An 862849-nucleotide genomic window follows, 5' to 3' on the forward strand; every position below is an offset into this window, starting at 1 on the left:
GCACATTGAACTATACGCTGCAAACTATAGATATGCAAACTACCAAATGCACATATAATCGATAAAAATGGACGAACTATGTATCTTTGTCTAACAAAATTTAATTGTTTGATCATTCATATATAAATATACCATAAATAAACAGAAACATATAAAAATAAAAATTTTATAAAAAAAATTTCTCGGTAAAAGAAATGGATGTCGGTTGTCGAAAATATTCATATCTAAAAAAGCAGACACACACCAGTTACTAAAAATATTCTTTTTTTTTTAATTTTTATATTTTTCATCATTTATCTCATCATGTTTCATCATTTTTGAAAAGTTTTGATTACTTTCTTTGAATTCTTTTATTTAAAAACATTTAAATTATTGTCATTCTGGATTTGGTAAAAAATTTTTGGGATAATTCTCTACTTTTTATTCCAAAAATGTATGCAAATTGTATATATAAATGTTTAATAGAATTTAACACTTGCCTTAAACTTTAAAATTTTATTATAAAATAATTTTAAAAAATTTCAATATATATATATATCGTTTTAAATGCATATTTATTTTAAACGTCGATAACTTAATATTTTTTAGATTTTACGTATTCGTCTTTTTCTAATATCTCTTTTCTTAATTTTTAAATTTTAATTTAACTTTAATTTTTTAACATGTACAAATGGTTATATCTTTTAATCTAAAAGTATTTACAGTTTTAGTAAATATTTTTAAAATATTAAATTTTATTAACAACCAATTATAAAAAGACGTAAACTGGCATCATTTGGAAAGCACAGAGAATAATGTTCTTTATTTATTCACGATGCAATCACAACTTCGATTTGCCTACTTAATGTGTATATTTTATAATTATTTTGATTGTTTCTGAGCCGGTAAAATTAATCGAAAATAAAAATATCATACAGAGTCTATAAGAACTTTACTGAAGAAATATCTGTCTTTCGATTGTGGTTCAATAAATCCACCCAAAAGCGACTGATCGCGCAGTCGCAAACCCCGATATCGTCGAATCACAGTCGAACAGCACAGATATGCGTGGATATGTGAGAATGTGTGAATATGAGAGCAACTTTGTAGGAGTGGATAGTTCAGTGATGAGAATTGCTGAGAACCGACGACGAAGAAGTATATCCAAACTCGGAGCTCAAGACGTCGACAAAGTGTGTATCCTGCCGCACAATCTTCAAAGAAGAGTTTTTTTTTCAGGTGTGACATAGGTACTTTACGAGAACAGAAAATTTAATGAAAAGATAAAATTGAAATGTAAAATCCCAAGACTTAAAAATCAATTTTGAGATTTGTCGATTTTAGAACCAAAGATTTTGATTATTTGAAGCTCAAAAAGCTTGCGTGTTAATCTTGAAAACTAAAAATTTATTAATTTTTAAATAAAATAATATCAATATTTTTTATTAAATTGAAAAATAGAGGAATTTATTAAATCTGAAAATTTAAGAAAGAATCTAGAGAGTCTAAAACAAGGTGTCTTTTGAGAATTTCTTCGAAAAAGTGTAAAAAAATATTAATATAGGGTTTTGAGAATTTTACATAATTTTTTTGTATAAAAAAAATCAACAAGTCCAGATCAGTTTTATATTGAACCTTCTGGCAAGATACAAAAAATAGCGGAAAAAATTGCAGCTAAACGGAAAGAAAAATTAAAAAATGTTTAAACTTACCACTAATTGTGTATGCCAGAGCCATGTAACAATCCTTCAAAGTTCTAAAAATATTTATTTCGTTTTTTCCTCTAGTATTTTAGCCGTTCTTGCTTTTTTGAGAAGAGTGACGCTCGGGTGTTCACAGCGTCAATTCTGCTCTTGTTTTTTGCACAAATTTTTGCCTGTAGTTTAACAATGCGACCAAGCGTTAAAAGACGCATTACAATTCGGTGATTTATTTACAAAAGAACTGTCGAAAATAACTGTTCAAAAGCAAACTGTTACATACCATATCTTTCGCTCTGAAGCTTCGTTAATTTTATGAATTTTGAAAAATCATTTTAACCACATATTCTAGACGTATTAAAGGTACAAAAAAATGTAAAAAAATTTGATGTTTTTGGATTCTCTAATCCAGAATTCTCCCTCCTAAAATGCTATTAATTAAAAGAATTAAAAGTTTCGTCAATTTTAGGAGCCAAGAATTTATTAAATTTAAAAATCAAGGATTTTGGGGTCTAATTTGCACTGAGATTCAGAGCAAAAAATGGCAACTTTTCAAGAATTCTTTTCCAAACGATTGAAGAGCGATTTCGCGCGTCGCTTTTTGCGTCGAATAAACGATGCGATACATAATCCGAATCTGAGGGGTCTGTTATCCTTTTTCACGATCGGCAAGATCTTCAACGTCACACTTTGCGTTATTGACGAATACAAGGTGTTAATACTTTGTTATCAAAATGACGCTGGATAGAAAGTTTAATTCAGTGCATTTGTGATGTGTTCTTAGAGTAATAACATGGTGTCGACGAGAAGGCTAGGCCTCGCCGGTTCCTGTATGTTTTCTGTTGGCCTCATCAGTTATACCATAGGATTTCCCGCTATGCTGAAATTGCAAGTAAAATCTGTAAGTAACAATGATTATATCATATATTTTCGATTTTACAAGTTTTTTTTTGAAATATTAAAACTAAAGTTAACAAATAAGCTTTTTTTCAAAGTTACAACACACTTACAAATTTAGCTTCAAAGGATTTAATCTCTAAAATTTAAATCTCTAAAAATGCATGATATTTTTTAAAAACAATTTTAAATAAATTTTGCTATAAATTAAATTTTTTATATAAAATTTATTAAGAAAGCGATTACTGAGATATTTAATGCTAAAAATAAATAATAATGTAGCGATCTACCAGAAAATTTTATATTTTTGAACACATAGCTTAGGAAAAGAAAAAAATAATATTTTATTCTATAATTTTACAGCAAGTTAGATTGAAAAAAGGAGATGAAATGCGTGATTTTTGGGAGAAACTTCCGCAGGCGCTGAATTTTAATATTTATGTCTTCAACGTAACTAATCCGAATGAGATCAAAACTGGTGCGAAACCAATTCTCGAAGACATCGGACCATTTCATTATGAGTGAGTAATCAAGGACGGATTTCGGTTTCTGCCGCTCCTAGGCTGAATCAAATTTGCCGCCCCTTAATGACAGTGGAACAAGGGGGAATTTTTTTATCAGCATGTAAAACATATAAAGCCAGAAATGTAAAGAACGTAAAAAAATTTTTAATATTAAAAAAACTCAAAGAAAAAATTTCAGCAAAATCGGTTGAGAATTGGAGAAGAAAAACGGGAAATAAATTTCGCCGAAAACGCCGGAAAAAATAACACTTTATACGCTCTTTAACAATAATAATCACGAACATATTTATATTATGACTCTTTTGATGAAAATCAGAATGTATTTCGAATATAAATCGAGTGTTAATAAATTTTTTTTTAATTCAAAAATTGAAAATTTGCCGCCCCCTAAAATCTGCCGCCCTAAGCTATAGCCTATCCAGTCTAATGGGAAATCCGCCTCTGTGAGTAATCGTTTCTAATATCGCAATTTTATTTGCATATAAGAACTAAAAAAAGTGTCTAAATTTAAAAAGTACGTCGACTTATAATCGAATCATCTTCAATGTGAAAAGTTTACAATGAGTTGATGTAACATATAATTTCGGTTTATATTATATAATTAGCTTTAACTTTTAAGCCTTGATATTCTTTAAATTTTGATTATGAAGTTAATTAAGCTTTAACTTTTTTATTATAAAATAAGTGTATTATCATTTCTAATACATTGTAGAAAATGAACGTTTTTAACTAGTTATAGAAATAACTCAATCTTAAAAAAAATATTTATGACACATGTAATTTTGTAATAGTGGAAATAATTTCCTGACTGCAAAAAAACAAGAAATATTTCTTAATCAAATTTATTATTACAATCTATTTTCTAGTTTCTTGATTAAATTTAAAGCGTTATGTTGAAAAAAAACAACAAAAATTTAATAAAAGTTTTGGAAGAAAAGATTATTCGCATATTGACATGATTTCTAGTTTATATCGGGACAAAGAAGATATTGTGGAGCGAGACGAGGATGACACTGTTGAATATAGTTTGAAACAGACTTGGTATTTCAAGGAGGAACAGAGCGTTATGTCGGACAACACGGAAATTTATTCGTTTCATCCTGTCATACTAGCAATAATTTTGACCGCTCAAGTAGAAAGGCCATCTGCAATGGGAGTCATTAGTACGTGTATTTATAATTTAGAAAAAATTAAAATATTTGTCTCAATTAAATGATAAGCAAATACTCGATTCAAAAATTTAATAACATTATTGGCATATGTCTTATTTTTACTTTGACTTTACTTTGATTTTAAGGATCAAGAATTTTTTTCAGTTTTTAATGTCATTGCTAGTTTTGGAAATTGGACTTTTATTAATTTTGGAAATTAAATATTTTTATCGCTGAACACTTGCTGAATGCTCAACTCAGTTGCGTTATTCATTTATTATTAGTATAAACATGTGATTTTAACTGTAATATTACTCATCGCATGGTATTTTCTGATTTTTTCTTACATAAATTCTGTAATAAATTATAATGGGTTTGCAAATTTTAAAAATTAAAAATATTTATTTATCGCGAGATAGAATCATTATTTATTCATGTTTACATTACTGATATTTTTAGGCAAAGCGGTAGACAGTATCTTCAAGAAACCAGAATCTATATTTATCAAAACTACTGTAAAAGATCTATTTTTTCATGGTGTAAGTTTTGATTGTACAGATGTAACAGATTTTGCTGGATCTGCTGTATGTGGTGTGTTGTCGGAACAGACAGAAATGTTCATCAAAGAGAGTGGTGAGGGATTACGTTACAGATTTGGTTATCTCGCAAAGGTGTGTTTTTTTCTTGCATTTTTTAAATGTTTAAGATCTCAAAAATAATTTTATTAATATAAAAAAATAATGAAGCTATTATCTACATACATTTACAGGCTGTAATGTGGAAACAGATTATATCAACGCTCAAAATTACGTTTTTTAAACTAATACGATTTTTCAGAAAATATTAAATCAATTTATTTGAATTTTTTTCTGTGTATAAAAATAATTGTTTATAATTAGGAGCGCAATTATCGCAATATTTTTAAATTAATTATTTTGTTACAATTGTTAAAAAATTTATAAAATGTAAAACAAGAAAAATATGTTGTATTTTGGTATACCAAAATTTCTGAAAACTTTTTAAATAAATAATTTAAATAAATATGTGCATAAGACTTTGGAAGCTGTATGTAATTGTTTCTTTTTTAATTCCGAAAAGCACAGGCCATATTTTTACACTTTTGAATAGAGAGAATATACATAATCAAATAGTATTCTTATATATTATATATTATTAATTATATATTATATATTATTAATTATAAAACAAGAGAAAGGCGCTATTGCCGAAAACTCATTGAAATATCAATTATTCTAGTATTTAGGATGTGCATATTTTTTTCATGTTTGTAATATAAAATATATTTTTGTGAATATATTTTAAAAAACTATTATTTTTACGTTTCAGAGAAATGGGTCTCGCTTGCCGGAACGCATAAAAGTATACCGCGGGATAAAGAATTATAAGGATGTGGGCCGTATGGTATCTATAGGAAACTTGTCGAAGTTGAGCGTGTGGCCCGGTGATCCGTGCAATGATTTGCAAGGAACAGACGGAACAATTTTCCCGCCGTTTCTCAAGAAAGAGAAAGAAGTCTGGGCATATTTCCCGGATCTTTGTCGAAGTATGGGCGCTTACTACGTCAGGCCAGGGAAGGAACAAGGTATCGGTAATAATTTTTTACAAGGAAATACTGACACTTTGAAGTGATTTTCTCAAACATCCGTTATTTGAACAGTCGTTAAATACAAAACATTAAAAATCAAATATTTTTCAAATTTTATATAATGCTGTATATCTACTCGTTGGCGATTTTCAACCATTCTGTATTGTGTATTTTAGAAATAAATTCTATTTGATAATATATATGAAAATATATATTATATGATAATATATATGAAAAAGATGATTATATTACATAATTTTTCAATGCAGGTTTCAAGACGCTGCACTATTCGTCAAATATAGGGGATCCGAATACGAACGATGATTTAAAGTGCCTTTGTCTTGAGTACGAAGGATGCATGCCAAAAAACGTATTCAACGCTTATCCTTGCTTAGGCGCGCCTTTCAGAATAAGTCATCCTCATTTATACATGACTGATCCACGATATTTAGAAATGGTCGACGGGCTAAATCCCGATCCCGTAAGTTTATGAAGCTGTTTCTTTACGAAAAACTTGTGAAAATAAATGCATTAGTGTATCATTTTTATCATAAAATAATCTTCATTATTTATCAATAAAAATTTATGCACCTGAGTGCAGTCAAACTTTGATATTTTTTTAATTTTTTTAATTACTTTACATTTGTATAATCAAAATAATATCAGATAGCATTAGATGTTAGAAAAGCATGATTTCTGAGGCGACAGATTCATAATGTTACATTGATATCGTTGTTCAGTCTTATTTTTTATTTATTTTTCTTACATAATCAAATAAACTAACATTAAATAGTTTTTTTTTCTAGGAATTAAATTAAGAGAAATGTAGAAAGATATTCCTATATTTCTTATATTTCTCGAATTAGACGAATAGTTTTTAAAAATAAAAAATAAATTATTTTACGCCAACAATCGCAATGGCTTGGAAAGCCATTATTATATTATGTTTAATATATAATATTAAATACTTTTAAATAATTTTTTTAAGAGTTTAAATAAAATTTAAAAAATATTAAATAAATTAAAGAAAATAATATAGAGTATAATTTTTTCAAACCGCATAATATGTTATAAATTATGAAAAAGTTAGAGAATTTTTTATAATATTTACGAAATTAAAATTATGACAAAATATGCTGTTTACAGGAAAAACATGAGATGGTTTTTGACTTTGACGCGATGACAGGCAGCCCGATAAAAGCATTCAAGAGAATTCAATTTAACGCATTAGTCGGACCTATTGCTAAGGTTAAACTAATGAAAACCTTTCCGGAAGCGCTCTTTCCAATATTCTGGATAGAGGATGGAATTGAGCTTGGCAGTGTTCTTATAAAACCGTTGAAAGTTGCGTACATGCAGATTTTCCTCGCAAAGTAAGTATTTAATTAAAATCAAATATTTTCTCATCGAATTAAAATATCTTGTATATTTTGTATTTATTGAATCATTCTTTAATAGTAGAGATTTTTCGCAAACTGTCTTTCTTATCGCCATCTGTAATAATCTTATTTCTATTTAGCACACGAAAAATTGCAGTTTTACAAAAGAGATTTTTTGTGAGATTATCATAACAAAGCTGCTGTAATAGTTTTTCTGATCGATCTTCTATCTGTGCAGGATAATGATGTGGCTTATGATGGTCGGTGGCATTGGCATGCTGGCCACCTCTTTAGCAAAGCACTATAAAGAAAAGAAGACGGAAGGCGAATTGGCGGATATGGTACCAAAAACGAGCAAGAATCAGAGCGCCGTGTCAGGAAACCAGAAACTAAATATCAGCGTCATACAACCTGGTCCAGTGCCGCCTAACATCGGTTAACAGGGAGTAATAATTGCTCGTCTATGTGAATGTTGGAAAAGTTAAGAAATAGCACTAAAAGCGTGAGACCAGTCGCGACGCTCTGAAAATAACAGTTTAGAAGACGTCTACTATTTTTATAATATATTTATTGAAAACATTTATTTATAACGCAGCGCATTTATTTATATGTAGCATAATTGTCGCGATGGTCTGATTAGATGAATAATTAATAATTACTTCACAAACGCGGATTGTGAAGAATAAAGATTACATAAGAATTACTCAGTCAGCAAAACGGTAGCAGTATGCCAGCAGATATAATCGTAAATTTACAGCAGATTTCGCTTCACTGTGTCCTCGTTAAGCTTCGTTTCTGTCAGCACGATGTGCCAACACAATGTGACAGCAGAAACGCGGCAGAAATTGAGTACGATCTGCCGTCACAAAGCAGGGTCTGCTGACAACAAAATTTAAAAAATGTCAGGCAAATGTTTTTATCACTAGACTATTTATACTTAAAAATTAGCATATTAAGAAATGTATTTTTCCTTCACACTAATAATCGCGGCCCATCTTGTAATGACAGAGCATACTGCATTTCTGCTGCGTTTTTGCTGTCATAAAGTGCTCGCAGACAAGTTTGATTTCTGCTGTTATATGACAGCAGGCTCTATGCAATCTTGGTGTGCATTCTGCCGACAGATTGTGTCAGCATATAATGTTTGAAATCTGCTATATTTATGCTGGTTCTGTTCAAGTTTTGCTGTATTTCTGCCGTTACATTGTGCTCGATTTTGCGTTTCTGACGGTATTTTATCTGTTTTTAACTGAAACGGCATATTCTGCTAGAATATTGATAGCATTTTGCTGACATAGTATGCAGTACATAAATTGCAAAATGTGTTTCATCAGATTTTGCAATTTATAAATAAAATTTTTATTGTATGTTGCATTTGCGTCAAAATGAGCAATAAATCGAAATGAGGAAAATCAATATTGAGCTGCATGATAATGTTAGACAAATAAAACATAATTCCAGTGATAATAGAAGGAAATAAAGGAAATAAAAGTTTGATTGTGCGAGCTTATACCCAGATAGTGCATGAAAACATTAGATACGCTTAGGAAACGTATATGAAACGAACACGTGCTATCTGAGTAGATTATGACTTATAGCATTATGACCCCTTTTTCAGTTTTGCTTTTATATAATAAGTAATTAATATAATTTATTATTTGCAAAATTAATTTAAAAAAATAAGTAAATAATATAAAATATATATAACGAATAATTAATCATTTTGTGCTTGCGAAAATATTTCTTTGACGCTAATGTAACAATTTATTTTTGAAACTATTATTATTAGATAATATTAGACATTAAAGTTATATTATATTTTAATATTAATGTTAATTAATTCTAGATTGATTAATTTTTGATCGATTGAAATAATTACGTATATGTATATGCAAGCACCATAATTGCACGGGACTAATTAAAACAAAGGATTATTTTAAATGCAAATTATACTTTTATTAAATCTATTAAGATAATGTATAATACATAGACAGATTGCACTGATATATAACATAGCTATTATTATAATGCTGTGCTATTTTAATTATTATATATCTTTTCCAATGATATGTGATATTCACCAAAGATTTACTTAATAAAATTGAATAAAAATAGAAAATTTTAGTAATTTTAATTGTTTACTATTTTTACTTATAAGAGAAAATGTTTGAAAAATTTCGATAATTCGTAAAATTCAGCTTACGTTAAGATTTATTGATTAATACGTTGTAGACCTTTTAAATTTATTAATTGATTAATTAATTAATATACCATTAATAAATTATTAATTAATAATTAGTTAATTAATTAATAATTCTTATTATTATTTTTAAAAAAGATTAACATTAATTAAAGATCTTTTGGCGAAAGTTACAAAATCACATATTTTGTTTTAATTATTTCAATTATGTTTTAATACATAATGAGCATACTTTGAAAAAATTGCTATTAATGTGTCTTTATAACATTATTTTTTATTTTATTTTATCTTTAGAATAAAATAATGTATATTTGTTTTTTATGTTATTAGGTATTGTTTAGTGAAAATTAACGGTGCAGTTTTTTTGCATCTAACAGCATAATCCGAGCATCATTCCGTGAGTTTCAGCCTAGAATTCTCAGCATTACCGAGTCACGCATCTGCGAAGTGACGTAAATTGCGCGTTTTCGATCGCATCGCCGTGTCACATCATCGTGTCCGACTCTTGGCTCAGGATGTTACGTGGGAAAATCAAGAAGCGATGGGGCCGAGCAGGGTCGGCAGGGGAGTACGCCGACGCCGAGGTCTGGTGCAAGACATTGGTGTCATTATCGCGCGGGCAGTCCGTTCGCGCACGATCAACGGCGACGACGACCACGACGACGAGGGTGGTGTGAAGAAATCGGCTGAGTGACTGACAGGTGCGAAGACGATACTACACGGAGAAGGTCGAGACTTCTACCGTTGCGATTCGCGTTTCATTATGTGAATAATGTAGTTAATCCTCTCGATAGCTTAAGTATCCGCGAGATTTTGAATACGGTTCGCGTAATCTCGCCAAGAGAAAAAAGTGAATCGCAGTAGACACTCCGTGTCTTGCGCAAAGAAAGAATTATGAATGAAAGAGGATCTGTGTAACTGGAATTTTAAAGAAATTTATCGCGCGACTGATTTCCTTTCTTGTGGATTTTTAACGACCAAGAGGAGGAATGTAAATTACGTAAAACGAGATTTATCTGCGAAAATATCGATGAAACGGATCGTACGAAAAACGCTGATGCCAATATTCAAAAGGTCACAAGATAGCAAAACTACATATTAACATAGACAATGAATATTGGTACTGAAGGAAAATAATTATGTGCTTGAATTATTCATTTGTTTGGATTACAAACGCGAAGAATTACAAACGCGAAGGATTACAAATAAAAGAAGATTCACCGCATAGAACGAATTTTTCTCATGCACTTTGATTTTTACTTTTGATTATATTCGAAATGTGAAATAGAAAGTTTAGAAAAGTTAATTTTTTCCTTTATTTTATTTCTGCTATATTATGAGCAATAATTTTACGGACTCAGTTTGTTGTGTCTCAAATCAGCAGAAAAAATTGTAACTTGATAATAAAATAAAATATGAAACAAGGAATATCTATATATATTCCTCGTTTTATAATCTATTACTAAATTTTTTTAATAATATTTTTTAATTATAGAAAGTCTTCGTAAATATTATTACTTTTTTCTTATTTTATTCTAATTATGTTTCTTGTAAATATTGTTCCTTAATTTTTTTTCTATTTTATGCTTTAATTATATTCTTTGCAAATATTTTTTTAGTAAATATTTATATTTTATTACCAAATTTGGCAGTATTCTTATACATATGTTATTTTTATCGTCACACATATTTGACAAGATTCATTAATATTTTGTACATTGATAAACATAGCATTTTATTTTATACACATTACAGACGGAGTTTTCTTTCTCATAAGCATAAAAAATGGATTAGAAAAATTTGAGAAATTTGAGACGGGCAATCTTGATGAACTTTCTTTTATTAGTGCAGTGAGAAAAAGTGATTTCTTTTTACGAATTATGTGGTGCAAAATTGATAAGCGAACATAATGGTCTCTAAGCGACGCGCGTACGACGTCACCGTTCGCACACTTCGAAGGATACATGACACTTTAAGACGCACGAAGTTGCTATACGCATTTCCGTTTGGAAGTGCGTTTGACAAAGTGCTCCGCGTTCTCGAAGAATTTAATAAGGTTTCTATCGCTTTAAATCGGCTTTTGACCGTCAAATCAGTGAGAATATAACTTGTAGGAAAATTACTTCTTTTTATAGGAATGATTATCTCTTTAGAATAAAAGCTTTAGCGTTTTTTTAAAACATTGTTTTAAAGTTATGCGATAGATTGTGACTGATCGATATTAATTTCTGATAAGTATGCACTAATACGTGATTATTATACTAATATATAATACATTCAAAATGTCGATTCAATCGCGCGATTTATACATACGTGTCAATTCATTGCAGAGCACTAAAATGGTGAATATAAAGAAACTCGGGATCGGCGGTGGATGTATGTTCGTCTTTGGTATTTTATTTGGTTGGTGGGGATTTCCAGCAATCCTTAGATCGCAGATTAAGAAGGTAAGCTTTCTTTGCAAATTTACGTTGAATATTTAAATCTCCCTAACAAATCAATTTGATATTAACTTCAGTACCGTTTATTAATTACACATAATTATTTATTTTAATATACGTTTTACAACATCAATCACTTATCAATATATATTATCAATAAGCATAACGTTTGCATAACGCCGCTCGAGTATAGTTTTAATGTAAAGCATAAATAGTTTGAAACGTTGATAACGATGCCGTTAAAGTAATAAAACTTCATAACGTTTTCTTTTGACTTAATGACATTGTATGCTGTATGTCGACCTATTAAATAATTGTAATGGGAGTCTCAAATCATCATTTGTGCAATAATTTAACGGAGATTACTGTGTTGCATTATTCTTGCGTGCTTTCCGCAATTAACTCAGGAGTGTAAGAAAACTTTCCTAGGATATAACAGTATCATCTTTTATAAAAGTAAATTATTGATTTTGAAATTTAAGATCTGAATTTTTCAATGTAAAACATTAACGTTGATATGCATTGCGCTTTATTGAAGGAAAAATAAACATAATTTTACGTGACATTTTACAAAGTTGTATTATATAGAGATAAAACTGAAAAACTGGTTTTTATTGTACACATTGTATTTTTTTTGAAAAAATAAGACAAAACGGAACTTGATCTAGTTGCATTTTCACGCATTTTCGTGTAACAAATACAGCAATGTTATAGAAAAGATGCCGCAGCGTATTTTTCTTGAATTATTGCTTTTCTTCGAGAATAATTTGATTTGCATTTCTGTATCTTATAATCTTATTTTCGTGTTATGTTTGCCTGATATTTTTCGCAATATATGATGTAAATACATTTTCATACTTGCGTTCGAACTTATATTTCAGTTTTAAAAGTAAAACTTTAGCAAAGCGTACTGTATTTTTTATTCCAGCCAACTCTATTGATCTTCATTTTCTTGTATTCAAGTCAAGTCTCGGGAAAAATTCTATGTACATACCTGATTTAAGTAGTCGCTACAGCTTTATTAAATATCACAATATGTTCAAGTCATCCCGCGAAAATGTACGTCACGAAATCCTTGAACCCTATTGTCAACTGCTACCTGTTACAATGTATTGTTTCAATGTCTTGCTGTACTCTAGTCTTTCTAGTTCCAATTCTAAAATAATGGAATTACTATGATTTCTTGTCAGGTCATGAAATTAATGGAAATATTTACTGGCACACTGTTTTTGCAACGTTAAGACTATAATTTGTGTAATTTCCGTAAATTGTAGATTCTTTTTTAATTGCAAAGTTTGATATAGCAAAATTTACTAACCGCGAAACTCTGCGGAATAAAAAAAAGGGGAAAAATAGCTTATTTTCGAATAGTTTTAAGCCCATAAATAAATTTAACATTATTATTCAAAAAAATTAAAGTAAAAAAATTAATTACAAAATTATAAAGATATTTATCTAAAGTCTTACCTTCTTATGAAAATTGTTTATGAAAAAACATCGTTATAATTTATTTTTATTACAAATGTAAACTGACAAAATTTAACACACGTAGGCGATCGCGTTGAAGCCAGGCAGCGAGATACGCGAGATGTGGTCAAATTTTCCATTGCCGTTGGATTTTAAAGTCTATCTGTTCAACGTAACCAACCCTGACGAGATCAAGGAGGGTAAGAAGCCGAAGTTGCAAGAAGTAGGACCGTTCTTCTACGAGTAAGTCGCTTTGTGTGATCATAATTACGATACATAAAGATACAAATATTAAATTTTTGTATCCAATATAAATTTACATTTAATCTAAAATTGTTTCGCTCACCTTATCGTTATAAAAAATGTTGTTACCTTTATTGCATTTTTCTTCCCTTGATGAATTCGATTTTATTTCCATCGATCTAAACTTTCATTTAATCTGCAACAATTGAGCCTCTCTTAATCCTCGTAAATTTTCAAAAAAATTTCCGCATATTCGCTTCAGCGAGTATAAAGTGAAGCTGGATCTCGTTGATCGAGAGGAGGAAGACAGCGTCGAGTACAGCTTGAAGTCAACGTGGTTCTTCAATCCCAAGAAGAGCAACGGATTGACGGGCGAGGAGGAAATGGTGTATCCTCATCTCATGATCCTGGGAATGGTGGGAGCCACTCTGATCGAGAAGCCAGCCGCAGTCGGGATCGTCGGTACGCGATAGGTGTCGTTGTCGTTAAATGCTTTCAATGTCGCGTATCGATTGCAGCCGCGTATTGGCCGTATCGCACAGGGTCGACCGCAGACTATAACAATGCACGCGGAAGGCTTAAAGTGGAACGTAAGACACTTTACAGCGTGCACATGCACCTTCTGGCAAGAGTGTGAATTACTTATAAAGGCCTCTATTACGCGGTATTTACGCTGCACATGTCTTCTTGTGTACGTCGATTAAGTTAATCTTGAGAAAAATGAAAAAAAAAAGAGTTAGTCTCTCGACGCAAAGATGGCTGATTAATTTTACAATTAAACATGATCAAAAATTTGATTAAAATTTACTGATCTGTTTACTGTCTTTCGAATCACGTAGGCAAAGCGGTCGACAGTATCTTCCACAAGCCGGACTCGATATTCGTGAGAGCCAAAGCCAAAGATATACTTTTCGACGGTTTGCCTGTTGATTGCACGGTGACAGACTTTGCCGGGTCGGCGGTGTGCAATTTGCTGAAGACGGAAGCGAAGGATTTGGTGCCGGACGGAGAAAATCGTTACAAGTTCTCAATCTTCGGCGGGGTAAGCGGCTTTGATTAACAGAATTATAACCTTCGATTATAAAAGCACAATTGTAGACATATTTCAAATTTTAAATGCACGTACAAAGACTTCTAACAATATCTAAGCAAAACCATTTCTTTATTTTTTTTTATAAATATTTTTAACAGGAATAATTAGAATTTTTTAATATTAAATAGTGTTTAAATAATTTATTATTTTTGGAAGAGTCTATTTCTGGACTTTAAAGACATTTTGTGTACAAATGGATAAATTAATTAATTAATTAAATTTATTATTTTAATGCGACCTCTGGCGCTTCTAGCTTCTCGTAGGCATGTTGATGAACATGGCATAGATAAATCACGAGTCTAATTGTAAATTGAGAAAGAAGCGAGTCACGCATACAGTCAGTAGTGAACTATTATTATGCTGCGTCGAACGGCAATTCTGTCGTAAATGCAAGGATGGATGTCGTTCCTTTTTGCTGGACTTCATGTTTCTCAAAACTACATACGCGAAGGAAAAGAATACGAGAAAATAATAAAAATTTATTATATCGTGTAAATAAGAATACCAATGCGATTTTAACAGAAAAACGGAACCATCGCGCCGCAGCGTATGAAAGTTCTGCGCGGTGTTAAAAATTACAAGGATGTCGGCCGTGTCCTGGAGTACGATGGTAAACCCGCGCTAGACATTTGGCCGGAGGATCACTGCAACGCTTTCAACGGCACCGACTCGACCATCTTTCCACCTTTGTTCGGGCCGGACGACGACATCGTCTCGTTCGGATACGAGATCTGTCGCAGTCTCAGCGCGCATTACAAACACCATAGCAAAATCAAAGGTATGCGTTAAAATGCACAAGTAAATAAATCGCACTGACTGATGCACATACAAAACTCATGTACACTAATTAAAATATCTGAATTCGCTTATTGCAATTTATTTAACTTTTTGTAGAAATATATTCTTCTAATGATTTTTCGATTTTTCTAGGACACCGAAAGACGCGTATTTTAACTTTCTTTATTGTTTTATGATATTATTTTGTCTATTATGAATACATTTTATCGCGCGATATTTACTATTATTTTTTCAATTTTTTAAGACGCTTGATAACATCATCAAATTTACAGGTGTCAACACTCTTCATTATACTGCTGATCTGGGAGACATGAGCACGAATCCTATGGAGAAGTGTTTCTGCCCGACACCGGACACTTGCTTGCCGAAAAATTTATATGATATGACAAAGTGCCTGGGCGTGCCTATTATCGGATCTCTGCCACACTTTTACGACTCTGATGGAAAATACTTGCAAATGGTGGACGGTCTGCACCCGAATCAGGTAATTTGTCAGATAAAATTAAGAAAGAAATAGTTGCACTATTATGGCTAACATGAGAAACGCAATCACATTGTCGAATTATTACTAAATAAATTGAAAAAACCAATGAGTGAATGTTTATTCACAGGAAGAGCACGAAATCGACATGGATTTCGAGCCGATGACGGCCACGCCGCTCCTCGCGCATAAGCGGCTGCAGTTCAACATGTTCATACAACCGGTACCGAAGTTCAAACTGATGAAGAACTTCCCGGAGGCGTTGCTGCCGCTGTTCTGGGTTGAGGAAGGAATACTTCTCGACGACGAGTTTGTCAACAAGGTGAAGGTGGTGTTCAAAGCGATGGCGGTCGTCGGGTGAGTGTTGCAATTCTTGCAACAGTGTTTCTGAAATAATTATATTTGATAAAACACAGTTCATACCAATTTGCATTGTTTGATTAAACGTGCGATGTGAATAATATCAATTAATTAGCAACAAATTAAATTTTAACAACGCAGTATAAATTTGTCTTTGCTATAAATAAATACTAACTGCTTTTCAACTTCTTTCAAGTATGATTCATTGATGTGATTAAGATCAAACATTATCTTGACATTTTGGTTCGCAGCTTTTTGAAGTGGCTGATGGTACTCGGTGGGTTAGGCATGAGCGTCGCAGCTGGCGTGTTGCATTACAAAAGTCGCGACAGTGGTAAGCTGGACATCACAAAGGTCACTCCGAAAGGCAGCAGCAAGGAAGACGGCAAGGCGGACAAGAGCTGGCCGCCTAGCATGAACATCAGTACGATACAGGCGGCATCCGTTCCGTCCAGCCTCGACAGAAATTGAACAATATTAGCGAGAAGCTAAAAGATCAATATTAATATCGCAAAAATCTATTCGACCGCCGATATTTTCTTAACTAAAATTATTTTTAATGTAAATAATTTTTTTTTGACAATTAACAATGAAACAAAAGAGGATTTCGACGCAACTTGTTTATTGCTTCTTATACATTCTTCATTATTATTAACGTAAAGTAGTTAGCATTTTTCATTCGACAGTTGTTTGCTGAACAGTCAACATATTAGCATTTTACATTATATTCACATTCTCAGAGGTTCACTTCAGTCGAATGATATACTTAAATAACTATCGTTAGATCACTGAAGATGGTCAAATGTAGACCGTAATGTCTAAATATTTTATGTGAATGATAATGAAGAATGTTATAAGAAGCATTAAACATTTTGCGTCAGCTCGAAATCCTTTATTAATTCATTGTTAATTGTTTTAATATGAGCTTACATCTATATACTTTATTTAATTTTTTTTTATTTTCTCGAATTTACTATTCTACAAAAATAAGGAACACTTTTCAGGCGCACAAAATTGAGCAATTTTCAAACCGCTGAAATTCGGCAAAAAATCATTACAGAAAGAAATTAAGAACGCATTCCAAAGCTTAAAGTTTATATTTTCACGTGCTTTAAACTATTTTTTGAAAATTTTTTATGTTTACACTTCTAAGTCCCAAAAAAGAATATAGTTAGTTATAGAATTAAGAAAAATGTAAAGATATAAAATTTTTAAAAACGGCCTAAAGCAAGCGTGAAAGTACAAGTTTCAAGCTTTTTTTTTTTTAAAATGCTTTTTTAATTTTTTATTTACCATGATTTTTCGCCGAGTAACAGCGGTTTGAAAATTACTAGATTTCAAACGTCGACGCAGCAGAACAATAATGCGATCGACTGACTGAATGCGCGCCATTGATACGGCATCGTGCAGCATTTGTGCCGCTCAATTTTGTGCGTCTAAAAAATGTTCTTAACTTTTTGTGGAATAGTATAAATAAAAAAAAATAATTGAGTAAAATTGTAGAAAATATCTCAAAGAAGTTGAGTAATGGAAAAAGTATTTCTTAAATACTTTAAAATACTTACTTTAAAACAGTATGCATTAATTAAGTATGCATCGAATATTGCGGTGTTGTTTGTTAAATAACAGAAAGGCTAAAAAAGCGCGTAAAACTGTCACGCAAAACACAACATAAACCTTTCTAGAGCTGACATTTCAGCTTAGCAATTTAACAAATAACAGATAAATACATAAATAAATATTTTTCTCTAAAGAAAATCTAACTCGGGTGTATAAATGACAATCGTGTAGAATTTACATGATGTATGAGCCACTCAAAAGCCAAAGTGACTAACTCTATCAAACAAAACACCATCAATTTATTTTACTTATAAAAAATTAAGCACCAATCATGTACTTTGATATTAAAATTGAAAATATTACAAAAAGTAAAGTTAATCAATTTGGCTTCTGAACGGCTAACTGATATCTTTATGATTCTACATCAGCTAAAGCTCAGTCTCTCTCGTGTAACATATTTAAAATTAATTATTTTAACTACCTCCTTGTAAGAATACGTATAAAATTATTATTATAAACTTTTTGATGCACTTGTAAATCAGCAGTTCTTAATCTGCGATTCGCGGTTTTTGCCGAAATCCGGCTATTTAAACATATCGAATAAATTGTGAAATAATATGTATGATTATAAATTATCAAATTTTATTTTGCAAATCTGGCAAGATTTGGCTTTCAAAATTCAGTACAAATCCGCGAAGATTGGAAGGCTAAGCATTGCTGGTACAAAAAATATACACAGAAATTAATCTTAATGAAGAAAGATTAAGATTATTTAGATGTATAAAGAGTTGAATTATTTTCTAGTTAGTATTTCTAGTTAGTTTAGAATATTAGTGATAATTATTATCATCTACCTATACGCAGAATGAGTGGAAATAGTAGACGCCATCGAAGAAATAAATTCATACATCTCTTTATTTAATGTTTGTATGTCAAAGTAAATAAAATTATTTTAAACTATACTAGAAATTTAAACATTTATTTTTCAAAAATAAGTCAATAATTTTAAGTACTCAACGATGATATTATTTTATGACAACAAAAAAAAAGAACATTAAAGCGCCAATAAGATTAATTTTTATTATTGGCTGTGTATATAAAAACAGATACAAATTATACAACATTTATCTATTATATTTATCGTTACAAATATATAAAATTATTTATCGCAATTTGCAACCTTAATTTTAATTCTCTAACTAATTCGGAATCGATTTTTTTAGCGAAAATGGCAAAGATTTTTATTTGTCACCTTTTTAATTTTTATTAAATAATTCACACATTTTTTGAGTAAACTGTAAATTGATATTCTGTTAAAATACAGTCTATTTAAAATTAACTGAAGATTATTTCTCTCTTATTTGTTTCTAATTTTGATTGCGCAAAGCTCTACTTTTATAATCGCTTATAATCGCGGAAATTGCCGTGATATTTTTGTTCAGAATAAATCGATTCCAAATTGATCAGAGAATTTTTTTAGAGGAGATCTCTGATGTTTTTTAAACACAAATTAATTAATCAACTTATAATTGATTAACGTATAATTTTTTACTACATGTTATTATTATTGATTTTTATTCTTTATTCACGCGCTTAACTGGGCATTAACAGAGCCGGCGGTCTTCTCTTGTTGACTGCCTGCTCATGCTTGCACAGCAACACGTACTTATACGCGCTTCTGTACTCGGAACTCATCACGACATAAATGACTGGATTAATGCAAGTCGTCACATAAATAAGTATATAGCCGGCTATGTTGAGGCCTCGCCAGTGAATCGCGTCGTGAAAGAGCTTGGTGACGGTGATCGGCAGATAGCAAACCAGAAACGACGAGAATATCACGAGGATCATTTGCAGTAGCTTCCGGTCCTTGGCGGACATCCTAGGTGCGGCCGATTCGCCGTAGCGCATTCGACCGATGCTCTTAAATTTCGATTGCCGACGAAACGCCCTCCTCGCGGCGGTTTGGTTGGGCGACTGCGATCTCGAGTTCACTAAGATTTCCGGCCGATCGCCGCCACCGGTCTTCTGCAGCGACGACTCCACAATGAAAACGCGATCGGTCAGCTTCTCCAGCCGTCCGCAGGAGTTCTGCGACGACTTTCGCTGCAGCTCGCACTGGTTCCTGTTCAGAAACACATTTTCCGTAAAGTCGGATTCGTCCGCGAACGGTATGTCCTTCACTAGGCTGGCCTGAAGAGGATCGCTACTGGAGTTTGGATCAAGACGAGGTTTGGTGTTTGTTACATCATCTGTACACAGTTTCGAGCCATTTGTCTCTTGTTGATCGTAAATCGGCTCCTTAGAGCATGACGAATCGTCATTGGCGGATGTTGATGGTAACTCGAGATCCGTTTCTTCGTTTGGAGAAAGAAAATCCGCTTGCGGCGAAGCAGCGTAGAGGACGGAAAGCTCTTCCTCCTGATTCCTGCATATAGATTGTTGCTGTAAACAAGTAGTTATGATTAGCTAGAATTTAAACAGCAGTGTGATACAAAAAAATCGCAATTTAATACAAATGCAAATACATTGCATTTCTTCTAAATTGATTTTTGTCGTAGAAATAAATAAATAAATCTTACATCATGACTGGTTTCTGTGGGTTCCACGTTGAGGATTTTGCCTCTGCTCTTCGAGGCAGTTCGGCGAACGATGTAGAAAATCCTGGCGTAGCAAACAATAATAGCGAGACACGGTACCAAAAACGCAAGAACAAAGAGGAACTCTTTTGGGCTGCGTCCGTTCACGTCCGGCAGGATCGAGCAGGATCCGATCGCGGGATCCAATCCGAAACGTCCGAAGCTCTCGAACCACGTGACGATTAGCACGCTGAAAGCAATGATCCATGTCGCCAGGACCATCGGTATTAAGTACTTTGTTTTATATAATCTGAAAATAATAATTAACAATTAAGTTATACAATTATTTTGTAACATATAAAAAAAGAAAAATTAATTTTTAATGTAAAAAAAGATAAAATTTTTTTTTAGACTACGTTTTCGAAAAAATTTAAATTTGGAGATTGAGAAATTTTGATATTTTATCGTAAAATTATATTTATCTATTTTATTCTTTATTGAATTTATCAAGTACGTAAAATAATTGATGAAAAAGTGCAATTTTATTAGAGAAAAAGCTGCTTACGTAGAATAGAGGCCGGGATGACCGATCATGACGTAGCGATTGATCGTGATCGCGAGAATGCTGAAGAGGCTGACGGCAACGAGGCCGTACCTCAAGAGCGGAAACAATCGACACAGAAGTGGACCGTATAGCCAGGAAGTGTGCCAGAACGTCGAAGTTGCGAGCGGTAGATTGAAGCAGCAAAACATCAAATCTGATATCGAGAGATTCGTGATAAAGATCGCAGTAGCATTCTTCTTCAACTGCAAAGTAATTAATTATTTACACAAAATTATAGAAGAATATATAGATAATTATACAATAATAATTATTAAATTGCTACATTATTTTTCCATGTACCGATTCTATTTTGTTAAATAAATGTCTTGTGTATTGTTTGAAATATTCAGTATTTATAGACTGCGCATAATTAGATTATTACGATTAATAAATGTTTAGAAGCAATAAAGAAGCTATGGAAGCGTGAAAATTAGCTTATGCAGCTGTCAAATAAATCCTTTCGAATTTCTCAATGTAAACACGATGAAGTTGATGGGAACTTCCTGATTTAATTCTAGCTCGTCGATTATATCGGAACAGGGAGTACGTGAACCTTAGTGAAAACACACGATTGTATATGCACGAGATTCTGCGTAATAGATTCCAAACTTAACCCATTGACGATCGAATTTGCCGTGAAAGCTCGTTTGTTACAAAATCGTGCCGATGACCTCGTTCGTTAGATTGTGTCATCTTTGATTTTCCAGAAACTAAATATACTTCGCAATTACGTAATGAAACAATTTTTCGTTATACTTCAGAATAACGTCTTTCATATTTATTTAATTAAAGTTAACAAGATAAAAAATTTGTCTTATTTGAAATAGAAATGTTTTGTGAACTATTTAAAAAATTGTAATTGTAATATATTGTTTATGTGATATTTAACAAAGAAATAGATTTTTCTCCAGTAAAATATCGAGAAAAATTGTTATTATCGCATTTTAGTTTTCATTATCATTTATTTTATTAGTTTTCATTATCATTTATTTTTGCAAAGTAAAATTGTACAAAAATAAAATTTACTTAACTGAAGAATAGAGTTCTGTTGTTTAATTGTGAGCTTGTTTGTGGAAAGTTTCTTTTTTAATTCGCTTACACCTCGAAAATTATCGGCATTTCAACATTTTCGCTGAGGAAAAATCGATTCCAAATTGAATCTATCACTGAAAAGACATCCGTAAGTTTTGATTCTGTATCTTGCATACGCGGAAAGAACACTTTTACTGAAATCTCGATTTTTTCATATCGCAGCAAAAAGTTTTGACGATTCATCGATCAAGATCGAGTGTTTCATTGATAAATTTTGAATGTCCAACAAAATTTATGTTCAGATCTGTATCTAGCACAATTTTTAGATCTTTCAGCAAAAATGTTCTTTCCGCATAGTACAATAATAATATAATATACGTTCGAAATAAGCAGAAAATAATATAATATTGTTATAGTGAACAAATTGTGCTTAAAGTGCATTCAAACGGAAAATATTTCGTGCAGTTTAACGTCCTCGTTCATTGTGAGCGAGATTAATGCCTTGTAAAACTAAAGAGGTATAATGACTCAAGGTAAACCACTCAAATTGCTTTAAAGATTTCTGCGTGTAAACATTACTGGAAACTTGAGTAGTCGGAGCACTGTGCGTAACACGAATTCTGTCATGCACTTAGACCCTTCCGTTTTACAAGTCGCGAAAATTGCTACAAGTAACGCTAACAGCTCTTGTAGATCTTCTACAAAAATTGCATTACTTGTACATTTTGCACAGCCGAGCATTTTAGAATATTATTCACTATTGAAACTGCCATCATCGTTCCTCTACGAACTGTAATTATTCTTTTACGAATTGTTATCATTCTCGCAAAACTCGCGTCAGTGAATTTACCAGTAAATCATCAATTTTTGTCTCGAATCGCTTTCAGACGTTCACTCTCTTCGTTATCTTATCATTATCGTGTGAGCTACAGTTACACAGGAAGGATATATGAATACAGTTCTAATTACGGACCTTTTTAGTGCGAAACAACGCGATCACCGTGATGAAATTTCCCGGAATGCCGATCAGCATGAAGAGAATGCAACAGGCGGCGGCGAAGTACAGCAGCCACCGTGGGTAGCCGACGAAGAGAATCACCGATCCCGGGTCCTGCAGCATCTCCTCGATCGCCACGTCGCCGCTGCCATTGCGCCCGGTCTCGTTGCTCGCCATCCACCAGTACTCCAGCATCTGCGGAAAGCCGAACCCCACGCCGTTTGTGCGTCTATGGATGCCGTGTGTCAGTGCCGTAGGTAGAACCGTGACGTTTGCATTCCGCTGTACGCGAAATAAGGATTCCGGTATTCTCTGGAGAAAATATATAATTTACTATTAACAATTGTTACAATTTTTATCGTAGGATTTGCAAGAATAGCGACAAGTAAAATGCCATTTGTTTTTTTCTTGAACGAGAAGATTTTTATTTATTTTTATTCGTGTTTTCATCTCTCGATTCCTCTTTCGTGCTGTGCATTAGGATATCATCTGTCAAATGGCTTTCGTATTTGCTATTTTGCCGGTGCGAATTTTACGAGATTTACACGACGCTTGTGTCGGATCCAGTGCCTCTTTTTTCTTCGGATGGGGCGTCGAAGAGGAACAGAGAGATCTATTTTCGCCGCCCGAGACGATAAACTCTTTCGCCGTAGCGTAAACTTTCAGACGTTTCTATAGCCCGCGCCGGCTTTTCTTAATCCATAGTCTTGCGCATTGTCGGTAATCGACAATATAGTCTCTTATAGTCTTTGCAAGTTATCGTTGACAAGCAGATTTATATTTACGTGTTAATTAGAATAATTTTGTCAATATGTTTCAGAAGGAACAAATGAAGCAAAGTATACTAAGTGTTCCAGATATAAAATAATTCGCATAATTTCGAGTCAAAAACTGTTTAAAACTTTTTATTTTACGTTTTTGTTTGTATTTTACGATGCTTACCTTTGCAAAGATAAAAGATGTTTTTCGTCTCATCGATGGCGATCATTGATAATGATTCGAGATCTCTGTGGCGACCTTTTCTCGTGGCGACCTTTTCTCTTCGACACCGAGACGGTTTCGTTGTGACTCTGATTTATTCCTCTTCTTGTCAATTCTCATTTTGACCTCGGCATTACAAAACCAAATTGCTTTTTCTGAAGATTTTGTAAATATTGCCTGCGATCGCTTTATTGCTTGTAGTTCTTCGACTCTCTTAAGACACAGATTTGCAATAACAAAATTTAACGAGAAGACATATTTAAGATGATTTAAATTTATAAAAAACCATAAGATAAAATAAAATTAGCTGAGCGTATATGCGTAAAGCGAAGCAATTCTGGCAAAATTCGCGAATCGACTGGCGGAATTATTAGCAAGAATCGTGCACAAGAGTATGCATTTTCGCAGATGCCGCGCCTGCGCCAAATTCGACTTCTTCACAATATTGAGAAAGTTTCCTCTTGGAAATTGATTCAGTATCAAGATCGATAAAGATTATTTCTACGTAAAGTAGTGTTTCTAATTCGGATTCCCTTTCACTGATTCTTCTGTTCGTTGAAACGTTGAAAATACAACTAGACCAAGTCATATAAGAAATATTATCTAATTAATTAAATAACATAGTATAAAAATATTTTAGAAATAATTAATTGTTCTACAAAATCAGGCGAGTATCGAACAGAAGCGTCGCTGCGATCAACAAGCCAGCAGGCTAGCCTTGTTATAAACAATTTGTTGCACAAATCGGGTCGTCGCACATATGATTGACGGCGTGATAGCGAAAGTGTTAAATGGTGCCATCCAACCCCACGTCATCCCATCGCCGATATGACACTTACAGTTTAGCTAGAGCACCTACGTGCCCGATCGCAGCGTACCGTCCCCTGGAAACTACGGCAAGCGTCCCTACATCCTTTTTAAAAATAATTGCATTTTGTTAGTAGCGCTCGCTGCAGAGGGGAAGAGCCTCCAGCTGTGTACGAACGTTCGCGCGAGCGGAAGCGAGCGAGTCGGAAGCGCATTTCCACGGTTCGCCCCTCGTCTCAGTTTGGGGATCGCTGAAATCTTCAGCCGCTTTTGCATAGAAAAATATTATTATATTCCGTCGCGGCAATTTAGCACTCGCGTTCTTTTAAGTCCTAATTTCTAATTGATGAAGTTTGCAGAAAAATCTGTAGCCAAAATACCGGCTGGTTCAGTAATTGTATTTGATATTTAGTTGATTTATTAATGTCATTATTTTTTAATGGTAGATTTTTTGCTAATTTAAAATTGATTTTTTCTAAACAAAATCTCTCTTCCTTCAAACAGTTACAAAATTTTCGACAGCTTGATTGATTAAAAATCGAGATTTTTCCACTTACATGCTTTTACACAATTTTTTTTTCAAATTCTCTATGCTAAATAATTTCGTGATTATTGACATTTTTAATCTATCATCATGGCGTATCTGCAGCCGGAAGAACATCCGGTAGATCTAGGGCACCGCGCGCACGAGTATATTATTAACACAATACATATGAATGTATCGATCAATATCGCATGTGACAACAACAGATCTATTGTGCTAAGAAAATCGATTTCTTTTTAATTACGCATCTAGGATATAAATTGAAAAGAGAGATGCAGCGATCAGATTAATTCCGGGCAATCGAGCGCGGGTGGATGCGGGTCGCCTGTATGATGCGTGAATCCAGCGAGACGTTCGATTTAGTCATGCTAATTAATGCGGCTGGTCGGTTCCGCTTCGTTGAGTCTAATTCACTCTCGCGCCCATGCCTTTGGTTTGCTTACGTAATAAACACCGTACACGCGCGCGATCTTATCGGCGCGTAGAGCTCTCGCGGTCACACGAGTGCAAATTCTTCTGATCGTAAATTCACCGAACACGGTATTCCCTGCCTACATCCTGGTTTATCCTTCCGTCTTATATACCGCATTTCGTCACGAGATAGTTTATTTAAATTTATTACATGTAACATATTTTTATTTTTGCACACTTAGCTTCCTTAGCTTTTCGAACAAACTTCTCTTTGAAAATTTTCTTCAAAAATGTTTCGTCGTATATTGAATTATTTGCGACAGATTGCACCTCTAATGGAGACACAAAAATGAAAAGAAAAATCGCTGAAAAATTAAAATATGTTGATAAGACCTCTTTATTCAGAATGAAGAAAAGTGTACTTTTTTTTGTTTCTGAAATGCCTCCATGCGTCAAGGAAGGCTTTAAGAAACAACAAGTCGATCAAGGCTGCTCGCAATTTACATTCTCGCTCCGAGTTTTGCAAAAACGAACAAAAGAACGCGATGTATCGCAATTGCAGCACATTCCGCGCAATTTAAGCGGTAGCAGCGCGGTATGTGTCACAGCGAAAAGGTCAACCGGGTCCCCCGGGTCTCGGGTGCAGATGTTGCTCTCGCACCGCCACGCTTGTCATCGTGTGCCCACACCGGGTATCCGCTCCCCCGCGCTCTCCCTCCCCCGTCGTCTTTTCCTTTTCCTCCTCCTGCGGCCGCCTACCCGCGGGGCCCGTATCTAGCGTGTGTACAATCTGACGGAATGCTTGGGTAAGCAGCAGTCCATCCACGGTGACGCTGACGCATACACAGTGCCCGCACAACGTGTTCCCGCTCAACAACGTGGTCCCCGATGACCGTCGCTTCGCTTCTCCGGAGAGCTGCTCCTGATCGCGCGCAGTCGAAATCGCGAGTCGCCGCGGGAAATGTCGCGATCGCATTCGCGCAGTGTCTCTTCGATAAAAGAATAAAATACTAATTTTAAGACAGACTGCGAATCAAAACTGCAAAAAATATTGTGACCGTCCTCTCGGCGAATATTATTTATTTTAAAATAACAACTTCAAGCTTTGATATAGTAATTAATCGGAGTAAGTGAGCTCTCGTGAATGATAGAATTAAATGAGTCGCACGGTCAGCGAAATTTGATAGCTTTTTTGAAAGGAATTGTGTTAAGTGAACTGTGCAGAAATCAGCGAATTTTGCGAAGTTAAATTTTGATGAACAAGAAAACGAGATACTGAGAGAAGAAGAAACGAAAAAGAAGATAACTCATAATCAAGTTTCAACTAAAGTGCCAATGAAGACTCATATTTGTTGAGCGATACAAGTTTGTGCTTATCAATTAAACGATCAATGAGAATTGTCGCATTGTCCGAGACAACTGCTGAATAATTCTCAGTCCGATACATTGTAAACAACTTCAATCGTTTCTCGCAAAGAAGAAGGTCGTCGTTGAATCGAGCATTCCCGTCACACACACTCTTCAGTCAGCAAAAGTCATCAGTTTATCCTCCCGGCTCTTCTGTATCCGTTGACAGGCTTATGGGTGGTCTGAAATAAGAGGAGTGGACGAACGGTAGGTGATAATTATCACTTTCCCATTTATCTTCTTCTCTCTCAGCACAATTTCAGCACAGTCAGGTGTATTCAAATAGACTTATATTCTAAGATCAGATTTCCCCTTAGAATTCAATCGGTAAAAATCTCGTTTTTAAAAAAGAGAAGAAAGAAGATGAAGTAATTGTACGAGTATTCGGAATTGTCTAATTGAGTCTCTAAAAAATATCATCCTGTCCTGATCGTAATCGCAGTTTTCACTTGCATGAATCGTCTCGATCTCAAGGGTTCGTCTGCGATCCTCGGGGACCAATGCCGAGAAACGAGACAAAAAACCGCGGCGAGCTTGCCTGATGGCCCCGACGGGCAATTTAGAAACGTGACGCGGAGAGAATTATGACGCATACAGTAGCATTCAATTAGTTGGGCCGTACCGAAAGTTAGCGTGAAAGTAGATCCTCAAATGCCTTCGAAAGCAATTGTACATAATTAAAGCGTGTATATTAAATATAAAGCATTGTAGATAATGATGGGATTTAAACCGTCTCAAAACTTGAATTAAAGGTCGAAACATCTTGCAAGACTTGTTATGTTTGAAAGTCTTGAGAAGTCTTGAATGTCTGTAATACATATGTGTATGCTATATTATTTAAAATATTGAACATATTTAAGACACATACAAGACTTTCAAGCTTTTCAAGATTTTTCATGCAAAACAGTCTTGCAAGATTTTGAGACTTTTGTTTTTCGATCATTCTTGACTTAAAAATTTGCAAGAATCTTAAAATCACTAATTGTAGCCAAATTTAAAGCATCGAATATTGAACGATTCAAATATTTCAAAATTGACTAATTAATTCTTTATTAAAAAATACTAAAAAATTTGTTTACCATTTTAGTTTATATCTATAATCTCTATAATTTTATTTTTAACCGTTTTTAATCAATAATAATTTTCTGAAAAATTTTCTTTACTTAAAAGATATGTTCGTGATTATATTTTAAATGAACCGGTGATGCGCGTGACTTAATGTCACCCGGCATATAGCGTATTTAGCGCTAAATGCACGGTATGAATAACATGCGACACATGTTCTGTACCACACATACATATATTTGACATCCACACCACGTGTTGCTCTCGTGGGCGCGATACAAGAGTGTCGCGCCTCAATCGACTTTCAACTATCCTGTACTCGACTCGTATGTATATCTTCGCATTAGATATTCGTTCATTTCTATTTCGATCATTCAACATTGCGACAAAGTGTGAAAATTTCTATTAATTTATAATAAACTTAATGAAATTAAATAATATTTTATGCTATTTTTTTATATTTATCTGCGCATTTATTTACGCATCATATAATAATTATAGGAGCGGTTTAGTTTAATATTTACTCAACCAATTTTTATATATTAGACAAACATTAGGAAGCGACGATACCGATAAGTTATTGATATTAATTTATATCGGAAAAGGTAAATCGTCGACTGATAAATCTTACAGACTCCTCGTGCGCTGAATTGTTGATAAACACGAAATCGCGTGTGCAAAGTGTTTAATGAGATGCAACAAGACGCCGATTGACGCATCGACGACTCGCGCACCGACACGATGTAGGTACTTTCACTATGACTCAACTTGACTCATTCATTGCCGTTCGCCGTGTGATTAACACGGAAATCATTTGGTGACGTCAGTTAGTTATCGAGAACTTCCACGGAATAAAAAATGATGTTCGCGGTTTCGCGTCGCATCTTTTTTCGCTTCAGCAAACGACAATTTAAACTTTGCTCTCTTATCGAACTGATATGAAAGTCAAATATAGGCTGTCTTGAAGTTAAACATTCTCAGATTAGGAATAACGGATCGATACAACTGCTCGATAAAATTCAACGTACTTCGTAACAGTAATAAAAGAAAATTCTGTTAAATTCCATTGGTTTCCTTATTTTAAAAAATAAGTAAGTAAAAAGAATACCTAGATTTTTTGTCACACGTTATTTTAAACGTGATAAGATATTATAAAATTGTTATATTTTTTATAAATATATGTCAAATCTAAAAATTAAAAAAAAAACAATAAAAAAAGGACTGCGAAAATCAAGCGCAAACAATTTTACAAATCAATACAGAATAAAATTACAAAATTGACCAAAAAATACAAAACTACAACACTACTAAAAATTAAAAACAAATTAATTATAAGACTTCAATTTTACTTTAAAATCAATTTTTTTTCTTAGTTTGTTAGTTTCTTTCGCGATATGCAATTTAGCAATAATTAGTTACTCATAATATCAGATTATCTTATCAGTAATCGACAACAAAATATATGTAACGTAACAACCGCTGCAGTCGACGCGACGCGTTAATGCGTTCCCATGTCTTCCGTGGCTTTCATCGCTTTTTTTGTCGCGAGGGGACGCCTAGTACCGGGTGTCCGTTAATTTCCCTTAATTAAGCTCAATCGGGGTTAATGCACCGCAGCTTGACCCCAGTTTACCAAATCCAACGCACCCTCCGCAACTATGCGTTTGCGCATAGATCGTATACAATCGCGGATCGATAAATAGATTTGCAATTCTCGAGATTATACAAACATAAGTGCGTGCGTGTACTTTTGCCATTTGTTAATGTGCAGAAATTTTTTTTGGATTTATTCAATAATAAAAATATTATAAAGTATAAAAATTATAGATTAAGATTTTATAATTCAGTAAATTAATTTGAATTAAAAATTTATAGAAAACGCAATAAGTTGCACTGTCAGCAACTTGTATTAGTCAACATCTACCTGAATAATTATTCGAATTACAGGAAATCGACTCATGTATGTTTCGAGTTCGTAAGATTAACATTACACAAGTCTCAATAACATAAGTGACTCATGCATTTGTAATCTATAGTCATTAGCAATCGTAGTTTGGTATCAAGATAAATAGTGATTGAAATGAACGGAAGAAGTTAAGAAAAACAAAGGAAAAATTGAATTATAAATTCTCAAGTATATAAAATTAATATGTAAATTCGAATACTTGAAAGATGACGCATATATGCTAACAATTGATTTGATGTAGATATTGAAATAACAATCGGCAGATCTTCCAACCAAGAAACCCATTTATTTTAATTTGCATATACAATATTTATAATTATAAACTCCATCTAAACTGTATTCTGTATTTGAATAACAATCTTAATTATTAAAAAGAAAAAAAAGATTGCATGGAATAAACATGATGGGAATTATAAACGACAAACAGAATTGACAAAATTTTTATTATCCAAAATATATGGAATAAAAAAATTACACTGCTTAATTGTCGCGATCGACATTTTTCAATGATTTTGATTCTTACATAGAAAAAATTAATTTTGACAAATGCATAAATTAATATTTTGTTTGTATTTTACTCTTATTAGATTAAGATAAATTAATAAATAATCAATTGTTGTTATTTAAAAAATTGTATAAAGATTAAAAGAATTTAGTTTGCTAATTTAACGATCTTGCTATTTTGATGAAGTTTAAAAATTAGTCTGCTGTTTCAATGTGCAGATTTACGAAAAATTATTACAGAATGTCACACATTGTTGCTAATAAAATACAAAATACTTCAATTAGCACAGCCGTTAATAGACGGAAAAGACGTGTTGAAAGACGACGAAGAATTGGTATCGTTCGCCGAGTGCGTGTCGCATTATCCTCCGTAAATCCTCCAGACGACCCACTTCCGCGGCGCCCTACGTCAGCCCATAAATGATAATAAATTCTTACGGTCTTCTTTCCTCACCGCAAGCCGTCCCCCTACTATTGTCTATGGCGGAGAATTAATTTTAATACGCCTCGCACGCGTGCGATATTTGCATAACGCAAATGTCAAGCGTCCCACGCGTCGTCGGACAATCACTTTCGCGGGTTCCTCACTTAAAGGCAATTTTCGCCACGAGCCAAACGTAAATCTACTACGTCGTTAAATCTTGTTACGATTACTGTGATAACGATTATTTAATCGACAAGTCTTAAAAGTGCATTTTATTTCAAAAGTTATCCTTAGTTTTTTATTAAGAGATCTATATTTTAAAATAATCTGTATAACTTAAATAATTTGAATTTTTTAATAAATTTTACGTTATTATTCGATTATTGCGACAAGTGTTAAAAGACTCTTGATGGCATCGTGGCGCGACAGATGACAGATAAATTCGCGGCAACGCTTTTCTCTCACTCTCTCTCTCTCTCTCTTTCTCTCTTAATTCAGGAAATAGCTTCGCAACAAGTGCGTCGTCGCATCCGCTTTACGTCAGATCGCTTTGCGCGTACAGAAATTGTAGATCACGGTTACCCCTTCGTGGGAATTCCACATCTGTCTCCTTTGTTCGCGATAATAGCGTGTCCGAGTCATTTACTGAGGAGGGGAAATAATGCATGCCCATTGTGTTCGTTATGATCTCACACACATGCACATTTTCAGCGCATTTCTAATTTTCCTAATTTCCCTCGAGTAACAAATAGCGATAATTGAGATATTAATTTCGAGACGGGCTGTTTTTTCTTTTTTTTCACGTTTTATTCGAGTATTTCAGTTTATGCGAAAAGTGTCCGCGCGATTAGTCATCCGGCTTTAGTCATTCGGCTTTAGTCATTCGCTCGAATATTTAATTCCGTTCTTTGCCCGTGAATGTCGCAGACCTTCGAGGTCGGTCGAGGCCGGATGGAATCGTTGGACCGGAACCTTGACACCTTCAGCATGGCCGGGATAATGGACAACGTGGCTACGTGGATGCCGCGCGTCACGGACAACACCACAAACAGCATCGTCGATGTGGAACTATCGAGGTACAATGATCTTTTGGGAAATATATATACAATATTCTTTTGGATCCCTTTCTTGATGCAGTCCTTCGTTAATTTAAAATTGATTTTCTTTCTAATTAAAATCACACAATCAAAACACGTAAAGCGCTTGAGTGATTAACGATTGAAGATAAGTTTCTGTGATAAATTTAACTTTAGAAAAGAAAATAGATAAAAAAATATAGAATTCTTCAAGTAATTTTACTTTGACTTAAATTGAGTAAAATTTTCTTTATTTGTTGCTCGATTAAAGCAAATATCAATGTTATGCCATTCTCGTTGTCAGTTGTGAGAAATTTTGCATATATTTTTTACATATGAAATGGAAAAATTAAGATTAATCGTAGAATTATCAATTTTGACGCATTTTAAATGATTGCGCCGAATGTTTTAATTTCAACGAATATCAAATATTTATCAGTGCAAACTGAATTAACAAATGCATAATCTCCATTTTTACTTTAAACTCTTGGAATTTGCTTATTCATGAAATAGCCTTTATATTATCTTATACCTAAATTTATCTAAATTTATTGATATTTAAATTAAAGTGGATTTCCGCCAACGAATATAACACATCAAAAACAATCTTATCGCTGATTTATTATCTTTATTTATGATTGTTTACTCATGATTATTTACATTACAGATTTCCGAAGCCTTTGAGGACTTTCGCAGCGGTAGTGGCCATCATCATCATGATTATTGGTCTGGTTGGCAATCTACTGACGATCGTTGCTCTTTGTAAATATCCCAAAGTTCGCAACGTTGCGGCAGCTTTTATCATAAGGTAAAATTATTTATTTTTACGTTTATTTAACTAAAGTATAATGAAAATTATGCAAATTTTTAAAAAGAATTAAAGTTAAAATAATTAAATTCAGAAAGAAATAATCAAATTTTTTAGCATATTTTTTTTTAATTTGGCATTTGTTAAATATTTTAAAATACACCGAAAATGCGCAATATTTCGATGCTATCTAAAGTGTGATTGTTTTCGGTTTTTTTTTGTAATTTATGACGCTGCATACGTATGCTGTTATCTGTTCGTTACTATCTTGCTATTATCACTTGTCGTATTGTCACGTCATTCTGTATTGTATATTTTCTTAAATTGATATTGTAATAAGTAAAATAACCTCGTACGCGATAATTATAAATTAATAAATCGCGTTTTTAATCAACATCTTTGGATGGATTTTCAAATATTTTTATTCTGTAAATATTTATTGTTAATTTTAATTTGTAATTTATTTATTCATATATTTATACGTTATGGTAGAAGATTAAAATGTTTTAAAACGCAAACGTATATTATTTATCATACGCGAAGACGCGGAACGCAAGTAGTTTAGGCGTAGCATAAACGCGACGATGTGCAAAGTAAATTAACAATTAAATTTTCGATTTTTCTTTTCGTTGCCTGCAAACGGATATTTAGAGTTTTAGAACTTTTGTCATTTTTCTGAATGTCTACGTTAATTAAACTGAAATTAATCAATCGTTGATGCAACAGTTTATGTTTCGCGGACTTCGTGTTCTGCCTGCTGGTGCTGCCGTTTGATTCCATTCGGTTTGTCAACGCCAGCTGGACGGATGTACGATTCTTCTGCATTTTCGTGCCTTTTTTGAGGTACGGAAACGTCGGCGTCAGTCTTCTGTCTGTCGCAGCTATTACTATCAATAGGTGAGTATCTTTTTTTATTTCGAAATTTTCCCGGATTAATAAAATTTAGTGCACAACAAAATTAAAGTGAATATAAAATTATAGATAAAATTTTGATTTCTTTCAGATATATTATGATAGCGCATCATGCTATATACAGCAAAGTTTATAAGAAATACTGGATCGCCACGATGATAGTCTTCTGCTGGTTGTTTTCTTACGGAATGCAGATACCAACACTATTAGGAGTGTGGGGTAATTTTAATTAATTACTATCGATGATTATTTCATTATTTATAATCCGAGGAAAATTGTCTAAAAGATTTCAACGAAAAATCATCGTATTTATTTAAAGAAATCTTGCAATCAATATTAAAGTAACAAACGTTTAAATTGCCATTGCTCGATTTTTAGAAATTTAACAAAGAACAGTGATTATTTGATCGAACATTTAATACAAATTTGCATCAAAGTATTTTAAACGGTGATAATTTTGCGAATTTTGAGAGAATTAATAAATAATATCGATTGTTTGATAGACCGATTATTAAAATAATTGGTTTTAATAATCGGAGATGATCTTTCGATCGAAATTAAAACCTTTGCATTTAATATTTTATTTTCAATTGTGGCTCTTGATCAGGAAAGTTTGACTTCGATCCTAATCTGGAGACCTGCTCCATCGTGAAGGATCGTTACGGTTACACTTCCAAGACGTTTCTTTTTATCATGGGATTTTTGATACCCTGCATGGTGATCGTCGGCTGCTACGCCAAAATATTCTGGGTGGTACACAAGTAATTCACGTTTTTGCAATGGAATATCTTTTTTTTACAGCCGTTGCTCTCTCATTATATTAATTGATCGAATTCTAATTAACGTTGCAGATCTGAATCGAGGATGCGAAAGCACGCGGGACCGACGATAAAGTCGCCGCACACGCCCGGCAGAGACATCAGAGAGCTAAAGCAAAAGCGCAGCGAGTGGAGGATCACGAAGATGGTGCTGGTGATCTTCCTCAGCTTTCTCGCGTGCTATCTGCCGATCACTATCGTCAAGGTGGCCGACGCGCAGGTCAGATGTCCCGGTAAGTATAGACTCAGAGAACAAAAAAGAAAACAATACAAGCCAAATCTCGATGGTTAAAAAAATTTATAAAAATTGACGTATTAAAACATTATTTCCGCACTTCAAGAACAATTCCAGAGATTTTTCTCTGCTGAAGCACAAGGGAAAGCAATCATTGTCTCGAAAGAAGTATCTTCTTCTCTTGCATCCTTTGATCTTTGAAAGAAGTAGCGGCTTTTTTATCTTCTTTTTTTTATGCTGATTTTAATTTATAAACCGTATAACACGTCGAACACGTTTCAGAGTGTCACGTTCTGGGATATCTGCTGTTGTACTTTGCGTCGTGCGTGAACCCGATCATCTACGTGATCATGAACAAGCAGTACAGGCAGGCGTACGCCGGCGTGATCGGCTGCACGTGGATAAGGATGAGTCTGACACCGTACGGCAGCAGTGCGCCGGGCGGCGTCGGCGGCGGTCATCAGGGCCACCATCAGCAGGACCAAGGTAACTTCGAGCAACGTCATGCGGTAACTCTCACCAAGCTCTGATCGAGCTAAGCGACCACTCGCTCACTTCGTAAGTCAAGGGCACCAAGTTCGCTGCTTTCCCTAAGTTGATTTGCCGCTCTGGTTAATCGTCGCTTGGTCAGTCTGCGTTGTGTGTTGTGTGCTAACAATCGATTAATCGCATCCCTCAATCGTTGATTGATACTTGAGCTTAACACGTTTCAAATTGTTCTGGAGCACGAATGAGCGAGACACAGTGGACGACTGTCGTTGAATATTTCAACGACTTTGAGAATTAACAAGTATTTATTATTAACAAGTAGTGATTTGTCTAATTACAATTTCTAACGACTCCCTGCTATCTAATAATCGATTCATATGTAATGAAGACTTTGTGCCGACAGTTGAATCAAGGCTGGTTGAAATTTAGAAGGCATACATTTAGAGTTATTTTTTTAGCAATTTTAACTACTTTAAAATACAATACTCTACATATGATAGTTTTTTTAACATTTTACGACTATTAATAATTTGTTTAACTTCTTGAATCTTTTATATAGTATTATATAAAATTTTTTTCAAGAATCATGTATCTGTCATTGCTTAAGAAAAGCCTGCTTTGCTATCTATCGTCGATTGTCATAATTATTTGTTTCCTTCGCGTACTTAAAACGTAAATGCGATTGCAACTATGAAAAAAACAGTCAACGTTTTATTTTTCAATTGCAGACTATTCGAAAGATTTCAGTAAAACGATGGTATCGACGGTTTCTATCGCCATGAATCCTGTGCGAGGTGCGCAATTCCAAGAAGAGCCGTGAAGAACTGTGCCAGAAGCTGACGTCGAAAGATGGAAGAAAGAACAGATGTCTTTCTGTTTATGAAAGGAAAGAAAGGAAAAGAAGAAAAAAAAAAGAACGAATTAATCCTCGTAACAGCGTAACTGTGTTATCGAGCCGGATTATATTTTCTTCATACTTTAGTATGATTGAATACACACTTTATAAATTCTCTTGCTAAAAGCAAGCAAATTTTAAATATGTCGTACGAATATTTAATTTCCGAGACACTCGGAATAGTCGAGAAGTTACCTTAGCTGCAAACCAGATTTTTACCAAAGGTTGTCATGTATTTGTTGCATGTTGTAAATAAAACACAATAGATTTATATTGTCTTATATTTAAAATAAACATTTTATAATTGGAGTAATAATTATAATAAATAAGTTATTTGTGTCAGTTCATTAGAGTTACGTAAATTTGTAAAAAGAACTACGTTAAAGGTTAATCTGTTATAAATATATTAATCTATAAATAATGTATGTTTAAAAACATATATATATTTTAATGTGTGTGTGTGCGCGCGCGCGCGCGTGTGTGTGTGTAAAAGATGAAAAAACATTAGATAAAAATAAAAAATCATACCTGAAAAATTATACCTAAAAAATAAAACATTTAATTAAAGGCTGAAACACTTGTTAGTACATTTGCAAGGTGCAATACTTCTAAAATAGTGTAGATAATATTATATATATATATATATATATATATATATATATTTTCTACTTTAAATTATTCAAATAATTCAAATATATAAAATATATAAAATATCCTAATTTTATCCGAATCTAAAACAAATATGTATATGCGTGTCATGATAAGAGCATGTGCAGTGTACGTAAACATGTGCAGCATAAAAAACTGAGAAGATCCGTTTTTGTCCCATGTCGCTACGTCAATTTTTCGCTGAGTTATAGCGTTTTGAAAATTCAGCACCTGTGCAGTCTATAAATAGACTGAAGATGCGCCACGAATGCGGAGGTGCTATTAATAGTTGATCTAGATTGATCAGTCATGTGGAAAAGGCAATGACCTGAAACACCTGTATAGATTGCGCGGCAGTAGCACCGGTCGGCCTATGTCGGAATTTGGTCGGAATCCTTCGGAATATCACGTGCGCATGGATCATGGATCGATTATCGAGATTGTCGATCTCTCATGGAAAAGTGCAGTAAACGAGTGTCATGTGAAAAGAAAGAGTTTAGCACGTTTGATAAGGTCAGAATCATTTATTTTCGGGTAATTAATTTGAAAGATGTCAATTAATTACAAAAACAAAATTAATCCTTTCGATACTTAACATAACAACGCGAAATAGATGCTATCAGCTCGGTTTACCAAATTTATAGGTTAAGACGGCATTGTACATATGCACTTTGTGATTGCTATAAATGTTTTTTTAGATTGCATATATATATGCACAATATTCTACGCAAATATTTTTTTGTTCTATATATCAATTCTTTGTACCGTAAGTATTAATGAGATTGTTGCCAATTGTACAATAAAAATGAGTTGATAAACTACATGAAGAAGAACGGAGTTAGTGCCATGAAGAATATTATGATGCTATTAATCCAGGTCTGCAATGCTTCTATATATATACGCGTGTAGAAGAATAAAAAATGTGATAAAAAAATAATTTCTTAAATGCTAATCTTTTCAGGCGCCGATATTCTGCTTCTTCTTCTTCTTCGCCCTCAGAAATATTACAAATTTACCTGTGGAGAGCTTGAAACAGGACGGCTTTTTGTGATTGACGGATCTCACCTGTACCTGATCCTTTTTATTTAATGCCTATAATTACTAGTGTGACAATGTATATCAATCGAGCTCGCCAGATGGTGTTAATCTCCAAATGATGGGTGTGATGCGATACGTCATACGAGCTATGCTTTTCATCCTATTGCCATTCATGTTAAACTTCTCTGGTGTAAGTTGCAATAATATCGATGTTACTTCTACAGTCTTGATTTGAGGAGGATTACTTTTAGAGATTGTTTGTGTTCGTGAAATATTAAAGAAGCATTTATTGTTTTAAACATACAGCAAGTGTATTTTACTTTATATATTGCTTGTAGGCTATTTTAACGTATTGGGTGTGAACAAATTTCATTTCTCTGACACGAACTGGTTTATTAAAGGTTCCATATATAAGAAAAGCTCTCTAAGCGAAGAATTCAAAGAATGTAAGTTACTTAAATTGGTGGTTTGATAAAGTCAAAAGAAAACACGCAATATATATAACAATAAAATATTTATTACACAATATATTACACAAATAAATATAAAGAAAATGTAAATATAAATCAATTAATTTAAAATAAAACTGACAAATTTATTACATCTAAGATAAACGTCGCAGAGGCCTATTTAAGAGTTAATGATTATTAAAAATATAACTCTTTCCATTAAAATAATACTTTTTCTATTTTTTAGTATATGCAGTAAAGATTAAAGGAGACTACAAATTAGGCCAAAAAAAAAAAACGAAATTGAAACGGCTTCATGGATTTTGATGAAATTTGCAGGGAAGGTACAAACTGGATTTCTATCCATGGCAATGCATATATACATATATATATATATGGATAATAATATCCATATATATATATATATACAATTATATGCATTGTCATGGATAGAACCTAGTTCCGGGCGCCATTACTTGGGAACCATGACACCTAAGCCAAATCGCCATGGTCATTTTTCTTCTTTCACCCTAGACTACCTTTCCTGCAAATTTCATCAAAATCCATGAAGTCGTTTTCTATTTAGTTTTTTGTAGCCTAATTTGTGGTCTCCTTTTCATAAAGTTACATCAAACAGCATGAAACTTTTTTAAAAGTATTAACTAAATATGTATATATATATATATATATATTGTATATTTAATATATATAATAATATATTATACACATATATTTAATATGTATTTCTTTAAAAAAAATATATATTTTAATATGTATTGCGGATTTTCTACAAAACTAAATAAAATCTATATCCTAGATATATTTTTGCATTCTTAAAGTCATGTGAATTTATTTTGAAAAAAGTAAAAACTTTACTGTGCGTATTTACATATACATGTTTACATATAAAAATAATTATATATATTTATATATATATATATATAATTATAATATATGTATATGTATATGTATATATATATATGTAATTTTTAATATTTATTTATTTTATTGTGTATTTACTATTTATTCAATGTCGTTGTTAATCAATCAACGCAATTGTCTTTACTTAATTTATATATGTCAAAAATCCTCGAAGAAATGTAATATTTCTGTTACGTACATCTTGAGTCAAATTGTTATTCTAATGAATTTTCTAAAGCAAAGATAGCCACTGCCGGGGATTGTTAATCAATATCTTGTCAATCTCATGAATATTAAAATCTTTCTTTAACATGCGAGGTATTATGTTATTCAAAATATGAGAATAACCCGAGCCACCGTAAGAAATCTGCGAAAACAAATAATTTCGTTTCTGTAAGCGTTTCTGTAAAAGAAGTTTATCGCTATCTTGTAATTAATTTTGCCAGTTTAATAATAATATAAATATTTATTTAATAATACAAATTAAAAATAAAATTAAAAAATTGAATAAAATAAAATCAAAATTAAAATGACAAAATAGCGATAATTAATTTATCACATAAAATTGTAAGAAAAAAGTGATAGATGCATACCAATCTATTTTTAGTGTGTATGTCTTGGCTCATGAGTATTCGATTTAATTTTCCTTGCTGTTTCAAATCTGAGATGTACTGAATGCGCTCTATATCTGATAAAACTGAACTAAACTGATTATTGTTATAATAGGTAGAATTTTCAACACCAAACGAATCGAATAGAACGAAACAATTGGTATCGTCGATGAATTCCATTAATTTCTCTTTGCTAGTAAATGTACCTATTAAAATCATTCGATTAACTTGTATTAGTTCTGGTGCGCAAAATAATTAAACAATAATAGAAATAAATTAGTAAGTCTTACGATCGGCGTGAGACATAATGACTTTGCAAGCGTTGCCGCCGGCTTCTTGATAGATCCGCAATATCTCCATGGGTGAAGATTCATTGCACCCAGGACTGAAGCTTACAGGACAATGCAGTTGCTCTTGAACTTCACCAGTCGCAATAATAGACTGTCTTTCAAAATCTAAATTACAAATGTAATACAAGCACTGTTCAACTTTTTAATTAGCTTACTTCACTTACGAACAATACAATTTATTTCGATCCAAAATGTAACTAAAGATTCAAATATGAGAGTAACATTGCAATTTATTATTTTATTGATTAATAAATTAATTAATTTTATTATATTAACAATATGCTTTGATAAGCTATGATACTTTTTGTTGTAGTTACATCTTCTACATATTACTACTTTTATTTTTTGTTATAATGCATATATTTATTTTGCTTTAAACGTGAAAAGAGCGCGAAAAAGCCCGCTAAAAGACTAAAAGACGCGGCCTTATAAGCGTTTTAATAATCGCACCTCCGCAAGAAAAGTGACACAAGTCGAAATTTTTCGAATTTCGTATTATGTGCGAATTGTAATCTAAGGCTGCGTTTTGAAATTTTCTTCCAGTACTGGAAGTCTATAATTTACGTTACGTAAATTTTTGACTTGTGTCACTTTTCTTGCGGAGGTGTAATGCACTGTTTCTTATTGGCAGTTTTTTTGTCTAATAGAAATTAGTAATATCAAAAAGAATCGGTTAGCAAATTAGCAATTTTGACAGCTTGGCAGATTAGTGTGTGATTATATACCATGGATCGGCCAACTGCTGCCCACTTCTCCAATAAACGCTGGATATATACCAATACAGTTACTATCCTTGATGCCATATACAAATTCACTCATCATCTTATCATACATTTCTAGCCACGTCATAGAAAGCTCAGACGTAGATTGCGTCTTAGCAGTGTAATATCCTGCGTACATACAATGTCATGAAATAACAACAGCTATGACATGTAAAATCAGCGTGGAACAAATTTATATGTAAAACACGAAAATATTCTGTAGTCTAATTGAGAAAATTATTAATGCAAGAATAAAAACTTAATTCTAATTATAAAATAAACATATATAATGCAGTATATTATAAACATACCTGTTCCAACAAGTATATTGATGCCTGTGGTTTGACTATATAACTTAACAAATTGAAGACTTCGTTTCAAACCGTAGCTGCTCGTCTCCACGACGGAGGAGCCGCCGGCAAATTTAAACAAAGATAATTCATAATCCATATATTTTACTACGTCTGCATCGGAGAGACATAGATTTTTGGAATAGAAGTATCTGGGTCAAAAAGCTCCGTGACATAAACAATTATTCATAATAGCAGTTTTTAAATGTTTTACATATTCATGCGAATTGATAAAAGCACATGAAAATAATGAAAGCGCCTTCCAAAGAATGTAACGCGAAGAACGTGTCAAAATATTCTTTGAAAAATCAAATTCTTTACATAAAAATAATTTTATTTAAACAACGTTATTTTTATAAATAAAGAAATCTTTCCATTACATATGTTTCTTATAATATAAAAAACCGTGTTATTTTTTTCTTAGAATATTTCATAAACTTTGCATGAATTGTCCAGTTACGTTTACAAAGTTATTGACTCTGACATAAAATTTTAGATATTTTATCTTATAGCATCTTTTCTTTAATGTTACGCGTACTTTACGCGAATCTAAAATTTATAATATTGATATTCAACGAAATATCCTTAAATGCAGTAAATATAGTATATATCTGATTTGACTTACGGATATCGCTTGATGTGTCCTATATTTGATAAACACAGATCTTGATCGCCGTCATAATTTCCGTACGGAACATTTTGTATCTTACATGAGAGAAAACTGCTGGTTAAATGCTCGTGTACTAGTGTTACGCCGAGTTCGGTCAACGGTTTCCATCCCATTACTGTACAGTAAAAAATGTAAATAATAAGATTCATATATTTATAATACAGTACACACAAATCGTGAAAAGTAATAGAGTTTGAGAAATTTTTTTATTAGGTTGTATAATAAGTGATTTTGTATTTTTCAATAGATAGTGTTATAGTTTTTCACGCAACACACTTAAAACATTTTGATACGACAAAATTTGATTACAACTAGAACAAACAAATATTTAATTTACATGTTAATAAAATTGCGCTTTGCCTGAAAAAAAGTAGAGAGATTTATTTGAAAAATCTTCAATTATTTTTTGCACAACTCAATATTTATAATTATTTATTAAAAATATATTAATCTAATTTGGAAAAGATCTTAATTTGCATCTATAATTAGACATATCGTAATTTAGTACCAAAAGCAATGGTTGTTCTATTAAAATACCGACTCGAAGTTTAATTGCACAACAAAAAAATCATAAATATAAATGTAACATAACTACATTATTTTGTAATTTTATTTTTTCTTTTCACTTACCAGTGCTTATAAGATGGGGAGACCCAAAAATGTAGGAGCCGCTAGAGCAGGTAGAGCGAGCTAAAGAAGAATCAAATATTTTCAATTTAATTTTTTCGGATATGTATTTTGAGTAATCGATAAATTTCATCGTGGAACGAGAAGAATCATGGTTTCGTTAAGCCTCGCGCTTTATCACTTACTATTGGAAATATCAGGCATTTCACTGTATGTTATTTCAATTAAAAGGAAGAAAGAGTTCAATAATCTAATTTATATCCTGTATTCCACTTTAGATTATAATGATAGAACATCAAATACACATTCTATCACTGTATAAGTCTAAAGAGTTACTTATAAATGAGTATAAATTTTATCTGACGCCGATGAGCTGCCAATCGTAACTGCGACACGACACACAGTGTTCTTATGTTGTCCGGTCAACTTGAACTTTCGTTATAGTGGACATTAAATATACAAGGTGTTTCAATAGATTTGACTAATATAAACTTTACGTGTCTATAGAAAGTTCCAGTTTAGTGTAAATTTTGGATGAAAACCCGATGATAAAATTTATAAGCGCTAGAAAATCATGAAATTAGTTGTCCGACTGTGTCTTACAAAGTATCTAAGCCTTTACGAAGCTCAGTGATAAGCATATACTCTGCTACAAGCAGAGACATTTTGTATATAATTTGACACATATTAACTGACATTGATAACGATAATATGTAGCTATCAACTTCTATGAATTTTGTGGGAAATAAGCAGTCTTAAGATCAAAGGATCAAAATGTAATTTAACATTCGAAAATTGACAAAAAAATAAAAATTTTTTTATAAAAAATGTAGAATAAATTTATTCTAAGCGTCACTATGTTACTATAAATTGATTTTCTTATTTTATTTTATTTAATATAGTATGATAGAATGCATTATAAATTATTTTTCCACTAATAAAACAAAGTATTAAACATAAACGTAAACATTGTATTACTTAAATTTTTCGATGAGATAATTGAGATAGCCAGAATTAACTGCATATCGAACAAAAAGAGCTAGAAAAGATTTATTATTAGATTTAGAATTATTACAATTACAACAATATTATTATTACAATTACTACTTTTTTTCTTGCAAAAGAAAGAAAAAAAAAACGATACTGTGTTAAAAATTAATTTATTATAAAAATATATAAATCTATTTTAAATGAATATATATAATGTATATTTATAAATATATATAATTGTATATTTAATATGTATGTATCATGTATATATTATATAAACAAATATATGATACATACACACACACATACACAAATTATACATATATAATATATATAATAAAATTACATATAATATAATATATCGAATTTTATTGAAAAATTAAACTAAACTTTTTATAGACTCAATATGATTTTGAAATACGAAAGATAAAAATAGTAAAATAATTTAAATAAGAAGCAAGTTGAAGATATATATTTATATTATTATGTTTTACTGTATATTATATAATTAAAATATATGTATATATACGAAGCATTTTCAATTTTTATTGGTTTAATCTTGTGATTAACGTAATAATAATTAACTATTAACGTAAGTTATAGTTATAATATAGTAATAAGTGATTATTAACGTAATAATAACTTTTATTATGTTTAAAGTTGTTAAAAATATTTAATATTTCTGTTACATTTAAAGTGAAATTATATTTCTATCATTATAATGAATATCATAAATTATAACTATTGTAACCAGTTATGAGGATTTTCAATTAATATCTGCCGAATCTCATGAATATTGAAACCTCTCTTTAACAGGGGAGGCACGATGTTATTAAAAATATAAGAATATCCTTGGCCACCGTAAGAAACCTAAACAATCAAATGATTTCGTTTCTGTATGCATTTTTATAAGACAAGTTCGTCGCTATTTTATAACTGATTTTGCCAGTTTATGTCTAATTATAATTTAAATACTTTTTAATGAACTTTTTGAATTTAAAATAAATTAATAAAAATAGAATAAAATTAAGTTAAAATTAAATTACAAAAGCAACAATAATTAATTTAAACATAAATTAATTTAAATCACTTAATTAATTTAAAAAATTATTTAAGTAAAATTAGAAGAAAAAATTGATTAACACGTACCAGTTTATTTTTAGTGTGAATATCATGGCTTATGAGTACTCGATCTAATTGATTTACTTGTTTCAAATATGAAATATTGTTCAGGTACTTCTGTATATTTAATGGAACTTCGAAAAACTGATTATCTTGGTAACAGATAGAATTTTCACTAAACGAATCGAATTGAATAAAACAATTGGTAAGACTGACGAATTTCATCAATTCCTTTTTGTCAGGAAATGCATCTATTAAAATCATTCAATTAACTTGTGTTAATTTTAATGTGCAAAATAATGAAATAATAATGAAAAGAAATTAATAAGTCTTACGTTGAATGTGAGACATAATGGCTTTGCGGGAGCAACCGCCAGCCTCTTCATAGATGCGTAGTATTTCGTATGGTGCAATTATATCATTACGTGCAAAATTAAAATTTACAGGACTAAAACTTACAGGACAACCCAGTTGCTCTTGAATTTGACCAGTCGCAATAATAGATTTTCTTTCGAAATCTAAATTATAAATGCAATTCAGATATTTATTGTTTAACATTCTAATTAGTTTCACTCACAAATAATCCGTTTTTGAATATCACTCTTCGAACGAACATTCGAATTTCATTGCATATAATTAAAATGTAAGATGTATATTTGCAATTTTTTATTTTAAGAAAGAATTAATTAATTATTTTTATCTAATAATAGAAATATGCATTGATAAAATATATCATTTTTATGTTGTACTTTCACATGTTATTTCTTGCATTTTTTTTTTTTGTTATGATAGGCACATACATTTATTCCATTCTAAACGTAAAAAAAAGGCGCATGAAAATCTGCGCAATAAACTACGCAAGCGTTTTGCTAAAGTTTTTTTAATGAAAACTTTTTTTTAACGCAAATTGGAGATATCGGAAATGACCGGAAGTTTGTGTTAGTAAATTTGTCAGCTTGGCAGATTAGTGTGTGTAATATATACCTACCATGGATCGGCCAACTGATGCCAACTTCTCCAATAAATGCTGGATGTACATCATTACAGTCTCTGATACCGTCAGAAAATTCTTTCAACATGTTTATGTACAATTCTTCACTCGTCATAAAGAGTCTCGATGTAGGTTGCGACTGGGCGGTGTAATATCCTGCATAAAAATACGACGTCGTAAAATAACAACAGTAATGATGTGTAAAATCAGAGTGGAACAAATTTATACGTAAAACACAAAAATATTCTATAGTTTAAATTGAGAAAATTATTAATGCAAGAATAAAAACTTAATTCTAATTGCGTATAAAACAAACACACGTATAATGCAGTATACCACAAACTTACCTGTTCCAACAATTATATGGGTGTTTGTCATTTTACTATATAACTTTAACAATCGAACATTTCGATTCAAACCATAGCTGCTCATCTCCACGATGGTTTTGCCACCGGCAAATTTAAACGAAAATAATTCATCAATCATCAATTGGGATTCGTTTGGAGACAGACATAAATTTTTGGAGTAGCCGTATCTGGATCAAAAAAATGTACGACATGTATAATTATTCAACATAATAGCAGTTTTTAAGTGTTTTACATTTTGATGCAAATTTATAAAAACACATGGAAATAATGAAGGTAATGAAAGCGCCTTCTAAAAAATGTAATGCAAAAATTATGTCAAAATTCTCTTTAAAAAGTCAAATCCATGACATAAAAACGATTTTATTTAAACAACGTTATTTTTATTACGTCTAGATATTTAAATAAGAGATATCTTTTCATTACATATTTTTATTATAACATAAAAAACGTGTTATTTTTTTCTTAGAATATTTTCATGAAAGTGCCTTGCATGAATTGTGCAGTTCGCACAATTATATTTACAAATATATTTAATTCCTTTGTGTTGATATTAATATGAAGTTTTAGATATTTTATCTTGTAAGCATCTTTTCTTTGTATATTACGCGTATTCTACTCTAAAGTTTGCCATATGCATATTTATTAAAATATTCTTTAGAAATACAGTGAATAATTTAATTTGACTTACGGATACCGCTTGACGTTTCCTATATTCGACAAACATAGATCTTGGTGGGCATCTTGCAGCAAACAATTCCTCGGAAGTTTTTGCATATATGAAATAAAATTGCTGGTTAAATGCTCGTGTACTAGTGTTATGCCGAGAATGGACATCCGTTTAAATCCAAATACTGTAGGTAAAATGTAAATATTAAGACTCATATATAATACAGTACAAAAATCGTGAAAAGTAATACGGTTAGGCGCATATTCCGCGCAGCATTTAAGAAATTTTTTTTATTGAATTATGTGCAATAAGTAATTTTGTTTTTTTCAATAGACGATATTATTGTTTTTTACGTAACACGGTTAAAAAATTGTGTTACAGACAGAATTGATTACATCTTGAACAAACAAATATTTAATTTACATGTTAACAAAACTGCGTTATGCCTGAAAAACAAGTAGACAGATTTATTTAAAAAATCCTAAATTACTTTTTACATAAACCAATATTTATAATTATTTATTGAAAATATATTAATTAAATTTAGAAATTTCTCTGTCAGTGTTTTAATAAATAGTAAGTAATTTGGAATGCATTAGTTATCTAGAATTTGACATAAATGTTGAGTTTCTATATAAAATTTTGAGAAATTAATTTATATTTACGAAGATTTAAATAATTTACTCTACTAAGTTTAATACATTTATTTCAAAAATTTTTCTATCGATATCGTAAACTAAAAGCAATTTTAAATTTTTGTAAAGGTTTTGTAGATTTTTTATCTCATTAATATTAAAAACTTTTAATCCAGTGAAGAGAAATATTACATTATAACAGAATGTCATTATCATGTACGCGGATCGCGATACTTATAATATGTTTATATTTCTATCGGTGTTTGACTTATATGCAAAATTTGAAGGGTATACGTTATTAGATCGAACGTTTCATTTTTTTGTGTTTTCGAGATTATTTAATTCCATAATAAAAACAGAAACAGTTACATGCAACAATTCTAATAAGCTACAATTTTTAGATATGCTTCTCTTTTGATACTAAGAGCAATAATTATCCAATTAAAACCCATCTCTCTTTAATTGCATAATGGAATTTGTAAATATAATTTTAACTTTTTTGCACACTCACGAGTTTCCACGTATGAACGATCATGAATAACGTCAGGAAGCGAATGCATTGTGGTAGACAGGTCTGTATCTGCAAGCAGAAAAAGTTAAGCATTTTTAATTTAATTTCTTCAATATATTTCGAATCAGTTAGGCTTAGTAAATTTTTTTTAGAGAATCAGAAGAATCATGCTTTTGTCAAAGCTTCCAGACTTCCAGCTTTATCATTTACTGTAAGCTTTATAAATTGGAAAAAACAAACATTTTGAATATGTTATTTCAATTAAAAAATAAAGAAGAAAGAGTTACCATAATTTATATCCTGCATTCCACTTTAGATTATAATGATGGAACACCAAATACACGTTTTAACACCGTACAAAGAGTCTGTATAAACTTAGCTATATAAGCGTAAAGAGTTACTTATAAATGTAACCAGAATATAAATTATATCTGACGCCGACGAGCCGTTATTCGTAACTACGCCAGCAGCACGACATACAGTGCTTTCGTGTTGTTCGGACTTTGGTTCCAATAAACATTATATATACAAGGTATTTCAAAAGATTTAACCTAAACTTTATGTGCTTATAGAAAGTTCTAGTTTAATAAATTTTGGATAAAATCACATGTCCGATGGTAAAATTTATAACCGCTAGAAAATCTTGAAACTATTTGTCCGGCTGTGTCTTACAAAACAATCTAAAGTCTTTATGAAACTCGGTGATAATCGTACTCTACTATAAATCTACTCTGCTGTTTAAGCAAAGACACTTTATATATAATTTGATACACATTAACTGATATTGATAATGTGTAGCTAATTTCTATGAGAAGTAAACAGTCTTAGAATCAAGGATTCAAGATGTAATTTGATATTAGAAAGTCGACAAAAAGATAAATATTGTTTATTAGAAGATGTGCAAGAATGCAAATAGATGTGTCGCATGTTAAATTCCGAGACAATGAATATATCAGTAAAAGTTACAACTCTAAAATCGAGAGATCGAACAGAAATGAGAATATAAAAAAGGGAAAAAAATATTCTTTCTTTCGAGATGAAATAATGAAAAGAATAAAAGAGGAATTGATCATCATTGCATCGCGTTATCGATCAAGTTAGCATAATTATTATATCTTATCTAAAATTATTTTCCAAAATATTGTTTATTTATTACAAAAGAATAAACTACAAATATCATATTGCGTGTATATTTAATTTGCAAGTTATTTAAGATTAGAGTAGACAAAAAATTATCCCAATTTAATATTTGCTTTTATCAAATATTTATGTATCATTGATTTTTACAAAAGTAAAACACAAATTTCGTATTGCTTTATATTTAGAATATTGTGTCCGTGATTAGAATGACAATTGTAGTAAAAATAAATTTCTACAGTCTGTAATTTGTTAAAACTCTCCAAACATTCTCTTCGTTGCTTTATCATGTTTCGTATAAAATGTGATATCTCGCATAAGTGTATATTTATGTATTCTTATGTGCGTTCTTATTCCTTAAGCGTCTGATCATAGCTAAGCCAGTTTTTGGGATTTTCAATCATTATTATTTTAATGTCGTTTATATGAATACCTCTTTTTAGCATAAGTGGCAAGATATTTTTCGAAATATGACCAAGTCCTAGACCGCCGTATGACACCTTAAAAATTAATAATGTAATTTGAAGTATTTATTACTAACTTTATATACAAAGTGATTCAGAAGAAAAGATGCATACTTCGGAAGGTGTAGTTCGATTATTTTAAAGAATACACAAGTAAAAAAGTTTATACAAACATGTATTTGTATTAATTAATACTATCACCTCTCAAAGTATTAATCTTTCCTTCTGAATCACTTTGTATATAACCAAATTTTTGCAGAACTAACTAATATTGATCAAAATATTTTACTATTTCTGATAAATTAAAAAATGGAGTAACAAAGAATGAGTTAACAAAATTAAAATCAAATGATAAAAACGATGATAACAATTAAATTTATTGGGTAAAATGACAAGAAAATACTATTACAAAAATACTACGCACCAATCGATTTTTAGTGTGAATATCGTGACTCATGAGAACTCGATTCAGTTTTCCTTCTTCCTTCAATCGTTTGATACGCTTAATGCGCTGCGCATCTGACAGTATATCGTTACCAATTTCGAGGGAAGACGGATTGCCAAACAAAGAAAATTCAAGGTAACAATTGGTATCGTCCACAAATTCCATAAATTTTTGTTTTTTGGAGAAAGCCACTGTCAATTTTACACAATTAATCATTTACAGTTCAACATTTAACCGATTTCGATGTGCAAAATAAATAATTGTTAGAAAAAAGAAGAGATCTTGCTGATCTTACAATCGACGTGAGACATGATAGCCTTGCTAGAATCGCCACCGGCCTCTTGATAAATCCGCATTATTTCTTCAGGTAATGATGAATTGTTCGCTGGGTAAAGAGTCACGGGACAATGCAATTCATTTTGTACTTGGCCAGTCATAGAAAGAAATATCTTCTCATTTTCTAATTACATAAATAATAGATAATAAATATATATATATATATTGAATTATGCATTAACACTCGCGCGTTTGATTGTTATTGCCTTTTTTCCCGTTAATATTTTCTATTGTTACAGAATAATTCATAACTTTAATATACATTTATTTTTAAAAAGTTTTAAAAGTTAGATTCAAAAGTGTTAGATTTAAAATAAATAGAAAATTTTGTATTATGTCAGAAACCTGTTAATTGCATAGTCATTGCTTCATCATAGTTATAACAGGGCGTTTCTCCGATAAATGCTGATTTTATTATGGGACTTTCATCCACAGTGAAGAACCTGTTACCTTCTATCAAGCTACGCTTCAACTCATTATAAATATGTTCCTGAAAACTGTTTTGTGATTTTGGCGAATCAGCAACGACTGCAAAGAATATAATATAACGTAAGAACACGATGTATTCGACATCAATTATTATACATTGCTTGACAAAAAGATCGACGCAAGGATAAAATAATTTTAGAAGGAGTAACATATTGTTTTCAAAAATATTAATGTGTAACATTGAAAAAACACCGATTTTTTTTTTAATAAATAATACACACAAAATGTAAAATTTGAGTAAAACGGCTCGTTTTTAGCATCGGTGCATCGATTTTTTTTCAAATGTATTGTTATCAAAGATATTATATAATTTATCCGTAAAAGACAATATTCTTTGAGTTACTCAAAATATTTGTTAAAGAAGAATAAAATACCTGATCCTACAATCACGTTAACTCCAGTCATCTTGCTAAGTGTTCTCAACAGAAACAAATCGGTGTAATGATCGGTGTTATAAAAGCTGCTGGTGTTCACAATAGTTTTGCCACGATTCCGTTTGAATAACGATACTTCAAAAGACAAATTTCTCACCGCGTCATCGTCATTAAGATTTATGTTATAAATATTGTGATACCTGAATCGTGCAATATGTTTTATATTAGATATACATTTATTTAAAGTAACAGTATTTTTTAAATAATTTATATGTTGTTATGTAATTATAAAAATGTAATTATGATGATGGAGCCGCTTTATGAAGTGTATATCGCGAAACATGTGTTAGTACTTTGAAATCAAATTTTGTTAAACACGTAACTTTAGTTGAAAAAACGTTAGGCATCTTTGTTGCTCACATAAAAAATCCATTCAATAATACATATTTATCTTATTGCCAAAAGATTCTTTATTACTTCTTAAAATGTCTAATAAAAATAATTTACATAAACATTGCGCAGTTAATGCTTTTAATAATTTAACAATTGTGTTATAAATACTGGCATTGATCGGCATATTTTTTGCACTTTTTTATATATTTCACAAAACTTTCACAAAACTTACTCTTGTACTTTTCATACTTTTCGTTTATTCTGTAAACTTTTTTTGTTTGATATTATGAATGTAGCGCATGCACTTTTAGTAAAACACAGTTTGTAGAGATACTTATAAGATATAATCTTGACTTACGGATCAAAGTCAAGAGCTTGGATATTACTCAGAGATATACATTTTGTATTAAGATAAGGAGATCTTAAAAATTTATTTCTTTTGTAAAAGCAGGAGCCTAGATGCTCATGCGTTAATGTTTCGCCAAGCTCGCTTATTGGTATAGGTCCTAATACTGTATACAAGAGATACAAATAATTAATATAAATAATAAAATATAAGTGCTCATAATGTATGTATCCATATTGTAGTCCGAAGATGAATAACAATTATGCGTGAAGATTCGTGATAAATTTAATAAAGAAATAGTTATCGATTTATAAGAAAACAGTGTTTTATAACTGCAAAATTTTGGAACTTAAGAATATACATGTCAATATATTGATCGTAATTTATCTGTAAACCACAGATTGCTTAACCGAAATTCAAAATTATCCAATAAATCTCAATATAATATAATTTTAGAATCTTTAACACACTCTTCAAAAAGAATTTTTATTAGTAAATACAAAACGTATAACATCGAAATGTTTTAATTTAATTTTCAAAATGTTACAATCCGCAATGTTAATCACGTCATAATTTTGTTTCTTTTTTTTTTAATTATAGTTTATATATAATCTTATTTAAAAAAAAGTCATAAAAATTAAAAGATTTGTAAGAAAATAATTTGAGTTCTGTTACTATAATTTCATGTGCATGTAAACTTCTACAAAATTTGTAACTATAAACACAATAATTAAGCGTGTTACACTTTTTAGCTTTTATTTTATATTTGTTGGTTTTCTACTTACCAGTTTCCACAGTTTGCGATGAATTGTCAGTCATTTTTATCTTATATTTATATCTTTGTTACACTTTTTAGCTTTCAGTAATTTAAATTATAGATACTTTATATTGAATATAATAATGCAACTATAAAATCATGTTCTAAAATGTTGCAAGCTTAATGTATTAGTTATATTGTAACGCAGGATTGAAAATCACGTCTGATCTTTATGAGCTATCGTAATTGCTTTGCCACAACTCGTACCATTCTAATCAACTAGGACCCTGATATTAACGATACTTGTCGCTAAGCTTGTGATGTACACATAGATGACATTGATAACAAAATTAAATATGTTTGCGTCTCTGTAAGTTTAATGAGAAATTTGCAGTTTCAAAATTGAAAAGCCAAGCTAACATTTGATTCTAAGAAATTTAGAAAAGAATCAATCTCTCATTAATCAGAGAATGAAAAACTGATATTTGTAAAAGCGTAACTGTGTTATCCAACTAATTTCCATTAATTTTAAATCTGATATATTACGAGAGAATTACATGTTCGAATAAATTGTTCTTTTGCTAAATTAGTTTATTCACTTATATTAAGCGTATTTAATTTCTCAGGCATTCAAAATAAGCATAAAATTATTTTCAATTATTCATATCATATTACAATTGTACTGAAAATATGAATGCCATACATAATTATATTTTTTGCAAATATTTTTTGCAAAATATAAATTTTATATAAAATTTAAATTTTTTAATTTAAAATACTAGACACATAAGCGCGCGTCACACGCGCGCCATTAATTTTTTGAATTGCAAATATATTTATATTAACTCTATCTAAGAAGACACTTTGAATATTTTCTATGAAACACAAAAGTAATAAAAAAGATATCTATACTAATCTTTTTAAAATATAAACTGTCGAAGTATGCAACAGTCACAATGATCACTCGATAGCACGAAGTAACACACAATGCGTATCGAGATAATCAATCGCGGAAAAGAAGTAACAATGCAAGTATCGATTTTACATGCTTTTCTTAAAGTAGGAGGATATATAATAATAATAATTGGTGTAAAATTTATAATATAAAAGTAAATTGTTGCAGCAGTCATATTTTTTTGAGAAAGAACCTTATTTTATTACAAATTATCTGTTTTAATTTATATGTTATTTTTTTATATAAAATGAAATACATATGCATTATATTTTAGATTTTTGATTCCAAAAAAGCCAAGTTTGAGGGTTTTCTTTTGTTAATGTTTCGAAATCTTCTGTGCTTAAACCTCTGGAAAGCATGTGTTCTCTAATATGCTTTGAGATATGAGTAAATCCATGACCGCCGTAATGTGACTGAAAAATTAATAAAAAAAGCAACAATTAATAATTATATATTTATCATGTAAAAGCAAATCAAAATATTGCAATGCAAGTACCATTCTTTCTTCAGTGTGAATATCGTGACTGATAAGGACTCGATGCAATTGTTTATTATCTTTGAGTAGCTTGAGACGTTTGATACGTTGCGCATCTGACAGCATGTCCAAATTGTCATCTCGGTGATTAAAAGACGTCTCGTCACCAAACATAGAAAATTGTATATAGCATTTTGTATCATCGAGAAATTCCATGAGCTCCGTCTTTTTGATCAACGTACCTGTTCAAATTTGTCAAAGTAATTACAATATATACAAATTTATAAAAATTGGAATCTTCAAAAGAAATTAAATAAAATGTTTTAGTATTTTAATCAAATAAACTTGATATTAAAAATATATTCATTGAAAGGGTGATTGTAAAGAGATGCAACATACATAAACAATAATGTACAAATACATTGCATCGTACATAACGCATGTTTCTAATGCAAATAATTTTGAAAATAATTATGTTTTGCAAGACAAATTTGTTGTTAAGCACTATTTCAGACAACTAACTTCTTCAAAAAAACTCTTGAAAGAAAAAAAACATTTTTATATAAAAAATGTGCTGAAGTAGAGATTGTTTCAATTAGTAAAAAATATTTTGAAATACTATGTTAACTTTAGTTTACTTGACAAATATTCGAAATGATAAGCATCTAGCGCTACGATAATCAAAAGATTTTCATGAAACTTACAATCAACATGTGTCACGACGGCTTTGTTAGCGTTTCCTCCAGCCTCTTCATAGATTCGCAACACCTTTGTGTAATCGCAAGTACCCATTGCAGGACTGAAGCTTACTGGACAACCCAACTCCTCTTGAACTTCGGCAGTCGCACAAATAGAACGCTTTTCAAATGCTAGAAGAAATATAATACATTATTATTTTAAACATATTAGTTATCACGGCTAAAGAGCAACATTCGAGCGATTTTATTCGCGAAGTTTGTAAATATATCACCGTTCAAATATGCTTCTACAAATTATATTGTACTGCTAATAGAAACGTGAAATCAATACTTTGAGGTATTACTATATAATTAATGTATTATTAATTATTTAATTTTTTTATTGTATTAAATTCGTGTAAAGTATTAACTAAAAATCAAATAAAATGCAACTGCTCGAATAAATTGTAATATCGGAATATATTAGTTGTTTATATTATTTTATATTAGTTGAAAAACGTAAAAAATGAGCAGTGGAAATTAACACTGCGATTAATTCATATATAAAGCATTGCATAAACATGTTATAATATGGGAAATAAATAATAAATGATTTTTATAACAAATAATTAAATAATGATAAAAAATATTTTAAATTTGGCAAGTCAGTCTTTGCGAGCTATGTACCATGGATTGGTGAACTAATGCCCACTGCGCCGATAAATCCTGCTAGTATTTTAGCATTATTCTCAGCTTTGACTTTTTCATTCGCAACACTGGATAAACAATTTTCTGTCAAATCTCTCTTCATTACATTGTACATTTTCTTTTGGGACAATGATAATGTTTTTTTTTCTTGCACGTTTGCAGCGTAAAATCCTGTCAAATTACGGAAACATTATTGTAACAATAGTCATAATAATAAGAGTAAGCAAAACTAGTAAAATTTGTCCCCTCCCCCCCCCCCTCCGCCCTCCCCGTGAGACATAAAAATATTCCTTTGTTTAACGGACATAGTCAAGAAACCTAAAATAAAGGTTTGATTTTAAAGGTATAAGATAATTTGTTTTAAATAAAATAAATAGCTACATAATGAATAACTTATTTACAAAATTTTGATTTGTTGAGTTGATTAGAAAATTCCTTCGGGTTTTTTTATACAAATGAAAAACAAAAATCAAAGCAACTTTTCGATCAATCTAATATTTTAAAGATGATTTCGAAGCGAAAGGTCTAATAAAAAAAAATTAATAATGACATTTACATTTCTGTAGCAAAAATTGATTTTATGATATTTACAGTAAGTAAAAAGAGACATTGGATATACAAAATTAAAATATTATATTTATGAATAATGCAGTATGTATGTATGTGTGTGTGTGTGTGTGTGTGCGTGCGTGCGTGCGTGCGTGCGTGCGTGCGTGCGTGCGTGTGTATGTATGTATATATACCTGTGCCAGCTATTATATTAATTTTGGAGTGTTCGCTAAAGTTTTTAAATTGAGATATGTCGCGCATTAAACCATAACTCGTGTTTTCCACAATGGTATCAATACTTTTGCATTGGTTTAATTCGTTCTTTACAATCTCGTCATCAATTAAGCTTATGTCCTTACTCATAGCGGTATATCTAAATCAGAATGCTTTGTTAAATATGTATACTCATTTTAAAAGATTTTGTTCGACGACTTATTGTGTTACTATTATAAAAATGCATAGATATTTTGAAGATTATACACAAGATTATACACATGATCTTTATACGCTTTACGACAAAGCACATCACAATTTAGATCAAGCTTTGACGTCTATACAATATTTATGTTAACAACGTTATTTTTATCGCTAAGCCTTTGGTGTGCTCATAAATCGTTATGCCTCAAACAAAATTATTTGGAAAAAAGTTTTTTAAACAACATATATCTACTTCAGAATTAAGTTGATATTTCTCCGTATAAAATGTTTAATGAGAACAATTTATTCTTTAATATTGCAAAACTGACAAAGTTACATTTATGTATAAGGTTATAATTTATTATTATTAAACAATAAATCTTTTTTCATAATTTCTTCTCTCTTCTATGCCATAATGTCTTCTTTTTTTTTAATATTACACGCGCATGTTAAAGTTTAGCATGCTTATATTATTATACATAGCGAAATATTTGGTAGAGAAGCAAGAGATATATTTAGATTTGACTCACGGATACATTTTGTAATGTCCTCTGTTTATCAAAAAATCGTAGTCTGTATTTAAAAAGGGATGTATTTTCGGCTTAGAAGATTGTCTATACTCAGTGGACAATGGCTTGTGTCGAATGTGCTCGTGCGGTAATATTATCCCGAGTTTGCTTAATGGTACGAATCCTTGTACTGTGGACACTGTTAATAATTATTATAACTGATGTAAAGAACAATTATTATAATTGATCCCTTAATTATTGCTCTGAGTTTATATTAAATTTAAAAAAAATGATTAAATTTTAGCTATATTCTCATACAGCACAGAAAGATTTCAAGAACACTGCAGAAATGTTATCTTGCAATATTGTAACATTTGCACAGAAATTGCGAAATGCTGCTGCAATATTGTCGTTAAATTGCAGCAGTGGTATAATAAAATTTGTCTTCAGAAATATTGCAATGTAACGTTATGTAACATTGCAGCGCAACATATTTGTAATAATGCACAAGACGCCCTTGATTTTAATGGACAAACTTCAAGAGCATATAGAAGCATCCAAAATGAAAATAACAAATTAAATTTTTTTCTAATTGCCACATTCTGCACGTTTGTCTATAAAGAGCGAAAGCATTTAAAAACTGTAAATTTCATCTGCAACTTGTAATTTATAGTTTTCAGATGCTTTTGCTTTATTAAAGGCAATAATATAAAAATTTATATATAAAAACTTTTGAATAAATGCATAAACTAATCACATTAGTTTAAAATTTTTTTTTTTAAACTTACCAGTTTCTACTTCGTTAGCCATTTCTATTGTCTCTTCCATTGTCTTTTCCATTGTCTTTTTTCGTTAAAAATAAAGAACTTTAAGTAATTTATTTAATACTTCGTATACGTCTTGTGTATTATAATATAAATTATGTAATTATTAGACGTTTTAAAACTCTAAGCTTGAGAAGAAATGTTGGTTGTATCGTATTATAACACTTGAATATATAAACGTCTGATACGTACGAATCGTCAACTGTAACTGCTCTATTATGCTCTGTTATGTATCGTATTTTCTCAGTCAACCAAAACATATGTTACAATATACGATATTCAAATTATAAGATATGTATCATTGATGTTAATTATCTATATTTTACCTGATAATAATAATTATAATAAACTAATAAAAGAACACAGTTTTAATAAAATTTTTTAAACTAATAATTTGCCTGATTATTTTTCTGGAATATATATTTGTTAAATGATTATGAAAAAAATACATTTTTTTTATATAAGTGGATAAAGTGCAGAGTCAAGATTTTTTTTATGAAGATCCACAATGCATTACAATGTTTAGAATAGCATTATACAAAACTAATTGTGAGTGCCGTAATTGTATTTACTTAGTTGTTTAATAGAAACATACTTGTATGTCTACGTTTTAGTAAATGTATACGAATTTTCTTTGTTTTTTTGAACAATTTTAATAGTAATTATTTTCTTGCTAATCAATTTTTTTTATAATGTAAAGAAAAATATATGTATATATTCCTAATGTATTAGTATTGCTTTTAATTCTTGTAATATTCGCGCCGATTGAAATAACTTTTGCTTTTGTCTACTACAAATTTTTAATATTAAAATTGCGGCATTAAACACAATAGTATTTTATTCTATCTGCAAATTCATTCAAGGACTTTATTGTTTTTTGCTGCAAAACAAAGTATTGAAAATATCAAATATGTAGCACGTTTAAATTGCAATAGGCAGATACTTATGGAGAATATTTGCGCAGTTTTTCGCGTATTGTTATAGATATAAAACACAAATTTCATGTAGTCTTATATTTGAAATGCAACTTGTATAATTATAAGAATAATTATAGTAAAATTAAGCGTTAAAACAGTCTACAAATTGTTAGGAAAACGATATTGCGTTAAAATTCACTGCACTTCTTTATGCGTCACACTTCGAATAAGAGAAAAGCGACTTGTACGGGTGATTAGCCTCTTGTAAGCCATCTCTTAGGATTTGAAATTATTAGGTCTTCGATCTCCTCGCTCGTAAAATCTTTCTTTTCTATCATGTATGGCACGATGTACTTCATAATAAAGGAGTATCCGTAGCCGCCATAAGATACCTTGAAAATTGTTAAAATAATTTCCAGCCTTTATCGATATAATAACTTTACTTTCCGAATTTACTTGATTGACTCTAATTCTCTTCTAAATAACTTATTATCTATTTGCATTAATTAAATAAATTAAAACAGATTTAAATTAGACGATTAAAATTATTATGCAAAATCAGTTGGTAAATGTTAAAATGATGTGCCATGTACGTACCATTCTATCTTTAGTGTGAATATCGTGGCTCATAAGAACTCGATCTAGCAAATTTTCCTCTTTCATTATCGTGATACGTCTAATGCGCTGTGTATCTGACAGTACATTGCAATCACTTTCAGGATAGATGGACCGGTCAAAACCAAACAAAGAGAATTGTACGTAACATTTGGTATCGTCCAAAAATTCAAAAAATTTCGTTTTTTTGTTGAATACACCTATTAAATTTGTTCGATTACTCTTTACAATGTGACGCACGTACAGAATAATTGCGTATTAACGACAAAACTCTTACAATCGACGTGGGATATGACGGCTTTCTTAACATCGCCGCCAGCTTCTTGATAGATTCGCAGTATTTCCGCAGGTGCGTCTGTATTAAATGCGGGAGTAAAGCTCACGGGGCAACGTACTTGTTCTTGAACGCGACCAGTCGCAGCAATGGAACGCTGTGCAAAATCTAAACATAATACATGATATTTCTGAACGTCTATCTTGTAAAAAGGTTAATATTTTGATGATTTTCTTAAATCTATAGATGTGTCGCCGTTCCAGTAAATTGCGTATGATAAAGTATTAGAGAAACGGTGTGTGAGAGATACACAGAACTTTAATTAAACTTATTAGAATTTACACGTTTCCTGCAACGTGGATCGCATACGATTCACTGAATTTTCTGTTTAAGTAAAAACAAAAATTTGTCTATATGGATCTGTAACGCATTTTAAACGTTATACACATTTTTCCTCATAACAATGATATTTATGGTTCTTATAAATATCATATGAAAAATGTCAAGCATATTTTAATCTCGACAACATAGGACGTATGCAATCCACAAAGCGTAAATGGAAAGTCACTGAAAATTGATCCGCGGCGACGTATAAGCTAGTTAAATTTACTTTGTCAATAACTGAGATGTTTTTTTTGCGCAATGCAATTACTCTGACAAGCCGTATTTCTTATATATTCGCAATATATAGATACGTTTACTTTGGTTTAAAAAGGATGAGAATACATCTCTTCTGCTAATATAAACGTATTTAAGATTATTTTAATAACTATTTAGTCAGCTTTTTTTAAATTAATAATCGGAAAATGATCAGTATTTTGTTAACAATTCTGAAAAGATTTGTCAATTCGACAAACTAATTAATGTGTGATTATGTACCACTAATCGGCCAGTCACTGCCCACTTCTCCGATAAATGCTGCCTTGATGCTCTGATCATGATACCTTAAAGGACGATAATGAGGATAAACGTTATTCCAGTCAAAACCATTTTCTAAATCGTTCGCCATAACATTGCATAGAGTCTCTATTGTATTATCTTTGGGGAAATAATCATTATCTCTAGCTATTGTTGTAGAAAATCCTGCCAAGTTGCCAAAATATGACAAGAGAAAGAAAAAGTAATAAAATACGCGAAGAAAGAATATAATACGCGAAATCGAACTTAAATTTATTTAACTTAAAGTTACGCGAGAACAGAATTTTCTTAATTAATCGAGATATTTATTAAAGTAAAAATATTACTCCAAATGTATACAATGTGTGATGATATATATGCAAAAGAAACACATTGTATGACTATACCTGTTCCAACCAGCACGTTAATTTTAGTGGTCCGGCAAATTGTATGGAGAAACCGGAAATTACGACGCATACCGTAGCTGCCGGTATCTACGATAGTCTTACCACCGGACATTTTGAAATCGGATATATCATAATAAAAAGAGCGCATCCCTGATTCGTCATAAAGACACGTATTTTTGAAAATGGTCAGCCTGAAATTTTGAGTTACAATATTTATTTAGTTTAATAAGCATATTTCAAATGTTTTACTTATCAATGTTTAATTATTAAAACGCAAAAAAAAAGATGAAGATTATTGAGTAATTTTACAAGAAATGTTTGGCAAAACGTGTGCCACAACGCATTACGATAATAATGTCTTACTTACGGCTTTTGTCTAGTAACTGCCAAATTACATAATGTTACTCTTGGATTTATGTCTTTGAAAGGAGACGGCATATAACATGGGAAAAAATTAGACGCTAGGTGCTCGTGCGTTAGTGTTACGCCGAGTTCCGAGAGCGGTTTAGCTCCCATGACTGCATGATAAAATATAAATAACAAAATGAGAATAATAAATCTTTACAATATGTACAGATTACACAGATTATACTTCCGAAATCGCGATAAGCAACACTGATGTAGAAAAACTTATGAAAAAGTAATTGGAAAAATAGCTGTATCGCCTTATCAGATTAATAGAAATAACAAAAATTTAAAATTTTACAAATAATTATTGTGAATCGCCCATTAAAATCTGTATTATCAATATTTCCGCGATATATAATGTGGTTATAAATGTAATATATATAAAATCTCGAAATAGTTTAATTTAATTTAAAAGAGATCACACAATTGCATTAACTATGTACCTTTTTTTGCTTTTAGAAAAATATAATCTATATAAACTCGTGTTGAAAAAAATATTTTGTACTTTATAATTTTCCACTCACCAGTTTCTACACTTTCTACTGGCAAGCTAGCCATTTTTGTCTCCTTTTAAATCTTTTTAGTTCTTAGTACTTTAATTTATATTTTATACATTATGCCGAATATAATGCAAAAGACGTTCTAAAATTTTTGCTTTACTGCGTTAATGAAAAGCATGAATTTGAAAAAGACGTTTAATGTGTACAAAAGTCGCAGCTACTTTGGCACGACACTTGTTATTATTCTTATCAGGGCCGTTCTTTTAATGATTCTTCAGTTCTAAGCTTGTAACGTACACATAAATGACATCAAAATAAATAAGCTTTCATTCAATCGTTTAATCGTTACAAATTCTGCGAGAAATCTGCAGTTCTAGGATTAAGAAGTCAAAATTTGACTTTAAAGAATAGAATATTTTTTTGTTAATTAAAAAATACAGAAGGAAACTGATAATCATAACTATGTTATCCAGCCAATTTGCATAATTTTTTAATCTCATCTATTATGACAGAATGACATAAATCGTTGCTTCGTAGCTAAGCGTAGTTAAGCGGAGCACTGCAAATATGAGGTATGCAGATAGTTTATACGTTTAATTTTTGACCAATTCGATAATGACACTAAATTATGCTCGACAAGATATTTTTTTTGAACAAAGGTTTTTCTATATCGCTGCGTTTTTTGTAAATAAAACACGAATTTCGTATTCTTTTATAAGTAAAATGCAATCTGTATAATTTCAGTTGCAATCATATTCATTTGTTATTGTTATTCTTGTTTATAGTCAATTATTTCAATAGTCCATATTTGCTTACTTAAAAAAACAATATTACGTATCAAAAATTTATTGCAATCAATACTTTTAAAAAATTCATATCTGTTGTATGCTAAATTCGTATGTTCAAACTATTTTAACAATTATTTTAACTATTTTAATAAATAAGACAAACGAGAAAAATCCCCATATAGTACAGAACAATTTTAAAAACATTGCAAAACTATTTCATTGCAATATTATAATATTACACAAAAGTTGAGAAATATTGCTTCACTTGTTAGATTGCACATAAAATGTCTGCTTTCAGAAATATTGAAATGTAATTTTATAGCAACATTGCAATGAAACATTATAGTAATATTTTTAATAATGAACAATATGATTGGTTTTAGCTTTGATTTTAATAAACAAATTTTAAAAGCATATAGAAGCATCCGAAATAAGAATAACAAATAAAATTTTTTCTTATTGTCGATTGCTTCTACGCATTCCCGATGTTTGTTCACTTAAGAATTATCCAGAAGCATCTAAAAACTATAATGTACTCTAAATTACAGAATTATATTTTTTTAATATGTTATAGATATTACAAAAGTATCATTGCAGTTTTCAGTAGTTTTTATTCAGTTTTATATTTCTGTAATATCTTCATTACATTGCATTTCCAATCTGCAGCAATATTTCAGTAATGTATTTGGAATATTCTGTGCTGCATGAGTGATCTCCAAACACAGTTCAAATAGTTCAAGTGAAATATTCAAGTATGCAATTTGTCTATATTACTCTTTTCTATGTAAGCCATGATTTGGGATTTTCTTCTAGTATTGTGTCAAAATCTGTCGTAGTCAAACCGTTTTTAAGCATATGATCCTTAGTGTTAGTTAAAATATAAGAGTATCCATGGCCACCAAAGTAACGCTGAAAATCAACAAATAAAATGATTTTTTAAGTTTATCACTAGATTATACCTAATTTTAATTTAATTGTCTTATTATTTTATCGCAAAAATTTAAATTTAAATAATGGAAAAAAATTAAAATAATATTACGATTAATTATTAAAAGTAATTTGAACGATGATTAATTTTACACATTATAATTATAAAAGAACAAAAATATTAAAAGTAAATACCAATTTATTTTTAGTGTGAATATTATGACTTATAAGAACTCTATCTAGGTATTTATTTTCCTTCAGTTTTTTGATACGCTTTATACGCTGTGCATCAGACAGCACGTCGACATTTGGTTCTTGTTGACACATAAAACACTCAGTACCAAATAAAGAAAACTGCAAGTAACAATTCTTGTGGTCGTCAGCGAAAATCAGAAGATCTTCTTTCACGGTCAGGGTGCCTAATAAATTTTTGTTTCTATTTTATTACAACGAATACAGTGCATGAATAGAATTTGTAATATCTTAAATAAAAAACAACAAACAAAATTAATAAAAAGAGTATTTTTCTGATCATTTTTAAATGAACTTAAAGATAAACTATGTGTTTATAATATTTTCAATATTATTAAAAATCTATTGTTTTTATAATATTTTGCTTAAAAGGATAAAAGGATAACAACACAATGTATTTTTTTTTGTTGAAGTTGTAATAAAAAATTTTCAAAAACAGCGAAAAGCAGAAAAAACTACCAACTTCATGCTTCCAAATGCTATTTTAATTTTTTGTCTGCAATAATTTTTTCTTGAGTTTCAACGGTTAAAAAATTTCTCAATTTTGAGTGGCTGAAAAGTGTTTCCCATTTTCTGTGGAGTAGTTTATTAAACTCTACTTTTCACAATGTTTAAAAAATTAAAAAAAAAAGATAAAAAATATGTATAGATAAAAATGAGTACAGAAAGCGAATGATGACTACTTTAATCGGCAAAAATTATTTTGAGTAGCTTTGTGCAATCTTGTTTTCTTAACTTTATTTGACAAGTATATCACAAATATGCTAATTAGAAGAAAAGAAAAAAGTTCATAGCTCTTACGATCGACATAACACATGGCGACCTTGTTGGCGTCACCGCCGGCCTCTTGAAAGATTCGCATTATTTCTTTTGGTGAATCACTATACCATCCAGAACTTAAACTTACGGAACATTTGTATATTTGTTGAATTGTGGCAGCCGCAATAATGGAATTTTTTTCAAAATCTGTTTTACAAATACAACATATGTAGCGTTGAACATGTCAATTAGTACGATTTGAAAATGATATTCGCGCTATTTTATTCCACTTGTAGGTCAGCGTTCCAGCATAATTTCGTAAAGCACAATATATAATCAAAGTTGAAGAAAAATTATTTGAGATGTAATTTTGAACTTATTATTGAAAATAAAAATATGTCCCAATGCTATAATTGTTTTAAATTATAATATCTTCTAGTTTCAATTTCATTTGTGCGTCTTTGCTTTGTTTTTCTTCATTAACATTTTAATATATTATTTCACTTTAAACGTCAAAAGTATAAAAAAGTAAGTTAAAAGAAATAGATCTATGATTATTTTAATGATATTTTGTCAGGCGTCTTTTTAATAGTAAGAAATAATTTTAATAAAATTATTATAATAAATAAAATAATAATAAAAAATATTTAACAGTTAACAGTGCTGAGATAACATATGCAAGCTACGTACCATTTAATGGCCATTCAACTCCTACTCCAATTTCTCCAATAAATCCTGCTTGCACTGTTGAATCATCCCAGCAACCGTAGTCTAACTCATGGTCCATTATATGACACATATGTTCTACTTTTATGCAATTATTCTTTACCGCATGGGCAGAATAAAGTCCTGTCGAATATATGTAATGTTTTACGACTATATTGAATAATACTTTTGTCTTACTAATAATATTTAAATAATATATCAAGTAACGAACAAAATTCGTTCAATTTGGCTGATAATAAACTTTACGAAAAACCACATAAATTTCGTTGATTGCTTGATACATTATTTAAATATTATGAATATAATAAAAATATCATTCAACGGTTGTAAAATACGTATTACTAATATTATTGTAACATAATAAAAAAATAAACAGCATTTTTTTTATTTACTTTTTCCAAACTTTGATATAATAATATCTTTGTGTAATACTCAATTTTTAATTCTATTTAAGTAAAATTTGCGTGAAATTAATTAAAGAATACATAGTTATTTGTGCAACTTTTTCATACTTCAGCTCGTATGTGCATAAATGTGTGTGTGAAAATTTGTAATTTGTTAATCGCATAAAAATTAATGTCTCAATATTTCTCATTTTGATATAAAGGAAAAATCTTGAGCTACATTAAGCTGCAAGAACATCCGGTGTAGAAATTGATATATTACTTTTACCAAGTACACCGCATAACCTTACCAGTTCCAACAATTATGTTGACTCCAGTTTCTTTGCTAATTATTTTTAATGATGAAGTATCGCAATATAAGCCGTGACTACTGTTCTCCACAATGGTTTTACCGCCATGCTGATTGAATAGATTTAATTCATTCAAGGAGTTTAACTTCGTGTCGATGTCATTAAGTGTTAAATTATATTTCGAGCTATACCTGAACCAAGATAAAGTGTTATATATATTATAAGGTATTTATTTATGTGCAATAATTAACACATTGCCTATCACATCACTCACGCGACAACTTTATTTATTCTGCGTATCCTGATAGAAAAATACATATACCTGTTTTTTTGTAGGCTTATTCGTGAGACACAGTAATCGCGCTTTCGGCGGATTAAACGTGACAGTCAATGTGTTAATTAATGACTTATCGTAAAAGCGCATAGAAGATGCAGATTGTAAAAGTGCTTTGTACAAAATTGTCATAAATGTTCAAGACGAAATCGGGATTAATTTTGATATACGCAAAATACTTTGGGCAAAAAATTGCTTAAGAAATAAATCTTTGGCGTTAAAAATATTTTTCTTTTCTCTACAGAATGTCGAATAAAACAACTCACACACATAATTAGTGGAATTGACAAAGCCACATTTACAATACAAATTGCCTTATGGTTGTTAAACGATGTTATTAACACCAATGTTATTTTACAACCAGATTATTCTCTCATATAAACACAGATATCGATACCAAGCTATGTTTTAATCATTTTGTAGTTTTCATTTAGCATATATTAGTTTAGCACATGGATGTTTAGCAAAATATTCTGTAGAGATGCTGTAGAGACATTTTGAATTGACTTACGGAAACGCCGTAAGATGTGAGAGATTATTCATAAATATCTTCTTTTGGTCGTGATTGCGATGATATAGAGGCTTAAATGGAGGCTCCTTAAAATATGAATTAAAATTGCAATATATATGCTCGTGTGTTAATGTTTTACCGAGCTTAGATAGTGGTATTTGTCCCAGTACTGTGCGGTGAAACACAAATAAGATATATGTTAGTCCCGAGATTATATATGTCGCGCGCGATAAATAACAGTGCTAGGCGAAAATTTATAAGCAATTAATTAGTAAAGCAAAAAGTTATATAATATTGATATTCGACGAAATGTCGAATATCATCGTTCGAAATTTCATGGAAATTATCATAAATATGTTATTATAAACACAGTGACATTCAAGCCATAGTTTACCGCAAGCTATTTATCGCGAATGTGAAACCACCTTATAAAATGAATAAAGAAAGAGACACCTTACGAAAAAAATATCTTTATACAGGCAATAAGTAAATTTAAATTTTACATTTAATTTTTTATTTAATTAAAAGTAAATAAAAATTATTAGCTTCTGTATTAACACTATCACAAATCTTTCTACATGACGCAATGATCTACATGATTTAATTTACAGAAAATTATCAAAATGGAGAATATTGAAGCCAATGTAATTTTAATTTTAAAGCTTTGTACATTATTCTATATCTCAATAATATTATATTAATTATAGCAGCGATTTTTATGTCACGATATCTTAAAGACTAGAAAATTTTGTCATTTTCAATAGAATTGTTATCTGCAACTTGCATAACATCTTGAATGTCTATGTATTATATATTGTACATGTATGCAATGATACATAAATCTTAATATGTGTACTATTATAAGTAACAGAATTTGTAAATAAATTTAATAATAATAAATTGTACATTATTTTGTATCGTTTAGTTTTTTACACTCACCAGTTGGCACACACAAAGGCTTGTTTGAATTTGAATTCATTATTACATTAAAAAACCAATGTAATTTATATGTATAGTTCACGTCAAATTATAATAATGTAACCAAATAGTTACTTATAAAATTGTGTTACTTTAATTACTTAATTTACTTATTTGGTTTATCGTATTGTGCAAATGACACATAAAAATATTAAACCACGTCCAACTCACACGAAGCACAGATTGCAACTACCACGGCGTGACACGCCATATTATTCCACTCGAAACATCGCTAGTATATGATATTAAGCTTGTATTGTATACATAGTTAACCTTGATAAGAATTATTCACTGGCAAGAATTATAAGCACGTGATAAAATCAACGATAAATCATTTAATCTCATAATTATTTTTAAATTTTTCAGATATATTGTTTGAGAAAAATATCAAATGTTTTCTATAAAAAAAAATAATTTTTATAACAAGACTGGTTTGCATAAACGAGCATAATTTTTCAGTTTTTTTTAGTACGATAGAATTAGTCGTCTTATCAATTATACATTAATGAGTGCTTAAATGTTTTAATAAATATAAAAGTCGCAGGCGTATTTTATTTTCGAAACATTCAACAAATATGAAGAATTGTCTTTTGTCGAATATCAAGTTTTGCTAAGAGTTATTACAGATTAATATTGTTTTATTAATAAAATACAAGTTTTATATTGTTTTACTTTTACAGTGCAATTAATGTAATAATTATAATAATAAATGTGATAGAAATAAGTCACAGCTGTTTTCGGAATCAATAGGAATGTGACATATAAATTCAATGCTGTTTCTTGAGAAAAGATGTATCTGTTTTGCAGATAAATTACTGCCGAGTAAGCCATCTTCTGGGATTTTCAACCGTCAATAGCTCGACTTCCTCCATTGTGAAGTTCCTGTTTCTTAATCGCGGCACAATGTTATTCACAATGTGGGAATATCCATGACCGCCGAAATTTATCTTGAAAATCAATGCAATATTTTCAAATGCTAATCGCTAATACTGTAATCACTTGCATTTTCCAGATAAATTCTGGTCTTAATTTATAAACTATATATTATTTAATCGTAAACATTCAATTGATATAATTAAAAATAAACCCTAAATTTGCTAAATTTTATTTAAATCGTAAAATTGAATGAAAAAATTAAGAAATACGCACCAGTCTGTGCTTGGTGTGAATATCGTGACTCATAAGCACTCGGTGCAGTTTTCCTTCATCTTTCAGTTTTATTATACGTTTTACGCGCTGTGCGTCTGATGCCATATCGACCGATGGATTCAGTTGATAAAAGGAACACTCGCTGCCGAACAGATCAAATTGGATGTAACATTTAGTATCGTCGGCGAATTCCATGAGATGCTGTTTCTTCGTCAGCGTACCTGTTGAATTCGTTCAATCAATTCACTGCAGTAAATTCGGTGCGCAGATTGTAATTAAAAAATTAATAAAGATAAGTTTGTAGATCTTACGATCGATATGGGACATAATAGCTCTGCTAGGATCTCCACCGGCTTCCTGGTAGATCCGCATTATTTCCATGGGCGCAGATGCGTCTCTGCCGGGATGAAAGCTCACGGAACAACGTAATTGCGCCTGCAACTCGCCGGTCGCGCAAATAGCTCGTCTTTCAAAATCTAAAATTTGAAAGAAACTTAGCTTAGACGATATTCGCTCGAGTTTACTCGATTTATAAACGTAGCGCCGCTTCGTTATATTTATGTTTCCAAAATAATTTGCAAAGTGATTGCGTAAAATATTCCGGCAGTTTAATCATTTGTGGACCTTCGATCGGCCAAGTACTGCCGACTTCGCCGATGAATCCCGCTTTCACCTCGGGACACTCCGTGCAACCCTCTTCCAATTCTTTATACATCAAATTGTACATTTCCTCTTTGGTCATGCCGAGTGTCGATGGCTTTTGCGTACTGGCAACATAATAACCTGATTGCGAAAATATATTGCAACGAATTAATAACAGTAATAAAATGAATAATAATAATTCGTGAGAGCTACATTTATCAATAAAATCTAAAGATACATTTTCTGGTTAACGAAAATAAATGTTACAATAAAAATAAAAATGTATACATTTAAAAAGTTTTTTAGTATTAATGACTCTCTTAATGACAAAGCTATAAATTGAAATTCCATTAATCAGTTCACTTAGAATTAACCAAAGGAATTCAGTTATTTTAGTTTATAAAAGCTTATTCTGAACGACGCATATGTACCAGTTCCAGCAATTATGTTAATTCCCGTGCGTTGACTAACGTCCTTCATTAAAGAGATGTCGCGATTCAGACCATGATTGCTATTTTCCACGATGGTTCCGCCACCGGCTTCCTTGAACAATTCCACATCTGCGTGGACAGCTCTCGCTGCATCATCGTCATAAAATTCCAAATTGTATAAATTGCTGTACCTGATTCCAAAATGTTCAATTAGACGTGTATTTATATTGTTAGCAATATTTATTCATTAATTTTATCATCTCGCAGAGTTTAATTAAGGAATAAATGTGCATTACACAGTTTGTAAAGTTGTTTACATCGAGGAATGTTATTTAACGATGATAAAACTCTTAATTTGATCATTAATATTACTCGCATACCGCGCAAATATACGTTTCGCAAAACACACTTTGTATAGAGATGCAAAATAGTAACATCACTTACGGATATTGCTTTACAAATCCAATGTTATGTAAAAACAAACGATCGTCGAGATAACGTTTCAGATGGCTCGGTGGTGGTACGTAAAATTTGCGGAAATCGAGAGCTAAATGCTCATGCGTTAATGTTTTGCCGAGCTCGGACAACGGTTTGTCTCCTAGCACTGTACCGTAAGTTAAAAATAATAAATTATTAAAAATAAATACATGTACGTGATTTCTCAAGAGATTATAATAAGTAAATATACTATTGTCTAAAATTTCGGAAAAATATTAAAAGTATAAAATTTGAATTACACAGATAAAATATTTTATGGAATTGCAAAAATATGAAATTTGTATCAGACGAGCCACATATTTGAGCTGTCGTTTATCTGTGAATCGCAGATTACTTATCGTAAAAATTTACATCAATAAATGTAATAAACAAGATTTCAAGACGGATTAATTTAATTTAAAAGATTTTCAATCGCGGAATTAAATTAGAGATTAAAATTGATGGATTTTGTATTGAGTTTTCCAAAATCTTCTTAGAATATTAACAATAATTAAAAATTGACTTATGATCTATCTTAATCTATTTTTCAATTCTTAATTTTTATATTTAATTATTAATTACAGCAACGTTTCTTTTATCACGAGTCTCGCAAGACAATTATTTGGAAGAAACAAAAATTTGTAAAAAAATTATTATAAAATTTGCGAGTCCCAGTAGCTGCTAAAAATGACACTGCAATAAATACATTTGTTATTTAATGATAATTTTTACCAAAGTATAAATCATTTTGTATTAAACTCTTAAAAATTCATAGGTAAATACAATAAATAAATTCTTTTCACTTACCGGTTTCCACGCTATTCGTGACATTACCAGCCATACTTTCACTATATATTTCTTAAATGATTTTAAGAAAACCCAAATTAAAAATAGACGAAGAGACTACTTTTTATTTACATTTTACATTCACGTCGATTGATTGTATAATCGAATATCGCTTCAAACTTATATAAACTAGATATTATTTGTATCGTAAATTATGGCATGCAAATCACACATCTAATGCTTACGAGTCGCAGCCCGCAACTACGCGACGTGGCGACGCTTGCTATAAATATATGTACACCAGAGTTGGAACCTAACTTGATCTGAGAACAATCATTATCGTGTTGCATTCAAGGCGCCATTCTTAAATGCTGTTCAAATATCTGGTAATATATTACTGGTTTTATAACGTGTGTTTATCAGAAATTTCCTAATGCACACACAACTGACGTTGACAACAGAGATTCGCACCTGTGCGACACGGTAAATATTCGCATGCCTATTTCATTTCTATTCTCTTTGAAAAATGCGAGAAAATTACATTTTAAAGTTAATTAAAAAATTATTTTAAATCATAAATTTTTTATCTCATTTATTGTATGACTTAGAAATTCAGGAGTAAAGTATACAAGAGTAGTAGATATTATTGGCACAGCCAGTAGCAAGTGGAAATTATCGTATAAAATAGCAATCTAAAACGGTAAATGAGATATTAATAGCTTCATTTTCTTGTCATTGCGTGCAACTTTTTATGATCGTCGCATTCCAGTGCTCGTATTCCGTTATCTGTATCGTTGGTACATATTTTATTAATGCTTATCCTCGACAATTTAAAAATATTTGTTTATCGCTCTATTTGCAGCAACCAGACTTTTCGTGTTTCAACGAGGCCTCTCGTCGTAATCGAATTGAATCACGTACGCCACCCTCGATCTTCGAGCACAAAACCTTTTCCACCAAATAGCGCATCGCTGTATCTGCAAATTTCATAATAATGCAATCAGGTCTCAAGCAGTCATTTTCAAATCGCGCAGCGATTTTCGATAGATTAAGTGCAAGAAAATTGGTATACTATTCAAAATCTGACATGGATTCTCGATATTTGCGATACGTATAATATATGAGTAATTATAAATATTACAAAAGAGTGAACCTAGAAAGCTGCACAGTCATCAATTTTTACTTCAAAAAGTAAATTTTAATTTAATTAAAATGCAAACAGGATTTTAAAATACATCGATACTTATTTCCAAGTCATCTAAATCTATTTCTTTGCTTTTTGGGTGATGCAAATAACAATTTATTCAAATAATAAATGTATAAAAAATATGGATTTCCAGAAATCTGAGGCTTTCGACCGTTCACCTACCGACGTTGGTGTTGTTCTTCGCGGAGGTCGCATACCAGACATCGATCTTGTTCTCTTTGCAGAACCTGGTGATCTGCTCGTTGGTCACCGCGACCGAAATGTCGCACTTGTTCGCCAGGAGTACGACCGGTATGCCCGAGCCATCCGGCAGCGTGACCTTCTCCCGGAGGTCGCCTAGCCATTTCTTCATCGACTGAAAGGTCGCCGCGCGTGAGATGTCGAATACGAGTGCCGCGGCGACTCTGCGTTAGCATCGACGAGCAAAAAATCGAACCGATCGATCGATTAGAAAAAAAAAAAAAACAATTAACATTTCCATTGACAATCGACACATTAAGGAATATTTATAACTTTTGTTTCGACAAAGCGTGCCGTTAAAACTGCAGCAAAATATACACATTAACGATAAGAAATGTGTTGGAGACAACAAACTGATAAAAGTCATATTTACGCGTATTTATAGTAGACCCTCGTCATGTATCCGAATCTCTCGTGGCCGGCGATGTCCCTGAAATTCAGAATGAAATTATCTCCCCTCCTCGTCGTCGCGGGAGATTGAGAAAAAATTTCGGAAAAAACTTTTTTCAGGACGAAAGAATAATACATAAATTGTGCGTCGACAGTACCATAGTTGCAAGTTTATTTTAGTGTGCGGATCCCAATCGAGCGTTTTTATCGCAAAATCGGCGCCTATGGTAATCTTGTAATTCGAGGAGAACTTCCCTGGAAAAGACAGTTATGCGATATTGTGTGCGGTGTGACGCCGACGACGGATCAGCATCGCAAGCTGCAGCTGTACACGTGTTTCTAAAGCGGATCAGCCGACTCTTCTTTCCTTTCTCTTTCTTTGATATACGCGTCATTCTCTCGCGATATCCCACACGATATCCTCTCGCAAAACGCGATCATCTTGTAGACAATTCGCTATTTATTTACTTTTCTCACTTTCTCTAATTGTAGTTTATGTAAATACGCGTATTTCATAATCTGAATTTTGTTTCCGATATCAATAAGGGACTTCTTGCGAAACGATTACGATTGAAAGCGAACAAAGAGAAGAACGAGAAATTGCAGTCATTTTCTCACCTTCCGTGTATCGTCTGACCAGCGCAGTTTTACCTAAAATAAACAGTTTTGTCAAAAAGAGAGAAAATTTATGAATTATAAATTTTGCCGAACTCTTTGAAATTCTCTTCTGTGAACAGAAATTTTACGTTCTCTAAATATATCTAGAATACGTAAGATCTTTTGCAAAATCTCATGTTTTTTTAATCTTTTATTATACGAACTTTTAAAATGTATAAAAATGATAAAAACCGTCAGAAATTATAAAAAAATTTTATAAAATTTGCAAGTTAATCCGTCATCGAAGGTTTAGGATTAGTAATTATAAGTAATATAATAATAATCTTTAAAACTTCTTAAAAGAAACTCATCCATAAATTCTGCAAATTAACGTATCCGAATTATTGTAAACGTTGTTTTGTAAACATGTTCACAAAATTAGCATTCAACAAGTCGTTCAAACCAAAATGAGTAGAGACGATAGAGTACAAGATTATCGGATATTTTCTATCTTATCAATCAACGAGAAATGATTTTTCCGTTCCGATAATCGCGGCCGCGTTCAAAGGCGCGAGTGATTACTTAGCCATCGCAAATTAACCGCCGCGACTCACCGACACCGTAATCGCCGATGACGAGGAACTTGAAGAGGTGCTCCTTGTGATTGAAATTCGACAGGATGATGTCCGAGTCCCGTCTGTACCTGCGCGAGCCCGCACTCGTCGACGTACGATCCGCGCGTCGCATCGCTTTGCGATCGTTTCACAATGTGCTTTGCGAACTATCGAGCGTCTCGTCGGCAATAATGATAAACAGAAGACGCGGGTCGACGTCCACCGTCTTGCTCCCCTCTCGGTCTGTTGTGTCCGCATTTTCGTATTGACGATCGGACGTCTCTCGGCCGTTATCTCGCTTGGTGCGCATCGCCGCGCGCTCAGCGTGCAGCCTCCGATTTTTTTCATGCAGCGTATCTTCACAGCTGTGCCTCGAATTATGTAATTTCTTCTGCTATTGTGGCGATGACTTGTCGCTGAGTCAGCAAACAAGTCTCAGCTCATGTCTATTAATCGGAGAAAGAAGGGAGAAGCGTGAATACACAACACGCGACACAAGTATGTTTTGTCGGCGTGGCGGGGACAAGGTGTGTGTTAGACACTAAAAGCAGCGAGCCCGGTTTCGTAAAAAGTGCAGGCCTTTATTTTGCGCATACACCTCTTCGTAACGAGTTAACACGGCAGCGATTGTTGACCTCGATTGAACTTCCTTGGTTTCTATATCGCAGAGGCTGAATAAAGACAAGCAAACATCACATATATATATATACGCGTACTCGTTTTCTAAAATCTTTGGAGGATAGCTGCGATTCCACTTCCGCTCGTTTGGAAAATCAAATAATAGAGAAATAAAGAGAAAGGGGGAGAGAGAGAGAGAGCGCGCAGTTGTAGAATGCCAGATGTGAAAAAAAAAATGAAACAAATGAATTTTTTCTCCTCTCGAGATGATTATGGAGCAGAGAGGAGAGAAACGCGAAGAGATTAATAAATAAATAAATAAATCGAAGGAGAAAGAAGCAAAGGAGCGGAGAAGATTAGTAGGACACGCGCGGCTTGCATCATACACGACGCATATCTCTCAGTCGGAAATTCGTCTATTTTTTTCTTTTCTCTCTTCCGTTACGTGTCTTTTCCGTTTAATTACGTGTACAATATAAAATGTTACAGTCACGCGCGGTACATACATGTATACACGTACATGCACACGTATATGCTTACTCTGCCAGAAACGACGAGCGGCGATCTCCGCTCCGGATAATTCGATACGCGAGATCGGCAACGGTATTGTACACTTAATATCGACGCAAAGACGCTGTGAATGCTTGTGTGAGCTTCCAGTAATTTAGAGTAAATCCGACAAGTGTTTCTTGGATGTGTGTGTGTGTGTGTGTGTGTGTGTGTGTGTGTGTGTGTGTGTGTGTGTATATATATATATATATAGACATCTCTGCGAGGTGGGCTGTGCTAAATTTTGGGAATCAAGTCGAGATCGGGGCCGAGTATAATCGCGTACGATTACCATATCACCGAAATCGTGAAACGCCTCGGGCTCGTACGATCGATCGAGAGATCGACTTCACGACGGGAATTGCACGATCGTCCGATCGGCCGCTTCGATGCCGAGCCGGCCGGAAAATATCTCCACAATCCACTAAATCAACAATGATAATCATACGAATAATAATAATAGTAATCATAGCGCTAATAGTAGTAGCAATTGATAGCGGTAGATACAATAATAATAATTTACATTTACACAAGACTCTTCCTCTTTACGCGAACGATTAATTAATTACACTACCTAACTATGTACGACATGCTTAAACGTTTAACGTTCGTTCAACCTTTCACGACGCTTTGTAGTCTCCACTCAATCGTGAGTCTCCGACGCCTCATCCGCGAATGAGAACCAAACCCTTTCTCCTTTTTTTTTTTTTCCTTTTCTTTTCTTCCACCTTGTTCCTCTTATTTCTAAGCCTTGCTTAAAAGTTTCGTTAAAGGGTTTTAGCCCGCGCGGCGAAATAAGACATGAGAGAGGCACAATTGTAGAACGCACGAAGAAATATAAAAGATGATCGAGCAATCGTAAAAAAATATACAGAGAGGCAAACGCGTAATGTACAAGTCGATGGAGGATCACGACACGCGCAATGTCTTCTATTGTCAAGAGCACCGCACTCGTGCATTCAGAGGGGGGGGGGGGAGGCTTCGGGGGTCGTGCCAGATGGAAAGAAAATTCCAGAACGCAGAATGAAACCGAAAAATTGTCACGTGAAACAGTTCGCGAAAATATCGACGGTTATTGAATTTTTCAATCAGAAATTACTTTACCGATTCCGCGAGTGCCGGGCAGGTTTTTGGAACAAAGGAACGATTCAAGGGGCCAATAATGATAATGACGCGCCTGCAATGCCGCTTCATTCTTTTTCACGGAAACCTCGCACATCGCTTTCATAAACTATCGTCGCTGTCATCGGCGTGCGGCTCAACGGAGACGTTCCCGGCGAGTGGTGCGGCGCTTCCTTCTCTACTTGTTTCGATGTCCTGTTCCATTGTATTATTTTGTGCTTGTTGTTCGTCTACAAAGGTGCAGATAACTTTCGATGAGTGTCGACGCAAACTTTTGGATCGTGCAGATCACTTTATTATTATAATTATTATATTTATATTAATAATAATTATATTAAAAATAGAATTCGTACTTGCGACGAGCTCTTTCTCAGTCACTTGAACACGAAATAAACATTTTCGTGTGAATTGTCTAAAGCTTGGGAAAGATTTCACAAGTTTAAAATACTATATCTATAAATACCTGATTGCGTCGGCGGAGAATCGTCGTCTCCTTGACCCGGACTCAAGATAGCTTCCTTAATTTGACTATTAACGCCCTTCGGATCTAGATCGGTTGCCCAACTAAAGTACATTAACGCGAGATGGGTATTGCCTAATTTTTTGTGTACCTGTTCGAAAAGATTCCATATGAGAAAAGTCAGAAATTAGGAACTCAGTTGTTCGATGAATCGATCTTCTTACCTTTCCTATCGAATAATAGACTAGAGATTCTTTGGGTACAATATTCTTCAACTCCTCGAACTCTCTGAGAGCTTCCGTGTGTCGACCGATGGAGAAATTAATGCTCGCGCGGTGGAACTTGCACAAAGTATTATCCGGATCGTTAATTAGCGCGGTGTTCAAAGTCTTCAACGCCTGGTCGGTCTTCTTCAAGGCGTGCTGCACGACGCCTATGTGGCACATTATCGCAGAATTCTGCGGGTTTATTTGCAGGGCACGTTTGAAATGTAATTCCGCTAAGCTGTATTGTTCCTGTTTCGAAAATATCGTTCCCAATCCGAACCTTTGCGGAAAAATATTTCACATATAAAATTAGAGTGCGATCGAATGATAATGAACATCAAACAACACTGCGTCTTCTCTTTACGAGAACTTACCACGCATTGTAATGTCTAGAATCAAGTCTGATGGCATTGCGGAAAGCAGTAATCGCTTTATCCAACTCTTCAGTCAGGACGTATTCGTGTCCTAGTAACGTATAGGCATACGGGAAATTAGGATCCACCTAAAAATATATCAGAAAGTCATGTTACTTTTGAGTAAACATATGCGCCGTTTGGTATTTCGGTGTATCATAGATAAACGTATACCTGAATAGCTCTTTGGAAAAACTTGATTGCAGTCTCGTGTTCCGTTTGCGCCGAGAAAAGATTGCCCGTGGCGCACCACGCCGCGGCGGAATTACGATCATGGGAAACTAGATCTTGAGCGAGCGTGGACAACTGTACTTCGGAATGCAGATGCCACAGAACGGTGCTGTAAATCTCCATCAGATCCGTTCTCTGCGGCTCCAGCTGCCGCACTTCGGCGAAATAACTGTGTACAAAAGATAGTAAATCAAATTGAAGGGAGAAAATTAAAGAGAAATACAATCTCTCATTAACACGTTATGTGTGCGAGAAACGGGAAACTACGCCAACGCAGCATTTCACGCATTTGTTTTAGCCCGCATATAATGTGTTAAAAAAACAAAAAAGTATAAAATATTACACTTTGTTCTAAAGCCTGAGCACACGCATGCTCGATTCACTATAAAATGCTAAAACAAACATCTAATGTTCTTCTAATTATAATGAATTTATCACCTTGCAGCCTTTTTGTAATCCATCATTTCGAAATGCGCACGAGCTAGCATAGAAAGCACCCAACCAGTGTTGTAGTGTTGCGTCGGCAGTATGCTTAGTATTTCGACCGCCAGCGAACACTTGAACTGGCTCAAGTGTTGATATGCGGTGCCTAATTCTCGCAGCAAAGACATCAGTCCCTCTGAAAAATCACGGGCAAAAATATATTTCCCAATTATCTTGAGAAAAAAAGGAAGACGTGAATTGATTAAACAATTAACGTACCTGCTGACTGCTTTTGTAATGTTATCCCAGAGTGCATATTATTGTTCTGAGTGTTGAGTGCGTTCGCATTAGCTACAGCTTTCTCCGACGTCACCGTTTCACTCTTTTCCTTTTCACTCCTATTCCTCTCGTTCAGCTCATTGAAATTAGTTTTGTTCAAATTTGCCTTGGCGAGTCTCGCTTTTGTCTTCCTAGACGGAGACTTCGGGGTGGCGAATTTGTTCCTATTAGGTGACTTATTATTTTCCTGAAATATACCCAAGTTTTGTCAGATTACGAGCAAACGGCGAAACGAATGCAATTAGACGCGTCAAAACTAAAAGAAAAAAACTCAAGATTAAAAAAAAATCGCACCTTTACTGAATTGTGGCTGAAGAGCCGCGACGAACGTCTGACATTTGTGCCCTGAAATGTCGGCGACGGAGGCGAAGTCGGATTGGCGGCTGTCACTGTCACAATGTAGGCAGTGTTGCTAGCATTGCCCGACTGGGAAAATACAGATTTGCCCTGCTGCAGCGGCGTCTCTTTTCTCGACATCAATTGCTAAAAAAAAAAAAAAAAGGTCAAACATGAGAACATCGAGTCACTATATGCGTTATAAAGTAAAAAAAAAAAAGATGCACTCACCCCTACATGAGCTCTTAGATTACTAACGCGTTTCGCCAGGCTCTTCTGATCGTTCGCTTCTGTGAGAGTCGCGTGCGAGGGCGGGGCAGTTGGCTCAGGCGTGTTGCTCTCGAGCGGCAAGATACCGAAGCTAGGCGTAAGCGGGCTCATGGAGTTGCTGAACATGCTGCGGTAACGCGACATGTGCTTGGCCCTCGGCGATATCGAGGAACAGTTGCTATGAACCGACGCGTTTTGCGGGGTGTCTTCTATAGCGGAACACAATCGCACTTGCGGTACCTGACCGCCGTTTATCAACGTCGGCGCTGTCGTCGTTTGCACGGGCGTGCTGCAAACACAAGTTGGAATGGTCGGCAAAATAAAATAAAGCGGAACACTTAACCATTATTTTCTGCAGGTGTATGCACATACGTGTTAGTGCCATTTGACATTGGTGTACTATTGGCGTTATTCCCAGGTACAATGAAATCCGGCTCGGCGATATAGTTGAGCGTAGACGTGGTACCATGGCACATGGCGAACGAATCTAGTTTGTCTAGTTGAAAAACCTTGGCGGGGTCCACCTTCTCGCCAACGTTGCAAAGCTCCTCGAACGAATGCCAGAGGAAGGGATTCAGTTTTAAGGCCAGCTTGTGCGCCTCGTTGCCTCTTGCGGTACGCATCATTTTGTAATAAATCTTCGCTATTATCTGCAGGGAAAAGCATGCCTGTTCCCCAAACTGAGCTATTATTTCTTCCAGATTCTTTAACTGCTTGTAATATCCGCCGATTATCGCAGCTTCTGCTTCGGCATATCTGGCAAGTGTTCGATAAAAGATATATTTGCATATGCACATTTGTAGGGGTACAAAAAAATGATATGATATGTTACTTACTTTTCCAGATCGTAACAACATTTTGCTAATAGAAATCTACACTGGGCTGAACTGGGTGCCCTTTGAGCTAATAAAGCATAAGCTTGTCTAATCCGGCCAGAACGATAATAACATGTTGCCAAAAGAAACAAACTTTCCTCTGTGTCCACTGCGCAAGAACAAAATCAATATAAGCATACAATATTTCAAATTCATTTTCATAAGAATATAATAAACCTATAAGTTAAAGAAAAATCTTACCTTCTGCACACAGTCTTTCTGCCAGGAATATAGCATCTGGATAAGCATAATGATTCAAACAATGCCATATGGCTGCCTAAAATTGGAAAATTCAATATTTAGCACCTTGATTAGTTAATTACACAATATTACAATAATTAATGTAACAATAGCGATACAAGTTATTAAGTTAGTGATACAATATAATATTTTAAGAATTAAAGAAACGCATAAATCTTTAACTGTGCATATGTGATTGATAATAACATAAACATAATAAAATATGTTGGTGTTTATTGAAGACTCCAAAATGCATATTTGAGAGCATTTCGTATATTTCAAAGTATCACAGTCTATATATATCACGAGTGTCTGGTATGATTCGCATTACTTTGCTCCTCAAGTTGATAAGATAGAATAAATGTGCACTTTATCGCATCCAATTGTAAATAATACAAATCTCTCCAATTTGCTCAATTTATACATGCATCATATTCAAATTTGCAAATATAATTTACATATATAAAACGATAAGTTATGTTTTAACAATCTGCAAGATCACAGTGGCTACAAATACTTCTGGAAAGTAGCATTTCTCTTTGGTATGCACGCATCTCAATTAATTTTTTACAATCAACTACACTCATTATTAGACTATTAAAATCCGTAAATCTGGTAAAGTTTAGCGCTTATTTATAGCTAAAGACCCCCCACCGCCGTACACGTTTTCTTTGCAATAAAGCAAACAATCCTAAAGATGTACGTTTCGAACGTGAATAGAGACGACAAAAATTAGAGTGGAAAACGTCATTCTCAGGAAGGATCTCGATACAAAGGTGATTGCAAAATCGACCGTTCGACATAATTAGAGACGTCGAGATGTGCTTTGCGAATGCTTTCGATCGGCAAAGACGTCAATAGTATTGAATGCGGATGCGCCTCGGTACACAAATTCGCATGTCACAGCACGATAGCTCCATGGATCGAATACTTTTTCTTACCTGCACTGGCTCCTGCACGATCATCGTTCACACTGCCAGCGTGATCATAAACAGAACGTCGGCCCACCGGGCGCGCTTCGGTGAAATTTAACGATGGAGATGTTCCAAAGTCGCACGACTGCTATGTGTATATATAAAAATTTCTCAGGAGTCCATCTTTGCTTCGATTCTTTTGAAGCGAGCGACTGCTTTCAAGTTGCAAGACTGCCAACATGTGCACCGCAAGGTCGCTAGACTTTACGGCTTACACGCAACGCGGCGACACTCAATTCATCTAATCGTATTGGTCATCGTTGGTGCATGCGCAAATTTGATAAATTCAAATTGTTTAATCATCAACGGCTATCCCGTATCATCCCGCATCGTTCGATTCGTTTCTCTTCGTTGTTTTTGTGTTCAATTTTGTTCAAATGGCTGAATTTAGTACGCCCACGAGTGCAAAGTTGATAAGCAGAATACATAATGCCGAGTTCCGTACTCCTGTAAAAACATCAGCATCTCCGATAGAAATACCGGCCTCTCCTTTTCTAGAAAAAATAGGCTATGGCACCGGTATGTTTATACTTAAAATGTACCATCTTTTTAGATTTATATGTTAGATTGTACGTTCTCTTTCATAACTTTATGATCCAAATTATAAGTAAAGAATATTTAATCAGTCTCCATTGTAATTAATAAGTGTTATCATTTTTATACTGTACACTTGTAATCTTTGTAAATCTGTTCATAGAGTTATTTTTTATTTCTTATATCCTTTTATCAGGAAATGCTGTATACAAATTGGAAAGATCACCCAAAATAGGCTCTGTGCGCTCACCATGGGCAATAAAGAAATTAGTAAAGAAGGATATTTCACACATAAACAATGAGCAAAAAAACAGCCTTCAATTGGAAGCAACTATTTTGCGGCATTTGAATCATCCTAACATAGTTGGTTTTAGAGCATTTACTACGGGAGCAGATGGAAAGCCTTGCTTAGCTATGGAAGCGATAGAAATGTCTCTTGGTATTTAAGAAACTGAACAATTTTAAATACTTTTCAATGTACCAAATTATACTGTAAGAATGATTTGATATCTGTTTTTTATGAAAAGCAATACATAAATTTGGATTATTATTGTGTTTTATATCAGGTGACATGATTGAGAAAAGGCAAGAGACTTTGGAAAATGAGCCATTTCCAGCCAAGGACATTGTACAAGTCGGTTTTGAACTTGCAAAGGGACTGAAGTATTTACATCACACTGTGCGTCTATTGCATGGAGATATAAAGAGTTGGAATGTCTTGGTGTCTCATGATTTCAAAGTGGTCAAATTGTGCGACTTTGGGACTTCTTTGCCATTGACAGAATCTCTAGAACTTGACAGTTCAAAGACTAATTTTTGGTACTGTGGGACAAGATGTTGGAACCCTCCTGAAATTATAAATGGTACATCTTTTACTCGGTTCTATGTATTGCAGCAACTTCTAACATTTCAAAATCATAAAAATATCTAATTTGTGGTTTTCTAAAATTAAGATCACTGCACAAATTTTATTTGAAGACTTATTTTTCAATTTATGATATATATTACTTTGACTTTTCTGTAAATCTTAGTTTCTTAATTTTCTTACAGACGATGGACCAGTGACAAGTGCAGCTGACATTTGGACATACGGTCTTGTTCTATGGGAAATGATATCTCTGACTACGCCGCATGTGGATGAGTTTGATGAAAGTGAATTTTCCGATGAATCAATTACAGATCACAGCAACCTTGACGATTCTACAATTAATATGAATGAAAGTGGTGCCTTTCTCAAAGATATAATGCCATGCGAGAACAAAAAATATGGTAAATTATAAATAAATTATAGTTTTTCCATAATTTAATACCCATTGACTGTACATGATAATTTTTAATGAATTCAATTTGACTAAAAAAAAAAATTTGAATAAAAAAAAAAATTGATTTTAGGTACACGACCACCTCTGCCTGATATTGATTTAGGCAAAGAATACGAAAGAATACTTGAAGTATTTTTCATATGTACCACTGCTGACTATAAATTAAGACCCAGTGCGAAGGTTCTAGTGAACTACTTTGAAAAATTCATAAATAACAAAGAGAAATCGTAAGTTTATATTAGAAAATTTATTCATGTTTGTAACGTTGAAATATCACAATACGCTATTTTTATACGAGACTTCTACGATTTTTGTCTTTATCAGACACTATAGTGTTTAAAATGACACAGCAATAAATAAAAGAAATATTATTATTATCACGCTTAAGATGATACCGATCTTGATTTTCCTCTGTAAAAGTAATTATATAATTACATAGTATGGCATTTACATAATTACAATTACAATAGCATAATAGCATCTTAGAAAGCAAAATCAAGCAACTTAGTATTTTTAATATGTACCTTTCTATATCTGTGACTCTTTTTTTCTCTTTTTTTTAGTTGAACACGCCCGCCGTCGACGTTGTCCGTTGTTTTAGTGGCAAAGTATTCTATATTATTAATTTGTTCCCCCTATGATAACATTTTATCTTTCGTATTTTCTGTTTTTAGTGACATTGTATAATTTATTTACATACAATATTAGAAAATATTTATACTCACTTGTTTGTCGATTAAAAATGCCATTTCCGCGAATATGTCTCTGACTTCTATGAGAGATTTTTCCAACTTCAGGACATCATCGTGTCTACTTTGTATATCTGATAATTGTCGTCTCGCTATTTTGCTGTCTTCTAAAATCTGCAGACAATTCATCACATCAGTTTTACGCATAAAAGAGAATTTGTGTAACAAATACTATAATAATAAATTCAATACTTACATTGTCGACAAACAAGCTGGTTTCTTGAGCATCAAGCATGTCTGATAGCTCCTGACTGGTAACTTCACGCCTTACTGGATTAATAAATGATTTAATTAATAGGAATAGGTATAAATATACAGTTGTGCCTAATTTATTTCTACTAATAACATTTCTACATATTCTTACGTACATAGTGAACGTTGCTGCTGCAGCAGCAATAAACACTTATCATGATATCTTAATAATGATTCATTGTAATCCTGCATAATCTCAGAAAACAGTTGAAACATGGTTGTATATTGCAAAATCTTAATTCTCGTATATGCAGATCCATCTTGTGTGTCAGCTACAGTCAAGTCTTCAATAGAAGCGATATCCTTTCCTATGTCTAAAAATAATATGTTAATAGAATAAATTGAATAATAAAAAGACTGAACATTATATACAAAACATATTGAAACAAATATTACATAAATAGATAACAAGCCTGATTAAGTCATTATATTGAAATTCAATCTTCATATACATAATTATTTTTATTGAATAAAAATAATGTAACATTTTAACTCTAAATTTCTATTATTTTTTTAATTGAATCAAATAAATATTTTTTGCCAAGTTATACAAAAACTAATAATTATTACTAAAGAATTATTAGTTTTTAACTTTAATAATCTTATAATAATTATCTTTTGCCAAGTTATTTTTAAATTTATTGCATTATTTCGTGGTTTTTTTTTTTATTGAAATTATAATCATATCAATAAAAATTATTGGTATTATATTTCAAAAATATTTTATATAATTGCAATGTTTTAAAAATTTATCAATCAAAAAAATAAGTTTCTTGCGACATATTAATCGACAAGATATATTAATTGCATGTGCATTAGTTAATGAGTGTAACTTATATATATATATATTATATATAGCATACAAATCGCATATATACTTATGTCGTATAAAGAGGTTGCGACATGATTGGCTCAGTTTCCTGCTTCTACATGGACGCTGTTTGTCTCGCTTATATGGACACAGTAAACGAAATGTTTCACGTTCAATTTCGCGCGAAGATATCGCTCGACCACTTGATACATCGAAGAAACAGGACTGTAAAATCGTTATCGGTGCGCATACAGCGGAAAATGATAACCTGAAACTGAACCCCCTTCGAATCTCTGTCTACACAACTATCGCGGCGATAAGTTAAGGTTATGTTTATATCCGCGAGAGAGCCCGTGCGAAGAGAATGATAGCGACCGTGCTTTGAGCGCAGTTTCGGACCGATCTCCGCGTCATGGAGTCGCTGTTTCGTAACTTTAAGCTAGACAATCTGGACGATGACTGGATCAGGTCGGTCTGGGACGCCGAGTTCATGATGTACGACAAACTGCCTGACGAGTACGCCGAGTACCTGGAGAGCGACGACGCGAGGCTGCTGCTGCACGAGTCGTATCTCGGCCTGAAAGCGTGGATCGCAACGAACGAGCGTAAGCAGGAGGAATCCGAAACGGAATTCTCGTGGCAGACTCTGATGATACAAAACATCAATATACGCGGTTTGCTTGCCACACTGGGTTACATAATGAAGTGCGGTCAGCGCGCTGATACCGACGAGGCCTCCAGGCAGGCGTGTCTTAAGGCTACAAGTTTGTATCTCGTACTGCTCGCTGTGCCTGGCAGCAACGCATTTGGAATTTATCATCCAAACTTGTATCGGAAGGCGATTGAAACGTTGAAACTGTCGGAACACTTCTTTCCCGCCGACGTGAAGAACAACAGAGAGATGGACGCGACAAGTAACAGTAATGACGACGAATTCTCCGAGCCCTGTGTGCTGCCGCACGCCGAAAAGCTGAAGCTTACGCAAGGATTGAACACAATCATCTCTGATCTCATAACAATGTTGAAGTCTTTCCGGTTTAAGGAGCACGCTGAGTCCCTAAACATCACGATACGCATATTATTGGATGTAACAAGATTGAAGATGCACGTTAAGTTTCAGGATAATTATAAAATAACAGCGCTGTCGCAGAGCGCGTTTGCGGCTCTGCGAGAGCTGTGCAGCAACAACCACGGAACCGTCAAATGGACGATAATGTTGATTGTGCAGTGCACGATGTCGGATCTGTTTCATAACACAAACGCGCAGCCCAAGTCCATCACCATCTTCCACGAGGCGATAATATATTTTTTGAAGGGTCTGTTGGAGATACACGAGCGGGAGACCACACACGGAATCGTGATTTTGATTCATCAGTTGATGGTGAAATGCCCGGAGAGGCTGGAGGGCCGCCAGAAGCAGGCGGCAGTTTTGATAAAATTGCTGAACATATGCAACGAAACGGTGTTCGCGACTGTTTTCCAGGATTTGATACTGTTTTCGTACAACGGTAAGATATCTTACAGGCTGTTCGCGCAGGAAATCATCGGCAGGCTGCTGACAGAATCGCCGCTGTCGAGCGAGGATTTGAGCGCGGACACGAAAGCGAAGACGAGAAGAGTCTTGCTGGCCGTCGTGTCGTCGCGCTGCATGGATCGCTCGCCGTTGGTGCGTGGGAAAGCCATGACGACGCTCGCTGCGTTCTCCGACTGCGGCAGCGAGGCCGACAAGGGTATCCTGAAGAACATATTTGCAGTTTCAGCCTCGGACAAGAAGTTTCCCGGGCTCAACGAGCTGAAGGGCGCGATGCACGCGGACGCGGATCCGCTGCCGGGCTCGAGCACTCTGATCGCGATGCTGCTGGAGAGAGTGAACGACGAGCGCGCCCTGGTGCGACGAAGCGCTCTCAAGATCCTGAGGAACCTGTCCATCATGTTCCCGTCGCTCGTCAGCAAGACGACGCACGTGATGAGCGATCGTTGCAGGGATCTTACGTTGACCGTGCGCCAGTTCGCGGTGCACGTGTTTTCGGAGCTGCTGGAGCAGTTCCCTCACGACTCCAGCCTTCTCGACGAGTGGATACAAGCCGTCGTGCCGCAGATCTACGACATCGAGGCCAAGGTGCAGGAAAAGGTGCTGGAGTGCCTGCAGAGCGTGGTGCTGAACCGAATAACGAGCGCCTCTTCGTACGTCTCGGACGCGGCCAACAGCCTGCCGTGGCGAGTTCTGAACAAGCTGAGCAGCATGAGAATGAGGAAGCATCTGTCGAAGGCCTGCAGTCTGTGGGTGAAGAACGGCGTGGTCGGCAGCTCTCTGATATCGAGACTGCAGTCGCACATCGGCACGGATAACACCGTGGGCGCGTGGATACTGCTGGCGGCAGTGGCCCAGAATATGAAAATACCGAACATCAGCAAGTACATAGCGGATTACAAGGAGGTCATCCAGAAGAACGATTTTCACGCGAGCCTGGTGCTGGACGTTCTGAGGCACACCTGGTCCGTTCTGGATCGCGGCTGTCTCGAGGATCTCCATCGGCATCTCTACGAGCGCGTCCGCCGTTTCGAGATCAACTTCAATCTGATCAGCGTCTGCCTGGACATCCTGAGTGGCGTGCTGCGGCACCTGCACGGCGAGGAGAGCGGCCGTTTAATAGAGTCGAACATGACGGAGCTGATGAGGCTGTCGGAGGCGGAGATCCGGGACTTGCTGGAGGACGAGGACGGCGCGCAGCACGCGTTCAAGACGCGGGCGATCTTCACGCTTGGCCACGCGTCGCTTCTGTGCACCAGCCGGGTCTCGTCGTCGACTCTGCGCACGCTGGAGCGGCTGCTGCTACAGCGGGACGCGCTGCCGATCACGAGGGAGATGCGCGATCTGCAGGCGGCCGCGGTGATCCTGCTGTGCCAGCAGGCGCTGCGGGACCGCGAGATCGCGCAGGAGGTGACGCCGATATTCGGCAGTCTGATGCGCCGCGAGACGAATCCGGACTCGCCGGCGGAGATCGCCGTGAAGGTGAACGCCGCCAAGGCGCTCGCCGACATCTGCGTGCGGTTCACCGCCCTGGTGGAGCCGTATCTGCCGGACATGTGCGTCAGCATGAAGGACTCGAACCCGGCCGTGAGGGAGGCCATAATTGTGATATTCATCCAGCTGCTGCTGGAGGACTTCATCAAGCTCAAGGGCCCGTTCTTCTTTCACATACTGACGATGCTGTCGGACGCGAACGCCATGATACGCGAGCTGACGATCTTTCTGGTGGAGGAGCGGCTGCTGGCGAAGAACAAGACCCTCATCTCCCAGCAGTTCCTCGAGAGCATCTACCACTACAATAATTATCAGTCGCGGAACGCGTTCTGCGGCCACAGGATGCACGAGCGCGAGAGGATGCTGCTGACGCTGCCCGGGCGGGCGAATCAGGCCAAGCGCAACGTCATCTACGAGTTTATGCTGGAGCACTTGGACGCGCCCGCGAGATTTCAGCTGCTCGTCAAACTGACCAAGTACATACTCCGCGAGATGTGCATCGGCGACTCCATCGACGTCACGACGGACGAGGGGGCGTGCGTCCTGAGAGACACGATGTTCATAATCGGTAACAGCCGCTTGCAGCTGTCGTCGTTCAGCGAGAGACACAAGGACGACACGTCGGAACTCGACGAGACGACGCCGCCGCCGCCCTCGGGCGCGCACAGTAACAACGCGGCGAACGCCGTTGTGGCGGCGATGAAGAAGCACAATTCGGATCATTTGTTGCCGATGTTGATTACGCTCAAGAAGAAATTGGCCGCCTTGAAGTCTCCCTTGGAAGATGACGTGGAAAGTCAGTTATTCAAGACGTACTCGGAATGCGACAAGGATCATTTGTTCAATTTATTCAACGAGTATCCTGAACTGGAGAAAGAAATGGATTCTTATCAACGGTACGTTGCATCGATTTATAAACGGATCTAGATCTCTTCGTTTAACACAGACTTATAAAATCTTTCTGCGCTTTAAAGTATTTCAAAAAGTATTAACGAAACTTTAAATAAAAATGATCTCTTGATAGATTTAAAAACTTGAAAATTGAAATATAAAATCTAAATAACAAGTCAAGTATAAAATTCGATTTTATAAATTCTTCTTTCGTGTGAAATAAAATTATTAATATTCTAAAGTATCCATAAACTTTACAATATAATTCTATATGTATCATCGGTAAATTCTTCCCGCAAAATATAAATACAAACTGTCAATGTAACGTTTCAGGAGGCAGAAAGATAAGAGCATTTCGGAGAACGACGATGGTGTCGTTTCGTCACCAGTCAGAAATCAGGATTCGTTATTGCATCTGTGCAATCGCAAGACTCCCCGGATCCTGCTCCGTCGTCTCTCATCCTCGATGATCTCGCATTACAAGAACGATGGATCCGTTCCGAGCGACAAACCAGATTCCTCCGAATCGATCACAGCGTTTCACGATGCAAGCCCATCGGAGCATCTGGAAAGGATGCTGCAGACGCCGCCTCCGGAGCCGAATTTCAGCGCCAGCGGCAAGATCTCCCAGGTTCCACTCCGCCGTCTCTCGCGCGAGAGTCCGTCGGCGCATCCGGAAAGGGTGCCGCCGATATCGACTCGAGTTTTCAATCCCGACGACGCGTCTGCTCGAAGCGCACGAAGCATGAAGAGGCCGTCGAGTGAGCGCGAAGTTTCGCCGGACATTCCTCGCAAAGTATCGCGGAGCAGCGTGAGTCGATGCTGATCCCGAAATGGAAATTCCGTAAACGAATTCCGAATGTACAAATCTACCTACCTCGTAACATTCGTTGCACGCGAAAAGCCGTCTGCGAGATCGTGCACGTGCGAGTCTCCAGCTCCCTTTGTATGTCTGCGAATACGTAGAAATACGTAGGTTAGTATAAATTCATGGATTTGGGTATCGCCGTTTACCTTTGTTCGTGTGCGACAGAACATTGTTGTGCAATTCCTTTACGATGGAAACGTTTTCGGCTATGAGATTGATCAGAACGCGCACTTCCTCGGCCTGCATCAACAAACGATTTTATTAAGGCTTAATCGTCAGATTTCTCACGACTCGACGTCAATTCGATGTTTCGTACGTACTTCGTCGAGCAGTTCCTTCAGTTTCTTATTATGGGCTATTTGAAGGTGCACTTCCTGCAGGAACCCTTTGCCAAAGGTACTGCTGTTATTTCGTCTCTGCAGAAATTGATAAATCTATGACGATTCCGTGAACACTTTTTTGTCTTTTTTTTTTACGCGTAGCGTATGCATGAGTGACGTTTAATAAGTGGATGCCAAAGATTTGTCACTTTTCTGTCAAGTTCTCTAATTTAAATAAAATTACTAATTTGTGAATTTATAAAGTGAAAAATATCTAGATCTTTTTCTAAATGAAAAAAAAAATCTTAATTAACAAATATCGCAATCACGCTGTCTTTTGCCTTTGATATTCACGAGTAAATAACGAAGATTTCGCACCAACCTGATTCTTCCCGCTAATTGTCGGAAGGAAAGCAGTAAAATTCTGAATTGACTTGAAGGTGAAACTTTTTCTTTCGTCTGGAGTTTACTTAAACATGATTTACACGCGACCGTTGTTCGGAACAAAGTACACAACTGGCTATCGAAGCTCTTCCTTTCTCTTGTCATATTTCTACGAGCTATAAGACAAAAAAAGGATACTTACGGCATGCAAATCAGGCATACGATCGCGAACCATGATGAACGATGATGAATCTGTTTCTAAAATCGCTACGTAACTGATAAGTTTGTAAGCGAAGTACACATGATATTCACGCGTCGTTATCTCTGTTATCAGTACACTACGGATAAAATTCACACTGCCGTGAATCACACTTTGCAACCCGCAGTCGTTGTACCGACGTCGGCGAAGGAGCGCACTGCCGTGAGCGTTTCTTCGACTGAACCGCGTGGCATGCTTTTATAGGTGGAACTTTGCATTTGAAATGAAATAGGAAGCGGCCACTTATCATCTGCGGCAGCCGCGAGGCTGGCGGTTAACGCAATTACAAACTGCGCGTTTCTTCACCCAATTTATCGTTTCGGTGGACGAAATAATATGCACATCATGTTGATGCGAAAGCTTTGTTGTTTACTCGTGATAGCTTAATTGCAATATTTGTTAATTAACTTTTCGTCTAGAAAGAGATTTAGATATTTTTTATTTTATAAATTCATAATTTTTACATTTTATACACACGCACACACACAAATTAGTAATTTTATTTAAGATAGAGAACTTAACAGAAAAATGACAAATCTTTAGCATCTACTTAAAACTTATTAAGTTTAGATTTAAGGCATGGAGCAACACAACTGCCAGTTATTGTTTTTTTTTTAAATATTTTTTTTCTACTATATTTTTATTTTATTTCCAAAAAAGAGAAGAATCATATGTAATTGTTATATTCAGTTAGCGGTTCATCAAGTGATGAATTACTTTTATTGTTTAGACAAAACAAAATTATTTTAATTATAAGACAAAAGGAATTTTTTTGCTTAAGTTTAGTTAAATCAGATTAAGTAATCAAGCAATTTTATTAATTAAAAATACGTGAATATAATTTTATATTTATCATGAATAATTCATATTGCACTGACTTTTCTTACATCATCGTAGAATTAATAAAAATTCCTTTATTTCTTTTTATTTAAATATAAATATAATATAATTTTAATTTAAAACGCAATTTGAATTTTCAATGCTAGTACTATGTGAACTGCTCTGTGATAATGCGCAAAGCAAACCTGGTTAAGTTATTCACATATAGATATATCTGTATAAATAGAAGAAAATAATAAAAATTATAAAGTACAAGCAATGTTAATGCAATAGTAGCTACGCAAACTTGTGTTCGCGTATATTTTTTTATGAAGAAATAATAATATCAAAGATGCTTCGTAACGGAATATATATTTATAACATGTAACTTTATATATTATATCATTAGCATTTCCACATCTTATAAAGTTTTCTTTATTAACTTATCGCACCTTTTTAATAACATTAACAGTAATTATACCTAGTGAACCGTGCGCTGTGTGTTAGGAAGACAAGAGAGGAGTACTTATTACTCTGCACTACTAAAATTATTACAAAATATTTAAGTATTAATATTGAAACGAAGTGTTCAAAGTATTATTGTAATCTAACTTCGATAGAAATTTTTATTTTTCGTTAACTAAATGCGATATTTTATGCATTAAAATTATTGCAATATTTTGCCGAACATTGCCTGGTGCGTCCACATCTTTTCATTTTAATAAAACATTTTGTGAACAAATGACAACTGCGACCTTATTATTTTGCACATTTCTTATCAATAGAATAGATAAATCTATTGCATAATGGAACAATAGAAATATATTCCAAGGCAAATCAGTCAGTCTTATAAACTTGTTAATTTCGACAAATCGTGCTGCTTTTCTTTGTGGACAGACTGCTGATAAATTTTGGTCACAATTTTTCCGTGACTTCTTCTAATATTTCGAATTTCAGAAAATCTATCATATACTCATTTCAACAATGTAGCATATATACTTTATACTACGGAATACGACAGAAAGTAATATAAGGTATCACTTCACAACGTTCATTCGAATTTACAGTAGAAAAAACTGTATTAAAATATCTTTACTGGGATTCATAACACAGATCGGAATGGTATCGCGCTTATGTACACTACATAACAATGGGCCTATTTGTTTTAATCGCACTTCGCGTCGAAATGAAATTTCACTTCTCTCGAAACAAAACGGACGGGTATTTTCAAGACTTCGGAGGGAAAAAAAAAAAAGAGCGATTAAAACAAAGAGATCTAATCACTCTCGTAAAGACGGATTTTTGCTCACAGTCTCTGTTGATATAATCGGCTTACTTACGCTTGTCAGCCCGCGTTATTGCACAAAATTATCAAATTTCCCTTCATTGTCACATCTTTCGCGTGCGTAACGTGGTCATTAATATCACTTGTGTAATACGAGGCAGCGCACGAAAGAGTGGCCTTAGTCCTACTTTCGGCGTCGGTAAGAATTTTACTAATAAGAGAATAACGAGTATGCTCGCGTTCTTAATAATAATAAAATAATAAAATAACTTTTCAAATGTAACATTATAATATAATAACATTCTCTTTTATCGGTAGCAAAACTCTTATCGAGGCCAGGCTACTATTCCACGCGCCACTCTACGTATCTGTGTCTGCATCCTGCGATCCTTGAGCCGGACTCATCTCACATCTCAAGATTCTCCGATACGACAGTGTCAGGATTGGACGAAGGCTCGCTAACAGGATGCGGTCCGCACTCTCACTTTGTCTTTTAGGTAATTGGCGACCTGCGTCTGCGAGTGTCTGACGGCCAGCTGAAGCGGCGTGATGCCTTCCTGATTTACGAGCAAAGGATCAGCTCCCGCTCCCACAAGCTGCCTCGCGACCGTCATGTGTCCCGTCAAGGCTGCGGCGTGCAGTGCACTTTCGCCGTTCTGAAATCATAAGGGACGGTCAGCCGTCTCACGCATAGCAAATAATGCAGCGGTAGACTAAAAATATTACTATAACATTGACATAAAAATAAGATAAAACAATTCTAACACCTAAAAATTACACGTGAATTTTTCAAGTCACATAAGCAATTGATTTTTTTGCAGCATTGCGTCGTTAATATTTCTGTGCGAGTGGGAGCTCTCTCTCTCTCTCTCGCTTACCGGAAGCACGCCGAGTGAAGGACGATACTTGAGTAGCTCGCCGATGACGGCGGTGTGACCCTTGTGGGCGGCTTTGAAGAGCGGGGTCGCGCCATCCTGCAAAAAAGAAATTGTTCACAATGACAATACGCCCGCGCGACAGCGCGGAGGGGCTCGCGATCGGGAAAAAACGCGACGGCGGGGTTCTACGCGCGCGACTTACGCGGCACTTACGTGTCTAGTGGCGTCAACCTTCGCGCCGGCTTTCAACAACCTCCTCACGATGTGATCGTGCCCCATTTGCGACGCGATCCACAGAGGCGTGGCGCCGTCCGTTCTCGCCGCGTCCGTCTTCGCTCCGTGCTCCAGAAGAACCTCGAGAATACGAAGGTGACCGTTTTGCGCGGCGATAAACAACGCCGTGGCGCCGTCCTAACGAGCGGTAAAATCGTTTCTTAACTTTCTCTTGCTTATGCAAATGCCGGGTCGTTATCTCAAATATAATTGATAGCAACATGCTCGACTGAGACGTGTGAAATGACTGGCGGTTGTTAAACTTAATTCATACAAATTTACATCGATTATGTGTATAAAAAGCAATTGCTTTCATCCGCCGAATTAGATTTAATAGAATAATTAAACTCTGAAAAATTGAAATCACTTGCCCGAAATTGAATTCAGCATCAAACTGACGTAATTAGTCAAATAAGCTACTAAAAGCGTAATCAGCAAAGTTGAAAGAAATTCTACAAAGTTACATAAAGTTATTAACGATATAAAATTATCAATCGAACAAGTTCTATTTAATATCGTCGATTTAATGACGAGTTTCAATTGATTAAAAGTATCGGTGCAGAGATAAAACGATAAGCTTTCTTACTTTCATGTGAGCGTTCGGACTGGCGCCTCTCTCTATTAAGCCCTCCACGACGTCCAGATGACCGTATTGGCATGCGACGAAGAGCGGCGTGCCGCCATCCTGAAATCCACGCGGAATACGTTAGCGTAAAAGATCAACGAGATCTTGTTACACGCGCGATAAACGGCCGCTCCTCTCACCGCGCGTCGCCGCCTCTCACTTACTATGCTACACGAATCCACGATCGCGCCGTGCTCCAGAAGCAGACTCGCGATGTCCATGTATCCGCCCTGGGCGGCGAAAAACAACGCCGTTGTCCCGGTCTGCGAACACAACGTAAAAACTGTTACCGTGTGCGCTACGAATTTACAACTCGCGGCATGCAACAATAAATTCGACAATCCGTTTATTTTGAGAAAATATAAATATCCTTTTCAGTTATCTTTTCTGAGAAAAATAACACACGAGCTCGCATGGTTCTGCGAAATGTTCTACGACAACTATGTTTTCTCTAATTAATAATTGTTTATCTTTTTTCGGAGAAGAAATATTCTAGAAAATATGTCTCTCTTCCAACGAGATCGAAATGTTTGAGTTGAGTGGTTTATCTTGTATATATATTAGCAAAGTCCAAGATGGAGGCCGGAAGCTGTCAGCGATAGAATGTAACAGTTTCTGCAGAACACGCGACAAGCAAGTCGAGAAGAAGGAAAGGATTGATCATGTACGATCTTATTTTCGAGAGATAAACTCGCCTCTTGCTTCCCGGTAAATAATTTATACAAGTTATGCAGGAAGTTTTTGCCTTATTCGAGGTACAATTTCGTGCAGCGAAACAAACGAAAAACACCCGCTCTGTGACGCTACACTACATGATCGAAGACGATCGTAATCTACAAATGTAGCAAACAACTTTTGATTTGGGTTTTATCTCATATCGCCGTTTTTTTACTTTCCACGCGATGTATCGCAGCAGCTACTCCGGCTATACGTCGTCTTCTAATCTCTTCTTGTTCTATAAAAACTTCAATTGTACGTTTAAACTGCTCCACGTAATGCAGGTATTGGCTACTATCCATCTTTTTGCCTGCGGTCTTAATTTCTTTTTTCAAAACGACACGTTTTCACAATTTGATTGTACAAACCGTACTAACCACCTAGCGAACACCTGAACAATGCTCCTTTATTCGCCGGCGAAGCTTCGCTCCGTGAAAATAAAGGGCTTGGGCGAAGAGCGTTTAAACGCCGCTTCGTTTTCGGCGGAGTGGAACTTCGCCAGCGAAGCTTCGCTGCATGAAATTGTGCCTTAAACGACGAACTTCGATAAATTCGATAAAATAGGGATGACAATAAATCATTCTTCCTTCACTGTTTTCGACGAAGAAAAATATCGCAGAAATCTTTCAGATTGTTTCTTCGCAATATTTTCTAAAAGAATTTATTTCTTAAAAAAAATGAAGTTATGTAAGTCGCGGATAGATTTTGATAGCAAACAAAATGGACAGGAATTTACTTTTCAATATATTTTTAAATATCTGAACAACAACATGCTGTTAATTTCGTCGCGAAAGATACAACGCACTAAATCAAATAATTCAACATGAGGCAATTACTAATAGCAACTTTAACCAACTCTGCGATATGCAAATGTCAAATATCTTCCGTGACCCACCCAACCGTAATTCGCATTCGCAATAAATCAGTATCCTATGCACGTTGCAATTATACGCCATTAATAATAATGGCGAGTGACACTTTATTGACCGACGTGAAAGAGAAATGTCAATTTTACGGGTGCAAGCTGCTTTTTATGGTTTAAGTACGCTTAACTTTCTTCCCTGCACCCATCTACATAACATGGAAAGAATATGTTATGCTTAACGGTAAACTTTGGCGGCAAAAACCGGTTGCAAAGTAGAGTCTTGATATTTCGAGTAAATGTCAAATCGAATCTCGTTTGATGAAGGATGCGAAGTTGCGAAATTGCGAATGTGCGATTTAGAAATATTCTATCCGTATGTAATCAACATATTTCCACTAAACACATAAGTCGAATAATAAATGCAGCTAAATATTCACCGCATTTTGGTGATTTTAAGAAAATGAGGAAATTGACAGAGCCTGATATTTTTATTCTTTTATAAAACTGTTAAATTTGATGCTTTCGGCGTTTTTATGATAGAAAATTATTATAATTATTTAAAAAATTGCTCAATTATATAACTGAACTCGATAGTTTTAATCGATTTCTACGAAGCGATGTAACGCCGTTATACAATACGTGGCCTTCACCCAATTTGAGATAACGTCTCGCGTTAAAGCGCGATCCAACACCTGGAGCACGTGTCGTGCTCGAATCGCGTAGCGATAAATTGTCGAAACTTTCGTCGATTGAGGCGCAATCGGAGTTTCCGGTCTAACTATTACACGGACTCCTGAATTTGCCGCGGGGCAATTAGAATCCGGCGTTACGCTTTCACGAGAGAAGATAAATCCTTCTGTACTGTCGGCAGTTTTCGATCGCGTATCTTAGACGGGGAAAAGTCGTAAAAAGTAAATTGAAAATTGAGAAGCGAGCACGAAATGTTGCGAAGTACCAAACTTACTGTTTCGAATAAACACAGATCGACACGCTTCTTAGAAGCAATCTGAACGAGAGAAAAATTAAACCACTCTCTTTTTTTTTCCAATCACACACGAAGAGTTCCATTTCACAAAATTCTATAAATTCCATTGTTCAAAGTAGCTCGCGATAGTTTCGCGAGGACATATAAATTATGTTTCCAAATTTTTCGCGCCACGGCACGTAAAGATATATATTTCTTTCAAAAAGATCTTTTCAAGAATGACAAAAGAATCTTATGAATCTTAATGAGGTACGGATTTTATCTCGCAGCAGAGAATATTCAGACGGAAGATGAAATCAGCATGATTTCGCCATTTTTTGAGATTAGAAAAGCACTGTGCACGAATCTTATAATAATCATTGCACTTCTACTGTAATCAAACGACTTTCATAAATAATAAAATTTATATTACATTTACATATTATACACGATTCGTGCTTAATAATTGCAATCGCATTTTATCGCTTACTTAAGTTTGCTATACTAATTGTATAGAAAATGTGAATTCTGATCAAAATTATAGTAAAAGAGTAATCTAATATTTCCGAGGAAGAAAATAGCTGAACTTTCCATTGCAATTTAAATTGATTAATGAACAAACAGAATGAAAGGCATTTTTTGAGCTCTTAAGCAATATATATACAAGATTCTTCTGGCTATAATATTATCTTAATCTGTTTCGAAGAAGCAAATAGCAATTTCTCATCAAAGTTCGTCCATGTCTCACATTTCCATTTTAAATTCCCAGTCGTGTAATTTATTTTAGCTCTTCCTATTCGAAGTCTTCTAGGCGTGCGTCTAGAATAATCTGTCAATGGGCTTGGCGCGAGCAAAATGCACTTTCACTGCTATAAAAGCTCTCATAGAAGGAGCGGCAGACTCGTAGTTTCTTCCGTTATGCCTCAAAGAGTGAAGCTAATCATTTCTTTTCCAATTTTTGATGTAGCGCGTGTTGGTTTGTAATTATATCAACGTTGCTTTCGGCGAAAAGAAAAGAAAACAAGAACTTGGAGCTTATGCATATTTTACGCTCATTTTTTAGTGCGCTTTTAATTTTTAGAGTTCTGCTTCTTTGCGCACCCCAAGGCTCGACGAACTTTTCCCTTTTTTTTTTTTTTTGCAACAACGCAGTCTTCCGCGTGGAAATGGGCCGCGCGGTGCATACGCCGTGGAGTAACATGTGCCGCGGAGCGTTGCGAACGAAGCGGGGACATAATATCATACCTATCCATTACCAAACCGCAGAAATATAACGCGACGATCAACCTGCCGGTTTCGGTCCGCGCCGGTAAAAGTCTACACTCGCGGTCGCATATATCACTCGCTTCGGTATTAGTGCAATCACGTGCAAACGTGTGCAAAAATGAAAGAAAACGAAAGGAAACGCACAAATATTTGTCAAAAATTGTTAAATTGCTAAGATAAAATTGCATTTGTACCGAGATAAACGTCGAAATTAAATCAATATAAATATATTTTTTTTAAACTCTGGAATGCAGGAAGTCACAAGTGTGACAAGTCAACACAACAAATATTTAAAAATAATTGTGTAAAAGAACAAATTGTGTTTTATGTAAATTTGTTTACATAAATTCTGGATGTTTAATATGAATAGCATAAACATCTTTGGAAGAGTGATATCAATCGGTAAAAACATGATCCAATATCTTGCTTGCCAGGGAGAGATCGATTCAGATTGAAGATTTGATTTGTAATCCAGAGCTGTCTGCTGAATCAGCCACGGCGTGCATAGCGGTATCGCATTTTACAGCTTACAGATGCAAATTCCGCCGATTAAGCGGATCGGCCGCAAGTGGAGCAACAAAAAGGTCAGTGTTATTTTCGTTTCGCGAGCGCGAGTCGTCAACATTAATTAATTCACCGGAAAGCGACCGAAGGGTAATTAACAGTAAATGGCGCGTGATATTCTCGCCAGATGTGTGAAGCGCAAGCTTGATCGGTAATTAAAATACAAATCGAGGCTCCACGGTCACTCTGATTAGCGTTCATTCACTGACGAGAGTGTTACGGCGCGGCTACCTGAGCTTTACGATTCATCCGTCGGATGACCCGACGAGTGTCATTCACCCTCGTCGGCGTTGTCCATTTTTAAACGATCAATAATCGCGGATAGAATTTTCAGACGATATCATTTATAGAAGTTTCCTATCAATTTTTATCTGCAATTGTGCATTAAACATTTCTAAATAGATGTCAGAATTGATAAAAAAATGATAAATCTGTTAATAAATGAAAACAAAAACTTATATTTAATGAAATGATTAAATATACTTTCAATCGATTCCATTAAATATCAAGAAAATATAATTAATTGCAAAAGCAGAGCAAGCTTTGTAAAATATTTTATATAAGAGAACATTTATAGAAGTACATATAATTAATATAAATAATAAATCAATATGATAAAAGTAAATATATTAAATTTTTCAAAATTTTATATATTATTTTTCAGTGAGCTTTTTGCCAAGAAACCTCGATATTTTAAAGAAAAGTTTATGTGACAGCAGTATTTTTAATATCGATTCTTTATAGATAGAAATAGATTAAAAAAAATCGCAGAAACGCGTCTCATTTTACAATATTGGATATTACAGTATCAAATTGAATGAAATCTAAGACGAAAATAAATGTAAAGCGAAATAAAAAGATATCTATTATTGTTCACACTCTAACGCCTCACAAATGACGCACACGAGCCTTTGTTGCCGTGCTCACGCCCGCGCAATTCCAATATCTATGATAGCGCGGATAACACGTTGAGATAGATTACAGATATACGGTGTTAGCGATAATTCCTGAACTTCCACGTTACCATCATCGCATGCTCGTTGCAGATTTTGCACAGGCACTCTGCTATTAAAAGGCATGTTAAACTCACGCAAACCTGCACGCACGAGCGCGAACTAATGTGCGCGCCTCACTTAAAGCAACCTTGAAATATTCTTGTTTCTCACTTCGCGATATTTATACTACAAATCATGTTGAATGCTCTCTCTCGAGTCATCGTTTAAAGCTTTAAAGTACGAACCTCTGAAATCCGCGCGCTCTGAATTTCCGATAAAAAGGGAAAATGCAAGTTTTTCCGCGTATCTTCGCCGTCGCTTCTACTAATTACAGTTGCCTCCGCGAGATTTATTAGCAAATTACCACGTCGATAAATTAATTTATGAGAATCGGAATGAGATACAATTATGTGTGTAAGTAACGGTTTTGAAATCGCGGGGTACTAATTTATGGAGGATCGCGTTTTCCAGTCTGCCGATGAAAATAATCCTGCATCTCGATCCGCTGTTCGCGCGAGATGACGAGTGCAAGTTTAACGGGTTTTTAACGAACGTTTGCGTGATTCTTAGCCGGGTGCGACATCGTCATCATTTACGCTCGATCTCGGAGGTGGAACGCGGACCGTACGATCAACTAGATCATTGAATATTACACGCTTCTATTTCCGAGCGGCTCCGTCTGTCGCGCGTGAAGCCATGTTCTTCTTCGTTCCAACAATCAACAATAATTGTATCCGCTGCGTAATTGTCGATCATTCAAAACGGGTTTTACAAATGATTATGCTTCTAACCAACCGACGGCAAGAAACGTTTACGCTTCTTCATTTTTATTTTCCGACAGTTTTTATTTTGTATTTTTTATGACAAGCAATAATTAAATCAATGAAAATCCGCTCCTCCGTTTCTGAAATATTTCGCACGTCACACTTTCTGTGGCACGATAGATAAATTATGTGATAATTTAATTTAAGGTTGAAAATTCGCGGCAGATTTTACTTCTTGAACCCTTTTGCTCTTTTACTTTCTAAAATGTGCAGTGTAACGTCGGTTCGTTGAACGATCGTAATCTTGTCATCGATTTGCATACAATGGCGTAATTCTAGATGGCACGAGACACCGAGAGAGAAAGGGAGATGCGTGGGCACGCCGATAAATCCCCGGGGCACTTAAAAAAAGGAACACCAGACAGCTTCCTGGTGCTCCGCGTGACACGCTACACGACAAGCTTTTTATGTCCCCGTCGAGACTCTTCGCGCGCGCTTGAAAAAAGGCGCAACGCGTTGAAAGACGGTGGCTTCAGGAAGTTTCACAAATTCTATTTTGAAGCCACGGAACTCGAGACGAGTGGTGTCCAAAAAAAGATTCTTAACAAGAGAGATCCGTAACAAGGAAGATTGATCGTGAGTTGTTTGAGCCGGAGCGCTTATACCAAATGTATCGTAATACATACGAGTCACTTTGGGAAAAATGAAATCTTTAATAAATTTAGATTTTGCTTTAGTGAAAATGTCACAGCACAGCTTTTTATAAATAATTATAAGCAGTTGAAGAAGGTTTGAGAATTATGAGCAGTTAAAAGTGAGCGACTTTTCGCAAATAAATTTTCGAAATCTTATTCGTTGTTCAATTTCGAATTTTACAGCGACGAATTCTGAATTCGGAGCTTATACGCGCTTGATGTGAAAAATTAGGAAGTCGTGAAAAATATTGTCAGAGAAATGAGATGTAATTAAATTTTCGCTATGAGAAAATCAACAACGAATTGATCGGATTGATTTCATTTCTGATGCGGTCGCCGCATGTTTACTTTGTTATTCCATCCTTTAATCGAGTAAGTATACGAAATAACCGAGATCGGTTCTACAGCGGCGATTAAATTGCAATCGGCAGGCGTACTCAAGGCTATAATATTCGATACCGGTTTCATTGGTCATCGATAATGTGTGAGTAAATAAAATAATATATAATCTTGCAAATGTATAATGAAACGTTTCCTTGATTTTTTTTTCCAGCGTTCCGTCATCAACGATGGTAGAAGTCGTAAAATATGATAACTAAGCGTATCATTGCCGCATCATGCTAGCGTCAGAAAAAGCGTTACAATTACGATGTTTTACAATCACGATTACGCATTACGTCTTATAATTATTAGATGCTGCTTTAAGATTAGAAGAAGTACTCTGAATCGTATGCGATCGTGTGGATGTGCACATAATGACGGAGCGCTCAAAGTATCGCTTATCTCATCAATAACTATCCTACACGATCATAATAAGAGATAATCTGTTTGACATAGATAAATCGTTTGATAATATTCTCGCGGTTTGCTTTCAGTTATAATCGACGGCTTCGATTCGATAAGTTGAAAGGTTATTAAATATGAAAATTTTTGCGAATAGATTTTTCATCCAATTTTTCGTCGAAGAATAAAATTTTGACTCGCAATTCAACAATAGAATAAAAAGGAGTAAGAGCGTGCTAGTTTTTGTGCGTCATTTGCTGAAGGATCTATAAATGCATGCAGCAATGTTCGCAACACGCACTCTAAATCCAGGTTTCATTTATCTTACAGGATAATTATTCAAGCTGTCAGGACTTACCAGCCGTTTGGCATTAGGATCCGCTCCTTGGTGCAACAGTTCAGTCACGGAATCGATGTGGCCACCGGCGGCGGCTAATATCAAAGGTGTTGTGCCATCCTGCGAAAAGAATCAGTGGCCTCGTTACAAAATATCGCTGGATTCGAAATGATTCAATTAGCCACAAAACTTTCCTCCCGGTGAGCGCTACCGGCAAATGTGTGTCATATTTTCTAATCGATCTTCGCAGGCTATTAAGGTACGCTAAGTGTTTTGAGTTTACTAATGTAACTAGCACACGTGGCATATAATACGTTGCATCGATAAACTAGCAATGTGTGTCTAAAAAATAAGTATCTTCTAACGATTACATTATTGTAAAAAAAAAATCGATATCACTTTGTAAATAATAAATTTTTTTTGTAAATTATGAAAAAATAAATTTTATCAATTTTCGACTTAAATTTATATCTTACATATAGATTTGCAATAAAATCCTTTAATTTCTAATAATATTTGATCATTATTTAACTTAAATTTAATTATCTGCACAATTTTTAATTCTTACAAACTTCCGCGGAATAATATTCGGTTTCGAATGGACAGAAAAGGATCGGGAGCGAAAAAACGTTATTAAACATGCCGACTGAACAGAATCGTGACTCCATTCGACCCTGACACTGACACGATTCCATATGGATGAGCTCGCGAAAATACGACACGCCGGTAAAAACGCTTCCAGGCCGAATAATGGCGAAGATTGGTGTCCGCGCGTGATCTAATGAACCACTTTCGAAACGCGAGAGAAGAGTAAGCGTGGCTTACGCTCGCGTTATTCGCCGTTTGCATAATGAACCGACCGCGAGGAGAGAAAATCACGCCGGTAAATCACGCCTTTGCCGTGAAATCGCCGATCTAACGCGAGATTGTGCGCTATTCCGGTCGGAAACGCGAGTTTCCGTCTAATTCATTTCCGAACAGCAACGCCGCGTGTATTTTTACGCAATCATTACGTCGATTTTGAGCTAATTAAATTGATTCGCTCCATTCAGGTGCTCACACGTTTCGGCAGAGAATTGCACTAATTACCGCAGAAGAAAGGTATTTCTTATCCCGAGGAGGAAATCGCGCTGTTTCGTGATATCACGAGCGTTCACGCTAGGGCAATAGAATTTTAATCAAGATATTGCGCGATGGACTGACCTTGTCCTTGCAGTCGACATGGACGCGTCCGGAGTCGAGCAAAAGACGAAGACGCTTGGCGTCCCCGCGTGCCGCCGCCAGATGCAGCTCCACGTCCCACGGCGACTCCTTCTGGAAAAATCGAGGATAACAAGTTAACGAACATGCTAATGAAATTCTCATTTCTTTGTGTAAGACAATTACGGTTGGAATTGCGGGCGACGCAGGAAGTCTGAGTTTCTCATTTATACGCGCTCAGAATATATTAAGATCGCGACAAGTACGAAACTTCAAGGGCCTAATGCGATGATGATGTAACGCTTCTCTCTTAAACCTGAAAATTCAATTTTGAACAATTCTCATTTCCTTCTGTTCTTAAAAGATTTTGTTGATTCATTGCAATTTTTAGTTCAATTACAAGTGATATAAATGTAGGAAGAGTCCAAGATCTTCATTTACGTTTCCAGAATATATTAAGAGTTATGACGAATATAACTGAAAGATTTAATGCGAAACTACTTCTTTAAAATTAATTAATTGAAACTTAAAAAACTTAAAGAGATTTAATCTCAAAATTCAGCAAATTCAATTCAATTTTTGAACAATTTTTATGTCTTTAGATTTCTAAAGAATTTAATGTCATGACTTTAATTATAATATTTAATTAATTTAAAGCAGTGTCGCATTGGCTCTTCAATTATTGTTTATACTTTCACTTATTAGCTTCAAAGGATATTGTCATATATTTTTGTTTCGCGTTATTTCCACATTGAACCAACGAAACATTCGCGCACCAGCATCAACTTGGAAATATAAGTCGTCAGACATCTTATGACGAAATACAAACCTAGCCGTAAAAGTAAAAGTACCTCGACAAACTGTGGGGGACCGTCTAAAGTTCACCAAATATTTTTAGCACTTTTCTAATCTCAGAAGTATGCTCGCGACCTCTGTCGATGAGATTGACATTTCTCGGCACAACAGGCCCGGTCTTTATTTTCCGCATTTACGATCTAACGGTGAACAACACAAATATTTTTCAGCGCAAACATCGCCGCGATCCTACGACGATGGTTGCAACAGCGTCGATGCTTACGCGATAACCCGATCGTGAAAAATACCGACGCTTGAGAAGAAAAAAAAAAAAAAACTAATTCGTATCGAATGCTCGGAATATCGAGCATGTTACTTGTTTCTCGAGTAATATGAATATTCTCGGCGACTCGCACCCGCGCGGATTTACGTTCTCTAACGGAACTCTCTCCACTCCGAAATATTTCGAAGGTTTCTACGGGAGGGAAATGGGCTTGCGGGGCCCGATATCTGTAACTCCTTTACCCGTTAGCCTGTAGTTTGCTGATTCCGAGCGCGCGTCACAGATTGCAAACGTAAAATTGCGTTACCGTTCAACTGTACGCTCAATGGCGCGGAAAAATCGTGCTGCAAAACTTTACGCCGATAGCGTGTAACAAGAATCGTTTCCCCCGAAGTAGAACAAGTGTAGAAAAACGAATAATTTGATATGACAAAAATTGACACGCAGAGATGCTTTAGAATCGTTGAACCATTTTCATGATGTCGCGCGGTGATTAATCTTTTATAATTGATTGCGTCTTCGTATTTCTTAAATAATTGAATTTGTATACGTATCTATATGTATTAGATTGAATCTTAATAATAGCAAATTTTTTATCACAGAACCGAGAGATAATTATTTAAAATTCAACTCATGTTTATTGGAAATATTTTGAAGATACGAAAAAAAAAAAATTACAAAGAGAGAATGCAATACTGCAGAAGGTATTGCTGTTTTCAGTTTTGGCGATTGCCGATTATAGATTTATCAACAAGTTCGAGAAGTTTGATATAAACCTTGCGCAATAGCATGCAGATAGGGAATGCGAATTTAACGAACTAGCTATTAAGCGCTCGCGGACATTGTTGCGACCGATATTAGAGCGAACCCCACGTTCAATATTATGCAATGCGTGTCACGAATAATATAGCGTCAATATCGATGTTTGTCCAGTGATCTAGTACATTTGATTAATTATGTATTGTTTACAGATTGAATTATATACGACTGTTCATTCCAAAATACTGTGTATCGCTTTCTGATATTTGTGAAAATAATATGACGCACTCTCCTGATTTAGCCGAGTATATTCAAGCATTGTACTTTATTATAATATGTTTGTCCAAATCAAATCAAGAGATACGATAATTTAAACACTATCAAATTTATCATATAGAAATCTGCGCACGAAATTACGCAGTACAATCTATTTGTTAATTATTATTAAAAAATTCGATACTTTGAGGTTATTCCTTAACAAAAATATTCAACAAGGAAGTGATTAAACGGCGCCTCGTGGCGAGACAGGCTTTGCCTTTCGATTTTAATCGAACACAGGTGCGCTCATTCATTGTCGAGAACCAGGAATAATGTGCCAATAAAATATAAGACGCATATTCTCGTATATTTAACACAGGATGTTGTCATTCAAATTTTATTTTCTTAATACGCAAATTGTGTTTAATGCCAACACGAGAGATAATAATCAAAATATGTAAACATACTGATCAACAACTAATCGAGAGAAGAGTGACGTTTTCTTACTCGAAAAAAAACAAGTGATTAATTGAAGAGAAGATAAAAGCACAAGCATAAGCGATAAAATAATTATAATCAGTGATTGTAAATAAATGAGTTTTAGAACATTAGATGTAATAATATTTAATCCTTTTTGCTACTTGTAAGACGCTAAAAAATTCATTAAATGCAGAAATATAATTAAAAAACTAAACAAATCTTAACCTAAAAATTGTTTTATTGCAAAATTCACTCAAGTCAATGTTTCAAATAAGAATACCAGTATAATACAAAAATTCTAGCTCCAAAAATGTAATTTAATCCAAAGTAATATTTAAAAAAATAAAAATGTATAAATTTTTCCTTTTTAGTTATTTTACATCTTTGTACTTTTATTTTGCGTCCTGTATCTTTCTTGTAAAGTGAAAAATCGGTATGGAAAGAACTTGAAGAAGAATATCACCGCAGAATCACGATGACACAAATCACAAGCGTGAGCTTCACGGCTTAACGAGCATCGCCGGCACTCACCTTCATGGACATGATGAACCCGCGGCAACTACCGGTGCGTGCCGATCAATCATTCGTTACTCTTTCGCCGGAGCAGCGGTGAAACAATGTAAGCGCATCGCTCGTCTCTTGTCGCGTCGAGCAAGCATCCGCTCTCGTGTTCGCGTACAGTCAACTACAACTGTCAACCATCTATCCGGCGCGAAGCGCGCCCCGCTACTGAACACAATTTTCCTTCACGGTCCGTTTTGTAGCACCTCACGGCGAAGTGCCCCGCTTACACACAACGGCCGAACATCGTCATCCCGGCTGACGTCGAGTCGAACAGTTGCCCGATTGAACTCCGCGTTCGTCATATGGAAGCAATAGCTGCCGCGAACGTACACGTGGCGGCAGCACCTTGCGCGTTCGGAAATAATAAAAGAATAAAAATACTTTTAGCGCTTAGCAATTAGAAGTTAAAACAGAATACAGAAATCTTTTTTAAATTGCAATTAATCAATTATTATCTTGATATAATTTTTATATAGAAAAAATTCTGTCTTTAATAATAAGAAAAGTAAGGGATAAATTAATAGATATTTTTTTTATGAAAATAATTTAATTAAATTTGATATGATATAAAATTATATTTTTTAATTTATATTAAACGTGCTTGTCGTAATGCTATAATATTTCTTACTTTTAAATATTTATTGCAGCGAAATATTCTCAGCGAAATATTCAAATGGTTAGGGATTTATTAAGTTGTAAAGTGGTAACATTGAATGATATTTCCGCACTTCGGAGTGTATCCGGTAGAATTTTCTCTTTCTGTAGCCATATCGTGACAGATAGGTTATACCGAGTGCAACTGTAAAGTATTTATCAAATAATTAACACAGCCGTATTTTTCCGGCTCTGAAAATAAACTAATCATCTGTTTTATGATATTATTATAGCTATAAAAAATGGAAAACGATCAAGGAATTCTGGTGGACTTGTACATCCCACGAAAATGGTAAGACGCACACGTGGATTATGAATAATTTTTATAAACTTTACAATGGCTAAATTAAATATTGTCTTAAGTTTGATACGCAATTTTTTAGTCGACAACACTTTAAATTGGTTTTAGTGTGTATGTATTGAATCAATGATAATGTAATCTATAAAGTGATTTTAGGTTAGATAACTCGATATCGAATTTTCCGGTAAAGAAAATGCGCTTGGGCAAAAATCGTTCTTTTTATAAATGCACTATCTTGCATCTTTTACATTAAAATTGAAATATGCGTATTCGCAGCAAAATAAACAAAAAAGTAAGAAACTATATGCAATAGAACTAAAATAATAAACCACTGTTTTTTTTTTGTTACAGCTCTGCGAGCAACCGTATCATCCACGCCAAGGATCACGCATCCATACAGCTAACTCTGGCTGATGTCGATCCAGAAACTGGACGCATGACAGACACTCATAAGATGTATGCAATCTGTGGAGCAATTCGTCGCATGGTATATATACAAGTTATTTCTACATACGTTTATAGTAATTATAGAAATTTAATTCAATTATAAATATTTCCTCACTGTAAAGTTTTTACATTATTAACCAATTGACAATATTTGTATGATTAATTATATATAATATTAATATTACATTATTTAGTTTTTTAGATTCTTTATATGGAAACTTTATGTTAAACTTATGTTTACAGGGTGAGTCAGATGATTGTTTAGTGCGATTGACAAAGAAGGATGGACTTTTACCGAAGAACTTTTAATTCATATTATGACCATTTACTATATTTACAATAAATAAAAAAAAATTTTAAAACTGTACAATTGTGTTTTTTTTAACTTTTGCAACAACTTTATTATTAGATATATGGATGGTATTACAAGTATTTATTTTGTATTAAACAAAATTAGCATAAAACGCAAAAATCATATTTCAGAAGTGAATATTTGCGAAGAAACGATATTAGAAATATGTTTCATCAATAGAAGACGATCTGAAGATACGAATTAAAATTTGTAAAGCCTTTTTTGCACATTTATGTATTGATTTTTATCAACGGCAATCTCACAATTTTTATATATATTTTGAAACTTGTTACGAATAATGTCTATCACAGTGTTAACTTTTGAACTTGATTCGTTTATGATGTCTAAAGTAAGACGAATCACTATTTGCAAGTATATATTGTATGACATTTATTTTATATGCATTTTATACATACATTTATAAGTATGAAATATCTTTATATACACATATAATACATTGATATAATAAGACTGCTGGATGTCAAGATAGTATGCCACAGTAGCACTCGCGAGTCACGCTCAGTTATGCTCATGAGAGAATACTAATTATATAAAAATAAAAATTATCACTAAAGTGTTATGTATAATCATGTGTCATGTACAATCGGAATTGGCTGATCTCCATGAATTATAATGAATTTTTCTGTTATATTAAAATCCGTTTCTATCTAGAATAGGACAAAGTTATGCAGCGATTCCTTTTTACTGCAGACTAGGAATATTAGAAAATCTTTTTACGAAATAAATGATTCGGTATTTTTAGGCATAGTCGTGTACGATGCAATCTGCTATGATTATTATCATCTAAAACTGTTTACATGAATTTGTTTTGCATTTATTATCTTGGATAACGACACAATTTTGAAACTCGATGGACCAAAAAAGTTTTGACACATCACAAAAGTCTTCTAGTTAATCAGTTTTCTTTTTCTCATAATAAGTTATAAACCTTTTTAATTTATAAGTTGAAAACAACTGCGTGGACAATCACGAATCCGAATATTTCAGAATTTGTCATGAACGAATCAAATTGATCAAAAACTTTTATTATTGAAAGGCAACGAATCAGTTGTCAAATAATACTGTGTATCAAAATTGCGTTATATTTCCTCGTTTGAATATGCGAGATTAATTTATGCTATTTGCGTACAATGTTCATAAATAATTGTTTAGACATGTGTAAATTTGAATTAATATTGTGACCAAATTATAAAAAAATGAATAACTTATAACAAACGTTCTGTTCTATTATTTTTGTTCTTCTGAAATAATATATATTTTTGTTGAAATATTTTACGTACATTTGTATATTAATATCTTTTTTCTTTTCACTAAAATTTATCATAGATGTACAATGATGCCATCTCAGGAAAAATTCTGTGTTTCTTTAGAAATTTTGCAATGATCATAATGCTCTGGTATAAATTTCTGTTATAAATATGAAGCGTTCAAAATAATTTTTTTTCTCTCCTAATCAAGATTTCCACTTGTCTCTTATAATTAAGTAAATAATACTCGACAAATATGTCATTATTTAATAATGTTTGTACATGATAGTGTTTAATGTCGTAAAGCAAAACTAGAAATTAGAATAACGTACCTATAAGTAAAATATAACGAACTTATTAACGTATATGCAATATTTGTTTAACAAGTTGTTATCCTCAATCGTCTGATACATTTCTAGAAAAAAATAGTACGTCTGGGAAATGTCATCACATTTGTCTTTTCCTTTTTTAGAGAATTTTATGCGTCGCATTAATATTAGTTAGACTGGAAAACCCTCATTACTTACATAGATAATCTTAAAGTAATAGAATTGGTTTTAAATCTTTACCCTGAGTATTTGCTATTGACGCAACAGCACATTTGCCAGACATACGATTTTAATAAGGTAGGCCATACATTATATATATGGAACATATGCCCTGTCGTGGAGTACTTTTGAAAAATTAATAATACAGTTATTAATACGGTAGCAATTAAACCATATCTTAAAAAAAAAAAAGCTTATAAAGAAAGCGATCAAAGCATTTTTCGCTGTATAATACATTGGAATACGATTATATTTCGATACCTTAAACCAAAACCTTGTAAAAAATCCAAATTTTACCGAAAACATTAAAAATTACTTATTTATAATAAATTTCAATTAATTTATCACAGATTTTGAATTAAAATAATTTAAAGTTGTTAATAAATAAATTTTTGGGATTATTTCAAAAAAATTTGATACATAAAAAAATAAAAATACTAAATCATAATAACAGAAAAAGTGAAATTGGTCAAAAATTCGAGATACAAGGTTTTGGAGTTAAGGTATCGATTTGTTTGTTGTGTAAAAAAAGATGTTAGAAACTGTTAAAAGCAAACGTAATGCAGTACGTAATTGCACTCGACAAAAAGTATTTATCAAAAATATTTAACAGTTGAAAGAAGTAATTGCACAAATCCTGACGCGGTTTTAAGGGGGTACCAATGAATATATATGAACTTATATCGTCTATGACTACTACATTGTACAAATGCCACGCGAATAAATTTTCTTTTCGAATTAAAATTCCTTTTCCGATGGCAATTGAATTTCTTTTATGTGTTTTCTCTTTCGTCAATTTACCTAAGCGAAATATGCTTGAGAAGTAGATGTCATACCACTCTCTTACACATTCATTACCGTGTGTCATCCGTTCAGAGTTGGAGTGTCCGACAAGGAGTGGACTCGATTGAACCTACGATTCTTTAATGTCGTCATAGCTTCCATAAGATCGGTCCGTTTACCGAAGAAGTCCACTATCGCCTGCCCGGTCAAAGCGGACGCCAAAAATTGCTCGACGGTTATCGCCCAATCGGGATCGGCGGATGACGATATACTTGACGGATTTCCATTACGATCGGGTGACTGAAAAGGAAAGCCTCGGTAATAAACAAATTTATTGTTGCGATAAAAAGCACCGTCAGCATTTAAAAATACGCACTCTTTCGATGACTGAGGAAGTTTGTTGAGCGGCAGAAGCGGCTAGAAGTAAGCTATCTTCAGATTCTTCTCTCTCTACGTAAAACTTCTTGCCGACATCTCCTAATTGGAGTAGAAGTGTACCTACAATTTTTTATTATTTTAGGTTTCAGTTTATTTTATTATTTAATTATCCCATTTAAAATGCTGTTATAGAATAGTAAAAAATACAAAACAAAATACGTGCGATAATAAAAATATCTTACCTATGGAAGCAATACAATGATACGTTTCCTGTTCTTCGGGTTGCGCGGGAAACATATCGTAAAGGGTTTTCCATAACGCTATGAAGTGTCCTTGAGACATTTTTGGCACGGTTTTAAGATCCAATGGACTGTCTTTCGACGCTATCATCGAGCGCAGACTGCCCATACTCTGAACTTCCCACGATTGATCCCCTTGCTGGCTATTTAAGCTCGTGGACCGGGATAATGTACCCACCGTCGGCTCTTCCGCCAGACTGATCGGCATCTCCAAGGAAGCTACGCTCTGCTCCATGCTGTCGAAGAAATCCGTAGCTTCCGCCGCCACTTCAGCACCGTCTAATCGATTTCATAAATTTACATACGCAGATAAACATACAAATAAAAAAATGGGCCCCCAAATTAGCAAGCTAATCGACAATCTGAATATTCACCCGCTGAATGTGTCGGAGATTCAAAGTCGGCGGGTGTGAGAAGTGGCGGCAAATGCAGCGTGTACAAGAGTTTTAGTCTCTGCGTCAAGTCGGCCGTCGCTGTCATTCCTATAGCCTGCACTAGTTCCCGGAAATTTAACAAACCGTCACGATTGCGGTCCATCAACTGAAAGAATATTCCTTAAATATCAGTTATTCAAACAGATAAATGTAAGTGACCGAATATCAGTTATTTAGAATTCAACGCGATTTTAAAGAGCGCAAAAAATACCGTCGCTTGTTCAAATCAAGATTGCTGTGCCGCAATGAATGAATGAACTTACGCGAAATAGTCGCGCGGAAAGAGATTCAGCTTGAGTGCATTTTCCCCATGGGGAGAGGCCGCCGAATAATATTCTGAACAAGTCAAAGTCCACTTTATACGCTTCGTACGGCGGTTGAGTGGGATCGTAGCGGTCGGGTTCGGATTTACGTTGACTCATTAACTCCTCTCTCACTAAGCTCAACAATTCCTGTGCACACGTGTAGAATAATGAAGATATATATCACGCTTTGTGTGATCTGTTTGTAAAAAGAAATTTGCATTACCTGCAATTCTTCCATTTTCATGTATTTATCGATAATGACGCTTCTGATTACGTTCTTTTCGATTCCATCCTCGAGACTTTGAACCACCCTAAGTCTATGCTTCAAGCGCAATCTTTCTATTCCACCGATTGTCAGTGAACCGTATCTCGAATAAGCTTCATAGATTAACGTTTGAACAGATATACTCTATAATAAAAAATATCTTTTAAATTGATATATCATATTAAAGGCGTGAAATAATGTAAATATATGTATAAACTTGCTCTATTAGGTGCTGTACTGTCAACTGGCCGAGGAAATATCGGGCCTTCATCGTTGTAAACGCCACCGAGGTAATCTGTTAACAATTGCATAGCCTCCCCGTCATCGCGGCAATTGAGTAACTTGTCTTGATTCCACTCCAACACTGTCAACGCTATCTGATACAGGAAAAAAGATCTAATTACTTTAAATGTCATTGTGTTCATTATAAAATGTAACAAAAAAATAAATAATATCATGAAGTTAAATAAAAATTTCTGTTATAAATTTATCTACAATAAAAGTCTCTTGTGAAATAATTTGTTGAAGTTTAATCAAATTTATTTTTATCAAAATCTTCGTAAAAATATTTAAAAGTTAAAGACGTGTACTCGTTAATATTCAGTATTTTACCTGAAAAATAACTTTTGCTCCGTCATAAAAGAAACAGTCCATGATATTCACAGCACTGCTGGTTGGCATGACGCTTAAAAATATCGTTAAAAACCAAGATAATGATATCACTTTAATCAAGCCGAGTTCCTGTAACTTGGCATGTAAAACTGGTAAATGCTCGGCGGCCAGTTCCTCTAAAAGACCTTGATCAACGAGAGCGCCAACCACTCTCCGGTCATAATAATCAGGTAATAATGACTCACAAACGTTGCATAACTGCCAGAATGCGGACTCCTCCGAACAATAGATTAACAGAACTGAAGCTACTATGTTCATTGCCTGACAATAACCTGACAATAACAACAAAAAAACGAATTCACATTAACAACGTCGCCAAATAGTAATATTATTAAACTAATTATTTTTTTAAATAATATGTTGAGAAACGTCCAGATTTGTTAACATAAAAAACTTCTCATATCTGAAGAACATCGGCTTTTGATAAATTAATGTTTAGTAATTTAAATAATTCGCATTACAAAAATGTATCCCGAAGTGCATTGAACTTACCGATCTGAGGATTTCGCCACGCGTAGGCGGACAGCACCCTTCGCAGCGCACTGATTCCGGTGTCGGACTGGAAAGCTGGATGTTCCGGTAACGATCTATGCAAATCCCTTTCAATTTCTTCGTTCGCTTGGCATGATTTACCAAGGGATTGCTCAACCAACGACTTATATAAATCAGGATTCATTGCCTTCTCATTTAAGGCACCTGTAACAAAGCGACATGTTTTATGTATTAAAGTTCAGCGTTATTCGACATACTAAATCACTCATATCTTACCAGAAAAAGTGAGCCAAACTTCTCCTCTCAGGCATTGCGGAATTCCTTGAATAACAAGTTTCACCGTTTCCGTAGTCCTGTACATCGTAATACCCCTTCCGTATTCGGCAAAGTGCAGCTCCCACTGCTTCTCTTTAGCTTCTTGCTTCAGCGCGGCTTCGGGAGTCAGCAGAGCTTTGAACAGCGTCATCAACGGTGGTTGAGACTTCCACTGCTCCACAGGCTTCGCTTCCTCGCAGTTACTGATATTACTGCTCGAAGAATTCGTCGAACACGCGTTTTCTCTTGCTCTACACCAATGCATATACCAAGATTGCGATTCACGTATTGTTGTATCAATGTTTTATATCTGCTGAAAAATATCGCTAATGAGCAAACGTACGTGTAATTGAGTTTAGACTTTGCCAGGAGCTCGGAGATCTTCTGCACCACGAAATCCCTGTCATGTATTTGAGCGAACAGAAACGACGAACGCGACGTAGTGACGAGTATCGACTTATCCGCTCCTGTGCTGGACTGATTTTCCGCCGGTTCGACGAGCGTCACCTCCCGCAGAGGCACAACCAAGCTGACTTGTCGTCTCACCTGGATAAATAGGCAAGCAATAAGTGAACTTTAGAATTATTTTTACTTCTCACTCATTTATTTTAGAAAGATATTTACCCTACTTTCAAAGCAAAGATAGTTTTGAGATAAATATATCTTTCCCCAGACGTATCTTTTGTTATACGGAGTCCATAAAGTTGCATCGATGCTACCATCCAACTTCTCGGTCCCTGGCAACCTAAACTGAAGCCTGTACGCTTCCGAATGTGCTCGTGCATCAAGATCCCTCTTTAAGAATGACGGCTTTTTAGGCACATTTTTGCTAAAATTGACACAATGTTCATTTTTGTTTTTTTTTTTTAATAAAAAGCGACGTGATTGTGTCGAAATATACCTTAATTTATTCAATAAGTCTCTGTCTTCGTTGAATCCACTTTTTTCATCAATAAGTCTGAGAAAAATAAAAATCAATATCAGTAAAGTATGAAATAAAAATGTTAGAATATTTTTTATTTTGAAAATAGAACCTCTTCATAGCAATATTGGTCAGTTGTTCCATTAATGAATACGTTTCGGATTTGTGTAAAAACATAGAAAAATAATGCTGCAACAGAAGAAAATTGAGAACTGATCAGTTTTCATATGGTACTTATCACAATATATATTGAAAATAGTAGAGATGTTAATGTATACTTCTTTATTGTCACGCGTTACAACACGTATACTGTCTGGAACTAGAAGGGAGTTAGTTTTACTCAATTCGGTAATGTCCGTCCATCTTACGGTCAATTTCGTTTCCCTTGCTAGTATATATGCATAAAAACACATATGATTCACGGATAAATAGAGCCATCCTTGTCTAGGTAGTCGAGATTTCCAGTAACTAAAAGAAAAATGTCATTTTATCATTTATTGCAAATATATACTGAAGGTTATTTTTTTAAAATATAAATTTGAAATTTATAAACACCTGCATGAGTAATAATTGACCAATTTGTCCTCTTTGGGGATATTGAACAATTGGTGAAATTTAAACGAAACAGTTTTGAAAGATTCTGGATCCTCTTCTGAAAAAACAGTAATATTAATGGTCAATTTATGCACTTGCAATTCTCATTCTTACGATTGAAGTAACCACCAATAATTATACCATCTGCAAACTGCGAATCCGGAATGCTATTTGCTATTATAGATTGAATTTTGCAGCAAACAAATTCCGTAATCTCTTCTTCGCTATCGAACGACGTGAGGGTAGTCATTAAATTCGAGTGAAGCCATTCCCAATCTTGCAAAATCTCTTCGTGAGTCAAGGAACATGCCACTTCTACAAGTTTTCAATGAAAGAAAAGCAAGTTAGGAATTCAAATTTGTTAAAACAAATATTTATATATATATATAATCTAATTCCTAATCTTTTTTTAAATTATTACATAAATATAAAATTAAATATAGGTAAAAGCACTAAACTTGTTGTGCTTCCTTTCAGCATTTGTCTCACACAGCTGGCATTTGTTTATGCTAATGACACTGCTATCAGTTACTGTGTTATTATCACTGCTATTAAAACAAGACTTGCATACATATCTGCTGCTTTATATATTTTCACATATAAATAATATATGGAGAAACTAATATTTAATAACAATTGTAAAGCACAATTATATATTTGGACCAAAATGACATATCTATTATACGTATGACATATATATATCATACATGACATATATATATAAAGGGAAATTAGCTCTCTCTCAAAATATTTTATATACCTTATCTCTTAGACTACAATCTTTTAGATTTCGATTATAATCCATTACCCCAATAAACCTCCGATGATGGTGTCTGGTGAAGAATTCTGAATGGTGGTGGTTTAGTGTCAAAGACACTGTCCAATGTGCCCACCAATATGGAGGTGAGACCCTTCGCTTTCCCATGACCTTTGCGACGTTGTAAAACGAAATATACAGTTGCTTGTTCAGTAGTCCTACATTAGGAAATAAAAAAAACTGAATCAAATTTACAATATTGTCTATTTTAAGAATTTTAAAAATTAAGCATACCGTTTCTGTACATATTTGAGAAAGAGAGAATTAACATAAAGATATATTTTGCATGAGAATGTAATAAATAATCTGTAATAATAATAAATAATATCTAAAATAATATCGAAACAATGAAGAAATAATAAATAGTTGCTTGAAAATATTAATTGGAAAGTAAGTAAACGGATTACAAAACGGAAAATCTAACGGATATTGATTACTATTATTATTGAGATTCATGAAGAAATAATTAATCACTTTAATAATGTATATGTTTCACAGCACGCGTCTATTAGTCCCAAGTATTTTCGTAACGATATGATTTCGCATTGATTTCGACATCACGTTCGCCGCTTATCAATTATAACCAGATATACTCGCATGACGGCAAACGGCGTCACATTTATACATACTTTTACTAGCGTGTCACGGTCGTTATCTACGTAAGTTCGTGCTTTTAAAAATGAAACTTTGTCAATGCCACGATAATAAGCGATAATTCCTTCCCTTGCCAAAGCGACGCAAATTTACTACGCTAACAAGCGACGCACAAATTGGCATTCCCGCAATCGCACTGCGTGGTAAGAACCGACGAATTTCCAGTCCGCGGAGAGAGAATTTCCCGTCAGCTGTCTTTGACATAATGTAAACAATCAGAGCGACGCCGACAATCTCGCTTTCAGCGATTTACGATCCATTCAAACTCGAGGTCGTAATAATCGCTGCAATCGCCAGATCGAGCGGGAAAACCAGACACGATATAACCAACGCTGTCGGCCGCGATGAAATAAAAATCACGTGCACATAAATGCGACTTTACCAGAACGCATTGGCGAGCAACACTTCTTGTGGCTTCACCCACATATCGACCACGGTCGTCAACGAGGAAGTACATATGGCACTGACGGGACAACGTACACGCGTACACACTTTATCCGCGACACAGTCCGGTGTGCGGATAACAACGTCCGACTCGTAAAACAGCGAAAGAAAAAAATATTCGTGACAGATAAACACCAATTACAACAGCACGACTGACTCTCTCTCTCTCTCTCGCGCACAACCGCCGTCAGCTGCGCTCTCAGCTGCAACTCGCGCGGATGCACGCTCGCCACATCATGAGAAACAAATGTCACCGTGCGACAATTTCTGAAATAATTTCAACTAATTATATAATGGACGCATTCAGCGGAACGAACCGTTCAGTAGCAATCGAACGTGATTGGCTCTTACTTTTAGAGCCAACAAATCAACAGTATCATTCAGCAGAAAATCTAGTAACTTTGCTCAACTGGTTGAGTCCGCTGAATGCGGCCAATGGCATTACTGTATTTTTCTTTTTGGCGGTAACTTAAATTAAAATTTTTTTCAAAAATTTTAATAATAATTAAAATCCAAAAATGTATAAAAATTATAATAATTTAAGTATATATAATTATACTTTTGTATCTAAATTAAAATTTTGTTAGGTCAGGTTTGGACTCTATTTGACGTTTGAAACTCTAGTGCAATTCGTCTCATGTTATAAGGTTTGTTTTTTGTAGCCTGCACTGCGGCTGATTCAGAGAGCCGCAGTGATAAGGCTCATCCGACTCACCCGAACTAAGATCGAAACAATGGAGAAAATAGAAAAGATAACTCGATCTGATTCAACAATATATATAAAATATTTTTATTATATAAATATAACTTCATGTAAACCACGATCTGAAGCAACAAACATATGACTGCTGTCAAATTGTACAGCGTTTACACATGTGAAATTTTCATACATCTAAAAATTTTTAAGATAAAGTTAGTAATATATGTAACTAATATAATATAAGATGCATGTAATTTGGAATTAATACAAACCTGAACAGGATTATTTTGTCTTTGATCCCATAAAATAATTGCACCATCCGAGTGTCCCGTTATAATAGTATACGAATCATCCGATGAGAAACATGTAAAATAAGCGTTATAAACGTGGTAACGACTTTTTACTCTACCCGCCATTGAATTATTCCATGTTTGTACAAATTCGGATGTTCTGAAATTATAGTAATAAATATAATTAAATTGAACGGTCAATTAACATAACAATAAGATATATTACCTTGTATCCATTTTTTTAATACAATTGTTGTCAAGCATGAGAATACTTTGCGGATTCTGCCATTTAGTGTCCAAATAATTGATATCGATATTTCTTCTAATTATTTCAACACTAAAATTTCTTTATATTAGTATGTTGTAAATTATTCCAAATATATACAAACAGTGATTAATCAAATACATGTAAGTTTAATTAATTGAAACATAACTTACTTTTTACTGATATCAAAGAAGACAATTTCATTTTGGTTTGGGATATCATCTAGAAAGTTAAAAGTTAAATAAAAAGTTAATAACTTTTAATTTAATTTAGTTAATTTTAAATGCGTTAATGTAAATGTCAATATTTATTTTCTTGTTTTGTTATTTAGAATGCAATTTTAAAAAATTACGATATCTTAATTTAATATAAATAATGATTTTCAAGATTAACTTCTATTTTAACTTAAGTTAATTTAATATTAACGTAACTTTAACTAAGTTAATTTTTTGCTCATGTAACTTTTAACGTAACTAAATTAATTTTATATGCCATTAAAAAAATATATTAACTTACCAAAAGTCGAAAATGTTTTGTCAATATTAGCAATAAATAGCGTTCCTGTAGGATCAATTGAGATTGTTCTCGCATCATAAATTTTGGTATCAATTATTTCTTCCTCTCTCTCTACATCTCCTTCATGTAAATATTTTCGTATCTGAGCAAAAATAGGTTTTACATTTTACATTAATCAAGCGCATTATTGCAAGTTTTTAAATCTTACCTTTATTGAACTATTTCTTGAACCTGAAATAATGTATTGTGACGTTACATCTATAGCTGCAATGGAATAGTCATTAGAATACATTTTTAATTCTACAATTGGATACTTGTATTCATCTTCGAAATCAATTTTCCAGTGTCCGATATCATAATTTCTGCAAGAATTTTTGTAAAAATTTTTGTAAAAATTTTTGTAAAAAATTTAAAAAAAAATTAAATAGAATTTATAATAAATACGCACGAATGACAAGTTATTATAATATTATTCCAATGAAAAATATTCATAATATTAGAGTCACAGAATCTACTAATGACTTTATTAATTGCACCGTCCTTAGTGCGCGTATAAGCTACCATGTAATTGTCCGTAGCACAAACAACATAGTGCTCAGTAATTTGTAATGAAAAATATGAAACACTTGAGACTTTTATTCGTGATGTATACTGTTTGTTTTTCCAGTTGTAATAAATATTAAATTTTGAAGTATACGAAGATAATAATGGCGCACATCTGTGAAATAAAATAACACGTTTTTCAATGTATTCTTATAGAGAACCGAGAATATTTTTGCTTTTCATAATGTAAATATGAGAAGTGCAAAAAAGGTCTCAAACATCTTGGATAATGTTAATGCCGGCGGTACTGTCATTTACAAGTTTTATAACTCGAAAAGTACTTTAATGAAAAAAATACTTTATTATAGTGTTTTAAAAATGTCTCGACTTCAGCTACAAGAATGTGCAATAAAAAATACCCAACTGGCAGAGAATGTTTTAAAAAAAATTTTTTTTTATTTTTGAAAAAGATTTTTAAAAACATTTTAAAAATATTACAATCATTGGATAAACCCCTTTTTATTCATTAAAAAAATGTTTATTTTAATGTTTATTAATTATATATTTTACATGAAATATTCGTTTAAAATAGCAAGTTAGAGAAAGTATTAAAATAAACATTTTTTAAATGAATAAAAAGGGGCTTAACCAATAACTGTAACCCAAAATTACAGAATAAAATTCGAAGTTTTAAAGAATCCACAGCCCATTTCTTGCGCGCAGGTATACGCACACGCGGCGGGGCGTTCGGTTAACGGTAATATAAGATATAAAAAAAAAAATTCCTAAAAATCACTTTCGTTTTAGCGATTCATACGAGGCTTTCCCCTTAATTCTTGATTTTAATGTTTTTAAAATGTTTTTCAAAAATTTACAATGTACAATTAATGGACATCATAAATATTAAAAATTCAAAATGCATTTTAAAAATAAAAATTAAAAATACATTTTAAAAATATTGTCTGCTGATTGGGTAGGGGTTTCCATTTAAAATTCTTTTGTTTTTCAAGGTTATTCAAATAAATATCACCAGCTAATAGATTTTTTTAAGCCCTACTATTTTTGTTTGAAACATTTTTACAATAAACCAATACTTTCTAAAATAATATGCCGTTCTAAAACTTTTGCTACGCACTGTATATAATTTTTTTCCGTTCACGCCACGTGGGTCATACACGCTCCACGTGTCAAGACAAATACTTTATATATTTATTAATTAATTATATATAATTATATAATTTAAAAAATTCTAGAATAAATTTAAATACAAATCAAGATTAAGCATTATTTAACTTATTTTTCACGAAACTTGGGTCATGTGCGCTCCACGCCACGTGACTGAGATGCACTCCACGTGTTGAGACAAACACTTTATATAGTGTTTATGTTTTCCAGCAAAGAACACAAGTTGACACAAATCGACACAAGTATCACTCTGTTTTTGTTCGACATTCAATGAGCAACAGAGAGAACAATACTTTTGTGTCGCTTGTGTCTCTTGGTGGAAAACTACCATATTCATTAATTGATTATATATAATTATGTAATTTAAAAAGATTAAGCATTATTTAACTTACTTTTTACGAAACCTTTCGGACTTCTGATTCGTCACTAGCAAATGATTAGATTTCTCATCCAAGATAGTATATATTATGTTATTAAACCGTTTGCATACGCAGCAAAGTCGTGCCAAGCTGCGTGGATCACAATAATACAAAATTGATAACAACATTTCGTCGGGCAGAAAATCAAAATAATTCATATTTAACTTCTTAATTGTCTACTTATATTCACTAGCGAGAATGGAAACACACACTACAGTATTTTATGTATTTTACGGTGTAATCAAAGAATAAGGCTTCTCCTTATTCTTCGGGTGTAATGCTCACTCTATGAATGCTCACCAGTAATTCAAACTCGAGCCTCGAGCCGACCTGGCCAATACCAAGAGTACCATGGTGGAGGGGACACGCACACAACCGAGACGTGTATGTACATACATGTGCTGCGCAAAGCGTTCTACGCAGCACATGTATGCGAAAAAGGACATCAATACACGACATATGGTTCTCTCTCGGCTCGCAATAAGCGATTCAGTGCCCATTCCAGTGCATTCCAGTTGTAGTGGATGATTGGCTTCTCATTAGCTGCACGTGTATTGCATCTTATGTATGAAAACCATCGTGTTAACATCGTTTTGTGATTATTCTGTGCCTCGTATTGTTTATTATCAATAAAGATATCAATAGGTTGGTAAGATTATACATAAAAATACTTGATTGTTTCTAACCAATATTTCTAATTTCAAGATGTGTATTATCTAATGATTTTTTTTATCGATAGGTACCACAATCGCAATAGCTATATCACAATTTTATAATGCTAATAGCCGATCTGCACGATTTTAAATATTCTTGGGATAGATTTAATAAAATCTTGATATAAATCTTGTTAAAAAGATCAAATGTTCAAAAAAATTAAGCAGACATAATTCAAAATTTAAGCATTTCAACGTCAAAACATTTTGTTTACAAGATGGAAAGCACTGAGACAACCGATTACCCACGAACGTGGGTGACAGAGAAATACCAAGAGGTTCAGAGTATGTTGAAGGAACATGAAGCAAAGAGCACTCCGAATGAACTTTACGAGAAGAAATCTAAGGCTATGGAAATCTTAATGGACATACTGGAAGTGCTTACCAAAGAAACTTTCTCATCTGCAATGACTGCAATAACTCATCTGAACATAGGTATATTGCAAGCTGATATGCAAGATACACAACTTGCTAAGGAACATTTCACAAGGTGTATTAATCTGTTAGAAGTGAGCAAATTGACACCTGAAGGTATTTTACCAGTTATAAGCGCTAACAATCAAATGGGTATAGTTCTTGCACAGCAAGGTTCACTTATAGAAGCTAAGGATTACTTGCAGCAAGCGGAAAGTTTGTACATTAAGTTTACAGAGGACGTTTGCCTTGATCCTATTAATATGATGACTATCATAGGCATCGAAGAAATAGAGGGAGATCTGTGTCCCAAGAGTTTACTTGAAAAACTTCACACCTTGACCTTGTATTACTTAGCGCAAGTGTGCCGTGAGCTGGATGACAAGTACAACTTTGCCCTGTATTGTCACAGAACACTGAGCAAGCAGCTAAGTCAGAATAAGATAACCCAAAATTTGGATTACATCGAGTGGGCTTTGAATGCTGCAACAATATCTCAATACTTTGTAGAGCATGACAAATTTCCACAAGCGAGACATCACTTAGCCGCAGCATCATGTGTGTTACAGAAATATTTACAGATCTTGGAGACAAAGGACACTAAGGAAATGAGTGATAGTTTGAATGCAGAATATGAAAAGTACAATCACAGATCAGCGGATGTCGCTAGATGCTGGGTGAAGTATGGTATTGCTCTTCTAGGCTCATCCAAGGAAAGATTAATGAAGAGAGCTGAACAGGACGATCAGTCGGAAAATACGAAACCTACAGAAGTCATTAGTGAAGTAAAACAGGTTGCGGAAAGCAGTGAAGTAAATGAGGACACGGAAAACATGATATTTGTAGATTTGGAATCAGAATTGCAACCAATCGCCAATGAAGTCACAGATAAATTTGTGTTAGACTTCATCGATGCCAGACCAGTGTTCTTGAACATCCGAAAATGGCTCGACAAGGCGATGAAGTATTACACCTTTGAGAATCACGCATCGGATTACGCGTATATCGTGCAGGATCTTTCTCAAGCGTTCAAATGCCTGGCGTTCTTCGAAGACAACGGGGACAGACAGGCAAAGATGCACAAACGGCGAATAGACGCCCTAGAGAAGGTAATTCAAGGTTTGAGTCCACGTTTCTATCGTATCATTTGCAGGGAGATATGGCTTGAGCTGGCAGATACATATTTGGAGATCTTGGAAATAAAGATCGATCGTCTGCAAGAGTCTAATGAAAAACCTACCACTCAAATGGTGGAGAAGATCGAGCGTTTAGCGACAAGTAGCATTAAGCACTATCAGTCATATTTGAATTCCTTAGAGACGAATAAATCCAATAACGGCGTTGAGTCTTTTTTGGACGATCAGCTAAATCAGGCGTTGTATTGTTATTTCCACATTGGAAGACTGTACAATAAGATTATACCTACCGACGTGCAGAAGAGGATAGAGAACATGCAGAAGAGCATCGACGCTTACAGCTTTATAATTAATTATTACACTAATCATCCTGAAAAGCAAGAAGAACTGAACAAATATTCCTTTATACAGGTGTCTAAGGACTTTGTCAACCTTCTGCCACCTGCGTTAGACAAATTGAAACAGCAACAGACGAATCAATAATTATATTTTATTTTTTTAAATTTTATGCTTTAAGAGTATTAAGAGTGTATAAAGGCATTTTGTTATATTTTTTGGTAAAACGCGCATGTATTTGAAACGCATGTTTTTAAAGGCATTTATGATCAGCTGACTTTGCTGTATATATTTATTAACATAATATTATAAAGCAATTAATATTTATGTTTGTAATACAATTACTACATTAAAAACATACAATTGCAGTATATTAAAAAAAAATTTCAGATGCTCCGAAAGAATTGTTGCTTGTGTATTCACACATAATTGCGATATTAGAAATGATTAAATTGATTAAGTATTATAATAATAACAATAAATATAGACATTTGTCTCTTTATTAATCTCTTCTTTTCACGTTTAAAAAGTAAAATGTGCATTACAAATAGAAAAAATGAGGATTGTTTTATGAATAAATTGTAATTGTCTAATGAATACGAACGAGTCATGTATATTTTTTTATGTAATGTGCATATTTATAATTTAATAAATAAAGTTTTGTTTTTTATTACTGACATATTAAGAATTTTTGCGCTTTATTTCACTTATTTATAAAATCTTATACTATATATATACTTATATTATATATATTTTTATTAAATTTTAATTACATAATATTGCACTAAGGGTCGGTTGTTCCAATTTTTTAATAGACTACCTCTCAGTTACTTAAAATAAATATCAATAAATATCAGTAACTGTTGTTCTATTTGTTAATAAAGTTTACTTATAGGTTAAATTGTTATTACCAAAAGGTAATTCTCTCGGTATTCCAATCACCGAGTAAGGATTACTGATATTTATTTTAGGTAATCAAGAATAGTCTGTCAAGAAGTTGAAACACCGGACCTAAAATAGTATAAAAATCATACAACGACATCTCGTGTTACAAACAAAAATGATTAGACGGTTACCGTTCGACTGATAAGAATGAGCGAATAGATGTCAGTACGTGTTTCCCATCTCCTTCGGTAACTCAAGGGTGTCCGCAGAGCCTCGTGCGATCTCACAGCGTATTGATAGAATAGCTTCGACGTTGTCGTCGTCGCCGTTGTTCCTGGACACACACGTTGCGGGTGGAAATGGCGTCCTTGGCGGGTGTCCGTTTGTTGGCGAGGAGTGCCGGCGGTTTCAGAAACACACTCGGCGGCCGATTACGTTGCGCGACTACCGCATTTGTTCAGATGCGATGCTGTGAGCAGAGACTGTTGCACTGCACCGCGCGGACCACACTCGTCGCACCGCAGGTAACGAACATCGTCCTCGTCGTGTCATGACACGCCGTGAACCTCCACCGTTCGAATGTTCGGTCTTCGCGTAGCGTGTTTTGTAAAAATGCATTATGTAACTGAAGCGATTTGTCGAGATACAGCGTCATCGCGACGAGCATGCCGGATTTGTCGTATTATCAGTCGAGTTTGTTGAAATTCAAGAGCTTTGCTCGTCTCAACTGCACTAGCTTGTATTTTCCACATTAAAAATAGTCTAAAAATTGAAAGAAAACAAAAGTTGCAGAATACAATCTAAAATGAAATAAATATATATACACATTCAGGCTTGATAAATACATATACATTCAAAGAATGCAAATGTATATTATGATAAATGCATATGACAATATAAAGCATATTTTTAATATTCATCATTCTACTTATCATAATTTTGACCAGTTTTTAATACATTGATCTCAATGTATATTATATTTGCAGTATGTTAATTACAATAAAAGGTTATTACAATGGAACTAAACATTTGAGACATAAGAATGTAAGATGATTCCCAGATTAATAATGTAATGAGAGTTCTAAATAGCTAATTATTTTTTATTATTTGTATTTAAGATTTGTGTATAAATAGTTAATATTAGATAATGTATTCTTTTTTATTTCTAGAAATGTTTATGATATCATTGAGAGAAAATGATATAAGTTATAATCTTTACTTGATATTAAATTCAATAATTTAAAGACATGCTTTTATCATGTATCTTAACAAAGAGGAAGGAGATTGAAATAGATGAAATCATTTTTCATTTAAGAAATAAATATTAATGCATAAAAATTATTTGATAAATGCAGATCAGGTGCAAACGTGGATATTGTGAAAAAGTTAAAGCAAAACCAGGGTCAGTTAAAGACATTGAACAACGTGTCTTGAAAGCTGTGGCTGCTTATAATGAAGTCACTGCAGAAAAGGTTGCATAAATATATCTTTCTTTTTATGGGAAAACTTTTGCAGGGCTTAAGGGACACACGCATCAAGCAGGTGCGCCACTACAGTCATAAGGATCCACTAACCCTTGACATTATTCGTCAACGGGTGATCTTGGTTCTGAAACTTTATGACAAAATTGAAGCCGCGAAGGTATCCACCAAAGATTAGTGTTTTCGAAACATCTATGAAGACATTTCTGTAAATTGTGCATCTTGTAATGAGCAAAATGAGCAAAAGCATTGTTAAAAATAATATTAAGAAATAAAATTAAATACATAGAGACATATATCAGTTTCTAAAACACATATAGCTTTTTTAATATTAAAAATAATCAGTTGACAATTTTTTCTCTATATAATGTTAACATAGCAATCTTTTCTTTTTCTGCAAGTTTGCGAAACGTCTTGATAGTTTTTAAAATGAAGAATAGCTGGTTAACACCTTGCTTGATCGTGGCGTCTGCATATATACTGACATGTGGATAAGAAACAAACCCTATTTTTATTTTTAATTATTAATTTATTGAACATAATAATTTTTATTCATCAAAAAACATCTGTATGATAAAAAGATATTAATTTTTTTCTCATCTACAATATCAGATTCAAATTTAAATATTTATTCTTTTTTTCTATATATATCAAGTATTTTATTTATTTTTTTTATTCTAAGGACATGTCAGTTATGCAAGAAGCCCATATGTGTAATCGAATCCTAATCTAATGATATGTGGAATTCTTTTCAGCTAACATTGGAGTCGCATTTCCTGGACGATCTCGGTTTGGATTCTCTGGACCATGTGGAAATTATAATGGCGATAGAAGATGAATTTGGCTTCGAAATTCCAGACATGGATGCGGAGAGGCTACTAAAACCTAAGGATATAGTGCGCTATGTCGCGGATAAAGAGGATATATACGAATAACATGCCTTGTGTTATTTATATCTAAGCGTTTAGTCAACATCCGCCGTTGTTTCGACCGGAAATAACGGGTCACAGCATCTTACTTTGCTGCCACCATTGTTTTTTTCTGTATATAGAATAATCATCATTTATGTGAATAAAAGCTAAGCGAATTGTTAGATCGGATTTCTCTTCTATTAGTACCCCAAAAAATTTGTAACTTATAAGAAATATATACATACAGATATACATATTTATGATAACTGCGATTTAATACCGCATCTTGACGCTATAGTTTTTTTTTACATTGTAATAAAATTATATATATTCCTTATACGCAAAATTCTGTGTTATTAAGGCTGCGAGTAATTGATGATTGTGATTACATTTTTTTAGAATAAAATATAGTTTTTCGTTATTTTTTCTTTTGTTAAAATTATATTTATTGTAATGTAATTGGAATAATAATTCAAAACAAACGATTCTATATTATTTTAATAAATTTAACAAGTATAGTATATTAAATTTGTATTTTTTCTTACAATTGGTTATATTTATATCTTCAAATTTATATGAACAAGAACTTATAATAAAGAATAATCTTTTCTCATGGTTTATAATAAATTGCTAGATTGTTTGGAATTTTTTATTTAAATACATTTTATGTAATACTGTACTGTGTTGTCATTATTCATAATTTATTTTATGTTATGTTCGATAAGATTACTTTTTTATTAGCTTTTGTTATAATTATCGATTACTTGTTCACTATTTATGAAGTATTTGTTTTTTAAATTCTCATAAAATTTGTTTAGTACAATATATTAATTTCTATCTTAATCTTTTTTCGCGATTTCTGAGCATTTTTAGGTACGCTGTGATTATTCATTACATATCAATTATCAGACTGTTAAACTGTTTAATTTGGAGAACCATGAAAATCGACTGAAATGCTCAACTAATTCCGAGCCTAAATTCCTGGCCTAAATAATTGATCCTGCTTGTTTATCTAAAATTTTAAATTTCCTCGCAAATTAGCGACCTCTCATCAAAATGCGCATGCGTGAAAAGTGCCGCGTATAGTGGAGATGAGTGGAGAAGAAGACGAATTTGACATTTCTTCTCTTTGGAAAAGTGCATTTATTGTATATTAATTTTATTGTATTTGGAAAACAAAAATATTACACGGCACACAATCCTACAATGACGTCGAAATTAATAAAGAATAGAGATTGTGCGGATAAAATCAGAAATGGCTCGCCCAAGCTGCAGGAGGTGTTGCGAGAGGTTGGGAAACCAATGTTTACTTTGTGCTACCTTTAAGATTTTCGAATAGTAATAATACATTATTGCAAAGACATTTTTTAAAAATGTTTTTGAGTGTATACAATTTTATGCCTGTATTCTTCAATTAAACTCGATGTAGCTTTAGCTTCAACAGGCACTGTCAACTTGGTTAAGCTCCGACATCGCAGTGTTGCTTACATTATGTTAAAAACAATACATTGAAATGAAGATATTTATGAAGAGGAAATAATTTTAATCACAATATTCTGTTTGCAGAAATGTCGTCAGAGAATGCGTGAGAAAAGGAATCAATTGTTTAACAGACGCAGATTTGGTTTGGAACTTGATTCGAGAAACGTGCAAGACACATTGACAGAAATAATGCGTGAGGAATTTAAGAGTCTGGCAACATCAGATGACGGTGGGACAAGTCTTACGTTCAAAGAGATCGACGAGCCCTTGAGTCAAGAAGAAGCAATTCAGTTGGAAAATGAAATTATTCACGATCAAGGTTTGATTGATATTGAGACCTCAGATTTTAGGATACATATCAGAATAATTTGTTATATTTTACTATAAAAACTTGTTATTTGTAGTAATGTAGTTATCGATAGCTTGCTGTTTGCAACAATATGCACTTGACAGAAATTAATTCATATTACAAATTTATGTAGAACAATGGATGCTTCAAGAATATGAGAAGATCTCGCAGGATGAAATTGACTTCTTGGCTATATGTGCTGATAACGACAGTAGAGAAGTGTTCTGTCCCATATGTCAGAAAGCCATATTAACAGAAGAAGGTAATTCTGTAAATTGTTTGACTTGCGGGCTGAAATTGACTGGCCGCACTATGCAAGAAGTGAGATATTTAATTAATGAGAGTGTAAACATTCACGCATTCAACTGTGTCAAGGTGCCAACATTCATAGCAATATCTGACAATTTTAATCTTAATTTATACCTAATATGTCATGATTGTTCTACTTTTGCTTCAATTTGCTGATTATTTAAGATTAATTGGCCGCTAACTTTCCAAAATGGAAACAAAATTGCTGAACAATTATTTCGATTGTGAAAATTTATATACTGATGTGTCAGTTTGTTCAAAGAATAAATCATTGTATCATGGTTTGCATTAGAACAAAGTTTTAATACTAATTTTGATTTTTTTTGACGTTGGGTTTGTTTCCAAAAAACTCATTAGTATTATATAAATTTAACATAAGCATACACATACAGCTTAATTGTTGTAATTGATAAAACTCGATAAAAATCTTGTCAAATTACGTTAGATAATAATGAAAAAAAATTTCAAATCATTTGTCATCATGTCAATTGTAAATTAATTTAAGGAAGCATTTTCCAATGACTATAATCATCGAATAATTATGTGTTTTTGTACAACTGATTTTGGTTTCCTCAATCTTAACACAGGAAGATGGATCAGCGTAATTATTTATAACAATAACGAATTGTGATATAGGACGATAGAAAAAACAAACAACAAAATGCAATCAGTTCGGATTTCTTCATGTTATAATATTTGGAATAATAACATGTGTGAATGTGTTTATGATTATATGATACATATTGTACAAAAAACATCCCTTCGATGAGTTCACTTATATTATTTATCACTTATACATGTACATACACGATGTAAGTTTGCGTGAGGGCGTCTATATATTGTATCGTGCATAAAAAAATAACATTCTTCGTGTTCTAAAACAAAGCAACAAATTAATATACGAAATATATCGATATTTAAAAAAGAATTTAGCCTTCAGAGTATTAACTGTTTCGTTCTCTTAACATTGGACTATGTACAACATTTTACATCAACAGAAACGCTACAATATGCAGAAGCCCTTCTGTAGCTTAAGCTATATTCGGTAGTCAAACTTTTTGCAAATGATTTGTACATTATCACATGGATTTCTATATTAAAGATCTCATATTACATAACGGTGTGAACATGTTAACTCCTGAGCAACCCCCTTTTTATCGTCCATGCAATCATCAATTGTATAAAGTATATATTCCTCTTACTAGTTTGTTGTGCGGTATAATTTAACAGCAGCGTTATCAAACAAGTGATAATGTATATTAAGAAAATTATGTACATCTTTACCTTCTTTCAAAGTAAAATCATGTTCCTCAAAAATTTATCTCTAAATTCTTGAATTGTTTTTTTTTATCGCAGTCTATGCAATGATATTAGTTTATGGCACTAGTTCCATTATTTTTAATGTTTTAAGTTTAATTTTTTATCATACCATTTCTCTACAAAAGAGAAATAGTCTGAAGCTAAAAAATTCATTTACAGTACAGTGAAAATTTGTTCTGCACTGATCTAATAGCTAATGTAATCATAATTACGCGAGTTATATAAAAGAATCTTTTTCAAAGAAGATAGAAATATTAGTATTGAAACCTAATTATTTTTTTAGCGGAGTGGAAATTATAAATGTCTATACACTCCCACGTTATAACAATCATAAATTTTCTATCTCGAAAGAGATTTCTCAAAGCAACATGGAATGAATCATACATAAACATTTATCATAAGTAATTAATAGAAAATTATATATTACTCTAAATGTAACTTTCTCTCTCTTTGTACGCCAAGTATATGCTTTATAAATCAACGTAAAGATATTAGAATATATTTTTTGATTTTTGATATGATTTTAAGACGCGTACAAATACGTACAATTGTATGAAATAAAGAGGAAGTACGTGAGAATTTGTTTTTAATAAAAAAAATAATTTCTTTCACCGAAAAATAATTACCTGCAAATAATTGTGCCGTATCATCGATGTACTATACATCATGAGTATATATACATATACTTCAGTAAAAGTGTACAATAATATACGTATATATTTTATTCAAATTTTTGTAATATAAAACGTCTTATATCTAATTTGCCATGATAAATTTCACAATTTCAATGTGACGTTGCAAATAAAAAGAGGAATTGCACTTAAACTCTTGTTTCTTCGTTTACGTTTATCATAACCCGATAAACGATTTTTTTTTCTCTCTCATCAACTGACTTAAGCTATACGGTAACTATCATCCCTTCCGTTCATACATATTTGAACCTTGAACTTTTTTTTTTTTATACAAACACGTCATTATGAATTTGCGCGTTTGGTCACTGCGCAGATCGTCGACGTTCTGTCCGATTAACCGCCGCGAGTGCTTCTTCGGGTAGGCGCGCCGGATCTGATAAAATATCGGTGGCAGTACATATATACTTTAGAGAGTTCAGAACAGCTGAAAATAATATTTTGATTAAAATAGTCGTACAATTATTTCTTACGCATGTATTATATCATTTTTTAAATATTATGCTTATATTTTTGTAATACAGAATAAAGCGTTTAAAAAGGCACATCTAAATATGTATATTTTAATGCCGAGAAATTTCGAAAATGATATTGTTAAGCGAATCTTCTTAAATTGTTCGTTTCGTTAAATTGCTACAATTTTTATTTTTATTTTCTATTTAGATATCTAAGAACGATAGAGATACTTAGGTGTACCTTTTCAAGAGTCTACCCTGCGTACAAACCTGGTCTGAGGTCGACAAGCGAGCAGTGTTGTTCCACCCACATTATTGTACTCTTGTACAGGTCCTCGATACTCGCAGTCGAGACTGAAGCGTTGAAAGATATCATCAACGGTTCTAATAATACACTGAACTGATTATCTTGTTAAAGAAAACAATTTTCTGCAGTTTTCCGCATTTTACTCAAAGTCAACGATGCTTTGAGAATGGTTATCTTCAAGGAAGACGAAAAAAAAAGGATACGATCCAGAATTTCCAGTTTTCTCGCGTGCGCGTACGTACATATTCGTCAAACATCTCTTTCATCTTGTTGGTTCTATGTCTGGAAACTGGAGCACCCGTTGCAGGAAGCATAGATTGACAATTACTACAAGAGTATTACATCATGAAGCATTTAAGACTATCCTATTTATGTAGATAATCATACATTTAACATTAGTTTTTGCGCACATTATCACATCATACATTATCTCCGATATCCTTTTATTTCGCGAGCGTTCTCACCCTGATCTGTGGAAATAAATTACTTGAAAAATATACCTAATAGACGTATTAAGGCACTCGATCTGATGTCTCAGGCTATCCATTTCCTCCTTCAACTGATTCCTCTCCGCTCGCAGCTGTCGAATATAATCCGCCCCCTTCTGCAGCATAGCTGCTTTGCTGAGTTTTGCATTGGAGTTTTGGCTTAGCTGCGGTATTAGACTGTTTAGCATGTCGAAGCCACTTTTGATGTTGTATCTACGCTTCTGCTCCGCGTGAATGTGGCCGACGCGTCTCTGCTCCTTGTATCCCTGTCCTCTTTCCGATTCGCCCTTGATGTATCCGCGACTGGGTGACAAAGGGCTGCCTATGCTCATAGGGCTGTGTAAAGGGCTGAGGCTTAATGCCTGAGGACTGTGTGCATTGGAGCTGCTGTCTTTCGGCGAGCTAGGACTACTTTGGGACTGGTGCGTTTGGCTGTTCGCGTTTAAGAGGATCTGTTGGGTTGTGATCGGTTGGATCGCCTGTGAGAAAAATATCGCTATGAATCGTCGATTCGAATCAACAGAATGCCGCATTGATCGATTGATATTTCTGTGGCGATACCTGTGGTTGCGATTGCGTCTGCTGTATGCTGGAAGTCTGCATTGTTTGGACTGTCACCGGCGTCGTGATATGTTGTGCTGTCGTCACTTGCGTTATTTCTGTTACAAAAAAATATTTATCAATTATAATTTATTAATTTTATTCGAGATAAAATAAACGGTCGACTTTGAAGTGCCACCATTTTTACAATTTTTGTCTCGAAAGTGATTTATGTTACCAAAAGTGATTTTATGTAATATCAATGTAGTATCAGTTACATTTAATTAATCTTGTGAAGATCGTAATTATGTTAAGAACCCGTTGATACATTTATATCTTTCATATACAGCAAAAGATACGTACTGTTCGTAAGTAAATGCGCAAGTAAGACGTTGTTATTTAGATTTAGAGCCGGATCGCTCACTGCAGATACCAGCGGGGGTGGATGTATCCTGGGCGCCCCCAAAGACGAGCTGCTTCGTGATCGATTCCTTCCTTTAATTTGATACTAAAAAGATGAAATATAATCTTTTCAATAATTGAACATATTTTGACACTTCAATTATTTTATCCAGTGTTTTATAACAATTATTTTGTATAATAAAACAGAATAAAATTTAAAAAACATCTGTTTTCATAGTTGCGCTTATCAATTCAGACAACTTCTTTTCTATTATTGTAAATTCTTAAAAGCATAGATAGATAAATATTTTTTAGGTATTTTATTCTATATAATTAAACAAGTAGATTAATTATTAAACTAATCATTAAATAGACTACAATTATAAATATTTAGAAAACTCGACTCTATTCAATCGATTTTTGTCTAATTTTGTTTTACAAAGAATTAAATCAGCATCGAAGTATCGATCCATCTTGTATATTGATTCTACAATTTGAGATACTGACCTTAGGTACGGCGAAAATCTCTTCCTTCTCTGCATTGGACGTCATTGGTTGAGGTAGCAGCTTGGTAGGATGCATAGCTGGTGCGGTGAGATCCAAACCGGAGGATCTGCACTGCAGCAGTATCTGCGACTGCGACGGTTGCGACTCCGAGGAAACTGATACCACTTGTGGCGTGGGATGCGTCTGAAAAATAAACAACGTCTGTCCAATTCCGTCTCAGTGAACTTGCCGTGACGCCGACCATGTAGTTCGGCTCATCGCAGGTTAATTACCTTGAAACTATTAGCGTTAAATTTGCATTGTTGAGCATTAAGATTGTGTACGAGGTTTGGGAATTTGTAGCACTGCTGCTGCGGCTGTACAATCTTGTAAGGCTTGCTGGCTATTGGCGAGGCAGTCGGTAAAGGCCTAATTGCTTGATGCTGCGTCTGCAGCGTCGCGTTACTGGCCTGCGCGAAGTTGTGCTGCACCGACACCAGATTCTGCACGGCCGCGGCGGCGATCGAGGATATCTGGTTGGCGCTGACCGCCGACTGATCGTTCAGCGTCGCAATTTGCACCGGTGACGGCTGTTGGCTTTGCACCTGCGACAACGGTACCGTCTGAATTTCCATCGCGTACGACTGCTGCGACTGCGACGGGAATCCCGAATTCTGTTGCTGCGCGTTCGCTTGATACGCATTCGGCTGTTGGGATTGCTGTATCACGCGGCTACTCCTCGGCGTCGCCCTGCTGCCTCTAGTCTTTTCCCGCGCGGGTTGACTCGCTGCGGACGTCTCGAAGGTAGGCTGAATAGTGTTGTAATTTTCGTTCATAGCTCTAGATTGAAAAGAGTAAGCATTGGTTACTTTTTAGACTTTGTTGCATGTTAAATATGAATACATGTAATAGTGCATGTTCAAGTTTTACAATCATGCGATGAATATTAGCAGTAGTGAGTTCAAAACTCTGATTGTAATAACAATTATAAGGTGTCTAGCTTAAATAAATTGTTAAACAACAGATCGACATAGAGTTATATTATAATTGTAAGAATAGAATTAAAAACATTGATAATATTAAAGATAATGCACAGAATGTCCACTTAAAATATGAAAAAAAAAATAGAATGTTCTTTACAATATTGTATACAAATTGAGAATAAATTAATTTTTTATATAAGCTTCTTAATATTTCCTATTTACATTCGTCGAAAAAAAATAAAGAGTTACTCGAATTTCAAATATCAAATTTGAAAAAGTACTGAAAAGAAGTGAAGAATTATTTATTTATCATAAAATAAAAATTTAGATTTTTAGAAATACATTTGGAATAAAATTTTTCCAGACAGAAAAAAAATTCTTTGAAAATCTTAGATTTCTATGGTTTCTTTTTCAAGCAATAGGAATCTCGTAACTCTTTGGGAAAGCAATAAAATTAATATATACATACAAGTTATATAAAACAGATATGACATATATACAGCGTGTTCGTTACTTATTATTTCACAATGTGTTTTCACAGTACTCACACGCTATTTCTATACACACTCGCTGCTTCAGACTGTGGCTGAGTATATATCTTGGCGGTATACTGGAGATTCTGCATACTAGCTGCCTGTTCCTCCTGCTGCAGCTGCTGTGGCTGCTGCTGCTGCTGCTGCTGCTGCTGTTGCGAGGCCTGGTTCTTTAACGTTGTCGGATCTTCGCCTATTTCGTTCATCTGATTAATCGGTGTCATCAAGTCCAGATCAGAATAATTAGCACTAAGACTGCTATTCCGAAACATATCGTCCTCCTCGGGTACGGGAGGCAATTTTGAGTTTAGGAATTCTTGAATCAGGTTAAGAAATATGCGACACGTAAGAAACATTATTCGAGCGTAGTCGAGTTATACGAGCATCGTTGTATGAGTATCGTTATACCTTGCAATGGCTCTAGAGTGTCCATAAAATCATCCAGATTTGGTTGCAAGGGACCTAGACTAGGTTGGATGAAGTCCGCTAAACTGGCACCTCGCGCTGTTGAGTCACATTTTACGCATTATAGATTCGTGTAATATTTATAAATATTAGCTATCAAGAAAGATTATTTCCATAATAAATTATTAAAATAACATTTCAAATGTGATGTAATACTTTTTTTCGATCGGTATCATTAACATTTTTCGTTTTCTAGAGATGATTATGTAATACTTTTATAAGGAAAGGCAGTTCTCTCAAAACTGAGATTTGCATATAGATTGAAAAAGCTTGATTTGCTAATTGGACATTTAAAAAAATTACCGATTTCTCGAGGATCAGGGAAGTATATTGGTTGATTTGAGCTGATGGTCGAAAAGAGAGTATCAGTCATCAGTTCCATATAATCCTCATCGACCATCATACTCTCCCCGCCTGGAGCTCCGCCGATTCCACCAAATGCATTGCCCGTACCCGTTCCAAAATTACCGATGGTTCCGCCTCCATTGTCCCAATCTAGCATGTCCATTGATTCCATCTGAACAAAGATTTCGTGCATTATATTCTTGTTATGTGATAATAGGCGAAGAAGCCCTACTCTTTTCTAAGCAAATTCAACGAAGAGACAACGAAACATAAAGAAGAGTTACTCGATTGTATAGTTTCCGTTCTACATTTATAAGACAGCAAGATATGCAGGATATAAAAATATATAAAAATATGTATAATACTTAAAAAAGAAAATTTTTTCAAATGTCGAAAATAAGATTTTTTAATAAATTTTTTATCATCACGATTATTCTTCCAAACAAGAAACATACTATTCTAAAATATAATTTATTAATTATTTGCTGATTATTATATTTCGCATTTTTAAAACGTAGAAATAGATCAATCTTTTTAAATATTTTATCTCGCAAATATTTTTTCGGAGTATAAAAAGATATATTACATACCATCTCTGTGCCATCCTTGTTGGTCCAACCAAGGATCTTGTTGCGGTAGAACATACGCCATTTCTTGTATTCCGCTGTAACGGCCGCGAGCTTTCGTTTCCAGTATTTTCCCTCTAACACCACCGCCTGATAAGAGATACCGCCGATTGATTCACACTCACAAAGACAGTGCTTATTGTCGCACGTGAAAAAAAAATACTTTACAGCTTTAAGCGGGCTTATTTGGATTTTCTCGATTTTCTCGATTGCGCGATGCTGCGCTATATGCTGCTTGCTAGAGCGACGCTTCAAAGAATTATAACTTGCCGCGCGAATTATCTAATCTGACGAGCTGTCGCCAATTGCGATAAGGACACTTTCCAATTACGTAATTGGGTAAAACCGGATAGCACATTTAACAAATGGATGCTATTTAATAATCATTAATATCGACGCGCAATCTATGTATAACTGATATCGAAATCAAGTGATTATCATACGAAATTACTGTAATAAATTTTCTGATCGTAAGTGCGAGTTTTGCGTAATACATTTATGAACGAGAAAGATATATCTTCTCGAAGATCTAGATTAAACGCAAGTGGTATACCTCAGGTTTGTTGTGAGTATCGACGTCAAGTGGCGATGCAAATTGGCACACCAGCGTATTCTGCTTCAGTATAACTAGAAAAAGAGAGAGAAAAAAAATTAGTCGGCTAAATATAATTTTTATCTATTCTTCCAATATTATAATAATGTGACATATCGAAATAATGTATCGATTTAATATACATATATGAGGATATTTTTTTATCTATCTTTAATTACCCTGTTAACATTTTCGGAACGAATTATTATTCGCGAAAATTGTAGATATCTTTTTTAATTTAAAAATAAACTGTCTGTATATATAAATTTAAATATAAGCAGCAGTGGTCTCAAAACGGCATGTTAGGTTACTATATTTTTAATCGCAGATACTTGGAGTGTTTGAAGCCCCGCGTTTCCGCAAATCGCTAATCGCCGAGCGATAAGCCGAGCAGATAATTATCTCAATTGACGTGCTTAACGCTACGGTTACACTACAATTATCAACGTGTGTCGTAAGATAATAAATGGCTTATTAAAGTGAGATACGATTGCGATTTACAACGAATGCACACGTAGCGCTATCCCCGTTTCATTTAATCAAGAAGAAGTATAATTGAAAAAATCACATACTTAGACCAGCTAAAATTCAGAAAAGTAGAACATGATGGCGATACAAAAATGTAATTATATCTTGCTGTTTTCAAGCTATTTTTTCGTATAAGTTTAGCAATTTTATCAGTAAAAACACATGTGCTATATCTGTTTAATAGTATGAATTATTTTCTTATCTCGATACTTTGTTCTTCAGTTGTTTTTTACGTGTTTGCCGAATTGGATCGATTAATAAATATGTGTACACACGAAACGAGCCTCCTTGTCTCGTAACGATAAATTGGACATACGCCAGGTGAACGTGGAGAATACTATTGGCGCGAATATAGCACACGCGGAGATGGAGCTTTAAATAGACGGGTAATTACTTATCCAACCGTTCGACGAATAGCCGGATAGCCGGCAGCTGTCTCAACTCGGTAAAATACCACTTCACGAATATCACGAAGTAATCGAAGTGTCAATGAACCGATGAAAACAGATCGGATCCGAAAAGTTTTGATCAAATAGAAATGGCTCGATATATAAAATTCGATAAAATCCAACATTTTTCAAGCATATTTCACAAATTTATGTAAGATAAAGCCATATTTGCGATTACATTTGAAATGCGACTTATATTTTTAAATATACATTTAATTATTTATTTGTTTAACTTAATTTATTAATTTACTTGCTTATATTTGAAATGGATTTCACGAATTGTGAATTTACTTCATGCAAATTTATCGCATTCAACGACGAAAAAAATAAAACATGCTATTTGAATTCAAAAACTTGCTTTCGGGAACTAATTTCATTATTTTATTTAATATCATTCCGAACGGAGATATCGATAAGATAGATCAAATAAGCGAACGTGACGATACGAAACGGGCTTATCAATTATTGTATTCGTTTTTCCGATAAAACAAAATCTTTTATCTCGATACAGCGTTCAGATTAGAAGATATTCTCGTTCTGTTTATGTTGAAAATATATTGATCGGTGGTGAAGTGCCAAGAGTTCCTATTTCTTACATTGCATGTGCCAGCATCTCCAAATCACATTGTTCAGTCTGATCTTGTCCTTCCACCTCAGTCTGATCCCTTTGAAGCGATTCCACTTAGGCGATGTCAGCTTCTGTCTGGAACAAATTCAAATGCCCATACGTGACACCAAGTTCGTATTTTAAGAATACCTTATGTAGGCTGAAAATAAATTAGAGTTTAATAAGCCCAAGATTCTTCAAATTTGCACACGCATTTTCAGGTATAAAAAATTCAGTGCGATAAATTCACAACTTGCAGAGTTGGATTTTTATTTTAATGTGTTGCACACTCACGCTATAATGCTGATACTTAATATTAATTTTTTAAATAATATTTTATATAATATATGCGAAACTTTTTAAAAAATCCTTTTTGCTTTATTCTAAAAAATTGTATTTAAAATAAATCTTGCAAATAATGAATTTTATTAAATTTTTTCTAAAAATATTTTTGCAATAATTTCCTTGCAACAATTTATATGTAAATAAAATAATATTCTTCTCATAACAAGAAGTGTTCTTGAAGAGTGCTTATCTTCGATGTAATGATCTTTTGCGCGCATACAGAGTACGTAATGATCTATTGCACGCGTAGAGAAAGTCATTTTTATACTGCTTGTTGCGTGTGCAAAATAAAAAAAAATGCAAGTTAGCGATTGGAGAAATAACAGTGAATGTAGCATATTAGCCGCTCTCCGCGGAGTATAATTTACTCAATGACACACACACACACACACATATTGATTTATACTGCTGCCTTCAAAACATTTCAATCAAACCGATGCATTGTAGTGGTTTTAAATAGATGCGGCCAATAATTTTGACTCATCGGTAGGCGAGTGTTTGCGATTTCGACAAGCTTATCGGTGCAAGCTCTCTATCTATCGCGGGAAAAAACCGTCTGTCTTTAAGTCCTCGCGAAGCGCAGTTGGAGCTTGCTAGTGAATTTCCACGCGAAAGTTCAACAAACCGTGCGTTTGCACACTCGTTTTATTCCGGCACTTATTCAGCAGAAATTGTAAACGTGCTTAAAAATATTCTGTTGCGCAAAGCTGAATAAATATTATTTGATCATAATATGAGAGTGTCATATGACATTTGTATCAAAATATAAGTTTTACCAGTTTTGTCGTAATTTACAAAGTAAATATATTTTTTTTATCAAAGTTTGTAAAGCTTTCTTTCGAATTTCAAATTTGATTCAATTTATTTCCAAATTTGTTAATTTATATCTGCAATTTTTAGAGTTTTATACGGATAAAGAGAATACACGATACAAAAATTATGATATAAAATACAACAGTACTGTAATAATTGCAAGTACATTTGAAATATCTTTCTTTCCGAGTAGATAAATTAATCGTTTTTTAGAGACAAATGTTTATCTTTAATTTCTAAAATTTACGGTCGTAATCCTGCGACTTTTGACATTATCGCCTGAGTATCGTCGACGAAGGGTCAACAGAATGTAAAAAATCTGCAGTCGGAAGATTTCCACTAGCCCGTATCTCGCGGCGGACGTAGCGAGGTTTCTTCTCTCCTTGGCATTAGACCCTGATCGACCGAGTTCTTTCCGAGTTATTGCCATTTACATTTTTCTAATTGCGCGATTAGATAAACCGCGGCGGAGGAGGAAAGAAATTATTGCGACGAACAACTTCCGTCCGAAATTCTTGTGAAACCGGTTATTTCGCAATCATCGAGAATTGATAAAAACTGACATAAATATGTGTACAAATAAAAATAATCGTAAGAACATTATTAATCATCATAAAAAATAAAAATAATCATAAGAAATTATTGTGCGAATTGCGAATATATGTTTAATTAGTGGAATTAACATAACTCTAGACACATCTCACGAATGTAACACGTGAAAAATACGCTGCGTAAAACGAAATTGTAAGCGCGCAACATATTTGTTGTTTATAATAATAAATATATTTATAAGAATAAAAAAAAATCTGCTAAAAATAATTTTTGCGTAAAGTTAAAGCAGAAATTGCGGTAAATTATTTGCATACAATTTGGCGGCTGTGACGTAGGTATTGTAACAATTCCACGTAAATAATTATGTTACGCGAATTGAATGAAGACGATAGAAGTTTTCCACTTCCGAAGGGAGTAATAAAATTATTCCAGAGTTAAACACAATTCCGATATGCTTGCGCAAGATAAATACATTTACTAATTATCGCAAAATATCATTGCACGGATTTTTAACTTCCTTACTCGCATTATCGTTATTCTTGTAACAGCTGCACTGTTGCGTCGTTATTGGTGGCGAAGTTGCATTGATACTTGTTGCAACGTTGATATACTGATCTCAAAAATATTCAAAGTTCAAGGCAAGAGTCTTCGCCTTCGCAAACAATATCGGTTTGAAAATTTCTGGCAAAATTTGTGAGCAGAAAGAAAAGGAGGAAAAGGAATATCGGAAATTCTTTTCGAAAGTTGGTGCTTTAATTAAGTTAAACAAAGCGCACTTCGTTCATAAAAATAAATATAGCTCTGTTAAAACAACAATTGTTTAAATACGGTAACTACAAATATTTTTCAAAAACTATGCATAATAATAGCAGATTCTTTTTGTCTCTTGACAATCGCGCTCTTTAATTTTATAAAAGGTGTGTTTTGTTAAGTAGTGTAATTAGCGCGAAACCTTTTCTCGTGACAGAACAATAAATATTCTATTTGTCTGCAGATACGCCGAGTCATCCACGGACCCCCGTTTTTGCAACTTAAACGAAACATAGTGCCAAAAGATCTCATTATCAGATAACAAGTTATTTGTTCGTTGCACGATACGCGGATCGTCCGATGTCAAACACAGCGCGAATCGCGATTATTATCGCAGAAATTTAATGGTGCGACAAAATAGATAGCGCCTCGCGTTTGTAGAACGTTTTCGAAGAAAAAGAAACGATAATGAAATGTAGACAGCCGCGCGCAGAGTGAACAAAAGAAATTCGAGTCGTTCGCACCGATAAGCGCCACAAATTCCTCGATATCATTCTTATTTTAAGCGCTACGTGGTTTTAATTATCTGAATTATAAGAGGAGAGCAAAGATCGCGTCGTGGAAACTAAATTCGTCGATCGCACGTTCTCAATGTCGTCTGCCTGTCGTTAAAAAAAAGTGTCAAAAAAACAATATAAATTTGCAGAATAAATCAGCTTCATGCAAATTTCTAATTTTAATGTATCTCATTAATCTTATTATATTTTAAATTCTTTAGAGGAATAATCTCTCAAAAAATTTAATGCTAAAAATCTTTGAAAAAAATTTCAAAAACTTTTTTCAGATATCAATCCAAAAATTAAAAAATCGCGCGTGTTGAAAGGATAATCAAGTACGAGGCGATGTTTCGACGGACTACCGGCGGAAGTTTCCTCAAATAGAAATTGAATGATAAACGACTTCCGTTAGCCACGTTATCGACCACCACTGTAAATATATGGGGGTCGAATAAGAACCCAGAGGGAACGGAAACAGCCGGCCGCTGATTGGATCGGTGGGCGAGCCTCCGTCCGAGCTCACGGAATTCTCGGCCTCGCCTTGCTTGTTGCGCGTACGGAAGTGTTACGTTGTAAGCGCGTACGTACGGCACGCACTACAAGCGTACGAGTTCGTGATGACGCAGTGGCCTTGGTCGATAAAAGACACGTTGTGCCGCGATGCGTCGCGGAGACGCGGGGGAGGAGAAGGAGGAGGAGGAGGAGGCCTTTACGGTAATCTAGTGCAATTCGCCTTTTCGCGATTTGACGCGAGCGAAAGCGACGCATCGACGCGCGCGATCGAACGATGACGATTGAATAATACCGGCGAGCTTGCGGTTTCCGACGCTGATACGCAAGAAACAAGACGTCTTACGTCAAAATGTTGAAATAAAATTTGCCGTGCATTATAAAAAGCAGAGTTTGCGCGATCGCGGTTTAATTATCTGAAAGATTTTTAATTATGAATTCTCTGCGGCCCAGAAATCATTAATGCATTGATTTCGAGAAACTTGCGTCACTTTTAATATGCATGTTTGCTAATTGCGGTTTTAGAGATGCGGCCGAGCTTGGGATCGTTGATGCAAGGCGTAAACCGATAGCGCGCAAAGAAAGCAAACTTTCCCATGATATATAGACGGTGCTTACGTAAGGAAAAATCGATAATTCGCTCACTATGATATGATATGAAAATTACGATAAATAAGACCTATTTTATCCCGAGAAAGAGAGGAGAATCTAGAAAAAATATCATAATATAGAATAAAAACTGAGATATAAACTTAAAAAGTTTTAGATTGTCATTAAATCATTAAATAATCCCATTTCGCTTATATTCTTATTACTTCTTCAATTATTATATTAAAAATATACTTGTAATTAAGTAATTAAGTAATTACTTATATATTAAAAACTTATTTTTATAATGAGTGACATTTTATAGAACTTTTCATAAAACGTTCAAAAAGAATGCATAAATTCCTATCTTTTCTTTGCTCCAGCAAAGACAAAGCAATAATTTCTTTATTCCCCAACTTAACAATTTTAATATTTTTTTAAAATATGGACAAATTGTTCTTCAAGTATTAGCAAATTAATTGCTCGGTCTTGAATGAAGTCTTCACGCACGATGCAATGCTCGCAAATTAAAGTTTATGATTTACATTGATAATTCGTTTAACAAAAAAGGAAAAATCGTCTTAGCAAAGTAAAAAATCGAAACAATCTTATAAATTCTTCGATAACGCATACCCTTCGCTGGTGCAAGATGCACCGGGGATGCATTGTAAATCGTGTCATCATGACGCAGAAGGAACAACATTGAATAAGGTTTTACCTTCCGCAGTGCGGCAAAGCGAAGGCCTCCCCCCGTCGCGAGCGTCGAATGCTCTTATTCCGCGTCACAAGCGGGAATAATCTTACGATTAATTCAACGATATTTGCATTTAACGTACATTATGCAACGCAGGAACGGACGCCAACACGCGCGCTGTTGATCTTATAAAAGACGGGGTTAATACGGCGTAAATACGGAAATTCCGTCCTTTCTTATTTCGATAACTCTCTGCAACGTAATATTGCGATAGCAATCGAAACTTCAAGATTGATTTCTTATCGATGCGTGCCGTACATTTGCATTGTTAAAAAAATCGTATGTAATGTCGGCAAAATCCGCCCCTGATCAGCGATAATTCTTTGATTGCTTAAGAACTATTTGCTTCATGTTAACGAACATTACAAGCGGAAGTAGAATTAATTATAAATTACATGTATACAGCTACGTAAATTTATGAAGAAGAAATATTTTAAGAATATATAAATTCCTAACTTCTCTTTGCGGCCCGACGAAAACAAAATAGTAACTTTTATATGCACTGTGTAATTCAACGATCTAATATAATTCGAATTTATACGCATTATTATTTTTTTTATTTTAAAATAATTTTAATTTTAATATATTTTGTTAAGTATTTATAATTACTATATAAATGTAACTTTTTAGTATGCAAATTTTACAATATTTGCTGCAAATTAATGAACATGGTTGTTGAATAAATAATAAAAGTTAAATAAGTTTCTTATAAAACAATAGCCGATTTAATAATCCATAATTTTATAGCTCATGAAGCCGATTAAACATGAATTTGTGAATAAGCGTGATAAAATACTGCGCAATTTATACTTCGCTAACATGTATTAAGAAAATATGTATTTTCCAATTGTATTAAACGTCCTAGATTGCCGATTAAGCATAAGCTTCAATTTAAGGTTTTCGCTATCAAACTTTAATATTCTTCACTCTTCATGCTTGATAAATTAAGATGCAAGCATTGAGGAAATTTGCGCAAGAAATACGTACTAGTGCAACGTGTATAGATAAGAGATTTTGTTATGCAATAAAAGTTTATCGATTATATCAGCGGTTTATTGTAATCCGATATAAGATTCTTTAATACGAGAGTGAGTCGAAAAGCAAAGGGACATTTAAGTAATAAAATCCTTGAAAAAAGTGCATTTACTTTTTGATTTCTTTTGATTTTCTCCCATATAACAAATAATTCGATATCAATACGAAGATACTTGGAGTGATAAGATTGCGATTAGAAAAGAATTACGTTTACATACCAAGTTAAATCTGTACGGCAGAAACATTTGCCACAGAATACTACTTGAAAACCATTGGATGACACTCTAGCCGATGTTATTGTATTGTACGTATCATGACGCAGACATTTAATCAACGCATTCGATAACAGCTCCGTCCCGAATCACGCTCCTAATTTCGCTTCAACTTCGCGATGAATACCGCATCGAAACAGTAACGCAATTCTAACAGATGCGTTGCAAAGTATAGCCATCACTGTGCAAACTGATCCTTAATCGCTTCATTTATCCTTCTTTCTGCGATACAACGCCCAGTTTTATGATTAAATTAACATCTTGTTATTCAAATCTACACGCAAACGAGAGACAGGATTATTATCCTAAAAAACTAAGAAACTAAGACTATTATTATGCTAACTATTGAAATTATTATTACTATGTGCTTATTATGCTAACAAACTACTTTAAATTTTACTAGAGTCCGTCGCTTTTGTCATTTTGCTCGCTATTTAATTTGAAAACCTATTTGTGAAAAAGCAAAAAGAAACTCCACATTAAATGACAATTTATGAAGCTTCTGATACGTTGTTTTTAACGATACAATTTTCAATCTAGAAATTAATAAAGGTATAAAATTCGATAAATGCAAAGCTGGCTTCACAAATATTTGAAAAAAAAAAAAAAAAAAAAAAAAAACCTTTGATTGGATTATCTTGAATTATTGGAATACCTATTAAACTATTGAATTATTGGATTATTGAATTGCTTTTGTCGAGTATTGAGTAAATTCTTCGTGGAAATTCGCGGTTGAATGTCAATATTCCCTCGCGGTTGCACATAAATTTTTATCGGGTTTTTATAATTTCCATTAAATACACATCTCGGTAATTATTCGTCAAATAAAAATTCCATGGAATTGAAAAATTCACTCGAAAACGAATAAATACGCAATAAAGTTATAATGTAGGCAATCTCTTGCAAGAGATATCTTATAAATCGCGCAAATGCTGAACACCCTATTTGCTGTGATTCGTTATTACAAGATAATAGAAATAGTATTTATTGTAACGGCGCTCATTGGTCCGATTTACGACATTGTTATTGTAGCAGTTTACATCACGGCGTTACGTCACCGTTTTCTTTCGTTGTGAATTGCATTGCAACACTTATCAAGAGAAATAAGACAATTTCTTTTTAAGACCTTATCATCGATAACGAGTTTTGACGAAATCGATCGACGCGTCTATCAGGGTCGTCCGAGAGATATAATTTGGTCTCTTGTTTGTCGCTGCATCAAAGGCAGAAATCGACGTTATGTAGATATAATAATTGTAATTTTGCATTATTTTATAATTATATAATATACAAATAAGAAAATAATTGTGTGTCATTCAGAAAAAGCCATTTTTAATTACATATTATTTCACAAATAGCACGTCATAAAATATTTTTATATTATTTTTAGAAATACATATAAATTATTCGTAAGAAAACGATCCTTCTAATTAATTTTGTACACTCAATATCAAATTGTGTTTTTGTTTTACATTTTTGTTGAATAATCCACTACTTGAGAAATGCCGTCAGGAAACTGTTCGTCACGATTTTCAATTGACATTCGGTCATGATTTAAATTTTGAATTCAATTTTAAAATTTTGCTGTGTTATCGTAAACTTGAGAGCTGCTGTATGCGATTACAGTAGGAACCGTTAAAACCGCACGTGACTTTGGCAACTTTGTTGCAGACGCACCGCAATGAATCAGCTGTAACGTCACCGTAACGCAATACGTCAGCACACCAGATACACACACATCTGCGTGACGTATATTATTCGTCCGCATTGCGCGAATTTTTCAGCCTTAGTGATTCTTTCTCCACAATTCATTTAGTTATTGATGCTATATACACATTTAATAATATATTTCAGAGTATATTATTATTATTCAAACAATTTTTTTCCGTAACGTTTATAGATTTCTGAGCTTTTTTGGTTTATCGGTATTTTGATAATTTCTTTTTACTAAATTAGCATTGGCAAAAATTTTGATAATTTCTTTTGTCGATTTTTTCATCTAACAGTATTTTGTCTCATTTAGCTTAATTAAATTTAAACAAAATTGGACTTGGATAATAAAATTAAAAAAATCTATAAAAGAACAGATAATAATTGAGTTTTAATTAATCCACCATTTTATTTTAATCTTATTTTCAAAATAAGATGAAGAACTACAGGATGGCAATTATAAACCCAGTTTAATTTTAGCTGAATTGTTTACGGGAATGAGAAACATATGTGGCGTAACGTCGTCGCGGGGGGAAGAAAGAACGGAAATTGTCGGTAGAAGCCGCGCGCGACTTTAGCGAGGCCGCGTTTAATTGCAGTGTTGTCGTTTGGTTCTACGGCCTCTCTTTCATTAATTCAATTGTCTTTTATCAGCGGGAATGCTACTAGCCAGCCCAGGCTGGCGCGGCGCAGCATTTGTCCGGTTGCCGAGTGCGAGTAAAGCGCGTCGTGTGACGCGCGCCTTTTTACATTTTAGAACAAGGACGTTTTGCTCTCTTTGAGAACTTCAAGATGACAAAATCATCTTGTGAGTGTCTGTTCGTGTACTAATTGTGTATTTTTTTACCACCAATTTATATAAAAATAGATAATATATATTCGCTGGCTTCAAGAATAAAAAGGAAACGAAAGAAGCAAAGTGAGATTGAAACAAATAGATCTAACTTTGCACACACATTTTATCACATTCAATCTCGCAATGTGCCTTTCGAGAGAGCGTCATTCTCTGTATCTCAACTTTTAACCTCGTATAATAATCGAATGCACTGTTTAGTTCGTTGAAAGGGACCCGAGATAGCTCTTTTTTATGAAAAATAGGAGAAATTCAGACGTTGAACCAATTTTCGTTCTTTTGTTTTAACATTTATAACATCACATTTGATAATCATGCAATTTTACACATTGAATTTATACCATTTATATCAATAGAGTTTGAAATAGAATCAGTTGAGTCAATAAAAATAAAATTGTAAAACCCATTTTAGATACACAACTTTAACATTTAATTTGTTAATATAAATAAATAAGAAATGTTTTAATGATTTTTCAGAAAAGTTTATTCAAAAAAGCTTAATATAATTATTTAATTTTACGCAGTAAGTCTCACCTTTAATTTTAATAAAAAACTTTATACAAATAAATAGTGCGATGTATTTAGTATTTTAAGTTTTTGTACGAAAAAAGATATTGTAAAATTAAGATTGGCAGGTACATAATTTTAATAAAATAGAAAAATAAAAATGGACTTTGCGCTTCAAGCTTTACGTAATAACTATTATTTGAAATGAATAAAACGTTATATTTAGCAAGGATCTGGAATCCGAAAAAAAAAGAGGGACTCACCTGTAGGCGAGAGACATGCATTGGAAGAGCTTGTTCAAGGACGTCTCGATGCTCAACTGCTGAGACGTATTCTTGTCATAAAACGAACCGCTGCTCGTGAATTTGTCGTACGGGAAACGCGGCGGTACGGCGATCGGAAATCTCGTGGTCTGCGCCTCCTCCTGGTCCGGCACCGGTACGGCGAGCTCGTCCTCGTCATCCTGCGCCTCGGCCTCGAAGTCCGACACCATGAAGTGACCCGAGTGTATCGTCTCGCGCGAGTCTCGCCCGCCGTTCTTCTCTCGCTTCTTATCGCTGCTAACGCAATGAAAACCGCCCTGGCTCGTCATCGCCGACGGTTTTCGGTATATCAACTCAGCCTGCATTTCGATCCTCTGCGAACATAAATGATCCCATCAATAATGCGACTCTCACCACGAAATGAATTTATCTTGCAATAGACATATTACGAGCGTTGCTCGATCGCTTCGGAAATTAATTGAGTGTGTTCGACTGTGAGATGTGATTTCAAGAAAATATTGATACGCAAATAAAATAATACACATAAAAAAGATAAAATTAAATTTTTAAATAAATATCTTAAGTCATGTGAATATTTCTAATCTTTGCGGAAATAAGATGGTTGCGTAATTAATATAAAAAAATTAATTATAAATAAAAATATTTCTTAATTAAACAATAAATTTATTATTTAAAGTAACCAATGTATTAAATATTTTGTAATTTGGTTTTAAATTGCGACAAAGTTATCAAAATTATTGCTGAATATCGACAATATACGAAATCTTAATGTAATTAATACTTTATATAAAACAAATAAAATTGAGAAAAAAAAATTATTTTTGTATAATTAAAGATAAAAATAATAAATAAATATCTCGCGATTGATAAAATGGATTAAAATAATTTTATTTCATTGATTACTGAAGAATAAAAAATTTTTATATCTCGACTTTCTTGACTTATTATGACATCTTGACTTATATTGACATATTATGGCGATAAATTTGAAGATTACAATAAAAAATTCAGCAAGATCAGACCTACATTTTGCGATTTAAAATAGGTCGTTGAAGCGGAATGTGGCAGGATTAGGTGACCCCGTTTCAAGAAATCGCGCGCAGCAACATCTGCGTGATGAAGAAAGGCTCGCCCAGACACAACAAGCTCTAGTTATCGAGCCTCCGATAAGCTCAACCCAACGCATACTTTTTTCTAAGTATATCATATTTAAATGTTGCAAAAAGGAGAAAAACAAGAGAGAAGGAGGGTATGAGAGAGAATGATGTGTATATATATATGTGTAAGTTAGAAAAATTGAGAATACTTGAATATAAAATTATTATCGTGGAATTATTGATAATACGAGCTTACATATTTTTCGAATTGTACATACGACCTGAAATGTGCTTGTTTCGATGCTGATTTCAGCAAATCTGTAGCGATACTTAAAAGTAATTAATTGATCGATATTTTAAACAAACACAATTATTACAATTTAGTATGTAAATACAATTTGCATAAAAAATGTGGCGACAATCTGCTTATGTCTCTTGGCTTTTACGCTATATGGTTTTTACGGTATGTGATTAAATGGAAACTTCGATTGGCGCCAAGCTTCCTGTCGATGCGCGATTAACGCAACTTAACTTCGCGACAGCACGTGCGGAAAGTAATCAGATTTCTCGGTTGAACGACCGTCGAAAACGTAATGGCCAGTTACAGTCGTAATCGATTTCCGTGAAACAGTCCAAAGGAATTCTCAATGGTCAGTGACTTCTAGCACACGGCGGCTATAATTAACATACAGTCGAGACAATTCGCCGCGACGACGTGTCGACGAATGCGACCAGAAATTCAATTAATTCGGTCAGTCGAATTTTTGTGCACGACGTCTGAGACCAAGTTTTCCTCTGTACAATACGTATATGTACGCAACAATTTTTGTGCAGAAATCTTTTTATTTGAAATAAAATAGTTGGATTTGGTAAAAGAAGTAATTTTTGAAATAGATCCTATTTAAAAAAATTTTTTTCGAATAAATCCGTAACGACACGTGCTTCCTTTCTATGCTGTGACATTTAGGCTTGTGCTAAGAAGGTGATTTTCATCCTCGATCATTATGTTTGTAGAGTGTCCGAACGCAAATATCAAAATAAGAAGGTAAGACTTGTTTGTAAAATGTTCACGTGACGGCTGAATGAATTGATGGAAAAGCATGCCCTATTCATGCGACTAAGCGCGAATCTATAGAGCCTCATATTTACTTCAGTGATGCCTAAAAATAGTCTCCAAACTCTCATATTTGAAAATACATATTCTAGTTGACCTGACGCTTATTTCAGATCACGTGAAAAATAATCAACGTCTCACGCGACTTTTCGTGAAGTAAAAAAAAAAAACAGTCATTAATAAATTGCAAAGAAAGAAATGTACAGATATCAGTATTATTATAACTTAATCTTAATGTTACTCGTAGTAGCATGAAATTCGTATTAAAATAAAAACCTAGAGGCTTCTCGATTTCAGCTTAAAAATTAATAAGATATTAGTATAAGGACAATTTATGTACCGATATTGTCACAATTTTAACATTACTGCTTGATTTATTTATCACTTTTAATATTATTACTAATTAGTATTCATGCTGATACAACTTTCAATCGTGGAACTTGAATATAAAGCCCTATATCTCTCCTTCAATCATTCTTAATTTACCGTAGCGTAAAGATAACGCGTTATAAATAGCAGCAGCAATCAAAAGAAACCGTGTAACTTCGAAACGCCGAGGCTTCACGTTGCATCACGACGAAATAGAAATTTAGGAGAACTATTCGACCCCATTAACGCAGTTTGTTAACACAAATACAAGTTCAACCAATCGCTGTGTCTCAACGAAACCTCCTTCCGTTATAACGGACGGTTACTCGCTTCTCTTTCTCGTTTATCATTCAGCCGTTTAAATTTCAGAAGGTGCTCAAAGCAATATCTATCGAAGTACCTCCGACTAAGATTTCCTCGAGCGATGATTACGCGATTCGAGTGCCGATCGTTGTATAGAACGTGCTAGGTTCTAAGGTCGCATGTTTTTCTAATTTTTTTCTTTTAGAAATCTTGCGCAAGTAATCTTGCAGCAGTGCGCGCCTTATCTTCAATCGAGCGAATTCAGCATCATGACATTATCGAGAAATGTGAAGGTGCCTCAAGGTGTGTTGGTCGCGCGCACACAAGAATTAGTATAGAGAGAACGATATAATTTATGCATTAACACGTAAAATTTTTCTTATATTCTCAGAAACGTATTATCAAAATAACTTTGGTAATAATACAGTATTCATTTTTCTCCCGAAACATCTGCAACGTTTTCTCGGAAATATTCTTTGAGCAAATAGGCGCGAAATGTTCATAAAACATTTTCCTCTCGACAATTAAATCTCATACAGGATGTTCAATCGTTAAATCTCATCAGGATAATCAATCGTAGTTTTTATCAAATTAGACATAATATTTCCTTAACGAGAATACCGAGAAATATTATCACTTATCGCATTAATTTTAATATGGTATACTTTTGCATTTAATAAGATATTTCTAAAAATTAAAATTTAATTAAAAAATAAAGACGCTGCAACGGACATTTGCTTTGATGATGTCATATAGTTTGTATAATTAGAATATTAATCACTGCAAAATTTAAAATTTTGATATACCTAATTAATCATTTAATTGCTTATTAATTTTGATCATAATTGCGTGATTTCGCGTATGAAATATTTTATTGTAAGTTTCTTTGAGTAGCCAGTTTTCAGTTCTATTCCATAATATCCCGATTGTACCTCTCGCTATCTATGAAGTGTTAATACCCTTTGACCGTCTCGAGTTAGCTGTATCGCAAGGCGAAGTCAAATGCCTTATCCGTTCGCTCATTAATGTCCATAATGCGTAATGTCCACCGTTTAGATTTCGGATTTTCTAGATAAGAACGAATATTAATGGCCAGTGGTTGTATGATGCAAGCATTTTGTTTACACTTAAGAATATCTCCTTTATAATTGTTATTAATACGACTATCAATTTAAGAATCGTACAAAGCGAGACGTAATTAATTTACGAAATCCTCAGAAAAATTAATATCATGCATTAATAAAATTTGAAATGAAATAATAGTTAATCACGACGTTTCGTGACATTCCTGTTTGATTCACCGGAAAAACCGCATTGCTATTTCTGACTCAGATCGGACAAGTTGAAAATCTTACTGTGGCCTTAATTTAAGCCTAGTTTTCCGTGTAATTCGTGTTATGACATTTTTATCATAGAAAATCATAGCAGCTTAACTTAAAAAAATAATGCATATTATTTACATATCCATAGATACTTAATAAGTGCAATTAATTGATGCAGTAATTATGCGCATCCTATAGATTATTAACATATTAGTAAAAAGCAAATAAAATAAACAAATATATATACATAAAGTTGATAAATACAATAAATAAATAATTATAATTCCATGATACAGCATAATAACGGCATCCGGTTTCGTCAATTTTTTACATTGAAAAGCAATTAACTGCGTTTCTTTTATCAATTAATACGTCAAAAGAGAAGAGTTTTGATCCACGTGATATCTAAATCTTCGACACCTGCTGATTATGTTAATCTGCTAATTATAGTATGCAAACATATGCGATTCATGGCAAAAACAATGATCATTTATTTTTTCTTTCTTTGCATAAATTAAATCTTTTAGTAAAACAGAATTTTATCCACTACTAATTATACTGTATTATATAATTATGTATAACGCTTAATCAGTAAATAATAATTAAGATTTGAGACAATATTTAAACGAAAAGAATAGATTAAATTAATGTGACTTAATAATTATATAAACCTTTCATTGTTAATCTTAACTAAATTCTTGTAATTTAATTTTCTTATTTCCCGAGTATTACGAATCAATCACGGCTATATTTATGCTTTATTTATACCATTTTGACATGTAATTCAAGATATTCATCATTGTTGTCCCGATTCGTGAAGCATATATGATTTCTACTACACACGCTTAGCACCATCTCTGCTTTTCGAATGAAATAACGTAGAAAAGATAAGCGTAGTATTTTGGAGTAATAGAGTTTCGCCGTTACTCTCTGTTTTGATCGGCCTCGAAACGCCAAACACGTCTATAATATTACCTACATAATATTTACACGCCGCGTAAACAAGTCCCGAGTTGTTCCTTTAATTACAAACAAGGTTAGGAATTTCTGTTTTCCATTGAATTCTAAGGATAATCTAGCCGCGCGCGCACGAGGCTGACAACAAGTCGAGCACGCGTGTTTACAGTGGGTCCTCGTGGTATCATTTTGTAACTAACAAGTTATCGGAGGGAAAAAGAAAGGGGAATATTTGGTAGTGATACACGCATGTCACCTGTCAGTCCTAACATAGAAACTATTTCGACGCAACGAGAAGTCTCTGTTTCCTCTTGAGTTATCTGCGTTCAAAATGGATAAGATAGAACAGGAGCGAAGGGGGGAAAAAATGAAGAAAACATAGAATAGAGAGTGAACTAAAACGAACGAACCGTGAGTGGTGTACACACAAGTTTCCTCTCGCTCGCACTTTCTCGTGTTATCGTCCCCTCCCCCTTCTGTTTACGCTCCTTTTTCTGCGTCACTCTTTCTCTCTGTTCACGAAGCTTGTTAGGAATCGGCCCAGACGCATATACGCCGCGACTTCTCCTTATCGTGTCGCGTTGCTACGCTCCGCGGCTCCGATTTTTATCGCTTATCCGCCTCGCGTTTCATGGAAATCGCCCGCACGGTTTCTCTATCGTCCGTTTCGCTCTATCTTTCTCCCTCTCTCTCTCTCTCTCTCTGTCTCTCATTCTTCTCTCCCACCTATGGTAGTTAAAACGTAGTTAAGCCCTCGCGTGCTTGCAGCAAGACGCTCTTATTCCCGTTTCGCATTTGCGGCTATTTATTTGCCTGTACGATTGAGAAGACGTATCACGGCACCCAGATGTTCGCTCTGAACTTGTGCGACGATCGCGCTCGTTCGCGCGTACAATTTACGCGTGAGAGTAAATGCGCGCGCGCGTACTACGCACGATGTGGTACACATACACACACATACACAACGGGACAAAAGGAAGGCGAGCCTCCATCACACTCACCTTCTGGACCTGTCTCACAATTCCTGTCACCACTCTCCGTCGCCTCCGTCGTCGATGTGGCCTCTCGCGACACACGGCAACGGGCGACGACGATGTGCAGCGCCTTCTCGCTCGATTCTATTCTTCTCTATCTTTTCCGCTTATCACTCGCTTTTCCGCGCTCGTTTCACCAACGCCTGCCGTCAGGCTGGGCCGCGAGGCACCGCGCCCGGACGCGGCCCGTACGCGTTACTGCACGACACACTCACGCTCATAATAATGGCACTGCGACGCCGCCATTTGTGTGCACGAATCCGCGTTTATCCACAATACACGACGACTGCGAACCGACTATACTACGCGCGCCACTGTGCACAGCTGACGGCAAAATGCGGCCGAGAGCGCCGAGCCAATAGTGACGCGCTTCGCATCCCTACTCTTTTGACTCGACCGCGCTGTCGGCGCGGTTTTTTAAAAGCAACGCACTTCAGAGCGGCTCCGATGATATAATAAATTAATTATTAAAAGTTTATTCAATTAAACAAATTTACACATAGCCGCATAATGCATATGTATAGAAAACTCGACGAAAAATTGATAGCGCAAAAAGTTTGATACACATTAATGTTCTTCTTGACAAATTTAAGCATTTAAAATAATTAAATTTTTATTCAATATTGAACTATTTACGAACAAATCTTAGTTATATTAACTATATTGATAGTGCATTTATGACATTGGGTATTTTATGGTGCCGCCAATTGTGTACACCGGAAGTGACGCAATAATGATGTGTTTTTGGAGCACGTAGAGAGTATATTTCATCTTCTTTTGTTCCAAGTGTGTGTAAAGTTTCGAAATAGTGTTAAATAGTGACGAATAGTGATGAATAGTGCTAAATAGTGGTGAATAGTGATGAATAGATCATGGAATCTTTTGAGACTTAGTATCCTCGATTACATCGGATCATATTGGTACGTTCAATGCATCAACTTGCTGCATTTGCGCGGAACATTGATGTTACAAATATATAACCTATATTTCACAGATTGCGAATCCATAACTTTACAAAATAGTATTTTATTAAATTTTTTGTGAATTTTTAAATCTTTTTGCAGAGTAAATACTGGCACGAGACAAGCAATTTCTATGACAATAAGGTAAGTAAAACAGAAATTCTTTTTTTATTATTATTATATATAATCGGATAACCACAAATATTTGCGGATTTTGAAGGTAAAATTGAATTGTTCGTGATAAATGAATAAAAGTGTTTTATTCAGTACAGTCTTTTTTCAACGAGATACAAGTTTATAAATGCCACTCCGGCAGAACTGCTGATCTCGAAGTGAAATGAAGAAGCAATTGTGCTTACGTATATTTCGTTGAAATGATGACATTGAAAAACCGCATGACTTTATTTGGTTATCTGATATATTATTTATTAATATCATATATCGTATATATTTTTTATCTTATTTTTCTATTATTTATTATATATATTTTATAATCCATGTGTCAAATATCGTCAAATTTAAGAATCTTAAATTCAGATTAGCTTCGATACAATTTCTTTCTGATCTGAAATAATCATAATGAAGGTATTGATATATTTTTTACTTCGTTATACTGCTATACAGCATAATTATTTATGCTCAAAAAAATAAATAATGCATAATTATTATAAGTGAATTATAAGTATTTCTGATTAACAATAGACATCGACTAATATTTCAGCAGTTTACATTAATACATTTTTCTTTGTGTTTTAATTAACGCTATTGTTCACGTTAATTGAACTGAAATATCGAAATAAAGTATATATAAATATATACTCAATAATCTTATACTTTATCGAGTATAAAGACTTTTTGAGTCTTCTTTTAGTATTGTTGTTGCGTATAATTATTGTTCTTATTAGATTATTATAATTAAAAATTAATATCCCAATCAGAGAAGTCGTTCAATACTGGCTCACGATCCTGAGAATATGTGTCAAAATTTTTTATGTCATAATGGCTTCTTATCTAAACAAGAAAGTAAAAATAAAATATAGCTTTTTTATATTAAAATGTAAAATCTTGAAATTTCTTATATTATTAACATCTTATATGTTAATACAATAAATGTTAAAGATAAATTTCCAAACAAAACTTTTAGATTTTACAGTTTAAAAACTTGGGTTTAGCACTGCTATTTTATTGATTTTTATTTTCTCTGAGATAATTTATATAAAAAATGATTTTCTTCTGCAATGAAATATTTGTTGAATCTTATATTTTATTTGTTTTATTAAATCTAAAATAATTTCACTCACCGATGGGTGTAAAGGAGCGATCATTGTCTGATTTTGTAGTGACTTCCAATCAAAATTATGAAACCATCTAAATTAATAATTAACAAATTAATAATATTTTTTACAATCAAATAATTTGATATAATTACCCATAAATAGCAATAGAGACAAAGAACAGTAACTGTTAATAAAAACGTACATTCGGATAAATTAAATAAAATCATGATTCTATATAATTAAACAAGTTTTGAATTTTTAATAAATTTTTTAAATATAATTTGCAAGAAAATTTATGCAATACTTACTTATGATTTCGCACATCCATTGCGCCATTTCGCAAGTAACCGAGTCTTTTTGTCGGGTTAAACTGAAGTAGACGCCGCATAAGATTTTTTGCGCTGTTTTTGACTGTACTCGGTATAGGCACGTCATCGAAGCCTCTTAGAATTTTTTCACATACTTCTATGTCGTTTCTGTCCTGGAAAGGTGTTCGGGCGAGAAGTAGTTCATATATTAAGATTCCCAGGGCCCAATAATCCACGGCTCTTTAGATTCAAAAACAAAGAAATGTTGTTTGAAATCGGAATAATTCTTTTTATAAATATTATTTGGAATATCTGATAAAAAGAAATTGTAAAGTTCAACGGTACCTGTTGTAACCTTTAACTTGAATAATCTCCGGCGCTAAATATTCGGGCGTCCCTACGAAAGTCTTTGTCTTGTAAGCACCTATCATTTTACTAGAGCCAAGATCGGTCTGTAGCAAAAATTAGAATAGAATCCACCATTACATTTTAATTATAACGTAGATTATTTAATTACAATATGTAGAATGTTAAGATTTTACAATTTCTTAATTTTTTTAATTAATCTGTTTGAAAAGATAATTTTCGGTGAAAAATATTTATGTTGACTGATTTTGCTAAGTCTAACAGTTATTAAAACGTACGATTTTAATATAACCGTTATTGGCAATCATGATATTCTCTGGTTTCAAATCCCTGTAAACAATACCGAGCGTGTGAAGATAATCGAGCGCTTCCAGAATGCAAGCAACGATAAATTGGGCAGTCGGATTATTGAATCGACCTGTTCTGTGTAAAACTGTTCGTAGATCACCGCCAAGGCATGCTTCCATCAGGAAGTAAAGATATTTGTTGTCTTTGAATGTCCTGTGTAATCTATATTAATTACAAATATAATAGTTTCTAGATATTCCAAGAATCAACAATGAAATAATTTATAATATCTATAATATTATAAATTAATATATTAGCAAATGCAAAAGATTCGTAAATAAATAATTTTACTAACTTGCAAATGAAAGGAGAGTTGCACAATCTCAGGTTCTGCTTTTCGTTGTAGATTAATTTCTGGTATCCTTTCTGCGTGATCATCTTCTTGCGCACTTTTTTTCTGGCGAAGCTAATGTTTGGCATTGATCTCACGATTACCAATTCTACTCTACCGTAACCACCGGCGCCTATAGTTCCAATAACTTCCAAGTCTGAAAGGGCTAAATCGCGAAACTTGTAATCCCAGATATCCGCGGTGATTGTTGAATGCTGGTAGACTTGCCAATCCTTATTGCGGATCGATTCTATCCCGCCGAGATAGTTCAGGAAGGATCTGAGTTAGTTGAACAAAATACAAATACACTTGACTAAAATTATTTTTTACTTTTTATCTACATAATTTTAGTTTAAGTTCTAAAAGATAATAAAAAGAATTTTAATATAATTTTTTATTCAATTTTATCATTCTTAATGTAGTATTTAATTTTATCATTCTTATCTTATGTTTTCTAGATAAATTTCATCAATGTTTGTGATCGATTAAATTTCAAAAAAATAAATTTAATTTATTATTTTTTGTTCTATATTTAATAGTAAAATAAACAACGAAAGAAAGGTTATAAAAACTAAGTGTAAATATCGGGATGCAAAAATGTCATATAGTATCAAATTACGAAATGTTTCTGTTCAATTTTGAGCTTTCTTTAGTCTAATGTGATGTAATCAAAAAAAGGAAAAGAATTTGAGATGAATTAAATTAATAAAATTTATATATAATAATTATAATATAAATGGATAAATTAGGGCAAAGTGCGGCGGATTTATCGTAATTGTGATCACGCACAAAACGTATGCGTATGTGCGACAGTTAATAGTAAAAAAATTTTAAAAGACAAAGTAGCGGAATATGAAACAAATTTTAATTTTTACTAAATGAATTGATTAAGATTGTTAAAATGTGACATACTCCCTATCGATTGTGAAGCATTCGGTTCCAGGCGGTAGAGCAATAGCACTAGCTTGTCGTTTAGTATCGCCGTTATCGTACAGCGCTTTCTCACCAAAATAATCGCCCTTTTCAAGTACTGTCAATTCCTCTTCTATTCCGTATGGGTTGAGTTTCGTGATTCTGACGCTACCGCCATGTATTATGAAAAATTTATCTCCTGGATCTCCTTCGCGTATGATGTATGAATGAGAGCAATAAAATTCCTGACGTAATAATATTTACATTGACCTTTTTAAGTAGTTTGCCATAACGTTTTTCAGATTTCTTTTACAATATTTAATATTTTTGTAATATTATTCGAACTATTTTTCTATTAAGTAAAAAATTGAGTAACATTTTTTAAATTTAAATTTAATTTTAAATTTTTTTAGAAAAATCAGGGTCTATACAAAAATGTAAATTAAAAGAACAATAATTACGCACGATTATGTATGTAGTGTTTTACGTACAACAGTTATCAAATCGGACATTTTTAGAAGAACTTCCTCGGGAAATGTTTGTAACACAGAAAGACGACGGAGAACTTGTATATTATACTGCGTAGATTCTTCATCAGTTCTCTGCATTATTGCTTGAAAAACCTTGCGATCTAGGACCCAAATTTGCCCATCTGTTTGCGCTAAATTAAGTATTTTCCAAATTAAAAAACGCGAAAAATGCAGTACGCATTCTATTAATATAAATATCTTTAGCTTTGAGAAAAATGCGCGTATAGATGATTGAAAAAATAAATAGTTAATATTAGTTTTTCTTTTCGATACCATCAATCGAGGATGATCTTTTCGTGTTGTATAACAATGCCAATTCTCCAAAAGCGACGCCAGGTCCGAAACTGCCATAAGATACGTTATTCACATTAATCTCAAAGATTCCACTTGCCGACACGTACAAGTGAGACCCTGTTACAAAATATCGCAGAAAATAAAGTGTGTATTCTTAAAATGCATTAATATGCATTAATTATGCCAGTTGTGATTTTTTCTATTTATTTCACGAGATTTCGTTTGTTTTAACTGATTCCAACATTTAGAAACTGGCAAATAGAAAGACTCTTGAAATTAAAAGAATTTTTTATTAGTCGTAACTCACCTGTTTCACCTTGGGAGATAAGTCGTGTTTGCCCTTTAATTTTTTTCGGATACATAGCCGAAATAAGTTCCTCGAGACGAGATTCATCGAGATCTCCCAGAAATTTGTTGTCTCGAATAGCAGTTTTAATTAGTTTTCGCGTTCTATAAAGTATGCCGCAAAATTTTAATTGGAAACTTTACACTTGTAGTGATTGAATTTATTTTGAATTTGAGAAAGAGAGAGAGAATTCCGTTCAATTAAACTCTTATTCTTATAATTTATATCTTAAAATTCTTATAATTTGAAAGAAAAAAAATCCTGCAAATAAATTTAATTTTTTGAACTTTGAAATTTATTTTTTAGAATTTTGAAAAAATAAAAACTTATGTTGATGTCAAAAATTTAGGAAAATTAATTAGAATTTATTTTTTGAGTTTTAGATTTTTATAAATGTTTAGAAAAGCATTAAATTTTGCAATTATATATGAAATCGCGCCAAGATTATTATAAGTTTTACGTAATAGATTCTGTACTCTGTATTCTTGTCGAAGTGCGGGATTTCGGTTACTGACACGTCGATCTCACCCATAACACCACGCTTACGTTGATGGGTCAAAAGCCGATAAAACTCGTTTTCTTTTTGGATATCGTAACTTTTATCATTTCGAATTAGATTAACACTGCCACTGCCATTGCCAAAGATCTTTCGCAAACAGAGTGCATGCATTTTATCTTATTATACATTCGTCTGCAATCAATTATTACATCATTATGTTTTTGCCGAGACCTATATTTATTTAAAAATATCTCTTTACGCTGATATTTTTAAAATTATTTTTGTGATTCATTTTTTTATCATATTACGTAACTTTCCTGTTATATTGCTTAACAGTTGATGCAATTTTGGCATTTTTTATTGCAAAGAAATATTTTTCTTTTTATAGAAAAATTTTAGCACATTTTATAATACAAAAATATAATTTAAACTAAACACAATTTGAATAAATTAAGTTTGAAAGGAGAGAAAATCATTATACATGTTAAATAACGAGTGATGATTCACCTTACAATAACAAAAATTGTGAACAAAGTATTTGTCTGGATTAAAATCTATTTTTTTGTTAAAATTCGCGAACTTACCTGGTCAAATAGAATAATTCAATAAGAATTTTCTGCGTTGCGTTACATTGGATAACAGCGAACGACTGACTGGTCGATTCAATTGCAGAATTTATGACAGATCTTATCTGCGATGGATAGCGAACGTTAGTTGCCACAGCGATTTATAAAGGCTAGTGCAATTTTTATTATTGTTGACAAAATCATCAGTTTGATAAGGTCGATAATATTGCAAAGTGATTAAATCCGGAAAGTGATCTTTGTGCAGATGATATGACGTGTTGTTATACATATATTTATATGCGGGGGATTAGTGTTTTATAGTAACAATAGTGTGCGTCAGCAATACAAATCTATAAATCCGCGATAACATTTAATTGCGTTTGTTGAAAATGCTGAAATAAATGAAAAAAAGTATGAAAGGAGTGAAAATTATTATACGTGTTAATTGAAACAGTGTTTTATAGTAATAATGTTCCCTCTTTTTCTCTCTCTTTCTCTCTATTTAAATAATGTTATATATTTTTATTTCAAAGAAAACTGAGTTGTTTACGAACATTAAAAAATATTAGGAATTAAGAATAGGAGAAAATTTAATGCTCGGTGCATTAGTAATTAATTATAATTAGTTATAAAATTATTTATTTGCAAACGTATATAACATATTGTTATATATTAGAATATATAACAATATATTGTTATATATTGTAATACATACACCTTAAAACTATATTCTGATTCGTACGATCAAACCGGTCTAATAAAATGCCTCACTTACAACTTAAGGTTCTCGTTCTGGTCAGAAAAAATATTATACAAGATACAATATTAATATCGTACAATTAACATTTTTTTAAAAATACAAAATAGAGTACAGAATACGTATATGCATCTTTCGTCGAGATACACCGGAATCTCAGTGATTGCTTATGAAGAAGTAATTTCTTATATCAGCGAATTATTTTCTATATTCGAGTGATTCGCCTGTTAAAAGTTAAAGAATCTTAATCGATTATGTGAGTAAGTTAAAAACATTGTTAATTAATGTTGCGAGGAGCTTCAAATAATTTTAGGCTTTATATAAAAATTTTGTAATGAAATAATTTGCCAACTAGCTGACAAAAGTGTAGCAAATTATTATTAGCAAATTCGTTCAACTGATATTTGATGACAGTTTAGTAAAAGAACATCTTTCACAATGATTGCAAGAAACGTATTTCTTTTATAACAATAGCATAAAGATCGTGTTCAAAATGTTATCTTTATATCTATTATTCAACTCCGTCGTAGAGATAATTTAGAGATAATTTAGCTTCAGAATTCGATGTCCCAACCGGAAAATTCGTCTGGTGGAATATCGCGGTCCGGTGGGTATCTTTCAAAGTATCGTGTGTCGAGTTGATGACGTACCTAAAAGCATACGAATAAATTGAATTTCTATACATAATATTTTTCCGTAAAATATAGAACGGAATATTGCTTGATTAGCTGTGAAAGTTTATTAGATTATAGCATAATATTGATAAACGTACCGTAGGTACAATGGGAGCCGGTAAAGCTAATCTTTGAAGTGCTTGCCAGTTGAATCCGGAAAACCATCTGTTCACAAAATAGAAATAGGAATTATATTTGTTATTCTACATTATTATAACACGTGCCGCTCTTTCTCTGTATTATACATATATACATGAAACATTCAAAATTTTACAAGTTTCATAAAAACGTTAGTTTAAAATATTTATTAATATATAAAATATTTGAAGAAATTAGATCAATTTTGTTAAACGAATTTCTATTCAAAAAATTTCTTTTTAATTTGCATTGTTGTTTCTTTCCTTTGGAATTTTTTCAACACTTACTTGTGATCGCGAATGTCCTGTATCCCGTTTCGCTGATAGCCCAGTCGTTCCGAGGGACTCAAACGGAGTAGTTTTTTAATGAGATTACTGGCGTTTTTATTGACGATGTTCGATACACCGACCATATCGATGCCCTTCAGGATCTTGTTGTAAGTCGTCAAGTGATCGGATCCGCGGAAAGGTGGCTTACCGATGAGAAGCTCGTGCGTTAAAATGCCGAGGGCCCAATAATCCACCGCCCTGACAAAATTACGAAATAAAAATAAAAACATATAAAAAAACTTGCAGAGTAATAATTAAATGATAGATGTAAAAAGATTCAAATTTCTTACCTATCGTGTCCTTTATTCAAAATAATTTCTGGTGCGACATACTCGGGTGTGCCGGCAAAAGTCCATGTTTTGGCTGGACCAATTTTTTTACTAAAACCAAAATCCACCTAAAAAGAAAAATTATATGTTTATAAAATTTATCATGAGCCATGATAGTGATTCAAATAATTTAGTATAATTTTTTTTGAGCGATTTTAACGAATAACTCCCACCAGTTTCAAATAGCCGCGCGTGTCGAGCATAAGATTCTCCGGTTTGAGATCTCGGTACACGATATTTAACGAGTGAAGATGATCAAGGGCTTCTACTACACAGCCGACCATGAATCGTGCGGTGGTGTCGTCAAAGTAGCGTCTTTTTTGTAGAGTCGTCCATACGTCTCCACCGAGGCATACTTCCATTAGGAAATAGACATACTTGCTGTCCTTGTATGTCTGGTAAAGCCTAGAAATATAAAATTATAATTTTGTTTCAACTGTAATATTTTACGATTTATTTAAAAATTTTCCTAGTTTTTATGAAATTTATCGGGAAAATGCTTCGTGTCAATTTACTTTTTTTCTATTATTTTTATGTAATCGTAAGAATATGTTAAATTGTGAAAGATGTGAAAAAAACTATTTATTATATTATTTTAACAATAAGCGTATCAATCTTTCAGGAAGCAATCGCAAGATTATATTTTTTGAGTTTATTATATATAATATTTGAATACTACATCTTAAAATTCTAACACTGAATCTTGTTAGACATCTTTACTTACTTGCATATAAATGGCGAGTCGCAGGCTTGCATAATGTATTTTTCGTTCAACACGTGTTCTTGCTGTTGCTGGTCAACCATAACCTTCTTCTTAAGTTTCTTCAAAGCAAAGCTCTTATTTGGATCAGATTTCAGAGTGACCAATTCGACACGACCGAATCCACCCACTCCTAACGTTCCCCTTGTTTCGAGATCGGCCAAAGTCAACTTTGCGTACTCATTCGTCCACTTCTTCGGAGTCAATGAACGCTTTTGTTTTTCGTACTCCGCCAACCAGTCCTTGTTGCGGATTTCGTCGAGACTCCCCAGATAGTTCAGGAAAGACCTGATAATTTCTTTAATTATTATAATATTTCGAAGTAATCAACACAAAAATTCCTAAAACCCATCGTTATTTGATAATTAAATTTTTTGGTGTGAACAAACGAATATTTGTACCAACACCGCGATCTTAAATTTTCAAGCATACCGTATAAATATATGATAAAATTGTATCATGTTGTCCATCTTCACGTAAAACACTCATAATATTTAATACAAATTACAAACGATTTTCTCTATTATTTTAGGAATATTAAATATATTGGAGAATCACGTTCTCGAGATTCAACTGGAAAGCACTTTGAGAGTTTGTTTCGATCGCACAGGTATAGAAAAAACACGCTCACGCTAGAAACATGTGTGTTTTTAACTTTTCACATTCTGTAACTGTAACTCACGTTCTGTCTAACGTCAAGCATTCGACGCCAGGCGCAAGCGCAATTGCATTGGCACGTCGTTCTCCTCCGTCGTCGTAGAGGGCCAATTCGCCAAAATAATCTCCCTTGCCGAGGACTACTAGCTCCTCTTCGCCTCCATACTCGGTATCCTTGGTAATCCGCACGTTGCCGCCGCTTATTATGTAAAATTTCTCGCCCTTTTCGCCCTGCCGCAGTATTTTCGCCTCAGCCGGGAAGAACTCCTGCGCGCAAACATTATTGTGACACTCTTCTATGTCGTATTATGAACTGAGCGGTGACAACATTAGGCAATGTTTTTATTTACTATTCTTATGAGGTCGGATATTTTCGCGAGCACATGATCCTTGGGTTCGGGGAGTTTCTGGAGAACAGAAACGCGTTGGAGGAAGCGAATGTTGCCCTCCAGCTGTTCTTGAGCCGTTTTCATCATTATAGTGAGAAATACAGATCTGTCTAGCACCCATACTTTTCCGCTGTTTTTCACTGAAACCGGGCCATTATTAGTTTAAAAAGTAAAAATTTATTAATAATTTTATGATCTATAAATCTATGTTATGGCAGTGTTTGATAATATTATTAATTACTGATTAATCACTTCATAAGAAATTGAGAAATAGTTTCATATAGAATCTTAAGCGAGATATTTTTTTCAAAATTAATTTATTTTTTATATATTACCGCTGATGGATCGAAGTCTCTTTGTGTTGTATAATAGAGCGATTTCTCCAAACGCGATTCCTGGTCCGAAGCTTCTTTGGAATTTGTTTCCCTCATAAATCTCAAAATCTCCCTCCGCTGATACGTACAAGTGCGAGCCTGTAAACGATACATGTGTGCAAAGTTATAATTATACATATTACAATTTTTTATAACAGTCGTGGAAAGCATTAGTAATAATTTTGATGTTATAACAATGGTATTTATAAAATTTGCATGTGAACACATACCCATGTCACCTTCTCGGATAACCAAAGTATTAGCGATAATTTGTTTCGGATACATAGCGGAGACGAGCGCCTCTACTTGATTCTCTTCAAGATTACCTAGAAATTCGTTTTCCAAAATGGCCCTTTTAATTTGCCTCGCACTCCTACGAATAAAGAAAGCAACAATTAAGTTCTATTTTTTTTTCGGGTTAATTTTGATTATATGTTATTAATTCTAATATTATATTAATATTCTAATCACCTGGCATCCTTTTCGTACATGGGCGTCGGTGCCGAAGGTGGCGTCGGCGTTCTTCCGATAACACCACCTCTTGGATTGTTCATATGTTGCTCGCCACTGTTCGCAGCAGCAGTATTTTCTAATTTAGGTTGTTCTTGATTGTTTTTGTTTACGGAAACATGATTGACATGATTGGCCTCAGACGGCGATGGCGGTGTTACGGGCTCTACGGGCGACGTACGCTGCGAGTACGATGACGGACCGACGCCATTTATAGTTACGGAGGGCAAAGTATCGGAAAACGGACGTATCTAATTGAAACGATAGGAGACAATGATTAAAAACTGTCTTATCCTTTTGTGAAAGAGAAATTTTTTAATTTTGAATGAAAGATTTTTTAAATATGAAGTTGTAGGCTCGTTTAATGATGAACGATTCATTAATAGATCGATTAATAGATCGATAATAGGACTTACAACGCCATGTGGCAAATCTAGTTCACCGTATTGCTTGTACCTGGCAATTCCCTGCCTCGCGTTCCCATTCTGAAAATATTCGGACGACTTAATCTTTGTTCGAACGGGAGTAATCGAGAAATTAAAACTTACCTCGCTCGAAGTGGTAATGTTGCTAGATTCCTCGTGGTTTGGCAGAGAGGTGAGATTGATGCTACCCCTCTGCCCGAGGATGGCTCTCGGGAAGCACGAGAACTTCATATTATCTTCTTCCAACGCATGTCCAAAACAAATTCTTTTGACGCCTGAAAAGAAAATTCTTTCAGTATTTATTTTAAGTAGCAGCACGAAAGCTTGAATTATTGTATTAAAAAGGAAATATATATATTTATATATTTTAAATTAAAATAAGAAACCGTATGCAGGAAAAACAAGCAGGATAGAAATTAATTTCTTTTTATACAAAAACTCTAATGAAATATATCATGCGTAGCAAAAGCTGAAAAGTTGAGCGACATTTTAATATATTAATATAATCGTGTCGTAGAATGATAATTGCAAAAGATAATTTCTATAGAAGAATTTTCCTATTTATTTGTCAAAATTTAAAGCCTTTCTCACATAATCATTTTTACATCAAATAATTAATTTAATCAATTAATGAAATTAAATAAAGGATGAAACAATTAATTCAATTTCTGATCTGAGGTATGCATAATTTTATTCGTCAAAAATCCCAACTATATCTTGTTAATAACGGTCTCTCGCTTCTTTCTAAACAATTTAATTAGGCAAATGATCATAATTGAGTGTCGCGCTAGAATAGTCGCTCGATTATCACTCACTCACTCACGTCACGTTTTCTTTTCCATAGCGTTCACTTAACAGGTAATTGTTCTTCGATATCGTTTAACGCGGAGGTCACTCATGATCAGCATTCAATGCCTTTGTTGAATGCTTCGGTTCTCTCGGGTTACGTTACTCTCATTGTACAGCTATTACATTTTTTGTGACACACAGTTTTCATACGACTATGCGGTCTCTGCGCGAGTCGATTGCTTCCAGCACCAGTCACATGCTTATGCTAATGGTGTTTGGTGCACGTGATATATTGTACCTTGACGTCACAATACATTAGCACATATTCATGATGAGAATATTCTCGACTTCACCCAGCCTGATCATCCTTTCTTCTTTGTTAAGCTTTTCGCGACTATGACACTTTTTTCTGGAGGAAAAAAAAAACACTACACGAGCTCACGGTGACCTACAAATCTATTTTATGTATAAAAATTTACTAAGAAAAAAAATTTTCAACCATTTCTTGTGACAGATTTGGCTTCTGTTTCCAAACCAGCTTAAATTAATTTTAATTACAAATTTTCTTTAAATAAAACTAATGCATCTAAAAAATTTAGATTGACAAATAGATGCAATTAATAACATAAACTTTTACAACTTATAAATTATTAATACAATTTAAGCTATTAATCCCTGGATTGTTCGAAATATTGTATAAAGTTAAATAGTTTATCTTGTATATAAAAACAGTTATAAAAATTGCCAGGTTGCAAGCACAATCTTGGTTTTTTTTTATCATTTTTGAAGAGTTAAAGCATAATTGTATCAATAAAGCTTCTTCAGAAAAGAACGGTGACAAGGTCCGTACATATCTTGCGCGACGTTTTGATAATCCAGGCTACACATCGCGCCATCACTTTGCTGTTGATTTTGTCGCGATTGTGATTCAGCGGTTTACAGCCGCTTTTATTGGAATCATTCGTAAGATGCGCGTGATATTGTATTTATTCTCTTCTAATCTTCTCTCGAGCATTGTTTAACGAGAATCGCAAGAGTCGCTGTGTTTATCACTAATATGCAAACAGCGTAGGAATCTCGAGGTGACATTTTTTAGTACGATGATAATTTTAGTACGCCCATTATCCGCGATGTTTTAAAAGTTTTATATCGGTTATTGTTAGTTTTTGCGATATCACCGTAGAATGACTTTTCTTCTATCAACACTGGATTAAACTATCTTTCTGAGATTCTTAGAATTTTCACATTCTTCTTAAATCTTCGCAAATATTCTTTTAACTAAAAGATAAAGCCGACTCGAGATTAATTTAGAAAAAAACTGTGTTATTGATTTTTTGTACTTGTGAAATTTTTTTGCTAAAATTTTTAAACATGTTAAAGAAAAATGGATTAAATTGTCGAGAAGAAATATGATTCTGTTTGCCACATCAAGTTTGCTTTATTTAATTATCAAAACATGTGCAATTCTTGCTTATCATAAAATTTTGCGACAATTCATTAAACAAAATATTAATAACATCGTTATTAAAATATCATCACAGTTTTTAAATAAAATACGATTATACGAGTAAATAAAGAAAATACAAAATACAAAATTAGTGATAGGTACAATTTTAACGCAAAGCATTGCACAAATTCTATAATGATGCATGGCCTCGTTACGAGACGCAAGGTCGACTCGTATCGGATTGTATGTACTATATCAGGAGCATGATAACGATATTTGATTAAACATACGGTAGAGACGATTGTCCAAACGTTAATTATAGCGCGCCTTGACGTGCATGATAAACTTTGCGGTTAGTTGATTAATTAAGTGACTTTTCTACCAGAGAGTTCTTTTGTTAAAGTTTTTTATCGTTTTTCCCGCTCTACGTATGTGATTAGGAAATTGTATCAAATATGGTTGCGTCGTTGCGAAGTAATTGAATTTATACTCGCGTGAGATCCCACTGCGTAACGAATTATGAAAATTATATAACCATAATTAACAAGGCGATACCATCGCTGTTCATTATTTGCGCGGGCAGATCGCTCGTTTTTCCATCGCCTTCGAAAATAAACGATAAGAAAGCTTTACCCGCTTCCGGTATCGCGTAATGTGCGAATTAATTGGGCGACTTTTACATAACAACAAACGTGAAAGCAACTGAAAGAAGTATATCGTCTCATAACGTAGAAAACTTTTACAGAGAACGATAGTTTTGCTACAGTTTTGCTGATAAGAAAAATTTATAGCGTGATAGTGCAAGTTGTAAAGTATTTAACTGAACAAGTGGTGGCCGTGAAATTTATCTGTTGACAAATTTATGCCAATGTATAAATATATTTATATAAGTAGATAAGTAAGATTAGTTTAAATAATTATTTATTGTTTATGATATTATAAATAAATATAGCGTTTAATTTTTTCTATACATAAAAATTTCCAAAACAGGAATATCGCCAAAGTTTGATTTTAATTATTTAAATTAAAAAATACTTATATAATATTGATTTTTATTAAAAATAATAATTATTAATAAGATAATTAGTGCTATAATTAGTTTCTTTTATACAAAAGTCGTTCATCAGATTCAATTTTATTTGTTCATTTATTGTTTTTATTTATTCTTTGCGTTTTGTATCACAGTATAATAGATTTATGCTCATACACTATGTTGTGTAAAATTCAATTTTTTATATGCTTTGAAGAGAAAAATATGTACGACGAGGAAAATTGAGAATCGAAACAGTGGTCAGTTGGCAATGACACCGTAACTGCATCGCCATACGCTTTATGCGAAATGACATTTCCTGTTTCTGCAATGGCGAAGGCGCCTCGTTAACGGCACAGTATTAGGATCTTGAGGATAATTGCAGTTCGTGGCTTAATGAGAAACGATGCGCTCGGCGCATCGCACGACACTTTTGTTTCGCTTTTGCTGTTGTTTATGTAAAAATCGCGAGGTCACAAGTTGCGGAAACTCGACGGCAACGGCATAATGATATCGTAATCTGTTGCACAATGCGCACACGGTGTGGATTTCCAGACGGAAAATGCACGGGCGATATGCGAGCGAGCACGCGTGTCATCGCGGTTACGAAAACGCCGATGCCATAACGAGGATAAATAATAGTGATTTTTATGAGCCTCGTTGAATTTCAAAAGAAATACGGCTATTGTGTCTTTTTAAACGATCCAACGTATTGTTTCTGGACGATAACGCATTGTGGGTTTTATAACCGTTAAAAAAATTTTTTTTAACTCCAGCTCGATGCACGATTATTTATTGGCGAATTTCAATTCGATTCGAATTTGTTCTGAATAAAAATGTGACAGATTTTTCTAACTTTTTTCACTATTTTATTATTCTTAATATACATATATTCAATTTGATTTGATTGAATATATTATATTTTGATTGATAACTTAACGTTAAACATAATTCCGTTCATTTGTAATCCTAAAATTTGGTATCCCAAAATTCTTTGTTGCAGATATTTAACGATAAACTTATTTATTAGGAATGCAACTGTACACTGAAAAGTCAAGCTTTCAAAATGTAAATGTCTTTTTATATGCAATGAGAAAAAAAGTCCAAATTCCAACCAGATTCCAAAACTCGTTCCTTTTTTGTACATTCTACAGTTTTGCCTTCTAAAAATTACACAAGGATATCTTCTTGATATCTGTGCGCATAATTACGAGTCTCGTGTTCTGTTACTTCATATGATATTTTTACGCTTTGTAAACATTTTATAACACGATGCGAGAATAATATAGCGGTCTATATATAGTATTAACGCACGGCAATTAACGTACAGAGAGCAAGCAGAAAATACGTGTCGAGCGCTGCCCGATGTTTTATCGATATATTTGCCGAGAGGTCTGCGTGTACATTTTAAGTCGCGGACAATTACGGCAATATTGTTTTTTGTAACATCACTTACGTATAGACGCCTCTTTATTACGCGTTTAATCAACTGTGCCGGCAACCGAGGTTAATTAACTTCATCCACGCATATGTGTATATAGCTATAATTAATCCTCCTAAGAGCTACACACGTGTAAATTACACGCACGTTTGTTTTCCGAAGAATAGCTATCTTTTGTGCCTTCTTTGGCGATTATTCCCGATTCATCGCTCAACAGCTGCTTTTAAGCGGTTCTCTCAACTTCTTTGTGTGCGAGACAAATATCAGCATAATGATAAAAAATTAAAATATAATTTCAATTAGTGATGTAAATATAACAACAAAAGGAAACAGTTATCAAGTAACTTTATAAATTTTTAATAAATATAATGAGATGTGTGATTGTTTTTCTAAATGTAATTGAAATTTTCTTCTGTAATTGATATCACATTCAGTTGTTTTAAGATTATAATAATAGATTTTTTTTTCGAGAAATCTGAGAGAGAATGTTGATCACAATGTATTTTTTTTGCAAGAAAACTTCGGTTATACTATAAAATGATACGATCAAGTTACTTAACAATCTAACATTTATCTCGTCGTGACACTGATGAAACGATGAAGATCTTATCGCCCGACTGTTTTTCCTCTGATTATGCATCACGGAATGCAAGACCGATCTTGAAATTTATCAGTCGCAGACGATATCGAGAACACAAATTGATGTTTCCGCTAGATAACGTCTTGCGCGGAAAAATGAACACATACTAGGAATTAAATACGTTAATCCCTCTTTTGTTGCATTAATAAAACAAACCTGACCGAAAACACACACTTGTCAGCTATCGCTTTTCGGGACTCACCCCTCAGGTTGACGTTCGAAATGTTTCGAGATGTGTCGAAAATCCTGCGCCGAGAGGCGTCCGTGGGACGGAAAGATACCGACCTCGCGGAAGATTATGTTTGCGCGATTCGGAAACGTAAATTCTTCGCTTTTTCCGTCGCGACGACGGTGCTGCACCGTGCGAATTCGCGCATTCGACTGATACCTCAAGTTCGACAAAGACGCAGAAATCTTATCTAGCCGATAACAAGAGCGGCGACGGGCAGTGTCAACAGGCAGGTATACGCGGCGCGCGAGCATCTTATCTAATAAGTCTATTCTCTTTTCATTAATAAAGCCACCTTCGCGCTCTTTGTCGAATTCGGCTCTCCGGCAGTAATCCTCGGGAGAAATATATTTTTCCTGTTGACCAGCAACATTACGATCTGCTTGCTCAATCTTTTATAAAGTGAGTTAAAAATAGAGCGTCAAAAATAACTAAAATTTAAAAAAAATTTGTTATATATAAATTTGCCAGAATTATTGGAAACATTATTTTGTTTTGTTAAACAAAACGTTTATAATTTAAATTGGAACAAAATACTGAATTTTATTAAATAATATGCATATTTAATATTTCTTTTTATTTAGTATTTCTTTTTAAACAATATTATTTTCTAGATGAAAAAATGTCTTGTAAAAATTGCAAATAATATTGACCTATTTTGTTAATATTATTATCATAATATCTTATTTATTAATATTTATTATAATTTAAATTATGATAATGTTATGGAGAAGCTCGAGAATTAGAAACGGTAATTCTGTATGATAATTCTCTCTCACTCTCTCTCTTCTCTTTTACGTATTTTTTTACATTAATAAATGAATATTTATAGGCATTCTTCTACGTTGATTTACGTTGGTTGGTTCCATTACACGCAGAAATTTATCACGCTTTCGAGACTAGAAACTTGAATACGAAATAGTAATTTTCTTTGAATCTCTCTATGTGCTGACGCACAGATTTTACTGACTCAGCAATGTTCTCCGGTTTGCATTCTCGCATTGATAACCGAAAGCCGCACGTGTCGAAATTTTTATTATACCGATAAAGTTGTAATCAGGATACGTGATATCCGATCCGACGGCGTTTCGAATTTTAGACGTGTGCCAGCGACGATTAAAAATAAGTCATCGGCGGCACATTGAAACGAACACCCAAAGTTTATCGATTATTATCGTCTTGTTTGAAGATATTATAGTATTGTCGCTATTCTTACCTTTTAGAGTTATATTCGAGACATATTTATTTTCCAGCAAGTGTTAAAGTCGACGTTCTTATCTATTGATACTCAGAAATCTCAGAAAATGAATTTCTTCGTTTACTAACTCAACAGATGTCTATTTTCTTGCAGTCTTATCAGTGATCTTTTATCATGAATCTGTTGCCTTTATCGTGTCCATTCTACTCATATTTTAGCTTTTTTAACAATTATAACATGTTCTCGAGTGCGGCTTTACTTGCTCTAGTATTATCATTTTTTTCTTGCAACTGAGATTTATCCGCTTGCAAATATTTCAATTATTGTTTGTTTATTTGAGTGACTGCATTTCTTCGCTATCTTCATGATTTGATGGAATGAGATATATATTTTTCTTTTTATCAATGATCGCTGTCCTACTAATATTATTTGACAAAGTGAATAGCTCTCATTTTATTCGGATTTACGTGGTGGAATATTCGCTACTATAATGACACTTAAAATGACACTTTACTTTGTTTTTTACATCTGAAGTCTTGCGACACCAACCAATGAAAATAATTATCATATTTGCTCGCGTTATCTCTTTGATAATACCAGAAATATTTAATTGATTTAATTTCTGCTGCATGTATTGAAATCTTTGGATCACGTCGTTTTACCAAATGTTATAAGTCGAGTTAAAAAGTATTATTAATTAATTAATGTTATTAAAATTATTATGAAATTTGCACATTACAATATTAATATAATAATAAAAACAGACTCTAAAAGTCGCAGTTTATTCCAGTTGTAGTAGTTATAAATTAATTTCTCTAAATTTTAATTTCGAGATTGTTAAATTTCATCGTATTCACTATTGCAACAAAAATTAGTGATATTTTAAAGGTTTGTTATGTATTTTTACGTGTCGAACGCGAAGATAACATGATGTTGACTTAAATGAAACCTCTTACGCCTCCGCGTTTTCGAGATCGCCGCGTGGCAAAAATCTACTGATAACGTACGTGTAGTTAATTTGCCGGAAATCTACTCACCTTGTCAATTTTACGATCCCTCGGTTCCGTTTCGTTCCACGCTGCCGATTATTTTTTCGTTTTGCCGATGTACGATGAAAAGTGAATGTTCCACTCTGAAAAGATCGCACTCTAGAACGTGATTGCGGTTACATTCTTGCAGTTGAATCGCTTCATCTCCACGAATTGCTCTCTCGTTCGTCACTGCGTTTGTTGAGCCGAACAAATTTTCAATAATCACTTGAGTCTAAGTATTCGCGATTCGAATGTCAATGTCACGAGGCTCGAATGTCGAAAGATCAATTAATCGCCAAATTGAAGGCTCACCAATAATTATCATAGTTGTTTCGCAATTGCGAATTATCTTCGACGGAGAGAGAATATATTTTTTTTATTTTCTTGCAAATCGATTCGATGATCGAAAGTTCACGCCGAGTTAATATAGTCTTGATTAATTTACTCGTCACGTCCGTTCGGTGAATGCTACATTCTCGCACGATAATGGACGGTAACTATATCAGTAAAATTTACTTTGCTTAGGTTTTTTTCCTCGATATTGTACTCCGCGAGTGTAAAGGCTTATCGGTCCACGCCACTGGTCCGCCGATCGTTAGACGAGGAGCGCTGATAGGCGAAACTTTAGTGCTATCGGCGGGCCAGCCTCGATGCCACTAACAGAAAAACACTCTCACGTTTTCCGCGGCGGTAGATACGGTCGACGACGTGGGGGTATTGGTAATTATGATCGTTTTACACTCTCTTATCCGCGCGATATACCGGGCGTCGCAATACGTTCAGGTATGATTGGACATTAAAAATGTTAATGTAAAACTGGATGATTTTTCTTGCTTACATCAACGATTTCTCGGGTATTCCGATATCGATAAATAATAACGCATAAAGAATATAAACCTGATTTTGTCAAAATACTAATTTTTGAATATGATATGCACTTGAATATATGCTTTTTGATATGCACTTGAATGTATGCACATATGTGTGTGCACTTTATAAAATGATGTGCACACACAATGATAATTTCTGATAAGAATACTGAAACATATTCAAAATGGTTCACTTTACATAGACATATTAAATAGCTGTTTGTCAGCGCGAAAAAATATTAGATATATTAAAATTTGCTTTTATATGGCAAAATGCAATGCAAATGTGTAATAATTACAAAAAATCTATTACTTACAGACATATTTTTAAAGAGAATTCAAAGTGATAAAATATTATTTATTTATTCTTTGAAAGAAAGATTTCAATGTGTCCTAGACGTATCATATGCATGATATACTTATGATGTACACTTTTATGTTATATTTACAAAAATTACAATTTTTAACATATTTATGGTACAAAAATAAGATATCATATAAAGGTAGCAAATTAGTAACACACGTTCAATTAGTATAAAAAATAAAGTTTTGTCATTTCTACGACGTAATTACAAACATCATTTTCTAAAACAGTCTTTAGATTTGTCAAGTTGTGATCGGTTGAAGTCAATTGACGCGTGCCTTTTTTTGGTTTCTCTCATGATCATCGTTGTTCATCGTTCTGATCGACCGCTTTGACCATTGCAGAAAAAATTCCATTCTGTCGTTGCATTAAATCTGCCGGTGAGCCCTCCTCGCTGATTTTGCCTTCATCAAAAACAATGATGCGATCGCAATCTAACAAAGCCGCCGCTCGATGCTGCGCAAAAATTAGTTCCATTAAGATCTTATCTCTATCTATTCTGACGAGATTAAGTTTGAGATATTAATGTTAAAATTTTAGAAAATGTGTTGAGAAAAACTTTCTCTTCGCTGCTTTTAATCATTTCATCTAATCTTATTTTCAGTCTTTTCTATTTCTATTGGCATAAAATTACCAGTTACTATCAGATTTAAAAAATAGAAATACGTTTAATTAATATTAATATATTGCAAAAACATTAGATAAAAATACGAAAAAATACAAATTTATGCGTAAATTGACAATTTAAAAGATAACTTAAATATAGCGTACATCTAATTTCTAATCGATCGACTAACTTGACCGATTTTAGCAATCAGAAAGAGATTGACAATCGACTTAATTGTGGTTAAAGTTTAATCGGTTTATTTGGAAAAACCGATTATTCATTGGGAAAAATACATATCCAATTTATAAAAATTTACTAACCGCGATAGTGATAACAGTTTTATTCTCGAAGGCAATGGCAGCTGCTTTTAGAAGTGATTTTTCAGTTGCTATGTCAAGCGCGCTAGTCGCTTCGTCAAACACAATGATATTCGATCGTTGAAGAATCGCGCGTGCCATGCAAAGAAGTTGCAGCTGACCGGCTGAAAAGTTTTCACCACCTTCTCGTACTTCAAGGTCTATATAATAATTAGTTGCAATTAAATTAGCTTATTATTTTATATATTTTTTGCTACATGTATATAAAGTGTCACACAATTTGCGATTTTATTTTCCAGATTATCCGAGGAAATTGGAGTCGTTTTTAGAAAAAATGTCTAAATCATTTATCGTAGCTTTCAAATTTGGAACATCATATATTTTATTGAATTTTATATTAAAATTTTATTAAAATAAAGTCTAGTCTAAAATTCTAAGTCTAAAATTAATTAAAAAACATGATTCTATTATCTATTTTTTTTTTTATATATCTAGTTTGCGAAAAGTCCTTTTTTCAATTACCCGAAAACTTTCGCCTCAATATTTTGGCTAATGCAAGGAAAGTTTGACTCCAAATTCATCAGAAAATCTTTCACTAATATTAATGTCGCTAGTTGTTTATGTAAGACACCTTGTATATTAATATATTATAATGCATTATTACGTACTCAATCCTTCGGGATGCGAAGCTACGACGTCCTTGATTTGAGAAAGCTCCAAAGCTCGCCAGATGTCCTGGTCTTCGTGTTGCGAAAGTGGATCCAAATTTTCTCTATAAAAAATAAATAAATAAAATAAAATATCATTATGGAATAAACATATTAAATTCGCAAAGGATACATTTGCAAATTTTGAACTGTACCAAGGACTGAATATTTTGCAATAATACAAGATTTACGATTACGGCTCACACACCTAATTGTGCCGCTAAACATTATTGCATCTTGCGGTATGGCCGATAACCGCGATCGTAATTTTCGAAGAGGCACTTGCCGGATATCGATTCCGTCTAACAAAATACGTCCTTGACTAATCTCGATCAATTGGAAGAGAGCCATCACAGTAGACGATTTGCCGCTACCGGTTCTTCCACAAATACCCAGCTATAAATATTGTGCATAATATATCTTTATCGCGTGTTCAGATAAAGAAGATCGCTTTTATCTTTAATAGCCTTTCTTATTTTATTATTTTTGTTTCATTTATATTATGTTTTTTTTTTTTTTAATTATTATTTATTTTATTAGCTATAGATTACCTTTTGCCCGGGAGATATTTTTAAAGAGAGATCTGTGATCACTGGATTTCTCTCTGCATCGTAGCGAAGAGAAACGTTCTCGAAAACGATTTCGCCCTTATTGGGCCAGTCATCGGCCACTTGTAAATCTAAAAGTTAGATAAAATCGATGCATGTACGATAAGAAAGATAACGAAAGCATGACAGAGCATTATATCTCTTGAATACGTGTGAAGAATGCTTTCACATTATTCAGTATTTCGTGCTTCATATTCTCGGTGTCGCGCAAATAAAGAGCGGTTTCCGGAAGTTGATTAATCGCTAAATCGCAGATATTGATTGATATTTAAATTCACGTCATTTCAGATGTACGATAACGTAAGGTGAAAGATTATCGCGGGATCTGCGGATATAAGCCAATTGATATTTCACTCAAAAAAATATTTCGCTGATGTAGTTAGATTTCTAGATATCGCAACAAGAATGTATCGCTATTTTTCGTATCTGTGAAAACATTGTTTGTCACATATAGAATTTATAGCAGTAATGTTCTAGCAATAGCTTCTGAAAAATTTAGGTACCATTGCTAAATGTTATTCATTGCATGATCTAACACGTGATTGATCTTATATAGATAGGCGCTTTAGAGAAACTTTCTTTTTTAAGTTCACAAACAATACAGATATACATATATTCTGTTTCTGTCATCTAAACTGATTAAGTAATTACATATGCAATATCACAACAGTTGCTAATCATTTATCTGTTTTAGTTAATTTTTTACACCTAGAAAATTTTAGCTATTATTGCAAGATCATTTTTTTGAGTGTTAATGACACGGTTCTTAAAACGGGAAATTATCACTTGTTTATTAGATCTGAGTTTGCACCCGTCACGAATTCAAAATTATGTAAGAATATCACAGACAAATTTCGTTTATCGATATTCATTAATATCGATAATATGCATGTTATGAATTTTTCTCTCTTTTCTTTTCTTTACAAGTATATTATTACAGTCAAGTTGCCGCGATGCATATTTTGAAATTGGGAAATATACTAAAAAAAAAAAAAATTAAACGCCAATGACGTATAGATTTTTGCAAATTATTAATAAAATTTTGAATAAATAAGAATAGTTACCGTTTTCGTGATAGTTTTCCGGTTGCATGTTTCTGTATGCAGAAATTCGGGCTACACTTCCCATATACATTTCGATTTCTGCGGTAAACTTGACCACCCAGTTCAAGTATATCGGTACTAAGAGAGTGTAATTGATCGCCAGGCCTACTAGAGCGGGTGTGACGCGGCTTGGGTACAATTCCGCAGAGAGTAAGGCCGTAAAAATAGCCGTTACCACAATAACAGCGCCCAGATAATCCTAAAATTATTTACAAAATAATAATTAGTTAAGAAATAATTAAAAAGTTTCATTAAAATTGAAGAGCTTGACACTCGTATCGATACACTCTATGACACAACTACTTATTTATTATTATTTACAACAAAATTATATGATAAAATAATCCTTTAACACTGATCGCAATTGTGAAACTTTTAAAAATTAAATATTCTTGCTCGTTATTTGTACCAATGCGATGCCGAGCCATCTGCTGCTGGTGTTCAGTATGAGAAACGCGTTGGTGTTTATGTCAAGGCGCCTCATTGTTTCCTCCATAAAACGATTTTCTTGCTTGAATGCTCTCAGCGTCGGAAGACCCGATAAAGTTTCTAAGAAATGCGCTGCTACCGGTCCTCTTGTGCTTCAAACGACATTTAATTATTTATGCATTTTGGCGAGAAGTAAAACAGATGCTAAGACAAAGGAAGCTTAATGAATAACTTTCAGTTGAAACAAAGGAACCTATTAGTTTATAAATTATTTATAGCTATACGTGTTGCTTTGTTCGTACTATTTTTTGGGATAATTATATTGATTGTTAATTATCATTTATTTGAGAGCGTGTAATTATATAGCACTCGTATATTAATTAGAATTTTTATTTTTTTCTATTTCAAATTTTTATTAATTTTTTTTTTTTGAAACATTTGTTTGGAATAGTTATTTATACCTGCCGTCTAGCCGTTGCAATTGTCTGGCACTCCGTCTATAGAATCTTTGTAGCACGTAATAAGCGCAGCTGGTTGGCACGGCGGCGATCAAGAACCAGGGTGAAATAATAACATTGACGATCATCGCCGAGCCACAAAGTAGCACAAAAGACGTCAGTCTTTTGATCGACGTAGATATTTTCTTAAGAAACGGAAAAATAACTTACGCTTATTTAAAAACAGCCTTATATATTCCTTAATTATTTCCGATGATATTCGAATTATAGCATTTAATTATCTGAGTCGATATACGATATCGTCGACTCTTAAATTACGCTAGCCAATTATTATCATTCTTATCATAGTACATTTTAGAGATCAATTGTTATATACCTTATCTATGACACCCATATCGGCACTGAACCTGTTCAGAATTTTCCCGATGGGATTGCAATCGAAGAATGAGATGGGCGCGCGAAGAAGTCCGGAGACGGCTTCCCGGTGTAATTTCCGCCGCGCTCTGGCACCTGCCCACTGGCCTGCTACATTGTACAGGAATGATAGAAAGATAGAACCTACGGATATGATGATGTACACCTTGAAGTACGACACCGTCTGAAAAAAGATTCGCAAACCATTCAGTTAAATGTCTTTCTTTTTTCATCTTAAGAATAATTTTCCCTCAGTTTTCAGCTTAATTGTAATAATTTACAGTTAATCTGATTTTTATTTTGACGCAGACTTGGTTTAAGATTATTATTTTCTTAATTATCAATTGTTGGATGAGAATCGAATATCTATTTACGTCTTGGCGTTCGTCCATTGACGAATAAACGCTTTGATCAGTCCAACGACTCAACCAGAGATCGGTATACACGCGAAGGATTTGATAGGCCAGTGCCGCTATGACGTAAACTAGTCCTGGTATCCATCCACCAGCTTTTGGATACTCCATCCAAATCATTCTGGTGACTATCCCGCTTTTATCGTCGGCCTCGAATTCACTTTGTTCATCCGTGTCGTCCAGAGCTGAGAGAAGTTCAAAGATTAAATCGGATACCCAAATCTTAAGATATAAAAAAAAAAAACATATAAAAATGATTTATTATGTACAATAATTATAACTCTCTTCCACATCATCCATATCGTCGGTGATTCGCGAATCTATTGATAATAATTTCACCGGAAAATGATCGCTCTCTTGGTGCTGGCTTATCCTGAAAATAAGAGAAAACAGAATACGTCAGTTGCTTAATTAAAATTCTCTTTTATTGTAATTAATATTTTTATTCTAATTACTTGCTAGAACCGGACATCAGCCGACGTAGAACACTTGTTTCTCTGTTTATCGCCGTTTCTTCCGGATACCTGAAGTTTATCACTTTTTTTATTTTCTCAATAGCCCGTATTATAATAGTAATAATAATAATAGTAGATTACAAAGAAAAAGTTTGAAGTGCAAAAAGAAAATGTGAAACCTTGTGGAGAAGAATTGTTTCAATATATTGTTGGGCTGTCCGTTGTTGTAAGTGTTGTTTCTTTTTCTGCACAAAAGTCAAATGCAAAATATAAATCTAAATCTTTTCAGTTCTCTACGAATCAATATTTTAACAATATATCCGCGTATTTTACGCTAATTATTTATTTCATAATTGCAAACGTATTTAACGTTAATGGCGGAAAACTTGCGATAACTGACGATATTTTGATTGTGAGAAAAAATCAATTTGTTCAAAAAATTTATTAGTGATAGTAGGTTATCAGATTTATTACACTTTGTGTGTAAAATGTAAAAATAATATTTTCTCGAAATTCGTACCTCGGTAACACATGTTGATTCTCGAGAATAATTGGCGTACTATTCTGTCGAAGAACCAACGGCGGTCGCTTTTGTGGTTGAAGGCTTGTTGATCTGATAGTTTCGCGATACGTTTTCGATCGTTTCCTATCAATGCTCCATTCTTCTGTCGGCACCGGAAGGTCCGTGAGATCGTGACTCAAATATCTTGATCCAGATAAAGTCGTTCGGTGCAATCTTAAGGGTACAAATACTGGCGGACTCTGAAAAAGTCACGAAAATATATTATCGGTGCTATAACGTTATTTAACTTTCCAATATCTCAAACAAGGAGAAACGATATTTGTGTGCGTTTTGTTCTCAATGAAATTATAAGTGCTAAACAATTAATTTCATATTTTTTAATAAATATATTTAATTCGTTACATTATTTTATAAAAATGTTAAACATTATTAAAATATTGTTAATATACTTTTTCACTTACCACATGAGAATCGCGATCGAAGATCCACGAGCCGTCGCTAGCGTGTCTGTTTTTTACATTGATTCCAATTTTAGAGACTAATCTGATCAAGGACCATCTATCTTTGGCGGTTCGTTGAGAGTGATTTTCGTTCTCTCGTCTTGAATACGCGATTCGCCACTCCTCTGCTAATTCAGGATCCATATCCTCAATGCTGGATTTTGTTCCGACGGCGCGCACTCGACAGTCCTCCATAACAATCACCTTGAAAAAGAAGAATGTGTATAACATGCATACATAAAAGATAAAAGATAAAATCAAAGGTTCTTCTATTGAAAAAAAAATAGATTGGAAAGCTATTCTATCAAAAGAAGATAGATTCGAAAAATATTGAATGATTTAAACAGAATAAATAGTGAATAATATATAAAAATAATTATAAGATTAGAAATTAGTTATTCATTAAATATCAATCTTACAGAGAGCATAAAATAAAGTATAGCATATGTTTTTATTCGTGCAAAATATCGTTAAAAAAATCATGAAACCTGATGAGCAGCCGATAACAATTCCAGTCTGTGAGTGACCATAATCACTGTTCGGCCACTTCGCAATAGAAGCTTCCTCACGCCATGATCGAAAATCTGTCGACCCACATGGTGATCTAACGCTGACAGTGGATCATCCTGCGAGCAATTTTTAATTGAACCTTTTATGCGAAAAACTTTGCGTTAAATTTGTTACGTCCTCACCTGTTTGAGTGAGGAAATTTCGGATTAGGGTTTGGACGGCTGCAACAGCGGAATATATTGTAAATTACTCACAGATTAGGAATAGAGGAGGTGACTTTGCGAGTTGAACGATTCTGTTTCGGCTCAAATCAGGTCAACCATAAGGATCGCTATTACTCCATTTCTGAGCAAATTGTTTTCAAGATTCCTTTTTTTGGTCAAGAAATATCTAACTACTTTCATCAAGAGCGGAATCGCGTGCGATTTTCAAGGGAATAAAGAAACGTGAGGTCTTATTAATAAACAATTAAATACATTTTTAGAAAAAAAAAATTTAATTCTACGATACTAAACTTAAAAGTACATGGTTTATCTCTTTTACAAAAGACGAGCTAGATAAAGAATATTTAAAAAAATGTTTTGGTTAATGATATTAAGGTTATAATTCATGATTGAATTTTCTCTTTTACAATTTGTGAGGCTGAATAAAATACAAAATAAAAATGTTTTAGTTATTGATTTTTAGATTATAATTTATAGGTACTTATATGTCTGTGTGTGTGTGTATGCATATTAGGAGAAGAAAGAAAGCTGTGTTGGATTAAAAGTCGAAAGCGTGAGTAAAGTGAGGGGATCGAGAGAGGGTTTGTCGGCCTTCCTCAGGAATGAAGGGGTTCGGGAGTGAAATATTCGGGAAGGACACGGTCTCTGAATTCTCTGAGATATTGTGAAATTGTACTTTAGATGGGAAAAAGGGGAAAATTCGTTAGGTGAATTATTGGTGGCATGACTCGGAGTTGTCAGTAGCATGTTGGAATTTAGGTTTCGAGACCAGGTCAAATATTATTAAAGTAGGAGACGACGCGGGAGGGAATGTCGGCGAGTATGAAGGAGATGGATATTCAGGATTTGATAAAGAGATGATTTATGTTCAGGTTCATACATCGTGGAGTAACTGGGAGCGATGTGAGGGATGTGCCATAAGTGCGTTTATATCGGGAGGAAAGAAATTTCTATTCAGGATGTTCGCATCGTTATTGTTATCAAGAGGAGAAATGGGGGTGCGAACGTTTGGATTTACTTGATTATTTAAATTTGATTGCGTCGCGACGGACTCTTGGAAGGTATAATAATTATTTAGAATTTGCTGGATAATACGAGTATCGGGATTACTATATGTAGGCTGAGAAGAGTTATTTGTATGAGTGGTGGCTAGTTTACGAGTGCGACTCAAGACTCAAAGAGCTCGTGGACTCGCTCGAAACAAATTCGAAATAGAGATCGGAATTTAGGTTAAAATTAAATAGAGTTGTTGCAGAATTTTAAGAAAGAAGGAAAGAGAACTCGAGAGAGCGTGAGAGATGATATGGAAAATGCGCCTATTCATCTCGAGTCAGGAAAAGACAGAGGCTAATTTTAGGACTTACTACTTGTTGCCTTGAGGCTGTGCCTGCCAAATTTCAAGGGTGATCCCTTGGGAGCACCAAGGCGTATCTTTGTAACGGTAGTAGAAAGGTCCTTGATTCCGTAGTGCATCAGAGAGAGACACTATACTGAAGCGAATAGCTTGTAACTCGCGAGCCGACCGAAAGTATTTGCCGTTATTGTCGACCATTCGTGGGAAAGTTGTGCAAAGGAAAGATCGTGCGGGACGTAACAGGTAGTTGTTTAAGAGAAAACCCGATTCGTCATCATGCGTCGAATTTTTTTTGGACATCGGGAAGTATCGATTTATTATATTCTTCCGGTGATCGTAATCCTTTTCCCAAACGGAGTATAAACTGCAGAGCAATTTATCTTTATGGATTTATTACTTCCGCTCTTGGGAATTTTTCAGTCGCGAGTGGATTATATTTTCCTTGCGCAAATTTGGCGGTTTATCCGCGAGAAAGTTGCGTAAAGGAAAGAATCAGGATGCAGGACGTAACAAATTCGTGAAATAAAATACGCAAACAGACCAAAATAACGACGTCGGCGTCACTGTAAAGGGCTCGGGCTATGGTGACTCGTTGCTTTTGCCCGCCACTTAAATTGATACCCCGCTCGCCGATCCTGATCAGATCCCGACCGGGAAGCATCTCCACGTCCTGCTGCAGAGCGCATGCACGCAGCACGTTGCGATACCTTCGTGATCGATATGCCGCGCCGAAGAGAATATTGTCTCGCAGAGTCGCGTTCTGGAGCCACGGCCGTTGCGCCACGTATGCGATCTTCAGCCCCCTGATAAGACGCATATTTTTAGCCGATAACGTACATTTCGATCACAATGATTCTAAAAATTGAAATTAATCTTTGTTATAATTACTTGGTCCATTCGACGCTTCCGCTTATTCTCTGAATTTCTCCCAAGAGTGCCAGTAATAGCGAGGTCTTCCCACTTCCGGTTTTCCCCACTATTAATGTCAGTTGTCCTGAAATGATCGAAATAAAATTCTTTAGCAATTAGATGATTTATTGTAAACTTTTATGCGCGCGAAAATGTTGCGTTGTTCACCTCGCGGGAAATCAAGAGCGTCGATCATCAACGTATTTTCGTCGGATCCCCAAGCAAAGATACTTGATGTGATTTGAAGAACAGATTCCGGAATTTCCGGATCTTTCTCGAACACCGTGTCAACCGACGAGTCAATCGCCAAATTGAATTCACGCAAAATATCCGATTGCGGATCCTCTTCGTCCTCCACAATGTTGTCCAACGAACCAAAAATTGTAACGCCGTTAATTGGTTCTACCTTAAAGGAAATAGCACGTTGCGTCGTGTCTGAATTCTCTCTTTATAAAATGTATTCGATGATTTTACAATTTTTCAATTTTAAAAAGCAATACGTGAAATACAATTTTTGACCAGAATTTAATCAGCAAATTAAGTCAAACATTTTTTTGTATAATTCGAAAAAAATATTTAGTCAGACATAATTAAATTGTTTATTCACTCACGTCATTGTCGCTGTACGAATTTGTCTTTGATAATGTATCGGTGGCCGATTTGCGATCGTGCGATTCGGGAAGGATGTTCACGATTTCTGGGAGTTGCAAAAACTCCTCCAGTCTCGTGGTAGAAATCTGGAAAGAGATATCGTACCGAGCTTAAGGAATTTCATCAAAAGCGTTATTCCTCACCATGGCGTTGATAATGATCGGCACTATCACCGGAAAGATGAAAAGCGGCACCGTCAGCTGCGAAAAGAGCGCGAGACTGGCAAAAACCTTCCCCGCGTCGAGATTTCGTTCCTCCAGCCAGAAATAAATTCCGAATGTGAAGAGAGTCATCAGCACGCAGGAGGCGTGCGTGAGGAAGTCTGCGATTAACACATATCTTTACTCAATTTTAAATTATTACAAGAATATAAGAATCGACAAATTATTAAAATATAAACGTCGCGAGAAAGCGACGTCTTCATATGTTACTTTTACGCACGATTTAAGCAGGAGAAGTTTGGAATTATTTACTTATGAGAGTCCAATATGCAGAATCCTTGTTCAGCAATTTTAATTCCTGATCTCGGGTGTTGCGTACGCGATCCTCAAAGACGTTCTCCCAGGCACGCAGCTTAATGAGACGCATTCCTTGAAGAATTTCATTAACCAGACGCAGGCGCGCATCGCTTTTCTCCTGAAAGTGTTTTGCGATTCGTATTATTCAATGAGAGATTGAATTATTATCAATTAAATATACGAAGCATGATCAATTATTATTGAAGTGATATATTACTTTGAGAAAGAGCAATATTAAAGAAGAAAATTGAAGAACAGCCGATTTTTTCGTACCGCTATGTATTTGGAATTTTCGGACATTCGTTTTCCGAGGACGAGCTGCATCGGCGTGACGATCAATATGCAGCAAATTGCTCCCATAATTGCACTGACGCCCAATTTCAAGTACAGTAGGAAGATGATAGCGGCAATCTGTACAGAAATCAAATTAGCACTGAAATAGATAAAATCATTCCGTATTAATTACGCGATAATCTTTTCTAAATCTAACTTTTCTATCGTCTAATTCTGATTTCTTTTTTTAAATCGCATGATAGAAACACGCACATGTTTGTTCAGATATCAAATTAGCTAAATCTCTTTACTTTCAACGGAATGGCCCAAATATAATGACCGATCCAGAAGAAGCTCATCACATTATACGCGTCTTCGGCCATGAGATTCGTCAGAGTTCCGATATCAGCTGCTTGCTGATGGCAATGTTGATCTTTCTCTTTGTCGGATGGCTTCTCTTCCTCGGAGATGCTCCAAGAAGACAGCCGAAGAGCTTTGTCGTAAATTAGTGCCTGAGCAAACCAATGAAATGCAAGTTTCAGCGCACCAAAATTGACAAAAGGAAGTAATTTCGAAATTAAATAAACAATAATTTTAAATCGTGACGAAATAATAAAGTACCTGAAGAGCCGTTCGCAAACGTATTCCTGCGACGCAGAGTACATGAGTGGACGCCTGGCTCATCGTGCTCTGCAAGATGCTCGCGAAAAAAACTACGAGACCCAGGAAATATCCATTTTTCAGAATTTGAGAAAATGTCATGGCTCCCTAAATAAAGACGATCTTTTTTAGATAGCTAAACGCATTATTGCAGCACTGAAAAATGGAACAAAGAAACAATGACGATACCTTCGGAGAGAAATATCCGCTCGATATCGTATCGTTCTGCAGATCCGATGCATAATCGATGATTTTGGAAATCGCCATGGGACCCACTAAAGTTGTAGCATCGCCGAAGAGCTTCAAGATACCACCTGCCGCGAAGGCCAGCCATATCCGCTTCCAGAAGCACTTCCATAAGGATAATTTCCGGTCGTGGCTTCGCAGCTAGGAATTTCATAACTCGACTTATTTAATTACATACATATATCTATAACAACATACACGCGCATCTACATATATGCGCGTCGAGCAACTACAATTGAAAGATCGATTGTTTCTTGTAGAAAAATAAAAAAAAAAAAAAAAAAAAAAAGAGGAAGCGTAAAGTCATTACCCTTTCGCTTTCATAAATGTCGCGGAAACGCTCGAACTGGTTCCTCGTGGCCTCCTCGTCCGGAAGTTGTCCAAGGTCGTGGAGTTCGAGCGGCGCGTGGTAGCCGCGCGACAGCAGGTCAGTCACCCAGTGGAAGGTGATTCTGCTGAGGAACGGCGAAGCGGCGTGCACGTACGCGCTCCGCGCGTTATCGGGCCTTCCGATGGCGTACTGCCTGCTCCTCTGCATCTAATAGCGTAAAAACACCGAAACGTCATCGCGGATATTTGCGTTAAGAAAACGAACTTGAGTGCGGAGTGAGAAAACGGACGACGCGATGTTTATACGCGGTTCGGTTTCGCGTAGGAGAAAAGTCGAGGGTAGTAAAACTTGCACTGATGTTGTTTGCTCTCGGCAACGAGCCGAGGAAGTCGTAAAAATGCAAAAGCGCAGTGGGAAAGGCATTTATGCATCTCTTCAGTGAGATGGAAAATTCGTCGAACCGGTATTTGCACGAGGGTGCTTCTTCACAAGTACTACCGGAGGCATTTTGAAAAGTTTTAACGACCGAGAAGGATAAAATAGGAACAGAGCCTCTATGTGGAGACAACATGGCCAGACCGTAGTGTTTTAAACCGCAATAGTTCCGCGCAACTTTATTTTTATCATTTAAATTGAAAGTTTAATCTGTTTATTTGAAATATAATTTAATTTTTCAAATAAGTTTAAAGAAATTTCTAAATTGGAAATAAAACGAACATTTTTATCATATTCTGTGCAATATTAATGCGTACTTTCATTAATATTTACTTCATCGAAAAGTTGATTAAAATATTTTGTGTGCGAAATATTCTAATTAACTAAGCTTAATAAATTCTTTCCGTTGATCTCTATTTAAGGAACACGAGTTCTAAAATTGGATTTATACATTATAACAAAATCTGAAAGTTTGCTTCGTCGAGTAGAATCTATTTTTGCAACCGTGCCAGCATATAACCGAACAAAAAGCGCTGTGTTAGCGCTCGATAAGCACGTCTCACCGGTGTATGATAATAACCATTATTGTTCAAACAAACACGTTAAATGTAAAACAAACATTTACGGTAGGAGTAACTGGGCATCGTTGATAAGAACGTAACTTTCTTGCGCTAGTTGTCAGCTTAAGTTACTCTTGTTGTTTATCGCTTAAGCATCTTTCGTGATCGAAATTCACACAGAGTGAGTCATACATTTTGAACAAACTGGGAAGAAGAATAAAAAGTATTATCTTCGAAAAGAAACCTGAAATCGCGAGGCGATCATGTGTCACGAAGCATCAATAGTCAACTTCTATTTTAAATTGAATTTTGGCATGTAAATTACAAAAGAATTTTATGTGAAGGCACGTTATCAATCACAAGCTACATTTGTGAACTAGGAAAAAAAAAACAATGTCGCAAAATCGGTCTGAGGTTCTATTTCGGTTTACAAATAATTGAACTCACCATACGATAAAGGGTATAAGAATCGATAACAGCCAGCAATCCGCAACAAGTGGCGGCGATCGCCGTTGTCGTGACACGTACGTGCTGAATGGACAGACCGAACCTGAAATACGCCTTGTTGTATTTTCCGAATTACTTTGCGCAAACGCAAAAAGACATACAATGCGAGAGCGTTTTAATGAAATTTGTGAGAAGTTATTATTGATAACATTTAATAAGTTATTGCCAATAATAATATTTAATATATACAAAATATATAAATAAAATTGCTGGTTTTCGATAAACAACATATTAATCACAAAACACGAAAGTGCACAAAACAATTTGCAAGAGTATATTTTATATTGCAATTATCGATAGCGTACCTGCATAAGTACAAAAGCTTCCATGTTCGTGAGAGGCCAATTATCGTAAATCCACCGCCCGACACGGCGGTACCGAAACCGTCTCTCATCTCGGTTTCGCGATGTAACACCCAACAGGATAGCACAGCAATCACTGTCAAGATCGACGAGAGTGAAACCGACGTCAGTATAGATTCGCATAGTTCCAATGAAAGAGTCGATAGTAGTAACATACAAAGTAAAGTCCTACTCGTGTGAAGTGGCAAGAGCGACTTAGATGACCTATTTAAGTGACAAATAATTTTATGTTAGTCTTTTACTAATCGAGTGCGTCTATTTTGTAATATAAATAGATATTCTTGTTCTTATTGGACAGTAAAATCTAAATTTGACACAAAATTTCGAATTTTAACCGTCGAATCCTTAATTTCTGATTCGTAGCTTGTTATTTTAAAATTATAACAGTCATTATTTGTAATAACTTTAACTGTTACAGTTTTCCTCAAAATTCCACAATTTTCCTCGTTCTATTAACTATTTTAATTTCTCAATAATACTCTTTATATGCTACTCATGAGTTAACTACGATGTTGTTACGCATATAAATGGGGCATAGCCGCTAAGCGGCATATAATGCAATTTATTATTGTTATAGTGATATTGGGTTCTTCAATGAAGCTAATAACTTTAATGAATCATCATTTATAGTCCTATTTATAGATTCAAAGGGCTTACATAGAGCTACACAAAGATTACACATAACTTACATAGCTTACGCATGTATAATGTAGATTATGATTTTAAAAGAGATTGCTGGCTACTCTTAGTACTTACAAATTTTACGATTCCGTAAATTTTATACTGAAAAAAGGAAAAATAGAAAATCTTATCATATTTAAGTTATACTTAAAATTTTTTTACATTTATGTAATCTTTGCTTTTTTGGAAAAAGTTTTTGTTTCTTTCATATTAAAAATGTCATACAAAAATGAGGAAAAATTTAGTTTTAACATTAAAATCTAATAAATGCTAAAGTTTTAATATTCTTCCTTTAGTTTTGTTTATCTATATATGAACTCTCACATTTAATATGCAAACAGTTTACATCCCGAGTTAATTCAGTATCAATCGTTAACAGTGTCGGTCGAACTTTTTACATAAGTCAAGGTAGCGGAATGTTGGTGGAATATCTCGTTATACGCGACATTTTGTAATCGCGTCAGGTATGCGGGTATATTACGTGTCCGACAGGTAAAGGAGCGTGCGATAAGTAGGGGGTTGGGCTTATGCGCGCGTCTTAACGAACCTGAATGGCCTCTGAGTCATTCCGCTCGCGATTTCCCCGAGCGAGTACATTGCAATCGTGATTAATGACATCACTGGTACCGACTTGTCTCGCATTTGTGGGTGTTCGACGTGTTGCGCAAGTTAAAAAGTACCAAATAAAATATCAGGTGGGCTGAAAACCGCCCCTGATATTTATGAAAATAAGTATGCGTGCGGGTCACCTGATCTATTCTCAGACTTGCTAAGAAAATACATAGCGGGTATTTAATATCTTTACCTCTTTCTTTATCAAGAAAAAATATTTATGGAAAATTTATTGAAGACTTTATTTTTACATTTATTTTTACGTTTATTCTATTTACATGTATAGCCTGTTATTGATTCCGCGAGCCATGTGCATCGGGTTAGCTAATTTGTAGATGTCTGGAACGACAAGCTGGAAACAAGCTCGCCTCTGATGAGTTCGATCGCGAGGTAGAAGTAAGCAATAAGTCTAATAATTTCTGAATTACTCTTCTTGCGAAATGCGGTACTTTATCTCGCGTACTGCGAAATTACAAGTAAACAGCGAAAATCATACGTTATGTATCTACGATTAGTCAGTGTGTGTTTTCGTTTGCACGTTTCCAGGAAAAAGCAGTAGCTTATTTGAGACGGAAATGCGAAAACATTTTGCATTTGAAACACCAGACGTTGCAATGAAATAAGGGAACAAAAATAAAAAATTATTTCTTGTTAAAAATAATGAATGTAAATTTCTATTAAATTCAATCGAACAAATTTGATTGATAAAAATAATAATAATAATTTAAGCTTTTCTAGAAATTATTATATTCAAGCGTAGTCGTGTCAAGAGATAATTAAAAAAAGAACTGAACTTCATAATTATTATATAAAGTGATTTATATGATAAATGGCTTCAAGACAATCAAAGTTAGATTAAGATTCCTCGAACGACGGTCGGCGATGCAAATCAGTGATCGCGCGTACACATAAGTGCATGTTTATCCTGGAATAAGAGAAGACCCGAGTTACAACCTGTTATAAATTATTCTGGTAATTAATACGAGACGCCTCTCTCTCTCTCTCTCTCTCTCTCTCTCTCTCTATGTACGAACGCATGCCGGTATTCCGTTTCATTAATTGCTCACGCGTAATAAAAACACTCGCGGTGTCGATGGAATACGCCGATCGCGATTAACGGGATGGCTGCATCCGCATGCGGTTAATTTGTCACAATTTTAGAAACACACGCGTATTATTATAATTGCCGAGTAAAGTCCGAAATTTTTAATGATTGCGGATGAGCATTAAAATGTAATATTGTTAGCAAAAATTTTAATTAAAATGTTTTCGTTTTATAACGGTAAAAGAATATTACAAATCGCATAATTAACGATAATGATAATTTAGCTTTATAATACTTTATATTAAAATATTAAAATGGATTCATACATTTATGCATTAAAATATTTTAATTGAACAAAATCAGAGATTTGACGATTAGTTCTTCGAAAAAATTATTTTAAAAAATGTTGAATTTATAATTGTGAAGAATATTAACATGCGGTATATATAAATGTGAACATTTGCAAAAAGAATGCGTTTACGCTGCTGATTAGCTAGGCGCCATTTGCGTTGTATTTTGCAAAACAAGATATTGAAAGACATTGCAAAATTTCGAAGAAATTTATCGACTTGCAATCTGTTGCTTCTACGAAACATGAAACTGTGTACAATAGTGCAGCTTCAGCGTGTGAAAATAATCAATGTGCTTTTTCGAGAAACGTCTCATTAATCAATCATTCTATCAGTAAACACGAGACGAGTAGAAAGGAGTGGAAAAATTAAACTTTAAGGACGATGATAAGAGAAACTGTGAACAACGTTGACAGTGCATAATATATTCTCAACAATAATTTTCAATTGACTTTTAAATGATCACTATTTATTTAGCAAAATTAAATTAATATTATATGCCCGATTGTTCTTATACTGAGCTAATAACATAACATTTCACTCGGTAAAATTGTCATAGATAATTATTGCATAAGTCAGAAAGATGACAAGCATGATGCGTTCCAGATATTGATTCAAAGATGACGCATATAATTACCGGCGGCTTAAGGCATCTCGAGGTGTCAAGTGGAGCGAATGAGAGAAACGTGACTCCCGTTTGAATCATTAGAAACATCCCCAAACGAATAAAGCACATTTCGCCTAATTGAGACTTACTGTAATTAAACCCGGGTAATCCCGAAAGTTCTCGCGTTCCATTTAAGTAACATCTGTACCAGATGTTCTGTTACGGTACGCTGGCACGTGAGAAACTTTGTATTTCTAGTCAGCAAGTATAATGTAGCAGTAGTAAGAACGCATTAATATTTCATGTTCCTCTCGTTTTACACCGATGCACAACTGTGCCGCGACATTATTGAGTTATATTCATATTCACGCAACAAATTGGACGAACTGTATTACGAATTGTATCGTAAATTAATTTCCGAATTCCGAATTAAGGTCGGGAATATTGAATTTATGCATTATGTTACACACTGAAGCGTCAATTTGTTCAAAAATATTTTAGTTGCAATATCATATCGAGTTCGAAGACTCTCTTTCAAAAATGACATCATATCTTGTGCCAATAAATTTTCGATATAAAAAAAACATTATAATTATTACAAATTAGCATCGGTTGAAATGCAGTGTCACTTTTTTTCAACTTACTTTTTGCCCGTGCCGCATCGGTACTTGAAAACTAAAAGCGCGGCTATGAGCGTTGTGAAAATAGGAACAAAGATGTTCATCAATTCGATGAGGCACTCGGCTGTTGATTGATTATCATTTTCCGACATCCGTAACACTGTGCCATTCTCGGCTCGCCAGGACCAAATGACCCGTCTCGCGGGTCTCGGCAGTAAACGCAGAAATTTGTATTGTTTGCAGAAATCCATTTTGACCGCATGCGTACGGTGCCTTCGATAATCTTAACACGAGATATCATTTATGACTCGCTAACTGCTTAATCTGAAAAATTGAATACTTATATTATTTGATTGATTAGATATATTATCATGAAAAAAATCAATGTTTAATTAATTATGTACATATAAAATGTTCCATAATTCGCACATGGTTTTTTAATGATAAATATGTTAATTAATTTTGAAAACAAGTTTTCGCTTAGCAAAAATATCGAAGGAAGTTTGTTGTATTTTTCCAAGTTTCTCAATATTATATATTTTTACAACTAATTGTAAGCTTTAAATTGAGATTTTGATAAAATAGAGTTTGTACATGAAATTAGCTAAAAAATATAGCTTTGTTTTGTTTCTTTTGAAGAATAAAAAAAGTTATTTTTGTTCAATTGTTTATAATTCAAAAATTTTTTATGCCTCAACCTTTTTGAGGAAAAACTGATTTGAAAAATTTGTTATTAAAATATTTCATAAATTCTGTATAAAAAGAATGATATATATATATATATGTATTTCTATGATAAAAGTATATCTCGATACATTTATTAACTGGAATAAATTGGGCTGAAATGTTCGTAAATTGACATAAATTATGCGCTAATTTCCGCATTACTGAATATTGGAGATCGTTTATTTTCATGTTACTTTTATATTGACGTCATGGTAATACCATTCACAAATTAGATCTGCCTTTCGTTCGGGAAATTCCGTACAATCACGTGGCCCGTATTTTCGTTTAGCGCTTTGCGTCTTCTAAAAATACACCGGGAACGTTGAATAACTTTCGATATCCGATAACGCGAGCGCGTGTGCTAATAATTACACAAAACTTCATAATTCATTTGCTATTATCGAGATGAAACTTAAGAAGGTCAGGGATAAGATCAATAAGACGATAAAATTAAACGAAGTTTTACGTGAGTTTGCAACGTACGGAATATGTTTGAAAATATCTTATCTTACTCGCAATTTTTCTTAAACTCGTGAAGAGAGAATCGTAAGGAATTATTTCTCGAAATCATTTCAGAGCAAAGAGTTATTTCTTGCGATGTTATTATGCGAAAATATACATATAGATAGGCTATTACTAAGAAATCCCTGCTGCGTTGATGACCTCTTAAACTCGACCCACAGAGTTAATTGCTTAAATTAACAGAGTTCTGTCATACAACTCGAAATTGTATCATCAAGATGTATTATATGAGATATTTTAATTATATCCCAAACAAATATCCAACGATATAAAAAAAAACTCGCCCGTGAAAAATTAATTTTGAATTAGGAAAAATTAGGATAAATCACATAAATATATTTCTTTAAAATCTTAAATATATTTTTTAAGAAAAAAGTATATTCCTTAAAAAAATTTTTAATATCTTCTTATTGATATCCGATAAATTCCCGAGAGAAATTCTCGAGGCAAGATTGAAAAATTTATTTCCCACAGAAGCGACGTTTTATGTGAATATTTCAGAGTTCTATTATATATGACTTCATGAATTATATCATTGAATATAATGTGTTTCTCTCATGTTTTATTTATTTTTGGACAGAAACAAAACAATGTTTTGTTTATATTCTGACATCAATGAAATATGTTCTAATAATCGTTGAAATTTCTGAACGCAAAGGTTCAAGGCAGACATTGCGTTAACGATGTCTTACGCCTTCGTAATAATCAATCTTTATTGGAAGAAGGAAAATCAGTTATGTCACTAACGAAGGCAGGCATGTCTTCAAATTTCAATGTCGTATCGTATCGTGTTTCGTATGTGTTGTCGCTTTCAATATAATTTGTCGCAAATAACTACGCGTAACGCTGACGTGTTTGCAAATCAAGATATTATACCATTTTTCAAAACGTTGAATATTAAGGTGCTATGCCATTTGAATATTCAACTCTGTGATAATAAATGAATTACATAAACGACGATGATATTGCAAATCTTACGCGAGAGAAATGTTAACTGTTGCGTTACAACATTCTAGACTTACTTACCAATGAATCGGATCAACTTATTAATTACCAACAATCCGTTTGCTCCATTGTATTCATAAACGTGGCAGCTCGATAATTATTCTGCAGTTATTACGATTTTAAATCACGATGCATTCTCGCTTTTCGGATGCATACAGGAAACTGAAGCACTCGATCAGCCGATGCATGCCGACAATCGCCACGTGCGCGGCACTGACAAGTGGCCCATGAGCCACGTCCTCCCTCACCAATGGTTCACGGTCTACTGAGATGAGAACCGAACAGAATGCCAATGGCAATTCCATGTGTACGGTGAGTCACTGATGAAATAGAGGATTCCGCGCGGTTGCCGCGCAACACTGAAGCCGGCATATAATTTCGCCGAAAGAAAATTTCAATATAATAGATATACTAAGGCTGATTCCTTGTGTGATGTGCGCAATTTCTCTATCGTGCGTGACATTCCAATAGTTCTACAAAAATTCAAACGTGAAAAGGTCAATAAAAATCAGAGATGCATCGGAAAAGTATGATTAAGCAAGAAGGAAATATAAAATTCGAACATTGCAGACGAATTTCAATTTTCTTTGATACATTTATATACAGGGTGATTTATTTTAATCTCAACGTCAAATATTTTAAATGAATTATCCTGTATAACACAAGGATAGATTCAAAAATAATGAACGCGGTCAAATACTTTGAAAAAAATATATATCGCAAAAAAGGAATAAAATTTCAAATTATCGCCAATATGTATAAATATATTAATTGTACTGTAATATATATTTACCGTGAAAATATTTTCCGCGCATCTTCGCGGCTGAGAAAGCCACCTGGTAGCACTTGTTTAGTTTTCTTATAACGAGACCGGCTGTAAAGTGCCAATAGCTGTGCACCCTATTAATGGATACCCGGTGGCCACTTCCACAAATCGCGTTAGTCACAGCTTAATTTTACCGGCGAGGCTTCTGTTTACAATTCTTCCGACGATTCCTTCGTCGCAAGGAGCTCAAATGTTTCATTCTAAACTTTTCTCTCAATTGCTACATAATATTTCCATAACACGCGAAGAGAAATAATCGAATGGAATTCGGTGCTCCTCGCATTTAAACGCCGATGCGAGTATGCGAGATTTTACATTTCGCGAAGATAAAAATGCTGTAATTAAATGAAGATAATAAAGTTAGCGAAATAAATTATTCAATTACATAAATTTGAAATTCAACGTTTCATACTGATAAAACAATGCTGCAACGACGAAATAAATTTATTTTAATAATAATTTACGAACAGGGAGATACAATTCCGGCAAAATAAACTCGATTTGCAAATTTTCGCGGAATTCCTCGTTTGTAACGGCATTTTGCTGCTTTCGCGTTATTTCGCGTTCTTTCGAGACTATATTCCACTTGCTTATCTGCCGGACAATTAATTATCGACGATAACTTTCTGTCGCGACGTTCGTAACAAATCGCGTTAGACAGAATAAAAATCGTCGGCCGCCTCTAACGTGTCCGCCAAAAAGTACACCACTCGGGAATAACCAGTTTATTGCCCGTGCAACTATCCTCACGACATTCCGTGTTTTTTCCGTGAGAGAAGCACGCCACTCGCATTAACTAGTCTGTTATTTATGCCTCTTGTCGTTCCTCGTAAATTTCTCCCGATCCGAAAAATGTATATTAATCCCGCGCAACGAACCTGCCCACGAATATTCATTTTATCTTCCAGCACACTACTTTTCTATCTCGGCTCACTATGCAGATACATAATGAATTGCTACTCGTACACCGTTAAGCGATGGCTTTTAATTATCTCCGAGCGTAATATTAAATTTTCTCGTGACACGAGAGACGGGAGGGGGGAGGGGCGGCATCGGAGAGGTGGACGGCGGTGCGCAGGTGAGAGAAACAAAACGGAGGTGGATTTATTTGAAAAATATTTAATAATAAACATTGACAATATACAGAGAAAATACGCCATAAGAAGTCGCTATGGGATTAATAAGAACCTAACAACTGGTCCAGACTTACAAAATATCATCAAATCAGACAATGATAAAGGTGCCACGAGTCACACCTCATATTCCTATCAATATTTCGCAAATAAAGTTCATCGAGTTGATCATATATTTTTACTCTCTTATACCTCTTCTTCTTCTCCTTCTTCTTTTTTTTTTTTATTCTTTTACTGATTTTCATTTAATCTCCTGCGAGCCCGCTATTGCGTAGAACTCTCTCGGTAGCGCAAATCACTTATGCGTAATGGAAATCCGCAAAGAGACACAGAGGCATCTCTCAACGGCGTTTCTCGTTGCGGATTTCTGCTTTTTTTTTTTTACTCTTTTCTTTACATCTGCGAGAGAAGCGAAAAAACAGGTGGCGATTAGCTGTTTTTAGTTTTTCACAATGATCCAAACGGTCACGGCATTCTTTCCTCATTTGTCATCTTAACTTTGTGCTACCTTACATAACGATAATTAATTCGTGCTCTTATTTTTCACCAATCCGTGGAGATGGGAAATGGGGGGAGGGGGAGGGGCAGGGGGTACGAGTTTCTCGCTCGCTCGCATACGGATTACGTACATACACATTACACACACGCACGCACCGGTGTCTCGTATAACACACGTACAGATACATTAAACTTTACACACGCACACGCGTCGCTAGAAATATCATTAATAATAACGCTCTAATGTCATGGAACATCCCTCATTAATTTTTCTTCTTGCAATAATTCGAAAAAGAACAGCGCTGCCGACGACGCCGACGATTCCGGCTTCGAGATTCGGATCTCGCGCCTCGGTGATAGAGATCACTCTCTCTCTCTCTCTTTCTCTTTTGTGCCGTGCGACGATCGCGGAGGATCCCTCCGACAGCGCTCTGCTCGAATACCTAGGATATGTTGCTTGTAAGATGTGTCATTACGTAGTCATGTATTCATCTAGATTCATTTAAAAATCCCTTTACGGTATCTTTTTTTTTTTTATCGTTAATTAATAATTATACGTATAACGTACGGTGCGTATCATTGAGTTATGTTACATTGCGCGACCCCACTAGCTCTGGGTTTCGTTATCAACGAGGACAAATTATCGATAGGAGATTCAGGCTTTTGACCTCGCCCGCGCGTCCAACCGTAATCCGTCAGAACTGAAGAATTTTATCAAGCCACATTTATCTTCATATTCGAAAAATTTTATCTAAGATCTAAAATGTTTTAAAGTTATGGATTCATGCTTGGGAGTAAATTCTTCAATCCGGAAGAGAAGGTACGCCCGGCGAGGATCGAAGACTGAAGTGACGGGACTTTCGGGACACGAAAATATGCGTACACGTGAGGAAATTTGGCAGAAGCTATTGAACATCTCCGTAAACTCTATTGTTATCTAGATATGTCGCGTTCTTTGTAGACAACAGTGTTTCCAGCGATCAAAACGATTTTCCGATAATCCTTATAAATATTTTTTTTTTTCTCTTGATAGAACGGCGAAGGGAAATTTGATAGTCACTTCAGAGCGACGACAGTAAACGAGATATTCTTCCGGCATTTAAACGAGGCGACAAAAAAAAGAGGCGTAGTAAAAGGGGGGAGGGACAGGGTTCGACAGAGAGCTTGATCTAGCCTCTAGACTCTATGAACATCTTGTACGATAGGCCTGTCGCAACAGTAACGCGCATAAAGTAAGAGAATCGAAGAAAGGAAGTTGTGCACTCGTGACGAAGATAGGACGCGACGAACCCGCGGAAAAAAGTGTGCCTCCGGCGCGGCTCTCCCGTCCCGCTAATTTGAGCTTGACTTATTACGCTAACCACTAGTAGTAATAGCCTACCGATAAAAGGTATCGATTACGAGTAAGTATAAATTGTAATTACAGTGTATAATATACAGGGAGATAAACCTCGCAGAATCTCTCGTGCTCTCGTACCGCGTGCGCTTTTACTCGCGAAGAGTGCGGCTGCGAAAAGTCTCTATTTCCGCCTCTTCGACTTCCCTCTGATAAAACCCGTGTGACGAGATGCGAATTTATCATGGCAAAAACAATGCGCGAGATACGTTAACAATACGAGATTTGGCTTCGGCTAAGTCTTTTAAGATTTTTAACTCTCGGCGAGATTCAATACTCGTTATAGTTTCAACCCTGAAATTCTGATAAAGATCGAACCCTAATAAGAACAAGAATCCTGAAAAAAAAGACTTAGCCGTATATAATTCGTAAAGTCTAACATTTTAGCACTCTAATGAAATCACAAGATGTCTTCGCATAAAACAATTACGTCACGGCATTAAAAGTTAATGGCCAAAAACTGTCAATCATTTCATATGAATCTTTAATGCAATTTGATTTGTCTAACAAATAAAAATTAATGCAATAATGCATTTTTTAATTTGTAAACAGTAAAGTCAATTTATATTCGTCGAAAAAATTTAATCATGTTCATTGCGCTGTTTTGTGTACATGAAAAAAGTGTGGCACAAATGTTGGTTATTAGACATTAAGTTTCAATATCGTTACGTAATTGTGCCTTGCAAACGTATTTTATGATGATTTAATTAGAGTGCCGAAATGCTACGAGATTTTATCTTACGGGTCATCTTTGATAAAAAAAATTTGTCGCACAGTTGGATTATTGGATTATCGGCTAAGCTATGTTACGAATGTAATTACATCACGGTGAGACAAAATGTCAAACTGTCGCTGTAATTATACAAATTGTACCTTAAATATAAAACTACGTTTGTGTTTTAGAAAATGTCAGAAGGATTTTATCGGAGGAAAATCGAGATACAGTTTCTTGTGCTGTCTTTCGCGTGGAAGGATGTGTGTAGATACAAGAATTCCTTTTCCGAATATCGATCGTTACTGCGTAAAATCGGCCGAACTTTCGTCGAGTAAGGACAAAACGCAGGCTTAATGTCGGGTAACGGCTAACATTCGGAGAAAGTTTTCGTATCTTTACCGCGTCTGCGTATTTTTACTGCTTAATTAATTAATTAATTATTCTACGTTCATTAATTTAACATTACGAGAATCATGAGTATGTTCGAGTGTAGTTTTCTCTCTTGTCTGCTTGTTTAGTTCCTAAAAGTGCGCTTCTCAGCACGCTCCTCTACAATCTTTGTGCTCGACAAATCTAGTTGATCTATGTACACGTACACGACGCTCGCGAGAGAGAAAAAAAGAAAAGAATCGCTGCCTTATACCAAACACTAAAGCTTAACCCAAATTTTTAAACTAAAGATTGATTAAAATGTGACGACGGCCAAATTATCTGTTGTATTTTCTAAAATCTCTTCGTCCATTAAGAAAAGAGAAAGAAAACAAGAACTAAAACAGAAAATTGATAAGTTATTCCTAACATTATTCTTCTGTATAATATACGATAAATCCTATTAATTTAACAGACAGATATCAATTGATCATTTCTGCGTTTTATTCTTCCTTTAAAAAAAAATAATAGATATATTATTCTTTTAAATAATAGATATATTATTTTTGAATAAATGCTTTTTGCATTACTTGAAAACAAATCAGTCTCGTTAATATTTAAACGACTTAGTAATTTTACGCTTTTTGTAATAAATTATTTTATATGTGCATTATCTTTCAATGCATGAATTATATTGCTTCTATCTGATTGCAGTTTATTGCAGTGCGTGCATTTGATTAAGATATTATTCGAATAAATGTCTGAGATTAGCACTGCTTTTTTTCCTTATAAAATTCTTATGTACAAATTTTTCAAGAGAGATAAATACTTTTTCAAAAATTTTGTAAAATAACTGTAAATAATTCCCAAAATAAAGATTGTAACACAAATATGTCACGTGATTCAGAAGTATTATTGATTTTCACTACAGTATACTGTTTGTTGTATATAATAATGTAAAATGTGAAATTGACGAAAATGTTTTAAGTAATTACGGTTGATAATTTTAGTCATTGTTATTCTTCAATGTAATCTCTAGTTGAAAATTTTGGGATTAAACTTAAACACTTGATATACGGCGACAATTCTCTTTCTTTTTTATATCCACTCGGTCAGGAAGCAGATATCGAGTGTCACGAGAAAAAGAGCTGTTAATCGAGAACGCCGGTGAATAGAAATCGGAATCAACAACAGTGAAGATATCTATTTGCGAATAAACAAATCATTCTGAGAACTAGAAATAAATCTGTATTTATATCAAAAGGTCATGTGCGTTTCAGCAAATTTCGTTTCTAATAAAACTGACAATGTTGCACTTAAAAAATAAGTAAATATACAATTATGTTTAACATATACTTCGATATTAAGACACATTATATCAATTACAAAATTTCGCACTTTTAAATCAAAAGATATTAAAAAACGAGAAAGAAAAGAAAACAAAGATGCTAGTCGTCGTTTAGTGCGAAGTATCTATTCGCACCAGCGTTTTCGATTACTCGACGCATTTCGCTATAAATGGATCGGCATTTAGCGGAACCTAATTATCCTTCGTGACGAGAAGACGAGTTCATTCTGCAGGCGCGCGCGCGTGCGCGCATCTCTTCGACATCGAGGAACCGAAACGACCTGCTGAGTATGCAACATCACGTTAAGAAGCGTTGACATAATATTGCTTATTATCAATATTACAATGGCGATCCGACTTAGCATCTCGCGGATAGCATCTCGTGTGTTCGCGATGCGCCTTGCATAAAATCGATCTTCCTGCGGCGCATCCCACAAATCTATTTCTATCTACTATTACTGTGTGTTCGTCTGTTGAGATTCCGATTTTAACAAACTTGAACAAAAAGAGCATAAGAGGGTCTTCTGGTTCATATTAAATTCTTTTTTCTGAAATATTTCCACGAATTTTGACTATTCAAACTTTACACACGTTATATATTTTTTATAATAAAACTATACAAATAATTTCTTTTGCAAAATAAGAAATTATGAATGTTACAGATAGATATATTTATTTTATTTTATGTTCTCTTATTATGTATTAATGTATTAATTAATTAATTAATTAAACACAAAACCAGCATGATTTTTTGCAAGTACGAGTTCATATTATTTTGAATAAATACGTTAATTTTCTTATAAAAAATATCGGTGTTTCTCAAACTCACGTAAAAACATGCACAAAGTTTTGAATGTTCTGTCATAATTCTTTTAAAAAAACTTCAGAAAAAAAGGCATTCTTCTCTCAGGTCCAAAAACTCTCTTACTGTGTTCACTGTGTTAAAAAAAAAGAGATTGTCATGTTCGTTCAAACTGCTTAACTAAGAAATAAATAGGTGATACATGCTTTGACTGGATCGTCGCGCGATGAAGCTATGTCAGATTTGGAGAAAAGAGGCGTGAGTGGCGGGATAACTCGATCGCATTCGCCGCTCCAATGCGCAATTTGTCGTTGTTTCACAGTTTACAGATGGCAAGGCTGCGCCAAGTTTCTCGGACAAATAAGCTACAAAGATATACAAACTATCGGATATACGAATATATCACTACGAAAATTAAATATGCGACATCCTTCGCATATTTCCTTAAGTTCTAGTTGTAAAGAATAAAAACAAACTGAAACACAGATTTCCTCAGCCTTTTCTTGAAACAGATCTATCAAAGTCTCGTTAATTACCGCGAGGGTTTCCACGGAGATTTCAATCTAACAAAAGTAATTAAAATAGCTTAACATTTTGCTAGCTGCGCTTCGAGATATCTCTTTGAGTTTGTCCGCGAATGGAGCGAGCGCATACGCGAAACGAAGTTGAGAAATAAGCAAAAATCGGAGATGCGCTGATGTCTCGGCGCAAATCAGAATCCAGCATGCCGCTTCAGAGGTCTGAACGGTTCTTCTCCGTCCCTTCTTCTGTCCGTCTGCTACTCTCTAGTTTACCGAGAACAGAGCTTGGTTCGCAAAACCTACGCATACACACGCGCGCAAAAGCGCATACACATACATATTTGGCATAGAAACCCTACCAGTCACATGGATGCCTTTGTGTCTAGGTCGTGTTTTTTTTTGTTTTCTTCTCTTTAACTAGCTACCTAAAGGTCTCGCTCTTGGGAACACCGTGTGCCGGCTCGTGTCGGATCGAAGTCGTCAATTAATAGGTAAACGTGCGTGTATAGGAGATACACATAACATATATATATATATATATATATATGTATATATATATATATATATATAACATTGCAACATTTCAACATTTCAACATTGCATTTTGCGGAAACTATAAACAGAAAAAGTGAGTCACGACACTATATTTCATGTCTCGTTTAGCCGCTCGGAAAGCTTTTTGGCAAGATCGATTAACACGCTGAGGATTGAATACACCGAAAGGAATACATTGAGAAAAAATATAACAAAACATGTTCGTAACTGAGAATAACTTTGTACGGCAAATGTCAAAGCGATGAGAGCGTTGTCATTGATGTGGTGTGAACTTTTATCTTAATTTAATTCAGATCAATTGTTGAAATTGGAACAGAATGGAAGAGTAAAAAGACTATCGCGTTGCTGTTGCTAAAAATTACTGACGCGAGAGCGACTTCCCATCAGACACGACTCAACACATCAAATGCGCCGGCCTCGACTCTACCGCTATGTTTAAAGACCGATTTTTCTCGCCTATGGATCTCCATCGTTGACAAGTTTTTTTTTGCTTTGCACAGATCTGACGCAAAAGTGATGTTTCTCATCCACGACAGCGGGCACGTTTCGATCGGATAATCTCGAAAGGCAAATGATATCCAATTGCCCGTCAGATCTTGCGTGCCGCGGAAGTAAAACCGGCGAGTCTCAAGTATGCGTAGAGGGTCCAGGCGCGTCGCCTCGCGAGTGATCCCGACGATGGCAAAATGACGGTGATGATTGTGTCGACTTGCGTCTGGTCATGTTCTGCTGAGTATAACGATGCTCTTGGAAGGCTCTTGCGCTCCGCTGTCAGTTTAGTATGGGGCAAACCTGTTGTAACCGCTTCTGTACACAGTCTGCAAGAATAAAAGTTAACAGAATACAATTAGAGACGTGAGGCGAAACAAACGTAGGCGCGCTTCTAACGCCCGAGTCCTAGACTTTTCGAGCGTGAATATTGGCGAAAATTTTAGCTAGAAAAATAATTCGATCGTCGTGACTGATTCTGTCGAGTCGCGGATTAATTTCAAACTTTTTATCGCCTTACTAATTTTAAACTTTCATACGAATGCGGCGGTATCTAATCGGCGTCCAGTCGTTTGCGCGATATAAAGTTCGCGCTCGCCGCGAGTCGCGATCGGCGATAGTCGCGTTTAAGGATAAGCGCGCGCGACGGGCGCGCACGAGCCATTAACTTTCGCCCGCGACACAGTTTCCGTAAGTTGAAAATGCCGAGCATTAATAATTCATATGTGAGCGAAACGCGCGCGCAGGCCCGAGAGAAGGGCTTTACCAACCGCCCGTTATTTATGGCGTAATAACGGAGCGCGCTATTCTCTCGCCGTAGATAGCCATACGGCCGCCGTAGGTGATGTACGCGCGCGATTTAACGGCACTCCCGTTAAATGAAATCGTAAAAGTACGTCTCGTAATCGAGAGAGCTTTCTTACCCCATAGCCCGCCACAGGTCCAATGCCGTGTCCTAGGTAGGGATCGGCGTACTCACGCCCGTAACTAGAAGGGAGAGACAAAAGGAATCGTTAATACTGTGAAACTCCCCAGTTCATCAAACAGCGTTTTGCATTTATTCTTTGGATTTTTCTCGCGAGAGGCGAGAAATGTTCATGCTTACGCGCTGTTTTTGACAAAGAAATCGATGCACCACAAAGCAAGTCTCTCTCTATCCAACGAAACGTCGCGTGTTGATGTGGGAATTAAAACATGACATGTGTCGAATGTTGTAGACTCATATTTTGCAAAGTCAAATTTCATAGGTTTCTAAAAAACTATTTTCATCGTGCATCAATTTTTTTGTTGAGTATAACACTTAAATCTCAGTTTTAAATTAATTTCAAAATAATATTGATACTTAATAGGAAGTACTGACGTAAAGTACAAGTGCTTTAAGGTTTCTTGAGGAGTGTGTCTGGGCTTTCAGCGGGACTGGCAGAACGGATTGGGATTTCGGGTAAGAATTTGCGACTTCTGAGAGCTCGTCCGCAGCGTCGGTGTTTTCTGCAAGGAATGTGGACTCATCGTGTTAGGCTCTATGACGGTTGATAGCTTTTCTTCCAAGGGATTAATATTTTATTAGGCTGAAGGAAATTGTTAACAGATATGAAGGATGATGATTTGTAATAGTAAATATTATCAAGGACACTGAGAGAGGGAGACAATTTATTGCAATATTTAGTACGTGCTATACATTTCTCATTCTCGTAATAGAGTCAAATCGATGACTTCCAAACAACCCCAAATATTTATACGAAGGGGTGGTTTCAGCCAGAAAGTACAACTATTAATATTTATGCCATGATCGATTTTCTCACGAAATTATTTCGATTAATAATTATGACGAATTATTTCCGAATCATGAACCTTCATATCGATGACGAAGATAATGTGTTTCAAAATCCTAAACATGCTAGATAAATAATATTAAGAGAATAAGTTCGAACTATATTAATATAAATTATGAAACTGTGGAAATCACTTTTTATCCAATTATATATAAATTTGAAATTCTAAATTAACTTCCAGCATTAATGATAGATTTCAGTTCTAGCTGTCACATTTTAATTCCCTCCTGTCGCATAAATATTTTCTCGAGCAGATACTTCGCAATCATCATGATAATGTAATTTAAAGGTATCACGGCAAAGAAATATTGCAGTAATGTAACGCGCAGTGTCACAGATATATTATAGTGTTACAAGCGTCACATAAATGCGTCATAAATAATTCATACGGAGATAAATTAAGCGACATTTCGAAGAAAACTCCGGGAATCTTATGAGACAAGCGCGTTCGCGGAGAAAATTCGCAGAGCTTCCTTTCCCGAGAAAGATAAAGAGGGTCGAGTTTCAAATTTTTCTTTTCTTTATGAAGATCATTATTTCTTCGAGGATCATACAAGATACGTCAGATTCACAACGGCCACTTTTGACCCATTTTAAATCGGCTTTCATTTAATTTAGAAAAAGAAAATACTTGTTATTCCAACGGATATTTAATTTACGGATTATTTGCGAAAGCCGTGCCACATTTTCGCTCAATCGAAGAATTGACTCGAAAATTCGTCAAATAATTCAGAGTGACTCGCTAAATCTGGGGCATTCAGTATGCCGGGCGGGGGTGGAAGGGAAGGCGAGAGGTCCCGGAGGAATCGGGTGAGGAGAGTACGCACACAACGGTGGGAGGAGGAGGAGGAGGTGGAGGAGGAGGACGAGGGGGGCGGGCGGAGGAGGGCGGTTTCTCGGGGGAGAAACGCGGTGCACTTACCCCGCGACTGCGGCATATCCTGCGACCGGCTGTGCCGCAGCTGCAGCTGCGCCGTAAGCGCGCGCAGCTACCGCCGTGTAGGTTGCTGCAGCTGCATACGTGGCTTGTTGTGCCGTGGATAGAGGTGTCTTCAACAAGGGTGTCGCTGCGGCTGCTGCTGCCGCGGCCTGAAACAACAATCATGACCCGCCATGCAAGGCTCAAGCAAGCTCGAAGACAGACAGAGAGAATGATCTCAGCGAGAAACGATGCTAAGACACGGTACTTCGTTTCCAGAGGCGCGTGTCGTTTGCACACAGAAAACATTGCGTTGAAACTTTCTAGCTTTGAAGACGATAACAATCGCGGCGGCGAACTGGAGAAAAAGCACCGAGGATAATATAAAAAAGAAAAAAGAAAAAAAGAAAAAAAAACACTTCAAGTTGCTCTCTTATTAGAAAACACTAATAATGAGAGGAAGCTGGAATTGTAATAAGACGAATGCAATTCCAATTATAACTGTTAATGAAATTGCAATTCATTGCCAGACAGTTCTGCGAACTCATGCAAGAATCGGAAAACTTTTGAAACTTTCAAGCTCGCATGTGTGAGCTCTTTTCTCCAGCCGCAGCTTTAATCGATCATCTGATTAGCAGTCTACTCGATAAATAAAAAATGATGAAAGAAAAAATGCTAATTAAAAACATTTTGTTAAGTGTACGTTAAAATGAAGATTACGCGAGATTGCAGCAGCATATATGTAATTTCGTTTCGCAGTAAAAGAGAAGAATTTCAAGATCGTGAAATGAATAAGATTTTTATCGGCTTTAATTTCAACGCTCGTTATTGCTATCAACAATTAGTTTCTCGGCCATCAGAGCACTGAAATATATTCTCTTTTTACCGCTGTACATCTGCTAATGCAATCTTGTTAAATCGCATATTTTTAATCAAATTGTCGCGCATTTTAAAATTTATCTCGCTTTTCGAGAAATAAATAAATGAAACTCTACTGTCTACCACGCTAATGTTTCCTATGTGCAATTACTATGTGAAACGCGTCAGCGTATCCACTACGACATCCATAGAACAGCGAGATGCAATAGCGAACGACATTTTCGCGTTTGAATATACGAAAAAAAAGAGAGAGAGAGAGAAAGAGAGAGAAAGAGAGAGAGAGAGAGAGAGAGAGAGAGAAAGGGAGAGAGAGAGAGAGAAAGGGAGAGAGAGTTGTCGATATGAACACGTAACCTTTGCGCTGCATTTTTCTCGCTGTTTTAAAAATGCCCAGTGCATGGATATTCAAACATTTCGAGCACATAACTAACTGTGTGTCACTCGAAGCTGTAGTTTGTACAACAAGCTCCGAGCTGGATGTTTTATTTACAAGGGGCATGATTCAATCGAAACTGATGATATCCAATTTGCTTATGACATCAGGCGATTATATTATCGGATATAATAACTCGCGATAACGAACATTCCACTTTCTAATTGAATATGAATTGATAATGAATTCTATAATACAAAAATGCATTTTCTATAGTTCTAATTTTAACAAACTTTTATTTTCACATACTCGTTAAATGGAATTTGTTCATCTCTTATTGTTTTCCAAACGAATGCTTTTCGTGTTTCATATTGAAATAATTATGAATAAAATAAAACGAATGAATATGAAAGAAATGTTAAAGTTTCATGCAACATGAAGAGATTTTCGTGAAAGTAGCCACGGTGCAAAGTGAAAATTTTTTAGAAAAAACAGAATAACTACAAACATATAAAATAGAAAAGAATCGGGATGACCGCTGATTATTTTTCTTAATCTAGCGAAAAAGTATGTTCGATGAGAAAGAAACCGTATGAATGTATTTTTAGCCCTCCAAAATAATATCGAAAATATTTCCACCAGTTCGAATAGCGGAATGAAATTTTTCCACGCAATAGAATCGCTCGAATTAGATTCTTTTCGATAGAAAAGCATCGAGGGAAGTTTCTCGCACAAAATCGAGTAACGACTATTGTTACAATAGTTTACTTATTGTGTGTCGCACGAGATATATAAGTCAACTTCCTGCGAGTCCCATCAAGAAGCCCGTTCCAAAGTCGCCGCTGGTGCGACGTAGTTACGAATAACTGTGATGTTTCAATACCGTAACTTGGCGAGTGTATTTAGCGCGAGCGGGTTTCCGCTCGCCCTCGCGCAGCATCGACTGGCTATCTCTGAAGCACCCGGAGGATTTATGCCCGATGAAGATGACGGGCTTTCGAGCGCGCCACTTATTGGCGCCGGGACGATGGCGGGCAAGATCTACGACGCGAATGCATCTAGGATGCGCAATCTGATATACGCCGACATATACGTGTGTTCCATTTTCGCGACAACGTAATACACGCCCCCGCGCCTGCCCGTTACAGACGCTCGCGATTTCCATGACATTTCCATTCGCGCGTTGACCTAAACCCGAACGCCGGTTTGCGCCCTCGGGCGCCATCGCCGCTCGTCGAGAGTGCTGCCCGAAAGCCCGGGGATTAGCCTGGGGATCAAGCTCTCGCCTTAAGTTTGATCATCTCATCGTTAACTTACTGCAAGGCTGTCCATTATACGTGATATTGCGCTATATGCTACGGTTGCATTTTTATAACGCGAATTATAAGTCAAGTTTTATGTCATTATTCACATTATTTGTCAATTACGTTATTCGGCCAATTCAATCACGTTATTTATTACTCAGAATAATAATAAACATTAATAAATATTTGTACAAGTAATAGAATCTTCTTTTTTTTTCAATAAAATTTACTCGCGGTTAAATACTCAAAAATATCTTGGTTAAAGTTGGGAGAAAATGATTGATTATAATCGAGGACAAATTCGTGAATTTGCATCCTAAAGAAATTGTTTATGAGTGCTGATGCATCTTGTACGAATCAATTATTCAACAAAACTTTAGTTATAAACGTGACAAAAATCGAATTACCACTTCATTGTATAGAAATTAACGAGAAGTGATGACGCAAGAGAAATTTTATGGAACTGTCAGTCTAAATTCCGAGCAAGCGTCAAGAATTATTACTGTTTGTGTTAATCAGTAGAGTTCATTATTTTGTAATTAATAAGCGAAAACGATGTAAAATGTATTTCAAAAACTTCTGGATTCAAGGTCTGATCATTCGTAATTACGAATAAATGTTATTGATTCAACATTGTTCATATCAATCAGCAAAATTAATTATCGAAAAATAGATGAAGGAAGATAATGCGAGAAAAGTCAAACAATTTTGAAATATTACCCCACAATTTGTCCATAAATTCTTTAACAAAGTTGGAATTTATTTCTATCAAATCATTGATAGTTATCGACTTGACAAATCGGATCTTTATTTTCTTAGAATAATAATTCAAAAAATTTAATTGCGATTTTTAAAATTTTAAAACAAAAAAGTTTTATAAAAAAAATTATTTTATATGACTTTTACATCGACAAGATTCATTTCGGATCAATTAAAGGATTTAGATGGAATGGACAGACATGTACTATGTAGTTAGCAACGGATTAGCGACGCAAAAAGGAAATAACTTTTCGCATAAAAACGCTCGTAACTCCGGAAGCACGATTATTATCGAGCGCGCGAGAGCGTCCGATAATTTTTGACGTCCTGACAAATATAGCGGTCGCGAGCGCTAGAATTCCGAGGATCGCGCGAATTGACCGACCGGCTCGCGCATCGCGACGAAAACACAATTCAGCCGGCGCCAGAAACTTTCGGCGGTCAGAAAACCGTGTTGTTGTTCGACATTTTGTCACGGAAAAGGACGCAAGAGCGGGGCGGACGCGGGTGGAACGAGCTGTTTTGTTGGCCCGAGAAAGAAAACAGGACGACGTATTGCGAGAGGCGCCAGATCGCTGCCGCGACTGCAGATTTTCTTGGACGCGAAATCTCGCTCGTCCGGCGAACACGCGAAGTTTTCAAAACACACGAAGTTGAAAAGCGACGATGTGCTCTCCCGGTGATGATTCAATTCCGCTGCGGCAGGAAATTATATAACCGTCTTCAGCGCGCGGGAGTAGCGACGCGGCGTGTAATCGAGACAACACGATGATCCGTTCACGGTGGGACCTCGTTCAAAACAACGGTGACAATAATCTCTGGCGACTTGCTTGCGAATCCAATTTTCAGAAGCGGCCAACTGGAAGCGTCGAGATCGCGGCAAGAACGGCTCTCCCGTTCCGAAATCAGTGATTAGCTTTTTATCCCGCGATTGGGAAGACCGCAATTACATCTGACTCAGCATCCCGGTTAGATCCGAAGGCCATTTTTTTTTCTCCCGTCATCTCCGCCCTCGCACTGAGCTTTCTTTCAACTCGCGTTTCAACCGACCTGTTAAACGATGCACCGCGAAACCGCAGACTCGAAATTCGAAATGCTTACATTGCGGCTCAGTTGACACGTTTAACAATTAGCTGCTTAACTTTGACAGCGATGAGGATTATTGGTGACTTGACTTTTCAAAGCTTCGGTGTTTTAAAGCGTCTTATAATGAAAAAAAAATATTTCAAAGAGAGAATTGGCGTTCAAAAATTTAATTCAACCTTATTATTGATATCAGAATTGCATTAGTAATATAAAAATAATATAAATGTTGTATTATACCGATAAAATAAAATTTTATTTTATTAATATTAGAAATGTTTTGTGCAATAAAATATTTGTTATTAGTAATCAAATTTTCACTGCTATTCAAACTATTTTTTTTTATTATCTAATATAGAAAACATTTTGCGTTGTAAATAATTTGAAAATATTTTGCAATTTTTAGTAAAATGTCTATTATCAAATTTTTGCTGACAATCGGTAGCAACATCGAGCTGCTTTTACACGCGTCACTACTTTGTATTAAAAAAATGTTTCATGCTGTAAATAATTTTTCAGTTGATTTTAGTAATTTGTTATCTTCATTCCTTCTTTGTATACATATATCTCTTTTATCATTATTAAGGCTAACGAGCAAAGGATAAAATTTCTATAGAGTTTGCGAAAACATCCGGCTAACAAGAAGGCAAGAACATCTCTTCCCAATTACAGTACACAAACACGCGCGATATATATACATACACATATATATATATATATATTACACATTATCCACTGATTGAAACTTAGTTTCGGGTCCGGCGAGTCTTCAATTAAGCTAACGAAAAGACTTTCGAAATATTTCGCGGGTACCGCATTGAATCCCGCTGGAAAAGGAACGCAGATTAAACCGGTGCAACCGAACGAGCTAATTATCGGACGGAAGTTAAACAAGCCGAGTACTTTAGTCCTACCGCGAACTTTCCGCAACTTTCAAAGCTGGACTCGAACTTCTTCGATGCTGCTCGTTTGCTTTACACCAGTCTACACGTAACTTATCGTATTTTTGTAACAGATATAGAATAATCTATACGTCTGATCTTGTTCATCGCAATTAAATAAATTTGAGAAAAAGATCAATTATTTCTATAAGATCTAATATTTTATACAAAATATAACGATTTTTTAAATGATGAAAAGGTACAATGGTATAATAAAATCTACATTTGAATTCATGATTTAATTTCGGGAAATAATTATAAATTTAACAGCAGCGGCTGATTTGATTTGGCGTAAAATTCTATTAATCTGGAACGCTACAATTATATTTTTCGGACATAGAAAAAATAGTTTATATTTTAACTTTCGTTACGTTCATACATTTTGATATTTTTCACGATTTGTTGTATGTATGAATATATGTGCTTTTTCATTATTCTTTAAATTTAAATATTTGAATCAATAATCTCGGCTCGAGAAAAATTGCAGAAAACTCGTATATAACGTTATAATATTATCTCGCTGTATCGAGCCAATTTCGCGTGTGCGTATCGTGACATTTAACCGAATATTCTCGCAGAGCTCCAGCCAGGATGAACCTGTCAGTTGCTAAATGACGAGCGTTCCTTTACGACGTTGATTTATAGCGGCTTCTCACAAAGTCGAAGGAGAAGGTTAGCAATTCGGGCCGACTACGTCGACACGGACGGCTCGTAAATTCTCGTACGAACGAGCCTCCGCCAAACCACCGCCGTAGCAAACCGGCGGCAGGCGAGCTTTTCCTCGCCGGCCGTCGAATTCGCAGATTGAACCCGTCGAAATTAACCGCGAAAATTCTCAGCGATTCCTAGCACGCGCACCTCGACAATTTACGACCCGTCTCGTGACCCGAAGACACTCTTCACGCTTTCCAATCACGAGTTTTTATCGAACGGGAGAATCTCGTTTCCCCGTACGCGTACACGGCGCCAATTAACATGTTAATTGCTCTTGGGTATTATTTACGTATCGGATTTTCCACTGAACTCGTATCTGCGCCACTGATAAAGGAACGATTTATTAAATACTTGTTCTCGCCCGATAAGCGACTTTGTAGCTGCGATAAAAACGTAATATGCGAATTATACGCTGTTTAGTATCCCCTTGAATTTTAACGTTCATAAATATAGATTAAATATTCATTTATTTATTTTTTACGACAAAACACACAATACTTTGAGCATTATTCCGACATTGGTGGCTTTAGTTCTCTAAAAGTGAACTTTTTCTTGCAGAATTTTCGGTATATCGATATTTATACTAAATTTTCTCATCGGAAAATCCTGAAAATTCTTGGAGCGATCTTCGACGCGTCCGGCTTCATGTTAAAATACTTGCGCAACAATGTCGGAAAATGTGCGCCAGCAGTGCTCTCGTAAAGTGCGTGTAATGCGTCCGACAAATGGTCACTGCTCTATGAAACGACATTCATATTCATCGACCCGCATTTATGATCGTATATTATTGCTTTGAATTTTGTAGATGCTAAGTAGATTTTGATATAAATTTTCCTTCAACACAAAAGATTCTTTTGCAGAAATCGTATAATTCCCGAGAAAAAATTTTAAAATTATCGAAATTTATATTGTACATATATTATATACTTGAAAGTTCGCGTGATTAATTTTTAATTCTCTATGATTTGATTAATGTATCGCTGAAAGTTAAATTTTGCCACAGCGCGCTAGTTGAACTCAGCTACAATACCATGTAATTAAAGTACAAATTATTATATACGGCTACCAACTACCTCGCTTCTAATCGAAACCTGTCATTTGTCCGCCTAAATACAAAGCTCCCTCAAAGTTGAGGCACTCGAAAACGACACACTTATAACTGCGTGCATTTGTCACAACGTTCGCTTCACTCGTATAAGGCCTCCTACGACGGATTCTAGGTCTGTGTGCGACGCATGCTCTACTGATTTGGAAAAAAAGGCGACATTACATGCTGTCTCACGCTAATACCAATATCGAACAGAAAAAAAAAAGGTGAAGAAAACATAAGACGGTGTCGGCGAAAAGAAACCTCGTCGCGGCTAACTCAGACTCCCCTCTAGCGTCTCTCCTAAAACGACTATCCCCTTCGAGGAAACGTCACAGTAAGATTCTTACGGTAGGGAGGATTTTTTTTTTTTTTTTTAGCAAAAGTGGATTTAACTAAGTAGCCTCCGACAATCAGTGAGCACTTCAATCTTGCGAACAAACGGAAACCAACGTGAAAAGAACAGAGAGAACGGAACTAAATAAAAACGAAGAAGAAGAAAAAAAGAAACAAGGGATATGTATATATAGATATATATAGATATATATATATATAGATATATAGATAAAACAGACGGAGAGACGAGAAGAACAAGGCAGACCCTTAATTCCTACCTCCAGGGCGGGCGCTTTAGCCTGAAACACAAACGGCAAACCTGAAAAGAAATTCCGGAAGGATCCCGGACGGCGGGAACTCGAGCCCCGAGTTTTTGCGCGGGGCAGTTAAACCCTCGTTAAGCGAGTTAAGACTCTGTTTCCCGATGCAAACGCGAAAACCCTGTCCGTACGATCACCGCGCGTTTCTCTTCCTTCCAATGGCACTTTTTTTCTCATTCAAGAATACACATTGTCGAACAATTATTATCTCTTTAAACAGTTGGAAACGTTGTCGGGACAAGAGTACATAGTAAAAGTGAGAAAGACAGAAGACAAAAGATGAATAAGGTAATGCTTGATGAAGTGCAACAAGATGCAACAAGATGCCTCGCGACTCATCGATGGCGGTCTTTTACGAAGACGTGAAATTTATCTCATTATCGCAAACTGAATTTTGAGAGAATTTTAATTAATCCGAAAGTGAATTCACAAACCGTTCAATGTCGCAAGAGAATAAGACTTAAAAAATTTAACTAAAATCTTGGGGAAGCTCAGTCAGTCAAGATTTCTTAAAACTTATTTCATAGTTATATAATATAAAGGAAACGCTTCAATCCTGACCCAAATTTTCGTCAACGAAGAAATATAAACGATGTGACAATCAGTAAATACGGAGCAATAGTAGCTCCACGGTCGAAAGACACACAACACGAAATGTTAGCTGGTATCGATCGTCACTGTTTATGTTTTCTCACTGAAGGCTGCCTGAGTTAGGATCGCTTTACAAGCGCTGAATAATAAATTCATTTTTCTCAACGTGTAACGGCCTACTGTTTCCTCCAATATTTCGTATGTTTCCAGAAAGGAGAGCTACATACTTAATATTATTTTTTCGAAAATCTATTATCTCTTAAAATCAATTATTATCTTTATTGTCCCTCTTGCTGAAAATATTCCATCTACAAAGGTAGAGTCTGTCAATTAAAAAAGAATTTGCAACTTTAATAACTACTTTTGATAACTCACTCTCTTCATTTTTGATCTAATATTCCTTTCCCACTGAATAAGGATAATTTTGCAACGTTGCGATTAGAACAAAACAAGTTTAATCAATTTAATTCTATAAAAAAAAAGTGTTTATTACAGTTGTAATTGTCGCGGAGCGTTGTTTCGCAACTGAAAGTTTGTTTCAAAGGAAATGCTAACGAAACGAGGCGGATGTAAAATCCATTCACGTGCGAACGGTGCCAGAGAGCTGCATCACCGGGGCAGAAATAATCATCCCGACGGTTAGCAGTGCGTCGAGCGTGCACGTTTTATTTATTTTTTTTATATTTTTTTTTCGAATAAATCGTGCCGTCGGAATACATCGGGACTTTCGCGCGAATGAAAGAGAATAAAAAGAAAGAGAACGAAAGAGGCAGGCGAAAAATGAGATACAATGAGAATGGCGAACGGTCGGAAACGATGTAGAGCGCGAAGATAGGGAACAGTGTAATTGTTATCGGTTTCTCTCTCTCGGCATTTCTCTCTCGTGTGTGTGTGTGTGTGTGTGTGTATGTGTGTGTGTATGTGTGTGTGTGCAAGCCTGGCAAAATGTGTGTCAACTAACGTCAGCTGTTGCTTGAGGCCATTCCAGCTAAACGGGTCCACCAAGATGTTACGGACTTTAGTCAAAATCTGCGTTCATTTGTCTCTCGTCTTATAAATACTGCGCCGTATTCCGCTTCCGGTGCACGTGTGCGTAAGCGTCTCCGTTATTCGCTCGAATAAATTTTTACCGTCGAAAATAATTTCAATTTGTAAAAGGGCAAAACGGCTGATTAACTTTGCACGATTGCGATATTACGAATTTCGTGATATCTTTCCAACATTACGTATTTTTTATACAGTTGCGAGAAATGTTCCACCATCAATAAAATGCTAGATTTTAATGCTGGATTCTTTGGTGAATTTTAAATCGATCTCTTCTTGCAATAAATACATATTTTTGTGTCAAAAACTATTATTTAAAAAAATATCTTTTAGAGTAAGTAGAATATTAATGTATTTTAGCAATTTTAGACAATATTTACTAGAAAAGATACATTTACTCCAATTATCGTGAAAAATCCGTCAAAGAAATCTGTCAGTAAAATTTCATCAAATCGCGGCAAAACATTCTCCGCAAGCTCGCGTTCGTATCGATCCCCATCGATGATAGTCCGCTGATTGTCCGATTAATTAGGTCCATCCGATGTTTCGTCCGAGCAACATAATGAAAACGCGTCAACGCTCTGCGGGGGTTTGTTTTCCGATTAATGGCCGATTATCGAAACGACGATCGCGACATGATTGATTATTGCGTCATTGTCGTTCAGTTGCCGACGCGCTCTTCGATTTAATTAAAAACTCATTTGAGATTCATGTCTCGATTGGGATCCGCGATTCTCCGCGATCGCGGACGCACCGGAAGCGGAAGATAATCAATCGCGGACGTTTGTAAAATAGAGAAATAACTCACCTGCAACCTGTAGTTGGGATCCTGTGTCGCTGCGTGCGCTGCCAGGAAGGGGTCGTAATACACGCTGCAAAAAATAAAAATCACCAATGAATATGAACAATGTATTCGTTTACTCGCCGCTATGCCTACAAAATTGCCGAATTTCTAATCTTTCGCAATAATTTCCGTCTTTGTGAAGCATAATTAAAAATCGCGTGTTCAATCATTATTTGGATTTCGACAGCATTTAAAAATTTTGAAATTCATAAATTTAACGCACTTCAATGGAAAATATCTCTTTTAAATAGCACATTTTACCAAAATTTAGTAGTGCTTATTATGCGTCAAATATTTATAATGGCTTTCATATTTACTATAATTTTCGGACATTCGGTTAAAAGCTTCACATTCAAAGAACTTTTGATCTTTCGATTTAATAGCGCGGAACGCTCGTTTTAATAGGTATCGCGATATTAAGCATTGCGCTTGGTCGAGAATAAAATTGAAAATTTATTTCTGGAATATACTGGATAATCTCGCTTTGCAGGATAATGGAGGACGGTGAAGGGGGATAAACTTTGTTTTCCGCAATGAAGTTTGTTTTATGCGTGAGAATCATAAATTATGGTTCGCTTTAAAGTAGTGGAGAAAAAAAGCCCGTTGACTTTACAGAAAGCGAATTTGCGTTCAATCTTGATTACGCATTGCCGGGAATGGAAAAAGTTGCGAGACGAAGTATTACCGTTCGCGCGCGACGTATTACGGCGATTGCTTCGTAAAGTACAGACGTGGTTTCGGAGGCGAATTTTCAATTTGTCAAACGTAATGAAAGTAAGTACATATAAACATTCACTCTGTCCCACTTCACTTAATATTGTCAGTATTGTTAATCGTGGTACTTTAATATTGTTCCTCGTAGTGTAATTCGTTATTTTGCACAAATCATTATTTTGCCGTCGTGAAATCGTATCGGAGGTTTCTAATGCGCACTGCTTTTGTTGTACAGCAGCGGACGAAATAAGGCGATTTCTCAAACGTTACGAAAATACATACAAATAATCAGAAAGTACGTACGAAGGTTTCGACAGGATGATACGTAAAATAAAAACCGAGGTTACGCGAACTGTTGCTCGCATATCGAGAACCATCGAAGCACATAAGCTGCGTGAAAACGATTACTTAATATCGAAAACAACGTTTAGTCTTCCGATTTAATAACGCAATCAAACTCGTTTAATAAGTTCATGTTTCGTAAAAGAAAAAATCTTGACTTCTCAAGACGCAAATTCGCGTTTTATTTAAATTGTGCACTGACAGAAATAAAAAATGTTGAGAGAGAAAATATCATTTATGCGCGATACGTTTGATAGTTTCGTGAAATATAGACGCAACATTAAAAACAAATTCAATATACATTGAAAATAAGAAAAATAAATACGTGTTGGACATTCGATCACAAGCTTCATACTCCATCTGATCCGTTAGTTCTTCCAACCTCATTTATCTTTGTCTTTTCGTTAAGTAAAACGGTAAATTTGGATGGTACGCCGGAAAATGATCCCAAAGTGTGTCGTGTAATTCAAATAACAGCCTCATATCTAGCAAAGGTTGATTGGGATACTTTCTTGCGTACATTCGTCTGGCCTCATAAATGTTGAATCTATTTTCCAATATCAAACTAATAACGTCGGAAAATAGTCCGTAATTCATATAAGTATAATAATGAGCAACTTCCATTTCAATTCGAAATATAAACTGTCGCGAAGTCGTATTAGAAATTTCCGACGCGCACTGCTCTTGTCTTGGCTGTAACTAACGAACTGACGCGACTTCTAGACGTTACAAGATATATACACACAACTAGCGTTACGAAGGACGATACACATTTGGTAGGATAACGCGCGATATACACAACGAGCGATCGCGCTAGCTCTCCGCGCGTACATCGAGAATTATTGAAAACTGTGTTACAAACTGTTACTTCACTTTCGTTTAATCTTCCGATATAATCGTTTAATCTCCCAATGTATCAGACTCGTTTAATATTTCTCGTATTAAATAATATTGTGTTCGGTTGAGAGAAAAACATTGGATATATATGTTTCTCGAATATGATAATCCCGCTTTATAAAATAATAATGGTCAATAGAGCCGATAAACAGCGCAGATTACGATTTGCTTTAAAAGAATGGAAAAAAACTCTGTTACCTTTGTAGAATGCGAATTCGTGTCCTACTTTCATTACACAATGTCGTAAATGGAAAAATATCTTGAAGATGAGGTATTTTCACTTGTACAATATTTCCACGTTGAGGCATCGTAAAACGTGGGCGCAATTTCTAAGGTGAATTTTTATTATGTCAAAAAAATATTCATTCGATGCGAATTAATTGAGTTTAATTTTTCAGACTTCCGAAGACCAAATGATTGATAAGCTTAATTAATAGTTGAAAGTAGGTACAGGAAAATTTAAAAAAGTATATGCAAAGTGAGCTAAAAAAGTCATTGTTTGAATCGTTACAGGTCGGTTATTGCAAAAACAATGTGGATAGGTTACTGTTGCACGAATCACGTTATTATTAAATTGGCGTAGCATTAAAAGCATGCAACTAATTTCGTCATATGTATAATGAAGACTCCTACTAAGATACATGTACTGACTATACAAATATGAATTTTGCGCCATCACTTTAAATATAAAATTATCGCAGAATAGTTTCGAAAATTTTGGACGCGCACTGCTTTCGCCACCGAAAGAAACTGAAGCGATTTCTAGATCATAACGATAATACATCCAGATAATCAGAATGTTTGTACATAGATTAGTACACATTCAATGACACGATACACGAGCTACAGAACGCGAGCAGCTACATTATAGCTTTCATGTGTACATTAAATCACGAAGCTGTATTAGAAATTGTAATTTCATATTTGAAGAATTTTAAATTTAATGATGCTTTAAACTTTGATACCTTGTGTATTAAACATTATCGTTTCCCGTCTAGAGTAACTTCTTTCGTTTTATCTTCTAATGTATCAGACTCGTTTAATATTTCTCGTATTAAATAATATTGTGTTCGGTTGAGAGAGAAACATTGGGTATATATGTTTCTCGAATATGATAATCCCGCTTTATAAAATAATAATGGTCAATAGAGCCGATAAACAGCGCAGATTACGATTTGCTTTAAAAGAGTGGAAAAAAACTCTGTTACCTTTGTAAAATGCGAATTCGTGTTCTACTTTCATTACACAATGTCGTAAATAGAAAAATATCTTGGAGATGAGGTATTTTCACTTGTACAATATTTCCACGTTGAGGCTGCATCGTAAAACGTGGGCGCAATTTCTGAGGTGAATTTTTATTATGTCAAAAAAATATTCATTCGATGCGACTTAATTGACTTTAATTTTTCAGACTTCCAAAGACCAAATGATTGATAAGCTTAATTATTCAACAGTAGGTAAAGGAAGATTTAAAGTAAAATGTAAATAATAAGCTAAAAAAACCATTTCTGAAACCGTTGGTGTATGTAGGTTATAAAAATAAATCGAATAGTTATTTATTGCATGATTCACGTAATTATTAGATCGGCGTAGCATAAAAAGCATGCAACTAATGTCTTCATATGTACAATTAAGAATCTCACTAAGACACATGTACTGACTATACCAATATGGATTTTGCGCCATCACTTTAAATATAAAATTATCGTAGAATAGTTTCGAAAATTTTGGATGCGCACTGCTTTCGCCACCGAAAGAAACTGAAGCGATTTCTAGATCATAACGACAATATATCCAGATAATCAGAATGTTTGTACATAGATTAGTACACATTCAATGACACGATACACGAGCTACAGAACGCGAGCAGCTACATTATAGCTTTCATGTGTACATTGAATCACGAAGCTGTATTAGAAATTGTAATTTCATATTTAAAGAATTTTAAATTTAATGATGCTTTAAACTTTGATACCTTGTGTATTAAACATTATCGTTTCCCGTCTAGAGTAACTTCTTTCGTTTTATCTTCTAATGTATCAGACTCGTTTAATATTTCTCGTATTAAATAATATTGTGTTCGGTTGAGAGAGAAACATTGGGTATATATGTTTCTCGAATATGATAATCCCGCTTTATAAAATAATAATGGTCAATAGAGCCGATAACCAGCGCAGATTACGATTTGCTTTAAAAGAGTGGAAAAAAACTCTGTTACCTTTGTAAAATGCGAATTCGTGTCCTAGTTTCATTACACAATGCCATAAATGGAAAGATATCTTGGAAATGAGGTATTTTCACTTGTACAATATTTCCACGTTGAGGCTGCATTGTAAAACGTGGGCGCAATTTCTGAGGTGAATTTGTCAATATGTCAAAAAATATTCATTCGATCCGATTTAATTTAATTTTATCTTCCACACTTCCGAAGACCAAATGGTTGATAAGCTTAATTATTCCAATCAATTAGGTACAGGAAAATGTGAAGTAATATTTAAATAGTAAGCTAAAAAAGCCATTTCTTGAAACGTTGGTATACGTTGGTTAGGAAAACAATCCGAATAGTTTCTTATTGCAAGATGCACGCAATTATTAGATGCTCGTAGCATCAAAAGCATGTTACAAATGTCGTTAAATGTACAACGAATAATCTCACTAAGATACACGGAATAATTACCCGAATTTCTTTGATTTTGCGCCATTACTTTAAATATAAAATTATCGCAGAATAGTTTCAAAAATTTTGGACGCGCACTGCTTTCGCCACCGAATGAAACTGAAGCGATTTCTAGATCATAACGACAATATATCCAGATAATCAGAATGTTTGTACATAGATTAGTACACATTCAATGACACGATACACGAGCTACGGAACGCGAGCAGTTACATTATAGCTTTCATGTGTACATTGAATCACGAAGCTGTATTAGAAATTGTAATTTTATATTTGAAAAATTTTAAATTTAATGATGCTTAAAACTTTAATACTTTGTGTATTAAACATTATCGTTTCCCGTCTAGAGTAACTTCTTTCGTTTTATCTTCTAATGCAGCGCTCGGAATTAGTTGCATATTTCGGGCCGATTCAGGAGACGACGCCTCCTGTTCCCCCATTGTCGCCCGGCCGCTGGCGGCCGAGCCGCCGATAGCTCTGACGCAGGAGCGTTTTATATAAGGAATAAGGCTGGGTTGTTGAAGCATCTCTCAGAAAATAGTAACATTTTCTTTGCTACATAAATAATGTTTATTTTCGTTAATAATTAAATATATATATATATTATGTATTAATGAAAATAAACATTATTTATGTAGTGAAGAAAATGTTACGATTTCCTGAGAGATGCCTAAACAATCCAGCCTATTTCTAATATAAAACGCTCCTGAACCAGAGCTATCGGCGGCTCGGCCGCCAGCGGCCGGGTGGTAGTGGAGGAACAGGAGACGTCGTCTCCTGAATCGGTCCGAAATGTGCAACTAATTCCGAGCGCTGTTCAAATGTATCAGACTCGTTTAATACTTCTCGTATTAAATAATATTGTGTTCGGTTGAGAGTGAAACATTCGGTATATATGTTTCTCGAATATGATAATCCCGCTTTATAAAATAATAATGGTCAATAGAGCCGATAAACAGCGCAGATTACGATTTGCTTTAAAAAAGTGGAAAAAACTCTGTTACCTTTGTAAAATGCGAATTCGTGTCCTACTTTCATTACACAATGCCGCAAATGGAAAAATACTTGGAGATGAGGTATTTTCACTTGTACAATATTTCCACGTTGAGGCTGCATCGTAAAACGTGGGCGCAATTTCTGAGGTGAATTTGTCAATAATATGTCAAAAAATATTTATTCGGTCCGATTTAATTTAGTTTAATCTTCCACACTTCCGAAGACCAAATGGTTGATAAGCTTAATTATTCGAAAGTAGGTAAAAAAGCAGATAGAACATTATATCTATAGCGAGCTAAAAAAGTCATTTCTTGAAGCGTTGGTCTACGTTGGTTATTAGGAAAAATAAACGGATAGTTTTGTGTTGCAAGAATCACGCGATTATTATAATATTTTAGCACAAAAAGCATGCAACAAATGTCGTCATATGTACAACGAAGAGCCTCACTGAGATACATGCGCTGATTAACCTGATTTCTTGGATTTGGCGCCATCACTACTTTAAATATAAAATTATCGCAGAATAGTATAGAAAATTTTGGACGCGCACTGCTTTCGCCACCGAATAAAACTGAAGCGATTTCTAGACCATAACGACAATATATCCAGATAATCAGAATGTTTATACATAAATTAGTACACATTCAATGACACGATACACGAGCTACGGAACGCGAGCAGTTACATTATAGCTTTCATGTGTACATTGAATCATGAAGCTGTATTAGAAATTGTAATTTCATATTTGGAGAATTTTAAATTTAATGATGCTTAAAACTTTAATACCTTGTGTATTAAAGATTATCGTTTCCCGTCTGGAGTAACTTCTTTCGTTTTATCTTCTAATGTATCAGACTCGTTTAATATTTCTCGTATTAAATAATATTGTGTTCGGTTGAGAGTAAAACATTGAGTATATATGTTTCTCGAGTATGATAATCCCGCTTTATAAAATAATAATGGTCAATAGAGCCGATAAACAGCGCAGATTACGATTTGCTTTAAAAGAATGGAAAAAAACTCTGTTACCTTTGTAGAATGCGAATTTGTGTCCTACTTTCATTACACAATGCCGTAAATGGAAAAATACTTGGAGATGAGGTATTTTCACTTGTACAATATTTCCACGTTGGGGCTGCATCGTAAAACGTGGGCGCAATTTCTGAGGTGAATTTGTCAATAATATGTCAAAAAATATTTATTCGATCCGATTTAATTTAGTTTAATTTGCCACACTTCCGAAGACCAAATAGTTGATAAGCTTAATTAAAAGTCGACAGTAGGTAAAGGAAAAGATAGATATTTATGTGCAAAGTTAGCTAAAAAAATCATTTCTTGAAGCGTTGGTCTACGGTTTAGATCAGAAGGAAGAACCGGAGCGTGTTGTGTTGCAAGAATCACGCGATTATTATAATATTTTAGCACAAAAAGCATGTAACAAATGTCGTCATATGTACAACGAAGAGCCTCACTGAGATACATGCGCTGATTAACCCGATTTCTTGGATTTGGCGCCATCACTACTTTAAATATAAAATTATCGCAGAATAGTATAGAAAATTTTGGACGCGCACTGCTTTCGCCACCGAATAAAACTGAAGCGATTTCTAGACCATAACGACAATATATCCAGATAATCAGAATGTTTATACATAAATTAGTACACATTCAATGACACGATACACAAGCTACGAAACGCGAGCAGTTACATTATAGCTTTCATGTGTACATTGAATCATGAAGCTGTATTAGAAATTGTAATTTCATATTTGGAGAATTTTAAATTTAATGATGCTTAAAACTTTAATACCTTGTGTATTAAACATTATCGTTTCCCGTCTGGAGTAACTTCTTTCGTTTTATCTTCTAATGTATCAGACTCGTTTAATATTTCTCGTATTAAATAATATTGTGTTCGGTTGAGAGTAAAACATTGAGTATATATGTTTCTCGAGTATGATAATCCCGCTTTATAAAATAATAATGGTCAATAGAGCCGATAAACAGCGCAGATTACGATTTGCTTTAAAAGAATGGAAAAAAACTCTGTTACCTTTGTAGAATGCGAATTTGTGTCCTACTTTCATTACACAATGCCGTAAATGGAAAAATACTTGGAGATGAGGTATTTTCACTTGTACAATATTTCCACGTTGGGGCTGCATCGTAAAACGTGGGCGCAATTTCTGAGGTGAATTTGTCAATAATATGTCAAAAAATATTTATTCGATCCGATTTAATTTAGTTTAATTTGCCACACTTCCGAAGACCAAATAGTTGATAAGCTTAATTAAAAGTCGACAGTAGGTAAAGGAAAAGATAGATATTTATGTGCAAAGTTAGCTAAAAAAATCATTTCTTGAAGCGTTGGTCTACGGTTTGGATCAGAAGGAAGAACCGGAGCGTGTTGTGTTGCAACAATCACGTTATTATTATGTAACTTTAGCACACTAAGCATGTAATCAAGGTCTTCAATTGTATATTGAAAATATTTTACGAGATATTTCAACTGATTTTGCTGCGTTTCTGTTTGTTCCGTCATCACTTTAAATATAAAATTATCGCAGAATAGAAAATTTTGGACGCACACTGCTTTCACCACCGAATAAAACTGAAGCGATTTCTAGATCATTACGACAATATGTCAAGATAATCAGAATGTTTGTACATAGATTAGTACACATTCAATGACACGATACACAAGCTACAGAACGCGAGCAGCTACATTATAGCTTTCATGTGTACATTGAATCACGTAGTTGTATTAGAAATTGTAATTTTATATTTGAAGAATTTTAAATTTAATGATGCTTAAAACTTTAATACCTTGTGTATTAAACATTATCGTTTCCCGTCTGGAGTAACTTTGAACATATTTCTCGAATTTGCAAAGCTAATTTTGCTTTCGCAAAATAATAGGAGACATTGCAGGCGATAAACTTTGTTCTCCGTGACTACGTGAATAAAGTTTGTTTTATACGTAAGGATTACAAATTACGCGAAGAAAAGAAGTAGTCTCCTTTACATTACATCTGCTCAGAAGTATTCGCAATGGAATTAGTTTTATGAGTAGTTCGTTCCCATTTTATCCTCCCCGTTGAAGAGATCGTTGTTAAAAGTCTATTTAACTTGAGTAAGTAATAATCTTGTTTTAAAAGACCGGAGGAAAAGAAGCTTGTTGGCTTTATAAAATGCAAATTCGCGTTCTATTTTGATTATGCATTGACAAAGAAAAAGGAATTTGCAAGAGAAAGTATTGTTACTCGTTCACGATATGCATACTGGCTTACAATATTCCGTGAAATGCAAGAATGACTTTTGTATTAGACATGATAAAAAAAAAAAAAAATTTATCTGTGAATCCTGGTTTGAATATTTGTTGTATAGTAAATTTACGGGATCCCAATTCGCGCTGTATTTTGATAATGCATTGTTAAAGATTAAAAGAAAATTGAAAAACAAAGTGTTATCACTTTCAGTCTGAATTTAACGTACCAAAATATATAATAAAAAGTACATAAATGCTCAATTCGCATTCGTTTAGTCGTATGTGTTAAAATCTTCCTTCGAAGCGAGGCTAAGTCTGACGGTTGTAAAGATCCGCAAGAGGAAGCGAAGGGGAAGGATCGGCGTCTTCGTAACGGCAGAATAAAACAAACCGCACAAAACGATTGTGCAGTAGAGTGAAGAGGCTTTGGTCGGGCAAACGTCTATGAGGAAAAAAATGCTGGTACAAAAGTCTTGCCCATTGAGAGTTCATTGCAGCACAAATGTACATTACATGCATATCCCTTATTTCTTCGTACATATAAACATGAAACACTGGAATTTCATTTCGAAGAAGTGTCAGAAACAAACCGTTGGCTAGATTAAATAGATACATACTCAAATATAAATTATCGCGGATCTGTTTCGGAAATTCTTCACGCGCACTATTGTTCCCGAGGCGACTAAAGCGATTTCTACAATTTTACGAAAATATATACGAAGAGAATCGAAAAATTCGCTTATAAGGTCACAACAGAATAACAAATCAAATAAACGAAATTTGCGTGTATACTGACAATTATTGAGAGACAAAGTCGCATTAAATTAAAAACTTACTTCAACTATTGATCCTCCAATTTCATAGTTCGAATGCACAACGCATGTTCGATACACTGTGTATTGAATATCGCGTTCGGTCAAGAGTAACACTGAAAATTCTTCCGTGGAATAAGATAATCTCGCTTGAGAAAAGTCGTGAGCTTTATTTTCCGTGCGACTGCGCAAATAAAACTTGTTTTATGCGCGAGGACCACTTACATCCCGAAGAAAGTCAACTGCTTCGTATTACATCTGTTCGAGAATATTCGATATGAAACTAGTTAGCAGAAAATGAAGAAGATGTGTTCTGATTTAGGACGGAAAAAACAAACTCCACGAACTGATTATGCAGCGTAGTGAATAGCGTTTGATCTGGCAAATTTCTAGTAGGATAAAAGTCTCTGTACAACTGTCTTGCCAATTCAGCGTTCAATCCAGCACAAACGTACATTAAATGCATACTGATCATTTCGTTGTACGTGAAAGAATCAAGTGCGGGAACATAATGTCTAATGCGCAATAAAAATATATCATCACAAGGATTCAAGTCATGCATACTCGAATTATCGCGAAATTGTCACACTGTTCACGCACACTGTTCTTGTTGAAGCAGCAAACTGAAGCGATTTCGGCAATATTATAGAAATATATACAAACAGAATCGAAAAGTTCACAAGTGAGATCGTGACAAGATAAAAAGTTAGATAAACACAGTGAAACTTATGCTACGTCTAATTTATCAATAATTATCGATAGACAAAATTGTATTAAAAATTGTTATTTTACGTTCAATTGTTAGTTTTTCATTTTAACGTCTTGAATGCACAACGCACATTATGTACACTGCGTATTTGATGTAGCATTCAATCGAGAAATATCGAGAACATAGAACAATTTTATTTTAGGAATGTTCATAAATTCGTGCGTTTGTAGAAGCTGTCACGTTTTATATCATATTCAGTCTCGTGTTATAAATTTCGTAAAACAAAAGAACGCCGATGTAGTTATACATGAAGTAAAATATCCATCGTTCTGGCAAGTGGCGCTGAGGAAAACACACCGCGTATTTCTTTCTCGCCTTATGCGTGTTTTTTCTACATGCTTGTACATGTCTGTTATATCCATGATTTTATTCTTGGTGTAAAGAGACCATAAATCGAAAATCTTCATTGCCAATTCTTTGCTATCGAACATATTTGAACACACTGTCCACTACAAAAAAAATTAATTGCTAGTGTAATATCGTATTGATGCTTGACACGTACTGCTTTTATCGAAACGACGGATACGACTGTACGAATTTCTAGGACGTTACGGAAACATAATCAAAAAGCCAGTACATGAAGCCGCGACATGGAACCATCAGGTAAACTTTGAGGTCATGTTCCTTTTACTTTGTACACAGATAAATTGAAACACCAACCGCGTCATATTACTGCTTCATATTATTACATCTGTTAAAAAATATTCGATATAAAGTTAGTCTCGTGTAACTCACTCTTTGATAAATCATTGTTAAGAGTTTATTCAAATAGAAAATAATAATTTTGTGTCAAAATCTGCTGCCTCGTATTGAAAAAAAAGAGAAACCTTTTAATTTTTTCAATTAATAATGAATAATGCTAATTTAATAGGCCTCGCGCTTTGAACATTTCTGCATTCGGTCAAGAATAATATGGGAAAGTTCCGATATAAGATAATCTCCCGCTTTCCAGAATAACGCAGGATGATAGAGGCGATGAACTTTATTTTCCGCGACTGCGCGAACTAAGTTTATTTTATACACAAGGACCATAAATTACGCCAAGGAAAAAGTTGATTGGTTTATATTGCATCTGCTCGGAAGTATTCAATGGAATTAGTTTTTCGAGTAGTTCACTTAAATATTATCTTTCTCATTGAACAGATCGTTGTTAAAACTCTATTTAACTTGGACAAGTAATAATCTCGTTTCAAAAGAATAAAGAAAAAAAAGATCATCGGTTTGATGAGATACGAATTACTCCCCTCACTCCGTGTACTGTTTCGATTTTACATTGACGAGAAAAGTAACAGAGTATTATCGCCCACGCGCGACGTATGTATCTGGTTTTGTCAAATGTAAGCACAACTTGAATTAAACAAACCAAAAATAATGAAGAGAAATATATATACATAAACGTTGGCACTGTCAAAATTGGTTTGACTATGTATTTTAAAAATCGTATTGAGTTTCTTTTCTAAGTCATTATTCACGAAATCTAGCATCAACAACGAATATATTGTCACAAATTCCCACCGACGTGGCAATTTTTTTTTTACAAAAACGGCTTTTGTATAGTTGCATTGCTCGAGTAAAATTTAATTTAGCATCCTTTAGAGCATACATAATGTGATATATTTCTTCTATTGAGTAAGATTGAAATATTTCCTCCATAGTTTTACCACTTTTCGTTATTGTAGTCTCGCAAAAATTCATTATCACTTTAAATATAAACTATGAATAAATTCGTATCAATTCGAATCGAGATGATTTCGATGTATACTGCTTATGTCGGAACAATGAACTGAAGCAATTTCTAGAATCTTATGAAAATATGTACACAGCGCAAGTGTATATGAGCTCCTGACACGCTGACATGAGATAAACAGTATGATCATATTGATCCTAGTTTATATATCGAGAATTATGAAAATATAAGGCTGTGTATAACCATTAGTTTCCATTAAAAAAAACTTTTAATTTTTAATAATGCTCGTTCAACAAATTTAATGTATTAAACAACATTATATTCAATCGAGAATAATATTAAAAATTTATTTCTGGTATAAAATAATCTATAAAATAATCTATAAAAAAATTCTTTAAAAAAAAAGTTAAAAAATACCGCCGAGTATACGCGCTTGTTGAAATATTATTACACACTCGCAAAATACTGTGGTTTTAAAGTATTTTTACAAAAAAAAGTGATATAAGAAACTGATGCCAATTCTGAAAATGAAAAATTGTAGAAAGTTTTTTTCCATTAAATGTTCAATATATTTTGCATTAAATAGAAGATTTAAAAAGAGAGAGAGAAAGAGAAAAAATATTAAAATATAAATACGTGTGGCATATATATCTGGTTATATATTTTGTAACATGTAATAATTTTTTAGACATGTATAAAATGTATAAAAATAATGAAGAAAATAAAAATGTAAATATTCGCTTTATCCAAATTTGCTTAACTTCGTTTCCTATGGTTTGAAGAACTGAATTTTTTTCTCGCAAGATTTATATACCCAGATGAAATGTGGTGATATGAACGTCCCAAAGTTACAGCAAACATTTATCGGGATAAAAATTTTAATTTTTATTAAAAAAAAAAATAAATAAATTGCTTGAATATTTTATTACGATGTCATGTCGAAATTTTCAAGCGGCCTTATTCACGTCAAAGCAAAACCTATTTGAAAGCCTATTTATAGAATTGCAAAAGTATAAAGAAACGAAATAAATTTTCGGATATCAGTCTTCGATATAATATTAATAAAATAAACAATAAGGCATACCAGCTCTTATTTATATATCAAAAATTATTTAACACAAACGTGTGTTACAAGTCATTACTTACATATTGAAAGAACTTTGAATTTTTTAATTTAATTATTGAAATATTAAACATAAAGCTTGTTCAGTAAATCCAATATATTAAATAACGTTGGTTTGGTGAAGAATAATATTAGAAAATTTTTCCCATAACATAATCTCATTTTGCAGAAAAAAAAAAAATTGATTTCTTACAACTGCGCAAAAAATTTGTTTTATGCGAAAGGAGCATAACTTATGTTAAGGAAAAGTCTAATTGTTTTATATTTTCTCGAAAGTATAATGCAATTAATTAATGACTTTTTAAATAACTTATTTTACATCATTAAAAACCTATTTAATTTCAATATATAAGTAATAATCTCATTTAAAAATTCGAAAAAACTTGATTTTATAAAATGCGAATTCTATAAAGAAAAGTTCCCGAACAAAAATACTTATTATTCGTGCACCATATTTATGTAACGAACACCGTACAAATATTTCTTTCATATATAATTTCTTCGTCTGTGAAATTAAAAAAGTGCTTCGAGAATGTCTTTCACTAAAAATATGAATTGACTTATTATTTCAAACTACCGTAAAACCGTAAAACTGCCGCGACAGTTTGCGACGCGCATTGCCGCATTTCTGCAGAACAAACGACCTACAGCGATTTCTTGAACGTTTCGAAAATGTATAGAAAAAGTCAGCAAATTTTTAAGACCTCGATAGAACTCGATAACTTTAAGATGAATCCTAATTGTGATACGTCGATGATGCTGTAGATATGTTGCTATGTTATTCAATTGAATAGGCTTTCAACGAGATCTTTTTATGTATAGTTGTATTGTGGTGTAAGCGTTCTCTATACGAATGCTGTGTATATATTTTCTTTAGGTGAGAGAAATTTAGATAAATCCTTGACGCTGAAGATATATTAACATCATATATCGCATGTAGAAGTGATACGCGTTGCGATATACATGCGGCTGTGACAATCGTCTAAAAGGAAAAAGTAAAGCGTACATCTCACTCGCTGCATTATCGTCCGATCCATTCAAAATATACACCGCGTACATGTCCATAATTTCTTCCATCGAATAATTATCAGGCTCTTCAGAGGCCATTTTCACATTAAACACACTAAAATGTTTATGAAAACAATCGCGAGATCGTGTTAAAAATTTCCGAAGCGCACTGCTTGTGTCGGAAGAATGGACTAAAGTGATCTTTAGAACGATAATATTTATGAATTTGCCGGGTAAGTTCGTAACGTGGGATTTCGGCAGAATATTTTCGAGCGATTCTTAAGAAATGTTTTCACACAGTAGTTCGGTATATTTTGTGTTGCATATTGTAATGTGATATGCTAAATATGCGGCTGCGGTAGAGGCTTTCGAGGAAAGAGCATCGCTTACAACGCTTTTACGCTGTAAGAATTGGATCTATATAATGCGTACACCTCGCGCATTTCATGAAATTCTTGAAGCTTGAAAAAAAAAAAGATGATTCTGTCCACCTCAATAAGAATTATCTTCTATCGTAGCGTCAACTTATTCACTGTAATTCAAGTCATCACTGTCAAACTATTCTCGCGGCAGAAATTTTCAACGCTCTTGTCGGAAAAAACGGATTTAAGCTATCTGCAGAACGTTGAGATAATATTTTCAAACTGCTGGTAAGTATACAAAATGTCAGTAGAATATTTAATTGATACTTCCGAACAATTCTTAGAAAAAAGGTTCTAAAATGCATAAATATGCGTACACCCCGCTGTAAAATATAATATGTGAATTTACTATTTGGAACATATGCGCTTGTGGCAAAGGCCTCTCAGCAAAGAGCAATGAATACAATATTCTTGCGTTGTGAGGATTGCATCTAGCGATAAGATACACTGCGCGTATGTCTCGCATGTGTCGAAATACAAAATTAAAACATTGATTATTATTTTCCATTATGATGCTATTTACGACGTGTCTTCTATCGCGATGTTATCTGAATTCACTTATGATTTAACTCATCAGTTTCAAACTGTTCTCAAGTTGAAAATTTTTGGCGTACATTATTATTAGGATGTGCCTTTTATCATCGCGCCGCAACTCTTTTGCAACGTTATGAATTGAAAATACGCCGCTGTATTTAATTTTTATAAATTCGGTAAACGTGACGTTAAAAGGCTCTCGAGTGCTCCATTATGATTTAAATCCAAATTATCTTCTATTGTGGCGGTAACTTCACTGAATTAACTATAATTTAACTTATGAAATTTCGAACGATTATAGTGTCGGAAACTTTCGTCGCGCACTGCTTTCGTCGGGCAAGCGTACTGCTGCCCAAGACGAAAGAGCTCGCTGGCAATATAAACGGTGACGTCATTTCCAGTTTAGCAAATACTGAGAATCATCGAAATAAAGAAAACACTACAGTCCAACGAAATCGAACAGAATAAATACCATTTATACCTGACTGATTTTCCAACCTTAAATTCGAGAAGTTATACTTCGCGAAATACAATATTCTGCATTGATTGTAGAAAAAAATCCTTTAACGTCCTGCAACGATATTACGTTGAATGAAAGATAATACGCGACGTCGCCTCCTTTTCCGTGTCCGTTTTGCGGATTAATAATTTGCATTTACAAATGAAACGACACGAGCGTTAAATTAAAATGCATAACGTACACGTATGCAGATATTGGATTTGACAAATCCGATTTCGCGGCTGGCGCGTGCATCGGTGTAACGGGCTTCAAAGATTGATTTTCGTCCGCATTCAAATTTTTCATTCCTGCCAATGCCGCGTCCAATTCCGAAACGTTAAAATGAACGAACGATTGACGCGAATGCTTGCTCCTGAAAATCCGGGGATGACATAAAGGTATGAAAAAAAAAAAAAGAGGATCTATATCCTACAACGATTTTTGAATTCGGAGGGATAAAAAAAAAGGCGCGCGCGCGCGCGCGATCACCGCGACGTGATAATCCGCGCTGATCCGACGGCCGCGCTTTTAATTCCTAATCAGTCGGAGCGCAGTCCCAAATCGTATATCTCACGGGCTTTTTTTCTCCCACCTGTGTTCCTGGCGGAAAAGTAATCGGGCGTCCTTCATTTTCTTCGCTTCTCCTAAGTTTTCTATTTAGCGGGAGACGAGCGAGAGCCGCGAGCGCTCTCCCGCAAATTATAATCCGCATTGTGTACGGGGCTGCGGATCGGTGTTTGCCAGGATGTGAGTTTGGCGGGAGGAGAGGAGGGGGGGGGAGGGGGGAGGGGAGATGGATGTCGTGCAGATGCAGTGAGACTGACAGGCGAAGCCTTTAACGAGCGGCGCGTGCAAACTCGTTGCAGTGAGTAATTTCGGCGCTTCCCCGATCGGTCTCGATGTCGCTCGATGATCTTCGACGCGCGATCGAGTGACGTGGATAGAGCGCGTGCTCGATGATATTTCATCATTCGTTCGCAATATAATTTAATTGAACTTTATCTCGAGCTGCGAATCATTAAAACGATTCCGCGCTAACAATAATTACTTTATTGCGAGAAATTAAAATTTAGATATATAATTGAAATTAAAAAGAAAAAAATAAGCAAACAAGCTCGATAAATCCGAGCGTGATGAGTTGTTGTTTGCTGGAAGCACTTAATGAGATTCGAATTTGTGTTTAATGATTGAGATAAAAGCCTTAATGATTCAGATGATATTAACGATTAACTTAATGATTAAGATGAAAACTTCTCGATTAGATTAGATCCAAGCGTGGCGATATCGCGTACATTGTATCGAAAGTAAACAACAAGATTAATTCAAGAGTTTAACGTTTCAATCGCCGGTTTGCGGTCGTTAAGCGAAACTTTATCGCATAAAAAAACCAGCGGCATATAAATCACGCTAACTATGTAAAGTATCGACCGTTAAACAAGAAAAAAACTCCCCGCGAAAAAGTCTTTCGAGACGCACGCACACTCGCGTAAATTAATTATCGCCGTTACATCACACGGTCGCGTTCGGCGAGCGAAAGTTTCGTAGAAGAATTTTTCGAGGTACGCTCCTTTTACTCACTGCAAGCGTGATTTCAGAGAAACAGGACATCAAAATACAAAACAAGCGACAATACAGATAAAAAAAAACGTTTCCGAGGCGGCCGACCTCGATCGTGTAAAAGTATTCCTGATAGAAGTACATGCTCCGTTTAATAACGTTTTCAGTCAGCTAACGATATTTCATCTTATCAAAAGCCACGACACAAAGCAATCGCCAATAAATATAAAATCACACAACTCCGCCATGACTGCAAGCAATATTTTTCAATCATTTGCAATTATTTGATTTTAAATTATTGAAAAATATCGCACACAATTTCAATTGCAATTTGACGAGAAATATCGCCGAGACACAGGAATACTTTTACCAGCCTTTAGTAAAATTCGACCCTGACCGGGACGCCGGACCGGGCCGATACTTACGTGGGTGCGAAGGGATGCAAGGCCGTGGCCGCAGCTGCGGCTGCGAGTGGCCCAGGATTCCTGGCTAGGGCTAGTGCGGCTGCACCAGTCGGGAATGCTGCTCTCGCCGCTCCAACTCGGCCGCGCTGTATGGCGACTCCTCTAAGTGCCGCGGCTGGAACAACACACGCGATACGCGCGCACATGCCAATTACACGCAAAGGTCGCCTACCTCGGGGAGGTCTTATACGTCGCTATCGGCCATCGCATCATCAGGACGCCAGGTTGCACTTCGGGGAACCGCGGCGCACGTCGACAGCCACAGCGAGACGGGGGTTTCGCCCGGCTTCATTTCGATCCGTCGATAAATAAAAGGGCGGTATTCCGCTTGGGAGTTGGTTTCGAGCGTTTCGAAAATTCACCGTTGAACGGGGAATTTGGCGGGATAAAAATTTTCCGACGCGTTCCGAAAAATTCTTATTCACTGACCAATTAATTCGACAAACTCGTAGCGCGAAATCGGTCTAAAATTATTTGATTGAATTTCCCTTTTCCATCCGTGAACTATCGCACCTTCATGATTTCAAATTTCAACGATAGCATTTCTTGGCAGATAAAAATTTACTTTCTTTATTTTTTAACTAAATATATATGAAATGTATTTTATGGACAAGATTTATATTCTCTTTCGTACAGATTTTTAAGAAATAAGATTTCGTTTTTCGTCTATATTTCAAAAATTTAGTTAATTAAGAAGTCCGTCAAGTTCTCTCAATTTTTATTATCAAAAATCGAATTAAATTTTATCAAAAAATTTATGATAAAATTTAATACTTTTGAAATGTACATACAATGAACGCTTTAAGAAAGAAAGGAAACGATAATTTATAGATGGAATAAGAGATCCCTGACTTTTAATGCAAAAAACAAGCACGATTCATCGACAAACATATTTGACTTCTGCCTTTGACGTGAGAAAACTGTAGCACGAGCAGAAAATTTTACTCTTTTGTCAAGAATTGACTTTAAGAGATTGTGCTCGAGAAGTAAATACAAACGCGAAAAACACAAGCCGACGGCGAAAAAAGAAAAAGAGAAAGTGGCGAGGATAGAGAAATGCGAAGCGATCGACTTTGGAGAACCGAAAATAGAGAAACCATCGTCTCTGCACTGCCTGCGGTTGACACTCAGGAGTGACTTGAAGCGGAAGAAATGGCTGCAACTTCGGGAAACAAAGTTCATTCCGAAGAAAATATTCTTTCGCAAGTCGATCAATTTTTATCATCGGAACGAGTTTCTGCCGCAGTTTCTTTCGACATAAATAGACGACTGATTTCCGCGCGTAGCGCATTCGCACGTTTTAAAGCGGCAGTGCTCGTCGTGCTCGCGATTCAAAATCGTCAATGCCTCGAAGAGCAGTGTTGGCGGCTGCGTCGACTGTATTCGGCTGATGAAAAACCGAGATTTTCGCGAACATCTGACGAAATCGAGAAGGCGATGAAAAGGAGAGGTGCGAAGATCGCGAAATAGGCAATGCCAATACAGGATATTTTGCAAGGACGATCGTCTATTTGCTTCGTCTCTATGCGGAAGTTCCGAAAGGAATATTTTCGCGATGAAGCTGAATGGTTGACGACGTGAATGTCGACTCGATCCGTCCACATTGCGGAGCAACCGCGGTTGCATGATCGACGCTCGACTTCGAAAGAGGGAAGAAAGGCCACGGCGCGCGATGCGCAGATCCGGGGGAGCTGACGATGCACAACGCGGCTGCCTGGGCTTTCTTGCCGTCAGTTATGCATTTCAAATTCGCGGCAGCGAGCTTCGCTTGCTGAATTTCGACGAGGTTGTGGAAATATTAATCGACCTCTGTATTTTCAGAGCAAGAAAAAAACTATTATTACACACTTGCGCATTGCAAAACGATGAAAAACCGAAATTTGCGAAAGTAACGAAGAAACATATCGGAAGCAAGAAGATAAAGCTCCTTGATTAGGAATACACTTGCAGTTGGATGACGGTTTAATATTTTTCAGAAATGCTGAGATACTTCTCGAAATTGCAAAAATATTGCAGTTATTGCAGAAATATAAACAGAATGTTGATATTGCAAAAATGGTAAAATCACCTAAATCGGTTTATCGATATCACTAAACAACGGTTGCAATTTTCCAGATAATGTGGCCAATAATTTATCGGGCTATCGTGGCAGATTGTAATTTTGAAATATTTCTTAATTTATGTTTTTAGCGCTGATAGATGATATGACTCTGAAAGATCGATTACGAATAGGTAACCTTGATGGATGGATGTTGACTTTAATGAATACCCGTTGTTCTGACGGAGACGACAAATGACGTTGAGTTATCGACAGATTCTCGACAAGGGAGAAAAAAAAGTCGGAAAAACAAATTCAGTGAAGAAGCCTTTTTATCTTCGGTTGGTCCAAGACGGAGCAATAAAAACTGCCTACCTTTTCATCGGCACCAAGTCATCTCGTTCGGATCAGCTGCTGAGCGATTCAACAAGTGCTTTCTCTCATTTATACAATTCGCTTTGAATAATATTCACCTTGAAGAGAATGAATATTCGTTAAAAAGTGGTTATTTTACTTGTAATTGTTTTTTTGTTTCTTAGAAATATTTTCAAGTGCATTCAAAATTTGTTCACTCCAATTAGTGCTTTCTTTGTATCACGAAAATATATGCTTAATTTCTCCGCACAAAATCAAGTAGCTAAACAAAATTTTTTACGAAATCTTTTTGCAGAACATGCTCTTATTTCTACTTCTATAGAAGAGCAGACGATTTGGAAGTAAAATAAAATTATTTTACGTATACTTTCTTATATGAATAAAATAATCACAAATTTATATCTCTTCAAAGTGTTAATAATAAAAATTATACACAAGGTATAATAGATGTATGCACTGTTGTTAGGCTAGTGGGTTCAATCGTATACGAGCGGCACATCAACAGCATCCTCAACAGACAACTACCTACTGTGCATGTAACGCGCGTGAATGTTAGCGCAAACCAAACGAAAGTTAACACGATCAACACGACGTGGGTGGTTAATAGTCGGCTCGATCGCCGGTTATCTAAAGGCGGGTCAAGAGCGTGATGCAGAAATAGCAGGCGCATTCCAAAAAGAAGAGGGTGGTTTATAATGGGACCGTGTGTTACACAAACCGCAATCGCAGACTCCATTTTCCTGCAGGCTCGCGTGATCTGTGGCGCAGAATTATCCGCATTGCTAGTGTTTCTATAATATCGACAACATTCACATTAATTTTTCTTTTTTCACTTTAAATCAGAGATGGCACATTTTCGAAAACCGTTTTGGGTGCTTGATACTCCGACTTCGTTACGCGCACGGCCGACCACAATCGATTCATCCCAAATGCGAATTTAAAAGCCAGTCGGACCAGAACGAACCGCTGTCTTCGGCCGAATTTTACGAGTGCGCGTGACACGCCAATTAACGGCTATTAATTAATCGACTGCGCACGCGGTGGCAGATCGCCCGATGCGCCGCCAGCCCGGAGGAAATTCAAATTTATGGAAATACGCTTCCAACGATAACGCGTCCACCAAAGAACCGAGAGATTACACTCGTGTACAATGAAAACGTTGAATAACGCTGTTGCAAGTTTAATCGAACTGTTTGCCATTTGAAATTATACTACATTTCACGCGCATCAATCGGTATAATTTTCGCGATAGCGGAACTTTGCCGTCAAACCGTGTGTTGTAAATTCCGCGCTATCGTATGGAAATACGAATAATTTAATCGGAAACCAATAAGCCTACGAATTAAATATTAGCTCTCCATCTGAAATATTGTTCGAACTCGAGTGTTTTCATTTCGTATGTTTCGACTGTTTTATTTCTTCACGGAGTAACCGTCGACAATATTTTTTTAAAAATTTCTAAACTTTTCAAATTTTAATATATTATTATTGTTATATCGAAATAATGAAAAAAATCGTCGATTCATTATGAATTTTATGTGTTGAGTTTGAATTGATTTTGGAATTTAATGGAAAACAGCTAGCAGAAATCCATGCGATTGTTTCCGGCCACAAATCGACTCTCGCCCGAAACGAGAACTCCCTAAACAGCTGAAGGATTGACTAATCAGGCGAAAAAACATCGACATATATGCGTGCCCTAAGGAGGAAACGACATGTATATATACGTATAAAAAGAAGGAAGGAGGAAAACGTGTTCGTCCAAAAACTAGCATCAATGCAACAACCATGGCGGAGCATTCGGGGTGGTGGTTTTGCGGTTCGTGCACAAGTGAATATTCAAGGAGTTTCTTTCCACTCTGTGTGCTACACTGTCGATACGAGTACATCGAGAAGAGGAAGAAAGAGAGAAAGAGAGAGAAAGAGAGAGAGAGAGAGAGATAGGTAGTAACATTAATAATCGAGTAGTAGAAGAGATACAAGTGAATACGAGGGGAGGGACAGAGGTGAAGATGCGGGAAAAACGGTCGTTCGTCAGATACGCGTTCTCGTGATTGCTCGATATCGGATTTACGCTGGTTTCGCCGAGAAATGTACCAAGAAACAATAAGAATTTCAGCTGGAAATATGTTTTAGTAGCGCGAGTGCGATAAGAAAAACACGCGCGAAATAGCGCTTGGCGGTAAACTCACGCGATTTAACCGGCACGAATTGAAAACGCATATTATCGTGGCACGAGTCTTGTTTTAAATAAATACGCGGATATTTCGTGATTCGCCGCAACTCGTAATGGAGTCATAATGGGATCTATCTCTCCCCGGGGAAAAATATCCCGACGATTAAAAATGAAACGACGCCCGCGGTGCGATTAACTCGCGCTGATGCACTTCGGCCGACTAGCGGCGGATGCGATTTGCTTCACGCACGTTCGACTCTTGATGTAAATTAAAAAAAAAAAAAAAAAAAAAAAAAGAACGTAAAAGAATATAATTTTGTACGCGATAAAAGTTAATAAGCGCGTAATAATGTCATCGCATTGATGCTCACAATAGCAAACGTTTTAAAGATTGCCGGTAAAATTTAAGTGAATTCCGTAGTTGAAATGTACAGCTTTCAAAGAAAACCAGATAGCGCGCAAGCGAAAATTACGCTATCTCTCACAACCACAACGAGACCGTTTTTACGGGCGAAATCTCGACTCTACTTCGCGGATTACTCATAGTCTGGCATTGGCCAGAAGAAAACCCGGAAAAGGACCTTTCTTCTCGCGCAAATCGCGTTGCACAAAACCGGAGCTCGCACATAGATCTCCCCGGAACCGGGAATTTTTGCCAAGCTCGATGCAATCGACCTAATTACGGCGAAGTGAGCGAGAAGGAAGAGAGCTCTCACGATCGCGCGGTCTCTGAACGACGATAGAGAAGGGAACGGGCGCATTTGAAACACCAGGTCAGATTGAAACAATTCTGCTATCCGGCATTACAACAGAAAGCTTTCAGTTTGTTTTTCGCGTTTATCGAAAGCGAATTTTCGCATTTTCGAGAAACGTTAAAAAAAAAAAAAAAAAATAAATAAATAAATAAATAAAAGGAAATAAAAACCGAAGCACATTTCCGTTGCGATGCAAGATATTTTATGTTGTCCGAATCTGCGCTCCCGATGCTCGATTACGCCCTTTCTTCGCGACAATAGGAAACGCGCGCAATGACAGGGTGAGGATCGATCGGGGTGGATGATGTTCGTGCTCGTTTATATGCTTATCGTTTGCGTATACACATGTATGTCTCATGTGTGTCACGGTATGCGGTGGATAGGATCTTGGTTCAATCAGTACCTCCGTCTCGCCGCCGCCCTGGGTGCAAGGACGAGCGGTGCAGCTGCAGGCGATGGGGTCACCGCGGCCGCGGCGACCGCTGCAGCTGCGGCTGCCGATGGCGCCGCCGCTCCGAGCCAGCTCCACGGCATGGCCGGCAACCTGTATCCTGTTTTTGTCACAGACCGTTAGTGCGTTTGTGTCTCGCCGCCGTAATCGTAACGGCGGGCGCGTGTCTTAATCCACTCCTTCGCTCGTGAAATTTCGGCGCGCCACGTCGCGTCCGGCAGTCGGTTAAGCGACCGCGCGACTCGAGCGATTTGATCAAGTTTGTCATCAACGAACTAGCGTCGTTGCTTAAAATCTTTTCACATAAAAGAATTCTTTTTTAGAAAAAGCAATAATTATTTCTGTAAATTTCTCTAGAATTTTGCAGCACTGTTCTTTAATTTAAATATTTATAAAAGTATAATCGTAAAATGAAATATATTTGATAAATATATAAAATAAATAACTTGTTAATAATTTAAATTCAATTGCTGGTACTTGCCAGACTGGCGAACGTGTCACAGCTGTATTTTTGCGGGAGTGGATTAAAGCCTGGGAATTTTAGGCCTCGCGAAGTACTTTTTCATTAATCGTATAAGCCAATTTTTGTGACAACAATATTTCGTGAACATTCAGAATTATCACGGTATTAATTTTGACGTTGTGAATAATTGGCAGATTAATTCGGATGCGATTTGGATGGCTCGTAAAATATTGTTGTCAACTAAAATTACGTGTTGCGCAGAGAAACAATTTTCGAGCGATTATTTTTACCAAGTAATTTTGTGAATTTCACGTTAAAATTGTTTCGAGCTGAAGCGTTTATCTGCGCAACAAAACGACGTTTCATCGCAAATATATCTTATTCTATTTAGAATATTTATAGACGGATAATGGCATTTTCGGTGTCAGTTAGCGAGTTTTTCTTCGTACCATGAAAAAACACTTTTTGCTGCCGCTATAATTAAGTTGCATGAATTGGTATACATTTCTACCAAAAATCTTCATTCAACTTATTTTTCGCTGCACTTAGCAAAATATTTTCAAAAAAAAAAAAAAAAGATATAAGCTTTTATCATTTTTTATCGTCGTCTACGTGTTATCACATAATCCCATATTCGTGTAAATTCAAGTTGATGAGTTGGGATAATAACGTTTGGTATAAATGATCAATGTCTGACTGTGCAAATTGTTTGCAATTCAAACAATCTAATTTGAACTCAAATTCCGCCTCATTTTGTAGACTCGGGATGAAATCACTCGATATCATTGGAGTTTCGGGAGGTATAAGTGGATACAAAAATAATTCAAGTGACAGCCTCGTGTATTGCGATAAATTTTTACCCGCAGTTAATGTACCCTCGAAGTGCCGTTCGAGACGCGTGATTCTAAAATGTGACATTCTTTAAAAATTATTACTAGCGCAATTAACGTAATCGCACGTAATTGTAACATCATGATTACCCGAATTACGCGAATTAGGCAACCGGGAAAATGTTCGGAGACATTTGCTTGTTGTTTCGCCGCATGACGTAACGTAATGCGAATGTAACGAGAAAGAGATTGCGCGATAAATTTAATCCTCGCGAGCAAAAATAGAAGTTCAGTAAGGAGCATATTATGCGTTTCATTAACTTCGGTTAATTTTAAGTTTTAACATTAATCACCGCATTTTCTGCAGTAATTATCTCTTCTTGTAACAAAATTATCTCTTTCAATATACGAAATAGGCAAACAATTTAATTATAATTAAAATTAAACGTGGTAATTTGATGAAATGAGTAATAGGAAAATTATTTATCGGAAAAATGCGCATCTCGGATAATAATAGTACATTATTAATTATTTATTTAAACGAGAGATAGAGAAAATACGCGAGATCTAGACTAATTTAGGGCTTCGAACTTTGAATATTCTAAACCAAATATTCAATAATTATTAATTACATTGATATACCTGAATATTCAATACATTGGCATATACCGGCCGATAATATTCTCTAAATATTTTATCACGGTTCACTGATCCCGATACTGAACCCGATAAGACGAGTCCCGCTGCTGTACCTCGAACGACCAGCAATAGATATGATCAGGCAAAGAGGATTAATTCCGCCGTGACGGACAAGATGAAGCTTATGCAAAGCTCGCGGATCGACTCGTTAAGGCAAACAGATTTATTGCGTTCTCGAAAGTTCTGAACTTTTCTGAAGCTTCGTTAAAATCGTACGACGTGAAGAAAAAAAAAAAGAAAAAAAAAAGAAGGCCGCGAAAAAACCGAGAGGCGAGATTTAATTGCGGTTGCGAGTCGGTGTGAATTGCCGAACGCGATATCCGGTGGCGGTGAATCGAACACGGATTTTTAATTCCGCTGCGCGATCGCGTGTATAGATCTCACGCAAAGCCGCTTCTCGAGCGCCGGCTTCTCGTTAGGACTCCCGATGCTGTTTCCGATACGGGGATTTATTAAATTCCGCTATATACGCGTCTGATTGCTAATTCGATGAATCGGGTAATCGGCCTGTTTAGCCGCTCTGCCGTGCATGAAACTCGCCATCTCGCTGCGAGCGATTCACGATTATAACGCGCAAGTCCTTTAACTATTCATATCGTAATAGCACTCTGACCGTTTTGCCGAGCTGATTAACGATAAAATAATTGCCAAGTAGTCGCGGTAATAATCTTTTTATGATCACGTTTGCGCAATTTGTTTAATTAAAAGTAAAATATTAAATACTATTTCTATTTATTCGCGCATTCTAAAAAATATTTCACGGCAAATAGAGTTTTTTTTTCTATTTAATACTTGAAAAAATATGCGCGTAAGATTAATAAAGTCCGAAATGTTTTAATATTTGCGCGATAAAATGTCGTGTATCATTATATGAATTTGCACTTATATTTTTTAATATATGCAAAAAGAGTGCACATGTTACATAATGATTTGAAAAAAATGTAGTTGCTAATAATTAATAAGCGAAATTTGTAAATTCTCCGTAACTCGCGCGGAAAGAAGTCGGGAATGAATTATCGCGAATTCCGGGGGTTGTTGATGAAGATCGCAGTTCGGTGCACGCTGCGGCTAACGTATTGTTAATTATCGTTCATTTTTCATGATAGTTTATTTGGTAAACGACCGCGAGGTGTATGTTTAGCCGAGGGTGCATGAGCGAAATATTAATTACGATATTACTCGCTGATTTATTGCCAATCAACGCGGTGCCATTCGCGCGTAATTGCATATTTGATTTTCGATATAATTTTATACACAACTGCGCATTTGCGCCGCGCGTGTATACACGCGCGGTTATATATTTTTCCAGTTCTGCAAATGTCAAATCAAAATCTAATAAACGTGCGCCGGACCTCGAAATGCACCTGTTATCGTTTCATAAAAGCATTAAAATATTTGTAACGTAAACCGTGCGATCTCTTTTCACTCCGGGGCGGAGAAAAAAAAAAAAAAAAAAAAAAGGGCAATGCTGTAAAAACCATTTGCGAAACGTCAATATTAGTAATCGTGGTGGTAAATAAAATTTAGCAATTTTCATTTCCATGGCAACCGTCCCGTGGAGCGCGCATACCGATGGCGGTATAAAATTCCGAAACTCTCCTCTCGGCGAGGAAATCGAATAAATTCTCGAAGAGGCTTTTACATTATTGTGTCTCGAGAGGCACAAGAGGGTGCACCGCCACTGCGAGCGTTTTATATAATTAAGACGGTGGGAGGCAGGGAGTAAAGCGCCTGAAGTAAAGCGCTGAAATTATCAGTGTGGGATATAAAAGGAACGTCGAAGGGGAACGCGAATTAAATATTCCACTTCCCCGCGCGCGGTTCCTCGGATGGTTAAATAGTTGCTCGCGAAAAACCGTCGCGCGAGACGACTCCGCAATTTCTAAACGCGCAAATTGACATTTGCTTTAGCACAGCTTCAAAGATTTGCAAAAATGCGTCGAATGCGACGTACGTGCGACGAGAGACGAGGAGCAGCGCAAAGAATAAATTTCGCGTAATGAGAATTAACGCGCAGCATCCTACTTGGCCGTGTTTTCGTGTTTGACGCACTTGTTTCATGCAAATTCTCGCGGGAGCGTGCACGCGCCGACGTGTGTGCGCTAAATGGAAAAATGGCAAAACTCGGCGAGCAGAACCGAAACGAACTTTACGAGTTTGCGCGTAAACTAATTACACCTCTCTCTCTCTTTCTCTCCCTCGCCCGCCTCGTTTTAATTAATTCAGCCCGCGAAAGTATGACGAGTCAGATAACTTAAGATTGAATGAATAAAACGGATAAATCCCGCATAAATTCCGAATGAGCTTTTCCTTTAATTAAATGGGATATAAGAAAAGCAGGGCGAAGCGACTTCGCGAAAAGGAAATCCGATTTATTTAAAAAATTTTAATTGGATGTTTAATTGGAATCGGAAAGATTAATATTAAGATAATTATCGGGGCGCAATAATGAATTTCCGATTTGACAACAACAATCGCTTTCCGCGAAAATATAATTAGGCGATCGGATTAACGTGTCGATCGGAAGAGCGAGCCGTGCAGTCGAATCGGGTTCTATGTTTTTCAATTTTTCACGCGAGATAATATTTTCGTCGTTTTTCGTAACACTCGCGAGAATTATCGCGCGGCGGCTTCACCTCGCGCTCGCGCGCGCCGTTTCAACGCAATTACTCCACTTCGGTAATGAGAATATTGGAGGAAAAGGAACTTTTATCGCGTTACACCGTGAAACTTCGTTAGCGCGCGCATCTGGGCCATCTGACCTCATCGAAATTACTTCTGATATCGGACGGCGGCGCTTTTACCGCCGGCCGGCGCTCCCGTTGAACGTTACTCGCATTTTATAATGTATTTATCACTTCGCAATGCTCTGTCAAAATTTACCCTGCGAATTGTAACTCCATTGACGTAGAACGCGATTCGCCATTCCCGCGAGACTCCGGACGATGCATCCGAGAGCTGCCGAGCATTCGACGAATTCGCATGCACGGCATTTACGCGCGGAATTTTACCGTATCGCCCATATGTACTGCACAACGTGAGAGAAAATACCGATAGAGTGAGAGAAAGAGAGAGAGGGAGAGAGAAAGAGTTGTTTTTCGAGATCACTGAGCTGTCGCAAAAAAATCTACTCTTATTTTAAGCACGTCGCGTTTGACCTCGTTGCGCAGCTCGCCACCTTTCCGAGGCTGCCTCGCAGTAATTTTTCAAAAAAATGTAAAAAATTCACTCTCCGACGATTTTTTCCCCCGGCGACCATTCCGATTGCCTTTATACGTCGCGCGGCTTGCATCGCTTCCGACATTTGTCTCGATTTGTCGCGAATCGTATCGTCCTCGCGTTGTTCCGCGGCGGCGTACCGCGGCTGTAAGAGAAAAACGATCCGCTGAGATTCGGTTTGTGCCGCGGGAGATCAACGGGTGAGAAGGGGAGGGGGGGAGAGGGGAGGGGGCCGTCGCGTTTGCGTGCGCACGGCCGTGAGTAGTCGTCGAGCGGGCGGCGCTGTGAGTAATTAATATGATTGAATCCTCGAGGGGGCGAGGGGGGGAGGGCTCGTGCAGCTTTGAGGCTTTCGTTTCGCGGCCGATGACGCGCGCGCGGAGAGAGAGCGGAAGAGTGGGCGACTCGAAGCACGAGGGGGGCAGGGTGCGGCGAGGTTGCTGGCAGGGTTGCTACGAACGATCAATAAATGCCGCTGCTAGCATCCACCCCTGGACCCACGTCGTCTCTCCCACGTGTTGTCTCTCTCTCTCTCTCTCTCTCTCTCTCTCTCTCTCTCTCTCTCTCTCTCTCGTATATACTTTTGCACGGCGCGCCTCGAGGCCCTTTCCCTCGCTCGCGGGGGTGTACGCGCTAGTCGATACGACGAAAGAAAAAAAAATCCGCCCTTGCGTCTGTGTATATCCGTACGAAGCTGCGGGATCGTCTCGTGAGAGAATCCCGACTCGGCGACGGTGACGCGAAAACGACGTCCGCGCTGGTCGAAAACGTACGCTCGCACATCCGTACGGCCGCGCGCGTTTGGAAAACGGTGTCGCCGAGAGAGAAAGGTGGAGCCGCGCGATGCTCGATTGATTTTCTCGCTAAGAGCCGACGAGGGGGACCCCGATTTTTGCGCCGGCACGGCGTGAGAAATTGAAGGGTTCGCTGCGAGAACGAGGAGCAGTCCGTGTCGTTTGTAAGGTCCGCTTTAAAGCGCCAGATCGTCGCTAAATGGGCCTCACAAATTACAGACTTACCTCGCTCTTGCATCCTGCGCATTCAATTCTGACGTGTTCAGATAGAGAGAGAAAGAGAAAGAGAGGAAGGGTGAGAGAGACAGAGAAAGAGAGAGGGATGAGAGTGGAAAGTAGAAGGGCGAGATTTTAGCCTAATCTTAATTTCGGTCGACATACAAATTACACGAAGGAATACCGGATTTCGGATAGGATTAAGCGACGAACGGGTGAAGAACTCGGCGTTCGGGATTATTCAACATTTTCTGAAAGTGACAGCCCGTTCGCGTGCGTGGCGAGCAATTGAATCGACTCGCTCTCGCTCTTTTCCACGTCGCGCATCCGAGCCGTAAATCACGAGTACTTAAAGCGTAATTAAGCCGCATTAACTTTACAAGGCGGGCGGCGATGCGGGAGGCAAGATCGAAAGATCGTATTGCGAAGATTAAAACGTTCGAGTTGTCGTTCATTTTTATTTGCAAAAATTGTTTAATGTTGAAAGCAACTTAAAAAAACAATGTGCCAAAAGAGCCTTTATGCATAAGTAATATCTTTGTGAAATTGTAAAGAATAACATTATAAAATGATAGATTCAAATTGAACGGTTAGTCGACAGCGTGAATGGCGGAACGGTTAAAATTTGAAATATCGAATTCAAGCCATTTCAACCGAAATTTGCGATTTTTGGGAAATTTTAATAATCATGAGAGGAAGCTTGAGTAATCAATGGAGAGAAATTCGCGGTGAATCGCCGATTTCGGCGCATTGTTATGCGCATGTAACGCAATAACCGCGTCGTTACAATACATATAACAATTTCCTCTCGTATAATAAACGCCCGTTTACCGGGGGCTGAAGGCGAGAAATATCGTCGGCGTAAAGACCTTCCTCGCACGCGGAGGTTTATTAAACTTGGAAAGAAGAATAGCGGCGGAAATTAAAGCGTATACCGCGTCGAGCGTTTCGTAAATAACTCCGCCAATAAGTTCTTACGGATTCCGGAAACGGCGGGTCGCGGCGAAAGGCGGTGAGAAAACGAACCGAGTTCACGTCCTCCTTGGAAAACGTCAACGTCGAGGAAGAAAACGGAGGAAATGCAACATTGACGTGAAAAAAGAGAGAGAAGAGAGAGAGAGAGAGAGAGAAAGGAAGGCGGGGGGAGAGGCGAGGAAAAAGAGGCGGGAAAAGGGGCATAAAAGTGGAACGAGGCTGAATAATAGAATGAGAGAAACGTAAAGTAAGAAGAAACATTATACACGGAGAGAGACAGGTGTGAATGCAGCCCTGGCACAGGCTGGGAGAGTCAGTCAAATGCACTAGAGAACCACAGTCGCATAACCCAACGAGTAAAGCAACAGTGATTAAGGTGTGGTGTTTACACAACGTACTTCTCTTCAGGCGAGTTACTTGGGATTCAAATCAACGCTCTCGCAGGACTAATGACGCCAGCAAACAGGACTACCGCCGCGTTTGTGCCTGCCGCGACCCGGCGCGAGAGAGCGCGCGACGGTACCGTCGGTGCGCCGCGAGACACCCGTTACATTCGTCCGTCTCTCGTCCGGGGGCGGCCGCGGCTCTGGGATATACACAGGGTGGCCCGAAGAAACGAGCGTTTATCGAAAATTGAATTCGTGTGAGAGAATGTGAAATATTATGTGTAAAAAAAAAAAAAAAATTCCAGGCGGAAACGGGGTTTAGATACGCCAAATTAGACACCCCGCGCGATATCCCGAAATATATTTGCATAATAAATAATCCGGCTTAAACGCGATACGCGACGTAAATAAAATTAAAGATAGTGATTTTATCTCGGAGAGATAACATCGTCCCCGATACGTCTCGCGTGCCGAGGATGCATTCGGCGTTAATTCGCGCTGAGTTATTATTATATTATCGCACGCTGGAGCTAATTAGGATTATCTCGATAAACGGCGACGCGGGAATCCCGATCGACGGCTCGATTCGGCTGAATGAAATAAAAATCAAAGCAAAAAGTGAGAAACAAAAAAGGAGCTCGCTCCAATTCGCTCGAGCGCACGTACGAAGCTGAAAATCTCCCGCGTGTTCTCTCTCTCTCGCGTTATCGATCCGCAGCTTACGCGCTCGCACACGTGCGGAAGGGGTCTCTCTCTGTCTCGCGAGGGGGTGAAAAAGTTCCTCCGCCATATCCCAGGGTTGCGAATGCGAAAATCGTCGCGCGCCGCGCGGTTGGCGATCAAAAATTCTCCTTGAAGCGGTGAATGAAAAGAGGCGCATTCTCGCATCGAGGTAATACAGGTGACACAATACGTGTTTCTTGCTCTACACAGATATATGTAAGACTCCGATCGGCAAAAGGTAATTCGATCGGCCTCGACTCATGTGCCGGCTCGCATCGAATGTATGATGATTTCCATGCACTAAAGAGATATATTATATATTCGTTCCAGAAGTATATAACAATAACGATTACGGTCTCCGAACGAAAGCCATTCAAAGATACTTTCCGAGCAAATGGTGTGAGTGAGTAATACGCCAAAAAGGAGATGCAGAGATTAGTATATATATAATATATATATATATATGTATATAAACGTGAGCTCTCTACTTTCACATATCTCGCAAGAGATTCACACTACCTACGGGACACGATTATAGTGATTTCAACACTGTTTCTCAATGCCGGTACGCGGGATGCCGCGACTCTACTATCGCGATTTCGCGACTCCGATAACGACTCGGCGCGACGCGATGTTTTCTTTCCGAACCACCCCGTAGAGACCGACAAAACTAATTCGTCTATCTGCAATCGCTTTCACCGAGCGCCGAAGCTTTTACTTTCGTCAAAAGTTCTTTTGTTTCGTTTTTTTTTTGTTTTTTTTACGAACAGTTACCATCTCTTGTCGCGACGATAGCTATTTCGTTCTCCGGAATGAAACAACGGGCTTTCTTCAAATAATCACGCACGTCAATGGTTCTCAAACTGCGCTTCCTTGTAGGTCCAGATTGACACGCAAAATTTTATTTTAAAAAATTGTCATTTAGAAAATATAAATTTTAAAACGTATCCCAAAACTACACAAATAATTTTAATGTAAAATTAGAATTTAAAAAAATCTCGGAACATTTTTAAACCGTTAAATGCCTATAAACACGAGGACTATAGGTTATCTGAAATATTTATTCGGAAAATATGAAATGTATGAAATAGCTTAGCTTGCAAAAATTCTTAATTGTTCGAAATGAGATATAAATTTTATAATAACCAGTTCTAATTTCCAGTTTTATTTATCGGACATTCTGTTTTATTGTTCTTGCAATTATAACGCGACTCTCTTATCTCTAACTGTTAAAAACAGTCGTGGGAGTCGTTAACTTCAACGATTCGGCGACGATTGTCGAATGTAACGACACAATAAAATTTAACTATTCAGCGAGCGATGTTCTTCGTCATGCGCGTTATTCCCGGCAGTAAAAGACCAAAGTATGAGAACCACTGAATCGTCCCACACACACGTCGGGCAACGTTAACGCGTGCGTTATTACAGTGCAGTAGTAGAAACGTTTCGGCGTTGATCGACGCGTCCGCGAGTGCTTGGGAAAAAATACCATCGATGAATCGCGGGGACTATTTTCACGCGACGACGATCGTTTAATAATTTAGTTAGTCGACAAAAGCCCGGCGATGGATGCGCGTGTGATACTTTACGAGCGCGAGTATCGTTTGCCGAGGACGCGATCAATTGAATCGAAACGATCTTCTCTCTTTTCTCGAGAACGACGACGACGACGACGACGACGACGACGACGGTGACGGCGACGATGGCGACGACGAGTCGTCCGTCTCCTCGTCGAGTTTTCTTTATTTCTCTCAAAAAATAAAGCGTACTCCCGCTTGCGGCCCACTACTAAAACTGCTGGCGGTGCTTGCACGCTCAGCGGTAACTAATTAAGGCTACGCACTGACGACTAATTAGTGGATGCCAGGCTAAACAATCAGTAAGAAAGGTGAACGTTATGTGTACACGGTCGGGCTGTTTCTGAACGATACCTCTTCCTCTTTAAGCGGTAAATAAAATATGGAAAGAGCCGCTTCAAGAAATGTGATTTTAATTTCCAGAGAAAAAGTCTCGAAAACTTTAAATTTAATCCAGAATTTTGCATTGTTCATATAAATTTCGAAATCTAATTTAATTTAAAACATTAAACTTAATTATCCAACTATTATTTTTATTATGTTTAAAAATATAAGATTATTTTCAATATGTAATATATTAAAAATTGTGAAATTGGCTCTTGCACTAATAAAAGAAATCTTTTCGATAAAATTCTTATTTTTATAGTCCTGACATGGTTTTGGATATAAATTATTTGCTATTTAAAATCTACTGTCCTAAATTGTGCAGCTATTAATTTCGAGGAAGTGCGATTTTTCAGAGACGCCCTGTATATATATTACATACTTGTGTGCCTGCTGAAATAATGTCGACGACGACGACGACACTCGCACGATTCTTTCGTATCGTGTGTGCGATTATAATTCGCGACCAAATACTCGATCTGCAGTTAACGAGACGTTGGCTCGCCGAGAATTTCACGAGAAACGAAACACCGGCGTCGCGATTATTTATCGGGTTCACTCGCGACGAAAAGAAATGGCGAGCGACGTGGCCGACATGATCGGCGATTAATTAAAACGAGGACGGTATACCAGAATTAATTAGTTACCACTAAGTCAAAGGCGGCATTTGTTCGAGCATGCAGCAACCTTCGCCCGTTCAAAAAATTATTTGTCATGTCTCTCGCCAACTAACACACCGTGCCACGATCCATTAACATTAATCAATGACAATTAATAAACAGTTCCAAAAAAAATGATAATAATAATAGTAAGAAGAGTAATAAGTATTACAGACTGTGCCGCCATGGCAGCCCGTACGTGAAATATAGTGACAGAGAAATAACAAAAAAAGAAAAAGGAAGGAAATAATAATAAAAATATATGTAACAAAATTGTATCGAAAGAGAAGAAGAGAGAACAAAAAAAAAAAAGTGAGAAGAGCATGCTTTCTCGTGACTATTGCGTTTATTCTCGTTCGTTATTTCTGACGAGTCTTGCTGACGGTTAGCTTGTGCAATATGCATCGCGATTGAACGATACGTGAAAAAAAATAGAACGCACGAGAAAGGCAGAGAAAGAGAAAAAGAAGAAGAAGAGGAAGAAGAGACAGAGACAAAGATGAAAGAGAGAGAGAAAGAGAAAAAAAGGAAAAAACACGATACTGAAAAAGTCGCTTCCACAAACTACTTCGCAGTTTGTAATGTATACATTATGAGTGCACATATTGTTGTTAATCGTACGATACTGCCAGGACGGATTACCATACGTGTGAAATTACAATATAATAAATATGCGTCCGCGCGTATATACGCGCTTTAGCGTTTCGTGCGGACGTATATACGCGCAGGCACACACATATGCGTATCGGTATAAATATATATATATCACCATATATATATATCTATTTATATATATATATTATGTAATGTATATATATATTCACAGGTGAATCTCATATGAAGGCAAGCCAAGGCCACGACATGAGACGTGCAAATTAAAAAAGGTAATAATATTAAAAAGAAGCAAGTAAAAAATTCTCTCCCAAAACCGCTCCAACCACAACCAAGCACAACCACAGGCAAGATACGGGCCTTTATGTCAACGAGACAGTCATCAACCAGTGAATGTGGCGCATTACCGTGATTATTATATGTAATAGTAACAATTTAAAAAAAAAAAAGATATCTATATATATATAATGTATGTATATGTATATATATATATATACGTATGAGGTATACGAAAGGCGGGTTAATCGACGATGGAGATGGGGGGAGGAGAGGGGGGGGGGAAAAGGAAAATATGAAAGGCGGAGGCAGGGAGCCTGCCGGTTGCGTGCTGGATTCGATCTCGACTAACCCGATTAACCGATTCTCGTCGACGATACCGCGCGGCTCCCAGCCGCGTTGAACGTGAAAGGGAATCGTTAACCGCATGGCTAATCGATGTCGGGCGCATCCGGCTCTCGTGGGATGCGGGACCCTCGAGAGAAGGGCCCCCGGCAGGACTCGGCAGGAGCGAGAGATTATTAAGGAGGGATGTACGAGTCGATCGGTGTCGTCCCGATTAACCGAACTAGTGGCGTGAGTGATCAGCTATAGTAAACGTACAGAGAGGACATACACGCAAAAACAAAGCGCGCGACGATGCGGCCGCGGAGGGGGGGCGGGAGGGAAAAGGGGCGGCCGGCAATGGATTAATCGATTAATCAGTGTTTCTCGAAACACGGAGTCTTGAAGGCGGCCCCGGCGGGCAGGCGGGACGAGACTGTGAAAGCGACCAAAGTGTGTGTGTGTGTGTGTATGTATGTATGTGTGTATGTAGTGTGCCAAAAGAGGTGGTTAATGATCATTAATTAATTATATACGACATACTCGTTCAAGTCATTCATACGGAATTATTATATACGTGACGTAAATACCTCATGCTTTTACCACTGGACAGATAGATTAAAAGCCCTATTAAAGGCCCTAAGATTAAAAGCTACCAGGCGAGACTTTCGGAGATTCTTGGGGAGGTTCCTTGTTTCCGAGAAACTTTTCGCGACGCGCCTCTTTGTCTCGAAAACCCAACATTCGCGTCTCTGAGAACGAACGAAGATCGATTTACGCGCACTTATTACGTACAATATATTTCTCGCGAAAAGTTTTTAAAATAATTATACTTTTTTCTAAGGACTAAGTTCACACACACACGTCTCTAGATTTCGTTTAATTAACGCCGAGAGATCTCTTGACAATTAAAGTGAGGACGCAGGGTTGAGAAAAGAGGCACGTCCAAGCGGGTTCTCGTCCGTTTCGTACAAGTATGACGCAGATTCTACGCGGGTTCGCAACTCTTGCGCATTCCGTGCCTACGCTTCATCTCACGTTCATTGCTGTTACTTGTTACTCGCTTAGTTTCGCTCGTTTTATATTTTCTTTCTTTTTGTGGGAAGGGGGCCGTACCTTTCGGAAACCCTCGCAATCGTGGCCTCTTATTCGATTATCGCTCATGTCTTCGGCGTGTCTCCGAGAGTCCTTTTCATCGGATAGCAGCGCGGGCTCTTCTTCCTCCTTTTTGGCCTTCGCGTCGCGATAGAAACCGCTGGATTCGGCCGTTCTCTTCTTCGATGTCCCGCTCCGTCGTTTCCTGCTTCGTTCATGCCGTCGCAGTATCACAGGGCGTTTCAGTCGTAGAAGCGCTCATTATTGCTTTTCATAGCGCGTTCACGGAAGATGGATTTCGTTTTGCTCAAGTAAGATCTTTCATGTGTCTTCCAGCGTAATCAACGTTTTTGTTGAAATAACTTTGCTTCAGAAACCTCGACGATTTTGATGAAGACTTCCAGTTTAGACTTGCTTTCGTTTTCGCTTCTCCGAGCGAAAAGCCCTGCGTGATGTTACGTGCAATTTTCTCGTCCCGTGGATCGCAATCGTAAATTAAAACAATCGCGCAAGAAGACAACAAAAATCGAAAGAGCAAGAAAACAGGAAACAAAAGAAAGAAAAATGACAACGTGTCTACATTCGCAGCGATCGTAACGAATGATGAAGAAAATTCACGCGGCATGCAGAATATTACAATTGAAAATTTCAGAAGATTTGATCTCACGGAAAATCTTAGCATCGCGCGATAGATTTTAAACGAATGCAAAGAGCTTGCATCCGCGTTTGATTATGCGGTATTAAATTTTTCTTTCTATTTTTCAACTTTCAAAACTTTTCTAAAGTTTTCTGATTACGATTACATTGATAATTCTAAGCAGTATTTTGATTTTCGCAGTTTCTTCTTTCTTTTTTTTGAATCTCGCACGATACTACAGATTCTCCCGCTACGATGTTCAATTACAAATGAATCCATGTTCACGGCACGGTTAATTGTTACTAAGCGGCACGACGCGGACTAATCAAAGTAAAAAGCCTACACAGCATGCGTCATCGAAATTGTCGTCATCGGTAAGTAAATTCGCGTATTTTTCGATTAAAAAAAAAAAAAAAAAGTTAAATTCTTTGCAGCACGCTGGCGTTCGTCCTACATCGAAGGTATCGATACGTAATGGATTCAGAGGAAGATAAAAAGCTCTTAACGATCGGTAGTTTGTCGTAACGCGAGGTCTTCGGCGGAAAAACCCGTTGCGCGAGTGCAACGCAATATAAAACTCGAGCAACTCGACTCCGCGATCGATAAAATTCTGGTTCGCAGTCGTACGATTTTTCTTTTCGGCAGAGATCTCGAAAACATTGTCTTTGCGAATCAACGGCGATCTAAGTTTGAAAATTATTCAAGATTCGCTCGAGCTTCGCGCGTCTAATGGACGTCGGACGTCGCGCGGAGGTAATAAAATCTTCCGCGTCGGGGGAGAAGCGAGTCTTTTCCTTTCCCGGCGGCAATATCAATTTTCCTCGCACGTTTCCGACGTGGCCGCGACAGCGCGACTGAAGTGAAAGAATTCTGACACGACGTAAAATTGGAGAAAAGAACGGACCGGGAGGACAACGGGAGAAGCGTGCGAGGGGTGGGAGGGAAAGGGCGCGGGTGGGCGATGCAAAATGGAATGAAAATTGTTAGGGGATGCGGAATGCTTCGCGAACTGCGCCACGAAGTAGTAATATCGTCGCGAGAGGCGCGACGGGGGGACAGGTGAAGGGACAGAGAAACGGGGCAATCCAGGAAGAGAGAAAGGACCCCGGGCTTCCGGCTTTTCCTTGGAAACGACGAGAGCAGCCGGTCTCTACTCCGCGTGTTCTTTTTTCGTTATCCCATCGCTAAATTGACGTCCACAGTCGTGCGCTCGAGCGTCACTTGTGACGGAAAATTTCAAGCCGGGGTGACTGGCTCGAAAGCGACGCGCGACACACAGAAATTTTTCCTTAACACGCGAATCGCTCGGCTCGAGAGGACAAAGGGCGACGATTGCAGTATTTTCGCGAGCGCGATTTCAAGAGTGGATCCGCCAGATGCGCGCCGAAGGACGACATTTCGATGAATAAATGGAGAACAGAGCGCGCCCGCGGAAATATCTCGACTATTCGCGACGGAAAGTTTAGAAGCGAGTGTGGAGATACTTCCGCGGCAAAACCGGAAAGTGTGCGAAATGAACACGTCGACGGAACGATCGCATAGTTAAATGGGAAGAGAGAAATGGCGAGATAGACAGGCGGAGTCACGGCGATAGAATCGCACTCGGTTCACCCGCCTCTCTATTCTACTCAAATTATTTTCAAAGATTATTATTTTACGATCGAACGAGATTCAACGATGAATTTTATCAAATCGAGTCTTATATTAATTTTATCAGCGTGAAAACACGTGTAAATCTGCACGTATTACACGTGACAATATTTGATGTAATCTTTTTTTTTTTTTTTTTTGAGAATTTTGACCGACTCGCATATTCGCCCGTTCTCTTTCTCCATTTTCCTTCGACGAATGATAGATACATGCATGATCGTGCAATCGTGAGAATCGGTTTTCGATTGACTCGTCGACGGTGTACGGAAAGTAAAAATTCCACTTTATTGACTGAGATGTGACAAATCGCTGCTGCGTCGCGCGCAGATTTGTTTCGACGAACAGTGACAAGAACAAGTCGCTCTTGTATCGACTAACGATTTGCTTCGTTGCTGCTCGTTTTGCCCCAAGTCTCGATGATACGATTCGTCTCTCTCTCTCTCTCCCTCTCTCTTCTCGAGGCATTAATACTACATCTTACTCTGTCTACAAACTAATTTCAATTTGTATAAAAAAAATATCCAAAACGTCTCGTACATTAATCGTATAAAATAGAAAAGCACGAACACTTCACGTATTTCATTTATCTAAGTCTAAAAATTTTTAAAAAGTTACTTTAAAGTTTTGAGAGCGTTTTCATTCTTAAATATCTGTAAAAGTGTCATCGAGCTTTGGCGGAAAACTGAATACTATCGATTTCCAGGAATGTGTTAACGTCCACTCGTGTATAAAATTTACTCGTCGTATTGATCTCGCGGAAAAAAAAATACCGCTTTTCTTGTCACTTTTTCGTTCCGCATATATCACATTATCTATCTTCATCACTGTCCGTTTCTATTTTCATTCTATTTTGAAAATCTTTTCTTCGCTTGCAGAAATACGTCCATACGTTTCACTGATACTTTCGTTGAACACTTAATCGTCCGCACGCAAACACTCATTAATTAACTACGATTAACTACGTAGCCGCTAATATCATGTGTCTTTGTCTTAGTCTATCAATTTCTCTGAGTAAACCTACTTTCTACGTTTGTAAAGTGGGGTATTATGGCACACGATCGATCAATGGATCAGCGGGAAGCGAGATAAATCACGTCGTCCTGTATCTACGACTATTCCGATAGCGAATTACCCCAGTTTACGCTTCTATAGCAAATAATCGATGTCGCGATCTTTGGAATGTCGGTTTGGCCCTGCGATGGAAGTACAGTATGTATATGTAATGTCATGCGGTTGCGTAATATTGCTCTAACGTTCTCGTGGGTCCTGCAATTCCGTTTTGCTGACGCTGAAGGGTCAGCGAGTGTAAGTATCGCGCAAATATAAAAATAGCGGAAGAAACGCGAAACCGTATGCGTGTCTGTGTGCGTGTGTATGTGTGTTTTTATATGCTTGCAGCACCACGGGAACTTAAATTCTACGCTGTTTCGTCTAAGCGGCACTTAAAATGCAGCCGTGCCTCGTCTGTCCTATGTAAATGTATGTAATCTACGTACGCTAATTATACAAAATATCTAAGGTAACGCTTACGTAATCACTAAAATCAATACCCTGTGTTTGTTTGGCACGATAATCCACTCTAGTGGCATTATCGGCGTTATTTCAATAGAATCGACGACAAAATTGATTTACATGCTCGCACACTTCGTCGGGCATCGCGTAAATAATGGAAACAAACTAAATGATGCTAAAATTGGAATTTGCCTTCCCAGTCTCGATAAAAAGTTCATAAATATATAAATAAAAAATTTATAATTATTATATTTATCATTAATACTATGTACCCTGCAATCGTTTCATTAAATCTAAACGTACGATGTGTTCGACGACGTTATCCAATAATTCATTTGCATTCGATGTTATGGAATGTTTGTATATGCGTACACATATATATATATTTCTATCTATGCCATGTATATGAGCGAAAATATCGCGGACCGTCAAACATCACTAAATTTGTAAAAAAAAAAAAAAAAAAAAAAAAAAAAAAAAAAAAGAGGAAAAACATTCGCGATGTGTTACGTTGTGCTATTTTAGTATACTAAAACAGTTGTTCATTTAAATAATGGAACTGTTCGGATTCGCAAATACATAAAGAGAGAAACACAATGTTAAAAAATATAAAAAAAAGCTTTCGGTCAAATAAAGTATTATTTTTCGTTCTTTGTGTTTCGAGTGTCAGACGTGACGTGACATAATGATGGCAAAAACATCAGAGATTCGCGGATCGATTGATATTCCCGTTGCGATAAATCCGAATTACGAATATGAAACAACGCAATGTCTCGCTCCGGTTTTTCTCCGCTTGGTCGCACACGCAAGCCACTCTGCCGATTCGTAAATTGACCGCTGTGTTAATCTAAACTAACTCACGCACTTGATGGCATGCTACCAGGGACCGATGGTCGCAGTTCACGTGGCCGATTTCATGATGATTAACTGCTTCCGCTCTGAATACCGTTTTGCGTGGAGAATAATGCGCGTCACAAAACAGCGTCGGAATTAACGCGGCTCTCGACATAAACTATTAATAACGCCGATAACATTGTACATAATCCAATAATATGCGACTGCGCGATAAAGAATCGCAGCAGAGCGCTTTCACGACACTTTCGTTTCCACATCGCATAATCATAATTTCTTCTCACAAAACGCGCCTCTTATCGCGAGTTATTTTTACCGACTTGCTTTATTCAACGCACTTTCCTCCGCGCGAGCGGTTGTTTTACTCCTCGCGGCTTTCTTCGCCGCCAAGTAAGAAAACGGGTCGGCGATGATAAGAGAAAGGGGGGACTTTGCTTCGGCTCGAAGAGAGGAACAACAGAAGAAAAATTGGTTGTGTGAGAGAAACTGAGGAGGGGCTGAGGTGAGCGCGATGTTTCTCTCCCGGGTGACAGAGAAAAGATGAGTACGTGAAAAAAAAGGGGGGGGAAAAAAAAGATTATATAATAATATGTATATAAATGTGTAACAGGAGAGACAGTCTTTAATCCCGAGCTGGCTGAACGACGAGCAATTAGTTGTATGTAAATAAAATATTCTGGACCACCCACCTTGCTCTTCTGCCGGGATCATCGAGTGCCCTATATAAAGAAGAGACGCGAGAGATCCCGTTCTTTTTTCTTTTCTTTTTTTGCGCGCTCGGCGAGACTTCTTGCCGAGCGCCCCGTTTAGGGTCAGTGTTGGACCTGTGTCACGCAGGATCCATCACGGTGACCGGAAACCCGACACACGAGCATCACGAGCGCTGCTTCGTGTCGCTTTCGCGCGGGGACGCGACTCGAATGAACGGAGACGACTCTGGATGACGATGAGTTGACAATTTTCAAGATTTGTCGTTTCCGAAAAATAATCATACTTTGAACTAATTCATCATTAACTAGCGTAACGTCAAATTTGTGAATGTATTTGCTATTGTTTTTCACTCGTTTAAAAAACTCGATCGATTGAAATTGAATTTGATCGAAAGAATAATTGGCATCCTACGTCACTGGACAATCTCGTAATATACGTAATTTATTCAACAGCAGAAACTTCAATTAGCTTCGCGCGGAATTAGATTAGCAAATTAATCGGATTGTCTGAAAATCGATATTTTGACACACTGTATAATTTTTACGAGAAATTATTTTCGTCGACTCCGTCCATTCGACGGCGCGTCTCGACTTGAAATCGCGATGGAGGCTATTCCGCCGATTCGACATGTGTCGAAGCGTAAACGAAAAAACAAGGACCTTCGTCCCTCCTCTGTGTGGCTAATACGTGGCTATTCGTTTTGGCTTGGTCGTGGTGTGTGGCGGCTGTTGGAAAGACACTTTTAAATAAATACGTTATCTCGAAAAAGTGTTTCGCGCGACAAGAGTGTACTGGTGATCCGCGCGCTCACAACGAGACGAGGGAGCGCGGGGGTCCGTTATTGTCGTCATTGTCGTTGCCTGCTTGGTCGTTGCCTTCAGGAGAAACCGTGACAGTTTTCACGGAACTCGAAGTAGAGATTCAGCAGTGCCGGTTCCGGCACGTCGTGGAAGCACCTACCCTCTGGCCATTGTACGCACACTGCAACAAAACAGAAAACGGACGTTATTACACAGCGATTCTTTTCGCAACAACGAACGAGATTTATATTCGGTAAAACTCGGCGTCGCGGGCGCAGCGGCTACTGTTCTTTAATTTGATTTCGCGATTACAGCGGTGTTCTTTATTTCATTACGGACGCGCGAGGATCGCCGGTGATGCAGCTACCGCATTTGTCGCACGACCGGCGAAGATAATTAATAGGGTATTTAGGTGGCGCTGGCAATTACCTGGCGTAACGCGGTAACGGAACGGCATATATAGGGCAGATGGTTATTTGAATTAAGCCGAAAATACCGTGTCACCGTTAATAGTCTGCTAATTAAGCGCGCGGGTTGCTTCGTTATACAAAATATTCTGCTATAAAATAACGCGATCGACGGAACCGTATATAATTTTTTAACGCCACGCGTGACGTTATCGCGCTTTTGTGTATAAATTATTGTGTAATTAAATCGTTTCTTTCTACAGTAAATTGTATAATTTAATATTAATAACATGAAGAATGTGTAAAAACAGTTTGGCTAATTAATGCCAATTTGAACTAAATAAGGTAATTTTATGCGGGCGATTATCTTGCAGCTGTGATTAAAACGCTTGTTTTCATCCTGTACAAAACTGCACTAATAATCGCTGGGCGTGGTTGATTGATTGCCGCTAAGGTTTTAGGGCTCAAGGTTGCCACAAGCTCATTCTTCTCACAAGCGTAAATTCTTCGTAAAATTAGTTCTCGGAAGAGAAGGTTTTTGCGTTATAATAAATTATCCGCATGTTTAGATGAAAAAGGATGATAATTTCCATGTTAATTCCTGCATGTTGCAAAAAAAAGGAGAGAGAGATAAAAGAGAATCATATATTTTTTGACAGAAAATCGATAAACGTTGAATGTCGGTTAATATTTAACGTCAAATATTAAATCGAGACAAGTCAGTAATTGACAAATACTTTATCACGTTAATATCCGCTGCTGTGCAATTATTTGCACAAGTGACATATCCTTTTTACACAAAGATATTAATTGTATGAGACAATATTACAGATTCGACTATCGCCGTTTCATCGCGGTGACACTAATCTTCAGACGAACGAAGAATACGCAATACGGATGAAAAAAAATTTAATGTTCGAAGGGATAATCAGTCTCTCTTTTTCTTTCTCTCTCTCTCTCTCTCTCTCTCTCTCTCTTCGTAATTGACCGCAGGAATTATGTAACAAGAAGATTGGCTCCGTCGAACGATCGTGAACTATCGGCGGCGCACTTTCCTCGTCTTATAAAACCCGAGATTGCAATTTTCTTTAGCGAAAGCACGTTCTGATTTTGTTCCCGCCGAGAGATGAATAAGGCGGCATCGACGAAGTTTGGTGCCGAGCGGGTGATTTATGGATCGTTCTTTTTTTTTCATAATTATGCGCATAAAGATATCTTTAAAATCGAATCACTTTTACAAAGTCAAAAAAATATGCGCCCGCACGAATCGCAAAATTTCCTTTTATAATGTCAACGATAACGAGACGGGAGACGAGATCGTGTGAGAATTTTGCGAGCTCTACCGACGTTTGCTTGCGTTCCGCGCGCATCAATTATTACACAGTTTCATGAAATCCAGAGATTTCTGATTAATTGGTAACTTAATGCCCTTGTATAATTAATTGTGAAGCGGTTCGATACTATCAATCTCTGTACGTGCTACGTCAGAACAATCAATACGTTCATTATTGTTTAAATAAATTAGATCAAATAATCTCGATGAATATAAATCCTTAATATAGATGAGATATATTTGAGCAAATACAATCTGATATGACGCATAGAAGCAAGAATCGGTCCATGATTTGCGCTCAGCCTGATGACGCATTAATGACGCGTAATCTACATGTTAATGGAATTTTAAAAATATATATCGCCTGTGTATTGAAAAATTTCAATTAACATAATCAAGTATGCAATTTCAACACATAAATACTTAAAAAAGATGTACAATAATTCTGGACATGTAAAACGCCCTTCAGCGCCAACATCCGCGTTGATCCATCGACGTTGATTAGCGCGACGGCGCATTAATGACGCGTGATCTACATGCTAATGAGATTCCACGAAGTGTACAGGTCGCACAAAAAAATTTGACCGAAGCGATTACGCAGTTTCAACCGTAAGTACAGCCGCGCGGAAATACAAGAGGAATAAAGCACGGGGATAATTTCGGGTTTGCGAAGTCCTTGGACGCCGCGCGTCTCGCCACTCCGTCGGTCCACCGACGGCTGGTCAGCGCGGCGGCGCATTAATGACGCGTGATCTACGTGCGCGTAATGGGGCGCGATTTCGCGTTTGCCCAGCGGCGGCCGTGGGCTCTGACGGACGCGAATACCAGCGGCGGGATTGATCGTGCGATCGCGTGCCTCGCGGCTGTATCTCCGGCAAAGCAGCTGTAATGAAACGGAAGGTGGCGAATTACTCGTCCTTCGCCCCCCCCCCCCCTCTGTCCGTCCCACTCCGTCCCCTATCGCGACTGCCGACGGGCGGGATATCCGCGCGGATGACCCATAAGCGAGACACCGGATGCGTCACCGGCTGTATCCATGTTGGATTTAACCACCCTTCTCCTCCTCCCCTCAATCTTTTGATTTTTCGCGAAATCACGCGGTACGATAAAAGCGGAAACGAACAATCGGATTGACGGCCCTCTGAGAGCAGCGCGCCTTTGAATCGAGCAAAATTGATTTCGAACAGAATTGGACAATAGCAGAGCGAGCCGTAATTCGCGATTATCGAAATTGCCGCGTTCCCGAAATTGAGGAAGTTGAAAACTCGCATAAATGCAGACTGCGCGCGAAATAAAGTGTGCAACGGTATTATTATATCTGACAAATATATATTTCATCCGGATTTTGTTTAGAGAGATTATTATCGTAGGCAGATTACTATCGCAAATCCAAGCATGCGTTCGCGCGTTCCTACGTTTTTAATTAAAAACACACAGTTTTTAATTAAAATTTTATAGAATAATTTGTTGTTCATATTAAATCTAACTCGTGTACTACGCTTTTTAGAATAAACGGAGTAAAGCTCGTTTGAACATAATAAAAACTTTTTTTAATAAAAAAAAAAGTAAGCGCGTAGGCAAACTTCTGTTCATTCGCTTTGCCTGCGAAAAATGCCTAGTAGCACTCATAGTTTCAGATTTAATACTTACGATACACTAATTTCTTGCTTCTAAGATTCTGCAAGTTTTATTTGCGAAAAATTAGCTCAAATTTACACGTCAAGTTTCTGCAAAAATATTATTGCGCAACACAGCGACATAATACATTCCCACCGAAGGAGTAAGATACGTCAAGTAAAAAAAACCAAGTGAGAAAAATAGTCGATGGAAGGAACAACGACGTTGTTTTTTCAAGATCCGAACACTTGCTACGTGTTATTTCGCCGTTCAGAATTTCCGATCCACCTCACGCGTTCACGTGAATGGTTCAGCAAACTTCATCGATTCATGTCGCACGCGCATATGAGAAAACAGAGACGAGGCAAATTTAATAAAAATGAAACTACGACAGAAGATAATAGCGAAAAATAAAAATAAATATATGGAGAACGTTTCGCATTGCATAATCACTTCAACCTTGTAAAATAGTTTCGTTAAAATTTCAAAAATTCTGCATAAAAATTATAGAATATATAGAATTATACAAAAAATTGTGAAAGAAAAAAGGATTTATCGGATTGCGGAATAATATAAAAATTAAAATAATAAAATAATAGAATAACGTAGAATATAAAATTACAGAATAGTAGAAAAAAAAATGTAAAAAATCCATTTTTTAATTCTACAATATTTATTTTTAACAACTTCATAAATTACTGACCGATATTCAACTATCGTTTACATAAAGAAGTTCAGGAATGCGGAAAATAGCTAGTTTCGTCTTGCACGTCCATTCACCCGCATTGATATGCTTGCTATCGTGGGGTGCCTATTCATTTGCCAGCATGTAGCTACTCGAGGCGAAAGTGCAATCGCGTTTTGCGGAGTGGCAGTCGTGTCGAAGAAATCTGCATTTTCGCCCTATCTTTACTGCCGTTTGCGGCGACAGCCGTACAATGCGATTTCGCCCAATATTTCGGTATCTCGAGTCGGCGCATCTTTAGAGATGACGCGAGACCCGTGAAAATAGACGCGGCCGTTCCCACTTCCGCGCGCGATATACCTCTTTACAAGGCACGATCTTCTTCGGAACCGCGCGCGCGCGCGGTTTATTTATCGGGCGTATTCGCGACGCGGACAATGGCTGCACGCTTTGCATAAAACTTATCGGATTTCGCGACGCGACGACGAGCGGGCGCATCGAAAATATATCATGCAAATATTACGCAAACACGTTGCGCGGTGGCGCGTGAAATTCCGTCCGCACGTCTCTCCCCCGTCGCGACCCTTTGTGCGCTTCTCGTTTCGCGAATTTCTCGCGCGAAAATGCCGACGCGCATATAAAACACGCTGTAATTCCATTAAACCCTCCGCTTCCGGTATTAACCGCCGGCACGACGATGGCGGCTGAGCACGGCGGAAATAAAAATAATAAAAATTTAATAAAAGCTTCGCGCGCGCCCGGTCAAACTTCTCCTTTTCGCGCACTTGTGCGCGCATCTTGCCGATGTGTCGGCAAACATCCCGAGAGCAAATAAGCGCTCGAAAAGTTCGGAAAAAAGTATGCGACCTAATCGCAAATAATCGCGACCAGTTCTCTTTTCGCTAAAAGCGTTCTTCGTTTCAACGATATCGCCCGCCCCGCTTTGTAGGCGCTGCTGCAGCGGTAAATCGGATTGAAAGAAAGGCGCATTCGTGCTCGTCAGATAATAGTAATCCTATTATCAAGGCAAAGGAAAGAAGAGGAACGATCTCTCCAATCTTGGTCAGAAATTTCTTTTCACAGCGAAATATTTCGCTGGGTCTTACCGGGAAGAATAATGATAAAGAAAAAGAGAATACACTAACAATAACGAAATTATACCGAGCGCTAAGCTAACAGCGGCAACAATGGAAACAATGTACAAAAGCGGAGGAAAGGAGAGGAAGATTCCTCGATACAATTTCGAAATGGGTTCGAATGAAGTTTGCGGCGGAGCGGAGTTCGAGCGCACTGAAGAGAAAAATTTCTTCCCGCGGAAGTGAGATATCTCGATGCGTAGCGCTCGTTGCGGCGTGCTTTTCCTCGCCGCGGGAGGACATGTAAGTGCAGCGAAGAAGGGAATGTGTAACGTTTCGCGAGAAATGAAAGGAAGAGAGAGAGAGAGAGAGAGAGAGAGAGAGAGAGAGAGAGAGAGAGAGGCCGCGCCACGCGAGCGCAAGTGTATGCATGCCGTGCGGCAGGACGTTATTTACGCGACAATTAATGAGCAGCGACTTTGCGTAAATTATGGATATCACGTACCGCATGTACCGGGTGTTCTCACGGAACCCTCACAGCTGGACGAAGACGGCGGAAGCGTCGTAAAGCGCGGTCGAGCCCGGCGAAGGAAGAGAGTGCACCGCTGCTAAACGGCGGAAGGGAAGATAAAGCGCAGTGCGAAATGTTGGGTGTGTAATCTTGACGAATGAGTTCGCGATGGTTATAAAAATATTCTGCCCTTACAATTCTGCTACCACGGATAACGGAACCATTAATTTAGCGCGATGCTAAAAAGGCGTGACCGCCAAAAATTTATCGACACACACACTTTCAAATATATAGCTACACTGTTAAACGATTTGGTAAATTTACATAATCGATGGATATAAGAATTTATAATTAACAAGGCCACGTAATTTTACAAAAATTATCTGGATTTATCTCTTATTGCAAATATATATTTTTTTATTTGATATGAATTTTATTTGCAAGTCGTAAATTAGCATACGTACGAAAATATTTATATATCTATAATAATTGCTCCCGTAATTATTGTTATAATTATACTATAATAGATGTAATTTTGTTTGAAGTGCAGCTCTGTTGTTTTTTGTGGATATTTTATGCATCGCGTTGTTTGATTTGCAAAGTTTCGAATTTATGTAAAAATTAATAAATATATTTTTAATATCAAAAAGTTATTTATGTTTCCCCGAAAGTTGATTTAATGAAAGCATCATGCGATTTATATTATATATATGCGGTGATAAAATGTGAAAAAAATATTTCACATGTTATAAAAATATACAAATATGTTTTTTTTTTTCCAACTAGAAAGCATTTTTGGTCAACAGTTAAAATATTTTGCGATATATATTTTCTTAGAATTAATCCAGTTACTAAAAATATTTCAAACGCGTAAATTTTGTATGCGCCGGGTTAAGCGAATCGAGGGGCCGAGTCACTTAAAAGAAAGTGGGACGAACGACGGGGCAGGTATGCAATTTTTATAACTCCGGTTCTCGCGAGTAAATCCTGTCGATCCGGGACATATACAAGGGTGGAGAAACGTGTACCAGCGGGGTGGAAAGCGGGTCGACAGGGTCGTGCGCGGCGCAGTCCTCGTCCGGTCTCCTTTCAGCGTTATTTACACACATGGCACATTAACGGAGAAGTATGGCGAGAAGAAAGAGCCCACGTGGCCCGGAGCGAAATAAATTTGCGACTTTGCACTTACGGCAACGGCGCATGCGGTACATTGCACAGGCGAAATAAGTAGGAGCGTTATTCACAAAGAGAGATACGCAATTGTTAAAATTGCTACTTTATATATTGAAAGAACGAAAATAGCCTTCCGTAGAACGCTACACAGTACTTTCATGTTGAACTCAAATCCTATCGGCTATATTAAAGTCGTTAATCAGTAAAATGTTCCGCAGTCCCTTCTGCGTTCCAACAAGTTAGAAATAATGACTTATTTTCCGAGATATATGGTTTCCGAGCGAAGATTAATGATTCTATAATGAGGAGAATCGCCGCGGCTATATTTGCCGCCGAACAAATTTCTCTATAATTAGACACGCGCCACTTTTGCAATCGGGTCAGTTCGGAGTTAGCGATGCGCGCATTTTAACTGCATTATTACAGCTTGTAATAAACTCCGTGACACATTAATTATTTTCGAATGCCATAAACTGAAAATTATTAAAGCGCATTAACGTGCAAATTACATGGAATTGTATGCATTTACAATCGCGTTACAGTGAGCGAAAGTCTTGTGTGTGTGTCCCGTTAATTTCTTCCTTTATACTATAAAAACGAAAATAATGCAGCGAAACATCTAATTACACACATATACATATTTATTTCACCTAACGTTGGCACCGAATCTAGGCGTGCATACATTTCCCTTCCGATATTATTAGCATTTGAAAGGGCACGGTAAAAGTTCGCGGAATAAAACTTAAATGTCGCTTTTATCATTTATCTCACGTCTCGTGCTGACTTTCCAGTTGTAATGTAAAACGCAAGAAGGATTCGTGCAAAGCCTTTCACGGCGATTAATGTCTCTATTGTGTTTAGCGACTCCGCCGGTTCGCCTTGAATTTAACCGCAATTATATATATGCGCTTTATATAAAAATTTCTTTTCAAATTATCTCACTAAATTCTTGCCGCTTAAAAGCCAGAATTGAAATTTTCCAAAGTAACAAGAGACACGCCGTTGCAACGTCGTTATAACGCGGCGGCTGTCAAACGCGAGAGACGATCAAGAGGTGCAAGATGTCTCGGACAAATACGCTTTATCGAATCGACAGTTGTCGAATCGGTTATTAGAGAGGCGTCGCGGCCACACACGTGGGCACCTGTACGCGTCAAATGGTCCGAATTGATCTTAACGTCTCTCCGGGCGCGCGCTGAGGGCGCGAGCCTTAGCATTCCGATAATTGCACGTCGCGTGCGTGGGTACATGGTTAAACCTCGCGCACACAGCCCGTCACTCGATAGGACGTTGCCTCGACGTTGGCGAGAAGCAATCCGGCCGCTGGACGCGAAGTCCTGTTGATTCGGTCGCAATTAAACCGCAATTGGGACGCCGAAACACGAACGCATGAGCGATGTCAACGTGATGAAATCGGTAATCCGAGATAGCGGATATTTTTACATTTTTTTCTAATTAAAATTTATAATTAGATTTATCGCAGAGATAAATTTAATTTAATTCTGATTAATCAATTGACCTTTTGACAAATCAACAGTACTTATAGAATAATATTTTAACAAATATCGTAATTTTTCACGAGAATTATTTATATTTTTAAAACTTGGCAAAAATCATGGAGAAAAAAATTTGAATGGTGAATTTTAAACGGTTGTGTGTGTGTTATGTGAAAAATATTTAGAAAAATAAAATAACATTGTAAAGTAAAGTGAAAACAATCAAAAATAGAGCTATATTTTTCAGTTATATTATTCTGTGTGTGCGACGCCGTCCAAATAAAACAATATAAAATATCTATTTAGAAAATTAAAGTAAAAATTTAATAATATATTACATTAAAACTATTCAAGCTAATTAATAACTTAAATTTCAGAAGCAGCCTCATAAAGAAAGGTGGAGAAATGCACGAGAAGTGTAATTGCCGTTCTATAATTATACTTTTCACGTAGTCCTTCAATTCATATTCATGCTATCACATCGATTTATCCATCTGTGTCCTCTAGCACGTGTTCGACCGGAATCATGAATAGCAACTATAATTAAACGAACAATGCCGGCGTCATTCGGCGTCCTTTGCAGACTCGAAAGTGGTGACCAGAATTACATTCATGTTAGGAAACACTTGGCAACGCGCGTTCGATCATTACTGTTTTAAGTGCCGATTATTTATAACCCCGACTAGCCTTGTCGCTTCGACCCGGCCGGTGCAGAGGTCGTCGTAAATCTCGGCTAACCCTCTTAGAGAAAACAGACGAGATTCGTCAAGATACGCGATATATGGCGGAGTCGTGACGAAGATGACGAAGATAAGTTGCGTCGTCGACAAATTTCTAAGGACTTGATTATTCATCTTATTGTCGTTATTGATGCTCTGTTTTTTCTAAGACACTCGTTTTTTGACAGCATCTTCTATTTTTCAATTTTTCGTATATAAATGTTACGAGTTTATAGAAACTCTACTTACACATCGCGTGTTAATACAAATAAAAAAAATTATAATAAACAATTTAGTTTCTTCACTTTAACGCAGTTAGTTATTAAAAAAAAAAAAAAAAAAAAAATAGATCGCGTTTTGAAACCGATGTAATTTTACAAATAGGTCCCGCACGAGTTTAAGATCTTTGTGAAGCTTTCAGGTATTAACCGATCCAGAGACATCTGCTAGACTGAAGGACTTTCAGAGTGTAATCAGCGAAGAGCCTATTTGAGCAGTTACGTAATACCACATATTTGCAATGTGTTCTCTTCGCAGCTGGTGGTCCGTCAGGTAATCCGGATTAAGCCGCAATTTAAATCGGCCCGTACGACCGGACCGGAGGTTAGATTTAGTTTAAAATGCCCTGGTATTACGTGTCCCGTTCGTAATGGACGTGCAGCGCGAAATACAAGCAATCTAGCAGAACAATAATATTTCGCACGAGACATTAAAGGATTAGTCTTACAGCTGTTAAAAAATTAGTGTAAACTGTAAGTTACAAATTAATAAAGTAATGCAAACAGCAAATGAGCAAACATAAATTTAATTACTCCACTTAGAACCTTTTTTACTAAATTTATTTAATTTGAAATTATTATTTTTCTCACGTTATGAAAAATAGCTCGCTTTTTCTGTTCTTTATGCCAAAAATGTTCTCTGCAGATATTCACACACGTTTTGCCGATATCTTTTCAGATTTTTGAATTTTTAAAGTATTTAAATCAAATATTTTTAAGAGAAAAATAATGTAGAATATTTGTACAATCGTGTAAAGTAGTTTTTCCATCTACGCCGAGTAAATTTCACACCACGATACAAAGCGTAAAAGAGAATCGCGGCGTTTAGAGCGCCATGCATTTCTTCCCGTCTTATTTTGCAATAAGAGAAGACTCTTGCATCTTTACGCCGCCGCGTTCCGGTAGCGCGGAATGCAATGAACGCAGAAAATGTATATTTCCCGTGCAATATTCCGGGAAAATACGCTCGACGTTTGCACAGCACAGATCGTATGTGATAGAAATGATATATGGACTGTATTTTTTTTATTATTTCATACGATGGACCGCCTGCACCTGTACGAGGCAATACGCGCGATCGGCCATTTCACGAGTCGCTTTCGAAATCGTGTGGCTGTATTTTTCTATCGTGTGTTTCTGCTGCGTTTCGTAAAACTTCAATTTCACGCATCAAATACCCGCGGGCATAATTCATATCGGGTACAATATAATCTGACTATAATCTAAGGGAATTGAGAAAAAAGAAATTGTCTCGATTTCGCTTATCTGGCTTGCGCACAAAATGTTTCATGCTGTGCAATTTAAAGATAATTAAGGAAAGAAATACTATAAAAAATTCTTATACCTTGAAAAATTGTATAAAAAAAATTACATAATCAGTACAAGAATGATAATTAGATAAGAATAATTTTAGTATCTAATCAAATTGTATTCGCTCAAATTTATGGCTCTTCTTTAATACTTTTACGAAATATACAACTCGGTAATCCGACGCGAAGCGCCCTATATACAATGTTCGAGCCCTAATGGATCCCTGTCGCAGCTTGAGGCGCTTAATACTTAAGCGCCTCGGAAAATCTCGGAGGGGCGAAAGTTGCGAAGGAATAAAAGTGATAAGAAAGTTTCGACATACCGTTCGGCACCGTCGGAGGTTTTTTTGTCTGTACCCTCGCTGTTGCGTTGTTCACCTGTCAAGTTAAGAAGAATCATTAGAACAACTGAAACTTTCTTCCGACACGCGGAAGATTTCCATCTTCTAACATCACTCCAACTCCAGGATCCGCGCGTGGCCATTGAAGATCACGTGTCTTTAAGCGTCATTCAGTCATAATTACCGACCGTGAAACGTAAAAAAAAAATTTAGAAAGTTATGATCAATCGACGATTAATCGAATTCAAGAAGTCTGAAGGTAATTTTCCACTTTTCGAGATAATTTTTCACATTGAAATAATTATATTGCAGAAATAATTTCGATTAAAACTTTGGCAACGTGAACGTGTCGTAATAACTAGTCTTTATAATAAGTATCAGAAACTAATAACGAAACAAATTCTAGCCGCAGTTGTAATTGCGAATGGAAATTTCTGAATCGAATAAAATGTGAGAAACTTTGACAATTTTACGGGCCGCGCGCGGATCCTGTAATCAAATATGCGTTGCTCGATGCAGAATCGGATTTGCGGAGGGCGTAATTTGTGTTTGCGGCTCTTTGTTCGTCGTAAAATCATTTTCAAACGCGATAATCATAAATACACCTGCATCGAACAAACGAATTACGAGCAATATTTAATGAACAATTAAAAATTGTATGCGACTGCACGTTATTACCGTCTGATCGCTTTCTATTTCAATACAATCCATTTTTATCAATATAAAGTTCAGCGTATAGATTGTGATTATTGTTTAACAATTTATTGGTTACACAAATTGCATGTTTTGTGTTGGCGCGCATACCAATAAACGTTGTGAACGTGCAAACGCTGCAAGATTTCACTTGAATTCAGATCTTTTTCTGCCGTTATCACTTGGCTTTTGATACGTAAATTTGCAGCCGAGTTGGTCACTTTATCAATTTCGAAAAATTAAAAAACTTGCACTTTTTTTGTTAAAACATCATATCCAATATTGTGTCAAATTCACGTATCAATTGATGTTGTTCTAAAATGCGTCCAAATTCAAGGAATGTTATCTTAATATTAACAAACATATAACAAAAAATAAAAATCTCTTTTTTAAGCCAAAAAAGATTTTTTGTTTCTTTGCAGTTTCTCGCTTCCGAGATGAGCCAAAACATCCTTCAATTTTCAAGGTAAATCTTCAAAGATTGGAAACAAAACTTAATATAAATGTAATCAAATCATACAAATAAATTAAAATATTATTTTTTTAAATAGATTGAAGTTTATCACATTCTATATAAAATAAAAAATTGCAAAATGATCTATTTTTTTTTTAACATTATCGTCATCCCAGAAGTCAGAAGCTGCAAAGGATTTCGCGCGATCGACGAATTTAACGCCTCGATGATACAACGATCGACGATTCATTATTCAATAATGTCTGCATTATTCAACTTGCGTTTATTTATCGCTTTCTAACAAGCGTCACAATGTCGTGCGTCATTGGCGTGTCGATCTCTGAGCTAAATATCGACAATAAAACGATTTTAGCCATACCGCACGCCGTAGCTAATACGACAAGCGCTTACACAATACGCGCTTAAACAACGCGCGGACAATCCTCGCGTTTAATCTCGTCGATCCGCAAAGAGAGCTTTTACATGCGCGTCAATTGTCGAGAGGCGTCGAGAGGGGGGGGGGTGGAGGAGAGCGCGACAACGCGGTTAAATAAAAGTCAACCTCCGACATGTCGGAGGGCGCAACTAATTTATTTTATTACGTGCTTTAAGGATATCAGTTACGCGAGACAGTTTAATGAAAGCGGCAAAAAGGAATAAATCGATAAAAACAAAAAGAGAGAAAAAAAATACAAGGAAAGAAAGGAACCGATTGCTCTGTCGAGTCTGTCGGGCTCCTCCGTCTCCCCTCCCGCCTCTTCTTCACGACCGAGAAAACAATGGCAAGCCTTCCCGTCGATTTCCGATTATTTCAATTTCGCTCAAGTACCTTCGCGTCTGGCGAAAAAAGAGAGGCACAAGTTTTCCGGGTGAATCCGCGACTTCTTTCGTTCTTTATCGGTTCTTACCATGGGACTCTTTCCCTCTCCCTCTCTCTTCTGCTTCGGCTTTTTGTTCCTACCTACCTTTACCTATCTACGACCGACCTGCCGCCCGCCTTCTCGTTTTCCTGCCCCACTTTGCGTCCACTTCAAACAGGATAGAGAAGGCTTTCGTCGAGACACAAAGGGTCCCCGATATCGTGACTGCACCCGCGTCTATGTTTCTATGTTTGCAGCGCGGCACGAAAATGCACGCCGATTCAGCACAAATGTCTCTCATTCACCGGAAATAGTTGACATTGCGTCTCGTTTTCTTTCAATTTCATAGCAATACATCTTATTTCTTCTAATAGGTTTTTTATCGGAGGCAATTATACGGATTTGTGCAATTCGTAAAAAATAATTATTATAAAAGTTTGAAAATTCTAACAACACCGAAATATTACTCGCGTACAGAGCTTGCAAGAACAACGTGGCTTCGAATTCACGAGAGCAAAAACTCTAATCAAACTAATTAACATCACGTATATTATTCGCAATTATTTTCGCATTAATTATTTAGACGAGATATGCGTTAATTAGTTTAGTTGTCAGATAGCTTTGAGTATAATGTCGCGTACCGAGAGATTTTCCGGAAGCGTCAGAAAACGCAACATTCCCACCGGTAGTAATCGCGGCTGCGGTGAGTAAAAAATTGATGTTTCTCGCTTTCGAATTCGCGGCGGCTAAAACGGATCTTGAGCAACGTCCGTGTATCGGCGGCTCTCACGAGGATTGCGAATTACGAGGCTTATACCCCGCGCCAATCACGTCGGTCGCGACGCACCGTTGAGCAATTTGCATTTTACGATCTTGTTTCCAGCAACGAGGGTTTGTTGCTGACCGCTATATATCTCGACGTCGGAGCGGAGTTAAAACGAACGTTGTTGCGAGATGAAGACTGACGAGCGAAACTCGCCGGGGGTGAAAATACAAAGATTTTCTCGTAATATCTCCATTATTTGGAATACAAACACTCAGAGTAGATAACATTAAACATCGCAGAAATTTCATGTTCTTAATTTCTCTTCCCATTTTAATCTACCACAGCCACAACAAAGATTTATTACATTTTACGTAATGCAATAATTCTTGCAATAAAATATTGAATCCTTGTTAATGCTTGATGTTGGAAAATTGCGACGTATTTGCGTTTTTTTTAAGTATTTACCTCATACATAATTTTTTCTCTAAAATATCTAAAATATAAAAAAAAAAAAATACTATATCGCGCAACTCTTAACAATCATTCTGACCTAAAAAAATCGCCTGAAAAATATATACCTCCATATTCTCTAGATAGAATTTTTCGAAAAATCGCGTTTTGTGTCCACTGTACGTATCACTGGACGTGATGCTGCGGGATGCAATGTTGCAAAAACTATGGACGGGTGCATTTTAACGAACAAACAAACCCGAGCGAAGCGCGAACCGACGGATACGCCGGAACCGCGCAAATCGATCCCCGCCGATAATAAACAAGCGTGTCCGTGCGTGAGCCACCTTGTTCTAACAAACAATTGCGGCACGCTGGCGAAATTTTTGTTTGCCGTGCCGCGCGCGCATTCCGACAATCAGTGTGCTGCATTTAGTTGCATTCAGCCGACGGAAAGCATCGCGTACGATGTACAGCGCGGATCTCGCGATTGTTTTGCAAATTATAACACCGCAGTTATTAATGACACCGACGGGCGATTTCAATTTCGCAATCGAACGCTGTCGCTCGTTTTCCTACGTAAACAGAGGGAAGTGTATACGTTTCGATAAAGCAGCTACGATATTGTTTGACCTGAAATTATACGAATGGCGATAATAACGCGAGATGGTATAATAATAATCGCGATCTAATTAATTTTATAATCTTTCCCGACGTAGTTATTTCTGACAAGACTTTTATACGCGAATATAAACAATGAGGTTCGAAATTCAGCGTAAAGTGGGTCATCATTATTTCCGAGCTGCTAATTTCAGCTTGAACTGGATAGATCGAAATAAAAATTGTATGAGTATATATATAACGCGCATCAAATCCTCAAATTCAGCGATGAAGTTAAAAACCAAGATCGGGATAAAAGATAAAGGAAGATTGATATCTCAAAATGTCACGTTCTTGTCCTTGATGCATCTCATTTATTTGCGCAAAGAAGGCTCTAAAGAGACAGTCACGATCTTACGTGACTTTATTAATTCGGCAAGAAAAAAATTATGGATGCAAGCTACTGAATAATATGCAAACGACAGGATTGCGACAAAAAAAAAAGAAAGAAACGCTTCGACGGCCTTGTTATAGGCGATTATCTATACGTAAAGTGCTGCCTAAAATTATACCTGAATCAATATCATAAGCTTCTCCCCGAAATACTCTGGTTATCGTGTACCTACTTAGTTCCATGCTTGCATTATATGCAAATTTTATGATACGTTAAAACATTAAAACTAAGATAAAATTATTTAAAGATTAAAATTCAATAATAATAATCACGTATTGTGAATTTATGCAATGCGAGTGAAATATTTGGGTCGCTTTTTAAAAGTTCAGTAATGCGATTAATGCGATAAAAATCTAAAAAATCTATACACCATTCTTTTGAAAACATTTTCATATTTAAATAATGAAATGTATAAAATTGAGAAAGATTTCTTTTTTAATTTATATTTATATTTTTTGTTCGGAATTTAAATGTGAAAATAAAATGGGTATTCAGTATCAACTTTAAGATCGACGAAACGCCGCTTATTTCCATCCTACATAATTCCACGGCTGCAATCGTCTGCGAGCAGTCGACCGACAAAGGCAAAATGGCCGCATTAATCAAGGCCCGGGGGTGCAAGGGCGATCGGTATTCGAAGGATCTAACAATCGGAACGATTTCCCCGGCAACTCCCCCGGCCCGGGGAATCCACGTTTCCCGAGCACTTATCTCATTCCTGGCGGGGTCGCGGGGAAGAGGGGGAAGAGATTTGACCAGACTTAGGGGCCGCCTAACGGCTGCCCGCGGTCGAATAAGTGAAATGGCACTTTGGAAATTTCGCGCAACCTCGCTCGCCTCGTCGACGAGCGTCGGACATCTGCATAAATTTGACTTGCTAAGGCCGAAAACTCGACCGCCGTGACCGTTCCGTGCGAGGGGTGGTGGCGCACGGCGGCGAGGCACCTGTCGTTAATACCGGAAGCAGTGTACGTAACCTATGACCGCCCGCCGTCGCTCCTACTAGGTCGTGTTAGAGGATCGTGCAGCGAAATGTACGAGGTAATCGAAGTCCCGCCCTTCCCCCCTTCGGCCCCTTTATTGGTCATCTTGCTTGCTTGCTAACCCGATATCCGTGCCACACGGTGACCTTAATGGGAGCCTCCTTCTCCCTTCGTCCTGCTTGGTCACTCGCGCATCAGCTGAAGATTTTCTCGTCGCCGGCGACCTTCGACTTCGCTTTCCAAGCGCTTTATGCGCTTCTCCAAGTGCGATTTGCATACGCAGCTTTTTAGCGAAGCATCTACATATTTGTGATCTTTTAATTCCAAAAGTTGCGGCTCGAATATATCTTCGGGATGGATTGCGTTGCAATTGAAATGCGGAATATTAAATAATTCATAGTTTATCCGCTATTTAATTCAACAAGCTCGGTTGCAAAATTGCGAGCTTTCGTAAATACGTCGGGAAGCTGGTTTACGCTTGTTCAAACGCAGCATAAATATAATTTCAAGATATTCGCCGTGTTGTTTATGCGCTCTCCCGTTCCGAACCTTGATCGCGGTTGAATTTTCGATGAATAAGATCGTGGCCGTAGAAATGCTCTCCTTTCCCATTCCGCTCGTTCGCGCGAAGCTTGTATGAATTTTTCATGCGCGATTTAATCGCCGATTCGCCCGATCCGCCGCCGGTACGCTACCGCGAAAAGCGTCGCCGTCGCTGACCCAGAATGTCGGCTCTACTCCTTTGCATCTTCAGGAAGAGCTTTTTCCGACCGCTAGCCGACCATAGTCGTTTCGCCAAGGCCAGGCTCGTTAAGTTGCATTCATGTCGCGCATGCGGTAACTATAACTTTCGACCTCGCGCTCCGTTAATATGTACATAAGCCCCGTAGAAAGCTCTTCCGGCTCTTAAACATCTTCATTCTCACCTCCACGCAACGTTCGCGACACAATCATTAGGAGATATTTCTGTCGCATTTAATACAAACAGCACGTGTGCGCGTGCGAAATATAATGTAAACAACGCTTTCCATAAATAAAATAGTTTTACAAAATTGTTTGGCTATTAATTGAAGCGTTAAAAATACAACTCGAGTTACGCGAACCGAGATCCGAAAAAAACAAAATTGAAATTTTGTAATTAAAAAACACGTGTAACAAAAATAACACAATTACTGATTCGAAATATAAAATCACGAGCGTTTTGTCAATGAATAATGCACAGTGCTTAATTTTCAAAAAATCGTAATCTTAGTGAAACATTTTGCAAAATGCGTCTATTACCGTGCGTTATTATGAAACAATAAAAAATATTTGTGTTGTATACATAATTCTTTTCGAAATGTAATACAATAATCGACTAACTGCTTCTATTTACTTAAAAATTTACCAAAATTATACTTTTCAATTGTAGCGCGTACATAACATGTGCACATTAGAGCGTTATTCAACTACGACGGTATAATATTCTTCCGTTTATTTACATATTCAAATTTATTGCAGTTTTTAGGAAACTGTGAAGAAAGCGTTCTGAAGTTCTTCGCACATTTTTATATCGCGGCTCATAGCATATTTATTTATTCGTCCTCGCTCTCCATATCTCTTCTTACTCCTTTGCCCGTTTTGGATCGTCTTACGAAGGCATTAACAACGTCATTATCCCTCCCGCCGCATCGACGAAAGCGACCGAAGCGTCAGTTTTGCGCTAAGAGTAAAAACCTTTCTTTCGGCCGGGAGTTTCTTGCCGTTTTCTCAGCTCGGTTTCTTGCTCGTTAATCTGCATTCTTCGTCTGGGTAGTGGGTCGACGTAATTTCAGGCTTCCGCAGCCTCTATGTCATTTGTCACGGCGCGCGCTGAATCGCGCTGGATTATGCATTCGAGCGCTGTTCTTAAGATCCCGACTGCCATAACTGCACTTATCGGCCGCTCCCATCGACTCGTTTGAACGCTCCGTGCGGATTTTCGTCGCTACACGCGACGCTTTTGCGCGCTATCGACGATTCCATTCTAGTTCTTTTTTTTTTTTTTATCCGGGACGAATGTTTGACGGAACAGGAAAAGCGATATCACGATGAGTGGGGAAGCGTAGCGATAAAAAGCATCATCATATTAATTTCAGCCGTCCAGCGAATTCAAAAGATCGATCGTAAATGGACACCATATATTTGCCGACCGTGATAAAAAGAGAAAGAGAGGCCGACGGCGTTGGTGAAAATTTCATCACGTTTAATCCTGCTGTACGTGCTCGGCTTTCCAAAACGCTTCAATTCCGGCGCGATTATGAAAGATCAGGCATCGCCGCCGGCGCGGTGTTTCGGAATCCGACTCGAATCCCGCGAAGATCGCAACTCGCTCGCGAAGAAGCTGCCGCGCGGAAGCTGGGAGGAGCAAAAAAGAAGAGAACAGTCGACGCGAGGTAAGGACGAAAGCAGTCAAGACGTAACGAGTCGGGACAATGCGGAGCGATGATAACAAAGAACATTCGTTAAGATAATGGGCCATTGAATGCGATATCTGCGCCGGTGTCGCAGACATCTTGCCGCGTCCGTTATAAAAGCGGCGGCTTTAAACCCGTCTCGAAATGGCGCAACGGGGCGCCTCCGCGAACGGATCTGCCGGTGCTCGATACTCTTCGATTATTGAAAGTCACCCTGCCTCTCCCGTTCCCGGCCGGAATTCGCGTCTCCAGCACTTTCGAGACCCCAAGGGGCGCAAGGGACAAGTTGATAACGCAGAAACGACGAGGGAAATGAAAGGGGTCGCCGCCGAATCGATAGATGAACCCGACGCCGAAGCGTGTTCGACGGCGAAAAGTTCAGTCGCGTGTTAGAAATTAATAATGGCGGGTAGAAAAACCCGTCTCGGCGCGCGCGCGCGCGAAATAACATTCTCTTTTTTCCTCCGATATTCGCCGACTGCAGCAAATCGCGTGTACATCCGTGTATCGCGCATTTCCCTCGCGTGAGTTATGCATCCCACGAATTTACGTCTCCGAGTCGCGCTCGTGGAATTTACGGATGCAAAGCGATATTTGCATTTTTGCGTCCGGCAATATTTCTTATCATTATCGAAGATGTCTCTCCGCTATCGTGGACAATAAAGTGTCGTGGAATAAATTTCCTCTTCTGCATTTCAAGCGTTTGTATTCGGAAAATTCTTCTCTTTTCCCAACAATATCCGGCTTGCCTTGTATTTCTTCTCATCGAATTTTCATTTCTCTGATTTGAAACGCAACGCGGTGATGAACGTCGCGAATAAATACATCGCGATGAGCAGCCCCGGATTTCACGAGCGAGCGAGTTCGGCTCTCATCGAAGGGCGCGAGTTGCGCGCCAAATTGCGCGTGAAACGCGCAATGTGCGCGGTTCGCCGTCGCTTGCTGATCCGTAAAAAAAGTAACGTCCGCTGAATCACGCTGTCGTTATCTCGCGGAATGAAAACGAATGCGTCTCGTCATCGTCGCGCACCCCAATCGATACGATTAAACGGTCGATTCGGAAGCTTCTGTCTTCGGCGATCCGATTCCCTAAAGTCACCGAAGTTGTACTTGATGTCTGCAACTGTTCAAAGCTCGCGAGAAAGAGATACGAACGATAAAAAAGCCGCGGTGGCAATTAAAAAGTCTCCCGGGGAAGATTAACTAATAAAGTGCCTTCCGCTCTCGAGGGGGGGATGCGAGATCCGCAACGGCTAATTGCGCGTCTCCTCAAATTTTTTCTCTCTTTCTCTTAATTACTACAATAAATATATTCCGAGTCTCCCCCCCCCCCCCGCCGGTGGAATTTCGGGAAATTTCGGCCGAACGTCGCGCTTTCGCGAATTTTTGCTCGCACTCGGAACTCCCAACTGGGCTGGAAATTAACGGTGAAAAGCCGAAAAAAAAGGGCGAGTCTCTAATTTAAGATCCCTCCCTAATCTCTCTCGCAATTAAAGTGCTACGCCACGTTCGTGAGAAAATTACGCGTAAAAGAATTCTCGTTAGAGCTCGTTCTTTTTGCCGTTTCTCCGTCATCTCGTTATTTCCCGGCCGGCGTTTCAGCGTCCACGCCTCTCCTTTTTTTTTAACTTTCAGCTACGGCGGCTCTTAGAAAATTCAACAAAGGACCCGGGTGCTCGGCGCCCGAGTGAAACGGGTCAAACGTCGTCGCACAAGAGCGATGACGTGCGCGATATAATCGCCTTAAAACCACTCCCGCGCTTTAATTGGCAGTGCTGCAAATATGTAAAGATCTTTTCGCGCATACGTATTTCCCTCTCGGCGAAAACTCGAACGCAAGATACAAATAGAATGCAAATTGCTCGCGGAAGAAGTGTCATTATCGTACCATTATCACGTGTAATTAGCGCGACGCTTTTCAACCGTCTCGCCTGCCATTTGCGAAAGTACTTGAGCCTCTGTGCGCTTCACCTTCTTACATCTACTAGCTTACGCAATTATTATCCTAAAAGTAGTCTTCTTACATTATAAATTCTAGGAGAAAGTAAGCGTTACGCGTGTGCCGGTCGGAAGAATAAAAAAAAATCAGAAATATGTAATTAAATAAAAAGTTGTATGTTAATCACAAAAAATAAAATAAAATAAAAATAAATTCGGATGACGAAGTATTTACAGCAGTTGTATTCTGTTTCTCTTTCGCAAACTTTCGCAATTTCTCATTACGCTAGAAATGTATAATTATTCATACAACTTAGAATAAAAAAAAAAAAAAAAAATGCTGAAATTTAAAAAAAAAAAAAAAAAAAAAAAAAAACTTTATTCCTACTCAAAGCAAATACTTCGTCACACGTAAAGGCATTCCAACTGTAATCTGACAAACAAGCTGTCGGAAGTTTCATTCACTTACGCTAAAAATGCGGAACAAATATGAAAAAGTAATTGAACAGAAAAAGATAAAAAAAAATAAATAAACGAGTGAAAATCGATCATGGCACAGTTCTCGTGTATCGCGTGAGAGAGCGGGCAGTGCGAGTTGTATTTCTCATTATACACATACGACTCCGGCCTCTGCTTGCCGGATAAACGATTTCTGCTGCAGCGATTTCCTTACCTTTTCGGACACTTCGCGAGGTCCTTATTCAGTGGCCTCCTCAGTGTCCCCCACGTTCAGCGTTTGCCCGTTAATCTCTCTCGCTCTTTTTTCCGACCGATCGATCGATCCTATCCGAATCTGTTTTTTCTCTCTCTCTCTTTCTTTCGCTCGCTCTCTCAGATTTTTCAATCGACTATTCAGTACGAGTCATTCGCCCGCTCTTTTTGCTTTTTTTCTCTATTTTACCCTCGCTCTTTCTCTCGCACAGAAGCTCTCTATGGGACAACAAGAGATCTGCGTGAGATACGACTGTATTTTGCGATTGTTCCTTTTTTTTTTTTTTAGCTTCTTTTGTTTTGCTTTTTGGTTACTCTCGTTCGTTCGCGAGCGGTAGCCGAACCCAACACAACGACCGGATGATTGGCGGATTTTTCCGGCTCTTTTGTATGCGGTTCGCTTACTCGTCGTTCAACGACTTTGTTTCGAGACTTTGCGTCCACCCCTTCAACTTCGCTCACTTTGCATCCGGGCGCACCGCCGACGCGGATCTCTCTCGTCTTCTCGTTTTACGAGATCGATCTCAGACGGGGACGACAGTTGCGCGCGAATTTATAGCAAACCGGGCGCTTAAAATGTGACAATGACATCGAATCCGTGTCGGCGCTGTGACCCAGATACATTTCTCTTCATATTTGGGTATTACGAGGATCCTCGAGGCGAAAGGATCGGCAACGGCGTCTTGTCATGGCTTTCGAAATTTGCGACATGACATTTTCTTTAGATCCGACTGACATGACATTTTATTCGAGGACTCAAAGGGAAAATTTCTTCGCTTCGCGACATTTCTGCTTGAAAATTCCGCGCGACATTAAGAAATTGCTGCAGACCGTGGAATCTCATTGGTACAGTGAGTCAATGAGTCGAAAAAAGGGCGGGCTTTCAAGCTTTAATTGAGCCATTAAAGTCGCAATAAGAAGGCCGCCCGATCAAACGGCCGCCATTATTGAACCGGAAAAAATCTGAAGAAGTAATCACTGGCCCTGATTCAAGAATATAATCCTATTACGTCTGAAAAGCGATATAATGACGACGGAGAGAGACGCGCTGTATCTTTTCAGAAAAGATTTCTTTCTCGTCCTTTTCCCGACTCACTCATTTCAAACGTGAAAGGAAAAAAATGAACTTTATCAATTGTGAAAAAGGTACAAAATATAAAATTTTAATTAAGACAAATAATGATTGGTAAAACGAAGGAAAGATTCTCGATTCGCGCGTATTTGCGTAATATCGAACGACACGTCTCGGCGGCGCGATTGTTAGTTAAATGAAGCTAAAGTGATGGTTCACGCGGCGCATACAAGACCGGCGCAGCCCCGGCTGCTCCGGCCACCACGAGAAGATAACTTAATCGAGTTGTTCAATTAGGCTAAACCGTTGTTGTTTGGTATCAGCATCGACGCAGCAGATGCTGCGGTCGTCGCGCGGTCGGCCGGGAGCCTGCAAAAGCTGCTACGTGCCGCGCGATGATCAAAGCTGGCTGTGTCGCTGGCGAGAATGCACGACAAGATTTTCCGCGCTGCGGGAGTGAAATTGCTCCGTAGCATAAACGTTTTTAATTATTAACCGTATCGGTCGGTTGCACAATTACGTTGTCCTCGCAGACAACGCAAGCGGGATGAAAACGAATAAAACGCGATTAATTATGAAATCAATTAATTGGAATCTATAAAATAATTTATCAATTAACTTATCCAATTATTAATATTATTATGGCAGCATTATATTGTATTATATTCCTATTTCGCATAATAAATGTCATGATGAAATTTGAAATCTACCAACACAACCGTTGCCGTGTCCGATTGTCCCGTTTATCCTCAATCGATTCGACGGAGTTTATTCAATGCACATATCAACGTTGATCGCGGAGCGATGCTTGGACACGAGGATAATTGCCGGGCTCGAAGATACACTGATGAAGTTGATGACTCGGTTTCCGTTACGATTCCTCGCATGAGCGCACGCATTCGGCGGGCAAGATTGAGGTCGCGCCGCGACGGAAAACGAATAAAAGGAAAAGCGAATGCGAAGTGCGCGTGGAGAGTGCAAAATGACGGATCGCGATTGCGGCTTTCTCCCGTGTTAATTTTCACCGGCCAAGTGACTGGCCAATCGACTAAGAGAATTTCTGGATCACTCAAAGCCCCCGAGCGACAATTGAACCTCGCTAATCGGCAGCTCGCGCGCCATTCGTGATCCACGACTGATCGTCAGGATTGATCCAGGCCACGGGAAAAATCTATTAAGTCCCCGCGACTCGACTTTCTCTCCTCCCCTCTCTTCTATCTGTACTCTCGAGCCCGCGAAATTACCTCGCATTTCGTTAATTGCCGCGACGCAATGCGGCCGTTTCGACGCGTTTTTTTTTTTCTCTCTTCGAACAAAAGGCTCCGTCGAATCGCGAGACGGACTCTTTCGATATCGCAGCCGTTTTGCGCAAAAACGGTCGTCTACGATTCTGCTGTCGGTCCAACGTCTCTCGATCGGTTCGCGATTAAATCTAGTCTCTTAGATCTACGGCCTTCGCGTCGCGCAATGTCCATCTCGCGCATCAATGCTGTGCAATTTATAATAAGCAGAGATGTTAGCACCGTGGTTAAAAAATAGTCGTTAAATCACATCAAGAAATTTCATAATTGCGACGGACGCGAGAGATGAACACTCGAGACTCGAAGTGTCTAACTTAACTACGCGGCGACCACTTTTACTCGAGAAAAAAATCTGAAAACACTTTTCTTTTCAGGAAAAATTAATTTCTAAATTCATGACGATCGAAAAAAAAAGTCTTGGTTTTGTGGTCGCCGCTACGACGAGCGCGCGCATTTTTCCAGAAAATGCGCCCGCTCGGTTTTCCTGAAAGAGAACACATTTATACATAATGGATTAATGACGATGTATACATATATATATGTATGTATATATATATAAGTATAAGAAAGTTCATGCACACCTCAATCTTTCTGCCCTCAACCACGGTGCCGTGTAGCCTCTCACGTGCCCGGTCCGCGTCAGCACTATTTGCGAATGTTACAAAACCGAATCCCTGCATGCAAGGACAGACAAAACAACATGCATTAAACTCAACTTACAGACTGTCAGCGCTCCGCAAAAAGCCGACTGGCTGGGCCGACATTTCGTCTATGCGCGCGCGTGCACATATAATACGCGTTTCACACATTATATTATATGTATACACTAGTACATAATATAACAGGGGGTGCTCCAAAAGAGGATAGTCGAGGCGTGATGTCGAGAGAGAGGTTCGCGAAAAGCAGCCTCCTCTCGCGCCACGACGATTTCGTTTGTTTCAAAACAGCGCGTCCCCGTTGATTTTTTTTTTTTTTACCGTGTTATCATTGTATTATACTCGTTGAAAAAGTAAAGAATTTTTGTCGGAAGGACATGATTCAAGTTTGTGCAAAAAAAAAACTTACATTAAAAAATCAAGTTTCATCAACGGAAAAAATTAATTAAAAAGAAATATTTATCTCCGTCCCGTTTAATTTCGAATTACGCGGAAGCAAATGCTTTTCTCCGTCATTTGACTTCTTTTCTATTTTCTCGACTTTTCGACGGATTTGCAAGCCAAGTACCGTCGTCTAAACGGGAGAGTCGAACGGAGATCGATCCCGTTACCGTCGAGAACCAAACGGAAGACGCGGAGAGCTCTTTCGCCCTGCCGCGGGCGACACCGGCCAGCTCCTTTGTGCTCCTCTCCATCGGAACCCTTCCATCACCCTCAGCCCCGCCGGCGTTTCTCTCTCCCCCCCCCCCCTCCCTCCGAGTCAGTGCTATTTATTTCTCTGATGCACAATAGCGGTCCCTCTCTTTCTGGATCAACCGTTTTGTATCGCGAGAGGCGCGCTAATTAATTCCCGAGGCTCCTTCGAGACGCGACGAAGCAAAAGAGGGTTTCGCGAGCTTATTTTTTTCGCTACTTTGCTGCTTTTATTTCGCCATTCGCGCAAGCTGAGATCGACAACTATCCCGTATTGGTATTCTGCGATCCGCGGCTTCATTATTTCAGACAATTTCAGGATAAAACTGAGAAACTCGAACGGCATTTAACGTTGCCGAGAAACCGAGTTGTAAATTGTAAGAAAACTGAGCCAATTTTAGAAAGTTAATGATTGCCAACTCGTTTTAAATGTCAAAATTCTTCGAAACGTACAAGTTTACCGCGTTTACTGGCGTATAAAATATTAAAAAAACTTGTTCAACTTATAATATTAATATTTCGGATTTTACAGAAATTCGCGAAATAAAAAATCGATTTCCGTATTTTTTCGAGGGCCAAGGGCTTGGAAGAGCTGAGAGTCGCTTTTGCAGTACCAAACCGCGGGGACGTTAGCGCGTCAAGCTTCTCGTAATTTTTTATTCAAGTTGGGGAAGGTGGGAAGGGGCACTTGCTCGAAATGTCGACGACCAGGGTCTGCGAGCGCCTCATACTGCTTACGGAGACGCACCAAACAACGTGCAACAAATAAGTAAATATAAAAATCATGGTAAAAGATCATGGTAATAGTTACATTAATCATTATCATATTTCATATCACGATCATCATCATTAAACTCTTGCTTGTATCGAGAGGTGCGTGTACGAGACAGAAAAAATTTTAAAAAATTTATCTGGAAGGGAAACAGACACGTTACGGGAAGTGTGGGAGACGGGAGGTTGTAAAATGTTGTGTGTGTGTGCGTGTGTGTGTGTGTGTGTGTTGCGTGTCCGCGGCTGTGTCGAGCGCGGACATATGAATTTTCTTCGTTGACGTCGACAGCGTCGTCGAGGAGCGATAAAAGGCGACGGGAAATTGAGCGCAGGTGACGTAAAAAGATTAGAATCGAGAGAGAGAGAGAGTGTCGTCGAGATGGAAGTCGAGCTGCTTCGATTCACGAAATACGCACGCGGCGATATCGCGGCGTATGAATGGAGGGCTTCCTCGAGAGATCGGTGCGCGCTCACGCATCGCGACTACGCGCTATCTCGCGTCACAAAGAACACGGTTCCTACGAAGGAGGAGCACGATCGATTGCGCTTGCCACGAGAGATGTCTGTTCGGGTACAGTCAAGTTTCCTGCTCCCTCCTCCCTGTGCCACGAACCTAGATATCGCCCTCTGATAACCCTACGTCGGAGACTCCGTTGAACGTTATCGCGGCACAAGTTCTCTCTCGTTTGCGCATTCACGAAGTCACTGAATATTACTAAAGAAGCGGCGCATTGGCTGTCACCATCTCCGCAAATACCTCGCTGCTAGCTAACGTTCTCGCGATAACTGCGAGTCGTCCCAGACAAGTTTAATGTCGTACAATTGAACAATAAAAATACCAGCATCAAATTTCATCGAGAAGCTAACAGTTGCGATTAAGTGTGTGTATTTGAATTAATATAGAATTAATATATACCGCTTCCGAATATTTATTCTCAGAAGAATTTTAAAAAATTCGCGCAAACATGTGGCAAATATTATAAAGATGGCTAATATAATACATAAATGTAGATGAGCAAATGTCTTCAAACTTGCATCAAATGCAAAAATGGAAAGTATCAGCGCGTGAAAACCTATGCATGATTCCTGGGCTCTTAGCAAACAGATAAACGCGCACTGATGACAGTGTTAAGGAAGAATGATCATGACTGATTGCGCTGTCATGAAATTTCAATCTGCACCGTGTTCTTGCAGATAACGCCGTGTCGATATTGCCAAGGTGACTTATATCCCCGTTAAACGTGACTTCGCAAAACTGCGCTTGAATATGTGCATATTACATTCAAGGAAAATAGACGTATATCATGATCGATTACCCAGAGTCCTGTGTTATCGTATCAAAAGTAGTCTAGTTTCCCTACATAAATTAGTATGATAATTTATAAACCTTATTCAATGATTTTATGCAAGTTCCCTATCATTTCCAAAACAAATCCCAATTTAAAGAAACCACGTAATTAAATCAAATTTAAATTTTACAAATGTTAAGACTGAAATTAAGACAGCTACCAATCTTGTTAAATATTATTAAGCCACAAGTTTGCGTCAATTTTGCGCCACTTTAATACAAAATGATTTTTCTGTCCGTAAATACTCCTAATAAAACAATTTATATATCCACCACACACATACATAGCCGCGGGATTAAAATCCAAAGAGCTTTTATCGCTAAAAGGATTTATCAAAGTTAAGACAGATCAAACTAACGGAATGGCGGCGCCTTCGTCATCGAATGAACAAGGACGGCAGGGTATAATCGAGTTTCTTCGCTGCGCCATCCGTTTCGCTCTCTTCAGAAGTCGCGGTGCCATTGCCAGAAGCGGTTACGAGTCGCGGCTGTTGCCGCGAGAAATCGCATTAAAACCAAATCAAATATAGCTTCGCGGCAGACGGCTCGGTCGGGAGGAAACAGCGAAGCGCAAAGTTTCCTAATCAGCGACGAGAGACTACCGTTCGCTTCGTTCGGAAGACCGCAAGAAACGCGATTTATGAATCGGACGTGAGAAAACTGGAGCTATGCGCACGTAAATCTGGTTTGCGATATTTTCAGATCGCCCGTTTAATTCGGCGTTTCTGCCTTTATAGTCCGCGCCATTAAGCATTTCAGGAGAAAGCTTCATTCGTTATAATTATCATAATCAATAGGATTGGCGTTCATTATTAATTGAGTTTCGCTCGAGTTACGATATTTAAATTTATTTCGTTGCAAAATTTATACAAAATAAAATTTGATGATTGTTCGCTTTGTTTACTTTTCATAGAAATTAAATTTCACACTTGTTTCTTTGCAAGCAATGCGATAAAAATAATTGTTTTGACACCGCAAGGCAATTAAAATCAAGAGCTCAAAGGATGACGAATAAAATAAAAACGCGACAAAGACAGCTTTATTCTCGAGTGAAAACAAAGGAATCGCTTTTCACCTATGCAGGGATCATACGCGAGTAAACAAACGTGAATGTTCAACAATTGTTAAACGCGTAGTTGAATTACAGTAGCCTCGTTGGAGTAACACCATTCGACGTATAACAATATCAATTATTGTCACACGAAAGGGATATTGCGTTCAGCGCTGCACGCTCCGCAGACTTAACTAGATCCAAACAGACAGGATATACGCGGGAGAAGGGGGGATCCTTTGTAACCGGAAATGGAAGACGACGCAGGACAAGGGACCGGCGCGAATAATTAACGACAAGGCACCGAGGGCCCCTTTGCGCAGGTAGCGCAGGATGTTGACACGGCCGGTTTTTTTTTTCCAACCATCATTCTAACTAAGTGTACTTAATGGCTGCCCGTAATTACGACAGGGATCCGTTTCTCGTCGAGATATTACCAACACTAAACACACGTCGAGAAAAAGGTAGAAATACGAAACATCCATTACATTTTCTGTTCGTGCGCAGAATAAATATGACATATAAAATTAAATCCATAAATAGCGAACATCAGAGATGTAACATATTTTTAGCGATACAAACGCTCGTACAAGGTACGATACTTACGTGGAAAAAAGCGGATATTGAATTAACAGCGCCAGTTCGTAGCAGCAAGAGTATATCTCGTTAATTAAATAACAGAATTAATCAAATAAATACGAACTTGTTTTAATTAATATTGTTGTTGAATTAACGAGATTCAATTCATGGCGCTGTTGACGCAACATCATTATTCCACGCAAGATTATCAGCAAGATATATTCTTTGATTTTTTTCGGCGGAACTATCGAGGAAATTGATTGTCGTTGCGTCGAAGCGTATATAAACGAATTTCTACCTTCTTCTCTATTCTGATCTTCTCTATTACATAATTCAGAAGATACGCAGATACTCTGCAAGATTGCTCCATTAATATTCATGTGCAAAACGTTCACAAACCGTTTCGGCGGCGCATTAATGAAATTGCGATACGCAATTCGCAACAACTTCCGTCATCGTTCTAAAACTGCGACTCGTATGTATAACTGCGACGATCCGCCTGGGAAATTACTGTAATGTCAATGATCGCTGCCAGCGGCGCGCCAATATTTTCAGGACGCGAGAAGCAAAAACACGACTCCGATCGAACGCCGCGGCAGGATTTATTTGCATATCCAATGCATACGCAACGACTTTTTCGCCGTACAGCCATGAATTTATTTCGGACCGTTAACAGTTTCCGAAGGAAAGCGGGACGCGGTCGCCGAATCCGCCCGCTTTCTCGCTTCAATTTGCCGTAATGGCGGAACCGAGGCGCGCAGAAACGGAGGGAAAATGTAATATTCAAATCATCTCGTCATTACGAGAATATCATTACCGTAATATTCACTTAATACGACAAAATCTGTCGAGATCCGTAATCTGAGTGCGCGCGTACATCGCCGGATAGATCTTGTCGGATTCGATATTGAAATTCCGCCGGTCATCTCGCTGAAGCCGGTATTTTAAAGACCGGTTCTAAATATGGCGATTAAAGTGCGATAAGTATTCGATTAAAATTTCATTTATGCCGACATTATGATATGTTCCGAAAATTCATTATGAGAAAATTCAATTTTCAGTTATGGAGGCTATCTTTCCTGTGAAATTTTGTTTTTGAAAATTCTCTATATGACGTTAAATGTAATTTATGTGAAGCTCTATCGCATAAAAGTAATGATGTCGATAAGGCCTCGCTCATTTCAAATTTTATTCAACACATGCTTTGTCATTATTGTAATTTTCACAAAATCATTCTAAACGTCGCATCGCGAAATAAAACGCAAAAGAATCATCAACACAATAGAATCGAGGGACTCCTGAAGCCTTATAACAATTTATTTTCAGGATCCGAAATTACGATCGGCGATATTTTATATGAAATAACCGACGCAAGGGACGCGTGTTGCAATTTATAAAATGTAATTCCGGAGTCTGCACAATCCCGATTTGAAAAGACAGTGCACATGCGAGTGTATCACGCGGTAAATTTCTCACCGAAGCTTTTTTCACGTAATTTCCACGAGCATCGCGAGCTAAAACTAGCGGTGAGAGAGAGCCGCTCGTATTTCTTACGTCAAGCCCTGCGCGCTCTCGTGACGGGAGATCGCGATCCCCGGGCGAAAACTTCCTTAAGCTCTTATCGGGCTTCGGAAAATTGCGGCTGGCGTGCACGCCGCGGGTATTCGGGGCCAAGCACCAGGAAATTAATCCTCCTCCAATTTCTACGGGTCTCTTTAAGCGGACGATACAAAACGTATGTATGTACGCCCTATTTCCGCCGGCGTGATGACGTGAAAACGTAGACGTTTCGCCAACACTTGGAAGAATCGTGACCTTTAAAGTTGTTAACAACTTTGACGTTTAAAACTTTCGACAATTTCGACATGTAAGATTGCGCATTTTATTTTCCGTGCAATGCGACAAGTAGATCTCTCTCGATAGTGCTTTAATTGAAAGTTCTAGTGTTAACTCATTTAGTCAGCTTTCTTACAACGAAAAACTCTTTATTAAATAAAGCAAGATCAAGATAATGAAATAAAAAGTGCTACTAATTCATAGTTATAAAGTATAAAAGGTATCAGTTTGTAATATGTAAAGAAAAATGTGATATATCAACAGTGTATTTGTTTTTAGTCATATTTTTATACTTAAAAATCATGAATGGAAAAAATTTTGCTTCATAATTTCACTTTAATGCTTCGAAATCAAACTCGATTATCCGGCCAATGATATAATTAATTAAAATCTTTAGAAGAAAATGAGTGAAAATATAATCTAATTAACGATAATTAAGAGCGATTAGTGTTCGAGTAATCGTCATTAATAAGTGATAGACATAATCAGACTAAAAATAATCGTCAAATAATTATATTATGAGGAAACGTTTCTGCACCAAGTTGAATTTGCAGCCGTCGAGATAAATTTTGCAAATATGACAGGCACTTGGAGGTAGGATCGGATAATATGGTCTCTCTAATTAATATCGTGCAGCGATATAATACGCTGTAGTTTCAGTCTCTCCGGAGAGACCGTAATTGAACCGCGAATCTCTCGCGCGAATAGCTCAAGTTTCAGCGAGTCGTTCAAAACGGCTCGTTTCAGGGTGCTCTTAACTCGAACGAAGCCGCATACGGGCGCTATTAATCAGGGCCCTGCATCAAGCAGACCACGACTTTCTTACGCGACTGTTTAGTGCCGACAACCAAGCGCTCGTGCGCTCGCGACCGCGGAAACGACCGATACGCCCCGGCCGTAATTATTATTATGCCCCCGCAGATCGTCATCTCGCACGCCACGTTGCGGTGCGCGATTCGAAATAACGTAGCCGCGAGAAATTCTGCGCGAACTTTTATCTCGCCGTTATCTCGCATTTATTTCAAAACTTGTCATTTCAGCTCCCGCCGCAGAAAATGTAAAACAGAAACCGTACATTTCCACATCGACGAGAATAAAAAAAAGGTGGAAACGCAGAGAAAACGGCTATCGTGGATATTAAATTTCCGTCATTCACGGTGTCGATATATCACGCTCTTAGTGTAATTCGCTGCGATTTACAACGTCACGTGGCGCGTATTAGCCAAAATAAATTATTAATAAATAACCCGTGAAAACTGCACGCGGGCGTTAAATCCCGCGATACGAACTGGACACGCGCTGTCTTGAAAATACGAGGAGCGATATATCAATTGCGTGGGTCATGTGCGCGGGAACGCTCGTTAATCAGCCGGCGAACAATGAAGTCTCCCCGCGCGCGCGCGCGCGCGACAAAATATGTTGCAGTTGCAAATACGGCCGAGAACGGCGCGGAACAAAAGGCACGGCGCGGTCGATTAATTACGCTCGGCTGAAACCGCCGAGAGTGCTAAGACGAGCGTCGAAATTCCGCGGGACGGAAAGTACTTGTGAACACGTCGGTGTTAAAAGGCCGCGCGCTTCGGTCTTCTCTGCGGTCACGCGTGTTTAACGACTTGTGTCGCGCGCTCCGACGATATCCGGCGCGATGCAGTGCGTTAATGGCGCTCGGTGCACTCAACATCCCTACCTCCTCCCGCAGTCGTCGTGTTTAATTTCTGCTTTCTGGCTCGCTAAATTTCTTATCCGCCTCGTGATTTTTGCTAGTAAACACATTAACATTAAGAAATTGAAGTGAATTTTTCATTACATTGTTTGTGTGATGATAAATTTGAAATTAAAAAAAATAATTTAAGGAAACAGAATTTTGTGTAATCAAATAACGAGCGTAATTTTATATTTCAAATATATATCGGATCTTCACAATGGATAAAATATTATATTAATGTAAACATTGTTGAATTCATACGAAAATTGCGAATGAAAACAGATAGAATAATAAAATTCCGTTGTTATTTCTCGTTACGGAAAAAAATTTCGGAATCAGATGCTACAGACGATTGAACTGTATTTTTCTGCATTCATATATAAAAATTCGAACATTTTCGCGTTTCCAAAAGTTCGCGATTAAGAAGATTAACTTCTGTACGACGCTTGATCCGAACGCTGCAAATTTACGACTTAGCGAGCCGAATTGTAGAATGAACACAACGATCGAGCAGACGGAGAATACTGGACGTCGCGAAGCCATACGGAAGGAGCTTGATGAGTAACGCTAACGTATCCACCATTGGCTGCGCCATTAATGCAGTGTCCATTGCACAGTCGATCGAGCGCGCGTATCCCGGCTTGGCGCTTAGTCACGAGCGAGCGTTTGTCAAAGAGCGAAAGACAAATGTCATCAATGGAAATCGGATGTCGCGGCTGAAAGCGCGCTTGATTGAGAATGATTTCTCTCCTCTGCTCGCGCCGGGCGCCCATTGTCTTGCGCGCGAACGCGCCGCCGTAAAAGGTTTCAGCGCAAAGCGCAAGAGGCGAGTACTTGGGCGCAATTTGCACCCTTTTGATTAAGGAACACTTTCCCCTTCGCGTCTCTCGTTTTCCACCGGCGCGAAAATTCTCGCAAGGAGAAAAAAAAAGAACTGCACGGGGCGTTCGTTCCCTTTTATCGTTCGCATGCTTATAAAGCCGCCGTGAAAGTCGTCTCTCATCGATTTTTCAGACTCAGCGACGCGTGTTTCATTACAAAGACATTTTAACGCTTCGCATCGCGAGCGACGAAAATTTATTTCGTTTGAGAGACGGAAATCGACAAGTGCGCGTAAAAAATATTTCAATCTGAGACGTCCGATTTTTATTTCCAACGGAAAGTAAAACAACACAAACGTTTCCGTTGCGAGACTTACGCTTGTTTAGAAATTTCCGACAATTAAATTGATATAGTCGCAGTTATTATAACAAGAATTAATTATCAAGCAATCCTTTGAATGGAACAAACGAATAATGTCGGAAGTAAATTGTACAGTTAATAGCAAGCGTTTCCTTCAAAAGAACGCTGAATAGAGAAAACCCGTTCAGAATTGCAGCAATTCGCGCGCGAATGTCTTTAAATTAAGCAACTTCCGGCCCGGGTATTCCCGTTCTCGCGCCATTATTCTCGACACAAGGCAAATCCAATAGCGCGAATAATAGTGAGCCGAGTGCGTGCCGAGTATTTCGATACCGCGCGCGAGATTGAAATCAGGATAAGTTCGCGCGATGAAATCGCGTTCTCAAGGCTGGGGCGAGCCGTGTGCGCTCGCGGGGGATTACGACATTCTAATTCGCCGCTCGGCCGCGACTAATTGCCGCTCTCGATACGCTTTTTCGCTCCTAAATTAGTACTTTGCGGCGCACACCTGCACGGACGTCCCTTAATGACATCGACGCTAACGTCGTGGCCGGCGCGCTTAAAACGACGGTATAACGTGCGCGATACCGCAAACGATCGTCCGGCGCGCGAGAAAAAAGAAAGAGAAAGAGAAATGTGGAGCACATCGATAAGCAGGTTTACGTTACGCATTTATCAGTATTAAGAAACTCGCGTCGGAGCGTAATTGGATCTAAATTACACGCCTCGAACTGGACGGACCTGTCGTAGTTCGCCGATAGATGTACTCGCGCGCGACGCAGTAAAGAAGACGCCAGGCGAAGCGGATGCAATCCCCGGGATGACTAATTGCTTCTCCGCGAGCCGTGATTAATTACCGCACCTGCCGTAATATAGTAGTAAGGTTTAATTGCGACCGACGCGAAGTAACCGTCTCTCCAGACGGCGCGCGATCGCGTGCGCGCCTCTCTCTCTCTCTCTCTCTCTCTCTCTCTCTCTCTCTCTCTCTCTCTCTCTCTCTCTCTCTCTCTCTCTCTATTTTCTCCGTCCTTTAGAAAAGTGATGCAGCAGGCATCGCTCGTGGAAATTCGTATCTTTCTCGGAAGTCGTTGCATTCGAGTCCGTTGAGTCGGGCGAAGTGTAACGCGCAAAATATGCGGACAAAAAAACGCAAAAAGAAAGGATACTTTTTAAACGTAAAGATTTACACTTGAAAGAAATGGATGGTTTAGAGAATTTTTTATATTTTTAATTTTTTTTTTTTTTTTTGGATCGCGCTTTTAAAAAGAAATGTAATTAAATACACAGCGTCTCGCTGTAATCGCAAGTCGCGAAACATCGGCCAGGCACACATCTTTGTTTTGTTTTTCGGCGCAGTGCTGCAATCGTCACGACTAAAGAAAAAGTGCGTGCTGATCCGCAGTAAGTAAAAAGAGGCGCATATTCAGCCGATCCGCTTGTGGATTACCACTGGCGCTCGTTATTTTCTACTTACAAAGTGATCATTCCGTTAAAAAGGCGGCGAATTGTCATACGCCCCCTGACAAAATGTGACTGCCCATGCAAGCTTGGATGTGAAGTAAACAAGTAATAAAATAATAGTAACAAATGAAAAAAAAAAAAGACAGAAAATAAAAGGAAGATAATATTAACATCCGACACGTGCACGAACTCCAGTTACTCGTGAATGAAAAAAGAAGCCTACTTGTAATTAAGTAATCCCGCATACACACTTGCAGCAGCGCTTGCGATCGTGCCCCGAAGAACAATATCTTCCGGCTCGCGTTAAGTAGTCGTGTTAATAATCATTCCTTGCCCTCGAGATGAGGTTAGTACGCAAAACGAAGAGCTCAATCTGTCTACGTTGTAGCTACGGATCGTTAACTGCGAGCGAGAGAGCCTTTAAGAAGGTGTTGCGATTCGAGAACATCGTACAATTAACAGTGGTAAAAATAATTGTCAACAATTACTCGTATTCATTACTACATACGATATAAATCGATTATTAACATCGCGCGCAAAATAAAATCCACGGATTGAATTCGCAATAGAGGGAAGAATTATCGAAAACAAAAAAAAATCGTTCAAAATTTATGGAATTTCTTTTATCGTTGCAAACGAATAAATTGTTCGCGAACACTCGCGAGCACCTTTTTAAGACGCTTCTCTCGACGCGGAGACTCCACTGATCTACGATGAAACTCGACCAACCCTGGTGCACACGTCGCACTATCAAATTGATAACCAGCTACTGATATTATGCAAACAAGAAATGACGACGCCTAAACGACACACCGATATCATTCGGGACAAAAAATTCGTGTAAATATTGTCTACGTGGATATGTATGTGTGTATGTGTGTATGCCTGTGTGTCTCGTGTGTATATATATATATATGTGTGTGTGTGTGTGTGTTTATACGAGCGAGCGAGTGATAGCATTGGCGAGTAACAATAATAATTACCCAATTAATTAACAGTGAGGTGCGAAACATAGCAAGACAGATTAAAAAAAAAGGTATTAACACTACTTCGCGCGCCGACCGGGTGTGAGCGTGTGCGTGTGGTGTTCCAGGAGACAACTATATCTCAACGAACGACCAAGTCAAACAATTAATGAATCAATTATGTTATGTAAATATAATATGCGTGATGTGCTGAACAGGGGGGGGTGTCGGGATACGGAAAGGCCTGTATATACTTCGCGGCTCGCAGAGAGGATGTGAAGCCTGCCCGCCCCCCTTTCTCTCTAACCCTATCCGCCCCTCTCCTGCGACCGAGTGTGCGGACGAATTCTCTTCGAATGTCCTGTGTTTTCTCTTTCGGCAACGCGTGCGGAAAATCCTGCCTCGTTAAACGCGCCCGTGATTTTGCTTTGCGCCACCAATTTTCATTCTATTTTTCTCGTTGCTGACAAAATCGATATATATATATATTTACGCACGACACACATATTTCTTTTTTTACTGGCTTTAATAGCGAATCGCGCCGTTGATAATAGAGCTTTCGGAAGTTTTGCAAAGCTATATAAGAAATTAAGTGCGAGCGGCGCGCGCGATGTGTTTGATATCGACTCGAGACGAGCGCGCGATATTTTCTCGTTTCCGGAGCACAAAACGCCACGCTTCGCGGAGGAAAGAAACGAAAGTGCGCGCAGAGTAGAAAAGAATGAAGACGGATACCCGGGATCGCGACGTTCTCTTCGCTTCCGACGAAAGTAACAGACACTCGGTTGGGATCTCGGAGGTAATCATCGTTCGTTTGGCGAACGGCAAGTAGTTGAAAAAAGGGGAGGAAAAAATTAATGTAAAGTAGAAAAGAAATAATTCGCTAAAAATCGATGACGAGCGATCGATCAATCCAGAACTGCTGTCTCGTCTCGGGTTACGCATCTGTGTGTCGGTGTGTTGTGTGAAAGAATGTACGGAAGAAATGTAAAGGATAATAAAGATGGAGTTTATGGGAATCGGATGGACGGGAGCTTGAAGAATACTTGAAGTCGTGACCGAAGCTGGCAAACAGCGATATAAAGCGCACAAAACAATACGAGATTCAAGATTATATATATATATATATATAATATATATAGAGGGTGAGTTATAAGAGATAAGGTGGATGTGCGTGTGTGTTTGTGATAATGGAAGTGGCATGAGAGATCTCTTTTTCTTTCGTCTCTTTCTCTTTTCATACATTTAATTCTCTTACTCTCGCTCTCTTCTTCTTTCTACTTTTCAGAGATCGTGGAGCATGGATTGTTAGTAGATATGCTTAAAACTGGGAGGAACCGGAGAGTTTCGAGGTGGCGTCACAACAGCCTCCTTGCAATCCCTTCTCAATTGCGACATAGAAAACATAACTCTGTACATATCTTCGTTTACTGTTGTCTAAAAAAAAACAAATAACTGCACTCTGTGAAATAATACTGACCTTATTCTCACTCTAATCGACTGCTACTTATTAATCCTTCCAGCTATTAAAACTTCACGAAGGATTGATAAATTAACACAGTGATCTACAATGCTCTCTCGTGTTTCACAGTTCCGAATCTCAATTAACTGTTAATTAGCGCTGTAATTATAGAGACACTGATAATCGTATGATTGTCGAGATAACTGATACGCAATTATATTGCAGCAGTGAGATTCGAATTACAATCTTTCGCGAGATCAGACCAGACGTTCGAGTTTATACACAAAAGGCGGGGGAATAAACGATGGATGGTTTTTTTTTTTCGGATGGTTCTGGATGTAAGAACACGTTGCGACGAGGAGTCAACGGTGTGAGACGATCCACCGTTACAAAAAAAAAAGGAAATAAAGAAAAAAAAAGAACGGCGGACTCGTTGTAAGCAGCGTTTCTCTATCCTAAGACACATACGTGATTAATAAAAGAGGTAGAAGCATGGGCCGTTTAATCGTAATACCTTCGACTCGCCTAGACAAAAGCGTGCGGCTACTATTTACATATATAATAATGATAACAATCAGATAGAGGTATATATGTACGTATAATGCGGTACATACAGATGTATGGACAGCGGTCGCGCGACCCGCCGTCATACATGTGTATGCACTCGATAAACTTCGGAAGATGCAGTAGTATAATATATACGTATCATGCTGTTTTATATATTGCAGGTGGATTAGTAATAAAACAAAAGAGATAAAGACTCGCCGCGGTGCGAACCATACGTGAGCGTAAACAGTGGGGCCGATTTTCAATGGACGTCCGGTCTGATCCCGAAAAGAAACGATAAAAGGCGAATTTGAGAGGCGAATTCTCGCTCTCTTTCTTACGTGGCTCACTCTTTCGTCAGCTCCTTTTTATCGCTCCTGCGGCCGTAATTTACGGCTCTCGACCCTGAGCGCACCTCGAAACTCCCTGGGACTACTCGTGGTGGATGACGATGGGAACGATCGGGATTGGTTAGAAACAGCTTTGGGAAAGAGACGCGACAAAGTTTCATCAAATCAAATGGGCAGCATCACCCAAGGGTCTCCTCCGCGACCGGAAGTGACGGCGATCGGGTCACCCTGTATGCCGCGTGTCCGCTGCAGCCACCTGAGGTATTTTACTTCGTTGAACTTTACTCACTATCGTGATAAGAAAAATGCAAAATAAATTTCTGCAATTGTGTATTTTACTAAATTTCTAATTAAAATCGCCCTTCATTCTTTTAGCAATAAATTTTTGGATGCGCAATGTAATATCGATCTGTACTTTTACGAATTTCTATAATCATTTTCCAAATAATTTAAATTATAAGCTGACAAATAAAATTATAGCTATTAAGTTTGCGATAGAATTATTACGTAAAGCAACAATCCTTCGGAAAAATGTGACGACTAAATAAATAACAGTTATGGAATACTCGATTAGTTTCTGAAACTTTTTGCACATAAAATGTTAAAACCTCCGTAACTCTGTGTTATAGGCAGCTGCGGACACGCGGTATGCGAGGTGCAACGACCGGCCTTATAACCAATGGGAGCTAAATAATGATAAAATGCGGAAGGCTAGCTAGTAAAAATGCAACAGCTCGTCTAACAACTACGAGAACTAACACCATTGGTTATATTTGTATATGTATGTACGTGTCATTAGCACATACGCGGTGTCGGAAAAGCGCGCGCACCGAGCACTAACCGCCTATTATAAGCGGATAATTATACTTTGTATTTTAATTAAATATAAAATCGTTTGGTAGCTACTTACTTTTTTCATCGCCATATCAATCGCGATTGTTAAAAAATAGATCTATAAATATATACAAATATATATTTATAAATATATATTTTAGATGCAGTGAGAGACTCTTGTTGTGGAGAACATTCTCGATTTGCGCGCTTTTCCCACCTTCGGTTTCAAAGTATCTTTTTTTTTCCAAAATGCTGCACTTCATTAGGGATGCCACATTCCATTTACATTGACGAAGCTTTCGAGAAAAGGTCTCTCTCACAGAATCACGCACGATCACTCACTCCGCTTGTTTTATCACTAATGGCACGTTGCTTTTGCAGCATGCAAGAGAACGTTTCTCCATTTTTTTTGTTTTTTTTTTTTTTTTTTTCGAAAGTCTATTCGATGGCAAAAAGTGTCAGCGTTAAATCGACTATCAAATTCGACGCGTGAAATCGTCGTTTCACGTGCATTCTACAAAAGCAATGTGACGAGACTGAAAAACTCGTGCCGAGGCTCGTAACGGGATCTTTTCACTTCAAATTTTATCAATTAAAAAATCAGAGATATCAGAAATCTGTATACAAATGTAGCGAGAGTGTAATTGATTCAATTGAAAATATAGAAGAAACTATTTTATTGAACAATTATGTTATCTCTGACGAATTTTTTGTGATGCAATCACCGTGTCAAGTATCGTATTAGATTTTTAATTGACATCTTTCATTAGCACGGCAAAAATCTAAAGTATGCAAGGAATGAGATCTCTTGAAACGATCTTGTCAACTTCATTAAATTCATACGGCTCGCTTACTCGGCAATGACACTTCATCGGTGAGTTTCCGCCCCTTTGGACCCCCCGGGGGTTAATAATTATTCGTTCGTCCGTTAATAGCGTGCCGTTGAGAAGTATCAGATCCCGTCACGCCCTCGGAATCGCTTAAGCACTAAAATGCGACGGCGACACTTATACCGTTCGGAGTAAATTCCGCATGTGCTTTATTACGTGTGTGGGCGGCGTTCGCGTCGCCCAGGGAATATTTGCATTGCAAAAGGCAAGACGATGGTGCCATTGTCGACTTGGTACCTGCAGGATTTCTGACGTGGCGCGCACCTGCGCATGCGAAATTGTTCGCTCGCGGAATGGTCTCGCTCGGCGCAGCGATGTAGTCGCGCGGCGACGTCAGTTAATTTAGTATCGTCACTTCCGCTATTAAATTACGTTGCGTTACAGCTCTCCTCTATGCCAAGTACAATTTGACGTGTACATGTTAATCCACTCAACAATCGCGTCGTTCAGAAATATCTTGTTCTTGCACGAGCGTTGAATCGCGGGAAACAACGGCTAAAGTAAAACAGCGGTAAAAACAGGAGGACTTATTTAAAGCTGCGCATGAACCGCTCGCCATTACAGCGAGTCACGTGAGCGCCGGGAATAAAAGTAACAAATTGTTGCCGTAATACGGCAACGAAATATCGGGTTGCGCCCGACCCGTGTTTCCTTATCGCGGGGATTTTTCCTTTCGTGCGCGCCCGACTGAGGCGCTTTCACGCGAATGATCCGCGTCGCGGATTAAGCCTCGCGATTTGCCGGCGGAAATAAAAATGCGCGTCGCGGAACTCGCGAGGGTTAAGAATCGCGCGTAAGCGTTTAATTAATACGCGCGCTCTCTCTCTTTTTCTCTCTGTCTCTCTCTCTCTCTCTCTCTCTCCCTCGTCGGTGCGTCCCGCCCTCCGGAAACTGGAAGCGGCCCATTTCGCGTTCCACATCACGTCCCGTGATTGGTCGTTACAAGTACGGATGCGCCGCGACATCGACTTCCTGTTCGTTAGAACCCGTCGCCGACCCAGACGAACCGGATTCAGTCATAATGGCCTAATCGACGGCTAATACGTATGATTGCGGGTTCTTATGCCGTCGATCAATGTTCGCTCCATTATTTACACGAACAAATTAACTGTAAACTAAATCACAAATTCGAACAGACACGTTCGCTAAATTGGATGTTGAAACATCGCTGCTAACATTTTCATTTCGTCGTTAAACTTTTGTCCGTGCGCTAATTGGTTGCCAAGCGCAGTAATTGGAAAATCGATCGCGGATCTTAAAATAGTAATACAATGGCATCAAAGAATCCGTTTGAAGGAAACCGATTGCAGGGTACGACGTCGAAAAAAAAAGAGCATAATACGTCTGCTAAAAAGTATAATACCAGTTTGCGTGACTTTGGAGCATTCATTGAAAAGAACTTGGTCGCGCAAAGCGACATCGATGACGAAAGTATTGCAGCCGATAAAATAATGCATAAAGTTGCATGAAGTATTCTTAGAACTTGGAAGATCAAAACGAACGAGGGAAACTTGTCTTTCGCGATATTCTTGCGCCAAGTTTCTTGAACTTTGTACTTTAACTAGCCGGAAATATCGTGTGCAAATCTGCGCTCAGAGAGCATTATTTGCAGGCCGCTTTTTCGCACGTAATCCTTTTTACGTGGAGTAACTTTTGACGGATACGTCCAAGTCTCGCGTCGGGCAAACTTTGGAAGAATTTCTCGATGAATCATTAATATTCATAAATTGAACAAATCGTACTCTACAAAAATCGTTGGAAATTATTTTTTAGGCTTCACGTCTCAATTTTCGAATATAACAGAATAATATGACACGAAAAACGTCTTTCTTTCAAGAAGTTAACAGCTTGAATTCGAAAATATTCAATAGAAGATCTCAATTGTCTTTAAAATAGTTATAAAAATCGAAAGCGCCGAAGAGCGTTGATCCAGATGCATAATGTCAATGAAAGACAAATCAAAGCGTTGCTTTGTGATTCGAAAGTAATTTTGAAGCGCCGAGACGTTATCCAAACAGATGAAAGTTCGAGGATGATATTCAAATCCGAATATTATGTGACTGACGCATTACTGGGACTGATGTGTTATTAAGACCCGAGACGCGACCTCGCGCGTTTAATCAGCAATGACGTCGGCAGACGTGATACTAGGTTACTAGTGCGACTTGATGAAGTGCACTTGAATGTACTTGACGCAAAGACGCTGAATATGCACGGCCCGGCTCGCCGGATGCAGACTGTCGGCACGATGTATTACTGCAGACCTTATCCCGACCTCCGGTTGTCATCCATATTAAAAGCAATTTGCATTTCCACCTCGCTTGTGTGAGAGAGCGTACGTTTTTTTCTGTCAAATCCCCCGTTTTCTTGGCGCCATTCGCATAAACGGTCGACGATCGCGACTACGATACTCGCGTGACGTTTTTTCGCAAGAATTATTTTTCTCGGTGTTCCGCGAACGTGCGAGCGTCGGAGAAGACTCGGCTTTTATGACAAAAATGACAAAATTAAATAAAATACGATTTTAACGCGATTAAATTAACTTTTTTTGTTTAAGCATAAAGCAATATTTAGCGGTTAATCCTAAAAATTCGTAGGATTGTAAAGGCCTAACGTAAAAGTTGAATAAAGTCGACGATGAGAGGATAAAAAAACTGACAATGGCACTTCGTCGTAGCTTGCAACTTCGTATTGGGATAAATATAAATACGGTAAAAAAATGTCGCCATCGCGCTGGAAAGAAACGGCGTGTACAACGGTTGCAGCAGCACGTTTTCGTATTCTCATCAAGGAATATCGCTGTTTTGCTGGAATGCGATATTAGTTCTTCAACCTCCTCCTCGCATCGAGGATGCATATGTATATACATAGCGGACTATCGTTCGTGATGCTGCATCCCTTAACAAGATCGTTACGGCTCCCGCGACATCCTCGCATCCAGAACGCCGGCAACTTCCCGGAGAACTTTTCCAATAAATGAACGGCAGAAACTGCGCCGCATGTACGCTATAGAAAAGTCGAGTCACGTTCACGACGCCAGTTTTCATGGTTGCCGCGAACAGCCGCTCGAGAAAGCGAGCAAACGATAGCGTCGAACACACGGCGAACATTCTAAAGATAATTGACGCAAAAGTTGACAAAAACGCGAAAAATCTGTCGATTTATTTCAAATTATGCGAGATAATGCGAGAAATATATTGTATATTTAAAAGTAAAGAAGCTGTGTAAATGTGTAGATCTGTTTGATGTAGAAATTAATTTAAAGGTAAACGCGTGGAAAAATATACACTTGTCTTGAATGCGAGGATCTCGTTCGGCACAATATTAGCTTAAAATTAACGGTATTATCGGAAGTGGGTTGACAGGGGTGGCTCGCAGCCTAAGGGCGACGTAAGCTTACCTTGCTTCCTCTTTCGTTAAATATGATTTCCACATCGAGAATTGGCCCGAATTGCTGAAATGAGAAAACATTACAGTTAAGAATGTTACAGCATAATATTAACACTGTAATAATATTATACCAAATATAATTAATATAATACAATATTGAATATTATGTTAGTTCTACAACACAAATTATTACATAATTTAATGTTAAAATTTGATGTAAAATTTCTGCATGTTAATAACTTTCTAATAAAATTTTTATATTTTAATAAATATTGTATAATTTGATAAATGTTATGTAATTGTATTAGTTATTTTACAAAGTTCACATAGAATTCCGTATATAAGTATGAACTCGATCGTTAACTTTTAATGAGTTGTTAAATATTACATTATAAATGAAAGATAAAATATAAAATATATTTTTAAAAATCACTAATTGCACGTACTAGTATTATTAAATATATAATCAATTTTCTTTTAATTATTTTTTATAAAATTAATATAACATTACATTATTAAAAAAAGCTTTATAAATTTTCCATAATTTTCTAGTATTTGTATTTTGTAAAAAACAGAAATAAAAAACAAAATAAAAAAAAGAATAGCGAATAGAAATATGAACATATCATCCAACTTGTCTACGTCAAGAACGGAACATGAGCATCATCTCCATCAAGAAGCAAGTATGAAAGTATGGAAATAACGAGGCAAACAAGCAAGCAAACAAAAATCGACAACTTACTCCAAACATCGCCCTGAGATCAGGGTCTCGGAAGCGGAAGGGTATGTTGCTGACATGCAGGCGCTTTGGTTGACCCTTGAGGTCGGTGCCCGGCGTCGCCGTCGCAGGTGTCGTCGCACCTGAGGTGACAGGCGCCAATGCTGCAGCCTCAACTCCGCCTTCAGGGTTGGTCTCAGTACCACCGCCTGGTGTTGGTGCGGGTTGCTGGCCGCCACCTCCTGCAGCTGCTGCTGCTGCCGCCGCTACCGCAGCCTGGAACACCTCCGTCTATCGACGGAAAACGAAAGAGACGCATTTGAGATTACACTTTGTCAATACAGGAAATTAAACCTATATATCTTATATGCTCGTGTGTATATTTCAATTATAAACAATTTAGAAAAAGAAAGAAGAAAAAGGAAGAAGAAACTTGATTCCTAAATATAAATTAATATTTGTAAATATTTATCTCTTAATATTAATGTATAATGTTAAATGTTTACATTATACACATTTTATATTTTTAATTTCGGATCTTTTGTTTGTATCTTCTTTGGGAAAATCAACAGTGAAAGAACTATAAAAAAGTCGACAAATTTTAGTATATAATTACTGCATGATAGATGAGTGATAGGCGTGTGTAAGTAAGTGGTGCGCGACAAGTAAATCAATAAAAAGGAGAAACGTAGAACTGTCAAGTCAAGAGTAATAAATGGCGCAAACAACAACTCGGCGATGCAGCTGCAAACTTTAACTAGCAATACCTTGGCGCTGAAGTTACTGCGTTGACATAATACGCGTGACGACGTAAAGTTGACGCGAGGTATAATAATGACTGCGCTCGCGGAATGATGAAACATTGCTTCATTTGCGATGAACAACAGGCGCGCGCAGAGTGCAATTAGCGTGATGAAAAGAGTTGTCGAACATTTTACACATTTTCGGTGAAATATCTGCGATGTTAATTTGCATGACATTGCTGTTATATGTAACAGTGCAAAATTAATGCCTTAAAACAAAAACAATCGATGTTATTCCGTGACTTGGAAAGGAGGCGAACTTGAAGTCACAGAATAATAACGGCTGTTGATATAATTTCGTATGTATCGCATGTATATAGGATATCGTGTGTATCTAGGAAAAACAGAGAAATTCCATGAATTCCTCACTTGAAAAGTAATAAATGCATAATGCATAATGCTAATGTTGCGTGGCGTTATGACTGATTATGCTGATGAAATGGCATATCACTGCCAGAAGTTTCATGTTAATAATTCTCTCTCAACATCGTAATAATAAATAATGTAATAACGTGGATATCTTCTCATTACAGCCATTTATATCTTCTGTAATTGAATTATTTTAATAAATAATAAAGCATAATTATAGATTGATAATAAAGATTGACAGAATTTTCACGAAGCAGAAATATTTAAGAACGTAAAACTCTTTTCGCCATAACTCGTTTCTGATGTAACGTTCTTAGCATTACAATCAAGACATCTAAGATATGGAATTATCACCAAAGTCCATCCAATCTCGCAAGGGTTGTAAACAATGATTTATAATGTAAGAGTACGTGTAAGCACCCGCCGTACACATAAACCAGAAATATGATCGTTCATGTTAACTCGGAAACTCGGCGGAACCTGCAAGTGGTAATATCTGAAAGTGGTCAGCCAAATGGCCGACCTTATCGCGCCTGCACTACTAACGGCCGCCTAGTGAATGCGCGTTGCACGTGGTCAGATGCAGCTGCTACTTTGGGAAACTTAGGAAATATTAGAGAAGCTACTAGAATATAAAGCTATTATTTTAATAGCAATCAATTTTCTTTTAAGGATATAAATTTACGCCGTTAAATAGAATAACACAAGCGAAAAATATTAATGTTAATACAAATTTAAATAAAGCATAGAAGTTAATTTTCATAGTTTTTTCCGCAAACTTTCTAATATCGCTCTGAATACATCTACATTAATTAATTTCTATGTATAAAAATTAGCGTGCAAAAAAAAATAAATATTTTCTTACTTATTTTTATCCACACGATTGCTAATGTTGGCACACAGTTCCTAGGTTAAGTATTGCTTCAGAAATTATTCATTATGCACCGTCAGCGCATCGCGCGCGCGCGATGCGCAGCAGATTATAAGGCCGCGATGAGTGCGTCAATACACTGCCGAGCACATTTTATGATGTGGGCGAAAGCTTGTTTCGCGAGAGATTGAAACTTTTTTCCCCATCCCAATCTTTCAATCCACGCGCAAAAAAGACGAGCATAGACTACCTAACGAGATGACAGGCAGAAATTTAACAGGGTGAAAAGCAGGACGAGCTACGAAGCGTAGTACGACATAAACCGTCCATAACCCCTGATCTCTCCACCTTTCACGCTATAAGCGATGATAACTCATGGAAAAATTTCAACAATTTTTTTACCATCCGACTTTCTGTTAAATTCTGTTTCATTAGTTTTTTATTTCGCAACAGCTTTCCGTTTATTAAAAAATGTACTGTCTTGTGTTCCAAAAATTTTTAATATACACCAGTCGTAAAATCTATATTATTCAATATTTATATATCGATAAAAAAATAAACGCAATTAAGATTGATTACTAAAATATGTTATAAAACTATATAATATCCTGAAAGAAAACATTTTATTTTAAATTACGGTTTAATAAACGAGATGTATGTATACATTTTTTTATATTATTTACTATCTATCTCAACATTCTTATCCTTGAAAAATTATTAATTAACAAGTTTTCGCAACAACCGCAAACAGGAATTCATTGAGTAAATAAAAAATCTAATCTAGTTGGAATTGTCGGAAAAATTAATTTTAGTATTTCTCTAACAAGGCATTCCGCGCGACATGTCACAGACGAATCGAGAACGCCTCTCTGCTCTTTGTCGTCTCGCGATTGGGCACGCCGTTCCAATTTAACGAAATTATTCCGATTTGACGAGCACGACGCCGGTAGCGTGAAATAATCGGAATTGCGTCGGCATATTTCCTCTCTCGACTTTGCGGATATTGGCGCTCGGCGTTCGTACGAGGTCATTATTCTTCCCAAGACTTCAACGTACTCACGCATACGTAAAAAGCACGATGATTGCGCGAAGGTATTTCCTTGTTAATTTCGTTCGTCGAGCGATATTCCGAATCGACAAGATTCACGGCATTTGATAACATAAATATTATAAAAAATTTAAATAAAGTTTTATAGCATTCGCGCGACTACTTATTACACTCTCAATGTGGCATTGTATTTTCGTATTCGTTAACTTAAAAGTGTGTTGTGTTTTTATTATACTTAGAGAGACATCGTGCTTAATTAAACACAAAAGACTCTGGAGTTCCCAAGATTTACTGTAAAAGCAAAAAATAAGCAGACTTTAAAGAGAAATTGTACTGCTGATAAATTTTATATAACTTTTGATCTTTAAATAATTTGCGCAACATTCAATTAAATATTAGCGAAATATAAAAATTGCTCTTATATAATTAATTAATTTGTATTGATTTGACTATATTTACGTTCTTTTAACACACTGCAACTGGATTTGCGTGTGACCATAAAATGTTTTGTCCTAATAAGTTAGGCAAATTTCACGCTGTAGACCGTAGAACTGGCAAATCGAATTTTTTAAAACTCCGTTCTCGGCGTCTCATCACGGAGTTTCTCGATTTATTCTCGTTAGCTGCGCTTCTCTCTGTCTCCGTCGATTGAAATCGGCATTCAAACGAACTGCTTGATATTCCGGTCGCGTATTTCGTCCACGACGGAGATGTGCGAAGTACACTCGAACGCCAATTGATGCGAACATTTATTCCTGCAACTTTAGATAGAGCGCTGCTCGTTGCCTCGAGCGAATATCTGACGAGTTTGCCATAACGACGGATTCGCCGGACAGATTCAACCGAGAGTGCTGTACGCAGGAGTCTGCGTTACCGAAAATATAATATTTCGCTCGCAGTTTCATTTGTTTTAATATAATTGCAGCTTGTTAGTAATAAAAGATTTATCAAGCGAAAATGCAAATGCGACGGCGTGATGAAATATTATGTAAATGGCAAGGTAGGTAGCACGGTTGTTAGTATAATTGCTGCGCGGTAACAACATTCATATTTTATTATAGCAATCAAGCAGAGTGCAAGAGGAGACTTTAAAAATTCTATGTCATCTTCGCGTTCACGATTCTCATCAAATAAAGTCATAAATTATTTTCCGACTGGTTGACAAAACATTTCCATAATTATTTTCATAATTATTAAAAATATTAAACATACATTTAAAAATATGCAAACGTAAATCATTTTTTCCACCATATTCGTTTTATTCGATTACATAAGGCAAAATTTATTCAAACAAATCACTTTTATAAATCAAATTAATGTAAATCGAAATTTTAATATCAGAATAGGCCATTGCTTTTTACATCATAAATACATCATAAATATAGTGTGTACTTTTTGTATGTAAAATAAACTTATACAATTAGTGCAAATTAGATTAGATGTATACAAATCGCTGCAGAAAGGAACGTGCGAGAAGTTACGCGAGATAAACCCGATAAATTATGCAAACCGCGGAAGACGGATAATGTCATCAAGCGAGAAAACGTTCGCAAATTCTGTACAGTTCGAGAAGCTTTTAGTCCGACATGAATAATAGAGACGTGTCGTTCTCACGGCAAGGATTTATAGTCGTTCACCCTAAAACTCCGAGCCATTTGTTTGCCCCTTTCCCTACACCCGGTCTGCCTTAAAGGATCAACAAAAAGATTCACGAAAAAATAGATAGAAATGCGTCAACCTAGAAAAAAAATTTCGCCATCAACTTTCAAAATCATCTTTTACTTTTCTCAAGCGCAAAATCTTTATCGATTTCTTAAACTCATTATTTGCAGACTAAAATTTTACGATTTATAAAAAAATCTTTGTATATCTTTGCAATAATGTAAATTTTTTTGAATAAAAAGATATTGATAAAATCACAAAAAGATTTTTACGACATTCAAAAAGCTACATTGCATCTCAAGAGAAAAAAAAAACTATTTACTTGGATGATGAAATCAGTGCGAAATAAAGATCATGATTATCGTAATTTAAAGTACGACAACGGAGTTAATATTGCAGTATTTTCCGAGTTCGCGAACTTCCAATCTTTTGTAAGCAACGAAACTTGGACAATCAAAGAACGATCAAGAAAAGCATTTACCGGTATAAAGGGTTTTGTGCCCCGGCGGACGGTCTTAGCGCAATGCGACGGAAAACAATAAAACAACGCGCAACGGCCAGTGCGGACATTTTCCTCCGCTAAATACGAGACGGTAATACGCCGCTACTTGGCAGTTTCAGAAAGTTTCAGACGGCGGCACCGCAACTTTATATTCATTAGCGACTGGTTGTAGTGAAAGAAAAAAAAGAAGAAGCACGGGAAAATTTTCGAAACCCTACGCGAGCGCATATTGCGAAGTTTCGCGCCGGTGAGCTCGGCGAATGGGCGAGCTTGCCTCACTTCAGCGTATTCGAGTACCGGCAAAGCGGCCTCGACTTTTCGCGACTAACGAACACCGCGCTGAATATCACGGACGCTTTTAGCGAACGGAAAGAAAAACATAAAAGCCAAAGAAAAAATTTCTATCTTTTCAAAATATATTTTGCATATTTCAAAATATATTCAAGAATGTCTCGGGTTTCCGGCATTTGCTCCTTCACATCCGCTGATTCCACGGCAAACTTGAAGTCGTTGCTTCTTTAATATTAAGTATGAAAGGAAGTAGTGTTACAACCACCAAGCCGGCAGAGGCAATCATGATAATGGCCGCGGAATTGCGCGCCTCGCATTACTAAAAATATTTTCTTCACAAAATTGTCTATTTTGATATAATTTTAAGAATATTATATTTATTTAACAGTAAAAATAAAAATCAAATGCAATAGTCACGCAAAATGTTAAAAATATTTAATAGGAGAATCTGTTTGATTTATATTGTAAAGCATTTGTGAAATTTTCAAAAGAGTGTTTTCAAATAATTGCCGACAGAAATTTCTCCTGAATTCAACAAAATGATTTCGTTATGAGTCCGAAATAGAGAGCGACGCAAAATATCGCTAAATCGGATTATTTTCGTCACAGTACACTTTGGCGTACGGCAGTCTCGAAAATTTTGCACGGCGCTATTCAGACGGCAGATTGTTAAAACGAGGGTCGTCTCGAGCGAATTAACTTGAAAGAGGACAACGGCATTTCACGTAATGCTGGGAAACTCGGTTGCGCCATTACGCGCCTGTATGCAGCAAGATAACTAGGAATACACGCATTCGCATACGCGGTATATACGGAATATACGGATACCACGTGCGTTATAATGTGCAAAACTCCATTGTCGGTGAATCCAGGATTACGCCACGTTGCAATATTATAAAGAGAATTGAGAAAAACTGCACTAACAAAGTAGGAAATTCATGAATAGCCATGCATTATTTTCGCGCACTGTTTTGCAATAATATAGTTAAAAATTACTGCATATGAATCGCAAAATACCATTAATAGAATTATTATTATTGTAGTCTGCAATAGCATATAATGCATATACAGCATATAATGCTATAAATTTCAAGCTAATTTCAACTAACATATTACTCCATTAAATACAAATTTTCTAGATATTAAATTAATTAACTTGAAGTTTAAAAAAAAGTTTATTTAATCCTTTAATGTACCTAACTTATTGATAAAATTAATAGAAAATAATAAAATTGTTTTTCTTAGTTTATGAAAAATATTTGAAAACCATCGCGATTTCATTCATCTTCTTTCTGAATCATAATTTATTCAAGCTAAAAATGCACGTACAGCAAATTGTCCGTATGTATGCGAATGTCGGGCATAACGTTCCGTAATTCCGCACAATGTAACGTACGTGTTGTCACATCGGCGCGAGCAACACAATTGCGCTGCCATCCGTCCGGAATGGAATCACAGGGAAAAGCAGACGTAGAGGAGACGACGGAGGAAGAGGAGGAAATGCACGGCAGGTTAGCGCGTCCCAGGTGATCTCGCGTGCATGAAGCTGCGACCGAACGAGCTACGATGCAGCCGACGTACGCTTCTCGACTCGATGACTAACCGGGTCCGGCAGTTAATTGACCAGACGTATGCACCGCCGGACAAAGCAGCCACGGCCGGAACGATCGCGACATTGTTCACGAACCGTTCGCCCGCCATCTAATTGTGTGCGGGATTATCGTCGGTCTTGCTCGACGTTTAATCGGACACGAGTATCCCTAAACCCAGAGAGAGAAAGACAGTTCTCGTCCAAGCGATGACGCCGAAAATTTGTATCTCTTCGCTGTGATAAAATCGATGCTGTATTTTTAGAATAAAATAAAAAAAATTCCCGATAACCCAATCCACGTCAAACGAATTTTTTAACACTTGAACAGAAAATTCCTTGCTCCGACGAGAAGTTTGATTTTTCGGGTGTGGTATTTGCCGATTTTAGGCTGATACGTAAAAACAATGGAAAATATCCGAAAATTCTTGCTGAGTGAGCTCGCGCGAAACGAGAGAGTAATTTCTCTCCAATTTGCGGCACATTCGGATATGTCGATTATTGTAGATACCGCAGAGCATTATTGTGAATACGAAGCGGCGCATAATGTCACGAATAATTGTATGGTAACTCGAGAATATGAAGATTATTTAGCCGTTAAACCACCAAATTCTAATCCACAACCCTCGCTCTGTTGATAATTTAATTCTATGTCGCTTTCTCTCTTTCTCTCGGCGCGCGCGACTCTCGCACAGAGATATCACGTTTCCCGAATTTACGGGAAATAAATGAAAACCGCTCTGTAGCTCTGCAGCAAAATACATATGCGAGAAGTCACGAGAATAGCGTGTTCTAACCACCGTCATTGTCGTTGATGAATTGCGTGGAATTTACAAACGTTACTTTCGCCCGCATTCGTTATGCATACAATGTCGCGCGATATGAAGGCGCTTTTGCATTTCGAGCCGCGGTCGAGCACGAAATCAATTATCGTCGTCGCGTACCGCGTCCCCGACCTTTCCCGATATTTATTTAGCATCAACGCGATCATCGTTATCCCCGCGGAGCCCGCGCGTTCATACCGGCGGCCGTAAATCAGAGGGGAATAGGCGGACCTGGTTGCGACGTCTCCGATGGTAATGAATCGGGAAGCACCCTCCTGCCCCTCCCCTCCCTCCGCCCAAACGACGAGAACGCATTGCTGCTTCGAGTTTCCACGCATCCACGCCGACGCGCCGTATGAATTTCAAGTGAATTAATGGCGTTGGATTATATCTCGTAATCGCACATCTATACGTATAACGCGAGCGACATCACCGTTTTCCCTGCGGACCGTCGGTCGTATTTTGAAACAAAGAGTGTCGCATCCCGGCTAACATCCGACTATTAAAACGCAATTACCGATAAATCGTTTAGCACTTGTTGTCGCGACGGACCGATCGGCACCAAATGAGTTCATTCTAAAAACAAAGGGATGAATAATGGCCAGATTTGAACAAAATAGCGGGAAAAAGTTGAAACTTTACATGGCATAGAAAATTATTTCTTCAGAAAAAATTGGAAACGATTAAATTAAATGAAAAATAAAATTGTGTAATTAACATAATTCATACTTTTCTGTACGACTTGTTTTCGAATAAACTCCTTTATTGCAACTTTTTTAGCCTGAAAAACACATACGAATAATAGCAAGATTAAAAAAATACCCGTGTTCACTCTTCAAGGATAACAGATAGCTTTGTGCGAGAAGTTAGCGCTTTTATGCACGATAGCTTAGGTTTAGAGGTCACGATCAAGTAGAGCGGATAAAAATACCTCGTGACTTTAAGGAACGACCAAGGAATACAAATCTACGAATATTTTTGAGAAGCTTCTCCGTTTCGAATGCGAGTCACGTAGCGGTCGCAAATTGAACGTAGATTGATGTAGCAAAGCGTAATTAATAATTTAGCTGATAATCGGATTGGAGAAGTAATCCGATACACGCGACAGGTATCCGACCAATAATACAACGGACTGAATAGGCCGGCGAAAGGAGGATCGTTATTTCTTACAGAAAATAAATCCATTTCTGATCGAGGTTCAGCATGACATTTGCGGTTTCTTCGATTAAACCGCGCGACATCGATTACGTTCGGTAATAAGGGTTTGAATTTCAAGCGCAATGCAACGCAATGAGCGAAGCTGATTGAGATGAAAATACTGTTTCTGGAATTAATCCCTATTTGAAAATCATTCGAATTTAACGGACTTCATTATATCGATTACGTAATGAATGGTCTTACGCGAGCTAAAATTGCCGTTTCTGGAATTAATGCGCGCGTGTGAAAGTCCATTACGGGTTCAAATAGATGCAATTAATTCATCCAGTTACGCGATAAGTTTTATATCCGTATTGTCTTCAAAATTACTTTAAAAATTACTTAAATGTGCATTCCTATTATTTTTAAATCGATACCTAAATATGTGCGATATATGAAATATATAAAAATTTGATAAGAGTAAACGTTGATTACTTTCGCGATGTTATTCCGCCACGAGTGGAATTTCCGATTTCGCGAAAGAATGTCAATGCCACATACGCAGCTTTGTCAACTTTGAATGCGTCGCGGGAATAGAATTCTTTTATTCAACGAGTAAATAACCCTTCCCGTCCATCGTACATTCTGTTATGAATTACAAGGGGGCCCCCTTCGTGGAATTCACTCGTCGCCGATGCGGCGACGCGTCTCCACTCCATTCATACGTGTCCGGAATCATTGACCGCGACCGCAAACTACGTGACGGGACGACGACCGCACCTTCTCCTCGGCGCTGCAAAACAGCGCGAAGAAAGAGGGAGAGAAAGAGAGAGAGAGAGAGAAAGAGAGAAATGCAGCAGTTCGAGAGGTTCTCTGGTGTCGGAATGTACACCAGAATCTCGAGAGCACACACGTGCTCTCGCGAAGGGGCTACTTCGCGCAGAAACTCACCGTGCAATTTTGCACTGTCACGGACGAAGAGAGAGTCTCAAAAAAGGATTAACCAGTCTAAAGGATTCCTACGCTTGCGGTTTTCAGTACGCCGCGTCGGCCTCAAGCGACCAATAACGTGTCGCCGTGACCTCTTGACGTCGCGAGACGTATCGCATTACGTGTTCATGAAGAGTGGAAGATAATGGTCCTACGAGGACTCTTCGTCTTGCTTTCAGCAATTCAAGGATGCATCGTACAATGTAAAAATACTTGACAAAAATTTCTCGAAAGATCTGATGTTGGATTTCTTAAATGCTGTAAAAAAATTGTATTGTTTATTCTATAACAATCAAATAAAAAATAAAACTAATTTCTTTATACAATAGACTTTACCTGACATTATTTTATCTTTTTTTACTTCTGAGTTGAGTAACTATGCATTAATGCATTAAATGCCCCGCAGTCGTAAACGTGCAAACTGCTAATTTAACATAAATAAAAGACGAAGAAAATTTCGTCCTTTTTTCTTCTCTTTATCTTTCGAGTACATTGACGACTAAATGTGAAAGTTTTCGGGCAGCATCGATTGATTGATCAGCACTGTCGTACTAATTAAAAAATTAGGACTTACAATGGCCTGTTGATCAACCCCGTTCGGAGGCGGAGGCGGACTGAAGCTGGCCGCGGTCGGCGCACCTGGGGCGGAGGGATGAGGCGCGCCTGCCGCAGGCGGCACCTGGGGCCCGCCAGTCGGGGGTGGCTGTTGAGGCGCACCAGCGTTGTCCTCCTTCACTGGCACTGGCGGTGGCGGTTTAACGTCACCGGCTGCACCGGCCGCCCCTACGACGCCCGCAACCCCGTTCACCGGAGGTGGGAAGACACCCCCACCATAGGGCGCAGCCATCCCTGTCTGCACCATGTGCTGCAAAAAGAAGTATAATTTCTCGTGAATTTCAATGCTCTCGCGACCTTGCAAAAATCGTACAAATATCCGCAAAACATGAATAACTCGACGGAAAGTCTGAATATAAAAGCTCTCCTTCGTAAACTTGCAATTATATGCACGTAGCGTGACTTGGTTATTGCGTTTATTATTTTTGCTAATAAATATCAGATTAATTATACAAATTAATGACGATGTAAAATGCGAACTGAGAACTTGATAGTAATGAATTTTGTAAGATTTCGTGACCTAAAAGATGTTATGTTCGCTCTTAAATATAAATTTGTTAGATTATGTAATTTATTTTGGATTGCAGCAATCATATTGATAAAATTAGTAAGCATAAACAGATTAGTTTTCTCTCGAACTGATAATTTTCAACTAGATTAGCGTGCTCTCTATAATTCCAAATAAATCCGAATGAGGATGAACAGATGACGAGAGAATTACCAAATGCACTTTATCAACTAACTTCCATTAACATTCGATCACTCTCCTGACTTTCATTCGCAAGCCGGGGTAGATAAACATTTTTATCGCTCCGATATTCGGTTCCGCTTTTCCGGTCTCTCCGGGATCGTTAAAGATGAAGGATAATGGACGCGAAAATGGCGTTGCCAATTTTTCGTGCGGTGGTGCACTATTCACCGTGACCGCGGGCAACCGTGTGCCGGCGAAAAGATTTCTGGCAATGTTCCATCGAAATGTCGCGGTGGACTACGATTGGTTGGATAATACATCAGCGCGATTCTAGACTAGGAACTCTCGCTAAAGATGACACTTTTATCCGCGGAAAAAGGTAAAGAAGTTGAGCCGTCTCTTTCAAAACCGAAGACTCATGAGTCGGTTCTCTTTTATAACACCGGTGAGCAAAAAATACACGCTTCTTGAATATCAATCAAGAAAGCTAGATAAAAAAGATCTAGGTATCTCAATGATAAAATTGATAACTGCAACTCGACGTAAAATGATAAAAGTGTAAATTAGACGTAACACAGTCGTTGCTTATTGACATATAATTTTTCTAAAAAATAAAGAAATTTATAAAAACTCTTATAATGAGAAATTTAAGAAATAAAATCAATAAGATTTCATTAATAGAATTCTAAAATATAAATTCCTCATAAATTTACACTCTGCATTTCTCACAATCATTTTTCTCGGATGATAATAGAAAAATATTAAATTTTGTATTACGCAGAAATATGTTTAACGATCTCACTCGGATAAATTGTGAGTGAATATTTTTTTGCCAGCAAAGCGCGTGGAAAAAATCATTGATATTCAATGAAATCTTTCAGTCTCGTGGCAAAGCTAAAGAGTTCAAAATAAAGGTCAATTTTATAGAAGAGAAAGAGGTGGGAGGATCGGGACGGCGAACGATTTACCATGGACAGCGCAGGGTAACTATAATTTATGGTTTCGCCCCCGGGTCGTGCCATCCACAATCTCGCGCGTGGCAGGTTACAGATGGTTTGTCCAGTTCTCCCTTCTTTCCAGATTATTTCTGAACGCCCCCTCGACGTCGTTCCGCCACGGGAGAGCAAAGGGGCCATTTGTTATTCCTACCTTGAACATTTTTCTGAAAACTCGATTTAGACCGGATTTCGCCCCGATACGAACCGGATCGCGCACACGCTCGTGAACGGTGATGAAGTTTCACGAGGAAGAGCTCCGCGTTGCTCTTTGTTAAGTTTGAGAAATGAAGATCTTGAACTTAGCAATTACGAAAGATCTGACACGGTAACAAAGTGCTGCGAATTAAATGATTCTTCATGCGTGATTATGACAGCTGCCTCAGCTGTCAGTTAATAAATTAACATCCTACGTTTGTACAAAAATTCCAAAAACAGCGACGCTAGAAAAATAATACAATACGCTCGTCTAATTAACATCTAAGTATCTATAATTTATAACTTTCGTAATTTTCGAGAGCAATAAGAATTATCGTATTGACTCTTATGATTCTAAAATATATCCTTTAAAAATTCGATTTCGCAAAGTTTACCGCAATTCCATTTACAGCTGAATCCAATCATCTTTTAAGTTCCGTAGCGCAAAGCCAATTTTTTTTTTCACCGAGATTCAATTATACGAACACACGGGGCAAATAAAACTCTAATAAAACCGTGGGAGCAGCGCTGTCACAACGGGGTTTCGGAAGTCCGATCACGACCGGCGACATTAACAAGAGAAATCTAGCGATGAGAAGCGGCGGCGCGGGCGGAGAGGGGAAAAATAATTTCTTCCGAGAAGAAGCATACGTTGCTGAGGGAACAATCGATGAAAGGACACGTGGAACGGCATGTTCCACGTGAAGAGGCGAGAAAGGGAAGGGAAAGGATTCCTTTAGAGAGATCTCGCGGCGAACGAGCTGAAACTAAGTTTGCGCAAGAAACCGAGAAAAGTCGTCGTCGGTTCTATATCACGTTTCTCCTTCGACTGCTCGCTATTCCGCGAGCGTAGCTTAATCAACGAAAGCGACAGGAGGATACGGATAAGGCAGTGCACACGCTGGAAAACGTGATCCCCAGCATTGACCCAATTCTTCCTCGCCAGCGCGGCAAATACGTCTTCGGATTGGCCGGAAAACCACAGCTTCGCACGACTCTTTCGCTCCTCGTCCTGATTATGGGGAAGATAAAGGATCGCCGACCGGGGGGGGGGGGGGGGGGGGGATTAAAGAAGCATTAATCTCCCGAGTCCGCGTCCGGTGAGATATAAATTTGACTAACGCGACCACTGCTTATTCCGCTAATTGATTTTTATAATTCACGCCCGACGGACGGTGCGTCGCGATGAGCTGGACTTGTCGGCTGGCACGAGTTTTGGTTCTCTTCGCTATAGTCAAAGATACTTATTCGCCCGTCGCGATGGCTGCCGGAAGTTCGAACGCGTGACGTGTTAAAATTAAACTCGAGTCACGTTAAATCGAATCAAATTTAAGTCACGTCCCTGCACAGATCTGGGAAGTTTTCTTTCTCCTCCACGCTTGAGTAAATTACATTCAAATTGCACGCGCTCGTAGAATAATTATATAACGCGACTAAATAATTTTTTAAATTCCTTTCTCTGTCTCTCTCAAGCAAAAATTTATTAGTATCATCAGTGTTGCAGACATTGTAAAAAGATTCAGTTTTATATTTTTCACGTCCGTCTTTTCTTCTCGTCTCTTTGTTTTAAAAAACACCGCTGTTACTCGCACACCCTTTTGAGACAAAGTCCTAAATTCCATTTTAACGGGTAGCTCGTTCCCGCTCCGTCAACGACAGTCTAACAGTTCTTTGTCGTCTGCCTCCTTTTTTGTGTCCGCGAACAGAGAGCGTGGCTTTCCGCGCGCGATGATACACACAAGGGACCATTCAGAGCATGCTTCCCCTTCGACGTCAGCGGAGCGTGTCGCCACGGTTAGCCGGGGCCTTACGGCGATCGCATGTACGAACGTGGTGAAAAAAAATTTTAATGACGCCACGCTAATTCGATCAGCTTCCTCGGGCGTGGAGAATGTATGACGAAACGCCCTCGCGATTCTCCTCCCGAATGGCACACGGCGCGTTACTTAATTGGATATTTGGAACAAATGGTTGTTCGAATGATTATGCGAACTGCCAATTCATCCCTCCTCGTCGAATTCGCGGCTTTGCAGCGCTAATTCGACGTTAATTAATTTCAGTTTAACTCTCTGAATTATTATTCAATTTCAACTTTGTTTAAAAGAGCACGGAGTAATAAAATTTGGAATTAATCTGAATCTAGATTATAATTTTGCGCATTTTGCGCAGAAGAAATTTACGCGACAAAAATAAAATCATTTATCACAAATCATATACGTAGAATTTTTCTGAAATCTTAAATTTTAATTAATCTTTCTATATTAAAGTTTTTCTGTATTAAAATATCGTTAAATGCAATGAGATATCAGTGCCTTAAAAAGTAACTCAGCGCTTCGTAATAAAAAAAGAAATAAGAGAACGCTTTTAAAATAAAGATGTGTTACGTAATCAGTGGCTCCTAAATTTTCAGGACTCTATTATGCATTGTAGAATCGACAATCGTTGTAGTCTTGTAACAGAGTTCTCGCAGGGATCGCTTGTTTAATATTACATCTCACGTTACAGGGAGCTAAGCCAGTGCAAACTTTGAAATCAGAGTTATCCCAACGGGCAGTTCTCTCTATCTACGTGTCTACTTTAGATCGATTCATGTAAACGTTATATATATATATATCAAACAAATGACCTATTTCGAGAGTGCCATCGACCAAACAAGATGGCATTTTTCGCATGCACAGCTTGTTTTATCGACCAAAATTCGGAGTCGAGAGAAGGATAATCGGCAAATCAGGGAACTGGCTTGTCGGCCATCGTGAGAATCAACGTTATCAGAATTGGCAGTAGAAAAAGCGAATCCGGTAGCGAGAAGAGGTTGTTTCATGCAAATTGCGACTGATTCGTCCGAGTTGCGCGAATTGAGACGAGCTGCATAAATTGTCTCGTCGTCCGGCTTACGCGAAAAGTTTCACACAACATTTCCTACAGCAGAAGATCCTTAATTTTGTAACTTAATAAGAGCACGATAAATGAGAGATGTTATGCAAAAATGAGTTAACTCGCTAAATTAAAGAAAGAAAAAAAAAAAACAGGTTACAATTGGGTCAGCAACTCTGACTTTGCATTTTAAAGTTAATTTATGCAAAACTACTATTTTACGGGTTAACCCATTTTCGCATACATGCACGCGTAGTCCGTGAACATCAAATATGAAAATAATACTGCGCATCACATTTGTATTATGTTACAGTTTTGCAAAATAATTGTGTATGCGTTTGTAATTTCGCGCTTTCGAGGAGGGGACATTCGAGATAACAATGCAGACCGAAAAACAGCTTATTTGCACGCGAAATTCGTGTATCAGAACGCATCGCGCCACGTTGCAAATGCAAAAACGAGTACCGCAATCCTGGTGGAACAACGTCCGCTCCGGAAAAAAATTAAGATATATTGTGACAAAGAAAGGAGCGATGCAACTTTCTGAAAGTAACGCTCTTTGGAATATCTATTATTTATGTTAAAAAAAATTAATGAGAAAATATATGAAAAATTTTGATTGTTAAGATTTTATATGAATTTTAAATCAATTTAATTCTTAAATAAATTTTAATTTTAAATTTAATTGCTGAAATTTAAAATTCTCTCGAAATTAACATATCTACATTTTAATACGTTACGCAAGCATCTCCATTTGTAACAGTTGATTTCCTAAATAGGAAATGGGCAATAAAGCGGGAACTGATAAAGCAGCTACGAAGCGAAGGCCGTAACCTCTCGCACTGACTTGCGTAAACGCGCCTAAAATGGTTCCTATCTATAAGCCGATTGGGCTTTCTCTCGCCATTGACCTAAGCTTGAATGACTAGCAATTAAACTGAGTTTTCCTCCTACGCTACAGTTAGAGCTGCAATTCAGAAAAAAGCAGTTGATAATTAACAATCTCGAACAAGTAATTACCAATTTCTGCTGCAATAAATATTAATAATAAATATTCATATTATATTATTAACAGATGAAAATACAAATTTAATTTAAAGGTTTGAACGGTAGGATGCATTTCTACGCGAAGACTTAAACTTCTCGACTCCTCTATAAAGACACGCTGCTGTTTCACGATGCTCCTCCGCAGAGCAACTCAACCGCTATTACGTCGTATCCAGAAAGCGAGCAATAATAATTTCAGCGGCAGACACACGCGCGTGCACACCCACACGTACACGCCGGATGAGCGGAGTGCTCGTAATTTAACCATTCGTGCTTTCGTTTCTAGTGCTTTCACGAGTGTGTCGACACGGGGCGGTTAAGCTTCCGCGACAGTGGTCTGTTCTCGAGTATTAGGGTTTCAAAACGCGCGTCGGTGGTGCAGCCACCTCGTCCTTTCGATGTTTTGACGCCAGCAAAGCGAACAAGCCGCCAAGAATAAACCTGAAATCAATAGCAAACGCGCGGCCTAAGAGAGAGAGAGAGAGAGAGAGAGAGAGAGAGGGGGGGGGGGGGAAAGGAGGAAGAGGAAGAGAGAAAAAGACAGAGGCGGAATGGATCGAATAACGCAGGAGGTTTTCCGACCGGCCGCGCTTAAAGTACATCCGATATATCCTTCCCTATGCGTTTCGCTTTGTCGGCAGATTTGTCGTTCCGTGATTGCTAAGGAATCGCTTTCGAAGACGATAGAAGTACGACAATAGGGGTGCGACCCCACGAGGAGAACACTGTCTTTATTAAAGTGTCAAAGAACATTGACGGAAATCGTAAAAATCGTTTTATGACACATTTTATTTGATTCCCGCGTTGCCGTTTCTCTTCTTTACACCATAGTAAAGTATCTCAGTATACTATTATTACAGCGTTGATTATATCATTGTAACACAGGACCAATATAATAAATCGATATAATTTGGAGACATATGTCGACATTTCTAATTTCTATTATTTTATTTATACCGATAAACCGATATTGTATTTTGAATCAATTTATTATGAATCAATATTTTTATTTCTGTGAAGTTGGCCCCCCATTTTTCAAAATTGAAAAAAATGATTAGAGTTCTGGATGCCCCCCGAGGAGTTCTAGAGTTCTCAGACCATTTTAGAAAGAGTTCTGCCATTTAAAGTAAAGAAAACACCATTTGAAAAATCGGAGGGCTAACTTCACGACGCCCCCCATTGTGTAAAAAATCCAAATTTTTTTATAGTTCTGAGTAGATTTCAAATAGTTCTATTAGATCTATAGATCTTCAAATATTCTAAAAATTTTTTCTAATTAGAAAAATTTCTAACAAAAATTTTTCTCGATAACCGGCAGTTCTGTTGAGAGTTCTGGACACCCCCCGAAGAGTTCTAGCGATAATTATTAACACTCGAAGCGCTCAGAGGCGAAATAAAAAAGTTCTCGATGGCTGAAGTTTCGGATTCAAAAAATTTCAAAGTCCTACAAGAAAAAAAATTTTTTCTCGGTAATCGGCAGTTCTGTCGAGAGTTCTGTATAGCCCCTCACGAGTTCTAACAATTATCCTTAAGGCTCGAAACGCTAAAATCAAAATTGAACGAATTCTCGCTATTTTTTGTTTTCTAAGTCGAGAATTTCAAATTTAATTTACGTAGTATTTCGAGCAGAACTATTTTTAAAACTTATCTAAAACTATAGAACTATTTAAAATCTACTCAGAACTATAAAAAAATTTGGATTTTTTACACAATGGGGGGCGTCGTGAAGTTAGCCCTCCGATTTTTCAAATGGTGTTTTCTTTACTTTAAATGGCAGAACTCTTTCTAAAATGGTCTGAGAACTCTAGAACTCCTCGGGGGGCATCCAGAACTCTAATCATTTTTTTCAATTTTGAAAAATGGGAGGCCAACTTCACAGAGGTAATATTTTTTCTAAATCCTGTTCGATCTGAATGCAATTTAAATTCAATTTGTATTGAGATTATTCCACTCACATCGTGTCCGAATAAATATTTCAAATAAAATTTAAAAGTAATGAGAAGTGAAAAATGCGTCAGAAATCATTTTTTGTATAACGAACATTAAGAAACTCAACGTCGTTAATCGAAAATATGTACGATTATCTCCGCCGAAAGTTCTCAAACTGTGGCTATCGCGTTGCCGTGGTCAGAAGAATATTTTGATTCACGCCGCGCGTTCCGTCAATGACGGAATCGTGACGATCAGGCCAATTGGTCGCGACGCGGTGCGCGGCGCGGAGAAGCGGACGGCACTCCGATCGCCTCCATTCTTATTCGTATCCCTCCTCCTCGCGATCGCTCTCTTCCTCGTTCTCCTCCCGCTGGCTCGAGTTAAATACTCTAATTCGCGCTAATGGATGGCCCGCTGCCAGTGGAACGTTTCTAAAGAGCCTCTTCCCGGTCGAGGCGCGCTCAGCAGAGCGCGTTCACACCGCCGCTTGGGCCACTTGGGCCCCATAACAAGGCGTCGCCGTCAATAGCGGGCCCTTGTCCCTCTCTCGTGAGATCGGCGTCTCGCCGCGCGAAGGAAATCGCCCATTTGGGAGCGCCCGACGCGACATTACAATCTTATATAGCAGGCAATAGCCAATATATGTGTGTGTGTATATATGTATATATATATATATATATATATATATATATATATATATATATTGTGTGTGTGTGTATATATATATATATATAGACACATACATGACCGAGCATGGAAGTCGCACACAGAAGGTCTACGTAGTAATTACATCCGCTATCGATCGTCGACATCGATCGGTTCTCTTCCGTCACGTAACGAGACGTTACGTAAATAGCCTCGCGTGCATCTATTTCGTATTCCGCGGCAAATACATCCGTTTAAATCCAATACGTCTTCGCCGCGATTCGTTCGCTGGAGAAACCGGTACGGATATCCGACAGCGATCTACCGTCGCTCGATAAGCATTCGGATTAATTATATTAATTACAACTAGCGTCGAGCGGGCAAGCACAGCTTATCCTCCACTGAAATATTCCACGTTATTTATCACGTTCGGGGAGCCGTGAACTTATGACTGCCGCTCCGTATCTTCACTGGACGATCTCGCAACGTCACAGCGATAAGAAATCGATCTGCAACTCAGAGCGTATCGATCCACGCCACTTGATAACGATCGACGTTACGTTCCGCCTCGACGAAACTGCCACAGTCGGATGATCACAGAGAGCGCGGCCGGTGTTTACCAGTGGCCGATTTCAAAGCGGATTCGGTTCTATTTTGTCAAGCGTCCTACCTCTCGCGGTTCTTTCCGTCTGCGGCGCGTAAATTTCGCACGCACGTGAAGCTGATAGCGGACCGCGCGCGCGTTTCCCCTTCCGCAAAGCACCGCCGCTATTTTCGTCGGAAAATACACACCGGGGAAATATATCGGAGCAGGCTCGCGAGAGAATTCGGCGTGTGTTGCTTTGTCGGGGAGCCGGGGAGATTTTATCTCGCGAAAAAAGAAATATTACGGCGACGTACGCAGTGAATTTACGCGCGATAAATGAGCTCTATGCTTACAGCGTTTTACGATCGCTAAATTACGTTTATCCGCGTACGTCCAAGATTCCGCGGGAAACGTTATGCGTCACCGGTGCTTTTAGTGTCTATAAACATTGTTTCTGAACTGCCACGTCGGCCCCCACGGATGATGCGCTTTTAACATTTTATTTCTCGCGGTAATTTAATTTTCAACGTCGTAATTATTCTGTAATTTCATCAAAACATACTTATCATAACTTGTTGCGAACGATTGTTGTCCTTTTCAAGTCGTAATGTAAATGTATAATTTCCCGGTGTCTCTTTACATCATCCGATATCTTTTCCATACTACGCACATATGCGAAACGCGTAACACACGCAGCCATATTTATGTTCTTCATTCCCACAGAACGAAACGGATATTTTTAACGTTGACGGGAGAGCCTCACACGCTGAGATGTGATAAATCCGGAGCGCGTAGAAAAATTTCTGAGTGTGTCTTAAAAATACCGCTAGCGAAACGGCAAGTATCGTAAAAACTACTTATCCGGAACGCACAAGACTATACATAATTCATGATATTTTGAAGAAAAGTTTAACGTCAAATTGACGAGAAATATGTTTTAGAAAGTAAAATCAGTCAATAAACTTTTGTATTTATGTATATAGGTTATTTTACTATAGATAAACATATATTGTACTACCACTATCAATGTAAAAGTAATACGATGGAAATCACGCGGCTTTTATCGCGGAGCACGTTTCTGCAAACTGTAGAAAACTGCGACAAATTGCGTTCGATTGATTCAGCGAGCGGAGTCGCAATGTGTTGATGATTCCGACGACAATCACGAAGGCCGAGGATAGAAATCTAAATGCATTTCCAGTCATTTATGTCCACTAGTTTATCGATAACCGTCTCTATAATATATATATAAATGCGCGCAGCCGGGTCATAAAATCAGCCTTGCGCGGTCACAATAAAACGATGACTTCGATGAGATTTCGCGAAAACTAACCAGCCGTGCAAATTGATATCGTCGCGCGCGTCCCCAAACGTGGGGCTTCATAAATCGTCCGAAACGCGGGCAACTTTTATCAGCGGCGAGAGCGCGCGCGTCCAGAGTCGACACGGAAATGAGCCCAGTATCTCGAGATTCGCGAAATATGAGCGTCGCAAGGCGACAGGAAATTGAAAAATTCCGCGTCCTCTCTCCTCCGAGAGAACGACAAGGCAACGAGCTACGTAACGAAATTTCGTCGTTCGACGAGCCCGAAGATAGAATCGCGCTCGAAACGGCCGACTAGACTCGGTGTACTTTTTGCTAATCTCCGGATTGCATCTCGGTGAAATTAAATTGTCATGGATGAAAATGAACTTCGCGTTCGTTGAGATTGCCAAAACTACTGGATCATCCCACCTCGAGTCGAATGTGTCCTTCTATCAAAACAATAATTTTGCACGGCTAATTTTCAAAGAAAATATTTTTACACAAATAATTTCCACAAGTTTCGTAAAAATCACGAGAAAAATATGTTGTGAAATTATTTTTTTCTAACCTTTAGATTCTATTTTGATTAAAATTGAATCGCCAAAAGTGCCGCAATCCAAATAAATGTTACGCTTGTTAGGACTGTTAAAGATACTAGATCACGTGGTTATGAAATTTAGAATCGCGCAGAATGTACAAAATGGTGTATTATTCTCAGAAAAAGATAAGTTGCAGAAGAATGATTAATCTACATGAAATTAATTTCGTTACAGTAGAATTTACCAGAAGCTCGTCGATTATCATAATGGCGAGTCAGCGGAGCAAGGCCAATAACTCCGCTCGGGAAGCTATAAGTAATTCTTAGTGGCTTAGCAAAAGTACATCCGCGCAATCGTACAGTTTCCGTAGGGTAAGAATTATTGCAGTATCACGCTGCGAAATACGGGCGTGCTCGTAAATCCACGAAAGGACCACCGATGGTGCATTCCGCGATCAAAGTAATACCGCTTGTCAGCACGAACGTAAGTTTCAATCGCAGCCCGAGAAGAATGTTGCTGTTAACATTTTCATTTCAATTAGCTCGATGACGCAAAAGCGTACGAATGAATGCAACAATGACGCGTCAAATAATTCAATATGCAGTTTAATTTAAAAACATGGATAGAGAATAATGCGCATAAATTAATTTATAGACGGTTCGCGTGATAAGCGCAATATCGGAGAAACTGTATATATTAATCTACGCATTTAATTCGAGAATAAAAATATATACATATAATTCTGTTATAAAAATCATGACACAATTTCTATTACTAAAACTATTTTATTTCTACGAAAACCTTGAAACACCCATACTTGGCGAGAACAGCGGGTCCATTCAAGTTAAAGTCTCGAAGGAAGAAAGGTTCTTTTCAACGATATTACTCGCTCGCTCGCTCGCGCACTTCCAGCTCAACTCTTTCAATCCCGAAACTTAGTAATTACTGCCGCGGCTTTCCGCAGCGATTTCGCTGGAGTGTTAATAAACCCGGATAAAAATGATTCAACGACTGGCCGAGGTAATTAACCGATTGGAGTGTCTTTCCTCGCGCGATAAAGTTTCGCACGAGCGATTTTACGATCGGCGGCAGCCATTTTATAATCAAGATTTCGCCGCCAGACGCTTATTAATAGAGAACCCTGCGGATGTTGTCAACCCCCTCGTGGCAGCATGGCGGACGACTATCTCTCGACCCTCTTACCATAACAAGAGGCTTACCCGGCAAATAGAGGTTCGCTGCCGGAATGAGCGCGCGAGAGATATCGCGCCGCATTAACAGCAGGGTTTACGCGAAATTTCGTGGCGTCGATTTTCGTAGGACTTATCGAAATTAATTTTAACCACGAATATCGGCGGGTGCTTGTGCGCATTTAACTATTCGATTCAATACGAGAGAGCGCAGGATTTTCGGAGTACAGTGTATTATAGACTTCAGAGATTAATCCGTTGCGTATGAACGAAGAGAGAATTTTTGCGGGCATTTTCGCCGGATGAATGGATGGAATTCTATAAAAATTTGTAGAAAAGTTCAAACAATGTGAGCGTTTCGCGATTTTCATGGAAATTCATTTCCTGTATCAACCGCTGCGGATAGAAAAAAATATCATATCGAATGTTAAGCTTTAGAAAAATATAATTTTAGACAACCGCGATACATCTAGAATTGCTTATAATATATTAGATTTAATAAGCTGATAAAAAGAAAATTAAACGTACACACGCTGTAAATGAGCAATAATTATCGATAGTTGTTCAGCTACTCGTTTCGCTAAAACTATTTCATTATAATTAATTCTTCAATGTAAAACAATTTAACTTTCAACAAGCTGCTGCTGTCGCCGATAAATAACTCAATAGACGTTCCATCCGTAGTGAAGAAAAACACGAAACAACTTTGATGAGAACCACTGATAACGCAATGAGGGCATCATTATTCGAGCGGGCATGGCGTTACCCTTTGGAAGATGGACCCTTTCCGGGCTTATCCCCTCGCCCTCCTTTTTTGAACATTGTTCATCTATAAAGGATACACGGGAGGGAGTTCAAGAGAGAGAAAGAGAGAGAAAATAAGAGAGGGGGAATGAAGTAGCGTAGATATTTATATCGTGTTCGGAGACACTAGTCCTCTCGGAATACGTGACATAAAAATAGCGAAAATAGATACGAGTAGGAATAACGAAAAAATAACAAAGGATAAATAGATGACACAAAAGAAGAGTGCAAAGGATTCATATAGCTGTGCTGAATCTAGTATTATATCGCGATAACACTGGACGAAATAACTGTCAGCGCGTATAATAGTAGCATACGTCAATTGATTACCGTTATTTATGGCGCTCTTCACGCACTAATTCACTAACGTTATTAATTATTCAAATAAAAGCGTTGCCGTGAATTTACATTCCTGAATTCCGATTGTTAAACCGATCACGTGACTAGAAATGTTTACCATATGCAAAATATGGCACTTGCGAGCTCTCTATTACGGGAAGGAAATGATTCATCGAGAGTTCGTGAAATTAATAGATAACTCCATGTAACGCGCTTATGGATAAATTATTATATCCTTTTACGTGAAAATATTCTTGCACTATATTCTCGTGCATGATAAAAAGCAAATGGTTCGCGAAAAAAAATCTGAAATTAACAGCATGAAGGCTAATAAAATTATATATTAAATTATTTAAACTAGAGATACCGTTGTACCGTTTTCCTACAACAGTGCGTTAAAATTAACAGACGGATTTTCTTCTCTGCACGATGTAATGATACAGAAAATTGATATTTCAAAATCTGTAAAAATTTGTATTTCACCGATTTCTAGATAATTGATTTTGCAGCCAAAAAAGATAACGAAGAAACAAGCATGGTAATTTGCGTAAAATAAACTTTTCTGCTATTTCGCGTAAGATCCTACGCACAATAGAAAAAATATTAGGAATAAGTATAAATATTAAATATTAGAAGTAAGAAATTGATATTATTTCATTTCAAAACAAGAAAATAAAATAGATTAAAATATCGTAAATTAGAAAATAAGAATTAGAACTAATCCATTCCGTTCCCTTGTTTGAAGTAAAATAATTCCAAATTGCTCTTCCTAATATTTAACATTTTTATTCTCAATATTTTCTCTATTGTGCGTAGGGCCTAAGTTTTGCAAATTTTGCTGGATTTTCCTGTCATTAATATTTTAGTAAAGTTATTATCTCGATATCAGTGTCAATATCTAAAAACAAGTTGTCCCAAGCACTTAGATATGCAAATTGGTTCGATATACTGTCTGGTAAACTTGTACTCCAAATCAGATATGTTGTTGCGTTATTTGCGTCTATAGCTCGCTGTAATGAAATATCGATTGCATATGTAAGTGATAAAATTAGCGAGTATCGCAGGGTAAACCCTGCGAGAGGGTTGATTTCTCATGAGAGTCTCCATATTATTAAACACATAATGGGGAATTCAGGCGTATAAATTAGGAGATTGTTAAAACGTAGGGAAACTTGGTGGACCGTGTTACACGCTCTGTTCGTTATATCGTTCCACTAGTTGGATTATCGATTCCCGAGTTCTCCCGGAAGACATCACGCTTGTGCGGAGATCACCGCCAAAATTTGTTTGGCGAACGGTACCGGCGTCACATAGGAAGCAATTTTATGACTGCAAGACTTGGCTTCCGATAAAAATTAATTTAACTTTGAAAATAATGTTTTATTATTAATAATACAAATTTTTTTAACTTGCATTAAACTTTGGACAATTAAACTTTTTCACAAGTAAACAATTATGCAATTATGATTCCCAAAGAACAACTTCAAGTTATCACTCACTTCTTTCCTGAAGATATAAAAGTTTCCTATTATACACTTTTTAAATTCTTTTACGACGCAAAGAGTCTCTTATTACACACTTCTAAAGTTAGATAAGTTAGCTGCGCGAGGGGATACATTAAATTTCAACAAAGGTTAAACTATCATTGCCGTACAGATATTATCGTAACAGTTCTTTTCGCGGATCGAAAAGAAGACCGAGAGAGCTCGGTCGGGAAAAGAATTCCGTTCTCCTGACGCTTCTGATTTCTAATTTTGGATCACGACGAACCATGTGCGAGTCTTCGCGACTGACAGTACCGTGTATTTCCGAAGAACCTAAATTCAATCAGACAGATCCGTTTTGACAGTGTCACGTCCGTTTTCCTACGGTTGCGAAACGAGAAAGCGTCCTGGTATCTCTTATAAAGAATTGATGTCATATTCGACAAATTGCGCGACATTTCTCTACTAGAAACGTTTCTTCTTTATCTAGACCCTGCGCAATGTGCGACATCTTGCAGGAGAAAAGCTTCGTCATTTCTAAGATCGGATATCACGTCTCGTTTCCGCTAAACGACGGTAAAACAATAAAATCCTGCCGGTTTGCACGGCGGAATCTAAATTACGTCGCGGCGGCGAGGACTACTTTGCGCTATTCGCTTCTTGCCGTTCCAGCGCGGCGCTGATAGCATATCGAGATCCTACAACGCGGCGAAGCGTTTCAATACCGCCGATAGTGTTCCACACATGTAGAGAAATTTCAATACCTTCGCACGATTGTTCCGTTCGGAGAAATTGGGTACGGTATTTGGGAGAGTCAGCTATTCCATTTCGAGAAATAGAAAAGGCTGCAACTGTCATCTGTCCTTCGTCTCTATTTAGAGTTTATTACGCCCTTTATATCTGGCAATAGCGTTTCTCAGATTTAGCAGAACTTTGCTCCGCGAAAAGATACTTTCGTCAAATTCAAATTCAAATATTACAGATTAATTCAATATTAATACTGAAAATATAAGTTTTATATAATAAATAATATATCATAAAAAAGATAATCTAAATTTTAATCGTTTTTTTTTAAAGAAAACAACAAAATTCGAATCATTCCTTTGTGAAAAATTCTAATCTAAGCCAACAAAAATTTCAGGTTTAATTTCTTTTACAGTAGTGATAGACGGAAAGAAAACCCTGCCTTCAGATGCTGCGTGAAAAATTTCGACGGCGTCCTTGCAAGAGCACGGAGCCCTTTTCGGCGTAGCTGCCGCAGGGAACTCGGCGTATTTTCTAGGCGAACGATAAATGGAACGTGCCGGGGCTTGGGCTCGTTTTCGCAGGACCGTTAGTAGACGCCTCCGGAACGAGGGGATCGCGGACGGATTTTGGCACGGAGCCATCCCCGGCACAAAGGCCCGAGGTGCTCGAGAGATCGCGGCCGACGGGAGGGTTAACGAAGGCTCCGGGCTCCGACCGGTGCTGCTGCTGCTGCTGCTGCTGCCGGTCGATTCGTACTAACCTGCCACCGTATCGCGGCCGTAACCTCCGAAAAATCATCAGCCACCGTCCAGCTCGCGTTCCTTCCATAGCGCGAGCAGCATTGTTTGCCATTTACGAAATTTGCCATTTTCCGAAATTTATCACGGATCAACCGTCGTTCTATCGACGTCAAGGGATGAAATATACATGAAGCGCTCGATGTGGAAAGAAATCACCCGGGGATACATTCGAAATATTTAAAAATACTTATCATTCCGAGAAAATTTGGAGAGATTATTTTGTAATAAACCTGAAAGCTAAAGTTACTTTTGGAAGATCCTTTAAATTCCCGTTTGGACATGTAATTTCTTACAAAGTAGAAATGTAATGAATAATTAAAAGCGTTCGTCCAAGTAATTAATATTATATTAACATCTCATGAGAAATAACAGACGTGTTTTAGCAGTTTATGAAAATGTCATTTTGTTTTGTGTTAAGAAAAACCATTTCTTGCAAATATAAATTAATATATCAAAAAGTGTTCAAAAATTATTTTTAAAAACTGTCACATTATTGTTTCACGTGTTAAATAATGTTTTTCTATTGCAGAATGTTAGTGCATGAACAAAAAAACAAAGTCCATCAGGCTAAATTTAAAACGCGAGATATTTTGTTTGTATCTCTGTAATCTGCAACCCAGAAGAAAATATAAATCTTCTATGAAGATTGCTTTTATGTTCGGCGTCCCTTTACTGTATTTCACATAACGATTTGAATGTGATTTGAACTTCCGTTTTACAGCATAGGAATTCTATCACAAAACGATGGTGCATTTAAAGCGTGCAAATTAATGCGTTTCTATAATTAATAAGTAGTACGCAGTTTCACAATTGTTACATGTGTAAAACAAAAGAAGCGTAGAATTAGTCAGCAATTTACAGGGGCGAGAGAACTTCCTGTTACTATAACGTAAACCATCATGTGTGAAACGGATGTTTGCACGCGCCTCTTTCATGAAATATGCACGGATTGTTAGGTATGTGTTCGCTGATAAATCTACCTCTAGTTTCTTGGCGAATATTCAAAAACATTTCAATAGAACACGACTAAATTTCGCATTTTTTATTTAACATTACATTAAGTAGAATTCAATAATAAAATCTGACATCAAATCTTTCCAAAGGAAGATAAGATTTAACGTTATAAATATTTCCGTGCAAATTGCATTAATTGAAATATAAGATTTCAGTAGCTATTAATATTTTCGAAACGTAATTCATCGAATCTTGATATGAGAAGCTCATAAATTGAACTTGTTTTTAAATGTTTTGCAGACAGTGATACGAATAAATGGATTGAAAAAATAATGCCATGATAACCATACTGATATTGCTTGTCACCTCTACGTATTTAAATGTTAAAACGCTGTCGCGTTTTTCGATAACAATGCACGACACCTCATTCCGAATTATTCAACCGGTCAATTGCCAGTGTCTTTTACAGAGATTTACTATTTATACCGCGTGTATCGGTGAATCCGCGGTTTCACGATGCAATCCACGATTCGCTTAACGCGCAATTAACTTAATCGGCGCGTAGCCCTGGAAAACAAGTTTTATCGTTCGCGGGCGTCATCGACACGACGAGTCGAACAAAGCGACGGAGCTAGGCTGATCGTCGAGTGCAATGATGACAAAAGTTGGTGCGGGCAGAGTGCGCGTAGCGAGAAGCAAAGATAAAACGCGGCGGATTAATGCGGCGAGTTGCGACGCGAGTCGTGACGTCACTTCCGGCCAATCAAAAACCATCAACGCTCCGTTAGCGATCGCCGGCGCGCGGCTCCCGGCCGCATTGAAGCGCTGTTCACACGCGATTATTCGTACGCATCACCGACGACGAGCAAAGTTCTGACATTTGTCGAAATCCTGCTTTTAATTAGAGATTATTGCGCTGCGATCTCCATCAAAGATAGCTCGAAAACGTGCAAGAAGAAATTAATACGATGCGAGTGAATTTGTTTTGAAACACGTAAAATTCTTAGACAATATTTTTAGAATAATAAAATTTCTTTTTTAAATTTAAAAAAATAAGAAAATTTAAATATATTTGATGACACGTTATCGTATTAAGTAACGCGATTAAATATGTATAATACAAAATATATTTATGATGCGCATAAATTAAAATTTTCTTCCAAATGAAGCGTCAGCAATGAAAAGATCACTGATAAGACTGAACTCTGCGTGCGCGAGTTCGAAGATAAAATTAACGCCTAAATTTCTCGTCGCGTAGAGAAACGACGGAGTGGCCTCATTGAAAGGCTACGGCCCTAGCCTGCGTTTATGACAGTGTCGTTACACTCAATTAGCTTCACTGATGCCCTTGAGAAGCTGCCGTACACACCGAACTACAGTTCGGCCGACTGAGCGAGCGTGTCCGATGCTTCAACGTTAGGCCGGTCTAATACCTTCCTGCACTTAGCTGCTGTCATGTTAAACGTAGTGAAGTGATCGATAAGACGATAGAGATATAAGAAATGATAATTTCTTTTAATATTTCCAAGTGCTCGAAAACTAGCGCGCCGATTAAAATGATACTGAGTTATATTTTTATTAACATATGACAGTTAGATATTTTGAGGCAATAACAACAAATGATAGTCTGATAACTAACGATAAGTTGCAAAAAATAAAAAGCAGACACATTTATACGCACAAATATGGCACAGTCGCTTTCATTTTCTCATCATAACATAATAACATACTCGTTTCGAGATGTTGAAACATAAATTTTACGAGATGTCACATTTGAATTTAAGATTTTTAATAAGAATTTTACTTCTCCTTTTGCGATATTAAGATATAAATTTAATGAAATTTGAATTCTCTGAGATTGCCTACTTAACAGCATTTCTCTCCAAATCAATGTTTAATATTTCTTAATTCAGTTGAACGGTTTTCTCGACTCTCTCTGTTCTGCTTTTTACTCTGCACTCGGGAGAAGCGCGCTCGTCGAGATACGCTTATCCCGCAAAGACTCAACTAGAAGTTCCAGGCAAGTTTCTCCCAGACAAAGTCCGGCCTGTACGCCGAGCGGCCGACATGCACGAATTAAACCTATTTGTTTCTCGGAAGGCTGGTGGCAAACCAGCATTAACTTGGAAAGGCAACGTAGTAAGAGATGTAGCCGAAGATACATGGTCTATTATCGTATATCTCAGAGTAAACTGCGAATGGTTGTATCATCGTTCGTTATAAATAGATAGTACGCATTCATTCATTGTGCATCAATACAATTCGTCACTCGCGAAGAATGTCTTCTCGGTAAAAATATATGCATAGCAAAGTATTGTCTACTTCATTTATCCGTGTGTTCGTTCTATCGTATGATTCGCATTTGCGTATATCATAAAAAAAAAAAAAATGGAAATGTGAAATGCAAAGATGAAAATTTGAAACATCGACCAAACTCTATTCATCCCGCGACTATTTGCAAAGACCCATAAAAATTTTATGTGTCATGTTATTTATACTTGAATTTATTGCTTATAAAATTTAAAATATAACGCAGACGATTCATGCGTGTCTGCCGTAAAGTTGATTTTATGAGCAATGGCGATGGAAAATAATGGATGTCTTACATTTCTATTTTTTTTTCTGCGCTATAAAGTACAACATGTAAATGTGTACAGTAATTATTAATTAATTTACCACGAATAAGTTTGGTACGCTTCATCAACATTAGTTTACCCAGTTTATGATTATGGTAACCCCCTTGGCTTAGACCTCCCAAAGTTTTCGACGAGTTAACCCTTCCGCCTAGCCGAACGAAACGGAGACAGCGGGAGTAAGACTGAAGTTTCGCCCATTTGCATGCGGTCAACAATAGACGCGACAAAGCGGAAAGGACTTGCGGTCGTGGAAGGGATAATGGACTCCTTGCACAATCCGCGAACTTGAACGGAGCTGCTCTAACCGCGACAAATGCAGAAGGACAAATTCGGTTAAGCACAAACGTGACGTAGCTGTGACTAGTTTTCAAACATAGTGAACAGAAATCTACTTCAGCCCTTAGATTAGCCACTCGATCGCCGCGATCAAACTTCCTTAAAAATCGTCGCGCACAAGGAATATCTAATGATAAAAATTACTACGTTTGCTCAAATATATTTTAATTTTAATTTTCATGGTTTTATGGAATAAAAAAAAGATAATTTTTTCCCGCGATCAGCGAGTCTAAAAACGCGCGGCTTGTTTCCTCCCGCCATTCTCTCTTGTATTTACGCGTCGAGTAGCTTCTTCGGCGATAGTTTGAATAATTCATTAGGCGGTGCGCGCGACTTCCGATCAGTCATCTCGGATTGCGCGCATGAGCCCTGCGCGCTTAATAAGGTACGCTTACGGCGTACACGTGGCGCGACACGAGCGTACATTACGAGGGGAAAAAAAGGCGTTGTTGCTCTCTCTTGGCAATATAAATTGATGGTTTGGGGCGGCCGCGATAGAATTTCTTTTCTGTAAATAATAGCCGCCTCGCATGATTTTTAATTGGCGCTCGGAGTGAAACACAGCGGTGTCGTTTCGCTCCAATACGATGACTCCCTGGTTCTCGATTACGACCGGCGATTTTATCATTGTCAGAATGAATCAGCAACAAGAAACTCCACCCATTTGCTCAGCCAAAGTAGATTTCTACAAGTTATCGAAACGCGCATCAACTGTTTTATTGATCGCCATTATATTTTTTCTCCGTAAAAGCGCAGCAAAATGTTATTTATTTAACCGTCACATAATAGTTTGAAGATTTGCGCAGCGTTAAAAATTAATTTTATGTAAATAATATATTGAATGTTTAATCATTTTCCATTCACTTCTATCAATCAGGCACACCGATTTAATCAAGAGCGAAACAACGAGCCATTGGATCGCCAAATTGAAATTTCCAATAATTTCCGCTAATTTCGTTTCGATTAAACGCATAACTATTTGACTATCATATAACGTAATTAAATCCTTTCCATTCACGGACAACGATTCTAACATCAATACTTGGTCCTACGCAATTTATTGTTGCGTTATATTGTTTTTTAAACTGTCACGCCAAGTACGCGTTGCCATGGGCAGCCTGTATCGTCGTCTGAAAACAATCGTCCGGGCGGGCGAGTGGACGGGGCAAAGTTTGAAATTGGTACACGTCGCCGCCAGATGTTACGTAGTGATGTCAACGAGGGGAACGCAAAAACGGGTCGACGCGTCCCCGCTTATCGTGAGAGACAGTCTTCGGAAAGACAAACGCGCGCAGCTGCCGATTTCGGTCCGAGAGGCTTAAGCCACATGTTTCTCTAAGGTCCGGTGTGCGGGTCGGATTAAAGTGCCGCTCGCACGGCCAAACTTCGATCGATCCGTCAGCTTAACGCGCGCACGCCGAAATTAATTCTCCGCCATCCGTGGAAAATCGTTCTCGCATAATTGGATTCAGAAAGCAATCTCGCAGCAACGTTATCTCGCTTAAACTCGAGAAACTGAATGGAACGACGCATTAATTATTTCTGCGAAAAAGAACTTCTAACGCGACCGAGCTAAGGCGCGCTCGCTGATGTGGAAATATTAGGCCGCATTATCGCGATGATTAAAGTCGATTTAAAATCGACAATCGTGAAACACGATTACGAACCCCTTTCGCACCGCCTTCATCAATCTCAATTGTCAGAATCCTGGCTTTAACACTTATTGCGCAGCCGAGCAGACGCTGCGAGAAAAAGAACGAGCGAGCGAAGTGTTAAGGAGAAGCAGTGAGAGTTGAGTTGCTGTTAACGATAACCTTAATTATCGCGATCTCGATGACCTGCGAACCGGGTATCACGCACGTCCGTCGGTCGGTCAGTCCGCGTAATGGACATTCCCCCTTCGTCGCAGTACGTGGCTCGCGCAGAAAACCCAATTTGGCGAACTTCCAATGCCGTCGTCGAACGTTCGGATCCGCTCGAGAAACACAAGTGCGCGGCCGGTGCCGTCCTTTGGGGGAAGCGACTCTCCGCGCCTCGTCGGGACGCGCGCTATTTTCAACCGATCCTGGAGGACCGTTCGCGAAAGTCGTTCCCAACGAAAAATATATTTTTCCCCGAGCTCGTTTATCGTCTCCTTCCACTCCGATTATTTCCGACGCGCGCCGCGTCGCGGATCGTCCAAAGGTCGAGAAAGAAATACGCGCGTTTGCACGTTTCCCGAATAAATTTCTCTCCCGCATTTCTCGATGTATTTTTATTTGGTATCTGCTGACTTTCCGAACGGACGTCATCGCGCGTTACGATTCCCCGATATTTTCTCTCTCTATTGTTCCGAGAAAGTCCACGTGTCATCTCAGATAATCTTCTCGGATAATACCATTCACGATAAAAATAATACCAATAATTCCAGGAAAAATTAAATGTAATTTACGAACGCACTTCCAGCACGTTCTAACTTCAATATTGATTCAGAAATTTTCTACTTTTCCGATAAGTCGCCGCGTAACGTTGATGGTAAAAAAAAACTTAATAATAATTAATATCAATTTGATTAATACGTTTTCTAATTGTTATTGAATAATAATAAAGTTCGTTTTTCAATATTTCTCAACATTGATAACTAAAGCTGTGGCACTGCAGTCCATTGCTGCGAAAGCATCACTCTCTCTTTTGGCTTTTGGCTTTTGGCCACAATTTTCTTATCGCTCTAACACGATGCAGTCGATTTTCAATTTCGTCTCTGCACGTTCGCGTACTATAAACGTAATATAGTACAGATAAGAGACTAGCGTAAGTCGTGCGAGAGGTCGGTGATGTCGCGTAGAAAAGCGACACGCTTTATCAATGAAACTTTATAAGTCGATCAACGAAACGGCTAATCTCTTCGCATATATACGAAAGTATTTTCGTTTTTGCTACACAAATTCCTTTTTCTTCTTGTTCCGAAAAAATTTGCGTATTATCTCGGATATCATTCAGAATAAAAGTAAAATAATAAGTTAAATTTTATTTTCAATTATAAACTTAACTAATTTTAACTTTAACGTTTATTCAAACATTTGCTGTTCTTTTAGTAAATTTGCGTAATGTAAAAAGTTTTTATGAAGGCTTATTGTAATAATTAAATGTAAATCTCGTAAAAATAAAAATTAAATTAATATTTTCTTTCTTTCAAATAATAAAAAATGTGAAAATAATGTTAATACAAGAAAACATTAATAAAAGAATATTTATTTTAGAGAAACTTCAGGCTAGCGCACGTTTTCGTCTTTTGATTCTGTCGAAAATCTACCTTTTCAATCATTGTCACAATTTAAAGGCGAACAGACGCGCTTCGTCTTATCTACCATTGTCAGATGGACAGAATCGACTGGAAGAATCGAGTAGAAGAGACGAAGTAGCTCCTTCTATACACACACATCGCGTTTCGATTTCTTTTACTCCTCTATTTATCTCCTTCCGATCGAGATGCCGTTCCTCTCCTTCTCGCTCTTGTGAGATCTTGACCGACTGGTTTCGCAGCCTCATGCGATTCCCATCGTACATTGTGGCGGGCGCGATACTACGTCGTAAGAAATATAGAGTTGTCCAGCCCGGTTCGAGGGCGCGCGGGGGAAGAAAGGAGAGAAACAAAAAATAAGAAAGCGTACGCGAAGTACCGTATGAGTGACCAAGCGACTTTCTTTCTCGATGCAACGGTAACGCGCAGGTTTCTTCGCGCGTCGACAGGTTCTCTCGTTAGGGTCTCCTCGCGTATTCTGCGCCATTCTTAACCATTCGCGATGGTCCTGCTATCAAACAAAAATGTCGCACCTCGGATGCGTATTGCACGTCGGAATTAAAAATATTGAACTTTGAACACGGTTCCTGTACAACGCGAGAAATAAATGATTAACATTTTAACTGCCATGTCATACGTGCACGAGTACACAATAAACTAAATTTTTTTGAGAGTTGTATTTACATACAAGCGAAGAATTTAATTTCAATATCTCAACTTGCATATGCTGGTATCATAAATAAATACCATAAATTATAGAAAAATTCAAATTTTAATAATGCTCGAATGTCATGATTTTGAAAGAAACGAAAGTGTGATTTAGATAAGTGCTGACAACGCAGATTAGAGTGGCTCAAAAGATCTTCGTAATATCTCTAAATATCTTGTTTTTTCAGGTATTTCGGATCTTATTTGAATTCCCGATAGTTTGTAGCGGAAATTTATATCTGGTTGCCACAGCAATCGTACCGTTAAACAGATTTAAAAAAAGTTGCAAAAAAAATAGAAACTTTATCGCTCACTCATCGCGCGCGAATAAATCTCCGGATCGGCAAAGCGGAATAAGACGCTTAACAACCGCATTTAACTGGGCTTACAGAAATTTATGATTGCACGTGCGTACCGGCGGAACCCCATAACGCCGTGAAAGCTCTGGGTTTATCATTCTGAGGCTTCGGCTCGTAAAGCGATAAAAGGATAACTTATTTTTGTCCAGCTCCTTTCTGGTTAAGCACGGAGTAGAAGAAAAGTACTTAAGAGATCAAAAAGAAAATGTTCCTAGAAAATCACGGAAAAGAGAAGGAGAGAAAGAGAGAGAGCTCGTATTCCGACCCTGTCGGTTCTCTTTGCTTTGAACGTGACGCGAGCTTACAGGCAGTTCGCCTGTAATCGCCGCGACCGCAGTGAATATCCTGCAGTGCAACACGAAGGAAATATTGTCTTCTGAGTATGACGTAACATAACGTACACGTATATTTCGCAACCTTGCACTTCGCTCGCGTGCTACTTCGAGTCAATGCTTTGGAATCCGATTAATATTTAATGATATACGTAAACTCTATTACAATAATGTACTATTATATTAAGAAATTCAACTGCTAATTAATTTCCACTCAAAATAACTGTCCCCATTCTCTCTCTTGTAATATTCATACAATTTAAAAAATTCAATAAATTAAGCGAGCGATGATATTAATGCAATATTTTATGCGTGCCAAACTATACTTTATTCAATATATTTTTTTGCTTGTTTCATAATAAATTAATTTCTTTTCAGATTTAATTTATTATTTATTTTAATTTATTACTTTATTGTTATGTATCGACAAGGACACAAATAAAAAAAAATATACATGTATCTGCAATAATTTTATTTGTCATTAAATAACGATGGAAAAAATTTTCTATTATTATGTGCCAACTTTTAACGATTTTTAACTATATTATATTTTTTTCAACACTGCTTCAAAATAACTTCGTAGCATTCATCTAGCAATTATCGTGTACATTTTTATCGCAGACAGAAAAGAAAACTAATAATTACTCTTTCGAAATGTACACTTCATCACGCGATGTGAATCTCCGTACAATTTATAACAGAAACTTTACGTTGCGCGCGAATGCAGCCGAAGGCTGCATTCGCGTCATCTATTAATTTTCTTAGACACATTATGACATGTGCACCATCCTCTTTGTGCTCTACTTAATAGTCTCTGTTAGTGACATCAGACTACCAGTGAGATCATAACATAAATGACCAGCTATAACATCCTACTAAAATTTTATGGCATGAAGAAATTTCGTGATAATAAAAAAGCATTATAATCATAGCTCACTTTATAAGCATTAAAAAAATGTCTTTCGAAAAGTACTCAGGCTTCTGAGAATTAAGTTTTCATAAAATAAATAAAGTTTTTTTCTTCTTAAAAGAGAAAAATTTTATGTTAAAAACTAAATCTTTCAGACGTTAGAGCAAGAAAGTGCATTTAAAATGCGATAAAATTTAAAGTATCGTCCTGATTGCAATGTACTCATCGAATTCATCACACAGGAATTTCTGGGCCGACTTTACTGGCACGCAAGCACTCACGTATTCTCACAATCCAAGTCGAAAGGACTGCCCTGATGAACGGGTTTCTTCGGGAAGAACGACTTAATTCCAGGGTCACGGTACCTGGCATACCATCAGGGATCGCAGGTCAGATTTTGTGTGCTCAGAACGGCGAACAAAGAGTTCTGACACAACGAACTAACTTCAAGAATAAATTCCAAAATCAAAAGTTTAAAAAACGTTAACGGATATTTTTACCACAGTTCAAAAGCAGGTGGAAGTTCAATAGAATTTCGACAAAATTGCATTGTATTTTTAAACGCAAATATATGGAACATAATACTTTCTCTAAATAAAAAGAAAACTAAAGTAGCGCTTGTGACTTTTACGAAATATTAAAAACTCTGTAATAAATCTTATATATATATGGTATATCTTTTAAAATATTTTTTAAATATCTTTGAAAATTTGTGGCACAAAGTATGGATCGTCACAAAGAGACCGTTCATTTTGATACTCTTCAGACATGCAACGCTTTTAGAACTAACTGTGACAATAATAACGTGCAGGCTTATCGTAATAACGTGCGCTTGTGCAATTGCCGTTAGAACGAGAGCGTTAAATTGCACGCTGAGCATAATACGGTAGAAGTGAAAAATTACGGATCTGAGTGCAGCGACGGACTACATCCGCGACGGATTGGATAATGAATCTCACGTGAGATCACGTACTGGCACGACGAGAAGAACGCCGGGGGGGGGGGTAATGACAATAGATGATAATGACAACAGCGGCAGACCAAGGAATGTGGATGGAACGGTTATCTCGAAACGGCATTATTGTTTCATTACCGCCACTTGAATACAAATCGACCTTAATCGGCAGACAGTGCAAGGCTTTAATTGCAATTCCGAGAGCAAGTTATCCCCCAAGTACGGAAAACGGCGAGCGAGAGATAAGGCAATTGCGGTGTACTAATTAAAACAAATCCCGAAATAAACATCGCGCCGCCGCCGCCGATTCGTTACATCTCCGCGGCGCGATACCTACAAGCGCAAATGCTTATTTATTTTTTAAAATGTTGACGTTGTAAAAATGAGTTTAAAGAGGATCGGATTAAAGATTTTCCGCGAAAGAATCGTTTTGATATTCAGTAATTATTTCATCACTTGATATCATTAATGTTATTTATTATTGCATAATATACTGGTCCACGTATTATATTACTGTATCGTGTTTCCATTTATATTGATGTTACAAATTGCGTGTCCAATAAAAGGTATACGTTAATCGCGGAGTTGTGACAGTTATAACATTTCGATCGTGCAACGTGAAATCAAAACGTGCAGCTTGTATTTCGGACACGCGATATATCTGATTTTGAATGAGGTCAATCGGACTCGTGTAACGCGTGTGTGCGTACAACGTGTTGTGTTAATAAACGATCAATAAATTAAGTTTGGTGGCCACAAACACCTGGCGACTCATTAGAGCAATGCTCATAGATTCAATGAAATATTCATATATCTAAGATAACGAGATTACCAAATAATCTCGCAGCGCAACGCGGGCTTATTAAAATACATAGCAATTGTGATTTTGCGTTGAAGCTAACGAACACTGCGCACTGATTATGCACGGCGTTAATACTATTAGTTCTGTAATCATTGCGGCATTGATTGATTCCTATTGCGAAACATTGCGCAATAGGCAAAGTCTATTTGTCCACCAATTTCGGACGGAAATTGATGAAAAAAAATAAAATCGATTAATTCTACGAATTGCTATAAAAAAAACAAACTAATAATAAGTATGTTGAACCCAGAAACCAGTTTGCCGATTCCGCAACGATGTAAATCGTTACACGTAATAAAAAAAAATTGTTTTGCTTCCAATCTCGAATAATCGGAATTGATTGCGCGAAAAAAAATTCAGGAATGCCGATGTATCCGCCGGTTGAACAGAAATTCTCTCCGGTGATACCGAAATGCAAACAGACACACAATTTAAACAGATGCGCCCCCGTCAAGTACGCAGAGATTTCATCGGCGAATAATTGACGTTCCCGTTAGAATGTATAATAAAGAGGGGCCTTTGCGCGCAACACCGGAAGGATCTCTATTTGACGTAAAGCGGGATGCAAGCGCAAATTTCAATATTACGGCCTTATGATCGCGCGACACGCCGAAACCGCATTATCGCGAGCAAGGTGCACCCTTTAATCGCGCGCGAGGATGTCAGCTGTGAAATTATGTATTAGCTTTGCTCTAAATATTCAGTCGAACCACGGGTTGCAGAGGAGAATCGTAATATGCGACGCCGGTGGCGCGCACGACAAACGAAACTGGATACACGAGCTAATCCCATCGTGTCGTCTCTCGTGCTTTAGACTCGAATCTTTAATTGGGTCAAGCTGCAGCGAAAATAAAACGTCGTTAAGAAAAAAAAACGTCTTTAAAAATTCAAACTTGACCCTTGGTAAATTATTCGAAGATACGCCTGCGCGCTTCCTTCTTTGGACTTTTTCGTTAATTTTATCCCACGTTTCTCTCTCACCTCTTTTCTTGATTTTAATACTTAATTCACGCGATAGCAATATTCTGTCATCTTAAGTCATAAAAATATAATAAGAGTTTTGCATCCAAATGAAATGTTCCTAATAGACGTTAACCCAATTCTCAATAAGAACTTGAAAGTAGAAAAAGTGGCTGAATAAATAATCGACGCCATTGAGCGATACAATGGACGTGTCACAGTTTGATTCGCATTTTTCTTTTACGTATTTTTCTTATATTTTATACAGTTTCCTACATTTCCATTTTACATTTCTACGCTTTCTATTTTGAACCGACGCTATATTTACATTACGTGTTTGTCAAGCATGCGAGCCATGATATTGCCACGAGCCATGATATTACCGCGATCGTGGGTCGGAGCAATTGTATCAATTAAACTGAAAAGGGGCATAGTATTACGTAGGACGTGACATTAACGCCAATGCGGGATTTAGAGCGCGACTCTAAATTCCACCGATACTCGCGGATATCCATTTTGAGGATAAAGTTCGTGATACGCGAGAATGATCGCGAAAACGGCAGAAAACGCGGACAGAAATCGTGTGCAAAGCAGACACGTGTTAGGGGAGAAATGGCGTAGGCGCGCGCAATTGACATTCCCATTACCGGATGATACAGTAAAGGCTTTGTGCGAGTCGACGAGCGAGAGTTTCCGTTTGATATTGCAATGCGCGCGCGCATATCCGCGAAATTCACGCGCCATTCCAGCAGGCCCACAAACGCGGGCCTGCAAGATGTGCGGAGCATCATGTTAAACCGCCGGGGTTCGTATTGCGGTATGCTCGCTCAGCTTTCCATTCTATACATCGCATCGCGCTCCTATAACTAGGCGTGAAAGCTTTGATACGCGCTCAACTTTCCATTTAAATTCAACAGAAACGTTAAAAAGAGTATTCGTGATAATTTTGTGCTTGGAGATTAAATCTTACGGAACTTTTCCACTTTTGAATGACTTTTAAAGTTTGTGACTTAGAACTTTGATATATGTATATGCCAAAGTGATATTATAGGAAAAATATGAGACCGACGCAGAGCCGAAAATATGTTTCCTATCAAATAATAAAAATAACAAACTTGAACATGTAATTAAAACAATTAAATAACACAATGTCCGGTCAAATGGTCACAAAAATGAAATAATAATATTATTATAAATATCAATAAAGTTAATATTTTGTGTATTAAATATTAAATAAAAAATACAAAATAAAAAGATATTTTTGCAAAAAAGCTGTTATAAAAAATATTCATTAAAAAATATTCAATTAAAAGATAAAAATACGAATTTAAAAAAATACAAATTTTAAAAAATAATTTTTATGCGAGACTTTTTTTACTATTTTTTACTAAGTAAATAAATAATTGCATAGATATAAAAATATTATCTTTTCATGTGATATTCTCTTCGTGAGATAAAGTTCTATTCAAAATCATAAGTAGATGCTAATTGTAATATTCCGTTTATCTCTAATATAAGTATATCACAAATCAAACTAATTGATATAAAATTGGATTTTAATGTCATTTAATATCTTCTTTCTCTTTTTAATTATATTTTCATAAACCATAAATTAATTCGAGATAATATTAGGTAATTAAATTCTTAAAGGAAAAAAATTTTACGGCTAAATTGTTTTGATAAGTAATAGTAACGATAAAAATGTATTTTTTATCTTTTACCCCAGGCAAACAGTCATGTACTTTTATCTTATCTAGAATTCTTATTTTCTTATAGAATTCTATATTTCAAAATATGTTTGAGATACTGAATTATTTACAAGACAGTATCTATTATACATTGTACGATTATCAATCGATGTTAACAAATGTGAAGCAGATTTCGTGAAGAAAATAATCTAATCCTACCGATTGCATCTTAAAGAAACTCGAAAAGAATTTCTATTTCTTACTTCAAATGCATTAAAATTAAATGTTAAAGAGTATATTTGACTTACGTTATTGTATGTTGTAGATAAATCAGCAGATGAAGTACTTACCTAAAACAGAAAGAAAAATATTTTTGGTTAGTTACAGTTGGTTAGTATGTAAATTTATATAATACATTGCAAAAATTCTGTCGGTTTTATATAAATTTCTGAATAAATTCGACGAAATTTTTACAATATTTGAAATTACGTTTCACGCATTTCTTCGATTTTTATTTCATTGTTTTTATTCCATTCTGCGTATTATTATTTTATATATTATTCATATACATTACACATTTGCGTCACGTTACGGCATTCAAAAACGTAATTTATTATTCGCGTGTGCAGTAGCTTGCAAACTTAACTAGGACGCTAAATTACAAAATAACCGTGTAAACCGGCAAATAATTGAAACGTACAATCGAAATTTCGAATTTCTAAAGTAGCTGCAAATCGCGCGACTTTATCGCGGCGGATAATTCACAGCCGTAATAAGACAACATTCATGTTGTCGGCCACATGTCCGCGTCCATGGAATGGAAATTAGATTCATTCGCACACGCGATCCCCGGTTTTCAACGAGCAACACAGAATCGATATCGAGTATTCCGTTATGCGTGTGATATAGCGATTCACGCACACACACACACACACACACACACACACATTTAATTTTGTGAGAATATGTGAAACTCATTTCGAGCATACTTGAACGACTCCGAAAGACTTCCGTTCATGCTTGAAATAACATCTCTAACTGTTCTTGGGCTGAATTCCAATGAAGCTAATCTGTTTCAAACGGATCAGTAATGGCGATTGTTATCGATTTTAGACATTTATAGAAATATGAAACGCTTTCAGAGAAATAGCATGTCGGTATTCTCTCTAATATTTTATTTATCTCCGTTTTGACAGGAAACATCTTTTAGTAAAGCTACATTACACAAAGTGCAAAACAGACGAGAAAAAGTAACATTAATAACAGCACTTTTTTATTATTGGAAGCGGTGCAAATTTTTTTTCCCTTCTTAAATAGCGGTGCTATCTCAATAAAATACTACTCATTTCCAGAAGCGCGGAAATATTTCATTGAAATCGCGAACGAGATAAGTCGAGGGGCGTGTTACCGGGACGCTCCGAATTTTTATTCACGGCCGCGCGCGAATGCAGGCGGAAAGATATTAAAACGCTACATTTTTATACAGAACGATTCGCATCGGCACGCTGGTCCATAGGTAGCAGCTGCCGGCCAGCCGTGAGGGGAAAGCCTCGTAAATTACATTTGCGATTTAATATCGGGATACCTATAAATCTTCGTAACACAGCACACGACGAGTTTCCAAAACAACGACAGGCGACGGCTCTCTCTCTCTCTCTCTCTCGCTCTTTCTCTCTCTCTATCGGATTTCTTGAGCTGTCTCGAGACTGTGTCGTACCGTTTGCATACAATAGTCACAGCGAGATGGAACATACGCCCGGTTCTTGCTACATTCTTTGACAGTGTAGTAAGAACTGATCAGTCATGCGGGCTGACGATAATGGTCGGTGGAGTCGCAAGAAAATTGACCCGCTCGTCTTATAAATACTAATGGTAAAAAAACGCATGACATTTTGTTGAGAAATGTAGCGTGCATTTATAAAAAGACCGTTTAAAATTAACTGACAATTTTTCTAAACTTTCTAATTGCAGGTACCGATTGAGGATAAAATATTTGACGTAACGCAAGCGAAATTACGTAAATATATTTCAAGTTACAAATATAAAAAAATTCTAAAATTCTTCTACTTTTATATTCATTCTAATAAAAAATATTCACTTTAATTAAATAAAAATATTAACCTGCTTGTCAAATAATTTGGAACTTTCGATTGCGATTACATTAGCGTATCTAATTTTACGAGTTTAATTCGAATTACGAGAATCAGCGCCGGAAATTGGTAAGTAAAATATTAAATCGCGAGTCATCAGTTGAATACGCTCTGGAAGATTAAGCGAAATTGCAAACGGAAAAATTTCAGGGTGAATCGGCGGGGTTGTCGCGCAATATATCACGCCGACAGCGCGAAATATCGAGAACATGAAAGACGGGTGAAGATAGCCCCGTTAGATGACCCGTTCATTATCTCGGAGCACATTTAGCCGGCGAATGCAAGTTACTTCTCCGGAATATTCTTAAAGCCTCCTCTTTCTGCGTATCCATCGGCGGACTTGACATGCCGCTGCCGCAGGAAGAAAAATAGCGACGCCAAGAAGAGGCTCCTTCGGCGAGAAATCGATAGCTCTCGCAAGCTCATCGTCATCGGCGTGGAAAACTTGATGAAAAACGCGCGAACAAAGGAGAATACAAGAATTAAGAGAGAGACGATCGGACGTCGTCTTGTCGGCTTTTGTATATCGTGAGATGCGAGAGAGGAGAGAGAGAGAGAGAGAGAGAGAGAGAGAGAGAGAGAAAGAGGAATTATTATCTATCTATCGCGGCGCCGCCATTCGAGGCGTCGCGCTTCGGCGAAGCAAATATCGAGTTTAACGAGTTTTGCGGAACTCCGGCGATCACCAGATAAACCCATTAGGCGCGAGGGAAACTTCGGCGACGGCGCGGAGTATCGGAAAGTATTGTTGGCGGGGGGATACAGTCATAATGCAGACAACGCCACCAGTTTCTTCCCATTTTTATAAAAGCTCTTTGTGGATGAACGAGTAATTGGTGCGGATAAAGTAAAATCTGAACTGCGCTCCAAGAAAAATTAAATAGAGAATAACAGGTTGCGCTATAATGCAATTATGCAAAAATATTATTTAAAAATATCCAAAGAGCCAGCGCGATTAACGATGCGAGATAATTTAAATATACTTATAAAATGGGTCAAAAAAAAGTTCGTTAATTGATAAAGTTCAGATGCACTTCAGAATACCTATATAATATTATTAACTTGAATATATTTAATACATGCTTGAACAACTAAATGTCGAAAGAACCTTTACCTAACATACATTTAAAAATATTTTAATTATGCGCACTTATCGATAAATGTCGAATAGCATTGCTATCTTATCGTTATCGCTGTGGTAATTTTTTTATGAATAAAAATTATTAGCTTGAAATGAGCAAAAGTGAAACGTTTGAATAACTGCGAACCACATTATTATACGCTTCAATAAAGATTTCAAATATTATAATACAAAAACACTTTTGTTCCAGTATAGATCCCGTAAGACAAGTTTCAGAATAACTAAAGAACGCGAAAGCTCCTACAAAGCACGGTGAAGTTTAGAGAAAGCTTCGCTTTTGCCTGTGAAGAAAGTACACTCGAGTGTAAAGATACACAAGACGAAAGCTCAACTTACTGAGAACTTACAAGTTTTCAAAAATTGCTTATGCAAGATGCACCGAACGAAAATCACCCTTTCCGACAAGCGCCCGGTTTCACAATTGTAAGTCGCAAATAAATAATGTTCCGGTAGAAAAAAAAAAAAAAAAAAAGAAAGAGTAAACGCGCGTATCTGAAAATTGCCGTTGCCGATCGTCTGAAATCGCGCAAGGATGTGGATACTAGAACGACGGATGATCCTACGGAGGACACGAGGGAAGAGTGTGCGCGTCGCGGCCGGAGGAGGCTGCAGCATGCGTGGGCGGGTAACGACGGGGGTTGCCAGGGGCGGTGGGTGCGTGGGTGGGCCATCGGTGCGGGCCCTCCCCCCCCCTCCCCCAACACACCCCGCCGGATGACTTAAAGAGACGCTGCGACTATCCCGGACCGATCGATATCCGCAGCAGCCAGCCGCCGCGCCGTCAACGTGGGCTTTCCCAGAAATTCTCTGCCCGGATCGAAGTCAAATATTACCAACAATGAATTTTTATTCGCGATTAGAATTCAATTCGTTATTGGCATCATTTATCATTTATTATTACGTTATTCGCATTATTCGGCATTTATTTCTATTTTATTTACCGTCGGCAATTTTAAAACATCCTTTAAAGCTCTTGATATAAAAACACTAATTATATAATGATTCTGATAAATCTGATTTGACGAATAATTAACAAATACAATGACAATTTTTTATATACCTTCCTAAATTAAATATTTTGCATTTTCCAAATGTATCACACAAAATAATTTTACATTTAAATAGAATAATTAAATATCTATTTAAATAAAAATTTATGAAATACGAATAATTTATACTCTGAACTGAATAGTGATTCTTCAAATAAATCATCCAACTAAAATTTTACTAACATGCAATATTTATTTGTGTGGTACAAGAAGAGTTATTACTCATGAATAAAATGTTATTCTTCATTAAAATCGTAAAAAGAAAGTTTGATCCTACTATCGAGATCATTTCAGAACACTCGTCGAGGGCAAGCGCAGAATGAAATCAGTTCAGACGAAGGATTTTCTTGCATTTCAAGATTGGAAGGGAAGATTTCCAAGTCTTTATGCCGCGTAATCGCGTCCTCTTCAAGAGATTACTTCCTCAAAGAAAAATATTGTCGCGATAGTATCGTCCGACATGAAAAGCAGCAAATTGCAAGTGATCGCGGTCATCTCATGCATGAAATAATAAATGCGTAATTTCTTTAAAATTGCACCATCAGCATCTTGTCGGAACGAAAACGTACGATAAGCAAGACGAATGCAATTATTGGCGCTCATTCAACTCTCACGAATTCGATAAATTTGATGATTTCTTTTAACGTTGAAATATATGCGTAACTCAATTCAACTCAAAAATTAATCTTGTCAGTGGCTTCCATCATTTCTGATTTCTTGACATTATCAATGCGATCTATTGAACTCGTTATCAAAAGCCAGAAGAACAAAGTTCGGAGAAGAAAGCAACTAATATTGCGTTTTAATTTTAGAACGCGCAGAATGAAGTGAAGTGAATTAATCATAGTAGAACATAGAAATTCAGATCTGATTGGATTTATTTGCAGAATACGAGCAGAACGGGAGTCTTCCGAGACGAGCGGAGACAAATCGCCTCTCATTCCGTTAAAATTCAGGTACGCGCGAGAAGGAAGAATTTCCATTCAACCGAACGGGAATTAAGTCGTGACGACTGAACGCTTTCCATAGAGATGAAAATTTAAGGCTCCTGCGCGCGTTTTGTCTTCTGACTTGGTCCCGGAATAACGCGTAAAAATGTCGCCGCGCGCTCTGAGTTTCGCGCGAGAGCTGAGACTGATTTGGGAAACAACAAGCGAAAGGAATTTCAGAAGCGACGCGAAATGTCCCCGGATAATGTGTTTACGGACGAAACGTGTTCGCCGTTCGGAAGAAAAGTTAACGAGTTAACGAGCGACTGTCGGCGTCGCTCAACGCGGAAAGGAAAATGAAACTCCGCTGCAATTATTCCGTGGGAAGCGCGAGAGAGCCGTGGATCGTCGCGCTAACGGCATCACTTTGTTTCTTCACTGAGAATTGTGTTACACTACCGCGTTTAAATCTAGGTTTCTCTTCGTTTGTTCGGAAGTCGTCCGACTTCATCGTCCTTCAAGTCTCACAACGTTAAACTAAAGAATTTCGTTCGCGAGTCATTTGGGTAAATTTTGGCATGCAAAAATAATGACTGTAACTACAGACATTAAACATTTTTTTTCTCTATACTGTTGTCATTATAACACAAATCACAAAAATTCTCCACATAAAAAATTGAAATTTAATCTTTCTGAAAGCGGCATATCCATTATTAAAATTAATCTTTCAATTTCTTTAACCAAATGAATAAAATATGTAGCACGAGACTGTTTCATTGAATTATTATATTATTCGCTTTCGGAAAACAATTTTCGTCCTTTCTGTTAGTGTAATAAAATTATACATTTAGATATCTGGCGCGGTACCAAGCGCTTAAAAATTTCATGATTGTCGTGCTAAATTGAACACGACGGCAAATGTGAAGTTAGAAATTCTGGAAGATTACGATTTTATAAGCTCACAGCTGTTAGGATTGAATTGGAAAGCAAGGAGAGACATCAAATTTACAGTTGGCGTAACGTTTACACGCTACAATCGAACAAAGCATCCTCGCTGTCGAAACGTAAAGCATTGTAAAATGCAAAGCGTACGGAGAGAGAAATAGAAAGGCGGAGAGAAAGAGATACACTGGGAGAAAAGAGAGAAAGAAGCGAGGACTGCCGAGCGAGAGACGAGTGCAAGAGTCGAAACACGAATACACTTTGCAGATATGCCGCAAGTTTCGCCTACTGCGTCCTATTGTGCAACTCGGCGAGTTACGCGAGAGAGTTTCCTTCGTGCGCAAAGTGCAAGTTGAACTTACGTAGAGCAAGAAACTCCGCGGGATTTCTAACGCACGACTACGGCGGAACGGCGGAAGGCGTGCGCGGCGCGGAATCGCGTTCAACTACGGTCGGGCAGGACTATTATGCAGGTCCTCGGCTGTGCATTCTTTACGCCACTTTCCAGCCGAGAGAAAAACTGCAAATGAACTCTAAATACTTGCCGCGGAGCGAACGACACAATTCGGAGAAACGTATTTTTAATAACAAAAATTTTTAACAAGATGCTACATTTTAAAACACTTTTTTACAAATTTAAAAAAGTATGCAATTGTTAAAAAACAAAGTATCGCGAAATTTTATACGTAATCTTCTTATTTCAAGATTAACAAATGCCACGGCGTTAAGCCGTGATGCTGTTTTGATGGGAATAGAAAATTTATGTATTCACACCGTCACATGCCTGAAGATTTCTCAAGAATATCAGAGAAGACAAAGATGTACACATTTCTCTGCGATGTTTACGCAATATTACTAAGAATCTTTATCACAAATAAGTAAGAGGATCGTTGTTCCCGAGCAAAGATCACGCGTGCAATAAAATTATCGTAACACACTTGATTATTGAGTCCCTGATTATTGACAATTTAAATCGTCGGTGCAAAGATCGCACTAATGCAAATATTTAGCCTGTCTTTTGCACCAACAAAGATAAATTCGTCGGACAGATGTACTTGCCGTTTACACAGCAACGCGTATGTGAGACTGAGAACAGTCGGAGAGTGTGGGAACATGAATCATCATCTTGATGACGAGAGGGACGTATATATAACGCGTACGACGCAAATGGGGTTGCAAAACAGCGCGAGAAATCCCATGGCAAGAAGTCCCATCCCATGAAAAAACGTCGCGACAATTTTAATATTAAAATACTTCTCACAATAAAAAAATTTTATATAAGCTTCTTATATTCTTAATATATACATTATGGTGTATAAATATACACGGTGTATAAAAAAATCGATGCATCACGTTAAAATAATTCTAGATAATATTGGACTTTGCAAAATATTAGACACAGTGATATTTAAGTCAGATTTTGTGAAATAAAAATGGTTTTTACACCATGATATTCTTAGTGTTTCTCTTCATCTCTTCATCAACGTAGCGCATGCCACGTTTCACCGAGTAGTAGGACACGCCTTGAGACATGCGTCGATTTTTTTGGTAAACAGTGTACATCCACGGTGGAATCTAAAAGACTCGCATACATTTTTTTTATCGTTTTGTAAAATATTTATATTTTATATAAATATAATCTTTTTTATATTATATTCCGTATTATAGTTGATGTTGGAAAATCTATCATATCGGCTTCATTAAACATCTATGCGGAGATTACAACGGCAAAATAAAAAATATTGATTTACGTTAGAAAGCCGCACCCGAGGCGCATTTAACGCTTTATAGTCGATCTATCATAGCCATCTACGAGAATGTATAGTTAAAGCTGGAGCTCGACTCGACCTTTCCCTGAGACTCGTTCGAGCGTTATCTCCTTCCCGGCGGATGGAAATACGCTGAATTTTTGAAGTCCCGTGGCAGTATATTAAAAAATTCCTGATTTGTTCTTAAGAGACGCGCCTTCCATTATTCATTCCGAATCGAATCGACATTAAAGAAATTCCTAATATCGAGCATACCGCACACTTTCCAATTCGTTTATCCATAACAGCGATTCGAATACAGATTGGCGGTTATTAAAGATCCATTTATTATACACGTTGTAATAGAACTAGTGAACGTTATTTAACGTGCATTTAAAAATAAACAACATTGAAATTCTTATTCCATAGCATGCATCATTCCAAATCGAATCGAATCGACATTACGAAATTCTTAATATCGAACATGCCGTTTCTTTCGATTTCTTCAGCAGTCAGCAATTTAAATATTATTTCAGCTATTAAAAATCGATTTACCGTATAAATGGTTGGTAGAATATAATATAGATTTAGAAAATATTGATATTTCAAAACAACAATAAAGTATCAAAATAAATTTCTAATGAGCATAAAAATCGACGTAAAAATTTACACCGATAATCATTAATGATTAAAAAAAATAATCGCTGTTAAATTCAAATAAGTTGTCTCATTTAAGAAAGTCTCATTCATCGTCAATGTATGCATACGTTCTGAATGGCACAAAGGCTACAAAAGACTCATTTTACAGTGTGCATTGAAAAAGTACATATGAGTAGAACGGAAGATATACGGCGGCGATATTTGCCGAACCGATTATCGCATTACAGCGCTATTGTAACTGATCGAGACGAATGGCTTTGAGTTGAAGCGATGGAATATTGACAAACGGTGAATACGACGCACCCGACTTGAGGATGCAGCGCGTTATAAACGAAAGGAGACGAAAGAATTCGAAATCGCGAGTATCGCGATGCGAAATTTCACTGGAGCGTTGCCAGGCGGCTGCGGACGCGGCGTTTTAAGTACCTCCAGACGGAGGATCGTAAGGATTTCCCGAGGGCCGGAAAATTCAGTATGCACGCCCCTTAAGGCTCGAATGCCTCGCCACGCATATACCAGATGTCCTGGTGGTACCATCCTCGATTACAAATTCTCTGATGAATATGAAGTAGACCGTTTTTTTCCCACAAATTATAACGTTAAGCCTTAACGCGACAATACTGCTAAAATTCAAAATGCTTTCGAGAAATATTGCTTAATAAAGAAAATACCAAAGCGTAAACACATAATAAAATTGTTGGTTTTTCTGATGTTCAATTATTGATTTATATAATATATTAATGAAAGAGAGTCAAGCACACAGTGATGTGATTGTGCAAAATTAATTATGTTAATGATTTAAGGCGATTAGAATAAAATATTTAATATCGATTCGAAAATCAGAAAATGTTTATTATAGCAAAATTCATATCAAATCCTGAATGTATAAAATGAATTTTGTACCGTCGACCGTGGCTTTTAGTTTACAATTACATTTGTCTCTTTTTTTCAAACTCAAAGCGCACGGATTTGTAATTTCAACGATAATTTAATTTGCGGTAAAAATTTATGGCTATTGCAATGTTGCTAGTTGCGATAATAATTATTACCGTGTAATGTAATGCAAGTTTATAAACTTTAAAATCTCTAAAGAATCAGTGACTAGAAGTTTCAAATTACTGAACGCACAATACATATGAGTACGCACGTTCTGCGTATAAATTAATAATAGAAACAGCACTAGTTTTGAACAGGAAACAAAAGTTCCGTTCAAAATAACTTTCAAAACGCGTTCGTTTCGTAGTGACGTGAAAAAAAACGATCCGTTTTTCATGCATGTAGTTCCTTTTTCATTGTCGGAATTTCGACAGTAATCTTCCGTAAAAAGTGGAATTCAAATCATGCGGTTGGATCGATCGACCTTGGGATTCCCACTATTTTATTCTTTCATACTGGTACCAGCAGAGAATCGACGATATGAGAGAATCGATCGGAGAAATAATCGGACAAATAGTCCACATTTTCTTTCCAATTAAAATAACAGAAAGTTATAAGCGTATTTCTACGAATATGTTTACAGGCCAATTGGTTCGATTTAACATAACGATATAAATGTAACTGAATCGAAAGATCCGAACATCGTGTCACTAATTGTGCGCAAATATACGTAATTATAACCAATGAAATAGTTTAATAGGTTTCCATTAGTAGAAATACGACTTGATTATTAATTTTCTGATATTCAATCGAACTTGATTCATTAATTGTGCGTTAATTTGTCGAAATTACAGGTTGATCAGTTTTCCAAAAATAAATGTCAGATATAGGTACGATTTAATAGCCAAACACTAAAATTAATTGTCATTAAATTGGAAGCCGAAATGATTCACGACTAGATTCAACATCCACTCCCGATTACGTCACGGACATTCGATAATAACTCGCGAAACGAGTTGAAAGTGCGGTAATTGCGTTTCGCGTATCTGGAAATTCGCTCTACTAATGGCGCTTCAATTAGGACGAAACGCCCCGACCCACGCACACGCGCTTGGCCATAAATTACGATCGGTAATCCGCAATAAATCGTTCGATAAGAATGTGGTTTAGTAAGTTCCGCATTCTCTCCCGCCGTCGGATAATCCGCGAGTATCATTAGAAACAAATTTCTCTCACCGCCCGAGGCCAGTAACCTTGTTTTTCCCGCTGGTCAGCCTCGACCCTGTCCGATCGACGACCGACCGACTCGCGCCTTCGAAAATTGCGCTACGATAAACACGCGAAAGCCAGCTTCCCGAAATCTTCGCCGCAAAGTGTCAGGACGATTTATCATCGGCCGGGTACCGCCAAGTTTCTAACGGATAAATCGCGAGAAATACGATATTGAATACGCCGCTACGCACTGAGGTGGCCGATTATATGGCGACAATAAATACGGCAACGTCCACTTCATCTTCGAGATTATGCGGAAAGCGCGACGATGCGAATTATGGCAAGTAAATAACGTTATTTACGACTCGACCTTTGTGTGTAGAGAGTTTCTCTGGATAAAACGTATCAGATAAAAAGAAAATAGCACATGTGTGATGCATTTATAATGACATATCGGAAAAAAATTTATGCGGCACCCTCTATGTCAGCTGTGCCGTTCAATTTTACGAATAAAATTTATTATAGACACAAATAATCGAGAGACATTCTATAATTATACTGCCCTACTTTATTATTCTTGACATCTAGAATATATTTAGAATATTTGATGCTCTGTAATTTTTTATAGTATTCAGTTTTCAAAACATGTTTAACTTGAACGAGAATTCTCTGCGCTTAAGATAATATTTGCGATAAAATAAAAATACTTTACGTCACACCGCGCAAAAATTCGGTTAAAATTAACATAAGAGAATAATTTATGGCTGATTTCGTGCAGCAGTAATGGTAACGTGCCCAGAAAATAGATGACACGGCCTATTTCATCTATTGACGACTGGAAATATCATGCATTGATCCGCCCAAATTTAACCATTGAGTATATGTCAAATGTCACTGTGCGACGTCACTAACTTTCGCCTCGCTCAGCCTGATTGCGAGCGATAGAATTTCTACGAACAATATTCGCTAATGATTCCATTTTGCAACACGCAGAAATTAATTTTGAACATTTAATGTGCGCTAGTTTACATTTCCCACCGAACCTCGTTAATCTAGTTTCGTCGTCCCGACGTTAATTAAGACTAAAATCCGCGCGTAATTATATATATTTTTTTAATTCCGTAAAAATAATTTATTTTAAATAAAAATAAATATAGTGAAGAAGAAAAATTATTCGTTAAAACTTTAAAAATTTTCAGAATATTATACATTACGTTAATATGTGATATTTGTGTATGCGTTAAATAAATTATTATTGCACATAAATTATTAAAATTATATAATTTTTGCAAATAAAATTTATATTCCATAAACATATTCATCACTTTTTCCTCAAATCTAAAATTTAATTAAAACAACTAATTCTGAATCTGATCAAACATCGCGTGAATACGTCGTAGCTATAAATACAAATTTACTAACATAATAATATAAATAAAGTCTGTGTAAAATGTTTAATTAACAATTACATTGACAAGAATCTACGATGTTAATGCATTGTTATTAATTTAAAATAGTAAATATTAACCAATTTAATTTAATTTATACAAGAAAAAGTAGTGTGTTTTTGTTGCGCGTCTCCAATTTTCTCACGCCTTGCCCATATTTGCAAACGATAATTAACGCGCGCATTTACGCGTGAAAAACAATGGGTGGACATGCAAAAAAGACCTTGACACGTATTTATCGCGGGGTTAACGATGCTAAAACGTAGTTTGAGTCTAAAGTGAAACTTCCTTCCACTTCACACGCGCGCAATACGCTTCCCCTCGACGGACACGCTAATTTGCGTGGATATTAATGTCACATCAAATAATTATCGGTCCGAGAGAAGGTTTAGTCGGCTAAAAAGGGCACGAGCTGATACTGAATTGTGAAAAATTGCTGCCTGCTGTTCAACGCGATAAAAATTATTTATGCTCACCCGGGGCGAAAAAATTTCTCGTAACACTGAAACGTTTGTACGGCTTGTAAAAAAGTGATGAATATTAATAGCATATTATTTGCAATGGATATCAAATCAAAATATGTATTATGCAATCGAACGTAACACATGTTTATGAAATAGACCATTTTTGCGCATCGCTCACATTTCGAGAACAAATGAAATTGTGATTCGCCGGATGTTCGCATTATCGAATATTGAATTAGTGCAATACAAATCTTATGAAAAAAAAATTGCACAAAAATTTTCGAAAAGATTCCAGTAATAAATTCCAGTGTTAATACTGCTCAGTCAAACCGACCGCGCACGCTTATTAGCTTCAAGTGGAGATGTGCTTCTAGTTCTTTACTCACAGCGAGGTCGAGAGCGTCTCTTCAAGATCGCCTTGCAAGCAAAAATTAACCGCCATTTGCAAGTTGTTACATTAAAGCTGCATAGCTTTAATCGTGTAAAATTTTGCAAAACCAATTAACTGATATGTGTTAATAAAAATAATTTAAATTGATAAAAATGTTTTTACACAATAATTATGAAAAGATTTGCAATCAATAATGTATAGAAAAAAATACTAACAGTGGAGACTTATAATTTAATGACAATATTTACTTTTAATTTACTATTACAACAGCGCTGTTTTGTGACACACAAATCAATACCTACAAGAAAAAATATTATAAAAAATTTGCATTTTAAAAAGATTCCAAGAATTCTTAGACACACGATATTCGTTGCATACGAGATGTTTCGCGTGCCATTACGGAATATGACTTTGTTTAATACATTTGACAAGAATATATGCGAAACACATGCTTGAAAAAAACATTGTGCTTGAATAGAAAATTGAAAAAAAATATTGACATTGTAAGCAACATAAGAATCAAAGTATTAAAAACTCGGAAAACGAATTATAGCACAAAAGATATTATAGCAAGAAAGACATAAAAAAATTATAGCAAGAAAGACATAAAAAAATGAAATTTATATACAGAAAACGTATACGTTAATTTCAGCAAAAAATTGTGATAAAGGACGAATGGTCTCCTTTTTTCTACTTTCTACTTTCTATTTCTACTTTCTATTTATTCTCGCAAGAAAGAAAATTTCGAGAGATGATCACTACGATCGAGCGATGCAGAAACAAGGAATTAAGCGGGAAACGCGCGAGAGAAGTGCATCACGCACTCCACGCGTGCAACGCAAACTAGTATCGAACATATGAACCAAAGACGCGGTTAACCAAGAGAAGAAAAAGATACCCCTAACGCGTAGGCATGCGGTAAGAATATCGTTGACAAGACAACATTTGCGTCATAAGTGAAGGAAGAGAGAGAATATTTTTCACTTTTAAAATTATTATAAGTTAAAATTCGCATTCTGCACTTGTAAATATGCGACATTTTTTTCCATAAAGATTAATACGTATGCAAAAAAGTATAAGCAAATAAATACTGGAATATTTTACAACTGAATGTATGAATACATAAATGTGAAAACACTCTAAAAATACAACGTTTCGTTTAGATTTGATTTTGGAAAGTATCCAAGACAAATTTCCATTGCTTCGCATTGTATTTAAAATTGTCGAGATAAGATACAAAATATTTGAGCACATTTCAATTCCTGTGTCGAATAATATCGCGGTACTCTCTCGACCGATATTGCGGTACTTTTGAAAAAGACGATTCTGCGATGCGCATATTTATTATATTTCCGTTCATGCAGCGTTATTGTTTTAAGAATAACTCGAGAACAACTTTGTCGTGCAATTTATATTTTTCTCTCAGAGAGAACGAAAGAGAGAGACAGGCAATGCACAGAAAATATTGCTGCTTCGTAAAGAAATATATACCCCTTTGAATCTCGCAGCCGCTTTTATAAGGAGCGCTGAAGAAAGGTTAAACGAAGATGCCGTTCAAAGCAAAGTATCGGTAGACTGGCTCGAAATAACTAGATCTGACCTATATTCTGAAATATGCATTGACAAAAAAAAGGATGTCACACGAAACGGCGACGCTGCATGAGAAAACATTCCGCGACAGTTCCGACGCGACGCGTATATCTCTCATAAAAACTGCATGTCCGCGCGCTTCTACGCGAAAGCAATACAGTCGGTCGGTCAATGAAAATTGATCAAACACGGAGCATCCACAGAAACAAAAGCCCAACATTCGAACGCGTCGTATCGGAGAACAATTGACACTTGACCCACAAATCAATTTTTCAGTCAATAACGGCGCCGCGATGTTAGAACCGTGTACTCATCTATCCACAATACATCGGTATTGAGTCGTGTATCACCTGCTATTAACTTTGCCACGAAATATGATTTTTGTAACGTGCTTTGCAGCGAGATCGAACAGCTTAAGTATTGAAAAAGATTTGAAAAAAGAAATCTCCCGATTTATGAAACGTTATTTGTATACAAATAATACAACGTAAAGAAGAAACCACCGAATTTATCGATTTTCAAATACACAGATACTTTGTCATTTAAAATGAAATGAGCATTTCGTGTATTTCATTCAAATTTGCTACATAGATTTGAAAAGTTTTGAATTTGTGTAAAAATTGTTTGTATCTCTCGTCAAAGCACGTATGTTCTCTAAGCAATTCATAAAAAAAATCAATGTAGTATTGTATTTTTTATTATACTTTACACTTTTGACACCAATCTCAGCAACTTACGAATTTGTCAAGCATAAAATTAGACTTCTATTTTTCGATACGGAATAAAAAAAATGTAAATTTTGTGGCTACGTCTTGTAAGCACATATCGAGATACGATAATTTATTTTAATAGCAAATTGCGTCCGTACATGATTTGCTCCATTCATTCGATCGGCAATATATCTTGCCTTTAATCCGGTTTAATACCACGAACAGTTCCGGTCGGTTTAGTCTAAGTCGGTCGCAGGTGCAAATCAAATCATTGATCGGTATTCTTAGTATGCCAACTGATTCTGGACAAAAATACGCCAACGAACCTGTATCTGTACAACGTCAAAAAAAGATATGACTGCTGGCTACACTACTTGAGGAAACGCGATTCTAGCACGCAATTCGCGTGCATTGCAACGATTGCAACGCGCGTGAGGAAAACACGTGGCTCGATTCTGTTAGCTTATGGCGAAGTAGAAAGGTAATGCGAAAATCGTGAGACGCACAATATATATTATTTTGCGGCGTAAGGTGTAACATATACGCGATTTATAGCCATCAACGAAAACGAGCGTGCTCGCAACCGGTCGAATGATGTCGTGCAAAACGAACGAGAAATTGTTTTACCCGGCATAAGAATTAAAAAACAAAAAATAAGAGAGGAAAAAAAAAAGAGAGTAAACTATGCTGTCCGTGTGTTTCATGTTTTTAATAAAAAAATATGCTAAATCATTTTCCACTGCCACGAGATGCAATGTAAATTCAAGCCACGCGGAAAACGCGATGCTGAAGGCGGAAGGCGGAACGGATAAACAGAACGAGTATCCTCCCTCCCCTCCGTTGTTTCGCCCAAACGCAAATATTTGTCCGACCGCGCGACCTTATTTACTTTTCTAGATTGCAAAGAAATTTGCGGTCTGAGAGATATATCGAAACTTTGCATGCGATATCGATTGTCGCTCTCCGCCACGACGTTGCGTTTTCCAAATGCATCGGCCGTTCGGGCAATCGATACCGCATTCTTTTCCTCGCTCCCTCGGTACTCGGGACCGACGGACGAACGGCGCAGACTTCGGTTTCGAGTGCCGTCCTTCTTTCGACAATGGAGCCAACGGCGGAACCGAGTGTACGCGTGTGTACGGCCTACCGAGGACGAAAGAAAAAGGTCAGCTTCATTGTAAGCGAAATTCAATCCGGCGGCTGTGTGAACAAAGCAGAGAGAGAGAGAGAGAGAGGGGGGGGGGGAGAAGGGAGGCCCTACCTTTCGAGCGAGGGAACTCGTTCGGAGTCCGCTTCGGAGTCCGGAAAAGCCGGTATTCCTCTCCGTTTCAGCGAGCGCCTACCTGCGTCCGATCGTGTGCGAAAAAAATAACGCACGCAGCCGAAATTTGAACAAAAACTGTCATCATTCCGCGTGCACATCGTTTCATCGTCGAGCGAAAATTTCAGATGCTCGTGGTTTTGCTTTACTTTAAATATATCGACAATAGGAATGTATCCAAAAGCTTTTGGGAATGGCGGATGTACGGGTCACGTATGTAGGACATCAGATAAAGTCTTATCGAGAATTGTGGATGCTGGTTATCCGATAAAGATACAGAGAAGAAGATTAAGGGAAGATTCTATTCCTTTGAAGGCCGAAAATCGCCAAAAATCGATAAAGCATCACATTTTTCAACACGATAAGATTGAGTTAATCTTGAATGAGTAATGTATCTGAGAAAATCTAATCATTTTTATCTATTCGTAAAAAAAGTTCACACCCTATTTCTGAAAAAGTATTTATAAAATATTCCTGATTCTTAAATATAAATTAAATATTCTTAATGATATAAGTAAGACTTCTCCACCTTTCAAGAGTTTAAATTGTGCTACTAAAAAATTAATTTTACAATAAAACATTACTTATCTTATTAGATTTTTATGATAAACTAGCGTGCGTGCAATGTTATGTTTTAATTTCTATAAAAATCAAATAAATGAATAAAATAAATAAACAAGTAAACAATCGAGGTTCAAAGCGTGAAATAACCTCGTTTATCCGTCGAGGAAACAATAATAACTCGATTTTACGAATATCATCCTTTCATCCTCCTCGAAAAGTATTCCAGCGCGATCGTTTAGACCGATTGACCCCGATAACAATTTTAGACCATTATTTACCACGCGTTTAATTACCACGCGTGTGCGCGACTGAGCAGCACGCGTGTTGATAATCCAGCGACGCGCGCGCGAGACGCGACATGGCTATTTACTTTCACTCGGCTGACGCGACACGGCCGGCGTCCGGACGGCGCGTCCCTCTCGGATAAATCGGAGAAAATCTCCGCAGCACAGCCGTGTATTCGTCTCGTTAACACGAGCCATGCGCCATCGACGAGAAGGCGGAGGCGTCCCTCCAACCGCGCTGCTCCGAAAACGAGGCTTATATCGACGTCCCGCTCTTTCCCACGCTCCCTCGTCCTTTCCCTTTCTCTTTCTCCCTCTCCCTCTCGCATGCAGCTCTCGCCGTCCGTTCTATGGCACCGAGAGCTGAACATAACCTACAACACTGTACGCTCGGCAAACAGAACAAAGATTCGCGAGAGACCAGCGGACGCCAGCGACGCTCAAGGACATTCACCGTTGGCTTTCGACGCTCACGCGATTTCGTGCGTCTCGGCCGGCGACGCGACGAGAAAACCGCGGGGATCGAAGGGAGAAAGAGAGAGAGAAAAAAAGGACGCGAGGGCTCCGGCGGGAGAGACACAAGCGGCGGATCGATGAGAGTCGTGCCACACACATACACACCGTTGCGACGACTGAAAAGCAGCCACGTGTTAAAGTTACACGAAATTGAATGCTTTCTTTCGTATAATAAAACAGCAAAAAATATTCAATTCCTACAAATGTATAGATAAAAGCCAAAATTTTTGGACTGCAAAGGGGCGAAAAAAAACGTGGATGCAGACGAATTTGCACGTTATTAGATAGTGCCGCGATGCATTCACGAATCCGTGCAAAACGAAAAAAAAAGGAAAAGTAACAGGCTTCCCGCCACTTGGATTGTTTCGCGAGTACACGCCGACGAAGAGCGTGGTCCGTCGACCCGGCGCCTCCTATCGAACCGACGCCTTCGAGAGCCCATCGCGTGGTCGGGCAGTCTCGTCGCGCGAAACAGGGGAACGGAACGCCGCTAGTAGCACGCTTGTTCATTTATTTAATGAGCGACGCGAACGCGGAGTTTGAGAAACGCCCCCTCCGGACGCATGTAATTCTATCATTATTAACGACAATGACGCAGGACGATGACGCGGAACACTTACAGGGTAGTACATCCCTTGCGGAGGAAGGAAAAACGCCCCAGAGCCCCACAGCTTGAGGCCGTTTTGCTCCACCGTTGTGCAAGAAAACAAATCCGTCACTTCGTACCGCCGCCTCCCCCGCCTCCGCCGCCGCCACCACCTCCTCCACCGCCCTCCTCGGCGCCTCTCCTCGTCGCTTTCGCTCTTCCTCTTCCTGGCACTCCTATCTCTTTCCCTCGACGGTCAGACACACTACGCGCTCTGCCCGTCGGCACGTCTCTTGCTGTGCGTCGTGCGACGAGCACGATGTCGCGAAGGCAAAAAAAAAAGAAACACCACCGACAACGACGGACGAACGAACGCCAATGTTACCGTCCAGCCTCCTCGCGGCTCTCTTTTCCGCGGAACACTCAACGAACGTTACAGACTACACATGCGAAAATAGACGCGCGCGCGCACAACTGGACCCACGCACCGTACTGCTGGCGCACGATCGAGAGACGCAAACGGCAGGGAGCTTCCGTTGCGGGAATCGAGCGACGGCTCTTGCATATACCCACCGCGCAACACCGAAACGCGGCCCCGTTGCACGCCCGTACCTGATCGCCCGGCTCTCGCGTTGATCGCGCGCTGTTCCCGTGCCACCCTTCGAGTATCGCTCGCGCGATCTCTTGCTCCGTTTCTTTTGTCTCGTCCCTCTGCGGCGTTTCGCGTTACGATCCCACAACCGCCACCGTACGTGGTCCCGCTGTGACTAACAACGATCCCGCTATCAACCGGCGCCATTGACCACTAGCGCCGCCGTCGAAATGCACCGCCGGCAGCGCCACGCCGCGGTCGACCTGGTGTATCAACGCGAAAATCAAGTGCTCGATCGGAGCCGTAAGAGTCAAGAGCGTTGCGACGCAATTGACTCCGGATTCAGTTGACATTGTCAGAAATTCTTTTATATAGTCGTAAACACAACGCTGTATTTATTTTTCTTCTTTCTAAGAAAGGATGATAAGCAGCTTATAGCGTAAAAAATATTTGTCGTAAAGTTTGAGATGTGTGTTTTTCAAGATATTTTTTCAGTTTTTTAAAATATATATATATAAATATAACGCAATAATAATATAAGATTATCTACTTAAAAAAAAAAACATGCTTTTCAAAGTGCCTTCTCGTTTCCGTAGAAAATTTTAGCTATCTCTCATATATGCCTAATTGTAGTAATATATTTCGTAAAAAAATGTTTGTTTAATACTAATTTGCATCAAACCAAGGATGTTAGATTTTTTTTTCTTCGTATGTAAACACGCGCAGAATCAATTTAAAACAGTTTGCGCGGTCAAACCGCTCTCTTCAAGATGAAATACTCGGTAAAAAGAGGCGCAAAGAGAGAGATACTCAACGGAGAGTGATAATCGGTTCCTCGTTTACTTTCACAATTCCCTAGGAACGTGTCCGAAGCGAGGCAATTACACACGATTGCAAAATCGTTCGTCGCTCGTTACCCGTCTTCGTGCAATCGCTCGACTGCGCTCTCTCGTCGTCGCATGCTCATTATTATTTTAATACCGGCCTGTAAACGACACTTTTCATCACAACGCCCGATAAGCGGATGATGATGGGCCCTTTTCATTCACCCGCGATCTTAATCCACACGTTCCTCGAACAACACTTCGATGTGAGAATACCGCGCGAGTCGCGCGGACGTTATCCGTACTTCGCTCGCGCGAGGACGTATCGTCTTAACAGGATTCCTCGTATAATCCCCGTGGATTATCCGTCTAATGGAATTTCAAAATTTCACCAAGCCCCTGACGCGGTTTAAACTTCATAGAACGAAATATTTATCTCTCCTCTAACAACGCACACACACACAAGGTCTACCAAAAGATAATTAATTTACATATCCGACGTGCAGCTGCATTGCGCCATAACACCCGGCAAATAATTTCGCGAGTGTGCGGAGATCGCTGTTCTTTGGTCTTCGGGAACTTTTCGTGGAAGACAAACAACGTTCCCCGCTTATATAATAAATCATAACCGAAAGCTGTACACGTGTATGAAAGCGAGCACACTGGAGGATATCGTGTTTGTTCAAGGGCTATTAACTTGAGGTAGGCCGTGTACGCGCCGCTAGTTTCCGAGTGATAAGTTATCGATCGCGGTCTGTAATTATGACGACGCTAGTAAGCCCGGGTTACATCATCGTCTAGAGACGACCGGACTATTATTTCAGTCTGCCTCGTTGTCGCATTCGTCCGGTTCAATAAAGTCGTGTCGGGACTCGAAAGTTCGCGCAAGCGGAACCGACTGACGGAGGGAGCGCACGCGGAAAAGTTCTGCGGCAAGGAGCAGCCGGAAGTGCAGGAGACAACGAGATCACCGACAATTTATATCCCCTGGAATTCGGCCAGGAATCATCCCCCCCCCCTTCGCCGGCGCGGGGGGGATGAAAAATGTTAAACGCGACATCGCGATACTTCGGTCGCTGATAATTGCGATTTATAACGCCGGATTTTTTCCTCGTTGACGCGCCGCCCGCGTTTATCTTGTTATTAGGACAAATCCGTATCTGGTATTTTGCGATAAACTGATAAACAGATGCGCGTCGTCGGAAACTTGTTTGTGGTTCGTTATGGTTTATCGCAATCGCTGTTACTCGCCCCGTTATTCTGCATCGCGTCGCGTTTTTCGATAACAAGCGACAACGCGGGAATACATACGGGAAGGCATAAGCATGCAGGAAAGCGCTGTAATATCGCGGGCATCTTCTTCCGCCGAGCGGTTGCGTACGCAAGAAAGCAGGAAGTATCTCGCCGCTTATGGATCGCCCCGCGTGTATGTATAGCCGGCGCTATATATACACACACCGCCCGACAATCAACCTGCCGGGCGATCCGCAGGGGACGCAACCCCTCTTCGGATCACCATAGAAACCAAGAGATGGGACGAGAGGGTGTGCAAAAGCTATAGTGCTTAGAATAACGCGGCCGAACGCCCTCCAGATGGAGAGGGATTCTCGCCGTACTGTCGGCGGCGTGATAGCGAATAACAGTGCAAGTATAGACATACGCTCATCTACGAGGGATATATATTTATGATACACTTATCATCCGCAACTATAAAGCATATCGTGATATCGGAGGAAACATCAAATAAATATGGCTCCGCTGTAACGTCGAGTGATGAGACCTGCGCGTGGAATATATTTCGTATTTTTAGGAAGGATATAAAAAGCGATCAATGCAGGAAGTTGCAAATATTGAAAGCAGGAAGATTGTGGAAAATTCAATTACGAGTCTTGAATTTGTCAGCCATTCTTACTTTGAGAAGGGATGTTTTCAAATTGAAAATTTATTGCTAATTTGTAATGAAGATAATTCCAAAACGCGTCAAAATGTTTTGTACAAATATTATTACAGAATAAACGAAATGACATTAGCGTGTGTCTCGTTTTTCAGAATTTTTCGAAGATTACTTTTTTTACAAGCAATTAGTTTTTGAATCAATTTTTTCAATCAATTTGAAAAATATCATTAATTTCATTAGTTGAAATTCATTCGATGCTTCTCTCATCCGGAATTAGATCTAATTAAACCCTTTTGTTTTATGCACGCGTGTGCGGCTACGTGTGCGCTTTCTGCGCCAAATTCCCGGAAAGACAGCACGCGATCCCGAACCGAACGTCGTAAAATGCGGCCGGCATTTTCTCTCTTCCGCGGCTGCTGTTGCTGCAGTTTCAAGTGCACTCGGGATGGCCCTCCCCGCGCATGTATTTTTAGAACCCTCCACGCGTAGACGTGCGTTGCAGCTGGAGCACACATGCCCGCACATCCAACGAATGACGACGCCATTCAGAGTCCTGGTATGCCGCGGTGCCTCCTCCGGCACGGCGGCTTACACGGTCCTGACACTATAAATGTTTTACGCTCGACCTCACCGACGACTACGAGGGAGGACGAGAGAAGAGCCCCGAGAGAGAAGCCCCAAGATAGGAGAATAACGGCGAGAGAGGTGGGAGAGATCGAGGAGGATAAATTTATCGGGTCTTAAGGGAAGAGAGAGGGGGAGGGAGGAGAGAGAAAAGGAGCGAAATATCGCACGCGAGATACGCGAGGTGTTCTAAATACGCGAGCCGAGAAATCCACACGCCCGCTCGTTACATCGACGGCATTAACATCGCCGGAGATAATTATCCGGGCGATGATAATAATATGGACGAACAATGTCGCTTCTGACGATTAACATAATGGAAATACCGGCGGCGGAGTCGTGCGCGCGATGAAATCACGGATGCTCTATTTAATAATTAAATGACACTGTATCTAGGTGATCTAATGAATATTTGATTAACGGCCTGATTAGTTCGTATATAAGTGTATCGCGTACTATTGTTGTCCGACTATTATTCACGTTATTAGCCGCCAAGCACAATCTTCCTTCCATTTGATGGATATCACGTACGTAAATCGCTCGCGTGACAATAATTGAGCTGCACGAATGTTCATCAATACCGAACAAAGATTCTCTTTTTACTGAATCGCGAAATTATTTTTAAACGTTTAATATAAAAGTCATAATAAAAAGCGAGCGAAATGAACCGTGGGAGGTTAATTTTATACATTCAGAACTCTGCTTAAATTTTATCTGAAATAAAATAAACTCAAATTAGAGATTAATATTATTTTTATGTAAATCCAAAAGCATCAATTATAATTATCGATATTGTTACAAATATGGATGCAAAAGAATTAATCAAATAATGCTTATTAGATAAAACTCGCATAGAATTCTGAATGCATAAAATTAATCGCGCATCGCGCGGGGCGCTTAATAATATCTAAATATAACATCAACGAGAAACACAGCGCGTCTTCTTAATCGTAAATTGAAATTCGAAGATCAGTCAAGATTATTGGACTCAACGATGTGACATACTTTTCTCCAATCAGCTATGCAAAATCGATGCAGAAATAAAACACTCTAGAGAGAGAGAGAGAGAGAGAGAGAGAGAGAAAAAGGACCACACATCGAGTTATGTATTTCTCGAGAAAATCCAGGTTACGTCGTTCGATCCGACTATAAAATATTTCCCTCGAAAAAAGAAAACGAGGGGAAACGCACCGTTATACCGCACCGATGACATCTCGGTTTATAGGTCGTCTTCGATTTTTCTGAACCCACCTTCTTTTTTACGATACACCCGAGGCCCTGTCACGGATCCCGCGAGCAAGAGAAACGGAGGAGACACGTCGTGTAAGCCGCCGTCGCCTACGAGGACGAAAGAATGACACGGGAAGATCCGATCGAGGAAGGGCAAAAAAGCACGATGAATCGCTTGTGAGAGCGCGAAAAGGATTTCACGAGAATCGCTGCGAATGCCTCGCGCGTCCGGATTTATCCTCTCTGTATCCCTTAATTCCGACGAAGGACGATTCTTTAAGTGTCGGTATCACGGGCACTCTAATGGAGGAAAATAAGAGAACATCTCGCCGGCTGCGAGGAGAAGACACCGTTCTATCCGCACGATTATCGGTTTCATCGAAGAACCGGATTCAGCGCTTCGGCAGATCTATTAATAGAGCAGAAAAGTCTGCGCAAGTACAGTTAATCGAATAGATTGAAACGGTCGCGGTGTATTTTTATCGAAAAATTTCACGTATCTCAAAGAAATATTCCCGGCGGAAATTGCGGCTGTAAAGGCAGACTGATACGCGCGCACGCTTGTCGAATCAATCATTTAGATTTATCGGTCGATTTATATTACGCGATATCGCGACCGGGTATCGTTGCTCGTAAGGATCGACATTACATCCTGCACCTCTCTGGGAACTGCCTACACTCGCGAAGAGGGAGAATCTCAAAGAGGCGTTTCCATGACGACTACGAGAGCGAGCGGCGCCGAGAGTGCACCTAGCAGCCAGCGAGCACAGTGATATCCGCTAACATCGCGATAATCTCGCTTCGTACGTAGAAAGCAGATCTCGAACATTGTCCCCGTTACGATCGCGACGCGAATTAAAAAAGAAAAAAAAAGAGGAAGGAGATCCGCGCTCGCGTCAGTTATCTCTTGTGAGATTTAATTTTCTACATTGTGTCGCCGGGCGTTACAATCGAAGCGCGTTGCACAACGACAGAAGTGACATTTATCATGAACTGAGATAAACAAGTTCAAAGCTTCTATAATGAGAAACGTCACTGCCACATTGCGTAACATGATTCAATCGACACCGTCGCGCACTTGGCGCGAATTTGCCGCGTCCATTTCCGATCAATACGCGGCTCAACCAACACCGCCGAACTGCCGGTTAGTCCTTAATCGATATTGATCAACAGCGATAATAAACTGGCGCGCGAGTCAACGTATACCGTCGCGTTTATGCGCGCCAAATGACTGTATTGTAGAATTAATAATTAATCGTGTGTGCAATGTATGTGAAATAGTTACGCAAACGCGTACGACGTGCAAAAATACATTCGGTGTTAGTTCCAATAACTTGCGCTTAAGGCATGGGAGGCATTTTACGAGGCATGAAACTTGCAAACTGCGTGTTCGCCAAGCTTTTTCAGAAGCTCTCAAAAAATTACGCTCGCCCGCTAACGATTCAGCTATCGCAGTTCAGGCGCGACGCGTACGCCTTTTTGAAGGATGGGTCGCGTAATTGCGGTGAATGAGTTTTTCCTTCTTAATGGGCTGTCAGCTTAATAGATGCGCGACATTACGATTTTAAAAGCTCTTGAATAGATCGTAAGCGTCTTGAAAATTTAATTCGCGACACTTATGCATAAAGTATTTAATTAATCGTCAATAATTGAGAAGTACTTTCTCGAATTGAAATGATGGAATATTTCAAAAGAAAGTCAATGTGTTACTTTATTGAGTGTAAAAATGATATTTCGAAAAATCTAAAATTACATCCGTCGAAGAATAATCATGCAACAAATAATTGAGTAGATAAAATGATATTACAATCGGAATACAAAACCGGTCTTGTTTGAATATGATAGTTTGAATAAGATAACTAAATTATTTTAGCTCATACACGATCCAAAAATGATATTAAAATATCTGAAATCTGACCCGTCCAAAAATAATATTGTACACATATAATGTTAAAATAACATTACAATCATAAATGTAATAATTTGGAAGATAACCAAATTATTATTTTATCCTACACAGTTCAAAAATAATATTTTGGAAAATTTAAAGTTAGGTCGAAGACTATTGTCGCACGGATATTACGTAAAATAATACTGTAATAATATACGAGAGAAATAGTTTGAAAAATAACTAGATTATTATATCCCACATATGTTTAGAAGATGATATTCTGGAAAATCTAAAGTTAGGCTCGTTGAAAGATATTATCGTACAGGTACAACATTGAAATGTTATCAGGCATATAAAAATATTACGGAAATTGATTAAATTAGATTATTTATTCCATACGCGGTCTAAAAATGATGTGTATTTCGGAGGATCTAAGGTTAGGCCCGCTGAAAAATATGTTTCACACCTATAATGTCTCATCCACGTATCAGTAATACCGTGCGCAAATAGTGCCAAGATTGTGACAGTGAGAATAATTAATTTTCAGTTAGAGTTCTAAAATGACCCGCGTTCGTTGAGATATGGCTCTCTATTTAACTCGCGCATCCGAGTGTGTAAAGTAGGTGTATTAATATTTCCAACATAGCATACAAAATGCATTACTTAATGTTATATAAATAAATGATTATAATGTCGAAAAAGTTTTCCAATCGAGTTTAATCCTCTTTAATTACGAATTTATTTATATGGATTGTAATGGAAGAAAGAAGATTAAATCAAATTTATATTTATATCGCACAAAGGTTCGTTCACACTCGTTTGTTTGCACAGCTGTATTGGTTAGCACGCTACTTGAATTTTCTGCAGAGGCGACCTGACCGAAAAGTGCTCAATCTTCCCGGCGAAACGCGCGCAAAACGTACTTAATGCCGGCCCGTAATGCCTGTCGTAAGCCTTTTGAAGTTTTTCAAAGTTAGTTTACGTGGTTTTACGACTGCTTCCGATATATCATGACGACCTCACGACTACATACGGTGGCCAGATTAACGAGGACAGCTCAACGGTAGCGAACACGCGATGCATGCCACGAACGTTTTATCTCGCGCAAGGGGCGGACACGCTCGCGTACTTTTTCCTCTTAAAACACATATTGTACGGTAAAATAGTAGCGCCCTCAAAAGCGTGTGCAGTCAGCTTTTATCCGTAGTGCAAAGTTCGAAATGTTAATGACAATTTCACGGACACAATGGGATTGCATTTTTGATAAAGCGCATCGAAAAAGAACTGTTAAATGTGTGGAAAATCTTTTTCTCTTGCGCGTTCAAAGCTTTATACGAAATTAGAATAGAAAATAAATTAAAATTAAATTAAATTAAATTAAGCAATGAAGTGCGTAAGCAAGTTGGTGCAAATGGTACATTTGTCATATTTAATAGTACCAACGGACTATAAAATTTCTCTGAGTTCATCTAATTATATAAGACAGTTTTAAACTTCTGGAGAATATTATATAATACGTAAACTAATGAGGATAAAAAGAAGTTATTTGTGTGACAAAAGCGAAATAAATGTATCAAGGCAAAAAGGAACTTTTCCCGATTCTCTCTTTTCTGCGTTTTCATTACGTCTTGCAGAGAACAGAGAGGCGCGCGCTACGTCAAAGTTATTTGCTGGACTAAGAATAGCGGGAGGAATGCGAGCGTAACTTTTTGCGAATCGCGAGACAAGTGCAATGACGCTTTGACGAATTGGCTCTCCTGCTAAGGTCGAACGTTTCTTAGATGCGACGGCAAAATAAAATCCAGGAGAACGACGGTAAAAAGGACAGCGCGAATCCCGAGCTGTCTGCGTTCCGGAGCGACTCGGAAATAAAAAGCGTAACAAATTTATCTTGAGCAGCTTCTAGAGTTCCGCTAGTCGACTGCCGAGCCGAAACCGAGTATTTTTGTAGAATTAATTACCTGTTCATTATCGATTTTATTAATATCAATTGATCTTGCATTGATAATAAGTCTAGATTTTTGTTTTTTTACATTTATTTAATTCCTTTTTCCCGTTCTCGGAGAAAAAATTTTGTTTCTCTTATATTTGCGTACTAAAAAATTTATTTGTATATTTTTCTAATTTTGCAATTATTTTTTCGTCTTTGTATTATATTTGCGTCATTTATCTCAAACTTAATAATTCCATAGTTTTAATAATACTAAAAATAACGTTTTAATCCGGAATCTAATTTTGGCTGAACTACATTTAATTAAGTTTTTGTCTATTTCAAGAATTGAGTTCGAGAAAGACGGATTAAGCCAAAGTACGGTCGACATTAACTGACAATATTGATGAACCGACTATAAATCTTCCTCCTAATCCTGGATTACCGTTCGAGATACCTGTGTGTCCTGGAAGACATTTATGATCCTGAGCCAAAATATATCCTACATATCCCACAATACATTAATGGTTACAAATATAGTTAATAAGTCAAGACTAAATAAATATTAACAAGAATCTATTCAGAGCCCGCATTAATAAAATCTATTCTGACAAATATGGTAAATAGCTTAGGTCCTGTCAAAACTATAACAAATGACCTGCATGCTTTCTCTTTTTGTAAAATTCTGTCCCTTCTTGGAAAGCAGTAATATGCTTTTCCTTCCTATTTTTATTTTTCTATTTTTTCTTTACAGTTTTCTTTATTGTTAAAAAAATTCTATTATATTCTTGTATTCTACATATTGCAACAATGGAAGGATCGTTAAGAATTAATAAATTATCCACAACATCCGCTTTCATTATTCGCCAAATATGTTTGTTAATCTCATTATCAGTTGAAAGTCATTTTTAACAACTTCTCTAGTTTCTTTTGATATTTGTCGGCAACTCTCTGCGGCCCACGTGCTTCTGCTCTTTCTCAATCACAAATCCACGACAGTATATTTCTCTTGCGATACGCGCCGTCCGTAGCCTGCGTCTAGATTAAGGAGAAACCCTAACGCGCGTGTAAACATAGCGCTATGTTCAAACGCGTGCATACGCTGGAAACGTGTGTAAACGACGAAGAGACGATGTCTGTCCGCACAAAGAGTCGCACGTTTGTTCTCTCGAATCTCGGAAACTGAGAAACATTTACATAAAGGCTGAGTTCGCGGAGGCGCGTGACAGATCGAGTCTCGATAAGCACGTAATTAGCATGATATTTATTATCTCTACAAGCGGCCTTTCGTACATCGCGATCGTGTGCTTCCGAGACATTTTTTTCGATTGATATCGATCTGTTTCCGGCATGGAAACTCGATTGCAGAATAACGCACGAGAAAATAGCGTAACTTCATCATTAATTCACTGTTTTCAATCGGTAAGTTATACATATATTATACAGGAAATAATTTGATAAATTAAATTGAAGTTAATTTAATAAACCTATATTTTCAACATCTTTTAATTTAATTATAATAATCTAACTAAAAAATTTAACAATTTCAGAATAATGAACAGATATGTAAAACGGATAGTTATTTCTTATTTTCGATTAACGACTTTGATAGAGAGTAATTGTACATCAAAATCGCCTCGCCAAGATACTCAAAGGTGGAAAGATCGTAGCGTGTGAAAAACTTTATAATAAAAACGGAATCGCAGTGAAATGTATGCAATAAAATTTATGTATTCTGCCGATATTAACCAACTCTATCGACGCGCGTTATAAAGTCAAATGTTGCGCGCCACCGCGCACTGCCTAACCCGACGGTGTATTATGTAACAAACAAAAGGTAGAAAACGCGGAATTGCGAGATACGAGAGATTGTCCTATAATCCACCTTTCGCTGTGCAAGCGCGTTCGATTCTTTCGCTCCCGCGGTTCTTTGATAAGAGCAATTATTTTCGGACGGACCGACACGGACGCGCGCGCGCGTGTCCTGCGGGAATGCGAAAGCATCCCCCTTCACCGGCCGGGGAGAGGATCGGATTACAGGGCTGTATCCTGGCACGGATTCAATTTTCCAGCTAAATATACGCGTCGCGTATATTTGGCGAATCGGTCGGTTGTTTCGATCGTCAGCTTTACCACGCCTCGGCAACGCCATGGAGAGTCTCGGAGCTAAAATCAATTGCGCGCGCCAGGAGGAGAGGACAATCGGCGGGCCTTGCCGAAAATAGGCGACGATCTCGGCGGTTCTCGAGCACGCGGAATCTCCGTCTTGCTAGACGAATCGATCGTGAGCCTACTACTTCGCTGTGCGCATTCGTACGAAAAAAATCAACCATTGTCCGCGACAAATCAAATAAATAAAAAAAAGACCGACTTCTAAAATTGGAAATATTCATACGTATTTATGGAAAAGCGATAAAAATATCAATGTTCGTATTTATCAAATTATTTACAATGCATAAGAATTTAATATTGTGATGACCAAATATAACCAAATATTGTAAATATTAATTTCACGCTATTCGAAAATATTCCTATGTCAATATCATTAATAATTATCCTATTCTCCACCACACAAATGAATTAACAATAAAGATACTATATTGAGTATTTTATAGCTCTTATTGTTCGCACACAATTGATCAATATATTTGAAAGTTGCGATTTACCGGAGAATTCCAATCATGACAATCGTAAAATGTATTAAATCTGTTCCAAAAGCATTAAGCGTGGGAGTTGGATTGCTTTCGTTGAGTCATCGCGAACTATTTTCGTTTAATTGAGTAATGGAACTTTCCATTAGATTTCTACTAAAATTATATATCAAGACAATCACACGAATTATTTCGGAACTATCATTAATCTTATTTTATTCAATAAAAGTTATATGTAGATTCATTCATTGAAAATGTAAATATGATAATTAAAAATGAAAAAATAGAGAAATTTCAAGCTTATCAAAGAATTTAGAGATTTGTAGTTAAAAGCAATATTTATCTATAAATATAAATCTCTGATAAATTTAATATAAATGATCCTTTTTTAATGATCGTACTCGTTAATTAAAATTGAAAATAGCCTCTTTGTCAATTTGTTTAAAAAGTAATTACGTGCACGGTTTATAACATGTAAAAAATAAATGTCCACAAAAGAAATTTATACAATTATTTCTTCAATTTAATCTATATCAATCTAATATCGAACATCGCGTGATTCGATAACGCAGATGCGTTTTAATCGTTTATCATTATTCCGCAAACGCGAGATACAACGAGAGTGCTCACTCCACCGTGTAATTTCCATTTGTTAGTGCTCGCAACTTCCACGCGGTTGAACATTCGCAAATAAACCACCACGTTGTTTCCAAACGATTTCCAGCGCAGTTACCTCACTAAATAATTGCCGGTTGTCCAACAATAAATTTTAACAAAGTCAATGCGTCGACGGATCAAAGTTCATAGGATACGATTATTTGTGCTTATTCTCAGTGTCGATTATCTCATAATTAATTGTACTGTGTGCGTTTTATTATATTAAAAAAGCTATCTGCAATCGCGGTAAAAAACTGCAAGCGTTACTATATGAGCAACGAGAGTAAAGAGAGAACTGCTATGCAGAAAGCTGCGTTATCGATACAAGGGAAAGCATTTATCGACAATGCAACCGTATGCAACCGTCGGTCGAGTCGTGTAACGTTTTTGGAACACCAGATGGCGTTGAGTGTCGACTCGTTCACCGTCGCCATCTCATGCGAGCATCAAAAGTAATTCCGAGCAAGTGATCGAAGTCGGGAAAATATCTCAAAATTACACCAAACAAATTCGAATAGACATAATCACCTTACAGTTACAACGTTATTCCCAATAATCGATTATTATCAATAAAGTCGCATCTCATTCATATTATTCTTTAGATGTCAAGTAAATAAACCTTTGAATAAAACAATTTAACTATTTGCACTTTTTTTTATGCTATGTCATTGTAAAATGGCATTCAATATGTATTGTTCAAATCGACAATAATCGATTTCTAAATCAGAATAATTAATTGCGATAACAAAATACCAAATGCATATTGGTTTTAAATAGTATTAGAAATCGATAATTAATAACAATCAAATATTAATAAATAAAAACAAATTTACAAGCTAACCTTTCATGGTAGTGTATTAATTCATTGTTAATACGGCCATAATTGCGATTAATTAGTGCATCATTATCATGCACAATTCTCATTATTGTAAAATATGGAATCATTTGTTTTGAAAATAGCTAAATTCTAATATGCTACACATAAATATCTCGTTGAGAGATACAATTCAATATGTCTAAAAATATTAATATAAATTGATCGTCAAAGGATTCTTACAGAAAACGATGTTTTCGCTCGATATTATTCTATGACAATCGTCCGTGATTTTGCGCACAAAGTTAATATTTGCACGAACGCCATAACATGGCGGTGCTCGAAATCGTCGATGCAAAAAATACATCGTCGACGAAAACGCGAAACAGGCTATATTTCGGCTGTACATACCCAAATTTCATAATCCAATTGCTCCCATTCGTAATTCAATGTGTAATTCATTTTGACATTACGCAGACGAAGCCTCCTAAACTTCTCATCGAGCGCAATTAGGTTCAGCAAACCGAAGCTGCGACGTGATCTCCGCATGTTGCAATGAACGAGTGAAAAGTAACGCAAATTCAAAATAATATTCGCGCGAACTCGAAACATCCCGATCGGGAGTGCCATCTGAAGTGAACGCGGGAAACTTTGATCACACGGTCGGTACATAGTCTATAGAGAGATATTTGTTAGTAAAAATATATATAAATTTTAATATTTTTTTTAATCTCATCAATTAACTTAACTTAACACAGTACTTTTAATTGCAACAGGAAAAAGCATAAATATGATACATGAGAAAATGTATATTTAAATAAAAATAAATTGATTGTGAGAAATATTTCAAATAAGAAAAATTAATCTTAATTAATATATCTAAGCAATTAATAAAAAACAAATTTATCTCAATTAAAGCTTCAATTTTAAAAATACAGGAAAAAGCGCACGTCTATTATAAGTCGTCTGTACGAAGATAAAACAGTAATTTATATAGTTCGCAGTAAAACATAGATTATTGATCTTTGCATCCTAGCATTTTGTGCTCATTGTTAGCACATTCTTCTCTTCTTCTCGTTCAAATTTATTCAATTAAATGAGAAAAACACACATCGTTGGTTTGTATAAATTAACACGGAAGATATAGGAGGGTCCCTAAATAATTCTAAATGGATCTTTATCCTCTCACATCTATGTAACGTAGCACAATATACCTTAATTGCATTTCCGATAATACCATTAATATCGTCACTAAGTTTCCTAATTACATTCTTAATTATATTTGACCAATATACACCTGTGTTTTCGGTAATGAAACTTGTAGCGCACAAAATATTAATTTTATTTACTAATTGTGAGCCTTGAATGTTTATATAACGTGATATTATAATGAGACAAGCCTTTTACGATGCGTAAGCTGCAATTATGATGTCTAATAAAAATCGTATTAGAATAAAAAAGAGGCAATTTTTCGTATAAAAATAAATAAAATGTGACTAAAACGTAGAATAAAGTTAGAATAATTTTTTTTCTAACAAAGTTTACTAAACATCCATTAATTAAACTATTTGCCACGCAACGGCGGTATAAATTTGTAACCTGAATTTTATACAAAAGTAGTACTTATTTTCTTTTTCAATTTATAATATTTTTTATTCATAGCATATTTAAATTATACATTAATATTACCCGCATCTCTTATTCAACGATTAAATTGTAAAAATCGCCACGCTCCTCGTTACTTTTCAAAGAAAATTCGTGACCTACAAATTATTTATTCCGTTTATTCGAATCCGTAATTTCGTTATATATTAATCGCGTTATATATTAATCGCGTTGGACTTTTTGGCTTCAATTATAAACAGAATGCGGAAATAATCGGACAATCCATACTCTTTAGCCAATAACGAGGACCACTCATTTCCACTCAGTTTTTCTATCCGTCCGTTATTAATTCAGTCGGTTGCGCCGGTAAAGCAAATACTTTCGAATTATTCATAATCCCGGGAGCATCCACGAGAAGCGTAATGGATCTCGGTGAATAAAAGCTCTTACGGTCTCGTTGACTCACCATCGGAACACCTGCGAGTGCTTGCTGCAAATTAAAATCATGCGAAGAAAACCGGGAATCATCGCCAACGTGCAAATGCAACCTCGGAATTCTTCCATTCCGGAGATTTCCAGAATTTTCGTAACATACGAGGGACATGCTTGGGTATGCACATTACGCGTTTCATGAATCAAGCGGTATGTACTTACACTCGTGCAATTTTTAACAAATATTTGCTTATTTGCAAGCTAAATGTAACAATTACTTTATTACAATTTCGTTTTATATTAAAGATGAATATAACCAAATTATTCATAAAATGTATACGTTTTGTATTCCAGTTGAAGTAATGAAGGAATAGAAAAAAATATAAATTTGTTTTACAAATAATTGCATTGTTGTTAAAACTGTCAAGAATGTAAATAATCTTTAAAATCACAAGAAATAAAAATTGTACAAATTATTAAATATGTTGAGGATATTAGCAATATTATTGAATTTATTTCTAAATTATGTAAATATTTTATAATATAATTAAAATTAATATATATATATAGATATTTCAATTTTCTAGAGAATAGCATTATTCTTTTTATAAATATAATGTTAACTTAATTAACAAATATACATTAATTATTCTTGCGTATATAACGTGTGAATGCGTCGGTATGCGTACATATCGCTTTGTGTGGAAATTTCAATTTTCGTATATGAAAAGGAAGCCGCTGCGACGCAGCAGCGACAGATATAGAGAAGAGAGACCTATTACGCGCTTCCTGTAACTGACGTTCCGTCTCCTTTCGCCAAAGGGCTAATTTGCAAGGTAAGGGATTTAATTAGCAAGCGCGCAAAGGCAAGCGACCGCACGCTATCATGTAATATGGCTCTTTTTAATCGCCTCTTTAATCTAGTTTGTGTTTAACTTAGATTTTGCGTTTGTCGTCTTAAAAAAAAATAAACTCTAAATTTTTGATTAAAAAAGAAATAAAAATTTACCTTGATAAATATGAAAAAGAGATTTATTACACGCTTCTTTGTAACTGATGTTCCGCCTTTTCTCGCCAAAAAGCTAATTTACGAGGCAAAAGATTTAATTAGCGACCAATTAGCACTCTAATACCATGCAATATAACTCCTTTTACTCACTTGCTTAAAGCTAGCGAGCACTTGATTAGATATTCTCTCGTGCGCTATTTGAAAGGCTTTGTTATTTTCGATTTAAAACCGATTTTAACTGAATTTGCAAAACGAAAAGCATAAATTCTGCCGCGTTTGCATCATGCAACATAATATGTTTACATTTTCTAGAGTCATAATTATACGTTTCAATACCTTTTTGAGGTTTTCTCGTATAATTCACACCGATGATACTGTTATGTAATAATTCTACGAAGATTGATTTTGTCGTTCATAAAGTAACAATTACCGTAACAATTGCGGCTTTACCGCATAGGCAATGTAATCACGTAACGAAGCGCAATACGAATGTAATCATAACTACAGCGATATCAGATGAAATGACGGTAATAGCGTTGCTCAAACAACAATGAAAATGGCAATAGCATAATAACAAAGAGTATTACAAAAGAAACAATATATGCGTATATGCGTTGCAGGAAACGTTTCAATTGCAAAACGAATAATAATCTCATGGCAATAAAAAAAATTATTATCGCGTAAGATAGCAAAAAAAAAAAATATCTCTCACCAAATATCAATCTATTCTTTTAATTACTCGTCACGCACAGTTATTTATCACGGGAATAAAATAATCCGCATCAATTAAACGTAACAGCAGAATATTTTCGTCGTGCAAATTCGCACTTTTCAAAACGTATTCGTTCAAGCGCGTATTTTCCGCCCTTATCTCCACCCTTTTCGCCTAATATCCGTATATGTGCACCGGCAAGATTATTAAAACATTTCCCGTTGATAATCCGTTTCGCATCCTCGGCGTGCGCGCGTGGGATTTTCGCCGAGCACTCCTCGCATCAGCTCGCGACGGCTTTTCGCGCGCGCGGCTCTGTCCTCCTTTCTCCGTCCTCCTCGTCCACACACACACACACACACACACACGCGCGCGCGCGCGCGCGCGTGCACACACTTCGACCTGTAGCCTCGTTCTTTTTGCTTCTTCTCTCACGTCCCCGGGAATACCCCGGATATCCTCGATTCTAATTCAATCGCACGATTTTCTCCCAGGAAATCCCGCCCTTCGAAATGGCTTTGCCCAATACCACCTCCTCACCTACGATCTCGCGAATTTCTCTCGTACCTGCCCTCTCATGCTGCCGGTGCGTTTTCAATTCCGACCTCAGGGCCGTATCCGCCGGTCTGCCGGCGGACGATAAGATTTAGAGCGTCCCGACGAGAAAGGAAGCGACCTACGATGGGACGGCGATGGGGTGAGTTTCCTCCGGTTTCGCGGAATTTTAGAAATTCGTATAAGATGAGATATAAAAGAGCCGCGAGCGGAGGCATAAACTTAACGCAACGCGGTCGCCGGAGCTGTCGGAAGAAGGAAAATTTATTTTCCCCCTCGTCCGCGCAATTATTTTCGCACCACCGTATTATCTTTGCTTCGTTACAGCGATATCGCCTATTATACGTACAGCACGCTATTTGATATAAATCTTATTTTCAAGAATTTCTCGTATTACCGGGATTGTAAATATAATTATCCGGTGCCGGATTGCGCAGCAATTGTGAAGTAAAAATTGTTTATCTGTAATACGGCACGTTTCCTTCGTAAAAAGTGTCAACTTTTTCAATCCGACTCGCGTTAAAAATCGCGAGAATCCACCAGGATCCCACGTCTCATCCGCGAGATTGTAAAATACTCACGTTTGCACTGCTATATAGCTTTGAAAGTTATTTCCATGAGTGGCTACTTCGTATACATTCCCTACGTCTCTGTTACGTAACTGCACGAGATTTAAAGCAGAATCTCTCACTGATCTTTTTTTCGCAGTAATTCTACATCACGTACTCGTATTAGTAGATTTCATTTAATAATCAGACAAATATAAATTCCAGTGAATTTTACAGAAACAATTGTCTTCGAATTTACCAGAAAAGTCTAATAAATCCCAATGTATTCGGCAAATATATATTTTTCCTAATTTCATGCGACTTTTACAAGAAATTACGATGTACGAAATTAGTGTCGCAATTAGTGTCGTACCCTTTTCCGCTCGAAACAGGAAGAAAGAGTGGCTTTTGCCACGTGGTATTACTGAAACTTTTAACGTCCTTTTCTTTATTTTGCAAAGTTTGTGTCCCCGCTAGGTAAAGAAGTACAATAAAACTAAAATAACCTCAGCGACAACTTGCCGTTCCACCTGACAAAGCTTCGTTTCAAAATACTCGCTTAATTTTCTACTCCAAATTCAACGCGAGAATAAAAATTCTCTTGTACAAAAGTACCGATTAATTAATAAAATCTTTATGATGAGGTCGAGAAAGTGCGCGAAGCTTTTCTCTCGTCTTCTTTCGACCACGTCAATTTTCGTTGCCCATACTTCATCGTTCTCGGTCCACTGAATCCGACATGTTAATCGATATTAAGTCCTTTTAACGTAAAGTGCAATTAATTATAGATTTCGGATGAAGAATTTTTGTTCAGAACCAATTTCTACAATATATAAAGCAAGAAAAATTATAAAATAATAAAAATCAACAATATTGTTAAAACCATAATAATATTATCGCTTTAGCGCTGGAAAATGGTTTTAAATTTATCGAAAAAGTATAAAAACGTACTCATTTTCCCGATAGTCGATCTTTAATCGGATAAAAAAGATTTACTTTCTTTCGCGCGACTTTGCATACGGCGCACTTTGAAAAACTTCGTTTTCGCCGCTCGCTCACGCCACGTCCGGAGAAAAATCGTCGACCTCTAATACATCTCAGCGTGCACCCGGATGTTACTGTCAGGTTTAAGGTCAAGCAAAGAACGCCATTTTCCGACAGTGGCCCTGGCGACGGACGTAAGAGGATTAAGCCAGTTTTCTTCCCGCCGGATTTGGCGCGGCCGTACCAGCTGCTGCTGTCGGCCGCTTCCCCGTTTGTTCCGTTTCCTTTTACGACGCGTGATCGTTGATGCAATTAGCGCGGATTTTCATCCTTCGACCACCTGCCGTTGCCACGGGCGCTCGCGACTTCTCTCGTTTAAGGTCTTTGAGGCCGATCGATATATCGTTTTCCATATATAAGTTTCCTGAGAGCGCTCTTGGTTTCAGATGTTTAATAGACCATTAGCGGTTTTTACATTTGACTCTTGTTTTTCTCATGAATACAGCGTAATACCGCGGCGAATGTTTTAAAAGCGAAAAAATACGTTCGTAGGATGTAACCATTATCAAGTAATTTTTTGCCGCGCTACAATTACATACATTTTCACGATGGAAAAATAGCCCTTTATTCAACTGTTATTTTTAACAATATAAATCCGATATTTTTCTGATTAATATATATTTGTATAAAAACTGAAGTCTGTATATAGCGTGACCTAAATTCGTCAACTTCATATTGCATCGTAATCCTTTGATCAATTCAAAGGCAACATCCCCTAACTCTAACATAGACGGTTCTCGAGTTATAGACGGTTGAAAAAGGAAGAGTTGTCAACACTCTAATTAGCGTTAATTGCCAAAAGTCAAGGATTGCTTTGGCTAATTATTAAATGATAAAAGCTTACTGTCTCTTGACACGATACAAAAGAATATATTGCGCGTTAAATCTCAGACTTCGACCTTGCATCACGTTTGAGGTCTAATTGAATATTTATGAGCTGTGTATCCGATCGACTTTTTCTACGTGTCCAATCTTATGGTCCATCGCATTAAATAGACCTTTTCTTATTTTACTCCAAGCAAAGAGGATGGCATCAGATTAAAGTTTTCGTCGCACGGTCCACGGAGAAATCGATACAGCAACTTTGTAACGAGAAAGCGTTCTCTAAACTCATCCCGGGATCAAGTTGGATTAAATGCACGGAAGATTAAAAATTATTCAAGTACCGGATTACGTCGACGTCGGGAGAAAATCATTTTGCGTCACCCGCGTCATCTCTTTAACATCATTAACGCATACAATAGTGCATATTGAACAGAATATTGAACTGCATCGATTTTTATACGTCGGTCTTGCAAAAGATTTAATAATATTAAAATTGTAAGTCCACTAAGATAAAAACATTATCTTCCATAATAAAACTCATAATAAAATTCTTCAGAATTCTTCATTAAATTGAAAAATGTGGTATTAATTTATTAATTATTAATAAATATTTTGAAAAATTATTTCATGTATTTGCAGCACAATTAATATCCAATTTCAAAAGTAGGTCATATTCAATAATATGTTCAATAATATGTTCAATAATTATTTTCAATATTCTGTTCCAATATTTTCTAATATTATTAATAATAAAATAGTATAATACATTTATTCATTACTCACAATATGTGCTATTCGGTGTGGCGTTTTGGAGCGATAATTCGACCTGCAACAACAAAAAGAAAATAAAATTAAATATAATTTTATATACATATGTATCTTATATTATACATATAAAAATAATTATTATTTATTAAATATTTAATTATTAAATTCGGTTTTAAAATCATTTACAAGTACTTAATTAAGAACTTATAAATTTCAGAATATTGTTTCTTTTCTGATAAAATAATTGCAAAGAACAATATGAAAAGTAAGAACAAAGTTTACTTAAAATTGGCTTCGGATATTGTATTACACATTCTTGAAGCCCGAGATTCAATTTAATCTGCATAACTGAAATGTCCGACTTCGTAGTGGTTTCTGAAGCGATAGCGTCGCATGAGCTACCCGTGGAGAATTTAGATTAAATTCGGAGAACGCATGAGCGAGTTTCGCTTATAGTTTTATCAGGCACGAGCTAGTATTGTCAAGAAAAAAATGCGTCGCCTGCATCTCTTTGGCGAATGACCGATTGACCGACCGATCAAAGATTCTCAATGCTGCTCGCGTGTGAGGTGCAATAAAGCGTTCAAAGCCCGATGATTTCACGGCGCGCATCTGCAGGAGAGCGGGCTTAGAATGTAAATCGCGAACGAGTGAATCAGCCTGAAAATTGCATAAGAATTTTATTGCCCTCCCCGATGTCCTCCTTTGTCGCAGTCTCGTTTGACTCCCCCATCACTGTGCCGGCGTCGCGGACGCTGTGAAACTGCGTTCGCGCGCGTGAGAGAAAGCAATTAAAACGGCGCTTTATCCCGTCGCCTTGAACGCCGCAACGGCGAGAATGCAGTTTTCGCCGCAGCTGCGAATCGACGCGGAAACGCAGTTAGCGGCGTCGTACGTGCCGCGCAAAATTTTCGCGCGAAATCGTTCGGTTTGCGTCTGCGCGAATTAATTGCGAGCTCTCTGTACGTACAGTCGACGACGACGAAAATAACCGACGGCTGCCAGACCGGTGGAAAATGTTGCGGGTTGTGTTTACGTTAACAAAGCGCGCGCGCGCGCCCGCATGGAAATCACGATTATTATTTCCTAAGCACGCTGCGTTTCCGCGCCGAATATTTGCCGCGGTAAACGCCATTTCTACACGAGGCGAAACAACGACGTGCTTTTGCTCTCTCGATTCTCGTGTTCATTACGCGCGTTTATATAACGTAATTACACGTAGTTCTGTACAGCATTCTGCACAGCGAAATAGAAGTGTGAATTATGCTGTACGTCTTGTGAATTTTTTAATATCGTTATATACCTAATACATTTGTAATTTGATGTAAGAGCGAAGTATGTCAGTTTAGGATCGATGTGAGATGTGCTGCATAATGAACTGCAGCAAATGCGATCTTTTATAGGGGAATTTCAAACTTTCCAAGTAAGAAAATCAAGTATGACTTGTTTTCAACTGCTTTATTTTCAGCCGTGAAACTAACTTTTGTGAAGAATCGTGCCCGTTGAAGTTTATCGTAAAAGATTACAAAAATTTTGTTTTGATTAAAAAGTGCCATTAGCCGTTCTTGCATTAAACCATAGATATAGGGGAAGGTGGGGTAAGACGGACCGCGGGGTAAAATGATCCATTTGCTAAATTTTATTAGTAAGTATCTGTTGGATAAACATAAAATTAATTTCCTTTTTGATGCTTTTGAACTGTTTAAAAATTACGTCATTATATCATAAGACTATCGTGAGTTATTTATAAAGAAACGTCAAATTCTTGCAAATAGATCTCGTGATCTAGTTTCTTAGTATTACATTTTAAGTAACTAAGATTGCAAAACTTAATATTTTTAAATTTTTCTACAAGTTCCATATTTCTGGTTATTTGGAGAAGTAATATTTCATCAGTTACATTTGAAAAATAATTTTGATACAGGTAAATAAAAATAAGATAATATTAATGTTGTTATGTGGAGTAAAACGGACCAATTTATATATTTGTTCTACTTATATTTTCTACTTATACTTTCTACTTATAGTTTTCTGCTTATATATTTGCTCTGATTTGAGAATTATTTTACATCTCATTTTCTTTTTTAACAATTTTTTGTTTTTTAACCATTTTTCTAGTTGCTAAAGATGCCTAGAAATTATAAAACAAAATCGAATCGATGTAAATAAAATGAGGAAAATTTATACGAAACCTTAAAAGTCATGTTAGAAGAAAACATTGGTAAACGAGAAACTGCAAGAAGATAAAATGAGTAATGTTAAATTAATTTCTATTCTTATTCAAAAATATTTAATAAATAATATATAGTTTTGATTTTGAGTTGATCAGTTAAATTATTTCTTGGTCCATATTATCTCGGCTTGGTCCATTTTACCCCATGAAAAAATTAAGTTTTTTAAAATCTTAATAATAATTCAAACTTTTGCAAGTTTTGAAAATTTAACATTATGATCTTATAATAAACATTCTACTGTTTCTTCATACAAAATTTCAGTTATTTTTTGTCATTAATATAAAAAATATGGCCATTTTCGCTTAGGGGGTCCGTCTTACTTCACCTTCCCCTACATACAATATTGCCTCTACTGCTTTCGATAGTAATAAAATATTATCTTATAAAACAACAAGATATATATATACGCCATAAAAAAATTAGACCACTGTCGCATACTATATCGCAAAAAAAAAACACTATCGATTTAGTCTGTCGCTTTTTTTAGGCCCTTGCAAGACTCCCTCGCACATTCGATTCCGTATAGTCCGCCGCGAATTCCATGATTGGAGGCCTAAGTCAATAGACGAAAGAACGGGGAATCAGATCAATCAATCGTCTAGCGTTAGACGGATAGCACCATAAATTCTATCTCCCGAATTTCGCCAGGTCCCTGCGCATATACATACGTGTACACGTGTGCGAGCAACCGGGCGCAACTATGAGCGAAACTGCAACTGCAAACCGACTGTAATTGGAAGGGCCGTAGGGCGCGTGCTATGTATCCATCGCGTATATGGAAGTTGCGCGCAAGAGCGCCGTGATCGAAATCGAAAACCTCGGGGCGCGTTCCGCCAGCGTTTTCGGCTTGCGAATTAGACGCGTCGACACGTGTACTGTAATCGAATCGCTTCATACCGCGCGCGCATTTCGGTCGGCGCCGCTCGCACACACACACACACACACACACACAGCTGCATCCGAAACTTTTAATCGCGCGCAAATCGGCTCCCATAAATCGGCGCCATCATCGCGCATCGCGAACATATTCGAGTATTCTTGTCTGCGCGATTGCGATGAGTATGATCGCACGATTGAAACGTACTAACAATACCGTGTAATAGCATTAGCCAGTCCACGTTTGTAATTTTGCTTGCAATATTGCAGCGCGACAGACTTTATCAATCGTAAATTGTGTAAACTGCATAATTTTACGTTTAGGCATCGCATTTGTGGTGGTATATGCATAATTTTGAACACGGATAATTTAAATCTTGTGATATTTGCAAGTTAATTTGCTGTGACTATACCGTGATTAACGGCATTAGTCGCATATATAAATGAGTAATACGACGTGGGCATTCAGCAATCATGTAGCCACGTTTCTACAATGCTGAAAATTGAAAGCATAATTGCACGATTAAAATAATTTACTGCGTATAATTATATTATAATATAATTTAATGACTAACACCAACGTTCATAATTATGCCAAAAGTTTTAACCAAATGCAGAAAAGACATCACGAGCAACGGTGCGACGGCAACTTTATCCAGCTAGCAACTGTAATTTGCATTATTCCAAATAAATAATGCAAATCAACTTTAATTTAATATTTTATTCACAATTAAAAATTAATATTCGTACCGTCATATTATATTTTATAATTATATCAAATCATCCGTCACTTTCGATAATTGACTTTATAGTGACTTCCGGCAAGCATTAATAATGCGATCTTCGCGGAATATTATTTTTATCACCATCGCAAATTTTCTTGTTTTTATCAATGCTGCGATTTAAAGATTTATTCCAATACATTTGAGAGCTTTGAAATGCTTTAATAGATCTATAGTGATAAAATTCGCCAATTGAAATAGTTTCGAAAAATTTACAGACATGTTACGCTTTTATAAAGCGCGTTAATCTGAAACACTGCACAATGGTTTCCGTATTTGTCCACGAACGCTCACCGTGACGGTAATCGTAAAAACGTCGTTTCCCCAAATGTAATCCACTCTGCCAATTTGGAAAGAGACTATCAGGCTTCGATCCTCGCACGAATTCACGAACAGCGACTTTATCTCGCATTCAACCCTTTACGATGTAGGTCAAACGTAATTCGTTCCGTTTAAATTTGATCGCGATGCATCAATGTTTAATTTCTTCCAACTATTTATAATGAATGAAATACGGTTTTAAAATATTGCTCAAAAAATTAAATATTGTAAAAACTTAAAATGTCTATAGTATGTTTGTTGTGCTCTCTCCCGTCAGAGGAAAAGAAAACATTCAATTTAAGAAACTTTTGTTTATCAAATCACGTTACGTGAAATTTTTGCTAACGACTTTACGGGGAGTTCGCAGATTTCATTTCCGAGTGTGCTGTAATCCTAGAAACTTTTCGAATTAAATTTCTAAATTACGCTTGATCTACCGAAGAGCTCTCACGGCCCACGCTTAACTCCCCTCCCTTTATTTTTCAAGCAGGCGAGAAAGTCCAGAGAGTTTGACGAGCGTTTACCGAGTTTCGTTCGGGAATTCTCCGCGCAACTCCCGGAAATTCCGGTCGAGTCCTATGGTGGAAATAATGAATCGCTTCGCACTACGATGATAAATGCGGCCTTGATAAATCGCAACATCCGCCTCTAAATTTGTAGTATGATTTAATGAAAATGTGCTCGAACTAAAGTTTTCCACCTCGCCAGTTATCAGGATTAATGAACTCAACTTGAAAGTACCGTATAAATAAGAGAGATTCTTTGCAATTTCATTATAACTTGCTCAGCTGAAGATATCCAAAACTTTTCGTCGTGAAAATTAATACTTTTTTTTATTTTTCAACAAATAAACATGGTAGATACTTGTACACTTTGCCTCAACTACAGATTTCCCCGGACGAAACTTTAACAGAATATTATAATTTTACATAGTTCTTGTTCACTTGTTAAATATTTTCAAAATCTAATTATAGCATAATTCAGTAAAATCAAATAAATACATACAAATATTATACAAACTTGTTCACAATTTTAGGATTTGTTAAAGATTTTAAAGAAGGTAAAGCCATTTTAAAATTCTAAAACTCGAAAAAATTTATATTGAAAAATGTGTAAAAATTTAGTCACGCTTTCAAAGAAGCATATCGTAGACATATATTATTTCTTCTACATTCTGAGTCTGATCTTACGGTGATATCACGTTGGAGCTTCGTCGAACAAACTCGTGGAAATTTAGTGCATCAGCCTAGAGAACCGAATAGGTCAACATGGTGTCGAGAACGGTTGAAAAATTCGAATAAGGAGAGGAGTAAAATCCGAAAGGCATACTGGTAGTAGCGGATCGAGCAAGGCAATGTGGTTTGGAAAGAAAAAGAAAGAGAAAGAGAGAGAGAGAAAGGCCAGATGAAAAGCGCTGACCGAATCGAGGTCAGCCGAATAATATATCATTCGACAAAGTTCTTTTCAGGTTGGAATGCCATAAACCCTCTCGTATCCTTTTTATATAATCGTAAAAATATTCATCCTCGCGTTTGCGAGAGCACAAGACAGAAAGCTGCATAACTCGAAGCAAAATGTACATAAAATTTGCTCGGAAAAGTAATTTTAATATATATTGTGATCTGTTTGCACGATCATTTTTTAGAGAAAAAATATTTTTATACGCATGTTGATCGATTTATGAAGTTTCGACTTGCGCTCGGAGCACTCGCCATTTTCTCACCGTCGCGTTTCCCAATTTCAGCTTAACGCATGCAATCCTTCGCACATCGCCTCCCGGCGATCCATTGCTCTGCGCACAGTAGTAAGTACACATGGCTGCGATATATAGTGACTGCCTCGAAATTCCGGGCACACGCGTCCAATATTTCCGCCGGCATCACGTTTCCGCCGTATTTCTGTATCGCTTACAAGGTGCCTTTCATCTTATCGAATTCCCAGTGCCGCTCGTGAGAAGGGGGGGCTTGCGCGCCGATAATAAAATCCGAAACTAATAATATCCGCGACGGGTCCACGTGCGCGACGCAAAAACTGCAGTACCGATCAGTGCACGAACGATCAGTTCGTTGCTGAATGCACGAACAATGCCGAAGCACATTTTCGCGTAACGCTGTTGTGTGTATCACAAAAAATGGAACAAAAAAAACTATAAATCAAGAATTGACAGTACATCCGGTATTCGAGGTAATATAAAACTTCCGAAGTTTCGTGTTGCTCTTTCGTTTCGTTAAAAATGTGACGTTTTATAGCCGTGCGAAATTTGTCTTCACGTCATTTTTGGTGTAATTAGTTTTCTTTATATTAATCAATTTTATTGTAAATAAATATAATTAATTAAATACTTGGGACTAGAATGTGTCCCAGAAATCGCGCAATATTTTTGCATATTTATTATTTAACTACGTTGAAAAGAATAACAACGATTTTAAATCGACACTTTAGAAATAAGATCAGATTTGTAATGATTAGAGATGCAAAAAATTTACTGTCCGATTGCAGAGAATTGGATTGGCAATAAAACTGGTAGAAATCCATAATAATTGCCATAACGGCGCAGCTCACTACGGTTACGACAGGAAGTTACATCCCTGAGATGCGCGCAGATAACCGTGTACGTGGTAATGGATACGCGAACTGCAGTTGTTCCGGGTAATGGTATCACGGATAAGCCTCGTAAAACGGTAATACGTTCGACAAGGAAGATAAAGTCCCGCTCGTCAAGAGCGAGAAGGAAATATTGAAGAATCTATCCTCATCGCATCAGTCAGTCGCATCACATGTTTTTATTTTTCTCTGGTCTAAATCTACAAATATGATATACAAATATAGAAGTTTGATTAGAGATTTATAAACTACGCACAAACGTTTGCCTAAAATTGATTCTGAGATTCTTGTTATAATTAAATCGCGCGATATTAAAAGACTGTAAACGCGCAAAATTAAATTTCCAGCAAAATTCATTGTAATACTTTGCGATGAAAAGAAAAGCATTTCTTGATCGAAACGAAAATATGATGGTAAGGTTTTCGAGTTACGTACTTTTAAACTGAGTAATTAAAAATCATTGAAAGATTAAAGCTGTAGAGCGTATTTATAATTTAGTCTACAATAGCGATACGATGTCGCAATATGATTTTTTTATTACCCTACAGAATCAAGGTACATTCTCGCACGTTGTTGCACGAAAAGGAAAATTTTTTTTACCGCCCGTGATATAGTCAAAGAAAAAGAATGATACGAGCGCGATGTCGGAGTGCATGAATGCTCTGTACACCGTAATGGAATATTCGTGCTACAATTGCCTCAGTTAATAACGCCGCGGACATGAAATAGTAGCGGTACACGTTCGATGTCATTTAAGATCAAACCGGCCACGTACCGCGAATGTAAAAGCACAATAAAAATTTCGTTTCACCATCAAAATCCATACTTCGAGCAAATAACAGAATCGGAAACGAAATATAGAGCAATAATAAATCTTAAAAGATTGCTCGTGATATAATATGATGGAACGAGGTGCGATTTTCAAGAGAGACGGATAAAAAGATAAAATGATGAAATTAAAATATATTCTCTCTATTTCTGTGAAATATCTGAAAAATTCAATTATTGTTGAATGACAGTAAGGTGTCTCCTAACACAATTACGAATATCTTCTCTTTATAATAGCTTGAATAAAATTGTAGAAAAGTAAGGAAAAAAATTATGATAGGAAAATCTCATCGACCGCGACAAAAGCTTCGCTGAAGAAAGCGCGAACACGGAGATCGAAAAATTCAACTTTCTTTCTGGGTCTATTTTATTCGAGCTTCGATCAAGGTTTGCGGCGGCGCGCCGCGGCGTCTCAATAGAACACTCGATCGACCGGAAGTGATAACAGAATGCACCTGTGCTTTCTCGTAATCGTTCAGAGAGGTTCATTGTTACTGCCGTGCTTCTTTCGAAAGATTGAAGAAGGAAGATATTGAGATTGGAGCAAGAATCGTCCGCGATCTCTACGATCGACCACAAAAAGAAGCGAATGCTGTCGGTGCGTTTTATCGAATCGTAAAGATAAACTGATCAAACTATTGTAAGAAAAATCACAATTGTAATTAGTGCCATATGTAATTTCGCTCATCCGTCACACATTGTATTAAAAAATATATTTATCTATATTTACAACAAATTTCGAGATAGAAATTTATAATTACAATATATAATATAAAAAAAATTAGAAAAATTAGAATATACACATACAAGATGCGTATTATTAATATATATTTTTTAAGTGTACTTTGGTTTTTTTAAAAATATTTTCAGTACTACGTAAAATTATAAATAGAAGTCTGTTGTGAATTATAGATTATATAAAGTCGCTCTAAAGTCTATTAAAGCTACAAAAATATGTAATTATTTGAAACTTTATAATGTGCATAAACAACTGCGTTTTATAATTTTAATAGATTTTATATTAAACTCCATTTTAATTTATTTTCTGACAAAAAATAAACGCTTCAGCAAAAAAAAATATATTTTACAAATATATGCATATTTTATAGAAAATAACAGATCTTAAGCTTTACACAGAAAAGATAAGCTATTTATTCAATAAAAGACTTTGCTGAAAGCATACATTTTACGTAGAGTAAATAGAACGAGAGCATAGAAAGTACCAATATATAGTCTCGCTGCATCAATTTTAAAAGCTAGACAAACATGACAGTGTAATCTTTCTCTCCGTTGTGTTCAAATATTAAAGGAATTACGGGAAGAACGATAGCCGGTAGAAGCCCGTCGCGAATATATCACCGTTTATTTATGTGTCAACGAGAAACGAAACAAATCGCACGAGAGCGACTTTATCTATGAAAAAAAAAGAAGGACGCAGATTCGACGAATCACGGCGAGATTCAAATGCGTGTATGCTTTACACAGACTGAAAAACCATCATGCGCATTCTGTCGATAAAATACACGGAAAATTTTCCCATCCTCGCTCGCTACTGCACTCCGAGTAACTCTCGGACGCCTCTTTTCGCGAAGGATCGAGTTAAGGTACTCCGATAAAGGATTATTTCTTTCTTCTGCCTTAACTCGCTCTTTCGAGAGTTCGTAAGGAAAAGACAGCCGCTTTCCGAGGCTCTCTTGTTGCCAAGAATTATTTACATAGCGAGGGTTGACTTCGTTATTGAATCGTTACTTTCGTCTTAATGGCCTGCTAAATGAATCGCGCCGAGTAAAGGGCGTAACGTTAAAACGAATCATTTCCATTTACATCGCCGCACCTGTGTGTGATTGATTTTAACAAATGGCGTTATTACGGATAAAAATCAAGCTGTTAAAATAACTGAACATTAATTGAACTGAACATTAATCTTTTTTTAAAGACCCGATTTTTAGCTTTCTTCGAATAGAATCAAATCTTACCTTTTTCAATAAAACATATCTATAAAGAGTAATTTTATTGACACATATAAAACTAATATTTTAAAAATAATTTTTATTTTTATCGCTGGACTGAAAAAAAATTGATTTTTCAGTTCAACATGAGTCCCATATTTTTCCTGCAATAAATTATATTTTTCTCACTCTTTCCTACAATAAATGCATATGTTTTAAAGCTTTTAGTAAAAAATATAAAAATCATATCACTAATTAAAAGCGAAAAGTTTACCAGTCCTCTAAAAGTAAATATATAATAATGAAATGAAAGCGCGATTGGTTTGTCAATCTAAAATAATAATGTGCGGTCTGTACTTCATATCAATTATAAGTATATATTTGCTTGTAATTAAATATTTCTCGCATATCAGTCATTAAAAGCTAATGTTTGAATATGCATTCCATGCATGTTCAAAATTATCCGATTCAATTAAATGCGGACGCAGTAAATACTAATCCGCGCCGCAGTGAAACTCTAGGCAGTTTTCAATACGACGCAAAGCTAGTTAAACGCGAAACATGTGCGTTTCATGCGTTTCGTGGTGAGAAATTGGCGATTGTTATCTTCTGTTTTAACGATCGCAACAATTAAATTATTGCAATACACGGCCGAGTTTTACTGCGATCGGACTGAGACGACATAAAATTTCAACCCACGCCGTGACCCGCTCCGCATTGTTCGCACGTGGCGGAGTACAGAATTCGCCGTAAATTACCACCGGCGGTTTCGTCGTCGACTTTCGGCGTGACATTCGCACGAGTCACGATCGGCAATCGCGTAATCTATACGACACGGCGCCTCGCTGAAAAGCGAGGGACGATCGGCGCGATATCGAGCGTGCAAAAAGTGATAAACGAGCGTCTGGCATGTCGAGAAAGGATCTTGTTACGGGCGACGACGGTCCTTAGGTAGCGCACCGCGGGTTTCCTTTTGCCACCGCGACGACTTCTCGTTGTTGCTTTCTATCGCGATTTTACTTGCGCACGCTAGCTACAGATTTTGCATTTTTGCGGGATTTCAATTTCCTTTCTCCGCGTAGCGTTATGAAAACTACTCGCGCGCATATGTGAATGCGCGCGCTCTGTTTCATTTGTACATCCTTTCATCGGAAAGGAGTCCCCCGTACGCGAAAAGTAACGTAAATATTCCTTTTGCTGCGTATCTGTTTTTATCCCGGCGACAATGTGTGCGGAATATTAGAAAAGGTTAGCTATATGTTCAGAAAGCTAAAAAACAATTTTGTTACAATGCAAAATCAAATACGTTAAATATAATAGATATATTTATTTAAATTTTTGTTAAAAAATCATTCCATTTTACGATTTCTTAATTTTTAATATAAAATATTAACAATTATACATAAATTTAATTTTGTTTCTTACTATCCATTTTCGGGTGACTTATCGCCCAATAATTAAAAGTGATACAACCGTGGAAATTATCCCGATAGTGACTCGCAAATAAGGTATGCTGTGTACACAGTAAATCGCATGCAGCGACGATTTAAAGTAGTCGTTATCAGGGAGTGCTTTTACTTCGTAGAATCATAGCGGTCGTGTTGCAATGGCAAAGCATTAAAGGGGCGTCCCGAAATAACGAACGTTTAAAGCCGCTCCGCAAAATTAAGCGGGCAACCGGGTTATCCTGCTGCACCATTGTACGCGATCTAGGTCGACTGGCAAAATTTATGACAAAACACGCATATTCTAAAGAAGAGACTCGATAGCTGCGCGTGGTATAATACGTGGTATAAACGAACTATTCGTAGGAGAGCGAATTAATTCAAAGATAGTAAATTTGCTTTACGCACGTGTACGTTATGGTTTTTACTGTTCTTGCAGACTTATTCTCCGCAGACTTGTTCGAATATATAAGATATCTCAGACAGCTTTGCTTTGATAATTTGAAGTCACTTTTTCCTTAACAAAAATGTCGTTAAATCGGTAGTTGTTAATTTAATAAAAATAAAATAAAAAACTTTTTTTGAAAATTAAACTTTAGTAAAAAAACAGTACAATCTTATTCTGTATTATAATCCCAAATAAATAAAATATATAGTTTATATTATAATCGCAAAAATAATTAACGCTGAAAACAAAATACTCGTAAATATTATACAAATAATAAACTTTAATATTTTCATCAATTAATTAATGAAATCCGTAGCAAAAGGTAATTCGCTAAATTTAAGACACCCTGTATATTCACAACAGGAAACGTTCGTACTCCGAGAACTGGCTGCGACATTCGTCACGAAACTTAAAGCGAGTCTTAGTTAGTTTGTTAAAAAAAGCTCGCCCGACGACTAGGTATTTCTCTTGCGACAATTTTCTTAGCAGTTCCACGGAGACGCACGTATCTTCTTTTATCACGCGACACAACGAAAGAAACTACCGCCGTAGGATGTCCGGCAGATAAGGATCAATCGAATTACAGCGGAATTACAGCGAGCGGCATGATGTATTAAAGCGTGAATTCGCGCAATCTTACAGAAATACAATTTTGTTAGCGCAATTCGTTAGCAGTGCCAACACGAATTGTACAGAATGGAAGAGGAGATCTGTCCCTATAGATATCATCCCCTTTTTATCAAAGTATATAAGGTGTCCCAATTACCTCTACTAGAAAATGGAAGATAAAAATCGATGTTTTTATAGCTGAATATTGAAATAAATTAAATTCGTTCGTAAATTTCATCCGATTAATCTGTGCAAAAAACAGCAGGATTACAAAGATGTGATAGATTATATAAAAAGCGGAAAGAATATTAAATTTCCCATCTTCTCTTTTCAGATTTAAATAATATCAATATTTTTCAGCTTATATACGATAAAGCAGGTTTTATAAAAGTCTATAAAGAATAAACCTTTTTTGATTAAAATACAAATTATGCAAAGGTTACGGAACACAGTGTGTCTGCGAGAAAATGTATAATTATATTTAGACATTTTAGAAAACTAATTACACATAAAATCCACGCATTTAACAGTCAGATTATAATTTTAGACAATTTTTCCAGTGAATTTTTTTTCAGTCGGTTCAGTGAAATTTTTCCGTGTGACGTACAATTATTCGGCGTCTCATTTAATAGCAACGCCGGCGTAAAAATCTGTGAATACACTCTTCGCATACCAACGATGTCATTATAATATTACGGCTGTTCTCAAAGACGCTCTCGGCGACTTATTCACCGTCGTAACAATGTCGTCATAACTTATTTTCTCTCGCCGATTATATACTTCGCCGCCGCCGGTTGTACGCAAACCACGAAATAAAAGTTTATTCATCCCGCGAGTATTGCAGAAGTTCCTTCCTATGTAACCGCTTTTTATTCCCTTTTATCTATCTATCGAAAATGAGCGAATAACGTTCTAGCTCGCAGTGGCACAAAGAAGAGATGCGATGGGATCTCCGATTGCCGCGCAGTTTTCTTCGTAATTAGAACGAATAAATGCATGAGCAACGCGATGGTCGCAGTGATGAAACTTTGCGGCCGTTCGCGACGGAAAACAAGACGAAAGGGAAAGGCGGGACGAGAATAACGCAGTAAAAGACTGGAAGAACCGCGAAGAATATCCGATGGCAACGTGTCACTCATTCGCGACGGTCGGACATAAACGGACGAAACAGACGTAAATCGAAATGCGAGGCTTAAAGCGAACCGCGGGATTTGCATGTAAATATACCGCGGTTACATCCGGTGGAGAAATATGAGAGATTTAAATCCTTTTAATGAAACACTTGTCGGCCGGATTGCATCTCGACGTCGCTTCGCGGGCGGATTATCCGAGTTTACCGGAAATATTAGATGCGCGCGTGAACGAAAAAGTTAATAAATGCCCCTCGCGAAATAAATATGGATATATTAAAAACTGCCGTAAATCGTGTTTCTCTAAAAGAAAAATATACATTTCTCTAACGCGGGCATAAATTGTTTCAGTGAGCTTGCAAGAAGATACAAGTACTAAAAGTTGCAAATTGTTCTATTAAAAATAGAAAAACAATCTATTTCCCAATGCACATCTTCATCTTTAGTTTATCATCGACGAAACAATCACATCAGAAAACCACTCGCGACGTAAAGGGATTGTTCGCCCAGACAATTTCATTCTTTCAAAACGAAAGCTTTTCAAACGGAAACGACCATACGGTACCCTTTCCTATTACGATTTTCCTACACGTTTCGTCGGCGGAAGGATTTCACTCAAAGCTGTAACTATAAACTATATATATAAATGTCGAGAAATAGCAAAGCAGAAATGTTTGTCCTCGCTAAAGCAATTTATTTCTGCGCTCAATGAAAACGTCTGATTTGATGGAACCGGACATTAAAATGGCTCTTGCAATTTTGCAAATCATAAATTATAGAGAAAGAGCTTTCGCTTCTCTTTTTCCATTGCAAAAAGAATCTCTGGCCCATTTGCATTTACAATGCGTCTGCGCATCTGGCTTTTATGTAACACGAACCGAGCCGTCCCGCGCCAAAGTGAAAAACGCTTCTAATCTTTTCGGTGAAGAAAAAACAATAATAGCATTCTCCGCGAGAGTAATTTACATAATGAAATATAAAATACAATTGTGAAGAAAAAAATCACGCAAAGATTGAAACTGAATATTTCGTGTCTGAAATAAGCTCTCGCGGATACATTCATCCCGAGATCGATATCGACATAAATGATACTTTCGTATTGTCGCCTCGATTATTATCGAGAGCTATTATAACGGACTTCAATTATATCCGCGTAGAAAGCTCCGCTCCAGCGAGCGAGCTTCGGTTCAAAGCTCCGTAAACGTTATCGGAATCTTAAAAAGATTTCCCGTGGTAATTGCCATTGAAATTGCGCCGACGTGCAGCATTTAAAGCCTCATTACTATGCATCGATATTTTTCGCGTAGCGTTGGCAGCTGATAATATCGATCACGTTACACGGGGTGATAGCCGAATACATCCCCGGTAACGAGTTATAACGGCACGACTCCCATTTTCGGCTCGAATCCGAGAGAAAGAGGGAGAAGTAGAAGAGAATATCTAGAGCGGAGGGCGTTGAAATATGCATAAACAAACTTTCGGCTGGCCATAAACTTCTGCGCCCGCGTATTTCTCAGGCGCACTTTTATGGGAAACGCGATATTGCATCTCGAACGGGTTTCGTTTCGCCTGTTTCTCTCTTTCTCCAATGCCTCTCCTCTCTCCCTCTCTCTCTCTCTACACAAGCTACGAAAATTAATTTCGCGCAGTAATATAACGGCACGTAGCGCTGTAGGTAAAATTTTTTTTCCGACTTTAAGCGCGCAAAGAATTATTAGCCGTGACAAACTTCCACAAAAGATTGAATGCAGCGTAGCTATAATTAAATCCCGTAATTCTAAAATGCGTGCTAAAATTTGCATCATCGTAAAGGACAGAGGTCATTTTACGCTATAAATACTACAAGTAAGATATATTTATAACACATTACTCAATGAGTCAAGTAATTATTATTATACAAATACCTCTTGTATAAATGCAGAAAATCCTGATATTGAGATCAATTGTGCGAGTTTATCATAACATGTAATTATATTTGTATATTGCAATCTTCGATAATCAGTACAATAAATATTTACTGAAAATTAATTCATGACATATTAAATATTTCTTCGATATTTCTTTGTTAAATTTTATTCATAGATTTTCAGCATTTTGTCGTCAGTTTTTTTCCCGCGCTCTTTCTCCGCGACTGCTCGCGTTTATCGCCTCGGCTTCGGCCTGTTCGGATCCAGCAGTAAACGGTTTGTCTCGGACGACTCGGTTCTTCCGGTTCTCTTCTCTTTCTCCTTCCCCGTCTTTCGCCTCCCTCGGACAAGCGAGAGAAGTTTGAATCGCGCTCTTATCCCGTCTGGAAAAGGAAAACGCCCGCTTCCTTCTGGGAAAACACGTTTATGGCGAACACGGCGGAGGGCAATAAAGGCCGAGAGAGACGCACGGCGGAAAACAGCGCGAGAGCGCAATTGCGCGACCGTGCTTTCCCCCGCCGTCGCACTCCGGCTTTCCATTTGCCCCCGTTTCCCTCGCAGTCCTTCGCTTTTTCCCTCCAGGATACACTCTTCCCCAGTTTGCTCGCCGCGACAATGACCAATAATGAAACGCAGGCGCGATAACCACCACGAAAGGCCATTCGTCCCGCGCAAACACGATCCCGTCGGATTAATTGTAGCCGTCCAATTAAAACATTAAAACATTTTTTTTTTAATTGTAATGCATTAAGACACTCGAGTGACCGCGCGATTGTATGCTGTTTACAATTTTTTTTTTTGTAATAACTATATTTTTTAATGTTTATGCAAAACGTTTCGCGAAACTGTGCTACGAGATCAATACTTCAGTGATATTCGTGATCAGAAGAGAAAAGTGAAGAAAAATATTCAGAGTTGATAAAACACAAATATATGTCGAGCGTAAAATCGTTGCAGACAAAATAACATTAAATATATATTGGAAACATTACTTTCAAATTTTATGCGAATCATGTCTCAATAGATAGCATAGAAAAGTTGTCGCGTCGCCAGTTATACGTTTTTTAATAACAGCATTCTCGAGTTTCTGCAAAAATTTCACATATCGGCTATTTATAAGTTAAGAGTGCTACTTTCCTGAATGTTCATAAAACTGCCACGACGAGGCTTTTACTTAGAGCTATTTACGGGATCACCCGGAACGTTTCCCGCAATCTACTTAGCGCGAGTATTCGTTTCGTATCGCCGAGTCCCATCTCCACCACCCTTAATCTCGAATCTAAAGTGCTTCATATTCTAATTTAATTGTGAAGGGGCGCGCGAAAAGAGGCGGGCTATAACATAATCCAATGATATATGTTCTCGCGATCTCTTATAACTACACAAGCATATCGCTCAACTCTCTTCGAGAGCGATTTATTTATCGATACAATCCCGCGCAATAATTTGCACGATCGAAACTCACCGAGTTGTACATAATATGCTCAACACATAATAAACTGGGAAGTCTTCGAGTCGAGTCGCCGAGTATCGAAAGTGGCTTGCGTCAAACCGCGTAAGTATGCAAATGTCCGGCGGCAGTTAGCGTAGATTTACTCAGTTGCCCTTTTGACGTTAATTAGTGTGAATACGTATATATATGAGAGCCGTAGGTCTACATCGTCCGTAAGATCTCTCCATTGCGGTCAGATCCGTTTTCTCATTCCATTTAACCCGACGAGAGGGCAACCGAATATATGTATGTATACCGAAGCGTGTCGATGAGCGCTGCTTTATTATGGGAAATTGCAAGGCATTAATTTCAAGCCGTCGTAAGATATTTCTGTGCTCCGCAAAAATCTTTAAATATTGCAAAACAAAGAACCGTGACGATTAAATTATATTCGACAAATTTTACTCGACGATGATTCAAATAATTCGCTTATATAACTTTTATAACTAGTCAAATGTGAACATTCGGGTCAATAATATAATCGTCTATATGTATATAAAGCAGATCAATTCTATCAAAAATAAATTTTCAAAAATTATCGCGACAGCCCTATATTTTATATTTTCATCAATTATTACTTAAATCTGAATCTGGTTTGGTTAAAATTATATTCAGCCACACAATTATTTGAACCTTTTGAAAATAATAAAATTCTATAATAATTATAATTCTATTATAAGTATATAATTCTATTCTAGTTCTAACTTAGACATATTTGAAAGGTTTTAAAGTGCTTCTGATGTAATGCAGACGAGATAAAGATATTTGTGCACAATTTTTCTTAAAATTATAACGGTCGATTTCCATAACTAAAATTTTTATGATTCAGGAAATACGCGCGTATTTCTGAGTGAAGCAAAATGATAAAAGATAATGGGCAGTATCCTAGCGCGACCGCCTGAAACTCTTCTCCTAGTGCTCCCCGTGGATTAAAGTATAGCTGCTGCTTCTTCTAGTCGTTAAGTTTGATAAATTAATTCCTCTCTGCGTTTTCTTTCGCGCGTAAAAAAAATTGCCCCGAACGGTGGAAAACAACCCCGGACATTAGGCCTTGCAATGACATAAATTTACGGTCATTAATAATTTATGAAAAGCTCCCCGCTGGCCCGCTCATAAATAAACTCGACATTTCTCTCTGCGCTCGACGAGAACCGCTCGCATTTATCGTGCCGCGGTTCGTTTTTATCGCGTCACTCTCTCTTGCAGTATCTTTATTTCAATAACGACAGTCTTAAGACTTGTCCATCGAAAAAATATAGCGACAAAATTTACTCACCGATCGATGCGCCGCTATCGTCGTTTTCTCCGACGGCATCGCTGATTCAAAAAGCACACACTCGCGTGGATGCAAGTCAATCGAGAAAATCGCGGCTAATTATCGGCGCGCTCATTAACAACGATCGCCGCACGTCGCTTAACACGGAGTTGTCGATACTTATTACGTGAGCCGACTACGAGAGATTAGAATGAATAGCACGTAAAACAATAATTGTTTATTACTTGTTAATTAGTCGACAAGTAGACGCGGTTAAATACATGGTAATTTTATGTCGATACGCGGATCATGGACTTTGCGATACAAAATACACTCATTATGTCAAACAACCATTAATTAATTAATTAACCATCATACAACCAGAAGATTATATTGTAAAATATTTCTGAAACGCTATCATACGTATGATGCATGTAATAAAATAATGCGTAGAAGTGCGTCTCAATAAATAAATTTCTTCGTTAACGCGAAACATACGCATATTGTCGCTGGATTTTAGTCAATCGCGATCGTTCTTGCAAATTTAACTGCACGGTGATAGCTCGTCGTTCAATTCGATATCGCCGATAGTATTCGCGGATGAAATTTGCTCTCGAATGAGATAATACGCGCAAAACTACACCGCGATGCGAAGTCGTCGCGAGCCTATGTGAAACTAGCTACTTATCGTAGCGTAAGGTCAAGTAACTGCTGCGTGAATCAAAACAAACATCGCATGACTGAAGCAAAATACAACTTCGCACGCTTCAAACGTAATATTACAATACGCTTACTACGTAATATTGTTGTACACACAATATTCAGTATCGTTTCTCACGTATTTTATGTTTACACAGAAAAAATTATGCGTGGAATGCAAAACCAAATTTCGGTGCAAAATATTAGATAAAGACTGGTAAACGATAGATAGAATAATCGAAATAAAACTGCTACGATTTTGCGTATTTCAACATAATATAAATAATAATATAATAAAAACTGAATTATTATTCCTCAAAATTTTAACACCGTTAGTATTTTGATCCTACATAATTGTATTAATCGCTCATATACTGGCAAATTGCAATTTTATACAGGTCATTAATATGATCTAATCTCTATTTCAATGTTTAATTATGCATGATAATCAAAATGTCAAAGGATCATTACTGATTAAATACGCAGTAAATATTTTTCATACATTTTAAATATCAAGAACGATCAAAATGATAAATGTTTTTTATTTAGAAAATATTATAGTCTTATAAATTTATATGTCTCTAATTATTTTTGTAAATTTATTATTAATATTAAATAAATTTTGTTCTGATAGATATCAAACATTCTGCATAATTTCGATAGATATTCATTAATAATTTTGTAATAATGATGAATTATAGGCGTAAGAAATAAGTATAAAATATATATAATAATAAACATTCAGAAATCTATATATTTCTCGGTTTTTGAAATATTTTTGTTAAATAATTAATATTCTTGTATCAACTTGCAAAATATTAAACTAGAGCGCCAGAATAAAATTAACATCTTGTCTACATATATCAAAGGATTTTTGTTCCGCTTTTATTCCCGCTATTACCGTTACTTTCTTTTTCTCGCATTCGAATAACCTTTTCATCCACATCCACACTTGCTATAAAAATAAGCTTACTTAAAGCCATTAACGTTTTATCGTTACGATATCCGTCATTGTTGCCGGCGCATCACGACACGATGCGCGGTCGTTGAAAAATATTTTATAGCAAAGTGCACCTAGCGGGAGGGTAAAACTTCCCTACCGGGCACAATCGTGAGGTCAAGGGTTGTTGCAACGACCCAATGACGGACGCGTGTAAAGCGCGCTCGATGGCGCAGGGATGCGTTTCGCGGCGAGCAGCGGCGGTTTAATGACTTTGAGCACGGCGAGGCACGAGAAAAAGCGGGTATATTCAGATACGCGCGAACTTAATGCCCGGAAAATCGTTGATGCCCCGGAGAGATAAGCGTGCGATAAAAAAAAAAAAAAGGAGGACGCCAAAGTGCGCGTTATACGAGTCCCTTTGAGTCCCTTGCCGCGCGCACGGATTATCAATATCTTTCTTTCTTTTTTTTTCTTTTATGTCTACGTAAAACTGCATAAGCACGGAACACGATACGCGGTGGGCGTGCGCAAGTTAGGCGATTCAGGCGTTTCGAGCGTCGCAATTCTCCGGCCGATATCTCTGTTAATCTATCGGCGGAACCGTATGCCGGCGAAATATCGCGGATATAGCAGAAAGCTATTCGCTTTTGCCGCTCGGCGCTATCGTAAAAATTCGTTTATTCGCAAAATAATCCGGAACTGAGATTTTTCCGGAAATTTATGAACCCCACCATCGCCTCCGTTTCTTCTTTCCCTCGTCCGTTGCGTCGTCGCAGCAGTAATTCTGCATTACGCACGCGGTTAAATCTAAAAATATCGTCACACGGTAATTGCGTCGCGTCTGAGAAGTAACGTATTTCTCGAGGAATGTATGATTCGTTCAAAGAAAGTGAAAAACTTAGTAAAAACGAAGTAACAGCGAAGGCGCCAACGTTCATGAAGTTTAACCTGATGACTCCTTTATATTCTTCAGCTCCGGAAATAATTCTTTATTCCTTTGTACTTGTGATTCTACAGAGACAAAGGGTCAGAATTAAAGTTGGCTGACGCAGAACCCAGCTTTAATCCTAGAAAGTCCATACTTTCTGATGAAGTATATCGGGATCTAGCCAGACACCACGACATTTTATTCTCCTAGTTTTTCCCTTGTTCTCTTCTTTTGATTACATAAAGAAAAAAATCTTGGAAATATTTAAAAGCAGAAAGTAATGAGACATTCAGAGCAATGTTTACAACAAAAGGTGTATGGCACTAGCAAGATTCTCGAAAATTCTAAGATCCACAAAACCCCGCTGCAAACTTTTCAGATTCATACGTTCCGCGATGCGCCTTGCCGACGCGCTTATCGACAGTTTTTCCCAGTTTTGAGAGATCTCTCTTCCGTGACGGATAAACCGGAATATTATAAATGCCGCGAGTTTTTCGCCAAGCGCAGTGCACGCTCGAATATTCGGGGCTGATCGATCGGAAATCGTGAATCCGCGGGACGACCAGCCGGACCGCATGAATATTTATGGGCGACCGTGCGCGAGAGCGCGCGACAAAAGTTCGTTTCGCGGCCGAGTACTAATTTTTAGCGTTTCGACGGGAATTTCGTGTATCCGCGGGCTTTCAGACCCGATTCGCTGGTTTTGGCATTTCCGAAATGCGCTGCCGCGCCCGAGGAATGTTTATTGCAAAATTTTATTACCCCCTCCGGCTCCGTCGCCCATCCGCATCCCCGCACAACAGCCGCGAGTCTACGTGACGTTACGAGACGCGCTGCATTATTACACGAAACAGGAACAATGCGTTCCACAACAGCGCCATACTGCAACGCTCTGTCTGCACTGTGATCTCTCTCTCCTTCTTTTTCCCGTCTCCTTTTCACACCGACTCCTTTCATTACTCCTCTGTACATAACCGGAGGATCTCCGACATCATATAACAAAATTTAAAATCCCGCTGGTAATTAACTCACCGTTAAACAAATAGTTAAACGACAAAATGTATATTTTACAGTCGCGAGCGTAAAATAACGAGCGTAAAATAACACAAACGCGTTATACATTCGCGGTTATTTTTTAAATACGTTACTATAAATATAATTTTATATAAAAATGTACAGTATTATATGTGATGTAAATTTGATATCATATATTTCTCTCTCTCTCTCTCTGAAAAATAAAGCAACCAATTCGTCGGTTAAAAATAAAAATTAAACAAAAAACAGTTTCTGTCTTATTTAAGTTAGAATCACTTTTCAGTATTAAGTTGAGTAATTAATCAGTTGCGACACAAGGAGTCTAAAGTCTTTTTATTTAATTAAGAGCGTAGGGCAAATGGCCCTGTGTATATAAAGCAAAGTAAAGTAAAACGACGCATATTGAAGTATGTCAGTTTATGTAATTATATACTAATAAGTGAACTTTCCCTGAGTAACTAATTTTCGAATAAGCAAATGATGATTTTGTCAAAACTCTTTTGGAGACATTCGAGTATGTCAATATGGATTGGTTAACTAGCGAAACTGTGTTCTAACAGACAAACAATAATTATAAGTAAAGAAGATTTGTAAAAGTAAATGCGTTTGCATAAATATATTTACCAAGTCTGATTTAAATTCCTCACAATTTCGCTTGACAAACTCGCGTTTCGAGATTACAACTTTCGTGATGAACGACGAACTCGTTTACGAGTATGTTTGCACGCCTGAAGAGGCAGATTCGCGTTGTAAAACTGCATCGAAATTGCATCCAAAGTGCAACGAAACTTGGCGGAATAAGCGAGAAATTAGTCTAACGTAAGTGTAACGATGACTTGCGCGAGAGCTCGTCGCGTAAACTGGATTATCGGTTACGAAACGAAGATCTGACGATGATCGCAAGATCCGCTTGAGTAGTACGTACCTCGTATTAACGTAATACCGTACATAAATTGCAAAACAAAATAAAAAAGAAAAACTTTCGTATCATTGCTGGCAATATTATTGCAAGCTGAAGAGAGAATTACGTGACAGATACAGTCGCGAACGTCGCGCGATAAAAGTGAATCACGGACGATCATTAGTGCAGCCGAACGAGCTTCGACTGTAAATGTTTTTTACGTTCGATGTAATGACCGCGTGTGTGTGTGTGTGTGATGACCCAATCCACTATCTTTCGTGATATTGCTCTGATTTAAACGGTGCTCGGTAAAAGACGCGGAATTGCGCAAACATGCGCGGCACGCAACGCGCAAACCGCAACGCTAATCGCTCTTCGGAATTAATTCGCTCGCGCCAACGAGATGTTCGCGTGTCGAATTTTCGGCGAAATTATCGACTCGCAAATCTATCCGGTACGTCGCGTTTCAATGACGCAGAAGCGTCATTAGCGAAACAGATTTCGCCTATAAACGATCTCGCGCCGGTCGTCATAGCGAAGCAAATGCGAAGTCTTCAGCTGAAACTCAGTCCGATGTGAGCTGAATAGATGAATATAAAGCGAGATAGAGTGCCGTCTATTCAAGCTCCGCTAAGAATGAAATAACCACGTATTTACGGTGTAACGAGTGCGCACCATAATTGAGTTCCTGACATTTATTACACTCGGTTCTCCCATGCCGTCTTAACGTACGCTTCGCTACGCATTTGTAATTACACAGTCATAAATCTTACGGCGGCGATATGCAAGCTGTAACTTGCCAGATGTATTAAAAAAGCTTGAAGTAGCCATTTAGATTGCTCACAAATTTGATAAACGCATCCGGCTTAGTGCTTAAAAATTGCGGTTTATTACTCAACAGCATGTTACATGTTTTGAACTTCTGTACTCTGTGCTTTTCTCTCTCTCTCTCTCTCTCTCTCTCTCTCTCTCTCTCTCTCTCTCTCTCTCTCTCTCTCTCTCTCTCTCTCTCTCTCTCTCTCTCTTTCTTTCTCTCTCTCTCTATGCTACCTTTATTTATTATAGACAGTAACACGCTGTTGGTAGAAAGTTTTGGTTATAACGCTTTTAGCGTACAAGCGCAGACGTCCTAGATGCAAACGTTCTCGCTGAAACAGGAGATAACGCCTGGAAGATAATGAATTACACGTGATGCGACATGTATATGCGCACAGTAATTTACACATATGTACTGCAGAAAAGGTCACTCAACGTTTGTGGATCGTGTAGTATTTCAATCAACATTTCAATTAAATTAATTTATGCGACGCGTTATTAAAGAGTGATCAATCGCACATAACAGAAAACGTACATTAAGTATTTCCTTTTGAAGATATTAATGGGAAACATTTTAAAAAATTACTTGAAAAGATATCCTTTAATTAAATCTTCAATATGTATAATTATTGCGTCGCAGGAATGACATTAATTGCCATAATGTGCTGCAATAATAATGTAATATCTAAAAATAACGATAATCGTCAATTTTATCATTATTAATACAAAAATATAGAAAAAAATTATGTAAAGAAATATATTTTTTATATAGGAATAATATTAAAAATCTTATTGCATATAAAATAGTAATATAAGAGTGTCAAATATTTTTCGCGATGAAACGACTAACATTCTACGAAACAAAACAACCCTGGCTTATAATAGGAGTGTCTCGATCGTTTCGGTGTTAAGGGTGGGGGCGTCATTAGATATAGGCTACGATGCAGCTTATACTTTTACGTCATGTTCGGTTGAGATGTACATTCGATAGCGGACAATATATCAACGTATCGATCGTCGCTGTCGAGTCGTCGTCGTCGCACCGTATGAAGTAGTGCCGTGAGCGTCAGCTGAGCGGAAGATCCAATTTTTCCAGCGAGTATCACTCGTGTGTGCACTTGTCGCGTGTTACTGTCGTAAAAAAGCGCACGCGATCACGCGACCGTCGTCCGCTTTCCGCGCGAGTGAACAGTTCCGCCAAGACAGCTTCCAGTAACGAAACGCGGAAACTTTCTTTTTTCTTTTTTCCTCTTTGCTCTAGAAAGAGCAAAGCGGAGACGCGTAAGTATCGAGTCTATATTTAATAAGAAAAATCTGAATCTCTTGTGAACTATCTTTCATAGAACTATGAACTCGGAGATATTCTAAAAATATCTTATATTCGCCCAATTCATATGAAAGGTAATAATTCCGATTGACTGTGCGCTTACATTCAGCCGTAAATAAATATTGAAGTAATAACTTTCGTGTAAAAAACTGAGAAATATTTATTATGTTTAGTTTCCTATTTTAATTTCAATTCAAATTTCTCATATTAATTTAAATTAAAATTTTTTTTATTTTAATTTAAATTTTAATAAAATGTCAATTTCAATTTCATTTTGCTTTCCACTTTAATTTAATTTGTATCAATATTCATTTTGAATAACCGTGTTTTTACTATCAAACAATGTCGCCGATAAGAAATGTCATGTTGCAAAAAAGCACAATGCTGTATAGATGGGCGTCGTGTTATGAATTATACCGAGTTTTATACGTTCTTCTTTTATATACACAAAAGTCGTCGGTGCATCGGGGTGCGAAGTTCACCAGGGCGGGAACTTCACAAGAAATTTCTCCTTTCCATTGTCAAGCTCGTGTCGTTAATTAAGCACGCGCTAGGAATTCGCCGACGCCGAGGATCCCGGCAAATCCCTCGGCGCTGAGCTTGCTCAAAGACCTCGTATTTGCAGAGCCGGCTGTATACGCGCGCGAATGTACGTGTCTTAATTCATTGTACCTCGTAACTTTTCCTTCGGCGACGGAATTAAATCTCCTCCACTTTCCACTTCTTATCACTTCGCGTTTTATCGCAATAAGACAACGACATATCGTTGTCCTGCGAGGAAAAACGGCGGCGACAAATGCATCTTCAACTATATCAACGCATTGAATAAAACATTCCAGGAAACACCTTCGTAAATATGTTATGGAAATATAAATTTTTCCCAGTTTCTTTTTGCACATCGCATATTACATTTTGCACATTGTTCCGAGAAAGTGTGCCATGTATAAAATTGACGAACTGTCGCGTCAACATTCAATAGATGGCAAGATGAAATCTTGACTGGCAAATATTGATAAATTAGCAAATATTGATAAATTATTAGAGTCTCAATAAAGATGGAATATCGACGTTGCCGGAGAAAAAAATTGAATTTCCGTGCAACAAAAATGCAATATTTGAAAAATAAATACAAGTGACGTAACTCGTGAAGTTATTTGTCGAATTTTACGGGTCAAAGATAAACTATTTTCCGTTTCCCCATTTTCACCGATATTTCGCGTTGCGATATTTTTCCACGGCGCCAAACCATCGATCGTAGTTCGTGCCGAGCTTTCCCAAAGACATTTTATTTTCCGGGGGAGGGCGGGCTTACGTTGGAGGATGCGCGCAGCTCAATTCATTGCTCGGGGAAACTTGTGCACCGGCGAGAATAGCCGGCAGAGAGAGCCGGGGTTCCTTCTTCGACGCGCGGCTTCTTTTCGTCTTCTCGTTTCCTCCGCTGCGGCCTTTGTCCCGGCCGTTCTCCCGCGTTCGTTTCTCCCTCAGGTCCTCCCGCACGCTGTTGCACGGCGGAAAAGACTCGTCTGCATGTTCGGGACGAGAGAGCTGAGAAAAAGGAGGCGCGCACCGACGGCCGAGACTGCGCTTCCCGCGACTATGCTTCGCGCGAGAAGGAGACGCGACATCGCTCGTCGTCGAGCGCGTCCCAGGGCTTGTTTCACAGCCCTGAGGTACATATTTCTCGGCACGAATCTGCAGATCGATATAGGCGCGGCCCACGCTAAGAAAAAGCGATTCCTCGCGTTTTGATTCACGACGCGTTCATCGACCAGTTGAGTGCTTTATTTACCGCGCAATGACTGGATTTATGGCCGTTATTTGGCGCAGCACACCGATCCTTCTCTCATATTGTTTACCGCATTTTCCGCGAATTGCTTCAAATTGAATGTTCGTACTCAATTAAGGTCAAGTGAGATTCATTTAGCCTCTTCAGCGTTGTTTCGCCGATAAAACGTTATCATTGTTGTCATAGTTATTTGACATATTTCTAAATTATTGAAATATTTTGGTAAAATATATATACCCCACTCGTTAATTCATTACGCGATTAAAATAAGCGGGTGACGCTCTCCGTTAAATTCTCTGAAATTTGTGCGGGATACATCAAAATTACATTATCGTTGTTACCTTTATAAGTAAATTATTCGCCCGCATATTTCATCCTGAATTTCAACGCGCAAACATGACTCGTCTATATTTCGAATTTATTCCATCTGAGAATACAATATTACAAGAACTAAATGTATCAATTTTAATACAAAATTTCCTAATGTAAATCTAATATAAAGCGGCATTCTTATCAAAAAATTAATACAAATCATAAATTTTGCAAAACATTTTAATAATGCTTAACAAATTATTTAGAAAAAAATAGTTCACTTTTACTTTTTATATGCGAAACGTATTCTGTGCAAATATATAAATTTTTCTGCGAAACTCCCCTGCATTTCAGATTATTCTACCTGAGAGAGAGAGCTATAGGGAATCAGAAATAAAATATATGTAAACACAGAACATTTGCTTAAATCCAATTTCGCATTGTGCGAGGGTCAGAAAACAAGAATTTATGACGTCGCGGTCGTACAATCCCTAATCGGTGAATATTTCTACGAAAAATTCCTTGAACTGGTTTCAAGGAGGCAGGATCGGGCCAAAGTAAGCCAAGGATATATACGCATCCCCGAGTGGAATCTCGCGGGGCTTCCTCCGCGCGTATATACCCTCTTTGCCGGAGAATAAAGATAACTCCGCGTTTCCGGCGCGTCGCGCCGGCGTATACAGGTTATACGCGCGTTCCGGTGCGATCTCGGCATCTGGCGTGAATAAAGAATGCACGTCGCATGAGATTCCGTTTGAAATTTGCATCGCGCCACGTATGTATGCACCGCTGTCGAAAGAATGCGACGTCAAACAAGATACACGTCTTTGTGATGCTTACCCGCTTTTTGCTCGGCGGCGCATCGTCACGTTGCTGAAACACTTTTCGGAAGAACGTCTTTCGAGTGACAGAAATCCCGAGTGGCCAGCCGTTCGCGAAAATCTCTTCCGTGATAATTGCAAACGAAATAGCGCCAACGTTCGCGAAATTTTTGGACATTTTTCGAACGCAATCCCACGCGGAGACGGAAACACGCGCACGCAAACGCCTTTTATTCTCCATTATTTTTACAAGTCGCAGGGCAAAGGGTTAATGTAAACTGCGTGAACTGGAAAAAAACTGAAAATGTCTCGCGTTACAGCGTGAAACAACGGCGACAGTCCAGAATTTTATTCGCGGTGAGGGAAGACAAAAAGTGCCGCTTCTAGGTTGCCGCGCTCGTGCGTGCCGTTCCACCGTTCGCGCTTTATAACCAGCGCACATACATATCGTCGCGAGAAAAGGATTCTATTAAAAACATATTGCGCTACCCGACTTATGTCGCATCGTGCACTGCGCTCCAAGTACGTACTCGAAACACAATGCGCTTCAAACGTGACTAAAGTAATATCTATTTTTGAGAACTGTTTCGTAACTATTAACGGATGACAAATTGCGAGCAATGCGCTGTACGATGCGCGAGACCCAGTTTTCGCTTTGTGCATAATTTGTCAATTAATGTCGCTTAGCTTAAGCCTGAAAAGATACTTTCATTCCTACAGGATTTAATAAAAAGTACGGTATGTTTCAGATCGAATATTTAAACCGATCCGTGTTTCAAGTTGTGCACTTCACGATGCTTAGCAAAAAGCACTATTTGTCTTCATATTTCAAATGTCGCGGGATTATTTTTATGAATATCCGTTTCGCTGACGTTTAATACAGAGATGTATCTCATAAACATAATTCACTGAAGAATAAATATATAGACATAATATAGGAAGCAGCCCGAGTAACGTCTGCCTGCGCTAAGAAACGGTGGACAGAGAGAGAAAGAGAGAGAGAGAGAAATAAAAATAATAAACTGCCACTTCTCAGCAGCGAGTTCCACGAGACGAAATGTACGCGAATTAAAGTGCCGTTTCTACGGCACTGCGCCGGGTTGAAATATCTTCTCCAGCGGGCTGTTGCGGAACCCGGCGGAGAAAAATTAGACGGAAGATGATCTCGTACGAGAACGATGTCTCTATCTCTCTCGCCATCCCTCTCCTTCTCGCTCTCCTTCACCGCGCGAGCGAATCGCATTTTTGCTCGCGGCGCACTGAAATTCCGATTTCTACGCCCGCCTCGGACAAATCCGGAGGATTCAATTCGACTCGCTCGCCAATAGAGAGACCGCCGCCGCGGAAATTCTATCAAAAGGAGAGCCGCAACCGAGCGTGCGCCATGTTCGCCTAATTGTTAAGTCCGTTCTTGGCCAGTGTACTGGAGGGATTAGCCAGACAGAAGCCGGTTAGAGACCATCGAGGAGCAGATACGGCAGGGATACGCTGCAAACAGTAACCCGTGGCAATCTGCGTTTATTCGACCGAGTTCTAATTGCCTACAACGCTCGCATGCTATGAAACTTTCGCTACCGCAATTGCCGGCAATGATCTGGCGTCCGGTACCCCCGAAAGGACGTCAAATGAAATATAGTGGCATCTTGTGTAAATGTAGAATGATAACGTTTGGATTTCCAATTTTATACATCAAATTTCAATACATTCCGTAACGATCAAATATAAAAAGAAGACAAACGTGTAATTTATTGTCACGAGTGTAGAATTTATCATCGTCATAATCGTTTCTCTAGCAACAGATTAATCTTCAAAGGCCGAAAGTTCTTCGCGACTTTTACAGTTTTTAATAAATATGTCAAAGTGATATAATGGAAAGAATATCAGACCGATGTAGAATTGAAAAATCGCTTTCCTGTCCGATAAATAAAAAGACAAATTTTCCATCTCTCACAAGTATAGAAAATAAATTCTAAATTGCATATATTTCACATTTGTGTCACGTGTACGATTTAAATGCATATAAAGAGTGTCGTAAAAATATGTAAGCGCGTGTTAATCTTTGGAATATAAATTAGAATATATTTTTTGCGCTATAGCGCAAAAATAGTCATAAAAAGGATAAAAGATAATAAATTCTACGCGCATGGCACTAGATTACCGGAGACGCGACGTCGGCGTCGTAATGAGCGTCAACATTATCGGTCTCTGCAGAAAAGAATGTCTCACTTATATTAAAAACGTGAAACGTGAAGAATTTAATAACGACCATTAAGCGTATCCGTGTTGGTAGATAGAAGCTCATAAACCTTTTTTCGGATACTCCGGGACTCGGAATGCACGGGCGCGACATACACGCTAAGCGGCGCGCGAAGAGACAAAGCCCAGGACGTGAGAGGAGGAGAGAAAGTCTTTCGTGAGGAACTGATATATCCTCGAGTTCTCTCGTAACCGTTCAGAGAGGCCATTTGTTCTTCTCGTTGGCTAAATCCGGGGATCCAATTCCAGCTCATTCGGTGGAAGCTCGGCAGCGGCCTTCCCCGAAAGTGCAATCGGCAAGACTCGCCTTAAGTCCGGGCCTTAGCGGCCGGGGATTAGATTCACGACCACGGGAAAGACGTAGGAACGAGAAATGAAAGTGTCATGTGAAACCGCGCAAGTATCGGGACAACCTCACCCCATATCAGCCGTTGATGACGAGAGCAATGCACTTTTGCGAACGCGAGAAGTGCTGCAGAAGCAGAATTTCATCGCAATTTAGGATTTGATGTATACCTTTCGTACATCTACGAAATGTTAAAACTCTTTCTTTCTCTTTCATCAAAATAGAATTATTTGATTTAAAGAGATAAAGTTTTATCAGAAAAAGTTCTATAAAAATCGTTTCCATAACAACAAATAAACTGTAAATTAAAAAACAAAGAATTTTTTCACGAATTTCAGTTTTAACTTTGGAATTTTAATAAACTTGTCAGAGTGATATAACGAAATGTCAGACTGAGAGTTAACAAATCAATTTTCTGTTCAGTCCAAAAAACAAAAATACGAATTCTTTATAAAATATTAATATCCTAAAAAAGTACCAAGAAGATTATTTATATATTGAATAAAAAATATAAAATAAATAGATCTTTCATAAAACATTATTATAAAAAAATACGAATGTCCAAACAAGAGCGAAGAGCGCGGATAAATTTATAATGAGAAATTTTTGTATGTGAAAATCTTTTATTTATACATTTTATTAAATAAATAATTAAATAGAATTTAAAATTATTTTTGTGTAATATTTTCCAAAGCAAGTTTTCTTCTATATTTAGAGTAAGCCGACAAATCGCGCCTTTCTATATTCTAAATGTTAAACTACTTATAGTCACTGATTTGATCAAGATCTATATTTCTTATAAATTACGTACTTTTCATTTTTAATGAGAAGTTATATTCGATTAAATAATCACTTATTACAACGTAGAAGAAGCTAGTTGATTTGCTCGTTTGCTCAATAATTATTCGACATTTTCAACTCTCCTATATTTCATGCGCGGCTGACCAAAAACCTGCTCTACTACTTATGACGCAAGTCCGACGAGTGTCAGCCAAGACAGAATAATGCATGCACATTTCTCTCCGTTTCGCTCGACGGATCGTTTCACGTTGAACATTGATTATTCCATTTACAGTAATATCTTCATCAAAATAATGCCAAAATATACAATTTGTTAATGCTAATACGTCAACAGATCTGTTAAATATCTATTGTATTTCTTATAAATCTCATATGATACTCCGATTGTACGCGCGTATTATATGCGTGTAGAAAGAGAATGCCGCAAAATAAATCTGTTCAAGTGCTAATAACAATTACCGCAATTATCGATAATTATAATTATCAATGTTGATATTGATACACAAATAATTTAATAAACGGCACGAAGCAATTAAATTCAATCAACAAACCGTATAAATGTGCTCAGTTGGATTAATGATTTTTGAATGTTCTTTTCTTTCAACCGAAGATATAACGAGCGCAGTAATGAGCAAAACCCGATTGCTTTACACATATTAAATTGAATCGTGAAAATTTGCCGTAACTACTGCTTTTTATTGCACAGAAAATCCCACAAAGAGATTAGATTACGATTCATATATTCAATTATACACGTTTCAAAGTTATGATTACGTATTATATTTTCGAAGCGCGTGGCGCGTAAAGCAATATTGCATTTGTTGCTCGCCGAAATGCCATTAGATGCATTATTCAACGTACTGTACTAATTGTTTAGACACAACTGCTTCAGTCGGCGAAACGCGGGATTACACATAATCCAATTTGCGTTCTAAGTTGTAATTAATTCCTTTAGAATTCCCAGCAGCGCGATGGCGTAATTAGTTATAATTAGATTCTAAGCCACCCCTCGTTTCGCGTCTACGGCGTTCCCCCGTGATGACACAATTTTTCGGCCTGCGCGCACGAGAGCTCGGACGGCGGTGCCGCGAAAACGTTACTAGGAATTAGCGATTAATTATTGCCACAACAAGCGGTAATTGCGAAAGAGGTAAATAACGAAGACGCGGAGAAGAGGAGGAAGGAAAATTAATCGCACTGCGGAGCGCATCGTTTGGCGATCGTGAGAGGGCAAAATGTCCCCTCCCGGATCGCCGGGCGAGTGGAATCGGGACTCCGAGTGAAAAATTACATCGCCGCGCACTGCAAAAGTCGTAATACCACCGTCAACACTGTCGTCTAAAAATTGCAGCTTTTGTCGGCTGCGCGCGCGCAGATGTCGCGCTTTTTATCTCCGTCGGCGTTGCGTCGCGACGCGCGTGACGCAACGCGACACGATGTGTCGATCGCGAAAACCGCGTCAGAGGAAAAACTTTCCCTTTGATCTCGGCGATCGCTTTTCCGATGTAAACGATGTAATCCCGTAAACTGTAAACGGGCAATTAAGGCACGTTGCGCGCGTTATGGCTGAAGCGCACACATACATGAACGCACACATATCGTGTATTACGCAGGGGATCCACGGTAGGATAAACGTCAGAACAATTGCGACGGATAAAATATCGGAGATAATCTTTTTTATTCGCTATTGAACTCTCTCGATTAATCGGGAGAAAGAAAATTCCGCCCACGAAATCCGGACAAAAAAAAATCGCGCAATGTTATCGTCGCGATTTAATTAATTTCAAATAAATTCGAAATAATCCGTGATTAAAATTTAACGCGATCGGAACGTCCTTCTCTCTTTCTCTGTTTCGTGCGAATTAACGGATATAATTATATTTTCTATATATAAAAGAATTGTGCAAAAACAAGAGATGCAAGAGACAGTAGCCAAGCGCGCGACATCACTGGACCGACGCGGCATCGCGTAATATAGCGACAATTGCATGAAATATTTTTGCGGTGATACAGTTAGCTGTAGCCTCGAACGTTGTAACAAGGATAATTCCTCGGCTATCAAACGTTTGGTGTATTAATTGACCGCACCCTTTCACGAACGAAATAAAAGCGGGAAGAGTCGAACAGAAATGGGATCAATCCGGATTGTATCGGTCCGATCGATGGCATTTGCATCGTTAGGGTCTCGTCATTTTCGTGGTGAAGCGCCACGGCGTCTAAATATTGCGCTTCTCGTTTAACAAGGTTAATTCCCCGATGATTGAACGCTCGGCAAACGTCTGTCGGAGACGTGGCTTTTAAAAGCCGCCGATCGGAACAGTACGAAAGAACAAAATCGAAGAGAAAGCACGAGGGTTTTGTGAATTTCACCGGAAAAATAACAGCGCTCGCTTTTTTTTCGCCAATATCGTCGCTCGAATCGCTAAAGTAAATTTAAATAATTGTTCTATTTTAATCATACATTAATTATTAATTTAATGTTATTTCAATATCACAACACACGTTCCGCTCACCGTAATCGTTAGCAAAAAATTTCTGCTATTCTTCAAATTCTGTCGTAAATGTTTGTTGACTGCGCAATTAAAAAAATTATGTGCCGTTCGTACAAATTACGTCTGAAAAAAACACCTGCTATTAAATGTTCGTACTTTTTACGCGAGCGGATGGTTTTTAATTTTGCACAGGAAGATTGTTTTTAATTTCGCAGCGAGTATCAATCATTCAATGTAATGCAACGTAAAACTATCAAAGTTGTTTTCCTTTCCCATGCTTCGCCTGCAGCAACAGACAATTACCCTATTACAATATTTAATTGGACGCCTTTTGTATGAAAGGAAGCAAGCTCTTCCGTCTCGAAACTAAGAAATAGAATTCTACCTCTCTAGAGAAAAGGAAACGATAAGTATTGCATATTGTAAGAATTAAATAAAAATTATTTACTAGACTCTCTACATTTGACTTTATGAGCAAGAATTTAATATCAACTGTCTGCCCGTTAGATGATTGCGCAAGAAATAAAGACAGTATCTTATCTCCCTTACAATTTCGAAAAAATTATTTCCTACAAGTTTTCATCAATCTTTTCAGTTAATAAAAACTATCGGTTTTCTTTTCGCCAAATAATTCGCCAAAACAGTCTAAGCTAAAACTTATTGAAACCGCATTTGGGTATAAAAACATCGAACACAAAGCTCACACGTAAAAATCTTTCGCAGTGTCATCATTAACAAACGTTATTCCAGGCAAGAGGTTAATTCCCTGACGATTGAGCGCCGATGCGATAGCAACAGACTCGTCTACCTTTTAGGTGTCTGGAATAAAAGCGAGGAAGGAAAAAAGAGAGGGTGGGAGTGAAATCGGTAGACGAGGGTAGGTGGGTTATTGAGGAGTGAGGCACGTATCGCCGGCATAAAAGCCCGTTCCATTTGCTCGCTCCCTATCCGCCCGCACCCTCCGTCACGTAGAGAGTTCTCCATTCGGTGTACTCGATGGCCGCAAACAATCCGGGCGCGGAAAGTAAAGTACGAGAGAGAAAGAGAAAGGCAGAGGGGGGGGGAGAGGGGGTGGCATATACACCTCGGCGCAACATACAAACTCCTTTAATCCGCCCCGTCGAAAGCAAATGAACAGTACGCCTGTGGACAAAGCAGCCAAACCCTCTTTTAGCACCCATCTTCGCCCTCTCCGATGCTCGTTCCACGGTTTCTCTTTATCGCTTTGATAGCGACGCCAATAAGCCGCGACCTGGATAATGATAAAGTGCCGCGCGCGTCTCGCTGCGAAAAGTGCGGGTGAAATCAAAATCGAAAGAGTCCTTTGCCAAAAAGGGAACTCGAGCTCGCGCAATTATGTCGTCGTTACGGCTTATTGGACGGAGGAAGGTATAAAAGAGGAAAGTGCGGAAGGGCCCTTTGTTCCGCCCTTCGCTTCGCTGATCGCGGAGCACGGTGAGGAAAGTAACCGCCACGAGGAAAGTGGCATCGTACGACGCACCGATGGCCGGAGAGGATTCCCCGCAAACGGAGACACGCATCGACGTTTTCCCGTCGCTAATAATTACACGCCGAGATCCGCCGTGGATTCGAATGTCGGTTTTTATAAGCTATCAATTCGCCGCAGCGAGCGGGCATTAAAATGTCACGCTAGAAATGATCCTCCCGCTGCACGTCGTGCGCTTCGCAATTCCGCGCGATCAGATGTGATTATACGAAGGAGCCTGTCATTCTCAACGAAGCGGATTTTCACCAGGCTTTGTTAAAAAATTATTATTCTTCGTTCGATGTTGCGTTTATAAATTTACATTGGTTTCTTGACCGCCGGAAGAATAACTCCTAGTGAAAATATTTATAGCAATCTTCTGTCAGTGCGGCACTCCCGACCATCCCCACGTAATCTTATCTCATCGTTTTATGTTATCGATAACTCCGCGACGGAAAAATATCTGCGGGGAAAAAAAACTTCGATGTGTCTGTGTACATTACGCTCGTCGACGCTATATTCCTTCAAGAACTCCGCGACTAAGCCGGGTTATAATAATATAACGAATACTAATTACGCGCCCAGGGACTGGCTCATATTTCATTTTCTATACTATCGCGCGATTTGCATACGCGTGACCTTTCATATTAATTTCCTCGTCTTGCTCGGCTTCGCCCAATTTGCCGGCGTGGCGTATTAAACTTGAGATCGCTTTCGCCGACTCGTTCGGAGAACCGTTCACGTTCCGATTGATAACTCACGACAATTAACGTTCTATTCGTTTGAACTTTGGCCTCTACAATAACCATCGCGATCGAAAGGAGTTTCTCTCTCGAGGGTTCTCTGCTTAAAACTCACTTTATTGAACAGACAGACGAGTCTAACCTATTCGCGGAGATGATGTAAATTGAACATTGTGCGATGTATTTTCTACATGATACTGATGTAACGCTATCCTTTATTATAACTGCATATCAAATACTGCTAGCGGCTGCGGAGTTGAGAGACGCGTTAATTAACACTCTTGGGTACGCGAGCGGTTCTAGGTGAAAGAACCTAGTAAATTTCAAAAACCACGTATGTATATTTGACGTTCATAGTGTTGATTACATCCATTTCCGTCTATGGTTTCGCGTACACGCTTTCGAGGTAATAATGAAAAAACACAATTTCACGGAATTTTTAGAGAAATTGCAACGTATCGTACTGTTATTAACATTCAATATTAAATGTCAAATTAAAATTTCACTGAAGTCTTTTTTGAAAAACCGGAAAAATATTTAATTCAAACGTTCGAAACATTGCTTTCGGAAAACCCAGAATTTTTTATTTTCACTATTTTTTTCTTGATCAAAAATTTTAATTCAATATAGAAAAATGACTTCCTATAAATAAATTTCTTAATTCTAAAGAACAATTACAATATTCTACAAATACAAATTTGTGATTATTATTATATTTTAAAAATTAATGTTTCAATTTAAGGTTTAAAAAAAATAAATTTTTTAATTATGATAAAAAAACTTAAAAAGTTGCGATCAAAATAATTGTCCCTAAAATGTTCACGCACAAAACAAAGATCGTTAAATAATAATTCTAGAAAAGTAAGTTTTCATATAATTTAATATGTTAACTATCCAACATTTGATTAGATAATTCACGTTGCGCGGTGTATACTTTTCTAACCAGTTTAACCTGGTTAAATCTGGTCCAACTCGTTAAACCCAATCGCCGCAGCCGAAAAGTAATGGTGAACAACATGTACACGCAAACATCGAGAAGCGAGAACGGCCGCGTACATGTGCCAGGTCGTGGGCGGAAATCGTCGAGGATGTTAATCCGTGTACGTATGGACCATTAATAGCGGACGTCGTTAAACGGATTGCCGTCGATACTACGTAGCATGGCAACCACGTGCATAAGTGCCGCGACCAATGGCGTGGAAACGGCCGCCCGGCTATTGGCATCGCCGCGGCTGTTTTCCACGCGACATTTCGTTCGCGCGAAATTGTTTACGTCAAACGACAATTTGGAGGAACGAAAATCAGCGATATTAAGCGGCAAAATATTAAATTCTCGATAACATCGATATATATCGTGTGCGTTAAATAAATAATGAGTTATTAATATCCTGTGCAATGTTAATAAATCGCATGTTTATCGTTCAAAAGGTGACGATAAATAAATTTTCCTAACATGTGCAATTTATGAACGAGGCGCAGCGTTATGCGCTATAAATGTCGTGCGACGTAATAGCTATATATTTTACAAGTGTAGATTTATAGAGATAACTTTAGATTTATGACTTCCTTTGACGGACGGTATGCGCGATCGCTAGAAGTAATTTAAGATTTTTTTTTCTAAAACGTTATATCAAACATATCCGTATGTTTTATTCATCCTAATAATTTTTGACCGCACGTCTCGAGAGAAAAAATGCGCCTGCATAGTAAAGAGAACAATCTACGTACTTTTCTATTACGTACACAAAACTCTTTCTCAAAAAAGATTAAAGAAGATGTATGATAAATCCGTCGTTAAAATTTTCATAAGGGATTAAAAAGCGAGTCAAGGAGTTACATCGCATATCACTGCGTTACGTATATCATCGGATCTAAGTTGAGAAACGTATTTGCACATTCGCTACACACACGTCTAAATCCGCTAAAGTTCCGCCGAGCGTGCCTGTGCCAGGAAGTATCTGTAATAATTCAGAATCAAATTAATGCGGATGCTGACAGTGTTAACGCGCAACAATGTGAACACCTTACAAATCGCGCTGCACCACTGATCGCATATCGCATCGGATATACGAGAATGCTGCGCCGCGAACTAGGTATTCGCGCCCGCATTAGATCATACGCGGGTGGCGTGTGTGTACCGGCTGCTGTGCGATGCAAATTGCGATTCCTTGTTAATTACAACGATCCCGGCAAATCTGCACCGACCGCGAGTTCCGCCGCTGAAACTCACGCACCGAAACTCATAGGCAATATTAAATCCGATGACGCGTCATAAAAATTCATGATCGTATTTTGATTAATCTCTGAAATTTCACATACAAGTTCATATAGATATGTTTTTATTTACATTTTATATATGCTATTTTGTTGCGTGTTTTTATCAAAGACAAATTCTTTCCTGCTTGCAATTTAAACCCCCATAAAATGAAATAATAAATTTAAAATTAAAAATAAAAAATCAAAGAAAAAAAATTTATATAAATATACATAAGATTATTATTGTCAAAATTAATAAAACGGACTAAAAAAAAATTTTTTTTTTAATATGAAAGTACCATTTAATTTAATTTTTGCATATTTCTCATTAAACTTTATCAAATTTTCTTTTGTTCACTAATATTTATTTTTTAGTAACCTATTTTTTAAGTTAATTATTCATCACTTCAAACTAAAGAGTCAAATTATATAAAATTATTTATTTCCAATGTAGCAATTGTAATATGATAAATGTAATATGACTAAAATAGCTTTATAACAATCTCGATCGAAAAATTTAAAATTAAAGCATTATTCATCACTACGATGTACCAAAAGCGCAATTAATTGTACAAACATTGCACTTGTGTAAACAAAGGCTAAATAAAAACGGATAATTAAAAGAATTGCCAATCAATTTTGCCATTAATAGAATAATCACTAATTAATGGTAATACTTTGCCTAATTCGCGCCGATATGGATAACGTATTTTCAATTAAATGCTCTATTTATCGCCTATTTATCGACGTGAAGCAAAATCACATCGTGCTCGCAATTCCGAAATAAAACGGGCAATCGACGCAGTTGAAACGATCGTGACCGATGGCGTCGGTGGTTTCCGTCGGAAAGTTTCTTCGTTAAGTCGACAGAACTTTTTTCGCGAACTTTCGTGTTGCAATCGGCCAGCCGTAGGAAATGTCGACTGTGTTTCTCGTGCAAACACAAGTAAGAAATTTGGCGACGCAACCGCGTTGGCGCCAATTAGCGGCCCATTGTCAGGCAGATCCGCGTGTGTACGCAATCGAGGGTTCCATTGAAAACTTTCCGCGTGATTCTGGGCCGGGACGGAACGAAATAGCGTTCCGGGTTTATTTTCCAGCCGGCCCAACGAGTTTCTGCAGCACTCGTAAGACCATTCGGACCGCTATTTGTCGGACGCGACCACCTCGTCCGTCATCGATCGCCATCATGACATCGAAACGAGGAAAATTAACGAGAACGTGAGAGAAATGGTGGAACAGAAAAGAGGAAAAGAGAGAAAGATAGAAAAAAGAAACGGAATAGACTCTGCTCCCGTTAAATTTCCAACCGGTTCGCCGTTTTAGGACGACCAATCGCGGAGGCTTTTCATCATCCCTGCTTCCGATTAGAGAATCGATTGTCAAAAAATTCAAGAATTGTCTATCATCGACAGCGTAGACAACATTGTGGTCTTTTATATTTTCAATATTTTCTGTACATCAAATCGTTACAAACTTTAAATATCGACTATGCGTATCGAAATATGTGTTTTATCGCCAACACGAAACTGATAACAACAATTGTCTTTTGACTTCTCGGTTTGACATTTCGTAAAATTGTAAAAAATACAGAAATGAAAATACTCATATACGTATATAAGTGAAGACTGTATAACACAAGAATATATTTTCATGATAAAATTCATGATCTACAGTATTTTAAAAAAATCTCATTATTATTTAACGTTAAATTTTTTTTCGAACATTTTTTTAACCTTTTTAGGATTAAAAATTACTAAAATATATATTTTATAAACCAGTATTTCTACCGTCAAAATCAACTCTTAATAAAATATTTCTAACGACTAGTAAAAAAAAAAAAAGATGTTTCATTCGATACGAACGAAAACAGGGAAATGAAAGCCACTGGCAACGAGTTCGTCGTCGGACGGCACAAAGTCGATGGAGCATCCTCAAGCGCAACTTGGCGATTGCTTCCGAGGACGTAATGTATATCTTTTTCGTTTTTTTTTCTCTTCATCGAGCAGCTCTCTTCGACTCCATTACCGACAGACGAGTGATGTAACCAACTTCGAGAGGCAGTGGGATTTGGTTTCTTTTTCGCTGCCTCCAGTTGTTGACTCTACCGCCGCGTCGGGCCCCCCGACGTGCTTTTTTGAAAGCTCCATAAACACGAGCTTAACAATCGTGCCAACTCGAGCGAATTTGAGGAAAACGCAGTAGACGAAAAATATTACGCTTCAAAACGAACGCGTGAAAATATAAAGTGCACAAACCGCGTGTTGCGATAAAGAAATAAATAAATTGCTGATTTAATATAAAAGCTCCGCAGATCGAATCAATAGCGAATGGAAGAACCAATAAAATCTCTCAATAATGCAGAAACATTTAAATTTTTTATTACAAATTTACGTTAAAACTTCAATTATTATATTTATTTTTGAAATTATACTTCTTTGCCTCCTTTTTTCTCTTTTTTTTTCTCAACAAATAAAATATTTTTATTAATAAGAGACAATATTGAATTTTGTCTAACTATTGACGAAATATCCGGCCAAAATCCGTTTCTACTTCGAAAGCGCGTGATAATGGAATTATTGAAACATCGCGATCGCAGATGGAGAACAATACGCGATGATCATTCTCGATTGATAATCTATTGATGAACAGTCTGCGACGAATCATCACATATTCACAACTACTTGGCCAATTATTGCAATCGACGACAGTCTCGCAAATTCCGCTTTCACGGGGATGTCTAAAATGACGTTTCTGTCGACTGCACAATACCTGACACGCAAACTTACCACTTCAGCCCGCGCGCGGATAATGGCGATGCGACGTGGTGCATTGTTGCATCGACTAATTGGATGGGAAAGAGCGGAGAAGGACGCGTTGAAAAACCACGAATATGTTCGCGCGCGAAATAACTTCATTCGAGAAGTGAACGATTCGACATTGTTGTTATCCTTGATTGTATTTTCGCTTCATAATGAACGCAACAGATTAGCAAAACGCAACCGAATGTCCTCTTTTTCTCGATTAATGGAAAAAGAAATTGTACGACACATCAGAATGAACTTTGCATCCAACTGATTTCCGATAGTAAATATATCGTTACACTTTTTTACCGCCGGATGTTTACGAAAGAATGAAAGGATTACTGTCCGCCCGTCATTTTGTCCGTCTACATTTGTAAAACAGCTCAGCCGTGTAGCGAACCGTTTAAAATTCAACCTTTATAAAACTCGATATCGGCGAATTCTTTTTTTGCATCAAAGGCCGACGATAAAGGACGCCGCGTGGAAAGAACAGACTTCCATCGAAGGACGTGTCTGTGCGCCGTGAGATGGACATTTTTTTGCACAGTGATAAATTTTTTCACTTTCCCGCACGTCGCCGATATGCAGCAAGACTCTGGCGTGACGGAACTCTATTTAGGTGTCTCGTCTCGTTCAGCGCTGCGGAATTTATCCTCAATCGCGAGACGAAGCGGAGTTATGGGTAACGAAAATTGAAGGAAGTTGCCCGTCGCGATTTTTCATGATTTTTCAGGGACTGCCGACCGAATCGTGAATGAGATTGAGAATGTTCTACGACGGGCTTGGCGTAAAATGCTTGCGCATGACTCGCGATTTAACGTTAATCCACTGTGCAGAGAGAGAGAAAAAAAAGCAGATAAAGAGCGACCTTTCGACCCGTGTAACAGTAACCGGCTTGGTCTCCATCCTTCCGGTAGAATACAAAATGGACAACGTGGGCTCTGTTATGTGAACTTTAAGACGCTTTTCTTGCTGTCGTAAATGGATAATGTATTGTAAATAAAATACAATACCAAACACACATTTCCCATTTCTTTGTATTTCTATTCAGCTATTTTTAGCACAAACAAAATTTTGCAAAATGCCACTAATACTTATAATTGTATTTCCGTCATAAATTTTTATCCAAATGTAATGCAATCTCATTTTTGTAAAATATTTTTATAATTAATCAAGCTACCTACATGCATTATTGGTGTCTTAGCATGTCGAAACGGTGTTGTTTTTCAGTTTTCAATACTGCAAACGGTATGTGATATTTGGAATAGATTGCATATGTATTTGGGCTGTAAGCTCAATCAATTATCTCAACAGTGATGAATTAATCAAGATCATATTGCAGCAGTCGTACTGTGGAAATACCTGTAGCTGTGATCAAATTATTGCCATTGTGACATTATTACTATTCTAGTCCTCTGCTAAGAGGCTAACTCAATCACGCGTTCGACTGCGACTAAAGAGCAGCGAAAATCCGGAAACGTTCTCTCTACTTCTCTTCTCCCTATCTCGAAGCGAGATTCGTTCTTACGGCATATAATTCCAATTTTACATCTTGCGGATCGCATTTTCCATATCACGCATAATGGAAAAAGTTATTCGACAAAGTGGATTTCGCTCGAAAGCCGAATTCAAGAACTTTCAAATTAAATTCGGGATTATACTTATTTTGAGATTATACTATATTATCCTTGCGTATAATGTTAATCCAATAAAAATTGAGAGGAGCGCAAACTTGAACTCTTTTTAACTTTTACTTATAAAATTCAGAGAAAACCAAAAAACTTTAGAAACGTGTCATAATTATGATATCAAAATTTTACATAAATTGTAATATTATGCAAAATTATGAAAAAACTGCCGAAATATAAAAATAATAAAAATAATAAAAATATAAAAATAATCTTGTAGTTTGCGCGCGTGCGTAAATACTAATATCCATTCCAATTGGGAATGATTTTCATAAGACAAAGACAAAAAAAACAAAGTTATTCCGATCAAAAACGTTTCCGATTTAGGTAACAGTTGCCCAAGGCATATCAACAGACAATTCGGCAGGAATCGGACGTTAACCGAAGACGTCAAAGCGCATATTATGCGGCAGTAACAAACGTGTATCAAGATGGGATTATCTCAGAGGCAGCAACAACACGTCAAGAGCAGGAAAGTCTCTGCCCCGCCATCGCGCAGCTGTGATTCTCGATTCCGCAACCCGTGTGTCGCGCGCGCGAGCGTGAGCGCGACCCCGTCGACGTTTCGTCTAATCGAAGAAGTTATCAGGCGAAATTGCTTTCTGTGGCTTCAACGTACAGTTGTACAACGGGCGTGCGCCCGTGGGAAGCTGCTGCAGATAGCTGGTGCATATAATGGGACAGATCAAAGGAGGTTGCGGCCAAAGCTTATCCGCTTCGTGTGCTATGCGCAAGATAGCGCGACCTGAATATGTGTTAGTGTGCAAGTGCGCGAGCGCGCATCTGTACACGAGGGTGTAAATGTGCGCTCCGCCGAGCGCTCACAAAGAGACGTACATTTCTCGCTTTTGCAGACGTAAATTATTCGCATATTACATTTGCGAATCCTCGAAAACCGGACATGGCGCCGCACCACATTTGGACGTTCGCGATTAATATTCCAGCGAGACGCATCGATACTAGTTTACGTATCCGCCTGGTTATGCCGGGAAAATCGCTATGAAATCGCAGCCGTGGACGGTAACGATGCCGGAGTAAACGGAAAAATTGTTCTCTCGTTAATTGAGATATCATTAATTCATTAAAAATTGCAGTTCTGAATTAGAATTATTCTGCATTTTAACGAGCTATATATAGAATATTCCATTTAATATGAGCGCTTAAAATATCTTCGCTACTATCATCACATTCGCCATCTCAAACCATCTTTCATTTGATCATCTCTTTCATTATTTCATGTCTTTAATAATTGCAAAAATATTTAAGGTGCTCATGATGAATGAAACACTATATAAATTAAAGAAGTTGAGCGTTTTTGCCGTATAACTTAATCTATCAAATTGACAAATAACAAATCACATAGAATTAACGATGAGAAAATTAATGAATTTTATGCGACCAAGATAATTAATTTTATCTTCCTAAAAATGAACCCGGTTATAATTTAAATTTTAAGTTTGCATCGCGTCAATAATCATTTATCAAATAAATTTTTTATGAGAGTTGAGCCCATATCGGACTACAAACTGTGAATTAAAGATAGCAAATTAAAACTATTGAGCTATCAAAACAAAATAAACTAGGATTGAAATTGATTAGTTCGATTCGCAATTTCAATCTCCAATGTATAATTTGATACGAGTTCAAGATAGTTTCGATATGTTATATTCAGACAGAACGTGAATCTTTCACGCGCGCAAAACTTTTTAATGGCCGAAGCGCCCGGCGCACTTATTTTACGACAGGCGAAGGTATTGAAGAACAAGTGGATCTATGGTCTACTTTCGGTCTTTTAAGTTTCCATTATCGAGTAACTCCTACCATCCAGATGGGAGAACGCATTTTCCTTTTCACTTCTTTCTTCTCTCAAAGCATCGACGCGGACAACAATTTATTGCGAATTCCACAAAAGTTCGCTAACACTCGCCGTTATACTTGAGCAGTATTTATCCGCGTTAATATGCATCAAGCCAAATACTCGTTTCAGCGTAAAATGCAACGCGTAATAGAGCTGCGATAAATCAATAGCACGGGTATAACGTTATTTGTACAAACGTCGCGATTGTTTGCACGGTGCGATAATTCACGTTAACGGATTGCAAAGTGCAACGCGCCTCTGTAATGCGTCATTGATACGCCGACTGTTGGAAACGTGATCAATCACGCGCGCTTGTAAAAGTGTCGTATAAAGCTAGATATGAGCGTCGGATATGAGCAGCGAAAATATCGACTCATTTATTCACTGTCGCGTAATTGACAGTGAAACCAGTAGACAATTGCAGAAGGTTGTCGTGTGCACAAAACGCGCTTTCCGTATTGCTTTTCAAAAGTCATATCTCGGTGGTGATATAAAGCGCGATAAATTACGTAATCATGCTAAAACATATAATATCTCGCTGCAGTTTTCAATATAATACGAGATTTCTTTGTTTTATATTAAAACATTATATTTAATAATATACTTCAAAATATTTTTTTGCGATGCATTAAGCCTCCATCCATGCATTGAAAATTGGAATTTAACTTATCAGAACAAAATAAGTTGAAATTGAGATTAATCAGTCGAATTTCAATGCATAATTTAATATGGATTTAAATGATAAAAAAATTCTCATCTAATTGTGAAAAAAATTAATTTGCTATATAATAACTTGAGTATAACTTCAACAGATTTCCATGTTTTCCGATGTTTAACGTACGGTAATTGCTTGCGCATTAAAATATTAACATAATATAAAATATGTGCAGCAGGCAACGCGACGATATATTAAAAACTATTAAAACCGCGTCCTGTTTACTTCGCATCCGTGGAAAACACGAAAACGCAAACATATCACAGCCGTGGATTGCGGCTGCCGGCGTTCATTAATACAAATCCGCCCTATAATCGGCGCAAATGGCGTCGAAATCAGAGAAAACGAGCGAAATTTGTCACCCGGTCCCGTGATTCGCGAAATTAATAAGTCCCGAGTGTGCGCAGCCCGTATATCCGCGCATTAATTCCGCCCGGAATGAGCGCGCGCGTAATCGATACACGGTTCCCGTGTAAAAGCGTGTGTGTGGATGCCGTAAGATGTGTTTATGCGAATCGGCACCGACAGGCTCGCGGCATGTCATGCCAATTACTAATTAGCTATGCTGTCGGATGATTATCCTCGTCCTGCGACCAGCAGAGGCTGCAGCAGAGGGTTTAGAGAAGATAGATCGCATTGTATGGAGAACACCATTAGCAGCCATTTCAAGACTGGTTTAAAAAGAGGATTATTTTAAGTGAAATTATATACACGTTTACGGTACACAGAAAAGTATAGTACTTTGAAAGTTAAATCGCAGAGAAAGGAAAGATTGTTACCACACAGAGTGATTAACTGACCGTCCTGCAAACCCGCGCAGTGTCAGCGAGCAACGAAACCGTTGCAAAAGGCATATTAGAGGAGATGTGACGACTCTGACAAAATAAAAGTCCTGATAAAGCATTTGCTAATTATTTTTTTATTAATTAGATTTTTAAATGTGAAATTTAAAATGTGAAAAAATCAGTACTATATTTTAATTTTCATCAAAGATAAATTGCACCTCAAACAATTTATCTTAAATTCTGTTACATCCTCTACGATTCTTTTCTTTCATACGGAATTGTAATTCTAACACCAAATCTAACAAACACTAGACGAGAACAAAATCTTAAAAGATAATTTTTTCAATAAGGATGGTTTATCTATGGGATTTCAACGATCGCGATCTTATCACGGAGTTCCAAGATAACAACTGGGATCGATAGGAAAATCCTGACAAAAGATGTAAGATCGCAAAAAATTGGGGGCTCATCCGGGATGAAAAGTGGAATCTTCGAGAGACAGGAGTGACAACGAGGTCTAAATCTGATAAAGACAAAGTAGAAGAATATAAAAAACGTAAAAGAATATATAAAACAATATAAAAAAGTTTTTGAAAGGCAAAAAGAGAACTAAATTAGACACATTAGATATACTTTATACGTCCACTCCACAGCATATTTCGCACGCGTTCCTAAACAAATTAATTTCGAAGCTAATGAAATTCGAGAATCTTTAAGTGAAATCTAGTGCACTCCTGAGTGTGATTTGACGATTCAGTGACGAGACTATCGGACCGTTAAATAAAAGCAAACACGTAAATCTTGAATTAAATCCAAACAATTTTGAAAAAAAATAAAAACCATGGCTTTTATGGTTTTTATTTTTTCAGAATCGTTTGAATTTAATTCCAAAATATTCCGTTCACTACTCTGAAATACACGATCAAAACCGCTCCATTTTTCAATGGAAAAAATATCCCGCTAAGTTATTTTATTGAAGGATGTGAGAAAACAAAATCTATATTGTTCAATGAAGCAGAGCTTCAATTCACTAAAATTTTACAAACGCGAATAATAAACGAAGCGCATCAAATTATTAAAGATCAAGAGTTCAATAGCGTCACGTAATTAATCAAATATCTAAAACAGATCTATGAAGGATCCAAAAACGCTGTATCAATTACAGAGCAGTGTATATAAAAAAAAATGAAGGAGAACGTCGTCACTTATGCTAATCGTGTGGGAAACAAATACGAGAAGCCTATCATAGTTCGAGACACAAATCAAGATATTCGAGCATCTCTAGAAACAGATGTGTAAGTGCTTCATCAGAGGACTAAAATTGAGCAGAGGATTGCTCGAAATCTATACGTAAACAATTCTCTGTAAAAACTTCCGAAGCTTATCTAATTGCGTTCTAATTGCGTGGAAACAATTTATAACAAATTCAGATTTCGCCCTTAAATAAAGATTCGGCGTTGAATCGGTAAAATCATAGATTACTTGAGTTCGGAAAGTAAATTGCATCGCTTGTTCAGCCCTTTCACATGTTATTTCCGACGGAGCAACAAGTGACGAGTGAAAGAAATAAATTATCCACCATTAATACAGAGAGCGTCGTAAAAATGCTAACTCGATGTACGAAAGTCGAGTGAATGCGTCATTAAACTCGTACATGGAGCGCGACTGGGCGCGATTTCGAACGCGCAAACTCCCGGAGTCGGGAACGACGAAAGTTAGCGTGTCAAACGGCGAAGTAGAAAATTTCGCGAAAGCGCGCGATGGTACGTGACGAGTTTCGGTGGCGGTATGAAGTTTATTAGTGGCATGCGACAATATCGTTTCCTGAAATTACACGTCACGTAAACGTAGTTGCGCGAGCGCGCAACATAGCAATTTCGATATTATTATTAGATTAATAACGTCACGCGATTATGCGATTATACTATTCTATGCTTAGCGCGCTAGAGTCTTAAGGGGTTAAATACAGTGAAGTTGCGATGGTCTTTTTAAAAAAACATACAGAGCGTGCTTGGACTTATCGCGCAGTTTTATGCGCGCATATTTTCTTCATCCAATTCAAGTAGCATTATAAAAAATGCAATTAATTCTTTCTCTTTATGTTAAAAAGTAATTCATAAAAACATATTTTTTTTTAATAAAAATGCCATGTGCTTCTCTCCCCTGCAATATAAAATTTATATATAATATATTATAAAAGTAGCTCTGACTTTTATACTTTTCACTTTTTTTCATATTTTATCTTCCATGATAAAACGGAAATTTTCCGTTGTTGCACTTATCTCGTTCGCCAAGAAAACTCTTCAATTACACGACAAGAATAAGGAGCTGATTATTTATTCTTAGATGGAATAATAGATCCGACGATGCTTTCATCGTGAGATGTTGCCCCCGCAATATAACCCACTTTTACAAGAAACGCTATTTTAAATACTTCGTTAAAGATTCTACCTCGGAGAAGCGAGACGAAAGTTCCTTACTAGAAAGAATGAAGCATGTTGCTATGCTTTTTAAGCATGTCGTTATCATCTCGGTAGCATGCTCGGTATAACTTTTGTTTCTTTTAGCAAGGAAATTTTTCAAAAGACATAAAACAAGCGAGATGGAAAGCTGAAAAAGAGAACTTGTTAAGAGATGCAATCTTTATATCTCTGCAGTGGTTGCTCTCTACCATATAAACTGTACGCGAAAGGAATTGACCCAGAAATAATATTTCGCATTTCAATTTAATTCTAGCATCATTTCGCATTTTACTTTAATCATCGCTTGCAAAAGCTATTGAAAAAACCCAATAAAGCTTTTCATGATTTAAAAAATATAATTATTGAAATAATTAGCAAAAGCACAATTAAATGAAAAATCTATCTATTTTAGCACTCTGGAAGAGAAAGAGAAACTGACAAATTTCTATAAATATCCCATCTGTTTTAAAATAAAATATCGATTTATGATAATTTAATTATCATAACTATATCTCTAATTCGTATAATAAAATTAATCTGCTATCTTGGTTACCTGACGCTGAAATACCAATAAGTTGCATAATAAATCCGCGCGTCTGACCAACATTTCAAAGAAGCAATTCATTACCGTATCACGCCGGTGCATCGTACATCGCTCTGAAAAGTTTCCCACGATTTTCCTTAAACCGACGCGCGGGCCGCGAGGCGGAAAATATGTGTTCTGCCGGTAGACGCTGACGCAACAAACGTCGCGAATTAAACGGCCGAACGAAATTGTTTCGTTTAAAGTTTCAGCGCAAAAACTCGATTCACCGCCGCCACGGTAGCAGGCAGCGGACATCTATCTCCACGCGCGGAGATGAAAAAGCCTTAAACGAGTTCGTTCGTAAAGTTTCTCTCTCGCGAGCGTCGCCGGCGTCGGGGTTCTCGCCGAAAGTTTTCGCCGAGCTTCACGGTGCCATTCCTTACTTTTCCGTCCCGGATACCGCGCTCTGCACTTGCATACCAATGAAATCATACACTAAGTATTTGCCGGTGAAACGACAGTGGTGAGAACAATACACGACACAACTGTCGCGACGTTCTTTTTCATTACGCATTCATCGCGTCTTAAGCTTTAATCCTTTAAGACCTATTTTTCTTTCTTCGTTCATTTACCTACAGTGACATATATATATAGCATATATATAGCTCATACCGTAAATGTATGCGGAACATAAAACGTTAACTTGTACACGGAAAAGTACATTGTTACCGCGCTCATAAGAAATATAATGCAATTATCTTTTAATGCTGAGACAGCGCGATTGTAACAGCTTAAAGTACTAATCAGAATTATCTCCAATTAGCATTTTACGCGGTAGCTTCCGTATTTTTCGCTGCGCGTTTTCACGGCGCAATTAGCGCAAATTGACCGTTGTGCAACAGCGCGCGGTACAATTTCCAAAATAGCGATAACGGTTTAGATCTCGCGTACTGTCGCAACGTGACGACAAAACATTTCGCCGACGCGGACGATATTATTCGATCGATTCGACAAGCCGGTGTAACGAGAGAGAGAAACTCGTTTATTCTACGGGGATATAATGATTAGCATCGACCGGCACGCGCAAACCCGCTTTCCAGCTGCAAGCATTGAAAGAGAGCCCGATAGAATCGGACACGCTATTCTCCACTCGACGATTCCTCCATTCGCGAGAAAGTCTCAATGACGAAACTATGTTTTTTCCAACGTAGAAATATCGATCGACCGCGTGCAATTGACGTTATTAGTCGACCGACGTTATTAATGCATTATTCCAATGCTTTATTTGAAACGCGCGTTTTATATCACTTTTAACGCGTCGAAAATATTATCGTAAATACATAATTAATTAGAAATAATTAATATTAATGAAACTGAATAAAATCACACTTTTTCAGCTTGAGAATTTAATGCAAGATTTATTTTAAAAAGTGTTAATATTGCAAAGAGAAAATTACATTTGAAATTATATTAAATCTTTTAACTTTCACTAAAATTAAGAAAAATGTTTCTTGTTTTCTCGCTATTTATGATATACTTAATCTCGTACATTTTGCATTGTTATTTGAATGCTGATTTATATTCAGGAAATTCAATATAAGAGATACAGAATAAAAAGGCATCCAAATGCAAGAATGTCATTTTCTGCGATATTCGCATGCAAAGTAAGTCTCCCAACTTCGTTTATTCGACGTCTCTTATCGAGAGACGACAGAAGACAGAAAAAATCGACAGTCCAGTCTGTTGCGACGTACAGTCCTTCGAGGTACAAAATTTCGAGCTTAAATGCACGAAGAGCACGACGATTCGTAATTGCACGTTATTTTCTTTATCACCCGTGAAAATGGCTCGTAACACTTTCGGCCGCGCGACGCGGACGGTTTGCATTGCAGATTTTCCGACTACATAATACCTTGACAATGTAACGCGCGATGAAGTCACGTGTCTATAACGTCACGAGCGTCTTAATTTCATGCATTGGGAACGGATCGATGGCCGGGGAGAATTTCAAGCCACTACGCCCCATAAAGCCGGTTACGGTTTGTTTCTCGCGCTACGCCCGTCGCTTAAACTGGAGCTTTACATCGCCCGAGGGAGCGCGCGAAGTTCGCAAGTAACACGAGTAGCAGACGCGACTCGATAACATATTCTCAATTCAGCGGAAATGTCATACTTCGCTTTATGACGCTATTCCAACGTCGAAGCTGTTCGTGACCCGTAAATTCAAACGTGCGAAATATACGTGAATTAATGCGTGAACTTGGAACTTACGCTATTACGGACTTAGTTTCTTTCATCAACTTGAAAAAATTGTAGACCAAGCGTTGTTCTGTGATTGTAATGAAGATTCATCGATCAATTGAGTTTTTATTGCAATCATCAAGACATGCAACGCTTATGGCCTGCAATCGCCTTTTTTTAAAGTTGTTTCAAACACAGGCTTAATAATCTTTTTTAATGTAATTCGAAACTTTTGTTAAAATAAAAAATTATTCTCTTGTCCTGTCGTTACCTATATGACATTTTTAATCACTGATTTACATTAAAAAAATTCCATATACAAAAAATATATATTCGCGGTAAAAAGAATTTCAATTAGCTGTAGCTTGTATCGCGAAATCTGCGACATTTATAAAAGTTATCTTATGTATAAATTATAATAATAACACGCGCGGCGCAAAAAAAAAACATTTAAATTAAATAAGAAACTGTCTTAGGCTGTAAAAAAATTCGGTAAATTTACACAACCAAGATGTAAAAATTACATCATAAATAACGAAAATATACTACGTAAATAGTACAAAATTTATGAAGTTATGTAAATTTACATTATACATTTAGTAAATTTGTTATTTATCGTGTTATGATTTTTACATCTTAGTTGTGTAAAAATTTACCAATTTTTTTACAGTGTATTTAAAGAGAATAATATTGCTTCGAGCGAAACGTCGCTTCGTAATTATGAGGAAATATTTCGTAATATAGAATATCGCTTTTCGTGTCAATGACCGAAAAGACGCTGAAACGTATATCGAGGGGATCGTTGAAGTCACACTTGAGAACAATTTCGTTCTGTGAGACCCTCGAGCGGCAATAAAGAAAAATTGCACCCAAGATAGGCCACTAGGTCACCTTTTTCGAACATATATCGTTTGTTATCAGATGGACGTGCTTCTCCATCGTCGAAGAGTCACGAAACTTCCGGACACTGATACTATTCCAGCGCCAAAGAGCGATTTAGCCCGGTTGCGAAGAGGATGCGAATGCCGTCGCACGGTTCGTTGGAATAGCACGACGCTTGCACGTAGCGAGGGCGTAGCGAAGGCGAAACGGGACGTCGGAAGTCCGACAAGCAGCGGTACAGACTACTCTCTTTACAAGACGCGGTGAATCGCCTTCGTAACCGGCGATGCATGCAAGCTCGCAGCATGCCAAGCCCCGGCTCTTCTGACACTTCCAGATTCATCGTTAAAAGAGAGAGAGAGAGAGAGAGAGAGAGAGAGAAAATAAGAATAAAGATAGAGTACGGTAGTGCAGTGGCGGACAAAAAAGGGAGAAGAGTTAAAGCGAAGAAAGAAAAGGCGTCGAGCACGACGGAAGCGACGACGCAGAAGTGCCGCGGAATGGAGTGCAAGATGGTGCACGTCCATCCCATCCACCCTTTCTTCGCTCTCTCTCTCTCTCTCTCTCTTCAGCTCTGCCGCCCGTCTCTCACTTCTCTCGGCTGAGTCCCTCCTCATCGCTCCTTCGCGTGCTTTCGCGGCGGTAGCAGTGGCGGCGGCAGTGGCGGCGGCCACGCATTGATCGTGGGATGAAAAGTGCTACGTTACCGCCGTGGCCGGCTCTGAATCGGGAGAACTGAATGCATTTTCCATCCGTCACCGCCCTGCCGTCGCCATCGCCCGATTTTTCGCCTTATCCCTACCTCGCCGAGAGGGGGGAAGCTGTTACCCCCCCCCCTTGCTCCCTCTTTCGCTTACACGGTTTTGTCTGAAAATGCATGCACGCGCTGACAAGGTGCTCGAACGGAACGGATTTCGCACACACGCGCTTTTTTACTTTTCGTACAATCCCTCCGCCTCATTGAAGCGTCAGCGATATCTTTTATGCAGCGCGTTTCTTTTTGCTTTTCGCGAAATAATCGCGTCTCGGCGCATGTGTTCGTTATGTCTCACATCGTATCAATGTTGCGCGAGAAAAAGACTTTCTTTAGAGAAGGTCGCGCAGTGTCGAAACGGCAATATGCCGTTAAATATAAATATCTCTCAATTGTATCGATCTAACATTAAAGTATCGTTTAATATAATCAAATACTATGTGAACTGCATGTGGTATGAGATTTGCATTCAAAGCTAGATAGATGATATGCAAAGCAGATATGAAACTCGCATATCAAATTCAACGTTAATAATTATCTTTCGACATAATTCAAATATATATTATACGTTATAACAATTAATGGCGAATTCCGAATAATGCATCATTTTTCACCATCATAATGATTATTAAAGATTAAATTCATCTTTAAACATAAATTGAAATATGCCATGTTAAAAAAAATGGCAAATCAATTTTTCAGATACTTGGGACAAGCAGAGCTCGAGACCATATATTCGTCACGATTAATTCATCCGGCCGATACATCGTCATAAGCGATGTAAAAATGTAAATATTTCGCTCATTCGTTTGGAGCTTTTCGTGTTCCTCACTTTTTTTTTTTCAACAACCGCATGCGTTCGCATTTGTATACGAGGGCCATGTTTTCCCGCTGTGAAAAGAAGCGTCGGTACATTCCCCTTTTAACAACTCCTTTCTCGTTGTTAACGCTATTTTCTGCGTAACGCGCGTCAAGCTCTCATTGCCGCTACGCCGAATGCATTTTCTTTGTGCCCGGCAAAGCTGTTCCAGGGATTTTCGCGTGAAAATTCACTCGTTTAATGAAACCCGCCGCCTAAAATAACATTCTGCACATTCTTAGCAAGTTGCGAAATCTTTTCTGATTAGTTTCCCGAACTATGCTCAAAACGCGAGAGAATCTTGGGAACTTTAAAGATAAATATAATTATATTTGCCGCGCATCTCCTAACACATAATGAGATATAATTTCACTGAAATCCATTCTCGCAAATGATGCTAAAATCACTCACCTAACGAGGGAACGAAAGTCAAACTGGACGAGGCTGGCGCAAATCTGAAACAATACAGACGCATTGCTATTATTATTAGTGTGTCGTCGGAGTTTGTCGCGTAATTGTAACCAACTTCGAGTTTGACTAAGCGAATAATTAGCTACTGTTTCCTAAAAGCTGCAGTGCCGTTGAATGTAATAAAGCGTCATGAATAAACAGATTCATAAATTCTAACAAGCGGCATATGTATCGTCCTTTATTTGTGAAGTACAATATTTGTAGGAAAAAAGTTAAGAAAAATTAAACAGAGAAATAATCCACTCTAAAATGTAGAGAAGTTTTTACATTCGCTAAATCCTTTTATTTTATGTTATACTACTTTATATATATATTTTTTTTTTTGCATCGCAATTTATCTTCTGAATATGTTGACTGTCGAAATCAAATTCATCATCGGAACGTTCGACGAGTGCATTTTCATTGCAGCAGATATGCGATCTGTAATTAAGAGCGATAGCGGAGCTGTAAAATACAGAAAACTGGCAGTATGGACATGTGTTATATAATATAAATAAATCATCGTATAGCAGTTAAACCGGTTTTCGTGACAAGAAACGTACATTAGTACAGAGGACATCTTCATGTCTCAGCGGGTGGGCACGAGAAGCGAAACTCGATGTATCCACGAAGCGAAAAGTTTCCACGGAAATGTTGCAGTTTAATTGAGTGTTGGAATGCCGGCGACATGTTTCTCGTGTAACGAACCAGTACTAAAATTAAATTCCCATCGCTGTTACCTTCAAATCACCGGAAGAATTTGCTTAATTTTACTTTATTTCGAATGCAATACACCTTCAAAATAAAATTAAAGCAAATTTATCTCCTTCTTTACTTCTCAGTACTATTTCTCATCAATTATCGCGAACAAAAATAGTAGTATTGTAAATTAATCATTTACCTAATTTGCCGGAAATATACTCGGATAGTATCACTGGTAAAAATAAATTTAACGATTTTCTAACTCTCTTTCACCTAATAATTTGACAGAGAAGTTAAAGGTACAAGTAATTACTTAAAATAAAAAAATACCAATATCTTTAATTTTGAAATAAAATTACACAACAGATTTTTTTTTAATTATTTCCAGTGTGATATTAAAAATATCAGTTGCGTTTTGCAGGAATATATGACGGTATATTAATCTCATGAATAAAATCCTGTTTATCGTATTCCGGGCGGGAACGAATACAGCAAAGTGCGCAACATTTTTCTGAAGCGCTGCTAAAAATTTCACCGCGAACGGGAGGAGAAAGCAGCGCGGAGAAAACGCAAAAATAAATTTCTATGACCAATCCAGTAACGCGCTAGAGGATTCTGGATTACCACGGTTTTGTTTCCCAGTTAATCCTTTTTCGTCGTATTTCGTTTCAGTTAATTCCTGTTGGTTCCCCACGTGACATCATTTATTAAGCCGGGAGAGCCGGATTCGTCTCTCGCGCGCGCGCAAGAGAGAGAAAGTTTGGCGGCAAAATGCCGTAAAATGGAAAATGCAGAGCTTGCAGATACACGCCGGTGTAGGTGACAACGAATTTTCATCGATTTCGTGCTCACTTTGATATTATCTTCGAGCGACGAATAATGTATAATTTTTCCAATGCAGAGAGAAAGAAAGAGAGAGGGAAAAAAAGAAACAAAAAATTTGTATCTGATTATATACAAATATTCCGCAAATTCTTTTGCATTTTCAGATTATTTTTTTAAATTTAATTTGCATTAATTTGAAATTCAGAGAATAGTAAAAAAATATAGGTATGTTTACATATTAAAAATCTCCCGTAAAAAATAAAAGTTATTCTATATGAGAAAAATATTGTCTAAAAATACTCTACAACGCGAGAAAACAACACCATTTTTCCATATAAATAAATAATAAATCTAAATTAATAATAAAATTGGAGATTCCAAAATTGGTTTATATCTAACATAAAGAAGAAAAATCTTTGTATTCATTTGTAGTAGAGGCAAATCTCATATTGTACGACGGCGGATAATTCACGCATATCGATTATTCTGTCGCGTTCCAGTCTCTGTGGAATATAGAAATAAACAATGTATTAATAAATCCGCGAAGACAGTCGGTACTCTCGTTATAACGCAACAACGTCATTCGTCAGACTACGTAGTCACGCACCGGGTCTCAATTTGTATGACAAAGCCGTCCGATGATTCGCCGCGTCGTATAAATCTCACCGCCGGCGACGGGCGGAATTTCATAAGAGAAAAACGTGTGGATCGAACTACAACAAAACAAATTGATTTTTCGCAGCCGGATACGAGGAGGCGGGAGACGAAGAGAGGAGTACAATTCAGGCATTTCGTATGCGGAACAGCCGCGTGGCATCGCACAGGCATTCCCATTTCCGTTGTAAAGTTCGAAAATATACGCATGCATACATACATCTTTACGCACGCCGGGCGCAATTCCGGGCGTGACGATCTCGTGTAATTCCATATTGTCGTTTCGGCCGGACGACGCTACGCAAACGTGGTCGATTTTCAGATTAAATATTATCACATACGCGAATGACAACAGTTTAAAAAAAAAAACATTTACGAGAAACTTCCATTTCGTTGCCTTGTAAAAGACGGGCGCAACAAGTTTTTCCATTGCACACAGTTTAAAAATACATATTGCACAACGAACGCACCGTGGAGTAAAAATGTTAGCTACATTTCGATGTAGCAATTGTTAATAGTGAAAATATACTTGAATGAGACCATTAGGAGATGAGGACAGCGTTTAGTACCGGTACGCACACCATTTTCCAACGAGCTACACGCAAATCGAGGACGTCTTGATGGATCCTCGGCGACGCGGCGAGACAAAAGAGGACAACGGAAAATGACACGGCTCGCAATTAAGCTGAAAGTCTCTATCCAAGTCACGGTTGGCGCGTCGGCGCGCGATCATAATTGCGTTGGCCGTTGTCACGGCTCGCACGCAAACGCGTGCCTACGCAGGGCAGGAGAAAAACTCTACGAACGCGAATTGAGAAACAAAGCGACAAAAAAAGTGAAAAAATAAAAATACAACACGAATCCGGAGGGAAGGCGAGAGGATGCCGGCATATTTTTCCCTCGCGTCGGAAGAGTTCGATAATCTGCCACCTGTTAGGCTTAAAAGTGTCGGACAAGTCGTTAAAGGGGCCCGACGCTGGAAACTAGCCGTCGGAAAAAAATGGCCGGTTATAAGCGGCAGGCGGAAAGCGCGAGATATATTCGCGGGCGAAAAACCGGCGAGCGCGTGGCGCCGTTATTCACCCCGGCGCCGGAACGAGTCGCCGGAATTTATCGGCGCGATTTTTTGGCGAAAACGAAAACTACGCCCACGCTTTATTTCGTGCAATAACAAAGCTCGGAGGCACGGAATTGAATCGGACGGGTAATTGAAACGAAAAAAATAAAAAAATAAAAAATAAAACAAAAAAACAACAAAAACGGAGGATTAAGCATCGACGATCTTCGAACGCCGGCGGGAAACGTGGATCGTCGATAAACACGCCGGTACTTCCACAGCGTTGTCGTGGAAAATTGACAAGATCGATCACTCTTTCCTTATCGGTGCTCGCGTAAACGCGCACTTCCCTCGGAGAAGCGGAACGATCAGACAATAGAAGCGTCTTCTCGGATAAGCTGACGCGCGAGTAATTCCTTCGTTTTACGTCAATGTTCGTGGTAATTCAACGATTTCCAAAGGGGAACGTTCAAGGCGCCCACCGCTGTTTCTCGCGCGCATTTCACACACCGGCGCCCCAAGACGGAAATAATTTCATTTTTCCGCGGTTCACTGACGGCCCCGATTTAACGGGTCAAACGGACACGACGCGTGACACGCCACCGTGACGGAAATGAAATTGCCGCCGCCGCCCGACACTGGCTTTCCTGGAATTTTTATCGAAGGGCCTCGTGCAAAGACCATCCGACGCCGCGCGCGCGGACACGAATTATTGCCACTGCGGAATTTTCATCCTGGTCTAACCTACTGGGAACAGCAGCTGGCTGCTGCTACTGCTGCTGCTGCTGCTGCTGCTCGCCTTCTCCGCTGGAATAATTTCCATTCCACGATTTGCTTAATTCCACCCCTCTCGCTCTCGCCCCCATTCCCGCCAACCAGTAATCTCCGCAGAATTAAGAAAACCGTATTATCTCTAGTCGGTGAAGATCGATCGTCACGAGATTACGGATGCCACGGGCTCCATTATATGGAAAATCATATTATCGAGAAGAAATCGACACTTTTTTTTGTTCGAAAAAACCAAGAAAACTTTCCAAAGACTCGAAAATTTGTATTTTTTTACAGCGATATTTTGCTCCAATCCGAAATGCGACGCATCAAATTTTGATAACGGTCGTATATCTCCATTTTTGCCATCGAATAAATTATTTACACGAGCGCGAAATTTTCATCATGCGCTTGATAGCGCGATATTCAATTTGGCGTTTAATTAATATGAATCATTGGAATCGCACACGTTACGGAGAAATTATTTTAGACATCAATAAAATTTAATAAAACTGTCCTCTAATTATCATATACAAGGTGTATAATAATTATACATAAATAATTAAAATTAAAAATTACAAACTAAATTAAGAATTGAAATAAAACAGTAAAGATATTATTAAATATAATCCTATTATTATTATTATGCATATCATACACCCATAATTCTATTGATATCACACGTTATCCCAAAGCACGAATAGTTCTGTGAAGTCAAGAGGATTCTCTATCACTTTGAGTGGACTTTAATAATTTACTCTAACAGAATTTTAACCTCACAGTTCGTCACAAAGCTAATTAAAGTGGAATGTTAAAAAGTTGCAAGAAGGTTTTATTCGAGAAAATTTTTGCTAAGAAAGATTAGACGGCAGAAATCGGCAAAAGAATCTATAAATAGCCTCAATATGTATGTTGAATGTTCTTGTCCGGATATGTCAATCCGCTTCCCCGCAATACTATCTCGCACGAGCTTTTTATCGAATCAACGCCACGTCGTAGATAACGCTTGTTCGGTGGTCACAAACTTTCGAGCGAAAAGCGCCGCTCGCGACGTCATCGATTTCGCATCAAGGCCAGGACGAACCGGCAAGGACGAGTCGGTTTCACAGCGGAACAACTTAATTAACGAACGTTCCACACAAGCGCTCACTTTCTCTCTCTCCGGCCACTTCTCACCCTCTTTTCCATCCCTCTTTCCAACCTTTAATAATTGCGCGCCGCACAATGAATGTCTAAGAAGAATTTTACGCATAGAGTTCGCAATTTTTTAATTGCTTTGAAAAATTGATGAGATATAAAAAAAAAAGGAAATTTCAATTATTTGCGAAATAAACCGATAATTCGTACTCAATGACTTCCTGCGTTTCAAAAAGAGATATCGATATAACACATTTTTATTATCTCTTTTCATTATTTGAATTTTTTTCACAATTCAACAATACGAATTTTTATCCGAAAGGAACTACGCGCGTCACCATTCATGCGACTCGAGATAGCTCGTGTGGGGACGAGGAATTTAACTGGGTCATGTTTCGTTTCGCTCTGCGATGGCGGCTCGCCCCGCCGTGAAATTGAGCCCGGCGCGCAACAGTGGCCGCGAAAGTGGACGAGCGGGCGAATTAAGTCGCCGGCGCGGACTGTCACACGCCGGACGGACGGACGGAACTTTATAATGGATCCTGCAGAATCGGCCGGAATTCGCAGTTACGCGAATTTCGCGAGCAGAAACGTAAATGCGAAACAGGCAGGCGATAATTCTCGCAGGCTGCGTTTGATTCGTTTAAAGCTACGCTGTATAAACCGACCCTTGCGCCACAAATTTGCATTCACGCTCTAGTGAATCCTATACAGCGAAGATAAATATTTAAATCGTTAGAGTTTAAAAATATTTTTTATCGCATTTTTTCACAAAATGTCTACGTTATATTATTTTACACGAGAAATTCGTGTTTACTTCAAAATAAATTCTGCAGTTTTTTAATCGCTTCAAAGTTAATCAAATTATAATAAAAAAATTTGGATAATTTAATTAACCACAAGCATCCTCTGCGTTTGAAAGCATTAATATATAATAGAATAATATAAAAAATATTGTTGTGTGCAATAATTTAACGCCACAAAAAATTCTCTCTTTTATGTTATAATTATAACGCGCACTTCGTTGTGCATTAAAAAAAATATCCAGAGAATGTACAATAATTACATCAAACCTTCCGTTCGATAAATATTTTACAATTTCTGAGGCCGACTTCATCGATACGCTCGCCCCTAACGATTAATCAAGCTGCATTTAACATATATTTTAATGCCTGCCTTTATTTTCAGATAGAGAAGCCTAAGGTCAAAACTACATAGCTCATTTGATTATTATGTTACGTCAAACGTGGCACGAGCGATATACAACTGCCACTCCTTTTGTACACGCTAAGTAGTGCATGTTGCATATTGTGCACAATAGGTATACTATTCAATCTGATATAAGCAATATTAATATTATTTTCATAAAATTTCTATTATCTCATAAAAATTTTTAAACATATAAATCATATGATTGTAAAAGTTGCATTAACGCTGACCTACAGTTTAATAGTTTATCTCAATCCTTCAATTGTTACAATAAAACAAATGGAAATGATAAATTCTCCAAAATTCCGTTTTGATAGTTATTTGCTTAAAATATACGCAAACACGTAATTTTCTAAAGTAATTTTAAATCATGATAAAAAAAAATACTTTTTTTCACATATAAACGCGTAAAAAAATTGCTTGTCCAGACAGTAAAACGCTAATGTAAAATACAATGTATCTTAATTTATGAAATAAAGTGCCTGAACAGACTCGCTACATCAAATGAGCATTCCGCCTTGTTTCGGAAAGGATAATGATGCAAACGTGCGTGCGAATCAAAATCGCGAGCGATTCAAAGCACTCGACTCAGTAGCTTCATCATAGTGACTTCATTAAGCGGTCTAAATAGCATATGTTTAAGCGTCGGTATGACGTCACGCGTGCGTTTACACACCTGCGGTAATACGCCGCTCGTAAAGCCCAAGATGCACTTTAGAGACGCGGTTGAAGCCGGTTCACAATAGAGCGCGAATTACACTCACTGTAATAATTTTCAATTGTGCCACGCGCGTTTGTATGTTCGTCCCGACCGCCATTAAACCGGTAATGCGTAATTGCAAGGAGACACGCGGGAGTCGCGCAGTCACGAAATTCCCGGAATTAACGACACCCGAAGGTATGTGAAAAGTTTCGGACGTTGCGGCACGATTCGCGTCACGAAAATTTCTGCGGCGGTGCGCCGTGACCGCGGAACTTTCGTTTTTGGCAGAGAGCCAGAGAGACCGCCCGTCGCGCCGCGTACTCGACCGGTCTCTCTTATCGCCGCTTCTTCGATTAATCGATCGCACCGTGGAGGAAGAGTCGCGGGATGTGGGTGAAAGGGAAGTAGTCTTCAATCAAGCTCGGGGGGAGGGAAAATTGGAAAGCACTCGAGAAGTGAAGCAAGCCAAGATTAGAGAGTCAAAGATGATAGGTTGTTAACGGCCAAGAGAGATTGCATTCTTATCGTTCGAAACTTATTTGTCACTAGGAGAAATGTTTTTATTTCGCAATTGTCCGAGTGAAAAAGAAAAGAGAGAAAATATATACAAAATAAATGAAGCAAGATGTACATATGTCTAAAGATCGGAAACAACGATCAATAATTTTGGACAGATTTTATGGAGAGCATGAGATTAATAATTAAGATACAAAGAACTTGTAAAATTAGAATATCATAAATATTAACATGAATATATGTTAATATTATATCATTCAATATAATTTATAAAATTGTATTAAATAATTTATTAAATTATTAAATATGTGAGATATTAGTCCAACAAGATAAAAAATAATATATTATGTATTCATAAAATATATTTTACACATCGTAAAGTGTACATTTATAATTTTGTCTACTATATTTATATATTTTATTGACTTTATGCCATGGACTTTCTTTATTATTATATATATATTTCACCGTCGACCTCGTATAAATACCATTCGACGAGTGACCCGAGCACTCGTATTTACACACACAGCAAGTTAAGATCAATGCAACTCCAAGAGCGGTCTTGGCACGACCGCGAAGAGCTCGACAATCTTCCCTCGGCCCGCTATAAATCTGAAGTCCTTCGAGAACGTCGTAACTCTTGCGGTGGATATAGGCCTGCACGGAAATTCACGAACATTGTTGCAAATTTGGCGGATATAAGTTCCACACCCTCTAGGCGCTTGGTGCACGGAACTTGTAACTTTTGCCGTACCAAGTTGGACTGACTACATAAGCGAAGAGACGTAACACGATAGCATGCAAACTTCTACTTAAGACACAAGGCAGAACTCACGTAGCAAGTAATTAGTACAATCTGCGCGATTAATAACGCATTATCAGTTGTACATTTCCTTTTCTATTATAAGCACAGTTTCCAAGCTAGTTCGTTCACTCAAACATCATTCGACCGTCAGATTATTTAAAAAGTATTTTAATTAGTAGTTTTATACACAAAGTTAAATTAATATCTGCCTTAATTTGATTTTATTTGCAATTCAAACAAATTCTAAAAAGTAACTCCGTTGTTATTATAATTAAATAAATCACTATACTTAAATAATTAAACAAATAATTTAAAATAATTAAAGTATTTAAATACTAAAACGATTAGATCTCGAAGAATAAAAAGAACTGCAATATAGTATACATCTATGGAATAAAACTTTGATGTATATTTGTTTTGATGTATACATTTTTTATTATTTTATTGAATAGAAGAAAATAAATTGTCATACATAAAGTAGGACCTAATACAATCATATTTTAACTTTCAATTTCAATGGAGACATCGAAACAATGAAACGTTTGAGTTTAATAGTTGCCAGTCGCTGCCGTGTACGAACTCACAACTCGATTCCCTTTATAATAATAATAATAATGCAATTTAATTTTGTTATATTAATAATTTCCAAACTCCGTTCGTAATTAATTAAATCTTAAATACATTTTCCTCAATAAAATGTATTCCACGTACGGCACTTTACATAATCCGATTTTACAGAAGTGCCGCTACACATGGAAATGTCGTATTTGCTATGCAGTAAGGACGTTATCTAAATTGTTGCAGTGAGAGCGCGCCAATTATGTTCCCATTTATTTTTAAATGACTTGGCAAGTTCGGCGGGCGAGTTCGCCCGCCTCGTAAATGAGCGTAGAATATTGATTACTTCTCTCTATTAGCGTGTCTTGCCGCGAGAGCGTGTGCAATAGCGTGAGGAGCCGCGCCGTATCGAGGAGCCGAAACTGGAGAGGCGGCGGCGAGATAGAGAACTGTTCGAAATTAGTCCCCGCGTTATTCTCCACGATAATATATTGTGCGCAACCCAATTCTCTTGTTGTTGCACGGAGCAGCGTCGCGTGCAACGTCAACGCGCGACTTGATTACTCGCAGCAACTCCCGCCGTGTTTTCGCGGATAATAGTTAGAATTAATTAAATAAATTATCTAATCACACCGACTCAGAGACTCAATTCGCGCAATATCTTCGCACTGTAATATCTAAAGTCAATACTGAGTGTCGGAAAGTCAATAGCGGAACGTCGCAAAATCAATACTCCACGCTTTAAAGTCAGTGCAGGACTTTTTAAATAAAATAGAGGTTCAGTTGAAAAAGTTCCGCCGTGAGAACTAATTTCTCTTTTCCAAAATAAACTTCGATATTTCCATTTTATTGAGGAGAATATATTTATTTATTATACAAACAAAATTTGTAAATTATTATATATTAATTGATTCTCCCGTCACGACGGCGACTTAACGTATTCCCGATGTTAGTTAATATAAAAAATATAAATAGTATCTAAATATTATTATACATTTTTATTGTATTTCTATTTTGGTTTCCGATCATTTTTGAAACACGTCACGTTTTGAGAGTTGCTCTAAAAAAACATGTTTCGCTCTCGTGCTTCGTAATATATTCCAGGAGTAACCACGATTCATCGATAACAGCTTCATCGATCGATCGAACAAGTGTCAACGCGCATTGCTGCCAGCGAGCGTAATATTCGAACGGAATGCGCTCCCGCGGTCTACGCGAGAGAAGTTCTCCTGTCACGACAGCGACTTAACGTATTCCCGATGTTCTCCGTCCTCCCTGGCTTGCATATACATATGCGTTCGGTGTCACGCGATATTAAAGTACGCTCCTTTGGCAAAGTGCCAAATCGATGCTCGGAAACTGCTATACCTCTCTCCCTCTCTCTCCCTCTCTCTATTTCTGTCGGAAACCGATTTCTTCCGGCAAACCAAGAACGTTGCCGTTCTAGAACATGAAATCTTCCCTTCCTTTCACACAGGCCGACTTTCTCCATTCCGGAACTATGATAAATATCTATCGATATTATGCTATGAAAGTAACGTCGCCGAAACACGTGCGATATCTCCTACCGAAATCAGATGCACGAAACATCTGCTTTGTTACGACAAAAATATTCTGTTCACACAAAATGCGGAACTTTAAAATACGGAAATATTGATATTTCGATGAAAAATCAGTCGCATGGATGTCGCATAAGTAAAAAATAAATATCGAATAAATATTTCGAATAAAATCAACAGTTATCAATATTTCTGTTTCAAACTGAAATTCGCACAGCGCAAAGTTTTGCCAAATTTGTATCTCACGCATTTGCCAAAATGTATCAAATATTTTCTCTCGCGAATGTAACGACAATCCTCTGTTTACGAATGCGCAACCGAGATCCTTGAATTTCAAATGAACACTTGTCGAAGCGCGACAAGTGACGGGATATCCGGCCGGGACGTGCGATTAAGAAAACAATATCACGGTTACCGCGACACGGAAGGACGGATCTTCGTTATTCGACTCTGGACCGGAATCTCCCGGCAATTAGCATTGAACGCGGAAAAGTGTCTTTGCGGTGAAACTTCGTTTAATCGTGTCACGAGCAACCCGATAGAAGTTCCAGCCGGGAAACAGTCGTGCGGCAACTATCACTTGGAATGACAAGACTACGCCGACGTCCGCCAACGGTGCAAGTTGTGCTAAACGGGATAGCGAATGTTCAAAGTCTGTTTTCGGGACGAGGCACGGAAACGGCCAAGTGACACGCTACTTTCCGAGACGCGTCATGTGACCAAGACTGATAGTAACGACGTTCTCTGCGCTACTAGTAATTACCGGTGACTGTATGCACATAGTTTTACTATAGTTTTGCATAGTTCGACTGTTGAATTTTTTAAACCAAAACACTGACAAATTTATTTTTATCGCATACATATTATTATCGATTTTGCGCAATTCGTGAAAATTAATTTTTATTTGAAAAATTCGATGCGCATTCGTATTAGTGTTGTTAGATGAATTACAAATAAGCGCTGTTTCAAAAATTTACATTTACGTGTCTCGCGAGGAAAATTGCAGTTATAAAACAAATTACATCCTCGCGAAAAACGGCCGGCGATTTATGACGCGCGATAATCGAAAAGTTCGCTCGATCCCGACACTCACGCGGGGCGAGAAACGTAGGGGTAGAGAGGGAGAGAGGGGGGGGGAGCGAAATTCACAGGACGCGATAGGAGGACGTCTGGAGTCTGGAAAAGGGAACGACTTTTCCCAGAAGGTCTCCGGTAATGCTGCGCTTTCGTAGACCACAGGCGCACACACGCGCGCGCGCTCTGTACGTCTTTCAGCGCGAAAATGTGTGTAGTAAGGCGTGTAGGTGTACGGCCAACGTAACTCCTAAGCATACCTAGACGCGCGCGTATGTATGTTCCGCGCGCGTGTATGTGTGCCGAGTGTTTATAGGTACGCGCACACGAGCGGGTGTATATGGGGTAGAAAGCTGGGGCACGGTGGTAACGTCCCGGAAGCCAGGATCGATATCCAGACACGCCATCACCACCCTCGGCTCTCCCTCTTCTCCTCGCCTCCCTCCCTCCCCACCACCCATCTCTCGCGCTCGCCCGCCCTCCTTCTCGCCCACCCGCCCGCACCGCGGACAGACTCCCCGTCTGTTTATTTTTCCCTTCTGCCGTTTACCTCGCCGTCAGGAGGGTTAATGGACCCACCGGGATGTCTTCGGCGATGCAAGCGAATCGCCGCTGGCGAGGGACCGGATTTTTCCCCTGCGCGAACACCTGCCGTCCCTTACTTCCGCGATCGTGTTGAGGGAAACGTAATAAACCTGCGAATGACGGTGCGACGATTCGAGTAGCGCCCGCAGCGAAGCGCCGGTTTCGAGTACAAGCGTAATGATAAAAAACGCGCGATTGATGTAAATAATAATGTAAAATTAATTATATTATTAATGCACGATTGTGGAAGAAAATGTGATATTATTAATATAAAATGGAACACAATTTTGTAGTAGTAAATAAATATTGACATGTCATTTCATATTCAAAAAAGTAATTCGTTAGATTCCATTTTGATGTACGCAAAGTTACTGTTTGTTATTAGTTTTCTCGAAATTGGATAGCTGCCATCTCATTTTCTCTCTTTCTCTCTCTTTTTTTTTTTTTATTTTACCCTGATGACAAACTGCAATCAAATCCAATTTTACTACGTATACATCGATACATTTCTAGTGTTGTTTCAATATCCCATCGAGGCTAACGTACATTTATGTTAATAAAAACCCGTTAACAAAAACCCATGATATTCTATTTCGAAACCAACACGAGCAATCGCGTTTTCGATCAGCGGGAAGTATCAGCGCTCCCGGATTTTTATAACGTCATAAACCATCCTGCACAATACAGGATACGGCAAGGAAACAAAGGAAGTCAAGGGTGAAGCAGATAATAGCGCCTGCCTCTTTTTCAGACGAACTCGAAGTACTCCGTAAATTGGATTTAACCAACTGCATTGTGAATCGCATTGTGAATCACCCTGCAATCGATTTGGCCCGCGAACAACGGCGATGCCACCATTCTCTCTTCCTACTGCAGGAGCCAAGAAATCGCCAAGAATCAATATTCGATTGATATTCGTAATAATGGCTAAATAATGCTTTTATGAATTTCAATTAAAAAAATATAGAGAAATATTATACTAAATGCTGTATTTCAAATTTCTGATAAATTTTATTTTTGGCGAATATACTTTTTATCCGTCCTGTGATATTATCGTTACACGAAAATAATCACAAAGATTAATAACTTTTATACCGCCGCGTTGTTGTGTACTACGTAAAAATGTTTATTTCTCAAACAGCGTGAGAGAAGGTATATGTAGTATTATCAAGTTTTTTCACAACACATCACAAAAATCGCATTATCCAGGTCCGGCCGTAAAACTGCTCTCTCGGCTATAACGTGCAGTATCGCTAATTTCCGGGAAAATGAAATACAGGGAGGGCACATAATGGATCTGATAATAATAAAAATAGAGTAAGACTGGCGCGTAGAGCGTAAAAGATGACTGCGAGGATAACGTCGACGCGAGTAATCGCGATAAAGCGAATAATACCGAATAATAATTCACAGCGTCGTTATCGCGTGTATTAAGAGTGGCCAGCTGATATTCAGCAATAATCATTATACAAATATACAATGTAACGTTAACGAACATTTTCGTTCTCGATAAACATCAGAATGTACGATGTTCGGATGTAGGTGCCGCTTTCGAAAAGGCTCGCGATCTTACAACTTTCGCATGCTCGAAAGATGTCCTTCGGGGAGCGCGCGAAGTTTGACGGAAACTCAATCTTCTTGAAGCGACATGGGGTTCCACGTGGCACCAGACTTCACGATCTCAACGATCAAGTATTCATTTCCAATTATGTTCTCGAAACAAGGTGTTATACCAAGCATACAGCGGGACGTAAGGTACAATACATTTGCATACGCGATGCGCAAACGTGTACGCTATACAATCGATGCGTTCCGAACTCGATCGGTGAATTAAAACTTGCTGGTACACATGATTAATATCGATTGAATTATTATCATTGCATTTTGCAGTCGGTCAGTTGTATCGATTGTAGCCAGTCCGGCGATTCATCGCCGATTTATCGCCGATTTATTAGTGAAACACGGCAAATCGCTATTGTCGAGGACAATGGAAATTTGGAATTATATCAAAGCAATATTCACATTTTCGCAAATTCGCAATTTACGCTGAATTTTGTACAAATATGCTAATTTGCGCCCATCATTTACCGTACATATTATTATTCTCAAACAATTAAGTTTTTTATTCCACAATAAAATATGGTTTTCATAGTTAATGATTATATATTTGTCATCTATCGTCGAATAAAATTATTTTTTAATGTTCAATGTCCAGCGCCTTAGATAATAATATTTAAGATTTTTTTCTATTTAAGACTAATAATATTTAATTAATTTCCAAATCAATTGAATAGACGCAACTCGATTTGACAGACTACAAATGTCAATAGCAATCGTGATGGACATTTCACTTTGTGCAATTAATCGAGTTGCCGGAATCATCAAGGGAAATAGCGAAGATTCGCCGAATTGATCGGTATAAATTGGTACACCTGCCTAATCAGAACCGAGTATTTTGACATTTATACGATTAACAAATATATTTCGCGAGCGATACCGCCGAAATCGCTATCCGTTTGTTGATAAGGGATATAAACCGTTTATATCGCAAAACGCGAAAAAATTCGACAGAGACAATTGCATTGTCGCTATTTTCGGAAAATATTTTTGCTGTACACGTACGTTCAGACAGATCGACAGCAATTTGGAAGCGAGCAAAAATAATTGCGTCGCTGCAAAATTCATGCGCCGGCGTTACATGTGGGCGGATAAAACAACTCACGGAAACGTCCGCCGCGCGCACGCATCCCCCTCGCATATTAAATTCCTCCATCTGCAAAACCCGCGTATCGTTAACAACGCTGGCTCTTTGTCCGAATTAACGAACGCTTATCTGCATTGCGCTCGGAAAAATACGCCCACACGAACCGTGGTTCTTTCAATTAGCGCGAATAAGCTTATCGTCTGATTTTCAATGCACGCGCATGGAAAAAAAAACAGCTCTGAATAATCGGAATTAGTGCATGTAAATGCGATTTGATAGCGATTTTAATGTCGAGCAAGTAAACCCAGTAAACCTAGCAAACCCTCAAACTACATAAAAAAAATTTTTTTTTTAAATTGTTTTTATTTCAAAAAACAGTTAATTTGTTTGTTAGAAACAGTTTCGGGCAATAACGAGCAAACGTTGTTCAATGTTGCAAAAAACGCATGATTTAAAAAATATAATAAATGCAATAATTTGTAACTAATCGAGATACACTTGAAACAAAATCACTTATTAATCAATATAAAAACAGAATTGAAAAGAAATCGAACCGCTAAGCGTCGAATAAATCTCAATGTAATATTTTAAGGAAGCCACCCACGTATCTTCATAAATTCCAACCGACTGGATAAAGGGCGAAGAATCGCGGATTGGCGGGAGGAATCGCGGCGGATAAATCACTGGATATCGACGAGTTTCTTGACCGATAGCAGCACGTCGGACTGTTTTTATCGAGTCAATGGTTGGTGGCGGAGTCGCGGGGTTTATGCGAGGCACGCTTAGCCACGTACGAAGTACAATGCGGGAGAGAAAAGTCGACGAACGGTAGTCGATCCGAAGAAACATGAGAACGCGGGAGAGAGCGCAAGTTAAGGGAATGCACAAAGGCCGCCTCTGTCGAGAGGGAATAGAGGCGTTCTCTGTATTCTCAGACATCGCCGAACGCAAGTATTATGCATCGCGCGCACGACAGACCGACAGACCATCGAGCAGGGCCGTACGGCCCTTTCCGGACAGTTTTCTCTCACGTAAACCGTACATATCCGTCCGACTCTTCGGCGGTGAGTGCATGAACCAGCCCTGAATGATATCTCAGATCTCCGCCAGAGAGAAAGATTTACGAGTAGCTCTTCGCGTCCGCGTCCGAAGCACCGCGCGAGCACGCGCTTTTGGCGCAATCACTTGCCCGGAAAAGTAGATCTTTCGTCGGGATTTGCGTTCGCGTAGAACGCCGTTATTAAAGATGAGCGAGGTTGCTGCCGTATTAAGGACGGACTCGTGGATGCGCCGCTACGTCAACGTCGGACCGTCGTGGCAGAGCTCACGTGAATGTTAAATTCAGGATAAACCCACCCCGCCCGGCCCCTCGGCCGCTTCGTGACCCTTGCAGAGATTCGTGTTGATCTTATCCGTCGCTTCTCGTTTGCAACGATTGTTATCGCGTAACGTATTATGTCAAGATTTTCTGAGTCGGATATACTGAGAGCGATATACCACGATTTACTGAACAATTATTTTTGATATTTGATAATAATAATTTAAAAGATAAAACTAGGAATAAAAATATTTCAGTTGAAATCGTTTTTACAGCTTGTGATGTGAAATTAAGTGCAAGAAGTTATTAAAATTTCATTGCATTTTACGTTTAATCAAAAACTAATAATTTTATATATAATTTTTGACTTAATTTCAGATAAATAATAAATAAGCAATTACTCAACTTATTTTTCACATGCACTGAGATCAAACAGAATTATCTTTGATCACATGCAATTTTGTTATTTCAAGTAAGAAAACAATAATAAAAATCGATGGAAAAAGCACGATAAAAAGTCTTATCTCTCGCAAGAAATATGCTAACATCATGCATACAACATACCTTGGATGCAAAATGGCATATTCAAGAAGCAATCGCTTGGACTCTAGAGCGTATAAACACGCCACTTAAATAACGCTCATTGCGGCAATATAAGCATACAGAATCGTGTGAACATATACACATCGTCCTAATATACCTCGCGTGTATATTCTTTCGGCCGTAAAGGACACACGATGTGAATTTAGTTACTAGCAATTATTTCGCGCTCTTATAGCGCCGCATCAAAATTCACACATGATATAACAGAAAATTCACTCACCAGCCCGATGTCCCGCCGCTACAATCCGTTGGCTCTGCCGTTGTTTCAAACAAACCTGCAACAAAAACGTCAATTAGTACGATTTATTCATGCGACATACTCGAATTTCGCAAGCGCAATTTCAAGCGCGTACTTTTAATATACGATTCGACAAACAATTTCGATCATTGCAACCATGAAACAATTCTACTCACAATCAGCGATATAGACGAGCGAAAAATGTCAAATACCTAATTATCTTAACTTACCCTTATCAACCTTGACCGACAATGCACTCGATTCTCCCGACATGCGATTACTTGCGCGATACATTCTCGAACGAATAAGTAACGCGAAACAGAAAGATTATCCATAGTAATTGCGACTGTACACGCAAAGTAATGATGACCGCCTGTTGTTCGCGCATATATACGATGTCTGAAAAACGTTTGTTACAACTGCGAAGCCGTTGTATCAAAAGAAACTGTCGTGTCTCACGCCAAATCAAGCGAGTATATGCTATGCTATCCTAACCTATAATTAGACGCGTCGCCCGGTAGCGATTGCTTCGCGTTTTTATTCCGCTGTATCGAAAGAATTAATCTTGTTTTTGTAATTAAGCGACAATCTCACGAATCACTCACCGGTGATAAATAGTTGTGCTTGTCAAAAGTGGTCTCAGCTCCAGATAAAACTTGCCTTTCAACCACGACTATCGATCACGCGTCGACTACATCCCGCGCGATCCCGAGTGATCTCGACGTAGGGCGAAGCAAGTCGAAGTTAATCGACAATGCGATGACAATACACGTTCTATATAGGTCGGCGACTTACTACTGCTCGACTGACCAGCTGATCGTAGAATCTTTCATAGTTGCGCAACACCTCACGCACCTCACTAATGCACACGCGTGTTCGCCGAATTTTCAAAACGTTATAACTCGTCGAAAAAATGACGCAGCGACATGCAGCAAAGTAGAATCTTCTCAGCTTCGCGTTCTACAAATATCTATATTCAATACGTATGCTCTTATCATGACACATATGTGTATATGCAATTGGAACAAATATTCAGTAAAATTTGTTACGCAAAATATAAATCAATTATTTTAATCTTTTTTTTTTTTTCATTTCAATTTACATAGAATAATTTAATGGTGCGAAATTATTACAATTCCATTACCTTTTTAATTACATAAAAGGTGCTTAATTAAAACTTGATAATCTTGTATAAGCTGAAATCATAGATAATAAGCAAGTAATTACAACTTTTACTCTGCATATTTCTCTCATATGAAATGGGATCAGATAGAATTATCTATGATCACGCGTAATTGTTTTGCTAGTGCAAGTAAGAAAACAATTATAAAAATCGATGAAAGCTGCGCGGTGAAAATTTCCACGTGAGTTTACATCTCATTAAGAATACGCTAACATTATAACTCAAGCAAATGTTTGGTATAAACGTTTTTGCAGAGCGACGTGAAACTTGAAAAATTGCCAGCAGCGTCACGGAGCGAAGAAATGAACGAGTTGCGCAACATATAGCTGAAAATTGGCGACCTATTTTATCGATATGTTCCGAGCAGGAAATTGAACCAATTCATGAGAGTTCGACTAATCTCACCCCGGAGAGTTACGTGAGGAAGAACCCAAAGGGTCTATTTTCTCTTGCCTGTACACGCGCGCAAACCGGTTAACACGAGCGGGAAAGAAGGTACTTTGTTTTAAGGATCTATTACACGGTCTAGCTTACAAGCCATTACACGTCTTACGCGGCCGTCCTGTGAAGTAGACGATGCTTATTCACGGCTGCCCTGCATAGTTAAACTAAAAAACGAAGCAAAACGCGGTCGAAAGAGAAGCACTTGCGTAAAATAAAATTTATTATTTATTTCCAGTTTGTTCAGTTATTATTCACTTTCAGTTCGAACAGAAAGAAGAATAAATTTTTTATTGGGAGAGAGAGAGAGAGAGAGAGAGAGAGAGAGAAATAACATTTTTCATTTAAATTTCTTTGTAAAAACATGTTTTTATATTTTACAAAATACATTTCTACTTTGCTAAATTCATATTTTGCTAAATTATGATGAGCTAATCACGGGACGCATTTTAAACAAAATGATGAAGCATTATTATTTACAAGTGACATATAAAAAGTTTAATTTTTCTAGACAAGTGCATTATAATGTCAGACAGTTACGTAACATCGCAATCAAAGTTTTATAGCAGCAAAAAAATAAATCGTTTGCCGTCTCCCGTTTCTAACAGCGGATGCCTGTTTCCGGATCATTCCTCATACTTTGCCAGATAAACGCAACGTACATTATATTATAACGATTCAATATCAAGAGAAACCTCATTAACTCACGGAGTCTACATTCTGACAGCTAATTACCATCGGTGCAGCTGCAGTTCGATTATCGCCGTCAGCGTGAGACGGCGTCGTTTTATCGAACCTGCGAGAGAATTCCTCTCGTCGGCCAGCGAGCATCGGTCGCAGTACGCGAGCAATAAATTTCCGAGCAAGGAATCTTTTGTTCGATCCACTCTGCGATGCCGAGTCGGAAGATTTTTCTACGTCTGCACTCTCTCTCTCTCCCTCTTTTCCTACTAATGGGGACCCATAATCATTAAAATGCACTTTCATTGGTCGGTGACGCGACGACAGCCGAGGAAACGTCAGCGATAAAGCCGGACCATATAGCAGCGTGCAAGAAGAACTCGTCGAAATGTCTGACGACATGTCTACGGGCGATTCAATTCGACCAAGTCGACACCGGATTTACGTCACTCGGCACGGAATAAGAAGCGGGCGTGGACATAAAAATCGCGCGGAGCTGCTCGTAGTGTTAATCGCGCATAAAAGAAACTCGTAAAGAGTTCGCATAAAAAGATATACGCGACACCGAATAATTGAGATACCAATGTCGTCTTAAAATATTGTCGCGTAATTTCGTTTGCCTTCTAATGAGATTATATAAAACTTTGATTACGATTATCAGCACGTTTCTCGACCGCCATAAATAATTGCGCTAAAGATTGCCATCTTTTATTAATAAAAGTAATCCCTTAATTTTATTAGCAACTCGCTTTCGGCTTTTTTGTTAATATTATAGCAATATTAATAAAACTACTGACCTTTTTATATCTATTTTCAAATTAATTTTTTACGATTATATGTCGAGACAGATTCGACATAGCGCTTTACAGCAATGCCCCAAAGTTTTTCGAACAATTGAAGCAGTGTGTGATAGCAATCAGTATAAATTATATTTTTTTAATTCTTATAAAATTTCTCAGGTAACAAGAATTGATTGTTACATTTCGTTAACAACAAAATATTGATTTATTCGTCGAGATTAGAGTCGCAAAGAATTAAACAGTTAAATCTATGTTCGCATTAACGCATTAACGCATATTCACGTGCTGCCTTCGTTTATTGCTGCGCTAACTTTCTAACCAGCGGAAAATTAAGGCAAATGATAAGCCGATTACGGTGGAACTGCTAAAACCGATTTCACCGTAATAACGTAAGTGCCGCGAGGACATGCGCCCAGCCCTTATCACTCGCATCGGTGCGGCGCGCGCTCGATTGCGGCAGCCCTTTCCGGATCGCCGGAGAAATTTAATTTCCAAGTTCGTCGGCCCTGCTCGCGCCACGTGTCAATTATTACGACGAAAATCTCATTATCTTACACACCATTAATATCTGCGATAGCGAGCGAGAAGAGACGGCGCGCGCGCTCGTCCCCCTTTTTAATGGAAATGAATCTCGCCCGAGGGACGCGCCAAAGAATCGCCGGTTCGACGAACGATAGCGCGAGCTAATGCATTCGTGTCGTGTTACGACATGAATATATCAAACAGTGTCATCTGAAAACTGTACGAACCAACTAAAAAGTTTCCACACAATCATAATTAAAAAATAAATATTTATTTTGAAAATTTCAGTAACCTTTTCAAATCAAATTAATTTTTTAAATCAAATTTCAATAAGCAATTCTTCCATAATATTTTCCATAATCAATACTTTTCAACGCGCTTCTTTCAACGGTTCGAAAGCTTTACCATCTCTCAAAAGAAAAAAATCTTTTGGTTGGAAAATACACAATTATGTTCAGCTTTAAGTTTATCGATAAGGAAAAAATCTTACTCGTCATCTTAAGGAAGCATTCAAGACGTCTAGATTTTACACAATCCCAGGCATGACGCCATCCAGAATATTGAAAAATCTGAGAACATTTCGATTGTGTGGAAAATGTGATAAGAGATTTTTCTAATAATGAGCTGGAGATGAATAACTGGGTAATTTTCTAACAATTTCTAGGAAAATTATTTTTCTTTCTCAGAAAATGGAGAAACTATTCAGTAAAATTCAAATTGTATGTAAATGTGCAAACGAAAATCTATCGATTAGGTTGATTGAAAACCATTTTTGTAAAAAATGAGGCACTAATGTGAAATTCGCCCCCCAAATTCTTTTTTTAATAACTTTTTTACTAGAGGTGTGCAAACGAAAATAAAAGAAGTGCAATTATGTGCAAACAATGTGCAATCGAATCATGTAAAATAACTTAATTGTTTCTAATATTGGGGGGCTAACTTCACGCGTATTACTAAATTGCTGAAAAGAGTATTTTAAAAAATGATGATTGTGCAGAAAAATGGGCTACTGTTGGAATTTTTATTATAAATATTTATCTCGCAGTAATGACTTTGCGGATACTTTATAACTCACCTACACACATACATCTAAAGATGCTATCAAAATGTTAATATGCGTATCCAAGTGATAAATCGTTCAACTAACCGGGCACTATACATCGATAGCTCCTCCGATTTACATCGAATCTACAATAAATAAAAAAGAAGTGACTTTTCCGCCCGACCACGGACAATATCGATTTTTCGACGCAGCGTACGGCGTACGGCGAAGTGCACTCAGACATACGGATCCATCTATGTATCTGTCGTAAGTTCCGTGATGTAGGAGCGTCCAAGAATTACGGTACGCGAACTATCGACAAGAAAAGCCGAGTCGAGTTCACCCCCCTAACTGCTTTCAAAAGGATCCTCGCTGCAGGATGAAAAAGTTGCGCGTCAAGAGGAGTTCGCGTTCCATCTTCCATTCGCGAGGCTCATCCCGCCATTCCGGACTTTCGTTGAACGATCGTATTGACCTGCCTACCACTGCGAGATAAGACTTCGGAGCAGTTTCGCAACGAGCAGGAGCCGATAAAGCGGAAAAGATGGTCAATCCGGGGAACGTCCATATTACTTTCAAACTTGGAAACCTGACGTAACATTCCAACATCTTCACTTGTGTTAATTCTAATAAAATTTTTTTAATATATATTATCATGGAAAGAAAGGGAAAGAAATTAGCGAAATGTAGCAATTTTAATCAACAGACGTTGAAAAACGTGTTCAACACTTTACTTTTTAAATTATTTTGAACAAACTATTTAGAAAACAATACTTAGAACAATGCCAACAGTTAAATATATCACAGAATTCACTTAAAACTATCACAAATATCGCTAATAATTTAACAAAATATTAATCAATATTTTTATTGAAAATTATTATGCTAATATCATAGACTCGACGACAATTGCTCCAGTTAAACGGATAAACAGCAAGCTAGATGCTGTAAACAAGGAGATGTATCGGAAATCTAAGTTTTTTCACAAAAGAAAAAAAAGAAACGAATCAAAGCGATCTCGAGTGGCTGCTCCGAGAGAGAGAGAAAACTTCCGAGGTCGGGCAAAGTCTGTTCAATCTGCACTTATTACGAAAGCCTCTCCTCTCTCGTGGAACAGCCGAGCAAAGTGCTTGTAAGGGCGCTGACAGCAAGGTGGAACCGGAGTTTGTAATCACGGGACAACAAAAAGAGAGCCAAGAAGAAGGGAACGATAGTAAAGGGGAGGGGGAGAGAAGAGAGAAGAAGCTAAAAGAGGAGTATGAGAGAACATAATACGGTACTTGACTTCACCTAACCCTCCTTCCGCTGGGGTATTACGTTCAGATGATCGATAATCAATCGGAAATCCGCTTAGGTTTAACGCAGAGAATCCATTGATAGATACATAATTATTACGCAATCAATTCCCAAATGGAGTTAGTCGAATCGCACGTCTTCACATATATTTCAAGCGCTGTTCATGAAAATGTTACCGGACACACTACATAATTAATATCGCTAAATGCATTTGACATTTCTTTTCATCGATTTCAGATAATTATTCAGCTCTTAATAAGTAAAGACTGTTAAGTCTTTCATTAAAAAGTAGTAACGAATTAAAAAACAATTTCAGAGCGCCTTGCTGTAATTTGGCGTAAAACTTTTCATTTCTCAATATTAACGAACGGAGTTTAGTTAGTTTTTTTTATTAAGGCCGTGGAAAAACTGTTTTAAATCAATATCTTCGAGTAATAACGTCGATTTCTTAACGCGTTAAATTTTATCACTTAAACTTCATTATATATTGCATTCCTTAAATATCCGTGAACTTCAGCATACCTTATGTCGCACAATTTTTCTCGTAATACGAAACCAGCTGAGACCAAGTAGATGCATCAATATACTTAATAACAGTTTCATCCATCACAAATGACATGAATTATAAACATGCTATCTACCGAAAACAATTACTCATATCAAAATGTTTCGCTTTAATTGCATTCTAAAAATATCCGTTTACATCGGGTGACACATGAATCTACAATACTTCGCAGCCCACGAATTCATATATCGATTTAAATACCTAATATACGAATGTATCTCATAAGAATCACATAAATTATACTTTTGGAAATCCTCATAAATAAGAATCGGGCAATTTTTTTGCGAAGATTAAAAGAATTTTATGAACGCGAACCGTATTCCGTTCGAAAGGGTTCGCCTTTCTCCGCCTATAAAATCTCAATGGCGATATAAAACTGATCGATTGAATCCCGCATAGCGATATTTCGACTGCAGCGTTCGCAATATTGCAGACGATCTGTCGTCGCGCAGCAGCGTCGACGAGAGCAAGTTTCGGTGTCGAGATGGCGAGCGAGAAAGAACGGCAAACGTATCGGTGTCTAGAGGAAAAATCGTCACTCGCCTTTCCAATTACGAGACACTACATCACGAACAGCTTTCTACAAAGTTCCCGGAGGGACATGTGTCCCCGTTTAAGAGATCTGTATCTTCAAAGTGATCTATACCAAACGATCTAGTCATCCAACTATCCTCGCTCAAGTTCTTTTCAAGCTCTCGTGTATCACGCAATATTGCGATTCTGAAGATACAAGTCAATTTCCGCATTCTTGTTTTTTTTCTCGTCGAAATTACTGCTAAAGATCCTGCGCAAGATCCTAATATTAAAGTGAAACTGCGATTTGTACTTTGTATTAAAACATTGTTAATATAATAATAGTGTTTGAAAAAATCAATCAGCTAAACAGATTGAATCTTGTATAATTATAGCAAATTATCTTTGTGATGCTAAAAGCGGCCTCGAAAGTCTATTTTTAATTTTTTTTTACAGCTCATACAACTCTTGCATATGACAGCGTTCAATTATAATATTAACTTCTACATTCGTAAATTATTTTGCAAGATATCAAATGTAAATATTGTTTTTTAAATAATTGTTTATAGATCATCGGCTTATAGAAAGTAATTTTCGCGTAATCAACGGTCTTTCTTCTGATAAATACCATCCATCGACTTAAGCCGTCCGTGACGTCTCGCGACGCTTAGCTTATCTCATCGACAATACACCGGCCTAATGCGCACGAAAAAGTGAGAGAGAAAGAAAGAGAGAGAGAGAGAGGAGCAGGGGAAAGGGAGAGAAATACGGATTAATGCACGACTGGGATATACGCGTATGCGCGTTACACGTCGCACACACAAGACGCTTTAATCAAGTACACAGTGTGTTCATACGTATGTGTGTGCATGTGTATGTCCGCGCGATGCAGGACATCATAGAACATCATGTCTTTCCTTAACGAAGCCAATCTCCAAGGGTTCATCCTAGGGTCAAGCGGGACAAAGCGAGGGTCGCAAGTGCGGAGCAAGATGGCCGATACGATTGATCCACGAACCGAAGTAAGAAAGCCGCAAGTGAGTGCCAGGCCGCAAGCCGTCAAACATTCGCGAAAGTTTATAGACCCAAATGGAATTGCTATGTCGGATCGAAGACGATCGAGCTTACGACAAATGGCCCGGTAAATAATTAATCGTAAATTGAATTGCTTTTTCTGCCCGCGTGACACAACGTGACAATTCTCGATAAACATTGACAAATCAATCAAACCGATCGCGCGCGTTTGCGTCTGAAAGTTAAAATTACACTTAAGCTTTATTGATTGAGCAAATATTTAAGCAAAATGACATTTTAATTATAAAATGCAACTGCTTTGTATAATAAAAGTAAAAAATTGTTATTATTTTCGCAATTATTTTTTATAAATATAACAAAATTATTTTACGTAATAATAATAATAATATAATATCGTGTTATGTGCGAATAAACACTTCTCAACTAAAATATCGATTTTAACAACGTTCTACCAGAGATATACATTTCCCATCTATGCATCATAATTAGTAACAGATTGCAACTCATGAAATACGGTCACAAAGCGAATTCCGTGTACGATCTCCGGCGCAAAATCTTAATGCGCACGCGAGGAGAGGATATTGCGCATCGGCATTCGCGATAGTATCGTCATAATCCCGAGAATCGCAACTCGCTGCTTTCTCGAGCATTCGAGTGAGACTGCATCGTGTATCCAGGTCGAACGTGCATTCAGGTCAGCGACGAATGCACGTACGACGAAAATGTGTAAAATGTCTGCGCGGAACGGCACTCGCAAAAAAGCAAAAACAAATTTATACAAGTTGCGGCGCAATGTTGGATAGCGGAGTGAAAAAAAAAGAGAATCCTCGCGAAACTTTGTGATTGCATCTGTCTTGCCGCGATGAGTCTGAGTACAGCGAAAACTGCAGTTTTCCAGACAACCGCCGCTTGCCATCGCGTCGGCAGGATCTCTTTAAAAGGTTTCACCAAAATGGCTTCCGCGCGCACTTGATATTAAATAACTTGATATTGAATAACTGAATTGCGTAGAGAGTTTATTTGGAGGACTCTCATTTATTTTAAAGACCGAGAATTGCTTACATTTATATCTGAATTACATATAAATGCAAAAATTATACGATGTAAAACAGAATTATTTTTATATTTTGCAATTGCTCAAAAATTTCCACAATTTTTACTTTGGAAAAGGAAAGAACTTTGTTAAGTTTAAAGAGCAATAAAATTTTTCAAAAATTACTTACAAAATCAAAAAGCAATCTCGATGCAAGTTAATTCTCGATACAAGTTGATTTATGTAGAATTTCCAAGTATCAAATAAAATATGCAAAAAATAAATCCGCCGAGCATAATAAAGAAGATGCCTTTGTGCGCACGCGTTTTGCAACCCTATAAGAGCAAGGAATCTCTTCGTCTTTCGGGAAATTCCGGGGGGGGGGGGGGGGTGAATCGCGCGTGCTGGAAAGGTTGCTTAAGGGAGATCGACCCATAAATTCCAGCAGTCCCCCTCTCGCGCAGCCGGGGCGGTAATTGCCCGTTTCCCCGACTGGTCTCGGGGCACGTACGTACCGTCACTGACCCATTGTGGTCGCTGAACGCATAGATTCTAACTGCATTGTGGGTAATATGCGCGGCTAATACGGCAGCGAATACGGCGCGTTAACACAGTTTTGCCCGGCGGGGCTGAGCAAATACCAGTTCTCCATGATACTAAACAATCGCACTGAGCCCGGCTGGCGATCACGAATCAGAAACTGAATCGTGATACAATAACGGCACAATCAATAGCTAGCTGATTTATGTAACGAAGAACGAAAAAGTCAAATAATTTTGTAAATTAGAGGGAAAGAAAAAGAGAGCGAACGTTTGACTTCATTATAAACGGAAGCGTTTGTAAACATTTATTTTTAAATTATGCGTCATTATTTACCGCGCTTGTGTTTTGTGTTGGTTCATTCATACTGTTCTCTTCTATTCGATTCATTCCTTTAAATCAAATGTAATAAAACTTGTTATAATGTTAGAAAAGTATTACACGTATTAACGCATTCACTGAAAATATTTTATCGGAGTCTTTATAATTATTATTAGTATTTCTAATTAGGGATAAATCGATAATTCAACTACGCTAACAGTATCTCAACTATACACTCGTTCGGAGTTCGACATTCGCGACTCGTTAGTTCCGTATTCTCGCGGGAGCGTGTTTTTTAATTTTTCAACTCGTGATTAAAATATTCCGCATTCGAACGAGCGCGTTGTTCATCGCGTCAGGGTTTTTTTCATGTTTTTTTTAAATCTCTTTTTTTTTCATGAGATTTTATATTTCCAAACATTATCGAGTGCACGGTCGAATACGGTGGTTCCAGCTTAAAATCAGCGTGAAACATCTACGTTTGTTTAAAACATACCGCTCAAATATTTAGACAAACAACATCTCGGTTTGGAAATGAAAGCACAGCGGCTGTATTGATCGATCTCCACGTACAATAGAGAGGAAAGCGATATAATAAAATACAATAAAAAAATCGAGGAACCGCTATATAAATGGCATAACGTAAGATCTCGCATCAACGTTGTTTCTTATTCGAACGCAAGCGAATTTAACTTTAATTAAGTCTCGGTTAATATAAGTTTATTACGCCGTCACGTCGAAAATCCTGTATATTAATGAAATTTGCATATTAATGAAAGTCTTACAGGAAGATCAAGATTATTAAAATGTAGCTGAATTATTAAATCCCGCGCTCACACTCGCAAAATTGATTAAGGATGCATTTATTTAAAAGATGTTTATTAAAAAGAATATTTTCTTAAGCGTATTTGAAAATGCTTTGTGAATATTATTAATTTTTTCACTGCTTAAGATTGTGTATGTAAAAAAGTAAAATATATAAAGAAATTACTGAAAATAAATGTACAAAATGTTTAATGTGCTATACGTAATTTCTATAAATCGGATTTTATCGCTGTGACTCCAGAAAACCCAATTTAATAATCGAAAGATAGACATATGTCATATATTATTAATATATATGTCTTATATTTTAAGATTTTTGGAAGTCTCTTACCGAAAAGAGTATTAATTTTTTTATGTGTTTCTCTATTTTAGAAATTTCAAAATATGCTTAACGTTTCTTACGTCAATCAGCTTCGTATAAAAGCGTATGTATTTTTTACAAGTATTCATTATTATTCTTGCGTCATAGCAACAGAATCTGATTAAAATTTATAGAAATTACAGCACATTAACATTTGTAGATTTATTTTCAATAATTTCTTCATATATTCTATTTCTCTCTACATACAACGGGAGTAACAACTTTAAGTCGACTTTAATCGCTCAGCATTCATGCTTTAGTTAACTAAAAATCAATTTTAATCCATACGTATATGTGATAAAAATTTTTAATCGCGCATATCTCATTTCTCAACGTTTTCAATAGCAAAATACGTGTGCAATTGTTTAAACAACGAATTTCAAAACAACTCCGCAAAAAAACAAGAAAAAAGCAATTGACGGTGAAAGGATTCAATATCTTTTACACCATTGTTATTACATTTCGCCATGCTTTACAAGTGCGTTTTCATCAAAATTCGCTATTAAACACGCCGAGGCCAATGTAACTCACATATGCATCCTAACTGCATTGTGCGCAATCTGCCACGGGCAATACGACACACACGATAAACACGCGAGCAAGCCCTCGGTGCATTAACATAGTTTTGTCCCGCGCAAGAGGGTAACTGCCCTGAATTCTCTCCAATATGTCAACCGAATATATAACACACGACTAACTATTGTACCTCAACAGAATTCGCGCGCGCGACGCGCAACCGATAATAAATTATCTATTTATTGCTTGTTAACACGACACGAACATCAGTTTCCAGAGTCGTTACATCGGAAAACGCGGCGTCGCCGATACGAGTTCATTATCGTCTCCGCGTTTTTGCTTTCGTACGATATTTCATTCCGAGACGGTTAATTGTTAACTATCTCCGCGCGCCAGCGGCTACGTGCGCTTATAAATCCCCTTCTTGCCATAAATCAAGCGTTTATTTTGTAAACGTGACGTCAAAACGGCGTAACTTAATTTCGCCGATCTGCTAAAATTAAAAATGCCAATTCGACGAGAAACTGCGTAGAATTGCGATCAATTGCCGTAACGCTATCCGTCCGAAAACAGTTTCGCGTCAGAATCAATACGCCGGCGAGTGCAACAGGATGTGACACGCAAAATTTCGGTCACCATATTTCCACGGATTCCCCACGAATTCTCCACGGAAAACATTCGAGACGTATGTATCTCATCTCGAGAAGTGTCTTTGAGAAATATCGGGCGCAAAGAACGGCTATCCGGCGAAATGACTTTTCCGTTCTTAATAAAAGCGACCCCTGTCGGTCCCGCTGCGTCATCGTTGTTTTTCTTTCTTCTTCTTTTTTTCCGAGTATCACCGGATGTTTCCGCGCCGCAACGCCACCGGGGAGTACACGCGGAAAATCGACAAACGCGAATGGAGACAGCGGAAACGACAACTTTGCCCAACAACGTTGCAAAAGGGATATAATTGCATATTGCGTTCAATTCGCTAATGGTCCGCGCACACAGGACGACTCCTCGCCTCTCGCTGCTGCTTTCACGCACTCATCCGGCGACGGTTACACCATTATTAACCCAGTTCGTTACTACGCTACCGATGATGGATTGCCCCGACCATGCCCCGGGGATGATTCATCGGCATCGACGCGTTCGACGTGATCTATCGAGATTAACGATCGCCCATCGGGCTCTCTTTCGGTTGTTATTTAATGATCTTCTTGTTGACGATGATCCTTGAGCGCACAGTTCACGGGAGGGCCGCGCGACGGAATAATGACACAGAATCGGTCAAATAAGTCTTTTATATTCGATAATATTACATTTGCGGGCGATATATAATAATAAATGATGAATCATCGAAAATAAGCAAATAAAATCATCATGCTATGCAATATAAATATATAATAATTAATATAGCTAGAAAACTAACGAAACGTATAAGTTTATGCATTTATTATTTTTATAACTTTATTTTTCTCGATTTTTCTAAGACTGATGATATATGTTTTGTTTGCAATCAATTCTTTTTAAATACTATATTTATTTAACAAAAGTTAAAAAATGAAATAAAATTTCTTTACTTTTCCCAGTTTTTCGCAAAAAAGAACATGTATCACAGTTATACAATAAGAATACATAATTTTCTTTCAGTTTAGATAGGATAAAGAGTTTCGAAAAGATGAAGTTCTTCCAACTTTGATATAAAGGAAAAATTTTTACCCTCGACTTTTGCGTAACAATTTTAAGGAAATGCTTACTTCATTACTACGCGCGTTGCGCACTACCTTGATCTTTCTGTTTCTTTCATGTTCACTCGCAAAAAAAAATATCCGCACATTTACTAACTTATTCACCAATATTCTCCGCCTCGCGCTCGCTTCTTTTATCGCCGGGCCTTGTGTGTGACTATAAAATACGGTTCTCCCTTATTCTTCGCTCTGTATCTCCACCCCTATTATACTTTCGACGTGCACCGACGCGACGCCCGCAAGGCGCAATAGCGGAAAAACTCGCGTGCGATAACGTTGCATCGCGATTAATTCCGTTTCACGTGATCGCGCAACACAATAGAGCACGGTCGATGTATCGCGGAAAATAAATGCGCGCAACGGCAATTTCGATCGTTACACAACGATCAATCGAACGCAAAACGCTTCCCGTTAATCGAGACGAATGAATGGCTTCTATGTACGAGCGTCAAAATTGCCGGTCATAAATAAAAAAATCTCAACTAGAAATATTCAGCCCTATTTGCTTCTCTAATATTATACAACAAATTTCTATCCCGCAAATATCTGCATACAAAAAAACAACTGAACAATATTACAAACGTGGAGCTCGTATCAGATTATGCGTTAGAGATTGAAATTGCGAATTGGAGATTAGAATTCGAGCAAGCCAATAATTTCCAATCCGCAATCTTGAATCTCGAATGCATTAATACGAGCTTAAAATTATCAAATATTTCGAATTAAAATTTTTTACTGCAAAGTATGTCACTGTCTCACAGATGTAATCTCGATTTGCGGACTGCTTCTTATCAAATCCAAAAGTGTCTCTCAAGCGTGTACAGACTTCCACACGCAAACGTGACTGACAGAGTTAATCGTATTTCCGATAGTAACCTTTCGTACATGCGTTCCACGTCAGAAAAACCTGCGTCAAACCTTCTGCTTGACGACGCAGGACTCGTTTTGCATTTACACGCCGTGGTTGGAGTTACCTAATATCGGCGAACCCGATACGTGCTGGTGGATACGCCCGGCGGCCTTCGGCGTATGCAAACTTACGTGAAACGAATGAAATCATGCGCATGCAATTTCGCGTCGCTTATCCATATAACGACGACAAGCGGATGGCCACCAATCTCGCCGATCGCGTACATCGCCACCGAACTGTCTCCCCTCACCGTCAGTGGAATTAATTGAATGGAGCTTTAATAACCAACGAGATTTATTAATTGCCACCGGGCTATTACTCGACTGCGGCCTAAATCATACACGGTTGTGTCCTACAGAGAGAGTCGCTTTTCAGGAATTTCCTCGCTGCTAATAGTAATTACGACTTTCCAGAATTCTGATAGTATTTGGCGCTCAGTGTGCTATACAGACGTATTTTGTAAAAAAATTTATTTTAAAAAAGTTATATATATATATGTAACAGTGATTGTGAAATTAGTGGACTAATGCCCGTTTCAATGCAGTTTAAAAAGTTAATCTCTAGTAACATTTGGTTTAACTTAATTTGACTTACGGTTCGTTATTACCGAATATTACTTAATTTTTTAAACTGCGTCAGTAGAAACGAGGATAATTCATATACTCTTTGTTTTGATTTCAACACAAAATAAGTGATAAAATCAATTTTTGAAGATTTTTTATTTATGTTAGTTCACTGTCCTAATCACCGGCATATAAATATGCAGTTATAAATTATATACATAAGCTATATATAAAGTTACATATATGTAGAGTAGTTGCAATCTTATAATAATTTTTTTACAATGTCATTTGTAGCTTTAAAAGTATTCTTTTAAAAAATAAAATGTGATAAAATCTAATGTTTCATCTAGTATTTTATTCATTTTTGCAATCTGTAACAATCGTTACGTTCCTATATATATCATATCCAAAAGATGTGAAACATAGAAAAATATATAAAACATATATAGTCGGTTAAAAAAATGGAGATTTTTTAATAAAAGAAAATAAATAACATCTATAATAGACAATTGTGAAATGTTTCACGTTTATCCAGATTATAAACTGTAGCACTTCGAATGTTCGTCGTATTTTCGGTATACAGCCACAACCGGCGCATAGTACACATTTCGCGTACGCGGAACGCGACTCTAAACTTTTCGCGAAAGCTGTTAACAAAAAGTTCGTTGTGTACAGTGCAGTGCCTCTCGCCAGAAATTCAACTGAGCTTTATTTACTTTCGCCATTGTTACGTGCACTAGAATGCAACTCTCTCCTGATACACTTAGCTGAATGTATTTCGTTCCCCGTAATTTCTCTTAGTAATAAAACAGCTACGACGAAAACTTCCCCCTTCAATGTAACAATGAAAAATAAAATATCGTAAATTGAACGAGCGAAGAATGAAGTTATCAATCTGTCGAGGCGTCAATTACCGCGAAACACCGCGATCAAATGACGTCATTCAACGCGTAATCAAATCCATTACCGACCAACATTCCATATTCATGAAACAAAAATACAATTTAATATAATGTAATTTTTCACGATATATATTTGTCAGATATATTGTATTAGCAGCATATAATTAATTAATTTTTTTTCTAAATATATATTTATATTCTAAAAAGTATTTAGCACACAAATGGATTATCACAACAATATTGATCCGATAATTTTAGGATGGAAAGATAATTATCGTGCAACACAAACATTTCTAATTTATAGTCTTTAACAGATGCGATCAATTGCGCAATAATTAAATTCGCTTCGCTATGAAACATAACAACAACAACTGAGAGGATTATCAGCAACGCGACGAATCGTGTCTAAATTGAGATACTTTGACGACATATATACGTGGAGCAATGCACCTATTCACGGTAGGCCGATAGTACACATAAACAGGCGCGTGCCATATCCGCGCCTGTTTATTTAATGCGTGAATGACCTATCAGGCGCGAGTGTTTCCGTAAACGAAGTGAATGGCTGTGTATAATGTACCTGTGAATGGCGCACCTGTGAATGGAATATCTGATTTTAAACGCGATTGATCCATACCGCGTGTCGCGTAATGGCGTTTCACGGTTTAACTTTCGACGGAAACGGGTATTAATGCGCTTTTTTATACGACACTGTGATCGGGATTTTCGAGTCTTCTCTCCGTGATTTATCATCCCTTCTCGGAAAAACGATCGAGAGATCGCGCGATTACGTAGAATTTTCGCAGAAATTTCCGATATTAATCCTCCCCGTTATCGAGTTCTTTTACAGCTTTTTCCCGTAAAACCATCCATAAATGCAGTGTACATTTTAAACGTGTTTTAAGACAAATAAACGCAACGTTTAATCGAATGCTGCATCGAAAATGTATTTCCCGTATCTCAACGCGGCATATTGATCATTAAACTCAACACTAACCACCGGGCATTAACCGCTCTTCGTTACATGAATATACAATTTCGTCACATCGCATATTCAAGCGAGATTTACTCAGTAGTTGTCAAATGAAAGTTCCACATGCGACAATCCGCTTTCCGCAACCTGTCGATTCCGAGAAAGAATCGTGGATACGCGCGAGTCTCCGGGGAGGAATAGAGCCGACGGTAGCGTTAAAGTAAAATACCTGCGGTCCGCGGAAAGAAATCACGGCCATCAGGATGCATTATCCGGCCGGCAGCGCGGTATATTGTAAACACACGGACGCGATAGAAAGTTACTTCCACAAGAAGCGGAATTGATTGTCGTTCCATGACAAGTCGGGGTCGTAAGTTCGCGCAAGTGTATAAATCGCCACACGCGTTTTCTCTTCACTCTTCAACCGGTTCTATTCATTCTTCAAAGTCCTTTCCGAAGACTTTCTAAAATTTTCGTTTAGAGAATCGTTTAACGTGTATTTTCACCGCGCTATCTTTTTACATAAACTTTTCACATCAACTAATAAAACGTTCAATATCTACGTTTTAAGTGGAAATGCGGAGAAAAAAAGCTGTGCAAAGCGATACAGTTCGCAATCAGCTTCATGAACGCTGGGTGAAACGAATTTATTTCAAAATAACGGAAAACCTTCAACGTGAGTGAATGAAATATAAGAGCTCCTCTACGTGCATTCGGGGTTTTCATTTTGTATCGTTACCCTCTTCGCTGCAACAAGTTTTATTTGCTGTATATTTCGCTCGCTGAATCATAATGTAAAGCACGCGTAAAATAACGAATTAAAGAGCACTGCAAATACTTCCCATTTTCGCTATTGGCAATTTTCAAGCTAAATCAAAAATAATCATAATTGTGTATACAACTCGATACATCAAATTATATTACATATTATATATTAAAAATGGTATCAAATTCTGTTATATAATAAATCGTTCAAAAAGAATTTTAAAGAAAAGATAGAAAAGGAACATTTGGAATTACGAGCGAAATCGTGGACGTGTTCGGTCGAGAAGATCGATCGGTCGCGCGACAATTTGTTCGAGCTTGCATTCACTTGTATTCCAACCGTGCGCGTGCGAGAGAGAGAGACAGAGAGAGAAAATCGCTCAAACTCTTCCGTCGCATTGTCGTTTCGAAACTACAGGCGCGGTATGACGATATCACGGGCGAATTTACGAGCGGTTGCGCGCCACAGTTTCGACTTGGTGGTGGCCAACGGTCGTTAACGCGTCGAGCTCGTGCATCAGCATTAACCGCGGTATACCGACACAGGACCCGTCGGAAGGGACAGGTGCATTGTTAACGGTGGCTCGCAATGAGTAACAATAGCGGAAGCCACCCCGCGAATTAGTCGCCGCAAAGTGTTTCGCCGCGTGAGCACCCAGATTAGGCGCAGGTTTAACGAGTCAAACTACCGCGACGTTTGTTTCGGGAAACGCACGTAATCCTGCATTGCGTGACCTCAGCTTCGCCTCGCAGCTTCGCCTCGCGCTCGCTGCGAATTGATTGAGATAATCTTACAAAAGAAATCTGAATTTCTCGTTGAAATTTCAAAAACAAAATGTTTTTCAGCTTACTCTTTAGTATTAAGCCTAGATTACTACTGTGCGCTTCTAGTGTACGTCATCACTACTGTGTTTTTATATAAGATAACGATTTTAAATACTTATTGTAAATTTGTGTAAGAAAAATTTAATCTTAATTAATCAAAACAACATGTAATTTTATGTAAACTTTATTTTATTTTTTTAAATATAAGAAAGCTTTTACTCGAGAACAAATATTTTGAGTCGATTATAAAAAATACAAACATTAGTAATCCAAGGTTATATTAATCTAGTACAAACATTTAAATTGAATAAAAAGAGTAAACATAAAAGTGAACGCTAATGTGGTCACGAGAAATGTCGTCAGAAATACTAATCATATTGTAGTTATCACGGAATCCAGTTGTTAAAATAAAAACAATGTAGCGTGATCGGGCGAATTTGTGCCGGTGTACAATGTAAAACCGGCGCGCATAAAACCGAATCGTAAAACTCGTCGCGTGCTTTTAAATCCTTTAAAAAAACAAATCCGGTTTTTGTGGATTTATGTAAACGTAAAAGACGCAATATGCAACTGCGCAATGCCGCATCGAGCAAACGCGAGCGCGAACACATCTCTTTTTAGATCTCCATCTCTTTCCATTTAGACGGCGTACATCGAAGTCGATGGGGTCAATTGTCAATATTTTCCGCTCTATTAACGAATACAACGATTCGTTAGGTTCATATAGAATATTTTACACGATTATTATAACACGGGTGTATTTCGAGTTAATCTTACGAAATTATATATTCTTTGCAGAGTTGATGTATAAAATATTCTAACAATGTACAGCTTTTGTATAATTTTTTGGATTTTCGCTCAAATGCGCATTTCTCAAAATTTAATATTTAATTTTTCATTGTGATTTATGACGCTTTTTTGACAAACTCATTGTAATCGTATGATATTTTTAAAATAATTCCACATAATATTTTTTTAACGTTTTTGCAAATAACAAAGAGGTAGAAAGAATAATTTTTTAAATTCCTTGAAAAAGTTACTTTTAATTACTAGCATCAAGGCACTAAATCCTGGGATAAATATACATATGCATGTCTAAAACAAGATTAAAAAATAATTTTAATAGCCACCATGTATAGTGTGTTGTTTCTGGCATTTTGTTTGTGGCAGTGACAAAGCGCTTGTAGAATTAAGGATACGAAATGGTTCACAAATGTGAATAATGACGTTCTCTCTTCACGTACGCATTTCGCGTTAGATTTAATTAAATTTCCCGTCGTGTTAGAACTATCGTCTTTGCTTCCAAGCACTGTCGCGTTCTCAAATGCTACACAAATACACCCAAACAACCTATGTAAATAGGAGTGGAATTCTGAACCAAATCTTGCGGTACTGAAAATCGCGATAAGATTAATTTTCTTCTTGAATTTTCTCGATCTTTTTTCTCATTATTGCGCCTTATTGTTCGCTGAATTTTCAGAGGCAAAACTGAGAAGCTCATGTTGATTTTATCGAATTATAAAAATATTGGTTCTCATTCATGTAATCACAATATAGAAAATTAAATTTTTAATTAAACTTCACTGCAAATTTCTCGTCTAGCATAGTTCGGTGCGATAAACAATGCAACAAAAATTGCTCTCAACGGAAGCGATACACGCTCTAATACACGCAAGCCGCGAGAAATTAATCTCTCATGCTGATCGCGATTACACGCGATCCTAAGTGATCTATCAAAACGACTACATTTTCTGCCCGTAGTTTTTAATGCGCGCTAATGCGCCAAGATGTAACACCGCCATTAATTCACATTACACACTTAACGTAGCGCGGGTGTCACGAGCATGCCGCTGTCAGTAGCAATGACGTAGCTTTCGGTGCAAGCGGCGATTAGGCGAACGAAGCCCTCGCCGGCGCGCTCTGCTTCACGAGAGAGAACAGTTGACGTTTTGTCGCGCTTATCATCGACGCGGCGCGCACCCATGTACGCACGTGTGTGCATGACGCCGATAAGGGTCGCGGCGCTCGAGACGTAACACACTCGCGATTATCGCTCGCGCGAACGTAATCGCCTGTCGACGCGATTTCGTCCGTGGAACGCGTATAACGCTCAAATAAATTTGTTTTTACCCGACAACAGCAGAATGTCCGGTATTTGCCGACTGAAAATTTGCGCGGCATGTTAAATTTTATACCCGCACCTGGGCCATAATATCAACGCGGCTTGTTTATTTCCGCCGTCGCAACACACGAAATTGAGTCGGTCCGCGACATCGACGGGCCATTTAAATCTTTTCGTTTCGAACCCGCGCTTCGCGCGATCTGTCCATCTACAATTTACGATAGAATTGCGTCGCTACTTTTACGCGCGACGCATAAATATTTTTCGAAATCAGAATCATACTATTTTGTTTTAATAGAGCCATAAAGTGAAGTAATAAACTTTACCTTTTGCAACGTTCAAATAAACTGTATGATTTCTGCATATGTAATTTAAAGTCTCAATTCACATAAAACAAGATAATTGATTTATTTATAATATTATTCGCGTAGTATTGTTCGTAACATATCAAAGCGATTACTTTACCGTACGCTATCCTGATTTATAGATAGAATTATTATATATAAATCGTGTGAAGCGAGGGCTTTAAACGTATTTCATTTGACGATCGCGTATCGCGAACGCCAGGCAATCACGATGAATTTGCTGGCGAACAGAAGTTCATTTCGACGTGAATTTATATTCAACGACCGATAAGTTTGATTCGCGCATAAATCGCACGGCAACGCGCGCGCATTTCTCGTAACTTCACGGTAATTGAGTAACACAGGGTGGGCTCGTTGTACTGTAGTTTCTGACAATACAAATTACGTTACAGTTCGACGTGCCAACAGACAGTGTGTGCATGATCAGCATGCAATTTCAGTAACCCGGTCTACGCAGCGGTGCTCACAATCGCGTAAGTGTACTTTTTATTATTGCGTGAATGATCGATGCTGGGCCGTCGTTACATGTGAAGACACGCACCAGCCGGCCTCTGTTTTTTTCCGATAGTTCTCAATTATCGATCGAAGCCACGGTAATTTACCATGAATTCTATCTTTTCGGTCGTTTACCTACGATTTTTTACAGCGTATAGTAATCGACATTCACTAATTTTTTATAAAACTTGTCGAAGCGAGCTAGCTGATTTTCCAATTTCTCATTAATATGGAAAAAAAGTGAAATTCTGCAAGAAAAAAGACAGCGTGTGTATAAAGATCTTGAGAGTAGTGATTAAATTTACTGTATCTGAGATTCACTTTGATCGCAAATCTTCCGCTCAACTTTGCCGACGCCGAAAAGTATAAGTTTGCGTAATAATCCATCTTAGCGTTTATGCCTTTCGATGTCAGAGTCTGCAATGCTGCATATTTCATGCATTTTTCATCAAGTTTTTATGCAATATCGTCATGCAAACGACACGAAGCGCACGAAAGAACTGGGAGTACCGGCGATATCACTTTATGTAGCGGGCCGTAAAAAGCGACTTCTCGTCGATGGATTGACAATCTATCGTGTCATTTATTCCCATTCTTTCTGCTTGATGTCGCGCGCGAGAGTTTTCTACCTTTATATTCCGGAATATTCCTCTTCCTTTCTTTCTCTCTTTCTCTCCCCGCGTATATACGTATAGCTTTGAAAGTCAATGACCGACTAGCAAATCATTTTTCACAATTCAATGCAAATAATTCGGATTAAAACGATTCACAGGCGCCGACGACTGAGCCAGTTTTAACACATGTTTTTTGAATCGCAAATATTTCTGTCGGGAAGAATTTAAAAAAAAAAAAAACAACAAAATGCATCACGCTTGATGATTTTAAATGAAAACCGCGGTTTGTTAATAATCTGAAACCTGCAGTTTCCGAGTTGAACCCCAAGTAACTTGTAAGATCGATTTATTTACGAGAAAACTTCGCGTCTGCATCAACGAGATACGAAACTTGCGACATAGACGAAAGGCCGAAGACTAACAAACCAGGGGTTTCGATAGCTTGAAATCTGATCTGGACAAGTACTCGCGTGTTGATAAGTACATGCGAATTGATGTAACATGAAATGAGGCGAACATTTTACATACTGAAGAGAAAGAGAGAGCGAGAGAGTTCACGAATTTGCAGAGTAAATCTATCAGAACGATATTACTGCGTAACGTGACTTGAAAACCGCGCGAGCGTGTGTGTGAATCGCTTCATAAAGCGGAAGATGAATATTTTCCGAAGGGAAAATATCTGAGCATGCCGACACTTTAGCCGGGCGCCGTCGATTAGCATGCAAATGTCTTTAAATATTTGTAATCTCTCGAAAATGGCTGTGAGAGCCACGCTAATAAGAGCGCGAAAAATGTACTCACGATATTAAAATCATGAATTGTAAACATTGACTGAATGTGTCTCCGGAAACTTGAATGCATTTACTTTTCGCGAATGAATCGCGTCGTTTATCACCGCGAGAAGAGAGAAAATTCTATTACAAAACAATTTATTGTAATATTTACGCGACTCAATAATATATACACAGACAGATTTATTATTTTAAACTAAATATTGTAATTTTCTAAGCCGCTTACTCTGCGATTACTGTACGTATATTTATTGTGGAAAGTACATAAAAGATGCAGAGTACAAATGCATCATAGCAATAAAGTGGTTTACGGAAGCATTTCTCAGACAAGTAAATGTTTATGAGCAGAGGTGAGAAATCTTGCGTTAAGTATAATATATACATGAACAAGAGAGAGAAGTAAACTAGAATACATAGATGACTATATTCTTGTGTTAGAGTCTCTTTTTACTTTAACTGCACGCGACGTCTCACACATTTCGCAATTAAGATAGTACTACAAAATAATAGCTAAAATAAAATTATGAAAGATGAGTAAATAACTTCTTGAAGGAAAAAAGAGTTAAAATGATAACAATAAAGAACTTGTTATGCATTTCTGTACGATTATTTTGAAATGTAATTAATATATTGTTAAATAATTAAGAAATAACTGAATATTAATGAGAATTGCATGTTAATGAGAATATTGACAGAATTTTGATTCTCTCTCTCGCGTGATTTCTATTTCAATTCTGCCACCGATTTAAAGCATTCCTGCGTGCCGTCGCGTCTCTAGCTATATTAAAGAACCGTAGCGGGCGCAACGCGCTTTTCCATTTCCTATATCCCGCAATGCTTCCTAACTGGGAACATGCAGTTTCTGAGACAGAAAACTGCAAAATAGCGATGGCTGCACGGCCCGGGAATCGCTTTTACGCGAAATCGAACATGCGGTGAAGCGCTCCAACAGCGTCGAATGAGGAAGGAAATCGCGCGACTACAGAGACAACAACAGCGACGAGGGCGACAACCTCGACCTATCGCTTTCACAACTCGACGTCCGATTAATTATTTCCACGAATCCCTCGCTAAAGTTTTCCCCGCCGTTTCTTCCGGCAGCCACCCGTGTACGCCTCGCCTCGCGACACGGGGCTAACGCCCAGGAGTTCTTCGACAGTTTGAGACGACGTCTCGAACTGTTTGCACGAACGTTTCTTGCTTTGATCATCGATCGTTACGCCGCTCGAAATGAGAAAAGTCTGACAGCGTTTCCCCGTCGCGAACACTATCTTTCTCAAGTATTTCAAAGTTCAAATGAAATTCGATGTCGCGGCCACGGCTTTCATAGTACGACAATCACATTTGTTTTCTACGCTTACCTTCTTATTCTTATAAGTCGTTTATGAATAAAAGATTCTTTGCGTATACAAGTTTATTTTCTCGCGAAAAATACCTCCCAAGGAAATGTCTTAAAATAATCACGAATTTCGCAAACAAAATTCAAAAGTGAAAAATTTTTAAATTTTTTACTCTTCTGAATAATTACAATCTTTTGAACGATCGATACTTTCCTCGCGGAATTTTATATATTCCGCTGAAATAAGAAACGAATGGAAGTTTCATCGAACGTTACGAGATACGTGAATATTGCAAAAGTAATTGTGTATGTATTCAGTGGCGCCGGTAGTTTGTCTACCGGAGCGCACCTTTCGCGCTCTTTCGCAATCCCGAAACATTAATGCGATGCAGCGTACATCGTAAAGGCACGTATCGTCGCGTTTACGCGATCACCTGGGACTGGCACTTCTGCTTCGGACAAGTTCAGAGGCAATTTCGAAACTCCATTCTGGTGACAATCTATAGCGCAGCCGATGGTTGGATCAGCGAACGGTATATAGTTATTGACGTCGCTCGCATTCTCGTATTACCTGATCGCTTTTACGAGGTGAAACGGAGGGGGAAAGAGAGAGAGGAGGGGGAGATAAAAAAAGAGAGAAGGAACGTACAGTCGGTGCCCGACGAAATAAATGACGTAAAGAGTAAACGGGAAATAGGTCAGGCAAAAGTAAACATGGCCAGAAATCGAGTAAATTCGAAATGGCAAATTACTAGGCGACGAGTTACAAAGCGCTCGAGCGCGCACGCCGTACAAATGCACGGATGGCTCGACGATGCCGAATACTATCGATTGTTAAGTGCAAACGGAGATGACGGATAAATGGGTCGAAAAGCGCTCTCGGGAGTTGTTAAAACGCGAAATACGTTCGTTTCGGAAGAAGTCGCGAGTGTTTGCCATGAATATTCAGAGTTCTCTAAATCCGCGTACAACGGTACTACTCGCTAACGCGTAACGTATTCGCTCGTTTGATGGAAAAATAGCATTTTGCGTGAAGTTTTCGAAAGGCTCACGATAAATTTAAACAGACAGGCGTGTCAATAAATTATTTCCTTAATTAATACTCCTGTCTTTTTCTATTCATATATTTACGTATATCGGAAAAATTATGTCGAGTAATATTATACCCGTAATAATCCTACTTTTAAAATAACATCGAGAATAATTGATCGTCTCGTTCGCAAGTAAAATCGTATATATCGTAGAATCAAATCGATTATCCAACTAATAAATATTCGATACCATTCATTACACGAAAACTATAAATCTGCACGGATGTGGCGATGAATATGGGAATTTACGATAATCTCGGAGTTAAGCAATTTATCTTCAGGATTTGAATATATGAAAGCAATAGACGCCAGCAACAACGAGAAGTTTGAATCATCTACAATTGTCGGTATGAATGTTATATTATTCGCGTTCGCATAAATGCTTGGATATGTTGCTTACATGTAATTAGACGGTTTCATAGATTTTTTTATATTTTGAGTAATTAAGTCTACCGAACTGAATATGTATACATACGACTTCGTATTCTTTTTAAGAATTAAACATATGTGAATTGCAAATTCCGTTTAAGCAAGTCACTTCCCTCAATACTCCTCATCCATATTAATACAATCGATTATAAATACAGTGCACAATCGGAGCTTCTCTTAAACTCTACACATATTCCAGTCACCTATTTGCCCCAATTTACTTGGCGAGAGGCAGCTCTTACCCGAGCTGTGGAGACTCGCTCGAACTACCATTTGCGAGTCGGTAGCGATGGCGACGATAGGCGGCCACAGAACGATATTTTGGATCGAAATCACGCGCGATTTTCTCATCGGCAAGAAAAGGCGCACGCTAAGGCGTGTGAACAAAAGTAAAATGCAGAACCCGCGGCGCTACGAGCTGGAGCCTCAAAGGGCATCGACGTGTGTGCACATTGGCACCGGAGCACATCGTTTCTCGCATGCACACTGCTCCCCGACAATCGGATGCGCCCGCGTGCACACAGGCTCACGGCTCGATGCACTGGTCGTACTGAGCCGCGATGACGCACACCGGAGCGCTATATACTTACACGGATCAAACCGCCATGCTGCATCCCGTGTCTCGAAAGCGGTCATTTAAAAGAATAATTCGCGAAACGCTGCGCAAAGCGTGAAATTAACTGTCAATTTGCTCGTTACGTCAAAATTTATTTTTTAATCAACTTTCTTCATTACGGAAGCAGTCATAATTCCAGACTTTTGCACAATGTAACATGTGGAAATGTTACACGAATGGTACAAAGAGAAATCGAGATGACTAAGGGAGAACGCGGACGGGTTACTCGAGCCATTCAAAACCGCACACCCGACAATTGTGCCGTCAGAATTAATTAATTAATTAAGCTCCTTTTCCAAAGCAAAGATTCACGGCGATTACGCGGCTTTACCCATGTTTAGAGAATGACAGTCAGATACAACATTGCGGTTTGTTTTGCTCCACAGTAACGCTCGATACTTCTATCTATCGGGTAATCCGGAAAATGCGAAAATAAACATTAAAAATGTATGTTTTAACAAACATAAAAACAATTTCGAAAGTTTAGTCTATTTATTTCTAATAATACATTTTTTAACGCTTTTTCGATAGATTTCAGTAATGAACTACGATGCAATTTTGATTCAATTAAACTCTAACAAATATTGTTATTAATAGTATTGAAAAAACTTAATTTTTTGACAATTTTTACTTTAAAATATTGTAGAATTATAAAACAAATGTATGAAAGAGTAGAAAATGAACGAGAGTGAGAGAGAATGTTGAAATGTTTGACGCACGTTTAATACATCGTGCGGTATGACTGTTTGAGCGAATGCCAGTGTGTATCAAAAGAATAATTGAAATTCCCGAAAAACAACGAGAATGTGTGCATACGGAATATAAAGACGAGCATTTACGAGAGCGAGTAAACAATGTTTTCAGCCTTGTGAGACGAAAGAGAGTACAGTAAAAGTGATGAGGGTGTTTGCGTAGAGCGAATAAGAGTGTGAACAGATCTAGTGGGATTGTAAGTAAATTGAATTATTTATACTATCAATAAATTGTTATTCTCGTTACTGCTGGCTGATGCAACCACATATCTCATAATATTAAGTAACAAGAACAGCTGTGAAATTTTTGTCCAACAAAATTTTGAATTTATATTCCAAACAATGCATTGCTATAACTACTTGTCGCATTTTCCGAGACACTCTGTGTATGCGAGCGAGAAGCAAAACGGGCCCGGCTTTCTTCCTCACTTTGTACCTTCGTACGGCTTAAACTGGCTTCCAGCTCGACGCTCCGGAACTAAGTTTCCCGCGAAAGAGATGGATTTACGGTGGATTCTTCCTCAACTATTCCCCTCCCCAAACCGCTCACCAGGGGCGAAAAATTCATTCGCATCAAAGCCCAAAGAATAATGCAGGGCACCGGGTGAAGAAAAGAAAATGACGGAGTACAGAAATCCTCGCGCGAGAGATCGAGCTGGGATTTGCGGAGGCGTCGCGATCACTTTTTCGTATCGGAAATCCACCGTTCTAAGAATTGAACGACAGCGATCATATACATATATATATGCACTTACGTTTTCCAATTTGCCTATCAGTATGAATTTTTCGCTTAAGACTTAGACGCTTAATCCAACTTTAGTGACACTTACCTGGAACAGAAAAAAAAACAAATTATTCAAATATTGCTCGATCTTGAATATTGATGAATATAAATTAATGTAAAACCACAAGTTTTGATAATGCATGATAAATTAAAATCGGCATTTGCTTATAAAAGTTCTGTTCTATGTTATAAGTTAAGATAAATGGCTATAAAAGTTCTGTTTTACGTTATAAGTTAAGATAAATTATCAGAATAATTTTTATAATCAACGTAAAAACTGATTTCGATCCTGCTTCTCTACGTCCGACGAATATAGAAATTAGGAAATGTAAAAATTGTATAGAATATAGAAATAGGTGGCGATTGTATCATCGAACGATAGGTAGAAATGCACGGACGTTGTGATACGATCACTAGTTTCCATATTTTTTCGAGTTTCAAACAGATGCAAAAATTTTGTATTACTGGTAATTTATTAATAACGATTACACGTGATGTAAACCCGACGCGAACCGCTGTATCATGCTCGCTGCGTTTTCCGGCGTAAAACACGGCTCAAATGCTGATTACATGTCCGCGCGATTAGTAGAGCGCGACTGCGATTATCATTATTATTTGTCATACGGCGTAACGTAAAGCGGAATGTCACTCGTGATGCTGAAAACATCGCGAATCGACGACGAATGAATTTTCAGGCGTATACGCGCGTGCATTGATACGTGCGTTTGCACAACCTTTCAACTGAACGCCAACCAAAATTACAGTGGTACAGTTGGTGATTTTCCGAAGTGTAATTTATCGCAGTTCACGTTAACACCACGTTATTTTTCGCCTCCGCTAACGCAGAACAGAGAAAAATACAGGAATGCGAGGAGAGAAAGAAAGAAAGATATTTCCACTTATGTCAGTAATGAATAGCGTTTTATTGACGTCATCGTCGCTTTCGTGTACAATTTCCAACGAAAGCAAATTTATTCACGTGAAACGCTTACTTGCCGCCCATCGCAATCCTATGTAGAAAAGCAGGAAAGTTTAACTCTAATAATAAATCGCTATTCCCCGAACTTTCGTTCCGATTGAAATATTGAAGCGTCGCAGTAAAATACAGTCGCATTCAATCTAATGGCTTACGTTACACTTCAGTTTTGAGAGTGACGTCAGCGATAGGACCGAAATTGGATAATGCAAATAACGTGCGGGGGCTAGAGATAAGACGCAGCTATCGGTCTGGCGGCCAGGCACGACATTAGCGAGCAGTCCTTCAGAAATCCGGTCAAACGTGATCTGAACGCGACAACAAAAGGAGCGACCGCCGCCAGTCAATCAACTTCTTGCTCATGCCGATCAGAGTCGTCGCGCGAGTTGTCCTCAGAATCGATTCCCATTTTACGATCTCGTGGCGCGATTTCAGCACGCTGACGATGGCGAAAGTTAAACAGAATGAGAATAACAATGTTTGGAATGAAAAGTGTAGAAAACAAAAATATATATCTAATAAAAGAAACAGACAATGTTATTCGCAATGCCAGATTATAAGAAACAAAAGATATCTAAATAGTAAACAAATATTCTTATCATAAATATGTATATTTTTAAATAATAATTGGTTTTGCAATAAATAATAAAATCGTAGATACCTATCATGTTTATATCACTTATTTCAGCATAGCATTTTTTTCAGTTTAAAATTATTCACATTGGCTAGCGAGTCGCATCGTGTGCTTCGATAAAACATTATGCAAACCGTAGGAATTTTACGATTCTTCGTAATCGCGTTGTCTCGTCGCTGAATTAATCAGTGATTTGATGCACCATACATAACCGTAAATGAAATACAAGTCGCAAGAAATACGAGAAGAAAATGTGACAGATAAAAGACACTGCATAATATTACCGACACTTATTAAGATAAGAACCTGTTATTCAGAAAGTAAATGTTGTTAAAATCAAATTAACGAGTCGTATTAAGTCATTTTGGCCGATCTGTAAATTTCGACAGCATTTGAGATAGAATTTTAACATCATATATAAAATCATATACACATACATATTACTGATGGTATTTTGCATATGAATTCTGCTTCATTAAATATTTTTTATAATGCACATATAAAATTGCGAATAGAATTATTTCGAAATCTATCGTGAATTATAAATCATCAAAAGGAAAGCAAATTTAGTAGAAAGCAGAGATGGAGAAAAATAAATTTAAAAAAAACTATTAATAATTAAAAATAAAATATGCAGAGTTGAATGTTTCACCTGTTTGCTGCACCAAAATCCCTACTGTAGATCGAATTCAGATATTTATTCTTTTGTTTATCACACTTTGTTGCTATATTTTATTTCATATTTTGATCGTAATGCTCGCTCATATGTAGTCGAAATAATACCCTCCAACGTCGATGTTAACGCACGACTTGCAGGACAAGGGACAAATTGGAGAACGGTACACAGCGATTCGTTATCGTTTCTATCGGTCTTCCGATTTTTCCTTTTTCTCGTCGCTCGTTATTTTAGAGCGCACTACATCCAGCTTCGAAAACACAAACGCAATATTTTTCGATAACAGAAAGAAGCGACGCGTCATGCGGTTGCCGACGATTCAGGAAGCGTCGCGGCGAAAGGTCACCTCTGCAGTGACTGTTTATGTTTGTGTAACCGCATAGCCATAATCGCGACTGTGTACTATTCGTATATTCGTGGAAATGGATCCTCGCGTTCGCACGATTTATTTCGTGCTTTCAAACGTCCATGCCGTGAAATATGCGCATCGCGTACGCCGCGCGAGCTGTTCCAAAGTGCATTTTCGAGCGGACGCCGATGTGATGTATAAATACATTTCGCGAGAAACTCACGCAGAGAAATTTCACGCGGAACGCGAAATGTGGTCAATCTACGCGGTGTTCGGATCAGGAATAAATCCGCATCGTATTTCTATCATTGAAACATCTGCGGCGACATACACAGGTCACTCGCGCTGCTAAATGCGTCGCAACAGAATAAATTCGATGCATATTGTAAAACGAAGTAGACCGAAATACCGTTCTAGAATAAAACTGCCGTTGACGATTGAAACACTGTACTGTATTGTGATATATCAGCAATGCAGCATTGCATTGTGAGATATAACGCTCGTTTATTTTCGATGCGATAAAATTTTGTTTTTTTTCAACAGATTACGAAAGAGGTTACGAGGTTATGAAGACCTTCGAAAGAGTTATAGGAACGTCGACTATAATGAATTTAGCCGAGATGCTTGATTTTCTGAAATAAAAATGGCTTACTTTCCAGAGTGCAGTCGTACCTTATAAGCGTAACGGCGGTTGCATGGTAGTCGAGCTGTCGAATTGCAATGTCCTTCTTTCCTTCCGTCTCTTCACGCAGGATCGCGCGAACGTCACCGCCGGAGCAACAACAGAGCAACAGGAGCGAGCAACACACTCACAATATCAAATTACAAGTAAACGACACGGTGGCGGGGGACGACGCGAAGATCGACGAGTAACAACACCACGGAAGATGACGACAAATTGACGCCGCAGTGCACGCTGCAATCACGCGCGACCCGATGCAGACGCGACGCGGACGTCAGCTTCGTACGAGTGTGCGAATGAACGCGGCGTATAAACTGTCCGGCTGGCACAGTGGCTCGTGCGAGTCTGCCGTCTACGACGCGACGCGGTCGGCGCGCGTCGATCTCTCAAACGCCGCGCTGCGTCGCGCGCAACTTCGTGCAAGTTAGCCGACGAATCAACGCTTTCTGTGGCCGCCAATTTTCGCAGTCACCTTCTAACCGCGGATGTTTCGCAGTCACCTTTGATAGTTTTGAACAAAACCGAAAGAGATTATTAATCACTGTTATGAGTGCTGCATCGAGAGAGAGAGAGAGATAAATCAACAGAATCGATGCATTGTTCAATATATCAAACGACGTGGAAGCTTGAAACTTCCGTATGTACTAACCTAACCTCGAACTTCTGCGGACGGTGAGCACCAAAAAAGTTTTATGAATTGTGTTATATAAATTTATTTTGTATAAAGCTGGGGGATCGTTATATTCAGAGACATTGCTCGAATTTCTGACTGTTCAAATTTTAAATTTGACAGCGCTTTCACGGGGAAGTGTAAATGTTGGCTTTAATTATACGATGGACGAAAACCCGCCCAACAGGACGTGTGTCCTGTTTGAATATTTGCTTACGTATTGCAAAGCGTAAATGTTTTTGCAGTACTTTTAATGACGCGCGTGTAACGAACGGACGGGTTAAATCCGAGCAATTTTATATGGATGACGTTATTGAATGCTATAATCTTGCGCGGGGAATGTTTAATTTGCTTTAATGCGTTTCGTATATTTTCGATGAATGAATTCTAATTGAAGAGAAATTTGGTAATTTAAAATGAATTTTGTAATATCAGTATCGAGTAATATCAGTAACTCTTAAATAGCAATTGTATTTAATATAATATTTAATATAATTTATCGAAATCTCCGACAGTTTCTTTTTGTAACCTATAAATTACCATAAAAATGTGAAAAGATTTTGTTTACAATTTCACGCAATTTTACTGTTCGTTTGTAAAGTCTTTTATCACGACGGGCTAGTATCAGCGACGAAATGCGCACGCACTATCAATCAAACTCTGTATTCAGACAAAAAAAACACCGCATTGCATCTGCGCTCGGCGCAAGTCAATAAACCCTTTTATCATCAATCAAAGCTCGCTTGTACAAAATCTATCGGATCGCCGTTGCTCAGTTATGCAGTTTGCGCGTTCGGGCGCGCGCGATTCTAGGCGTTATCATGACGGTGTGTTCGATACTTTGATAATACTCGACTCGGCAAGTCGGTTTTTTTTTTTTTTTTTAATTTCGTACGTTGCGAATTTGCATGTAGCGCCGCGAGCAAATCCGGCGCGCGTTTAGCGTTCCATTTAATTACCGCTTGTGTATATAATTACCGATGAATGCCAGTCGTCGGGTTTACGGTCGCCGGGTCGCGTCACCCGCGCCGTAGGCATTCGTTTACGAATATTGTTACTGAAATCGGATTGCGCGCCGTGCGCCGATATTGTTTTCGGTAACGTCCGCTCGTGCATAATCATATTCCGCGGTATCGTGGAAAACCGCCGTGCGCACGAACACACATCCGTAAATGAAATTGGCCTGACCGGGGATACGTCAAAATCGATATTGCGAGGGCTCGTCGTGCGTATGTGCGTACAACCTATATTTAACGTCACAAAAGCCTTCACCTTTCTTTTATAGATGCTTTCAGAATAGGTGCATTGTTTTCACACATATTTAAAAATAATATTTATAAATTTAGCTCAATAATTTTATACTACAATTAATATAAAAAAATCCTGGTTACCTGGATTTTTATGAGAAACCATTTATTTTTCTATATCAACAATATTTTATCTGAAAATAGACATTTTAAAAAATTTGATAGAAACTTTTACTACAAAATTATAAGTTTACATTTTTTTTAATCAAGAAGAAATTTATAAATATGTGAATTTATTTTACGTTGCGTTACGTTGATTTTAATTCTTTTGTGACAAGTTTAAATGATTTAACCTTTTAATAGTATTACAATAAAGTTGTTTAATATATATATATATATTCATATATACATATATATTATAATAAATGTATTTATTAATTATCTTATTAAATAAACCGGTATTATACACATATTGTAATAATTAACACAATATGAAATAATATTCAATATATTATGGTTATCTTTTATTCACCATGTGACTACATCAGCTGTTGAATTTTGCATTCGATTATGAGATAATCTTCTCGCTTACTTAAATTAAAAGTAATTAATAGTAATGCAAATATTTATTTGCCAATGGCTAGAAGCATTGCATTTACATAAACATAGTTTTAGAAATTTCTACTTAGGAAAACATTTGTGATGCTGAGTACACGTACACCGGGCGCAATTATACCAGGCGCAGTGTACAGTAGCGTGTGGTATATAGTGTATAAATTACCTCGTAAAAGTTGGAAGCGCAACCCGAGATCATTTTTGCAAGCCGCGATTCCCGTGCGCCGATAGTAATCGACGCGACTTGAATTTTTTATTTTGAATTTCGAATTCACCCGGCGGCGCCGTTGCAATTGTATGCGAGGGAGAGAAGAGAGAATGAGAGAGAGAGAGAGAGAGAGAGAGAGAGAGAGAGAGAGAGAGGAGAATGGCGACTCTCTGCGGGGAACAGGACGATACATTAATTAACTCGACGAGCGCGGTGAATTGCAAAATAATACTGCTTTTTATTATTACGCGGCACGAACTGCGAGTAATAAAATCGTTTACCCTTCTCGGGTGATCACAATTGCAAAACGCCATCGACGGTTAACGAAGTCTCATCTGCATCCGTCCGAGGCGATGCGCCGCACATCGTCGAACGGGGGCAAAAAAAAAAAATAAATATCGCGAATTAAGCTGCCCGACGTAATTTATCGGGACGGCCGAAACGGCGCGCACAGCGTCAGCTGATATAACGGGTTAAACTACTTTTTCCGTCACTTGGGTACGCAACTTCCGCGGAGCAACTTTCTCACTTCGGTGTTTTGTCCGACAGTATCGCTATCGAACGATACACTAATGACCGTATAATTAAAAACGCCGTTAATGCCGCAAAATAAAAGTTTCACGTACTCGCGTTGTGTCATATCCTGTTCAGTTCCCGTAAACGTAATTGAGAAGTACAAATAAATGTTTCCGGAAGAAATCAGATGAGTATTTGATGTATCGAGACAGTAATAAATTTTAGATGTGCGGTAGATTCGTTCTTTCGAGCAAAAATACGAAAAATCTATGTCGCGAGGAACTTTTCCATTTTCTGTATTACGAAGCAGGAGGCCTCAAGTTTTCTAGGTTTTCTGGCTTCAATCTCGAGCTCGAATAAGTGACGAGTAGTGCATCTTTCATCCCAAGATGAAACGCAAGATACCGAAGAAAAAAGCTCATTAACACAGTTTTTTATTTACAACTAGAACGCTGCTTATAAATAAATTAATTTAGATTAATATTTTAATAAAATTATTTTGTCTCGATTAGCTTGAATTCGAAAACTAAGAGCTTAAATTAATTTAGATTTTTTTGTGGGCAAGTGAGAAATTCGACAAAATTAGATTTATTTTTGAATGAAATTGATCTTAGATCTTAGAAGATTGGGCTCTATTACAATTCTGAAAATGGGATGCTAATTTTACACAAATTTTCTTCGAGCGTCTACTGCTCAGAGAATGCAGCTCTCCAAAGCTCATCCGGTATTCCGTGATTGGTTGTTACGTATCGTAAACATTCGTACGCTGTTAGCATCTCTGTTATCCTTAGCAATGTAATTCAATACACTAAGCAAAGCGGAACGCGCTTCGAGACGGATTGCTGTGCGGGCGTTGCAGCGCGCATTATAATTCCGCAAGCTGCCGTCGCTGCACCTGAACGAGCATCGTTTTCGTTGATATCACTTTCTGCCCCGATGTGTTGTAGCCACCGGCGCGCGGTGGCTTCCACACTACAAAGTCTGACGTGCGCCTCATTCCATAATTCATATCGCGGGTGGATGTCATGCAATGATAAAGTGATATTGTGTTGCAAATTTATATGACACTTGCCCGCCATTGGCCGACGCGTTTAGGTAATGAGATTCACTAAGAGAGGATACACGGTACAATTGACGCGTGGGCGGCGGCAGCGGCGGCATCCCTATGATAAATACAGGGTCTAGAAACTTGGTTGACGATAAATCCAACGGAACTCTTCGCACATCGCACGCACTTCATCCCCAATTAAATCCTACTCGATTGTTCTAAAAATATTACCGGCATATATATAAACGAATATCTGACATAATAATACTGCGTACGACATAAAACACCTGGCAGTTTTACTGCTTTTTGATTTTTTTTTCAAGTATAATAATTTATTTCGACAATAATAAACAATAAATTACCTTAAAGTTATTATAAAGCTCGCCGATGCTCGATGCGCTCATGGTTTTTCTTCTCTTTGCGGTCCATCGATAGCTGCTCTTTCATAGCGCTTACTCATGAAAATACGATCACGCGATTTCGTACGACATTTCCGATATTAACTGCGTTTTTCCGACCCGTACTTTGTTATATCATAACAAAGATATAACTCAAAAAGACACAGTCATACCGATTTGTTCGGCATTCGCAACGAAAGTAGACAATGACGGAGGAGAAAATTAATTTAAAAACACGGAGCGTTTTCTGTCGCGTCTCGTCTGTTCGAGCCTGATTGATAACAAGGAGCTAGTAACAGCGCGCGTACACCGTGTCGTAGATCACAAAAAATAAAAAGTTCGAAAGTCCGAAATTGCTCGACCACTTGAAATTTTTAAGCGCTAGTTTTGAAACAGAAAAAGGACGCTAAAATGATAGCATCAATAGTGTATTTATGATAATAAAGATATCGAAATAATTTCAAAATTTGTGAAATTTATCGAGCCGCTAAGTTGTCAGTGAACAGAAATTAAATCGTTTCCTCTTTCCTCCGTGCTCCGATGTGTTTCTCCTTTTCTCTCTTTCTGCCATTTCCGGCACTATACGAGCGCGAACCGCGAACAAGTCGCAATATGCAGGTTTCACGGCGGCGTAAAATCGCGCATAACGTCTGCGTAATTTATGCCGCAATACGTAGATATGTATGTACACGCGCACGTGGCGTTGCCAGGTTATACGAAAAATAACAAATACAGCGCGCTGGAAAACTCTTGCCTATTCATTCGCGCTGCTCGCGCTTCTGGAAGGTATTTCTATTTCGAATTCAGTAATTATTATATTAATGCCCGCTCGCGTCCGGCGTTAATATGCAGACTGCAAAATAATTATTTTATTTATTCTGCTGATCCGATAAATATTAAACCACTCCCGAGCCACGCTGTATATTATTACTAGTTGATACTCATTATTAAAACAACTCATACACGTTGTATCGAACTTGCAATTGCGTTACATTCTTTTTGCAGAAAGTGCGATTATACTCCAACATTACAGATAGAACTGGAACTACTTTAAATAATTTGCATGAATACACACGCATTATATATTTTGATAAAATTTTATAATTTATTTTTTATTCTCATAATTGTTAGATAGTTAGATAATTAAATTAATAAACTTCGGAATATAAAGTTTATTCCGCAATAAATTTCGCAAATATTTGCATTGCTATAGGCAGATTACGATCCTCGAAATTAATTAGAATATACTTGAATAATACGACGATAGCGCTAGATAATCCGATTTCAACTTAGTCGTTCCGACAGCGGTTGGCTGGACGGAAACAAGCGGTTCCTTTGATTCTGGTCAGCGGAATTCTAGTACGCGCGTCGTCCATCGTATATCGATTGCACGGGCTCGACCGTGCGCAGGTCAGTCCGCGTAAGTTCTGCTTTCCCTAATTGTACTTGTTGCACTTGGGGTCAGATGCACACGACTCTGGTTTTGGCGTCTTGCCAAACCCTTGACAAATGACGCCGTAATACGGCATACGCTATCCCTCCCACGCGAAAATCTACCGGAGCCCGCGTATCCGCATCGGTCAGTTTGTCACAAGAACTGTATTAAAATTTGCCCGCTCTAAATCCGCTAAAAAAAATATCAACGCTTGAATCCACTAGAAAAATATCGACACTTGTACAAATTTTAAAAATACATACATTTTATAATAAAAATAACAGAATGACACTTTTGCTGTTTTAGAGATTCGCCAAATTTTATTAACAGTGAAAACTATGAATGCTGGTCATTGTAATAGTGGATCAATTGTGCGTTGTAAACCATTCGCAGTCGAAATATGTTGAATCACTGACGCATGAATAAATGACGCGTTTAATTAAAGAGTAAATTAACCGTCGACCTACTGGTCTCTATACGTGACAACGCGAATTAGAACGGGGTTGCGAAGTTTACGCCCGAGTGTGCTTGTGCTGATGATTAAGCATCATTAAACCATATCGAAGCTCTGTAATTAACGCTCCTTACACAGTAGAACTGACTACATGAATCGCGGTAGCACACAAACGTTAATTAGATGTTTAAATTTGTAATTTATTCGTTTTACGTCTACTATATTTAAATTTCTTTTTTATGCCACATTTCAAATATATTGATATCCCTTGCAATAATTAAAGGAAACCAGTTTAAACATGTTAATATCGCGACACAATAGCGAAGGCTATTATTACACAAATTGCAATTACACACAAATTGGGAAACTTTCAGATACATTTACAATCCATTTTGTATCTGTGCCATGTCAGAAATCGTTCTATATATAATATTTAAATATCTTGACATCTTTTGCAATAATTATACGAAATTTGAAATGGATTGAAATGATGTAAATGTCGCTAAACTAATAATAAAGGCTATAATTATAAAAATACAGTTAAACATACGCTAATTAGGAAACGTTTTCAATACATTTGGTGTCAATTTCTTGCATCTGCGTTAGAAATTCTTAGTTGACACGTGTCAAATATATTTCTTGATATCTCTCGCAAGAGTGGAAAGAAGTTGAACGAGTTTTATAATGAATTTAAGCTGCACGAATGCCGGCGATAGTCAATATTTAATTGAGTGGCGACGATTTATTGGGACTAAGAAAAGTGTTCTCTCGATAATTCGCGGAATTTAATTAGGCATGTCAAATCTCGGTTACCCGATATATCCTCCTCTTATTAGCTGGTGTGCTCGTACGTTCGCGAGGTGCATAATATCGGCAGTCGGCGTCAACAATTGATCCGTGCGCGTATGCGCCTTGCGTCGCGGACGCGTATTCCAGGGAAATGGGATAGATCTGTTTGCACGGGTGTCAACGATACCTATTATTGTCGATCCTTATTTGCATGGTCAATAACGGACGAGAACGTGAGGAAATCTGCTCTCCTGTCCCCTCCCACTTCCTCACTTACTCTCTCTCTCTCTCTCTCTCTCTCTCTGGGATTTGCGCTATATTCGACGCCAAGGGAGTAGTCGTCGTACCGAGGGGGCTCGTTGGGGTGACGTACCGATAAATCAGGTACTCACGACACAACATTGTGTATCGCTGTCCCAGTTCACAATAGTGTGTTTGAACCCACCTTTCGAAGGGGAGAGAGTGAGCGATCCGATACAAAATTCCACGGCACGCAATTCCGTTAACAGCGGAATGCAATTGCCGCGGATTTCATTTCCTCCTTCGTATGATGGCCCGCGCGAAACGCGATAACGCGGTCAAGAGCCTTGGGTAAATTGAGTTTGAATTAACAATTGTTGTTGCTGCGCGAATATGAGTGTGCATTACGCACATTGCGCCGCGATAAACAATTCTCCCGCAATGATAACGCGGACGCGTTTGAACGTGTGGTGCGCTATTTTCTAATGTAATACAATAAAATTACATAAATTGACGTGGAATATGTGCCATCGCGCGTGGATGACTTTAATATTATATAAATTTGATTTGTAATAAAATAGTTTACCGTTGTGCTAGATATTGCTGCGCTATTATGCTGCATGCAATTTAGAGTTTATTGCTTCAAAATTGCGCTTTAATGAAAGTAAATAAATATTACATTTCTCCTGTGGCTTACTCGCTTCCGTCCTATTAACAAAATAGTTTCAAAATGTTACCTGTGTAAGTGGAACATATTTAAAATGACCCAAGCAACTTTCAAACGCGAACACTGGACTGGCCCGAATAAGTCTCTTAATCGTTGCAATTAGATTAGCCGCGTTGCCATCTGGTACTTAATTACAGTGCAATTAAATCAACTTCTACTACTGTACTCTACCATTGAAATTATCTCGAACTACTCCTGAATTCTGCTGTTGCTTCAAGAGACATTGGCATTAAGTTAACATCGCGCAAAGAATAAATTGCTCGAAAATAAGATCGTCACTAATGAATTAATTTTAAATGGCAAATTGCAAGATGCGAATAAAAATACGTTTCAATTTGTTACAATTGTTACAATTTGCAGACTTACGTTCAAGAAACCTTGTGTTCTCTTGAAAAAATTAACATCTTCTATCAAAACAATCTCGATAGACTTACTATTTTACTCTTTAACTTTTTGTATTTTACAAAATGGAAGTTTAAGAATTTAAGAAATTAAGGCAAATGTTTTATTATGGATTTATCATTATTTAATGAAAGTGAAACAACACACATCTCGTTTTCATTACAATTTGTCACTACTAGTTTAAATTTATCACTAAACGCATATTGAAAAGCATAATATTGATAAGCCACAATTTATGAGTCTGTCAATACTCCATATAATAACATATTGTGCAAGTTACGAGCTGCTGTAAATAGAGTATGGAGCATAGGTTTCTAGTGCGCTTATAAAGATATTGCCGACACATCGGATAGTTTCTGTAGCACTCGTATCTTAACGGAAATTAGTATCTTGACCTAAGATATTAATTGCACTACGTTTAACTCCCTATCGTGGGAATACAACGACATATCGCGTATTGCAGTTCGCGAGAGATGCGACAAAGGAACCTCATATTTTATGATCATCCGCCGTATTTCATTGTTTCTTATCGTGACGTCCTAACTATGAAATACGTCACCCGGGAGAACCGCCTCGCTTATCGTTCTCTTTCCTCTGCGAAAACTGTGTATAGGTACGCAGGAACGTTAATTACGTTTGTACCGACAAGGCGTAATTCATTGTGCTGAGACGCAATTCATTATCCTGTGTAAGCGGAAACTTTCATTATGTATATTGGTATACAATATTTAAGGCGTCTATTAGCGACTTGTTAATAAATGTTAATAAATAATTTTTAATTCCCTTAAAAGAGCGTGTATAAAGCGATGGTAAATATACGGTGTAGATATAATGCCGCTATTACTGTCGACTGTCGAGACATCAGTTACGTAAAATGGAATATAACTTGCAGCGAAATCAAAGAACATTTCTACGTCTTTGCGTTGTAAGAAAGATATGATTAATCTATAATCAGGATTCGCAATTAATCTTCGACACGCGCAGCGGTGTGGAGTAAGAAATTTTATGTCAAGTGTATACCTAACGGTTTAATTATGAATTTCAATCGAGCGAGAGAAGCTAATTACGAAGGACAAAAAAAAGTAATCTGTATCCAAGCTTAATACCTGCATAATAATAATCTTCCAATCGATGCGATAATTATATCGCCGGTAAGCAGGAAAATATCAGTTAATCTGTTAGATTAATAAACAAAAATTTATATATTTTTATTAATAATGTCGGAGTCACAAATTTCGTGGTGCATAATACAGCACATTAATGATCTCGGATTTAAATGAATTAATTATATTAATAGTTAATTAAACGCTTTATTGCGTTTAAACTCGTATAATTAAAACGTTATACAGTTTCCACTGTTAGCAACAACGCACTCCTGAATTTTTATAAGTTTTAGTATTTCAAAGACAATCATTTTCGAAACACAACAGAATTTTATTTCATACCATTGTTTCACTAAATTTGACCGCGGGTGTTAATTTTAATCGCTGTGAAATTGGATAACTTTTATATCAGAGGAAACAGTTTATATATGTTTCAAATTAGTTCTACCTCCCTCCATTATTCCGCCTAAATATAACGTTTCGTATAATGAAATTTTTCCATTCCGTTAATTGTGTACTACAACACACTGGTCATGCAATTTTTAAAAATTGTCGATAGAATAGTTGAACTATTTTCTACAAATTTCGGTTTGCACTGTAACCATGTTGCTTGAATCGTTCATTATGAACAAATTTCAACGTACCGAATTTTCGATAAATTAAAAAAAAAAACAATAAAATTTATTTTCAGCAATTATTAATATAGTGCATTTTAAAGCTCATATCATAGTCATTCTTTTATAACATTAAACAATTTATGATATCGAGCAGCAATTTGATTATATTTTACAGTTGTATAACATAGTATAATTAGAGATGGAATTATAGAAACTAATTGGATTCATAAATGAAAACAGATGATAATGTAATTATATGTAACATAAATGGCTAAAATATATAATAGTTGAAGCTAACGAGAGAATTGAAGCGATTATCAACCGCTTTAATTAAATTCGGGGCAGGAGGGGGCCAGCTATTCGTGAACGCGATATATTTCTTGTTGCTGCGCGTAGTTGTCTGTGCAACCGGCAGAATGTTGCATCACGCAGGAACAAGAGAAACATATCGGGCGGGTCGGAACTGTTGCTAATCGCCGCCGAAATCTCGAATTAATGGCACGAAAGCCGCGCGCGGAATTCGGGATTGGTGGTGCGCGACGCCTAACCCGGCAAAAACGTTCGTCGTCTCGTTCGCCGCGCGGCGCACACACCGAAACGCTAAATGCTAACTGCGCTCTGATGCATACGCCTCGATACGTTTTATGCAAATATCGCAGCTGCGTTATATGGAGTTATCGGTGAATTCACGCAGTGACATCGGTGATTCGCAACAGCATCGAAAATAGGGAGCTTGCGTTATGATATGGACATATATTTTACAAAAGCAAAACCGTTTTGCTGCTGGAAATGTTCGTATTTCCTTAACCCTTTCGTTCCCACTGTAGCCATATGGCTACGCATCTCGAATTATGAAATAAAATATTACTACCATCTATATTTTCGTATCTGTGAATATGTACTAGTTTTTTTTTAATCTTGTATACGTGACTCTAATACGTATTTTGAATATAAATTATAAAATATAATTATGAAATACTCTAACATTTACAAATTTTGCAATAAATTATTACAATATTACAATCTTTCATTTTTTACCGTCACAATTCGATGACAAGAGTTATTTTAAATGCAATTAATGTTTAATAACAAATAAAAAGTCCTTAAATATTTTTGAAACGTCAAAATTATTTTATGAATGATCTATTTGTTATGTACTCAAAAATACAAACAAATAATTCCTTTGTAGTTATTAAATAATTTGAAAATTAAAGAGTTAAGAAACTATTTGATTATTATTGTAAAAATAGATTTTCATATGAATCAAATTAGTTAAAATAGTTTATAGCTTGCTATAGCAATGTTAAAGTACTTTGAAACGTTTTTGTTAATACGGATACAGAAATAGAAGATAATAATAATAAACAACATCCACATAGACACTTACACAAATTAAGAATTTTGTGAACGTCACAATTATTACATATATTTTTATTTTGACATAAATTTTCGCTATTTAAGTTGGAGTCGTTTTAACCACAGAGATACGTGAAAGAATTCCGCATGAATTATTCTTACCAGTATATATAATATAAATAAGAGAAATTCAGTACTTTAATTAAAACAGGGCAAATGAATTTTTTAAGCAGTAAGCGAAAAGCAGCCAGGAGATTAATAACCCAAGGATTAAGACTCGTTATTTCCCTTCTTTCGAAAAGTAAGATATTACAGCCATTAATCCTCGCGAATTCCGGTCGCGCCAGTTGCATTAGAGGCACTTGTTTTCCGGTCGTTCTTCTTAAGAAAAGTTTTCTTGGAGAGAATTTTGCCAAATTGTAAATTATGCAATATTAAAGTTTTACACGAAGTGTATCCACTGTTCTTGAAGATTTGTTACAGGCTTTTCGATTATCAATCTATTCCTATTGCGCTGGTGGCGTAAAAATTTCTGTTAGTGTTAACATATTAAAATTTCCAAACAAGAAAAATATCTACGAAGAGGAAAACCATAATTTTATCTTTTTTTAAATTATGTTTTAATCATATCTTACTTATTATTTGCATAACATTTTTTAAAACTGAATGCGTTAATAATTATATACTTCAGCAATATCTATGATTATTCTACATAAATTCAGAAATTATTATTTTATACTTTGATATATAAAATTCTCTTTGCTTTTACTTCTAAGAAATTATTGTCTTGGATTAGAGCTATGAATCTTTAAAATTGATAAACTCGAAATACATAGTTCTTTGCCATAATCTTCTGCATAATTCTTTGAATTATTAAAGTGGTGCATTACACTTAGCAAACTACATTTTTGTAATCTTTGTAAAAATTCCTCCAAGGAGACAAGAACTCAATCTTATATTTAATGTTATCATAAAAAAAGGCAAAAGTTGACATTAACTTACTAAGATTAATTAGGATAGTAAAAATTTAATAAATATAAAATCTTATTTTAGTTTTATATTAATTTAATATTAGATATCGATACGACTAGAAAAGTAATAAAAATTAAAATAATCCGACATCGTTAGAAGAGCAAAAATTTTAATAAACTTTTGCAGCTGCAGCGATGCGCAAAGTAGCGTTGAAATTAAAAAGAGTCAATTAAAGAATCCATCGCAAGGTTAAACGAGAAAGAAGCAGTCTACGATTAAAGGTAATTTATATTTATTTGCGCGCACCAAATGCATTTGAGAATTACGCGGCTTAATGAAATATTCACTGCAAGTCAATGGTTGCTTCTCACGACTCATTAGGCCTGAAAGTTTCCTATTTTCCACCGGGAAACTCGGCGGCGGAAGCAAACCGAGCGCCACCCCTGTCTATTGATCGGTCACCGGTTCCGCTCAACATGGCGCCGGGGGTGGCGTACGCGCTCAGCCTGGTTCTCGTCGTCAGCCACCTCCAGGAAGGGCCCGGATCCCTCGCGAAGACCTTCACATTTCCCGAGTATCCGTACAAGGAGACCACCAAGAATGTAAGTCGACCATATAATCTGCCGAACTCGTTCTGGATAGAGCGATACGTGTTGAGCGCTGATACAGGTTATGGCAAGCAACCCTCATTCCGAGGGTGGCTTTTATGACAGCAACGATAGTGTCAACGCTAATCCGGCTTGGTATTCCACTCTTCTTTTTTCTAAACCGTTAATAGCTACTTCGAACGTCCGTCCCGTGGATCGGCTATAAAATCGGCTATAAAATACATTTTTGATTCGGTTTGTGTAAATTATTATATTACCTCGATAATTACATCGTAAAATGAAAAAATTTTATATTCTCGGATGAAGGTGATAAAACTCGAAAATATGCTCTCTCTCGGGATCGAGGAAGCGAGGTAATAGTTTGTTGAAGAAACCGCGATCGATTTGATATTAATTCCAGAGTATTCGGTTAAAGGTCAAAGTGTGCACGGGCGTGCTCGAAGGTAACTGTGTGCGAATATTTGCATTTGGAAGTCGTCCGCACTTCGGAAGTTTGCTGCGAAGAATCCGCTTCTGTTGCGCTTGATCGAGAAAGTGAGTCACGAAAATTGTGTTTAGATTGTAACGAGATACGACGGAGAGTCTCTTTGCGACTAGAGAAATGCGAAGAAGCATGTGTAATGCAATGTAAAAGAATACAGAGACGGAGATGTTGCATTTAATCGAGAATACGACTTACTTCCGGCGAGAAGACAAATGATGGAAAGTTTCTGTCGTAGCTTGACTAGAGATTTTATTGACGATTTTTTATTTTTAAAAGAAAAAGTGTCTCGCGTTATTAGAGTATGTATCTTCATTGTCAGATGTGTCGGATGTTATTAAGAGACGAAATTGGAGAAAGTAGAACTTTCTGCATTATGCTTCGTTGACGTTTTCCATCAAGGATCTTTTTCTTGTGCACGCGATAATGCTTTTATTCAGTCGGAGAAAGGCAGACGCGGAGTTATTCGCGAGAAAAATTAAAGGCACATATATGCCGCGCTGGAAGTCACATTGACAATAATTGGGGTTAATCTTCCGACATGCGCGAATCAATTGTTGCATTCCGCTCTTTATTCCGCTGCGGCGCGGAATGCGCGAGAGAGCTTTGTTATTAATAATACATGAATTTTACACCGAAATATAATTTTCTCGTATCAAAATAAATAATTAACAAACGCGCATATTTCGAAATTTAATTGTGCAATCCATTTACGGTATTTTATTTTGTAAAAAAATAGTTAACAATTTATTTACAACAGGAATTTATAAAGCGAAATATATTTGAATATGACTCATTCAATTAATGTTAAATATTTCATATATATATTTTATATTTACGATGTATTTATTATGTACGTATTTTGTGACAAATATTTGTAATATTTTTATATTTATTAGTTTTCGTAATGTCACGTCAGTATTAATTGCAATAATTATACCATTCAGTAGTGACAATTGAGAAATATTTCCGCAGGAGCTTCTCTTTAGACAATTCGAGCAGGCTTGCGAGGAGAGCGGCGCTTGCAAAATGCTGTCACAACACAGCGGCGTTGCGAAAACACGATGCATCCGAGAATGCGTGTCGCCGTCCTGCTACAAGGAGATCTACTTATTCGATCAGGTACGTTATATACGAAATACCAATTCCGTTAATTGCATTTGGTCTATGTTGCTATGCACCACATATATATATCATACATACGTAGCATATAGTACGATATTCTATTTCGCTCGCGGTATGGTAACGTACGATAAACACGTTTCAGTTGGAGGAGGGTGAGATTGACGTGAGATTAAATTCCTTCAAGGGTTGCTTCATGCAGCGAAACGGTCGACCGCGGAAATAAAAAGGACGGAGAGATACGCAAGTATATTCCCAAATATATGCGGGGGGAGGCAAGAGAAACTCGATCGTGTTGATCGCCAAATGAACGATTAACAGACGAGTATCGGTGCAGCGTTTAATCCCTTTGGGGTGTTTACAGTCGCGCAACAAAGAACATACGCTATTTATGATTCGGCGTTCTAACAGCAAAGCTTCTTGCTTGAACTTTGCTACTGCGGAAGGGTTAAATCGATGATGTAACATGACCGCTGCATGATGTGCATGATCGAAAACAGCACAAAACTAAAGGAAAATGCATATCATGCACGAGAACTAGTTAAAAAAAAAAAGGAAAAAGAAAAAAAAACATGCATATCATGCAGTTTCGCACTGGAATGAGGAGAGCACTCCAGCGAATTAGATTCCTATTCGGAAACAATCTTTTTCTACATTTTTCTACGCACATATTTACGATATTGTCGTAATGTTGATATCGCACAAAATAAAATAAATTGTTAATGCAGTTGGCTGCATTAGTATAGTGATTCCAGTCACCGTCTTATCTCTTTATACATACATATATATACATTTTACTCTGTTAAAATATTCTTCAAACAATGTTACATTTAATCTATACGATTATACGCGTGTTACTTGAATAATGCAGTTTCAACCGTATAGCGGGGCGATGGCAGCATTTTGAAACTATTGCAAATTCAATATTATACACACTACTTTATTCTTTCTCTCAAATTACAGAATTTAAAGTTATTGAATTCTCTTAGAAAGTAACTTATATATATCGAATTGAAACGACAAATTCAAATACGCCATATAAAATGTGCTTTACAAAAAATTTTTTTCCTAATATAAACTACTTGTACTGTGATATAACGTGATATAATCTACAAGGTTGTTATTGTTCACTCGAATTGTGACAGCTGAAAACGAAAATATATAAAAATATAAAAAAATTTTGAAAATATATGGGAGGCGTAACGTAACGTGAGATATTAATTTTCCTTACAACATGCGATCTATTCCAAAAGTTCCGAAACAAAGCTTACCGCACGTTGCAGATGCAGGTAGGTATCTTCCAGCCCTTTGTTATTAATGATGACGGAGTATTCCTTAAGGTGATCTAAAACTTCGTCAAAGGGTGACTTGAACAGCGATCTGGGGTTCCACGGTACATCGTTACAAGTTGCTTTGCGATAATGAAGCCACACAGTGACGAACTCGACAAAGTGGCACGATATATATCGCATATTTACGACGTGGGAAATAAGATCGTAATTGCTCCATACAGTGCACAAATGGGGAAGAAGGGGCAGTGATGTGATTATTTTATTTTTTGCGAAATGCAATAGCGCTATTAGACATTGGAACGCCATATCTTTCTGCGTCAGATATCCCTAGAAAGATTATAATTAATATACTACACACACTAATATAATACATTAATATAATACTACACACAATTATACGTATATATTTTTATAATTATGTGCTTGTCACTGTTTTCCTATCTGATTATTTTAATAATTATCAAATTTTTTTTCGTAAGATACAATTTTGTGAATACAACGAGAGACACTTTAGTAATTTTTTATTTTTGTAAATTTAAATATTACTGACCTCATTGTGAATAATATGGAGAAGTTCATAAAGATCGATAAAGAATTGCACGTCACTATTAATTGCGATCGTTCGCAAAACGATGGCCGATCCATCAATATTTTGCGTTAGAAGTTCGCATATAAGTTGTATTCCATTCATTACACAGAGTGGTGATTTTCTTGCGTAGATTAATAGCTCAAACAAGTTTTTTATGTCTACTGTTAATGGCTGTGTACACTGAGAAACAAAATTTGTTTGGAAATATTTAAGAATTTTATTCAAATTTACGTGCGCAATTCATACTATCGTTACCTTTACAGAAAATTTTTGTTGGCAGTGAACGATGAACGCAAGGAGCTTTACGCTAATCGCAGACAATTGCGACCTTTGTTTAGAAAATCCATGAATGTACAATTTTATTAGCAGTGCAGATTGCTGTATATACTTTAGGAGCACTGTAACATTGAAATTTCCATCAATTCTGCTTTAAAATACATCTCTTCCGGAACGCACAGATCTTTCACAATATAATTATATATTTATTTTTGCAAATATTAACTTTTTTTACCTTGAAATGACTTGCGTGACGTTGAGATAACTAGCACAATGTACGCTTGCGTTACAAGCGAAGTCATTAGCTTCGAATCGATGTTCTTCTTTAATATGATATTGATAATACTATCAGCGCTACGCATTATGAGATGTATCGGTATCGGTATTGGTCGGATGATATTAGCTAATTCCAGAACCGCCTCTATATGTGAGACTGCAAATGCAAATTGATAAAACATTCTAATTGGAATATCAAGAATAACTGACATTAATATTGCTGATAACGGTATTAATTCCAACGTGAATAATGAGACAAATATTTTCAAACTTAACAGCAGTTTATTTTTCCGAGAAATTTTAATATTTTAATTAAATGAATTAAAATGTTTATTAACAATCTGAGAGTTTATCAAAACAAATTGATGGAGTTATTAACAAACCAGTATTTCTCTGATATGATGAAAGTATGTTAGGTAGCATGTGCCACACAATTTCCACGATTTGATTCATGTATTTATCATCTTTAATTTGAATTACATGATGAAGCCCTTTCAGAGCTAAGTTAATAATGCTTTTAGGATAACCGATTTGCACCACAACCTGTTCGTAAACAGATAAAAATTATTAAGTTTCTCATACGACTATCTTCTTTTTAACAAAGCAGTAAAATATTATTATTTTGTTTTTTAAAACATAAAAATTGAAATGTTCCTTTTTCAACTTTAAGTGTAAAACACTTACAAAATATAATAAGAAATAATAATTTTATGATAATATTGCAAACGAATAAATAATCCACTCACCAATAATCGGCGAATCACTCTATCGCAATTGAATGATAATAACGGCCTGACGTCACCGTCAGATTCTCTCAGCCACAAATCTAAAACTTGAGTTATTAGGCTATTCGAAATAGCTGGACATTTAAGACAATAGTGCAACAAATCGATGTGATGAGTGTAAAATTTGCTGATCCCTGAGCTTTGCAGAATGAACGTTAATCGCTTAACCGCGTTTTCATAATCACGTATCAAATTAGGATGCGGCTGTGAGACAGATGTGACCTAAAATCGAACGCAATTAGTATAAAAGAAAGTGAGCAAGGGATAAATATATGTACTTACAGCAAACAAGAACCATAAAGGTTTCAAAATCGAGTCTGAAATTTGCACAAATTTTTCAAACAGCATGATTCTAGCGATTAATGACTCCAAAGATACCATGTCGTTTCTGAAAGTGACATTAAAATTGTAAAAAAAAATGATATAGTATTGAAATGATATAATATTGAAAAAATGTATTGCTTCGTACTCTTGAGTGCCGTGAAAGTGATAATATAGCAATATCATAAGAGATGTTCCATCTTTTCCATTACGCGCTATAACGATCTTCCATTGCTTTGAGTCTTTCGGCAACTCAAGGAAACCTTGACACAAATTATTTGCAAACGAAATTGTGCTTTCCGAAAACGCTGTTTTACCGAGAACACTCAAAATCCGTGATAACAGCGTGCAAATGCTTCTTCGTAAATTTTCCCTATGATGTTATTTTGTGATCATGTATACTATTTATTGAAATGCACTTACGGACTTACTTTTTTCTTTGAAATGAATTGAAAAATTGTTTACAATGATAAAATAATATAAAAGTTTAACAGAAAATTGCAATCAAAAATATTATCCATGCTGTCGTCTTTGATGTAACATTATTAATCTGTACAGCATTTAAAATGAATGAATATAACTTACGAAAATTGAGCAGTCAAGTATAAAAAGTACTTGAGATAACCATTGGCAGTCAAGTGATTTGACAAATTGTCTTCGTTACAGTTTTTCAGCTGATACAGATTATTTAAACAAAAGACAAAGTTTTTCTGAAACTCGATCGAGTCTATGTGAGACATGTCTGTGTCCTGCAGAAGAAAAATATCAAATACGTTATAACGGTGCTCATAATATCTGCAACTCTAAATAATATGAATAAATTTATAATATTATTTTTTCTAACAAACGTACTTTAACATATGGAATAATTATATTCATCATTGTGTTGTAAATGCATCTTGACAAGTCGTCTTTCTTTTGACAAATGTTAAGATCGACGCCAATCTGATTTTCTTCGAGATTTTCTTCGATGTTACAGATCCTGCCGAGTAAAATTCTTGTAACGAAATGGATCGAATATTGATATTAAGAAAAATAACTTGATATACCGAGAAGCACCAGCGCACACGCCGCATAATAAAGCAGCAGCGCGTAAAATCGTATCTTCCTCGTCGCCGTATTTGACAATGTCTGACATCAACTTTAATGCATCGCGACAAATATCAATAGACATTTCTATATCGATGGTTTCATCAAAAACTATCTGCTGCAAGATAACATTTAAAATCGTGACCGCTGCAAATTTTAGCTTTACTTTTTGCAAATCTTGAATATCCAGATGTTTAAGAAAAAATAAAATCTGCTTCGGTACGCAGACGATATCGAGATTCACAGCTAATTTGGATGATCTGAAATTTGGATATCATAAATGCGTTATTTTATACTATTGTCCAGCAAAGCGGCTTGCATAAGAAATTATTGAATAGAATCTATTGTTTGAATATAAAATGTACAGATGAGATAAGTAAAATTAGATAACATAAATGAAATGGATAAAACAATATAAATATATAGATGATAAATGTTTTCACGAATGACTACTATAAGTCAAATATTACCTAACAAGTATGTTGCAAATACTGTGTAGAAGCTTCTCAAATTGTGTCGAATCTTTGCGAGATTTGCTGATGAGATAACTGAGTTTTATCATCGACTCTGTGGCATCCATAGCCGCGTGATTATCATAGAATTCTTTATAAGAGCTTATAAGATCGAAACATTCGAGAACGACGCTGTGAATGGAATCGCAATTAAGTGCGCGTGTTAATCGTAGAAATATAAGAAATAAAATTTAATGCATATGTTGAGTTCTTTGCAAAATAAAAGAAAAATCACTATACTTTACGAAATCTTCGTTCGATGTTTGCATGACGTTGCATATTGTAGATATCATGTCCAACTTTACAAGTCTTCTAACTGCGATACCTTTTTCATATTTGGTCACATTTTTCAAGAACATTATCATCTGTTCTACAACGCCAACCTATTTTCGTTGCAACAGAGATTATTAAAAACAATATTTTAAGAGTTTTTATTTAATTATATTAAACTAAATTTAATAAGCAAAACACCAACGCTTTATATTTTAGTTTGCATTCAGATATAAGTCTAATCTGCTATCATTTTGTCTTATGTTTTTTATTTATATTTCCGAGTACAATTTGTTTAGTATAAAAATTGTGATCCGCATGCAATGAGGATCACACATATGTATAGATGTGCTTTATAAACGCGTTATATCATTTACCTGCGTGTTTTCCGTTCCCGACATTAACCTATTCTTCATACGCGGCAGCAAAGCATTCAAGTCGTTCAAGCTTAATTTGGACAGTTCGAATAATGGCTCCATCGCGTCTCTTGAATTATTGTTACGTGCGAACGTACCCAACAATTCAACGCAAATTCGTCACAAAGTACAATTATTGTATCGAAAAAAATATAGAAATCGACAATTGCGTAACTTGTGTATATCGCAAAAGCAAGTACGAAGGAATGCTGTACCACATGAAGTTGAACAATTCGAGGTGCGTGCATAGTACCAACATACTTGTGTTTCCCATGATTGTTAATCCTTTGAGTGCGGAGCGCTGTAAAGCTATGCGCTCAATACAGACAACACGCAATCAGCGCTGACAACTGCTGGAAGCGGATAATTTACAATGTCTTTGATGATGTACAAAAATGTGCGGTATATTTATTTTATTATATGCCACATTATAATTAACAATTTTTATTATAATATTAACAAAAAACTCTACAAGCATGTTCAAAACGAGAGCAATATTGCATTTATAGGCCTACAAGAACTTCTTTTTATCTTATTTTTTTACAGTTTTTATTTTATGTCTATCTTATGCCTATTTTAGACAAAATTGATGTAACATGGAGATTACAAGTATCAGTTTCACCGATTTTAAATTTAAGATTCTGCATTTATAGAAATTTAAACTTTCAACAATCGATTAAATATTAGAAAAATATAATAAGGTAAAAGGTAATACAAATTAAAACAAGAATTTTTAATGAAATTATTTTAATGTTTCCATGGTTACTGCACTTTATTCCAAACGTGTTATAAATTATCATACAAATACAATATCATAATTGTAATATATTATAAATGTTAAACACACAATCCTGAGTAATTACTCTACATAAGAGATAATCGAAGTATTTTTAACGTCCTCTTTTATCTCAAGCAAATCACTGAAAAGAATATATATATATATATATATATATATATATATATATATATATATATATATATAATATAGAATATAATAATATATATAAAACAATTCATACAATTGGGAAGGGGAAAAGATTAAACGTTTATTTATACTTTTTTTACTCCGTAATAAAACGTCATAAACTATACAGTATTAACATCAAATGATCGCAATCTGAAAACATTTACATAATAGGAAGATGCGATAACACATAGTGCAATGCGATAACGCCGTATTATGTGCAAAATCTATACATAACAAGAGCGAGAAACAAGCGTAAAACGATTTCTTCGTTCTCGAATAACAAACTAAAATTTCTCGTTTTCTTTTTACACGCGCTTAACCTCATCTCAAAACTATCTTCTGTCTATTAACCACAGAATCGTATAATTCATAAAATATTTGTGTGTCTTAAAGATAACAAACTCAATAGCATCTTCTCTGAGAACAGACGTATTCAAGCACAGAGTCTAATTTAACAAATATAAAATCGATTCTTCGATTCGACGAGCACTCGACAAATACATATCCTACGAAATTATAAAAATTTTTATGATTTTGACTCAACATTTGAGCATTCGTATTTGAATGCTAGTATACTTAATATAATCTTTCATAATAGGTACACAGTACGATTTAATTAGCATAAAACCAAAACAACTTTCGTTGTTAAATGTACTCAATCAATTTCGTAAAGATTGAAACAAACATCTGGTAAATTTGTCCTCGGTTTTACATACTTTTACGTCGAAACTGAATCCCAAGTTAGAATATAATCACGACGATCGTACACACGTGACGCGTAGTACACATTTGCTGGACTCAGGCTTGCTTTTAGCACCAAAGAGTGTATCGTGAAAAGTTTCGCGCTTAGTTTCGCAATAAATAATGCCCGGAAATATGTATTTCAAAATAGATATTTGCGAAAAGTCAATCGTAGCAAAAAGCTTACTCGCGACTCTACATTAAAAAATCCTCTTATCAAAGTCTAAATGCATATCAAAGAACGGCCGTTCGTAAATAGCGCGGCGCGAATAAATACGTTTAGCAAAATTTTCCAGGAAAAATTCTGTCGAAAACAACCTATCGCAGTTGATAGGTTCGCGATAGACTCTCGACGTTACGCGTTTTCCGTACCGTGGAAGAGAAAGAGGCATTGCCCGCTCTCTTCTTTAGCAACCTGGCTTCGGCTATTGAATCATGTTTACCTGATAAACATGCTCAATATTCACAACGAACGCGACAGCTTTTTAACTTTGGTCCTCCAAAAATTGTCCAAGCCTCACACGATTCTCATATGGCAGTGCTGAAACTGTGATTCACTTATTTACGAATACGCGGATACGATTTTGTTCAAAGGCGATTTCATCGTGGAGCATTTTAAAAAGTATTTTACTGCTCCACGAGTGACAATATCGAAATGTTTTCAGTCTTACAGTTTCAAAATAAAGAAGCTCGCATCGGAATAAAATTTTCTCTTCTATTAATTCCGCAAAGTCTATTATTTTATTGTCCAGACTGTTGAAACGTTATCTTCTTTAAATATGTTCAATTATTTCAATCGTTTTCTCCATATGCACACGTTACTACGTGATACATTTTGTTAATTGAATAAAACGAAGAAAGACCAAGAATTTCAGAGTTCAAAGCGCTTCTTCCTCTCAGCAACCATGCCCACGGCGGGTAGCGGAGGATGAAGTGGATGATGGTAACTCGGCGTGGGTGTTGGGGGCAGGCTGCGACAACTTCTGCTGGACCACCTCACTGCTGGAGACCTCATCAGCTCTGTAACAAACAAACGTATGATAAATGTTTTCAATTGTAAGGATCTCTCAAGATGCAAAAGAACATGTACAGAAAAAAATACAAATGTAGAACTTTGCACATGACACAAAAACTATAACACGCAAAACACGAAAAAGACGCGAAGACGTGATGAACGTGAAAGCGAGCGGTGTGAACGGAATGATAATGCGCTTAGGTAATATTCGGAAAGCGGCAAAAAAGAAAAAGAAAGCAAACGGACCTGCAACGGAGAGAGCTGCGGGTTCCGGGGTGAGGCGGGATGTGTGACGAGTGTCGGCACGGACGGTGTATGCCTCCGAGAGTTGCTGCTGCTGCTGCTGCTTTTCATTCTGCTTGCTCTCCTGCCACCGCTGGGCGCCAGTGCCGTTGCTGACTCGCATCTCTGTTGTTGTGCCACCTTACATTTCAAATAATTGCCGAAATACTGTTACGCTCTCTGCATATTGTCACATAACGTCGCACGTTTCTTTTTTTTTTCCGCATAGCGTCGCGTTGCTTTACGAAAATATAGCGAGAAACATTAAAACTACAGTTATAAATCGCTAGAGATTATCTGTCGTATAATACTTTTACATCACATGCTTTTGATTATTATGGAATTACGGAAGAAGTTCGTTACATCTCCTTCAAATTTGATTTGTTACATTTTCCTCAAATTTAGTTCAAGTAAGCGTGTCTTTCAGTTTGTATATGCATATATTTCGGATATTGTAAGACGATGAAAAAATTTTGATTTTAGTTAGTTTTTGATTTTAGTAATTTGGGGTTGATTTAGTAAGCTTCCTCACTCAGACAATTGTTAAGCTACAATTAATGTAAACTGCGATATATCGCTAGTCGGGGATGCGCCAGTGACTAGATTTGTAATTGCAAAAAGTGATGGTTACTTCAATCGTTCGGAATCGCTAAACTTCCTCATAAAAATTCTGATATGTAAATCGTTTCACGCGAAAAGTCTCGCATAAACATACAGATTGCATGTCACCCGCGCATCCTTAGCATATTACATACGATACACAGCTAGTTAATAGTCCTCATGGAATGAACATTTATAGCTTATAGTGTTACACACCCACGATAAGGCAGAGTTACTTCGCATGTATTGCATATCGTGAAATCGTACACAACTTGTGTTAGCAAATAACCAGTGTTAGACAAGCGTTGCGTAATGATCGCGTATGGAATTGATATTAAATAATAATAGGCACGCTTTTGTTGTTAGTTATCAGTACAACTCATACAAGTAACGAATTAAGATTAATCGCCAATTTTTGTCGGTTTTTTTACATAAAATTCAAGGGAATAATTAACAATATTATTACAACAGGCGAAAAAAACTTAAACTTATCTATATATACATGCGGTAAGAAGCTCTGCATAGAAGTTAACAGTCGTCGCATTACTCGATAAATATTGCACAGCTATAGATTACGCACTAAGGAGATACAAGTTTTCGATGTCAGTCAGCGATATTTCAGCCGTGTTAATTTCTTAAAAGCATTGTTAATCTTTGTAAAACATGTTAGTTTCATAAGTCGTACGCTTTTCGCAAGAGAGTAACAAACAAATGGCGAGTCTCATCTGATTCCCGAGCCGTCTCACGATTTCCCGGCGTTTCATTAGAAAACAACGCGGTTTCTACTGCATGCAAAACATTTTTTTCTTCAATAAAGATGTTTGAGGCAACGCGATCACAAAGTAACAGCGATACAATGACAATAAAATGATGATTCCGTCAGTGAACGCAGTAATATTTTACAAAAGCAACATGAACTCTGCCCGACTGTCGACCGACAACGCATTCCACCACCGCAAACTCCTTTTTTCTCTCTCTCTCTCCCCCAGCATTCATCTTTCTTCTGTACCTTGATACTGATGAGGTAGGCCGCTCCTCGGTCTCAAGCTGTCCCACAACAGGCTGCTGTTACGTTCCTTTTGTTCAAAGCTCGACAGCGGCTCTTTCCCGTCAATGTGCGAGCCGGCGCTACTCGCCGGCCTAGCCAGACTACTCGAGTACGGCAACGAAACGGATTTTACGCGCTCGAGTCTGTACGAGAACGCGCTACGCGGCCGATCCATCGACAGCGATTGTCTTTGCAACACGCTGGACTGGCCGCTCGCCTCTTTCGGGCTCCGTTCGCTCGTTAATCTCGACTCGTTGCCGCTTCGGCTACTTCGGATACGTTGCGGCGAGTAGGCGGGCGAGTAGTCTAGCGACGGGGTGGCTTTCGACGGTACGCCAGACGATTCACGAGGGGCGTCCCCATGCTGTTAGTGAAATATCGAAAATAAATGCGTTAATGGGCGAGCGGGGAAATGGTTAAACACATAGTCAAATCGCTCGTTCTGTTCGCTGATTCATCGCGAACACAATTACATCGGTTATGGTATTTGCGACAGCCACATTCGTACGCCGAACGATCTGAATACTGCATTATGTACAGATATGTCAGTCTGAGTGAACACGACAAGGATGTAATCGTTAATTAGAGAAGCGCAGCATTTTTACTCGAGCGACTCAAGTATCGACGCGATTTTGGGATTGCGTTAAAGTGCAACAAGCTCGCTAGACGCAACACCATAAATATGTAATTGCGGCAGAGTTAATCAATTTAGTATACACGTTGTTAACCACATCTACTACTTTCTAAGATGTCTCTCTTCTAGCTACGAGACGGCCGTACCTTAAACTGCTGTTGCAGCCGATGCATTTCTTCCCTTGGTTCAGCGAGCTCGTTGTCTCTACTCCTCAGAAGCTGCATACTGTCCGCGCTGATGCCGCTGTCATTCGTCTCTAGCACTAGATGCGCTCTCAACTGCTTGTTTCTCGCGTCCAGTTGCATGATGTGTTGCTGCGCCTGAGCGAGCTGCTTCGACAGATTGCCCACTTTCTCCTCCAACGCGGCCGATTCTACGCACTTGGATGAATATTTCGCGGACAGGGAAAGAATCTCTTGTTTTATCTCCTCCATTTCTTCCCTGCAAAGTGTAAATAAATTATTTTATATACAAATTCTATATACAAATATATAAATTTTATGTAGAAATTTACTTGAGCCAGAGTAAAAATCAACAATGAAAATCTGTATATTACTCGTGCTCCTTGTGCAGCACGCCGATGTCCTCGCGCGCCTGCACCTGCTTGATGAACTCCTGCTTGAACTTGGCGATTTCCTTCTGCACCTCGTGTTCGTGTGCCTTCCTCATGGCGTCCAATGCAGCCAGAGTCGCTTGCGTCTCTTCGGAGAGCGCCTGCTCCTTCTCCACTCTCAAGTTTTCCAGCTCCTGCCGATGTTTCTCCTCCATCTCGGCGATAATGCGCCTGTGCGAGTTCTCCATAGCCAGCAAACCCTTCTCGCATAACGCGCGCAGCTGCTTGATCTCCTCCTTGTAACGCTTCCGGGTCTCGGCGTCAGTGTCCAGCTCGGTGCTTATCGATCGCTGATAGGCCGCCCTCAGCTCGTTCACGTGAGCCGAATGCTCCGAGTCCATCGCGTTCAGGCGGTGCTCCAATTTTCTGGCTCTCTCGCGCAGGCTGGCCGCCTCCTGCTCGTACTGCGTCGTCAGGGAATGACGCTGATTGTCCAACTCGCCCTTGATGTCCATCAGATCTCTCTCCTGGTTGCGCTTGAGCGCCTCCAATTCCTGATTGTGCTCGGCAGTTATTCGCTGAATGGTATTCTGAAGTTGGTCGCACGTTTGGCATGACGCGTCGTTCATGTGATCGCTAAGCTTTCTTATCTGTTCCCGTAAGTGCAGGCACTTGTCGCACACGCCCGACCAGTCCGCGATGCCGCCGGTCGACTTGGACCAAACGCCACTGTCGACGCTCACGCCCGCTCTGACCCTCATACACTTGCCGAGCTCGGCTAGATCCTCCTCGAGGTGATACAACGACTGACTGACGTTCTTCAGCTGCTCCTTCGACTCCCGCTTCCCGGATATCCTGTCCTCGCATTCCTTGGTCATCCGTTGGTAAAGGTAACTGTATTCTGCGTCGAGAATCGGGCTACTTTGGAAGTCGCATCCTTCGTCGTTCGCAAGACAGGAAAGAATCTCTTCGTTTCGAATAAGACTAGATACGAAAGTCTCCCCCGGGTACGCGGTGGACGGCTGTCGCGCGGTTTCCTGAAGAAGGGCGATTCTGGAGTCTATTAAAGCCTTGTGCGCGATCACGTCGGCGTAGTCCGTCAACAGCTGACGGGACTCGTGCTTCGCGTCAGCCGTCGTCGACTTGTTCTTCTTTATCGTGCGCAGACACTCCTCGTAAGCCTCCGACAGCTCGTGTATGGAGACCTCCATTTCTTGGCGCAATCTCGCCTGCACCGCGTCCACCCACGATTCCAGCCTGATATTGTCCGCGCTGTCGAAGCTAAGGCAGATATCCGTGATCGACGTGACGTTCTGCTCGTACAGCTGACCGTAGCGCATGATAACGTGGGACACCTCGGCCTGCACGAGTTCCTTGCTCACGGTCTCCTGCGCCAAGGCCCATGCCTCGCGAATACGCCTGTCCTCGAGCAGCTTCTTGTTAGAGCCGCCGCCGCCGGCGCCGCCGCCGGCGCCGCTGCTCTGCTTACTCACGAGGTCCTCCTGCTCAGACAGACTCAGCGTCTCGGTGGCCAGAGCCTCCGCGAGCTGTCGCAATTTCGTCTCCTTATACTTTCGCATAATCTCGTTAATCTCGCACTGCTTCTGCAGCAGGAAGTTGAGACTCTCGCTGCGAGCGGCGATCACTTCCTTCGACGACGTGTCCGTCGTCGCGGCGGCGCGTCCTATCAGCACTAACTTATTCGCTAACACCTTAGTGAGATACTGAATGTAATTCGTGTTTTGGTACGTTTTGGGCTTGGTTCCGTGAATCTTACGCTTTAAGCTTGAGGCAAGCTGACTAGTTTCGACCAATTCGCTTAGAACGACGCTCCTGTCCGTCGTGCGCGTCAGCGCGCACTTTATCTGCCGCAGAATCACGGATTCGTAGGCGATTCTCTCGGCGACGAGTCTCATCTTCTCCCTTTCGTCCAGCCGACCCTCCTGCGCCAGCGCCTGCCGTCTCTTTATGAGCTCGCACAGTTTGTCCTTAAGCATAGTTTCTACCCTAGACACTATTATCCCTACTGACTCGGTGACTTGTGCGCCAGCCTGGTTCTTCTTACACTCTAAACACGAGTCCAGTATCTCGTTCACCTCGCGCAAACACTTCTCGGCCTTGTCCTCCGCTTGCGTCGAGCCGAGACATTTTTCTAAACGTCGCTTCGACTTCGACACCACTCGCTCGAGCTTCTTCAGCCTCGCCAGCGCTTCCAGCGATATCTCGGGAGATCCGTTGATCTCGCTGCACTCGCTGGAATCCTTCTCCGCGTCGCTGATCATGGTCTCGGCGACATTCGCCACTTTCGTCTCCAGAGTGCTCAGTCTAATCAGCACTTTCATTGGTTCGGAACTCGTCGCGCTGTCCAACGATTTCCTTCGCAGTCTGCTACGGTCCAGATTTTTGCTCTCCCTCCTCTTCTCCTTCTTCGCATTAGGACTCGATTCCTTCGAGCTGTTGCCCGTCGAGGCAGGAGCGCTGATGCATTTGCCCTTCTCTATGGCGCTTATCTTGTTCTCCAAATCCAGCAATTTGTCCTCCACTTCTTGCGAAATCTGAAAAGACTCTCTTCCCTTGAGAGAAAGTGATCTCCTTTTATCTCTAGTTTCGACTTTTGTCAGCTTCTGCTTCAGCGTCCTAACTTGCTTTTCACTTGCGGCAAGCTTGTTAGTCAGATCCTGAATCCTCGCCGCCATCAGCTGAATCTGTGCTTGATTGTTCTCGGTGACGCCAGCTGTGTTCTGCTTATGAGCAAAGATTTCTAACTCCAAGACGTCCTGAGTGGCGTGAGCTTCTCGCAGCTCCTTTCTCATTGCTCGAATCTCCATGACGGCTTTTTCGAAGCGACTCCGCAGCTCGTCGTACTCCTCCATAACCCTGCAATAAGAAGAACGTTACGTCATGTGTGTAACCACGGATTGCGACACGCTATTATTATATATTTCACAACGCGCAATCACCTTTCCTTGTCCAATGCGGTCAAATCTAAGTCCAACTCGATGTTGGTCAGATCGCTGAGCGAGTCAAAGCTTCTTCCACGTTCCCTCGAAGCGGCGAGTCCATTTTTCTCCTCCAATTCTCTCACTCTGTTGTACAGTTTTTCGTTCTCCTCGATGCCTAGTTCGAAAAATAATACATTTAATCATCACGTCACGAATTGAGTTCCGTTTCGAAGAAGAGTACTCACCTTGCGACAATCGGTCGCTGAGAGCCGCCACTTCCGTCTGCAGATGCTCGACGGTTCGGTGACTTGACGTCAATTCATTCGTGAGCATTTCGCATCTCTCCGTCGTCTCTCTCAGGATAGCCTCCGTTTCCAGCAGCTTACATTCCAAGACCTCCTTCTCCCTATTGTATACCTTCTTCATCTTCTCCAAGTCGTCCAGATCCTTGTTCCTCTGCTGCTCGGTCCTCTGTATCGTGTTCAACAGTTCCTCCACCTGTTTCTCCCTGATGGACGCCTCGGCCTTTTGTTGTCTGAGCCTCGCCAACTCCTTCTCCGCGCTCGCGAGATCCGTGCGCGCCGCGTTCAGCTGCGACTTCAGGCTCTCGATCTCGTTCTCCTGACGCTCGACAATGACTAGTAACGTGCTCGGATGGGATTGATTCTGATCCAGCTGATCGCGCAGAAGCGACACTTGATTCTCCAGAAGCTCGACGATCAGAGGACTGTCATTGGCGCTCGACAGGCAGCTGTTGCTCTGCAGATGGCCGTTGCTCTGCTCCTCGTCCTCGCCGAGCTCGCAGCAAGCCATCATCAGATCCTCCGATCTTACGCTGTCCAGGGTGCTCCTCCGCGAGCTCGGCGGTGAGCTGCGGCTCCTCTTATAGACTCTCGATCGGGAACTCGATCTAGATCGCGCCTTCACCCGAGACAGCGCGGTCCTCGTTAAAGGCGGCGACGGTGGCAGGTCCGACCACTCGTGGTTCGCCGAATCCGACCAGCCGGAACCCTTCAGCGCGATAGACCAGTCGCCGTTTCTCACGAGCGGCGGCGATACCGGCATCTCTGACCAATCGCCCGACTCTCTTCGTCCACCCTCGGACGCGGTTCTGTACTCCTCATCGGACGAGAACAGGACCGATCTGGGCGTGATGGACGTGGAGGGAACGACGGAGTCCCTTTCGCGATCCGTGATGGATCTGCAACATATAGCAAATGTATTATTTAACCATTTTGCTTAAATATTTATAAATCTAAAATTAATTATTTCCCTGAAGATCTTCTTAGATTTTTGCATCTATTATTTAAATTGCATATTACCTTTTGTAAAATATTATTTTATTTTAGCACTTTATCTCATTGATGCAAGATGTAACGTAAGAAATTGTGCGATAGCACTCACGTAGTAGGCGATTGCGGATTCGCCTCTTGTTGAGTGTCCGAGCAAACCGTGAGAGAATCTACATTGTCAGGATCAGGCAGATTGGCCGCTTTTCTGATAGCTGACATCCAACTGGATCTGATACCAGCGGTCACCGCAGACAGCACCGTGGTGCCTCTATCGTCCCAAGCCTACATCGAAAGTAAAAGCGGTAAGTATGCGCCGCACAAATGACACAAGTATAATTTTAAAATGCAACCGCTTGAAACTTTATCTTGAACATTTCGCGACTGCTGTTGGCAATCGATAATATAAATGAAAAGCTATATTTATATTATTGTATTTATAAATAAAAAGCTCTTAATTTACTTTTTTTAAATGCTAAGCCTACCAAATTTTCTAGTATAAAATAATTTTAATATTCTAAACCATTTCTTTCTTTAAAATATAAAATTCCAATTCGCATCGCAGTAAAGAAAATGTAACTCCTGAACTTTTAAGAAACTTCTAAATTTCAAGTGTGGCTTTTAAATTGATGTAAATTATTTTTTCTCCCATTTCTTCTTAAAATTAACTTTTCCGATTTTTTTGAAAATAAAAGTTGCACTAAAATTTTCCAATTTGAAATAAAAACACGCATTATCATATTGCTTTACAAAGAATTGTTTCCCGGGAAACATAATTATCGTGTTACAATTGTAATACTCACGACAGTTTGAAATCCGTAGTTTCTCGCGACTTGAAGAGGCGTGACCGCGGTGACAGTGTTGAGGTCTATAACGCCGTCCATGATGCCCTTGTCTTCCGCGCAGGGATCCCTGTAATACATCAGTCCGCAGCCTCTCAGAACAAACCAGTGCTTGTTCCATTCCTAGACAGAGAAACGAATTTGTTAAGTGACGCGCGTGAAACTCCTCGGATTCTCCTCGCTTTCCAACCGCGAGACGCACCTTATTCAATCCCTGCTTCATCAACCAGCCCTTCTTGATGTTCAGCAAGTCCTCCGCCGGCAGATCGACTCTCAGCTCGGAGGTGGGCGAATATCTGCTGCCGGAAATATCCAACCCGCAACCGTCGGGATCGCCTCTGATCTGTACGTGAGATATATTTCGCAATTAGTTTTTCTTTTTTTTTAATAATGAACATTAATAATTATCTCTGACAGAAACGCCATGTCTTTATTAAAAGACTTTAATTGTGTAGTTAAATAAAACAAAGAAAATAAAATTTGGAGAAGTTGAACAACATGTTCGAAGCTTTGTTAAATTTTACTCGCAAGCGTATTTACACTTTTTTTTAAGTAATCATCATTTCTCAAAATAATTAATGATCAATGATATTTTTCATATTTTTCCATTACGTACAAGCTTATCTTGATGAGCCGCATTGACAGCGTCCACGACGTCCCTTGTCGGCTCCGAAGTTCTTGGTTTAGCTCTTCTCGCTCGTGGTTGCGTTAACGAGGCTGCTATATCCCGCAGCTTGCCCTCTCTTTCCCGCTCGTGCTCCAAAAGTATCCTCCGGCACGCGTCATCGTCTGCACATCATAATTCTCTATATTTCTGTTCTCTTTCCACCGTAACATAATTTTTTTCTCATCAAAATTATTTCGAAAACGTTAGCAAATTTACCTGTTTATCTATTTATTTCTTTGTTTCATTATGTCAACCAATTTACCTAACGGACAGTCTGAATTGTAGTTCAGAATCCAAGATCATCACGCGAGGCGAAACCGTTAAGCCGCTTTTCTGCGTTCGTTGTTATCAAACACTCGCCTCGGTACGTCGACGAGTTAACTAATTAATTTCTTTTCCGCTTAAGCGCCGCTTGTCTAACACGCTGACGCTGAAGGCACGAGCAAACGAGCACTCTGCATTAATTGATTGCCGACTAATTAATAACCGGGCTGCTTCTAGTCGGTGCGATGCCGCAACGAGCGTCAGCGTGATGCGTGCGCGCTTTCCTTTTTGTTTACCTTAGCAATATATCAAAAGCAAACACGTCATCGCTATATTAATGGCGCAATCGCTGCAAAAAATTGAACTGGTGAAAAAATTACAATAAAATATAACTGAATATCAATGTAAAAAAAATTAAGTTGTGTACCGGAGTTAAATAAGATAAACAACACTATAAAAATAAATTAGCGGGAAAATTACGTTAAAATAAATTTCTCTTTCGTGAGAGAAGCACGGTTTTCCTAATAAATCGTGGAACTCTCGCAAATAAATTCCACCTAGGAATTCTTCATCAGGCGCGATTAAGCCAACGCAGGTTAATCAGCGAATCTGCGGTTGAAATCTCCGGCGATTTCAACGCTGCGATAAGACACACACATTTCAATAATCCACGTTTGTTGTGAATCGTTAAGGAGATAGTTCGACGGATTTCGCATGTCTGCGGGTTTTTTTTTCGCGATTTCGCAGTTTCTAAAGTATACCATCGTTCGTTCGGTGTTAATCTAAATGAAATCTACGGCGTTATGGAGCGCAGCAGCCGAACGGCCGCAGATTCCTTTCGAGATTGCGCGCACGCAATTACGCAACGTATAACGCCGGATACTCCTCAAGAGAAAAACGCGCAAGTGAGAACCCGATTGTGTGAAAAATGTATAAAAACGAACAATAGAGTTTCCGAGGGTTTTTTCGCCAAAAATCATTCCGATTGTTGCGAGCAAAGTAATTATACAAAGGACGCGTTGCGTTGCTATATTCTCTATTTCTTTAAAAGATATGATTTTATTAACATAGCTTTCTATTATGTGCAACAATTAGTTCGCCGTAATTATACAACGCTTTTTCCTTTGCAATATGCAATTATATTGAATAAAAATAAACATATAGGTCAGCTCCGACTTAATACGTTAGCAGTTTCTTTCGCGCACTGCAAATCATCATCATTGAGAATGTAAAACGCAAAGTGGCAATGTCCCAGTTTCCATCCAGTATCTACTAAGTATAAACTAGTTTTATACGTCTATTAAGAACGAGAAAAACTTTCGACGTGAAGCGTGACAGGATGAGACAAACCTTTTGACAATTATAACGTCTGACGTATCTAACTTTCATATGTAGCACCTCGAAAAACATCTCGGAAATGAAATTATATTCTTTGCAAAATGATTTCAGCTCTCAGTTATTCATGTCCCAATTTCAACGTAATCTCTCTTTCTCGATACAGCACAAATCCATCTAGATAAAACGATCAAACTCACCATATCATCTTCATTAAATAATCGTATTAAACGATTTTTAAAGTAATATAATGAATAAAAATTAGTCATGAATATTAGCATCTGTAACTTGTCACCAAAAGTTTAATCGATTTAATTATTCAATTTAAAAAAATGTGAACAAATCACAAAACTCTTATCTTTCACGTGACAGAAAACAGAGTTATCTCACCGCGTGAATTATTAAGTACTGACCTAATTTCTCGCTGATGGCCGCGCTGGGCGCGTCGCCGATGATGCCGCCCGTTCGCTCGCCCTGTTGATTCATTCTGCGTCTGGCCTTGTCCTCGGCACGAAGCTTGTCCCGAGTCGGCGGCGATGCGCTACTAGCAGGTTGATCCCGATAGCTCGATCTCGCACTGTCGCAGGGGACCATCGGCGGTTTCTCAGTCAACGAGACGACGCTGCTCGTCGTTGTCGCAGTCGAGATGGTCGCCGGAGTCGTCGAGTAAACCGTGCTGCAGATACTGCCGTTCAATGACGTCGTCGTCGACGTCGCGGTGGTCAGGTAGCTTCCGGTGGAGCCGTTCTCGAGAGGCGTCCCGCTACGCAAAGACGGCAAGCTGTTCCTGACCTCGGCGACGCTGTCCGTGTTGCCATTGGACAGTACGCTGCTGCTGGTGGTCGTGGCGATGGTCGTCGTCGCCAAAGACGGCGTCGATGAGAACACCGAGGAGCACAGATCTCCCGTGCCGCTACTCGTTTCGGGAATCCATGCGCTGCTGTTACGCGGCTCTGATCGGCAGCTATTGAAGCGCGGTCGCGGCGGATTTGGCGTATTACCTGCGAATTAAGTTTGTTACGTTTTGTAAAATTCATTATGTTTGTTAAGCTTCGATATTATAATTATTCAATTTACATTTCCTCCCTTAAAAAGTATAACATACATTAAACTGCACTCACAAAAAATAGATAACACTTTTCAGATACTCAAAATTGAGTATAAAAATTAAAAAAACGTTTCAAAACTTGAAGTTTGTACTTTTACATGCGTTAAATCATTTTTTGAAAATATTTTATCTTCATACTTGTGGACCCAAAAAAAGAACATTGTTATATTTCTTAACACATTGTTTCTTAAAATTATATGTATTTTCAACATTCTGCAGTTTGATAACAAAATTTTTTTCCAAAATTTTATAAAAGTGATAAAAACTACGATTCTTTATCTGCAAAACAAGTGTTTCCAAATGTTCCTACGATTTTTTTAGCCGAGTTAGCGACTTTGAAGATAAATCTATATTTTTATGGCATTGTTACTGCTGATGATAAATGTTATTTTTCACCAAACAGGACCAGTTTGATGCTTTAAAACGTTTCATGTTTTTCAAATGAATTATTCTCTAATGAGGAAACATACCTAAATGTTAATTCAACAATATATTTATAATTGTTTTTTGAAATAGAGTTTAATCATTCCTGATATAGAATATGCATAAAAAAAAGTATCTGAAAAATTTTTGAAAAAACTACTATTTGAAACACACGTGTTATCGATTGAGTCTATTATCAACTCGATTGGCTCAGGTGTTATTCAGATCCGATAATCTCGGGCTTTTCTTATCTCGTGGGCTCACATATATGTACACGGTCGGTCCTTCGTTGCGATACGTGCGGACTTGGCGCGAGATACGACCGTGTCTCTTGATAGGTCACTGACCTATATAGACCACGACCCGCTACTACCGGCCAGCTGAACAGCTGACGTAGTAACGTAACAGTTACGTAATCGTATACATATGTGCGCGCCACACGTACACATGCGTATCGCGTTCATTCAAAGTGAGCGCGCGTCAAATTTTTAGAACGTTAGAACTTGGCGAAAAATTGACATAGCAACATGCGGTAAAAACTGCTGTGCTTTGCATTCCGCAAATATCTATGTTTAGTGTATATATTCTTATCACACCACACGCATCTATGTAGAAACACTTATAATAAAATATAAAATATAAAAAAGCTTTATTTGACAACTTCAAATGTCAATTTATTCGTAAATAATGTTTAGCTTATGAAAGTTGAATTCAACCTGTCAAAAACATTTTTTTAGGTATTGATGTTAATATGTAGATATTTGAATATTTCTGCACTTTACTGAGCAGTCAGTAACTCGCTAAATTTATTATACATTTTTGCAATACAAGAAACATTTAAAAAATCAAACTCACACATACACAAAATATATATTAAAGATAATTCTCTCCAAAGTTTGAATAAAATTATAGATTCTATCGTGAATTAGATCGTCTCGGGTTTTATGCATCACAAATGATATTAAAGCATCACTACTTTACATCATATGTGATTCAACTAGAATTAATCGGCGCAATCTCCGTTAAAAATAATTGAAATGGATCTAATTAGGCAATCAGAGACAACAAGAACTTCGCAATCTTGAAATTGGAGGTAACAAGACGGCAGTGGCGTGAAAGTAATAATAATCGTGCACATTGTGAAGAAGATATCTACCTTCTCTTTCCCGCTAGTCATCTTCCTATTATTTATATTCATTCTCCCCTGTCACACGCATCCCATGCAATATTCACCACGCTGAAATTGCTGCACATTACGCCTCTCGTTACATCAAATTGCTTGCGTAAAGACTTGTGTCCGTGCAATATCAGGTTTTTTTTTCAGAGAGCGAAATACAGAGAGTGAGATAGTAATTACGCCATCGTTAACTACCGGCGTGGAAATATCCGCGCGTACGTGTGTATTACCGTGAAATTTGCATAACATGAGCGGTTGGGCACTTACTTCGAATCGTTGGGGTAACTTGCAGAATCGTCGTCTGTCCGCCGGGGAAGGTTGCGTTTCGCTTGTGCCGACCCTGAAAACCACAGAACGCACATCGTGAGGAAAAACAATCAACAAGAGAATTTTCCGCAGATTCTATTATTAGATAACAGAGGAATCTCGAGCGTGTTCCTCCGCCGTAACAAACTCGCCTAACTAAATAATCGATCGTGACGAAGAATGCGCGATTTGTAAAGCGATCCGCGTGATCACGTTTATCCGTACTCATAATCGTGAGAATATTACAATCCGCGAACGCAAGCGGATGTATTCTGTCGGAAAACATTTCATCAAATTCGGACACACGGATCGAGAAAGCGCGGTAATCAGTGGTCAATTAATAATCAATACATGGCATTTATTTTAATTATTGATTGTTTATCAAATATTATTAATCAAATAAGTAATATTATCATTTCATTTATCTTTAACATTAATCCATATAATATTGTCTTCGTATATTTTTAGTTCAAAGAAATTACTGTTACAAACTGAATTCGGGGAGTCTCAAGGTGTAAAATAATCAAGCCTCTTTTGCGCAGGTAGGCAGCGCTGCGAGTCGAAGGACGATGGAGGACGGGGAAAGAGAGTAAATCGCAAAAAATGTGAAAAATAACGCGGGAGTAGCGTTTCCCTCGCGCTCGCTGCGCTAAATGTCGCGCGGAGCGTATATGCATCTCGCCTTGGCCTCGTAATGTAATCGTTCGTTTACACCGGCGGCACAGGTCCGCGACAACGAGGTGTAGCCGATCGTTGCTTGCGCAACGGAATTACATGTAGTAATCTTGCACGAACAATGTGAGTCCGCGACGGGATCCTAAACGGTTCGCGCGCGCTGAGACGATTGATCGATCGATGGTCGACGCGAAACTCGCGAGCGCAGAAAACACTCCATTCTGTTCTGAAGAGATAATTATCGAGCTGTTGCGAGAGAGCCTCGGATGTGCGCGAGCGCTGTACGAAGAAGAATGCTTTTTGTCTGAGAATTACAGATGTACAAGCTTTAACACACATGAGCGTTATAATGCACAGCTTGGATAATTTACGACACGTCGGGCTTTTTGCACAGTAACGTTCGCGTGATTTGAAATATTTCTCGCTGTCAACAACTTGTCAAAAACAACAAAATATCACGAAATATCAGTAATTATATATTATTACAAAACATACAGATAACTGCAAAAAAGTCATATTTCTCAGTAACAATTTTTTGTTTATGCAAGTTTATTTAAGCAAAAATATCACGAGAGAAAGGGAAAAAATATTAGCTAAAATACAAGATATGTCACAACACACATGGAACATGCTTATTGTTAGAGAAGTTTTTTTTGAACACATTGCGTGTTGTATGTCCGAAATAAAATATCTTCTAGCAAGATCTGTTCCTTCCACATTGACACGATCGTCCGCTATGTCTGCATCAAGCCGCAATAACTCATGCTCCACGTTTCGTACAAGAAGTGCCGAATGAAGAGATATTTTTCTGCTCGCCGATCGATCATTTCTTGCGTAACGCGCGTTGTAAGTTCCGAGCAGTAATATCGAGCGACATCTCCTGAGCGGTTCGATTTACGGCTGCTGATTGATTGGAGAGTTCACGAGCGGACACCTCCGCGCAATTTAATAGACACTCGAAAAATGGCTAGAAAATTATACGGGGTCATCGACGCGGCGCTGGCCCGGCCCGAATTTCGTTCCGACTCGCTCGCGCTCGTATCTTGCGCAACAGATACGCACGCGGCGTAAACATTTGCATGTGTTGTAAATCTTGAATCACCGACACACGCGGAGATCGAGCAAACAAATCTCGCTTTAGCAACAGTTATTTTACGATCGCAACAATTGGCAGCGCACATAAAATGTCACAAGTTAATTGCCGTGTAGCAATGTGAAATGTCAAGAATCACCTACGTTTCAATTTATTTGCGTAATAAATGAGATATAAATACAAATATGAATGCGTTGGTAAATAAATTGTCAAAACAAGATTTCAATTCTACGAAACGCGACAAAAATGTTACAAAGAATTGAAACAATTTTAATTATTTAACCACAACAAACTCAGCTTTAACGCGTCGTAATTGATAGAGTTGCCCCAGTTGTAAGGCTGCTTTTACGACCTAGAAACGATTTCTCATGTCCAGCCTGGCACGCCAGGCTTCACCGATCGCGTAGCAGCGAGTGAAACCGGTGCACTCTCCATTTGTCACCATGCGCTTTCCGTCGTCAGCTGAATAATAGCGCTCCTTTTTGCGACGCCCCGGCGCGGCGTTAAGCGACGGTGAAAAGAGAAAACCGGGGGGGCTTCTTTAGAGATCGCGAAAAGACGAATGAGTCGCAGGAAGGAGCCAATCGACTCGGCTGACAATCCGCGAAACGCAGCCTCGTGACAACTCGCGCACTACCGCCGCTTATTGTTGAGATAATGAGCGCCGCGGTATGCATCGGTCGGCGCGGCGATTATGCGAGGCAACGTCGGCAGTTTCACTGTCGCTTACACTATTTTTTTCAAGGCCCTTTCAAGCACCGACAGGCACAATCACACTCAATAACCGCTTCATCATGCGAAAGCGCTCGCCCGCCCGTTTATGAACTCGAGACGCACTTTTACGCCGCGTTCTGTCCTACATCGCCGCTAATTCTGTGACGCACAATGGCCGCTTTTATATAACCGGAGACAGCAAAGCTATTTTTGCCAACAGCATTTGAGAAACAGTGAATATTGACTAATTAACTAATTTTGCTAATTCTGAAAAAAAATAGAAAATCAGACCAATTAAGATTAAATGTATGTTAATTGTAATATTTCCAATTTTTTTCAATGGCTAATTGTCTTATTATAGATCACTGAATTAATAATATATTATTAAATATATTTATCAGAAAATTAAAATATATCCATTAAAATATTATCGGAAAAAGTGACATTTAAAAAACTGAAGATTTGCATATGCTCTATTTAATAACACTTTGGATATCTAAAAATAAATTAATTAGAAAATTAATGAATTGACAAACAAATCTACGCATCTCAAAGCAAGTCTAGAATTATTCCAGCACAGAGTGAGTCAGATTGTATTATAATTTCAATAAAAAGTTCCATGTGAGTAGCAAAGTGAACACGTTAGAATAATCGTAACGCTTTTCAGATTCTCGCGTTACACTGAATAGGTTTCCGGCACTATCTATGAAACCCTATTAAAACTAATCCCGTCGGCGTGAAAAGACGTCACACCGGTGAAGAATCATTCCCGCACACGTAACAAGCACACGACGAGAACGAGAGAATGTACATACGGGCAGGTAATGATTATGCGAGAGCACCCGCAATCAGCCGATGCCTGCGTTTCTACCGTTCGCGTGACTCCGCTGCCCTCGCGCAACGCTCTTTCGGAGATACGTAATACGGCGTTGATACACCCGTCGGTTGTATCCTCCGTAATCGACAGAAAATTAAATTCCCTAATGATACACGTACGACGCCATTCTGTATTGCAAGTGTACATTACGCATCGACGCACGACCGAGTTTCTCCCGCCGCGGCTATCGAGCGCGAATCATTTTCTCCAATCGATAGTTTCTCTCGTAATTTTATGCAGAAATTAGACTGCGCCTGCTCACTGTGGCAGTTCTTGACGCATTTTATTAAGCTGCATCGGGAATAACTCAATTCGAAATTCTCAATTCTCTCTTTTATTTACAACGATTATTGAAATTTTTTATATCAACTTTGATTCCCTGCGGGAAAAAAAGTTAAAAAAAAGTCTGCAGTATTTCTAGCGTGTTGTGTCACAGTTTCTAAAGAATAATTTAGCATTAATTTTACGCGCGCAAGCGAAAGGGAAAGACAAGTACGTGTAGATATTAAACTGAACCAACCTTATTTCGCGAATACACCTGAAGAACGTCCGTCCACCATCTGGTCTCCTCGCGACACGTTCCCTTGACGAAGGTCGCACCCTCCGGCGAGGTGACGGCGAGGCTGTAAGGGTGTCCTGTGACGTCCTCGGCCGCGGCCACCTCCAGGACGCGAGTCATGTCGATTCTCGCTTGAGGCACCGTTTCGGGCTGCAACAATCAGAAGAACCTGATGTGAGTCCAAGAGGAGAAACGTTCTACTTCATGCGGGATTGCGGCGAGTTAACGTAATGGGCCGTCAAATTAAGCGAATCTCTAATCACGCGTTCTGACACGCGGCTATCGCTCGCGCAAAAACCGGCGGTAATAAGACGCCCCGACAATTCGCGCGCACAGTAAATATGCAGATGTGCGATTCACGTACGCGAAAATACACACGGCGGTAATTATGTGTCATCCGTCACGTCCGCCGTCCGTCTCGTTATTAAGTCCCCCGTAACGAGAGGGGAAGAACAATAATGGCAACGATCACCGACGACACGCACCGTCGCACCGCGGCCGCAGAGCGCGCCGCATTTTTGTCGCGCTCGATTCTTTCTTGCCGGCGAACGGCCACTTCGCACGAAATTGCACGCGCATTACGCACGGCGCTGCATTCGGCCGGTTCGAGCTACGTCTCGCGGGCTCGCTTTACCGGAAACGTATCATTTCAGCCGCGATAGGGGCTGAAAAGCAGCCCGGTCGCGCACAGCCGACTATTTTCCCGCGGCCGTAAAAATCCGGAGGCGGGAATAACGCCTTATTGCTATTCCAGCGCGGCACTTCGCTCCTCGTAAAACGAAAGTGAGTCCCATCGGTGATCGTGCAATTGCCGTCAATTTGAGCGGCGGCGAGGGGGAGGAGGAGGGGGGACGCACAGAATACGAGCGGCGCGAGAGGGACATCGCGGGGAACAGGACGGGGAAAGCGGTCGCGGGTTTTGCACGCCGCTCTCAAAGCGCACTGTTTGCGATCGCCACGGGCACTTTACCGCGCAAAATGCACCCGGGAATGTCACCGCAAATGCAACCGCCGCTTGCTTTACGTGAACGAGCCCATCTACTTGCGTCGAGCGCGGATCGCTTTCGTGCTCGGGTAATGCTGGAGTTGAGTAACGCTCGAGCGATGAAACGGGCAATAAAGACTAATGGTTGATTTTTCAGTAATAAATTGAGCGAGAAAAAAGAAAATGACGGCCGTTTCGACGTCAGTCATAACATCATAATATCATTATCGATAAACGTCAGCTTGGGATCGAGTGCTAAACTCACTTTTTAATAAAATTATTATTTAAATTTACAATTTTAATGTAAAAAAAACACAGTTATTGATATTATAACCGAGAAGTGTTGCGTTTACATTTCTTAAATATTATTTTCATTCAAAAACATCGTTGTATTGCAAAAGTTAGAATAATAACAAATTCGATCGCATCACACGAACACATTCTGATGCCTATTTGGGAGAGACAAAGGCATTCATAATGCCGAATGTATCACGCCGCGAAACAGCGCGCATAATTCAAAGCACCGCGCAATGCGCCCGACTGCAATTTTTCTCGTGCTCGAGCAGCGACATTATTCTTGAAACGCGAGAGGTTCATTTGCACAGCGCATCTCTCTCGGTGTTTTGCGCGCCTACATATATTTACCGCTCGCGTCGGGATGATGCAAAAATCTGCATACGAAAAATCCCTCCTTGTGGTGCGCATAATTAATCGCGGAGAAAGATGCTCGGGGAGAAGCTTATAGAAAAAAAAAAAAAAAAACTAAAGGAATGCAAGAAGCACGCAAGGCAAATAATATAATAAAAAATTATTAATAGCGATATTGTGCCTCTTCTGATATCTCGTATGCATTTTGTATTTATTCAAGATGTAATGAAGAAGACGATGGAAAGAGGTCTTGCAAAATTATAGATACCTGCCATATTGTGGCACCTTTCAATACCTTCTGAGCTACGTAATGATTTTCTATCCTTTCGCTTGACGAGGCAGCCAGCACGATCTCTGTTTGTTTGCTTACGTTGCCTGACGTGTACGCGACATTATGTAGGTTGCATTAAGGTGAGCCCGCGGTGCATTACACACACGTGTGTTATACGCGTTCGCGCGATTGCGTAAAACCGCGCGAAAACTTTTTGAAAAATGTAAGAAAGCGGTAAACAAGCGCAAGAAAGTAATGAGTACAGAGTTCGATCAATCATTTTCGCAGCCACTTACTCTTTACGGGAATTCAAAAGGTAGCCAGGTGGATAAATGTAACATAATTTTCATTTGAGTGGCTATCCATATGTTTTACACATGATTTATGCTCGGTTTGTTTAATGAATTCATAACTTTACTCGCATGCTCTTGCGAATGCGCTTGAGTTTATCGAAAATATCCTACGGCCACTACAACAACATATAGATAACAAATCAATCAGGCTTTTTATGACTCCGTGTTTGTGATTAGTGTAGAAGTGCGAGTACACAGATCGTTATACCATTCGCATATAAATATATAGAGAAAAAAGAGGCCACAAGAATCAAAACGCGGATGTCGGCGCGCAAACAATTTTATTATCAATCAATACAAATTAGTAATACCGATACAGAATTGCCAATACTTTTTTTTCTTATTGTAGAACCATATGTCATTCTACTGTCTGATAATAAATTCTGAAACATTGAAACGTCTACTAATCTCGTATTAATTAATTAATTGCGCGGTGAAAAATATATGCAAAAAATTAATATGTGATACTAAACAATTGTCAACAAATTTTCAACTCTTTCTACTCATTCAATTTTACAGAAGTAATAATCGATTATTTTACATCAATTTTAATCTTGATTTAATCGATAAAATCAAACTTTAATTTTTTTGAAAGTTTTCGCAAAAAAAAACAGCGTGGATAAAATGTTTTTACGGAAATTTTAATCGTGTTGATTGTCATCTTTATCTTCGATATTTAATAAAATTTATATTTTATATTAACGTTGAAGCATTCTATAAAGTTTTAGTTGGTAAAATTATTTTTCAATCGGAGTTCCTCTTTCTCCTTTAGGAATCTGTTTGGCCGCAACTGCACCGTGTAAATGATTACACCCTCCTCGCATACATCTCGCAGCACCAGTCGTCTGCGTTTCAAGCGAAAGATCAAAGAACTCTGAGTAGCGCGATTACTGCGAGAAAGGACGTGACGCGCGCGCGAAGAACGAGAACCAGAGAAAATCCGAGGATATTAGATACGGTGCTGCTCCCATATACTTGCCTTCGCCTATGTGGTAGGGAAATGTGAAAGACTTCGCGAAGACGTTGCGTCTACAAGATCAATGTGAGCTTTGCGAAACATCTCAAAACAATAATAATCCATTCAGTCGGTGAAATCACGCTCGTGAATATCACGACGATATTATGCAAAATTGTTAAAAAGTCAACGCGTTCAGCATTGTGGTAATCATTTATCTATTAATATTGACTCTTATTTCATAATACTTATAAAAATTCATTAAAAATGATAACAATTTATCTAGCAAATATCACGAAATCATCAAAAACTGTCGAGTATTGTCATGGAATTTTTTTATTCTTTAATAACATTACCGATGGGTGAACATATCGTCGCAAAATGTTGCAAAGCTATAATTATCTTGATCGCCTTTAAAATGAAATGCACGACAAACGCAATGACACTCGCGATGCTCATTATCCGGTGCAGAAATGAGTGTAAAAAAAAACTGGAATATTTTTTCGTATCGCGCCAACATCTTGCACGAAGATCGAAGTAAGGCGTAAGGCGGTTACGTTCCCGCAGAACGGACAAGTGTGAAAGAAAATTCGTGACGTGTATTAAGTCCGCACCGCCGGCACGAGTCTCCATTAAAGCAGCGCCGCCGCTCCGATATGCTCTCGGATTATGCCGGTAACGAACGAAGGGATGCACATCCAACGGAGCGATATATCACAGGTCCATGCGCGGCCGTTACGTACACAGCGAGACCGCCCTGCTCTCGCTTTTTGTTCGCCGGACATGTTTATTGGCAAGAAGTGGGTCGGCCCTTTCGGTCGGCTTCCCGTTTGCTTATTAAAGAGAAAATGAATCGTATCACAGAATCACCGCTACGCTTCTGCGAGATTGTATCGAGAACCCGTCGACATTGGCGCAGATTAAAATTTTCATGAAAATCAGCAATATAGCCAAAAATTTTAAGAATATTATAATGTGATAGAACACGCATCATATGCCTCGTTATGTATTATGAGTATTATTTTTTAAAATTCGGGATTATAATCGTCTTTTGCAAAGTCATCTACAAGTTAAGGCACTGATCGGCCGTGCAAATAACAAAACAATCGTTATCTTCTTTGCATTTACGTGCAAACATATTGAATTTATATTAACTAGACACATCAGCATGCGCTACGCGCGACATTTCTTTTAATTACAAAAAAATATATAACTATATCTTGAATAAAAATAATATTATAATATCACCATTACTTATATATTATTATACCACCATTATTGTCGCAATTAATTTGTTAACTTGTTCTGATTAGTTCTCTGATTGGGCCATCAAAGGATTTCTCATTCAGCACTGTTACAAAAAGTCCAACTTACATTTAGATTATGATCTCAAAATTTCAGATGAATTAAATAAGTCAAGAATCGAATTTGAACTTAAAATTTAAGACTTGATCCACTTTAAAACTGAACGCCTAAATCATGAGTAAAATTTTTCTAATTTTTAAAGATATTTGTAGTAATTATAAAAATTAAACTACATTAAAAATAATTAAATTTCTAAATAATAATTATTGTAATTATTTTCCAAAATATGCTAAGCATCTCGAATTTTATACGTATCAAACTACACAATAATGCAAAATATCACGTGATTAACGCTGTAATAAACAATTCCTTGCAATATTCTACCTTCAAATAAGAAAATGACACACTCTTATAACACATTTATTTGTATTATAATGAATATATTATGTATCACATAAACATTTCTCAAACAAATACAATTTTAAAATTTCAATTTATATATTTCACCGACGATTACTGTATTACATTTCGGAAACTTTTACAGAAGTTATAGTAATAAATTCACATTATATAAACAGAAAAAACAACAAATATACAATAAAATATTTAAAAAAAATATATTAACATTAAGTATTTGAAATTAAATTCTTGTATAAATTGTCGATATTTTTGTTCTTTACAGAAAAGTCAGTAAATTGTTATTTTATTACATTATTTCAAGTTATAAATTTATGATCACAGTTTATCAATTTCAAACATAATACATAATAATATTTATAACTATAGTTATTAATTATAATTATTTACATATTACAAAAAAACTTAATATATTTAAAAAATGTAACTTATTGTTCTCTGTAAAACATAGATTTATATATATAATCATATTTATAACTTTATAAACATAAAACCAATAATTATATTTCAGAGCCATATATACTTTCCTTGTATCTATCTTTTAGTAAAATTAAATCGTGAAAATTAAAATTATGATGAAATCATGATGCTACTCGAAGGCCATTACTATCATTTCCATTGTCAATTTCTGGATAAATCTACATAAACATTTATAATATTCACATAAAAAATTAAAAACAATTTAAATATTTAATTAATTATACATAACAAAATATTAACAATATTATTGATAAAACTTACTTTCATTCCTTTTTCGGATTAGTTAGCTCGTCCAATGATGTTTATCTTTAATATGGTCATTTAAATGAGTTCTAATAGAAACAGATATGCTTCTGTGACAATTATTATACTCTATTCCAAAATCCTTTTTGGTACAATATCTCCATAGCCAACAGTGAAATGTATATTTTTTAAATTGTTTCTTAGAATGTAAGCGTACGTGATCTTCTAAACTTTCAAATAGAAATAAAACATTTACAATAATGCATTTTAAACCAATCAGTTTAAATATTTAAAATATATTCTTGATGATCCATGTAAATTTCGTTATCTTTGTTCGAAATTAAAAAACTTGTCAAGCATTTTTTTTATATGCAATGTCCAAAGTTAGACATTTCGATAATAATACATAACAATCTTTTGGTGACTTAAACATTCTATCCGTTTTAAGTGATGATACGATTTTTGGCGAATCATCCGTGTGGTGTCTTTCTTGTGTGTCTTTCGATTTATCCAAATCTGTTATTTTATGTGACGATCCAGATGTTTCAGAAAGAGAAAAATTGTTGTGACAAATATTACATTCCACCACAAAATCATCTCTTTTTGTACAATATTTCCATAGCCAACTATGAAATGTATGTTTTTCTAATTGTTCCTTAGAATGCGAGCGTATGTGATCTTCTAAGCTTTCAGATAAAAATAAAACGCTTTCATTACAAATAATACAATTCAAAGCCAATGAGTTGAAATATTTAAAATATATTCTTGACGATCCGTGTAAGCTTCGGAATTTTTCTTCCAAATTAAAAACTTTTTTATGCATTTCTTTGATATGTATCCAAAAGTTGGACGTATCGATGTAACAATCTTTTGGTGATATAGACATTGTGTCTGTTTTTTCAAGTGATAAAACGCGTTCTGACGAACCAGCTGTGTCGTGTGTTTCTTGTATATTTTCTACTTTGTCCGAATGTATCATTTTTATGTGACGAGTCATGCCAGAACAAGTAGAAACAGTTATGTTGTTGTGACAAATATTACACTCCGCCATAAAATCATCTCTTTGTGTGAAATATTTCAATGACCATTCGCGAAGTATATGATTCTTCCGTTGTTCTTCAGAATGCGAACTCAAGTGATTTTCTACACATTCAGATGTAAACAGAACATTTGCATCACAGATAATACATTGTGAATATAATTTATTTTGATACTTGAAATACATCCATGGCCATTTTACTAGTTTCTTCTCTTTTTCGTATTTCCAAACTTTTGTGTGACATCTTGATATATGTGTATGACATTTTGTAACGTGTAAATAACTATATTTATTTTCACAAAACTTGCACTGCGCTTCAAAATTGGACAGTTTTATGTAATATTTCCACATATGCTTTTTATTTGCAATACTTAGAGGCATTCTGTCTGTTTCAAGTGATAAAACACGTTCTGACGAATCAGCTGTGTCGCGTGTTTTTTGTATATTTTTCAATTCATCCGAATGTGTCATTTTTATATGAATAATAAGATAATACTCAATAGAAAGAGATACGTTGTTGTGACAAATATTACACTCCACCCCAAAATCACCTCTTTTTGTGAAATATTTCCATGACCATCCCTGAAGTATATGATTCTTCCGTTGTTCTTTAGAATGCGAGTTTAAATGATTTTCTACAGATTCAGATGTAGATAGAACATTTGCATCACAGATAATACATTGTGAATTTAATGTATTTTGATACTTGAAATACATCCATGGCCATTTTACTAGTTTTTTCTCTTCTTCGTATTTCCAAATTTTTATGTGATGTCTTGATACATGATCTTTAAAATTTGAAAATTTTACATATACATATATATTTTCGCAAAACTTGCACTGTGCTTTAAAATCCGACAGTTTTATATAATATTTCCACACATGCTTTTTAATTACAACCCTTTGAGACATTGTGTCCGTTTGAAGTGATGAGCTGCGTTCTGATAAATCAACTGTGTCGCATGTTCCTTTCAGTTTGTCAGAATGTTTCATTTTTATGTGACGATTCAGTGTAAACTCCATAGAAATAGATACGTTGTCGTGACAAATATTACACTCCACCACAAAATCATCTCTTTTTGTGAAATATTTCCACGACCATTTGCGAAGCATATGATTCTTTCGTTGTTCTTCGGAATGCGAGTTTAAATGATTTTCTACAGATTCAGATGTAGACAGAACATTTGTGTCACAGATAATACATTGCGAATATAATTTATTTTGATACTTGAAATACATCCACGGCAATTGTATTAGTTTCTTCTCTTCTTCGTACTTCCAAATTTTTGTGTGATTTCTTGATATATGTGTTTTAAAAAGTGAAAAGCTTTCATAAATATATATATTTTCGCAAAACTTGCACTGTGCTTTAAAATCCGACAGTTTTGTATAATATTTCCACACATGCTTTTTAGTTACACTACTTTGAGACATCGTGACCGTTTGAAGTGACTGGACGAGTGTAACTAAATTCGATATAAGAAGCTTTCTGTCGAAAAGTATACAAGAGGACACAAGAAGAGGCACAGTTTTCCATTGACTGTAAATATTGATACGTCGGCCAAACTTAGCTAAGAAATATCAAACACGCGATGACATTTCATGCCGAGCATATGTAGGACCTACTAATATTTCAGCGAAAAAGATGTTACGTATCCTTTACACAAATATACGATTGTGTAAGAAATAATGCGTAAATAATGTATTATCTATATGTATCAAATGAACTTATTCTGAAGATGGTTATATTAAAGAGATACACATATTTTTTCGAAATTGTATACATTGCGCTAAATGAAATTCATACACTGCAGAAATAAATTGATATGATTGACTAATTGCATAAAAAAATATAAACATAAAATAGTTTTTTATATCTAATTTATGTAATTAATTCCAATTCTAATTTAAAAATATTCTGGCATTAAAACTCCGTAGCAAAGGAAGTCAGAAGCAATCTTCTAAGAAAGAGAACGGAGCAAACAATACTCTGTTTGCGTTCCGGTTACGTCTCCCTGTTTAAAAAGGCACGAGAAGATCGAAAACACCGATTATGGCATAACGCGCGGCGATGTCGAACGGCGGAACGATGAAGAGGCCAGTAGCAAAGGTGAATGAGAGCCCGCGGGAGAAACGAAGAGGCGACGAGAAGAAACGCAAGAATGTCAGGCCGAAAATAAAACAGGTGGCCCAAGTCGGGCCTGTGATTCGCGGGATTTCGTGTCCCGGGTCCTTCGTGACCTGAATGGCGGTGTTGCCAGTATACTCGGGAAGATAAGATCCACACGGCTCGTGTAAAACACGAGTTGTCGCGCCCCTCGACTCTTCATCTCCCACGATGCGTCTTTCCCTTTTAGCCTTTCTCCCTCCCATACATCTCTCTCTCCTTCCCACCCTTTCCCACTCGACGTAATCATTCCCGTCTCTTTTTGCTTCTCTCTGGAAGCAATCTTTGCCTTTGATCTTCCTCCTTCGCGACTCGCCACGCAAACGTGGCCGCGGGACTTTGTCGAACCGAGATGTACAGAAGACCTCGTCTTCGGTACCGTACAATCTTCAAGGTCGTCCCTGACGGACGTCTGGATCGCTCTCAGGATGACATAAGCGCTTCCCAGACTCCCGAACGCTTCATTGTTAATCCTACATATCTTTTTTTGCGGTATGGCTGGACCACGCATCTTTAATGTAACGCGATTAATTGACGTACATTCGTAATCCGGGAGGTATAAAAAAGATTGCAATATCTCATAAGCAACTTTTTTGTAGTTTCAAAAAAATAATATGAAATAAAAAGTAGTATAAAAGATATAAAAGACTTACAAGGTTCTTCATATACGAAATAATCTTTCTTTTTTTTCACAACGAACGCACTCTTACACGCAATCATATAAAAGACTCGGAGTATTAATTGAAAAGTCCTACGACAGTGATCTAATACGAAGCATTTCATAGGATTATCGGAGTGGATTGCCGGAGGCATCAAAATAATCAGACGTGCGGCAACCGTACAAGCGAGACTGAGCGCAGATATTCAGCTTAATTAAACATGAGCGTTATTACTACCTAAATCCGTCTGCCGGAGAAAGCGTAGAGAAGCCAATGGCTTTGCACGGGACAGTTCATTTCGCGCGGTGTTCGAGCCCTGCGTCGAAAGGGTCTCCAGGGACACCGATCACTCTCGGCCGCTCGCATCGACGACTTTGAGCACCGAGGCCCCCGAGGACTCCGGCGTAAATCTTGGCGCGGCCGTCGTTAAAGACGTCCCAAAATGGAAATTTCGAGTTGCCTGAAAGCGTCAGCCGCGCGTTAAGCATCGCCGGGTCGTTAATAATCCTCTAAGTGGCATTCATGGCACTTCGTTCCACGTTTCCGCCGCCGTCGCTTCCTCTTATCGCCACGGAGAAAGGTGATGTCAGGAAACTGACAACGATTTGGGAACGCGTTATGATAGAGCAACCTTGGAGTCTATTTTTGGAAATACGAATGAAGAATTCTGAATGAATCTTTTTTGATTATGCTATTATGAGGACTTGAATTTTAGACACAACAATCGACTAAATAGCACACACTGAGTTCAAGGAAAATTGTTAAAGAAAGGAAGCATTATGCCGCACATCAAAAGAGACATTTTATACCACGAGACTATTTTTGATTGATAATAAAAACGAGTGATTATTAGAAAAAGTTTCTTCGAACGTAAAATTTGAGTCGGAAATAAAGTTATATTTTTGTTGTAGTTTGTTGTATTAATAAATCCTGCATAATTAGAATAAAACTGCTACATAATAAGTTGCTGAACGCACATTATAACGACCATAATCGCTATTAAAAATAGCAGTGATGATTTCGACGATATTATCTCAGTCGTGCGCGACGGTGATTTCTACAAATGTTATCTCGCCTTAACAAGCCGAGAGCGATGTAACAGAGTAATACGAACACGAATAAAGATGCTAAATTTACGAAATCGAGTGCTACATTGGCTTTTATATCTTCCCGTTGCTTCTCGTTGTAGAACACACTGTCGCTTCGTATAATTTCCTAATTCTCTCGGTATTCCCGAGTCGAAAACTGGTCGGACGACAAAAAGTCTTTATTGGAATAACGGCTGGTGATGCTGCTCGCGTGTATTTAATCCCGGTGAGCAGGTACTTATACGTGTATAATTGTTGAAGACTCATTAATTGCTCCGTGCAGAAAGTGAGACGGGACATCCCAAGGCATCATCAATTTGTCGGCCGCCAGTGTCGCGCAGTTATTCTCGACGGGCAACCCTCCGGAACGGAAATCGAGGGGCAGACGGGGTTTCCCCTTCGAGGTCTCATCAGGAAAATCAACAGGGGTCTCGCCGTTTCGCCGAGTAACTTTACATCGGCGGGAAAACAGGTCCCACCGGTGCGTCTCGCGACGGCGGAAAGATCGATAAAGCTATCGCGTTGCGCGGAAAGTCATCGCGGATACGTTTCGCGGGAGCTTGAAAGTTCGTAATCGGCCACCGGCCACGGCAAAGCAATCTAACGACGGTTATTACGCGCGATTAAAGGCTCGTTAATCTTCCGTGTAAAACGCTGAGCGAAGCGGGCTGCGCCCGAGCGATTGTAAACTTGATACTTTTGAAAGTGCGAATCATCCTCTTTTCCTTTACAAGCTAATATGATCACGATTGTATCTTCAGAATCGAATTTCTGTTAGGAGTGACGAATATTGTAGGCGGTGGATGATATCAAATTGAAGAAAAAAATTCGAAGGCTGCAATTTTCTCGGGAGATCACGAGACGGCTTACGAGACGAGCAGAAGTTGAAAAAGTGATTAGAAATACTGGGGGCGGGGGGGAAAAGGGGGGGGAAGGCTTTCCTCATGGCGATTCCTCCCCCAATGACGACGTGACGGAATGTATGAGAATGCATGAGGTGCATCTCATATTCCGTACATATCAAACGCGAGATGTGTGTACGCGATGCGCATCCTGCACGCAGAGATGACGGAGGGGAAAACTTATCGTTTCTTTCCAAGAATCTTTAAACTAAAACTCGCCAGACAGGAAGTATGCGTTTGTGAGAGAGAATCGCGTATTTCATACCCATCGTATCAATATCTCTGTATTTTTATCTATATGATTATCCATCGGCTTATAATATTATCTCATTATTTTTATTTTAAGACGAATTGCAATATTAATAACATGTTTGCACATAAAAATTATATACAGAATTATAGAGATTTTTTTAAGACGATTAAGATGATTATTTTCGGAAACAAATTCTTCGAATATATAATAGCGCACAATGCATCTCGCACATTTAAGTGCCATTTCAAGTTTTAATAACGAGAATTCAGAGATACGCCGGTTATCGCGATCGCGCTGAAAATAACAATCATCGTTGCTTTTCTCGTCTGACAAAAATGGCAGTTCGCGAAAAAGAAGAGCTCGATTAACTGAAAATAGGAACGGCGATCATTTAAAGGAACATCTTAAAGGCGGAGTACCAACGGAGCAAGACTATCTACAATCAGTTGGCGGCGTGGATCGCACGTCCGTGCCGATTCACGTCCGCTTTCAATTAGCTGTCGTACGAGTGATCCGCGAACTCGCGCGCTCGCGCTTGGCCGCCGTGTAATCACCCGCCAGTCATCAACGAGAATACAATCTCTCGATGATTACCGGTGAGAAGGACGCGCGGCGAGATCCGAGAGAAAAGAGCGCCGTGGAGTAGATACGCGCTGGGGAAAAAAAAAAAAACAGGAAAAAAATTCGATGATGGAGAAAACAGATGACGAAAAAGAAGAGATCGACGGCTTCGTCGAAGGAAAGACGATATCTCGATGATGCACAATCCGCGCGACTCTTTCACAACATCTCTTCATCTCACTGTTTCCATTCCGCTCGTTGATATCCGGCCGATTTATACGAGGACGAGCGCACGGCGGTTGACGCGCCGCGCCGTGAAAGGCGCCTAGCTAATAGCGAGTGTCCGCGCTCGCGCGCCTTGATTACACACCGTGATTCGCAATTGAAACTCGCGGACGCCGATAACAAAGCCGACACAGTGTCTTGAATATCAGCGCATATCTCTCCTCGGAGTCTGCGAGGAATAACGGATAATCTGGGTAAGAAGAAGAGCGCCGGCTTTCCATCCTTAACGACCGATTTATTGTGCTTGCAAATCGAGGTCGCTTTGAGCGTTCTGAGCGACTTTGATTAGACACCAATAGTTTATTCACTCGCGCGGCTGCCGTTATACTTGGCCGCTATTGAAAACGGGATTCTTATTCTCGCGTAGAATTAAGAACGTCAAAATGTGTGAGAGCGTTGACAAATGTTTAAGTGAAAGAAATTGGCATGATGAAAATGCAGCTACGTATTTTTATTCGCAGCGATAATAAAATATGTTTTCAATTATTTAGAAAGAATTGGCCATGTATTTTGCGCGAAACCGTTATTCAAAAATTTATTATATAATATTTGTAAGCATGCACAAGTATCATTATATAAAATAGAATTGCAGTGGCAAATCGATGTCTTCAAGTTTTATTACACTAGAAGACAAGGTAAGCGCGAATCCGATTCACTCGCATTCACTTTGCATCCGCTGCGCAACATGTAAAAAATACTTAATCTACACTTAAGCCGCGCAATGAATTACTTAATAATGGCATAACGTTTCTGGATTTCACACGTCCGTTACATTAACTTGAGCAAACTGTTACTGCAATATTCTTTTTACGTTTCCCGAGTATATATATATACATATATTCCGACTGCTGGCCGCTTAAGGCGATGTGTCCCGGATCGCATTAACATCTATCCATCAATCTCCGCTCGCTAAGAAATAACCCACGGCACTCTCCCGGCTGCGAAACCCTATTTTCCGAAGTATGTACGTCCACACAGGCACCGCGGTTAAAAAAGTTATTATCTGATCGAAGTAACGCCGACTGAAAAGTTGACGGACGCTCAGAGGGCCGATGTCTAAACTGTGTCGCAATGCGCATCGTAACTTTTTCACAGAAGAATACAAGCCTCTCTCACCAGCCTCGATCGATGGAGCGATCACTCGGCGTCGTTTACGCGTCATTTTCATCGAGATAGAGCGATAATTCGATCCGCGGCGATCGCCACCTCGCTGATCTCGCGTGGATCTTTAATAGCCACGACCTTTTGTATACGACGATGAGGAATTTCGCAATTGATAAATTACAGTGTGAGTTAATAAATCGACGGGACGCAGAGGGATGTGGAGAGAGGATGAAAGAGAAAAGGTAAAGAAAAGAGGTAGCGCAACACCGCGCGTTAGTTCAACGACGAGTTTCGCGGCGGTGACTTTCGCGGCGTCGCACGGCGCGGCGCGGCGCAGCGCTCGCAATTAAATTAATGACCTGATGTCTTTATTAATTGACCTCGCCCCGGTTACAAATTGCGGCCATTATCGTGGCCGGTCGACCGGCCGCGCGGTGGCTGCTTTCATTACTGGACGGCGCAGAGGCCGCGGAAGGTCGGCATTAAACCGCCGCCGCCGCCGCCGCCGCCGCCGTCGATTAAAGTACTCCTCCGACTAATTCGAAAACGAGGAGGTAGGAGGGCACAGGGAAGAGCGGGAGCTAAAGAGAGGAATAAAAGAACACGGAAATAGGTTCTCCTATTAACCTCTCGCCGATGCGACGGCTCGTTGCGTCACGAAATCGCAGTTTCGCGCTCCGCTCTTCCTCCGGCGCGTTTAGTTACGTATGATTAGCGACCACGGGCGTGAACTCGATCGCTCAGAGCATTCTTAAGCGGAATGTTGAGTCAGTGTTACTCCTTCCGCTCTGTGAATTGAATGAAACGCGTAACACTGTCCTTGAGTCGCGCGGGACGACTTTCTGTTCGCATCGTTGCAACATCCGCGTTTACATCCATTAATATTACAATCCGCGATTATGTTTCTGGACAGGTACAGAGATAAATCGATAATACGGTAATACGCTTGTTATCGAGTATCCGAACTCTCGAGAAACGCAAGGAAGATATTAAACGAACTGATTAATGTAAAATTAATATAAATTCAGAATTCCCATTCACACGCCTGAATCGATCGTCGAATATCTTTTGATAATCAAATGCTCTATCCGGTAAATATTCGTGTAAATGTATATCTGATCATGCTGATATCGAATTAAATGTTTTCACTTCTCATCTATGCGTCCTTCGATTGTCGTATCTTGTTAATATTACTGTTAATACTTTAAGAAAATACTGCACGTTTATGACACTTAACGATTATATTTCAGACAATAAATAGAGATCTATATGCATACGCGCGAAGCTGATTTATCGCGTCTGACGATTCTATCACGAGCGTCGCGCTAATGTTACATTTGAAGCTTTACTCGAGACGCAAATAATATGACGATAATCGTTCAAAGTGACACGTGAACATTCGCTTATCTCCGCAGCGGAAAGATTAATGTACGGCTCGAGCGATGCCGTAGGTGTCTAACATAATTGGAAGGGGATAATTCCGTCACTTTCCTTAAGTTAATAACGTAAGTTAATAACGTTCGCTAATAACAACAGTGCAATCGCGCCGGAATTACGACAAAATTTCGCGACTAAAAATTACACGCTCGTGTGAAAAGCACCATCGAAATATCAGCGCTCGGAATACTTAAATGACCGTAATTAGATAAATAGTGGAAAATTGTTTCTTCTCTCGAAATTTGTCAAAGGATATAACGATCCGAACAAAATCCGAGATTGATTTGCTTTTATTACATATACTCGACATGAAATGTCATCACGTACTTTGATAACTGTTAGCAAGGTTTGGCCGATGGCCAAATCAATATTTACATTCAAATGGAAAACTATGCGTCTTCTCGTGTCCTCCTTTATACTTCTCGACAGAAAGCTTCTTATATCGAATTTAGTTACTCTCGTCCAGTCACTTCAAACGGACACAATGTCTCAAAGTAGTGTAACTAAAAAGCATGTGTGGAAATATTATACAAAACGGTCGGATTTTAAAGCACAGTGCAAGTTTTGCGAAAATATATATATTTATGAAAGCCTTTCACATTTTGAAAAACATATATCAAGAAATCACACAAAAATTTGGAAATACGAAGAAGAGAAAAAACTAATAAAATGGCCATGGATGTATTTCAGATATCAAAATAAATTATATTCACATTGTATTATCTGTGATGCAAATGTTCTATCTATATCTGAATCTGTAGAAAATCATTTAAACTCGCATTCTAAAAAACAACGGAAGAATCATATACTTCGGGGATGGTCATGGAAATATTTCACAAAAAGAGATGATTTTGTGGTGGAGTGTAATATTTGTTACAACAACGTATCTCTTTCTATTGGGACTCATCTTACTGTTCATATAAAAACGACACATTCGGATGAATTAAAAAATATACAAGAAACACACGACACACCTGGATCGTCAGAACGTGTTTTATCACTTGAAACGGACAGAATGCCTCTAAGTATTGCAACTAAAAAGCATGTGTGGAAATATTACATAAAACTGTCCGATTTTAAAGCGCAGTGCAAGTTTTGTGAAAAGAAATATAATTATTTAACCTCTTCAAATTGTCATACACATATATCAAAACATCACACAAGAATTTGGAAATACGAAAAAGAGAAAAAACTAATAAAATTGCCATGGATCTATTTCAAGTATCAAAATAAATTGTATTCACAATGTATTATCTGTGATGCAAATGTTCTATCTACATCTGAATCTGTGGAAAATCATTTAAACTCGCATTCTGAAGAACAACGAAAGAATCATATACTTCGCGATTGGTCATGCAAATATTTCACAAAAAGAGGTGATTTTGTGGTGGAGTGTAATATTTGTCACAACAACGTATCTCTTTCTATTAAGTCTCATCTGACTGCTCATATAAAAACGACACATTCGGATGAATTAAAAAATATACAAAAAACACGCGACACAGCTGATTCGTCAGAACGTGTTTTATCACTTGAAACAGACAGAATGCCTCTAAGTATTGCAAATAAAAAGCATGTGTGGAAATATTACATAAAACTGCCCGATTTTAAAGCGCAGTGCAAGTTTTGTGAAAAGAAATATAATTATTTAAACTCTTCAAATTGTCATACACATATATCAAAACATCACACAAGAATTTGGAAATACGAAAAAGAGAAGAAACTAGTAAAATGGCCATGGATGTATTTCAGGTATCAAAATAAATTATATTGTCAATGTATTATCTGTGATGCAAATGTTCTATCTACATCTGAATCTGTGGAAAATCATTTAAACTCGCATTCTGAAGAACAACGGAAGAATCATATACTTCGCGATTGGTCATGGAAATATTTCACAAAAAGAGATGATTCTGTGGTGGAGTGTAATATTTGTCACAACAACATATCTGTTTCTGTTTGTTCTAGCCTGATTCGTCACATAAAAATGATACATTCGGACAAATTAGAAAATATACAAGAAACACACGACACAGCTGGTTCGTCAGAACGCGTTTTATTACTTGAAAAAATGGACACAATGTTTATGTCACCAAAAGATTGTTATATCGATACATCCAACTTTTGGATACATATCAAAGAAATGCATAAAAAAATTTTTAATTTGGAAGAAAAATTCCGAAGCTTACACGGATCGTCAAGAATATATTTCAAATATTTCAACTCATTGGCTTTGAATTGTATTATTTGTAATGAAAGCGTTTTATTTTTATCTGAAACCTTAGAAGATCACATACGCTCGCATTCTAAGGAACAATTAGAAAAACATACATTTCATAGTTGGCTATGGAAATATTGTACAAAAAGAGATGATTTTGTGGTAGAATGTCATATTTGTCGCAACAATTTATCTCTTTCTGAAACGCGTCTAGATTGTCACATAAAAATGACAGATTTGGGTAATTGAAAGAACACGCAAGAAACAGACCACACGGATGATTTGTCAGAAATCGTTAGATCACTTAAAACAGATAGAATGTCTATGTCACCAAAAGATCGTTAAGTATTATTATCGAAATGTCTAACTTTGGACATTACATATAAAAAAAATGCTTGACAAGTTTTTTAATTTTAAACAAAGATAACGAAGTTTACATGGATTATCAAGAATATATTCTGAGTATTTAAACTGATTGGCTTCAAAATGCATTATTGTAAATGTTTTATTTTTATCAGAAAGTTTAGAAGATCACGTACGCTCACATTCTAAGAAACAATTTTAAAAATATACATTTCACAGTTGGCTGTGGAGAAATTGTACCAAAAGGAATGATTTGGAAATGGAGTATAATAATTGTCACAAAAGCATATCTGTTCCTATTAGAACTCATTTCAATGACCATAATATAGACAAATATCATTGGACGAACTAACTAATCCGAATAAAAAATGGAAGTAAGTTTCATTAATAATATCGTTAATATTGTTATGTATAATTAAATCTTCTTGTGAATTTTTCATGTAAATATTATAAATGTTTATGTAGATATATTCAGAAATTGACAATGGAAATGATGGTAACGGCGATCAAGTTGTATCATAACCAGCAATAATGGTAGTTTTAATTTTGACGATTTAAATTTAATAAAAGATAGATACAAGAAAAATATATGTATATGATTCTGACATATAATTATTCCTTTTATGATTATAAAATAATAAATATAATTATGTATATAAATCCATATTTTATAAAACAAGTTATATTTTTTTAATGTATTAAATTTTTTTTAAATATGTAAATATATTAGTAACTGTAATTAATGACTATAATTAATAACTATAATTATAAATATTATTATGTATTATGTTTTAAATTGATAAACTGTGTTCATAACTTTATAATTTGAAATGATTTAATGAAATAATCATCGACTTTCTTATAAAGAACAAAAATACCGACAATTTATACAAGAATTTAATTTCAAATATTTAATTTTTAATACATTTTTAAAAATTTTTTTATGTATATTTGTAATTTTTTTTCTTTATATAATGTGAATTTATTACTATAATTTCTGTAAAAGTCTCCGAAATGTAATACTTACAATAATTGTCTGTGAAAAATATAAATGAATTGAAATTGTGAAATTGTATTTATTTGAGAAATGTTCATGTGATAAATAATGCATTCATTATAATAAGAATAAATTCATTATAAGAGAGAGTGGCATTTTCTTATTTGAAGATAGAATATTGTAAGGAATTGTTTGTTACAGCGCCAATTTCGTGATATTTTGCATCATTGTGTAATTCAATAATTATAAAAATCAAGATGCTTAGCATATTTAAAAAAATAATTACAATAATTGATATTTAAAATTATTAATTATTCCCAATGTAAATTAATTTTTATAATTATGGCAAATATCTTTAAAAATTATAAAAAATTTTACTAATAATTGAGGCATTCAATTTTAAAGTGGATCAAGTCTAAATTTTTAGTTCTGATTCGATTCTTGTCTTAATTAATACAGCTGAAGTTCTGAGGTCATAGCCAAAATTTAAATTCGACTTCTTGTAACAGTGCTGAATGAGAAATCCTTTAATGGCCATCAGAAAACTAATCAGAACAAATTAATTTTAAATAAATTTATCTCAATGATATGAATATTGAATTTGATTTACTTTAAAACTGAGTGCCCCAATTATATAATATTATATTTGTTTTATTAAGTATTTGTTTTAAAAATAAATAAAAATTTGAATGCTTGCAGTAATTATTTTCAAAATATAAATTATATTACGTAGTATACCTGTTGATTACGTTAATAGCATATTTAAAAAAGAAACCAAATATTTAAAAAAAAAAAACAAACGATGTAGACTGTTTTGTTTAAACATTAATTATTGCACATGATTTATTCGATTTGCGATTAGTATTTTTTCATTTTTTATAGAAATTATTCAAAGTTCTTGTTTGTATCTTAATACATTTCCAAATTCTTGACTTAAATTTTTTTTGAAATTTGTCAAAGACACAACTCTATTTATTTAATATAAACGCTCACTGAAAGTGCGATCTAATTATTTTTTTTTTCAAATTATTTTACATTACATATTTATGTAATAACCTAATCACAAGTATAACTAATCACAGATGAATAACAGGATTTGTGTTAAATAACGGTGTATATAGCACTGTAAATTGCGACAATAGTAATAATATATGATTAATAGTGATATTATGATATTATTTTTGTTAAAGATATAGATATAATATATACTTTTTTGTAATTCTAACAAAAAAATGGCTAGCGTAGTGCGTGCTTGGTATGTCTAGTTTAATAAAATTACTTAATACATTTCTATATCACGAAATCCAACAAAACTCTTGCACATTCATTCAATATATCCTATATTATTAAGAAACGCTGATATTACTTTTGTACGTAAACAAATAATTGTCAAAGTGTGCTTCAATAAAAATATTCATACGTAAAAAATATTAAAATATTCTTTATTTTAATATGAAAATTCAAGATCGAATCTAAAGCATTATAAATGTTGTTGATGGACAAATAAAAATAGACATGCAATAAGAAATTCAAATCAATAATTCTAAGCATCTCGCAAAAAAAAAATCGACGATGTTAATGCCATATCTAAAAATACATCAGGTAGATAAATGCATACACATAATATTTTTTTATGCAATTAGTCAATCATGTCAATTTATTTCTGCAGTATATGAATTTCATTTAGCGCACATATAATTTCGAAAAATAATGTGTATCTTTTTGATATAACCATAACTTCAAAATAGGTTTATTTGATACATATAGTTACAATATTATTTGTACAATGTTTCTTACATAACCGTATATTCGTGAAAGGTATGCTGTAACATCTTTTTCGCTGAAATATTAGTAGGTCTTACAAATACTCGGCATGAAATGTCACGGCGTGTTTCATATTTGTTAGCAAGGTTTGATCGACGTATCAATATTTACATTCAAATGGAAAACTATGCGTCTTCTCGTGTCCTCCTTTATACTTCTCGACAGAAAGCTTCTTATATCGAATTTAGTTACTCTCGTCCAGTCACTTCAAACGGACACAATGTCCCAAAGTATTGCAACTAGAAAGCATGTGTGGAAATATTATATAAAACTGCCGGATTTCAAAGCACAGTGCAAGTTTTGCGAAAAAATATATATATATGTACATAGTTCAAATTTTAAAGAACATATATCAAGACATCACATAAAAATTTGGAAATACGAAGAACAGAAAAAACTAATAAAATGGCCATGGATGTATTTCAAGTATCAAAATAAATTATATTCACAATGTATTATCTGTGAAGCAAATGTTCTGTCTACATCTGAATCTGTAGAAAATCATTTAAACTTGCATTCTGAAGAACAACGGAAGAATCATGTACTTGACAGATGGCCGTTGAAATATTTCACAAAAAAAGATGATTTTGTGGCGGAGTGTAATTATTGTCACAACAACTTATCTGTTAAAATTGAATCCATCCTGAATCGTCACATAAAAATAAAACATTCGGACAAATTAAAAGAAACACGCGACACAGTTGGTTTGTCAGAACGCATCTCATCACTTCAAACCGACACATTGTCCCAAACTATTGTAACTAAAAAGCATGTGTGGAAATATTATATAAAACTGTCAGATGTTAAAGCGCAGTGCATGTTTTGCAAAAATAAGTATAATTATTTACAATTTGCAACTTTCAACGTACATATATCAAAACATCACCCAAAAATTTGGAAATGTGAAAAAGAGAAAAATCTAATAAAATCGCCATGGATGTATTTCAGGTATCAAAATAAATTTTATTCACAATGTATTATCTGTGACACAAATGTTCTGTCTACATTTAAATCTGTAGAAAATCATTTAAACTCGCATTCTGAAGAACAACGGAAGAATCATATACTTCGCAACTGGTCGTGGAAATATTGCATAAAAAGAGATGATTTTGTGGTGGAGTGTAATATTTGTCACACCAACGTATCTATTTCTGTTAACTCTTTTCTGAATGATCATATAAAAATAACACATTCGGAAAAATTGAAAAATATACAAGAAACACATGACACAGCTGGATCGTCAGAACGTGTTTTATCACTTGAAACGGACACAATGCCTCTAAGTATTGCAACTAAAAAGCATGTGTGGAAATATTACATAAAACTGTCAGATTTTGAAGCGCAGTGCATGTTTTGCAAAAATAAGTATAATTATTTAAACTTTGCACCTTTTAACGTACATATATCAAAACATCACCCAAAAATTTGGAAATGTGAAAAAGAGAAAAATCTAATAAAATCGCCATGGATGTATTTCAGGTATCAAAATAAATTATATTGTCAATGTATTATCTGTAATTCAAATGTTCTATCTACATCTGAATCTGTGGAAAATCATTTAAACTCGCATTCTGAAGAACAACGGAAGAATCATATATTTCGCAACTGGTTGTGGAAATATTGCATAAAAAGAGATGATTTTGTGGTGGAGTGTAATATTTGTCACACCAATGTATCTCTTTCTATTGAGTCTCATCTGACTGTTCATATAAAAACGACACATTCGGATGAATTGAAAAATATACAAGAAACACATGACACAGCTGGTTCGTCAGGATGTGTTTTATCACTTGAAACGGACACAATGTCTATGTCACCAAAAGATTGTTACATCAATATGTCCAACTTTTGCATACATATCAAAGAAATGCATAAAAAAATTTTTAACCTAGAAGAAAAATTCCGAAGTTTACACGGATCGTCAAGAATATATTTTAAATATTTCAACTCATTGGCTTTGAATTGTATTATTTGTAATGAAAGCGTTTTATTTTTATCTGAAAGCTTAGAAGATCACATACGCTCGCATTCTAAGGAACAATTAGAAAAACATACATATCATAGTTGGCTATGGAAATATTGTACAAAAAGAGATGATTTTGTGGTGGAATGTAATATTTGTCACAACAATTTCTCTCTTTCTGAAACATCTGGATCGTCACATAAAATAACAGATTTGGATAAATCGAAAGACACACAAGAAAGACACCACACGGATGATTCGCCAAAAATCGTATCATCACTTAAAACGGATAGAATGTCTAAGTCACCAAAAGATTGTTATGTATTATTATCGAAATGTCTAACTTTGGACATTGCATATAAAAAGAATGCTTGACAAGTTTTTTAATTTCAAACAAAGATAACAAAATTTACATGGATCATCAAGAATATATTTTAAATATTTAAACTGATTGGTTTCAAAATGCATTATTGTAAATGTTTTATTTCTATTTGAAAGTTTAGAAGATCACGTACGCTTACATTCTAAGAAACAATTTAAAAAATATACATTTCACTGTTGGCTATGGAGATATTGTACCAAACAGGATTTTGGAATAAAGTATAATAATTGTCACAAAAGCATATCTTATTAGAACTCATTTCAATGACCATATTAAAGATATACATCATTGGATGAGATAACTAAAAAATGGAAGTAAGTTTTATCAATAATATCGTTAATATTTTGTTATGTATAATTAAATTTTCTTTTAAATTTTTCATGTAAATATTATAAATGTTTATGTAGATATATCCAGAAATTGACAATGGAAATTATGGTAACGGCGATCAAGTTGTATCATAACCAGCAACAATGGTAGTTTTAATTTTGACAATTTAAATTTAATAAAAGATAGATACAAGAAAAATATATATGATTCTGACATATAATTATTCGTTTTATGATTATAAAGTAATAAATATAATTATGTATATAAATCCATATTTTATAAAAGAACAAGTTATAATTTTTTAATGTATTAAATTTTTTTTAAATATGTAAATATATTAATAACTGTAATTAATAACTATAATTATAAATATTATTATGTATTATGTTTTAAATTGATAAACTGTGTTCATAACTTTATAATTTAAAATGATTTAATGAAATAATAATCGACTTTCCTGTAAAGAGCAAAAATACCGACAATTCATACAAAAATTTAATTTCAAATATTTAATTTTTAATACATTTTTTAAAATCTTTTTATGTACATTTGTAATTTTTTCTCTTTATATAATGAGAATTTATTACTATAATTTCTGTAAAAGTCTCCGAAATGTAATACTTATATTAATTGCCGGTGAAAAATATAAATGAATTGAAATTGTAAAATTGTATTTATTTGAGAAATGTTCATGTGATACATAATGCATTCATTATAATAAAAATACATTCATTATAAGAGAGAGTAGCATTTTTTTATTTGAAAGTAGAATATTGTAAGGAATTGTTTGTTACAGCGCCAATTTCGTGATATTTTGCATCATTGTATAATACAATAATTATAAAATTCGAGATGCTTAATATATTTAAAAGAATAATTATTATTTAGAATTATTAATTACTCCCAATGTAGATTAATTTTTATAATTATGGCAAATATCCTTAAAAATTATAAAAAATACTCATAATTATAAAATTACTGATAATTGAGGCGTTCAGTTTTAAAGTGGATCAAGTCTTAAATTTTAAGTTCTAATTCGTTTCTTGTCTTAATTAATACAGCTGAAGTTCTGAGGTCATAGCCAAAATTTAAATTCGACTTCTTGTAACAGTGCTGAATAAGAAATCCTTTGATGGCAATCAGAAAACTTTCAGAACAAGTTAACTTTAAATCAATTTGTCTCAATAATATGAATATTAAATTTGATTTACTTTAAAACTGAGTGCACCAATTATATAATATTATAATTGTTTTATTAAGTATTTGCTTTAAAAATGAATAAAAAATTGAATGCTTGCAGTAATTATTTTCAAAATATAAATTATATTACGTAGTATACCTGTTGATTACGTTAATAGCATATTTAAAAGAGAAACCAAATATTTAACATAGAAACCAAACGACGTATATTCTTTTGTTTAAACATTAATTATTGCACATAATTTATTCGATTTGCGGTTAGTATTTTTTTTATTTTTTATAGAAATTATTCAAAGTGTCTTGTTTGTATCTTAATACATTTCCAAATTCTTGATTTAAATACTTTTTGGATTCTGTCAAAGACATATCTCTATTTATTTAATATAAATGCTCACTGAAAGTGCGATCTAATTATTTATTTTCAAGTTATTTTACATTACATATTTATGTAATAACCTAATCACAAGTTTAACTAATCACAGATGAATAACAGGATTTGTGTTAAATAACGGTGTATATAGCACTGTAAATTGCGACAATAATAATGATATGTAATTAATGGTAATATTATAATAATATTTTTATTAAAGATATAGATATAATATACACTTCCTTGTAATTCTAAAAAAATAAATGGCTCGCGTAGTGCGCGTTTGGTATGTCTAGTTTAATGAAATTACTTAATACATTTATACAGGGTGATTCAAAATAACCTGATGTCCTTGCAATGCCATATTCTTGAGCGAATTCTGAGACGATTTTTCCTTTTACAAAATTTTGTCCGAAGCTTAGTTTTCGAATTATAATTGAAAATAGTTTGCTACTTACGAGTCCAATACAACGGACAGACAGGGACGGTGTAATGTGTCATGAGACGATAGTAAACACTTGACAGTCTCATTATACGTTGCGCGTCCCTGCCTGCCCGTTGTACCGAACTCGTAAGTTGCTATCTATTTTCAATTATAACTCGAAAACTAAGCTTCGGACAAAATTTTGTAAAAGGAAAAATCGTCTCAGAATTCGTTCAAGAATATGGCATTGCAAGGACATCAGGTTATTTTGAATCACCCTGTATATCACGAAATCCATCAAAACTCTTGCACATTCACTTCATATATCTTATATTATTAAGAAACGCTCAAATAATTTTGGTACGCAAACGAATAATTGTCGAAATGTGCTTTAATAAAAATATTCAAACGTAAAAAATATTAAAATATTCTTTATTTTAATATGAAAATTCAAGATCAAATCTAAAGCATTATAAATGTTGTTGATGGACAAATAAAAATAGACATGCAATAAGAAATTCAAATCAATAATTCTAAGCATCTTGCAAAAAAAGAATCGACGATGTTAATGCAATATCTGAAAATACATCAGGTAGATAAATGCATACACATAATAATTTTTTTTATGCAATCAGTCAATCATGTCAATTTATTTCTGCAGTATATGAATTTCATTTAGCGCACATATAATTTCAAAAAATAATGTGTATCTGTTTAATATAACCATAACTTCAAAATAGGCTTATTTGATACATATAGATACAATATTATTTGTACAATGTTTCTTACACAACCGTATATTCGTGTAAAAGATACGCTGTGACATCTTTTTCGCTGAAATATTAGTAGATTTTACAAATACTCGGCATGAAATGTCACGGCGTGTTTCATATTTGTTAGCTAGGTTTGGTCGACGTATCAATATTTACATTCAAGTGAAAAACTGTACGTCTTCTTGTGTCCTCTTTTATACTTTTCGACACGAAGCTTCTGATATCGAATTTAGTTACACTCGTCCAGTCACTTCAAACAGTCACGATGTCTCAAAGTAGTGTAACTAAAAAGCATGTGTGGAAATATTATACAAAACTGTCGGATTTTAAAGCACAGTGCAAGTTTTGCGAAAATATATATATTTATGAAAGCCTTTCACATTTTGAAAAACATATATCAAGAAATCACATAAAAATTTGGAAATACGAAGAACAGAAAAAACTAATAAAATGGCCATGAATGTATTTCAAGTATCAAAATAAATTATATTCACAATGTATTATCTGTGAAACAAATGTTCCGTCTACATCTGAATCTACATATTAAAGAAATGCATAAAAAAGTTTTTAATCTGGAAGAAAAATTTCGAAGTTTACACGGACCGTCAAGAATATATTTCAAATATTTCAACTCATTGGCTTTGAATTGTATTATTTGTAATGAAAGCGTTTTATTTTTATCTGAAAGCTTAGAAGATCACATACGCTCGCATTCTAAGGAACAATTAGAAAAACATACATTTCATAGTTGGCTATGGAAATATTGTACAAAAAGAGATGATTTTGTGGTGGAATGTAATATTTGTCACAACAATTTATCTCTTTCTGAAACTCATCTAGATCATCACATAAAAATGACAAATTTGGGTAAAAGGAAAAACACGCAAGAAACACACCACACGGATGATTCGTCAGAAATCGTTAGATCACATAAAATGGATAAAATGTCTATGTCACCAAAAGATCGTTAAGTATTATTATCGAAATGTCTAACTTTGGACATTACATATAAAAAGAATGCTTGACAAGTTTTTTAATTTTAAACAAAGATAACGAAGTTTACATGGATTATCAAGAATATATTTTGAGTATTTAAACTGATTGGCTTCAAAATGCATTATTGTAAATGTTTTATTTTTATCAGAAAGTTTAGAAGATCACGTACGCTCACATTCTAAGAAACAATTTTAAAAATATACATTTCACAGTTGGCTGTGGAGAAATTGTACCAAAAGGGATAATTTGGAAATGGAGTATAATAATTGTCACAAAAGCATATCTGTTCCTATTAGAATTCATTTCAATGACCATATTAAAGATAAACATCATTGGATGAGCTAACTAAAAAATGGAAGTAAGTTTTATCAATAATATCGTTAATATTTTGTTATGTATAATTAAATTTTCTTTTGAATTTTTCATGTGAATATTATAAATGTGTATGTAGATTTATCCAAAAATTCACAATGGAAATAATGGTAATGAACAACATCATAATTTCATCATAATCTGAATTTTGACGATTTAAATTTACTAAAAGATAGATACAAGGAAAGTATATATGGCTGTGATGTATAATTATTGGTAACTGGAAATGATTTAATAAAATAATAATTTACTGACTTTTCTGTGAAGAACAAAAATATCGACAATTTGTGCAAGAATTTAATTTGAAATACTTAATTTTAATATATCTTTTTTTAATATTTTAATGTATATTTGTTATTTTTTCTGTTTATATAATGTGAATTTATCAGTGTAACTTCTGTAAAAGTTTGCGAAATGTAATACATTAATCGTCGGTGAAATATATAAATTAAAATTTTAAAATTGTATTTGTTTGAGAAATGTTCATGTGATACATAATATATTCATCATAATAAAATAAATTCATTATAAGAGAAAGTGTCATTTTCTTATTTGAAGGTAGAATATTGTAAGGAATTGTTTGTTACAATGGCAATCACGTAATATTTTGCATCGTGTAATTCAATAATTATAAAATTCCAGATGCTTAGTATATTTAAGAAAATAATTACAATAATTATATATTATTTAGAATTATTAATTACTCCCAATGTACAATAGTTTAATTTTTATAATTATGGCAAATATCTTTAAAAATTATAAAAAAATTTTATTGATAATTGAGGCGTTCAGTTTTAAAGTGAATCAAGTCTTAAATTTTAAGTTCTAATTCGATTCTTCATAGAAGTTTGAATATTGTTTCTCGTCAGTCTCGTTTATCGATCCGTCTTCTTCGAGATCGACGGCCGATGATCAAAAGAGGTCGATCATCGCGGAAAGACTGACCGGTCACCATCTCCGGGGAGAGGTCCGTTCAAAGCGTGGAACATCGTTAACCTTTGAGATTATATCCAAGGTGGAGCGTAGTGCACGCGACTTGCACACACTTGCCTGCAAGCACACATGTACAACGCGCCGCATACATAATGTCACCGCCAGTGCGCGCGCGCGCGCGCGCTCGCTCGCTCGCCCCATACATTCCACGAGGATGACTTCCCCTTGAGCGTACGAGAAGAGTAACGGGATTGAGGAATCGATCTCAAAGAGAGAGAGAGAGAGAGAGAGAGAGAGAGAGAGAGGGAGAGAGAGAGAGCGTAGAGATCGAAGGTCCCTCGAGAGATTCGATTCGATCGTGCGGAATGGCGAAGGTCGTCGTGAAGAGGATCTTACGTGAATTATCGCGCGGCGCACCGGGATCGACACGATGATGCTGAATCAAGTAATTGTGATAGTTGAAAGACTTCCCAAGCCAACAAATCGTCCTGCAATGTCGACAAAGTGTTCGCATCGCCATTTACGGACGCGTTAAGCCCTAATTCCATCTGAACGCTTCCTGCTACAGTAAATAGAAATGCCATTTGACACCTAAGAAATTAGTTGCAATTATGCAAAACTCCTCATCATTCATTCATCAATTTTATTCGACACTGAATATCGGTCAGAAACTTTTTTCAACGCGCAATTACATTATTTCTGCCTAAAATCCAAAATTATCGCCGATATCATGGATTTATTTACATTATTAAGATTTGTTTGATAATATTCTCCATTTTTGCGAAAGCAAAGTTATATTTCGCGCTGGCGTTTCTCTCGAGAATTGCGCGCCCACGAGAATCGAGCATGAGAATCTCCGATTGCAACGGCAATGAGCGGCGCGCTTAGCGCGTGAAGCGTATATGAGGAGCCCCACGTATAAATATAGATAGATCTAGATCTGGATCTGGATCATAAACAATCGCGAGCGTACCGCGGTAACAGACGTCCGTAATTGCTTCTCTTATGGCCCGCTCGTAACGCAACATCCGGTGCTCGCGGCCACGGCGCGGCGCACCAACGCCTCATCGGAATCCGAGGAAATTGATTTCATACATTGTATCCGCGCGTGTTGCGTGTCGCGTCGACGGCTGAGCGACTATCGCAACTCCTCTCTCCCGTCCTCTCTTTATTATTTCGTTGCATCTCACGACTTTGCTTCACGTAACGTTCGACAGATCTTTCATAGTTTCAAACTGTGTTTTCTCGTATTCTTCCACCAAATTCTTGTCAATATGTGAAAATGTTCTTACAATCCAATTGTAATCAAGTGTTGACATTTCTCCATTTTTATATCGTCTACATGTTCAACATGATCGCTCGAGGGAACTCGAAATAAAACATCGTGTATTATCGAATCTTATAAATCATGCGTGCGGCTCGATACACAAAAGCCAGTCGCCTTTCTAAAGCGCTCCTATGCACGCCGTAAAAATCTGAGAGCCGGAATTATAATGCCGCGTAACTAGCTTTCTCTCCATCACGCTAATGCGTGTAATCAATACCTCCCGATATTATACCATAAATCTTGCATTCTTTTGCGCGTAGTCGTTGATGAGCCGTGCAGTTGCGACTTGAGGCCAGCCATGATAATGAAAATAAGAGTTCAGCAATGGGTAGAACGCACATGATCACGTCGCGGATTGATCATCAGCCGACATCCGGACTCGCGATCGCCTCTTACATAACGCACACTGTCGCTATATGCAGGATACGCGATCGCATATCACAGTAATATCACTAATCATTCGCTCCGGTGGAAGGCATTTCCGTTCGATGCAATCGAACCGCTGCTCGTTAAATGTAAAAATGTTCAGAGTAAACTCTCGCGTGTTTACACGCTACTTCTTTCATCGCTTCATTTCTTCTGACATGGCGGTATTACGTACAATCGGAATATTCTCGTCAGATATTACGATGTACTCCGTAGAAATTTAAATGAAAAACACACGCGATTGCGATGCCGCGTAATTTTGATCGACTTTTAGAGTTTTTAACATTGAAGAGTTTTATTGCCCGCCCCGCGTGCAATATATTGACCAGTGCAGCTCAAGAAGAGCTTGCAGAAGACGTTTAATAATAATTATGACGTCTGCAAGACACTGATTATTCACTCTCACACGTATTCCTAAAACTTTCAGTTTACAAGGAAATGTAAAACAAAAAATTTTAATTTATAGCAAGCAAAATAAATTGCACATTCATCATTAATTATGAACAACGGTTATTGAGCTAAAAAGTTACATAAAACATATAGCTGGAGGATATAAGACATGGCTAGAATCGTTCTCACTGATAAAAAATTCATCTTTCGTCCGATATATCATGTCGCCGGTCCATCAATATTCGATCACATTTTCGTCCGGTTGGGCGTGTCGCGGGTCAATGGAACGCGTCGCGGCCGATTATTAAAATGTCACAAGCGTCGCTCCTTATAGCGGCACGTACACGAATACGCATATTCATACGTTATGTGATGGAATGCCGGCGATGTCCAATATGCGATACAGCGGACGGCGCGCGATGCGAGGAAAGCGAAGTGCAGACTCTCCGTTGCTCAAGCGATACATACGTACTATGTGGCTACATAAATACGTTATATATGATAGGTAAGTACCGCGATATATGCGTGCACGTGTGTTGTGTGTGTGTGTGTGTGTGTGTGTGCCTGCGCGATACGTGTGAGTATGCGTGCATGCAGGCGGCGCGCGCGTACGTTTCCTGGTCGCTCTTATGGACCTGGGCGTGTCGCAATCGCGAGCGACTAAGCGCATACAACGCGCATCGATGCAGGGCGAGGCGATTAATTTTGACATCGGTTATAATTTCTCTACTTAGCCGGGATGACCAGCGAGCGTAAAGAGCACGCTCGTATTCTCAGCCACGAAATTAACTCACGAAGCGAAGAGCGCGGCCGAAACACGCGCTCCAGAATAGAGCAGGTGCTTCGAGAGAAGGGAACAAAAAAATTAACGATATCCGCAGTTCGATGGGAGTTTTTTTCAGACGCGCATTTACGTACTTCCTTCTACTCCCAGCATGCCTTAGAAACGATAATTACACCGCAATGACACCTGTCGCCGGTGTTAGCTAATTGACATTACGCGACACATACGCAATCTCATGCAATGATTTAGCTTGACAAGAAGCAGGAAGCGCTTATTCTCAGCCGTACACTTCCTCATATTTGCATCCAACTTCAACATTGCGCGTAAGATAAATAAATGAATAAATATGTTTCGTTTGAGCTCTGCGATAAATATTGGCGTGAATTGCAGGAGAATACGTGAAACTGACGCGCGATAATGTTGCATCGATTGTGCTTCGGCAGTGCCATTAACGTTCCTCGAAATGAACGATTCGCGGCGATACATGGAAGCTACACTCGAAATGAAAAGAGCAAGCCACACGAAAGCGCAATCTCTGACACGCGAGAGAAAAGCGCGCATTTCTCACATAGCTCAGGCCGTTTGTGTATAGGCGAGCGCCAGCGATCGTTACCCTCTTGGCGGGGTAATGCTCGGTAATAAGACGCGTTTTAATGAGTGCTTCAGCCGCGCGGTAACGAGTAACACGAGATATACGTGGATACATAAAAGTCAAACGAATCCAATCGCGACGCGCCAATAGCGAATCAATGGTGTGGCAACACGATAAAAGAAAAAACGTCGAAATTATCTTAAACGTTTCTGTTGCAAATCATCGACGTAATTTATGACACACTCGCGTTCAAACGATATTCAATTCTCACCGCGTGCAAGAGAAATTAAGTAATTTACATTCAATAGCGAAACGATTACAGCAATGCGAGAATACTCTTCCGCCAATTTCTTTTAATCTTTATTTATTATAATATAATATATTATAATAAATTTTGTACACGGGAAAATATATAATAACACAAAACTGCGATGAATATATGCTGAAGAACGCGTTGCATCACGTTCGTTATTTAACGACAATAAAAGTCGACCGGTTCCTTGCCCAGCGCCACTAAGACTGATGTAATATTCGACTTACGTGATTTTAGGAGTCACATTTGTCGAAGAGAGAGAAAGGCGTATCAGAGTTCGTTGTAATTCGTGCCGTTATGTCGTTTAATTAATATCTTACACGTCAGGTGATTTTTCCCAAACTCTCTCTTTCTCTCTTTCTTTTTCTCTCTCTCCTTCTCGTATAATACCTCGTATAACTGTATATCGGTAAGTCGGCATTATACGCGTCAGACTCTACCGAGGCGCACGATCGTGTTCCGGACAAACGACATCTCATGTTTTATGCGAACGTATGATTGCGTATATACGTAACGGCCGCAGCGGCGCTCTTAAATTTAAAGACAGTGTAAAGAATGAGGCGAGGCGCGCATGATATGAGAAAGATAACGATAATTTTGCGAAGCTCACGATGCAACATTGAAAAACAAAAAGCACTAAGCAAGATATTTTGCTCCCCTACAGAGCAACTTTTGCATCACAGTGAGGGAAACGAATATATTTTTGTTTAAAAACTAATAAAAGCAAAATAATTCGTAAACCTTTTTAATTTATTTTCAATAAGAAATAATCGCTAATAGTTTTTTCTTAGACGTCAAATAGTTCTAAAATCATTTTTTTGCAAATAATGAGTGAAAATTTGTTGTTGTTTCTCTTCTTTTGTACCGTTGAATATCAACGTTAAACGAAGACGCGAGGAAAGCGTTTATTGAGATATCTCGAGATAGTGAAGCATTCATTTCTAAAGTAATTAGGCGCATCGCATTAGAGTCTTGCTCTACAAGCAACAGCGTTGTAACCAAACGACGACACGAGGTCATCGACACGCGAGTAAAACATCCGTTACAATGTAAATATAATACACAATGCATGCGAGACAACCCCATTACGCTTCTCCCTTTCACGTCAATTTTTCTAATTATTCTCGCATGCGCCACGTTACAGAATGGATTGCATTGGTACAGCAAAGAGGCGGTATAAATTATCGGAGATCTCATTAAACGTGCGATAGATGTGTACCGTTAAAACGCAGGGAGATCGCACTGATACTCTCAGCGCGATGATGTATCGAGGTGTTATTCTCTAACCGAAAAAAAGAGAATTGTCTGTTAAAGATATTACTTAACATGCAATCGTACTTCGAAATCAAAAAAATCATTTCGTGAGTATCGCTGACTTTTTTCACGTACTTGCACGTGTGAATGTAGCACCTTCATCATAAAACGCAGAAAATAAAAAAAAAGTTAATTATTTTATTGTTATCAAGTATTTTTTTTTTATGTGTGATAAAAGATGAAAGCATCAATTTCCCATTTCGTTTACGTGATTTGCTCATTGCGTTATATATTATATTTAAAGATAAAACAATTTTATGAACAATTTCACGCATCAAATATTTTGGTAAAATAGTGTAAGTTTGTAAATAAATTAACGATGATGCGCCGATGTATACACCGTTTAGAATACATGTGCATACACGCAAATCGTAAATTTCAATATTTGTATGCTATTACATGACCAATGAACCAACATGATGAAGGGTGATATTTATCGATGATCGATCGCTAAGCGATTGGAGAATTGCGGCAACCAAAATTGGCGTCGATCATCGATCGCAAACGTTCTCTCAATCCAAACGAATCGCTCTTAATCATCCTGTCTACGATTATAATTTAAAAAATGAGTACCTAATTATCGCATTAAATAAACACCAAATTGAAACAGAAATTTATCTTGCAATCGCATATTCAAACTGTATGCAATCTTCAAGTGAGAATATAGCAAAAAACAAACTGATTAAAAGATTCTTATTAAATTTCTCATAAATAATTTTAAAAACCTTATTTTTTTTATACATTTTCATAAGATTTGCGGTTTAGATTTGTCGAATATTTCAGCAAGATTCAGAAATACTATACACTGTATGGCAAACACGATATTGTTATTATGCGTTTCATATTACACTTACTGGAGTATTTATTAATTGACAAATTACACGTTCCGTACGGAGAGTACAGTGAGACGTATCGCTCGGTGCTCCTTTTCGAGCGAGAATATAATATAGCTCCGCGCCATTAAGTATCCACCATTATCGGCGTGTCAGCGGATTAATGTTTCACCTTGCGTGCACAAATGATATTTTAATAGGAAACTAAAAGGTCTCCCTTATATATGAGACTTCCGTAGAAAGGAGTTAATTGCGACACTACGTCACCGGCGGTCGCTCTTTGTATCCAAGAAAGCACGAGCAAACATTTCATGCCTAACTGAGTGCAGTGCAGAAGTTGATTTCACGCCTGACCGAGCCGAGTAAACGGCCGATGTTTATCGATTGCATTTTAAAATTTTTTCGGAAATGGCTAAATAATGCGGCTGTCAGCCGCCCGTGTATTTGAAAATTCGTTCTGATTTCCGGTTGAAATTGCATCCGACTTATAATGCCAAATCTCGTATGATTGTCGCTATATAAACTGAGAATAAAAGATAAAAAAATTTCTTACAAAAATAGATATATCACAGCACTTGATAAATTGGTAAAAAATAGTTTCACGAAAGAAAAGTAGAAATAAAAATAGAAAAAATTTATCACTGCCTAAAAATTACGCAATCTATCTCTTAACATCTCATCCAATAATTATTAAACGTTACTTTTCGATTTTTGGCACAGATGACAATGTCGTATTAATGGAAAAAGCAATTATAACAAAATATCGAGACGGACTCCAACTGCTCGTTTTATGAGACGTCGCTCTCGAAAAATATTGTCGCAAAGTTCAAACACATTTCGCGTTCGCCGCCGCGACGATATCACGTTAGCGTCTTAATGACAGACGAGTTAATTACACCACGATCAGTAATTTACGGACTAAACGATGTTCATATTTTCATATACATATATTGTACTTACATTCTCGATGCAAAATTTTCTACTCACATGCGCCATTCAGACGAGAATTGGATGTACTTTGTGTACTTACCTAAAACAGAAAAAAATATCCATATATTTCATGTACATAATATTTTTTACAAGCTACGAAAGATATAAGAATTTATTAATTTGTTAATTTCGAATAGATTGCACAGCGTATCAAGTTTATCATATTCGTACGAAAAAAGTACGAAAATAAGATGCATATATTTCAATATACCTCAATATATTGTTACGCGACGATCACTCGCGAATGCGCTTGCGCAAGAAATAAATACTCAATTTTAGAAGAACTTTAACTTACAAAGAACTTTAATGAACCCAATAGCAACACAACTAGAACGCGGCACAACAATATGTATTTTATTTCATATATAAGAGATACATACATATTTCGGACTTCTCCAATTCAATATTTTATATGATCATAATTCATGAGAAGTGAAATGTAGAATTTTCCGGCGTTTGCGCGTTTCATGTATGTTAGATAACATAAAGTTCCATATAGAGAATCATCCTACAAGGTATATCTCGTAAGAGCTTATTATGAGTTCCTATGAGAGCAACAATGTATTTAGAGATCGTATGTCAGAAACAAGCGTGGGCCGGCAAGTATTGTTCGGATCGTATCTGTTGTGCGCGAAATGCGATTCGAGCGGCGCATCATCGAATCTTATAAAATACAAATCGGGAGTTGTGACATTTGTGTGATTTGTGATCGATGATACTTCATAAATTATTCACTAACAAATGGCCTTTCTGGATATACATAATAAAATTATATATGGCACGCCATTAAAATATATTAAAACTACTTTTCAATGACATATAAAATCTCTTTCCCTTCGAATTGAACCAAAACTGATAATTTATTTTATATAAATAAAATATTTCAAATCCCTTGTACGTCGAGTTGTATTAAATGTAGAATTTTAAATATTCTTTTTTTTTTTGCGCAAATACATAAAAGATCAGATAATCTTTAGTTGAATCTTGGCGCAGTTAACCGGGAGAAATTCGTAGCATTTAGCGTGTCAGTAAGTTACTCTCACCTCGCTCGTTGCTCGTCTTATAGACTCTTCTACGGACAAACCCACATTCTCGAAGAACTTGTCGTGCATGACGCATGTAGTAACAGTTATGTCCACGAAAGAAAACGGTCGAGTACTTTAATTTTTCGACCGATTGTTCAGTTATTTCCTCCGCCATATCCTTTCTCTCTCTTTTTTCTCTTATTCTGTCGCTTTCGCTCTTTTCTTGCACTTCTTATCCACTTCTTTTACTTTTGCGTTCGAACACACGAGGCAGAAACACGAGCGTCATGCCGATAAACTAAATTTCTCAAACACGTTGCACATGACTGTTTCTACAGACAGGCTCTTAGTGAGCGCACAAGCCACTGCCATTCGTCTAGGCTGGCGCATTTTAAATGTATGCATTATTGGTGTCAACACAATAAACGCCATATGCGATTTATAGATTATAATTTATGCCTTAATAAAGAATTATATCGCACTTTGCGTTAGATAAACGATAGGCAGAAAATAAAACGGGGTGGTGACGACGACTGCAAGAGAAAGTAACTCATTGCAATCGCATTAAACTCTACTGGGTTCGTTAGAATTCGCATAGTCGCGAGTCCGAAAGTACTCGACACAGTCAGAAGTCGAGCATTGTGGACAATCTATATTTCAGTCAAAACTTGCTATTGCCAAGCGCATTTCAGAATAATAGTGCATAATTATATAATCTTTGAATTTGCACAAAGTGGGAGGGCTAGTTAAGCAGACGTCAGAAATCTCCCTGATTCACCGGCATTAGGTGGCAAAAAAATCACGTGTACTCATGTAATTACTTAAAATCCCGACGCGCAGTCTGCGCAAGCTTCGGACTTTATGATGCAAGTTGAAAGGTGAAAATCACATCGTCTCGAGAGTGCGTATTAACTTCAATCGCGAGTCCCGCGCGCACATATTTCCTCCTGACAAGTTAAAGTCATGTGTATACAGATATGCCTCCTTCCCCCCCCCCCCCCACTCTTTACGTGCACGTGTGCACTGTCCCATCTCCGTACATAATTATACAGCCGAGGAACTTGCGAGCGGAGTCGCGCGCGCGAGCGCGTGTGGTTGCGCAAGGTCTGGGCGAGGCCCCACCGCATAGAATATTCAAGTCCCTTAAGTTTCTTCTAGTAGTAAATATTGTTATGCTAAGTGCAGCCGTTGTCACGCCCTCTCGCTCTGCTTCGGGCTCCTCTTCGCCTCTCTCGCACCTTTTTCTACCCGCTACCTACCCTTTCTTTCCCTCCTCTTCCGTTCCTCACGCCTGAGAATTTGCACTTCGCATTCCTATTCGCGAGAAGCTTCGCTGGCCGCGAGAAGAGCCCAGGCACGCGGTCGACGACTTTGCTCTGAGATCCGCCAAGTTATTCCCCTCGCGATTTATGTGCAATAACGTAATGCGAATCAAAAGCGGTCGCGACTGCAGGCACAAACCCCGCAGCTTCCGAAGGTGAAAAAGATACAAAAATGTTTATTCCCACGTAATTCTGTTAATTGCAAAGTTCGCGAGAGAGAGAGAGAGTAAAATGTATGCAAAGCTACCGAGATTTCACTTCTCTCGGTAATTCCGCACATGAACTGAATATCATGCCGCATTAAAAGAAAAATTATAAATTCCGATATAGCATCATGCATTTAATAGATAAGAAGAAAAATAGAATGCAAATAAGTTTCAAATAAAGAAGTGCATTTGCGCAAAAATTTATTAGGCAATACGATTTTCACGCAATTCGCTGCAATGAGTTTTTATATGCGTTTTGTGTAATTGCAATATTCTGGAAAGTATTCAGACGTTATATCGCGCGAGTGTACGATTTTTTTTTTTAAATCTCTCAAATTATACGCGAAACCTCATCAATCTTAATGACAAGCGATCTTCACCTTACGCGGCTTGCGCTCTTCCTAATCGCGGGTACACCAAGGCCGAAGGGGATAATGCCGTTCACATTTAACCCTATCCTCACTTGTCACTCGCACACGATCGGTCCAACGTGCCGGTTTACAAAGGCCCCGCTATTAGAAAGTGCGCGCACGTATTAGGTCGTAATTTTTATCGCGAGCTAATATCGAGTTTCGCAACGAGGCGCTTCATTGTAGCAGAGTTAATCAACGAATTACCTCCGGGCATTGCAACTCTGATTTAATCTCATCACGATGGTAAGGCTCATCTTTTCAGAGAAATATCAAATTGTAAAAAAAAAAAAAATTTGTAATCTGTTTAGTTTTATTTACAAATCAATTACAATCACTACCTCGATCTCCGTATCTTGATTTTTTTGTTCTTATTGAAAGAAAATTTTTAGACATTTGACAACCCCTGTCTAGCTGCCCCCCCCCCCACCTTGCACAAATAAAAAAACCAATAGCGCAAAATTATAAGCTATTTATGAGCTTTCATATTCCGCAAATTAAAATTTTTGAGCTCGTCACGCTGAGCATGAATTTAATGTTTTTCGTGGGGGGGCTGAGTCGATATCGACTCAGCCCCCCCCCCCCTTTGCTTAAAAATAAAAATATTAGATCAATCCTTGCGGTAGAATTAAGAGCTATTTATGAACTTTTGAAATAATATAGTTTCGATTTTTAAGCTCACCCCCTTAGTCTTCAAACAATCCTTAATCGATATCGACTCAGCCCCTCCCCCCCTCGCTTAAAAATAAAAATATTGGATTAATCTTTGCGGTAGAATTAAGAGCTATTTATGAGTTTTTGAACTGATATAGTTTCGATTTTTAAGCTCACCTCCTTAGTTTTCAAACAACCCTTAATAGATGGAACTCAAGAAAGAAGTACTAGAAAAAAAAAAATACATTATATTTCAAACGTAGTATAAAATTCCAAGAATAAACCTTCAAAATATGCGCATTTTGATTATTGAGTTGTAACCCCTTTACAAAAAAACTACTTCTCATCTTCCCAACACAAGAGAGAACTATACTTAAAATGAAAAAATTAACTATTTTCCAACTAAATATCGTTTATCCATTTATGTGCTCATAAAATACGTGCATTTCCATTATTGAATTGCAATCCCTTTATAAAGACATCATCCCGCATCTCCCGGCACACAAGAGTGAACTTAAAATTAAAGAAATTAACTATTTCATGACAAAATATCGTTTATCGATTTATAAGCTTCCCAAATATGTATTTTTTTATCTTGCAAATACTATAAATTAAAAAAAAGTTTTATATATATAAATCAGTTGTGCAAATTTTTAGTTTATATTTTGACAATGAATCTTAGTATGTATATATTCTTTTTTATAAATTGTTTTTTATAATTTAAATTATACTGTTATACAATATTACTGGAAAATTAGATGCAGATATTTAATTTTATTATAAGATAACTTTTCATAATTTCCTTACACCTATTTAAAAGGAATATGAAGTACACAAAATAGAAGTGTACTTCATATTCCAATTTATTTTGCAATTTGTCAAAGGACATAACGATCCAAACGAAATCCGAGATTGATTTGTTTTTATTATATATACTCGACATAAAATGTAACCACGCGTTTTGCCAACTGTTAGCAAGATTTGGCCGATGGATCAATCAATATTTACATTCAAATGGAAAACTATGCGTCTTCTGGTGTCCTCCTTTATACTTCTCGACAGAAAGCTTCTGATATCGAATTTAGTTACTCTCGTCCAGTCACTTCAAACGGACACAATGTCTCAAAGTATTGCAACTAGAAAGCATGTGTGGAAATATTATATAAAACTGCCGGAATTCAAAGCACAGTGCAAGTTTTGCGAAAAAATATATAAATATGCAGAAACTTCAAATTTTAAAAAACATATATCAAGACATCACATAAAAATTTGGAAATACGAAAAACAGAAAAAACTAATAAAATGGCCATGGATGTATTTCAAGTATCAAAATAAATTATATTCACAATGTATTATCTGTGAAACAAATGTTCCGTCTACATCTGAATCTGTAGAAAATCATTTAAACTCGCATTCTAAAAAACAACGGAAGAATCATATACTTCGGGGATGGTCATGGAAATATTTCACAAAAAGAGGTGATTTTGTGGTGGAGTGTAATATTTGTCACAACAACGTATCTCTTTCTATTGGGGCTCATCTTACTGTTCATATAAAAACGACACATTCGGATGAATTAAAAAATATACAAGAAACACACGACACACCTGGATCGTCAGAACGTGTTTTATCACTTGAAACGGACAGAATGCCTCTAAGTATTGCAACTAAAAAGCATGTGTGGAAATATTACATAAAACTGTCCGATTTTAAAGCGCAGTGCAAGTTTTGTGAAAAAAAATATAATTATTTAACCTCTTCAAATTGTCATACACATATATCAAAACATCATACAAGAATTTGGAAATACGAAAAAGAGAAAAAACTAATAAAATTGCCATGGATCTATTTCAAGTATCAAAATAAATTGTATTCACAATGTATTATCTGTGGTGCAAATGTTCTGTCAACATTTGAATGTGCAGAAAATCATTTAAACTCGCATTCTGAAGAACAACGGAAGAATCATATACTTCGCAAATGGTCGTGGAAATATTTCACAAAAAGAGGTGATTTTGTGGTGGAGTGTAATATTTGTCACACCAACGTATCTCTTTCTGTTGAGTGTCATCTGACTGCTCATATAAAAACGACACATTCGGATGAATTAAAAAATATACAAAAAACACGCGACACAGCTGATTCGTCAGAACGTGTTTTATCACTTGAAACGGACAAAATGCCTCTAAGTATTGCAACTAAAAAGCATGTGTGGAAATATTACATAAAACTGTCTGATTTTAAAGCGCAGTGCAAGTTTTGTGAAAAAAAATATAAATATTTAACCTCTACAAATTGTTATACACATATATCAAAACATCACACAAGAATTTGGAAATACGAAAAAGAGAAAAAACTAATAAAATTGCCATGGATGTATTTCAAGTATCAAAATAAATTGTATTCACAATGTATTATCTGTGATGCAAATGTTCTGTCTACATTTGAATGTGCAGAAAATCATTTAAACTCGCATTCTGAAGAACAACGGAAGAATCATATACATTGCAAATGGTCGTGGAAATATTTCACAAAAAAAGATGATTCTGTGATGAAATGCAATATTTGTCACAACAACGTAACTGTTTCTATTGGAACTCATCTTATTGATCACATAAAAATGATACATTCGGACAAATTGGAAAATAAACAAGAAACACACGACACAAATGGTTCGGCAGAACGCGTTTTATCACTTGAAAAAACAGACACAATGTCTATGTCACCAAAAGATTGTTATTTCGATACGTCTAACTCTTGGATACATATTAAAAAAATGCATCAAAAAGTTTTTAATTTGGAAGAAAAATTTCGAAGTTTACACGGACCGTCAAGAATATATTTCAAATATTTCAACTCATTGGCTTTGAATTGTATTATTTGTAATGAAAGCGTTTTATTTTTATCTGAAAGCTTAGAAGATCACATACGCTCGCATTCTAAGGAACAATTAGAAAAACATACATATCATAGTTGGTTATGGAAATATTGTACAAAAAGAGATGATTTTGTGGTGGAATGTAATATTTGTCACAACAATTTATCTCTTTCTGAAACTCATCTAGATCATCACATAAAAATGACAAATTTGGGTAAAAGAAAAAACACGCAAGAAACACACCACACGGATGATTCGTCAGAAATCGTTAGATCACTTAAAATGGATAAAATGTCTATGTCACCAAAAGATCGTTAAGTATTATTATCGAAATGTCTAACTTTGGTTATGACACATTACATATAAAAAGAATGCTTGATAAGTTTTTTAATTTTAAACAAAGATAACGAAGTTTACATGGAATATCAAGAATATATTTTAAATATTTAAACTGATTGGTTTAAATATTAAAAATGCATTATTGTTAATGTTTTATTTTTATCTGGATGTTTAGAAGATCACGTACGCTCACATTCTAAGAAACAATTTTAAAAATATACATTTCACAGTTGGCTGTGGAGAAATTGTACCAAAAGAAATGATTTTTAAATAAAGTATAATAATAATTGTCACAGAAGCATATCTGTTCCAATTAGAACTCTATTAAATGACCATAATATAAATAAATATCATTGGACAAGCTAACTAATCCGAATAAGAAATGGAAGTAAGTTTTATTAATAATATCATTAATATTGTTATGTATAATTGTTATGTATAAATCTTCTTGTGAATTTTTCATGTAAATATTATAAATGTTTATGTAGATATATCCAGAAATTGACAATGGAAATGATGGTAACGGCGATCAAGTTGTATCATAACCAGCAATATTGTTAGTTTTAATTTTGACGATTTAAATTTAATAAAAGATAGATACAAGAAAAATATATGTATATGATTCTGACATATAATTATTCGTTTTATGATTATAAAGTAATAAATATAATTATGTATATAAATCTACATTTTATAAAACAAGTTATATTTTTTAATGTATTAAATTTTTTTTAAATATGTAAATATATTAATAACTGTAATTAATAACTATAATTAATAACTATAATTATAAATATTATTATGTATTATGTTTTAAATTGATAAACTGTGTTCATAACTTTATAATTTAAAATGATTTAATGAAATAATAATCGACTTTCCTGTAAAGAGCAAAAATACCGACAATTCATACAAAAATTTAATTTCAAATATTTAATTTTTAATACATTTTTTTAAATCTTTTTATGTACATTTGTAATTTTTTCTCTTTATATAATGTGAATTTATTACTATAATTTCTGTAAAAGTCTCCGAAATGTAATACTTATATTAATTGCCGGTGAAAAATATAAATGAATTAAAATTGTAAAATTGTATTTATTTGTGTGTGTGTGTGAAAAATGTTCACGTGATACATAATGCATTCATTATAATAAAAATACATTCATTATAAGAGAAAGTAACATTTTTTTATTTGAAAGTAGAATATTGTAAGGAATTGTTTGTTACAGCGCCAATTTCGTGATATTTTGCATCATTGTATAATACAATAATTATAAAATTCGAGATGCTTAGTATATTTAAAAGAATAATTACAATAATTATTATTTAGAATTATTAATTACTCCCAATGTAGATTAATTTTTATAATTATGGCAAATATCTTTAAAAATTATAAAAAATACTGATAATTATAAAATTACTGATAATTGAGGCGTTCAGTTTTAAAGTGGATCAAGTCTTAAATTTTAAGTTCTAATTCGATTCTTGTCTTAATTAATACAGCTGACGTTCTGAGGTCATAACCAAAATTTAAACTCGACGTCTTGTAACAGTGCTGAATGAGAAATCCTTTAATGGCAATCAGAAAATTAATCAGAACAAGTTAACTTTAAACCAATTTATCTCAATAATATGAATATTAAATTTGATTTACTTTAAAACTGAGTACCCCAATTATATAATATTATATTTGTTTTATTAAGTATTTGTTTTAAAAATAAATAAAAATTTGAATGCTTGCATTAATTATTTTTAAAATATAAATTATATTACGTAACAAAACTGATAATTGCGTTATTAGCCCATTTTAAAAAAAAACCCAACATTTAAAAAAGAAACTAAGCGACGTAGATTCTTTTGTTTAAACATTAATTTTTGCACATGATTTATACGACTTGCGGTTAATATTTATTTTTTATACAAATTATTCAAAGTGTCTTGTTTGAATCTTAATACATTTCCGAATTCTTGATTTGAATCCTTTCTGAATGCTGTTAAAAACACAACTCTATTTATTTAATATAAATATTCACTAAAACTACGATCTAACTATTTATTTTCGAATTATTTTCCACTACATATTTATATAATAACCTAACCATAAGTTTAACTAATTTTCATAGGTGAATAACAGGATTTGTGTTAAATGACTCTGTATACGTATAGTACTGTAAATTGCGACAATAATAATAATAATTAATGTTGATATTATATAACATTATTTTTATTAAAGATATAGATATAATATATACTTTTTGTAATTCTAAAAAAATTAATGGCTCTCGTAGTGCGCGCTTGTATGTCTAGTTTAATGAAATTACTTAATACATTTATATATCACGAAATCCATCAAAACTCTTGCACATTCACTCAATATATCTTATATTATTAAGAAACGCTCAAATAATTTTGGTACGCAAACGAAGTATTGTCAAAGTGTGCTTTAATAAAAATATTCAAACGTAAAAAGTATTAAAATATTCTTTACTTTAATATAAAAATTCAAGATCAAATCTAAAGCATTATAAATGTTGTTGATGGACAAATAAAAATAGACATGCAATAAGAAATTCAAATCAATAATTCTAAGCATCTTGCAAAAAAAGAATCGACGATGTTAATGCCATTTCTGAAAATACATCAGGTAGATAAATGCATACACATAATAATTTTTCTATGCAATTAGTCAATCAAGTCAATTTATTTCTGCAGTATATGAATTTCATCTAGCGCACATATAATTTCGAAAAATAATGTGTATCTTTTTGATATAACCATAACTTCAAAATAAGTTTATTTGTTACATATAGATACAATATTATTTGTACAATGTTTCTTACACAACCGCATATTCGTGTAAAAGATACGCTGTGACATCTTTTTCGCTGAAATATTAGTAGATCTTACAAATACTCGGCATGAAATGTCAGGGCGTGTTTCATATTTGTTAGCTAGGTTTGGTCGACGTATCAATATTTACATTCAAGTGAAAAACTGTACGTCTTCTTGTGTCCTCTTTTATACTTTTCGACACGAAGCTTCTGATATCGAATTTAGTTACACTCGTCCAGTCACTTCAAACGGTCACGATGTCTCAAAGTAGTGTAACTAAAAAGCATGTGTGGAAATATTATACAAAACGGTCGGATTTTAAAGCACAGTGCAAGTTTTGCAAAAATATATATATTTATGAAAGCCTTTCACATTTTGAAAAACATATATCAAGAAATCACACAAAAATTTGGACATACGAAAAAAAGAAAAGACTAATAAAATGGCCATGGATGTATTTCAAGTATCAAAATAAATTATATTCACAATGTATTATCTGTGAAACAAATGTTCCGTCTACATCTGAATCTGTAAAAAATCATTTAAACTCGCATTCTGAAGAACAACGGAAGAATCATATACTTCGCAGCTGGTCGTGGAAATATTGCACAAAAAAAGATGATTTTGTGGTGGAGTGTAATATTTGTCACGACAACGTATCTATTTCTATGGTGTCTACACTGAATCGTCACATAAAAATGATACATTCTGACAAACTAAAAGGAACACGCAACACAGTTGATTTATCAGAACGCATCTCATCACTTCAAACGAGCACAACGTCTCAAAGTATTGTAACTAAAAAGCATGTGTGGAAATATTATATAAAACTGTCCGATTTTGAAGCGCAGTGCAGGTTTTGTGAAAATAAATATAATTATTTAGATTTTTCACATTGTTATACACATATATCAACACAACACACAAAAATTTGGACATACGAAAAAAAGAAAAGACTAATAAAATGGCCATGGATGTATTTCAAATATAAAAATAAATTATATTCACAATGTATTATCTGTGACACAAATGTTCTATCTACATCTGAATCTGTAGAAAATCATTTGAACTCGCATTCTGAAGAACAACAAAAAAATCATATACTTCGCAGCTGGTTGTGGAAATATTGCATAAAAAGAGATGATTTTGTGGTGGAGTGTAATATTTGTCACAACAACTTATCTAATCCTATTCAAGTTAGCCTGGATCATCACATAAAAATGGTACATTCGGACAAATTAATAGAAACACGCGACACAGTTAGTTTGTCAGAACGCATCTCATCACTTCAAACAGACACATTGTCCCAAACTATTGTAACTAAGAAGCATGTGTGGAAATATTATATAAAACTGTCGGATTTTAAAGCGCAGTGCATGTTTTGCAAAAATAAATATAATTATTTACAAACTACACATTTTAATGTACATATATCAAAACATCACCCAAAAATTTGGAAATATGAAAAAGAGAAAAATCTAATAAAATGGCCATGGATGTACTTCAGGTATCAAAATAAATTATATTCACAATGTATTATCTGTGACACAAATGTTCTATCTACATCTGAATCTGTAGAAAATCATTTGAACTCGCATTCTGAAGAACAACGGAAGAATCATATACTTTGCAGCTGGTCGTGGAAATATTGCATAAAAAGAGATGATTTTGTGGTAGAGTGTAATATTTGTCACGACAACGTATCTATTTCTATTCATTCTACACTGAATCGTCACATAAAAATGATACATTCTGACAAACTAAAAGAAACACGCGACACAGTTGATTTATCAAAACGCATCTCATCACTTAAAATGGACACAATGTCTCTAAATATTGCAAATAAAAAGCATATGTGGAAATATTACATAAAACTGTCCAATTTTGAAGCGCAGTGCAGATTTTGTAAAAATAAATATAGTTATTTACACGTTACAAAATGTCGTACACATATATCAAGACGTCACACAAAAGTTTGGAAATACGAAAAAGAGAAGAAACTAGTAAAATGGCCATGGATGTATTTCAAGTATCAAAATAAATTATATTCACAATGTATTATCTGTGATGCGAATGTTCCTTCTACATCTGAATCTGCAGAAAATCACTTAAGTTCGCATTCTGAAAAACAACGAAAGAATCATAAACTTCACGAATGGTCATGGAAATATTTCACAAAAAGAGATAATTCTGTGGTGGAGTGTAATATTTGTCACAACAACATATCTGTTTCTGTTTGTTCTAGCCTGACTCGTCACATAAAAATGTTACATTCGGACAAATTAGAAAATATACAAGAAACACACGACACAGCTGGTTCGTCAAAACACGTTTTATGACTTGAAAAAATGGACACAATGTTTATGTCACCAAAAGATTGTTATTTCGATACGTCCAACTTATGGATACATATCAAAGAAATGCATAAAAAAGTTTTTAGTCTGAAAGAAAAATTCCGAAGTTTACACGGACCGTCAAGAATATATTTCAAATATTTCAACTCATTGGCTTTTAATTGTATTATTTGTAATGAAAGCGTTTTATTTTTATCTGAAAGCTTAGAAGATCACATACGCTCGCATTCTAAGGAACAATTAGAAAAACATACATTTCATAGTTGGCTATGGAAATATTGTACAAAAAGAAATAATTTTGTGGTGGAATGTAATATTTGTCACAACAATTTTTCTCTTTCTGAAACTCATCTAGATCATCACATAAAAATGACAAATGACAAATGACAAATTTGGGTAAAAGAAAAAACACGCAAGAAACACACCACACGGATGATTCGTCAGAAATCGTTAGATCACTTAAAATGGATAAAATGTCTATGTCACCAAAGATCGTTAAGTATTATTATCGAAATGTCTCACTTTGCACATTACATATAAAAAGAATGCTTGATAAGTTTTTTAATTTTAAACAAAGATAACGAAGTTTACATGGATTATCAAGAATATATTTTAAATATTTTAACTGATTGGTTTAAATATTAAAAATGCATTATATTGTAAATATTTTATTTTCATCTGGATGTTTAGAAGATCACGTACGCTCACATTCTAATAAACAATTTTAAAAATATACATTTCACAGTTGGCTATGGAGAAATTGAACCAAAAGAGATGAGTATAATAATAATTGTCACAGAAGCATATCTGTTCCTATTAGAACTCTATTAAATAACCATAATATAGATAAATATCATTGGACGAGCTAACTAATCCGAATAAGAAATGGAAGTAAGTTTTATTAATAATATCATTAATATTGTTATGTATAATTGTTATGTATAAATTTTCTTGTGAATTTTTCATGTAAATATTATAAATGTTTATGTAGATATATCCAGAAATTGACAATGGAAATGATGGTAACGGCGATCAAGTTGTATCATAACCAGCAATAATGGTAGTTTTAATTTTGACGATTTAAATTTAATAAAAGATAGATACAAGAAAAATATATATGATTCTGACATATAATTATTCGTTTTATGATTATAAAGTAATAAATATAATTATGTATATAAATCCATATTTTATAAAACAACAAGTTATAATTTTTTAATGTATTAAATTTTTTTTAAATATGTAAATATATTAATAACTGTAATTAATAACTATAATTAATAACTATAATTATAAATATTATTATGTATTATGTTTTAAATTGATAAACTGTGTTCATAACTTTATAATTTAAAATGATTTAATGAAATAATAATCGACTTTCCTGTAAAGAGCAAAAATACCGACAATTCATACAAAAATTTAATTTCAAATATTTAATTTTTAATACATTTTTTTAAATCTTTTTATGTACATTTGTAATTTTTTCTCTTTATATAATGTGAATTTATTACTATAATTTCTGTAAAAGTCTCCGAAATGTAATACTTATATTAATTGCCGGTGAAAAATATAAATGAATTAAAATTGTAAAATTGTATTTATTTGAGAAATGTTCATGTGATACATAATGCATTCATTATAATAAAAATAAATTCATTATAAGAGAGAGTAGCATTTTCTTATTTGAAAGTAGAATATTGTAAAGAATTGTTTGTTACAGCGCCAATTTCGTGATATTCTGCATCATTGTGTAATACAATAATTATAAAATTCGAGATGCTTAGTATATTTAATAGAATAATTACAATAATTATTATTTAGAATTATTAATTACTCTCAATGTAGATTAATTTTTATAATTATGGCAAATATCTTTAAAAATTATAAAAAATTTTACTGATAATTGAGGCGTTAATTTTTAAAGTGGATCAAGTCTTAAATTTTAAGTTCTAATTCGATTCTTGTCTTAATTAATACAGTTGAAGTTCTGAGGTCATAACCAAAATTCAAATTCGACTTCTTGTAACAGTGCTGAATGAGAAATCCTTTGACATGGCAATCTAATCTAATCTGAGTCGATTTCGACTCAGCCCCCCCCCCCCCCGAAAAACATTAAATTCATGCTCAGCGTGACGAGCTTAAAAATTTTAACTTGCGGAATATGAAAGCTCATAAATAGCTTATAATTTTGCGCTATTAGTTTTTTTATTTGTGCAAGGAAGGGGGGGAGCAGCTCGACAGGGGTCATTTGACAGATCGTTGAGCAAAATTAAATTTTAAAATTAAAAATTAAAATATACATGTGTTTTGTTTTTTCTTAAATGTCTTCTCGAATCAAAAGTATGGAAACTTGTTTGAGAAGATTATAATCTAACATTTTTACCTTCTACAATAGTGATCACTAGGGCGCGGATGTTCGTGCACGATCCCGTGTCACGCGCAGAGAACCGCTGCGTGCGAGTGAGATAGATGTATTGAATTCGGATGAATTGACAATCGGGTCTTCTCGAGAAATGCTACCTTAGCGAATACTCGACTCACTCGCACGCAGCGGTTCTCTGCGCGCGACACGGGATCGTGCACGAACATCCGCGCCCTAGTGATCACAGACTTATACTTATGGCGCGCGATTTATTTTGTTGTCGATGGAAACTGTTGATAAAATTTCTAATAAGAATAAACATGATAAAATCGAGATTGAAAATTAAAATGTGAAGATGTTAATTATGCAAAATTTCGATGACAAAAGTCGACGACGCGTCGACGACGTGAACTTTAGCGCAAAAAGTAGCAGATTCCTGTTTTAACTTTACTTTTAATTAATTCTCAAAAATTCTATTTCAGAAAGGAAAAATATTTCTATTAAAAATTCTGCTGTATATTATAAATCGAGTGAGCTTCAGCGACAGAATAAAACCTGTATTCAAATGTTTCCGAGAAGAGGCGCACAAACGCGATTTATAGCCTCGCACGCGGTAGTTAAAGAGCGTAACATCTGATCGAATATTTCCGATCTGATTTCCCTCGAGTCGTCGAACGTAAAAGATGACGCAAGCGGCACGTAAGAAGCGAATGAAAACGAGCGGCACGATTCGCACGACATTTGCTCCGAGCTTATGCTTATGGTCGGCCGGGTCGGCCAGGAAGAGAAGACGCTACGCTGGCACGGAGCTAGCTCGAGGAGGATGGTAACGACCGTCGTCGATTGCGTAATGGTGAAAACGGAGGACTCCTCGCGTGTCACGGCGCAGCATCAGCGAGAAGAATCCTTGTTACAGGTGCTTTCGTCGGATCTGATGAATCGTTCGCGGATGACGTCGAGGTGATTCGTGACGCGCGCGAAAGCACACCGACCGATTGTTAATTAGCACTTTCGCCACGGTTATATATTCGACTCTGCTCAACGCCGCTCTATTATATTGAACTGATGTAAAATCCGACATTTCATATTACACGACCTGATACAACGATGCAAAAAACAGTAAAATTACATGACCGGCTCCTGACTTATACTTAACGTAAAAATACGTGAGCGGCCGCGAAAGTATTAAGAATCCGCGTTATTTCGAATTCACCGATAAAAAGCTGCCGGACATATCATTCTCGATGTATGATCGGCCATCGAAAGCCACCTATTTGGTATTTGACGTATAATATGTGTCAATACACGTATACATAGATATTCGTGTATTATCGTGACCGGCTGGATTGTAAAAAATGATCAATTGGAATTGCAGCCTTTCCTTCTATTTTAATTACGCTATTATTAAAAAATCTAAAATTATTAAAGTTTTTCTCTTATATAATTGTCGATTTCGAAATACTTTTATGCTTGCTTATTAGCTGCCATAAGTAAACATCTTATACATGATCAGACAATTTACGACTCAACCCAAGCAAGTCGGCAGTTTATTCACTTGAAATTAATGTCATGTAGCGTGACATGCAATGCTAAACTTATCAACTCATATCTTTATCTATAATTATTTCTCTTAGTTATAAGCTTAACGGAATATATTATTACTGATTGCCATTCATGGCAAAATTACAAATGTACCGCACAGCGAAATGTTAAGTGGCTTCATAACATCTTCATAATTGCGAATATCGTTGTTACCTGAAACGACTGTTAGCGATACCGGAATACAATAAAAAAAAATCATTATGTATAAATGGCTTGCCATTCAACGGATCTGTACCCGACTAACGGGATATTGATGAAGCGTATGGCGACAACAGTAGAAGAGAAGGTGAAAGGCGATAACGACAAAATGAGCAGATAAGTGGGCGTAAGACGTATCAGTAGACGATGGTCGTAGCTGTACAGTGAAGCTAGTTGAAATTACACAATAAAGTTTAACTAAACACCGTTGAATTAAACAACGTCTCCGGCACGCAGATTCTAGCAACTATAGCTTTCTAGAATGCATATTAAAACGTATCAATGCAACTATAATGAAAGATGAGCAATATGTTGCAAAAAAATATGTAAAGCAAACACAACTTTTCGACAATAGCGTTGCAAAGAAATGGAGAATGTATCTTGCAACATAACTTCGGCAAAACATGGCTCGGTCCGGTTTTTCACCAAGTCGAATCCAAGTCGCGACCACTTTTCTCCGCGGCCTGCACGCAGGTACGAACAATCACCGCGCCTCGATATCTCCGGTAAATGCCTATCAGGCGAACGACATTCTGCATAATTGCTACCGTAACATTACATTACCGCAACACGCGGAATTCCGGCGTGCACTTTTGCAGCCGCGAGCACGAAAAGTGCCCGCCGTCATCGTTCACTAGTCCGTAGCAAACGCGCGCGCCTCTTATCAATTAACGTAATTGCCGTTCCAGGTATTATAGCTTTTCCAGACCGCACGACTCACTACCACCTTACGTATCGTTGCTCACAAAATCGCTTTGAGCTACAGGTCGGATATGAAATTCCTGCTAGGACACAAATCAACCGATCGCAGAAAACTAATTGCAAGTGAAATATGCGTGGAATTTATTTGTTAATTTAGAGAGATAAAAATATTTCGCGTAATTTGAAGCGGGAGAACTATTTTTCTCGAAAATAAAACTTGTTTTTGTCTCTCTTCCATACTCTGAAAAGTTTGAATTTTAGATTAATTATTTAATAATATTCAAGCAAAAAAAAACGCGCAGAATATTATTTAGCAAAATAATATGTAAGCAGATAAAATATTTTGGATCTTCTCTATGCTGGACATATTTTACGATGGGCATTGCGCGTCTTCGGGCACCTGCTGGAGAAAACGAACGTTACGTCGCGTTGCGTCTCACCGCAAATCTACGATCATGCATCGACGCTCTTACCGCTCGTAAAGATAACGATCGTCGTCGCGCGGAGGTGTCGTAACCATGTCCTGTCGTTAACTAACCGTACCTTTATTCCGTTGCAATCATCGCTTTCGACAGACAACGATGACCTTTAGTGATAAATTCTCTTATCATTTCTGTATTGGCGACGACGTCGTGGCGTTCCGATTAGAAAATTAGAAATTTGTTCAAATTATCACGATGGCAAGGCCATTCAATTCCGAACATCATGACAACAAAACTGTTCAAAATGACTTCGCAACGCCACCAAGTGTAGGTGGATTGCGAAGGGAGCGAATCGCGAGATCGAATGAACTTGATTTCGCGAGCACAACGACCGTTTCGCGACGGTCGCTTTTTACCAAACTCGTACTTCTCTCAACATACCGGAACGATTGCACGCCAGGAAGAACGACCGGCAATCGCAGCAACCGACCGTTGCGACAAGGAAGACAAGGAAGGGGGTGAGTACGAAGAAGAAAATACGGAGGAAGACTTTTGCCACGGGTAGGTACGAAGATAAGTAGCGCAGTAACGCGTACGGCGCAGCAGTAGGCAGACTACCTTAGCGCTTTGCAAGAAACTAGCGGCAATAATAATTTACATCACTCTCCCTCGCGCCCCCCCATTCCCCTCATACGGCTTTCTCCTCCTGGTCTTCCCACCCCCTCGTTCGTTCCTCTTTCGCTCGCTGCTGATAGCGACGGCGATTGGAAGCAATTCCATATTAGGAGTCGCGCTCCTCGCTTTACAACGACCGAGGCTATTGAGACGTAGTTACTCTCACTTATCCTTGCTGCGAAAGAGCAACGATCAGAGAAGCGGAAAGAAACCGAGAGAAGGAAGAATCCCTCGAACGCGAACTTGAAAACGAAGCGACTCCTCTTGTCCCGCGATTTTCCTCCCTCAGTAAAGAACAAGCATAAACGATTTCCCCTCTCTTTCTCTTTATCCTCCCGAAGAGAGAAGACAGCAAACTTCTTCAAGCCCGAACTCGCGAAACAATGGCAATTTTGCATCCGGAGAATCGGCCGCGCAGATGCTGCAGCTCGGCCTCCATAAAGAGACATAATCGCGAATAAACTACGCCAGAAAAGCGAATAATAAGAGCACACTTGGTACCGAAAAATGCTAAACAAAAATAACAAAAAAAGTCGGACTTTATGAATTTGACTTATAAGAAAATATTTACGCACGCTACTGTTGGTTAATTATTTTAATTATTTTGTTTTAAATAAGAGATTTGCAAACAGATTTGCAATTATCCACGCTAACTGTTTCTGTAACAAAATATTAGAATATATTTTTTAATATTTCAACTTTCTAAATTTTATCGAATAACGCGCTCGACAATGGTCAGTTAATCTTTAGATAGACATGCCTAGATCAGCAATTTCGAGCGAGACATTCGCACGAAAAATTCAGCGCAATGTTCACGGCTTATCAAAGTAATTCACTGTACATTCCTTGGCGCTTGTTGCTGAAGAATTTTCCGGTCCAGCGGACCCTGTCACTTCGCGCGACGACTCCGCGTCTTTTACTTCGCGCTAATAAGTGATTTCACTACCGATCGTAGAAAGCGACTTCGCGACTGACTTCAACTTCCCTTCTCTTTCAGTCGGATTTATTTGAGCGTTACTCTTTAAACAAAGTCTCGCCTTTTGTTTTCGCTTTCAAGAGTGTCGACTTGAAAATCACTCTTGCAAACTTCAAACAGCCATCGCGTATCGCGCTGAGTTTCGCAAGAAAAGCTGACAACGCGTATCACGAATGGAAAGATAAAGCGACGCTTTTAAAGATTACAAAATGCATTATGAAATCATTAAATTTCATAAATTTCGTAAATTCTGTAGTTTATGTCAAAAAGTTGCAAATCTTCGGTAAAAATTATAAAAGAAATGTATCAAAATCTTAGTATCGATATTAAAAAATGTAACTAAAAAACTTGTATTTTCTTTATTATCTCTTAAATTTATACATAAATATTATTTTGTTATCATTCAAATGGTCATAAACATTGTATAACATTAATGCTGAGAGTATTTTCTGAAAAAAAAGATCTGTAATAATATAGGAAACGTAATTTAATATCGTTAAATACATAAATAAATAATTAAATGAAATCAAATATACTACTAGCTACTATTAGCTTGAATTGGCGTTTGTACAGATAAAAAATATATAGCCACGCGGCGTTACGAGTATCGTAGAGAAAACAGGAATGAATCGAGATTTTTCGCGACTGCCAGAAGTAAAGGAGTTCGCCTCGAGCGATCAATTAAAGAGGTTAACACGAACACGCGAGAGAGGCTCGGCCATCGGGCGAAGTGCCCGTTTCCAGGTGTATCTCCACGCAGTAGATAAACGTACCCCATATTCAAACAGCATCTCCCATTTCCCGCTTGAGCAACGTTTAATTAGCGGTAAATTAAATAATAAGGAAAAGATTGCGTGCCAAGCTTGAAACGTACGTGAGCGAAATCACAAAACACTCGACAATTTCTTTTAAGATTTAACACACAAGTGTTCATATGACACAAGTTTCCAACAATATATAATTATTTTCAATGTGCATTTTAGTTTTATTGCAAAAGATAAGTTATTTTTCGAAAATAAAGGTTAGAGTATGTGCAATGACTCGTCATAATCATTAAAAGTGCGCGACACAAAAGCACGGCTTTAGGACGATGTGTTGCTGAATGGTCGACAGTAATATATCGCGACACGGTGAACACCAATTAGCATACATTGATTTGGATCTGCCGGACACAAAAATTCAATGAGAAATCTTATCTTGCGTACTGATAATCGTTAACGTTCGCGGCTCTCGAATACAACCTTGACTGAGTAAATTAAATGAATATCGCAGGCGTATCATAATAATTCTTTGACGTTGTACTAAAAACATAATATATACTCGTATGTGTACTGTAATTGAATAATTCTAATCCTTCAATAATAATAAGGAATCAATAATTAAATCATTGATGTACAATTTGTTATTTATAAGGTAATTAATTAATAGAGTAGAGAACTGGAGTCGGAGAATTGCAAGTCAAATTTCAAATTGAACCTGCAACTTCATTTGCAATTAGTTATGTTTCTCCTCCTACCCGATCCTTCTTTTCGTGATCTTGTTAATCTCATTTTTTCTGCTTGGTTTACCTTTTCTCCTCTCCACTCTTCGCTTTTGCCGCCGTTCAATTAATTTTAACGTCGCGGCATGATTATGTTTCCTCGTAACGGACTATCGACCTATTAGCCAGCCAATTTATCTCCATTCTGTTTGCAAATTTCATGCCTCGTAATAATTGTGCTCATGATATTATAAAAGACCGATAAAATAATAAATATTTTTCTCCTCTCCGAAAATATCGGAAACGTGGTGCATAAAAACATCATTAAAAAGTCCTTAAAATATCGCTACCGATTGCGCAATAATAATTAGCATACGAATCGAGCGCAAGGGTGGACTCTAAAACGGTGCTTCCTAATTTTTTTATGCTCACTAATAAATCTCTTTTCTGTGTAATTTATTTTTTTTTTTTATTACTCTTAGTATTCCCGAAGAAAAACCCAAAAGGAAGAGCAAAGAACATTTCCTACGCAAGAGAGAGAAAAGAATGAGAAAGACGGAGAAAACAAAGATCTCATAAAGAGAGAAAAGAATGAGAAAGACGGAGAAAACAAAGATCTCATAAAGAGAGAAAATTTTAACAAAATTTAACTTTCGTTAAAAATTGTTGCTAACTATTTATTACTAACTTATGTTTTAATAAATTTATAAAGGCCAATCCCGAAATCACTGCAATATCGGGATGACCCATGGCAGAGCCGAAGCAAGCTCCGGTCCTCCGCCTAGTTCCAAAAATCAGTTTAATATTCTGAATCCCCTATGGGGATTGTATCAGATATTAAGCTGATAAGAACAGATACTACACATTTGATCTTAGCTCAGAGAGCCGAGAAGCGATAGTAGCAACGGCACTGGCCACACTTTATATGCACTAGGAAAGGAAATCTTGAGTACGAGTTTACATATGAAGTAACGAGCCGCATAGCGGCAAACGAACGAACTACTGGGAGCAATAGAATCGACGTTGTCTCTCGTTGTCACAAACCTCTTTCTAAAGTTAGACCACGTTAAGCTGCAGCGTAAAGGAATGCCGTCTCAGAAATTGAAAATCTATCCTGCGGTTAGAACAGGTGTCGCATAATGAGTGCGGCGCTGATTGTAATTTACAAGGATATGCATAATTCATGATTTCAGATAACCGCATAGTGGTGCATTCGACAAAAACTACGATTGCATTCTTGTCTCGAATGATGAATGCTTACTAATAATAATCTTTGCAAGGTCCTCATAAGCCGTTAAGCTCGAATCAAACGGGTGTTGATTAAATAATCGCGATACATTATTCGTTGCTATTTATTACTTTCTAATATAATACTTTTTCTTTCAAATATATTTATATTTATTCCAAGCTTCTTTAGTACGAATTATCATGCCTGGCGCTCAATTAGTTAATATTTTTATCATTTAGAATTAAAGCTTATGTTAATTAAAGCTTAATAACAATTCACGAGGAAGATCAAGGCGATCTTGTCAGAATTTGACGTCGTCTGAACATTCGCCCGAATTATTTCGCGCTTCTCGTGCTCTTTATTTTCCCGACATCCGTTCGCCCGACGTGTTCCCGATGATGCCTTCCGGGAAGAGCGACGAACGGATCCCGATTGAAATACACGCCTCTGAAAGGACCTCGTGTACGTGCGCGCTTGTTGTGTGTATGTGTAGTCGTGTGCTTTGCACGGCAAAGCAAACCGAATTCACTACAACTGACAGCCAGCGAGTGGCAGTATAAAAGGGCTCCTAATTTGCTGCGGTACCACCTCGCAAAACTCTGAACGCCGAATCCTTTCCCGACGATCTTTTGAGCGCATTAGTGGTGGTAGCTGGATCAAAAAACATGAGGATAAGAGGTTGTTCTCTCTTTTAAATGCTTAGCTCCAATGAAATATCGACAAAAACTGTCCTCCTCGAAAGGATTTCTTTTCCCTTACTCGCAGATACGCAATCTGTAGTTTTGATCGACAAAATAAACAAAATAAACGCTAAAAATATGCATCGAATGTCACGCAATTCGTACACGATCGCAAGTTTCGAAAAACAACTTGGATCAATAAATAAAAAAAACAAACAAACTGTCGTTTTCATCCTATTCTCCGCGCTCGACGAAATATATACGAAAAGTACCTCGAATATTTATATCTCGTCTCACGAACGGGAGACATGGGAGACCTGACATTATCCCGAAGAATATTCCTTTCCTTTATCTAGGATGGTCTGGAGAACGAATCTATACATCCGCGCGCGCCTCTGGACCGCGGGATCTCTTCCGCACGGCTTATCCTCGTCAAATCTGGACAGATGGTAAATTGAATCTTTTTTTCAGAGAGCGGCACGACTCAGTTCGATTTGTCAGATCACGGGAGAAACTATTTTCACGCGTGTTACCTGAGATCGGAATCACATACGAAATGGATGCTAGTTTTTTCATCATTCTAAGCGAATTCAACGCGCTTCCTCTTAACACTTCTTATGTGAATCCATATTAATTCATAAATATGCGCGTAATAAACATTAATTTATACATGATGAATATATGAATAATAAATCTTTCGACTCATTCTTATATCTTAAAATCTTAAATCTTAAAATCATTAAAAAATAATTTACATGCAATAAATTTAGATGCAGTTATACGACGTATTATTTTGCATAATGTAAGGCAAAAGTAATTCTTGATTTGTTTTTATATATAAATAAGTAAAACTTTATTTTATCAAATTTTAGAAATATTGAGCAACTTTTGAAATAACAAAAACTAATTAATAAGAATAAAAATTATTTAATAGATATAATTAACTTTAAATATATTTTATTAAATATATTTATTATATATTGCTATAAAAAATTTACTGTGTTTCACAATTAATAAAAGGTACGTATCAATAAATATTACGAAGGTATCAATATTGGCATTTCCAAACTTCAATTTTGAACACAATTTACAGTGAGACAGCAAGGCAGAACGTCGTAAAAATTCGTCGATGAGGCACCCAACGGGCGTCTGAGGTCGGTTCCGAAGTCGGTTCAGGTTTACGCAAGATTATAACTCAAATTAAGGTGGCGCGCGTTGCACTCGACCACCTGTCGAATAATTTCTGACCTAAGTCTCGGACCTCTCGCTCTCTCTCTCTTCCTCCTCCTCTCTACTTGTAAAATATATAAATCTCAGATGATCTTCTAGAATCCCATGGACTTCACAAAAATGCCAAAGATAAATAATGCAGGAATCCCACACACACACACACACACACACATACACATAAAACCGCAAGACTGTTTAATTCAATTAATTGTATTATCCTATTATCACGCATTACTATATAAATAATTTAAAACAAATCAAAACTAAACTTAATATCTGTAATATTAAAGCACTTGGCATTATTATTTTTGTATAATTATTTAATAATTTAAGACTTGTCGATTTTAAAACTATTATTACTGATAATTTACCAGAATGTTCCGCCATATTAATTGAAATAAATACTATCAGTCATTTCTTCATAGTAATCCCGAAAGACCACGATGCAGCAGTAACGCTCTGATAGAGCGTATCAGACGTCAAGGGCGGGCCATTTTGCGTCGTCGCATGTTTTCGCATTCAAATATCCTCGACGAGGCAATTTAAAACTAGTTTGGGCAACAAGATGGGACTTCTCGACAACACGAAGCGATTTCGTGCAGCATCTGGCCCAGAGAAGAGGTCAGAATAAAAAACAGCCAAACATTAGCCAAACAACATCGAGAGAAAAGCTTGGACCATCAAAAAGAAGCGGATATAAATATCTTATCTTCAAAATGTTTCTTTGCAATATTATTTTTCTCGGAAGAAAAATAGACAATTCACAAACTTCAATGCAGTATAAATTAGTAGACGTTATCTATTTTCAGAAGTATTCTTTTTAAAAAAATCATATTTTATCCACTAATTCCCTTTTTCATATAAATATATTTGTCGAAAAAAACCAATATTGTATATGAATCAATGACTAGTTAAAAATTCGAAAATAACACACATAAAATTAGAAGAAAATGAAGTTAGAAATATAAAGCAAGATTAAAAAAGAAAACAACGATGATTAAAAAATAAAGCCGCGATAATCTCGACTATAAGCTGAGAAATTCGCGACGATTATCTCGGCATTCGACTAGCTATAGACAAAAAGAGACAGAGAGAAAATAGAGATAACGGAATTCCAGAATCCCCCAGCTATTCAATGATGCTGAAAGGTCACGTATATTCGTTCATGCGCGACCGGCCATCGATATGACCAGCGTATAACTGTCGTTGCTAGAACGCTGCGAACAAGCTCCGACGGGGTTATCATTACTAATAATTGTGACCGCCTAACACCTTGCCCCACCTAAAAGAATCGCTTGCCTCGCTTTCATCCCGCGCGCCGCGAACGCTCAACGATATACAACAACAGGATGTCTGCGGCAAGAGTGAAATAAAAGTGCGAAAGCATGACCGAAGGTTCTCCGACGAAAAAACCCGACAGCGAGATGTTGCTTAAATTTTCGACTGACAGGAAGTAATTTGGCGGATGATCTCAAAGACGATGAAATTACCATCAGGCCGAAATCGTAAACCAACACGCAAACGAGAAGGATAATAGAGAGATACGAGAATTTATGCAGTGCCTTAACAGTGTAGTTAATCATTTTTTTGCTACCTCACATCGATCGTTGAAATAATCGAATGCGATCCCGATCTAATCAGCGTATACGTGCGTCGATGGGGATATCGACGTAGAAAGAGAAAAGAGCAACCAGTACCCGTGTAATAATCCCATCCTATGCATTCGTTTTGTTAGATTCCACTTAACGAAGCCCCGCCGGCCATCCGAAAAAGAAGTAATCATAATTCATTTCTCGACAGTCCCTTGCGCGCGCGCTCTCTTACCTCTGCTAGCGATAAATCGTCTAATCGCGGGTCCAAGATCGGAATTACAGAGAAGTGCCGTTTACGTCTGGCCCGTTTAAAGGTCGTGCGTTTGTCTCTACGAAGCGAGAAATTCGCACGAAGCGTCGTCGTTTATAACTTTCAAATTTCTCATCCCTGACGTTCCGTTAAAAAAAAATCCGACAAATAAATAATTATAAAGTCACATCATTTGAATTTTTCCCTCGAAAACATATTCTATCTCTTCTATCGATTTGCAGAAAATACACATATCGGATTCTTTTGCTCCTTAGACAGGAAAAGGACGCTGGCGCTAGCTGTTTCTTTCGTGTCAGGAATTTAAGCAGTTTTGCCAGCCGATCCGTAGTTTCACGCTGTCCGTTGGTTTCTATCGTTTCTCTTTGTCCGCTGCGTTGCTACGCACGTAAGACCTCTTCCGGGAGAGATGACTCGACCAAAGGATACGGCATGGCCGCACATTTGTCCGTCGTTACGCCTAGCGTCTCCAGTGCACGTATATTGCACTCGACTTTGTCGTATACGATTGCCAGAGACGACTTCTTGTTTTCTATCACTGCAATACAAGCAGTTCGCGCGTAAAATTCTACGATAATATCATCTCGACCGAAACGATTCTTCAAACTCGTGATTGCTTTCACGTAATTTTCGCAACACCAAAATGCGTATACATGCATGTATTCGACGCGATCACGCTCAACCAACCACACCTCAAATCTCTGTTTTTTTCCGGTCCAGTCACGCGAAGATCCTGTCGCCAGAATGTTAATATTTTGGGAACGAGAACGTTTATCCGAATAAAAAACACCTTATATATACGTATAAAGAGAAAAGAGATAACTTTCTTCTATAAATAAAAATCTATAAAGATACAAAAAGCAATGCTCTGCTCGCTTGGCGTAGTCTACGTGTAACTTTAATAATCGCCTATCGCCCTTCTCTCCCCTTCGCTCGCGACACATTTGTTTAGATGCCAATTTGTTCAGTAACTATAGCCGGACAGAGATTCTACTACCGGCCGGGACAACTACAGTTTCGAGAGCAAAGTCGCAAACTACCGCGTGCAATAGTGAAATTCTCGCATGTTTCGAATTCGTGCCCAACAAATAATCGGCAACAACGAAAAGAAATCATAATTTATATACGTCGCCGCTGTCGGCGCGGACAATAAATCCGCCGGCGTTTTACCCAACTGTCGGATCGAGGCGCACGTTCAAATTGCGGACAAAAGTTACCCGGGCTGCCTAGGGTGTCCATTATTTCCAGATAATTACATACTTCTCCCTCAGGAATTTTCGAAATGAGTTCCAGTCCTGCTCCGCCGCCGCAGAATTGGTCCGGATGATGGCCTGCCCGCGGCATCGGCACCGATAAGTTTTTCCACGCCCGGTAAAATACACGTGAAATCCGTGAAAATAAAACTGTGACCAAGTCGACAACACACCCCGGTGCGTTTTTCTCGCAGAATATATCGCAGTTTCTTCGCGTGCAATGGAGATTATATTTCATGAAATTATCATAACTGTTTCTTTTCGAAAAAAAGATACAAAAGAAAGTTTCGCAGAATTTTATGAAAAACAACAGTTACGATAATTTCATAAAATATAATCTGCACTTCATAAAATTACACGTCTTAATTGTAGCCAGGCACCGCGGAACCGGGGAGGCAGAATCCACCCAAAGATAATTCAGGGGACGGCATAGCCCCCCCCCCCCTGAATTATCTGTTTTCTTCAGGCATTTCATGACTGACAATATTGAATATCGAATATTTACATCAAAAATGAAAAAATTTATTTTTTTTTTCTTTTCTTCTTTTATTTTGACTATTTACTCGTTCAATTGAAATACACTAACGAAGAAAATTAAGCGCATTAAGTTAATTAGAACAAAAAATCTGTGCATATTTTTCGCACATATCATTTATATTACCCACAGAGTGGTTTATTATATTGTATTTAATGGAATTACATACATATTATAAATGTATTATGTATCCCCTTTATAAATTTTGTCCCCTCAGATTAAAAATACTTCCGCGGCGCCTGATTGTAGCTCTCAAAATTAGCACATGTAAAAAGAGCGGTGACGAATATTGTAAACACGTTATTAACCATACCATATATTTTTGCAAGATGGTTTTTTTTCGATCGCTCCTATTTTGCATTTTACGCTGTTAATAATCCCGTACTTTCACCGCGACGCGAATCAGCTTTTGTTTCTCACGCATCTGGCTGCGCCTAATCTCTCGACGATCATCGCGGCACTACGGTAATAAACATCTGTATCTCTATCAACCTACTTACGTTGTATCCCTTCGAGGCTACATCTAACTAACTGCGACTACACAGCCGTGCAACCCTGAAATAACAACCATGATCTCAAACTCGATTTCAGCCGAAGCATGTCGCGATCGCGTGGCGTTCCAAATTACGTTCCATTGAACCGTAAAAGTTCAGCTTCCGTGTTCCGGCTAACCGTTAAGCGTAGCGGTCATAGCGATTGATAGATGGGCGGAGCCGGGGAGGTCTTAGAAGCTGAAAGAAACGAGTGACCCATTTCATAAAGCTTGACAGATTGACAACGAGTGGATCTGGCAATCTCGTCATTTAAAAAATGTAATATTTACAACAGCGTATTATTACGATATTAAAGTGTCATCCGATGGTCCCGTGTAGTTTAGAAAGTCATTGATTTAATAAATATAAAGGAATAAAAGAAGAAAAATAAATAAATTGCAAGCCAGACTATAACGATATAAAGCTCGACAAGAAAATTCAGTTTTCGAGAACCTTGCGGACAGCTTTTTAGACCGTTTATTTTCCCGAGCCGAAAGTGAACGAGGAAAACTTGATCTTAACACAACATTAGTCTTTTGCGTGTGTTTATTTATGTCAGTATTTCAAAATCATTGTACGAGTACGTAAAGCATTTTGCAGAAAATGCAACACGAGAACTACGTCACGGTGAAGACAGTTCAGGTATTCAAATAGCTCGCAGCAAGATCTGTGAAAATCAGAAAAGAAATTCCGTATGGCGAGCATGCCATTATCAACCGTTAGAACTTTTATAACCTCGATCGATAATGACGAGTCCGAGCACGTTACGTCTCTGCCAGAACTCGCCGTATGCGGAAAAAGCAAAATATATACAGAGAGAGAGAGAGAGAGAGAGAGAGAGAGAGAGAGAGAGAAACACATATTAATTCTACCATTTTACAGTGACGATCAAATTTAAATAACCGTTGCAATTTACTCTGTATGCAAATCATAATATTCTGTAACCATAAATTTGCCTAGCTCGATTGTATTACATTACATGCGACGTTAGCGGATGTTAAATTGGATTAGACAGACTTCGCGTCATGCCAATCAGATGGACAACTAGCACCAATGACCCTTCGTGTCGTTGCATCTAATTAGATTAGAAGTTTAATGTACGCTCCCGTCTCAAATCGATCTACATGACTAGAGCTAATCGTGCTAATCGTGCTAATCGTGCATAGAACACTAAAGTTAATAGAAAACTCTCAGCGAATAATGTATTAATAATATATTTATACATATCGTGCTCAAATTTTAGATGGCTAAAATTCTTCGATAAATGGAACAATACAGTCGGGCGGATCAAAGAATATTACAATATCGGATGATCGTCAAACCGTGATGTTCTCATTTTCAGGGTAGGCTTTAAATGCACGAGACAAACGCGCTTCATCATTGCGTAAAATTGATAAATTGTACGCCGTGATTTATGATTGGGCGCGTGCATAGCGAAGGCATATCTATCGAAGAGATGATGATCGAAGTGGACCAACGCGATCGCAGTTTGATTTATAAATCTTCATCAGTTTTGTTGTTTTATTTGTCACAACTATTTTATTTGCGCACTGTCAGCGTGATCGTATCAAGATTAAATTCGATTAATGCACTGCCGGTTGCAAAAGATATATGACGGAGTTGACAATTATACGAATTACTATTAGCTTCTGTTAACTAAGCGGTCAGATCGAGATCGCGATATTACGCCAAGCGAAATTAAAACCTGCGCGATGAAATTTATCGACGGGGCGGATCGATCGGCACGAGGGTCGATCGGCTATTCGGTTCACGCTCCTCCGTGCAACGTGAACGAACTCTAAGGCTTTCATAGGTGAATGTCTTCGGCAAGGGCCGGCTAGCTGCGGTCTGAGCATTCCTCTGAGCTAATTAAGCAAATATTATCCCGCGAATAAATTATTTCGCCGTTTGCTTGCTGACTTCTAGCACGCGGCAAGATACGTAAACGGAACTGCAGCAATTCGCGGTGAATGTGACGAGTGCCTGAACGTTCAATGATTTCTTCGTAAATTATCCTTCGTTAAATTTTCAAATCAAGACATTTGTAATCATTGTTGCTAGTTACAATCAGAATTGACTCCAAGAAATTGCGATAAAATTTCGAAAAAATGCAAAGCTTCTTTCGGAACGGCGCAGTATACATTCGTATAGTATTATTGTCGATCCTAAATTTTTCTTCTAGAGACGCCTCGTCTTTTTTTATACATCATTATTAATTTCTTTTTCTTTTCTTTATGTGTGTACGTGTATAGGACTGCTATACTACCAAGCACCGCTGTCGATGCAAGCATACAAGTTGTTTAATGTTTTTGGATCATATATTAATAAGCTACTGTTATTAAGACAAAGAGATTCATACAGCGTATCCGCAAAGTTTTCAAATCTGAATCATTTATATATTTAATGAATATAATATTTTAAATATATATATCCGCTAACATTAAGGGATTTAAAAATAAATAATTACTCTGTGCAATCTCAATTTTAAATAAATAATATGTTTATCTCGAGAGTGAAGTATTAAAGTTATATTCATGAAAATTATGTGTAGTAGTAAAATTACGCGAAAATGACTGCTATCAAGAAACACTATGTTACGGAATTACATGCATCTGGAACTTGCAAAGGTAATTTCGCCCGCGAAAAATGTATACGTGTCACACGGCGATAAAATGTACAAGAAATATGTATATTTTAACAATAGAAATCCCGCATTTATCTTTGATAGTGACATTAATCCCAGACGCAGCTTCCCTGTATTGTAAAAATGCAACCGACCGTGCATTCATATTAACCTTGAATTCTATATGATTTCAGTTGCAAGAAGGTTACAAAATTTTATTATCACATATATTCAGAATAAACAATATAAAAATAATAAAACAAAATATTTTAAATTGCGAAAATTATTTCATTATTTTGCTGCGCTTATAAAAGATTCCAAATTATATAACACTAGAGAATACAGCTGGCAAAATAGCTTATCAAAATTAAAAAAAATAAAATAAATTAGATGTTAAATCTGTGCATAATAGCATTCCGAGCAAAATAACACTGCAAAATTGTACCGCGACAAGTAAAATGGCATTGCAACATTGTGTTGCAGCGAGTGAAAATTACTTTGTTGAGACTCGACAATAGCGTGTCGATCACGTTCAACATGAAAATTTCGCGACATTTCCCACGCGAGCGAGTGTAACTAAAAGGATAACATCCTTCCTCGTTGAAGAGTGGCGTGTAACTCGTCTAGAAGATTTTTCTTCGCGGCGCAAAACGTAGGGATCGCGTGACGATTCATAATCTACGGGCGCGCGGGACACCGCGTCGTGTATATATTGTAAGATCTAAGCGCGACGTGCACGCATATATTCACCGCGAGAACCTAAACGACGACTTCCTCGTAAGATAAAACCCCCGTCGCGGTACGGGACCCTGCCTCCAAGGGCAACTCCTTGTCACTCCTCCATCGCCGTCTCCTTAATGTACATCGACTTCCTCGTCCCCCTTCGTCGTTATCGCGAGGCACGGTTGACACCGAACGAGCATTACGTAAGATGCGCGCGTACACAGATTGCGGATTAAACACGTATGCATGTTTATGCGCCCGGCCGTTGCCGTATGGGCGCTCACGGAGCGGAGCATGCAAATCCGTGCACCAGTATCTGAATTAATATCGAGTGTAGACAAGGCCGCGGCAGCAACGGCAGCTTCGTGTAAAAAAAAGAACAAAAGAACGGCAAGGATAATCAGACCTGTGTGCGCGAGATGAACAAACGGATCCTGACCGATGATGCCGGATCGTGATTGCCGGATAGATCTTGCTCTCTCTCTCTCTCTCTCTCTCTCTCTCTCTCTCTCTCTCTTTCTCTCTCTCTCTCTCTCTCTCTCTCGCTCTTTCTCTCACATACTCACACAGGGATGATGCAGTTGCGCAGCGAGACGGATTCCCCGTAATTTGTTTCGTTAAAACGTCATGCATGTGTGATAGCTCTCGGCACACTCATAATTTCCCTCGCGGATGATCTTTCGATTAATAGGAATTAATGAGCCTGCATTCCAGCAAAATAGGACAAGAACGTTCTTAGAGACGAGTTAATAAATTAATTAGTGAAACGCTTTCCCGCGTAATAATTCGTATGCGAATTGAATTCTCGATCGCGAAAACTTACGATTAAGTAAAATGAAGCTGCAACATTTAATGTAAGAAGTGTAACGCGGTTGCAATTCTATTTAGAATAGAAAAATCCATGATTATCTTGCGAAAATAGAAATTAAAGAATAACAAGTTCTAAAAGAATAAATTGTTAAAATTACATGTAGACATTCTAAATTTTATCGCTTAATAGAAAACTTTAATTAAAAGGTTGATTTTAATACAATGTAATTGTATTAAATTTCAACATAAAAATCTGATTATGTTAAATGCATGTTGCAAAAACATGAATCTCGGAGAACGTGAATTCGACCGTTATCGTCTCTTATTAATCTTCGTATCCTTTAAGAAAATTAGTCATTACGAGCGTAGACAATAATGGAGGCTCCTCTAAGCGGAAACGGCTGACGCGCAAAAATCGCGAAATCGTGGGTGGAGGAACAAAGGTTTCCTTAATTAATGAGGGTTCGTTCTCGCTAATAACGACGCTATTATTGCGATACCGTGGTTCATTAACATTTATCGGTAACGCAGCTGTTGTCTCGCCCGGCCTACTCGATGCCTATCGTTTAATTGGGGTCAGCCGATTAACTTGCGTTTAGCTCAGAATATACATCGCCGGCAGAAAGAGGGTCACCCGCTTCATCATCGCCTCGATCATCGTCGATCATCGTCATCGCGATCATTAGTAGGTCGCCGATATGCCGCGCCTCGCGCGTCGCGATTCTTAGAGTACAATTGAACGCAGATCAGAAAACGAGCAGCTAATGGAGCAAAATACATTTTTCGACAGTGTACTCTTTAATGGATGGATGTTTAATAACGTTTCATTAGCAATTCTGCAGTTAATTAATGACGCTTCGCTGACAGTGAAAATTTCAGACACATCACGTAGCAGTTATTAGAATTTTAATTCCCGATGTAAGATAAAAGTTAAATACAATTTCAATCAAAATTTTGAAAAATATTTTCTACAAAAAATTAATCAACAACGGTGAAATTTGTAAAGTATTAAATGCTGAAGCACAAAAGATGACAAATTACTTTCCACTTCTACTCGCTAAACAATAAAATTTTCTTATATATTCGCGTCTGCCCGATTGTGCATATTTGAATTAATTTGAAATCGCGCCCGGAACGCGTGCGGTGTTATTACGACGAATAGATGCAGCGAGGACGGTGAATAGTAATTGCGCTATGATCGTACGACATCAAAGCGATGATTAAAGAAACCGCTAGCGCGCATTTACAAATTCAAATTACCGACGATGAATGACGACGAGACGATGAGCGGGATTGAGCGACGAACAAACGAACGTAATGACAAACATGCTGCTCGATAGTAATTCTCCGTGATGTGCCGCGGAATCCTCGCGCGACCGTAATAATCGATAATTGATCGAGGCGGTCGTACCTCCGGCGAAGCGTTTCCGCAGCTCGAATGAAATTTCTTCCATCTGCGACTATTCGTCTCATCAAACAGCAATTATGCAGATTCGCGTTGCAGCAACGAACAACGGGACACCACCGTGGATGAATAGGGCCGTCCTGTTGATCTCTCAACGGAATCGGAGTGAGATTTGCGCGGATCGCGAAATGAATCACTCCGATCGTTTCTCGCGATCGACCTTCAAGGACGGGGCCGAGGCGATCAGAAAATTGGATCTTCCGATTCCGATCCCGAGATACGCTGTTAATAATCCTCCCCTTCTCTTCCCCGCCGACCGTACCATCGCGAAAGTCCATTTCACTTTCTTGGATCGGAGAAGAGAGACGGCGAATCGGCGGACCGATTCGCGAATAATTCGAGAAACCGATGGCTGCGGCCGATTACGGCCGTGAGAGCTGATTTACGCCGGTGCAATTAAACGAATTAGCCACACACGGCCGGCCGGCCAGCCCGCCAGCCGCACCGGCGAAATAAGAGCGGCGAATGGACTCGCGAGAGAGCATCCCGGGAATGTTACTCGTTACCGGAGCGATTTCGCGGCATAAACGGCTCGTATCGAAAGTCATGCATGCTACAGCGAGCGATACGATCTGTTTTTAATTTAGCCGGTCGCGAAAGTTAGATCTCGAAAATATCGTTCGCGCGCGTCGCATACTTATTCGACAAAATTATTGCACGATAAACTAACATCGCCTTAACACTCATCGGAATCTTTAACACAAGCAACGTGGTTTTCTTTAAATTTCTTTCTGGGACAGTCATATTTAAGATATGTGGAAAAAGTCCATGTCATATTTGTAATAATTATCGAATTTACCGTAGTCGTCAAGAGACCGAGTATCTATCGCAAAACGCGAAGCAATATTGAATCGCACTTATTAATTATATAAAGAAGGAAAAGACGTGTGCTTTGAAAAAATACAAAACAATCACAGAAATATTTCAAGTTCAACCGCTGAACGCAACTACACGGTATCGGCGCATCCGATTGTACTCAATTTGCATATGCCATGGCGATTTATTTATGGGAACACTTCAATTTTCGCGTGAATGCGAAGCGAAGAGAAAGAATACAATCCACGTATTGGAATAACTCGACTTTGGAAAGAGCGCCACTCCTTCATTTACGTGACCCGTTGATTTGCAGCCGACGAGGGTCTCATTCTTGCGAGGCAATTACGCCGGTACCGTACTGCCGAAGGGAAACTGCAGCGTCCATTATTTTTAACCTCGCGACGCGGCGCGGCTGGTTATCTCGGATTCAATTCCGCGGCGGGCGCAGGGTGGAGGCGTAATGCCTGTTACTTCGCTCTCCACCCCCGGTCCGTCGGCCGTAGAGACCGAAGACAGGTAAGAGCAGGCTTTGTTTCGAAAGCAATCGGTCTTCCGCGGGATCTCCCACGACCGCGCCGGGGTCCCGCCGTCGCCGCCGCCGCCGCCGCCGCCGCCGCCGCCGCCGACGATTCATGACAGAACAAATTACAGATCGGCAGAAAAAGACCATCGGCGGCTCGTTCGCGGCTACGCTCGGTCCCTACGGCCTACCCTTACGCGCGGGAACAACACGCGCGCTACAAAGTCGTGAGAGCAAATTAATGGCAGCCATAATTTCGGCCGATAGCCGGCCGATGATGATGTATCGACGTTAAATGCACCGGCGTAGTCGTCACGCCGCCGATTATTCACGGAATGTTAGCCCGATCTCTTAATCGCCGCAAGGACGCCGGGAGTCGTCTAAAAACCGTCGCACAAGTACGATAATAAACATACAATGCGATGCACGAAAGTCTGCGTTCAAAAATACGGTTTTCCGATATTCAAATATTTTATGCGCATAATTAAGAAAATCTTGAGCTTGCAAATTATATGAGAGATAAGATAAGAAAATTGTTCCGCATTGTTCAAGATCTAAATCGCATAAATAAAGATACATAAAAAAAGATCGCATAAAAAAAGATACGACTATCGCTTATCATAATCATAAAATAATCACAGTTTAATCGCATCTAGCAGTCATAATAATCACACTTACAACCTTGAATTGACTTACCTTGCACTTTCCTTGAAATTGACTGTCGCTTCTTACGATTTAATAAAAAAAAAATACTCTACTCCTGCGTTTATTATTATTAAAAAAAAAAAACGACTTGATTACGATATCTAAAATAATCAAAGTTTCGCTAAAAGAAACAAATCAACTTTAAATACAAGCTCCACCGCGATGTTGAAAGAGCAGCAAGAAGTTCCAGCTTTCCACGAGGTACTTGACGATGCTCGCTCCGTCTGAGCGTTCCGACTTGTTCCCACCGAAGTTCCGGGAATCTAATTTACGTCGGGTTCGCGACCGAAACAAGTCTTCAGGCGAGCGTAAATGCTCGGCGGGTCGTTCCCGGGAGAAAAGCCGAGCGGGAGCGCACATAACGAGAGCGGGAGAACGCGAGTCATCTCGCGGGATCTCCGCGCCGACGGAAACGCGCCGTGTCTCTCCCGCGCGGGGCTGCCCCCGGCTGACTTATTTCGACCCGTTAGCCTAATTTCTCATTTCCGCGTCAAGGACGACCAGAACGACTTCTGTTCTGCGCCGCGCGCGGTCGCAACGGAGGGGCGAGGAGACGAAGCGCGTCTCCGTCGTGCGTATACCGGTTATTATCTTTTCGCATTTTTCGACCGAGATTATTCGCGAAATGAATGGCCCTCTTAAGCCTCGAGACCGGATCATTAATCTGGGTTCGAGGATAGGGCCGATGCGGGCACGCCGGTCGCCGGTGAGAAGCGCGCCTACAAAGACCCAAGTTGCGCCCGTGTGCCATCTCCACAATCGTTCTTTCACGAGAGTGATTTAAATAAAGGGTAAAGGACACTTCAAGGCTGACGGCAATTCCGTTCAATTTATGCGCACGGACCCGATATATAACCCCTCTCGCTTTCTTTCTTCCTTTCTTTCCTTTCGTCTATTTTATGCGCCGGTCGTAAAAACGAGATAAGTTTACGCATTAATCAAAAGTGGAAACTGCTTCTTAGGACACACCTCGACAGATACAAACGTAATATCGGTTTGAAGCCTTAAAACACATGCTGCCGTAATTATCCTACTCTCTTTCAAATTATCCCTTAAGGAACGGGAATCCGTATCAATACGATAAATGGATTTGTCGGCGGTGAAACGGCTTTTTTTTGTACGCACTGGAAAGATAGTTCGCTAAAGGGATTCAATTCGAGCATTCGCCTCGAGCATTAAATTACAAATTAAAAGGCTCACTCACATGTTCGTCGACCGAATACGTCAGCTCCCCGTCGTCGTAGAGAACGAACCACCTCCTTTGCCATCTCTGCAACAGAAAAAGAAGCATTGACTATTGGAAGAAATATTTATAGATTTCGCTGCTTATATAAATATAACAAGAAAATATTTAAATCATTTTTATTCTACGATCTGTGATCGAAAATTTCATATTTCTACAAACCGTACATTCTACAAACCGTCGCGATTGAATCATCACAAATTTTTAATATCCCTGTAATAAAATAATAAAACTTATTGTAGATAATTAACGCCGCGATTATTTGACAAAGTATAAGATTACGACAAAAGCGTTGGGAAAAGATACAAACAGAACTTTCCACTTCGCAATCTTCGCAGAAACGCACGTCGGGAGAAAACAATTTCGCGCGGCTCAAAGTTGAACCTGTTCGATTCGCCTTAAAGAATCTCTGAGGTCTCTCGCTACGTCAGCTGAACAATTAGCACGCGGCAGCCGTTAATTAGAAACAAAGTCGGCGGAGAGGAACAAGTAAGAAGAAGTGTAGCTGAGTGCAACTAGCGGCGGCGTATCATCGCAATTTCTCTTTCGTTGCCATCTGCGAGCGTGAAAAACTTCACGGCGCCGCTTCGAACACTTGTACGTTTTAAAAAATATTCGCATCTCAGCGATGCTCCAAGCACTTTCGCACTCAATTTACATGCAAATATAAGCATATCTCAAACATTTAAACCTTAAATTTCTCCTAGAAAAAAAATATATTTATTCTCCAGAGCGTGAATAAACGCGCACGACGTATCTCGCGCGTTGCTTTCATGTAAATCTCTTTAACAATAGCTTTCACCGCACAAAATATATTACAATATATTTCGGGATTTCTTAACGCGCTAATGTCCGCGAGTTTAATTGGTACAAATTGAAGAACAAATTATTTATAAAGCGACTAAATGCAATGACGCCATAAACATCTTCTCGCTGCTACTCGCAATTACTTTCTTGTGTAACACGTGCCGCTTGTTTTTCTTATAATTCTTGTATAAATTTTTGCTTTGCAACTTTTTTTACTTTTACGCGTTTCAGCGCGCTTCACAACTCGTCCACTCGTCACGGCAAAAACTATGTAATATGATTTCAAATATAATTATTAATCTGTTTGCGATTATATCTAGTCAGCGAGCTAATTAGACCCGACGATTGTTGGTCTCATTATCGCATTTATCTCCGAGATCGCGATATGATCTGCACCGGACTGCGAGTAAGCTTCTGAAGTCTCGTTAGAACTTTCCGTAATTCGGACGACGCAACGGCCGTGTCGCTGTCAATTAAACAAGTCAACAATGTTCGGACGCGCGATAAGACGAGCAAACGCGCGGGCCTCATTTAATTATCGAATGTTAAACAGGTGCATCCGCGGGAAAGTACATAAACGGCGGTGGTCGTCAGAGTGAAAGTCCAAGTAATGCTGTGCGACATTCGACGAGTAACGCGACGAAGAACGATCGTTTGTTCGAGCGGTTTGTCCGGATAATTGGCGTGGCCCAAATATGCAAAACCGAATACCGTAATGTTGCGTTTTGCCGAACCGGCAAGCTGTGCAATGTAAAACATTGCCTAATTTACTCCACATAGTTGCACGCAAATATAGCTTGATGCTTGATTTTATACACATTAATTTCAGAATTTTCTGCGAAACGTAATATTGCATGCAATGCTGTTCTCGTTTCGACTGCCGAAGAAAAGTCTCAATTGGAGAAATCAGTTCTCCTACATCGTGCGACGATGATAAGCCACATCGATCGTTTCAACCGACATCGCTCGCTCTACGCGGTCCGTTTTCATTCGTTATCAGTAATTGCATGGAGAGAAAAAGAGAAATCCCCACAATGTTAAGGAAAGTAATTGTCATTGATGAATGATAACTTCAGAAATGAAAACTAGCACGCCGAAATAACGATCTTTCCCTCGCAAAAATTCACTTCATTCTTCATCAATTTTAACCCTAATTTCTCTTTTATTTAACCATAAAGTGCTAACAAAAAATATTGTTTATTGACGCAATAAATCGGAAAATGTTTAAAATATCACTTCTTTTTGTTAGATTAATATCAATTTAAATGTAGTATACAAGAATTATATAACACATAATCCATATTTCACGCTACATAACACTTTGAAAACGTCACGAGCTTAATTCCTTATGAATTATGAGTTGCAAGTCGATTTATATTCTATTTTTACGAAGAGTGACAATTTACAATTTCGATAAAATACTACATGCAGTTAATCAAACTCATATATTTTTATCAAGCGTGACAGTTGCCTGAATAGAGTACAGCTTCACGGACAAGTGTTAGGAATCGACAGATGAGAAAGATCGATAACATTTCACGACGAGAAGTAAGGAAAAACAATTCTCATGCTATAACGCGATCTCCTATCGATATGCCTACCGGTAGGTCAACGTTTTGCAGAAACGTTTCCGCGAGGTGCTGAGATGCAGCGGCGGCCGTGTTTTCAGGGTACGTTGTAAACGAGAGAGCGATACAAATCTGCTTGTGTCGAGCGAAACGACGAGAAGGCACGTCGCGGGTCACCGCTTTTCGCGCGCGCCCGCGTCCCGAGTGCTTCGCAAAGTCACCCAAGGCGAGAGAAACGATGATGAACGTCTCGCCTCCCGACACGAAACCCGGCTCATTTTTGCCTTCATGCTCTGCCAACCATGCGCCGCGGTAATTCGTCAGTTCGCGACCATGCGACCGGCCACGCCCGCGAAGAGAATCGAACATCGATACTACCATCTCATTGTTTTTTTCTTTCGCATTCCTGGATGAAATCGCGCGATACCATCACAGCCGGCATTTAGTTACCGTTCTTAAAAGACAAGCCGCACGTTACAAATGATTGTTAAGCATAACTGCTGCACGGTCTTAGAAACACATATATATTTTATAAATAATCCGTATAAATAAAATATTTCGCTACATTTACATTTATCAAGTATAAAGTATATTAAAAACTATGTTTAGAAATTTTCCTTTAAAAACGGGATATTAACTTCACGTAAATCTTCGTTATTGTAATTAATTGAATTTAATTCGCCTCAAAAATTCATTACAATGAATGATGACATCCGAATCGGTAAGCAATAATATCTCGCAATTGCAATTATAATGATATTCGCACATAAAAATGTATTTTAAAAATTATAACTTCAAAGCTGCGCTGCTTGAATAAATCTTTCTTACAATATTCAATATTTGCTCGAGTAATAATACTCAAGATGTAAAACTTCCACCATAACGTAAATCCCGCCTGAGGCCGAGGCGTATGTTCGAAGGCGAATCAAATTACATCGAGAAACACGTTCGAGAACGCGCGCGCGCGCGCGCGCGCACCTCGCGAAACGGAGCAGCCCTGAAACGCGAGACTGCGCGACCGTGAGAAAATCGAGTGCCCTATATTTCTATAATTCGAACGGAAGAAATCCTCGAGCGATCCTTCGCGCTTCTTCCTCTCCTTCGTTCCTTCCTCGTTGCGCGTAAATCGGAATTTCGCCAAGGCGACTTTCCACCCACGTGTGGCACTAACCTTCCAGTCACTTCGTAATTTATCCCGTGCCCGATACGTCAGATTTACGAGCGCGGAACGAAGGCGATCGAACGAAGAGGAGGAAAAAAAAGGAAAAAAAGAAAAAGAAATCCCGCGTCGTAATTTGCACTCTGCCATAAACTTCGTGACACTGTACCGTTATAAATAACGCGCGGTCTCTACAATGTTTAAACGCTATGCGCCTCGCGCACGCACGCGGGAGGTGCACGGATAAAACGAGAAAGGCAGAGAACCGCAGTCTCGTATAAGTTAATCTCGTTTCAAACACCATCGTTTGATGGATGAGGAACGAAATAAATTCGTACCCTGAAAGAAGCGCCGGGGCATCGCAAATAATCACGGGTATCGCGTATAATGCGTCTTCAGGGATGATCAATTGCATCTGCAGATTTGTTATACGTCAGCGATACAGATGGCAAATAATAAAATTAGAACAATTTAAAAAAATATATACTTATATTAATCGATACTTTTCCCAGCGCGTATTTGCGAGTGTTTGTCTTGGTACAAGTGAATTTTTTTCTTTTTTTACAAAAGCGAGTCACGAAAATTGAACGAGGATCGTTTGCGAAACGATTGGATCGCGGTCGTGGGAACGACGTTAGTTCGGTAAGAGATTTCGCACTATCCAGACCGTGTAGAATCTAAATAAACTGGCGCGAGAGGCGTAGCGTCCGTAGAGTCAGGGCGAATCGCTTAATCGCTTATTTATCGCGCGACTGTATTTTCACAAAGCTGAAAAAGTCCAAGCGGCGATGCTAATCTCGGCGAAGAAGGTTTGACTTCTGCCAAAGTAGCACCGTCAGCGAACAAATCACAGCAGAGAGCTGACAGATCTAGAAATCCGACGAGCAAACGATAATCTTTCCAGAATATAAAAGCTGATGCGCCAAAAAAAAAAACTTGTCACCAATATACAGAACGTATACAATATGTGGAATCGATTTCAAGAGTCAACTTTTTTAATTATTACAAATTAATTTAATAATTTTAGATTTAAAGTCCATTTTTTATAGTAAAAATTTAATTTAACACTTAGATGCATTAAAGCAGTTTAAAATAACTTTTATGTACAACAATACAAAAGAGATATAGAAAAGAATAGCACGGAACTTTCATATCTCTTTTGAAAAATAAAAGATTAAAATTTCATTTCAATATACTTTATTTCTCCATTTGCATTCCGATCAATTCTAACCGCTTTAAAAAGTCTGACAAATTTTTCTGAAATTATTCTGCAATATCACTCGGCAGTTAGCGATGTTATTTCTCGCCCGCTTTCCTCGTCTTTCTCTCGAGGAAAAGAACGGCAAAGTAACAGCAAGAGAAGAAGCAAGATGCAGAGAGGAATCCAGTCGGCCAGCGACTAGTGACAAGGCCAAAGCACACGAAGGAAAACGAATGCCGTGCGTACACAGATACATTTATTCTCATCTCTATCACGCTCTGGCTGGCGTCGACAGCTTCCTGGTGCTGACTTGCGCAACTCGCGTCTATACATTGCCATCGAGTCGCTTCCTGCAAATCGCGGCCGTGAGCCCGGCGAACAGCCGCGCAGAGGTGCCAATGGGATTATTACGACGCGGCATCAATTATAGGCGCAATTGTGCAAAATGCTCCATCAAAAAATATCCTTATATTTCAATATTATTTCGAAATCGCGCGGAATTTAAACGGACAACACCACTAATGCAATAAATATTTCACAAATATAGCTCATTAATTGTACAAGTTGATAAATTAAGCATTACAGTAATTATATATAAAGAAATTGCGGAAACATTAAATATTAATCCTTTGATTCAATAACATATGCACAATATAATATATTATATTATAACATATTTTATATCATATTATGATACAAAAACTTTAAATTAAAGCCTATAATTATTTACCTATTTTATTCGTTTATTTATCTTTTATTGAAATTAAATATAGTTCTTTTATCATAAGAGTGTAACAATAAATAATGTATACCATAAGAATATTTTTTTAATAGCGCAAACTCGGACTCAAAGGATTAATGTGACCTAAATGTTTCAATGTAATCACATTACTAAAATTAAAGTCGGACGTGAATAGCTGAAGGATTGCGTTTCATTTCCAAAAAAACTGATTTTGTTTAGCATTTTTTTTTTAAGTATTCTTTTGATTTATATCCTTTTCCATTGTTTCGTAATATCTATATTCTTAATAAATTAAGAAATTCACGTAAGTTATTAACTTCGAGTTGTATGCGACACAATGTGATGGTATACGAGCTGCAATTATACTGGGTCGAATTAGAAATCGAATTAGAAATCAAAGTGGCGTATAGCGGAGTTTAGTTTTCACAATTGCGCCCCGATCTTCGTGGCATTCTAGCCTCTATAGACCCAGTGTGTATATTTGCGATTCGCAGTGCAATTAATACATACGTCTGAGAGTGGAAAGCAAAACCCCGGATTTATCGCGCCGGGAATAAGTACGATGATCGTCTCGGGGTTAGCGTAATTAGATTAATATCTTTAGATTTACAGTCGCTCGCGGATTCTGAATCGAGGACTCATTGCGGACGCTTCTTTATTTGCCTTCATAAGAAAATCTTTTTCTCTCTCTCTCTCTCCCCCCCTCTCTCTCTTTCTCTCTCTCTCTCTCTCTAGCGCGCGCGTGCGCGAAATTGTTATATTACTATACATACAGATCCTATCGCGTCTCTTGATAACTGTTAGACCGTTTGAACGCTGTCAATATTGACGTTCCAATGAACGTCTCTTTCCTCGACCCCTCTATTAGGCACTTTTCAACGAAATAACACTCGCATCATGTTCAGTTAAATACGTTCTACCATACAGATCAGACAGAATGTCTTCGAAATCAGAAGCTCGTTTGTTCTCCCAGGCAATAAAATATTATAAAATAGAGAAGGATTTTTTAATGCAATGTAAACGTTGCGAATACAGTACTAAATATGTGCCTATTAACAATTTTGAGAAACACATGCGTAAAAAGCATCAAAGTATTCGTGATTATGAAGAGGAGAACAAGTGTAACGCGCACTGGGCATATTTTATGCTAACAAAAGAAAATAAAACAAAATGTCTTGTATGTGATAAAATCAAACGTAAAATGCCGCCAGATAATGTCTTAAAATCTCAAATCTTGGACAATCACGCAAGAAAGCATCCTGATGAAGAATTAAAACGCTACGAAGCACTATATTGGCCCTGGAAATACTTGACACAAGATGGAGATTTTTCTGGAGAATGTAAGCTTTGTAAAACAAAAGTAAACTTCCAGTTTGACGAATCATACTATGCATTATTAAAACATCACTTCAAGAACGAACACAACAAAAGCATAAAGTCACCTGCACAAAAGGTACAATCTTGGAAAGCTCTAAGTGAAAGGAACAGTTGGTTAAAGGAATGTTATACAAAGACTGAAGAGATTTTTCAAGCAAAATGTAAATTTTGCCTAAATGAAAAATTACTATATGTCCACAGCAAATCGTTTATCGAACACGTAAAGGAAAACCATAAAAATATTCACCAGATTGAAGATTTTATGAGCAAACAAAAAAAAGGTTTTGATAGCTGGAAATATGTGCGGTGCATATTAGGATACAAGGATGAAATAGAAGTGGAATGTATGCTTTGTCAAAAATTTCTGCAAAAGGACAGCTTTATAGAAGATCACTTAAAAGAGCATGTGGATAACGAGCTAGAACTCTATGAATCTCAATACAAATATTATAAAACATTGAAACTTTGGCCACTTAAATACTTGAGACAAGATGGAGATTCTGCGATATGTACGATTTGTAAAAAAAATGTAAACTTTTATTGTGATGTGAGCTATTTGAAAGAACACATGATGAAAGTACATCCAGACAATTGGAAAAGAACAAGTCAAAAAGATTTGATGTAAGGAACAACACACGATCAAATTAACAGACCAAGCAAGCTGAAAAAAAAATTATCGTGAGTTTTAATCATATTTTATTAATTATTATTGTTTATTAATATTTATCATTACACATTTTATTCTTTCAATGGTGTACCCAATACATATATGATAAAAATCAAATAATTAATATTTGTTTTTGATGTATTGTAAATGTTTATATAGATTTATCTACATAGAGTTCGACACAACGGAAATGATAGTAGCGTCTCATGGCCAGCAATAACGACAGTCTTGACTTCGACCTGAATGTTTTGGGATATACTTATGAAGATATTGGCATATAATTTGACGTATTTGTTGCATAACTCAGCAATGATTTTTCTATAGTGACGAATCTTCGAGTGACGTACTCATTACATACACAATAAGAAAAACAAAAATCAGACAACTAGTACTTGTTTTAAATATCTGTCACAAATGTTTATGTATTTCATCGAATCGCGTTCTGCAGCTTGAAATAAATACAATGTGTACGTCACTCAATATTTGAAGAAGAAACCATTAGATTATATATTTTCAATTAGATATAAAAATGTCACTTTTTTGTAATAACAGTATTTTCATGATAAAGACGTCAGAATCCTTAGCAAAACTAAGAACTTACACAACTATTTTAAGAAAGAACTAAAGGATTATGTATTTCACAGTTGGGCACAGAAATCTTGCTTTTTTGTGCATAAGAAAACAATAATTTCCAAATCCATGTATAAAATATATATTCCTTTAGTTCCTTTTTACAATGCTTGTGTGAATAATTTTTGACAAGCTCGGACGTCTACATTTTATATGACTTTATGAAATAATTTTGAATAATCATGTAAAAGGTAGAAATTATTGGTAAATATGCAAGAAACAAACTTATAGTATTATTAAAGATTAAAACTAAAGAGCGACTATGACAATTTTATATAAAATTACCGAATATTCGAGCAAATGCGTGTCTTGCAAAAATAAATATTATTACATTAAATTTTTTAATATTCGTAAACATGTAGAAAAAGCGTATACAAAAATTTTTTAAATATAAATAAAGGTGTATCTAAAATATAAATAAGGTGAAAAAAATCGGCACGTACTTCTGCAATAAATGTATCAATTGCATTATATTTTATATATTTTATATGTTGCGGTATCGATAAATTAGAAAAATGCTCATATTTTATCAATATAGCCATTGTTATAGATCGTAGTATTAATTATGAGCTATAAACTCCATTAAGTTCTTGTACATTAAAATTTCTCAAAACATTATTTATCTGTGTAACGGATATACTGTAATGCCTCTCTCTCTCTCTTAACTTGACGGTGCGGGAAAATCGAATCGCACTCAACGCGACTAGCATAGAGCAGAAATGCATTTTAAAGTTTACAGCGAGAGGTGAAGAGAGGGTACCGTTAATTGAATAAAATTCCCTCGGCTTCCCGACGGTCGCGCGGGCCGTTAAAATCGTTTATGCAGATCGCGTAGTTCGCCGCGATTGCTTTTTCGCGACCGTGCAAAGCGGCGGCGGCGGCGGTCAACGGCGTTTCAGAGGAACTGTAAACATAATGTCGTACCAGTCGTAAGACACGTTCCGCGAAGTAGAAGCGAACAGGTATATAGCCCTAATAAAATGGCCACTGCTCGGATTACCGCGGCAGTATACGTTGCTCGAAAACGAGCATTGCGCAATAAAAAAGACATTAGATTTGCAAGCACGCGAGTTCTCCACGATTATTCACTTCGTTGCCGTTTCCTGAAATAGAAGAAGCTCGCGGGAAAGTAATTGTTATTTTTAAAAAAATTATCTGAAAATTTCTTTCAAGACTTCTTTGAGCGAATCAACCGTTTAAATTGATTAAAAAGAAAAAGCAGAAAAAGAAAGAAGAAATCGATCACAACGCGCAAATCGCCATTCGTCATTCGTCATTCGCGATGTTACGTCGCGGTCGGCGTATTTATCGCGTCGATAAATTACGCGGGGGAAATTATCGCAGGCGCAAGCAATTAAGAATACCGCGAGGTAGGTGGAACGTGCCGAGGATCCGCGTCGCTTAATGACGCTCCATCATTTTTTCTCCCCCCTCCCCCACCCCCGCCCCCACCCCTCGAATTTTATCCCGCCGGCCGATCTGCGGCCACGAGTCCTGATGCTGTTATCCGGCGTGCGCGCAACAGAAAGAGAAAGAAAGCCCGTATAGCGGTCAAGTGTACCGTTCCGCGTGCCTCGACGACGACGAAAACGACGCTGCACGACTCGATTATTGCCTCGTCGTTGTAACGAGTTTGCAGCCAAGTATCGCGCCGCCTACCACACTCATCTAAACGTCTGTCTCTTTACGATCGGGATCTCGCGCGAAAAATCGACGCGCGAGCGGAACTACGTCGTATTTCCTTCCGCGGTCACTGTCGTACGGAGGAGAAAAATTATGATCGAGTATGCAAATACGAAAGCGCGACAGATTGGTTCCGGAAAATTTCACGGATCAGCGGGAAAATAGTTCGATCAATCAACTTGATGCGCGTGGAAATATTTCCTCGCATTGAAGAATTGTCCAATAGTCACACTTCAGAAATTCTCTTTCATTTCCGCTTTTATGTACTTAATCTTCTGCGGCCCGAGTTATTTTCATCGTTTCGTTCCAACCGGTCCGCGTAAATTCGACTCTAAATTCGCACTCAGGCGAGGTATGCTAGCACAACAAATAAACACAGCAGCAACAGCGGCGACAACACACGAAGCTCTATACGATCCTAATAATACGAAAGATATTTTTCAAAATCACCGAGTTAGTTTCCGCGAAATACCGGAACGTAATATTATGTCGAATCTAGGATCGCAAAGGGTTAATAATCTTTCTCTTCTAAACTTTAAATATTGAGCTAAATATTGAGCAAGGCGTGCGATTATATCAATCTGAATAATTAATAAGTACATCATTTAATGTAATCAATGCAAATGCGCGGTAGGAAATTGCTTCGATAAGAAACGCGCCGTCATGATAAGCGACGCGTTTCCTCTGTTAAAATAAAAGAAACAGTACATTGGCTTCGTTAAGCCGCGACGGCCTAGGAACGAGCCAGTCGACCACAATTCACGGCGGTGAAAAGTGGCGCTTATCTCCATCCGACGCGCATGCCGAAGAGACGAGGAATCCTTATCAGGATGTCCCGCTAGAGGACGCTCGAACTATAAGTAGCAAAGTGTGTAAGCCGTGTTGAACTATCGTCCCGACGACGTATGTATCGTCGACAACGGTAGGTCGATTGGCGCGATGCCGGCTATCTCGTCTGTTAAGAGAGAGCCTTCCGCGAAGTCGCCGATAAAACGAAAAGCAGAAACGTCCCCGCTTCCCCGAGCATGGCGCTAATAATCGAAAAGAGACGATCGCGAATCATCTTCCTCGAAAGCAGAGCTGTGAAAGCGCTTCTCGAATTATTTCGACAAGAGTGAGATATCACTTCTAAAGCACCAACACGCGCTATTCACGTGCAACTTAAAATTGCAATAATGTAATTGTTAACATAGTGTTAATGCTGCTATGTATTGGCATCTGTGCAAAAATTAAAAAAAAAAAAAAAACTATGTTACAATGATAAAAAAATTTGCATACTTGAATTCTCCGATCTGTTATAACATTAATAGATTAAATAATAGTATCGTATTTTTTGTCAAAATTTTAGGCTAAAAGCATGCAATAAACGTTTATCCGTAAATTTTCGTGAAAAAAATCCGCATTATAAAAAATGTCATTAACAGCAGATACGGCAATAATTATATTCTGTACAAGAGCCGACGAATATTTGCTCGTACGAGAACAACATGTCCAACATGCGTTCTATTGCCAGGAAAGTGATACACGGATATCCGATTTCGTGCGGATTATAATATCAATTTTTTACTGATTTACATAACGCGTCTCGAATTCGAGAGACAAAAAAAAAGATTCGATCGTTACGTAAGAAGAAATATATATATCAAAGATACCATCTGCCACTTAAATAACGCTAACATGATCTTGCCGTCTCAGACACCGATTTCGATACTGCGACTACATTGTAAGCGGCTTATGCTGTTTTTATCAGCGAAGGGATACGTCGTCTCTGCAACGCGGAATAGGCGCATAGGTACCGTTGCAAAATCGTCGGACAAGACGACCGCGGGGGAAGAACAGATCTCAACCTACACGAAGCGGCGGTATCTTCATCTGGTAATTATTCACTAGGAGTCCCGTGGACCGACCGTACGTAGACTCCGACACGTGCGTGGGAAGATCTCTCGCGGTGGAAGAGGAAGAAGGAACCGAGGCCCGACTCCGGACCCAAACATTGCGCGAGAAGATTGAGACGGTAACGAGCGAGAGAAAGCACGGAACTCTGCTTAATGATATTCACCATCTTTTCCTCGTGTAACACGTGCCGTAAGAATCGATACGTGAGGCATGTCGATAGACTCGAGCCTTGAACTTCGATATTCGATTATTAAAGCGCTATTTTTTGCGTTACATTTCCAAAAATCCTATTTTGCTCGAAAAAATTTGAAGTTAATTATCGTCGTTGTTAAATCGTACGTATGTAAATTCAGTATGAATGAATAAAATACAATTGACAATTGTAAAAAATTATCATTCCTAATAAGATGGAAGTTACTTGGAATTGCTTTAAAAAATAAAAGTAATAATATGGTGAAAAGGAGCAAATATTAGGGCATCAAAATTTTACAAAATGTTAACTTCAGAGATAGTTGCAATAAACTCCAATAACAAAAGATATCCATATACATTCCAACATCCAAATTCAACTAGCCCGGGCAGATAAAGGTTCAACGCAGCATACATCACGTTTCGCACTAGACACACGCATGGATATTGCGGTAGCAATAACTTAGCAGCTATCTTGTTTTATGAGGGCTTAAAACTAATATTACGCGAGAGCATCCCATATCTACCGGCGAACCATTGCGGTTTGCGTGTCGCGGCGGCAGCAACTTCTCTCTGCGAATGAATTCTTGTGGAATTCGCACGCGAATTCCTCGGTGGCTTCCTTCGAAGAGAAAAGGGAAACCTGGTATTCCCAACGCGCTAAATAAGGTCGCGTTTGCTGCTGCGCGATCGGAGACACCCCGCGGAGCAGAAACGCACAAACTGAGAAAATAATCGGCAAAAAATCATCGCGGTATTTTTGAAAGAGAAAAAAAATCGCGATTCTTCTATCGATAGGAAAAATCGAGGTATTTGTATTCGCGCGACTGTATGAATCAATTTGCAAATATTCTTATCGATTCTAGTTTCGCACAAATCAAATTAGCACGATTAAAGATATAATTAATGGTTCAAGGTAATGTTTATCTTACTACACGAGTAAGTAGTTTCGCAAATATTAAAAAGATGAGATCACAAAGTGGAGAAATACTGGTATACGATCATGCTGTTTATCTCTCTTAATGGCGTGTAATGAAAAGTGTACACGAAAAATCGCGCGTGACTACGTGACACAGAAATCCGTAATTAAGGTCGTGCGATAAAATTCACAACGGTCCGCGAGAGCTAAAAGAGAACGTGACAAAAAGAGAGGGAGAAACGGCGAGAGGAGAGCAGGAAACATGCCAAGAACATCAAAGTTCTCTCATTTCTCTGCGTGAAAGAAGAATTATGAAGTTGTTATTCCTGCACGAATTAGATCTGCACCATTTATACGCGAGCGAAGGTGAACATGAAGAAACATACGCACGCTGAAATGGAGCGCAGAGGAAAGTAAAATATAAAAGATCAAAATCGATGCGATTTCGACAGGGTTTATTTGCTGATACTAAATAATTATAAAATATCATAGAATAGATCCTTTCGATAATGTTTTCATGCTTTTATATTAAGATACGGAATGATGCAAATTCTTGTGATAAAATGAACGCCAGAAAGAGACTGTAGACTAAAGAACAATTTTGTCCAACAAGAAATTCCAGAGATAAGAAAAGAAAAAAAGGACCGATCGTGGTAAGGGAGACAAGTTAAAGATAAAAGAGTAAGGAGAAGCAGCACAACTCTTATCGCGCTGCAAAAAGACTGGCGAAGGGGGGAATCCGAGCGACCACGCTGACACGTAACCTCATTTAAATGCGGTTACACGCCGCGAAATAACAGTCCTTTAAGCTCACGGCGGACCGATTAATTGTCCCGGGGACTCGTCGGGCCCGGGCTCGAGGGTCCGCACGCATGCGAATGCAAATACGGCGACCGCGCGCTGCCGCAGGTGGGAATTACGATTGCGTTACACTTGCTGAGGCGGAAACCAGACGGGCGACTTTTAAACAAATTGTCCCGGGGCCGCGTAAAATCTGACACGCGACCGTACGACCCGACGCGACGTCACGCAAATAATCGTGCATGCCAGGGACTCTTGAATCACTTTTTTTTGTCTTGGCAATCGTGTCTCGCACATTATTGGGTAATATATATGCATGTATTTTTTGTCAGTATAATAACTAATTTAAGAACTTTTAATTTTTTTATTTTCTATACAGCAAATTCGGAAAGAGAAAAATACAGAAGAGCGCGAATTTAATGACTTAATTTCGAAACTTGTCACAATACTTGCAATTTTTTAAATTTTTTACTTGTATGACGTAAAATACGGATGAAATAAGTTAACGTGAGAAACAGCTCGCAATAGTATAAACCATTCGTGATGTACGAGAGACTCTCGCGTAACGCGAGACTCGATGATCGCGTTCACCGAACTCGCCGCATAAATCAACAAGTTCTAAAAGCTGGCCAGAGGATGCGAGAAATTTATAATAGCGACCGGATGCGTCATCGCTATACCGTGTTTCATAATTCCAGATCGTTTTATTGTTAGAAAATTGTAAACAATTGCTCCAAAATAATTTTCCGCAATATTATATAAATTTCTTTTTTCAATTCCTTCTATCCAATTTCAATAAATCGCTGTCGTTATTCCCGTACAAATTATATTCGCAAAGACGACGAACAATCGGAATAATTATGATTACCTTGCAAGTGCAGTAACAAAATTAATAGTTGCCAATCCTCCATTCCGATTTTACGAGAGCTATCACAAATTAACTGATGATCGTTCCCGCTCTAACGATTCCACGGTAACCAAATACGACAGAACGCCGCGGTGTGTATCGCAATTACCCCATTAGGGCAGCATTTCGCAGCTCGCGATACCACGGTCGTTAACCTAGCAATCATTAATCGGCTACGAGTGATTCCACGTTCGTCGTTAATTTATCGGCGCGTTAATGCGCGCCTCGGCCGGAGGTCCCAGGTGTTTACGCGGATTAAAAGGGGGGCCCCCGTTCCCTTGGTCGGTGCGCCACGACTGGTACTTTCGCGTACGAGCGCGGGCCCCATCGGTACGCGTAATTGGGATTAATTAACTGGAAAGCGCGAATTAAATTAACGGTTCGCCGTCGAATGGAATCGCGTTGCATAACGAGCCGCCGCGCGCGGACTCACCTTCGCGCTCCTCGCGGATATTTACGGTGAAGGATGCGGGAGGATCGAAGGTCACTCCCCGCGCGCTCGGCTGTTCACGAGAGAGCGCGGTGAATGGCGACAGTAATATAATGCCGGTTTTGTTTGACTCTCCTCTCCCGCACACGCGGTGTACACGACTACTATCTTATGCCGAAGCCGCGGGAAAGAGTGCGCTTAAACGATTCCCGCGCGCGATAATATAGTCGTCTTCGTGTTGTCGGTTCCACAAAATCGCATTACACTCCTCTTGAATTCGCCGAATCAGTATTTATCATTACGCGTATTTAAGCGTGCCAACCGCGTATACGCACAATCCTGCGTCTTTACGCATCGCCGTATGATCACTACGCTTCAATTACAACGCACTTATGTGACATGAGGTGTATTCATCAGTTGGATATCAATCTCCTCTCTTTGTAATCTTTATTTATCGATAATATAATATCTCACAATCAGTAAAATTCTAAGTTGCTAAATATTTTTAAATTTCTTAACACGTTTATTAATGAGTCATAATTTAATTGTAAAATAGAAAGAATTTTTTATATATATTAGCTCTTCGATTCTGTATCCGACAAATAAAAATTAAAATACCAATAGCAGCTCTTTGATTAAATTCCGGGTCCTCGCAGCGTGTCTTTTTGCGTGAACAAATAATTGTATTTAAATATCATCGACCTACTTTCGAGCCGGGCTAATAACGCACGCATATCTGAGAATCTCAATTTTTCCTCGTTGCGTCACGTCGTTATCGCGCGCGAATCAACTGTGAAGCCGCGTCTCACACGCCACTTTTCACAAACAGCCGCTGGCTGCTGACATTTCCTATTCTCCGCGCGCGGAGAGAATACCGGCGCGATTGCGGCGGAATCGCGAGATGCGCGTCGCACCTTTCACTCGCAGCCGCGGGCTCTTTATAAAAGGTTACATTAACATGTGGCGACGAGCTCGTCGCTCGTCGTTGCTGTCGACATATCATTGTCTCCGAGGTTACTGCCATCGGCACGTGCGAGCGTACGGCGCGAGAGAAGAGAATGTCGCTCGCTCACCACGAGGGTGCCATTGATTCGAAATGAGCGCACGTACGGACCGCTCATTATCTCCCCGCGCGGACAAAAATAATAGACAAAAGAATATTAGCTCGCATAGAAATGCAAAAAGGTTACTCTCTTATTTCTCTTCTACTTCTGTATTCAGAGTAAGCGTATGGCTTGCATATATGTTTATATATGGGAAAAGATTTCTCTCTCATTCCATTTGTGTTTCTATGCAAAATATTTTTAATGTCAATTGTAATACTGAATCCGCTGAAGCCTTTAAGCGAGCATTTCTTAGACGATTCATTAGTTACATCTACATAAGTAAGATTGCTTTCTCATTTGATTCTATGTACACAAAATGTTTTTGTAATAAGACAATTATGGAGTTAAGTGAGGATTTAACTTTTTATATTTCTTACCGTTGCTTGTTTAGCTATATCCAAGTAAAATTATTCTCTCATTTGATGAATATTTATAGGTACACAAAGTATTTTTTAACAAGACAATTATAAAGATCGCTAAGTTCGCTGAAACGAGAATTTCCTATATTTTTTATCGCTGCTTGTTTAGCTAAAATATCTAGACAAGTAAAACTATTTACTTTCTCATTTCCTGAATAAAATTCCACGCAAAATAATATTTTAATGTAACATCAAGTACGTTAAATTCTTGTACGAGCATTTCTCATATGCTGTATTGCCTGTTCAGCTACAATATCTAGATAAGCACGATTACTTTCTTTCACGCAAACAATTAATTTGTTCCGTTTCTATCAAATCCTTCGATCTCGCAGCGCGAGAATTATCTCCGTTGCCGAAGCCCTCGCGCGTTCCCTGACTTATGCGCGATCAAGACCGATTTGTAATGACGCTTTTTACAGGCGCGTAATAATGTTCTCAAGCCCGGCCGCCGATAGCCGTGATTTAGCCGAGGGAATATTTCACGTAACTCCGCGCGTGCTCCTCTCGGACCCAGGGAGGAGTTAAAACCCCCACGACTGCCAAGGCCGCGCGCGGTTTATCTTCATCCGCGCCTCGAACTTTCACGATTTTATTAGCGAGTAAACACCGCACACCCGACAATAAATTATTCTCACCCCGCGATGCGAACGGCGGGGCGGGGGGGGAGGGGGAGGGGGAAGATCCGCGCGTCCGCGTACCGCCCTCGCCCTCCTCCCGGCAATCTATTCCCGCGCGCCGAGAGGAATTTAATCTCCCGCCGTCGCCGCCGTCGCCGCCGCATACCCGCATTACGTACGCGCATGCTTATTTATTCTATAATAAATTATCGTAACGATAAATAAAACCCTCATTACACCGCCGCGGCGTATGCGCGGCGGACGAACAAGTGATAGCAATCAACTGTAATTCGACATCGTGCCCGCGCGCGAGTTCTCTGCAAACACGCCGAGGGGATAAATAGAAACAAATCGCCGTGGCGATTTCTACGCGTGTAATTCGCGTTTTATCGCGTACGCGTCCTTGGCTGCGATTCGCGTACGGGCGAGATCGCGGTGAAAACGATAAATAATAACGAGAATACGCCCGTCGCGCTAGAGAGGCGCAGCCGATAACAATTGAGAAAAACGATCGTGCGGAATTAATTATTACGCTCCGCCCGCGGCGGGGAAACGCGCGCGGACTCTTTTCCTCCCTCTACGTCATTCTCCGTCTCCTTCTCGCGCGCTCATTCCATTAGATAATCCTTTGTTGAACCGGCCGGAAAAGGGAATGGCATTTCCTTTTATCGTTCCTTCGGCCGTCCAATTAATTGCGCTCCGAGCCGGAGCCGAGAGCCGACAAAAGGGCGCAATCGGACCGTCGAAACCGCAGACGGGACTCTGCGGCACGTAGAAATAGCGTCCCCGAGTTACTATAGAGCTATCGCGTAATTAAACTAATTAAAAATAAATAACGGCCGCGCAATAATCACTCCGAGCGACGTTTTTGGAAATGTATTGTAAATAGTAACGCGAGAAAAGCAAATTTCAAAACGGTTTCACAAATATCACGTTACAGAATTTATGTTATTTTTGCACTAAAAAGGAAAAAAAATGTAAGAACAATGTAAAAAATAGAAAGACAAAAAAAGGCTATATAAAATATTACAGTATCGTGATAGAAAAAGAGAGCAACGACGACGATCGATAGAATCACCGATAGAATTTTAGTATTTTCATGAAAGAAGAATTATAAAGAGAGGTCATGATCCTTTATTAAGCGCGTAAGGTGATGGAAATCGCGCTTTCTCCGCGAAAAAGCGTATGCCGCGCTTACATCGCCGAGAAACAAGGAAGACACCATCGTAAAAATTATAAACGATAAATGAGAAATTATGACGGGATCGACTCTCGTATTGCGAGTACTATACGCGCGTATCAAAGTAATGAAAAGTGGCAATTTTTCAACGCACACTTTCATGTCGAAGTTGCGCTCAAGTGCACGCTCGCAGTCGCACGTGAAAATTCTGATGTCTCTACCGTTGAAAACGTCGCATCTCTAATAGGTAAATTTAATGCATTCTGAGCCGTGGACAGCGATATAAGAACTAACCGCAATATACGAACTACTTATGCTTATCGCGCGTGTTTTGGAAAATTTACGAGGATCTAAAAGAGACGCTGCGAATCGCTTAAAGCGGACGCGGTAGCAGCGCGCGTTGCTTCGTACGTTCCAGTCTCACGCGACATATCCCTTAATTAGACTCTCGCCGGCGATTCCAAAGGCGGACCGCCGCCGTATAATTAAGCATAACACACGAGTCCCGCGTCGCGGGATAGAAACAGACGGAAGTGTCTCGCGCCGCGCGCGGGGAACGCCCTGAAAAGTGTGGGAGGAGCGGCACGAGGAAGTGATTTCTCCGCGTCGCGAGTACGCGAGGCACGCCGTGGCCGTGGCCGTCGTCGTCGGCGGAGAGAGACGAGACGGAAGGATGAAAAGAAAGGGAAACGAGAGAAAGGGAGAGAAAGAGAGAGAGAGAGAGAGAGAGAGAGAGAGGGAGAGAGAAGGAGAGAGGGAAAGAGAGAAACAGCCAGAGAAGGGAAAGGAAAGGGCAAGGCAGGCCGGACAGTGGCCAAGAAGCGAGCAACGCGGCGGCGGCGGTTCGTCTCGGTTCGTCGACCTCGGCAGGAATGCGAGGCATAACCTACCGTAACACCACCACCAGCGCCGGCACCACCACCACAAACGACAATGATGACGACGACGACGACGACGACGTCACCACCGGCAACGGCACCGTGCGGACGACGCACGAGTCCGAGACGTCCGAGCGGCGATATGTAACCACCTGCGAGTGCCACGTTCCGCCGCGCAACCCTCCTGGAAAATCATCGCGGTCCAGCGCAACATCTTGTTGTCTCCTCCTCTCCCTCCGCGCGTGCGCTGAGTCACACGCCCGCGACGCCGTTGGATCAGGTGTCGTAGATCCGAGACGTGATAAGAGTAACGATCTGGCGACTTGAGCATCGACCGCAACAATGTTTTCGCGGCATTGATCGGTCGATCGAGATAATCGTAAAATGCGCGAGTTGAGAATTAGTGAAATTGGAATGTTGAGCGAATATTCATTTCAATTAAAGTTCTAATAAAAAGTTAATAATATAATTCACATCCTTTAATTTCTATAACAAAATATTCAAGCTTTAAATTTCTAAAATCATCAAAGTGTATCACTCTTTAAATTTATGCGTTTCACTAGCGTTTATTAATTTTTAATGCAGGTGGTTTTGTTCTCGAAAATCTTCCTTGTTTCTCAGCCGTGAAAAGTGCGCATTTTTGTAAAGGAAGTGCGATTTTATCATATTACATTGTTAATTCTTCACGGTCTGAATTAATTTCAACGAATAAACCGGTATTTAATTCTACATACATTTAACATACATTAAATGTTATGAAAGTAACAATTAATCTTTTTTATCCAGGAAGTTTTATGAAAATTAGAGAAACATAATTTCCTAATTACAATCGTGCATTGTGTATGTGCTTCAATTATTATATTTAAAAAAATATACGTGTTGTAAAATACTATGTTGAGGCCAAGGACCAAAGGATAAATAAAGAATCATGACTCTCTCTTTACACGCCACTTCTTTCGTGAAATATTAAAAATCCTGTCGATGACTATGTTACTTATATTTTATATTACATATATTTTAGAAAATATCTTAAAAGTTATATCTAATATCATAAAGAGATGTTACTCAATTATCTTTTTTTATAGTATTTTACAAATATTAATTTCATAAAAAAGGAATAATAAGAATTCCTTCCCCGTACAACTCGGATCCTGATTGTGTCTTATCAACAAAATTGCTCATTCAAACGGGACGTTGCACGAGTAAACAAATTTATTAATGCTTGAAATTTTTAATTTTCCGAGTAAAAACTGGACGTGCATTACATTACTCGTTATAAATACAGGCCCTTGAGGCTATTACGGCTCCTGATCGTTTTTCTCCCGACGTCAATTAACAGTTAATCGGGATTAACCAGAAAATCCCTGTAATTGACTGAATAATTGCACGCGTGGCCCCGATTTAACTTTTACGAAACGGCGAATCCGGGATTCACCGGTGAACTCATTTGCGAAGAACGCAAGAAAAGCATCGCGAAATGAAATTCCAGCGCGCGCAAAGGACTCACGACGGAAATGATCGGTAATACGAGGTTTCGTAGAAGAAGCGGTACGCGCGTACAGCGCGATCGCAAGAGTTCCGCTATTCTGTGTCTAATTTCAAAGCTACGATCGCCGCAGGAATTTGTAGGATCGTCGAAGCCAGAGGGGCAGAAGAAAGCGGAAAGTGACAGATAGGAGAAGCAGGACGAGCGCTACGCCGACGCTTGAACCGCGCGCTCGCGTTAACAGCCACGTTAAATCCCTGAGTGGCGACACAATGCGGTTAGAAAGAAAGAAGAGATGGAAGAAGAGAGAGAGGAGAGGAAGGAGAGAGATATAAATTCCAACAGCTAGTTTCCATAAAATCTCTCGAAATGGCTACGCGCGACGGTTAATCGGTCGTTAATCGCCGAGATCCTGCGTGCGTGGCGCCTGGCACGTATTTATCCTAACGGGAGAATCGCTAATAGTAGCCGCGATGGGTACTCATCGGTAGACCGCGCGCTGTCGACAGGTACAGTTACAAAGATAAGACCACCTCGAAGGATGACGGCCACGTCCTTACGGCACGTGACGCACGGTTTTTTGGAAATTCTTTACGTATGCACTCACTTTACATAGACACACCTGTGCTCTTCGTCAAAATAAAACTACACGATATAAAAATAACACAACTACATCAATGCATCCCGAAATAGAAACTTCGAACTTCTGCGATTTCAATCCTTTTTTAGAATAAAATCTGTTGGCTCAATTTTTCAGAATTAAACCTACGAGCTCCTTGAAAATTATTCTAAATTTAGTAACAATTTTTTAAGATTATCTACTTATAAGGTGTAACAAATACTATTTTTTTCTAATGTTACGATATATGTTCAGAAACTGCGATGATTAACGACTCTCAATATTGGAACAGTTATAATCATTGGTTTTAATAAAGTACGCTGAACGTTTTTCAGGAGATATTACGCTATTCACAATGCGTCTCAATCAAGTAGCTTCATAATGACAGTTGTACAATACTATAAACCACCATGCGCTTATTGCATTCCGTAAATTCCAACGAGTCAGTTGGTGGAGGCCGACCAAGGAAAGAGAACCTGCAGACATGTAATTTCCTTCTAATACCATCGTTAGAAATCGCCAATGTCACGCTCAAGGACTGACGTAATCCTATCACGTAACGGAAGTAGATTACGCGCGCCGTTATGTAAAGAGCTAAAGTTAATCGGATATTCGACAAAAATCGAGGCTGCCGCGAAAGAAAGCCCGATGATCGAAGCGGAGATTTGCGCGAATAGGTAATAGTCGTCGGCGGCGGCGGCGGCGGCGGCGGCGGCGGTGACGATAAACTGCTGCGAACGAGGTACAGTTATACAGATAAGAGACCGCCTCGAAGGATCACGATTACAACCTGCGGCTCCATCGTTCAACAGGATCTGCAACGGATTCTCCAACACACCCCGACTATGCTGTCCCATCTAATTCCCGATTCTGTTTACAAACAGGCGATGTGATAGAGCCGTGAGACAATACAACGTTCCATCGCAGAGCGCTAGATTACGCGATTTGCTGCCGAAATTAACAGACAAATAAACACATATTACGATATACCTGAAATCATACCATATATTTTAATTTAATTTTGCATGAAAATTTGTTTCTTCGTATGTGAAAAAATATTAAAGTTATATAAAGTAAATATTTCAAATAAAAGAGAGTAAAAATTTCACTCGCAACTTTTCAACCTCTAACGATAGATTTCACGGCAAATCATCCTCGAATAAACGTTCTATTAAATTTGATCACCATTAATTACCGATCGATGATTATCGATTAATGTCTACGAAATTGCTTCGTTATTTTTCAATTTCCGCCGGCTCAAGAAGCGCAGCGGAAACGATTATCGATTGTTGAACGAGCGAGAGATAATACTCTCCGTACACCTCGAGCCGTAGCGGTGTGTATGTTATCCTTTATGGCTATAAAAGTCTGTTGGCATTTTTCTCCGCGCGTAGATACACGTTCGAAGTGCTCCGGCCGGAAGTCCGCGAGGCTTGAGTATACATACGCACGAGAGTTCCAAGTCCTCGGCGGAGAGGAACATTAATGGAGAATCGCTTTCACCGTTCGGCAACGCGAGTTGCCTCGATCGTATACCCATTCGCAGGCTCCCTTCCGTCGTTATTATCCTCCTCGTCTACGCGCGACCGGTGAAACCGCGACCTCTCTAGCCGCCTCCTCGTGACCTTTTCGAGGCGTATCGACTCACCGGCGTCTCTCTCTCTCTCTCTCTCTCTCTCTCTCACACACTTCTATTTATACGAATACGATGAGTAAACGCGAATCCCCGCGATCTTCCGCCTTAATCCTCGCGTTAATTGCACACGATCACGCAAAACTCCGGCGACGACATGATTTTTTGTGCGTTACGCAAGTCGTTCGCCATCTCCGTGGCGTCGTCGGATATCGCTATTTATAGTCAAGAGACGCAAAAAGACTCAGATTTCATATGATTCAGTAAATAACGTCGTCCGGCCATACATCATAATTCCGACAGTGGCGCGCGTGCGTTACCATTTTTTTCCCTCCCGTCGTCGTCGCCGTTCAGCGACACGCGATCGTTCTCCAAGGCGTAGCCCATATTTGGCCCGCGAACGAGAGCTCCACGGTAGCGGTGTGTGCACCGGCGATGACCTCGCCTACCAATCCCGAAGATTGCTTCTCGCGGATCGCCCGATGAATAGCGAGTAATAGCTGCCGCTCGCGCGCAACCCCGCCGCGATCTCGCGATCCTCTTATTGTCTTAATCGACGGAAATTCTTCAAGGCGATCCGGGAAGACAGCGGCGGATCGGCGTATCGTCGTCCTTGCGGCATCGCAGTGTGAGATATTAAAACGCGTGCTCCGCGGAATTCGCGATCGGCCGACCGACGCGCAACTCGCTGAAGATTCGCTGAGCGCGTTTTTCGCGAAACCGTATATTCTCACCGCAGCGGAATGCAGCCGCGACTCGTGTATATCGAGGGAATGACTCAGTCCCTGTCATCCGAACCACCTTGACAAGCCCGAGAGAGCGTACGGCGTGATTCGCTCGCGATCCTTCACATTCCAGGTTAAATGCGCCACGCGTGTTTGAGATTCGGTTTCGTTAACTTCATGAAAATGTATATCGCGGTTTTCTTCGGTCGCGCGCTGCGCATGCTATTTTTACGTGCTCAGCTATTTCTGACGCACATAGCTGTTTTTAAAACATATATAAAAAATATAAGAAATTCTTTTAAGGACGTGGAAATTCAAATGTTAAGAAATCTATACAAGCATTGAAATTGAATGATCTTAATTGATATTCTATAATTTTAAAAAATCGAATACAAAATTTATGAATTATTGATTTTCCTGATGAGATACGCTTAATAATTGTACATAAAAAAAATTAAAAAATTGCATTAAACAATTCGAAGGGTCATTGACGAACAGCGAAAGGCAATTCAACAGAACGGCAGCGCTGAGAAACTTCCTGTACCTCGCGATGTATTAAAAGTGATGCAATCGCGTCAATCATAAATTATGACAGTAATCGCGAGTACTAACTATCTACACACATAGGGTTAAGAGCAGCTGGATAAACAAATCCGCAGATAAACAAGCGAGAAGAACCTTCACGTCGCGTACACAGCGCGTACACTCCGCCATTCTCATCCTCTCTTCATTCGCTACATGGTAGCCGGAATTTTTAATCCGTTAGCGACCGAAATAAATATTCCCCACTGCGCGGCGAGTCGATATAAATTAATTACGTCTCGTTAGGGCCCACGTATACACGTACTCGAATACGTCAGACATACATTAAACTCGCACGCGAAATTACAAATGCCGATCGGCTTGTCGGAAAGCTTGTCTCTTCTGGCTCGCTCTACCGTTATTTGATCCGAATTAATTTCGATGTCGAGAAACAGGCGTACACAGTTGTTCGATGTTTCAATTTCGCTGTCCGCGATTATTCTATCGTTTGCTTTTTATCGTCGTAATTTAAATCAATGTTCATCCTTTTTTTTTATCTGACATGTTAAACGTTACGGCAACGATTTCAAAGTGTCTCGTTGATTTACGTGTAAAATGCAATCAATTATATTTAGGAAATTAAGTATCGTCAATTTTTCAAACAAAGTAACGAATCCACTCTTAAAAAAGGCATGAGAAGTCGATAGTCTAATGTATCAAAATCTCGAAAGTATCGAAGTGTATTGTTGCAGTTTTATCGCGACGCTGATTGGTTATCTCAATGTCATATGCGAAAAATATATTTTTACAGTTTATATTTAAATGGTTGTCAAGGCAATATTGATCATGTGCAAAAAATATATTTTGACAGTTTATATTTAAATGGTGGTCAAGGCAATATTGATTAGCAATCTATAAATGTTTCTATGACAATTGTTTACATTTCCTCAAGCTGTCGAGTTGTATTCAAATAAAAAAGAAATTTAAAAATATGTAAAAAATTAGGACGTTAATTATAAATTTTTTTGCAAAATTATTTAGATATTTTTTCTAATTACCAAATATTTGGTAATGGGAACTAAATAATTTCGTCCTAATTACCAAATATTTGGTAATAATTACTAAATCATTTCGTCCTAATTACCAAATATTTGGTAATAATTACTAAACCATTTCGTCCTAATTAATCATAAAATTATGGTTGGATCTACCTAAATCCATTATGGTTGAATTAACCATAAAATTATGGTTGAATCTACCATAATCCATTATGGTTAAATTAACCATAAAATTATGGTTGGATCTACCATAATCCATTATGGTTGAATTAACCATAAAATTATGGTTGGATCTACCATAATCCATTATGGTTGAATTAACCATAAGAATTTCGAAAAACCACCTGGAAGGATTGAAAGATCTTTCGATACCCTGCCAATAAGGTCCTATGGTCCGATCTTCTATCTCGTATAGTTTCCGAGTTATAGGCCCCGATAACATATAATGAGCAATAACTCCGTAAATATTCGTTGTCCGCTATATGTTCATAGGACCAAAGTTGCTTGTTTCAACGAGACGCAGCGACCTAGGTACTCGGTTTCAAACATTTTCAAAAATTTAGGAATTTCGAAAAACCGCCTGGAAGGATTGAAAGATCTCTCGATATCCTGCCAAAAATTAACCATAAAATTATAGTTGGATCTACCACAATGGATTATGGTCGATCCAACTATAAAATTATGGTTGGATCTACCACAATGGATTATGATCGATCCAACTATAAAATTATGGTTGTATCTACCACAATGGATCATGGTCGATTCAACTATAAAATTATGGTTGGATCTACCACAATGGATCATGGTCGATTCAACTATAAAATTATGGTTGGATCTACCACAATGGATCATGGTCGATCCAACTATAAAATTATGGTTGGATCGACCATAATCCATTGTGGTAGATCCAACCATAATTTTATGGTTAATTCAACCATAATGGGTTATAGTAGATCCAACCATAATTTTATGGTTAATTCAACCATAATCCATTATGGTAGATCCAACCATAATTTTATGGGTAATTCAACTATAATCCATTATGGTAGATCCAACCATAATTTTATGGTTAATTCAACCATAATCCATTATGGTAGATCCAACCATAATTTTATTGTTAATTCAACCATAATCCATTAAATCCATCAAAAAAATATTTATTTGATTCTAATAAATATTTACTTGATTCTAATAAATATTTTCTTGATTCTAATAAATATTTACTTGATTCTAATAAATATTTACTTGATTCTAATAAATATTTATTTCAATAAAAAAATTTATTTATTTGAATAAAAAAATCATTTACTTGATTCAAGTGAATATTTACTTGGAATCAAAAAAATCATTTACTTGAATCCACTCTTAAAAAAGGCATGAAAAATCGATACTCGAATGTATCGAAAGTATTGTTGACGCTTTTTTGCGACGCTGATTGTTATCTTGATTATTCTGGCAGTTTGAAAGTTTGAGAGCAAAAGTTATTTTGGCGGTTATTTAAAATTTAAAAAATTTTTTTTAAATATTTAGATTTTATAATTATTAAATTATAACAATAAGTGCGCGCGCGTAGCGCGCGCTTGTATTGTTCTAGTATATATAAAAAACAATTGCTTATTTACTTGCCATATTACACATATGATTTTTTATCAAGATGTGCGAAGTTAATCGAGATCGACATGACATTTCGCGATGTTGAGAAATAAAATGTCGGCAATGCCGAACTAAAACAGCGTATCTGCATATGCGTGGCATTGCAACAGATACATAACTACGCTTTATCTTCGGCCGGATCGCGTACCGGACTAGTCAAGCCATCGACTTGTCAATGATACACTTGGACACGAATGACATATTAGATCAGATAAATCTCGCTCGGATGTACTCTCGTCATTAATAAGAGCTTCGATAGAGCGACCTCGAGGAACCAGCCCACTGACGCGCGATTGAAGCACCTGAGAGGCAGAGATTAGTTGTACCGACAGATAAATCTCCCGGGCGCAGCAACGTGAATGCGAAAAGTGGAGCAATTCACCGCGAGTCCAACTCTGACGATATTCAAGTCCGATAAAACGCACACCTGCACGCGATTCGACGTCGTGTTGCCTTAAGATAACTCCCGAACGATTCGAAGAAAGTGCTACTGATATACACGAGATTGATCTACGACCTGCCACACACGTGTGTGTCGTAATAACGATTATTTCCTGAAATGAACGATTCGATCAAACTCACTCACGTGAGCCAATTAATTCTAGAAAGCAGCTATTTGGTTATTAAAAAATAAAAAGTAATTTACGCGTTAATAGAAAATAGTTTACATCCAAGAAACTTTCCGCGTTTTATGTTGCAATTTTTTTGTGAATAAAATTTATTTATCAAAAGTGAAATAAATTAATTGACTGGAAAACATTATATCAAGTGTAGAGTGAAAATTCCGAGATTATTACAGCGAGATGCGTAATGTACGTTGTGCAAATGAAAGCTGGCGAGAATTTTTTATGCAGATTTCGCATATTCCTAGAATTAGCATATCATTTTCCAATTTCATCTATCGGGATCTATTAATATTCCTTGGTCTACTGTCGGGCCGGCTGCACCTGGTATTAGCCGAGGGCGGCTGTGACGAAAGTGAATTTTAAAATCGGGGTCTTCGGGCTCGCGCTACGGAGGACATCGGCCTTAATTTGCGCCCGTCAATGCATGATTATCTGCCTACCCGCTCCTATCGCAAATGGCAAACGTCCCTCCCCCCGAGTTCTCACGCAACCCCACGCAAATTCTCGGCGAGACGCGAGGCGGGATGGGTATACTTCGAAAAGAATGCTGATTTTGTTAGTCTTTTTTTCAACAGAAAAACCGTGATCGTAGTATATCGTTTAAATAATGGAACTATTAATTTCAATAGAAAATAATGTTAAGCATTTCCAAAAAATATATTAAATAAGAAAATGCATTAAAATTTATAAATTTCGCAGCAATTGTTGCTAAAGAATTATGAAACTTTTTTTGTAGAAAAGGACGATTTTTAGGCGATTACAAGTAAAAATTTTTCAGAACATTATTAAATTTTCTCAAGAAATCTGAAATAATAGTGCCATATTCTTCGACTCTGTGCATTAAAGCAGTTCTTTTTCGTGCTTATAATCTTCTGCGTTATAGACTTCCTTCTTAGCTGACTAATAACGAATAAAATCTCGATAACAAACGAATTGATCCGTTACGTAAAATCAGCCGTTACGAATTGCTGCGCTAATTCCTCTCGCAGATGTTCGCCGCCGCCACCGCAAAATTCTAACAATCTGCTTCTAATAATCTGCTCGCGATCGTCACCATATGGTTTCATCGTCATTCGCAATCCAGGACTGCCGACTGAAATCAAGCAGCCGGTTAATCGGTCGCTTCCGCGCAGTGCTTTTCTTCGCGCTGCGCAACATCGAGCACAGCAAGTGTATTCGCCTTGCGCCGCACTATGTTACGCTGTGTTGGCAGGTGGAAATCTAATTAGCGCACTGTTTGCTCTCGTAGATCCCTCGCGGATACGCCGGCTGTCCCACGGCTAACAGGACACGGGGAACGGCGTGCACACCGCGATGAAACAACGCGAGCAAACAAAATTTCATGTATCAATTCTTCTCACCGACAGCGACGTCTTCGCTGATGCAAATATCTCGATAAGCGAAGAAAAGAGCTTATTTCCGAAAATTGTCTAAAATCAATATTTTAAAATGATATGAAATACTCGCATAAGAATATAAGATGTGCAATTAACGCAAATCATATTAACAAATTTCTGCACAAAAAATAAATTATTTATCAATAATAGAGCAATTTTCAGAAAATAATCAAAGAACGGTGAAATGATAACGAGAGCAAGATTTCCATACAACAATTAATCATTGGATAGATAGAAAATGCATAATTTTGTACTTTCAAGACAGTATTAGCTCTATTAATTATCGTTGACTTTTTATTGACGTTTCTTTAAAAGCAACTCAATTCCACTAAACAAGCCTTGCACACGCGATTAACCCTTGAACGACATTAACCCAAAATCTGTAATATGCGCAGATAGCTTCGGGCAATTATGTTATTAGAAAGTCACACAGGCGCGTACATAAACCACACCTTACCAATTATATGCCGGGATAATGGGTTTTAACGTTAAATCATGAATCATGCAGCAGCGCGCCATTGACGCAAAGGAGCCCGTACTTAGGCGCGCTTATTTCGTATCCGTTTCCTCGTGGTTCAACGCCATCCTCCGCGCCGTCCCGGAGGAGCGACGGTCAGGTCGAGGAACTCGTTCGACTCGATCCTCGCCGCGAGCCCGCGCGACTCTCACGGGAAAGGCTTTCCAACGGTTTATCCTTACGGTTCGCGTACAGTTGGCTTCGCAAATCCACGCGGCCCGCAAACGAGAGGGGAGAGAAGAGACTATCCGATCGATGCATCGAGAGAGGACGATGGTATTATCGCCGTCGCGAAACGGCGCTCGCTCGCACGCTCGCGAGATCGGCCCGCGCCGATAACGCGAGAAGGACAATTACGCCGATCAAGCCTGGGCCTCTCTTAAGACACCGCGTTTCCCCCGTGCGTCGCGTCGATTGCGTTTTATTGTCTTTCCACGGCCGCGGTTGTGTACATACATGCCGCGACGATACGAGCGGGCGCGCTCGTTACCGACGATTAAACCGCCAAGCGGACAATTATTTCCACGCGGGAATCGCTTTCGCACGCTCTCCGCACCGACTTTTCTCCCATCCTTTCTCTCGCAACGCCCCGGGAACTGCGACGGCCGTGTGCTCGCCCTCTTTCGCCGCCCTTAATCGCTCGAGGTGCATCTATTTATGTAAGCGAAATTCCCACGAATCTTTATTTATTAGAAAAAAAAAAGGAAGAAGATTGAGAATTTGTGACAAAGAGGAATAAAATTGCTCTGCAGAGTTGAAATCTAGCGAGCTTCGGTACAATAATATTACAACGACATATAAGAAAATTAACCGACTACATATTAGTTTTTTTTTTTAAAGTAAAAAATTTCTGACTCTAGCTTTCGTTTTCATGTCAAGATTATGTCGAACACAGATAAGGGTAAGCGCTGGTCGGATGTACGTGCCGCCGTGTACACGCGCGCGCGTGGTCTGTAATAAAGTATCGTGTACCATTCACCGCGGAGACGAACCCACCGTTCTGTTACAAAGATTTCCTCCACTCGTGCTCTTCCGGGTCTTCTCGCTTCTCTTCTCCCTCGATTCGAATCACAGATCGAACTACAAGCGGTGAGAAGCCATCGCGTGCCAATTCAGCGAGCGAACAGACTTCCTTGATTCTACCAGAGAAATCGAGTTTCTTGGCGGAGAATATATCGATATCTTTCTCATAAATCGAATATCTAAAAATGTTTGCAATCGAAGAACCTACGTGAAAATGTGGAGATAGAAATACGAAAACAACAAGATGGAAAATAAGGCCAAAAATTACCACAGCTATAACTTCTTGTTATCGCAAAAAGTTGTTCCAGTCTATTTACTATTAAATTATATGAAAATGCAAATCCGAGAAAAAATTATGTGTTTCGATGTCCAATTTCTTGTCTCTAGGAAAAACATTTCTGTGCTACAGGTGCGTTGCATCTTTCTGCAACACGGTGACGCTGGACCACAAAAAAAAACGAAACGGTTCTTCGAAGCACTGATTCGCTACATTTTCTTCCGTCGATGCGTAACGCGCGGAGAGCGGTTGAAGAGCGACCGCTTGCATAACTGCATGTGCGTTCTCCTATTCTCCCTTCCACCCCGTCGTTGTTCGCTGCTTTCTGAGAGGTCGCAAAGACAAAGGGAAGTATGAGAAGCACTCGGCACGCCTGAATGGAAAAATTCTACCACAATCTGTCGTAACGCAAGTACACTCGGAACAATGGCACTTGAATTAAAACCGAGTGATACTCGACCGCGAGCGTACGACAATTAACTCGGTTTCTCTTTTTTTTTTTTTCTTTTTTAAGAATTGCGACTTTCGTATGTAACAATGCTTATGCCAATTAAACACTTCCGGCTTTTTAAATCTCTTCTTAGACGCTTTACTGCCATAATTATTGCCTCGAGCAATTCTGGATATGTTAATTTAATTTAAGCCGAATTAACGTGGTAAAAAGGCATCGAGAATTTTTATACTCGGCTGCGATGTTCGCTCGATCGTCTTTCTCGTAACAAAATTCCCACGAGTCGGATTTGACGCGGCATCTTAAAGACGAAATTCGCGTGTGAAAACATTCTATCCGGGTGTGTTAACAGACGCGCGAGACATCGAAAACGCTGTAAAATCTCCGGCGCAATTCTGATTAACACGTTCGACGTGTTTCTGCTGCAAACGGTGAAAGGTTGGAGCGAAGACCAGAAATCCTAGGAAGGGACGTTGTGGTAGCCGGGCTCTATTCATAGAACAATAGACAGTTCCGAGGTACTAGACGATGAAGTCACGACACCGCTCGTGTACACGGCGGCGGCGACCGTACTTTGGTTACGCCGAATAGCGACCGGCTTTAACGAGTTTCACGAGATTGTAACGTTGGCTTTTACATAGGCGGTGTCCGGGGACTGACGACCTCGCGGTCGACGCAGCCTTGACGAAAGGCTTGATCAAACACGGTCTTTCTCGAGGCGCCTTGTGACAGCTACGTCCATATTAAGCGTCGAGGCCTATATAATTCATGAGATTGACGTCGATTGAAACATGTTCGCTAATGTATACACGTTGTCGCGGGATTTGCATGAGAGATTTCATCTCATTTATAAACGGAAACTTTCAGAACTGTGACAAACTGCGATAGAAATGAAATAATTTTTTCCATTAATTAATCTAACGTCATGTCCCTCGCGCGATCCCACATTTCATTTGCATACGAGATATACGTCGGCCAGCGATACTAAACATTTTACTCGGTTTCATATACAAAGACTTTATTGTCAAATATGCAAAGCGCAATCATGCAACGCAGCGAGATTCCACGTTTTCTCGCGCGCGAAATTACACCTAGGCGATTCATGAGATTGGCATCGACTGAAACGTGTTCGCTAATGCATACACATTGTCGCGGGATTTGCATGAAATTTCGCTTCATTTGCAAAGAGAGACTTTCAGAACTGTGACAAATTATCATGGAAATAAAATAATATTTTTAGATTAATCCGAGAGCGTGTCCAAAATTTCACATTACATTTGCATGTGATATAGATATGTATCGGCTACGAATTCTAAACGTTTTATAGGCTTCACAGATCAACACGTGAAGCCTTGTCGAATATGCAAAATGCGACGCAATAAAATTTCTTGCGCGCAAAATTTACACACAAATAATCCATGAAAATTGCCGTCGATTAAAACGAGCTCGTTAATAAATATCACATTATCACAAGATATGCATCAAATTTCGTCTCATTTGCAAAGAGATATTTTCGGAACCACGATAAATTACAATAAAATTAAAATAATTCTTTTTAATTAATTCGAGACAGCACATCCGGAATTTCGCGTTTTATTTGCATACAGACATCAGTTAGGAATTCTACAGGTTCCACAAATCAATGCGACTTTATATAAAGCTTTCGTATCATTAAATATGTAAAATGTAATTACGCGACGTAACGAGATACCACACTTCCTCGTGCGCTAAATTGCACGTGCACGAAAAATCCGTGAAATTATATATACTTTATATAGTTAATAGCGGTAATATTGCGCGAAACAAGACGGTACGTGGCTCCAATCAAAACTGCTTTCTCCCGGAGAGTCGGCATTAGTAGTGACCTGGGAGCACGCGGCCGTTCTTAGAGATTGATTGCTTTATCGATAATTAGCCTGGCACGACAAGACCGTGCCGGACCTTTTGTTTCGCTTTCCGACCTCGCCTCGCTGTTACTTTCGAAACGCGCGTAAAGAGTGCATCGAAAACCGAACGAGCGCGAGAGTCCCGCGCCGCAATGCCTTTTTGTCGCAATATGATTTATGCAGGTGCATAATAAACGGCTGTAAGGAGAACGTTAAATCGCGTCGGCGATTTATTGATTCGCCGGTGACCTTTGCTTATCGATAGCACCACATTCCGGATCTCTCTATCGGTTTCCCAGTTCCACAACGATTCGAGCGGTCGTGAGGATATGAGAGCATACATGTCTCACATTTCGCGTCAAACGCGATCGGTCTGATATGAAGATTGCGTGTTTGAAAGAGCTCGCGGGCCGAGAGACATTTAGAGACAAAACGCAGCGCACAAATGCGACGCTCTCTTCGCGTCTTCCGATAATGGAAAGCGGAGCAAATGCGAATTCGTCGCGAATGACCTTCGGTTTAGAACTGGGTGTAAATCGGGGCTCGACGAAAGTAGACGCGTGTGCGTTTCGCGCGCAAAGTGCATGCCGACACCGAACAGTCGCATTTATTTATTCCCCCTTGAATCGTAATCGCAGAATTGAGGGCCAGTTGCGCAGAGCCGCATTACTCAACCCTAGTTAGCGACCCTTTCCTCTCTCTCCCTTTCTAAATCATAATCCTAACTGCGAACACAGAAAAATCACCGCTCGGTGTTAACCGTAACACCAGCCGACCCTCTTAAATAACGCCTCCGGGTTGCAAACGGAATGCGCTGAAAACCTCTGATATACGCCGCTCGTAAACGTTGCGAATGAAATGGCAATGAGTCGCGGACTTCTGCAGCTCTGCGCAGCTGGCGAGCGCACAAAGATGATATTTCACAAAGACGAAGATATTTTTCGGCTTAATATATTTCATCGGATTCGAAAGAGAGCAAGCCGACGCGGCTGTTTTCTACAATTCCGCTCCCAAGTCTTGCGACTCGTTGCGACTCGGACATACCGCGCGGAAATAATTTTTCTTTTTACTTCTGATTTAGAAAACCCCGATTATTTAATATATTTGGATTATTTAATATATTTCATCGGATTCGGAAGGGTCGAAGATACATTTGCATTCGTCGCGCGTCGCGAAGGTGGCGCGTAGAAACGGAAGAGGAGAAAAAAGAGGATGAAAAAGAGGAACGACGACAGGCATATGCGCTAAGGGCCGCCTAAAGACTTTAAGAGGCAGCACAAAGGGGGGGAAGGCAAAAAAAAACGACGCATCGACGTGTGCGTACGGGGCATAACTCTCGAATAATGCGATGTTTTATATGAACGGTACGTGAGCCAGCTGTAAGCAAATGCATTTTGCAGCGGCGGCCTTAAGCCGTGTACTATTCGCGTGTGCAAGTCAGCCGGCGACGCTCGCAAGGCGACGACTGCGTCGTTGCCGGTAGGAACATGCTCATTAAAGCCAAGTGTAGAAGCGCGAACGCGTACGATTAAATTGTTTTGCCGCGCGGAATTAAAAAATAAACGGCTGCTGTCTTAACTGCGTAAAAAAAAAGAGAATGAATTATTTCAATAAATTTTAACAAATCCGAAACTTCTAGCGATTAACTATTTTTCAATCTTCAATTTATTTTCAAAACAAGAAAAATTTTGACGCAGGGAAGATTGAAGAACGTGAATAAAATTGTAAATAATATATTATTGATAATAAATTTTGAAGAAAATTTTCTATAAAATGCAATACTGTTCCTTTTTTTTCGTTTTCGTCCGCGGTGAAGTATTCGAAAGAATCGATCTTGACCACGCCGAATGCCATCCCGAAATAAAGTCGTTAAAACGTCCATTAAAAACATCGTGTAAATAATTTCAAGAGGACGCGATTAACGTCGCGATTTACGAGACTCGTTCAACGGGTGAGACGTGATATGTACACGGCGCACCTTAACAACAGGCCGGTCCTTTAACCACGGAACGTACACGTGTCGGGAATGCTGTAAATAATGCGACAGCGAACTACTTTACCTTTGCAGCGGGGGCCGAAAAAACAGTGAAAGGAAGCGGCCGTATCTACGCGCTGCTACAATGTAAATCCACGCCTCGAGAATGTTCCGCGGAATTCCACGCGTGCGCGCGTCCGACCCCGATTTTTTCGCGCGTTTCCTGCGTCGTTCATTAGAATATGCCGCGGCAGTCTCACTACCCTGCCTGCGCTCCTCTCGTTGTTGCTGGGAAAATATCCCGCGAATTCCTTGGCGGGCCGCTCTCGATTCTTGACGGGTCGCGGACTCATTCGCGGCGAGCGCGGCCAACAGAGGCGAGCGCGTTAATTGGATAATTAAAAGAGGGCACGGGGTGAACGTGGTGAACATGCTGGAATTAGAACCGATCGTCCCTAATTATTGAATTATCGCGCATGCAAGGCGTATTGTCAGAGTCGTCGCGAGGAATGACGCTCGACTAGTTTCGTCCGTAAGTTTTTATCGGCGAGATTGATTGAGATATGTAATTTCAACGCGTATTGCATTTCGCTGCTTTTACACATCTCGTTGGTGTCGTAAAATATCTTAACAGCAGACAGATTTAGTTTTGACGGATCTAGTGTTGCATTTCTTTCGACAAGTAATTCATCATGAATGTTTTCTATTTTCAAGATTAATATCTTGGCAACATCTTGCATTAGCTTGAAGCGTATCATAGAATTTACCGTAAAATATTATTCCGATGATATTTCTTGGCATACATAAAGCTTTACATTACCGATAATTAAATTTCATTTTTATTTACCTGAGAAAACTGCGAAAAATCGATTTAAAAAACAATTCTTATGAACTTCGCGATAATGCGCCGAGACATTTACGATACGGGCGTTTCTTACAACTGTGCGATAAGAAAGCAAATACAAGATCTTGTGTTCAATGAACAGGCGGGACTGAAGTCACCAGTCGAACGGGAATGAGAAGGAATGAGTTCCCTTCCTTTTCTCCGCGCGATAAGAATGTTTACCTTTCCGATTAGCGCCGAATGCGACAACGAGCAGGTGTCATAGGTGTTGACGCAACAAAATACACACGGATTATGCAACAAAGTGCCGTCATAACACGAATACGTATCTATCGGGACAATAGAGCGAACGGGACGAGACATTCGTGCGAAAAGAGATGCGCGACGTTCCTTTCTTTCCCGGCGATACTTCCACGATAATAAACCGCGTCGCGGAAGCGAATTAACGATGTGGCGGTGTAACCGTTGCGCAACGGAAATGTTATTGTGAACAGCTAACGAAACACAGGTCGATCGGTCTTGATTACACGTGTAAAACGCAGCCGCAACACAAAATGTAACATCAAACCGGCTGACCTCGCGGAACACGGACGCGCTGCAATCGATTTCTGCCTCGCAAGCCACCATGCGTAATCAATTAACGCCGAATCGATAAATTGATCGAGGTCACAACATCTGCCGGGACAAATAATATCGCTATCACGTTGCGGATGCAATTAATCAAACGATTTAACCACCGTTGCCCGCGCGATATCTCACGTTTCGTTTTGACGCGGCTGTTATCAATCGGCGCGCGAAATCGATTCGCATTTATGTTTTCGCTAGATACGCTGAATATGCGTTTATTTGTGTGTCGACTGTTTTGCACTCTTTCGACAAAGTTATGCAAACCCGCGGCTGACCGCAAATCAAGCGAGAAATCAAAGCGCGATTGATATATAATCCGCTTTTTGAAGAATAGAATTTCACCTCTCACAATAGAAGTTTGTTTATTTCCGTATACAATACTATTATGCAATAAAAAGCTTTACTCGCATGTCAAAGTCGTTGCACCTTATCATTTACGGTGTCGTTTACAATGGCGCAAACACATCATGAATGTATAACGGTGCGTTTTACTACGCGCTTGCTTTACGATGTTTCAGATGATTTTCATTATTTTTCGTATTTTTACGCCGCGCTTTTACGACGTTCACCGTGACGCAAGTACCGCAGTTTCATATTTGAGTGCCGATGAATTGCGATTCATGTGTGTATTTGCATATTATGTAACGCTTGGAAAAAATATATCATAAGACCTTCTAGATCTCAGAGTTTAAAAAAACATTGCTGTATAATTTATGTAAAAGAAATAGACATTAAATATTTCTCAAGACAGATCCACAAAATGTCTTACTGGTATCGCGTATTCGCTGCTGAAGTTTATCCAATTTGAAATAAAAATTTTAATCGAAATTATTATTGAATCTATATTATTAGAAAATATAATAGCGGTCTGTCTGGAGAGGCAAAAAATTGAATACTGATTCGAAGAAAGGCTTTCAACTTCGGAGGGAAATTATAAAGAGAAGGGAGTAAATGTAATTTCCAGGCGCGCGAATAGTTACGCATACGCTCGCGAGAGTATTTCTCTAACCACAATATTACAGCGCGGATCCATCGATCCTCTTCGATCTCACGATCCGTGAGAGATTCCTACCATTCGACTTCTCCCGGTGCCCCGAGGTACCACCGGAGTGAAAATAGAGGCGTCGCTTTATTATATCGCCAGATGCGAGCTGTACCACGACCTCGTCAGTCGTCGTGAAATTCGAGACGTGCGAAATACCGAACGGCTAGATATAAATTCCACGTCTTCCCGTCTCCGCGAACAAACCCGAAAAGCAAATTCATTCCGACGGTTTGCCACGACGTGGTAAAACGTCATAACGTGTCACTTATCTGATAACGAATAGATAAATAGTGTATCGGTTTATCTTGTTGGTCATAATATGTAAGTTGTAAATGCTTGCGTTGAGTGGCGCACAACTTTATTATTAATTAGTTATCTAAATTAGTTGGATTATTGTGATTGACAATTTTAATTTTGTATATCTACAAAAGCAAGTATTCATAATTTCTATAAATTTTTATAATATTTCTTGTTCTTTGTATAATAAATTAAATACACAAATGAATAGATAAAATATATTCAACAACTCAATAATTGCTTCATATTTTAATTAATCGGCAAATGTATATAATTTTTACTTGTTAACTTAAATATATCTCAGCTACGATATTAAAAATAATATGATATCAGATTAATGCTATTAAAAAAATGAGAGTAATTCAGATTTCTATATCAAAATTAAGCAGATGATAAGATATTAATTACCACAATATTTTAGCAAAAAGATAATGATAGATTTAAACCGTTAAAAGACGCGAAAAATCGCAAGTATGCGCGTTCGCCATCCAGCGCGAGCGTCAAAGGGAAATAATCAGATAGGAATGTCGTAAAATATTAAGTAATAATCTCCCAAGAATCCGAGTCCGCCTTAAGTATCGTCTTGTGTGATAAAATATCGTCAGCCGTGACGCGATATCGTTATTAAAGCGGCTAGTAAATTATTGAACATTGCAAGGGATGTCACTACGAAGGGAGGAGAAGCAAAAAGGGAGAAAATCCCGGCGACGCGGCGCGCATGAATTAACAAGGTCCACTTAATTAAGGAGTTGGTACCGCGTATTAACGGCTGTTACGCCGCTTCGTTGCTCGAGCCTCGGAGATCTTAAAGCGGCTTCTAATTATTCACTTTCTCCGCGGCGCAACGACCGGGACTTACGGGCTTGCGTCGCGGTCCATGTAATCTCTCGACGATACCTTTGGCCGCGGGAACGGCAACAATTCGTTAATCGGGAGTCGCGGGTAATCGAAACAGTCGTTCTGAAAGAGGTCGTTCACCGGATAACTTCCTTCTTTTATGACCGGTTTACACGGAGGTTCGGTGTAATAGTAACAGTAATAGAAAGTGTTTATTGCTGTTTTAAAGATCCTTTGAAGACTAAAAGAAGTACACGGTAATGATTTTTAAGTGGCTTGTATTGTGGGAAACAAATAATGAGAAAATAAATTTAAACCTCACCCGCTTTTTTGTAGAAAACTTATTACAATTAATAGCAAAATATTTTAAAAAATTAAACCTTAAAAAGATATGATTAAAATCCCTTCCTTATCTTAAATTATTAATTTAATTTAGATTTAAAAAATTATTTTCGTGTACATAATGAGCATTTGTGGTGGAAAATAATTAAATTTATATAAATTATTCATGTTGCATGCAGAAGATTGTTTCGCAAAAAGCAAAGATACTGCTTTTGCTTAAGATGCTTAACGAGAGGCACGCCAGCTAGCTCTTACTATCAAATCTCACGTGCAGCGGTGCTCCGTGAAAGCGCTCTTATTCGAGATAAATCGAAAAATCGTCGGAAAAAATTTAGATCGGTTGGCCTGTCATAGAGCATCAAACGAGAAAATTATCGCGAACGAGACCGAGATCGAGGCTAAAGACGGTCACCGTGAGACCGCTTTCTACTCGTGCGTCTCGCAAGCGGGGTAACGCGAACACGCTAGATACATGTCGATAATTATCGATCACGTAAATCTCGGCTGTAATCAAGAGTGCACTCGCTTAGAAAGAGTGTATGCTTTGCTAAGAAACGTCAAAATAGAACACCGCACGTTTCTCAGCTCTCCTGAACAATTTAATTCATAAGTATATTATCGGCGATAATTACAAACGACATTCGAGCATTACATGGGGCTCGTGACACAGTGATGGATAAACGCAGTTTCGCAACAACGAAAAGGTTATTGTTGAGATCCGCAATAGTAATGAGATTTAACAACACATCTCCGCCTGACATTTCCTTCATAATTCAAGAATATCGAGAAACGGCCAGGTTTTTTTCTTAATTAATAAGCAGTCGTTTCTATAAGGAGAATCTTACGGTTTTTCCTAAAGGTTACCGCACACATGTCCGCGACGTAACGGCACAGCTCCTCCGCGAATTGTTATTATAATTTTTATTGTATTGTCAATCCTTCCCCCTCCCCCCCCCCCCCTCACGACAATTGTATTTTCATTTAACGGTACCGTCCGCGGATCCTCGACGCGTCAATCAAATCGCACATGTCGCGCAGCGTAGTTTTAATAGAGAAAATTGCAACGGTTGGAGGAAACTAGTGTTCACCGTCGTTCCCATTAAACGAGCATTAATCATCGGACCGACAACCTGACGAGGCAGCGGTCGTGTTACCGAGCCTCTTGGCGAGTCGCCGCCAACCAACGCCCCGAAAACAGCTTCATCGGAAAATGCAACTCTTCGGCGCGCGATTATTGAAGAATAAAAAAAAAAGAGGGGAAAAAAGCCCGTATTCATACGACGTGTTAACTACGGTATATTCCGTATCGGGGAGAAAGTTTAGAAAGGAAACAACAAGCGCGCGCGTGCGCTCGTCGTCATAAATGTAAAATAAAGCCGGAACGGCTCCGTTTACGTGTTCCGCCGAAGTCACGTTTTCGCGGCGCGCGAATCGCCACGCGAGATCGTGGAAAAACGTATCGTGCGAGCGTTACAGCGCGAGCCGGAGAGGATACGGCGTCCGCTCCTATCCTCACTTTCTCGATAATGAGCAAATTGCGCGTCGGCCCGATCCACATCTCGCGATCTCCCGCGCGATCGATAGACGCGATCAACCCGATAACGCGTCACGTAGCCCCGAGCATACAGAAGTGATCAAAGATCGTAATGCGCACTTCCGATCGGCGATAGACGATTTCACGCCTCTACGACGTGATTCAATCGACGTCGGTGACGTGCGCAATCGCGAGAAATATATACACACCAGTTGTTTTTTGGCAAAATGACAAAAGTTGCACTTACCTTCGTCCGGTTCAAGGGGTTCGAGAAGTCCCAGCCAGGCGCAACGAACAGATATCCACATTTGGAAATCTTCCTTGTAGCCTGAAACAAGAAATAACTTATGTTAGATTGCTTTTCTAAAAATGTATAGAGAATTTTTAACTAAATATTAATAATTTGACAGTCATAAACAAAAAAACAGCAAACCAAAAAATTCAGTACATATTACGTTAAGCAATTCCAATTTGAAACGTGATTATCGAGATAGTTAATAATAAATATCATAAATTTATGAAAAAATGTATGTAATAAAATTTATTATAAAGGAAATTGACTTCGAGTTGATGAAAAATTTTCCAAACGAAAAAATTGGAAATGATAATATTCTCTGTACAATAATTTTCCAAGATAGAAGCAAGATAGATAGCATTAAAAGCTGAAGAGACAGAATAAAAGGCACGAATCTGACATGCCGGCGCGTTATTATGACACGGCCTCGATTTCACGAGGCAGAAACCGATTTGTCGGCGCTATAGAGGACCCCTTTTTCTATCATGCACAGGAAACGCGGGGGTCAAAGATCGGGAATAAGAAATAGTCGCCGCTGCCACGTATCGTGTCCACAAAATAAACTTCCAGCGAATGGACCAGAAGCTAATCAAACTTTCGAGTGATGTGCCTATCCGCGGCGGGCCCTTCACTAAAGATCTGTTATTACTGTGCGGAGGAGAGTATTCACGGAGGGAAAAAAAACGTGATGTGGGTTTAGAAGCACGACGAAAACGATATGAGAGAGGAAGACGGAGAGGCGACAGCCATTCAAATGGAAACGAGAGGTGCGTGAGTGGAAACCTATCGGCCGAGGAATCTTAAAGGCATCAGGCATTCATCGAGTGTGTGTATCGAGCATCCTTACCGATCACCCGACAACCACCGCTTCCTTTCTCAACACATCCGTTCCGCCCGTTTCCCTGTTTTGTGCTCGCACCGCATCACGGTATATTGCGGGAATAAAAGAATTCGCATAATAGCGCGGCTCAAGCTAAATCTCCTGTGCATTTCCCAAGCGCCTTTCTCCCTAATTCAGCCGAGGTAAATGCGAAACGTACGAGCGGGCATACCGGTACATCGACGGTTTCATTAAGAGAGATTTGTTTAAATGGGAGCTGAATACCTTGACCTTTGCCACGCGCGTCGTAACTTGATTGCGTCGACCGAGTTTTGATGCAATCGCGTGCAACAAGCACGAATGAGCACACAACACTGGCAGTTGAATTTGTACATACACATATCGCTCATTTGCTGCAACAACAGTGACATAATTCATAAATCACAATTTTCCAGGAAATGAGTTTTAATGTTTTAAATCGTTATAATTGGATAAGAACATCATTTTGAAATGCCAAAAGTGTTATAATATCGTCATTACAAGCAAGAACCGCTCTTTCTATATCAATAATTTAAAAACGGTAAATTTTAAATTATTATTGTTGCAGCAAATGAGTGATATATTTGCAAAGACTGAAACTGAAGAAAAATTCAGCATTTAAATTGTCAAAAAATCTTACAAAATCTATTTGCTGTGACGTAATATTAAAATATTTGTCAATTTTTTAGATAATTTTCTTACATAATTTTTATATAACGTTACTCTTCTTTTATAATTTTTTCAGAATTATATAACTCCTTTTACAGCCAAATGTTTTGTAACATTTCCGCTAAACGCTTAAAAATGAGGTTCAAGCTCCGAAAAATTACCATCCGCTCATATACACTTATAGCAATCAAATTCACATTTGACGCGATTAATGCAAAAAAGGGAAGAAAAAGTAATCACATAAAATTATAATTGTGGTACAGCGAAGAGTACAACATCGATTTAAATAAATCTACGTCTTTGGCAACTCGGGAATTCAAAGAATCATCAAACGTGCACTTCTCCGCGGCAATCAGTGCGCAATAATTTGGCACTCGTTATATTACCTCAGTAGATAATGGGCGCAGTAGATAATGCCGCGTAGATAATGGGCATCGTAGCGCGGTTACAAGACGGAGCTGCGTGGCCAAATTGGCAAAAAGACCGCGCTCTGGCAAAGAAGTAATACGTCCGTCCGGCCGATTTCCCATTGCGTGGCAACCTCGAAACGAGGCGATCATCTTTCTCCCCCGAGAGAGCCGGGGCAAGAACGAGAATGCACTCGGCTTTATGGAGAAATAAAGGCAGGCTACTCGCCGTGCGCGCGCCGCGCACCGCGCCTCTTTCCTTCGGGAAAATTATGGCGCTTCCTTGTAAATGAAAGAACGGAGCACTCGACAAAAACACCTGATGCCTAAACACATGCCGGAGCCAGTGAACGAGCGTAGCTGAGCTTTTCATTGTGTGCGAGTTAAACAGGCGCGAGCACAATTGGAAGAAGATAATTCTCAAATTAAGGCAGACGTATAATTCTCGATGGGTTGATGCGTAAAAAATTCCGCGGTAAGTCTATCAATCGATTTTAATGAAAAGGGATAATTGAAGACTTCCAGAGAGAATTAGATAAACGGAGTAATCGAAGTTTATGTGCTATCTTTTATTTATCATCGATTCTTTGGCAAATTTGTATTAAATTAAATTAATAGATTAAAAATGAAATACTTTTCTATAACTGAAACTTAGAAAGTGCAAATAAATAGTAAAAATTTAACCTTCATTTAATTTCACGGCTTTATAATTTGAGAATTAATTAAATACATTTTTAATTACAAAAATTGACATCTTGATACATGACTTTCCTCAACATTTTCACTAAAAAAAAAATCATTAAAAATTTCATAAATAAAAGATAGCTTGCTAGATTTATGGCATTCTGCAGAGATTGGTTTAAATGTACAACTTTTTATGTCACTTTATGAAAAAAGACAATTTTAAATTTAAAATAGGCTTCAAACATTGTAGATATATTTCATTCTTGACTGAGTCGATCCTTCATTTAAGTAACTTAAAAAGATCGCTAAAAACGCGGATCTTCTCGATTCGCTGGATTGTCCATCGCAAATATTGCGAGTAAATAAAAACAGAGACACTTTCCATGCTATTTCATATATAAGAATGTCAAACGCCGGATTCACGGTCCAGTTATCTCGTCGGCCGTGATCACAACTACTGCTTACTGAGAAAATGTTTGCTGAAAAGCGCAAGGCTAAGCGAAAGTCGGCTCTAATGCTTGATATACTGATAACTCGCACGAGATGCCTTGCGAATCACTGATAAAATTCCATTTTTTTTTCCAACAACTAAATCAATTTCAACGAGCGAGTACGTACGCTCTGTTTAACCGCTTTCCGTCCGGTTTGCGCGATTTCCTGTCGCTCGTCGCACGTTCACAATTAACTTCCGGCGTGTTGATTGTCACGTACGTCAACGTGAACCTAGCGAACCATAAACCTCCCTGTTTTATAGCATATCGCCAGTCACTAAAACGCATCGGCGAGTATCGTTATGAAATAATGTATTTTCTCTTTACGAAGACAATAGAATATATTATAAGAAGCTAAACATTGTATATTATATTTCCTGAATAATACATAATAATTTCACAAATAAATTCTTTTAACAGAATTTGTCATACTTATCAAAAAACCAAAATTGAAAAATAAAGATATTTTTTATAAATTCAATATAATAATTAAGATAGAATTAGATTTTAATAATTTAAGACAGCAGATTATGTGTGAATTAAATGGAAAAATATTTTATAAAATATAAGCTAAGTATCAAAGCCAATAAATCTATAGATAATTGAAGAAATTGGTGTCAATTTCAAAATTTGATATGAAAATTTCATTATGTCTTAATCTGTGTTGTATGTTTCAAGGAATCGCACTAGAATTCATTCGACTTTTTCACGCCCGGAAAGAAGTTGTCCGGCCAATATCGTATTATTGCTTTCCGCGACGATCGATTAAGGATAATTCATGAACTCTCGCCTGTTTTTGCGCGGCTTAGCGCATATGCCTATCGCGACGTGTTACGCAATCGAAGGCACTTGTCTCACAATTGGTAATAATTGGACAGCAGGTCGCTGGCTCCCTGGCCGGGCAAACCGCTTCCTTCTGGTCGTCCTTGACACGCTTCGCGGAACGGAGTCCTTGCTAGTCCTTAAGCTCGAAACAACGCGACCCAGATCAACGCGCGGAACCCGCTCCGTTTCTAATCCTCTAATAAGGCTGGCGCAAACGTGCCTCCGCGCTGCAACGCCGTGGCGTAGGTGCCGAGTGATCGCGTTCTCTTCGACTTCTCGAAGGCGAGATTGCAAGCACGACGGAACGCGAGAGTTGCTTCGCGAGCTGCGCTTTATTAAAGCAATTAAAGGTCCGCGCTGCCACGTCCGCCGCCTCGTTAGCTAAACAGAGCGTGTCGCGGGCGATGCCTGTCCAATAAGAAAATCCCGTTGCGCGCATTAATCCGCCGCTGTGCGCGCATTCGATTCCTACGCGCTCGGAATGCGGAAAACTCTGTTCGACAACAGCTACGGGATTTTGCCAGAAATATATTATCTCTCCCCGAATTTTCTTCCTAGGACTCGCTCTTCGGAAAAGTACAACAGTCGCAAATGGAATTAAAAAACGCTTCGTCATCTTCCAGGCTTTAACAAACTAATAAACTAGCACCTAACAAATAATAAAAACTATTTGTACCTGATCTTTATTAAATTAGCTAATTGTAATCAAGTTCTAAAGAAAATAATAATTAAATTAAGGATATTAATTATGATACAAGATAAAAAATATTTCTGAATAATTAAACAGAATTACAAAGTATTAATCTCTAGACAAATACATATGTAAAAAATGTAAAATACATAGAGCATACTAAATTTTCTCACTATAGATAGAGAATAAACCGGATAGGAAAAAACCGGATTTTGATTTGATTAGTTTTCTACAATATCACTTTAAAAGATAAAGTAACTTCTTATTTTTTGAAACTCTACAACTTTCCAACCTTCATCGTGCAAGTGTTTATTTTACTTCTTCGTCCATTTTCTGTCGTCCAGTGGGAAAGTTCTCTCATTGCATAGCCAGAACGGCTACCGCAATGCATATTCGCGCACTACGCGTCGGAGAGGAATCCCACGCGTCTCGTCGCCTGCATATCCCACATCCGGTGCTCACGGATCGAACGAACCCCCTTTGCGTACTGAAAACCTGTCCCCACCTCGGCCGTGAGACGTTATCGCGCGATGCGATCGACCGATCGCAGGAGGACGGAGAGGGCTGGGGATTAGAGGTTCGCAGGAACACATCCTGTCACTATTCGTCCTTCGATATATCTTTAATTGCGGTACACGCGACGCTCGATAACGAGAGTTTTTCACGCCGCGCTACTCGATATCGCACTCGATCGGCAAAAATTCAAACGCGACGCTCTTATTAACGCGAGTCGTGCAGGTTCCACTTTTAACCCCCTGATTCTTAATCAATCGTCCACGCGTGTCGGCGACATTGCGCGCATAGCTCTCGCGCGAGATCGTCGGCGGAGAAAAAGTCCACGTGGAATGCATTGATGAAAATAAACCAGAAACCTGTAAATCAATTTCTCTAACTCGCCCGAAAGTGGAACGACCAATAGCGTCGTACGGTTTAAAAATAGAAAGGAGAGAATGACGTACGTTTACTTATAAATTGATGTTCGTCCTATTTCTCAAAATTACGGGAAAGCTATAAACTCACCTTCTCTGTCTTTCTTTTAATGTAAAATCTTTATCTCTAAGATGTCACTATTTTTTCTCCATTCTATAATTTTTATCCATTATTGTATCAGCTTACAGATACATTTTGATTATTCTCAGAACGGGATAAACGTTACTCTCCTTTCCGTTCTTGCGGTGGAAAATTCGATATCGTCGATTTCTCGAAGCGTTCGCTTTTGTCATGCAGCGCAGCATAAAGTTTCCCTTCTTTCTATAATGCAATTTCTATCTGACAAAATGTCCGGGCATTATCGACGTATTTTCAACCAATCTGCGACAAGGTGTCACATGATTATCGCCGCACGATCGCACGCACTTTCACGATAACAACGTGTGTCGCACCACAGGAACACACTATCGAATGAACAGGACAAACATGAACGACGGTGACAGGATGGATGTGTCTCGTCTCGCTTCGTCTCTGCCTGTTGGTGGATATAATTCTAACGTTTCTCTTCCATACCATTACACAGAAAATTCGCGGATACGATTCATCGAGCGGAACGACCGATTCTACGACAGCGGCATTGACTGTATCGGAAACGCATCGTCTCCTGCACGCTCTTTTTCTTCCTCGTTTAAACATAAATTATACGTCTTTGCATTCAAAAAATGACACAAATTGCCGATGATACACTTTAGTTTTGTATCATTATCCTAATTGTATATTCGTTCATTCTTTTAGGAAATATACTTATATTACACTCTATAACATGTATTTGTTTTCTTATTATCTTATTCCCTGCTGCAAGTTTATAATATTTTTTATGACTAATCAAGAAACTTCAATATAGCGTAAGTATAATATCGATATTTTGCAATTAGAATTAATAAATCTTTCCTATTATCAAGTTTTCTAATCTATTTTCTAATCTACTTTCTATAATCTATTATCTATCAAATTTTCTTATCTATTTTCTAATCTATTGTTATTCTTAAGATAAAAAAATGTTAATGATAAAAATATTGTACTTATAAACATCATCCATCCATTTGGCATTTTTTCTTGGCTTGTATTCAATTAAATTTATATATGCCGATTAATATATTTTTCTCTCTCTTTCTCCCTATTTTCTCTAATAATAATATAATACCAAGATACACCCGGCAAGAGGAACCGGCAGATTTTCACGTTGAATGGCTTTCTACTCAATCAACTTCGCAACCGCGTAACGGCCACGGGAAACCTCAAGAAATTACCGACGCCCCGTGAATTCTTTAGCGAAGGCGTACGCTTAGATAGCTCATCGCGGTTAAAGGACACCCGACTGACACGCCCTGGACTCCGTCCGTGTCAATTACGATTCAGGAAGTGTCGGTGAGATCAATTTGTGCCGGCACGCAATCTTAGAGGACTGAAGTGTTTTGTACGTAGAAATATTAGATATAATATTCCATTTAATGTAATAATTTTTTATAATTATGCGATTGTGTATATAGTTTTTAATCCTTATTATATATTTCTTTTAGACTTGTATAAAAAGTTCAAACACAGTTTCGGCTCTCTAAATTACCAATCGACAATCAATAAACCATCGCGCAATTAAATTATTATGAATGTGGCGAAATGGTTTCAATTATGCGTATAAAAACAAACATAAAATGTAACACATTGATAATTGGAGTAAAAAATTGATATAATGATGGTATCGCCTAACCGCACACTGAAGTAAACAGCTAAGGCGTGCCTAATTAACGGTTGGCGACTGTAATTAACGCAGACTAGAATTACACACCGGAAAGAAACTTATCGCTGATTCTCGAATCTCTCGTTAAATGGTAGTTCGCTAAGCAGAACGACGTGTAATTTTAGATTTCGGTAGCGCTTAGTTACCGCCGCAAAAAAATCGCTACTTGGCGATAACTCACACATATGACGCGTAATAAACCTGAAATATGCACGCAGAAAATTTTTATCGCCTCTACTTGTACATACAAACAGTACATAAAAAAATGATTGAAAAACACGACTGTATTTGCAGGTCTTTTATTGCAGTAGACGCGCGCGAAATTTATTAGTAATAAAAGGATAACAAATATATTCGAAACCATTTCCGTCAGTACAAAGTTTAGTAAAGTTACAAAGTTTAATAAACATAATAACATATAATAAAATAATATACGAAGTTTAATAAGCATATAATAACATATGGTAAACTAAGAAATAAATTATACATATATAATTTCTTAAACGTAATATGACATTTGTTATTCTTTTATTGCTAATTAATGTTGTTATTAAGATCGCATTATTTTATCACATGCCGTTCTGCAAAAATTCTAGAAGATGAAATATTGCCAGTGACGAAACTTTAATTTCGTCCGTGCGTCCGTATTTTCTGTACGTTTTATATCTTCTCACGGTCAAGCACTTATCACTCCGGTTTCCGCGCGACCTACAATTAACCAGGCGACCGCATTGCGCGTTCTGTAATTAAGTGGTCATTAAACCTCTGTCCGGGAAAAGCGCGGCCGCACGTCTTAACCAAACGTGCAGCGGTTGTGAATTCCAGCGTCGTGTAAACGGAAAAATGATTTGCCCGTTTGGCGCGTTAAACCAAGTACGGAGAATGTTAAGTCGTTAATAACGACCAGTACGCGTACAGTGCAAAAGGTCGAGGCAAACAAATGGCGTTACGCTATGAAGAAACATTCATCTTCGCGATATCCATTCGTGAACTTTGTTTACGTGAAACGAAATTGTTATCGCAAAATGAGCGAAATGAGCGAAAAATTAATCTGTGGACAATCTGTACGAAATAAAATGATTTTGGATCGAATCGACGAAGTAATTCCCAATCACGTTATTTCACGTTATTTTATTTAAATAAATCATAAATAACAAAATCGAGAGATATTTTCTACGCTCCTGCAGTTTTTTACGGCGGTCGGATGAATAACTTCCTCAGCTGATTAATTCATGATAAATGGTACAAAAGGAAGAAAGAATTTGACCAATTAAGCCACATAAATTTGCCAAGTATTATTATTATCGCTCGTACGTCTCGCCTTTGCAGTCAACAATCAAGCCGTAAGAAACGGCTAAGCAAGGTCCTCTCGCTATATTACGTTACGCAAGATTAACCCGTCCTCCGCTCTTGTCCGCCCAACTCTATTCTCGGCCGTGCGCGCGTGTGTTACGTGTCGATTACCGGTGCGCCGCGTGTTGTTTTGCAACAACAATACACACGAGTGCATACAAACAGCCTACCCGATTACCCGGGCCGCGCGGAGAAAGAATTATCCGAGAGACGGCGCGTTGGAGGCCGAAGACGTGGGATCGAACAACTTGTTTCGCCGCCGCCGCGGCAGAACAGGAGGATTACACGCTCGGCGTTAAAGAAGGACGCCCGACGATCGGGAGGGAGGGGAGCGCGAGGGGCGAGAAAGAGACACGCGCGTGTGTGTACGGAATAATTACCCGGCCTCTTGTCGGCCATTGTTGCCACGCAAATCACTAACGAGCTGCTGGCGCGCGGAGGTGAGAATATCTCTCCGCACTCGTACGCGGCTCTGGGAACGAAAAAAAAAAGAAAAAAAAAAGAGGAAGAGGAATAAAAAGCGGAGGGGAAAAAATTTTCTCCGCCAAGTGTAGCGGCGGGCTTGTAAATCGGTATCGGTGTAAATTGTGTCATTATAAGGGCAAATAAAATATTTTAGCCGATGCCACTTAACCGGTCCAGACGGAGCGGAGTGGCCAACTTCTTCACCGCGGCATTACAATTCAATACCAATCTCTCTGTGCGCCGATTTTAAATGCTAATCGAGAAAGCGACCGTCCGATCCGTCGGCCGATCCGATTTATATATTACGTCGGAGCACAACATTTTGTTCAATCGCACAAGACGATCGGGCAGATCAGTGTCAAAGAGATGGCAAGCGACGCGGCGGCCGCGAATTAACGTAAATTACACAGAATTATTTTGTTTTTTTCCTTCGAATTTATGCGCGGTTTGAAAAAAAAGAACCTTGAGTTTCCGCGAGAGAATAATGATAAAGATCGGTATCCCCTTACTTCTTACCCGAGCGTACGTGGCTGTCTGATTCGATTTGTCTGATACGAGATTCATGTTCAATATCGATATGTCTGGCAGTCATCTATATTTAGCGTTCAATGCGCTGTAAATTGTAGGGGAAAAAGTTTTGTAACAGTGTTAAAGATGTAAAGATACCATTTATCCATGAAGTTCAATCTGCATATTATTATCTCCTGTTAATAATTATAATCAAACTTTTATGTATTTTTTATTTTCTTCTTTTTTTTCCTCATTCACCCTTTCACTGTTTGCTTCACATTGATTTAATATGACAACATTGAAGTAAAAGACAGAAGATATGCAATAAATTTTAATATTAATAAATAAAGTCAGGCAAAACTTTCGTTTATCTTCTTAGTGGTTACGCTGTCGCGTAGTAGACATGTGTAAAATAATAAGAAAAGAAATAATAAGTAAGAAAAAATACAGAAATTTGATTAAACTTCTATACAGCAATAATTGTCCTTCTTTAACAAGAACTATCTTATTAAGTTTTTAAGACACGCACAGCAGAGAAATAACAAATATTAATTCCAAAGAAACTTGCTGAACAGATATCGTTACATTCGTTTATCAATAATTCTGAAATTATTCGACGATTGCAGAAGATGCTTTCAATTCCACTTCCAATTTGTTAGCAAAATAATAGCTGTCTTTGAGAAGAATAAAACGTGGAAAGGTAAGAGTAAGAGATTGGTAAAATTCCTCATCGCACAAGTCAACTACCGGCACCTTTTACAGACGATTCCGATTAACCGGCGGGTCACCGCGGGAGACCCCGAAAGCGGAGGAGCGCAGGTTAAGGTGAACGAATGGGTGAACATGAAGGTAGAGTACGTGGGTGGATGTGCGGCACGTAGGTGGATATAAGGTAGACCAATGTCGTGATGCACACTTGTCGGGAATGACTGGCCGAGCCTCTCGCGAGAGAGCTCGTGGCCGCCCCGGGCAATGACATGTATAATATGCAACCGCACCGACCGGTGTAGCATGATTTCGCTCGTCCGATTCGTAGTGAAACCTTCGCAGACCCGTCGTGAATCGTGTCGCCCGCGATACCGAGGAGACACTTTGTTACATGATCGTTGACCGCTCAATCCGGCTTGCCCGCGACGTCCTTGTGCTTTATGCAAACGGAAAAAAAAACGAACGAGGTAGATAAAATATGATTCCTTTTTGAATTAAGATCTTTTTGATGATATGCGATAGCGCATTTATCTTGAAAAGACATTTGGAAAATGTATATATTGTATATAAGATTGTATATAAGATTATATATAAGATCTCACGTATCGCGCTTAATTGTTACTTATTCTAATTGGATAATGACACTGTTCGACAAAGTTTGACATTTTTGTTTTTTTGTGGAAATAAAATAAACTAAAACGCAATGAGTCAAATTTTTATGATTCCCTAACTTAGAGGATAATGATTAAATTACATTAAGCTAATTTGTTTATAACAATAACATGTGTATTACGTTTCACAAGAATAAAACAGTATAAAATTATCAAAAAGAAAATTTAAAAAAAAACTCATGAAAAAAAGCAATTTGCAAGATTACTTTTGAAATAATTACGCTTATAATTTGAAACAATTAGAAATGCAAATATCCACGAGACATCACAAACGACAAAGACATGCAACGGCACTGCAGTTTCTCGAAATACGCCGCTAATTCGCCACTCTCGCGAGCGAACACACAGCAGTCACGATTTCAGCGAAACAAGAAAATCGAGAGTCCGCACGACCGAGAGAGCGACGTGTTCCTTGCACCTTTTGCCCAACGAAGCCCGAATAGCAAATGGCCTGGCGACGAAATAAAAATACGGGGTGAAAATAATTCACGTCGGCTGCCAATTCCACGCGACGCCTGACTACTACTTTCTTTGACTCCCGGCCAAGTAATTTCGATTTCACAGCCGAGCACGAAAAGGAATGCTAATGAGTTATTTGCTCGTCTCGTCGGATCTATACTTTCCTCGCCAGTCATTCGCCTACGCAAACATACAATCGCACTTAATGCGATAAAAATGCTCCGGTTTAGATCCTATTTATATTTTGCATTGCAAATGAAAGCAATAAAATCGTATTTATATTTTAATCCATTCACCGAACGCCTGACACTCTTTAATGTCTCTCGCAGATTTAGAATAAATTATCTGACAAAATTTCTAAACGAATTATTCAGCTTTATCATGCTGTTAAAAGCCGATATTCGCGGAACTTTCGTATTCCATCAATCCTTTGAGCGCTATATCCATTTTATTTATTTAAAACTGTTTACTTTGTAAGCCCAGATAATATTTTACAAGAATTTAATTTTAGAATGTCAATCAAATGTATCTCTTGCAATTAGTTTTCCATGCTGCGGGCACAATCCAACATGTTGCGCCATATTTTATTCATTGTCGTTAGTGTAAGGGTGCCCGTAGGAGGAAATGCGAGTCGATGCGGAAACAATCGAACTCCAACGGGCTACGCGTACGCGAATTATACCGTTAGAAACGTTACATATGCGCGGCATGCGCCATAGCCGGATCGTTCGTTAGCGACGCGGATTACGAGTAATGTGACGCCGGGGTCCCCCTTTTAGAAGCATAGGAAAGTTTCCAGGAAGCTGAAAGATCGATTGGCAAGCGGTGAGAACGGCATCCCGGACACCGAGGTTCTCTCGTTAGAACCACGTTTGTTAACTCGTCGCAACCGGAGCCAGAACTAATAATTTATATGACGCTGACCCGTGAGATGAACGAATATAAAGTACGATGGCCAATTATTGTACTCTCGAAGCTTACAATGTTTCAACAGCGTCAAAAATTAAAATGCATATAAAATTAATAAGTAAATGTTATATAAGAATTTCGATGAAATTAAATGCATGAATAAAAATATTAAATTTAATAAAACATTAAAGTGAATTAAACGCAAAATATAACAGTCTAAGACTTCATATAATCAATTGTTTCTTTTTATTGCGTCCTAATTTACATATTTGCAGCAATTGTTTCATCAATAGCATATTTTATATTTTATCAAAGGATTAATCGAAAAATTATAACAAGTATATCTACATCAACTATCATGCGTTTACGGACGATATACTCACGCGCCACGGATGTTTAAATAATAATCATAGACGCGCGATATCAATCGCACTTTAGATCAACACGATCGTAGGTCAATAAAACGTCGCAGCCCGTTATGTGTAATTAATATTGATCTTCATTCGACAGGCGAGCAACCGCGCGCGTAAAGGCACGTTTCGCTCAGCACGTGGGCGGTTATTTAAACGGGCCGCCCGTCGCCGCCGAAAGGAAAGCTCGTGTCAACGATAACCGGGTTCTCCAACGAGACAGAAATTCGTAATTAAGTACACGTCAAATTAGGTTAGCCTTGAAAGGAAATCGCGTGTGCGACTGCCCGCGAAGATATTTCAACCACCAAAAATGGCGCCGCCGATGGCAATCGGATTTGTTTAACGAGACAGACCTGAATATTAGTGCGAGAGACGCAATATGTAAATATAACCTGCGCAAGCAAAACTAAGTTTCATCAAAGTGTCAACATGTATTACTTTAATTTCTTTCGCTAATAAGCAGAAACTATAAATAAGCAACAAGTAATTTATCCAGTTGGTCGAATGTACACATATTAATTGTGGACATAAAAATTTCTTCTCTGCATTATGCGTTATCTTCAATTATTATATATATAATTATATAAATTTAGACTAATATTTTAGCTTCACCTATTACATCGTTCATGTTAATTAAATTTGTTAGCCATTTTCCAGCAACGGTAAATGATAGATAATGATAATAGACTGTGTAGAGATCGCGGAGAGAGGAAAATAAGTTAACCAACTACAGTCAACGCTAAGCGCATTAGTGTATCTGACGCTAAGTATTATAATCAGTAAAATCTATTTGTCTATAATGTTCTTAGGCAAGCGATGATCGTTTCAGACAAGATCCGACGTGGCGTTATAGAGCCGATAAAAGAAGCTTACGACGTCATTTAGTTATGCTGCCGCGCCCGCGATCGGGAATCATTAGAACGGTACCTGACATCGCGCGCCGTGTGTTTTTAATGTTAACGACGTGACGTGACGATGAATATGACGACGTAACGCTTTCATATCGGCACGTAGCACGTTGGGCACGGCCGCGGGTGAATAACAATGGAATCATTTAAACTTTGATTCCGTGGCACTTAATGCCGACCGTTAACCAGTTAACAGTGTCGCGGCAGGGTCGTGACGGATCATACGGGTCAACGAATCGGGTCGAATTTAATTTTCCAGAACATCGGCCGTGAGGCGAGCGCACGTTCTTGCGATTATCGTGAATTTTCTAATCCCTATATGATATATTTATTAAAAGTTTACTAAGCTGTTGATAAAAATGTAACAATATTATATTTGTAATATTTATTTTTAGCAAAATCTTAGAAATAAAAAATATAAAATTTTTTTATATTATTTCGTAAAAAAATAACACAACTATTAAAACATAACGTAACATTAGACTTTTATTGCTGTATGTTTATTGAGTAGGACTCTTTTTTTAATACATAATAATTGCAATATAAAAGTAAATTAATGCATAGCTTGTCTAATTATTTATAGCATAAGCCTGTCCCAGTTTAGCGAGCAAAAGAACTCCGAATTCCATCCGCAATCACTCAAGTTGCCGTAACGCCTCCGAATGATAGCCAACTGATTACAGATAGCACACAGATCAATGAATATGTATATATGCGATGATCTATGGGCGGAGACGAAGCGTCTGACCTTAACGACGCGTCGCCTCGAGATGATGAAAAGAGGGAACCATGTAGCTCGTTAATAAAAATATTTAGACAGGTCTGATCCAGAACATTTTAGATCTTAAGTCTTTTATCACGGATAATTTTTTTTCTCAGCGTTCTAATAACAAGAAAAATCTACGTTTTCTTTTCTTACAAGATTGCCCACAGTTGCCTTTCTTCTTTTATATTACAATCGTTACATCGAGTTAAAAAGAGAGATTATTAAAGAAAATATATTTTGCTAATATTGCAATTACTATGTTTAAAAAAATAATACAGAAATCAGAAATGTTAAAAAATACTAGGATGTACCCGAGTAATTCACTTAATTCTTTATCTTTTATCTCTTTTGTGAGATAAGTATAGATAAGTATAGCCTTTCAGACCCTGCAACTTTTGAGTGCAATAAATCCCATTTATACCAATAATAAAATTGAAGATTAATGATCGATTCAAACTGATTATCTAAATAATAACTAAATTATATCGTAATTCTTTCGTGTAGATCAAATCGCGAGTTTTCTCACGCAAATTTCTCGAATTTCGATTTCAATATCGGCACGCATTGGGCAACTTTGTCGATTCCAAACCGCACGAGAGCGTTTCCCGGCCTTTCACTTCAAAGACACGGACCACGAAACGGCAACGCGCACAGATTCTTGTCTAATACCCGTATCTCCCGATTTCGTCACTAAACACAGCGACCGTTCAAGATAGTGAGTGTTCGCGACCGCATTAGAAAAGTCGAAGGGAGAACTCCGCGCGTCTCGCGATCGCGAAGAAAAAGTCGTCGATTGAAGCGAGTTTTACTGGAAGGAAAAAAGGTCGGTTCACGAGAAAACGCGACTAGGATAATCTACACGTTTCAAACTGCAGGCGGAGAATTCATCATCGCGGAAATCGATCTGATCGACAATTACGGCGAAATTTCGAAACGCAGATAAACGGTTCCATCGAAACATGCGAAGATTACGCAATAATTTCTGCCTCACTGACGCTGTTTTACACTCGCCTTTATTTCGCAAACTCAAGAAGGAAACGAGACGTTAGCAGTAAAAATAACTGTAATCGCGAATAACTTCAGATACTAAAATTGACTTCCCATATGCAATAAATACAAGCTTAAAAATTCGACCGCTAACATGTTTTGCTTGAATATATCAATCGCATTCCGATATTTTTTACTAATTAAATATAAGTAACGTTAATAGCCTTGCCAAGAGTTCGCCGTTTCAGAATATAATCTAATAAAAAGTTGCAAAAATCTAAAAAATATGAATATTACGCCGACCGCTATATCCAGCTTCCATAATTATACTTTTTACAGATATCGCTATAAAGCGCGTCACAATCTTTACGTCTCATTTATTAACTTGTAGGAGCACTTTGGGGAATAAAATGCTCTTTATATCAAGAGGTATCGCAAGCGGGGTCGCGGGTCGTAACCCCCGAGATGCCGAGCCTCTTTTACGAGGAGTACTGTTACTGACACAGTGGCACGCTTTAAGACGACCTCGTCGGGCTCGTTATTCTCAAAAGCACCTGTACCTACAGTCGCCTGCATTTTCACAATCGTCGACGACGTCCTTAACTTCTACTTTTAGTTTCATTAACTCTCAGGCAACAGACATTGTTTCATTTTTTAATAAAAAAATTCCGAAAAGTAAATAAGAAAAATAATTAATAAAGAAAAATTATATGTGGAAAAAAATTCTAAAAATTTCACAGATAATCTATATTTATAATGGCAAAATTTAATATTGTTATATGAGATTTGACTAAGCCGTAAAATATTTTTAGATGAGTAATTTGAGAAAAGAGAAACGCAAGGGAGGATAATCTTAAACCCGTTTAAAAAGCGTAAAACAAATGTATCAAGTAACATATTTAAATACTTAAGCTAATTTCCCGTTCATTCTGATGTTAACATATTTACATATTAAATTTTGCGACAATTGCAAAATTTTTTACAGTGATATAATAACTTGATAAAAATTTTATGTTTGTGTGATGGCGACGCAAAAACGTGCTCACGCGTACCGCAAAATTGCGTGAAATAAACCAGGAAGAAAATGGAACGTGTATTCCGCAACAACGATCCGTCGTGCATTAAACGTGATGAAATAAACCTGTGCGACAAATATCTCGTCGTTGAGCAACTTCTCCGCGGTTACAGCTCGCGCAGTGGCGCTATCAACATCAAGGGATTTAGACGAATTACTAAGTCGAGGGCTCGATTCAAGTGCTTGCTTGCATAACGTAGTTACTTAACCGGAGATTAAATTCTGGTAATCTCTGTGGAAGATCTTATTAACGGTGGCGCTAAATAACGTTCTTAAAATCAGAGAATAATAAATGCCTTCTTATACATAATCGAGAGAAATATGAATTTATCGGCACTTAAGTTGAAATAAAGTTCCTTCATGTAAATCACGCATAATTTCGCTTTATTAGTCGCGGAGATGCTTAAAGTATTGCTTTTGTTTTATATTTCATATAATATAAATTATTATATTATTCATTATAAAATATAAATCATAAATAAAGACAACAATATAATAAACCAAAAAAGAATTAAAAAATTCTTTAAAATTAAAATAGACATATTCGTATTAATTCTCTTCATAATCAAAATTTTAACAATTATCATATTATTTCCTTCAATCTCTTTAAATATTAACTCAAAATATCACGATCGCTTGTAACGTCATGTCGTTAAGCTTAACAAGGCTGAAAGAAAAGTGATGGAAAATTATCGTGCCGACACGTATCGATCGTTATCGCGCGAGTGGATTTTGCACCGGCTGACATTGAAATCGAAGGTCGCGCGCAGACTAAAGGTGAGAAAATCGCCGCGTCGGTTTTTGCATCCGACGCAACAAAGGCGTTTCTAGCATCCATGTATGACGATGCACAAACAGCATACCGCAATTCTCTATCTTCGGTAATATTCCATTGTGACGTAACGTACTATTTGTAGTTCAGCAGTGAACGGCCAAACAAGAGATAATGCTTTCTTTTAACTCGTTCTAATCCCCGAGCGTGCACTGTGAATACAATTGCTTTCTTTCGCGAGAACATCTCGATTTGCATTTTACATAATTTTACACGCGATTAATCCGCAATCAATCGCGAATTCTCGGTAACTCCGCTCATTACGCATACAGTGTGTGAAAAATATGTTAAGTGAAACAAGACTGTAGATATGCAATATTCTTTTTTAACGATAAATCTGATGAAGCAAGATTCGTAGTTTATTATTTGATTTTTTTCACCAAACGTCGAATAAAATTAACTTCCAATTTAGTAATTGCGTAATAAGAAAATAATATTATAACAATACTATTATATATAAATAATTGCGTTGCGCGAACTTGATGCAGATGATTAAAAATTAACGAGAAAGTGAAGAAAACTCCGAAATAACTGCCTGTATCGAATGAGGCCGCTTTAGCATCGCGGATAATTTGCAGTGTGCATACAATGAGCAATAAATTTGATAGATGCTAATCATAGAAGTAACTGGCGCAATCGAACAAATGGCCTCGTAATACCAGCACGATTTCTGACCGTAATAGCGAACTGGAATACTCTGCACAATGCTCTTCATCCTTCCTCGTTAGATAATGTTAGAGTGATTAACAGACTTATTATTAGATGACTTCGGTGACGGGATAGAAGGATCGACGTGAGATCGCGATAGTAAAATAGACTGTCCGACTAATGCACAGCTAATAATATGCATTATGTAACCTCCTTTAATTACTCTAATGCATCACGCCAAGCGTAGCTACTTGTATAACGTCTCGACTTGAGCGATCGAGGTGATGTTTAATGCGTCCAATTTTTTTTTTACATATCAAGACGTATCGCTTGAGTAACGGCAGAACTGTCGTAAATTAAGATCTTTCAGAGGAAAACGCAAAAATGAGAAAACGCGACGCGGCCGGAAAAAAGGCGGCCAGTTCGTCGGTCAGAAGAAGCGAGCGTCGTTGCGCAGCGTGTAATGACGCAAAAACATGTCTCCCGCGCAATTGCGGCCGCGGTTGCACTTTTCGCGGCGAACGGCCGCACCGTGCCGTAATTTGGCTCGACCTGAATGACGAAACTAAGTATAAACGCTAAAGCTAAAGCGACGCCCACGTGTGCGTCCCTGACGAGAGGGAGAGTTAGTTTGACACGTCGGTTTTCCCCGACGAACGGTTCTCTTTTTCTCTTTCCTACTCTCATCGCGACATATTCTTAGAATTGCAACTGGAAGAAAAAAATGTCGTGTCGATCCGACGAAAGCGCGCGGAGGGGAGACTGTCTCTCGGCTTACGTCGGAGATGTATTTAGGAAACTGCGACGCCGAGGTAGCCGCGCCGTCTCGTAAATCCGCTCGCCGCTCGATTCACTCGCCGGGTGTTAAGAGGGACGCAATTCCGAAAGCCCGTTTTGTATCGCGAAAAATTTCTACTATAAGTGTTGAAAATCCGTGGATAAAATTCAAGAAGATCTTAAAGAAATATTTAATAATATGTAACAAACTAGTTTCGCACTGAATTTACAATAAATTTATCGTATACACCTATAATATAATTGAATATTATAACATTTATATATTTAATTTGCACATCCAGCATCCGCACAATACGAAAAATTATTTCATTTCCGTAAAATGTATCTGTATGGTAATTATTACATGACTGATTAAAAAATATATCGTTATAAAAATCTCTCTTTTTCAATCTTTATTGCTAGTGAGTATAAGATGAGCTCTGTCCCCTATGGCAATGCACATTTTAACACGCGTCTTAGTATTACAAGATTTAATTATGGCTATGCTACATCCAATCTTTTGTAGAAGGTTGTCACGGCCAATAACTTCTCGCGCGCATAAGCCGGAAGAGATCGTGCCTACAAAGCTACGTGCCGTCATATCACCGCGCGGAATTAATTTTCGCAGCTCGCGAGAGACGCGTTGTAAGTGAGAGAGAGTGAGAGAGAGAAAGAGAGAGAGAGGGTGGGGGGAGGGAGAGAGAGACCGGAAGAACGAGTCGTCCGAGACAAACCATTTACTGCTAGACTCGGCAAACAGCTTCAATCTGAAGCGATTAAACGCGAGCAAAACACGGGAATAAAATGTGTTGTTGACGAAAAATTGTTGACGGAATCAATTATTTCCATGCAAATTGAAGACTGCTGCATAAACGAATAGTTTGGTCGAAAGATTAGATATTATTATCTATGAAAACTATGAATATGTCTTTTATCTTTATATCTTTCGGTCATATCTGCAGTATAAGATCTTTGTGAAATTTTATCTTGTGCATTCCGTTCAGATAAAAATCAAGTATGCGATGGACCACACAGCTTTAACGGAAAAAAATATTCTCAAATCTTTTTTGGACAAAATTTTGTTATCAATTTTGTTATCCTACAATTCTATCACAGTTTATCAATGCAGTTCTCACACAGTTCTCAAACAACAAATAAAAGAACCTCTCTCTCTCTCTAAAGAAAGGAAACTTAATACTTGAAAAATTAATGACACTTAATACCGTTTCAAAAAACGTTTATTACAAATTTCTCAAGTTGAAATTAAATTAGAAAACTCTTAAGAAATCAAGAAGCATCTTCGTATTTCGGTATTTATATTTTCGTTCATAATTGCACTAGAATCCTGCTCTTAAAAACAGGCGCCGCGGAAGTATTTTTCATCTAAGGGGGCAAAATTTATAAAGGGGATACATAATACATTCATAATATGTATATGTATATATGTATGTAACTCCATTCAAACGCCATATAATAGGCCACTCAGTGGGTAGTATAAGTGTGCAAAAAATATGTATAGATTTTTTGCTCTAATTAACTTAATGCGCTTAATTTTCTTCGTTATATAATGTACTTCAATTGAACGAGTAAATAGTCAAAAAAAAAAAGAAAAAGAAAAAAGAAAAGAAAAGAAAAATAACTCCTTTTTCCACCTTTGATGTAAATATTTTCGGTCACGAAATGCCTGAAAAAAACAGAAAAACTTCAAGGGGCGTAGCCCTCCCCCCCCCCCCCCCCCCCCCCCGGTTTCGCGACGCCTGCTTGAAAATGTATGTTTTTATCAAATTTATCAAAGTGTTACGATAAGATTGCGCACTGATTGTTCGGACGAGCCTATTTCTTCGCGTCTTCGTTTGGGGAGATTGATTAAATTAGCGATGCTCACTTCGCACGCAAGACGCAACCGCGCACCTGCGAGCGCAGCCAGTCTCTCGGGATGGGGACTAGGTGTCATTGCCCCGTGCTGCGCCGTCTAGTATAGAAGGTACAGGAATAGAGCAAGACTGTTGTCTCTCTCTCACTCTCTCTCTCTCTCTCTCTCTCTCTCACTCTCTCTCTCTCTCTCTCTCTCTCTCTCTCTCTCTCTCTCTCTCTTCTCGAGTCCGGCGATCGGCTTATGTTAGACGCGTTGCATCGCTTCGTCGCCGTCGCATCCGCGCGCGAACGCGAACGCAATTGCGCCGCGCTTCGACTGGCTGCAGTTGCGCGTCCCGCCCGGCGAAAGTAAGACATCGATCACCGTTTATCGCACGATCCGGCGGGTGAAGAACCGCTCTCCACAATTCCCCATGTTACCTTCCTCCCCCGCGGAAAAAAAAAAAATCTCTCGATCTCTCGATGCTCGAGAAAAATAGCTGCACTCGTCGCGATCGCGAACTCGATGACGGAAACGAAGCAGGATCGTGCGGAGCGTCACGGCTAAACATGATTTATTGCGCTTACGCGGAGAGATCGCAGTTCATCGCACCGTGATCGAATCGGAAAGACATGCGCGCCGGCACGAGTTACAAAGGGGAGCATAAAAGAATTTTGCTCCGAAGATTACGGTCGAGTAACGTCGGAGTCTCTTCTAGGTCGCTGCAAATAGCTAGAAACTTGCTGACTCTCGCAAATATTTACAAGTAATTCGATCGATTACTCGTAGATATGTCAAGCAAGGTCTCCACTGACTCATTGTTTCTAACAAATGTAATTTACGCGCGTTATTTAATGACAACGTTCTGTAAGATAAAACAATTATTTTAAGAAGGGCGAAAAGTTTCAACACATCCCTGCATTTTTATAATTAATTTTTAACTCGTTGTTTCAGTATTTTTGTAATTCGTACTGCCGTTGAATCTATTCTACGTTTATTTTCACACAGATTTTCTTAATGTTTCATAAAATAATATTATTTTACTGTCCGTGCGATATTGTATACTTCGGTATCTATGAAATTTTAATTAAAAAAAAAAAACGATTGCAAGAAGCATCATTCAAAGTATGACAGATCGTCCTTCGCAATGTTTTACAGTTCTACCGCGTGTACAGTTGCTGGAAGTGTACTGCCGCCGCCGAGGGCGATAAATCAATCACAGTTTACAGCGGTTAACCCATCGAGTGCGCATCGATTTTCGATGAAATATTATTCCCGCTAACATTCCCGTGGCCTCAAAGTGAATTCGCAGGAAGCACGCGATTTACAACGCGTGCCTCGCTATTGTTACGCCTCCATCTATCTGATAAAACGTTCATTACTGTCAGAACCATACGATACCGCGGCATTCAAGTCGCTAAGATTAAACATCATCGATAAAGACCCATTGTCGCGTGTGATATTTAAGATCGCGAGACATTTGCGCTCATTAGTGTGCGATAACGTTTGTGTTCTACACGCCTGTCTTGGTTGATTAATTTTTTTTTAAGAGGCTATAACGATCTTCGGTCTCTCTGCGTTAGTAGATAGTAATGTAACATCGATAAAAGCTGTGTTCATAGTGATTAAAATTAATCCGTCGTAATTGCCATTATCGTTAATGCTACTCAATGTGTTCGAAAAACAGTTCTTACCTATAGAATTTCATTTATTTAAAATTTGTCTCATTATTTCTCGCCAATTTCATTTTTATACGTGCGAGCGGCGGCGCTCTCTTGAACGCTCGCGATAAATTCCAATTTCCGCGTATTTTGTTGCGGCATAGTCAGTTTTCACGGTGACTTGCGCCACGGCGTTCGCCGTCATGACAGCAATAACGCCGCACAATGCGACGTGAAAATGGCTCTTTACTGTCGGACGATCTGTCCGAAGGCTACGAGGAACATGACAAGCGATACTTCACCGTTCCCCCGCAGGACAATCGCGAGTGCATCGTCACACCGGTTAAGGTCGGAGATTAGATATCGACAGCAACAATGACCGTTCTCTCTTCGAAATTGCGCGTACCGTTTTGCACGTCAAAGTAGATTAATCCTTAGTCGCGTGAAACATCGCGCAGCATCATTAATCGCGTGGCGTTCCTTGGAATCTCATTGCGTTTCTCCGTACGCTCATAATCGCTGAATTAGAAACTAATAATTTTAATGATATTCAAAGTTCGTGAATTGAACAATGAAGCCAATAATTTTATTGTTTCATTAAAATATCAATCTATTTAAATTATATTAATTTATTTTTAAAGCACATCGACCATTTTTAATTTTGAAGTGAAATGAAAAGAATTCTAATAAAATACCAAATTGGCAACTTCGTTTTATTAAATTCACATGTTCAGAATGCATTCGGAATAGACGCGGTCACCGTGACCCTTCGTGACTAATTAAAGGTTAAGGTTGCTAGCCGCGCCTATCGTATCCACCGCTGATATTAGCGTAAATATGCGGCACCGACCGCTAACGTGCTCACCGCGTAGAACGCGATCGTCGGAAACGTCCGGAAAAAAAAGCGCAACGAGGAAGAGGGTAAACCGACGGGAAAAAGATAGACGGGTGGAGAGATACGACTTTTATTACGCGCGCGGCAAGACGAGTCCTATTAAAACTGTATTGTGGCTATGGCCGAGTGACTGCAATCGTAGCGTGACGCCCGCGCGCGTTGCTCGAAAGAAAATTCTTCTTTTCTTATCTAATAGATACCTCGGTAAAGGGAGGGGGAGGAGGGGGGAGGGCAATGGATTGTTCGCCGACGGATGGCATCGATTGATTGACGAGCCGTCATGCATTCTCATGCCGCGCAATTAAACTCATCGGCCGCGATGATTATATTGCAATAGCCGCGCGTAATAGAATGTTGTATTGTGGCCGATTCCGCCGTGTGTAATCTCTCGCGACGAGGTAGAGTAAAATTTATTGAAATTTCTGTAATTGAAATCGCCTGTCTATAGAACTTTCCCGGCGCGGAATAGAGGCGGTGGAATGCACTTTAAAGACACGCACGAAAGTGAATCGTAGAGACGACGCTTACGAGAGAAAGGACGCGCAGCGGCGAGTGGTTTTGCTTTCGCTCACAGCTCGGGTCGACTGATTGCAATTGATGGTAGGATTAAGCGGCGCACAATGCGATCCGCGAGTCGCATTGAGACCCGATTGGAAACCCTCTCGCTGACATTCTACAATGATAACAGTCCACCGGTGCGTCCGTCCCGGCCGCGTCCAAGCGCCTATTCGTGACGCTTATCCTAACTAGAAGAGAACGATATTAATAACCCTTAACGCTTTCACGCCTAATGGATTATACATATTGTTGCATTTTATGCGGTATTCGCAATACGTGCCTGGCGAAAAGGTTAACGCACGTCAAAATTTCACGCGTTCAACTGCGTGGCGAAAGTGAATTTCTGTATAAAAGATTTCCGCTGATCATGAAAACGGCGATGATTCCGATCGCTCAATTAATTTTATTTGATAACACTTGCCTTCTTCAGTCACTTTCTTTTTCTCGTTAAAAATTAATGCCTTTTTGAAGAAACTGAACATTACATTTTAAACAGATTTAATCGTTTCATCTCAATTAAAATTTGTTAATATACGTCAATTAACAATTTAATCATACTTCAGCATGAAAAATGGATATTATCTTATCCTCATTATTTTATTCCAGTGAATAAAATGAAATTTAACGCAATATTAATTATGATCCCGTTTACGAGAAGAAAGAGAGACGACTCCGACGTAGTCGGACGCACGGTATTTTACGACTTTGACTGGCGACGTAAGCTCCTTAGGCGCGTCAGAGGCACAACGCGGAAATATCGAAGAGCTCTTCTTCGCTTCTCTTTACAATCTTACAAGTTCCGACGATGTTTTAGCTTATCCAGTACTTCGAGAGTCTTTGATCGATCTGCCTCGCGTGGGTGCGTCAAGAGGCTACGCGTCTATAATCTCGTTTAAGAGGTTGTAGCTTCTACGACCTCCTACCTAATCTTCCCGGCGACGTTACGAGCGATGCCTCCTCCGATGCAGTGGCGCGATAAACGGACGCATATTCTGTGGTTGGAGAGAAAAAATTCTCTCGACAATGGCACCTATCTAGGATGTATCTCGCGAACGGCCCGGCCGACCGTCCGTCGTTTCCAAGTTCCCTTTGTGCCTCAATAGGCTTTTCGCCACTGTTTACTGCCAATTGAGAAAAGAAGAGGGTTCTTCGAGTGAGTACTAGAGCGCGAAAATGGCCGAGTGTAAATATCACGAAATGGGCCGTTTTATCGGTCGGATATTAGCCGGCAACGTCGTCGAGCAGACTCGCTACCTCTATTTATAGAGCAGCTGAGTACGCATATTTTCTCCAAACAAGGCACGCAATTCTTGTCGTTCGAAATTAAACTAGACAACCCGCATTTAGAATGAAAAACTACACGAAATAATATGTATTATAGAAAATTGTTATAATAAATTACTCATTTTTTAAAATATTTATCGCATTTCGTTATCTAACGTTAATATTCATTAAAATATATGTACATGCACATCCTACTTCATGAAGAATTCAATCTGTCGTTTAGGTTAACTTTAGTTCTCACGGAGAATGTCTCATACATATTTCCCCGCATATTATGTGATATATCATTATTTAGTTTACCCCATTTATGTCACCGGAACAAGAAAAATGCGTTAAGAATTCAGTAAAGCTAAAAAATGACAAATGATATTCCACGAACCGGCCATTTACTCGCACCGTGAAAACGCACAATCTCTTTCGCTCGTCTAAGTCCTATGATTGGAGTATTTTATTCGCCAGGCATCCGCAGATAATCCTAGACAGGATCGAGCGATCGTACGAGATAGAGCACGTCCTAAGGGCACAAACCGCCTCCTTCGCGCGCTGCTTCCCCGTCCCCTCTGCCTCCTACTCAGAATGCAGCGATCGAGGATCGATATTACAGTGATCTGCGCTACCGAAGCGCCGAAGGATCTATCGATCGGCGCAATCTACGAGATCCGGGGTGGCTGCTGATTCACGGTACCGTATTCCGCGGATGCGCGTCCGCGCGCGAATCGCGAGGAAGGGTGGTAGCCAACGATAGGATAACCATAGCCCTTGGCAGCCGCGAACATCCGAGTGACATGCTCCTTGCGCCAGGTCTCAGATTGCAACGCGCCGCCGTATAGTAGCTGGCAGATTATAATCACGTGAGTCCCCCGTGTCGCTATTTATCGTCTATAAAGCAATCTCGTAACTATAACTTTTCCGCGAATATCGAAGATCGAAGGCTTTACAAAATCATAGACGCAGCGAGCTATACTTTCAAGCGAAAATAGCTCGATGTTAAAAGAACGTTATTCTAAAAATCTGTCATTTTCGCGCTCCATATTTCCTCTATGAAGTTATTAAACTATCGTGCGAAAATCGTGTTCAATCAAATTTTATAAAAAATAATTAATCGAATATTATCTACCCTAAATCAATGCATTTCAAGGTTGAATTTCGAATAGAAAAAGATTTTCTTTTCTTTCTAAGCATTCATTTAATTAAATTGCGATGCTTTAAAATTAAACGCCCATTGAAAAATGTGAAAGTAATGCTAAGTTGGTTGCTACAAAATGATAGGCTACTTTTTTATCTCTATCGCAATTAACTCTCTACTCGCTCAGGATGCAAACCTGCGCAAACTAATGTCACAATCAGTTTTCTCTAAATGTAATTTTACATGCGTTTAATCGAATGGTTGAAATATACGAGGGGGATTAATACTTTACATCGTGTCCTCGATAGCGCGGCTAATAGGGAACGTCGCGAGGAAGAAATATGTCGGAGAATGATTTCTCCGCCGCGCAAGGGCACACCCAAACGTTGCAGCGTCTGGTTACGGTACTGAGATAGGGTCTTGCAGAAAGACACGAGAAGGGTGGAGTGAGATCGCAAATCGAAGGAAGCAAGATCATTCCTATGCATGCGATGTAACGATCGATCACCCATCACCGGCCGCAGCAGCGAGCGCGATCGCCAGAACCAGATTATGCGCGATCCTATACCTACTGCTTGCCTACCGTTCTTCTTTACATCGTTTTAAATTAATACGCGGTCTCAAAGTCAACCAGCACACATACACGCGCAAAAGCGTATTCCGAGATCCACTTGTCAAATCCGTAATAAAGCTGTTGAAGCAGTAACTTTTACGCGAATTATATCCCCCTTGCGCCAATAAATTTCCATCGACCCCTTAGATACTCGAGTTAAATACTTAATTAGATTATACATCAATTGTTTCTTTTGTTTATTTCATTCCTGCATCATTATTTTCATCGTTAAATATTTCAGCAACCGTGTACTGTCTATTACGTTAATAATTCTCACGAATCATCTCACATAAATTATATTAATTGCAAAGTTTTTCAATGTCAGATTTCAATCTTTTTCAAATTCTTCAAATTAATATTTAAAAGTATTTTTGGTGAGCTAAATAATAAGTAACTAAATAATATTTATAGCTAGCCTACAAATCATGAAATGTTTTAATGGTATGTAAAAATGCAATAAATTACATCAAGACAGATAAATGCTAGCGCACGCGCTATATTATTCCTGATATATTATTCCAGTTGTATTATATTATTTTTCTTTCATCATCGATATCAATGACAATCTATAAAAATACGTGTAAGTTATGGCAAACGCAGATGAATCCTGTGAGCTAAAGCCTTATCCTTGTCGCCATAATCTGCAGTGATTTCTATTTCCAATCGAAGAATATGTTCGCGAATGACTAGAAAGATTATGCAATTTCGATCGACTCTGAACCGGTCGTTCGATGCTTGTTCGTCATAACACGAGTCATTCGCCTCAAACGATATTTACCATTGTACGACTGTAAATAGCGACCGATCTCCCTCCGATTATCCCGACGGAGGACGCAGATGCGGGCAATCGTTAGGATCGACGACCGTAGGCGTGGCTGATAAAACTTCATTATTCTACGATATCACGAACAGGTTTCGCGTTCCAGTCGAATATGTACGACTGGAACTTTTCGTAACGCCGTGATTCGTCGGCAACATTAATAACGGTAACGACGCCGTAATCGGGAACCCGTTCGTTAAAGGTAAAAAGCGCAGGCAGTGAACGAGAGTAAGAACGAACCGCTTCGATACGGAGAACATTAAAAGATTCGCGAACCGGCTGCAAGCGGGGAAATATTTATATAACGAAATGCGTGAATTCTTACACGACGAGAATTATAATCAGTCACGTACTTTCGCGCACATTTGTAACGAAAAAATGTATGCAGAATAATCTGAGAGGAATATGTAAGTGGTTTTCACTTGAAACTAGCTCTAAAATCCGCAGGCAAAGTATTTTCTTCCGGATCGCTCTTTTATGTAAAGCTTTCAGTAGCTTAGATTTTTACTCTTGTATCTTTTTTATGTAAATATTCTATATTTTTTTATTATATCGTAACGAATCGCACAAAAGCGTAAAGAAAATTATCCAAATTCAAAGAAGAGAGAGAGAGAGAGAGAGAGAGAGAGAGAGAGAAAGAAAAATGGTTAATTTCTCAATTTTAGAAATTAATTTCGCGAAGACAAAGCCCCGCGCACAAAGAAAATTGAATCTACATTCTTGACGTATTTTTCACGCGAGTCCCCTTTCTGTTTGTACGGCGAATTACACCACATCCTGTATACAGGGGATCCCGTCGCACTGTTTTAATGCCCGGCGAGACGGACGGGATAAATCGCTGATGAGACAGCGGCGGCGAATTGTTCGGTGTCGTTTGCCGCGTTCGCGCTCGCGCGCAGCGAGGTTTCAGTAACACGCTGCCCCACGCTGCTGCCCCCGACGCGCCATGGGTGCAAATCGTTGCCCGACACCCCGTACAAGGAGCCGAATGAGATGAGAGAGAAGATTATACGGTATGAACCAGCAGGCAGGGGCATCCTGTCCATCAAGGACGCCTTCTATCTCTCTGGCTCCTCGCCCCTCCCCCCCTGCCCCCCGTCCCTTCGCCACCCCCCCCCTCGCTCGCGCCCGTGATCATCAACCTTCTTCCCTCTCCTCTCCTCTGGTCGTCCCTTCGTCATCCTCTCCGCTGTTCCATCCGCTGCGCAGACACACGTCGCAACCTACTACCTCGTATTACTCAAACGTTATTTCTCTCCCGGCACACCACGCTCGGTGCGCTCTTTCCCTTCGTTCACGGCGAAGATAAATCAAGAGGACATTTCTACGCCTGATATATATCGTACTTTCCTAGCTAAATCATCGGGTTCTATTTTATTACTGAGAATGGAGAAAGTACCAGGTTCGATCAAAATACAGATTATGTATTTCCACCGAGTCAATGATGAAAGAAGAGACAGTAATTTCATTAATCTGCAAGCTAAACTCATTTCTTGAAAAAATCTCACTTCAATAACGGTTAAATTATATCAACATATTATTACAATTTTCACGGATAAACTTTTATTTGTGAATTTTATTTATTATACAATAATCAAGATTCAAAACAATCTAACACATATAATCAAGATTCATTTATTTATTCGTAGAAGTTTATCTTAAGAAAAAGATACGAAAAGCTATAACATTATGTACTTAACTACGTTATTGACGTAGACAGAATTCTTCGTGTACAATAACGCGTACCGTGTTGTTTCACTACTTTACACTCTGCACGATAATCGACGGTGTGAGAAATGACGCGCGTCACGCAGGGTAATTCCATTATTTGTCGTGCTTAATGGTAAATGATAGACGTACGAGGCGCGTCGCCGCTTTTGTTCGCTCGCACCGCGGGCATACATCGCGGCCTATCATGTATTTTAAGCAGGGATACTACGGGCCTCGACGTATCGATTACCGATTCGATCCGGTATCGATGTCCATATTACATTACCCGTAGGGAGAGAAGGCACTATATCGGCGAAAGGGTTGACTTCGCGCGAGCAGCGCGTCCCGCAAAATTTGCTCACGGAGCAACGCGAAAAGGTGGGCGCGCGATTAGTATTGCAAATCGACTCGATTGCCGTCGGATAATCCATTGCGCTTCGATCGATTCAAGGAAAACGATCGATCGTCGCTCACGCTTGATTTGAGCGCGTCGATTTTCTCTCGCATGGAAATCAAATGCAGATGATATTGAATCGTTGGATAAAGATGGTGCATTATTAATGGGGCGACCTACTTTATCTTCTCTCTAAAATTTATAGTCTTGGAACGACTTGGAACGAAAGGACAAATGCAGTGATAAAAAATTATGATCGCACAGAGAATGCCTCAGTTTTCATTTAAAAATAATAATCTACTTGTAATGTTGTAGTTTAATATGTATTATTTTGTTAATGCTTATACTTATAATTGAACTGTCATCGATATGCCAGCATTAAATGACTACCGTCATTTTGCTAAATCGGGCTCCTTAATATTCGTGACTCAGAAAAACCAAGATCTACAAACGCTTTAGTATTTGTGACTCAGAAAAAGCAAGACGTATGCCTTTTGGCACACCGCGCACATCTTGTCGAAGCACTTGGAGATTCCTACTCAAAAAGAAACTCATCTAATTGTGAATTTACGACTCCGGTTCCCGATTAACAATAACAAGCAACACATCTGGTGACTCTCTGCTGAACATTGGGAAAACCGTTGGCAGATCGTTTAGTTTATAACAAGACGTCGCGTGGTGCACACCGTAGTGCTCGTTTTGATGCCTTTCGACTGCCATCTTGGCAGTAAGAGACGTATTTATAGAACACCGGCCGCGCGGGGATTCCGTATTCCGTCGACGACGATTGTCAACGATGTACTTTCGAGTCACGACATTTGAAATTCAGCCCTAGACATTCCAATCTACGCGGACTGACTGAATCATCAAAAAATATTTTCGACTGCAACAATTCTCCTCAAACATGATTAAATGATGACAGGATGGCGCCAAGCATACATTGGTTGGAAGAATTCGGTATAAAAATATATTCCAAAACTTTGGAAAGAAACATAAATATACCGCAAATTGTCAAATTTTCAAATAGATCGTATAAAATTAATAATTTATCATGGCTGTTAAAGAAAAATAAGTGAAATTTTCACTTATTCTCAATAATATTACAAGACGACATCTTTAACAATAGCATCGAAAATAAATTATTTTCCAAATTATTCCATTTTTCTCTTCAAATTGCATAAAAGCATTTCCAAAATTGAAATAAACATAAATATAGCAAAAATTGTCACGATTTTCAAATAGATAAAATTTGCTGGTTTATTATCAGTACAAGAAAATACAGAAACGTATTTTACTGTCATTTTCCTAACATAGTGCAGCATAAAGTCGCTTGAAAAAGTGAAAGACACCTCGAGGTTCCAACTATTCCAGGAAAAGAAAGTGACCGAAGTTTTTACATCGGAGCTCGATCAGCTCGCTGCTGTTCCTTTCACGATCCCAGAGGAACAGCAGCGACGTAGCGACGCGAAGAGAAAGAGGAGGTGTAAAGCAAGCTTCTCGTTTTATATTCGTCGCGCGCGGTTCGTTTTTGCAGGTAGCGCAAGCGGCATACAGCGAGAAGAGAGTTGCAACTTCTATTACTATTCCAGATGTGTGTCGCCAAGAGGATAAGAGAGGGAGGGGGGAGAACTACCGAGATGCACATTCATGGATGTACCTCGTATCTACCGCGGCGGGGAGATAAAGGCAAAGATAGAAAACCGGGGAAACGCGTCGCCGCCGGCGGGGACCAGCAGCGCGACTCGATAACGTCGCGAATCGGGAAAATTCACGATGCAATTAGTACGGCCAGCGGGAACCTCGATTTAACGCGCATTCGCACCGTTACTATTGCACGTTATTGCCTAATCTCCGGCGCAAATCGCTCGACCCAATCATTCTGATAATTCCCGCCCGCGGGAGCACAACGTAACGTTATTTTCGATTAAAAGTGGAGCGGCGTAAAAGTGCTCAGATGCAGAATATTTCGCAAATGCAGGATATCTGGCGAATACAGGATGTCGTACAAATATACTTAAAGATCTTGTTTGCCGATCGCCTTAAGTTTACGTTTTTAATAAACGGGGATTGCGCGCCGCGAAGTTTTCGTTATGCCGCTTCACGTCATTACGTGAGATTTCAAGGATTAAGATAAGTGCGTTCGGCACGAATGAACGTAACTGGTGCGGGATGAAAAAACGAAAGCCGCGCACCGATCAAAACCGCATTTCGCAGGAAATGATTACCAATTAGCGCCATCGTCCACACTCCGATCGTTGGAGCGGCAGCCGATGACGCAAACAACTTGCGACAATAAACGGCGATTTGTCCGGTGACATAATCTCGGTGACAAGGAAGCGAATAAGCCGGAAGGGAAAGGGCAACGGAGGACGATCGAAGGTAAGCGAGGGAAACCGCTTGCGAAACGACGTCTAATTTCGCGATCGGTTCTGCCTGAATTGTGGCGCTTATTCAAACGATTGCGGTCCATGCGCTTCGTGGCCGCAATCGCGCTCGCCACGATTAAGCTACCGTCCGAATAATTCCCGCGCAATGCAGCGATCAATTTCCTAATGCTGAATATCAATCCGCAAAACTCAGTTCAGAAACCTTTCAATTGTGCGATAAATATTTTGTTTTTCTTGCAGATTAATTAATATACAGGATGTCTTAAACTTACCGTAATACCCGGCAGATTCCCGAGACAAAAATCTTAATACCAAATTGTCGAGATTGCAATAGTTTTCAAATGGAAAGTTGATCAATCAGGTTGTCAAAAAGTCGCGCGCTCAGGCATGTTGCACATTGAAGATGCCTGAATTCGTCTACGACACGCTTCATGTGAAAGTTTTGACAGTCTATGAACATCGCGTTCTAAAGTTAATATTCCAAAAAGTTATGATAAATTAAGAAATAAATTCTAAATAAATTTATAAAGTTATTTCAATAATGGTGCATAAATTATATATCAATAATTAAAGTGATATCTGAAGGCACGTTCATTGTGCGATGTCCCTGAACGCGCGATTTTTTTACAACTTGATTTGTCACACTAAATACTTGCCATTTAAACATTATTGCAGCCTCGACATTTTAGTATTAAGATTTCCGTCTCCAAATGATCTCAGGAATCTGTCATTAACGGTAAGTCTGGGACATTCTGTATAAATTTAAATGTAATTCTCCTACAAAAAATAAAAAAATTAATTAATATAATTAATATTATTTTTATAAAATACATTAAATAATAAAGATTTTTACGTAATTTAATTCCAATAAAAAAATAATTTTATACGCTACACAATGATTCAATTAAATACACCAAGTCTCGAGCCGCACCTCAAAAACTGACAAAAGAAACTCGATCGAGAAACTTATCACTGAAATTGACATTTCTGTAGAATTTCTACAGCACACGAAGTAATAAAACGATTCGATATCACTTCGAATGGTCCATTATCCACGCAAACACAATGTTACATAATTTGCGTGATCGGAAAAGGAACTCGAGATAGGTGTTATTCCGTCCATTAATGACGGCGTTAGTCGTGATACCGTTTCATTAGGGTTTCTAATGAGCATCCCTAGTCTCAATTTGTTCGACGACAACCGCGGAAGCTAATAAAACTCGGACGAATCGCAATTTACGCGATCGTTTCTGCGCGGGCTAATTCACTGTGCCGGCAAAGTCGGCGCTCGATTGCGCAATCGCGCCTAACGAAGGAAACAACATAAATGTGTTGTGTCGGTGTACAGTCATCGTAAAGATGAACTCGTAAACGGCTTTCAGAGTATCGTTGAAAAGGGAGAAATCGAGCGACCGAGAGCGGAAGAGAGAGACGAAGGATGGTTTTTACGATCCACGATTTTGACCGCAAGGTTCATCGCGATTATCAGCGAGTCGCTCATTCTTTTTAATTTATCTGCAACAAGTGGCGGTCCCACAGCCGTTCGTTATGATACAAGTCCGTGTAAAGCGCAAGGATGATTTTCGCGGACAGACTGCAATGTAAAATGTGAAAGGGTGTATGTCGGCCACGTGAGCCTCGGTACCCAGTTTCATTCAGAGCCTTTCCGGTAACGTAAAGCGGCCGCGATAAGATTGCCGCGCGAATTTATGCGGTATTAACGGTAGCGTGAAAGCAATAAAGATGCCATTGCGTTCTCCGCCGCTTATTAAATAAGAGAAGGCCTCTTTGTGTTCAGATATAACCGATACAAAATAACGTTTGCAAAATAAGTCCAAGTTGACATCTTGAACAATTTTTAACATACCGCATCGTTACAATGTGTTTCACTTCACACATTTATTTTGACTTTCTTATTTAAATTGTACTTTTTGTAAATCGTGCAAAAATTATTTTGTTCATTAATTTAAAACTTATAAAAAACACAAATATATATTTATTGCCTAACTGAAAGGCTTTTAAGTTACGACTAAGTCTCACGCGTCGATGTTCCAGCTTGAGTAATTAATGTAATTTGTATAGTTAATGGATGTAAAAAGAGTCCGGCGAGAGCGGATGAGAGAAACTTTCGCGGCGAGCAATCGCAAATGATTACTGTTCGGTATCCGGCGCTCTGAACAATCGTAACGGAGACAATCGCTCTTACTTTCGGTCGGAAGTCGTTCTCGCAGACGGAGATAAGAGGGCTACATCGCCGCATCGTCCCTCGCAAGAATCGGTCTTAATAATTTCCAAAGAAATCTCCACGCCTTTCTCCTGTCTCCATTTAAGTCGCAAGGCGATGAAGTGGAGCAGGAAGTGCCCTCGCGAAGCCTGAGAACCGTTTACCCGACAGTTTCCTGCACCGCAACCGCCTACAATTTTCTGTTCGTTGCTAAAATCGTGTCTAGTGCGTCTAGATTACTGGTTCGCTCCTGATTGCCTTCGTCCGCAAAAAGATAGATCCGATCTCGAAAGATTATCGATCGCGCCACACTTTCATTTCTTATTTTGGTACACGAGAATACTTGCGATATCAAGTTTCAATTAAATTTCCAAATTTGCAATATTGAAACTCGTAAAAGAAGTGAGAATTTTAGTGAGAATCGTAAATTTTATTTCAATGACTCAATATTAAATTTATTAGCTCGCTGACATTTATGCGTATTACAAAAAAAACCATCATTAATTTTGATTATATCACTTTTCCAAGTATGACTTAAGAAACTTTTAAATAAAAGATAAAATTGGGTAAATTATAACTTACTTGCAATAATGGCACTTATGCTGATACATTTTGAATTTATAATGAAGCTATTGGAATCGTCAGTCAATAAAGCGTTCACTGCCCCACAAAGTAAGTCCGAGATACGCATACTATATTTCATACATTAAAAAATCGCATATAATCCATTTTTATTCGATATCGTCGTTCGGCATCGTGCCTACGCGACTCTACGATTGTGCAAACGACCGAGTATGACAACCCGGTGTCACACTGCAACAAAAGAAGAAACTAGATTCCCGGTCGCGTTACACAATGTGCGTGTGCGTCAAATCACGTGGGAACGCATGAGGTAGGCGAACGCGTTGCGTGTCTCTCCTGCATCGGAAAGAAGATACGGCGTAACCCATGTTTACTGATCATATCTAACTTGGGAAATCGCTATACGAGCTATCATTTGCGAACTACTTATGTGAAAATTTCAAACTATGCAAAATTGGCGTTTAATTTCCCTAATCTCAGTTATCTTTTGACATTATTTTTAACGGTTACTCACCCTTTAGAATTAGAATTACAAAGAGGCGAAAAGAGGAAGCCAAATAAAATTTTTTCAAAGAGTATACGTTCAGTAATATATTGTATAATTTAAGTTAAATTTTTTTATAAAATAAATATTTTATTTATAAATAAAACAATTTATCTGAATTTTTCTTTTCACAACAAGCGGTTCAAACCGAAGAGGAATCCTAGCATTTTTTTTCACTACAGAAACACGGCTTCGTGCGCAGAAGACCACACGAGTCAAAGTTTTTCACTTGGTCGGCGATCGAAGCGGACTTTCAGGTTCTTTGGGATCGGACGAGGAGAGAAGACATCGACCTCGTAACAGAGATGCGCTCAAGGTTTTCGACGGGGGCATAATCTCCTTACGCTACCTTTATCACGATGACGCGCCTACCCAATGCGCGACGATGCCCACGGCAGTGTGCTCTCACAGGATCCGCTCACTTTCTCCAATTTGTCATTGGCGCGCAGCGACAGCGGGGCGATATTGCGATATTAATTAATCTCACGCGCGCGCTATCGGATGCAAGGGACGCACACATGTACAGGGTGTCCGCAGACACAACCGCATTACCTGCTAATAGCAGATTCCTGAGGTCATTTAAAGACGAAAATTTTTATACGTCGAGGCTACAATGTTTAAATGGAAAGTGTTTAAAATTCATCAATCAGATTGTCAGAAATTCACGCGCACGTCACATATTGATTTTATCTGCTCTTTCTCAGCGTCCTCTCAATTCTTCTTGTAGTTCTTCAAGGTACTCACACGCGCTCGCGACACGAATAGGAAAATAGCGTAATATTTTAAACGGCACTGCCGACGCGTGCTTTGTCACAAAAGTAAAACTCGCACGGATTACATGTTGGACACTCAGCCGCGTCCATAACAAGTAGCGACGATTCCGATTTCGATTTCACGACTTTGTTCTTGACATGTTTATTGTATTCTTATTATGCGCATGGCGACATCTCGTATAAGACAAATCGTTCCGTATCAAAGCGTTGTCCTCTCCAATAGTACTATCCTTATTACTTTCCGTAATTTTCCATCTCACACCTTCCGTCATTAGTTATGAATATGGTAAAGTGTCGAACGTGTAATCTGTATAATGATATTCGAGTTTTACTTTGTCCGAATGACAAAGTAAGCGTCGGTAGCGCCGTTTAAAATATCGTGGTATTTTTCTATTCGTGTCACGAACGCATGTAAGTACCTTGAAGAACCGCAAGAAGAAACTGAGAGAAGGAGGAAGCTGAAGAAGAGCAGATAAAATCAAATATGCGACGTGTCTTAGCGCGTGAATCTGATCGATCAATTTGAAACACTTCCCATTTAAAAACTATTGTAGCCTCAACTTTTTGGTATAAAAATTTTCCTTTTCGAATGAGAGGATGAAACCTCAGGAATCTATTGTCAGGTAATGCAGTTGGTCTGAGACACCCTATATGCGCGCATTGCTCACGTTTCACCACGTGAGATAACATCCCGAGAGCAGGTGGAAAGTTCCATATAACACAATCGCGCGTTACGACCGCACGTCCAACATGGGAGCCCGTGCCGTAAATCATACGGAAATGAAAAGCGGTGCTCGCGAAACCCAGCTCTAACTGCGCAACTGTTACAGATTTTTCCCTGCATTGGTTGGACAGATAAATTTGCGTAATGAAATCGTGTTTCTGAAATTAAGTTTCCGGAATAACGTACGTCGATCAATAATTTATCGCCAATAATGAACAAGCCTTGAACGACGCGGGACAAAATTTTTGTCAACGTACTCGTCGTCAAATTATATTAATACACTAAATTACATGTATACTTATATGAAATTTCAGAAAAGTAGGACGCAGAAACGAATATTTGCCGCGAGTCCTCGGATTAAATAAATTAAATTTATTATCGAATGATACTTTAGAATTGTTAAATTAAATAAATTATCGATCATTTCAAGGTTCGAAAATAAGAATCTCTTGCTCTATAATCTTTAAGATAACATGATAGAAAATGTCAAAATGAAACCACTTTCAAAGGCGATCGTGACGGACGAGGCACGACGCGCTTTGAGGTATGCGGCGCGCGGTCATTCATAGCGATGCATCGAGAGGTTTGCGCGTGTACGCTATGCGCCGACATCACCGTCGGCTCGCGATAAGATCGGGGACAGGTGGAAAGTCCACCGGCTCCCACGCGACCCCCATGTGTTTGACCATGTTCGTGGCAGCTCGGGCGGGAGAGATCCAAGTCCGGGCTCTCGAGGATTAGAATTAGGGATCGTTACACCCGAGATTAGCGACGAAGGCGGCAAAGGGGAACGTGGGAATGGCTTCGGTTACCGTGGACTCAACTCTTCGACGCATGATAATACAGTGGAACTTCCGTACTCTTCTTTCTGATCTTCCCTTTTTTTCTCACTTCCTCTCTTGCGCTGTTTTACAATTATCTGACTATGTGATCACGAGAAAACTGAGAAAACGAGCGAAAAATATACTCTGCAATGTTATTACTCTATCTTACAAATCTTTTTCATTTAATATTATCTATAAATATTAAAATTTTTTATATAATATTTTTATCTTTCACTAACAATTTCATTCTAATATGGCAAATATAAAAGAAAAAATACGGAAGTTTGATGTATAGATAAAATAAAATATTTTTTAGATATGTAAACAATATTTTAAAAATTGTAAGTTTTAAATTAACGATAAGTTGTCATATAAATAATTTTAAATATTCTGACATAATCTGAAAATCTAGAAATTCCAAATAAATTTTTATCTTTTTCCAAAATAATATAATTAACTATGTTCTACAAATGTTTAACTTTCTGAAACAGTTCAGTTAATAAACAGAAATTAAAACTACTTTCTTCACATTCTTTTATGAAATATACTGTGCGCACTGTCACTTATCAATTTTTTACGACAGTAAAATCTATGCTTTAATGAGTTAAATTAGTTTGAGAACGGCGCCGTGCGTATCGAACATCAAACGGGATTGCGTCCTGAAGAATTGAAAGCCGTTTCCCATCGAACAGATACTTTTTATCGACTATTTCAAAAAAGTCTCCGTCATCGATATCCGCTAGAAATCGATATCTTCCTGTTCATGTCAGTCTTACACTCGGTCTTACGCTTCAATACCGTTCAATCTACATTACGCTCTAATTGTATACATTCCACACTAATAAACAAGTTTTATCGCATCAAGAACGTAATATTCTATAATTACAGTCTATTTTAATAACTTAATATATAGAGTTTATTTTTTTAACCTATATATAGTTTATTTATAATAGATTAATACCATATATATTAAATGTCGATGAAAACCCCAAGAATATTTTTTGTGCAAATAATATTTTATGCATCTAAAATAAAATATAAAAAAAATGCAAGCAACCTAAATTATATATATTTTAAGAGTACCTATTTATTTTCTATAGCTATACTCGCAAATTTTTTTCTTTTGTTTCAATAATAAACTAAAAAGAAAACTTGTCATTTACAAGCCGTAAAAACGCATTTCTGGTTCATCCTTTCGTTCGCAAATAACGAGTTCTTTCAGATTGGTTCCGAGAGATCAGAACAGACTGGCTCCTCCACTTCCTGGTATCTCTCTCGGATCTCTTTTCGCGGTTATATAAAGGGATCACGATGAGTCGAGCTGATCGTCGAGCGCCTCATTGACGATTTCGATCGCGTCGGTCGCGTCATAAAACGGAGAGCGACAAAATCGCGAAGCCATGTATTTTCTTGCCTGCATTACGGTACATGAGCAGCAGCGACGCGCCGTCTGACATTGTCGCGTCGGGAACGATAATCGGTCGTATACGTATTGACTGTATGAACGAACCGACAGACGGACGGACGGATAGAGAAAGGAAAGAGAATTGTCCGAATGAATGGCAAAAGGAATTGATACGAGAAATATCGGTTATATCGCCGCGCGCACGCACACGCCTCCTCCGTCCTCTTTCCTCCCTATTGCCCACTCCCTTTTTATTCCTACGCTCTTTGCAACGACCCACTCAGTCGGCAGGACTAACCCACCGCGTATATACGTTTGTACCGTATAAATAAACGGGCCATACATTATTTATAAATCGTTTATGCACCTACAGCAAGGTCAGATAAGATCTGAGGTCTGCCGAGAGCGGGAAAAGAGAGCGATACACTCGGTGGAGCATACACGTCGGGACTTTTGCATTCTTCGCGGAGTGACCTATCGTCAAGTCGAGTCTCCCCCGGATATGCGACGAGGAAGCCTTAGGAACGAGATTGAAGATGCGGCGAAACCGGTATAAGATAGGTCAAATGTAGACGCCAGTCGGAAAAGACAAACACTTCGAAGACTTTCAAATCAATCACGAAAGACAATTACAAACGTCGCTCATAAGAGTTGGAAAAATTATTTAATTAACCATTTAAAAATATAAAACACTGAGTCGGACTCTTGCATAAAATTTCAAAACTATCATAATTAAGGATAAATTTTCCTAAAAATGCCACTTGTACATTTTATTGAATAATTGAAAAAGAAAAAGTACTTTTAATTTATCTTAAATCAATTACATATAAATATGCAAACTTTTTGAAAAATAGAAACGATAATATTGTTTGTTATGTTTTCCACTTTAGTGTACTTTAGAATTCCTTGTATCTTTAATTTTATTTTAATTACCTTAGACATTGCAAATGCTCAATATGCACTGAAATATCACGACGGCATAGCGCTATGATATAGTATCTCGGCGAAAGAACGAAAAAGGGAGAGAGGAAGTAGCGGAGCATTCGAGAGAATAAGGCCTGGCAATATGTTATGCCGACTCGATTGCAGATAATCACCCTCCGCGCACCGTACCGCAACAGACTTGATCGACTTATAAATCGGTATTCGCATACTGCGCTTACAGTCGCGGTGACTCCCACCTACCTGATGAGATGAGTTATCCAATCGCGCTAGGCATAAACATGCGATTATACGAAGTGGCCCGAGGGCGTTACACCAATTGCAAAAAGAAACGTGAGAAGTCGCATTGATTGTAAAAAATGATCATTAAATATAACCACGTATCAGAGACTATGTAAGTCGCAATCAAGATTAATTAAAATTAAAGTTGATTAGACATGTATATTTTTATAACTGCAGGAGCGCAGACGTTTCGCTTGTATAACTCGACATAAATATTTTGCTGCCACGCGACATATGACACCTCGATTCGCGTGACAGTTTCGCATGACCATGTTACATAACAGAATGGCGAGTGTCTTATTTTATTGTAGCGTCTTATTTTAGATAAGAATAGCATAAACAGACAATTTTTTTTTCAAATTTAATTCAGAAACAAGCTATGTAAAAATTAATTTTCCATCTGTGATAACAAATGTATCAAGACTTAAATCAACTGTTATCACATTTAATAAAAATATTTTGTAATTTAAATTTATTTACGTTTAATGAAAATACATAATATTTTGATGATATCAACGAATGTCTGACGATGAGTGATAAATCTCTAAAAGAATCACAACAAGATCAATGTCACGCGTACTAATACAGTCTCATAAAATCAGCGATAAGTATTGATATGTGATAATCTGATTATACAGAGCGAAACGAGATTGTCAAACCGTTGCCAATGCCAAACCCGGGTTTCGCGTGGCGAAACAAGGCGCGGTACGAGAACGACCTAATGTCGCTCGGTCATAACGATCGCAAATTATCCGTCCGGTTTCAGCCGGCGCCCCGGCCGTGCCCCCTGCCCCCTTCCTCCTTCCCGCCCTACAACCCCCTTCACGGATCAGTAGGCAATATCTCATAGAGCAGCCGACTTGTGTTTAGCCTATCACGAAGTGGATGTCCTTGTCGTGACCGTGAGGCTAATTGCACGAAGTGGTCAGTGCGAGGACGAACGTTGGGAGAGGATAAATGGTTGGTAGTGGATGACGGTGGTGGTGGCGGTGACGACGAACGCGAAGGAGAAGACAGAATATCACGCTGATCCCGAAGTGGATGTCGCCCGAAGAGCAGCAAACAGCTCCCCAACCGCGCTTCATTTTGTACACGGCCCCACCATCCATCATCCTGATTCCCCTCCGCCCGCCCCGCCCCCCGTCCCTCTTGCCCACCTGTTCTAAAGGACGCCTTAGTGCGCGATCCTGAGACGTACGCTTATAAGCCTCGTCGAAAAGATGGATGACGAAGGGTATTAAGTTTTTGTCTCTCCTAATGCTTTTTCTATGCGTTGCGCAACGCGTATCGCGGACGCGCGAAAGAATCGCGCTGGAAGCTGCGAGCGAAAAAAGTGTGTTCAGAGATTCCTCCGAGCGGAATCTTCTTACGAGGTATCGGGTTTACGTGGGATTTGTCGCATAAATTTTACTTCGCCTAAAGAAAAATAATAATACTTATTTATAAGATATTAAATGCGTCGAATTAATATATTTGTCAAAGATAATTAATGTTTTTCTTCATTGTTATTATATATCGCTTTCGAAAAAAATAAATTCTAAGCAATTCTATGTTTCAATTCTCTTTCAATTAGCTTTCAATTAGCTTTCCACAAAATGTTAACAAGAGATTCTTCGCCGATTGGAGAGAAGCTGTATAGTGCGCGAGATCGCGTCGATTTAATACAAAAATAAATTTAAGAGCCACTTGTGGCGGAAAAAAGTATCCGAGACTATCTCGAAGCTGATTGTATATATCGGACTATTAAAATGCGATTTTTATCGTGTACACAGATTGCGGGAAAGCGCGGCACACTTTTCAAAATGAGCCACTCGAAAGATCGCGCGCAAGCAATCGTCGTGACATCGGCAACGAGACGATACGAGATAGAAAGTTAGACGCTAATTTGATGTCACTGGCGTCCACAAAGAGCGCTCGAAAGAGTTCTCTCTTCGGCCGCTTTCTCGTTCCGCCTTATACAAACGCAATACGCTCGTACATATTTCTCTTAATCTTTGATCCGCGGTATTGCGAAAAAACTACTTGCAATATCGCTTGCATGGAGTCTGCAATTTGAGAGATTTTTTTCCAATTTGAATACTCTTTGAATGCCGCAGGGAATTATAAACAGGGAATTTGCTTAGACAGAGCAAGAAGAAGCTCATTTCACGATGAAACGGTCAGGTGAGTATCCCTTCCTCTCTGCCGATAGTCTCCGAAGACGTTAAATACGCGGAAATCGCGCGCTACCGAGAAGAAGAATTTCTTGCTAAGAGAAACTCCGTAAATGTAAAGTCCAAACCGGTGCGCCGGAGATCGCTCATTCAAGTGGATGCACAGATTTTCTCGGAACTCTCGATAACTCGTAGAGAAACGGCGGTGTATCTCTTTCTTATTTGTTCACAAATCTCACTTCTAAAAGTCACAATCGCGAACGTGATGAAGAATATATGCCAGATTATTCGAATATTTAACCAACATAAACATCAGCAATATTACCTGTTAGCCAAGTAAAAGACTTCTAACTTTCGTAAGAAACTTCATGAAAACGCCGGCGCGTTTCTCTCTGCCTATCTTTATTGTTTTATTATTACTATCTTTATTATTATTTTATCCAATAAAAAATCACAGCGTGAAAAAAATAGGAAATATACGTTTCAGACAACGATCAAATATTGCAAATCAAGTTACGAGCACTTCATTATCAGCAAATAATTGTAATATTTTTAGGTTTCGTAAATATTACAAATCACGCTCACAACACAAAAAAAATAATAAGGGATGTTTTAAATCATTTAAAAACGAACTGGGAGACTTTAAAGTTTTATAATTGTATCCTTTATATTTCTTAAGCATTTAGTTTGCAAGCTGCCGATGAAATTGGATTCGATTCATCAGCTCCTGGTTAAATGGTCTACGGGCGAATACGGGTGGCTTTCAGGCGCGATAACGCTCGAACGGAGCTCAATAAGAGCGGCGAAGGCTTTATCGCTCATTGAAATTAATGATACCCGACGTGGTCTCGTCGACGATAGTGGCACATTTTTCTTACGTTCTGACAGGTGATTACGCCAGTGAGATCTCGGAGTAATTGTTTACAGCACGCTTATTAAATATACACGGTGTCTCAGAAGTATTCTTTCAATCGCAAACACAAATTTATCAACTTATTATGAAGAATGACGCGGTGAAACTAAAAGGAACAACATTTTGAGACAATACTTTTTCTTTGCCTCTTGATTTGCTAAACTATAAATAATCGTCGAAAAAAAAAAACGTTTAACTTTATTTTAATAAAAGAAATTCCATATTCCAATTCTTAATTAACTTTCAACAAAACGTGGACGAGAAATCTTTCGCGCGTGTCGATCGGAGGCAAGATCTATAAGAGAGAGATCCCGGACAATTGATCTCGCGACCAAGTTTTCAATGAAGCCCTTATAAAGGTAGAGAGCTGCGCGTACAACGGCTTCTATGAACGCAGCCGGCGAAGGTTGCGCGAGGAAAAAGCTTCGATTCGACGGAAAGGAGAATGTATTACACCTCTTTCTTTCTCTCTTTCTCTCCTGCTCTCTCTAACTCTCTACCGGACTCGATTAATCGGCCGCGGGCTATCCGATGGAGGATGAATGCACCGTAAGCCGGCGACCCACCTCGTCGTCGCCGCCTCCATTCACTAGGAACAATCTACAGGCGATTTCATTTAGTCCCGTCGACCGTCAAGCTCTCTCTCCCTCTCTCTTTCTCTCTCTCTTTCTCTTTCTTCTTTCCTCCTGTACGTGTCGTATACCGTTACGACTGCCTGCCCGTCTTTGAGTGACTTTCTGCCTTTTTGTGACAACGCGTTGGGGATGGCGACGGTCACTCTCGGCGCATTGCCGATTGGGATCACTGATCGCGAGAAATGCGCCTTTCGTCCCGCGACGGCATCATAATGAATCGTTTAAGGACTTCACCGTGAAGCGGAAAAAAGGTGTTATTGTGAAACTGATTCTTTCGTCAATCTCTTTTTATGCCATCAATTTCGATCTTCTAATACTTTCGAATCAATTTATGCCGAATTATAATCAAAAATGGATTTTTTAATTTATACTACTTTTGACTTTGATTGATCTGTCTACTTTTTTATAATTAAGTTTAAAAATGCTATTAAGAACAAAAATATATGCAATCTTTAAATAAAGTAAATTTAAATCATAAAAAATCCACCTATCGTCATTAATTCGCTTCTATGTAAATTTTTCGTGAGATTAGTGTATTCACGTGGCGTCTTTCGTCAATAAAACATACAAAATGTACATGTCACAAGCGCAACTTGCGGAAAAAAAAGAGTGATGAAGTAGCTCGCGCTTAAGTAATAGCGATGCCCTTATCGCGTGCCCTTCTATCTCGATGTAAAATAAGATGCGTATATAGAGATATTCGCTTTATCGTCACGATGTCTCAGCTTGTAATTTAAACGGCGGTCCTCAAAGCGCGCGCAAGAAATAAATATCGCAATTGACCGAGCGATACATCATACGAGCACACCATCGGACATAACAGTACTTCGCTTACGGCTGACGTCGCCGTAAACCAACTAAATATGCTAACAATGAGCAAGTTATACGTGTCAAACGGATGAAGTTTTGACCGTTCGACACGCAAAGCGGAATAAATTACCAGCTAGACTTTGAAGATTAAAAACACTATACTATGCCATTATTATAAAATGAATAAAAGAATATTGCTTTCTAAATCCAATTCTTTTTTAGACAATCTATAATTTGCAACAAAATTTCAGATAAAAATTAAATTATTATAATTTTGCAGATATTTCTTATATTAGACACACGACACATAATATTATATTTAAATTAAATTCTATCTTGAATTTACATATATGCAAATTATAAATCGTATAAAAAGCTCAAAGTTATAGAGAAAATTTATACAAACCTATGTAAAACTTTATTTTTGACGGTAAAACATCAATAGATTCACATTGTTTTATACCGTTCTATCTTAAGATTAATATTAATTGCCTGCAAATTGTCATAAATTTGATACCGTATTTTTTACTTCACTTTTCTTAATATGTAAAATTTTTTCAAAGCTTACAGTTATTTATGAAGTATATAATTAGTAGTTTTAGTTAATAAATATTTGTTTAATATTTAAATATATGTACATAATTCTGACAACACTACCAATATCACACTATCATAATTATCTTATCAAATTAACATAAATTCTACGAAAAATTTAATATTTAAATACTGAAAATGACTTATATTTCCTTTCAACTACAAATTATGTTCAGATAATTCGTATTTTGCGCGTTTAAAATCACTATTTTAGCTCGGAGCGCAGGAGTACCTTTTCCGACACGGTCAAAATTTCTCCGCTTGTCGAGGACAAGCCCAAAATTCCACGCGACCTCCTGCATACTAATGCTTCTTCAAAGCACGACGCTGTATGATTTTAACACCGTATAAATTCGCGAAGGGGATTATTACGTGCGTAGCGCCGAGCGATTCAACACTACGACGCATTTCGATTACGATAACGCACATTTTGCGGGACGTGAGCTCGATACCCAAGTCTTCACGTTTACAAATTTCAACAGCTATCCCTTCGCGGAAATTCTTCGCCAGGTTTTGATCTACGTGTCAGATAACGTCTTCGTTAGGAGCTCAAAGATCTCTGATACACATTCGGTATTTTAAAATATCTTTTTTCCAGAAATTTTTAAATTTAACAGAAAGTATTCCACGAACAAGAATTTTTCGCGTTTTATTGTATCTAAAGATTTTTCTTTTCGCGTAGGTTTGTATCTAAAGAAATAATTTAAAATAAATAAATATTAAAATAAATAAATATGGCTAAAACATGATTATTATATTAAGTAAAATCTTTTTTCAGTCCCGTGTAACATGACAATATTTTCGATATAATAGTAATCTCTATATCGCCTGTATTAATAATTCCTAACTGTGACAAGAGCAGTAGACGCTTCTGAATAGAAATTTATATTCAACGGGCACGCGGATATCTACGTTATCTTATGCTATACTCGTATTGTACGTGTACGTAGATACAATCATAGAATTGTAAATATCATGAGGAATGTTTTAAATCGTGTCGAATTATTGAACGGGTTCTCTTATTCAATTTACAATTCTGTACGTTGTCAAACTACAGTTTCTCAATAGGAATCATTCACTTATACATACATATATGAGGAGTTCAAAGGAAAAGTGTCCAAGTCGTTTTTTAAATCTACTACGGCATACATGCGCGCGTTACACGCGCGCCTTTTTTTCTTTTCTTTCCTTCCTTTTCTTTCAACACTTTAAACTTGTCAAATGGCTATTAAAATAAAGCTGTCAAAATACAAACTGTCAAACGCAATCATCTCTATGACAACCGATTGATAATAAACAAAATCGTCTACTTGGCGATAGATAAACCGATCGATAACCGTCGCCATGACAACGAAAGGAGGCTTCAAAAGTAAATAACATGCCTCTTTTAAGGTAGGAATTAGTGAGTGCAAATGTTGAGCACCTATAAAAAACAGTGTACATGTTGCACACAATTAGAACAACTTTAACTTTAGGACTAATTTTCTAACAATTAACAAAAATGGATTTGATACGGACAATATATAATTTCACAGTCGGATAATATCAAAATTATTTAATTAATCGCATGTGGAATTTAATTTACGAATAAAAATTCGGCGAAGTCTAATAAATGTGGGAATAAAAATAAAAAGTTTTTGAAATTAAATTACGGAGAAAAATAATGCTAATGAAACTAATATGACCGCGTCAACAATTTGCAGATTGGAATGCGTGACCATATCAAGGTCTCATAACTGCGCACGCAACTGATAGCACTTATCTCTGTCCATCGGGGGATAAATCGTTGTGTCGAGTGCTCGTTTTCACACAACCGTTACTACAATCACGTGGATCTCGCGCGCGCGAACTGAAATAAACAGCCTCCGATTTTATAGCTTCGCCTTGCGTCTCGGTGGTGCCAAGCTTCGGCATCTTTCGTAAAGGTCATAGTAGGTATTAATACTTTATTGGACTCTAATTAAGACTACCAATGGAGAGAAAGATATATATATATATATATGTATGTATATATATATATGCCCTTAACAATATTAATTAAAGAGCGGTAAAAAGAGAATTTTTCGTTACGCCCTTAATTACCAATTATCCATCGAGCACGCGCAAAAACGGTAAAAATAATTCCCCCCGCAAAAAAAGGGAGAAAATGCGTATAGCAGAGACCGAAATGGAAACCTGATTGCGTGTTAAGCACGTTATCGTAAAAATACGCAAACAATAAACCGTGAACTAGCGCAGCCACTACCGGAATGTTAATTCGCGTGGCCTTCTTTAACTTGTTTACGTCGTCCGGAGAAGCTTTTTGCAATAAAGTTTTGCAATAAACAAGCATAAAAAATTATTATATGAAACATTCCGCTACAATGTAACGTAGAGTATGTTCATAGTTTGTTTCAGAAATATGCATATACTTATCTTCTTGATGTATCAAAATGTTCATCTCACTCATAATTAATGAATACAATATTTGTTAATCGGTTTTGTTAATCGGTTTGTCTCATACAGAATAATGCGCAATCGTCGTATTTTCGCGAGTGAGTATTGTGTATAGATTATTGTGCATACGAAATAAATTACTTTAAAATGCTTAGAACATTCAGTAAAATATTTACGCTACTTAATTTGTGAAATATTTTTCACGTGTTAAAGATTTATAATTATTTCTCTAGTATTTCTATAAGAAATAGATTCTTATTAATTAAGTATTTCATAAAGTTTATATATTCCGAGTACTACTTTTAACGCAATACAATCCCTTTCACGATACGCAATAGCTGCGCAACATGGAAAAAAATACACATAAACATGTGTGCGCAGCAATAATGCTCGTGACTCGATCGACAGTAATTAATGGTTTTTCCATTTCACGTGTCTCCGGCGTAGGAATTATCTCCGCACGCTAATCGCTAAGAGCAACCGGCCGTCCGATTTCATTAGAAGGTGAAATTCCATTCTGAGCTATTAACGCAGCGGAGTCTCGATTCCTCGGGCGAGTAGCGATAGATTGTTTGCGCGGCCGCTTCTCGGTGAGATCTCATCAACGAGACGAAGCGGATAAAGAGACGAACGAAAAAATTGTCGACATGCCGACATCGATTGTGTAACAACGCGCACGTTAATTGCCATCAGTCGAATCGGAGAATCCAGAATTTTCCCTCGATCGTAACTGCTGTTAATTAATCGCACGTAGGTAGATATCGTATGCGAGCATCGGTCACAAGTCACGAACGTCAACATCACTAAATTGAGAAACAAGGTTGCTGCGCGTGTTATATAAATACACAATTTTCCAGGCACAAATTTTAAAGATCACGTAAGACAACGGCAATTAACCTAAATCAACGTAATGACAACGCTAATAAAAATTAATTATTTTTAAGTCTTTCTAAGCATACTTAATGTTATGATATATTGCACGTATGAAATGTACAAAAATTAAAAGGTTCATCAAGCTTAATAACTCAGCAAAATCTTCTAATTGGAGTCTTCTAAGTAAATAAAAACTTGTTTTAATGAATTTAGGAATTATATCACAAAAAAACTTTTATAATCTAAAATTTCAAGTTATTAAGATTTAAAGAAGATGTACGGAGAAAATGAATTTTGTGTTGAAGAGGACGAGCAAATTGATAGGAAAAGAAGATATTCGCGAAAGCCGGATGGAAGCCCGAGGTACCGTAAGACGTCTTGCGGAATCGTTTCGCCGGATCAAAATTTAAGGTACGTCCCAACCGCGCGTCTCGGGCCTTCTCACCCTAGGAAATTATTTCTCGAAGGCACTTACGAAGGCGCTCACGAAGAAGTAATCGGACTCTGAAAATACCAAGCTGTACGCCGATAATGGCCGGTCACGAGCGAGCATGGCCCAAGGGTCTCTTTAGTCAAGAACAAGAACGTACGTACGCGTGTAATAAGACCAATTTCTTTTGTTAATCGTATTTTCTATCATACAGTACGATTGTACATTCTCGCGTTGCTCGCTGAAATTAGATCTCGTGATACACGAATGAGATACATGGGTCTGGAAATATCTGTTTTGAAAGACAAATGTAAATCCAATCTTTTCCTACTTTTTATTCCACTGAGATATAAAATCTCACGATCTACGTGTCCGTTAGTTTCCAGCAACGAAATATAATAGTATTGTACTTTTGCACTCATGTTGGAAAATAGGGCGTAATGTATTCAGAGGCAATAATATCGATTTGCAAATTAGCGTCGATTTTTTGCATTTATTTTTTATCGCGATTATCGAAACGTTGAACTCTTTGCAGGAGGAGGATACGACGGCCAACGGGCAAGGAAACATTGCGTCGCGTATGCATACGTTATCTGCAGGAGAGACAAAGAGAGACGGCCGACGCGGCAGGGAAAAGCGAGACGGAGAGAATAAACCGATACAGAGATACCGCATCCATGCGAAAGCCGACAGGCCAACAATTCTCGGAGGGGGCCTCTCTTCTCTCTCGTAGGGGTGCTGGAGGAAGAGATGGCTGGAATGCACCGAGAACAGGTCGCAAGACTGCCGACATTCCGAAATTTGCAACGGCGCGAGGACCACGCAAAGCAGTCGCGTATCGCCCGAACGCGCGCGAACAAAATTTCGGAACCAACACGCGTTGATACTCCGATCTTAATTAGAAATATGCAAATAATGTTTCGTTGAAATAAGAATATAATAATTCTTATTAAATTGTCAGTTCTGTCGTGCAATATATTAAAACTGACAATATCTCAAAATTGACAATTAAATACGAATACAGAATAATATTATATTAATGAATACATGTGGAAAAACCTTTCGAGATTTTTTTTCTCTGTCATTTTATTTTATCTCAAAATATACGTATAAAATGTTGATCCAAATTAAAAATGAAATAAGTACAAAAAATACCTGTTCAATTTAATCATAAAACCGAAATTTGCCATGCCATAAAGACGAAAAAAGATTAGAGTATCGATACACGGAAAAAGATTTAAAAATTTGTTCGTTTTATAATTCTTTCATTAAATTTATATTAAATTTCCAAGCATGCTGTGTATTTGTGTATTTCTACAGATGTTTACGGATATTAATTTCAAAAATAAACTTTACGAAAGAAAGTATATGAAGCTCGCTCTTACCTAAATATATGATACAAATATATTGAAAAACACAATTTGTACAAATGATGATCTGCCGTATTACCGTAACTTTAGTTAAAAGACAGCATAATTAAGTTGAACAATTAATGTAGCATTAAAGTGAACGGTAAAGTGGCGACACGAAAGTATAAAAATACGGTTTTGCGTGCAGAAAAAGTACACATTTAACGAAGTGACAATGATTACGTATCGCGTTTTTCCTCCGGTACCGTACACTCGCGGTAGCACGAATAGCTTTTTAACATTCTTATTATGTTTTCGATTCTTTCTCTTTTCCTCCCGGTCTTTGATTTTTACGAGCTCGTTTATTCATCGACAAAGACTCTAACGTAAATAAAAATCATATGAGACAAAAAAAGCAGAACTATAAAGATTCCTTTTTTTCGTTTTGATGCTTTGCTAAACGCGCACACCGGAAGCTGTATTTATAACCTCGATTATGACGCGACGATATCTCACACGTCTCTCAAATTAAAGAAAGAAAAGAGAACTATCTTTCAAGCATTGTTATTTTATCCTACCACTAAATCAAATATTTAGGCTTTTATAAAGTGTGTAATATATTTTCGTTCAAATGTAATATTTAATCGATAACAAGAGCTCCTTTACGCGACATATTGCATATTGCATATTTTTAATTTACATTTATTTAATTTTTATGATTCTAATTTATTCTTTATCCAATAAATATTTCTCACAGAACGATTTAAAGCTATTGTTATATTATTTCGGTGAGTTCATATTTCCGATAAATACACGAAAGTGACTTTTATATTTATTGGTAGATATAATAATGATGATAATAATGTGCGACAAGTGACGTAAGCACTCAATTTTTATAGCATTACTGATTGAACTCTGAAATTATGTTGAATTCAGTACCAGTTTTGTATGTACTGTATAAAATAACGGTTGAAGAAATCAACTTTTTATATATGTATTAAATTCGTATATAATGATATTACGGCAAGACTGCTCCGAAATTTTCTTTTACTCCCAAGCAATTCCTTTTAACGCGCCAGATTTTATAATAGGCTCGCTTGAGATCTTTAAATTGCCGCGTAATTGTTGCTCGTTATACGCGTACGATTATCCGTTGTAAAAAAACGCGCGCTTACAAAGCAACGCGAGATCGAAAGCGGCCTAGGCGTCAAATTGCTGCGAAAAGGAGAAAAAAACGTACCATGTGGCGAGCAACTGCGCAGCAGCATGACTCTGAACATAATCCGTTGAGTAGTAATATTCATCCTATATGCAAACTTATGCGAGTTCGCGTTGTCTCGCGAACGTGTTATTTCGTCTGAAATAAATCGCTAGCACTAATATGTAATAATTTACAAACGACTTGCAAAAATATTATTCATTCCATAACAATGTTCACGAATGTATCAACATCGATTTAATAAATTTTACGCTACGTATATCAACCTGGAAATATATGGAGCGATAGCTATGTAAAGTTATTGAATCGCGACTGCGGCTATGTAACCGGGCCGGAAGACAGGACACGTCAGTTTGAAGGACAAACGAAACATTCGTTGCACGCAAATCGGCGCAGGTTGCCGCGTTCACGAAGCGATTTGTAAACAACGGCCGCAGCGGATCTTATATAACGTCGGCTTTCTGACAGCAGCGGGACCTCCACTCCTTCTCACCGCTCGTCCCTGATCTCAGGAAGGAATTCGAGAATGAGCGAGAAGGACGAGAATCAAGTCGGGCGAGAGAACCAGAGAAGAAAGAAGAGAGAACGATATAAAGAGAGCGCATCGAAAGAGACAAAACGAGAGAAATATTTATTACCTAGGCCAAATTCTCTTATCTTTAAAAGCCGAAGAGCATGTGCATAGCAGGGCAAATATGTATATATATAAAACAATATATACAGTAAAATATAAAATATATAAAGCGATAAAGTTTTGAATTCATTTGAGATCTATACTTATTGTATCAGCATACAAAATTAATTATAATGTCACGAGATAAATTCATCAAAAATTATAAGAGAAAAAAACTTGAAACCTACACCGTACCACGTGTCGTTACGCCGTAAATAAAAAGTAAAAATAAATCCCTATCTAACTTATTATAATCAACTATAAATTTTTTTTTTTAATTTCTGTTTCAAATAAATTTAAAAGTTTAGAAACCGGAGAATTTTCGTAAGAAAATTTAAAAACATATTTCAAAATGTGCAAAAAGCATATTTAAATCAATAATAATTATTTTGATTCATAAATATTCCTTCTCGGAAACTGCACAATTTCATTTTCAATTTTGCCCGCCAAGTACGACGAACCTCTCGCTCCGTTCTAATACGCAATAAATATAACGATACATATATATGTACTTATGTAAGCGAAGGGGAGAAAAAAGATAAGGAAGAGAGAGAAAGCAAGAGTGCGGTAGCACAAGAGGAGGAGCCCGAAAAGAGCGAGCGAGAGGATCGGCGTCGGCGAACGAAGATAGAAGAAGTCCATCAAGCAAAACTCACCCTGTTGCATTCCAGGGCCTCCGCGCTGTGCTCCTCCTTCTGCTTGAAGCAGCTGCTGCACTTGCTCTTGTTGAATATGTTCGGCGCGAACTTCCTGCACTCGGCGCCGGTGCCGCGGATGCCGCCGCCACCGCCCGCCGTGCCACCCGACATATCCGCGACGACACGTGCGAATTAACCGCGATCGCAGCCGAGGCGCAGCATCGCCTTCGTCCTTCCTTCCTTTTTCACCCTCCGATCCGCCTTGGCTTCCGGTATCACGGCGGATCCGTGGATTCCGATTCCTCCCAGCGAAATGTGCGTGAGGTCTCGGGGGAGATCGCTACTTCTTCTTCCGCAAAGTGTTTATTCACATGAGTGTCGCCTTCGATCACTCAAGTCCTTCGGACGCGAACACTTTACGCAGGTCGATACGGAACGTCGGCGAATCTCGGGAATCTCGCGTTGATACGCACGTACTTTTCTCCCTCTCAATCTCTCTTCTCGCTCTCCTTTATGGGATCGCGGTACGCCGGTCGTTGACGTCGATCGCGCCGGCAATCTTCCGCAGGATTCCACCGCCAGCTGTTCAGCGACGGGAATCGCGCGACGACGGAAATGTCACCACCACTGTGGATTTCGGAATTTGGCTCCGAGACCGCTCTTCGCTTGCGACGGAAAGCGGAATTCGCCGCCCTCCGGAACACCCGCACTCGTTCGCACACTCGCGAATTATAGTCAGGAGAAACAGCGATTTCAACAGTCACCGCGTTCTCATCTCCGTTCGAATCTTCGTGTTTCACTTGAAATTTTTCACTCGCGAAAACAACGACCGGAGGCAACGTTCCGGGTTCATCGATCTCGACCGATGTCGAGAGTGTCACCGCGAGCGAGCACGCGAAATCTCGCTTAATCTCTCGTCGGACGCGACAAAGTCGCGTTAACGTTGCGTTACGTTGCGTCGCGCTGCGTGGTGTATTTATTTACGCGATCGCGACACACGACATCCGCCAGCGAGCGAGCGCAGCGCAACGCGTACAACACCACCCGCGCGTACAACACACTCCACGTCGACTGTCAGTGCAATCCAGCCGAAACGCCTGGCTTCGCCCCACTCGAGGAGTTTACTCACACACTTGCGCACTCCCGTACGCGTATCCCCCGTCGATCGACGCGGCGCGGCGGCCACGACCTCGCCTCTCCGACACTCCCGACTGTAGCACGTGGATTTACGCCGTCACTCCGAATCCGCTTCTGCTGTCAAGCGTCACTGGAGTCGTTGCTACTGGCGTCGGAAATTCGGGAGCGTATCACTTGTCGTGCGATAGTGCTATGGTTATTCAGTTGGCGGAAGTGTTTCGGAGCGAACGTCAGAGCACACTTCGCAATGCACTTCAGAACATTAAAAAATACTGGTATTTTCGATTTGTCGTGGAATTTTCACGAATTTATATCGATAAAAAAAAGCCGTACGCGAACAACTGCGATTCCAGCACATAGCTTCGCTGCTCATATGTTTGTTCGTTCGCTCGTTTACTCTGAATGTCACCGCGAGAAAATCCAGCGGAACGACGCCAGAATAAATCGTAATCCCGGATGGGAAACGCGACGACCGCGACGACGAAACGCGATACGAGACACGACACACGATACGCGACGACGACGGGCACACTTACGACGACGACGACACGGCGCGTCGCGCTGCCCGTGACGATACGCTCGCGCGGACGTCCATCTGCGATCTGGAACTCGATCTGCGCGCTACGGCTAGCGCTCGCTCTCGACCTCTCTCTTCCACTCTTCTAACCGACCGCGGAACACACTATGCGCCGCGTTACTACGCGCGATCGCGAATATAGTCCCGGCCTATCGCGCCGCGCCGCCATGATACGGGATCGCTCGAACTATCGCGAATAATGACCCGCACACATATTCACGCGATACCAAAAAAGATCAGTTACTATTGTAAATAAAAAAATATATTCTTTTAGTTGTATTTCCTATACCTTATTTCTCTTTCTTTCTTTCTTCTCGAAAATATGTATGTGTATCTAATTTTAAATTTTAAATACAAAAAATATAAAAAATGCGACTAAACAACCGTGACTAAAAATGGTTATTTTACCATAAGATGACTTGTTTCTTTCTTTCATCTTTCCGAAGAAGAAGCAAATATATATTCTATGCAAGCAAATATATATTCTATGCAAGAAATATCTCTGACCGTTCAAATTCGATACTTCTGTAATGTGCTCGATGATATTCTGTTCGTTCACAAAACACAATAAAATAGTGCATGCACTAAAATTACATATAATGGCCGCATTTCAATATTCACTGCCAGTACTGACAATTTATAGTGACAATTCATACTATGTACACTATAGATTTTCAACACTGTCAGTGCATTTTAGAACATATCCAATGTACTAAATTATGATTGACACATTTATAAATCTAATCAAATAATATCAATTTAAAAAACAAGGATTCAATTGTTATGTTTTCTGAACGTCGATATATATCAAAATTTTACGGCAGAGCCTATGTGCTTCAAATTTCATAAACATTTTAATTTTGGGTATCTTATAATAACATAATTTCTTTTTTTAGTCGTGTTTGGTTAAATCGCATTAATCTTAGAAAATAAAAATTACGAAAATTACGACTAGAAAGCTAAACATATATATGTAATACTTAACATTACCACTATACAAAATCATTAATAATTTTTGCATTGCTTGATCCAAAATAGTCTGACACATAGGAATAGAACATGTAACGTAGAAGTCAGTTACTGTAAATTAACATCAGTTTGCCAATAGGTCAACTAATTTGCAAAAGAAAAAAGCGAACCGCTTGAGCGGCCAATAAGCAAAACTGCGTAAAAAACAAACGTTGGTGCTTTACGTAGTAAAATATACGACATCTGGATATAAATTTTAACACGTTTAAAGCTGTTACAATACAATTTTAATACGAACGTGAAAAACAATCTGCTTACTTTTTTGGAAGCCGGTGAAAAAGAAATAGCGCAGGCGCAAAAGATGGTTTCCCGGCTTTTTAACGGATACTACAGCATCCAATAGAAAATCAAAATTATTAGACTACTCGAGTCACGCAAGCAATCGCACGCGCGGGCGCTCTATCAGCTGATTTTTGCGTCCGGTTCGACGAGTCATGCTGTTTCTTCCGGTCCATGCAGACCGCCGTTTCAGTATCTGTAGGATTGACGGTGAAGATGGTAGATGAAGCTGGTGACAGGTTTGTACTCCCAATTAATTTTCACGTTATTTACAAAAATCGACATCCTTCAAACGAAAAGTACAATGTCATAACGCGTCACCGCGACGCGTTTTCTATCGCCATTGAAATGGAATTAACCTCAAAATTATCGCGGCATCGCGGTACAGCGTGATTAATTTTTCACAATAAATCTCTTTCATTTCTTGAATATTTCAACGAGCAATAAATTTTAAAGTTTAAAACAACGAGCAAGATGATTTCACGAGATAGAGACGGCAATATTTTTTGTTGCGATTCTGATTTGTTAAAGCGACTCGTATCAGTTTTTGTCACTTTCACCGTTGTTTTTTCTTAAGCTATTAATATATACATATACACGCATCTCTTCAAATTATTGTTATTAAACGCTAAATCGCAATGCCGCACGAAAATACATTATTTTAATTTTAGCCTCGCCGGTTTTGTGTGAAATGTATGTTCACGGCCAAAACAAATCTTGCATTGATTAGCTGTATAATCAATGTCTTACATAACACACAAAAGAATGATATTCCTGAAATTATTGCGATTTCCAATGTTATTCATCATAAAGCATTCATTAATATTGAATTCCAACTGTTTAACACATACTGGATTTTAATCTAAAATAAAACTAACCTTAATCAACTTCTTTACATTGAAGACATTTTGTAGCTATAGACTATAATAACTTTTTGGCATGTTGCTGTGAATTACATAAATTTTGCATATACACAATTATGTTGCACAATATGAGATTAGATACAAATGTAATATTAGATTGCAAGAATAATAACTTGCATATTTGTTTTCTTATAGAGATGAGTCCTCAAATGTTGCCATTATCAGGGAGGTGTATGACAGTGAAAATGCTCATGAGACATTTGAATATGAGTTAGAGAGAGCTTTAGAATCAGAATGCAGTCTAATTGTTATCGAACCATCAAAATTAGGTGATGAAACCTCTAGATGGATAGCAGTAGGAAATTGTCTTCACAAAACTGCTGCATTGTCAGGTCTTGCTGCGATTGCCACAGGTTTGGTTGATCTATATAAGGATCTATTTATACAAAATTATATTATTGCTGAATAATATTTTATATTTTTTTAGGGCTAATCTGGGGTGATCGACCATATATCTGTGGTCCATTAGGTTTTACATCTATTATAACCTGTGGATTATATACAGTCTCCTGGCAATTTGACCCTTGTTGTCAGTATCAAGTAGAGACTGACACCAGCAAGTTACCGCACGTAGAGCTATTAGCTGTTCTAGGTCCATCGTCTCCAACGTTTCTTGTTAGGAAAGATGATACAAGGAGACGAATTCTTCACACAACTATTACATTGGCAGCGTTCAGCATTACCGCCTGGAGAGTGTATCAAGCATTCAAGTGAAAGAATTATTACTGGCATCAGATGTGACTTGAATCAGAACGAAACAATAAGGTAGGCTGCACGATACATCAAGTTTTATAATAATAGGACTACAGAACTCCTTAATTAAGAAGAATGCAGACTTATTCATTCTTATGTCATGGTGCATTATGCCACAAAGTATTATCATTTTGAAATTGACTTATAATACTTTTTGATGCTACCTCGTAGGTGAATGCTGATTATGTGATTTGAAAAAAACCACATAAACACAAGTAACAAATGGCAGATTTTACATTGAATCAGAATTTTTACATTGGCATGTGATTTCCTTAAGATTTTACATCGTTACTCTTTGAACTCCACCTTGGCAAAATTGTCAAAGATAACTGTATAATTGTATGAAATTGCAAAGACCATATACATGCAGCCTCTATAATGAAGGAAAAAAAATATTGACATAAGTGTTCTTAGAACTATGAAATTTGCAATGGATTTAGCATTATGTATTTTTTAGATTGTAAATAAAATAGGTAGACAGAGAATACAGTACATATGGTATGTCAAAGGGTATGTTGCCTAGATTTTCTCACCCAACAGAAAACAATCTATGTTGAAGTTATACGATATTAGAACAATATGTTGACCACGAAAACTCAGTATAATTTTAGACTTTGATTATTTTATTAATCATAAATGTAGAATAAGATACCTTATTTTATCACAAACGCGCGTATAAAACACTTTATCGTTTGCATCATTTTTGTCAAATAGAAGTTGATATCGCGAACATTCCTGTAAATGTCTAATAATAATAAAAACTAAAGTCCTGTACATTATATATGTAAACTTTCTTCGCGTAAAATTTGTGGTCACATGAACGAAATTGTTCTCGTCTATATGTACATTGTATAAGGGCTCAAAAGGTGAAGCGAAAAGTGTACATAATTCTTAATATTGCTCTAGGGATTATAAATCAGGTTTAGAATAATAATCAATCTACTTTAACATCGTTATGTATTGAGTATAGCACAAGTCTGAGAGACAAAGCTGTAAAATCGACATTTGGAAATCCAGTTGGATTTTGTTCTACAGAGTTCTATTTTATACACAAAAAGCGCAGAAATTTATTGAACATACTTCTGTCGAAGGCTTGTTTCTCCAAATAGATTAAATGAATTAGATTAAATTATTAGAAAGGAGAGTGCACAGAACAAAACTAATTGTTATTAGAGCGAAAAATACAGTGATATTTTACTTGAAACATATAAATTTATTTTCAAAAGCATCAAATTTATTTTTGTACAATGCAACTACAGGACAGGTTATGTAAAATATTATATAAATGTTTACTGAAAATATGTACTCGCCTGTTAAGTTTAACATTACATTTAATTACATTTTATAATATGACATAAATTTTTATTACTTTTTTTATATATAATCTACTTCATTGTATAAGGACTAGAAACAAGAAAGCCATATAAACATGTGATCAATATATAAATTTTGCAACTTGGAATGGCTAAATACATGACAATAGGTTTCAAGCTTTATGTTGCATGTTCTTTTTTCAGGTTTTCATTTAAAATATTGTATTTAAAATAAGTTTATATACCACTTAATAGAGAAGAACTTAACAGTGTCAACAATAAAAGAAATAAGTTTAATAACATTTTAAATAGTATCATAAATAAATGTGCCATCCATTACTTGAAAATTATACAATACTTTTATTAAATATATTTCATGTATGTCAAATTTTCAATAGCTTTCACGTTATAATGTTTTAATATTAGAATGTCATAATAGAAAATTATGTATAGAATATTAAATCATTATGTATCATTAAAATCTTTCATCAGTTTAAAATAATAGAATTTGAATGAATTCTGCGAGTTGTATCAAGAGATGGATAGCACACTCGTTATCGAAACATTTCACTTTCAATTTCGGTTACAGTTTCATAGTAATAAAGTGTACATAATGTAAAGATATTCCACTAGTCAGAGAGTGGCTACGAAAATATAAAATATACTTTTGAATAGTGTATCTTATTTAACTGCTATTCCTTGTTATTAGAATTATATGTTTATAATATAATTAATTTAATAGTGCTTTAAATTTATATAAATTATTGATTTAATCTATGTTAAATTTTTTATAATTTTATATTATGAGAATCTTTTATTTTATACATAGGAATTTTACTTTATACAAAAAAATATTTATAAACCCATTGTGACCACGAGAAATCAAGTTACCTTATTTTTATAATTAAATAGCAAGAAACTTACGATCAATATAAAATTAGTTATCTTTTGCCAACTTTTGTGCACGTTTTTGCATAATCCAGAAAAACAGCGAAGGAAACAAAGTTCTAAGTACAATAGCACATCTTGGAGAAAATGGTGCGATTGTAAGTTCTTTCTCTTGCTTCAATACAGATTTCAAAATACATTCAGCTACGTACTCTGGCTGATAACCACTTTCAGTTGTTTTATCCATTACTATAACAAAATAATAACAATACAATAATATATAAGAATAAAGTATTGATTTACCATTTATAATATGAATATTTCAACTACTAACATCCATAAATTTGTCCATTTCCTGTTAAAGCGTTAAGTGAAAGAGATGTTTTAATATATCCTGGATTAACAATTGTAAATTTAATATTTTTATCAGACAACTCTGCTCTGGCTGTGTCATACCAAGCCTGTAATGCATGCTTAGATGCAGCATATGCAGATCTGAAAGTTTACAAATGTTCATAATACAATTTATCTTAAGATATTCAAATATTCACTCATAACATTTACCTAAATGGAATAGCGATTCTTCCTTGAACACTGCTTATACCAACTATATGGCCAGATTGTTGTTCCATCATAAATGGAAGAACAACTGCAAATAAATAATGAATAGTATAATGTATGGTTCTATAATAACAAAAAACCAATAGAAAAAAGGTTATAAGAACTAAAGCATGGGTGTCGGGATATAAAAAATTTATTACAAATTGATATAGAAAAGACCCAAAAAGTAGGCTGAAACTTTTCTGTATCATTATTATATCTTGATTTGTAATATTTTTATGCCTTAACACCTGCACTTTGGTCCTTAGCTTTTTCTTTCAATAATAAATGACAAATTTATTACAACATCAGATTCTTTTACTGACATACTTACTTTTACTTAAAGCAATTTGAGAAAAATAATTTAACACCATTACTTTTATGTCTACATCGACATTTGTATTAATAACTTCTCCTCTATATGATATTCCGGCATTATTTATTAAAACATCAATTCTGCCATGTATTGATATAGCTTTTATTACTTCATCTTTTAAATTATTAATATTAGTTAAATCTAGCGACACAATAATGGGTGGATGAGTTGGAACTGTCTAAAAAAAACAGCATAAAGTGATTAATATTGCATATTTGTCTGCCAAATTTGTCTGCTAAAGTAAGTATTGTATAACATACTTGATGAGTACTCATTAAGTCATTTTTTACTCTTTCTAGTTCCTCTTTTCTACGAGCCACCAAGATAATTCTACAACCACAACTATAGAATATATGAGCCAAAGCTTCTCCTAAGCCAGAACTTGCACCCGTTATCATTACCACCTGAATTGTATCAAATAACACATACAAATCCATAGAGATAATTTTAAATATATTATTATATTTATATTTGATAATATATTTTTATGTAACAAAAATTTCAAGCTATATATGTTACCTTGCTGGTAAGAGCTGCTCTTTTTCGTTTTAGCTGTATAATATCGAAAAAGTGATATATTAGCCAAGGGAAGGTGATTGGAAGACCGAAGAATTTAAATAACCACCATATAAAACTCCAACCTGCTAAACTTTCTTCTTGTCGTTTCATATTATATCTTATATATAATAGAATATTATATATATAATCAAATAACACAATAAAATTTTAGTTTGTAAGTGCAATAAATTTCCAATTTAAAAAAAAAAAATTTTTGTCGGAAAAATGTGTTATATCACGACTTTTGTGTCAATGGCACAATTATTATCAACGTTTTTTGTCATTCTTTTGTATTCTTATGATTCTCATGTTTGTCCTTCTTCATGATATAACATAACCTTTGAACATGTGTCATTACAAATATTGTGAAGTCTGCGACTGAAATATCGAAAGCGTCTATTGAAACGCGGCACAATGTTGGTTAGTTCAGCCTGCACCCGATATGAGGCACTAGTCAGCAAATAACCTGAAATAACCTCCTCGCAACGTCGTAGCTTGCATATGTACGTATATACACATTACTTAAAAATTCTAAAAACGACACAATAATTTTTTTGAGAACTTATTTGCACGATTTTTTGCAGGCATACTGATCTTTAAATCAGGACAAATATTTTGGTTCTATAAAATATATTTAAAGCTGCATATCTATACAAAATGGTGTCAGTACCTAGCGTGCAGAACGAAAAAGAGAATATATTTTATTCATGGGCTGCAAATCGTGCATAGTAATCGTCGAGAAGTATTACGAACGCATAATGTACAAATCCTGAGGCATACATAAAATTTGCGATAACGTTTCAGCGGTGATTGAATCCAACTTAACCTAAAGAACATAATTTGAGGTGAAACTAGGTTTCTTCAAGCATTGTCGTAAATGTCATAATGTGTCTGATATAATTTGATGGGATGTAAATAAGCAGCAAACGAAATGGAGAATCACGAGAGCGAACAATATGTGACATTTTCTCTTCCTGATGTACACGATGCCATACAGGATAACATAATTTCTCATGAGGAGATATGTGAGCCTGTTGACGAATGTGTTCTTCAGGAAGATCTTACAGAAGTCACGGTTAGTACTGCTGTTACTACTGACATTACAGAGTCACAGGATACTGCTAAAATTATTACGGATCACTCAGATGAAGAGGAAGACAGTCCGATAACGTATCCAATGTATATCAAGCAAGAGGAACAGCAACAATATACATCAGGCGATGATGAATCCATGGCTGTGGAAGCTCTGCGGCAGCTGGGCGGTATGTACCCATCTTTTGAAGATAAGAAAATCAATTGTCCAACCTGTAAACGCCTCTTTACTCAAGATGAAATGGTTGAACATCGGTCTGCTTGCGCAGCATCTAAGCTATCCTGCTCCACTTGTGGTGAGAGATTTGAAAGGAAGATTGACCTGAATAATCATATGGTTTGTCATCAAGTAGATCGTCCTCACGCTTGTAGAACATGTGGTAACTTATTTCGTTCCAAGAGCAGTTTACAAGCACACATGCAACAAATGCATGTTCAAACTGAACGGTCGCACAAATGTACCATTTGCGGTTCAGAATTTCAGAGGCCTTCCAGTTTGTCCAATCACATGAAGATACACACATATGTTGCAGGACGAGCTATTATGCAATCGCAGGAGAACGATATGTCTCAGCCTGTAGAAACGTTCAAGAAGTGGCCGGAGAATGCAACCAATTCACAGAATACTTCGCAGATGCCAACTTCTTCATCTGTTCAATCTATACAGAATTATGACGTATGTCAAGTTCAGTGGCCAGTTTCAACATACAATTTCCAAAATGAACAGTCAACAGTTACTACAATGTCTAATCATGAAAAGATAGACACATTGCAGGAGTTTACAGTGTTGCCCAATGGAGAAGTGACGCAGTTTAGCGAATACACTGAACAAAATAATATCAATAATCCAATTAACAATAGTCAACAGTACAATTTACCAATAAATTCGTTCAGTACCGATGGAATAGTCAAAATCGAGACGTACAACAACACAAACAGAAGAGAGTATGAAGATGTCAAACCAAATAGTCAAACTGATAACAAACGGTATACATGTAAGCATTGTGGAATCAACTTTGCACGCGCGACTGCATTAGCGTCCCACGAGAAAATTCACGCTTTCAAAAACTGGAATATGCCGGTCGAATGCGTGTATTGTGACAAACAGTTCCAGGATGGAAATCACTTGGCGACCCATCAGACCACTTGCGTTAAAAAGATAATGCAGAACAACACGGAGAAAGGCGTAGCCAATAAGTGGTGCAAGCACGCCTGCTCTGAATGCGGGAAAAAATTCACGACCAAGCAGAAGATGTTTCGCCATCAATGGATCCACCGGAAGAAAACTCACTCGTGCGAGGTGTGCGGTTTACAATTCGAGAAACAGAACGAGCTGGACGATCACAGGCTATCGGCGCATCCCGGGGGGTCGCCGTTTACGTGCGCAGAATGCGGAAAGAGCTTTGTATCGCGACAGGGTCTTTGGGAACACGGTAGAACACACGCCGGCAGTCCGGCGCACTTTCAGTGCGATACTTGCTCGAAAACGTTTTCGTCGCGTCAGGGATATTTGATACACAATCGCACACACACTGGCGAACGACCGTACGGCTGTAAATTCTGCTGGAAGTCGTTTCGCGACGGCGGGACTCTGAGAAAGCACGAGCGTATCCACACGGGAGAGAGACCACACGTATGCCCGTTGTGTTCAAGGGCCTTCAATCAAAAGGTAGTTCTGCGCGAACATGTTCGATGGGTTCACGCAGCGGGAAAGAACGAGACAGAAGCTAGTAGCCCGCCGTATCCCTGTCCATTATGTGGTGCTCTGAATCAGGATCGCGACGAGCTCTGTGCGCACATCGTCAAGCATTCGGATCAGATGATGGCTGAAGCCAAGGCAAAGACTTACGAGACCTCCCCGAAATCGAAGCCGGCGAAGAAGAAAACGAAATCGTCGTCGAGTGGTATGACTACACCAACGAAGCAGAATGCTCTGGATTTTATTTCCAGGGCGGAACAAAACGAAGCGTTATTATCTATCACGGATACATCTGATAAAGCGGAAGAGCTCCAGACTGTTATGACCGAGAAGCAAGGCAACACTTTCGTCGTGGTCACCACGGACAAACGCAATGACGGCTTTGTGACGATATCCGATCTGAAACATAGCAACATACGGTTTATCGTGGACGGCAAGGAAGACGAAAACATTCACGTACTTCAAGTAGATCAGGATCATAGGGATTCTCTCAACATAATTGCTATGGACAAGCAAAACGATACGGCGCATATAGTGTCGACGGAATCTGTAGATGGTGCACTCGATGAAACGATCAGACAGAACGATATGTCCATGATACACTTGATCCAATCTCCTAAGCAAAATAACACCCTGAATATAATATCCAAGCAAAACGAATCGCTGCCTGTTTTAACGATACCAAATCCACAGAGCCATGAAAATTATTCCAGTCAAATTGTACAAGTAAACAGTACGGACATACCTATAAATGTAACAGCACAACAAAAGGAGGATAAAAATCATATAGATGAACAAGACTCTTTAATACAGGAAGGAACGTCTCATGTTATACAAGTTGTACAGTATCATCAGCACGACAGCGACGACAGAGAAGATTTTATTTGCGAAATATGCGACGAAGATTTTGAGGATAAAAATACGTTAAAGAAACACATTAAGGTTCACATTTAATTATCATTTTGTTGTCCACATTTGTAATATCTCTCAAACACACATTAATATGAAATAACATATTAAAACAAACTGTATAGGAAGTTGTTTGTACAAACACTATGAGTGTAGTAATCTTTTTTATTAGTAACTTCAATTGCACAAGGTTTATTTGCAATGTTTTCTCTATATAAGAATTATCTTAAACAAAATTAATTTCTAAAAAAGATAAAACATTGATGCATTGATTTTAAAAGTGATGCACATGAAGTGCAAATTTATGTAAATTTGATGTACAATATACAGTTTAACATGGTAGTTTATATGGTCATGTGTTAACTATACAATGAAATAGGCATATTTATTAAATTAGAAGATGCTACAGTTAGGTATTACATTTTTTTCATTTAGATGTTTCTAATTTTTATCTCAGACTTTATAGCATAAGTATGTTTTGAAATTATGTTCCTTTTTAAAATACGTACCGTGAAATATCGGCTGATTATGATATATTCAAAGCTAAAAATAATTTTTTAAATACATATTTAATAAACTGTTTTTCAAATATAATTTTATTTACTTTTATTGACTGGTGAATTAAATAGAATTAAATGGTATACAATTCGTATTTTTTTTTTTTTTTTTTTTTTACTTTTTTTTTTTTACTTTTGTAAAACAGATTATGATATATTGAATATTTAGATATTACTCTTTGATAATTGCAAAAGACCACTCAATTTCTTTTCCTTGGTATGTCAAAATTGCATCTACATTAAGTCAACAAATAAATTCTGATCACATTTATATCCTTGTTCTCAATTTAAAGATATCAACCTCAGTGAAAAATTCTTATATTTTTTTTTAAGGAGAGATAGATATTCTACATAATCATATTTGATGAAATATTGAATTTTTTAAACTACTGATTTTATAAAAAAAAACTATTGAATGATTAAAATAATTATTATTTAATGAATAGTTATGTTGCCTTTTGTGTATTTTTATTTCCACGATAAGACTATTTTAATTTTAATAATAGATTAAAACAAAATATCTCTTCCTCGAAATTAATAAGCACAGCAAATTGCTTTCATATGTTAAAGAACATGTGTATCAAATTAATTTTAAAGAATAGATTGTGCAGATACATTCAATATGATGTTCTTGAAAGAAAAAGTTACATATGACAAGAAAATAAATAGAATCTGCAATCTCTAGTATGCTACAGTTTTGTATCATATTAATTCATACTAATTGCGTTACTAATAAAAAGTTATTATATTTGAGTATAGGATCTTTCTCATTACAAATAAACATTAGAATTAAAGAGTATGAAATGTAAGAAAATAAAGTGTATTTTATTTTGTAAATTATTTATTTATATTACACATTATTTATACTGTTATTTATACTCTTTTCATTATATTAAAACTAATAAATTTAGATAAAAAGATACCAAGTATAAAACAATATAAAAGTTACTATAATTTGATGACATAATCAATTGTAAAACTATACATCTTTATACTTAAAAAGTAAAATTTTATACGAAATAATAGTTTTTATTAATTAAATAATCAATTTTTAATCACTAATTATATTTTATATAGTCATCCACAAATATTTTGTATCTGTAAAGAAACATTTTTCTTTCAGAATTTTTAAACACATCAAAATTGTAAGAACAAACTTTTAAAAAAATGTTATATTTTTCAGGTGAAAAATAAAGAAATTCAGTCAGTTTGCATCTAAAGCCAAAATCACACCGCCCTCTTTATTTTCTAGGGACAAATATAGCGCTAGACAAAATCTAGAAGAAAACACTTTTCTATTGGATATCGAACGTTTTACGTCGGACATTGAAGGTAGTGTGAATTTTACATAATATAAAGCGTTTTTATATTGAACATGTGATTGGTCGATTTTTCTATATAATTCTATGCAATTTATGCAGCTATTTGAATCTAGATTTTTAAATTATTACGGAAAGAAATGAAAAGTAGGAGTGAAACAAACTATGGAAAGATGACTAACAAATAGATCATTCTCCGAAACTTTCATGAGAAAATGTCACGGAAATATTACAAAGAACAGGAATCACGCAAAGCCACGTGATTTCACTGGTAATAAGAATAATGTATAAACGTATGTAGTTTTTCGTAAACAATTGCTTTAACTTGAGATTTTTTCAGAACGTTTGCCGTTGCCGAGTCTCTGCGAGAATACTTTCGGAAGAAAATCTGCGTCGCATCACTATCTAATTATCGAGATTTGTCACAGTCTCCGTTAAGTAAGGTAAGTAAATCGAAATAAGCGCCACTACGACGCATTTAAAATATAATATATTTTTGGCACAAATTGCAACGCATTTACTCAACTTTGCCTTATTAATTACTTATCAATGACATTCGAACACATGTATGACTTTCTTAATTATTGAGAAAATTGAGCATAGTTAACCTCTATTTCTCACATTGGCTTTATACTGCTACTCTCGTGGTCTTCAGTCGCGGCGTCATCGAAAAACGCGTTCAAGTTGAAATATATCTTCATTGTTGTGCAATATAATACGAAACATATTTCTTATTGCTGTTGTTGCTTTTAAACATCAATCGTCGATCTTTTGCGCGAATTGTACGCTGCAGACTAAACTTTCTAAAAAAAGTTAACTTGAAATCGCACGCCGCACATTGAGGTTATGTTTGTTGACACTTTACGACTTGGAAAGACTATCTTTCTCTGACACATTTATTCAGAGTGAATTAAACATTTTGAAATCTCCAAAAGTGACAATTGTAAGAAGTACTGCAAAAAGAAGCATTATACGCAAGCATGCCTACTTGGAATCAGATTCAAGCTCAGCTACGAAATCCCAACAACCCGGTCGTCTTCTTCGATGTGTCGGTGGGCACCACAGAAATAGGCAGAATGATTTTCGAGCTATTCGAAGATGTTTGTCCTAAAACGTCTGAAAATTTCCGGCAATTCTGCACTGGTGAATATAGGAAGGATGGAGTTCCATTGGGCTTTAAGGGTGCTATTTTTCATAGAGTTATCAAGGACTTTATGATACAAGGTGGTGATTTCGTCAACGGCGACGGCACTGGGGTGCTCAGCATATACAGCGGTGGAACTTTTCCAGATGAAAACTTTACCTTGAAACATGACTCTCCCGGATTGTTATCTATGGCAAATAGTGGCAAGGATACCAATGGCTGTCAGTTCTTCATCACGTGTGCCAAATGTAACTTTCTGGATGGTAAACACGTTGTGTTTGGCAGAGTAATCGATGGTCTTCTTGTCATGAGAAAAGTGGAAAATGTTCCTACTGGACCAAATAATAAGCCAAAGATTCCAGTGACTATATCTCAGTGCGGACAGATGTAGTTATAATTTTATTTACTTAGACTTATATGAACTCATTCTGATATAATGTATTTGCATCTATTTTTCTTGCAGAAAATACAATAAAAATATTTTTTATAACATATACAGAATGTTTACAGTTTAAATTATATGTAAAAATATAATTATTTCTACAATTACAATAATTATATATACAATATTTTTGTATTTTATTTAACATATGTGATTTTGAACTTTTATTTTAGTCTTACAATAATCTTATAATGACTATTCTTATAAAGCTCTCAAAGTGGAATATGTGTGACAATCTATATAAATGACCAATTATGTGCTGTATTAATTTTCTTTTTTATCGATTTTACATATCTCTTCAATGTATGTCTATCATTTATATAAAATTTATATATGTCATTTACTTTGTTTTGCATTAATTAAATTTTCCCTTAGATTATTATTTCTGTAAGAAATAAAATAGATATTGACAAATTACATACTAAAATAGGTAAGAAATATACACAATCAAAGAATCAAACATTGTGTTAAGAAATATTTTGTTACTAGCATATTTGGAAAATTGTAAATTTATTATGTTTAACGTGTGTGAATTTTTAGCAGCTGACAATGAATATATTTTTGGCTTTAAGGAATTTTATTAAAGAGTAAATGCTTAAAAAATTTACATATTTTTTAATTATCAAGCAGGCGAATGAAAGGAAACTGTGTTCTTACCAACTTTAACTTTATTACAACGTTTGTACATATGAAATAAATATTTTATAATCGTTCTACGTATCATGTTGATGAATATTTATCGGGATTTCTCCAATATTAGCTTTAAAAATTAAAATTAATTTTTACAAATCGGAATAAATTATCGGAATTATTCACGTGACAAACCTATACGTATATCTATATAATCGTATCAGTATCGACCCGACGAGACCGTAAATTTATCAATCTAAAATGTATAAATTTGTAATTATGTTAGTTTCTCCAAATATATCATTTCCGCACTTATATATTTCTTATAATAAGAATTATCTACAACTATTTTTTAAATTGAAATCTATTTTTATTGGTCGATTTGTGACGTCGATCATGCAATTATGCGATCTCAATTGTACGAATTAACACATTGACTATGTCGACGTGTTTGAGATTTTAGTGCAATTTTATTTCACTATAATCTCAAAGCTATCGTATACTTGTTCAGTTATTAATTGTTTCGCAATTTTGGGAATTTGTTCTTATGGATTATTATTGAGTATCACATTATTTATCATGACTGCTCAATTTTTAATCGATAACGACACAACATTAAGCAATACATTTTCACTGATTAATATTTTTCTCTTCTAATTGAGATGAAAATTAAAAACTTGTATCACATATCCAAAATTCTCTTCTCCCATCGTGGTTCCGACTGTAGTCAGCGAGAGAAAATACACGCAGTTCTGACACGCAGTACATACTGGGATCAGCATAGCCGTTCGCTGTTAATCCACGCGTAAATCTATTGAGATCGATACACTTTAATTAACCACCAGCATTTTATATAAAACTATTAGAGTCTGTGCGTACATCGGCAGTCATTAGTACGTACAGTATTACATATGTACATCGATTTTCATCTCTCTATCGCCTATACAGACATATTATATATCAAAATAAATCACGACTACGTTAATTATGTGCGCAGTCGCCTCTAAAACCCATTTTAGACCATTTATAATTCAGGACAGAATTTGTACGCGTGAATTCTATCTGCGGCTTTAATAAAAATGTCTCTTTGTATAAAAATTTAATTTTAATGCAAATAAAAAGAAAAAAATCTTGTATAATATTGATAAAATTTTTTTAGACCATAACTGGACTATGTAAATTTCATAATTAGTCATTTTATCAATTAAATTGGATTCTGTCACGAATTACAGACCGTTTAAAATGCGTTTAGGAATCTCACACTTCATTACAAAATTTGGCTTGATATTGCCATTAACACACAGTTTGTAGCCATGAAGAATCGCGCTCGAGAGAATATATACGGCTGATAATCACCGTGCACGGTCGAGCGATCGTCTCGAATGGCTTCCAACAAACTTGATCGGAAACGAATGACTTGGCTAAACACTTACGTAACGATGTCATCGGTGATAGCCGGTCTTTATCGACAATCCGACCTCGGGAATCAGTAAATTGACGACGGCGGGCCGTCGGAATTCCGCATCACACGGCCGTGTAGCGAGGGCCCTTTTTATTATTATCATCTACGTCGTCCCGAGTCGGCGCCGGGGACCGTCATCGACATCGTCACGATCTGAAACAATATCCCACCAATCGTCGTCAAGCTCACGGCAACTTACAGATTGTTTAAAATTTGGAAATTTTGGAACCCAAGGAAAGAGCATTTTATTCGAAGATCTTTATTATATTTAGAACGAAAAAGATGAAGAAATCACAGGAGAAGAAATTACCTGCCGTAACGATCGTCGTCGATGGTGTCGACCTGTGAATTATCGTCGACGACCATGATGGGCGTCGCGCCGTCGTGCAGACTGGACTTGGAAATGGATCTCTTGTAAGCGTCTCTGGTGACGCTGCGAGTGAAGCTGAACTTGCGGACGAGCTTTTTGTCCAATGCGGCCGGGCTCTTCGGACCCTTCGCCCGATACTCGTCCTCCGTGCCCTCGTAATGTGCCAGCATCACCTCCGTCGCGTGCTCCTCGATCACGTTTATGGCATAATCAATGTCCTCCTCGGTCGCATCCTCCTTCGTCACACAGAAGCGCAAGATGTACTTGCCCATCACGCGCGCCGGTATCATGTGCAGCCGACCGGACGCATTGATGTTCGCCAGCAGCTCTTGATTCATCTCCTCGCTTTCCTTCAGCCGGAAGCACACGAGGCCGACTCGCACGTCGTTCAAGATCTCGAAGCGCCTATCCTTTTTCATGAGCGCCTCGAACCGCTTCGCTAGCCTGATGTGATTTCTGATATACTTTTGCAAACCACTGATGCCGTACGATCTCAGGACAAACCAGAGTTTGAGCGCGCGGAATCGCCGGCTGAGCGGGATGCCCCAGTGACGGTAGTCGATCGACTCGCCCGAACGGGCGTGCTGAAGGTAAAGCGGATCAACGATCAGCGCCGACGTGAGCTTCACGCGATTACGCACCCACAGACAGGAGCAGTCGAAGTTCACCAGCAGCCACTTGTTGGGATTTGTATTGAAGGAATCGGCATGCTCGATACCGGCCATGAACGGCCGCATCTCCGGGCAGATGAAGGCGTTGCCGGCGTAAGCGCCGTCCACGTGCAGCCAGATGTTGGGATGCAGCTTGCACACCGGCCCGATCTCCACGAGGTTGTCGAAGGCGCAGGAGCCGGTTGTGCCTAAAGTGGTGGATACGTAGAACGGCACCAGGCCGTTCGCCACGTCCTCCCGAATGGCGATTTCGAGTCGCTTGCCGCGCAGAGAGGCCTTGTCATCCGGCTCGAGCACCCGCAGCTTCACCAGACTGATCATCGCCGCTTTCTCCACGCACGAATGCGACTCGGTGGAGCAGTAGGCCACCAATCGCGGCAAGAACGCCGAGTCTTCCTTGTTCGGCTCCTGCTCCTTCAGCGTCTTGATCGCCTGCGTGCGCGCCGCTAGCATCGTAACCAGGATACACTCGGACGCCGAACCCTGAATCACGCCGCCGCCGCTCTTCAGCTCCGACAGGAACTCAGCCGGCAGGTCGATCGCCTTCGCGTACCAATCCAGGACGATGGTTTCCAGCTCGGTGCAGGCCGGGCTGGCCGCCCACGAGAAACCGATGCAGCCGATCGCGTCCGACAGCAGGTCGCCCAGGATTGACGGGAACGAGTTCCCGGACGGGAAGTAGGCGTGGAATCGCGGATGCTGCCAGTGAGTGATCTGAAGAAAGACAATTGTTTCCTCGTACAGACGCGCGCGGGTGCACCAGGCAACCTACTTTTATGTCCTGAAATTGATTTATCCGCGCGGAGAAAGAATGGGACGGAACGGCGTGGAATGAACGGCGGAAGTGTCGAGTCGACGGCGGCGACTTTCATTGTCACTGCGATAACGTTGCCGTTACATCAGAGAGGAACTTGGCGCGGACATTTGTGAAAAAGTCGTATGTCACGACGTCATTCTCGAGCGGCGTTGTATCCATCGGAAGCGAAGATCGGCACGTTGTGACGCTGTCGGTGTCCTTCAATTTCGCAACCGACTGATTGCCCGGCTGGTGATACACTCGCCGCTACGAAAATTATTTTTAAACATTTCCTTTTTCCCACCATATTTGACAATTTTGATGTACGGATTCCTTGTCTTTCCCTAAATCTTAAGTTAAACCTGATAACATTGAGTGATATTTGATTTTCACCGACAAATATCCGTTTATCAAATCTCTTTTTAAATTTTAAGCATAATTTAACTGAATTCTGATCGAAAATTTTAAACGTTAGATCCCGAAAAAATATCCCAATTATTTTGTGCTATTATTATTATTATTGTGCTATTATTATCATTATTATTATACTTTTATTATTAGTTTGAACTGTCTTTTGCACTCGTATGAGGTTTACATAATACGCGTTGCATCACACAAACGTTTTACGTCATGTATATCGGGCCGACCTTAACTTTTCTCCAAGTTTTTCTGAAAGAGCGCACCTCTGAAAGAACCCGCGTCGCAAAATGTATCGCGCGACGCATCATCTCGAGCATATACATCACGCAATTAGTTTTTTGGACCGCCGATACAGAAGAAACGGCACGGAGAACGATGAAAAGTTTTTAATCCGTCCCTTTTTTTCTCTCTCTTTCACGTGCGCGAAACATTATTTATATCGGAAAGGGGGGTTGAAATCAATGGCAAAGTGAGGGAGAGAAGGGGGATCGATAATCGCGGAGCGGAGCCCGGCTGCGGACTTCGCCGGCGATGGCAACTCACTCCGGGCATTATTTTGCCGTCGACGTCCCTCATGATGGCGTCCCACGATTCCGGCTTGACCGGCGCCTCTTTGGGCAGCAGGGGCCTCAGGTAGCCGGGATCGACGCCAGCCGTCACCCTCTTGCCCTCCAACGTGCGTATGTACTCGCAGATGTACTCGATCATTTCCTTACCGCGCACGCGGAACTCATCGATGTTCATGATGCCGGAGTGTGCCCCTCTCACTGGAATGCAACGATTTTCGTTCGGAAAGGCGCGTTAGGGCGCACGCTTAATTAACCGCGTACACGTACACCGCGTGTGCGATCGTGAATTTTTTTTATTTCTAAACGTTTCGATCAGCGCGCCGACGCGCCCATCACCGTCATTATCCTCCTATGTTCGTCTTTGAAAAACAGGATCAATTTTTCCGCGCTTCTGCGAGGACACTTCGCGGCGTATTAATTCTTTCGAGCAAAAGGAAATGTACGATCGGCGTACGCGGCTAATAATAGTACGCGAAAGTACGACGAGAGTAACTTCGTGGGATGCTTGCGTGTCGAATTAATTACACACGAGGTATCATGTCATAAATATTACGGAAACGCGGCTTCAAGCGAGCAATAACCGTATAAATTCTATTAACTTTGTATTAATTATGTGTATGTAATGAAAACCTAAATTTTCTGCAGCAACTTTAGATCTGTCATATTTTCTGGTCTCAAAATCTAAAGACGATAATAATTAGCTTTTAGATCAATTATATCATTTTTTCTATTATAAATTATTTTCACAGCCATCTCATTCATATCTTTTTCTAATAAACAAAATTTATATAATTTTGTTCACGCGTAAACAGATATGAATTTTGAGACGCAATTGTTAAGAAGTTGAAGCGGATCAAAGCTATCGAATCGTTTTGACGTAGTCTGCCGATACATTTTCTTACTGCTACCATTCGAAAAATTGCTACATTTTACCAGAAAATCAACTTCCTATATTTTTCTTACGTAAACAAATACAGATTTGTAATTTAAAGTGTGAATTTGAAAAAAAAGCGCAATTTTGAAGAAAGTCGAAGCAGCGAGTGGCGAACGACGACGTTGAAGAGTTTTGTCGGTACACTCACGTTTTGTTTCCGCTACCGTTCGAAAAATCGCTCCACTTTGGCGGAAAATCGGCTCCTCTCGGTCGCGTGAATCTTCCCTCGCGTGAATCCGTTCTCGTAACTCGAGTGCCGCGCGATTTTCCCTTGCACGTATCGAACATTTGCCGCGAGCCACGTCAGACGAGAGACTAGTAGCACCTGCCGAAGCGCTGGTCAGTTTTATGCGCGCCTCGGCTCCGTACGCCTCTTCTATCACGCAGATAAAATTAAGGTGGAGAGAGAAGAGGCTGGGGAGAGAAAGCGCAATAAAATATATTTTCTTAACGAATAAAGATTAATTACAAACAATTGATCATCGAAAACAATGATTCTCCGATCGCGATATCGTTTTGTGAGGACATTCTTAAAGATCGCAGTGATTCTTCATCAATCCGAACAACTTAACTTCAAATTATTCTTTAATTCCGATGTGAAATTGCAAGTACAAGTATCAACGCGTGAATATCATTTAAAGTTCAAAATTGGAGAAAAAGGATAAAATTAATTTGTACTTATACTGTGTTATATTTCTACATACAAAAAATTCAAAGAAAAGTATTTTTTCTCGGTCAGAAACAGAATTTAATAGATGAAAATTAATCAGTTTTCCTGCAAGTTAGAATTATTGCTCGTCTCATGTTCTGAATGGAAATTATATTAAAATTGATTAATGTTATAATACAAATATTAATTATCAATCAGGAATTAATTTACCGGACGTCTTGCAAGGTATTTAATTTTTTTCGTACAACACATAATATTACATTATTGCACATGATATATTATTATAAACATACTCCTGAAATGAATTTTTTGAAACGTATATTTTCAACACTATTTTTTTACTTTTTAAATTAATAATATTGTATTTCTTATTTATACTTCGGTTGTGAGTGATTTACAAGCTGATATTTAATGCTATAAAGCGAAGCCAGCTTCCCTTTTACACGCAATTTAAAATCAATAGCGAAACAAATATTTTTATTACTGGCACAGCGAATTTTGCAGTGATCATGTCATTTTCATCGTGGAGTCGATTCTTCTTAAGTTGATCCCACGTAAGATAGCTTCTTCCTCCTAACGCGATGTATCCTTAATCGATCATTGCAAATACAATAGAAAAATTCGGAAGCCGGTATGGCAAGCCCAGCATCAATGGCTGTGGCTATCGCTATAGCGGGGTCGCCGTTTGAATAAACGCCCCGTACAGTGCGCGGTGCTCCGCGCACGGGGTAAATTCTTCCCCACCAATCCACTGCCCCCTTCGGCTCCTCTCTTCTCACCGTTTTATAAATAGACATTTACTCTTCACCTACATTTACAACACACCCCGTGGAAGCGGTGACAGGTCACCGCTCAATCTTCGTAACACAGACACACACATACACATATACACACCGCCGATCACAGCTCGTTTTCTCGTCGCCACCTTCACGCATGGTCTACTCGCGTCCGGCGTTTTTCGAATTGGATCCCTCCCACGATCCCGGTAGAGCTTCGATGCCCGTGAACGCGTGAGAAGTAATTAAAACCGGGCTTGCGGTGTTCGGTGGTCATCTCTTTCGCGCGCGTCGCTCGCATTATAACGGCTATTGCGACGAAATTAGCAAACCCTAAAGCTGGCGATTATATACACAAAGTATAACAATATCTGACTATCGAATCCTACAATTTCTTTGAAATTGATTTTTTTTTAATCACATCAAAGACATCGATAAGAAAGACATCAAACATTGATAATTTTTAAAATTAGGGAAGTTTTCTCAATTCTTTAATTAAAGTGTGTGTTTTAATTTATTTTATTATCTTGAAACTTGTCGTGAAACTTGTTAAACTATTTTCTTATGAACATAAACTTTATTTTGTTAAACTGTCTTTAGCGAAGATGAAACAATTCTAAAATAACAATAATCATTACATATAGTTTCCAATTTTTATGAATTGTTTCATGTGTTGACATACAACGGATTATCAGACGTGTATAGAAAACGCGTAAATAATTGATCGCAGGGTGAATTGCATGTTTGCAACTTTTTCATTCGTACCTGTCTATACCTCGCAGCTTTACATAAACTAATTTGTTCGCTTATGGTTTAACTTTTATTATTTGAATATAATACAAGACAATCAATTGTGTTGGCGTTATTTATATTATTTTTGCACTCATGATATCATTGGACGATTTTTCTCAAGCATTTTTAACTAATATCTTCAAGTAACTTTTTGTATGCTTTGCTACATTTTTGTTCAAATTTATTTAATTTAAAACTAAATACATTGTTTTTAACTTTTTTTCATATATTAGGAAATCCTGTCATAAAACATTTAAAAATTGAAGGTTTTTTTTTTTAAATATAAATATCTAAAGAATATCTTAAAGATTTTGAAGAGATATTATAAATCTTAAACGTCTTTTAAGTATTTTTTTGAAGTTTATGTGTTTCGGGGATTTAAAAGAAGCGATACATGATTGAGACTGAAACGTATTTAATTTCTTATCGAATAAAACATACGACGGGGCAATTTCGGCGGCATCTCATTGTATCCATCGGTGAGCAATTTTGCACAATTATTCTCCGTTCAAGCCCATTTTAGACGATTTGTAACCACGCAGAATTTGCAGCAAAATTCTATGTATGTAAATTTGCTACATTATATTGTACATTAATATTGTACATTGGCCGAGAATGAAAATCATATTCATAAGATTAGAATTTAATTTTTATTTATGAACGAAAAATACGTGCTAGATAATACAGATTTAACAATTATAATTCACGATTTAAGACTTATATAGTTTGCAATAATATTTTGGAGCCAAAGATATATAATATTCTAATTGAAATAATTTTCTTGTGTGCTTTAATTATTGATACGCTCGTATATAATCATAATTTGAGATTAATTGGGCATAAAAGTCTTTTCCTATTTATAACTATATTTACAATATGACACATAAAATTATGGGAAGTTATATAAATATAAAGAATTATTTGCCAAATTATAAGTTGAGCTAAGATGGGCTTGCATATCGAGATCGGCAGTATCAATTCTCGAACGTGAAGTGATAGCTAGCGAATTCTCCTTGATTTGCTTTCTTGGAGCACGCAATGGGGTGCATTTCGGAGCGCAAGGAGTCATCCGTCGCGATTGTCATTATCAGAGGACTCCTCGGAAAGAGATTGCGCCAAGAAAAGAAAAAAAAGAATCGATGTAACGCGATTACGCCCGGCCATTGGGCGACCTGCCGCGCGACGGCGAAGCGGACGGAGATGGCTCCGGACTGCAGCCGTTGCTGCTACCGCGGCGGCTGCCGGTACCGCCGGCTTTCAGACGCACCATGGTGTCCAAATGGCGAAACCTGTGCGTAAAAAATTCAAGAAAGTGTGATAAAAGTATATTTACAGCGATAATTAACAGGATGATTTTACTGTGCGGTGAAATTTTGACGTGTAGATGTTTTGATTCACATTTTTAGATGTCAATTTTTTTCGTAAATGTTCACTTTTTCAAACAACCTTTTGTTACATATCGAATTTTTATCTAAAATTTCTTATTACTTATAATACAATAGATTTATGTACTTAAAGGAGACAAGTATAAATTAAAATTAAAACGGGCATTCTTCCATCGCAGTTGATAGAAGGAAAATCGATCGAACGCACGTTCGTATCAACACGTCCCGACCTTTGTACTCTGGTTTTGACCGTTCTGAAATGGACACGTATTTCAATGGATTCGAATGTCATTATAATAGCGATCGATATACCGGTGACGATAAAGGGAAAGGAGTGCACTATTTGTCTCTGTGAATAATAGTGACAGTCGTCATATCGACATTGTTTTACATTGCATTGCATTGCCGTCCATATTAAGGCTCAGTGTCAGACAAAAGATTCAAAAATTTTGTATGTCCAAACTGTTGGACTAGTTCAAAGCAAAAAAATTAGCATTTATAGTTCGGTTTTGATTTTTTGCATTTTTTTCACGAAGAACCGTTCTTTAATAAATCGGACGCGCTGAATACGAATTGCGTTTCGTTGACGAAGCTCACGCTTTAAAAGCAAAAGTATTTTTTTTTTATATTTTCAAGTTATTTTAAAATTTAAATTAAAAATATTTAATCTGGAAATCTATAATTTATAATATTTAGATGAAAGAAAAGTACCTGAGCGACAATTCACTTGTATCAGCAGCTTCTTTCGCCTGCATGAGATACGCGAGCGGCCAGGATATCCAAGATTTCCTAAGTAAAGAAAATTTAATATACTTATTCTGAATATGCGCGGCTGGAGAATTTAATTCCAGCAGATTATTTGTTGTAATAGAATCAAATATGATTATCTTACACGCCGGATTGAGTATTCGATCCGATACCGCCGATCGTTGCCTGCGTATCGAGCTTGGCTCCTGTCCTGTTCGGGGTTTTTGTGAATCCTGGCTGAATCGCAGGATCAGACACCATGCGCACGAAGAAAGACCTCCTTTGCTCCAAGGTGGCCTTTCTCTTCTTCTCGCGAATATCCGCCAACTCGTCCATTACGTCCTAACATACAAATGCGCGATAATATGTGCAATATTCTATTTTCGATAATGCGTATTAAAAAAATGATTATGTTTCAACTTACGTTGAACTCCAACAATTCGGCTAGATAGTCCGTTATAATGCTCCATGCTGCGTCTTAAAGAATTAATTACAGAATTAATTCAAGATGGTGCAGATATATTTCTTTAAATAAAAGATATAAAAAAATTCTAGAATATATAGAATATGTAAAAGCAATACATTTTACATGAAATTTCTTAAACATTTTGCGGATAATATATTTAAAAATAGATCCAATTCGTAATCGTGAAAAAAATGTTTTACGTAAAGAAGCTTAAGAATAAAATGTTCTCTGAAGCACAGCGTAGATCTTAAAATTAAAGACGAGTGTAAAAAATAATTTACCAACATCTCTGGCAGTTGCATTAGGCGCAGCGAGTGCGAAACGTATTGTGTAGCGTTGATTGACTCGAGCCGGGATCATATGTATCTTTCCCGAGTCGTTAATAGTGCTCAATAATTTCTGATTCAATTTATCGCTGCCTTTAGCGCGGAAGCACACCAAGCCTAGCTGTAATGAAATTGATTAATCGATATGACGGAAGGCAAATATGCTATATTGAATAATATAATATAACCGGAGAAATTCTCTTACCACGACATCATTGCAAACTTCGAATCTAGAATCCTTTCTGACAAGTGTTTCGAATCTTTTAGCGAGTTTCACGTGATTTCGGATGTAGACCTGCAGCCCAGATATTCCGTAACTCCTCATTACGAACCACAGTTTTAATGAGCGGAATCGTCTGCTCAGCGCTATGCTCCAGTGTCTGTTAAAGAATAATTAAGTGTTTAGCGTGTAATTATTAAGATATTATTATTAGTTTAGCACTTTTTAGCATTTTTTTACGGATAACACTTTGGAAGAAAATCACACAGTGAATTAAGAGCGCAGTTTCGATACTTTTGTTAAATTAATTGACTGATATCACCGATAATCTATAGCCGTATCCGCGTGCGTGTGTTGGAGATACAACGGGTCTACGACAAGCGCGCTCGTAAGCTTAAATCTGTCGCGAACCCAAAGGCAGGAGCAATCGAAATTTGTCAGTAGGAATTTGTTGGTGTTAGTATTGAAGGAATCGGCGTATTCGATGCCGGCCATCAGGTATTTTAATTCTGGACAGATAAAAGCATTTCCGGCGTAAGCGGCGTCAACGTGCAGCCAGATCTGCAACAAAGGTTTTAATTAGAAAAGAAAAGATTAAATATGGTTGATGAAAAAAGCAAATTTTTTAAAATCATACATAGCGTTAAATCTCACCCCGGGATATTTTTTACAAACTGGACCAATTTCTCTAAGATTGTCGAACGAACAACAGGCGGTTGTGCCGAGAGTCGTTGAGACGAAAAAGGGAACATAGCCTTCGGCTGTATCACTCTCGATTGCCTATAAATTAATCAAAACTCGGTGAAACTTGGACGGAAAAGTGATAAAAATATTTACATCAATACGATATTAACATATTTCGTGCCGAACCACTTTTACATGATTTTCCAATCAGGCCGCGTGTATCACCGATGGCCCATTTATTATTTGAGCTCAAAATGTATATTTTATAATAAATTGAAAATTGAAAAATGTATCATTATCAAAATAAAAAGACATTTTACAAAATGCAGTGTAGAAAAAAAGGAATAAATTATGAAATGTTTTATAATAATGTATTTGTTTAGACTTGAAATATTAAACGACCTGAATGGAAAATTCAGAGTGGGCCATCGGTGATACGCGCGGCACGTGTTAAACATTTATTTTAAAATATTATATTAAATGTAATAACATTTTTTATTTCCTTAATTTCCATTAGCACATTATTTTTTATTAAGCATGCATGAAGTCCATATAAATTTTATTCATCATAATTAAACCGTTATATAATTGGTGACAGAATTAGAGATAGGAATCTCTTTATAATTTTATGTTACAGAAAATATTTGAAAAATCGAGATACACAAAGCACATCAATAATATAAAATTTCTCATATGTCTTCTATATTGCGCGGCGCCTAAAATTATAAATAATATTCTACCTCGAATTCTGTCGCGAATCGTAGATTATTTTTCTGTTTTAATTAATACAGATTTTTAGAGGGCACTCTTATAACATTACGTCATTGTAGCGATACATCATTCGAACGCACTTGCCGCAACGTCTCTCCGCGAAGTACGCTCTTCTCGTCGGGCTCGAGAATACGCAGTTTGACGAAGCATATCATAGCGTCCTTCTCGACGGAGCTATGACTTTCCCGGCTGCAATATGCCATCAGCTTGCCGAGCAGCGCGGTCTCGTCCAAATGTGCATGTGCGGGAGATTCCTTGAGCCTTGCAATTGCTTGTGCCCGCGCGGCCAGCATGCATACGAGAATGCATTCCGATGCCGAGCCCTATATATATAGTTTCGTTAATCGACCTTTGACATTCGCGCACTTCCAAGATTCTGCATGTTATAAATTTCGACAAGTTGCGAGCAGTACGTTCAATATTAATTTTTTTTTAAACTCAAAAGGACATAGTTTTAGAGTAGAACACTTTATATTATTTATTCTGAATACGTAAAAAAAACTAAACTCCCATGCCTGTATAACGCCTCCGCCTTTACTGCCCTCGCTGAAGTACAGGAAGTCCGTCGGCAATCCCATAGCTTTGCCTGCAATTCAGAAAGATGATGCATTACCGCGTAAATCAATCATTTGCAAAGTTGTTCAATTATTCTGACGAAATATCACAGGGGTGAATTACCGAACCAGTCGCAGACTATCGTCTCCAATTCCGTGCAGGCCGGGCTAGCCGCCTAAAACAAATAAAATTCCATTTTGGAGAAGATCGAGTAAATAATTGCGCGCAATCCGTCATGCGAAAGAAAATCGAATCGCTTTCGAATTCGCGCCGCTTTATCGCCCGCGTTGAGTCGCGATTTGTTTAACTACAACTTCGCGCGATATTTGCTTATTGATTCTCAGATGATCTGAAAAAAAATTTCTCACTCACCCAAGAAAATCCAATGCAGCCTATCGCGTCGGATAGCATATCACCTAGGATCGAAGGAAAGGAATTTCCCGCTGGGAAGTAGGCGTGGAATCTTGGATGCTGCCAATGCGTGATCTGAAAGAAGAGTTCATCCGACTCGTAGCAGTCCTTTTACGGTCACTACACTTCTTCGCGCGCGACAAATTTTTCAAATATTTCATTTCGCGGTATTTAATTTCGCTCGTCTTCGCAAGATATCGTCAATCAAGCAAAATTTAATTTGAAGAAAAGACAGGATAATTACTTTCGCATTATTTAATTTCGTGTATTCCTCCTCGCGAATACTCACACCCGGCATGATCTTTGATTCTACGTCCTTCATGATTTCATCCCACGACTCCGGATCGTTCGGCGGCTCCGACGGCAGGAGAGGCCTGAGATAACCGGGACCGATGTCCGGCGTGACTCTCCTGGTATGAATGTCGCTCATGAACTCGCAGATGTAGTCTACCATTTCCTTGCCGCGGATGCGGAACTCTTCAATATCCATGGCGACTTGTTTCAAGCTCGATCCCTTCGCACTGAATTTGAAAACATTGAAATCCGAATTTCTCGCGAAATAATATAAATATTTTGTCTATTTGTCGATATATTTTTCTTAAAGATTTTCGTGCAGTTTTCTCACGTTTACAGATTTATTTATTATATTTTCCAAAAATATTTGCATCTGAATTATTGGTTGACTCTTTACGTTAATAATTTGATTTCAATAACTCGCAGAGATTCTTCAAGCATTGCGCCTCAATTTTCCATTGATCTTATTTTTTCTCAAGGAGTAGTTAGACATCTAATATATATTTTCTATTATTTGATTGTTGATTTATAATTTTTGTGTATCGTAAAAGGAGGTTTATATATAAGCGACATAAGCCTTTTATAACTTGAAATTATACCATTGATGAATTATATGAGATTGTATCCATTATTTTTATTATTTATCTTTGTAGGCAAGAAGAAAGAAACACGCATAAAATGAAAGTTTATTCGAGAAAATTTATTGTGAAAGATAATATTTATATTATGTTATACAATTCCGATGTCTCTCGATAATTGATTAAACTGTAATAACAGTGTTATTATTACAAACAAAAAATAACAGTATTATTATTCGCGCTGCTGTATTGCGAAGTATTGATTACATATTAATATTTATTTAAATTTTTTTATTTAGATCTACATATTCAGATAATTTTATATTATTTAAAATTTTTTAGAAATCTAAATTTGCTTTACAAATTAGACACGCGAAAATATTTTACTATGATTATAGTATTCTTTATTAATTATTGCAAATCAATTTTTTGAAAATTTAATTCCATATTAATAGCTTTTTATTTTATAAATCTATATTCTTTGTCTTTTTTTGTACTTTTTAAATAAGATATGGCCATTGCTATAAACAAATTAGGTGTTTAAGATCTAATTCTCCGAGTTTTACTTTGTTACTTGAGCAGCCCTACGTAAAAAAGAAGTTTGATATTCCCGTTTTGCACATTCTCACACATACTGTCATGATGGCAATATCCGGCTTAGCAATCTCAAGATGAAGACAGTTTGATTAATACTTCTGCACAATAAATTTAAAATAAATCGATTTCGCAGCCGTCACTTTCGCGCACTTTCGTTTTATCGCTTGATCTCGCAATTTTGCAAAATTCGCGGTTTGCCCTGTGCGGAACGCCTCTTTTGCATTCTCCTACCTGTTGCTGATAACAGTGACGTGGTGACAAGAATCGGGATGCACACGAATCCGACTCCGAGCTTACGTCGTCGGATCGGATGACGACTGAACTGAACTGAACTGAACAATCCGGGGCAGTTCGCTACCGCGGATATATGTCGGGGGGCTTCCAGGGCGCAAAATTCCATCGGCGAGTCCTGCGCAAACGCATCCTTCTTCGTCGGGGACTTCTTCGCAATTTCGCGAAAAGACGTGCGCCGCGCTGATTCTCCGCGTCCACCCTCTTCCAGCATAATTGTGTATACGTGTATACGCGTCTGTGTACGTATTCGGCGAAATATCATGGGGTCACGTTATTCTCGACGGGAAATTTTTATACGAAAATTATGCGAATTGACTTGCAAATTGAAGATCCACGCGCGAGCAAAGGGATGAAAGTATTATTTTCTCGAATGTTACAGAAAAATGAAAAATCTGTCCAATGTCTTAAATGTTTTGTGATATTTCACGAAAACGGTGAGGCTTAATAATTCCTTAAATTTTTTATTCTGCTCATACTTCTCTGATGAAATAATTTATTATCGCGCCCAATTAGGATGTAGATTTTCATAAATTTTGCAAAACAGCATGAAACTCACGTTATAAGTATATAAATAATATAAAAAAGTAATAGAAAATTAATGAATGCAATGCAAAAGATATATGCTACTCCTATCTCTCTCGCTAGCAACAGGTAGGAACGCCAATATTACGAGTATCCTTTCCAACATTTTCGAATCATAATAGCCTTATGTAATTTTTTGGTTTTTACCTAAAAACAGTATTTTGCACAACAAATGCTATTAACAAAAATACGTTGTAAAAAAAAATATATATTTTTTTTTACTTGAATTTATTCTGGAGCACAAGTAAATATATGCAAATCTCCGTTCAATCTCTCCCTTAAGATTCCCTGAAGCCCCTAAATATTTCGATTGGCACATAAACCTGTAATATTTAAAGAATCTATCGAGAGGAAAAAGAATCGAGAAAAGTTCGGTAGAAGGGCAGCGGAACTTTATGCGATGAGGAATTTCATTCCGCAGCGCGTGATAGACTCGGAAATATTCATACAATCGTTCGAATCGTTCCGGTTGCCCTCAATCGCCCAGCCGGAAAACTTCTGGAAATCGGCGACGGAGACCGAATCGCCTAACCACTGTGTCCGGTGCAGAACCATCGGGTGGCCTTTTAAACAGATTCTTCGGTCAATTTGAAGCAGGTTTCTTCTCAGCGAGAAATGTCGGAAAAGTTCATCATCAACCTACAACTTCCCGATTCATAATATATCTAAAAAAAAACAATAATAGAGACACTTCTTTTAGAATAAAATCCATCCGGCGTTAACTGAAAAGTGCGGTATAGTTTATCCGTTGGTCTTTTGAAATTCAGCTCGAGAAAAAGCTCTTGATTTTTGCTCACTAATTACTTAGAAACTACTTCGACGTTTGTTCTCCGAAAAAAATTGATTGGCCAATTGACAGAAGGATCTGTGGGTAAAAGGACATCCGGTGGCTCGAGACACCCCGTACAGATGCCTCGTCCACTCGAGTAAATTGGATGCGAGCATTCTCGCGGTTTATTACGACGGAAAAGGCGGGGGTACGTTAGGCATCGTTAAGAGGGTGCCAGACGCAGAAGATGCCCGTTGATTCTCAAAAGGGGATGCTGGTAAGCGTGGAGCGCGGGAGACGTTCGGAAAACCCTTGACCTCTCTTTCTTCTTTCCGCGTTAAGAAATCGAGATATCTACGCGGAACGCGCTGACTTGCGATCGCGCGCGCAGAAGAATCATCATCGAAAATAAGATCCCTCACGTTCCCTGCTGCTGAAATTAGCTGCCGTGCTCGGTATTCGCCGAGTCAATTTGCGCGGTAATTATAGCTCGGGGGAAAGTCAAGCGACTCGAGCGATAATCTAAAAGCATTACGGAATATTCGTCGATTACGACGGAGCGAATAGCCGTAGTGCGGCGCGAGATTGATGGCAACGGAATTAATATAAAGGTTTCAGCGATGATAACGATTACGCGCGTGACGCAATAATTGGGTCACGTTAAAGTTGGAAGCGTTTGTCTCCAAAAACTCGTCGTTATTTCTTTTTATCGAAGGATTCCATCTGACCGAAAGTAAACCTCTGACGAGAAAATTCAGTAAAACTTTAAAGAAGTAATCCGTATGAATTACTATACTTTGATTTTTGTAGAGATAAGTTTGTGGCTTCGAATGAGAGCATTGTTCTGTAATTTTTCAAAAATTTAGTTTCACGCAATCGCCTTTTTAATATCGAGCGATTAATTGCATCTATCGGGAAGATACGCCCCAAGATCTACACCTATTTAGGTCATCAATTAGCGCGAATTCTGGTTAATTGAATTTTCTTTGTCCGCGTTTACATTACGCGGCATTTCAATTTAGAAAGGGACTATTATTAACGGAATTAATTAACGCGTACTGTCGGCGCAATTCGTCCCTCAGAATAAACGTGTCTCTCACAAAACTGCAAGCGTGGAAACAATTTTTTTTTTTTTTTCCTTTAATAAAAGCAACGCGTCTTATTTATTAATTGGATAATAATATTGGACTCTCGTTCATCATTTTATTACATAAAACATTCAAAACCGGACGACTCGTTATGATTCCATGAAGGACCGCACGTGCGAGCCGGATATCAACGAGCGCAAAGGGCACACGTGACGCGTCACAGAGGGCGACTTGCTCTCCAGCGACATTACGTGGATGGTACAACGAACTCCCGGGGCCGGTGATCGCGGACCAGCGACACCGGCGGAATCGGCCCTTTCGCCTCACGCCCTTCAGGGATAAAAACGTTCATAATCCCGGAATGCGGGAGCGACGCGGGGTTGCTTAATAATGCAATATGGCCGTCGGGGCGTCGCGACGCTATGCGGGCTATGCCGCGCATACCACTACTATACACGCCTACGCCTTGAGCCCTCTGCGGCTCCCGCATCCTTCGTGCCTCCCCGTCCCGCTGCCCCATATCGCCGTAGTTTCCTTCGCGGGAACGAGGCCGTCTTCGCGATATACGCCGGCAATCGAATGTTGATTGGAAAATATCGATGGGACTTGCCATCTAGCACCCACCAGCCGGCGGTCCCCTTCTCTCTCTCTCTCTCTCTCTTTCTCTCGCTCTTTCTCCGTTGTCGACGTCGACGGAGAGGATTTTTCCATTGCGGTACGCTCTGGAATTCCGGTGAATTCTATATATATATATATTTTCCGAAGTTGAGACCCTCTTCCCCCTCTTCCGACAGTCACCGATAAAGTCGGTATTAATTGACGAAGATCCTCCCCGAACGATATTGGAGTAATCAAGCGGGAGGACGGTGTCGATAATTCTATTGGAAGAGAAATGATTGATACAAAAATGGTTACTCAAAAGATTGATGGCGTTGCTTTGAATGATTGCCGAGCGGCCAGGATTATTTTTATTTTCTGTCGCCGAAATTACATCACGCTGGGGAACGTAATATGTTTACATCGCAAACTTATGTTTCCTTAATTCTTTTTTATTATCATATTACATAAACAATATTAGTTATATATTGCGCGATATTGTGTTTATTTGTCGGATAATTATAACGTATGTAACGATGCCCTTTTTCGATCAAAATATTTACGGATAAATTTGCCCGCACTTCCGTTCTCCTTCGACCTGCATCTTTGTCCTTTTCCGCCCCGGATAAACGTCACAATCGGTGAAATATTTCTGCGTACGGCTATACAAGGTCGTTCCAAGTTCCATGAATGGTTCCAGAGCGAATGGCACGTCGGCGAAGCGGTGATGCTTTTGAACTGAACCCATGACCTACTGGCAGAGAGAGAGAGAGAGAGAAGAGGACGCGGTGTCTAAACACCGCTGCTACGCTGCTCACTTCGATTTCCAGAACAGCTCAACTATTTCTGAAATTACACCCTCTAACATTATGCTGACCTTATTCGGAAGAAAAGCCTCCCTCGCCTTCGCATACTGAAATCTATAAATCGCATCACGCATAGCGGTTTTAAAACCAAACTTGGTCTACGGTTTCTTTTGAAGTGAGAGACGATTCTTTTTTTAGCGAACTGAACGGCATTAATCGCATAGATTTTTTTGTTGTTTCCTAAAATTAAATATTTTCAACAATTAAAGCTTTAATTGAAATTTTTTTAAAGCAGATTCTGTTGGCATTAAACATAGATAAAACGGGATCGATATCTAAATATAATTAAACAGCTCACAACACCTCCAAACCTTCAACTATAATTAATACAAACTTATATAATTTATTTTGACTTATAAAAAAAGTGAGATCATCAACTTGCGTATTTAAATTATTAGTGTAAAAAATGTAATATTGATAAAATTGTATAACAACTGTTTTTTATGTTTCAGAGATGGGGAAGTCAAAGAAGTCGAAAGAGTTGAAGAGATGGCAGATGAATCTAAAAGAAGAAGATACGATGAAAAACCGGACGGAAAGTGACGAAGTGCCGATAAAGAATTTGCCGGAAAATTTTCTTTGCATGCGCGTAAGTCCCTGCGTTCTCCAGAGTTATAAATTGTTATGCAATTTTATTTATAGAATGCATTCCGATAGGTGAAGAACGGTACCAAGATGAGAAACGTCCTCGACTATGCGTTGAAAAAATTCCCTCATCACGAGAGCGTCGTCTGGACCGGGATCGGACACTGCATAGAAAAAGTCATTTCTTGCGCGGAACTTTTCAAGAGAAAACACGAAGGCCTTCATCAAATTACGAAGTTGCGTTACATCAAGTAAGTTTTGCCAAAACAGGGATCGAAGGAAGCACTTTAACTGTAATTTTATTTCAGGACGAAAAGATCGGAGGAAAATATAGAAGAACAGGAGATTCAATTACCGGAAATTCATATCTTATTGACCAGGGATATTAAGGATACCACTGAGCTTGGGTGAGATTTAATTAATTATAAATATTATTTATAGAATATTTTTATACATAAATTTATTGCAATTTATTTTCATCATAATTTAATTATTAAAATTGCGACTTTTTGAAGATTTTTTGTTTTTCTCACGGTAGTTGATATAAATATATATTTCGTCAGATATCAAGCACCTGGAGATTACGAAGAATTTCCGGAAAAGGAAGACGCAGTGGAGCCGAAAACGAGCACGAGAACAGAAAACGCTAGCAATGCGACTTGCATTGACACTAAGGAATTCGCTACGATGGGACTAAGAATCGGACAGAAGAGGAAAAACAGGCACAATAAAACGGCATCATCCTTCAAGAAAAATAAAACAAGCAAGTCTTGATAATTATCAGTACAAATTAATATTTAGATACATAATAATTTAAATATAAAATTATAGATTTACAGATGTGTGTGATATATAATCAAACCATCAAAAAATCTATCGATAAAACTTGATACGGCAAATTGATACAGCATTTCATAATTGAAATATCTTTTTTTCTTAATTTAACTCTATATTTTCTATTACGTTTTACTTCTTTTCTACAGAGTTCGAGTATTCTTCTCTAATATTTTAAATATAAAAAGGATGCAACAAAATGCAGCTAAAAATGACAACTACAGACTTATAATTTTTAGATATTATTTCATTAATAACAGACAGGTGGAAATGACAAGCATCGGCGAATTATATGTAGAAAGTTTATTTTTCATTAATACAGACAATTTTCACGGAAACAGTCACACGTCATATATATTCCTGCTGTGCAACTACTCGTCACACCTTCGCTGTATTAATACATTATAACTCGAGTTTTTTTGTACTTACAAGTTGTATATACAGTGTTACAATATCCTTCCCATTGCGCCGGATACGGAAAAAGATGTACTAACAATGCATGATTTATCAAAGCCAATATCATTTGTTTAGAATATCGTAGTTGCCAGAAATATTATAGGGCAGTACATACGCCAGTATGTCGAGTATAAACTACGAATCAATTTTTTCATGCAACATTTCTCCTATCTTTCATGATCAAAAGATCCCACGATAAATGCGTGTAAGCATAGTGTTCAGGCGAGAATATTGCAATGAACATTCGTCACCTTTTCTTGTTATAAGATTGAGTTTTTTTAATTGCTATCTCTCTGATTAAAAAACATCACCCTTCTTGCAAACATTATCTATTAAAAAAACACAGTCGTGCTATAATTTTACAGCTGTTATCATAATTTTCAAGCCTGAGGTGAGAGCATTGATAAGGCATCTGCCTATTTTTTTTTTTTTTTTTACATTCTATTAGTTATTTTAGTTTCGGTTTAGCCTTATGTCTAACACGTAAGCAAACGAGCGACCTGTTCAAAATTGGTCGTGATAATACGAAATTTCACAACGGGATAGGAAAGCTTAGCATCCTGCGATTCATATTGCTATACGGAATAAATGTATATATATTATAAATAACAATACTATACCACATTTATCGCTATATCTCTCGTTTCAACGTTTTACAAAGGTCAACTACATGATGATGGCTACTATGGTCACTTTATACTAACATGCTCGTATAATAATGTGTAAAATTCTACATTTGTTTATATAACTTCGCATTTTCTTTATTATGCAAATCGGCAACAAACATTCTCAGAGACCAGTATATCCAGTTCATTAAAAATTTCTGTATAATTGAATCCTATTTTATCGAACTGGTTTGATGTACATATAAAGATTCTCAAAGTTGCATTTGTTTTGTTAAAGAGAAGATAAAAGTATTATAATTGATACAATCTCATGAAATTGCTGTATACTGAAAAATATGGAAATTTTCACGCAAAGCAAATTGTTTTTCCAAATAAATATTGATAAAACCATAAAAATTTAGCAAAATTAACAATAATCATAGTTTTTTTAATATTTATTCCAAAATTTATTGGGTTGATCAGAAAGTTTCTTCGGATTGTTGCCTTTTATTTTACTTGAAAAATCTGAAGAAATTATCTGATCAATTCAATATAAACAATTATTTACTTACATAACTAAATATAAATGTATACATTATAATTTCCCATTATACATGTTTAGCATATAAAGTCTATTATTTTTACAAAAGGAAGCTGTAAAGCATAATTACATGTAGAAATGTCAAAATGTAGAAATACAAGAAACGTTTCCATCGTTATTTAATAACTTCAATACTATAAGGTTAAAAATTTATAACATCCTATTATTTCAATGTAATATATTATAAAAAGTATAACAGACTGAATTATTATATATAGCATGTTTTTTTTTAAGAAACTTTATAATAGTTTTAAAATAAATTCATATATTGTTTGTTTTAAAAACCGCTCAGATCTTAAACACTAAAAATACAAATAAATATGAGAGTTACATTTACCAAGCACGGAAAATATTTCGTGTACATTGATAGTGCTGCACTTATTCATAAAACATTCATCAAGGACGATTTCTGTTTAACCATATTGAAAATGGATAAAAGATTGTAACAAATTCATGCTACTTAAGTATGAGCGAATTTACTGACCTCACTCTTCAAAGATCTTCATTATATGTATACTTGCCATGAAGTATCAGTATGATGCATGAATAGTAGCTTTTTTTACTAAATCTGACAATTCGACTTTGGGCAATACATTCGGGTTGTTAGATCCTATGCTTCGCTTTCCGTGGCACCGTCGCCTTCCATGATAGGTACTATCAAATTATCCTTGGACATCAAATTATATTTTGTCACAAATGCGGTAAATCTGAAACAATGGAAATTGACATGTGGTTCCCGTTATAATACAATAGACTAACTGTCAAAATATTAACAAATATTTTAAGACTGTGCTCACTACCTGCGACAAAGAAATGTTTCATTTTCAAATTCATCAAATATCGTTCTATGATGGAAGTATGCGTGAGAAAAGATTCTATAAACCCTACGGCAAACAGAGCCGAGTTTTGCTACAGAAGATTCCTTGATGCTGATTCTGAAACAAGAATTTATATATATTTCCATCAATTAGATATTTATTTATTATTTTCTAATTATTTATACAGAAATTTATTTATTTAAATTTATTACATTTGTTACATTTATTTAAAAACAATAAATGTAACAAATTATAGCTAAAAAATACCTGCTAGGAAAATACTTGTTGCTGTTAAGTAGACACGCCGCTCCATCCAAAGTGTGTCGAGTGTAATCAATTGCAGGACATTCTTTGGGAGTTTTATGCGCAGCACATAAAAATATCCATTGTTCTGTGGCTGTCATTTGTGTGCATGTTTCAGGATGACATTCTTCTTGTAATCTTACTGCTAAACCATTAAGCTCCATACAGAACTGCCTGAGATGTTCATATTTCCAAACTCCTTCATCATTAGCTTCTGGCATATTAAGTATTAAATCAATATTAGATGGATCTCTTCTGATCATTTGTTGAATATATTGTTGCACAGCCAGTGTGCTATCCATTTCCTCAAACGGTTCATCAGGCCACCTGCTGAAGTCCTAGAGAATAAAATAAAACTTTAAATATAAGCTTTATAAAAATAATTATAGTTACGTCAGTGTCTGAACAATCAATTTTTTCACTATACAGCTCATCATAATATAAAAATAGATACAATATAACATAAAACGCAACTCTGCTTATTTTACTCTGCTACTAATATATTAGAAAATAATTATTAATCAATAAGAGAAATAAATGTTTTGCATTACAAATATGCGATTGTTTGGAGTGATGAAAACAAATATTTTGTCAAATTTATCATGCTTTGATAAAGGTTGAAAAATATGCTATAATTACAAAACATCGTGAAACATCTCGTAAAGGATATTTAAGGGTGTGATCGACTTGGAAAGAATATCATTCTCATAGTGTAAACAGTGTTTCGGTTTATCCCACGGAGTTCATTGATTTTCATCGGTAAAGTGTCAAAGGAGGGAGGAAGTGTCAGAAAGTTTCCGGAGATACGGTCGGCATTGCCATAAATTCGGGCGATCAAATATCGCCTGGGTGCAGGTACAATGTTTTTTTTTATAGAATTAATACGGAGTTAATAACCTCTGCTTTCGTCCCGGGTCTGTTTCTTCGCAGGATTGTAGGTCCGTCCGCCATCTTCATTGTGCCAGTTGTTGCACTCAACCGACCGGTATACACGCTCGATTGGCGAAGTGATTACTCTGGCGTGCTCTGTCACCGAGGAACTCGTCGATAGATACACACCCGCGGACACTGATTCGTCCCACTCCAGATGAGGAGAAAGCCTGAAAGCCTAAAGGTTGCCTAGACTGTAAAAGTCGTCTAAAAATTACGCATGCTCGTTGACACTGCTGTCGAATGAAGATATTTAAATTATATTTTATTCTATTGTATTCTAAAAATTCTCATGTTAATTGTGATTTACGTCTCATTTTTTATTATATGTCTGTTTGATACCGAGTCAGTCTATTGGTACATGGTTTTTTCAGATTTTTAGATCAAATAACCTCAAAATTTTACAACTCTAAGGGTATATTCAGCAAACTTGCATAACCATAATGTATATTTATAAAGAAACTGACCAATCACGTATTTAATGCAATTATGCAAGTTCATGTGAAAATGCCTTAATGTTGCATGATTACTTCAGTAAAAGCGCGCCATAATTCCTCGAATTTGCAGGAGTCAAGTAACTCCATGAAATATAAATTTTAATCTCTGAGAGAATTTTTTGCGCTCTCTTTATAAACAATTTGGATGCAATACAACCATGTTGCTGCAAATAAAATATGTAAATATTTTAAATACAAAAAAAAACTACAAATTAAATATAAAAAAAAATCTATTTTAGTATATTATATAAAATATATATAAAACAGCATTTTTGCTGCTTGTATTTTAGTTGGCATTTTGTGCCTGTAACATAGTTCTTATCACTACACATTTTATCAAGCAGCAATCGCATGGAATACTATGCTCTATCACCTCTGCATCCAACATAATTAATTCCATAATATAATGCCTTGGATTTAACACATCTCTTCTTAATTCCAGTTTGAAAGCAATAGGATCATCTTTCATTACTTCTATATTTTCTGGTAGAACAATTGCAGTTTGCTTCCAATGTGTTACTTCACTATGAGGCCCTGTGGATAGCTCTGAACCATCTGGGAATCCAACTGCAAACCATATGCACATCCCTTGATATCTTCCATCCTTTTTACATACTGATATATAATCTTCTCCACCTAATAGATTTAATTCTTCCACAGAAATACACTTCAAATCCAGCCAAGCAATTAATTTACCTTCCGCCAAAAGATCATCTTGATTTATTTGTAGTACATCTGGCTTTGTAGATTTGAGTTTTCTGTATTCTTTTCCAAAATACCTAAGTAGAAATTAAACATATTACATAGTGAATATGATTTCTGCAATAAATTTGATAAAGGAATCTTTTATCATTATTTTTTAAACTAAAATAAAATTGTTAAATTTATCATAAATTTTTGTGTGTAATGGAATACATAAATTACCTCATACTGACTCCACAAACATCTTCCCAAAAATCATACATAGATGGTAACTGGCATGGTGAAATATATAACTTTGCTATGGATGGAAATAATAAACCATCTTCTTGTAAGAAATTATCTCTTGCAAAAAGTACAGAATCTAGCATTCCTTCGTGTACTAAATAGAAACCCATCCATTCTGAAACAATTATGTCCACTTTTTCCAAGCTGTCTGGAAGAATATCTTCCACTTTACTGTGAATTACTTGAATTATGTTCTGCACATTATTTTCAATCAGCACTTGCTCAATAGCCTCTGCTAAAGCACTTGCTTCTACTGCATAAACTTTTTTTGCACCAGCTTGAGCACAAAAAATTGATAATATGCCTGCAGAGAAAATAATTTTAATAATTTATATATATAAGTAATTAAATAAAAAATTTTAAATAATATCATTTACCTGAACCAGCACCTATATCCATTACAGTTTTACCTTGAAATTTTTCTTTCAAATTAAAAATAGCATTTTTATATGCTAAGACACGCGTTTTGTCATTTAGCATTAATTGATGAATCTAAAAGTATACATAATAAATATATGTAATAAACACTTTGCTATTCAATGCATTTTACTTACATCTAGTTCTTCATAACTCTTAAAATATTGATCCATGATTTATTGATATATAAATAGAGAATGTAAATGCATTTATTTAAAAATTAAATTTATGGAACAATCCACTTTTTTATTTTTGTATTTATTGGATATTTTATATTTCAAATGTGTATGCTTTAGTTTATAATATATATATATTTATTTCCCCAATATGAAATTTCTAACCTCTTTGCACGAGTCTAGTTATAATCATAAGAAATCAGTATCTAGAAAGTAAACTAGTGAGCTATATAACCACTGGAGTAAACCACAGAGTAAAAAATAAATTTCTTGTATAGAAGTGAATAAATACAAATTACTGCACTGAATACTCATGCATTGTGAATTATTTATAATGCATAATTATAATGCAATTTGCAATCTATGATTGTAATTATTGATTCAAGGGAAAATTAACAGTTTTGTTTTCGAAGCTGTATTAAGCTGCATCTATTTATTTGACAAATGTCTAACTAAGGGTGCAATAAATGTCAAACTTATATCAAAGATTGCCTTCACATAAGAAGAGTAAAATTAAAAAATTGAAGAAATACAAAAAAGATGAACAAAATGCAGAACGAAATAAAATGTGTCAAAAAACTTGTATGACAAATTGAAGGTACTTTTTCTATAAAAACAATTTATATGTAAAAATATATCACATTACAATGTTGCAATAGCATCACAGAAAAATTTCTTTTATTTATACTGTGCAAGATATTTATTTACTTGTTTACAGGAAATTTATTTTGCTCAATATAAAAAATAGACCATTATAAATATGCTAAAATAGATAGCATTAAAACTAAGTTAACATTATATACAACACTTATATTTTAATTTTTTGGATTAGGCTTGTTATCATTTAGCACTGCTCCTTTTTCCATCATACGCTTTTTAAATTCCATCTGTTTTTCCATTTGCTTTCTTTTTCTTTCCATTCGTTGCACTTCTTGTGCAGACAACACTAAGAAATTAAAATATTATATTCCACGACTATTTATTTGGAAATGCTTGCAAATAATATTAAATAAATGAATTTCTTTTGTACATTACCTTGTATTGACTTTGATTCAGTTTTTATGTCTGCAGTAGTAGTTTGTACTACTGCCATAACTATTTTTGTCTGATCTGAGGAAGATGGAACAGTTATTTTCGGACTTTGGGTCTTTATAACTGCTTGTGGTTGATTAGCATCAGCTGTTTCACTCTTCACAACAAGTGATCTATTAGAATCTAGATTTATAATAATTTAATATTGAGCATGCATTCGGTACGACTTTATAAATATTATTAGAATAGATACATTGAGAATAATATAAATTTGTTAGTAATAATTATATCTACATACTCATCTATCAGAATCTTTTAATTATTGTCAATTTTGTCCAAATCATTTATTACAATTATAACCAGTTTTTGAATAACAGTTAACTCATTAAGCAACATTGGTCAAAAATTTAATCTTAGATTTATATTATTCTCAGGGCTTTCCTCTTTCATTAGTAACAGACCTGTATTTTGTTCAGAATTTGGTTCTGGACTTTTATGCTTTACTTGTAATAGATAAGAAACGGGTACTATAAAAGGCACTGAAACATTTGATTTTCCTTGAATCTGCTTATTATCTAATGATTGCACTGCTATTTTCTGTACAATACTTGTTTGTTCAGAACTACTTTGTTTTTGTAATTGCTGCACCTCTTTTTCGACTTTTTCTCCAAATGATAATAGAACTCTTTTTAAGGCATTCACGGAAGAACCCTAGATAAATTTAAAAAATTTTATAATTTCTTAATTAAATATAAAGTATCCTACTTATTGTAGTGAATAATACATACAATTCTTGCTTTATGTATTGACAAGCCTTTTGTAGATTCTTCCGCACTATGGTAACCAACATCTTCATGAAAAGTTCCATTCTCCAACCGAACATTCACAAAACTAACGCATCCAACGCAACATTTAGTACCAACAGTGTCAACATAATCTATAATAAATGAGAGAACTGTCATTAGCCTGGTAAAATTTTATTTATTATTAAATGAATATTCTTCAATATATATACTGATAAATAAATATTTATACACTTATATACCTAAGCGTATATATATATATATATATATACCTAAATTCTGACTGACAACAGTGTGACACCATTTGCCTTCTCCAAAAGCTTTATTGGCTGCTGAAATTAAAACACGATGTTCTGCTGCAAAATCAATTAGTTCTGTTTTTTCCGCCTTTTGTGTGCTATTTATCGTAACTTGCTTTGTAGGTGGCTGAGCAATGGAATAATTCATTTTATTACTTTTGCACGGTTGAAAGGTAAATATTGTTCCTATGTTATGAAGCTAGAAGTCATTAGAGGTCAGACGAAAACTACTCACAATTTTGATACATGATAAATAATCATGTCCATTGTACATGTTGTCAGTAAATTCGCGCCAATTTGGCGTCTTTAAATCGCAGATTTCACCGTGTAATAAGCGGGGACACACGAAAAGTGTAGCTGTTAAACAACAAGCGGTATAACCAATCGCAGATGCGGAACCGCGAAACGTACGTTGCCATTTTGAGGTTCAAAGCATAAAGGCTCATTCTACCGAATTGCATAATCGAATAAATCAACCAATAACACGTTTAATATGGAAATAGCATATGACATCTTTTACATTAGATATATACTTTCATATAATTCATATTTTCGATTATTAAATTTTTATAAATATATATAAAAATTCATATAAAGATTTTTTCCCGCGTTTGTGTTGAAATATTTTATCTGTTAATCATCCGTTAAAAAGTCAAACGGACTTCTTCGAAAACGAGTTATTTTAAAAATGTGACGTGTCGTACGTATAATGCACCGGACTGTTTCATCTGATATTACTCGATAAAAGTTATCGTCGAACGTGATTCGTAGGCCACTTTTGCTCACGATTATTATTAATGGGCTCAAGTGAAAGCGCTGCTGTGCCGAAGACGCGTGAAAGCATCTACGTCGATTGATGCGGGAGACGAGTTGCGCGCCCCGTTATCACACTTAATGCAATTAAAGGATTGAAGATGGAACGTATTGTTACAACTGTACGATAGTCTTTTGCGATACGTTGACAATACCCACGAAGCTTGAACGAAACATGAGATTCAACGACAAAGAGCTCGCGGAAGCGAGTTGCGGACCCGCGGATCTCGAAGGGCGTCTGAATCACAAGCGGGCTCATAAGTCAGGTTAGTTTAGTGTGAATATAATTGAATACGTTTTACGCAACGCACAATGAGTCAACTTAACCTGCTACCTGTCATTTGACACGCTCGATCGATTCACTAATATATTCTTTTTATTCGTGTCTATAGTTGTCGATTGTATTCATCGACTCTGTTGAGAGAATATTTACTGAATGTTTATTTAAATATTTAATTAAATAATTATCTCAAGTTTATATGAATAATATATTTAATATAGTGAGAGAATTTAATGTAACAAAAATATTTAATAAAAGAATAAATAATTATAGTCAGTATATCTATGAATAATATATGTAACATTTTGTAGTTTTACTTTCAATATTTAATATTTATTTTTAGTATTTAAAGAAAAATGGTTCAAGCTGAGGTACAATCTGCTGTTTTATTTCAACATCAATGATTTGGGACAGATTGACAGAAGACAACCTGCTGGTGTTATTATTTTGGAGAATTATAGTATCAATATAGACAATTCATCTGAGGGAGCATTTGCATTTAGTATTTCATTTCGTGATGAGCATGAGAAACGGCATGTATTAAGCGGTCGATCAGAATCTCAAGTAGAACAGTGGATTCATGCGCTTAAGCAAGCGAGTTATGAATATTGGAGATCACGCTTAATTATGCTTCAAGAAAGATTGTGCAAGAAAACAGGTAAAGATCCATTACTTATGTATCCTAGAAATCAGGGTGTTGTACGAGATGAGGCTTGGGAATCTGCCTCCAGCTTCAGATCTCATGTACGTTCATTTACAACATCAGTTACATCGTCCACATTGGACACAATAACAAGGGAAGTTAATCTAATAGACCTTTAATACAAAACAAATTAGGATAATTAAATTACATCATTTGCTTTCTGAAATTTGTATTTTAGAGAAACGTGCATAATAGATGCCACATAGTTTATGCCTGTCACTTGAGCAAATTTCAGAACTTCAACCAGCATATAAAGCTTTAATAACATATATAATTTACATGAATCTATGTCGGATAAAATACAAAGAAAAATAGGAACATTAGAGTTAGAAATACATTTACTTTATTAACACAATTATTTTGTTTAATACAACATAATATAGTGTTTTTAATTTTAAAAAGATTAAAAATATGCAAAAAATTGTTTTTTTTTCTAACAAAGCAAAGAATATTACGAAGCACAAGAAAAGACCAACTATGATATCAGTTAAAATAATAATCTAAATAAACTACATAATAAAATAGTATAGAAGCAAAATATAAAGCCATTTGCAAAATATATGCAAGTAATATACAACGATGTAAATAATTTATATTAATTTATAATACTATTAAAAGAAACTACTATAAAAGAAAATTTTGATGTATGAATGTGCTAAATGTATGCTTAGTAATATTTTTTGTTGCTAAGTGTTCCTGTTGGATAGAAGATATTGCACTAGGTACAATTGGTAGGAAGAGAGAAAATTGTGATTGTTTATTTGCCACCCACCGTTTCTACCTCTACGTAAATTCGATAAAGTATTTAACTAATGAATACTCATTTCTATTTGTATAAAATTTGTGTATTAATATTAATCGAAAAATTTTTAATGAAGTAAAATAAGAATGAAGTTTAAATAAAGATATTTTTATAATTTCTGTATATTCTCTATATTCATTATCAAAAGCTTTATGAAAAATTTATACATTCAGGAGTTAATAAATTTTTTCGCATATATACACTATATTTTTAATACAGCATATATGCAATGAAAAAATGTAGTGAAGATAATATTTATTGTATTATGTAATAATAAAATGTTAAATATTTTGATAATATATAAAATTTTTACTAATGTTTGATGCAATTATTTTTTAGCTTGTTTAATAGATTAATATGTTTCTTAAGCTTGCATCACAGATTATACGATTCAAGCATAAACTGGAAATTTGAAATCGACCAATCGGATAATCTCAACTAGGGATTTTTTTCTACTTACAACAGAGAAAAACCTGAGAGGGGCCACGCTGCCGTTTTTTGTACGAACGTTTTACTAGGCCGTACACTAGCGGCGCGTACATTTATTTTACAGCCTGCCTGGAACTACATAGCCACATCCATTTTCCGGGATGGTAAAAGAGTCTTGGTTGGTTCATGTTCGTGTTACATTCATTTTCCGGGATGGCAAAAAAGAGATGCGAACTCAGGTTTCTCTCTTTCGCTTGCAATATTCAACGTGCAGTTGGATACGAGCTTTAGATCCTTCAAAAATACATAACCTATAATCTGCTAGTGTTATTATTTTGTAAACAAAATATAGATTTGCGATATTTGCAAAGATAAGTCGTATAAATGATAAGGAAAAGAACGTTTAGTAAATCAAATGAAGTAGAATTATAAAACCTATGCATTTTGTTTGATTATTCTTTGTTCAAAAAATGGATATTGAATACAAATTTTTGAAAGAAATTGATTGCAAGCAAGGGGCAGTCAGAGCTGTACGATTTAGCGGTAAGGAAGTTATTGTTTATGTTTATTTATGTTTGTTTTATAAATCATGCATGTTAACTTGTAACTTTGTGTTTTAGTCGATGGTTCGTATTGTGTAACATGCGGATCGGATAGGAAGTTGAAGCTATGGAATCCATACAAGTCCGCTACTTTAAAAACATACGGTGGACACGGCGACGAGGTTATGGATGCTTATGCATCCTGCGACAGTAGCCAAATCGTATCTTGCGGATTAGATAAGCTTGTAATTCTTTGGGATGTAGCGACAGGCACGTCTGTGCGCCGCTTCAGAGGACACGCAGGTCCAGTCACAACAGTGAGGTAAACATCATCGATTTGCAGTGAATCTGAAGTTTTGTTATATTTTTAGATGCTCATTGCATAATACTAAAGACTTATGTACAGATTTAGTTGCATTTAATAGTAACAAAACTTGAAACTGTTATATAACTTTCTACAATATTTCTTCTTTAATTTAAGTTCTTTTTACAGCCTAGCTGACTGAGCTTTATGTTTCTTGTTACAACTACAGATTCAATGAGGAATCGTCAATGATAATCTCTGGATCTCGTGATAACAGCGTTATGTGTTGGGATGTACGTTCTAGAGCGCAAGATGCTGTGCAAACATTAAGTGATGCCAAAGATGCCATTTCAAGTATAAGGGTTTCAGATCATGAAATTTTATCTGCTTCTTTTGATGGCAAAGTACGTACTTACGATATACGTGTAGGAGAACTTTGTGCAGATTATATGGGAGGTAAATATCGACAATGAGAAAGTGACAACATATTTGCAAAATGTGTGATTTTATTAATTAAAAAATAAAAATATTTTTCAGATGCAATTACATGCGCCAGTTTTACCAGAGATGGCCAATGTCTGGTTGTCAGTTGTGCAGACGATGTGATCAGATTAATCGACAAGGATACAGGAGAGTTGCTTAGTGAATTTAAAGGACACACTGGAAAAGATCTGTGTCTAGAGTCAAGTGTAGATTGTCATGACACAAAAATTCTTTCTGGCTCGGCAGATGGCAAGTTATGGATCTGGGATCTTGTATCTCAGAAAGTAATTGCAAAACTCTCAGGTTTCAAGCCGACCAAACATCCTACTGTATCTATAAGTGTGCACCCACAGAAGAATTGTTTTTTGGCTTCCAATGGATCTGATATATTGATGTGGAATTGTGCATCTCATACAGATGATGAATAATACTAAGATTTGTAATTATACGACAGTATATATAGGGTAAGTTTTCAAAATAATTTCAAATTATTTTTACAAATTAAAACAAATTAAAGATTTATTTGAGTTTGAACAATGCACAAGAAAATAAATGGTTTGTTTATTATTTAACTGTTTACAAGTTATAAAAAAATATTTACAAAACATTTTAAATGACTTGTATATTTTCTAGGTCTGTAAGTTATCACATATTATAAATGCAAAAGTATTAATAAATACATTTTTGTTTTGTGATAATGCTACACTATACATATATAGCACTGTAATATACATATATGTATTATGATTGAATTTAATTCTAATAATGTGCAAAATATTTCTATAAAAACAAGCCTGGCAGCATTCCTGGCCAGCCAAATATTGACGTCCGTGAGAAGTAAACAACAGCTATAGTAGAAATCCACATGACCGTTGAATAAAAGAATTTTGCGGGAATAACGCCCAATTCGCACACATAGATAAGAGCGCGTATTTATGCAGCTAGGAATGTTGTATGCGTGATCGCAAAAATTTCACGCCGGCGTAAATGTGCGCGGGCGTTTCTCGTCTGCTGTTACAAAAGGAGGGAGAGAAGGTATATGGGTTAGGGTTAAGCTAGGTCATATAACCGCGTCGTCATTCGTACAGTCCGTACGTTTGTACATACGCGTTCGGCGATTCACATGCGTGCGACGTGCGTGAACGTAACTTTCGAGCGTATAAAATTTTGACGCAGGCAAGAGAGGGACGGAACGAGAGGACTCCGCGAGGATTCTGCGCGCGCAGGTGGCGCGATGTTGGTGGCGTCAGAATCACTGCTCGCCGGCGTAGTCTCGTCCGCGAGCACGAGAGAGAGAGAGGAATGACATTTTGCGCCGGGCAGTTAAGCGTGGCAGACAGAAACAGCAGAGAGCGAAAGAAACACAGTGGTGAATTACAATTACACGAAGAATCCGGATATAAACTGATTTCGAGGTTATTTCGCTGGTAAACATTCCAAATTAATAACTTGTCAAAGCAAATATTACTGTTTCTTTTTTATAATGAATAAAAATTGAGAAAATATAAATGGAATTTTCGCATTCTGAACGTTGCATAAGCAGAATTATGTGATACTTCTATAGTTTCTATTAAAAAGTTGAAGATCAAGGAAACTTAAAAGCATGAATTGAAACCGCAATGAGATTAAATATGAATATCATAAACAAATGACAATTTGACAATTTTACAATTGCATAGCAATATGTATAGCGTAAACGCGCTTTTCCGCGTAATTTTGACAATTGAATCTAGCAGTTTTAAATCATGCTTCGAGCAACATTCTGCGAATTTTATTTTCAATATATTTTTTTGTAAATAAAATAAAGGTTGAGCTTTGGAGACTGTGCCGAGGGCGCTACATACACACGACCGCATGACGATTCGTCCCTGCTGGATCGACATAACGAGTAAGAGAGAGAAATAGAAAGACAAGGGAAGACGCATGAAGGTGTTCGCACACGGGGCGGGCCGGTCAGTCTCACTACTAGACGGAGATAAAATTTTTGGCCGCACGAGAAAGACAGTAAGTGACAAAAGGGAGAAAAAAACAATCTAAAGCAAAGAAAACCCAGGTGAACGAGAAACATAAACAAATAAGCAAGAGTGAGCGAATCGACTGGCTCGGTTTCGCGGATATCGACGGAGGCTGCTGGACCGCGTGGTCTTGCGAGGCTCCTGTGACTATCTCGTCCCGTTCGGGTTGTTATTGTTGTTGATCGATATCCCATGAGAGGGACAGGTAGCAAAAGCTAGAGAAAGAGAGTGTCAGAGAGTCGGAGAGAGAGACATAATCGACAAGAGCAAGAGGAGCGACGAGAGAAGAAACTATCGTTACGGTGAGAGGAAGTGGAAGCGAGAGAGAGAGAGAGAGGTTGGCAACGGTGGTGGTGCCGCCGCGCCGCGCTGCGCTGGGTGGCGGTGGTTGGTGGTGGTAGTGGTGGTGCGCCGTGACACACGCAGTGGTGGTAACGAAGGCACGAAGGACACGACCGTGAGAAGAAAGAAGGGTTGTTATGGGGCGAGGAGACTGCCATTGCGTGCTGCTGCTCGTCGCGTTGACCGCGCTGGCAGCCGCGAATGCCTTCTCCACTGACAGTAAGTACCCGCATACTCTACTCCACCGTGAAATATTTTCGGAGCGACGATCGAGTGGGAGGGTTGGCGGGTGGGAGAGCGCGGGGAGAAGCTGCTCCTGAAGCCTGGCCCCGTGCGACCCAGCTTCACTGGTCCAGCCTTGCCGCGATTCTTCGGAATCCGCGGCTCATTTTCGAGCTTTTCGCCTCGATGAACTCGTTCGCGATGCATCGCGGCGCTCTTCCGTCGAATTTTTCAGTCAACAACTCGATTCACTTTTCCGTCACCGTGTCCCTCGTCCGTCCTCCCCCTTTCCTTTCGTAGGTGCGTCGATAAGAGGCTGATCTTGAAAGCGGGCGATCAAACGCGAGTTCCGAGATCACGCACTGCTCCGCCGAGAGCGGATTACTTGTCACGCATTGTTGGTTAGATATCGGGATGGGATAATTCGTTTATTTACGACCGTTGTCGAACGTGTCGCTGTATTAACTGTCAACATCGTTATTATCTGACGTCACGCGAGACGCGCGGTAATAGCACCGTAGAATCGCGCTGTAATCTGAAAAAGACTGTCCTCGCCGTGGAAACCCTTTAAAAAATACGTCGGCGGGGCCGCGGGACGAGGATTTCATGGCGGCCATTCTCACCCTAAGCTCATCTCCGAAATTTCCTCTCCGGAAGCGCATCGCGCGAATATCGATACATAGTATAAGCTGAATTTTAAAAATCACGCTACAATCGATTGCGTTATATTGTTATATCGCATATTTTTTATCTCAAATTTTAACGTCTATAAAGTAAATCTGGATTGTTAAAAAAAAAATAGAGAAAAAGAAATGATTGGTTCATTCGCATATTCGAGGGAATGCAGTGCGTCGAGATTTTCACGTGCTCTCGTTCCGTCGCGTTGAATCGCTCGCAGCATCCCTCCACGGGGATGAGCGTCCAAAAGAGCATCACGGCGAGGACGTTCGATTTGACCGGCGCGATGATGCACATTATATAAGCCCGATAAGCGCGCGACATCGTCTCGTCTTGTCAATGGCGTGCACACTTGCTTTCCTTTCATTGTCTCTTTGTGTACGTTTCTACCTCGTCGAGGCGAGTTGTATATACACAGATGTTAACTTGGTTCGAAAATCGAATAAAGGTAATCGAAATCGCTTTGATGTAATACGGACAATAAGATAATTCCGTATTTACGCATCGCGCGCGATAAGCGGGAGCAAAACGAGTCGCTCGTATTGTCAAAACCTATTTTTCGATACAATATCATGACATCATAATCCAATATAAAAAAAATAATTACGAAAGTGAATTCGATTTAAAATACAATACGGATTATGACGTTTTAAAGGTAAAAAATTCTATAAATTGTTTGTTACGTTGAACGCCGAGGTAAATTGAATTTTTTTTTTTTTTTTTGTGTACCGACACTCGTGTTCGATAGTGTATTTGGTAAAATATTCCAAAAACTCCCCTTTTGGCCGTCCTCCATTAATAAATGAACGTATATTCAATCGACATGTGTCCTACATTTACTAAATGGGGCGAGAATGGACCGTATAATAGTTGATCGAGAGATACAGTTATCTATTAATATTATTATTGAACCATGAATAAGAGAGAATCTTTGACGCGCTTTATAAATCCGTTTCATTGAGTACAAGTTTTCACATTCATAGAAGTTAATTTATTAATGTACAATTCGAGAAAGAATTTTACATCATTTTTCACATTCGACGTCACGGCTGCGATGTGGATCAATTTTTTTTTTTTTTTTTCAATTCAGCAAAGTATGTTATCTCCAAATATTGAATTTCTTTATCCCATATCTCGCGCTAAACGCAATATCGCAACGCTTTAACGTTGCACTTCTCGTCTAGACTAATTGGCCGTTTATCCGATATCGGTCGACTTAATAATTTAACGGCCAGCACAATTCGATTTAGCGGAAACATTTGCACTTAACGGAACGGGATGGCGATAATAATCTATGTTTATCATCAGATATGAAGATTACGATGAAGTGCGCCATGAACAATCCTAAAAAAACGTAATTCCTTTACCTCAGCGCATTTCGCGCCGAATTAAAGCTTTTAATCCCTCATCGTCGTCACGCTGAATTATGACGTCAGAAGCGGAATATCATATGAGCTTTTTATGCGCTATTGAAATTAGTTTCTTCTTTTTGCATGTCACGAGTCGTATGTGACGCAACAAATTTGTGAAATGTTATGACTTCTTTTTGTCTCGCAGATTAATGGATGGCTGTAAACTTTCAAGATTTATTTTCACTGAAAAATTGAATTATTTGTTCGTTTATTCGCGAATGATAAAAGTTCTCGAGAGTTTTTTATTTTATTAATAATATTAAACGAGCGGCGGCACGCGAAAAACTGATTTATCTCGGCGTAGAATGCACATGGAAGAAAAAATTTCATGATTTATCGCTTCTGACGACGTCGGAATAAATTCGATGTAAAGTGCAGCGAGCGGGAACCTTAAATGTATCTTTGAAGTCGGAGTTTTGTATGCGGAGGTGGAGAGTTATCTCGCGCGAACATTTGTCAACAAAATCGCGCCGCACTCTCGCTCGCCTTCGCGCGAAAGTTCGTCGGTTACATTTGTTTCGCGGGCAGCAGCGGACACGCGTTGGACAAACTGTCGGATTTAGCGCGGGTTCGCGAAATTTGTTTTCGCCGGAAGACGCGCGCACGCCCACGCTTCGTCAGTGCATTCGCGAATTGCGATTAGCGTAATGATTTTTCCGGCCAGTCCACGCAATCTGCAAAATATAGAATACACGTCTGATTGCACGTTTGTCCGGCCGGTTCTCCGAGACACCCACATTGGCTTCGCGCTCATCCCGGTCGTCTTATTACCATCGCTCGTTAATTTCGCAAAGAAATTCAACAAGGCTACTAACAGCGGAAATCGTGCGAAGGAAATGGCCGGCGCGTGTTTGCATAATAAATCCGAATCGACAATTCCCGACGGGAGCTGTCAAAGTGTTTCGCACGACCGACGCACACGATCCATACATGAATTTGCAGAAACTTCAATCCAAGACCTGTGTGCGGCTTATTTAGATTACGTTAAAGTTATTATGCTGTGCACGTAGTGCACGCTGTCTATCATATGCCTGTTCGCCGGCATCGCCGCATAAGCTGGTATATAAAGAATTATTTGTTGCATTATCTTTGAGCAAATATTTTTAACGCGCATCCGCCATCGTTTCGTAGAATAAAATTATATCGCTTCACAAATCAGTTTTTCTTCTTATCGCTCTTTTAGTGGAATTAAAAAGAAATTTACTAGCAAAGACGAAATCGTCGACAGTAATTTGTAATAATGAACAATTATCGTACATTAATAATTTTATATAAATAATATATTGTCACAATTTTTATGCAAATCTGTAAATATATATGAAGAAATGTGTTATGATTAGTGATAACATTATTTGCAGAGTTATTTACAATTTTGCCTAAATATTTGTAACAATATAATACGCGAAAATAAGAGAACAATTCGCGAAAGTAAAATTGTCGTGATTTCTCTGTTTATTTGCTCGATGAATATGATGGGTATCTATCTCTCGATTGTCGTCAGCAAGAATTGCATGGTAACCTTGTCGGCCAGTTAATACAGATGAGCTGCAAGATCATGTTTGATTTTATCATTACTGCGTCCGCGGCATTTAATGCGACTGTGCGTCGCGCTCGCGTTTCGCCGTCTTCTAATGGCGAACCTACTCTAATTATAGCGCGTCACAAATCTTGGCGTAATCTCAATCTGTCTTATTTATAAAAGGCAAATTTATAAAGTTTGCAGCGCACGTTAAATGCATTAAGGAACGTAAGCAGCAACATTTAAGCAACAAACCGATATCGATTTTATTGCAGTCGAGCGTTCTCGAGAATGCAAAGCATTTTGAAACTTAAAAGTTTTAAGTTAAAACCGTGATTGATCGATTCGCATACTGCTTAAGTTACACTCCTTACGTTCTTTTATTTCTTACAGTTTACTTGAATTACGTACATTTTTCTCAGCGCATCGTTTTATTTCTTCGATTCTCAGGTAAATCGGCTTGCCCGCTGAGGCAGTTTCGATGCGCCAATGGCAGATGCATACCGATCTCGTGGGTCTGCGACAAAACCGACGACTGCACTGACAATTCCGACGAAAGTCCGGAGGAATGTAAAAGTAAGTGCAATGCTTCGTTCAAAATGTCGCGAAATACGTATCGTTATACCTACGTGACACGGCATGATCGCGCACACGTTTGCGCAACTCTTCAGCACGTTAAATTCGCATATGAGCTGAAATACAAACATCATTTTACATGACAAATATTAGCACCGCATAAACAAACGAGCCACTGGTTGTTTCGCGGCCGAGTTTTGTCAATTTCTGTTCTATCATTTTCACCCATCGTAATTAGATATTTTCCTTTAACGACCACTTTGATGTTACATCTTGATCGCAATCATGAAATCGGGACTCGCAATATTTGCGACGAAATTTTAGAGAGAATTCTAATTGCTTTATTTAATAATTATTTAAAAATAAAAATTAAAAGTGATATCGAACATTTTAGGGGGGTTTTAAGTGAATTGAATTTTGATTTTAATTAAATTTTGTTTACCAGATATTATTTGTGTGTGTGTGGAAGAATTGTGAAACACATTTACAAACTTTTCACCTTTGTTTGCATTTTAATGCATTTTATCGTAACACAAATGATGCATGCATGTTTTTCGCGGAAGATAAATTAGCGCAAAAATTTCGAGCGATGCGAAAGTTGGAATAGCAAAGTATTCATTTATATTCCGGATTATATCGGAACATTCTTTTGCGACAATACAGGCAACATGAAAATCTAAACGGTGTCGCAAAGACGTCCAAAAAAGTTTTTATATTCTTTTTTTTTTCGAACATTTTTCAGACGTTTTTACAGTGTCTAAAAGATTCCGTCTTTTAGATGTTATAAAAACGTCTGGGGAAAATATTGTATATTTGTTAGAAAACTGCAATATCGCGAACTCGTGCGACGAACGCATTTCGCACAGCAGGTAATTGAATATTTATGAGTCGCATTGTTTACGACCGCGATGAACGGTGACGGAAGTGATATCGCTTGCGTAAAGTGACACGGTGGGGAATTATGGCGAGACGTTTCGGAAATTTCGCTCTATACTACTGCGGAAGTGTATGTACTCGCGCGCACATGTGTTCGTTAATTAAATGAAGCGATCTGTTGACAAACAAGCGCGGCATGTTTGCTCGTTGCGTTCTTGCGGCGTTTTATCGATTCCGAATAGATGTCCCAGCGTAGCACGGAACTAATTTTCGCAGTTACGATTTAAAGCCAAGCTGCCTGAGCCAATCTCGACGGCCGCGGCATCTGATCGATCGCTCGTCGGGATTTGTTTACGAGACTCCGTGCGTCAACCGAATCCAATCGACGCGTAGTTAACGGTTAATAACTACAATAATGTGATATAACATGACAACAATACCGTGTCAGAGTGTGCCGTGATTCGATACGAATCCGCACATTTCGCAAAGCGCTTTGCTAAGATAATATTTGCAAATTGTGCAATTTTTATTAAAATTTGGTTTATAATCTGCACAATCAGTGTTATTATATGCATACATACATCGAACGTTATTTTAAATTAATTTGTTAAATTAATTTAAATTTGTTAGAATTGTTTGAAATTAACAACCAATTTCAATTTATATATAATTCTATTTATTAAAACCAATTATAGAATCTGTAATACAATTTACAACTGATTTCGAGATTAATCTATTTATAATTTGATATGTCATACAAAAAAACATTTAAAAAATTAGAGCCCGCATGTACTAGTGACATTTATGTGTGTATTCCGATTCTTCAAACATTTTTATTACAAAAAATTCTAAAAATTGTGGGAATTAAGGACAAAATAGATAAAAGAAATACCTAAATAATTAAATATTAGTTGTCAGAAGAATATAATATTAGGTTTAATATAATCAAAATAAAAAAAGACAAGCGATTATCGCGTTATTTACGACCGATCGATAGCTCGAATTTATAGATGACTCCGCAAAAGACGACTCTCTACCTGAACTAATTGCTCCAAATTCATAACCAGTTAATAATACGAATAATAATACAGCATATTATAAGGTCATTATAACATATATTCTATCATATTATAATATTTCTGTAAAATAGATTTCCACCTCGAATTCTGTCGCGAGTTATAGATATGTGGATTTATCAAATATTCATTGTATGAATAACTTGAACTAGCAAAAACATATATTCGCTATAAATATATATTTTTTAGATTAGGTTACATGTAAAAAAAAAGAAAATGACTTGCATATTGTAAAAAAATTTATTCAAATGCGATTTTGAATCGAATTGAAAAGAATTAAGATACGATTTCATCAATCTTTGTCACTACATATACACATAAAACAAATCGAGTTTGAAATTTGCTCCCTTTTGCTTGTCAAACATAGATATGCATAAATAAAATATTCGTCCAACTTGATAATTATTTTAGCTATATCGATTTTTAAATCGCATCAAAGAGAAAATGTCATTAATAATAATGTTGCCGGAGATATTCTAGCGGAGAATCGAGATTTTAAATTACAAACGCGATAATTTTATCGACACATCCTTGACTTATCGTGTATCTTCCTATAAGTGCGTATCGTGTAATAACCTACATGACACCGTACTTTTACGCGAGTGCATTTTTTTGCAGATAAAGTGATTGCGTTATGAACGGCGCTGCCTGTCTTCGTGTTAGTCCAATTGTATCACAGTAATCGGGAAATCACTGATACTCGACCTATATTATTCTTCGATGCGAAGTATTTAAGCGTTCATTGACTCAAACTGTTCTGAACAAAGATTAAGACAGTCCGAAGATCTTTGATCCTTGGAAATTGTTTCGATTTCTGCAAATGCATATTTACCTCTCGGCGATAACAGTAAACTTCGCGTGCTGGCGCTTTTTCAATCGTTTAAGAGACTCGTACAGTTGAGCAAATATTCTTCTAACAATACAAGTGAACGGAAAACATAGGAGTTTATTAAAAAAAACTGTAATTGAAAAGTCGCAGAAATGTCTAGCTACATAACGTCGCTCACAGCCAGTTGAAACTTTGTTTTTTTGTTACAACATTCTTAATTAAAGTTTGAATAAAAATTATTTTTGCACGACAAATTGAGCGAATAAGCAAAAAGATTATTATTTATCTCATGAATAATTAACGAAGAGTATTTTCTTTTGTATTATATAAAATGTTTCGGTAACAGGTGCATTTTACGAGCACAATTGTATTTTCGATTAAAAATTGAAACAACTTTCATTAAAATTTAATTAAATATCGTATTTTTCGTAGTTTTTGAAAATTTGATATTAAATTTGTATTTCTCCGAAGGGAAAGAGGGATAATTTGCCTAAATTTTTTCAATTTAATACTCGAAAACTTATTCAGACATTTTTGTTAGGGAAAAATTATTTTCCTCTTCTACTATCAAGGATATCGTACATAATTTATCTTTATAACACAAATGATTTATGCGTTTAACTGGAAAGATCACAGACGTAACTCAGCGATAATAGACTTTGTTCGCATCGTGAATATAATGAGCGGCAATCAGAAAATCTGAAGAGTTCACGACGCAGTTATCTCTTGCCTTCCTTGCACTCTGGCTCCGAGGTTTCGCGATGAAAAAATAGGCAAGAACGAGGAACAGTTATCGTTGTATAATTTTATAAATGTGTGATTACAGGCCCGTCGCGCAATTCTGCACAAATTGCGCGACAAAAACTCGCCGTCCTTGCCTATGGTTTCTCCGATCAAACGTGGGAGAATTGGCGCGGTATAAGACGCAGCTTCTCGTTAATCTTGCATCAGACAGAATGTTACGGAATTTACTGTTTTGTAGAAAATCAAACTGCGCGTTTGCGCATTGGTTTTCCATTATTTAAATTATTTGATTAATGAAGTTTAATGTGGATAATGTTGAATGACAAAACAGTTTAGAACTTGTACGATATTATTTAATTTCTTCACCGCAATTTTCTCTCCTTCCGTCGTCAAAAATCAAAATAATTTTTCTCTAACAAAAATGTCAAAATAATACTTAATAAACGCTACAATTTTTGTTGTGAACAATTGAGATAAATTTTCTTTGACACAAAAGTAGAAATATTGATTCTTTTTGAATGAATTTTTAACAATGGATATTGTGTTCTGTTCGACAATTGTAGCTACAATATTATTGACTAATTCATATTTAACTTGTCATGTACATCATGTCGCGACATTTGACTTTCTCATTTATTTGTTGTTTATTTCGTGAAATTAGTCTTGTTGTACAGTTTTATATTATTCTCTTGGCGATGTAACGTAATTGTACTTCGCAACGTTAAATTCCTCGTAGAAGATTTCCTACATTCGTATAAATTGTGTTACACAGAGAGCGCAAATAAACGGGCGGCTAAATAAGCAACTAAATAGACAAACTGCGGCACGATAGTGCAGCGACGTGAAATAATAAGATAGAAAAGGCAGCGGGGAAAGGAAGAGATCGGAGCGAGAGAAAGAGTGTCGTCTAACGAGCGGAAAGAAGCAGTAAAAACGAATGGGGAGACTGCCAAACGAACCGCGCCGACTTTACCCTTTGTCGTTTCTCGGAACGTTCGCAGGGCTTGCATTTTGCACGCAGATTCCGCCTTGTCGTGGCCCTTTTGTTCCCTTTCCCTTTGGTTTGCTCGTTGCGTGTCGTCTGCCATTTCGGTCTCAAATCCCACTATTACTTCTGTTGTTGATTTTCTTTCATTTGTTCAAACACATATTCCGATTGTGTCGCCGATTTTGTCTTTCTTTCGACAATTAATAAGCAGTTTCACTTTTGGACGATCAAATTCTACTTTCGATAAAAATCGATTAACGACTGATTGCGCATGCTTTGTATTTTGTAGAGGGAGTAACAGAGTTACAAAAATATTCAAGATTAAACTGTGTTTTCCTTCAATTGCAGACTTTTTGATCGAAGTATTGATTCCTTCTTTAAAAAAGTCAGTACTTTAGAAATATATCGACATATAAAGAACTATTAATCACAAAATTGATTAAAAATCAACAGCGGCTTAAAGTTAGTCACAAGCGTGAAGGCTTGAAATAGAATCGAATTTTGTGCATGATATATTCGTATCTCAACTTATAAGCCGGCAAAATCGTCAGATGTAAAATTGGTTTGAGGAATACTAATCTTACGTTTCCCGACCAAGATTTTTCGTTAACCGTTCGACGAGAAAAAGAAATACGAAAGCAATCTGTAAATGCGCAAATGCACTGATGCGTGATGGATCGCAGCATCCGTTAATAGCGTCGATCTCGCCGCCTTGACCACCGCGACCTAAGGCACAGTGCAGTGCCATCGCTGCCATGCGGGCCCGCAAGGCCCAGGCGATGTTGCATCAGGCCCCTGATTCATTTTTTTTTCTCGCCCCCTTATTTCTTTCACGTTGGACTCATTCTCGCCGCGCGGTTCTTCCTCCAACGGCATGCCACCGTTCGTTTAAGGTCGCTGCATTTTGCAGCGCAAGGCCTGCGCCGGTTGCATCAGCATCAAACGAGACGACGAGGAAGGCCGATTCGGCGGGTTGTGCGGCGACTACCGACGCACTATATAATTATGGTGAAAGCCAGTCGCGACATGATGTATGTGTAGGGATCGCATGATCTGCTCGAACCAGCTCGCGCATTGGCGACTGCTTCCTCGAGATTTTGTGACATGCGTCGCGGAGATAAAATCGGAGTAAAAAAAAAGCGGAGTAAAATCTTATAGTAAAAAAAAAAGGATTTTTTATGACTGACAGCTACAGTTTTATTCGATCGACCAGTTATTTAAATAATTTCTTATTTCTATTTTATACATTCAAATATCCGTATTATCTATTATTCATTATAAATAATTTCTGAGTATATAGTTAAAAATATTATTTTTCAAGTGACATCTGGAAAAATCGATAAGGACATATAAAATCTCGGTCAGTAAAGCCAAATTTAGTAAAAAAAGTTTTTGAAAAACCCGTGAAAAATGTGTTAACGATTTGCAGTCTCTATCGTGAGAATTTCCGAACTTTATCCTATGCTTTCGTATTTGAACACCAATTGGTGCTTAATGATGTTTAATTTGATTGAAATCAATCGACCGGTCTGCGTCACTGAAAAAGTGCCAGCGAAATGTCGCGACAATCATTGATCATTGCTCGCTGTCATTCCAAGTGAATTTATTTTTATTACATTCATTAAGAAATAGTCATTAGTCAGAAAACATAAATTGTAAAATTAAATTTATTAAGATAAACATAAAAAGAATATTTAAGAAATATTTATTTATTATTAATTATTTGTCATTAAAATGCAATGTATTATATTGAAATTAATATTTTACTTTTGATTTCGTTAAATTCTTAAATTATTTGATTAACTTGAACGAAATTTTCCAAACATTTCAATTTGCAAGATATTTATATGTTTACCGAAAAGGAAGCATAAAGCCATAATTATTATGAAACGTGTAATAATTTATCGTTACTAGAAATATTGAGCGATTTAAAGCCACAAAATTGCAAGCCATTGAAAATGGGGGCCTTCTCGTGAATTAACTCTTTAATTGTGTCACACTAAATTGCTTTTTTGAACTTATCAACGTGCGGGTTGAAATGCGCTAAAATAACCAGATTAATTACAACATATTTTAGTTATAAAATAGCAATGAAAAATTTTAATTAGTTGTTTATTCTCTCGAAATTCTCGATTTTAGTTAAATATACATATATATTTAATTTGTGCACGATATATTCGCTACTTAAACATTAAATATATCAGAGACGCAGATAAAATGGCAAATTATTCGTTGTTCGATTTGAAGTAAATTTTATCTTGAGCAAAGATGCAATTGTCGATAAATATTGTCAAATATCGAATATTGAAATTAAGAAAATTATCACGTTTAATGACATTACTTTCCGAGACGAAAAATTGATCCAATATTTCGCGAGAAATAGCGTATGCTTCAATGCGATAATTTTGAAATTACATTTAATTGTTTTTTAAAATTTAAAATCGCGTATTTATATTTGTTGATTTAAGAGTGCTTGAGATAATATGGTGGATTGATATTTTCAGAGAACAATTCAATCGAGTTGATATTACTTTAAATGGATTTGAATGAGCGAATAAAACATAAATAACATGTAAACTCGTACGATAATCGTAATAATGTCCCGAGATAGTAAATATCGATTGTGACAACGAGTGAAAAGCTGATATTGGCGGCGAAGTATGGCGCCACGCATTTCACAGCGAATACATAATGCACATAATCGTCGGCAATGATAGCGCCAAAGCGTATTATTATCCATTCTATTTCAGCCTTTCAGGTCGTTGAATGGCGAACATAGCAGCGCGTTTTTCCTCGACTAATAAATTGATACCTTGTGTGAAGTGACGCTTGCGTTGTATTTTAAATGAAATTGAAACTTTGCGATTTTCTGCCAAACAGTATCTTGTGTGACAAAATTTCACAGTCGATTTATTTTTGCATAGAAATTTCTGCCTATCAGTTAAAAGGACTTTATATATTCATAGATAATTACATGCATATAGATAGATATGCAAATGTCACTAACGCGATTACAAGACAATCTGTGACAATGTTAGATCTAAAAAAAAATTGTAGCAGGAAATTGCAAGATTTTGTATCAAATATGTAATGGATATCAGCTTTATTATAAACGATGTTATTTCCTTGGAGATTGAAAGAGCCGAACATTTTTTAAATAGATATTATTTTATTAATGATATTTGTAACTGAGAATCCAGATATAATAAAATTAATTTGCAACCAAGTTGACGGTTGTCCTTTATAATTGACAAGAACAGTGGATTTCCCTTTGGTTCTGAATAATTGAACAATTTTGCTTTTAACCCAGAAAGTTGACGTTATATATTTAGAATTACTTCGAAGCTTCGCGACATCGTTCGCATTGATGCATATTGCTTCATGAATTGGACATGCACGATAAGAGCGCAGCAGAAAATTTTTATCTCGCGGATGGATGCGCGGTATTATGTGCAGAATTCTAAATAAAAAGATGTCAACGCACACGTACACGCAGAATAATGAATATCCGCGCATCCATCATTAATGTCTAATATTACCGGCTTGGAAAATGCATGGATTATTATGCGACAACAACCCGCGGCGCAATAATCACCGCGTAATTTGATACAATAATTACATGACGTACATTAATTAATCATTTGCGCGTTTAACTCTCGCGATACTGTCCGCAAAACTCTGCGCGCTCTCCCATCACAATGCATTTCGGGCGCGACCAATGACCCAGTAACGAGAATGGCGTCGCGCAGCGAGAGAACAAAATCGTTATTAATTTTTTATCATCGCGCAACTTCTGACTTTACGCGTCCTGTCTCGCGAACGGATTACGTAAAATGCCGCTCGACCTTTTTCCACGCGAAGAATATATCGGACGGCTTTTTGTCGATTCGTAATCGATTGGAGAATACTGGCGCTGTAAAACGCTCGGCATTTCCCCGTCGTTGTATTAAATTTAAACGGCACGCTGCAACTCGAGATCCAATAAATTAGTCCATGTGAATACAATGGGCAGCCTCGTGACACATAGTTTCAATTAATTCGTCCACGTAGCTTCTCGCTATCGGCGGAAATGTATAGAGTGTGCTCTGAAATTGATCGGAAATATAAAATTTGCACTTTTATCTTTGGAAAAAAAAATTTCCAAAATGAATCAATATGTCTTTTTCTATATAACAAAGCTTGATAATTTGCTACAAATTTGAATACATTTTTGTTTTTGATCTTAATTTAGCTGTCTGTTAAAATATGAAATACTCTCGTTATTTAAAGACACGTCAGTATTGCGAGTTCAATCAGAAACAGATTGATCGATTCGCGTGGAAATATCTCGGACAACCGAGAGATCGCTGATAGAGCGCGGATCTAGTCACACGACAGTAAGTCAAGCGCGTGAAAAGGGAATGACGAGACGGCTGCACTTAATCAGAGATGCGATGCGGGACGAGATTCTTACGGTCGGAAACTGGTCGCGATCTTGTCTCGCGTACGTCCCACCTTTTAACGGGCCACGCCAACTCACCGCACTTTGTGCGTACGCTTCATTTTGCGTGCGTATGCATGCACGTGTAGTGGCTACAGTGTACTACAAAAGTATTCGCGCTTTCTTAATCGTTCATTTCAAAGATCATCGACATTTTTTTTCAAATATTACAGGACTTTTAAAATTTTTAAATATTTCTTTATATTCATGATTCGTGTAACTAATTAGTTAACGATGATGACCGCTGATTGCAAATAGTTACGGATTGTTTAAGGAAAGCTGTATAACATTTTTAATAACAATGAATAGCTAAAACTAAACGTGAAAAAGGAGTAACGAATCGACAGTCGACTTATGTTGTATATGCATGGATTGCATATTGTATAAATCTATATATTGAATATTGCATTCTAATTTATTGCATATTGATCGTTCGGTGGCAGACAACATTCATTTATTCATTCGACGCCATAAACTTTAGATGCAAATATCTCAGAATCGTGTTTTTGCAAACAAAGCGTCATTCAGCTCTTTGATTGTCTCCAGCTGTTCAATCGAAGCAATTTTATTATTTTTTAATATTCCATGTGGATCCTATAATAAAAATGGATTAAATATCAATGAAATGTTTTCTGGAATTTGAAAAAAAATAGGAATAAAAGATTATTAGCGGTTAATTTCTTTTTAATGGAAGTATCAAAAATTTATCGTATTTTTTTCAACTTGTAATGTTAAATCTGCTGCTGCGTTCGACTTACTTTTGTCTTTTAAATATGTTAATTCCGTAATGTTTGTCGTGTTTTTAAATTTCATGGTTTTATATTTTTTTAATATTTTGTATATTTAAATGTGTTACATTAAAACTTTTTAATGTATTTAAATATATTTATATATATTTATACATATGCAGTTTAAAGAAACAAATACGTTAATTAAAATTTTGCTATAATGTATGCGTGTAGTATAGGCATCCATTTTAATTTGCGAACGTAAAGGAAAGGATGTCCAAACGTTAAACGTTTGTACAAAAAGAAACGGAACAGCAGGATTAAATGGATCTGTAATTAAATCTTGTATTGAATCTTAAATTATTAAATCTCATAAAAGTGCGTCTGCTTCGAATCTAAGTGAAAACTTAGGCGACGATAAATAAATTTATTATCAATTACATGCTTTCGTTTACATAACGCCGATAACTTTCTGAAGTCCGCCAATATCTTTCGTTGTGCTACTTCCTAGATTTTGCGCTGCGTTATCGATGCTATCTTCGTGTTATCGTTATGCCAGCACACGCATTATATTCTGAATACATTCTTGAGAAATGATGATGCTTTGTACTTTATTCGCGCATTACGATCGCGTAAAAGCGCTGCTTTTGTGTACGGGAATACGGGTTTGCGTAATTCTTTGACAATGCATATCAACGTCGAATGGCAAAAGAATCGCGAGATGAGTGTAACCAGAAACGTCATGCAAATTTTTGCGTCAACAGACCGTGCTGCTTCAACAGCTGTGTAACTTTGCGAGGAGCAGCTAGAGAATTCTTTTTGAAACGGGATAGCTCTCTCACAGTGATTTTTATTTGCCTTTCTCGCAATATACGCAATATAAAACTTCATATATCACGCAGATGATAGATGCACACGTTCCTCTCTTTACACAGATTGGACAAAAGAAAACTGTCCTGTTTAATTTGTAACCAACTGACTTACACGAAAAATATCGAGATGAATCAATTTTGTTTTCGTTTCTGTATAATGTCGTACGCTTCCTTTGAACACAAAATTATCTATTTCGATATTTCTCCCATAAATCAATCGGCTGCGAAGTAAACGGAATGGAAAACTTTTCTTATTGTTAGTCTGTTCTATGTATTATTTTGAATGCTTTTATACTATTTTAAAACTATGGGTGACTATTTCTAGCGTGGATTAACTTTAACCATCGATTACAGTTAGTAGACGCTAGAAATAGTCACTCTATATTTTACAGTCGTGTGAAAAATGTGTTTAAAAGTAATAAACTAATGTAGGAGCAAAGAATACGAACCAAGCGCAAGCTGGGACGCGCTGCAAATTTTTTTTCCAAGTTTTGAAATAAAAAAGCTTGGAAATTAAATTACTCCGCAAAGTGACGAATAGTCGAGATCAACGTGTTTTGCGCATACGCTGAGCTGACGTATTTAGTCAACTTAAATGTTGGCGTGGCATATTTCGTTTCGGCTCGAACATGTAGGAAATTTAATCCTTATATTTGTTCCGCAGATCTCATGCTACTCAAAGTAACAAATATATATATATATATGTATAAAACTTTGTTTTTTTAAAAAGCAATGCTCGAAAATGGTTAAATTTATCATGCGTATGAAAAAGAAAATTCAGTCTCTGCCATTGTCTCCTAAAATAAAATATTTTTCTATGCATGACGGAAGAACGTGGCTATAAAAAATTTATATTTTAAATATTTTCGTGATTAAAATATTCATTGTTTAATTTAAAAATGAGAAAATAAGGATAATTATACATATAAGCTAGCTTATATAGAACGTTCTTAATCTGTTGGATAACTTTTTTATCTTCGGAATTGTTTGATCGATTTTTATTTAACAATACCATTAATATAACCATTCTTCTTTTAGAAGTAATTAAAAGTAGCTAATAATTTAAAAGTTTCTTTATTTTTGTCGCGTGCGATTAATATATCGATGACTTTAAATTATAAAATGACGTGTTATCTACGTCTATTTATATAACGTTGATGTGTAATCGATAATATTAATACAATAAATACATTTAATAAGAATTAAATAAAAGTATTTTTACACAAGGTACAAAGCAGTACAAGTTTGCTGTCTGGCACTGTCCGAGCTGCATGAGCTCGATTTAAAAAAAAGTAAATTGTTTAGAAAACTTTGGTAAATCTAACTAATAGTAATTTTATAATTAATAACGTAAATAAAAATAATTTTTTGAGAACGATAATATATGAAAGAAATCCTTTGTTAGCTCAAGAGCGCACAAACACGCTGTGTTGCGACTTGAATCTTTTCACTCTTTCGCGAGGCGGAATCGTTTCCAACCGATTAGGGGCTCGATGCGAAGTCCTCGATCTGTCCGCGGCCGGGGCGTGCGCGATTTCCCCACGTGCGATTCAGGAAAAACGGCAAAAGGCAAAATGTGCCAGACACGCAACAAGGATCCGCAACAGTCGCGCCTTTGATTCGCGCTTCCCTTACTCCCTTCTGCCGTTGCTGCCGCGTGTGTGCCCAGGTCCATATATAGGCGCCCCTTTGCCGATCTGTAGCCTTACAGAATCTGCAGCCGCCGCGAACGCGAGTGCATCGGCAGGTGCAAGCTGTGTGCCGCTTTATCGCCGCGCGCGTGGAATGTACAGTTGCGAAACGCGTTCGCGATCCGACGAATCTTTCTTCTGGTGCTTTCAACTCGCTCTCCGCGCGCGGAAAGGGTGAAAAGTTTAAATAATAGACATTTTTGTTGAGCAATATACGCCAGTGGGATTTTATTAGCGACACCAGTGATAATTTTGCAGACTTGAGCAAACTGCTGCCGAACGAATCTCGCTTGAGAGTCTCGACGCGTTATAATGGCGTCTAAATAGAACATTTTTTTGCATTTCGAGAGGAGATTAATAATAAAGCGTAATAATAGCGCGGTCGTCTCGTCGATCGATGAAATAATAAGTGATAAACGACCGCGTTTTGATGATAAAGGATCCCGCAAAGGATTATTTATCGAGACTGCAGTTTTATAATTTAATTTCCACAAAAATGGACTGCGATTCGCGCGAAAAGTTCACTTTTTAATCAGGACACCGAGTTTCTTTCGAGTGCATCGCAGAATTGTACGCGCGGCGAGCGATTTCGAGTGATACAATTCAGGCGACGAATAGAACGCGACGATGCAGTTCGGCGGTAGAAGTTCGACGCGCTTCTTGGATGCGTTTCGGTGCATTCTGTTACAACTCGTATGCGCGATTATTCTTCCGATCGGCGCTATTCATCATTCGCCTGTGAACATTTCAGACACCCAGGAGTGCAAGGAGTCAGACTTCAAGTGCACCAATGGCCGATGCATACCCAATATATGGCATTGCGACGGCGACCGAGATTGTCCGGACGGCGCAGATGAGGATCCTGCTGTCTGCAGTGAGTTGCAAATTTTTGATAATAAATATATCGTTAGTTTCCTAAAAAGATTTATTAAAAATTCTTGATTGACAATTTTTATTCGCTAATATGTCGAAATTTATTTGAGAATTTCGACAATTTTAAATATTTATACGATTACGAAATTACTTATTTTGGATCAAAATTCGTTAAGTGCCACGTCTTAATAATCGCAGCAAACATTCCATAATGCGAATAGCTTTTAATTAATTTCCTAGCGGAAAGCATTATTCGGAAATTCTTGGTAAAAAATACATTTTGAAGATTAATTGCCGGGCAAAACAACCGGTATTTAATAGCTGGCTCAATCGCGGATTTAATATTTGCTACGGTAGAACGGATATGAAATTAAGATCTCTCCACTGCCTATAAAATATTTTTATTAGCATTCGCCTTTTTGCACATGTATACAGCGAACATGAAACTAATAATTTACGTGTTGTCTATGAAAACCTAATTACCTTTTATAAGCTCGATAAACTTGATTTTATAAAAGCAGAGTTGCGAAACGGTCTTTGGACATTTTATAATAATGTTTCATAAGAAAATTTATGCACGCTGTTTTTTTCTCTCGCATTTTTCATTAAGATATAAATCTGTAAAAATAACAGGAGTCTATTAATTTTTTACGAGTAATATTATTAACACGTTAACCGATAAAATAAATTTGCCGAATGTAGTGCGTCCCGGACTGTAAAGGGTCCTGGTATGTGAAAGTGCAACTTCGGAGACCGGTTTCATGCGGATGTAATGTATTGACATGCAGTGTATCCCTCGTTGTTGGGAGTACTTTTTATTTCTGCAGAACATTGGATTATGATATTATAATTCGATTATATTTGATGAAATCGTCGACGAATATATTGAGACTTGCGTTTCGTTTCTTTTTTGTAATTACAATTGCAAAATGCCGGGGTCGTTTTGTGGGTCCGTCGTATATATTTGCATTTGTTTCTATCTTGAATATATTCTAAGAGCGGCATTGATTTCAATCGAATAATTTAATCGTATCCGGTTGATTCTTGAAGATCATAACGACGATCGTAATTACATACTAGAATGCGCGTTTAATGTTAATTACCGCATGCTGACGCAAAAGCCCTTTTGACCGACATAATCACGCATGCATTTAATCATTTTAATTATGATGGAAATGGCGATCGCGGATCATTAAAAGTCCACTTCAATTATATAGCAGAGGGTGATCGAGTTTTATCGTTGACGTATATTGGAATATGTAAAACGATAGTCTTTCCAAAAAACTATCAATCATCGTTACGGTCTTTCAAACGCGCAATCAGCGAACTTCATTTTCCATCTATTTAATGAGCGACAATGCAGTGAATTATTTTATCGCGCTTTACATTAATTAGATTATTATCATTATTAACAGCAGAGGAATAAATAAATTATGAAATCTAATTTTTAGTTAGTTTCAAATATATGTTATGCGTATATTTCTTTTGAAATAGAACTTCCATGGAATTTTGGAAAATTTTGTGGAAAAGAGATGGATAATGTTAAATAATGAAAAATTGCGATAAATGATACACTTTTTTTAAATAAATTCGAAAGAAACTGCTTTTAATGAGGGACGCTCTGTATAACATTACATACGCGATATTATTTTGCAAAATGAAAAGTTATCTCAATGTTCCGTGAAATATTCATATGAAACATGATCGCGTACGTAACTCTTTTATTTCAACTTGAAACTGAAAACAGCAGCATGCTAATGCGCCGAATTTCAAAGGTCGGCGAGTATTTCGTTTACCAGGCATTGCTATGCATTGATATAGTATCGAAACATCAATACTTTGTTTCTGGTATTCTACAGTGGTATTCTAACGTTTTGGCATCGATACTGTTAGCGAAAGTAATCTAATCTTTATTTCTAAATTATTAGATTTAACGGAAACGTGAAATTGAAATCTTCCAAATTGCATACAGCTGCAATAAATAAAATAGTGCAATTTATACAAAATATCTACAAAACATCGTGTCTCTCAGGCGCGTCTTTCAGATTTGTGTGAGATATTATTATCTTTCGCCAATGTATCGATTATATTAAATAGAAGTGTAATCTCGTAAGAGTCACGATTTATGAAAAATCGTTAATCGTAAACATTTGAAAAAAAAAAGGAACGGTACCGTGCAGCGAAACGGAATTTCAATGCAGTCTGAACGAGTGCATCCCGAAGAACTGGCTATGCGACCACCAGGTGGATTGCACCAACGGTCTCGACGAGAAGAACTGTCACAGTAAGTCGCGCGGATAGGACACTTTAGCGTGTAGGTATTACCGGAAAGCAGCCAAGGAGAAACGGGATCAACCGGAAAGCTACGGAACAAACGAGCAGTGCGCAAAATTGCGGAATCGCAGATTGCATCCCGATGCCCGATACGTTTCTTCGTTTGCGAAAACGATGGAACTGGGTTTTCGGTTCATTAACTGCATGCGAATATGTACATGAAATAATGGCAAGTACGCGAATTAACAGGAAATTACGTTATTCGGTACAATAATTTTGGGAAATGAGGTAATAACAAGTACGGGCGTAAATTCGCGAAATCGATAGTAATAAAATTATGATGTGGCAAAAATTAACGTAATTTCACGAAGCGCAATAATTATCATTTGTTCCCGTTTAGTATCATTTAGTGCCATTTATACCTACCTCAATTACTAATCAATAGAATGTGCAGTGCTTTTACAGAACGTTGTTTGCAAGCATAACTAAATCTTTAAACGACAATTTCGGTGTAAATTTTTATGAAATTGATGCTGTTACATTTTTCGACTGAAAATTATGTATAATCTAATTTCAATTTTTATAGAAGCAATACGGAATTTGAATTCTCAAATTATTTAACCGACGTAATGTTATTTTTACATATGCTGTTAAAAGCTGTTATTGCTCTCGATGCAAGAATCTTGTTTTTCAAAATCTCAACCGAATATCTGAATCACAGAATTTACTTTGGAGGACCCGTGTCCTCGTGAATGTTGAATAGTCGCGTACAAATCGGTCCAACGGAATTATCATGTCTTGTAGGGACCAAGACCTGCACGCCGGAACAATTCACGTGTCATTCGGGCAATGGGGAGTGCGTGGCATTAACATGGATGTGCGATGACAACCCGGACTGTTCGGACGGTTCAGACGAGGCTGAGTGCAGTAAGCTTCTGCACATAGGCTACTTTATCCGTTTTTGCACTCTCTTTTTTATCTATGTTTCATCACATTTTGCACGCCGCAATCATCCGTCAGAGATGAATAGCTGGGATGAAATCTTTTATTTATATGTATATGCATGAACTGTAACTTATATTGACCTATGCATCTCTGGAAAATGTATTTAATCGGAAATCTTTATTACACTATTTTATTAATAATCAGGAAATTATTTTATTTATTTTAAGATCTTATGTAATACTTTAAAGATACGATTTGCTTGAACTTTGAAACTCATATATTTAGAAACGCTATGAATAAAATCACTATTATATACATTCAATATGATGTGCGATAGGTAATTATAACACTGTCAGTCATCTGGACATTATGTGCGGAATAAAATTAGTGCTGTTTTTAATAGAAAACAATATAGAAGTTCGGAAATTGATTATTCCGCTATATAATTTTGTACTTTTCAAACTAACTCTTCGATTTTTTTTTTTTTTTTTTTTTTAATTACTTTCGATGAAAAACTTTGCTAATTTGTTCTGTATCCATCTTGTAAATTTATTATCAAATAGCAATTAAATTGATGATTGAGTGGAACTTTCTCGGAGCGAACTAATATCGATTTTGACTGATAAGGATTACTTAGGTGACGGCTTGTAACTAATCGCATGTGTGAATCTGTAACGAAACAATATAAATGGCGACTTAAAAATAATTATAGGTGCTTTAAACGACGCTTTAAATACACACATCATACCATATCTTTAAATCTTAAAAATAAGTTGCACAAGTCACGTTTCATTATATTTTTATAAATAACAATTATTATATTTGTTTATTGAAGTTGTTTCCGTAGCGCCGTTGATTTTCGCCGATCTTTCTTTCCTTGCTACTTTGTCGGTCAATAATGTTAAGATTCGCAGGAATTGATGGTGGGTGAAATCATTGGATCACGCGGGAAATAAAATTTGCTGGAAATTTTGTGCAAAATTGAAAAATCTCTTGTAAATACATCTTTAATTATTTCGGGCATTTTTTTTTATCTCTTTACCACTTTTCATTTATTTGTATTATTAAATCGGCATTATCGAACCAGCGCAGAAGCGAATTCACACGAGTGAGGAATTATTGACGCGGAAACGAATATTATCCACGATCCAATTGCTGTGCTCTGTAATTAATTTTATCTTTTATTTTGATGTAAATACATCTTTGACGTTAAGCGTAAGTATCTTACCATGTTTATTATCTTGTTTTCTTTTTCTATTGAGAAAATTCTCAATTATGTAAAGCATGCAATTTAGATAGCTTTTTTTATAAGATGTTAAGTCGTGTCGTGGATATCGCTCGGAGAGTAGATAATTATCCCACTTGAAATTACTCAAGTGACTATCAGAAACTTCTGATTTCCTGCGGAACTTGTTTCTTTGAGAGCGCAAGTGATCGATTATATAATTCAGTAACAGCACGGTCGAGGAAAAAAAAGGAAATTCTTTTTCCACATCTAATTTATTTAATTAAGGCGTTTCTTCCCGGAGTGGTATTTGCGCGCAAGTCGTTAAAGCTTCGTGAATCTGTGTTGTTCTTATCGCAGCATAGATCTTTGTAGCGTTATCCAAATTACACGTTCACGTTGAATGTTGTTGATTAAGGTATGATATATATTTCTCAGTCAATAATTAATTTCCCTATTACAATTAGCGATTAATAACAAGGTAACTCAACCTAATGTGGCTTACTTAAAGTTCAAGCACTTTTATGTTTACGGAAGCAGTGATACTTGTTTCACTATAAATGTGATCTAAAAAATAATCTATGTATAAAAAAATTAAAATTTTATTTTATTTAAGAAATTATGACAATATCAAGCTCAACGATGAACCTTTATTAATTATTATAAGAGGAAGTTTGTTAGCAGAGCGTAATAATGCTTAAACGGCGTCATGTAATCTCTTATTGTAAAAAAAAAATTTAGAGCTATTGCAAAAATGAACAAAAATATCGCGAAGGGTTATCGGATCAGCTGATATCACATTACGTTTTCCACATAACATATTGAAATTATTACATTATATTATAAATGATTAATTTGTAATGCTGAATTCCAAATCATATCCTACGAATGGTTATCTTACGTGTTTTTATTATTATTGCAATTATTTATAGAAATATGCAATTATTTGCATTTTTATACAATTATTGGTACATTCTGTATTGTTGTGAGCATTATTTATGTTGATTTTGCCAAAGTTAATTGTAATTATTGTATTATTTGTAACTTTTTTTTGTTTTTTGTTTTTATTTTTCTATAAATTCTGTGTTTATGTTAAAAGAGTTTTGTGATATGACAAATATTTGCAATAATAAGTGAACATTTTTAATTATTGACTGAAAATATGGAATTACTTCAATAAGCTTTGTGCTTCTACGTTGATCAACCGTTAACTTTTCTATTAAGACCGACGTCGTTCCGCGAAGAGAATTTTTATTGCGAGCGGATCATTTCACAACTCTGAAACATGAAAATGTTTTGCCCCAGACGACACTTGCCGGTCGGACGAGTTTACCTGCGCGAATAAGCATTGCATTCAGCAACTGTGGGTCTGCGACAACGATAACGATTGTGGAGACAACAGTGACGAGAAGGATTGCGGGCCGATTACTTGTAATCCTGACACTGATTTTGCGTGTTCCGAGGATTATTGCATAACATCGCGGTGGAGATGCGATGGCGATTACGATTGTCCTGATCGATCTGACGAAACAGGATGCAAGGTATTTCTTAACTACTCTCAATCTTTATCGGCTAATTTTATCAAAAATATAAAAGAAATTTATATAAATTACAACTTTTTTTTTTGTTTGCTTGAAAGGAAATTCAAGAAATATGTCTGCAATTTGTAGTTTATATAATACTGTGAGATATAATCTAACATTTCTTGAAATTTATGTTTCTAGGAACCTCCGGCTGGAAAGAAGATAAGCCACTGCGACAAGGAGTTTGATTGCGATGATGGCGTAACTTGTATCCACCAGACTTGGGTGTGCGATGGCGAGAAAGACTGTCCAAATGGTGCGGACGAATCCCCACAGAGATGTCAGAATGTCACCTGCAGACCCGATCAATTTCAGTGCGAAGATCGACGTTCTTGCATCCCAGGTACTTTGAATATTTGAAATAAAATTGGTACAATCCAAATGTTGAATTAATCACAGAATTACTAATGACAAGTCAAACAAAAATATCGTTTAATTGATGATGTGCTAAAACTTGATTTTACGATAATTATTGTAAAATAGTTTTTTATCTACAAATTATTTTAATTAAATTTAATTTAATTAAATTACTTTATACTTTACATTTTTATACTGATGACTTTTATCTAATCTCTTCTTAAGCTCAAGATTATTTTGTTCTTGTCGTTTCATTGTGCTATCAATGTTCCAGTCCACTTTTGGCAGAATTTAAAACAGAAATCTATACTTTTATATAATAAAAGATTCAAAAAATTGGAATACATAAAATATACATTAGTGATATATTTTTTATACATATGTTTTGATTTTTCAAATCGCTGTTTGCATTACGCAGTTTGCAAAATTATCAATAGAATTCTATCACGAATTCTGTCACGAATTATAAATCGTCTAGAGTTTAACAGAAATATATTTTTAGTTTTTTAACTTGACTATTGGACATTAATTTCAAGAATTTTGAAATGTAAAACATGACTTTCTTAATCATACATTTAAAGCGTTTTATGCGATAATCGGTCTTTTTCGGATTTTTAACGATTCTTTTATTTAGGTTATCTGTACTGCAATGGCAAAGCCGAATGCGCTGACGGAAGCGACGAGAAGAATTGCACGAGCAAAATCGAAGTCTGCGATCCACAGACTCAGTTCAAATGCGGAAAAGGCTCATGCATTCCCCTGAATAGGGTCTGCAACAAATATCCAGATTGCATCGGCTCGGAGGACGAGAACGAGGAACTCTGCGGTGTGAACGAGTGCGCGAAAAATAATGGTGGATGCTCGCAGATTTGCGTCGATCTGCCTATCGGTTACCGATGCGACTGCCAACCGGGATACAGACTCATTGACAATCGCACATGCGATGGTAAGAGAACAGCATTCGTTGAATTTTTAAATGTTGTCGATGCGTTAATTTCTTAAGACTTGTTATCTTTCATCGATCTTCGCCAAGTCTCAGCGACTGTTTGAATTATGAAGTGTTTCATCTTTCAGATATCGACGAATGTTTGGAGCCTGGCAGCTGTTCTCAGTTTTGCCAGAATGAGAAAGGCGGTTTCAAGTGCAACTGCGCCCCAGGTTATCTTAGAGATCCGCGCAATTCAACACGCTGCAAAGCCGCGGAGGGTCACGCGAGTTTATTATTCGCCCGTCGACACGACATCCGAAAAGTAGCTCTGGACCGCCAGGAAATGACCGCCATCGTAAACAACACCAAAATGGCAACAGCTTTAGACTTTGTCTTTCGTACCGGGATGATCTTCTGGAGCGACGTCAGCGAGAAAAAAATTTACAAGTAAGTCGTAATTGCAGCTGGGAATTTTCTTTTTCTGATGAAAGAATATAATCGAATGATATGTTTAGAGCTCCAATCGACGAAGGCAATGAGCGCACGGTCGTTATCGAGAATGATCTTACCACGTCAGACGGATTGGCAGTTGATTGGATTTACAGTCACATTTATTGGACAGATTCCGGGAAGGATACCATCGAATTAGCCAATTTTGAAGGAAACATGAGGAAGACTCTGATACGAGATCGCATTCAAGAACCTAGAGCGATAGCGCTGAATCCTTTGGAAGGCTGGATGTTCTGGACGGACTGGAGCGATGAGGCTCGCATTGAACGGGCTGGCATGGATGGCACTCATCGATCGGTAGGAAACTGAAGCTGCTTATATTAATTAAAAATATCCATTACTGATATTTTAAAATTATTACTCTTTAAGCGCTACAAACTTCCCTAATTTAAATTATCGAGGAAGTTACTTCTTTTTATCATTGTTTCAACCAACAAAGAGATTCATAATTAAAAACTTTTTACCCATTAGACGATTATACATATATATGTTTAACTTTTTTAAAATCTTTTTTTAATCTTGCGTATTTTTAAAATTAATGATTTTTGTGGAATATAATTTTTAGAAAAATGACTAAAGTTATTAACAAAATGCACATTTCTCGAATTATCCGTCTCGATTTCTAACAGAAATCTATTACAGGTGATTGTCGGCAATGATGTCAAGTGGCCTAATGGCTTAACTTTAGACCTGATCGGCAAGAGAGTTTATTGGGTGGACGCCAAATTAAACATCATAGGTTCTTGCAATTACGACGGCACGGGCAGACGAACGGTTCTCTTCTCCCCCGTCACTCTCAGGCATCCTTTCAGCATTACAACATTCGAAGATTACGTGTACTGGTCCGATTGGGATAAAGAAACGATCTTCAAAGCTAACAAGTTTACCGGGCTGGAAGTCGAGGCTGTAACGTCGATCAGAACGCTTCAACATCCGATGGTGGTCCATGTCTATCACCCTTACAGACAGCCCGACGGGATGAATCAGTGCCAGGCCGTCAACGGGCATTGCAGCCACCTGTGTTTACCGGCACCTAAAATCAACTCCAGATCACCGCTGTTGTCATGCGCCTGTCCAGATGGCTTGCGATTATTACCCGATGGATTGATGTGCGTGGAAAATGGTGAGTCAGCATGAGGGAGGATACTGTGATTGACGAATGACCTTCCATGCACTGCCGCGCAATTTTCAACCGCCTTCCCGTGGTGATCAATTCACGAGGGACGCGTAGATTAATGTGTTGACTATTTTAGAACTAAATAATATGTCTAGCGTGACGTAAGAGCGATTACGCATTTCTTAGATGACATTTAAAATAACTGAATTCCACTTTAAATGAGGAGATGTGAGAGACTTAATTAACAGATAATCATGGAAAGCTATTCGTCGATTCATCGCGGGTCTTTCGCGACGCAATACATAATGGGACTGAAATTTGAATTCTTAGAGAACGTTGCATGCCGTTGGAGCATTTTTATTTATGCTTATTGTGCAAGCCGATAAGAAAGGCGATCGAGATATCAATTTTCAACTTCCTCTATTTTTTACATTTACAAGTTAATACATGCACACACACACAAATAACACACATCCAATCATTAACACTGATATCTAATGGAACTGCTACACAATTAGCGATATATCATTTTGCATGTTACGATATATTTACGAGTAAAAAAAAACAGTACAATAAAAACATGCAAACGCGTGGATGCGATAAAAATGTTTACGCAAGAAGTATGTATTTAAATTTTTAATATGTAAGTCGACCAAGATTCATAGATACATTAATTCTTACTGATATTTCATAGTTGCTCGAGAATGTTATGAATTTATTACTTATTTTATTTCATTTATTTGCATTCGTGTTGCATGAATTTGGGGTATTCCAGTTACTACGACCGTAGCACCGTCCACACAAGCGACTACGAAGCCGTTCATGAGGCTCCAGCCTCTGAATGTTTCTACGAGTGATAGTAAGTTTGGTTGGATGCCACTTTTCACCATATAAGCGGATTTTTGTGGATATACGTAATACACATAGTTACATATACAGGGTGTCTCAGAATGATAGAATCAACGCTCGCTGAAGAATTTTTTTGTTCAATTTACTTTCCTCTACCCGCCCACGAGCGTTGGTCCCATCATTTTGAGACACCCTGTATTTATTGGGGTAATAATTTAACTATTTAATTAATAGGGGTAATAATCATTTAACTAATTGGAATAACATTACTTCACTATATAATTAATGAAGATAATTATTATTTAACTAATTGGGACAATAATTATCTAAGAAATAGTACAGTTGAATAATGAATTGTCTCTACTAACATGCAGAATTAATTAACTATTTCATCCATGAAGGTTCATAATATTGAGAATGATTCATAATATCAATTTTAAATTGGGCATATTTCATGCTGGGTTTTACAAATTAAAAATGCATTTATATCATTTTATTACTTAAGAATGAAGAATTGAATATTAAATTGAAAATTTTACCTTTTTAATTTAGCAAATTTTAGTATTTGTACGTATGCAAAAATTATCTAGTATTCTACGCCAAGATTTTTATATTTCTATGCCACATTGAATTAATGTTTGATTGATTAACAAATTTGACTCCATTTTAACTGGTAAATTTGATTACTCTTATTTTAAAGCTCTTTTAATAATTTATTTTTGTATATTTAGTTTTGTATTATTAAGCGCACTTTTACTTGCTGCGTTGCATATAATACGAGTGTGCATATTCTGCATGTATGTTTTTATATTATAAAAATATCGTCTAGTTGATTGCTCAGTTGATGTTTTATATATTTAAATTTTTACGATACTCTTACAATCGTGATTATTATATATGTTTAAAAATGAATGTATTAAGTTTTGACTAATTGATTGTATTAATTTATAATAATAGATATGCTTGGAAAAGGTTTTTGAAATATCTCTTTGCATCAAACATTCAGGCAAACATCAGTCTTGAAACTTTTTTTAATGAATTGCGCTATTTCTAGATCCACTTTCCTCAGCGGATGCAGACGGGAAGGATAGCATAGGAGCTGAATCTACAGATCCTGGTTTAGTCGCTGGAATCGTGATAGGCGTAGTGTCCTTAGGACTGCTACTACTCGCCCTTGTGGCGATAGTCTGCTACAGGCATTATCTTCATCGCAATGTTACTAGTATGAACTTCGATAACCCCGTCTACAGGAAGACTACAGAGGATCAGTTCAGTCTTGAGAAAAACAGATTTCCGCTTCCCGCAGCTACAGTTGGGGAGGAGGTAAGATTTAATGCTTTTACGTCTGCATTTCTTCAAAAATTCATTTCCATTTCAAAAACTTTTATTTTTACGGACAAAAGTTTATGGATAAAATTTTACAATATTTTTTCTAAAGAACTTTACGATATATTGTGATCGGTTTTCAGGCCCAAGAACCATTGACAAGTCCTGGAACAAATGACTATGTTTAAGTCTCAATCTGTCAATGCGGAGAGCTAAACAGGCTATTGAAGTACTATTATCGACCAAGTGATAAAGCTATGTAAAGAAAAGCAAAGTGTTTGCGTCGAAAGGACCTGTCCATGCATTCATGCCTGCGCTCGCTCGCAAGCCTGCCAACCAAAACTGTGATTATGTTAATTTTTTTGTATCTATTTCTTTAAAAATATATTTTAGCACTTTGTCACTCGGATATATATATATATACATATATACATATATTATGCGTGCAACATTTAGATTTGCTTCGGGGACATAAAAGGAGAAATTATCGAGAGAAACTGTTGCCAAATAAGCGATCTTAGATTCATGTATCCAAGTAATTCGATAAGAAATTAAGATTCCTAATTAATATCTTTATTTAGTTAAGCAGCATATAATTTGTAATATAGCACTTTTTTAATCTGAGATACGTAGCACTGATTTTATTCGCGCTATGTATGTATTTGTAAGAATGTTAATTTGTTATTATTGAATTATTTATTGGTTAAGAATGTAATAACTACTTTATTAGTAGAATTTTTTTAAAACTACTAAAGATACTGTTTTTGGTTTGTTTTAGTAGTATTTTGTAGGAGTCATAATATGTAAATATGAAATCTCAATTGTTAAAATTATTTACAAATTATTGCAATATACGTCGAAGTATATTTGAAATGAAAGTTTTAACAGTTAAGTGTAAAGTAAATTATTATCAAAATTTTGCAGAATAAGACTGTAATTAATGTTCTCTGTTTTGAGTTCTCATTGGAATTCTCTATTTTGTTAAAGGAGAAAGGAAACTTTTGCTGGCAAACTATCAATAATCATGATTTTTTATTATTTTTTTCATAATGTTTAGATCTAAGAATATATTTATATATAATCCTCTCTAATAAGTTATTAAAAAAAGAATTGAGAATTGTAAGTAAGGAGATGCATGCAAATTTCTCCTTTTATGTCTATATAATGCGCGCGATACCGTCGACACACGTCACATATGTCAGAATTTCTCAGCAGCTATCTGTATTTTGATGGGTGGTTCATATCACAAAGAAAACCGCTCCATATTTATATAGATATTATGTTATTGTTTATACTTACAGTGTAACAAAACGGAAAGCGATCATTGTAGTAATGATACGAGCTCAATGACACTAAATATGACTGTGCATTCGTTAAGCGGAAACTGTTGTCAGGTACTTCAACCTACTAAAGAAATCAGTGTATTTGTATAGAATTATTGCGTCGAGTATAGTAATTAAAAAATTTTATTTACTATATAAGTATAAATATGAGTATGTATATATATACATAGTGTTACGAAAATTCGATATAAAAAATGCACCAAAAAAGTTGGCGAAAAGTTAAATAATAAATATGCAAATTTTTCATTCTAAGTAATAACTTTTCAGATATGAATTGGGTCGGTTAAGTCATGAGCTGTGATTAAAGGAAGCTTCGCGCGATCATAAACAGTAGATAAATGATAATTCCGCGCGGTTATTAACATTAACATTATCGTAAATGTGACTCAAATAACTATTTAATCGCAACTTATGATTTGACCGAACTTCTCTTATATTTAGAAGAACTATTTCTCGGAATAAAAATTCGATGCATTTTTATTATTATTAATTTGCGTGAATTTTTCTGCTACGAGGTTTTTATACGCAATTTTTGCGACACCCTGTATAGATGTAAAGGATGATCAAGCAAAAATATGTATCAGTAACAAGTTTGTATGAAAGTAAAACTAGATTTGTCTAGCGCTTGCTTAATTTATGGTATTTGCTCATATTTTAACTAACTCGTTAATCAAGCTTTAATTAAATTTCTACTAGCAATAAAAGAAAGTCGCATGCATCAAGGCTACTGATCCATATCTTTCTTGAGATACATCCTACATATGTATATTTATGATATATTATACTATTACTATATTGAAAAATGATTAAATGTGAGGCAAAACGTTTTATTAGATAAGATTAAATAATATTACTATTAGATAAATAATCTATGTACGTTGACGGATAGCAGATTATTTTCACACGTGTGAGAAATTGTAATAACAATTTCATGCTTTTGCCAATCTACAAAAGAAAGTCAAAATGAAATTATTGTCTCAGAATCAATATCTGGAAAACTAATTTATAATAATTCATACAATAATTTATATGCACTTTATCTGGTCTTGTTTCTCTGGGACCAAGAAATTTTGTACAGAAAATGTAAATGATATTTTCAGTGTTTACTTTGCTTTACTTGCTTATAAAGATTATGTAAACGATAACGTAAAACAATTGTCAAATATAGAAGAAAAAGAAAAATAGCATTGAAAATTACGTGTAATTTCATGTTTTTCTGTAAGAAAATTTTCGTGTGCTTGTAATTTGACAATATTAACTTCTATATTAATTAATGAATATCGTACTACATCATACCGAGCTGTTCCCATTCTGTCTTATCCACGATCGGCTATCTGTTAACGGAGACATGGTGTGATTGCAAGAAAGCAAAGTCCAAAATTAAGATATAGAGGCTTGGTGGTAATTTTAATCAAAAGATAGGAAGCGTGTGTGTGATGAGAACATCAGTCGCAATTAACTGTGTAAATCGTAAAGATATAACTTGTCCTAGCCAATCCATTCGCCAAAACTGTGTCAAACATTATTTCTATGCGACATATGTATCTGTACATATGTGTACAATGTGATTCTAAAATAGGTCTCATCGAACTTTATAGATATATTCTTTAAACAACTTGACCTTCCTTATAATACATATATAAAGACAAAGATTGTTTTTTCTAAATTAAACTTTATGGATAAAAATAAATAAAAAATAAATAAATCGTAAATAAATAAAAACTTATTCTTTTTAGGTTTAATTTAAATTATTTTATTTTTACACAATTTAAGTTTAAAGTAGGTGCCAAAACAATTAAATAATCTTACATACAAAAACATAAAAAAATTAATATTTAAATATTAAAAAAGTGATATTCAATCAAATTGTTATCAAAAAATAAATTTGAAAATTCTAAAAAATTTGGTGAAGAAATATATCTAAAAGTTTGATAAATTACTTTAGAATCATCTTGTAAGTTTATACAGAGTGAATTAATGTTTATATCTAAAATGTCTTTTATTTTTAAAGACGCGAGAACTTAAGAACGAAGGTATTTTAGACGCAAATGTTAGATAACTCACTCTGTATACATATTTGAATGTACACATGCGTACATGGATACATATTTAAAAAATATATATATATATAATTTATTATAATGAGATTATTGTATAAATAAATATACAAACTAAATTGCAGTAATGCTATGTTATTATCATACCTACGAAAGATGGGAGATTGTAAAATGTAAAATTTGTAAATAAGCCTATTTGAAAATATATATAGTGAATCATTTCTTCATTGAGTTATGAATCCTCGAGATTCTTGTATTAAATATCATAAGCAAGCAATAAGCAGACTTCCTTCCTATTACTAGTCTTATAAAAAAATAGTAACTTTATTAAAAATGCATGGAGCTCGGTATTTCGTCTCATACAAATTATCGGATGACAAACATATGTTAAATTAAAATTTCATCGCTATATAAATTAAAATTTTATCGCTATTGTTTACGAGTGAAAATTCCATGTACGTACAAATTTCAATATTCTGAAATCACAGTAATGAATGTAATTAAATTTAATGGCCGATTAGTGTTAACAATAAGATTTATTACTTTGTATTCATTTATTTAATATTATTGTCATATAATAAGAAAACAGTGTAAAAATCCTCTCATAACAGTTAGTTATACATATACAAGGATTTTTATTATTTATTGCCAAATAACTAAAATTTCTTTATATTAGCTTATTGCAAATTATTCTAAATATACATGAACATAATATTTAATCAAACATGTGTAAGAACCGGTTCATTAATTGAAATACAACGGGATTTGAAACATAATTTATCTTGTATTGATATCACAGATTAATTGAATTGATTCATGATTATAGATGCTAGCAGAGCAGATTTTGTTCCTGAGAAGTTAAGTGAGATTGATTGCAATTATTTTGTGCTATCTAATATTATTGTTTTCTTCACAAAATCATTTTTTTCATGTATATTTTTCTGTACCGAAATAAAATAGAATTTTGCTTTCTATATTAACATTGTATTATTGCACTCTTTTTAAATCTTACCTTTATTGAACAATAAGTTGATCCAGAAATACTGAATTGTGATGCTGTATTTATGGCATTAATAACAGATTTTACGTATTTTTTGGAATATTTAAAATTGTTGAAAATAATTTTTTTGATGCTGTAATTTAACTTTTCAATGCCTAACACTATTATCTCTGTAAAAATTTTTGTGTAAAATTAAAAAAAAAAGAAAATAAACATTAAATAGAATTCGTGAATAAATACGTACTTATGGCCACTTATGATAATATTATTGCAATGATAAATATTGATAACAGAGGAGAGTCAGAGATTCCAACAATCCCGTTATTGTTAATCGGTGTAGTATTGTCCTCTGCGCATGTCATAAGCATAGACATTTATTATCGCTCAAACCATATCATTAGTCAGTGTTCATGCTTGACAGTTGCGTGATCTATATCTTTTGTATTTCCAGTTGTAATAAATTTGATTTATACCAAAATAATAGTAGCTTACATTTGTGGGATAAAATAACACGAGTGTCTATTCACATAATATATTCTTATATAAGACAGCGAATATTATATCTTTTCAAAATTTAAACGTTGAGGTGCATCTCAAAAATATGCGGTTAACAAATTAAATCAAATTTTCCGCAACTAAAAATACGCTAAAAAACTGATAGCTTGACAACTTGTATCTTGAGAAAGTCAGGAGTGTGTTACATTTAAAAAAAAATGAAAACATTTATTACATCAAAAAATAAACTAATCAATTCTCTTTGTAACAAAATCTGATTTTAGTAAGACTGCGCGAAATTTGATTTAATTTGCTAAGCACATATTTTTAAGATGCATTTCAATGTTGTTATGCAGCAGACTTATACAATATATTCGGGAAATCAATATACTACGTCTTATTTTAAATGACTTTTATAAACTTTTTTTGTGTCTCGCAATACATTTGGGAATTGATTATGATTCCTTGAGTCATAAAGTCTACAAACAACATTTCTTTTACGCGCACTTGCATACCACGACTCAAAAAGTTCTACAACAATTTATTTGAAAGTTATTTGATGATTTATTATATGTACGGTCTTAATTTTGCTTCAAGTGATTATCGTTTCTTCAAATACAGCGCTTTGAAAACAACGAGAAATTAAAAACTGTCATGAAGAAATAGCTGAACTGATCACCGATATGCATGATCCGATCGTGCAATCTCCTTCCTTTCTCATTCTGTCAAAGTGTGTCATATTTTCAAAATTTGTAACTTTAAAAATGTTAAGCAAAAAAGGCTTTATTTTAATGTTTGCAAATATTTCGACGTCGGCTAACAAATGTGCAATAAAAAATGAGTTTTTATATACATAAAACAAATTGTGATGACTTTACCTCATCTTAGTAATATCAACTAACATCAGATCAAGATTAATGTTATATCGTTTTTCTAAAATTCAATTTTTTTATAGAACATTTTTTGAATAATGCAATTTTTTCAAGATATTTTACATCAGCAAATGGGTAATTCTATATAATACTTAACTTTTAACTGCATGACTTAATTAGTGGAAATAGCAAGATATACATACATACATAAAATATTGTAAACAAATCTCTCACAATTTAAAAGCATTGACAATATATCATTCATTGAAAAATGTCCATCTTTTTTAAACAAGAGAAATATTAATTTTAATTACAAATATAAATATTGAAAAATATTATTAATTTAATCAGTTATAATTTTTGTCTATTTTATTATGTATAATTAAATTTAAATATTAATATGTAATTCATGTAGTATAAATATAATAATATGACAAATATCAGGCTTCAAAAATTATAACACAATAAATTAACTTCTTTTCATATCTTTCTTCCTTCCTTCTTGCGGTTTCGTAATAGGAAATTTTGTTGATTATTAGAGATTAATTGCGTCAATTCTAATGTTCTAGAAAGTATAAAAACTGTATGACTTAATTAGTTATGCAGAAATATAACAAAATATACATACATACATAAAATATTGTAAACAAATCTCTAACAATTTAAGAACATTGACAATATATTATCTATTGACAAATATTGTCTATCTTCTTTAAACAAAAGAATTATAAATTTTAATTAGAAATATAAATATTGAAAAATATTATTAATTTAATCAATTACGATTTTTGTCTACTTTATTATGTATAATTAAATTTAAATATTAATATGTAATATAAAAAGTATAAATATAATAATGTGACCAATATCTGGCTTCAGAAATTAAAACGCAATAAGTTAATTTGTTTTTCATATCTTTCTTCCTTCCTTCTTGTGGTTTTGTGATAGGAAATTCTGTTGATTATTAGAGATTAATTAAGTCAATTCTAACAATTGTTTTAGAAAGAATAAAAACATCATCTCAGAAAAAATAAATTATTTATGATTTATGCTTTTAATTTCTTCTTGTGTATCACGCAAACAGTTTAACACATTTTTTGCATATTATATAATTGTACAAAACTAAAAAGTATAAATAACAGAGAAACAATAAGAGAGCGGAAACAGTCAGAAGAAAAAAAAGTAAAGTTTGCAATCACTCAGTCAGTCTATGTTGAACCAGCTCAGGGGTAACAACTCTAAAATTTTTATTGGGGAGAAAAGTGTTAAACTCCGATTAGCCATCTAACGGATGACTGATTGTCGACAATTTTTTGAAATATATTGTTTGCGAGTGTGAAACATCATTATAATTTTGCTAATTAGATCTGGCATAATTCTTTTATGTCGTTTTGTTAACCCATTATTCCATAATTTACTAAGGAACGTAATTTACAATTGAAACAAACCAATCTATCAGAAATGTTAACGAACATGCCAAGCAGTGCTTATGTGTGATACCCGTAGATAGAAATAATATTATCCAGCATCATTTGTCATCATTATTTTTTATTAGAGAAAGCAATTTAAAACAAAGCTCGAAAACATTTGCAACGTATTTAATATAATATAAGGTGAGTAAATAGTATAAATTTTATTTTTATGAATCTATTTATGCGTCACTATCTGTAAATAATCATTCACGTATGTAATGTAGAATTTAACCGTATATTTGCGCTGTAGTAAATGCGTTTACAAAATGTGTAAATCAATTACAATCGTTAAGAAATAAATATCGCCGGTTAATATAATATTTTTTTATTTATTAATGTAATTGATTTTCAAGAATAATTGATTTCTGTTTTTCTGACGATTGCTCCTTACTTGCTATAATATTTAAAAAGTATGAAGAGGAAGATTAAAATTATTATTTGCAAGTGGGACATGTATATTTATATGTCACTTACGTAAACGATAAACGGCGTTTAATAATTTTACTATCTTGTTCCTAACACGATTTACATACACAGCTAAATTAAACCTAGCTAATTCGTAAACAAACAACTGCACTTACCTGTGTAAAAATTGTCAGAAACAATCCATGTTTTATAATTTTTATACATATACAATTTTTATACATATACAATTTTTATACATATTATACACATTATAAAACAAAATGCTAGCAAAACAAAATGTGTCTTTAAGACAGGTCCTACGATTTTTTAATTATTTGAGACTTATTTAAAACTTTAAGAAATAAATCTATCCAATATCAGGAAGTATCTGAAAGTTTAAAAAAAATTATTTTTCTTTGTAGTTATTAATTTAATAAAATTAATCTTTATTTAATAATACATTTACTCAATAGTTTTTCATAGGTTAATCAGACGAAAATGAGTACCCGTCATAAGACATGCATCATAATTCTGTTCATTGCTATGACAAGCATTTTTGCTTTCCAATGTCCAACAAACAAGGAGTGTCAATGTAAAAAATTCGGTCGCTATGCATTTAGTATGAATTGTACAATAAATAATAATAATTCTGTTTTCGAAATATATTCGGAACCGACTATATCCGACAATGAATTGAATGAAATAACAGTACGTATTCAATCAATCATTAGCGTTTCATATTGATATATATCTACACATATCGCACACCCGCAAAAAAAATAAAACAAATGAAAAATATCAAATTATTAGAGAGAAAAGAAGAAATTGCTTTAATAATAACGTTTCCCATTAATAATATCATAAATTAGTTTTTATTTCAAGTTCTGTCACTAAGTATAAATCAATTAAGGCAAAGTTGATTTTACAGAAAATAATTCGACATGTCTATACTTGGTTAAACAATAATTTTAAAATTAATTATGTACGACAGTATTAAACATATCGGACTCATGCGGAAAGTATTTAAATTCAACTTCTAACACTTTTCCTGATTAAAGACTGATTGAGAACGCAATCCGCACACAAAAATAAATTCAAAAAATTTTGACTTGGTGTCACTTTTCTTGCGCTTGTGCGATATATAATTTTCAAACTTTATGTACTCACAATCAATAACACTATAAAAATCTAAACCAAAGCTATAAAATTAAAAAACGACTAATATAGATACAAATAGATTCTTTGCTATATAATACAATTCAAAAATATTATAAGACATCGAATATTAAAAAATATTAAATTTTTTATGATTACAATATTCATGTTTTTTATACAAAATAATATCTTTCGTAGAGCAAAGTATTTTCTAAAAAAATTTTGTGTTCCATCTTTCTTTAAAAAGTTCTTCAATGTCTTACTTACAACTATTTATTTTAAAAACTATTTATTTTACTTCTACATACTATTAAAAAATAATTTTGTATTAAATTCATGGAAAGTTTTACAAATAAACGTGTCTTCTTTTTTCTTTTAACTTTTAGATAATTTAATCAAATTTACATAAAAAATGTTTTTTCACATAGGTCACCTGTATCAACTCAGCGGACTTGTCAGATTTTAATTTGGCCGTAAATAATATTACGTTTTATAATAATTTTTCGATTTTTGGGATGCACTTTGAAAAGTGTAATTTATCTAAGAACGTCAAATGGATTGACATTGCACGAATGCTAAGAACTACAAACACTGAAGAATTATATTTTAACTCATACGAAAATAAAAACTTGACCTTGGGAAAGCATTTTCTAAACGGTTTTGAACATTTAAAATTTCTAAAAATAAGCAACTATCGCATTCATTTGGACAATCTGTCAGCCGATTTGAGAGAATTGGAAATTCTAGTACTGTCGAACAACCACATCGAACATTTGGTCGCTGAATATTTTAATTTTACCCCCAAATTAATTCAACTCTTTTTGGAGAATAACTATTTGGGAAGAATAGAACCAACCGCATTTGATAAACTGACAAATTTAAAAGACTTGTATCTAAATAATAATTCATTAACCGAGCTTCCAGCGTGTATTTTCGACAAACTTGTCGCTCTGGACAACCTTGGTGTTTATAATAGTAACTTATCCAGTTTACCAGAAAATATATTTGCAAAACTGGAAAACCTTCGCGTTCTTTTGTTACAAGCAAACAAGTTTAAAAATCTACCAAAAGTATTTCTACAAAACAATACAAAATTGGAAGAAGTTTACTTAACCGACAACCAAAGAAATCTGATTTTATCGAATGGATTTTTTAGTAATTTACCAAACCTAAAATATTTGGATCTGGTAAATAATAGACTAGTCAAATTACCGAAAGATATCTTTTGGGGATCATCTTCGCTGGAGTACATTATATTGAGTAACAATTTCCTCCAATCTTTGCCTGTAAAAATATTCCAAGATTTGTCAAAGTTAAAACAATTGGATCTGGATTCTAATTATCTAGAAGCTTTGCCGGATAAAATTTTCCAAAATACCAATACATTAGAAATATTGAATTTATCAAATAATCGCATTACTACAATTTCCGAGTATGTTTAAATCGCTTTTATTATATGATTGATAATAATTGTTTATATGTTTTATAATTTTACTAATACAGAAATCTTTTTTATATTTCAGAAACATATTTTATGGATTATTCCAATTGAAACAACTAAATATGGAACGAAATTATTTAAGTACTATTTTCGATTATGCTTTTATTTTTTTAAGAAGATTGAAGATTATTAACTTGTCCCACAATTGTCTTACATTATCTAAAAAGTCCAATGCATTCTTAATAATCTCTAGTAACATAGAAAAATTATATTTAGTTAACAATAGCATTTCCGAAATATTGACCGATTGGAAAAGTTACTATAATCTTCAGATATTGGATCTCAGCTATAACAACATATCTACTATAGAAGTAAGTATTTAAAACAGCACCTCAAAAAGTGATATATACAGGATGTTCTAAAGTTAAGCGATTAAACTTTACCAGTTTGATTAATAAGTAGAAATAAGAAAAAATGTTGTATAAATATAGATTTTAGAAACGTTTTGCTATCACATTATATTGAAAAAACTGAAATTTGTTGGAACTCTTCTATATTAAAGAATCTCCATTGATATTCATTTGCAACTCGACAATTTCTATTGCAGAAGTTATATACAAAAATCATATATGCGTACTTTTTGTTCCAGAACACTTGTGACATTTTATTATGAAATTTTACCATTTACTGATATAATAAACTAATTTTGAAACTGACATATATTCGCTCATTCATCGAAACTGATTACCTTCGATGATTTCAAATAATGAACATAGCAACAATAAACTTATTAGATAAACATTGTTGACTTACTTTCACCTCGTAATATATTAACAGCGAAATTGTTATTAACAATGAATCCGTTATTTCTAATCATAGAATATACTGACAAAGTTTAAGCATTTAACTTTGGAACACCGTGTATATTAGATATATGAAATTGTTCTTGTGAATGATGAATGTATGACAATACCATTTTTTTTTTTAATTTTAGACAGATGATTTACAGTTTTCATCGAACAACATTCTGATAAACTTGACTCATAATAAAATACAGCGTATCCTTTTACACGATGCCGAAGACATCATAAGAGAGAATAGCAAAACTTTTCGCAACGTAAAAATATTAGTGGAAAATAATCCATTAAATTGTGATTGTAACGTGTACGATTTTCTACGTTATTACGAAGGCGAAATGCGTAAAGTTCAAAGCTATTTTCAGATAGGATTAGACAATTTAATTTGTCATAGTCCAAAAGAAGTGGAAAAAGTCTGGTTATATTCTAAAAATTTAACCTGTAGAATACAAAACACAGATTCCATTACTATATGCCCCAAAAAGTGCGATTGCTTTTTGAAGCCTCATGATGAAGCTTTCATATTTGACTGTTCTCATAAAAACTTAACTTACGTGCCAAACAATATAAAAGAACCTAACATTAATTTTATTCGAAATTTAACAAAATCAGTTGACACAATTTCGAAATTTTATTTGAATTTCTCCCATAATCAGTTAACACAAATGCCAGATTTGGAAAACTTAAAACTCAGATCAGTAAATAAACTTTTTTTATCTCACAACGACATATCTACCATTTCCAAAAATGGATTATCGAAAACAACAGAGGTGCGTAATTTAATTGTATTTTACATAAGAATAATTTATACAAAAGAAATTCAAAGAAACTGTTAGAAACGTATGTTACAAAAACAAATTCGAAATGTCTAATTAACAAAATTTAACAAATTAATTTTGAAGTTTTTTTACAAGTAACTATATGTAATAATCTATAAAATATATGTATGTATGGCAGAAATATAAAATTATAAAAATTGTTAATCCTTAAAAGTATTATAAAAGAATGTTAAACTTTACTATTAAAATTTGAATCAAACTGAACATACACATATTTCAGGATTTGGAGCTACACAATAACAAATTATCAACAATTCATTCTGATGTGCTGATATTTTGGAAAAACTCTACCAATTTAACTCACTTGACATTACATGAAAATCCTTGGGAATGTGACTGTAATGCTAAAGATTTTTATGATTTTATTATTTCTATCCAGAATAATCCAGAAAAATCTAGAATAATGACGTCTAAAACAATATGTCATAGAAAGAATACATCAATATCAGAAATGATGTGGGACGATTTTTGTCCGTTTGATACAACAGCATCTGATTATCAGCATCAATTGATTATCAGCATCAGTGCAGCAATTGCTCTTTTTGGATTAATTGGTGGTATTTTTGGTCTGTATTACAAATACCAAGAACACATTAAAATATGGCTTCTTGCGCATCAGTGGTGTTTATGGTGTGTTACGGAAGAGGAGTTGGATAAGGACAAATTGTACGATGCGTTTGTGAGCTTCTCGCACAAGGATATCGATTTTATAGCAGACGAGCTGATACCGAACCTCGAGAGTGGCCCAACACCATTCAAATTGTGTGTTCATTATCGAGATTGGTTAGCGGGCGAATGGATACCGGATAATATTGCTAGATCCGTGGAAAATTTTAGACGGACGATAGTGGTGCTGTCGCCAAATTTCTTGAAGAGCATCTGGGGAAGAATGGAATTTCGGGCTGCTCATCGTCAAGCGTTAAGCGAAGGTCGGGCGCGAGTGATACTAATTTTGTATGGTAACATCGGACCCAGAGATGATCTGGATCCTGAACTCAGAGCGTACATATCTATGAACACGTACGTTAAATGGGGAGATCCTTGGTTTTGGGACAAATTAAGATACGCACTGCCGCATCAATCCAGACGATCGAGAAGCAACTATGCCCAAAGAGAGGTTCTTGAATTTGAAGTCCAAGATCATGGACTGTGAACAAACAAAGACAATCAAGAACTTATTCATTGTATTTCCTAAGGCACTTGCGATCACTCTATCGTGAACTAACTTTTATCAATAAGATAACTATAATCATGTGTCATGAAATTGATACAACTGCAAGTGAAAAATTAGTTTCTATAATACAAAGAAAGAAACGATTTGACAACAAGTAAAAATGATAAGTAACATAAGATTATCACAAACGATAAAATGTATTAACTCTATACTTTATCATAGTTTGTAAGATAGTTTATTCAATATTGTTACAACATTAAAAATAAAATATAATCTCATAATTATAGAACATAAAACAAAGATAATAGTTCCCCTATGCATGCAGAAGATTGTTGTCAGTATCCGTTTGGCATTGTGTAGGATTGCTCGAAGTTTCGAGCAAAAGTTAGCTTTTTTAGTAATGGGAATTTATCATAAGAAGTTACATGTATTAAATCTATGCAGCAGCATGAATATTAAAGATAAGAAAAGATAAACAAGCGTACTCTTCAATTCTGGAGCCGATCTGCACCTATTCTTAAACATGCGAATCTATCCGAAATCAGAAGCTCTTTTTACAGAATTACTAAAATAGAAAATTATAATATATTAAAAAATAATTTTAAAAATAGACTCTTCAATTAATACAATAATTCGACTCTCTTTAAAAGATAAACAAAGCCAGAGCTAGGACTGAGCGTTCCAATTTATTGTTTACATTTACATGAACATACAAACGTTTCGGTCATCGGATTTGGCTATCCTCAGTGTTTAAGAAACAAATAAATATTAGAAATTAAATTACCTAATCTCTAACGCAAACACAATTATACAGAAATTAAACGCAAACGCAATTATGCAATATTTTGTTCATATCTGACAAAGAGAGCTGAAGCTGTTACAATCATTGATGGTCAAATTATAATACATAAAACTATGAATATTAAAGAATATAAGAGAATGTCAGTAATATGTTAAGTTAAAATTAAGAGTCAAAAATTAAAATTTATCGAAAGTCCTTTAAACAATAAGACAACCACATATTTCAGTAAAAGTAGTACAATCATTGATAATCGTTGAAATAATTTAACAGCTCAGAATACTTTGATTAATGGTGGTCCAACTCGCCTAGAGTAAGAATGTCAAACAAAAAACGTTAATCCTGTAGAGTAAAGAGTTGAAAACACAATTCACGAAATTATTAAAACATTAAATGTACCTGATTGCAATCTCGATTATATTCAATATGAAAAACGTCATACTGAGTTTATAAACAGTATTATCTTATTATCTTCAGTCTATTTATAGACGGCACATGTGCTGAATTTTCAAAACGCTATAACTCAGCAAAAAATTAATGTAGCGACATGGGACAAAAACGGATCTTCTCAGTTTTTTATGCTGCACATGTTTATGTACACTGCAAATGCTTTTATCATGACATGCATATACATATTTGTATTAGATTCGGATAAAATTAGAATATTTTATATATCTGAATTATTTAAATAGTTCAAAGAGAGAGTAAAAAAATAATATAATCTACACAATTTTAGGAGTATTGCACCTTGTAAATGTACTAACAACCCAGTAAACATCGAAATCTTGTAGACATCGAAAAGATATTTTATTCAAGATGTCTTCAAGATATTTCTAAAAGATATCTAGAAGTTATTTAAAAGATGTCTAAAAAAGTTTCGTTGAAGATATCTTTATAGAATATCTAAAAGATATCTATAGACATCTAAAAGATCTCAAAAAGATATTTTAGATATTTTTTTTTTTATTATCATTTAATTAAAGATATTTTAGATTCCTAAAAGATATCTTTTCGTTAAAAATGTAAGACATCTCAAGACATAGCAAGATATCTTTTAGGGATCTAAAAGATATCTTTTTGTTCATTTGAGAAGTGTTTTTCTGTCTTTATTTCGGGTCAGGTTTGACAACACGGCATATAGAGTTGAAGCATGCTATGCAGATCAAATAAAGGTAGAAAAAAATAACGCTCATTTTCTATTAAAATAAGATATACATAAAAAATGTTTTTATTACTATGAGAATCATTCTGGCAATTTCGATACAAACGTTTGAATTTAAAGTAAGTAAAAATATCAAAATAGATAAAATAAAGAAGTAAATGTAAATATGACAATAAATACAAATAAGTAAAAGCTTGATATATTTTATAATAATTAATATAATTATTATTATATTACTGGGATGATCAGAAAGTTTCTTTGGAATTTTGCATTTATTCTTATCGAGAAATCCAAAGAAATTTTCTGATTAATTCAATACATTCCTTTAATAGTTTATAATAAAATATTGTAAAGGTACTTTATTGTATATTTATCATACTTATATTTTATTTGTGAAATCACATAAATTAAACAGTGACATTGCAATATATAATTTATAATTTCTAATATATTGTGTTATGCAGTAATTATACAAATGTTTTTTAAATGTAACAATTATTATTTTCATGTTAGTTAACTGCTATAAATTATACTTACAAAGGCAAATTTAATTTGATTCAAATTTTCATACAAGAACACTAACTTGTTATAATTATTAAAACATGCATGAATACAATTGCACCGATTTATTATCGTCAAATAAATATTTTTAAAAATAAGATAAAGAAACTATTGAAGTCTAATACAGAGATTTCAGTTTTTCTTGCAACATTACATTGTAATCATTAATTAATTTAAAAGCTTTCTGTTTGTGTGGCTCATAATTAACACGATTCTTTTCTTTGGTTATAATTTCTTCAATTTTCTTATTATTTTCTTTCAAATTTTCTAATTTATCTTCCAGATTACTTATCTCCGGATAAACTGCGTATTTCTTCAGTTTTTCTTTGAACTCGTTGTATTCCACTCTTAAAGACTTGAGGTCATCTTCACAAATCGATTCTTCAGATACAAGCCCCTCACGTTCAGCAATCAATTCATCCCGCTTGAGTTCATTTCGCGTTTTCAAGCCGTCCAAATCCTCCAAAACAATTAACTCACTCTGTTGTTTCTCTAGCTTCTCCTTCATTTGCTTTGACTCTAATTGCAACTTTTCTTCCAAAATCCTCAATCTATTGAACGTCTGTTGCATAGTTACATAGTCTTTCTTTAACTCCTCAAAGTCATCGTCGCGATGTGCCATCTCGTAATCGTTGTACGATAATTTGTCGCGTAGAACCATCGTTTCTTCAGCTTCGGTCAGATACTCGTTCTCTGTCGCGTTTGCTACGGCCTCTAACTTGTCGATGATCTCTCGCTCGAGCTTCTCCAGTTTTGCCATTTCTTCCTGCTTGCTTTGCTCATACGTGGACATGAACTCCTCCATCAGCTCTTCACGCTTACGCAATTCCTGATATTTATTTTGTTTCTCTGACTGATTGTCTTCCAAGTCAGTTTCTAGCTGCTCCAGCTGTTGTTCTTGTTCTGTTACCTTTCTCTCCTTCTCAGCTATCTGCGCTTCTGTCGCGGCAATATCGTTGTTATCGCGTTTGATTTTTTGCAAAAGCTGTTCTTTTTCATCCTCTGGTGACAATCTCGTGCGCTCTTCTTCGCGCAATCTGTTCCGCTTCTCCTCCGCTTCTATGATTCTCACTTGTAGCTTCACTGCCTCTTGCTTCAGTTGTGACAGTGCTATTTGTTCTTCCAAATGTGCCTGCTCTTTCGACAGCTGATCCAATTCGCGTTGTATTTGCTGAGCTTGCTCCTGTAATTCCGTTTTCTGTCGCAATAAATCGTCGTATTTCTCTCTCGTATGCGAATCCATACTCTCGACAATGTGCTCGGTCCTCCTTTTTTCATTTTCAATATCCTTCTGTAACTTATGCAGTTTCTGTTCCATCTGCTTTCGTTGCTCGAACATTCGTTCGACTTCCGCTGTCCTGCGCTCATTTATTAGCATCAGCTCTTTAGCTTCTTGCTCGACAATTTCCTTATCGACATCTGAAGTCATCTTGTCTACGACGAGATTATAATCCGCTAACTCAGCCTGTAAAGTCGTCAATTCCGCAGCTAGACTTTTGGCTCTCTTATCGTAGTGCAGAAAAGTAGCCTTCTCCTTATTTTGCACTTCAACATCTTTCATTATTATCGCAATCTCCTGTGTTAATTCTCTTATCTTTAACTGCAGCAGGCCCTCGTAGTATCTCTTGTCTTGAATTTGCCTAAGAAAAATTTATGAAATTTAAGAATATAAGAAATAATATATTGCTATCAATTAACATACGTAAAAATGGCAATATATCAAATAAATACAAACAGCAGCAAAATTAATAATATTTCACCTTGTCATCGGTAAACCTCTAGTAGTACTCGGTCGTATGCCTGCCATTCCGTGCTGAGTAATTGGTCTGTCCAGCATGTTCACGTTGAATTGCTTGGCAGTTACCAGTCCCATGTTCGTGCGACTTAGTCCAGTTCCTATTCTGAGTCCCGAGCTCGCAGTTGGTGCACGATTAGACATGATAGATGCCGACGGTGGTCTTGCCAGAGCAAAACGACTAGGTGTCGCCGAGCGGAAGGTGGCCGAGCCGACGTATTCCGGCGGCTCGTCCTTATGCCCTCGGCGAGACCTCGGTCGTTCGTACTTACTTCGAGGTCTACCTGTCGGCGGTCTGTCAATCTTATTCGAGGTGCTAGCGATATCCTCTTGGTCCCGTCGCCAACGAGTAACCGGTCGTTCTCCGATTTTATCAGAACCGTTTTTCTCCGAGTCCATTTTTTCGGAAAAATAAATAGTGTTGGATATTAATTCAAGTTAAAAGTTAGATATTAGTTTAAAAATAGTGCTTCTCTTGTTAAGAAATAGACGACTGCGTATTTATCTAATAACAGTGAGCGTAAAATATCGTGTGATATGAGAAATAGCAATGTTTTGCTCAGTGTAGTCATAGAAACATTGTAGGCATATTTGTATGGCTCATTAAACTTGTCTTATTATTAACTTGTAATTTTGAACCAAACGATAAAACAATAACAAATAAAATTAAATTTTATTTTATTGAATTTTTTATATTTTATTTGTAATAACTACAAAGTTTATTTTTATTTCTGTACAGAATATATCTAAAATTTTGTATTGATTTTCTGTGATTAAATAAATTTAATTAAATTATTTAAATTTAATTAAATAACCCTATACAGTTTCACAAATTAGGGAGCATGATTCTCTACATTGAGTATGCAGATATAAGTATACGCGTAAACAATATATCCATCATAAAGAAAGATCGTGCCTTTCTAATTTACGAAACATTCTCATTTCATACTCGTAAGCGAAACATTTCCAAGCCGTCAATACAATCAGCAATATTTAGCAACTGAAAGCAACATATAATTATGATAAATAATAAACAAAAAATAAAAACAAATATGTATACATTTGAATTAAACACACTTGTCACTCATTCACTGTTAGTTCTTAATTCCGGAGCATGGTGACGCTCAAAATTGTCTCTCCTTAAGCTCGTATCAGACAACGTATTGAAGATTGAAATTTGACCAATTGAAACAAAAGGAGCTAAAAGTTTTTTGTTCTAATTAGTCAAATTTCAATGTGTAATTTAATACGGGATTAGAGTTTCTAGAAATAAAAAGCGTGCTTATGCCCGTTTCTACCAATGAGGTTTAAGTTAATTTCTAGTAATATTCGATTTATTCGGCTTAATTTGGTTTACGATTCGTCATAACCGGATGTTACTAGTTATTAATTTCTTAAACTACGTTGATAGAAATGGGCATTAGTTCATCTCTGATTTGTTGATATTGACATTCCGCTATTACAGATTGGCCAATAAAAATAAGATAAAATAGACCAGATTTTTACTTCTAGGGACTTTATCTTTCTATTTTCCAAGAGAGAAGTTATAATTCCCTACTTTGCCATCTACATTTGATTTAGGCACTGTCCGTTCGTTGACGGGAGAACGAGTGTTGCGTAGTAGCGCATAGTGGGTAAAGTCATACGATAAGTAACGCGTGTTCGTGAAGCGGCTCGTCAGAGGAACGGCATGATGATCAGCGACACTAATTTGCATTTGTTTGTATGGTGCACGGCTTCGATCGTGACTGATGATGTTAGAACTAAGTGTATCAGCAGTGACAATGCGTTGTGATCCTAGTAGTCGTCCTTGTTCGGTAAACTTACCGTCGCGGTTGTCGTCGTCGCCGCCACCGCGGTCGTCGTCGTCGCCGCCGCCACCGCGGTCGTCGTCGTCACCGTCACCGCGGTCGTCGTCGTCGTCGTTACCGCCGTCGTCGCCGTCGCCATCGTCGTCGTCGTCGTTCCCGTCGTCGTCGTCGTCGCCGGCGCCGTCGTCATCGGGCGCACATTATCCTTACTTGTCTTTGTATTCGGTACCGGTGTCCCGACACGATATATCGTGGAATGGCAGCGGCCTTAAAGAAAAACAACTCACGCAGAAGATTGGCCGCCCTCACATTCCTGTCCAACATCTCTCTCGACGGCAGTCACCGGGACACCAGGTTAGCCGTCTTGTCACGAAATGAACCGACTCACATGCGTACGCTTAGCGATGGCCAGTCAGATCAGCAGACAGCGCTCGACGTGTGTCAGAGCACTGACTTTGAAGTCTCCATGGAAGAGGTTTTAGACGCCGGTCTGGAAGAGGCCCACGATTTCTTGCAAAATGAAATAATAGAGCAAGTCAACTTTCAATCGCTGGTGCACAAAGGCATTGACCACAACTCGCTAAGTTCTGATTCAGATGGATTGCTCACTCCTGCCAAAGCGACGGTTACCATGTTTCTGGAGCAGGAGAGAAATCATCTGCAACTGTCTTGCGGCATGCATAGTTCCTTTAGAGAACGGTAAACATTTATTTATCTCAATCCTACATGGAGAAAATTTTATATCAAAAATTACTATGTACAGCAGTAGCCAAGAACTGTGAAGGAATTATAAAACTTTTTACTATGTTTTTCACATAATGGCGATATAAACTTATAATTCCTCTTATGATTCACAACTGCTGCTCTATAATAGTAACTTTTGATATAAAATTTTCTCCGTGTATATTCAGTATCTAATAAGCCATATCCTTCAGTATTCAAATGAAGATACTTCTTTCTATGATTATATACAAAGATACAAAGGCAAAATATATGCCGCACAAGAAGCTTCTATCTGTGTGCTGAGGCATCTGTAAGAATAAACAAACTTTGTAACAGCAAAGATCAACATTCATTAAAGTTCTTTGCCTCTCTGTCCTTTTCCCATATATTGGTCAATATTAATTATCTAAAATCAAATGTTTATATATGCCGCCACGTCAGTCACTATCACAAGAAATGTCTCAGTTGCAGTTACTTATTATCACATGAGTCTCATTGCAGTAGCAAATACAGTTAAAAATAATATAATCTATCATAATCTCGCAATGTCTGTGATACGAAGAAAGGTAATGGTTTGCATCGAAAGTAACATTAATTTGTGTCAAATGTATAAATCTGAATGACTTTGTTAATTGGCAAACAACCTATTTATCGTAAACAACGTCTGAATACAAAATTATCATTTTTGCAAATAAGATACCACTTATCAGAGATAGATTAATAATAGACCTTATCTTATCTTTTGAGACTTTACCTTTTATGTGCAAATAGATTATGACGGCTTGTCGTAACGTGATTTATTAAATGTTACAAAATAATATACACATTTATATATATTACTTTAAGAATTTGCATCAGAATTTCCAAATGAGCTTGAGTTGAAGATCTAAACTCTAATAAAGTTAAATGACTATAATCACACACAACAATAGCTGCTATGTTTTATATTTTAAATATTTTAACTTACCCATTCGATAACAAAATGTAAATAATTAATACATGCACAAATCTTTGCATTATAACACTCTATCTCAAAGACTTTCTTGGTACAGATAGGATTGAATGACACGGATTCAGATAACATTATCAAAAGCGTCTACAATATCACAAAGAAAAAAACATCAAGAAACTTGATTGCATTCCATCCATTGCACGCATATCTAGGATATATTACATGTATGGGATATATAAAGTCCATAATTTCTTCATTGACCCATTTAAAAATGTATTTTCTAAACAATATAGATTTTGTATAATAAGGAATTAAAGTATATATCTTATGCTTTAAATTTTAAAAAGGCACAAGTAATAAAACTTTATTTTTGTGTAAAGTTAAATCTAATATCACAGAACGTCAATTTATGAGTTAATTATCAAAATACTTAAGATTAAAAACTGAGGAAAAAAAACACGTTTAAATTGATCTTTGTTAATAAGAAATTAATTTTAATTTTTAATGAAAAAATAAATCAGAAATAATAGTATTTCACACACACATAAAAACTTTATCTTTCTTTGAGATAGCGCATATATTGTTTATTTATACTTTGTGATAATATATTGAGTTGAATACATAAAATATTGCTTTCAGAACGGGAACTACCGGAAGCGACTATTCCTTACCAGAAAGACGCGTGGGTTCTCTTCAATATAAGAAGCGAATAAGTCATCAGACATCTACGCTTTCGGAAGACATTAAGCATCAGTACAATAGTAGCAACGAAAGCATCGGCTCCGTACATTCGAAAGCACAATCTAAACCAAAGACGAAGGCAGTGAACAGTGTGCAAACTGCTTCTGCAAATAGTAGCATAATACCGGAGGTTACGAAGGAATTGCGTTTGATGCAACGACCTGTGAACGGTTACAAGTTCGGGGATGATAGACTGGTTTTGGTATCAAACCAACATGTGCCATTTGTAGTTTTCTCTGCTATTCCATATAATAAAGGACAACGTTCCAGTTGGTGAGACTCACATTCTTTCTAATATAAATTTTTATAAAACTATATATAAGTCGATATCTTTGTTTAAAAAAATAATTCTAACAGGATGTTAAAATATTGAATTTTTAGTAAATACTTTTAAAATTATTTCTCAAATAAATTTGTATTCAGAAAAAATCTGACAGAAGCTATTTTAAGGACTTAATATCCACGTATTCTTTAATTCAAAATGTCTCAATTGTCCAATTTGATTGGATCTTAAATGTCTACTTGATTGAATCTCAATTTGCAGACCGTTAATATCTTTTGTTATTTTTAATTAAAATTTTTTAGTACTTTGATAGGTTTGTCAAGTATTTTGTTTCCAGCACATGTGTGATAATTTATAATTTATATAAATATACGTACTTTTTACACATTATGTAAGTATTCTTATAAGTAATGTGTAGATCACGTATGTAGGGCGCTAGAAAAGTTTTGTCGCTGACGTAAAGAAATATAAAACATGTTTACTGTTTTTGACAGCAAACAGGAATCATATTTATATACACAAACAAAATATCAAGTGTTTCTCTCCAATATGTATTCGGTTAGTGAGGTCAGCAAAATTTTATCCATTTGGAGACGTAAACACGTGGACGAAAAACTTTCGAGTCTTACGAAGATAAAATTAACGATATAAGATAAAATTGATGATATATCAAAATATCATCAATTTATTCAATACTATTTTCAGTAACTTGCTGATAATATGAAATTTAATGAAATTCACATTTGTGTCCTAACGCTATTCACAGGTCCGAGTTACGTAAAGATACAAGTCGAAGGAAAAATGTATCATCTCAGAGACCGTTGTCAGCGATTAATGACAACATCGATCCGTTTGGATTGCTTGGTATAGAGCACGCTAAAGATGGCCAGGTGACATATTCATCTAACTTTAGCGTTAAAACAGGAAATTTAATAGTGTTTTGATAGCGATAACTCTCGATTGTTGATTTTGTAGGAAATATCTTATGGGCAACTACTTGTACCATCTAGACAATTCCAAAGAGATAAAAAATTGAATCTAAATGAAAATGAAGCTATGGAATTTACGCATTTCATACCTAATAAACACCACGTGGTACAAAGGTACATAATAACAGATATTTTTAGCAGTAGTAGCTTTCTTTTCTCCTTGTCTTTAATTTGACACAATCTATATAACCAAATTGTATTTGTCTGTGTAATGAAATTTTAAATGAAATAATGTGTGAAAATCATTAGTGACGTCACAAGTCATTGCCTCTAACATTTGTTCAGTGTATAGAAGTGTACAGCTCATGTATTATATCTGACAAATACGTACATCTGTAATTATTTCATCAAACGTTCATTAATAATATGCCAAACACATTGGTTAATTACGATAAAATTCATGATTTATCAAAGAATTTGTATTTCTCTCATCTCAAAAATCATTCATAGTTCATGTAATACTACGTAAACAGCTTTCTAATCTCTTTCTGTACTATAGGCAATAATCATAATGCGTACACACGGATTCATATATCATATATTTGTTTTGTAACAAAGCATATCAACCATCTTTTTGCAGGACAAAAACAATTACTTGGAATGTGGATCACAAAAAATGGTAAAAATCACTGTACAATATATGTGTAATGAGATATAGAGAAGTGTTAGATAGACTTAAACACAAGACATACAGCAGATATGAGAATCTTTAAATCTGTCTTTCACCATTTCTGCAATATTTTCTCAGAATTCTGCAAAAGATGTGTTGTAAAGGTCAAATATCACAAGTCATTCACAGTCATTTTAAAATGTTTTTCAATAATGATGATATTGCATTTTGCTCTTCATATTTATATATAAATAAAAGGTAATAGAGATGACGAGCACTTAGCTCCTTGCTAATGTGTCTAACAAATAATATTTTTAGATAATAAATTTTAGTCCTTAATAGATTGATAATAATTGAATAATTTTATTCAATGAGGGATTTAATAATCTTCGTTGTATAATATATATAAAACCTTTTTAATATTAAATATTCTAAAAAATTACATAAACACTATACATGCAATATACATAACAGTGAACAAGTAGTATTGAAAATACTTATCATTCACATGTACACCTGATCACCTTCAGCATAATCTGTATATGTACATCATATTGAAACTGTGTATACACGTTCTTCACATCATTTACAGAAATAAATTTATACATACTGCAGAATAGTTTCACATCTTTGTTGTCGAATATTGAAAAAGAGATGCTTGCTTTTTTTTATAAGTGTTTTAGAAATATAGCACGTTTAAATATATGTATCCATCGTATGTATGTTTAAATATATATGTTTAAATATATATATATATTTTTTTACAAAATTGTACAATGCATTTTATAGTAACTTAATTTCTTTGCTTTAGGTGTCTTTCTTATGATACAGCTACAAGTCGCACTCATTACATAACTTCCGAGTCTCCACCATTGTCTTTCAGTGCTGATTCCAAAGGTACAATAATAATATTCTTAATTTTTTAATCAAATTATTGCATGATACTGTGTAATTATTATTGCATATTATTACAGTTTATGAATGTGATGAACAATCTACACAATATAATCCAAATTTACTTGATGACCCAGAACTTATTGCTGGGAAGCATAGAACTCTGCTAACATTTACGTCATACATGGTATATATATCTTAATTTGAATCACTTTAAATTTATAATCCTTTCATGCACTTCTCATTAATATGATGATTAATCAATGTTTCATATTAGGCGTCTGTTATTGATTACGTAAGACCTTCCGATCTAAAGAAAGAGTTGAATGATAAATTCAAGGAGAAGTTTCCGCACATTCAACTCACTCTCAGTAAATTACGCAGGTAGGTACAGTTTATATGTAAATCATATCCTTGAACTCTGCTATTAACTTTCACAAATTCTTGTTTCAGCTTGAAACGGGAGATGAGGAAAATAGCCAAGTTAGAATACGGCATTGACTTACTCACTGTTGCGATGGCGTATGTATACTTCGAGAAACTTATTCTGCGAAACATTGTGACCAAGCAAACACGGAAGTTATGTGCTGGTGCATGCTTACTCCTCGCGGCAAAACTGAATGACGTAAAGGGTGATATCCTCAAATCGCTTATTGAGGTACTTTTACATCGTATTACATAACAATTTCTTTTTATATAATAATTACCTGTACTGTTTGCAGAGAATCGAGGGTGTATTCCGCTTAAATCGTAGGGACTTAATTACATCTGAATTTGCCGTGCTGGTGGCTTTAGAATTTGGTTTGCATTTGCCAACGTGGGAAATATTTCCTCATTATCAGCGATTGATTTATGAATCTTGACATCCTTTCGTATCGTTCTTATCGCGCAGTCTGTGTTTGAAAGCCTCTTCATGAGAAAAATCTCGATGCGATCGAGCATATCTGTAATGTATAATCTTAATGTTTGGAAGTTGTATATTGACAAAGCTTCAGAGCATTATATTGTACATATGTCGTTTCTTTTCATTATTTCGGCATAGTTCTACTATATGTCAACGTAGTACAATGGCGAAAAATCACTGAAGAAACCGATTCAAATTCATAATTACGTGTTTTTTTTTTAATTGTAATAGTTTTTGTTCTGCGAGTTACCAATGTAGTAATTATGCTGCATGCTGTGAATATTGTTTGATTATTACTTGAACAATTTTAACTGCCTATTTCGGGTACTTAAATATGGGAAAATAGACAATGTAAAGAAATCACGTTCAACTACTATATTATTTAAATATTTGTTGATAATGTATAAATATGGATGTAGGAGAGGGAGAAATTTGTGAAATATTTTAACTCATTAATTGCCTGGTGAAAGATATTATGCCAGTGGTTTTGTGATATAAAATCCTTTCTAGAAAAAAAAAAATACATTTGATCTTATACGCTTACTGTTTGTCAGAATGTAAAAATATAGGTTAATGCACTTAAAAAATTTTATTTAAATAACATTTTTATATTTAAAAACAAAATTATTGTGCTATGGGCAGTGATGCATTTGACTTTTATCTAAAATATTTTGTTTTATATTTCAACTTAAAAGTTATTTGAGTGACTTGCGTTTAAGTACTTTATTCTATATAATTATTGTTACACATTTCATAAAACCACTGCCATTTTGTCTGCACAGACACTGTTCTGTATAAAGATTCTTTTCTGTAAAAAAAATTGTTTTCAAATATGCTTGAATGCAAAATATTGCTATGTGTAAAAGAATTAACAGAAACAAATTTGGTGTTTCTTAGAAGTAGTATACTGGAAATATAGAATTGAACGTGAATACCAAATATACATGCGATAAAATATGAAAATAGCTTAAGAGAGCATTTCTTACAAATGTTAACGTGATAGTTAAAGCTTAAAATAAACGTACTTACATGGCAGCAACTGATAAAGCTAAAAATATGAATATCACACACAGTTACTTAATTTTTCAAAATATTTCTGATACCATACTTATGCTACAGTAGGATGTTATTCATTTATAATAGCGGTATTGCATAATGGCACGTACGAAAAAAGTATAAAAATTCTATATAAATATTTATTAAAAGTTATATATGCACAGACATCATACAGATATTCGATTTTTTTATTAGCCTGTTAAATTCTATCTCTTTTATGGTTTGCTTTAATATTATAAAAAAAGATGCATATATTTTATACATTCAAGACGTTCTACAAACGTTTAAATTTGCATTGTCAACGTATGCTTCCAACGTTCTGTAATATCTGCAGAAATAATCAAGATTGTATCATAAGTGTTGTTAGAATATGATTACGTTTTGTTTTGAAATCTTGTTTTGTAATATAGAAGTAATTGTTTTATTTTTTTATTATTGGGTATATATTTTATAGCATTTTATTCGCGCGCGCGCGCGGGTTAATTTTGTGACTCTTTTCGTTTTAATCGATTCGTTTTAATTGATTCATCCTAATCAACGTTGTAAATATCGCGAAAGTTAAATGAGTGTGATAAATGTAACCTCTTGTAGCATTATAAAAAAAAAGCGATATATCCTATATTATATATATTCTATATATTTTGTCTCTTTATTGTACTTTAAACTCAGCCATGTTCTTTTTTTTTTTTTTTTTTTTTAGAGATCGCTAATATATTACAGATATTTTACAAGTTGAACGCATATAGATGTATCCCTTATTTTTAGAAAGATATTAGAAACATATATGTGAAATGTGTGTCTTTCTGATGTACCTTCAATTAAGGAACGCGACGTTTTACTTAAGAACCGACCAAGTTAGGTGTGCTTCATCCATACATATAGAGTTTTAATTTATACTTTATACCGTACGAAAACCTCTGCTACATATATGCAATTTCCCTTTCACACATACACAATGAGATTTAATCACACGTATCTATTACACAACGTTACTTTACAACATTATTAAACGAGATGTGTTCTGTGCTCAATATTTATCCATACAGAATTGACATTATATAAACGAGGCGTCAATTCATCGCATGTTTTACTCCTATAGATTATTGCATTTTAGTTTCACGGATAACTATTTAAGAAATTATATACAAATGTGTTATAGCATTTTGTGTCGCATCATCAATTCTATGCGTATTATTTCTTTTTGCAAATTGTAAAATTTTTTTAGAAAACAAGATATTGGTTTTTAATTCGTTAAGAAGGCGTGCAAAAAAGCAAGATATATACATATTTTTTGTAGATACATGGTATAGGGAATATGTGTACATCGGTTGTACAGTCAGTTCTAAAACTGAAAAGAAACAAAATAGATCTTTAGCATTCTTGTAACACCAGTCAAAATCTTTGTAATTAAAATGCGCTTATATAGAATAAGAACTTGAATACATAAGAATACATGAATTATCGGTTTGACTGCGAAAAGCAAAATATGTATAGAGGATATTTGGGGTCTATATTCCGTTTAGAATTGAATATGGTCATCTGATTCCAAATTTTATTTATGAGAACAGTATCATCACGAATTGAGAATCATTTAGCCATATTCGATGCTAAACCTATGATGTAAATATAGACCATTGCGTTTGGAGATATAAGAGTAGTCAGTAAAGTTAATTAGTTTTTACGTAAACTTCTACAATATGCGATATACTACTATTATCCAATATCATAAAATAGTATGTAATACTTCAATAGCCCAGTAAATCTTTAGCAGCGTACTTGTTATCAGGAAAAGTATCTCCTAGGAATTTTTACACATAGAAATTCTACATTTTCATATGCAAATTTCTATCATCTGATGTCGTAATAATCTTTCATCTCTTAGATGTTGGAGCGATATTATTCGCATTTTTAAAAACTATCTTTAAGCGACTCATCCTTATATTTGTTATTGCCATGCATACACATATATAGAATATTTCATTGCGCATTTTCTCTCAATACTTGAACGAATCTCTTTTTAACTATAATTCTCAATAATTTAATGAATTCCATCTTTTTATTTAAAAGAAATTTTAATAAATGCTATTCTTATATCTTGTAATATAAGAATAAATTCTTATAATTCACAATGCTGCTATACGAAGTCTCTTGTCAGAGTCTTATGTTAACTAACATTGGTAATTTATTTTATTCCGTACTCGTTTTCATATACTCTGTACTAGGTTATAGTTTATTTAGGTTTTTTTTGTGTATTATTTTTCTGCCTTGTGTTCAAATTAAGAAATTGCACTGATATGGAAACAAACGTTTCTAGTATAGTTTTATCAAAATGCTCAAAAGAAAATGCGCAATACGTGGATAGACGATACATATAACGATCCATTTTGCATAGCATGTCTGAAATAAATCTAACAGTAATAACAAATTGTATGTTCTAGTACATAGCGGTGTGTCAATTACAAACAGAATATATTCTGTAATAATGTACACTTACTCTGGATAGCATGTTCTTTGCAAGGAAGAGAACTGATTTACCAATATTTCTTTTCTGATTTATAATTCATGATACTCTGTATCAACATTGTACTGATGATGTTTGAAATATACGTGTGTACATTATGAGATTACTGATTTTTCATATCACCATCTTTAGTGAAAATAATTTATACAAACCAATATCAGAAACATTATTTGTAAATATGAACATATATAATAATTATGAATGTGAAACAATAATCTGAATAATTGATATCGCAAATTGTTATAAGAAAAATGTTAATATTAATTATAATTGATATCCCTGAAATTTTGTCTCTTTAGAATAATAACAAGATAGTAACAGTCTTTTAAAGTATATAGTCCAAGTTATAGTCTTTAAGCTTGCATAATGCATATACAAAAAGGAAAAAGATTACGTATCTGTAAAATATCTGATGCACATTTATATTAGCATATGCATTTGTGTGTTTGTACATCTGATAACTCGATTTTTTCTTTTCATAATCATCTTTTACTTTTAATCGATGTTTCTTTATACCGGATGTCCTATTCTTTCGGTATCAACACTCAATTCAGCATTCACTCAGCAGATTAATTTTTGAAATAGATTTTTACGAAACTTGAAAAAAAAAATATTCGAATTTCTCATAAACTACGCTTAAATAAAACAAATGTGTAACAAAACCGAATTTTTTGGTAAATTTTTAACTTTGGTTACCTTATATGTAAAATTGTAAAAGTGTAATTAATCAAGGTCCATGTAACATCGAGAATTGGAAAGTTGTAGAAAATTATGATTTCCTTCGATACTTCTATTGTAGGAAAATTAATTCAAGATCGGTCGAAGAATACTTTTCAAAATACTTTTTGATTTAGGACACCTTATATATTCAAGCTCCTAGCAACGCTCAACACGCTCAACACGCCACACACAATTTTCTTACGCATGTGCAATAGCATGCAAATTCTTGCATATCCATCAGTATTTATTCATATGTTTCAGTTAGTTCTAACACAAGACTTTCTTTTCTCACGCACCTCGCTATTTCTCGCTATGTAACAATTATTGTCTGTTAAACGAGAGTAATGTCACACTCAATATTACTTGTAAAATTGCAGCAATAATATTTGTTACGTGCTACGCTTCACTTTCTTTATGTTTGAATAGCCCAATCACGTCTTCTTCCTGTCATCATTGACAGTCTGTGATTGGTTGAGTCAAGTGCTCACATGATTGACCAGCTGAGGTCCTGGATGCTGCCTGGACGATGAAATATGCATGTCTCTCGTTTATAGTTGTTCAAATTTTTTGAGAGAAAACAGTTTTCGGTTTCGTCCAAGAAATAAGGTAATACAAATAATTCCTTTGATAGATATTGGAAGTGTCTTGTTTTTTTCTTTTATAATCAGTTGCATGCTTTATGAATCAAGGTTAAGACATTTATTTCTAAAATGCCGAGATTCGGCGTTGCTTTGTTACATTAGCTGAAAAGGTAGGTATGACACCTACGAGTGTAATTTTCATCATTTAGTGTTGGCGTTGGTTAAAAAGTTGCTAGGCAACAATGTGCAAAAACTTTATTGTTATCCAAATCAGAAAAGCATTAACTCCTATAAATGTTTATTTAATAATGTATTGTAAATATTGATTAATCGGTTTTTCCTTTTATAAGGTTATTTCATTTTAAAGTAAATCGTTACTTTATTTACTTATTTCATTATTATATTATAAATATTGCAATGTATATAACCAAAAATATCTAAATTTAAGTATTAACCATCAATACCTTGTGTATAATCACAGATTTCATATATGGATATGTAGAATTTCTTTGTGTGTGTGCTGCGCTGTGTGCGCGCGTGTGTGTGTGTGGATGTGTGCAATAAAAGTGCATATACAGGATACCTTTTAGGATACAATATCTCTAAACTATATTTAAGCTAGTCTTATTTTCTATTCTCACTCTTCTGGAATGTAAATATTAAAAATTGAATTAAAATTAAGCTTTTATTGAATATCTTTATACCTGGATGTAAGATTATTAATTATAATTTTTTAGATATTCATCTGTGTATGAAATCTGTTGATTATACACAGAATATTATTGATGATTAATAGATTTAGATATTTTTGGGTTATATACATTGCAACATTTATTTAATATGATAAATAAAGATATTAACACTATATATTACTGAATACTGAATGAGATAGCCATGAAAAATGTCTAAATCAGAAATACAAAGCATTCATACAAGTATTCAGTGCATTATTTTTTTTAAATTTGAAACATTTATGTATCATTGTTACATAAAAGTATGTTATTCTCTGTATTTTAGTATACATACTTGTTGAAGCAAATGCAAAATGTTATCACTAAATATAATAGATTAACATAGCTTGTGCAGAATTCAATAATCAATATTTATATTCTGTTCTGTATAAGAGAACAATCACAAACACAAATTTTTACTATAAATAAAGAATAATATTATGTAAGAAACAATAAGCTATTACACATACATATTGATATGTTATACATACATAATTTTTTAAAATTCCAGAATAAGAAGTAGAAGAGTAGTAGATGTGAAGCTGCTGAAGACTAAAAGTATTCTGCATTATAAGCTTTTGGTAAGCATAAAAATTAAATATAATTATCACACAAGCTGACACAGCTGTATTTGTTTTTGCTGAGTGTGACTTAATATTAGCTTGAATTTATGTCAACGTAAATTCATATCAACATTGTTTAGTTAAATTGTTCAGTTCAGTATTTTCTTTATTAGCATAATGTACACTTGATTGTTATTAAATACCGTGTCACTTTTATTTTTACTCTTATCAATTTTTTTCTAGTAAACATATATATAATAGATATGTTTTCAAAATATTGTATTAGATATTCTTTATTGTCCCCTTGGAGTTATATTTCTTACACCCAGACTTAAGAATTAATTAATCTTCTATTGGAGATTCTTAAGAAATAATTAATCTTCTATTTGGATTCTACTTTATTTAGATTCATACTGATTCATTCTATCTTATCTTCTTTTAACCTAATTCTCTACTCAGGGAGTCTTAACATTGTGTTCAGATACATGCCTATCCCCACTTTCCCGTATACACATGGGCTGTGTCCCGAAATTTACTACCATTAAAAATCTATAGTTTACGTAACGTATATTGTAGATTTTCAATACTGGCAGTAATCTTCGGAACGCAATCGCACGTGCCCATACGCCGCTTAAAGTGCTTCTTCTTCCGTACAAAATATTGTACTACATTATACATACATATACATACATATACATACATATACATATATATATATATATATATATTTTGTACAATATTTCGTATTTTATAGCTAGGTGAAATAGATTCCATATGTTAACATTATATTCAATGAATTTACATACAGAATCAGTGAAGAAATAATTTTCTGCTGCTATCGAAATCATTAAATTTCAGATATGTCGAAGCAAGGAAAAGACAAGTGGGATCCCCATGATCCTTCTGAACCATCTACTAGTGGGTATCGTAAACCTTACTCGAGATCTTCAGAACACGTAAGTTGAAAATAATATAGAATGTTAAAAAATGAACATTTTTTTAAACATCCAAGACAAAAGAAAAATTAAATTGTAAGGTAAATTGTAGCTGCAAAATTTGTCTTTTTTTATATTTTTTATTTACTCCAAAAACATTTAGACATTTATAACTAAAGTTTGCTTTAGATAATCTATAATTTATGTTAAAACTCTAGATGTATGAATAATATTAATTTTAATCTGTACTTTTATATCTTGTAATTGAATATATATACAATTCTCTCTTTTTTAGGAAAGAAGACATTCATCAGGGAAAAAAAAAGATAAACTAAAAGTTAGTATGTAATTTATAATGTTATTTTAATTTTAAATATAGTGTTTAATTACTTTATTTCAGATGTGCACATTATTATCTCAATTATGTAAATGATAATCTATGAATAAGAAACATGTTAAAAAATTTTTACACTACTTACTATTAACAGGAATTTATATATTTAACTGTTTATATATATATATATATAAATGAAATAATTTAAAGGTTTATGTAAGGGGCATAATTGATGATACATTATTCTGTTATACAGTCTGTCTCTAAGATATCTGAAAGTGAGTATGATACTGATGCAAGTACATCTACTTATTCAAGACAATATGGTTCAGAACAAACGGAAATTAAATCTGAGCCAATGGAAGTTAAATCTGAACCAGTGGAAGTTAAATCCGAATCAATGGATATTAAATCTGGTAAACTTCTTATTTCCATCTTTTTCTATCACATTTCTTTATCTCTATTTTACTTGATAGCTATTTTGTAAACAGTAAATCTACAGTTATAAATATGTTATGATGCGCTGTTTACTAATTTTTTTTTTTTTGTTTTTACACAAAATTTAATCATATATTTATGTAAATAAAAAAGTATACTTTTTAAATATTATTTAATTATTGAACTAATTTTAATAATAATAAAAGATTAAAGAAATTTTTTTTATTCTATTTGCATATACGAAAGATACAAGTAAAATATTTTCAAATTAAAAGATTTAATTTAAAAAAAAAATCTTTAAAAAAGTTTTTATGTAATAATTTGTAGAAGATGGAAGTGGAGATGCTAAATTGAAAAGTGAGGACACTGCATCAACACAAGGTCGAAAAAGAGAAACTATTTTTGTCAGCAGGCCAAAATCTTTAGTAAATAAGAAAGGTCAGTATAAAACTATAAATATTGCTGTTTTCTAAAATTTCAACCAGGGAGTTTGAAAAGTTCAAAGTTTAGTAGTATTGCAGTAATATTATAATATCGATTAACTGTCGATCCAAATACCCAAAAGAACTTTCATGGATTACAATTACTACCCTTTTATCTCACGAAAGCAGATATATATTGATTTTAATTATTTTTATTAATTTGCAGGAACGTCAGGAAAACAAATATTAGTACAATCAAATCACTTTAAGCTACCCACAGTACCTGATTGGAATCTTTATATGTTTCGAATCGATTTTGAACCGGACGAAACTCGTACAGTCGTTCGCAAAGGCTTGCTGAAGCTTCATAAAGAAAAAATTGGTCCATATATCTTTGACGGTACCGTTTTGTACACGGTCACGGAATTACCGGACGTAAGTATACTACGATATATTTTTCATATTGCTTCTGTATACATAAACATTTGTATAAATATGTATGCAAATAAAAATTGTAGAAAATGGAACTGATATCAACTAGAAAGTCTGATAACGCACATATTAAAATTACTATACGGTTCGTTGGAAGCGTGTTGCGGGAAGACCCGCACTATATTGTATTTTTCAATATAGTGATGAGGAAATGTCTGGAGTATTTGCAGTTACAACTGGTGGGCCGCAATTATTACGACGCTAAAAATAAAGTAAGTAGAAATTTATACATTTCTACTTTTTATTACGATCGATGATTCAATAACCATTTTTGTAACAATGATTGTTCATATTTTATAGGTAAGCATACGTCAATTTAAATTGGAACTATGGCCTGGTTACGTTACGGCCATCAGACAATATGAGCGCGATTTCATGATGTGCGTTGAGATATCGCATAAAGTATTGCGTCAAGAAACATTAATGCATATATTAACTGAGAGCTACGGCAGTCACGATTTTAGGGTAAGTTACATATTAATTAATATATAATTTCTTATATTTTATATCTTCTAATATCTGCTTTTCTAATTAATATATAATTTCTTATATCTTATATATAATTCCTTCTAAGGATAACAATCAAATTATATGAGAATATGGACTTTAAAGCCAAGTGCCAAATATTCATGCAAATATATGTATCTTTATGTGTGTTATCAAATGTCTCAAGAAATTCTTTTCAGTGTTTACTATATCTACTTTCTACTATGTCATACTATGTCTACTTTCAATTTTATTCATTTAGCATTATATCTGTCTTAATCATAATTGTCATAATTGTCATAATTGTTTTTCGTATTTCTCTTATAATTAACGTGTATTTAAATATTGCGTAGACGCTCTTGATTGTATCTGTCTCTTCTCTTGAGACTTGTTCTGATTCTCTGTACAGGTATAATAAACGAGCAAAATTTAGGGTGGTGGATATAAATCAAGAATATAACATCAGATCAAAGAGGATCAAATGAGAAATCTGATTTGATTTCAAAGTTTGACTAGGAGAATTAATCAGATTTAACAAAATGTGATATAATTTAAAGCTTTAATAGATTTTATGAATGAAAATAAGAGCTTTCTCTACGTACTTGTACAAGTCTGTATTTGTATGCCTAATCACAAATATTTCGATCAATGGATGTGAGACTTCAGTATCTATCAATTTGGTTGTTTCTGTAATTTGTATTTTAATTTTATTAGTTGTTCATTTACAATTGTATAACGTTTGCATTTTATAATTAATTGACATTGTGTTCTTTCTTTTGTCTGTCATTTGTAGTTGAAAGTTGGATTTATTCTTTAGATTATTATCTATGTGCAAATCAGTCGTTTTGCATAAAAAATTGCTTAATAAGTATGTATCAAAAGATAAAATTATTGGAAATGAATGATTTGTTTATGCTATTATTTCTTGTTATTTAGCAGTATCATAATGTATACTTGCATGTAACAAAGTAATAAAATCGATGTTTTGATGTTTGAATGTAGATGTCAATCAGAATTGCATTATTTCACAAGTTTATTCAAAAAATAACAAGCATTGCATACATTTTCAGCTTGCTTTCTCGAATACTGTAATCGGAATGACAGTACTTACGGATTATAATAATCATACGTATCGCGTTGAGGATGTCGATTTTGATGTAAGCCCTTCGTCGAAATTTCCCATGAAATCTGGAGAGGAAATATCTTATTTGGAATACTACTGGACGAAATATAAAATTAGAATAACGAATCCTACACAGCCATTGCTGGTGACGAGAACAAAACCGAAAGTAAAAAATTTGGGTAAAGGAGACCTTGTTTATCTCATTCCCGAATTATGCCGTCCTATAGGTACGTAGATATTTGAAAAAAGTTTTATTGTTAATTTTTTAGTCAACGAACGCTTCTTTTTTGTAATTAGCAATGTTCTTTTACAGGTTTAACTGAGAAAATGAAAGAACAGTTTCATCTTATGAGAGAGTTGGCTACACATACTCGACTCTCACCCGAAACTCGTATTGACAAACTGATGAGGTTCAATGACAGACTTCGTAGAGAAGACAAAGTTATGCAGGAATTGAATGACTGGCATATGAAATTGGATAGAGCCTTGGTCGAAGTTCCTGCTCGCATATTGCCTTCCGAAAAGCTCATATTTGGCAGAAATGTTGCAATTAATACTGGACAAGGCGATTGGACGAGGGATATGCAAAGGGCACCTTTATTACTGTGCAAAGAATTAAGAAATTGGGTAATAATTGTGAATAACCGAGCTCAATACAATGTACAGGTGAGTAAGTTGACTATAAGTATTTAAACACAATTTATGATATAACTCTAGGACGATATAAATGCACATCTTTCCTCCTGATGTCTTCACATGAAATATCGTTATCTTATTTTTTAGGGTTTTCTGGATAAATTGTTTCGGGTGTCGAACGGATTGTCATTTCGAATTGAACATCCACAAGTATGCACGTTGAACGAAGATTCAGCGGGCACGTATATCGATTGTCTTGAGCGCATTCTTAGCAAGAATATTCCGGATTTGGTGTTCTGCGTCGTGAGCAATAATCGCAGCGATCGTTATGCAGCTATTAAGAAGAAGTGCTGCATAGATAGACCCGTCCCGTCGCAGATTATTTTACAAAAGAACTTGGACGGTAAAAATGCTATGACTATCGCTACGAAAATAGCGATACAGATGAACTGTAAGTTAGGCGGAGCTCCTTGGCAAATTGACATGCCGTGTAGAGGACTAATGGCTATCGGCTTCGACGTATGTCGTGATTCGAACGTTAAGGGCAAAGAGTATCGTAAGTATCTTTAAATATTAAGATCTGACAATGATATTTCCTATTTCGATATTTTAATAGCGAACATTGCGGTATCCGTCATATTCGTAAATTTCGCATTGTCTATTTTGATTAGAAACTAATAAATTTGACTAATTTGTGATTACAGTGGCTATGGTTGCAACCGTCGATCACTCGCAGACGCGATACTTCAGTTACGTTTCGCTATATCACAATCATGAAGAGCTCGGCGAGCAACTCTGCGAGGGTGTGAGAAAGGCAGTGCATGCGTATCGCGTCTTTAACAAAGCCCTGCCCATGTATCTCCTAATTTATCGTGACGGTGTCAGCGATGGTCAGCTATCGCAAGTTAATGAATATGAAGTAGAAAGCTTGAAAAAGAAGCTCGAGGAGCTCTACTACGGGCCGCATTTCAAGATGACATTTATAGTCGTATCCAAGAACAATACTCGACTTTTCCTTAACAGACGTAATCCACCGACCGGTACGATTGTTGACGACGTTGTGACTTGTCCGTTTAAGTATGATTTTTTCCTTGTGTCGCAACAAGTAAGACAAGGCACAATTTCGCCTACCGCGTATAACGTTATTTCGGATAATAGCGGCTTGCATCCAGACGTGATGCAAATTGTGACCTTTAAATTAACTCATATGTATTACAATTGCTCAAGCACCGTGCGTGCACCGGCGCCTTGCCATTATGCGAAAAAGTTTTCGTCCTTAGTGGGACGGGTCCTTCATCGACCTCCGGGTTCACAGCTACAAAATCAGTTATTCTTTTTGTAAAGAACTTCCTTAATACTTGTCTCGGATAAAACAAACGTGAAAATGTTTAATTTAAATTTCTTTATATTTCTTAGATATTAATAAGTTCTTGATTTAATTTTTCTGTTCAGACAATCAATACTATTAAGATATTTTATTGTTTATCTTACTACCAAAGACTCATTTTATTGCGAAAGACTTTCAAAAAAACATATCAATATTTTTCATACAATTAAAAATCAAAATTGTTTGATTTTTTATTGAGTTATCAATATTGATATTACTCAAACTGAAGAGTATATCAATATGACATTCTATGAAAATGTGCATGACTGGTTTTATATAGAATGGTACATTTTTTTCGTTTCTTTTCTTTTGGTCTTATGTTTTTTTGTGATATTTTTTGCAATATTTACTTAATTTTAGTAACAATTAACACAATGCAGAAGTAATCAAATAATTAATATGCTTTTACTAAAAATATCTTTATGAATCAATTTTGATAATATTAATATTATTTCATAATGATTTATCTGTTGCAATTTTATTTTATATTTTGAGAGATATTTCTTATATTAATTTTTATTTTATCAGTTTCTGCAATTGCGATACAAATGACAATATTAGATAAGTTGTTATTTTTACAAATTTACGTAAAACAATTTTTTTTTTCATAAATTTATGTGTGAGTTATGTAGTTGCGTTTCTATTATGTTTAACATGAATGTATCTTTTGTTCTCTTAACAAGAATAACGTTAGTAAGGTTAAAATAAAAAATAAAATTGCAACACATAAGCAAGATCATATAAATACATTATGGAACTTGAAGAATTTGCGAGTCTCCAACTGGATAAACCGTTACCTGATTTAAGAGTATGCCATAATATTTACCATTGTTTTCAATTTTTGGTTGTATGTATATACAAATTTTGTCCGTTAAAAACAAATTTACCATTAAAAAACTTTCTTTATATATTAATATGAATTAATAAATGTTGGTGTCATTTTGTTGTCATTTCAATTTTACGCACTTTATTCGTTTTATTCCAATATCCTTATTTAGAATGAAGAACAGCTACGAAAACATACCCTGGATGCTAACTTAGAAAGGAAACCTATAGATAGAGCACTTCACATTCTTTTGTAAGTAGATTACGTGTCCTAAATACCAATCATTCAAATAATTTCGAAATATCTATTGAGATAATTTTTTATTATTTCAAAGATACATTTTTAATATTTGTACAATGTATTTTTTTGTTGATATTTTTGATCTTATCTATTTATTCTTATTACTTACAAGTATTATAATTATTCTTTTTATTTTTATTACATGCTTTTATTGTTTTATATAATCTGTTATATTATATAACAATTTTGATGTTTTATTAGATGTTTAAAAATTTTATCATTAAATTTTACACCTCTAAATATATTGTAAAATTTTACTCTTGAGTTTGTGTGTACATGAGAATAGATTCGCATGCATTATCTCAATGAATCGACTTGTTAAACCTTGATCGGAAATACGTAACTCGCCTCCGATTATCGAATCAAGGACGACATTGCATTAATTAAATATCATGAATCTCAACACGATTTCAAAATAGCGGATATTCTCTAATGTAATGATGCCTATGATGCATATGATTTATAATCTACTTGAATTTGAATGCAATTAAAATTACTGTTACAAATTCTGATAACTGCATAAAATAAAGTAAAATTATATTACCGACATAATTTGCGTAAAAAAATTATCAATTCGATTTGGAATTCATGCCTTAAAATGTTCAATGAATGGATTGATATCTCTTAAATATTAGGAATCACAATAATATAAATTTTCAAACTACATGTTTATATATGTTTTTATATAATAATATAATATTTCTTTTTTTGATAATTTGAAAGTTATTGTTACCAAGTAGCAAAGGTGATGTATTTCAATGCAATGTCATCGCGTTTCAATCGGAATAATCCAGATAATTTTCGGAAAATATTTGATAAATTGATTCATACGTAATTTTTTTTTTTCCATGGTCGAAGTAGCGCACCGTATTGGATTGCCATACAATTGCAAGATGACGTTATCGTTAAATCATCTTTCTGTTGCACATGACTTATGCAACAACGTCCGCAGCGTTATTATGCATTATGCATATGAATGTACAATCAAACTCCCCTAAAATTGACCTTGTTGAAGTGGACTCTCTATCATAAATAAGCTATAGTCCAGTAACTGTATTAAAAACGGTAGACGAATTTCGTGTGAGGCCCTCTGAAAAATCATTTGCCTTGGTCAAAACAATTAGAATAAAAATAAATATCAATTTAATTAAATAATCAAGAAAAAATACCAACATCTATCAGATTCTTGATATTTACGTAATATGATAATTTTTAATAAACTGAAAAAGTCCATAAAGGATCGATAGCCAATTAACAAGTCTACTTTATTATTGCATTGCAATGTACATTGTTGATACGAAAAAGAATGTCGATTTTAAGACTGATCTGCGACTGTATTTTTGCGCCACCCGATATAGCCGGCTCGTGCCGGCTCGGCGTGACTCGGACACGCTCGTGACGCATGACGGCAAGTCGAATAACAATCGATAGCGTGGAAATCGGAGCCTGGTTCAGTTGTCATCCGCGTCATCTCGCGTGTCGCGTCGTTCTTCGCGCGTCATGGGTGCGTGTACGCGAATGCCGTTCGCGTAGGTAGATCACCACCTTCACGATTGATCGGTGCCATCCCGCGTACGCTGACTGCGACGTTGACGAATAAGATGCGCCTCGAAAATGTTGCACGAGGGAGATGAAGCCCCGTACGAGATCACGTCTGATCCGTGAGTAATCAGCTGTGCATGATGCATGTATCGCGGTATTTTTTTCCTTCTATCACGAGAAACTTTGTTGATCAATCAGCCTGGTCCTTACTTAAAGAGATTCAAGTTTGTTGAGTTACTCTTTTTATCCTCATGTCCCCCACGCGCGCGTGTGCTTCCAAAAATAACGCGCCGTCGTTCAAGGAGCGTAACTCCTGTCCTATCGTAGTAAGCGTACTAATTATAGTCCTTTAAAGACAGCCAAGGAATGACATTCCTCTTTATTTGAGTATCGTAAGACAAGAGCGATGCCAGGATTATAAGGAGTTCATGAACTCCGCGAGATTTAGGTTAGCCGACCGCGCCACGCAATTATCTCGTGCATTTTTAGTAGCGTTTAATAGTACATTTGTTTATACATTAATATCTATCAGTATGTATCTTAAATCTTCCAATGTTGATTGCGGGAAACTTATATAACTTGTGGAATGTTTTGAACGATAATTGATGCATTCTTAATCAGTACCTTTTAATTGTTATCCTTCAAAATATATTTTTCGCTTTGTATCTACCAGCATCTACACAGTCGCACAATTAATTAAATATTCAGAATTCCTACTTTTTTTTTTAAATATTTACTTCAGACAAACGTCTAGTAAGAATTGCCTTATTATCAGTAACTTTTTGAAAGTTCTCAAGTGATCAATTTATTATTAATCAAATTACGGTTGCAAAAAACTTATTTGTTATAAGTTACAAAGGATACTTTGTTTTCTTTATATGTATAGAAATTTATACTCTCTATGATCTGTTATTTTTCTCTCTTTACAAAGTCATTTTAAAAATATAAAAAATCCGACTAAAATGACTAATAAATCTATGATCTAAATCTATTATCTAAATTACTGTATGTTTAAGATAGTGATTTTATGTGTCATACATGTCACTCAAACTAAAAGCAGGTCATGTCACATAAGAAAGATTGTAGATAAGAATTGTAGACCTCTTAAGCACCGATTTTTATCTCTTAAGGAAATATTGAAATTTTTTTAGGAGGGGAGATGAGATCCAGAAGCTTAGTGTTATACAAAGTTTACCAAGTCTTTTAGTCACCGACACACAATCATGTTTGTCTCGAGTGGTACCTAAGATGCAACAGTCTCTGGCCACTGCATCAACTGAGTTTCATATAGCAGCATCATCTACCTTCAAAACAATCTTAGAGCAGAAGCTTGTCAGCCATAATGTTTTTAGTAACACATTCCTTCAAAGTATATTAAATTCTCTGGAGAGCCGTGATCCAGGTAATTTTATATTTGATTGTTAATTACAATAATTATTACTTTAAAGTACAGTATTTTATGATCAAAAGTTAATATTATTTCTGTCCATTCGTTATCCATGCTATTCTGACTTTCACTGTACGTGTTTCAATGTTAAAGTTATCTGTCATGCATGGTTGGAGACCTTACTGGATGTGATAGAGTTTCTGCCGGTAGAAGTCATAAGAGCACAGGTTTGTAAATATCCAACATTTTTTTATTTAAATAGATAAAGAAGGAAAACAGTTATTTTCTGTTTATTTACATACAACTTTATGTTTGCAAGTTAAATTTATTTAAAACAGCAGTATATTTAAAAGAAAGCAGAGATATATACAATTACTTTTCTAACTAAAAACTTATAAAGGAAGCATTATATGCAGAAATCAATGAGATATTAAATTATGTTGTATAAAAGTGATAACATAATGTTCTTTTGGATGGATAATAATGAAAACATTCTCATATACAGATTCTTCCATTGACTATAAGCAAAGGACAATTGTCACAGCCTATATACTCTAGGGTAACATGCAGCAGGTTATTGGGAAAAATTTGCACACGATTTGAGTCCGCTATGTGAGTATATTTGAATAGATTTTTTTGGTGTATAATAAAATAAATATAAAAAATCGGAAATTTTTTTAAAGTGACTAAATAATTCACAATTTACGTATTCTTTAGGATACAGAAGGAAGTTCTGCCAACAGTACACTCCCTTTGTCAGGATGTAAGTAGCGAAGTACGAGCAAGCATCTGCTTGCAATTGCGTTTTGTCGCGGAAGGCCTTGGTGCTGAGTCTGTAAAACCTGCTTTACTACCATCTCTTGTAGAATTAGCAAGTGATGAAGAAAGCAATGTAAGATATGCCTCTGTACAGACAATAGTGTATTTACTACCTCATCTTCAGGAAGGTGAGTTTTATAAATGACATTTCGAAACTTTTCTAGCTTTTAAAGGATAAAAGATAATAGGAAAAAAGTCATATTTTTAACGATAAGTAGCGAAAACTAACTTTTCAACGTGAATTGCCTACACAGATACAATAAAAACTATAATAGCACCACTTGTTAAGAAGCTATGTGAGACTGCAGCTAAATCGGACGATAATGTGATATGTATGATAAGCCAGGAATTTGGAAAACTTGTACTTGGCCTAAAAAGTAAGAAACCATTTTATATCGGCAGCACTATATGCTTAAATAATAATACACTCAAGAATTTAAGAGATGCATGACATTAAATTTTAATTTTAGAATGCTTATCAGTGTCAGAGAAAACATGGTTCTTAAAGTATTATCAACAACTTGCACAAATGGGAATACCGTCGCTGAAAAAACAGAAGCCACACTTTACATTTGTTGTGAGTATTTATGTTTTATAAATTTAGTGCGTGGAATTTTTATTAAATAAGTATTAATAAATATTCTGGAATATTGTTTATAATAATTAGTATAAATACATATTTAGACAATTAATGATGACAGACAAACTTGGCTTTAAATTATGTTACTTATTTTAAATTTTCTTATGAAAGTTTTATTGAAATTACCTTATCAAATTATTTTATTAATATTAAAAATATGATGTATATGTTGATTAATTTTGTAGGTTAGCAGCAATCCTGCACAAGATGAGAGATATGTTGAGTGCAGGAGGCATTGTGCATTTAATTTACCTGCAGTGTTTATCTTCGTGTCAAATTCTCCAGAAGACATAGATGCGATACTTACAACATTTGACGCATTGGCAAGTGATCATTATTATCTGGTTCGGCGGACCGTTGCGTGCGGAATTCACGAAGTAAGATTAAACATGATACTCTTGCTCAAGTTATAACAATATTATGTATACTACAGAGCGATATTTTGTAGGTGGCAAAGCTTTTAGGGCCAAAGTGTGCTCGAATAAAAGAAAATCTGATAAAGTTACTGAAAGATGATTCCGAGGAAGTGCTTCAGGGCTTAATTCCTAATATAGGACTAACGCTGGAATGTTTAATCGACAGTCAAACCATTGGAATGGATAAAGTGGTAATTGTGATAAATTTTATTATGCAACTCGTAATTTAAATGACTTCGGTTCTCAAGATATTGTATTAACTATTGCAGGATTCGACTCTGATGGAAATAGGTAAAGCCTTATTAAAATGCGAGGCCGTGATTGCGGGCACACACAACTGGAGACTGGCATCGTTGATGCATGCGCAGCTAGAGATTTTACCCAAATGTTTTCCCAGTGATTTTATATATTCGTACTTTGTGCCAATGGCTTTCTCCAGAATTTTACACGCAGTAAGTCCGCAATGTCTTATTTCCCATCTAAAATTTGCACGATATCTAGATTTAAGTTTCTAGTTTCTTAAAGTTTTATTTATTATCAGTTTTAATTTGTTAAATAATTTTAACATGAAAATTTTAGCGGCCTATACCAGTACGTCTTGCTGCAGGAACACTTTTTCTCCTTCTTCTGCGATATAACATGAAACCTATACAAAGAGCGGAGCTACGCAGCAGAATCTTTACGGATTTAGCCAATAATTCTGATTGTTACGTGAGAATGATGTTCGTCCGAATGATGGTCGAAGCGTTGGAAATCTTTTCTTCTGTATATTTTAAGGAGCATTTCTTCAACGTTTTATTGAATCTGGCCGAAGATCCGGTAGCTAACATAAGAATGAAAGTAGTGTCTTTACTACCACAATTAAAGAGTCAGCTGTGGATACCAACCGATAAGAAACTGCTGACGTCGCTAGAATCAGTTGTGAGGCACTTGGTTAACAACGAGAAGGATAGAGATGTGCTTTTTATTTTGAAAAATGTTATGCAGAAGTTGGAAGAAATAGATGTCAAATACGAAGGCCAAACTGTAAGTAATTTAATAAATACGCAGATTACATGCGGGAAATACATATTCCTGAATACAATTTTTTGTATAGTTGACAACGAAGCAAGACATGGAGGATGCTAGAAAATTGGAAGAAGAAAAGAAGTTATCTGGCATGGGTGCAGGAAAGCAACCGTCTGGAACTATAGTGAAAAAAGGTATTATTAAACTTGTAATGTCCGTGTGAAATTTTGGATGAGTCTGTTATCTATTTAATAGAATTATCAAGTAATTAACATATTTAACCACTTGACCTACACGCTTTCTCCCGATTGCTCGGGCCATAGTAAACAGGAAGGTCGGTCGCGCGTTGAAGTACCACGAGTCAGACTCGTGCTTATTGCTTAGGGACCAAATTCCTTACCACGAGTCTTACTCGTGGTTGTAGGCCAAAGGGTTAACCTAATGATGTAGTTTATCTATTTCATTTAGAAATGATTAATAGGAAATTTTTAATAAAATGTGATTAAAATTTTGCAAATTAAACATTAATTTAATTGTTAATTCATATTTAATATAACTTAATAAAAGAAATGAATGCTAATTAATTTCGTTTTCTATTTTTTCAGGTTGGACAAGAATAACATCTGATGGTGGTACAAGATTGTAAGTTTAATTTGTAATAATATATATTAATTTATCGATTGATAATTAAACAGCATCTATTTATCGCATCATTGTGTATTATAATCTGTTATTAAGATAATGCTATCTGTATCTTTTAGATCGCAGTCGAAAGGTGAGCATTCAATGGACAATAACGAAGCATCATACGAAACAAAGTCTTTACTAACGAAATGTAAGCAACTTATATTATTTAATGATAACAGAAAGTGAGAAGCGGAAATCCATGTCCAAGTAATCCTGTCCTCTGTGTTGCAAGCACAAGCCATTTTTCAAAGTACAAATCTCTGATTTCCATTAACGATTAAGAAAAACAACAAATTTATCAAATTTTGCCTAATGTTATTAAAAAAATTGATCGAATGAGAAAGAAGAGATTGACAAAAAGTAAAACTGAGATTGCAGATATTTCTCTGAAATGTCCTAACTTAAAATAATATTGTTTTACAGATGGGGCTACACCTTCACGTCAAACAGTCGAAATCTTGAAAACAAGGTAAGCAAACGATTTAAACGATTTAGCAAAAAGTATGATTCAAAAGAATATAAAACTAAATTCATATTTGAAATGAAGATAAAGAGAATTAATTTTATATGCTCAAATTAAAAAAAAATTTACAATTACAAATATCAAAGTTAACTAACAAAACTAATAAAATTAACACATCTTGGTCGCACTGTTTGTTATTTAAAAACTTCTTTACTAATATGTCCTAAAATAGCTTCTAATCCTTGCCAAACTTTTAATCGTAAATTGTACTTGCTTTATATCTAACAGAATTCAACTAACACAGCCTTGGGAAAGAGCGGGATCTTTCAACTCGCATACTAACACATCACATCTTAACTTTGAAAACGGATCATCTAATGATTATATGCAAAGGCCACAATGCACTTGCTCGAAACTAGCAGTGTTCCAGGCTCTTCTGACATTGCCGGATGCATGCGAACAGGAGTGCAAAAGTGACGCTTCCCAATGCCGGGTGTATCACGACACTGATGACGATCACGCCAAATTCAGGAAGCAGTCGTTCCAAGTGAACGATTATAATTCTTCCGCTTTCGCCAAATCCTTCTTTCTGTCGCTCGTAAAAGAAAACAAGCAAGAGCCGCAACAGCATTCCCTATTAACACGAGATTACCCACGCGAATTCTCCACTAACATCACCGGCAAGGACAGAGCACCGAACTTCGCCGCTCTAAGGGCGCTAACGAACAGGGCTCACTATAACTCCTGTTGGGCTTTCAGCTCTATGCCGGAAATATCCGCGATGCAGTCCGACGACGAGTTCCTGGTGGACGCCGGTATCAGGATACCCGCGCAATTCTCCACTTCCCAAGGCGCGTCGAAAATCCCGCACCTGCAGGATTTCATCGCGGCGAGAAGACGACCGAGCAACACGGTTCAGCCTAGGCGACTAGCGGGGACTAGCAGCATGAAATTTGACAAAGTTGGCAAGTTCAAGAGACATTCCTCCGTCGAATACGACGACTGCATGAAATGCAGGATCGGCGATAACGATCCGTCGAGAAGCGCGCCGACGTCGATAGATTACGAGGACGGCCTGCAGCGGCGTAGCATGATGAAGGAAAATCTGAGCGACCAATTGTCCAAGACTGACGCGAGAACCAAGAGGTATTCCGCGTCGCACGGAAGGACCAGGTTCGGCTGGGACGCCGGGCAAGAAAGGTCTCTGGACGAGAAGCTGAAGAGGCACTCTCTGTCGTTCGACAAGGACAAGCTAAAGTTCACCAATTCCAAGTGCACGCTGGACCGCACCAAACGTCATTCCACGAATTTTAGTTTGAAACTCACCGACACGAAAGAAATGAAGCAGAGCGTGAAGCGTCACAGCCTGGAGGATCACACGACCGTGCGTCGGGCTATAAAAGGATACTTCTCGACGCTGGACGTGAATCACAATCAGGGCCTCAGCAAGATCCCCTTGAGAAACGCCGGGACTCGCAGCAGGACCGCGCCCACCACCAGGGCATCCAGCCCCGTGCACGTGGACTCGCGATTCAGGTTTGACATCGAGAACTGTGACGACTCGCATAGTTCCACCAGCGACAGACATTTAAATAGGTTTAGCTCGAGCGACGAGGAAGTCGACAAATTATGTAGGATGCTATTACATTCGCAAACGGCACAGAGTAGCGCAGGAGGTACATCGAGAAGTAGAGATAGATATCCCATTCACCTGTTGATGAAGAAACTATGAAACGTATGATTCTCTCGTACAATTTCTACGACTCTTCCACGGCTGCATTTAGCGATCATACTATACGATGAGTTTTGCAGCTTCAATTTTAGTTACAAAAGCAGCGAATCGACTAAAGGGAATAGTCCAGCTTTTTGGGGGATTTCTTTACGAAGCTCGCCATCAATTAAGTATAAATTTGATTCTGACAATTTCGTCCCACGCAACTGATTCTTCAAACATTGCAAACATGGTGTCGTAAGTGAACGTATAGTCCTTGTAATGTTCAATGTCTGTCTTGTAAGCCGATGTCACATGTGGTAGATCGCTATTGCCAGATTTTATTTAGTTTCGAACTAAAGTGTGTGTACATACTGTTAACACTATCAATTCAAAATCACATATCTTGATGTACAACATTATTGAAAATTTATTCTGCGAAAAGTCTCAAGAAATCAAAGGTCATATAGACGACAAAATTATGACGGAAAAGCCGTGGCCTAAAAAACGAATTGTTTTAAGGAATGTGTACAAACTTTACTTGCATATTGGCACTAATGAAATTAAGTTTACGATGTATTGGCTTTATATATGAATTATTCATACATCGGTTTTAGCATTGTTTCTAATTCACCAAACAGGGTATATTTTTATAAACTCACCGAGTAACATGGCAATTTTTCTGCATCGTGCCTTTTCTACACAGTGCGTTGCGTTATATTAAACTAATACAGGTAAATTATCGTTTTCTTAAAATTAACAAATAACCAAATATTTTCTATGCAATTGATAATACTAGAAGCGTTAAGATGATTATTAAAGTCTTAATATTTTGCCTAATTGTTTTTAGCTTGAAGTTGAATGTAATTATTCATACAAATAGCTTGGCGAATTGCTGATTGGCGATAAGAGAGAGATGTATTTTATTAAGAATATTTATATTTAATGTAATATTCATTGCCTGTGAAATGGCCCTATGTACTTACGCGAGATGATGATAATATGCGATTTTTTTCTTTTTTTTCTTTTATTTTATTTATTTTATTACAAAAATAGACGTTTTTATGCCTTAAGGGTATCTTGCATCGTGACTTTATATTTAAAAGAAAAAAGTATGCAAGCTTGTCTTTTTTTTTTTTGAAAGACTGTTTTTTAGATTTTGCCATTAAAAATTATAAATTGTGAAGAAAGAGATGGAGATATTTTGTTTATATTTTAATTAAAAGCTGCATATTTAGCGATATTGGCCTCTTAAAATAAGATTATAAATTGTTAATAGCATTAAAAAATGGTTGTTATTGAGGAACTGAATTTTAGAGCTTAGGATACAAAAAAAAAAATGATTAAATGAAAATAGATTACTCTGATAGCAAGAGCGCTAGAGTCTAGTCTGCATAGATATAGTCTATAAAAGATCTAAGATATAGTCATGATTTGAGAACATATTAATTATCTTCTTCCAACCTATAATTCTTATCAACTATAAAAAAAAATTTATATTATTTTAATCAATTTAATGGATTAGTTTAAATCAATTTAATAAATGTGCATTAAATCGTAATCAAAGATATTATTTATATATAAATTGCTTCAATATATAATTGTTATTATTATCTTTTAATTTAATATTTATCATTATTTATATAAAAGATATTGTGATCAAGAAGAAATATAAAGACTACAATTTAATAAAAAGATTATTTCTATATAAATTTTAAAAAAAGATGGGAAATTATTGTATTAAATCATATCAACAAATAAAAAAAGGAAGGGAACAAGATATTAATAATTTAAACGTTGAAAAATTGTCTGAACGTTTAATTCATTTATGTTGTACGCATCTCAAGTTATGACTATATTTATATATATACAAAGTGTTAAATTAAAAATGAATATTTTTGGAACGATGCAAAGTATGTATATCTTCTATTTTTCAGACACGCTTTATTCTTTCCAAAAACAGAAAAAGGTTTTATAAAATAAGTAAATACTTCCAATACAAATTATTCATTTTGATGAGGATTAAGGCAGAAAGCAATGATATTTTTATTCTGTTTTAAATTTTAGTCAACTATCATTTTTTCGTCTGACGGCAATTGCTAATCATTTTTTCTTCAATAGAAGCTTTTTTTTTTATATTCTAGAAAAAGCGTCATTGTGGTATAAATGAAAAAAAAAGATAATATACGTATTTTGCATTTTCATAAAAATATAAACTTCTGACATTTTTATTAATGCTTGTAAAGAAGAGATATATATGACTCTAAAATAGTATGTTTCAAATTTTTTAATTCTGCTGCTGTTGCCAGTTTTATTGATATAAGTTAAATTTAGTGGAACAACTTCAACGAAATTATGAAAGGAGTATAAATTTTAAGTTTTATATAAGCTAGATAAACTCGGATAAGTCTTAATTGAACTTTTAGATATACTTGGCCGAGAAACATTGTAAAACATTTTAAGCCAAAGAGAATTATTGTTAATGATATATTGTGAGATGTATAAAGTTTCAAAGGCATTATCTATTTGTATGTACAAAATGTTTTAAAAAAGGTATATACTTGACTCTATTATCGCAGTCATGTTTTGCAAAAATTTAATCTAAGATTCAATTGTTGTCTTTTACTTAATATTCAGAATTTTCGACTTATGCGTTGGATATATAAATAATATGAGATAACTTTATCTTTCTTTAATCTACGTTGTTTTTTTTACATTTAAATTAATTTTTAGTTATTAAACTTAACAATAAAGCTTAATTATTGAGTTGTTAAATAAAATATATTTCCAATTTTGTTTAAATTTCTTCAAAATTTGATAGTTCTCTTCGCAAAAAAGATCACAATAGATAATATACCTCTTTTAACATATTTTATATATATATATATATATATATATACATTACGTAAGCTTTACAATGCAAGTGCCATTGAATTAATTAAAAGGTTTAGCGTGTAAAGCATTTGGGGGATGTATTGTGGAGAAAAAAAATACGGATTTGGAAGTTTGCGTTGTGCACATTTTATTACGTTAGTTTTAATATAATAATTAGAGTTCTCCCATGTAAATTTATAATAAGTTCTCACAGCGACAATATTTTTTAATCTCTCTTATATACATAAGATTTTTTATGGCTATTTTTATTGTTTCTCTTATGTACAAATATCCGCAGATACCAAACCTGTTAGCTCCGTACATGATTTACGATAAAAGTTGTATTTGTAAAAATTTTAGTTCTCTCAACACGCATATATGTTACGACTTAAATCAAGTTCCACAAAAGTGCCGAAAATCTGCAGAAAATAAGTTATTTCACGCAAATAACTTTGATATATGTATATATTGCATTATGCTGAATGCATTGAATAATTTCGGTCCTTGGCGAACAATCAACATTATATTTCTTTGCACGTCTAAATAATGATGGCTTTAGCTCGGTTAAGTTTAGATAGAAAGTAGAAGATACACTATGAGAAATATCGACGATTGTATAGAACACCAATATCGTAATCGCGCTCATATGCTTAACATATGAAAATATTTTTTGCAATCTAGTTTTTTGCGCTCCGATGCCTCGTTACCTATTTCTATATGCAAGCAAACACGTCTACACTGTTTTAGAACATTTTCATATATCAAGAACTTACAAAATTTAGAGAGATACTGATAAATTTAACTATATAAATAGAAACTACAGCATGGAGAATCGTGATACGAAGAGAAACAAGTTAACTCGACCGAAGATTATACTTGAACAATAGAAGGATCAAAATGTGTATAGATAATGCGATTCTGTCTTTAATCTGCTTATAAATGCTGCTATTTATTTTTGTACAGATATATGAATTTATAAATTAACGTTTGTGCCAGAAAGTAAAGAGAGAGGAGGAGAGAGAGAGAGACAGAGAGAGGGGTATAATTTTACAACAAAGATTTACGTATTGTTATATTGTTTCCATTTATAGAGAAAAGCAATTTATTAAGAATGTAACACGTGTTATTCATTATGTATATTTTTTTTTATTTTTACATGTTTTCACGCCTTTTTGCCTCTATGGATATTATCTGTATATTTTTTAGCTAGATCGCGCAACTTTTCTTTGAATTGATCGTATAAATCGTCTTATTTCAAGCACTGCGTCCTGATATTAGAAAAGAAGTAAACTGTGATGACAAAAAAAAAACTTATTTAATTAAGAGAGAAAAAATATTCAAGTTACACTAACGAGCCTACAATGGAATCGAACATTTGTGAAACGATATTTTTATTACTCACACTACTCCTATAAAAATAGAAAATATTCGAAACTGTATTTTTGTGAAGTATATCTGTGTAATAAAAATATAGTTAAGTGCGAGAGAAATAAAGAGATTGGAGCTATAGATTATTCACATTGTCAATATTATTGTGAACATGCTTTAATATGTTACATGCTATATATCATTAATAAACTAAAAAGTCTTGTTGAATATTTCGTTTGCAGGACTTTTATTCAGCTGCACACGTGCGAATGGCTCGTATTTTCTTTCGCCGTTTTATTTACATTGCAAAAGTATCTTAAGTTTATCGTATTATATTACAACATTAACATATTGAATGAAATTCGTGGATTCGGGAAATGACAGGGGGCACAAATTTATTTTTCAAATTCTTTATTTCCTCTACTTTCTTAGTGTAAATCAATGACTTCAGCTACTATGAACTGCTATACGAGTTATAATTTACTTAGGACGCACTATAATAATTTAATTTAATTTCCTCCATCCTCGCTTATCCTCTTATCGCGATTACAAAAATTCAGAGTAAATAATTTTATTTTTTTTTTTCCATGAAATGCGCGTTCTAGAATTTGATATATAAGCTCCGTTAGTCATTACTTATAATTATATTTCACTCCTCTTACGATCTTGCGCGTGATGGGCCTAGTGACAATCTCAATATATTAATTTCAGAAAATAAAGAAGGTCTTTATATACTTTTTCAATCTCTCAATAACAGAGTCTTACCTGTCACTTGAAAGCGCATTTTAGAATACTGTATGCCTGTTATACCATGGATCTTTCCGTTAATAAGTTATACTCAAAAGTGCATACAAATAGCGGGAAATAGTTTATGTAAATCTGAGATCAACATGTCTTTGGTTCAAATTTTTCAATGGATGTAAATTAATGACCTGAGTATCATCATTTCAATAAATTCAATTTCGATTATGTTAATATCATTTTTTTTTTAAGACCAATAGAAATTAATATTAGATAAGTTTCACATAATTTAAACAAAAAATTAGCAATAACTTATTCTAACTGTATAATTTTGCCATCGGTATACACTTTTTTTGTATGCAGGGAGGGAAAAATTATTTTCTGACGGACGATTTCTCTCTTAACTTATATATAAAATTTCTCTAAATATTATCTTATTCTTTCTTTTCGTCAAACTGATGTACAGATGATCAGTGCAGTGCAAAAGCACCAGCACTTTGACGGTTTCTTCGTGTCGCTAAAACACGAGGAGAATTTCATTTCTAGAACAGATTGTCAAAAGAAATAGCTTTTTGGTTTTTTTTTCGGACATGTGATTTTATCACTTTTCTTATTGTAAATACACGCTACTGCACGCCAAATGAGATCAGTTGAACAATTGATAATGGCAATTGTAGAGATATTTCTTATCAGATATGAAAAGCTATATTGAACTTGGAATGATTTTGGATCAGCTTTGCATTTCAAAGCAGCTTTTTTCGCATGTGATAGCACAAGAGACGAAAGGTAGCCAGTCTTAATTTCTGATATTTGTATACTATAAGTATATAACGAAGCGGTGTAAAAATAAACAAAAGTAAAAATACGAAATCTATACAATCGATATCGTATAATTTTGGGAATGTATATTTCCTAAATCGGATTAATGCGTATATTCCAATATAATTGTAAACTGTACTCACAGAGTAACCAAAGCGCTATTATTTTAATATAAAATCGTTTGGAAATATTTTGAGCGCATTTCATCGTAATACGTGTATATTATGTACAATTGAAATTCGCTTCCGCCGACGATGTCACCCTCCGAATCACAAAATAAAAGATTTAATATACTAATGCTACACCAAAACTATGTACATCGATTATGAATAGAGCATCGGTAATACCCTTTGAAACTTATCTCTAGTTATATTTTATATTTATATATTATGTTCAATTATAATCATTATCGTTAGTAAATTCTTAGATATGGTTTCTTGTAGCTTAAAAGCTAGCACATGTATTTTTTTAAATACACTTTATAAGTTATTCGACTTATTTTTTACCAAAGTTACTTCGAATAATTTTTCATAGGGCGATAATTAAAGTATAGCAATTAAAACGTTGCAATTTTTATATCAAAATGTAATCGACGCACTGTGATAAGAGCAATAAATAGGACAGAATAATTAAGAGCATTCATTTGTGAACGAGAGAAACAAAATTAAGTCTCACAACGATTGTGAGAACAATTCATTTTCAAAATTTCTAATATATGCAGTTTGGGTAAATGAGAAAAAATGTACTCCAAACTGCAGTTTTACTGGACATTAATATGTTCTTATTACAGTATCGCCGATCAGAAAGTTATGTATCAGGCTAAAATACGATTAAATTCCTTTTGCATACACATTAACAAATACTTGGTCCATAATTCTACCGAATTAGAAGACATTTCCAAAAGCGAGACAAATCAGCGCACATGTGCTTAATTTTTAGGCTATGCATAATATATAGTTCCTTTGCAGTAAAAATATATGACTACGATATAGTATTTCCTGACTAGCATGTGTTTATACGAGTGACATCCTACTTCACACGCACGATACTCTTAAAACAAAAGACGTTTGATTGATAAATTGATCACCGGGTCAAAATAATTTGACACTTTAACGCAATAATGCATTACTACAAGAATATACGTTTGTTTAAAATGCGTAGATACGAAGGCATAGATATAAAAAAAAAACTGTAGAAAAAACAGAAGATCACTCGTGCAATAAGTAGATTCACAAGAGAATTTCGCATCCAACACATTCTTATACGCATACAAATTTCGCTTCGTTATCGCGCGCGTGTATGTGTCCGCATGCGAACGCGTACATGCAGATCATGGGGTATAATGACGGCTCTATCTTTATGAATACATTCTCGAAGATATTACAATCTATGAATTCTCCGGGAGCGCAAAGCCGGGAGCGTAAAGAGAAATATAAATTCAACTGTACCGTTATGCTTGCGTAAAATATCTAATAGACGATAAATACGCAACCTCGTCGTAATTCAATGCGTCGCCGCGTATCACTTTCTATAAATCGTTTTTGTGTACAGTACTTCGTTAAGGCTTCTACTGTGTATCTATTTGATGATAGTTAAGCTATTATTTCTATACATTCTTCAAGCGTGGCCGAAAAGAATATTTCAGTTTGCATGTTAATTGGTGTTATTGGCGAATATCTTTTCTTGCGAGTGAACAGAGAAACTGAAAGTCGTACAAATGATCGAATCGCGCGTAGGCCTGTACAGATAAATTATACATTCTAGCTGTAGATATTTTCTACCGTTCGTTACACCAACTATTTCTCAGTCTTGCATAATAATACTACTTTAATACTTTTATAATTTATATAAAATCAGTTGCGCGTTATTTATACATTGTGAAAGAACACTATATGTCTTTAGTATAAATCAATGTATATTGCAATAGACTTGTATAGATTTTTTTAATGCTATTATAACAGTGTATTGTACGTGGAACACAGGCAGATTAAAGTTTTCGGAGTAAAAAGTATCCTTTTGCGATAAAAAATAGTGATTAGTATTAAAGTTTGGCCTAATGGAAACAATTCCATATTGCAATTCAAGGAATGATATGACGTAAGATTTGGGAGTACAAAGTATTCTTTTACGATAAAAAATAGCGATGTATTAAAGTTTGGCCCAATGGAAACAATTCCATATTTCAATTCAAGGAATGATATAACGTAAGATGCGATAAGAATACAGCAGCAGGACAACTTTACAGCAAAACAATTCTTAAAGATATCCAATATCTAAAAAAGCCATCTCAAAGACATGTGCTTTCTTAGATATCGAAAAACGATAGAATCTTTTGGTATCGTGGTACAAAGCTGATGCCATCTGTAATCCATCTTACACGTATTGTCCGGCAATTTCAACGCTTACGAATTTGGTTAACGACGGCAATAATCTTTGTATTCATGATTTTTGATTGTAAATATTAATTTGATTATTTGCCGCACACAGGTAACGCAATGAATATAAAACAGAGAATTCTGTACCGTATTTCAGTACGAAATAATCTAGCTCGATCTTACAACGTATAACCCTAAGTTTTTATTATTGCGTTTAATATCACTATTATGCTAACTTCCTCAGCATGATATATTCACTGTATGTGCAGTATTATATGTTTTATTATATTCCTTCTCATAAATTTGTAATTTTCTCCCGTAAAAAGAGAACAGTAAAGTTAAAAAAAAAAAAAAAAAAGAGAGAATAAAACAGCACAAAGTTATAAATGTGTTCATGTACGCACACACATTTATATTTATAAAAAAATTGTAAAATTTGAAATTCTAATGAATTTCTAGTAAAATGGTATAAATATAGTTTTAGGCGTTTAAAATAATCGTTGTAAATATATTATTACTTAATTTGACGGATTATAATAAATATAATTATAAATTTTATAATTAATATATTAATATAGCACACACCACTAAAATAGAAATAAATATTTTTGGTAAAAGCTTCTTAGAAATGTATGTGTACAGCACGTACTTCACAATTAAATAATTGATGATTAATCGATCACAATTAAATAATGAAATATATGAATTATCTTAAGTACAATGTAACAATAAATGAAGTAAAAAGGATTGTATAAACAAAAAAAAATTCATATTTACATTAAATAATATTAAAAGAAATATGCGTTGCCTTTCAAAGTTGAAAATGTTCATTGGAATATTGAAGTCTTGAAATAACTAGATTTTTACACGTCTGCTCTTTCTCAACCCCCTGTAAACCCTATTTAGAAATACTTGTTTATAATCTATATATAGTGCCGTCTTTGATTGCCCAGAGACTATGGTCTTTTTACCATGTGTGTCTCTCTTTAGAAAGAAGACCGTTATAAAGGCTGTAATATTTTATCTTAATCTTTAAAAGTAACTTGTAAGTATGAAAACCCTGTAAATGCTATGCAACTGACTACATTCAGTGCATTTTTTTTTTTTTTGGTTGTACAGAATGTGGATAGATAATATTTTATAGATCAGATATAAACAAATGATCTCTAACTGTAGCCTCCAAATACCGAGTTCTCAAAACTTCATAGTACAGATGTGATCGACTAAAATTGTTAGCAATATCTTCTACGCCTCTCGATTTAATACGCTTGCAACTCGATACGTTTCTAGTTTCTACAAAAATCTAGAGGGAAATACGATCTAGCATTCAAATTTTGAAATCTAAAAGGGAATACAAGAGTAATATTTGAGGTATTACGATTTCGTTACACCCTGACGTTGCATTCATTGATCCATAAAATTTCAAGAACTCCGACTGAACTCTAAGAGTTACTAATCTCCTTCAAAAATTTTTTGTCTTCAAAGAGAACTGTACAATAGTCTATATAGAAGTACACTCATACAAAATAAGAAAGTATTTGAAAAACGATATAATCATATAAAGTATACGATGCGTATCTTTTTATCCTAGGGCAGGATTTTTTCTATACAAACTATTAGTTTCTTATTGAGCATATTTTAGAAATTGTTTGAATCGTTGTAGGAAGTGTTTGATTACTGACGTTATTTCGACTATACGCTAGTACCTAGATTGTTGTAGATCGATAATGTTTTTTTTTTACATTTTTTTTTCCCACTATGATTGTGCTCTTTAGAGGAAGACTTCACGAAAACATCGATAAAACGAACGTCCAAAGTTGATTAAAGAGCGCTTTCGTAGAATTGTGAACTTTTTGATTATGTCAAGTACAGTCGTTTTGGCATGCTATACTACGATATTAGTATGCGGCGACATATTTCGAAAGTGTATACCTGTAATCCCAGATATCCGCGTATAGTGTAAATAGTCACAATGCCCCAATTGTAATTTCTACCGTGAATATTCTTACTCGTCTTGTTTGGAATTCCTAGGAACTTCAAGTTTTTCGCTCTTTTTCCCAAACATTATTACATTCAAGCCTCCTGCAGAAAGGAAAACGTGATATAATTATTACACATTAGCGCCACAGAAATGCGTACATGCTTCTAATCGCAAATCTATTGTTCTTTCGTGAATTATTTTTAGAACAACATGTCCTGCGGATTTAATCTAAAAACTATTTTATATATTGTAATACTTACTTCAGGGAACAGAAAGTGCTCGCGAGTTGGTTGTGGCTGCTCGAAAGGTGAGCTACTCATGTAACCAGGTGACGGCGACTCGCTCTTTTCCAGCACTGGAGTGATATTTGCATAATTAGCGGACGCCGTTGTGAGAATCCGTCCCTGCTCTACCAAGATGCTTCGATCAATCTTGTAATATTCCTTCCCACTGCGAGGTCGAAGGGTCGTTGCTACAGCTCTGCCTCCTAATCTGTACGCGGCATACATTTTTCTATTGATTACATTAGTAAAAAAACTGATCTATTAGGAATAATTAATTATGCGAAATATTATAATCCAGACGAAATCACATTCACAAATGTCATAATACTAAGGAATATTGCGTATAAATTTATAAGATATTCTACGCGATTTTGTTGCAGATAAATTAACAATGAAGGAAAAAATGCAACAGAGTTCTGAAAGTGCAAAATTTTACCTGAGACTGTCGGGCGTATCTGACGAAGAGTGCGACGACAACGATAAAGTTTCGATGTAATCTGACATGTCAGAAGTGCCGCTGCTGGTGCTTCGTGAATCGATGTAGGGTGTATTTGAGACTTCACCAGGGCTGTTAAAGCCCTTCGTGGTCTTTGGCAAACAGGTAGGTATGTCGGCCTCAGCGGACGAAGATTTCGTTGGAATCTTGATCTTTTGGAACTGGAAAGAAATTTCGCGAAGCGGATCGCTGGACTTGGACTTCCTCGGCAGGCTGCTGTGATAGCACGTGGGGGGTGGACTCTTGCGACAAACCGACAACATGTTCTGCTTTATCGCCGTGGCGGCGGGTGTCGCCAGCGATAACTCGAACTCCACAAACTCCGCCGTTCGGTGACTCAGAGAGCCGGTGGAGACGCCGGAATCGTTACTGCTCGACGAATCCCTGTTGTGGCCCGTTTTGGATGGCACGGACGACGAGCGTCGGATCTTGATGAACGACGGTTGCAGCGCGGCCGTCAAGATCTGACCGTTCTCGTGACCGCTGTTGATCTTGCTCTCCGAATTGGCGCACGAGTTGTGCGCCGGCTCGCCGGTTATCAAAGAATTCTTGTCCGCTTCGCTGGAACACTTGTGGATGGTGAGCGTGGACGGAAAGGTGTGGCTCTCGTCGTCCAGGTAATGCGCGGACTCCGCGGAGTACGATCGTTTCCTGAGAAGTATGCCTACGCTACCGCCGGATTCCACGGCATTACCCGCGTCCAGATAACGACGCCTGAGGTACGGACTGGACAGCATCGCCGATCCCGGCACACGGTACTCCGAGTCGGATCGCTTCCTGCTGCCCTCGAGCAGCGTGGATCCCGACAGCGTTGGATTGCTGGAACTCTTGATGCCGCTGCACAGCCTGGACAGGATCTCCTTCGAGCAGGCGTTGTGCGCCGGCTGCATCGGCAGGTAACCGGGAAACGGTTTCTTCGGGGTTTGCTGCTTGTCTGGATCCATGATCAGATAATCGTTCTCTCTCTCCTTCATGTGGCCGCACTTCTCGCAGACCTTCGAGGCGTTCTCGCACGGCGCTTCCGGCGCGGGCTCCTTCAGCTGGTCCGCGAACTTCTCGATCTCCTCTTGCGAGATGCTGCTCTTCGTCAGAACGTCCTTGCTGTTCTCGTAATGCTCGAGCGACTGCGTGAAGTCGATGTTCGCGTAATTCGCCTGCTTCGCCTCCGGCTGCGTGTCGATCACCGGCTCGACGTTCTCGTAGTTGTTCGAAGGTTTGCTCGTGATGGCGCAGCCGCAGTCCTCCGTGCCGGCTTTCTCGTCGGAAGATTCGTTCTTGTTCACCCTTCGGGCGGTCGCGTAAATGGCAACGTCCCCGCTGGCGTTCACCACCGGCATCTTACCCTCGCCCGAAAGTTTCACGGGATGCACCGTGACGCCGGTGGGCTCGATGCCTGCGCCGCGCCGGCAGTAAGGCAGGACGAAACCGGCCCAGCTCATGACGTTGTGACAGGGACACCCCGAGGATCTGGGCGATTGGACTGTGAGTTTCGCGGGGCACCCGCACTCTTGCAGAACCACTGCCTGCGGCATCTGAGGCGTGTCGTAATTGGGATAGGTCTTTGGCAGGGTGAGACACTCTTTTATCTTCCTCGGCGTGTCGTAATATTGTTCCGGTTGCGGGCCCTGTTCCAGCAGCATGTGATGCCCCAGGATGGATTTGGGAACGTCGTAGTTCTCGTAAGGTCCCGTGGCGCCGCGAGCCGCAGCCTGCTGAGGCTGCTGTTGAGGCTGCTGCTGAGGCTGCTGCTGAGACTGCTTTTGCGCTTGCTGCGGCTTTCGAGAGTGCACGCAAGTTTGTTGCTCGATAGGCAGCGGCATCGGTGGTTTCTTAGGTTTTTTGGCAGTAACGGACTGGCTGGCCGCTGGCGGTAACGGCGGCTGGGACGGTTTCGGCGGTCTCGGCGGCAACGCGCTCGGGCTCGGTGACATTCGGTGAGCCGTCGTCGTCGGCTGTGCCGTCTGAGACTGGGCGGTTTTCGACTGCGCGCACTGGCACTCGATCTGCTGCGAGCCCGAGTAATCGCTGTCGTGACTGCTGCTGCTGTAGGAAGACAGCGAGAGCCGATCGAAGGTGCGGGGCTGCAGGTGATATCCTAGATTGTTCAACGCACCGGCGCCGGGGCTGCTTATACCGCTCATAGCGGTCGTGATGACGGTCGACGATTTCGAGACCGTGCCGAGTTTGCTGATGCAACTGGCGCATCTCTCGAGACCCGTCGCGCCTTGACGAGTTAGGGAACAGCTTCGCCAATCGCTGTTAGGCTGCTGATCGGGCAGTTCCGAAACGGACATTGTGTCTCTGCAGCTGTAATCGCCATCGAGCTCCGTCTGCTGTCTGCTCTCCGCGGACGACCAGTACGGCGAGCTCTCGTTCTTGCAGCTGTCGCAGTGCTCCTCGTACGTCGACGTCGAGTACACAGCCGAGGAGAAGAAATCGCTGGCTCTGGTCTCGGAGCGGGCGCACTGGCGCCGACTCGGGCTGTCTTGCGCCGACGAGTGCTCCCTGCCAAGCGGTGATCGCTTTTTCGTTGTCAGCTTTCCCTCGGCGGCCAGCTGCAGCGTCTTGACTATGTCGTCCCCCTGATCGGTTATCAGAACGTGCAGCCCCTCGCCCCGGCCGCATCTCGAGCCGCCCTCGAAACAGAACCTGCCCTCGACCACGCCGTATCGTCGGAGATGCGCGATCTCCCAGATACCGACGAGCCGGGGAGGCACGCCGATGGTGATGCAGAAGCGACGGTCCTGAATATGCAAGTGAGCCGGCCCATTGCTGAACTTCGCCTTCGATGGCACCGAGGAGATAAGTATCAAAAATTGCTGATCTGTTGGGCAAAGTTGGGCGAATTAAACAATTTTGTATATTTTATTTAAGAAATTCTTATAATATCTAACATAACCGTGCATAAAATCAAATTGTTTTAAAAATCCTTGCATAAATTTATAATTATTTTTATAAATTTGATTGTAAAAAAGGCACTTCTCTTCATCGTTCTACTAATTGATGTGTGTTTCTTAAAAAAAATTTAATGGCTTTGCATAAAAGAAAAAAAAAAAAGAAATGTGAAAACGCAAGAATTTCTGAAATAATCCGGTATAATGTTTCTACCATTTTCTCAATAATATACTTGGCGTATAACATACCTTCGCCCAAGTTGTTCGAGATCTTAACTTGCCATTGTATCAATCGCTCTCGCGTGTCGAATGCGAGAACGACTGTCACGTCTTGGCAAATTATAGCAATTGTATTGGATTCCTTGTCGAGAGTAAAACCGCTCTCCACCCCGAGAAAATGCTGCAAACTCAGAGACGCTTTTGTTTGGCCTTGCTTGTAACGATCCTTACTATCCCCGTAAAGTTGCAAATGCAAGCAATCTATTGATAAAAAAAATTATATTTACTTATTTTACATACATTATAATTTCATACATTTATAACTGTTAGACAAGTTAGAAAAAATTGCTTGTCGTACAAAATAACAGACGTTTTATTAATATAACATGTTTTGCTGCATAATTTTTTTCTGAAAAATATTGATTTACAAACGCCTTTTCATCACGTTCCCCAATTACTGGCATACAGAAATAAATTTTGTCATACATCGTTTAATTTTGTAACTTCGTTAAGTCCCACCTAAAAAAATTTATGAAGCCCTTCACAGACCCTTGGTTCTAAAATATCCTCAAGTTACAGGCATCACGTATTAATGGTTATTGCCAGAAGTAAAAGCTGTTCTCGGGAATTTTTTTGTTGCTTCAAGCAGCAATCCGTAACAGATGTGGCAGCTGCCACCTTAGGAAGGCCCAAAGGGAGGGATTCTTTGTACTGATAACAAGCAAGAGAGAGCCCTTTAAAGGAAGTGAGAAGCAGAAGTGACGAACTTTTCGGCTACAAATTCTACCAATTGAAACACATGGAATGTAGACCTCATTTGTCACAGTTTATTTTCGATAAGATAAATGCGAAACAATTACGCAAACAGACACGAATAATATTTCGATTGCATTGAATCAAAATCGCTAATGAGCTTTCCAATTATTACGTGACCAAATTATAAACAAATTATAATGTTAAAATGATTGAAATAATTAAAACAAATTATTGTAAATGAATGTATAATTATCTCTCAAAAATCTACATAAATCAAAGATTATTATTATTTTATTTCTGAAGTTTACTTTTAATTACAATTTAAAATAACCAAATTTATCAAGTATTCAATACACAAATGTATTTACTAGAAACAGCAATAACCAAAATGTATATGAAAAAAGTAATTGTATATAAAAATTGAAAAAAAATTAATTTTAATTTAAAAATTAATTGACCAACTGAAAATTCGTAGAAAAATTAATTTTACTTATTTTATATTAATAGATAAAAATATCATTTATTTATAATATTGTTATTCTGTTAAAAGTTGAGTCAACCATTACATTTTTTCCGATATTTTATTTTTACAAAAATATTAGCTCAGATAACAAATTAAAAAAAATTGATTGACTAAAACATTATTTAATGTTTTTTTGATCGCAAAAAATAAAAAAAAAATACTCTTCAAAGATAGACATGATGCATATTACATTTACAACACAGTTAGCCATGCAGCATGAAGCAGCAGGGTCTATTATGCAAATTACAGGATATCGCCCGTATCAACATGATAGCAGAGGCAAAAAGTAGAAAAGCTTCGAGAATATATAATGTTTCCTGTTTATTATCTTATTGCTCCCTGCCTTTTTCCTTTGCCTCGCTTTGTGTGCAACACAACCGCCAGATATAATAAAACAGTCGTAATAAAACGTCTGTACATGTACGTTATTGACACAATCTTATCCAATTCTCATTAATAATAAGATTATTATTAACTCGTTTAAAAACAAATGAACGGCAAAACAATAAGGCTATTGACAATAGCCTATTGTTAGCAATTGCGTTTAGAAACAAGCGATACATATTTTATTTTACCTGCTACTGGTGATAATTTTCGCATAACGCACCATCTTGACTTCCACTGTAAAAAAATTATATTCCTTAGTTATAATATATTATATTTTTCTATTAATTTCATTTGGATGGACATAAACATAAAAACTATATAAAATTGCAGTATATGATATTTGTCCAAAAATTATGTGTAAATACAATTTTTAGAGTTAGATAGAATTAAATAAATTTTGTATTAATATCTGAAATAATTCATTTTTACATGTGATAAGCAATTGTTTGATAATTAAGTTTAAATAAATAAATTTATTAAATACTAAAGTTTACTCGAAATTGACAAATAAATAAAATTTTATCTTTTATTAATAATTTTAAATCTAATCTTATATATACGTCACAATTTTATTTCATTCATTTCTCTTAAAAATGATAAAAATTACATAAATATGATATAGTAGTTCAAAATTCTATATAGCATCTATTTCAGAATTTATGATCAAAGTAAAAGAGGATTCTTTCTTTTCTCAAAAGTCTTGCTCTACCACCCTCTGTCAAGAAAGAAAAAGTTGCTTTTTATAGACTTGGATTAGTTACTTCCTTATACTTCCTTCTAATTTAATTCCTTTCCTCAAAAGCTACTTTAAACATAAAAGTTCCCTTTTCTTGAATTTATATATTAAAAAACTGTGCAATATCAATTCATAAATAATTATTACATAAAATATATAATTACAACAATAAACATATTAAGAAAAATATATTTTTAAATATATTTTTAGAAACTGTGTTGTACAAAATTTTCAAAAAAAAGTTATAATTCTTAACTTAACAATTTTATGATCTCAGTATTCATATAAGTCATATTCTATTTATCTCTGATAACAGATTATGATAAATGTTTATACTGATGATAAAAAATTTCAATGACAGAAATAACATTATCAATTTTGTAAAATATGTCCATAAAATAGTAAAGTGAAAATATTTTTATAAAAATTATATGTTAAAGCAAAATGTTTTATACATTCTAAATTATGGTATTATAGTCTCATAAAATTATACAATTTAAATATCAAACAATTTTTATTAGAAATATTTTTCTATTAAATTTTTCATTTTTTTCAATATCTAATAATAATAACAAAAACATTTGTAACAAACATCTAATATTTTTCTGCTTTCAAACAAGTAATCACAATAAAAATAATAATGATGAAATAATTGTTCGATTGCAAATCGTATCTCTTCCGTCATCTTGCGTTGCCAAAAATTAAATCTGGCAGCCCTGGACCTGCATTGTCGCATATCTTTTCCGGGGCACCCTATATAACGGTAGCTCGAACGAGCCGCCGGCGTCGTAAAATATACATGTACACACTATAAACCGCCCCCGTAATCGTTACATAATTTTCGCCGTGCATGCATGTAGAAGAGTAGCGCTCAGGTGACTCGTCGATAAGCATCGCGCAAGAACACGTTCGGATCTTGCAGAGGCACAACACGCCTCTCGCGTCGGAGATGGGGACGTCGCGGACAATTTGTGAATTAGCGAAATGCGTGCGATTGTCGCGAGATGAATTGAAGCGGGGCGCGATTCTCGCAATTCGGCACGCGTCCTGTCGCGGAATCAACGAACAGTCAACATGCACGCGGATAACTAAGACTCACCTTCTTGCCGTCGCGAAATTTGACGTTTCCCTCAATAATACAACTGTTATCCACCATTGTAGATGACTGGCTCCGTTACTTCACCGCACTGTGATATTTTTCTCATTACCGCGTACAAACGCGCCGTACGGTCGAGCTTCCGCGGCGCGACACCATTTGCAGGACCCTGCAACGACCGACTCTGCACCGCGCTCCGACGTGCTGTCCTTTTCCTTTTTTTTTCACGGAGACGGACGGTGATCTGCAGCGCTGAGCACGAATCACGCGGCAAAATCCATACTGCGAGCGGTCAACCCCGAGCACCTTCCATCTTGACGATATCGGCTTGCTACGCGCACTAGCGCGGCGGTGTCGCGCGAGAAACACCTATGATATCGCGACAGTGCTGCCACTTGAGAGACAACAATAAAAGCGAATCTGTAAAAAGCGGTAATTTTGAACATTGAGTTGAAATTCTAAAACAAATTTTAAATAAAAGAATATACGAAGATTTTTGACGAACAAAATAAGTAAAAATGACGTGAAAAGACTTAAAAATTGAATTAAATACAAAGGAGAAAGAAGTTTTATGTATATAATTGAAGTAAAAATCGATTTTTGTTATCAGTTACAAACATATCCGTGCAATATATCTAAAATTTAAAAAATAACTCTGTTTGCAAAATGCATTATTAGATGATAACGCAATAATTTTTCGCAATTGTTAATTTACATTGCAATATCAGGGGGCGTCATTCTGCTATAATTGCTTATCTTGTTGATAAATATTTTAGACTGCTAATGCTACGCACATAAGAATTAGTGGAAAAGCTTATTAAACACTGCACGTAAATCTGTATATTATGATATCAAACAATCGAAGTAAAGTGTTATATGTTACGAATTACTCATATTGACAATTACCTAAGTGCTCTCTTATTACTTGATTTTTAAACTACCAGCGACAGCGCGCATCATACCTTTACATTTGTAACATCTACTAGACGCTACAAATCGTTCCAAACGTTCTTCTTCTCTTTCTTTCTGCACTGAAAGGAAAGAGAAAAACAAAACGCTTCGAAACATTTGTAGCGTCAAGTGGACCGCAAAGCGACTTTGTTATATACGAGTTCACCCTTCTTAATATATCTATTTCATGATCAACAGGAAATATGGCCGCCGCGAACTTCGGCGAAGTCTCGAAATGGATTAGTAACAAAGCGGCCTCGTTCGTTGGTAGCATTGCGCGTGGTCAAATCCATCGTGATGACAGTTTTGAGTGGTGACAGCCGCGTATACGCTCGTTAGCCGTAGCGTAGCTCCGTGTACCGTACGGTCGACAGTCGGGAATTCGGTCGTGCTGATACATCCCGGATACACGGAACTATCGTCGACACGCGGCGCGACACGAGGCACGAGGTAAGCGACCCACACAACACAACGAAACCAGATGGCTTAGCGGGCCATCCACCTGTGTGACATCCAGTTTGTTTGCCAATACGGATAACGACCGTGTGTATCACTTTTTGATTGTATGCCACGCTCGCCGCGTGTTCATCATCCTATTATCGACGCCAATCGGTCGCCTTTGACGGAGCTGTGACATTTTCGCGTGAGCATACATATTTGCGTCTATTCGCGTCTATCGGCATTTGCAAGGTTGCTGTCTGTATTATAATTGAAGTGCTGTGAGATGTGAAGGTGGGTGGGAGAAGTGGGTGGAAATTCAGAGGGGAGGGAGAATTTCTACGAAATTAATTTCTCCTGAAAATAGTCGGTCTGCAAATATTAGCCATACAGACCGAGCAAAATTAATTTTCTGTCAACAGTTATTATACAACAGAGATGAAAAAACAGCAGTTTTTGGATTTTGACATTTCAATTGTTGTTTGCCAATTAACTACTATTTTTATATTTAATTTTATAATGAGAAAATGACTCCAGAAAGAAAGAGATAAATCTTGTAAAAAGATTTAAATATATAAAATTATTTGTTAGCTTTAATTGTCCAATGAAAATAATGAGTTTTTTTAGAATTATTAAATATTAAATTATACTTTTCAAAAAATGAGAAAAAAGGTAAATTTGTCAGATTTTTTTTAGTTAGTTTATAAAAAGCACTGAAGTTATGTGAATCAAAAATATTTAATTTATATAAATATATTTAACTTTACAATTAATTTGATACATATTAATTATATTTTTTATATTAAAATTATACTTAAAAATGGCCAGAATTGCAAATAATTATTTAAAAAAATTTTTGTTTGAAAGTTGGTGATTTTTTCAGTATAAAATAAATAAAAATCCTACAAATTTTTAAAGATTTCTCTACAAATTTAATTATTTGCATTGTTATATTATTTGAATATGTTTAAGTAGATCTAAATTAATGTTTTTAGCTGCTATGAGCGCGTTGACCTCAAAAAGTTCATGTTTTCCAGGACAATAAAGTTAACGCGCTGCCGCGTGAGAAGAAGAATGAGTATAATGTAGCAATACTAATTTCTACTATTTCGCGTGCTGTTGCGAAACTGTAAAGTGAAACGGGATCGAACCACATGAAAGTTAGTAGGCTGCTTTATAATTGCGCAGAGTTACAAAGGGCTAAGGAATACCTGAGTATTCCTCGAAGTAAGACGCTCGATACTTCACCGTTTGCCCATTTTTCTTCCACACGTCGTTAAATTCCTAATTAGATGGAATTACCTTCCGGGGCATGAAAAGACTTACACTGCGCACGTTAAATGACTCTATTAGATAAAGTATCCATGAAAATATACTTCTTCATAGATGATGTATTCCTTGATTAATTTAGAGCTCATTAATTCTCAACAAGAATTGCAACAATTAAACACTATTGTTAAAATTGTTTAAAATTGCGTATTTCAATTATTAGATCAGAAATTAGATATCTTTTAAAATAGAATTTACTTGAAATTAGGTGCAAGATATAACTTTGTTATCTATGGATATTTTTCAAATTAAAATTACCATTATTTTTTATTTTCCCAATAATTTGTTATTTAATAATTGTTAAAAATCATCGAGTCCAAATTTAAGAAACATAATTCTTACTATACGGTTATAAGAGATAATTTACTTACAAGTATTTAATTATTTTATTATTTAATCTTTCGTATAGGTTTTTGATAGATAAATCATTATTAAAAAAGGACATTATATGTGTGTGTTTCTAATCGGATCAGTAAAACAGAATAAATTCGCGTTTTGAAACGGGCTTGCATCACTTTGGCGGTGGGCGTCGCGTATATGGACAATTTTTAGGATGCCTGTGGGCATCGATGGGCAGCGATGCAGAACGCGTTACATCAGTGAAACTCGGATGCAGACGGCGACCTTTAATGCTAAATATCAGTGTGAATCACGGATCGATAGCTCGGTATCGGAACTATGTTTCTTCCTTTCATCATTTCGCTTGTGTTTTCGTGCGGAAATCTAAAATGAGTCGATTACATCACACGAACCTTACAATCTGAACGTGACCTGGATTTTTTTATCACCATGATTGAATGTTTCGGCATTAAATCCCGTAACTCCGTAGCTTTATGCTAATATCTAAAATTTCACTATTTCATATTCGAATATTTTATCAAGCTTATTGAATGTTGGATAACATTTGAGCAGAATAATGTGAATATTGTTCGGAAGCAGAGTACAACTACGGATTATGCTCAAAAATAATACTCGTTTTATCAAAGAATAATATGATTATATTATTCTGCACAAGCAGAATAATATATTTGTGTTATTCTTTGATAAAGTGAATATTATTTTTAGATGTGAAGGAATAAAGACATTTGCTTTCATGCAGATGAATTGGAGATTTATTAGATGTGTTTTAATGGAGAATAGAGCTCAAAACATACGAAAATTTACATAAAGACGGCTAATATTGAATGTGTTAACTCTTCTAGTCACGTTCGATTGGAGTCACGTAGTTGCGTGGGGTGCATTATGCACTATAACTGGAGCAGAGAAAATTCCCTCGCTATTGTCTATATTTACGTACAAATATTATGTATTTACATATTTTACTGATAGCGCGTTACCGATAGTGTATACGGAAAAAAATTTATTGACACAGCGAATTTTACGTTATTGTGGCAAAATACATACATGTTATTATATGAATAGCAAGGAAATTTATTACGGATGCGAATTTTATTTGCAAATCTGCAAATTACATTATTATTATAACAAATTGATTTTTATTTTGCCATTAAAATTCGTATTGGCAGCGACAATTTTGCTGCATTGGCAAAATACATTTCTTAAAAATAAGTTTTTTTGTTGTAGCAGCAAATTACCGCGTCTTTACGAACAAATTAGTCAGCAAAATAGATTTTGCTAATATACTGAAGAATTTGAAAAATTAGTTGTGGCGAAGTTTTGTCGTTATCGCATCTATCGCATCTAATATGCAACGACGATTTTGCTGCGATAGCAAAATTCTTTTTTTCCGCGCAAGACTCGTGTAAACTTTGTTTTGCGAACGTGTAATTCACGCGACAATATTTATCGGAGCACGTATCTCTCTCGTGTAGCAAATTTTCATATTTCGCGAATATAATTATCGGTGCAAATGGTGTATACAGAATTATCTAATTATTATTACTGGCGGAATGATATATTATACCTTTGAAATCTACCAAAATTTCATTTAATGGTTAAATGATATCTCTGGCGGAAATAAACTGACCTTCTGAAATGCAATTTAGCGCGAAAACGACGCCAATCTCAATGAAACGTGCTGCTCATAATACCTAGGTGTGTATGCACATAAGTGAATCACCAGCTTTCAGCGAATACCTGCTCCATTAACTTTTTTTTAATTAACATGTGATATTTTCACATTAACAGGTACACAATTGTAGAAAAACTGGGCTACAGTATTTGGACTTGTACGAAAGTTTTAGCGATCTTACATGATGCATTTTTGTGCACTCATTACAAGATTAACTTGAGATTTACTTTTGTTTTTAAGCAAATAATATATTTTTGATGCTGTTATTTGCGACAAACTAAAATTGCTAATTATACCAGTGATATTAATTTATAACAAACAGTTATACTATTTATTATAAATTAATAATTGTTAATTATAATAATTAGCACTTTGTGTCTTGTTCAAAACTGAATCAAAGTTTCAAATTGATCAGTAATTAAAATGACATTTTACATAAATGTATGTTTGCATAAGAAAAGAGTGAAAATATGCGATGTGGACATCTTATGAGTTAATTTTTTATCTAGAAAAGCTGTATAATTATTTTTACTGTGTATTACTTTGAGGAATTTATTATGCATTATAAAAGTTGTATATTTTGCTCACCCTTTTCTCGAAACTTCTGTAAAAGCACGTAAAGCTGACGCCCTTTCAATATAAGCTTTTATCTTAATGCGTAAGCGTTTGTGGACACGTAAGCGACGTATAAAATTCCTGGGATAGCATTGCAGAATTAGCAATTTCCCGTTCGATGAACTTTTGCATCTTCAGCAAAGAAAGAACTTTTTTATTTTATCATTCTACAAATATTCTCGACTCAATATGAATCAGTATTTAAAACTGGAAGGAAACATTTCCTGAATTATTCATAATTCTTGTAGTATTTATTAAATTATGATTTCAAATGTTGCATCAAATTGTGTCCTTTTGTTATAAAAAACTCGAATTTTCAGATTAAATAACCTCTTGTGAAATTTTGTAATTCTAATATCACATCGACTTATATCGGCATTATTTTTCCGGCTTTTCTGATCAAGTAGTCCTGTCAATTTCAGTAAAGCTTTATTTTTCAGGTAATTTGGAATGAAATTGGAAACCTAAATGTCGATAAAGATACAACACACACACTCACACATAGTAAAAAGTAGCAGGTCAGTTAAAAATTGAACAGTCGCAATGGTCTTATACTTTACGGAGGCGTTTTTATTTTACGAATGAGAAATTAATTCGAAAGCGAGGATGGAGGTGAAAAATATTTGACGGATTATCTCGTACAGGAAAGACTGAAATTGTTACGCCATGATATAATCTAGTCACGAGCAAACGACCGTTCCGGCGTTGAGCGATGACGAATGCACGCATACATACAAATCGTTCATCCTAAAGTGTTCACTTCTTGCTAAGAAAATATTCAGAGGCCGTAATTACAAGGTACTATTTTATTTATTGCTTTATAAAGATTTCTTCAATTTTTAATTGTTGGCTCTGTTGCATAATTGTTATTTTGTTTTTAATTGATGAATCTTTGTCCTGATTAGACTTAAAATTGTGTGGCTTCGTAGTGTTGCGAGAGATCGCTCTTAACTCTCAATCTTTATCTGATTTAGTTTATTATTAACTATTAATTTGTAATATGTGGTTATATATATCAATGGACACATATGCGTTCTCTCTCAGTGAATAACGAAGTATTATGATATCATGGTATAAAAATCAAACTTATTCTTTCTATATCTTTTTATACTTATCTAAAGAGATATAAATATTTCTAGTACGCGATAAGCAAGTTTATTTTACAAACACAAATGCAAAGATAAATATCACATTAATGCAAGCCGCATTACGTCGAACTTGTATCTATTTTTTTAAATTCGTTTATTACATTTCGTTAATCATGAGATAAATACGAAGAAGCAACATTTCTTTATCGAAAAAAGGGTTTTAAAACGTTTTTTAAAACAATAACAGCACAATTTGCAGAATTAAAGGATTTGTAAAATTTAAACAAACAGTTATAAAAATCAAGTTACAACTTCACAAAAAAAAAAAAGAGTAAAGAATTCTTGGTCAAAGGACTGTTTGAGAATACTCGAATGCAAAAGGTAAAAAATAAGTCTCGAAAATCATTTTTATTGAATTGAAACTCTGACAAATTTTTCGCAAATGTTCTATTCATCGACGAGAACGCCCGGTTGCTCTCGGCCAGCGGTCCGTACGCGGGATCCTTTTATTTATTTGTCACGAGACGGACGTCGCTGCGCATGTGGAGCATCCTGGCCTGCGCGGGCTGCATCGACCCTCAAACCCATTTCATACTCTCCAGCAGTGCGTGCCTAGCCGGATCCCACCGTGCCGGGTAATCGGGAAATAAGTGAAACGATATCGTATCGGATCGGCACGTCGAGTTTGCCGTGACTGTTTAACGATTCGCTATTCAGATAGAGAGAAAAGGGAGCCCTGCGTCTCGATAAGGCGAAAGAGGAGCCGCGACATCCGAGCGGGCGCGTTTCCGATTACATTATCTGTCTGTATACGATACAACGCGTACAACAACACAATTTCTTCTAAACTGTCATGCATATCAGTACACAATTCGAAAGTTAAGGAAGAATTGTTCGATCTCATGAAGGTGGCAGAGGCAACGTTTCGTGTGTGCGCAGAAATGAGACGCTAAAATGTGCCGGTTCTGTTACTCAGGCTGTCTAACAAGTTTTCTTTTTGTTTCGCTTCCTCTTTGCATTTCTTCTACTTGCTTTTAAAAATCAAACGTAATGCTGGAATTAATTTAAAATAAGCGTATGAATTATACATTATTGTATACATATACAATTGATGCACAGTTATATCACGTTGTGTTTAGTATAACGTAATGCGGCTTGCATTAAGTAACGGTTTATTCACGGCCAATTCGTCACTTATGACTTGGCGCACACGAGCCTTAGATCCTTTCACTACTCGACACTAAGCGAGAAGCGCTGTCATTATGCCACACTGCGAAATGTTAAGGATGAGAGCTTGGTTTTTCCAAGATTAAGAAACGACTGCTTTATTCTACGAATTTTATTTCAAATTGTATTAAAACCACCAAAACATTTCCATATAATTTCCATAACTCATTAAAACATAATTAGCTATTATAATGCATTTTGTTCGATTTTTTAAGAACGTAAATTTGCTCAATTATGGAATTAAGGATTCAATGAAACATTTTATAAATCTTGTTTGGAGCAAATTTATTTTGAATTCCTTCTTTTTCCTCATTAATCACCGTTTTATTATTTTTTTTTCGCTCTTGGTCTTTTTTTATCACAACTTAAATTATCGTATTCGTTATATTCGAGCTTTGTGCAGCATATAGGTCAGTAATTTGCCTGATAGTAACTTGGAATTTTTACGACACAGCAATTCCGACAAACGACACACGTGTTCGTCGCACTTTACAAACAACGTGGCATTAATACGAGTAAAGTCGATAATTGAAGGTGGATTTCCGAAATTATCGTAACTCCATGACATTGTACATCTACGTTTTAGAAATATCGTAGAAAATTGTACAAATTCCCAGAGTATATATGTTTTAAAACATAATCCTGAAACTTTCGAAACATACGTATTTCTAGAATAATTATGCACAGATAAAAAATACAATATCTGGATCGATATTGAAGAAATAATATTTTTAATTTTTTGATAAAATTATTTGCTTGTGCAAATTTTCGAGTACAATATTAATGCAAATAAAAAATATATATTATAAATATATTTGAATAATGTAACTCTCGAAAGTAAGAGAAGCAACAGAAAAGTTATGATTCAAAGTAATTGTTTCTCTGGATTCTTCGCGCGAAGTGCGGCCTGAAAAACGGTATCTTGACGTATTCCGTTTACTTCCGTCTTACACTCATGTAGCACAGTACATAATACATAATTATAATAGCCTGCTCGGATTCACCTCTTCTTTCGCCCGCTAATTCATTCACACGCATTAATTGTTTCCTTCTTGATCTTTTATCGCGTTGATCTGCTTTGCGCGTTGCCTCACCGAGCGCGGCAATGTATTTCACAAGAATGCCGCAGTCTGTGAAAATATGTTATCCTTTGTGTATTATGATATAATATAAAAATTCCTGCTATTCGACGCTCGCAATTGAGATTTTCTCCTCACTGGAATCTTATTTTAAAGTCTACAAAAAATAATTCTACCTTCTATTATTTTTTTAGATCCTTTTTTATTATTAACCATATTTTATATTTCGGTTTAATTGTTCGTTTAAATGTTATTGAATATTAAAAGAATAATTCATAATCGTATTCTCGTATTTAACACAAATTTATAATTTTTATTGTTCTATTTATTATCTTTTCAATTGATTGAAAGCGAACGATAACAGTAACGGCCTGCGCATAATAATATGTTGTGACAACTAAATTGCCTACACATTACCTTTTATTAATTAATATAATTAAATTAATAAAAATAAATGTGTAAAAATACGCATATCAATTTAGAGTAATTTATGGTGATAAAATTCTCCTATATGCGCTGTTAAATAAAAGTCTGTGTAAAAACACCTCATAAATCAATTGTTAAAAAAATAAGTGATATTATAGGCACGTACGTCGACAATTGTTGTACGTAAATTCACGCGAAGCAATGGTGAAGATAAGAACATTGAAAATATAGGAAAGCGAGAAGGTTTTCCACGAACATTAGAATCGACAGTGAAATTGAACAAATTCCTCAATGGTTCTTCGTGGCTTGCTGGCTCCTGCGGCAGCTCGATGGAGGAGAAATAAAACTGCGAAGAGGTAAAATGGCCTCTGCGACTGATAGATTGGTAGATAAATATATCATTCTTTTTTTCACTTATTTATTAGATGCCTGCGGAGAGCACGACTTTACACGACAGAGTCTTGAAACTCAATAGGAAAAGATGCAGTGATAAGTCACGACAACTAAAGTTTCCATTCTATCGCTTTTTATTATTTTAATATAATTAAATTGATCGAAATAAATATACGGAGCAAGTTAACATGAAACTTTTCGTGCGCTGTTAAATCAACTCATTTATGCTAACTCGCAGAGAAGACGTGAAACCAATTGTTAAAAGGATCAGTGGATATTAAATTGAAATTTTATTAACAATAAAAAGATTTAAAAAGATTATGAGTAACGTTTCACAGAATTTTAATGTGTAAAAACATTAGTAGCGATTAGCGAACTATTCTTGTGCGAATATTGACACGGATTATTTTACATAATCGCTTTAAAATTGAGTTTCTCTGTTTCATTTAGCGGCTGCCCGTCGGACGTTCCGCTGAATTGCGTTTATGACGCGCAATTGCGAGTGGAAGGCACTCGGGCGTGTATCGCTTTAAATGGATCATTGTGGCGGGCCGTTGTCCGCTGAATCGTGAATCGTATTGCGTTAATTGGTATCCGCGTTAATTTAACCGCAGCCCGTTTCGTTCCAGAGGCCAGAACGTCGCTCGGGACAGCGTGAGCGGGTCGGTCGGCCAATTAGGACTGTCGCGTTATGGACCGCAGGTGATGAGCGTGCTGTGCTTGTGCACCTCCAGCATCCACCAGTCTACCCGTAACGTCACGCAGACCGGCAAGATACTCCCGAGTCCGCCGTTAGACGCCCTTTGCGAGCAGCGGATAACGCCCTCGCAGGAAATACCCACTGACGAGCTGGCGCTGTTAGCTAAGCTGGAGGAAGCCAATAGGTGAATAATCAAGCGGTCCTGGTTGACTCTGCGAACCACTGTCCTCGGACTGTCAAGAGCCGATTCTAACACTATTAATGAACTAATTGGTCTAATGAGCACAGAAAGCATAATTCTTACACTTTCCACATTCCAAGATTTATGGTAAAATTGGAGGGACCTTCTTACATGCACAGATTTGGATGAGTCGCCTGGATTTCCTTTTTTATTTCAAATTAATTTAGTTAAAAATGCTAAACGTTAATTTTACTACGCATCTTGGCTTGGAAATGATGCACAGTAGGATACAGAATACAGCTGCATTTTTAACACAATATCCACAGAAACGGGAAAAAGTGTAAGTTTTGTTTTTTTATTTATGCCTCTTAACGTATGAAATCAATCTGTTTCGCAAATGCATTGATAAATTTTGTGACATATTATACGAAAGGAAAGAATTTATACAAACATATTTTTGAGGAACAGATCACGCTTGTAAAAAATTTGCCTAATTTGTGTGAAATGTCGACAGTACAAAGTAATTTTCGAAAATTGAGAATAAGTTACACAACGTATCACGAATGAAGTACTTTGTGTAAAGTATAAATCAACGCATTATTGTATGTATTGTATTGAAATACAGTGCGAAAATACAGAAATTGTAATCCGCAATTTTATCAATTCCAGGCTGATCGAATCCGATGCAAAGTCACTGAACTCCCTCCAGAGCAATCACAGCAGAAAGGGCTCCGACACATCTCAGGTGTCTGTGGCGTCGGGGGGCAGCGGAGGAAACGGCGATGCTGCGTCTCGACGCCACGACCCGACCGATGGCGAGGAGAATACGTGGACTCTCTGGGGTCACATAGTGAACGACTGGGATCATCATTGGAAGAAACGAAAAGAGTTTGTTAAGGAATTGGTTCGTCAAGGCATACCTCATCATTTCAGGTATGTCGCGCATATTGTTCTCGGACAATCGTAAAGAACGTTGATAATTTTTTATTAATATTATTGAAACTTCGAAAAATTTTAGGGGAATTGTCTGGCAGCTATTAAGCGGTGCCCATGACTCTCCCGTTAAGAAGCAATTCGCCGAATACATCAAAGCGACATCAGCCTGCGAGAGGATAATCAGGAGAGATATCGCCAGGACGTATCCTGAGCATGACTTCTTTAAGGAAAAGGATGGTCTCGGCCAGGAGAGTTTGTTTAACGTTATGAAGGCTTACAGCCTTCACGATCGCGAAGTAGGATACTGCCAAGGTTCAGGGTTTATTGTAGGATTACTTTTAATGCAGGTGAATCACTTCTTTGTAATGATGAAATTGTGAAACAGAAAGATGTACAGAAGTGCGAAATTATTTGTGGATATGGATAACTTCTAATTTGCGTAATTTAAAAATAAGCATGTACGTTTACGTAAAGAAATACGTGAAAAGCAATTTATCTAAATAATTTTGTTCACATTGTCGCAGCAAATGCCGGAGGAGGAAGCTTTCGCTGTACTTGTGGCGCTTATGCAAGAGTACCGTCTACGGGACATGTTCAAACCGAGTATGGCTGAGTTAGGGGTGTGCATGTATCAACTGGAGCACTTGGTCGCGGACACGCACCCCGAACTTCACGCTCACTTCACGGCCCAAGGTTTTCACACGTCGATGTACGCGTCCTCTTGGTTCCTTACACTATTCACCACAGCGCTAAGTCTTCCTCTGGCATGCCGCATTTTCGACGTTTTTCTATCTGAGGGCATGGAAATTATCTTTAAGGTCGCGTTGGCGATGCTGCATTTAGGCAAAGCAGATTTGCTTAGTTTAGACATGGAGGGCATGTTGAAGGTAAGATTTGTTAAATAGTAATTTTTTTAGAATAAGTAAAATATATGAAAAATGATTTATTGCCAATTTTGGAATTTTTAATGCATATCTTGAATATTCTATATCTTACTATATTAAATTTTTAAATTATTGAAGAGAAAATTATTGCTAATACAAATTTAAAAGAATGTTTAATTTTTAATAAATCTTTCATGGTTTTATATTCTTCAAGCGTAAAAGAAATGAGAACTGCATGAATGTTTACTATATTTAACGAATAACATAAAAAAGTAATTTCATCTTTTCATACAGTTTTTCCAGAAGGAATTGCCTGGAAAGGCCGAAAAAGATCCTGATGGTCTCATGACGCTCGCTTACGGGATGAAAATCAATCCGAAAAGAATGAAGAAACTGGAAAAGGATTATACCATCTTAAAGATGAAGGAGCAGGAGGAGATGGTCGAGCTACGCAGGCTTAGAGCGGAAAACAGGCTGCTTAGACAAAGGACCGAACTTTTAGAAGCCGAGTCCGCGGAACTGGCTGACAGGTTAGTTAGAGGTCAGGTGTCGCGCGCGGAAGAGGAGGAGACCGCGTTCATCGCGCAGAGAGAATTGGCGGCGCTTCGGCACTCGCATCTCGAGACGAGTCATCAGCTCGAGCAAGCTCACGAGGAATTGAGATCGCTGTCGATACTCCTCGAGGAGAACGTGACGTCCAGACAATCGTCGCTGGATGAGATGTTAACGAAGCAAGAAGCACTGTCGCAGAAAGAAGAGATGATACAGTGTCTGCAAGAGGAATTGGTTAGAGTTAGATTACACGAGGCGGAAAACGATGCGCTGATCAGGGAGCTGAAGGGAAGGATACAGGAATTGGAACAAGACAAGAAGACTCTGCGCGAATCGACGCCGGACAATTCCGTCGCTCATTTACAAGAAGAACTTATCGCAGTTAAGCTTAGAGAGGCGGAAGCGAATTTATCTTTAAAGGTAAATCTTGTCTTTGCGGCAAATCTTTATATTTATATTTACTTTATCTTTATCTTTATATTTAATTTATATAATTTGTTGCGTGTATTATATTAATATTATATTGATACCAAAGAATGTTTTACATCATTTATACAACACACACACAGGATCTGCGGCAAAGAGTTGTGGAACTAAGTGCGGCTTGGCAGAGGCATTTACAAGAGCATCGGTCCGCTCAATCAGCGCCTGCCGCTGATTCCACGCCAAAGAAGTTGCTCTTTTGGGAGAATCGGGGACACGAAGTGCAAAAGTTCGAAGAAGACTTAATGACAACAAGGATCCGAGAGATGGAGGCGTTAACCGAAGTCAAGGAGCTTCGGTTAAAAGTTATGGAGCTCGAGACTCAAGTGCAAGTGGCGACGAATCAGCTCCGTAGGCAGGACGAAAACGGGAAAGTACTTAAGGAAGACTTGGAAGCCGCGTTAGCTCGGGAAAAGGATCTGGCAGCCAAGCTGAGAGAACAGCAGCACAAGTATTCCGATCTGGAATCAAAAATGAAAGACGAGGCTATGATGGCTAGGATACGTGATGCCGAGCACGCGCAGCAAGTGGCGGAGCTCACGCAGAAAATATCTCTTCTCGAACTGAAGGTTAGTTTGCGCTATCTCGCTCGAAAGCTGGGAAACATTAATGCCGCACAATGCTGAACTGTAACGTCTGATTTATTTGTAGAACGAGGAGATGTATGCAGAGGGCGAGCTTAGGAATAATTTAGACGACAGTGAGAAAGTGAGGGAGCTGCAGGATAAAGTTGCCGAGTTAAAGGCTGAGGTATGTCGTGTTAAAAAATTTATTTTACTCGTTGTACTAACGAAAGCAGGATATCGGAATATTGCAGTAAGGGGTGAACTAGGTGTTACGACAATTAAAAATATATATGCATCATGTAATATAATATATGTGAAGTGACTATAAGTTCAGTTTAAATGTGACAAGCGATACACATGAACTACAAAAATATATTACAGTTGCTTCTTGAGGCAATGTACAATATATATGTCTTACAGATGTTTACACATGTCTTTGATATTTTTATTTTAATATTTGTGCAGATAATTAATGCAAAACGCGAAGCGTGATAAGCGCAACACTCATATTTTTTCATACAAATATTAAAAAAACATTGTAAATATACTATATTTCTCTACTACAGATACACAGTAAGCCACATTTGAAATGATTTCTTTTATTATAGTTTCGTAATTGTGTCATCACTGCAGTTTTCAGCAAACAAAGATTTTCCGAAAATATCCCATTTTATGAAATACAAATGAAATCTTTCTCACTGTTCTTTTTTACAGCACTGCATTGTTATGTGTTCTTTTAAGTCTGCAAAATATATGTGTGTTTTATAAGACAAATCGAATATCACGATAAGTTTACTACGGAATTTTTCGATTATTCGTTTCTTTCATACTGTTAATCTCAATAAGCCGAGTATAAGTCATATAATTACATTGTTTAAGTGTAATATACATGTTATTTAATATTTTCATATAATTATATCACACATTCCTCACAAGTGTATTATATATGTAAACTGGACGTTTTGATTTTTAATGTGCTACTACCACATATTGCACTCTTTTATAAAACTATAAAATCATGCCTATATAAAAAAAGACATTCCACTTTGCTAAGTCAGTAAACATAAAGGTACGGTAATTCTCGTTTTTTTAATCGATGTCATACACTTACAGAATAATTATGCACAAACTGCACCTCTTACTGCAATGTAACGCTGGGCAACACGCTTCATAACGTCGCTTCTGGTGGATTGTGGAAACAAAAATATTTGCAACTAAAATCCGTTTTATCAAATAATCCTTGGAAACGTTTATTTATATGAAATAAACGGTGAATCCGATCAACGTTGTGTAAAATAACATTTTGCGTTTTTAAGTGTTTATTTATAAGAATGTTGTTCAATTATAATTTTCAAAAAAAATAAGAGCAGGAAGAAAATATGTAAATATGATCAAATAATTGAGCAAGTGTGTGGTGGTTGAATAATTGGAACATTTAGCCAAAGGAAATTAATTGCATCAATTTATACACAATATACATTAACAAAGAATTTTATCGAAAATACTGCTTCAATATTATATACGCTACTAATAATGCTTAATTAATTAGGGGAATATGGCTTTGCCTCATTTACACATCGCAATAATTTGTTATCGTACAGGTACCTATACACATTAAGAATTCGCTGTATCGTGCGTTCACACAGACACTCACGTAGCAGATAACAAAATAGACTACTGTTTACATTTGCGCTTGATATATCGCAGCTTCTCATATGTACACTGCTATTTCAGGAATGCCTTCAGGAATTTAAATTGTCAATTACACTCAATAGTTCAGGAAGGATATAATCTCATTATTTTTTTATCTATTGATGTGTTATTTATCCATCTGTTTGATTGCACCTCGTTTTCTGCAACAAAAAATCTTTTACATACGCATAAGTTATGCTAATGACAATATAAATTAGTGATTAAAAAAAACTGCTTTATCATTCACTTGATGTATACGCGCGATTCTCTTCACCAGAATACACGCGTTTTTGTCGAATGTGCAACAGTCACAGCGAATCTTACTGCGTAAAGGTACCGTGCGATAACCAATGCTAGCCAGAAGGGACTAATTGTTTGTTGTAAAACTAACCCTCTATTGCTGTGTTATCTCTGTCTCTCCTCAGTTCCCCACGCCAATCACCAGCCCGGAGACTGAGCCTTGGCGCTGGCTCGAGTAAGTCTTTACCCACATGTGTAAGCATCATTTTCTATCGTCTCCGTATGCGTGGCATGATGTTTTTTTCTGTACTGTAAAAGAGTTTGTCGTTGTATAATTATGGCTCTTATGGCGCTACATTTTTCCTCGACGATCCACGTTTGGAGTCCTTGCTTTGATTAATAGCCATCAGTGTTCATTTACATAGCAGGTAAACAGATCTATATTAGCAATTCATTATTACGACAAAGGTATGTACAATGCATTCCTCGCGTTATGGATTTATTTAATTGTATACCTTTGGTCGATTGAGGAACAAAAATTGTTTTTCGAAAATTAGAGATTGAAAATATTTCGTTGGACGCGACATATAAATCTTATAACTTCTGATGATATTGCCACGATTGGACGGCGATCAGACAATTCTGCGTTAAAACGTGGCTCACTTTCTGTATTATATGCGTGGTGATATGACATGGTGCTCTTCTTCCCGTTTGCATGCTTCCTTAAGATTAAGTTCACTGTTTCGTTCTGATAAACATTCACGGCTGTTGCTTTTAGCACGAAGAAGAAGAAAAGCATAGATGTGAAAGAGGCGTGAAAGTATCTGTGAAAGTATCGTAAAAGTTCATTAAGCTGCGGGATGGCATTTTCTTGGTTTTCTTTTCTCAGTGCATCATCGTTCATTTGCATGATTTCATCTAGCAATCGATATATCGATATATCTGTACATATATGTTAAAATAGATAGATACTTGCGATAGAAGGATCCTAAATAGTTTATGGTTTGAAAAGCTAGGAAACTAATTTTAAATGTATTTCATAAGAGTTTTTGTCACATACTGTTATATCGCCATCACTTTATGTGAGTTACGATTACATAAATAATATAAATTTTAAAAAATCACTGCCGAAAATATGTTTAGAAAGAGATCAGAGTCGCACAATTTCAATCAGCATATTTTGTGCTGTCCGGGAAAGTCGTGATTATGAAAATACATACTTTTGAGAGAAAAAATATTAATTAGCTACATTCTGCAGTAATGAGGCACATTAATCTCATGTGATAATAATAAACATGAAATTATAACTCGTAAGCTGCAAGCATCTCTTAAACAAGCAACAACATTTATATATAATTATCTCAACGTTTACATTGCATTATATGAAACATAATTAAATTTACATTCAAAGTAGGAAAATGCGCGAAAGCGAACAGATGAATTTTGCAACAGTTGTATTAACATTAAAATTGCAGAAAAGTAATATTTTATGTCACTCTTGTGGTAATTAAAATTATTCGTAGCAAAAATTTTGAAGAAAAATTCTCCAGGAAAAACAATTTTCAATTTGTTTATTTAATCTGAACAATCGGCAGAGTAAACGATATGTTTGCAACAATTTGCAATACGTTTATGATAATATATTGCTAAAGTCAAAACAATCAAGTAATAACTGACAACTTATTTCTCCGGAAGTTCTCAGAATTTTGATAGAATTTTCTTTTTTAAATAAAAGTTGAATAAGAATACTTTGCGATGGCAAGACCGTATTTGAAACTTTCTCTTTCTCTCTCTCTTTCTCTTTCTCTTTCTCTTGAATTATTTGAAGGTGTACTTCACATCACGTCTATCTGTCACAGGTCATGAGGCTAGAGAATTGGAAACAACGTTGGACGGGTCTCGGCGGGCAAACTGCACGAAGTTTTAGCGTCGATACTGAAAGCGAATTGGACGAGCGGGATCTCAGAATTTGCTTACAGGATCATATCAATACGACCACGCCAAACTCACCCGAGGTATAGAATTCTATGTATACCAGACCATTAGGCAGCTAACAATACTCCGTTATCGATGCGCGTACGAACCTTTTGTTCGTCGTCGGCTTTTCGCTGTAGGTAATAACGCGTGTACACGCTTAGATTGTAACACGGAAGTAGATCCGTAATAATCCTGTTTAGTTACGTGTATTACTGCTAGGCCAAATATAACGGATATGAATAGCCATTAATTAATTAATTAACGCTGTAACGATAACGAATGAAACAATGAAACAGTAACGATAGACACATTTTCGGCAATCGACCGAAAGTAATCTCGATCGTAATCAGGACCCGAAACAGTGGTTTTTCGAAGAAAGCATTTTTTAATATTAAGATTTTTTTAAAGCACGATAACAAAATATTGTTATCATTATTATTTGCAATATTATTGTACTTTGTAGATTATGTTACTAAAATATAAAGCGTACGTTAGTGTAGTTAACAATGAAGTATTATAGAATGTAACTAACGCGATAGTTTATTCAATAGACGATAATACTAGCTTATAACAATTTTTACGACAGCAATTTGTTTTCAAACGAAGTTTAGATTGACAGGATGATCTCGGAAGAGTTTCGAATTTTAAAAAACTGCGAGATGGAATTTTATTATATTCGAGGCTGAAATATCGCTTTTTGTGTCCACAAATCTGATCTGTTTTCCAAATTTTCGAAGCTTGATTACGATCTGTAGATTATACGAAGATTATCATAGACTATTCCGTGACACACGCAACTGTTTTTATACGCATGATATACTCTGTGTATTTTTTGTAATTCATACCAAATGTAATCGCATTTAAGAAGTTGTATATTTAAACACCGGAAAACGTGGTGATGGAGATGTGTATCGCCGTTTTTTTATATATATACATATATATATATATATATGTATTTATATGTGTGTCACGAGGGATCATCGCATAATGATATTCATGCAACACATAAAATACTGCGTGCATTATTCTAATCGAAATTTGACTATTTAAAGTCTAATTATACTCAGAGAGCATATTAAATCCTTATTATTGTTGTCCCATATATATATATGTATATCATTTGTAATATATTTAACGAATTTCTTAAAAAAAAAAAAAAAAAAAAATGAAAAGGTTAATTTTTATGAATAATAATGCAATTTGCGCACAGCACCGAGAAAGGTGTGTATCTCAATTACTTAAAAGGCAATTTTACGAGGGATTACAAAATCATTATAAGTCGATCTTGATATTCCGCGAGGAAGGAAAGCGAAAATTGTTTTTCTCAATCAAATTAACGATTGCAGATTGTTGAAACCGAAACCGAGCGAGATAGTCGGAAGTACTTGTAAAAACTAGTACCCGCATAGCTCGTTCCTAACAGTGACTACCTAGGATAATTACTTCCAATGTAAGTACTCGCGTAAACATCTTGCTACTTTCTTTTACAGCGAGTCACCTTAGCCTACTTGCAGCGCGTCTTTTCTCGCTTGGCCTAAATCGTTACGTCCTATTCCTTTGTTGCGTTCATAATTGGCAGCGATTAATGTTTTTTAACCAGTAAATCTCCGTGCGTTAATGAGTCACGAATCACTTTCGATACAAAGCCCTCTTCGCTTTTTTCACGCATGCATGTGTGCAGATTAGCATGAGCGTATTATAACGGAGTTACGAAGACGCACTGGCAGAACGATATTTCGTAGTATTTTTTAATTGTGTGCTTTAATGCGTAAAGACAAATCGCGCGAATTTTATGCGATTTGGCGTTTCTGTATCGCACGGGCTGCGCACAGATTAAAAGAGATACCAAAATTTGATATTAATTAAGCGAATCGAACGAAAATTGTAGAAAACGCGAATAACATGGCTGTTTCACGATCACGTATCGAGCAATGTATTTATTGTGTAAGTAGGACGACGAAAGAATAAATGTGCAAGACCGAGGAGGAGAGAGTGACATTTATATCTGCGTTTTGTGAGTTTAGAAGAAATATTTATAGCGCCTTAGATTTTGTTGCACATTAAATTATGCTGTTAGAATCAATTTAATCGACACAGACACACTTAACATCGTAGAATAAACGGCGGTGAGTTACGATGTGTGTACCGCATTCGTAGTATCGTAATACGTATCTGTAGTTTCCGTGTCATTGGACTTGTATATGTAGATTGTCCTAGACCTACCGAGTTATCTTTCAGCTCCAAATATCAACGGGCCAAACTAATTAAAATGCCAACTATTTCAGTGTTAAGATTTTGATATAAAACTTTTTCGAAAAGTTATGAAATTTTCCACAAATACAAATTTAAAAGTATACTCGATAAGCTTAAAAATAAACAATCGATAATCAAGTTCTAATTCGGTTCTAATTTGAAGCAAAAGTAATTTTAATAATAATTTAATCTCATTAATTAGAGATCAATCACTGTGAAATCCTGGTATTTTTCAATTGAAAATGTGATAATCGATAGGCTTGAGTAGAATTTTTCTTAAGGGAAGGTCGATATCGTTTTTATTGAAGAATTACGATTTAAATGGCTCGCTAGGTCGAGAACACCGTATATACGATACGAATTCATTCCGTTAAATTGCATCATTGATCGTGCACGATAAAAGCGAAATAATGAATAAATCAGCGACTACGCATCCAACGATATCAATAAATTAAGTTGCATGAAACACGCTACGAGAGTAAATCATTATTCATCACCGTGTGTTTTCGTAGTCAAATCCATGAAATGTCCTTTGATTTCATTCTCTTAATTGGCTTTTTCTAAATTCGATATTCTCAGACGAGAAATATTACTTAATAATATCGATTTTGTTTTTAAACAACTTAACACCACTGATACCATCATTACTGTTGTGAGATATATTTGAAATACGAGTTGAAACAACAATTTATATATAAAATTTCGTATGCCGATACAGTTGTCACGATTACTTGAAGAAGGCGAACGTAAGTGCGCGGCAGGAACTACAATGCGTCGCGCCACAGTATTAATAATTTAGCGCACGTTTTTTTCCCTCGGAAACCAGTACGTTCGATCGACGCAGAACTACCGCAGTCCAAGATGTAGCATGCGTTCGTTCTTGTTGTGACGACGATAGAAGGTCACCGAGGAGATAGATAGATGGTTTGGCGTATCTCGGCATAGTAGTCTCGAGCGATTAATCTGTTCGCCAATCGATTTGTCATCGACTGCATTCCAGAGTTTTTATCGTTTGACTTTATAAGAGAAAGACATGGAGATCGCGCGATATTTAATGGACTTTTCATGTTGCATTGCATGACGATAGTATGTGCGTTTCGTGATCGGACGTCTAATAGACAAAATAATCTCGCATCGATGCGTTATTGCGTGGCACGACGTGTGAAAGCCACGGCTAAACGCGCATATTGAACGGCTCGGTGCGATCGCGACTCTCGTTGCGTGTCCCGCTGAAACGATCTACTGACTACAGAGTGTCCCGAAATTCGCGGGTGTCCTGTTACTCTTCATCTGAACAATGTGTTGAATCCGTTGAACATTTCGCGCGATCTGTATTCGATCAATATTCTAAAACGATACATGTATTTTTTTTTAACTTTCTACCCCACATTTTTGTGCTATTAAAAATACCACTACTGTTAAAAATATCTAAAATATAATTAAATATCCAATAAATACAGTTTAAAAAGAGCTTGTCCGGAAAATCATAATTAATTCTTTGACTAATTTAAAGTCGATTTGTCTTCAATGAAAATGTTGAAAAAAGTTATCATTTATTGCACTTTTCTAATTTTGAAATTTTGTAATCTCGATCTTAACATATATTTTTATAACTAATAAGAAGTTTAAAATTGAAGTTTTATTAAAAGCATCAATTTATTTGAATTTAACTATAGAATGTTCTATTGTTACTTTATTTATTATTCTTAAGTCAGTTTGCTAAAAGTTTTTTTTTAATTTCTCTAATAATTCAAAATTTCGATTTCTAAAAGAAGAAAAAAACAATTTTAAATTTATCAGAATCTGTCATTAAACGGACATTTATGTGAATTTTAGGACACCTTGTATATATACGTACGTACGATCTTCAACAGCATAATGCTCGTAATCGGGAGGGAAGTAGCGCGTGCGAATGGTACATATTTTCCGAGTGAGTCAGCACTGGCCGACTCCGACGGCCGACAGTGGATCCAAACCCGCGGCCGCTAAGGGTCGATTAATTGGATCGAACGAGAAAAACGATATTCCACTTTAACCCGCTGGAGAACTGGATGCTTTTATCACTCCGCTGAGATGTCACGTGTCTTCTTCGCGCCCTCCTTTGTTCTGTTAATAATTATCACGGTCATTTGTCCGCGTCAGTGAATGCATTCAAACATGCTTGTGTCAACTGTTTCGTTCCCTTCTTTCATCAACTCAATAATTTTTGTTCTGAAAAATTGCAAACTCTTAAAATCACAAAATACGTAGCCTCTCACAGGCAGATCAGTTTCTCTCCGCCATTAAATTTGCAGTATTTTACTTTTTATTACCTTGTTTTCCCTTCATAAAATGATGATTTACAAAAATATACGAGGAATTATTATTCCCATGTATTTCCTTCTTCTCGTACAATTGACAATTTTCCCTTTTTTGGTCAATAATATATCTCTGTCTGTAGGATTGTCATAACACTTCATGTAGGGAATTATCCTCGGATATTTTTTACTTTCTACACGGTATCTTAAAAAATTCGTAAAATACGAAATATAAATATAATATTCGTATAAATTAAATACAATAAACCTGTCCTGATGCTACATATTTAACTTCCAATATGAATTTTCTAATAATTCACGTTACATGCTTATTCCAGAAAACAAATATAACATGTTCTCTTATTATAATATCGTTTATTATGAAATTTGAAATTAAATTTTATATTAAAACACAAACGTCATAAATTAATTTTAGTTTTTACAGTTTTCACATTTTTGCTCTGTGTATTGAAAGAGAATGTTTTAAATTACGTAACAATTAATTCAGATAATTTTATAAAATTGTCAAAATCGGTATTTAGAGCGTGTTTTTACCCCGAAAACAAATCATTAGTAATTATAGATTTATATTTATCTTGCATATACAGGAAATTTCATTTTTTTCAACGCAGAAGTGCTGCAAGCATAAATCATTAATTAAGATGCACAAATATATTTTTAATGAGCTTTTTTTTATTGTGTTATATTTTACCGCAAAGCTATGAGAGTAAAAAGAGTTAAAAGAAGTGGTTCTTTGCAACGTATGGATTGCAATATAGTTGTAAGTGTTTCAAGGTTCTAATATTGTGTATGTTATTGTTATTATTTCGCTATCAAGGAAATGATAGGAAAGTATTAAAGTCACAATATTAAAGTGCTCCGGAGAACAGAATGTTCTCAATAATGCCGGGTTGAAATAGGTTAAACGGTTATTCAACGTAAAAGGGACGGGCGTGTAAAGTGCGGAGTCTGAAAAAAACTCCTGGACAGTGAATAATGCACAAACGCGTTGTAAGATTTTCCACGTGGGTGCGTTTTCTGATAACACGTTTCACCCAGATCGATATCGTTTCTTTTCGCGCCACCGCTACTACCGGGTAAAAGAGGGAAAAAGAGAACTGAACCGGAGGGTGCACCCTTAAAGCCCCATTTTAGACGGAT

General features: G+C 36.8%; 51 protein-coding genes, 7 long non-coding RNA genes and 1 other non-coding gene across 126 annotated transcripts; 29 read left to right on the forward strand and 30 right to left on the reverse strand.

Moving 5' to 3' along the window:
• The first annotated feature begins 499 nt into the window (after nt 1–499).
• On the forward strand, nt 500–9342 carry LOC105674006 (sensory neuron membrane protein 1-like). Of its 5 annotated transcripts, XM_067350419.1 has the most exons (10): nt 500–1229; nt 2149–2391; nt 2464–2580; nt 2940–3097; nt 4067–4263; nt 4711–4922; nt 5599–5854; nt 6127–6338; nt 7004–7230; nt 7475–9342. In XM_067350419.1, the coding sequence occupies exons 2-10, from the start codon at nt 2221–2223 to the stop codon at nt 7674–7676; spliced, it is 1752 nt and encodes a 583-aa protein (XP_067206520.1). In that variant the 5' UTR covers nt 500–1229; nt 2149–2220; the 3' UTR covers nt 7677–9342. The 5 variants fall into 5 exon arrangements, with proteins under 5 accessions (XP_067206520.1, XP_067206521.1, XP_067206523.1 ...); XM_067350420.1 differs by lacking the exon at nt 2149–2391 and having other exon boundaries at nt 505–1172; nt 7475–9341; XM_067350422.1 differs by lacking the exon at nt 2149–2391 and having other exon boundaries at nt 523–1218; nt 7475–9341.
• Nucleotides 9343–9988: 646 nt separating this feature from the next.
• LOC105674005 (sensory neuron membrane protein 1-like) lies at nt 9989–18841 on the forward strand. Of its 3 annotated transcripts, none has more exons than XM_012370037.2 (9): nt 9989–10137; nt 11767–11883; nt 13430–13587; nt 13850–14049; nt 14427–14629; nt 15203–15458; nt 15751–15962; nt 16090–16316; nt 16571–18841. In XM_012370037.2, exons 2-9 carry the CDS (start codon nt 11776–11778, stop codon nt 16788–16790), a joined length of 1584 nt encoding a protein of 527 aa, XP_012225460.1. In that variant the 5' UTR covers nt 9989–10137; nt 11767–11775; the 3' UTR covers nt 16791–18841. The 3 variants fall into 3 exon arrangements, with proteins under 3 accessions (XP_012225460.1, XP_012225459.1, XP_067206525.1); XM_012370036.2 differs by lacking the exon at nt 9989–10137 and adding an exon at nt 11167–11492; XM_067350424.1 differs by lacking the exon at nt 9989–10137 and adding an exon at nt 11520–11671.
• On the reverse strand, nt 18500–24575 carry LOC105674017 (G-protein coupled receptor moody). Its single transcript, XM_012370052.2, has 5 exons — nt 24034–24575; nt 23068–23403; nt 21024–21265; nt 20462–20768; nt 18500–20324 (listed from the first exon to the last, which is right to left on the reverse strand). The coding sequence occupies exons 1-5, from the start codon at nt 24064–24066 to the stop codon at nt 19473–19475; spliced, it is 1770 nt and encodes a 589-aa protein (XP_012225475.1). The 5' UTR covers nt 24067–24575; the 3' UTR covers nt 18500–19472.
• A 2051-nt stretch (nt 24576–26626) lies between these two features.
• On the forward strand, nt 26627–36704 carry moody (G-protein coupled receptor moody). Of its 2 annotated transcripts, none has more exons than XM_012370009.2 (9): nt 26627–27448; nt 32128–32276; nt 32944–33084; nt 33811–33981; nt 34088–34215; nt 34604–34757; nt 34848–35047; nt 35332–35607; nt 36267–36704. In XM_012370009.2, the coding sequence occupies exons 2-8, from the start codon at nt 32152–32154 to the stop codon at nt 35577–35579; spliced, it is 1167 nt and encodes a 388-aa protein (XP_012225432.1). In that variant the 5' UTR covers nt 26627–27448; nt 32128–32151; the 3' UTR covers nt 35580–35607; nt 36267–36704. The 2 variants fall into 2 exon arrangements, with proteins under 2 accessions (XP_012225432.1, XP_012225431.1); XM_012370008.2 differs by having other exon boundaries at nt 26628–27448; nt 35332–35535.
• Nucleotides 36705–38614: 1910 nt separating this feature from the next.
• On the reverse strand, nt 38615–44213 carry LOC105674011 (phosphotriesterase-related protein-like). Its single transcript, XM_012370044.2, has 8 exons — nt 43044–44213; nt 42862–42921; nt 42187–42346; nt 41523–41713; nt 41176–41340; nt 40391–40555; nt 40083–40306; nt 38615–39856 (listed from the first exon to the last, which is right to left on the reverse strand). The coding sequence occupies exons 1-8, from the start codon at nt 43060–43062 to the stop codon at nt 39722–39724; spliced, it is 1119 nt and encodes a 372-aa protein (XP_012225467.2). The 5' UTR covers nt 43063–44213; the 3' UTR covers nt 38615–39721.
• A 257-nt stretch (nt 44214–44470) lies between these two features.
• On the reverse strand, nt 44471–48764 carry LOC105674010 (phosphotriesterase-related protein-like). Its single transcript, XM_012370043.2, has 8 exons — nt 48430–48764; nt 48143–48211; nt 47018–47180; nt 46309–46496; nt 45959–46117; nt 45306–45488; nt 44998–45221; nt 44471–44718 (listed from the first exon to the last, which is right to left on the reverse strand). Exons 1-8 carry the CDS (start codon nt 48446–48448, stop codon nt 44590–44592), a joined length of 1134 nt encoding a protein of 377 aa, XP_012225466.2. The 5' UTR covers nt 48449–48764; the 3' UTR covers nt 44471–44589.
• A 504-nt stretch (nt 48765–49268) lies between these two features.
• On the reverse strand, nt 49269–53163 carry LOC105674012 (phosphotriesterase-related protein-like). Its single transcript, XM_012370045.2, has 7 exons — nt 52912–53163; nt 52139–52292; nt 51388–51587; nt 50870–51052; nt 50484–50648; nt 50168–50379; nt 49269–49779 (listed from the first exon to the last, which is right to left on the reverse strand). The coding sequence occupies exons 1-7, from the start codon at nt 52943–52945 to the stop codon at nt 49630–49632; spliced, it is 1098 nt and encodes a 365-aa protein (XP_012225468.2). The 5' UTR covers nt 52946–53163; the 3' UTR covers nt 49269–49629.
• An 834-nt stretch (nt 53164–53997) lies between these two features.
• On the reverse strand, nt 53998–58210 carry LOC105673854 (phosphotriesterase-related protein-like). Its single transcript, XM_012369795.2, has 7 exons — nt 57962–58210; nt 57195–57372; nt 56442–56620; nt 55678–55869; nt 55018–55182; nt 54335–54555; nt 53998–54251 (listed from the first exon to the last, which is right to left on the reverse strand). The coding sequence occupies exons 1-7, from the start codon at nt 58011–58013 to the stop codon at nt 54102–54104; spliced, it is 1137 nt and encodes a 378-aa protein (XP_012225218.2). The 5' UTR covers nt 58014–58210; the 3' UTR covers nt 53998–54101.
• A 196-nt stretch (nt 58211–58406) lies between these two features.
• On the reverse strand, nt 58407–62368 carry LOC105673858 (phosphotriesterase-related protein-like). Of its 2 annotated transcripts, XM_012369799.2 has the most exons (7): nt 62040–62355; nt 61475–61625; nt 61108–61298; nt 60683–60886; nt 59807–59971; nt 59512–59729; nt 58421–59306 (listed from the first exon to the last, which is right to left on the reverse strand). In XM_012369799.2, exons 1-7 carry the CDS (start codon nt 62071–62073, stop codon nt 59169–59171), a joined length of 1101 nt encoding a protein of 366 aa, XP_012225222.2. In that variant the 5' UTR covers nt 62074–62355; the 3' UTR covers nt 58421–59168. The 2 variants fall into 2 exon arrangements, with proteins under 2 accessions (XP_067206565.1, XP_012225222.2); XM_067350464.1 differs by lacking the exon at nt 60683–60886 and having other exon boundaries at nt 58407–59306; nt 62040–62368.
• Nucleotides 62369–63394: 1026 nt separating this feature from the next.
• LOC105673894 (phosphotriesterase-related protein) lies at nt 63395–71791 on the reverse strand. 3 transcript variants are annotated; one of them, XM_012369860.2, is made up of 13 exons: nt 71491–71791; nt 70651–70810; nt 70207–70397; nt 69758–69916; nt 69445–69609; nt 69134–69354; nt 67946–68931; nt 67007–67175; nt 66162–66352; nt 65432–65590; nt 64784–64948; nt 63926–64149; nt 63395–63712 (listed from the first exon to the last, which is right to left on the reverse strand). In XM_012369860.2, exons 1-7 carry the CDS (start codon nt 71522–71524, stop codon nt 68797–68799), a joined length of 1065 nt encoding a protein of 354 aa, XP_012225283.2. In that variant the 5' UTR covers nt 71525–71791; the 3' UTR covers nt 63395–63712; nt 63926–64149; nt 64784–64948; nt 65432–65590; nt 66162–66352; nt 67007–67175; nt 67946–68796. The 3 variants fall into 3 exon arrangements, with proteins under 3 accessions (XP_012225283.2, XP_012225282.1, XP_012225280.1); XM_012369859.2 differs by lacking the exons at nt 69134–69354; nt 69445–69609; nt 69758–69916; ... (1 more) ...; nt 70651–70810; nt 71491–71791 and having other exon boundaries at nt 67007–67092; nt 67946–68294; XM_012369857.2 differs by lacking the exons at nt 69134–69354; nt 69445–69609; nt 69758–69916; ... (1 more) ...; nt 70651–70810; nt 71491–71791 and having other exon boundaries at nt 67946–68294.
• A 255-nt stretch (nt 71792–72046) lies between these two features.
• On the reverse strand, nt 72047–74941 carry LOC105673899 (ras-related protein Rab-38-like). Its single transcript, XM_012369867.2, has 6 exons — nt 74518–74941; nt 73925–73957; nt 73465–73561; nt 73290–73346; nt 72839–73080; nt 72047–72446 (listed from the first exon to the last, which is right to left on the reverse strand). The coding sequence occupies exons 1-6, from the start codon at nt 74648–74650 to the stop codon at nt 72322–72324; spliced, it is 687 nt and encodes a 228-aa protein (XP_012225290.1). The 5' UTR covers nt 74651–74941; the 3' UTR covers nt 72047–72321.
• On the forward strand, nt 72336–73144 carry LOC136998152 (uncharacterized). Its single transcript, XR_010888780.1, has 2 exons — nt 72336–72473; nt 72810–73144. It is a non-coding gene; the product is annotated as an uncharacterized lncRNA (long non-coding RNA).
• A 1403-nt stretch (nt 74942–76344) lies between the features above and the next one.
• Cdc27 (cell division cycle protein 27) lies at nt 76345–81802 on the reverse strand. Its single transcript, XM_012369856.2, has 13 exons — nt 81601–81802; nt 80621–80696; nt 80381–80528; nt 79917–80300; nt 79506–79833; nt 79233–79421; nt 78879–79125; nt 78615–78795; nt 78120–78345; nt 77907–78034; nt 77491–77812; nt 77270–77417; nt 76345–77036 (listed from the first exon to the last, which is right to left on the reverse strand). Exons 1-13 carry the CDS (start codon nt 81622–81624, stop codon nt 76909–76911), a joined length of 2529 nt encoding a protein of 842 aa, XP_012225279.1. The 5' UTR covers nt 81625–81802; the 3' UTR covers nt 76345–76908.
• A 103-nt stretch (nt 81803–81905) lies between these two features.
• Nucleotides 81906–84553, forward strand: LOC105673895 (lymphokine-activated killer T-cell-originated protein kinase). The gene is made up of 6 exons (XM_012369861.2): nt 81906–82152; nt 82364–82606; nt 82734–83030; nt 83218–83436; nt 83560–83716; nt 84053–84553. Exons 1-6 carry the CDS (start codon nt 82011–82013, stop codon nt 84054–84056), a joined length of 1062 nt encoding a protein of 353 aa, XP_012225284.2. The 5' UTR covers nt 81906–82010; the 3' UTR covers nt 84057–84553.
• LOC105673897 (syntaxin-1A-like) lies at nt 83718–91364 on the reverse strand. Of its 2 annotated transcripts, XM_012369864.2 has the most exons (9): nt 90992–91364; nt 90406–90501; nt 90232–90325; nt 90095–90169; nt 84607–84804; nt 84435–84508; nt 84215–84352; nt 84014–84124; nt 83718–83900 (listed from the first exon to the last, which is right to left on the reverse strand). In XM_012369864.2, exons 1-9 carry the CDS (start codon nt 91022–91024, stop codon nt 83826–83828), a joined length of 894 nt encoding a protein of 297 aa, XP_012225287.1. In that variant the 5' UTR covers nt 91025–91364; the 3' UTR covers nt 83718–83825. The 2 variants fall into 2 exon arrangements, with proteins under 2 accessions (XP_012225287.1, XP_067206592.1); XM_067350491.1 differs by having other exon boundaries at nt 90232–90501; nt 90788–91364.
• Cap-D3 (Chromosome associated protein D3) lies at nt 85348–92615 on the forward strand. The gene is made up of 2 exons (XM_012369855.2): nt 85348–89222; nt 89551–92615. Exons 1-2 carry the CDS (start codon nt 85714–85716, stop codon nt 90041–90043), a joined length of 4002 nt encoding a protein of 1333 aa, XP_012225278.2. The 5' UTR covers nt 85348–85713; the 3' UTR covers nt 90044–92615.
• Nucleotides 92221–107504, reverse strand: LOC105673896 (ankyrin repeat domain-containing protein 29). Of its 2 annotated transcripts, none has more exons than XM_012369863.2 (8): nt 107185–107504; nt 104082–104189; nt 102900–102998; nt 95093–95191; nt 94890–94988; nt 94244–94441; nt 94031–94126; nt 92221–93808 (listed from the first exon to the last, which is right to left on the reverse strand). In XM_012369863.2, exons 1-8 carry the CDS (start codon nt 107194–107196, stop codon nt 93611–93613), a joined length of 909 nt encoding a protein of 302 aa, XP_012225286.1. In that variant the 5' UTR covers nt 107197–107504; the 3' UTR covers nt 92221–93610. The 2 variants fall into 2 exon arrangements, with proteins under 2 accessions (XP_012225286.1, XP_012225285.1); XM_012369862.2 differs by having other exon boundaries at nt 104082–104192; nt 107185–107503.
• A 390-nt stretch (nt 107505–107894) lies between these two features.
• Nucleotides 107895–108989, forward strand: RpS21 (ribosomal protein S21). Of its 2 annotated transcripts, none has more exons than XM_012369868.2 (4): nt 107895–108023; nt 108105–108163; nt 108524–108659; nt 108863–108989. In XM_012369868.2, exons 2-4 carry the CDS (start codon nt 108114–108116, stop codon nt 108926–108928), a joined length of 252 nt encoding a protein of 83 aa, XP_012225291.1. In that variant the 5' UTR covers nt 107895–108023; nt 108105–108113; the 3' UTR covers nt 108929–108989. The 2 variants fall into 2 exon arrangements, with proteins under 2 accessions (XP_012225291.1, XP_012225292.1); XM_012369869.2 differs by having other exon boundaries at nt 107916–108018.
• A 357-nt stretch (nt 108990–109346) lies between these two features.
• On the reverse strand, nt 109347–118378 carry Tbc1d8-9 (TBC1 domain family member 8/9). 6 transcript variants are annotated; one of them, XM_067350384.1, is made up of 19 exons: nt 118100–118378; nt 117055–117221; nt 116376–116561; nt 116208–116304; nt 115931–116120; nt 115765–115841; nt 115632–115688; nt 115355–115559; nt 115074–115276; nt 114692–114981; nt 114416–114619; nt 113864–114195; nt 113473–113628; nt 113210–113395; nt 112945–113133; nt 112622–112787; nt 112191–112526; nt 111947–112068; nt 109347–111870 (listed from the first exon to the last, which is right to left on the reverse strand). In XM_067350384.1, exons 1-19 carry the CDS (start codon nt 118141–118143, stop codon nt 111652–111654), a joined length of 3426 nt encoding a protein of 1141 aa, XP_067206485.1. In that variant the 5' UTR covers nt 118144–118378; the 3' UTR covers nt 109347–111651. The 6 variants fall into 6 exon arrangements, with proteins under 6 accessions (XP_067206485.1, XP_067206487.1, XP_067206486.1 ...); XM_067350386.1 differs by having other exon boundaries at nt 116208–116301; nt 116388–116561; nt 118100–118377; XM_067350385.1 differs by having other exon boundaries at nt 116388–116561; nt 118100–118377.
• A 546-nt stretch (nt 118379–118924) lies between these two features.
• LOC105673997 (F-box/WD repeat-containing protein 4-like) lies at nt 118925–122579 on the reverse strand. 3 transcript variants are annotated; one of them, XM_067350448.1, is made up of 9 exons: nt 122380–122579; nt 122053–122169; nt 120381–120650; nt 120141–120294; nt 119933–120074; nt 119590–119638; nt 119378–119488; nt 119134–119311; nt 118925–119053 (listed from the first exon to the last, which is right to left on the reverse strand). In XM_067350448.1, the coding sequence occupies exons 1-9, from the start codon at nt 122577–122579 to the stop codon at nt 118955–118957; spliced, it is 1320 nt and encodes a 439-aa protein (XP_067206549.1). In that variant the 3' UTR covers nt 118925–118954. The 3 variants fall into 3 exon arrangements, with proteins under 3 accessions (XP_067206549.1, XP_067206550.1, XP_012225446.1); XM_067350449.1 differs by lacking the exon at nt 120381–120650; XM_012370023.2 differs by lacking the exon at nt 122380–122579 and having other exon boundaries at nt 122053–122371.
• On the forward strand, nt 122575–125355 carry LOC105673998 (KIF-binding protein-like). Its single transcript, XM_067350415.1, has 2 exons — nt 122575–122724; nt 122819–125355. The coding sequence occupies exon 2, from the start codon at nt 123011–123013 to the stop codon at nt 124823–124825; it is 1815 nt and encodes a 604-aa protein (XP_067206516.1). The 5' UTR covers nt 122575–122724; nt 122819–123010; the 3' UTR covers nt 124826–125355.
• Nucleotides 125356–125772: 417 nt separating this feature from the next.
• Nucleotides 125773–128137, forward strand: ND-ACP (NADH dehydrogenase (ubiquinone) acyl carrier protein). 2 transcript variants are annotated; one of them, XM_012370054.2, is made up of 3 exons: nt 125773–126087; nt 126919–127035; nt 127800–128137. In XM_012370054.2, the coding sequence occupies exons 1-3, from the start codon at nt 125923–125925 to the stop codon at nt 127977–127979; spliced, it is 462 nt and encodes a 153-aa protein (XP_012225477.1). In that variant the 5' UTR covers nt 125773–125922; the 3' UTR covers nt 127980–128137. The 2 variants fall into 2 exon arrangements, with proteins under 2 accessions (XP_012225477.1, XP_012225476.1); XM_012370053.2 differs by lacking the exon at nt 126919–127035 and adding an exon at nt 127079–127204.
• Nucleotides 128138–129000: 863 nt separating this feature from the next.
• On the forward strand, nt 129001–131213 carry Ripalpha (RPA-interacting protein alpha). Its single transcript, XM_012369928.2, has 3 exons — nt 129001–129245; nt 129522–129756; nt 129920–131213. Exons 1-3 carry the CDS (start codon nt 129162–129164, stop codon nt 130249–130251), a joined length of 651 nt encoding a protein of 216 aa, XP_012225351.1. The 5' UTR covers nt 129001–129161; the 3' UTR covers nt 130252–131213.
• A 909-nt stretch (nt 131214–132122) lies between these two features.
• Nucleotides 132123–155918, reverse strand: LOC105673930 (MLX-interacting protein). Of its 5 annotated transcripts, none has more exons than XM_067350393.1 (16): nt 155604–155918; nt 149420–149793; nt 139900–140006; nt 138288–138361; nt 137699–137824; nt 137067–137280; nt 136707–136802; nt 136314–136614; nt 135076–135622; nt 134804–135004; nt 134258–134402; nt 133916–134013; nt 133367–133833; nt 133070–133193; nt 132830–132959; nt 132123–132531 (listed from the first exon to the last, which is right to left on the reverse strand). In XM_067350393.1, the coding sequence occupies exons 2-16, from the start codon at nt 149782–149784 to the stop codon at nt 132410–132412; spliced, it is 3117 nt and encodes a 1038-aa protein (XP_067206494.1). In that variant the 5' UTR covers nt 149785–149793; nt 155604–155918; the 3' UTR covers nt 132123–132409. The 5 variants fall into 5 exon arrangements, with proteins under 5 accessions (XP_067206494.1, XP_012225348.2, XP_067206495.1 ...); XM_012369925.2 differs by having other exon boundaries at nt 134804–134986; nt 155604–155917; XM_067350394.1 differs by lacking the exon at nt 155604–155918 and adding an exon at nt 155013–155550.
• Nucleotides 155919–156839: 921 nt separating this feature from the next.
• Nucleotides 156840–162481, reverse strand: LOC105673851 (cGMP-dependent protein kinase, isozyme 1). 2 transcript variants are annotated; one of them, XM_012369790.2, is made up of 12 exons: nt 162394–162481; nt 161787–162001; nt 161272–161414; nt 160944–161081; nt 160632–160801; nt 160141–160385; nt 159193–159507; nt 158828–159059; nt 158529–158635; nt 158184–158423; nt 157900–157966; nt 156840–157609 (listed from the first exon to the last, which is right to left on the reverse strand). In XM_012369790.2, exons 2-12 carry the CDS (start codon nt 161978–161980, stop codon nt 157514–157516), a joined length of 1947 nt encoding a protein of 648 aa, XP_012225213.1. In that variant the 5' UTR covers nt 161981–162001; nt 162394–162481; the 3' UTR covers nt 156840–157513. The 2 variants fall into 2 exon arrangements, with proteins under 2 accessions (XP_012225213.1, XP_012225214.1); XM_012369791.2 differs by lacking the exon at nt 162394–162481 and having other exon boundaries at nt 161839–161961.
• A 516-nt stretch (nt 162482–162997) lies between these two features.
• LOC136996940 (cGMP-dependent protein kinase 1-like) lies at nt 162998–176188 on the reverse strand. 4 transcript variants are annotated; one of them, XM_067350409.1, is made up of 14 exons: nt 175529–176187; nt 167841–167992; nt 167709–167777; nt 167254–167543; nt 167013–167155; nt 166744–166881; nt 166370–166548; nt 166045–166286; nt 165327–165650; nt 164776–165007; nt 164564–164670; nt 164232–164471; nt 163905–163971; nt 162998–163782 (listed from the first exon to the last, which is right to left on the reverse strand). In XM_067350409.1, exons 2-14 carry the CDS (start codon nt 167946–167948, stop codon nt 163687–163689), a joined length of 2235 nt encoding a protein of 744 aa, XP_067206510.1. In that variant the 5' UTR covers nt 167949–167992; nt 175529–176187; the 3' UTR covers nt 162998–163686. The 4 variants fall into 4 exon arrangements, with proteins under 4 accessions (XP_067206510.1, XP_067206511.1, XP_067206512.1 ...); XM_067350410.1 differs by lacking the exon at nt 175529–176187 and adding an exon at nt 173267–173448; XM_067350411.1 differs by lacking the exon at nt 175529–176187 and adding an exon at nt 168541–168693.
• Nucleotides 176189–176738: 550 nt separating this feature from the next.
• Sur (Sulfonylurea receptor) lies at nt 176739–197461 on the reverse strand. Of its 4 annotated transcripts, XM_012369909.2 has the most exons (31): nt 197019–197439; nt 194769–195068; nt 190773–191033; nt 190408–190510; nt 188945–189172; nt 188578–188775; nt 188350–188496; nt 188040–188240; nt 187729–187866; nt 187411–187573; nt 187081–187259; nt 186898–187023; nt 186455–186692; nt 186266–186371; nt 185919–186180; nt 183778–183915; nt 183251–183493; nt 182787–183028; nt 182446–182511; nt 182267–182335; nt 182081–182184; nt 181773–181996; nt 181361–181582; nt 180988–181169; nt 180507–180678; nt 180059–180296; nt 178938–179065; nt 178595–178782; nt 178348–178451; nt 177683–177879; nt 176739–177211 (listed from the first exon to the last, which is right to left on the reverse strand). In XM_012369909.2, the coding sequence occupies exons 2-31, from the start codon at nt 194993–194995 to the stop codon at nt 177056–177058; spliced, it is 5250 nt and encodes a 1749-aa protein (XP_012225332.2). In that variant the 5' UTR covers nt 194996–195068; nt 197019–197439; the 3' UTR covers nt 176739–177055. The 4 variants fall into 4 exon arrangements, with proteins under 4 accessions (XP_012225332.2, XP_067206473.1, XP_067206475.1 ...); XM_067350372.1 differs by lacking the exons at nt 190408–190510; nt 190773–191033; nt 197019–197439 and having other exon boundaries at nt 194769–194927; XM_067350374.1 differs by lacking the exons at nt 176739–177211; nt 178595–178782; nt 178938–179065 and having other exon boundaries at nt 177737–177879; nt 197019–197457.
• A 1465-nt stretch (nt 197462–198926) lies between these two features.
• Rbfox1 (RNA-binding Fox protein 1) lies at nt 198927–488079 on the reverse strand. Of its 12 annotated transcripts, XM_067350442.1 has the most exons (17): nt 487700–488079; nt 456629–456683; nt 439593–439636; nt 385795–385837; nt 346899–346940; nt 316393–316683; nt 305758–306024; nt 305026–305079; nt 285878–285970; nt 272562–272616; nt 261794–261814; nt 236406–236559; nt 218640–218703; nt 217749–217775; nt 208404–208570; nt 206573–206636; nt 198927–205978 (listed from the first exon to the last, which is right to left on the reverse strand). In XM_067350442.1, the coding sequence occupies exons 6-17, from the start codon at nt 316678–316680 to the stop codon at nt 205937–205939; spliced, it is 1296 nt and encodes a 431-aa protein (XP_067206543.1). In that variant the 5' UTR covers nt 316681–316683; nt 346899–346940; nt 385795–385837; nt 439593–439636; nt 456629–456683; nt 487700–488079; the 3' UTR covers nt 198927–205936. The 12 variants fall into 12 exon arrangements, with proteins under 12 accessions (XP_067206543.1, XP_067206546.1, XP_067206542.1 ...); XM_067350445.1 differs by lacking the exon at nt 439593–439636; XM_067350441.1 differs by lacking the exon at nt 346899–346940.
• A 158-nt stretch (nt 488080–488237) lies between these two features.
• LOC105673889 (uncharacterized) lies at nt 488238–503925 on the forward strand. Its single transcript, XM_012369852.2, has 5 exons — nt 488238–488381; nt 500693–500787; nt 500888–501108; nt 502571–502717; nt 502863–503925. The coding sequence occupies exons 3-5, from the start codon at nt 500983–500985 to the stop codon at nt 502941–502943; spliced, it is 354 nt and encodes a 117-aa protein (XP_012225275.1). The 5' UTR covers nt 488238–488381; nt 500693–500787; nt 500888–500982; the 3' UTR covers nt 502944–503925.
• Nucleotides 503845–509445, reverse strand: LOC105673887 (uncharacterized). Its single transcript, XM_012369850.2, has 15 exons — nt 508505–509445; nt 508098–508240; nt 507816–507989; nt 507306–507605; nt 507109–507238; nt 506842–507005; nt 506405–506629; nt 506218–506323; nt 505897–506157; nt 505534–505693; nt 505110–505307; nt 504854–504996; nt 504560–504778; nt 503989–504336; nt 503845–503862 (listed from the first exon to the last, which is right to left on the reverse strand). Exons 1-15 carry the CDS (start codon nt 508604–508606, stop codon nt 503845–503847), a joined length of 2691 nt encoding a protein of 896 aa, XP_012225273.2. The 5' UTR covers nt 508607–509445.
• A 143-nt stretch (nt 509446–509588) lies between these two features.
• On the reverse strand, nt 509589–696424 carry osp (outspread). Of its 5 annotated transcripts, XM_012369897.2 has the most exons (17): nt 694612–696416; nt 641385–641465; nt 600549–600614; nt 528616–528804; nt 524698–524770; nt 522136–522723; nt 520073–520245; nt 519659–519799; nt 519418–519579; nt 518730–518899; nt 517571–518526; nt 517344–517500; nt 514387–517260; nt 513977–514271; nt 513158–513560; nt 511513–511689; nt 509589–511271 (listed from the first exon to the last, which is right to left on the reverse strand). In XM_012369897.2, exons 1-17 carry the CDS (start codon nt 694762–694764, stop codon nt 511123–511125), a joined length of 6807 nt encoding a protein of 2268 aa, XP_012225320.2. In that variant the 5' UTR covers nt 694765–696416; the 3' UTR covers nt 509589–511122. The 5 variants fall into 5 exon arrangements, with proteins under 5 accessions (XP_012225320.2, XP_067206468.1, XP_067206467.1 ...); XM_067350367.1 differs by lacking the exon at nt 522136–522723 and having other exon boundaries at nt 694612–696415; XM_067350366.1 differs by lacking the exon at nt 513158–513560 and having other exon boundaries at nt 511129–511271; nt 694612–696418.
• Nucleotides 543467–548794, forward strand: LOC105673914 (uncharacterized). Its single transcript, XR_001101035.2, has 3 exons — nt 543467–546520; nt 546607–546761; nt 546853–548794. It is a non-coding gene; the product is annotated as an uncharacterized lncRNA (long non-coding RNA).
• Nucleotides 554573–556571, forward strand: LOC136998150 (uncharacterized). The gene is made up of 3 exons (XR_010888777.1): nt 554573–555772; nt 555859–556004; nt 556098–556571. It is a non-coding gene; the product is annotated as an uncharacterized lncRNA (long non-coding RNA).
• On the forward strand, nt 568613–572026 carry LOC136998146 (uncharacterized). The gene is made up of 3 exons (XR_010888773.1): nt 568613–570728; nt 570930–571142; nt 571243–572026. It is a non-coding gene; the product is annotated as an uncharacterized lncRNA (long non-coding RNA).
• On the forward strand, nt 573826–577010 carry LOC136998144 (uncharacterized). Its single transcript, XR_010888771.1, has 3 exons — nt 573826–576437; nt 576689–576834; nt 576935–577010. It is a non-coding gene; the product is annotated as an uncharacterized lncRNA (long non-coding RNA).
• LOC136998299 (U2 spliceosomal RNA) lies at nt 585067–585260 on the reverse strand. Its single transcript, XR_010888893.1, has one exon. It is a non-coding gene; the product is annotated as a U2 spliceosomal RNA (small nuclear RNA).
• On the forward strand, nt 606726–609356 carry LOC105673916 (uncharacterized). The gene is made up of 2 exons (XR_010888768.1): nt 606726–608119; nt 608268–609356. It is a non-coding gene; the product is annotated as an uncharacterized lncRNA (long non-coding RNA).
• On the reverse strand, nt 687040–689780 carry LOC136998151 (uncharacterized). Its single transcript, XR_010888778.1, has 2 exons — nt 688065–689780; nt 687040–687493 (listed from the first exon to the last, which is right to left on the reverse strand). It is a non-coding gene; the product is annotated as an uncharacterized lncRNA (long non-coding RNA).
• Nucleotides 696425–697696: 1272 nt separating the features above from the next.
• Nucleotides 697697–701276, forward strand: Pmi (Transmembrane protein Pmi). Its single transcript, XM_012369946.2, has 4 exons — nt 697697–697854; nt 698674–698891; nt 698966–699303; nt 699463–701276. The coding sequence occupies exons 1-3, from the start codon at nt 697790–697792 to the stop codon at nt 699250–699252; spliced, it is 570 nt and encodes a 189-aa protein (XP_012225369.1). The 5' UTR covers nt 697697–697789; the 3' UTR covers nt 699253–699303; nt 699463–701276.
• On the reverse strand, nt 700484–703377 carry LOC105673943 (dehydrogenase/reductase SDR family protein 7-like). 2 transcript variants are annotated; one of them, XM_067350483.1, is made up of 7 exons: nt 703110–703373; nt 702988–703020; nt 702729–702872; nt 702427–702646; nt 702057–702141; nt 701827–701987; nt 700484–701741 (listed from the first exon to the last, which is right to left on the reverse strand). In XM_067350483.1, exons 3-7 carry the CDS (start codon nt 702864–702866, stop codon nt 701542–701544), a joined length of 804 nt encoding a protein of 267 aa, XP_067206584.1. In that variant the 5' UTR covers nt 702867–702872; nt 702988–703020; nt 703110–703373; the 3' UTR covers nt 700484–701541. The 2 variants fall into 2 exon arrangements, with proteins under 2 accessions (XP_067206584.1, XP_012225368.1); XM_012369945.2 differs by having other exon boundaries at nt 702988–703377.
• A 26-nt stretch (nt 703378–703403) lies between these two features.
• Nucleotides 703404–708039, forward strand: LOC105673942 (zinc finger protein 665-like). Its single transcript, XM_012369944.2, has 2 exons — nt 703404–703529; nt 703611–708039. The coding sequence occupies exon 2, from the start codon at nt 703958–703960 to the stop codon at nt 706769–706771; it is 2814 nt and encodes a 937-aa protein (XP_012225367.1). The 5' UTR covers nt 703404–703529; nt 703611–703957; the 3' UTR covers nt 706772–708039.
• Nucleotides 708040–708460: 421 nt separating this feature from the next.
• Rpp25 (ribonuclease P protein subunit Rpp25) lies at nt 708461–732111 on the forward strand. The gene is made up of 8 exons (XM_067350503.1): nt 708461–708615; nt 708705–708873; nt 708943–709045; nt 729961–730097; nt 730166–730344; nt 730402–730500; nt 730657–730856; nt 731077–732111. Exons 4-8 carry the CDS (start codon nt 729963–729965, stop codon nt 731103–731105), a joined length of 642 nt encoding a protein of 213 aa, XP_067206604.1. The 5' UTR covers nt 708461–708615; nt 708705–708873; nt 708943–709045; nt 729961–729962; the 3' UTR covers nt 731106–732111.
• On the forward strand, nt 709205–710527 carry LOC136996848 (peptidyl-prolyl cis-trans isomerase H). Its single transcript, XM_067350515.1, has one exon. The coding sequence runs from the start codon at nt 709583–709585 to the stop codon at nt 710135–710137; it is 555 nt and encodes a 184-aa protein (XP_067206616.1). The 5' UTR covers nt 709205–709582; the 3' UTR covers nt 710138–710527.
• On the reverse strand, nt 711436–716385 carry LOC105673962 (tyrosine decarboxylase-like). 2 transcript variants are annotated; one of them, XR_010888739.1, is made up of 5 exons: nt 716189–716324; nt 715081–715304; nt 712591–714035; nt 712252–712433; nt 711436–711629 (listed from the first exon to the last, which is right to left on the reverse strand). XR_010888739.1 is itself a non-coding variant. In XM_012369969.2 (4 exons), the coding sequence occupies exons 2-4, from the start codon at nt 715279–715281 to the stop codon at nt 712427–712429; spliced, it is 1653 nt and encodes a 550-aa protein (XP_012225392.2). In that variant the 5' UTR covers nt 715282–715304; nt 716189–716385; the 3' UTR covers nt 711436–712426. The 2 variants fall into 2 exon arrangements, 1 of the variants encoding a protein (XP_012225392.2); XM_012369969.2 differs by having other exon boundaries at nt 711436–712433; nt 716189–716385.
• LOC105673960 (aromatic-L-amino-acid decarboxylase-like) lies at nt 718676–725646 on the reverse strand. Its single transcript, XM_012369968.2, has 14 exons — nt 725544–725646; nt 724133–724364; nt 723805–723918; nt 723556–723607; nt 723393–723463; nt 722958–723200; nt 722077–722202; nt 721745–721983; nt 721408–721582; nt 721158–721323; nt 720835–720887; nt 720556–720752; nt 720375–720452; nt 718676–719567 (listed from the first exon to the last, which is right to left on the reverse strand). The coding sequence occupies exons 2-14, from the start codon at nt 724331–724333 to the stop codon at nt 719429–719431; spliced, it is 1854 nt and encodes a 617-aa protein (XP_012225391.1). The 5' UTR covers nt 724334–724364; nt 725544–725646; the 3' UTR covers nt 718676–719428.
• Nucleotides 731216–734749, reverse strand: Mob4 (MOB kinase activator 4). Its single transcript, XM_012369980.2, has 4 exons — nt 734608–734749; nt 733675–734048; nt 733390–733524; nt 731216–733296 (listed from the first exon to the last, which is right to left on the reverse strand). The coding sequence occupies exons 1-4, from the start codon at nt 734665–734667 to the stop codon at nt 733200–733202; spliced, it is 666 nt and encodes a 221-aa protein (XP_012225403.1). The 5' UTR covers nt 734668–734749; the 3' UTR covers nt 731216–733199.
• Nucleotides 734750–735349: 600 nt separating this feature from the next.
• Art8 (Arginine methyltransferase 8) lies at nt 735350–737310 on the reverse strand. The gene is made up of 4 exons (XM_012369979.2): nt 736679–737310; nt 736502–736616; nt 736062–736428; nt 735350–735916 (listed from the first exon to the last, which is right to left on the reverse strand). The coding sequence occupies exons 1-4, from the start codon at nt 736712–736714 to the stop codon at nt 735424–735426; spliced, it is 1011 nt and encodes a 336-aa protein (XP_012225402.2). The 5' UTR covers nt 736715–737310; the 3' UTR covers nt 735350–735423.
• A 65-nt stretch (nt 737311–737375) lies between these two features.
• Nucleotides 737376–739224, reverse strand: LOC105673837 (DNA repair protein RAD52 homolog). Of its 2 annotated transcripts, none has more exons than XM_067350488.1 (6): nt 739087–739224; nt 738825–739006; nt 738538–738686; nt 738211–738460; nt 737753–737932; nt 737376–737663 (listed from the first exon to the last, which is right to left on the reverse strand). In XM_067350488.1, the coding sequence occupies exons 1-6, from the start codon at nt 739116–739118 to the stop codon at nt 737533–737535; spliced, it is 924 nt and encodes a 307-aa protein (XP_067206589.1). In that variant the 5' UTR covers nt 739119–739224; the 3' UTR covers nt 737376–737532. The 2 variants fall into 2 exon arrangements, with proteins under 2 accessions (XP_067206589.1, XP_067206590.1); XM_067350489.1 differs by having other exon boundaries at nt 738825–738978; nt 739087–739221.
• A 570-nt stretch (nt 739225–739794) lies between these two features.
• LOC105673970 (pleckstrin homology domain-containing family J member 1-like) lies at nt 739795–741572 on the forward strand. Its single transcript, XM_012369981.2, has 2 exons — nt 739795–739930; nt 740288–741572. Exons 1-2 carry the CDS (start codon nt 739840–739842, stop codon nt 740764–740766), a joined length of 570 nt encoding a protein of 189 aa, XP_012225404.1. The 5' UTR covers nt 739795–739839; the 3' UTR covers nt 740767–741572.
• Nucleotides 741573–742054: 482 nt separating this feature from the next.
• On the forward strand, nt 742055–745239 carry LOC105673918 (WD repeat domain-containing protein 83). 4 transcript variants are annotated; one of them, XR_010888759.1, is made up of 6 exons: nt 742055–742421; nt 742499–742742; nt 742954–743180; nt 743262–743671; nt 744001–744634; nt 745015–745239. XR_010888759.1 is itself a non-coding variant. In XM_012369908.2 (5 exons), the coding sequence occupies exons 1-4, from the start codon at nt 742349–742351 to the stop codon at nt 743633–743635; spliced, it is 918 nt and encodes a 305-aa protein (XP_012225331.1). In that variant the 5' UTR covers nt 742055–742348; the 3' UTR covers nt 743636–743671; nt 743841–743905. The 4 variants fall into 4 exon arrangements, 2 of the variants coding, with proteins under 2 accessions (XP_012225331.1, XP_067206591.1); XR_010888760.1 differs by having other exon boundaries at nt 744384–744634; XM_012369908.2 differs by lacking the exons at nt 744001–744634; nt 745015–745239 and adding an exon at nt 743841–743905.
• A 153-nt stretch (nt 745240–745392) lies between these two features.
• On the forward strand, nt 745393–777863 carry LOC105673917 (very low-density lipoprotein receptor-like). Of its 3 annotated transcripts, none has more exons than XM_012369903.2 (13): nt 745393–745783; nt 749846–749971; nt 763007–763129; nt 765293–765412; nt 768878–769113; nt 769297–769498; nt 770147–770458; nt 770587–770887; nt 770956–771247; nt 771593–772073; nt 772843–772926; nt 773971–774239; nt 774386–777863. In XM_012369903.2, the coding sequence occupies exons 1-13, from the start codon at nt 745702–745704 to the stop codon at nt 774428–774430; spliced, it is 2673 nt and encodes an 890-aa protein (XP_012225326.1). In that variant the 5' UTR covers nt 745393–745701; the 3' UTR covers nt 774431–777863. The 3 variants fall into 3 exon arrangements, with proteins under 3 accessions (XP_012225326.1, XP_012225325.1, XP_012225327.1); XM_012369902.2 differs by lacking the exon at nt 765293–765412 and adding an exon at nt 766207–766329; XM_012369904.2 differs by lacking the exons at nt 765293–765412; nt 772843–772926 and adding an exon at nt 766207–766329.
• Nucleotides 777864–778011: 148 nt separating this feature from the next.
• On the forward strand, nt 778012–788254 carry LOC136996886 (protein toll-like). Of its 3 annotated transcripts, none has more exons than XM_067350417.1 (4): nt 778012–781622; nt 784565–784853; nt 785477–786109; nt 786399–788254. In XM_067350417.1, exons 2-4 carry the CDS (start codon nt 784605–784607, stop codon nt 787329–787331), a joined length of 1815 nt encoding a protein of 604 aa, XP_067206518.1. In that variant the 5' UTR covers nt 778012–781622; nt 784565–784604; the 3' UTR covers nt 787332–788254. The 3 variants fall into 3 exon arrangements, with proteins under 3 accessions (XP_067206518.1, XP_067206517.1, XP_067206519.1); XM_067350416.1 differs by lacking the exon at nt 778012–781622 and adding an exon at nt 783609–783698; XM_067350418.1 differs by lacking the exons at nt 778012–781622; nt 784565–784853; nt 785477–786109 and having other exon boundaries at nt 786424–786516; nt 786608–788254.
• Nucleotides 781621–784550, forward strand: LOC105674013 (leucine-rich repeat-containing protein 15-like). Its single transcript, XM_067350454.1, has 2 exons — nt 781621–782594; nt 783470–784550. The coding sequence occupies exons 1-2, from the start codon at nt 782385–782387 to the stop codon at nt 784481–784483; spliced, it is 1224 nt and encodes a 407-aa protein (XP_067206555.1). The 5' UTR covers nt 781621–782384; the 3' UTR covers nt 784484–784550.
• A 181-nt stretch (nt 788255–788435) lies between the features above and the next one.
• Nucleotides 788436–793200, reverse strand: LOC105674015 (intraflagellar transport protein 74 homolog). Its single transcript, XM_012370047.2, has 2 exons — nt 791635–793200; nt 788436–791514 (listed from the first exon to the last, which is right to left on the reverse strand). The coding sequence occupies exons 1-2, from the start codon at nt 792066–792068 to the stop codon at nt 789993–789995; spliced, it is 1956 nt and encodes a 651-aa protein (XP_012225470.1). The 5' UTR covers nt 792069–793200; the 3' UTR covers nt 788436–789992.
• An 80-nt stretch (nt 793201–793280) lies between these two features.
• LOC105673952 (CDK5 and ABL1 enzyme substrate 2) lies at nt 793281–803256 on the forward strand. Of its 2 annotated transcripts, XM_012369959.2 has the most exons (10): nt 793281–794179; nt 795795–796169; nt 796946–797069; nt 797155–797282; nt 797749–797787; nt 798590–798675; nt 798753–798859; nt 798950–799056; nt 799126–799330; nt 799395–803256. In XM_012369959.2, the coding sequence occupies exons 1-10, from the start codon at nt 793737–793739 to the stop codon at nt 799533–799535; spliced, it is 1755 nt and encodes a 584-aa protein (XP_012225382.1). In that variant the 5' UTR covers nt 793281–793736; the 3' UTR covers nt 799536–803256. The 2 variants fall into 2 exon arrangements, with proteins under 2 accessions (XP_012225382.1, XP_012225383.1); XM_012369960.2 differs by lacking the exon at nt 797749–797787 and having other exon boundaries at nt 793283–794179.
• Nucleotides 803257–803882: 626 nt separating this feature from the next.
• On the forward strand, nt 803883–812957 carry LOC105673935 (piwi-like protein Siwi). Of its 3 annotated transcripts, none has more exons than XM_012369934.2 (13): nt 803883–804479; nt 805697–805766; nt 806607–806704; nt 806979–807020; nt 807274–807433; nt 807783–807893; nt 808104–808312; nt 808396–808581; nt 808670–808834; nt 809926–810205; nt 810292–810644; nt 810762–811170; nt 811319–812957. In XM_012369934.2, exons 3-13 carry the CDS (start codon nt 806609–806611, stop codon nt 811954–811956), a joined length of 2649 nt encoding a protein of 882 aa, XP_012225357.1. In that variant the 5' UTR covers nt 803883–804479; nt 805697–805766; nt 806607–806608; the 3' UTR covers nt 811957–812957. The 3 variants fall into 3 exon arrangements, with proteins under 3 accessions (XP_012225357.1, XP_012225358.1, XP_067206501.1); XM_012369935.2 differs by lacking the exon at nt 803883–804479 and adding an exon at nt 804546–804624; XM_067350400.1 differs by lacking the exons at nt 803883–804479; nt 805697–805766 and adding an exon at nt 805877–806506.
• A 1638-nt stretch (nt 812958–814595) lies between these two features.
• Nucleotides 814596–826272, forward strand: LOC105673933 (serine/threonine-protein phosphatase 4 regulatory subunit 4-like). Of its 2 annotated transcripts, none has more exons than XM_012369929.2 (16): nt 814596–814788; nt 815821–816071; nt 816210–816283; nt 816562–816668; nt 816774–817003; nt 817130–817252; nt 817346–817452; nt 817701–817892; nt 817964–818122; nt 818201–818383; nt 818511–818957; nt 819028–819133; nt 819545–819581; nt 819701–819774; nt 820050–820095; nt 820378–826272. In XM_012369929.2, the coding sequence occupies exons 1-16, from the start codon at nt 814742–814744 to the stop codon at nt 821819–821821; spliced, it is 3627 nt and encodes a 1208-aa protein (XP_012225352.1). In that variant the 5' UTR covers nt 814596–814741; the 3' UTR covers nt 821822–826272. The 2 variants fall into 2 exon arrangements, with proteins under 2 accessions (XP_012225352.1, XP_012225355.1); XM_012369932.2 differs by having other exon boundaries at nt 820849–826272.
• A 164-nt stretch (nt 826273–826436) lies between these two features.
• On the reverse strand, nt 826437–839688 carry LOC105673993 (uncharacterized). The gene is made up of 6 exons (XM_012370017.2): nt 839353–839688; nt 837706–837751; nt 835882–836112; nt 832679–835562; nt 832219–832450; nt 826437–832059 (listed from the first exon to the last, which is right to left on the reverse strand). Exons 1-6 carry the CDS (start codon nt 839407–839409, stop codon nt 832051–832053), a joined length of 3459 nt encoding a protein of 1152 aa, XP_012225440.1. The 5' UTR covers nt 839410–839688; the 3' UTR covers nt 826437–832050.
• Nucleotides 839689–840490: 802 nt separating this feature from the next.
• On the forward strand, nt 840491–859857 carry Evi5 (ecotropic viral integration site 5). 7 transcript variants are annotated; one of them, XM_067350404.1, is made up of 11 exons: nt 840491–840750; nt 845155–845232; nt 845359–845512; nt 849557–849811; nt 850478–850741; nt 850827–851091; nt 851269–851631; nt 851923–852600; nt 852750–853232; nt 853315–853413; nt 857021–859857. In XM_067350404.1, the coding sequence occupies exons 4-11, from the start codon at nt 849633–849635 to the stop codon at nt 857180–857182; spliced, it is 2493 nt and encodes an 830-aa protein (XP_067206505.1). In that variant the 5' UTR covers nt 840491–840750; nt 845155–845232; nt 845359–845512; nt 849557–849632; the 3' UTR covers nt 857183–859857. The 7 variants fall into 7 exon arrangements, with proteins under 7 accessions (XP_067206505.1, XP_067206504.1, XP_067206502.1 ...); XM_067350401.1 differs by lacking the exons at nt 840491–840750; nt 845155–845232; nt 845359–845512 and adding exons at nt 846342–846437; nt 848693–848890; XM_067350402.1 differs by lacking the exons at nt 840491–840750; nt 845155–845232; nt 845359–845512 and adding exons at nt 846396–846605; nt 848693–848890.
• The last annotated feature ends 2992 nt before the right edge of the window (nt 859858–862849 follow it).

The sequence above is a fragment of the Linepithema humile genome, chromosome 2, assembly GCF_040581485.1.
Source record: "Linepithema humile isolate Giens D197 chromosome 2, Lhum_UNIL_v1.0, whole genome shotgun sequence".
In the NCBI taxonomy this organism is placed as follows: Eukaryota; Metazoa; Arthropoda; class Insecta; order Hymenoptera; family Formicidae; genus Linepithema; species Linepithema humile.

Bases quoted from the DNA above. Each gene is read 5' to 3' on its own strand.
- LOC105674006 (XM_067350419.1), top strand. From the start codon at position 2,221: ATGGCAACTTTTCAAGAATTCTTTTCCAAACGATTGAAGAGCGATTTC. The intron at 2,392-2,463 runs GTGTTAATACTT...ATGTGTTCTTAG, and splicing joins GCGTTATTGACGAATACAAG to AGTAATAACATGGTGTCGAC. The intron at 3,098-4,066 runs GTGAGTAATCAA...CATGATTTCTAG, and splicing joins ATCGGACCATTTCATTATGA to TTTATATCGGGACAAAGAAG.
- LOC105674005 (XM_012370036.2), top strand. From the start codon at position 11,346: ATGGTCTCTAAGCGACGCGCGTACGACGTCACCGTTCGCACACTTCGA. The intron at 13,588-13,849 runs GTAAGTCGCTTT...TATTCGCTTCAG, and splicing joins GTAGGACCGTTCTTCTACGA to CGAGTATAAAGTGAAGCTGG. The intron at 15,459-15,750 runs GTATGCGTTAAA...TCAAATTTACAG, and splicing joins ACACCATAGCAAAATCAAAG to GTGTCAACACTCTTCATTAT.
- LOC105674017 (XM_012370052.2), bottom strand. From the start codon at position 24,066: ATGAGACGAAAAACATCTTTTATCTTTGCAAAG. The intron at 21,266-23,067 runs GTCCGTAATTAG...ATTACTTTGCAG, and splicing joins CGTTGTTTCGCACTAAAAAG to TTGAAGAAGAATGCTACTGC. The intron at 20,769-21,023 runs GTAAGCAGCTTT...TATTATTTTCAG, and splicing joins CATCCCGGCCTCTATTCTAC to ATTATATAAAACAAAGTACT.
- moody (XM_012370008.2), top strand. From the start codon at position 32,152: ATGGAATCGTTGGACCGGAACCTTGACACCTTCAGCATGGCCGGGATA. The intron at 33,085-33,810 runs GTAAAATTATTT...TTGATGCAACAG, and splicing joins GCGGCAGCTTTTATCATAAG to TTTATGTTTCGCGGACTTCG. The intron at 35,536-36,266 runs GTAACTTCGAGC...TTTCAATTGCAG, and splicing joins CCACCATCAGCAGGACCAAG to ACTATTCGAAAGATTTCAGT.
- LOC105674011 (XM_012370044.2), bottom strand. The intron at 42,347-42,861 runs GTAAGTGAAAAG...TTTACTGTACAG, and splicing joins TCCCCATCTTATAAGCACTG to TAATGGGATGGAAACCGTTG. The intron at 40,556-41,175 runs GTATATAATCAC...TTTGTAATTTAG, and splicing joins CAGCAGTTGGCCGATCCATG to ATTTTGAAAGACAGTCTATT.
- LOC105674010 (XM_012370043.2), bottom strand. The intron at 46,118-46,308 runs GTAAGTTTGTGG...ATTTTTATGCAG, and splicing joins CCATATAATTGTTGGAACAG to GATATTACACCGCCCAGTCG. The intron at 45,222-45,305 runs GTAAGACTTATT...TGATTTTAATAG, and splicing joins CATTATGTCTCACATTCAAC to ATGCATTTCCTGACAAAAAG.
- LOC105674012 (XM_012370045.2), bottom strand. From the start codon at position 52,945: ATGACTGACAATTCATCGCAAACTGTGGAAACTG. The intron at 52,293-52,911 runs GTAAGTAGAAAA...TCTTGTATACAG, and splicing joins ATCGCAAACTGTGGAAACTG to TATTAGGACCTATACCAATA. The intron at 50,649-50,869 runs GTTTCTGACATA...TTATGTAATTAG, and splicing joins AATGACTATGCAATTAACAG to AAAATGAGAAGATATTTCTT.
- LOC105673854 (XM_012369795.2), bottom strand. From the start codon at position 58,013: ATGGAAAAGACAATGGAAGAGACAATAGAAATGGCTAACGAAGTAGAA. The intron at 57,373-57,961 runs GTAAGTTTAAAA...AATTATTAACAG, and splicing joins GGCTAACGAAGTAGAAACTG to TGTCCACAGTACAAGGATTC. The intron at 55,183-55,677 runs GTACATAGCTCG...TATTTCTTCTAG, and splicing joins CATTAGTTCACCAATCCATG to CATTTGAAAAGCGTTCTATT.
- LOC105673858 (XM_012369799.2), bottom strand. From the start codon at position 62,073: ATGGCTAGCTTGCCAGTAGAAAGTGTAGAAACTG. The intron at 61,299-61,474 runs GTAAGTAAGACA...TCAAAATTTCAG, and splicing joins GCAGTTACTAGACAAAAGCC to GCTGACCATTTTCAAAAATA. The intron at 59,972-60,682 runs GTACATAATCAC...TATTATGTTTAG, and splicing joins CAGTGACTGGCCGATTAGTG to ATTTTGCACAGCGTTCCATT.
- LOC105673894 (XM_012369857.2), bottom strand. From the start codon at position 67,985: ATGAATTCAAATTCAAACAAGCCTTTGTGTGTGCCAACTG. The intron at 65,591-66,161 runs GTAAGGTTATGC...TATATTCGACAG, and splicing joins CAACATAATTGTTGGAACTG to GACTTTATTCTGCCCATGCG. The intron at 64,150-64,783 runs GTAAGAGCTATG...AAAATTTATTAG, and splicing joins CGCCATGTGTTATGTCGATC to GCACCCTGACCGTGAAAGAA.
- LOC105673899 (XM_012369867.2), bottom strand. From the start codon at position 74,650: ATGCGACGCGCGGATCGTACGTCGACGAGTGCGGGCTCGCGCAGGTAC. The intron at 73,347-73,464 runs GTACTGTCGACG...TCTGAATTTCAG, and splicing joins AAAATAAACTTGCAACTATG to GGACATCGCCGGCCACGAGA. The intron at 72,447-72,838 runs GTAGGTGAACGG...TGAAATTTGCAG, and splicing joins GAAGAACAACACCAACGTCG to ATACAGCGATGCGCTATTTG.
- Cdc27 (XM_012369856.2), bottom strand. From the start codon at position 81,624: ATGATCGTGCAGGAGCCAGTGCAG. The intron at 78,346-78,614 runs GTGATAAATTCA...TTTTGTACACAG, and splicing joins GATTACAAAAAGGCTGCAAG to TTATTTCGCCGAAGTGCGGC. The intron at 77,813-77,906 runs GTAAGTTCTCGT...TTTTCCGCAAAG, and splicing joins TCTAGACATTACAATGCGTG to GTTCGGATTGGGAACGATAT.
- LOC105673895 (XM_012369861.2), top strand. From the start codon at position 82,011: ATGGCTGAATTTAGTACGCCCACGAGTGCAAAGTTGATAAGCAGAATA. The intron at 83,031-83,217 runs GTACATCTTTTA...ATTTTCTTACAG, and splicing joins CCCTCCTGAAATTATAAATG to ACGATGGACCAGTGACAAGT. The intron at 83,437-83,559 runs GTAAATTATAAA...AATTGATTTTAG, and splicing joins ATGCGAGAACAAAAAATATG to GTACACGACCACCTCTGCCT.
- Cap-D3 (XM_012369855.2), top strand. From the start codon at position 85,714: ATGGAGTCGCTGTTTCGTAACTTTAAGCTAGACAATCTGGACGATGAC. The intron at 89,223-89,550 runs GTACGTTGCATC...GTAACGTTTCAG, and splicing joins GAAATGGATTCTTATCAACG to GAGGCAGAAAGATAAGAGCA.
- LOC105673897 (XM_012369864.2), bottom strand. From the start codon at position 91,024: ATGGTTCGCGATCGTATGCCTGATTTGCATGCC. The intron at 90,326-90,405 runs GTACGTACGAAA...TTGTTGATGCAG, and splicing joins TGAAGGAACTGCTCGACGAA to GCCGAGGAAGTGCGCGTTCT. The intron at 83,901-84,013 runs GTACATATTAAA...TTACTTTTACAG, and splicing joins AGAGTCACAGATATAGAAAG to AGGAAAATCAAGATCGGTAT.
- LOC105673896 (XM_012369862.2), bottom strand. The intron at 102,999-104,081 runs GTCAGTCCATCG...TTCTTTTCGCAG, and splicing joins ATGTCGACTGCAAGGACAAG to GATGGCACAACACCTTTGAT. The intron at 94,127-94,243 runs GTAAGTGCCGCG...TCTTTTTTGCAG, and splicing joins AGGTTGACGCCACTAGACAC to GATGGCGCGACCCCGCTCTT.
- RpS21 (XM_012369868.2), top strand. From the start codon at position 108,114: ATGGAAAACGATCAAGGAATTCTGGTGGACTTGTACATCCCACGAAAA. The intron at 108,164-108,523 runs GTAAGACGCACA...TTTTTGTTACAG, and splicing joins TTGTACATCCCACGAAAATG to CTCTGCGAGCAACCGTATCA. The intron at 108,660-108,862 runs GTATATATACAA...TTATGTTTACAG, and splicing joins GTGGAGCAATTCGTCGCATG to GGTGAGTCAGATGATTGTTT.
- Tbc1d8-9 (XM_067350384.1), bottom strand. From the start codon at position 118,143: ATGTGGGTGAAGCCACAAGAAGTGTTGCTCGCCAATGCGTTCTG. The intron at 116,305-116,375 runs GTGGTTACTTCA...CTGTTTTTTCAG, and splicing joins TGCAGATGGTATAATTATTG to AAGAGGATCCAGAATCTTTC. The intron at 114,982-115,073 runs GTACGTTTGCTC...GCATTGGTGTAG, and splicing joins AAGTCTAAACTCAATTACAC to AGCAAGAGAAAACGCGTGTT.
- LOC105673997 (XM_067350448.1), bottom strand. From the start codon at position 122,579: ATGGGCACTGAATCGCTTATTGCGAGCCGAGAGAGAACCATATGTCGT. The intron at 120,075-120,140 runs GTAAGATTTAAA...ATTTTTGCTCAG, and splicing joins CAAGAAATAGTTCAATAAAG to ATACGAAAATATTTACATGA. The intron at 119,639-119,932 runs GTAAGTTAATAT...TTAACTTTCTAG, and splicing joins CAAAACATTTTCGACTTTTG to ATGATATCCCAAACCAAAAT.
- LOC105673998 (XM_067350415.1), top strand. From the start codon at position 123,011: ATGGAAAGCACTGAGACAACCGATTACCCACGAACGTGGGTGACAGAG.
- ND-ACP (XM_012370053.2), top strand. From the start codon at position 125,923: ATGGCGTCCTTGGCGGGTGTCCGTTTGTTGGCGAGGAGTGCCGGCGGT. The intron at 126,088-127,078 runs GTAACGAACATC...AAACTTTTGCAG, and splicing joins CCACACTCGTCGCACCGCAG to GGCTTAAGGGACACACGCAT. The intron at 127,205-127,799 runs GTATCCACCAAA...AATTCTTTTCAG, and splicing joins ACAAAATTGAAGCCGCGAAG to CTAACATTGGAGTCGCATTT.
- Ripalpha (XM_012369928.2), top strand. From the start codon at position 129,162: ATGACGTCGAAATTAATAAAGAATAGAGATTGTGCGGATAAAATCAGA. The intron at 129,246-129,521 runs GTTGGGAAACCA...TTCTGTTTGCAG, and splicing joins TGCAGGAGGTGTTGCGAGAG to AAATGTCGTCAGAGAATGCG. The intron at 129,757-129,919 runs GTTTGATTGATA...AAATTTATGTAG, and splicing joins TGAAATTATTCACGATCAAG to AACAATGGATGCTTCAAGAA.
- LOC105673930 (XM_067350393.1), bottom strand. From the start codon at position 149,784: ATGCAGGCTGAGTTGATATACCGAAAACCGTCGGCGATGACGAGCCAG. The intron at 135,623-136,313 runs GTGAGTACTGTG...TTTTCAATCTAG, and splicing joins AGTGTGTATAGAAATAGCGT to AGCTATGAACGAAAATTACA. The intron at 133,194-133,366 runs GTATATTTTTCA...ATACTCTTGTAG, and splicing joins TGCCTTAATACGTCTATTAG to TAATTGTCAATCTATGCTTC.
- LOC105673851 (XM_012369790.2), bottom strand. From the start codon at position 161,980: ATGCATGCACTCTGTTTGCGAAAGATCTTTGGCAATGGCAGTGGCAGT. The intron at 158,636-158,827 runs GTACGTTTTAAT...TTTTTGCTACAG, and splicing joins ATAACGGTTATATTAAAATC to ACCGATCTTGGCTCTAGTAA. The intron at 158,424-158,528 runs GTACCGTTGAAC...TTGAATCTAAAG, and splicing joins CAAGTTAAAGGTTACAACAG to AGCCGTGGATTATTGGGCCC.
- LOC136996940 (XM_067350409.1), bottom strand. From the start codon at position 167,948: ATGAAGTTCTCGTGCTTCCCGAGAGCCATCCTCGGGCAGAGGGGTAGC. The intron at 167,544-167,708 runs GTAAGTCCTATT...CGTTTCAATTAG, and splicing joins TAGATTTGCCACATGGCGTT to ATACGTCCGTTTTCCGATAC. The intron at 166,882-167,012 runs GTATGTGTTCAC...TATCGTTTACAG, and splicing joins TATCCGAGAAGGTGACATGG to GCTCGCACTTGTACGTATCA.
- Sur (XM_012369909.2), bottom strand. From the start codon at position 194,995: ATGGATTTCTGCAAACAATACAAATTTCTGCGTTTACTGCCGAGACCC. The intron at 187,574-187,728 runs GTACGAAAAAAT...AAACACTTTCAG, and splicing joins AAAATTCCAAATACATAGCG to GAGAAAAGCGATGCGCGCCT. The intron at 187,024-187,080 runs GTGAGGAATAAC...ATCTCTTTCCAG, and splicing joins CGATCATTATCAACGCCATG to ATTTCTACCACGAGACTGGA.
- Rbfox1 (XM_067350436.1), bottom strand. The intron at 261,815-272,561 runs GTATGTCGAAAC...GTTTTGTTGCAG, and splicing joins ACCTCCGACGGTGCCGAACG to TGTGCGTACAATGGCCAGAG. The intron at 217,776-218,639 runs GTGAGTTATTTC...GGACCCGTTTAG, and splicing joins ATCCCAACTACAGGTTGCAG to CTGGAATGGCCTCAAGCAAC.
- LOC105673889 (XM_012369852.2), top strand. From the start codon at position 500,983: ATGGCGCCGGGGGTGGCGTACGCGCTCAGCCTGGTTCTCGTCGTCAGC. The intron at 501,109-502,570 runs GTAAGTCGACCA...ATATTTCCGCAG, and splicing joins ACAAGGAGACCACCAAGAAT to GAGCTTCTCTTTAGACAATT. The intron at 502,718-502,862 runs GTACGTTATATA...AACACGTTTCAG, and splicing joins AGATCTACTTATTCGATCAG to TTGGAGGAGGGTGAGATTGA.
- LOC105673887 (XM_012369850.2), bottom strand. From the start codon at position 508,606: ATGGAGCCATTATTCGAACTGTCCAAATTAAGCTTGAACGACTTGAAT. The intron at 504,779-504,853 runs GTAACGATAGTA...TTTGTTTCTCAG, and splicing joins AACAAAAATTTTCTGTAAAG to TGTACACAGCCATTAACAGT. The intron at 504,337-504,559 runs GTCAGTAATATT...TAATCTTTCTAG, and splicing joins TCCATATTATTCACAATGAG to GGATATCTGACGCAGAAAGA.
- osp (XM_012369897.2), bottom strand. From the start codon at position 694,764: ATGTCGGGTGGCACGGCGGGCGGTGGCGGCGGCATCCGCGGCACCGGC. The intron at 600,615-641,384 runs GTAAGTGCAACT...TTTCTGTTGCAG, and splicing joins ACCCCTTGAACCGGACGAAG to AGATGGCAAAGGAGGTGGTT. The intron at 518,527-518,729 runs GTGAGTGCTATC...TATATGTTGCAG, and splicing joins AATCCGCAATCGCCTACTAC to ATCCATCACGGATCGCGAAA.
- Pmi (XM_012369946.2), top strand. From the start codon at position 697,790: ATGCAGACCGCCGTTTCAGTATCTGTAGGATTGACGGTGAAGATGGTA. The intron at 697,855-698,673 runs GTTTGTACTCCC...GTTTTCTTATAG, and splicing joins GTAGATGAAGCTGGTGACAG to AGATGAGTCCTCAAATGTTG. The intron at 698,892-698,965 runs GTTTGGTTGATC...ATATTTTTTTAG, and splicing joins TCTTGCTGCGATTGCCACAG to GGCTAATCTGGGGTGATCGA.
- LOC105673943 (XM_012369945.2), bottom strand. From the start codon at position 703,137: ATGAAACGACAAGAAGAAAGTTTAGCAGGTTGGAGTTTTATATGGTGG. The intron at 702,142-702,426 runs GTAAGTATGTCA...ATTTATTTGCAG, and splicing joins TCAAATTGCTTTAAGTAAAA to TTGTTCTTCCATTTATGATG. The intron at 701,988-702,056 runs GTAAATGTTATG...GTAAACTTTCAG, and splicing joins AGAATCGCTATTCCATTTAG to ATCTGCATATGCTGCATCTA.
- LOC105673942 (XM_012369944.2), top strand. From the start codon at position 703,958: ATGGAGAATCACGAGAGCGAACAATATGTGACATTTTCTCTTCCTGAT.
- LOC136996848 (XM_067350515.1), top strand. From the start codon at position 709,583: ATGCCTACTTGGAATCAGATTCAAGCTCAGCTACGAAATCCCAACAAC.
- LOC105673962 (XM_012369969.2), bottom strand. From the start codon at position 715,281: ATGAACATCGATGAGTTCCGCGTGCGCGGTAAGGAAATGATCGAGTAC. The intron at 714,036-715,080 runs GTGAGTTGCCAT...GTCTTTCTTCAG, and splicing joins ACGGCAAAATAATGCCCGGA to ATCACTCACTGGCAGCATCC.
- LOC105673960 (XM_012369968.2), bottom strand. From the start codon at position 724,333: ATGGATATTGAAGAGTTCCGCATCCGCGGCAAGGAAATGGTAGACTAC. The intron at 722,203-722,957 runs GTGCGTTCGAAT...ATTAATTTATAG, and splicing joins GCGGAGAGACGTTGCGGCAA to GCAATCGAGAGTGATACAGC. The intron at 720,453-720,555 runs GTAAGATAATCA...TTCTTTACTTAG, and splicing joins TCGAATACTCAATCCGGCGT to GAAATCTTGGATATCCTGGC.
- Rpp25 (XM_067350503.1), top strand. From the start codon at position 729,963: ATGGGGAAGTCAAAGAAGTCGAAAGAGTTGAAGAGATGGCAGATGAAT. The intron at 730,098-730,165 runs GTAAGTCCCTGC...GCATTCCGATAG, and splicing joins AAAATTTTCTTTGCATGCGC to GTGAAGAACGGTACCAAGAT. The intron at 730,345-730,401 runs GTAAGTTTTGCC...ATTTTATTTCAG, and splicing joins ACGAAGTTGCGTTACATCAA to GACGAAAAGATCGGAGGAAA.
- Mob4 (XM_012369980.2), bottom strand. From the start codon at position 734,667: ATGAAGATGGCGGACGGACCTACAATCCTGCGAAGAAACAGACCCGGG. The intron at 734,049-734,607 runs GTTATTAACTCC...TTTATTCTCTAG, and splicing joins GACCCGGGACGAAAGCAGAG to GACTTCAGCAGGTGGCCTGA. The intron at 733,297-733,389 runs GTAGTGAGCACA...CCATTGTTTCAG, and splicing joins GAAACATTTCTTTGTCGCAG to ATTTACCGCATTTGTGACAA.
- Art8 (XM_012369979.2), bottom strand. From the start codon at position 736,714: ATGGATCAATATTTTAAGAGTTATGAAGAACTAGAT. The intron at 736,617-736,678 runs GTAAGTAAAATG...GTATACTTTTAG, and splicing joins AGAGTTATGAAGAACTAGAT to ATTCATCAATTAATGCTAAA. The intron at 736,429-736,501 runs GTAAATGATATT...TTTTCTCTGCAG, and splicing joins GGATATAGGTGCTGGTTCAG to GCATATTATCAATTTTTTGT.
- LOC105673837 (XM_067350488.1), bottom strand. From the start codon at position 739,118: ATGGACATGATTATTTATCATGTATCAAAATT. The intron at 738,461-738,537 runs GTATGTATTATT...AAATTTATCTAG, and splicing joins CAATACATAAAGCAAGAATT to GGTTCTTCCGTGAATGCCTT. The intron at 737,933-738,210 runs GTCTGTTACTAA...TTATAAATCTAG, and splicing joins AAATTCTGAACAAAATACAG to ATTCTAATAGATCACTTGTT.
- LOC105673970 (XM_012369981.2), top strand. From the start codon at position 739,840: ATGAGATTCAACGACAAAGAGCTCGCGGAAGCGAGTTGCGGACCCGCG. The intron at 739,931-740,287 runs GTTAGTTTAGTG...ATTTATTTTTAG, and splicing joins CAAGCGGGCTCATAAGTCAG to TATTTAAAGAAAAATGGTTC.
- LOC105673918 (XM_012369908.2), top strand. From the start codon at position 742,349: ATGGATATTGAATACAAATTTTTGAAAGAAATTGATTGCAAGCAAGGG. The intron at 742,422-742,498 runs GTAAGGAAGTTA...TTTGTGTTTTAG, and splicing joins CAGAGCTGTACGATTTAGCG to TCGATGGTTCGTATTGTGTA. The intron at 742,743-742,953 runs GTAAACATCATC...TTACAACTACAG, and splicing joins GGTCCAGTCACAACAGTGAG to ATTCAATGAGGAATCGTCAA.
- LOC105673917 (XM_012369902.2), top strand. From the start codon at position 745,702: ATGGGGCGAGGAGACTGCCATTGCGTGCTGCTGCTCGTCGCGTTGACC. The intron at 745,784-749,845 runs GTAAGTACCCGC...TTCGATTCTCAG, and splicing joins GAATGCCTTCTCCACTGACA to GTAAATCGGCTTGCCCGCTG. The intron at 771,248-771,592 runs GTAGGAAACTGA...AATCTATTACAG, and splicing joins TGGATGGCACTCATCGATCG to GTGATTGTCGGCAATGATGT.
- LOC105674013 (XM_067350454.1), top strand. From the start codon at position 782,385: ATGAGTACCCGTCATAAGACATGCATCATAATTCTGTTCATTGCTATG. The intron at 782,595-783,469 runs GTACGTATTCAA...TTTTTCACATAG, and splicing joins ATGAATTGAATGAAATAACA to GTCACCTGTATCAACTCAGC.
- LOC136996886 (XM_067350417.1), top strand. From the start codon at position 784,605: ATGGAACGAAATTATTTAAGTACTATTTTCGATTATGCTTTTATTTTT. The intron at 784,854-785,476 runs GTAAGTATTTAA...TTTTAATTTTAG, and splicing joins ACAACATATCTACTATAGAA to ACAGATGATTTACAGTTTTC. The intron at 786,110-786,398 runs GTGCGTAATTTA...CACATATTTCAG, and splicing joins GATTATCGAAAACAACAGAG to GATTTGGAGCTACACAATAA.
- LOC105674015 (XM_012370047.2), bottom strand. From the start codon at position 792,068: ATGGACTCGGAGAAAAACGGTTCTGATAAAATCGGAGAACGACCGGTT. The intron at 791,515-791,634 runs GTGAAATATTAT...AATTTTTCTTAG, and splicing joins AGAGGTTTACCGATGACAAG to GCAAATTCAAGACAAGAGAT.
- LOC105673952 (XM_012369959.2), top strand. From the start codon at position 793,737: ATGGCAGCGGCCTTAAAGAAAAACAACTCACGCAGAAGATTGGCCGCC. The intron at 794,180-795,794 runs GTAAACATTTAT...TATTGCTTTCAG, and splicing joins CATAGTTCCTTTAGAGAACG to AACGGGAACTACCGGAAGCG. The intron at 799,057-799,125 runs GTAGGTACAGTT...TTCTTGTTTCAG, and splicing joins ACTCTCAGTAAATTACGCAG to CTTGAAACGGGAGATGAGGA.
- LOC105673935 (XM_012369934.2), top strand. From the start codon at position 806,609: ATGTCGAAGCAAGGAAAAGACAAGTGGGATCCCCATGATCCTTCTGAA. The intron at 810,645-810,761 runs GTGAGTAAGTTG...CTTATTTTTTAG, and splicing joins GAGCTCAATACAATGTACAG to GGTTTTCTGGATAAATTGTT. The intron at 811,171-811,318 runs GTAAGTATCTTT...TTGTGATTACAG, and splicing joins CGTTAAGGGCAAAGAGTATC to TGGCTATGGTTGCAACCGTC.
- LOC105673933 (XM_012369929.2), top strand. From the start codon at position 814,742: ATGTTGCACGAGGGAGATGAAGCCCCGTACGAGATCACGTCTGATCC. The intron at 814,789-815,820 runs GTGAGTAATCAG...AAATTTTTTTAG, and splicing joins TACGAGATCACGTCTGATCC to GAGGGGAGATGAGATCCAGA. The intron at 817,253-817,345 runs GTAAGAAACCAT...TTTTAATTTTAG, and splicing joins ACTTGTACTTGGCCTAAAAA to AATGCTTATCAGTGTCAGAG.
- LOC105673993 (XM_012370017.2), bottom strand. From the start codon at position 839,409: ATGGTGGATAACAGTTGTATTATTGAGGGAAACGTCAAATTTCGCGAC. The intron at 837,752-839,352 runs GTGAGTCTTAGT...ATTTTTTTACAG, and splicing joins AATTTCGCGACGGCAAGAAG to TGGAAGTCAAGATGGTGCGT. The intron at 832,451-832,678 runs GTAAAATTTTGC...TGCCGCGTACAG, and splicing joins GATACGCCCGACAGTCTCAG to ATTAGGAGGCAGAGCTGTAG.
- Evi5 (XM_067350401.1), top strand. From the start codon at position 848,826: ATGGTTCTTCGTGGCTTGCTGGCTCCTGCGGCAGCTCGATGGAGGAGA. The intron at 849,812-850,477 runs GTGAATAATCAA...TATCAATTCCAG, and splicing joins AAGCTGGAGGAAGCCAATAG to GCTGATCGAATCCGATGCAA. The intron at 853,414-857,020 runs GTATGTCGTGTT...TATCTGTCACAG, and splicing joins TTGCCGAGTTAAAGGCTGAG to GTCATGAGGCTAGAGAATTG.